We start from the raw sequence: 1,153,433 nt of genomic DNA on the forward strand, positions 1-1,153,433 counted from the left end.
CCCTACCCACTCTGCAATCACCCAATTCCCTGAATGATCCCACTAAACTATGCTCTCAACCCATTCCCTGACTGATCTCTTACCAACACTGCAATCACACCCTCCCTGACTGATCCCTACCCAACACTGTAATCTCCCCCCTCCCTGACTGATCCCTACCAAACACTGCAAACGCCCCATCCCTGACTGATCCCTACATAACACTGCAATCTCCCCCTCCCTGAATGATCCCGACCCAACACTGCAATCTCTCCTTCCCTGACTGATCCCTACCCAACACTGCACTCACTGCCCTCCCTGACTGATCCCTACACAACACTGCAATCTCCCCCTCCCTTACTGATCCCTACACAACACTGCACTCACCCGCTCCCTGACTGATCCCTACCCAACACTGAAATCTCCCACTCCCTGACTGCTCCCTTCACAATAATGAAATCTCCCCCTCCCTGGCTGATCTCTTGCCAACACGCAAAGTCTCCCTCCCTGACTCATCCCTACTAAACACTGCACTCACCCCATTCGCTGACTGATCCCTACGCAACACTGCAATCTCCATATCCCTGACTGATTCGTACCCAACAATGCAATCTCCCCATCCCTGACTGATCCCTCCCCATCTCTGCACTCACCCCATTCCCTGACTGATCCCTAAACAAAACTGCACTCACCCCCTCCCTGCCTGATCTCTACCCAACACTGCAATCTCCCCCTCCCTGACTGATCCCTACCCAACACTCACCCCATTCCCTGGCTAATCCCTACACAAAACTGCAATCACCCCCTCCCTGACTGAACCCTACCCAACACTGTAATCACGCCCTCCTTGACTGATCCTTACCCAACATTCCACTCTCCCCATTCCCTGACTGATCCCTACCCAACACTGCACTCATCCCATTCCCTGAAGGATCACTACCCAGCACTGCAATCTCCCCATCCCTGACTAATCCCTTCCCAAATCTGCACTCGCCCACTCCTTGACAGATCCCTTAACCACACTGCACTCACCACCTCCCTGACTGATCCCGACCCAACACTGCAATCTCCCCCTCCCTGACAGATCCCTACACAACACTGGACTTACCCCATTCCTGATTCATCGCTATTCAACTATGAAATCTCCCCCATCCTGCCTGATCCCTACCCAACACTGCAATCTCCCCCTTCCTGACTGATCCCTACACAGCACTGCAATCTCCACCTCCCTGACTGATCCCTACTCAACACTGCAATCTCCCCATTCCTGACCGATCCCCACCCTACACTGCAATCACACCCTCCCTGACTCATCCCTACCCAACACTGCAATCTCCCCCTCTCTGACTGATCCCTACACAACATTGCAATCTCCTCCCTGACTGATCCATACACAATACTGCACTCACCCCATTCCCTGACTGAGCCCTACCGAACACTGCAATCACCCCCTCCCTGACTAATCCCTACCCAACACTGCAATCACACCATTCCCTGAATGATACCACCAAACTCTGCACTCACCCCATTCCCTGACTGATCTCTACCCAACACTGCAATCTCCCCCCTCCCTGACTGATCTCTACCCAACACTGCACTCACCCCATTCCCTGACGGATCACTACCCAGCACAGCAATCTCCCCATCCCTGACTAATCCCTTCCCAAATCTGCAATCACCCCCTCCCTGACGAATCCCTACCCAACACTGCACTCACACCATTCCCTGAATGATACCACCAAACTCTGCACTCACCCCATTCCCTGACTGATCTCTACCCAACACTGAAATCTCCCCCCTCCCTGACTGATCCCTATCCAACACTGCAATCACCCCATCCCTGACGGATCGCTACCCAACACTGCAATCTCCCCGTCTCTGACTGATCCCTACACAACACTGCAATCTCCCCTTCCCTGACTGATCCCCACCCAATACTGCACACACCCCATTCTCTGATTGAGCCCTCCAAACACTGAAATCTCCCCCCTCCCTGACTGATCCCTATCCAACACTGCAATCACCCCATCCCTGACGGATCCCTACCCAACACTGCAATCTCCCCCTCTCTGAATGATCCCTACACAACACTGCCATCTCCCCTTCCCTGACTGGTCCCTACCCAATAGGCACGGTGGCACAGTGGTTAGCACTGCTGCCTCACAGCGCCGGAGACCCGGGTTCAGTTCCCGCCTCAGGCGACTGACTGTGGAGTTTGCACGTTCTCCCCGTGTCTGCGTGGGTTTCCTCCGGGTGCTCCGGTTTCCTCCCACAGTCCAAAAATGTGCAGGTCAGGTGAATTGGCCATGGGAAATTGCCCGTAGTGTTAGGTAAGGGGTAGATCTAGATGTAGATGTAGGCGTATGGATGGGTTACGCTTCGGCGAGGCGGTGTGGACTTGTTGGGCCGAAGGGCCTGTTTCCACACTGTAAGTAATCTAATCTAATACTGCACTCACCCCATTCCCTGATTGAGCCCTACCCAACACTGCAATCTCCCCATCCCTGACTAATCCCTTCCCAAATCTGCACTCACCCCCTCCCTGGCAGATCCCTACCCAACACTGAAATCTCCCACTCCTTGACTGATCCCTACTCAACACGGCAATCTCCCCCTCTCTGACTGATCCCTACCCAACACTGCCATCTCCCCATTCCTGTCCGATCCCCACCCTACACTGCATTCACACGCTCCCTGACTCATCCCTACCCAACACTGCAATCTCTCCCTCTCTGACTGCTCCCTACACAACATTGCAATCTCCCCCTCCCTGACTGATCCAGACACAATACTGCACTTACCCCATTCCCTGACTGAGCCTTACCCAACACTGCCATCACCCCCTCCCTGACTAATCCCTACCAACACTGCAATCACCCCATCCCTGAATGATCCCACCAAACTCTGCACTAACCCCATTCCCTGACTGACCTCTACCAAACACTGCAATCTCCCCCCCACTGACTGATCCCTATCCAACACTGCAATCACCCCATCCCTGACTGATCTCTACCCAACACTGCAATCACACTCTCCCTGACTGATTCCTACCCAACACTGCAATCTCCCCCCTCCCTGACTGATCCCTAACCAAGACTGCAATCTCCCCACTCCCTGACTGATCCCTACCCAACACTGCAATCGCCCCATCCCTGACTGATCCCTACCCAACACTGCAATCTCTCCTTCCCTGACTGATCCCTACCCAACACTGCACTCACCCCATTCCCTGACTGATCCCTACTCAACAATGCAATCTACCCATCCCTGACTTTTCCCTACCCAACACTGCAATCTCCCCATTCCCTGACCGATCCCTACCCAATACTGCAATCTCTCCCTCTCTTACTGATCTCTCCCCATCTCTGCACTCACCCCATTCCCTGACTGATCCCTACCCAATACTGTAATCACCCCCTCCCAGACTGATCCCTTCCCAACACGGCAATCTCCTCCTCCCTGACTGATCCCTAATGAACACTGCAATCTGCCCCTCCCTGACTGATCCCTACCCAACACTGCACTCACCCCCTTCCTGACTGATCCCTACACAACACTGCAATCTCTCCCTCTCTGACTGATCCCTCCCCAACTCTGCACTCACTCCATTCCCTGACTGATCCCTACCCAGCACTGCAATATCCACCTCCCTGACTAATTCCTACCCAACACTGCAATCACCCCCTCTCTGACTGATCCCTACCCACTCTGCACTCACTCCATTCCCTGACTGATCCCTACCCAGCACTGCAATATCCCCCTCCCTGACTAATTCCTACCCAACACTGCAATCACCCACTCCCTGACTGTTCCCTACCGAACACCGCAATCGCCCCCTCCCTGACTGATTCCTATCCAACACTGCAATCACCCCCTCCATGACTGATCCTTACCCAACACTGCAATCTCCCTCCTCCCTGACTGATCCCTACCCAACACTGCAATCTCCCCCTTCCCGACTGATTCCTTTCACAACACTGGACCCACCCCCTCCCTGACTGACTGGTATTCAACAATGCCATCTCCCCCACCCTGACTGATCCCTACTCAACACTGCAATCTCCCCCTCCCTGACTAATCCCTATCAACACTGCAATCTCTCCCTCCCTGACTGACTCCTACTCAACACTGCAATCTCCCCCTCCCTGACTGATCCCTAAACAACACTGCAATCTCCCCCCTCCCTGACTGATCTCTACCTAACACTGTAATCTCCCCCTCCCTGACTGATCCCTACCCCACACTAAATTTACCCCCTCACTGACTGATCCCCATACATCCCTGAATCAAACACTCCGTGGCTGATGTGGACACAATAAAGTAATCACCCCCTTCCTGACTGATCCCTACCCTGCACTGCAATCTCCCTCTTCTTCAGTGATACCTGCACAAATCTGTCCTCACCACTCCCCCCTGGAAGTTTAGATCGCCTGGAATCCAGGGGGCGTTGGTAAACTAGATACACAGTTGGCTTGATGGTAGTAACCTGTGGGTAATAGTCAGACTGGAGTCCTGTGACTCGTGGTGTGCCTTAGTGGTCATCGAATCACGGCATCCCTCCTCTGTGGAAACAGGCCCTTCGGCCCAAAAGGTCACTGGCCCTCTGAAAATTATTCCACCTAAACCCATTCACGTACCCTGTTACTCTACGTTTGCCACTGACTAACACAACTTACACATCCATGAACACTATCGGCAATTGAGCATGGCCAATTTACCCGACATGCACATCTTTGGATTTTGGAAGGAAACCAGAGCACCCAGAGGAAACCCACGCAGACATACGGAGGACATACAAACTCAGTTGGTGTGGCATGGTGGCTCAGTGGTTGGCACTGCTGCATTACAGCGCCAGGGACCCGGGTTCGACCCCAGCCTCAGGTGACCGTCTGTGTGGAGTTTACACATTCTCCCTGTGTCTGCCTCTGATTCCTCTGGGTGTTCCAGTTTCCTCCCACAATCCAAAGATGTGCAGGTCAGATGAATTGGCCATGCTAAATTTCCATAGTGCTAGGTGCATTCGTCCAGGGTAAATATTGGATAAGGAGAATGGTTCTGGGTGGGTTACTCTTTCGGCAGGTCGGTGTGGACTTGTTGGGCCAAATGGCCTGTTTACATACTGTAGGAAATCTAACCCTAACAGGATCTAACCCACACAGAGCATCCTGTGAGATTGGAATTGAACCCAGATCCACGGTGCTGTGAGGCAGCAGTGCTATCCACTGAGCCACTGTGCCACTGAGCTGCTCAGTGCTAGGCTCATTACTGTTTGTTATCTAGATCAATGATTTGGATGAGTATGTTTGATGCATGATTAGTAAGTTTGCAGATTACACTAAAATAAGTGAGGAAGGTTCTCAGCAATTGCCACAGGGCCTTGATCAGTTGGGGAATTGGGCTGAGAAATGGCAAATGGAGCTTAATACAGACAAGGGTGAGATCTAGCATTATGCAAAGTCACATCAAGAAAGGGGTTTCATGGTGAATGGTAGGGCCTGAAGGAGTGTAGTTGAACAGAGGGACCTTGGATTCCAGGAGCACGGCTCTCTGAACTCAGGGAGAGTGGGCAGTGAAGAAGGCTTTTGGCACACTGGGCCCTTCACCAGTCAGGGCATGGAATATCGAAGTTGGGAAGTTCTGTTGTAGTTGTGCAGGATGTTGGTGAGGCCGCACTCGGAGTATTCTTTTCAGTTTTGCCCACCTTGCTATAGGAAGGATGTTATTAAACTGGAAAGAGTGCAGAAGAAACTTACAAGGATGACAAGCAAGGACATTTTCTTTCATGTGTAGGAGACTGAGGGGGGAGGTGGGGGGTTCCTTATAGAGGTGTATAAGATCATGGGAGGACTGGATAGGGTGCATGCACTCAGTCTTTATCCAAGACTTGGGGAATCAAGGATGAAAGGGCATCAGTTTAAGGTGAAAGGGGAAGATTAAAAGGGAACCTGAGGGACAATGCTTTAACCCAGAGGGTAGTTCACATATAGAATGAACTACCAGTGCAAGTGGTTGAGGACGATACATTTAATAACATTTAAAATGCACTTGGACAAATACGTGGAGAGGAACGTATTGGAAGGATATGGGTCAAGTGCAGGGAAACGGGGTTAGTGTGGATGGGCCAGTTTGGGCCAAAGAGCCTGTCTCCATGCTGTAGAACTCTATGACTCTGAACATACCCAGGTGTCCCATAATACAGAAGCAGCCAAAGCAACATGAACACGAGCCGGTACAAATGTGAAACAGTCCTGCAGAATTTGGCAGGAAACCAGCCTGGCCTTGCAGTGAAGGATTCCTGGTACAGGAGCTGTGGTGAGATGCCCATAGAGAACTGGGGAAGGAAGCTGGAAAGCTCACTCTATTGCCGATAGTCTGGAGGACCCCCGGCTGCGATAAGGCAGCTGGGATCCAGTCACCCCAGGGAAACCTACAGGCTGTGACCGAGCTTGGTCTCCGACACAATGAGCTGGACAGAACGTTACAGGAAAATCTCACCCACATGGGACTACTCCAGTTACAATTGGGAAGAGCCCAATTCAGTGAAAAGAGGGTCTCTGGGGATGGGGAGGCAGCCTCAGGTTACATTGACAATCTGGAAGGACAGTGTATGAGCTCCAAGCAGCTGCATGGGTCCTGTACACCTGCAACATGGAGTAACACACATCAGGCCCTATTAGGAGGTGCCAGGAGCAAATACAATCCCTAGAAAACTAGGGCTCCTCCCAGAATGGGATAATGTGTGCCTTTGGTGTTCTACCTCCCCAGGGAGATACTGACAGGCTCCACACTGACACATCCACACCCGCTCACAGATGCGGACTCCCACTGCCTTGCTCCCAGGTAACTGCACCTTTTGCCCCCAACCCTGAGCCACAGCCGAACTCAGATTCCATGAATCATGTGGTTACCCAGTGTAAAGCAGCTTATGGTCTCACTCCGTACACAACAGCTATTCCAGGCACACAGCTCGTGGACAGCACAAAAAAGATCCCGCCTCTGTCACAGATACATGTTTGGATGAGATTGACTGACAGTCTGTCATACACAGAGTGGACGCTGAGGAGCAAACCAAATGAATCGCCGTGTGCCTTAGTCCAGCAGGCCATTCAGCCCTCCCTGAGGGCCAACAGCTAGGGAGGGGCATCCATGATGAGATGAAGGCAGCGATCCTCACTGCTCAAGGGCAGGATAAGGCATATCCTGCAGAGGCGCTACATAACTGCAGAACAACAACCAGGGGAATGCCCCTCCCCTCCCCCCGTCAGCTTCACCCGGAGACTCTGGGTCCAATTTATCTGGATTTTTGGGGATATGATCTGCACCTCTCTTAGCGATGAGAATCTGGGCCCGACCCTTTGTCTCCCATGTCTCAGAAAGGAGGAGGGACACCTGGGATTGGACCCCTCAATCGCGCCCGTAATGAGGCTTGGGCTCTCTGCTCATTAATTGCTGAATACGAAATAGACTTTAGGGATTTCCACATTGTGTTACAGGAGCTCAGGGATCAGAAGCGATTGGTAGGGTTTCCCCGAGAATGGGTACATGGTAGTAGGATACCAAGCACCCTGCCTGGACTAGGGGTCATTTTCGGAAAACGATATACCAGGAAGCCCACCAGGGAGAATTCCTCAGAAACAAAATTAAAAACGGGCTGTGTCCAGGAGGGAAGGCTCCTCCCCCAGCTTGTCCCACACATACCAGGCTCTCACAATAGACTAGTTATTAAATTCACAGGGAATTCCTTGTTCACAAACATTTATCACAAACTGACACTAATCATAATGAATGTATCAGGGATACAGTAAACAGCGTGGGGTCCTTCACCATTAAAATAATCATGTTCCCAACTGACCCACAGGATAATGGGACAAAGGACAGGGAAATTTGAGGGAAAACACAGAACCCAGAAAAGTAATTAACAGACAAAAGAAAAGGGAACTCCTTAATGATTGAACCACAGTATACGAGTCCACTCCCAGGGCAGGAGTGTTACCGGTCAGCACGCTGACTTGGCTAATTTGGAGAATAAACTCAGGATCCTGACCCAACAACTCTCTAATGAGCCTGAGAAAGACTGAACACAGAAAACCCAGAGGAGACCATGGGACAACTCGTGAAGAATCAGACTAACCATCACTTAGTGACAAAACTGGAGGGTCACGCCAACACGATGAACCAGATCATCCACGGCCCAATCAGAGATTATGGTGAGCAGTAAAACCACACCCTGTGCAGTAACGGGATGGTAGAACAGCTGAGAAAGGAGCTCAGGCAGGCCAGCCAAGGGAAAGTCCCATCCCGGGTTAGTGACAAACAACAGAAATATTTGTTCCAGGAGAACACCCACACCAACTTCTCTCACTGTCAGTGACAGCAGCTCACCAAGGGCTGGGTTAATGACAGTTGTAAGGACACTCTCGGTGGGACACCTGGGCTTGGTATGCGGGATTCCACTTAACCCAAGTGACCAAAGTTAGGATGAAGTCCAAATTATCAGAGTCGTATAAAAAGGTTATTTGGATGGGCTACCATGATTACCTCCCACTTACTGTGGAGATAGAGGGAACATTGCCAGGGACCATACTTCCGTAAATGGGAAGGACAGGTCATTCCATGACATTCCCATAGCCTGTTATCCAAGAATTCGGCTCCTCTCACATCGGCTGTGGTCCGAATTGCACTCACCTAGATATATCTCGGGATACCGGTGGTTAGGATTGCAGGCTGTAACAGATGGTTACGATCATACACACACAGACACACTCTCACAAGCACACACACACACACACACACACACACACACAGGCACACTCTCACATACATACACACAGGCACAACTCTATCTCACACACACATACACAGACAGACACACGCTCCCTCAAACACACACAGACACACTCTCACAAACACATACATACCTACACACACACACACACACAGGCACACTCTCACATACATACACACAGGCACAACTCTCTCTCTCACACACATAGACATACGCTCCCTCAAACACACATACACACACAGACACACGTTCCCTCAAACACACACAGACACACTCTCACAAACACATACACAGGCACACTCTCACATACATACACACAGGCACAACCCGCTCTCTCACACACATACACACACAGATACACGCTCCCTCAGACACACACAGACACACTCTCACGAAAACATACACACACATACACACACAGACACACTCTCACATACATACACATAGGCACAACTCTCTCTCTCACACACATACACACACAGACACATTCTCACACACACATACACACGCTCCCTCAAACATACATAGACACACTCTCACAAACACATACACACACAGGCACACTCTCACATACATACACACAGGCACAACTCTCTCAAACACACACATACACACACAGACGCACGCTCCCTCAAACACACACACACAGACACACGCTACCTCACATACACATAGGCACAACTCTCTCACACACACACATACACACACACAGGCACACACTCTCTCTCACACACATACACAGATGCTCTCTCTCGCACACACAAACACAGACACACACACAGACACAATCTCTGTCTCTCTCACACACATACAGACACATACTGTCTCTCACACATACACACAGACACACTCTCTCACACACAGATGCACTCTCTCTTTCAGACACACACAGGCACACTATCTCTCTCTCACAAACACACATAGACACACTCACACACTCACACACGCAGACACTCTCTCATACACAGGTACACTCTCTCACACACACAGGCACATTCTCTCACACACATATACACACACTCTCTCACACACACACCTCTCACACACACACATTCACTCTCTCAGACACACAGACACTCTCTCACACACACGCACACACACTCTCTCTCACTCACAAACACACAGACACTCTCTCACACACATACACACACAGGCACACACTCTCTCTCACACACATACACACAGACACACGCTCCCTCAAACACACACACATGCACACACAGGCACACTCTCTCACACACACACTCTCACACACACAGACACTCTCTCTCTCACACACTGTCATTCACACACTCACACACAGTCTCTTACACACAGACACGCACACTCTCTCTCACGCATTCTCTCTCACACACTCTCTCTCGCACACTGTCTCTTACACACAGACATACTCATTCTCTCACACACATGCACAGAGATACACTCTCTCCCACACACATACACACTCCTTCTCACATACAGACACATTGTCACACACACACAAAGACACACAGACGCACTCTCTCACACACACATACACACAGATAACTCTCTCACTCACACATACACACTCACACACAGTCACACTCTCTTTCACACAAAAACATACTCTCTCACACACACACTTATACATTCTCTCTCACACACACCCTCACTCTCACACACATGCACACACAGACACATACTCGCACATAAACACACACTTTTTCTCTCACGCACACACACACACAGCTGTAAAGGCATGGTTGAGGTATTGCTGGAGAAATGATTTCGCCGAGGACTGAACCCTGATCTCGCGTGATGACTGCTCCAGGGAGACAGACAGCAGCTACAGATGACTTGTTGGATCTTCCTGTGCACCACCTCTTGCATCGACAGCGTTAGTCTGTTTGGGTTGCCTGCTTGTCTAAAATGTCTCCAAGCAACAAGTGACAATAGATTAATGAAAGTTTTCCCCCAAACCATGTTTCAGACACATTCTGCTGTTATTTTTCACTGATTGTTTAAAATGATCTGACTATTCTGAAATGGGAAGTGGCTTCCATTTCAAATTACAACACCAGAATGCCTCGGGGAATTGCATCTGTTCCTTCCAACCTCTGCACTCTGTACCGCCAGATAGTTCTCCCTCAGTACCTCAGAAAGTACTCCATCAATACTTAAGAAATCACCACTTTGTTGTGTTTAACATCCAAAACTCATCAGTCAGTAGCTCCACAAAACATTCACATCCTCAACACTTCAGGGCTCAGCCCAGCTCCCCCCTCAGACTGCGTTCAAACCCCTTCAGACTGGAAGGACCCACATCCACCCCAGTCCAAGATTGGAGCCCAGGTCCCCAGAAAATTACTTGTCTCTCTGGATTAATTTTAGAATTCCTACAGTGTAGAAGCAAGCCATTCCGTCCATTGGCTCCACACTGACTGTCTGAACAGCATCCCACCCAGACTCACATCCTCTACTCTATCCCTGTAATGCTGCATTTCCCATGGCATCTTTGGGCGGTGGGAGGAAACTGGATCACCCGGAGGAAACCCGCACAGATACTGAGAGAATGTGTAAACTCCACACAGACAGTCACCGGGAGTTAGAATCAAACCACTGAGGCACTGTGCTGTCCTCTCTCCTTGGATGCCATGTCATCTAACCTTTTACTAAGCAACCTCCCATGTGAAACCTTCTAATCTGTCTTCTTGGTCATCCCTTAAAAAGCTCTATCAAGTTGGACACAGCATTTCCACAAACAAAGCCAAGCTGACTATCCCTAATCAATTCTTGCTTTTCCAAATGCATGTAAATTGTCTCTCAGAATGCCCTCCAACAGCTTACCCACCACTGCCATCAGGGTCACAGCTCCATAGTTCAGTGGCTGTCCCTTGCAGCCTTACTTCAATAATGGCACATCATTAACCACCCTCCAGTCTTCAGGCACCTCACCCGTTGCCACTGATCGGTCCATCTGACAAGGCCATCTACATCCTTCTGTAATCTAAGGCTATCCTCCTCAGTATTTATCACCTCACCAATCTTTATATCATTCATGAACCCACTGATTAACCCTTCACCATTCAAATCTAAATCTTTTCTATCAACCACATCAGCAAGACCCTGACAGTGAGACATGAACAGACAGAGATTTCTAATTGGGCCATCACTGTCTGCGTCCTGCCATTCAGCATTCTGCGCCAAATTCCTTGGATCTTGAGTTTTTACGTTCACTATCAGTTTCCAATATGGATCCTGATAAAAGCCTTACTGACCTCCAAGCAGGCGACAGGAAAGTATTGCACTTATTTACACACCTGGCCACGTCCTTAAAAAGTGCAATCCCATTGGTCAGACCTGACCCCTCCTTAACTAACCATTCTGACTGTTCTTCATGAACTCCAGTCTCTTTAAATGCTGATTAGTTCTATCTCCTAAAATTGCTTCCAACAGACACCCCACCCACGATATTAGCCTGACTGGCCTGTAGCTGCCTGTTATATCCCATGCTCCTTCTTGAATAACAGTACCACATGGTCAGTCCGACGACACCTCTCCTGTGGCCAGAGGGGATTTGAAAATGTTTGCAAGTGTACCTGCTATTTCCTCCACCACCTCATTCGATAAACTGAGATACATTTCCACCGTCTTTGGAGATTTACTGGGTTTTAAGAAGGCCAGACCACTCAGAACCATCTCTCTCTATATATATGTTAATTCATTTAATTGCATCACAGAGCATCTTCACGATTTCATATCAACCCTGTCCCAATGAACGCTGACAAAATGCATCCATTAACTGTCACCTCTGGGTCCATGCACAAATTTTCACTGTGTTCCACAACCTACTCTTTCTCTCATTATCAATTCACCCTTCATGTCACTGTAAAGTCCTTTCAGATTTTTATTTCCTCTCTTAGCACTCCTCGCTCCAAGGCAATTAGCCTGCGATACCATTTGGAGGAGTGTGGGATGTCATTCTGGATGTGGAGTGGCATTGGGAACCTCAGAAATAAGGAACACACGACTGTGCTGAGTGTGGGGCAGTGGGATTCATTTGGGATGAGCACACAGAAGCTGAGGAATAAACCTCAGCCCTGCAGCATGAAAATATCCCTTTGAGCTTTGCAGCTGGCATACCAAACGAAAACTCGATCCCTGGGAAAAGAGGGTGGAACCTCTTCACGTTCAATAACCAAATAAAGACTGTTTGAATCTGGAATCTGGACGTAGGAATCATTACTGAGCAGGGTCTGTAGGAGGCAGAGGCAGAAATGTACGGAACAATTTCAGATATTCCTCTTTGACTACAAGACATGGGAGCAGAAATTAGGCCATTCAGCACATTTGATAGTGTGGCACTCACTCAGTACTGACTCTCTTACAATGCAGGTATGCCCCAGACTGATGCGCTGACAGTGCAGTGCTCCCTCAGCACTGACCATCTGACAGTGTGGCACTCCCTCAGTACTGACCTTCGGACAATGCAGATCTCCTTCAGTACTGACCTTCTGACATTGCGGCAATTCTTCATTACTGACCCCATGACAGTGCAGCACTCCCTCAGTAGTGACCTTCTGACAATGCAGATCTCCTTCAGTACTGACCCTCTGACATTGCGGCAATTCTTCATTACTGACCACATGACAGTGCAGCACTCCCTCAGTAGTGACCCTCTGACAGTGCTGCGCTCCCTCAGGAATGACCCTCTGACAGTGCAGCACTCCCTCAGTACTGATCCTCTGACAGTGCAGCACTCCCTCATTACTGACCATCTGACAGTGCAACATTCCCTCAGTACTGACCATCTGACAGTGCAGCACTCCCTCAGTACTGACCCTCTGGCAGTGCAGCACTCCCTCAGTACTGATCCTCTGATAATGCAGCACTCCCTCAGTACTGACCCTCTGACCGTGCAGCACTCCATCAGTACTGACCCTCTGACAGTGCAGCACTCCCTCAGTCCTGACCCTCTGACAGTGCAGCACTCCCTCAGTCCTGACCCTCTGACAGTGCAGCACTCCCTCAGCACTGATCGTTTGTCAGTCCAGCTCTCCCTCAGAAGTGAGCGTTTGACGCCACAGCATTCCCTCATTACTGACATTCTGACTCTGCAGCACTCTCTTTGTAGTGACATTTCCACAGTGCAGCACTCCCTCAGTACTGACCCTCTGACAATGCAGCACTCCCTTATTACTGACCCTCTGACGGTGCAGCACTCCTTCCAAGCTGACAATGTGACAGTGCAGCACTCCCTTGGTCCTGCGCCCCAGACAGTGCAGCGATCACTCTGTACTGACCCTCCGACAGTGCAGCACTCCCTCAGCACTGATCCTTTCACTCTGCAGCACTCCCTCAGAAGTGAGCCTTTAACGCCACAGCATTCCCGCAACACTGACCCTCTGACTCTGCCGCCGTCTCTCTGTGCTGACATTTCTACAGTGCAGCACTCCCTCAGTGCTGACCCTCTGACAGTGCAGCACTGCCTCAACACTGATCCTTTGAAAGTCCAAAACTCCCTCAGATGTGAGCCTCTGATGCCACAGCAGTCCCTCAGTACTGACACTCTGACTCTGCAGCATTGTCTTTGTATTGCCATTTCTACAGTGCAGCACTCCCGCAATACTGACCGTCTGACAGTGCAGCACTCCCTCTGTACTGACCCTCTGACAGTGGAGCACTCCCTCATTGCTGTCACTCTGACAGCGCAGCATTCCCTCAGTACTGACCCTCTGTCAGTGCAGCACTCCCTCAGTACTGACCCTCTCACAGTGTAGCACTCCCTGAGTGGTGACCCTCTCACGGTGCAGCGCTCCCACAGTACTGAGCATCTGACAATGCAATGCTCCCTCAGTACTGACCTTCTGACAGTGCAGTGCTCTCTCGGTACTGACCCTCTGAGAGTGCAGCATTCCCTCAGTACTGACCCGCTGACAGTGCAGCACTCCCTCAGTACTGACAGGCTGACAGTGCAGCTCTCTCTCTGTACTGACCCTCTGAATTAGCACTCACTCAGAACTGACACTCGCACTGTGTAGCGCTCCCTCAGTACTGACCTTTTGATAGTGCGTGCTCCCTCAGTGCTGACCTTCTGACAGTGCAGCACTCCTCAGAGTTGGCCCTCTGTTTATACAGGAGTCGCTCATTACAGACTGTCAGACAGTGCAGCGATCCCTCAGTACTGATCCTCTGGCAATGTAGCAGTCCCTCAGTACTGACCCTCTGACAGTGTATCACACCCTGAGTACTGACCCTCTCACAGTGCAGCACTCCCACAGTACTGACCCTCTGACAGTGCAGCACTCCCTCAGTACTGACACGCTGACAGTGCAGCACTCTCTCTGTACTGACCCTCAGAAATAGCACTCACTCAGAACTGACACTCTCACTGTGTAGCGCTCCCTCTGAACTGATGCTCTGACAGTGCAGAGCTCCCTTTGTACTGACGCTCTGACAATGCAGCACTCCCTCAGTACTGACGTTCTGACAGTGCAGCACTCCCTCAATACTGACACTCTGACATTGCAGCACTCTCTCGACACTGACCATCTGACAGTGCAGTGCTCCCACAGTACTGACATTCTGACATTGCAGCACTCTCTCGACACTGACCATCTGACAGTCCAGCACTCCCTCAGTACTGACCCGCTGACAGTGCAGCACTCTCTCTGTACTGACCCTTTGAAATAGCACTCACTCAGAACTGACACTCTCACTGTGTAGCGCTCCCTCAGTACTGACCCTTTGAGAGTGAGTGCTCCCTCAGTGCTGACCATCTGACAGTGCAGCACTCCTCAGAGGTGGCCCTCTGACAGTGCAGCGCCCCCTCAGTACTGACCCTTTGACTGTGTAGTACTCCTCAGAGATGGCCCTCTGGTAATGCAGCAGTCCCTCTCGACTGATTGTCCGACAGTGCGGCGATCCCTCAGTACTGACCCTCTGACAGCGCAGCGATCCCTCAGTATTGACCCTCTGACAGTGCAGCACTGCCGTGGTCCTGCACCCTTGACAGTGCAGCGATCACTCTGTACTGACCCCCCAGCAGTGCAGCATTCCCTCAGCACTGATCCTTTTACATTGCAGCACTCCCTCAGAAGTGAGCCTCGAACGCCACAGCATTCCCTCAGAACTGACCCTCTGACTCTTCAGCACTCTCGCTGTTCTGACATTTCTACAATGCAGCACTCCCTCAGTACTGACCATCTGACAGTGCAGCACTCCCTCAGGTAAAAACACTGACTGCAGATGCTGGAAAGCAAATACTGGATTAGTGGTGCTGGAAGAGCACAGCAGTTCAGGCAGCATCCAACGAGCAGCGAAACCGACGTTTCGGGCAAAAGCCCTTCATCAGGAATGATTCATGATGAAGGGCTTTTGCCCGAAACGTCGATTTCGCTGCTCGTTGGATGCTGCCTGAACTACTGTGCTCTTCCAGCACCACTAATCCAGCACTCCCTCAGTATTGGCCCTCTGACAGTGCAGCACTCCCTCAGTATTGACCCTCTGACCGTGCAGCACTTCCTCAGTACTGACCCTCAAACAGTGCAGCACTCCCTCAGTACTGACCGTCTGACAGTGCAGCACTCCCTCAGTACTGACTCTCTGACAGTGCAGCACTCCCTCAGTACTGACCCTCTGAAAGTGCAGCGCTCCCGCAGTACTGACCCTCTGACAGTTTTGAATTCTCTGAGGACTGAAACTCTGACAGTGCGACACTCCCTCAGTACTGTTCCTACGACACTGCAGCACTCCCTCCATACTGACACGCTCACAGTGCAGCACTCTCTCAGTCCTGACTGTCTGACAGTGCGGCGCTCTCTCAGTACTGACCCTCTCACAGTGCAGCACTCCCTCAGTACTGACCCTCTCACAGTGCAGCACTCCCTCAGTACTGACCCTCTGACACTGTGGCATTGCACATATACTGACCCTCCCACAGTGCGGCGCACCTTCATACTGAATTTCAGACAGTGCGGCGCATCCTCTGATCGTTCAGTACTCCCTCAGAACTGATGCTCTAACAGTGCAAATGCCGTTTGGCCCTGCGCCCCTGATGGTGCTGCAATCCCTCAGTACTGACCCTCTGACAATGCTGCGATCACTCAGTACTGACCTCTGACAGTGCAGCTCTCCCTCAGCACTGCTCCTTTGACACTGCAGCACTCCCTCAGAAATGACACTCTAACACAACAGTATTCCCTCAGTACTGACCCTCTGATTCTGCAGCATTCTCTTTGTACTGACATTTCTACCGTGCAGCATTTCCTCAGTACTGACACTCATACAGTGTGGCATTCCCTCAGTACTGACCCGCCGACAATGTGGCACTCCCTCAATACAGATGCTCGAACAGTGCAGCACTCCCTCGGTACTGACCCTCCGATAACGTTGCATTTTCTCAGTACTGGCCCTCCGACAGAGCAGAACTCCCTCAGTACTGACACTCTGACAGTGCGGCACTGCCTCATTCCTGCACTTCTGATAGACCAGCAATGCCTCAGTACTGACCCTTTGGCAGTGTAGCAGTCCCTCAGTACTGACCCTTTGGCAGTGCAGCACTCTCCCTGAACTGATCCTCTGAAACCACACTCCCACAGAACTGACACACTGACCGTGTAGCGCTCCCTCAGTAATGACCCTTTGAGTGTACATCACTTTCTCAGTACTGACCCTCTGGCAATGCAGCAATCACTCAGTACTGACTGTCCGACACATTGTGTGATGCTCCCTCAGTACTAACCCCCTCACATCACGGTGATCCCTCAGTACTGTCCCCCTCAGAGTGCGGTGGTCCCTCAGTACTAATCCCCTCAGAGTGCGGTGCTCCCTCAGTTCTAACCCTTTCACAGTGCAGCGCTCCCTCAGTAGTAACCCACTCACAGTGCGACACTCTGACAGCATGGCCATCCATTCGTACTGACCATCAGAGTGCGCACTTCATCATTACTGACTCTCTCACTGCACAGCAATCCCTCCTTCCTGACCCTCTGACAATGCAGCACTCCCTCCACACTGATCCTCTGATAGTGATGCACTCCCTCAGTACTGACCCTCTGACAGTGTGGAAGTGGCCCTATACTGACCCTCCGACAGTGTGGCAATCCCTCAGTACTGACCTTCCAACAATGCAACGCACCCTCAGTACTGGCCCTCTGACAGTGTGGCTCAATCTCAGGACAAAACCTCTGACAGTACAGCACACCGTCAGAACTGACACTCTGGCAGTACAGCACTCCCTCAGGTTTGACTCATTGACAGTGTAGTACTCTTTCAGTACTGACCCATTGACAGTATCGCACTCCCTCAGTATTGACCCTCTGCCTCGGTCCTGCACCTCTGTTAGTCCAGCAGTGCCTCAGTACTGACCATCTGACAGTGTAGCACTTCCTCAGTACTGACCCTCTGACAGTGCAGCACTCCCTCAGTACTGACCCTCTGACAATGAGGCACTCCCCCAGTACTGATCCTCTAATGGTGCAGTGCTCTCTTAGTGCAGATCCACTGATATGGTGGCTTGCCCTCTGGACTGAACCTCTGACAGTGTGATGCTCCCTCAGTACTGACTCTCTGACAGTGCAGCACTCTCTCGGTATTGACTCTCTGACAGTTCAGCACTCCCTCAGTACTGACTCTCTGACAGTGCAGCACTCTCTCTGTACTGATCCTCTGAAATAGTTCTCAGTCAGAACTGACACTCTCACTGTGTAGCACTCCCTCAGTACTGACCTTTTGATAATGCACGCTCCCTCAGTGCTGACAGTTTGACAGTGTAGTGCTCGCTCAGTACTGATCCTCTGTTGGCGCAGTGCTCTCTGAGTACAGAGGAGAAAGTGAGGACTGCAGATGCTGCAGATCAGAATTGAAAATGTTTTGCTGGAAAAGCGCGGCAGGTCAGGCAGCATCCAAGGAACAGGAGAATCAACGTTTCGGGCATCAGCCCTTCTTCAGGAATGAGGAAAGTGTGTCCAGCAGGCTAAGATAAAAGGTAGGGAGGAGGGACTTGGGTGAGGGGCATTGGGAATGCGATAGGTGGAGGGAGGTCAAGGTGAGGGTGATAGGCCGGAGTGGGGTGGGGGCGGAGACGTCAGGAAGAAGATTGCAGGTTAGTAAGGCGGTGCTGAGTTCGAGGGATTTGACTGAGACAAGGTGGGGGGAGGGAAAATGAGGAAACTGGAGAAATCTGAGTTCATCCCTTTGTGGTTGGAGGGTTACCAGGCGGAAGATGAGGCGCTCATCCTCCAAACGTCGTGTTGCCATGGTCTGGCGATGGAGGAGTCCAAGGACCTGCATGTCCTTGGTGGAGTGGGAGGGCGGGTTGAAGTGTTCAGCCACGGGGTGGTTGGGTTGGTTGGTCCGGGTGTCCCAGAGGTGTTCTCTGAAACATTGCGCAAGCGGATGCAATTGATGATGTGTGTGGAGGTGTAGGTGAGTTTGTGGCGGATATGGAAGTGTCCCTTGGGGCCTTGGAGGGAAGTAAGGGGGGAGGTGTGGGCGCAAGTTTTGTATTTCTTGAGGTTGCAGGGGAAGGTGCTGGGAGTGGAGTTTGGGTTGGTGGGGGTTGTGGACCTGACGAGGGAGTCACGGAGGGAGTGGTCTTTACGGAACGCTGATAGGGGAGGGGAGGGAAATATATCCCTGGTGGTGGGGTCCGTTTGGAGGTGGCGGAAATGACGGCGGATGATACGATGTATATGGAGGTTGGTGGGGTGGTAGGTGAGGACCAGTGGGGTTCTGTCCTGGTGGCGGTTGGAGAGGTGGGGTTCAAGGGCGGAGGAGCGGGAAGTGGAAGAGATGCGGTGGAGGGCATCGTCAACTACGTCTGGGGGGAAATTGCGATACTTGAAGAAGGAGGCCATCTCCGTGGTATGGTTTTGGAACTGGTCCTCCTGGGAGCAGATGCGGCGGAGTACAGAGCCTCTGACAGTGTGGCATTACCTTTGGACTGAACCTCTGACAGTGTGGTGCTCCCTCTGTACTGACCTTTTGACAGTGTAGTACTCCTCAGAGATGGCACTCTGGTAATGCAGCAGTCCCTCACTACTGACTGTCTGACAGTGCGGTGATCCCTCAGTACTGACCCTCTGGCAAAGTAGCAGTCCCTCAGCACTGAACCTCTGACAGTGCAGCACTCCCTCAGTACTAACCCTCTGATTGCGCACTCTCTCAGTGCTGACCCTCTGATAGGGGAGGGGAGGGAAATATATCCCTGGTGGTGGGGTCCGTTTGGAGGTGGCGGAAATGACGCCACCAGGACAGAACCCACTGGTCCTCACCTACCACCCCACCAACCTCCATATACATCGCAGCATCCGTCATCATTTCCACCTCCTCCAAACGGACTCCACCACTAAGGATATATTTCCCTCCACACCCCTATCAGCGTTCTGGAAAGACCACTCCCTCCGCGACTCCCTCGTCAGGTTCCCAAACCCCACCAACCCAACCTCCACTCCCAGCACCTTCCCCTGCAACCGCAAGACATGCAAAACCTGCGCCCACACTTCCCCCATCACTTCCCACCAAGGCCACAAGGGATCTTTCCATGTACACCACAAATTCACCTGCACCTCCACATACATCATTTACTGCCTCTGCTGCACCCGATGTGGCCTCCTCTATGTTGGGGAGACAGGCCGCCTGCTTGCTGAACGTTTCAGAGAACACCTCTGGGACACCCGCTCCAACCAACCCCGTGGCTGAACACTTTAACTACCCCTCCCACTCCACCAAGTACATGCAGGTCCTTGGCCTCCTCCATCGCCAGATCATAGCAACACGACGGCAGGAGGAAGAGCACCTCATCTTCCGCCTAGGAACCCTCCAACCAGAAGGGATGAATGCAGATTTCTCCAGCTTCCTCATTTCCTCTCCCCCCACCTTATCTCAGTCCAAAGCCTCCGACTCATCACCACGTTCTTGACCTACAATCTTCTTCCTGACCTCTCCGACCCCACCCCCACTCCAGCCTATCACCCTCACCTTAACCTCCTTCCATCTATCTCATTTCCAACGCCCCTCCGCCCAAGCCCCTCCTCCCTACCTTTTATCTTAGCTTGCTTGGCACACTTTCCTCATTCCTAAAGAAGGGGTCATGACCGAAACGTCGATTCTCCTGAACGTTTGATGCTGCCTGACCTGCTGCGCTTTTCCAGCAACACATTTTTCAGCTTTGCTCTCCAGCATCTGCAGTCCTCACTTTCTCCTCCATGATAGAGATTGAGTATCACGAAACTGTTAGCTGAGGTAACTGCCCCCCGACCTCCCTCTTTAAGGGGAAGGAATTCAATCCCTTTAATAGAGCAAGCTTGAGATTTCAACACTAAAAACACTCTGTACGGATGCGCTGGAGACCAGAAACATCAATACAGAGATTGCTGAAGAAGCTAAACATGTCCGGCAGCATCTCTGAGGGGAGAGGGAGATAGAGACAGAGAGAGAGTTCACCTTTCAATCCAGTGATATCTACGGGAAAGTTCCTTCAGAACAGACCGTTTTGAGGAAGGGTCACTTGAAATGTGAATTGTTCCTCTCTCTCTTCACCATTGGTACTGAATTTCCCCAGCCATCTGTTTGCTTGAGAATTTGATCTGACCTGATCCAAGCGTCACTGAGTAATTCAGTCTGCGTTCAAAGCCCTGAGGCTGCTTCTGCTAAAAGTTAACAAACAGGTTTAAGGCTGTGTAAGGTATTGTATGCGGAAGGTGGGCTACATGGGAGAACAGATACAGAACACAGGCACTTCACAAAGATCCTTATCAATTTAACTTTATGATGTTAATTCAGAAGGAACAGCTCAGACTTAACATTTCAGTTAATCAGCCAAGGGGAGTATATATGTCATGACAAGACTTGTTGTAAAGACTGTACAGAACCGAACTTTAGTGACTATGTTTGTACGTAAAGTTTTTTTTTGTGAATAAAGTCTCTATTTGAAATTGATATAAATATTTTGTTGAGTGGGATCAAGCATCTTGAGCTTGTGGAGGCATTGCCCTTTTCCCTAACCTTCCTTAAATAAATGCAAGACAAGTTAGATACTCCCCGAGAATAAACATCAAACTGTCATCAACGGGGAGGAGATGGTGGGATTGTCACGGGGGCTCAGTGTTGTCTCACCCCACCCGGGTTCGATTGCAGCCTCGGGCGACTGTCTGTGTGGAGTTAACACATTCTCCCCGTGTCAGCCTCCTGGTGCTCCAGTTCCCTCCCACTGTCCAAAGATGTACAGGCTAGGTGGATTAGCCAGAGGAAATGAAGGGATCCAGGGATGGGTTGGGGGTTGGAGGGGGGGGAATGGGCTGCTCTGCCGAGGGTCAGTGTGAACCTAATAAGCCGGACGGCCTGCTTCCACATTCTATGATCAATCCAGAGACTCAAATAATGTTCTGGGCCCTGGGCTCCAATCTTGGGGGTGGCAGTGTGTCATCACAGAGAGAACAGGTTTGGGGATGAACACGGTCCAAGGGGGCAGCAGGTTTCCTTTCTGAGGTGTTGAGGACATGAATGTTTTGTCGAGGTTCTTTGTGGATAAACATACTGAGGAGGTGCTTTCTGAGGTACTGAGGGAGCACTATCTGGCGGTATAGGGTGCAGAAGGTGGAATGGTACAGATACACTTCCCTAATCATTTCCTCAGGATCCCCAAGGCAGGCTGGTTTGGTAATCTGAGATGGAAGCCACTCCCCATTTTCGAAGATTAGATCAACACTCCGTGAAAAATAACACAAACACATGCCTTAAACATGGATTGGAGGAAAACTGTTATGAATCTATCATCACTTATTGCTTGGACACGGTTTAGAAAAGCAGGCACCCAAACAAACCAATGCTGTCGATGGAAGGGATGCTGCACAGAAAGATCCAAGAAGTCATTTGCAGTTGATGTCTGTCTCCCTGCAGAGGTCATCATCCGAGATCAGGGTTCAGTCCTGGGACATATCATCTCTCCATCAAAACCTCAACCATGCCTGTCTGTGTGTGTGTGTAAGGTTATATTGTGTATCCAAGAAAATAAACTCCTGCTGTTGTTTCAGGTTGATTGGTCCTTGATTTTCAAAAAACTGGCAAAAACACAAATGTGAAAGTTTTTAAAAGCTGAAAAACGCACTTAACTGGGTTAAAGTGAATGCTGTAAAGCTCCCAAAAGAGGTTGTGATGGAAGGAACAAGCAACATTAGATTGAGAAGAGATAGTGCCATTCAGTTGCAGAGGTATTGTTGGAATGTCTATTCAGGATTATCTAAGTAATTTCAGGAGATGAGAAAACAATTCCAGGTAGACAAAAACGACTTGGAGATAGTTTCTCAACCAAACTGCTCAGTGATGGTATGATATTCCTCTGGACCAGGTGGGACATGAACCTGGATCTCGTAGCTCAGAGGTAAAGACGCTACCACTGTCCCTTTCTACATTCCCCACGCTGTGCAAGAGACCTAACACTTGGCTGCAGACATCAATTAAAAACAGCCAATGTGACAAGGTCTTCAAGAATGAAGGAGGGAGAAACCAGGAATATACAGGCCAATCAGTCTGATGGTGGGGAAACTGTTGGAATGAATACTTAGGGACAGAATGAATATGCACTTGGAGCAGGCAGGGGTTAATCAAGAACAGTAGGTGTGGTTTTATTAAAGGAAGGTCATATCTGACCAACCTGATTGAATTTATCAAAGAGGTGGCCAGATATGTCGGTGACAGCAATGCATTTGGTTAGGCTGCTTGGAATTCAGTGGGGCTTTTGATAAGGTCCTGCATGGGACACTGATGGCAAAGACAAGAGCCTATAGCATCCAAGGGAATTTGGCAAATTGGATCCACAATGGGCTGAGTGGCAGGAAGCAGAGGGTGATGGTTGAGATTGCTTCTGTAACTGGAAGCTTGTGCCCAGTGGGATCTTGCAGAGGCCAGTATTGGGTCCTCTCAGTTTCTAGGTTTATTGAAATAACTTTCACTTGAAAGTTGGAGGATTGATCAGTGAGTTCACGGATGATATGAAATCTAGTGTGGCAGCAAACAGTGAGGAAGATAGAATTAGACTATAGGGGGACAAACATGGTAAGGGAATACGTGATGAACTGATGGGCCCTGGGAAGCACTGAAGATAGAGGGACCTTGTTGTGCCTGTCCACTAGTCACTTAAACAACGGGACATTTGATAAACTCGCCTTTCCTTGTTAAGCACAGAGTTTGAGCTGGAAAGCTCTGACGGAACTAACGAAAATATTGCCTAGAGGACAGCTAGCTTGTTGTCTGCATTTCTAGAATCCACATTTAAGGAGTGATATGCGAGCACTCGAGACTTGGAAGGATGTTGTCTGAGCTGGAGAGTTTCAGTTATGAAGAGAGACTGGAAAGATTGGGTCGTTTTTCTTAGACCAGAGAGATTGAGAGAGGAGTCGCAGGTAGATAGGATAGTGGAGAAGGCTTTTTGTATGCTTTCCCTTATTGGTCAGAGCATTGAGTAAAGAAGTTTGGAAGTCATGTTGTGGCTGTACAGGACATTGGTTAGGCCACCTTTGGAGTATTGTGTGCAATTCTGCTCTGATTCCTGTAGAAAGGATGATGTGAAATTTGAAAGGGTTCAAAAACGATTTACAAGGATGTTGCCAGGGTTGGAGGGTTTGAACTACAGGGAGAGGCTGAATAGGCTGGAGCTGTTTTCCCTGGAGTGTTGGAGGCTGAGGAGTGACCTTCCAGAAATTTATAAATCATGGAGGCATGGATAGGGTAAATAAACAAGGTCTTTTCCCTGGGGTGTGGTAGTCCAGAACTAGAGGGCATAGGTTTAGATTGAGAGGGGAAAGATTTACAAGGTCCTAAAGGCCAACCTTTTTATGCAACAAGTGGTGCGTGCATGCAAGAGGAAGTGCAGGCCAGTACACGGCTAGTAACAGAAAAAAGGTATCGGGAGGGGTATTAGAAAACTCCACCACCAGCTGATGAAGGAGCAGCGTTCCAAAAGTTAGTGGTTCCAAATAAACCAGTTGGACCATTACCTGGTGTTGTATGATTTTTAACTTGAATGGGAAGGGATTAGAGGGCCAAGTGTTGGTAAATGGGACTAGGTTAATTTTGGATATCTGGTCGGCATGGACGAGTTGGGCTGAAGGATCTGTTTGTGTGTTGTACATTTGTTTGACTCTATGACATTATTGAGATGTATAAAATAATGAGAGGTGTTGATTGGGTAGACGGTAAGGAAATATTCCCCTTGATGGAGGAACCAGTTAAGACAAATGCTGTAAAGACTGGAAGGCAGTGCACATATTTAAGGTAAGGGGCAGGAGACTTAAGGGGAATGTCAATGATAAAGTCATATAGCATGGAAACAGACCTTTTGGTTCCCCCCAAGTCAATGCTAATCATAATCCCAAACAAAACTAGTCCCACCGCCTGCTCCTGGCTCATATCCCTCCAATTCTTTCCTGTTTATCCAAATATCTTTTAAACATTGGACCTGTACCTGCATCCATTAATTCCTCTAGAAGTTCATTCACACACGAACCACTCTCTGTGTAGAAAAAAAGTTGACCCTCATTTGCTTTTAAAGCTTTCTCCTCTCACTTTAAAATTATGTCCCCTAGTCCTGAAGTCTAGGGGGGAATAAGCTCCCTAGTGCAAGGGGAAAATTTCCTCACTATCTAACTTATGAACACCTCTCAAACTTTTATACATCTCAACCATGTCATCGAGTAATTGAGACGTACAGCACAGAAACAGATCCTTCAACCCAACTCGTCTATGCTAGCTAGATATCCTAACTTACCCTAGTCCCATTTACCAGTACTTGGTCCATATCCCTCTAATCCCTTCCTCTTCATATACAAGCCCTGAAGTCTATCACCCGAGGGGAAAGACATCTGACATTCACCTTACATATGCCCCTTATTATATTGTACACCTCTGTAAAGTCGCCCCAAAACCTTCAAGCTCCTTTCCATATAACTCAAACCCTTCAGTCCTGGCAACATCTTGAAAATATTTTCTGAGCAGTTTAACAATACCCCTCCTTTAACAGGGAGACCAGAATTGGACACAGTATTCTAGAAGAGGCCTGTACAACCTCAGCATGATGTCCTAACTCCTATACTCATGGTCTGTGTAATGAAGAAAAAAGGCCTTCACCCAGAGGGAGGTGAGAAACTGAATTCACTGCCGGAAGGGTATTGCAGACAGAAGCTCTTAAATCATTGAAGAAGTATTCAGAAGTGCACTTGCAATGCCAAGACATACAAGGTGAAGGGTCTTGAAGGAGAACCATTGCTGGTGTTTTTGAATCTGTAGTCTGTACTGCTTGCCCGAAACGTCAATTTTCCTGCTCCTCGGATGCTGCCTGAGTTGCTGGGCTTTTCCACCACCACACTAATCTCGACTCTGGTTTCCAGCAGCTGCAGTCCTTGTTTTTACCATATACAAGGTGATGGGCTGAGGGCTGAGAAATGAAGTTACCATAGTTTGATGGTTGTTTTTGACTGGCCCAGAATCAATGGACTGAAGGGCCTTGTTCTGCACTGTGGACCGCTGCAATTCGAAAAAAAAACGGACAATGAAGAGACTTTCATTGAGGTGTTGGCACTAACAAATGTCAATGTGGAAGTGCCATAAGATTGAGCTTTATTCTGACACACTGTCAGACCTGGATTTGAACTCTGTTCTCACTCTCTGCAGATGCTTCTGGACCTGCTCCATTTCTTCAGCACTCAGCGTTTATTTGTGGTTACAGAGAGGATCTGAGGCTGCAGAGGTGACATCTGATGGTTTGTTAGATATGGGGAGGCAAAGCAGACACTTCCTGATTGAAAATGAAAACTCAAATATAGAATTGTGAGGCTGTTAATGTATATTCTGTTCCACAAATCCAGACGACACAGGTTTCAGTCCAACAGCAGATACTTTATTATCGGAGTGCAGTGTGAGATTCTCGATGTCCCAAAAAGTAGTCGTGTGTCTACTTGTGGAGACACTTCTCCACTAATCTCTGCTCTATACACAAAGGCCGTACTTTTTATGGGAATATTACAAAAGGGCTCTCAACCACATGGTTGATTGTTATTACATTGTTTAAGATGGTCAATTATAATTTTAAAAGGCCTGGTGAATGTCGATGTCCTGCGATAATGAGTGAATGGATTACAGCGACTGATTATCGTATTCTTCATGATCATGTATCAATGGGATGAGATTAAAACTGAAGGGTTTTGCCTGTTTTCAACGGGGAATTTATATCCCTATGCTAATACGGAGAGGAAGCAAGATAATGGGAGCAGGAGGCAGTTGAACAGGGTTGCGGCCAAGGCTATCAGTCTTGGCTGGGGAGGACAAATACCTTTACCTGAGGCTGCAGAGGAATCCACATGTGTGGCTGCAATGGATTCCTTCTCGAAGATTCAGTAATCCTACAGAGATGTTCGGTCTATTCTGTAATTGGTACTGTAGTGAGTCTGTTTCACAGTGGAATGTTTAACTCTTGAGTGCCCAGTATGCCTGGAAAGAAAATTAAAACATGGAACTGATTCGTTTCTGGCTTTATAACGTCCTCACCACAGTCAGTGACAGCAAACTCCTCCTGTCAGATATAAACCAGCCCTAAACTCACTGACACCCATCACCCCCAGTCGAATATAAACCACCCCACAGGCACAAATCTCCCCATGTCCCCCCACAGACAGTCGACAACATTTTCCTCCAGTCTGATATAAATCAACCCCACAGTCCCTGACACCAATCTCACCCTGTCTGATATAAACCAGACCTCCAGTAACGAACACCAATCTCGCCCTGCCTGATATAAACCAACCCCACAGTCACTGACACCAATCTACCACTGTCTGATACTAACCAGACCAACAGTCACAGGCAACAATCTCCCCTTGTCTGATCTAAACCAGCCCCAAAGACGCTGACAGCAATCTCTCCCTGTCTCATATAAACCAGACCCACAGTCTTTGACACCAATCTCCCCCTGTCTGATATAAACCAGCCCACAGTCACTGAAATTAATCTCCCCTTGTCTGATATAAAACAGCTCTTCAGTCACTGACACCAATCTCCCCCTGTCTGATATAAACCACACCCACAGTCACTGACCATAATCTCCCCCTGTCTGATATAAACCAGACCTACAGTCACTGACACCAATCTCCCCCTGTCTGATATAAACCAGACCTACAGTCACTGACTCCAATCTCACCCTGCCTGATATAAACCAGCCCCACAGTCACTGACAACAATCTCGCACTGTCTGGTATAAACCACACCTCCAGTCACGAACACCAATCTCGCCCTGCCTGATATAAACCAGACCTCCAGTCACGAACACTAATCTCGCCCTGCCTGATATAAACCAGCCCCACAGTCACTGACACCACTCTCCCCCTGTGTGGTATAAACCAGCCCCAGTGTCACTGACACCAATCTCACCCTGTCTGATATAAACCAGACCGACAGTCACTGACACCAATCTCCCACTGTCTGATATATACCAGACCCACAGTCACTGATACCAATCTGCCCCTGTCTGATATAAACCAGACCCACAGTCACTGACACCAATCTCCCCCTGTCTGATATAAACCAGACGCACAGTCCCTGACACCAATCTCACCCTGTCTGATATAAACCAGACCGACAGTCACTGACTCGAATATCCCCCTGTCTGATATAAACCAGCCCCACAGTCACTGACATCAATCTCCCCTTGTCTGATATAAACCAGCTCTACAGTCACTGACACCAATCTCCGCCTGTCTGACATAAACCAGCATCACAGTCCCTGACATCAATCTCCCCCTGTCTGATAAAAACCAGACCGACAGTCACTGACTCCAAAATCCACCTGTCTGATATACACCAGCTCCACAGTCACTGACACCAATCTCCCCGTCTGATATAAACCAGCCCCATCGTCCCTGACAGCAATCTCACCCTGTCTGATATAAACCAGACCGACAGTCACTGACACCAATTTCACACTGTCTGATATAAACCAGCCCTCCAGTCTCTGATACCAATCTCCCCCTGTCTGATATATACCACACCCACAGTCACTGATACCAATCTGCCCCTGTCTGATATAAACCGGACCCACAGTCACTGACACCAATCTCCCCCTGTCTGATATAAACCAGACGCACAGTCCCTGACACCAATCTCCCCCTGTCTGATATAAACCAGCCCCACCGTCTCTGACATCAATCTCCTCCTGTCTGATATAAACCAGCCCACAGTCACAGAAATTAATCTCCCCTTGTCTGATATAAACCAGCTCTACAGTCACTGACACCAATCTCCGCCTGTCTGAGATAAACCAGCATCACAGTCCCTGACATCAATCTACCCCTGTCTGATATAAACCAGCCCCACAGTCACAGACAACAATCTCACCCTGTCTGGTATAAACCAGCCCCACAGTCCCTGAAACCTATCTCCCCCTGTCTGATATAAACCAGCTCTACAGTCACTGACACCAATCTCCACCTGTCTGATATACACCAGCATCACAGTCCCTAACACCAATCTCACCCTCTCTGTTAAAAACCAGACCGACAGTCACTGACTCCAAAATCCACCTGTCTGATATAAACCAGCTCCAAAGTCACTGACACCAATCTCCCACTGTCTGATATAAACCAGACTACAGTCACTGACACCAATCTCCCCCTGTCTCATATAAACCAGACCCACAGTCACTGACACCAATCTCCCCCTGTCTGATATAAACCAGCCCCATCGTCCCAGACAGCAATCTCACCCTGTCTGATATAAACTAGCCTCACAGTCACTGACAATTATCTGCTCTCGTCAGATATAATCCAGCCCCACAGTCACTGTCACCAATCTCCCCCTGTCTAATATAAACCAGCCCACAGAAACTGAAATTAATCTTCCCTTGTCTGATATAAACCAGCCCAACAGTCACTGACACCAATCTCACCCTGTCTGGTATAAACCAGCCCCACAGTCCCTGACACCAATCTCACCCTGTCTGATATAAACCAGCCCAACAGTCACCGACACCAATCTCACCCTGTCTGGTATAAACCAGCCCCACAGTCACAGACACCAATCTCTCCCTGTCTGATATAAACCAGACGCACAGTCCCTGACACCAATCTTCCCCTGTTTGATATGAACCAGACATACAGTCACTGACACCAATATCCCCCTGTCTGATATAAACCAGCCCCACAGTCACTGACACCAATCTCCCCCTGTCTGATATAAACCAGCCTCACTGTCTCTGACACCAATCTTCCCCTGTCTGATATAAAACAGCCCACAGTCACAGAAATTAATCTCCATTGTCTGATATAAACCAGCTCTTCAGTCACTGACACCAATCCCCACCTGTCTGATATACACCAGCATCACAGTCCCGAACACAAATCTCCCCCTGTCTGATATTAACCAGACCTACAGTCACTGACGCCAATCTCCCCCTGTCTGAAATAAACCAGACCTCCAGTCACTGACACCACTTACCCCCTGTCTGATATAAACCAGCCCCACAGTCACTGACACCACTCTCACGCTGTCTGATATATACCAGACCTACAGTCACTAACACCAATCTCGCCCTGCCTGATATAACCTAGCCCCACAGTCACTGATACCAATCTCACCCTGTCTGATATAAACCAGCCCCACAGTCCCTGACACCAATCTCCCACTGTCTGATATAAACCAGCTCTCCAGTCAATGATACCAATCTCCCCCTGTCTGATATATACCAGACCCTCAGTCACTGATACCAATCTCCCGCTGTCTGATATAAACCAGACGCATAGTCCCTGACACCAATCTTCCCCTGTCTGATATGATCCAGACATACAGTCACTGACACCAATATCCCCCTGTCTGATATAAACCAGCCCACAGTCACTGAAATTAATCTCCCCTTGTCTGATATAAACCAGCATCACAGTCCCTGACACCAATCTCCCCCTGTCTGAAATAAACCAGACCTCCAGTCACTGACACCGCTCTCCCCCTGTGTGATATAAACCAGCCCCACAGTCACTGACACCAATCTCCCACTGTCTGATATAAACCAGACTACAGTCACTGACACCAATCTCCCCCTTTCTGATATAAACCAGTCAATCGTCTCTGACAGCAATCTCACCCTGTCTGATATTAACTAGCCCCACAGTCACTGACAACTATCTCGTCGAGTCGGATAAAATCCAGCCCCACAGTCACTGAAATTAATCTCCCCTTCTCTGATATAATCCAGCTCTGCAGTCACTGACGCCAATCTCCCCCTGTCTGATATAAACCAGACCGACAGTCACTGACACCAATCTCCCCCTGTCTGAAATAAACCAGACCTCCAGTCACTGACACCACTCTCCCCCTGTCTGATATAAATCAGCCCCACAGTCACTAACACCAATCTCACCCTGTCTGATATAAACCAGCCCCACAGTCACTGACACCAATCTCCCACTGTCCGATATAAACCAGACTACAGTCACTTACACCAATCTCCCCCTGTCTGATATAAACCAGACCGACAGTCACTGACTCCAAAATCCACCTGTGTGATATAAACCAGACCCACAGTCACTGACACCAATCTCCCCCTGTCTGAAATAAACCAGACCTCCAGTCACTGACACCAATCTCCCCCTGTTCGATATAAACCAGCCCCACAGTCACTGACACCAATCTCCCACTGTCCGATATAAACCAGACTACAGTCACTGACACCAATCTCCCCCTGTCTGATATAAACCAGACACACAGTCACTGACAACAATCTCCCCTGTCAGATATAAACCAGCCCCACCGTCCCTGACAGCAATTTCACACTGTCTGATATAAATTAGCCTCACAGTCACTGACAACTATCTCCTCAAATCGGATATAATCCAGCCCCACAGTCACTGACACGAATCTCCCCCTGACTAATATTAACCAGCCCACAGTCACTGAACTTAATGTTCCCTTCTCTGATATAAACCAGCCCAACAGTCACTGATACCAATCTCATCCTATCTGATATAAACCAGACCTACAGTCACTAACACCAATCTCGCCCTGCCTGATACAAACCAGCCCCACAGTCATTGACAACAATCTCGTCCTGTCTGGTATAAACCAGCCCCACAGTCCCTGACACCTATCTCCCCCTGTCTGATATAAACCACACCTCCAGTCACTGAAACCACTCTCCCCCTGTCTGATATAAACCAGCCCCACAGTCACTGACACCAATCTCCCCCTGTCTGATATAAACCAGACCGACAGTCACTGACACCAATCTCACGCTGTCTGATATAAACCAGCATCACAGTCCCTGACACCAATCTCCCCCTGTCTGATATAAACCAGACCTCCAGTCACTGACACCACTCTCCCCCTGTCTGATATAAACCAGCCCCACAGTCACTGACACCACTCTCCCACTGTCTGATATAAACCAGACTACAGTCACTGACACCAATTTTCCCCTGTCTGATATAAACTCGCGTCACAGTCACTGACAACTGTCTCCTCGAGACGGATATTCTCCTTCCCCGCAGTCACTGACACCAATCTCCACCTGTCTAATATAAACCAGCCCACAGTCACTGAAATTAATCTTCCCTTGTTTGATATAAACGAGCCCAACAGACACTGACCCCAATCTCACCCTATCTGATATAAACCAGACCAACAGTCACTAACACCAATCTCGCCCTGCCTGATACAAACCAGCCCCACAGTCACTGACAACGATCTCACCCTGTCTGGTATAAACCAGCCCCACAGTCACTGACACCAATCTCACCCTGTCTGATATAAACCAGACTGACAGTCACTGACACCAATCTCCCACTGTCTGATATAAACCAGCTCTCCAGTCACTGATAACAATCTCCCCCTGTCTGATATATACTAGACCCACAGTCACTGATACCAATCTGCCTTTTTCTGATATAAACCAGCCCCACAGTCACTGACACCAATATCACCCTGTCGGATATAAACCTGACGCACAGTCCCTGACATCAATCTTCCACTGTCTGATATGAACCAGACATACAGTCACTGACACCAATCTCCCCCTGTCTGATATAAACCAGCCCCACCATCTCTGACACCAATCTCCCCCTGTCTGATATAAACCAGCCCTCAGTAACTGAAAATAATCTCCCCTTGTCTGATATAAACCAGCTCTACATTCACTGACACCAATCTCCACCTGTCTGATATACACCAGCATCACAGTCCCTAACACCAATCTCCCCCTGTGTGATATAAACCAGACCTACAGACACTGACACCAATCTCCCCCTGTCTGAAATAAACCAGACGTCCAGTCACTGACACCACTATCCCCCTGTCTGATATAAACCAGCCCCACAGTCCCTGACACCTATCTCCCCCTGTCCGATATAAACCAGACCTCCAGTCACTGACACCACTCTCCCCCTGTCTGATATAAACCAGCCCCTCAGTCACTGACACCAATCTCACCCTGTCTGATATAAACCAGAACTAAAGTCACTGACACCAATCTCCCACTGTCTGATGTAAACCAGCTCTCCAGTCACTGATACCAATCTCCCCCTGTCTGATATAAACCAGACGCACAGTCCATGACACCAATCTTCCCCTGTCTGATATGAACCAGACATACAGTCACTGAGACCAATATCCCCATGTTTGATTTAAACCAGCCCCACCGTCTCTGACACCAATCTCCCCCTGTCTGATATAAACCAGCCCGCAAGCACTGAAATTAATTTCCCCTTGTCTGATATAAACCAGCTCTACAGTCACTGACACCAATCTCCCCCTGTCTGATATAAACCAGCCCGCAAGCACTGAAATTAATTTCCCCTTGTCTGATATAAACCAGCTCTACAGTCACTGACACCAATCTCCCCCTGTCTGATATAAACCAGCCCGCAAGCACTGAAATTAATTTCCCCTTGTCTGATATAGACCAGCTCTACAGTCACTGACACCAATCTCCCCCTGTCTGATATGAACCAGACAGACAGTCAGTGACACCAACATCCCCCTGTCTGATATAAACCAGACATACAGTCACTGACAACAATCTCCCCCTGTCTGACATTAACAATGCCCCACAGTCACTGAAATTAATCTCCCCTTGTCTGATATAAAACAGCTCTACAGTCACTGACACCAATCTCCCCCTGTCTGATATAAACCAGCCCACAGTCACTGAAATTAATCTCCCCTTGTCTGATATAAAACAGCTCTACAGTCACTGACACCAATCTCGCCCTGCCTGATACAAACCAGCCACACAGTCACTGACAACAATCTCACCCTGTCTGGTATAAACCAGCCACACAGTCACTGACACCACTCTCCCCCTGTCTGATAAAAACCAGCCCCACAGTCACTGACACCACTCTCCCACTGTCTGATATAAACCAGACTACAGTCACTGACACCAATCTTCCCCTGTCTGATATAAACTAGCGTCACAGTCACTGACAACTGTCACCTCGAGTCGGATATTCTCCTTCCCCGCAGTCACTGACACCAATCTCCACCTGTCTAATATAAACCAGCCCACAGTCACTGAAATTAATCTTCCCTTGTCTGATATAAACCAGCCCAACAGACACTGACACCAATCTCACCCTGTCTGATATAAACCAGACCAACAGTCACTAACACCAATCTCGCCCTGCCTGATACAAACCAGCCCCACAGTCACTGACAACAATCTCACCCTGTCTGGTATAAACCAGCCCCACAGTCACTGACACCAATCTCACCCTGTCTGATATAAACCAGACTGACAGTCACTGACACCAATCTCCCACTGTCTGATATAAACCAGCTCTCCAGTCACTGATAACAATCTCCCCCTGTCTGATATATACTAGACCCACAGTCACTGATACCACTCTGCCCCTTTCTGATATAAACCAGCCCCACAGTCACTGACACCAATATCACCCTGTCGGATATAAACCTGACGCACAGTCCCTGACATCAATCTTCCACTGTCTGATATGAACCAGACATACAGTCACTGACACCAATCTCCCCCTGTCTGATATAAACCAGCCCCACCATCTCTGACACCAATCTCCCCCTGTCTGATATAAACCAGCCGTCAGTCACTGAAAATAATCTCCCCTTGTCTGATATAAACCAGCTCTACATTCACTGACACCAATCTCCACCTGTCTGATATACACCAGCATCACAGTCCCTAACACCAATCTCCCCCTGTGTGATATAAACCAGACCTTACAGACACTGACACCAATCTCCCCCTGTCTAAAATAAACCAGACGTCCAGTCACTGACACCACTATCCCCCTGTCTGATATAAACCAGCCCCACAGTCCCTGACACCTATCTCCCCCTGTCCGATATAAACCAGACCTCCAGTCACTGACACCACTCTCCCCCTGTCTGATATAAACCAGCCCCTCAGTCACTGACACCAATCTCACCCTGTCTGATATAAACCAGAACTAAAGTCACTGACACCAATCTCCCACTGTCTGATATAAACCAGCTCTCCAGTCACTGATACCAATCTCCCCCTGTCTGATATAAACCAGACGCACAGTCCATGACACCAATCTTCCCCTGTCTGATATGAACCAGACATACAGTCACTGAGACCAATATCCTCATGTTTGATTTAAACCAGCCCCACCGTCTCTGACACCAATCTCCCCCTGTCTGATATAAACCAGCCCGCAAGCACTGAAATTAATTTCCCCTTGTCTGATATAAACCAGCTCTACAGTCACTGACACCAATCTCCCCCTGTCTGATATAAACCAGCGCGCAAGCACTGAAATTAATTTCCCCTTGTCTGATATAAACCAGCTCTACAGTCACTGACACCAATCTCCCCCTGTCTGATATAAACCAGCCCGCAAGAACTGAAATTAATTTCCCCTTGTCTGATATCGACCAGCTCTACAGTCACTGACACCAATCTCCCCCTGTCTGATATGAACCAGACATACAGTCAGTGACACCAACATCCCCCTGTCTGATATAAACCAGACATACAGTCACTCACAACAATCTCCCCCTGTCTGATATTAACAATGCCCCACAGTCACTGAAATTAATCTCCCCTTGTCTGATATAAAACAGCTCTACAGTCACTGACACCAATCTCCCCCTGTCTGATATAAACCAGCCCACAGTCACTGAAATTAATCTCCCCTTGTCTGATATAAAACAGCTCTACAGTCACTGACACCAATCTCCACCTGTCTGATATAAACCAGCCCCACAGTCACTGACACCAATCTCCCCCTGTCTGATATAAATCAGACCGACAGTCACTGACACCAATCTCACCCTGTCTGAAAAAAACCAGCATCACAGTCCCTGACACCAATCTCCCCCTGTCTGATATAAACCAGACCTACAGTCACTGACACCAATCTCCACCCTGTCTGAAATAAACCAGACCTCCAGTCACTGACACCACTCTCCCCCCGTCTGATATAAACCAGCCCCACAGTCACTGACAACAGTCTCACCCTGTCTGATATAAACCAGACCGACAGTCACTGACCTCAAAATCCACCTGTCTGATATAAACCAGACCCACTGTCACTGACACCAATCTCCCCCTGTCTGAAATAAACCAGACCTCCAGTCACTGACACCACTCTCCCCCTGTCTGATAAAAACCAGACTACAGTCACTGACACCAATCTTCCCCTGTCTGATATAAACTAGCGTCACAGTCACTGACAACTGTCACCTCGAGTCGGATATTCTCCTTCCCCGCAGTCACTGACACCAATCTCCACCTGTCTAATATAAACCAGCCCACAGTCACTGAAATTAATCTTCCCTTGTCTGATATAAACCAGCCCAACAGACACTGACACCAATCTCACCCTGTCTGATATAAACCAGACCAACAGTCACTAACACCAATCTCGCCCTGCCTGATACAAACCAGCCCCACAGTCACTGACAACAATCTCACCCTGTCTGGTATAAACCAGCCCCACAGTCACTGACACCAATCTCACCCTGTCTGATATAAACGAGACTGACAGTCACTGACACCAATCTCCCACTGTCCGATATAAACCAGCTCTCCAGTCACTGATAACAATCTCCCCCTGTCTGATATATACTAGACCCACAGTCACTGATACCAATCTGCCCCTTTCTGATATAAACCAGCCCCACAGTCACTGACACCAATATCACCCTGTCGGATATAAACCTGACGCACAGTCCTTGACATCAATCTTCCACTGTCTGATATGAACCAGACATACAGTCACTGACACCAATCTCCCCCTGTCTGATATAAACCAGCCCCACCATCTCTGACACCAATCTCCCCTTGTCTGATATAAACCAGCTCTAGATTCACTGACACCAATCTCCACCTGTCTGATATACACCAGCATCACAGTCCCTAACACCAATCTCCCCCTGTGTGATATAAACCAGACCTACAGACACTGACACCAATCTCCACCCTGTCTGAAATAAACCAGACCTCCAGTCACTGACAACCGTCTCACCCTGTCTGATATAAACCAGACCGACAGTCACTGACCTCAAAATCCACCTGTCTGATATAAACCAGACCCACTGTCACTGACACCAATCTCCCCCTGTCTGAAATAAACCAGACGTCCAGTCACTGACACCACTATCCCCCTGTCTGATATAAACCAGCCCCACAGTCCCTGACACCTATCTCCCCCTGTCCGGTATAAACCAGACCTCCAGTCACTGACACCACACTCCCCCTGTCTGATATAAACCAGCCCCTCAGTCACTGACACCAATCTCACCCTGTCTGATATAAACCAGAACTAAAGTCACTGACACCAATCTCCCACTGTCTGATATAAACCAGCTCTCCAGTCACTGATACCAATCTCCCCCTGTCTGATATAAACCAGACGCACAGTCCATGACACCAATCTTTCCCTGTCTGATATGAACCAGACATACAGTCACTGAGACCAATATCCCCATGTTTGATTTAAACCAGCCCCACCGTCTCTGACACCAATCTCCCCCTGTCTGATATAAACCAGACCGCAAGCACTGAAATTAATTTCCCCTTGTCTGATATAAACCAGCTCTACAGTCACTGACACCAATCTCCCCCTGTCTGATATAAACCAGCCCGCAAGCACTGAAATTAATTTCCCCTTGTCTGATATAAACCAGCTCTACAGTCACTGACACCAATCTCCCCCTGTCTGATATAAACCAGCCCGCAAGCACTGAAATTAATTTCCCCCTGTCTGATATAAACCAGACATACAGTCACTGACAACAATCTCCCCCTGTCTGATATTAACAATGCCCCACAGTCACAGAAATTAATCTCCCCTTGTCTGATATTAAACAGCTCTACAGTCACTGACACCAATCTCCCCCTGTCTGATATAAACCAGCCCACAGTCACTGAAATTAATTTCCCCTTGTCTGATATAAAACAGCTCTACAGTCACTGACACCAATCTCCCCCTGTCTGATATAAACCAGTATCACAGTCCCTGACACCAATCTCCCACTGTCTGATATAAACCAGCCCCACAGTCACTGACACCAGTCTCACCCTGTCTGATCTATACCAGACCGACAGTCACTGACTCCAAAATCCACTTGTCTGATATAAACCAGACCCACAGTCACTGACAACAATCTCCCCCTGTCTGAAATAAACCAGACCTCCAGCCACTGACACCACTCTCCCCCTGTCTGATATAAACCAGCCCCACAGTCACTGACACCACTCTCCCACTGTCTGATATAAACCAGACTACAGTCACTGACACCAATCTTCCCCTGTCTGATATAAACTAGCCTCACAGTCACTGACAACTGTCTCCTCGAGTCGGATATTCTCCTTCCCCGCAGTCACTGACACCAATCTCCACCTGTCTAATATAAACCAGCCCACAGTCACTGAAATTAATCTTCCCTTGTCTGATATAAACCAGCCGAACAGACACTGACACCAATCTCACCCTGTCTGATATAAACCAGACCAACAGTCACTAACACCAATTTCGCCCTGCCTGATACAAACCAGCCCCACAGTCACTGACAACAATCTCACCCTGTCCGGTATAAACCAGCCCCACAGTCCCTGACACCTATCTCCCCCTGTCTGATATAAACCAGACGTCCAGTCACTGACAGCAATCTCACCCTGTCTGTAATAAACCAGACCTCCAGTCGCTGACACCGCTCTCCCGCTGTGTGATATAAACCAGCCCCACAGTCACTGACACCAATCTCCCACTGTCTGACATAAACCAGACTACAGTCACTGACACCAATCTCCCCCTTTCTGATATAAACCAGTCAATCGTCTCTGACAGCAATCTCACCCTGTCTGATATTAACTAGCCCCACAGTCACTGACAACTATCTCGTCGAGTCGGATATAATCCCGCCCCACAGTCACTAAAATTAATCTCCCCTTCTCTGATATAATCCAGCTCTGCAGTCACTGACGCCAATCTCCCCCTGTCTGACATAAACCAGACCGACAGTCACTGACACCAACCTTCCCCTGTCTGAAATAAACCAGACCTCCAGTCACTGACACAAGTCTCCCCCGTCTGATCTAAACCAGCCCCACAGTCACTGACACCAATCTCACCCTGTCTGATATAAACCAGACCGACAGTCACTGACTCCAAAATCCACCTGTCTGATATAAACCAGACCCACAGTCACTGACACCAATCTCCCCCTGTCTGAAATAAACCAGACCTCCAGTCACTGACACCAATCTCCCCCTGTTCGATATAAACCAGCCCCAAAGTCACTGACAACAATCTCCCACTGTCCGATATAAACCAGACTACAGTCACTGACACCAATCTCCCCCTGTCTGAAATAAACCAGACCTCCAGTCACTGACACCAATCTCCCCCTGTTCGATATAAACCAGCCCCAAAGTCACTGACAACAATCTCCCACTGTCCGATATAAACCAGACTACAGTCACTGACACCAATCTCCCCCTGTCTGATATAAACCAGACACACCCTCACTGACAACAATCTCCCCTGTCTGATATAAACCAGCCCCACCGTCCCTGACAGCAATTTCACACTGTCTGATATAAACTAGCCTCACAGACACTGACAACTATCTCCTCAAGTCGGATATAATCCAGCCCCACAGTCACTGACACGAATCTCGCCCTGACTAATATAAACCAGCCCACAGTCACTGAACTTAATGTTCCCTTCTCTGATATAAACCAGCCCAACAGTCACTGACACCAATCTCATCCTGTCTGATATAAACCAGACCTACAGTCACTAACACCAATCTCGCCCTGCCTGATACAAACCAGCCCCACAGTCACTGACAACAATCTCACCCTGTCTGATATAAACCAGACCGACATCACTGACTCCAAAATCCACCTGTCTGATATAAACCAGACCCACTGTCACTGACACCAATCTCCCCCTGTCTGAAATAAACCGGACCTCCAGTCACTGACACCACTCTCCCCCTGTCTGATATAAACCAGACACACAGTCACTGACACCACTCTCCCACTGTCTGATATAAACCAGACTACATTCACTGACACCAATCTTCCCCTGTCTGATATAAACTCGCCTCACAGTCACTGACAACTGTCTCCTCGAGTCGGATATTCTCCCTCCCCGCAGTCACTGACACCAATCTCCACCTGTCTAATATAAACCAGCCCACAGTCAATGAAATTAATCTTCCCTTGTCTGATATAAACCAGCCCAACAGACACTGACACCAATCTCACCGTGTCTGATATAAACCAGACCAACAGTCACTAACACCAATCTCGCCCTGCCTGATACAAACCAGCCCCACAGTCACTGACAACAATCTCAGCCTGTCTGGTATAAACCAGTCCCACAGTCCCTGACACCTATCTCCCCCTGTCTGATATAAACCAGACCTCCAGTCACTGACACCACTCTCCCCCTGTCTGATATAAACCAGCCCCACAGTCACTGACACCAATCTCACCCTGTCTGATATAAACCAGACTGACAGTCACTGACACCAATCTCCCACTGTCTGATATAAACCAGCTCTCCAGTCACTGATAACAATCTCCCCCTGTCTGATATATACTAGACCCACAGTCACTGATACCAATCTGTTCCTTTCTGATATAAACCAGCCCCACAGTCACTGACACCAATATCACCCTGTCGGAGAAAAACCTGACGCACAGTCCCTGACAGCAATCTTCCCCTGTCTGTTATGAACCAGACATACAGTGACTGACACCAATCTCCCCCTGTCTGATATAAACCAGCCCCACCATCTCTGACACCAATCTCCCCCTGTCTGATATAAACCAGCCCTCAGTCACTGAAAATAATCTCCCCTTGTCTGATATAACCAGCTCTACAGTCACTGATACCAATCTCCACCTGTCTGATATACACCAGCATCACAGTCCCTAACACCAATCTCCCCCTGTCTGATATAAACCAGACCTACAGTCACTGACACCACTATCCCCCTGTCGGATATAAACAAGCCCCACAGTCCCTGACACCTATCTCCCCCTGTCCGATATAAACCAGACCTCCAGTCACTGACACCACTCTCCCCCTGTCTGATATAAACCAGCTCTCCAGTCACTGATACCAATCTCCCCCTGTCTGATATATACCAGACCCACAGGCACTGGCACCAATCTCCCCCTGTCTGATATAAAACAGACGCACAGTCCTTGACACCAATCTTCCCATGTCTGATATGAACCAGACATACAGTCACTGAGACCAATATCCCCCTGTTTGATATAAACCAGCCCCACCGTCTCTGACACCAATCTCCCCCTGTCTGATATAAACCAGCCCGCAAGTACTGAAATTAATTTCCCCTTGTCTGATATAAACCAGCTCTACAGTCACTGACACCAATCTCCCCCTGTCAGATATAGACCAGCCCGCAAGCACTGAAATTAATTTCCCCTTGTCTGATATAAACCAGCTCTACAGTCACTGACACCAATCTCCCCCTGTCTGATATAAACCAGCCCGCAAGCACTGAAATTAATTTCCCCTTGTCTGATATAAACCAGCTCTACAGTCACTGACACCAACATCACCCTGTCTGATATGAACCAGACATACAGTCACTGACAACAATCTCCCCCAGTCCGATATTAACCAGCCCCACAGTCACTGACACCAATCTCCCCCTGTCTGTTTTAAACCAGCCAAACGTGTCTGACACCAATCTCCCCCTGTCTGATATAAACCAGCCCACAGTCACTAAAAATAATCTTCCCTTGTCTGATATAAACCAGCCCAACAGACACTGACACCAATCTCACACTGTCTGATATAAACCAGACCAACAGTCACTAACACCAATCTCGCCCTGCCTGATACAAACCAGCCCAACAGTTACTGACAACAATCTCATCCTGTCTGGTATAAACCAGCCCCACAGTCCCTGACCCCTATCTCCCCCTGTCTGATATAAACCAGACCTCCAGTCACTGACAGCGTTCTCCCCCTGTCTGATATAAACCAGCCCCACAGTCACTGACACCAATCTCACCCTGTCTGATATAAACCAGACCGACAGTCACTGACACTAATCTCCCAGAGTCTGATAGAAACCAGCTCTCCAGTCACTGATACCAATCTCCCCCTATCTGATATATACCAGACCCAGAGTCACTGAAATTAATCTCCCCTTGTCTGATATAAACCAGCTCTACAGTCACTGACACCAATCTCGCCCTGTCTGATATAAACAAGACTACTGTCACTGACTTCAATCTACCCCTGTCTGATATAAACCACACCCACAGTCACTTACACAAATATCCCCCTGTCTGATATAAACCAGCCCAATCGTCCCTGACAGCAATCTCCCCCTGTCTGATATAAACTAGCCCCACAGTCACTGACAACTATCTCCTCGAGTCGGATATAATCCAGCCACACAATCACTGAAATTCATCGCCCCCTGTCTGATATAAACCAGCCCCACAGTCACTGACACCAATCTCCTTTTGTCTGATTTAAACCAGCCCACAGTCACTGACACCAATCTCACGCTGTCTGATATAAACCAGACCGACAGTCACTGACACCAATCTCCCACTGTCTGATATAAACCAGCTCTCCAGTCACTGATACCAATCTCCCCCTGTCTGATATATACCAGACCCACAGTCACTGATACCAATCTGCCCCTGTCTGATATAAACGAGACGCACAGTCCCTGACACCAATCTGCCCCTGTCTGATATAAACCAGATCCACCGTCTCCGACACCAATCTCCCCCTGTCTGATGTAAACCAGCCCACAGTCACTGAAATTAATCTCCCCTTGTCTGATATAAACCAGCTCTACAGTCAATGACACCAAACTCCCCCGTCTGATATAAACCAGCATCACAATCCCTGACACCAATCTCCCCCTGTCTGATATAATCCAGACCCACAGTCACTGACACCAATCTCCCCCTGTCTGATTTCAACCAGCCCACAGTCACTGAAATTAATCTCCCTTTGTCTGATATAAACAGCCCAACAGTCACTGACACCAATCTCACCCTGTCTGATACAAACCAGACCGACAGTCACTGACTACAAAATCCACCTGTCTGATATAAACCAGCGCAACATTCATAGACACCAATCTCCCAAAGTCTGATATAAACCAGACTACAGTCACTGACACCAATCTCCCCCTGTCTGATTTCAACCAGCCCAATCGTCCGTGACAGCAATCTCCCCCTGTCTGATATCAACCAGCCCACAGTCACTGAAATTAATCTCCCCTTGTCTGATATAAACAGCCCAACAGTCACTGACACCAATCTCCCCCTGTCTGATATATACCAGACCCACAGTCACTGATACCAATCTGCCCCTTTCTGATATAAACCAGTCCCACAGTCACTGACACCAATATCACCCTGTCGGATATAAACATGACGCACAGTCCCTGACATCAATCTTCCCCTGTCTGATATGAACCAGACATACAGTCACTGACACCAATTTCCCCCTGTCTGATATAAACCAGCCCCACCATCTCTGACACCAATCTCCCCTGTCTGATATAAACCAGCCCTCAGTCACTGAAAATAATCTCCCCTTGTCTGATATAAACCAGCTCCACAGTCACTGACACCAATCTCCACCGGTCTGATATACACCAGCATCACAGTCCCTAACACCAATCTCCCCCTGTCTGATATAAACCAGACCGACAGTCACTGACACCAATCTCTCCCTGTCTGAAATAAACCAGACCTCCAGTCACTGACACCACTATCCCCCTGTCTGATATAAACCAGCCCCACAGTCCATGACACCTATCTCCCCCTGTCCGATATAAACCAGACCTCCAGTCACTGACACCACTCTCCCCCTGTCTGATATAAACCGGGCCAAAAGTCCCTGACAGCAATCTCCCCCTGTCTGAAATAAACCAGACCTCCAGTCACTGACACCACTCTCCCCCTGTCTGATATAAACCAGCCCCTCAGTCACTGACACCAATCTCACCCTGTCTGATATAAACCAGACCGACAGTCACTGACACCACTCTCCCAGAGTCTGATATAACCAGCTCTCCAGTCACTGATACCAATCTCCCCTTGTCTGATAGAAACCAGACCCACAGTCACTGAAATTAATCTCCCCTTGTCTGATATAAACCAGCACTACAGTCACTGACACCAATCTCGCCCTGTCTGATATAAACCAGCATCACAGTCCCTAACACCAATCTCGCCCTGTCTGATATAAACAAGACTACTGTCACTGACTTCAATCTACCCCTGTCTGATATAAACCACACCCACAGTCACTTACACCAATCTCCCACTGTCTGATATAAACCAGCTCTCCAGTCACTGATACCAATCTCCCCCTGTCTGATATATAACAGACCCACAGTCACTGATACCAATCTGCCCCTGTCTGATATAAACCAGACCCACAGTCACTGACATCAATCTCCCCTTGTCTGATATAAACGAGACGCACAGTCCCTGACACCAATCTCCCCCTGTCTGATATAAACCAGCTCCACCGTCTCCGACACCAATCTCCCCCTGTCTGATATAAACCAGCCCACAGCCACTGAAATTAATCTCCCCTTGTCTGATATAAACCAGCATCACAGTCAATGACACCAATCTCCCCCGTCTGTAATAAACCAGCATCACAGTCCCTGACACCAATCTCCCCCTGTCTGATATAAACCAGACCTACAGTCACTGACACCAATCTCCCCCTGTCTGATTTCAACCAGCCTAATCGTCCCTGACAGCAATCTCCCCCTGTCTGATATCAACCAGCCCACAGTCACTGAAATTAATCTCCCTTTGTCTGATATAAACAGCCCAACAGTCACTGACACCAATCTCACCCTGTCTGATACAAACCAGACCGACAGTCACTGACTCGAAAATCCACCTGTCTGATATAAACCAGCATCACAGTCCCTAACACCAATCACGCCCTGTCTGATATAAACCAGACCTCCAGTCACTGACACCACTATCCCCCTGTCTGATATAAACCAGCCCCACAGTCCATGACACCTATCTCCCCCTGTCCGATATAAACCAGACCTCCTGTCACTGACACCACTCTCCCCCTGTCTGATATAAATCGGGCCAATAGTCCCTGACAGCAATCTCCCCCTCTCTGATATAAACTAGCCCCACAGTCACTGACAACTATCTCCTCGAGTCGGATATAATCCAGACCCACAGTCACTGAAATTAATCTCCCCCTGTCTGATATAAACCAGCCCCACAGTCACTGACAACAATCTCCTTTTGTCTGATATAAACCAGCCCACAGTCACTGAAATTAATATCCCCTTGTCTGATATAAACCAGCCCAACAGTCACTGCCACCAATCTCACCCTGTCTGAAATAAACCAGACCTCCAGTCACTGACACCACCCTCCCCCTGTCTTATATGAACCAACCCCACAGTCACTGACACAAATCTCACCCTGTTTGATATAAACCAGACCCACAGTCACTGACACCAATCTCCCCTGTCTGATATAAACCAGCCGCATCGTCCCTGACAGAAATCTCACCCTGTCTGATATTAACTAGCCTCACAGTCACTGATAACTATCTCCTCGAGTCGGATATAATCCAGCCCCACAGTCTCTGACACCAATCTCCCCCAGTCTAATATAAACCAGCTCACAGTCACTGAAATTCATCATCCCTTGTCTGATATAAACCAGCCCAACAGTCACTGACACGAATCTCCCCCTGTCTGTAATAAACCAGACCTCCAGTCACTGACACCACTCTCCCCCTGTCTGATATAAACCAGACACACAGTCACTGACACCAATCACCCCTGTCTGTTATAAACGAGCCCCATCGTCCCTGACAGCAATCTCACCCTGTGTGATATAAACTAGCCTCACAGTCACTGACAACTATCTCATCGAGTCGGATATAATCCAGCCCCACAGTCACTGACACCAATCTCCACCTGTCTAATATAAACCAGCCCACAGTCACTGAAATTAATCTTCCCTTGTCTGATATAAACCAGCCCAACAGTAACTGACACCAATCTCACCCTACCTGATATAAACGAGACTAATAGTCACTAACACCAATCTCGCCCTGCCTGATACAAACCAGCCCCACAGTCACTGACAACAATCTCACCCTGTCTGGTATAAACCAGCCCCACAGTTCCTGACACCTATCTCCCCCTGTCTGATATAAAGCAGACCTCCAGTCACTGACACCACTCTCCCCCTGTCTGATATAAACCAGCCCCACACTCACTGACACCAATCTCTCCCTGTCTGATATAAACCAGACCGACAGTCACTGACACCAATCTCCCACTGTCTGATATAAACCAGCTCTCCAGTCATGGATAACAATCTCCCCCTGTCTGATATATACCAGACCCACAGTCACTGATACCAATCTCCCCCTGTCTGAAATAAACCAGGCCTCCAGTCACTGACACCAATCTCGCCCTGTCTGATATAAACCAGCATCACAGTCCCTAACACCAATCTCGCCCTGTCTGATATAAACAAGACTACTGTCACTGACTTCAATCTACCCCTGTCTGATATAAACCACACCCACAGTCACTTACACCAATCTCCCCCTGTCAGATATAAACCAGCCCAATCGTCCCTGACAGCAATCTCCCCCTGTCTGATATAAACTAGCCCCACAGTCACTGACAACTATCTCCTCGAGTCGGATATAATCCAGCCCCACAGTCACAGAAAATCATCTCCCCCGTCTGATATAAACCAGCCCCACAGTCATGACACCAATCTCACCCTGTCTGATATAAACCAGACCGACAGTCACTGACACCAATCTCACCCTGTCTGATATAAACCAGACCGACAGTCACTGACACCAATCTCCCACTGTCTGATATAAACCAGCTCTCCAGTCACTGATACCAATCTCCCCCTGTCTGATATATAACAGACCCACAGTCACTGATACCAATCTGCCCCTGTCTGATATAAACCAGACCCACAGTCACTGACATCAATCTCCCCTTGTCTGATATAAACGAGACGCACACTCCCGGACACCAATCTCCCCCTGTCTGATATAAACCAGCTCCACCGTCTCCGACACCAATCTCCCCCTGTCTGATATAAACCAGCCCACAGCCACTGAAATTAATCTCCCCTTGTCTGATATAAACCAGCTCTACAGTCAATGACACCAATCTCCCCCGTCTGATATAAACCAGCATCACAGTCCCTGACACCAATCTCCCCCTTTCTGATATAAACCAGACCTACAGTCACCGACACCAATCCCCCCCTGTCTGATTTCAACCAGCCTAATCGTCCCTGACAGCAATCTCCCCCTGTCTGATATCAACCAGCCCACAGTCACTGAAATTAATCTCCCTTTGTCTGATATAAATAGCCCAACAGTCACTGACACCAATCTCACCCTGTCTGATACAAACCAGACCGACAGTCACTGACTCCAAAATCCACCTGTCTGATATAAACCAGCGTCACAGTCATTGACACCAATCTCCCACTGTCTGATATAAACAAGACTACAGTCACTGACACCAATCTCCCCCTGTCTGATATAAACCAGCCCCACACTCACTGACACCAATCTCTCCCTGTCTGATATAAACCAGACCGACAGTCACTGACACCACTCTCCCCCTGTCTGATATAAACCAGCCCCACACTCACTGACACCAATCTCTCCCTGTCTGATATAAACCAGACCGACAGTCACTGACACCAATCTCCCACTGTCTGATATAAACCAGCTCTCCAGTCATGGATAACAATCTCCCCCTGTCTGATATATACGAGACTCACAGTCACTGATACCAATCTGCCCCTGTCTGATATACACCAGCATCGCAGTCCCTCACACCAATCTCCCCCTGCCTGATATAAACCAGACCTACAGTCACTGACACCAATCTCCCCCTGTCTGAAATAAACCAGGCCTCCAGTCACTGACACCACTCTCCCCCTGTCTGATATAAACCCGACCCTCAGTCACTGACACCAATCTCACCCTGTCTGATATAAACCAGACCGACAGTCACTGACACCACTCTCCCAGAGTCTGATATAACCAGCTCTCCAGTCACTGATACCAATCTCCCCTTGTCTGATATATACCAGAACCACAGTCACTGAAATTAATCTCCCCTTGTCTGATATAAACCAGCACTACAGTCACTGACACCAATCTCGCCCTGTCTGATATAAACCAGCATCACAGTCCCTAACACCAATCTCGCCCTGTCTGATATAAACAAGACTACTGTCACTGACTTCAATCTACCCCTGTCTGATATAAACCACACCCACAGTCACTTACACCAATCTCCCCCTGTCTGATATAAACCAGCCCAATCGTCCCTGACAGCAATCTCCCCCTGTCTGATATAAACTAGCCCCACAGTCACTGACAACTATCTCCTCGAGTCGGATATAATCCAGCCCCACAGTCACTGAAATTCATCTCCCCCGTCTGATATAAACCAGCCCCACAGTCATGACACCAATCTCACCCTGTCTGATATAAATCAGACCGACAGTCACTGACACCAATCTGACCCTGTCTGATATAAACCAGACCGACAGTCACTGACACCAATCTCCCACTGTCTGATATAAACCAGCTCTCCAGTCACTGATACCAATCTCCCCCTGTCTGATATATAACAGACCCACAGTCACTGATACCAATCTGCCCCTGTCTGATATAAACCAGACCCACAGTCACTGACATCAATCTCCCCTTGTCTGATATAAACGAGACGCACACTCCCTGACACCAATCTCCCCCTGTCTGATATAAACCAGCTCCACCGTCTCCGACACCAATCTCCCCCTGTCTGATATAAACCAGCCCACAGCCACTGAAATTAATCTCCCCTTGTCTGATATAAACCAGCTCTACAGTCAATGACACCAATCTCCCCCGTCTGATATAAACCAGCATCACAGTCCCTGACACCAATCTCCCCCTTTCTGATATAAACCAGACCTACAGTCACCGACACCAATCCCCCCCTGTCTGATTTCAACCAGCCTAATCGTCCCTGACAGCAATCTCCCCCTGTCTGATATCAACCAGCCCACAGTCACTGAAATTAATCTCCCTTTGTCTGATATAAATAGCCCAACAGTCACTGACACCAATCTCACCCTGTCTGATACAAACCAGACCGACAGTCACTGACTCCAAAATCCACCTGTCTGATATAAACCAGCGTCACAGTCATTGACACCAATCTCCCACTGTCTGATATAAACAAGACTACAGTCACTGACACCACTCTCCCCCGTCTGATATAAACCGGCCCAATAGTTCCTGACAGCAATCTCCCCCTCTCTGATATAAACTAGCCCCACAGTCACTGACAACTATCTCCTCGAGTCGGATATAATCCAGCCCCACAGTCACTGAAATTAATCTCCCCCTGTCTGATATAAACAAGCCCCACAGTCACTGACAACAATCTCCTTTTGTCTGATATAAACCAGCCCACAGTCACTGAAATTAATATCCCCTTGTCTGATATAAACCAGCCCAACAGTCACTGCCACCAATCTCACCCTTTCTGAAATTAACCAGACCTCCAGTCACTGACACCACTCTCCTCCTGTCTTATATGAACCAGCCCCACAGTCACTGACACAAATCTCACCCTGTCTGATACAAACCAGACCGACAGTCACTGACTCCAAAATCCACCTGTCTGATATAAACCAGACCCACAGTCACTGACACCAATCTCCCCTGTCTGATATAAACCAGCCGCATGGTCCCTGACAGAAATCTCACCCTGTCTGATATAAACTAGCCTCACAGTCACTGACAACTATCTCCTCGAGTCGGATATAATCCAGCCCCACAGTCACTGACACCAATCTCCCCCTGTCTAATATAAACCAGCCCACAGTCACTGAAATTAATCTTCCCTTGTCTGATATAAACCAGCCCAACAGTAACTGACACCAATCTCACCCTGTCTGATATAAAACAGACCTTCAGTCACGAACACCAATCTCGCTCTGCCTGATACAAACCAGCCCCACATTCACTGACAACAATCCCAACCTTTCTGGTATAAACCAGCCCCACAGTCCCTGACACCTATCTCCCCCTGTCCGATATAAACCAGACCTCCAGTCACTGACACCACTCTCCCCCTGTCTGATATAAACCAGCCCCTCAGTCACTGACACCAATCTCACCCTGTCTGATATAAACCAGACCGACAGTCACTGACACCAATCTCCCACAGTCTGATATAAACCAGCTCTCCAGTCACTGATACCAATCTCCCCCTGTCTGATATATACCAGACCCACAGTCACTGAAATTAATCTCCCCTTGTCTGATATAAACCAGCTCTACAGTCACTGACACCAATCTCGCCCTGTCTGATATAAACCAGCATCACAGTCCCTAACACCAATCTCGCCCTGTCTGATATAAACAAGACTACTGTCACTGACTTCAATCTCCCCCTGTCTGATATAAACCACACCCACAGACACTTACACCAATCTCCCCCTGTCTGATATAAACCAGCCCAATCGTCCCTGACAGCAATCTCCACCTGTCTGATATAAACTAGCCCCACAGTCACTGACAACTATCTCCTCGAGTCGGATATAATCCAGCCCCACAGTCACTGAAATTCATCTCCCCCTGTCTGATATAAACCAGCCCCACAGTCACTGACACCAATCTCACCCTGTCTGATATAAACCAGACCGACAGTCACTGACACCAATCTCACCCTGTCTGATATAAACCAGACCAACAGTCACTGACACCAATCTCCCACTGTCTGATATAAACCAGCTCTCCAGTCACTGATACCAATCTCCCCCTGTCTGATATATAACAGACCCACAGTCACTGATACCAATCTGCCCCTGTCTGATATAAACCAGACCCACAGTCACTGACATCAATCTCCCCTTGTCTGATATAAACGAGACGCACACTCCCTGACACCAATCTCCCCCTGTCTGATATAAACCAGCTCCACCGTCTCCGACACCAATCTCCCCCTGTCTGATATAAACCAGCCCACAGCCACTGAAATTAATCTCCCCTTGTCTGATATAAACCAGCTCTACAGTCAATGACACCAATCTCCCCCGTCTGATATAAACCAGCATCACAGTCCCTGACACCAATCTCCCCCTTTCTGATATAAACCAGACCTACAGTCACCGACACCAATCCCCCCCTGTCTGATTTCAACCAGCCTAATCGTCCCTGACAGCAATCTCCCCCTGTCTGATATCAACCAGCCCACAGTCACTGAAATTAATCTCCCTTTGTCTGATATAAATAGCCCAACAGTCACTGACACCAATCTCACCCTGTCTGATACAAACCAGACCGACAGTCACTGACTCCAAAATCCACCTGTCTGATATAAACCAGCGTCACAGTCATTGACACCAATCTCCCACTGTCTGATATAAACAAGACTACAGTCACTGACACCACTCTCCCCCGTCTGATATAAACCGGCCCAATAGTTCCTGACAGCAATCTCCCCCTCTCTGATATAAACTAGCCCCACAGTCACTGACAACTATCTCCTCGAGTCGGATATAATCCAGCCCCACAGTCACTGAAATTAATCTCCCCCTGTCTGATATAAACAAGCCCCACAGTCACTGACAACAATCTCCTTTTGTCTGATATAAACCAGCCCACAGTCACTGAAATTAATATCCCCTTGTCTGATATAAACCAGCCCAACAGTCACTGCCACCAATCTCACCCTTTCTGAAATTAACCAGACCTCCAGTCACTGACACCACTCTCCTCCTGTCTTATATGAACCAGCCCCACAGTCACTGACACAAATCTCACCCTGTCTGATACAAACCAGACCGACAGTCACTGACTCCAAAATCCACCTGTCTGATATAAACCAGACCCACAGTCACTGACACCAATCTCCCCTGTCTGATATAAACCAGCCGCATGGTCCCTGACAGAAATCTCACCCTGTCTGATATAAACTAGCCTCACAGTCACTGACAACTATCTCCTCGAGTCGGATATAATCCAGCCCCACAGTCACTGACACCAATCTCCCCCTGTCTAATATAAACCAGCCCACAGTCACTGAAATTAATCTTCCCTTGTCTGATATAAACCAGCCCAACAGTAACTGACACCAATCTCACCCTGTCTGATATAAAACAGACCTTCAGTCACGAACACCAATCTCGCTCTGCCTGATACAAACCAGCCCCACATTCACTGACAACAATCCCAACCTTTCTGGTATAAACCAGCCCCACAGTCCCTGACACCTATCTCCCCCTGTCCGATATAAACCAGACCTCCAGTCACTGACACCACTCTCCCCCTGTCTGATATAAACCAGCCCCTCAGTCACTGACACCAATCTCACCCTGTCTGATATAAACCAGACCGACAGTCACTGACACCAATCTCCCACAGTCTGATATAAACCAGCTCTCCAGTCACTGATACCAATCTCCCCCTGTCTGATATATACCAGACCCACAGTCACTGAAATTAATCTCCCCTTGTCTGATATAAACCAGCTCTACAGTCACTGACACCAATCTCGCCCTGTCTGATATAAACCAGCATCACAGTCCCTAACACCAATCTCGCCCTGTCTGATATAAACAAGACTACTGTCACTGACTTCAATCTCCCCCTGTCTGATATAAACCACACCCACAGACACTTACACCAATCTCCCCCTGTCTGATATAAACCAGCCCAATCGTCCCTGACAGCAATCTCCACCTGTCTGATATAAACTAGCCCCACAGTCACTGACAACTATCTCCTCGAGTCGGATATAATCCAGCCCCACAGTCACTGAAATTCATCTCCCCCTGTCTGATATAAACCAGCCCCACAGTCACTGACACCAATCTCACCCTGTCTGATATAAACCAGACCGACAGTCACTGACACCAATCTCACCCTGTCTGATATAAACCAGACCAACAGTCACTGACACCAATCTCCCACTGTCTGATATAAATCAGCTCTCCAGTCACTGATACCAATCTCCCCCTGTCTGATATATACCAGACCCACAGTCACTGATTCCAATCTGCCCCTGTCTGATATAAACCAGACCCACAGTCACTGACATCAATCTCCCCTTGTCTGATATAAACGAGACGCACAGTCCCTGACACCAATCTCCCCCTGTCTGATATAAACCAACTCCACCGTCTCCGACACCAATCTCCCCCGTCTGATATAAACCAGCCCACAGTCACTGAAATTAATCTCCCCTTGTCTGATATAAACCAGCTCTACAGTCAATGACACCAATCTCCCCCGTCTGATATAAACCAGCATCACAGTCCCTGACACCAATCTCCCCCTGTCTGATATAAACCAGACCTACAGTCACTGACACCAATCTCCCCCTGTCTGATTTCAACCAGCCTAATCGTCCCTGACAGCAATCTCCCCCTGTCTGATATCAACCAGCCACAGTCACTGAAATTAATCTCCCTTTGTCTGATATAAACAGCCCAACAGTCACTGACACCAATCTCACCCTGTCTGATACAAACCAGACCGACAGTCACTGACACCAAAATCCACCTGTCTGATATAAACCAGCGCCACAGTCATTGACACCAATCTCCCACTGTCTGATATAAACCAGACTACAGTCACTGACACCAATCTCCCCCTGTCTGATTTCAACGAGCCCAATCGTCCCTGACAGCAATCTCCCCCTGTCTGATATCAACCAGCCCACAGTCACTGAAATTAATCTCCCCTTGTCTGATATAAACAGCCCAACAGTCACTGACACCAATCTCCCCCTGTTTGATATATACCAGACCCACAGTCACTGATACCAATCTGCCCCTTTCTGATATAAACCAGCCCCACAGTCACTGACACCAATATCACCCTGTCGGATATAAACCTGACGCACAGTCCCTGACATCAATCTTCCCCTGTCTAATATGAACCAGACATACAGTCACTGACACCAATCTCCCCCTGTCTGATATAAACCAGCCCCACCATCTCTGACACCAATCTCCCCTGTCTGATATAAACCAGCCCTCAGTCACTGAAAATAATCTCCCCTTGTCTGATATAAACCAGCTCTACAGTCACTGACACCAATCTCCACCTGTCTGATATACACCAGCATCACAGTCCCTAACACCAATCTCCCCCTGTCTGATATAAACCAGACCGACAGTCACTGACACCAATCTCCGCCTGTCTGAAATAAACCAGACCTCCAGTCACTGACACCACTATCCCCCTGTCTGATATAAACCAGCCCCACAGTCCATGACACCTATCTCCCCCTGTCCGATATAAACCAGACGTCCAGTTACTGACACCACTCTCCCCCTGTCTGATATAAACCGGCCCAATAGTCCCTGACAGCAATCTCCCCCTCTCTGATATAAACTAGCCCCACAGTCACTGACAACTATCTCCTCGAGTCGGATATAATCCAGCCCCACAGTCACTGAAATTAATCTCCCCCTGTCTGATATAAACCAGCCCCACAGTCACTGACAACAATCTCCTTTTGAATGATATAAACCAGCCCACAGTCACTGAAATTAATATCCCCTTGTCTGATATAAACCAGCTCAACAGTCACTGCCACCAATCTCACCCTGTCTGAAATAAACCAGACCTCCAGTCACTGACACCACTCTCCCCCTGTCTTATAAGAACCAGCCCCACAGTCACTGACACAAATCTCACCCTGTCTGATACAAACCAGACCGACAGTCACTGACTCCAAAATCCACCTGTCTGATATAAACCAGCCCAACAGTCACTGACACGAATCACCCCTGTCTGAAATACACCAGACCTCCAGTCACTGACACCACTCTCCCCCTGTCTGATATAAACCAGAACCACAGTCACTGACACCAATCTCCCCTGTCTGATATAAACCAGCCCCATCGTCCCTGACAACAATCTCACCCTGTCTGATATAAACTAGCCTCACAGTCACTGACAACTATCTCCTCGAGTCGGATATAATCCAGCCCCACAGTCACTGACACCAATCTCCCCCTGTCTAATATAAACCAGCCCCACAGTCACTGAAATTCATCTTCCCTTGTCTGATATAAACCAGCCCAACAGTCACTGACACGAATCTCCCCCTGTCTGAAATAAACCAGACCTCCAGTCACTGACACCACTCTCCCCCTGTCTGATATAAACCAGACCCACAGTAACTGACACCAATCTCCCCTGTCTGATATAAACCAGCCCAATCGTCCCTGACAGCAATCTCACCCTGTCTGATATAAACTAGCCTCACAGTCACTGACAACTATCTCATCGAGTCGGATATAATCCAGCCCCACAGTCACTGACACCAATCTCCACCTGTCTAATATAAACCAGCCCACAGTCACTGAAATTAATCTTCCCTTGTCTGATATAAACCAGCCCAACAGTAACTGACACCAATCTCCCCTGTCTGATATAAACCAGCCGCATCGTCCCTGACAGAAATCTCACCCTGTCTGATATAAACTAGCCTCACAGTCACTGACAACTATCTCATCGAGTCGGATATAATCCAGCCCCACAGTCACTGACACCCATCTCCCCCTGTCTAATATAAACCAGCCCCACAGTCACTGAAATTCATCTTCCCTTGTCTGATATAAACCAGCCCAACAGTCACAGACACGAATCTCCCCCTGTCTGAAATAAACCAGACCTCCAGTCACTGACACCACTCTCCCCCTGTCTGATATAAACCAGACCCACAGTCACTGACACCAATCTCCCCTGTCTGATATAAACCAGCCCCATCGTCCCTGACAACAATCTCACCCTGTCTGATATAAACTAGCCTCACAGTCACTGACAACTATCTCATCGAGTCGGATATAATCCAGCCCCACAGTGACTGACACCAATCTCCACCTGTCTAATATAAACCAGCCCCACAGTCACTGAAATTCATCTTCCCTTGTCTGATATAAACCAGCCCAACAGTCACTGACACGATTCTCCCCCTGTCTGAAATAAACCAGACCTCCAGTCACTGACACCACTCTTCCCCTGTCTAATATAAACCAGACACACAGTCACTGACACCAATCTCCCCTGTCTGATATAAACCAGCCCCATCGTCGCTGACAGCAATCTCACCCTGTCTGATATAAACCAGCCCAACAGTCACTGACACCAATCTCACCCTGTCTGATATAAACCAGACCAATAGTCACTAACACCAATCTCGCCCTGCCTGATACAAACCAGCCCCACAGTCACTGACAACAATCTCACCCTGTCTGGTATAAACCAGCCCCACAGTCCCTGACACCTATCTCCCCCTGTCTGATATAAACCTGACCTCCAGTCACTGACACCACTCTCCCCCTGTCTGATATAAACCAGCTCTCCAGTCACGGATAACAATCTCCCCCTGTCTGATATATACCAGACCCACAGTCACTGATACCAATCTGCCCCTGTCTGATATTCACCAGCATCGCAGTCCCTAACACCAATCTCCCACTGCCTGATATAAACCAGACCTACAGTCACTGACACCAATCTCCCCCTGTCTGAAATAAACCAGACCTCCAGTCACTGACAACACTATCTCCCTGTCTGATATAAACCAGCCCCACAGTCCATGACACCTATCTCCCCCTGTCCGATATAAACCAGACCTCCAGTCACTGACACCACTCTCCCCCTGTCTGATATAAACCGGCCCAATAGTCCCTGACAGCAATCTCCCCCTCTCTGATATAAACTAGCCCCACAGTCACTGACAACTATCTCCTCGAGTCGGATATAATCCAGCCCCACAGTCACTGACACCAATCTCCCCCTGTCTAATATAAACCAGCCCCACAGTCACTGAAATTCATCTTCCCTTGTCTGATATAAACCAGCCCAACAGTCACTGACACGAATCTCCCCCTGTCTGAAATAAACCAGACCTCCAGTCACTGACACCACTCTCCCCCTGTCTGAAATAAACCAGACCCACAGTCACTGACACCAATCTCCCCTGTCTGATATAAACCAGCCCCATCGTCCCTGACAGCAATCTCACCCTGTCTGATATAAACTAGCCTCACAGTAACTGACAACTATCTCATCGAGTCGGATATAATCCAGCCCCACAGTCACTGACACCAATCTCCACCTGTCTAATATAAACCAGCCCACAGTCACTGAAATTAATCTTCCCTTGTCTGATATAAACCAGCCCAACAGTAACTGACACCAATCTCCCCTGTCTGATATAAACCAGCCGCATCGTCCCTGACAGAAATCTCACCCTGTCTGATATAAACTAGCCTCACAGTCACTGACAACTATCTCATCGAGTCGGATATAATCCAGCCCCACAGTCACTGACACCAATCTCCACCTGTCTAATACAAACCAGCCCACAGTCACTGAAATTAATCTTCCCTTGTCTGATATAAACCAGCCCAACAGTAACTGACACCAATCTCCCCTGTCTGATATTAACCAGCCGCATCGTCCCTGACAGAAATCTCACCCTGTCTGATATAAACTAGCCTCACAGTCACTGACAACTATCTCCTCGAGTCGGATATAATCCAGCCCCACAGTCACTGACACCAATCTCCCCCTGTCTAATATAAACCAGCCCCACAGTCACTGAAATTCATCTTCACTTGTCTGATATAAACCAGCCCAACAGTCACAGACACGAATCTCCCCCTGTCTGAAATAAACCAGACCTCCAGTCACTGACACCACTCTCCCCCTGTCTGATATAAAACAGACCCACAGTCACTGACACCAATCTCCCCTGTCTGATATAAACCAGCCCCATCGTCCCTGACAGCAATCTCACCCTGTCTGATATAAACTAGCCTCACAGTCACTGACAACTATCTCATCGAGTCGGATATAATCCAGCCCCACAGTCACTGACACCAATCTCCACCTGTCTAATATAAACCAGCCCACAGTCACTGAAATTAATCTTCCCTTGTCTGATATAAACCAGCCCAACAGTAACTGACACCAATCTCACCCTGTCTGATAAAAACCAGACCAATAGTCACTAACACCAATCTCGCCCTGCCTGATACAAACCAGCCCCACAGTCACTGACAACAATCTCACCCTGTCTGGTATAAACCAGCCCCACAGTCCCTGACACCTATCTCCCCCTGTCTGATATAAACCAGACCTCCAGTCACTGACACCACTCTCCCTCTGTCTGATATAAACCAGCTCTCCAGTCACGGATAACAATCTCCCCCTGTCTGAAATAAACCAGACCTACAGTCACTGACACCAATCTCACCCTGTCTGATACAAACCAGCCCCACAGTCACTGACAACAATCTCACCCTGTCTGGTATAAACCAGCCCCACAGTCCCTGACACCTATCTCCCCCTGTCCGATATAAACCAGACCTCCAGTCACTGACACCACTCTCCCCCTGTCTGATATAAACCAGCCCCTCAGTCACTGACTCCAATCTCACCCTGTCTGATATAAACCAGACCGACAGTCACTGACACCAATCTCCCACAGTCTGATATAAACCAGCTCTCCAGTCACTGATACCAATCTCCCCCTGTCTGATATATACCAGACCCACAGTCACTGAAATTAATCTCCCCTTGTCTGATATAAACCAGCTCTACAGTCACTGACACCAATCTCGCCCTGTCTGATATAAACCAGCATCACAGTCCCTAACACCAATCTCGCCCTGTCTGATATAAACAAGACTACTGTCACTGACTTCAATCTCCCCCGTCTGATATAAACCACACCCACAGTCACTTACACCAATCTCCCCCTGTCTGATATAAACCAGCCCAATCGTCCCTGACAGCAATCTCCCCCTGTCTGATATAAACTAGCCTCACAGTCACTGACAACTATCTCATCGAGTCGGATATAATCCAGCCCCACATTCACTGACACCAATCTCCACCTGTCTAATATAAACCAGCCCACAATCACTGAAATTAATCTTCCCTTGTCTGATATAAACCAGCCCAACAGTAACTGACACCAATCTCCCCTGTCTGATATAAACCAGCCACATCGTCCCTGACAGAAATCTCACCCTGTCTGATATAAACTAGCCTCACAGTCACTGACAACTATCTCCTCGAGTCGGATATATTCCAGCCCCACAGTCACTGACACAAATCTCCCCCTGTCTAATATAAACCAGCCCCACAGTCACTGAAATTCATCTTCCCTTGTCTGATATAAACCAGCCCAACAGTCACTGACACGAATCTCCCCCTGTCTGAAATAAACCAGACCTCCAGTCACTGACACCACTCTCCCCCTGTCTGATATAAAACAGACCCACAGTCACTGACACCAATCTCCCCTGTCTGATATAAACCAGCCCCATCGTCCCTGACAGCAATCTCACCCTGTCTGATATAAACTAGCCTCACAGGCACTGACAACTATCTCCTCGAGTCGGATATAATCCAGCCCCACAGTCACTGACACCAATCTCCACCTGTATAATATACACGAGCCCACAGTCACTGAAATTAATCTTCCCTTGTCTGATATAAACCAGCCCAACAGTAACTGACACCAATCTCCCCTGTCTGATATAAACCAGACCAATAGTCACTAACACCAATCTCGCTCTGCCTGATACAAACCAGCCCCACAGTCACTGACAACAATCTCACCCTGTCTGATATAAACCAGCCCCACAGTCCCTGACACCTATCTCCCCCTGTCTGATATAAACCAGACCACCAGTCACTGACACCACTCTCCCCCTGTCTGATATAAACCAGCTCTCCAGTCACGGATAACAATCTCCCCCTGTCTGATATACACCAGCATCGCAGTCCCTAACACCAATCTCCCCCTGCCTGATATAAACCAGACCTACAGTCACTGACACCAATCTCCCCCTGTCTGAAATAAACCAGACCTCCAGTCACTGACACCACTATCCCCCTGTCTGCTATAAACCAGCCCCACAGTCACTGACACCAATCTCACCCTGTCTGATATAAAACAGACCTTCAGTCACGAACACCAATCTCGCCCTGCCTGATACAAACCAGCCCCACATTCACTGAAAACAATCCCAACCTTTCTGGTATAAACCAGCCCCACAGTCCCTGACACCTATCTCCCCCTGTCCGATATAAACCAGACCTCCAGTCACTGACACCACTCTCCCCCTGTCTGATATAAACCAGCCCCTCAGTCACTGACACCAATCTCACCCTGTCTGATATAAACCAGACCGACAGTCACTGACACCAATCTCCCACAGTCTGATATAAACCAGCTCTCCAGTCACTGATACCAATCTCCCCCTGTCTGATGTATACCAGACCGACAGTCACTGACACCAATCTCCCACAGTCTGATATAAACCAGCTCTACAGTCACTGACAACAATCTCCCCCTGCCTGATATAAACCAGCATCACAGTCCCTAACACCAATCTCGCCCTGTCTGATATAAACAAGACTACTGTCACTGACTTCAATCTCCCCCGTCTGATATAAACCACACCCACAGTCACTTACACCAATCACCCCCTGTCTGATATAAACCAGCCCAATCGTCCCTGACAGCAATCTCCCCCTGTCTGATATAAAATAGCCCCACAGTCACTGAAAACTATCTCCTCGAGTCGGATATAAACCAGCCCCACAGTCACTGACACCAATCTCCTTTTGTCTGATATAAACCAGCTCACAATCACTGACACCAATCTCACCCTGTCTGATATAAACCAGACCGACAGTCACTGTCACCAATCTCCCACTGTCTGATATAAACCAGCTCTCCAGTCACTGATACCAATCTCCACCTGTCTGATATATACCAGACCCACAGTCACTGATACCAATCTGCCCCTGTCTGATATAAACCAGACCCACAGTCACTGACATCAATCTCCCCTTGTCTGATATAAACGAGACGCACAGTCCCTGACACCAACCTCCCCCTGTCTGATATAAACCAGACCACAGTCACTGAAATTAATCTCCCCTTGTCTGATATAAACCAGCTGTACAGTCAATGACACCAATCTCCCCCGTCTGATATAAACCAACATCACAGTCCCTGACACCAATCTCCCCCTGTCTGATATAAACCAGACCTACAGTCACTGACACCAATCTACCCCTGTCTGAAATAAACCAGACTTCCAGTCACTGACACCATTCTCCCCCTGTCTGATATAAACCAGCCCCACAGTAACTGCCACCAATCTCCCCCTGTCTGATTTCAACCAGCCTAATCGTCCCTGACAGCAATCTCCCCCTGTCTGATATCAACCAGCCCACAGTCACTGAAATTAATCTCCCTTTGTCTGATATAAACAGCCCAACAGATACAAACCAGACCGACAGTCACTGACTCCAAAATCCACCTCTCTGATATAAACCAGCGCCACAGTCATTGACACCAATCTCCCACTGTCTGATATAAACCAGACTACAGTCACTGACACCAATCTCCCTCTGTCTGATATAAACCAGACCCACAGTCACTGACACCAATCTCCCCCTGTCTGATTTCAACCAGCCCAATCTTCCCTGACAGCAATCTCCCCCTGTCTGATATCAACCAGCCCACAGTCACTGAAATTAATCTCCCCTTGTCTGATATAAACAGCCCAACAGTCACTGACACCAATCTCACCCTGTCTGATATAAACCAGCCCCATCGTCCCTGAGAGCAATCTCCCCCTGTCTGATATAAACTAGCCACACCGTCACTGACAACTATCTCCTCAAGTCGGATATAATCCAACACCACAGTCACGGACACCAATCTCCCCCTGTCTGATATAAACCAGCCCACAGTCACTGAAATTAATCTCCCCTTGTCTGATATAAACCAGCCCACCAGTCACTGACACCAGTCTCACCCTGTCTGATATAAACCAAACCTACAGTCAATGACACCAATCGCCCCTTGTCTGATATAAACCAGACCGACAGTCACTGACATCAATCTCCCCCTGTCTGACAGAAACCAGCACCACAGTCACTGACGCCAACCTCTCCCTATCTCATATAAATGAGCCCACAGTCACTGACACCAATCTCCCCTTGTCTGATATAAATCAGCTCTACAGTCCCTGACACCAATCTCACACTATCTGACACAAACCAGACCCACAGACCGGGTCACCAATCTCCTCCTGTCTGATATAAACCAGCTGCACAATCACTGACACCAATCTCCTCCTGTCTGAAATAAACCAGCTGCACAGTCACTGACACCAATCTCCTCCTGTCTGATACAAACCAGCTGCATAGTCACTGACACCAATCTCCTCCTGTCTGATATAAACCAGCCCACAGTCACTGAAATTAATCTCCCCATGTATGATATAAACCAGTCCCACAGTCCCTGACACCAATCTCCCCATCTCTGATATAAACCAGCCCACAGTAACTGAAACCAATCTCCCTCTGTCTGATATAAACCAGCCGCACAGTCACTGACACCAATCTCCTCCTGTCTGATATAAACCAGACCCACCGACCCTGAGACCAATCACCCCCTGTCTGGTAAAAACCAGCCGCACATTCCCTGACACCAATCTCCCCTTGTCGGATATAATCCAGCCCAATCGTCCATGACAACAATCTCCCCCTGTCTGATATAAAGCAGACCCACAGTCCCTGACACCAATCGCCCCCTGTCTGACATAATCTAGACCAACAGTCACTGACACCAATCTCCCCCTGTCTGATATAAACCAGTCCCACAGTCACTGACACAAAGCTCCCCTTGACTGATATAAACCAGACACACGGTCCCTGACACCAATCTCCCCTTGTCTGATATAATCCAGCCCCATCGTCCCTGACACCAATTTCCCCCTGTCTGAGGTAAACCAGCCCCACAGTCACTGACACCAATCGCACCCTGTCGGATATAAACCAGCCGCAAAGTCACTGACACAAATCTCCTCCTGTTTGATATAAACCAGTGGCAGTCGCTGACACCAATCTCCTCCTGTCTGATATAAACCAGCTTCACAGTCACTGACGCCATTCTCGCCCTGTCTCATACAAACCAGCCCCACAGTCACTGACACCAATCACCCCCTGCCTGATATAAACCAGACCCACAGTTAATGACACAGATCCCTAATTTTCTGAGAAAAACATGACCCACATTTCCTGACACCAATCTCTTCTTCTCGGATATAAACCAGCTCCACAGTCCCTGACACCAATATCCCCCTGTCGGATATTATCCAGCCCCACAGTCAATAACACCAATCTGACCCTGTCTGATATAAAACAGCCCCACAGTCCCCGACACCAATCTCCCCCTGTCTGATATAAACCAACTCCACAGTCACTGACACCAATCTCCCCCTGTCGGATATAATCCAGCCCCACAGTCAATAACAACCAATCTGACCCTGTCTGATATAAACAGCTCCACAGTCACTGACACCAATCTCCACATGTCTGATATAAACCAGTCCCACAGTCAGTGACACCAATCTCCTCCTGTCTTGTATAAATCAAACCCACAGACCTTGACACCTCCCCCTCTCTGATACTAAGCAGTCCCACAGCCCCTGACACCAATCTCCCACCATCTGATATAAACCAGCCCCATAGTCCCTGACACCAATTTCCCCCTGTCTAATATAAACCAGCCGCAGTCGCTGACACCAATCTCCTCCTGTCGGATATAAACCAGCCGCAGTCGCTGACAACAATCTCCGCCTGTATGGTATAAAACAGCCCACAGTCACTGACACCAATCTCCCTAGTCTGATATAAACTAGCCCCATAGTCACTGACACCAATCTCCATCTGTCTGCTATAAACCAGCCCCACAGACAGTTACACCAATCTCCCCCACTGTCTGATACAAACCAGCCCCACAGTCACTGACACCAATCTCCCCCTGTCTGATATAAACCAGACCCGCAGTCACTGACACCAATCTCCCCTCTCTGATACAAACCAGCCGCAGTCGCTGACAACAATCTCCGCCTGTCTGATATAAACTAGCCCCACATTCACTGACACCAATCTCCACCTGTCTGTTATAAACCAGCCCCACAGAAAGTGACACCAATCTCCCCCACTGTCTGATATAAACCAGCCCCACAGTCACTGACACCAATCTCCCCCTGACTGATATAAACAAGGCCCGCAATCCCTGACACCAATCTCCCCCTGTCTGATATAATCCAGCCCCACAGTCACAGACAACAAACTCCTCCTGTCTGATATAAACCAGACCCACAGTCACTGTCGCCAATCGCCCCTTGTCTGATATAAACCAGCTCCACAGTCACTGACACCTATCTCTATCTGTGTGATATAAACCAGCCCCACACTCACTAACACCAATCTTGCTCGGTCTGATCTTAAGCAGGCCACAGTTCCCAACACAAATCTCCCCCTGTCTGATAGAAACTGGACCCACAGTTACTGACATCAATCTCCTCCTGTCTGATCTAAACCAGCCCCACAGTCACTGACACCAACCTCCTCCTGTCTGATCTAAACCAGCTCCACAGTCATTGACACATATCTCCCCTTGTCTGACATAAATCAGACCCACAGTCACTGACAGCAATCTCCCCTTGTCTGATATAAACTAGCCCCACAGTCACTGACACCAATCTCCCCTTGTCTGATATAAACCAGACCCACACTCCCTGACACCAATCTCCCCCTGTCTGATATAAACCAGACTCACAGTCCCTGACACCAATCTCCCCTTGTCTGATAAACCAGACCCACAATCCCTGACACCAATCTCCCCCTGTCTGATATAAACCAGTCCCGCAGTCCCTCACACGTATCTCTGCCTGTTTAATTTATTCCAGCCCCACAGTCACTGACACCAATCGCCTCAGGTATGACCTAACCTTTTATTCACACTCTTCCTGGTAGGAAAGTAGGGCCATGTGTGGAATGTTCAGCTCAGTAAGAATTGTCAGCAAGGATTCATCAACACTTTCTATCTGGAGATTTTAATGCCGGGGAACCTTTCAGATATCAAATTTCAGTTCTTATCACAGGGAGAAAGTTCCATTTGAAGGAGAAATTCAATATTAGTTGCACACTAATTGCCTGTGAAATTTTTCTGAATTCTACAGAATAATCACAGAGAGCTGGCTTTAAAGGGTTGCTGTACCCCGAAGAACGCTGTCAGCTACAATGACAAGAATCGACAACTCTACTCTCGTGATAAGGAAGTAACTTCAGCAGAAACAAACCCTAACTGTCAGGACATACCTGATTCAATGCTGGATGTCACGAGCAACAGGAATAATGGAATATTCAAACCACTGCAGTCACATGTGGACTTGCTGGTGTGTGAGCTGACTCAATCCACTTGCACTGGTGGAACAGGTCACCCCCAGGTGTGAATCTGCTGATGAGTCAGAAGTTGGATGACGTTGTGAATCCTTTCTCTCACACAGGGCAGGCGAATGGCCTTGACATAGTGTGAACTCACTGATGGGTCAGAAGTTTAGATGTATTAGGGAACCCTTTCTCCCACACGGCAGATGAATATTTTTTTCCGCAGTTTGAACATGTTGATGGATCAGTGGCTGTGACAGTTGAGTAAATCCCTCTCTCAAATGGAGCAGGGGAATGAATAGCTTCTCCCCAGTATGAACCTGATCTACCAGTCACTCTGAGTGAATCCTTTCTCACAGAGACAACAGGTGAATGGTCTCTCACTTGTGTGAAATAGCTGGTGTGTCAGCAGAGTTGTTGAATGAGTGAATCCTTTCCCAAACTGAGTGCAGGAGAATGGCTTCTCTCCAGTGTGATTGTGCGGATGAATTTCAAACAGGAATGAGTATTTGAATGCCTTTCCACAATCCCCATGTTTACATGGTTTCCCTGTGGTACTGGTTGTGTTGCTTGTCTCCAGGTTGGGTGATCAGTTCAAGCATTGCCCACACACAAGCATAGCCCCAGGGTAGTGGGAAATGGGAACTTACTGTCTGTAAGGATGACAGAAGGAGAAACTCTCCAAATATTGAAGATGCGGTTATGAAGTTGAAGGTGTACACTGTACTTTTAAGGGAGAGTGAAGGATGTTTTGGTAGTGAGAGCAACTGCTGTGTGACTGACTAGCAATCTCAGAGTGTATTGGAAAATTGAAAATATGCATCATTTGGTTGTAAATTAGATACCTCAGTAATTTGACCACAATTTGAATTCAGCCAATATGTTTAAATTTTGCCCCAGTATACTAAAACCCAAAGAGAGAGAGAGAGAGACTGCCATCCAAAATACTCTCCATCAACGGTACTTTTTTTACCCTTGCAGAAGTCCAAAGACGACCCAGGGAGATCTACAAACAGGTCTCCTCTCTTCCTCCTTCTCTCCAGAAAGAAAAGTCAGAGCTTCCTCAATCTCTCTTCATAAGGCAAGCCCTTCAGTCCAGGCAGCATCCCAGCAAACCTTCTTTGCACCCTCCCCAAAGCCTCTGTATCTTTTCTACAGTAGGGCAAACAGAACTGGACACAATATTCCAAGTATCGTCTCACCAGGGACTTGTAGAGTTGTAGCAAAACCTCTCGGCTCTTAAACTTGATCCCCCTGTTAATGAAAGCCAAAACACCATATGCTTTCTTAATAACCCTATCCACTTGGGTGGAAAATCTGCGGGAACTATGTACTTGAACACCAAGATCCCTCTGTTCCTCCACATTGCCAACAATCCTGTCTTTAATCCTATATTCAGCATTCGAGTTCGACCTTTCAAATTACATCATTTCGCATTTATCCAGGTTGAATTCCATCTGCCATTTCACAGCCCAGCTCTGCACCCTGCCTATGTTGCGCTGCAGCCTGCAATAGCCCTCGATACTATCAACGGCACATCCAACCTTTGTGTCATCTGCAAATTTACTAACCCACCCCTCATCCAAGTCATTTATAAAAAACTACAAAAAGCAGAGACCCAAGAACAGAGCCCTGTGGGACACCACTTAAGACTGATCTCAATGGCAGAACTTTCCATCTCACCTTCTGTCAGCTAACCAATTCTGAATCCAAGTAGCCAAATCTCCCTGTAACCCATACCTCCTGACTTTATGGATGAGACCACCTTATCAAATGCCTTGCTGAAGTCTTCATACACCACATCCTCTAGTTCGATCTTCATCGATCTGTCCTGTCACCTCCTCAAAGAACTCAATAAGACTTATGAGGCATGACCTTCCCCTCACAAAGCCATGCTGACTGCCTTTAATCACACTATGCTTTTCCAAATAGTCATAAATCCTATCCCTCAGAATTCTTTCCAAAACCTTACTGACCACAAACATAAGACTGACTGGTCTGTATTTGCCAGGGATTTCCCTATTACTCTTCTTGAAAAGGGGAACAACATTGGAATCCTAGCAATCCTTCTGTATGACTCCCGTGGAGAGTGAGGATGCAAACATCTTCACCAGCTGCTTAGCAACCTCCTTTATTGCTTCCCGGAGTAGCCTAGGATAAATCTGGTCTGGTCCTGGGGACCTATCAATCTTAATGTTTCCCAAAGTTTCCAGCACATCAACCTCATCAATCTTGATCTGTTCCAGACTGTATCCCAGCTCCTCTAAGTTCTCATTCACAACAAGGTTCCTTTCATTAGTGAAAACCAAAGCTAACAAACTCAATTAGGGCTTCCCCTATCTGCTCAGATTCCAAGCACAAGTTCCCTACGCTATCCCTGATTGGCCCTACCTTCTCACTGATCATTCTCTATTCCTCACGTAGGAGTAAAATGCCTTTGGATTCTCCCTAATCCTTCTTGCCAAGCCTTTTTCGTGCCCCGTCCTGGCTCTCCTCAGTCCATTTACTGAGCTCCTTTCTAACAAGCCTGTAATCCTCTAAAGCTGTACTATATCCTTGCTTCCTCCACCTAATGTAAGCTGCCCTCTACCTTTTGCCGAGACGTTCCTCTGTTCTCGTCATCCAAGGTTCCTTAATCTTACACCTTCTTACCTGACTCACAGGAACAACCTCATGCATCACTTGCAACAATTGCTCCTTAAATAGTCCCCACATGTCTGCTGTGCCCTAGCTGTGAAACAATTGTTCTCAGTTTGTACTTCCCAACTCCTGTCTGATCGCATCATAATTTCATTTTCCCCAATTAAAATGTTCCTTTTTGTTTAATGTTTCATATTCACCTTTAGGGCTAGAGAATAAAATTGATAATTTTCTTTATATAGTGGAATTTGGGAGTCCTCTGTCTCTCATACTTTAACATATTATGAGGCAAGGTGAGTTTTTTCCGTGTGTTTGGTTTAAATTGCAGAAGGGCTCAAGGATCGTATTCTGTTCTGTAGATCTCTGTAACTCTATGCTGTCCAGGTCCTGTCTGCTGCGAATGGTGGAAAGCTTTTTCTAGGCTGAGCATCTGGTTGTAACACTTCTGCTTCCAAGTTCAAAGACCGATAGCATTCAGTTCCTGATTAATTGTGTTGTATCAGATTTTGACTGTTTTTGGTTTGGTTTGAGTTTCCTTTCTCTAGCTCTCTCCTGATGCCCTGTAAAAGAAGTTTATAAAAGTGATCACTGTCAATACAGGAGAGAAGTTCAGACCATTCCAGTATTGTGAATTATTTGTCCCTGTCCTGTTCCCACACCCACAGAGCTGTAGATGCGTATCCCCCCTCCCCAGAACTGTGAATGTCTGTCTCCCCACCCCGCGAGCTGTGAATACCTGTCCTCCCACACCCCCAGAGCTGTAGATGCCTGTCCCCCCTCACCCCCAGAGCTGTGAATGCCTGTCCCCCTCACCCCCAGAGCTGTGAATGCCTGTCCCCCCACCCCCAGAGCTGTGAATGCCTGTCCCCCCCACCCCCAGAGCTGTGAATGCCTGTCCCCCCCACCCCCAGAGCTGTGAATGCCTGTCCCCCTCCAGAGCTGTGAATGCTTGTCCACCCTCCCCCAGAGCTGTGAATGCCTGCCCCCCCTCAGCCCCAGAGCTGTGAATGCCTGTCCCCCCCTCACCCCCAGAGCTGTGAATGCCTGTCCACCCCCTCCCCCAGAGCTGTGAATGCCTGCCCCCCCACCCCCAGAGCTGTGAATGCCTGTCCACCCCCCTCACCCAGAGCTGTGAATGCCTGTCCACCCCCTCCCCCAGAGCTGTGAATGCCTGCCCACCCCCCTCCCCCAGAGCTGTGAATGCCTATCCCCCCTCACCCCCAGAGCTGTGAATGCCTGTACCCCCCCTCCCCCAGAGCTGTGAATGCCTGTCCCCCCCCTTCCCCAGAGCTGTGAATGCCTGTCCCCCCCCACCCCCAGAGGTGTGAATGCCTGTCCCCCCCACCCCCAGAGCTGTGAATGCCTATCCCCCCTTCCCCCAGAGCTGTGAATGCCTATCCCCCCTTCCCCCAGAGCTGTGAATGCCTGTTTCCCCCCTTCCCCCAGAGGTGTGAATGTCTGACGGCACCCAACCCCATAGCTGTGAATGCCAATCCCCCCTTCCCCCAGAGCTGTGAATGCCTGTCCCCCCTCACCCCCAGAGCTGTGAACGCCTGTCCTCCCCACCTCCTCCAGAGCTGTGAATGCCTGTCCCCCCCTCACCCCCAGAGCTGTGAATGCCTGTCCTCCCCCACCTCCCCCAGAGCTGTGAATGCCTGTCCCCCACTCACCCCCAGAGCTGTGAATGCCTGTCCCCCCTCACCCCCAGAGCTGTGAATGCCTGTCCCCCCCCCCCCCCCAGGCTCTCCCTCCTCCCTGGGTCAGTCCCACAGGCCCCTCCCCATCTCCATTGTCTCCGTCACTGGGACCGTAGGCCCCGCCCACTCGCTTTGCGTCACCAGAATAACCGCGCATGCGCCTCGTCCCAAACAAAATGGAGGCCACGGCCCAGGTCCCAGGAATTAAACTCAGGGCTGAAACCGCGGGATCCGCTAATTCTTATTCGGTTCGCGGGAGCTTTATTGGGTATTACCAAGACAGATTGCAACACCGTTGGCTCTATTATTCCTCCGGGACCACCCCCTCCCCACCATGATCTGGTGGGGAGACTGAAAAAGGGGTCTTCAGTCAATCTGCGCATGCTCCAACCGCTCAAGTCGGCGCCTGCGTACTGTCGTCCTTTGGGGTAGACATCGCGCGACCTCTTCAGGAATGTCCTAGAACTTCACCCTGCAGCCAGGTCTCAGGGATGACCATTCAGTCAGATTGTGGTCTTCTCACTCATTTTCCTTCTATTTAATTAGATTCATAGATCATGTGAAGGGGACACGATGTGGTCAAGAAACAGAATGAGGTATCATATTAGAATTGGAAAGATTGATTTTTATTTTATGATTGGAATGTTGTTCAATTTTGAACTTGGAAGGAGAAAACACCAAGTGAGGAGAAACTGTGCACCTGTCCTGTGTATGGATGAAATCATCTGAACTGTCAAGATATAATCACAGTCAAACTGGGGAGAAAGTATGGAAATATGAGGACAGTGAAGGAGGATTCAAATCCCTACCTCAACTGGAAATTCATCAATGCACTCACACTGAGGAAAGGCCATTCATGTGCTCCAAGTGTGGGAAGGGATTCACTCAGTCTTCTCAAATGCAGGCAGACCATAGAGTTCAGCCAGTTTAAAGAACTTTTTAAATCACAAGACTGTGGAAAATGCCATAGAAATTCTGGACAACTGATGTGCCATTGACTTATTCGAACAGAGGAGAGACCATTCAGGAGTTCTCACTGCGGCATTAAGTTCAGAAAATCATTTCAATTCACTACACACCAGCGAGATCACACTGGGTAGAGGCTGAGAACCTGCTCTGACTGCGGCAAGGCGTTCATTCAGTCATCCAGCTGCAGATATATCGGCAAACTCAGACTGTTCCCCTGAGCCGAATGAGAAGGCATTCTGTACCATATCCTATGTGCAAAAACACCGGTGAGTTCACACAAGCGTGAGACCATTTCGTTGCGCTGTGTTTAGGGAGGGACTTACTCACTCTTCTGCCCTACTGGGAGGCCAGTGAGTTCACACTGAGACTAGGCCTTGTAAATGTCCAGACTTTGGGAAGTGCTTTTAAGGTTCCAGGAAACTGATATTCCATCAACATGTTCACAATGATGAGAAACCTTTCTGGGGCTCTCACTGCAGGACCAGGTTCAGTCAAACATCTGACATCAAACATCAGTGAGTTCACACCAGGGAGAGGCCATTCACCTGCTCTGTATGTAAGAAGGATTTGCTCGCTCATTTAACCTGCAGAGACACCGACGTGTTTGAAGGAACTGCAGCAATGAGATTGTGCTGTTAACCACATCCAGGCCCAAGCCATGTTCACTGAGTCTGTTTATGCTCAGGTTAATTAACCTGTGTGAGACAGGTTTAATATTTTGCATAAAATTCAAATAAATTAGTTTTGCATTAGATATATTGAGCCATTTTAGTATCTCTGACGCAAGTTAGTTCATTTTTGAAGAGATCAACCCCACTGTGGCATTTCACCATTGGCCCTACTGAAGGTTGAAGGTTCATGGATTAAGAACTCCAGAAATGAACTGGAGGACAGTCAAGTTTGAGTATCTTAAGGAATAGCTGGTGAGAAACAAGAGAAATCCTGACTGAAGTCTGGGCTTTCCTTGTCAGTGTAAGTCTGGGGTGAATGAGGCCTGACTCCCTGATCTGTCTGACATTCAACCAGTTTGGTACAAGATGGGCTCAGTTTCTATGATAATAGGGACAAATATTCCTCACAATTGAAGGCAATAAATATAGCCATTACAGAAGTGGAAAGGTCTTTGAAAAGTAGATAGTGAATTATTGTTATAGAACTGAACAAAACCAAAATGTTGCTTAAAGAAAAACAAAATTGAACATTTCTGCCCTACTCTCGTCAGGATTAGAAGACAAGTAAACAAACTGAAACAGGGAGAATCACTTAATGAGTGATAAGGATTGACATGGAGATGGAGCAAAAACTATCAGGATTTGGGTATGGAGGATGGGAAAAGTTTTTTTCCGTAAGAACTGCTCGCTTTTGGAGTATTTTACATGTTGGAAGTGAGTTCCTCGAATTCCACAAGCAGTAATTACTGTTTTTAAGCTGTTGCATTGTTTTGGAAGTTTGTGAGAAAAGATCAAAACAATGGCACTTTAAAAATGAGGAAGTGAACAAAGGTGGTGACCACATGTTCAGGGAGAGAGATAGAGAGGGAGAGAGAGAGAGACAGAGACAGAGAGAAAGAAACTTACACTGCTAACTGACACATCAATGAATCTGCACAGTTACTGTCTTTGCTGTTTGAGTTCAAGTGTTTCCGGAGATTGGAGTGCGACAAAAAGCGAAATTCACAGCTGACATTCAAGGAACCTATGTTGGAGAGCACACAGCGCAGGAGCAGAGAAGTGAATTGTTTTTAAATGTAATATTACTGTCATTTTTAATAGTGAGTGTTTTTTTTGAGCTCTGTCCTTTGATTAAAATTTAAAAATATGAAATATAGATACTAAGTTAGACTGGATTACTGTTTTTTTTTAGTGCATAAGATTATGCTATTTTCTGTAGGTTGTTAAGGTACAAAGATGGCCTTGAGTGGAGTGATGTGCTCTTCCTGTCAGCTGTTGGAGATTAGGGAGAGTTTCCGTAATACTGATGATTATGTCAGCAGTAAGTGTGTTTAGTTCTGAATCCTATCAGATCGCATCGATTAGTTGGAGCAGCAGTTTGAGGCAATGAGGAATTTACAGGAACTAGGGGCATCTGACGGAGGGTAGTTTTAAGAAAGTGAGAGAAACCAGGAAAAGTAGGAGAAGGAGGCAGGTAGTGCAGGAGTCTCCTGTGGTTAACCACATCTCAAACAAGTATGTTGTTTTGGAAAATGTAGGGGGTGATTGATTTTCAGGAGAACGCAGCATGAACAGCCAAGTTTCTGGGATCGAAACAGGCTGTAATGTAACGAGGGGTATGTCAGGTACCAAGCGATCGATTGTGAGAGGGGACTCTCTAGTCAGAGGCATAGACAGATGTTTCTGCAGTCGACAGCGAGAAATCAGAATGATCTGTTGTCTCCCTGTTTCCAGGATCAAGGCAGAATATTCTCAAAGGGCAGTGGTACCAGCAGCAGGTCACTGTGCACACTGGAACGAATGACATAGGAAGGAAAAAGGATGAGATGCTGAAGAGAGGAGAGAGAAAGTTAGGCAGGAATTTTAAAAGGAGGTTCTCGAGGGTAGTAATATCTGGATTACTCCTGATGCTGTGAGCTAGTGAGGATAGGAATAGGAGGATCAAGCAGATGAACGTCCAGGAAAAAGTGAAGACTGCAGATGTTGGAGATCAGAGTCGAGAACGTGGTGCTGGAAAAGCACAACAAGGTCAGGCAGCATTTGACCAGCAGGGGAATCGACATTTTAGCAAAAAGCCCTTCATCAGGAATGAGGCTGTGAGCCAAGGGGTGGAGGGATAAATGGCAGGAGGGTGGGCCTGGGGAAAGGTAGATGAGAGTGCATGAGATGGATGGAGTTGGGGGTAAAGGTGAAAGGTTAGGGGGAGGGGGGAGTGGATAGCTGGGAAGGAAGATTGACAGATAGGACAGGTCATGAGGGTGGTGCCGATTTGGAAGGTTGGGGCTGGGATTGGGGGGGATGGTGAGGGGGAGGAGAAATGAGTAAACTGGTGAAATCCACATTGTTAGTGTGTGGTTGCAATGTCTCAAGGCAGAATATAAGTAATTCTTTCTCCAGGTGTCGAGTGGTTAGGGCTTAGTGATAGAGGAGGCCCAGGAACTACATGTCCTCGGCGGACTCGGGGGTGGGGGGAGTAGGGTTGAGAAGTTTTCAGCCACAGTGGTGGCGTTGGTTGGTGGGGGTGTCCCGGAGATGTTCCCTGAAGCGCTCAGCGAGTAGGCGACCTGTATCCCCGATATAGAGGAGACTGCATCGGGAACAATGGATACAGTAAATGACGTGTGGAAGTGCAGCAAAAGCTCTGTTGGATGTGGAAGGCTGCTTTGGGGCATTTGGGAAGTAAGAGGGAGTTCAGGGCACAGGTTTTGCAATTCCTGTGGTGACAGAGGAAGGTGCCAGGACGGGAGGGTGGGTTGGTGGGGTGTGGGGTGTGGACTTGACGAGGGAGTGGCGGAGGGAATGGTCTTTACAGAATACAAATAAGTGTGTGGAGGGAAATATATCTGTGGTGCTGGGGTCCATTTGTAGGTCGCGGAAATGAGGAAATGTATCCGGAGGTTGGTAGGGTGGAACGTGAAGATCAGGGGGATTATGTCCTTGTTTACCTGTGGGAGCTGGTGGGTTTGTAGAAGTTGTCAGTGTTGAGTCGGACACTGTTGATGGAGATGGAGCGGTCCAGGAAGGAGAGGGAAGGTGGTGTCCGAGACTAATGTGTAGCCGAGAAGCTTGTGTGTGGGAGAAACATTCACATTTTAGATCATTGGAAGCTCTTCTGGGGCTGAAGTGACCCATAAAAGAGGGATGAATTGCACCTGAATTCGAAAGGGACTAATATACTGGCAGGGAGATTGCTGCAACTGATTGGGAGGAATTAAATTAATAAGGTGGGCAAGGGGATGGGACCCAGGGCAATAGTGATGAAAGAGATCAATCTGACACTGGTACAGTTGGGAAAAGAAGCAAGTCAAACAGTCAGGGCAGGCAGGAACAAAGCAGACAACAATGTAGGGCTGATAAAGCAAACTGCATTTTCATCAATGCAAGAGAACTAGCAGGGAAGGCAGATGAACTCAGGGCATGGTGAGGAATATGGGTTTTGGATATCAGAGCAATTGCAGAAACGTCGCTCAAGGATGGGCAGGACTGGCAGCTTCATGTTCCAAGATACAAATGCTACAGGAAGGATAGAAAGGGAGGCAGGAGAGGAGGAGGAGTGTCATTTTTGATAAGGGATAACATTAGGACTGTAATTAGGGAGGATATTCCTGGGAATACATCCGGGAAGTCATTTGGGTGGAAGTGTGAAATAAGAAAGTGACTATTACCTTTTTCGGATTGTACTATAGAGCTCCACATAATCAGCGGGGAATTGAGTAACAAATTTGTAAAGAGATCTCAGTTATCTATAAGAATAATAGGGTGTTATGGTAGGGAATTTTAACATTCTAAATGTAGACTGGAACTGGCATAGTGCTAAGGGTTTAGATTAGATTAGATAAGGTTAGATTAGATTAGATTAGATTACTTACACTGTGGAATACAGGACATTCGGCCCAACAAGTCCACACCGATCCTCCGAAGAGCAACCCACCCAGACCTTACATTTACCCCTTCACATAACACTACAGGCAACTTAGCGTTGCCAATTGACCTAACCTGCACATCTTTGGACTGTGGGAGGACACCGGAGCACCCAAGGAGAGGAATTTGTTAAGGAGTTTGTAACAAGAAGGAGTTGGGATTACTCCAACTTGGTGAATCACATAAATATACAAATTAAGACCCAAAGTAGGTTATTCAGTCCCTCAATCCTACTTTGCCATTTGAAAAGAACATGACTAACCTGATTGCAATCACAACTCCATTTTCCCTCCTTCCTCTGATAACCATTGAAACCCTAGACACAGTACACAGGGCAAAAATGTTGTAAATTACAGATAAATGATCACCATCCTTTGAATATTCAAGGTCTTGTTAATGTGATTTTAAGCCAGATTTATTCAAGGATGTCCAGAACTGATGACCAAGAGAGATGTGAGAATCAATGTGCATGTCCTTCCATTCATTCTTTCACAGGATACAGGCATCACTAGCTGGGCTAGCATTTATTACCCTTCCCTAATTGCCCTAAAGAGGATGGTGGTGAGTCACCCTCTGGAACTGCTTATTAGTGCTTTTATTATTAGTGCTTTCCCATTTACCTCAAAATATCACTCATCACCCCACCCGAAAAATAATGTGGAGACGTAACCTCTCAAATTTCAATGACACAACTCCTCCCAAGAGTCATGGTGTGATGGTTGAGGTGCAGCTTTGTTCATTCTTAACACAAGATGTCATTTGTTCTGTGATTGTTCTGTGTGTCTATATTTCTGTGTGTGTGTGTGTGCATCTGTGCATATCCATGGCTATGTGTCTGTCTCTGTGTAGGTGTGTGTGTGTGAGTGTGAGTGTGAGTATGAGTGTGTGTGTGTGTGTGTGTGTGTCACGCGCACGCGGATGTATATTTCTGTGTCTGTGGCCATGTGAAGCACATCATATTTCCTTGAAACTACTTTCTTTGTCGGAGGCCAACAGCATTCTCCAGTTGCTGGAAGGTGCTGGAATCTATTTCAGATTGCTTGCCTCCATGCAATGTAACTTTCCTGCTTGATGAAGATACTAATTCATAGCAGACAGCTTTTATCACCGATTTCTCACTAACAAAACAGAGTGTCATTTTATGTCTTTAGTTTTCGCGTCTAAGGTGATGTCTGGTCACCCTGATAGCTCATGTCAAACGAATGGAAATCTTCCCATTTATTACTCTCAGCCAATAGGGACTCTCTCCATGTATAGTCGATGTTCAGGGCTGTCATACCATTCTTCAGCATTCCTGAAGCGGAACCTTTGGTCCATCACTAGCTGCCTCGCTGTAGGAATCTCACCATGCAGGAAGTAAATTCACACGTCACATGCTTCCATTCTATTTTACATGTCCAAGACACACTTGTTGGATGATTTAAGGATTCTCCATTTGAGAGGACACAGAATTCAAGATTTTGTCACGTCACCTCCAAATCTGAACATTCCAACTGGGATACCCTCGTCCACATCTCAATTAAACCCAATAACCCCTGCAAGTCTCCATACAACAGCCTTTTCATTCCTCTCTCTGCATGTTCCAGGACCACAAAACTCCTTGCAAGTGCATCAGTACCTCTCAGCCAACTTCAGACCAGACAAGACAACCGAGGGAAAAGGAGAAAGTGAGGACTGCAGCCCAGAGTCGCAAAGTGTGGCGCTGGAAAAGCACAGCAGGTCAGGAAGTATATCCAAGGAGTAGGAGAGTCAACGTTTCGGGTATAAGCCTTCCATGGAGTGTCCTGCCCGAAACACTGACTTCTCGGTCAGAAGTGAAGACTATTGTTGGGACAAGGTCTGCTGTTGGAATTGGGCAGTAAAAATCAATAATTTAGTCATCATTCTAATAGAGCGCAATAATTCAACATACGTGTGGGTGGATTATCTCATGTTCTAAAAAAATACAATGAATATCACTGTTATGTGAATCATGAAAGAATTGGAAAACATTAACGGAGAGATAACAAGGTCATAAAGTCACCAATTGAAACAGGAGAAGAAATCAAAGAGTACAGAAAAGCAAGTTAAAGCAGAATTATCAGAGACATATTTGATTGAATGGCTCAGACAAAACAAGAACAGATGGAGAACAAATCAATATTTTTAGTTCAGAGAAATTGACTGAGCGACAACAGAAAGATGAAAACCTGAAGCAATTGCATTGAAAAGTATACACAGAAAAAAATCTGAGTGTATTCCCAAATGCTATTAACTTTAAACTGATGTCTTGATAAGACAATCAGGCAGATGGGAAAGTGGGAGAAATTCCCTACCAGTGGCTTATAGAAAGGAGGTGTGGCAGGTAGCACATCAGCCACCTATGGGTCGTTGTGGAATGAGAAGAACTCACGCTAAAATACTTTTTCATTTTTACTGGCCTGGACTGCATTTAGGTGGAGTTAAAAATTGCCAGAAATGTCACACATGTCATGCAACCGGAAAACCTCAGGCAATAATAAAACCAGGAACTTTCACACCCATCCCTGCATTTGATGAACCTTTTACAAGGTTCTAACTTGATTGAGTAGGACCATTACACAAAGAAAAAGTGGGAATCAGTATTTGTTAACAGCAATAGATGAGTCCATTCGATATCCAGATGCCATTCTATTTGTGCAATACCACTGCTAGAAGGATTGTAGAAGAGGTACACCAATGTTTAACTCGATAAAGACCACCCACAGAAATACAATCAGATCAAGGGTCAAATTTTACTTCGAATATATGCATGGAAGTTATGGGTAGCTTATCCACTGCTTACCAAAAAGGATGGAAAGGGAATGTGAGAAAGATGACGTCAAATTTTAAAGACCATTAGTGAGCTTAGAGAAGACCATATCGAGGGCATAGCAACAAGACAATCCAAACGACTGGATAAAGGAATTCCATTTGTACATCTTACCAGTGGGGATGTACTAAATTAACCTACCACATTCAGTCAATTTGAATGAGTGTTGGGGCATGAGCTGAGAGGACCACTGAAAATAAATAAGGAGAAATTACTGAGTCAGAGTTCAGCGACCACATATTTGAACTGTGTGTCAAAGTTAAGGGAATGATTAAATTGAGCAGGGGAGTTGGCTCCAATTAAGCAATATCCTTATAGACTTATGCCAAAGAAAGATGGCGTATGTTCAAAGACAGACTGAATGCATGTTCCAACAACAAAAGCATCAAAGTGAGTTGCAGCAACTGGAGCTCGGTCAAAGTAATGGTGCCAAAGCCAGATGATTGTGTGCAGACTATTGCAAAGTGAATGCAGTTGCAGAGTCAAATTCACATACAATTCCAAATTGAGAAGACTGTATTGAAAATGTAGAACAAGCAACTTATATTTGTAATTTGGTCTTGCTCAGAAGGTACCGACGGGTACATGTATCCGAAGGAATGAAGAGTATTTCGGCTTTGATAACACTGAATGGACTTTACCAACATAAAGTCATGCCGGTTCAGCGACATTTCATGCCAGCCACATTTCAAAGACTAACCCATAAAGTCTCTTCTGGGTTATCCAACTGAATGGTTACATCAACAACCTTGTGCTCTTTTAGTCACACACAGAAGGAATATTTGCAGCATTTATTGGAACTACTCCATTGAATTTCGGGAGGCAGGCTGGTAATAAACTTGGCGAAGTGTGAATTCGCCAAAGTCCGAGTCATGTCCCTGGGCCAAGTTACCAGGCATGGGCAGATGGCCCCGACCATGCCATTGACAAAGACAGCAGGACTATGATTCCTGGCAGTGAACAGGTTTACCAGAAGTTTGTATCAAATTGAAATAGTGTGGTTGCTCCACTGACTGACTAACTGAAGAAGTGCCGGTTATTTTAGTGGACAGTAGAATGTCAGAAGGCATTTGCCAACCTGAAAGCTGTGTTAGCTATTGCCCCAGTGTTAGCTACGCCTAATTATACAAAGCTACTTGAGATGGCTATTAATGTGAGTGATGTGGGTGTTGGTGCTGTATTCTTACAAGACGACGATGAGAAGATAGGAAGCCCCATTGGGTACTTCTTCAGTAAATTGAATATTCATCAGAAATATTCCACGATTTAGAAGGAGACCTAGAGCTTGGTGTTCCAACCTTTCAACATTTATATTGCCAGTAATGCGTCTTGGACAATTGTATGTCCTGATCATCACGCATTAAAGTTTTGGAGAAATGTCAGGACTGCACTTCCAGGTGGTTTACATGGAGCTTATTACTGCAGCCATTCGATTTGAAAATGATACACGTGGCAGGATGAGAAAATGTAATTGCTGATGTGTTGTCACAACTTGGATGATGTAAGATGGAGGGAATTGGTTGCACGAGTAAACGGACTGAAACAGGATGCAATAATGCATGGTTACAGTTGATTCAATGTGCGTATATTGTCATGTAATTTTAGCTTTAGACTAAGGCCTTTAAAATGAAATCATCTTTGACTCTTATTAATGCTGCAGTACAATTACAGAACTGGTACCTAACCAACAATGCAGAAACGTTCCCAGAGATGTCCTGTGCATAAAAAAGGACAAATTCCATCCAGCTAATTAATGCCTCACAAGTCTACTCTCGATCATCAGTAAAGTGATGGCAAGTGTCATGAACAGTGCTATAAAGCAGCACTTGCTCAGCAATAAGCTGCTCAGTGATGCCCAGTTTGGTCCTGCCAGGGCCAGTAAGCCCCCGACCTCATTACAGCCTTGTTTCAAATATGGACAAAACAGCTGGATGCTTGAGGGAAGGTGAGACTGACAGCCCTTGACATCAAGGCTGCACTCGATTGAGTGGGGCTTCAAGGAATCATAAGAAAACTGGAATCAATGGGTGCAAACACTCTGATGGTTGGAGTCATACCTGACAAATAGGAAGATGGTCGTGGTTGTTGGAGGTCAGTCACCTCATGTCCAGTACATCTCTGCAGGAGTCCATCAGGGTAGCGTCCTCAGACCGACCATCTTCAGCTGCTTCATCAATGACCTTCCCCTCCATCACAAGGTCGGAAGTGGGAATGTTCGCCGCTGATCGCACTATGCTCAGCAGCATTCACAACTCCTCAGATTCTGATGTCCATGTTCAAATGCTACAAGATCTGGACAAGCCTGCTGGACACACTTTCCTCATTCCTGATGAAGGGCTTATGCCCGAAACGTCGATTCTCCTGTTCCTTGGATGCTGCTTAACCTGCTACACTTTTCCAGCAACACATTTTCAGCAATATCAAGGCATGGGCTGACAAGTGGCAAGTAACATTGCCATCAAAAATAAAAGACAATCCAACCACTGCCCCTTGGCATTCAATGGTTTACCATCACTGAATCCCATAATATCAACATCCTGTAGGTTATCATTGACCAGAAACTCAAATGCACTTACCACAAATACAGTAGCTACAGCAGCAGGTCAGAAGCTAGGAATATTGAAGCAAGGAATACTGCAGCCTGTCCACCATCTACAATGTACAAGTTGGAAGTGTGATGGAATACTCCCAACTTGCCTGGATGGGTGCAGCCCCATCAACACTCAAGACGTTTGCACCATCCAGGAAAAGCAGCCCACTTGATTGGCACCACATCCACAAGTGTCCACTCCCTCCACCACACATGCTCAGTACACACTGCTGCTACTATCTACATGATGCACTGCAGAAATTCACCGAGGATCTTCAGACAGCACCTTCCAAACCCACAACCACTTCTGAGAAGAACAAGGGCAGCAGATGTGTGGGAATTCCACTACCTTCAAGTTCCCTTCCAGGTCAAGCACCATCCTGACTTGAAAATAGAACGCTGTTCCTTCAATGTCACTGGGTCAAAGTCCAGGAATTCCCTCCCTCATGGCATTGGGGGTTAACCCACAGCAGGTGGACCACAGTAGTTCAAGGCGGCAGCTCACCCCCACCTTCTCAATGACAACTAGGGACCGGCATAAAATGCTGGTCAGCCAGCGACACCCATAACCCATAAAATGAATAAAAGATAACCGTCCATTGTGTGTGTGGGAGAGAGAGATCGAGAGAGAGAGAGAGAGACAGAGAGAAAGACCATATCTGTGTGTGTGTGTGTGTGTGAGAGAGAGAGAGAGAGAGAGAGAGAGAGAGAAGCACTATGCTTGAGAGTGTGTGTGTGAGTGAATGAGTGAGTGAGTGAGCGAGTGAGAGAGAAAGAGAGAGAGAGAGAGAAAGACAATGCCTGTGTGTGTGAGAGAGAGAGACAGACAAAGACCGTGTGTGTGTGTGTGTGTGTGTGTGTGTCAGGAGGTCAGGGGAGTGGGGTGTGTGGTGGCGTGAGTATGCAGTCACTTTAAAAAGTTACTTCAGCCTGTGTTTTTTGGAAGATAGGTTGTAAAGGCAGAGGTGCTAAAGAGTGGCTGTAGGTTTTGCTTAAAAACAGTTTAACAATGGAAAAGGAGTGGCCAGTTCTCCAGTACAGGTTCTTCTAGTTCAGGGTTAGCTGCAGCATTCCCAAGATGTTTTGAGTATCAGAAGGTTGCAAGCTTCAGTAAATGATTCCTCACTGAGCACTCGGACATTTCTCTGGATGTTGTTCCCTCCGCCTGTAAGAATATGAGTTTGAATTTACCTTTTTGCCAAGAGGTGTGTTTATGAAATGTAACAGCATTGGATCAGGAAATGAGTAAGTTACTGTATCAAGTAGTCATTTATGTTTTCCAATTGTTTAGTTATTCTTCATGCCACTTGCTTTTGTTTGTTTTTCAACCGTAGTGTTTAAGTGAATTCTGTTTGGCTTAATGCAGAGTGGTTTAACCAGTTGCATCACATCTGGGACATCAATGTCACATTTGCTTTTAAACAAAGAAAACCTTATTTACCCTATCTATGCCCGTCATGATTTTACAAACCTCTATAAGGTCACCCCTCAGCCACCGACACTCCAGGGAAAACAGCTGCAGCTTCTTCAGCCTTTCCTTGTCGCTCAAACCCTCCAACCCTGACAACATCCTTTTAAATATTTTCTGAACCCTTTCAAGTTTCACAGTTTCCTTCCTTTGGGAGGGAAACCAGAATTGCACGCAATATTCTAATAGTGGCCTAACCATTGCCCTATAAAGCCGCAACATGACCTCTGAACTCCTATACTCAATGCTCTGACCAACAAAGGGAAGCATACTCAATGCCTTCTTCACTATGCTGTCTTCCTGGGACTACACTTCCACGGAACTATGAACTCAAAGGTTTCTTTGATCAACAACACTCCCCAGGACATTACCATGAAGTGTGTAAGCCCAGCCCTGACTTGCCTTTCCAAAATTCAAGACCTTGCATTTTATCTAAATTAAACTCTATCTACCAACCTTTGGCCCATCTGATCAAGATCCTGATATACTTTGAGGTAACCTTCTTTGCTGTCCATTACACCTACAATGTTGGTGTCATCTGCAAACTTACTACATATACCTTCTATGTTCACATCCAAATCTTATAGCAGTGGATCCAGCACTGACCCTTATGGCACATCACAGGTCACAGGCCTCCAGTCTGAAAATCAAACATCCACCACCATCCTCTGTCTTCTACCTTCAAGCCAGTTCTGTATCCAAGTTCCTAGTTCTCCCTGTATTCTATGAGATCTAACCTTGCTAGCCAGTCTCCCATGGGGAACCTTGTCGAACGCCTTACTGAGGTTCATATAAATCACGCCTACTGCTCTGCCCTCATCAAATCTCTTTGCTCCTTATTCAAAAAACTCAATCAAGTTTGAGAGACATGATTTCCCATGCACAAAGCCATGTTGACCATCCCTAATCAGTCCTTGCCTTTCCAAATACATGTAAATCCTGTCCCTCAGGATTCCCTTCAACTGCAACGCACCCCCACCGCCCCGCCCCCAATGATATCAGGCTCACTGGGCTTTAGCTCCCTGGCTTTCCATACCACCTTTCCTCAATAATGGCACCATGTTAGCCAACCTGCTGCCTTCCAGCACCTCATCGTGACTATCGATGATAAAAATATCTCAGCAATGGGTCCAGCAATCATTTCTAGCTTCCCACAGAGTTCAAGCGTACACCTGATCAGGTCCTGGGGATTTACCCACATTTATGTGTTTTAAGACATCCAGGACCTTCTCCTCTGTAATATGGACATTTTTCAAGATGTCACTATCTATTTCCCCACATTCTATTTCTTCCAATCCCTTTTCCCAAGTAAACACTGACGCAAATATCCTTTAATATCCCCCTCCCATCTCTTGCAGTTTGACACATAGGCTGCCTTGCTGATCTTTGAAGGGCCCAATTCCCTCCCTAGTTACTCTTTTGTCCTTAATGCTTTTTTTTGTAGAATCATTTTGGATTCTCCTTAACCACATTTGCCAAATCTATCTCATGCCCCCTTTTTGCCCTCCTGATTTCCCTCTTAAGTATACTCTTAAGTGTACTCCTACCGCCCTTATACTTAAAGAATTCACTCAATCTCTGCTGTCTATACCTGACGTATGCTTCCTTCTCTTTCTTGAGCAAACCTTCAATTTCTCGAGTCATCCAGCATTCCCCACAACTCCCACCCTTGCCTTTCACCCCAATAGGAACATGCTGTCTCATTATCTCATTTTTGAAGGCTACTCATTTTCCAACCATCCATTTACCTTCAAAACTCCGCACATAATCACATTTTCAAAGTTCTTCCCTCATACTGCCAAAATTGTCCTTTATCCAATTTAGAACTTTAACAGTTAGATCCTGTCTATCCTTTGCTGGTACTATTTTAAAACTAGATTACTTACAGTGTGGAAACAGGCCCTTCGGCCCAACAAGTCCACACCGCCCCGCCGAAGCGTAACCCAACCATACCCGTACATCTACATCTATATCTATCCCTTACCTAACACTATGAGCAATTTAGCATGGCCAATTCACCTGACCTGCACATCTTTGGGCTGTGGGAGGAAACCGGAGCACCCGGAGGAAACCCACGTAGACACGGGGAGAACGTGCAAACTCCACACAGTTAGTCGCCTGAGGCGGGAATTGAACCCGGGTCTCTGGTGCTATGAGGCAGCAGTGCTAACCACTGTACCACCTTGCCACCCACAACTAATAGAATTATGGTCGCTGGCACCAAACTGCTCCCCCACTGACACCTGCCCTGCCTTATTTCCCAAGGGTTGGTCAAGCTTTGCACTATTAGCCTCGTCCTGTTTACTCCCCATTACCTTTCAACCCACTTGCCTTAAATGCTACATGTAGCCGTGTCTTCAATACATTCAATGCTTTGGCATTAACAAGTTCCTGTGGTAATGAATTCCACAGGCTCATCACTCTTTAGGTGAAGAAATGACTCCTCATCTCTATCCTACATGATCCACCCCGAATCCTCAGTCTGTGTGCCCTGATTCGTGTCACCCCCACCATCAGGAGCATCCTCCCTGTATCTAACCTGTCTCGTCCTGTTAGAATGAGGTCCCCTCCCATTCGTTTAAACTCCAGCGAAAACAATCCTAAGCTAGACAACCTGTCCTCATACGTTAGTTCCACAATCCTCGGAATCAGTCAGGTAAACCTTCGCTGTACTCCTCCAGAGCAAGAGCATCCTTCCTCAGAAAAGGAGACCAAAACTGCACAAAGTGTTTGAGGTGTGGCCTCACCAAGGCCCTGTATAACTGTAACAACGTATCCCTGCTCCTGTACTCGAAACATCTCTCAATGAAGGTCAATATAGCATTTGCCTTCTTTACTGCCTGCTGCACCTGCATGCGTACCTTCAGCGACTGGTGCACATGGACATGTGGGCCCTGCAGCAGACTCCCCTCTCCCAATTTGCAGCCAGTCAGGTAGTAATCCACCACCTTCCTTTTGTTTCCAAAGTGAATAACATGGCATTTATCCAAAATAAACGGCATCTGCCATTGATTGGCCCGTTCATCCAATCTGTCCAGATCATGCCATAGGATCTATGCATCCTCGTCACAGTTCACCCTCCCACCCAACTTGGTATCATCTGCAAACCTTGAGATGTTGCATTTTATTCCTTCATCCAAATCATTAATATATATTCTAAATAGCTGGAGTCCCTGTGGCATCCCACTAGATACTGTCTGCCTATTTTACACAGGCCCCTTCAGCCCTCCTCTGCTTCTTCTCTGCCAATCAGTTTTCTATTTATCTCAGTCACTTACCCCAATCCCATGTGCTTTAATCCTGTACAGTGACCTCTTAAATGGGGAATTGTCAAACGCTTTCTGCAAGAACAAATATACCATATTGACTAGTTCCCCTTTGTCAACTCTGATAGTTACGTCTTCACAGAATTCCAATAGATTTGTTAAGCATTATTTCCCCTCCATAACTCCATGCTGACTCTCTTTGATTTTGCCACGGCTTTCTCAATGCTCTGCCATAAAGGATAAAGTATTTGAGAATTTTCCCCACTGCTGATCTAAAGCTTACTAGTCTAGAATTCCCTTTCTCTGTACCTCTCTTTCTGAGTGTTGGAGTGGCAGTAGCTGCCCTCCAATCTGCAGCGATTGTACCAAAATCTAAAGAATCCTGACAACCAAAGCATCCACTATTTCTAGAACCATTTCCTTAAGTACTCTGGGATGTAGATTTATCAGGCCCTGAGGATTTATCGGGTTCAATCCCCTCAATTTCCCAGCACCATTTCTCTACTAATATTGACCTCCCTCAGTTCTTCCCTCTCATTAAATCTTGCATTCTCCAGGATTTCTGGTACCTGATTTCTATCTTCGAGTCAGAGAGTCCCACAGCACAGAGACAGGTCGTTTGGCCCAAACTGGTCCATACTGACCAAAATGTCCACCCATGCTAACCCCATTTCCCTGCATTTGGTCCACATCCTTCTAACCCTTTCCTATCCATGTATTTGTCAAAATTGCTTTAAATGTTTTTCATGCACCCACCTCAACCTCTTCCACTGGCAGATCATTGCATACAGCAGCCTCTGAATAAACAAATTGCCCCTCAGGTTCCCGTTTTTACTAATGCAATCTAATCCTCGATCCCCCAACCCTGGCAAAAAAGACTGAGTGTATGCCTCTCATGATTTTGTACACTTCTCTAAGATCCCCTCTCAGTCTCCTAGACTCCCGAGAAAAGCAGTTCTATCTTGTTCAGCCTCTTCTTATAACTCAGATGTTTGAGTCCTAGCAACGTCCTTATAAATTTTCTGCACACTTTCCAGTTTAATAACTTCCCTCCTCGGGCAAGGTGACCAATACTGAACACATGCTCCAACTACAGCCTCACCAACCTCCTGTACAACTGTCCGTTTTTTGTGAAGACAGAATAAGTATGTATTCAGTTGCTCAGTTGTTTCCTTGTCCTTTGTTATACATTTCCCCATTTCCATCTGTAGGGACCTACATTTGTCTTCACCAATCTCTTTCTCTTCACGTACTGTAGAACTTTGCAGTGTCAGTCTTCATGTTCCCTATAAGCTTACTTTCTTTTGTACTGTGTTTTCCCCATCTTAATCAACCCCTTGGTCCTTCTTTGCTGAACGCGAAACTGCTCTCAAACATCAGACCTATTATTTTTCTTGGCCAACCTCTATGCTCCTTCCTTCAATTGGATACTATCTATTTTCGTTTATCAGCCAAGGATTGGCCTTGTTACTCATTTTGCTTTTGTACCAGACAGGAATAAACAGTTGTTGCAGTTCTCCCATGATTTCCTTGAATATTTTCCAATGCCTATCTACTGTCACACCTTTAAGCAACTTCCACGAATCTATCAACGCCAATTCATGCCTTATATATCTTCCTGGTTTCCTTCACTAAAATTCAGCACCCTAGTCTCCAAATCAGCTGGCACACTTTCCATCTTGATAAAAAGTTGTATCATCCCCAAGAAGTCTCACGCAGCTAGATTAGCAATGATTCCCTTCTCATTACACAGTACACAGTCTAAGATGACGTCCTCTCTAGTTGGTTCATCCGCATGATGGTTAAGAAAACCGTCCCGTGTGTACTCCAGGAAATCTCCCTGTTAGACATTGTGGCTTTGTGATTTGTCCAATCTAGATGCAGATTAAAAGCACCCATGATCACCGATGTCTCCATATCACATGCTTGGTTAATTTCCTGTTAAATGCTGTTCCAACATGACCACTCCATTCTCGGGGTCTGTGTATGACACCCACTAACGATTTTGTCCCTTGGTATTTCACAGCTCCACCCACACAGTCTCCACATTGTCGAAGCTAATGTCCTAAATAGAGATGAACAAAAATACGTGACCAGGAATTGAGATATATTTGCTCAAATATTGATCTTGGTTTGATGCTAATTAGCCGTGTGAACTTTCAATGAGTTGCTTCGTAAAATCTGGGACCGCTAGCAGAAGGTGATGAGCTAGAACATTTGTGGAATTGCTTTCTCAGTAAATGAAAATCAGATACATTTTGTTGAGATTTTCACAGTAGATGTAATGACAGTGCTTCTCCAGCAGGTGGAAGTGAGGGCTGTAGTAGATCCTTCACCCAACACCTTCACTCAAAAAAAGTTAAGGCACAAAAAAGATTGACTGAAGCTTCTTAGTTTAACATCATTTATTGAAGAAAATGGTGGAGTTTTTAAAAAATGATTTTACAGCAGTACACTGAGAATGACTTGCAAAATGGAAATCTTGCCTGATAAAAGTATTGAAATTCTTGAAAAAATGGAGGAAACCGTGATTGTAATATGTTTTGATTTTCTGAAGGTATTTGATAGCACCCATGCATTAGATTACTGAATAAGATAGGAGCCCTGAATTTGGAGGTACTGTATTGACATGCAGAGAGGATTTTTGAAATCCCAATCAGAAAAGTTTGATCAAGAGTTTTATTTTCGAGTATGATAATCTGTGGAGTACCACATAAATCTGTTCTGGGGATACAAACATTTGCAAAATACTTTGATGACTTAGATGAGGAAAGTTAATATATTGTAGGCAAATTTGCGAATGACTAAAAAATTGGAGCGCAGGCAAGTGGTGAGTATTAGACAAAAACAAGTTTGCAGAAGGATACAGATAGGACAAGAGAGTGAACAAGGAGCTTTGTATAATAATGTAAAGTGTATGAAATAAATGAGTACAGACATAAACTGTGAAGTTATGCATTTTGACAGGCAAGATAGAGATTGAATTCAGAAATCTACAGGGAGTCCACATCTCTGAACCACAAAAAGTTAGCTTTTAATTTCAACTGTCAATAAAGGTGGCAAATGTCATGTTGAGGTTTGTTTAAAAACTAATGGAATATTGAGATTTGGAACAGTCAGATAGAGCGGCTAATGTGTGGGTGAGGAGCTGCTGCAGGGGTTAGGATTCCCATTTTCAATCATTGGGATCTCTTCTGGTATAGAAATGTCCTGTATAAGAGGGACCTGAATGGAAGGGGACCGATATTCTTGTGGGGAAATTTGCTAGCAGTATGCTGAAGGTTTTAAACTAGTAAGGGGGGAGGGGGGGGGGGGGTAAAGAGAAATTTTTGAGGTGAGTTGCGGTGAGCAATTCTAGGAGTCAAGGCAGACAACAGTTTGGCAAGAGCGAGGTAATTTGCTAAACTGCATTGGCTTCAATGCAAGAGGCCTGACATGTGAGACAGATGAACATAAGGCATAGATGGGAATGTGGGACAAGGATATCATTACCATTACAGAAATGTGGCACAGAAATGAACAGGACTGGCAGCTTAATGTTCCACGATATAGATGCTATAGAATGTATAGACAGAGGAGCAAGAGTGGAGGTGGAGTGGTGTTTTTGGTTATACAGAACATTGGAGCTGGATGCACAGAGGATATTTATTGGAGGCTGCCCAGTGAAGTTATATGGATGAAACTTAAAAATAAGGAAGAGTTGATCACCTAGCTTTGATTGTAAAATAGGCCTCCTAACAGTCAGTGGGAAATTCACAAGCGAATATGAAAGGAGGTATCTGCTATCTGTCAGAAAAACGGATGATGGTAGGGAATTTTAACTTTCCAAACAGAGTTTGGTATAGTGTTAAGATTTTGGAATGTGGAGAAATTGGTTAAGTGTGAACAAGAAAACTTTGTTATTCAATATGTGGATGCACCTACGAGACAGTTCGCAATACTTGATCTTCTGTTGGGAACCAAGGCAGGGCAAGTGACTGAGGTGTCCATAGGGGCACGCTTCAGGGAAAGTGATCATAATTCTATTGGTTTAATAATAATGGATAGGAGAAAGGATAGAATTGATTTAAAAATGAATGTTTCAAATTAGAGGGTGGCCAGTTTCGATGGTATTAGACTTTGAGAAGTTGGTTGGGGGAGGTTATTCACAGGTCAAGGGACGGCTGACAAGTGGGAGGCCTTTAAGAATGAGACGATGAGAGTTCAGTGATGGTATGTTTCTGTTTGTGTGAAGTGCAAGGCATGGGAAAAGCTCAATGATGAGGGAATTTGCAACTCCTGTCCAGAAAAAGAAGGGGCATTCATCAAATATAGACAGCTGGGATTGAGTGAATCCTGAGAATGGTATAAGGGCAGTCGGAGTATACTTAAACAGGAAATCATGAGGGAAAAAATGGGACATGAAATTGCTTTGGCAAATAGAATTAAGGAGAATCCGAAAATATTCTAAAATTATTTTAAGGTAAATAGAATAACTAAGGAGAGAATGCAGCCCTTAAAGATCAACATGGCTTTCCATGCATGGAACCACAGGGGATGGCTGAGACACTAAGCAAATATTTTGCATCAATATTTACAGTAGATAGGAGCATGGAAGCTAAGAAACTTGGGAAATAAATAATGTGGTCTTAAAATGAGTTCATCTTAGACAAGAGGAGGTGTTGGAGGTCTTAACGTAGGAATATGGAAATAAATACTGGAGAACTGAATGGGTATTCCCAGAACTTTGTGGGAAGCTAGGGAAGAGATTCCTGGACCCCTTGCTGAGATATTTGTATCGTTGGTAATCATGGATGAGATGCCAGAAGACTGGAGAGTGACTAATGTGGCAGCATTATTGAAGAAAGTTGTATGGAAAATCCAGGGAACCATAAACTGGTGAGCCTTTCACGCCAGAGATGCTGCCAGACCTTCTGAGCATTTCCAGCAGTTTCTGCTTTTGTTTCTGATACACAGCATACACAGTTCTTTCAGTATTTATTTAGTAATCAGAGCATTAATTTTTGGATTGGAGGTCTGTTAGAACATAACAACATCTGAACATAAGAAATACGACCAGGAGTAGGCCATCTGACTCCATGAGTCAGCTCTGCCTTTCAATAGCGTCATGGATCATCTTTCAATGGAATGAGACTCCACTTATCCACCCGCTCACTATCACCTTCATTCCTTTACTGTTCAAAAATCTATCTTCATCTTAAAAACATTCAACAGGTTAGCCTCAGCTGCTTCACTAGGCAGGGGATTCCAGAGATTCACAACCCTTTGGGTGAAGACGTTCATCCCCAAATCAGTCCTAAATCTGCTGCCCTTATTTTGAGGCTTGCACTGTAGTTCTGATTTCACCCATCAGTGGAAACAGCCTCCCTGCTTCTGTCTTATCTATCCCATTTATAATTTTACAACACCCCTCCCCCATTCTTCTAAATTCCAATGAGTATAATCCCATTCTGCTCAATCTCTCCTCATAAGCCAACCCCCTCATTTCCAGAATCAACATGGTCAAACTCCTCAGTAAACCCCACCCCAGTGCCATCTCATGTCAGGCAATGAAAAGTGTACAGAGTACTCCAGGCGTGGCCACACCAGCGCCCTAAACAGATGTAGCAAAAAGTCCTGATTGTAAACTCTATCCACTGGCAATGAAGGACATTATTCCATTTGTTATCCTAATTAGCTACTGGACTTGCAAACGATACTTTTGTGTTTCATGCACAAAAACACCCAGGCCCCCCTGCACAGCAGCATTCTGTAAATTTTCACCATTTTAAAGTAGTCCACTTTGTTATTATTCCTACCAAACTGGATGACCTCATGTTTACTAACATTGTACTCCATCTGCCAGACCCTTGCCCACTCACTTAGCCTGTCCATATCCTTCTGCACACTTTGCCCTATCACTCATTTAAGTGGCTTCTGTCAACTACAACACCCTACACTTGGTCTCTAACTCGAAGCAATCTATCTGAATTGTAAACAATTGCAGTCCCAACAATTGTAACCAATTGCAGTCTCAGCACTGATCCCTGAGACACATCACTAGCCACTGATTGCCAACCAGAAAAACACCCATTTATCCCCATACTTTGCCCAATTTTTCCATTCTGTTAGTTAACCAATCTTCTGTCCATGCTAATGCATTGCCCGTAACACTGTGCATCTTTATCTTATGCAGCAGCCTTTTGTGGAGCACCTTGCTGAATGCCTTTTGGAAATCCAGATACACCACGTTCACCAGTTCCCCATTGTCTACCACACTTATTATGACCTCAAAGAATTCCAATAAATCAGTTAGACATGACCTGTCTTTCATGAACCCATGCTTTATAAAATAAATGTGAGGTGTTGCATTTTTGTAAGGCAAACCAGGGCAGGGCTTATACAATTAATGGCTGGGCCTTGGGGAGTGTTGCTGAGCAAAGAAACCAAAGGGTGCAGATGCATCATTCCTTGAAAGTGGAGTTGCAGGGAGACAGGTTGGGGAAGAAGGTGTTTGGCATGCTTTCATTCATTGGTCATAACATTATGTGGAGGAGTCGAGATGTCATGTCTCAGCTGTACAGAACATTTATGAGGCCACATTTAGAATTATTACAGACAAATCTGTCTGACCATTTCTATCAAAGATTTTGTGAAACTTGAGAGGGTGTTGAAAAGATTTCCAAGAAAGATGCTGGAACTGGAGTGTTTAAGGTATAAGGTGAAGCTAAATATGCTGTGGCTTTTCTTTTCCCTGCAGCAAGAGGAAAGAAGGCTGAGGAGTGGCCTGAACAGGACTTATAAAATCATGTGGGGCATTGATATGGTGAATAGCCAAGGCCTTTTTCCTCGAGTGAGAGAGTCCAAAACTAGAGGACAGCGGATTAAGGTGAGAAGAGAAACGATTGAAAAGAACCTGAGGGGTAATCTTTTCACGTGTATGTATGAAAAAGCTGCCAGCGGTAGTGGTCGAGGCTGGTTCAATTACTGCAATTAATAGGCACCTCGATGGGTGTATGAACAGGTAACATTTAGAGGAAGATTGGCCGAATGTTTGGCAAGTGCTACTCAGTCAGATTGAGATATCTGGTCAGTGTAGTTGGAGCGAAGGGTCTGTTTCTGTGCTGGATATCTGTATGACTATAATGTTTATTAAAACTGAAAAGAAGCTCTATTTTTACCACAGTTGGAATACTGTGACCTGTTCTTGGGACACATATCACAAACAAAAGGTACACTGGAATATGAGACAATCCACATGAGGTTTAGTCGACTAATCCTGAAGATGGAGGGACTGTCTTGAGAGTAGAGATTGAGTCGTTTGGGCCTATACTCATTGCAACACAAAAGATTCAGTGGTAACATTCTGAAACATCTATTATTTTCAGGAAACTTGATGGTGTAAATGCAGAAATTTTGTTTCCCCTTGTGGGAGAGTTTCGGACCAGGGAGTAGAATCACTGAATTAGAGGCCACAAATTTCGGGCAGAACAGAATTTTGTCTCTCAGAATGTAGTGAATCTGTGGAATTGATTTCCACAGAAGACTGTCGAGGTTGGGTCATTCAGTATTTCGAAGGCTGAAATGGGCAGATTTTGATTTGGTAATTGAATCAATGCTTACAGTTAAAACACTGGAAAGTGGAGGTGAGGATTATCAGTTCAGCCATGATGTCATTGTTTGGAAAACCAAACTCCATTGGCTGAACAAGCTGCTTCTGGTTCCCTATCATTGGCCTTTGCTCTAAGTTAGTCTTTTCAGAATTATATAGGCCTCATTTCATGTTTGAAGCCCAGCTGCTTCAATCCCTCCTCATCATGAAAAAAGACAGGGATCGCCTTTCTCCCTGTTTGATGGCATTGCATTCTGCCTCTAATGCAGTGACTGCATTTATAGTTCTCCAGTTCTGTTGAATATTTGTCAAACACAACCACAGTTGTCACAGAAGAGGTTAAAGACAGAACAAAACTACATTTAAACTACCATATCAAGCACACTGTCGGCATGTGTTGCATGGAATACACACATTGCATATTAAAGCTGTCTCAGCACTCAACCATTAAACACTGCAAGGGTTGTTAATAGATGATTTGCTTATGTGTGTGTGTATGTCTATGCCTGTCGAAGATAATCTACTTGCATAACAAAGTTTCGATGCATAGTGTTGTTCCTTTTTTATTCTGGTATCAAGCATTTCAAAATCAGAAAGACAGTGGGTAGGAGATCAAGCCCCTTTAAATGGCCACGTCATATGTTTTCCGTGATTGTACAGCTCATGTAATGTACTGGGTAAATGTCCCTCTATATTGCGCTGTCGAATGCAATCATGTCAAATACAGTTTGGTTTAGACACAGTGAAGAGCTGCATCCAGGATTCCCGAAAAAAAAGCTCCCAGCGTAGGTACAACACAGAGTCGTTACAAAGTAAATCGACCTCTACAATATTAAACATTCCATGAGTTGTGCAGTGAAGGTTAATTATAATCTAAATATGCATTACACTGAACCATTAAAAATTCCTCAGCCAAGAATAATACTGCTGAGATACAATGAAAACACTATCACAGTAAAGTCTTGCAGCCTCATTCCTATCAAGCATTTTTGAGAAAATCTGGCTGTACTGACTCAAATCCCTCGAAAAAAATGGATGAATTTGGCTGAGAGGATATGTTGGTGAGGTGTTGGCTTCAAGTTATTAAGGAAAACATTGTCCGATTGTGGAGAGGCAAAACAAGGCATCAGATATAAAGAAAAATGGGGGGAAGGCAGGAGGGGAAGAGAGAAAAAGAGAGACAGAAATATTAGCTGTGCCAATGTATCTCTTAATTATTGTTTTTTTTTCACTAAACATGACAATTGATACCTCTGTCATTCAATAATCATACAATTTATGTCTTAAAAAGTCCTAACATCAATTAGTATTGGAATCCATTGAGTTATTTGCATTTTGTCCACAAATCGTGTGGGGAAATATAACTTGGGGTTTTGTTTTCTGTAATTTATTCAGAGAATTCTATTTCTGTGTTTATTTACATAAATACTTAATTGGTTTCAAGGAAGTGATGGTGACAGCAAAGCAAAGAAGTGATTTGTTGGTAAGATTCAAATCGAAACAAGTTTATTTTAAGAACGTTGACCATTTTCAGAAGGGGAAAAAAATTTATGAAGACGAATTGCAACAGATTTTATTCATTTCTGGACGATAAACACAATTTAAAACTTTTATTTAGGTTAAAAATTCAGTGCTTAAAATTCTGCAATTAAACATCAATGTTGAAATGGATCTACTCTGAATGTCCCACTGATTTATATTGTAGTCCGTTTAGATGGTGCAACATCACTCAAAGTGCATTTGAGAATATTCACGTGAAATACTTGAAATGACATCAGGAACTGTCGCAAAAATTACATTTAATTGATATAGTTGTTGCGAGGTTTTGTTACACGTATTACTTTCTGGTTAGGGTCAGCAATGAGTCCCTATCCCCAATTTCCCATTGAATAGCTTGCTAAAGCCACTTCAGAACACAGCCAATTACTTCCCAGTGGGTCTGGAATCTCATGTCGGCCAGACCATGAAAAGGTGACAGATGCCTTGGCATTCGTGAACCAGCTGTTTTTGTATTTTTTCCATTGACTCGCGTTACATGGTCACCATTTGGCTTTCTTTCCGATTCCAGGCTTTCTTTGAATTCAAATTTCACCCTGGACAAACGATGGTATCCAAATCCCCGTCCATTCAGCATCAAACTGGAGTTTGGGAATACTGGTGTCATGATATCATCACTAATATTGGAAATGCACAGAAAGCGCTCAGAAACAGAAATGCAATAAATCTGACACTTTACATGATGAACAATATTGGAATGCAATACTGGCAAGAACTCTCTTGCTGTTCATAGCAACATCACAGGAGACTTTTCATCCAATCATCAATCTTTAATGTGTACTGGACTCTGTCTGAAGAGCCTGATTCACCGTCATTTGCATTTTTTAAATTCTTCTCTCACTTATGAAAACGTTAGTCACATATCCCAAGAAGGTAGTCATCAGCTACCTTTTTGAAGGCCTGCCATCTCGTTCGGCTAATTATGGTTGATATTTCTTAAGAAGTTTTATTACAACCAAATGGCTTCTCAGTCGAGACTGCAGTGCTGGAAAAGTACAGCAGGTCAGGCAGCGTCTGAGGAGCAGGAGAATCGACGTTTCGGGCATGAGGCCTTCATTAGGATACCTGATGAAGGGGTTATGCCTGGAACGTTGCTTTTCCAGCACTACACTCTCAACTCTGATCTCCATCACCTGCAGTCCTCACTTTCTCCTGATGGGTTTCTTAGTCAGGTTCGGCACGGGACAGGACCATCACCTTATTGTTGAATGGGTAGGGCAGGCCAGGTAGGAAGGTCAGACGTCCTCCTCTGAAGGATAATACTGAACCATGTAACATGCTTCAAATCTTTGGTAGGTCTGCCATTATCGTTCATTATTCCAGCATTTTCATTTCATGCTCTTTTATTAACTGAAACTACCATGGTAGGGACTGATTCTGGAACTTTACTCCAAACCTTTTGATTGCTTATTACATCCACATAATTCCTCCTCAACCACTTTATCAAACTGTCATGTTTGCTTCATTGATTTTTTTATTGACTCATGGAACATGGTGGTTGCTTTTAGTTGTCCATAGATGTCGTTCAGCAGATGGCAGTAAGCTGCCTTTCTGAAATAACATGTTCAAAAATGGCCTGAGGAAGGGAATTCCAGATTGGCCATCTTTTGTACCATTTGGCCATTTGTCGCACCCGAGTTACAAATCTTCTTCCAAACTTTGAACACATACGGGCGAGAGACGCTAAGACAGGCCAGGAAATGGGAATCCTGTGCCAACCGCCCAAGCGCCACATACGAACAACTCCGGTTCCTGCACGAATGCCGAAAGAATCGAATCCTTCCACCATGTGTCAGATACAGAGCACCAGTCAACAATCCACAAGCCAGGGACACAGCCAGACAGAATGGATTCAGGATGATCCAGGTAATGATTACAGACGCTCACAACAGACTTCACAAATACAGACAAGAAATTGCGCGCCAAAAATCGTTAATTTCAAAAAACACCGATCAGGAATGGACCCGGAACAAAGAACAGGCCATCACCATCGGACAGAACAGGACCACACACCGCAAAAAAAAGGCTCGAAAAGAAAAAATGGCTAAACTAACACACAACAGAGAGGACACCACAACACACACCTGGGTTAGAAACCTCTCCCACAGACAGCTCACAGACACGGAAATAGCAATACTGGCTAAGGGACTCAAATACAATAACAGGGATGCCAAGACCGCAGACTTCCTAGCAGCACTAGAATGCTACTCAGGAATAATCGACTGACAGAAAAGGCACAACAAACAGTGAGACAAAGTATCGTACCTCTGATAACAAGGAAAAGACAAACACATAACCTCAACACCAAGGAGAGGGAAGCACTAAAATCACTAAGAAACGATAAGAACGTAATCATACTACCAGCAGACAAAGGCAGAATGACGGTCATCCTGGACAAAACAGACTACATCCCAGAAGTGCAAAAACTACTTGCAGATACCAACACCTACCAAAAGAGTGAGTTTGACCACATCTCACAGCTCACCAATAGGATAAACAACACACTGAGGAACCTACAAAAAAAGGACAGATAACCAAGTTTGACCGACAGATAATGAAACCTGAAAACAACAACACCCCCAGATTCCATGGACGACCTAAGGTGCACAAACCAGACATCCCACTCAGCCATAGTATCACTACCAGGATACCATCACACAAACTGGCTAAAGAACTACAGCAGAAACTGAAACACCTGATCAGCGGATCCAGACACTCTATACAGTCAACACAGGAATTCTTGGACATCATCAGAAATATACACATAGACAAGGAAGAAACCATGGTCTCATTTGATGTAACTGCACTGTTCATCTCTATGGACAAAACACTAGCCAGAGAAAAATTAGCCAACCTGCTGGACATACAGAACAGACAACAGGACGTTGAACCTATCAACAAAGACGGCATGCTCAAACTACTGGACCTGGGCTTCACAACACACTTCACATTCAACAACCAAATGTATGAACAAATCAACGGCACACCCATGGGCTCACCCATCTCTGGACTCATAGATGAAGCGGTAATGCAAAGATTAGAACAAACAGTCTTACCGCAAATTCACCCAAACTCTGGGGCAGATATGTGGATGACACCTTTGTAATCATTACAAACACAGAAATAGAGAACACACACCGGATCATCAACGCCACACTCACAGGAATCCGATTCACTAGAGAGGAAGAAAAGGACAACCAACTCCCATTCCTAGACGTGATGGTACAGAGAACACATAACGGAGCCCCCCACTAGTTCAGGTCACCTCTACCCCAGAAGAGATCCCAATGATCCAAGAACTGAAAACACTTGTCCCTACACCAGCTCCTCAGCCACACATTCATCCTGCCTATCTTTCTATTTCTATACTCACCGGCACGTGGCACTGGGAGTAATATGGAGATCACTACCCTCAATATCCTGCTTTTTAACTTCTTACCTAATTCCCGATACTCATTTCACAGGAGCCGATACTTCTTTCTACCTCTGTCATGTGGATTGATGTGCAAAATGACCTCTGGCTGTTCTCCATCCAGCTTCAGAATGTTCAGCAACCGCTCAGAGACACTCTTGACCTGGAACCCCGGGAGGCTGCACACCATTCTCGGGTCTCCTCTGCAGCCACACAGTCTCCTGTATGTCCCCCTCACAACTGAGTGTCCTATAATGAAACAGGAAATGAAAAACAGAGACTGTCTTGAGCTACCTCCAGACAGGATTATATTTTGAAAGTGGATACAGTGAGGATCCATGACCAGTTTGTAAATAAAGTGGGAATGACATAGGCAGCAAGACTAGTGAATACTGATCAAGTGATATCGTCAGTTTGATAGACAAAATGCAGTTCAATAAAAGCAGGTGAAGCTCCTCACAAGTATAGGAGGGCAAAGGGACCTTATAATTGAGGGGCAAGCAATGGCCATTAAATATCATTGGCAGACACTATTAAGGAAAACCTACCCGATATCTATGACTATAGTCAGAGTCAGAAGATTCCTACCTAAAGAGTGAGACCTGTTGGAAACCAAAGGGACAATCAGTGCATGGAGCCAGAGGAACGAGGTGAATTATTCAATGACTATTTCCCACCTGCATTAAAACAGGAGAAAGGCCTTGTAGCCAGGGATTTCAGTCGGGATGGTGAGGTTCAAGAACATCTTAAGATCAATAAAGAGGTATTAAATGTTTTCTCAGGCATAATGGTGGGGAAATCCCCCGTGCCCAATGAAATGTATCCCAGGCTGCCACGGGGGGTAAGGGAGGAGATTGCTGGGTCCCTGGCGGATATATTTAATACTTTGCTGACCACAGGTGAACTGCCGAATGACTGGAGGATCGCTAATGCGGTTCCTTTGTTGAAGAATGGCAGCAGAAGTAGGCCAGGTAATTACACAGCAGATATCTGACAGCAGGGATGAGAGAAATCATTGGGAACAGTCCTGAGGCAGAACTAGGGATAGTCAACAAGGATTTGGTAAAGGAAGATCCTGTCTGATAAATTCAGTTGACTTTTCTTTGAAATCACTATTTAAAATATTGAGGTCAGTGCAGATGATGTGGGTTCTTTGGAGTTCACTGTGGCCTTTGACAAAGTCCAATATGGAAGGCTGGTCCAACAAACCAATGCGATCCAAGGCAAGTTAGCATATTGAATCCACAATTGTTGGAGGGTTGGTTTTGTGTTTGAAATTCTTTCACCAGTGGGTGTACCACAGGGAACTGTGCAGGAACCATTGATGTTCCTTATGGGCATTAATGAGTCGGATGTGAAAGCAGAAGGTATCATTACTCGTTTTGCAGATGACATGAAAGGTAATGGTGTTGTTCACAGTGAGGGGGATGGTTTAAGGCTGCAGTCTGAATGTTGAGGCTGGGACAGAATTTCAAGAGAGCCATTTAACTAGACAAGGCCTGCAAGAATGCAGCAGATATAAGGGAAAACTGATCAATTAAACTACTTTATTTCAACATAACAGGCCTAACAGGAAAGGCAGATGAACTTGGTGCATGGACATGGGAGTACGACACCACAGGTATGTCAGAAACGCAGCTGAGGGAGGGACAGGGCTGACAGCTCAATGTTCCAGGATACAGATTCTGCAGGATAGAGAGAACAGGAGGTGAGAGAGGAGGGGATTGGAGTTTTTGATCAGTGAAACATCACTGCAGCACTTTGAGAGAATATTCCTGGGGATCGCCCAGTGATGCCTTAATGGTGGAATTGAGAAATGAGAATCGGTCATCACTTTGATATAACTGCACTACAGGCCCTCAATTGTCAGTGGGAAATTGAGCGTCAAATATTTCGGGAGGCCTCAGATATCTGTAAGAATGATAGCGTTGCAATGGTCAGGCATTTGAACTTTCCAAACTTAGACTGGGCCTGCCAGAATGTTCACAGCTTGGATGGGAGCGATTTGTTAGGCATGTTCCATAAAACTGTCCCAGTCAAAATGTCAATGGTCGGACTGCAGGAAAGCGTAAATCCTGACCTCCACTTGGGAAATAAGGTAGGGAAAGCGACTGAGGTGTTCATGGGGACACACTTTGGCAAAGTCACCACAATCGTATTAGTTTGAAAATAGTGATGGAAAGAACATGGCTGGTCAACAAGTTATTGATCATAACTGGCCTTGCCTGAATCCAGAAGGTATGAGTCAAGAGCATTTAACAATTGATTGTGGAGGCAATTTGCAGGTAAAGGGACGTCAGGCAGATGGAAAGCTTTCAAAAGAGATAAAACGAGAGTTCAGGGCCAGCATATTCCTGTTAGTGTGAAGAATAATGCTGATGAAAGTAAGAAAACCTGGATGACTGGAGATATTGAGCTTCTGATCAAGAGAAATTGAGCACGTGTCACATATAGCCAGCTGGATTATGGAAATCCATTGAAGAACATTGCGGTGGAGTATTACACTTAAGTGGGAAATCAGGAGGGCCCAAAGGGGACCACAGAAAGCTCTCACAGATCAAACTGAGGAAAATATAAGTATATTAACAACAGAAGATTAAATACGGATGGAATATGGTTCCTTAATGATCAATGGGGCCAACCTATTGTGGAACCAGAGGAGATGGCTGAGACCCTAAACGAAAATTTTACGTTTCAACTTATTGTGGAGAAAGTCTGGGAAATTCAGGGAAATAAACAATGATGTCTTCAAAGGAGTCCACATTACAGAATAGAAGGTAATGGAGGTTTTAAAATGCATAAAGGGGAGGCAAATCCCAAGGAACCAATCAAGTATATCCCTGGATATTGTGGGAAGATCAGAAAGAAATTGTGGGATCCCATATAGACATTTTTCTATCACTGACAGCCACGGGTGATGAGGTGGAAGCCTGAAACTCACTCAGTCACCAACATACTGTCCCCCTCACACTCACTCCGCCATCATTTCCCTGACAGGGTCATACTCACGTAGTCACCTTCACCCTGAAACACTCACACTCAATTTATGTGTACTAACCTGATGGAAACATACATGCACTCCATCCCTGTCACCCTGAGACACTCAGTCTCTCTGTTCCTGTCACGCTGAGGCACTCACGCAGTCTTTGTCCCCACCACCCTGTCCCGCTCACACTTAATCCACCACCATCACCCTGAAACCCTCACACTTAATCTATCACTGTCACACTGACTCTGTTGCAATCCTCAATCTCCAATAGCCTGTCCACCTCACACTCACTCTATCACCGTCATACTGACACCCTCACACTCATTCTGTACCGTCAGTCTGAAACGCACACACTCACAACCTCACTCTCACCCTGAACCCCTCACATTCACACACTCACTATTACCATGATCAGCTCCGATCCACATTGTAACTGCAACACTGGCTCCCTCACACTCACACCGTCAGGGTTCCGCTGAGCCCGTCACACTCACACGCTCACCGCCACCCTTACCCCTCACACTCACACCGTCACCGTTACCCTGACCCCTTCACACTCACTCAGTAGTACCGTAAACATAACCCCCTTCAAACTCAGTCTCCGTTAACCTGACCCCCTCACAATCACTTCATCACCATCACCCTGACCCCCTCACACTCTCTCTCTCTTTCACAGTCACCCTGATCAGCTCACACTCATTCTGTAACTACCACCATAACTCCATGATACTCATTCTGCCATTATCACGTGGACCCTATCAGACTCCCTCCTTCACAGTCACACTGACCCCTTAATTTCACTCGATTCCCATGAACCTGACTTCCTTATACCCAATCATTGATTGTCAAGCTGAAACCCTCATGCTCACTCCATCATCGTCACTCTGATACCCTCACTCTCCTGCGGTCACCCTGATCCAGTCACACTTGCTACCTTCAAACCCTCACTGCCACGCTGAATACCTCACACCCACTCTGTCACAGTAACCGTGTCGACATGGCACTCACTCACTCTTCGTCATTGTTAAACCCTCCCACTTACTGCATCCCTGTCACCCTGACAACGTCATACACACACTCAGTCATCGTCACCATGATCCCCTCACACTCACTCCATCACCATCACCCTAATCCCCTCACTCTCTCTCTTTATGACCGTTACGTGGTCACCCTAACCCCCTCACTCCATCACCATAACTTTGACCCCGCCTAACACACGCTGGCACTCTCACCCGAAACCCCTCAAAATCACTAGGTCACCGTCAACCTGACGCAGTCACACTCATTCCCAAACTGACCCCCTCACACTCGGTCCATCTCCGCCATCCTGATCCCATTATACTATTCCTGTCACTGTCACCCTGAATCACTCACACTCACTCCGCCACTATCAACCCTATACCATCACACTTTTCCATCACTGTCAGCATGACCCACACATATTCACTCCATCACCGTTGCCCTGACCCACTCACACTCACTCCGTCACCATCACCCTGATCCTTAACACCATCACAGTTACTCCATCATCATCACCTATCCCTGTCACACTCTCTCCATGACGAGCACCTGGTCATCTTCACACTCTCTCCATCATCGTCACGCTCACCCCGCACAATCATTCTGTCAGAATAACCCTGACGCCTCACACTCACTCCATGACTTCACCCTGACCCCATCAGGCACACTCTGTCACCGTCACCCAGAACCCCTCAAAATCACTTGGTCACCATCAAATTGACCCCATCACATTCACTCCCATCTTGACCCTCTTACACTCACTATATCATTGTCATCTAGACACCCCACACTATTCTGTCACTTTCACCCTGACATCCTCATATTCACTCAGCCACTGACACCCAGAAACTTTCACAATCACTCAGTCACTGTCAACCTGGCCCCCTCGCACTCATTACGTCACTATTTCCCTGACAAGGTCACAATCACTTCGTCACCGTCACCCTGAATCACTCATAACCACTGCATCAATGTGAACCTGACGCACACAGGTGCATTCGTCCCCCTCGCACTCAGACACGCACACTCACCCTGGCATGGTCACCCCCCAGCCCCTCGCACTTTCTCTAACCCGATCACCCTGAGCCCCTCACACTCACTCCATCTCTGTTACCCGGACACTCTCATTCTTACTCCATCACTGTCTCCTTGAGCCGTTCAGACTTTTTCGATCACTGTGACCCTGTCACCATCACACTCACTCCAGCACCATGACCCTGACCCCTGCACACACACTCTGTCAGTGTCAACCTGACCCCCTCACAGTCACTCCATCGGTGTCACCCTGATCCCCTCACACTCACTATGTCACTGTCTCACACACACACGCACACACACTGACATTTACTCTATCATCATCACCATGACCGCCTCACACTCACTCCATAACCATCAGCCAGACCGCTCAATGCACTTAGTCACCAATACCCGGAACCGCTCACACTCACTAAATCACCATCACACCATCACCGAAACACTGATCCAGTCACACTCACTCCATCACTGTCAACCTGTGCCCCTCACAATCTCTCTGCCCCCATTGCTCTGAGGCCCTAACACTGTCTTTGTCTCCGCCATTCTGACCCAATCACACTAACTCCGTCACTGTCACCCGTTACCCCTCTCACTTACTCTTTCACTGTCACCCTGGAACCATCACATTCACTCAGTCACTGTCACCCTGTACCCCTCACTCTGACCTTCTGGTATTCATCCGTCATTATCATCTTATGTCGTCATATTCACTCCATCAGCATAATCTGTCACACCTGTCCCATTCGCTCCATCACAATAACCCTGGCACTCTCACACTCAATCCGTCAATGTCACAATAGACAATAGACAATAGGTGCAGGAGTAAGCCATTCTGCCCTTCACGCCAGCACCACCATTCATTATGATCATGGCTGGTCATCCTCAATCAGTATCCTGTTCCTGCCTTATCCCCATAACCTTTGAAGGTCTTCGACTATCCTTAAGAGCTCTATGCAACTCTTTCTTGAAAGTTTCCAGAGACTTGGCCACCACAGCCTTATCAGGCATAGCATTCCACACACTCATCACTCTCTGGGTGAAGAAGTTTCTCCTCAACTCTGTTCTAAATGGCCTACCCCTTACTTTCAAACTGTGTGCTCTGGCTCGGGTCTCACCCGTCAGCGGAAACATGCTTTCCACCTCCAGAGTGTCCAAACCTTTAATAATTTTAAACGTCTCAATCAGATCTCCTCTCAGCCTTCTAAACTCAAGGGTATACAAGCCCAGTCGCTCCAATCCTTGAACGAAATACAGTCCCGCCATTCCGGAAATTGACCTCGTGAACCTCCGCTGCATTCCCTCAATAGCCAGAATGTCTTTCCTCAAATTTGGAGACCAAAACTGCACACAATATTCCAGGTGCCGTCTCACTAGGGCCCTGTTCAGCTGCAGAAGGACCTCTTTGCTTCTATACTCAATTCCTCTTGTTATGAAGGCCAGCATGCTGTTAGCTTTCTTCATTGCCTGCTGTACCTGCATGCTTGCTTTCATTGACTGATGCACAAAAACACCTAGATCTCGTTGTACTGCCCCTTTGCCTAACTTGACTCCATTTAGGTAGTAATCTGTCTTCCCGTTCTTGTTACTAAAGTGGATAACCACACATTTATCCACATTAAACTGCATCTGCCATGCATCTGGCCACTCACCTAGCCTGTCCAGGTCACCCTTTAATCTCCCAACATCCTCTTCACATTTCACCCTGCCTCCTAGCTTTGTATCATCAGCAAATTTGCGAATATTACTTTTACTACCAATATCTATATTATTAATGTCGATTGTAAAAAGCTGCTGTCCCAGCACTGATCCCTGCAGTACCACACTGGTCACCACCTGCTATTCTGAAAGGGAGCCGTCTATCACGAATCTTTGTTTCCTGTCAGCCGACCAATTTTTAATACAAATCAGAATTTTGCCCCCAATACCATGCACCCTAATTTTGCTCACTAACCTCCTATGTTGGACTTTATCAGTCTTTCAGAAAGTCCAGGTACACTACATCCACTGCATCTCCCTTGTCCATCTTCAGAGTTTCATCCTCAAACAAATCCAGAAGATTAGTCAAGCATGATTACCCCTTCATAAATCCATGCTGCGTCTGACCTATCCTGTAACTGCTATCCAGATGTGTCGTGATTTCATCCTTCATAATTGACTCCAGCATCTTGCCCACCACTGAGGTCAGGCTTACTGGTCTATAATTCCCTGCTTTCTCTCTCTCTCTACTTTCTTGAAAAGTGGGACAACATTAGCTTCTCTCCAATCTGCAGGAGCTGATCCTGAATCTATAGAACGTTTGAAAATGATCACCAATGTATCCGCGACTTCTAGAGACACCTCCTTCAGTACGCTGGGACGTAGACCATCAGGTCCCAGGGAGTTACCAGCCTTCAGACTTAACACCATTTCCTGGCAAATAAAGAATCCCTTCAGTTCAGGTCCTTCAACCAACTATTATCTCTGGGAGATTGCTTGTGTCTTCCACAATGAACACAGATGTAAAGTACCAATTCAACTCTTTTGCCATTTCTTTGTGCTCCGTAATATGTTCACCCTTTTCTGTCTTTAAGGGCCAATTTTTGTCGTAACCATGTTTTTCTATCCACATACCTAAAAAAGCTTTACCGTCCTCCTTTATATTTTTGGCCAGTTTAACTGTGTACCTCATTTTTTTCTCTGCGTATCTCCTTCTTAGTTATCCTCTGCTGCTCATTAAAAGATTCCCAGTCGTCCGTTGTCCCACTCATCTTTGCTATGTTATACTCTTTCTCTTCTGACTTTATATGTTTCTTAACTTCCCTCTTCAGCCACGGCCACCCCTGCCTCCTCTAAGGATCCTTCTTACTTTTTGGAATGAACTGATCCTGCATCTTCTGCATTATACTCGGAAATACCTGGCTCCAATGCCATCCATCCTTGTTAGGGCATTGAACCATTGAACATTGGCCAGCTCCTCCCTCATAGCTCCATAGTTCCCTTTATTCAATTGAAATATTCTTCAGTTCACTTCTGATTGTACTCTCTCCCTTTCAAATTGCAGATTAAAGCTTCTTATGTTATGGTCACTACCTCCTAATGGCTCCTTCACTTCGACGTCCCTGATCCAATCCGGTTCGTTTTACAACACCAGATCCAGAATTGGCTTCTCCCTCTTCGGCTGCAGCACCAGTTGTTCTAAGAATCCATCTCGGAGGCACTCCACCAGCTCCCTTTCTTGGGTCGCAGTACCATCCTGATTCTCCCAGTCTACCTGCATGTTGAAATCCACCATATCGTTGTGACATATATTTGTAGTAATATCTTTGCGACAGGCCAATTTCAGCTCCTTATTCAACTTACACGCTACATCCAGACTACCGTTTGAGGGCCGGAAGATAACTCACACGAGGCTCTTTCGACCTTTAGAATTTCTCAGCTCTATCCATACTGACTCCACATCCTCTGCTTCTAGGTCCTCCTTCGCAAGGGACTGAATACCATTCCTGACCAACAGGGCCACCCCACCCCCTCTGCCCGTCAGTCTATAGTTACGACAGAATATAGCATTGAATATTCATTTCCCAGGCCCTGTCCACTTGAAGCCACGTCTCCGTTAACCCCACAACATCGTAACTGCCAATTTCCAAATTAGCTGCAAGCTCATCCATCTTATTTCTAATGTTTTGTGCATTCATATATAATATTTTTAATTTGTTACTGCCCTCACCCGTCTTGTCAATCCCTATTTCACTTGACCTTATGACATGATCCCTTTGTGAGTTTTCTGCTCCATTGATTCCGTTGTCTTTCTTGACTTCTCTTGTTCTAACTTTCCCTTCAATTTCCTTCTTAAGCTTCCAGTTTGTGCCCCCGCCCCCGCTATTTACTTTAAACACAACTGTATTGCAGTGACAATCCTGCCTGCCAGAATGCTGGTCTCCCATCTATTAAGCTGCAAGCCGTCCCTTTTGTATAATTTATCCTGACCGCAAAACAAACCCCAGTGATGCAAGAATTTAAGTCCTTGCTGCCTGCACCAGTTCCCCAGTCATACATTCAAGTCAATTATCCTTGTTCCTGTCCTCTCCAGCCCGAGGAACTGGAAGCAAACCAGAGATAACCACACCAGACGTGCTGAATTTCAGCTTTCTTCCGAGTTCTCCGAATTCCCGCTGCAGAATGTCCCTCCTCCTCTTCCCGACATCATTTGTGCCGACATGTACCCCCACCTCTGGATCTTCACCTGCGCCCTTGTGCATTCTGTCTGCGATATCCTTTATCCTGGCACCAGGAAGGCAACACACTATCCTGAAATCCCGCCTGTTGCGACCGAAACCCCGTTCATATCCTCTCACTATGGATTCCCCTATTACCATGGCTCTCTATGATGTCTGACTCCTCGGGTCTGCCTCCACGCCAACTTTATATTGGCAGACCTGACCGCCTCGCGGACTGGCAGTGTCATCTGTCTCTCCTGTTTCCAAAAGATTCAACCTGTTCCAAACAGATACTTCCACTAGTGTCTCTAGCACTTGTCTCCTCTCTGCCTTCCTCACCGTCTTCTCAGTGTAATAAACTCGCTGAAGGTACTGTCCAGAAAGATCTCATTCGCTTGGATGAGCATGAGGTCATCGAGTTCTTTATCAGTGCTACAAAATGCTCGGTCAGAAGCTGAACGTGCACACACTTTCCACAGTCATACGAGCCAGATACACCAGAGTACTTGACCACCAACATCATGCACACAGCACACTGAACCAGCTTCGCAGTCAAGGAAACCTATGCAGACACGGGGAGAATGTGCAAACTCCACATGGACAGTCGCCCAAGGCGGGAACTGAACGCAGGTTTCTGGCGCTGGAAGGCAACATTGCTAACCACCGTGCCACCGTAGGACCTGGGACTTATAAGACACCGACTTAAATAACAGCCGCTCAACTTCCCAAATAGCCTCTACGCTCAGACGTCACTTCCGCCCACCTCCCGCCACTCTCTTCTGCACCCAGACCGTGACACACTACCTGCAATCACAGTCACCCTGTCACCGTCACACTCCAACATCACCATACCGATCACCCCTCACACTTATTCTGTCGCCATCACCTTGATGCCTCGCACTCATCCGTCACTGTCGCCCTGTCTCCCACACACTCACTCTCACACCATCACCCTGACCCGCTCACACTGACTCCATCACAATAACCCTGACACGTCAACCTGAACCAGGCAAACTCCCTCCCTCCCTGAACTCCTCATAGTCACTCTGTCACCGTCACCCTGAGCCATGCACATTCACAACATCATTGTCACACTCACACCCTTACATTGACTCCATCATCATCACCCTGACCTTCTCACACTCACTCCGTAACCATCAGCCTGACACCCTCACTCACTCCATCACTGTCATGCTGACACCCCAACACTCGCTATGTCAGTCACCCTGACACGGTAACATTCACTCAGTCACTGACACCTGCAATCCCCACAGTCAGTCACTGACACCTGGATCCCCTCACACTCATTCCGTCAGCGTTTCCCTGAACCCCTCATACTCACTCCGTAATTGTCTCCCTGAAACCCTTACATTCAGTCAGTCACCCTTTCCCTGACCCACTCAACTCACTCCGTCATGGTTTCCATGACCCCCTGACCCTCGCTCCGTCACTGTTCCTCGGAAAGGGTCACAATCACTAAGTCACCATCACCCTGAAACCCTCGCAGTCACTGCATCAGTTACAACCTGACAAACACACATGCACTCCGACCCTGATATGCTGAGGTACTCAGTATCACTCTGAGCCCCTCGCATTCTCTCTGTCCCCGTCACGCTGACCCCGTCGCACTCATTCTGTCACTGTTCACCTGGCGCACAAATGCACATTCTGTCCCTGCCATGCTGAGGCGCTCACAGTAACTCTGTCACGTTCACCCTGTGCCGCTCACAATCTGCCTGTCCCCATCACCCTGAAACCCTCACACTGCCTTTGTTCCTGTCACCCACACCCCCTCACACTCACTCCAGCTTTGTTTACCTGACGCCGCCACACTCACTCCGGCTCCGTTACGCTGCCCACCTCAAACTCACTCCATCACAATCGCCACCACCTCTCACACTGTTGCATTGGTCCCATTGCACTAGCTCCATCAGGGTCACCCTGAATCCATCAGACCCACACCATCACCGTCGCCCTGACCCATTCGCACACACTCCATCACCATCACCCAGAACTCATCTAATTGTGGGCGGCACGGTGGGACACTGGCACAGTGGTTAGCACTGCTGCCTCTACAGCGCCAGAGGCCCGCGTTCATTTCCCGCCTCAGGCGACTGACTGTGTGGAGTTTGTACGCTCTCCCCGTGTCTGCGTGCATTTGCTCCGGTTTCCTCCCACACTCACTGTGTCACCAACAATCATAAACCCTCAAACTCACTTCGTCCCTGTAATCATGACCACCTCAGACTATCTCAATCAGCATCACCCTGACAGCCCCACACTCACTCTATCACCTTCCTCCTGAACCCTTCACGCTCATTTATCTCTGTCACCCTGACCACCTCAAAATCACTCAGTTCCGTCTTCATGACGCCCTCACATTCACCCTCACCCTGACCCCATCACACTCACACCATCACCATCACTCTGACCTCCTCACACTCATCCGTCACTGTCTCCCTTGAGTCCTCATATTCTCTACATCACCCTAACCTATGACACGCTCACGCACACTCCAACATCGTAACCCTGGCACTCTCACACTCACTCCGTCAGCATTACGCTGAAATCCTCACACTCACTATCACCATCACCCTGACCCCTCAGACTCTCTCGATGACCTTCACCCAGACGTCCTCACCGTCACCCTTACTCCAGCACAATCACTCTGACCCCATCACGCACTCTCTCATCGTCACACCAACTCTCTCACACTCACTCGTTCACTGTCAACATAACCCCTTCACGATCACTACATCACTTTCAATCTGATTCCCTCACATTCGCTCTGTCACCGTGAGTCTGACCCCCTGACACTCATCCTGTCACTGTCACTCTAGCTCCCTGAGTTCAACTCTGTCATCGTCACCCTGACCCCATCAGAATCCCTCCCTCACCATCACCCTAACGCTCAATCTCACTCCATTCCCGTGACCATTACGTCCTTAAACTCAAATCCTCATTGTCACCCTGACACCCTCACACTCACACAGTCACCATCACAATGAACCCCTCACTCTCATACCGTCACCCTGACTGGGTCACGCACACGACCACCCTGTTCCCCTGACCATTCAACCTCAAACCCTCACTGTCACGCTGAATCCCTATCACTCACTAACACAGTAAACCTGACTACATCACACTCACTTCTTCATCGTCATTATTAAACTCTCCCACTTACTCCGTCACTGTCACTCTTGACAACTAACACTGAGTCTCCCAATATCACAATGACCGCTCACACACACCACATCATTGTCACCCCGACCCATTCACACTCTTACCATCACTGTCAGCCTGACCTCCCCACATTGTTTTGGTCATGGTCATCCTGCACCCGCACACTCACTCCATCACCATCACCCTGACCCACTCACACTCTCACTGTCACCCTGATCCCGATACACTCACTCCATTACTGTCGCCCTGACACCCTCACACTAACTCCATCACTATCACAGTGATCCCCTCACACTAACTTCTTCACTGTCACACTGACCCCCTTGCACTAACTCCATCACCATCACACTATCCCCACATACTCAGTCAATCACTGTCACCCTCAATCCCTGATTCTCATGTTGTCACCGTCACATTGGCTCCATCAAACCCACTCTCTCACCGTCACCCTGATACCTTCACACTCACTCCGCCTCGATCACACTAAGTCCATCACACTCAGTCCGTCAGAGTAACCCTGACTAATCACAGTCACAAGCACCCTGACCCACTCACACTCACTCAGTCACTATCACTATGTACACCCCACACTCCGTCAACGTCTCCCCAATCCCCTTACACTCATTCAGTCACAATCAACCTGGCACCCTCACACTCATTCACTCATTGTCAACCTGACCCCCAAGCACTAACGCCATCACAACCACACTACCTACCATACACACAATCCATCACTCCCACCCACAACTCCCTGACACTCACTTTGTCACCGTCACACTGAACCCCATCAGAATCACCGCCTGACCCACACCCTGATACCAACACACTTACTCCATCTCTGTCACGCTGACCCCATCACACTCAGAGCGTCACAATAACCCTTACTAGTCACAGTCATAGACATCCAGACACCCTCACACTCACTCAGTCACCGTTACCATGTCCGCTCACATTCACTCCGTCACTGTCACGCTGACCCCCTCACAATCACTCTGTCATCCTGATCCTTCACACTCTCTCCATCACCATCACCCAAACACAATGACACACAGTCACCCCGCTACCCTGACCCCCTCACACTCAAAACCTCAATGCCATCCTGCCCACCTCAACCTCACTCTGTCCACTGACCATCTCACACTCATTCCATGTCTGTCACCCTGGCCACTTCACTTACACTGTCACCGTCACCCTGACCCCATCACTTTCACTCTGTCATCCAAACCCAATTACATTCAGTCCGCTCAGACACCTTTCGCCCCTTCGCACTGAAACCCTCAAAATCATCCTTACCACCTCAGACTAACTCTGTCACAATGTACCTGATCCCCTCGCACTCACTCCGTCAGCTACAACTTTACCACCTGCACGTCGTCAATCACTGTCACCCTGAACATCTAACACTCACTCTGTCACTATCACCCTGACCCTCACATACTTATTCCATCACTATCAATCTGAACCCAACATATTCACTCATTCACTATCTTTCTGAAACCGTCACATTCCCTCTGTAACTGTCATGCTGTCTACCTCACACTCACTCCATTACAGTCACCTGCCGTCCTCACACTCATTCTGTCACCCCAATCCCCACACAGTCACTCTGGCATTGTCACCCTGGCCTTCCAACATACACTCTGTCACAATCGCCCTGACACTGGGGTTAACTTTCTTCACTGATTCTCTCGCACTCAATTAGTAACCATCACCCTGACTCCCTCACACACACTCTGTCACCCTGACAAACTCACACTCACAAACTGACGGTCACCTGACTCCTCGCCCACACTTCATCACCGATACACCTACCCCCTTACACTCACTCCTTCACTGTCACACTCACACCATGACACTCCATCTGTCATCGTCACTCTGACACATGCATACACTCTCGTTCACCACCAGCCTGACACCCGCACACTCACTCCATCAGGGTCATCTGGATCGCCTCACACTCACTGCAAACCCCTCACCATGATATCCCAACACTCACACGTCACTGTCACCCTTACCTCCGTCCATTCACTCCATCACTGTAGTCTATGATACCCTCACACTTACTCATCAACGTAACCTTGGCACACTCACATTCACTCTGCCACCATCACAATGACTCACTCACACTCACTCCATCACCGTCACCATGAATGCATCACACTGACACACTGAATGTTACCTAACACCCTCACACTCCCTCCATCGCAGACACTAAGACCCCCTTATTCTCTCTCCGTCGCTGTCACACTCTGACACGCAATCTGTCGCCGTTACCATCAGCCTGACACCTTCACACTCAGGCCATCGCCCTAACCCTGGTCTGATCACATTCACTCCTGTACTCATTGCTACCTATACTCACTCTATTGCCCTGACCCACTAATCATCACTCAACTGCCATCACAATTACCGCCTTATACTCAGAATGTCACTGGCCCATGCATCCCGTGACAGGAACTCTCTCACTATCACCCTGACCCAATCACACTGAGTAGGTCCATTGCGCTTTTCTCCTTACACACATAACCTCACCTTAATCTTGGCCTCTCACAAGAACTCCATTAACATCACCCTGATTCCCTCACACTCACTTATTCACTGTCACCGTGACCATCTCTCACACACTCCGCCAGGGTAACCATAATACTGTCATAATCACTCCATCCCCCTCACCCTGACCTCCTCACACTCATCCGTCACTGTCATCCTTACCTCTTCACATTTACTCCATCACCATAACCTATGACACCATCATACTCACTCCGTTATTATCACCCTGAAACCCTCAGAATATCTCCTTCACTGTCACCCTGACGCTCTCAAATATAGTCACAGGCACCTTGACCCCTTCACACGCAATCAGTCACTGTCATCCTGTCCTCCTCACACACACTAAGTACTGCCACCCTGACCCACTCCCACTAACACCTTCACCATCACGCTATTCCCCCTCCCTCGCTCTGTCACTGTCACACTCACCCCGAAACTCACATTGGTACCGTCAAACTGATTACATCAGATCCACTCCCTCACCGTCACCCTAACACCCTCACACTCCCTCTGTCTCTGTGGTGCTGAGTCCAATAACACTCAATCCGTCTAAGTAAATCTGTCGTTACAATCACAGGCACCCAGACATCTCACACTAATTAAGTCACAATCACCGTGTAGACCTCACATTCACCCTGTCACCGTTTTCTTGATCCTCTCACACTCATTCCATCACCATCAGCCTGATACCGCACACTCACTCGAACACAATCAACCTCAACCCCGCATATTCACTCACTCACTGTCACCCTGACCCCCTCACATACTCACTCCTTCGCTGTCACCCTGACCTCCTCGCAATCACTCCTTCATCCTGAGCCCCACACATTCACTCCATCGCTGTCCACTAATCATATCACACACACTCCGTCAGGGTCACCATGACACTCTCACACTCACTCCATCCCCCCTTACCCTGACCTCTTCACACTCATCAGTTACTGTCATCCTTACCTTCTCACATTCATTCCATCACCTTAACCTATAACACACTCACACTCACTTTGTCACTGTCTCCCTGACGCCCTTCAAACTCAGTCACAGGCACCTTGATCCCTTCACACCCACTCAATCACTGTCATCCTGTCCTCCTCCCACACTCTCAGGTACTGTCACCCTGACCTTTTCGCACTAACTCCAACACCTTCTAGCTAATCCACCTACCCTTGGTCTTTCGCTGTCACACTGACTCCGGAACTCGCATTGGTACCGTCACACTGATCCCATGACACTCACTCCCTCACCGTCATCCTACCACCCTCACACTCACTCTGTCTCTGTCACGCTGAGCCCATTACATTCAGTCCATCAAAGTAACCCTGTAGTCACAGTCATAGGCACTCTGACCCCTCACAGTCACTGAGTCACAATCAGCGTATATTCCTCACATTCACCCTGTCACGGTTTCCCTGATCCCCTCACACTCATTCCATCATCATCAGCCTGATACATCACACTCACTCGGACACAATCAACGTAACTCCCTCATATTCGCTCATGCACTGTCACCCTGAGCCCCTCACACACACTCCTTCGCTGTCACCCTGACCTCCTCGCACTCACTCCTTCATCCTGACACCCCAACACTCACTCCATCACTATCACCCAGACCCAATTATAGTCAGTGCACCCCGCCACCCTGACCCTGTCACACTCAAATCCTCAATGTCATCGTGACCATGTCAGACTTACTCTCCCCGTGGGCCACCTCACACTTCTCCATCTCTGTCACCATGACCCCTGCACACTCACTCCGTCACTATCAGCCTGACCTCATTACATTCACTTTATCACCCAGACCCAATCACATTCAGTCCTCCCTGCCACCCTGCCCCCCTCACTCAGTCAATCACCGTCACCCTGACTCCATCACATTCACTCCTTCAGCAATCGTCTTACCCCCTCGCACACAGTCAGTCACTGTCACCCTGGACATCTCACACGCACTCTGTCACTGTCACCCTGAAGCCCTCACACTCTCTCTGTAACTGTTCCGCTTCCCAGCCTCGCAGCCACTACATTCAGTCACCCTGATCCCCTCACACTCATTATGCCACTGTCATCCTGACACTCTCACACACACTCTGACACCATCACCCTGATCCCCTCCCACTCATTCTGTCACCCTGACCCCCTCACACTCACTCTCTCACTGTCACCCGGACCCCCTCACATTCTTTCCGTCACCCTCATGAATTCACACTCACTCCGTCACCCTGAAACCCCTTACACTCACTCCCTTGTTATCACCCTGACCCTCTAACGCACATTTTGTCACCATCACACTGAAGTTCTCACTCTCATTCCATCAGTGTCATACTGACTCCCTCAATCTCACTTCATCATAGTGACGCTGGCACCCTCAAACTGTCTCCATCACTGACACACTAACAGCTTAAACGCATACTCCATCACCGACCCACTGTTCCCCTAACACTCACTCTGTCACTGTCACACACTAATATCCTCACACTCAATCTGTCAACGTCATTCTGATACCCTCACACTCACTTCTGCACCACCAGCCTGACACCCGCAGACTCACTTCATCACCGACACCCTGACCCCCTTCCACTCACTCAGTTACCATCACTGTGAAAGCCGATTCTCATTGGTCACCGTCAGACTTACTCTGTTACTGTCACGCTAACTTGCTGACTCTCACTCTGTCCCCGTCACCGTGACCCCATCAGTCTCCCGCAATCACAGTCATCTTGAACCCATCACACTCACTCCATCACCGACAATGTGAATCGCTCACTCTCACGCAGTCATTCTGACTCGGTCACACACATGCATCCTCCCTATCACCCTGAACCCTCAAAATCAATCTGTCAGTATCACACCGACTCCCTCACACTCAATCCCCAAGGATCTCCCAAACCCCTCACACTTCCTCTGTCACTTTCACCCGCAGCCCTCTCACACACTCCATCACACTGACCATCCTCATAAACACCCCGTCACTGTCACCCAGGCCCCCTCACACTCACTCTGTCACTGTCACTCTGAACCCCTCAATCTCACGCAGTCACAGGCAACCAGACCCCCTCATACACACTCAGTCGCTGTCACTGTGTCCCCATCACACTCATTCCCTCACTGTCACCCTGACCCCTCGCACTAACTCAATGTCCATCACACTATCCCTCCACACTCAATCAGTCACTGTCACCCTCAACTCCCTGACACTCACCTTGTCAAGTCACATTAACTCCATTAGACCCAGTCCACCATTGTCACCCTGACCATCTCACGCTCACTCTGTCACTATCATCCTGATCCATAAACGCTAACTTTGTCACCTTCATACTGACCTCCTCACACTCAGTCCATTTCTGCCACCATGACATCCTCAGTCTCACTCCGCCACTGTCACCCTGAACCCCTCAATCTCACTCTATCACAGTAAGACTAACATCCTCAAACTCTCTCCATCACTGTTACCCTGAAACGCTCTCACTCATTCCATAACCGTCACTGTCACATTTCCTTCCTCACACTCACTCCATCACCGTCACTCTGACACCCCCACACTCAACTGGGTCACCGTTACCCTGACCCCATTGCACTCACTTTGTCACAGCTATCCTTGACACACTTACTCCCAATTAGTCACCGTTACCCTGAACTGCTCACACTCCCTCCGTCACTGTCACGCTGATCCCCATCCATACTACTCCATTACTGTAACCCTGACCATTTACACTGATTCTGTCGCTGTCACGGTGACTACCTCACAGTCACTAGCTCACCATCACACTGACACACCTCACACTCACTCCATCGCCCTCACCCTGACGTCATCACTTCTACTCTGGCTCCCTCACACTTTGTCAGTCATCCTCACTGGCACCCTGTCACCCCTCTGATCACTTCATCACTCCTACCCTGCCCACCGTCATACACGCACAGTCACGCTAACACGCTCACACTCTTTTCCTCACCGTCACCCTGACCCCCTCAGAATCACATCAAAGCCATAACCCTGAATCCCTCACACTCACTCCATCTCTATCAATCTGAACTTATCAGACACCCTCCCTCACCATCCCCGTGAACCCATCACATTCACACTGGAACTACCACCCTGACCATCACACTCACTGTGTCGATGTCACCCTGGCTACTCACACACTTTCACTCCATCCCTGTAACTTTAACCACCTCACACGTACACTACTAAAGTCACCCTGAACCTCACACACTCATTCCGTCACTGTCATCCGGTCCACCTCATGCTCACTCCATCATCGTCACCGTAACACCCTCGCACTCACTCCGAAACTATCACTCTGACCCCTCACACTCACTTCATCAATGTAACCCTGGCCACCTCACGCTCATTCTGTCATTGTCACTCAGACCCACTCACAGGCACTTGATCATTGTCACCCTGCCCAACCCCCCGCACTCACTCTGGAACTATTACCCTAACCCCTCAGACTCACTCCATTGACGTCACCCTGGTCATATCAAACTTGCTCCATCTTTGTCATCCTTGCCCCTTCACATTCACTGCATCAACGCGATTTCCTCATAACCACTCTGCCGCCCTCGTCACTGGGATCCCCTCATACTCACTCCATCACTGTCAACCTAATCTTCTTCCCCTCACACACACTCGGTCACTGTCACCAAGACACTCTCACACTCACCGCATCACGGTCACCATGACGCCTTCAATCTTCTTCATCACCTTCACCATGACCCCCTCACACTCACTCCGTCACCCTGACACACTCGCGCTAAAACCATCACAGTCTCCTAGACCTTGTAACAATAACTCCTTCTCCGTCACCCTAATCTCCACACACCCACTCCAACACCGTCAGACTGACCGCTCACACTTACTGTGTCACTGACACACTGACTCCCTTACACTCAGTCCACCTTTGTCTCCTTGACTCACCAACATTCACTCTTTCACCATCACCCTGAAACCCTGATATTCACTTTGTCACCCTGATATTCTCACACTCACTCCATAACCGTCACCATCGCCCATCGCATTCTCTCGATCACCTTGATCCCCTCACACTCTGTCATCCTGCCCATCTCCCACTTTCTCTGTTGTTGTCAGTCTGACCCTCTCACGCTTACTCTGTTACCATCACCCTGACCCCCTCATACACACTCTGTCACTATCACCCTTACCCGCCTCACTCTCACGCCACGGCCCTCACCCTGATCTGATCACATTCACATCATCACTGCAACCCTGACCCCCACACACTCACTCCGTTGCCTTGACCAACTAGCTATCACTCCATCCCCGTCATACTTACCGCCTTACACTCAGTCTTTCACTGGTCCACACACACACTGACACTCTCTCTGTCACTGTCACCCTGACCCAATCACACTGAGTCCGTTCCAGCACAAATTTCTCCTTACACTCACTCCATCACTATAACTCGAGTCACTCACACTCACTCCATTACTGTCACCCTAACCCACTCACGTTCACTCCATCAGTGTAACCTGAGCCACTCACACTCACTCCATTACTCTCATACTGACCCCCTCGTTCTCACTCCATGACTGTCACCCTGACCCCCTTGCACTCACTCTGTAACCATCACCCCGAATCCCTCACACTCAGTACATCACGGTCACCTTGGACCCTTCATTCTCAATCCATCACAATGAAGTTGGCATCCTCAATCTCTCTCCATCACCATCACACTGACCACCTCACACACACTCCATTACTTTTGCTCTGACGCCATCACACTCACTCCATCACCATGATGTTAACGGACTCAGTCTCACTCTGTTATCATTACCCTGCAAACTCTCTCTCACTCTGTCACCGTCATCCAAACTGATCACACTTCCTCTGTCACTTGCACCCTCACTCGCTGACTCTCACTCTGTCTCCATCACCCTGCCCCCATCAGACGCGCACACATTCTGTAACTGCCAACCTGACTCCCTCACACGCACTCCACCACATTCATCCTGACCTCCTTACACTCAGTCTGTCTAACTCACCCTGTCCCCATGAGACTCCCTCCATCACCCTGACCCCTAACACTCACTCCATCTCACTCCCCCTGACCTCTTCACACTCCATCCCTCACTGTCACCCAAATACTTCACACTCAATCCATCACTGTAACCTTGACCACCTCGCACTCACTTCGTCATCATCACCCTGACCCAACACATTCACTCTGTCACACAAACCCAATCATACCCAGTACGCCCCGCCATCCTGGTCCCTTCCCACACAAAACCTCAAAGTCATCCTGACCACCTCAGACTCACGCTGTCACCCTGGCCACCTCACACTCGCGCCATCACTGTCACCACGAACCCCTCAAACTCCCTCAGTAATAAGATCCCTGACCCACTCTCACTCACTCCATCACATATACCCACACCCCTTCACACTCACTCCGTCACTGTCACCATGACCCCCTCAACCCAATCCCTCATTGTCAACCAGACCAACTCACACACACTCCGTCACCATCACCGTGAACACCTCACACACACTCTGTCACTGCTACCCTAATCTCCATACACTCACTCTAACACAGTAACCGTGATCCCCCCACAATCTGTCAATTACTTCCTGACCGCCTCACACACACTCCATCAGCGTCACCCTGACCCCTCACACTCACTCCATCCCACTCACCCTGACCCCTTCACACTCCATTCCTCACTGTCACCCCGACTACATCACACTCACTCCATCACCATCACCCACACCCCTTCACACTCACTCCGTCACTGTCACCCTGACCCCCTCAACCTAATCCCACATTGCCAACCAGACCACCTCACACACACTCCATCACCATCAGCATGAACACCACATAATCACTCCGTCACTGCTACCCTAATCTCCATACACTCACTCCATCACAGTAACCGTGACCCCCCACACTTTGTCAATTTCTTCCTGACCACATCACACTCACTCCATCACTGTAACGCTGACCTTCTCACACACATTCCTTCACCATCACTGTAAACCCCAAACTCACTCTCCATCCAAGTTCCCCTGACCGCCTCACACACACTCAAGCTCTGTCACCCTGACCCCTCACACTCACTCCGTCACTGTCAACTTTCCCCCCTCACACTCACTCCCTCACTGAAACTCTGATCCCCTGACACTGACTCCATCACCGTCAAACTTGCCCCATCACAGTCACTCTGTCACGGTCTTCCTGACCACCTCACGTTCACTCCATCACTGTCACGCTGACCTCGTCTCTCCCACTCAGTGAACGTAACTCTGAACCTCTCGGACTCACTTCATCGTTGTCACCGTGACCCCATCACACAAATTCCATCACAGTCACACTAACATTCGTGCTCACTTCATTGCGCTGTTATACTCACAACCGCCCTCGCCTCTGTGCACCATCACACTCATTTCCTCACTCTATCCCCCAGTATAACACTCACTATTGTGCTCCCTAACCAGTAAACCACACCAGTAACTCCATCAGCGTCACCCTGACCCCTCAGACTCACTCCATCCCACTCACCCTGACCCCTTCACACTCCATTCCTCACTGTCACCCCGACTACATCACACTCACTCCATCACCATCACCCACACCCCTTCACACTCACTCCGTCACTGTCACCCTGACCCCCTCAACCTAATCCCACATTGCCAACCAGACCACCTCACACACACTCCGTCACCATCACCATGAACACCACATACTCACTCCGTCACTGCTACCCTAATCTCCATACACTCACTCCATCACAGTAACCGTGACCCCCCACACTTTGTCAATTTCTTCCTGACCACATCACACTCACTCCATCACTGTAACGCTGACCTTCTCACACACATTCCTTCACCATCACTGTAAACCCCAAACTCACTCTCCATCCAAGTTCCCCTGACCGCCTCACACACACTCAAGCTCTGTCACCCTGACCCCTCACACTCACTCCGTCACTGTCAACTTTCCCCCCTCACACTCACACCCTCACTGAAACCCTGATCCCCTGACACTGACTCCATCACCGTCAAACTTGCCCCCTCACAGTCACTCTGTCACGGTCTTCCTGACCACCTCACGTTCACTCCATCACTGTCACGCTGACCTCGTCTCTCCCACTCAGTGAACGTAACTCTGAACCTCTCGGACTCACTTCATCGTTGTCACCGTGACCCCATCACACTAATTCCGTCACAGTCACACTAACATTCGTGCTCACTTCATTGCGCTGTTATACTCACAACCGCCCTCGCCTCTGTGCACCATCACACTCATTTTCTCACTCTATCCCCCAGTATAACACTCACTATTGTGCTCCCGAACCAGTAACCCACATGATCTCCTAACGTCACGCTCAATCTCACGCTTCATCTACCAATGTTCCGCTCACTCCCATGCATATACACAACTGTTAATTTCACTCAGCAGCACACTTCCCCACCCTCACGCTCGCTCTCCTGCATTCTTGCTTAGCACCGAAGTCATCCCCTAAAACGCTCTCCTACATTTTCACTCACTCCTCTGCACACTGCTCCACGATAACACTCACTCTCCTGTACATGCGCACAGAGTCGCAGTCACTCACCTGCACAATCCCTCACCGTCAAGATCACTTCCCTGCGTGCTCCCCAACATTTTCTCTCTCTCATGCAACTGGTCTCCCGCCATCATGCTCTCTTTCCGGCACACACCCCAACCATCATGTTCACTCCCCTGTACACTCCCCCATCGTCATGCTCACTTCGCTGCAAACGCATCCACCGATATCGTCATATTTTTACACATTCGTCCACCATCACTCTCACTTCACCACACACTCCCCAACACAATGCTCACTACATTACACAGTCCACCACCATCACCATCACTCCGCTGCACATTCCCAGAGCATCTGCCTCACTCACCCCAACATCAAGCTAACTTCCCCACAATCTCTTCCACGTCACACTCACTACACTACACACTCACCCACTATCAACCTCACTCCCATGCACTCTCCACACTGTCACGCTTACTACCCTGCACACTGACCCACCGTCATGCTCATTCCCCCACACCATCCCCACCTTCACACTCTCACAACCCCACCGTAGTGCTCACTTGCCCACACGCCCCTACCATCGCACGTCCACGCACACACCTCCACCATCCTTTTCACCACCCCACACACACGCCCCCACCATCATGTTCACCCCCCCACACACCCACACCAATATATTCATTCTCACACAAAATCCCCCACCTTCACACTCACTCCCCTGCAGTCTGACCCAACGTCATTTTTACTTGCCCCCACACTCCTGCACGGTGTTGCTCTGTCGACCGCACACTCTCCCGCACTCACTCTCACTCCCACACACTCCCACACAACGAACTTCTCTCTCCCACACACTGCCCCAGTGTCACTCTTAGTTAACACCACACTCACCCACCGTCACAGTCACTCCCTATCCACCTTTGCACCATTACACAAACTCCCCCACGCACTCTCCTACCATCACAGTCCGTCCTCACCACACACCACTTCCTTTGCACTCACGCCCCGGCATACTCCCCTCCCGTTACACTCACACCACTACACACTCACGCACCATCACACTGACTCCTGCACACAGACATTCACACTCATACATTCTTTCCTGCACAGTCCCCCACCATCATGCCCACTCCCCCGCATGCTCACCCACCATCACACTCAGTCAACCGTGCAGTCTACTACCGTCCATCTCACGCCCGCACTTGATCTCCAGCCGTCCCGCTCACTCCCCCACACACTTCACCACAGTCCCTGTCACTTCCCCCACATAAAACCACAATGTCATGCTCACACCCCCGCAAGATATCTCACTGTTATTTTCATACTCCTCGCACACTGCCCCAGTGTTGCGTTCTTTTTACCGTGCACAAGCCTCCGTCACGCTCACGTCTCCGTGCACACAGCCGCTATCTTGCTCAACCCCATCAGACACTACCTAATCACTCTCACCCCTACTATCACACCTACTGCTCTGCATGCTCTCCCACCGTCACACACAATCCACTACATACGCACAACCACTATCACAATATCACAATCAGTGTCCCAGATACTTCCCCACGGTCATGCTCAATCCCCAATCAGACACACTCCCCTGCACACTGCCCCACCATTACGCTCACTCCCCTCCCCTCCAGATCGTTCATTAACATGTGCACCACCACCCCCCCCACCATCACGCTCACTGCCCTACACACTGCTCTGCATTATGGTCATTCCTCCACCACTCCACCACCATCACACTCACTTTTCTGCACTCTCCCCCACCGTCACACTCACTCACCTGTACACTTCAGCATCATCACACTCACGCCCCCACCCACTTCTACAACGTCACTCTCCCTGCCCGTGCATACTCCCAGCATCAGACTCCGGCCCTTGCAAACTCTCCCACCGTCGTTACCCCAAACATTCTCGCAACTTCATGCTCACTCCTTACACAATGCCCACCCTGACGCTTACTCCATGACACACTCCTCTACCGTTATGCCTACTTCCCGCACGCTGCCTACCCCGCCCACACCAACACTGTCAGAATCAATCCCACACGCAATCCCCACTATCATACTCACTCCCTCTTGCTTCCCGAGTGATATGCCCACTCATCTGCGCACTCCCCCACCATCACTCTCACCGATGTATTCCCCCCATCAAACGCACTCTACCTTCATCTTGCGGACTCCCCACAAACTCCGCCAACATTACACACATTCCCCAATGCATTCTGCCACCGTCACACTCTCTTCCTAAACACTGTTCCATCATCACACTCACTGTCCATGCACACCCCCACTGTCACACTTACTCACTAGCATATGCTCCCACCGTCACACTACTCCCCCGCACACTCCTCAACTGTCATGCTTACTCCCTGACACACTCCCCCATGATTATGCTCACTGCCTCACATTCCCGCAATGTTGCACTCGTTCAGCAGGAGTATCCAGCAACATCACACTCACCCTCCTGCATACTCCAATGTCATCATGTTCACTCCCGGCGCTCTGTCCCATGGTCACACACACTCCCGCAATCACTCCAACATCACACTCACTCCAAAATATTATGGGCGCACTCTCATTCACCACCCCGTATATTTGCCCCCTGTCAGGCTCACAATCACCCACAATCACCTTCAATGCCTTGCACACACTCCCACTTTCACACACACTCCTACACACTCCCGCATTGTACACTCACTCTCACGTACTCTCCCCACCATCACTGTCTCTTCACTGCACATTCCCAAAACCATCACGCTCATTCATTTTTCCTCTCACTCACTGTAATGTTCTCCTCCCGCACACTCCTCCACATTCACTCTCACTCCTCTGCACACACACGCACCATCACACTCACTCACCCGCATACTCCCTGACTATCATGTTCATTCCCTCACATATTGCCCCACTATTACGCTCACTCCCTCGCAATCTCCGCCAATGTAATGCACGCAGCCATACCCTCCACCACTGTCACACTTACTCTGCTAGACTTTCCCCCATGGACAGATTCGCTCATATGCGCAAATGCCAACGTCACTTTCATTACACCTGCACACCCACATCGTCATGCTTTCTCCCTTGCAAACTCCCATACTGTCCAACTCACCTCACTACCATTGCAATTACTTCCCACATGTTTGCCCACCATCTCACTCACATCTCCAAATCCCTCCATCATCATGTTCACTCCCCCATACACTCCCCCACCGTCATGCTCGCTCCACCACATATTGCCTTACGGACAAGTCTACTCCCCACACAAATGCCCACCATCACGCTTACTCACTCCCACACGCTCCACCAAAATGCACACTCCCCTGAATGCTCCCCACAGTCACATTCACTCCCCACACAATTCGCCATGGTCACATTTACTCCCCTGCACACACCCCCAAACCACACTCATGATCAAGCATACGTCCCCACCGACATGCTCACTTCCCTATACACTGCCACACTGTAATGCTCAATACCCCGCACACTGTCCTACCGTCACACACATTCCCAGCACTCCTTCCCACTGTCCCGCTCACTCTTCCACGTACAACCCGCCGTCGCACCCATTCCTCACCACTGTCTCCCACTGTCATACCATCTCCCCAGCAAACTTGATTCCATTACACTCATTACCAAGAAACTCCATCACCGTCACACTGACTCCCCTGCATATTACTGCACCATTATTGTCACTCACTCCCCACTCCCCCAACAACACACACACTTCCTCTACACTCTTCTTCACTGTCACCCTCTCTTCCCCGCACACGCCCAAAGCATCATGTTCACATTCCTGGACACTTCCCCACAGTCAAGCTGACTCCCCCACAAGCTCTGAAACCCCCGCACTCACCGACCAACGTACTGCCTCCCTCATACTCTACCCTCAACGCTATGCTCTCTCTCCCCCCACATGCCCACATTACAATGCTCACTCCACCGTGCAGTTCCCCAACATTATGCTCAATCCTCTTACACATCATCCCCATAACGCCTACCCTGCTGCACACTCCCCACCATCACGCTTACTCCCCTGCACCCGTCCTCACTGTTGCACTTACTCCCCCACGCTCCCTCATCATTACGTTTACTTCCCCTACACTCTACTCCACTGTGACACGTTCTATCTTCCCACGCCAACACCATAGTCCTCACATTCCGGCACACTCCCCGCCATGACTCTCCCTCCACACACACTCATACTGCATCACGCTCTCTCCCCCGCAAACGCCCACACTATCATGTTCACTCCCCCTGAATACTACTCCACCATCGTGCTCAGTCTCCCGCACACTACCTCACGGTCCCACTCTATCACCCCGCACAGTCTCCTACCGTCATGTTCACTCCTCGTACACTCCAGCACCGTCACACCTACTCTACTGCACAGTCCACGCTGTCACATTCATCCGCCCGGATTCTTCCTCACCATTGCGCTCACTCACCCGCCTATTCCCTACCCTATGCATTGGTCATGAATAATTCATTCTCTCAAATTGACCTTTGATCACATTCTCACTCAGATGAATGAGCATCAACAATGGGTTCCACACAGTCTCTTCTGTCTGAAGAAGCCTGTTGTCCAACTCCCATCTTTTTGGCCCTGCCACAGCCGATGGTGCCTCCCCCATTATTACCTCCTTGTTACGACTAATGCTGTCACATTCACCGGGCAATGACGTTTTTCTCAAGACCCAGACTGTTAATTGAGCAATAGGCTGACACGCCACATTCATGTTTGCAGCCCTAGCATCGGCCTGAATATATACACCTCTCTTCTGTTCCCCCAGCAAGAAATGCAAAGAGAGGGTTCGAGGAAGGGAGAATTGGAGAGAGGCAACTTGGGAGGTAACGAGTGCAGAACGCAGAGAGTGTAGGAGAGTGGGGAATGGATGGACAGTGAAATGGTTTAAATGAAAGATGGAGTGAGATAAACAGAGGAACAGTGTGAACATGGGAAGGAGACTAATTAATGACTGAATTTGATGAATTTAGGTCACTGGATATTTCAGCGCATTCTTCAGAAGCTGTCTGAACTGATTCTGTGTCACTGCATAAATCGCGGTGTTTGTGCAGCAACTGGGGAGCTGCAGCATGAAGCCCAATTCCCGCAGATAAGGATGAAGATGTACAGTGGTATTCACAATGTCCTGAATCCGGACCCACATAGAATACAGCGTAAATATTGACCATAACAGGATGAAATTGGCCGAGATCAAAAACAGTAAAATGATGGATTTAATTCGATTTCTCATTTCTGTGTCTGACTGAGCGTCCCCATTGGTGGCAATTAGAATTCTCCTGCGGGCTCTGCTGGTCACTAAAATGTGTATGCTGGTGTGACCATTGAGTAGCAGAATAAGGAAAAATGGGAGAGCCGGGGTTACAGTGTAGTGGATGGAATGGATCGTAACCCAGACATATGAGGATCGAACACCAACTTTTGCAAAACAAAACGGAAAGCTGTTTTTCAGCACATACCGAGTTGTGAGCATAAAATACCAGAAAATGTTCTTTAAGCAGCTCAGCACGGCCACTGCTCCCAACACCACTAGCGCTGTTTTCTCACTGCAGTACTTACTTTTCAGTTTCTGGCAACAAATGCCACAAACCGATCAAAGGTGAACGTGACGGTGAACCAGACAGAACAGTCAATGGATGCATAAACCAGGACGGCGTGGATATTACACACGGGGATGAACGTGAAAAAATAAAACAACTCTCCATAAACAGCGGGAAACCTTCTCAGTATCAGGTCGAAGGTAATGACCAGTAGATCTGCCGCTGCCATGGCCCCCAGGTAACGTCTCACACATGGAGACAATCCACAAACTTTCTCATGCAGGACGTAGATTGTCAGTGTGTTAACTGTGAGGAAGGAAAATAAGCAGATTATCCATCAGCCTGGATGCAAATTTCCTAGTCTGACTGAGGGCCCAGTGAGATTATCAAATGTGTCACTGTACACAGGGAATTATTACTGAAATAATTGGAGCTGCAATAACAAATGTGAAATTCTGAATTATTGACAAAATGTCACAAGCCACAAGAAACCCTCCCTCCAAAAACAAACACAGACACGTCCATGAGTACAGATGGTTCCTGAAACATTCCCACACACAAGATCACTCGAGAGCAGGCACAGGTCACTTCTTTCCAGTTCCGAATACAGACGGTTAAAAAGTTGCTTCGCCTAAGGATTCATTCCCAGTTCCTTGAAGACCAACGGAGTTTCGAAATTTCTGTTTTTTAGTTGAAGTTGTGGTCGATCCTGTATCGTAAAGAAATGTAAACGCAGGGAACAGGTTCTCAACACTTTCACTGCCTAAGGGATTTCGGAGCAATCTCTTTCTCCCTGGAACGGAATGCTTTCCCTCGGCATCTGACCATTTGTGCAATTCATTGACGTCCGGCCGTTCACAAATAATGTCCGGGATAGAATGTTCGGGGAATGTCCGTTATAAAATATTGGGTACAGAGTATTCCAGGAAATCTTCCGCAGCTACTTCGGCACCATTCCCCATAATTTCCTCCGTTACATTGGTGACTGTATTGGAGTTACCTCGTGCTCACGTGAGGAGATTGAACAGCTCATCACCTTCACAAATATATTCTAGCCAATCTCAATTTCACCTGTGCCATTCTGGGAATCTAATCCCTTCCGAGACCTCACCATCTCCATTTCTGGCGACCAATTAACAACGGACATTTCCTACAGGCGCAGTGACCTACGTAGATACTACACCTCCTTCTATCTTGCCTCTTGTACAAACGCGATTCCTTATTCACAATTGCTCTATCTCCGTTCCAACTGCTCCTAGGAGGACCAATTACCCCGCAGACAAAACCCAGTCAGCCTCCTTCTTCACAGATTACAATTTACCTTCACACATGTTTGATGATGCCGTCCAGCGCATCTCGTCCACTTCCTGCACCAGTGGCATACAACCCAGTGCTCCCAATGCAACAAGGACAGAAACCCTTCACCTTCCACCCCATCAACTTCTGCATACATCGCATCATCCTTTGCCATTTACGCCACCTATGAACAGACCCCACAACTTGGAATGCAGTTCCCTCCTTACCCTGATCAGAGGCCATTCACTCTGCAACTTCCTCGTCAGATTGCCCCCCTCCACCAGCCCTCATCCCACTCCCGACACTATCCCCGGCCATCGCAAGACCTGCAAAATATGCGCCCACACCTCCTACCTCATATCCATCTCCGGTCACAAAGGATCCTTTCGCATCCGACAGAAATTTATCTGTACCTACTCCAATGTAATCTACAGTATCCTTTGCACCCAATTTGGTCTCCTCTACATCGAGGATACTGAACACCATCTTGCAGCTGATTTCAGACTACGTCTCTGGGAGACCCGCAGCAATCACCACCACCGCCCCATGTTGAACACTTTAACTCCACCTCCCACTCCATCAAGGACATGCAGGTCCTGGCTTCTTCATCGAGAAACAATAACCAGCCGAAACCTTGAGGAAGACGCCTCATATTCCATCGTGGGACATTGCAACTGAACAGGGTCAATGTAGATTTCATCATTTTCCACATTTCCTCTCCCCCTACGTTATCACAATCCGAAGCCTCCAACCTTGCACTGCACCCTTGTCCTTTCCTTCATATTTCACTTTTTCCGGTCCGCTCTCCTCTCTGACCTATCACCTTCTACTCCACCTCCACCTGTCTATCACATTCTCAGCTACCTTGCCCTCAGCTCCAACCCCTTTCCATTTGTTTCTCAGCCACCCTGCCCAGAAGGCTCATTCCTGATGAAGGGCTGATGTTCATAAATTTGATTCCCCTGATCCTCGGATGCTGCCTAACCTGCTGTGCATTTCGAGCATTACATTCCCAGTTAGAAAACAGTCTGATTCCATCCTACTCAAAGAATCAGGCCTGATGGTTAATGTTTCATGAAGCACTGTCACCATCCCTGGGAATATCTTGACACACCAGCAGGACAGACCCAAAAGTAATGGGGGTTCCCTTGGGTACAGTTAGGGAAATGGTTACCCTGCAATTCCCCAACAATGATTTCAGGACCCGGGATATCTCATGCTAACAGGTCAATAGTGGTCAAGGAATTCACCTGAGGATGGATATGTCCTGCTCCTCTCCACCCCACCCCTAAGTGGTAACTCAGTTCCCCTTGACTTTGAAAACAAATCAAAGGAAGCACTGCGGGTGAGAAGGAAAAAGAACATACTCTGGGTCTGGGACTTCATGGCCATCAGCAAGTGTGTCTCCACACGTCCACCACTGACTGAGCAGGGAGAGACATCAAATACACAGCAACCAGACTGGGGAAGTGATGGGGGAACCAAAAAGGAGGAAACATTCTCACTAAACTCCTTTTTCCAGATGGATCTGCCTCTAACAGTATCTGTTGGAGCATCCAGCACAGAGTCCACGTGGAGGGAATGTCTCAGCCGCCTCATATTGAAGATCCTGCCCACTGTCTTATGTGGCATTCCCTCCTGTGAAGTAGGACATTCTTCGAAAGGGCCAAACAAATGGAAACTGGTCCTCCTTGACGCAACGTGGGCTATCAGCAGCTGCAGCATCAATGACATTCCCTCCATCATAAAATCAGAAGTGGACTGCTCAGCGATGGTTCTAAAATGTTCAGTAACATTCATAACTACACCTATACTGAAGCAGGCTATTCAGCCCATCAAGAGTTTTAAACAGGAACAGAATGAGGCTATTCATCTGTTCGAGCCTGTTGCTCAGCTATTGAAGCTGATCTTTTAATATCTCATTCCTGGTCCATTGGAAAGTTCAGGGAACATTCATCCTTTCAAAACAGCCACACAGGAATATGGGAGAACTGGTTATTGAGCCAAGCGAAGGGATAAGTCAGGGATAAATATGTATTTATCAGTTCAACACAAATTAACGACTGCAGTGACACAGTGACCAGTACTGGGACCTCAACGATTTGCAAGGATTTAGAGAAATGCAACAGATGTATTCTAACTTAGATAGTCAGAAAATTAAGTTATCAAGAGAAGGTAGAGAATCTCTAATTGGATAAGTAATGGACAGTGACTTGGCAGCTGGAATGTAACGTGAGTACGTGAATCAGCAAGATATTTATCAGCAAGAATAACAGGCTGTGTATTAAATAAATGTAGGGAGATAACTGAACTTAGAGACACAGTGTGTACTGTTGGGTTCAGTCTGAACCTTTCAGACATGGGAATTGTTGCTCCATCTCCCTGATGGTCTGCTCCCTAATGTTCACAGTGGCACCACAGCTCTCGTTACACGCTGGATATTTTGATGTGGTTGGTTGGCGGTCTGGCGTGGTGAGGGGTACTGTGTTTTGAGCCGTGTTCCAAGGGGATGGCCTTTATTGTGAAGGGTATCATTTCTGTCTGAAGACGTGAAGACGATGGGAATAGCTGACTTCTTCTGAATGAAGAAGCTGTGGTTGCTGCCAGGGCAGTGGGTATTCACCAAAATGATGTAATGTACATTGTCACGCTGCAACATTAATGGAGTGAGATACGGAGGGTCCAATCCCAAAATGAGAATGAAAGGCATTACAGATCAGCTGAAATTGATAGATATAATACATTTTCAATCCATAACAGAGAAGCATTAAATCAGACGGGATATCTCTCCAGCACACAATACTGTGTCGATCAAGATCTGCTCAGTCCAACCCAGCCATCTACCGTGTCCAGAAAACTGTGCAGACCACAGCAGTGCATTGCTCTTAACCCAAACTAGACATCTGTCCAGCTGTGCAGACCACAATATGGCCTCGATCTTTAAACGTGGACAAGATGTATGTTCATCACTGGGAGCTGTGCAAAACACAGCAGTGCATTGAACTTTAAACACAGACTAAATATCAATCCAAGATATCGAGCTATGCAGAGCAAAAACCTACAAATCTGGATGAGATAGCTGTCCAGCACCGGAAGCTATGCAGACTGCAGTAGTGTATTGATCTATGAACCCGAAATGGAAATCAGTCCAGCACGCGGACCTATGCAGAACACAGCAGTGCATTGACCTATAAACCCAGACTAGGTATCTGTCCACAGTGTGCTGCTGGGAACACACATCAGGCCAGGCAGCATGTGAAGAGCAAGAGAATCGGAGTTTCGGGCACAAGCCCTGATCAGATTCCTGATGAAGGAATTATGCCAGAAACGTGGATTCTCCTTCTCCTTGGATACTGACGGCCTGCTTTACATTCCCAGAAGCACACTCTCGACTCTGATTTCCAGCATCTGAGTCCTCAGTTTCTCATAGGTCTCTGTCCAGCACTGGAACCTAGGAAGACCGCAACACCGCAGTGATCTATAAACCTAAAAAAGACATCTGTCCAGCATGGGGAGCTACGCAGAGCACCGCAGTGCATTGATCTATAGACATGAACAATTTATCTGTCCAGCACCAAAATCTATGCAGACCACAGCAGTGCATTTACCTACACATGCGGACTCGATATCTGTCCAACACAGGGAGCTATGCAGACCACAGCAGTTAAATTGTATCGAGATCACCCTGAGTGAAGTAATTTAGGAGAGGTTGAGTTTAATTCTAGTTCGCTTTCTCCAACTTTGAATGTTTTTTTTTGGAAATACTCTTCAAAAGTATAGTGAGAATAGATTGTAAAGTCATGAAACACCCCCAATGGCAGCATATGGACCACCAAAAGGTATGTCTGTTTCTTTCTGTTATTATCTCAAGGACAACATCGCAAGGAGTCGTAGAAAACTGCTCTGAATCTTCAAGGACATTCTTTGAAGAAGGAAACAGCGTGGAATATCGTAAAGGTGGTGGCAGGGTCAGAATGTTCCAGTTTGAACGCCTATGCTCCGCCAACACTCTGTGCCTTTCTTATTTATTCTATTTTCTGGAGAGTATTTTGTTGCCAAACTATTATATTTTTAACGTGACTCCTTTGGGAAAGGTGGAATTGAGACCCAGATCAGTGGATCGCGAGGGGAATCAAGGCTTCAAGTTTTAAAGAGCAGTTCTGCCAGGAGACATGTTCAAGTGCGGTATGGATACTGGGCCCGGGGCAGTCTGGAGACTATTTCTCGTGCAGTCTGGCGACTCGGCCCCGTGCGGTCTGGAGCCTGGGCCAAGTGTGGCCTGGCGACTTGGCCCGGTGTCGCGCGGACAATAGGCCCGATGCAGTTTGGAGACTGGTCCCGGAATGTTCTGCAGTCTGGCCCAGTGTGTTCCAGAGACTGGGTCTGCTGCGGCCTGGAGACTGGACTTGCTGCGGTGTGGAAACTTGGCCCGGTATAGTCTGGAGTCTGGGCCCTGTGCGGCCTTGAGACTGGGCACGGTGCGGTCTGGAGGCTGAGCCTGGTGTTGTCTGCCGACTGAACCTGGTGTGATCGACAGTCTCGAGACTAGATATTGTATAATGTCGCTAGTAATATTTTGTCCAATGAAAGATAGTAGTGGGAAGTGTTAGTTGAATCTGAGGACATGGGGAAGCACTTAGTACTTATCGTCAGTATTCTCATTGGAAAATAACAATGTTCTTAAGAATACGGAGATACAGTCTATAAGATTATATGGGAATGATGTTGACAAAGGGGTGGTTTTCGCAATTTTGGAAATCTGAATATAGGTGTTTACCCTGGGCCAGCGGGATTTATTCTCGGGTTCTCTGGAAAGCCACGGAGGCGATTGCAGTGTCTTTGACTTCAAAATACATGTCATCATTGTCGACAGGAGTAGTGCCATAGGACTGGAGAATAGCAAAAGTTGTTCTCTTGCTTAAGAAGGGGTGTCGGAATAACACTAGTAACTGAAGAGCAGTGCGTCTTATATCAGTTGTGAGTAAGATGTTGAAACATTTTGCGAGGGATAACATTTATAATCATCTGGAAAGGAATAATTTGATTAGAGATAGTCAACATAGTTTTGTGAAGCGTGGGTCATGCCTCACCAACCTTATTGAGTTCTTCGAGAAGGTGAGAAAACTGGTGGGTGAAGGTAAAGTGGTTGATGTGATGTACAAGAACTTCAGTAAAACATTTGAGAAAATTCCACACGATAGGATATTGCACAAAATATGGAGTTTTAGGATTCAAGGTGATTCAGCGGTTTAGATCAGATATTGGGTACCTGAAAGAAGACAGAGTGTGGTGGTTCATGGGAAATGCTCATCCGGGAGGTCAGTTACAAGTGGTGAGCTACAAGGACCACTTTTCGGACCACTGCGGCTTGTCATTATTACAAATGATCTGGATGTGGGAGAAGATGGATGGGTTCGTAAGTTTGCGGGCGACACGATGGGAGGCATGGTTGTGGATCGTTCTGACGAAAACATAAGATGCAGCGCTCGACTGAGAAGTGGCAATTGGAGTTTGATGCAGGAAAGTTTGAGGTAGTTCTTAGTCTTACTTCTGTGGTAGGCAAAGTAATGGAAAGGGTACTGAGGGATAGGATTTACGAGTATCTGGAAAGACACTGCTTGATTAGGGACAGCCAGCACGGATTTGTGAAGGGTAGGTCTTGCCTTACAAGTCTTATTGAATTCTTCGAGGAGGTGACCAAGCATGTGGATGAGGGTAGAGCAGTGGATGTAGTGTACATGGATTTTAGTAAGGCATTTGATAAGGTTCCCCATGGTAGGCTTATGTGGAAAGTCAGGAGGCATGGGATAGAGGGAAATTTGGCCAATTGGATAGAAAACTGGCTAACCGGTCGAAGTCAGAGAGTGGTGGTAGATGGTAAATATTCAGCATGGAGTCCAGTTACAAGTGGAGTTCCGCAGGGATCAGTTCTGGGTCCTCTGCTGTTTGTAATTTTTATTAATGACTTAGATGAGGGAGTCGAAGGGTGGGTCAGGAAATTTGCAGATGATACAAAGATAGGTGGAGTTGTGGACAGTGAGGAGGGCTGTTGTCGGCTGCAGAGGGACTTAGATATGATGCAGAGCTGGGCTGAGGAGTGGCAGATGGAGTTCAACCCTGCCAAGTGTGAAGTTGTCCATTTTGGAAGAACAAATAAGAATGCGGAATACAGGGTTAATGGTAGGGTTCTTGGTCAGGTGGAGGAACAGAGGGATCTTGGGGTCTATGTACATAGATCTTTGAAGGTTGCCACTCAGGTGGATAGAGTTTGTAAGAAGGCCTATGGAGTATTATCGTTCATTAGCAGAGGGATTGAATTCAAGAGTCGTGAGGTGATGTTGCAGCTGTACAGGACTTTGGTTAGGCCACATTTGGAGTACTGTGTGCAGTTCTGGTCGCCTCACTTTAGGAAAGATGTGGAAGCTTTGGAGAGGGTGCAGAGAAGATTTACCAGGATGTTGCCTGGAATGGACAGTAGGTCGTACGAGGATAGGTTGAGAGTTCTCGGCCTTTTCTCGTTGGAACGGCGAAGGATGAGGGGTGACTTGATAGAGGTTTATAAGATGATCAGAGGAATAGATAGAGTAGACAGTCAGAAACTTTTTCCCGGGTACAACAGAGTGTTACAAGGGGACATAAATTTAAGGTGAAGGGTGGAAGGTATAGGGGAGATGTCAGGGGTGGGTTCTTTACCCAGAGAGTGGTGGGGGCATGGAATGCGCTGCCCGTGGGAGTGGTAGAGTCAGATTCATTGGCGACCTTTAAGCGGCATTTGGATAGGTACATGGATGGGTGCTTAATCTAGGATAGACGTTCGGCACAACATCGTGGGCCGAAGGGCCTGTTCTGTGCTGTATTGTTCTATGTTCTATGTTCTATGTTCTAGTTCAATTCGGAAGAAATGACAATAATGCAGATTATTGAGCTAATGGTAAAAGTCTTGGCATTTTAGATGAACAGGGAGATCTCAGTGTCCAGGTGCATACATACCTTAAATTTGCCACTCAGGTTTACAGGGTCGTTAAGAAGGCATATGTTGTGTTGGCGTTTATTTGTAGGGGGATTGAGTGTCGGAGCCAAAAGGGCAAGGTTCAACTGAGCAAGACACTTGTAAGGCCACACCTGGATTGTTGCCTGTAGTTCTGGTCAGTGCATTATATGAACGATGTGAAAGCTTTGGACGGGTTCCAGATGAGATTTACGAGAATGTTGCCTGTCATGGAAGGAAGGTCTTACGAGGAAAGGGTGAATGCGGACTTACACTGTATCCGTTGGAGAGAAGAAGGTTTAGAGGTGACTTCACCGAGACGTACAAGATAATCAGAGGGTTGGATAGAATGGACAGGGAGAGCCTTTTATCCTCGGATGGTGAAGGCAAACATGAGGAGGCATAGTTTTAAATTGAGAGGTGATAGACATAGGATTGATATTAGGTGTAGTTTCTTCACTCAGAGTGCAATCGGGGCCAGGAAAGACCTGCCTGAAACATTAAGCGCATTTAAATTGGCCATGGAGAGACATATGCATAATAATGGAACAGTGTAGGTTAAATGTGAATCAGATTATTTTCACTTTTCGGTGGCATTGAGTGCCGAAGGGCCTTTACTCCGCTGTAACTTTCTATGTTCTATGAGTGTCGGCCCCGTGCAGCCTGGAGACTTGGCAGGGTGCAGTCTGGAGACTGGGCCTGGTGCGGTCTGGAGATTGGGCCCAGTGCTGTCTGGATACTTGTTGCTGGCACAGACTGAGTTGTATTCGAGTCAGTTCTTTCTTTCATTTTTATTCTTCTGCTGGACTTTCCTTTATTATTCTTTCAATTTTGTACCAAACACTTAAGAATCTACACCTCCGTTTCTTGTACCTATGATGGCGCGTAAGTGAAGTCATTGCAGACTTTCTGCTGCAATCATTAAACTGCAAGTGACAATGAAGCCAATTCAATTCAAATGTGAGAGAGCCACTATCTTTGATGCTCCTTCCAAACAAACCTGGTGCTTGTGCAGTGACATGGAGCATCCGGAGAGAATTTTACTACTTTACTTTAAACACAAGAAGGAGAGACAGACAGCGATAGAGTGAGGGGGAATATTTTGATTCCCATTTCAATGGAGTTACTCCCAAAGAACAGAAACCCAAATGCTCAGAGACGCAGATGCAGAGGTACATACATCAATACACTGAAGCGCGCGCGCACACGCGCACACACCATATTCTTACAGACCATTGGAGATTGTCAGCCCTTCGTGTCTGCCTTGACATTCTGTGGCTGATCTGAACATGGCCTCACCTTTATTTCCTCCTGGGAAATAACGAAGGGCATGTGACTTTCGTATGAGAATGAGGCCATTTTGGAACCTGTGAACATAATTCTATTAGTTTGATAATAGTCCTGAAAAAGGATATACCTGCTCCACAAGTTTACATTACAATTTGTTGCAAGACTAATTGTGATGGAAATTGGACAATTTTTTTCAAAAGATGATTGGGCGAAGCTGTTGAAGGTGAAAGGATGTCAGGGAAGTGGGAGTCATTCAAAAGTGAGATAGTCAGACTTCAGGAATTACATTTTCCCATCAGTGTGAAGGACAATGCGAAAAGGAGTCGGGCGCAGGACATGTCAGGGGATATTGAGGCTTTGGACAAGGAAAAAAGACGGCGTACGTCAGGTACAGGCAAGTGCTATCAAAGGATTCCCTTGAACATACGGAGTGTAGGAGAACACTTACCAGGGAAATCAGAAGGTCAAATTGGTTGAATGAGGTAGCTTGGCTGATGACGTTAAGGAGATTTGAAAGAGATTCAACAAAAGAGAAACTGGAGAGACATTAGGGCCCCATAAAAATCAATCAGCCATCTAATGTTTGGCTCCACAGGAGGTGAATGAGGTTTATTAGGTCTATTGACACATGTATGCACGTGAGGACAGTGAAACGTTTACAAGTCGCCACAGGTGACACAATCTTAGATACAAACTCCCCCCTCCCCACACCTCCAAGATAAAAAATCTTGGTAGAAATCAGAAAAAAAAAGAAAATAAAATTAAATATAAAACATTCTGGCCGTTCCTGCAGTCGTGGAAAAACACAGAAAATCAGTTCATTGTTCAACAACAGAGTCCGTAAGCGTCTGGCCATGCTGGGTTCACACTCTACATAAGAACTCGACCTCCCCCACTCCACTGCCTTATACCTGTTTGTGCTCAGAGGGTGAGGTCCCACACAAAGACTTCACGTTGGTATTTACTCTAGAGGAAAATGCGGAGGAGGGAAAAGTCAGGGAAGAAAAAATGAATGATCTTTGAAACGAGACCACATTGCATTATCGGAAGAGCTGACGGTCTTAAAATGCATAACCACAGATTAAAAACCCGGGACATGTTCAAATGTATCCCGGAATCATTGCAGGAAGCTGGGGAAGAAACTGTGCGAGCACGGGCTGAGTTGTTTGTATCATTCCTTAGAGTTCTGGTAAAGGGTAACTGGATCGTTAATTCCGGTTTCACTGCACAGTTGTTGCCATACCTGTTGAACTTTCGTGGATTAGTGGTGCTGGAAGAGCACAGCAGTTCAGGTAGCATCCAAGTAGCTTCAAAATCGAAGTTTCGGGCAAAAGCCCTTCATAAGGTGTAAAGGCAGTGAGCCTGAAGCGTGGAGAGATAAGCTAGAAGAGGGTGGGGGGTGGGGAGAAAGTAGCATAGCTTCAGGGCAGAGGAAATGACCTGGGAGTTGCAGTGGGAGAGGGACTCCCTGAGATTCTTGTAGAGAGTGGAGGAAAACTTCTTCAAGGCAGGCATTCTTGCAAGAGGATTCGCAGTAGGGTTAAAATCAACGAGGTAAAAACAATGACTGCAGTTGCTGGAAACCAAATTCTGGATTAGTGGTGCTGGAAGAGCACAGCAGTTAAGCAGCATCCAAGCAGCTTCGAAATAGACGTTTCGGACAAAAGCCCTTCATCAGGAATAAAGGCAGGTAGCCTGAAGGGTGTAGAGATAAGCTAGAGGAGGGTGGGGTGGGGAGAAACTAGCATAGCTTCAGGGCAAAGGAAATGACCTGGGAGTTGCAGTGGGAGAGGGACTCCCTGAGATTCTTGTAGTTCCCATAACCTTCTGTCCTTCTTACCGAGTCACTGAATCTTAAGTCCTTTCAATTTGTTTTTTATTTGTATCATTGACAGCCATGGGTGAGTTGCTGAAGGATTTGAAGGCAGCTAATGTGGCAACATTATTTTTAAAAAGGCTGCCAGGAACGACAGACCAGTGTCCCTGACGTCAGATGTGGCTCAATGTTTATAGGACCTTCTGGGAGACAGGATTTACATGCATTGGGGAAAAAAAGGACTGATTAGAGATAGTCAGCATGGCTATTTGCGTGGGAGAACTGGTCTCAAAAATAGTTTACATAGGTGACCAAGAACATAGATGAAGGGCAATCAGCATACATTGTCTACGTGGACCTTAGCGAGCCCAACATTTGGGAGAGGAAGCCAATTAGATACAGGCATGTCTTAACAGTCGGAGGCAGAAGGTGCTGGGAGAGATTTGTTGTTTCTACTGGTCACTTGTGACCAGCGGTGTGCCACAAGGAGCAGGATGTTTCTTTTCATTGTTTTTGTAAATGATTTGGATGGAAATGTAGGAAGCTTGGAAAGTACATTTGACGATGAAACCCCCAAAATTATTTGTTATAGTGGGTAGTGAAGAAGGTTCCGGAAAAGAACGGTGGCTCAGTGGTGCGTATTGTTGCCTCAATTCACCAGGATCGCAGGTTCGTTACCATTATCGGGCAACTTTCTGTGTGGAGTTCGTACGTTCTTCCCATGTCTGCCTGGCTTTGCTCCGGTTTCCTCCCACAATCCAAAGATGCACAGGTCAGATAAATTGGCCATGCCAAATTGCCCATATTTTAGGAGCATTAATCAGAGGGGAATGGGTCGGGTTGGGGTATCTTCGGAAGGTCGGTGTGGACTTGTTGGGCAGAAGGGCCTGTTTCCACACTGTAGGTCATCTAATTTTGATGTCCTGGGCAAGTGGGCTAAGAAATGGCAGATGGAGCTTCTTTCTGTTAAATGTGAAATGTTGCAATTTCAAAGTTTGTGAGAAGATTTGTGGCTCGGGTGCTCGTTCTTGTAGTTCTGTTCACCGAGCTGGGAATTTCTGTTGCAGACGATTCGTCCCCTGTCTAGGTGACATCCTCAGTGCTTGGGCGCCTCCTGTGAAGCACTTCTGTGACTTGTCCCTGTCGCTTCCGGTTGTCAGTTCAAGCTGTCCGCTGCAGTGGCCGGTATGTTGGGTCCAGGTCGATGTGTTTGTTGATAGAATCTGTAAATGAGTGCCATGCCTGTAGGAATTCCCTGGATGTTCTCTGTTTGGCTTTTCCTATAATAGTGGTTTTAGAGGACTACTATTATAGGACCAGTCAAACAGAGAACAGCCAGGGAATTCCTACAGGCATGGCACTCATCCACAGATTCTATCAACAAACACATCGACCTGGACCCAACATACCGACCACTGCAGCGGACAGCTAGAATTGACAACAGGAAGCGGCAGAGACAAATCACTGTAAGTGCCGAGGAAACATCATAGAAGCGCTTCTCGGGAAGCGCCCAAGCACTGAGAAAGCACCTCGACAGGGGAAGAAACGCCTGCAACACAAATTCTCAGCTCGGCGAACAGAACCACAACAATGTTGCATTTTGTTCGACAAACCAGCGCAGGATTTAGACAATTAAAGGTTGGGCCCTGAGCAGTGTTTTCCAACAGAGAAACCCAGGTTGCTGGCACATAGTTCTTTGAAAGTGCAGTCGCAGGTCGACAGGGTAGGGAAAAGGGTATTATGCACGCTTACCTTCAACTGACACAGCATTGAGTATAGGAATTGGGACATCATGTTGTGACTATGCAAGAGAATGGTAAGGACACATTTGGTGTACTGAGTACAATTCTTGTCGCCCTTCTATAGGAAGGATGTTATAAACTGGAAAGGAGACAAAATAAATTTCAATGATGTGGTGGAGATGGGAGGTTTTGAGATATATGGCAAGTCTGTGATTTTGTTCCCTTTGCATAGGAGGATGTGAGGTTCCCCTACAGATGTTTATAAACTCATGAGGGGCACAGATAGGATGCACGGCCAAGCCTTTTCCCCACAGTAAGTGTGTCCAAAACCAGAGAGGATAGGTTTAAGGTGAGAGGGAAGATATTTAAAGGGATCTAAGGGGCAGTTGTTTCTCACAGAGTGTTGTATGTATATGTAGCCAGCTATCAGAGAAACTGGTATTGCTGAGTACAATTACAGCATTTAAAAGACAATTGGATGTGTACATGTACAGGAAACAGTTGGACGAGTACGTGCCAAAAGCAGAAAAATGGAACTAGTTCAGGTTATGAAAAATGGTATAGAGAATTCCTGATGCTGATGTGGTGCTACAGACCACAGCAGCAGCAGAAGCATGATTATATTCAACCACAATCTGCAACGTTTTCTTCTGGGAATAGTCCCTCAGTCTGCCATTACTTCTCAGCCGATCTATGGTTCGGTGATGAGTGTGGGTGAACATTCCAGACAGAACCATGTATACCTAAATCTGATGGCAAACCATTAAAACTACCACACTTACTGCTTATGTTCCAAACAGTTGGACTAACATCTGACAGAGAGGGCGAAATAACACCAAGAGCAGCAGACCAACAGCCTGGCCACATTCAGTCATAAGTGGTGATGGACGGTCAAACAACTCACTGGAGGAGATGGCTCACAAATATCCCCATCCTAAATAATGGAACAGCCCTGGAGGTCAGTGTAAAAGACAATGAAGTAGCATCTGCAGCATTCCCAGCCAGCAGCGTTTAATCATTGATCTACCTAACCCCCGCATGATGCCCACAGCATCACAGATGCCAGTCTTAAATCAATTCGATTTTCTGCACGTGACGTAAAGAAACAACACAACGCAGTAAACTGACAATTCAATGGGCCTTGACATCATTCCTGCAATGGGACTGAAGACTTGTGCTGCACAACATGCCATGTCTTTGGGGAAGCTGTTTCATTCCAGCTCCAATCTGCTTTCTCCCTGGCAGTGTGGAAAATTACTCAACCATGTTCTATTCCCCAGGAGGGAAATAATCTCAGTCAGAACATGTACCACACCCTCAGACTCATCACGACAGTGAAATTCGTGGAAGTTCTTCTTGACAGCTGTCGAGCTGCACAGAAACGGCCAATCAAGGCGATCAATTCTATCAAATTGGTCCGAGGTCGAAAGGATAGACCCAGGTGGAATTCACGATTTGGAGATGCTGGCATTGGGCTGGGGTGTACAAAGTTAAAAATCATACAACACCAGGTTATAGTCCAACAGTTTTAATTGGAAGCACTCGCTGTCGGAGCGCTGCTCCTTCATCGCGTTTTGTACTTATGGAGTTTTTGCTTTTTAACCCAAGATACTACACCGATCTTTACCCTCCGTATCGGAAAAGGGAACGGAAAGTACAGTCCTACCGACCCTGTCGAGGCCTCCTTCCTAACATCTGAGAACTTGGGACAACCTTTTACAAAGCTTTCCCACAGACTGCACAGAAAGATCGGGAAATGAGTAAGCCATTCAACACATTAAGCATCCGCCATTCCAGTTCTTTAACATCTTCCTCATGCACTTCTCCCCCAAAATGTATGCATTCCTTAATGTCATCAACCATTTGAAAAATATTAAATATTAACTTCAGCAGTCCCTTCGATCCATCGTTTTCTACCCCCATTCAATGTAATGATGTCTGATCCTTTATCTTCAAACCATGATACTGTGCTCTCTATTCCCATTTAGTATCTATGCATATTTCAGTGCGTTTGATCTCACAGGCTTGAGTTTGAGAGAATTCCCCAAGTTCAACAGTCTCTGGGTGCAGATATTTATTCTCGTCTCAATGCAGAGTGTCCTGGCTGTACCTCATAATGCGGCCTCATGTTTCAGACGTCCCAGCCAGGGGAATTGTCATTCTTGTTTCGAATCTGTCTCACCGTAACAGGTCCATATTATTTACTCAGATCTCCACTCATTTTCCTAAACCCCTTGTAATACAGACTCAGTCCACACAAATTATGTTCCCACAACACGCCTGATATCTCAAAGATCCTTCACTGCACTCCCTGAAGGTCAATTTTGTCCTTGATCAGAAATAGAAATCAAAACTGCACATAATGTTGCACAATGTTAGACATGGGTTCTCACCAAATTGCAGCTGCAGTAAGACTCCTGTATTCACATTCCAATGAAATGACGGTTAATACGCCAGTTATCTACTTAAATGTTGCTTTCAGTGACGAGTGTACAAGAAAATCCAGATTATTTCCAATCTTACAGCTAACCACTTAGTGGGTATATGTACACGAGTCACTGTGTTAATGCCATTCCCAGTACTGATCTCTGGCGCCAGAACTCACAGCTGTGCATGAACGTCGAAGGTCTGTGCAGATGAAAGCAAGAAAATTGGCGTAAGTCACTTAAAAACAATATTTTTAACCAATCCCTGTTGAAACGGCAGGCTACTGTTCTCTTGTTCCCATCAAAGTACACAACATCACATTTACACATATTGGTCTTCATCTGCCATGTACTTGACCATTCACTCCAATTGTCTCAGTCACCTTGATGCATTTTGATATCCTCCTTACCCACTGACAGTAGACACCGTTTAGTGATGTCAGCAGGCTTGGAAATATTGCATTTGGGTCCGACGACCCTATGTTTGAGGTAAACTGGAAATACATGGGGCCCAAGGCCCAATTCCAGTCACGCACAACGATAGGTCCACCCCCCAAAAAGTGTTATCACACTCAGGGATCAGTGCAGAAGCCCCTTCTGGACTTCCTAGTTTGCTGCCCTTCATTGAGAACTCCCTTGTCTGCGTTTTTACTTCTGAAGTGCGTCACCTCATATTTATCAGTGTTACATTGCATCTGTCATTGATCTGGCCATTTCATCTTCATGTTCCTGTTACATAAGACCTTCCTTGTCACTGTCAAACCAACACATGTTAACCACATTCTCTCACCACCCTCAACATCTACATCTCCACTATTGTAGAGTACCCCAAATAGGAACTGACACAGCATTGATCCTTGTGTTACACGTCTCCAGTCACACAAACAGCCTTCTTCCACCATCCTCCTTCTCCTTCCACTGAGATAGTTTTGGATATAACTTGCTAAGTTAAATTTGATACCATATGATTTTAATAAATTTATCAGTTTCCCATGCGGGGCTATGTCAATGGATTTGGTGAGAAAACCATTAAAAGAACTCCTTGAAAAATTCCAATAAAATTCATTAGGCATGACTTCCCTCCGATAAAGCCATGGTGACTGTCCTTGATGAAACATTGCCTCTTAAATGGAGATCCATTTTATCCTTCTTCTTATTCTCCAATAGCTTCCCTGAAATTGAACTGATACTCAGTGATCTACAGTGCCCTGGTCTTTCTGCACCACTCTTACAGTACTGTGTAAATGCATCCATCCTCCAGCTTCTCTCTCCTATCACCAGATTTTGTATATAAAAAAAAATTGGTCAGGTCTTTTCTTCCTTATCTCCAACAGCAGCCTGGGATAAAACGCATCCGGATCATTTTTATCCAATTTTGAAACCAACTAAAACCATCAATCGAAGATCACATCTTATATCAATTTGCTCAATAGCTTCCCATTCCATCTTCTCAAATTCTGTCCATGCCTCCTCCTTCGCACAAAGATGGTTTCCAATGGGTTCTAACTGTTCTATTGTAATAGTATTCTGCTTGATGTCCTTGTGAAAATTCTTAGGCCTCTCCCCAATCTTGCCTGCAACCAATTCTCCAAGTCCCTGTTTTATTCAGCCCTTTCTGTGTGAACTTTCTCGTTTTCGTTAAGATTGCTTTTCTATCGGTGAAACTCTAGGTAACACAGGCAGAGTTCCCTCACCAGACAATCTCGCTATCTGTGGGATTAATCTGGAGAATGTCCTTTCAGTATATGTTGCCAGTATATTCTTCCTTAGATCAGGACACTGAAACTTTACACAGTATTAAAGGCACAGTATCAGCAACACTCGGCGTAAGCGAGGGAAGACACATTTACCTTTAATAAAAGTACTGAAAACAAGAAATGCAGAAGACCACAGCTGTTCAGACAGCACCAATGGAGAGAGAGAGCAAGCTAATGCTGCAGTCTGGATGACTGTTCGTCATCTACATTTTGATTCCCATTAAATAAAGGTAAACCGAAAAAACGTATCTTCATGTTTCCACATGTTTCTCCAATACCCATTTCTTCAGTTTCTTTCTAATAGCGTGCTATGGCATAAAATCCTCCTGAATATACAATTATATCATATCTGTTGGTTCTCCATTGTTTATACCTACAAGCGATATCTTCAAGAAAAAATGTCTGAAAATTATAACTTCCCTGTCATATATGCATTCTCTTGAAGTTTGCTATTATTTTCTAAATGACCAATACCACATTTGTTATCGCAGATTTAAACAGATTCCCTCCTGTGCATGACAAGTTACTTGGTCTGTACTTCTCCACTTATCCTCTTCTTCCCTTTTTGGATCGTGGAATGCATGTATAATCTTCCAAATTGTACAGGAGAAGTACTGTGTTGCCCAATGCAATCAATCTGTGCATTGGCTCTCTCTCTGAAATTTCATTATGAAGTACATTTGTTCTGTCAGACTTATCAATCACTAACCTGGCTATGTTTTCAAACACGCCTCGTTACTAATATGAATGATTTGAGTCATCAGTTACACAAGTCTCATGGTCACTTTGTATTTCGGGGAGATGGTATGTATTTCTCCACGAAGACAGACACAACATAACGAGTTAGCTTCCCTGCAATTTCACTTTTATCAGCAATAAATGATCCGATCCCCATTTGTTCCCCACTGCTTAACATTTCATGTGTCTTTAAAATTTCCTTTCAAATATTGTCTGAAGCTTTGCATCAGTCGTTGTGTTTATTTTTTAGTTTGCATTCTTGATGCCTTTTTAAAGTCCTTATCAATTTCTTAGTTCTCCTTCGTTCCAATGAATCCATACTGTCTTCCATTTTTTCTGATTGACTTTCCTTGATATCATACAAATTTTAACTTCGTCTGTTAATCATGGTTGAGTCACCTTATCCTTTTGCTATATGCGCCTTGGAGGATATATGTATACTGTGCAACTTATAGTGTCTCGATAAATGAAGGGCGGCACGGTAGCTCAGTGGTTATCTCTGCTTCCTCACAGCACTAGGGCCCCGGGTACAATTCCCGCCTCTGGCAACTGTCTGTGTGTAGCTTGCACATTCACTCCATGTCTGTGTTGGTTTCCTCCAGGTGCTCCGGTTTCCTCCCACAGTCTAAATGTGTGCAGGTTAGGTGAATTGGTCATTCTAAATGGTCCACAGTGTTAGGTGTAGAGGAATGGAGCTGGGTGGGTTGGTGTGGACTTGTTGCGCCTAAGAGCCTGTTTCCACACTGTAGGGAATCTAATCAACAGAAAGTGCCTGTCTTCCACAGTATCTTTCTGATGCACTTTTAAAATTGCCACCTTGCTCCTCATGCATTCATGACTCCCGTCAGATACACGTAATTTAATTTAAAAAATACTTTGTATTCAAATGTCATGTAAAATTCAATATATTAAGATGGTTATTTCCAAAGGCTCCTTTTTCCGCATGGTTTTCAAATAGTTCTTCTAATCACACAGCAACCTCGAAATAGACTGATCTCGAGTTCACTGTTCAACATATTGTTTAAGGAAAGCAGCTCATACACACTCATGAAACCCAATTTCCCAGTATTAACATTAACTTTGATTCACATTGTTTAGATGCGATTTTAATTTCTCCATAGTTACTGCAGTATCCAAATCTTCCATTTCTATTTTCCTATTTTGTAACATAGGCTGCATTTGTGTCACAGCATTAACATTGATAAATACCTCCCATCAATATTTGATTATCTTTGCAGTTTCTAAGCTCCATTTTAGCAGATTCTGTGGAATCTGAGCGACGTGGGATCGAGGAAAATTAATAGCCGATTCAGGCGAAATGTTTGGCCAAGGCATATTTGAACATTGACATTATCTTGCTGCATCCTAGACGTTCTTCACAAGTGTCATCCTGGCATTTTCAACAATTCTCCCGTTATGCTCGTGAAGTAGAGAAGAGCAAAATATTTCAACAATGCTGTGCATTCCCCCAGACAACTGAGACCACTCTAACCTTGGTGTGAAACTTACACCAGGCAGGAAAATGTTGCTGCTGCTGTACAGGATCTTAGCGCGATCATACCTGAAGTAGCGTGTACAGATTTAATCTCCTCACTGAGGAAAGGATATTTGAATTAACCAAGAGATTGTTCCCTTAACTTATTTCCGCCGTGAAGATTCTAATCACAGAATCTCTACAGTGTGGAAGCTGGCCATTTGACCCATGGTCCCCACATTGAGCCTCAGGAGACCATCACATTCCCAACCCGAAACACTGCCCTCGCACAAACAATCCCCGTAACACTGCATTTTCCATGATTAGTGCATCTAGCCTGCACATCCCCGGACGTCCTTTGTAATTGAGCATAGCAAATCCACTTATTCTTCAAATTTTGGGACTGTGCGTCAAAACTGGAATATCAATGGAAACCTTAACAGACACGATGAAAATGTGCAAACCCCGCAGAGAGTGTTAACTGAGGCAGGAATTGAACGCGGGTTACTAGCACTGAGAGGCAGCAGTCCTAACGACTGAGCTCCATTCTGTCGGTCTTAGAGCTTGCCTACCTAATAAAGGAACAGCACACACTTGTTTCTATCTAGGGACTTTTCCCACTGAGGTGAATATAACAACTACCACAGAATCACAGTGTGGCCGCTGACTTTCTGAAGGCTCTGCGTTGTCCCTCATCATACATCACTTTGTAAGAAACAGATTACATTTTTGTCATGTTCAATTTAAGCACCGCTCACTCACACGAAGATTCAGCATAACACGCAATTCGCACAAATGGCAGTGATGGGATTCAAGCCCACAACAACTTTCACAGTGAAGCTTACAAACAGTGCCTTATCTTGCTCAGCCACACCATCACGCAAAGCTGAACCCATTAACAGGATTTGAATCGAGTTCCTGCGGACAGTCCTACATTTCTGGCTGCATAGGGAAGTGCACAAACACCAGTACAGAGTCACCTCAACTGAACATAACATTGTCTGATGGCGGGACAAGCCCAGCTTATAAGAGTGGGAGCGCTGTTACCTTCAAACAAAGGAAGCTTGTATAATAGATAATTAACAAAATTAACATTTGCTGTGTAATCCGAAAGAGATTAATTTGAGAAATCTAACACTTCGGTAAAAGTTTAAATAGACAGCCTAATTTTGCTAGATTCTGCAGGCAGACATCTTGCCCTTACAAGTCCTGCAAAACTGTCAGATTCAGCAATAGTCAGGGAAAACACAAACTTCATATCAACAGCCGAATCTTCTCAGTTCTTGTCGTCGAGAAAGGTCAACAAAATTTAGTACAAAAAGAATATGTGAAAATTGTGCAGCCTCTCACATGCTGCATCTTGGCGAGTGTATTGAGCCCCCTGCAGAAGTTACAATAAAGCTTTCTCTTTGCACTTGCTAGCATTTGAGTCGAGTCGATTTAATTTCTACGACTGTAAACATGGGGGGGGGGGGGTCGTCCGGGACCCGACGACTGGGTAAAGGTCTGACTATTCATAGGAGGTGAAGGCGCCAGAGCATTGAAGGACTTTCACTTCATCTCGAGCGCTGAATTGGCCCCTTTGTGTGACAGGGCTGGGAATCTTTGGTCACCCCATCGCCGGTGTTTCAATCGAATAGGGCCGGGGTAAGAGTTGTGGCTGAAGTAATCCTACATAGAGAATCATTCTAAGAGAATAAATAAAGCGTGAAGAGGTTACAGTGAACTTTCGCACGGTATTTGAGTAAAAGTCAAGGTAAGGGATTGCTGTCCCTACAGTGCTTTCGAGACAGCAAGTTTAAGGGTAGTTTGAGACTTAGAACCACCAATGCCTGGGTTAGACTCGCCAAAGAAGGTACCAGACATGTGGTTTCTTGGTTTGAGAAATCCAAGGCATTGAGGCGGACGCGTCCAATGTGATGAGGCACCTCCAGAGGTAAAATCAAGTCAAAAAGGAAAAGATAACAGCACAAAGAAAGAGAGAGAGAGCTGAACACTTTTCGAGTAAATTTGAAATGGGCTCCAGCAAGAGCAAACAAAAAGAATGTCCAGAGCGGACTTGGAATGATCAACCAAAAGTACAGTACATATTAAATAATTACGGCCCAGAGTCTGTGAAATAGTTAGAATTGTGGATTAATGAATATGGTTTTTCGGAGGGTGGCAGTTTTAGTTGAAGGCAGTTGGAAATATTGAAGTCACGTTTGAAGGTAAGAGAGAAGGAGAAACGAAAGGGAAGAATAAAACCTGCGAATTGGAGTGCCTGTAAAATGTGGAAGGCTGAGGCTGATATCAGGGAAAGTAAATACCAAGTAAAAGATAGATCAGATACGCGTATAAACAGTAGCACACCTCCAGACGTGCGCGGAAAACAACCTGATGAAGCTGTACAGTGTCTAAAGTGTGTTCCAGATGCTGACCATGATGACTGCCCTCCCAGTCCTACAGCCCCCCGACGAGATCCACCTGCCGAAGGTTCCGAGCCAGTGGCCGCCGCCTTATGGTCTGCTGGATCACCAATAGCTTATCGTACCCTCAACCAATTGAAGTAAGAAGCCTAAAATGAGGACGGCCACTCCAAGACTGAAAGAAATCCAGGGTTTGCTCACGATCAGTCCACGTCGGACGATAAGTCAGACGGCGAGAGTACTGACGTGCGATCATCAAAGCAGGTCGTTCTGCAAGCACCAATGGTCGAGGATGCAGGTCCAAAAGGGCGCCCAGTGCTGGTCCACCCATCATTAACCATAAAGGATTTGGAAACTGCCCATGGGTTTGCCTAATAAGTTTGCTGAAAAAGTAACAAGTTCTGTGTCGAGTTCCCACGTAACATGAGATGAGACATCTCCTGGGACAAACACTGGAACCGATGTCACCAAAATCAAGAATAAATGGTCAGCCGGAAACGTCCATGCCAGATCAACCAACCCACAAGCGTAAGAGAACAGAGACTTAAATGCTTTTGCTCCACGCTGGCATCCGCCTGTAGGGAGGCATTCCCACTGCGAATGGACGTGACCAAAGTTGCAATGTGTAAACAACAAGAAGGTGAGACAGTGTCCCAGTACCTTACGCGCCTCAATGAAGTCCATAACGCCCATGGTGGACGGAGACCACCCGAGGACATGACGACAGCAGACATTACACCGTCTGAAGCACACCTGAGGAACATCTTCATCAATGGAATCAATATCCACCGAAAAACCACATTCCTTAATAGCCAAAAATGTTAAAGACACATGTATTACCTGGGACACTAGAAAGCTGAATTTGATAGAACAACATGCAATATATGCTGAAAAAATGCTGACCCAAGGGAAGGATAAACAGAAACTAAAGATGGAACAGCAAGGACATAAACCTCAGCTTACTATGATGTGAATGTTCAGCCGTTGGAGGGAGGTGCTGCCGGGAGAGAGACAGATGTGTAGGTCGCGGAGGAGGATGATGAAGGGGTCATGGAAGAGGGGCTGGCAGAGATAGATCTAGCCGGTACTTTGTTAGCCAAGCAATGGACCACTGAGCGAGACAGTATCCGTTCAGGCAATCCCAATCGGCCCTGGAGGCTAGGCAGCAGGGTGACTGACAAAGGAATGCTGAGGTGAAGGTGGGCAGCCCACAAGGTACAGGTAATCTTCTTTCCATTATGTTTGGCAACGAAGGCTCGCTTCTGCTAATCTCTTCTGTTAAACGTATGGGCACTGAAACAAGTCCCAAGGCCATATTGAGCACTGAGATTGCGAAGCGTGGACTATATATTCAATACAACTATGATGCATATAAGTCGATGCCTACCTCCATGTTATATGTGGAAGGTACATCAGTAACCTTTTTTCGTAGATAAAGAGGCAGCATATTCATTTCTTAAATTAAGCCAGTTCAGAGAAACGACAGAAATAAAGATGAGTGGAAGGCCCCTGAACACAATGGGTGCATTATAAATCATGATATGAGAGAGATTTTCGTCACCCCAAATTTGTGAACCAAGTACTGAGGAAGCATTCCAACGCTCATTTTTGTTATCTGAATTCTGTCCTTTAAATTTGATGGCTATGTATCTCATAGTGAGTCTGGGGTTGGATTTCCTCAGTACCCCAAGTGCTTGCACCTAATCAAAAGGGAATATCTACCCGTGCAGACTGTGAAATACGACCCACACACCCTGATCTATGTCTATGAGTAGCGAATAAGCCAAAGAGTGATAAGTTCAGTGAGTGATTCACTCGCCCTGGAAATAAGTAACCATGTTAATCCCATTAACACCGATTTCCTTGCTGGCGACATGCTGCACTGCACAGCACATATATACCGCAATGGCCTTGACGAATCATATCGAAAGGATTGGTTCAGGAGATTTGTTAAACCAGATCATTTGGTATTATTGGATTGATCACAGACGTGCAGTCAGTGTGAACTTATCTAAAGTATCTGTAACGGCAAGCAGACACTTCCTTTTTGATGTGCAATGTTCTTTTTCCTCACGTGTCATTGACAAAGGCATCCAGCGACAGGTGGCCGGAATTGGGACCATGAGTGCTAAAGGCACAAAGGTTGGGTCTTCAGGGACGATGTGGGTATCTGGTTCAATGCAGATATGCAGACAGATAGGAAGAAAATAAATTGGCTAACTCAGGCAGATTGCACAGTCCAAATAACCCCATTCGTCCTGAAGAGCGTTGGAGGGTAGACTAGCGTTTCCCTAAGATAGAAGTCTCGGACTCAAGATTAAAAATGGCTTCTACTGAGTTGTGGGCAAAAGGCAAACATGGAGTGGAGCTCATACGAGGCTGTGAGACCCTAAGAATAACTTCGAAGTCCGAGTATCATGCTCGTAGGGCAGAATAACCATTAAAACCCGAGGCCATAGAAAGAATTACTCCAGTCTTTGAATTCCTCCGAATGGCTGGAGTCATAATCCCCTGTGAAAACTCACCGTTGAGAACCCCCATTTTTCCGGTCAAAAAGGCAAACATTCCAGTTGAACCGGAGGAATGGAGGTGTGTTCAAGACCTGCAGGTTGTCAATAACGCTGTTGTCGCGCACGCCCAAACTGTTCCCAACCCCGATACAACAGTAACTCAAGTTACACCGGACAGTAAATGGTTCTCTGTTGTGGATTGAGCAATGCCTCCTTTAGTGTACCGGTACACCCAGATAGTCAATTCTGGTTCGCTTTTTCATTCAAAAGCAAATCATATAGCTTCAGGCGTCTTTGTCAAGGTTACTGTGAGTCCTCCACCATATGTAATGAGGTTTTACGCAGGAGTCTGTCGACTCTAGTTTTAAGCCCGGGGTCAGCACTTCTGCAGTACAATAGCAGAACTGACAGAGAAACAGTGTGAGAATGATACACTTGTATTGTTCTGCCATCTAGCGAGGTAAGGGCAGAAAGCTAGACTCACAAAGGTACAATTTGTGCAAAACAGGTGAAGTTTTAAGGTCACTTAATATCTGAACAAAGGAAGGCCATTGATCAAGACAGAGTTCAAGCAATCCAGCAAATTCCAAAGTCTCACAAGAAGAAACAAGTGCCATTCTTTTTGGGCATGTGCTCCTACTGTAGAATGTTTATTCCACGTTCTGCACCCCCTGAGCTGCCCCTAAGTGATATAGCCGTTGAGAAAAGTTTTCAGAGCCTGAGTCCGTTTCAATGGACCCCAGAAACCTCGTGTGCATTTGTTGAATTAAAAAGGCGCTCCAAACTACACCAACACTGGGGATTCCGAAGCCAAACAAGCCTTTTGTACCAACGGTAGATGAGGAGCGTAGCTGCATGCCATCTGTGCGGTTGCACGATCATGGGGGAAAATTGAGGCTGGTAGCTTATTTTTCGGCTAAGCTGGACCCCGTAGCAGCAGGATTGCCTAAATGCCTGCGAGCCATGACTGCAGCTTAAAAGGCTGTTGTAGCATCCAGGGACATAATCGGCTCTGGTGAATTAACTCTACTGGTCCCACATGCAGTATCCTTACAGTTTTCCGAGATAAAGACAGCACACATGTCGGAAGCACATGGGCTCAGATACAATATTGTGTTATTGGAGATGCCCAGCATTACAATAAAGAGGTGTAACGTCGTTAGCGCTGCTCGCCTTCTCCCCACATAAGGAGGCAGAGACGCACATGCTTGTGTCGCTGTGAGTAATGAATTTGCAGTCCGAGACCAGACTTGCAGGATTCACCACTTCAGCATATGAAGGTTTTTGTGGATTAATCAGCATTCAGAAGTAAGTAGACAAGCCAGAATTGTAATCGGTATGTTGTAGTGACTACCGACGAGGGAGTCAAAGCGGGATCACACCCTTCTCATCTGTCAGCTCTAGCAGCAGTGCTGAATGTCTTGCCTGAGGCATTTACGTTGACTAAAGGAAGACAGTGAATATTTACACTGATTGCAGACACACATTCGGGGAGGTACATAATTTTGGAATCCCGTGGAAACACCGGGGCTTCTTAACCTCCACCAGAAAGCCATTCACACACCGTGGACAGATTTCTGACCTCGTGGAAGCAGTCGTATTGCCTAAATCAATCGCTGTGTGTGGATATGAAGCCCACACGAAAACTAACGATTTTATTTCTCAACGAAATGCAAGGGCAAGGTCAGCGGTAAGAACGGCAGCGCAGCAGCCCCCAAGTGATCAGTTTGACATGTGCATGACAAAAATTCGTACCCCAACAGCAGACGTACGGGAGTTACAGTCACTGGCCTCATTGGAAAAAAAGCGTGAGTAGACAAAAGCAGGGCCCAGAGTGAGGGAAGAGGGATGGTGTCCCCAATGGTAAACCTTGCCTACCACGATCATTACTTCCATTCTATGCCAAAATGACACACGAGAAGGACCGTGTTAAAAGGGGGATGCATGACAGTATTTCGGCACAATAGTACACTAAGGGATTTGATCATTACTCCCAGAAATATTGTGAAGGATGTGTTATCTGTTTCACTAATGATGTGTAAAGGGGAATGCAGATGAGTCAGGCAGTACCCTCCCAACCCCAAAGATTCTTCGAACATTTACAGATGGAATTTATTGAACTAACACTCGGCGAAGGGAAAGGTTTGACAAATGTTGACATGTTTTCCACATGGGTGGAAGAGTTCCCCATGTCTAAACCTGATGCAGTGCAGTAGCCAAGGTTAGATAACTTAAATAATTTCGAGATGGGGCAAACCTGAAAGGCTTAGTAGTGAGAATGGGACATTTGTCAATAATGCCCGACAGCAAATCAGTGATTATTTAGGAATAAACGTTAAACATCACTGTGCCTATCACCCAGTGAGCTGTGAGGCAGTGGAAAGAGAAAATGCTGCTCCAAAAATAATTTGACAAAATGCTGTGAGAAACTAGGGGTGACATGGACAAAGGCACTTCTAATTACGTAAATGTATATGAGATCTAGGAGAAGAGGGAGAGCTAATGTTAGCCCATTTGAGATTTTGTTGGGTAGGCCTCCCAGTACAGTAATTAGATCAAGACCCATGGTAAGACAGATAACAGACTACTGTGTGGGTGAAATGTTCTGTTACTGTATGAAACTCTCTACTCTTTTGTTTCAAATGCGGAATCACGTGAAATAAGCACTTCCCCAACCAGCAGAAGGCACGCTGCACGATCTAGAACCTGGAGCCTGGATGGTGTTGAATGACTTCAGGAAGAGAAGCTGGAGGCGAAGGGATGCCTGGGACCGTTTCGAGTGTTCCTCAAGCCACTGACAGCTGTTAAGATCGCCAAAAGAGCTACGTGGATACACGCCAGCCATTGCACGCATGTAACTGGGCCTGAGGAGACATCGGAGAGCACCGGAACCAATTAAGTGCAAGTAGGAATTAGAAACCTCGTACGCATATGGGCATCCCCAGTTCGCACTGTTAGCAAGCGCCCTTGCAGGACTCGCGTCTGGGATACAGCTGCAGATGGTAATCTTAACTGCCGGTGCTGGAAGAACCATCAGATGTAACCCATGGCCGTTTACAAACCAGGATGACAATAAATAGGGTAATAAATATTTATGCAGGGATTCTGGTGGCGCCAGTGTCTGGCACTTCGAAGTAGCTACCACAGCTACAGGGACACCTGACCCGGGAACTAAGTATTGTATTATCAAAGTAGGAGGTGCGAGGGCACGGTTAATAATATCCAAGACTCAGAAGAGCGGTGAAGGAGTCTGGTGAAATAGATAGACCCTTCTTTGACATCTATAGGCAGGTGAATACAGTGGCTCAGTCACGCCATACCCCGCCTAGATGCAGTGCATTAAGTTCTCCAGATAGTACCACGGGGGCATGACAACCAACCAAATCAAATCATAGATGGAACCCTAAGCAGAGCAGACGGCATTAATGTCACGCCCGAACCCGGAGGGAGTCGTCAGCTAACTCTGTAGTGGAATTGGCTCTGCATGAGGTAAATGGAGTAAGTGTGATGCCAATAGGTTGGCAAATGCGAAGGACCATTGCTAGACGTGAAGGGAACAGAGCATGTGCTTTGGCCCGAATACAACACCGGAAATTACTCGTTGGCTACGTGGATACACGACAGCCATTGCTGGCTACACTGCCCAACGGTGGACTGATGAACGAATTACAGAGAGCCTGGCGAGAAATGCTGGCTGTCTGCTTCTGCGGGTGGCGACTACCCTGCCCCTGATAATGGAAGCAATTATGGCAAACCTCGCACCACACCCCGAAATCAAGGCCAACTGCAGTCCCAAGGCTGACACGTTTCCGACCATAGCCTTCCATATGGCGGAATCAGGGGAGAAACGTGTATTTGCACAAATGGCTCAACTACCTCTGGGGAGGACTGGGGGTATTGGATACTAAATATTCTACTAGTTGTAGGACTGCTAACACTCATAATGCTTTGTGTAGGACCCTGCTTGTGTACCTGGCTACGCGGTTTGCTTATGAGTGCAGTGGGATTCCAAATGGTGAAACAATCAGTGGCCCCGCAACAGGAGGATCCGATTGCGAAGACCAGATCATACCGTGACGTTGACGAGTATGACGTGTGAAAACGGGCTGTGTACAGGGCACACAAAGGCAAGTGATGACACCAACCCATAGCTGTGCTACAGGTAGGTGGTGTCTGAGGAAAAAGAGGTAAAAACAATTACTGCAGATGCTGGAAAGCAAATACTGGATTAGTGGTGCAGGAAGAGCACAGCAGTTCAGGCAGCATCCAACGAGCTCGTTGGATGCTGCCTGAACTGCTGTGCTCTTCCAGCACCACTAATCCAGTGTCTGAGGAAAAGCCTAGTGTTACCTAAGCAATTTTGATGTAGAGAAATCTCGCTTTGTATAGTGTTTTTGTTGTTTTTGTCATTGCTGTAAAATTGTCATTGCCAGCATTTTACAGGGAGAGATGTAATGAAAAATTAACAAAAAAAGCATTTGCTGTGAAATCTGAAAGAGAATACTTCGCTAAATGTAATACTTCGATGAAACTAACACTTTGCTAAATTTTTAATTAGAAAGCCTAACGTTGCTCGATTCTGCAAGCAGACAGCTTGGCCTTGCAAGTCTTGCAAAACAGTCAGATTCAACAGGAGTCAGTGAAAACATACACAGTCATACCAGGAGCGGAATGTTCCCAGTTCACGTCCTTGAGCCTGTGATATTGATAAGTGAAAAGTAGTATAAAAAGAATATGCAAAAGTTGTAGAGCCCCTTACATGCAGCATCTTTCAAAGTGTATTGGGCCCCCAGCAGAGCTTACAGTAAAGCTTTTGCTTTCCTCTTGCTAGCATTTGAGTAATGTCGATTTAAATTCCACGACACATGTTCAACTAATAACCGTCTCCTTCTGCACCACGAAGTTGGATCAACAACCTGATGGAACAGCAACCTGGCATTTCCGAAAGGCTTAATAAGGAGTGGTTCATGTGAGGTGCAGACGCTGCTAGGTTCTTAACCCCAGATCTACCTGTTTATTAAGGAGGAACTTCAATAAACTATGCCACAGCGTCACGTTAACCTTGGAGGTGTGAGCAAGTTGATCCAATACCTCTTAAAGCAATTACACATAAAATTCAGGAATCCGTTTCACCTCTCAAACCTGGAACACAGAAACAGCAGAAGGAGATTATTCGAAACTGTTTTAGCAGATGTAAGAGGAGGATGTTTCGTGTATGGATCCTGATATAACTTTTCAGGAAGAGACCAATCAGCACCTCCATACTCCAACACAGGAACCATAATAGACCATGCAGCACCTAAATCGTGTTACACAACAACAAGATGAGGCCATTCAGCCTTCTAAGTTCTGCAACACAAGAACTGGAAGAGGCCACAAAGTTACTGGAAATTTTCACACTAGGTTAAGGCTATTCAGCCGATTGAGTCAATTGCACAAGAATAGCAGACAGACACGAAACCGTTTGAGATTGTTTTTATGTGAACAGGAGGGGACAATGCATCTACATTTATGTTTTATGGGAACAGGAGAAGACCAATCACACCCTTGTTGCGATTTCAGGGATATAGGAGGAGACTGTTCAGTTTCTCCAGCCTGTTATGAAGAAACATGAGGAGACACTTCAGCCATTTGAAATGGTGCACTGCTGCAGCAAGGTTTCCATATGTCCCCAATCCACTCATCATGAAAAAGCAGAAGGCATTCACGTCTTGAGTGGCTTGGTCAGGAACAGGAGCAGAAAATTCAGCCCTTTGAGACCATAATATCAGAACACCAGGGAGACATTCAGCGTATCAAGACTATAATGTAGGAACACCAAGAAGCCCATTCAACACTCGAGTGTGTAAAGTAGGAACAGAATGAGTCCAATCAACCACTCACGCCTCTTTCATGGCAATTGGAGCTGTACTTTTGCTGCCTTGTGCCTGTTACTCAGGAATTGAAAGAGAATGTGGAGACTATAGAGAGGGAAGAACTTCGATTACATTCAGAAACCAAACACCCAAAGTCAGGGTACGATACGGAGGGACAGAAAAATTCGCGTTAAAGATAGAAAGAGACAATTAAGATAGAAACAGAACATGTTGGAATATGGTGGAAAGCACAGGGGAGTACGTCTAATTGGAGGAGTGAGACCTTGATAGATCCAATCACAAGAATGAGAACATTGAATAAAAGCAATGTCAGATCAGCTGAAACAATTTGTTACATTATATTCTGAATCTGCCTCACAGAACAAACACAGTCGGTCATAACTGAGATAGGTTGACAGCTCAGCAAGGAGAACGGTGCAGACTATGCTCTTGTGATTCTCATTAAGCTAGACTATCTCCCCAAAATGGGGTATATTGAAACCCTTGGACAGTATATTGATGTTATATGTGCAATAGATATCTGTTGAGCATGGGAGGATTTGTAGTCCATACTGTAAATGACGGTAAATGGGGCTCCAAAAAAAATATGTTTCTGTATCTCCATGCATCAAATCGATGCAAGGTTTTTTTATGTGTGCATGCGTGTGTGTATGACAGCGGCGATGGTAGATGTGAAAATCATTGTCTGAGAGAGAACATATATGGACATAATCAATTTAAATATGCACAACTGGCAGGGGTAGGGATGGTGGACAGAGAGGGACTGAGAAACAGTTCATGGACAGATGTGAGGACGTGCTTGAGAGTATTGAATTAAAGGCATTGCCGGACCCATTAACAACATAGATCAGTGCGCAAAGGAATGACAGAACGATGGGGATTTTTTTGAGAGTTCAGACAAGAGCTGTATGGAATCGACGCAGATCAGCTTCTGCAGGTTTGAAGCTAAGAGTTTTTTGCAGCAGATTATTGGCTTCATTAAGACTGTCTATCATAGCTAAAAGTTCAAACAGCAGATGGGATGAGCCAGTGAAGTACATCGTACATGTGTCAGTAATTATAATTAGGAGTGGGCATGTTATGGTGCAGGAATCAAATCAGGGCCAAAGGGATCACTACTGTTGTCATTTGTCTGTTTCAGCCTCAGATATTGGTCAGGGATGGGATGGAGTCAAAAGAATGAAATTGGGTTTGCAATTAGAATACAAACAGTGCTCTATGCTCCCAATATTTAAATATCAAGGGCAGTGACACAATGAAACATGGTTCACAGCTGAAATTGAGTAGGTCAACATACAGACACATGAGTAACGCTGCCCGAAGCAATGAAGGAGATAATGAATTATTAAGTTCCCTGATGCAGTTAGTAGTGTTTTGTAAAGTGAATATCTGAATTCAGAGTCTCAGCAGGAACATTTGGAGCGGCAAGGATGGTCGAGTCAATGAAAAGAACAGTGTTACAGTCAAACATGATTCATAGAATAAATGACTGAGCTGTGAGACTTACCAGAGACACCAAAGAAAGCTCGGACTGCATGATCAAAATATTGAATAATATTTGATCCAACATGATAATTACCTTCGATCACAATATGTAGAAGGAAGTCAAATATACCAGTATAAACTTCTGTCCACAGTTGGAACATTCCGTTTAATGTTCTCAGATTGTGATCAATTGTTGGAACATCCTAGTCTAACGTTCTCATATTCTGATCTCTCCACCCCATCTCTGTGGAGCTGCTGATCTCTGTTAGTACTGTTGGTGATGCTTCCGCTCATCCAATGTGTTAACACATTAAATGGAGCCGACTTATGCTTAAAGTTGGAAACCCTCCACTGGAATGTTTAGATTATTTGGAGATTGACATTAATCACAGTCACTAAAGGAAGAGATGAAATTAATACCTTCCTTACTTCACTTTACGTCTCACAATAAAATGAACATTTCCTCGATCTGGATGGAATGGATGAGATTGGCTGACTATAAACTTTCAATATTATAAATCTTTCCTCCCTGTATGTAGGAGCACTGTCAGAACACTGCAGGAATGTATATGAGAGAGGTAAAAATAACAGACCACCTGCACAAAATGTCTGCTGGGCATTTTCTCGTAACTGGGAGAGACTAGGCTATCTTAAAGTTCAGCAAGGCGACCAGCATGGGGAACCACAGGATTTGGGGAGACACTAAACAGATATTTCACGCTAGTATGTCCTGTGGAGAAGGATACGTGATGCAGATAGCTTGAGGAAATGAACAATGTTATCTTGACAAGTGTTCCTATGACAGATGATGAGGAGCTGTACATGTTAAAGTGCATTAAGTTGAATGAGTTCCTGTCTTTTTTCCCCCTTTTTTGCATGGGGCTTTCCCCTGTGTCGTAACAGAGCATAGTTTCGAGAATGTGCTTTATTCTTGATGCTACTGAAATAACTCCACAGAGGCAGGCATCCCATCATCAGAGAGAGTACTTGACACTGATCCAGCTCCCTCAGAGGCATCTCTCAGGGTGACAGAACCATTGACACCCCTGTTTATCTTTTCTACACTCCTGTTCTTTTTTTTGTGTGTGGGAAGGTGTGAGATAGTGAAAGACACAAGGTGTACAAAACTTTATTCCATTTCCACGACCAGGAAGAAAAGAAACACACAAGTGGTCAGTGACCAGCAGTGCCCTTCATAACAAAGGGCAATGCTGCGTGATCAAACGGCGAAGGGGAGGGCAGGGACTAGGTCAAAATAGATTTGGAAATCCCTGTATTTAACGCGACTCTTGGATAGGCACGCGGAACTTAGTACAATGAAAGGCGTGCAGGTTAGTTCGATTTCAGTGAAAGACCTGTACAATATCGAGGGCTAAATAGCCTGTACTGTTCAATGTTCTCTGAACTAATCAGGTGTTTCAGAAAACCCATTGGGAAGCTCGAAAATTAATTGTTCAGCCTCACGCTGAGATACTTGTGTCATGGATATTCACAGGTAAGCTGCCAGTAGATGGCAGGATGGCTTATATTGTGCGATTTTTAAAGAACAACTGGGAAGGAAAAGCCAGGAATTGTAGACCGGTCTGCCAGATGTCATTGATGGGTAACTTGCTTCAGGGGATTCTAAGAGACTTGCTTTTGGAAAGGCAAGGACTGCGCAAGATAGTCAATATGGCTTTTTGTGTGGGAAATCATATTTCACAAAGTTGATTTAGTTTCTTGAAGATGTGACGCAGCAGTTTGTTGAAGGGACAGAAGTATGGGTTTTCCATATGGTCTTTAGTAAGGTGTTGAAAAAGATTCCTCATGGTAAACTGGATAGCACTTCTTAGATCACATGAAATACTGGGAGAGTTGGAGGTAATTGACCCGAAGGTAAGAGATGAAGGAAATGGTTATGGAGAGTTTTTGTTTTGCACTGGAGGCCAGTTTCCAGCTGAGTGCCATCAGGATTTAATGACTTTTGTAATTAACATAAAGGATTTGGATGTGAATAAGGTAGGAATTCTTTGTGGGTGTGCAGGTAACATCAACCTCCGTGATTTAGTGAACAGTGAAGATAGTAAACTCAGAGTACAATGGGACACTGATCAGATGGGCTAAAATATCGAAGACTTGCTAATGGAATTTATGTTCTCCAAACTTCAGGTGTAACGGTTTGATGAGGCAACTGGGGGCAGAAGTTATAGGTAGGATCTTGGGATATGTTGCCAGCCACAGACACCAAAATATAAATCATAGAAGATCTGTAGTGTGGAAACAGGCCATTCAGCGCATTGTGTGCACACTGACCCGCCAAACAGCATCTCGACGAATACAGCCACATATTACCCCGCTAACCTGACATTTCCCACAGCCAATCCACCACAACTCAGGATACTGTGCGGCAGTTTAGGAAGGTCACTGCACATGTTGTACTGTGGGACGAAAACCAAAAAACTGTGTTGAAACCCACACAAACCCAGCGAGAATGTACAAACACCACACATGCAGTCACCCAAGTTCGGAATCAAAGCTAGGCCCGTGCTGCCGTGAGCCACATTCTACCCCCGTGACCAGTGCACAGTGATTGCATTCTCCTACTTTCTCTGGAACCTTTACATCTGTTCAGTTGATGTCGAGTTCCAGTGGGGTAATTTTGGCATGCCTACCTTTTCTCTCGCACGAGGATTTACGTTAACCCTCCCAAACTCTGATGGACAGGGCCTTCAGATGCAATTGACCCATGTCTTTCACTCCTGCCTCACCCCTTCCTCCTTCCTACATCAACTCAACCATTACTACCGTGGTAAAATTGATAATTGACGAGTGAAAAATAAAAAAAAATGTGTGCATATGCTGGAGATCTGAAACAAAAGTTCTTCGACTGCAGCGTCCTCAGATTTGAAATGTTCTCTCTGCTTTCTTCCATCAGATGTTACGAATCCTGCATAGTTTTGCCAGTAATTTCTCGCATATCTAATGCCCTGCTTACAACATGCGCAAAATTTGCAGGTTTGACTTTGAGAGATAACTCCCACCAGTTGTTGTTTCTTCTTGCTATTTCTAATGTCCAGATAAATTGTTTTTGCATATTGTGAGCGCCGTGGGTTGTGGTGAGATTAATTATAGATTCATTGAGATGTTCCCTGAGTCCTTCCTTGATGTTAGGAAAGTTCGCTGCGTCGTGTTTGTCGTTCTCAAGGGGAATGGTGACATTCTTTCAGGGGCTCCCCCTGTGCTGGCTGAGTGGAGAATCACAATGATCTCCCTCCAATTATGTACGTTGCTCCGATACCTGCTCTAATCTTGGGAGGAAATTCAGAGCAGGCAGGCATGTTCTGCTCTCATGGCCCTCACTCCTGGACCTGGGGGAAGGTGAAGTCCTGCCTGTGAGGACTTATGCCCATGACCAAAGGTTTGGGGAGGGCAGTAATGTCACCATGACTGCCACGTACAGGCTCAATATCAGGAGCTGTGCAGGTTCTCTCCACACTTCTGTGCTTGTCCCAGTGCACTATGGGTTTTCCAAAATGGCACAGGTTCCTTTGGATACTGGGTAATTCCAGGCTCTCCCGTGGTGGTAATGGTGTGCAGTAAGAAGTGGGGCAAAATCGATGTGACTCATGGTGAGGACCCAAACAACAATTAATGTGGGGAGTTTGGTGATATCCCCTTAGCCTCATGTTCGAAATCTCTCCCCAAACCTAAATCAACTGGCACTTTGCATAAACAAAACATTAATTATGAAGATGAATCCATACGACCATAAGGAATTGAAGCAGGAGTCGGCCATCTAGCCCCTCAAGCCTGCACTGTAATAACGTCAGGGCGGATCTTTTCATAGACTCAGCTCCACTTACCCGCCCTCTCACCATTACCCTTGATTCCTTTACTCTTCCAAAATCTAGCTTTGCTGTAAAAGCATTCAGAAAACTAGCCACAAGTATTTCATTCAACAGGGTATTCTACCAATTCACGTGAAGATGTTCCTCCACAACTCTCTCCAAATTCTTCTCCCATTCAGTTTGAGGATCCCCCTAGGTTCTGTTTCATCCAACAGTGAGAATAACCTCCCTACTATTACTGTATCTACTACCTTCACAATTTTATGTTAGCTTAAATCCGCAATCATTCTTCTAAGTCTCCATGAGTATAGTCCCAAACTACTTAATCTCTCTTCATTATTCAACGCTCTCAGTTCTAGAATCAGCATAGTTAAACTCTTCTGCACCCATCGAGTCCTAGTACATTCTTTCCCAAGTAAGGACGCCAAACTGTATATGGTACACGAGATGTGGCGTCATCAGCAACATTTACAACTTCAGCACAATCTTTCTGTTTTTAAACTGTATCCCTTCATCAATGAAGGATAATATTCCATTTGCATTCTTAATTATCTGCAAATCAATGTTTTGTGAATCCTGCACAAGGAAAACCAGGAGCCTCTGCATAGCAGCATGCTGCAATTTTTTTTTACCACATAAATGGTTGTCCAGTGCCCTTTTATTCCTGCTAAAATAGATGAACTCACATTGACCAACATTGTACTCAATCTGTGAGACCCTTCCCTACTCACGATACTATCTATACCCCTCTGCAGACGTTAAGTTTCTTCTATGCACTTCGCCCGCCCATTATTTTCTGTCACCTGCACACTTTGTCACACACGAAATCATCTACGTAATACCTTGATCAATGGATTAATCTCCTCCTTTTCAATCATACAGATGTCATTCTTTCTTAAGAGATCTTACCATACCTCATCTTTAGGTCTGAATATCATTCCTTATTCTAAATTCCGCTGAAGGTTCAGTTCTCAGTGTTCGTCGCCCAATCACCATCTTTCTCTCATGGCAGTAAATCATATCAATTTCTCAATCCCTTTTGAGAATATAAAACATTTTGCAATAGAGCGCCTTTCTTCAACTTTTTAAAATCATTATTCCCTTCTTTGCTTCCGCCTTTATTTCTCATATTGACACCGTCAGGAAACAGTGTGACACTGTCACACTCACAGAATCAGGCTTGATGGGTAATATTTCAAGAAGCTTCATCACCAACACTAGGGTTATCTGTCCATCTGGCATGTTGAACACACCAGTGATCGCGACATGGAGGGATAAGTCGGAAAAGGAGTTACCCTGGAATTCCCCAACATTGATTCCAGAACCTGGAACATCTCATGGTAACATGTCGCAGATGGTCAAGGTAAACTCCTGATGATAGACACCTACTGCCCTCCACACTGTTCCTCGATGATAACACAGTTCCCCTCGATGTTGAAAACAAATCGGCGAAAGCACTGAGGGTGCCAAGGACATAAAACTTAGTCTGGGTGTGGGACTTCAACGTCTATAACCAAGAGTGTCGCCAGAGGCCCATCACTGCTGAGCAGGGAGAGGCCTCAAATACACAGCAGCCAAACTAGGGGAAGTGATGGGGGAAGCAACAAGAGGAAAACATTTTCACCAAAACAATTGTTACAGATGGATCTGCCCCGACAGTATCTGTAGGACCAGCCAGCACACGGACCTGGTGGAGGGAAAATCTCAGCCGCATATTGAAGATACCGCCTACTGTCTTATGTGGCACTCCCTTTGTGCAGTAGGACATACTGCTAAAGCAAATGGAAACTGCACCTCCATGACGCACTGTGGGCTTACAGTAGCTGCAGCATTAATTGTCTTCCCTCCATCATAAAGTCAGAAGTGAGCTGTTCACTGATGGTTCCAAAACGTTCAGCACCATTCTCAACTACACCCATGCTAAAACAGGCTAATCAGACCATCAGAAAATTTAAACAGGAACAGAGTGACGCCATTCAGCCGATCGAGTCTTTTACTCAGCAATTGAACTAGATCTTTTAATCTCTTATGTCTGTTACATGGAAAATGGAAGGGAATAATTAGCCTTGCAAAGCTGCTACACAGGAATACAGGAAGGACTGGTTAATGAGATGGGAGCTGGGCTACATTAGGGATAAATCAGTCTCTATCAGTTTGACAGACATTAACGACTGCAGTGACGCAGTGACCAGTGCTGGGGCCTCAGTTACTTGCCACTAATATCAAAGTTTTCGAAAGATTTAACAAATGTATTCTAACTAAGATAGGCAGGAACTTACGTTGTCAGGAGGCTGTGCAGTATTTCTAATTGGATAAACAATGGATGATAATTGCTACCTGGAATATAACGTGGTTAACTGTGAACCTGTTACTTCTACAGGAAGAATAACAAGCTATAAATTAATAAATATGGAGACATTACAGGACTTTGTGGTAAGTGTGTACTGGAGGATTCTCGCTGTCGTTCACAAATGCGAAGTGTTGCTTCATTTCCTTGGAGATCTGCTCCCTGATGTTCTCAGTGGCCCAGTTGATCTCAGTACCAACCGGGTATTTTTATGTTTTTGGATGGCGGTGTGGAGTGCAAGGAGTGTGTGTTTTGTTCCGTGTTTCAAGGGGAAGGGCTTTATCCGATAGGCAATCCTTTCTTCTGACGTGGAGACTCGAGGACAATGAATGAAGAGGCCAGCACAATGAGTTTTCACGAACATGATGAACTGAGCATGGTCACACTGCAACATGAATTGAAGGAGGGACGGAGGATCGAATCACAAGAATGAGAACTAAAAGCATTACCAGATCAGCTGAAATAGTAAGTTAGAATTCATTCTACATTCAACACAGAGAACCATTAATTCAGAGGAGATATCTGTTCAGCACACTGTGAAATTCAAACTCTGCTCTGTCCAACCGAGCAATCTACTGAGTGCAGAAAAAAGTGCAGACCATGCAAGTGCATTAATCTATAAACTCGGACTAGATATGCGTCTAACGCTGGGAGCTATCCACATCACAGCAGTGTATTCATCCAGACACACCAGAAATCTGTCCAGCACTGGCAGCTATGCAGATCACAGCCGTCCATTGATGTATAAACCCAGACGAGATATCTGTCGTGCACCACGAGCTATGCAAACCACAGCAGCACAACTTTATTCAGGCTAACCTCAGTGAAGCACAGTGGAAGAGGTTGAGATGGCTTTTCAGCCACTTTCTCTAACTTTCAGTATTTTTTTGATATACTCTTCCAATATTTAGTGAGGATGGATTGTAAAGTCCTGAAACAAACCCAATGTCAGCATATGGGTCAGCAATGGACATGCCCATCTCCTTTTACGAAGAGACAGCATTGCAAGGAAATGGGCAAAACTGCGTTGAGTCTCTAAAGTCATTCTTTGAAAAAGGAAACAAATATCCTAAATATCCGGGCAGAGTCAGAACTTTCCATCCGGAGCTTCTCTGCTCTGCCCGCTCTTTATATATACCTCTATTATTCTGTTTTCTGGAGAGACTTCTTCTTTGCAAACTTATAACATTTTAAATTTCCTCGATTTGAATGGAGGAGGTGAGTCCCAGATAGGGGGCAGTCGCGGGGATGGGGTCCTCGAGAAAGCACGGTGAAGCCTGGAGACTGGGCGGACTACAATCTGGATACTGGACTTAGTGCGGCCCGGAGAATGGGCCCGATGTGGTCTGGATTCTGGGCCTGGTATGGCCTGGAGACTGGGCCTGGCATAGTGTGGAAACTATGCCAATGGCCGACTGTAGACTGGGCCTGGTGCTGTGTGGTCCTGGGGAACTATGGAGACGAGACAGATATATTCAGTTGACTAGGCCAGGTACAGTCTGGAGACTAGGACCAGTACAGCGTGGGGACTGGGCCCATTACGGCCTGGAGGCTGAGAAAGATGTGGCCATGAGACTGTGGTCGCTGCAGTCTGGACACTTGCCCCGGTGCGGTGTGGAGACTGGGCCCGGCACTATCTGGCTACTGAGCCCAGTGCAACCTGGAGACAGGACTTGGTAGTGTCTTGATACTGAGCCCAGTGAGGACTGGATACTGGGTCTGCTTCGTTCTGGAAACTAGCCTGGTATTGTATGGAGACTGTACTGGAGCCGCCGGGAAACTGGGCCCAGTGCTGTCTGGCGACAAGGCCTTTGGAACTCTGGAGACTGTGCCCCAGATTGACAGAAGACGATGGAGACTGGGCTCATTGTACTCTGGATACCGGCCCCAGTGCAGTCTCGAAACGGGGCCCGGCCCAGTGTGGAGACTGGGCCCAGTGCGGTCTGGAGACTCTTTGCTGGCACAAACTGGTGTGTCAGGGACTGTAATTCGTGTTGGTCATTTTTTTTTCCTTTTACTCTTCTTCTGGACTTTCAATTTTCATTCTTTCATTTTTGGACCAATACCTAAGAATCTGTACCTAGATTCCTTGTACCAAAGATGGCGCCATAAGTGAAGCCATTGCAATGCTTCCACCGCATTCCTTAAAGTGGACGTGACATTGAAGCCAATTCAGTTCAAATGTGAGGAATTCACTGTCCTTGAGGGCTTTTCCAAACAAAGCTGCTGCTTGTGCAGGGGCACGGGGCGTACAGCAGAGGTTGGTATTACATCACTTAGAACACAAGATGGAGAGACAAAAAGAGAGAGTGAGAGAATGAGGAGAGGCATTTTGATCCTCATTTCAATGGATTCACTCGCAAAACAACAGACACCCGATTGCTCAGAGACGCAGATGCAGAGATAGACACAGTAACAGACTAAAGCACGAACATATAGACAAAGGAAAACACACACACACACACACACACACACACACACACAAACATATAGACCAATGCAGACGTTTGGCTCCTCGTCGCTGCCTTGCCATTCAATAAGTTAATGGCTGATCGGATCCTAGCATCACCTTTATTTCCTCCTAGGAATTAAGGCAGAGCATGCGGTTCAGCAGTTAAATTGGGTGACTACAATTACATTAGTTTGAAAATAGTTCTGGAAAAGGATGAGCCTGTTCCAGATGTTAACATCATAAATTAGTGCAAAGCCAATTGTGATGATATTTGGCAGCAAGTTTCAAAAGATGATTGGAGAAGCTGTTCGCAGTTAAAAGGACATCTGGCCATTGGGAGTCTTTCAACGCGAGATAGTGCGATTTCAGGGACAGCATGTTCCTGTTCGTGTGAAGACCAATGTCAGCAGGAGTAGGGATCAGGGCATGGCAGCGGATTTGAGTGTCTGGTCAAGGAAAACAAGCAAGTATATGTCAGGTATAGGCAGCAGGGATCAATGGAATCCCTTGAGCGTAATATGTGTCGGAGTATACTTACCAGGGAAATCAGGAGGGCAAAAACGGGGCATGAGACAGATGTTAAGGTTAAGGAGAATTGAAAGAGATTATATTAGTATATTAAGAGCAAAAGAAAATCTAGAGCGACAATAGGGCCCAAAAAAACTTAGACAGCCATCTTTGTGTGGATCCACACACACCATTACGATTATGAAGTTTATTGTCACGTGTGCACACATGAGGACAGGCAAAACTCTGCAAGTCGCCATATATGACGCAATCTTCGGCACAAAGTTCCCCTCCCCCACCACAGTACACGATCTTGATATAAAGCAGAAAAGTAAAGAAAACACAGTTAAAATGTGAGGATTTATAGACATTCTGGTAAAAGTGAAAGCACTGAAACACAGTTAACATTTGAACAACACACGACATATTTCTCTGACGATGCTGGGTTCACAGTCATCACAAAGAATCGAACTCACCCCACTCCGATGCCTTAGAGCCAGTTCCTGCTCAGTGAGTGAGTCAACCATGACAATATCGCGTCAGCATTTACTGTGGAGGAAGACATGGAAGCTGGGGAACTTAGGGAAATAAATCGATGCAGTGATGTTTTAAAATGCGGCGACCTTACAGAACAGGAAGTGCCAGAATTTTGAAAATGCAAAACGTTAGATAAACACCCAGGGCCTGTTCAAGCATACGTTTTTCTACGTGGACCTTCGTGAGATCCAACAAGATGCCACATAGTAGCCTCGTTAATAAGGTTAGATCACAGGGGATCAGGAAGAGTTTCTAAATTAAAGTAGGATACAGATGGTGCAGGGAGAGATTTGCTGTGACCAGCGGTGTGACACAGGACCAGTGCTGGGGCCACTGTTTGTTATTTTGAGAAATGATTTGCGTGAGAAAATACAAAGGATGCATGGTAACATTGTAGATGACACTAAATTGCAGTTAGATGGCAGTGAAGAAGGTTATTTAAATGGAAAATAAGATCATGATTAACTGCACCAGTAGGCCGAGGATTGGCAGGTGGAGCTTCCTGCAGATAAGTATGATGTGCTGCCTTTTTCTTTAGACAAATCAGAGCAGGAGTTACACATGTGGACGGGGTGGTGTGGAAGGCAGTAGGTACGATTACCTTCATCAGTCAGAGCATGAATATAGTAATTGGGACATGATGCTGTTGCTGTCCAAGAGGACAGTAAAGTCAAATTTGGAGTACTGTGTACAATTCGTGTTGCCCTGATATGCGAAGAATGTTTTAAAACGGAAAGGGTGCAAAATATTTACAATGATGTGAAAGAGACTGGAGGTCTTGAGGTATAATGGTAGCCTGGATAGAACAAAGAGAACAAAGAACAAAGAAAATTTACAGCCCGTGACGCCCTATGGCGCTCCAAGCCTGAGACAATCCAAATCCACTGTGTAAATCTGTCACCCAATTCCTAAGTATGTGTAACCCTCTGCTCCCCATGTATTCATTCATCTGTTCAGATGCATTTGAAATGAATCTAACGTGCCTGCCTCTCTACCTCTGCTGGCAACGCATTCCACACACCTACCACCCTCTGTGTAAGGTGTTTGCAGCGAGTATCCCCCTTAAACTTTTCCCCTCTCACCTTAAAAGGGTGACCTCTCATTACTGAATCCATCACTCTGGGAAAGCGTTTATCTCGATCTACACTTCCTATATCTCTTATGATTTTGTAGACCTCAATAAGGTCTCGCCTCATTCTCCTCTTTTTTCAAATGAAAACAAGCCAAAGCTACTCAACCGCTCTTCATAGATAGCACCTTCCATACCAGACAACATCCTCATAAGCCTTGCCGGCACCCTCTCCAAAGCCTCACATCTGTTTAGTGATGCGGCGACCAAAAATGTACAGAGTATTACAAATTCAGCCAAACCTTGTCTCGTACAATTTTAACAGACCTGACAGTTCTTATTCTCAATACCCCATCCGATGAAGGCAAGCATACTATATGCCCACTTGACCAATCCATCCACCTGTGACCGACATTCAGGGTACAATGGACTTGCACTCCCCGATCTCTCTGCTCATCAACTTTTCACAATGCCATTCCGTTTACTGTATAATTCGTTCTAAAATTGGGAATTCCAAAATGCATCAACTTATATTTGCCTGGATTGAACGCCATCTACCACTTCTCTGCCATCCCACCAGTCTATCTATATTCTCCTGTATTCTTTGACAGTGTCCTATGTTTTCTGCTCCTCCACCAATCTTCGTGTCATCTGCAAACTTGCTGATTAAACCAACAGTGCCCTTTTCCAGAACATTTATGTAAATCACAAACAGCACTGGCGCTAGCACTGATCCCTGTGGAACACCACTCGTCACCTATTTCCATTTCGAGAAACTCCCTTTCAACTACTACTCTCGGTCTCCTGTTTTTCACCAGTTCTTTATTCACCTAGCTAGAATACTCTGCACACCACGTAACTTCACTTTCTCCTTTAGTTTACCATGGGAACCTTATCAAACGCCTTGTCAAATTCTATGCATATGACATCTACAGACATTCTTTCATCTATCAAGGCGGTTACTTACTCAAATAATCCAATTTGGTAAGGCACGATCTCCCCTGCACAAAATCATTTTGCCTATCACTGCTAAGTCCATTCTATTCCAAATATAAATAGATTTTACCTTCTCCAGCAACTTTCCCACCACTGATGTCAGGTTAACTGGTCTGTAGTTAACCGAAATGTTCCTAGTACCCTCTTGTACAGGAGGGCAAATGAGCAATTGTCCAATCCTCCAGAACCTCACCTGTATTTAAGGATGCTACAAAGTTAGCTGATAGGGCCTAGGTATTTTCTCTCTACTTCCCTTAGCAACCTGGAGTACATCACACACGATCTTGTGGATTTGTCCATCTTAATAAGCTCTAGCCTACCAAACACATCGTACCTACTTTTGTGAACGTGATCCAGAGTAATCGATCTTCTATCTCTAATCTCAATATTCATCATGTCCCTCTTCTCAGTGAACACTGATACAAAGTAATCATTCAGAATTTCACACATCTTCTCAGGTTCAAATTTCAGCCTTCCTTCCTTCCTTATCCTGTAGTGGACCGATTCTTTCTCCAGTTACTCGCTTGCGTCTTATATTCTAATAAAAGGCTTTGGGATACTCATAAATTGTGCTAGCAAAAGTTATTTGATGACCACTTTTAATAGAACACAGAACATAGAAACGTAGGCCCTTTAGTCCACGATGTGGTACCGAGTATTAATCCTAATGTAAAATCAAATAATTTATGCTCCTCACCCCTCAGTTGTCTGCTCTCCATTTGCATGCCCAGCAGTCGCTTAAATGTCCCGAATGACTCTGCTTCCACCATCACCGTTGACAACGCATTCCATGCATTCACAACTCTCTGCAGGAGGAACCTTCCTCTGACATCCCATCGATACCTTTCTCCTAATATCTTAAAAACTACGAGCCCTCGTACCAGTCAATCCTGCACTGGGGAAATGTCTCAGGCTATTGACTCTACTTAGTTCTTTCATTAACTTGCCTACCTCGATCAGGTCAAGTCTCTTCGTCATCTCCAGAGGTAAAAGTCCGAGCTTGGTCAACCTCCCTCCACCAGGCAAGCCCTACATTCCAGGCAACGTCCTGGTAAACCTTTGTTGCACAGTTTCCAAAGCCTCTGTGCCTTTCCTACAATAGGGCGACCAGAACTGGACACAATATGCCATGTGTGGTCTCACCAGTGACTTGTAGAGCTGTAACAAAACCTCGTGGCATTAAATTCAATCCCCCTGTTAATGAAAGCCAAAACACCATATGCTCTTTAACGCTCCTACACACTTGGGTAGCAACTATGTGGGATCTATCTACTTTAACACAAAGATCTCTCTGTTCCTCCACACTTCCAAGAATCTTGTCTGTAATCCTATATTCAGCATTCGAATTCGACCTTCCAAAATGTATCACTTCATATTGTCAAGGTTGAACTCCATTTGTCATTTTCAGCCCAGCAATATATTTTGCCGAAGTGACCCTGTAGCTGCAGTATCCCTCAATACTATAAACGGACCTCTAACATTTTTGTTTTCTGCAAATTTACTCACCAACCCTCATTCTACTCACCCAACTCATTTATAATATGTACAAAGAGGAGTGGCCCAAGAACAGAACTCTGTGGGACCCACTCAGCACTGACCTCCAGGCAGAATTCTTTCCACCTACATGCACTCCCTGCCTTCTGTAATCCAAACAATTCTGAATCCAGATAGCCAAGTCTCCCAGTATCTCACACTTCCTGACTTTATGAGCGAGGCTATCATGGGGAACTTTATCAAATGCAACATCTATTGCTCGACCTTCATCGACCTGCTTTGTCACCTCCCCAAAGAAAAATAAAATTTGTGAGGCATGACCTGCCCCTCACAAGGCCATGCTGACTGCCTTTAGTCAGGCTATGCTTTTCCAAATAGTAATAAATCCTATGTTGAAAAAAGTGGTGCCTGAAAAACACAGCATCCCAGGCAGCTTCCGAGGAGCAGGAGAATCGACGTTTCTGGCATTAGCCCTTCTTCAGAAATGCAGAAGGGCTTGTGCCCGATACATCGATTCTCCTGCTCCTCGAATGCTGCCTGGCCTGCTATGTTTTTCCAGCACCACTTTTTCAACTCTGGTACTCCAGCATATGCAGTCCTCACTTTCTCCTAATCATAAATCCTATCCCTCAGAATTCGTTCCAAAACTTTGCTGACCATAGACGTAAGACTAATTAGTCTGTAATTGCCAGTGATTTCCCTATTACCCTTTTTGAATAGTGGAACAACATCCTTTCTCGCTTCCTGAAGTAGCTTAAGATAAATCTGGCCTTGACCTGGGGATTCACCAATCTTAATGTTTGCCAAAGTTTTCAGCACATCAGATTCATCCATCTTGATTGAATCAAGCCTGTATATGAGATCCTCAAAGCTCCCATTCGAAACAAGGTCCCTTTCCTTCGTGATAACCGAAGCAAAAGACTCATTTAGAGGTTCCCCTGTCTGCTCATATTCCACGCACAATTTCCCTGCGCTGTCTCTGATCGGACCTACTTTATCCCTGATCATTCTCTTATTCCTCACGTATGAGTTAAATGCCTTTTTCGTGCCCGGTCCTGACTCTCCTCAGTCCACTTCTGAGCTCCTTTCTTGCAAGCCTGTGATCCTCTAAACCTGTGGTAGATCGTTGCTTCCACCACCTTACGTAAGCTGCCTTCCCATTCTTATCTTTCTCAGAGGAACAAGTTTTTGCATCACTCACAACAGCTTCTCCTTAAACAGTCTTCACATGTCTGCTGTGTCCTTTCTGTGTAACAATAGCTCCCATGCAGTAATTCCCAACTCCTGTCTGAGAGCGTCATCATTTCCCCAATTATGTATCTTCCCGACCTGTAACTGCGTTTTCCCTCTTCAAGACTTTGATAAATGTGAGACAATTATGATGACTGTCACCAAAGTGTCCTCCACTGCGAGATCTAGCACCGGTCCTGGCTCATTTCCGAGCACCAAATCCAAAATATCATCTCCCTTCGTCGGCCTGTCTACATACTGAGTAAGGAACCCCTCCTGGACAAACCTTACAGAAAGCGGCTCCATCCAAACAATCTTCTCCAAGGAGATTCCAGTTGATTTTGGGAAAGTTGAAATCACCCATAACAATAAGTTTGCTACATCTGGATTTTTCCAAAGCCTGCGCAACAATGAATTCTTCAAACTTATTAGTCCGCTTAATTCCTCGTTTAAGAATAGTCCTACTCTCCCGATATTCCACGCTGGCCCGTTCTGTTTTTTGCTATCTGGCCTTTATTTACGCTTCCCTTTTCCTCTTGGCTACTCGTCCCATTTCTCCTGTCATCCACTGTTCACGAATCTTACCTTTCCTATCCTTTGCTTTCAACGGTCATGCTTATCCTGCACTATCTTTCCACTATCTTTGAAAGCCTCCCACAAATGAAATGTGGACTTCCCTTTAAATCGCTGCTCCTAATCCGCATTTCCCAGCTTCTGCCTAATTTTGATATAATTGGCCTTGGCCCAGTTTAGTACTTTTCCCTCCAACAGTGTAACTGCACCCTTCTTTTTCCTCGGTTACACGCGTAATGCTTCACTACTAAAGCCCACCATAAGCCCTCCGTTTGCAGAGCCGTTATATCATCCCTGACCAGCAATGCAACTCCTCCCCACCCTTTATACTTCTCTCCCTACCCTGTCTGAAGCGTTTATATCCTGGAAAGTTTAGTTGCTAATCAAGCCCTTCTTTCAAGTCTCTGTGAATGTAATAACGACATAATTCCAGACACCAACCCAAGTCCGACGTTCATTTGCCTTCCCCACTATACTCCTTGCATGAAAGTATATGCACTTGAGGCGACCAGTTCTTTGTGTTCATCTACTCTCTGCCTAATCTTTCCCTTATTAATGTTAACTTCATGATTCTTAAAGCCTTCAGTTTCCATCTTGTTGTCTACTTCTCTACTTTTCTGGTTTCCAGCCCCCTGCCACGTTAGTTTAAAGCCTCCCCAACAGCAGGAGCAAAACCTCCCCCAAGGACATTAGCTCCAGTCTGGTTCATGTGTAGACCATCCAATATTTAATTGTCCCACCTTCCGCAGAACCGGTCCAATATCCAACAAACCTGATCCTCCTACACCATCCCCCAAGCCACGTGTTCATCCTGCCTATTCTTTCATTTTTATGCTGGCTAGCACGTGGTACCGGTAGTAATCCCGAGATCACTGCCTTTGATAGTCTGGGAATTATTTTCCCTTTTGTGTAGCAGGCTGAGAGGTGAACTTGCAGAGTGTTATAATTATGTTGGACATGGATAGGGTAAACAGCCAAGGTCTTTTCCCCAGGGAAGAGGTGTCCAAAATCAAATGTGCAGGTTTAAGGTAAGAGTGGAGATAGGTAAAAGAGTTCGAAGAGTTCGATGTTTCACACAGACTTCTGTGTACATGTAATGAGCTGCCTGAGAAAGCCGTTCGAGGAAATATATTTACAACGTATAAAATACAATTCCATGGATACATGAGTAGGAAAGAGTTGGAAGGCTATATGCCAGATGCAGACAAACAGGATTAGTTCAGTTTAGGAAACCTGGTGAGCATGGACTAGTTGGGCTGAAGGGTTTCTTTGTATATTGTGTGAATCTAAGACTCTATGACATTATAAATCTCTTTTATCACCAATGCTTTGCTGCTCTCAGATAATTTCTAGGACAAAAAACCTCTACAAAGTTCGTGCTCCTCTTACTTTGAAAATAACATTTTAACATTGATGTAGTAACGCAAGCCACAGTAGCAGCATTAAAATGGTATTGAACCACAACCTGAAACCTTTTGCTTGGTATACTCTCTCAGTCTACCATCACCAGCGAGCCGATCTATGATTCAGTGATGAGTGTGTTGCACATGCCAGGGTTAGAAACGTGTGTACTGAAACCTGATCACAACCTGTTAAAGATACTGGACTGGACTGGTTGCATTCCATACAGCAGGACTAACATCTGAAAGAGAATGTGAAATGCTTTCAAGACCAACAGATCAGATCGAAACTCTTCACTCCAGCCCCATCTCGTCGTAAATGGCGATGAACGAATAAACAGCTTAATGGCGGAGATGGCTCCCCAAATAACCCAATTATTAAGAACGTAATAGCCCTGTACATCAGGGTAAAACCAAAGCATGCAGTATTTGCACGATCATCAGCCAGAAGTGTTCAGTCGATTATCCACCTCACCCTCGCCATTATACCCACAGAATCAAAGATTTCCGACTTCAACCACTTCGATTCACTGCACCTGACGTGAAGAAACAGCTGAACACAATAGATATAACTAAGACAATAGGCCATGACACCGTTCCTGGAATAGGACTGAAAATTTCTGCTGCATGTTGTCCCTGGGGAAACTGTTTCATTCCAGCTCCAACTCTCACAGCTCCCTAACAACGTGGAAAATTATTTAGCTGTGTCCCATCCCCTTAAAGAAGAATAATTACAAGTTGACGAATTACCACCGCTTCAGTCCCATCAAGACAGTAACGTTGGTGGGAGTTCTGTTTGACAGAGCTGTCAAGCAGCTCAGAAATAACCTGCTCAGTGTGGTTTCTGATAGGTTCCCATGTTGAGATGGTGCTGTTGTGGAAATGCCATTGGACTACTAATCCAGGCCAGGATAATGCACCGACAGCTGGTGTAAGTTAAAAACAATTAATAAAATATCGAGATCTAAAATCTAGTGTCAGTAACAGTGACCCTGAATTTAACGTCGATTGGAAGCACCACTTTACATTCCGCAATGTACTTTCAGGAAGCAAATCTCGCGTGCTTTCCTGGTCTGGCCTAAACGTGACGACAGACATAGAGACATATGATGAAATCTTCAATCGACTCCGAAAGGGCCAAGCAAGACCATCAATTGCACCACATTGCTCTGAGGTCTTCAAGGATAAACCTGATAGACCACCCATCACCAGGCTTACAATTGGAAAAAGTATCCGGATACACAGTCCTGCTGACCTGCAGAGCCTTCCTTCCGAACACATGACAGCTTGTGACAACATTTACAGAGCTTTCCCACAGACTGCACAGAAACATCGGGAAAGGAGTACGTCATTCAACACATTGAGCCTCCACCCATTCTAGTTCATTTGATAATATCCCATCAATGCACTTTGCCCACACAATGTGCATATTCTTTAATATGATTAACTCCACATGCCACAATCACCTTGAAGCATTATTACATCCTCCTCACCCACTACCATCCAACATCGGTTAGTGCCATCAGCAGACTTGGAAATATTGCATTTGATCCTCTCAATCAAATCTTTGAGATGTACAGGGAATAGCTGAGGCCGAAGTACCACTGTCTGTGGTATCCCATGATGCTTTTCCTACAAAACAAGGATATATTTAAACCGATACACTGCTTCCTGTGAGCTCGCCCATTCTAAAACCATGTTCATGTATTAGCCCCATTGCCACTCGGTTTGATTTTGCACTCTCGGCTTGGGACTTTATGAAAAATATTCCTAAAAACTCAAATGCACTGCATTCATTGTTTCTCCATACTGCATCAGACAGTCATGTTAACTTTGTCGAAAACTATTACTTGCAACACAAAAAGCTTTTCCCAAACCATTTATTTACAAACATCATTCTGTTGTCGAGAATGTGTTGCTGGGAATGCACAGCAGGTCAGGCAGCAACCGAGGAGCAGCAGAATCAACGTTTCAGGCATCAGCCCTTCATCAGGAATGAGGCTTGTTGGAAAAAGCTGAGAGATAAATCGGACGGGGTTGTGATTGGGGGGAAGTTAGCTGAGAAGGCGATGAGCGTTTTAAGGTGAAGGAGAAGGATATAAGTCTGAGGGAGGTGGTATGGACAGTTCTGGTGGGCGGTGTCGAGTTGGAGGCTTGGGACTGGGATAATGTAGGGGTAGAGGAAGTGAAGAGGCTGTTAAAATCCACATTTATCACGTGTGTGTCTAGGGTCCCAAGGCGAAATATGAGGCATTCTTCATTCCGGCGTCGAGTAGCAACGGTTTGCTGGACCTGCATGTCGTTGATGGAGAATTAGAGGACGCTGAAGTATTCAGCCAGAGGGCGGTGGGATTGGTGGGTGCGGCTACCCAGAGATGTTCCGTGAAACGATCCAGAAGAAGGGAAGACAGGGCGCCTTGTCTCCCCTTCCAGATTCTGCATGTCTCCCTGAATATCTGAGGTAGCTCACAGTACAACCTCCAACATAACATCCCTAGCACCTGCACTAGGGTGGCACATTGGTTAGCACTGCTGCCTCACAGCGCCAGAGACCGGGGTTCAATTCCCGCCTCAGGCGACTAACTGTGTGGAGTTTGCACGTTCTCCACGTATCTGCGTGGGTTTCCTCCGGGTGCTCCGGTTTCCTCCCACAGTCCAAAGATGTGCAGGTCAGGTGAATTGGCCATGCTAAAATTGTCCGTAGTGTTAGGTTAGGGGTATGTGTAGGTTGCGCTTCGGCGGGGTGATGTGGACTAGTTGGGCCGAAGGGCCTATTTCCACACTGTAAGTAATCTAATCTCATCTAATAACAGTAGAGTTAGAAGTCCGTAAGCTGCAAGATAGATGCCTGACCGTTCAGAATAATACTTGAGCGACGTCCTCATGTTACTGACCACACAATCAGCTGAGAGGGATAACCAGGCTGTCCGGGGACAGGCACAGACTAAGTTACAAAGACATACGTCAAAGCTGCTGAAGGCACCTCTATCCAACATGGAGCACCATATGGGACACACTGGGAAGTGAATAACGGCCTGAAACACACCATTTCATTTTTTCTGATCTACAAAATGCCAACACTCGACACACTGAGAAGTCAAAAGCCAAGGTCAGGGAAAGACACAGAAAGACAAGTAATCAATTAATTGCTAACATATTGTGAACTTATGGATAAGGAGAAAGGAGAATAGAACTACCTGCAGAAGTGACACAATGGTTGGCCCAATCACAAGGATGAGAAAATTCAATAAAGAAATTGTCAGATCAAAAGAAATGGTTTGTCACATCAAGTTCTGAAACTGCCTCATCGAATCGCCCCAGACACCATAAACGGGGCAAGGTACCAGTCAGAATGGAGAGCTGTGCAGACCGTTCGAGTGGAGTACTCCATAAATTGGGCAATCTGTGTTGCAAACCATTGCAGTATTTCACTCATATCCATCGAGTGAAAGTTAATGAACTCCCATAAATGTATAGTTCCGTATCTCATTTGCACCAGCATACGGTAATACATTCTGTGTATTTGTGTAGGTGTGTTGTTTGCTGTCGATTGAAGACCGTTCTTTTGAGATGGAATACGCATGGAGGAAATCAGTTCAAATGTGAACAACTGGCAAAGGTTTGGGTAGTCAACATAGATCTACTAAGCACCGTGTTATAAAAAGAAAATGTATCTTTTTTTAAAAAAATTGTGATTTAAATATGAAAGAAATAATCTGAGTCTTTTTCAATGTATAATTTCAATTACATCCCACTGTGAATTGGGCTATAAATTCTGTTCTACCATAAGTTGGTGATTTTTAACTTTGTACACCCCAGTCCAACACCAGCGTCTTCAAATCATGACTGAACAAATAGGTTCCCGCTACCCCCTTACTTACAGAATTTTTATATCACAATAAAAGGGAACACTTCCTCGGTCTGGATGGAATGGTCTCATCCTATCCCTCTGTACCAGGCTCAATGAGATGAATGGCCTTCTCCTCAGTTTATATACCAGGACAGAGGCATTAAATGATGCAGCAACCCTTGGATGACGAACAGCCAGTAAACAGTATTTGCTGGAGCTCTCACCCTTCCCAGTTACAGAAACACAAACAGCACTATTTACTCCAGGTGTCCTTTCATTAACACGTCGTGCAGCTGCAGCAACACTTCTCTATGTTTTAACTCATTCCTTTTGCAAAATGTGAAAAATTTCAGCTTTCCACCTCTTTGAGTGGGAAAAGGCTCGTATGGGCTGACTAACCTCCTTAAATCCCTCTGTAACAGACACATGGTTTCATATTGGTTTCTCCCCGTTCCTGAGCAGCAGTCTCGGTGCTCTGAAAGATGACTCAATGTTCTGAATGGACTTAATAACTGAGCATTTAAAACTGGGAGCTGCATTGCACAAAGTCAGTGAACAATAAATAATTTTACGTTGCTTTATGGCCTCTAGACATGGCTCCATCAGCCATTTTTTACAGCTGGTCTGTTGTATTATCTCTGTCTTGTTTTATAAACAGGTTGGGACATATGCAACCCTGCAGTGATCTGACACTGTTCACAAATACAAGGATTAAAATGATTGAAAGATTTATGTTCTATCCCTCAGCAACCGTCATCCATTCCGTTGTTGCAACATGCCGGTAAAAGCTTCTGCTAATTAACTCACGCACACAGAAAAGCTCATCTTGCCTCGTAATCTGTTAAAGCATGAGTGACAGAGAACTACCCCGAATAACATATTTTACAATAAAACTAAGAATTCTAAAGTGACCACTAAAAAACAAAATATTCCAAATCCGATCCTCCTTTGTCTAAAGTATTTAGCTAACTTCTACTCTGTAACAATATACCTATCCAATAAAGCCCCTATTAAATTTACAGCCTATAACTTTCGAAACCAGACAACAGTGTCGATCCTCCTCTGCAGAACTCCCCGGGTCATCTTTGGCCATCTGCTGCAGATTTCTTTATATATAAAAATATATATATATTTTTGGGTAAAAAAGGTAACTGTTAGAGAGAGTTGCAGTGGTTCAATGTCAGAAGGTGCTCTTTTTATTGCTAACTGTCTGTAATGTTGGCGTTTTTTTAAACCAAAACAGTGGATCATCTCATTGGTTCAATTCTGTCAAAACAGCAAAATTCAAATTCGATTGACTTTTGAATATTGGGGCGTAATTTAAACAGGTTCGTCGAATTCTAAATGCTGTGAAAACAACAAAGTTTCTTATGTTACAGCGAAAGTGTTTCATTTTAAAATTGTTCAGACATTTTGTGCCTGCAGTCAGCCACATGACAGCTTTTCAACTTTCTCTTCAAGGTATTCTTCCAACTTCATCACTTATAACTTCTCCAGCGTGGGAGTCCAAATACTGTAAGCTTCTTGAATGTACACAGCAGCTTAAAACACAACTTCCACGGAAACAATCCCCAGCATTTCTAGAAAAGTTTCAATAACTGAGTTAAATTAAATGTCACTGAATTACAAGTTAGAATCCTAGTCTGAAGCAAACACAGTTCAAGGCATTCCTCATGCAACTGAGCAACTGATCAGCAAAGAGTGGTTAACGCGGGTTTTCAGTAAATCGGCTCAGCAGAAGTTATAAAGACGTGACTGAAAGCTGCTGAAATCCCACTGTCCAACATAAAGCACCGTGCAGGACAAAGAAACCGCAAGCTATGCTTTAAAAAAAACTTTTCGTCTGCTTCTTAATTGTGGAATCACTAGGGTAAGCATAACTACAGGCCAGGGAAAGATACTGTACAGTTATTCACTTTAAAACTGAATGTCAGTTTGATTAACAACAAATGTGAGGGTTTGGAAAGTAGACAGCGGGAGAGACACTGGGAGAGAGCATTGTCGAAGGATGTGTTCACAGGTTTCAGTATGCTGAAATTAAGACATTTCAACAGCATTTTGCAGCATTTCCAGTAATGATGCAGAAACAGAATTTTGGTATGTGTTCAGACAGAGTCAGACAGTCATGGAGATGTATAACATTGAAATAAACCCTTCCATGCAACTGATCCCTGCTGAACAGATATCCTAAAACAATCTAGTCACAATTGCCAGCATTTTGCTTATATCGCTCTAAACGGTTTGTAGTCATATATCTATCCAAATGCATTTCAAATGTTGTAATTTTACCCGCCTCCACCACATCCTGTGGCAGTTCATTCCAAACATACACCACCCACTGGATGAAAAAGTTGTTCCTTAGGTCCCTTTTAATTGTTTTCCCCTCTCATCTGAGATTGTAACCTTCTAGTTTTGGGGAAAAGACCTTTGATATTCACCCTGTCCATACCCCTCTAGCTCCAGGCAAAGTACCACCAAACTATTCAAACTGTCTCTAAAGCTCAAGTCCCAGCAACATTCTTGTAAATATTTTCTGACCCTCTTCAAGTTTCACAACGTCTTTCTCACCGGAGGACAGATAGAATTGAATGCAGTATTTGAAAAGTTATGGAACTACTGTCCTGTACATGCCGTCCAGACTCCTGTAGTCAAAGCGCTGACCAATAACGACAAACATACCAAAGCCTTTTCACAATCCTGTCTAACTGTGACTGCACTTTCAAGGAGCCATGAACCTGCACTCCCAGGTCTCTTTGTTTATGGACACAGGATCTGCTCATTGAGTTGATAACTCTTGCATTGATTTGCCACTCCAAACTATAGCACTTCACATTTATGTATAGTAAACACCATCTGCCACTCCTCAGCCTATTGGCCCATCTAATCAAGATCCCGTTGTACTCTGAGGTAAATTTCTTCCCTGTCCACTACACCATAAATTTTGGTGATATCTTCAATCTTAGCAACTGGCCCTCCTATGCTCACATCCAATACAATCATATAAGCAATGAAAACCAGTGGAAGCAGCACCAATCCTTTTGGCACACCACTGGTCACAGCCTAGCAGTTCAAAAACAATTCTGTACTACAACCCTCAACTCTTACCTTCAAGTCAATTTTCTAATCAAATGGCTAGTTCTCCCTGTATTCCACATATACTATTCTTGTTAATCGGTCTACGAGGTGGAAAGTTGTCAAATCACTGACGGAGGTCCATTTCAACAATGTACATTTCTCTGCCTCAATGAAGCGTCTGAGTCACTTGTTCAGAAAACTCTGTCAAGTTATCGAGACAGGATTTCCCATGCTTAAATCTATGTTTACTATTCCTAATCAGTGCATGCCTTTCAAAATCCATGCAAATTCTGTGCCTCATAATCCTCTCCCAACAACTTGTCCACCACTGGCGTCAGACTCACCACTTTTCCTTATCATGCTTCTTCGACTATTTTAGTAATGACACCACGTTAGCCAAACTCCAGTCATCCAACACCTGACCTGTGGCTATCCACGATTCATATATCTCAGCCTGGGGCCCAGCATTCAGATCCTATATTTCCACGGCTTCGAGGGGACATCTGATCAGGTCCTGGGGATTTTTCCAACTTTATACGTTTTAAGAACTCCTCTGTAATACAGACAATTCCCAAGATGTCATTGATTATTTCGGGATTCTCGACCTTCCATATCCTCCTACACAGTCAATATGATACAAAATGCTTTTGTAGTACCTCTTTCATCTCAAGCAGTTCTGCGCATCGGCAACATTGTTGATCTCCATAGTTGCTCTTTTCTCTTGAACGCATTTCTAGAATGCCTTTCGATTCTCCCTAACATTACTTGCCATAGCTGCCACATGTACGCTGTTTGCCCTCCTGATTTCCTTCTGAGGTGCAATCCTACTGACTTTAGACTCCTCTGGCGATTCACTTTAAACATGGAATTAAGAGTCTAATGACGACGATTAATCCATTTTCAATTGTTTGGAAAACCAATCTGATGCACGAATGGCCTTTAAGGAAGCAAAATGCAATACTTACTTGTTGCAAGATTTGTTAAGTTTTGTAGCTCAGGTTGAAATTTAGGGTGTCAGTTTGCTCGCTGAGCTGTAGGTTTGATATCCAGACGTTTCATTACCTGGCTCGGTAACATCATCAGTGGCGATCACCAAGTGAACGCGAAGCTGCTGTCTCCTGCTTTCTATTTATATCTTTCTCCTGCATAGGGTTCCTGGGGTTTGTGGTGATGTCATTTCCTGTTCGTTTTTTGAGGGGTTGATAGATGGCATCTAGACCTCTGTGTTTGTTTATGGCATTGTGTTTGGAGTTCCAGGCCTCTAGGAATTCTCTGGTATGCCTTTGCTTAGCCTGTCCCAGGATAGATGTGCTTTCGCAGTTGAAATGGTGGCTTTTTTCATCCGTGCGTAGGGCTACGAGGGAGAGAAGGTCGTGTCATTTTGTGGCTAGCTGGTGTTCGTATATTCTGATGGCTAACTTTCTTCCTGTTTGTCCTATGTAGTGTTTGTGGTAAACCTTGCATGGAATTTTGTAGATGACGTTGGTTTTGTCCATGGGATGTATCGGATATTTTAAGTTTACTCGTTTTTGTTTGAGAGAGTTGGTGGGTTTGTGTGCTACTAGGATTCTGAGGGGTCTTGGTCGTCTGGCTGTCCTGGGACAGGCTAAGCAAAGGCATGCAAGATAATTCCTAGAGGCCTGGCACTCCAACCACAACGCCATAAACAAACACATAGATCTCGATGCCACCTGTCAACCCCTCAGAAAACGAACAGGAAACGACATCTCCACAAACCCCAGGAACCCTATCCAGGAGAAACATATAAATAGAAAGCAGGAGACAACAGCTTCGCTTCACTTGGATGTCGCCACTGATGATGTTACCTAGCCAGGTAACGAAATGTATTAATATCAAACCTACAGCTCAGCGAACAAACCAACACCCTAATACGTACCTGGTCTAGTCTACATGTGACTCCAGACACACAGCAATGTGTTTAACTCTGAACTGCCCTATGGGAAATTAGACATGGCCAGTAAATTCTGCCTTCCCCACGACACCTTCATCCCATGACTGAATATTGAAAAAAACTCGATTCCTGCTGTCTTTTTCTGACATATGATTCCAACTTATCCAGGAACAGAACCTCAACTTCTCGAGTCATCCAGCATTTCTCACACCTCCCACATTTACCCTTCAACCTAACAGGAGCATACTGGCTCTGAACTCTTGATATCTCGTTTTTGTAGGCGTCCCCATCCCCAGATGGCCAATATATGGTCCAATCGTATTTTAAACGTTCGTGCCGAATATCATCAAATTTGTACTTCCTCCAATTTTGAACCTTACCTTTTATATCCAGTTCCTCCGTTTCCACCTTTATTTTAAAGCTAATAGATTTATGATGACTTGCCACAAATACTGCCCCTCTCCCCCACCAGCAAAAGTAAGTCACGTTTAGCTCCTTCTCTGTGATAGCGAGTAATGGACAAGCAGCTGAGCTTTGAAACGGGGAGTGGGCTCAGCAAAGTCTAAGACTCTTTGTGCTGAATCTAATAATATTTTGTCTCAGTCACATTTTCATTGAGTGTGTCAGGGAACCGTCTGCACGATGCCAAGCTAGTTTCCTTTTGAACTCACTTCATTAACAACATACCCCAATCCATGGTGTCCCTCTCATTCAATGACAGTTCAATTCTCCCACGCAAAATGGCTGGTGATACTCACCATCGCTCGGATGCTGCTCCTGGATATCACGGGATCCCTGAAACTGGCGCTATCCTTAAAAGGACAATGGAGGTTTCTCCGTTGGGAGCACAGTTTACCATGAGCATTCCAGATAAGCGGCAATTACACAACGTTTTGTCGACGGGGTCACCGAAATCCTGCTGGATGGGCTAGTCCAGAAGAGGACCATTCTCTTCTCAGAGGTGGCCACACCACCAGATCCACCAAGCATGGTCTGAGCTTACCACTCAGCCCAGTGCAGTTTCTGCAGTCTGAAGAAATGCCCAGCAATACGAGACAAGCATCAACGAACTTCACTGTACTCTCTCTGCTCCCTCATGCTCACTGGATATCTGTTATAGCACCAGTCCTGTAAACAAGGCTCATTATCCACCACTCTCTACACTGCATACTGCATCTTTCCTACCTCTCTCTCTCTTTTTCTCTCTTTTTCTCCAATCCCCCAACAACTTTCTGCTATCCTCCCACATTAATAACACTGCATGGATTCAACACTACGGACTGACTACTGACGGACACTACGCCAATTCATATGCCAACACAAACAGCACGGCCACCCACTCCCACACTCACTCACTCCTTTCCGATCTCCCATTCTAGGAGAAAAAGCATGGAAAGTGCGAAGCCAAGCGTTGGAGTGCCCGATATCTGTGTCCTCACCCCCTTCCTGCCACCATGTGGAGGGAATCCTTGTACAATTCGGAGAGGACAAGGATGCCTCGCGGGGAGATTCGGAGATATCCACGCCCTACAATTGATTCAGAAGCAATGTTCATTGAGGGACAATCCTCACTTTAAACCCACTGGCAATTCCGTGTAACCATGGCATAACTCAGAAGGTGTGGCCCTGATGCCATCTACCTTTTGTGCTGAGTTGGTACAAATGGAATCCCCACTGTCTCCGTGGGCATGAGGGTGTGCTCACAACACATTGTCTCCAACAACTCCCAGGAAGGAAGCACGTTGACACTCTCTTACGCATCCTACTGTTAACAGTTCAGAAACTGAAATGTATCTGTATTATTTGCTGCTCTCCCTGTCTGCCCTGGCATCTCCAATAATCTGTGTTCATACACACCCAGGATCCTCTGCTCTTGGACCCCATCAAGAAAGATACAGATTGTTTTATGTTGTCTTTCAAAGTCATCCCTACCAAAATACACCACCTTACACTGGTCTACGTTGATCCTCATCTGTCACATATCTGCAAGCATGGAAATTGTACTACATCGTGCTCCACGCAAGACAACTAACATACTGGCAAACTCAAATATCTGAGTCAGAGTAATGCTGAGAAAACACGACACAGCGAGTGATATAGTGAGAATATAACCGAAGATCTAAAGATATACTTACACATTCTCACCGTCTGTATAAATGTCAAAGGCCTGTGTTTCTGTATTACTGTTTGTGTATCTGTTTCAATGTGTATTTAAGTGTAGGTATATTTATATGTGTATTTATCTCTGTTTGAGTCTGTGTGTGGATGCAGGTTTGGCAGTCTCTGTGATGCTAAAAGAGATAAAACATCGCACACAGCGACAGGGGCAGAGGGTGATAGGCCTCAATGACTCAGTCTGGAATGCAGAGGGAGAATTTCAGGTTAAAGCACCATCCAACATGACAGCGCGTGTGCGCACACACACACACACACACACACACACACACACACACACACACACACACACACACAGACACCTATGGAAGAATTGCAAATTGACTTGGGTCCATCAGAATAGAACTGTGCACATCCAACTGAACTATTTTATCAGGGGATGAGATAATTTATTGCACATTCAGTAACTTGCAATGTTTCCTAATGCCTAAAATCTGAAAAACTGAACTGTGGGGTCGCGAGCAGAGTGTAGTGTCGTATGAATATTTTAAAAAACGGTCAGACAGAACACAGGTGGGAGACTTTGATTCCAATTTTAATGGAATCACTCGGAAAACAAATTGCAGAGATGCAGCCTGACGTACACACAAAAAGAGACAATGATACTAATACACAGAACACATGCACAAAGAGATACACACAAATATGGGCACATACACGCAAACACAAGAATCCCCTCCACCAGACACGCACCCACAAACACACAGGGGTACATATGCATATATATACACACACATATAAATATAGATAGAAATATGCATATATATTATTTCAATGGGCAGAGAATTGGTTTAGTTCAGTTGGCTGACATGTTGTTTTAAGAGCAGAGAGACGCCAACAGTACAGGTTTCAGTTCCCACTACTGGTTTGAGTTCCACATGAAAGATCTTCCTTCGCCACCGTTTCTCTCACCTGTGGTCTGGTGGCCCTCAGGTTAAATCACCACCAGTCGTTTCTCGTTAATAAAAAAGCAGAACCTATGATCTGGTAAGACTAAGCCTACACAACAATTAATAGGCAATCAATGGTCAGTCGGAGAAGGCAGGTGAATGACTTGGAGAAAGATTTCAGACGTGATGAGTCAAATAGCCTAATTCTGTTGCAGTTTCTCATTTGCATATGAACTTATGCTGTACAGAATTGACTTTCTGCGAATTAAGTGGATGCTAACTTTGGAAAGTATTTGAGTGAAGCGCATTAATTGGAGTGTAGTCAGGTTGGAGGGGCTGAATTGTCTATATCTGTTGCAAATTGTCGTGTTTGAAAAGGGCAGTGATTGGTTTGAAGGGAATAATCTTTGAGAATAAGGCATTCCCATTTCAGACTGGGATAGAGATGTTGCTTTCTCTTTAGGATTGTGCAATCTGTTCTCATTTTCAATATGCTGTGAGCACTGGGAGACTGAAAACATTCAAGGTTCGATTCCAGAGGGTTTGATGAACAAGATGACAGGCTCAAAAGGAATGTTCAGCCACACTCACATCAACAATGAGCATTCGGAATGTTGCAGCAGGCTCGACGGACTAAAGGGATAACTGCATCTCCTAACCAATGTGCACTTATCGTGGCTGTTGAAGCGGTAGATGATGATACCAATCATCATTTCTGCCCTCGACGGATTTAGACAAGAATAGATTGAAATAATTCAGCCCTGTAAGTATATTACACAGTATCGGGGTGTGGTGGGGGAGAGGGAACCAAAGTATCTAGTCAGCTGCTCTGCAACAGGTGGGCCCTGGTTAACTATAAGGGAAGAAATATTCACGATAAATGTTTATTTTCATGTTGTGAAGCAGTAACGTAGAGGAGTGCCTCAGGATTAAGTGTGAGATTATAAACAAGTTATAATCTATACCAATGACGTGGATGAGGGGATTGATTGGATTGGAGCTCAGTTAGTTCATTCACGAAGATAGTCATTAAATTGGACATGGAGACTCTGCAATGGGCAAAAAACGACAGGGGAGGTTAGTGAGAAAATCTTCGGCAGTAATGCTATAACGACGATTTGAGCTGTGACGGATGTACAAAACAATATTAAAAGGATTAAATGGAGAAAAAAATCGTAATATTCTGTGGTACTTAGGGATTTATATGTTCCAGTGTAAGAATCACTTAAACTTAGACAGGAGGTTTAGCAAGTGATTACGAAAGTGTATGCAATGATGCAGTTTCATACAAAGGCTATCAGGTATAATCATGGGGATGTTTTATGGCATCTGTACAAGGCAATGCTTAGATTATAATCTGATGCATTGTGTGTAGTTCTGAAACCCGATACTGTCAGAAAAATATGCAATTGATTTAGAAGCTTTTCAAAGATGTTGTACTTTACTCGTTCCTAAAATGAAGGCCTGATGGATGCATAGAGTCATACAGCGAATAAATAGACCATTCGGCCAAGCTCATCTGCACCGACCAGATATTTCAATCTGATGTAATTCCATTTGCCACATTAGGCACATAACCGTCTAACCCTTCTTATACATACACCAATCCAGATGCATCATAAAGTTTGTAATTGTATCCAACTCTACCACTTCCTCTGGCAGCTCTTTCCACACGCACACTACCCTCTGTATGAAAATCTTGCCTCGATCTCCTTAGTTTATGCCCTCGAGTTTATAGCCTCTGAAAAAATCTTAACTGTTTACCGTACCTACTTCCCTTGTGGCCTATACAAGTCCAGGGCAGTTCAGATATGAAAGTGGGAAATATTCGTATTGAACCATCTAACCTAAGGAGATTTCATCTCCTTGGGGTGCAGGTGCACAGATCCCTTAAAATGGCCACCCAGGTGGACAGGGTTGTTAAGAAAGCATATGGTGTTTTGGCTTTCATTAACAGGGGGATTGAGTTCAAGAGCCGTGAGATCTTGTTGCAGCTCTAGAAAACTTTGGTTAGACCGCACTTGGAATACTGCATCCAGTTCTGGTTGCCCTATTATAAGAAAGATGCGGATGCTTTGGAGAGGGTTCAGAGGAGGTTTACCAGGATGCTGGCTGGACTGGTGGGCTTATCTTATGACGAGAGGTTGTCTGCCTCGGACTTTTTTCATTGGAGAAAAGGAAGAGAAGAGGGAACCTAATTGAGGTATACAAGATAATGAGAAGCATAGATAGAGTCGACAGCCAGAGACGATTTCCCAGGGCAGAAATGGCTAACACAAGGGGTCATAGTTTTAAGCTGGTTGCAGGAAAGTATACAGCGGATATCAGAGGCGGGTTCTTTACACAGAGAGTTGTGAGAGTATGGAATGCGTTGCCAGCAGCAGTTGTGGAAGCATGGTCATTCGGGACATTTAAGAGACTACTGGACATGCATATGGACACAGAAATTTGAGGGTGCATACATGAGGATCAGTGGTTGGCACAACATCGTGGGCTGAAAGGCCTGTTCTGTGCTGCTCTATGTTCTATGATGTTCAGTGAAGGGTCACAAACTAACTGCACATTGAGATAGTGAGAGTGAATTCAGAACCTGCAGCTCTGTCTCGCCTAATATGGGGGCCCACATATGTAAACTATCAGGCAAGGTATCATCGCGAAAATACAATTTCTTATGCTATCAATATCTTTCACTCGACATAATGAGTGTAAGTCCGTAATCTTCAACATTTAATACAATCACCTCTTTTTCTGTCAGCGTGCTACAAATTGAACACTTATTTGCTTCACACTCTACTCATAGTTTCATCAACCCAGTGATTACTCTGGTGAAAATCCTTTGCATTGTCTCTGTGACGTGGAGATTTTTGCTTATAAAGGAGCGAACCTCTGTCCAGAATACCCCAAATACCGCTTCAAGATCTCTCTACAGCTTTACACCTCCCTCGATTTATTTTTTATGAAGGGGAACATACAATTCACTGTCGTGATTCACAGATGGCCTGCAAGAATTATGTTAGTGACTTATGACCAAGGACATTAAGGTCCGTTTCAAGAAAAGTGCTTCCCTACTTCTCACATTCTAAGAAATACAAAATGAAAAGGACTGTATACGATGCTCACATCACTTGATATTCAAATCACTTATTTGCGTTGTGAATCGTGGTGTTTCAACGACTCATTCATGAGATACCAATGAGTAGTCGACTTCAGAACATAACAGGGCCCTGCTCTCAGTATTCTATTCATCATTCAATTCTCAGTTCATTTAGTATATTCTCCCTTACGCTACACTGTTACTTTCATCACTCACCTGTGCACAACCATGTGAAAATATCTTCTCAGATTAAAATTCACCACTCCCACCGGTTTTCATTCGTCGATGTCACAACTAACATTCTCCATAAACTCCAGTATTTTCATCAAAAATAATTTCCCTGTCATGAATCTCGGCTGACTCTGCTAAATCAGATCATTATTCACCGAGGGTCTGGTTATCGTTAATGACAAAAAATGCGAATATTTTCCTCATACCCGACGTCAAGTTATCGATCTGTTGGTTTTCTGTTTTTCCACTTTGCGTTCAGACAGGTTACTTTGCAGTCTGTAGGATGCTTTTCCATCATCTAAAGAGTTTGATGAACTTATTCCTCCCTCCTCAATTAAGGAATCGACAGTGCAGAAGGAGGCCATTGAGCCATCCCAAAAGCTCAATTCTCCATCACTTTGTGTGTAGCCCTCTAAATTCATCACTCAACTTTGCCAGCATCTTACCAACCTTCACTACTATGAACTTTTCCAATACATAAACATTCCAATACATAAACTCTAGATTTTTCAAGTTCCTCACTTTCGCCAGTCAACCTCTTCTCTAACATTTCCAAAAGACTAGAACAAACAGCCCGATCAACAATCAAACCAAAAATCTAGGTCCGCTAGGTAGATGACACGTTTGTCATCACAAAACGAAAGAAGATAGAAGAGAAATGTAACATCATCAACAACACCCTCACAGGCATAAAGTTCACCAAGGAGGAAGAAACCGACAACAAACTCGCATTCCGGGACGTCACAGTCGAAAGAATGGACAACGGAGAACTACAAACCTGCGTGTACAGAAAACCGACAAACACTGACCAAATACATAACTGCACCAGCAACCATCCCAATACACACAAATGAAGCTGTGTCCGAACACTATTCCAACAAGCCAGCACACACTGCAGCACAGACAAACTTAGGAAAACAGAGGAGAAAAACCTATACAACGTATTCAAGAAGAACAGATACTACAAAATACCGTCCGCAGATTCCTCAGGAACAAACCACGGCAAGCAGGCCTAACACAGCCAGAAACCCTAATCACCTTACCATACATCAAAGAAGTCTCAGAAATGACAGCCAGACTAATAAGATCTCTCGGAATCCTAAGACCACACAAACCCACCAACACTCTCAAACAAAAACTTACAAACTTTAAAGACCCAGTACAACCCATGGACAAAACCAATGTCATCTACAAAATTCTATGCAAGGACTGCCACAAACACTACGTATAACAAACAGAAGGAAAGTTAGCCACGAGGATCCATGAACACCAGCTAGCCACAAAAACACACCACCCTCTCTCCCTGGTTGCCCTACACACGGATAAAACAGACATCATTTCAACTGGGACAACACATCTATCCTGGGACAGGCTAAGCAAAGCCATGCAAGAGAAGAATTCCCAGAAGCCTGCCACTCCAACCACAACGACATAAACAAACACTTAGATCTACATACCATCTATCAACACCTCAGAAAACGAACAGGAAGTGACATCAGCACAAACTCCAGGGACCTCATCCAAGACAAACATATAAATAGAAAGCAGGAGACAACAGCTTCGCTTCACTTGGAGGTACCCACTGATGATGTTACCTAGCCAGGTAATGAAACGTCTGGATACCAAACCTGCAGCTCAGCGAGCAAAACTGCACCCCATTTCAAAAGATTTCCTGTTGCTTCCTCTGTGGAGACAGAACCAACACCTCGAACTGAGATGTCCTCTGTCACGTAGCGAATATGTGAGATGATGATAATGTGGCATATTGGATATATCACCCCCACATGTCCGGAATGTTCTAGAATCAACACATTTGTTTGGTATTATCAGTACAATCTTCTCTCTTTTATGAAACTACAGGTTGTGCTGAATGAAGTTACAAAGCTCTGTGACCTCCTCATTGTTGAAATAAACTGGCTTCACACTTCGGACCTGGATAACACACTACATTGGGAAGTAACAAAAATGACAGTGGAGTGTCTTGGCCCTCCCTGTGCGGTCTCTGCAGATCCAGACAATTTGTACATGCAGTGTCTACACCTTGTCCATTGTGGGGATACAAGACCCTCAGATCTCCCTGAACAATCAGTGCAGCTGACAACACAAATCCAAGATTACCATCCAGCAAACCTCCTCTGACTTTCCAATAACACGATCAAGTCAAATCTTCACGTACATGGCACGCCCGCCAGTGTTAAAATGCCATCCTCTCATTAGTTTGTATTCCTGGCGAAGCACTGGCAGCCTGCAGTGGTTCAAGAAGGCAGCTCACCAACACCTTATCTAGGGCAACTGCGAAATGGAAGCATATACTGACTCAGAAATAACACTGATGAACCATTAGTGAATAAAAGAAGATGACCACGCTCACGAAATAGAAACAGAGGAAATATAACTTCACTTTAAACAGGGTCATATACTGACATGGGCATGATACTCAGGAATATGGGAAAAGGTGGAAAATCGTGATATTAATCTCATATTTTAATTCCATCCCAGATGATTATCAACAATTCCTTTGCTGATTCCTTTTCCTTTCTCTCTATTTCTTCAAATATTAGATCATTCCACCAACACACAGTATAATAATTCCCAGCTACGTTCACACCTGACCCGTGATCAGTGTACTCAAACCGTATTTATATGTCAACCGAGGCTGCCAAACCTGTCCCATTTCCTCAGCACTCAGTTACTTTCTGTTTCAGATCTCCAGTATCTTTCATTGTTTGATTTACCCTTTATTTTATTAATTTACGGGATTTCAGCATCGCTGACAAGAGCAGCATTTGATAACCATCACTTATTTCCATTGACTGTGACCATTCCGCAAGGCAGGATAGAACCAAGCACATTGTTATGGGTATGAATCACTCTTAATCCAAACTCGGTAACATGTTATATTTCATTACCAAAGGATATCAGTAAAACAGATAGGTTATTGGACAAAATGCTACTCATTTTATGGATTACAGTTCGTGAAATTTGTTTTTCTTTAATTTCCGTTTTTATTATTTGAATGTATGTTCTGCTACAAGCTGTGGTAAGATTTGAAACAGTATCTTTCATGTAATGACCTGTGACTCTGAATTATCCATCCAGCGACTTTCCTACTTTTACACATTGTCCACATTATGAAGTAAATTTGGGGAGAAGAACAAATTTGTGATTGAATTATGTGTAACTGGATCAGTGACCAGTAGAGAACTGGAACTGTAAAGTCTGATCTTCACCTTGGTTTAGATAATGGTTTATTCAGCAACTGCACTGACGCAGAGTTGGAGATTTGGGGTAATATGAAACAGGTAGTGGACAGGTTTGGTGATGGAAGATAATTCAAGATGTTGTAGTTTTGTTCGCCGAGCTGGGAAATTGTCTTGCAAACGTTTCGTCCCCTGTCTAGGTGACATCCTCAGTGCTTGGGAGCCTCCTGTGAAGCGCTTCTGTGCTGTTTCCTCCGGCATTTATAGTGGCCTGTCTCTGCCGCTTCCGGTTGTCAGTTCGAGCTGTCCGGTGTCGTGGCCGGTATATTGGGTCCAGGTCGATGTGTTTGTTGATAGAGTCTGTGGATGAGTGCCATGCCCCTAGGAATTCCCTGGCTGTTCTCTGTTTGGCTTGCCTAATAATGGTACTGTTGTCCCAGTCGAATTCATGTTGCTTGTCGTCTGTATGTGTGGCTACTAAGGATAGCTGGTTGTTGCGTTTCGTGGCGAGTTGGTGTTCGTGTATACGGATCGTTAACTCTCTTCCTGTTTGTCCGATGCAGTGTTTTGTGCAGTCCTTGCATGGGAATTTGTATACTACATTAGTTTTGGTACTTCAAGATAATTCAAGATATAATTCAGTTCAAGTCAAAAACGGTGCTTGCTGTCTTGTTCTTAGATATTTGTGAGGAAAGTTCTGAAATATACAGATAATGAATGGAGTTTTAATGAATCTAAATGCAAGAATTTCTATACTTACCAGATATACAAAACAGAAAAAAAAGAATTTCAACATGGTTTCTGCAATTAATAAATGAGCAGAATTACAGTGACTTACCAGGAATACAAATAACAGCGAGGACTGGATAATAACCTGCCTGTATAATCATGAGTACACATAGTAGCTGTCTTGGTAAGTCTGACTTAGTCCTGTGCAACCAGTAAAGACCTTCGGATACATGCCTGTGCGCAATTGTAACATTCCAGTCCATTGTTCTCAGATTCTGATCGATTGTTGGAATATTCCAGTCGAATGTACTCAGATTCTGATTTCTCCTTGCCCTGTCTATGGAGCTGCTGAACTCTGTTCGTGATGGAGTTAGTGCATCTCTTGCTACAATGGCATAACACATTGAAAAAAGCCTCTTACTAATAGGAGAGTTAAACCCTCCAGTAACGCAGTTAGGATCCATGGAGACTGACATCAATCACAGTCTCTGAACAAACAGTTCCCGTTAACCCCTTCACTACAGAACTTCCAGCTCACATTAACATTTGGACTGGATTGGATGTCAACATCACTAACTATTGATTTAATCTCCAAACACGATTGCTTTAGCGAAGTTAGTGGTGAGGAGAAATGATTGATGATTTCTTTGCGCAGGCGATATGATTCAGAATGTTGTACATTTACAATGCTGTAACCGCTGGCGTTCCTAAAAATCACACAATCAAGTTGTTGTCACTGTGCTGCTCTCTCCTCCTCTGCAACAAATGCCAACCAAAAGACGGACAAATAACAGAGTTGCCCTGGAATTACAGAAGGAGCTTGGATTTGTCTGGACGTCCCTCTCACGGCTACGTTGTAATGTCAACACACAGTGTTGGTCAGGATACTATAAAAAAATTGACAAGCATCTTATTGCTGTATTAATCGTTTTAAGACAATAATTGACTTTTCATGACTTCAGACCCAAGTCAAACTTGGCATGTACAAATACCTTGCTCATTAAAAACCATGGGTTCATGTGTCAGGGACAGAGTGGATATACCATTAACTCGGAGACAGGAAGAAATGCGAACAGTGGCTGTGGAGATATTGCCCCAGTCATCATCTCTCTTTCTGCCAGATAGAATGTAACGCAATAATGAACCCAACAGGATTAGTTTAATAGGAGAGAAAAGTACGATATGTGTAAACGTTAATCACTGACTATCCAGATCAATAAGGTTGAGCATACATGCATAGGATATTCGGAATTAGAAACACAGACACAGAGAACACAATGCGCAGGGCCATGTGAGAATACAGAACAACAACAGTCAAGAAAAAAATTCATTCTGAGCTGGTGCAGAGATGATGGACTCAGTAGCTGCCAGCTTTGTTGTAATTTTCACGTGGAATCCTAAATTGGAACAGTGAGATATTCTGCACATCGAATCTACACTGACCTCTGAAGAGCACTGCACCCAGAACCACATGCTACCCTATCCATGTATCTCCTATGGCTATCCTGCCTCCTCCACTATCCCTGCAACTCCCATAGCCAACTCAAATAGCTACAGATGAGCAATTTAACATGGTCAATTCCCTTACAATTTCCATGTTTAGACTGTGGGAGGAATAGGGAGTAGCTTAAGGAAGCACTTACAAACAAGGGAAGAATGCGAAAATTCTAAACAGGCACTGGACTAAGGGTGCAATTTTACCAAGGCCCGTAATGTTATAAGACAGCAGCGCTAACCCTTGAGCCACCATGTCACCGCGCCACGCTCACAACTGTGTTCCTGTGACAAGGAATATTGGGGAACATGGAAATCTGAAATGCAAACAGAAAATGGTGGCGACATTCATCAGATGAGTCAGAATTGAAGAGTGAAACAGAATTGGCATATTGTGTCTGATGTGACACTGTTCTGAAAAAACTCATATTGGTCTCAAAACGTAAATTCTGTTTCTCTCTGCTCAGATGCTGACAGATGTCCTAAAGTTTTCCTGCGCTTTCAACTGTCTTTTTTTTCTTTTGGACTGAATATATATCTGACCTGAAAGGAGATGGTGAAGCTGCCATTTGAGTAGACTCTCAAGTATTTGGTTGCAGTATTTGAATGTAAATTTTTTTTTAAATTGTCTTTGAAAAAATTTCTCAATATCGATAACGTCATGGACTGTCATGACTCGCCATGAAAATGTAGAAATCAGTGGCCATGATGGCGCATAATCAACCCTCTGAAAGTAATCGATTGAAGTAAAAAGCCCGAACATTACCTCAATGTCATGTCGTGTCCTGATGTCACTGGGGTCTAGCAAGCTCTCAAAATTTATGAAACATGAAATATCTTGCCATATTTATACAGAACATATTCATTCATGACTTTTGAACGCACAAGCATGGGAAGATTGTATTTGACAAACCGAATCATTCTGCAGAAGGTGACAGAGAGCCATCTGAATGAATCTCTTCTTTCCAAGTGATGCACATAGGCACACAGCTGTTTTTAGGTACTTTTCAAGATGTTTTTAATAACTGATAGTGAATTATCAACAAATTATTCCCGAGACAGAATGGCATGTAACTTGGAATATAACTTGCAGAGGTTGTTTTTATTCACTATTCCCATTACTTGTGCAGAATATTTTCTAATTCGGATTTGTCATAATTTGGTTAGGGTCCTTGATGCCACCTGCCATCAAGTCCTGTTTCGATGTGAGTTTACTCTTATCTCACCTCAAATTACACTGGAAGATCCATTGAAAGAATAAAGAGCAAAAGATGAGAATACAGTTTCATTTAATAATGTCCTCAACATTTTCAAACGTAAATTGGGCACGGACTTTTAATTGTGTCCGAAGATTTCTGTCCTATTGGTAATAAGACTCTTTGGTTAAGCTTTGTGAAAGAGGGGAGGAAAGAAGCTTCAGTTTGTGTCAGTATTGATCAAAACCATTGAGTTCACCGTGCAGCAGATAGTTGGAAACATATTATTGTCTGTAGCTGTTGGCCATTGATCATTCCAAACTCATCATTCACTGGTGTCCTGCAGTAGCACAAATAGCTACAGATGAGTAATTTAACAAGGTCAATTCCCTTACAATTTGCATGTTAGACTGTGGGAGGAATCGGGAGTAGCTTAAGGAAGCCCTTACAAACAATGGAAGAATGTGAAAGCTCAATACAGTCACTGGACTAAGGGTGCAATTTTACCAAGGCCCGTAATGCTATAAGACAGCAGCGCTAACCCTTGAGCCACCGTGCCACCGTGCCACGTATCTGTTGCAATCAGCAACTTTCAGCATCTAGTTGAGAGCAAAAAACGAAAGTGATGGTCAAGGAAAGTGGGAGTAATCGGGGACGTGGAGTGACATACAGTGCAGGAAGTGTTAAGGGAGATGGTCAGTGGAAGCGTCTGGAGCAGCAAACTGTGCAATGCAAGGGAAGAGGTGTTAATAGAAAGAGTAGGAAGGCGAGGAGGAAGTGTGGCTGAAAAAGCATCAGTGACAAAAGAAAACCTGCATTTGGAAAAGTGAGATTGATGGACAATCAAGTATCACTTTTCAGGAAATCTGTGGTCTGGTTTCCTTTTAAAATTAAGAAAAGATTTATCTTACTTTCTAAACTAACACTAGATTCTTGTTCATGTTGTGCATTTTCTCTGCATTTCTGTTTGTCTATCAAGTGCACACAACATTTTCTTTTCTCCCCAATGCATTATTTCAACATGACGTCACTTTTTAATACAATATTCAGAACGCTGATTGTTTCTTCTATTAATTTGCTTCCACCTCAACCTCGGGATGAGAACGAGAAAATAGATCTTTTACGGAATGTTTAACTGTAGAATTTAATGCAACCTTTATTCTCATCGCTCTCGCTCTTTCAAGCAAACTTAACAAAAGAGTCTGTGTCCATCCTGCAGATGAAAAAATGTCTTCAGATCTGACTATTGCATTGAATGACATAAAGAATAAGCTGCATGTGCGCATAAAACGGAAATGTTCCAATGTACAGTGCCAAAAGCCAATGTAAAATTAATGATGTACTAACCTTATGCAGAAAAAATTCGATTACATTACGGAAACAGGCCCTTCGTCTCAACAAGTGCATAACGACCCTCCGAAGAGCAACCCATCCAGACACATCACCCTATATTTTATCCCTTCTCCTAACACTACGGGCAATTTAGCATGGCTAATTCACCTAACCTGCACATTCTTTGGACTGTGGGAGGAAACCGGAGCACCCGGAGGAACCCATGCAGACACGGGGAGAATTTGCAAACTCCACACAGACAATAGCATGAGATGGTGAATAGAACCCGGGTCTCTGGTGCGGAGAGACAGCAGTGCTTACCACTGCGCCACCGCGGAGCAGAGTAGAAAGGCAGAATTCAGCTCCATGTCCAAATTATTATTTGTGGCTCCCTCATAAAAGACCCAAACAGCATCACGCTACAAATTCACGAAGGGAGAGAAAAACACGCGAGAATGGTATTCTGAATTCTTCCTCTGCAACAACTTGTGTAGAACAGGAAGAAAATTAAGTTGTGTTTCTGATAGTCATAATTGCTGTTGGTTAGAATGTGTGCGATGGAGGGAGTGTTGCAGTATGATAAAGAATGCTGTGGATGACACGATGCTTAGCCGAGTCGTTCACAGTGTTAGGTTACAAGAGGATACAAAAAGATTGTTCAGATAGCCAGATCAATGACGCAAAACAAACTTAACGCTGGAATATGTGAATGCTGCACTTTGGAAGAAAAAAAACAAGACAAGAGAGGACTCAACCATGAAGATAAGCTAGATTTGCTTTTCGAGCAGAGAAGGTTGAAAAATGAACCTGATAGAGATCGTGAGAGGTACGTACAGAGTGAACAGACAGTAGCTGTTCCCCTTAGTAAGTGAGTTAAAAACCAGAGGACACAAGATATTGTGAAAGTATTTGTGGAACCTGCGTTCAACAAAGAGGATGGTATGTGTCCAGAATGCATTGTCTGGGAGAGCTGCTGAAGAAGGAAACGTTACAAAACCTATAAAGTACTGGTATCATGAGGGACATAAGGATAGAGGATGTGTTGGGTACGCTAAATGATATTAAAGTGGACAAATCCCCAGGACTGGATGGGATCAATCCCAGGTTGCTGATGGAGGTGAGAGAGGAAATAGCAGGGGCTCTGACAGAGATGTTTGTCACCTCCTTAAACACAGGTGAAGTGCCAGATGTCCGGAACATTATTAATGTTGGTCCCCTGTTCAAGAAGGATTCTCGAGATATTTCAGGTAACTACAGACCTGTGTGCCTAATGTCAGTGGTGGGAAAGTTGGTGCAGAAGGTACGGAGGAATAAGATCCATTTCTATATGGTAGATAATGGTCTTAACAGTGTTAGGCAACATGGTTATGTGCGGGGGCGTTCGTGACTTACCAACTTATTCGGATTCTTTGCGGAAGTGACCAAGTTCATAGATGAAGGATGTGATGTCTATATCATATACTTGGACTTTGGTAAGGAGTTTGATAAGGTTCCCCATGGTAAACTAATGAAGAAAGTGAAGTCACATGGTGCGCACGGTCTTCAACCGAGGTGAATAAAGACCTGGTTTAGCAACAGGAGACAGAGACTGGTAGTAGAAAAAAAGTTTCTCAAAATGCAGAATGGTGACCAATGGACCGCACGGATTAGTGCCGGGACCACTGTTGTTTGTGATATAAATAAGTAATCTGGAAGAGGACATTGATGGTCTGATTGGTAGTTTTACAGACGACACGAAGATTGGTGGAGTAGCAGAAAACACAGGGGACTGTCAAATAATACAAGAAAATATAGAAAAATATCGATCTAATATAGATAGGTAAGGAGATTTGAACGGAGAAGTGGCTGATGGAGTTCAAATCCGGGCAAATGTGAGGTGATTTTGGGAGGTGTAGTTCTAGAGGTAAATATATTGTAAATGGAAGAGCTTTGGGAAAAGTCGATGAACAGAGAGATCGGGGAGTTCAGGTCCATTGTCGCCTGAAAGAAGCTGCACCAGCAGATAGAGTGATCAAGAAGTCATATGGTATGCTTGCCTTCTTTGGACGTGGTATTGAGTATAAGAGCTGGCCCGTTATGTTAAAATTGTACAATACATTGGTTTGGCCGAATTTTGAATACTGTGTACAGTTCTCACCACATTACCAAAAGGATGTGGACGACTTGGAGAGGGTGCAGAGAAGGTTTACGAGGATGTTGCCTGGTAAGGAAGGTTGCTATGAAGGAAGGTTAAGTCGGTTAGGTTATTTTCATTAGAAAAAAGGAGATTGAGGGGGGACCTGATTGAGGTTCACAAAATCATGAAGAGCAAAGACAGGATGGATAGAGACAAGCTTTTTCCTCGGGTGAAGAATTCAATAACTAGAGGTCACGCTTTCAAGCTGAAAGGTAAAAGGTTTAAGGGGGTTTCAGACGGTAAGAACTTCACACAGAGATTGGTGGGCGTTTGGAACGCAGAGATGGCAGAGTCTGGAACGGTTGATTCAATTAAGATGCGTCTGGACAAATTCATGAGTAGGTGGGGAGCAGAGGGATACAGATGCATCGGAATTGATCGACATGTTTTTACAGTACGTTTGCATCGGCTCAGGCTTGGAGGACCGAAGGGCCTGTTCCTGGGCTATAAATTTTCTTTAGAACATAGAAAATAGAACAATACAGTACAGAACAGGCCCTTCGGCCTACGATGTGGTACCGAACATTTGTCCTAGCTTAAGCACCCATCCATGTACCTATCCAATTGCCGCTTAAATTTCACCAATGATTCTGACTCTGCCACTCCCACAGGCAGCGCATTCCATGCACCCACCACTCTCTGGGTAAAGAACCTACCCCTGACATCCCCCCATAACTTCCACCCTTCAACTTAAATTTATGTCCCTTTGTAACACTCTGTTGTACGGGGGAACAAGTTTCTGACTGTCGACTCTATCTATTCGCTGTTCCAATGAGAAAAGGCCTAGCACTCTCAATCAATTCTCCTACGACCTATTCCCTATTCCAGGCAACATCTTGGTAAATCTTCTCCCTCAGAGATATAACTGAGGGAGAGCAGGACTGGTAACTCAGTATTCTATTCTACAGGAACCATAGCCAGGACAGAAGAGGGGGTAAAAGTGGAGGTGGTTTTGTTTATTAATCATGGAGTCTGTTACTGATTTAAGAAGGGATGATATCTTGGAAGTATCTTCAAGCGATGCTTTATGAGTGGAGTTTAGGATTAAAACGATGACACACAACTGCTGGGGATATATTATTACTCACCAGATGAATGAAAACACAGGAGCAGAAAAAAAAACAAATGAGGTGTGTAAAACAGTAATAGGATCATTATACTGAGGTGTTTAAATTCCCAACGTTTGTTGGGGCCGTGATAACTTTTTTCAGAGTAGCCAGATGGTTTGAAATTTATTCCAGAGAGTTTCTTATATTAAAATATAGAAGCCGCAACAAGGGATGGTGGAATACTGTGACCTCAATGTGGGGAGTGAAGCCAGTCAGGATTCTAGGCAGGATTTGGAGACCATTATAGGACCAGTAACCTTGTCTCATACATTTTAAATTTATCCAGGAAACGCGGAAACAAAAGGTCTGAGAAATAAAATGTTTTAGGATTGCGGAAGCCGATTTTATATTTTAAAAAATGACAGGAACTGGCGAAAGTGCGGTTACATCTGTTTAACATTGCAACAGAACAACGTGAGGTGGGATCACATGATTAAAATGGAAAAGATGTCAGTGCCGGCCAAACATGTTGCATCGAAGCTGAAAGTTTGGAAAAGCAGCACAGAGAACCTCGTATGTCGATAAATATTCAGAACAGAATAAAAAATATGAATAAAAGTTTAAAACATGTATAATGTGAGCAGATCAGTGCAGGTACAAGAAGAGTACAGAAAGTGTGGGGCTGAACTTAAGAAACTGAGTAGAAAAGCTAAAAGGGGATGTGATAAAACATTAATGGGTAAAATTAGCAACAATCCAACGATATTGCATCGGTATGTAAAGGGGAAGAAGATAACACGTGAAGTAGGCAAGTAGGCAGCATGTGCACGGAGCCAGAAAATATATTAAACACGCAATTCATATTGGTCTTCAATTTGGACGAGCAGTGACTGGATTTAGGGAGAATGACAGTGCGATCCTCGAACAGATTGATGCAAAAGCTGAGGAAGTATTGGAAGTTTATGCGCGGTAAAGAGTGGGCAAATCCCCAGATCTGGATGAGCTGTATCTTTGGCTGATGTGGGAGATGAGCGAGGAGATTACAGGTTCTTGAATTTCTTTCCTTTTTGTTTTGCCTCTGGCCATTGAGGAGGTTTGATATGACAAGATGACATCTAATGCAGGTTCAATTTTCAGAGTGTGAGAAATAAGCCATCGGAATAAAGACTATCAATTCTGTCATCAGTGATCGGGAAATAATACTGAAAATTCTGAATGCTGTTCAGGTTGAATCCAAAAGAAAAGATAGAATACCTGGATTGGGATTAGACAATCATGGCTGATGAAGGTACTCAGGAAAAGTATCACAGAAAACTGTTTCCTTATCGTATATCTCAAAGATTCGACTGACTTTTTGATGAGGAAGTATCGATGTCGTTGGCCTCTGGGAGTTAATTAAATTCTGTGCATGGTTTTTAGATAGTAACCTGGACTTGATAAGATCTGAGATTGTATCTTGTCCGTGTTGTCCATTTGCCAGTGTTAGGAGAATAAGAGAGTTTCAGTCTCAGGTCGTAGTTTGACACTCTCATTGCATAATGTTCCATTGAAAATTTGTGTTTTGAGCTGAACATTGGTTTCTCATTCCACTGGCAGTGACATCATATTCGAAGTATATCTCCTGACCAGATTATCTTTGTCTCAGTTGCTGGTTCAAAGTGAAAAAAATAGGAGAGCATGAGAGGCACGTTTGTGGATGTGGTTAAAGTTGACTGACCGGGGGCATTTTAAATTTGACCACTTCTACTCATGTCCTGACACCAATAAGTGACTCAATCACGTAATTAAAATGGTCAAATGTTACATGAATCAAAACCAACCCATCCATATCCAAGAACACTCAAATGAGACGGATTGGATTCGTATCTGATATGCCACTTGGATGTGAGAATGAAGTGCACATGTATGCAGTCACAGGTACTCAGGCCGGAGAACCGACAAAATTAGGGCTTTCAAGGAATGGTTGAGATCTACCCACCATTGCCAGAGAGGAGCTCATTACCTCTCCCATGTCCCTGTCCCACTAACTTTGAGTCTCTGGAGGAAGAGAACGTTAATGAGAATTAGGACTGTGTGAAAAATCAAAGTGTTCCCATGAAGAACCCAAATGTATAAGCAGACAGCGGTCATAGATTTTACTGTGGATAAGTGGATAAAAGTGAGAATGATAGTGATGGAGCTCACCAGAAATTAATATGAATTTACTCCGACATCTCCATCAGGAACGTCCACGATCCTGACAGAAACTGAATGTAGGAGTCCCTGGATAATGCTGAGAATTTTCCTTATATTTGAATCAATTCACTGATAAGGCAGGCTGGTCTTTGCAAACATCAAATAATCCAAGCATTGGTTTCAGGGGAAACATACAAATTTTGGATACAAGTGAATTTACAGCTGAGTAACTGACTCTTTCCACAGTCTGTTCACTGGAACACCAACTCAGTGTCGATGTACTGGTGCTCTTTTTTTTCCAGTAGGGTGGCACGCTGGTTTGCACTGCCGCCTCACAACTCCAAGGATCTAGTTTCAACCTCTGCCTTGTGTGACAGTCTGTGTGGCATTTTCACATTCCCCAGATGTGTGTGCGTGTTTCATCCCACGGTTCAAATGTGTGCTGGTGAAGTGAATTGCGCACAGTGTTCAGATTTATATTGGCTAGCCATGGAAAATGCACTGTTGGACGGTAGAGGAGTGACTCTAATATGGATGCTGTGCACTAAGTTGGTGTGGACATTTTCAGCCAAATGGCCTATTTCCCCACGTAGGGAATCTATAATGCTAAAGTTTGTAATCTTTACAGATGAACACATTGAGAGGTAGCATTCAGTTGTTGATCAATCGCGTGGGTCTTTCAGATCTCAGTACAGTGTCTTGTATAATTTTCCCATCAGCAAATATTCTCTTTCTCATCGATGAGGGAAAAATGTGCAAATTTCAGCTCTGTCCATATACAACAGGTATTTGTCAGGCAAACCAATTTGTATTTAAAATTTTACCTTTGTGCGAATCTCAAAGTTATAAATCTGTGTCCCAAATTCTTCCCCGTGGTTCGACAAAATCCAAATTCTGCTTTGGATAGTTCATTTTAAAAACTTTTTAAAAAATAAATGTGCATCTGGAAGCCGTGTTGTGTTTGATCATTCAATTTAGTCATTGATTCTTGCAAATAATTAATCGCAGCAAAGTTGAGCAACCAGACTGAATATGTAATATTAGGGCCATGTTCTTGACTGACTGTGTGGAGATTCAATGAGTAATTTTGAACTACAGAATTGTTAAGGCAAAGAGGAGGCAATTCATCTCTTTTGGTCAGCACGATTCTCCGAATATGCTTTCTGATTTTGTGCCATTTCCCTGATTCTCCCTCTGTAATCATGTAATTTTTCCCTATCAAATAATCTTCTAATGCCCTTGACTGAATGCGCCTAAACTACAGATCTATAAAAAGCATTCCAAATCGAATTGCTCGCAGTGAGAAGTTTATTTCTCACATCACATTATCTTCTCTTGTAATTTATCTGACGTCTCAACTCTTATTCTCAAAGCTTTTCCGAGTGAGAACAGTCTCTCACTATCTACTCTCTGTGGTACCCTCATGATTTTGAAAAATTGATCGGAATTTCCTGTCTGCATTCTCCAAATTACCGTCATGGCAGAAATGATTAATTGCAGAAGACTGTTGTTTCAATGTTGTTTCTCTAAACCTGCCAGTGTTCCCTTCTTTCCTGTTCTCCCGCTTATATTCAATTGCATTTGGAATCCGTCTCGTGAACCATCTTGATTTCGGCTTCTCTTCATGCTGATTAATTAACTCAATTAAATACTGAGAAGATTAAAGGCAGTGTTTCTAATCTTCAATACTGATCACAGTCCCTCTCCCTTCTAACTCACTGAGATTCAGCCCAGAATGTTCACGCTGCGCCTGTTACCTGAAGATAACATGCGACTGACTGTAACTCAGAGCAACAAACAGTCTTATTTGGAATTTTAGGCGAACGTTGGGTATTTCTAACCTCCCAGTGTGATCAAGCCTCCAGGTTCAGTCCATATGGCTCCAGCCCGTGGTTTGTGTCTCTACTGCTGCTTCACAATGCTGCACGTGCACGCTAAACAGGTGATTGACAGTGGCGCCTTTCCAATCGGAGTAGGGGTCGCAGATAGTTATCCACCAAACGCAGAGAGAACAAGAATGAGCCCAGTACTGGCGCAGACAGGTGAGGGAGAATGATCTCTCTGTCCTCACATAACAGCTAGGCTGGAAATGAGCTACTCTTCTCAAAGACTGTCTCTGCCGTTCGGCAGACGGCAGCGCCCAGCACAATCCGTGCAGAAGGTAAGTCCGAAACATTGTCAATAATCTTCAGGCAGACGTGCGAAATGATGTAGACCCTGGACGATTCTTTATCAGTTCCCCCTCCCCCGAAGATCCCAGCATTGATACATCGGAACAGCAGGCCGACATTTTGGCCTTCATGCCTGTCTTTCCTTTCGATGTAATGATTGGTGGTAATCATACTCAATGCCCTGCTCCCGCTTTCACAACATTGAAGTTTAGCCACGACATTCATATTGATACAGGTTTTTATGAAATGCTCAGTTGTGTCGAGTGCACAAAAGCAGGACAAATCCAACTTTTACTCCAGTCAATCAATGCTCAACCATCAGCAAAGTGATGGAAGGGTGTGCAAACTGTGCCTTCAATCAATAAGAAGCATCTCTCTGATGTTGTGTGTTCCATCAGAGTCATTTAGCCTTTATCCTCATTTTAAATTAGTCCAACATGGATTAAATACTGCACTCAAGATGCAAGGTGAGACTGACTGACATTGACATTAAGGCTGCGACTGTCTGATAAAGCATTGAAGAGCTTTTGCAAAACTAGAGTCGATTGGAATGAAAGGAAACCTTTGTTACAATGAGGACGTCGAGCCCCTCGTTAATTAAATGCAAACACTCGGGAAACCTCTTCTCATCTCGTAATCTGTTTAAACGTGAGTGAGTGACACAGAACTTTTAACTTCCATTAGTTGAAGAAAACCAGCTTCTTATTTTAATTCAATTGCGAATACTAAACAAAACAATGAACAAAGTAAAGATTATTTACTTGAACTGAACACAATCCTATTTACATCCTATTTCAACAACACAGTTGTTTAACATGACATCAACTTAATCTGAAGTCCACACAGTTTGTAGGTGCTTCGTTGTCTTCAACTTCTATCTGCTCATCTCAATTTTTCAACTCCTTTCATTTTTACAGAGTATGTTTTGTAGAAAAAAGGAACATGTAGAGAGTGCCTTCTAATTTCTTAGAAAGGAAAATGTGAGATGGGCGGCTCGCTCTTCATCAATCGTTCTCACTCTTTTTTTTACAAATGCTGGTTTTATATACACTCCAACGACATTAAATTTGTATAATTTAATAAGATTCCACATGCCAAATGAAACAAAAATTGAAATCTTCTTAGCTTCTGGGATCCTGGGCATAATTTAATTTAATCGGTTAAATGTGAGTTGTTTGTCAAAACACCAAGCAAAGTTCAGGTTTTCACTGAAAAGTGTTTCCTGTATCTATTTTGGAACAACCTGACCCCCAGCCTTTTCATTCAGGGAGCAAGGCATGCGCTTTAATTTTCCTTCAACCTTCAGAAAATGCATTGTGTTAAAGTGAACATGCATGCTTTCAACAATGTAACACTCTCCACGGGAGGAATCATCCAGCCCAAATGCTTTCAAGTTTGACTGTCGATCATCCCAAGCGCAGAACATCACTGCAGGGATTTTGCAGGTTATCGTCGCAGTCCCAACAATTCTGAGTTGTTTTAACGAATATTCTTCAATCATAAAGTCAGAGTTCGTTATTTGATTCACAGAAACATGGAATCCCTGAAGTATGGAAACAGGGCAATCTACCCAACACGTCCATACCTACCTTCTAAACACGATCCCACCGGGAATATTACCCCACCATTCTCCTGTAACCCTGCATTTCTCATGGTTAACTATCTAACCGAGACTTCCCTGGAAAATTTAGCGATGGTCCATCCACCTAACCAGCACGTCTTTGGGCCGTGGAATGGAAACAACACAGACATGGGGAGATTGTGCGAACGCCACACACAATATGACCAAGGCTGCAATTGAAGCAAGGGCTCTGGCACTGTGAGAAAGCAGTGATGACCATTGCGCCAAAATGTCACACCTGACAGCATATTATTCCGCACCATTTAAGACTTCTCAATCACACGAGCAATTCCTGTCCGGATAATGTGGAGAAAATCAGGCACTTCTCTGATGTTTGAAGAATTGATTTTAAATGAATTAGCTGCCAGAGAACAGAAGGAACATGGAATGCATTTCGTGTCTGATGGAACGTATTAACATCATGGGAAGGAAGTCTCAGTGGGCGTCATTCGATCATCAATTAAAAAAAAAGTTAAACTCTTTGGCACAGCTCCATAAAAGCTGGAATTCAAACCAAAACTTATTGTTGAGATGTTGGCACACGATGAAGCACAAACAAACAGACACTTTCTTCACTTATGCACTTGCTGTTGTTTCAGTAGGTTGGATTTCACATCAAATCTCTTCCCACACTCGTGCAGATGAACAGCCTCTCCCCAAAGTGAGATGGCAGGTGCACAGGGAGTCCAATTAACCACATGAATCCAGGCCCATTTTGAGAGAAACTGACGGTTTCTCATCAGTGTCAACACGTTGATGGGACACAGTCCAAAGATGTGCAGGTCAGGTTAATTGGCCATGCTAAATTGCCCGTAGTGTTAGGTAAGGGGTAGATGTAGGGGTATGGGTGGGTTGCGCTTCGGCGGGGCGGTGTGGACTTGTTGGGCCGAATGGCCTGTTTCCACACTGTAAGTAATCTAATCTAATCTAATCTAATCTAAACCCTCAGAGATTTCAAGACGCTTCCCACATTTGGGCATTTAAAAGACTTTCCTCTGTGTGGACATGCTGTTGTTCCAACAGTGGGCTAGATCAAGTGAAATCTGTCCAACACTCGAAACAGATGAATGGACTCTCCGTTGTCCAAATGTATTTATGTTCTGACAAGGCAGATTATCTGCTGTAGCCTTTTCCACACGTACAACACGTATACAGTTTCTCCACACTGTGAATGATGCTTTCCCTTTCCATGTTCAAAAATTAATCATATTCAGGCCACAATCAACTGGACAACACCATCAGATGCTGAAGTGATATTTGGTTTTAAGGCTTCGCACTGTAAATCTTCTAATATTGCCTGGTAAATTCAGTGATAGATGAAACACAGAGGCATTTGAAATTCCAGTTAAAAAGACAATAAGATGCAAGAGAAGAAGTCGGAAATTCAACGTATACAGTCTGCTCTCAACATTCAGAGAGATTAGCGCTGATCTGATAATCCCCAGATTCACATTCCTGCAATATCACCTAACATTTGAATCTCTTGCTGTTTAACATCTGTTTCTCCCAGTCTTAGATATACTGAGCAGGCAATTTCTAGAGCTGTCTGCAGTAAATAGTTACACATAATCAGTCGGCTCGATGATTACGAAATTGCTCCAAAACTCTCTTAACTCGGTGACTACTTACTCTGAGATTATGTTCTCTGGTCTTCGATTCTTAAACAAGGCGAATCATTCTCCCAGAAATTACCCTATCATACCACTCAGTATCTAATGTATCTCACTCAAGTCTTGCTTCATTCTTCTAGACTCAAATGATTACAGGAGCAATCTTCTCAATCTCATCTCCCGAGAATATCCTCCCATATCCAGGATAATTTGTGTTAAAATTCCCTGAATTGCTTTTCCTAAAATAGGGGGACTAAAACATTAATCCAGCTGCGATCTGACTAATGCCATGTATACTTTGAAGAAAAAACATGTCCTCATTTCATTTAAATAAAGTGAAAGCGATTATTTGACATCCCGAATACCTGCAGACACTGGATGCGAGCTTTTCATATTTCATGTACAAGGAAACAAAATCATCTGTACGCTGAAGCTTTGTGCAGTGAATTTCCCCACTTCATATTCATCTCTGTAATTCTTCCTGCCAACAGCATAAAGCTTTTTTTTCGCGTAAAATGCTGCTGAGTTTTTGTCCACATGTTTATCTTGATTCTGTCCATCCACGATGTTGCTGTGTCACCCTCACTACATGCATCCCCATCTATTTTGTGTCATCTCAAAACTGAACAACAGTCCATTAACTTCTGTTATACGGGTGATTAGTACATGTTGTCAACAGCTGTGGCACCAATTTTGTTGGCTATGGGAATCCGCAAGTTACAATTTACCGTCATGAAAAGGCCGTCATTAGCTCTCCTCTGAATTCATCCCCTAATCCTCGATTAATACATACCACCAACTGTGTGGGTTCATGTTTCTATGCTAGTGAAGTGGTATCATATAAAACACCGTACTGAATAATGTTCGAAATTCAGATATTTTCAATTTACTGCATTTCCAATTATGTATCGTGCTTGTGACGATGTGAAAAAACTTATAAAAATGTTCGATCTGATTTCTTCTTCACAAAGCTGTACTGAATCTACTTTATTCTGCAATGCATTTCTAATGCTCTGTTATTCCAACTTTAATGACAGACTTTCACTTTCCCTAAGACAGAGTTAGATTTGAACCTGAGCTGAAGTTGTTAGGCTGGACACTCTCCAGAGGTGACCATGGATGAGTAAATGTTTTCTGGGTCAGTTCAAAACGAAACAATATCATATATCAGACAGACAACAGGGTTATAATTAATTTCTAGTAGGGACTTCAATAAGATGCAGACCAGGAAGTCAAAGGGGGGGATATGAAATAATCTAATCCAACTGGGCTGAAGATAATGCAAAGAGGTTCTACAAGTACATATCTAGCAATAGAACCACTCGAGAAATAGTGCCTTAAAGATCAAGGAGTTTGACGTTGCGTTTGAGCTGAGCAGATGGAAGAGACATTAAACGGATTTTTCATGTCAGTTTTTACTGTGGAGAAAGCGAGACACAATGCGTACACTCCATGCATGGAGAGGAGGATTCCTTTTCTTAAACTATTTGACCAGGCATCAAAGAAATTGATATTAGGTGATGTTTATAGTGGCTGGATTGCATTCGAAACTGTGTGGCTTCACGCATCAAAGAGTCTACATGTTCCCAGGAGTGGATTGTTAAGGGGAGACTGTGCAGGCTTTGACTTGTCGGACTGCAGCATCGGAGGTCGAAGGACGACTTTATCGAGATTCATAAAGTCAGGAGTCCTCTCGATAAGGTGAACAGCAAAAGTCTTTTTTTTCCATTTGATATAGGAGTCCTGAACTTGTAACATTTACACGGAATGACAAGACTTACTTTTCACACAGAGGATGGTTTGCATGTGGAACCAACTGCTAGAGCAACTGGCACGTGGAGGAGCGATTACATTATTTGAAAGACATTGGGACATTTAGATGAAGAGAACGTGTTTAGAGGGATTCAGACCAAATGCAAGCAACATGGAATAGTTCAGTTTGGGAAACCTGTTCACCAACGATATGTTAGACTTAAGGAGGCTCCAGAAATCATGGAAATACATAGTGATAAATACTTCATATTACAGGAAAATAATGGTTGGAGGCATCAGAAAATGTAAAACGGACAAATCTCCAGACCCTGGTCTCGTGTATTTTTATGAAGGTGTTGTGAAGAAAAGAGTTGAAAAGCTTGCAAGGAGTTGGCACAACCTGTTCTGCACATGATAACAAAGTGACATTTCTTCGAAACAGCCAGCAGAGCTGGATTGCCATCAGGTAAAACTATGAATCAAGATCCCAAACCAAAATCAGGTTTGAACTTAGCATTTTGATAAATTTAAAGCCAATGAAACAATCCAGTGTTTTGGGGCATAAAACGGGATGTTTTGAACAGCTAGTGCGAGGACTGCGTCAAAGACATCGAGCTCAAAAGATCCCAGAAATGTACCTACCTGTGAAATGTGGCAGAACATCGGGTGACAACCTGGTAATAATCGACACAGAAAAATACACAAAAGGAGACTTGGCAATGCCATGTGGCTTTGACCAGTAATTTTTTTAAAATCGTCATTGGGAATTTTTTATTCGGAATATTATTGTGGATTGGAAGGTAACATTTGGTTTTAACAGAAAGTAGTTGTAAATAGTTGTTAGTTTTCATATTCTCTGGAAGACGTAAAGAATAAAGTTGGTAATTTTCCTTTTAAATCGTGACCATTTGGCGACAGTGTGCCTCTCGAATTTTCACGGATTTCAGCACGGGGTAAATACCTTTCTGTGTCGCTGGTTTCAATTAGCATAGAGGTTTACCCTGTGTCAGAAATTTATCCCAAAGCGTTGTGGGAGATAGGCGTGGAAATTGCAGGACTCCTTGCTGAAATAATTATGTCATCTCAAAATATGGTTAAGATTCCAAATGACTGGACAGTGACGAAAGTTGATGAAGAATGGATACAGGAAAAGACTGGGACCTACAGACTTGTGAGTTTTGAAATTGCTGTTTCGCAGGTTTTTAGAGGTGGTTTTGGAAGACAGCATTTGCAGAGGCCAGAATATATAGGGCGTCATCAGCATGGATTCGTGAGGTGGGAACTGTATCTCACAAATTTGTTTGAATTTTTGATCAAGTATGCAAGAGAATTGCTGAGACAAGAACAATAGACATTACTTATTTATGCTTTAGGAAATCGTTTGACCAGATTCCGCATGGAAGACTAATGAGTAAAGTTAGATCGCATGGGGTTCACAGTGAGCCTGCCAATTGGATACAAAATTCAATTAACAACAAGAGAAAGAGTGTGGTTTTGGAGGATTGTTTGTCAGACTGGAGGCTTGTGACCAGCAGTGTTCCACGCGAATCAGTACTGGCTGTTTTGTTTGTGACTTATGTAAATGTTTTAGATATCAATATGGAAGGTAGGGATCGTCAGTTTGTGGTTGACACCAACATGAGCGATATGCATATACTGAGATGACAGCAGAAGTTTTTGTGTTTACACAAAGAACATTTAAAAGTCATTTGGACAAATACATGGATAGCAAAGGATGACAATGATAAGGGCAAAGTACAGAGAAATGTGGTTAATGTGGACTGGCATTATGATCAGTATGAACCAGTTTGCAGCAAACGACCTCTTTCTGTGCTTCGAAACTCCATAACTATCCATGGTAGTACAGTAGATAGAGAAGAAGGTTATCTAAGGTTATCTAAGATTAAAAGAGACATTGATCATTCAGGTATATGACCAAATGAACGGCAGACAGAGTTTAACTTGGATAAATGTAAGGTGCTGCATTTTGTATTATAAACTGATGGAGCAAATTACAATTGAATAATGCTGCATAATATACACGTGAATAGATCACGAAATTGACTTTGAAAGTCGTGTCACATATCGACAGTTCCGTTAAAAATGCTGTTAGAATGTTTCCGTCATTGTGTTGGAGTTGGGACGCCATGATGAGGTTGTACGAAATGTTGGTAAGGTCTCTTCTGGCGTATTGTGTCTAGTTCTGTTTCCCCTCTCATACGAAAAAGAATATTAAGCTGGAGAGCGTTCAGAAGAGATTTACCAGTATGTTGGAATTAAGGAATTGAGCTGTCAGGGAGGTTTGATAGGCTGGGACTTCTTTCAAAGGAGCATAGGAGATTGATGTTTACCCTATAAAAGTTTTTGAAACCGTGAGGGGTACAGATTAGTTCAACTACAATAGTGCTTTCCTTCTTTGGGGGATTTCTGTACGAGTGGACATATTTTTAAGGTGAGAGGAGAAATTTTATAAAAAGGCATCAGGTGCACTTTGTTTTAATTTACACGGTATGTCTCCTGTGCAAAGGAAGCAGTGAATCTGGATAAAGTTACAACGTTTAAAAGACAATTGTTAAAGTGCATAATTAGGAAATGTTAGGAGAGATATGGAGCCAGTACACGCAGTTACGTAAGGTTCGTAAATGGTAGCATGGACTGTTTGGAACAGCGGTCTGTTTCGATTATGTCTGAGTCAATGACTCGATGTGATTGAAATTTACAGAACGATGAGAGGCCTGTCCAGAGCCGATGTGGAGAAGATGTTTCAACCACTATGACACACCAGAAACTGAAAGGACAGAGTCAAAGTGAAGCGATAAAAATTTGGAAATGAGACGAGGAGAAATACCTTCAGCCAGAGAGTGGTGATTCTATGGAGATAGTTGCTATAGAGGGCGAAAGGCGCCAAGTCAGCGAGCAAATATGTGACATGGCAGCTCATTGGTCAGCACGGCTGTCTCGCAGCACCAGGGTCCCAGGTTGGATTCCAGCCTCAAGCGACTGTTTGTGTTGAGATTGCACGTTCTCTCCGTGCCTGTGCTGCATCACATGGCAAAATCGAGATCAGCGCATGCTTTCCCACGCAAACACTTCATCACTGCCCACCACCAACCAACAAACCCCGACCAGCACCTTCCCCTCCCACCGCAGGAATTGGAAATCCTGAGCCCACACCTCCCCATTACATATGTCCAAGGCACAAAAAAACTCTTCCATATTTGTCAGAGCTTTACCTACACTTTATACATGTGATTTACTGTATATGTTACTCCTGATATGGTCTCCTCTTCATTGGGGAGACAGGCCACCTACGTGCAGAATGCCTGAACCAACAAATTGCACCGCTGACCACTTTAACAATCCCCTCCCACTCGGCCAAGGACTTGAAGGATCTGGGCCTCCTCCATTGCCAAGTCCTAACCACTGCACACTTGTCGGGAGAACGCCTCATCTTCCACCTTAGGACCATCCAACCTCACGGGATTAAGATGAATTTCAACAATTTCCTCAATTCATCTCCCCCCACATTATCCCAAATCCAAACTTCGAACTAGGAAACTCCCTCATGACCTGTCCTACAACTTCGAGCTTCCTTCTCACTTATGCACTCCACCATCCTCTCTGACCTATCACATCATCCCCACATTCATCCACCTATCGCACTCTCAGCTCCCATGACCTTATCCACCCCTTCCAATTATCCTACTACTGTCTTGACTCAGAAGCCTCATTCCGAGTGAAGGGCTTTTGCTCAAAATGCCCCTGTTTCTTGGATTCTGCTTGACCAGCTGTACATTTGAAGCACCACACTCGACAGCAATGATTTAACTCAATAACATTTGATTTCAGCCCCATGCACACCAAAGGCAGAATAACAAACAGTTAATCGATAACTCAAACGAAAACAAGACAAGCAGATTCAAGGATAATGGCCGTTGTATGGGCCTGTTAGTGCGAAGAAGCCTGAGGCTCTCTGTGGCTTCAATCACGGTCGGTAAAACCACTTGTTTGGGGCTACAGTCCTGCACAGACCAATCATAAAACCTACAAACCTGGATACAGCTTGGTACGCTGCCCTTCCCTTCAAAGTTCACTCACTGTCTGTGATGGGAGAGACCAACATTTCTGTCTGGAGATAACTTGTAACGAGCATGTTCATAATCAACATTGTGCTCTTGCTCCAGCACGCTGCCCAACGGAATGATGATGTGACACTGTCAACCGGAAGCAAAGGGTGGACTGGTGGTACAGGGATGGTGAGGGGTCCATGGCTAAACATGAAATAAGGGAAAGATAGAACCTCGCTCTCTGTAAGTGTGAGTGACGGCGCGAGGGAGTTGTTAGGTTTGCTCGGTCAGTGATCATACTGCTTTCTCACAGCGCTGAGGACCCAGATTCAACTTCATCGTCTGGCAATATCTGTGTGTATTTTGCACATTCGCACTGTGATGCATGGATTTTTTTTTTCTGGGTGCTCCAGGGTCCTCCGACAGTCCAACGATGTGCAGGGTAGGTGAGTTGGCTAAGCTAAATTGTCCTTAGTGTTCAGGTTTATGTAGGTGAGATGCATTAGTCTGATTTAAATTGAGACTATTAGCATATCAGAATTGCTCTTGCTGGTTTTCTCCTTGGGGCAAAGGTCCTGTTTGTACACTTCTGGGATTCCTTAAGATGGAATTGTCACGTATTCTTCGGCACAGGCTATGAGGGAGAAGTGGGCAATGCCCCCCACAAAGCAGCATCTTCAGAACAAGTGTCCATCACCAAATCTTTGTAGCAGAATTTGGAGAAGAAAAATATACTTTCTCAATATATAAGTTGAGAACAAAATAAATTTGAATAAAAAACCGACAGTACAGTCTTTATTTAAGCCATAAGCTGCAAACTCTGCAAGTTGGGCTTTCTGCAAAAGTGTTCGTAATTCCCCCTCATGGTCATACGTTCCCACGTTGGGCAAAGATGCACCTTCTTCTTCCAGCTGACCCCACTGCTGACTGCTGCTGCCGAACCTCAATGTTATATTACATCTCACCACTTCAATCATCCATCGCTATCACGAGCACATTCCGGGCTCATGCTCGGCCAATTCTGCTGCCATGCTCCGGTACCACGTCAGCTGTCTCGCTGCAGAATCCAGTGATAGATATTAATGAAGCCGTGATTCTGTTGGCCGTGAACAGCCGTCTCGTGGCCGACTGACAAAGTCCTGCAGGAAATTGCAATACCACCTCCACGACCAAGTTCCAAAAGCAAACCAGTATTCTCACCACGTTTGACGCACCCAGAAATCCGATAAAACATTTTGAAAACTGACGTAATTCTATTCAAATCTCTTGGTAACTTCCTCTCTGCCTCGGTCGTTAAAGTCCAAAAGCTGTCTCCAAGGGCAATTAGGGCTTGTCAATAAATGCCAACACATCCAAAGATGCCCATAATCAAAGAATGAAAGTTTCAAAACACCCTTCATGATATTTGCATTACCTCAAATCCGTGCACCTAATCATTCTCGCTTTTAACTTTTCCATATTTTCACAAAGGTTTCCCACAACGTCTCGCTGCCAAAGCCATAAACTGTGTAACCTCTTCGCTAAACTCCCTCCCTCGATCTCAGATTTTCACTTTCAAATACTTCTTAAAAAACCAAGCACATTTTGTGACCTCCATTATAACTCCTTACATGACTGGTGTCAAAAAGTTGGTTCGTAAAGCTATATTTAAGTCATGAAATAGGAATTGAATTGGCACTTTTAACATTAATTATTTTTGCACATGAAAATGTTCTCTGAAGTGATTATTCTGTTCCTTCAAACTGCCGCTACCTGACATATCTCCAAGTCATATATCATATTTGGCAATTAATCCTGTTGTGGATATGTTCCCTCATTCCATGTCAAACAGGCATTGCACATTCTAACACTTATTTCTACATGGACACCATTCAATCGGTGCTGCTGTCACTGTTGCTCGGTGAACTTGCCCCAGTCTCACCAAACCATTCGAACCATCAAACCATTTGAACCAATCAGACACTGTGGTTGTGAGATCAATCCTCATGTACCACTTTCAAATGACATTGACCCGACAGTGTTCGAGCATCAGTCTGAGGAGAAGAAAACAGAGCAGTTGCGAGGAAAACGGACACTTTTTTTGGAAAAGAGCAATTGATGTTCCTTTCTGTGATATTTACATCATTTTGTTCCTTCAGCTGCAAATTTTTGTTCGGAATTCCGCTATTCACGTTATCGCAGAAAAATGACAGCGATGCGAAAAGGAAAGAAGTGAATTATGAGGATAGTTTCTGTGCTGAAGAGCTTCAGTTAAGAGGTGAGATGAGACACCTTGGGGTTGTATTTTCTGAGGAAGAGGGATAACATTAGGAGACATGATTAAGCAGAAAAAAATAATGAGGGGTATGGACACGGTAGACAGAAAGAAACGCTTTCTTTTCGTGGATGGCTTCATTCACCAGGGTGCCATAGATTTCAGGTGAGAGTTAAAAAGGTTTGTGTAGATGTGAGAAAAAATTAATCAGCCGCCAAGTGGTTGAATCTGGACCGCAATGTCGGCAGGGGCAGGAGAGGCAGAAACCATCACAACCTTCAGAAGCATTCAGGTCAGTTTTTGATGATAAGGCATACAGGACAAAATGATGGAAAGTGGAATGAGGATAGCCAAGGAGTTGTTATTGACAAGAGCACGCACAATAAACAGGCGCCCTACCGGATGTACTGAGTTCTTTGGTGGTGAGTATCTTCACCTATTCCGCGGGAATCGGAGTTTGAATTTCCTGCCGGTGAGGACTGTCTTGGAGCTTCAAGGTTTGTGGAAAGATTTGACCACATGGAAGCGGGTGCAGTTATTATAGGTGTGTTCTGTCGACCTGGGAAGTTGGCTTGCAGCCATCTCCTCCCATTGGTTGGATCATAACAACAGATTTATGGAAATTAGTTGTCACTGGTTTTGACGCGCATCACAGTCATTTCGCGATTTCAGTCATTTTCATATCTCCTAGCATAATGGTCTTATGGGACCTTCTCAAGGAAGAAAATTGCCAGTAGCACATAGTAAGGAAATGTTCAGCTCTAAAACCTAATTCAGAGAGTTAATAGAGGTAAGGATAAAAGGAAACCAAGACAATACTGACATTCTTGGAGAAAGAGGTAGTTAAACTATGACAGAAACTTCATTCAGGATAAAAGTATCAAACAGATCAATGGATGAACTTTGCCTCAGTTGGCACGAAAAGGTCACATCAGCCAAAGAGACATGTAAAACAGTTTTCAGATAGAAAAGCACAGCACGGAAATCCGAACCGGGGAGTTTACCAGTTAAAAATCTTAAAATAATTCATTTGCTTCCAACTTGGTAATCTAATGCTGGAGCCGGCAGTTCGAAAGAAATCAGAAGCACTGTGGTCAGAGCAAACGCTCTCAGTTGAGGAAATACCCAGGAATCAGAATGATGTTACGGAGCAATTGCCTGTGCGTGATAACATCACCCACAGGAATACACAGCATTTGGGTATGCGCAAACAGGTGATCATCATAAAGAATGTGAGTGTCTGTGGAGAAATCTAAAAGGAGAATTATCAGAACAGTGAAAAAATTGTGGAATATTATATGTAATTTCAGGGTGGAGAAGTTGAAGTTGTTCTGCACAGAACAAAGAAGATTGAGGTCTGATTTGTTAAAGGTACCGAGGTTTTAATACATTTAGGACGTTAGATGAAGAGCAGTTGTTCCCTTTACATGGGAAATACATTTATGGTATTATGCAAGAATTATAGCGAGTCAGAAGGAAGAACTTTTATGTTGCTTTTGTCTTCGCGAATAAAGTGGCATAATTTTATCTTGATACATAATTTGGTTTCTGTGTTCGAATCTGTAACTCCTCTTCTAACATGCTGTACGATAATTTTCCAAAGGTCAACTTTGTCAGTCGGGGACTGAAGTTCAGAAAAGGACAAATATTCCTGCTATTTAGAGTTTGTTAAATTTAGATTCTCCCCTCCTGACTCCATGTAAAAGCAGTTATTAGCTCAATTTCTGTCAGTTCAGGTGAGACCAGACAAAACCAGTAAATAAAATCATTCACACTGCTTGTGTTCAATAATCACCACTCTGTGATGAGGTAAAGTGTATTGGCAAAGAAAGTACATTTATCCTCATGAAGATTCCTTTCACCCTCTATCTGCCCACCCATTCAATTTGATCACTGCTGATCTGATAAATTTCATCATTACTCTCCTGTTGTTCCTCCATAATTCGAGGGAAACTTGAGCCGAATCACAACATCATATATTCACTTTCAATTTCGGATGTTTAGGTTACTTTAACGACCCGAACAAGATTGCAGGAAATTGCATCGTATGGAAAAAGAAAAGATTTTAAAACGACCCTTCAAGAAAGTTAAACGACTGCAGAGTCAGAAAAGTGAGAAATGTTAGAGGACAATGATAATAAACACATTTCCCAATGCACAGGTGCTCCTACACGAGCTCAGTCGTTTTAAAATGTTTATTTATAGTTGAGACAATTCCCTGGGGCAGATTCCTCAATCCCCAAACATGTGTGCTGCCGAAACCAATTTCAATTCAGATTAAAATAGCTCAGGATCCTTTCATTTAAGCAATGCTCCCTGCGGCTTGTCAGTTGAAGTGTCTCGATTTAACTTTCTATCTCGCAGCCCCTTCTTCCAATTCTCCCTTCTCCTTGTGAACAGAGTTGTTCCAGGTGAGTTTGGAGCTCCCAGCCACGGCGTTTTCCGCGCTTCGAAGGACTGCATGCTCACGGACTTCGTCAGTGGCAGATAGAGTGAAGATCCACTCCCAATATTCTGTCGGATCGTCGCCAGTCCACCTATCAGTTTCTCTGATTCCAAACCTGGGAACCGGTGTGATGTGCTCAAGTAAAGAAGTGAAACTACGTTGTTATTGAAACCAGCGAGGTAAAAACAATGACTGCAGATGCTGGAAACCAGATTCTGGATTGGTGGTGCTGGAAGAGCACAGCAGTTCAGGCAGCATCCAAGTGGCTTCGAAATCGACGTTTCGGGCAAAAGCCCTTCATCAGGAATAAAGGCAGTGACCCTGAAACGTGGGGAGACAAGCTAGAGGAGGGTGGGGGTGGGGAGAAAATAGCATAGAGTCCAATGGGTGAGTGGGGGAGGGGATGATGGTGATAGGTCAAGGAGGAGAGGCTGGATTGGATAGGTGGAAAAGAAGATAGACAGGTCGGACAAGTCTGGGCAAGTTATGGGGAAAGTTACTGATCTGGAAGTTTAGAACTAGGGTGAGGGTGGGGGAAGTGGAAATGAGGAAACTGTTGAAGTCCACATTGATGCCCTGGGGTTGAAGTGTTCCGAGACTGAAGATGAGGAGTTCTTCCTCCAGGCGTCTGGTGGTGAGGGAGCGGCGGTGAAGGAGGCCCAGGACCTCCATGTCCTCGGCAGAGTGGGAGGGGGAGTTGAAATGTTGGGCCACGGGGCGGTGTGGCTGATTGATGTGGGTGTCCCGGAGATGTTCCCTAAAGCCTCTGCTAGGAGGCGCCCAGTCTCCCCAATATAGAGGAGACCGCATCAGGAGCAACGGATACAATAAATGATACTGGTGGATGTGCAAGTAAACCCTTGATGGATGTGGAAGGCTCCTTTAGGGCCTTGGATAGAGGTGAGGGAGGAGGTGTGGGCGCAGGTTTTACAATTCCTGCGGTGGCAGGGGAAAGTGCCAGGATGGGCGGGTGGGTTGTTTGGTGGCGTGGACCTGACCAGGTAGTCGCAGAGGGAACGGTCTTTGCGGAAGGCGGAAAGTGATGGGGAGGGAAATATATCCCTGGTAGTGGGGTCTGTTTGGAGGTGGCGGAAATGTCGGCGAATGATTTGGTTTATGCGAAGGTTGGTAGGGTGGAAGGTGAGCACCAGGGGCGTTCTGTCCTTGTGACGGTTGGAGGGGTGGGGACTGAGGGCGGAAGTGCGGGATGAAGACGAGATGCGTTGGAGGGCATCTTAAACCACGTGGGAAATGAAATTGCGGTCTCTAAGGAAGGAGGCCATCTGGTATGTTCTGTGGTGGAACTGGTCCTTCTGGGAGCAGATCCTGTGGAGGAGGAGGAATTGGGAATACGGGATGGCATATTTGCAAGAGGTAGGGTGGGAAGAGGGTGTAATGCAGGTAGCTGTGGGAATCGGTGGGTTTGTAAAAAATGTCAGTGTCAAGTCGGTCGTCATTAATGGTGATGGAGAGGTCCAGGAAGGCGAGGGAGGTGTCAGAGATGGTCCAGGTAAATTTAAGGTCAGAGTGGAATGTCTTGGTGAAGTTGATGAATTGCGCAACCAACTTGTGGGAGCACGAGGTGGCGCCAATGGAGTCATCAGTGTAGCGGAGGAAGAGGTGGGGAGTGGTGCCGGTTTAATTACGGAAGATCAACTGCTCTACGTAGCCAACAAAGAGAGAGGCATAGCTGGGGCCCATACGTGTGCCCATGGCTACCCCTTTGGTCTGGAGGATGTGGGAGGATTCAAAGGACAAAGGACGAATGAGAGTGTCGGTGGAAGTGTACTGTTGGGGACGTCTGGAGAGGAAAAAACGGAGTGCGTGGAGGCCATGGTCATGGCGGATGGAGGTGTAGAGGGATTGGATATCCATGGTGAAGATAAGACTTTGGGGGCCAGGGAAACGGAAGTCTTGGAGGAGGTGGAGGGCGTGGGTGGTGTCGCGAACGTATGTGGGGAGTTCCTGGACTGGGGGGATAGGTCAGTGTCGAGGTAAGTAGAGACGAGTTCAGTGGGGCAGGAGCATGCTGACACAATGGGTCGACCAGGGTGGTCAGGCTTGTGGATCTTGGGAAGGAGGTAGAAACGGGCAGCGCGGGGTTCCCAGACTATGACAACCTCATTGACCTATCACCTTCATCCCCTCCCCCACTCACCCATTGTACTCTATGCTCCTTTCTCCCCACCCCGACCCTCCTCTAGCTTATTTCTCCACGCTTCAGCTCACTGCCTTTCTTCCTGATGAAGGGCTTTTGCCCGAAACGTCGATTTCGAAGCGACTTGGATGCTGCCTGAACTGTTATTGAAACCGGCATTTCAACAATATTAGTGCACAATCGCCTGTACGTTTCATCCTTTATAGAAATCTATCGAATTCAGTCTTCAACATTCTCAATGCTGGAATCTCCACAGCCACTGGGGACATCGAAGATGACGACTCAATCCAATCTCAGTGGGTTTTCCTGTTGTACATGTGGTGCTGTTCCTCGCCTATTTCTGCTATTGCATTTATTGCTTTTTGTGTTATGCTTTTTCTTGTGATCGTAGAGTGGTTCTTCCTCTGTATTGTGACCGAAGCGACCTCCACTTAAATCTGAGTATCAGTTATGAACAATTGTTCCGTGTCACTCCACATAACCTGTGCAAAACAAATGCAGAAAAGAAACAATGAAGTTTTATGGTGAAATTACTCTGTAAATTGATTATATTATTGCTTCAAACGGCCACCCTCTGCACCTAATCTCAGAGATTTTGCTCCTTTTCACAATCACATTTCCCCCTTTCCATCACTCCTCCCATGTCACTGGGCCATTGCACAAATGAACATTCACATTCACATTGGCACTGTTAGGTTTGTGCTGCAGCTGTCACTCTCGTTCGGTGTACCTGACCCAATGTCACCATCAGGAACTTTCAGACACTTAATGCAATCAGATAATGTGGTTGGGTTATCAAATCTCATGTACACTGTTTTATTTGCATGGAATAGAGATCATTGGAGCATTGGGTTCATGAAAAGGACACAGAACAGTACGGAGGGAAAAAAACTTTCTTGGAAAGGACCAGTGTCTGTGGTATTCCCACATTTATTTCAGTCTACATTCGTCTCTCGCCAGAGTTTGTGTACAATTCTGCAATTCACATTATCGAAGTGCTATGACAGACGTGGAAACGGTGCAGAAGTGATTTGCAAATATATTATCTGGATGAAGAGCTTCAGCTATGAAAGAGTTTAGACAGACTGGCGTTGTTTTTCTGAGAGCAGGGGAGATTGAGAGGAGAAAGTATTTTGCTGTAGGAAAGAATGAGAGATATGGATTGGGTACACTCAACGGACGTTTTCCCAATCCTGGAGGGATCATTCACCAGGGAGCCAGAGATTTAAGATAACAGTCACAAAGGTTTGAGTAGGAGCTCATGAAAAGTAAATTTACCAGCCAGCGAGTGGTTGGAATGTGGAACTCACTGTCTCTAAGTGTTGGAGCGGCAGAAATTCTCATTACCTTGAGATATTCAGATGTGAATTTGTAATGCTTAAGGCATACAACGTTAAATGATGGAAATGGGATGAGGATAATCAAGCAATTGTTTTTGACAAGAGCACGCACGAGTAGTCTGCAGGCTCAATTAGCTCTGACATCCACCACGTTTAGCATTCTCATCTGTCACGTGGGAGGCCAGGGTTCATTTTCCCGCTGGGGTGGCACTGACAGTTTCAGGGTTTCAAGGTTTGTGTAAACATTTGTAGTTCCAGTGAAGGGTGCAGATGGTGTGGGGATGTTCGGTGGTTTTTTGAAATTGGTTTTCAGCCGTTTTCTCCTGTTTCTCGGTGACATCCTCAAGGCTGATAAGACTCTTGTGAAGCGCTGCTGTCCTGCAGCGTTTCGAATTGGTTTGATTTCCTTCCCACTGCTTTCAGTTGCCGGTTTTCGTCGTTCGTTGCAAGTCCTGGTATGTTAGGTCCAGGTCAACATGGTTATTGATGGAGTCATTGGATGAGTCTCGTCATTCCAGAAATTCTCTGGCAGCCCTTTGTTTAGCTTGTCCTATTATTGCTGTGTTGTCCCAGTCGAATTTGTTGTCCTCATCATCTCTGTGCATTGTTACTGCGAAACAGCTGGTTGTGGTGTTTAATGGATCAGCCAGAAATGCTTTGCAGCAATAGATATTCCCACAGCTTCCTTAGCTTCCAACGCTAAGAGGACATGCCGTGACGCAACACACCACACACTCTATCTTATATGTAAAAAAATGTCTCGGAACAGACAGCCATACTCCTCTGACCACTCGGAGTTATGAAAGAACATAAACCGAAAGCCACGTTCAGACAAGAACTCAGCAGAACAATGGACCCAATACCCATCACGTGCAGGACAAAAAATGTTACACGTAGTGACTGCAGGAAACATTATATAGGACAGACAACTCACGACACGCATTCATGAAGATCAACTTAACACTAAACACCACTGCCAGGTGTCCTCAGGAGGTTCACGTATTACACTGAGTGTCGTTGAATCCGTGGCTGGAAGCTCGCATTATGTGACAGTCTGCAGCAATGGAGAGTGTGTTCCTGGACAGGTGCAGCAGGTTAGGAGGCATCCAAGAAGCAGGAGAATGGAGGTTTCTGGCATGAGCAAGCCTTCAGGCATAAGCCCAAAACGTCGATTCTCCTGCGCCTCGGATGCTGCCTGACCCGTTGTGTTTTGCAGCACCACACTCTCGACTCTGACACCAGTATCTACAGTCCTCACTTTCTCATCCATCTGCAGCAGTAGTTAGTTGCTTGTGAGAGGGAACCGTTGCTATAACCAATGTAAAATTCAAATGCTGATTGAGAAATAAAACCAGGTCTGTAACCCAAAAGAGTGTTTCTATTTTTTCTCAGGCGCCGTTCCTGGCACGGCCTCAGTGACTGTAATTATTTTGAGATTCTGGCTGTTCAATGTGTGCTTCTGTGATCGCACAAGATGCCAGTACTCTGACAAGCTGCTGCAGCTATCTGCGTTCCCAACCTAGATGTTATGGATGCGGTTTGATTTGTTCTTAATTTGTGCAACAGTAACATAGTGATGGATCAATTGATATTGCAAAAGGCAGACAGGCGTGGGAAATATCGAGGTTCTTGTCACATTTGTGCAATGTTTAGAGATAACCTAGATTCAGGAGAAAAGAATGTTGAATTCTAATGCGGGTGGTGTGAAGAACAGTCAGGGAAACAAGTCACCAGCGATGTAGTTTAAAGTCCAGGAACCACAATGCGAAAAACAACGGAGAAAAAATAAGGGCGACAGTAATCATGGGTGACCTGACTTCCACTCGCCAACTCCCCCAATTCCCAAACCCAGTTCCATTGTAAATACATTTTAGTGAGCCATAAGCGTCAGCGTTGTCCATTGGAACGACCCAAGCTTTACTTCATTTTCGATTAGGCTATTAGTTTCAGTATTTTTTCCCTCTGAAACCACCACTTCATTGTGAGCTTTCGGAAAGGAAAACAACCTTTTTGTCAGGGAACGAGTTAGATACGAAACTTTGTTGGTGTTGTACATAGGATTCCTCTCTGTCACACGTTTCTTCTACTTTCTTTCGATTGTAATACTCCTCTGTACCTCATAATCCTGATGTGAAACTGCATCTTACAAGTTTTTCCCCACTCACTTCACATATCTCTATGCCTATGCAGATTCCCACGATCTCATCATAATATGCGCTCCCACTTGTGTGTATTGTCAGCAAATGTGGACTAATTTCACTCTGCCACTTGGTCCATGCTATTAACAGAGAAGTAATTGAAGCCTTGAATATACACAGTCTTGACAGGCCTCTGCTGTCAATACTTCTACATACTTGCTACCTTCTGAATGTGAGAACATCCTCCTCATCTGTGCCTTAAGTGGGTAACCCCTTCCTCTGAGATTCGGACCTCCGGTCCCGCTTTATTCTGGATATAAACCAGAGCAGAACAAACGCTTAAAGTAAAGTATAATCTCACTGGCATCTTCAATACCAGTTCTGAGTATTATTTTTTGACCTCTGGTTGAAAAAACTATCCTGATTATCACATTAGATTTGACAATGACACGTTTGCTTCAAAGGTACTTCAGTGCCGGTGACCGAAGAGGTGCCGAAAGGCGCTATAAAAATACAATACGCCTTTATTGCTCGACATCTGCCATATTATTATTCTCTCTGTTCATGAAAATGGATCCCTCCCATTCACTCTATCTCTCATCAATACCGAGCATCTTTCCCTCACTGTTCGTTTCAAATGATTTCCTATTAGATGAGTTATCCCTGCAACCCCGGAAAAACCGTAAAAGCAATTCGACACTTTATCTGGTCTGCTTATTTGTTGACATGCATGAAACTTGCGTTCTGAACCAGAAACGGACCTGAATCAAAACGTTCGCTTCGTTCTTCTATCCATAAGTATTAACAAACGCATGGGGTATGTGTAGATTTCACTGAGTTTATTGTTTGACATTAAACTCCTTTTCTCCCTCGTCCTCTGGTCAGTTGTCCTGGTCAGAGGCAACAGTTCCTCCTGACAATCAACTCGCCCATCGACAACGCTTTCTCCCACATCATTATAAACGTCCAAGAAATCTCCCATTAAACTTCTTTGCTCCAAACAAAACATCGCCAGAGTCTGGAATCTCTCCACATTTGAGATTTTATTTATCTCAGGAGATGGTGCGAGGCAAAGGATTGTTTAGAGATTCTGGGTAAATGATGCCAATTGGCAGGTGAGAAAACTTTCAAGAAGCAAAACAGAAATCCCAGTCTCGAGCTTTGTGTATCTTTAAAAAATCCTTGGGAAGCGGATTTAGTGGAGAATGAAGGGTGAACTGTTCGACTGAGCAGAGACAGTTTAGAAATCTTCCCGTTCTTCGGAGGCAGATACGTTGACTCTGATGTTCACCGAACATGGACTGATCAGTGACATTAAAAGGATTCTCGTTCCTTCTCGTCAGGAAGTCAAATTTTAAGACAATCAGAAAACGCGGGAACAGACAGGACACTGAAAGGCTGGAAGGGAGACGATCCCGTTTGGAGGAGAACTGGTTCCTGGTGTCGTGGGTGCGTCTATAGAGGGTGCGGTCAGACTATTCCCATGTCTTCACCATGAATTTCCCAGGATTTATTTCGGAAAAGCAAAGCTAATTAAGGACGATTGCCAATATGGGAGGAGCAGACGAAAGCTTGCATTCGGGCGTGATTGACACCTTTGGCTATCAGTCTCTGTGGCGGTGCTAGTCAGTGTGTTCAGCTGTTCAATGACAGGTTGCTGGTCTACCATGACCAAGGAACAGAGCGAGAGCTGTTCTCACACCATCCTTTTTTTTGGCTGCACCGTTCCGGGTTTTTAACCGTGGTCAGGAATACGTTCCTCATAAGGCTCGATGGGAGAAGGTCGCGCTTTTCGGAGAGCTGGCTCCCGGTGACATGGATGTGTCTGAAAAGCGTGTAATCAGACTGTTCCCATTTTCACAGGATTCATCATGGAAAAGTCAAACCAATTGAGGACAATTGTCATTCTACGAAGGGCAGTCAAAAACTTGACTTCACGAACAGTCTACCTTATGAGATCCTGTACGGTGCCTTCTACAAGGCACTCCCCAGTCTCTGTGGAACAATTAATTATCTCGTTCGGCTGTTTGCCGAGAGGGCGTACCCATGCATGGAGCGGTCGCTGTTCTTATCCATCCAAATCCGTTGCTGTGCAGTTTTGGGTTTTTAATAGGGTCAGGGATATGTTCCCCAAACAGAAAACCTATCCAGTGAGGAACAACAAATGCGTTTCTGTATTGTTTCGTGGATTGTAATGGGTTGCGGATGCTCAGAATCTAAAACAAAAACAGAAAATAGTCAAAGTATTCGGCAGGTTTGGCAGTACCTGTGAGAGGAAACAGAGTTCTGAGAAACTCCAAAAGAAGCTCTGAATCGTTGTCTCTGTTTGTCTCTCCCAAGATGCTGTCAGACCTGCTTATTTTCTCCTGAAATGTCTGACTATTTTAACGATAGAGATTGAATTACACAGACCAAACATGTCCTGAGACTTAACCCTGTCGAAGCCATGGTGAATGAATTCAAACAAATCGAACAATGGTTGCCTTTCGCTCAGCTCCACAGGGAGAGAGAACTTAAAACCATTTTAGTACCGTGCTTCTGCTGTAGTGGCCGATTGATTGAGGCGATAAGCTTTAAATTCACTGGATTCCTCGTGCAGTTAAGCATTTTGATGACTTTGATTGAGAGCCGAGAGTGAAATAGAAGAGGACTTGTTCTCTGCCTTCTTGTTTGAAAGTCAAAACGCAGGATGAGGTAAAAAACATTTAACACAGTTAAGGAAGGTTAGAATCTGCAACCTTCTGTCAGCATGGAAAAGGCAGAAACACTCGAGAGCAGGTAAGACCCATTTAGTTGTACACTTCCATTACTTCATTCGTTTGTGACTTTGAGCCAAGTGCTGTCAAATGAGATGAGAAGAGTTCAGGGGATTGTCTTGGGCTGGTGCAGACTTAGTGGGTCAAATGGTATTGTCTCTGATAGACACGTCCATGACCAGCTGCAAGAAACTCAGTTAGTGAAATAACAGGGCATTGTTTGCAAAATGTCCCTCGGCGAGTAAGGGGTCGAAGTTACACTCCACTGATCTTTCTGCCAGTCACGGTATTCATTGGGCATTTCAAATGATAATGACTGGTACAGTGCATATTTGTGGAATCAGTGTATAGGATAATCAGAGCAATGAGATCGTGGTGTCTCATAACCTAGCCATGAGCAAGCCCTTACAGATTACATTACCTGGCTCTGCTTTTGAAATAAAGATTACTTTCTCATTGTGCCTGTGCTTGTATCAAACAGCTCATTTACCTAGGGACTGGACGTTCAGAGGAAGCTGGAAGTATGACAGGAAAAGAAACAGATCGAGACGAGACGTGAAAGTGTTTATCATTTGCCGTGTGTCAATTGTTTTTAGTGAGGAATATCTGCCGGGCGCTATCCTGTCAGATCCTAGGAGCCACAGGCTTGTTTAGGTGGAATTTGTGTTATTGAAAATTACACATGAGAAGCGTGTGGAACTATTTTAGTTCAGTATCCATTTCATATCGCGGCTCACCGCAACGGTACACATTGTCTGCAGAAGTGTCATGTCTTCCACTTGAAGCCATCTTTCTCCGTAGAAACTTGCGGATGCAAAGCGCATGGAGTGGGTATAAAGCGAAGGCCTCTGTCATTGTTGGGGAATGCGCCTGTGTGTCTTCCTCTGTATGTGAACATGAGAATACGTTCCTCAAGGGGCTTATAACGCAGTGTGACAATGGCAACCATTGTTGTATCATTTAAGATCACAGAGAGAATCTGATTGACATTTTGCCTGGAAACATCAGAACAATCAAAGTTGTGGGCCATATGCTCCAAACTTGGACGATAATAGATGGACATCTAACAACCTGCGCTGCACGATAGACGAATGGTCCTTCACTCCCCACCGACCACGCTTTTAAAACTCGAGGATAGAGAGAAACTAACCTGACGAGAATATCTCTTCACAATCTTCCATAACGTTTTTATTGTCCATTCTACGACCAATTTTGCAAACTTCCTTACCATGCTTTCTCTATTCCCACCTCAATCATTTATTTAAATGGAAAAAAATCTAAGTGAGCTCAGCACTCATCCCTGTGGGACACCATTGGTAACAGTCCTCCAATCTGAAAATTACCATCCACCAACCTTCTCAGCCTCCTGCTATTGCACTAATTTTATATCTAATTGGAAAGCTCACCTTGAGCTCCATGTGATCTAACTTTATGAATTCGGCGAATCGACGTTTCGGGCATAAGCCCTTCGCCAGGAGGGCTGGAAAAGGGCTTATGCCCGAAACGTCGATTCGCCTGTTCCTTGGATGCTGCCTGACCTGGTGCGCTTTTCCAGCAACATATTTTTCAGCTCTGATCTCCAGCATCTGCAGTCCTCACTTTCTCCACAACTTTATGAATTAGTTAACCATGTGGAACATTTGTAAACCTTATTAAAGTCCAAGTGAGCAATGTCTCCCACTTTGTCCTCATCAATCATCTTGGTTACTCACTCAAAAACTCAATCATGTTTGTTAAAAAAGACATTTGGTTATCCCGATTCATTCCTTGTATCTCAAAATGCATATTCGTTCTATCATTTAGTAGTTGCATCCAACAAGTTACCTACGAAAATCGTCACACACACAGGTCTATCATTCTCAGGCTTCTCCATGTATCCCTTTCAAAACAAAGACTGCAAGACATTAGTACTCACCACTGAGTGAGCCATTATAAACCTCCTGTCCACCACTCATATCACATCATGACTTAGATATGGGCCCACAAACTGCTCCCAATGTTCCAAATTCATTTGTCTAGAGCCTCTTGTTTGAGGTGTACATTCCTGCACATATTTTCTAACTCGCTTGAACTGAACGCCCACATTGAATTTGCCTTCCTAAACACCAACTGAAACTGCATATTAAACATAGGAGAAAATTGAACTAGATCTCTCAAGTGCCATTTCACTTCAGATCTATGAATTCTTTCTGCTTTCAGAAAATTGTCTACGCCACTACTCTCTCCACTAAATATATGACCTCACACGTTTCCACAAAGTACTGCAACTACAACTATTTTAACGAAGCACTCAGCCCGTTCAAGTCATTCTGCAGCATGCCTACTTCATCAATAAGATATATCCTTCCACCTATCCTTGTGTCTTCTTCAAGTGGAGCAACAAAAACCCTTCATTCCTTGAACCAGATCATTCATACGTAACGTGAATATCTGTGGGTCCAACAATGAATCCTGCTTACCTCCACTAGTCACGGGTTGTCATCCTGGAAAAGACTACTTTACTCAACAGTCTGCCTTCTGCCAGGCAGCAAAGCATCTATCCATGGCCTATTATTTAGCAGTTTGCCATACTGCACGTTGACAAATGCTTGTTGGAAATTCAATCTCGTCACCTCCACAGGGCAGACTGCGTCGAACTTGCTCATTACCTACTCAAAGAATTCTAATATATTTGTCAGACATGATTTCCCCTTGAGAACCTGTGCTGATGTTTCAACTACTCTGTAATCCCATCCTTCCAATGACCTTTGATACTGTATTTAACACAAAGCTGATTTATTTGAGTGTTATTTCGAATATAAAAACTTTGCCTTCAGACCTGAATGTGATGAACAAAAATGTTCAATCACTGTTGAGATGTGAAAACTCTGCGCTGTTTCAGCAGGGGCGATGAGTTTAATGGAAAATTATCCATTTACTGTGAAATTAATTACCCATTTACTGTGAAATTTAAAGAGAATAAGTCAATTTTAAATCAATGCTGTGCCGAGCTTTATAAACGATGCTTTGATGAGGGTTTGCAGTTAGATTATCTCTGATGAATTCTGTAAACATTCAACTCGACATTGCAATAGTCAAACTCAGCAAAAGCTGAATAACTGTTATGTCTAGGACCAGGGGATCAGAGGATAACAATTTGAGTTTCCCCAGTCTCTGCCCTTGAGAGTGTGATGAGGATGGTTATAAGGCAGGCGTCTGTGTAATCTTTCGGTTCTCATTGCATTGAGGCATTTGACTTCGTGTAATGAGTCAATCTTGCAAGATATTAAATAAAGACTTTTATTTTAAGTTGTTTTGCTCTTGCTAATTATTGAGTCAAGTCGATTTAATTTTCACGACAGTAAACTTGAGGGCTCGTCCAGGATCCCACGACTGGGTGAGATTCTGAAGATTCCCAGGAGGTGCAGTCACCAGCGCCTTGAAGGTCTTTCACTTCATCTCGACCGCTGAATTGGCCCTTCTGCGTGAGAGGACTGGGAATCTGTGGATCACCTCGCGCCGGGGTTTCGAATCACATAAGATCGGGGTAAGACTCGTGGGTTCAGTAACCCTGCATGGAAACTCATTCTCTTCGAATAAATACAGCTAGAAAAGGCTACAGTGATCTCTCGCGTGGTATTCCAGTAAAACCCAAAGGGACAGGGCTTGCCGTCTCAAGAGTGTTTAGGAGACAGCAAGGTTAAGTATGGTTTTAGACTTGGAACCACCATTGGCTGAGTTGGACTCGCCAAAGACGTACCAGGTACATGGTTTCTTGGTATACGAAAACCAAGGCATTGAGGCGGACGCGCCTAATGCGAGATAGGACCTCCAGAGCTAAAAGCAAGTCAAAAGGGAAAGATAACGGTACCAAAAGAGCGAGCGAGAGAGAGAGAGAGAGAGAGAGAGAGAGAGAGAGCTGTGCACTTTTCCAGTTATACTCAAAATGTGTTCCGGCAAGAGCAAACAAAGGGAGAATACTCAGGGCTTGGAATGGCCAACCAAAAGTGCAATACATGCTAAATAGTTATGCCCCAGAGTCTGTATAGCAGTTGTAATTGTGGATTAACGAATGTGGTTTTCCGGAGGGAGGAAGCTTTCATAAAAGGCAGCTGGAAATATTGTGGTCGAGGTTGGAGGAGAGAGAGAAGGAGAAAAGGAAGTGACCAATAGAACCTGTGAATTGGAGTGCTTATAACATGTGGAAACTGATATCAGGGAAAGGAAATCTCAAGTGAATGATAGATCAAATGCACGTGCAAACACCAGCACACATGCAGAGGCGCGCAGCAAACAATCTAACAAAGCTCTATGGTGTCTTAACTTCCGTTTCAGATCCTGGCCTTTATGAACGCCCTCCGAGACCTGCAACACCACCCTCCCATCCCACGAAATCGTCCTGGCGAAAGTTCCACATCAGCGGCCACCGCCTCAGCGCCTGCTGGATCACCGGAAGTATCTCGGTGCTTGGCAATTGCAATGCTTGGCAATTTATGCTTGGCAATGAAGACTCGCTTATGCTAATCTCTTCTACTAACCTTACGGGCACTGAAACGTGTCCCATCTCTACGTTGAGCGCTGAGATTGTGGAGTGTGGACAGTATGTCAAATATCACAATGATGTGTACAAGTCCATGCTCACCTCTATGTTATATGTGGATGGAACATCAGCTACCTTTTTGGTAGATAAAGGGACAACATATTCAGTTCTTACATTAAGGCAGTTTAAGCAATCACACAGAAATAAAGATGAGTACCCCCAACAGACTGAACCAAGAAGGCCAAGAGAAGTATAACTGGCTAGCCGTAAATGTTGATGCCAGAGGAGCCAACACGCAAGTAGAATTGAATGGAACCGTTAATGCTTTTGTTGCAGCGCTGACAACCGCCTGTATGGAGGCATTCCCAATTGGAATGGACATGACCAAAATAGCAATGTGTAAACAACGGGAAGGTGAAACTGTGTCCCAGTATCTTATGAGCCTCACTGAAGTCCATAATGTCCAGAGTTGACTGACCATCTGAAGACATAACGGCAGCAGAAATCACGCCGTATGAAGCACACCAGAAGAACAGCTTCATCAATGGAATGAACGATGAAATAGCCAAAAAGATGGTCACCCAGCCGTTGGAGGAAGGTGCTGCAGAAAAAGACGTCGTGGAAGTTGCACTGGCAGAGGTAGGTCTGGCGGGTGTTTTGTTTGCGTAGCAATGGACCACAGGGCGAGGCAGTGCCCGCACAGACAGTCCCAATCGACCCTGGAGGCTGAGTGACAGGGTGACTGACAGAGGAAGGCTGAGTTGGAGGTGGGCAGCACACAATTTATTTTCCTTTATGCTTGGCAATGAAGACTCGCTTATGCTAATCTCTTCTACTAACCCTACGGGCACTGAAACATATCCCACCTCTACATTGAGCGCTGAGATTGCGAAGTGTGGACAGTATGTCAAATTTCACAATGATGCGTACAAGTCCATGCTCTCCTCTATGTTATATGTGGAAGGAACATCAGCTACCTTTTTGGTAGATACAGGGACAACATATTCAGTCCTTAAATTAAGCCAGTTGAGACAACCACACACAAAAAAAAGATGAGTGAAAGGTTCGTGAAAACACTGGGTGCATCAGGAGTCATGGTGCATGAGAGATTTTCCGCACCCCTATTTTGTGAAACTACTAATAGGGAAACTTTCCAAGTCTTCTTCTTGCTATCGGAATTTTGTCCTTTAAATCTGATGGCTCGGGATCTCATAGTGAGACTGGGTTGAACTTGGTCTTTACTCCGACGGTAATTCAAAGGGAAGATTTGCCAGTGCTGTAAAATATGACCCACGACGCTTGATCTATGTCTATGAGTGGCGATTAGGCCAGATAGAGAGCGATAAGTTTAGTAGGCGATTCACTCACCCTGGAAGCACGCAACCATGTAAGTCCTATTAACACCGATTTTCTTGCTGCAGATATGTTGCACTGCACAGCACACATACACCATGACGGCCCTGACGAACCATATTAGAAGGAATGGTTCAGGAGATTGGTTAGACCAGAGCAGTTGTTATTGTGCGATTTTTTATTGGAAGTGATCACAAATGTGCAGTCAGTGTAAATTCATCTAAGGTATCTGTAACAGCAAGTAGACCCTATCTTTTTGATGTGAAAGGCTCAGTTCCTTTCGTGTCACTGGCTATGGCGTCCAGTGACAGTTGGCAGGATTTGGGACCATGGGTGCTAAAGGCAAAAATAACGAAAAGTTGGGTCTTCAGAGATGATGTGGGTATCTGGTTCAATGCCGATATGCGAATACATAAGAAAAAACTAAATTGGCTAACCCAGGCAGATAGGACAGTCCAGGGAACCCCCACAAGCTCTAAAAAGCCTAGGGGGATAGTCTGCCATTTCCTTAAGATAGCGTCTCATACCAAAGATTAAAAATGGTCCCTACTGAGTTGAGGGCAAAGGGCAAACATGATGTGGGGTTCATACGGGGCTGTAAGCCCATAAGGATAACCCCGAAGTTCTGAGTATCGTCCTTGCAGAGCACAATGCCCGTTAAAACATGAAGCCATAGAAGGAATTACTCCAGTCGTTGAATCCCTCCTAAAGGTTGGAGTGATAATCCCCTGTGAAAACTCACCGGCGAGTACCCCGATTTTTCTGGTCAAAAAAGGCAAACATTCCCGGTATACCGGAGGACTGGAGGTTTGTTCTAGACCTGCAGGCAGTCTACAGCGCTATTGTCCCGTGCACCCCAAATGCTCCTAACCCCAATACTATATCTGAACAAGGGTAGGCTGTTGGTCAAGACAGAGTTCAAGCAATCCAGCAAATTCCAAAGCATCACACAAAGAAACAATTGCTATCATTTATGTGCATCTGCTCCTACTGTAGAATGTTTATCCCTCATTACGCAACCCTTGAGGCGCCCCTAAGTGACATAACCTATGGCAAAGGTATGCCAAACCAGAGTCCGTTACAGTGGACCCCAGAGGCCGAGAGTGCCTTTGCTGAATTAAAAAAAGGCGCTCCAAACTACACCAACACTGGGGATTCCGATTCCAAACAAGCCTTTGTACAAACGGTGGATGAGAATCGTGGCTGCATGACATCTGTGCTGTTGCAGGTTCGGGGGGAAGATTGAGGCCGGTGGCATATTTTTTCAGCTAAACTAGACCCCATAGCGGCGAGATTGCCTAAAAGACTTCGAGCCGTGGCCGCAGCTGAAAAGGCTATTGTAGCTTCCATGGATATAGTCGGCGATGGTGAATTAACCCTTTTGGTTCGACATGCAGAATCCTTGTTGCTTTCAGAGCAAAAGACCGCACACATGTCAACAACAGGTTTGCTCAGATATAATACTGTGTTTTTGGGAATGCCTAACATTACAATAAACTTATGTTAAATCCTTAATCCTGCTAGCCTTCTCCCCATGGAAGGAGAAAGATACCCACATGATTGTGTCGCTGTAACTAATGATATTTGTAGCCCTAGGCCCGATTTACAGAATTCACCATTTCAGATTTCAGATATGGAATTTCTGTGCCAGGTCAGCATTCAGGAGCAAGGAGACAGGCCAGAATTGTGTTGGGTATGCTGTAGTGACGACCTACGATGTAGTCAAAGCGGGATCACTTACTTCTCATCTGTCAGCGCAATCAGCAGAGCTGATTGCCTTGACTGAGGCATGTAAATTGGCTGTAGGAAAGACAGTGCATATTTATACCTTACCAGATATACATTCGGGGTTGTACATGATCTTGGAATCCTGTGGAAACACAGGGGCTTCTTGACCTCCACCGGAAAGCCCATCACACGCCGTGGGCTGAGTTCGGACCTCCTGGAAGCGGTCGTGTTTTGCAAAATCAATCGTTGTGTGGAAGTGTAAAGCCCACACAAATCAAATAATCATTTTATTTCTCAAGGCAATGCAAAGACAGACTCTGCAGCGAAAACAACAGCTCAGCAGCCAATAAGTGAGCAGATTGACATGTGTATAGCAAAAATTTTTACCCCAACAGCAGGTGTAAGGGAGTTACAGTCACAGGCCACATCGGAAGAAAAGCATGAGTGGACGAAAGCAGGATGCAGTATGAGGGCAGGAGTATGTTGTGGTCCCAATGATAAACCCTGTCTACCACGATCATTATTTTCATTCTATGCCACAATGACACACGTGGCAAAAGGATCATGTGTCAAAAGGGGGGATTTACGACAGTATTTCGGCACACTGGTACACGAAGGAATTTACTCATTTCTCCCAGAAATATTGTGAGTGTTGTGTTATCTGTGCCACTAATGATGTGGAGAGGGGAATACAGATGACTCAGGCAGCAAACCGCCAACCCCAAAAAACATTTGAACATTTACAATTGGATTTCATTGAACTAACGCCCAGTGAAGGGAAAATATATTGTCTCTTAATAGTTGATATATTTTCCAAATGGGTGGAAGTGTTCCCCACATCTAAACAGGATGCCAGTGCAAAAGACAAAGCTTTGCAAACTGAGATGATTCCGAGATTGGGCTAACCTGAAAGGGTCAGTAGTGACAATGAGACACCATTTGTTAATAATGCCTTACAGCAGGTCAGTGATTACTTGTGAATAAACATGAGACAACACTGTGCCTACCAACCAGCGAGAGGTGGGGCAGTGGAAAGAGTAAATGCTACTCTAAACAATAAATTGACAAAATGTTGTGAGGAACGAGGGGTGACATGGGCAAAGTCACTTACAATTGTGCTGATGTATATGAGATCTAGGAGGAGAGGAAGAGCTAATGTTGGCCCGTTTGAGATTTTGTTGGTCAACCGCCCAATACAGGAATTGGCCCAAGACCTAAGGAAAGACAGATAACAGGCCACTGTGAGGATGTGATGTTGTGTTACTGTATAAAACTCTCTACCCTTTTATCTCAAATACAGAATCAAGTGAAAGCAGCACGACACCGACCAGCAGGAGGGAAGTGGCATGATCTAGAACCGGGAGATTGGAGAGTGGTGAAATACTTCGGGGCATAGACTGGAAGGCGAAGAGGTGACTTGGACCGTTTCAAGTGCTCATTGCAACACAGACAGCAGTTAAGATCGCAGAAAGAGTCACGTGGAGACAAGACAGCCATTGCAAGCGTGTAGCTGGTCCTGAGGAGATGTCAGAAAGCACTGGAACCAATTAAGTGCAAGTAGTGATTAGAAGCCTCATACGAATATGGGGCTGCCCCATCTCACACCTTTAGCAAGCGCCCTTGTAGGACTATTCATAAGGGCAGGGGCATTTCGTGGACCCCGCCCTACCATGGCTTTGACGAATAGGACGTGTGAACATGGGCTGTGTACTGGTCACACCAGAGCAAGTGACAATCCCACCACAAAGCTGTGCATTGGGTAGGTGGTGTCTGAGGAAAAGGCCTCGTGTTTCCTAAACATTTTCTGATGTATAGCTATTCTGGGTCTGTTTTTTTTCTTGTTGCTGCAGTTTTCCTTGTTGTCATAAAATGACAAAAAGGTGGAAGCATAAAGGAAAATTATTTATTTACTGTAAAATTAATTATCCATTTACTGTGAAATATAAAGAGAATGAGCCAATTTTCAATCAATGCTGTGCTATGCTTTGCAAACGATGCTTTGACGAAGGTTTGCAGTAAACTTATCTCTGTTTGAAATCTTTAAACATTCAACTCCACCTTGCAATAGTCGAACTCAGCGAATGTTGAATAACTGTTATGTCTAGGACCAGAGGATGAGAGGATAACAACTTGAGTTTCCCCAGTCTCTGACCTTGAGAGTGTGATAAGGAATGCTATAAAGGCAGGTGTCCATGTAATTTTTCGATACTCATTGCATCGAGGCATCTGACTTCGTGTAATGAGTCAATGTTGCAAGATTTTTAATAAAGACCCTTGCTTTGCTCTATTGAGTCAAGTCGTTTTAAATTCCATGCCAGTGAGTCAGTGAATTCCTTCCATCAGTGCTATCCCTCTACTGTCTCAGCAGGGTCGATGAGTGAGTTTTTTATTTTTCTCACATGGTGCAGGTAAATGCTTTCTGCCCACTGCAAACTAACTGGTGTACAGGGAGTTGAGATGATCGCTTGAAACTATTCCTGGAACAAATACACTTGAAACATCTCTCACATTGCGAAAATGTCGATGGGCCATCAGTTCTACAGAGATGGAGAGCACATCCCTCATACTATATATTTGAAGGTCTCTCCTCAATGAGAAGATGTTCATGATAAACTGTCCCCAGGAATTTTATAGTGATTAATGTCTTTCCTGAGCGTTAACGCGTTGATGACACGTTAGTCTCCAGGAACTTGTGGAGCACTTCCGCAGTGAGGTCATTTAGAAACACATGTTAATACTTTCAGCAAGGCGATGAGCCATCTGGTAGCTTGGACATTTACAGCATGTCTCACAGATTTGGAACTGAAGATGTCTCTCTTCCGGGTGAGCACCTGGATCAGACGTCAGGTATCTAGAATTCTGAAAGGTCTGTCATTCATGTGAGAATATTTCTCCGAGATGAAGCACATAGAGTTTTGGTAACAGTTTCCAAAGTCGAGAGTGATAAAATGTTACTCATTAGTATGAGCGTGATGTTCGATTTTCCAATCGCTGGATGTTTAAAAGCATTTTTCACAGTCTAAACATTGAAATGGTTTCCCCTCATTTTGAACGAGCAGGTGTCGCAGCAGGTCAGAGACAGAGTGAACCCCTTCCCACACTCTGAGCAGGTGAATGTCTTGTTCCTGGTATCATTGCATCCATGGAAATTCAGCTCAGAAAAGAAAATGAATCCCCACATTTCCACAGTTTTTCCTCAGTATGACTGCAATTGTGGTTTGTGAGCTCTGATGATGGGTAGAAATCTCATACACACATACATTAAGTTAACGATTTCTCTCCCACTGTAACCAGAGATTTTTTCTTTCATGTTCTAAATCTGATCAAGTTCTATTTGTGATAAAATGCATGACTTCATCAGATCACGGCAGAGAGGTTGGTTTGTAAATCTTCCCCTTCTAATATCTTCGATATTGTTGTTGTCCAAAAATGAGAGTGGGAAAGCGTCTTTCATAAGACTCTGCATTCTGTCTGAAGATATGGTCTGAGGGTAAGGGATTTTTGACGCTAAGAATGTCACCAGAATTTTGTTCGAATCTTTCATGCACACAATGTCCAACACAGACAACGGGCTGGTCAGCAGGTGGATATAAAGACGACCACATCCCTGTTACCTCCAGGTCAAACGCTGTCCTGACTTGTCTGTCATCCAGTTCTGTTGGAGCAGATCTTTCTTACATTTGAATCATGACAAAACTGAGGCTTCTGTCTCCAGTCCCTAACTCAAAATCCACTGCCTTTCTACTGCAACTGCCCTGAGTCGAAAATGTGATGCTGGAAAAGCACAGGACGACAGACAAAATCCAAAGAGTAGGAGCATCGACGTTTCGGGCAAGAGCCTTCATCAGGAAAGATGCTTGTGAACCAAGGGTGTAAAGAGCCAAATACAAGGGGATGGGGCTGGGACAACGTAGCTGAGAGTGTAATAGGTGGAAGGAGGTGGAGGTAATGGTGATAGGTCAAAGAGCAGAGTGGAGCGGATAGGTGGGAAGGAAGCTGGACAGACAGGACAGTTCATGAGCCCGGTGAAAACCCAGGATCTGGGTGAAGTTGGCTGAGTGGGTGCGAGAGTTGACGTGTTCGACGAGGGGCAAGTGGTGTTATTTGGTGTGGTTGTCCTGGAGATGTTTTCTGAAGCGGTCTGTAATTAGGCATCCTGTCTCCTCAAGGTAGAGGAGACTGCATCGGGAGCAATAGTTACATTAAATGACATGTGTAGAAATGCACGTAAAATTCTGATGGATGTGGAAAGTCCCTTTGGACAGAGTTGAGGGCAGAGGTGTGGCTGGAGGTTTTGCAAATTCCGTGTTGGAATGAAAAGGTGACGGGAGGGGAGGGCGGTTTGGTGGGGGGCGTGCATTCCACAACGGAGTCGAAGAGGCAATGCTCTTTCCAGAAAGCGGAAAAAGGGTGGGGAGAGAAACACATATTTGCTGGTGGGATTCATTTGCAAGTGGCCGAAATATCGGAGGATGACATGATGTCAACGGAGTTTGCTGGAGTTTGGAGTGATGAATAAGGGCGTTGTGTCCTTGTCATAGATAGAGGGGTGGGTATTAAGAGCGGAGTTGCGGGAAATGGATGAGATGAGCTGGAAGGCATCATCGATCATGTGGAAGGAGAAAGTTCCTCGCCACTGACTCAATCTTCCCCATGGCAATTGTCTGAGTCTGAACGAGACACGTCAGAAACAAAGTGGCAACCTTCACCTCGTGATGTGTTTTCAACCACATATCCCCATCATCACTATGTCAGCCTACTTGCACCACATTAACATCATTAACTCTTCCACTTCTCCACTCCTCTGCAACTCAAACACTCATCCATTTTTTTTTAATGAAACGGTGGCATTACACTTTACTCTGTCCTCTCAAATTCCCTCTCTGGTCTGTCTATTTCCCTCGGTCTCTATTTCGTGGTGTTCTTGCGTTCTGTTCAGTGTTCATGTTCCTTATCTGAAAGACATTTTTACCACAGCCCATTTTCCTGACGTGAGCTGCGGCCTTCGCAGCTTTATCTTCCCACACGGGCTCCCACGTAGTGGAAGTCAGGATTTGCGGGTTATTCACCCAATGATGTAATCCTGAGGTCTTCCAACAACTCTACTGAACGTGGGAGTATTCACAACAAGAGTTGTTCAACCATCACTGGGCAGCTAAATTCCAAAGATTTCGTAATTTTCTGCCAGTCACTTGACTGCCTTCGCTCTATCCATCACTGTCATGTCCTCCAGCCCACTCAAGAGCAATTACAACTATTCAAGAAATGCCAACCCTGCCAGCGGACACGACACCCAAGATTTTGTTTTGAAATGCACTCTCAAATATCTGCAGTCCCTCGAACTCCGACCTCCGGAGTGTCTTCTGTTTGAACTCTTTCACGTTTGGTGCCTAAACTTCATCTACCAAGGCCATAAGTTGTGAAATCTCTTCACTACGTAAATCGCACCATGATATAGGAAAGGAATTACTCACCAACGGATGAAGAGCAACTGTAATGCATGCTGAAATCCAGGGAATTTAAAGACATTTTGATCCCAGTCACAAAATGAGACATCGGGAAGCTGACAAAGTGTTATTTCAAACAAGTGATCAAATGAGTGGGTTACAAACCTCGGCTAACTGCATTTGTTCTGCTAGAGGTCATCATTTTTTGTCAGTCTTAAAAGGGGTCTCTTGTCGATAGCTCCATAGCTCAGTGGTTAGAGCAGGGGTCTTGTGTTCGATTTTTACTGGTGCCTTGCTGAATTTTCGTATAACTATTGCAGCAAACATCCAAAGGTGCATTCTCCATGTTTCTGAATTATTTCTGAATGAACATCGTGAAGTCATTTTCCCCTGAGACCAGACCTCATCTGCTTGAATTTCGAAGTCCACATCCGTGTTTCTCCTTCGATGAACACGAGGATGACAAGCTTCTCATGCAAAGAATGCTCTAGTTTGTCAGGAAGAACAATGTGACTCAGTAGAAGCAGTAAGGTAACGGTGAAACAGTGGGGGAGGAAAACGTACGGGGAAGCAGCTGAATGCTTCCGTTCATTGTGTAGAGAAAGGAATCTGCTGAAATCCAAATTAAACAGGTAGGAGGCTGTAAGAGCACAGCTGGCCAGGTTGCCTCAATAGGAGGAGAAGACAACGTTTAGCATGTACCAATTATTCACGACTGGGCTAGTCCTCGAAGGACAGCCTCCTGCCTATTTACCCCTTTGCTTATGTAAAATGACTTAAATTTTAAAGCTTGAAGTGAAGAAAGAAGAGGTGAAACGTTTCAATTCATCATGTTATGAACGTTGGGCTCTCCTGAGGCCTTTAACATCTCACAAGATATGTCTGTATATTTCCCTCGATGGGTGAAAATGAGGTTCAGTTCTCCCGTATGTCATCAACAAATTTAATGGTATCTGACTTGAGTCTCATTCGTTGGTTCATTTGAGATTAAAACTTTGCAGGGAAAGTCTCATTGAAGTGAACACTTCAGACGTCAGGCTGCGGACCAAGTACTGGAAACTGGAAATGAGAATCGAAGACTGTTTGGTGACTGACATTGGCATAATGCATTATTCTGTTCTGTAAAAGCTCGATGTCACGAACATGTTTTTTGGAAGCAACTTTCGCAGGAAACAAACAGCTAATCTGGAAAGAGAAGACGAAATTGTGCACACCGTCCTAAATGTCAACTAGTGATTATGATTCAGCGCTTTTACCGCTATGGTTTGAATTCATTGCGTGGTCTGGGATTCAGAATTTATTTTTTCTGATAAGGACAACAACAAAATCTGAGCATCTCTGACAGGAATTACATTTCACACACATCCGCATGTGCCTTGCAATATGGCTGCAGGGCCGCAAGGTGGCTCACTGGTTAGCACTGCTGCCTCACAGTGCAAGAGACATGGTTTGACTCCAAATGGGTCGGCTGTCAGTAAGGTGCCTTATTCAGGAGCAAATGAAGTGTAATACGGTAATGAATTGTTCTGTGAAGATTTTTCCCTGGAGGGTCGGTGTGAATTTGTTGCATCAACTGTCCAGTTTCTCAACTGTCGGCATTCTGTGATCCCTTACTTTGTTGCTTTAGCACATGGTCAGAGAGGGGAGAAAAATGAGGAAAAACTGTCATTACCCAGTGAGCTATTGATCCACTGTGTGGCAACCAACCGATCCACCTGTGACTGAACTAGCTCTTATCTTCCCTACACTGGTAATGGCAGTATACAAAATTCGAGCGTGTTTTCATGTGTTGCTTTGGACCAGAATCCTTGATCAAGATGGACTGTACTGGGATAAAAAGAGATGATAAAGCAAACGAGTGGCGATGACAGGAATCAAAATACGTCAGGAAGAATGGACAGAGTTTACTTGGAAACAAAAAAATGGAAAGTAAGTTAATGAGGTATTTGGGGATAACGCGATTAGAAAAGACAAGGCTGAGTTTATTGGGATGGTGGAAAAGACGAATAGATCATGTTGTGTGAAACCAGGGAAAACTGAGTTGTGTCCGTATGGAAGTTTTCCAGATGATGTGTATTTGGTGAGAGTAAACAGGAGGGTAATTCCCTCATTCAGATTGATCTATAACTGGACTTTCTAACATCAAAACCAGTGAAGAAGGACAATGAAAATTTTGGAGCACTTCTTTTTTCATTGTACAGTTACTGAAATCGAAAATGATTTTTTTTTTCAGGAAAAAGTTTCCGAAGCTGATTCTAAAATATTTGTAAAGACACATGCAGCCACACAATGACTGAATTTCACTGGCCGGCCGGGATGTGTACACGTTGGGTGCACACTCTCTATTTGGTTAGCGTTAATTGGAAAGAAACAACATAACACCTGCAACTGAGTACGACTAAGATTCGAAAGAGCTGATTGTGAGGAAAGGTTTAGCAACTTATTGCATGTGAACTTCGATAATTGGAACATAATTGAGCTGTTTGTGTCAGCTCAGCATTAAAGGAAAGCCTGTTAGCTCAGTCCGTTGCATAACTGGTTTATGATCTAAAGTGATGCCAACAGTGTGGGATTAATTCTCTCAATGTCTCAGATTATCATCAGGATCTTCATCTCCCCACTCACCTAAACCATCATACGTTAGCGACAAAGCGAAATTATACTACAGTGAGTTGGAAATGACCTGTCATTGGAATGCAACATTTTTATTTATCTGTTGCCTTGCACGTGTGGCTGAAATCACAGAGATGGGAGTAAGTCGACTTGCTGCTCACCCATGTCCCCCAACTTATCCAGTGACAAGTTGCGAAAAATGCTCCTGTACGAATCATGTAATCTTCATAGCAGTACTTAAAAAATCTTTATCATTTCGATTCCAGCATTTCCGACAGCACTCAAATTGTCCACTAAGATAAATCTAATACTTTTTGGATTGTATTAATGGCCTGTGCGCGGTTGCAGCAAAATCAGTAACACAAAACGAGCGAAACATCCTTTCCAGGATATAACGCAGCTCAGGATCAGAGATATGACAAACGTCATCGACTTCAAACGTCACCTCTGTATCTATATTGAGAGATGGATATTCAGTCAGGCAGTATTTCTGGCTAGTCGTAAGGAATTGATGTATTTCCCAAGAACAGAACACTCCACTCAACTATAAATCGTTTTTTAAAGAATAAATGCCCTTTAACTCAACGTTCTTTTGCAACTTTTAAATATATATGCATACACACATACCGGCAAGCGTATACACATTTATATATATATATATACATGCATGTGTGCATATATGTGTGTGTGTGTGTGTGTATGTGTCTGTGCGTGTGGGTGTGTGCATGTGGAGAACATTAGGATTGGATGGTCGGCCATTTGAATGTTCTTCCTGTCGAATGTGGGAGGTAAGAGTCTTCAATAATGTCCCTGATATCCGCATCTGCGGGAAGTGCACGCAACTCCAGCTCCTCAGCAGCTGCATTAGGGAACTGGAGCTGGATGTCAGATTATTCGAGTGACTGAGGGGAATTGACAGGAGGTAGAGGGAGGCATTCATACTTCAGGTACAAGAAAAAAGGTCGATGACAGAACAGGCAGACAGGCAGTCAGTGCAGGCATCCCCAGTGGCCGTGTCCCTCAGTAATAAGTATTCCATATTTGCTAATTTTGGGGGCGATGACTTATGAGAAGTAAGTCATGGTGCACAGGTCTCTGGCACAATGTTTGTCCCTTTTGCTCAGAGTGTATGTGAAAGAGGAGGAGAGCATTGGTTACTGGGGTATCCATATTGAGGAGCACAGATTACAGATTCTGTGGGTACAGGGTAGACTCGTGATTGGTGTGTTGTCTCCCAGCGACCAGGGTTTGTGATGTTTCACATCGTGTTTTCAGGATTCTTAAGGTGGAGGGGGAGCAGTCCCAAGACATGGTCCACACATGCACCACAAACATAGGTAAGAAAAGAGATGATGATGTATGGTAGAAACTCAGGGATCTAGGGTGGCATTTTATATCTAGATCACGGAGAGTTGTCCTCTCTGATTTGTTACACATGCCACAGCGAAGTGAGGTGAAGAATATGGAGAGAACAGTTGAAAACGTGGTGACAAGGATGGTGCAGCAGGGAGGAATTTGGATACCTGGATAGTTGACCCTCATTCTGGAGTCCGTGGAATCGCGACAACCTTATGTTTCTTTACCTGAACAATAAGGGTATCAATATCCTGAGGGGATAAGTTGCTAATGCTCTTCAGGAGGGTTTAAACGAATTCAGAATCAGATTGGGAACCTGAATTATAGTCCCAGCTTGCAGGAGGTTTTGAGTGGTTAGGTCATAAATAGCTTTTCAGGTTTGTAAGAGTGTACTGGCAAGGATGAATTTGATTTTAAAGTGTGGCTACATCAACGCCAGGAGCATCTGGAAAGAGGTAGGCATCATGGGTTGTTTATGGGACTTCGATGTCATGGGCATTTCAGAGACATGAGTGGAGCACTGAAAGGAATGGTTGTTCCTGGTATCTCTTTTTCGATTTTTCAGTAAGAACATGAAGGTCGTTTCAGAGGGGGAGATGTCGTATTATTAGTAAAAGACAGTAATATGGCAGCAGAAAGAATATTTGGTGAGGACTCTACTGAATTTTCTGAGCTAGAATGGGCTGAGATTAGAAGCAGAAAATGATAGGTCACCACAGAAACGCTCTAGAGATATGGAGGAAAAGATTGAGAAGATGATCCTGGATAGGAACGAAAGTAACAGGGTAGCTGTTATGGGGAACTTTAAATTTCCAAATATTGATTGAAAATGTTAACGTTTGAGTACCTCTGCTCGGCCAGGTTCTGTCCAATGCGTGCTTAAGAGTTTCCTGACACGGCATGTAGACAGGCCAACAAGAGGCAAAGCCGCATTGGATTTGGTACTGGGTAATAAACCAAGCCAGCTGTTCGATTTGGAGGTAAGTGAGCACTTTGGTGATAATGACCACAATTCGGTTATGTTTATTTAGTGATTGATAGGAATAGGTATATATCGCAGAGCATGAGGTATCGCGAGGCAAAAGGCAATTATGATGCGATTAGGCAAGAGTTAGGATGCACCGGATGGAGAAAGTAACTGCAGGGGCTGTGAGCAACTGAAATATGGAGCCTGTTCAGGGAAGAGCTACTGCATATCTTTGATAAGTATGTATGCGTCATGCAGAGAATATGAGGTCGAGACAAGGAGCTGGGTTTACTGATGAAGTTGAATGTCTTCTCAAGAGTGGGAAGGAGGCGTATGTAAACCTGAGATATGAAGGCTGAGGTCGGCTGATTGAGAATTAAAAGCTAGCCAGGAAGGGCCAGAAGAGAGAGCTACTTAGAGCTAAGCGGGAGCATTGAGAAGTCTTTGGCCGGCAGGATCAATGAAAACCTTAAAGCTTTCTATAGGTAATTCAAGAATAAAATAATGTCTAGGGTATGATAAGGGCCCATCAAAAACAGCAGTAGGAGGTTGGAAGCAGAGACCAAGGGTAGGGTAGGCGCTGAAATTATATTTTTTCATCATTTCACAAACGAAAAAGACAATCCTGTCGAAGAGAATATTGAGATGCAACCTATTATAAGAACCGAAATTGATATTCATAAAGGTGAGTATTTAGCAATTCTTGCAAGTCTGAAAAATGTCACTTACAGTGTGGAAACAGACCCTTCAAGTCCACACCGACCCACAACCCCTAATACTATGGGGAATTTAGCACGGCCAATTCACCTCACCTGCATATCGTTGGATTGGGGGAGCAAACTGGAGCACCCGGTCAAAGCCCACGCAGACACGGGGCAAATGTGCAGACTCCACACATTCAGAATCCTGAGGCGGGACTTAAATCGGGGTTTCTGGCTCTGTGAGGCAGGAGTGCTCACCATTGTGCCACCGTTCCACAAATGATTTTGCCCCCGGGCTTGATGGAATGTATCCGAGGATTCTCTGCAAATCATGGGAGGAGATTGCAGAACTTTTGAACATGAACTTTATTTCGTCAGTGTGTATGTGATTAATGCGTGAAGACTCGAGTTGAGCAAAAATTGTCCCCTTCTTCACGAAGGTGGGTAGAGACAACGCTGGCAATTATAGTACAGTGAGCCTTAGCTTCCTTGTAGGTAAAGTGTTGGGAAAGGTGATGAGAGATAGGATTTATGATCATCTAAAAAGGAAGAAGTTGATTCGGGATAGTAAACACAATTTTGTGAATAGTAGGTTGTGCCTCACAAACCTTATTGAGCTCATTGAGAAGGTGAGGAAAAAGATGGATGAAAGTTAAGTGGTTGATGTGATGGAGATGGTTTTCAGTAACGCACTGTCGGCTGCTGAAAAAAAGTACAGAGACTTGTGATTGAGGGTAATTTAGCGGTTTGGATCAGAAAGTGTCTCGCTGAATGCAGACAGAATGTGGTAGTTCATGGGAAATGCACATCCTGGAGTTAAGTTGCTCATGGTGTACCGTTTTGGGTCCACTGCTGTTTTTCATTTTTATAAGTGACCTGGATTAGGGCTTGGAATTATGGATTAGTTAATTTGCAGATGACATTCAAATCGATGGAGTTGTCAACAGTGACAACGTCTGCTTAAATTTCCAGAGGTACATGAAAAATCTGCAGAGCTTAGCTCGGAGGTGGCAAATGGAGATTAATGTGGAAAAGGGTGAGATCATTTACTTTGGAAGGAGCAAGAATAATACAGAGATCTTGGCTATTTATACTATTCTTGGAAGTTTAGATGAGCAGAGAGACTTCGGTGCCCATATACATAAAACTCAGAAAATTACCACACACTTTGACAGGTTTGTTTGCAAGAAGCACGGTGTCTTAGTTTTTACTGGGAGTGGGATTGATTTTCAGAGCCAAGTGATCACCTTGCTGCTCCAGGAATTCTCTGGTGTGGCCGCACTTGTAGATTTGCGTGCAGTTCTTGTCGCCACGTTATAGGAACGATGTGAAAGCATTGGAACGGGTGCAGAGGAGATTTGCTACGATTGTGCCTCCTTAAGATTTGTATCACAGATCGGTGCAACATGACGCCAAAGAAACTTTACTGCGGTGTAATATTCGGTGTTTTAACTGTTTTTCAGATTGGAGTTGCTGTCATCTATGGTCACTATCAGTAAAACCAACACCTGGCGAGTATTGAATGTGCAACTGCGTCAGCTGACGCACTTCCATTCTGCCATGCAGGTACACCAAATTGACGAATTGCACCACTGGAGCTGCCGTGAAGTGATGACTAATGGCTCCTGATATTTTCACTAGGCCTCCTAGCACAATTGCTCAATTTTTGCTGTGGATCTGGAATGAAACACTGAGCAGAGGAGGTTATACTGATGATGGATCATCGGTTATGAAGAATCAGGTTCAGGAAAATGACAGAGACAAATGTGGTGAAAATAGGCATTATATAATACAGTGTACATTTACCGTGGCTTCCTGCGTTGATCCCAGGCAATATTATGTCGCCAGAGTACTGGGATTTTTCTTCTATCGGCTTCAATTCGTCAGGGAATTCGATTCACTGATACATCACCAACTTCCCTTGGAATGTTCATACGACACAATGACCCACACTGCACACAACGTCAACAATCTCTTGGATTGCTACACCCAACAGCACGTGGCATTTTTAAAATATAAATCGTGAAGATTGAATAATGCTATGCAAGTGCAAATTGAATTTCAGTTTAGTTAGTAAAGTCGCAAGAATCCAGAGTAAGATTCAAAATGTCAGAAAATCATTTACATTACCTTGGCTACAAATCCAACCCAGCAAAGGGGAAATCTGTCCCTGAACACCAGCATCCATATCATCACTTGCTCCATGTGTCCACTTGGAAACCTATGTGAAGGAACGTACAGCCTGACAGAGAACTTGTGAGAATCCTCCACTGTTTGATCTAAAGCTGAAACAGAGCTATCTATTCCAGCTGGGAGAGCAGGCAGTTGGATTTGGGATCAAAATATTCCTTGGTGTAGATTCACATCATACTCATTGTGATTGTTTACAAACCTGGGCCAGAAATGGTCCTGACAGAAAGGAGCAGAAGGAGACCATTCTTAACATCGCGCCTGCCCCGTCATGATATTCGAAATCATCATGGCTGACACAAGTTTTTAAAATCTTTTTCCAGCCTATCCACATCATCGTGTTGCCTACTGGCTAACAGATACTTATCAAACTCTATTACAAATAGACATCGAATTGTTCATCATTGAGAGGAAAATATTGCGTTTCGAGACAGTTGGAATACTGCCCGAATATTATCGGTTTTGCAGATGAGCAGCCAAGTCTGGTCTGACCACCTTACAAACGATAAACTAAACTCGGATGGGATGCGAATCCACAAGCTTTGAATCGTAACCTTAACAAAGGTGTAAACGCCCAATGCGCTTTCCATTGCGCCACAGAGTGACGCCCTGAAACAATTTTAGACCCACAAGTTTGCCTTTGACCCATTTTGTTCGGGACACCCATCTCGCCTCTGAGTGTCCTCGTCACACGTTCCCGTACCTGGTCCTTATCCACGTGTGCTCTGGCTCTTCAAGTGTTCGGCTACATACTGCTGAAATGTTCTCATTACATATAACTTTACCACACGTTCAGATAATGAATTCCAGATAAACAACACTCTATGGGTGAAAACGTACTTCCGAAATCTCCTCTAAAACTCTTGTCTCCTGTACACCATCTGTCTTGTCATCTTTTAACCACTATACCATCTATGTACTTGTTATTATTCCTTCCCATAACAGACTTATTCTTGTCATACATATCTATCCTCTTCAAAATATGTGCGCATTAATCGGTTCTCACTCAACCTTCTCTGCACTTATATGCAGAGTCCCAGCCTAGCTTCTCTTCCTTCACAATGGGAATGATCCAGCCCTTGGCATTCTTTTCAACTCCTGCGAACCTCTCCTCCTGCAATCAGGCGCTTCCTGCAGTCTGGCGATTACAACGGAAAAAATAAAGTTATCTGAAGAAAAGCAGAAATGTCTGAACAAAACCAGCAGTTCTTGCCCACCAATGATCACAACGGAGAGTTAACAATTCCAGTACAATGAGCCATGTTCGGAAGGGATGGGATGTGCTTGTGGGTGAAGAATGTGGAAGAGGGCGGACAAGTTCAAAAATGATTGAACTCCATGTTGGGTCCTTAAGATTGCATATCCTATCAGGAGAAAATGAGCTGCTGTTCTTCCAGCTTGTGCTGTGCCTTGAAGGAGCACTGTAGCGTACCGAAAACTGAAATGGTGGCTTGTGAACACAGTGTAATGTTGAAGTGATAGGAGACTAGAAAATCGGGATATATTTTATTGATTCTGGACAGATCGAAAGCTTTGTCACCGTCTCTGTTTTCCTCTCTCCATTGCAGATAGATCACATTCTGACCAGGAAATACAGTTGCCGAGTTTGAAAAAATTTGCAGACAAATCACTGGAAGATGTGTCTGGAAGTTTCCACAGTGAGGAGAGATATACGAAACCAGCAGGAAATGTAGCTTACATCATAGAACGGTACAGTGCAGTACTGGCACTTCGGCCCTCGATGTTGCAGCGACCTGCAAAAATAACGTGATGTACATTGTAATGGAAAATCGACATTTATTTTGAATAAAATCATAGGGAAACAAAGACGCAAGGGCCTGACTTTGCAGAGGGCAAGTATATTTGCAGAAAGACAGAAAAAAATGTAAAGTTAACCGAAGTAATATCAGACTCACAATGCAAGTAAACGACCATATCAACAGTCAAGAAATGAGAAAACAAACTCCATAACTGGAAAGGAACTCGAATGTTTCAAGCCCCTGATATTGAGGTCATAGAGTCATAGAGTCATAGAGTTTTACAGCATGGAAACAGACACTTCGGTCCAACCCGTACATGCTGACGAGATATCCCAACCCAATCTAGTCCCACCTGCCAGCGGCCAGCCCATATCCCTCCAAACCCTTCCTATTCATATACCCATCCAAATGCCTTTAAATGTTGCAATTATACCAGCCTCCTCAAATTCCTCTGGCTGGTCATTCCATACACATACCACCCTCTGCGTGAAAAAGTTGCCCCTTAAGTCTCTTTTATATCTTTCCTATCCCATTCTAAACCTATGCCCTCTAGTTTAGGACTCCCTGACCCCAGGGATAATATTTGTCTATTTATCCTATCCATGCCCCTCATAAATTTGAAAACCCCTATAAGGTCACCCCTCAGTTTCCGACGCTCCAGGGAAAACAGAGCCAGACTGTTCAGCCTCTCCCCCTAGCTCAGATCCTCCAACACTGGCAACATTCTTGCAAATCTTTTCTGAACGCTGGGGATATGCTGCACTGCACAGCACACAGACACCGCGATGGCCCTGACAAATCATATGAGAAGTATTGTTTCCGGAGATTGGTGAAACCAGCTCAGTTGTTATTGTGCGAAATTTATTGGAATGATTACAGATGTGTAGTCAGACAAATCTTATCTGAAGTATCTGTGACGGCAAGTAGACCCTGTCTTTCTGATGTAGAAGGCTCCTTTCCTCATGTATCATTGGCAAATACATCCAGCGACAGGCGGCAGGATTTGGGACCATGGATATGAAAGGCACAAAAAACAAATTATTGTGTCTTCAGGGTCGATGTGGGTATCTGCTTCAATGAGGATATAAGGACATTTAGGAAGAAACTAATTTGGCAAACAAAGGCAGTTAGGCAATCCAGGAATCCCTCGCCAGGAGAGTAGCCTGGTGTTTACCTATGGAAGATGTCTCGGCCCCAAGATTAAGAAGGGTTCCTGCTGAGTTCAGGGCAAAAGGCAAACGTGATGTAGATATCATACCAAGCTGTGAACCCATAAGAATAACCCCGAGTTCTGAGTATCGTCCTTGCAGAGCACAAGACCCATTCTCACTAGAGGCTGTGGAAGGAATTCCTTCAATATTTGAATCCCTCCTAAAGTCTGGTGAGATACTCTCCATTAGATAATCACCAGTGAGAACCCAGATTTTTCCGGTCAAAATGGCAAACATTCCAAGTGAATTGGTGGAATGGAGGTGAGTTCAAGACCTGTAGGTAGTCGATAACGTTATTGTTACACACACCCCAAATGTTTACAAACCCTATAGGAAATTGACACAATTTCCACCGAACAGTAAATGGTTATCTGTTATGAATTTAGCAAAAGCCTTCTTTAGTGTACTGGTACACCCAGAAAGTCAATTCTAGTTCACTTTTTCATTCAAAGGCAAATTGTATACTTTCATGCGACTTTGTCAAGATTATTGTGATTCCCCCATCATACCTAATGAGGCTCTACGCAGGAGTCTGGAGACTCTTGTATTAACCCCGGGATCAGCGCTTCTGCAGTATGTAGATGAATGCTTAATAACAGCACCAACAGGAACAATGCGAAAAAGACACGCTTGCGTTGCTCTGCCATCTAGTTAGGGATGGGCACAAAGCTAGTCTCGCAAAACTACAATTTATGCAACAGCAGGTGTAGTTCTTAGGTCACTTAGTATCTGAACAAGGGATGGCCATTGCTCAAGGCAGAGTTCAAACAATCCAGCAAATTCCAAAGCCTCAGATGAAGAAACAATTGCTATCGTTTTTGGTCATGCGCTCCTACTGTAGAACGTTTATCACATATGACGCAACCATTCAGGCGCTCCCAAGTGGCATATCACATGGCTAAGTATTGCAGAGCCAGAATCCTTTGGAGTGAACCCAGAGGCCGATAGTGCCTTTGTTGAATTGAAAATGGCATTCCAAACTACACCTACTCTGGGGATTCTGAATCCAAACAATCGTTTTGTACAAACAGTAGATGAGAAGAATGGCTGCATGACATCTGTGCTGATGTAGGATAATGTGGGAAAATTGAAGCCAGTAGTTTATTTTTTGGTTAAACTTTGGCACCGTGGCGGCAAGATTGCCGAAATGCCCGCGAGCCGTGGCTGCAGCTGAAAAGGCTGTTGTAGCATTCGTGGACACAGCCAGCTATGGTGAATTAACCCTACTGGTCCCACATGCGTATCCGTAATGCTTCCCGAGCAAAACAAAACACACGTTGGCTCAGATACAATAAGATGCTATTGGAGATACCTAACATAGAGAAAGTGAGGACTGCAGATGCCGGAGATTAGAGCTGAAAATGAGTTGCTGAAAAAGTGCTGCAGTTCAGGCAGTATCCAAGGAGCAGGAGAATCGACGTATCGGGCATGAGACCTTCTTCAGGAATCTTCAGTTTCCTTAAGAAGGGCTCTTACCCGAAATGTCGATTCTCCTGCTCCTTGGATGCTGCCTGACCTGATGCAATTTTCCAGCAACACATTTTCAGCGGAGATACCTAACATTACAATAAAGCGATTTAACGTCCTTAATGCTGCTTGCCTTCTCCCCACAGAAGGGGAAGGAGACCCATATGACTGTGTCCCTGTAATTAATGACATTTGCAGGCCTAGACCAGTCGTGCAGATTCAGCGATGCAGAATCAGAATATGGCGTTTTGGTGTGAGGGACTAGGGATGACATGAATAAAGGCACTTCCAATTGTGCTAATATATATGAGATCTAGAAGGAGAGGAAGAGCAAATCTGAGCCCTTTTGAGATTTTGTTTGGTCGGCCGCCCAATACAGGAATTGGCCCAAGACCCAAGGTAAGACAGATAACAGACGACTGTGAGGATGAGATTTTGTGTGACTGCATAAAACTCTACACTTCTGTCTCAAATACAGAATCAAGTAAAGGGAGAACTACCCCAATCAGCAGAAGGGAAGATGCACGACAGAGAACATGGAGACTGGATAGTGCTGACAGACTTCAGGAGGAAAAGCTGGAAGTCGAATAGGTGTCTGGGTCCGTTTTAAGGGCTCCTTATAGCACAGGCAGCTGTTACGTTCGTTGCAAGAGCCACGTTGATGCACACCAACCATTGCAAACGTGTAGGTGGACTTCAGGAGACATCGGACAACACCAGAACCAAATAAGTGCAAGTGGTGATTTGAACCCTCATACAAATATGGGGCTGCCCTGGCAGGACGATTCGGGAAGGCGGGGGCGTCTGGGATACAGCTGCAGAAGGTAATCTTAACCAAGGATGCTAAGTAGTTCTTTACATGAGACCCATGGTCGGTTAGCAACGAAGACGAATATAAATGGGACAATAAATATTTATGTAGTGATCTTTGCGGTCCCAGTGACTGTCACTTAGTAGTAGTCATCACGGTTACATGGACATCTCACACAGGATCTAGGTATTCTATTATCAAGGAAGGATATCAAACGAGACTCAGAAGCGGGGTGAGGAAGCCTGGTGGCGTGGAATGCATCGACCTTCTGAAGAAAGATCTAGGGCTTAGTACGCAGTTTGATGTATAACTATGTGGCGCTATACATGTCTTTTTCTTTTTGTCATAAAATGACAAAAGGGGGGAAATGTAATGAAAACTTATCATTTACTGTGAAACCTATAAAGCATAGAGGAAACAATGAAGTAAGGGCCTGACTGAAATTAGGGGCAGGTATTGAAGACAGACAGAAAAAATGCAAAGGCAAACCGACCTAACAGCAGACTTACAAGGCCAGTTAAACCGACCTAACAGCAGACTTACAAGGCCAGTTAAACCGACCTAACAGCAGACTTACGACGCCAGTTAAACCAACATAACACCAGACTTACAAGGCCAATTAAACCAACATATCACCAGACTTACAAGGCCAGTCAACCGAACATGTCAACAGTCAATGAATGAGAAAACCAACTGCATATCTGGAAAGGAGATTGAATGTTTCACGCTACTGGCCTTGATGTGTTGACAAGGATAAGCATTGTGAACCTAATCTAATCCAGATTGCAATTGGTAATCTTTGATTTATAATGTCATTGAATAAATGGAACATGTGAAAGCTATCAGGCGCCCCTTACGTGAAGCGTCTTGCCAATGTATCGGGTCCATTTGCAAAGATCTAAAGTAAACGTTTTCTTTGCTCTTGCTCGCATTTGAGTCGAATCGATTTAATTTCCACGACATCACAACTGAGACGCTCCAATGGCGAACAACAGCTTGAATAGTTGATTGGCCGGAGCAGACGGCGCTCTCAAATCAACTGGTACATGTTGTTAGTTTTTTTTGAAGGTGGTTGGTTCGAAACCAACCAGAGGTTAAGGTTTTCCGAACTTTTGCTGCTAATGACCATTCATCTTGACACATTCCCAATTTCTGTGTCAAAGATCTTGGCTGCAGAAAACACGTCAAAAATCGTGATACCCCCTCAGCTCTCCAGCGAATCCAAAAACTGAGAGATATTGACGTGGAATAGAAACAGAACTGGCAAATATATCTTATTTCCCGACACACCAAAACATGAATGCTTTCTGGAAGGAAGTTAAGTTATCAGGATCACGAACTGCTCGCAGAAATGGCAGCGAGGCAATTCCAATCGGTGCTCACAAACTCACTTGCGCCTTAGTGCACCACCGTTACCTGGAAAGTGCTAAAGTAATATAAAACAGAACAGACTAGCAGTGAACCACGAAAAGTGAAGATTACCAATTGCAATCTGTTTTATAAGAGGTTCACAATGTGCTGGTGCCTCCCCCAGAACAAGAGGGCCGATCACCAGCCGCCCTCATGTGGACAGAAATGCAGGAAATGAGAGGAATGGAACTCATTAGCACATTGCGATTGCCCCTCTTTTCGCCACAACAACAAAAAACAGCGAGCGGATTGAGGGCAGGATCTGGTTTCCCAACAATGGTGAAATAACGGTCTCTATTCACTTTCAGAGAAAACGGTGAACCACGCAAAACATCTGGAATATGGCGCGGATATCTGGGTCCTACATTATGCTCGGGCCATTCCAGCTGGAGGCTAAGATGAAAACCACAGCGGCAGGGGAACACAGTGTGAATGCTGACACGTTAGTGGCTACGTGTTCTGCCGCATCACAGCATGGTTTAGAAGAAATGATTGCGTTTTATTCTGTTCAACATCAAGACAGTTCATCCCTACCAAGCGTTGCCAGCTTAATCCATTAAAACAAGTGTCAACGCTGGGATTCAAACCTGATCTTTCTTAAGAACTGGGACCTGAAAGGCAGCGTCTCAGCTTGCTCAGTGACCGTGGCAGACAGGCTAAAACCAGAAAGCGACGACCGTGTGCCGGACGATAGCCTGCGGCATGCTCACAGCGAGTACGCCTGTTCTGCAGAATAAGCAGCAGAAAGGTATTCCTCCACCTGAAAATCTATGCTCAATCAGGAATCTGAGAATGGCAGACCACGTAGTGAGGTTATTCGAAACGCGGTGCCATAACGAGCTGCAACTTTCCTTGTCTTTCTCATTAACCATGCACTGTCCAGCAGAGTTATGAGCAACTGCCAACTGGCTGCCAGCTGATTTGGAAACCTGTGTGGGAATCGAGGAAATGTGACTCACTTGCTGTTAGTAAATTAAACGGTTCTTACTTTGAGATGTACAAAACTCAGTCTCTACACATATTGAGGAAAGGTCAAACGCGATCTGAGATGTGGAAGCGGTGCTAACTGTACGTGATTATTCTTTTAACATTATGCGAAATGGTCTCCCCCAGTGGTCTTATTCATGTCTCTTGTTCATGACTGAATCAGACAGAAGGAGTTTCACCAGAGTTTCATTTGACTTGCATTCCTCCCTCACCCTGGTGATACTTTTTCTGCAACTCTGTGATATAAAAAAAACAAAATGGCTACAATGGCATTCGGCACCCTGTCCGTAGGTTCCTCAATTTCAGTGGATTGATTTCAGACCACACGGTAATATTAGTGACTGTATGAGAGTGTGAGTCAAGCAGTTCACCTGAGTCTGTATTCCTCTTTTTATTCCTCTCCATGACTGAATGAGGTATAAGCATGTCCAGTGCTTCGACACTCGAATGTGTGATTTGCTCCAAAACATGATTGAGGAGTTTTGGTTTTGGTTCACCCAGGTTGAGTTACACCAGAGAATCCAAATGCGGTGTTTCAGAGCCTTCTTCTGGATGCATTTGACAGAGACTGTACATCAGGATTCCAGTGTTGTGACAGGGGCAAATGGGTGTTCTCCTTGACACTGAACTAGGATGCCTTTACATGGAAAGCAAGTGCCTTACTACAGGTACAGAAAGAATCAATGCCCGGTAACTGTGCTCTTAAAGTGGACGCCCAACGAGATATACAAATCGAAGCATATTGTCAACCAGAGAGGAGAGAAATTTACTTGAGAGTGTGGTGCTGGAAAAGCACAGCAGGTCAGGCAGCATCCGAGCATCAGGAGAAACAGCGTTTCTGGCAGAAGCGCTTCATCATCTCCGTCCTCACTTTATCTGAGGAGAGAAGCTGAACAATGGTTCACGCAACAATAACTTGGAACTGTAATTCTTTTCACCGCAGCGGCAGTTATGGGCGAGCAAATTCAAAGTAGGTTTGTCAATGAGTACAACAAGCACGAATGCTCTTTCCCAACGATTCAAAAAACTTCAGCATGTAACAAGGGAACAAACCAAACTCCTGCTTGGTTTGAACCGCGGACGTTTGTAGAGTGACATGAATGGAGAAAATGACGTCGCATCCGTACCAACTGACATTCGTCCAGCACCAAAACTGGCAGCCGCTCAATGCACTACCTCGCTGCGCTGTTTTAAGTAGATTGTTGTTGTCTGGGGTTATTAGCATGAGCCAAAATGTTTGGAAAGGGACTAACAAAAGTTAACTGAGTATAAAGATGGAAGTCAGGTGATATTCAATTAAAAGACGTGTGCAGAAATGCACAGGGAGGTGGACATCGAACAAGATGTTTCACTGGTCCCGAGGTCTTAACTCTGTTTTGCTTTCCAATATTCTCCAAGACCAGCTGAGAATTTACAGCAATTTCTGTGGTTGGTACAGAAAGAGAATATTGGAGAGTGATCCTGGACCGATCAACTGTCTCTGCTCTGTGGATATTTGACTTCTCTTTTCAACCGGATCACTTTTGTCCCACAATGAAACCTCACAGTCCTTCCCCACCCCCACTCCCGTTACTAACAATAAGCTGTTCATTACCTATTGGCACACAACAAAATCATTTTTGTTGTGGATTGTTAAACTTCCAGGGAGAGGTCCCTTCGTTTTCCATCAGAACATTCTGAATGAGTTAATTTTGATTCAGGCCAATCTGACATGGAACCATCACTCTCAGTGCCCCCAACAAGTTACCTTTCCCATTCAGTGTCTCTGAGCACTTTGGGTGTTGTACGGCTGGAGTGGAACATTACGTTTTGAAAGGGTCACTGCTAGACCTGCCTCAGGCCCTTCCAGTAAATTGGAGATAGTTATCACTCAGAAAGCGACGTGTGATCAAAAACAGCGGGACCGACGTGGCAACATAAGTGTCACTCTGTTGTCATACTGCAAGTGGAATGGAGAGCAAGAAACACACCACAGAAACAGACGTCAGTACGTGCGCGCACACACACAAACACACATACACAGAAGCACACACACACACACACAAACAGACACACACAAATTCTCGATTCTTATCCAAGAGGATTTCCATTTTCAACGAAAATAGATTGATGACAGAACTTCATTACAGAGTTCTTTACTTGATTGTTTCCATTCAGTTTGGATTCCCAAATTCGATTCCTGATTCGTAACATCCCCATGGACAGTTTTCCTCATCCCATGTGCTATGTCCTGCTCACAAACACTGCATTTGATTCCAATACCGTCTGTTCTTTGATACACGAACATTGCGGCTTCGGGGGGATTGAGTCTTGTGTCTGACCCAAGTGTGTGAACATCCTGTTTATCTAGGATAAAACATCTAGGATTGTTTAATGAAGTTTGGAAGTTTGGAAATCCCGATGTTATTTTGTCTACTGTCCCTTAGTAGAACTGTATTTGTTTTCAGTCAAGTAATCCTTGATTCTGGGTCGTAATGATTTATTCAGCATCATTATCCACAGGCTTGGACAAAAATCAGGAGAGTTGAAGTGTTGACGTCATCAAATATTTGGATGGTTTGGCAATTATGGCCAGCGCTTGGGTCTAGGGAGGTGAGGAAGTTTTACTTGTGAACGTACAGGGGATATAGATCCCATAAGGTATCTCCAAAAGGCTAACGGATGAATGTAGCAATTCACAGATATTCTGGGCGAGCAGAGAGAAACATGCAGACACATTGAGTAAGGAACAGAGAGTGACAGGATGATATTGGGATTTCCAACAGGCATTGTTCAAGTCAGTCTTGATTTCTAAATTGAGTATATTATTGGTGAACCTACTTTACAAGTAAATTGTGAAGTGGAAGTAAGCTGCTGTCACAAAGATTGATGGAGCGATGGTAAGTGAATGGGCAAAGCATTGTCCGTTGCAATATAAAGTGGAGAGTGTGATGTTTGTCAGGGAGAATCCACAAAGAAATTTTAGTCTAAATGGGGAGATGTTATAGGACTCTGACGTAGAGAGGGATCTATGTTTCCTGGGTTTATCAAAACACATTGTGTTACTCTGCAGGGGGCAGCAAGTATTAGCAAGGCAAAGGGATGATGTTTTCGTTTGTTCATTGAATGTGAGCATCACTGGCTGGGCTCAGCATTTATCCCTCATTCCCATCAGCCCTTGAGAAGGAGGTAGTGAACTGCCTTATTGTACTGGTGTACTCCATAAAACTTCGACATGTGCAGGTTCTGTAATATTGGCCATGAAAAACTGCCCATAGTGATCAGAGATGTTTTGGCGAGGTGCAGTAGTCAAGGAATTATACAGAGATAGCGCAGGGGAATTTCACACCGCGTGGATTATATATCCATTTACTCTAAACTGAGTTAGAGACTGGAATTCCATGTGGTATCAGTGAGCTGATGTACAACAGAACAAAGTGTCGAAGCTAATTGAGGGGACCAATCCGTAGAGCAGGGAGAAAATAGGGATAAACAGAAATTGTTGATAAAAGCTCAGCAGGTTTGGCAGTATCCGTGCAGGGAAACAAGAGTTACCACTTCGGATCCGGTCACTCTTTCTCTGAAACAGACCTGAAACTATAACTCTGATTCCTCTTCACAGAAGCTGGCAGACCTGCTGAGGTTTTTCAGTAACTTTTGGTTTTGTTTCTGACTGACAGCATCTGCAGTTCTTTCAAATTGTATTTAGGTAGAGAATGGGGTTAAGTTCACAGTAAAGCTGTCTCTACACTTCAGCTTTTCAAACTCCCAGACCATGTTCACCGTGGAGTTTGATAATGACTAAGTCAACCCCTATCCCCACACTGTCCCTTTCAAGCACACTGAGCAGAGTTATATCACTGGCTTAGAGGGAGTCGATGTTCCCCTGTACACTCTCTCCACCTAAATCTCCCAGGTTCTGGGAAGAATCGGGGTTACATTACAGTGAACAAATCGGTCCATAAACGCTCCCATGTCAGCGGAAGCTCTGTGTTAGGTTATAGAGTAATGCTGTCACTACAGTGTCTCTCACAATCTCTTACATAGCTCATACACACAGACACACTGTCATGCAGTCACACATGCTCAGTCACAGACACAGGAGAGCGTTGCAAACTCCCTATCTCAGATTCCCACACTCGAACACAACCCCTCACTCAAACACTCTCAGTCACCAACTCTCAGTCAATCAGTCACAGACACCTCAAAACCACACACGCTCTTTCACATACACAGTTACTCCTTCACAAATATATGCTAATGACACACAATCTGCGAGGCTTGCTGAATGGTAAATCAATTTCTTTGCTTTTAGAATGCACAAAATATGAAGGCAAATTACGTCAGGTTGGCCCTTGATAAATGCCTGTTTCCTGGATAACATACATCTTATGCCACGCTAAATCTCTGACAGATTCTGAACAAGACCTCGCACCTACAATTCAGTAGCTGACCTGTCATATTCCTATCATATTTTCCTCTTGAAGTTTGCAAAGTTAGACAGACTTTTAAAAATCTCAGGGCACGGATTTTAAAAGGATTCTCTAATCTGGATCTTCATCAGTGGAAAATTTGTAACATAGTTCTCCCTATCCTGCTTTTACAGTTTGATTTGATAATTGACATTGCGACAATTCAGGAATGTATGAATGGAAAAAAAAAGGCTTTTCTCTCTTTTGCCCCTCTCCTGTGCTGACAGAATTCAGACCCAAACTGAAGCTTCTCTGCTCCTGCACCCAGTTTAACATTGTACCATTGGGTTTAGATTATCCCTCCTCTAACATCGATTCTTATCTCAGTTTATTTCATCTGCAAGAGGCCGAGAGATGAAAATGTATAAAGTGTAAGATGTGTCTTAATCTACCAAAACAGGACACATGATTCCAAAAGTGTCAGTTAGCCATTTTAGGTTTGTTACAGGCAGCCATTTCACGTTAGCACAGCGCTAACAGTGACTTTATAAACCGGGAAAGGCGAGAACGGGTTGGGGACTTGGGAGTCCATGCGCTAATGAATGCAGAGTATATTCAAAGAACTAGAGCTCGACGGCAGTGGTTCAATGGCCAGCGAAATGACACAAGCACAGGACTGAGACCCTGGAATTCAGAATGGTCTAAAATGATGAAAGTTTGAGAGTCAATGACAGGAACTGCAGGACTAGATCGGGAAAAATACCGTTGTTGCTTCTGGAGGCTATAACGAGGTCCAGTGTCGAGTAATCTAACGTCAGACCGGAACCCTTTGTCAACTCAGGCCATGTTCAGCATGAGGTTAGGTTTTGCTTAAATCACCCGACACTGTCCCCAACAAACTCTCACAGAAAAGCATCGGCATAGAGTTAAGTACAGGTAAAAGCCCAATTACACTGTTCTAATCAACAACTCCCAGGGCAGGAACAGCATTTTTTTGAAAGTGTTTACAAATATCCATCCTCAAATTATTTGCGGATATCGAGTGTAATTCGTCTACGTTTATATTGTCCGTAAATCACAAAGCAAATTAACATCCAGGGTCCATGAACAATCCGGAATTTCCATGAAGTGTCTGTCTTTATTGCATGCGATTGGCCATTAACAGCATGTGATTGGCCTTCCTAAGATTTTTTATTCACTGAGACGCTATCAGGAATCATGTGGACCACTTTGATCCTCAGACCGACTCTGCTTCGTCAGTGCAAGTAAAAATCAAATTTTCAAGTTGCAGGAATGTCTGAACCAGAAGAACTACGGATGTGCTTACCCAATGTAATGTCTGATACCTTTTTAGGATGAGATTTTCAGGAGAGCATTTAGATGACAGAAACCAGGAGCATGAAGAAGCCATTCAGCCCTGACAGCCTACTCTCCCATTCAATGTGAACATGTCTGATTCTCGATCTCACTGCTATATTCCCAATTTCTCTCCAAAATTCGTGGTGGAGAATGGTACAATTACAACCTTTGGTTCACTTTTGTAGGAGGAATCGAACAGAAACTGAATGCCCCTGTTGAAAATAGTGATAAGTTATCAAACATTATCATTCAGGGGAATTTATGGTATCAGAAAATTAACTGACAGTCGATTCAATGATGTGGACGACAATTAATACAGAACAGTACAGTGCAGCTCCTTCAGCCCTCGATGATGTGCTGATCCGTTAATTTACTTTAACATCAAACTAATCTGAATAACTTATCTTCCATGTGCCTTTCCAAGAGTGGCTTAAACATCTCTAATGCATCCGATTCAACTACCACCGCCACAGAGTCTGGTCGGTGCGTGGAAAGAACTTACCTCTCATCTTCCCGAAACCTTCCTCCAATCACCTTTTAATTATGCCTCCTTACAAAAACATTTCTGTACTGGGAAGAAGTTTCTGGCTATCCACTCTGTCTGTGGCTCTTATCATCTCATACACCCCATAACAATTCACCTTCTTCACTCCAATGGGAAAAGCCCTTGGCCCCTCAATCTTCAGGAAGCATGGTGGTAAATCTTCTCTGCAGCGTCTCTGAAGCTTCTGCCTTCAGAATCAATCCAGTCAGATTGCATATTTACAAATCTGTCACCGATTCTGAACAAACTTCACGTGCAATATAATTTAGAAATCTCGATCCCTCAGCTAGTTTGAGGGTTTTTCTATTTCAGAGTGTGATTTTGATTAAATACAGTAAATGTCTCTCCCCCCCCCCACCCCACGCTCATTGCGTGACTCTTTTGTTCTTTTATGACAAACAGTAAGCTCTCGCCTCTCTCGTGTCTGAGCTCCAACCGTCCAGCTGGAAATTGGATTCCACTCCCTTCAAAATAAGAAGTACAATTGAAATTAACACATTTTTCTTTAACTCAAGTGTATTGGGGAAAGGCAAGCCATGTCCTTCTTTGCAGAAGTGTACCGTGTCTGTGATTTCAACACTCAGATCCACAGGCAATCCCTAACAGCTGCTATGAAAGCAAGCGCATCCAGGTAATTGTGGGGTCAGGTGGCAGTTAGTTCAGGCGTTAGATTATCATAAAAGTGGTTCTGGGAGGCTGGTGTTGAGCAGCGTTAGGGATATGGGACTGGTGGCTTGGGGTTTTGGGCGAGTGGGATTGATTAAAAAGGAAGGGTTAGCAGAGCGAGATGTTGGGCATGTGTCGAGGGCTGCACCTGGCCAAAGTGACTATTCAAATGTTGTTGGGTCGTAGCATTTTTTGTCTCGCATTTCCTGCACAACTAGTAACTTTCCAAGTGGACCCCTCCAAATGCTCCAAATTTAGTGGATTCTTTAAGAGGGACTCCCCATTGGAGTCTTCACGTCCCTAGTTGATTACCACAGAGTCTATGTCCAAGTTGTTGCAGGGGCCTGGCATGCAACTCCAGCCTGTGATTCTCCAACAAATACCTGACCACTAGAATGGGTCCTTTCTGACTGAATTAATGCAGAGAAATATTTATACTTTTCAGTGTAATTCTCTGCTTTCACAACCCACTAGAATCTGCTGTAAATGATACACTCCATTAGATGTTCAGCAGTATATCGAGTATTAGATATTCGACCCTGTTGAATGGCTGGGTCTTACTCAGTGGAAGAGATCCTGTCCTAAACACATGCAGGTTCAATTCCCAGGCAAAGTCACTGGGCACATGTGTCACATCGGTTCCCTTAAACTGGCTGTCCAAATTCTGTGTGTAATTGTCACCGTGCACTGTGCAGCCCATAGTTAGGCCCACAGTGACTCCTTCCTGGTCGTGCCTTTCCCATTGGGGAACACTGAGACGTGGAGGTTCTATAGACGCTGCGCTGTGGGGTCTGGCCCCTGAGACTCATCACCCTGCGGCTGGGTCTCTGCCCTCACAATGGGAGATAAGTCTCTGTCAGCTCGAGCTGGAGATTCAACAACAGCCAATAGTAATTCCCCCTGGAGCACGGCCGCTTAAATGGAAAGGAAAGGAAATCAGAGAAAGCTGTTCAAATAGGGAGAGTACTGGGGCGAGAAACTGAAGTTCTCACATATCCAAAATCAGGTTCGGTTGCAATGACTAGAGCTATCTTTTCCCATTTAAACTGAACTGATTGTACTACAATCTGAAATATGAAAATTAAATCGCAGAAAATACTAACTGTCAATAAGGGGGAAACTGGAGTTTATATTCCAAAATCAATGTGCTAAGCGTAAATGTTAATGAATCCTAATCATACTTTACTTATTATATTCCAAATTACCAAATACTCCCAATCTGCTGTAGACTCTTACTCTGTCTGAGTTCCACCTGCTTACGTCAGAAATGAAAAATGCAGCAATTAAAAGGATTTAGTGACAAAGAACAAAGAAGGGAACCGGAGGGAAAGAAAACAAAATGGATTTGCAGGAATGATGAGATAACAAAATAATAAGGCTGCAAAAGAGAACCTCTGCATCCCAACTTTCTTGCCAAAAGTTGCTTGGAAGCACAAAGTAATAGGACGGGAATGGCGTTTGTGCTGGAATTGATCATAAGGGCCAAAATATTACTGGAAGCTATGAAATACTGCGACCAGGATTGGGATCAGGAGTTGTGGCCACGTTGGTAGGGTAGGAAAAGTCTTGATTGCAATATTGTCAGATCTGGTCAATTAACAGTCGGTCAGCAGGGAGGCATCATTCAATCAATGTGGGCAGAAGATGTTCCGGTTCAAACAATTCTGCAATCATACTTAGACGTTGTTCCCTATACATCCAAACAACAGCTCTGGAGAGACACTGGCTACAAACAAACATTTACCATCAATTAGATTCAGGTTGCTCCCTGATTCATTAATGTTCCACCAGGCTGCTTGGGCACAGGAACAGTCCCTGTTCCATCAAGGCTTGAGAGGATCAATAAGTTAATGTGGACAAGTTCAGGGAGAGATTGCTGAGGTGTTGAGGACATATGGGGAACCTGGTTGTGTTGACAAAAAGGGATCAGCGAACCGACATTTTCTGGAAGGGTTACAAAGTTAAACTGAAGAACTTGCATGTGGCCAGAGATGAAAGTGAAATTGAAAGCAAAACAAATCACATGCAGCCATTGGCAAATCCATGGCAGCAGACTCTCCTTCCAAAAGGTCAAGGTAAGCAGGATCCAGTGTACCCTGACAGGGTAGATCAGCTGCTGACTGCAGTAACTTGATTATGGGGAGTGGTGGGGTTTCGGCAAAGTGAGGTTTGGGGGCCTCCCAGGCACTTCCCGTGACCAAGAGCAGCTCCTCATCGCCTCTGAAAATTACACCAGAATCCGCGCAGAAAGCTCTCAGGTTGTTGGCAACCTCTCGTCTTCAGGCAATTAAAGAGCCAGAATGAAAAAAACCAATGGAGAAAACAGATAGCAGCTTGACATCACTTCAGCTGTCAATGCAGAGGTACAACATCATAGCACCCGTGTTTGTGAAGAAGGTCACCTTGAAGACCTTAGATTTCACAAGAAAATACTTTGGTATTACATGTCACCGTGGTGTGTCGGCATTTTCAATTAATTCTGGTGGGATGCATGACAAGTCAATACCGTCAATTTTGCACCCCACTGGGAGAAGGGAGTCAGTGAACTGTCTACAGAAAGGGACAGTTGGCAACAAGGCAAGGAGCGGTCGAGAAGAGCACAGGTAGTTGGTTTGGTACATGACCAAGTGTAGCAAAACTTACCTGGTCAGATGGTTCAGGGCTGTGTGAAATTACTGCCCGCAGCATTGAATAATGGATGTCTGGGTTCTCTAATGTGAGACACACAGAGGAACAGTGGATACTGGCATTCAATTTACACAAGGTCTGCCGGGACAGGAGGGCGAATGGATAAAAGTCTGAAATAGTGGCAGCATCAGTCGCAGTGGCAGTTCCAATACTGAAGTTAATGGGTTAGGAGAGTGGGTCTGTTATGGTTATTGTCGAAAACCCTACAGTGCAGAGCGTCTTGTAATTCAGGTAATTTTCTAAGTCGGGAGCCTCAGACGATTGGACTGACCCAGAATCACCACAAAGGAAATGAGCCGCTCCCCAATACCTCCACATCCATCATCGAATTTCAGACGGGGCGTTTGAGAGACATAATGAGATCGCCAGTGAATCCTCCCTCTCACGATAGCCCTGGTTAGCATGAGGCAAGGGATCAGCCACACTCTAGGCAGTCTGTTGAAGCTGCCTCTGTGGCGTGATGGACAGCTGTCGTGCCTGCGGGGAGAGGGAGAGGGTAGATGGTCCTGGGCGACATTGCCTGGCCCAGCACTATCTCACCCAGTGTTCCATTTTCCCACTGTTCCAGCACTGCCTTCTTTGAATTGCCCTAGTTTGCTGTACTGGCCTGGTGGTGTCCCTGTGGTTGTCGGGTTGCACAAGCAATTCGAATGCCCCCATCCGGTTTGGCGAAGTGAAAATCGCATTCCCGTAAAAGTTACTAAGTGCAATTAAAGTGTCTGTCCAGCTTGTCGTTTGATTGCTCAACGTGCAAACGTGAGCTTATGTAAGGTCTGCACGGCCAACTTTTCGTCCTCTGCTAATGGAATGCCTGACGTGGTGTCCCAGACCTCCCTAAAGCGGACAATGACATCAAGCAAGTGCTTGGAGTCTCTGCAGACACCAGATAACAGCCCAAAATCGGCGTGCGGTCTTGCACTGGACTTTATGGAATCCTTCATGGTGCTGTCCAGACATTGTTTCCCAGTCTGCAGCAGTGTCCCAGGGGTGGATGGGGATGTCAATAACAGAGCTAATGGGAACACAGTGGGTCAAATGCACTTGCTGCAATACGGTCGGCACATTTTGGGGCAGACAGTTGTATATACAGGAAAGTTTGAGGACCCAATTGTAGAACGGGAGCAGTCACTTCAACGGGTCTGGTTCATCTTGGAGCATGGCCTGTACCTGTGCGCAGATCCAGGTCTTAAAAAAGGGAGTGTACACAATCATGATCCGGGGATCCTTGCAGTTGGTGCCCTGGTATTTTAGGGAAGCAGGCGCGCTACACGTGAGTCTGCAGTTATCATTTGTGTTGGGCAGCAATGGGGAATCATACTGCCCGGCGGCTAATGTGCGTATCGCGGGCTTGCTGCATAATGTCCGGGAGAATAAAATGCAGCCACTTCATTCAGGGCCTATGGGTGTAGCTCTGCAGACTGTATGGGAAATGTCGGGTACTGTGCGGTATAGGGCGGTGCGGCCGTGTCTGGAGTTATTGAGGTCTCACTGTCGGTGGTTCTTGCAGCAGTCTTTCGTCTTCGCGGCCTGATACTGCTGGGCAACCTGTCGAAACTTTGCAAGACACTGCAGCAGGTATACCATATCCCAGGAGGAGTCAACGTGCCCTCCCGGAATAGCCATGGTCCAGTAATCAATCTTATCGAAATTAAAGGACCTCCCATATCGCCAATTTCCTTGTGGCTATGTGTGAAAGTCTGCTGCAAAGTGGGTAAAGCAACCGCCGTCCCCTGTCTCTTTTAACAGTTTCTGCCAGTGAACCAGGTAGAAAAAGAGAATCTCCGATTTTTATTTTGAAGTTGACATATTTACAGGGCGGCGTGGTTAGCACTGCTGCCTCACAGTACCAGGGTCCCAGGATCGATTTCAGTCTTGGGCGACTGTCTGTGTACAGTTTGCACATTCTCTCCATGTCTGCGTGGGTCTCCTCCATCTGCTCCGGTTTTCTCCCACAATCACAAAGATGTGCAAGCCAGGTGAAATGGCCGTGATAAATTGCTCATAGTGTCAGGTGCATTAGTGGGAGAGAAATTGTTCTGCGTGGGTTACTCTTCCGAAGGTCGGTGTGGACTGGTTGGGGCAACGGGCCTGTTTCTACGGGTAGGGAATCTCATCTCACATGCCTCCACAATAATGTTTTGTTCTACTTCGGTCCTGGGTCGTTCTCACCACGGGGGTTGGCGTTGCCCAGCTAGCACATCCCAGCAGTGAGTGGATTTCCCTGCCCCCATGGCGTAGTGGACGTCCTGCATTGACTGCTAAGCACTGCACTTCGGCTTTCGAGGAAAGACAGAGGGAGCACTCACACAACACACAAGCAGTGAGTGATTCACAGATCAAGCAATAAAGGATTATTGAGCATATAATCGCTGACCGCACTGTAAACAAACACTTGTCTGTTGGATAAACACACTTAGATGAGACACCTGAAACTGACAAGACATGCAGTCAGCAACCGCAAAACAAACAGACACATCTGCAGCAAATACTCAGAAACCACAAGACAGAAAAAAGTGAACGGGTGGAGCCACTGTCAATTTCCTTCAAGCTGAGGAATCTCTTGGGATTGATTCGAAAAATTTAATCAGCAATCTCTCATTCTATTTTGCCAGGTTTCCCTTGCCCGTCCGGCTTTCACCTGGCTGGTTCCGGATCACGGCACAATCCCTGGTCGTGAATGATACAATCAAGATCCAATCAAGCATTCAGCAGCATCAATCAGTTCTGAAATGGAATCGGGGGTTCCAGCTCTCTTCGTGGGTATGTGTCATTAAAACAATGTATTGTCACTGTGAACCCGTTGGTGCATCAGGTCGATGAATAACTTAAGTGCATCCTTTCCCCAATTCAGAACATATGAATATCCTCTCGCCAATATGAATTCGCTTGTATTTCAGTAAGTTTGAGAAATGTATGAGCAGGTGAATAGTCTTTTTCCAGTATGAACTCGCTTGTATTTCAGCAGACTGCCGGAATCACTTAATTACTTCAAATCACAGCGGACGAATGGTCTCTCCTCTGTGTAAACTCGCTGGTGTCTCAGCAGACTGACTGACTGAATGGATCCTTGCCCATTCTTCGAACCGGCGAATGGACTCTTTCCACTGAGTTCGCAGATGTAAAGTGAAATCAAATGACGGCCTGAACCCACTCCCTCTGTGAGAAAACTTGAATGGTTTCTCATCTATGTGAACACATTGATGTACAGCAGTTCGTGAAAAAATTTAAAGCATTTTCCATACTCCGGACAATTAAATGGTTTCTTCTCCGTGTGAACACACTGGTGAGTCAGCAAGTTCGGAAAATGAACAAATGCCTTTCCACACTCAGAACAGTTGAATGATTTTCCCCGGTGTGTTTGCACTGCTGAATTTTCAGAGCAGACAAGCAATTGAATCGTCACCACGTTACAGCAGTTTCTCTCCAGCGTCCCCCTAATTATGCCTCGATCGTTCAGATAGGGAATAGTATCACTCCACTGTGAGTGTAGATTTCTCCTTTCATTTTCAAAAGTCGGTGAGGTTCAGGCTACATTGAACAAAGCAACTCCATCAAATTCTGATGTGATGTTTCGTTTCAATTTTCTAACCGCAAATCCTCATCTTTGATATCCCTCAAATAAAAACGGAAATATCTCAATAAGACAGACCTTCTCAAAACTCCAAAGCAGATGATTTTCATTCTTCGTCGGATGTGGGTGTTCCAGAAAAGGTCAGCATTTATTGTGCAGTCCTGATTTGACTGGACATGGTGATGATCAGCTGCCTTCTTGAACTATCGTTTCCATGTGCTGCCGGTAGACCCAACTTATAGGGGAGTGAAATCCACAATTTTGACCCATTGATTCTGGAGGCACGGCAACATATTTCCAGATCAGGATGGTAAGTGGGTTGTACGTCTTTCCTATCTATCTACCACCCATATCCTTTTAGATGGAAGTAATTGTGAGTTTGTACTGTACTGTTTAAGAAGCCTTGGTGAATATCTGCAGTGCATCGTGAGGATGGTGCAGATTGTATGTATGAGTGTTTGCTTTTGGAGGGATTGGATGTTTGTCGATGTTTTGTTCGTTGTGTGTTGCTGCTCAATTCAGCTGCTCTGTTCTTGACAGTGTTGAGCTTTTCAGTATTTTGCAACTGCGGTCAGGAATCCTCAAAAAGGTTATGATTAAAACATCTCTTGCTACTCAGATGCTGACTAATCTGCTGTGCTTCTCCTGTGCATTGTTTCTTTAACGCTGCAATCATCCAGGCGAGCAGGAACTATTCCATCATGTCTCATGCTGTATTGTAATGGAGTAAAGAGTTGGTCGGGAAAGAACAAAAGAAAGAGAAGAACATTTGGACAATGAGGTCAATAACGCTCTTACTAAGAGAGTGAATAGCTGTTAATGGAGACTGCTGGTGGCAAATCATAAGTGGCGTGTAATCGCAGGCTATGTGATAGACAGGCTTCATGAAGTCAAGAAAATCCCTGACTTTTACCCTCTCTTGTGGCCTAATGCTATGTGGCTGCTAAAGTTTTTTTCTCAAAGACATTGTGACTTTTACAGCACCAAAGAAGGACTTAGGACCCATCTTGCAAATGTCCATCATCAAGCAACGTTCTATTCTGATCCCATTCTTTTCAAAACTTGGACTGGGACCTTAAGCGCTATGGTCGTCCAAGTAATCAGTGAAATACTTTCCTAATTCTACCACCTTCAGCGAAATTCTATTACCAAACATATGTTCCCCTCGCCGCCCTTGTCTGCATTCCCCAGAAACCATTCCCTCCGGAGCACCGTGGTGCACTGTGTCTTCACTCTCAACACCTCACCCACAGCCGCATCGAAGCTTTCTCTAAAATTGTGTAAGATGTGACACATGCATTCATATAACATGAGATCCAGGAGCAAGACTGTTCTGTATGGGCCTTCGAGACTGCTTCGCCATTCAATGAGATCATACCTGATCTTTGCATGGATATACATCCATTAACCACCCACGAAAGGTAATCTTTACTTCCTTTATTGTTCAAACAAAAATCAGCCCTAGCTTTCCAAACATTGAGTGATGCAGCATTAACTACTTCGTTGGGCAAGCAGTTCTATCGAGTAACAAACCTCTCGTTGATGAAATTCCTTCTCACTTTAGTCCTTCTAATGTTGAGGCTGTGCCCTGTTGTCCTGGTTTCATCCACCAATGGAAGCATGCTCTCCACTTCTATCTCACACACTCCCTTCATAGTTTCATATGTTTCCATAAGATTCTGAATTTTTCTGAATTCTTCTGAATTTTCGATATAATCTTATTCCACATAGTCTCCTGTCTTCAGCAAACACCTTAAAACACGAACTCAACCTCGTAAACTACTCGGCTCCGCCTCCATTTCAATGTATACTTTGTCAAATAAGGATAATAGAACTGCACACAGTACCGCAGGGTGAGCTTCACTAGTACATTGTACAGCTGCAAAACAACATCTCTGCCTTTTAAACTCAATCTATTCAAGAAGTAAAGACGAAATTATATTTCGTTGCTTGTAACTTGTCGCTCCTGCAGTCCAACCTTGTGATTCTCGTGTAAGTATACTCAGTTTCCTTTGCATGGTAGCATGCTGCAAATTTTTGCCATTCACGTAACAAGATTTTTTTTTACTTTCATTTATACAAAAATATGTGAATTCACATTTGTTAATATTGTATTCCATCCCCCAGAGAATTGCCCATTAACCCGAGATTTCAATGTTCCTCTTCAAATTTTCACAGTCCTCTGCACACTTTGCTCTGCTACTCACTTTTATAGCAACTGCAAACCTTGACACGACGCGGATGGCTCCCTACTCCAAATCATGCAAATAAGTTGTAACTTATTGCGGTCCAAGTACCAATCCCTGAGGCCACCAGTGATGTTCAATAGAATAGCACTCATTTATTCTCGCACGTCGCTTGCTGTTGGGCAAACAATCCTCAATCCATGCTCATGCTTTGCACTTAACAGCATGCACCCGTTTGCTGCCAGTGCCTGTGCGGCTCCTTGTCGAGGGCATTTGAAAATCTTGGTATACCAATGCACTAAGTCCCATTTTACACCATGTTCGTAATGCCATCATAGAATTCTAAAAGATTTTGCAGGCATGACCTGCCGTTCATCAACCCATGCTGCGTCTGCCCAATTTCTGTCGAGATGCCCTGCTCTTTATTCCTTGATAATACACTCAAGAAATTTCCGCACTACAGAGGTTAAAAAAACTCGTCTATCATGTCGGGGAATGGGTCTGGCTGGGTTGCGCTTCGGTGGTCAAGGTGGACGTGTTGGGCCGAACGTCCTGCTTCCAAACTGTAAGTAATCTAATCTAATTCCTCATATCTTGTCTGCCTCCCTTTTTAAACAGTGACGTCATATTTGTGTTTTCCAGTCTGCTGGGACTGCCCCAGAGACCAACGAATTTTGGAAAATTACGACAAGCACACTTTGTTTTCACACTCCATCGCGTTTAGTACCCTGCGGTGCATTCAATCAGGGCCTGAAGACGTAAATATCCTTTGCTAAATTAGCTCCAACAATCCAACACTAGCTCTGTTGTTATAATGACTGTTCCCTGGTCGTCACCTCTAAGTCAATTACTAGCATGTTATTAATGTCCTCCACTGTGAAGACCGACGCAAATGCCTGTTCAATGTCTCGGCTATATCCTCTTATACAAGAAGTAACTGCCCTTTCTTATACATGAATGGATCAACGTTTACTTTTGCCACTCTTTTTCATTTTATATTTTAATAGAAACTTCTGCTATCGATTTTTATATTCTGTGCTAGCTTTAAATGCCATGTTCTTTGTCGCACTTTTCTGCAATAAATTGCATATGCCAACTCTCAGCCCAGTTGTGCAGTATAACGTTGTCCCTATGTAACGCACAATATCCTTCAGCACTATCCACAACTGTACAGAACTTAGTATCGTCCGCAAATGTACTCACCCATCCTTCTACACCCCCATCCATGACCTTTATAAAAAGTGACAAAAGCAGTGAACCCAAAACAGATCATTGCAGTACACCGCTAGCAACTGAATTCCAGGGTGAAGTTTTCCCATCAAGTAACACCCGCTGTCTTCTATCAGCTAGCTAATTTCTGGTCCAAAACACAAAATCACCCTCAAGCCTATATCTCAGTATTTTGTGCAGTCACCTATCATGGCAAAACTTATCAAACGGCTAACTGAAATCCATACGTGCATAACATGAACGGCTTTTTCCTCATCCATGTTTTTTCTCCTGGCGAGTTTTGACAAGATTTATAGCTCAGGTTTAGCTTCCAGATGAAGCTTTGCTCGCTGAGCTGGAAGGCTCATTTCAAGACGTTTCGTTACCTCTTGGTAACGTCTTTAGTCGGCCTTAGGGTGACGCACTGTTCATGATTTCTGCTTTCTATTTATTTGTTTGGGGTTTTTTTGGGTTGGCGATGCCATTTCTTGGAGTAATATCATTTCCTGTTCTTTTTGTCAAGGGGTTGCAGATGGGGTCTAACTCGACGTGCTTTTTGATAGAGTCCCGGTTGGAATGCCATATTTCTAGGAATTCTCGTGCGTGTCTCTGTTTCACTTGTGCTCGAAGGGGTGTGTCGTGTAGGGAAACCAGTGAGAGAGGGTCATTTCGTTTTTTGGTTCATGTATATTGGTGGCTCGTTTTCTGCGTATTTTTCCAAATGCAAAAACTAATGACATTCACAAAACACCGTGCAAGAACTGTAACAAACACTACATTAGACAAACATTATATTCGACTGAGACTGCACATCCATCCTAGGACAAGCCAAACAGATACATGCAGGAGAATTGCTCGAAGCATGGCATCCCAACCAGAACACTCTCAAAAACGCTTCGAGTTCGATGCCATGGACTACCCCCGAGAAAAAGAACAGGAATTGGCATCACCACCAGAAATGACATCACCATTCCAAAGAATCCCAAACACATAAATTGAAAGCAGGATTCATGAACAGTGATTCGCCTGGAGACCCACTGCAATTGTTACCTCGTAGGGTGACGAAACATCTGGAAATGAACTTTCCAATTCAGTGAGCAAACCGACATCCAGTTTAATGACCTACTCAAATAACTCAATAATGTTTGTGAGTCACGACCTCCCATTCAGAAAACCGTCCTGACATTCCCTCATAAACTTATTCCAATCGAGATGATTACAAATCTTATCTCGTAGAAATTTTCCAACACTTTACACACAACCGATCGAAGGGTCAATGGTCTACAATTACCAGGGTATTCTCTACTCCTCTTCTTGAATGAGGATCCAACTGTTGCTATCCCGTAGTGTTCTGGTAATATACCTTTGGACAATGGAAACATAAAGATCAAAGCTGAAGTCTTGGAAATATGATTCTTGGCTTCCCACACAATTCTGGGATAAATCACATCCGGCTCAGGGGAATTTATATATTTTCACTTTTTCAGAGTTTGTAACTCCTCGTCCTTGGGAACTTCAATCCTATCTCGTCTAGTAGCCTGTTTCTCATTATTCTCCTCGGCAACATTTTGTTTTTCCAGTGCGAATACTGACGAAAGGTATTGCTTTAGTCCTTCCTCTACCACTTCTGACTCCACGCACTACTTACCATGACTGTCCTTCATTGGCCATATTTTATTCCATTCATTCTTTTAGCCGTTACATCCCAATAGAAATCTTTAGGATTTTCCATATCCTATCTGTCAACAAATTCTCAGTTCCCCTTCTGGAAGGTCTTCAGTCTCTCTTCAGGTCTTTCCTGTTTAACTTGTAACTCTCAATCTCCCTAACTGAGCCTTCACATCTCATGCGAACACAAGCCTTCTTCATCTTAACAATTTTCTTCGTAATCATGACTCCTGCGCTTGACAATTTCCTCCCTCTCTGACAGGTACATACTGATAAAAGACAACTGAACCTGCTCTTTGAATAGGCTCCACATTTCTATTCTGGCCATTCCCTGCCGTTTCCTTGCCAACCTGTGCATGCATAATCTTACCTAATCACATTGCAATTTTCTTTCCCCCAGCAGTCGCGCTTGCCCTCCGGAGTATACCTATCCATTTGAAAAGCTAATGCAAACATGACTGATTTTTGGTGAATATCACCAATGTGCTCACCTACCGACAAATCTAACACCTTACCGTGTTCGTTAGCCAGTACCAAATCTAATTTGGCCTCTCCCTTTGTTGGCCTATACCATTACACAGTAGTTAAGGAATTTATCGCAGATACACTCAACAATCTCCTGGTCAAGGCTACCCTGACTGAGCTGCTTCGATCGATCGAGATGTTGATTAAAATCCCGCATGATAATGGCCATACCATTTTTTCAGGTGTTATTTAGTTCTTTGCTTACTGCCCTCCCCAATGTGATCTTAAAATAAGGAGGTGGATAGACTACGACAATCAGTGACATTTTCTTCTTAGAACTTCTAATTTCCTCCCAAATGGGTTCAAACGCATTCTCCATTGAACCTATATCATCTGTCAGCATCGGTCTGCGGTTGTCCTTGAATGTTTGAGTTGCACCACCTTCCTTACCATCCTTTCTGTCCTTCAAAATTGTCTCAAGCCCCTGAATATTTACCCTCCCCAGTATGGACTATGCTGTCTCCATGTCACTGCAATGTCTACTAAATCGTATTTGTTCGTGATGATTTATGCCGTTATATCTCCAGCCTTGTTCTGAAAGTACGTGCATTCAAGCATAGTGCATTTACGGTCACTTTCTTACCCAATGATTAACAACCTCTCTAATAATATCTTCTATATTATCATTCCTTCTTGCTTCTTGATTCTGCTCACTTGTCCATTTCTGAACTATCTGCTTAGTACACAAGTGCTAAAAAAACACCTTCCAGGTGAAGTTACACTTCCTTTACATTTCGCACAATCCAGTCTACTCGATTCACTGTATGTATTGTGGTCGCCACTACATTGGGAAACGAAGTGTTGACTGGATGACCGTTTTGCAGAATGCCAAGTTCTATATCCAAAAATGTCCTTGAGCTTCCTTTTGACTGCTCCTGCAGCACAGTAACATGTTTCCTAGCAAATGTCCCTAACTCAGGCTTACTGCAGTGTTCCACCACAGCTCAATGCGTGCTGAAAATGAAACAGACCATTTTCTGATTGACGACCCCGCAACCCTCCATATCAATTTCAATAATTTAAGAGGCCTGAAATCTCCCAGGTCCTTGCCCCCTACACACCCACCAGGCCTAGTTATAGCATAGCAGCCATTACACACTACCTGTGGTTAGTCACAAACAGACTCCATGAAAAGTTATTAATGCTCCAAACAGATCATGATCAATTCCTATGTCCAACCCCCAGTCTCTCTATTTAGGCTCTATCCCCATAACTCGTTTCAACCTAATTACTGCGCCTCCACATATCTTCAGCATGTAGACCAAAATTTTCCTGGAAACCATCAGTGCTCAGGAAGGTGTCACTGGACAGAAAATATTAACTCCGATTTCTCTTTCCAGCATCTTTTGATCTTGCCCCTGAGGAAGCTTGATACTGTGCTTGCGTAATGACCCCCTGCACAGAAGACAGAACTGTGTTAATCCTGAAAAGTTATCTTGTTGATGAATCCTACTACAATGTAAGCTATTGGCATCGACTTCGTAGGTCAATGAATATAGAAATCAGGTGCTTGGGATTTGTGCCGCAGTTCTGTCCTGGATATAATAGACACCAGAGAGCAAAATTTCCGCCATGTCAGCTGTGAACAGATTGGAATCTCCACAAGAGGTGGAATCAAGTGAATGTTTTTCATCTGGAGAAAATTCAAATCATTTCACACTGTAACACCCTGTAGCCATCAAAGCAAAATATTTTATAGCCACAAAGGCTGAATACAGCATTTTCCAGTTAAAATGCCTGAATTATCTCCATGCAGTGTGACAGTACAGTTGTGTTAGTAAATGGGGAAACTGAGTGAATCACTGACTTAGTCAGCTGGCGAACAGTCCTCTTGTCGTAAGATAAAGGGGCAGAATGCAGGAAGAGGGATGAAGAGTTTCTTAAGCAGTTTGACATAGGGACTGAGGAAGTGTTCGAGGTTCTGACCGGCTTGAAGTGGACATATTCCCAATTCAGGACGGACTGTAACTTATGTTCATCTCTGTGACGAGGGAGGAAATTGCAGGTGTTCTGAGCAATGCTTTACATTCCTCTTTGGGTTGGTAGTGGACTGGACTAATGCAGTTCCACTTTTCAGCAAGATTGGGAGAGATAAACCAGAGAATCACACAGCAGTGAGTCTCACATCAGTTGAAGGAAAACTTTTGGAGCAATCCCTGAAGGAGAGAGTTAACTGCCACTTGTCCGGGCTAGTTTTCATCAGGGAGAGTCATCACAGGTTTGTTACAGAATGTCATGCCGAACAGATTGGATGGAATACATTTTTTTGGCAAGTGATCAGGTTTTTTTTAATGAGGTGAGTAAAGTTCATGATGTTTGTGTGGATTTCACCAAGCCTTTAACAAGAGACCACAGTGGAGACTGGTAAGAGAATAAAAGTGAAAAGGGATTTAAGGTCCCCTGGCAAGTTGGATCCAAACTTATTTTGGTGGTGGTAGGAGACACAAGATGGTGATGCAAGGCTGCTTGTATGACTGGAACTGGTATTCAATGGTGTACCAGAAGGATGAATACTGGGACACATGTCGTTTGTGAATGTGGGTAAAGGATATAGATCAAATTGGGGGCAAATGATAAGCAGAGTTGCCGATAATTCGCATATTGGCAAAGTGGTTAACAGTGATGAGAAGGTCGTAGGTTGGAGGAACTCAGAGATGGATTTATCAAATGTCAAATGCCGATAGGGGATGTTGAAACTAACCATGGAAAACATGAGGTGATGCACTCTGGAAGTAACACGTCAATGGATGAGTCAATGAATGGCAGGACACGAGGAAACCCAGAGGAACAGAGAAACTGTGCACGTTGGGCCACATATCCGTGAAAGCAGCAGAACATAATAGTTATGAAGAAAATCACAACTTTATCAGTCAAGGCAAAATTTGTAGAAGCAGATAAAGTGGTGTCACAAGTAGACAGGGTTGTGAAGAAAGTACTGAGACAAGAGCCAATAGACAATAGGTGCAGGAGTAGGCCATTCTGTCTTTTGAGCCTGCACCACCTTTCAATGTGGTAATGGCTGATCATCCTTAATCAGTATCCTGTTCCTGCCTTATCTCCATAATCCTAGATTCCACAATCCTTGATAGCTCTATCCAACACTTTCTTAAATGAATCCAGAGACTGGGCCTCCACTGCCCTCTGATGCAGAGCATTCCACACAGACATCACCCTCTGGGTGAAGATGTTTCGCCTCATCTCTGTCCTAAATGGTCTATCCCGTATTGTTAAGCTGTGTCCTCTGGTTTGGCACTCACCCATCAGCGGAAACATGTTTCCTGCCTCCAGAGTGTCCAAGCCTTTAATAATCTCATATGTCTCAATCAGATCCCCTCTCAGTCTTCTAAACTAAAGGGTATACAAACCCAGACGCTCCAGGCTTTCAGTGTAAGGTAATCCGGCCATTCCAGGAATTGACCTCGTGAACCTACGCTGCACTTCCATAATTGCCAGAATGTCTTTCCTTCAAAGTTGCAGACCAGAACTGCACACAGTACTCCAGGTGTGGTTCTGGCCAGGGCACAGTAGAGCTGCAGAAGAACCTCTTTACTTCTATACTCAATCCCTCTTGTTATGAAGGCCAGCATGCTATTAGCCTTCTTCACTACCTGCAGTACCTGCATGCTTACCTTCATTGACTAGTGGAAAAGAACACCCAGATCTCTCTGTACTGCCCCTTCACCTAAATTGATTCCATTTAGGAAGTAATCTGTCTTCCTGTTCTTGCCACCAAAGTGGATAACCATACATTTATCCACATTAAACTGCATATGCCATGCATCTGATCACTTTCCTAACTTGTCCAGGGCACCCTGTAATCTCCTAACATCCTCATCACCTTTCACCCTGCCACACAGCTTAGCATCTGCAGCAGATTTGCTAATGTATTGAAAATACTTGGCACGCTTTTCGTCATTAGTCAGAAAGTCGATTATCCAAGTTGGAATGTCATGTTGTGGCCATGTAGAGCATTGGCGAGATCACATATTGAATACTGCTTGCAATTATGGTCAATTTCTACAAGAAGGATTTTGTGAAAATTTAAACTGTGCACAAATGATTTACAAGAATGTTGCGTGAACCTGAGGGCTTGAGTTAAGCGTGGAGACGGGGTATGCAGGGAATTTTTCGCTGGAATGTTCCAGGCAGCGTGTAACGTTTTCACGGTTTGTAAAATCATGAGGGGCATGGATAGGCAACTGGCCTAAATCGTTTGCGCAGGATGGTTAAGTTCAGAACTAGAGGGCACAGGCTTAAGGTGACAGGCACTCAGACACACTAAACAAAGTATAGAGAGTGACAGAATGATGTTTGATTTCCAACAGGCAATAGTCCAGCTCAGTCTTCGGTTTTAAAAATAAACATTTTCTTTGTGAAAGTAGTTTGGTAGTTAAATCGTGAATGGAACGTTAGGGCCACAAAAACTGAGTGATGTACCGATGAGGAAGTGATTGAATAAAATATTGTCCAATGCACTATAAAATGGAGAATGCCATATTTATAAGGAGCAATCAATCATGATCTTTTAAAATAAATGTGATGTTGCTGGACTCTGAAATACACATCCATCTGGCTGTGCTGGGATATGAGTTACATTGACTTTTCTGCAGTAGCATCAACTGATTCGGAAGGCAAAATGATATTATTCATCAGTTCAGCAGTGACGAAGCCAATATATATTCCTCCATTCCGATCACCACTTGACAAGGTGAGCATGCAATTCCTGATCGAAACATTCCCCTTCATGAAACTCGTTTTGCTTCTGACAAACTAAATGTAGCAGTTGTTAACTGCACCTATCTCTGATCCTTCACAAATTTTAATATTCAACCATTCAGTTGAACTGAGAGAATGCTGAATTCCACAATTACTGCTTTTCTCTCAGATATTCCGCATCTGCAGTTTTCCTTTCTTTAGTGACCTGAATGATCTGATATTTATGGGGAAAGGAATGTTTCAGTTTTTCTCGCATGTGACAGAAGAATCAAGTGAGTGGTGACAGGTGTATTATTTAAATTTCTAAAGAAGATGAGCTGAGGTGGTGTCGAGTTAAAAGTGTGGATCCGGAAAAGTACACCTGGTAAGGTAGCATCCATGTAGTAGAAAAGTCGATGTTTCCAGCATAACTTTTTCATCATGAATGTTCGAAACATTGACACTCCTGGTCCTCAGATGTTACCTAACCACCTGCTTTTCTCGCGCCATACTCCTGACACTAATCTCTCGCATCTGCAATCCCCGCCTTCTCCTCCGGTGGGGTAGTGTCAGAAACTGTTCCTGAGATGTGACAACATGCTCGTAATGATAGTTTGGATATTCATTTGGAAGCTCAGCATTGATGCAAATCATTCTCCCCCTCCTAATCTGCCAAGCAAATGCAGGTCCTTCGCCTCCTTCATTGACATTCCTTAAACACCTGACGCCTGAGAGAAGATGGCATCATCTTCCGCTTGGGATGCTGATGCCACATGGGATCACCAGTTTCCGCATTCGCCCTCCCCTCACATTATTCGAATTCCATGACTCCAGCTCAACCATGGGGGGCACGATTGTACAGTGGTTAGCACTGCTGCCTCACAGCGCCAGAGACCCGGGTTCAATTTCCGCCTCTGGCGACTGACTATGTGGAGTTTGCATATTCTTCACGTGTCTGCGTGGGTTTCCTCCGGGTACTCCGGTTTCCTCCCACAGTCCAAAGATGCGCAGGTCAGGTGAATGGGCCATGCTAAATTGTACGCAGTGTTCGGTAAGGGGAAAATGTAGCGGTATGGGTGGGTTATTCTTTGGCGGATCAGTGTGGACTTGTTGGCCCAAAGGGCCTGTTTCCACATTGTAAAGTAATCTAATCTAACATTGCCATCATCACCTGCACATCACCTTTCCAATCTACCCGCTCCACCTCCTCTCTGAATGAGTATCTTATTTTCCACCTCATCGCATTCTCAGCCATCACGCCCCCATACCCCCAAACCGCCCATTTATCTCTCAGCCCCCGCGTCCTCAAACCTCGTTCCTGATGTTGGGTTTATGCCCAAAACGTCAATTCTCCCACTCGTCGCATGCTGCCGGACCTTCTGTGTTTTGTATCACCACACTGTCGACTCTAATTTCTAGCTCCTGCAGTTTCTCCATGGCGCAGTATTGTGTAAAAGTCACTTTATTGGAAAAGTCCACTTTCTGTGGTTTTCTACGTCGTTAATTTCATTTGCTCAATTGGCTCTAGCTGGAGTATTGTGTGTCATTCTGCAATTACCATTATAGCAGGGATGTGATAGCATTGGAAACGGTGCAGAACAGATTTACCAGGATATCGTCTGTTCGAAGAGCTTCACTTATGAAGATAGCTTGGACGGACTGGGCTCTCACAAAGTTTTTTTTTTCAAAAAAACGGAGCTGTACTTTTTCTCAAGGAAACGTATCTTGTTTTTTTTTATTCGAAGGCATTGGAAAACAGTTCAGGCTCGAAATCGGATGAAGTGTTACCGAGATGAAAGTGTTCGCTGTGAAACCTTTCATTTTTCCGTCAACAGCTGAGGCTTGAGGCCAAAGAATTTATGTTTTAGAAATGAACTGTATAATGGCAAAAGAGTGGTCATTCCGGACAGCTGATTTCCCGTTTTTAGATTTTGCAGCAGTGGTGAACTAACGAAAAACCTCACTCATTCCACCCTTCTAATTTTTACCTGTAAGCTTCTATTTCATTTTTACTGTGTTAAGGTGCTTTTTTGGGGATTGTTGTGTCTTTTCAGAACAGCATAATTAAGTCTCCTTTGGATTGATTAGGTTCTGTGGGTATTCTGTGTTCTGTTTTTTTTTGTTTTTCAATCCCTCATTTTGTGAATAATTTGTTAAACTAGCTTACTCGGGTAATTTCTGCATTAGTGGTGCTGAAAGAGCACAGCAGTTCAGTCACCATCCAAGTAGCTTTGAAATCGACGTTTCGGGCAAAATCCCTTCATGTTTTTTTTCCTGATGAAGGGCTTTTGCCCGAAACGTCGATTTCGAAGCTAATTGGATGCTGCCTGAACTGCTGTGCTCTTCCAGCACCACTAATCCAGAATCTGGTTTCCAGCATCTGCAGTCATTGTTTTTACTCGGGTAATTTTCACTGTACACTTAACGAAACAAAATATAATGTTACGTCTGGGTTGTCTGCTTAATAACGTTTTGAATGTTTTAGTCTAGTTCATAACAAATTGGGAGGCACTTGATAAATTAGAAGAGCGACTGATAGGTGCTAGCATCTTTATTACGGGTGTTGATTTGGCTGGGGGTCGACAGTGCTTGGGAAATCAATGTATCGTTTAGGTACAAAGAGTTGTCTGGCTATGGACGGTGTAAAGTTGGTAGTTTTACAAAAAATGATTAAGGACAGGCTTCTGGAATTAGCGGACATGCTGAGTTTGTATTTGCCTCTTTCTGTGAGGAAACAAGAGATCATTCCCGCAGTAGCTCAGCATTGAACTAAGCTGGAAAATCCATGAGAATCTGTAAAATTTAATTGAAAGTAAAGCAGCTTGAGTTAGACTCAAGAGATAGGGAAAGGACACCAGATTTGAAGCAGTTTGAGTTATGATTCGAAGCAGAGAGAGGGAAGAAGAGAGAGCAGCTGAGCAGAGAGAAAGGGAGACAGAGTTTGAACTTCAGAAAATAGCATTTATTAAAGGAATTCACCTAAAAAGGCTGGAGATAAAGGCTGAAGATAAGCTTAGTCTGGAAAAGCATAACGTTAAAACGGCAACGTTCGCAGCTGAAATGGCTGCTTGTTATGAACTGGTCCATAAAAGTTGGATGGGGCTCCAGAATCATTTTAAGTCTGAGGAATAGAAATTGGGGCAAAGAGAAATCCTCACTTGGAAAGGGAACGTTAAATCTCAGTGAAGATCATTAGGATAACGTAAGACAGGGTAAATAGGAATCCCTTGAAGGGAACAAGATCTGAGGTTTTCATTGCAACAACGTAGGCCACATAAAATCAGTGTGGGAGAACTAGGGAAAGCACTGGAAAGCCAGATGCAGGAAAACAAAACAAGCCTGGATGTTTTGTTGGCATGGTAATAGAAAACACAGTGGAGGTTGGAAAGCTGCATCAGAGTGTACAATCCGATCAGAGGTTGGTAAGGGGGAAGTGCCAGATCTGCTTTAAAAATATACCTGCAAAGTTAAAGTTTATTTATCTTGGCCAGCAGTAGATGATAGAGTAGTAACAATATTAAGGGACACAGGATCGTCTCAGTCTGTGGTGCAGAAGCATGGGGAAATATGTACTGCTGAAGAACTATGTATACGGGAATTCATGTTGGGATGAAAAATTGCTGAGTTATGTACAGTGAGGATACGTGGGCAGAAAAGAGTGGAGACTTTGTGGTGGGAGCTCTGGACAAACTCACAGCCCCAAGAGTACAATTTGTGCTTGCAAATGATATAGCTCAATCACCAGTAATCGTGCTGCCTACTCCATTTGAAATGCCACTCGAGATGCAGGCAAGTGTAGCAATGCAGGACGTTTATCAAGGAATTTTCCCAAATTGTAACTTATTGCGATCACAGAGTCACAAGCTAAAGCAAGAGAAATCAGAACGCAAGGATAAGGAAGCTGAAATATGAGTTCTTTTTTATCAGATAAGTGGGACACACCAGGGGACAAACGTTAAAAATGCAATTATAGTCAGCTCTGCTCTGCTACTGAGTTACAGCATAAAGATGAAAAATGATAGCAGTTGGATCAGAAGACATATACTTGGAAGCCGAGTGAATGCATCCCTGTGTGATATTACTTAGCAAATGATTTGTCAAGGAGAAAATGGAGACCAACACATATACAACACGGGAGAAATGGGATGTTTTTTTTTCCAGTGGGGAACAGAAAAGTGGTGCTGCGCGTGCCGCATGTGCTACAAATTAGAGGTCATTTAGTCGTTTGGAAAACGGAGGCTAAAATACAAAGGCATGTTTACTGGACTGGATTGCACTGGACTGTAATTGAATTTTGTCATACATTTCAACTAATCAGAAAACCATGGGAAATAATAAAGCCTGAACATTTAATACCTATTCCAGCGTTCGAGCAATCTTTCTTAAGTGTCTTGATTCATTGTGCAGGTTCCCTACATCCAATAAAAGATGGGAATAAGTATTAATTAACATCAATGGATGTATTGACGAGATTTCCAAAATGTTGCTCAATTGTGCAATACGACAGCTAATAGGATTGTAGCAGAATTACAATTTTAATAAAAACTAGATTAAGACTAACAACAGAGATACAATTAGTTCAAGGGTCCATCTTCATATCCAAACTTTTCAAGAAATATATAGATAGCTTGGGAATAAAACGATTGAAATCTACTGTGCACCATCCAGAAGCACAGGGTACAATGGAAAGGTGACATCAAATATTAAAGATGATGTTGAGGTTTTATGGGTAGGAATAGCCAGATTATTTCCATAAGGGAGTTGCGTCAGTCCTGTTTGCGATCTGAAATGTACCGAACGAATCCACCAAACTAAGTCCATCTGAAACCATTTTTGGGCATAAAGTAAGAGGACCATTAAAATTTGTTAAGGAAAAATTGATAAGTCAGATTACAGAGACCACGCATTTCAACGATGTGTCAAATTTTAGAGTTGGACTAAATAATGTTGGGGAGTTGTCGAGACAGCATTTAAAATTATCGCAGCATATGGTGAGGCTGGAAGTGTAAGACAAATAAAAAAAATCACAATTTTGCCACTGGGAATAACGTATTTATTTACATTTCATTAATCGGTGAAACTTTAAATCAAGCTTTAGAAGACCTTATTAAATTGAGAGGAAATTGAGTGTGGTTAGCTACTTGATTGGGACTCCAGCCATGAAGGAATCTCACAGAATGTCTTATGGGAATGTGCTCTAACGGTATTTTGGCAGAGAACGAACGCAAGAGGAGAATGTGTTATTGACTACAACACAGTGGGAAGAACCAATGTCAGGGAATTCTGCACATTCCATAACTAAAATTGGACAATGCAAAATTTGTCCAATATTTGTATAATTATTCAGTTATCCTCCATAAACTGGGAATTGATAACTTAATTGTAAATGATGTAAATATTGGAGATGCTATTCTGATTTTGTAACAACTTTGCTGGCATACCCCTCTAAATTTGGTACAAGTTCATAAGGAGATAGCACGTATGCTCCAAGATGGCATCATCGAAATGAGTTTGAACGAATGGATTTCAAATATCATCATGGTGCCAAAGCCAGATAGGACCCAACAGTTATGTGTGGACGATCACAAAGTCAATGTTGTTTGAAAGACTGATGCATATACATGTCTGCAGTGTGGTAAAGATTGGGAGCGCAACTTACATTTCTAAGTTGGACTTCCTCAAAGGTTACTGGCAGTGAACTTTGTCAGAAAGATCAAAGGCAATTTTATAACGCCAAAAAAATTTGTTCCGCCAAATTTCTGACTGCAGAAATTTAAAATAATGTCGATTGTACGAAAAACACTTCAGCCAAATTTCAGAGGTTAACTGACAAGGTCACTGCCGGATACTCAATTGTGTGGTGTATATTGTGCCTGGTGACTTTCAGTCACTCATGGATTGAATATTTACAGCATTTATCCGGCTTGTTTGATCGAATTCGGAAGTCAAACTGGTTTGTAAACAGAGCTGAAATTGAATCTGCCAAAGCCCAGCCACCTTCCTTGGCTATGTCATTGAACACGGAGATATAGCCCCACGGGATGCGAAAACGAAAGTTACAGGGGACGTTTTCACATTGTTGAAGAAAAGAGCATTACTGCGGTTCCCCGGATTGAGTGGCTTTTCCGAACGTTTGTGCTGAACGTTATCAGTGGGAGTGCTCCACACCCATAATTGTTAAAAACTGGCAAGACGTTTCAGTGAACACAAGACTTTCAAAAGGTAATTGACAGCCTAAGTACTTTGTTAACCATCGGCAAAGTATCAGCCACACGTAATTACACGAAGGCTTTCAAGATGCCTATCGATGACAGTGATGTGCGTGTCTCTCTTCTTCTGACACTCTAATTTCGATCTGTAAACGTGTTTCATTTTACTCTGTGTTTATGAGGTATAATTATCAGGATTGTTGTGTTTTTAAAGGAAAAGCATAATTAATTCTAGTTTGGATTGATGAGTTTTGTGGGCATTCTATGTTCTATTTATTGTGTTTCATTTCTATAGTTTGTGACTAATTTTCACTCTGTTTTAAAATTGAAAGTCCACCTCCCTAAAGTATACCGAGTAAATTTATCAAAACAGATAATGAGGTTACGCTCCAGATTGCCTGCATAAGCATGTTTTGAGTGGTCTGGCCTCGGCGAAACAGGGGTTGTTTTTCTCAGACCAGAGTTGATTGTGAGGAGACATGATTGACGTGTACGAAATAATGAGGAACATGGAATTACAGATTGAAGGAAACTTTTGGTCTTGATCGATCACTAGGGTTTGTAGATTTCAGATTAAATGCAGAAAGCTTTGAATAGATTTGTAGGAAAGCTTTATCAGTCAGCGCGTGTCAGTCTCTGGTACTCACTCTCTATAAAGATCAGTTGGACAGTTAACCCTTCATTCTCCTCTGATTCCACTGGCCAAAGAGTTTTAAAAATGTTCAAAGCTGAGACTGGGCGAATTAGATTGTTTCCTTAGCATTCCCGCGAGCAATAGTGATTGGGTCCGTGGCGTTGTGGAATGGAAAGTTGCCCATGAGCAACGTGTGCTACTATTCGGCTTCCCTCCTGTGATGACGCTGGAGCATTGACTCGCAGTTCTCGGGGATATTTAATGAAGGCATTCTAGTTCCTGCGGATTCGAAAAACTCATACATTATTTCGGCTTCAGAACAATCAGTTCGGATGCGTAAGAAGAGTCAGTATTGCCCACGAGCCTGGTAGGACTCGAACATACAATCACTTAGTTCATTTTCAGGCGCGTTACCCATTACACCACTGGCCCGCTGCATTCAGTGAGACTTAAGAGCTGTGATGTTAGCACGGACATTTTTAATAGCAGTCATGTTCACCAGTTGAACAAGCAATAAAGATAATCACTTTCACCGCTTTAGTCCAATCTTTATCACCTTGCAAAGCAGCGAAATTTCCAAAATAAAAACCACATATGTCCTCATGAAGCTTTCATTCAACCTGTATCTGCTCAGTCATTCAATGGAATCACTGCTGATCTGATGAATTTCGAATCCACTTCTTCAGCATAACTGACGTGAACTTGAGCCTAATCACCACATCATATCGACCAGTTACTTTTCAGAGATTTCACTTACCGAAACGATCTTTGCGAATATGCAGGGAAGTGAATACTGTGTACTGAGCAAAAAAACTCCCTTCATGGAAATTAATCCATTGCAAAGTCAACCATATAAGCACGGGCAGAAGACGTAAAAAAAACTCCTCTGCTTCTCTCTGCACAGATGTTTCTCCAACAATTGACTCTTTGCAGAATTCTTCTTTGTAATTTAGACTTTACAAGTTGCATATATTCCGTCAATCCACAAACAAGTGTCCTGCTAAAAACTATTTCACGACAGATTAAAATAGTTGACTATCTTTTCGCCCAGCTGATGTCCCAATGTTCCCTGCTCCATGTCAATAGAAGTTCTTGCAGGTCAAATTGGAGCTCCCAGCTTTCGGTAACGTTGGAGCTTTTAGCCTCGATATTTAACGCGCCTCTGTATCATCAGAGAATGGCATTCCGCTCACTGTTTGCATTTTTGCAGCCACATTCTCGCTCTCATCGCCATCACCATTTCCAATCAGTTTTAGGTGCAGTGCGACTCAATTTATCTTATTCCACGCCTGGGAACAGGGATTATATGATATGCCACTATATGATTACGTCAGTGAGTGAGGAAATTTGTGAAGTAACTGATTTTAAAACACAGTGTTATTGAGAAATACTTTCCAGCAATACCCTGCAGTATTGCACGACCCTTTGAAGTTTTCTAGATATCTAGCAAACATAATCTCCTACAACCTCAGTGTTGCAATCTCTACAGTCTCTCGGGACATTAAAGTTAAAGATTCAACCGAATCCGAGTTCCTGCATCTCAGTCACTGTTTGACAAGTATTCCTCTGTACGTGTGGTTCTGTTCCTGACATAACCTCTGCCACGATCCTTATTGCTTTTTGCATCGTGCTTTTCCATGTGGCGCCAGGGTGAAAGTGCCCCAATCCCATGGTCGGCAAGTTCAAGCAATTCAATCCATTTAGATGCAGCTTTTCTGTGATTAATCATCGTGTAGCAGCTTTTACAGAGTCAGACGAGAGATTACGGGAGCATCAGGCTCAGAATAAGTGCACAGCGCAGTATTGAGCAAAAGAAGTTTCATTGGAAAAGACAAGTTTCTGTGGATTTCTCCAGTCACTTAATTCATTTGTTCATTCGGTTCCCCCGAAATATTGTGTGCAGTTCTGTAATTCACATTACAGTAATCATGTCATCGCGCTGGAGACCGTGCAGGCATTTACCGAATTGAAAGGTTTAGGTTATGAAGACAGATTAGTTTGCATGGGGTTGTTTTCTTAAGGCAGAGCAGATTGTGAGAATACATGTTTCATAATGAGCGACATCGACAATGTAAACTAAAGGAAACGTTTCCCCTTGACCGATCAACAGGGGCGTAGACTGAAGTTAAGAGTTGGAATGCGTTGAGGAGATACGCAGAAAGATTTCATCAGCAAGCGGATGGTTGAATCTGGAGTTCACTGTCTGTAAGGATTCGCAGAGGCGAACCCACATAACCTTCAGAAATACTTGGATCTGAACTTGAGATGTAAATGCATACAAGGCCAAGTGATGAAAATGAATAAAGATAGTCAAGCGATTGCTTCTGATGAAGTCATGCACAACGAGCTTGAGGGCTGTCATTCTACACATATGTGATATTCGTGTAGCTGTCCCTGGTGGACTTCCAGTTCCATTTCTTTTCGCGTTCTTCGCTGTGACCCGGCTTTGATTCTCAGGCGGGGAGTTGGGATTTGTTTTGCTCCTGACAGAGACATCAGTAAAAGCAAAGCAACTGCAAGTGGAGTGTTGTTAGTACCTCGGATCAATTCATGACATCGAGAAATGAGAGACAATGTCCCAGCCTCTTAAAGAAGGGGACGGTGCCTTGGCAGTCTCTGCTCATTCAGACAATTCACTCTTTAATTCTCCTCTGATTCTGCATCGCAAAGATTTTCCCAAAATTGTCATAGTTGAGACTTGGCTCTGTGTCTTGTTCCCTTGAAAACCACAGGTGCTGCAGTGAACCTCGGAAAGTTGACATGTGTAAAGGGCAGCGTGAGCGACGAATTTAGCTTTCCCTCCCGTGATGACTCTCGGATTTTGACTCTCACGTTCGCAGGGACATACAATGAAGGGACTCTTGTCCCTACAGTTCAAGGTGCAAACTTCATTTCGGCTTCAGAACTGTCAACTGTATGTGCAATAAAGTCAGCGCTGCCCACAACCCGGGTTGGAGTCCAAACTGTAGTTGGGCACTTTATCCATTGTGCCGCTGGCCTGATGAATGCGCTAAGGTTTCTGGGATGTGATGTTATCACTGACCCGAGCAATCGCTGTCATACTCAAAAGTTGAACAACCAATAAAGATAATCACTTTTACTGTTTCAGTCCAATGTTCCTCACTTTGCAAAGCAGTGAGTTTCTCAAAGAAAACGTCTATGTCCTCATGAAGCTTCTATTCACCCACTGTGTGCTCAGCCATTCAATGTGATCTGATGAATTTCGAATCCACTTTGCTGCTGTTCCTCCAGAACTGAAGTGAACACAAGCCTCTTCACCACATCGCATATACCACTTAATTTTCGGAGGTTTCGATTACTTTAACGATCTGTGCAAATATGTGTGAAATTATCTACTTTGAAACAAGCTAAAGCTAAACATTTCTTGATGCAGTGTAACCCAGTGTAGAGTCATCCATAGAAAAACGGTCAGATAATGCAAACATTGCATCTACTTCTCTCTGCACATGTAGTTCTCCAAGAGTTGAATCTCTGCAGAAGTTTTCTCTGTGATTGAAGTATTTCTGTTTGACATTTCTCCCTCAATCCAGAAGCATGTGTCCTGCTACACAATTACTTCACTTATGATTAAAATAGCTGAGTAGCCTTTCCCCCAGTCCGATGACGCAAGGTCCCCTGCTCCAGGTCAATAGAAGCTACCCCAGGTGAAGATGGAGCTCACATTTCATGCGCCGCTGTACGATCAGTGAAGGACATTGCACTCACTGATTGCATCACAGCAGCCACATCCTCACGCTCATCATCATCTCAATTTCCAATGCATCAATCAATTTCTCTGACTCCACGACTTTGAAAGTTGGGTTATATGATATTGCACCGCAGTGATAACTGCTTGAGTGGAGAAATTGGCGAATTAACCGATATTAAACCGATGTTACAGAAGGAAGAAAAGGCTGGAGATTTTACAGAAAGTGGAAAGCAGGCCTGGAGACGTTGCAGAGAGAGGAAAACAAGGTTTTAGATATAAGAGGGATGAAAAAGCAAGTCTAGAGATATTACCGAGATAGCAATGATAGGCTGGAGATGAAAAAAATAGAGAGGTAAGTAAGGCTGTAGATATTACAGAGCAAGGAATGCAAGGTTGGAGATGTTACGGAGAGAGGTAAGCAAGGCTGGAGATATTACAGAGCAAGGATTGCAAGGTTGGAGATGTTATGGAGAGAGGTAAACAAGGCTGGAGATATTACAGAGCAAAGAATGCAAGGCTGGAGATGTTACAGAGAGAGGAAAGCAAGGCTGGAGATTTTAGAGAAATAAAGAAACAAGGCTGCAGATGTTACAGAGAGAGAAAAGCATGGCTGGAGATATCGCAGAGAGAGGAAAGCAGGGCTGGAGAGGTTGCAGAGAGAGGAAAACAAGGCTGGAAATATTACAGAGATAGGAATGTGAGGCTGGTGAAGTTACAGCGATGAGAAAGCCAGGCTTGAAATATTAAAGAGATAGGAAAGCAAGGCTGGAGATGTTATAGTGATAGAAACGCAATTCTGGAGATGCTACAGAGAGAGTGACGTAAGTCTGGTAATGCATCAGAGAAAGGAAAGCAAGACTGGAGATGTCGGTTAAATAAGAAAACAACGCTACAAATGTAACAGGGAGAGGAAAGCAAGGCTGGAGATGTTACAGGGAATGGAAAGCAAGGCTGGATATGTTGCAGGGAAATGAAAGCAATGCTGGAGATGTTACAGAGAAAGGAAAGCAAGGCTGGAGATGTTGGTGAAATAAGAAAGCAAGGCGGGAGATGCAATAGAGAGAGGAAAGCAGGGCTGGGATGATGCAACGAGAGGGAACCAAGTTTGGGGATTACAGAGAAATGACAGCACGGCTGAGGATGTTGCACATGAAGGAAACCAAAACAGCAGGTGTAACACAGTGGGGAAAGCAAGGCTGGAGATATTGCAGATTTAGGAGTGCAAGGCTGGAGATGTTACAGTGACAGGAAAGCGAAACTGGAGATGCTGCAGAGAGAAAAAAGCAAGTTTTCAGATGTTACAGAGAGAGGAATGTAGGCTGGAAAGGGCACACAGAATGCCGGAGATGTTACAGAGATACGAAAACAAGGCTGGAGATGTTAGAGAATTAAGAAAACAAGGTTGTAGATATTACAGAAAGAGGAAAGCAGGGTTGTAGAGTTTGCAGAGAGAGGAAAGCAAGGATGGAGAAGTAACAGAGAATGGAAAGCAAGGATGGAGATGTTACAGAGAGGACAGGAAGGCTGGTGATGTTGCAAAGGTACGAAAGTAAGACTGGAGATGTTACGGAGAGAGGAAAGCAAGGCTGGAGATATTACAGAGCAAGGAATGCAAGACTGTTGATGTTACAGAGATAGGAAAGCCAGGCTGGGAGTTTTAGAGAAATAAGAAAACAAGGCTGTAGATGTTACTGAGAGAGGAAAGCACGGCTGGGGATGCTACAGAGACTATGAATCAGGGCTGGAGTTTGAGAGAAGCAAGAAAACAACGCTGGAGATATTACAGAGAGAGGAAAGCAGGGCTGGAGAGGTTGCAGAGAGAGACAAGCAAGGCCGGAAATGTTACAGAGAAAGGAAAGCAAGGCTGGAGATGTTACACAGATAGCAATGCAAGGCTAGAGATGTTACAATGGTTAGAAAGTAAGACTGGAGATGTTACAGAGAGAGGTGAGCAAGGCTGGAGATATTACAGAGCAAGGAATGCAAGGCTGGAGATGTTTTCGAGAGAGGAAAGCACAGCTGTTGATGATGCAGTGAGAGGAATGCAAGGCTGGTGATGTAACAGAGATAGCGATGCAAGGCTGGAGATGTTACAACGAAAGGAAAGCAAGGCTGGACATGTCACAGAGATATGGAGCAAGGCTGGAGATCTTACAGAGATGGGAAAGACAGGCTGGAGATTTTAGAGAAATAAGATAACAAGGCTGGAGATGTTAAAGAGAGAAGTAAGCACGGCTGGGAATGGTGCAGAGACAGGAAAGCAATGCTGGAGATGTAACCGAGAGGGGAATGAAAGGCTGTAGATGTTACAGATATATGGAGCAAGGCTGGAAGTGTTCAAAGGATGAGAAAGCAAGGATGGAGATGTCAGAGAAATAAGAAAGCAAGACGAGACGTCTTACGGAGAGAAGTAAGCACAGCTGGAAATGATGCAGAGACAGGAAAGCAAGGCTGGAGATGTAACAGAGATAGGAAAGCAAGGCTGGAAATATTATAATGTTAGGAGCACAATTCTGGATATATTCCGGAGAGAGGGAAGCAAGGCTGGGAATGTTACAGAGTTCGGAATGAGATGATGGCGATGCTACAGAGATGAGAAAGCAAGGCTTGAAAATTTACAGTGGTAGGGAAGCAAGGCTGGAGATGTTAGAGAAAGGAAAGGAAGGCTGGAGATGTTAGTAAAAAAAGGAAACAAGGCTGGAGATGTTACAGAGAGAGGAAAGCACGGTTGGGGATATTGCACAGTGAGGAAAGCAAGGCTGGAGATGTAACCAAGAGGGGAATGTTAGACGGGAGATGTCACTGAGAGAGGAGAGCACGGCTGGGGATGTTGCAAAGGCAGGAAAGCAAGGCTGGAGATGTAACAGAGATAGGAAAGCAAGGCTGGAAATATTGTAATTATCGGAACACAATACTGGATATATTCCGTAGAGAGGGAAGCAAGGCTGGGGATGTTGCAAAGGTCGGAATGTGAGGCTGGCGATGTTACAGAGATGAGAAAGCAAGGCTTGAAATTTTACAGAGATAGGAAAGCAAGGCTGGAGATGTCATAGTGTCAGGTACTTAATGCTGAAGAAGTTACAGAGATAGGGAAGCAAGGCCAGAGATGTTACAGAGAAAGAAAAGCTCGGCTGGAAATGTTACAGAGATAGGAAAGCAAGACTTGGACATGTTATTGTGATAGGAAAGCAATGCTGGATATTTGCTAGAGACAGGAAAGCAAGGCTGGAGATGTTACAGAGATGAGAAACCAAGGCTGGAAATTTACAGAGAGAGGAAAGCAAGGCTGGAGATGTCATAGCGAGAGGCACACAATGCTGAAGATGTTACAGAGATATGGAGCAAGGCTGGAGATGTCATAGAGATCGGAAAGCAAGGCTGGATATTTTAGACAAATAAGTAAACAAGGCTGGAGTTGTTACAGAGAGACGTAAGCACGGCTGAGAATGATGCAGAGACAGGAAAGCAAGCTTGCAGATGTAACCAAGAGGGGAATGCAAGGCTGGAGATGTCACAGAGACAGGAGAGCTAGGCTGGAGATGTTACCGAAATAAGAAAACAAGGCCAGAGAACAGAGTGAGGAAAACCCAGCTGTGGATGTTGCAGGGAGAGGAAAGCACGCTTGGAGATGTAACAGAGTTAGGAGAGCAAGGCTGGAAACGTTAAAGTGATAGGAACGTTGAGCGTCGACCAGGGGACTGCCGGTAATATATCTGGGTGGTAGATGAACCCGAAACTCTACACGTGTTGTGTCTCCCACAACCCAACCCCCTGCTCTAACCAAAATAAAAGACTCTGGTTTGTTAAGGTAAGGATTTTCTATTTCTTTATCAGTGATTGGTTGAAAATTAACTTTTTCTGGTTTGTCTATTAATTGGTTTTTAGAAAAAGACAAGAGCAGACAGGTATCAGAAAGTATTTTAACTCAAATTTATACAAAATAATAAAGTAATTAACTAATCAGAGATGGCTGGGCAGGTGATGTGCTGTAGCTGTATGATGTGGGCGCTGTCTGATCCCATTGTGAATGGCAGTGACCACATCTGCAGCAAGTGTTGGTTGCTGGAAGAACTCCGGCTCAGAGTTGATGATCTTGAATCTGAGCTTCAAACACTGCGGCACATCTGGGAGGGGGAGAGTTACCTGGACGCTTTGTTTCAGGAGGCAGTCCCACTTGGGAGATTAAGATCACATTGAGTTCGTGATCAGGGACATCGGAGGCAGGTAGGGGGAACTTGAGTTCAGGAGTGCAGGAGCCTCAGCCCTTGACCTTGTGCAACAGGTATGGGAATCTTGCTCCCTGTACCGATGAGGAAAAGGACTCTGGACAGGATGATCCAGCTGATCACGGTACCAAGGTGCAGAAGGCAATTCAAGAAGGGGGAGCAAAAAGACAAGTAGTTGTTATAGGGGATTCTATAATTAGGGGGGCAGATAATATCCTATGCAAGCCGGATCGGGAGTCTCGCATGGTGTGTTGCCCCGCCCAGTGCCAGGGTGCAGGACATCTCCGACTGGCTTGAAAGGATATTGGAGCGGGAGGGTGAGGATCCAGTTGTTGTGGTCCACGTTGGGACTAACAACATTGGCAAAGCTAGGGTGGAGGACCTGTTTGGGGATTATCAAGCACTAGGAAGGAAATTGAAGTACAGGTCCTCAAGGGTCATAATCTCCGGATTACTTCCCGAGCCACGTGCCAATTGGCATAGGGATAAGAAATTTAGGGAAGTAAACGCGTGGCTAAAGTATTGGTGTGGGAAAGAGAGATTCCATTTCATGGGGCATTGGCATCAGTTTTGGAACGGGGGGGGAACTGTACCATTGGGACGATCTCCACCTGAACCGATCCCAATGTTCTAGCGGATGATAAATAGGGTGATCAGTAGGACTTTAAACTTCTGAGTTGGGGGAAGGGAAAGTGAAAGCGACAGGGAGTATGGAGTTAAATGGACAGATTAGCAGCAGGATAGCATGTGTTCAGGTTGATTTAAACTTGAGGCAGACTAGAACGGCACAAATCATCGTGAATGATTATGATGTGGTAGGCATCACAGAGACGTGGTTGCAGGGTGTTCAGGACTGGCAGTTATACATCCAAGAATTTGCAATTTATCGAAAAGACAGGGAGGTGGGCAAAGGGGGCGGGTTTGCCTTGTTAGTTAAGAAGAAAATTAAATCTATGGCGCTGAATGACATAGGGTCGGATAATGTGGAGTCTGTGTGGGTGGAATTGAGGAATCGCAAAGACAAGAAAAAAACATAATGGGAGTTATATACAGACCTCCTAACAGTAGTCAGGAGCAGGGGCACAACATGTACCGGGAAATAGAGAGGGCATGTCAGAAAGGCAAGGTCACAGTGATCATGGGGAACTTCAATATGCAGGTGGACTGGGTAAATAATGTTGCCAGTGGATCCAAAGAAAGGGAATTCATGGAATGCTTACAGGATGGCTTTTTAAAACAGCTTGTCATGGAGCTCACAAGGGAGCAGGCTATTCTGGACCTAGTGCTATATAATGAACCAGACTTAATAGAAGATCTTAAAGTAAGGGAGCACTTAGGAAGCAGCGATCATAATATGGTAGAGTTCACACTGCAATTTGAAAGAGAGAAGGCAAAATCGGATATAATGGTGTTACAGTTAAATAAAGGTAATTATGAGGCATGAGAGAGGAACTGACAAAAATTGACTGGAAGCAGAGCCTAGTAGGGAAGACAATAGAGCAAAAATGGCAGGAGTTTGTGGGTATAATTGAGGACACAGTACAGAGGTTCATCCCCAAGAAAAGAAAGATTATCCAGGGAGGGATTAGACAGCCATGGCTGACCAAGAAAGTCAGGAAATGTATCAAAGAAAAAAAGAGATCCTATAAAGTGGCCAAGAGCACTGGGAATTCAGAAGATTGTGAAGTCGACAAAACCAAACAGAGGATAACAAAGAGAGAAATAAGGAAGGAGAGGATCAACTATGAAGGTAGGCTAGCCAGCAATATTAGAAATGAGAGTAAAAGTTTCTTTCAATACATAAGAAACAAACGACAAGCAAAGTAGACATTGGGCCACTTCAAACTGATGCTGGAAGGCTAGTGATGGGAGATAAGGAAATAGCTGGAGAACTTAAATAAGTACTTTGCGTCAGTCTTCAAAGTGGAAGACATGAGTAATATCCCAACAATTAAAGTGAGTCAGGGCCTGAGTTGAGTATGGTTGACATTACAAAAGGGAAAGTGCTAGAAAATCTAAAAGGTCTTAAAATCGATAAATCTCCTGGCCCCGATGGGCTACATACTAGAGTTCTGAGCGGGTGGCTGAGATCTTTCAAAAGTAACTGGAGTAAGGGAAAGTACCGGATGATTGGAAGAAAACTGTTTTAAACCCCTTGTTCAAGAAAGGATCAAGCCAAAAGATGAAAATTATAGGCCAATTAGCCTAACCTCGGTTGTTGGTAAAATTCTAGAATCCATCGTTAAGGATGAGGTTTCTAAATTCTTGGAATAGCATGGTCGGATTAGAACAAGTCAACATGGATTTAATAATCATGATTCGGAGATGCCGGTGTTTAACTGGGGTGTACCAAGTTAAAAATCGCACAACCTGTTGGACTATAACCTGGTGTTGTGTGAATTTTAACTTTGGATTTAACAAGGGGAGGTCGTGTCTGACAAACCTGTCAGAATTCTTTGAAGAGGTGACAAGTAGGTTATACCAGGGATGTGGTCTATCTAGACTTACAAAAGTCCTTTGATAAGGTGCCACACGGGAGGCTGCTGAATTAGGTGAGGGCCCATGGTGTTCGAGGTAAGCTACTGGCATGGATTGAGGATTGGCTGTCTGCGAGAAGGCAGAGAGTTGGGATAAAAGGTTCTTTTTTTGGAATGGCAGCCGGTGACAAGCGGTGTCCCGCAGGGTTCAGTTTTGGGGCCGCAGCTGTTCACTTTATATATTAATTATCTGGATGACAGGAATGGGGGAATTCTAGCGAAGTTTGCCAATGATACGAAGTTAAGTGGACAGTCAGGTAGTACTGAAGAAGTGTGGAGGCTGCAGAAGGATTCAGACAGTTGGGAGAGTGGTCCAGGACATGGCTGATGAAATTCAATGTGTGCAAATGCGAGGTATTGCACTTTGTAAAAAAAAAATACAAACATGGACTACTTTCTAAACAGTGAGAAAATTCACAAAGGCAAAGTACAAAGGGATCTGGGAGTGCTAGTCGAGGATTCTCTCAAGATAAACATGAAAGTTGAGTCCGTGATTAAGAAAGCGAATACAATGTTGTCATTTATCTCAAGAGGGTTGGAATATAAAAGCAGCGATGTGCTACTGAGACTTTATAAAGCTCTGGTTAGGCCCCATTTGGAGTACTGTGTCCAGTCTTGGGCCCCACACCTCAGGAATGACATACTGGCACTGGAGCGTGTCCAGCGAAGATTCACAATGATGATCCCTGGAATGGTAGGTCAAACATACGAAGAACAGCTGAGGATCCTGGGATTGTATTCATCGGAGTTGAGAAGGTTAAGGGGAGATCTAATAGAAACTTACAAGACAATACATGGTTTGGAAAGTGTGGACGCTAGGAAGTTGTTTCTGTTTTCCGAGGAGAATAGGACCTGTGGGCAGAGCTTTAAAATTAGAGGGGCACAATTCAGAACAGAAATGCAGAGACATTTCTTCAGCCAGAGAGTGGTGGGCCTGTAGAATTTATTGCCGCAGAGTGCAGTGGAGGCCGGGACGCAAAATGTCTTCAAGGCAGAGATTGATAAATTCTTGATGTCACAAGGAATTAAGGGCTACGGGGAGAATGTGGGTAAGTGGAGTTGAAATGCCCATCAGCCACGATTAAATGGTGGAGTAGATTCGAGGGGCCGAATGGCCTTTCTTCCACTCCTATGTCTTATGGTCTTATGGAACGAAATGCTGGATATTTTCCAGACACAGGGAAGCAAGGCTAGAAATTTTACAGAGATCGGAATGCGAGGCTGGTGATGTTACAGACATGCGAAAGCAAGGCTTGAAATTTTAAAGTGATAGGGAAGCAAGGCTGGACTTGCTACAGAGATAGGGATGGAAGGCTGGAGATGTTGCAGAGCAAGGAAAGCAAGTCTGGAGATGTTAGAGAAATAAGAAAACAAGGCTGGAGATGTTACAGAAAGAGGAAAGCATGGCTGGGAATTTGCAGAAAGGGGAAACCAAGGCTGGAGATGTTACATAGATCACTATGCAAGGCTGGAGGTGTTACAGAGACAGGAAAGCGAGGCTGGAGATTTTACAGCGAGAGGTAAACAAGGCTGGAGATGTTACAGGGAGAGGAAGGCAAGGCTGGACAGGATACAGAGAATAGAAAGCAAGGCTGCAGATGTTACAGAGACAGGAAAGCAAGGCTGGATATCTCACGGAGATAAGAAAACTAGGCTGAAAATGCTACAGATAGAGGTAAGCACGGCTGGGAATGTTTCAGAAAGAGGAACGCAAGGCTGGAGGTGTAACCGAGAGGGAAATGCAAGGCTGGAGATGTTACAAAGACAGGAAAGTGAGGCTAGAGATCTCACAGCGATAAGAAAACAAGGCCAGAGATGTTACAGAGAGAGGAAAGCAAGGCTGGACATGTTAGAGAAATAAGAAAACACGTCTGAAGAGGTTACAGAGAGAGGTAAGCACGGCTGGCGATGTTGCAGAAACAGGTAAGCAAGGCTGGAGATGTTACAGAGAAAGGAACGTGAGGCTAGAGATGTTACAGAGATTGGAAAGCAAGTCTGAGAATGGTGCAGAGACAGGAAATCACAGCTGGAGATGTTACAGAGATAGGAAGGCAAGGTTTGAAATTTTAAAGAGATAAGAAAGCCAGCCTGGAGATGTTATCGTGATCGGAACACAATGTTGAAGATTTTACAGAGATCGGGGAGCACGGCTGTAGATGCTGCAGAGATAGGAAAGCAAAGCTAGAGATGTTATAGAAATAGGCAGGTAAGGCTGGAGATGTTACAGAGATAGGAAAGCAAGTTTGGAAATGTTACAGTGACAGGAATGCAAGGCTAGAGTTGTCAGCGTGGTAGGAACACAATGCTGGAGATGTTACAGAGTTCGGAAAGTATGGATGGAGATGTTGCAGAAGTAAGAAAACAAGGCTGGAGATGTTACAGAGACAGGAAAGCGAGGCTGGAGGTGTTCCAGAGATAGGAACTCAAGGGTGGTGATGTTACAGAAATAGGAATACAAGACTGGAGATGTTACAGAGAGAGGCAATCACGACTGGGAATGGTATCGTGACAAGAAAACTTTGCTGGAAATATTCCAGAGATAGGGAGCAAGGCTGAAGAAGTTACAAAGATAGGAATGCGAGGCTGGCGATGTTATAGATAATGGAAATTAAGGTTGGAGATGTTACAGAGACAGGAAAGCAAGGCATCTCCAGTGATACGAACGTAATGCTGGCGATGTTACAAAGACAGCAAAGCACGGCTGGGAATGTAGCAGAGAGAGGAAAACAAGGCTGGAGATGATACAGAGATCGGAAAGCAATGCTGGAGATGTTACATAGGGAGGACAGGAAGGGTGGTGTTGTTGCAGAGATAAGAAAGTAACGCTGGAGATGAGAAAAGATTACTTACAGTGTGGAAACAGGCCCTTCAGCCCAACAAGTCCACACCGCCCCGCAACCCACCCATACCCCTTACCTAACACTATGGACAATTTAGCATGGCCATTTCACCTGACCTGCACATCTTTGGACTGTGGGAGGAAGCCAGAGCACCCGGAGGAAACCCACGCCGACACGGGGAGAATGTGCAAACTCCACACAGTCAGTCGCCTGAGGCAGGAATTGAACACAGGTCTCTGGCGCAGTGAGGCAGCAGTGCTAACCACTGTGCCACTGTGCCACAGTGCCGCCCTCTTGTTTCTTATTTCTTTAACATCTCCATCCTTGCTTTTGTCTCTCTGTAACATCTCCAGCCTGACTTTATGATCTCTGCAACATCACCAGCCTTTCCGTCCTCTCTGTAATCTCGCCGGCCTTGCTTTCCTTTCTCTGTAAAATCTCCAGACTTGCTTTCTTACGACAGCAACAGCTCTAGACTCATTTTCCTATCTTTGCAACATGTCGATATTTCCTTTCCTCTCTCTGTAACATCTCCAGCCTTGCTTTTCTCACTCTATAATATCTCCAGCGTTGTTTTCTGATTTCAGTAGCATCTCCAATGATAACGGAGAGTGATAAGCAAGACTTGAGATATTACAGAGAAAGGAAAGCAAGGCTGGAGATGTTACAGAAATAGGAAAGCACTGCTGTGGATTTTACTCCGACACGAAACCAAGGCTGCAGATGTAACAGAGAGGGGGAGAGATGCTGGAGATGCTACGGAGAGAGGAAAGCTAGGTTGGAGATGTTAGATAAATGAGAAAGCAAAGCTGGAGATTTTACACTGAGAGGAAAGCAGTGCTGGATATATCACAGAGATAAGAAAGCAAGGCTGGAGATGTTACAGGGAGGGGAAAGAAAAGATGGAATGTTGCAGAGATATGAAAGTGAGTCTAGAGCTGTTGCTGACGTAAGAAAGCAAGTCTGGAGATTTTACAGAGAAAGGAAAGCAAGGCCGGCGAGGTTATGGAGCGGACGGAAAGGCTGGTGGTGTTGCAGAGATAATAAAGCAAGGCTGGAGATGTTACAGAGAGACAAAAGCAAGGCTGGAGATGGTAGAGAAATAAGAAAACAAGTCTGCAGATGTTACAGAGAGTGGGAAGCACGGCTGGCGATGTTACAGGGACAGGAAAGCAAGACTGGAAATGCAACAGAGAAGATAAAGCAAGGCTGGAGATGTTACAGAGATAGGAATGCAAGGTTGGAGATGTTACAAAGAGAGGACCGGAAGCCTGGTGGTGCAGCAGAGATAAGTAAGTTACGCTGGAGGTGTTACAGAGAAAGATAAGCAAGCCTTGAGATGTTACAGAGAAAGTAAAGCAAGGCTGGAGATGTTACAGAGATACGAAAGCACTTCTGGGGATTTTGCGCAGACAGGAAGCCAAGGCTGCAAATGAAACAGAGAGCGGAAGCAATCCTAGAGGTGTTACAGAGATAGGAATGCAAGGGTGGAGATGTTCCAGAGACAGGAAAGCGAAACTGGAGATGTTGCAGCGATAGGAAAGCAAGGCTGGAGAAGGTACATAGAATGGAAAGTAAGGCTGGAGATGTTACAGAGATAGGAAAGCATTGCTGCAGATATTGAAGAGAGAGGAAAGCAAGGCTGGAGATGTTAGAGAAATAAGAAAACAAAGCTGGAGATTTTACGCATATAGCAAAGCATTGCTGGAGATGTTGCAAAGAGAGGAAAGCAAGGATGAAGAAATAACAATGTAAGGTTGGAGATGTTACAGAGAGAGGGCAGGAAGGCTGGAGCTGTTGCAGAGATAAAAAAGCAAGGCTAGAAATTTTACAGTGATAGGAAGGCAAGGCTGGAGATGTCAGCGTGATAGGAACACAATTCTTGAGATATTACAGAGATAGGGAGCAACGCTGGAGACGTTACAGAGATCGTAAAGCATAGCTGGAGATATTAGAGAAGAAAGAAAACAAGGCTGGAGATGTTACGGAATGAGGGAAGAACGGCTGGGAATGTTGCAGAGACAGGAAAGCACGGCTGGAGATGTAAAAGAGAGGAGAATGCAAGGCTGGAGATGTTCCAGAGACAGGAAAGCGAGGCTGGAGGTTTTACACAGATAGGAAATCAAGGCTGGGGATATTACAAAAATAAGGATGCAAGGCTGGAGATGTTACAGAGACAGGAATTGACGACTGTAGATGTTATAGCGATAGAAACATTCTGCTGGATATATTCCAGGGATAGGGAACCGAGGCAGGACATGTTACAGAGACAGGAACTCGAGGCTGGGGATGTTACAGAGAATGGAAATTAAGGCTGGAGATGTTACAGAGACAGGAAAGCAAGGCTTCTCCAGTGATATGAACGCAATGCTGGCGATGTTACAAGGAAAGGAAAGCACGGCTGGGAATGTAGCCGAGAGAGGTAAAAAAGTGGTTGGAGATGTTACAGAGAGAGGACAGGAAGGCTTGTTTTGATGCAGAAATAAGAAAGTAATGCTGGAGATGTTAGAGAGAGAGATTAGCAAAGCTTGAGATGTTACAGAGAATGGAAAGCAAGGCTAGAGATGTTACAGAAATAGGAAAGCTTGCTAGAGACTTTGCACAGACAGGAAACCAAGGATGCAGATGTAACAGAGAGGGGAACGAGTGCTGGAGTTGTTACAGAGATAGGAATGCAAGGCTGGAGGTGTTACGGAGAGTGGAAAGCAAGGCTCGAGATGTTGCTGAAATAAAACAACAACGCTGGAGATATAACCGAGAGAGAAAATCAAGGCTGGAGATGTTACAGAGAGATAAAAGGAAAGCTGGACATGATGCAAAGATAGGAAAGCGAGTCTGGAGATGTTGCAGACATGAGAAAGCAAGCCTAGAGATTTTACAGAGAAAGGAAAGCAAGGCTGGCGATATTACAGAGAGAGGTTGGGAAGGCTGGTGATGGTACAAAGATAATAAATTAAGGCTGGAGGTGTTACAGAGAGAGGAACGCAAGGCAGAAGGTGTTACAGAGCGGAAAGCGAGGCGGCAAATGTTCGAGAAATAAGAAAACAAGTCAGCAGCTGCTACAGAGAGGAGAAAGCACGGCTGGCGATGTTGCAGACACAGGGAAGCAAGGCTGCACATGTAATAGAGAGGGTAAAGCAAGGGTGGAGATGTTACAGAGATATTTCTGCAAGCCTGGGGATGTTACAAAGAGAGGACAGGAAGGCTGGTGATGTTGTAGAGATATGAAATTAACGCTGGAGAGGTTACCGAGAGATAAGCAAGCCTTGAGATGTTACAGAGAAAGGAAAGCAAGGCTGGAGATCTTACAGAATACAAAAGCACTTCTGGGATTTTGCACAGACAGGAAACCAAGGCTTCAGATGTAACAGAGAGGTGAACCAATGCTGGAGATGATACAGAGATAGGAATGCAAGGCTGGAGATGGGACAGAGATAGGAAAGCCAGGCTGGAGATGTTAGAGGAATAAGAAAACAAGGCTCTAGTTGTTACTGATAGAGGAAAGCACGGCTGGGGATGTTGAAGAGACAGGAAAGCAAGGCTGGAGAAGTAACAGTGAGGGGAAGCAAGGCTGGAGATGTTACAGAGAGCGGAAAGCAAGGCTGGAGTGCTTACAGAGAGAGAAATGCAAGGCTGGAGATGTTAAAGAAATACGAAAGCAAGGCTGGCGATGTTACATTTAAAAGAAAGCAAGGGTGGAGATGTTGCAGAGATAGGAAAGCCAAGCAGGAGATGCTCGAGATTTTTTTTTTAAAAAGGCTCCATGTGTTACTGACAGAGAAAAGCACGGCTGAGGATGTTGACGAGGCAGGAAAGCAAGGCTAGAGAAATAACAGTGAGGAGAAGCAAGGCTGGTGATGTTGCAGAGGGAGGAAAGCAAGGCTGGAGATGTTACAGAGACTAAGAAACAAGGCATCAGCAGTGATCGGAACGCAATGCTGGCGATGTTACAGAGTGAGGAAAGCAAGGCTGGATATGACACCGTGATAAGAAGGCAAGACTGGAGATGTTACAGAGAAAGGACAGCAAGGCTAGAGATTTTACAGAGATACGAGAGCAAGGCTGGAGAAGTTACAGAAATAAGAAAACAACGCTGTAGAGATTACAGAAATGGAAAATCAAGTCTGCAGAGATTACAGAGAGAGGAAATGACAAGCTGGACATTTTGCAAACATAGGAAAGTGTGTCTGGAGATGTTGCAGACATAAGGAAGCAAGTCTGGAGATGTTACAGAGAAAGGAAAACAAGGCTGGCGATGTTACAGCGAGAGGATAGGAAAGTTGGTGATGTTGCACAGATAAGGAAGTAAGGCTAGAAATGTTGCAGCGAGAGGAGAGCAAGGCTGAGGATGTTATAGAGAAAGGAAAGCAAGGCTAGAGATGTTACAGATATAGGAAAGTAAGGCTGCAGATGTTAGAGAAAATAGAAAACACGGCTGGAGCCTGCGAATGTTGCGGAGACAGGAAAGCAAGGCTGGAGCTGTTACAGAAATATGAAAGCAAGGCTGGCAATGTAATAGAGATGAGAAAGCAAGGCTTGACATTTTACAGAAATAGTAAACCCATTATGGAGATGCTATCGTGAAAGGAACACGATGCTGAAAATATTAGCAAGATCGGGAGGCATGGCGAGGTGTGTTGCAAAGACAGGAAAGCAAGGTTGGAGATGTAAAAGAGAGGGGAAAGAAAGGCTGGAGATGTTACAGAGATAGGAATGCAAGGCTAGAGATGTTACAGAGATAGGAACGTGAGGCTGGAGATGTTAAAGAGATTGGAAAGCAATGCTGCAGATGTTCGTGAAAATTAAAAACAAGGCTGGAGAGGTTAGAGAAATTGGAAAGCAAGGCTGGACATGTTGAAGACACAGGAAATCAATGCTGGCGATGTTGCAGAGATAGGAAAGCAATGCTGGCGATGTTACAGAGATGAGAATGCAAGGCTTGAAATTTAACAGATATAGGAAAGCAAGGTTGGAGATGTCAGCGTGATAGGAACACAATGCTGGAGATGTCGCAGAGATAGGGAGCAACGCTGGAGATGTTACAGAGATCGGAAAGCATGGCTGGAGATGTTAGAGAAGTAAGAAAACAAGGCCGAGATGTGACAGAGAGAGGAAAGCAAGGCTGGAAATGTTATAGTGATAGGAAATCAAGGCTGGAAATGTCATAGTGAGAGGAATGCGAGGGTGGTGATGATAGAGAGATGAAGGAGAAAGGCTTAAAATTTTAGAGAGATAGGAAATCAAAGTTGGAGATATGATCCTGATAGGTAAGCAAGTCTGGAGGTGTTAGTGAATAGGAAAACAAGGCTGGAGATGTTACAGAGAGGGGAAAACATGGCTGGGGACGTTGACGAGAAAGGACAGCAGGGATGGAGATGAAACAGAGAGGTGGAAGCAAGGCTGCAGCTGAACATCGATGGAAAAGCAAGGGTGGAGCTGTTACAGAAATAAGAAATCAACGCTGGAGATATTACAGAGACAGGAAAGCACAGATGGGGATGTTGCAGAGAGACGAAAGCAAAACTGGAGTTGTTACAGACGGGAAAACAAAGCTGGCGATGTTACAGATATTGATGTAAGAGGAATAAGAAATCAAAGTTGGAAAGTTTACAGAGAGAGAAAAGCAGGGCTGGTGATATTACAGAGAGAGATCAGGAAGTCTGGTGATGATGCAGAGATTAGAAAGTATGACTGGACATGTTACACAGAGAGGTGTGCAAGGTTGGAGGTATTACAGAGAAAGGAATACAAGCCTGGAGATTTTACAGAGATAGGAAAGCAAGGCTGGCTATGTTAGAGAAATATGAAAACACGTCTGCAGATGTTACAGAGAGAGGGAAGCACAGCTGGTGATGCTACAGAGACAGGAAAGCAAGGCTGTAGTTGTGACAGAGTGGGTAAAGCAGGGCTGGAGATGTTTGAAAGAGAGGATAGGAAGGCTGGTGAAGTTACAGGGATATGAAAGAAATGCTGGCGATGTTACAGAGTTAGATAAGCAATCCTTGAGATATTACAGAGAAATGAAAGCAAGGCTGGAGATGTTACAGATATAAGAATGCACTGGTGGGAATTTTGCACAGTCAGGAAACCTTGGCTGCAGATATAACAGTGAGAGGAAGTAATGCTGGAGCTGTTACAGAGATAGGAATGCAATGCTGGAGATGTTACAGAGATAGGAATGCAAGTCTGCAGCTGTTGTAAAGAGAGGAAAGCAAGGCTGGAGTGGGTACGTAGAATGGAAAGTAAGGCTGGAGATGTCACAGAGATTGAAAAGCATGGCTGGAGATGTTACAGAAAAAAGAAAACAAAGCTGGAGATTTATAGAGGAGGAAAGCAGGGCTGGAGATGTTGCAGAGAGACGAAAGCAAGGCAGGAGATGTCACCGAGAGGGGAAAGAAAGGCTGAAGATGTTACGAAGATAGCAATGCAAGGCTGAAGATTTTTCAGAGAGAAGACAGGAAGTGTGGAGATGTTTCAGAGATAAGAAAGTTAGATTGGACATATTACAGAAAGAGGCAAGCAAGTCTGGAGATATTACAGAGAAAGCAAAGCAAGGCTGGAGATGTCAGAGAAATAAGAAAACAAGGCTGTAGGCGTTACTGATAGGGCAAAGCACGGCTGGGGATGTTGAGGAGATAAGAAGGCAAGGCTGGAGACATAACAGTGAAGGGAAGCAAGACTGGATATATTGCCGAGAGAGGAAAGCAAGGCTGGAGATATTACAGTGACACGAAAGCAAGGCTGGGGATGTTACAGAGACAGAAAAGCGAAGCTGGAGATGTTGCAGCGAGAGGAACGCAAGGCTGCAGATGTTGTAAGGGGAGGACAGCAAGGCTGGAGTGGGTATATAGAATAGATGGTCATGCTGGAGATGTCATAGAGATTGGAAAGCAAGGCAGCAGATGTTAGAGAAATAACAAAACAAAGCTGGAGCATCTTTAGAGAGGAAAGCAAGTCTGGGAATGTTGCAGAGACAGGAAAGCAAGGTTGGAGATGTAAATGAGAGGGGAAGGGAAGGCTGGAGATGTTAAAGAGATAGTAATGAAAGGCTAGAGATGTTACGGAGACAGGAACGTGAGGCTAGCGATGTTAAAGAGATAGGAAAGCAAGGCTGCAGATGTTCGAGCAAATTGAAAACAAGGCGAGAGAGTTTACAGAGAGAGGAACGTGGGATGGGAAAATGCAGAGACAGGAAAGCGTGCTGGAGATGTGACAGAGATACGAAAGCAACACTGACTATGTTACAGAGATGAGACTGCAAGGCTTGAAATTTAAAAGATATAGGCAAGCAAGTTGGAGATGTCAGCGTGATGGAACACAATGCTGGAGACGTCACAGAGATAGGGAGCAACGCTGGAGACGTTCGAGAGATCGGAAAGCATGGCTGGAGGTTATCGAGAAGTAAGAAAACAAGACTGGAGATGTTACACAGAGAGGAAGACACGGCTGGGGATGTTGCAGACAGAGGAAAGCAAGGCTGGAGATGTAAGTGAAATAGGAAAGCAATGTTATAGTGATACGAATGCGAGGATGGCGATGTTACAGAGATTAAAGAGGAAGGCTTGAAATTTTACGGAGATATGAAATCAAGGCTGGAAACGTGATCCCGATAGGAACGCAAGGCAGGAGATGTTACTGAAATAAGAAAACAAGGCAGGAGATTTTGATGAGAACGGAAAGCAGGGCTGGAGATGGAACAGAGAGGTAAAAGCAAGTCTGGAGATGCTACAGAGATAGCAAAGGAAGGCTGGAGATCTTACATAATTAAGAAAACAAGTCTGGTGATATTACAGAGAGAGGAACGCACGGCTAGGGCTGTTGCAGAGAGAGGAAAACAAGGCTGGAGATGTTACAGATATAGGAATGCAAGGCTGGAGATTAAAGTTAAATAAGAAAACAAATTTGGAAACTTTACACAGACAGGAAAGCAAGACTAGAAATGTATTAGTGATTAAAAAAAAGCAATGTTGGATCTATTCCAGAGACAGGAAAGCGAGGCTGGGGGTGCGACAGAGTTAGGAATTAAAGGCTGGAGATGTAAGAGAAATAAGAAAACAAGGCTGGCAATGTTACGGAGAGAGGAAAGCACGGCTGGGGATGGTGCATAGAGAGGAAAGCAAGGCTGGAGATGTAACAGAGATAGGAAAGCAAGGCTGGAAATGTTATAGTGAAGACACGCAATGCTGGAAATATTCCAGACATGGGGAAGCAAGGCTGGAGATGTTACAAAGATAGGAATGTGAGGCTGGTGATGTTACAGAGATGAGAGAGAAAGGCTTGAAATTTTACAAAGATAGTAAAGCAAGGCTACTGACGTTATAGTGATAGGAACGCAATGTTGGAGATGTTACAGAAGTAAGGAACAAGTCTGGCGAAGTTACAAAGGTCGGAATGCTAGCCTGGAGATGTTACAGAGATAGGAATGTAAGCCTGGAGATGCTAGTGAATTAAGAAAGCAAGGCTGGAGATGTTACAGAAAGAGGAAAGCACGGCCGGGGGTGTTACAGAGACAGGAAAGCGAGGCATCTCCAGTGATAGGAAAGCAATGCTGGCGATGTTTCATGAGTGAGGAAAGTAAGGCTGGATATGTAACATAGATAAGAAGGATAGGCTGGAGATGTTACAGAGTGAGGAAAGCATGGCTGGGGATGTTGCAGAGATAAGGAAGCAACGCTGGAGAAATTACAGAGAGAGAAAAGCACGGCGGGAGATGTCACAGAGATCGGAAAGCAACGCTGGAGATGTTAATGAGACAAGAAAACAAGGCTGGGGATCTTAAGACAGGGGAAGACAAGGCTGGAGATGTTAGAGAAATAAGAAAACAGAGTTGGAGATTTTACAGAGAAGGAATGCAAGACTGGCGATACTACAGAGAGAGGACGGGAAGGCTGGTGATGGTGCAGAGAAAATAAAGTAAGGCTGGAGACGTTACAGAGAGAGGAAAGCAAGGCTGGCGGTGTTACAGAGAGAGGATAGCAAGGCTGGAAATTTTAGAGAAATAGGAAAATAAGTCTGCAGATGCTACAGACGTAGGAAAGCAAGGCTGGAGATGTTGCAGATATAAGAAATCAACGCTGGAGATATTACAGAGAGAGACTGGGGATGCTGGAGAGAGAGGAAAGCAAGGCTGGAGATGTTACAGACGGGAAAACAAGGGTGGAGATGTTTCAGATATAGGAATGCAAAGCTGGAATTGTAAGAGAAATAAGAAAACAGAGTTAGAAATTTTACAGAGAGAAGAAAGCATGCCTGCACGTGTTGCAGAGCGAGGAAAACACGTCTGAAGATGTAACAGAGAGGGGAAAGCAAGGCTGGAGATATTACAGATTAGCAATGCAAGGCTGGAGATGTTATAGAGAGAGGAGAGGAAATCTGGTGATGATGCAGAGATTAGAAAGCAAGACATGTGACAGAGAGAGGTATTCAAGTTTGCAGATCTTACAGAGAAACGAAAGCAAGCGTGGAGATTTTGCAGAGATAGGAACGCTATGCCGGAGATGTTAGAGACATAAGAAAGCAAGTCTGCAGATATTACAGAGAGAGGAAAAGGCGGCTGGAAGTGTTGAAGAGAAAATAAATCAGGGCTGGAGATGTAACAGAGATGTGAAAGCGATGCTGTAGATGTTTCATAGATAGGAATGCAAGGCAGGGGAGGGTGCAGAGAGAGGAAAGCAAGTGTGGAGATGTTACAGAGATAGGAAAGCAGGGCTGGAGATGTTACAGAAATAAGAAAGCAACGCTGGAGAAATTACAGAGAGTGGAAATTACGGCTGGAGATGTTACAGAGATCGGAAAGCAAGGCTGGAGATGTTATTGAAAAAAGAAATCTAGGCTGGAGATGTTACAGAGATGGGAATACAAGGCTGGAGATGTCAGAGAAATGAGAAAACAAAGCTGGATATTTTACAGTGATCGGAAAGCAAGTCTGTAGACGTTACAGAGAGAGAGGAATGCAGGGCTGGAGACGTTGCAGAGAAAGGAAAGCAAGGCTGGAGAGGACAGGAAGGCTGATGAAGTTACAGAGATATGAAAGTAATGCTGGAGATGTTACAGAGAGGGATAACCATCCTTGCGATGTTACAGAGAAAGGAAAGCAAGGCTGGAGACATTACAGCGATGGGAATGCACTAAAGGGGAATTTCCACAGACAGGAAACCAAGGCTGCAGATATAACAGTGAGAGGAAGCAACGCTGGGGTGTTAAAGAGATAGGAATGAAAGGCTGGAGATGTTGCAGCGAGAAGAATGCAAGGCTGCAGGTGTTATAAAGAGAGGAAAGCAAGGCTGGAGGAGGTACATAGAATTGAAGATAAGGCTGGAGATGTCACAGATACTGTAAGGCAAGGCTGTAGAGACTACAAAAATAAGAAAACAAAGCAGGAGGTTTATACAGAGAGAGGATAGCAGGGCTGGAGATGTTGTAGAGAGAGGAAAGCAAGTCTGGAGATGTTGCTGGGATAAGAAAGTAAGGCTGCACATGTTACGGAAAGAGGCAAGCAAGGCTGGCGATATTACAGAGAAAGGAAGCTCAGGCTGGAGATGTCAGAGAAATAAGAAAACAAGGCTGTAAGTGTTACTGATAGAGGAAAGCACGGCTGGGGATGTTGAAGAGAAAGGATAGCAAGGCTTGAGTCATAACAGTGAAGGGAAGCACAGCTGGACATATTACAGAGAGAGGAAAGCAAGGCTGGAGTTGTTCCAGAGAGAGCAAAGCAAGTCTGGAGATGTTTACAGGGACTGGAAATTCATGCTGCAGATGTTACAGAGTAACGAAAACAACGCTGGAGATATTACTGAGAGAGAAAAGCAAGCCTGGATATGTTACAGAGAGAGGAAATGAAAGCAGGACATTGTGCAAAGTTAGGACAGAGAGTCTGGAGATGTTGCAGATATAAGAAAGAAAATCTGGAGATGTTACAAAGAAAGGAAAGCAAGGCTGGCGATGTTACAGAGAGAGGACAGGAAAGCTGGTGATGTTGCAGAGATAATGAAGTAAGATTGGAGATGTAACAGAGACAGGAACGCAATGCTGGAAAAATTTCAGACTTAGGGAAGCAAGGCTGTGGATGTTACAGAGATTGGAATGCGAGGCTGGCATGGTACACAGATGAGAGAGAAACGCTTGAAATTTTACAGAGATAGGAAAGCAAGGCTGGTGACGTGATAGCGATAGGAAGGAAAAGCTGGAGATGATAGAGAGGTAGAGTAGCAAGGCTGGAGATGTTATAAAAACAGGAGAGTAAGGCTGGAGATGTTAGTGAATGAGAAATCAAGGCTGGAGATGTTACACAGAGAGGAAAACACGGCTGGGGGTGCAGCAGAGAGTTGAAAGCACGGCTGGAGGTGTTAAATAGATAGGAAAGCCAGGCTGGAGATGTAGCAGAGAAAGGAAAGCAAGGCATGTCCAGTGACAGGAAAGCAAAACTGGCGCTGTTTCAGAGTGAAGAAAGCAAGGCTGGATATGTCACAGATATAAGAAAGCAAGGCTGGAAGTGATACAGTGAGAGGAAAGCAAGCCTGGAGATGTTACAGAAATAAGATAGCAACGCTGGAGATATTACACAGAGAGAAAAGCATGGCTGGAGATGTTACAGAGATAGGAACGCACGGCTGGGGATGTTGCAGAGAGAGGAAAACAGGCTGTAGATGTAACAGAGACATGAAAGCAATGCTGGACATATTCCAGAGAGAAGAAAGCAAGTCTGGAGAAGGTACAGAGATAGGAAATAAAGACTGGGGATGTTACAGAGAGGGGAAAGCAAGGCTGGAGATATTATAGACACAGGAATGCAAGGCTGGAAATGTTGCAGAGAGAGGACAGGAACACGGGTGATGTTGCAGAGATAAGGAAGAGAGCAATACGCACGGCTTGTGACGTTACAAAGAAAGGACAGCAAGACTGGAGATGTTACAGTGAAGGGAAAGCAAGGCGTGAGATGTTGCACAGACAGGAAAGCAAGGCTGGAGATGCTAGTGAAAGAAGAAAACAAGGCTGGAGATTCAACAGAGAGTGGAAAGCAGGGCTGGAGATGTTGCAGAGTGGAAAGCAATGCTGGAGATGTAACAGAGAGGGGAAAGCAATGATGGAAATTTTGCAGAGATAGCAAGCAAGACTGGAGATGTTACACAGAGAGGACAGGAAGGCTGGTGATGTTGCAGAGATAGGAATGCAAGGCTGGAGATGCAACAGAGAGGTGAAAGCAAGAATGGAATTGTTACAGAGATAGCAATGCAAGGTTGGAGATGTTACACAGAGAGGACAGGAAGGCGGGAGATGTTACACAGATAGGAAACCAAGAAGGAAAGGCTGGACAGGCTCCAGGGACAGGAAGGGACGACTGTAGTTTTCACATAAATAGGAAAGCAAGATTGGAGATGCTACAGAGATCGGAAAGCAAGTTTTGGGATGTTACCGAGACATAAAAGCAAGGTGGGCGATGACACAGAGATAAGAAAGCAATGATGAAGATGTCACAGAGATAAGAAAGGAAAGCTTTAGATGTTACAGTGATCGGATAACAAGGCTGGACATGTCATAGAGGTAGGAAAGAAAGGCTGGACAGGCTCTAGAAACAGGAAAGCACTGCTGTAGATTTCATAGAGATAGGAAAGCAAGGTTGTACATGTTAGAGAAATCAGAAAGCAGCGCTGGAGATGCTTCAGAGATAGTGAGCAATGCTGGATATGTTATGGACAGAGGAAGGCAAGGCTAGAGATGTTGCAGAGATATTTAAGTAAGGGTGAAGAGGTCACAGAGAGAGGTAAGCAAGCTTGGAGATGTTTCAAAGAAAAGAAACCAAGGCTGGCGATGATACAACGATAGGAAAGCACGGCTGGAGATGTTAGAGAATTAAGAAAACAAGAAAGGAGATGTTACAAACACAGGAAAGCAAGGCTGGAGATGTTACAGAAGTAAGAAAGCAACGATAGAAATATTACTCAGAGAAGAAAGCAAGGGTAGAGATGTTACCTTGACTGGAAAGCAAGGTTTGGCATGTTACAGAAGCAGGAAAGCAAGGCTGGACAGGCTCTGGGGACAGGAAGGCACGGCTGTAGATTTCTCAGACATAGGAAAGCAAGATTGGAAATGCTACAGAGATCGGAAAGCAAGGCTGGACGTGTTACAGAGATAGAGAGCAAGGCTGGAGATGTTACAAACAGAGGAAAGGAGTGAGGATCATTTAGCAGAGATAAGAAAGTAAGTTTCGAATGTTACAGAGTGAGGAAAGCAAGCCTGGAGATGTTACAAAGTAAGCAAAGGAAGGCTGGATTTATTACAGCGATAGGAAAGCACGGCTAGACATGATAGAGAAATAAGAAAGCAAGGCTGGGAATATTACAGAGAGAGGAAAGCACGGCTGGGGAGGTTGCAGAGGCAGGAAAGCAAGGCTGGAGATGTAACAGAGATAGGAAAGCCAGGCTGAAAATAATGTAGTGATAGGAACGCAATGCCAGATATGTCACAGAGATAGGAAATCGAGTGTGCAGATGTTAGAGAAATAAGTAAACTAGGCTGGAGACCATACAGAGAGAAGAAAGCAGGCCTGGAGATCTTACCGAGAGACGAAGGCAAGGCTAGAGATGTTATTGTGACAGGAATGCAATGCTGGAAACGTTACAGAGATAGGGAAGAAAGGCTGTACATGTTAAAGAGATAGGAAAGCAAGTCTGGACAGGCTCAAGAGATGGGGAAACAAGGATGGAGGTTCCACAGCGATTGGAAAGCATGGTTGGAATGTTATACAGAGAGGAAAGCAAGGCTGGAGTGTTAAAGAGATCGGAAAACCAGGGTGGAATAGTTACCGAGAGAGGAAAGCAAGGTGGAAGATGTTAACGAGACTGCGAAGCAAGGCTGGAGGCGTTACAGAGGTAGGAAATCTGGGGACAGTACAGAGAGAAGAAAGGCTGGGGATGGTACAGAGATAAGAATGCAAGGATGTAAATTTTACAGAGATAGGAAAGCAAGACTGGAGGTGTTAGCGAGATCGGAAACCAAGGCTGGAGCTGGTAGTGAAATAAGGAAACAAGTCCGGACCTGTTACAAGGATAGGAAAACAAGGCTGGAGATGATACAGAGAGTACAGGGAGGCTGGTAATGGTGCAGAGATAACAAAGTCAGACTGACGATGTCACAGAGGGAGGCAAGCAAAGCTGGAGATGTTACAGAGATCGGAAAGTAAAGCTGAAGATGTTACAAAGATCGGAAAGCAAGGCTGGAACTGTAATAGTGACAGGAACACAATGCTGGATATATTCCAGAGATAGGGAAGCAAGGCTGAAAATGTTACAGAGATGGGAAACCAAGGCTGTAGATATCACAGAGATGAGAAAGCAAGGCTTGAAATTTTACAGAGATGGCAACACAAGGCTGGAGATTTTAAGGGGATAGGAACGCAATGCTGGAGATGTTACAGAGATAGGGAAGCAAGGTTGGAGATGTTGCGGCGAGAGGAATGGAAAGCTGGAGATGGTACAGGGAAAGGAAAGCAGGACTGCAGTGGATACAGAGAATGGAAATCAAGGCTGGTGATGTTACAGAGATAGGAAAGCAAGGCTGGAGATGTTACAGAGACAGGAAAGCAAGGATGGGGATGTTACAGAGATAGCAAAGCAATTTTGGAGATGTTACAGAGGTAGGAAAGCAAGGCTGGAGAAGTTACAGTGATATGAAAGCAAGACTGCAGTGTTTCCAGTCTGAGGAAAGCAAGGCATAGACGTTTCAGAAAGAGGTAATCACGGTTGTAGATGTCTCAGAGATAGGAAAGCAAGGCTGGTGATTTTACAGAGAAAGGGAGCAAGGCCGGAGATGTTACAGAGACAGGACTGGAAGGCTGGCGATGTTGCAGAGATAAGAATTTACGGTTAGAGATAGAACATAGAACATAGAACAATACAGCACAGAACAGGCCCTTCGGCCCACGATGTTGTGCCGAACTTCTAACCTAGATTAAGCACCCATCCATGTACCTATCCAAATGCCGCTTAAAGGTCACCAATGATTCTGACTCTACCACTCCCACGGGCAGCGCATTCCATGCCCCCACCACTCTCTGGGTAAAGAACCCACCCCTGACATCTCCCCTGTACCTTCCACCCTTCACCTTAAATTTATGTCCCCTTGTAACACTCTGTTGTACACGGGGAAAAAGTTTCTGACTGTCTACTCTATCTATTCCTCTGATCATCTTATACACCTCTATCAAGTCACCCCTCATCCTTCGCCGTTCCAACGAGAAAAGGCCGAGAACTCTCAACCTATCCTCGTACGACCTACTCTCCATTCCAGGCAACATCCTGGTAAATCTTCTCTGCACCCTCTCCAAAGCTTCCACATCTTTCCTAAAGTGAGGCGACCAGAACTGCACACAGTACTCCAACTGTGGCCTAACCAAAGTCCTGTACAGCTGCAACATCACTTCACGACTCTTGAATTCAATCCCTCTGCTAATGAACGATAATATTCCATAGGCCTTCTTAAAAACTCTATCCACCTGAGTGGCAACCTTCAAAGATCTATGTACATAGACCCCAAGATCCCTCTGTCCCTCCACCTGACCAAGAACCCTACCATTAACCCTGTATTCCGCATTCTTATTTGTTCTTCTAAAATGGACAACCTCACACTTGGCAGGGTTGAACTCCATCTGCCACTCCTCAGCCAAGCTCTGCATCATATCTAAGTCCCTCTGCAGCCGACAACAGCCCTCCTCACTGTCCACAACTCCACCTATCTTCGTATCATCTGCAAATTTACTGACCCACCCTTCGACTCCCTCATCTAAGTCATTAATAAAAATTACAAACAGCAGAGGACCCAGAACTGATCCCTGCGGAACTCCACTTGTAACTGGGCTCCAGGCTGAATATTTACCATCTACCACCACTCTCTGCCTTCGACCGGTTAGCCAGTTTTCTATCCAATTGGCCAAATTTCCCTCTATCCCATGCCTCTTGACTTTCCGCATAAGCCTACCATGGGGAACCTTATCAAACGCCTTACTAAAATCCATGTACACTACATCCACTGCTCTACCCTCATCCACATGCTTGGTCACCTCCTCGAAGAATTCAATAAGACTTGTAAGGCAAGACTTACCCTTCACAAATCCGTGCTGGTTGTCCCTAATCAAGCAGTGTCTTTCCAGATACTCATAAATCCTATCCCTCAGTACCCTTTCCATTACTTTGCCTACCACAGAGAGATGTTACATAGAGAGGAAAGCAAGGCTAGAGATGTTGCAGACATGGGAATGCAAGGCTTCAGATGTTACGGGGATAGGAAAGCAAGGCTGTAGATGTTTGACAAATACGAAAACAAGGCTGAAGATATTACAGGGACAGGAAAGCACGGCTGAGTTTGGCACAGAGAAAAGAAAGCAAGGCTGGAGTCGGGACAGGAAATGGAAAGAAAGGCTGGAGATGTTACAGAGATCCGAAAACAAGTCTGAGGATGTTACAGAGATAGCAATGCAAGGCTGGAGATTTTACAGAGAATGGAAAGCAAGGCTGGAGATGTTACAGAGATCTGAAAACAAGGCTGAGGATGTTACAGAGATAGCAATGCAAGGCTGGAGATGTTACAATGATAAGAAAGCAAGGCTGGAGATGTTACAGAGAGTACAGGGAGGCTGGTAATGGTGCAGAGATAACAAAGTCAGACTGACGATGTCACAGAGGGAGGCAAGCAAAGCTGGAGATGTTACAGAGATCGGAAAGTAAAGCTGAAGATGTTACAAAGATCGGAAAGCAAGGCTGGAACTGTAATAGTGACAGGAACACAATGCTGGATATATTCCAGAGATAGGGAAGCAAGGCTGAAAATGTTACAGAGATGGGAAACCAAGGCTGTAGATATCACAGAGATGAGAAAGCAAGGCTTGAAATTTTACAGAGATGGCAACACAAGGCTGGAGATTTTAAGGGGATAGGAACGCAATGCTGGAGATGTTACAGAGATAGGGAAGCAAGGTTGGAGATGTTGCGGCGAGAGGAATGGAAAGCTGGAGATGGTACAGGGAAAGGAAAGCAGGACTGCAGTGGATACAGAGAATGGAAATCAAGGCTGGTGATGTTACAGAGATAGGAAAGCAAGGCTGGAGATGTTACAGAGACAGGAAAGCAAGGATGGGGATGTTACAGGGATAGCAAAGCAATTTTGGAGATGTTACAGAGGTAGCAAAGCAAGGCTGGAGAAGTTACAGTGATATGAAAGCAAGGCTGGAGATGTTACAGTAAGCAGAAAGCAAGTCTGCAGTGGTTCCAGAAAGAGGAAAGCAAGGCCGGATACTTTGCAGAAAGAGGTAAGCAAGGCTGGACATGTTACAGAGATCGGAAAGCGAGGCTGGACATGCTCTAGAGCTAGGAACGCACGGCTGTAGATGACACAGAGATAGGATAACAAGGTTGGAGATGTTACAGAGATCGGAAAGCAAGGCTAGAGATGTTACAGGGAGGGGAAAGCAAGGCTTCAGATGTTACAGAGATAGGAAAGCAAGCCAGTACTGTAAGAGAAATAAGAAAATAACGCTTAAGATGTTCTAGAGAGAGGAAAGCATGGCTGGGTTTGTTGCAGAGAGAGGAAAGCAAGGCAGGAGACATTACAGAAAGAGGTAAGCAAGGCTGGACATGTTACAGAGAGAGGAAAGCAAGGCTGGACTGGCTCTGCAGATAGGAACGCACTTCTGTAGTTGTCACAGATGTAGGAAAGCATGGTTGGAGATGTAACAGAGTTCGGAAAGCAAGTCTGAAGTGGCTACAGGGGGAGGGAGCAAGGCTGGAGATGTTACAGAGATAGGACAGGAAGGCTGGTGATGTTGCAGAGATAATAAAGTAAGTTTGGAGATTTTACAGAGAGAGGAAAGCATTGCTAGAGTGGCTACAGAGATAGGAAAGCAAGGAATGGGATGTTGCAGAGAGGTTAAAGCAAGGCTACAGATATTACAGAGGTAGGAAAACAAAGCTGTAGATGTTAGAGAAATAAGAAAACAAGGCTTGAGATGTTACAAAGATGGTAAAGCTGGGTTGGTGCGGAGACAGGAAAGCAAAGCTGGCAATATTACAGAGAGGGGAAAGCAAGGCTGGTATATTGCAGAGATAGTAATGCAAGGCTGCAGATGATGCAGAGAGAGTACAGGGAGGCTGGTGGATGTTGCAGCGTTAAGATATTCAGGCTGGTGATGTCAGAGAGAGAGGTATGCAATGCTGGAGTTGTTACAGAGGTGGGAAAGTAAGGCTGGAAATGTTTAGTGACAGGAACGCAAGACTGAGTATATTTCAGAGATAGGGAAGCAAGTCTGGAAATGTTACAGAGATGGCTAAGCAAGGCTGGAAATGTCACAGAGCTTGGAATTTTGCAGTGATGGGAAAGCAAGGTTAGAGGTGTTATAATGAAAGGATAGCAATGTTGGAGATTTTGCAGAGATAGGGAAGCAAGCCTGGAGATATTAAACAGATCGGAAATCGAGTCTGGAGATGTTACAGTGAGAGGACCGCAAGGCTGGAGTAGGGACAGGGAGAGAAAAGCAAGGCTGGAGTGGGTACAGAGACTGGAAAACAAGGCTGCAGATTTTCCAGAGATACTAATGCAAGTCTGGGGATGTTACAGAGACATGAAAGCTAGGCTGGAAATGTTACAGAGACAGCAACACAAGGCTGGAGAAGTAACAGAGAGGAAAGCAAGGCTAGAGATTTTGCAGTGAGGGAAATTCAAGGCTTCAGATGTTACAGAGATAGGAAAGCAAGGCTGTAGATGTTAGATAAATAGGACAACAAGTCTGTAGAAATGAAAGGCTTCAGATGTTACAGAGACATGAAAGCAAGGCTGGAGAGTTTACAGAGATAGCAATGCAAGGCTGGAGATATTACAGAGATAGGAAAACAATTCTGGGGTTGGTGCAGAGACTGGAAAGCAAGGCTGGAGATGTTCCAGAGAAGTGAAAGCAAGGCTGAAAATGTTACAGTGAGGAGATGCAAGGTTGGAGATATTACAGAAATGGGAATGCAAGGCTGGTGATGATACAGAGAGAGTACTGGAAAGTTGTCGATGTTGCAGAGCTAACAAAGTCAGACTGGCGATGTCACAGAGAGAGGCAAGCAAAGCTGGAAATGTAACAGAGATACGAAAGTAAGGCTGGAGATGTTACAGAGATAGGAAAGCAAGGCTGGAAATATTATAGTGACAGGAACAAAATGTTGGATGTATTCAAGAAGCAAGGTTCAAAATGTTACAGAGATGGGAAACCAAGGCTGTAGATGTCACAGAGATGAGAATGCAAAGCTTGAAATTTGACAGAGATGGTAACACAAGGCTGAAGATGTTATGGCGATAGTAACGCAATGCTGGAGACATTACAGTGAAAGGGAAGCAAGGCTGGAGATGTTACAGCGAGAGGAATGGAAGGCAGGAGATGGTACGGGGAGAGGAAAGCAAGGCGGGAGTGGGTGCAGAGAAACGATTGCAAGGCTATGGATTTTCCAGAGATAGGAAATCAAGAATGGAAATGTCGTAATGATTGGAATGCAATGCTGGATACATTCCAGAGAGAGGGAAGCAAGGCTGGAACTGTTACAGAGAAACGAAAGCAAAGCTTGAGTTGTTACTGGGATGAGAAAGCAAGGCTGGAAATTTTACAGAGAAAGGAAAGCAAGGCTGTAAATGGTATAGTGATAGGAATGCAATGCTGGAGATGGTACAGAGATAGCAATGTACGGCTGGAGATTTCACAGAGAGATACGAAAACAAGGCTGTAGAAGTTACAGAGATAGGAAAGCAACGCTGGAGATGTTAGAGAAATAACAAAACAAGGCTGGACATGGTACAACGAGATGAAAGCACGACTGGTGATGTTGCAGAAACAGGAAGGCAAGGCTGGAGATGTAGCAGAGATAGGAAAGCAACACTGGAGATGTTAGAGAAATAAGTAAATAACGCTGGACATGTTGCAGAGATAGGAATGCAAGGCTGGAGCTGTTACAGGGACAGGAAAGCGAGGCTGTAGATATTACAGAGAGAGGAATGCAAGGCTGGAGATGTTGCAGACATAAGAAGGCAAGGCTATAATTTCTTTCAGAGAGCGGAAATCGAGGCTCGAAATATTATACTGAAAGGTACGCAATGCTGGTGATGTTGCAAAGACAGGGAGCAAAGCTGGCCAAGTTACATAGATAGGAAAACAATGCTGGACAGGCTCTAGAGAGAGGAATAAAAGACTGGAGATATCACACGGATAGGAAAGCGAGGCTGGACATGTTAGAGAAATAAAAAAAACAAGGCTGGAGATGTTACAAAGAGAGGAAAGCAAGGCAGTAGAGTTTACCGAGATTGTAAAGCAAGGCTTGAGATGTTACAGAGAGAGGAAGGCAAGGCTGGAAATTTTACAGAGAAAGGGAAGCAATGGTATAGTGGTAGGAATGCAATAGGAATAGTGATAGGCTGGAGATTTTACAGAGATATGAAAACAAGGCTGGATCTGTCACAGAAATAGGAAAGCCAGTTTGGAAATGTTATAGAGATCGGAACGCAAGGGTGTCGAAGTTACAGAGATAGGAAGACAACGCTGGAGATGTTAGAGAAATAAGAAAACCAGACTGGATATGTTAGAGAGAGAGGAAAGCACGACTGGGGATGTTGCAAATACAGGAAGGCAAGGCTGGAGATATAACAGAGAGGTCACTGTAGGTTTAGAGATGTTATAGAGATAGGATTGCAAGGCTGGGGATGTTGCAGAGACAGGAAAGCGACGCTGCAGATGTCACAGAGATAGGAAATCAAGTTTGGAGACGATATAGACATCGGTAAGCAAGGCTGGAGATGTTACAGAGACAGGAAAGCAACGGTGGAGATGTTTAGAAATAAGAAAACAAGGCTGGAGATGTTACAGAGAGAGGAAAGCATGACTGGGAATGTTGCAGATACAGGAATGCAAGGCTGGAGATGTTACAGAGACAGGAAAGCGAGGCTGGAGATGTAGCAAAGATGAGAAAGCAAGGCTGGAAATTTTACACAAAAAGGAAAGAAAGGCTGGAAATAGTTTCGTGAGAGGATCACAATGCTGACGATGTTACAGAAATTGGGAAGAAAGGCTGGCCATGTTTCTGAGATAGGAAAGCAAGGCTAGACAGGTTCTAGAGATAGGAATACAAGGCTGGAGATATCACAGTGATACGAAAGCAATGCTGGAAATGTTAGAGAAATAAGAAAACAAGGCTGGAGATGTGACAAACAGAGGAAACCAAGGCCGGAGAGATTATAGACAGAGGAAAGCAATGCTGGAAATGTCAAAGTGAAAAGGAATGCAATGCTGGAGATGCTACAGAGACAGGAATGCAAGGCTGGAGATGGTACAGAGATATGAAAGCAAGACTGGAGTGGTAACAGAAAGTGAAATGAAAGGCTGGAAATGTTGCAGAACCTAGAAAGCAAAGCTGGACGTGTTACAGAGAAAGGAAAGCAAGGCTGTACAGGCACGAGAGATAGGAAAGCGCAGCTGGAGATGTTACAGAGGTAGGAATGCAAGGCCGGTGCAGTTACAGAGACAGGAAAGCGAGGTTGTTAAAGAATCTGGATTAGTGGTGCTGGAAGAGCACAGCAGTTCAGGCAGCATCAGAGGAGCAGTAAAATCGACATCTCGGGCAAAAGGCCTTGATCAGAAATACATGCAGAGAACCTGAAGGGTGGAGAAATAAGTGAGAGGAGGGTGGGGCTGGGGAGAAAGTAGCATAGAGTACAATAGGTCGGGGGGGGGGCGGCAGTGTGGAGTGGATAGGTGGAAAAGATGTTAGACAGGTTGACAAATCATGGGGACAGTGCTGAGCTGGAATTTTGGACCTGGGAGCTGCAGTGGGAGAGGGACTCCCTGAGATTCTTGTAGAGAGAGGAGAAAAACGTTTTCAAGGCAGACATCCTTGCAAGAGGATTCGCAGTCGGATTGTCTGATGTTGCAGAGAGTGGAAAGCAAGGCTGGACGTGTTACAGAGAAAAGAAAGCAAGGCTGGACAGTCTGTACAGGGAGGGAAGCACGTCTGGAGATGTTGCAGAGATAGGAATGCAAAGCTGGAGATGTTAAAGGCACAGGAAAGCAGGGCTGGAAATATAACACAGATGTTAAAAGAGACAGCAAGGCAAGTCTGCAGATATTACCATGATAGGAAAGCAAGGCTGGAAATGCAACAGAGATAGGGATGCATGGCTGGAGATATTACAGAGATATGAAAGCAATGCAGGAGATTTCACAGAGATATGAAAGCAAGGCTGGAGATGTCACAAAGACAGGAAAGCAAGGCTTGAGTGGTCACAGAATGAAAGGCTGAACATGTCGCAGAGATTGGGAATCTAGGCTAGACGCGTTACAGGGAAAGGAAAGCGGGGCTGGATGGGTCTAGAGATAGGAAAGCACGGCTGGAGATGTTGCAGAGATCGGAATAGAAGGCTGGATATCTTACTGAGAAGGAAAAGCGAAGATAAAAATACTACAGAAACTGCAAACCAAGGCTGGAAATATAACCAGGATAGGAAAACAAGGCTGGAGATGTTACAAAGACAGAAATGCGAGGCTGGAGATGTTGCAGAGATAGGAATGCAAGGCTGGAGATGTTACATAGATAAGAAAGCAAGTTTGAACATTTTTTCAGAGATAGGAAATCAAGGCTGGAAATGTTACATTGAAAGGAACACAATGTTAAAGATGTTGAAGAGATAGGGAAGCAATGCTGGTCAAGTCACAGAGCTAGGAAAGCATTGCTGAACAGGCTCTAGAAATAGGAAAGCAAGGCTGGGGATGTCACAAAGACAGCAAAGCAAGGCTGGAGTGGTTACAGAGAGTGGAATGAAAGGCTGGAGATGTTGCAGAGAGTGGAAAGCAAGGCTGGATGTGTTACAGAGAAAGGAAAGCAAAGCTGGACAGTCTATACAGATAGGAAAGCACGTCTGGAGATGTTACAGAGATAGGAAGGCGCGGCTGGAGATGCTAAAGTTATGGGAGAGCAACGCTGGAGATGTTAGAGAAATACGTAAACCAGACTAGAGATGTTACAGAGATAGGGGAGCAGCCCTGGAGATGTTAGAGAAATATGAAAACAAGGCTAGACATGTTGCAGAGATAGGAATGCACGACTGGGGATGCTTAGCGACAGGCAAGCACGGCTGGAGATGTTACCGCGGTAGGATTGCAAGGCTGGTGATGTTACACAGATAGGAACACAAGGCTGGAGATGTTACAGAGGTATGAAAACATAGCTGGAGATGTTGCAGAGACAGGAATGCAAGGCTGGAGATGTTTCAGAAAAAAAGAATGAAAGGCTCGATCGGCTATAGAGATAGGAAAGCGCGACTGGAGATGTTACAGAGATGGGAATGCAAGGCTGGAGATGTTAAAGAGAAAGGACAGTCAGGCTGGAGATGGTACAGAAACAGGAAAGCAAGGTTGGGGACGTTTAAAGAAATAGAAGTGCAAGACTGGTGATATAACAGGGATAGGAAAGCCAGGAGGGAGAAGTTAGTAGCCACACACGCAGATGACAATCAGCATGAATTCGACTGTGGCAAGCCAAATAGAGAACAGCCGGGGAATTCCTAGAGGCATGTCACTCATCCACAGATTCAATCAATAAGAGCATCGATCTGGACTCAATATACCGAACACTGCAATGGACAGCTGGAACTGACAACCGGAAGCAGCAGATTCAAACCACTGCAAATGCCAGAGGAAAGATCACAGAAGCCCTTCACAGGCGGCTCCCAAACACTGAGGATGTCACCGAGACAGGGTTACTTTCCTATCTCTGTGACAACTCAAGCATCTCTTTCCTCTGTTTGTAACATCTCTAGCGTTGTTTTCTTATTTCTCTAACATGTACAGCCTTGCTTTCCTATCTCTGTAATATCTGCAGCCTTGTATTCCTATTCCTTGAGCATGTCCAGTATTGCTTACCTATCTCTGCAACATGGTCAGTCTTGCTTTCCTATCTCTGTAACATCTTCAGCTTTACTTTACGACCTCTGTAATATCTCCAGCATTGCTTACCTCTCTCTGTGACATCGCCAGTCTGACTTTGTTATCTCTGCAACATTACCAGCCTCCCTGTACTCTCTGTATCATCTCTAGCCTTGTTTTCCTCTCCTTGTAACAGGTCCGGACTTGAATCCTTATTTCACTAACAACTTCAGCCTTGGTTTCCGATCTCGCTAACACCTCCAGTCTTGCTTTCCTATCTCTGTAAAATTTACATCCTTGCTTTCTTATCTCTGTACCATCCCCAGCCTTTCTTGTCTCTGTACTGTCCCCTGCATTCCTACCTCTGTAACACTTCCAGCCTTGCTTTGTAGTCTCGTAAACATCGCCCGCCTTGCTTTCCTCTCTCGGTAACTATTCCAGCCTTGCTTTCAGATCTCTGTAGCCACTCCAGCCATGCTTTCCTCTCTGTGTAAGATTCCAATCATGCTTTCCAATCGCTGTGATACCTCCAGGCTTGTTTCCCCATCTCTTGAGCCTGACCAGACTTGCTTTCCTATCTCTTTGACATATACAGCCTTTCTTCCCTATCTCTGTAACGTTTCCAGCATTGCATTCCTGTCACAATAACATCTCTAGCCTTGCTTTCGTGTCTCAGTAAGATCTCCAGGCCTGCTTTCTTCTCTCTGTACGATCTCCAGCCTAGTTTTCTTATTTCTCTAACATCTGCACACTTGATTTCCTATCTCTGTGACATATACAGCATTGCGTTCCTATCAGGACATCATTTTCAGCCTGGCTTTCCTATGTCTGTTACATCTCCAGCCTTGCATTGCCCTCTCTGTTACATCTCCAGCCTTGCTTTCCTGCCTCTGCAACATCCCCATCCGTGCATTCCGCTCTCTGTAAGATCTCCAGCCTTGTTTTCTTATTTGTTTAACATCTCCAACCTCTTTCCTATCTCTGTGACATATCCAGCACTGCGTTCCTCTCACTGTACCATTTCCTATCTTGCTGTCCTATCTCTTTAACATTTCCGGGCTTTCCATTCTCTGTCGCCACTCCGGCTTTACTTTCCTCTCGCTGTAACATCTCCAGTCTTGCATTCCCCTCTCTGTTACATCTCCAGCCTTTCTTTCCTGACTCTGCAACATCTCCGGCCGTGCTTTCCTCTCTCTGTAATATCTCCAGCCTTGTTTTCTTATTTCTCAATCATCTCCAGCCGTGGTTTCTTATCGCTGTAACATCTCCAGCCTCCCTTTCCTTAATTTGTAACATCTCCAGGCTATCTTTCCTCTCTCTGTGACATCTCCAACCTTACTTTCATATAGAACATAGAACATGGAAAAATACAGCGCAGTACAGGCCGTTTGGCCCTCGATGTTGCGCCGATCCAAGTCCACCTTACCTGCACTAGTCCACTATCCTCCATATGCCTATCCAATGCCCGTTTAAATGCCCATAAAGAGGGAGAATCCGCCACTGCTACTGGCAGGGCATTCCATGAACTCACGACTCGCTAAGTAAAGAATCTACCCCCAACATCTTTCCGAAATTTATCACCTCTTAATTTAAAGCTATGCCCCCTCGTAATAGCTGACTCCATACGTGGAAAAAGGTTCTCATGGTCAACCCTATCTAAACCCCTAATCATCTTGTACACCTCGATCAAGTCACCCCGAAACCTTCTTTTCGACAATGAAAACAGCCCCAAGTGCCTCAGCCTTTCCTCATACGATCTTCATACCATACCAAGCAACATCCTGGTAAACCTCCTCTGCACCCGTTCCAATGCCTCAACATCCTTCCTATAGTATGGCGAACAAACTTCACACAATACTCCAGATGCGGCTGCACCAGAGTCTTATACAACTGAAACATGACGTCAGGATTCTGGAACTCAATTCCTCTACCAATAAAAACCATTACGCCGTATGCCTTCTTCACCGCACTATTTCCCTGGGTGGCAACTTTCAGAGATCTGTGCACATGGACACCAAGATCCCTCTCCTCATCCACACTACCAAGTATCAACAATTAGCACAGTACCCATCTTTTTGTTACTCTTACCAAAGTGAATCACCTCACACTTACACACATTGAACTCCATTTGCCACCTTTCTGCCCAGCTCTGCAGCTTATCCATATCCCGCTGCAACCTGACACATCCTTCCTCACTGTCAACAACTCATCCGAATTTCGTATCATCCTCAAACTTGCTCACCCAACCTTCTAGCCCCTCCTCCAGGTCATTTATAAAAATGAAATATAGCAATGGTCCCAAAACAGATCCTTGCAGAACACCGCTAGTAACTGCACTCCAAAATGAACCTTTACCATCAACTACTGCCCTCTGTCTTCTTCCAGCCAGCCAATTCCTAATCCAAACCTCCACCTCACCCTCAATGCCATACCTCCGTATTTTTTGCAGTAGTCTCCCATGGGGAACCTTATCAAACACTTTACTAAAATCCATATACACCACATCTACTGCTTTAACCTCGTCCACATCCTTAGTCACCTTCTCAACGAATTCAATAAGGTTTGTGAGACACGATCTGCTCTTCACAAAACCATGCTGACTATCCTTGATTACATTATTCCTATCAAGATGTTCATAAATCCTATCCCTTACAATGGTCTCTAAGAGTTTGCCCACAACAGAAGTGAGGCTCAGCCACCTATAGTTACTAGGGTTATCCCTACTCCCTTCTTGAACAAGGGAACCACATTTGCTATCTTCCAGTCTTCTGGCACTGTTCCTGTTGACAACGAGGACATAAAAATCAAGGCCAATGGCTCTGCTATCTCCTCCCTTGCTTCCCAGAGGATTCTAGGATAAATGCCATCAGTCCCAGGGGACTTATCGATTTTCACCCTTTCCAGATTTTCCAACAACTCTTCCCTACATACCTCAAAGCCGTCCATTCTAATTAATTGTGACTCAGTATTCACATCGGCAACAATGTCCTGTTCCTGAGTCAATACTGACGAAAAGTAATCATTCATTGTCTCCCCAATCTCTTCAACCTCCACACGCAACATTCCACTACTATCCTTGACTGGACCTATTCCTACCCTCGTCATTCTTTTATTCCTGACATACGGATAGAAAGCCTTTGGGTTTCCCCTAATCCTAGCAACTAAGGACTTTTCATGTCCCCTCCTTGCTGCTCTTAGCTCTCTCTTCATATCCTTCCTGGCTGCCTTATAATTCTCAATCGCTCCAATTGAACCTTCACGCCTCATCTTTTCGTCGGCCACCCTCTTCCTTTTAACAAGAGATTCCAATTACTTATTAAACCACGGCTCCCTCACACGACCCTTCCTCCCTGCCTGACAGGCACATAATTATCAAGGACATTCAATAATTGCTCCTTGAACAAGCTCCACATGTCAATTGCGCCCTTGCATTGAAGTCTACTTTTCCAAGCCACGCATCCTAAGTCGTGCATTACCGCATCAAAATTTCCCTACCCCCAGCTATTTCTCTTGCCTTGCAGTGCACACTTATCCGTCTCCATCACGAGAGTAAATGTCACCGAATTGTGGTCACTGTCCCCAAAGTGCTCACCTATCCCCAATTCAAACACCTGGCCTGGTTCGTTACCCAGAACCAAATCCAGTATGGCCTCACCTCCTGTTGGCTTGTCTGCAACATGATCAGCATTCCTTTCCTCTGTTTGTAACATCTCCAGCCTTGCTCCCTATCTCTGTAACATCTCCAGCCGTGCATTCCTATCTCTGAGAAATCTACAGCCGTGCCTTCCTGTCCATAGAGATTGTCCAGCCTTGCTTTCCTGCCTCTGTAACATGCCAAACCTTGCTTTCCAGTCTAGGTAACATCTCTAGCCTTGCTTTCCTCTCCGTGTAAAATCCCTAGCGTTACTTTCATACTTCTGTAACATCTCCAGCCTTATTTTCCTCTCTCTATAACATTTCCAGACTTGTTTACCAATCACTGTAACATCTCCAGACTTGCTTTCCTCTGTTTGTAACATCCCCTGCCTTGTTTTCTTATTTCTCTAACATCTTTAGCCTTGCTTTCCTATCGTTGTTTCATCTCCAGCCTTGGTTTCCTTTCTTTGAAACATCTCCAAGCGTGCATACGTCTCTCTGTAACCTCTTCAACCTTATTTAAATGTCTGCAATATCTCCAGCCTTGCTTTCCTCTGTCTGTAACACCTCCAGCATTGCTCACTATCTCTGATGCATCTCCAGCGCTGCTTTCTGATTTCTTTAACATCTACACACTTGCTTTCCTATCTCTGTGAAATCTACAGCAGTGCTCTCCTGTCTCTCGAGCCTGTGCAGCGTTTCTTTCCTATCTCTGTAACATGTCCAGCCTTGCTTTCCAGTCTCTGCAACATCTCGAGCCATTCATTACACTCTCTGTAACTGCTGCAGCCTTGTTATCCGATCACTGTAACATCTCAAGCCTTGCTTTTTTATCTCTGTAACACCTCCAGCCTTACATTCCTCTCTCTGTAACATCTCTATCATTGCTTTCTTATCTCTGTGTCATCGCCCACCTTGCTTTCATGTCTCTGTAACACCTCCATCGTTGCTTTCCGATCTCTGTTGCATCTCCAATCTTGCTTTCCTATCTCTGAGAAATCTACAGCCGTGCCTTCCTGTCCCTAGAGCCTGTACAGCCTTTCGTTCCTGCCTGTGTAACATGCCAAACCTTGCTTTCCAGTCTAGGTGACATCTCTAACCTTGCTTTACCCTCTGTGTAATATCCCGAGCGTTGCTTTCTTACTTCTCTAACATCTCCAAGCCTTGCTTTCCTGTCTCTGTAACATTTCCAGACTTGTTTACCAATCACTGTAACCTCTGCAGCCTTGCTTTCCTCTGTTTGTAACATCTCCAGCCTTGCTTTCCTATCGCTGTATCATCTCCAGCCTTGTTTCCTTTTTTTTTGTAACATCTCCAGGCTTGTTTACCTCTCTCTGTAACCTCTCCAACCTTACTTAAATATCTCTGCAACATCTCCAGCCTTGCCTTCTTGTGTCTGTAACATATCCAGCATTGCTCACTGTCTCTGAAACATCTCCAGCGCTGCTTTCTGATTTCTGTAATATCTACTCCCTTGCTTTCCTCTCTCTCTGTGAAATCTACGGCCGTGCTTTCCTGTCTCTAGAGCCTGTGCAGCCTTTCTTTCCTACCTTTGTAACATGTCCAGCCTTGCTTTCTAGTCACTGCAACATCTCTAGCCATGCATTCCTGTCTCTTCAACCACTGCAGCCTTGCTTACCTATCACTGTAACATCTCAAGCCTTGCTTTCTTATCTCTGTAACATCTCCAGCCTTGCATTGCTATCTCTGTAACATCTCCAGAATGCTTTCATATCTGTGTAGCATCTCCAAACTTGCCTTCATGTCCCTGTAACATCTCCAGTCTTGCTTTCCCATCTGTGTAACATCTCCAGCCTACCTGTCCTCTCTCTGTTACATCTACAGCCTTGCATTCCTATCTCTGTAACATCACCAGGCTTCCTGTCCTCTCTGTGTAACATCTTCAGTCTTGCATTGCTATCTCTGTAACATTTCCATCCTTGCTTTCCCCTCTCTGCTACATCTCCAGCATTGCTTTCCACTCTGCAACATCTCCAGCCCTGCTTTACACTCTCTGCTGAATCTCCAGCCTTGTTTTCTTCTTTATCTAGCATCTCCAGCCTTGCTTTGCTGTCTGTGTAACATCTCCAGCCTTGCTCACCCATATCTGTAACATTTCCAGCCTTACTATCCTTTCTCTGTAACGTCACAAGCCGTATGTATAGCGCTCTTCCTTATCTCTGCAACATCACCAATGTTCCTGTCCTCTCTCGGCAATATCTCCAGCCTAGTATTCCTGTCTCTGTAACATCTTCAGCCTTGCTATCCCCTCTCTGACCATCTCCAGTCTTGCTTTCTTCTCTTTGCAATATCCCCAACTGTGCTTTTCTTGCTCTGTAAAATGTCCAGCCTTGTTTTCTTGTTTCACTTACATCTCCAGCCTTGTTATCTTATCTCTGTAAAATCTCCACCCGTGCTTTTCTCTCTCTGCAATATCTCCAGCGTTGTTTTCTTATTTCTGTAACATCTCCAGCCTTTCTTTCCTGTCTCTGTACCGTCTGCAGACTTGCCTTCCTCCCCCTACAATATGTCCAGCATTGCTTTCATGTCACTGTTACACCTACAGCCTTTTTATTCTCTCTCTGCAACATCCCCAGCCGTGCTTCCCTATCTCTATAACATCTCAAGCCTTGTTTTTCTCTCTCTGTAATATCTCCAGCATTGCTTTCTTATTTCTGTAACATCTCCAGGCTTGCTTTCCTCTCACTGTAGCACCTCCAGCCTTGCTTTCTTATCTCTGAGACATATCCAGACTTGCTTTCTTCACTCTGAAACAGCGCCAGCTTTGCGTTCCTCTCACTGGACATGCCTTGCTTTCCTGACTCTGCAACATCTCCAGCCGGGATATCCTATCTATTTAACATCTCCAGCTGTGCTTTCAACACTCTGCTACACCCGCAGCCGTGTTTTCCTCTCTCTGTAAAATCTCCAGCCTTGTTTTCTCATTTCTCTAGCATCTTCAGCCTTGCTTTCGTGTCTTTGTAACATCTCCAGCCTTGCTACTCTACCACTGTAACATCTCCAGCTTTGCCTTCCTGTCGCTATAACGTGACCAGCCTTGCTTTCCTATCTGTGTAAAATTCCAAGCATTTCTCTCTCATCGCTGTAACATCGCCAGCCACGCATTCCAATCTCTGTAACATCTACAGCCTTGTTTCCCTGAGTCTGGAGGATTTCCAGCATTGCGTTCCTTCACGATATCATTTTGAACTTTCCTATTTCTGTTACATCTAGAGCCTTGTTTTCTCTCTCTGCAGCATCGCCAGCCGTGCTTTACTCTCCCTGTCACACCTCCGGCCTTGTTTTGTTGTTCCTCTAACATCTCCAGCCTTGATTTCCTATCTCTGCAACACCTCCAATATCTCTTTCCTGTCCCTGTAGCATATCCAGCCTTCTTTTATTGCTTCTCTAACATCTGCAGACATGCTTTCCGAACTCTGTAACATCTCCAGCATTGTATTCCTATCATTGTAACTCAGCATAAGCAAAACCAATATAGTGTACAAAATTCCATGCAAGGACTGTACAAAACACTACATAAGACAAACAGGAAGACAGCTAACGAACCGAATCCATGAACACCAACTAGCCACGAAACGACACGACTAGTTGTCTTTAGTTGCCACACAGGCAAATGACAAGCAACATGAATTCTACTGGGACAACACTACTATTATAGGACAAGCCAAACAGAGGACAGCTGGGGAATCCCTAGAGGCATGGCACTCATACACAGATTCAATCAATAAGCGCATCCATCTGGACCCAATATACCGACCACTGCAACGGACAGCTGGTACATACAACAGGAAGCGGCAGATTCAAACCACTGCAAATGCCGGAGGAAAGATCACAGATGCGCTTCACAGGAGGCTCCCAAGCACTGAGGATGTCACCTAGACAGTGATGCATTCCTATCTCTGTGACATCTCCAGCATCGCTTTCCTCTGTTTGTAACATCTCCAGCCTTATTTTCTTATTTCTCCAACATGTACAGCCTTGCTTTCCTATCTCTGTAATATCTGCAGCCTTGTATTCCTATTCCTAAAGCCTGTCCAGTATTGCTTTCCTATCTCGGCAACATGGTCAGCCTTGCTTCCCTATCTCTGTAACATCTTCAGCCTCGCTGTCTAATCTCTGTAACATCACCAGCCTTGCATTCCTATCTCTGCAACATCCTCAGTCGTGCTTTCCTCGCTCAGTAACATCTCTACCCTTCCTTGTACTCTTATTTCCCCAACATCTCCAGCGTTGCTTTCCAAACACTTTAACATCTCCAGACTCGCTTTCCGATCTCCATAACATCTCCAAACATGCTTTCATATGTCTGTGACACATATAGCCTTGCATTCAGATCTCCGTCACATCTCCAGCCGTGCCTTCTTTTATCTGTAACATCTCCAGCATTGCATTCCTATCACTAGGGCATTTCCAGCCTTGCTGTCCTTTCTCTGTAAAATTTCCAACCTTGCGTTCCTCTCTATGTAACGTCTCCTGTCTTGATTTCCTATCCTGGTAATATCTAAAGACTTGCATTTCTGTTTCTTTTTACATCTCCAGCTTTGCTTTTCTGTTTCTGTAATATTTCAGCCCCGCTTTCCTGTCTCTTTAAAATCTTCAGCTTTGCATTCCGACCTCTGAAATATCTCCAGACATGCTTTACTATCGCTAGAGACTTTCCAGCCTTGCTTTCCTCTCTCTGTAACATCTCCCGGCTGGCTTTCATATCCCTGTAATATCTGCAGCCTTGCATTTCCGAATCTTTTAACATCTCCAGCCTTGCATTCCGATCTCTGTAATAGCTGCAGACGCGTTTTCCTGTCTCTAGAGCCTAACTAGCCTCTCTTTCCTTTTTCTGAAACATCTCCAGACTCCTTTTCCAATCTCTGCAACATCTGTAGCCTTTCATTCCACTCTCTGTAACCACTCCAGCCTTGCTTTCATATCTCTGTCATATTTCTACTCTTGCATGAATATCTCTGTAACAATCCAGACTTGCATCCTTATCTCAGTCACATCTCCAACGTTGCATTCCTTTCACTACACCATTTCGAGCCTTGCATTCCTATCTTTGTAAAATTTCGAGGCTTGCTTTGCTATCTCTGTAACATCTCTGGCCTTGCTTTCCTATCCCTGTAATATCTGCAGCCTTGCATTTCTGTCTACTTAACATCTCCAGCCTTGCTTTACTGTTTTTGTAACATCTCCAGCCTAGCTTTCCTGTCTCTGTTACAACTCTAGCCTTGCATTCCTATCTCTGTAACATCTCCAGCCTTGCTTTCCTATCCTAGTAATATCTGCAGACTTGCTTTGCTGTCTCCTTTAACATCTCCAGCTTTGCTTTGCTTTGCTGTTTGTGTTATATTTCGATCACCGCTTTCCAGTCTTTTCAAAATCTCCAGCATTGCACGCCTATCTCTGAAACATCTCCAGAGGTGTTTTCCTATCTGTATAGACTGTCCAGCCTTGCTTTCCTATCTCTGTAACATCTCCCACCTGACTTTCCGATCCCTGTAATATCAGGAGTCTTGCACTTCTATTTCTTTAAACGTCTCCAACATTGCTTTCCTGTTTCTGTACCATCTCCAGCCTGACTGTCCTGTCTCTTTAACATCTCCAGCCTTGCATTCCAATCTCTGTAACATCTCCAGCCGCGCTTTCCTATCTCTGTAGCCGATCGAACCTTGCTTTCTTTTTTCTAAAACATGCCCAGTCATGCGTTCCTCTCTCTGTTACATCTCCTGCTTGGCATTGCTATCTCTGTGACATTCCCAGCATTGCTTTCATGTCTCTGTAACATCCCCAGACTTGCATTAGTATCTCTGTAACATCTGCAGCCTTGTGTTCCTGTCTCTGTACCCACTCCAGCCTTGCTTTCCTCTCCCTGTCCCTACTCCAGCCTTGCGGTCCTCTCACTGTAACATCTCCAGACTCGATTTCCGATCTGTTTAATATCTCCAGGCTTGCTTCCCTATCTCTGCAAAATCTCCAACATTGCTATCCTTTCATTATAACACCTCTAACCTTGCTTTCCCATCACTGCAAAATTCCAAGCTCTGTGACATTTCCAGCCTTGCTTAGCCAGCTCTGTAACATTTCCAGACTTGCTTCCCTATCTCTGAAATATACTCAGTCTTGCGTTCCTGTCACTAAACATTTCCAGCCTTACTTTCCCACCTCTGTAACAACTCCAGCATTGCATACCTCTCTCTCTGACATCACCAGCCTGAATATCTTAACGCTGCAACATCCACCAGCCTCCCTGTACTCTCTCTGCATCATCTGCAGCCTTGCATTACTATCTCTGCAATATACCAGCCTTGCTTTCCCCTCTCTGTAATATCACCAGCGTTGCTTTCCTGTCTACGCACCAACCCCAGCCTTTCTTTGCCATCTTTGTAACATCTCAAGCCATGTCTTCTTATTTCTCTAACATCTACAGCCTTGTTACAGCCTTGCTTTCCTAACTCTGTAACATCTGAAGCCTTGCATTAACCTCTCTGAAACATCCCATTCCTTGCTTTCCTATCTCTGTAGCCAATACAGCATTGCTTTCCTCTCTCTCTGCAAAATATGCAAACTTACTTTATTATCTCTGCAACATCACCAGCCTTCCTGTCCTATCTCTGTAACATCTCCAGCCTTGCTCCCTCCCCCTGTAGCCATTTCAGACTTGCTTTCCGAACTCTGTAACATCTCCAACCATGCTTTCCTACATCTGTGACAACTACAGAAGTGCGTTCCTATCTATAGAGCCAGTCCAACCTTGATTTCCTCTCTCTGTAACATGTCCAGCCTTGCTTTCCTCTCTCTGTAACATGTCCAGCCTTGCTTCCCTCTTTCTGTAATGTCTCCTGCCTTGCTTTCCTGTCTCTGCAACAAAACCAGCCATGTTTTCCTCTCTCTAGAACATCTTAAACCTTATTTTCTTATTTCTCTTACAGCTACAGTCTTGCATTCCTATCTCTGTAACATCTCTAGCCTTCTTTTCCGATCTCTGTAACATCTCCAACCTTGTTTTCCTGTCTCTGTGACATCTACAGCCGTGCGTTCCTAGCTCTAGAGCCTGTCTAGCCTTGCTTTCCGATCTCTGTAACATGTCCAGCCTTGCTGACCTCTTTCTGGAACGTCTCCGGCCTTGCTTTCCTCTTTCTGGAACCACTGCAGACTTGCTTTCCTCTTACTGTAACATCTCCAGCCTTGCTTTCTTATCGTTGTAACATCTCCAGCCTTGCATTGCTATCTCTGTAACATCCTCAGCCTTGTTTTCAGATCTCTGTAACATCTCCAGCCTGGCTTTCCATTCTCTGTAACATCTCCAGCCTTGCATTGCTATCTCTGTATCATCCTCAGACTTCTTTTCGGATCTCTGGAACATCTCCAGCGTTGCTTTCCATTCCCTGTCCCGACTCCAACCTTGCTTTCTTTTCTCTGCACCAAACCTAGCCGTGTTTTCCTGTCTCTGTGATATCTCCAGTCTTGTTTTCTTATTTGTCTAACATCTACAGCCTTGCTTTCCTATCCCCGTAACATCTGAAGCCTTGCTTTCCACTCTCTGCAACATCTCTAGCCTTGCTTACCTCTCTCTGTAACATCTCCAACCGTACTATCTTATCTCTGCAACATCACCAGCCTTCCTGCCCTGTCTCTGTAACATCTCCGGCCTTGTTCCCTTTCTCTGTAAAATCTCCAGCCTTGCTTTCCGATCGCTGAGACATCTACAGCCGGGCATTCCTATCTCGAGACCCTGCACAGCCTTGCTTTCCTATCTCTGAGACATCTACAACCGTGCTTACCTCTTTCTGAAACGACTATGCCTTGCTTTCCTCAGTGTGGAACCACTGCAGTCTTGCTTTCATATCACTTTATCTTCTCCAGCCTTGCTTTCCTATCTCTGTCACATCTCCAGAATTGCTTTCCATTCTCTGTATCCACTGCAGTCTTGCTTTCCTTTCCGTCTACCATCTCCAGCATTGCATTCCTCTCGCTGTAACATCTCCAACCTTGTTTCCCTGTCTCTGTAACATCTCCAGCATTGCGTTCCTATCGCCTTAACATCTCCAGCCTTGCCTTGCCATCTCTGTACAATTTCAAGACTTGCTTTCTCATCTCTGTGACATCTACAGACTTGGGTTCCCATCTCTGCAACATTTTCAGCCTTGCTTCCCCATCGCTGTGGCACCTCCAGCCTTGTTTCCCCATCTCTTGAGCCTGTCCAGATTTGCTTTCCTATCTCTTGAACATGTACAGCCTTTCTTCCCTATCTCTGTAACGTTTCCAGCATTGCATTCCTGTCACAATAACATCTCTAGCCTTGCTTTCGTGTCTCAGTAAGATCCCCAGGCCTGCTTTCTTCTCTCTGTACGGTCTCCAGCCTAGTTTTCTCATTTCTCGAACATCTGCACACTCGAATTCCGATCTCTGTGACATATCCAGCATTGCCTTCCGATCATTACATCATTTTCAGACTGGCTTTCCTTTGTATATTCCATCTCCAGCCTAGAATTCGCTTCTCTGTTACATCTCCAGCCTTGCTTTCCTGCCTCTGCAACATCCCCGGAAGTGCTTTCCTCTCTCTGTAATATCTCCAGCCTTATTTTCTTATTTCTCTATCATCTCCAGCCGTGCTTTCCTATCGATGTAACATCTCCAGCCTGCCTTTCCTTACTTTGTAATATCTCCTGGCTTGCTTTCCTCTTTCTGTGACATCTACAACCTTACTTTCTTATAGAACATAGATCATAGAAAAATACAGCGCAGGACAGGCCCTTTGGCCCTCGATGTTGCGCCGAACCAAGCCCACCTAACCTACACTAGCGCACTATCCTCCATATGCCTATCCAATGCCCGTTTAAATGCCCATAAAGAGGGAGAGTCCACCACTGCTACTGGCAGGGCATTCAATGAACTCACGACTCGCTGAGTGAAGAATGTACCCCTAACATCTGTCCGATACCTACCACCCCTTAATTTAAAGCTATGCCCCCTCGTAACAGCTGACTCCATCCGTGGAAAAAGGCTCTCATGGTCAACCCTATCTAAACCCCTAATCATCTTGTACACCTCTATCAAGTCACCCCAAATGCTTCTTTTCTCCAATGAAAACAGCCCCAAGTGCCTCAGCCTTTCCTCATACGATCTTCCTACCAGACCAGGCAACATCCTGGTAAACCTCCTCTGCACCCGTTCCAGTGCCTCAACATCCTATAGTATGGTGAACAAAACTGCACACAATACTCCAGGTGCGGCTGCACCAGAGTCTTATACAAATGAAACATGACCTAAGGACTCCGGAACTCATTTCCTCTACTAATAAAAGCCATTACGCCATATGCCTTCTTCACCGCACTATTTACCTGGGTGGCAACTTTCACAGTTCTGTGTACATGGACACCAAGATCCCTCTGCTCATCCACACTTCCAAGTATCCGACCATTAGCCCAGTACCCCATCTTTTTGTTATTCATATCAAAGTGAATTACCTCACACTTACACACATTGAACTCCATTTGCCACCTTTCTGCCCAGCTCGGCAGCTTATCTCGCTGTAATCTGACACATCCTTCCTCACTGTCAACAACTCCACCGACTTTCCTATCATCTGCAAACTTGCTCACCCAACTTTCTAGCCGCTGCTCCAGGTCATTTTTAAAAATGACAAACAGCAATGGTCCCAAAACAGATCCTTGCAAAACACCGCTAGTAACTGCACTCCAAGATGAACCTTTACCATCAACTACTACCCTCTGTCTTCTTCCAGCCAGCTAATTCCTAATGCAAACCTCAACTCACCCTCAATGCCATACCTCCGTATTATTTGCATTACACTTCTATGGGGAACCTTATCAAACACCTTTTTAAAATCCATATACACCACATCTACCGCTTTAACATCGTCCACCTCCTTATTTACCTTCTCAAAGAATTCAATAAGGTTTGTAAGGCACGATCTGCCTTCACAAAACCATGCTGACTATCCTTGATCACATTATTCCTATCAAGATGTTCATAAATCCTATCCCTTACAATTCTCTCTAAGAGTTTGCCCGCAACAGAAGTGAGGCTCAGTGGCCTATAGTTACGAGGGTAATCCCTACTCTCCTTCTTGAACAAGGGAACCACATTTGCTATCCTCCAGCCTTCTGGCACTATTCCTGTAGACAACGAGGACATAAAAATCAAGGCCAATGCCTCTGCAATCTCCTCCCTTTGCTACACAGAGTATGCTAGGATAAATGCCATCAGGCCCAGGGGACTTATCTATTTTCTCCCTTTCCAGAATTTCGAACACTTCTTCCCCACATATCTCAAAGCCATCCGTTCTAATTAATTGTGACTCAGTATTCACATCGGCAACAATGTCCTGTTCCTGAGTGAATACTGACTAAAAGTATTCATTCAGTGTTTCCGCAATCTCTTCAGCCTCCACACGCAACTTCCCACTACTATCCTTGACTGGGCCTGTTCCTACCCTCGTCATTCTTTTATTCCTGACATTCCGATAGAAAGCCTTTGTGTTTTCCCTAATCCTAACAACTAAAGATTTTTCACGTCCCCTCCTGGCTGCTCTTAGCTCTCTCTTCAGATCCTTCCGAGCTAACATATAACTCACAATCGCCCCAATTGAACCTTCACGACTCATCTTTATATAGGCCGCCCTCTTCCCTTTAACAAGAGATTCTAATTCCTTATTAAACCACGGCTCCCTCACACGACCCTTTCCTCCCTGCCTGAGAGACACATACTTATCAAGGACATTCAATAATTGATCCTTGAACAAGCTCCACATACCAATTGCGCCCTTGCCTTGAAGCCTACCTTTCCAAGCCACGCACCTAAGTCGTGCCTCACCGGATCATAATTTCCCTGCCCCTAGCTATAACTCTTGCTCTGCAGTGCACACTTATCCGTCTCCATTACTCGAGTAAAAGTCACCGAATTGTGGTCACTGTCTCCAAAGTGCTCACCTACCTCCAATTCTAACACCTGGCCTGGTTCGTTGCCCAAAACCAAATCCAGTAAGGCCTCACCTCTTGTTGGCCTTTCTACAACATGATCAGCCTTCATTTCCTCTGTTTGTAACATCTCCAGCCTTGCTCCCTATCTCTGTAACATCTCCAGCCTTGCATTCCTATCTCTGAGAAATCTACAACAGTGCCTTCCTGTCCATGGAGCCTGTCCAGCCTTGCTTTCCTGCCTCTGTAACATGCCAAACTTTGCGTTCCAGTCTAGGTAACATCTCTAGCCTTGCTTTCCTCTCTGTGTTATATCCCTAGCGTTACCTTCTTACTTGTGTAACATCTCCAGCCTTGCTTTCCTCTCTCTGTAACATTTCCAGACTTGTTTTCCAATCACTGTAACATTTCCAGCCTTGCTTTTCCGTGTTTGTAACATCCCCTGCCTTGTTTTCTTATTTCTCTAACATCTCAGCCTTGCTTTCCTATCGTTGTTTCATCTCCAGCCTTGGTTTCTTTTCTTTGAAACATCTCCAAGCTTTCTTACCTCTCTCTGTAGCCTCTTCAACCTAACTCATATATCTGCAACATCTCCAGCCTTGCTTTCCTCTGTCTGTAACATCTCCAGCATTGCTCACTGTCTCAGAAGCATCTCCAGCGTTGCTTTCTGATTTCTATAACAACTACAACCTTGCTTTCCTTCCTATCTCTGTGAAATCTACAGCAGTGCTTTCCTGTCTCTAGTGCCTGTCCAGCCCTTCTTTCCTACCACTGTAACATGTCCAGCCTTGCTTTCCAGTCTCTGCAACATCTCTCGCCATGCATTACTTGTCTGTCTCTGTAACCACTGCAGCCTTGTTATCCGATCACTTTAAAATCTCAACCCTTGCTTTCTTATCTCTGTAACATCTCCAGCCTTACATTCCTCTCTCTGTAACATCTCTATCATTGCTTTCCTATCTCTGTGTCATCGCCAACCTTGCTTTCCTGTCTCTGTAACATCCACAACCTTGCTTTTCGATCTCTGCACCATCTCCATAATGCTCTCCTATCTCTGAGAAATCTACAGCGGTGCCTTCCTGTGCCTACAGCCTGTCCATCGTTTTTTTTCCTGCCTCTGTAACATGCCAAACCTTGCTTTCCAGTCTAGGTAACATCTCTAGCCTTGCTTTACCCTCTGTGTAATATCCCTAGCGTTGCTTTCTTACTTCTGTAGCATCTCCAGCCTTGCTTTCCTGTCTCCGTAACATTTCCAGACTTGTTTTCCAATCACTGTAACATCTCCAGCCTTGCTTTCCTCTGTTTGTAACATATCCTGCCTTGTTTTCTTATTTCACTAACATCTCCAGCCTTGCTTTCCGATCGCTGTATCATCTCCAGCCTTGTTTTCTTTTCTTTGAAACATCTCACGGCTTGTTTACCTCTCTCTGTAACCTCTCCAACCTTACTTAAATATCTCTGCAAAATCTCCAGCCCTGCCTTCTTCTGTCTGTAACATCTCCAGCATTGCTCACTGTCACTGAAACATCTCCAGCACTGCTTTCTGATTTCTGTAATATCTACACCCTTGCTTTCCTCTCTCTCTGTGAAATCTACAGCCGTGCTTTCCTGACTATAGAGCCTGTGCAGCCTTTCTTTCCTACCTTTGTCACATGTCCAGCCTTGCTTTCTAGTCTCTGCAACATCTCTGGCCGTGCATTCCTGTCTCTACAACCACTGCAGCCTTGCTTTCATATCTCTGTAACATCTCCAGCCTTGCCTTCCTGTCTCTGGAACAACTCGAGCCTTCCTGTCCTCTCTGTGTAAGATCTCCAGTCTTACATTGCTGTCTCTGTAACGTTTCCATCCTTGCTTTCCCCTCTCTGCTACATCTCCAGCATTGCTTTCCACTCTGCATCATCTCCAGCCCTGCGTTCCACTCTCTGTTGAATCTCCAGCCTTGTTTTCTTCTTTCTCTAGCTTCTCCAGGCTTGCTTTGCTGTCTGTGTAACATCTCCAGCCCTGCTTTCCCATCTCTGTAACATTTCCAGCCTTGCTATCCTTTCTCTGTAACGTCACAAGCCGTACTTATTGCGCTCTTCCTTATCTCTGCAACAGCACCAGTGTTCCTGACCTCTCTCTGCAACATCTCCAGCCTTGCATTCCTGTCTCTGTAACATCTTCAGACTTGTTTTCCCCTCTCTGTTCCAACTCCAGCCTTGCTTTCTTCTCTTTGCAATATCCCCAACCGTGCTTTTCTCTCTCTGTAACATCTCTAGCCTTGTTTTCTTTTTTCACTAACATCTCCAGCCTTGCTTTCCTGTCTTTGTACGGTCTGCAGACTTGCCTTCCTCTCTCTGCAATATGTCCAGCATTGCTTTCATGTCTCTGTTACATCTACAGCCGGTTTTCTTCTTTCTGCAACATCCCCAGCCGTGCGTTCCTATCTCTGTAACATCTTCAGATTTGCTTTCCTCTCACTGTAACATCTCCAGCCTTGCATTCTTATCTCTGTGACATATCCAGCCTTGCTTTCTTCACTCTGAAACAGCGCCAGCTATGCTTTCCTGTCACTGGACATGCCTTGCTTTCCTGTCTCTGCTACATCTCCAGCCTGGCTTTCCTATCTATTTAACATCTCCAGTCGTGCTTTCAACTCTCTCTTCCACCCCCAGCAGTGTTTTCCTCTCTCTGTAACATCTCCAGCCTTGTTTTCTCATTTCACTAACATCTTCAGCTTTGCTTTCCTGTCTTTATAACATCTCCAGCCTTGCTACTCTACCTCTGTATCATCTCCAGCTTTGCCTTCCTATCGCTATAACGTCACCAGCCTTGCTTTCCTATCTCTTTAAAATTTCAAGCATTTCTCTCTCATCTCTATAACATCGCCAGCCTCGCATTCCAATCACTGTAACATCTACAGCCTTGCTTCCCTAAGTCTGGAATATTTCCAGCATTTCGTTCGTTCACTGTATCAATTTGAATCTTGTTTTTCTATTTCTGTTACATCTATAGCCTTGTTTTCTCTCACTGCAGCATCAGCAGTAGTGCTTTCCTCTCTCTGTAACACCTCCGGCCTTGTTTTGTTACTTCTCTAACATCTCCAGCCTTGATTTCCTATCTCTGCAACACCCCCAAACATCACTCTCCTGTCCCTGTAACATCTCCAGCCTTGTTTTATTGCTTCTCTAACATCTGCAGACATGCTTTCCGAACTCTGTAACATCTCCAGCATTGTATTTCTATCATTGTAACATGCCCAAATTGCTTTCCACTCTCCGCAACATTTCAAGACTTTCTCTCTCATCTCTGTAACATCACCAGCCTCGCATTCCTATCTCTGTACGATGTCCAGCCTTGCTTCCCTATCTCTGGAATATTTCCGGCATTGCATTTCTTCACTATAACACCTTCACCCCTGCTTTCCTCTCTCTGTAACATCTCTAGACTTCCTTTCCTCTCTGCAATACCTCCGGCCTTGCTTTCTTATCTCTGTGATATATCCAGCCTTGTTTTCCTCTCTCTGTAACATCGGCAGCATTGCGTTCCTGTCACTGAAGATGCCTTGCTTTCCTGACTCTGTAACAAGTCCAACCTTGCATTCCATTTACAGTACCCTCCTCATCCTTGCATTCCAATCTATGTAACATCTCCATCCTTGCTTGTACCTCTCTGTTACATCTCCTGCCTTAATTCCTTTCTCTGTAAAATCTCCAGATTTGTTTTCTTATGTCTCTAACTTCTCCAGCTTTGCATTCCTATCTCTGAATCGTCTCCAGACTTAGCTTCCACTCTCTGTAAGATCTCCAGCCTAGTTTTCTTATTTCACTAACATCTCCAGCCTTGCTTGCCGATCTCTGTAACATCACCAGCTGTGCTTTTCTCGCTCTGTAATTTCTTCAGCGTAGCATTCTTATTTCTGTAACATCTCCAGCCTTGTTTTCCAATCACCATAACCTCTCCGGACTTGCTTTTCTCTTACTGTAACATCTCCAGCCTTGCTTTCCTGGCTCTGCAACATCCCCAGCCGTGCATTCCTCTCTCTGTGATATCTCCAGCCTTGTTTTATTGTTTCTCTATCATCTCCATCCGTGCCTTCCTATCGCTGTAACATCTCCAGCCTTCCTTTCCTTACTTTGTAACATCTATGTGTAATATCCCTAGCGTTGCTTTCTTACTTCTGTAACATCTCCAGCCTTGCTTTCCTATCGCTGTATTATCTTCAGCCTTGGTTTCTTTTGTTTGAAGTGTCTCCAGGCTTGTTTACCTCTCTGTGCAACCTCTCGAAACTTAGTTAAATTTCTCTGCAACATCTCCAGCCTTGCTTTCCTCTGTCTGTAACATCTCCAGCATTGCTCATTATCTCTGAAGCACCTCCAGCGCTGCTTTCATATTTCTGTAACATGTACAACATTGCTTTCCTATCTCTGTGAAATCTACAGCAGTGCTTTCCTGTCGATAGAGCCTGTCCAGCCCTTCTTTCCTACCTCTTAACATGTCCAGCCTTGTTTTCCAGTCTATGCAACATCTCGAGCCATGCATTACTGTCTCTGTAACTGCTGCAGCCTTGTTATCCGATCATGTAACATCTCAAGCCTTGCTTTCTTATCCCTGTAAGATCTCCAGCCTTACATTCCTCTCTCTGTAACATCTCCATCATTGCTTTCTTGTCTCTGTGTCATCGCCCACCTTGCTTTCATGTCTCTGTAACATCCCCAGTCTTACTTTCTTATCTCTGCAAAATGATCAGCCTTCCATTCTCTGTTTGTAACATCTCCAGCCTAGCTCCCTATCTCTGTAACACCTCCATCCTTGCTTTCCGATCTCTGTGGCATCTCCAATCTTGCTTTCCTATCTCTGAGAAATCTACAGCCGTGCCTTCCTGTCTCTAGAGCTTGTCCAGCCTTTCTTTCCTGCCTCTGTAACATGCCAAACCTTGCTTTCCAGTCTCGGTAACATCTCTAGCCTTGCATTCCTCTCTGTGTTATATCCCTAGCGTTGCTTTTTTTACTTCTGTTACATCTCCAGCCTTGCTTTCCTATCGCTGTATCATCTCCAGCCTTGGTTTCTTTTCTTTGAAGTGTCTCCAGGCTTGTTTACCTCTCTCTGTAACCTCTCCAACCTTACTTAAATATCTCTCCAACATCTCCAGCCTAACTTTCCTCTGTCTGTAACATCTCCAGCATTGCTCATTATCTGTGAAGCATCTCCAGCGCTGCTTTCATATTTCTGTAACATGTACAACCTTGCTTTCTTACCTCTGTGAAATCTTCAGCAGTGCTTTCCTGTCTCTAGAGAGCCTGTCCAGTCTTTCTTTCCTACCACTGTAATATGTCCAGCCTTGTTTTCCAGTCTCTGCAACATCTCTAGCCATGCATTCCTGCCTCTACAATCACTGCAGCCTTTTTTCCTATCACTGTAACATCTCCAGCGTTGCTGTCTTATTTCTGTAACATCTCCAGCCTTGCATTGCTACCTCTGTAACATCTCCAGAATTGCTTTCTTATCTCTTCATCATCCCCAGCCGTGCTTTCCTCTATCACTAACACCTACAGCCTTGTTTCTTATTTCTCTGACATGTCCAACCTGACTTTCCTATCTCTGCAACATGGAGAAAGTAAGGACTGCAGATGCTGGAGATCCGAGCTGAAAATGTGTTGCTGGAAAAGCGCAGCAGGTCAGGCAGCATCTAAGGAACAGGAGAATCGATGTTTCGGGCATGAGCCCTTCTTCAGGAATGAGGAAAGTGTGTCGAGCAGGCTAAGATAAAAGGTAGGGAGGAGGGACTTGCGGGAGGTGCGTTGGAAATGCGACAGGTGGAAGGAGGTCAAGGTGAGGGTGATAGGCCGGAGTGGTTGTGGGGGCGGAGAGGTCAGGAAGAATATTGCAGGTTAAAAATGCGGTGCTGAGTTCGAGGGTTGGGACTGAGACAAGGTCGGTTGAGGGGAAATGAGGAAACTGGAGAAATCTGAATTCATCCATTGTGGTTGGAGGGTTCCTAAGCGGAAGATGAGGCGCTCTTCCTCCAGCCATCGTGTTGCTATGGTCTGGCCATGGAGGAGTCCAAGGACCTGCATGTCCTTGGTGGAGAGGGAGGGGGAGTTGAAGTGTTGAGCCACGGGGTGGTTGGGTTGGTTGGTCCGGGTGTCCAAGAGTTGTGCTCTGAAACGTTCCGAAACTTGGCGGTCTGTCTCCCCAATATAGAGGAGGCCACATCGGGTGTAGTGGATGAAGTAAATGATGTGTGTGGAGGTGAAGGTGTATTTGTGACGGATATGGAAGGATCCCTCGGGGCCTTGGAGTGAAGTAAGGTGGAGGTGTCGGCGCACGTTTTGCATTTCTTGTGGTTGCAGGGGAAGGTGCCAGGATTGGAGGTTGGGTTGGTGGGGGGTGTAGTCCTGACGAGGGAGTCATGAAGGGATTGGTCATTTCGTAACTCTGATCGGGGAGGGGTGGGAAATATATCCCTGGTGGTGGGGTCCGTTTGGAGGTGGAGGAAATGACGACGGATGGTACGATGTATATGGAGGTATACAGTGGGGTTCTGTCCTGGTGGCGATTGGAGGGTCATGGCTCAAGCGCGGAGGAGCGGGAAGTGGAGGAGATATGGTGGAGGGTATCGTCGATCACGTCTGGGGGGAAATTGCGGTCTTTGAAGAAGGACGCCATCTGGGTTCTACAGCATTGGAACTGGTCCTCCTGGGAGCAAATGCGGCGGGCACGAAGGAATTGGGAATATGGGATGGCGCTTTAACAGGGTGCAGGGTGGGAGGTGGTGTTTTCCAGGTAGCTGTGGGAGGCACAAGACTTGTTTTTCTCTTACTGTCACATCTCCAGTCTTGCTTTCTTATCTCTGCAACATCCCCAGTCCTGTTTTCCTCTCTCTGTAACATCTCTAGCCTTGCCTTCTGATCTCTGTAACATATCCAACCTTGCTTTCCTCTCTCATGAAACATCGTCAGCATTGCGTTCCTATCACTGGCGATGCCTTGCTTTCCAGTCTCTGTAACAGCTCCAGCCTTGCTTTCCCATCTATGTAAGACGTGCAGCCTTGCTTTCACCTTTCTGTGACATCTGCAGTCTTGCTTTACTCTCGCTGCAACACACTCTGTCATGCTTTCCTCCTCTGTAACATCTCCAGCCTTGCATTCCCCTCTCTAATACATCTCAGCCTTGCATTCCTCGCTCTGCATCCTCCCCAGAGGTGCTTACCTCACTCTGTAACAACTCCAGGCTTGTTTTCTTACTTCTCTAACATCTCCAGCCATGCTTTCCGATGTCTGAAAAATCTCCAGCGTTGCCCCCTATCTGTAAAATCACCAACATTGTATTCCTTTCACTACGACATGTTCAGCTTTGCTTTCCTATATCTGTCAGATTTCCAGCTTTGCTTCCCTATCTCTGGAATATATCCCCCATTGCTTATTTTTTCACTAATACATTACCTGCCTTGCTTTCCTCACTCTATAACATCTACAGCCTAGCTTTCCTGTCTCCGCAATATACCCAGCCGTGCCTCTCTAATATCTTCAGCATTTTGTTCCTCTCACGGTAACATCCCCAGCCAGGCTTTCCATTTTCTGTAAAATTTCAAGCTTAGCTTTCTCATCTCTGTAAAATAGCCAGTCCTGCTTTCTTATCTCTGTAACATCGCCAGTCTTGTTTGCTCATTTGTCTAACATCTGCATCGTTGCTTTCCTCACTCCGTAAACTCTCTAGCCTCACTTTCGGACTCTGTAACATCTCCAAACTTGCTTTCCTGTCTCTGCAACATATCCAACCTTGCTTTCCTCACTCATGAAACATCGCCAGCATTGCGTTCCTAACACTGGAGATGCCTTGCTTTCCTGTCTCTGTAACATCTCCAGCCAAACTCCTTATCTCTGTAACATATCCAGCCTAGCTTACACCTCCCTGTGACATCTGTATTCTTTCTTTACTCTCGCTGCAACACCCTCGGCTGTGCTTTCATCTCTCAGTAACATCTTGCTTTCTTAATTCATTAACATCTCCAGGCTTGCTTTCCTATCTCTGTAATGTCTCCACCCTTGATTTCTTATTTGTCTAACGTCTCCAGCATTAATTTCCAATCTCTGCAACACCTGCAGCCTCGCTTTCCGGTCTCTGATACATCTCCAGCCTTGCATCTTTCGCTCTGCAACATCCCCAGCCGTGCTTACCTCACTCTGTAACATCTCCAGGTTGTTTGCTAATTTCTCTAACATCTGCAGCCTTGCTTTCCTCTCTCCGTAAACTCTCTAGCCTCACTTTCTGGCTGTGTAACATCTCCAGCCTTGTATTCCTACCTCTGTTACATCTCCAGCCTTGCTTCCCTGTCTCTGCAACATCTCTAGCCTTACTCTATTATCTCTACAACATCACCAGCATTCCTGTCATCTCTCTGTATCATCGCCAGCCTTGCTTTCCTTTCTTTGTAACATTTTCTTTCTTCTGTCTGCAACAACTGCAGACTCACTTTCCTAAATTTGCAAAATGTCCAGCATTTCTTTCCTCTCTCTGTAACATCTGCATACTTGTTTTCTTATTTCTCTAACATCCCCAGCCTTGGTTTCCTATCTCGATAACATCTCCAGCCGTTCTCCCCTCTCTCTGTAACATCTCCAGCCTTACTTTATTATCTCTGCAACATAACCAGCATTCTTGTCCTCTCTCTGTAAAATCGCCAGCATTGTTTTCCTTTCATTGCAACATCTCCAGACTCACTTTCCTAACTTTGCAAAATGTCCAGCTTTCCTTTCCTTTCTCTGTAACATCTCCAGCCTTGCCTTTCTCTCTATCTGTACTGTCTCCAGCGTTGTTTTCGTTACTCTGCAACATCTCCAGCATGAATTTCCAGGCCCTGTAACATCTCCAGCCTTGCTATGCTCTCTCTGGAACAACTTCAGCCTTGCTTTACTCTCTCTGTAATATATCCAACCGTCCTTCCCTTCACTGTTATGACTCAAGCCTTGCTATCCTTTCTCTTCTCCATCCCCAGCCGTGCTTTCCTCTATCAGTAACACCTACAGCCTTGTTTCCTTATTTCTCTGACATCTCCAGCCTGGCTTTCCTTTCTCTGTAATATCGCCAGCCTTGCTTGCCTCTTTCTGTAACATGTCCAGTCTTACTTTCTTATCTGTGCAACATCTCCAGACATTCTGTCCTCTCTCTTAAACATCTGCAGCCTTGCATTTCTATCTCAGTGACATCTCCAGCCTTGCTTTACCCTCTCGGTTACATCTCCAGCCTTGCTTTCCTCTCTCTGCAACATCTCCAGCCCTGCTTTCCTCTCTCTATAAAATCTCCAGCTTTGCTTTCTTATTTCTGTAATATCTACAGCCTTGCTTTCCAATCAGTGTGATATATCCAGCCTTACTTTCCATTCAATTTACCCACTCCAGCCTTGCTTTCCTCTCTTTATAACATCTGCAGCCTTGCGTTCCTCTCGCTGCAACATCTCCAGCTTTGCTTCCCTGTCTCTGTAACATCTCAAGCCTTGCATTCCTATCTCTGTAACACCCCCAGCGTTGCTTCTTCTCTCTGTTATATCTGCAGCCTTGGTTTCCTGTCTGTGTAAATCCCCCACTCGTGCATTCCTATCTCTGTAACGTCTCCAGCCTTGCTTTCCTTTTTCTGTAACATCTCAAGGCTTGCTTATCTCTCTCTGCAACACCTCCAGCGTTACTTTCATATCTCTGTAACTTCATCAGCCTTCCTGTCCTCTCCAGCCTTGCTCTCCTTTCTCTACAACATCTCCTGCCCGACATTCCTCTCTCTCCAGACGTCTCCAGACTTGCTTTCCTATCTTTGTAAAATCTCCAGCCTAGTTTTCTTTTTTCACTAACATCTCCAGCCGTGCTTTTCTCTCTCTGTAATTTCTCCAGCGTTGCTTTCTTATTTCTGTAACATCTCCAGCCTTGTTTTCCTATCTCGGTAACATCTCCAGACATGCTTTCCTCACTCTGTACCCTTCTCCAGCCTTGCATTCCTATGTATGTAACATCTCCAGACTTGATTTCACATCTCTGTTACATCTCCAGCCGTGCTTTCTTTTTCTCTTCAAAACTTCCAGCCGCCTTTTCCTCTCTCTGTAACATCTGCAAACTTGCTTTCTTATGACTCTAACATCTCCAACCTAGCGTTCCTACCTCTGCAAAGTCTCCACGCTTGCTTTCCTTTCACTGTAATATCTGCAACCTTCAATACCTCACTCTATAACATGTCCAGTCTTGCTTTCTAATCTCTGCATCATCAACAGATTTCCTCTCCTCTCTCTATAACATCTCCAGCCTTGCATTGCTATCTCTGTGATATCTCCAGCCTTGCTTTCCCCTCTCTGTTACATCTTCAGACGTGCTTTCCTCGCTCTGCAACACCTGCAGGCATGCTTTCCTCTCTCTGTAAAATTTCTAACTTTGTTTTCTTATTTCTCTTACAATTCCAGCTTTGCATTCCTATATCTGAAACATCTCCACCCTTGTTTTCCCATCTGTAACATCTCCAGCCTTGCTTTCCTCTCTCTGCAGCATCACCAGCCGTGCTTTCCTCTCTCTGTAATATCTCCAACATTAATTTCTTCTGTCTGTAACATCTCCAGCCTTGCTTTGCTATCTCTGTAGCATCTGCAGACTAATTTTCTTATTTGTCTAAAATTTCTAGCCTTGCTTTCCTCTCTCTGTAACGTCTCCAGCCTTACTTTATTTTCTCTGCACCATCACCAGCCTTCCCGTCCTCTCTCTGTAGTATCGCCAGTCTTGCCTTCCTATCTCTGTAAAATCTCCAGCTCTGTTTTCTTATTTCTCTAACATCTCCAGCTTTGCATTCCTATCCCTGTAACATCTGCAGCCTTGCCTTCCCCTCTCTGTAAGATCTCCAGCCTTGTTTCCTTGTTTCATTAACATCTCCAGCCTTGCTTTCCAATCTCCATAACATCTCCAGCCTTGCTTTCATATCTCTGCAACCTCCCCAGCCATGCTTTCCTGTCTCTGTAACATCTCCAGCCTATCCTTCTTATCTCTGTAACATATCCAGCCTTGCTTTCCTCACTCATTAAACACCGGCAGCATTGCGTTCCTATCGCTGGAGATGCCTGCTTTCTTCTTTCTCTAACATCTCCAGCCTTGCATTCCTATCTCTGTCACATCTCCAGCCTTGACTTCCCCTCTCTGTAAGATCTCCAGCCTTGTTTTCTTGTTCTTCTGCCTCTGTATCACTGTCTCTGTAACACCCCCGGCCGTGATTTCCTCTCTCTATAACATCTCCAGCCTTGCTTTCTTAATTCACTAACATCTCCAGGTTTGCTTTCTATCTCTGTAACATCTCCAGCCTTGCTTTCCGACCTCTGTAACTTCACCAGCCTTGCTCCCTACCTCTGTAACATCTCCAGCATTGCGTTCCTATCACTATAACGTCAGCAGCCTTGCTTTACTATCTTTGCAAAATTTCAAGCTCTTCTCTCTCATCTCTGTAACATTGCCATCCTCGCATTCCTATCTCTGTAACATCTGCTGCCTTGCTTCCCCATGTCTGGAATATTTCCAGCATTGTGTTTCTTCAATATAACATTTGCAGCCTCGCTTTCCTATCTCTGTTACATCTCCAGCCTTGCTTTCCTCTCTTTGCACCATCCCCAGCCGTGCTTTCCTCTCTCGTAACATCGCCAGCCTATTTTTCTTATTTCTCAGACATCTCCAGCCTTTAATTCCTAACTCTGTCGCAACTCCAGCCTCGCTTTCCTGTCTCTGGAATATATCCAGCATTGGTTTTGTTTATCACTAATACATTTCTAGCCTTGCTTTCCTCTCTGTGTAAAATTTCCAAACTTGTTTTCTTATTAAACTTTAATCTCCAGCCTTGCATTCCTATATCTGTAACATTTCCAGCCTTGTTTTCCTTTCTCTGCAACAACCCTAGCCGTGCTTTCCTCTCTCTGTAATATCTCCAGACTTGTTTTCTTATTTATGTAACATCTCCAACCATGCTTTCCTATCTCTGTAACATCTCCGGACTTGCTTTTACCTCGCTGTTACATCTCCAGCCCTGCTTTCCTTTCTCATCAACATCTCCAGCCTTGTTTTGTTCTTTCAATTACATCTCCCGCCTTGCGTTCCTATCAGGATCACGTCTCCAGCTTTGACTTCATATCTCTGTAAAATTTCAAGCCTTCCTCTCTCATCTCTGTAACATTGCTATCCTCGCATTCTTATCACTATAACATTTCCAGCCTTGCTTTCCTGTTTCTCTTACATCTCCAGCCTTGTTTTCGTCTGTCTGCAACACCCCCAGCCGTGCCTTCCTCTCTCTGTAACATCTCCAGTTTTGTTTTCTTACTTCTCTAAAATCTCCAGCCATGCTTTTCGATCTCTGTAACGTCTCCAGCGTTGCTCCCTATCTCTGTGACATCTCCAGCATTGTGTTCCATCACGCTGACATCTCCAACTTGCTTGTTTTATCTTTTTAATTTCAAGCATTGCAGTCTCATCTCTGTAACATTCCCAGCCTTGCTTTCCTCTCTCTAAAAATGCTCCAGCTTTGTTTTCTTATTTCACTAACATCTGCTGCCTTGCTTTCCAATCTCTGTGACATCTCCAGCCTGACCATCTATTCTATATACCCACTCCAGCCTTGCTGTCCTCCCCTTACAACATCTGCAGCCTTGCGTTCCTCTCGCTGCAACATCTCCAGCTTCGCTCTTCTGTCTCTGTAACATCTCCAGCCTTCCTTTCCTGTCTCTGTAACGTCCCCAGCCTTACTTTCCTATCTCTGAAACATCTCCAGCATTAGTTTCCTGTCCCTGTAACATCGCTAGCCTTGCTTTCCTCTCTCTGCAATATATTCAGGCTTGCTTCCCTTCACTGTTATGTCTCCAGCCTTGCCTTCTTATCTCTTCAACATCTCCAGCCGTGCTTTGCTCTATCAGTAGCACGTACAGCGTTGTTTTCTTTTGTTCTCTGACATCTCCAGCCGGGCTTTCCCATCTCTGCAAGATCTCCAGCCTTGCTTTGCTTTCTCTTTAATATCTCCAGACTTGCTTGCCTCTTTCTGTAATATGTCCAGTCTTACTTTCTTATCTCAGCAACATCTCCACACTTCCTGTTCTCTCTCTGAAAAATCTGCAGCCTTGCTTTCCTATCTCTGTAACATCTCCAGCTTTTCTTTCCCCTCTCGGTTCCATCTCCAGCCTTGCCTTCCTGTCTCTGCAACATCGCCAGCTGTGCTTCCCTCTCTCTGTAACATCTGCACACTTGTTTTCATATTTCTGAAACATATCCAGCCTTGCTTTCCCATCTCTGTAAAACCTCCAGGCTTGCACTCCTTTCTCTATAATACCTCCAGCCTTGCACACCTCTCTGTGTAGCATGTCCAGTCTTACTTTCTAATCTCTGCAGCAACACCAGACTTCCTGATCTCTCTCGATAGTATCGCCAGCCCTGCTTTTCTCTCTCTGTAAACTTTCCAAGTTTGATTTCTTATTCCTCTTAGATCTACATCTGTAACATTTTCAGCTTTGTTTTCCTCTCTCTGCAAAATCCCCATGTATGTTTTCCTGTCTCTGTAATATCTCCAGCGTTGATTTCTTATTTCTGTAACATCTCCAGCCTTGCTTTTCTATCTATGTTCATCTGCAGCCTTGCTTCCACCTCTCTGTTACATCTCCAGCCCTGCTTTCCTTTTCTCTTCAACGCCCCCAGCCATGTTTTCCCCTCTCTGTAACATCTCCAGCCATCTTTTCTTATTCACTAACACTCCCAGCCTTGTGTTCCTATCAGGATCACGTCTCCAGCTTTGATTTCCTATCTCTGTAAAATTTCAAGCTTTCTCTCTCACCTCTGTAAAATCGCCAGCCTCGCATTCCTATCACTGTAACATTTCCAGCCTTGCTTTCCTATCACTATAACATTTCCAGCCTTGCTTTCCTCTCTCTGTCACATCTCGGCCTTGTTTTCTTACTTCTCTAACATCTCCAGCCATGCTTTCCGATCCCTGTAACATCTCCAGCGTTGCTCCCTATCTCTGCGACATCTCCAGCATTGTGTTCCGATCACGCTGACATCTCCAAACTTGCTTTCCTATATCTGTTAAATTTCAAGCCTTGCATTCTCATCTCTGTAACATCGTCAGCATTGCTTTCCTATCTCTGCAACATCGCCAGCATTGATTTCCTGTGTCTGCAACATTTCCAGCCTTGCTTTCCAATTTCTGTAACCTCTCCAGCCTTGTTTTCAATTTTCACGAACATCTGCAGAATTGCTTTCCAATCTCTTTAACATCTCCAGCCTCACATTCCTATCTCTGTAACATCTCTAGCCTTGCATTCCTATCTCTGTAACATCTCCAGCCTTTCTTCCCCCTCTCTTTTACATCTCCAACCTTGCATTCCTGTCTCTTCAACACACCTAGCCACGCCTCCCGATTTCGCTTATATCTTCAGCATTGTGTTCCTATCACGATAACATCTCCAGCATGAGTTTATTATTTCTGTAAAATTTCAAGCCTTGCTTTCTCATCTCTGTAACATTGCCAGCCTTGCTTTCGAATTTCTGTAACATCTTCAGCTTTGCTTTCCAGTCTCTGCAACATTCACAGCCTTGCTTTCCTATCTCTGTAACGTCTCCAGCCTTGTTTTCTATTTTCTTCAACATCTGCAGCCTTACTTTCCGAAATCTGTAACATCTCTAGCATTGTTTTCTTTTCTCTGCAACATCATCAGCCTTGCTCTCCTCTCCCTGTAACATTTCCAGCCTTACTACCTTATGTGTGCAACATCACCAGCTTTCCTGTCCTCTCGCTGTAACAACGCCAGCCTTCCTTTCTCTGTAACATCTCCAGACTTGCTTCCTTATGTCTGCAACATCTGCAGACACACATTCCTATTTTTGCACAATGCCCAGCTTTAATTTTCTCTCGCTGTAACACTTGCAGCCTTGATTTTCCATTTCTGTAATATCTCCAGCGATGTATTTTTTTATTTCTGTAACTTCTCCAACCTTACTCTCGTATGTCTGTAAAATCTCTAGCCTTGCTTTCCTGTCTCTTCAACATCCTCAGCCGTGCTTTCCTCTGTCAGTAACACATAGAGCCTTGTTTTTTTTAATTTCTCTAACATCTCCACCCTTGCTTTCCTTTCAATGTAACGTCGCCAGCCTTGTTTTCGTATTTCTTTATCATCTCCAGCCTTGAATTGCTCTCTCTGTGACATCTCCAGCCTAGTTTCTCTTCACTGTTACATCTCCAGCCTTGCTTTCCTGCCTCTTCAACATCCCCAGCCGTGCTTTCCTCTATCAGTAACGCCTAGAGCCTTGTTTTCTTGTTCCTCTGACATCTCCAGCCTGGCTTTCCTATCTCTGTAAGATTTCCAGCCTTATTTTCTATTCCATGTATCCTCTCCAGCCTTGCTTTCCTCGCGCTGCAAAGTCTCCAGCTTCGCTTTCCTGTCTCTGTAACGTATGCAGCCTTGTATTCCTATCTCTGTAACATCTCCAGCATTGGTTCACCTCTCTGTTACATCTGAAGCCTTGGTTTCCTGTCTGCAAAATCCAGAAGTGCTTTTGTATTCTGTAAGATCTCCAGCCTTGCTTTCCTTTCTCTGTAACATCTCAAGGCTTGCTTATCTCTCGGTATCCTCTCCAGCGTTAATTTTATATCTCTGCAACTTCACCAGCCTTCCTGTCCTCTCTTTGTAACATCCCCAGCCTTGCAGAAATATCTCTGTAACATCTCCAGCCTTGCTTTACCCTCTCTGTTATATCTGCAGCCTTGCTTCCCTGTCTCTGCAACATCACTTGCCGTGCTTCCTCCTCTCTGTAGCATCTGCAGACTTGTTTTCTGATTTCTCTAACATTTGCAGCCTCGCTTTCCTCTCTGTAACACCTTCCGACTTGTGTTCCTGTCTCTGTAACATCTCCAGCCTTACTTTATTATCTTTGTACGATCATCAGCCTTCCCAAGCTCTCTCTGTAATATCGCCAGCCTTTCTTTCCTTTGTCTGTACAATCTCCAGGCTTGCTTTCTTATGTCTGCAACATCTCCAGTCTCACTTTCTTATCTTTGCAACATGTCCAGCTTTCCTTTTATCTCTCTGTAACATCTCCAGCCTTGCTATTCTCTCTTGCTTATATCTCCAGCGTTGTTTTCTTATTTCAGTTGCATCTCCAGCCTTCCCTTCCTTTCTTTAACATCTCCAGCCTTGCTTCCCTACCTCTGAAACACCTCCATCATGAAGTTCCTGACACTATGAGAACTCCAGCCTTGTTTTCCTATCTCTGTAAAATTTCAAGCCTTGCTTTCTCATCTCTGTAACATCGCCATCTTCTCATTCCGACCTCCTTAACACGTCCAGCCTTGCTTCCCTCTCTCCGGAATATATCCATTATTGTGTTCCTGACATTGTAATATTTCAAGCCTTGCTTTCCTACTTCTGTTACATTTCCAGCCTTGCTTTCCTGTCTCTGCAACATTCCCAGCCGTGCTTACCTCTCTCTGTAACATCTCCAGCCTTGGTTTCTTATTTCTCTGATCTCTTCAGCCTTGCTTTCCCATCTTTTTAACATTTCCAGCCGTGCTCCATATACCTGTAACATCTCCAGCATTACTTTCCTGTCTCTGCAACATTCCCAGCCGTGCTTACTTCTCTCCGTAACATCTCCAGCCTAGTTGTCTTATTTCTCTAAAATCTCCAGCCTGTCTTTCCAAACTCTGTAAGACCTCCAGCCTTGCTCCATATCTCTGTGACATGTCCAGCCTTGCTTTCCTTTCGCTGTAACATCTCCAGCCTTGCATCGCTATCTCTGTTACATCACCAGCCTTGCATTCCTCTAACTGCAGCATCCACAGCCGTGCCATCCTCTCTTTATAACATCTCCAGCCTTACATTCCTTGCACTGTAATATCTCCAGCCTTGATTCCCTCTCTCTGTAACATCTCCAGTCTTACTTTCTAATCTTTGTAACATCTCCAGCCTTGCATTGCTATCTGTGTAATATCTCCAGCCTTGCTTTCCTTTCTCTGTAACATCTCCGGCCTTACTTTCCTCTCTCTGCAACCTCTCCAGCCATGCTTTCCTGTCTCTGTAATATCCCTCGCCTTGTTTTCTTCCATCTGTAAAACTCCAGCCTCGATTTCCAGTCTCTGTAACATCCCCAGCCGTACATTCCTCTCTCTGTAACATCTCCAGCCTTGTTTTCCTTTCCCTGTAACATCTCCAGCCTTGCTTTCCTTTCTTTGTCACATGTTCAGCTTCGCATTCCTATCTCTGTCACATCTGCAACCTTGCTTTCCAACCTCTATAAAATCTCCAGGATTGCGATACTATCACTATGAAATCTCCATCCTTGCTTTCCTATCTCTGAAAAATTTCAAGCCTGGCTTTCCCATCTCTGTAACCTCGCCAGCCTCGCATTCCTATCTCTGCAATGTTTCCAGACTTGTTTTCCTCTCTCTGGAAACTCTCCAGCTCTGCGTTCCTCTCTCTGTAATATCTCCAGCAGTGCTTTTCTCTCTCTGTGACATCTGCAGCCTTGTTTCTTGATTTTTCTAAAATTTCCAGCCTTGCTTTTCTCTCTCTGTAATATCTCCAGCCTTACTTACCTCTCTCTTTTTTCATCTCCAGCCTATCATTGCTATCTCTGTAATATCTCTAGCCTTGCTTTTTCATCCCTGTTACGTCTAAAGCCTTACTTTCCTCTCTCTGCAACATCTCCAGGCCTGCTTTCCTCTTTCTGTCATATCTCCAGCCTTGTTTTCTTAATTCTCTAACATCGGTTTAACATTGGTTAATTCGCCAATTTCTCCACTCAAGGATTTATCACTGCTGTGTAATATCATATAACCCAACTTTCAAAGGCGTGGAGTCGGAGAAATTGATTGATGCATTGGAAATTGAGATGATGATGAGCGTGAGGATGTGGCTGCTTTGATGCAATCCGTGAGTGCAATGTCCTTCGCTGATGTTACAGTGGCGTATGAATTGTGAGCTCCATCTTCAACCGGGGCAGCTTCTATTGACCTGGAGCAGGGGACCTTGCGTCATCAGACTGGGGGAAAGGCTACTCAGCTATTTTAATGATAAGTGAAGTATTTGTGCAGCAGGACACATGCTTCTGGACTGAGGGAGAAATGTCACAGAAAAATGATTCAATCACAAAGAAAACTGCTGCAGAGTTTCAACTCTTGGAGAACTACATGTGCAGAGAGAAGTAGATGTAATGTCTGCTTTATCTGATCGTTTTTCGATGAATGACTCTACAGTGGGTTACACTACATCAAGAAATGTTTAACTTTAGCTTGTTTCAAAGTAGATAATTTCACACATCGTCACACAGATCGTTAAAGTAATCGAAACCTCCGAAAATTAACTGGTATATACGACGTAGTGAATCGGCGCGTGTTCACTTCAGTTCTGGAGGAACAGCAGGAAAGTGGATTCGAAATTCATCAGATCCCAGTGAATGGCTGAGCAGACAGTGGGTGAATAGAAGCTTCATGAGGACATATACGTTTTCTTCGGGAAACTCACTGCTTTGCAAAGTGAGGAACATTGGACTGAAACAGTAAAAGTGATTATCTTTATTGGTTGTTCAACTTTTGAGAATGACAGCGATTGCTCGTGTCAGGGATAACATCACAACCCAGAAACCTTAGTGCATTCATCGGGCCAGTGACACAATGGATAAAGTGACCAACTACAGATTTGATAAGTGGAGTTTCGACTTCAACCTGGATTGCGGGCAGCGCTGACTGTATTGCACTTACAGTTGACTGTTCGGAAGCCGAAATGAAGTTTGCACCTCGAACTGCAGGGACAAGAGTCCCTTCATTGTTTGTCCCTGCGAACGTGAGAGTCAACATCCGAGAGTCATCACGGGAGGGAAAGCTAAATTCGTCGCTCACGCTGCCCTTTACACATGTCAACTTCCCGAGATTCACTGCAGCACCTGTGGTTTTCAAGGGAACAAGACACAGAGCAAAGTCTCAACTTTGACAATCTTGGGAAAGTCTTTGCGAAGCAGAATCAGAGGAGAATTAGAGAGTGAATTGTCTGAGTGAGCAGAGACTGCCAAGACACCGTCCCCTTCTTTAAGAGTCTGGGACATTGTCTCTCATTTCTCGATGTCATTAATTGAACGAGGTACTAAAAACCCTCCACTTGCAGTTGCTCTGCTTTGACTGATGTCTCTGTCAGGATCAAAACAAACCCCAACTCCCCGCCTGAGAATCAAAGCCGGGTCACAGCGAAGAAAGTGAAAAAAAAATGTAAAAGCTAGTCCACCAGGGACAGCTACACGAATATCACATATGTGTAGAATGACAGCCCTCAAGCTCGTTGTACATGATTTCGTCAGAAACAATCGCTTGACTATCTTTATTCATTTTCATCATTTGGCCTTGTATGCATTAACATCTCAAGTTCAGATCCGAGTATTTCTGAAGGTTATGTGGGTTCGCCTCTGCGAAAGCTTGCAGATAGTGAACTCCAGATTGAACCATCCGCTTGCTGATGAAATCTTTCTGCGTATCTCCTCAACGCATTCCAACTCTTAACTTCAGTCTACGCCCCTGTTGATCGGTCAAGGGGGAACGTTTCTTTTAGTTTGCATTGTCCATGTCGCTCATTATGAAACATGTATTCTCACAATCTGCTCTGCCTTAAGAAAACATCCCCAGTCAAACTAATCTGTCTTCATAGCCTAAACCTTTCAATTCAGTAAATGTATGCACGGTCTCCAGCGCGATGACATGATTACTGTAATGTGAATTGCAGAACTGCACGCAATATTTCGGGGGAACCGAATGAACAAATGAATTAAATGACTGGAGAAATCCACAGAAACTTGTCTTTACCAATGAAACTTCTTTTGCTTAATACTGCGCTGTGCACTTATCCTGAGCCTGATGCTTCCGTAATCTATTGTCCGTGTAAGTAAAGGCTGCTACACGAGGATTAATCACAGAAAAGCTGCATATAAATGGATTGAATTGCTTGAATGTGCCGACCATGGGATTGGGGCACTTTCACTCAAAACAGATACCGCAGCAGTACCGAATGAATAGTGTAAATGTGAATATTATATTGTGCAATACATCAGTGACATGTAGGAGAGTTGAAACTTGTGGGATGGAGAGGCACCTCCGATATAGTGTGGCTATGATATTTGAAATGCAAAGATGTGAGACAGCGGGTGTTTGAAGAAGCAAATTTATCACCACGAAGATTATTTGTTTTTAAAAATGGATTGATTTTCCCAGCGTATGCTAAGCACATATTACATGGAGTAAAACGGGAAAACTGCCGATTTCTGTCACTGTGCTGTGGCCACAATGCCAAGGAAAAAACATTTCATGATCCTGGCGCCAAATGGAAAAGCACGATGCAAAAAGCAATAAGGATCGTGGCAGAGGTTATGTCAGGATCTGAACCACACGTACAAAGGAATATTTGTCAAACAGTAACTGAGATGTAGGAACTCAGAGTCGGTTGAATCTTTAACTTTAATGTCCCGAGTGACTGTAGAGTTTGCAACACTGAAGTTGGAGGAGATTATGTTTGCTAGATATCTGCAAAACTTCAAAGGGTCATGCAATACTGCAGGGTATTGCTGGAAAGTATTTCTCAATAACACTGTATTTTAACATATAATCCCAGTTCACAGGCGTGGAATAAGAGAAATTGAATCGCACTGCAGTCAAAACTAATTGGAAATGGTGATGGCGATGAGAGGGAGCATGTGGCTGCAAAAATGCAAACAGTGAGCGGAATGCCATTCTCTGATGATACAGAGCCGCGTTAAATATCGAGGCTAAAAGCTCCAACATTACCGAAAGCTGGGAGCTCCAATTTGAACTGCAAGAAGTTCTATTGACATGGAGCAGGGAACATTGGGACATCAGCTGGGCGAAAAGATAGGCAACTATTTTCATCTTTATTGAAATAGTTTTCAGCAGTACACTTGTTTGTGGTGGACGGAATATATGCAACTTGGAACATCTAAATTACAAAGAGTCAATTGTTGGAGAAACATCTGTGCAAATAGAAGCAGAGGATTTTTAACGTCATCTGCCGGTCCTTATATGGTTGACTTTTCACTGGATTAATTTCCAGGAAGGGAGTTTTTTGCTCGGTTCACAGTATTCACTTCCCTGCATATTCGCAAAGATCGCTTCTGTAAGCGAAACCTCTGAAAAGTAACTGGTCGATATGATGTGGTGATTCGGCTCAAGTTCACGTCAGTTATGCTGAAGAAGTGGATTCGAAATTCATCACATCAGCAGTGATTCCATTGAATGACTGAGCAAATAGAGGGTGAATGAAAGCTTCATGAGGACATATGTGGTTTTTATTTTGGAAACTTGGCTGCTTTGCAAGGTGATGAAGATTGGACTGAAGCGGTGACAGTGATTATCTTTATTGCTTGTTGAACTGGTGAACATGACTGTTATTAATCATGTCCGTGCTGACATCACAGTTCTTCATGCTGACTGCATGCAGCGGGCCAATGGTGTAATGGGTAACGTGCTTGACAACAAAGTAAGAGAATGTATCTTCGAGTCCTAGCTGGCTAGTGGGCAACGCTGACTTTTATTACGCATCCGAACTGATTGTTCTGAAGCCGAAATAATGTATGAGTTTTCCTAATCGGCATGATTAGGATATTACATGCCTTCATTAAATATCCCCGAGAACTGCGACTCAATGCTCCAGCGTCATCACAGGAGGGAAGCCGAATAGTAGCACACGTTGTTCATGGGCAACTTTCCATTCCACAACGCCACGGATTCAATCACGATTGCTCGCGGGAATGCTAAGGAAACAATCTATTTCGCCCAGTCTCAGCTTTGAACATTTTAAAAACTCTTTGGCCAGTGGAATCAGAGGAGAATGAAGGGTTAACTGTCCAACTGATCTTTATAGAGAGTGAGTTCCAGAGTCTACCGCGCGCTGACTGATAAAGTTTTCCTACAAATCTATTCAAAGCTTTCTGCATTTAATCTGAAATCTACAAACCCTAGTGATCGATCAAGACCAAAAGTTTCCTTCAATCTGTAATTCCATGTTCCTCATTATTTCGTACACGTCAATCATGTCTCCTCACAATCAACTCTGGACTGAGAAAAACAGCCCTTGTTTTGGCGAGGCCAGACCACTCAAAACATGCTTATGCAGGCAATACAGAGCGTAACGTCACTATTTGTTTTGACAAATATACAGTCAAATTTACTCAGAATACTTCAGCTAGGTTGACTTCCAGTTTTAAAACAGAGAGGAAATTATTCACAAACTTAAGGAATGAAACACAATACACAGAATATAGAATACCCACAGAACTCATCAATCCAAACTGGAATTAAGTAAGCTTTTCCAAAAAAAACACCACAATCCCGATAATTAAACCCCATAAACACAGAATAAAATGAAACAGGTTCACAGATCGAAATTAGAGGGTCAGAAGAAGAGAGACACGCACATCACTGGCATCAATAGGGATCTTGAAAGCCTTCGTGTAATTAGGTGTGGCTGATACTTTGCCAACGGTGAACAAAGTACTTAGGCTGTCAAATACCTTTTGAAAGTCTTGTGTTCACTGAAACGTCTTGCCTGTTTTTAACAATTTGGTATGTGGAGCACTCCCACTGCTAACATTTAGCGCAAACGTTCGTAAAAGCCACTCAATTCGGGGAAGTGAAGTAATGCTCTTTTCCTCAACAATGTGAAAAAGTCCCCTGTAACTTTCGTTTTCGCATCCCGTGGGGCTATATCTCCGTGTTCAATGAATTAACCCAGGAAGGTGGCTTGGCTTTGGCAGATTCAATTTCAGCTCGGTTTACAAACCAGTTTGACTTCCGAATTCGATCAAACAAGCCGGATAAATGCTCTAAATATTTAATCCATGAATGACTGAAAGTCACCAGGCACAATATACACCTCACAGTTGAGCATCCGGCAATGACCTTGTCAGTTAATCTCTGAAATGAGGCTGAAGTGTTTTTCGTACAAACTACATTTTTAAAAATTTCTGCAGTCAGAAATTTGGCATTACAAAATTTTTTGGCGGAACAAAATTGCGTTTGATCATTCTGACAAAGTTCACTGCCAGTAACCTTTGAGGAAGTCCAACTTAGAAATGTAAGTTGCTCTCCCATTCTTTTCCACACTGCAGACATGTATATGCATCAGTCATTGTAACAACATTGACTTTGTGATAGTCCACACATAACTGTTGGGTCTTATCTGGCTTTGGAACCATGATGATAGGTGAACTCCATTCGTTCACACTCACTTCGATTGTACCATCTTGGAGCATACACTCTATCTCCTTATGAACTTGTACCAAATTTCGAGGGGTGTGCCTCCAAGGTTGTTTCAAAATCAGAACAGCATCTCCAATACTTACATCACCTACAATTAAGTTATTAATCCCCAGTTTATGGAGGATAACTGAATAATTATACAAATATTGGACAAATTTCACATTGTCCAATTTTATTTGAGTAATGTGCAATGTGGAATTCCCTGACATTGGTTCTTCCCAGTGTGTTGCAGTCAATAGCACATTCTCCTCTTGCTTTCGTTATCTGCCAAAATACCGTTAGAGCACATTCCCATCACACATTCTGTGAGATGCCTTCATCCCTGGAGTCCCAATCAAGTAGCTAACCGTACTCAATTTCCTCTCAATTTGATAAGGTCTTATAAAAATTGATTTAAAGTTTCACCAATTAATGAAATTTCTATAAATACATTATTCCCGAGTGGCAAAATTGTGATTTTTTTTATTTTTATAAACTTCCAGCTTAACCATATGCTGCGATAATTTTAAATGTTCTCTCGACAACTCCCCAACATTATTTAGTCCAACTCTAAAATTTGACACATCGTTGAAATGCGTGGTCTCTGTAATTTGACTTATCCATTTTTCCTTAAACAAATTTTAATGGTCCTCTTACTTTATGCCCACAAATAGTTTCAGATGGACTTAGTTTGGTGGATTCGTTCGGTACATCGCTGATTGCAAACAGGACTGATGCAACTGCCTTATGGAAATAATCTGGCTATTCCTAACCATAAAACTTCAACATAGTCTTCAATATTTGACGTCACCTTTCCAGTGTACCCTGTGATTCTGGCTGGTACACAGTAGATTTGAATCGTTTTATTCCCAAGGTATCTATATATTTCTTGAAAAGTTTGGATGTGAAGTTTGACCCTTGATCTAATTGTATCTCTGATGGCAGTCTTAATCTAGTTTTTATTAAAATCGTAATTCTTCCACAATCATTTTAGCTGTCGTATTTCACAATTGAGCAACATTTTGGAAATCTCGTCAATACATCCATTCATGTTATTAATACTTATTCCCATCTTTTATTGGATGTAGAGAACCTACACAATGAATCTAGACACTTAAGAAAGATTGCTCGAACGCTGGAATAGGTAATAAAAGTGCAGGCTTTATTATTTCCCATGGTTTTCTGATTAGTTGAAATGTATGACAAAATTCAACTACATTCCTGTGCAATCCAGGCCAGTAAACATGTCTTTGTATTTTAGCCTCCGTTTTCCTAACGACTAAATGACCTCCAATTTGTAGCACATGCGGAACTCGCAGCACCACTTTTCTCTACCCTACTGGAAAAAAAACTTCCCATTTCTCACGTGCTGTATATGTGTTGGTCTCCATTTCCTAATTGACAAATCATTTGCTAAGTAATATCACACAGGGCTGCATTCACTCTGCTTCCAAGTATATGTCTTCTCATCCAAGTGCTTTCATTTTTCATCTTTATGCTGTAAATCAGTAGCAGAGTGGAGCTGACTGTAATTGCATTTTTCACGTTTGTCCCCTGGTGTGTCCAACTTATCTGATAAAAAAGGTACGCATATTTCAGCTTCCTTATCCGTGCATTTTGATTTCTCTTGCTTTAGCTTGTGACTCTGTGATCACGTTCACTCACAATCTAGGAAAATTCTTGAGAAACGTCCTGCATTGCTACACTTGCCTACATCTCGAGTGGCATTTCAAATGGAGTAGGCAGCACGATTACCGGTGATTGAGCTATATCATTTGCAAGCACAAATTGCACTCTTGGGGCTGTGAGTTTGTCCAGAGCACCCACCACAAAGTCTCCACTCTTTTCTGCCAACATAACTGAGCAATTTTTCATCCCAACATGAATTCGCGTACACATAGTTCTTCAGAAGTACATATTTCCCCATGCTTCTGCATCACAGACTGAGACGATCCTGTGTCCCTTAATATTGTTACTTCTCCATCATCCACTCCTGCCCAAGGTAAATAAACTTTAAATTTGCAGGTATATTTTTAAAGCAAATCTGTCACTTCCCCCTTACCAACCTCTGATCGGATTGTACACTCTGTTGCATCTTCCAAACCTCCACTGTGCTTTCTATTACCATGCCAACAAAACATCCAGGCTTGTTTTATTTTCCTGCATCTGACTTTCCAGTGCTTCCCCTAGTTCTCCCACACTGATTTCATGTGGCCTACTTTATTGCAATGAAAACCTCAGATCTTGTTCCCTTCAAGGGATTCCTATTTACCCTGTCTTACGTTATCCTAATGATCTTCACTGAGATTTAACGTTCCCTTTCCAAGTGAGGATTTCTCTTTGCCCCAATTTCTATCCCTCAGACTTAAAATGATTCTGGTAGCCCATCCATCTTTTATGGACCAGTTCATAACAATCAGCCATTTCAGTCGCTAACGTTGCCGTTTTAAGATTATGCTCTTCCGGATTAAGCTTATTTTCAGCCTTTATCTCGAGCCTTTTAAGGTGAATTCCTTTAATAATTAGCAATTTCTGAAGTTCAAACTCTGTCTCCCTTTCTCGCTGCTCTGCTGCTCTCTCTTCTTCCCTCTCTCTGCTTCGAATCATAACTCAAACTGCTTCAAATCTGGTGTCTGGTGTCTTTTCCCTATCTCTCGCGTCGAACTAAAGATGCTTCATTTTCAATTAAATTTTACAGATTCTCATGGATTTTCCAGCTTAGTTTGATTCTGAGCTACTGCGGGAATGATCTCTCCTTTCCTCACAGAAAGACGCAAATACTAACTCAGCATGACTGCGAATTTAAGAAGCCTGACCTGAATCATTTTTGGTAAAACTACCAACTTTACATCGTTCATAGCCAGACAACTCTTTGTACCCAAATGAGATATTGCTTTCCCAAGCATTGTCGACCCCCAGCCAAATTAACACCCGAAATAGAGACGCTAGCACCTATCAGTCGCTCTTTTAATTTATCAAGTACCTTCCAATTTGTTATGGACTAAACTAAACCAGTCAAAACGTTATTAAGCAGACAACGCAGACCGTAAAATTATATTTTGTTTCGATAAGTGTACAGTGAAAATTACCCGAGTAAGCTAGTTTTAAAAATTATTCACAAAATGAGGGATTGAAAAACAAAAAAAACAGAAAATAGAATACCCACAGAACCTAGTCCATCCAAAGTAGACTTAATTGTGCTGTTCTGAAAATACACAACAATCCCAAAAGAAAGCACCTGAGACCCAGTAAAAATGAATGAGAAGCTGACAGGTAAAATTTAGAAGGGCAGAAGGATTGAGGTTTTTAGTTAGTGCACCACTGCTGCAAAATCTAAAAACCGGAATTCAGCTGTCCGGAATGACCACTCTTTTACCATTATACAGTTCATTTCTAAAACATAAGATCTTTGGCCTCAAGGCTCAGCTGTTGACGGAAAAATGAAAGGGCTCACATCGAACACTTTCATCTCTGTAACACGTCATCCGATTCGGAGTCTGAACTGTTTTCCAACGCCTTTTATTTAAAAAAAATCAAAGCACAGTATCCTTGAGAAAACCTACAGCTCAGTAGGGAAAAAAAGAACATCTTTGTGAGAGCCCAGTCCGTCCAATCTATCTTCATAACTGAAACTCTTCAGACAGATGAAATCCCGGTAAATCTGTTCTGCACCGTTTCCAATGCTATCACATCTCTGATATAATGATAATTGCAGAAAGACTCACAATACTCCAGCTAGAGCCGATTAAACAAATGAAATAAACGACAGAGAAAACCACAGAAACTGGACTTTTCCAATAAAGTTACTTTTACACAATACTGCGCCGTGGTGAAACTGCAGGTGCTAGAAATTAGAGGCGACAGTGTGGTGATAGAAAACACAGTAGGTCAGACAGCATGCGACAAGTGGTAGAATTGACGTTTTGGGCATCAACCTAACATCAGGAATTAGGTTTGTGGCCGCAGGGTCTGAGAGGTAAATGGGCGGTTTGGGGGTTTGGGGGCGTGATGGCTGAGAATGAAGGTGGAAAATAAGATACTCGTTCAGAGAGCAGGTGGAGCGGGTATATTGGAAAGATGATGTGCAGGTCATGATGGCAATGTTAGATTAGATTACATTACAGTGTGGAAACAGGCCCTTTGGCCCAACAAGTCTACACCGACCCGCCGAAGTTCAACCCACCCATACTGCTACATTTTCCCCTTACCGAACACTGCGGACAATTTAGCATGGCCAATTCACCTAACCTGCGCATCTTTGGACTGTGGAAGGAAACCAGAGCACCCGAAGGAAACCCACGCTGACACCGGAAGAATAAGCAAACTCCACATAGTTAGTCACCTGAGGCGGGAATTGAATCCGGGTTCTCTGGCGCTGTGAGGCAACAGTGCTAACCACTGTACAACCGTGCCACCCACGGCTGTGCTGGATTCATGGAATTAGAATATTGTGAGGGAAGTGCGAATGAGGAAACTGGTGGTCCCATGTGGCATCAAGATCCCAAGCGTAAGATGATGCCATCTTCTCTCAGGCATCAGGTGTTCAAGGAATGTTAATGAAGGAGGCGAAGGACCTGCATTTGCTTGGCAGATTGGGAGCGGGAGAATGATTTGCATCAATGCTGAGCTTCGAAATGCATATCTAAACTCATTACGTGCATGTTGTTACATCTCAGGAATCTGACACGACCGCACCAGAGGAGAAGCCAGGAATTGCAGATGCGAGAGATCAGAGTCAGGAAGTATGGCACGAGAAAAGCACGTGGTTAGATAACATCTGAGGACCAGGAGTGTCAATGTTTCCAACATTCCTGATGAAAATTTATGCTCGAAACAACGACTTTCCTACTCCATGGATGCTGCCTTACCAGGTGTACGTTTCCGGATCCGAACTTCCAACTCGACACCACCTCAGCTCATCTTCTTTAGAAAATTAAGTAATACACCTGTCACCACTCAGTTGATTCTTCTGTCAGTTGGGAGACAAACTGCTACATTCTTTTCCCCATAAATATCAGATCATTCAAGTCACTAAAGAAAGGAAAACTGCAGACGCTGAATATCTGAGAGAAAAGCAGTAATTGTTGTGGAATTCAGCATTCTCTTAGTTCAACTGAATGGTTGAATATTAAAATTTGTGAAGGAAAAAAGAACGCTGCAGTTAACAACTGCTACATTTTGTTTCTCAAAAGAAAAACGAGTTTCATGAAGTTGAATGTTTCGATCAGGAATTGCATGCTCACCTTGTCAAGTGTCGATCGGAATGGAGGAATATATATTGGCTTCGTCACTGCTGAACTGATGAAAAATATAATGTTGCCTTCCGAATCAGTTGATGCTCCTGCAGAAAACTCAGTGTAACTCATGTCCCAGCACAGCCTGAGAGGTGTGTATTTCAGAGTCCTGCAACATCACATTTAATTTAAAAGATCTTTATTGATTGTTCCTTATAAATATAGCATTCTCAATTTTATAGTGCATTGGACAATATTTTACCCAATCACTTACTCATCGGCACATCATTCAATTTTATTAGCCATTATGTTCCATTCACGATTAACTACCAAACTACTTTCCCGAAGAGAATGTTTATTTTTAAAACCGAAGACTGAGCTGGACAAATGCCTGTTGGAAATCAAACATCATTCTGTCACTCTCTATACTTTGTTTAGTGTGTCTCAGTGCCTGTCACCTTAAACCTGTGCCCTCTAGTTCTGATAATCATCATCCTGCGCAAACGATTTAGGTCAGTTGCCAATCCATGCCCCTCATGATTTTACAAACCATGAAAAAGTTACGCACTCTCTGGAACATTCCAACGTAAAAGTCCCTGCATACCCCGTCTCCACGCTTAACTCAAGCCCTCAGGTCCCCGCAACATCCTTGTAAATCATTTATGCGCAGTTTCAATTTTCACAAAATCCTTCTTGTACAAATAGACCATAACTGCAAGCAGTATTCAATATGTGATCTCACCAATGCTCTACATAGCCACAACATGACATTCCGACTTGGATAATCGACTTTCTGACGAATGACGAAAAGCGTGCCAAGTATTAGCGATAATATTAGCAAATTTGCTGATGACACTAAGCTGGGTGGCGGGGGGAAATGTGATGAAGATGTTCGGAGATTACAGGGTGACGTGGACAATTTAGGTGAGTGGTCAGATGCATGGCATATGCAGTTTAATGTGGATAATTGTATGATTATCCACGTTGGTGGCAAGAACAGGTAGGCACATTACTCCCTAAATGGAAACAATTTAGGTGAAGGGTCAGTGCAGAGAGATCTGGGTGTTCTTGTACACAAGTCAATGAAGGTAAGCATGCAGGTACAGCAGGTAGTGAAGAAGGCTAACAGCATGCTGGCCTTCATAACAAGAGGGATTGAGGATAGAAACAAAGAGGTTCTTCTGCAGCTCTACAGCGCCCTGGTGAGACCACACCTGGAGTACTGTGTGCAGTTATGGTCTCCAAATTTGAGGAAAGACATTCTAGCAATTGAGGAAGTGCAGCGTAGGTTCACGAGGTCAATTCCTGGAATGGCGGGATTCCCCTTCCCTGAAAGACTGGAGCGTCTGGGTTTGTATATCCTTGAGTTTTGAAGACTGAGAAGGAATCTGATTGAGACATATGAGATTATTAAAGGATTGGACACTCTGGAGGCAGGAAACATGTTTCCGCTGATGGATGAGTGCCAAACCAGAGGACACTGCTTAAAAATGCGGGATAGACCATTTAGGACAGAGATGAGGAGAAACATCTTCACACAGAGACTGGTGGCTCTGTGGAATGCTCTACCCCAGAGGGCAGTGGAGGCCGAGTCTCTGGATTCATTTAAGAAAAAGTTGGTTAGAGCTGTCAAGGATTGTGGAATCAAGGGTTATGGAGATTAGGCAGGAACAGAATACAGATTAAGGATGATCAGACATTATCATATTGAAAGCTGGTGCAGGCTCGAAAGGCAGAATGGCCTACTCCTGCACCTATTGTCTATTGTCTCTTGTCAAAGTACTTTCTTCACCACCTTGTCTAATTGTGACACCACTTTATCTACTTCTACAAATTTTGCCTTGACTGATAAAGTTGAGATTGTCTTCTTAATTGTTATGTTCTGCTGCCTTCACGGATATGTGGCCCAACATGCACAGACTCTCTGTTCCTCTGGGTTTCCTCGTGACCTGCCATTCATTGAGTCATCCATTGACGTGTTACTTCCAATGTGCATCACCTCATGTTTTCCAATGTTAGTTTCAACATCCCCATCAGCATTTGACATTTGATAAATCCAACTCTAAGTTCCTCCAACCTCCGACCTTCTCATCACTGTTAACCACTTTGCCAATATTCGAATCATCGGCAACTCTGCTTATCATTTTCCCCTAATTTGTTCTGTATTCTTTCCAAACATTCACAAACGACATATGTCCCAGTATTCACCTTTCTGGTACACCATTGAATACCATTTCCAGTCATACAAGCAGCCTTCTATCACCATCCTGTGTCTCCTACCACCAGCAAATTAAGTTTCGATCCAACTTGCCAGGGGATCTTAAATCCCTTTTCACTTTTATTCTTTTACCAGTCTCCAGTGTGGTGTCTTGTTAAAGGCTTTGTTGAAATCCACACAAACATCATGAACTTCACCAGCCTCGTTCAAAAGCTTGATCACTTGCGAAAAAAAAATGTATTTAATCCAATCTGTGAGGCATGACATTCTGTAACAAAACTGTGATGACACTTCCTGATGAAACCTTGCCTAGAAAAGTGGCAATAAACTCTCTCCTTCATGGACTGCTCCAAAAGTTTCCCTTCAACTGATGTGAGACCCACTGCTGTGTGATTCTCTGGTTTATCTCTCCCAATCTTGTTGAAAAGTGGAACTGCGTTAGTCCAGTCCACGACCAACACAAAGTGAAATGTAAAGCATTGCTCAGAAAAACTGCAATTTCCTCCCTTGTCACAGAGAGGAACATAAGTTACAGTCCGTCCTGAATTGGGAATATGTCCACTTCAAGCTGGTCAGAACCTCGAAAACTTCTTCAGTCCCTTTGTCAAACTGCTTAAGAAATTCTTCATCCCTCTTCCTGCATTCTGCCCCTTTATCTTACGACAAGAGGACTGTTCGCCAGCTGACAATGTAAAGTGATTCACTCAGTTTTCCCATTTACTAAAACAACTGTACTGTCACACTGCAGGGAGATCATTCGGGTATTTTAACTGGAAATTGCTGTATTCAGCCTTTGTGGCTATAAAATATTTTGATTTGATGGTTACAGGGTGTTACAGTGTGAAATGATGTGAATTTTCTCTAAATGAAAAACATTAACTTAATTCCACCTCTTGTGGAGATTCCTATCTGTTCACATCTGAAATGTCGGAAATTTTTGCTCTCTGTTGTTTATTATATCCAGAACAGAACAGCGGCACAAATCCCAAGTACTTGTTTTCTATATTCATTGACCTAAGAAGTCGATGCCAATGGCTTACATTGTAACAGGATTCATCAACAAGAGAACTTTTCAGGATTAACACAGTTCTGTCTTCTGTGCAGGGGCTCATTACGCAAGCACAGTATCAAGCTTCCTCAGGGGCAAGATCAAAAGATGCTGGAAAGAGAAATCGGAGTTCACATTTTCTGTCCAGTGACCCCTTCTTTAGCACTGATGGCTTCCAGGAAAACTTCTGTCTACATGCTGAAGATATGTGGAGGCGTAGTAATTTGGAGGAAACGAGTTATGGGGATAGAGCCGAAATAGAGATACTAACGGTTGGACATAGGAATTGATCATGATCTGATTGGAGCATTTATAACTGTTCACAGAGACTGTTAGTGACTAACCACAGGTCGTGTGTAATGGCTGCTATGCTATAACTAGGCCTGGTGAGTGTGTAGGGGGCAAGGACTTGGGAGATTTCAGGCCTCTAAAATGATTGAAATTGATTTGGAATTGCGGTGTCGTCAAGCAGAAAATGATCTGTTTCGTTTTCAACCCGCACTGAGCTGTGGTGGAACACTGCAGTAAGCCTGAGCTAAGGAAGTTTGCTAGGAAACATGGTACTGTGCTAAAGGAGCAGTCAACTGGAAGCTCAGGGACATTTTTGGATATAGAACGTGGCATTCCGCAAAACGGTCATCCAGTCAACACTTCGTTTCCCAAGGTAGTGGCGACCACAATACATGCAGTGAATCGAGGAGACTAGATTGTGCGAAATGTAAAGAAAGTGTAACTTCAGCTGGAAGGTGTTTTTTAGCACTTGTGTACTAAGCAGTGAGGTCAGAAATGGACAAGTGATCAGAAGCAAGAAGCAAGAAGAAAGGATAATGTAGAAGATATTATTAGAAATGTTTCTCATTGGGTAAGAAAGCGACCGGAAAGGCACTATCCTTGCATGCTCGTACTTTCAGAACACGGCTGGAGATATAATGGCATAAATCATCACGAACGAATACAATTCAGTAGACATTGCAGAGATATGGAGACAGCATAGTCAAGACTTGGGGGTGGAAGGGGGGAGGGTAAACACGAGCGTGAGACAATTTGGAAGAACAGAAAGGATGGTAACAAAAGTGGTGCAACTCAAACATTCAAGGACCAGCACAGGCCGATGCTGACAGATGATATAGGTTCAATGGAGAATGAGTTTGAATCCATTTGGGAGGAAATTAGAAGTTCTAAGAAGAAAATGTAGTCTATCCGCCTCCTTATTTTAAGATCACACTGGAGAAGGCAGTAAACAAAGAACTAAATAACACCTGAAAAAATGGTATGGCCATTATCATGCGGTATTTTAATCAACACGTCGATCGGTCGAAGCAGCTCAGTCAGGGTAGACTTGACCAGGAGACTGTTAAGTGTATCTGCGATAAATTCCTTAAATACTGTGTAATGGCACAGGCCAACAAGGGGAGAGGCCAAATTAGATTTGGTGCTAGCCAACGAACACGGTAAGGTGGTACATTTGGCGGTAGGTGAGCACTTTAGTGATAGTTACCAAAAATCAGTTATGTTTACTTTAGGTTTTCAAATGGATAGGTATACACCAGAGGGCAAGCGCGACTGCTGTGGGAAAGAAAATTGCAATGCGATTAGGTAAGATTGCGCATGCACAGGTTGGGCAAGGCAACGGCAGTGAATAGCCAGAATAGAAATGTGGAGATTATTGAAAGAGCAGTTTCAGTTGTCTTTGATAAGTATGTACCTGTGAGAGAGGGAGGAAATTGTCAAGCACAGGAGTCATGATTACTAAGGAAGTTTTTAAATTGAAGAAGGCTTGTGTTCGCATGAGATGTGAACGCTCAGTTAGGGCGATTGAGAGTTACAAGTTAAACAGGAAAGACCTGAAGGGAGACTGAAGACGAGCCAAGAAGGGAACTAAGTATTTGTTGGAAGATAGGATATCGAAAATCCGAAAGCTTTCCATTGGGAAATAAGGGCTAAAAAAATGAAGGGAATAAAATATGATCAATGAAGGAGAGTCGTGGTAAGTATTTCGTGGAGTCAGAAGCAGTTGGGGAAGGACTAAAGCGATCTTTCGTCAGTATTCGCACTGGATAAACAAAATGTTGCCGAGGAGAATATTGAGAAACAGGCTACTAGACGAGATAGGATTGAAGTTCCCAAGGACGAGGTGTTACAAACTCTGAAAATGTGAAAATATATAAATTCCCCTCGGGCCGGATGTGCTTTATCGCAGAATTGTGTGGGAAGCCAAGAATCAGATTTCCGAGACTTCGGCATTGATCTTTATGTTGTCATTATCCAAAGGTATAGTACAGAACATTACAGGATAGCAAAAATCGATCCCTCATTCAAGAAGGGGAGAAGAGAGAGCCCTGGTAATTATAGATCATTGACCCTTCGATCGGTTGTGATTAAAGTGTTGTAATAGTTCTAAGAGATAAGATTTGTAATCATCTCGATTGGAATAATTTTATGAGGGAATGTCAAGACGGTTTTCTGAATGGGAGGTCGTGACTCACAAACATTATTGAGTTTTTTGAGTAGGTCATTAAACTGGATGTCGGTTTGCTCACTGAATTGGTAAGTTCATTTCCAGATGTTGCGTCACCCTACGAGGTAACAATTGCAGTGGGTCTCGAGGCGAAGCACTGTTCATGAATCCTGCTTTCAATTTATATGTTTGGGATTCTTTGCTTTGGTGATGTCATGTCCTTTCCTGTTCTTTTTTCTCGGGGGTAGTCCATGGCATCGAACTCGAAGTGTTTTCTGGGATCGTTCTGGTTGGGATGCCATGCTTCGAGGAATTCTCCTGCATGTATCTGTTTGGCTTGTCCTAGGATGGATGTTCAGTCTCAGTCGAATGTAATGTTTGTTGAATGTATTGTTTGTTACAGTTCTTGCAGGGTATTTTGTGAATGTCATTCGTTTTTGCGTATGGAAAAATAGGGCAGAAAACGAGCCACCAGGATACATGAACCACAAAACGACATGACCCTCTCTCACTGGTATCCTTATACAACACACCCATCCGAGCACAAGTGAAACAGAGACACACACGAGAATTTCTAGAAGTATGGCATTCTAACTCGATCAAAAAGCACATCGAGTTAAACCACATCTACCACCCCCTGACAAAAAGAACAGGAAATGATATCACTACAAGAAATGGCATCGCCAACCCAAAAAAACCCAAACAAATAAATAGAAAGCAGAAATCATGAACAGTGCGTCACCCGAAGGCCGACTGATGATGTTACCCAGCAGGTAACGAAACGTCTTGAAATGAGCCTTCCAGTTCAGCGTGCAAAGCTTCATCTGGAAACTAAACCTGAGCTGCAAATCTTGTCAAACCTCGCCAGGGGAATAAACAGATGGATGAGGATAACGCCGTTCATGCTTTGTACGTTTGGATTTCAGTTAGCCGTTTGATAAGTTTTGCCATGGCAGGTGACTGCACAAAATACTGAGATATGGGCTTGAGGGCGATTTCGTGTTTTGGATCAGAAATTAGCGAGCTGAAAGAAGACAGCGGGTGTGACTTGATGGAAAAACTTCATGCAGGAATTCAATTGCTAGCCGTGTACTGCCACTATCTGTTTTGGGTTCACTGCTTTTTGTCACTTTTTATAAAGGACATGGATGGGGGTGTAGAAGGATGGGTTAGTAAATTTGCAGACGATACTAAGTTCGGTACAGTTGTGGATAGTGCTGAAGGATATTGTGTGTTACATAGGGACACAGTTATGCTGCAGAACTGGGCTGAGAGTTGGCGCATGCAATTTATTGTAGAAAAGTGCGACAAAGAACGTGGCATTTAAAATTAGCACAGACTATAAAAATCAATAGCAGAACTTTCTATTAAAATATAAAATGAAAAATAGTAGCAAAAGTAAACGTTGATCCATTCATGGATAAGAAAGGGCATTTACTTCTTCGATGAGAGGAAATAGCCGAGACTTTGAACAGGCATTTGCGTCGGTTTTCACAGTGGAGGACATTAATAACATGCCAGTAATTGACAAAATGGTGACCACCTGGGAACAGTCATTATAACAACAGAGCTAGTGTTGGATTGTTGGAGCTAATTTAGCAAAGGGTATTTACGTCTTCAGGCCCTGATTGAATGCACCGCAGGGTACTAAACGCGATGGTGTGTGCAAAAGGAGTGCGCTTGAAGTAATTTTCCAAAATTCGTTTGTCTCTGGGGCAGTCCCAGCAGACTGGAAACACAAATATGATGTCACTGTCTAAAAAGGGAGGCAGAGAAGATATAAGGAATTAGATTAGATTACATCCAGTGTGGAAGCAGGCCCTTCGTCCCAACAAGTCCACATTGACCGCCGAAGCGCAACCGACCCAGACCCATTCTCCTACATGATAGACGAGTTTGTTTAACTTCTGTGGTGCGGAAATTTCTTGAGTGTATTATCAAGGAATAAATAGCAGCGCTTCTCGACAGAAATTGGACACACACAGCATGGGTTGATGAACGGCAGGTCATGCCTGCAAAATCTTTTAGAATTCTATGATGGCATTACAAGCATGGTGTATAATGGGACCCAGTGAATTGGTGTACCTAGATTTTCAAAATGCCCTCGACAAGGAGCCGCACAGGGACTGGCAGCAAACGGGTGCATGCTTTTAAGTGTAAAGCATGAGCATGGATTGAGGATTGTTTGCACAACAGCAAGCGAAGTGTGAGGATAAATGAGTGCTATTCTATTGACCATCACCGGTGGGCGTCCGGGATTGGTACTGGGACCGCAATTACATACAACTTATTTGGATGATTTGGAGTTGGGAGCCATGCGCGTCGTGTCAAGGTTTGCAGTTGTTATAAAAGTGAGTAGCAGAGCAAAGTGTGCAGAGGACTGTGAAAATTTGCAGAGGAACATTGAAATATTGGGTTAATGGGCAATATTCTGGCGGATGGAATACAATATTAATAAATGTGAAGTTGCACATTTTTGTATAAATGAAAGTTAAAAAAACTCTTGTTACATGAATGGCAAAAATTTGCGGCATGCTACCATGCAAAGGGAACTGGTTATACTTGTATGAGAATCACAAGGATGGACTGTAGGAGCGACATGTTACGAGCAACGAAATATAATTTCGTCATTGATTCTTCAATACATTGAGTTTAAAAGCAGAGACGTTATTTTGCCGCTGTGCAATGTGCTAGTGAAGCTCATCCTGCGGTACTGTGTGCAGTTTTATAATCCTAACTTGACAAAGGATTTACTGAAACGGAGGCGGAACAGAGGAGTTTCACGAGGTTGATTCCGGGTTTGAAGGTGTTTGCTGATGACAGGAGACTATGTGGAACAAGATTATATCGAAAATTCAGAAGAATTCAGAAAAATTCAGAACATTATGGAAACATATAAAATTATTAAGGGCGTGTGTGAGATAGAAGTGGAGAGCACGCTTCCATTGGTGGATGAAACCAGGACAACAGGGCCCAGCCTCAACATTAGAAGAACTAAATTGAGAAGGAATTTCTTCAACCAGAGGGTTGTTACTCGATAGAACTGCTTGCCCTACGAAGTAGTTGATGCTGCATCACTCAATATTTTTAAAGCTCGGGCTGATTTTTGTTTGAACAATAAAGGAAGTAAAGATTATCTTTCGAGGGTGGTTAATGGATGTATTTCCATGCAAAGATCAGGCATGAACTCATTGAATGGCAAGCAGTCTCGAACGCCCGTACAGCATAGTCTTGCTCCTAGTTCTCATGTTATATGAATGTATGTGTCGCATCTTCCGCGATTTTAGAGAAAGCTTCGATGGGGCTGTGGGTGAGGTGTTGACAGTGAAGACACAGTGCACCACAGTGCTCCGGAGGGAATGGTTTCTGGGGAACGCAGACAAGGGCGGGTGCATGTGAGGGGAACATATGTTTGGTCATAGTATTTCACTGAAGATGGTCGAATTAGAAAAATATTTCACTGATCACTTGGACTACCATAGCACTTAAGTTCCCAGAGCAAGTTCTGAAAAGAATAGGATCAGAATGGATCGTTGCTTGATGATGGACATTTGCAAGATGCGTCCTAAGTCCTTTTTTGGTGCTGTAAACGTCACAATGTCTTTGAGAAACTAACTTCAGCAGCCACATAGCATTGTGGCCACAAGAGAGGGTAATAGTCAAGAATTTTCTTGACTCCCTAAAGCCTGTCTATCACATAGCCTGCGATTACACCCCATTTATGATTTGCCACCGGCAGTCTCCATTAACAACTATTTACTCTCCTCGCAAGAGCGTTATTGACTTCATTGTCCAAATGTTCTTCTCTTTCTTTTGTTCTTCCGCGACCAACTGTTTACTCCATTACAATACAGAATGAGACATGGTGGAATAGTTCCTGCTCGCCTGGATGATTGCAGTGTTAAAGAAACAATGCACAGAAGAAGCACAGCAGATTAGTCAGCATCTGAGTAGCAAGAGATGTTTAAATCATAACCTTCTTGAGGATTCCTGACCGCAGTTGCAAAATACTGAAAAGCTCAACTCTGTCCAGAACAGAGCAGCTGAATTGAACAGCAACACACAACTAACACAACATCGACAAATATCCATTCCCTCTAAAACCAAACGCTCATACATGCAATCTGCACGATACACCCGATGCACTGCAGATATTCACCAAGGCTCCTTAAAAATACATTACAAACTGACAACTACTTCTATCTGAAAGGAAAATGGTAGTAGATAGATAGGAAAAACCTACAACCCACGTACCATCCAGATCTGGAAATATGTTGCCGTGCCTCCAGAATCAATGTTTCAAAATTGTGGATTTCACTCCCCTATAAGTTGGGTCTACCGACAGCACATGGAAACGATGGTTCAAGGAAGCAGCTGATCATCATCATGTCCAGTCAAATCAGGACTGAACAATAAATTCTGACCTCTTCTGGAATACCCACATCCGACGAAGAATGAAAAGCATCTGCTTTGGTGTTTTGAGAAGGTCTATCTAACTGAGTTTTTTCTGTTTTTATTTGAGGGATATCAAAGATGAGGATTTGCGTTTGGAAAAATGAAACGAAGCATCACATCAGAATTTGATGGAGTTGCTTTGTTCAATGTAGCCTGAACCTCACCGACTTTTGAAAATGAAAGGAGAAATCCATATTCACAGTGGAGTGAAACTATTCACTATCTGAACTATCGAGGCATAATTGGAGGGACGCTGGAGAGAAACTGCTGTAATGTGGTGACGATTCAATTGCTTGTCTGCCCTGAAAACTCAGCAGTGCACACACACCGGGGAAAAGCCATTCAACTGTTCTGAGTGTGGAAAGGCATTTGTTCATTTTTCAAACTTGCTGACTCACCAGTGGGTTCACACGGAGAAAAAAACATTTAATTGTCCAGAGTATGGAAAATGCTTTAAAATTTCTCACGAGCTGCTGTACCATCAATGTGTTCACACAGATGAGAAACCATACAAGTGTTCTCACAGAGGGAGTGGGATCAGGCCGTCATTTGATTTCACTTTACATCGGCGAACTCAGTGGAAAGAGGCCGTTCGCCGGTTCGAAGAATGGGCAAGGATCCATTCAGTCAGTCAGTCTGCTGAGACACCAGCGAGTTCACACAGAGGAGAGACCATTAGTCCGCTGTGATTTGAAGTTATTAATTGATTCCGGCAATCTGTTGAAATACAAGCAAGTTCAAACTGGAAAAAGACTATTCACCTGCTCATACATTTCTCAATCTTACTGAAAAACAAACGAGTTCATATTGGCGAGAGGACATTCATATGTTCTGAATTGGGGAAAAGATGCACTTAAGTCATCCATCGACCTGATACAATAACGGGTTCACAGTGACAATAAATTGTTTTAATGACACAGTGTGGGTAATGCTTTATACGTTCCCAGGAATTGAGGTCACATCGACATGGTCAAGTTGCCGATAACGCAATCTTGTGCTTTCACTGTAGGACTGCTGTTTCTTTCATATAAGATTGTGAAGAGCATTCAAAAATGCTGAATTCATCAAAATATTTTTAAGTACAAATCCAGACTTAACAATGAAGAAAAGGGCAGTCAATGGAAATCTGCCATTCTCCTCTAATTGTAGAGAAATCAATGGAAAAAAATCTTTGAATTTGGTGTGATTGAAAACTGAACAATTAACGAGATGAAATGCATCCAATGAAGTAAACCCCTGATGCAGAATGAACACAGTTCAATTCTTGATTTAATAACACCATAACGCATTTACATGCGACCTCACTGGAATGTTTGTACTGTCACGGTCTTACCCGACCGTAGTGGCTGCTGCCTTCATTTGAGAAAGACGGGACTGGTGGTGATTTAACCAGAGCACCACCAGTCCTCTGGTCAGAGAGATTTAGTGGTGGACAACCTTTAAATTAACCTCAAACCAGTGATGGGAATTGGAACCACGCTGCGAGCATCACACTGGTTTATTAGCCAAGAAACCAGCCACTGAGCGAAACAGATTCCACCGGACAGAGCTGTCATACATGCGAATGAGTAATTGAATCCCTTGCTACCACAGTGCAAATTAACTGCCTCTCCACGCATGGTGACTCAGTGTTTAGCACTGCTGCCTCAGAGCATGAGGAGCTGGCTTCGATTCCAGCCTCGGAGGCCTGTCTGTGTGGAATTTGCACGTTCTCCACGTGTCTGCATGAGTTTCCTCCAGGTCCTCAAATTTCATCCCACAATACAAAACGGTGCGCCGGTAATGCGAATTGGCCACGATATATTACCCATTCAGTAGGTTAATAGTTGTGGTAAATATAAGTGAGGGTAATGGGTCTGAGTGCACTTTGGAGGGTTTGTGTGGACTTGTTGGACCGAAGGGCCTGTTTCTGCACTGGAAGGATTCTTATATGTTTTCTGGTGTTTCGTCACATCATTGCTACTTTTAAAGCTCTTTCCAAAGTCAGACCATTCAAATTTTCTCTCACTTGTGGGAACAAATCCATATCTGCTGAGATTTGAGACCCGAGTGAGTCACTTCCCCAACAAGGAGCAAGTAAATATTTTTCGCTAGGGTGAGTATGCTCGTGCTCACTGAATAGAGATGACCAGGTGAATCTCTTTCCACACTCAGTGCAGGCCTCTCTATAGTGTTCCCATTCTTGTTTATCTGATGCTTTGTTGAGTAAAACATTCCTTCTCATACACAGAGCAGGCGAGCGATGTCTCTCCAGTGTCATGTCGAACGGGTGACATTTCACAGAGCTGTGAAAATAATCACTTCCCAAACAGAGCAGACAAACTTTCTCTCCCTTTGTTGAAGTCGTTTGCGTGCCAATAGGATTGATCCCTGAGTGAATACCTTCCCGTCCATGGAACAGATGAGTGGCTTGTCCCGATGTGAACAGGTTGATGTTGAATTAAGATTTTGAATTTACAACCTTTGCAGATCTTAAAGTTTATTTTTCAACAGTGTGTGAAATGACTTGCAAGCCTGCCTACACACAGCATGGCCACTAAGAACACAGAAAATCAAGCCTGTACAAGCCATCCAACGAACAGCCAGAATACCTCAGCATTGAACAAACAGGCTGACAAGGGAAACCATACATGACCACAGTCATTCACAAACCAGGGAATACACTTCCCAAGACAAATTACCAATACGCTTACTGAACCCAATAAACCCCGCTGTTCCAAAGTCCGAAGGGTAGTCTAAGACCCCAGTGACATCAAAGCCACACGAAGCTCAGCTCATCCGGAGATGTACCAGAACACCTCGCTTATCTTTGAAGATCAACAATGGTAACAGCTTACTGTCAAGGAAAGGGGCATTTTCACATACCCACGAAGAGATCTAGAAACCCCGATTCCACTCGAGGACTGATTGATGCTGCTGAATGCTTGATTGGATCTTGATTGTATCATTCACGGCCAGGGCTTGTGTCGTGATCTGGATCCAGCCAGGTCAAAGCCGGACGGGCAAGGGAAACCTGGAAAAATAGAATGAGAGAATGCTAATTAAATTTTTCGAATCAATACAAAGAGATTCCTCACCTGGAAGGAAATTGACAGTGGCTCCACCAGTTCACTTTTTTATGTCTTGTGGTTTCTGAGTATTTGCTGTGAATGTGTCTGTTTGTTTTGCGGTTGCTGACTGCATGTCTTGGCAGTTTCAGGTGTCTCATCTAAGTGTGTTTATCCAACAGACAAGTGTTTGTTTACAGTGCGGTCAGCGATTATATGCTCAATGTTCCTTTATTGCTTGATCTGTCAATCACTCACTGCTTGTGTGTTCTGTGAGTGCTCCCTCTGTCTTTCCTCGAAAGCCGAAGTGCAGTGCTTAGCAGACAATGCAGGACGTCCACTACGCCATGGGGGCAGGGAAATCCACTCACTGCTGGGATGTGCTAGCTGGGCAACCCAACCCACGTGGTGAGAACGGCCCAGGACTGAAGTTGAACAAAACATTATTGTGGAGGCATTAGATTAGATTCTCTACGGGGTAGAAACAGGACCGTTGGCCCAACCAGTCCACACCGACCCACGGAAGAGTAACCCACACAGACCCATTTCTCTACCACTAATGCACCTGACACTATGAGCAATTTATCACGGCCATTTCACCTGGCTTGCACATCTTTGTGATTGTGGGAGGAAACCGGAGCAGACGGAGGAGTCCCACGCCGACATGGAAAGAATGTGCAACCTGCACTCAGACAGTCGCCCAAGGCTAAAATCGAAGCTGGGACCCTGGTGCTATGAGGCAGCAGTGCTGACCACGCCGCCCTGTAAATATGTGAACTTCAAAATAAAAATCGGAGATTCTCTTGTTATACCTGATTCACTGGCAGAAACTGTCCTAAAAGAGACAGGGGAAGGCGTTTGCTTTCCCACTTTGTAGGAGACTTTCACACATAGCCACAAGGCAATTGGCCATATGGGAGGTCCTTTAAATTCTACTGGACCACGGCCATTAAAGGAGGGCATGTTGACTCCTCCTGGGATATGGTATACCTGCTGCAGAGTCTTGCAAAGTTTCGACAGGTTGCCCAGCAGTATCAGGCCACGAAGATGAAAGACTGCTGCAATAACAACCGACAGTGAGACCTCAATAACTCCAGACACGGCCGCACCGCCCTATACCGCACAGTTCCCGATATTTGCCATAAAGTCTGCATGATCTACACCCGTTGGGCCTGAATGAAGTGGCTGCATTTTTTTCTACCTGACTTTACACAGCAATCCCGCGATGGGCACATTAGCAGCCGGGCCGTATGATTCTCCATTGCTGCCCAACACAAATGATAACTGCAGACTCACGTGTAGCGCGAGTGCTTCCCTAAAATAGCAGGGCACCAACTGCCGGGATCCCCGGATCATGATTGTGTACACTCCCTTCTATAAGACCAGGATCTGCGCACAGGTCCGGGCCATGCTCCAAGATGAATCAGACCCGTTGAAGTGACTGCTCCCCTTCTACAATTGGGTCACCGAAATTTCCTGTATATACAACTGTCTGCCTCAAGATGTGCTGACCGTATTGCAGCTAGTGCTTATGACCCACTGTGTTCCCATTATCCCTGTTATTGACATCCCCATCCACCCCTGAGACACCGCTGCAGACTGGGAAACAATGGCTGGACAGCACCATGAAGGATTCAGTAAAGTCCAGTGCAAGACTGCACGCCGATTTTGGGCTCTTATCTGTTGTCTGCAGAGCCTCCAAGCACTTGCTCGATGTCATTGTCCACTTTCGGGAGGTCTGGGACTGCACGTCAGGCATTCCATTAGCAGAGGACGAAAAGTTGGCCGTGCAGACCTTACATAAGCTCACGTTTTCACTTTGCACAATCAAACGACGAGCTGGACGGACTCTTTAATTGCACTTAGTAATTTGGACGGGAATGCGATGTTCACTACGCCAAAACGGACGGGGGCTTTCGACTTGCTTGCACAACCGGACAACCACAGGGACACCACCAGGCCAATACAGCAAACTAGGGCAATTCAAAGAAGGCAGTGCTGGAATAGTGGGAAATTGGAAGACTGGGTGAGACAGTGCTGGTCCAGGCAATGTCGCCCAGGACCATCTACCATCCCACTCTCCCCGCAGGCACGACAGCTGTCCACCACACCACAGAGGCTGTTTCAATAGACTGCCTGCACTGTGGCTGATCCCTTGCCCCATGCTTCAGAAACTAACTCGGGCTATCGTGAGAGGGAGGATTCACTGGCGATCTCATTATGTCTCTCAAACGCCCCGTCTGAAATTCGATGATGGATGTGGAGGTGTTGGGGAGCGGCTCATTTCTTTTGTGGTGGATTCTGGGTCAGTGCAATCGTCTGAGGCTCCCGACTCGGAAAATTACCTGAATTACAACACCATCTGCACTGTAGTGTTTTCGGCAGTAGCCATAACAGACCCACTCTCCTGACACATTAACTTCAGTATTGCCACTGGGACTGATGCTGCCACTATTTCAGACTCTTATCCATTCGCCCTCCTGTCCCGGCAGACCTTGTGTAAATTGAATGCCAGTATCCACTGTTTCTCTGCGTGTCTCACATTAGAGAACCCAGTCGTCCATTATTCCATGCTGCGGGCAGTAATTTCACACAGCCCTGAACCATCTAACCAGGTAAGCTTTGCTACACTTGGTCATGCACCAAACCAACTACCTGTGCTCTTCTCGACCGCTCCTTGTCCTGCTGCCAACTGTCCCTTTCTGTCGACAGTTCACTGACTCCCTACTCCCAATGGGGCGCAAAATTGACCGTATTGACTTGTCATGCATCCCACCAGAATTAATTGAAAATGCCGACACACCACGGTGACACGTAATAACAAAGTATGATCTTGTGAAATCTAAGGTCTTCAAGCTGACCAACTTCACAAATACGGGTGCTATGATGTTGTACCTCTGCACTGACAGCTGAAGTGATGTCAAGCTGCTATCTGTTTTCTCCATTTGTTTTCATCATTCTGGCCCGCTAATTGCTTGAAGACAAGAGGGTTCCGACAACCTGAGGGCTTTCTGCGCGGATTCTGGTGTAATTTTCAGAGGAGATGAGGAGCTGCTCTTGGTCACGGGAAGTGCTGTGAGGCCCCCAACCGTCTCTCCCTCGAAACCCCACCACTCCCCATAATCAAGTTACTGCAGTCAGCAGCTGATCTACCCTGTCAGGGCACACTTGATCCTACTTACCCTGACCTTTTGAAAGGAGAGTCTGCTGACATGGATTGGTCAATGGCTCATGTGATTTGTTTTGCTTTCGATTTCACTTTCACCTCTGGCCACATGCACGTTCTTCAGTTTAACTTTTTAACCCTTCCAGAAACTATCAGTTCGCTGATCCCTTTTTGTCAACTCAACCAGGTTCCCCATATGTACTCAACACCTCAGCAATCTCTCCCTGAACTTGCCCACATTGACTTATTGATCCTCTCAAGCCGAGATGGTACAGGGCCTGTTCCTTTGCAAAAGCAGCCTGGAGGATCATTAATGAATCAGGATGCAACCTGAATCTAATAGACGTTAAATGTTTGTTTGTAGCCAATGTCTCTCCAGAGCTGTTGTTTGAAAGTATAGGAAACAACCTTTAAGTATGATTGCAGAATTGTCTGAACCGGAACATCCTCTAACCACATTGAATGGACGACGCCCCCCTGCTGACCGACCGTTAATTGACCATATCTGATAATATTGCACTCAAGACTTTTCCTACCCAACCAACGTGGCCATACCTCCTGATCCCAATCTTGGTCCCAGTATTTCATAGCTTCCAGTAATATTTTGGCCCTTATGATCAATTCCAGCACAATATCCATTCCCGACCTATTACTTTGTGCTTCCAAGCAACGATTGGCGAGAAAGTTGGGTTGCAGAGGTTCTGTTTTGCAGCCTTATCATTTTGTTATCTCATCATTCCTGCAATTCCATTTTGTTTTCGCTTCCTCCGGATCCCCTCTATGTTCTTTGCCACTAAATCATTTTAATTGCTGCATTTTTCATTTCTGCCGAAAGCAGGTGGAACGCAGGCAGAGTAAGAGTCTACAGCAGATTGGGAGTATTTGTTAATTTGCAATTTAATAAGTAAAGTATGATTAGGGTTCATTAACATTTACGCTTAGCACATTGATTTTGTAATATATACTCCAGTTTCCCCCTTATTGACAGTTAGTATTTTCTGTGATTTAATTTTCATATTTCAGATTACAGTACAATCAGTTCAGTTCAAATGGGAAAAGATAGCTCTAGTCATTGCAACCGAACCTGATTTTGGATATGTGAGAACTCCAGTTTTTCTCCCCAGTGCTCGCTCTTTGAGCAGCTTTCTCTGATTTCCTTTCCTTCCCGTTTAAGCGGCTGTGCTCCAGGGGGAAATACTATTGGCTGTTGTTGAATCTCCAGCTAGAGCTGTGAGAGGCTTATCTCCCATTGCGAGGGCAGACACCCAGCCGCAGGGAGATGAGTCTCAGGGGCAGACCCCAGAGCACAGCGTCATTAAAATCTCCAGGTCTCAGTGTTCCCCAATGGGAAAGGCACGACCAGGAAGGAGTCACTGTGGGCCTCACTATGGGCTGCACAGGGGACGGTGACAATTACACACAGTGCTTGGACAGCCAGTTTAAGGGAACCGATGTGACACCTGTGCCCAGTGACCTTGCCTGGGAATTGAACCTGCGTGTGTTTCGGACAGGATCTCTTCCACTGAGTAAGACCCAGCCATTCAAAAGGGTCGAATATCTAATACTTGATATACTACTGAACATCTAATGGAGAGTATAATTTACAGCAGATTCTAGTGCGTTGTGAAAGCAGAGAATTACACTGAAGAGTATCAATATGTCGCTGCATTAACTCAGTCAGAAAGGACCCATTCTAGTGGTCAGGTATTTGTTGGAGAATCACAGGTTGGAGTTGCATGCCAGGCCCCTGCAAAAACCTCGACATAGACTCTGTGGTAATCAACTGGGGACCTGAAGGCTCTGATGGGGAGACCCTCCTAAAGAATCCACTAAATTTGGATTTTTTGGAGGGTTCCACTTGGAAAGTTACTAATTGTCCAGGAAATACGACACAAAAATGCTCCGACCTAACAACATTTCAATAGTCACTTTGACCAGGTGCAGCTCTCGACACATGCCCAACATCTCGCTCTGCTAACCCTTCCTTTTTAATCCTTCACACTCACCAAAAAGCCCAAGCCACCAGCACCACATCCCGAACGCTGCTCAACTCCACCCTTCTATAACCACTTTAATGATACTCTAACGCCTGAACAAACTGTCACCTGACCCCACAATTACCTGAATGCGCATTATTTCACAGGGTTTGGCTGTGCATCTGAGTGTTTAAATCACAGACACGGAACACTCCTGCAAAGAAGGACATGCCTTGCCTTTTCCAAATACACCCGAGTTCAAGAAAAATGTGTTCATTTCAATTGTACTTTGTAGTTTTGAAGGGACTGGAATCCAATTTCCAGTTGGAGCTCAGTACAGTCAGTTCTTCTTTTGCACGATGGTTGCGTTCCTCTGCAATCATGCGTTATAGAAAAATTGCTCTTTTGAAACCACTTAAAGTGTTGAATTTGTAATCGTGTGACAGTTAAGACAAACGTTTCAAAACTTTGTGCTGTCGGAGCAACATCGCCAATTCGTCAATCGGTACTGCAAAATTGTGTTGACGTTTAAACAGAATGTTATAACAGCACGACCTGCACTAACACTTTAAAACATAAAGTGATTGGATTAACAATCACTGTCAGAATATCCGGGACATTGGACTTAATGCAGATTCTATCACATTATTATTGGTGTCATTTTCAACTGAGCGATGAGATTTTTAACTGCAGAGAGGGCAATGACATCTCGAGTATGTCAGATACAGAATTGACTGGGTAAATTATCCTGTTTGCTCGAAAAAAAACAAATGTTGTTGATTCAGTGTGAACTACATTGTAGTAAATGGGCAGATAGGGCCTGCACCTAAAAGACTATGGATATAATGCTGGCATCTGATCTTACCAGAACAAGCTTATCGGCAGGTAACCTGAGTTAGGACAGTTTGATATTCTGGGTCAGGTTCCTTATCTCATGACTCTTTTGTATTGATGCTGCTTTCATGATCTGATGACCCGACAATACATTACATTACACCCTGCTTTATTTTACATCCCGATCAGATGTGGTTTGTCCATTTGTCTCTTTAGCCTTGCATAAGAAATAGCAAAGGTTCACTGTATTTATCAGACTTCAGTCATTACAGAATGGCAAGAGATAATCACAGTTAATCAAAGTTTCAGGAAGATGGCCAAACAACAACAATTTCCAGCAGTGTAGTTCAGTAAAGCATACAGCATTGAGTTCATTTATAGGGGCAAGGAATACCACAGGAAGGGAGTGAGGGTGAGCAAGCAAGACGGCTGTCACAAGGTCATCTGGTTTTATTCATTCAGAATGCGGCCTTCACATTCTGTCACTGGGCTGGGCTGGGCTGTCACATATTCCTCCCGAGAAGGTGGAATAGAGTGAGCCCACTTCCTTAACCAGTACAGATTACTGGAATATTGTGTGCATTTGTTCCTGAGTCAGCATCTTCAAGTGTGGGGATGGATTGGAAAAAATGAGACTTTTCACATTGGGGATCTGATGAGATTTTCAAAAACCTGAGACCTCTGGGAGAAATTATTCCTTGAATATAAGGTTTAAGAATGAGTCACACGGTGAAATTAGTAACAGATATGCTGTAAGAGATTTTTTTTGTTCACACAATGCTTGGTGTGTGTGTGGAGCGCCCTGGTGGGGGTCTAGTGGAAGCTGCTCCAACTGACGCTTTTAACAGGGAACTAGATCGTTATTTGAATTTCACTGAGGGTTGAAGAGTAAATGAACAGAACAGAGTATCACAGTTATTCACTTTCTGAATCTCAACCTTCCACTTTGTCAATGAGAACTTGGTAACTGACATCAAGAGATGACCTTTGGCTTGCTGACCTTTCGCTTGGGAGTCTTTATTGTAGACATCGAGCTTACTTGCTGTCAACCTCCATAAAACAGGAAATGTCTTCAGATTTTGCAGATGACACAAATTGACAATGCAGGAAACAGGGAAAAGAAGAGCTGCAGAATTTGGGAGGACACATGCAGAAGCCATTTCCTGTCGGTCTGAGAATGAAAGTGGCCCACAGGATTCCTGATATGCTCACAATGAAATAGTCAGAGCCAGACTTCCTTATTGTTAGTGGGCAATTAATATGAAGCACATAATTCCAGTGAAACAGACACGAGAGAGGCGAGAGCTTTCTGTTTGTCATAAAGAACAAAATAGTCAGGCAATGAGCGTGGGGTTGGGGGGGGGGGAAGAGACATTTCCTGTATTTAATCAAAATCACACTCTGAAATAGCAAACCCTCAAAATAGCTGAGGAATCGATACTTCTAAAGCATATTGCACGTGAAGTTTGTTCAGAATCGGTCACAGATATTTAAATCTGCAATCTGACTAGATTGATCCTGATGGCAAAAGCTTTAGAGACGCTGCAGAGAAGATTTACCACCATGCTTCCTGAAGATGGAGGGGCTGAGGACTTTTCCCATTGCAGTGAAGAAGGTGAATTGTTATGGGGTGTATGAGATGATAAGAGCCACAGATAGAGTGGATAGCCAGAGACTTCTTCCCAGTACAGAAATGTCTTTATAAGGAGGCATAATTTAAAGGTGATTGGAGAAAGGTTTCGACGACTTGAGAGATAAGTTCTTTCCACGCACCGACCATACTCTGTGGCGGTGGGAGTTGAATCAGATGCATTAGAGATGTTTAAGCCACTCTTGGAAAGGCACATGGAAGATAAGTTATTCAGATTAGTTTGATGTTAGAGTAAATTAACGGAGCAGCACATCATCGAGGGCTGACGCAACTGCATTGTACTGTTCTGTCTTAATTGTCGTCCACATCATTGACTCCACAGTCAGTTAATTTTCTGATAGCATAAATACCCCTGAATGATCATGTTTAATAACTTATCACTATTTTCAACAGGGGCATTCAGTTTCTGTTCGATTCCTCCTACAAACACGAACCAAATATTGTAATTGTATCATTCTCCACCACAACCTTTGGAGAGAAAGTGGGAATATAGCAGTGAGATCGAGAATCAGACATGATCACATTGAATGGGAGAGCAGGCTGTAAGGGATGAATGGCTTCTTTCTGCTCCTGGTTTCTGTCATCTAAATGCCCTCATGAAAATCTCATCGTAAAATGGTATCAGAGATTACATTGGGGAAGCACATCCGTAGTTGTTTTCGTTCAGACATTCCTGCATCTTGAAAATTTGATTTTTATTTACACTGACGATGCACAGTCGGTCTGAGGATCAAAGTAGTCCACATGATTCCTGATAGCGTCTCAGTGAAAAAAAAATCATAGGAAGGCCAATCACATGCTGTTAATGTCCATTCACATGCAATAAAGACAGACACTTCATGGAAATTCCGGATTGTTCATGGACGCTGGATGTTAACTTGCTTTGTGATTTATGGACAATATAAACATAGACGAATTGCACTGGATATCCGCAAGTAACTTGAGGATGGATATTTATAAACACTGTAAAAAAATCTGAATTGTATCCTAAAATGTTTTAAAAATAATTGAACGGTTTTGAAATTTATTTAGCATTATCGAGGGAATGGGAGGTAATTTCAGAAACCGAGAGAGAGTTACAGACACAGGCAAAGAGCCACAGCCGCAGGTACTGGATAAGATTGTCCTGGAGATTTTTCCGAGCTCGCTCTTTGACCCACACAAGGGAAGGCAGCAGCAGATGGAATGCAGTCATTTCATGCTCATATGGAAAATGTTTTGTTTCCTATCTGGCGCAGTATTGTCCCTGTCCTGGGAGAGTTTGGGGAGCTTTACTCTTCATCTAAATTAGTGCTGTTCCTGCCCTGGGAGTTGTTGATGAGAACAGTGTAATTGGAATTAATCTTTACTTAACTCTATGCCGACACTTTTCTGTGAGAGTTTGCTGGGGACAGTGTCGGGTGATTTAAACAAAACCTAATCTCATGCTGAACGTGGCGTGAGTTGTCAAAAGGTTCCAGTCTGACATTAGATTTCTTGACACTGAACTGGTTATAGTCTGCAGAAGCAACAACAATATTTTTCCCTATCTAATCCTGCAGTTCCTTTCATTGACTCTCAAACTTTCATCATTTTAAACCATTTTGAATTCCAGGGTCTCAGTCCTGTGCTTGTGTCATTTCGCTGGCCATTGAAACCGTGGCGTCGGGCTCCAGTTCTGTGAATATACTCTGCCTTCATTTGCACATGGACTCCCAAGGCCCCAACCCGTTCTTGCCTTTCCCGGTTTATAAAGTCGCTGTTAGCGCTGTGCTAACGTGAAGTGGCTGCCCATAACATACCTAAAATGGCTAACGGACACTTTTGGAATCATGTGTCCTGTTTTGGCAGATTAAGACACATCTTACACTTTATAGATGATCATCTCTCGGCCTCCTGCAGATGAAATAAACTGTGATGAGAATCGATGTTAGAGGAGGGATAATCTAAACCAAATGGTACAATGTTAAACTGGGTGCAGGAGCAGGGAAGCTTCAGTTTGAGTCTGAATTCTGTCAGCACAGGAGAGGGGCAAAAGAGTGAAAAGCTTTTTTTTTACCATTCATACATTCCTGAATTTTAGAAATGTTAATTTACAAGTTTAACTGTAAAAGCAGGATATGGAGAACTCTGTTACAAATTTTCCACTGATTAAGTTGCAGATTCCAGAATCCTTTTAAAATCCGTGCCCTGAGATTTTTAAAATTCTGTCTAACTTTGCAAACTTCAAGAGGAAAATACAATAGGAATATGACAGGTCAGCTTCTGAATTGTAGGTGCGTGGTCTTGTTCAGAATCTGTCAGAGATTTATCGTGTCGTAAGCTGTAGTTTATCCAGAAAACAGCCAATTATCAAGAGCCAGCCTGACGTAATTTGCCTTCAAATTTTGTGCTCTCTAAAAACAAAGAAATTGATTTTCCATTCAGCAAGCCTCGCAGATTGTGTATCATTAGTATATAGTTATGAAGGAGATACTGTGTATGTGGACGAGCGAGTAAGGTTTTGAGGTGTCTGCGACTGATTGACTGAGAGTTGGTGACTGAGCATGTTTGAGTGAGGGGTTGTGTTCGAGTATGGGATTCTGAGATAGGGAGTTTGCAACGCTCTCCTGTGTCTGTGACTGAGCATGTGTGACTGCATGACAGTGTGTCTGTGTGTATGAGCTATGTAAGAGTTTGTGAGAGACACTGTAGAGACAGGTTTACTCTGCAATCTAGCACAGAGCTTCCCCTGACATGGGAGCGTTCGTGGACCGATCTGTACACTGTATGTAACTCATTCTTCCCAGACCCTGGAAGATTTCGGTAGAGAAAGTGTACAGGGAAACATAGTCTCCCTCTAAGCCAGTGATATAACTCTGCTAAGTGTGCTTGATGGGGACAGTGTGGGGATAGGGGTTGACTTACCCATTATCAAACTCCACGGTGAACATGGTCTGGGAGTTTGAAAAGCTGAAGTGTAGAGACAGCTTTACTGTGAACTTAACCCCATTCTCTACCTAAATACAATTTCAAAGAACTGCAGATGCTGTCAATCAGAAACAAAACAAATAGTTACTAAAAAACCTCAGCATCTGTGAAGAGAAATCAGAGTTATAGTTTCAGGTCTGTTTCAGAGAAAGGGTGACTGGCTCCGAAGTGGTAACTCTGGTTTCTCTGCACGGATACTGCCAAACCTGCTGAGCTTTTGTCAACAATTTCTGTTTTTCCCTATTTTCTCCCTGCTCTACGAATTGATCCCCTCAATTTGCTTCGAGACTTTGTTCTGTTGTACATCAGCTCGCTGACAACACATGGAATTCCAGTCTCTAACTCAGGGTAGAGTAAATGAATTTATAATCCCGGCGTTGTGAAATTCCACAGCCCTATCTCTATATATTTCTTTGACTACTGCACCTAACCAAAATATCTCTGATCACTCTGGGAAATTTTTCATGGCCAATATTACCGAACCTGCACATGTCGAAATTTTATGGACTACACCAGTTCAATAAGGCAGTTCACTACCACCTTCTCAAGTGCTGATGGGAATGAGGGATAAATGCTTAGCCCAGCCAGTGATGCTCACATCAAATGAACAAACGAAAACATCATCCTTTTGCCTTGCTAATACCTTGCTGCCCCTGGAGAGTAACTCAATGTGTTTTGATATCCCAGGAAACATAGATCCCTCTCTACGTCAGTGTCCTATAACATCTCCCCATTGAGACTAAAATCTCTTTGTCGATTCTCCCTGACAAACATCACACTCTCCACTTTATATTGCAACAGACAATGCTTTGCCCATTCACTTACCATCGCTCCATCGATGTATGTGACAGCAGCTGACTTCCACTTCACAATTTACTTGCAAACTAGGTTCACCAATAATATACTCAATTTATAAATTAAGACTGACTTGAACTGTGCCTGTTGGAAATCCCAATATCATCCTGTCACTCTCTGTCTCTTAGTCAGTATGTCTGCCTGTTTCGCTCTGTTCGGCCAGAATATTTTGAATTGTCACATTCATCCGTTCGCCTTTTGGAGATACTTTATGGTATCCATATCCCCTGTACGATCACAGTAAACCTTCTTCACATTACCTCGACCCAAGCCCTGGCCATAATTGCCAAACCATCCAAATATTTGATGACGTGATCACTTCAACTCTCCCGATTTGTGTCCAAGCCTGTGGACAATGATGTTGAATAAATTAATAAGACCCAGAGTCAAGCATGACTTGACCGAAAACAAATACAGTCGTACTAAGGGACTGTAGACAAAATAACATTGGGATTTCCAAACTTCCAAACTTCATTAAACAATCCTAGATGTCAGATAAACAGGATAATCATACACCTGGGTCAGACACAAGACTCAATCCCCCCGAAACCGCAAGGTTCCTGTACCAAACAACAGACGGTATTGGAATCAAATGCAGTGTTTGTGAGCAGGAGATGGCACATGGGATGAGGAAAACTGTCCATGGAGATGTTACGAATTAGGAATCGAATTGGAAATCCAAACTTATCGGAAACAATCAAGTAAAGATCTATGTAATTAAGTTTTGTAATCAATCTATTTTCGTCGAAAATGGAAATCCTCTTGGATAACAATCGAGAATTTGTGTGTATGTGTGTGTGTGTGTGTGTGTGTGCATGCGCGTACTTACATGTGTTTCTGTGGTGTGTTTCTTGCTCTCTATTCCACTTGCAGTATAACAACAGAGTGACACTTTTGTTGCCACTTTGGTCCTGCTGTTGTTGATCATACGTCGCATTCTGAGTAATAACTATCACCACTTTACTGGAAGGGACTGAGACAAATCTATCAGTGACCCTTTCAAAACGTGATGTTCCACTCCAGCCATACAACACCCAACGTGCTCAGAGACACTGAATGGGAAAGGCCACCTGTTGGGGGTACTGAGAGTGATGGTTCCATGTCAGATGGTCCTGAATCTAAATTAACTCATTCAGTATGATCTGATGGAAAACGAAGGGAGCTCTCCCTGGAGGTTTCCCAATTCACAAGGAAAATGATTTTATTGTGTGCCAATGTGGATATAGGTAATGAACAGTTTATTGTCAGTAACGGGAGTGGGGGTGGGGCAGGACTGTGAGGTTTCACTGTGGTGCAGAAGTGATTCAATTGAAAAGAGATGTCAAATATCCACAGAGCAGAGAGAGTTGATTGGTCCAGGATCATTCTCCTACATTCTCTTTTTGTACCAACAACAGAAATTGCTGTAAAATTTCAGTAGTTCTGGGAGTATATTGGAAAGCAAAACAGAGTTAAAACCTCGAACCAGTGAAACATGTTGTTCGATTTCCATCTACCTGTGCCTTTCTGCACACATTTTTTAATTGAATATCACCTGACTTCCATCTTTATACTCAGCTTCTCTTTTGTTACTCCCTCTGCAAACGCTTTGGCTCATGCTCATAATCCCGGACAACATCGATCAACTTAAAACAGCGAGGTGTTGCATTGAGCGGCTGCCAGTTTCGGTGCTGGACGAATGCCCGTTGGCACGGTTGTGACGTTGATTTTTCCGTTCATGTCACAATACAAACGTCGACGGTTCAAACCAGGCAGGAGTTTGGTTTGTTCCCTTGTTACATGCTGAAGTTATTTTGAATTGTTGGGAAAGGAGCATTCGTGCTTGTTGTACTCATTGACAAACCTACTTTGAATTTGCTCGCCCATAACTGCCGCTGCGGTGAAAAGAATTACAGTTCCAATTTATTGTTGCGTGAAACGTCATTCAGCTTCTCTCCTCAGATAAAGTGAGGACGGAGATGATGAAGCGCTCCTGCCAGAAACACTGTTTCTCCTGATGCTCGGATGCTGCCTGACCTGCTATGCTTTTCCAGCAGCACACCCTCAAGTACATTTCTCTCCTCCCTGTTTGTTAATATGCTTCGATTTGTATACCTCGATGGGCGTCCACTTTAAGGTCACAGTTACCGGGCATTGATCCATTCTGTACCTGTCGTAAGGCACTTGCTTTACATGTGAAGGCATCCTAGTTCAGTGTCAAGGAGAACACCCATTTGCCCCTGTCACAGCACCACTGGAATCCTGATGTACAGTCTCTGTCAAATGCATCCAGAAGTAGGCTCTGAAATGCCGCATTTGGAATCTCTGGTGTCACTCAACCTGGGTGAACCAAAACCAAAAATCCTCAAACATGTTTTGGAGCAAATCATACATTCGCGTGTCGAAGCACTGGACATGCTTATACCTTATTCAGTCATGAACAGGAATAAAAAGAGGAATACAGACTCAGGTGGACTGCTTGACTCACACTCTCATACAGTCACTAATATTACCGTGTGGTCTGAAATCAATCCACTGAAATTGAGGAAACTACGGGGAGGGTGCCGAATGCCATTATAGCCGTTTTGGGTTTTTTTTTATATCACAGAGTTGCAGAAAAGTATGACCAGGGAGAGGGAGGATTGCAAGTCAAATGAAACTCCTGTGAAAATCCTTCTGTCTGATTCAGTCATGAACAAGAGACATGAATAAGACCACTGGGGGGGGGACCATTTCGCATATTGTACAAAGAATAATCACGTACAGTTCGCACCGCTTCCACATCTCAGATCGCCTTTGGCCTTTCCTCAATATGTGTAGAGACTGAGTTTTGTACATCTCAAAGAAAGAACCGTTTAAATTACTAACAGCAATTGAGTCGCATCTCCTCGATTCCCACACAGGTTTCCAAATCAGCTGGCAGCCAGTTGGCAGTTGCTCATGGCTTTGCTGGAAAGTGCACGGTCAATGAGAAAAGCAAGGAAAGTTGCAGCTCGTTATGGCACCGCGTTTCGAATAACCTACTACGTGGTCTGCCATTCTCGGATTCCCGAATGTGCATAGTTTTTCAAATGGAGGAATACCTTTCTGCTGCTTATTCTGCAGAACAGGCGTACTCGCTGTGAGCATGCCGCAGGCTATCGTCAGGCACACGGTCTTCGCTTTCTGCTTTTAGCCTGTCTGCGACGGTCACTGAGCAAGCTGAGTAGCTGCCTTTCAGGTCCCAATTCATAAGAAGTCTTAGGTTTGAACCCCAGCGTTGCCACTTGTGTTAATGGATTAAGCTGGCAACGCTTGATAGGGATGAACTGTCTTGAAGTTGAACAGAAAAAAACGTAATAATTTCTTCTAAACCACGCTGCGATGTGGCAGAGCACATAGCCACTAACATGTCAGTATTCACGCTGTGTTCCCCTGCCGCGGTGATTTTCACCTTAGCCTCCAGCTGAATGTCCCCCAGCATAATGCGGGACCCAGATTTCCGCGTCATATTCCAGGTGTTTTGTGTGGTTCACCGTTATCTCGGAAAGTGATCAGAGATTGTTATTTCACCGTTGTTGGGAAACCAGGTCCTGAAATGAACCAGCTCGCCGTTTTTTGTTGTTGTGGCGAAAAGAAGGGCAATCGCAATGTGCAACTGAGTTCCATTCCTCTCATTTCCTGCATTTCTGTCCACATGAGGGCGGCTGGTGATCAGCCGTCTTGTTCTGGGGGAGGCACCAGCACATTGTGAAGCTATTATAAAACAGATTGCAATTGTCTAATCTTCACTATCGTGGTTCACTGCTAGTCTGTTCTGTTTAATATTACTTTAGCACTTTCCAGGTAACGGTGGTGCAATAAGGCTCCAGTGAGTTTGTGAACACCGTTTGGAATTGCCTCGCTGCCATTTGTGCAAGCAGTTCGTTATCCATAAAACTCAACTTCCTCCCAGAATGCATTCATGTTTCGGTGTGTCACGAAATAAGATATATTTGCCAGTTCTGTTACTATTCCACATTAATAGCTCTCAGTTTTTGGATTCGCTGGAGAGCTGAGGGGGTAACATGATTTGTGACGTATTTTCTGCAGCCAATATCTTTGACACAGAAATTGGGAATGTGTCAAGATGAATGGTCATTAGCAGCAAAATTGCGGAAAACCTTATCCTCTGATTGGTTTCGAACCAACCACCTTCAAAGAAACTAACAACATGTACTAGTTGATTTAAGAGCGCCGTTTGCTCCTGCCAATCAACTATTCAAGCTGTTTTTCGCCATTGAATCATCTCAGTTGTGATGTCGTGGAAATTAAATCGAGTCGACTCAAATGCGAGCAAGAGCAAAGAAAACGTTTATTTTAGATCTTTGTAAATGGACCCGATACATTGGCAAGATGCCTCACGTAAGGGGCGCCTGATAGCTTTCCTGATGTCTGTCACCACTATCCATTCTCCAGGTTCTCTGTCGTGCATCCTCCCTTCTGCTGATTGGGGTAGTGCTGCCTTCACTTGATTCAGTATTTGAGACAGATGTGTTTTATGCAGTAATAGAAAATCTCATCCTCACAGTGGTCTGTTATCTGTCTTACCTTGGGTCTTGGGCCAATTCCTGTATTGGGCCAATTCCTACCAAACAAGATCTCAAACGGGCTAAGATTTGCTCTTCCTCTCCTTCTAGATCTCATATATATTAGCACAATTGGAAGTGCCTTTGTTCATGTCGCCCCTAGTCTCTCACACCAAAACGCCATATTCTGATTCTGAATCGATGAATCCTGCACGTCTGGTCTAGGGCTGCAAATGTCATTAATTACAGGGACACAGTCATTTGGGACTCCTTCCCCTTCTGTGGGGAGAAGGCAAGCAGCATTAAGCACGTTAAATCGCTTTATTGTAATGTTAGGTATCTCCGCTGAAAGTGGGTTTCTGGAAAAGGGTAGCAGGTCAGGCAACATCCAAGGAGCAAGAGAATCGACGTTTCGGTCATGAGCCCTTCTTCAGGAAACTGAAGATTCCTGAAGAAGGGCTCACGCCCGAAACTTCGATGCTCCTGATCCTTGGATGTTGCCTAACCTGCTGCGCTTATTCAGCAACTCATTTTCAGCTCTGATCTCCAGCATCTGCAGTCCTCACTTTCTCCATGTTAGGTATCTCCAATAGCATCGTATTGTATCTGAGCCAATGTGCTGTCGACATGTGTGTTTTGTTTTGTTCGGGAAGCATTGCAGATACGCATGTGGGACCAGTAGGGTGCATTCACCATAGCCAGCTGTGCCCATGAATGCTACAACAGCCTTTTCAGCTGCAGCGATTGTTCGCAGGCATTTAGGCAATCTTGCCGCCACGGGGTCGAAGTTTAACCGAAAAATAAACTACCGGCCTCAATTTTCCCACATTATCCTGCATCAGCACAGCTGTCGTGCAGCCACGCTTCTCATCTCCTGTTTGTACAAAACGCTTGTTTGGATTCAGAATCCCCAGTATAGGTGTAGTTTGGAGTGTCATTTTCAATGCAACAATGGCACTATCGGCCTCTGGGTTCACTCCAAGGGACTCTGGCTCTGCATCACTTTGCCATGTGATATGCCACTTGGGGGCACCAGAATGGTTGCGTAATGTGGAATAAACTTTCTAAAGTAGTAGCGCATGACCAAAAACGATTGCAATTGTTTCTTCGTCTGAGGCTATGGAATTTGCTGGATTGTTTGAACTCTCTTGACCAATGGCCTTCCCTTGTTCAGATACTAAATGACCTAAGAACATCACCTGCTGTTGCACAAATTGTAATTTTGCGAGACTAGCTTCGTACCCATCCCTAGCTAGATGGCAGAGCAACGCAAGCGTGTCTTTTTCACATTGCTCCTCTGTTGGTGCTGTTATTTAGCATTCATCTACATACTGCAGAAGCGCTGACCCCGGGTTTAAAACAATAGTCTCCAGACTCCTGCGTAGAGCCTCATTATTTATGATGGCGGAATCACAATATTCTTGACAAAGTCGCATGAAAGTATAGAATTTGCCTTTGAATGAAAAAGTGAACTAGAATTGACTTTCTGGGTGTACCGGTACACGAAAGAAGGCATTTGCTAAATTAATAACAGAGAAGCATTTACTGTCCTGTGGAAATTGAGTCAATTTCCGTTAGGGTTTCTCAACATTTGGTGTGTGTGGAACAACAGCGTTATCGACTACCTGCAGGTCTTGAACACACCTCCATTCCACCAATTCACTTGGAATGTTTGCCATTTTGACCGGAAAAATCAGGGTTCTCACTGGTGATTATCCACAGGGGATTATCACACCAGACTTTTGGTGGGATTCAAATACAGAAGTCATTCCTTCCACAGCCTCGGGTTTTAACGTGTCTTGTGCTCTGCAAGGACGATACTCAGACTTCGGCGTTATTCTTATGGGTTCACAGCTTGGTATGATGCCTACATTACGTTTGCCTATTGCCCTGAACTCAGCAGGAACCCTTCTTAATTTTGGGGCCAAGACATCTTCCATAAGTAAACACCAGGCTACTCTCCTGGCGAGTGTTTCCTGGACTGTCGATCTGCTTGAGTTAGCCAATTTAGTTTCTTCCTAAATGTCCTTATATCCGAATTGAAGCAGATACCCACATCGACCCTGAAGACACAATATTTCGTTTTATATGCCTTTCTTATCCATGGTCCCAAATCCTGCCACCTGTCGCTGGATGTCTTTGCCAATGATACATGTGGAACGGAGCCTTCTACATCAGAAAGACAGGATCTACTTGCCGTCACAGATACTTTAGATAAGGTTTGTCTGACTGCACATCTGTGATCATTCCATTAAAATTCGCACAATAACAACAGATCTGGTTTCACCAATCTCCGGAAACAATCCTTCTCATATGATTTGTCAGGGCCATCGCGGTGTATGTGTGCTGCGCAGTGCAGCATATCCCCAGCAAGAAAATCGGTGTCAGTGGGATTAACATGGTTACTTGCTTCCTGGGCGAGTGAATCGCTCACTGAATTTATCACTCTCTGACTTAATCGCATTGCATAGACAGGCATCAGTTGTCGTGAGTCGTATTTTACAGTCCGCTTTGGTAAATCTTCTTTTTGTATTGCCTGCAAGCCCGTCGGGGAAATGGGAAAATCCAACTACAACTCACTCTGAGATCTCGAGCCATCAGATTTAAAGAACAGAATTCCGATAACTGAAATGAGAATTGGAATATTTCCGCATTACTGGCTTCACACAATAGGGTTGCGGTTAATCTCTCTCTTATCATGACTCCTGATGCACCCACAGAGTGCAGGAACCATCCTCTCATCTTTATTTGCGTCGACTCTCTGAACTGCCTTGATTTAAAGACTGAATATGTTGCCCCTGTATCAATCAAAAAGGTAACTGGTGCACCTTCCACATATAACATAGAGGTAGGCATTGACTTATACGCATCATCATTATGCTGAAAGTATGATCCAACTTCGCAATCTCAGATCTCAATATAAAGTTGGGACATGTTTCAGTGCCTGTAACGTTAGTAGAAGAGGTTCGCATAAGGGAGTCTTCGTTGCCAAGCAGAAAGCAAAGAGACTTACCTGTAAATTGTGGGCTGCCCACCTCCACCATAGCATTCTCAGTCAGTCACACTGCTGTCCAGCCTCCAGGGCAGACCCAGGCTGTCTGTGCGGGCACGGCCTCGCACAGTGGTCCAAACATAGCAACCGCCAGATCTACCGATGCCAGCTCCTCCTTTCACGCAGCACCTCCCTCCAATGGCTGGGCGACCATTTGCATCATAGTAACCTGAGCTTTATGTGCTGCTGTTACATCTTTAATTTCCGTGTATCCTTCGCTTGGGCCAGAAACTTTTCAGCATGTATCGCGTGTTCTATCAAATTAAGCTTTCCCGTATCCCAGGTAATACCTTGGCAAGATGCCTCCTGTAACGGGCGCCTGGTAGCTTTCGCATCTTCCCGTTATACTATAATTCGCTTCTTTTTTTTAACACAGATAAATGTGAGGTGCTGCATTTTGGGAAATCAAATCTTAGCAGGATTTGTACACTTAATGATAAGGTCCTAGAGAGTTTTGCTGAACAAAGACACCTTCGAGCGCAGGTTCATAGCTCCTTGAAAGTGAAGTCAAAGGTAGATAGTGAAGAAGACGTTTGGTATGCTTTCCTTTATTGGTCAGAGTATTGAGTACAGGTGTTGGGAGGACATGTTGCGGCTGCAAAGGACATTGGTTAGACCTCTATTGGAAAATTGCGTGCAATTCTGGTCTCCTTCCTATTGGAAAGATGTTGTGAGACTTGAAATCGTTCAGAAAAGATTTACAAGGATGTTGCCAGTGTTGGAGGATCTGAGCTACAGGGAGAGGCTGGACATCCTGGGTCTGTTTTCCCTGGCGCTTCGGAGACTGAGGGATGACTTTATCGGGGTTTTCAAATTAATGAGGGGCATGGATAGGATAAATAGACAAAGTATTTTCCCTGGGGTCGGGGAGTCATGAACTAGAAGCCATAGCTTCAGAGTGAGATAGGAAAGATAGAAAAGAGACTTAAGGGGCAACCTTTTCACGCAGAAGGTGGTATGTGTATGGAATGACCAGCCAGAGCAATTTGAGGAGGCTGGTACAATTGCAACATTTAAGAGGCATATGGATGGGTATATTAATAGGAAGGGTTTGGAGGAATATGGGCCGGCCGCTGGCAGGTGGGACGAGATTGGGTTGGGATATCTCGTCAGCATGGTCGGGTTGGACCGAAGGGTCTGGTTCCATGCTGTACATCTCTATGACTCTATGACTCTATGACCTCAATGTCAGGGGCTTGAAACGTTCGAGTTCCTGTCCAGTCATAGAGATTTTTTATTTCTCATTTCTTGACTGTTGATATGGTCGTTTACTTGCATTGCGAGCCTGCTATTACTTCGGTATAACGTTACATTTTTTACTGTCTGTCTGCAAAAATACTTGCCCTCTGCAAAGTCAGGCCCTTGCTTCTTTGTTTCGCTATATTTTTATTCAAAATAAATGTCCATCAAAATTCAAAATTAGAATGTACATCACGTTATTTTTACAGGTCGCTGCAACATCGAGGGCCGAAGTGCCAGTACTGCATTTTATCGTTCTATGTTGTAAGCTACATTTCCTGCTGGTTTCGTATATCTCTCCTCACTGTGGAAGCTTCCAGACACATCTTTCAGTGATTTGTCTGCACTTCATTCAACCTCGGCAACTGTATTTCCTGCTCAGAATGTGATCTATCTCCAATGGAGAGAGGAAAACAGAGTCGGTGACAAGGTTTTCCGATCTGTCCAGAATCAATAAAATTTATCCCGATTTTCCAGTCTCCTATCACTTCAACATTACACTGTGTACACAAGCCACCATTTCAGTTTGCGGTCCGCTACAGTGCTCCTTCAAGGCACAGCACAAGCTGGAAGAACGGCAACTCATTTTCTCCTGATAGGTCATGCAATGTTGAGGATCCAACATGGAGTTCAATCATATTTGAACCTGTCCGCCCTCTTCCACGTTCTTCACCCACACGCACATCCCATCCATTCCGAAAATGAATCATTGTATTCGAAACGTTAACTCTCCTTTGTGATCATATTTGCACAAGAATTGTTAGTTTTGTTCAGACATTTCGGCTTTTCATCAGATACCTTTATTTTTTTTCCGTTGTAATCGCCAGACTGCAGGAAGCACCTGATTGCAGGAGGAGAGGTTCGGAGGAGTTGAAAAGGATGCCAAGGGCTGGATCATTCCCATTGTGAAGGTAGAGGAGCTAGGCTGGGGCTCTGCATTTAAGGGCAGAGAAGGTTGAGTGAGAAACCGATTAACGCGCACACATTTTGAAGAGGATAGATATGTATGACAGGAATAAGTCTGTTATGGTAAGGAATAATAACCAGTACATAGATGATGTACTGGTTAAAGGATGACAAGACAGATGATGTACAGGAGACAAGAGTTTCAGAGGAGATTGAGGAAGTACGCTTTCACCCATCGAGTGATGTTTATCTGGAATTCATTATCTGAACGTGTGGTAAAGTTATGTGTAATGAGAACATTTCAGCAGTATGTAGCCGAACGCTTGAAGAGCCAGCGCACATGTGGATAAGGATCAGGTACAGGAACGTGTGACGAGGACACTCAGAGGCGAGATGGGTGTCCCGAACAAAATGGGTCAAAGGCAAACTTGTGGGCCTAAAATTGCTTCAGGGCGCCACTCTGCGACGCAGTAGAAAGCGCGTTTGGCGTTTACACCTTTGTTAAGGTTACGATTCAAAGGTTGTGGATTCGCATCCCATCCGAGTTTAGTTTATCGTTTGTAAGGTGGTCAGACCAGACTTGGCTGCTCATCTGCAAGACCGATAATATTCGGGCAGAAATCCAACTGTCTCGAAACGCAACAGTTTCCTCTCAACGATGAACAATTCGATGTCCATTTATAATATAGTTTGATAAATATCTGTTAGCCAGTAAGCAACACGATGATGTGGATAGGCTGGGAAAAGATTTCAAAAAGTTGTATCAGCCATGATGATTTCGAATATCATGACGGGGCAGGAGCGGTGTTAAGAATGGTCTCCTTCTGCTCCTTTCTGTCAGGACCATTTCTGGCCCAGGTTTGTAAAGAATCACAATGAGTACAATGTGAATCTACCCCAATAAATATTTTGGTCCCAAATCCAGCTCCCTGCCCTCCCAGCTGGAATACATAGCTCTTGTTTCAGCATTAGATGAAATAGTGGAGGATTCTCACAAGTTCTCGATCAGGCTGTACGTTCCTTCACATAGGTTTCCAAGTGGTCACATGGAGCAAGTGATTACATGGATGCTGCGGTTCAGGGACAGATTTCCCTTTTGCTGGGTTGGATTTCTAGCCAAGGTAATGTAAATGAATTTCTGACATTTTGAATCTTACTCTGGATTGTTGAGACTTTACTAACTAAACTGAAATTCAATTTGCCCTTGCATAGCATTATTCAATCTTCACTATTTATATTTTAAAATGCCACGTGCTGTTGGGTGTAGTAATCCTAGAGATTGTTGTCGTTGTGTGCAGTGTGGGTCATTGTGTCGTATGAACATTCCAAGGGAAGTTGGTGAAGTGTCAGTGAATCGAATTCCCTGACGATTTGGAGCCGATAGAAGGAAAATCCCAGTACTCTGGCGACATCATATTGCCTGTGATCAACGCAGGAAGCCACGGTAAATGTACACCGTATTCAATAATGCCTATTTTAACCACAATTTTCTCTGTCATTTTCCTGAACCGGATTCTTCATAACCGATGATCCATCATCAGTATAACCTCCTCTGCGCAGTTCTTCATTCCAGATCCACAGCAAAAATTGAGCAATTGTGTTTTGGGGCCCAGTGTTAAGATCAGGAGCCGTTAGCCATCACTACACGGCAGCTCCATTGGTGCAATTCGTCAGTTTGGTGTACTTGCACGGCAGAATGGAAGTGCGTGAGCTGACGCAGTTGCACATTCAATTCTCACCAGGTGTGGGTTTTACTGATAGTGACCATAGATGACAGCAACTCCAAGCTGAAAACAGTTAAAACACCGAATATCACACCGTAGTAAAGTGTCTTTGGCCCTCATGTTGAACCGACCTGTGATACAAATCTGAAGGAGGCAACATCCTATCAAATCTCTTCTGCACCCGTTCCAATGCTTTCACATCCTTCCTATAATGTGGTGACAAGAACTGCCCGCAACTCTACAAGTGCAGCCACACCAGAGAATCTCTGGAGCTGCAAGGTGATCACTTCGATCTGAAACTCAATCCCACTCCCATGAAAAACTAAGACACCGTGCTTCTTGCAAACAAACCTATCAACGTGGGTGGTAACTTTCAGAGTTTTATGTACATAGGCGCCGAGATCTCTCTGCTCATTTAAACTTCGAAGAACATTACAAATAGCCAAGAACTTTGATTTATTCTTGCTCCTTCCAAAGTAAATGATCTCACCCTTTTCCACATTAAACTCCATTTGCCACCTCCGAGCTCAGCTCTGCAGATTATCCATGTCCCTCTGTAAATTTCAGCAGACGTTGTCACTGTTGACAACTCCATCGAGTTTAATGTCATCTGCAAATTAACTAATCCATAATTCCATGCCGTAATCCAGGTCATTAATAAAAATAAAAAAAAGCAGTGGATCCAAAACGGTACACCATGAGTAACTCAACTCCATGATGTGCATTTCCCATGAACTACCTCACTCTGTCTGCACTCAGCGAGCCAATTTCTGATTCAAACCGCTAAATTACCCTCAATCACAAGTCTCTGTATTTTCTTTTTGCAGCAGCCTACAGTACCTTAATGAAAACCATCTCCATCACATCAACCACTTAACTCTCATCCATCTGTTTGCTCACCTTCTCAAAGAGCTCAATAAGGTTTATGAGGCACAACCTACTATTCACAAAATTGTGTTTACTATCGCGAATCAACTTCTTCCTTTTTAGATGATCATAAATCCTATCTCTCATCACCTTTCTCAACACTTTACCTAAAAGGAAGCTAAGGCTCACTGTACTATAATTGTCTCTCCTCCCCTTCGTGAAGAAGGGGACAATTTTTGCTCAACTCGAGTCTTCTCGCACTAATCACATAAACACTGACGAAATAAACTTCATATTCAAAAGTTCTGCAATCTCATCCCACGATTTGCAGAGAATCCTCGGATACATTTCATCAAGCCCGGGGGCAAAACCATGTGTGGAACGGTGGCACAGTGGTTCGCACTGCTACCTCACAGCGCAGGAAACCACGATTTAAATCGCGCCTCAGGTGACTGAATGTGTGGAGTCTTCTCATTTGCGCCGTGTCTGCGTGGGTTTTGACCGGGCGCTCCAGTTTGCTCCCCCAATCCAACGATGTGCAGGTTAGGTGAATTGGCCGTGCTAAATTGCCCATAGTATTCGGGGTTGTGGGTCGGTGTGGACTTGAAGGGTCTGTTTCCACACTGGAAGTGATCTATTTTCAGTTTTTCAAGAATTGCTAGCAACTGCTCTTTATGAGTATCAATTTCCTTTATTCTAATAAGTTGCATCTCAATATTCTCTTCGACAGCATTGACGTTTTCGTATGTGATATGATGAAAAAATATACTTTCAGCGCCTCTCCTATCCCTGGACTCCAATTACAACCTCCTACTGCTCTTTTTGACAGGCCCTAATCATATCCTAGACATTATTTTATTCTTGAATTACCAGTAGAAAGTTTTAAGGTTTTCATTGATCCTGCCAGCCAAAGTCTTCTCATGTCCCCTCTTAGCTCTAAGTAGCTCTCTCTTCAGGCCCTTCCTGGCTAGCTTTGAATTCTCAATCGGCCGACCTCAGCCTTCACATCTCATGTTTACATACACCTCCTTCCCACTCTTGAGAAGACATTCAACTTCTTCAGTAAACCCAACTCCTTGACTCGACCTCATATGCCCTGCATGACGCATACATACTTATCGAAGTCATGCAGTAGCTCTTCCCTGAACAGACTCCATATTTCAGTTGCTCACAACCCCTGCAGTTACTTTCTCCAACCGGTGCATCCTAACTCTTGCCTCATCACAAAATAATGGCCTTTCGCCCGGCAATACATCACGGTCTGCGATATATACCTATTCCTATCAATCATGAAATAAACATAACCGAATTCTGGTCATTATCACCAAAGTGCTCACTTACCTCCAAATCGAACAGCTGGCTTGGTTTATTACCCAGTACCAAATCCAATGCGGCTTTGCCTCTTGTTGGCCGGTCTGCATGCCGTGTCAGGAAACTCTTAAGCACGCATTGGACAAAAACTGGCCGATCACAGGTACTCAAACGTTAACATGTTCAATCAATATTTGGAAAGCTAAAGTTCCCCATAACAGCTACTCTGTTACTTTCGCTCCTATTCAGGATCATCTTCTCAATCTTTTCCTCCATATCTCTAGAACATTTCTGTGGTGACCTCTCCTTTTCTGCTTCTCATCTCAGCCCATTCTAACTCAGTAAATTCAGTAGAGTCCTCACCAAATATTCTTTCTGCTGCCATATTACTGTCTTTTACTTATAATGCCACATCTCCCCCTCTGAAACGACCTTCATATTCTTACAGAAAAATCGAAACTGAGATACCAGGATCAACCATTCCTTTCAGTGGTCCACTCATGTCTCTGAAATGGCCAGAACATCGAAGTCGCAAGTAACAACCCATGATGCCTACCTTATCCCAGATGCTCCTGGCGTTGATATAGGCACACTTAAAAATCAACTTCATCCTTGCCAGTACACTCTTGCAAACCTGCAAAGCTATTTATGACCTAACCACTCACAACCGCCTGCAAGCTGGGACTATAATTCATGTTCCCACTCTGCTGCTGAATTCGTTTAATCCCTCCTGAAGAGCATTAGCAAATTATCCCCTCAGGATATTGTTACCCTTATGGTTCAGGTAAAGATCATCCTGGTTATCGAGATTCCACCGACTCCAGAATGAGGGTCAACTATCCAGGTAACCGAATCCCTCCCTCGTGCACCATTCTTGTAACCACGTGTTCAAGTGCTCTCTCCATATTCTTCACCTCACTACGATGTGGCATGGGTAACAAATCAGAGAGGACAACTCTGTGTGATCTAGATATAAGATGTCACCCTAGATCCATGAGTTCCTACCATACATCATCATCTCTTTTCTTACCTATGTTGGTGGTGCATGTGTGGACCATGTCTTGGGGTTGCTCCCCCCTTCACCTTAAGGATCCTGAAAACACGATGTGAAACATCGAAAAACCCTGGTCGCTGGGAGACATCACACCAATCATGAGTCTGCCCTGTACCCACAGAATCTGTAATCTGTGCTCCTCAATATGGAGTCCCCAGTAACGAATGCTCTCCTCCTTTCTCACATACCCTCTGACCAAAAGGGACCAACACTGTGCCAGAGACCTGTACACCATGGCTTACCTCTCATAAGTCATTGACCCCCAAATTAGCAAATATGGTATACTTATTAACGATGGACACGGCCACAGCGGATGCCTGCACTGTCTGCCTGTCTGCCTGTTCTGCCATTGACCTTTCTCTTGTACCTGAAGTATTACTGCCTCCCTATACATCCTGTCAATTCCCCTCAGACACCCGAATGATCTGACATCCAGCTCCAGTTCCCTAATGCAGCTGCTGAGGAGCTGGAGTTGCGTGCACTTCCCGCAGATGCGGATATCAGGGACATTAATGAAGACGCTTACCTCCCACATTCTACAGGAAGAACATTCAAATGGCCGACCATCCATTCCTAATGTTCTCCACATGCACACACCCACACACCCACACACAGACACGTATATATATGCACACATGCATGAATGTATACAAAAATGTGTATGCGCTTGCATGGATGTGTGTATGCATATATATTTATAAGTTGCAAAAGAACGTTGAGTTAAAGGGCATTTATTCTTGAAAACAATTTATACTTGTGGGGAGTATTCTGTTCTTGGGAAATACATCAGTGACTCACGACGAGCCAGAAATACTGCCTGACTGAATATCCATCTCTCAATAGGGATACAGAGGTGACGTTTGAAGTCGATGACGTTCATCATATCTCTGATCCTGTGCTGCGTTATATTCTGGAATGGATGTTCAGCTCGTTTCGTGTTACTGATTTTGCTGCAACCTCGCACAGGCCATTAATACAATTCAAAAAGTATAAGATTTATCCAACTGGACAATTTGAGTGCTGTTAGAAATGCTGGAAACGAAATGATAAAGATTTTTAAAGTACTGCTATGTCGATTACAGGATTCGTCCAGGAGCAGTTTTCGAATCTTGTCACTGGATACTTTTGGGGGACATGGGTGAGCAGCAAATCGACTTACTCCCTTCTCTGTGATTGCAGCAACACGTGCAAGGCAACAGATTTAAAAATGGTGCATCACAATGACAGGTCAGTTCCAACTCACTGTAATATAATTTCACCTTGTCGCTATAATATTAAGGGTTAGTTGAGTGGGGAGATGAAGATCCTGATGATAATCTGAGACATTGAGAGAATTAATCCCACACTGTTGGCATCACTTTAGATCATAAACCAGTTATGCAACGGACTGAGCTAACAGGCTTCCCTTTAATGCTGAGCTGACGCAAACAGCTCAGTTTTATTACAATTCACCGAAGTTCACATACAACAAGTTGCTGAACCTTTCTTCACAAACAGCTCTTTCGAATATTCATCGTACTCGGTTGCAGGTGTTATGTGGTTTCTTTCCAATTAACGCTAACCAATTAGAGAGTGTGCATCCAACGTGTACACAACCTGGCCGCCCAGTGAAATTCACTCATTGTGTGGTTGGATGCGTCTTTACAAATATTTTAGAATCAGCTTCTGAAACGTTTTCCCTGAAAAAAATAACCATTTTCGATTTCAGTAACTGTTCAATGAAAAAAAAAACACCGTGCTCTAAAATTTTCATTGTCCTTCTTCATTGGTTTTGATGTTAGAAAGTCCAGTTATAGATCCATCTGAATGATGGAATTTCCCTCCTGTTTACTCTCACCAAATACACATCATCTGGAAAATTTCCATATGTACACAACGCAGTTTTACCTGGTTTCATGCTCCATGATCTATTCGTATCTTCCACCATCCCAATAAACTCCGCCTTGTCTTTTCTAATAGCGTTATTCCACAGTACCTCGGTAACTTACTTTCCATTGTTTTGTTTCCAAGTAAACTCTGTCCATTCTTCCTGACGTATTTTGATTCCTGTCATCGCCACCTGTGTGCTTTATCATCTCTTTATATTCCAGTAAAGTCCACCTTGATCAAAGGATGCTGGTCCAAAGCAACACATGAAAACCCGCTCGAATGGTGTTTACTGTCATTACCAGTGGAGGGAAGATGGGAGCTAGTTCAGTCACATTTGGATCGGTTGGTTGTCACACAATGGATCAATCCCTCACTGGGTAATGACAGTTTTTCCTCACTTTTCTCCCCTCTCTGAACATGTCCTAAAGCAACACTGTAAGCGATCACAGAATGTCTACCGTTGAGAAACTGGACATTCGATGCAACAAATTCACACCGACCCTCCATGGATAAACCATCACAGAACAATTCCTTTCCCTATTACTCTTCGTTTGCTCCTGAATAAGGCACCTTACTGACAGTCGACCCATTTGGAGTCAAACCATGCCTCGTGCACTGTGAGGCAGCAGTGCTAACCAGAGAGCCACCTTGTGGCCCTGCATCCATATTGCAAAGCACATGCGGATGCGTGTGAAATGCAATTCCTGTCAGAGATGCTCTGCTTTTGTTGTTGTCCTTATCAGAAACAATAAATCCTGATTCCCAGACCAGGCAATGAATTCAAACCATAGCGGTGAAAACGCTGAATCATAAGCACGAGTTGACATTTAGGACGGCATGTGCAAGTTCGTCCTCTCTTTACAGAATAGCATTTTGTTTCCTGCGCAGAGAAGTTTCTTCCAAAAAAGATGTTCGTGACATCTAGCTTTTGCAGAACAGAATAATGCATTATGCCAATGTCAGTCACCAAACAACCTTCCATTCTCATTTCCAGTTTCCAGTACTTGGTCCGCAGCCTGACGTCTGAAGTGTTCACTTCAATGAGACTTTCCCTGCAAAGTTTTAATCTCAAATGAACCAACGAAAGAGACTCAAGTCAGATACCATGAAATTTGTTCATGACATACGGGAGAACTGAACCTCATTTTCACCCATCGAGGGAAATATACAGACATACCTTGTGAGATGTTGAAGAGCTCAGGAGAGCCCAACTTTCATAAAACGACGAATTGAACCGTTTGTCCTCTTCTTTCTTCACTTAAAGCTTTAAAATCCGAGTCATTTTACATAAGCAAAGGGGTACAAAGGCAGGAGGCTGTCCTTCGAGGTCTAGCCCAGTCGTGAATAATTTGTACATGCTAAACGTTGAGTTCTCCACCTCTTGAAGCAGCCTGGCGACCTGTGCTCTTCCAGCCTCCTACCTGTTTAATTTGGATTCCAGCAAATTCCTTTCTCTGCACAATGAACGGAAGCATTCAGCTGCTTCCCTGTACGTTTTCCTCCTCCACTGTTTCACCGTTACTTTCCTGCTTCTGCTGAGTCACGTTGTTCTTCCTGAAAAAGTCGAGCATTCTTTGCATGAGAAGCTTGTCGTCCTCATGTTCATCGAAGGAGAAACACGGATGTGGACTTTGAAATTCAAGCAAATGAGGCCTGGTCTCCGGCGAAACTGACTTCACGATCTTCATTCAGAAATAATTCCAAACAACATGGAAAATGCTTCTTTGGATGTTTGCTGCAATAATTGCACGAAAATCCAGCAAGGTACCAGTAGAAATTGAACACAAGACCCCTGCTCTAACCACTGAGCTACGGAGCTATCGACGAGAGACCCCTTTTAAGACTGACAAAAAATGATGACCTCGAGCAGAACAAATTTGGTTAGCCGAGGTTTGTGATGCAAGCTTTGTTTTGTCTTTTAAAATATGACTTGAAACCAAGTTCTTTTATCACTTGTTTGAAATAACACTTCGTCAGATTCCCAATGTCTCATTATGTGACTGGAATCAAAATTTGTTTAAATTACCTGGATTTCAGCATGCATTAAAGTTTTTCTTCATCCGTTGGTGAGTAATTCCTTTCCGATATTATGGTGAGATTTATGTAGTGAAGAGATTTCACAATTTATGGCCTTGGTAGATAAAGTTTAAGCGCCAAACGTGAAACAGTTCAAATAGAAGACACTCCGGAGGTCAGATTTCGAGGAAATGCAGATATCTGAGAGTGCATTTTAAAACAAAATCTTGGGTGTCGTGTCCGCTGGCTGGGTTGGCATTTCTTGAACAGTTCTAATTGCTCTTGAGTGGGCTGGAGGACATGACAGTGATGGATAGAGCGAAGACAGTCAAGTGACTGGCAGAAAATTACGAAATCTTTGGAATTTAGCTGCCCAGTGATGGTTGAACAACTCTTGTTGTGAATCCTCCCAAGTGCAGCAGAGTTGTTGGAAGACCTCAGGATTACATCATTGGGTGAATAACCCGCAACTCCTGTCTTCCCCAACGTGGGAGCCCGTGTGGGAATATAAAGCTGCGAAAGCCGCAGCACACGTTTGGAAAATGGGCTGTGGTAAAAATGTCTTTCAGATAAGGAACATGAACACTGAACAGAACGAAAGAACACCCTTGAATAGAGACAGAGGGAAATAGACAGACCTGAGAGGGAATTTGAGAGGACGGAGTGAAGTGTATTGCCACCGTTTCGTCCAAACAAATGGATGAGAGTTTGAGTTGCAGAGGAGGGGAGAGGTGGAAGAGTTAATGATGTTAATGTGGTGCAAGTAGGCTGACATACTGATGATGGGGATATGTGGTTGAAAACACATCACGAGGTGAAGGATGCCACTTTGTTTATTAGCGTCAAAAATCTCTTACCCTCAGACCATATCTTCAGACAGAATCCAAAGTCTTATGAAAGACGCTTTCCCACTCTCATTTTTGGACAACAACAATTTCGATGGATATTAGAAGGGGAAGATTTACAAACCAACCTCTCCGCCGTGATCTGATGAAGTCGCGCATTTTATCACAAATAGAACTTGATCAGGTTTAGAACATGAAAGAAAAAATCTCTGGTTACAGAGGGAGAGAAATCGTTAACTTATTGTATGTGTGTACAAGGTTTCTGCCCATCATCAGAGCTCACAAACCACAATTGCAGTCATACTGAGGAAAAACTGTGGAAATGTGGGGATTCATTTCCTTATCTGAGCTGAATTTCCACGGACGCAATGATACCAGGAACAAGCCATTCACCTGCTCAGAGTGTGGGAAGGGATTCACTGTGTCTCTGACCTGCTGCGACACCTGCTCGTTCAAAATGAGGAGAAACCATTTCAATGTTTAGACTGTGAAAAATGCTTTTAAACATCCAGCGATTGGATAATCGAACATCACGCTCATACTAATGAGTAACATTTTATCACTCCAGACTTTGGAAAATATTACCAAACCTCTATGTGCTTCATCTCTGAGAAATATTCTCACATGAATGAGAGACCTTTAAGAATTCTAGAGACAAGAATTCTGATCCAGGTGCTCACCCGGAAGAGAGACACCTTCAGTTCCAAATCTGTGAGACATGCTGTAAAAGTCCAAGCTACCGGATGGCTCATCACTTTGATGAAAGTATTAACAGGTCTTTCTAAATGCCCTCACTGCGGAAGTTCTCCACAGGTTCCTGGAGACTAACGTGTCATTAACGCGTTCACACTGAGGAAAGAGATTAATCAGGATAAATTTCCTGAGGACAGTTTATCATGAACGTCTTCACCTTGAGGAGAGACCTATCAAATATATAGTATGTGGGATGTGCTGTCCAGTCTCTGTAGAACTGATGCCCCATCGACATTTTCGCAATGTGAGAGACGTTCCAAGTGTATTTATTCCAGGAATAGTTTCAAGCGATCATCTCAACTCTCTGTACACCAGTTAGTTTGCAGTGGGCAGAAAGCATTTACCTGCTCCATGTGTGAAAACCAAAATACTCACTCCTCGACCCTGCTGAGACAGTAGAGGGATCCCACTGAGGGATGGAATTCACTGACTCACTGTGGTGGAATTTAAAACGACTTGACTCAATAATTAGCAAGAACAAAGCAAGGGTCTTTATCAAAAATCTTGCAGGATTGACTCATTACACTAGGTCAGATGCCTCAATGCAATGAGTACCGAAAAATTACATGGAAGCTTGCCTTTATAGCATTCCTTATCACACTCTCAAGGTCAGAGACTGGGGAAACTCAAGTTGTTATCCTCGCATCCTTTAGTCCTAGACATAACAGTTATTCAGCTTTTGCTGAGTTCGACCATTGCAAGGTCGAATTGAAAGTTTACAGATTTCAAACAGAGATAATTTAACTGCAAACCTTCATCAAAGCATTGTTTGCAAAGCTTAGCACAGCATTGATTGAAAATTGGCTCATTCTCTTTATATTTCACAGTAAATGGATAATTTTTCTTTACGCTTCAAACTTTTTGTTATTTTATGGCAACAAGGAAAACTGTAGCAACAATAAAGAAAACAGAGCCAGAATAGCTATACATCAGAAAATATTTAGGAAACACCAGGCCTGTTGCTCAGACACCAACTCCCCGATACACAGCTTTGTGGTGTGATTGTCACTTGCTCTGGTGTGATGGTAGGGTGGGGTCCACGCAATGCCCCTGCTCTTAATAGTCCTACGAGGGCGCTTGGTAAAGGTGTGAGATGGGGCAGCCCCATATTCGTATGAGACTTCTAATCACTACTCGCACTGAATTTGTTCCACTGCTGTCTGACATCTCCTCAGGACCAGCTACACGCTTGCAATGGCTGTCTTGTGTCCCCGTGGCTCTTTCTGCGATCTTAACTGCTGTCTGTGTTGCAATGAGCACTTGAAACGGTCCAAGTCACCTCTTCGCCTTCCAGTCTTTGCCCGAAGTATTTCACCACTGTCCAATCTCCCGGTTCGAGATCAAGGCACTTCCCTCCTGCTGGTCGGTATATTGCTGCTTTCACTTGATTCTGTATTTGAGATAAAAGTGTCGAGATTTTTATACAGTAACACAACATCCCATCTCACAGTGGCCTGTTATCTGTTTTTCCTTAGGTCTTGGGCCAATTCCTGTATTGGGCGGTTGACCAACAAAATCTCAAACGGGTTAAGATTAGCTCTTCCTCTCCTCTTAGATCTCATATACATTAGCACAATAGTAAGTGCCTTTGTCCATGTCACCCGTTTTTCTTCACAACATTTTGTCAATTTATTGTTTAGAGTAGCATTTACTCTTTCCACTGCCCCACCTCTCGCTGGGTGGTAGGTACAGTGCTTTCTCATGTTTATTCACAAGCAATCACTGACCTGATGTAAGGCATTATTAACAAATGGTGTCCCATTGTCACTACTGATCCTTTCAGGTGAGCCCAATCTCGGAATCATCTCCGTCAGAAAAGCTTTGTACTTTGCACTGGCATCCTGTTTAGATGTGGGGAACGCTTCCACCCATTTGGAAAATATATCAACTATTAAGAGACAATATATTTTCCCTTCACTGGGCGTTAGTTCGATGAACTCCAATTGCAAATGTTCAAAAGGTTTTTGGGGTTGGGGGTCTGCTGCCTGAGTCATCTGTATTCCCCTCCCCACATCATTAGTGGCACAGATAACATAAAGCTCACCATATTTCTGGGAGAAATGAGTAAATCCCTTCGTGTACCAGTGTGCCGAAATACTGTCGTACGGTCCTTACTGTGTGTCAGTGTGGCATAGAATGGAGTTAATTATCGTGGTAGACAGGGTTTATCATTGGGACCACAACATATTCCTTCCCTTATACTTCATCCTGCTTTCGTCTACTCACACTTTTCTTCCGATGTGGCCTGTGACTGTAACGCCCGGAAATCTGCTGTTGGGGTCCAAATTTTTGTCATACACATGTCAATCTGCACAGTTATTGGCTGTTGAGCTGCTGTTTTCGCTGCTAAGTCTGTCCTTGCATTGCCTTGAGAAATAAAATGATTATTTTTTTGTGTGGGCTTTACACTTACACACAACGATTGATTTAGGCAACGGGACCGCTTCCAGGAGCTCAGAAATCAGGCCACGGCGTGTGATGGGTTTTCCAGTGGATGTCAAGTATCCCCTGTGCTTCCACAGTGTTCCAAGATCATGTACAACCCCTAGTGCATACCTGCTATCGGTATAAATATGCACTGTCTATCCTTTAGCCAATTTACATGCCTCAGTCAAGGCAATCAGCTCTGAAACTCCATATCTGAATTCTATAATGGTGAATTCTGCAAATCGGGCCTAGAGCTCCAAATATCATTAGTTACAGCAACACAATTATGTAGGTCTCCATCTCCTTCTGTGGGGAGAAGGCTAGCAGTGTTAAGGAATTTACATATATTTATTGCAATGTTAGGCATTCCCAATAACACAGTATTATATCTGAGCAAACCTGTTGCTGACATGTGTGCGGTCTTTTGCTCTGAAAGCAGTAAGGATACTACATGTCGAACCAGAAGGATTAATTCACCATCGCCGACTATATCCATGGAAGCAAAAATAGCCTTTTCAGCTGCGGCCACAGCTCGCAGTCATTTAGGCAATCCCGCCGCTACGGGGTCGAGTTTAGCTAAAAAATATGCCAGCGGCCTTAATCTTCCCCCCGATCCTGCAACAGCACAGATGTCATGCAGCCACGCTTCTCATCCAGCGTTTGTACAAAAGCTTGTTTGGATTCGGAATCCCGAGTGTTGGTGTAGTTTGGAGCACCTTTTTTAATTCAGCAAGGCACCATCGGCCTCTAGGGTCCACTGTAACGGACTCTGGTTTTGCATACCTTTGTCACTTAGGGTTATGTCACTTAGGTGTGCCTCAATGGTTGCGTAATGTGAGATAAACATTCTACAGTAGGAGCAGATGCCCATAAAGGATTGCAATTGTTTCTTTCTGTGATGCTTTGGAATTTGCTGGATTGCTTGAACTGTCTTGACGAACAGCCTACCCTTGTTCAGATATAGTATTGGGGTTAGGAGCATTTGGGGCGCACGGGACAATAGCGCTGTAGACTGCCTGCAGGTCTAGAACAAACCTCCAGTCCTCCGGTACACAGGGAATGTTTGCCTTTTTGACCAGAAAAATCGGGGTTCTCGCCGTTGAGTTTTCACAGGGGATTATCACACCAACCTTTAGGAGGGATTCAAAGACTGGAGTAATTCCTTCTGTGGCTTCACGTTTTAACAGGCATTGTGCTCTGCAAGGGCGATACTCAGAACTTCGGGGTTATCCTTATGGGCTTATAGCCCCGTATGAGCCCCACATCATGCTTGCCCTTTGCCCTCAACTCAGTAGGGACCATTTTTAATCTTTGGTATGAGACTTCTATCTTAAGGAAACGGCAGACTATCCCCCTAGGCTTTTCAGGGCTAGTGGGGGTTACCTGGACTGTCTTATCCGCCTGGGTGAGCCAATTTAGTTTCTTCTTATATGTTCGCATATCTTCATTGAACCAGATACCCACTCATCCCTCGAGACCCAACTTTTCGTTCTTTGTGCCTTTAGCACCCATGGTCACAATTCCTTCCACCTGTCACTGGACGCCATCGCCAGTGACACGTGAGGAGCTGAGCCTTTCAGATCAAAAAGATAGGGTCTACTTGCTGTTACAGATTCCTTAGATGAATTTACACTGACTGCACATTTGTGATCACTCCAATACAAATCGCACAATAACAACTGCTCTGGTCTAACCAAACTCCTGAACCATTCCTTCTAATATGGTTCGCTAGGGCCGTAATGGTGCATGTGTGCTGTGCAGTGCAACATATCTGCAGCAAGAAAATCGGTGTTAATAGGATAAACATGATTGCGTGCTTCCAGGGTGAGTGAATCGCTCACTAAACTTATCGCTCTCTAGCCTAATCGCTACTCATAGACATAGATCAAGGGTCATGGGTCATATTTTACAGCACTAGTAACTCTTCCCTTTGAATTACCTGCAAGCCCGTTGGAGTAAAGACCAAGTTCAACCCAGTCTCACTATGAGATCCCGAGCCATCAGATTTAAAGGACAAAATTTCGATAACAAGTAGGAAAATTGAAAAGTTTCCCCATTAGTAGTTCCACAAAATAGGTCGCGGAAAATCTCTCCCGCACCACGACTCCTGATGAACCAATTGTTTTCACGAACCTTTCACTCATCTTTATTTGTGTGTGATTGTCTGAACTGGGTTAATGTAATGACTGTTGTCCCTGTATCTACCAAAAAGGTAGCTGATTTTCCATCCACATATGACATAGAGGTTAGCATGGACTTGTACGCATCATTGTGATATTTGACATACTGTCCACACTTCGCAATCTCAGCGCTCAATGTAGAGGTGGGACATGTTTCAGTGCCGTAAGGTGAGTAGAAGAGATTACCAAAAGCGAGTCTTCATTGCCATGCATAAAGGAAAGAGGCTTACCTTTAAATTGTGGACTGCCCACTTCCACATCAGCCTTCCTCTGTCAGTCACCCTGTCACTCAGCCTTCAGGGCCGATTGGGACTGTGTGTGCGGACACTGCCTCGCCCAGTGGTTCATTGCTACGCAAACAATGCACCCGCCAGGCCTACCTCTGCCAGCGCATCTTCCACGACCTCTTTTTCGGCAGCACGTTCCTCCAGCAGCTGGGTGACCATCTTTCTGGCTATTTCATCGTTCATTCCATTGATGAAGCTGTTCTTCTGGTGTGCTTCATACGGCGTGATTTCTGCTGCCGTTATGTCTTCAGTTGGTCAGTCAACTCTGGACATTATGGACTTCAGTGAGGCACGTAAGGTACTGGGACACGGTTTCACCTTCCCGTTGTTTACATATTGCTATTTTGGTCATGTCCATTGGCATTGCGAATGCCTCCATGCAGGCGGTTGCCAGTGCTGCCAGAAGAGCATTAACGGCTCCGTTCTCTTCTACTTGCATGTAGGCTCCTCTGGCATCGACGTTTACGGCTAGCCAGTTATACTTCTCTTGGCCTTCTTGGTTCAATCTGTTGGGGGTACGAGATACTACCGGTGATCCAGCAGGCGCTGAGGCGGTGGCCGCTGACGTGGAATTTTTGCCAGGCGGACCTCGTGGGGTGGGAGCGTGGGTTGTAGGTCTTGGAGGGCATTCATCAAGGTCAGGATCTGAAACGGAAGTTAGGACACCGTAAAGCTTTGTTAAATTGTTTGCTGCGCGCGTCTGCGTGTGTGCTGGTGTTTGCACGTGCATTTGATCTATCATTCGCTTGAGATTTCCTTTCCCTGATATCAGATTCCACATGTGAAAAGCACTCCAATTCACAGGTTCTATTGTTCACTTCCTTTTCTCCTTCTATCTCTCCTCCAACCTCGACTACAATATTTTCAGCTGCCTTTTACGAAAACTTCCTCCCTCCGGAAAACCACATTCGTTAATCCACAATTCTAACTGCTATACAGAAATCTGGGGCATAATTATTAAGCGTGTATTGCACTTTTGGTTGGCTATTCCAAGCCCTGTGTATTCTCCCTTTGTTTGCTCTTGCTGGAGCCCATTTTGAGTGAAACTGGAAAAGTGTTCAGCTCTCTCTCTCTCTCTCGCTCGCTCCCTTTCCCCTTTGAATTGCTTTTAGCTCTGGAGGTCCCATCTCGCATTAGGCGCGTCCGACTCAATGCCTTGCTTTTCGTATACCAAGAAACCATGTACCCGGTTCGTCTTTGGAGATTCCAAATCAGCCAGTGGTGGTTCCAAGTTTAAAACCATCCTTAACCTTGCTGTCTCCTAAACACTATTGAGACGGCAAGGCCCTTCCATTTTGGCTTTACTGGAATACCACACGAAAGATCACTGAAGCCTTTTCTAGCTGTATTTATTCGAAGAGAATGAGTCTCCATGCAGGATTACTTAACCCACGACTCTTACCCCGACCTTATTTGATTCGAAACCCCGGCGTGAGGAGATCCATAGATTCCCAGTCCTCTCACGCAGAAGGGACGATTCAACGGTCGAGATGAAGGAAAAGACCTTCAAGGCGCTGGTGACTGCACCTCCTGGGAATCTTCAGAATCTCACCTAGGTCGTGGGATCCTGGACGAGCCCTCAAGTTTACTGTCGTGAAAATTAAATCGACTTGACACAATAATTAGCAAGAGCAAAGCACGGTCTTTATTTAAAATCTTGCAAGATTGACTCATTACACGAAGTCAAATTCCTCAGTGCAATGAGTACCGAAAAATTACACAGACACCTGCCTTATAGCCTTCCTTATCACACTCTCAAGGGCAGAGACTGGGGTAACTCAAGTTGTTAGCCTCTGATCCCCTGGTCCTAGACATAAGAATTATTCAGCTTTCGCTTAGTTCGACTATTGTAAGGTCGAGTTGAATGCTTCCAGTATTCATCAGAGATAAGCTAACTGCAAACCCTCATCAAAGCATCGTTTGTAAAGCTCGGCACAGCATTGATTTAAAATTGACTTATTCTCTTCAAATTTCACAATAAATGGGTAATTAATTTCACAGTATATGGATAATTTTCCTTAAACCCATTGCCCGTGCTGACACAGCGCAGAATTTTCACATCTCAACAGCGATTGAAATTTGTTATTCATCACATTCAGGTTTGAAAGCAAAGTTTTAATATTCTAAACAACAGTGAACTGAATCAGCTTTGTGTTAAATACAGTATCAAAGGTCATTGGAAGGATGGGATTACAGAGTACTTGAAACATCAGCACAGGTTCTCAAGGGGAAATCATGTCTGACAAATATATTAGAATTCTTTGAGTAGGTAATGAGCAAGTTAGACGAAGTCTACCCTGTGGAGGTGACGAGATTGAATTTCCAACAAGCATTTGTCAAGGTGAAGTATGGCAAACAGCTAAATAATAGGCCATGGATAGATGCTTTGCAGCCTGGCAGAAGGCAGACTGTTGAGTAAAGTGGTCGTTTCCAGGATGGCAACCCGTGACTAGTGGAGTTCAGCAGGATTCATTGTTGAACCCAAAGATATTTACGTTAAGTATGAATAATCCGGTTAAAGGAATGGACAGGTGTTGTTGCTCCATTTGAAGAAGACACAAGGATAGGTGGAAAGATAGATCTTATTGGTGAAGCGGGCATGCTGCAGAATGACTTGAACAGGCTGAGTGCTTCGTTGAAATAGTTGCAGTTGCAGTACTTTGTGGAAAAGTGTGAGGTCATATATTTGTTGGAAAGAGTAGAGGCGTAGACATTTTTTCTGAAAGCTGAAAGAATTCATAGACCTGAAGTGAATTGGTACTTGGGAGATCAAGTTCAATTTTATCTGATGTTTAACATGCAGTTTCAGTTGGGGTTTAGGAAGGGAAATTCATTGTGGGCGTTCAGTTCAAGCGAATTATAAAATATGTGCAGGAGTGTACACCTCAAACAATAAGAGGATCTGTACAGATGCAGTTGGAACATTGGGAGTAGTTTGTGTGCCCATATCTAAGTCATGATGTGATATGAGTGATGGACAACAGGTTTATAATGGCTCACTCAGTGGTGAGTACTCATGTCTTGCAGTGTTTGTTTAGAAAGGGATACATGGAGAAGTAGGGAATAATAGACCTGTGTGTGTGACGATTGTCGTAGGTAAGTTGTTGGATGCAACTACTAAATGATAGAACTTATATGCATTTTGAGATACAAGGAATGAATCGGGATAACCAAATGACTTTTTCTTAACAAACATGATTGAGTTGTTGAGTGAGTAACCAAGAAGATTGATGAGGATAAAGTGGGAGACAATGCTCACTTGGACTTTAATCAGGTTTACAAGGTTCTACATGGTTGACTAATTTATAAAGTTAGGGAGAAAGTGAGGACTACAGATGCTGGAGATCAGAGCTGAAAATGTGTTGCTTGAAAAGCGCAGCAGGTCAGGCAGCATCCAAGGAACAGGAAAATCGACGTTTCAGGCATAAGCCCTTTTTCAGCCCTCCTGAAGAAGGGCTTATGCCCGAAACGTCGATTCGCCGAATTCATAAAGTTAGATCACATGGAGCTCAAGGTGAGCTTTCCAATTAGATATAAAATTAGTGCAATAGCAGGAGGCTGAGAATGTTGGTGGACGGTCATTTTCAGATTAGAGGACTGTTACCAATGGTGTCCCACAGGGATTGGTGCTGAGCGCACTTACACAGTTTTTTTTCATTTGAATAAATGATTTAGGTGGGAATACAGAAAGCATGGTAAGGAAGTTTGCAACATTAGTCGTAGAATGGACAATAAAAACGTTATGGAAGATTGTGAAGAGATATTCTCGTCAGTTTCGCTTCTCTCTATCCTCGAGTTTTAAAAGCGCGGTCGGTGGGGAGTGAAGGACCATTCGTCTATCGTGCAGCGCAGGTTGTTAGATGTCCATCTATTATCGTCCAAGTTTGCAGCATATGGTCCACAGCTTTGAGTGTTCTGATGTTTCCATGCAAAATGTCAATCAGATTCTCTCTGTGATCTTAAATGTTACAACAATGGTTGCCATTGTCACACTGCATTATAAGCCCCTTGAGGAACGCATTCTCATGTTCACATACAGAGGAAGACACACAGGCGCATTCCCCAACAATGACAGAGGCCTTCGCTTTATACCCACTCCATGTGCTTTGCATCCGCAAGTTTCTCTGGAGTAAGATGTCTTTAAGTGGAATACATTACACTTCTCCAGACAATGTGTACCGTTGTGGTGAGCCGCGATATGAAATGGATACTGAACTGAAATAGTTCCACCCGCTTCTCAACAACACAAATTCCACCTAAACAAGCCCTGTGGCTCCTAGGATCTGACAGGATAGCGCCCAGCAGACATTCCTCACTAAAAACAACTGACACATGGCAAACGATAAACACTTTCACGTTTCGTCTCGATCTGTTTCTGTTCCGGTCACACTTCCAGCTTCCTCTGACCGTCCAGTCCCTAGGTCAATGAGCTGTTTGATACAAACACGGCACATCGAGAAACTAATCTTTATTTTAAAAGCAGAGCCAGGTAAAGTCATCTGTAAGGGCTTGCTCACAGCGAGGTAATGAGACACCACGGTCTCATCGCCCTGATTATCCTTTAGACTGATTCCACAAATATGCACTGTACCAGTTATTATCAATTGAAATGCCCAATGAACACCGTGACTGACAGAAATATCAGTGGAATTTGGCTGCGACCCCTTACTCACCGAGGGATTATTTGCAAACAATGCCCTGTTATTCCACTAACTGAGTTCCTCGCAGCTGGTCATGGACGTGTCTATCACAGAGAATACAATTTTGCTCACTACGTCTGCACCAGTCCAAGGCAATCCCCTGAATTGTTCTCATCTCATTTGGCAGCACTTGGCTCAGAGTCGCAAATGAATGAAGTAATGGAAGTGTACAACTAAATGGGTCTTACCTGCTCTGGAGGTTTCTGCCTTTTCCATGCTGACAGACGGTTGGTTGCAGATTTTAACCTTCCTTAACCGTGTTTTTTTTTTTACCTCATCCTGCGTTTTGACTTTCAAACAAGAAGGCAGAGAACAAGTACTCTTCCATTTCACTCGCGGCTCTCAATCAAAGTCAGCAAAATGCTAACTGCACGAGGAATCCAAAGTGAATTTAAAGCCCATTGCTTCAATCAATAGGCCACTGCTGCAGAAGTACGGTACTAAAATGGTTTTAAGTTCTCTCTCCCTGTGGAGCTGAGCGAAAGGCAACCATTGTTTGATTTGTTTGAATTCATTCACCATGGCTTCGACAGGGTTAAGTCTCACGACATGTTCGGTCTGTGTAATTCAATCTCTATCGTTAAAATAGTCAGACATTTCAGGAGAAAATAAGCAGGTCTGACAGCATCTCAGGAGAGACAAACAGAGACGACGATTCACAGCTTCTTTAGGTGTGTCTCAGAACTCTGTTTTCTCTCACAGGTACTGCCAAACCTGCCGAATACTTTGAGCAGTTTCTGTTTTTGTTTTAGATTCTGAGCATCCCCAACCCTTTACTATCCACTAAACAATACAGAAACACATTTGTTGTTCCTCACTGAATAAGCTTTCTGTTTGGGGAACATTTTCCAGACCCTATTAAAAACCCGAAACTGCACAGCAACGGATTCGGATGGATAAGAACAGCGACCACTCCATGCATGGGTACGCACTCTCGGCAAACAGCCGAACGAGAGAATTAATTGTTCCACAGAGACTGGGGAGGACCTTGTAGAAGGCTCCATACAGAATCTCATAAGGTACACCGTTAGTGATTTCAAGTTTTTGCCTGCCCTTCGTAGAATGACAATTGTCCTCAATTGGTTTGCCTTTTCCATCATGAATCGTGGGAAAATGGGAACAGTCTGATTACACGCTTTTCAGACACATCCATGTCACCGGGAACCAGCTCTCTTAAAACCGCGAACTTCTCCCATCGAGCCTTATGAGGAACGTATTACTGACCACGGTTAAAAACCCGGAACAGTGCAGCCAAAAAAAAGGATGCTATGAGAACAGCTCTCGCTCTGTTCCTTGGTCATGGAAGACCAGCAAACTGTCATTGAACAGCTGAAAGCACTGACTAGCATCGCCACAGACACTGATAGCCAAAGGTGTCAATCACCGCCGAATGCAAGCTTTCGTCTGCTCCTTCCATATTGGCAATCATTAAATAGCTTTGCTTTTCCGAAATAAATCCTGGGAAATTCGTGGTGAACACATGGAATAGTCTATCGCACCCTCTATAGACGCATCCATGACAACAGGAACCAGTTCTCCTCCACACGGGGTCATCTCCCTTCCAGCCTTTCAGTGTCCTGTCTGTTCCCGCATTTTCGCATTGTCTTGAGATTTGCCTTCCTGACGTGCAGGAACGAGAATCCTTTTAATGTCACATATCAGTTCATGTTCGGTGAACATCAGAGTCAACGTATCTGCCGCCGAGAGAACAGGAAGATTTCTAAACTGTCTCTGCTCAGTCGAGCAGTTCACCCTTCATTCTCCTCTGAATCTGCTTTCCAAGGAATATCTAAAGATTCACAAAGCTCGAGATTAGGATTTCTGTTTTGCTTCTTGAAAGTTTTCTCACCTGCCAATTGGCATCATTATCCCAGAATCTCTTCACAATCCTTTGCCTTGAACCATCTCCTGAGATAAATAAAATCTCAACTATGGAGAGATTCCAAACTCTGGCGATGCTTTGTTTGGTGCAAGGAAGTTTAATGGGCGATTTCTTGGGAACGTTTATAATGATGTGGGAGAAAGCGTTGTCCATGGGGGAACTGATTGTCAGGAGGAACTGTTGCTTCTGACCAGGACAACTGACCAGAGGACGAGGGAGAGAAGGAGTTTAATGTCAAACACAATAAACTCAGTGAAACCTACACATACCCTATGCGTTTGTTAATATTTATGGATAGAAGAACGGAGCGAACGTTTTGATTCAGGTCCGTTTCTGATTCAGAACGCAAGTTTCCTGCATGTCAACAAATAAGCAGACCAGATAAAATGTCGAATTGTTTTTTACGGTTCTTCCGGGCTTGCAGGGATAACTTATCCAACAGGAAATCATTTAAAATGAACAGTGAAGGAAAGATGCTCGGTATTGATGAGAGATAGAGTGAATGGGAGGGAGCCATTTTCATGAGTAGAGAGAATAATAATACAGCAGAGGTCAAGCAATAAAGACGTCCTTGTATTTTTATAGCGCCTTTTGGCACCTCTTCGGACACAGGCACTGAAGTACCTTTGAAGCAAACGTGTCATTGTCAAATCTAATGTGATCATCAGGGCAGTTTTTCTACCAGAGGTCAAAAAATAATACTGAGAACTGGCACTGAAGATGCCAGTGAGATTATACTTTACTTTAAGCGTTTGTTCTGCTCTGGTTTTATATCCAGAATAGTGCGAGACCGTAGGCCCGAATCTCAGAGGAAGGCGTTACCCACTTAAGACACAGATGAGGAGGATGTTCTCACATTCCGAAGGTAGCAAGTATGTAAAAGTATTTACAGCAGAGGCCTGTCAAGACTGTGTATATTAAAGGCTTCAATTACTTCTCTTTTAATAGCATAGAGCAAGTGGCAGAGTGAAATGAGTCCAAATTTGATGACAATACACACAAGTGGGAGCGCATATTATGATGAAATCGTGGGAATCTGCATAGGCATACAGATAGGTCAAGTGAGTGGGGAAAAACTTGTCAGATGCAGTTTCATATCAGGATTATGAGGTACAGAGGAGTATTACAATCGAAAGTAAGTAGAAGAAACGTGTGACAGAGAGGAATCGTACGTACAACACAAACAAAAATTCATTTCTAACTATTTCCCTGACAAAAAGGTTGGTTTCCTTTCCGAAAGCTCACAATGAAGTGGTGGTTTCCAAGGAAAGAAAAAAAAACTGAAACTAATACCCTAATCGAAAACGAAATAAAGCTTGGGTCATTGCAATGGACAACACTGACGCTTATGGTTCTCTAAAATTTGTTTACAATGGAGCTGGGAGTGGGAATTGGCGGAGCTGGCGAGTGGAAGTCAGGTCACCCATGATTACTGTCGTCCTGGATCTGTCTTCCTCATTTTTTGTACGTTGTATTTCGCATTGTGGTTCCTGTGAGTACGCTTGTAAACTATACTGGGGGTGACTTGTTTCCCTGACTGTTCTTCACACCACCCGCATTAGAATTCAACATTCTTTTGTCCTGAATCTAGGTAATCTCTGAACATTGCACAAATGTGACAAGAAACTCGATATTTCCCACGCCTGTCTGCCTTCTTGCAATATCGATTGATCCATCACTGTGTTACCGTTGCACAAATTAAGAACAAATCAAACCGCATCAATAACATCTAGGTTGGGAACGCAGATAGCTGCAGCAGCTTCTCAGAGTACTGGGAACTGTGCAATCACAGAAGCACACATTAAACAGTCAGAATCTCAAAATAATTACAGTCACCGAGGCCGTGCCAGGAACAGCACCTGAGAAAAAATAGAAATCCTCTTTTGGGTTATAGACCTGGTTTTAATTCTCAATCAGCCATTGAATTTTACATTGGTTATAGCAACGGTTCCCTCACACAAGCAATTAACGACTGCTGCAGATGGAGGAGAAAGTGAGAACTGTAGATACTGGAGTCAGAGTCGAGAGTGTGGTGCTGCAAAACACATAAGGTCAGGCAGCATCCGAGGCGCAAGAGAATCGACGTTTTGGGCGTATGCCTGATGGCTTGCTCATGCCAGAAACCTCCATTCTCCTGCTTCTTGGATGCCTCCTCACCTGCTGCACTTGTCCAGGAACACACTCTCCATTGCTGCAGATTGTCACATGATGCGAGCTTCCAGCCACGGATTCAACGACACTCAGTGTAATACGTGAACCGTCCTGAGGACACCTGGCAGTGGTGTTTAGTGTTAACTTGACCTTCATGAATGCGTGTCGTGAGTAATCTGTCCTATATAATATTTCCTGCAGTCACTACGTGCAACATTGCTTTTCCTGCACGTGATGGGTATTGGATTATTGTTCTGCTGAGTTCTTGTCTGAACGTGGCTTTCGGTTTATGTTCTCTCATAAATCCGAGTGGTCAGAGGAGTGTGGGTGTCTGTTCCGAGGCATTTTTTTATACATAAGATAGAGTGCGTGGTGTGTTGGGTCATGCCATGTCCTCTTAGCGTTGGAAGCTAAGGAAGCTGTGGGAATATCTATTCCTGCAAAGCATTTCTGGCTGATCCATTAAACACCACAACCAGCTGTTCCACAGTAGCAATGCACAGAGATGATGAGGACAACAAATTCGACTGGGACAACACAGCAATAATAGGACAAGCTAAACAGAGGGCAGCCAGAGAATTTCTGGAATGACGAGACTCATCCAATGACTCCATCAATAAACATGTTGACCTGGACATAACATACCAGGACATGCAACGAACGACGAAAACCGGCAACTGAAAGCAGTGGGAAGGAAATCAAAGCAATTCGAAACGCTACGGGTTTAGCAGCACTTCACAAGAGTCTTATCAGCCTTGAGGATGTCACCGAGAAACAAGAGAAAATGGCTGAAAACCAATTTCACAAAACCACCGAACATCCCCACATCATCTGCACCCTTCACCGGAACTACAAATCTTTACACAAACCTTGAAACCCTGAAACTGTCAGTGCTGCCCCAGCGGGAAAATGAACCCTGGCCTCTCACGTGACAGATGATGATTCTAAACGTGGTGGATGTCAGAGCTAATTGAGCTTGCAGGCTACTCGTGCATGCTCTTGTCAACAACAACTGCTTGATTATCCTCATCCCATTTCCATCTTTTAACGTTGTATGCCTTAAGCATTACAAATTCACATCTGAATATCTCAAAGTAATGACAATTTCTGCCGCTCCAACACTTAGAGACAGTGAGTTCCACATTCGATCCACTCGCTGGCTGGTAAAGTTTTTTTTGTTACCTTGTACTCAAACCTTTGTGACTGTTGTCTTAAATCTCTGGCTCCCTGGTGAATGATCCCTCCATGATAGGGAAAACTTCCGTTGAGTGTACCCAAACGATGCCTCTCATTCTTTAGTACATCTAACTCTCCTCTCAATCTCCTCTGCTCTCAGAATAACAACGCCAGTCTGTCTAAACTCTTTAATAGCTGAAGTTCTTCAATCCAGATAATATATTTGCAAACCAGTTCTGCACCGTTTCCACGCCTGTCATATCGCTTCGATAATGTGAATTGCAGATTTGTACACAATACTCTGGCGAGAGACGAGTGTTGACTTGAAATAAATGTGGGAATAACACAGACAGTGGTCCTTTCCAAGAAAGTATTTTTCCCTCCGTAATATTCTGTGTCCTTTTCATGAACCCAATGCTCCATTGATCTCTGTTCCATGCAAATACAACAGTGTACATGAAGTTTGATAACCCAACCACATTATCTGATTGCATTAAGTATCTGAAAGGTCCTGATAGTGATATTGGAGCAGGTTCACCTAACAAGAGTGACAGCTGCAGCGCAAACTTAACAGTGCCAATGTGAACGTGAATGTTAATTTGTGCAATGGCCCCGTGACATGGGAGGAGGGATTGAAAGTGGGAAATGTGATTGTGAAAGGGACAAAAATCTCTGAGATTAGGTGCAGACAGTGGCGGTTTGAAGCAGTAAAATAATCAATTTACAGAGTAATTTCACCTTAAAAATTCATTGTTTCTTTTCTGTATTTGTTTTGCACAGGTTATGTGGAGTAATACGGAACAATTGTGCATAACTGATACTCAGATTTAAGTGGAGGTCGTTTCGGCCACAATGCAGAGGACGAACCACTATACGATCACAAGAAAAAGCACAACACAAAAAGCAATAAATGCAACGCCAGAAATAGGCGAGGAACAGCACCACATGTACAACAGGAAAACCCACTGAGATTGGATTGAGTCGTCATCTTCGATGTCCCAAATGGCTGTGGAGATTCCAGCATTGAGAATGTTGAAGACTAAATTCGATAGATTTCTATAAAGGATGAAACGACCAGACGATAGTGCACAAATATTGTTGAATTGCAGGTTTCAATAACAACGTAGTTTCACTTCCTTACTTTACGACATCACACCGGTTCCCAGGTTTGGAATCAGAGAAACTGAGTGGTGGACTAGCGACGATCCGATCTAAAACTGGGAGTGGATCTCGACTCTATCTTCCACTGACGAAGTCCGTGAGCATGCAGGCCTTCTATGAAGGCAAAGAAGCGCGTGAAACGCCGAGGCTGGGAGCTCCAAACTCACCTGGAACAACTCTGTTCACAAGGAGAAGGGAGAATTGGAAGAAGTGGCTGTGAGATAGAAAGTTAAATCGAGACACTTCAATTGACAAGGCGCAGGGAGCATTGCATTAAGTTAAAGGATCCTGAGCTATTTTAATCTGAATTGGAATTGGTTTCGGCAGCACACATGTTTGCGGATTGAGGAATTTGCGCCAGGGAATTGTCTCAACTACAAATAAACATTTTAAAACGACTGAGCTCGTGTGGGAGCACCTGTGCATTGTGAAATGGGTTTAATATCATTGTCCTCTAACATTTCTCACTTGTCTGACTCTGCAGTCGTTTAACTTTCTTGAAGGGTCTTTTAAAAATCTTTTCTTGTTCCATAGGATGCAATTTTATGCAATCTTGTCCAGGTCGTTAAGGTAACCTAAAACCGAAATTGAAAGTGAATATATGATGTTGTGATTCGGCTCAAGTTTCCCTCGAATTATGGAGGAACAACAGGAGAGTAATGCTGAAATTTATCAGATTAGCAGGGATCAAATTGAATGGGTGGGCAGATAGAGGGTAAAAGGAATCTTCATGAGGACAAATGTACTTTCTTTGCCAATACATTTTACCGCATCACAAAGTGGTGATTATTAAACACAAGCAGTGTGGATGATTTTATTTGCTGGTTTTGTCTGGTCTCACCTGGACTGACAGAAGTTGAGCTAATAACTCCTTTTACATGGAGTCAGGCGGGGAGAATTTACATTTAGCAAGCTCTAAATAGCAGGAATATTTGTTCTTTTCTGAACTTCAATCCCCGACTGACGAAGATGACCTTTGGAAAATTATCTTACAGCATGTTAGAAGAGGAGTTAGAGATTCGAACACGGAAACCAAATTACGTATCAAGATAAAATTATATCACTTTATTCGCTAAGACAAAAGCAACATAAAAGTCCTTCCTTCTGACTCGCAGTATATCTTGCATAATATCATAAATTTGTTTCCCATGTAAAGGGAACAGCTGTTCTTTATCTAACTTCCTAAATGTATTAAAATCTGCTACCTTTAACAAATCAGACCTCATTCTTCTTTGGTCTGTGCAGAACAACTTCAACTTCTTCACCCTGAACTTACATATAATATTCCGCATTGTTTTTCACTGTTCTGATAATTCTCCTTTTAGATTTCGCCACAGACACTCACATTCTTTATGATGATCACCTGTTTGCGCATACCCAAATGCTGTGCATTTGTGTGGGTGATGTTATCACGCACAGACAATTGCTCAGGAACATCATTCTGATTCCTGGGTATTTCCTCAACTGTGACCGTTTGCTCTGACCACAGTGCTTCTGATTTCTTTCGAGCTGCCGGCTCCAGCATTAGATTACCAAGTTGGAAGCAAATGAATTATTTCAAGACTTTTAACTGGTAAACTCTCCAGTTTGGATTTGCGTGCTGTGCTTTTCTATCTGAAAATTGTTTTACATGTCTCTTTGGCTGATGTGACCTTTTCGTGCCAACTGAGGCAAAGTTCATCTATTGATCTGTTTGGTACTTTTATCCTGAATGAAGTTTCTGTCATAGCTTAACTACCTATTTCTCCAAGAATGTCAGTATTGCCTTGGTTTCCTTTTATCCTTAACTCTATTAACTCTCTGAATTAGGTTTTAGAGCTGAACATTTCCTGACTATGTGCTACTGGCAATTTTCTTCCTTGAGAACGTCCCATAAGGCCATTGTGCTAGGAGATATAAAAATGACTGAAATAGCGAAATGACTGTTATCCTCGTCAAAACCAGTGACAACTAATTGACATAAATCAATTGTTATGATACAAACATTGGGAGGAAATGACTGCAAGCCACCTTCCCAGGTCGACAGAACACATCCATAATAACTGCACCCGCTTCCATGGGGCCAAATCTTTCCACAAACCTTGAAGCTCCAAGACGGTCCTCACCGGCAGGAAATTGAAACTCCGATTTCCGCGGAATAGGTGAAGATACTCACCACCAAAGAACTCAGTACATCCGGTAGGACGTCTGTTCATTGTGCGTGCTCTTGTCAATAACAACTGCTTGGCTATCCTCATCCCACTTTACATCATTTTGTACTGTATGCCTTATCATCAAAAACTGACCTGAATGCTTTTGAAGGTTGCGACGGTTTCTGCCTCTCCTGCCCCTGCCGACATTGCGGTCCAGATTCAACCACTTGGTGGCTGATAACATTTTTCGCACATCTACACAAACCTTTTTAACTCTCACCTGAAATCTATGGCACCGTGGTGAATGAAGCCATCCACGAAGGGAAAGCGTTTCTTTCTGTCTACCGTGTCCACACCCCTCATTATTTTGTACTGCTTAATCACGTCTCCTCATGTTATCCCTCTTCCTCAGAAAATACAATCCCAAGGTGTCTCATCTCACCTCTTAACTGAAGCTCTTCAGCACAGAAACTATCCGCATAATTCACTTCTTTCCTTTTCGCATCGCTGTCATTTTGTTGATATAACGTGAATTGCCGAACTCCGAACAAGGATTTGCAGCTGAACCAACAAAATGATATAAATATCACAGAAAGTAACATCAATTGATTTTCCCCCCAAAAATGTCCCATTTCCTCGCAACTGCTCTGTATTTTTCTCCTCAGACTGATGCTCGAACACTGTCTGGTCAATGACATTTGAAAGTGGTACATGAGGATTGATCTCACAACCACGGTGTCTGATTGATCCAAATGGTTTGGTGGTTCGAATGTTTTGGTGTTACTGGGGGAAGTTCACCCAGCAACAGTGACAGCAGCACCGACTGAACGGTGTCCATGTAGAAGTAAGTGTTAGAATGTGCAATGCCTGTTTGAAATGGAATGAGGGAACATATCCACAACAAGATTACTTGCCAAATATGATATATGACTTGGAGATTGTCAGGTAGCGGCAGTTTGAAGGAACAGAATAATCACTTTAGAGAACATTTTCATGTACAAAAATAATTAATGTGAAAAGTGCCAATTCAGTTACCATTTCATGACATAAATATAGGTTTACGAACAAACGTTTTGACACCAGTCATGTAACGAGTTATAATGGAGGTCACCAAATGTGCTTGGTTTTTTAAGGAGTATTTTAAAGTGAAAATCTGAGATCGAGGGAGGGAGTTTAGCGAAGAGGCTACACAATTTATGCCTTTGGCAGCGAGAAGTTGTGGGAAACCTTTGTGAAAATATGGAAAAGTTAAAAGCGAGAATGATGAGGTGCACGGATTTGAGGTAATGCAGATATCATGAAGGGTGTTTCAAAACTTTCATTCTTTGAATATGGGCATCTTTGGCTGTGTTGGCATTTATTGACAAGCCCTAATTGCCCTTGGAGAGGGCTGGTGGACTTTAGCGACCGAGGAAGAGAGGAAGTTATCAAGAGGTTTGAATAGAATTACGTCAGTTTTTAAAATGTTTTCTCGGGTTTCTGGGTACGTTACACGTGGTGAGAATACTGGTTTGCCTTTTGAACTTGGTCGTGGAGGTGGCATTGCATTTTCCTGCAGGACTTTGTCAGTCGGCCACGAGACGGCTGTTCAGGGCCAACAGAATCACGGCTTCATTAATATCTACCAATGGATTCTACAGCGAGACAGCTGACGTGAAGCATGGCAGCAGAAATGGCCGAGCATGAGCCCGGAATGTGCTCGTGACAGCGATGGATAATTGAAGTGGTGAGCTGTAATATAACCATTGAGGTTCGGCAGCAGCAGTCAGCAGTGGGGTCAGCTGGGAGAAAAAGGTCCATCTTTGCCCAGCGTGGGAACGTATGACCACGGCGGGGAAGTGCGAACACTTTTGCAGAATGCCCAACTTGGAGAGTTTGCAGCTTATGGCTTAAAAAAAGACTGTAATGTCGGTTTTTTTTTCAAATTTATTTCATTTCTCAGCTTTTGTATTGAGAAAGCATATGTTTCTTCTCCAAGTTTTGCTACACAGATTTGGTGATGGACATTTTTTCTGATGATGCTGCTTTGTGGGGGGCATTGCTCACTTCTCTCTCATAGCCTGTACCGAAGAATACGTGAGAATTCCATGTTAAGTAATCCCAGGACCTTTGCCCCCAAGAGGAAACCAGCAAGAGCAATTCTAATATCCTAATGTTCTCAATTTACCTAAGACTAATGCATCTAACCTACATAAACATGAACACAAAGGACAATTTAGCTTAGCCAACCCACCTACCCTGCACATCTTTGGGCTGTCGGAGGACCCTGGAGCGCCAAGAAAAAAATATCCATGCAGCACAGTGCGAATGTGCCAAATCCACAGAGATAATTGCCAGACGGTAAAGTTGAATCTGGGTCCTCAGCGCTGTGAGAAAGCAGTGATGATCACTGACCAAGCGAACCTAACAACTCCCTCGCGCCGTCACTCACACTTACAGAGAGCGAGGTTCTATCTTTCCCTTATTTCATGTTTCGTCATGGACCCCTCTCCATCCCTGTACCACCAGTCCACCCTTTGCTTACTGTTGACAGTGTCACATTACCATGCCGTTGGGCAGCGTGCTGGAATAAAAGCACAATGTTGATTATGAAAATGCTTGCCACAAGTTATCTCCAGACAGAAATGTTGGTCTCTCCCATCACAGGCAGCGAATGAACATTGAAGGAGATGGCAGCGTACCAAGCTATACACAGGTTTGTAGGTTTCATGATTGGTCTGTGCAGGACTGTAGCCCCAAACAAGTGGTTTTATGGACCGTGATTGAAGCCGCAGAGAGCCTCAGGATTCTTCCCAGTAACAGGCCCATACAACGGACATTGTCCTTGAATCAGCTTGACTTGTTTTCGTTTGAGTTATCGCTTAACTATTTGTTATTCTGCCTTTGCTGTGCATGGAGCTGAAATCAAATGTTATTGAGTTTAGTCATTGCTGTCGAGTGTGGTGCTTCAAATGTACAGCTGGTCAAGCAGAATCCGAGGAACAGGGGAATTGACGTTTTGAGCAAAAGCCCTTCACTGGGAATGAGGCTTCTGAGTCAAGACAGTAGTAAGATAATTGGAAGTTGGTGGGTAACGTCATGGGAGTTGAGAGTGCGACAGGTGGATGATGGTGGGGATGATGTGATAGGTCAGAGAGGATGGTGGAGTGGATAAGTGAGAAGGAAGCTCGACGTTGTAGGACAGGTCATGAGGGAGTTTCCTAGTTCGAAGTTTGGATTTGGGATAAGGTGGGGGTGGGGGGGGGGAAATGAGGAAATTATTGAAATTCACCTTAATCCCGTGAGGTTGGATAGTCCTAAGGTGGAAGATGAGGCGTTCTCCCGACAAGTGTGCAGTGGTTAGGACTTGGCAATGGAGGAGGCCCAGAACCTTCAAATCCTTGGCCGAGTGGGAGGGGGTTGTTTTAGTGCTCAGTGGTGCGATTTGTTGGTGCGGGCATTCTGCACGTAAGTGGCCTGTCTCCCCAATGTAGAGGAAACCATATCTGGAGTAACGTATACAGTAAATCACATGTGTGAAGTGTAGGTAAATCTCTGACAAATATGGAAGGATTTTTTTTGTGCCTTGGACATATGTAATGGGGAGCTGTGGGCTCAGGATTTCCAATTCCTGCGGTGGCAGGTGAAGGTGCTGGTCGTGGTATGTTGTTTGGTGGTGGGCAATGATGTAGTGTTTTTGTGGGGAAGCATGCGCTGATCTCGATTTTGCCATGTGATGCGGCACAGGCACGGAGAGAACGTGCAAACTCCACACAAACAGTCGCTCGAGGCTGGAATCCGACCTGGGACCATGGTGCTTCGAGGCAGCCGTGCTGACCAATGAGCTGCGTGTCACACATTTCGTCACTGACTTGGCGCCTTTCGCCCTCTATAGCAACTATCTCCATAGAATCACCAGTCTCTGGCTGAAGGTACTTCTCCTCGTCTCATTTACAAATTGTTATCGCTTCACTTTGACTCTGTACTCTCAGTTTCTGGTGTATCATAGTGGTTGAAACATCTTCTCCACATGTGCTCTGCACAGGCCTCTCATCATTCTGTAAATTTCAATCACATCGAGTCATTGACTCAGGCATAATTGAAACAGACCGCTGTTCCAAACCATCCATGCTACCAGTTACGAACCTTACGTAGATCCAACTGCGTGTACTGGCTCCGTATCTCTCCTAACATTTCCTAATTATGCACTTAACCAATTGTCTTTTAAACGTTGCAACTTTATCCACATTCACTGCTTCCTTTGCATAGGAGACATACCGTGTAAATTAAAACAAAGTGCACCTCATGCCTTTTTATAAAATTTCTCCACTCACCTTTAAAATATGTCCACTCGTACAGAAGTCCACCAAAGAAGGAAAGCACTATTGTAGTTGAGCTAATCTGTACACATCAGGAAGTCAACTTTTATAAGGTAAACATCAACCTACTATGCTCCTTTGAAAGAAGTCCCAGCCTATCAAACCTCTACTGACAGCTCAATTCCTTCATTCCAACATACTGGTAAATCTTTTCTGAACGCTCTCCAGCGAAATATTCTTGTTCGTATGACAGGGAAAACAGAACTAGACACAGTACTCCAGAAGAGACCTTACCAACGTCTCGTACAACCTCATCATGGCGTCCCAACTCCAACACAAAAAAAGAGCAATGACGGAAACATTCTAACAGCATTTTTAACGGAACTGTCGATATGTGACACGACTTTCAAAGTCAATTTAGTGATCTATTCACGTGTATATTATGCAGCATTATTCAATTGTAATTGTACATTAGCGACATCAGTTTATAATTCAAAATGCAGCACCTTGCATTTATCCAAGTTAAACTCTCTCTGCCATTCATTTGGTCATATACCTGAATGATCAATGTCTCTTTTAATCTTAGATAACCTTAGATAACCTTCTTCTCTATCTACTGTATCACGATGGAGAGTTATGTTGTCTCGAAGCACAGAAAGAGGTCGTTTGGTGCAAACTGGCTCGTTCTGATCATAATGCCAGTCCACATTAACCACATTTCTCTGCACTTTGCCCATATCATTGTAATCCTTTGCTATCCATGTATTTGTCCAAACGCCATTTAAATGTTCTTTGTGTATACACAAAAACTTCTGCTGTCATATCATTATATGCATATCGCTCATATTGGTGTCAACCACAAACTGACGATCCCGACCTTCCATATTGACATGTAAAACATTTACATAAGTCACAAACAAAACAGCCAGTACTGATCCGCGTGGAACACTGCTGGTCACAAGCCTCTAGTCTGACAAACAATCCTCCAAAACCTTACTCTTTCTCCTGTTGTAAATTGAATTTTGTATCCAATTTGCAGGCTGACTGTGAACCACATGTGATCTAACTTTTACTCATTAGTCTTCCATGCAGAATCTGGTCAAACGCTTTCCTAAAGCCTAAATAAGCAATGTCTATTGTTCTTGTCTCAGCAATCCTCTTGCATACTTGATCAAAAATTCAAACAAATTTGTGAGATACAGTTCCCACCTCACGAATCGATGGTGATGACGCCCTATATTTTCTGGCCTCTGCGAATGCTGTCTTCCAAAACCACCTCTAAAAACCTGCGAACCAGCAATTTCAAACTCACAAGTCTGTCGGTCCCAGTCTTTTCCTGTATCCATTCTTCAACAACGTTCGTCACTGTCCAGTCATTTGGAATCTTACCCATATTTAGAGATGACACAATTATTTCAGCAAGGAGTCCTGCAATTTCCACGATTATCTCCCACAATGTTTTGGGATAGATTTGCAAAAACTAGCCTGCCTTATCAGTGAATTGATTCAAATATAAGGAAAATTCTCAGTATTATCCAGGGACTCCTACTTTCAGTTTCGGTCAGGATCATTGACGTTCCTGATGGAGATGTCGGAGTAAATTCATATTAATTTCTGGTAAGCTCCATTACTATCATTCTCACTTTTATCCACTTATCCACAGTAAAATCTATGACCGCTGTCTGCTAATATGTTCTTCATGGGAACAATTTGATTTTTCACACTGTCCTAATTCTCATTAACGTTCTCTTCCTCCAGAGACTAAAAGTTAGTGGGACAGGGACATGGGAGAGGTAATGAGCTCCTCTCTGGCAATGGTGGGTAGATCTCCAACATTCCTTGAAAGCCCTAATTTTGTCCGTTCTCCTTCCTGAGCGCCTGTGACTGCACACATGTGCACTCCATTCTCACATCCAAGAGGCATATCATATACGAATCCAATCCGTCTCATTTGAGTGTTCTTTGATATGGATGGGTTGCTTTTGATTCATGTAACATTTGGCCATTCTAATTCCGTGATTGAGTCACTTATTGGTGTCAGGACATGAGTAGAAGTGGTCAAATTTAAAATGCCCACGGTCAGTCAACTTTAACCACATCCACAAACGTGCCTCTCATGCACTCCTATTTTTTTTTCACTTTGAACCAGCAACTGAGACAAAGATAATCAGGACAGGAGATAAGCTTACTTCGAATATGATGTCACTGCCAGTGGATTCAGAATTCTATTCTCCCGTGTTTTTCTCTCCCTTTGTGAATTTGTAGCGTGATGCTGATTGGGTCTTTTATTAGGGAGCCACAAATAATATTTTGGACATGGAGCTGAATTCTGCCTTTGTACTAAGCTCCGCGGTGGCGCAGTGGTCAGCACTGCTGTCTCACAGCACCAGAGACCGGCGTTCAATTCACCATCTCAGGCTACTGTCTGTGTGGAATTTGCAAATTCTCCCCGTGTCTGCATGGGTTTCCTCCGGGTGCTCCGGTTTCCTCCCACAGTCCAAAAATGTACAGGTTAGGTGAATTAGCCATGCTAATTTGCCCGTAGTGTTAGGAGAAGGGATAAAATGTAGTGGGATGGGTCGAGATGTGTTGCTCTTCGGAGGGTCGTTTTGCACTTGTTGACATGAAGGGCCTGTTTCCACACTGTAAGTAATCTAATCGAATGTATTATACATAAGGCTAGTACATCATTAATTTTACATTGGCTTTTGGCACTGTACATTATAACATTTCTGTTTTATTCGCACCAGCAGCTTATTCTTTATGTCATTCAATGCAATAGTCGGATTTGAAGACTTTTTTTCATCTGCAGGATAGACACAGCCTCTTTCGTTAAGTTTGCTTGAAAGAGGTAGAGCGATGAGAATAAAGGTTGCATTAAATTCTACAGTTAAACATTCCATAGATGATCATTTTTTTCATTATCATCCCTAGGTTGAGTTGGAAGCAAATTAATAAAAGAAACAACCACCGTTCTGAATATTGTTTTAAAAGTGACGTAATATTGAAAAAATGCATTGGGGAGAAAAGAAAATGTTGTGTGCACTTGATAGACAAACAGAAATGCAGAGTTAATGCACAATATGAACAAGAATCTAGTTTTAGTTTTAAAAGTAGGAGAAATCTTTTCTTAATTTTCAAAGGAAACCAGACCACAGATTTCCTGAACAGTGATATTTGATTGTCCATCAATCTCACTTTTCCAAATACAGGTTTTTCTTTGCCACTGATGCTTTTTCAGCCACACTTCCTCCTCGCCTTCATACTCTTTCCATTAACACGTCTTCCCTTGCATTGCACAGTTTGCTGCTCCAGACGCTTCCACTGACCATCTCCCTAAACACTTCCTGTACTGTATGTCACTCCACTTCCCCTATTACTCCCACTTTCCCTGACCATCACTTTCGCTTTTTGCTCTCAACTAGATGCTGAAAGTTGCTGATTTCTGTGCTACTGCAGATCATCAATGAATGATGAGTTTGGAATGATCAATGTCCAACAGCTACAGACAATGTTTCCAACTTTCTGCTGCACCGTGAACTGAATGGTTTTGGTCAATACTGATACAAACTGGAGCTTCTTTCCGCCCCCCTTTCACAAAGATTAACCAAAGAGACTTATTACCAATAGGACAGAAATCTTCGGACAGAATTAAAAGTCCGTGCCCTATTTACTATTGAACATTTTGAGGATATTATTAAAGGAAACAGTCTTCTCTTTTGCTCTTTATTCTTTCAATGGATCTTTCAGTGTAATTTGAGGTAAGATAAACGTAAACTCCCATCGAAACAGGACTTGATGGCAGGTGGCCTCAAGGACCCTGACCAAATTATGACAAATCCGTATTAGAGAATATTCTGCACAAGTAATTGGAATAGTCAACAAAAACAACCTCTGCTAGTTATCTTCCAAGTTACATGGCATTCAGTCTCGGGACTAGTTTGTTGATAATTCACTGTCCGTTGTTAAAAACATCTTGAAAAGTCCCTAAGAACAGCTGTGTGCGTATGTGCATCACTTGGAGAGAAGAGATTCATTCAGATGGCTCTCTGTCATCTTCTGCAGAATGATTCGGTTTGTCAAATACAATCTTCCCATGCTAGTGCGTTCAAAAATCATGAATGAATATGTCCTGCATAAATATGCCAAGATGTTTCATGTTTCATAAAGTTTGCGAGCTTACTTGACCCTAGTGACATCAGGACACGACATGGCATTAAGGTAATGAGCGGGGTTTTTACTTCAATCGATTACTTTCAGAGGGTTGATTATGCGACATCATGGTCACTGATTTCTACATTTTCATGGCGAGACATGACAGTCCATGACGTTATCGAAATTGAGAATGTTTTTCAAAGACAATTTTTAAAAATTTTACATTCAAATACTGCAACCAAATACTTGAGAGTCAACTGAAATGGCAGCTTCACCATCTCCTTTCAGGTCAGATATATGTTCAGTCCAAAAGAAAAAAAAAGCAGTTGAAAGCGCAGGAAAACTTTAGGACATCTGTCAGCATCTGAGCAGAGAGAAACAGAATTCACGTTTTGAGACCAATATGAGCTTTTCAGAACAGAGTCACATCAGACACAATATGCCAATTCTGTTTCACTCTTCGATCCTGACTCATCTGATGAATTTCGCCAACATTTTCTGTTTGCATTTCAGATTTCCATGTTCCGCAGTATACCTTGTGACAGGAACGCAGGTGTGAGCTTGGCACGGTGGCATGGTGGCTCAAGGGTAGCGCTGCTGTCTGATAGCATTACGGGCCTTGGTAAAATTGCACCGTTAGTCCAGGGCCTGTATTGAGCTTTCATATTCTTCCCTTGTTTGTAAGTGCTTCCTTAAGCTACTCCTGATTCCTCCCACAGTCCAAACATGCACATTGTAAGGGAATTGCCCATGTCAAATTGCTCACCAGTAGCTACTTGAGTTGGCTATGGGAGTTACTGCGATAATGGTGGAGGCAGGATAGCCATCGGAGATACATGGATAGGAAAGCAGGTGGTTCTGGGTGCAGTGCTCTTCAGACGTCAGTGTAGATTCGATGTGCCGAATATCTCATTGTTACAATTTAGCATTCCACGTGAAAATTACAACAAAGGTGGCAGTTACTGAGACCATCATCTGTGCACCAGCTCGGAATGAGTTATTTCTTGACTGTTGTTGTTCTGTATTCTCACATGACCCTGCGCATTGTGTTCTCAGTGTCTGTGTTTCTAATTCCGAATATCCTATGCATATATGCTCAACCTTATTGATCTGGATATCCAGTGATTAAAGTTTAGACATAAAGTGCTCTTCTCTCCTTTTAAACTAATCCTGTTTGGTTCACTTTGTGTTACATTCTATCTGGCAGAAAGAGAGATGATGACTGGGGCAATATCTCCACAGCCACTGTTCGCATTTCTTTCTATCTCCGAGTTAATGGTATATCCACTCTGTCCCTGACACATGAATCCATGGTTTTTAATGAACAAGGTCTTTGTACATGCCAAGTTTGACTTGGGTCTGAAGTCATGAAAAGTCAATTATTGTTTTACAACGAGTAATACAGCAATAAGAAGCTTGTCAATTTTTTTTAAAGTATCCTGACCAGTGCTGTGTGTTGACATTCCAACGTAGCCTTCTGAGGGCAGTGAGAGGGACGTCCAAACAAATCCAAGTTCCTTCTGTAATGCCTTGGCAACTCTGTTATTTGTCCATCTTTTGGTTGGCATTTGCTGCAGCGGAGGAGAGAGCAGCACAGTAACAACAACTTGATTGTGTCATTTTCAGAGAGGCAAGCGGTTACAGAATTGTAAATGTACAACATTCTGAATCATATAGCCCGCGGAAAGAAATCATCCATCATTTCTCCTCACCACTAACTTCGCGAGAGCAATCGTGTTTGGAGATTAAATTAATAGTTAATGATGTTGACATCCAATCTAGTCCAAATGTTAATGTGAGCTGGAAGTTCGGTAATGAAGGGGTTAACTGGAACTGTTTGTTCAGAGACTGTGATTGATGTCAGTCTCCATGGATCCTAACTTTGTCACTGGAGGGTTTCTCTCTCCTATTAGTAAGAGGCTTCTTTCAATGTGTTATGCCATTGTAGCAAGAGATGCATTAACTCCGTCTCGAACAGAGTTCAGCAGCTCCTTTGACAGGGCAAGGAGAAATCAGAATCTGAGAACATTCAATTGGAATGTTCCAACAATCGATCAGAATCTGAGAACAATGGACTGGAATATTACAATTACGCACAGGCGTGTATCCGAAGGTCTTTACTGGTTGCAAAGGACTAAGTCAGATTTACCAAGACAGATACTATGTGTACTCATGAGTATTCAGGCAGGTTATTATCCAGTTCTCGTTATTATTGGTATTCCTGGTAAGTCCCTCTAATTCTGCTCATTTCTTAATTACACAAATCATGTCGAAATTCTTTTTTTTTCTGTTTTGTATATCTGGTATCTGGTAAATATCTGGTAAATATATATCTGGTAAATATAGAAACTATTGCATTTAGATTCATTATAAACTCCAATCATTATCTATATATTTCAGAACCTTTCCTTACAAATATCTAAGAACAAGACAGCAAGCACAGTTTTTGTCTTGAACGGAATTAAATCTTGAATTATCTTCCATCACCAAAACTGTCCCTACCTATTTCATAATACCCCGAATCTACAACTCTGCGTCAGTGCGGTTGCTGAATAAACCATTATCTAAACCAAGGTGAAGATCAGACTTTACAGTTCCAGTTCTCTTCTGGTCACTGATCCAGTTATACATATTTCAATCATAAACTTGTTCTTGTCTCTAAATTTACATCATAATGGGGACAATGTGTCAGAGTAGGAACGTTGCTGGATGGGTAATTCAGAGTCACAGGTCATTACACGAAAGACACTGTTTCAAATCCAACCACAGCTGGTAGCGGAACATAAATTCAAATAATAAGAACGGAAATTTTAAAAAAACAAATTTCACGAACTGTAACCATAAAATGAGCAGCATTTTTTCAAATAACCTATCCGTTTTACTGATATACTTTGGTAATGAAATATAACATGTTACCGAGTTTGGATTAAGAGTGATTCATATCCATAACAATGTGTTTGGTTCTATCCTGCCTTGCGGAATGGTCACAGTCAATGGAAATAAGTGATGGTGATCAAATGCTGCCCTTGTCAGCGATGCTGAAATCCCGTAAAGTAACAAAATAAAGGGTAAATCAAGCAAAGAAAGCTACTGGAGATCTGAAACAGAAAGAAACAGAGTGCTGAGGAAATGGGACAGGTTTGGCAGCCTCGGATGACATATAAACAGGGTTTTGAGTACACTGATCACGGGTCAGTTCTGAAAGTAGCTGGGAATTAGTATAATGTGTGTTGGTGGAGTGATCTAATATATGAAGAAATAGAGAGAAAGGAAAAGGAATCAGCAAAGGAACTTTTGATAATTATCTCGGATGGAATAAAAATATGAGATTAATATCACTGATTTTCCACTATTTCCCATATTCCTCAGTATCATGTCCAGGTCAGTATATGTCCCTGTTTAAAGTGAAGTTATATTTCCTCTGTTTCTATTCCGTGAGTGTGGTTCATCAGTGTTATTTCTGAGTCAGTATATGTTTCCCTTTCGCAGTTGCCCTTGATAAGGTGTTGGTGAGCTGCCTTCTTGAACCAGTGCAGGCTGTCAGTGCTTAGCCAGGAATACAAACTAATGAGAGGATGGCATTTTAACACTGAATGGGTGTACCATGTCCGTGAAGATTTGACTTGTTCGTGTAATTGGAATGTCAGAGGAAGTACGCTGGATGGTAATCTTCGATTTCTGTTGTCAGCTACACTGATTGTTCAGTGAGATCTGAGTGTCGTGTATCCCCACAACCGACAAGGTGTAGACACTGCATTTGCAAATTTTCTGGGTCAGCAGAGACCGCACAGGGAGGGCCAAGACACTCCACTATCATTTTTGCAACTTCCCAATGTAGAGTCTAATCCAGGTTCGAAGTGTGAAGCAAGATTATTTCAACAATGAGGAGGTCACAGAGCTTTGTAACTTCATTCAGCACAACCTGTAGTTTCATACCAGTGAGAAGACGGTACTGACAATACCAAACAAATGTTTTGATTCTAGAACATTCCGGGCATGTGGGGGTGATACATCCAATATGAGATATTGTCATTCTCTCACGCATTCGCTACGTGACAGAGGCCATCTGTGTTCGAAGTAAGAATGTTGGTTTCTGACAGAAAATCTTTTGCAACTGGGGTGTAGGTTTACTCGTTGAGCTGCAGGTTTGGTATCCAGACTTTTCATTACCTGGCTCGGTAACATCATCCGTGGGGACCTCCAAGTGAAGCGAAGCTGTTGTCTCCGGCTTTCTATTTATATGTTTGTCTTGGATGGGGTTCCTGGGGTTTGTGGTGATATCACTTCCTGTTCGTTTTCTGAGGGGCTGATAGATGGTATCTAGATCTATGTGTTTGTTTATGGCGTTGTGGTTGGAGTGCCAGGCCTCTGGAAATTCTCTGGCATGTCTTTGCTTAGCCTGTCCCAGGATAGATGTGTTGTCCCAGTTGAAATGGTGTCTTTTATATCCGTGTGTAGAACAACCAGGGAGAGAGGGTCGTGACTCTTTGTGGCTAGCTGGTGTTCATAGATCCCAATGGCTAACTTTCTTCCTGTTTGTCCTACGTAGTGTTTGTGACAATCCTTGCATGGAATTTTGGAGATGACGTTGTTTTTGTCCATGTGTTGTACTGGGTCTTTAAAGTTTGTTAGTTTTTGTTTGAGAGTGTTGGTGGGTTTGTGTGCGATTAGGATTCCGAGAGGTCTTAGTAGTCTGGCTGTCATTTCTGAGACTTCTTTGATGTATGGTAAGGTGATTAGGGTTTCTGGCTGTGTTCGGCCTGCTTGCCGTGGTTTGTTCCTGAGGAATCTGCGGACGGTATTTTGTAGTATCTGTTCTTCTTGAATACGTTGTATAGGTGTTTCTCCTCTGTTTTCCGAAGTTTGTCTGTGCTGCAGTGTGTGGTGGCTCGTTGGAATACTCCTCTGACACAGCTTCTTCTCTGTGTGTTTGGATGTTTGCTGGTGCAGTTAAGTATTTGGTCAGTGTTTGTCGTTTTTCTGTACGCACAGGCTTGTAGTTCTCCGTTGTCCATTCTTTCGACTGTGACGTCCAAGAAAGCGAGTTTGTTGTCGGTTTCTTCCTTCTTGGTGAACTTTATGCCTATGAGGGTGTTGTTGATGATATTATATGTCTCTTCCATCTTGTTTCGATTTGTGATGACAAAGGTGTCATCCACCTAGCGGACCTAGATTTTTGGTTTGATAGTTGGTCGGGCTGTTTGTTCTAGTCTTTTGGAAATGTTAGAAAAACAGGTTGACTGGCGAAAGTGAGGAACTTCAAAAATCTAGAATTCTGGTTGTTTATGTATTGGAAAAGTTCATGGTAGTGAAGGTTGGTAAGCTGCTGGACAAGATGAGTGATGAATGTAGAGGGCTACATAGATTGTGTTGGAGAATTGAGCTTTTGGGATCTGGTAGAGACACGTTGGGTCAATGGCCTCCTTCTGCCCTGTCAATTCCTTAACTGAGGAAGGAGGAAAAAGTTCATCAAAACTCTTTAGATGATGGAAAAGCATCCTACAGAATGCAAAGTAACCTGTCTGAAAGTAAGTGGAAAAACAGAAAACCAACAGATCGATAACTTGACGTCGGGTATGAGGAAAATATACGCATTTTTTGTCATTAACGATAACCAGACCCTCGGTGAATAATGATATGATTTAGCAGAGTCAGCCAAGATACATGACAGGGAAATTATTATTGATAAAAATACTGGAGTTTATGGAGAATGTTAGTTGTGCCATCGACGAATGAGAAGCGGTGGGAATAGTGTATTTTAATCTGAGAAGATATTTTCACATGGTTGCGCGCAGGTGAGTGACGAAAGTAACAATGTAGCGTAAGGGAGAATATACTAAATGAACCGAGAATTGAAAGATGGAGAAAATACTGAGGGCAGGGCCCAGTTCTGTTCTGAAGACTACTACTCATTGGTATCTCATGTATGAGTCGTTGAAACACCACGATTCACACCGCAAATAATTGATTTGAACATCCAATGATGTCAGCATCGTATACAGTCCTTTTCATTTTGTATTTCTTAGAATGTGAGAAGTAGGGAAGTACTTTTCTCGAAACGGACCTTGATGTCCTTGGTCATAAGTCACTAACAGAATTCATGCAGGCCATCTGTGAATCAAGACAGTGAATTGTATGTTACCCTTCATTACAAAATGAATCGAGGTAGGAGTAAGGCTGTAGAGAGTTCTTGAAGCAGTATTTGGGGTATTCTGGACAGAGGTTCGCTCCTTTATAAGCAAAAATCTTCACGTCACAGAGACAGTGCAAAGGATTTTCACCAGATTAATCACTGGGTTGATGAAACTGTGAGTAGAGTGTGAAGGAAATAAGTGTTCAATTTGTAGCACGCTGACAAAATAAGAGGTGATTGTATTAAATTTTGAAGATTACGGACTAACATTCATTACGTCGAGTGAAAGATATTGATGGCATAAGAAATTGCATTTTCGCGATGATACCTTGCCTGATAGTTTACGTATTTCTGTGGGCCCCCCATATTAAGCGAGACAGAGCTCCAGGCTCTGAATAAACTCTCACTATCTGAATGCGCAGTTAGTTTGTGACCCTTCACTGAACATCATAGATAATAGAACAGCACAGAACAGGGCTTTCAGCCCACCATGTTGTGCCGACCACTGATCCTCATGTATGCACCCTCAAATTTCTGTGACCATATGCATGTCCAGGACGCTCTTAAATGTCCCCAATGACCCTGCCTCCCCAACTGCTGCTGGCAACGCCTTCCATGCTCTCACAACTCTCTGTGTAAAGAACCCGCCTCTAACATCCCCTGTATACTTTCCTGCAACCAGCTGAAAACTATGACCCCTCGTGTTAGTCATTTCTGCCCTGGGAAATAGTCTCTGGCGACAGACTCTATCTATGCCTCTCATTATTTTGTGTACTGCAATTAGGTCCCCTCTTCTCTTCCTTTTCTCTCATGAAAAAAGTCCGAGCTCAGTCAACCTCTCGTCATAAGATAAGCCCTCCAGTCCAGGAAGCATCCTGGGTAATCCTTCTCTGAACCCGCTCCAAAGAATCCACATCTTTCTTATAATAGGGCGACCAGAACTGGAGGCAGTATTCCAAGTGCGGTCTAACCAAAGTTTTATAGAGCTGCAACAAGAACTCATGGCTGTTAAACTCAATCCCCCTGTTAATGAAAGCCAAAATACCATATGCTTTCTTAACAACCCTGTCCACTTGGGTGGCCATTTTAAAGGATCTATGTACCTGCAACCAAGATCCCTCTGTTCCTACACACTGCCAAGAATCTTACCCTTCATCCTGTACTCAGCTTTCAAATTCGACCATCCAAAATGCATCACCTCGCATTTATCCAGGTTGACCTCCATCTGCCACCCCTCAGCCCATCTCTGCATCCTGTCAATGTCCCGCTGTCAACGACACCTCCAACCTTTGTGTCATTTGCAAACTTGCTGACGCCTACTTCAATCCCCTCATCCAAGTCATTAATAAAAATTACAAACAGTCCAGACCCAAGAACAGAACCCTGTGGAACACCACTCACCACAGACGTCCAGTCAGAATATTTTCCTTCTACTACCATTCGCTGTCTTCTGTTGGCCAGTCAATTCTGTATCCAGACAGCTATGTTCATGTTGTTCATAAATCTGTCAGCAAGCATCATGTCTTATTCCTGAATGAGGTAGCATGTTCCACCGGCTTCTGACCTCCAAATAGAACGCTAGCCTGTCTTATTGGAGATGGAAGATGCCTTCTTGAGACACGACACAAAACAAGCACTGTCCTTCCTCACCGTCAGCAAATCACTACAAAATAGCACGTGTGTACCATTAACACTGCAGCCAAGCGGAACAACGGGGAGCAGTCTGTCCGTCCAGTCTCTGCTTATTGGTTTGTCATGTTGGGGCGTTGATACCATCCTCCTTTTTGAGGGCCTGAGGGACTGAAGCCTCCTGTTCAAATTGAAGAAGCTCAAGGACATGATTCGGCCACCGCTGGTTCCTGTTTAACCGCTCAACATTTTGACTAGTTTCTTTCTCTTCCTGTTTAACCAGCAGGAGGGAGAGAATGGGCGATCCCTTTTATGTCATACCTTGGGGGGGTGGGGGGGGGGAGCTTATTAGCTTCATCATATTCCTATAAATCAATCTTGAGGTGCTCAACAATTTCCTCACTTTTTCTGGGGAAATATGCACTGTCGAGCAGTACTATTACATGTATTGGACCCACACTTTAACAGCACAAGCCTGAATGTTGTCCGAGTCTTGCCAATCATGAACATATGCCACTTCAGGAGATGAGTTGGGCACATTGTTGTGAACATTGTGTAATCTTCAGTGGCTATCCGCACTTCTGATCTTATGATGGGCGTAACATATTGATGAAGCAGCTGAAGATGTTTGTGCCAAGTAATCTACCCTGAGGATCGCCTGCAGTAATGTCCCATGACAGAAATGATAGATGTCCACGAACCCACAAACATTTCCTGAGTGCTCTGAGTCACTCCAACCAGTGGGGAGCTTACTCCAGGTCGCCATTAAGTTCAATTTTCTTCGAGTTTCTTGATACCAACCGCAGTTATGTCTTGCTTGATATGCGAACCTGACACTCTTCCCTTGTGTGAATATATTTTATTCATTTCAAAAGGTCGCGGTGTACGTGTGGTGAGTGCTACATTCTTACAGAGGGTAGTCACTGTCGGGACATCTCCTCTCCAGAGAGTTCGGGGAGGTCGATCACTGACAATTTTGGAAGACAGCTATCGATAGATGTTTGACATGTCAGGTAGTTCAGGAGTTGGGGCCGAGACCAGATCAGCCATGCTCTGATTGAGGGGAAAATTAGGAGCTGAATGACCTACACCTGCTCCTTATGTACTTTCTTTCTGTTATTAGGGGTTTCACTGTATTTTTATTTTCCCACAAGTCCTGTGAAGGAATTTTGCAGTCAGACAGACCGAACGATTTTATGAGTAATGTCTGGGTGCGGCATCAGACATGTATTCATAGTGAATCTTGGTGTACAACAGTGCTAATAAATGGAGACAGGGGAACTTCTGCAAGAAGAAACGAAACGAGGGGAATGTTTCACTAACACCTACTCAACACCAAGAACGTTTTCCAATCCATGCTTTACTGTGAGCAGGGGCTGAATTTTCTCCGCTTTTCTTTCTGTGCACCAGTTACAAGGAGAAAGTGGTCTTCAACAGCTCCTGTCTAGCCATTTTGAGGAGCTGACTCAAATGTGGTGTCGTAGAACTGAGGAGCAGGAGTTGTTCCATGTTCCACCTGGCACAAAGATTGTGGCTGATCGGATTGTGGCTTCACTTTCCCATCTGTGGTTCATTATCATCGTGTCACGTTTTCGAAAAATATTGAACTAACGCACAGCTTTGAATACATGCACACACACAGGTACCACAGACTTGTGGAGAAGAGAATTCCCATCAAACGGTCTTTTCAGAATTTCTCCTGATTCCTCTTCCTACTGTCGTTGGAGAGTCACTGTTTCCTTTTCTAGTCCCACTTCTCCATTGATTCCAGCAAATTCCATATTCTACCAAATGTGTCTTGTGGCAGTTGACATAGGTCTCAGAGTTGTTCAGGTTCAAGACCTTAGTCCAAGAACTCCCCACCTACATTTGAGACACCACCCACGCCCTCCACCTCCTCCATGATTTTCTCTTCCCTGGCCCCCAACGCCTTATCTTCACGATGGGCATCCAGTCCCTATACACCTCCATCCCCATCACGAAGGCCTCAAAGCTTTTTGCTTTCCCGCCGAACCAACCAGTACCCTTCCACTGACACGTTTCTTCGACTATCTGAACCGGTCTTCACTCTGAACAAATTCTCTATCCAATTCTCCCACTTCCTCCAAACCAAAGGAGTAGCCATGGGCACCAGCATGGGCCTCAGCTATGCCTGCCTCTTCGTCGGATATGTGGAACAGTCCATCTTCCACAGCTACACTGGCACCACCACCCCTCCTTTTCCTCCGCTACATCAATGACTGCATCGGCGCTACCTCGTGCTCCCACGAGGAGGTTGAACATCTCATCCACTTTACTAACACCTTCCACCCCGACCTCAAATTTACCTGGACCGTCTCAGAATCCTCCCTCCTCTTCCTAGACCTCTCAATTTCTGTCTCGGGCTACCGACTCAACACGGACATTTACTATAAACCGACTGACTTCCACAGCTACCTAAATTACACCTCCTTCCACCCTGCCCCCTGTAAAAACGCCATCCCATATTCCCAATTCCTTCCCCTCCGCCGCATCTGCTCCAGGGTGGACCAATTCCAATACTGAACATTACAGATGGCCTCCTTATTCAAAGACCGCAATTTCCCCTCAGACGTGGTTGACGATGCTCTCCACCGCATCCCATCCACTTCCCGCTACTCCGCACTTGAAACCCGCCCCTCCAATCGCCACCAGAACAGAAGCCCTACCACACTACCAACCTCCACGTACATCGTATCATGCTTCATCATTTCCGCCCTCTCCATACAGAACCCACCACCAAGAATGTATTTACCTCCCCACCACTATCTGCATTTCAGAAAGACCACACCCTCCGCGACTCCCTATTCAGGTCGATACCCCCCACCAACCCGACCTCCACTCCCGGCACCTTCCCCTGCAACTGCAAGAAATACAAAACTTGCGCCTACACCTCCCCCTCACTTCCCTCAAAGGCCCCAGGTGATCCTTCAATATCCGTCGCAAATCCACCTTCACATCCACACATATCATTTTCTGCATCTGCTGCACCCGATGTGGCCTCCTCTACATTGGGCAGACAGGCTGCCTACTTGAGGAACATTTCGCAGAATACCTCTGGGATACCCGCACCAATCAACCCAACCGCCCCGTGGCTGAACACTTTAACTCCCCCTCCCACTCCGCCAAGGACATGCAGATCCTTGGCCTCCTCCATCGTCAAACCATGGCAACGAGACGCCTGGAGGAAGAGCGCCTCATATTCTGTCTAGGAACCCTCCAACCACAAGGGATGAATGCAGATTTCTCCAGCTTCCTCATTTCACCTTACCCCACCTTATCTCAGTCCCAACTCTCGGACTCAGCACCGCCTCCATGACCTGCAATCTTCTTCACGACCACTCTGCCCCCACCCCCTCGCTGGCCTATCAGCCTCACTTTAACCTCCTTCCACCTATTATCGCATTTCCAACGCCCCTCCCGCAAGTCACTCCTCCCTACCTTTTATCTTAGCCTGTTTGGCAAACCTTCCTCATTCCTGAAGAAGGGATTATGCCGGAAAGGATGATTCTCCTGCTCCTTGGATGCTGCCTGACCTGAAGCACTTTTCTAGCAACACATTTTTCAGCTCTGATCTCCAGCATCTGCAGTCCTCAAATTCTCATTCAGGTACAGTGTTACCAGCAAGTCATGCAGATTATTAAATTTTAAAAAAAAGTTCTAAACCAAAGTTACTCGAGCTACGTTGGAAAGATAAATGAGAAACAGTATAGAAATTAGCAATGTGTACATCAATATTTGTTTTTCTGAGACACGGAAATGTGCACAATCCTGCAAAATATTAATTCATAAGAGCTTCGTCCAAAGAATAGTTAATTTCATGACAAAAAGAAAATTGCGACTGTCTCAGTTGTTATTGTACCTCTGAAGTTATTCTGTTCACACAAGTTGCGAGAATTGGGGTGTCTTCGTGGAACAGTTTGATTAGCTGAATTTCCTTTGCTGCAGGCAGTAGAGATATTCCGTTGAATCCTCAACACGTATCCTACAGAATTGAAAAAGATGTCTGATGGGTTTTCAGCTCGCATCTGTTGCTGTTATCCGAAAATCAATCTGAACCACGTACAGTCTCGTTGAAAGTTTCCCTGACTGTATGACTCCATCATTGATCTCATCTCAATTTAGGAGTGATTCACAGTTTAAAATGAAAATACATGTTTACATGTGCCTGCATGAATTTATTGACAATAAATTCATGTCTTCATATTTCCTGCCATAAATTTAATGTATTGTTTCCTTAAAATGGAGTCCTTAGTTTCATTTTCTCATCCATCGGCTATGCTTCTGATGCACTCTCCTCAGGTTAGCTGGTTCAATACGAATATTTCCCACTTTCATACCTGAACTGCCTGGACTTGTATATGCCACGAGGGATGCAGATACGGTAAACAGCTAAGATTTTTTCAGAGGCTATAAACTCGAGGGCATAAATAGCGGCAAGATTTTCATACAGAGGGTAGTGTGCGCGTGGAACGAGCCTCCAGAGGAAGTGGCAGAGTTGGATACAATTATAAACTTTATGAGGCATCTGGATGGGTGTGTGAATAAGAAGCGTTAGATGGTTATGTGCCTAATGCGGCAAATGGAATTACATCAGATTGAAATATCTGGTCGGTGTAGATGAGCTGGGCCGAAAGGTCTATTTATTCGCTGTATGTCTCTTTGCATCCATCAGGACTTCATTTTAGTAACGAGTAAAGTGCAACATATTTGAAAAGTTTCCAAATCAACTGCATATTTTTCTGACAGTATAGGGGTTCAGAACTACACACAATGCATCAGGTTATAATCTAAGCATTGCCATGTACAAATGCAATACAACATCCCCATGATTTTACCTGATAGCCTTTGTGTGAAACTGCATCACTGCATACACTTTCGTAATCCCTAGCTAAATCTCCTGACTAAGTTGAAGTGATTCTTGTACTGGAACATATACATCCCTGAGTACCACAGAATATTACGATTTGTTCCTCCATTTAAGCATTTTAATATTATTTTGTACATCCGTCACAGCACGAATCGTTGTTATAGTAGCATCACTGCCGATGATTTTCTCACTAACCACCCCTGTCTTTTTTTGCCCTTTGCAGAGTCTCCAACTCCAATTAAATGACGATCTTCGTGAATGACCTCATTGAGCTCCAATCCAATCAATCCCCTCATCCACGTCATTGGTATAGATTATAAATAGTTGATAGTCTCACACTGAGTCCTGAACTCCACTACGTTACTGCTACACAACATGAAAATAAACATTTATCGTGAATCCCTTATAGTTAACCAGGGCTCACCTGTTGCAGGGCAGCTGACTAGATACTTTGGATCCCCCACCCCCCCACCCCCACCACACCCCGATACTGTGTAATATACTCACAGGGCTGAATTATTTCAATTTATTCTTGTGTAAATCCGTCGAGGGCAGAATGGATGATTGGTATCTTCATCTACCGCTTCAACAGCCACGATAAGTGCACATTGGTTAGGAGAAGCAGTTATCCCTTTAGTCCGTCGAGCCTGCTGCACCATTCAGAATGCTCATTGTTGATGTGAGTGTGGCTGAACATTCCTTTTGAGCCCGTCATCTTGTTCATCAAACCCTCTGGAACTGAACCTTGAATGTTTTCAGTCTCCCAGTGCACACAGCATATTGAAAATGAGAACAGATTGCACAATCCTAAAGAGAAAGCAACATCTCTATCCCAGTCTGAAATGGGAATGCCTTATTCTCAAAGATTGTTCCCTTCAAACCAATCACTGCCCTTTTGAAACACGACATTTAGAAACAGGTATAGACCATTCAGCCCCTCAAACCTGACTACACTCCGATTAATGAGCTTCACTCAAATACTTTCCAAAGTTAGCATCCACTTAATTCGCAGAAAGACAATTGTGTACAGCATAAGTTCATATGCGATTGAGAAAGTGGAGCAGAATTAGGGTATTCGACTCATCATTGCTGAAAACTTTCTCCAAGTCATTCATCTGCCTTATCCGACTGACCATTGATTGCCTATTAATTGTTGTGTTGGATTAGTCTTACCAGATCATAGGTTCTGCTCTTTTATTAGCGAGAAACGACTGGTGGTGATTTAACCTGAGGGCCACCAGACCACAGGTGAGACAAACGGTGGCGAAGGAAGATCCTTCATGTGGAACTCAAACCAGTAATGGGAAATGATCCCATACTGTTGGCTTCACTCTGCTCTTAAAACAACAATTCAGCCAACTGAACTAAACCAATTCTCTGCCTATTGAAATAATATATATGCATATTTCTATCTATCTATCTATCTATCTATCTATCTATCTATCTATCTATCTATCTATCTATCTATCTATCTATCTATCTATCTATCTATCTATCTATCTATCTATCTATCTATCTATCTGTCTATATATATATACACACACACATATACCCCTGAGTGTTTGTGGGTGCGTGACTGGGGGAAGGGGATTCATGTGTTTGCGTGAATGTGCCCATATTTTTGTGCATCTCTTTGTGCATGTGTTCTGTGGATGAGCGTTATTGTCTTTGATTGTGTGTACTTCAGGCTGCATCGGTCCAATCTTGTTTTCCGAGTGATTCCATTAAAATTGGAATCAAAGTCTCCCACCTGTCTTCTGTCTGTCCTTTTTTTTAATATTCATACGACACTACACTCTGCTGGAGACCCCACACGATTGCATGTGTGGCAGTTTGTTCTTCGAGAAGACACCAAACGATGAACCTCGAACGATACACAGTTGATTTCTTTTTAAAATAGTATATTTGGATGCAAACAGCAGTTTTGCTGATAGTAAGCAATGTTGTTCCTGCGATATTCCGACCACTTTTGAGCCATTTTTCTGACTTTTCGATTCTTTCTCGTACACTTTTTAAGCATTAGTAAACATTGCAAGTTACTGAATGTGCAATAAATTATCTCATCCCCTGATAAAATGGTTTAGTCGGAGTTGCACAGTTCTATTCTGATGGACCCAAGTCTATTTGCAATTCTTCCATATGTGTGCGTGTGTGTGTGCACGCACACGCAATGTCATGTTGGTTGGTGCTATGACTTGGAAATTCTCCCTCTCTGCATTCCAGACTGAATCATTGAGGCCTATCACTCTCTGCCCCTGTCGTTGTGGGCGATGTTGTATCTCTTTTTGCATCACAGATACTGACAAACCTACATCCACACACAAACTCATGCAGGGATAAATACACATAGAAATGTACCTACACTTAAATACACATTGATACACATACACAAACAGTAATACAGAAACACAGGCATACACAATACTGCCTTGACATTTGTACAGACGTTGGGAATCTCTAAGTATATCTTTAGATCTTAGGTTATTTTCTCACTATTTCACTCGCTGTGTCGTGGTTTCTCAGCATTACACTTACTCACATATTTGAGTTTGCTAGTATGTCAGTTGCCTTGCGTGGAGCACGATGTAGTACAATTTCCATGCTTGCAGATATATGACAGATGAGGATCAACGGAGAGCAGTGTAAGGTGGTGCACTTTGGTAGGAATGACTTAGAAAGACAACATAAAACAATCTGTATCTTTCTCGACGGGGTCCAAGAGCAGAGCGTCCTGGATGTGTATGAGCACAGATTATTGGAGATGCCAGGACAGATAGGGAGAGAATCAAATACTAAAGATACATTTTAGTTTCAGAGCTGTTAACAGTATGATGCGTAAGAGAGTGCCAACGTGCTTCCTTCCTTGGAGTTTTTGGAGACAATGTGTTGTGAGCACACCCTCATGCCCACTGAAACATTGGGGATTCCATATGTACCAACTCGACCCAAAAGATAGATGGCATCAGGGCCACACCTTCTGAGTTATGCCATGGTTACAGGGAACTGCCAGTGGGTTTTAATTGTAAATTGTCCCTCAATGAAAATTGCTTCTGACTCACTTGTAGGGCTTGGATATCTCCGAATATCCACGTGAGGCATCCTAGTCCTCTCCGAATTGTACCAGGGTCCCCTTGACATGGTGGCAGGAAGGGGGTGAAGACACAGATATCGGGCTCTCCAACGCTTGGCACATTGCATGCTTTTTCTCCTGGAATGGGAAATCGGAAAGGAGGGACTGAGGATGCGAGTGGGTGGCCGTGCTGTTAGTGTTGGCATATGAATTGGCGTAATGTCCGTAAGTAGTCAGTCCGTAGTGTTGAATCCATGCAGTGTTATTCATGTGGGAGGATAGCAGAAGGTTGTTGGGCGATTGGAGAGAAAGAGAGAAAAAGAGAGAGAGGTAGGAAAGATGCAGTATGCAGTGTAGAGAGTGGTGGAGAATGAGCCTTGTTTACGTGGCACTTGCTATAACAGATATCCAGTGAGCCTGAGGGAACAGAGAGAGTACAGTGAAGTTCATTGATGCTTGTCTTGTATTGCTGGCCATTTCTTCAAACTGCAGAAACTGCACTGGACTGAGTGGTAAGCTCAGATCATGCTTGGTGGGTCTGGTGGTGTGGCCGCCTCTGGGAAGAGAATGGTCCTCTTCTGGACTAGCCCATCCACCAGGGTTTTGGTGCCCCAGTCGACAAAACGTTGTATAATTGCAGCTTATCTGGAATGCTTACGGTAAACTGCTCCCAACTGAGAAACCTCCATTGTCCTTTTAAGGATAACGCCAGTGCCAGGGATCCCGGGATATCCAGGAGCATCCGGGCGATGGTGAGTATCACCAGCCATTATGCGTGGGAGAATTGAACTGTCATTGAATGAGAGGGACACCATGGATTGGGGTATGTTGTCAATGAAGTGAGTTCAAAAGGAAACTAGCTCAGCCTCGTGCAGACGATTACCTGTCACACTCAATGAAAATGTGACTGAGACAAAGTATTGTTAGATTCAGTACAAAGAGACTTAGACTTTTCTGAGCCCAGCCCCGTTTCAAAGCTCAGCTGCTTGTCCATTACTCGCTATCACAGAGAAGGAGCTAAACGTGACTTACCTTTGTAGGGGGGGCGGGGGGGCGGGGAGGTGGAGGAGGGCAGTATTTGGGGCAGTCATCATAATCAAATAATTTTAAAATAGAGGTGGAAACGGACGAACTGGAACTAAAAAGTAAGTTTCGAAATTGGAGGAAGGTCAAATTTGATTATATTAGGCACGAACGATAAGAATACGATTGGACCTCATAGTGGCCATCTGGGAAGGGGGACGCCTACAAAAACGAGATAGCAAGAGTTCAGAGTCAGTATGCTCCTGTCAGGGTGAAGGGTAAAGGTGGGATGTGTGAGAAATGCTGGATGAGTCGAGAAATTGAGGTTATGTTCATGGATATGTGGGAATCATATGGTCAGATATGGACTGCAGGAATCGAGTTTTTTTTTCAAAATTCAGTCATGGGACGAAGGTGTCGTGAGGTAGGCAGAATTTATTGGCCATCTCTAATTTCCCATAGGGCAGTTCAGAGTTAAACACATTGCTGTGTGACTGGAGACACATGTAGACTAGACCAGGTAAGTATTAGGGTGTCGGTTTGTTCGCTGAGCTGTAGGCTTGATATCCAGACGTTTCGTTACCTAGCTAGGTAACATCATCAGTGGCGACCTCCAAGTGAAGCGAAGCTGTTGTCTCCTGCTTTCTATTTATATCTTTATCCTGGATAAGGTTCCTGGGGTTTGTTGTGATGTCGTTTCCTGTTCGTTTTCTGAGGGTTTGATAGATGGCATCAAGATCTATGTGTTTGTTTATGGCGTTGTGGTTGGAGTGCCAGGCCTCTAGGAATTCTCTGGCATGCTTTTCCTTAGCCTGTCCCAGGACAGCCAGACTACAAAGACACCTCAGAATCCTAGGAGCACACAAACCCAGCAACACTCTCAAACAAAAACTAACAAACTTAACATACCCAATACATCCCTTGGACAAAACCAACGTCATCTACTAAATTCCATGCAAGGTTTGCCACAAACACTACATAGGACAAACAGGAAAAAAGTTAGCCATCAGAATATTCGAACACCACCAAGCCACAAAATGACATGACACTGTCTCCCTCGTAGCCGACACACGGATTAAAAAAGCTACCATTTCAACTGGGACAACACATCTATCCTGTGACAGGCTAAGCAAAGGCATGCCAGAGAACTCCAAGAGGCATGGCACTCCAAACACAACGCCAAAAACAAACACACACATAGATCTGGATGCCATCTATCAACCTCTCAGAAAACGAACAGGAAATGACATCACCACCAACCCCAGGAACCCCATACAGGGGAAAGATATAAATAGAAAGCATGAGACAACAACTTCTCTTCACTGGGAGGTCTCCACTGATGATGTTACCTAGCCAGGTAACGAAACGTCTGGATATCAAACCTACAGAACAGCGAGCAAAGCGACACACTAAATCTCAACGTGAGCTACAAAAATTAACAAACCTTGCAACAAGTTAGTATTGCAGTTTGCTTCCTTAAAGGACATTCGTGTATCAGATTGGTTTTCCAAACAATTGAAAATGGATTAATCATCGTCATTAGACTCTTAATTCCATGTTTAAAGTGAATCGCCAGAGGAGTCTAAAGGCAGTAGGACTGCACCTCAAAAGGAAATCAAGAGGGCAAACAGCGTACATGAGGGAGCTATGGCAAGTAAAGTTTAGAAGAATCCAAAGGCATTCTAGAACTGCATTAAAGAGAAAAGACCAACTATGGAGATCAACAATGTTGCTGATGTGCAGAACTGCTTGAGATGAAAGAGGTATTACAAAAGCATTTTGTATCATATTGACGGTGCAGGAGGATATGGAAGCTCGAGAACTCCGAAATAATCAATGACATCTTGGAAATTGTCTGTATTACAGAGGAGTTCTTAAAACGTATAAAGTTAGAAAAATTACAGGACCTGATCAGATGTACCCTCGAAGTCGTGGAAAGATAGGGAAGTGAATGCTTGGACCCATGCTGAGATATATGAATCATGGATAGCCACAGGTGAGGTGTTGGAAGACTGGAGTTTGGCTAACGTGAAGTCATTACTAAAAGAATCTAAGCAGAGTGATAAGGAAAAGCGGTGAGCTTGACGCCAGTGGTGGACAAGTTGTTGGGAGAGGATTAAGAGGCACAGGATTTGCATGGATTTTGAAAGGCATGCACTGATTAGGAATAGTAAACATAGATTTAAGCATGGGAATTTCTGTCTCGCTAACTTGACTGAGTTTTCTGAACAAGTGACTACGATGCTTCATTGAGGCAGAGAAATGTATATTGTTGAAATATACCTCCGTAAGTGATTTGACAACTTTCCACCTGGTAGACCGGTTAACAAGAATAGTATATGTGGAATACAGGGAGAACTAGCCATTTGATTAGAAAATTGACTTGAAGGTCGGAGTTGAGGGTTGTAGTGTAGAATTGTTTTTGAACTGCTAGGCTGTGACCAGGGGCGTGCCACAAGGATTGGTGTTGATTCCACTCGTTTTCATTGCTTATATGAATGTATAGGATGTGAGCATAGGAGGGCCAGTTGGTAAGGTTGAAGATATCACCAAGACTTATGGTGTAGTGGACAGGGAAGAAGGTTACGTCAGAGTACAACGGGATCTTGATTAGATGGGACAATAGGCTGAGGAGTGGCAGATGGCATTTACTACAGATAAATGTGAAGTGCTGTATTTTGGAGAGGCAAATCATTGCAAGACTTATCGTCTCAATGAGCAGATCCTGCGTCGATAAACAAAGAGACCTGGGTGTGTAGGTTCATGGCTCCTTGAAAGTGCAGTCAATGTTCAACAGGATTGTGAAAAGGCTTTGTTATGTTTGTCGTTATTGGTCAGCAATTTGACTTTTGGAGTCGGCATGTCATGTACAGGACAGTAGTTCCATCACTTTTCAAATACTGCATTCAATTCTAGCTCTCCTCCTGTGGGAAAGACGTTGTTAAATTTGAAGAGGGTAAGAAAATATTTTCAAGAATGTTGCTGTGACTTGAGCTTTAGAGACAGTTTGAAGAGTTTGGTGCTACTCTGCCTGGAGCGTGAGGGGCATGGACAGGGTGAATATCAAAGGTATTTCCCCAAAACTAGAGGGTTGACATCTAAGGTGAGGCCAAAAAACAATTAAAAAGGAACTAAGGAGCAACTTTTTCATCCAGTGGGTGGTGTATGTTTCGAATGAGCTGCCACAGGATGTGGTGGTGGCGGTTACAATTACAACATTTAAAAGGAATTTGGGTAGGAAGATGACTACAAACCGTTTAGAGCGACACAGGCAAAATGCTGGCAAGAGTGACGAGATTGTTTTAGGATATCTGTTCAGCAGAGATCAGTTGCATGGAAGGGTTTATTTCAATGTTATACATCTCCATGACTCTCTGACTCTGACTGAGCTCACACCTAAATTCTGTTTCTGCATCATGACTGGTAATGCTGCAAAGTGCTGTTGAAATGTCTTAATTTCAGCATACTGAAACCTGTGAACACATCCTTCGACAATGCTCTCTCCCAGTGTGTCTCCCGCTGTCAACTTTCCAAACACTCACATATGTTGTTAATCAAACTGACATTCAGTTTTAAAATGAAAAACTGTCCTGTATCTTTCCCTGGCCTTTAGTGATGCTTACCCTACAGCATCAGATTCCACTATTAAGAAGCTGAGGAAAAGCTTTTTTGTAAAGCAGAGCTTGCGGTTTCTTTGTACTGCACGGTGCTTCATGTTGGACAGTGGGATTTCAGCAGCTTTCAGACACGTCTTTATACCTTGTGCTGAGCCTATTTACTGAAAGCCCGCGTTAACCACTCTTTGCTGATCAGTTGCTCAGTTGCATGAGGAATCCCTTGAACTGTGTTCGCTTCAGACTAGTAATTCGAACTTGTAATTCAGTGACATTTAATTTAATTCGGTTACTGAATTTAATGGGGGCTTTATTGGATCAGTATATTGTTACAGATTAGAAGTTGGCTAAGTATTTTAGACAAAGGAGGCTCGGAGTTGGAATATGTTGTTGTTTAATGGTCACTTTCGAGTTCTTAGTTTTATTGTTAAACATGATATTTGGGGTAGTTCTCTGAGACCCATGCATAAACAGATTACCAGGCGAGATGAGCTTTTCTGTGTGCGTGGTTTAATTAGCAGAAGGTTTTAACAGCGTGTTGGAACAACGGAATGGATGACGGTTGCTGAGGGATAGACCATAAATCTTTCAATCATTTTAATCTTTGTATTTGTGAATAGTGTCAGATCACTGCAGGGTTGCATATGTCCCAACCTGTTTATAAAACAAGACAGAGATGAAACAACAGACCAGCTGTAAAAAATGGCTGATGTAGTCATGTCCAGAGGCCATAAAGCAACGTAGAAATATTTATTGTTCACTGTCTATGTGCAACGCTGCTCCAAGATTTAAAAGCTCAGTTATTAAGGCCTTTCACAACATTGAGACATCTTTCAGACCACTAAGACTGCTGCTCAGGAACGGGGAGAAACCAATATGACACCATGTGCCTGTTACAGAGGGATATGAGGAGGTTAGTCAGCCCATACGAGCATTTTCCCACTTAAAGAGGTGGATAGCTGAAATTTGCATTTTGCAAAAGGAATGAGTTAAAACATAGAGAAGTGTTGCTGCAGTTATACGAGGTGTTAATGAAAGGACACCTGGAGTAAATACTGCTGTTTGTTTTTCTGGGAAGGGTGAGAGCTCCGGCAAATACTGTTGACTGGCTGTTCATCATACATGGGTTACTGCGTCGTTTAATGCCCCGGCCTGCTGTACACGCTGAGGAGAAGGCCATTCAGCCTATTGAGCCTGATACAGAGGGATAGGATGAGACCATTCCATCAAGACCGAGTAAATGTTCCCTTTTATCATGATATAAAAATTCTGTAAGTAAGGGGTTAACGGAACCTATTTGTTCAGTCATGATTTATAGACGCTGGTGTTGGACTGGGGTGTACAAAGTTAAAAATCACAACTTATAGTAGAACAGAATTTCTAGCCCAATTTAAAGTGGGATGTAATTCAAATTATACGTTGAAAAAGACCCAGATTATTTCTTCATATGTAAATCACAAATCGTATTCGATATCAAAAGAACGGTTTTCATATCGACTGCAAACAACACACCCACACAAATACACATAATGTATTACCTTATACTGGAGCAAATGAGATACAGAACTATACATTTATGGGAGTTCAATTACTTTCACTCGATGTATATGAGTGATATACTGCAATGGTTTGCAACACAGAAAGCCCAATTTATGGAGTACTCCACTCGAATGGTCTGCACAGCTCCCAGTTTTTGCCGGTACCTTGCCCCGTTTATGGTGTCTGGGGCGGTTCGATGAGGCAGATTCAGAACTTGATGTGACAAACCATTTCTTCTGATCTGACAATGTCTTGATTGAATTTTCTCATCCTTGTGATTGGGCCAACCAATCTCTCACTTCTGCAGTTAGTTCCACTCTCCTTTCTCCTTTTCCATAAGTTCACAACATGTTAGCAATTAATTAATAAATGACTTGTCTTTCTCTGTCTTTCCCTGACCTTGGCTTTTGACTTCTCAGTGTGTCGAGTGTTGGCATTTTGTAGATCAGAAAAAATGAAATGGTGTGTTTCGGGCCGTTCTTCACTTCCCATTGTGTCCTATATGGTGCCCCATGTTGGATAGAGGTGCTTTCAGCAGCTTTGACTTATGTATTTGTAACTTGGTCTGCGCCTGTCCCCGGACCACCTGTTTATCCCTGTCAGCTGATTGTGCGGTCAGTAACACGAGGAAGTCCCTCAAGTATTATTCTGAACGGTCAGGCATCTATCTTGCAGCTTACTGACTTATAACTGTCTCCTGTTATTGGAAGGTTAGTGCCGGTGCTGGGGATGTTATTTTGGAATTTATACTGTGAGCTGCCTCGGATATTCAGGGAGACATGCGGAATTTGGAAGGGAAGACAAGGCGCCTGAATGAAGAATGCCTCATATGGTGGCACAGTGGTCAGCACTGCTGCCTCACAGCACCAGAGACCCGGGTTCATTCCCGCTTCAGGCGACTGACTGTGTGGAGTTTGCACGTTCTCCCCGTGTCTGCGTGGGTTTCCTCCGGGTGCTCCGGTTTCCTCCCACAGTCCAAAGATGTGCAGGTCAGGTGAATTGGCCATGCTAAATTGCCCGTAGTGTAGGTTAGGGGTAGATGTAAGGGCATGGGTGGGTTGCGCTTCGGTGGGGCGGTGTGGACTTGTTGGGCCGAAAGGCCTGTTTCCACACTGTAAGTAATCTAATCTAATTTCGCCTTGGGACCCAAGAAACATACGGGATAAATGTGGATTTTAACAGCCTCCTCACTTCTTCCCCACCTCCATTATCCCAGTCTCAAGCCTCCAACTCGACACCGCCCATCAGAACTGTCCATCCCTCCTCCCTCAGACCTATCACCTTCTCCATCACCTTAAAACACTCATCGCCTGCTCAGCTAACTTACCCCCAACCCCAACCACGTCCGATTTATCTCTCAGCTTTTTCCAAAAAGACTAATTCCTGATGAAGGGCTGATGCCTGAAACTTTGATTCTGCTGCTCCTCTGTTGCTGCCTGACCTGCGGTGCATTCCTAGCAACACATTCTCGACAACACAATGATGTTTGTAAATAAACGGTTTGGGAGAAACTTTTTGTGTTGCAAGTAATAGTTATCGACAAAGTTAACATGACTGACCGATGCAGTATGGAGAAACAATGAAAGCAGTGCATTTGAGTTTTTAGGGATATTTTTCATAAAGTCCCAAGCCGAGAGTGCAAAATCAAAGTGAGTGGTAATGTGGCTAATACATGATCATGGTTTTAGAATGGGCGAGCTCACATGAAGCAATGTATCGCTTCAAAGATATCCTTGTTTTGTAGTAAAAGCATCATGGGATACCACAGACAGTGGGACTTCGGCCTCAGCTGTTCCCAGTACATCTCAAACATTTGATTGAGAGGATCAAATGCAATATTTACAATTCTGCTGATGGCACTAACCGATGTTGGATGGCCGTGGGTGAGGACGATGTAATGAAGCTCCAAGGCGATTGAGACAAGTGGAGTTACTGAGCAAATACGTGGCAGATGAAGAGCAATGCGTGTAGATCTGATGTTGTGCTCTTTGGTGGGAAAAATAGAATGGCAAAATATCATTTGAAAAGGCATTGGTGAAAGACCGTCATTAGAATAAGGTGAATTATGGTCCTTTTCTTTTTTCCCTCTGCAAACACCTCCGAAGTCCCCGCAAGACAGTGAGTTTTGAAGCCAGAAGTCAATACTGGGAATGGCATTAGCACGCTGACAAGTGTACATATACCCACATGGGTAGCTGTAACACTGAAAATGTTCTGGATCTCCTTTCACTACAGTCACCGAAAGCAATATTGCAGGAATGGAAAACAGTTAAGAAGAGAAATGTTGTGTTGCACTTCATTTCCAGGGGATTTGAGTCGAGCAGTGATGGTAACTCACTGCAACTGTACAGGGACTTGGTGATACCTCATCTCGAACATTGTGGAGGATTGTGTGAAGTTTTGGACTACTTAACTAACAAACGACAAAGCAGACATTGAGGGAGAGCAGCGAAGTAGAGCCAGACTGATCTCTGGGATGAAAGGATTGTGTGGGATAAGAGTATGTGGCGAATTAGTCTGTATTCCTTGGGGTTTAGGAAAATGAGTGGAGATCTCAGTGATATATATAATTTTTTGACAGGGTGAGACCGATTGGAAGCAGGGATGATAATTCCTCTGGCTGGGACGTCTAAAACAAGTGCCCACAGTATTAGGTACAGACAGGTCACTCTGCATTGAGATGACAATAGATGTCTGCGCTCAGAGACTGGTGAACCTGGGGGACTCACTCGCACAGAAGACTGTGGAAGTCAAGGCACTGAACATTAATGACGATTTCTATACACTAGAGGGAGAGAACAGGCGTATGGTGGAGAGATAGAGCAACAGCTATCATTTGTGTATTATGGTAGAAAACTCAATGAACCAAAGGGATTAATCAAATGTCTATTTATATATTTTTATAATAGCTAATCATATGAATGATATGCGCATTGTGTGGGCAAAGTACATTGATGGGATATTATCAATTGTTTTTAACTTCCACCAGCTGTCAGAGCATTAACCTGGCCTGGATTAGTAATCCAATGGCATTTCCACAACAGCACCATCTCAACATGGGGATTTATCAGAAACCACAATGAGCAGGTTATTTCTGAGATGCTTCACAGCTCTGTCAAAAAGAACTCCGACCAATATTACTGTCTTGATTGGACTGGAGCAGTGGTAATTGGTCAAATTGTAGTTATACTTCTCTTAGGGGACGGTACACAGCTAAATAATTTTCCACGTTGTTAGGGAGCTGTGAGAGTCGGAGCTGGAATGATACAATTTCCAAAGGGACAACATGCAGCAGACATTTTCAGTCTTATTCCAGGAATGGTGTCATGGCCTATTGTCTTAGTTATATTTATTGTGTTCAGCTGTTTCTTCACGTCAGGTGCAGTGAATCGAAGTGGTTGAAGTCGGAAATCTTTGATTCTGTGGGTATAATGGCGAGGGTGAGGTGGATAATCGACTGAACACTTCTGGCTGATGATAGTGCAAAAACTGCATGCTTTGGTTTTACCCTGATGTGCAGGGCTATTACTTTCTTAATAATTGGGATATTTGGGGACCCATCTCCGCCAATAAGCTGTTTATTCGTTCATCATCATTTACGACTATATGTGGCTGTCGTGAAGAGTTTCAATCTGATCTGTTGGTCTTGAAAGCATTTCCCCTTCTCTTTCAGATGCTAGTCCTGCTGTATGCAATGCAACCAGTCCAGTCCAGTAACTTTAACAGGTTGTTATCAGGTTTCAGTACACACGTTTCTAACCCTGGCATGTGCAACACACTCATCACTGAATCCTAGATCAGCTCGTTGGTGATGGTAGACTGAGAGAGTATACCAGGCAAAAGGTTTCAGGTTGTGGTTCAATAACATTTTGCTGCTGCTGCTGTGGCTTGCGTCACTACATCAATGTTAAAATGTTATTTTCAAAGTAAGAGGAGCACGAACTTTGTGGAGGTTTTTTGTCCTAGAAATTATCTGAGAGCAGCAAAGCATTGGTGATGAAAGAGATTTAAATGTCATAAAGTCTTAGATTCCCACAATATACAAAGAAACCCTTCAGCCCAACGTGTCCATGCTCACCAGGTGTCCTAAACTGAACTAATCCTGTTTGTCTGCCTCTCGCATATAGCCTTCCAAAGCTTTCCTACTCGTGTATCCTTGGAATTGTATTTTAAATGTTGTAATTGTATTTCCCTGTACCGTTTTCTCTTACAGCTCATTACATATATACAGCAGTCTGTGCGAAACATCTAACTCTCCGATCTCTTTTACCTCTCTCCAATATTACCTTAAACCTGTACCATTGATTTTGGACACCTCTTCCCTGGGGAGAAGACCTTGGCTATCCATAAGCTGTTTAAGGAGAAGCTGTTGCGAGTGATGCAAACATTTGTTCCTCTGAGACGAGTAAGAAGGGTACGACGAGAACAGGTGAACTTTGCATCCACAGGAAGAAGGCAGCTTACGTAAGGTGGAGGAAGCAACGATCTACCACAGCTTGATAGTATAACAGGCTTGCTAGAAAGGAGCTCAGAAGTGGACTGAGAGTCAGGACCGGGAACGAAATAGGCATTTAACTCATACGTGACGAATAACAGAATGATTAGGGATACAGGAGGGCCGATCAGGGACAGAGTAGGGAACTTGTGCCTAGAATATAAGCAGACAAGGGAAACCCTAAATGAGTCTTTTGCTTTGGTTATCACGAATGAAAGGGACCTTGTTTCGAATGGGAGCTTTGAGGAACTTGCATACAGGCTTGATTCGATCAAAATCGATGAAGCTGATGTGCTGGAAGCTTTGGCAAACATTAAGTTTCATGAGTCCCCAGGGCAAGGCCAGATTTATCCTCAGCTCCTCCGAGAATCGAGAAAGGAGGTTGTTCCACTTTTCAAGAAGGGTAATAGGGAAATCCCAGGCAATTACAGACTAGTTAGTCTTACGTCTATGGTCAGCAAAGTTTAGGAAAGAATTCTGTGGGATAGGATTTATGATTAGGAGAAAGTGAGGCCTATTGCAGATGCTGAAGTACCAGAGTTGAAAAAAGTGGTGCTGGAAAAACACAGCAGGCCAGGCAGCGTCCGAGGACCAGGAGAGTCGATTTTTCGGGCATAATCCCTGCTTTATTCCTAAAGATGGGCTTATGACGAAAACGTCGATTCTCCTGCTCCTCGGATGCTGCCTGGCCTGCTGTGATTTTCCAGCACCACTTTTTTCAACATAGGATTAATGACTATTTGAAAAAGAATAGCCCAACGAAAGGCAGTCAGCCTGTCCTTGTGAGCGGCAGGTCATGCCGCACAAATTTTATTGAGTTCTTTGGGGAAGTGACAAGGCAGGTGGACGAAGGTCGAGCAGTAGATGTGGCATTTGATAAGGTTCCCATGATAGCCTCACTCATAAAGTCAGGAAGTATGGGATACAGGGAGACCTGGCTTTTGGATTCAGAATTGTATTCGATGACAGAAGGCAGAGAGTGCATGTAGGTGGAAAGATTTCTGCCTGGAGGTCAGTGGGTCCCACAGAGCTCTGTTCTTGGGCCTGTGCTCTTTGTACTTTTCATAAATGTGTAGGGTGAGGGGTTTGAGGGGTTGGTGAGTAAATTTGCAGAAGGCACAAATGTTGAAGGTTCGTTTATAATATCGAGGGATACTGCACTACAGCGTGGCATAGGTAAAATGTAGTGCTGAGCTGAAAATGACAAATGGAGTTCAACCCTGACAATGTGAGGTGATACATTTTGGAAGATCGAACTCGAAATCTGAATATAGGATTCCAGACAGGATTCTTGGCAGTGTGGAGGAATAGAGAGATATTGGTGTTCAAGTAGATAGATCCCACATAGTTGCTACCCAAGTGGATAGGAGTGTAAAAAGAGCATATGGTGTTTTGGCTTTCATTAACAGGGGGATCGAATTTAACGCCACGAGGTTTTGTTACAACTCGACAAGTCACTGGCGAGACCACGCATGGAATATTGTATCCAGTTCTGGTCGCCCTATTGTAGGAAAGGTATAGAGGCTTTGGAGACGGTGCAAATAAGGTTTACCAGGTTGCTGCCTGGACTGGAGGGCTCGCCTTGTGAAGAAAGGTTGACCAAGCACAGACTTATACCTCTGGAGATGGGGAAGAGACGTGACCTGATCGAGGTATGCAAGCTAATTAAAGAAATAGATAGAGTCATTAGCCTGAGACTTTTTCATAGTGCAGGATTGACTGGTACGAGGGCTCGTAGTTTTTAAGATATTAGGAAAAATGTATAGAGGGGATGTCAGAGGAAGGTTCCTTCTGCAGAGAGTTATGAATGCATGGAATGCGTGGTCAATGGTGATGGTGGAAGCGGAGTCATTCGGGACATTAAAGCGACTGCTGGCATGCAAATAGATCGCAGACAACTCAGGGATGTGCAGCTTACGTTATTTCATTTTACATGAGGATTAATGCTTGGCACCACATCGTGGACCAAAGGGCCAACTTTTCTATGTTCTATGTTCTAAAAGTGGTCATGAAATAACTTTAGTGAGCACAATTAATAAGAATCCCAAAGCCATTTACTCGATATAAGAAGCAAGCAGGTAACTGGAGAAAGGATTGGTCCACTAAAGGATAAGGAAGGAAGGCTGCATTTTGAACCTGAGAAGATGTGTGAAATTCTGAATGATTATTTTGCATCAGTGTTCACTGAGGAGAGAAGAGAAAGAAGTTTGATTACACTGGATCACGTTCACATAAGTAGGTAAGATGTGTTTGGTCGGCTCGAGCTTATTACGGTGGACACACCAACAAGACCGGGTAGGATGTATTCCAGGTTGCTTAGGGGGGCAAGAGAGAAAATACCTAGGCCCTGACAGATATCTTTGTAGTATCCTTCAACACAGGTGATTTGCTGGAAGATTGGAAAATTGCTCATGTTACCCTCGTGTACAAGAAGGTACTAGGAACATTTCGGTTAACTATAGACCAGTGAGCCTGACATCAGTGGTGGGAAAGTTGCTGGAGAAGGTACTGAGGCGTAAAATCTATTTATATTTGGAGCAGAATGGACTTATCAGTGATAGGCAAAATGGTTTTGTGTGGGAGAGATCGTGTCTTACCATCTTACTAGAATTCTTTGAGTAAGTAACCGTATTGATAGATGAAGGAAGGACTTTAGATGTTATATACATAGACTTTGACAAGGCGTTTGATAAGGTTCCCATAGTGAACCAATGGAGAATGTGAAGTCACGTGGTGTGCAGATTGTTCTGGCTAGGTGGCTAAAGAACTGGTTGAAAAGCTGGAGACCGAGAGTTGGCGATGAAGGGAGTTTCTCGAAATGGAGAAAGGTTACGAGTGGTGTGCCACATGGATCAGTGCTGGCGCCAGTGCTGTTTGTGATGTACATAAATTATCTGGGAATGGGCACTGTGGGTATAATCAGCAAGTTTGCAGATGACACGAAAATTGAGTTTAGGAGCAGAAAAGGTAGGACACTGTCAAGGAATACAGGAGAATATAGATAGACTGGAGGGTTGGCAGAGAAGTGGTAGATGGAGTTTAATCGAGGCAAATGCGAGGTGATGCATTTTGGAAAGTCTAATTTTAGAACGAATTGCACAGTAAACAGAATGGCATTGTGAAAAGTTGATGAGCAGAGAGATCGGGGAGTGCAAGTCAATTGTACGCTGAATGTTGCTCACAGGTGGATGGATTGGTAAAGAAGGCATATAGTCTGTTTGCCTTCATCGGATGGGCTATTGAGTATAAAAACTATCAGGTCTGTTAAAATTGTACAAGACATTGGTTCGGCTGCATTTCGAATACTGTGTACATTTCAGGTCGCCACATTACCAAAAAGCTGTGAATGCTTTGGAGAGGGTGCAGGCAATGTTTATGAGGATGTTGTCTGGTATGGAAGGTGCTACCTATGAAGAGCAGTTGACGAGCTTATGATTGTTTTCATTAGAAAAAAAGGAGATTGAGGCGAGACCTTATTGAGGTCTCCAAAATCATAAAAGGTATCGACAGTGTAGATCAAGATAAGCGTTTTCCAGAGTGAAGGATTCAGTAATGAGATGTCACGCTTTCAAGGTGAGAGTTGAAAAGTTTAAGGGGGATACTCTCGGCAAATACCTTACACAGAGGGTGGTAGGTGTCTGGAACGCGTTGCAAGCAGAGGTAGTAGAGGCAGGCACGTTCGATTCATTTCAGATGCGTCTGAATAGATGGGTGAGTGCATGGGCAGCAGAGGGATACAGATGCTTCGGAATTGGATGACAGATTTACACACTGGATTTGGATTGGCTCAGGCTTGGAGCGCCATAGGGCGTCCTGGGCTGAAAATTTTCTTTGTTCTTTGTTCTCTTTGTTCTATCCAGGCTACCATTATACCACAAGACCTCCAGTCTCTTTCTCATCATTGTAAATATTTTGCACACTTTCCCGTTTCTAACCTTCTTCGTATATCAGGGCAACAAGAATTGTACACAGTACTCCAAATTTGACCTTATTCTCCTCTTGAACAGCAACAGCATCATGTCCAAATTACTATATTCACTGGTCTGACTGATGAAGGTAATCGTACCTACTGCCTTCACATCAACCTGCCCCCTGTGTAAGTCCTGCTCTGATTTGCCTAAAAAAGGCAGTACCTCATATTTATCTGCAGGGAGCTTCACCTGCCAATCCTCAGCCTACTGGCCCAGTTAATCATGGTCTCATTTTCCTTTTAAATGACCTTCTTCACTGCCATTTAACCAGCAATCCTCGGAATTCTAGTCGCACACAAACCCACCAACACTTTCAAACAAAAATTACCAAACTTAAAATACCCAGTACAAACCAAGAACAAACTCAACGTCATCTACAAAATTCCGTGCAGGGACTGCCACAAACACTACATAGGAAAAACAGGAAGAATGTGAGGCACCAGGATAAACGAACACTAGCTAGCCACAACAAGACACGACCCTCTCTCCCTCGTAGCCCTACACACGGATGTGAAAAAACACCAATTCGACAGGGACAACACATCTATCCTGGGACAGGCTAAGCAAAGACATGCCAGAGAATTCCTAGAGCCCTGGCACTCCAACCACAACGCCATAAACAAACACATAGATCTCGATGTCATCTATCAACTCCTCAGAAAACGAACAGGAAATGACATCACCAGAAACCCCAGGAGCCCCATCCAGGAGAAAGATAAAAATAGAGATCAGGAGATACGAGCTTCGCTTCACTTGGAGGTCGCCACTTACGATGTTACCTAGCCAGGTAATGAAACGTCTGGATATCAAGCCTACAGCTCAGCGAGCAAACTCACACCCTAAGCCTTAAACTGAGCAAGAAGATCATTAAAAAAAAAAAATTAGACCATGATTAACTGGGCCAGTAGGCTGAGGATTGGCAGGTGGAGCTTCCTGCAGATAAATATGAGGTACAGCCTTTTTTTAGACAAATCACAGCAGGACTTACACATGTGGACATGTTGGTGTTAAGGCAGTAGGTACGATTACCTTCATCAGTCAGAGCAGTGAATATAGTTATTTGGACATTATGCTGTTGCTGTAAACCTTGCAATAACCAGCAATTTGCTGTCGTCTACAATGTTACCGTCCATCTTTTGTATATTCTCATGCAAATCATTTCTCAAAATAACAAACAACAGTGGCCCCAGCACTGGTCCTTTGTCACACCGCTGGGTACCACAAATCTCTCCCTGCACCATCTGTCTCCTACTTTCATTTAGAAGCACTTCCTGATCCCCTGTGATCTAACCTTATTGGCCAGGCTACCATGTGGCATCTTGTTGGGTCTCACGAAGGTCCACGTAGAAAATACGTATGCTTGGACAGGCCCTCGGTGTTTATCTAACGTTGTGCATTTTCAAAATTCCGGCGCTTCCTCTTCTCTAAGGTAGTCTCATTTCAAAACATCACTGCATTGAATTATATCCCTAAGTCCCCCAGCTTCCATGTCTTCTTCCAGAGTAAATGCTGACGCATTTTGGGACCTGTGAACATATTTCTATTAGTATGGTAATAGTCCTGAAAAACGAAATGTCTGCTCCACAAGGTTCCGTAATAAATTGTTGCAAGGCCAGTTGTGATGGAATTGGGCAAAAACTTTCAAGAGTTGATTGGAGGAAGCTGTTGAAGGTGAAACGACGTCAGGAAAGTTGGACTCATTAAAAAGCGAGACAGTGAGACTTCAGCAATTGCATCTTCACCTCAGTGAAAAGGGCAATGCCATCAGGAGCAGGGCACAGGATATGTCAGGTGATATTGAAGCTTTGAATTAGGGAAAAAGGAGGCATACATCTGGTACAAGCAAGACGTTGATTAGATTCCCAACAGTGTGGAAACAGGCTCTTCGCCCCAACAAATCCACACCAATCACCCAGACGGTCCTCTGGACTTCACACTATGGACAATTTAGAATGACCAATTAACCTAACCTGCACATATTGAGACTGTGTGAAGAAACTGGAGTATCTGGAGGAAACCTACGCAGACACGGGGAGAATGTGCAAACTCCACACAGACAGTTGCCCGAGGCGGGAATTGTACCCGGGTTCCTGGTGCTGTGAGGCAGCAGTGATAACTACTGAGCTACCGTGCCGACCTTCATTTATCGAAACACTATAAGTTGAACAGTATACATATATCCTCGAAGGCGCAAAAGGGTAAGGTGACTCAACCATTATTAACAGACGAAGTTAAAATTTGTATTACTTTCAAGGGAAAGTCGTTCAGTAAAATGGCAGACATTATGGATTCATTTGAACAAATGCGGACTAAGAACTTGTTAAGGACATTAAAAAGACATCAAGAATACAAACTAGAAAGAAACATAAAGACTGATGCAAACCTTCTGACAATATTTGGAAGGAAAATTAAAGCCACGTGAAATGTTCAGCAGTGTGGAACAAATGAGGACAGGACAATTTATTGTTGATAAAAGAGCAATTGCAGGGAAACTAACTCGTTATACTGTGTCTGTCTTCGTGGAGGAATACGTACCATCTCCCAGAAATACAAAGTGGCCATGAGACTTGTGTAACTAAAGACTCAACTCATTCAAATTAGTAACAAGGTGCATTTGAAAACATAACCGGGTTAGTGATTGGTAAGTCTGACAGACCAAATGTACTTCACAATGAAATTTCAGAGAAAGAGGCAATGCAAAGATTGATTGCATTAGGCAACACAGTACTTCTGCTGTGTAATTTGGAAGGTTATAAATGCATTCCACAGTCCAAAACGGGAAGAAGAGGATAAGTGGGGAAGTATAGACCAAGTAACTTGTCATGCACCGGAGGAAATCTGTTTAAATCTGTTATAACAAATGTGGTATTGGTCATTTAGAAAGTAATAGCAAACTTCAAGAGAATGCATATATGAAATCGAACTTATAATTCTCAGACATTTTTCTTGAAGATATCGCTTGTAGAGTTAACAATGGAGAACGAACAGAGATGATATAATTGTATATGCGGGTGGATTGTTGTGGATATGTTCACCGAGCTGGGAATTTGTGCGACAGACGTTTCATCCCCTGGTCTAGGTGACATCCTCAGTGCTTGGGAACCTCCTGTGAAGCGCTTCTGTAATCTTTCCTCCGGCATTTATCGTGATTTGAATCTGCCGTTTCCGGTTGTCAGTTCCAGCTGTCCGTTGCAGTGGCAGGTATATTGGGTCCAGATCAATGTACTTATTGATTGAATCAGTGGATGAGTGCCATGCTTCTTGGAATTCCCTGGCTGTTCTCTGTTTGGTTTGTCCTATAATAGTAGTGTTGTCCCAGTCGAACTCATGTTGCTTGTCATCTGAGTGTATGGCTACTAAGGACAGCTGGTCATGTTGTTTCGTGGCGAGTTGGTGTTCATGGATGCGGATCGTTAGCTGTCTTCCTGTTTGTCTTATGTAGTGTTTTGTGCAGTCCTTGCATGGGATTTTGTACACTTCATTGATTTTGCTCATGCTGGGTATCGGGTCCTTCGTCCTGGTGAGTTGTTATCTGAGAGTGGCTGTTGGTATGTGTGCTGTTATGAGTCCACGTGGTCGCAGTAGGCTGGCTGTCATATCGGAAATGTTTTTAATGTATGGCAGTGTGGCTAGTTCTTTGGGTTGTGGCATGTCCTCATTCCGTTGTCTTTCCCTTAGGCATCTGTTGATAAAATTGCGGGGTATCTGTTTTCGTTGAATACATTGTAAAGGCGTGCTTCTTCCTCTTTTTGCAGTTCTGGTGTACTGCAGTATGTTGTGGCCCTTTTAAACAGTGTCTTGATGAAACTTCATTTGCGTGTGTTGGGATGGTGCTTTCGTAGTTTAGGACTTGGTCTGTGTGTGTGGCTTTCCTGTAAACCTTGGTGGTGAATTCTCCGTTCGGTGTTCTCTGTACCCTCACGTCTAGGAATGGGAGTTGATTGTCCTTTTCTTCCATTCTAATGAATCGGATTCCTATGAGCGTGGTGTTGATGATCCGGTGTGTGTTCTCTATTTCTTTGTTTTTAATGGTTGCAAATGTATCATAACATATCTGACACAGAGATTGGGTTGAATTTGTTTAAGACTGTTTGTTCTAACATTTGCATTACCGTTTCTGCTATGAGTCCAGAGATGGGTGAGCCCATGTATGTGCCGTTGATTTGTTCATATATTTGGTTGTTGAATGTGAAGTGTGTTGTGAGGCACAGGTCCAGTAGTTTGAGTATGCAATGTTTGTTGATAGGTTCCCAGTCTTATTGTTTGTTTTGTATGTCCAGCAGGCTGGCTATTGTTTCTCTCGCTAGGGTTTTGTCGATAGAGGTGAGCACTGCTGTTACATCGAATGAGACCATAGTTTCTTCCTTGTCTATGTGTATATTTCTGATGATGTCCAAGAATTCCTGTGATTACTGTATAGAGTGTCTGGATCCGCTGTTCAGGTGTATTAAATAAGTATTAAATAAGTGCTTCCCCATGTTCCCAGTTTCAACTAACACTTTCCACTACGGTCTTTCATTGGACCAAATCCTAGTAGCGAGATTATACAATATCCACACCAAGTGGTCGACCACACGAAGTTCAGTCGGCAGACCACACCAGGCTCAGTCTCCAGACCGCACCGTGCCCAGTCTCAAGACTGCACGGGGCCCAGCCTCCAGACTATACAAGGGCCAGTCTCCAAAGCACATCGGGCCATGTCTCAAGACCGGAGCAGGCCCAGTCTCCAAGCCACAGCAGACCCAGTCTCTGGGACACACTGGGCCAGACTGCAGAACATTCCAGGACCGGTCTCCAAATTGCATCGGGCCTATTGTACTGGCGACACAGGTACAAGTCGCTCGGTCACACTTGTCCCAGTCTCCAGACCGCACGGGACCCAGTCTCCAAATTGTACCAGACACCGTCTCCAGACTGCCCCGGGCCCAGTATCCAGACCGCACTTGGACACTCCAGGCAGCACTGTTCTTTTAATCTTGAAGCCTTGCTTCCCCTCTCGATCCTCTGGTCTGGGACTCACTTCCTCCCTTCCCAAAGGAGTCACGTTAAAAATGCAATAGCTTGGCAAGAAAATACTCTCCAGAAAATAGAATAAATAAAGAAGACATAAAGTGTGAGCGGAGCATAGGTGATCAACCTGGAAAATTCTGACCATGTCATCGTCTTTATGACATTCCACGCTGTTTCCTTCTTCAATGAATTCCTTTGAAGACTCAGAGCAGTTTTCAACGATTCCTTGCAACTATGCCCTTGAAGTAATAACAGAAAGATATAGACATGACCTTCGGTTGTCCGTATGCTGCCATTGGGGTTGTTTCATGACTTTACAATCTATTCTCACTATACGTTCGAAGAGTATATCCAAAAAACATTCAAAGTTGTAAAAAGCGAACTAAAATTAAACTCAACCTCTCCTAAATTGCTTAACTCAGGATTACCAGGATGCTATTTAACTGTTTGGTCTGCATAGTTCCCTGTGTTGGACAGATATCGAGTCCGCGCGTGTAGGTAAATGCACTGCTGTTTTCTGCATAGTTTCTGGTGCCGGACAGATAAAATTTCCAGGTCCATAGATCTAAGCACTGCGGTGGTCTGCTTTGCTCCGCACGCTGAACAGATATTTTTTTCCAGGTTTATAGATCACTGCAGTGTTGCGGTCTCCCTAGCTCCCAGTGCTCACCAGAGACCTATGAGAAAGTGAGGGTTCAGTTGCTGGAAATCAGAGTAGAGAGTGTGCTGCTGGGAATGCACAGCAGGCCAGTCAGTATCCAAGGAGAAGGAGAATCAACGTTTCTGACATAATCCCTTCATCAGAAATCTGATCCATGCTTATTTCTGAATCTTCGATTCTCTTGCTCTTCGCATGCTGCCTGGCCTGATGTGCGTTCCCAGCATTCTAGTCTGTGTATAAAGGTCAATGCACTGCTGTGTTCTGCATTGCTCCCAGTGATGAACATACATCTAGTCCGAGTTTAAAGATCGTGGCAATGCTGTGGTCTGCACAGCTCCCCGTGCTGGACAGATTCTAGTTTGGGTATATAGAGCAATGCACTGCTGCGGTCTGCACAGTTTTCTGCACTCGGCAGATTGCTGGGTTGGACTGAGCAGATCTTGATCGACACAGTGTCGTGTGCTGGACAGATATCTCCTCTGATTTAATATTTCCCTGTTGTGTATTGAAAATGTATTATACCTAACAATTTCAGCTGATCTGTCATGCCTTTCATTCTTATTTTGTGATTGGACACTCCGTTTCTCACTCCATTAATGTTGCAGTGTGCCTATGTACAGTACATCATGTTGGTGATTATCTACTGTACTGGCAGCTACCACAGCCTCTTCATTCAGAAGAAGTCAGCCATTCCCATCCTCTTCAGGTCTCCACGTTGCCAGAAATGATAGCCTTCTGAATAAAGGCCATCCCCTTGGAACACAGCTCAAAACACAGCAGCCCTCACCACTACCCACCGCCAACCAACCACTTCAAAATATTCCGCTTTGTAACGAGAGCAGTGAGGCCACCGGGAACATTAGGGAGCAGATCATCAGGGAGATGGGGCAACACTTCCAATGACTGAAAAGGTCAGACTGAACCCAACAGTACACACTGTGTCTCTAAGTCCTGTTATCTCCCTACATTTATTTAATATACAGATTATTATTCTTGCTGAAAAATATCATAGTTTTACATATACCCAAGTTACATTCCTGTTTCCAAGTCGCTGTCCATTGCTTATCCAATTAGAAATTCTCTACCCCCACTTGATAACTTAGTTTTCTGACTATCTAAGTTAGAATACATCTGTTGCATTTCTCTAAAACGTTGCAAATCGTTGAGGTCCCAGTAATGGTCACTGTGTCACTGCAGTCGTTAATTTGTGTTAAACTGATAAAGACTCATTTATACCTAACTTACCCCTTCTCCAGGTTCAATAACCAGTCCGCCCATATTCCCGTGTGGCTGCTTTGAAAGGGTGAATGTTCCTTGCAATTTCCAATGGACCAGGAATGAGATATTAAAAGATCAGCTTGAATTGCTGAGCAACAGGCTCGAATAGCTAAATAGCCTCATTCTGTTCCTGTTTAAAAATCTTGATGGGCTGAATAGCCTGCTTCAGTATAGATGTAGTTATGAATGTTACTGAACATTTTGGAACCATTGGTGAGCAGTCCACTTCTGACATTATGATGGAGGGAACGCAATTGATGCTGCAGCTGCTGATAGACCATGTTGTCGAATGGAGGACCAACTTCCATTTGCTTGGTCCTTTCGAAGTATGTCCTACTTCACAGGAGGGAATGCCACATGACACAGTGGGCAGGATCTTCAATATGAGGCTGCTGAGACATTCCCTCCACCAGGACTATGTCCTGGTTGATCCAACAGATACTGTTAGAGACAGATTCATCTGGAAAAAGGAGTTTGGTGAGAATGTTTCCTTATATTTGGTTCCCCATCACTTCCCCAGTCTGGTTGCTGTGCATTTGATGTCTCTCCCTGCTCGGTCAGTGGTGGACGTGTGGAGACACACTTGGTGATGGCCATGAAGTCCCAGACCCAGAGTATGTTCTTTTTCCTTCTCACTCGCCGTACTTCCTTTGTTTTGTTTTCAAATTCAAGGGGAACTGAGTTACCACTGAGAGGTGGGATGAAGAGGAGCAGGATATATCCATCCTCAGTCGATTTCCATGACCACCTATGAACTGTTAGCATGAGATTTCCGGGGTCCTGAAATCAATGTTGGGGAATTGCAGGTAACCTCTTCCCTAACTTTAACCCAGGGAACCGCCATCACTTTTGGGTCCGTACTGCCGGTAGGACAAGATATACCGAGAGATGGTGATAGTGCTTCATGAAACATTACCCATCAGGCCTGATTCTTTGAGTAGGATGGTGTCAGACTGTTTTCTAAATAGGAATGTATTATGGGAAAATAAGATTATGAAAGGATTGGACACTCTGGCAGCAGGAAACATGTTTCCGCTGATGGGTGAGTGCCGAACCAGAGGACACAGCTTAAAAATACGGGTAGACCATTTAGGACAGAAATGACGAGAAACTTCTTCACCCAGAGAGTGTTGGCTGTGTGGAATGTTCTGCCCCAGAGGGCAGTGGAGGCCCAGTCTCTGGATTCATTTAAAAAAGAGTTGGATAGAGCTCTGAAAGATAGTGGAATCAAGGGTTATGGAGATAAGGCAGGAAGAGGATACTGATTACGAATGATCAGCCATGATCATATTGAATGGAGGTGCAGGCTCGAAGGACTGAATGGCCTACTCCAGCACCTATTGTTTATTATCTATTGTCTATTATAATGCTCGAAATGTACAACAGGTTAGGCAGCATCCGAGGAGAAGGGAAATCAACTTTTCGTACATCAGCCCTTCATCAGGAATGAGGCTTCTGGGATGGGTGGCTGAGAGACAAATGGAAAGAAGTTGGGGCTGAGGGAAAGGTAGCTGAGAATGTGATAGACAGGTGAAGGTGGGGTAGAAGGTTATACTTCAGAGAGGAGAATCAACCAGAAATAGGGAAAGATGAAGGACAGGTCAAGGGTGCGGTGCCGAGTTGGAGGCTTCGGATTGTGATAATGTAGGGGGAGAGGAAATGCGAAAAATGATGAAATCTACATTGACCCTGTTCAGTTGCAGTGTCCCACGGCGCAATATGAGGCGTCTTCCTCAAGATTTTGGCTGGTTATTGTTTCTCGAAGAAGAAGCCAGGACCTGCATTTCCTTAGTGGAGTGGGAGGCGTCGTTGAAGTGTTCAACATGGGGCGGTGGTGGTGATTGCTGCGGGTGTCCCAGAGATGTAGTCTGAAATGATCTGCAAGATGGCGTCCAGTACCACCGATGCAGAGGAGACCAAATTGAGTGGAAAGAACACTGTAGATGACATTGGCGGAGGCACAGGTAAGTTTCTGTTGGATGCGAAAGGATCCTTTGTGGCCGTAGATGGATATCAGGCGGGAGGTGTAGGCCCAGGTTTTGCAGGTCTTGCGGTGGCAGGGGAAGGTGCCAGGAGTGGGATGAGGGCTGGCGGGCGTCAATCTGAAAAGGAAGCCGCGGAGGGAATGGCCTCTGATCAGGGTAGGGAGGGAACTATATTCCAAGTTGTGGGGTCTGTTTGTAGTTGGCGTAAATGGCGACGGATGATGCGATGTATACAGACGTTGGTGGGGTGTGAGGTGATGGGTGTCTGTCCTTGTTGCATTGGGAGCACTGGGGTTGGATGGCGCAGGTGCAGGAAGTGGAAGAGATGCGCTGGACGGCATCATCAAACATGTGGGAAGGGAAATTGTAATCTTTGAAGAAGGAGGTTTTCTGCGTTTTTACAAAAGGAAAGATAGAAGGAGGTCTAGTCTCTATGGAGGTCAGTACACTTTTAGGAAATGTCCGTTGTTAATTGGTTTCCTGGAATATAATGTACCCAATATTTTATAACGCACATTCCCCGAACATTCTATCCCTGATATTATATGTGAACGGCCGGACAGCAGTGAATTGCACAAATGGTCAGATGCCCAGGGAAATGATCCAGTTCCAAGGAGGAGACGCTGTTCCGAAATCCCTCAGGCAGTGAAAGGGTTGAGTACGTTTTCCCTGCGTTTACATTTCTTCACGACCCAGGATCGACCACAACCTAGACGAGAAAGCAGAAATTTCGAAACTCCATTTGTCTTCAAGGAACTGGGAATGAATCCTTCATGATAGCAATTTTTTCACCCTGTGTATTAGGTGCTGGAAAGAAATGACCTGTGCCTGCTCTCGTGTTATCGAGTTTGTGGGAATTTCTCAGGAACCATCTGTACTTGTGGACGTGTCTCTGTGTGTTTGGGAAGGGAAGGTTTCTTGTGATTTGTGACATTTTTATCAGTAATTCAGAATTTCCCATTTGTTATTGCAGCTCCAGTTATTTCAGAAATAACGTAAAGTTACACATTTGATAATCTCACTGGGTCCTCAGTCAGACTAGGAAATTTGCGTACAGGCTGATGGATAATCTGCTTGTTTTCCTTCCTCACAGTTAACGCACTGACAATCTACGTCTTGCATGAGAAAGATTGTGGATTGTCTCCATGTGTGAGACGTTACTTGGTGGCCATGGCAGCGGCAGATCTACTGGTCATTACCTTCGACCTGATACTGAGAAAGATTCCCATTGTTTATGCAGAATTGTTTTATTTTTTCACGTCCATCCCCGTGTGTAATATCCACGCCGTCCTGATTTATGCATCCATTGACTGTTCTGTCTGGTTCACCGTCACTTTCACCTTTGATCGGTTTGTGGCAATTTGCTGCCAGAAACTGAAAAGTAAATATTGCAGTGAGAAAACAGCGGTTGTAGTGCTGGGAGCAGTGACGGTGCTGAGTTGTTTAAAGAACACTTTTTGGTATTTTATGCTCACAACTCAGTATCGGCTGATGACCCGCCCCTGGTTTTGTGATGCAAAAGATGGTGTTGAATCCTCCCATGTCTGGGTCACAATCCAGTCCATCCACTACACTGTGACCCCGGCACTACCATTTCTCCTAATTCTGCTGCTCAATGGTCTCACAACCACACACATATTAGTGACCAGCAGAGCCCGCAGGAGACTCCAAGCTACCACCAATGGGGACACTCAGTCGGACACAGAAATGAGAAATCGAATTAAATCCATCATTTTACTGTTTTTGATCTCGGCCAATTTCATCCTGTTATGGTCAATATTCATGCTGTATTCTATGTGGGTCCGGATTCAGGAAGTTATGAATACCCCTGTACAACTCCATCATTATCTGCGGGAATTGGGCTTCATGCTGCAGCTCCTCAGTTGTTGCACAAACACTGCGATTTATGCAGTGACACAGAATAAGTTCAGACAGCTTCTGAAGAATGTGCTGAAATATCCATTTACCTAAATTCATCAATCAATCAAATTCAGTCGTTATTCAATCCATTCAGGATTTCCTCATATCAGTTCAGAGTTTCAGAAATGAAGCAGTCTCTCTCTCTTTTAACAAACTGAGGGTAGCTCTCATCTGTCCAACATTATCCCACAGTGGGGTTACATGGACACTTTAGAATGTTTCTCACAACGTAGTGGCCATTGGGAAACGGCAACATCCAACTGACTGTCCTCTATCACTTCAATTTGTAAACAAAAATGTTCATTAAAAAGCGCCAAGCAGCAGAGTGAAAGGTATTGTTGTTTGCCTTTGCTTTGAAGAAGCTGGGCTGGAGAGAAAAAGACTCAACCCCAAGTCCTGGTCCACAGGAAGGGGAGGGATTGGGCCTGAACTCAGCAGTTGGGTTTAAGTCATTCTGTCCTTGCTTTCACCTCTGCATCCCCCCACTCTGACCTGGCCTTCTGCACAATTCATCTCTCATCCTTTTTCATTCTCCCTCCATATCTCCCTCCCATGCTCACACTGTTCCTCTGTTTCTCTCACTCCGCCTTCCATTTACACAGTCTATTTCACTGTCCTCCGCTCCCCATTCTCCTGCACTCTCTGCGGTCTGCACTCGTTACATCCCAATCTCCCTCTCTCCAATTCTGTCTTCCTCGAATCCTCCTTTTACATTCCGTTGCTGGGGGAACAGAAGAGGGGTGTGGATATTCAGGCCGATTCTGGGGAAGAAAAGATGAATGTGGCGTGTCAGGCTGTTGCTCACTAAACAGCCTGGGGCTTGGGACAAACGTCCTTTCTCGGGGATACAGTGAATGCGAGAGCATTCAAGGATGTAATAGTGGGGGAGGCACCATCGGCTGTGGAAGGGGCTGAAGGGTGGGAGTTGGACAGCAGGCTGCTTCACACAGCAGAGACTGTGTGGAACGCATTGTAGATACTCATTGATCTAAGTGGGCACGTGATCAAAGGCCAGTTCAAGAGAATTAACTAGGGAGGGGCAAGTGACCAATGTTAAGGGTAGGGAGTGTGTGGGTGAGTGAGCGTTATGGTGAGAGAGAATTCGGCGGATGATCGTGACGGTGTGGACTGTGCAGTCGACTGCACGAGTAGTGTACGTTGGCGCTGGAATGTACGAGGAGTGAACATGACGGTAGGAGACTTTACAAGAAGATTGAGAGGGACCGTGGGGTAGTGTGCAGGAAAATGACTGCGATGGTGAGGATGTATTCAGGGGGAGCGAACATGATAGTGTGGGCGTTTGCGGGGCAGAGAGCGGTATGAGTGTGTGGGGAGGAATAGTGATGGTGTGGGAGTGTGTGGGGGAGTGAGTGTGACAATGATGGAGCATGATGGTGGGAAAAGTGTGCGGAGGATTGAATGCTATGGTGTTGGCGTGAGAAGGCTGGACAGTCTCACATTGGAGGAGAGTGTAGGGGAAATAAATGTCATGGTGAGGGAGTGTGAGGGGGAGTGAGTGCAAAACTGAGGCTGGGTGCAGGGGAGTAACCGTGATGGTGAGGAGTGTGTAGCGTGTATCACGGTAGGCGTTATAGTGATGAAGTTTGCGAGGATTGAGCATAATGTTAGGGAACCCCGTGGGGGAGTGAGCATGGTAATGTGGGCATGTGGGAGGAAAGAGAGCGCAACGTTGAGGGGAGAGTGTGGGGGAGGCAGTACGTTGGTTGGTGAATGCGGGGGTGAGCGTGACGGTGACAGAGCTTGTTGGAGAGTCAGCTTGACTGGGGAAAGTGTGCAGGAGTGTGAACATGATGGTTTGGGCGTATGCGGATAAAAGAGTGTGACAGTGGAGAAGTGGGTAGGGGAAGTGAATGTGATGGTGGGGGAGTGTGCAGTAAAGTGACTATGGTGGTGCAGTACTATGCAGGTGCGTGAGTGTGACTGTGATGGAGTTTCTGGGGAATGTGTGTGATGGAAACAAGTTTGTCGGGAGATGGTATGACAATGGGAGTGAGTGCTGAGGAAAGGATCTGATGCCAGGGCTGTGCATGGAACAGTGAGCGGGACAGTGGGGAAGTGTGCAGGGGAGTGATGTGACGGTAGGACAGCGGACGGGGTATTGAGCATTATGGTGTGGTGGTGTGCTTGTTGGTGGGGGGCGTCTGTTTGGTAGTGAGCGTGATGGTGGGGACGTGTGGAGGGGAGTGAATGGGACCATGGCGGATTGTTTGACTGTAGGGAGCATTCAGGGGAGTGAGCATGATGGGGAAGAGTGTATGAGTGAGCGAGCGTGATGGTGGGCATATGTGTGGGGCGTAGGCTTGATGGTGAGGCATTGTGTGGTGGAGCGAGCATGACAGTGGGGGAGTATATGGAGGTGTGAACATGATGGTGGAGGGATTTGGGGGATGTGAGTGAGATGGTATGCAAACGTGTGGGGAGTAAGTGCATTGGTAATGGAGTTTGTGACGGTGTGAGTTTGACAGGATGGGAGCTTGCAGGGAAGTAAGCACAAAGATGTGGGAGTGCAGGTGGTGTGAAAGTGACGTTGGCATTTGTACAAGTGAGCGAACCTGTCCATGGGTGAGAGTGCAGCAGAGTAAGTGTGACAGTGGGGGAGTGTATGGGTGCGTGCATGACAATGGCGGAGAGTGCGAGGGAGTGAGCATAATGGTGGGGCAATTTGTGAGGGAGTGAGCGTGATGGTCGGGGAGTGTGTGGGTGAGTGAGTGTGATGGTGGGTGTATGTGCGGAGGAGTGAGAGTGAAGGTGGAGAAGTGTGCGGGAGGTGAGCATTATCGTGATAAAGAGGAAGGACGAATGAGCGTGATGGTTTTGGGAATGTGCAGGGAAGAGGCAGTGACGGTGGGGGAGAGTGCGTGAGAGTGAGTGTACAGTGCGGGAGTATGTAGGATTGAGTGTCAAAGTGGGGACGTACGCAAGGCAGTGAGGGTGATTGTGGGTAACTGTGAGCGTGACAGTCAGCAAATGTGCGGGGAGTTGAATGACAGTGTGCAGTAATGTTTGGGAGTGAATGTGATGGTGGAAAGATTGCGGGAGTGAGTGTGATCATGGGACAGGGCGCAGGAAGTGATCATGATGATATTGGAGTATGCAGGGCAGTGAGTGTGACGTTGGTGGAGACTCCTGCTGAGTGAGTGCGACATTGGGTGAATGTGAGGCAGAGAGCGTGACGATCGGCTAGCGTGTGGGGTGAGTAGGCATAACAGTGGAGGATTGTGTGAGGGAGTGAACGTGATGGTGAGGGAGTGTGCGGCAAGTAGCAATGACGATAGAGGAGTGTGTCAGGGAGTCAGCGTCAGGGTAGTAAGTGTCTGAGGAGTAAGCACGAAGGTGCGTGAATGTTTGGGGTAGTGACGGTGGGAGAGTATGCAAGGGTGGGGTTCTGATGGTGGGAGGATACACAGGGAGGGAGAGTGACGTTTTAGAAGTGTGAGGGTGCGTGAGTGTAATGATGCTGAAGTGTGCTGGTGAGTGAGTGTGACAGTTGGAGAGAGTGCGGGAAAGTGAGTGTGATGGTGGTGGATTGTGGGGGAATGAACACAACACAGAGAATTGTGCAGGGCACGAAGTGTGCTGGTGGGGGAGTGTTCCTGGGAATGAACGTTGTGTAGGGGTGTTTGTTGGAGGGGAGTGAACGTAACGGTAGGGCAGTGTGCAGGGACGTGAGTCTGACGGGGGAGTGTGTATGACGGTGGGAATGTATCTGGCACATTGATTGTGAGAGTGTGTGTGTGTGTTGGGGATTGTGTGTGACGGTGTGGGAGCATGCAGAAGAGAAGGTGTGATGGTAGGGGTGTGTGCATGGAGGTGAGAGTGACTGGGTAGTGTCTGATGGGGAGTGAACATGATAGCGACAGTGTGCACGGTGAAGTGAACGTGATGGTGCAGTGTGCATGGTGGAGTGACGCAACACTGGGGCAGGTTGCGGGGATTATGAAAATAACAATGAGAGAGCGTGCGGGGAGTGAGCATGACATTTTCCTGTATGTGGGGGAGTGATAGGGACTGTGGGGGAGAGTGTGGAGAAGTGAGCGGGATGGCTGGAGATCTAGTGCAGGAGTGACCTGCATGGTAGTGGAGCGCACGGAACTGAGTGTGATGGTGGATGAGTGTGCGGGGGAATGTGCATGATGGTGAGCGAGTATGTAGGCAAGAATGTATGAGGATGGGTGAGTGTGTGCAGGAGTCAGAGTGATGGTGCGTGAGTGTGTAGTGGTTTGAGTGTGACGGTAGGGGAGTATGCCAGGGACTGAGTGCAAAGGAAGTGGTGCGTGTGGGGGAGGGAGTGTGATGGTAGGAGAGTGCGTGGGGGAGTTTGTGCGATGCTATAGGGGAGCGACTGTGACGGTGGGTGAGTGTGGTGATAACGGACTGTGACACTGGGACAGTGTGTGGTAGAATGAACTTCATGGCGTGAGTGAGGTTGCCGGAGTGTGAGGGCAAATTAGAATGACATTGGGTGAGACTGCAGGGGAGTGAGTGTGAAGGTAGGGGATTTTGTGGCAGAATGAGCATGTTGGTGTGCGTGTGTGAGGCGGTGAACATGATGGTGGGGGCGTGTGCATCGGAGTGCGATGGTAGGAGCATGTGGGCGTGAGCGCTACGTTGGGGTTGTGAGAGTGTGAGGGTGGGGGACAGTGTGGGCGAATGAACATGACGGTGGGTCAGTGTGCAGGGTAGTAAGCATGACAGTGTTGAGAGTGCGGGGGGGTGAGTTTGACAGTGGGTGAGTGTGTTGTGTAGTTAGGATGATGTGAAGTAGATTGTGGGAAGTTGGCTTGATGTTGGGGCGAGTGAGGCAGATGCTTTGGGAGTGTGCAGCGGAGTGATGGTGATGTTGGCGGACTGTGGAGGGGAATGAGCATTGTGTTGGGGAATGTGCGGGGAAGAGAGAGTGATGGTGGACAAATGTGTTAAAAAAATGAGTATAACGGTGGAGGCGTGTGCAGAGAAGTGAGCATGACTATGGGGGAGTGTGCAAGGCAGTGCACGTGATGGTTGGGGTGTGTGCAGGCAAGAGAGCATGATGGCTGGAGACCTTTTGCTGGAGTGAGAGAGAAGATTGCGAGCACGCAGGGAGGGATTGAGCAGGTGAGTGACTGCGACTCTGTGTGCATGTACACGAGAGTGAGTGTTGCTGTGGAGCAGTGTGCAGGGGAGTAAGTGAGAATGTAGGAGAGCGTGTAAAGGAATGACTTTGGTGCAAAGCAAGTGTGCGGGAGAGCGGGCCTGAGGGTGGAGAAGTGTACACGTGAGTGAGCTTGACAGTGGGGGGATGTTCACGGCATTGAGCGACACATTGATAGACTAAGCGTGAGATGGAACGTGACGGTAGAAGATAATGTGGGGTGCTGGTGTGGGGGCACTGTAGTGATTATTATAGTGGGGGATTGGGTGAGGAAATGAGTGTGATGGTGCAGCGGAGTGAGGGCGGTTTTGAGTGTGACAGTGCAATGAAGTGAGCGCGAATGTAAGCGTGACTATGACGGAGTGAGTGTGAGGGGGTCAAAGTGACAGTGATTAAGTGAGTCTGAGAGGTTCAGAGTTACATTCAGTGAGTGAGAGAGATGAGGTCACGATGAAAGTGATGGAGTGAGTGTGAAGTAGTATGGGTGACAGTGAGGGATGGAGTGTCAAAGGGTCAAGGTGAGAGGGATACAGTGAGTGTTAGGGGTCAGGGTGACAGAGGGAGTCTGATGGCAACAGGGTGAGAGTGACGGACTGTGTGTAAGGAGGTCAGGATGAAAGTGTTGGAGTGCTTGTGAGGGTGTCAGCTTGTCAGTTACAGAATGTGTTTGAGTCTGATGGGGCCAGGGTGACGGATACAGAGTGAGAGTCAGTGAGTGAGCGTGAAAGTGACTGAGTAAGTGTGATCAGTTTAGATGACGGCGACAGTGTGAGAGATGCGTTCAGGGTAATGGTAATGGAGTGAGTGTGAGGCGGTCAGAGTGTCGGAGATGGAGAGTTTAAGGATGTCAGCATTAAAGTGATGACGTGAGAGTGAGGGGTTCAGGGTGACAGTGACGTAGTGACATTGAGGACGTCAACGTCATGGTGATGGAGTGAGTGTGATGGTGTCAGGGCAATGGTAATAGAGTGAGTGTGAGGTGCTCAGAGTGATGGTGATGGAAAGAGATTGAGGGTGCAAACTTTACTGTGATGGACTGAGACTGAAGGGTTCAAGGTGACCGTGATGGACTGACAGTGAGTGACCCAGTGTGATGTTTACGGAGTGATTGTAAGGGGGTCATGGTGACAGTGATGGAGTCAGAATGAGGTGGTCAGTGTGACAGTAATGGAGTGAGTGTGAATGGCTCAGGCTACAGTGACGGAGTCAGCGTGAGGGAGTTAGGGTGACAGCAATGGAGTGAGTGTCAGATGTTCAGATTGCATTCATGGAATGAGTGTAAGGAGAAATTTGTGATGGAACGGACTCAGTGTGATTGGGTCAGGGTAACAGTGACAGAGAGGGTGTCAGTGTGTGCGTGGACCAGTGAAAGTTTGCGTATAAGTCCGTAAGTATAACGGGGGTGGAGTGATTGTTAGTGGGTCAAGGCAACGGAGTGTGTGTGAGGGGGTCAGGGTTGTGGTGATGATGAGAATGTGATCAGATCAGGGTGAGGGCAATGGATTGAGAGTGATAGAGACAGAGAGAGGGTGATAGTGCCAGAGTGTGTACGAGGGAGTCAGGTTGATGGTGACAGAGTAAGTGTGACAGGGTCAGGCTGACAACAGCAGAGAAAGTGGGAGGTGGTCAGGATGACAGAGTGAGTGTGAGGTGGTCAGAGTGATGGAGAGAATGTGAGGGGTGATGGTGACGTTTATGTAGTGTGTGTGAGAATATCAGGGTGACAAAGTGAATATCAGGATGTCAGGGTGATGGTGAAAGAGTGAATGCTGGTGTGTCAGTGTGACAACAGTGGAGTGAGTGTGTGAAAGTCAGTGTGTCAGTGACGCAGTAAGTGTGAGGGGGTCCGTCTGATGGTGATGGAGTTACTATGTGGGGATCAGGGTGACGAAGAAGGAGTTATTGTTACAAGGTCTAGGTGACTATGATGGTGTTTGTGTGAGCCTGTCAGTGTGGCGAAGTGAGTGTGAGGGAATCATGCTAATGGTGTGGACCGAGATTGAAGTGGTCAGGGTGACAGTGATGCAATGAGTGTGACAGTGTCTTGGTGAAAGTGACCGAGTGTGTGTGAGCGAGGGATGTTAGGCTGACAGTGATGGAGTGAGTGTGAGGAGATCCCGATTATGAAGGCGGAGTGGTTATGAGGAAATCGGGTTGATACAGTGAATGTGATGTGTCAAGGATGACAAAGATGGAGTAAGTGTGATATGGCCAGGCTGACGTCAATGGAGTGAGTCTGAGGGGTCAGGTTAATAGTTCCAGAGTGAGTGTAAGATGGGATCAGGGTGACAATGACCAAGTGCCTGTGAGTGGGTCCGAGTGACAGTGACAGAGTGAGCGTGAGGTGGGCAGGGTGACATTGACAGAGTAAGTGTGAGGGGTCAGGGTGATAGTTCCGGAGTGAGTTTTGAGGGTGTTAGGATGACGATGACGGAGTGAGCGTGAGGTGGCCAGGTTGACAGCGACGGAATGAGTGTGAGGGGTTCAGGGTGACTTTGGTGGATTAAGTGTGAGGTGGCCGGAGTTACAGAGATGGAGTGAGAGTGTGTGAATGGCTAGGGTGACATCGACTGAGTGAGTGTGAGGGCCAGGGTGGTAGTTCCAGAGTGAGTGTGGTGGGGTCACGGGGATGGTGAGGGAGGGAGACTGATAAGGTCAGGGTGGTAGTGATGGAATGAGTACGAGGATGTCAGGATGACAGTGATAGAGTGAAAGGGAGGGGAACAGTGTGACAGTGATGGAGTGAGTGTGATGGATTCAGATTTATGGCGATGGTGTGATTCTAAGGGGGTTTGGTGATGGTGAGGGAAAGAGTGTGAGTGGGTCAGGGTGACTGTGTGAGTATGACGGTGGGCAGGGTAGGGATGATGAAGTGATCAGCGAAGGGACATGTTGCCGGTGATGGAGTGATTGTGAGGGTGACAAGGTAACTGACTAAGTGTGAGGGAGCCAGGGTAGGAGTATATGTGATCATGTCAGGGTGAGGGTGATGGAGTGCGTGTGAGGCGGGTCAGGGTGATGGTGAGATAGTGACTGCGAGGTGGTCTCTGTGACAGTGACAGTGTCAGTGTAAATGGTCAATGTTACAGTAATTGAGAAGTGTGGAGGGGATCAGGGTGACAGTGACAGAGGGTGTGTGAGCGGTTCTGGGTGATGGTAAACAATTGGGAGAAAGTGGTTCAAGTTTCCCTGTGACACAGTAAGTGCGAGGGGGTCAGTGTAACGGTGACGCAGTTGAGTGTGGGGGTGTCAGGGTAACGGTGATGGAGTGAGTGTGAGAAGGAAAGGTGACAGTGACAGTGATGGAGTGAGTGTGAGGTATTCAGGGTGACAGTGATGGAGAGGGTTTGAGGGTGCTAGTCTTACTGTGATGGAGTGAGACTGAGGGCTTCAGGGTTAAAGTGATGGCGTGAAACTGAGGGTGTTAGGATGGCAGTACTGGAGTGAGTGTGAGGGGGTCAGTGTGACAGTGACAAAGTGAGCGTGTAGGGATCAGAGTGATAGTGACAGTCTGAGCGTGAGATCTTCAGGGTGACAATGGCGGACTGAGTATAATGGGGTTAGTGTGACGTTGACAAAGTGAATGTCAGGGATTTGAGGGTGACAATGACTGAGTGAGTGTGGAGGTATAGTGTGATGGAAATGGAAATAGTGCGAGGGGTCAGGGTGATAGTGAGGGAATGAGTGTGAGGGAGACATAACGACAGTGACTGAGTGAGTATGGTGGGTCAGGTTGCCTGTGACTGCATGAGTTTGACGGTTTCAGAGTGACAGTGACAGAGTGAGTGTGAGGGGGTTTGCGTGACAGTGACGGGTTGTTTATGAGGATAGTCAGTGTGATGGAGAGAATGTGAGGGCTGGGGGTGATACCGATAGAGGAAGTATGAGGGTTTCAGGGTGATCCTGGGAGAGTGAGTGTGAGGAATTCAGCGTGACACTGAGGGAGTGATTTCGATGGTTCAGGGTGACAGTGTGTGAAAGAGTCGGGGTGACAGCGTGAGAGTGAGCGATTCAGATTGACGGTGATGGAGTGAGTGTGATGGGCTCAAGGTGACTGCTATTGTGGGAGCGTAATGGGGTCACATTGACGGGGACAGAGTGAGAGTCAGCAAGTTAGCGTGACAGTAAAAGAGTAAGTCTGATCAGTTTAGATGATGGTGACCAAGTGAGAGAAGGCCGTTCAGGGTGACGGTAACTGAGTGAGTGTAAGGGGGTCAGGGTGTCGGTGATGAAGTGATTGTGCGGGTGTCAGCCTGGTTGTGAAGAAGTGACTATGAGGAGGTCAGAAAGACGATGAAAGATTGAGTGTGAGCGTGTTAGTGTAACAGTGACAGAGTGAGTGGAAGGGGATCAGTGTGTCGGTGATTGAGTATGTGTGTGAGGTGTTAGCGTGACAGTGATGGAGACAGTTTGAATGTGCCAGCGTTACTGTGATGAAGTGAGACTGAGGGCGTCAGCATGCCACTGATGGAATGAGAGCGAGGGCTTCAGTGTGACGTGGCAAAATGTGCATTGGAGGGTCAGGGTGGTAACAGCAGAGTGAATGTATGGGCTTTCGGGGTTACGGATTGAGTGTGAGTTCATGAGTGTGACGGAGAGAATGTGAAGGTTCCGAGTGACAATAACAGAATGAGTGCGACGGTGTCAGGGTGGTGGTGTCAGAGTGTGAGTGAGAGGGTCAGAATGACAGTGGCACAGTGAATGTGAGGCGATCACGTGACAGAATGTAGGGACTGTGAGGATGGACAGTAGAACAGTTACAGAGAGATTGTGAGGGTTTCAGGGTGACAGTGACTGACTTCGTGTGAGGGAGTAAGAGGGTCGCTGAAGTAGTGCCTGTGATGGAGTCAGGGTGACGGTGATTGCTTGAGTGTGAGGGGTTCAGGGTGGAAGGGAGGACTGAGTGTGGTTGCGTCTGGCTGACAAAGGGAATGTAATGAGGTCAGGGTGAAAGTGACGGAGTGAGTGTGCGGGGGTCATGGTGACAGAGATGGAGAAGTGTGAGGTGGCCCGGGGACAGAGTATGTTTGAGATGGTCAGGATGACATTGAGGGCTTGAGTGTGACAGGGACAGGGTGGCGGGGAGCACTGAGTGCAATTGGTCTGGGTGATGGTGATGGAGTGAGTGTGAGGGGGTCAGGATGAAGGAGTGATTGCGAGGAGGTCAGGGTGACAGCGAAGGAGTGTGTGTGAGGGGATCAGTGTGACAGTGAGTGAGTGAATGTGAGGGGTTTAAATTGATTGTATCCGAATGAGTGTGAGGTATCAGGGTGATGATGATGGAATGAGTGTGAGGGGATCAGGGAAACGGTGATGGGGTGAATGTGAGGAGTGAACGATGATTGTGGCTCAGTGAGTGTGAGGGGTCAGAGTGCTTATGACTGTGACTGATTATTAGCGGGTCAGGGCAACGGAGTGATGAAAGGTAGCAGTGATGGAGTGAATGTGTTCAGATCAGGGTGAGGGCGATGGCCTGAGTGTGAGGGGGTCAGGGGTTCAGCGAAGGAGTGAGTGTGCTGGTGTCAGGCTGATGGTAACAGTTACAGATTGCATGTCAGGGTGTGACAGTGACGGGGTGAGAATATGGGGGTCTGAGTATCTGCGATGAAGTGAGTGTGAGTGTCGGGTGACATTGAGGGTGTGACTGTGATGCATTCAGGATGACGGAGATGGAGTGAGTGTGAGTTGGTCATTGTGACAGTGGCAGAATGAATATGAGGGTACCAAGGTTATGGTGATGGAGTCACTGTGAGTGTATCGTACATTACAGTGATGGACTGATTGTACAGAGGTAAGGGTGACAGTGACGGGTATGTGTGGGGCGATCATGGTGAAGAGTTGGAACAAGTGTGAGAGGATCAGAATGACCCTGATGGAGTGAGTGTGCGAGTGTCAGGCTGCTGGTGAAGGAGGGAGTGTGAAGGGGTCAGAGCGATTATGACAGATGGAGTGTCAGGGTGTGAGTGTGGCAGTAACGAAGTGAGTGTAAGGGCTTCGGTGTATCAGTGATGGAGTGTGTGCGAGGGGTCAGGTCACCATGAGTTTGTGAGTGTGAGAGTGTCTGGATGACAGAGTGAGTGTGAGTGAGTCAGGGAACACAGTTAATGCCGGGGTCAGGGCGAATGTGACAGAATGTATGTTAGAGGGTCAGGGTGACAATGTATGTGTGAGTGTGAGGGGACAGGGACGATAGAATGAGTGTGAGGTGAGCAGAGTGACAGCAACGGAGTGAGTGTGAGGGTGATATGCGTGACAGTTACAGAGGGAGTGTGAGGGAGTTTGGGTGGCAGTAAAGGATTGAGTGTGAGGTGGTCAGGTTACTGTGGTAGAGTGACTGCAACGAGTTAACGATGACGGAACGTACTGAGTGTGCTTAGCTCAGGCTGACAGTGACAGAGTGCATGTCAGGGTATGTTTGATTTTAACGGAGTAAGTGACAGACTGATTTTAACGAAGTAAGTGTTATAGTTGTGGAGTGATTGTGGCTGGGTCAGGGCGACGGAGTGACTGTGAGGGTGTCAGGAAGACATTGCTGGACTACGTGTGAGGGGTCAGGGTGACACTCAAGGAGTGAGTGTGAGGGGGTCGGGTTGATGGTGACTGAGTAAGTGTGCGGGGGTCAGGGTGACAGTAATGAGTGCATGTGAGAAGGTCGGGGTGATGCAATGATTGTGAGGTGGCCAGGGTGACAGTGATGGAGTGTGCGTGAGGTGGTCAGGGGACTGAGTGAATCTGAGGAGGTCAGGATGACATGGAGGGTTTGAGTGGGAAGGTGTAAAGGAGGCTGGGCGGATTCAGTGTGATTGGGTCGGGGTGACGGTGATGAGGTGATTGTAAGGGGGGTCAGGCTTAATTAGAGATTGTAAGGAGGTCAGGGTGACAGTGATGGAGTGAGTGTGAGGGGTACACAGTGATGGTGACTAAGTTTGAGGAGGTCAGGGTGCCTGTGACTGTGACTAGTCAGGGTTACTTTCTCATACAGTGTGTGATCGGCTCACTGTGACAGAGACAAAGTGAGTATGAGGGTGTCAGGGTGACGACGAGGGAGTGAGTCTGATGGGGTCAGTGTAACTGTGACAAAGTGAGTATCGGGGAGTGAGGGTGATAGTGACAGACTGAGTGTTGTGGTAATAGTGTGATGGTGATGGAGGGTGTGTGAGTGGGTCAGGTTGATTGCAACCGAGTGAGTGTGAGTTATCAGGGTGATGGCGACGGAATGAAATTGAGGGGTTCAGGTAAACAGTGACGGAGTGAGTGTGAGTGGGACACTCTGACGTTGACTAAGTGAGTGTGAGAGTTTCAGTGTGACACTGAGGGAGTGAGAGTGAAAAGCTCAGTGTGACAAAGACGGAGTGAGTGTCAGGGACTCAGTGTGACAGTGGCAGACTGAGGGTGGGGCGATCGTGTGATGGTGATCGAGTTAGACGGAGGGGGTCAGGGTGACAGTGAGAGAGGGAATGTGAGGCGGTCAGGGTGAAGGTGAATGAGTGAGTGTGAAGGGGCCCGGGTGAAATTGAAGGAGTGTCTATGAAGATGGTGCGTGTGATGGAGGGATTGGGAGGACTCCTGGTGATGGTGATGGAGGGAGTGTGAGGGGTTCAGGCTGATACTGGGAGAGTGAGTGTGTGGGATCAGGGTGACAGTGATGTAGTGAGTGGTGGGGGTAATATTGCGGGTGTCAGGCTGATAGTGACGGAGTGAATGTGTGTGTGTCAGAGTGACGATGACAGATTTAGTGTCAGGGTGTGAGTATGACAGTAATGGAGTGAGTGTGAAGGGGTTGGTGTGTCAGCGATGGAGTGACTGTGAGGGTGTCAGGTGACAGTGAGGGTGTGGCTGTGAGTGTGTCAGAGTAACAATGATGGAATGAGTGCGACCGGGTCAGAATGACGATGACGGAGTGATTATGATCGGTTCAGAGTGATGGTGATGGGATGAATGTGAGGGGTCAGTGTGACGGTGATGGAGTGAGTGGGAGCGGTTCAGGTTGATTCTGGGAGAGTGCGCGTGCGAGAGGCCAGGGTGACAATGATATTGTGATTGTTTGGGGATAACAATGACGTTTACGAAGTCAGTCTGAGGGACTTAGTGTGACACTGAGAGATTGATTTTGAGGGTTCAAGGTGTGCGGGAGTGTGTGTGTGTGTGTGTGTGTGTGTGTGTGTGTGTGTGTGTGTGTGTGTGTGTGTGTGTAAGACCTAGTCAAGGTGATGCCGTGAGAGTGGGCGATTCAGATTGCCAGTGATGGAGTGAGTGGAATGGGCTTAAGGTGATTGTGATTGTGAGATTCTGATGAGGTCAGGGTGACGGGTTCCGAGTGAGAGTTAGCAAGTGAGCGTGACAGTGACAGAGTAACTGTGATCAGGTTCGATAATGGAGACCAAGTGAGAGAAAGGCGTTCAGGGTGATGGTAACGGAGTGAGTGTGAGGTGTCAGTGATCAAGTGAGAGTGTGGGTTTCAAGTTGGTAGTGAAGGAGTGTGATTGGATCAAGTGACAATGACAGATTAAGTGTGAGGATGTGAGTGTGACAGTGACAGAGTGAGTCTAAGGGGGTCAGTGTACCATTGATGGAGCCTGTGTGAGGGGTTAGGGTGATAGTGATGGAGAGAGTTTGAGGGTGCCAGCGTTACTGTGATCGAGTGAGACTGAGGGGTTCAGGGCAACAATGACAGAGTGGGATTGAGGGAGTCAGGGTGAGAGCGATGGAGTGAGCGTGAGGGGAGCAGTGTGATGGTGACAAAGCGTGCGTGAGAGGGTCAGGGTGACAACAGCAGAGTAAGTGTGAGTGGTTTCAGGGTGACGGGTTGTGTGTGAGGTGGTCATGGTGACAGAATCAGTGTGAGGGTTATGGAGTGCATGTGAGAAGGTCAAGGTGAAAATGCCAGAGTGAATGTGAGGGGATCGGGGTGACAGAATGAGTGTGAGGAGGGCAGGGTGACAGTAATGGAATGAGTGTGAGGTGGACAGCATGACAGTTACAGAGGGAGTGTGAGGGTTTCAGAAAGATATTGAATGTGTGAATGTGTGGGGTTCAGATTGGTAGTGATGGAGTAATTGTGTGAAGGTCAGTGTGATACTGACAGAGTGAGTGTGAGATGTTCAGTGTGATGGTGATTGACGACGTGCAGTGTGTAAGGTTGTCACTGACGGCGTGAGTGCGAGTGGGTCAGGTTCATAGTGACAGAGTTAGTCTGAAGTAGTCAGGATGATTTTGAGGGTTTGAGTGTGAGGGGGTTCAAGGTGTCTGGGCGACAGAGTGAATGTGATGGGGTCTGGGTGACGATGACAGAGTGAGTGAAGTGGCCAGGATGACAGAGATGGAATGAGTGTGAGATGGTCAGCGGACAGAGTGAGGTTGAGGTGGTCAGGATGGCACTGAGGTTTTGAGTGTGATGGGATCAGCGTAGCGGGGTGACTGAGTGTGATTGGGTTTGCGTAATGGTGATGGAGAGTGTGTGAAGGATCAGGATGACAGAGTGATTGCGAGGGCATCAGGGTGACATTGATGGAGTGAATGTCAGGGGACACGGTGACGGTGTCTGAGTGAGTGTGAAGGTGTCAGGATGCCTCTGAATGTGACTAGTCTGGGTTATTGTGACAGACTGACTGTGATGGGGTCAGCGTGATAGAGATGGAGTGAGTGTGAGGGTCAGGCGGTGATTCTGATGGGGTCATTATGACGGTGACAAAGTGAGTGTCAGGGAGATATAGGTGACAGTGATTGAGTGAGTGTAGGGTAGGTCGTGTGATGGTGATGAAGTCAGTGCATGGGGGTCAGGGTGACAGTGAGTGAAGAAGAGTGAGTGTGCCATGTTGATTGTGACTCAGTGAGTGTAAGGGGATCAGGGAAACGTTGACGGGGTGAGTGTGGGTGGCACATAGTGATAGTGACTGAGTGAGTGTGAGTGGTTCAGGGTGCTTGTGACTGTGACTATCAGGGTTACTTTGACGGACTAAGTGTGATTGGTTCAGCGTGATAGAGGCGGAGAGAGTGTGAGACTATCAGGTTGACTGTGAGGGACTGTGTTTGATGGAGCCAGTGTGACGGTAACAACGTGAGCGTCAGGGATTGAGGGTGACAGTGATGGACTGAGTGTGTGGGGGTCGTGTGATGGTGATGACGATAGCGTGAGGGGGTCAGGGCGACAGTGACTGAATGAGTATGAGGGGGTCAGGGTGACTGTGAGAGTGTGATGGGGTCAGGGTGACGGTGATGGAATAACTGTTGAGGAAGTCAGAGTGATGGTGATGGAGTGAGTGTGGGGGGCAGGATGACCGCGACCAAGTGAAATTCGGGAGGTCAGTGTGGCAGTGGTGGAAAGATTGTGAGTGGGTCTGGGTCACAATGATGTGGTATGTGTGAGTGGTCATTATGATATTGGGAGACTGAGTGTGAGGTGTCAGAGTGACAGTGACGTATGTAGTGGGAGAGGATAATAATGAAAACGAGGTCGTCAGTGTGATGTAGACAGGTTTACTGTGAGTGTTGGAGTTCAGCGTGACAGTGAGGGTTTGAGGTTGAATGGTCAAGGGGACAGGGAGGGAGTATGTGTGACACAGTCAGGGTGACAGTGTGACAGTGAGGGGTTCATTGTGACGGTGACGGTGTGAATAGGAGGTTGTTAGGGTGACAATTGGGTTTGGAGTGTAAGGACGTAATGGTCATGGCAATGGAGTGAGATTGAGCATCAGGATGATGGTGAGGGAGGGGTTCTGATGTGGTCAGGGTGACGATGACAGAGCTGATGTCAGGGAGTTTGAGTGACAGTGACAGGATGAGTGTGAGGTGGTCAGACTGACGGTGACGGAGAGAGTGTGAGGGAATCAGAGTGAAAGTGATGTAGTGACCGTGACGGGGTTATGTTGACAGTGAACAAGTGAGTGTGACGGAGTCGGTGTGACAATGGCAGAGTCAGTGTGAGGGGTTTTGGGTGACGGTGAGAGAGTAAGTGTAAGAGGGTCAGTACAACGCTGATAGAGTGCGTGCGAGTGGGACAGAGTTACGGTGACTGTGTGAGTATTTGTGCGTCAGTGTGACAATGATGCAGTTAATGTGACGGAGTCATGGTGATGGTGACTGATGGATTGTGACCCTGTCAGGGAAACTGTGACTGAGTGAATATGAGCGGGTTAGGGTGACAGTGAGTGTGTGGCTGTGAGAGAGTCAAAGTGATGGTGACGGAGTGAGTGTGAGGGGGTTAGGCTGACAGTGTCAGAGCGAGTGTGAGATAGTCAGTGTGACAGTGACCAAGTGACAGATGGTGTGTGCAGTTCAGGCTGGCGGTACAAAATGAGTGTGAGTGGACCATGGTGACGGGCGCTTACAGAGTGTGAGGGGCTCAGGTTGACCGTGACTGTGTGTGCTTCAGCATGACTGTGTATGCTTCTGTCCTTGGGCCTCTATTGTTTGTAATTTTTATTAATGACTTGGATGAGGGGATTGAAGGATGGGTCAGCAAGTTTGCAGATGACACAAAGGTTGGAGGAGTCGTTGACAGTATAGAGGGCTGTTGAAGGCTGCAGCGGGACATTGACAGGATGCAGAGATGGGCTGAGAGGTGGCAGATGGAGTTTAACATGTATAAATGCAAGGTGATGCATTTTGGAAGGTCGAATTTGAAAGCTGAGTACAGCATTAAGGATAGGATTCTTGGCAGTGTGGAGGAACAGAGGAATCTTGAGTTCAAGTGCATAGATCCCTGAAAATGGCCACCCAAGTGGACAGGGTTGTTAAGAAAGCATATGGTGGTTTAGCTTTCATTAACTGAGTTTAAGGGCCGCGAGATCTTGTTGCAGCTCTATAAAACTTTGGTTAGACCGCACTTGGAATACTGCGTCCAGTTCTGGTCGCCCTATTATAAGAAAGATGTAGATGCTTTGGAGCGGGTTCAGAGGAAGTTTACCAGGATGCTGCCTGGACTGGAGGGCTTATCTTATGAGGACAGGTTGACTGAGCTTGGACTTTTTTCATTGCAGAAAAGGAGGAGAAGAGGGGACCTAATTGAGGTATACAAGATAATGAGAGACATAGATAGAGTCGATAACCAGAGACAATTTCCCAGGGCAGAAGTGACTAACACGAGGGGTCATAGTTTTAAGCTGGTTGCAGGAAAGTATAGAGCGGATATCAGAGGCGGGTTCTTTACACAGAGAGTTGTGAGAGCATTGAATGCGTTGCGAGCAGCAGTTGTGGAGGCAGTGTCATTGGGGACATTTAAGAAACTCCTGGACATGCATATGGTCACAGAAATTTGAGGGTGCATACATGAGGATCAATGGTCGGCACAACATCGTGGACTGAATGACCTGTTCTGTGCTGTACTGTTCTACGTTCTATGTTCTATGATAAGGACAGAATATGTATGTTCAGGTTGACATTGATGCAGTGGTTGTGACGATTGTGACCCTGTAAGGGAAATGGTGATGGAGAAGTGTGAGGGGGACAGAGTGACGGTGACTGAGTGAGTGTGAGGGGTCTGGTTGTCAATAACCGAGTGAATGTGAACGCACCAGTGTGACAATGATGGAGGATACGGGTGGCGGTCGAGGTGGAAGTGACGGATTGAGTATGAGGATGTCAGTGAGACAGTGGTGGAATGAGTGTGACGGTATCAGTATTACGGTGACGGGGTGATGGTGATTTAGTGAGTGTGTGGGGGTCTGGGTGGTGATGACAAACTGCATTGAGTGCTCAGGCTGATAGTTATGGAATGAGTGTGATGGGGTAAGGTTGATGATGACACGGTGAGTGTGGGAGGGTTAGGTTGACGGTGACCAACTCATCGTAAGGGGGTGACAGTGACAGAAACTGGGTGAGTGTGAGGGGTTCAGGGAGACAGTGACAGAGTGAGTTTGAGGTTGTCAGGGTGACAGTGATGGAGTGCATGTGACGGGGTTAAGGTGATGGTGCTGGAGTGAGTGTGAGGGTTTCAGCATGGTGCTCACGGAGTCAGTGTGAGAGTGCCAGGGTTACGATGTGTGTGAGGGTGTCATAGGTTACGGTGATGGAGTGAGTATGAGGACTTAAGGGAGACAGTCACGGATGAGTCTGAGGAGGTCAGAGTGATGGTGATGGAGTGAGTGCGACGAGGTCAGGGTGATGGTGACTCTAAGGGGGTCAGGGTGACAGTGACCAAGTCAGTGTGAGGGCGTCATAGTGACGATAACTGAGTGACTGTGAGGGGTTCATGGTGACCTTGACGGAGCGATTTTGCAGTGGGCAGGGTGTCATAGATGAGTGGGTGTGAGGAGGTCAGGTTAATGGAGAATGAGTTTGATGGGATAATGTTTACTGTGCTTCTGAGTTAGTGTGAAGGGGTCAGGGTGACGGAGACAGAATGAGTTTGTGTCGTGACGGTGTACGAGTGATTGTGTGGGGAACTGGGTGATGTTGGTGTAGTGAATGTGAGGGGGTTAGGTTGGCGGTTGAGGAGTAAGTGTGAGATGTCAGGCAGACGGTGATGGAGTGAGTGTGAGGAGGTCAGTGTAACAGTGATGTAGTGAGTGTGAGGTGTCAGTAAGATGGTGACAGAATAAGTCTGAGGGGTGAGGATGAAGGTGACGGAGTTAATGAAGGGGTGTCAGTGTGATAACCTTGTCACCCTCACACTCACTCCGTCACTATCACCCACACCATCTCACACACAGCTGAAAATTGAATCCTGAAAAAGGGCTCATGCCTGAAACGACGATTGTCCTGCTCCTTGGTTGCAGCCTGGCCTGCTGCACTTTTCCAGCAACACATTTTCAGCTCTGATCTCCAGCATCCGTAGTCCTCACTTTTTCCCATCCACACACACTCCGCTAGGGTAACCATGATACTCTAACCCTCACTACATCCCCCTCACCCTGACCTCCTCACACTCATCAGTCACTGACTTCCTTACCTCCTTACATTCACTCCATCATCATAACCTATGACACCATCACACTCACTCCGTCAGTGTTACCCAGAAACCCTCAGAATCTCTCCTTCATTGTCACCCGGAAGCCCTCAAACTCAGTCACAGGCACCTTGACCCCTTCACACTCACTCTGTCTCTCTCACGCTGAGCCCATCACACTCAGTCCGTCAAAGTAAACCTGTAGTCACAGTCACAGGCACCCGGACCCCTCACACTCACTGAGTCACAACCACCGTGTACCCCTCACATTCACTCCATCACAGTTTCCCTGATCCCCTCACACTCATTCCATCATCATCATCCTGATTCCTCATCCTCACTCGGACACAATCAACCTAACGCCCTCACATTCACTCACTCACTCTCACCCTGATCCCCTCACACACACTCCTTCGCTGTCATGCTGACCTCCTCACAATCACTGCTTCATCTTGAGCCCCTCACTCTCACTCCATCATCATCACCCTGATCCACTCACACTCACTCCGTCACTGTCACCCTATCTATTTCACACACACACCGTCAGGGTCTCCGAGATACTCTCACACTCACTCCATCCCACTCACCCTGACCTCCTCACAATCATTCATCACTCATCTACCTCACACACACTCCGTCGTTGTCACCCTGACCTCCTCGCATCCACTCCTTCATCCTGAGCCCCTCACAATCACTCCATCATCACCTGATCCCCTCACACTCACCCTTCACTGTCACCCTGATCATTTCACACACTCCGTCAGGGTCACGGTGACACTCTACCACTGACTCCATCCCCCTCACCCTGACCTCCTCACACTCATCTGTCATTGTCATCCTTACCTCCACACATTTACTCCATCACAGTAACCAAAAACACACACTCACTCTGTCACTGTTACTCTGACGCCCTCAAACTCAGTCACAGGCACCTTGACACCTTCACACTGACGTTCACAGTCATCCTGTCCACATCACACACACTCAGTTATTGTCACCCTGACTCACTCTCACTAACTCCATCATCTTTAAGCTATTAAACCTACACTCGCTCTGTCACTGTCACACTCACTCCGAAACTCACCTTGTCACCGTCACACTGATCTCATCAGACTCACTCCCTCACCATTACCCTGTTCCTCCCAAACTCACTCTGTGTCAGTCACGCTGAGCCCATCACATTCAGTCCATCACGATCACGCAGACCAATTACACTCAGAGCTCCCCGCCGCCCCTGACCCTGTCACACTCAAATTCTCAATGTCATCGTGAACATCTCAAACTAACTCAGTCCCCGGGCCACCTCACACTTCTCCATCTCTGTCACAATGAATCCCGCACACACTCCGTCACTGTCACCCTGACCTCAATACATTCACTTTGTCACCCAGACCCAACCACACTCAGTCCTCCCTTCCACCCTGACCCACTCACATTCAATCAATATCTTCACCCTCGCTCCATCACAGTCACTCCTTCAGCGACCCTTATACCCCTCGCACGTAGTCAGTTACTGTCACCCTGAAACCCTCACACTCTCTCTGTTACTGTTCCGCTGTCCAGCTTCACAGCCACTACATTCTGACACCTGATCCCCTCACATTCACTGTGCCACTGTCATCCTGACCCTCTCTCACACACATTCTGATATCATCACCCTGACACCCTTACACTCATCCTGTCACCCTAACCCCCTCACAGTCACTCTGTCATTGTGACTCGACCCCCACACATTCTCTCTGTCACCCTCATGAACTCATTCTCATTCCTTCAACCTGAAACCTCTTACATTCACTCCATTGTTATTACCCTGCCCCTCTAACGCACATTTTGCCACCTCACACTGAAGCCCTCACTCTCATTCCATCAGTGTCATACTGACGCCCTCAGTCTCATTTCATCACGGTAACACTGGCACACTCAAACTGTCTCCTTCAGTGTCATCCTAACACCTCACACACATACTCCATCACCGACACACTGATCCCCTTCCACTCACTCTGTCACTGTCACACTAACACACTCACACTCAATTTTCATCGTCATTCTGACCCCCTCATCGTCACTCCTTCACCACCATTCTGACACCCGCACACTCACTCCATCACCGACGCCCTGAGCCCTTCACACTCACTCAGTTACCGTCACCCTGAACGCCCATCTTTCACTTGGTCACCATCATCTAAACTGATCAGACTTACTCTTTTACTGTCACGCTAACTTGCTGACTCTCACTCTGTCCCCGTCACCGTGACCCCATCACGCTCCCCCAATAGCAGTCACCTTGAACCCATCACACTCACTCCATCACCGTCAATCTGAATCGCTCATTCTCACGCCGTCACCCTGACTCTTTCACACGTTGTCACCCTGAACCATCAAAATCAATCCCTCAGTGTCACGCTGACTTCCTCACGCTCACTCTCCCAGGATCACCCTGAAACCCTCACACTTCCTCGATCAGCATTACCCGCAGCCCTCACACTCACTCCATCACACTGACTATCCTCAGAGACACCATTCACTGGAACCCTCACGCAGTCACAGGCAACCTGACCCCCTCATACACACTCAGTCACTGTCACTGTGTCCCCTCACACTCATTCCCTCACTGTCACCCTGACCCCTCTCACTAATTCCATTTCCATCACACTATACCTCCATACTCACTCAGTCATTGTTACCCTCAACTCCCTGACACTTACTTTGTCAATGTCACACTAACCCCATTAGAATCAGTCCGCCATTGTCACTTTGACGATCTCATGCTCAAACTGGCACCATCACCCTGATCCCTACACACTCACTCTGTCACTGTCGCACTGACCCCCTCACACTCACTCCATCACTGCCATCCTGACACCCTCAGTTTCACTTGCTCACTTTCACCCTGAACCCCTCAGTCTCACTCCATCACAGTAAGGCTAGTACCATCAATCTCTCTCCATCACCGTCACCTTGACACCCCCACACTCAACTGCGTCACCGTTACACTGACCCCCTCACACTCACTGTGTCACAGGTAAACTTGACCCTTTTACTCCCAATTAGTCACCGTAACTCTGAACCGCTCGCACTCCCTCTGTCACTGTCACCCTGATCCCCCTCCACACTTCTCCATTACTATAACCTTGACCATTTACACTCACTCTGTCACTGTCACAGTGACCACCTCACAGTCACTAGCTCACCATCACACCATCGCACTGACCCGCCTCACACACACTCCATCACCCTCACACTGATGTGATCACATATACTCCATCACATCTACCCTGGCTCCCTCACACTTAGTCAGTCACCTTGAAACCCTCACAATCACTCCATCACTGGCACCCTGTCCCGCCGCTGATCACTTCATCATCCCTACACTCCCCACCGTCATACTCGCACAGTCACCCTGACCCGCTCTCACTCTTTCCCTTACCGTCACCCTGACCCCCTCAGAATCACACCATCGCCATAACCCTGTATCACTCACACTCACTCCATCACTGTCACACTGTTCCCCTCACTGTCACTCCATCACTGTCACCCTGACCTCCTCGCACTCATTCCTTCACTATCACCCTGACCTTATCAGACTTCGTCCCTCACCATCCTCGTGACCCCATCACACTCACTTTAGAACTACCACCCTGGCCCTCACACTCACTCTGTCGATGTCACCCTGGCCACTCACACTCTCTCACTCCATCTCTCTAACTCTGGCCACCTCAAACGTACTCCACCAAAGTCACCCTGAACCCCTCACACTCATTCCGTCGCTGTCAACCTGGCCACCTCACGCTCACTCCATCATCGTCATCCTAACACCCTCACACTCACTCCGGAACTATCATCCTGACCCCTTACACTCACTATGTCAATGTCACCCTGGCCACCTCACGCTCACTCTCTCACTGTCACTCGGACCCACTCACTGGCACTTGGTCATTGTCACCTTGACACCACCTCACGCTCACCCTTGAACTAATAACCAAACCCGTCAGATTCACTCCATTGACGTCACCCTAGCCATATCACACTTTTTCCATCTTTGTCATCCTTGCCACATTGTATTCACTGCATCCACCCGATTTCCTCATAATCACTCCGCCTTCGAACATAGAACATAGAACAATACAGCACAGAACATGCCCTTCGGCCCACGATGTTGTGCCCAACATTTGTCCTCACTTTAGCACTGACCCACGTACCTATCCACTTGCCGCTTAAAGGTTACCAATGATTCTGACTCTGCCACTCCCACAGGCAGCGCATTCCATGCCCCCTCCACTCTCTGGGTAAGGAACATTCTCCTATCATCCCCCTATACCATCCACCCTTCACCTTAAATTTATGTCCCCTTGTAACACTCTGTTGTACCCGGGGGAAAAAAAGTCTCTGATTGTCTACTCTATCTATTCCCCTGATCATCTTATAAACCTCTACCAAATCACCCTTCATCCTTCGCCGTTCCAATGGGATAAGGCCTAGCACTCTCAACCTATCGTCATACGACCTATTCTCCATTCCAGGCAACATCCTGGTAAATCTCCTCTGCACCCTCTCCAAATCTTCCACATCTTTCCTAAAATGAGGCGACCAGAACTGCATACAATACTCCAAATGTGGCCTTACCAAGGTCCGATACAGCTGCAACATCACCTCACGACTTTTGCACTCAATCCCTCTGCTAATGAACGTTCATAAACCATAGGCCGTCTTACAAGCTATATCCACGTGTTAGGCAACTTTCAAAGATCTATGTACATAGACCCCAAGATCCCTCTGTTCCTCCACCTGACTGAGAACCCTACCATTAACCCTGTATTCCACATTCTTATTTGTCTTTCCAAAATGGACAACCTCACACTTGACAGGGTTGAACTCCATCTGCCACTCCTCAGCCTAGCTCTGCATCATATCTAAGCCCCTTTGCAGCCGACAACAGCCCTCCTCACTATCCACAACTCCACCAATCTTCGTATCATCTGCAAATTTACTGACCCACCCTTCGACTCCCTCTTCCATGTCATTAATAAACATTACAAACAGCAGAGGAGTCGGAACTGATCCCTGCAGAACTCCACTTGTAACTGGGCTCCAGGCTGAATATTTACCATCTCCCACCACTCTCAAATTTCGACCGGTTAGCCAGTTCTCTATCCAACTGGCCAAACTTCCCACTATCCCATGCCTCCTGACTTTCCGCATAAGCCTACCATGGGGAACCTTATCAAATGCCTTACTAAAATCGATGTACACTACATTCACTGCTCTACACTCATCCGCATGCTTGGTCACCTCCTCTAAGAATTCAATAAGACTTGTAAGGCAAGACCTACCCCTCACAAATCCGTGCTGGCAGTCCCTCATCAAGCAGTGTATTTCCAGATACTCATAAATCCTATCCCTCAGTACCCTTTCCATTACTTTGCCTACCACCGAAGTAAGACTAACTGACCTGTAATTCCCGGGGTTATCCTTGTTCTCTTTTTTGAACAGGGGCACAACATACGCCACTCTCCAACCCCCTGGCACCACCCCAATTGACAGTGAAGACGAAAAGATCATTGCCAACGGTTCTGCGATTTCCTCTCTTGCTTCCCACATAATCCTAAGATATATCCCGTCAGCCCCAGGGGACTTGTCTAGCCTCGAGCTTTTCAAAATGCCCAACACATCTTCCTTCCTAACAAGTATCTCCTCCAGCTTAGCAGTCCGTTTCATACTCTCTTCTTCAATAATAAGGTCCCTCTCATTTGTCAATAGTGAAGAAAAGTACGCATTCAAGACCTCTCCTATCTCTTCCGACTCAATACACGTACTCCCACTACTTGGTCATCGGGATCTCCTCACACTCACTCCGTTACTGTCAGCCTAACCTTCCTCCCTCACACACACTCGGTCACTTTCACCAAGACATTCTCACAATCATTGCATCACTGTCACCCTGATCACCTCATTCTCCCTCCATCACCGTCACCATGACCCCATCGCACTCACTCTGCCATACTGACACCTTCACACTAATACCATCATCGTCAAGTAGACCTTGTAACAACTCCTTCTCCGCAACACTGATCCCCACATAGTAACTCCATCACCGTCAGACGGACCCCCTCACACTTACTGCGTCACTGACACACTGACTCCCTCACACTCACTCCGCCGTTGTCACCCTGACTCACCAACATTCACTCTTTCACCATCACCCTGAAACCCTGAAACTCACATTGTCACCCTGATATTTTTACACTCACTCCATATCCGTTTCCATCACTCCACACATTCTCTCCATCACGCTGACCATCTCACACTCACTCTGTCATCCTGACGGCCTCCCACTTTCTCTGCTGTTGTCAGCCTGACCCTGTCGTACTTACTCTGTCACTTATCAACCTGACTCCATCGAACACACTCTGGCACTATCACCCTTACTCACCTCACTATCAATCCGTTGCCTTCATCCTGATCTGATCGCATTCACATCATCACGGCAACCCTGAACCCCTCACACTCACTCCGTTGCCTTGACCCACTAACAATCACTCCACCCTCGTTATACTTATCGCCTTATACTCAGACTTTCACTGGTCCATGCACACACTGAAACCTCTCTGTCATTGTTACCCTAACCCAATCACACTGAGTCCGTTCCATCACAAATTTCTCCTTACGCTCACTCTATCAATGTAACCTGAGCCACTCACACTCATTCCATTAATGTCACACTGACACCCTCGTTCTCACTCCATCACTGTCACCATGAACCCTTACAATCACTCTGTAGACATCAAACTTGGTCACTCACACTCAGTCCATCACGGTCACCTTGAACCCTTCAGTCTCAGTCCATCACAGTAAAGTTGGCATCCTCAATCTCTCTCCATCACCATCACTCTGACCACCTCACACTCACTCTATCACCATTGCCCTGACGCCATCACACTCACTCGATTACCATGACGCTGAAGTCCTCAGTCTCTCTAGGTCTGTGTCACCCTGAACCCCTCAGTATCACTCCATCATATTAACTCTGACACCCATAAACTCTCTCCATCACCGACACTCTGACCCCTCGCACTCATTCCATTACCATGATCCTGAACGCCTCTCTCACACTCTGTTACCGTCATCTAAACTGATCACACTTACTCAGTAACTTTCAATCTCAATCGCTGACTCTCAGTCTGTCTCCATCATCCTGACCCCATTAGACTCACACACATTCTGTAACTGCCAAGCTGACCCCCTCACACGCACTCCCTCACTTTCATCCTGACGTTCTTAAACTCAGTCTGTCACTCTCTATTTGTCCCCATCAGAATCCCTCCATCACCCTGACCACTAACACTCATTGTATATCCCTCACCCTGACTCCTTCACACTCCACCGCTCACCGTCACGCCAACTACTTCACACTCACTCCAGCACTGTAACCCTGACCACCTCACACTCCCTTCGTCACCATCGCCCTGACCCATCACATTCACTCTGTCACACAAACCCAATCACACCCAGTCCACTCCTGCATCCTGGCTCCCACCCACTCAAACTCTCAAGTCATCCTGGCCACCTCAGACTCACTCTGTCACCCTGGCCACCTCACATTCGCTCCGTCACTGTCACCACGAACCCCTCAAACTCACTCAGGTAGAACCCTGACCCACTCACACACACTCCATCACCATCACCCAGACCCCTTCACACTCACTCTGTCACAGACACACTGACGCCCTCAAACCCATTTCCCTCATTTCACCCAGATCCCCTCACACATACTTCATCACCATCACCGTGAAACCCACACACTCACTCCATCACTGCTACCCTCATCACCATATACTCACTCCGTCACAGGAACCATGACCCCCTCACACTCTGTCAATTTCTTCCTGACCACCTCACACTCACTACATCACTGTCACCCTGACCTCCTCACGCAAGTTCCCTCACCATCACTGTGAGCCCCGCACACTCTCTCCATCCCAGTCACCCTGACCGCCTCACACACACATTTCATCACATTCACCCTGACTCCATCATAATCACTCCACACCGTCACCCTGACCCCTCACATTCACTCTGTCACTGTCATCTTGACCCCCTCACACTCACACGCTCACTTTCATCCTGATCCCCTGACACTGACTCCATCACCGTCACGCTTGCCCCACACACTCACTCGGTCACCGTCTTTCTGACAACCTCACACTCACTACATCACTGTTACTCTGACCTCGTCTCTCTCACCTCGTGAACGCAACTCTGAACCTCTCAGACTCACTTCATCACTGTCACCTTGACCCCCTCACACTCACTCCGTCATAGTCACGATTACATTCGCGCTCACTTCATTGCACTGTCACACTCAAAACCGCCCTCACTCCCCCGCACCATCACAGTCATTTCCTCACCTAATTCCACACTATAATGCTCACTACTGTGCCTCCTCACCAGCACCCCACATGATCTCCTACCGTCACGTTCCACCTCATGCTTGGTCTATCAATGTGCCGCTCACTCCCGTGCATATCCCCCCACTGTCACGCTCACTCACCTGCACACTTCCCCACCCTCATGCCCACTCTCCCGCACACTTGCTTAGCACCAAAGTAATTCCTTTACACACTCTCCTACATTCTCACTTATTCCCCTGCACACTGCTCCACAGTAACACTCACTCTTGTGTACATGCACACAGAGTCGCCGTCACTCACCTGCACAATCCCTCACCAATCTTTTCTCTCACTCCCGCAAAAGGTCTCCAGCCATCATGCCCTGTTTCCTGCACACACCCCAACCAACACGTTCACTCCCCTACACACTCCCCCATCGTCATGCTCACTTCCCTGCACATGCCTCCATCTTTATGCTAATATTTTTGCACATTCGTCCACCATCACTCTCTCTTCCCTGCACATTGTCAGCACAATGCTCACTCCCCGACACAGTCTGACACCATCACCATCACTCGGCTGCACACTCCCCCAGCACATGCCTCACTCGCCCCAACTTCCCCATAATCTACTTCACATCATATTATGTACACTGCACACTCACCCACTATCAAACTCAACCCCCACACTCTCCACACTGTCACACTTACTACACTATACACTGACACACCGTCATGTTCATTCCGACACACTGTTCCCCACCCTCACACTCTCATAACCCCACCATAGCGCTCACTTGCCCACAAGCCCCTACCATCGCACTCCCATGCACACGCCCCAACCATCATGTTCACCGCCCCACACACACCAACACCAACATGCTCATTCTCCACAAAATCTCCCACATTCACACCCACTCCCCTGCGGTTTCACCAAATGTCATTCTCATTTGCCCCCTCACTCAGTCGAACACACACTCTCCCGCCCTCACGCTCACTCTCGCACACACTCCCTCACAATGAAGTCCACTCACCCATCTTCAAATCACTCCCCTATACACGTTTACGCCATCACACAAACTCCCCCATGCACTCTCCTGCCATCACACTTCCTCCCTCACATGCACCACTTCCTTTGCACTCAGTCCCTGGCATACTCCCCCACCATCACACACACACCAGTACACACTCATCCACCGTCATGCCCACTCCCCCGCACGCTCCCCATCCATCACCCTGAGTCACCCGCATGCTCCACTGCCGTCCAACTCACTCCCGCACTTGATCTCCAGCCTCCCACTCTCTTCCCCACAAACTCCCCACAGTCCCTCTCACTCCCCCACATACACCACAATGTCAAACTCACTCCCCCACACGCTCTCTCAGTGTTATTTTCATACTCCCCACACCCTGCCCCAGTGTTGCATTCACTCCACCGTGCAAACCCCACCATCATGCTCACTTCTCCATGCACACTGCCACTATCATGCTCACTCCCCATCAGGCACTACCCAGTCTCTCTCACCTCCCTGCACACACCCCTACCATCACACCTACTCCACTGCATGCTCCCTCACCGTCACACACAATCTCCTACACACGCACACCTACTGTCACAATCAGTGTCACAGATACTTTCCCACCGTCATACTCACACCCCCATCAGACTCACTCCCCTGCACACTGCCCCACCGTTATGCTAACTCCCCTCCCGTTATCCTAAACACCCCTACACAACGTTCATTCCCAGGTACACTCCCCCATCGTCACACTGACAGCCCTGCACACTGCTCTGTGTTACAGTCAATCACCCACAATCCACCACCATCACACTCACTTTCCCGCACTCTCCCCCACCGTCACAGTCATTAACCTGCACACTTCAGCATCATCACACTCACGCCCCCACACACTTCTAAACCATCAATCTCCCTCCCCATGCATTCTCCCGCCATTAGACGCCCGCCCTTGCACACTCTCCCACCGTCACTACCCCAAATATTCACACACCTTCATGCTCAATCCTCACACACTTCCCACCCTGACGCTGACTCCCTGACACACTTCCCTACCGTCATTGTTACTTTCCGCACACTTCCTCACCATCGCGCTCACTATCAGCCCACACCAATACTGTCAGAGTCATCCCTCACACAATCCCCCACTATCATACTCACTCCCCCTTGCTTCCCGACTGTTATGCTCACTCCCCCGCGCACCCCCGAACCATTACTCTCATCCATCTACTCCGGCTCCTTCAAACTCACTTTCCCATCATCGTGACGCCTCCCCACAAACGCCGCCGACATTTCACGTATTCCCCCCTGCATTATGCCACCGTCACACTTACTCTCCAAACACTGTCCCATCATTTCGGTCACTCTCCATGCACACGCCCACTGTCACACTCATTCACTAACATACACACCCACCGTCACACTCACTCCACGCACACTCCTGCACTGGTTTGCGTACTCATCCCACACGCTACCGCATCATCACGCTCTCTGCCTCACATTCCCCCGATGTTGGACTCACTCAACAGGAGTCTCCACCAACGTCACACTCTCTCGCCTGCATACTCCAATATCATCATGATCACTCCCTGCGCCCTGTCCCATGGTCACACTCACTCTTTCCATCATCATATTCATTCCCAAACATTACTGCACACTGTCATTCACCTCCGCGCACATTTGCCCACTGTCATGTTCACAATTACCCACAATCACCCTCGCTGCCTTGCGCGCGTCCCCACTTTCACACTCAATCCTACACACTCCCGCACTGTACACTCACTCTCACGCACTCTCCCCAACCGTCACTGCCTCTTCCCTGCACATTCCCAAAACCATCACGCTCATTCCTACTTCCTCTTTATCACTGTAATGCTCACCTCCCGCATACTTCTCCACCTTCAATATCACTCGTCCGCACATACACCCACCATCACACTCACTCAGCCGCACACTCCTCGACCATCACGCTCACTCCCTCACAGATTGCCCCACCATTATGCTCAGTCCCTCGCCCTCTCTGCCAATGTCATGCATGCACCCATTCACTCCCCCACTTCAATCTTATTCTGCTGCACGAACACCCATGGACAGGCTCGCTCACATGCACAAATGCCAACGCCATCTTCAATCCACATGCACATCCACATCGTCATGCTTACTCACCTGCAAGCACCCGTACTGTCAAACTCACACCGTCACAAACCCCATTACCATTGCACTTACTCCCCACACGTTTGCGCACCATCTCACTCACATCCCCCAAATCCCTCCACCATCATGTTCACTCTGCCATACATTCCCCCACTGTCATGCTCGCACCACCACACACTGCCTCACCATGAATCCTACTCCCCACACATATGCCCAGCATCACACTCACTCACTCACACACTCTCCACCATCATGCTCTTTCCCCTGAATGCTCCCCACAGTCACATTCACTCCCCCACACAATCCACTACGGTCACATTCACTCACCTCCACACGTCCCCACCATCATACTCACTACCAAACATACGCCCCCACCGACACGCACACTTTCTTACACACCCCCACACCTTAATGCGCAATAACCCGCACACTGTCCTAAAGTCACATTACTCCCCTGCACAACACCCCACTGTCCCGCTCACTCTTCCACGCACAGCCCTGCCGTCAGACCCATTCCTCAGCACTCTCTCCCCTGTCATACCATCTGCCATCACACTTGCTTCCATCTCACACATTCCCCAGAAACTCCATCATAGTCACTCTCATTCCCCTGCATACTACTGCCCCATCATAGTCACTTCACTACACTCTCCGCACCATCATATTCACTCCCCTACCCTCTTGTCCACTGTCACCCTCTCCTCCCCGCACACGCCCAAACCATTATGTTCACACTCCAGCATACTTCCCTCAGTCAAGCTGACTCTCCAACGAGCTCTGTCACCGTCATGCTCACTCCCGCACTCTCAGAACAACGTACTTCCTTACCCACACTCTCCCCTCAACGTTACGCTCTCTTTCCTCTCACATGCCCACATTAACATGCTCACTCCCCCAAGGAGTTCCCCAACATTATGCTCAATCCTCGTAAACTTTATCACTCTAACACCTACCGTGCTATACACACCCCACCATCACGCTTACTCCCCTGCACACGGCTGCACTGTTGCACTCACTCCCCCTCACACTCCCTCACCATCACTTTTATTTCTCCTAAACTCTCCTCCTTTGTGACACGCTCTACCCTTCACACGCCAACACCATATCCCTCACTCCTCTGCACACTTCCCTACCATCATGCTCCATCATCATCACTCTCACTCCCCCACACATTCCCATACCATCACACTCCTTCCCCACACACTCATACCACATCACACGCTCTCCCCCGCAAACTCCTACACTATCATGCTCGATCCCCCTGAATATTTCCCCACCATCGCACTCAGTCTCTTGCACATGACCACACGGTGGCTCTCAATCACCATGCACAGTCTCCTACCGTCATGTTCACTCCTCATACACTCCATCACCGTCACACCTACTCTACTGCACAGTCACGCTCATCCGCCTGAATTCTCTCTCACCATCATACTCATTCAACCGCACTCTGCCTACCCTGAGTATTTGTCACATACCCCTCCCTAGTTCATTCTCTCGAACTGGCCTTTGATCACATTCCCACTCAGACCAATGAGTATCTATAATGGGTTCCACACAATCCCTTCCGTGTGAAGCTGCCTGTGGTCCAACTCCCACCCTTCAGCCCCTTCTACAACCGATGGTGCCTCCCCCAATGTTACCTCCTTGCAACGACTAATGCTCTCAAATTCACTGTATCCCCGAGAAAGGACATTGTCCCAAGCCCCAGGTTGTTAAGTGAGCAACAGCCTGACACGCCACATTCATCTTTTCTCCCCAGAATCGGCCTGAATATCCACACCCCTCTTCTGTTCCCCCAGCAACGGAATGTAAAAACAGGATTCGAGAAAGACAGAATTGGAGAGAGGGAGATTGGGATGTAACGAGTGCAGAACACAGAAAGCGCAGGAGAATGGGGAGCGGAGGATAGTGAAATGGACTGTCTAAATGGAAGGCGGAGTGATCGAAGCAGAGGAACAGTGTGAACATGGGAGAGAGATATGGAGGGAAAATGAAAAAGGCTGAGAGATGAATTGTGCATAAGGCCAGGTCTGAGTGGGGGGACGCAGAGGTGAAAGCAAGGACAGAATGACTTAAACTCAACTGCTGAGTTCAGGCCCAATCCCTCCCCTTCCTTTGGACCAGGACTTGGGGCTGAGTCTTTCTCTCTTCAGCCCAGCTTCTTCAAAGCAAAGGCAAACAACAATACCTTTCACTCTGCTGCTTGGCGCTTTTTAATGAACATTTTTGTTTACAAATTGAAGCGATAGAGTACAGTCAGTTGAATGTTGCCGTTTCCCATTGGCCACTAAGTTGTGAGAAACATTCTAATGTGCCCATGTAACCCCACTGTGGGATAATGTTGGACAGACCAGAGCTCCCCTCAGTCTGTTAACATAAAGACAGACTGCTTCATCACTGAAATTCTGAACAGAAATGAGGAAATCCTGAAATGATTGAATAACGACTGAATTGGATTGATTGTTGAATTTCGGTAAATGGACATTTCAGCGCATTCTTCAGAAGCTGTCTGAACTTAGAACATAGAACAATACAGCGCAGTACATGCCCTTTGGCCCTCGATGTTGCGCTAATCCAAGTCCACCTTACCTACACTAGTCCACTATCCTCCATATGCCTATCCAATGCCCGTTTAACTACCCGTAAAGAGGGAGAGTCCACCACTGCGACTAGCAGGGATTTCATGAACTCACGACTCGTTGAGTAAATAATCTACACCTAACATCTGTCCTCTACCTATCACCTCTTAAGTTAAAGCTATGCCCCCTTGTAATAGCTGACTCCATACGTGGAAAAAGTTTCTCGTAGTCAACCCTATCAAAACCCCTCATCATCTTGTACACCTCTATCAAGTCACCCCTAAACCTTATTTTCTCCAATGAAAACAGCCCCAAGTGCCTCAGTCTTTCCTCATACGATCTTCCTACCATAGCAGGCAACATCCTGGTAAACCTCTTCTGCACCCGTTCCAGTGCCTCCACATCCTTCCTATAGTATGGAGAACAAAACTGCACACAATACTCCAGATTCGGCCGCACCAGATACAACTGCGACATGACCTCAGGACACCAGAACTCAATTCCTCAACCAATGAAAGCCAGAATGCCATATGCCTTCTTCACCACCCTATTTACCTGGGTGGCAACTTGCAGAGATCTGTGTACATGGACACCAAGATCCCTCTGCTTATCCACGCTACCAAGTATCCGACCATTAGCCCAGTACCCCATCTTTTTGTTACTCATACCAAAGTTAATCACCTCACACTTACCCACATTGAACTCCATTTGCCACCTTTCCGCCCAGCTCTGCAGCTTATCTAAATACCGCTGGAACCTGACAAATCCTTCCTCACTGTCAACAACTCCACCGACTTTCGTATCATCCACAAACTTGCTCAACCAACCTTCTAGCCCCTCCTCCAGGTCATTGATAAAAATGACAAACAGCAATGGTCCCAAAACAGATCATTGTGGAACACCGCTAGTAACTGCACTCCAAGATGAACCTTTACCATCAACTACTACCCTCTGTCTTCTTCCAGCCAGCCAATTCCAAATCCAAACCTCCGACTCAGCCTCAATGCCATACCTCCGTATTTTTTGCATTGGCCTACCATGGGGAAACTTATCAAACGCCTTACTAAAATCCATATCCACCACATCTACCGCTTTACCTTCGTCCACCTCCTTAGTCACCTTCTCAAAGAATTTAATAAGGTTTGTGAGGCACGACCTGCCGTTTACAAAACCATGCTGACTATCCTTGATCACATTATTCCTATCCAGATGTTCATAAATCCTATCCCTGACAATTCTGTCTAAGACTTTGACCACAACAGAAGTGAGACTCACCGGCCTTTCGCTCCGAGGGTTATCCCTACTCCCCATCTTGAACAAGGGAACCATATTTGCTATCCTCCAGTCTTCTGGCACTATTTCTGTAGACAACGAGGACATAAAAATCAATGCCAATGGCTCCAGTTACCCGCTTGCTTCTTATATCCGAATAAAAGGCTTTGGGATTCTTATTAATTGTGCTCACTAAAGATATGTCATGACCTGTTTTAGACAATAGAACACAGAAAAGTCGGCCTTTTGGTCCACGATGTGGTACCGAGCAATAATCCTTATGTAAAATCAAATAACTTAAGCTACACATCACTCAGCTGTCTGCGATCCATTTGCATGCCCAGAAGTCTCTTAAATGTCCCGAATGACTCCGCTTCCACCATCACCATTGACAACGCATTCCATGCATTCACAACTCTCTGCGGAAGGAACCTTCCTCTGACATCCCCTCTCTACCTTTCTCCTCATGTCTTAAAAAATATGAGCCCTCACACCAGAAAATCCTGCACTGGGGAAAACTCTCAGGCTCTTGACTCTATCCATTTCTTTAATTAGTTTGCATACCTCGATCAGGTCACGTCTCTTCATCACCTCCAGAGGTAAAAGTCCGAGCTTGGTCAACCTCTCTTCACAAGGCGAGCCCTCCAGTCCAGGCAGCATCCTGGTAAGCCTTTTTTGCACCGTCTCCAAAGCCTCTGAACCTTTCCTACAATAGGCCGACCAGAACGGGACACAATGTTCCATGTGTGGTCTCACCAGGGCCTTGTAGAGCTGTAACAAAACCTCGTGGCATTAAATTCGATCCCCCTGTTATTGAAAGCCAAAACACCATATGCTCTTTTTACACTCCTATCCACTTGGGTAGCAACTATGTGGGAACTATCTACTTGAACACCAAGATCTCTCTGTTCATCCACACTGCCAAGAATCCTGTCTGGAATCCTATATTCAGATTTCGAGTTCGACCTTCCAAAATGTATCACTTCGTATTGTCAAGGTTGAACTCCATTTGTCATTTTCAGCCCAGCACTATATTTTACCTATGTCACGCTGGAGCTGCAGTATCCCTCGATACTATAAACGGACCTCCAACATTTGTGCCTTCTGCAACTTTACTCACCAACCCCTCAAACTCCTCACCCAACTCATTTACAACATGTACAAAGAGCACAGGCCCAAGAACAGATCTCTGTGGGACCCACTGACCTCCAGGCAGAATTCTTTCCACCTGCATGCACTTTCTACCTTCTGTCATCCAAACAATTCTGAATCCAGATAGCCAAGTCTCCCTGTCTCCCATATTTCCTGACTTTATGAGTGAGGCTATCATGGGGAACCTTATCAAATGCCACATCTACTGCTCGACCTTTGTCGACCTGCCTTGTCACCTCCCCAAAGAACACAATAAAATTTGTGCGGCATGACCTGCCCCTCACAAGGCCATGCTGACTGTCTTTAGTCAGGCTATGCTTTTCCAAACAGTAATAAATCCTATGTTGAAAAAAGTGGTGCTGGAAAAACATAGCTGGCCAGGCAGCATCCGAGGAGCAGGAGAATCGACGATTCTTTATTCCTGAAGAAGTGCTTATGCCCAAATCGTCGAGATCTCCTGCTCCTCGGATGCTACCTGGCCTGATGTGTTTTTCCAGCACCACTTTTTTCAACTCTGGTCCTCCAGCATCTGCAGTCCTCACTTTCTCCTAATCATAAATCCTATCCCTCAGAATTCTTTCCAAAACTTTGCTGACCATAGACGTAAGACTAACTAGTCTGTAATCGCCAGGGATTTCCCTATTACCCTTCTTCAAAAGTGGAACAAACTCCTTTTTGGATTCCCGGAGTAGCTTAGGATAAATCTGACCTTGCCCTGGGGACACACCAATCTTAATGATTGCCAAAGCTTCCAGCACATCAGCTTTTCGATCTTGATCGAATAAAGCCTGTATGCGAGATCCTGAAAGCTCCCATTCGAAACAAGGTCCCTTTCCTTCGTGATAACCGAAGCAAAAGACTCATTTGGGGCTTCCCCTGTCTGTTCATACTCTATGCACAAGTTCCCCACGTTGTCCCTGATCGGCCCTTTTTCATCCCCGATCATTCTCTTATTTCTTACGTATGAGTTAAATGCCTTTTTCGTTCCCTGTCCTGACTCTCCTCAATCCTCTCTGAGCGTCTTTCTAGCTAGCCTGTGATCCTCTCAACCTGTGGTAGATCCTTGCTTTCTCCACCTTACGTAAGCTGCCTTCTTCCTATGGATGCGAAGTTCATCTGTTCTTGTCGTCCCCTTCTTACCCGTCTCAGAGGAACAATGTTTTGCATCACTCGCAACAACTTCTCCTTAAACAGTCTTCACACCACTGCTGCGCCCTTCCTGTGGAACAATAGCTCCCATGCTGTAATTTCCAACTCCTGTCTGATAACGTCATCATTTCATTTTCCCAATTAAGTGTCTTCCCTACCTGTAACTGCTGTCTTCCCTCTCCAAGACTTTGATAAATGTGAGACAATTATGATGACTGTCACCAAAGTGTCCTCCACCACGAGATCTGGCACCCGTCCTGGCTCATTTCGAGCACCAAATCCAAAATAGCCTTTCCCTTCGTCGGCCTGTCTACATACTGAGTAAGGAACCCCTCATGAACAAACCTGACAAAAAGCGGCTCCATCCAAACAGTTGATTTTGGGAAAGTTGAAATCACCCATAACAACAGCTTTGCTCCATTTGCATTTTTCCAAAATCTGGCCAACAATGAATTCTTCAATCTTATTAGTCCACTTAATTCCTCGTTAAAAAACGGTCCTACTCTCCTGATATTCCACGCCGGCCAGTTCTGTTCTTGGCTATCTGGACTTTATGTACGCTTCCGTTTTCCTTATGTCGACTGGTCCCATTCCTCCTGTCACCCACGGTTCACGAATCTTAACTTTCCTACCCTTTGCTTTCAACGGGGTATGCTTGTGCTGCACAATGTTTATACTATCTTTGAAAGCCTCCCACATACGAAATGTGGACTTCCCTTCAAATAGCTGCTCCAATTCCGCATTTCTCAGCTTCTGCCTAATTTGGTATAATTGGCCTTGGCTCAGTTTCGTACTTTTCCCTCCAACAATGTAACTGCACCCTTCTTATTTCTCAGTTCCACCCATAACGCTTCACTACTAAAGCCCACCATAATGCTTTCCTTTTGCAGAGCTGTGATATCATCCGTGACCAGCAATGCAACTCCTCCCCACCCTTTTTACTTCTCTCCCTGACCTGTTTATATCCTGGAACATTTAGTTGCTAATCAGGCCCTTCTTTCAACCAAATGTCTGTGACTGTAAAAGCGACATAATTCCAGGCACAAACCCAAGGCCGACATTCATCTGCCTTCCCCACTATACTCCTTGCATGAAGGTATATGCACTTGAGGCGACCAGTTCTTTGCGTTCATCTGCTCTCTTATTAATGTTAACTTCATGATTTTCATAGCCTTCAGTTTCCACCTTGTTGTCTACTTCTCTGCTATTCTGATTTCCAGCCCCCTGCCATGTTAGTTTAAAACCTCCGCAACAGCAGGAGCAAAACCTCCCCCAAGGACATTAGTTCCAGTCTGTTTCAGGTGTAGACCATCCAATCTTTAATTGTCTCACCTTCCGCAGAACCAGTCCAAATGTCCAAAAAACCTTAACCTCCTACCCCATCCCCCAAGCCACGTGTTCATCGTGCGTATTTTTTCAGTTTTATACTGGCTAGCACGTTGTAACGGTAGGAATCCCGAGATCACCGACTTTTATATTCTGGGAATTATTTTACCTTTTGCGTATCAAGCTGAGTGGTGAACTTGCAGTGTGTTATAATAATGGTGGACATAGATAGGGTTAAAAGCCAAGGTCTTTTTCCCTAGGGAAGAGGTGTCCAAAATTAATGGTACAGGTTTACGGTAAGAGTGGATAGATGTTAAAGAGATCAAAGAGTTAGATGTTTCGCCCAGACTGCTGTGTATATGTAATGAGGTGCCAGAGAAAGCGGTACAGGGAAATACATTTACAACATTTAAACTACAATTGCATGGATACATGAGTAGGAAAGCTTTGGAAGAGGATATGCCAGATGCATGCAAACAGTATTAGTTCAGCTTAGGAAACCTGGTGAGCATGGACACGTTGGGGTGAAGGGTTTCTTTGTATATTGTGTGAATCTAAGACTTTATGACATTTAAATCTCTTTCATCACCAATGCTTTGCTGGTCTCAACTCATTTCCAGGACAAAAAACCTCCACAAAGTTCGTGCTCCTCTTACTTTGAAAATACCATTCTTAGCATTGATGTCGTAACGCAAGCCACAGCAGCAGCAGCAAAATGGTATTGAACCACAAGCTGAAATCTTTTGCCTGGTATACTCTCTCAGTGTACCATCACCAACGAGCTGATCTATGATTCAGTGATGAGTGTGTTGCACATGCCAGGGTTAGAAACGTGTGTGCTGAAACCTCCTCACAACCTGTTACAGTTACTGGACTGGACTGCTTGCATTGCATACAGAAGAACTAACATCTGAAAGAGAAGGGGAAATGCTTTCAAGACCAACAGATCAGATCGAAAATCTTCACTCCAGCCCCATCTAGTCGTAAATGGTGATGAACGAATAAGCAGCTTAATGGTGGAGATAGCACCATAAATATCCCAATTATTAAGAATGTAATAGCCCTGCACATCAGGGTAAAAGCAATGCATGCAGTATTTGCAGTATCATCAGCCAGAAGTGTTCAGTCGATGATCCACCTCACCCTCGCCATTATACCCACAGGATCAAAGACTTCCCATTTGAACCACTTCGATTCACTGCACCTGACGTGAAGAAACAGCTGAACACAATACATATAACTAAGACAATGGGCCATGACACCATTCCTGGTAAGGACTGAAAATTTCTGCTGCATGTTGTCCCTGGGGAAACTGTTTCATTCCAGCTCCAACTCTCACAGCTCCCTAACAACGTGGAAAATTATTTAGCTGTGTCCCATTCCCTAAGAGAAGAATAATTACAAGTTGACCAATTACCACCTATTCAGTCCCATCAAGACAGTAACGTTGGTGGGAGTTCTTTATGACAGTGCTGTCAAGCAGCTCAGAAATAACCTGCTCAGTGTGGTTTCTGATAGGTCCCTATGTTGAGATGGTGCTGTTGTGTAAATGCCATTGGACGACTGATCCAGGCCAGGTTAATGCTCTGACAGCTGGTGGAAGTTAAAAACAATTAATAAAATATCGAGATCTAAAATCTAGTGTCAGTAACAGTGACCCTGAATTCAATGTCGATTGGAAGCACCACACGATATTCCCCAATGTACTTTCAGGAAGCAAATCTCGCATGCTTTCGTGGTCTGGCCTAAACGTGACGTCAGACACACAGACAGATGATGAACTCTTCAATAGTCTCCGAAAGGGCCAAGCAAGACTATCAATCGTATCACATTCCTCTGAGGTCTTCAAGGATAAACCTGATAGACCACCCATCACCAGGCTTCGAATTGAAAAAGTATCCGGATACACAGGTCATGCAGACCCGCAGAGCCCTCCTTCCGAACACGTGACAGCTTGTGACAACATTCACAGAGCTTTCCCACAGACTGCACAGAAACATCGGGAAAGGAGTACGTCATTCAACACAATGAGCCTCCACACATGCTAGTTCATTTGATAATATCCTATAAATGCACTTTGCCCACGCAATGTACATATTCATTCATATTAGTAACTATTATAAATATATATAAATAGACATTTAATTAATCCCTTTGGTTCAGTGAGTTTTCTACCATAGTACAAAAATGATGGTTGTTGCTCTATCTCTACACCATATGCCTGTTCTCTCGCTCTAGTGTATAAAAAATCCTCATTTACATTCAGTGCGTTGACTTCCACAGTCTGATGTGCGAGAGAGTCCCCCAGGTTCACCAGTCTCTGAGAGCAGACATCTATTGTCATCTCAATGCAAAGTGACCTGTCTGTACCTAATAATGTGGGCACTTGTTTTAGACGTCCCAGCCAGAGGAATTATCATCCCTGCTTCCAATAGGTCTCACCCTGTCAAAGAATGATATATGTCACTGAGATCTCCACTCATTTTCCTAAACCCCAAGGAATAAAGACCCATTCGCCCCATACTCTTCTCCCACACAATTCTTTCATCCGAGAGAACAGTCTGGCTCTACTTCGCTGCTCTCCCTCAATGTCTGGTTTGTCGTTTGTTAGTTAAGTCGTCCAAAACCTTACACAATCCTCCACAATGTTCGAGATGAGGTATCACCAAGTCCCTGTACAGTTGCAGTGAGTTGCCATCACTGCTCGACTACAATCCCCTCGAAATGAAGTGCAACACAACATTTCTCTTCTTAACTGTTTTCCATTCCTGCAATATTGCTTTTGGTGACTGTAGTGAAAGGAGATCCAGAACATTTTCAGTGTTACAGCTACCCATGTGGGTATATGTACACTGGTCAGCGTGCCAATGCCATTCCTAGTATTAATTTCTGTCTTCAGAACTCACTGTCCTGCATGGACTTCGAAGGGGATGGAGCGGAAACAAAAGAAAAGGACCATAATTCACCTTATTCTAACGACGGTCTTTCACCAATGCCTTTTCAAATGATATTTTGCCATTCTATTTTTCCCACCAAAGAGCACAACATCAGATCTACACACATTGCTCTTCATCTGCCACGTATTTGCCCAGTCACTCCACTTGTCTCAATCACCTTGGAGCTTGATGACATCCTCCTCACCCACTACCATCCAACATCGGTGAGTGCCATCAGCAGACTTGTAAATATTTCATTTGATCCACTTAATCAAATGTTTGAGATATACTGGGAATAGCTGAGGCCGAAGTCCCAGTGTCTGTGGTATCCCATGATGCTTTTGCTACAAAACAAGGATATCTTTAAAGCTTCATGTGAGCTAGCCCATTCTAAAACCATGTTCATGGTTGAGCCCCATTACCACTCAGTTTGGTTTTGCACTCTAGGCTTCGGACTTTATGAAAGATATTCCTCTAAACTCAAATGCACTGCATACATTGTTTCTCCATACTGCATCGGACAGTCATGTTAACTTTGCCGATAACTATTACTTGCAACACAAAAAGCTTCTCCCAAACCGTTTGTTTACAAACATCATTGTGTTGTCGAGAATTTGTTGCTGGGAATGCACAGCAGGTCAGGCAGCAACCGAGGAGCAACAGAATCAACGTTTCAGGCATCAGCCCTTCATCAGGAATGAGGCTTGTTGGAAAAAGCTGAGAGATAAATCGGACGGGGTTGGGGTTGGGGGGAAGTTAACTGAGAAGGCGTTGAGTGTTTTAAGGCGATGGAGATGGTGATAGCTCTGAGGGAGGAGGGATGGACAGTTCTGGTGTGCGGTGTCGAGTTGGAAGCTTGGAACTGGGATAATGTATGCGGAGAAGAAGTGAGGAGGCTGTTAAAATCCATTTTATCCCGTGTGTTTCGAGGATCCGAAGGCGAAATATGAGGCATTCTTCATTCAGGCGTCGAGTAGCAACGGTTGGCTGGACCTGCATGTCGTTGATGGAAAGGAGCAGGCGCTGAAGTGTTTAGCCAGAGGGCCGTAGGGTTAGTCGGTGCGGGTGACCCAGAGATGTTCCGTGAAATGATCCACAAGAAGGGAAGACAGACCGCCTTGTGTCCCCTTCCAGATTCCGCTTGTCTCCCTGAATATCTGAGGCAGCTCACTGTACAACCTCCAACATAACATCCCGAACGCCGGCACTAACTTTTCAATAACAGGAGACAGTTAGAAGTCCGTAAGCTGCAAGATAGATGCCTGATCATTCAGAATAATACTTAAGGGACTTCCTCGTGTTTCTGACCGCACAATCAGCTGAGAGGGATAAACAGGCGGTCCGGGGACAGGCACAGACTAAGTTACAAAGACATACGTCAAAGCTGTTGAAAGCACCTCTATCCAACATGGAGCACCATATGGGACACAATGGGAAGTGAATAACGGCCCGAAACACACCATTTCATTTTATTTGATCTACAAAATGCCAACACTCGACACACTGATAAGTCAAAGGCCAAGTTCAGGGAAAGACACAGAATGACTAGTACTTGCTAACATGTTGTGAACTTATCTGATAAGGATAATGGTGAGTAGAACTCACTGCAGAAGTGAGACAATGGTTGGCCCAATCACAAGGATGAGAAAATTCAAAAAAGGCATTGTCAGATCAGTAGAAATGGTTTGTCACATCAAGTTCTGAATCTGCCTCATCGAACCACCCCAGACACCATAAACGGGACAAGATACCCGTCAGAATGGAGAGCTGTGCAGACCGTTCGAGTGGAGTACTGTGTTATCTGTGTTGCAAACCATTGCAGTATATCACTCATATCCATCGAGTAAAAGTTAATGAACTCCCATAAATGTATAGTTCTGTATCTCATTTTCTCCAGTATAAGGTAATACATTATGTGTATTTGTGTGGGTGTGTTGTTTGCAGTCGATATGAAAACCGTTCATTTGAGATAGAATACGCACGGAAGAAATCAGTTCAAATGTGAACAACTGGCAAAGGTTTGGCCAGTCAACATAGAGAGACTAAGCACCGTGTTATAAAAAGAGAATGTATCTTTTTAAAAAATGTTTTGTGATTTACATATGAAAGAAATAATCTGGGTCTTTTTCAATGTATAATTTCAATTACATCCCACTGTAAATTGGGCAATAAATTCTGTTGTATTATAAGTTGGTGATTTTTAAGTTTGTGCACCCCAGTCCAACACCAGCGTCTTCAAATCATGACTGAACAAATAGGTTCCCGTTAACCCCTTACTTACAGAACATTTTATCATAATAAAAGGGAACATTTACTCGGTCTGGATGGAATGGCCTCGTTCTATCGCACTGTACAATGCTCAATAGATTGAATGGCCTTCACCTCAGTTTCTATAGCAGGTCGGAGGCAATGAATGACGCAGCAACCCATGGATGATGAGCAGCCAGTAAACAGTATTTGCTGGAGCTCTCACCCTTCTCAGTTACAGAAAAACAAACCGCACTATTTACTCCGTGTGTACTTTCATTAACACCTCGTACAGCTGCAGCAACACTTCTCTACGTTTTGATTCATTCCTTTTGCAAAATGTGCAAAATTTCAGCTTTCCACCTCTTTAAGTGGGAATAGGCTCGTATGGGCTGACTAACCTCCTCATATCCCTCTGCAACAGGCACGTGGTGTCATATTGGTTTCTCCCCGTTCCTTAGCAGCAGTCTCGGTGCTCTGAAAGATGTCTCAAATTCTGAAAGGCCTTAATAACTGAGCATTTAAAACTTGGAGCAGCATTGCACAAAGTCAGTGAACAATAAATATTTTTACGTTGCTTTATGGCGTCTTGACATGGCTCCACCAGTCATTTTTTACAGCTGGTCTTTTGTTTTATCTCTGTCTTGTTTTATAAACAGGTTGGGACACATGCAACCCTGCAGTGATCTGACACTATTCACAAATACAAGGATTAAAATGATTGAAAGATTTATGGTCAATCCCTCAGCAACTGTCATCCATTCCGTTGTTGCAACACGCTGGTAACAGCTTCTGCTAATTAACTACGCAGAAAAGCGCATCTTGCCTCGTAATCTGTTCAAGCATGGGTGACAGAGAACTACCCCAAATATCATGTTTAACAATAAATCTAAGAATTCTAAAGGGACCGTTAAACAACAAAATATTCCAACTCCGAACCTCCTTTGTCGAAAAAATTTAGCTAACTTCTACTCTGTAACAATATACTGATCCAATAAAGCCCCTATTAAATTTACAGCCTATAACTCTCAAAACCAGCCAGCAGTGTCGATCCCCCTCTGCAGAACTCCCCGAGTCATCTGAGGCCATCTGCTGCAGATTTTTATATAAATATATGTAGAAAAGGTAGATTTTAGAGAGAGTTGCAGTTGGTCAATGTCAGAAGGTGCTCGTTTTATTGCTAACTCTCTGTAATGTTGGCGTTTTGTACCTCAAAACAGTGGATCATCTCATTGGTTCGATGCTGTCAAAACAGCAAAATTCAAATTCGATTGACTTTTAGAATACTGGGGCGTAATTTAAACAGGTTGGTTGAATTCTAAATGCTGTGAAAACAACAAGGTTTCTTCTGTTACAGCGAAAATATTTCATTTTAAAATTGTCCAGGACATTTTGTGCCTGCAGTCAGCTTTTCAACATTCTCATAAAGGTATTCATTCAACTTCATCACTTTATAACTTCAACAGAGTGGTTCAGCAAATACTCTAAGCTTCTTGAATGTACACAGCAGCTTAAAACACAACTTCCACCGAAACAATCCCCAGCATTTCTAGTAAATTTTTAATAACCGAATTAAGTTAAATGTCACTGAATGACAAGTTAGAATCCTAGTCTGAAGCAATCACAGTTCAAGGGATTCCTCATGCAACTGAGGAACTGATCAGCAAAGAGTGGTTAACGCGGGCTTTCAGTAAATAGGCTCAGCGCAAGGTATAAAGACGTGTCTGAAAGCTGCTGAAATCCCACTGTCCAACATGAAGCACCGTGCAGGACAAAGAAACCGCAAGCCATTCTTTAAAAAAAAAACTTTTCCTCAGCTTCTTATTGGTGGAATCTGCTGCTCTAGGGTAACCATCACTAAAGGCCAGGGAAAGATACAGGGCAGTTATTCACTTAAAACTGAATGTCAGTTTGATTAACAACATATGTGAGGGTTTTGAAAGTAGACAGGGGGAGAGACAATGGGAGAGAGCATTGTCGAAGGATGTGTTCACAGATTTCAGTATGCTGAAATTAAGCCATTTCAACAGCACTTTGTAGCATTTCCAGTAATGATGCAGAAACAGAATTTAGGTGTGAGCTCAGACAGAGTCAGAGTGTCATGGAGATGTATAACATTGAAATAAACCCTTCCATGCAACTGATCCCTGCTGAACAGATATCCAGAAACAATCTAGTCACACTTGCCAGCATTTTGCCTGTATCACTTTAAACGGTTTGTAGTCATATACCTCTCCAAATGCCTTTTAAATGTTGTAATTGTAACCGCCTCCATAACATCCTGTGGCAGTTCATTCCAAATATACACCACCCACTGGATGAAAAAGTTGCTCCTTAGGTCCATTTTAATTGTTTTTCCCCCTCACCTTAGATTGCAACCCTCCAGTTTTGGGGAAAAGACGTTTGATATTCACCCTCTCCATGCGTCTCACGCTCCAGTCCCAGCAACATTCTTGAAAATATTTTCTGACCTTCTTCAAGTTTCATAACGTCTTTCCCACAGGAGGAAAGCAGTATTTGAATGCAGTATTTGAAAGGTGATGGAACTAATGTCCTGAACATGACGTCCCGACTCCTATAGTCAAAGCGCTGACCAATAACGACAAATATACCAAAGCCTTTTCACAATCTTGTCTGACTGTGACTGCAGTTTCAAGGAGCCATGAACCTACACTGCCAGGTCTCTTTGGTTATCGACGCAGGTTCTGCTCATTGAGTGGATAAGTCTTGCAATGATTTGCCTCTCCAAAATACAGCACTTCACTTTAATCTATAGTAAATGCCATCTGCCACTCCTCAACCTATTGGCCCATCCAATCAAGATCCCGTCCTCTGAGGTAACCTTATTCCCAGTCCACTACACCATAGATTTCGGTGATATTTCAACCTTACCAACTAGCCCTCCTATGCTCAAATCTAATACATTCATATTAGCAATGAAAATTATTGGAACCAGCACCAGTCCTTGTGGCACGCCCCTGGTCACAGCCTAGCAGTTCAAAAACAATTCGACTCTACAACCCTCAACTCCTACCTTCAAGTCAATATTTAATCAAATGGCTAGTTCTCCCTGCATTCCAAATATACTATTCTTGTTAACCGGTCTACTAGATGGAAAGTTGTCAAATCACTTACGGAGGTTTATTTCAACAATGTACATTTCTATGCCTCAATGAAGCATCTTAGTCACTTGTTCAGAAAACTCAGTCAAGTTAGCGAGACAGAAATTCCCATGCTTAAATCTATGTTTACTATTCCTAATCAGTGCATGCCTTTCAAAATCCATGCAAATCCTGTGCCTCATAATCCTCTCCAAACAACTTGTCCACCACTGGTGTCAGGCTCTCCGCTTTTCCTTATCATTCTTCTTAGATTCTTTTAGTAATGACACCACGTTAGCCAAACTCCAGTCTTCCAAAACCTCAACTGTGGCTATCCACGATTCATATATCTCAGCATGGGGCCCAGCATTCAGTTTCCTATCTTTCCACGACTTCGAGGGTACATCTGATTAGGTCCTGGAGATTTTTCCAACTTTATTCGTTTTAAGAACTCCTCTGAAATACAGACAATTTCCAAGATGTCATTGATTATTTCGGAGTTCTCGAGCTTCCAGATCCTCCTGCACAGTCAATATGATACAATATGCTTTTGTAATACCTCTTTCATCTCAAGCAGTCTGCACATCGGCAACGTTGTTGATCTCACTAGTTGCTCTTTTTTCTTGAATGCATTTCTACAATGCCTTTGGATTCTCCTTAACTTTACTTGCCATAGATACCTCATGTACCCTGTTTGTCCGCCTGATTTACTTCTGAGGTGCAGTCCTACTGACTTTAGACTCCTGTGGCGATTCACTTTAAACATGGAATTAAGAGTCTAAAGACGATGATTAATCCATTTTCAATTGTTTGGAAACCCAATCTGATACACGAATGTCCTTTAAGAAAGCAAACTGCAATACTTACCTGTTGCAAAGTTTGTTAAGTTTTGTAGCTCAGGTTGAGATTTAGGCTGTCGGTTTGCTCGCTGAGCTGTAGGTTTGATATCCAGTCGTTTCGTTTCCTGGCTACGTAACATCATCAGTGGAGACGTCCAGGTGAAGCGAAGCTGTTGTCTCCGGCTTTATATTTATATCTTTCCCCTGTGTTTGGAGTGCCAGGCCTCTAGGAATTCTCTCGTGTGCCTTTGCTTAGCCTGTCTCGGGATAGATGTGTTGTCCCAGTTGAAATGGTGGCTTTTTTCATCCGTGTGTAGGGCTACGAGGGAGACAGGGTCGTGTCATTTTGTGACTAGCTGGTGTTCGTATATTCTGATGGCTAACATTCTTCCTGTTTGTCCTCTGCAGTGTTTGTGGAAATCCTTGCATGGAATTTTGTGGATGACCTTGGTTTTGTCCATGGGATGTATTGGGTATTTTAAGTTTTTTAGTTTTCGTTTGAGAGTGTTGGTGGGTTTGTGTACTACGAGGATTCTGAGGGGTCTTAGTAGTCTGGCTGTCCTGGGACAGGCTAAGCAAAGGCATGCCAGACCATTCCTAGAGGCCTGGCCTTCCACCGCAACGCCATAAACAAATGCATAGATCTAGATGCCATCCATCAACCCCTCAGTAAACGAACAGGAAACGACATCACCACAAACCCCAGGAACCCTATCCAGGAGAAAGATATAAATAGAAAGCAGAAGACAACAGCTTCGCTTCACTTGGAGGTCGCCACTGATGATGTTACCTAGGCAGGTAACGAAGCGTCTGGAGATCAAACCTACAGCTCAGCGAACAAACCGACACCCTAATACAGTAGCACAGTGGTTAGCACTGCTGCCTCACAGCGCCAGAGACCCGGGTTCATTTCCCGACTCAGGCGACTGATTGTGTGGAGTTTGCACGTTCTCCCCGTGTCAGCGTGGGTTTCCTCCCACAGTCCAAAGATGTGCAGGTCAGGTGAATTGGCCATGCTAAATCGCCCGTAGTGTTAGGTAAGGGGTAGATGTAGGGGTAGGGGTGGGTTGCGCTTCGGCGGGTCGGTGTGGACTTGTTGGGCCGAAGGGCCTGTTTCCACACTGTAAGTAATCTAATCTAATCTAATACTTACCTGGTCTAGTCTACATGTGTCTCCAGACACACAGCAATGTGTTTAACTCTGAACTGCCCTATGGGAAATTTGAGATGGCCAATAAATGCTGCCGACCCAACGACAACTTTATCCCATGACTGAATATTGAAAAAACAAACTCGATTCCTGCTGTCTATATCTGGCATATGATTTCCACTTATCCAGGAACAGAACCTGAACTTCTCGAGTCATCCAGCATTTCTCACACCTCCCACCTTTACCCTTCACCCTCACAGGAACATACTGACTCTGAACTGTTGATATCTCGTTTTTGTAGGCGTCCCCCTTCCCAGATGGCCTCTCTGAGGTCCAATCGTATTTTAAAACTTCGTGCTGAATATCTTCAAATTTGACCTTACTCCAATTTCGAACCTTACCTTTTAGTTCCAGTTCGTCCGTTTCCACCTCTATTTTAAAACTAATAGATGTATGATGACTTGCCACAAATACTGCCCCCTCCCCCACCCAACAAAGGTAAGTCACGTTTAGCTCCTTCTATGTGATGGCGAGAAATGGACAAGCAGCTGAGCTTTGAAACGGGGGGAGGGGTGTGTAGGCTCAGCAATGTCTATGATTCTTTGGGCTGAATCTAACAATACTTTTTCTCAGACACATTTTCATTGAGTGTGTCTCGGGGTCGTCTGCACGAAGCCGAGCTAGTTTCCTTTTGAACTCACTTCATTAACAACATACCCCAATCCATGGTGTCCCTCTCATTCAATGGCAGTTCAATTCCCCCACGCATAATGACTGGTAATACTCACCATTGCTCCTCCTGGATATCCCGGGATCCCTGGCACTAGCGCTATCCTTAAAAGGACAATGGTGGTTTCTCACTTGGGAGCACAGTTTACCGTGAGCATTCCAGATAATCTGCAATTACACAACGTTTTGTCGACGGGGGCACTGAACTCCTGGTAGATGGGCTAGTCCAGAAGAGGACAATTTTCTTCCCAGAGGCGGCCACACCACCAGAACCACGAAGCATGATCTGAGCTTACCACCCAGCCCACTGAAGTTTCTGCAGTCTGAAGAAATGGCCAGCAATATGAGACAAGCATCAACGAACTTCACTGGACTCTCTCTGCTCCCTCATGCTCACTGGGTATCTGTTATAGCAACTGCCCCGTTAACAAGGCTCATTGTCCACCACCCTCTGCACTGCATACTGCATCTTTCCTACCTCTCTCTCTCTTTTTCTCTCTTTCTCTCCAATCCACCAACAACCTTCTGCTATCCTCCCACATTAATAACACTGCATGGATTCAACACTACTTATAGACACTACGCCAATTCATATGCCAACACTAACAGCATGGCCACCCACTCCCACCCTCACTCCCTCCTTTCCGATCTCCCATTCCAGGAGAAAAAGCATGGAATAGGACAGAAAGTGCCAAGCCAAGCGTTGGAGTCCCCGATATGTGTGTCCTCAACCTGTTCCTGCCACCATGTGAAGATGATCCTGGTACAATTCGGAGAGGACTAGGATGCCTCACGTGGAGATTCGGAGATATCCACGTCCTACAACTGTGTCAGAAAAACAATGTTCATTGAGGGACAATTCTCACTTTAGACCCACTGGCAGTTCCGTTTTACCATGGCATAACTCAGAAGGTGTGGCCCTGATGCCATCTATCTTTTGTGTCGAGTTGGTACAAATGGAATCCCTACTGCCTCAGTGGGCATGAGGGCGTGCTCACAACACATTGTCTCCAACAACCCCCAGGAAGGAAGCACGGTGGCACTCTTACGCATCCTACTGTTAACAGTTCAGAAACTGAAATGTATCTGAAGTATTTGCTGCTCTCCCTATCTGTCCTGGCATCTCCAATAATCTGTGCTCATACACATCCAGGACCCTTTGCTCTTGGACCCCGTCGAGAAAGATACAGATTGTTTTATGTTGTCTTTCAAAGTCATTCCTACCAAGGTGCACCACCTAACACTGCTCTACTTTGAACCTCATTTGTCACATATCTGCAAGCATGGAAATTGTACTACATCGTGCTCCACGCAAGACAACTGACATACTGGCAAACTCAAACATCTGAGTAAGTGTAATACTGAGAAACCACGACACAGCGAGTGAAATCGTGAGAAAATTACTGAAGATCAAAGCATATACTTACAGATTCCGAACGTCTTTATAAACGTCAAGGCATTATTGTGTGTACCTGAATTTCTGTATTACTGTTTGTGTATCTGTATCAATGTGTTTTTAAGTGTAGGTTCATTTATATTTGTATTTGTCTCTGCGTGAGTCTGTGTGTGGATGCAGGTCGGGCAGTCTCTGTGATGCTAAAAGAGATACAACATCGCCCACAGCGACAGGAGCAGAGAATGATAGGCCTCAATGATTCAGTATTGAATGCAGCGAGGGAGAATTGCAGGTCATAGCACCATCCAACCTGACAGCGCGTGCGGACACACACACAAACACACACACACACAAACACACATACGGAAGAATTGCAAATAGACTTGGGTCCGTCAGAATAGAACTATGCAACTCCGACTGAACCATTTTATCAGGGGATGAGAAAATTTATTGCACATTCAGTAACTTGCAATGTTTCCTAATGCTTAAAAAGTGTGCGAGAAAGAATCGAAAAGTCTGAAATAAAGGCTCAATAGTGGTCGAAATATCGCAGGAACAACATTGCTTGCTATCAGCAAAACTGCTCTGTGCATCCAAATATACTATTGAAAAACAAAACAACTGTGCATCGTTCGAGATTCACATCATTTGGTGTCTTCTGGAAGAACAAACTGCCACACATGCAATCGTGTGGGGTCGCCCGCAGAGTGTAGTGTTGTATGAATATTTTAAAAAACCGGAGAGACAGAAGACAGGTGGGAGACTTTGATTCCAATTTTAATGGAATCACTCGGAAAACGAGATTGCAGAGCTGATGACTGAAGTACACACAAGCAGAGACAATGACACTAATACACAGATCGCATGCACAAAGAGATACACACAAATATGGGCACATACACGCAAACACATGGATCCTCTCCCCCCAGTCACCCATCCACAAACACACAGATGTGTATATATATATATATATAAATCGATAGATATATAGATAAATATAGATAGAAATATGTGTGTGTATATATATATTATTTCAAAAGGCAGAGAATTGGTTTAGTTCAGTTGGCTGAATTGTTGTTTTAAGGGCAGAGTGACGCCAACAGTATGGGATCAGTTCCCATTACTGGTTTGAGTTCCACGTGAAGGACCCTCCTTCGCCACCGTTTCCTCACCTGTGGTCTGGTGGCCCTCAGGTTAAATCACCACCAGTCGTTTCTCGCTAATAAAAGAGTAGAACCTATGATCTGGTAAGACTAAGCCTACACAACAATTAATAGGCAATTCATGGTCAGTCGGAGAATGCAGGTGAATGACTTGGAGAACGATTTCAGCAATGATGGGTCGAACAGTCTAATTCTGCTCCAGTTTCTCATTTGCATACAAACTTATGGTGTTCAGAATTGTCTTTCTGCGAATTAAGTGGAGGCTAAATTTGGAAAGTATTTGAGTGAAGCGCTTTAATCGGAGTATAGTCAGGTTTGAGGGGCTGAATGATCTATATCTGTTCATAATTGTTGTGTTTCAAAAGGGCAGCGATTGGTTTGAAGGGAACAATCTTTGAGAATAAGGCATTCCCATTTCAGACTGGGATAGAGATGTTGCTTTCTCTTTAGGATTATGCAATCTGTGGTGTTCTCATTTTCAATAAGCTGTGAGGATTGGGTGACTGAAAACATTCAAAGTTGGGTTCCAGAGGGCTTGATGAACAAGAAGACAGGCTCAAAAGGGATTTTCAGCCACACTCACATCAACAATGAGCATTCCGAATGGTGCAGCAGGCTCGACGGACTAATGCGATAACTGCTTCTCCTAACCATGTGCACTTATCATGACTGTTGAAGCGGTAGTTAAGTCTCACCTCTGTCATCTGCAAGGTGTTAGATAGAATTCTGATGGATAGGATTTATGACCATCTGGAAGAATCTGGCTTGATTAAATACAGTCAACACGTCTTTGTGAGGGGCAGGTCATGCATCTCAAACCTTATCGAGTTCTTTGAGGATGTGACTAGAAAAGTTGATGAGGGTCGAGCTGTGGATGTGGTGTATATGGACTTCAGCAAGGCATTTGATAAAGTTTCCCATGGTAGGCTCATTCAGAAGATCAGGAGGAATGGGATTCAGGGGAACATTGATGTCTGGATACAGAATTGGCTGCTCAACAGAAGACAGCGAGTGGTAGTAGAAGAAAAATATTCTGCATGGAAGTCTGTTGTGAGTGGTGTTCCACAAGGCTCTGTCCTTGGGCCTCTGTTGTTTGGAATATTTATTAATGACTTGGATGAGGGGATTGAAGGACGGGTCAGCAAGTTTGCAGATGATACAAAGGTTGGAGGTGTCATTGACAATATAAAGGGCTGTTGTAGGTTACAGCGGGACATTGACAGGATGCAGAGATGGGCTGAGAGATGCCAGATGAAGTTCAACCTGGATAAATGCGTGGTAATGCATTTTGGAAGGTCGAATTTGAAAGCTGAGTACAAGATAAAGGATAGGTTTCTTAGCAGGGTAGAGGAACAGACCGAACTTAGGGTGAAGGTACATACATCCCTTAAAATGGCCACCTAAGTGGACAGGCATGTTAAGAAAACTTATGGTGTTTTGGCTTTCATTAACAGGGGGATTGAGTTGAAGAGTCGTGAGATCTTGTTGCAGCTCTATAACACTTTGTTTAGACCGCACTTGGAATACTGCGTCCAGTTCTGGTCACCCTATTATAAGAAAGATGCAGATGCTTTGGAGCGGGTTCAGAGGAGGTTTACCAGGACGCTTCCTGGATTGGAGGGCTTATCTTATGAGGAGAGGTTGACTGAGCTCGGACTTCTTTTATTGGAGAAGAGGAGGAGAGTAAGGGGACCTAAATGAGGTACACAAGATAATGAGAGATACAGATAGAGTCGATAGTCAGAGACTATTTCCCAGGGCAGGAATGACTAACACGAGTTAAGCTGGTTGGAGGAAATTATAGAGGGGATGTCAGTGGCGGGTTCTTGATACAGAGAGTTGTGAGAGCATGGAATGCGTTGCCAGCAGCAGTTGTGGAGGCAGGGTCATTGGGGACATTTAAGAGACTCCTGGACATGCATATGGTCACAGAAATTTGAGAGTACATCCATGAGGATCAGTGGTCGGCACAACATCGTGGGCTGAAGGGCCTGTTCTGTACTGTACTGTCCTATGTTCCTATGTTCTATCCCATTCATCCATTCTGACCTCGACGAATTCACTCAAGAATAGATAGAAATAATTCAGACCTTTAAGTATATTTCGCAGTATTGGGGTGGGGTTGGGGGTGTGGGAACCACAACTTTCATGTCAGCTGTTCTGCAACAGGTGAGCGCTGGTTAACTATAAGGGAAGAAATATTGACGATAAATGTTTATTTTCTTGTTGTGAAACAGTAAAGTAGTGGAGTGCCTCAGCAATCAGTGTGAGGCTATTAACGGTTTATAATCTATACCAATGACGTGAGTGAGGGGATTGATTGGATTGGAGTTCAATTAGTTCATTCACTAAGATAGTTAATTAATTGGACATGGAGACACGGCAATGGGCAAAAAAAGACAGGGAAGGTTAGTGAGAAAATCTTCGGCAGTAATGCTATAACAACGATTCGTGCTGTGACGGACGTACAAAACAATATTAAAATGCTTAAATGGATAAAAAAATCGTAATATTCTGTGGTACTCAGGGATTTATCTGTTCCAGTACAAGAATCACTTAAACTAAGTCAGGAGATTTAGCAAAGGATTACGAAAGTGCATGCAATGATGCAGTTTCATACAAAGACTATCAGGTATGTCATTGGGAATTTTTTTTGCATTTGCACATGGCAATGGTTAGATTACAATCTGATGCATTGTGTGTAGGTCTGAACCCATATTCTGTTGGAACAATATGCAATTGATTTAGAAGCTTTTCAAAATGTTGCACTTTACTTGTTACTAAAATGAAGGCCTGATGGATGCATAGAGTCATACAGCGACTAAATAGACCGTTCGGTCCAGCACATCTGCACCGACCAGATATTTCAATCTGATGTAATTACATTTGCCGCATTAGGCACATAACCCTCTAAACTGGTCTTATTCACATACTCATCCAGATGCCTCATAAAGTTTGTAATTGTATCCAACACTACCACTTCCTCTGGCAGCTCATTCCACACGCACACTATCCTCTGCATGAAAATAGAACATAGAACATAGAATAATACAGCGCAGTACAGGCCCTTTGGCCCTCGATGTTGCGCCGATCCAAGCCCACCTAACCTACACTAGCCCACTATCCTCCATATGCTTATCCAATGCCCGTTTAAATACCCATAAAGAGGGAGAGTCCACCACTGCTACTGTCAGGGCATTCCATGAACTCACGACTCGCTGAGTAACGAATCTACCCCTAATATCTGTTCTATACCTACAACCCCTTAATTTAAAGCTGTGCCCCGTCGTAATAGCTGACTCCATACGCGGAAAAAGGTTCTCATGTTCAATCCTATCTAAACCCCTAATCATCTTGTACACCTCTATCAAGTCACCCCTAAACCTTCTTTTCTCCAATGAAAACAGCCCCAACAGCCTCAGCCTTTCCTCATACGATCTTCCTACCATACCAGGCAACATCCTGGTAAAACTCCTCTGCACCCGTTCCAGTGCCTCCACATCCTTCCTGTAGTATGGCGAGCAAAACTGCACACAATACTCCAGACGCGGCCACACCAGAGTTTTATGCAACTGCAACATGACCTCAGGAATCCGGAACTCAATTCCTCTACCAAGAAAACCAGTACGCCATATGCCTTCTTCACCGCACTATTTTCCTAGGTGGCAACTTTCAGAGATCTGTGCACATGGTCATCAAGATCCCTCTGCTCATCCACGCTACCAAGTATCCGACCATTAGCCCAGTACCCCATCTTTTTGTTACTCATACCAAAGTGAATCACCTCACACTTCCCCGCATTGAACTCCATTTGTCACCTTTCTGCCCAGCTCTACAGCTTATCTATATCCCGCTGTAACCTGACCCACATCCTTCCTCACTGTCAACAACTCCACAGACTTTCGTATCATCTGCAAACTTGCTCACCCAAACTTCTAGCCCCTCCTCCAGGTCATTGATAAAAATGACAAACAGCAATGGTCTTAAAACAGATCCTTGCGGAACACCGCTAGTAGCTGCACTCCATGATGAACCTTTAATATCAACTACTTCCCTCTGTCTTCTTCCAGGCAGCCAATTTCTCATCCAAACCTCTAACTCACCCTCAATGCCATACTTCCGTATTTTTTGCAGTAGCCTTCCATGGGGAACCTTATCAAACGACTTACTAAAATCCATATACACCACATCTACTGCTTTCCCCTCGTCCACCTCCTTAGTCACCTTCTCAAAGAATTCAATGACGTTTGTGAGGCACGACCTGCCCTTCACAAAACCATGCTGACTATCCTTGATCACATTATTCCTATCAAGATGTTCATAAATCCTATCCCTTACAATTCTTTCTAAGACTTTGCCCACAACAGAAGTGAGACTCACCGCCCTATAGTTACGAGGGTTATCCCTACTCCCCTTTTTGAACAAGGGAATCACATTTGCTATCTCCAGTCTTCTGGCACTATTCCTGTCGACAACGAAGACATAAAAATCAAGGCCAATGGCTCTGCAATCTCCTCCCTTGCATCCCAGAGAATCCTAGGATAAATGCTATCAGGCCCAGGGGACTTATCTATTTTCACCCTTTCCAGAATTTCCAACACCTTTTCCCTACATACCTCAAAGCCGTCCATTCTAATTCATTGTGACTCAATATTCACATCGGCAACAGTGTCCTGTTCCTCAGTGAATACTAACGAAAAGTATTCATTCAGTGTCTTTCCAATCTCTTCAATCTCCACACGCAACTTCCCACTACTATCCTTGACTGGACCTATTCCTACCCTCGTCATTCTTTTATACCTGACATACCTATATAAAGCCGTTGGGTTTTCCCTAATCCTACTAACTAAGGACTTTTCATGTCCCGTCCTTGCTGTTCTTAGCTCTCTCTTCAGATCCCTACTGGCTACCTTATATCTCTCAATCGCCCCAATTGAAACTTCATGCCTCATCTTTACATAGACCACCCGCTTCCCTTTAACAAGGGAATCCAATTTCTTATTAAACCACGGCTCCCTCACACGACCCTTTCCTCCCTGCCTGACAGGTACATGTTTATCTAGGAAACTCAATAGTTGTTCCTTGAGCAAGCTCCACATATCAATTCCGCCCTTGCCTTGAAGCTTACGTTACCAAGCCACGCATCCTATGTCGTGCCTCACCGCATCATAATTTCCCTGCCCCCAGCTATAACTCTTGCCCTGCAATGCACACTTATCCCTTTCCATCACTAGAGTAAAAGTCACCGAATTGTGGTCACTGTCTCCAAAGGCCAACCTCTTGTTGGCCTGTCTAAATATTGTTTCAGAAAACCCTCCTGCACACATTGGACAAAACCGACCCATCTGACGAACTCGATCTGTCGCTTTCCCAGTCAATATCAGGAAAGTTAAAGGCCCCAATAACAACCATCCTATTACTTTCACTCTTCTACTGAATCATCCTCGCAATCCTTTCTTCTACGTCTCTAGGAGTATTAGGAGGCCTGTCGAAAACTCCTGACAGGGTGACCTCACCTTTCGTATTCCTAACCTCAGCCCAAACTACCTCAGATGGCGAGTCTTCATCCATCGTCCTTTCCACCGCTGTAATACTATCTTTGACAAGCAATGCCACACCTCCTCTCTTTTACCCCCACCTCTGACCCTACTAAAATATTTAAACCCTGGAACCTGCAACAGCCAATCCTGTCCCTGTTCTACCCATGTCTCCGTAATAGCCATAACATCGAAATCCCAGATACCAACCCACGCTGCAAGTTCACCTACCTTATTTCGTATACTTCTTGCATTGAAGTATACACACTTCAAGTAATTTTCCTGTTTACAGGCACCCTCCTTTGAGGTTGATGCCATGTTCCTAACCTCCCTACACTCCAGGTCCTGCTCCCTAAAGCTGCAGTCTAGGTTCCCATGCACCTGCAGAGTTAGCTTAAACCCCCCGGAGAGCACGAACACACCTCCCCCCAAGGATACTGGTGCCCCTCAGGTTCAACTGCAGACCATCCTGTTTATAGAGGTCCCACCTTCCCTAGAAAGAAACCCAGTTTTCCAGAAATCGGAATCCCTCCCTCCTGCACCATCCCTGTAGCCACACATTTAACTATTCTCTCTCCCTAATCCTCGACTCTCTGTCACGTGGCACGGGTAACAAACCAGAGACAACAACTCTGTTTGTTCTATCCCTGAGCTTCCAACCTCGCTCCCTGAAAGCTTGCCTAACATCTTTAGCCCTCCTACTCCCTATTTCGTTGGTGCCAATGTGGACCACGACTTCGGGCTGCTCCCCCTCCCCCTTCAGGACCCTGAAAACACGATCAGAGACGTCACATACCCTTGCACCTGGGAGGCAACATACCAAACATGAGTCTCTCTCGGCCCCACAAAACCGCCTATCTGTGCCTCGAACTATCGTGTCCCCAATAACTATTGCACTGCTCTTCTCCACCGTTCACTTCTGAGCAACGGGGTCAGGCTCCGTGCCAGACGCCTGAACCCTATTGCTTACCCCTGGTTAGTTGTCCCCCCCACAAGTATCCAAAATGGTATAGTTGTTCTTGAGGGAAACGGCCGCAGGGGGTCCCTGCACTGGCTGATTCCTCCCAGTCCCCCTCACTGTCACCCATCTGTCTGCAATCTTTGGAGTTGCTACTTCCCTAAAGCTCCGATCTATGGCCCCCTCTGCCTCCCGAATGATCCGAAGTTCATCCAACTCCAGCTCCAGTTCCCTAACACGGTCTTGGAGGAGCTGGAGATGGGTGCACTTCCTGCAAGTGGAATCAGCAGGGACGACCATGGCATCTCTCACCTCATACATGTTGCAAGAGGAGCATTGCACTGCCTTCACTGCCATCCCTCTAAAAGTAACCTTTGTATAAAAAACTTGGTCTAAAGAACTGAACAAGCAAAATGCAGCACTTACCTATTTACCACAACGGGTCTTATTATTATGTTAGAAGAGGAGGGCGGGTGGGAGGCAGCTCCACCAGCTTTCGGATCCAGGCTGCCCCTCTGGTCGTCGTCACTTCCCCCTCCTTCTCCCGCTCTTTCTGTGAAGGAAAAAGAACACCGCTGCCCGCTACCGGTAAGTAATTTTAAAACAAACTGTCTTACCTCAGCTGTAGACTTCCGGGTTCGTTGAAAAAGAGCTGCTGCTCGCACTGGAAATCTTGCCCCTATCACTTTAAGTTATGCCCTTGAGTTTATAGCCTTTGAAAATAACCTTAGCTGTTTACCGTATCGACATCCGTCGTGGCCTATACAAGTGCAGGGCGCTTCTGTTATGAAAGTGGGAGATATTCGTATTGAACCAGGTAACCTGAAGAGAGTGCATCAGAAGCATAGCCGATGGATGAAAAAATGACACTAAGGACTGAATTTTAAGGAAACAATACATTAATTTTATGGCATGTACTATGAAGACATGAATTTATTGTAAATAAATTCATGCAGGCACATGTAAACATGTATTTTCATTTTAAAATTTGAGAAGAGAACAATGATGGAGTCATACAGTTAGGCGAAATTTCAACGGGACTGAACATAGTTCAGTTTAATTTTCGTGTAACAGCAACAGATGCGAGCTGAAAACCCATTAGACATCTTTTTCACTTATGTAGGATCCCTGTTGAGGATTCAATGGAATATCTCTACTGCCTGCAGCAAAGGAAATTTAGCTAAATCAAACTGTTCCACGAAGACACCGCAATACTAGCAGCTTGTGTGAACAGAATAACTTCAGAGGTAGCATTACAACTGAGAAAAACGCAATTTCCTTTTTGTCATTTAATTAACTATTATTTGGACGAAGCTCTTCTGAACTAATGTTTTGCAGGATTGTGCACATTTCCGTGTCTAAGAAAAACAAATATTGATGTACATATTGTTAATTTCCAAACTTTTTCTCATTTATCTTTCCATCGTAGCTCGAGTAACTAATAACACTGAACCTGAAGGAGAAAGTGAGGACTGCAGATGCTGGAGATCACAGGTGAAAAATGTGTTGCTGGAAAAGTGCAGCAGGTCATGCAGCATCCAAGGAGCAGGAGAATCGAGCTTTCAGGCATAAGCCCTTCTTCTGGAATGAGGAAGGTGTGCCAAGCAGGCTAAGATTAAATGTAGGGAGGAGGGACTTGGAGGAGAGGTGTTTGGAATGCGATAGGTGGAAGGAGGTTAAGGTGAGGGTGGTAGGCCGGACAGGGGTGGAGGCAGAGAGATGGGGAAGAAGATTGCAGGTCAAGAAGGCGGTGCTGAGTCCGACGTTTGGGACTCTGATAAGGTGGGGTGAGGGGAATGACGAAGCTGGAGAGGTCTGCATTCATCCCTTGTGGTTGGAGGTTTCCTTGGCGGGATATGAAGCGCTCTTACTCCAGGCGTCGTGTTGCCATAATCTGGCGATGGAGGAGGCCAAGTACCTGCATGTTCTTGGCTGAGTGGAAGGGGGAGTTAAAGTGTTCAGCCACGGGGTGGTTCAGTTGGTTTATGCGGGTGTCCCAGAGATGTTCTCTGAAATGTTCCACAAGTAGGCGGCCTGTCTCCCCAGTGTAGAGGAGGCCACATCGGATGCAGCGGATGCAGTAAATGGTGTGTGTGGAGGTGCAGGTGAAATTGTGATGGATATGGAAGGATACCTTGGGGCCTTTGAGGGAAGTGGGGGGGGGGGGGAGATGTCGGTGCAAGTTTTGCATTTCTTGTAGATGCAGGGGAAGTTGTCGAAATGAATGTCGGGTTGGTGGGGGATGTGGACGTGACGAGGGAGTCGCGGAGGGAGTGGTATTTCCGGAACGCAGGTAGGGGAGGGGAGGGAAATCTATCCTTGGTGATGAGGACTGTTTGGAGGTGGCGGAAATGACGAAGGTTGATACAATGTATCTGGTGGTTGGTTGGGTGAAAGGTGCAGACCAGTGGGGTTCTGTCCTTGTGGTGATTGGAAGGGCGGTGTTCAAGGGCGGAGGAGTGGGAAGTGGAGGAAATGCAGTGGAGAGCATCATCAACCACGTCTGAGGGGAAATTGTGGTCTTTGAAGAAGGAGGCCATCTGGGTTGTTCAGTATTGGAATTGATCCTCCTGGGAGAAAATGCGGCGGAGGCGAAGGAATTGGGAATATGGGATGGCGTTTTTACAGGGGGCAGGGTGGGAGGAGGTGTAATCTAGGTAGCTGTGGGAGTTGGTCAGATTATAGTAAATGTCCGTGTTGAGTCGGTCGCCCAAGATAGAAATGGAGAGGTCTGGGAAGGGGAGGGAGAAGTCTGAGATGGTCCAGGTAAATTTGAGGTCGGCGTGGAAGGTGTTAGTAAAGTGGATGAACTGTTCAACCTCCTCGTGGGAGCAGGACGTAGCGCCAATACAGTCATCGATGTAGCGGAAGAAAAGGCGGGAGGTTGTGCCAGTGTAGCTGCGGAAGATGGACTGTTCTACATATCTGACGAAGAGGCAGGCTTAGCTGAGGGCTATGCGGGTGCCCATGGCTACTCCTTTGGTTTGGAGGAAGCGGGAGGATTGGAAAGAGAAGTTATTCAGAGTGAGGACCAGTTCAGTCAGTTGAAGGAGTATGTCAGTGGAAGGGTACTGGTTGGTTCGGCGGGAAAGGAAGAAACGGAGGGCTTTGAGGCCTTCGTGATGGGGATTGAGGTGTGTAGGGACTGGATGTCCATGGTGAAGATAAGGCATTGAGGGCCGGGGAAGTGAAAATCATGGAGGAGGTGGAGGGCGTGGGTGGTGTCCTGAACGTAAGTGGGGAGTTCTTGGACGAAGGTCTTGAACCTAAACCACTCTGAGACCTATATCAACTGCCACAAGGCACATTTGGTCACATATGGAATTTGTTGGGATTAATGGAGAAGTGGGACTGGAAAAGGAAACAGTGACTCTCAAACTGCAGTCGATAGACGATTCAGGAGAAATTCTAAAAAGGCCTTTTGATGGGAATTCGCTTCTCCACAAGTCTGTGGTACCTGTGTGTGTGCATTTATTCAAAGCTGTGCGTTAGTTAAATATTTTTCGCAAAAGTGACACTACGATAATGAACCACAGATGGGAAAGTGAAGCCTCAATCTGATTAGCCACAAACTTTGTGCCAGGTGGAGCATGAAACAACTCCTGCTCCTCAGTTCTCCGTCACCACATTTCAGTCAGCTCCTCAAAATGGCTAGACAGGAGGAGTTGAAGTCCACTTTCTCCGTGTAACTGATGCACAGAAAAAAAACGGAGAAAATTTAGCCCCTGCTCACAGTAAAGCATAGTTTGATATGGATTGGAAAACATTCTTGGCGTTGAGTAGGTGTTTCAGTGAAACATTCCCCTCGTTTCGTTTCTTCTTGCAGAAGTTCCCCTGTCTCCATTTATTAGCCATGTTGTATACGATGAATACATGTCTGATGCCGCTCCCAGACATTACTCGTAAAAACGTCCGGTCTATCTGACTACAAAATTCCATCACAGGACTTCTGGGAAAATGAAGACAGCGAAATCATTAATAGCAGAATGAAGGAACATAAGAAGCAGGCGTAGGTCACTCAACCCCTAAAGCCTAAATTTCCCTTCAATCAGAGCATGGATAATCTGCTCTCGGCCCCAACTCCTGAACTATCTGACATGTCAAACATCTATCGATACCTGTCATCCAAAATTCTCAGTGATCGATCTCCCCTAACTCTCTTGAGAGGAGATGTCCCGACCGTTACTACCCTGTGTAAGCATGTAGCACTCACCACACGTACACCATGACCTCTTGACATGAAAAAAAATATGCACACAAGGGAAGTGTCTCAGGTTCTCATATGAAGCAACACTTAACTGAGGTTGGTATCAAGAAACTCGAAGAAAATTGAACTTAATGGCAACCAGGAATAATCTCCCCACTGGTTGGAGTGATTCAGAGCACTCAGTTAATGTTTAAAGTTCGTGGACATCTACCATTTCTGTCATGGGACATTTCTGCAGGCAATCCACTGGGTAGATTACTCGACACAAATATCTTCAGCTGCTTCATCAATATGTTACGCCCATCATAAGATCAGAAGTGCGGATGGCCACTGAAGATTACACACTGTTCACAACAATGTGACCCCTTCATCTCCTGAAGTGGTGTATGTTCATGTGCGGTAAGACTCGGACAACATTCAGGCTTGTGCTGTTAAAGTGTGGGTACAATACATGTAATAGTACTGCTGGACAGTGCATCTTTCCCCAGAAAAAATAAGGAGCTCATTGAGCAACTCAAGATTGATTTATAGGAATATGATGAAGCTAATCAGCACCCAAATATTAGATAAGAGGGGTAGCCCATTATCTCCCTCCTGCTGTTCAAACAAGAAGAGAAACAAACGAGTCAAAATAGGAACCAGCGGTCGCCAAATCATGTCCTTGAGCTTCTTCAATTGGCGCAGGAGGCTTTAGTCCCTCAGGCCTCTCAAATAGGAGGAAAATATGAGCGCCCCAACATGACAAACCAAGAAGCAGAGATTGGACGGACAGACTGCTCCACGTTGTTCCGCCTGGCTCCAGTGTCAATGGGACACACGTGCTACTTTATTGTAGTTTGCTGACGGAGAGGAAGTACAGTGGTTGTTTTGTGCCGAATCTCAAGAAGGCAACTTCTATCTCCAATAAGATAGGCTCGTGTTCTCTTTGGATGTCAGAAGCTGGTGGTACTTGCTACCTCTTTCAGGAATAAGGCATTATGCCTGCTGACAGATTTATGAACAACATGATGTTCAGTGAAGGGTCACAAACCAGCTGTACATTGAGATAGTGAGAGTGTATTCAGAGAGTGTATTCTGTCTCGCCTAATACGGGGACCCCGCAGAGATACGTAAATTATCAGGCAAGGTGTCATCTCTAAAATGCAATTTCTTATGCTATCAATGTCTTTCACACGACATATTGAGTGTTAGTCCACAATCTTCAACATTTAATACAATCACCTCTCATTCTGTCAGCGTGCTACAAATTGAACACTTATTACCTTCACACTCACCTCAGAGAACCATCAACCCAGGGATTAGACTGGTGAAAATCCTTTGCACTGTCTCTGTGACGTGGAGATTTTTGCATATAAAGGAGTGAACCTCTGTCCATAATACCCCAAATACTGCGTCAAGAACTCTCTACAGCTTTACTCCGACCACGATTCACTTTGTAATGAAGGATAACTGTCGTGATTTGTAGATGGCCTGCATGAATTCTGTTAGTGACTTATGACCAAGGACATCAAGGTCCGTTTCGTGAATAGCGTTGCCCTACTTCTCACCTCCTAAGAAATACAAAATGAAAAGACTGTGTATGATGCACACATCATTTGATTTTCAAATCATTTATTTGCATTGTGAATTGTGGTGTTTCAACAACTCATACATGTGATAACAATGAGTAGTCGCCTTCAGAACAGAACAGGGCCCTGCTCTCAATATTCTCTCAATCATTCAATTCTCAATGTATTTATTATATTCCCCCTTCCGCTACACTATTACTTTCTGCAGTCACCTGTGCATAACCATATGAAAATATCTTCTCAGATTAAAATACACCACTCCCACTGCTTCACATTCATCGATGTCAAAACCAACATCCTCCACAAATTCCAGTATCTTTATCAAAAATAATTTCCCTATTATGAATCTCGGCTGGCTCTGCTAAATCATATCATTATTCATCAAGGCTCTGGCTATCGTTAATTACAAAAAAATGCGAATATTTTCCTCATACCCGACGTCAAGTTATCGATCCGTTGGTTTTCCACTTTGCGTTCAGACAGGTTACTTTGCAGTCTGAAGGATGCTTTTCCATCATCTAAAGAGTTTTGATGAACTTTTTCCTCCCTCATATAATTAAGGAATCTACAGTGCAGAAGGAGGCCATTGACCGATCGTGTCTCTACCAGATCCCAAAAGCGAGCTCAATTCTCCAACACTATCTCTGTCGCCCTCTAAATTCATCAGTCATCTTGTCTAGCAGCTTACCAACTTCATTACTATGAACTTTTCCAATACTTAAACTTCCAAAACATTAGTTTTTTGAAGTTCCACACTTTCGGCAGTCACCCTGTTCCCCAAAGTTTCAAAACGACGCGAACAAACAGCCCGACCAACCATCAAACCAAAAATCTGGGTCCGCTAGGTAGATGACACCTTTGTCATCACAAAACGATAAAAGATAGAAGAGACATGTTACATCATCAACAACACCCTCACAGGCATAAGGTTCACCAAAGAAACCGACAACAAACTCGCATTCCTGGACGTCACAGTCGAAAGAATGGAAAACGGAGAACTACAAACCTGCGTGTACAGAAAACCGACAAATTCTGACCAAATACTTAACTGCACCAGCAAACATCCCAACACACACAAACGAAGCTGTACCAGGACACTATACCAACGAGCCACGACACACCGCAGCACAGACAAACTTCGGAAAACAGAGGAGAACCACCTATCGAACGTATTAAAAAAGACTGGATACTCAAAAAAGACAGTCCGCAGATGCCTCAGGAACAAACCACGACAAACAGGCCGAACACAGCCCGAAACCTTAACCACCTGACCATACATCAAAGAAGTCTCAGAAATTACAGCCAGACTACTAAGACTTCTTGGAATCCTAATAGCACACAAACCTACCAACACTCTCAAACAAAAACCAACTAACCTAAAAGACCCAGTACAACACATGGACAAAACCAACGTCATCTACAAAATTCCATGCAAGGACTGCCACAAACACTACGTAGGACAAGCAGGAAGAAAGTTAGCCACCAGGATCCACGAACATCAGCTCTCCACACAAAGAGACGACCTTCTCTCCCTCGTAGCCCGGCACACGGATAATAAAAACCACCATTTCAACTGGGACAACACAACTATCCTGGGAGAGACTAAGCGAAGACATGCCAGCAATTCCTCGAGGCCTGGCACTCCAACCACAACGTCCTAAACAAACACATAGCATCTATCAACCCCTCAGAAAACGAACAGGAAATGACATCACCACGAACCCCAAGAACCCCATCCAGGACAAACATATAAATAGAAAGCAGGAGACAACAGCTTCGCTTAACGTGGAGGTCGCCACTGATGATGTTACCGAGCCAGGTAATGAAACGTCTGGATACCAAACCTACAGCTCAGCGAGCAATCCTACACCCCTTTTCCAAAGATTTTCTGTTGCTTCCTCTGTACAGACAGAACCAACATTCTTAAATCAAACAGAGATGGCCTCTGTCACATAGCGAATACGTGAGAGGCTGAAACTGTGGCATATTTGATATATCACCCCCACATGTCCGAAATGTTCCAGAATCAAAACATTTATTGGGTATTGTCAGTACAGCCTTGTCTTTGGTATGAAACTATTGGTTGTGCTGAATAAGGTTACAAAGCTCTGTGAACTCCTCATTGTTGAAATAAACTGGCTTCACACTTTGGACCTGGATAAGACACTACATTGGGAAGTAGCAAAAATGATAGTGGAGTGTCTTGGCCCTCCCTGTGCGGTCTTTGCAGGCCCAGACAATTTGTAAATGCAGTGTCTACACCCTGTCCACTGTGGGGATACAAGGCCCTCAGATCTCGCTGAACAATCACAGCAGCTGACAACACAAATCCAAGATTACCATCCAGCGAACTTCCTCTAACTTTCCAATAACAGGAACAAGTCAAATCTTCACGTACATGGTACACCCGCTCAGTGTTAAAATGCCATCCTCTCATTAGTTTGTATTCCTGGCTAAACACTGGCAGCCTGCAGTGGTTCAAGAAGGCAGCTCACCAACACCTTATCAAGGGCAACTGAGAAAGGGAAACATATACTGACTCAGATATAACACTGATGAACCATGAGTGAATAAAGGAAGATGACCACACTCACGGAACAGAAACAGAGGAAACATACCTCACTTTAAACAGGGACATATACTGACCTGGGCATGATACTCAAGAATATGGGAAAAAGTGGAATATCAGTGATAATAATCTCATATTTTACGTCCATCCCAAATGATTATCAACAATTCCTTTGCTGATTCTTTTTTATTTCTCTGTATTTCTTCAATTATTAAGTCACTCCACCAACATACATTACACTATTTCGCAGCTTCTTTCAAACCTGACCCGTGATCAGTATACTCAAAACTCTGTTTATATGTCAAAGGAGGCTGCCAAATCTGTCCCGTTTCCCCAGCACTCCCTTTCAGCTCTCCAGTATCTTTCTTTGTTTGATTTACCCTTTATGTTGTTATTTTACGGGATTTCAGCATCGCTGACAATGGCAGCATTTGATAACGATCACCAATTTCGTTGTCTGTGACCGTTCCACAAGGCAGTATAGAACCAAGCACATTGTTATGGGTATCAAGTCACTCTTAATCCAATCTCGGTAACATGTTATATTTCATTACCAAAGGAAATTGGCAACTGTAACCATTTTATGGTTACAGTTCGTGATTTGTTTTTATTTCGGTTCTTATTATTTCAATTTATGTTCCGCTACCAGCTGTGGTAGGATTTGAAACAGTGTCTTTCGTGTAATGACCTGTGACTCTGAATTATCCATCCAGCCACTTTCCTACTCTGCCACATTGCCCCCATTATGAAGTAAATTTGGAGACAAGAACAAGTTTGTGATTGAAATATGGGTAACTGGATCAGTGACCAGAAGAGAACTGGAAATGTAAAGTCTGATCTTTACCTTGGCTTAGATAATGGTTTATTCAGCAACCGCACTGACGCAGAGTTGGAGATTCGGAGTAATATGAAACAGGTCGTGGACAGGTTTGGTGATAGAAGATAATTCAAGATATGAGTCCGTTCAAGACAAAAACGGTGTTTGCTGTTTTGTTCTCAGATATTTGTGAGGAAAGGTTGTGAAATATAAAGATAATGAATGGAGTTTATAATGAAACTAAATGCAATAGTTTCTATATTTATCAGATATACAAAACAGAAAAAAAGAATTTCAGCATGGTTTCTGTAATTAATAAATGAGCAGAACTGGAGGGACTTATCAGGAATACCAATGATAGCGTGGACTGGTTAATAACCTGCCTGAATAATCATGAGTACACATAGTATCTGTCTTGGTAATTCTGTGGAACCAGTAAAGACCTTCGGATACACGCCTGTGCGTAATTGTAACATTACAGTCCATTGTTCTCAGATTTTGATCAAATGATTCAACATTTCAGACCATTGTTCTCAGATTCTGATCGAATGTTGGAACATTCCAGTCGAATGTTCTCAGATTCTGATCTCTCCTTGCTCTGTCTGTGCAGCTGCTGAACTCTGTTCGTGACAGAGTTGATGCATCTCTTGCTGCAATGGCATAACACATTGAAAGAAGCCCCTTACTAATAGGAGAGAGAAACCCTCCAGTGACACAATTAAGGTCCATTGAGACTGACATCGATCGAAGTCTCTGAACAAACCGTTCCACTTAACCCCTTCCCTACAGAACTTCCATCTCACATGAACAACTGGACTGGATTGGATGTCAACATCACTAACTTTTGATTTAATCGCCAAACACGATTGCTCGATCGAAGTTAGTGTGTGAGGAGAAATGATGAATGTTTTCTTTTCGCAGGCGATATGATTCAGAATGTTGTATATTTAAATTGCTGTAACCGTTTGCCTCCCTAAAAATCACACAATCAAGTTGTTGTCACTGTGCTGCTCTCTCCTCCGCTGCAACAAATGCCAACTAAAAGATTGCCAAATGACAGAGTTGCCCTGGCATTACAGAAGGAGCTTGGATTTGTCTGGACGTTCCTCTCACTGCCCTCAGAAGGCCACGTTGTAATGTCAACACACAGTGCTGGTCCGATTACTTTTTTAAAAAAAAATGATAAGCATCTTATTGCTGTATTACCCGTTGTAAAACAATAATTGACTTTTCATGACTTCAGACCAAAGTCAAACCTGGCATGAACAAACACGTTCATTCAAATCCAGCGATTCATGAGTCAGGGACAGAGTGGACATACCATTAAGTCGGAGTCAGAAAGAATTGCGAACAGTGGCTGTGGAGATATTGCCCCAGTCATCCTCTTTCTTTCTCGCGGATTGTCTGTAAAGAAATGTGAACCAAACAGGATAAGTTTAAAAGGAGAGAAAAGTACGTTAAGTATAAACTTTAATCACTGGATATCCAGATCGATAAGGTTTAGCATATATGCATAGGATATTCGGAATTAAAAACACAGACACAGAGAACACAATGCGCAGAAGCCATGTGAGAATACAGAACAACAACAGTCAAGAAATAACTCATTCCGAGCTGGTGCAGAGATGATGGTCTCAGTAACTGCTAGCTTTGTTGTAATTTTCAAGTGGAATCCTAAATTGTAACAGTGAGACATTCGGCACATCGAACCTACACTGACCTCTGAAGAGCACTGCACCCAGAACCACCTGCTACCCTATCCATGTATCTCCTATGGCTATCCTGCCACCTCCCCTATCCCTGTACCTCCCATAGCCTATCAAGTCGTGACAGATGAGCAATTTAACATGTTGAATTCCCGTAAACTTTACATGTTTGGACTGTGGGAGGAATCGGGAGCAGCTAAAGGAAGCACATATAAACAAGGAAAGAATGTGAAAGTTCAAGACAGGCACTAGACTAAGGGTACAATTTTACCAAGGCCCGTAATTCTATAAGACAGCAGCGCTAACCCTTGAGCCACCACGCCACCGTGCCATGCTCCCAACAGCGTTACTGTGTAAAAGAATACCGGGGAACATGGAAATCTGAAAGGAAAACAGAAACTGGTGGCGAAATTAATCAGATGAGTCAGGATCGAAGAGTGAAACAGAATTGGCATATTGTGTTTGATGTGACTCTGTTCTGAAAAATTCATATTGGTCTCAAAACCTAAATGCTGTTTCTCACTGCTCAGATGCTGACAGATGTGCTAAAGATTTCCTGCACTTTCAACTGTCTTTTTTCTTTTGGACTGGATATACATCTGACCTGAAAGGAGATGCTGAAGCTGCCATTTCAGTTGGCTCTCAAGCATTTGGTTACCGTATTTAAATGTACATTTTTTTAAAAAATTGCGTTTCACAAATTTCTCAACATCGATAACGTCATGGACTGACAAAACTCGCCATGAAAATGTAGAAATCAGTGGCCATGATGTCGCATAATCAACCCTCTGAAAGTAATCGATGAAGTAAAAACCCCGATCATTACATCAATGTTATGTCGTTTCCTGATGTCACTGGGGTCGCACTCATCGAGCAAGTTCTCAAACTTTATGAAACAGGAGATATGTTGGCATATTTATGCAGGACATATTCATTAATGAGTTTTGAACGCACTAGCATGGGAAGATTGTATTTGACAAAGCGAATCATTCTGCAGAAGGTGACATAGAGCCATCTGATGCACATACGCACACAGCTGTTTTTAAGGACATTTCAAGATGTTTTTTTAATAGAAATTTAACATTTTTAGAAGTTTACAAAAATAAACAAAACTCTCATATACAAACATTGATATACAATTAAATCAAATTTGCAATCGCCAAAATTTAACAAAAGAAAAAAACCGAAAAAGAATAAAAAAAACAACAAAACTCTCCTATCTACTAATATAACCTACAACTAGCCAGAGTGTATATTTAACTCTCTTTCATGCTCGGAATGTGTTAACATCAGATGTAATAAAACCCGTATTCGTGCGGGATTCCTCTCCTAAGGGGTACCGGACCACCCAGGTATGTAATCTCAACTAAATAAAAGCCCTTGTTAGGATAGCTGAAATATCTGTATTTATGTAATTCAAGTAGGGCTGCCATATTTTATAAAATAATTCGGCCTTTTGGTGCACCATATTTTGAAGGAAGTCAAGGGGAATACATTCCATAATTAATCTGTGCCAATTTGAAAGTCCAGAGAGGCCCTCAGCGACCCAGTTCACCAAAATATTTTTCCATGCACAGAAAGAGAGAACAGAAAATCGTTTCTTCCCGTACATGCCCAGGGAGAGAAAGTTCGAAAAGCCCAAAAGGAGGGATACAGGGTCCACTTTAATTTCCATTCCTAAAGTTTCTGTCAGGGTACTTACTACTTTAGTCCAACATCTACGGACCTTATGAGAGGCCCATAGGCAATGTACAAGAGTGCCCACCTCTATTTAGCATTTCGGATACATTGGAGATGCTCCTGCCTTACATTTTGCCAATCGAACCGGTGCTATATGGGCCCCTATGAAGTATCTTCAGCTGGATAGCCTGGGTTCTGTTACAGATAGTAATTCTTCTAGCGTTTTCCCAAATATCATTCCACGTTTCTAACGAGATTTATAGTCCCAAATCCTGATCCCATGTTTTAAGCATATTGTCCATATCTCCCGATACTTCTTCATGTAAATGATAAATAGTACTGATGGAAGATACGCCCACTGGTCGTAGGACACTACATTCTCTATCTGATTTATAAAGACTATCTAACAACGTAGTCTTCTTCTGTATATAGTCTCGAATTTGGAAGTATCGAAAGAGGTCTCCATTAGGTAATCCGAATTTCTGACGCAGCAGTTCAAACGACATCAGGACCCCATCCTTAACCAAGTCCCCTAGACATGAGATACCCCTGGATCTCTAGAGTTTAAAAGTGGCATCTGTCAACCCCGGTTGGAATCCCCATACTCCCAGTATCGGTGCATAGGGGGATGTTTTATGTGAATTAACTTCATTTTGCCGCAATATATTCCAAGCCTTAATTGTGTTTAGTATGATAGGGTTTTTACAGTGATCTGTAATGATTTTCCTCTTGTCTGAAAATAAAAGGTTAATAAGTGGGTATTTTACTTGAGAGGACTCGATGTCCAAAAAGATTGATTGTGGATCAGACAAGACCCATTCAGCTATGTAACTTAATAGGGAACTTAACTGATATTTCCTAAAATCTGGGAAGTCCAATCCTCCCCTTGCTTGTGGAAGATGTAGCTTGTTCAGCTTAATGATGGGCCGTCTATGATTCTAGATAAAAGAACCCAGCCAGCCATATAATTTACGTAGAGCCATCCTCGGCCGCATCACTGGAAGCATTCTCATAGGATATAGGAAACAGGGCAGGACATTCATTTTAATTCGTGCTATTCTACCCCACCAGGAACTTGGAAGTTCTCCCCATCGCTGGAGGCCCTGCCTTATCCTTTCCAGTAAATACACAAAATTAGCCTTGTATAACTGACCAAATACTGGGGTAATAAAAATGCCTAAATATAAGAAGCCGTCCAGGGACCAACGAAAGGGGAAAAGGGATCCATCCACTCAGTGGGGTATCATAGCAAGGCCACCCATTGGCCGAGCTTCCGATTTTGAAAGGATAATTTTATAGCCTGAGAATGCGCTAAATGTATTAATCACTTGGATTAGTAGCACAGAAATCAGCAACTTTCAGCATCTAGTTGAGAGCAAAAAGCGAAAGTGATGATCAAGGAAAGTGGGAGTAACAGGGAAGTGGAGTGACATACAGTGCAGGAGGTGTTAAGGGAGATGGTCAGTTGAAGCGTCTGTAGCAGCAAACTGTGCAATGCAAGGGAAGAGGTGTGAAAGGAAAGAGTAGGAATTCGAGGAGGAAGTGTGGCTGAAAAAGCATCAGTGACAAAGAAAAACCTGTATTTGGAAAAGTGAGATTGATGAACAATCAAATATCACTGTTCAGGAAATCTGGGGTCTGGTTTCCTTTGAAAATTCGGAAAAGATTTCTCCTACTTTTAAAATTAACACGAGATTCTTGTTCATATTTTGCAATAACTCTGCATTTCCGTTTGTCTATCAAGTGCACACAGGATTTCCTTTTCTCCCCAATGCATTATTTCAACATGACGTCACTTTTTAAAACAATATTCAGAACGGTGGTTGTTTCTTCTATTAATTTGCTTCCAACTCAACCTAGGGATGAGAACGAGAAAATTGATCTTCTACAGAGTGTTTAACTGGAGATTTTAATGCAACTTTTATTCTCATCGCTCTACCTCTTTCAAGCAAACTTAACGAAAGAGTCTGTGTCTATCCTGCAGATGAAAAAAGATCTTCAGATCTGACTATTGCAGTGATTAACATAAAGAATAAGCTGCAGGTGCGCATAAAAAGGAAATGTTACAATGCACAGTGCCAAAAGCTTGTATAAAATTAATGATGTACTAGTCTTATGCACAATACATTACATTAGATTACTTCCAGTGTGGAAACAGGCCATTCATCCCAACAAGTGCATAACGACCATCCGAAGAGCAACCCACCCAGACCCTTTCCCCAACGTTTTATCCCTTTACATAACACTAAGGGCAACTTAGCATGGCCAATTCACCTAACTTGTACATTTTTGGACTGTGGCGGGAAACCGGAGAACCCGGAGGAAACCCACGCTGACACGGGGAGTATGTGCAAACTCCACACAGACAGTAGCCTGAGATGGTAAATTGAACCCGGGTCTCTGGTGCTGTGAGGCAGCAGTGCTTACTACTGTGTCAACGCGGGGCAGAGTATAAAGGCAGAATTCAGCTCCTTATCCAAAATACTATTTGCGGCCCCCTCACGAAAGACCTCAACGGCAACACGCTACAAATTCAGGAAGGGAGAAAAATAAAGGAGAATGGAATTCTGACTTCTTCCTCTGGAACAGGAAGAAAATAAAGTTTTTAGTTTCTGATATTCATAAATGTTGATGGTTAGAATGTGCGTGATGGAGGGGGTGTTATAGGATTATAAACAATGCCATGGATTTCACAATGCTTAGCCGGGTCCTTCATAGTGAGGAGGACCGTGTTAGGTTACAGGATGGTACAAACCGATTGTTCAGATGGCCAGATCAATGTCCCAAAAAGAACTTAACGCTGGAATATGTGAATGTTGCACTTTGGAAGAAAAAACAAGATAGAGAGAACTCAACCATGAAGATAAGCTACATTTGCTTTTTGAACAGAGAAGGTTGAAGGATGAACCTAACAGAGATCGTGAGGTACGGATAGAGTGAACAGACAGTAGCTGTTCCACTTAGTAAATGTGTTGAAAACTAAGGGACACAGGATTAAAGTGAAAAACAAGACATTGTGAAAGTATTCGTGGAATCTGCTTTCAACAAAGAGGATGGTATGTGAGCAGAATGCATTGCCTGGGAGGGTTGTTGAAGAAGGCAACGTGACAAATCCTGTAAAGTACAGATATCATGAGGGAAATAAGGAAAGCGGATATGTTGGGTACGCTAAATGAAAATAAGGTGGAAAAATCCCCAGGACTGGATGGGATCAATCCCAGGTTGCTGATGGAGGTGAGAGAGGAAATAGCAGGGGCTGTGACAGAGATCTTTGTCGCCTCTTTAAACACAGCTGAAGTTCCAGAGGACTTGAGCGTTATTAATGTTGTTCCACTGTTCAAGAAGGGTTCTCAGGATATATCAGTTAACTGCAGACCTGTGTGCCTGATCTCAGTGGTGGGAAAGTTGGTGGAGAAGGTGCGGAGGGATAAGATCCATTTCTATTTGGTAGATAATGGTCTTAACAGTGAAGACAACATGGTTATCTGCGGGGGCGTTCGTGCCTTACCAACTTATTAGAATTCTTTGAGAAAGTGACCAAGTTCATAGATGAAGGATGTGATGTCTATATCATATACCTGGACTTTGGTTGGAGTTTGATAAGTTTCCCCAGGGTAATCTAATGAAGAAAGTGAAGTCACATGGTGTGCACAGTCTTCAACCTCGGTGAATAAAGACCTGGCTGAGCAACAGGAGACAGAGACTAGTAGTTGAAAGGAGTTTCTCGAAATGGAGAATGGTGACCTGTGGTGTTCCACATGGACCAGTGCTTGGGCCACTGTTGTTTATAATATCAATAAGTGATCTGGAAGAGGACATTGATGGTCTGCTTGGTCAGTTTGCAGACGACACGATGATTGGTGGAGTAGCAGAAAACACATGGGACTTTTTAAAAATACAGGAAAATATAGATAAACTGGAGGTTTGAGCGGAGAAGTGGCTGAAGGAGCTCAAATCCGGGCTAATGTGAGGTGCTGCATTTTGGGAGGTCTAGTTCTAGAGGGAACTATACTGTAAATGGAAGAGCTTTGGGAAAAGTCGATGAACAGAAAATCTGGGAGTTCTGGTCCATTGTTACCCTGAAGGTGGCTGCATGGTATGCTTGTCTTCTTTGGACATGATATTGAGTGTAAGAGCTGGCACGTTATGTTAAAATTGTACAATACATTGGTTCGACCTCATTTAAATACTGTGTAAAATTCTGGTCACCACATTACCAAAAGAATGTGGACGACTTGGAGAGAGTGCAGAGAAGGTTTACGAGGATGTTGCCTGGTGTAGCTATGAAGAAAGGGTGAGTAGGTTAGGTTATTTTCATTAGAAAAAAGGGATTGAGGGAGGATCTGATTGAGGTTTACAAAATCATGAAGAACAAAGACAGGATGGATAGAGACAAGCTTTTTCCGAGGGTGAAGGATTCAATAACTAGAGGTCACGCTTTCAAGCTGATAGCTGGAAGGTTTAAGGGGGTTTCAAGCGGTAAGTTCTTCACACAGAGTGTGGTGGGCGTTTGGAACGGGTTGCCAGCAGAGATGCCAGAGTCAGGCACGGTAGATTCATTTAAGATGCATCTGGACAAATTCATGAGTAGTTGGGGAGCAGAGGGATACAGATGCTTAGGAATTGACCGACAGGTTTGGACAGTACATTTGGATCGGCTCAGGCTTGGAGAACCGAAGGGCCTGACCATGGGCTGTAAATTTTCTTTGTTCTTCTTTGTTCTTTGTTTTTTGAGATGTGGAGGTGTGACATTTTTGCCATCACAGAAATGTGGCTGAGAACGAGCAGGACTGGTTACTCAGTATTCTATTGTACAGGAAGCATAGCCAGGACAGAAGTGGGGGGAAAACTGGACGTGGTTTTGTTTATTAATCATGGAGTGAGTTACTGATTTAAGGAGGGATGATATCTTGAAAGAATTTTCAAGCAAGTCTTTGTGGTTGGAGCTTAGGATTAAAACGATGATAGACAACTGCTGGGGTTATATTATTACTCACCAGATGAATGAAAATACAGGAGCAGATATAAACACAAATCATTGAGGTTTGTAAAACAGTAATATGATGGTTATACTGAGATAGTTAAATTCCCAACATTTATTGGGGCCGTGATATCTGTTTTCAGAGTTGCCAGATGGTTTGAAATTTATTGCAGAGAGTTTCTTATATTAAAACGTCGAAGCCGCAACAAGGGATGGTGGAATACTGTGACCTCAATGTGGGGAGTGAAGCCAGTCAGTTATTCTAGGCAGGATTTGGAAACCATTATAGGACCAGTAACCATGTCTCATCCATTTTCAATTTGTCCAGGAAAAGTCCAAACAAAAGGCCTGAGAAATAAGATGTTTTTGGATTGCGGAGGCAGATTTTATTTTTTTTAAATGGCAGGAACGGGCGAAAGTGCAGTTATATCTGTTTAACATTGCAGCAGAACAGCGTGAGATGGGATCACATGATTTAAATGGAAATGATGTCAGTGCCGGCCCAACATGTTACTCTAAGCTGAAAGTTTGGAAAACCAGCACAGAGAACCTAGAATGTCGACAAATTTTCAAAATGGAATAAAAGACGTAAATGAAAGCTTAAAGCAGGTATAATGTGATCAGATCAGTGGAGGTACAAGAAGAGTACAGAAAGTGTGGGGCTGAACTTAAGAAAGTGAGTAGAAAAGCAAAAAGGTGATGTGATAAAATATTATGGGAAAAATTAGCAACAATCCAACGATATTGCATCGGCTTGTGAAGAGGAAGAGGATAACACGTGAAAGAATTGGTTGTATTAAGGACCAAGGAGGCAGCATGTGCACGGAGCCAGAAAATATGTTAAACACGCTATTCATATCTGTCTTCACTTTGGAGCAGCAGTGACTGGATTCAGGGAGAATGACAGTGCGATCCTCGAACCGACTGATGCAAAAGCTGAGGAAGAATTGGAAGTTTATACTGGATAAAGAGTGGGCAAATCCCCAGATCTGGATGAGCTGTATCTTCGGATGATGTGTGAGATGAGCGAGGAGATTACAGGTTCTTGAATTTCTTTCCCTTTGTTTTGCCTCTGGTCACTGAGGGAGTTTGATAAGACAGGATACATCTAATGCAGGTTCAATTTTCAGAGTTTGAGAAATAAGCCATCGGAATAAAGACTATCAATTCTGTCAACAGTGGTCGGGAAACAATTGAGAAAATTCTGAAGGCTGTTCAGTTTGATACCCAAAGAAAAGAAAGACTACCTGGGTTGGGATTAGACAATCATGGCTGACGAAGGTACTCAGGAAATGTACCACAGAAAAAGAGTGCTTCTATAAAGTGGACGAGAGCACTGGGAAATCAGAAGATTGGGAAGGCTACAAAAGCAAAGAGAGGATAACAAAGACAGAATTAAGGAAGGAGAGAATCAAATCTGAAGGTAGGCTAGCCAGTAATATTAGAAATTAGATTTAAAAATTCTTTCAATACATAAGAAACAATCGAGAGTGAAAACTTGAGATTGGCCTCTCCAAATTGATGCAGGAAGTCTAGTGATGGGAGAAAAGGGAATAGCTGAAGAACTTTATAAATACTTTGTGTCAGTCTTCGCAGTGGAAGACATGAGTAATATCCCAACAATTAAGGAGAGTCAAGGGGCAGCATTCAGTATGTTGGCCATTGAAAAGGAGAAAGTGCTTATAAGCTGAAAGGTCTAAAACTGAAAAATCTGCTGGCCTGGTCGGGCTGCGTCCTAGAGTTCTGAGAGATGTGGCTGAAGAAATAGTGGAGGCGTTGTTTTTACTCTTTCAAAAATCACTGGATTCAGGCAAAGTCCCAGGTGGTTGGAAATTGTCTGTTGTAACCCCCCCTCTTGTTCAAGGAAGGACCAAGACTAAAGATGGAAAATTATAGGCCGATTACACTAATAGTGGTTGGCGATAAAAAAAAGTCTAGAATCCATCGTTAAGGATGAGATTTCAAAATTATTGGAAGTACAGGGACGAATTAGAACAAGTCAGCATGGATGTAGTAAGGGGAAGTCGTGCCTGACAAATCTGTTAGAATTCTTTGAAGAAATACAAAGAAACTTAGACCACAGAAACCCAGTGTATGTTACCTAACTCGACTTCCAAAACGCCTTTGGTAAGGTGCCTGACTGGAGGCTGCTAACTAAGGTGAGGGCCCATGGAGTTCGATGTGAGCTACCCATAGGGAGGGCCTCAACTGGGACATTGGGTTGATGTCACATTACAGGTGACCACCATTACACTACACACACACACACGGATACTCCTACACACATACTGTCACACACACACAGGCAATCCTTTTCACACATTCACACGGACATGCATACACACAGACGTGCACACAGGCACCCGCAAACACCCTTCCAGACACACACACTCCCACACTCACACATGGACCCCCCACACATACACTTTCTCACACTCACAACCCCCAACCTAGACATACATACACACACACGTATTTTGCGGGGTGAATTTGTACTTGTAGCATTACATTGTACTTTGCTCCACAGCTGCATGCATTCATGTAGAACTCTGAACTCAAAAACTGCATGAATATATGTAAAACTCCGTTATCTCACCTTTTAGACGAGAATCAATCTAAACATCAGGTCATAGACAGAGAACACAGGGGGCTAACACCTTCAACATATTGTCTAGATATCACCATTGTTAACAGATACCCTGAGAATGCAGCTTTTACAAAAGGTTTTGTGATTTACACATGAAAGAAGTGAAACTATTACTGCATTCTAACAGATAAAAGGCTAAACAGACAATCAATATTTCGATGTATGATTTCAGTTACATCACACTGTAAATTTTTGCTCTCAATTCTGTGTTAGGATTGAGCCCTCCAATATCACCTGATGAAGGAGCGTCGCTCCGAAAGCTGGTGTGCTTCCTATTAAATTTGTTGGACATTAACCTGGTGCTGTGTGATTTTTAACTTTGTACACCCCAGTCCAACATCGGCATCTCCAAATCCAAACTACAAAGGTATTTAACAGTGTTCGTATAGGATTCTCTAAAGGATGACATGAAGGTTGAGTCCGTGGTTAAGAAAGCAAATGTAATGTTGTCATTTATTTCGAGAGGGTTGGATTGTAAAAGCAGTGAATTGCGACTCAGACATTATAAAGCTCTGGTTCGGCAGCATTTAAAATATTGTGTACAATTTTGGACCCCCTCAGGAAGGGCATACTGGTACTGAAGCGTGTCTAGTGGAGATTCACACGGATGGTGCCTGGAATGTTAGGCCTGACACATGATGAACGGCTGAAGATCCGGGAATTGTATTCGTTAGAGAGAAAATCTCATAGAAGCTGATATGATAATGCATGTGTTAGAAAGGGTGGACACTGGAAATTGATTCCGTCAGGTGAGGATACCAGGACTCGTGGGCACGGCCTTAAAATTAGAGGGGAGCAATTTAAAACGGAAATTTGGAGACAGTTCTTCAGCCAGAGAGTGGTGGGCCTGGAGAATTTATGGCCACAGAGCGCAGCGGAGGCCGGGACATTAAATGTCTTCAAGGTAGAGATTAATAGAATATTTAATCTCACAAGGACTTAAGGGATATGGGGACAGTGCGAGTAAGTGGCTTTGAAATGCCCATCAGCAATGATTGAATAGTGGAGTGGACTCGATGGGCCTTATGCCTTTACTTCTACTCCTATTTCTTATTAAAGATCAAGAAGGCTGAGAGAGACAGATTTTTTAAACAACGGTTCCGGGTAAACTTGCAGGAAAGTAGAAAAGGGGATTATCAGAATAAATATAATGTTATTGAAAGGAAATTCAGTCTCAGTGAGGGGTGGGAATGCTATTGCTCCGACGTCTTTGATATTCCCTTTCCAATAGCCTTGTGTTCACTGGAACATCAACCTCTCTCCCTCTGGAGTGAGTCACAGTTTGGAATGCAATCAACGGATTCAATGAATTAATAAACGCAATACTTATAGCCAAAAATGACCAGCAGAGGACTGTGATGATGCTGATTGGTATGGACGACATCAGGCAGACACCCTCCAAGGCCAACCAGTGACATGCAGTGTGCAGAAGAACATCCTGGGCCTGTTGTTCAAGAGTGCTAAAGGTCCAAACATGATATCACTGCAGTGTCTCCCTCCTTCCCAAACCAAATCTAAACGGACGGGTGGAGGAGTGGAGTTGTGGAGGGATGCAGTGATATGCTTTTGCTAAATTTTTTGGTAACATTGTCAGAAGGAAGGGTTTGGTTCGAGAGATTTCGGATAGCGGCAGCTCAGCCAAAAGTACAGGTTAGCTCATGTAAAGGCCTTTAAACTTCCGTCTTACAGGAGTTGAGACGGCAATTGGAGCAGTTACTTGTTCCTCCTGCTGAATGTAGGAACTCAGGGAGACTGCCACTATCCCTGATGACTACATGCGTTTGAGGTTCACCCAACTGCAGCTCCTGAGAGAACGTTGTCGGGAGCTGGAGCTGGATGCATTCACGATCAGTCGAGATGCTGAGCACTTCATAGATAAGAGATTTAGTGAGATGATCACACCCACGTCTCTCCTTCTGTAATGACTGTGGTATCCCAGTCCCATATACCATTTCATGCCCTGCATTCATCAGCCTTTCCAGTCAGCCCTCTTGCATTGAAGTAGATGTAAAATAATCCACCAGGTGTTCCTTGCTACTTGTCATGTTCCAGGCAGAGAGTAGTTGAGTGATCACCCTGAAAGGCAAAGGAAGAAGGCAGAGTGAAGGAATCCCTTCTGGCCATTCCCCTCATAAACAAGTAAATTTGTTTCAGACAATGTTAGGTGGATGACCATTCAGGAGAAAGCAGCGGTAGCAAGGTCGGCTTGCACTACAACTGGCTCTGGGGCAGGGCAGGAAAGTACAAAAGTAAGGGTGTTTGCTTAGAGATAGGAGACTCAATATGGGGACAGACAGGAAACGTTGTGTCCGCAAATGGGAATCCAGCATGGTGTGTTGCCTCCCAGGTGCCAGGGTACATGTTATCTACAAGTGGCTGCAGAACGTCCTCGGAGGGTGTGAGTGTGGGTGGGGGGCGTGAGCAGCCAGACGCCATTGTACATTTGGTATAAATGGCGTAGATAGAAATATCGATGATGTCCTGTGGAATCACTGCAGAGAGCGAGGGAAATCGTTAAAAACCAGGACCATGACAATGATCGGACAAGATTATTACCAGTGTCAAGTGCTAGCGAGGGCATGAACAGGAGGATATGGCAGATAAATGCGTAGCTGAAGAATTAGTGCAGTGTGCAGGACTTCAGATTTTTAGATCACTGGGATCTCTTCTGCGGCAGAGGTGACCTATTCAAGATGGACGGTTTGTACCTGGATTGGAGGGGGGGCCCATATCATTGCACCGAGGTTTGGCACTGCTGCAAAGGAGTGTGAAAACTATAATTGGTAGGAGACGTGGAATCCTGAACTGCTGGGAAGCAAGTACGAGGCAGGAAGGAGACATAGTAATGATAAAATAGTAATTTGGACATTCAGGTCAGTTCGGAACACTACACTGTGCAAGGAATGTCTGTTGGATTAAGATGGTTCTGTTTCAAAGCAAGACGACTGACAGGTAAGGCCGATAAACTCAGAATGTGGACAGATACATTGGATAGGGATCTGATGGCCATTACAGGAAAATGGCAAAGGGAGAGATAGGACTGACAATTTAATGAACCAATGTACAGGTGCTTAAGGAGGGCCAGACGTTTTGGAAGGAGCGGAGGAGGTGTTGCATTTTTGGTAAAAGTGAGCATCACAACAGTGATCAGGGATAAAATAACCGAAGGTTCATCCAGTGAGGCTTTGTGGGTGGAGCTAAGAAATAAGTAGGGGATGGTGACGTTCTCAGGTTTATACTGTAGTTCCCCAATAGACAACTGGAATTAATTGATTAAATATGCAGGGTGAGAGGGGAGACTTGCAGGGACAATAGGGTTAATAATTTCCAGAAAAGAGCATTAGAGGGAGTAATTAATTGTTCTCTGTTAGACCTGAAATGTATTGCTAGATTTTACTTGAAACAGTGACGTTGAATGGTCTTGACTTCTCGAATTCTCACAAATTACGACGCTGGTTAAATCGTTTCTGCCTTTCTGGTTTAAATCAGGGGAATAGGGGCGGGACGGCTTGCGGCTAACCCCATGTCTTAACTTGGGTCTCGGTGCTGGGATTTAACTGCTTGTGGTCTTTCATCTGAGATTTAAACTGGTTGAGACAGATTTGAAGGAACGAAAATAATACCAGCAGATATGAACACTTGCAAGTTAGTGCCCTGGATCTTTCAATAAAATTTAGGTGAGACCATTTGTTTAATTTTTTGACTTGTTGTTGCGTCAATTAAAAGTGAAAGGAATGGCTCTTAAAATTGTGAAAGTAGTTCAAGAATATGAAGATGATTCTCAACTTTTTCCAGAAAGTTTAGAAATAAAGCAAAAGAACATATGTTTAGAATTAACTAAGAAGTTAGGTTTGTGTTCAACGAAAGGCAAAGTAAAGTTGAAATTGTAAGTAAGTTACGCAAACACTTACGTGTGTCAAAGAAAGTAGAGCTAGAAAAAAACATAAATTACAATTGAGGAAAATGGAGTTAGAAGATAAACAAAGAGAAAGAGAGGGAGAGAGATAGAGAAAAAAGAAACACAGAGAAGAAAGAGACAGAGAGAGAAATGGCTCTTAGATGGGCAGAGAGAGAGAGAGAGAAGGAGAGAGAAGAAAGGGAGAAATAACGAGAAAGAGAACTCGAACTTGGGAAGTTGCACCTTAGTCAGCAAAGTCAAGTTAACCGGTTGAAGGTTAAAGGATGGTCGCCATATATACAAATATATCAAAACTCTGCCACATTTCGATGAGAAAGACATTGAAACCTTACTTATTTCATTTGAAAAGTTGGCTAGGTATATGGAGCTGTCAGAGGATTTATGAGTATTGCTAGTTCAGAATCAACTTTTAGGCGGAAGGTGTGAGGTTGTTGTGGCGCTGTCAGTTGAGTGGTCAAGGCATTACGAAGAGGTCAATCAGGTTCTTTTAAGTGGTCTGAACTGGTAACAAAAGCATATAGACTGCGATTGAGGAACATAAAGAAGGAACTAAGTCAGACTTATGTTGAGTTGGAAGGAATTAAACATAGTCAATTTGATGGATGGGTGCGTGCTATAAAAATACAGAAGAATCTTCGAGGCTGTCTAAACGATTATACGTTGGAGGAGTTTACAATCCCACTTCCAAAGATAGAAATAATTTCAGTGGAGGAAGAGAAAATTCAGGAAATGAAAACGACAGCATAATTTGCAGATAATATATCGTAATGCCAAAGGCAAGTTCCTGGCCTGCATTTCGTCGTGTGATGGAAAGACGTTGGGAGAAAAGGAGCTCCCTCACTGCGAACAAAGTGTAGACAACCCTGGTAAGGATTTCTCACAGGATAAAAAAAAAGGCTAAGAGGTTGGAATGGTCTCAGGTTTTTTCCACTGTGGTAACGTCAGACATGTAAAGTCACAGTGTGGGTCGTTAAAGAAGGGCGCTGTGAGAAAAGCTGTGGAAAAATAATATAAGACAGTGGCATTAGTAAGGTAGTGAAGGAGACCCCAAGAAGAGCCGAGCAATTGCAGGAGAGTGAACAGCCTCACCCTAGTACGTAACATTCTCAGTGGGCCTCCGTGCGAAGCACTGTTGATAATTATTCCTTTATATTTATATGTTTTTCTATTTATTATATTTGTAAATATATAGCAGAAATTATCAGGAATGCTCTGCGCATGAAGTTAGTGCCTGATCTATACAAATATTTCCCCTCCGTGGGTAAAGTTTTCTCTAAAGAACGGGGGAAATGAGAAGAAGTTATGATTTTGAGAGGCAAAAGATCTATTGCTGATAGTAAAGGATGAGTGAATTTGCACTCTTTCTGATCTGTTGCACGAGAGTGTTCCATTTTGTGGGATACATGGACAGATATTTATCCCTCCCAATGTAAGATTAGGTTGGAGTGCCAACTCAAGGCTGGGCAAGTTGCAGTAGGAATCATTGACAGAGTGTCAGTTCCAGGAATTCAGTTTGTTCTTTGCAATGATTTGGCAGAATCCAAGGTGGGAGAATCAAATCCTTGCTGTGGAGAAGCCCAAGGAAGAGTACTAAACTGAGGAGTTAAAATAGAAATATCTTGTATCTTCCCAGACAGTGTAGTAACTGGTCCCACTATCATAAGTCACAGCACGAAGCGAAACGGGAAGAGAAAGATAAATGACCTGAATGAGGTTTGCTCATTCCCAGATCCATTCCCAGACGTTTCCTCATCCTACTCGGTATTTTTTTCAATGGCACTCTGGGCGAAGCACTTTCGATAATTCCGCCTTTCTATTTATATGTTTTAAATTTATTCTATTTATAAATAGATAGCAGGAATTATCAACAGTGCTTCGCCCAGAGGCCCGAAGAAAATTTAACCATTAGGGTGACGAAACATTTGGAAATGAACGTTCCAGCTCAGTGAGCTAACCTACATCCAGAACCTCAACCTGAGCTACAAATCTTCTCAAAACTAGCTAAAAGATGAAGGAGTTGAGGTTCAGGTAGCGAATATCCTGTTGACATAACGGTGCAGCAAAAACGAGAACAGGCAGAGGATCAGGCACATGTCTGTAGTCCTGAAAGGCTAAGGATTTTGCAACAGCACGACGAGACAATCAAAATTATATTTTAGGATGCGTACTTCAGAAAATTGGCAGAGAATGTTCTGGAGAGTTATTATATGAAAGATAAAATTCTAAGACAGTAATGGAGACAATAGCAGATTTGTGTAAAATAGAAATGGGCCGAAGTGCACCAGATTATGTTACCGGTCGGATACAGACAGGAAGTGTCACTGATAACACATACACTATCTGTAGGAGATCACCTACGTGCATGAAAGACTATGGTTAAGTTACAAAAACATTTGTATTTCCCTGGAATGCATAAGGATGTGATTATCTTTTATGTACGTGTCATACATGCCAAATGCTAAGAAAGCCACAGCGAAAGACCAGCACATTTGTTGCCAATTCACAGATTTGAAGAACCTTTCACACGGGTGATTGTTGATTGTGTAGGTCCCCTCCAGAGAATTAGGTGAGAAAACGAACAGGGGAAACAGTTATGAGTTGCTTCTCCGCACAGTGCGGAATCAAATCCAGATGATGTGATTTTTGATTTGTCTCAAAATCGATTGAAAAACGAAGGAGTCCTTCAGGAGTGGGATAGGTTAGTCAAATATATGCCTCATGAGGACAACACGCAGTTGAAAGATCTATTACTGCATGAGAAGGACATATGCAAGAGTCAAACGGTTAAGACTGATGCTGCCATACATGAAGTAGACATCAGAAATACTGCTCTGATAAAACAAGACCACGATCAGCCTATTACCTTCAAAGCTAGACAGACCCAGATGGAGGCAGAGGTCTGCGTGATGAGGGCATCATTGAACCAAGCCTGAAAGAACAGAGTTCGACAAACAGCTTAGTTCTCAGACTGGAAAATACTCAATAAATCAGCATGGATTATCGAAAGGTCAACACCGATACAAAATCAGACAAATTTCCAATTTTTAGGTTGGTGGACAAACGAGCGCAGTTCTATTAAGTTTTTAAAAAAATATTGAGAGGGACAAAACTGGTCCACATATTCAAGTTTTAAATTCATGCAACGTGAACTTTGACGGAATTAGACAGGTGTTTGTAAGGGTTGATGGAAGTGTTTGTTTGCAGGCATAGAGCACTCGCGCGAGTGGGAGGCATTTAAAAGTGAGATAGCGGGAGTTCAAGGACTATATGTTCCCGTGAGGGCGAACGGAAATGTTTGGAAGAATAGGGAACCATGGGTTACACGAAAAATTGAGGCTTTGACCAGAATAAAGAAGATATGGCTCAAGTACAGCCAGTTGACATAAAGGGGAGATGTACAGGAGATACTGGAGTTCACTGAAGAAGGAAATCAGGAGGGCAGTAAGGGGGCACAAAGTAGTATTGGGTGAGAAGATTGGGTGATCCAAATAGGTACTTTAAGCATCTTAAAGAAAAATAAATGAATAACTAGAGAGAGTAGAAGGTTAACTTCACACAACAACAGGATATCGTCCAACAGGTTCTATTGGAACCACACTAGTTTTCGGAGCGTCGCTCCTTCATCAGGTGATAGTGGAGGACTCAATACTTAGACACAGAATTTATAGCAAAAGTTTACAGGACGATGTAACTGAAATTATACATTTAACAATACCTTGATTGTCTGATGAGTCTTTCATCTGTTTGAATACCATGATAGTTTCACTTCTTTCATGGTAAATCACACAACCTTTTCTTAAAAGTTGCCTTCTCAGATTAGCTGTAAAAATAGGTGATAGATAGGCAATATGTTGACGGTATTAGCCCCCTGTGTTCTCTGTCTATGCCGTGATGTTTAGATTGATTCTAAGCGAAAAAGTGATATAACAGATGATTACATGAATTCATGCCATTTTTGAGCAAAGTATAACGTACCTCTGCTAGTACAAATTCACCCCACAAAATATATGTGTGCATGTCTGTCTTTCTCTATGTGTGTTTGCGTGTGTGTGTGTGTGTGTGTGTGTGTATTGATTGTAGAGTGAATAAGTGGCTGAGCAGAGGCTAACAGCTAGGTTTGATAACCAGAGAGAGGTCCCCGGTGAATGCAGGGTAGCAAATCTTGTTCCCTTTTTCATTACGGACTGTAAAAGAAAATAAAAGCCTGGGAACCGTAGACTGTTAAGCTTAACATCAGTGCTAGGTACACTACTTGAGAAGATTATGAGGGATAAGAGATATATGCATTTGGTAAGACAAGATTTGATTAGGAATCGTTAGCACGGCTTTGCGCATGGGAGAACATGCCTGACAAATTTGTTCAAGTTATTTGATGAAGTAAACAGGAAGATTGACCAGGTAAAAGTCAAAAAGTGTAGCGCTGGTAAAGCACAGCAGGTCAGATAGCATACAAGGATCAGGAGAAACGATGTTCAGACATTTCTGATGAAGTGTGGAAACCTGAAATGACGATTCTTCTGCTCCTCAGATGCTTCTTGACAGACTGTGCTTTTCTAGTGCCACACGTTTCGATTCTGACCTCCAGCATCTGCAGTCCTCACTTTCTCCGAGTGTCGCAGACTTAGAATATACGGAATTCAGTCACTCCAGAACAGGATGAGGCCGTTCACCTGTGAAGTCTGATATGCAATCATATTCACAGGCCAACCAGCGACTCAGGCCTACAACACTGTACCCAGATTAGGCCATGCAGCACCACTACCCAGGGACACAGAATCAAGATCAGTCCATTCAGTTCCTCAAATCTGTTAGACAAGAACAGAAAGAGTCCACAAATAGACTGGCATATGTGGCATACTGGAGTAACAGGAGACCCTTTCGCCTCTCCAACCTGTCTTCATTTTTAGTAACGTCACGGCTGATCTGCTGTAGGCCTCGATTTCTCTTTCATCCCAGTTCATTGTCGCTCTCAACTCTCTAATGTATCAAAAACCATTGACACCCTCTTCCCCCATCCCACCAATCTTTCAGTGATATAGATCCTTTAACTGTCTGGGATAGGGAGACCCCATGATTTACTAACCTCTGTAAGAAGGAAATGTTCGCCACATATCGTCCTTTTGTAATGACATGAACAAAGATATGAACACTGTGTAAGAATGTCTGGCAATAATATCACAGCAGGATTTGACCGAGCAAGGTGTCAAGGAACCTGAACAAAAAATGAACTTAATGGGAATTAGGTGTGAACTGGTAGGGTAATTCAGAACACAATGTGGCTGGTGGAGGTCAATCCTCTCAGTCTCTGGATATCGCTGTGTGCGATCCTCAGAGTAGCTTGTTTGGCACAAACATCTTCAGTTGCTTCGTCAATGTCTTTCCCTACATCATACAATCAGAGTTGAGCATGTTCAGTCACTATCCCACAATGTTCAGAACAATTTATCACAACACAGGTGCTAATGTGTCAAAACCTGGACGACATTCAAAAGTGTGCTCTTAACGTGTAGCATGTAACAGTACCGTTGGACCATGCACACATCCACAGAAAATAAAGAGAAGCGCATGCAGCATTTTAAGCTGGTTTCACAGGAATGTGAGAAAGCCCTACAGTCCATCGAAACTATTGGATAAGAAGGGGCACAACCCGTTCACGATCTCCTGCTTAATACACAAGAAGACTTTTTTAAAAACTGCAAATGTTAAATCCAAAGGAAACAGGCAGGAGACTGGAAGAACACAACAACCCAGACAGCAGCTGGAGGCGAAGAAGTCAATGCCTTGCATATAACCATTCTTCAAGACTGGGGGGTGGGAGTAAGGGAGCTACAGATAAAGACGCTGATGAGGGAGGAGGAGGCAGTGTGGTGAGGTGTGGATGGCTGAACACAGGTAGAGTGTACAATCAGGCTTGTTGACGGGAGGACTGAATTGGGTTGGTGGCTGGAAACAGGTTTGATCAGAGGAATGGAAGTAATGGAACGGGCTGGGAAAGTAGACAGGGGATTGGAAGGGAGACTATTTGAAGTTGGAGAACTCACTGTCGATTCCTCCAGGCTGTAGGCTTCCCAGGAGGAAGATGTCGTGTTGTTCCTCCAAATTTCGGTTTGGTTGGTTGTGGCAATAGAACATATAGAACATAGAAGAATACAGCGCAGTACAGGCCCTTTGGCCCTCGATGTTGCGCTGATCCAAGCCCACCTAACCTACACTAGCCCACTATCCTCAATATGCCTATCCAATGTCCTTTTAAATGCCCATAAATCCCCTGCTACTAGCAGGGCATTCCATGATCTCACGACTCGCTGAGTAAAGAATCTACCCCTAACATCTGTCCTATACCTACCACCTCTTAATTTAAAGCTATGCCCCCTCGTAATAGCTGACTCCAATGGAGGAGGCCAAGGAAGGCAATGTTGGAAAGGGGTTGTGGGGGGAGAATTGAAATAGGCAGTGACTGGGAGGTCAGGTCAGCGCTGATAGGACCAGCTGAGATGTGCAGCAAAACATTCCCTTCGTTTACGTTTGGTCTCCCCGATGTGGAGAAGACCACATCCTAATCACCAGATACAGTACATTAGGTTGGATCTTACCACCTGGCACATATTCCACAATGGTCGTTCGCTTCGCTAATGTTTGTGCTACACTCCTCACTCGTTCCTCCAGTTTCCCCCACCCGAAACATCCCCTGCAACTGGAATAGATGCATCACCTATCAGCACACCATCCCCTCACCTCCCTACAGAGCTCTCCGTGTCTATCCAGGTGAGACAGAGTTTCACCTGCCTCTCTTCTATCCTACTTTAATGCAGCCTGCGCTCCTGATATGGTCTTCCCACGACCCATTTCAATCCCCCTTCCCGATCCCTTTCTGACATTACAGTCCTTGGGCTCCACTGTTGCCACGGTGAGTCAGATCGTAAATTGGAGGAACAACTCTTAAATAGTCCGCCTGGGCAGCCTATAGTTCGAAGGACACAACAATGAAAAATGCCGTTTGAAAGAGCCATCACAGCCATGAACCTACACCATTTCAGGTCCACCTCCTCCCTTCCATTCCACCTTACGACCCTTTGTTTCATTTACCAACCGGATTCTCTCTCATCGACCAACAATATTGCATCTATCACTTGTGTCTACCTATCCCTACTTCAGCAACCTGCTGTTCTTCCCACCACAAACATCTCCTACTTTCATTATCTGCACATCCCCCAACTCTCACCCTCAGTCAGGAAGAATGGTTAGACCTAAAATGTTGGCTTCTCCACCACCTGATGCCGCCAAGCTACTGGTTTTCTTCTCCCCTTCTGTTTGTCTGCTAATACACAGGAAGATAAGGAGATTACTCAGTACATCACGCTGTTAGGCAGGAACCACGAGTCTGCCAATAAAGTATATCGTTTTGTATACCGCTGGTGGGGACAGCCTGCCAGGAAAAAGCCATAGTTGTCAGGTCTCTGGCACTGAGCATGGCACTGTGATCAGAAGGGAAGTGCGGGAGGGGGGGTCAATAGGTCGAAGCTACTGGTATGGGACTCAGTACTTAGACGGATTGACAGTAGAATTTGTGGTCAGGAACGGGACTCCCGGAAGGTATGTTGCCTTTCTGGTGCCAAGGTCAGAAAAGTCGCCCATCAAGCTTACAAGATTCTGAAGGGGGAGGGTGAGCAGCCAGAACTCATGGTACATTTTGGCACCAATGATATAGCCAGGAAAGGGACTGAGGATCTTAAAAGTGACTACAGAGAGTTAGGTTGGAAGCTGAAGAGCAGGACGAGTAGAGTAGGGATCTCAGGTTTGCTACCAGTGCCATGAGGAACAGTCAGCGAATTCAGCTTAACACGTGGCGGGACTACAGATTCGTAGACCATTGGGATAACATCTGGGGAAGGTGTAACCTGTACATGAAGGAAGGGTTGCATTTGAACTGGATGGATACAAAGGTCCTGGGTGGGAGATTTGCTCGTGCGATTCGCGAAGGTTTAAACTAGATTGGCAGGGGCGTGGGAATCGGAGTCACATGTCTGAGGGGGGTCAGTTGCAGACAGGAAGGTGACAGGATATATTGAATTTATGGGAAGGTTTCTTATGCGATGAAACAAAGGGATCAGTTAAGGTGTGTCTGCTTTCGTGCAAGGAGTGTCCGGCATGAGAGTGACGAACTTAGAGCATGGATCTGGACTTGGGCTACAATGTTGTGGCCATAACAGAGACGTGGGTTTCACAGGGGCAGGGATGTTTGCTTGATGTTTCAGGGTTTAGAATGTTTAAAAAGAAAAGAGAGGGAACAGCCATCGCATTGGAGTTTTCTAGAGACCACCTGATAGCAGGAGAGCGACTGAATATCTCATTGGTGGGCAGATTCTGGAAAAATGCAAAAGTAGCAGGATTGTTGTTATGGGTGATGTCAACTTTCCCAATATCAAGTGGAACCTCCTCAGTGCAGATGGATCGGATGGAGCCTTTTTGTCAGGTGTGTTCAGGAGGGTTTCCTTACTCAGTGTGTAGACAGTCCGACAAGGGGAGAGGCCATTTTGAATTTGGTGCTCGGCAACGAGCCAGGACAGGTTTCAGATCTCGCTGTGGGAGAGCACTTTGGTGAAAGTGATCACAACTGCCTTACATTTAGCATAGTTTGGGACAGTGAAAGGTGCAGTTACCGATGAAACGTATTTAATTGGGGAAAAGGAATTTATGACCCTGTCAGGCAGGAGTTGGGATGTACAGACTGGGAGCAATTTTTCCACAGAAAGGACACAGCAGACATGTGGTGTCTATTTAAGGAGCCGTTTTTGCGAGTGATGCACAAATTTGTTCCTCTGAGAAAGGTGAGAAATGGTAGGATGAAGGAACCTTGGATGACGAGGGCAGAGGAGCTTCTCATCAAAAGGAAAAAGGCCGCTTACGTAAGGTGGAGGAAGCAAAGATGTAGCACAAGTTTAGAGATTACAGGCTTGCTTGAAAGGAGCTCAAAAATGGATTGAGGAGAACCAGGAGGGGGCAGGAAGAAGGCTTGGCAAGAAGTATTAGGGAGGATCCAAAGGCTTTTCACTCCTACGTGAGGAATAACAGAATGATCAGGGAGAAGTTCGGGCCGATCAGGGATAGTGATGGAAACTTATGCGTGGAGTGTGAGCAGACAGGGGAAGCCCTAAAAGAGGTTTTTTTTGCTTCTGTTTTCACCAATGAAGGGTAACTTGTTGCAAATGAAAACTTAGAGGAGCTGGGATACAATCTTAACCAGATCAAGGTTGATGAAGATGATGTGCTAGAAATATTTTGAAAACATTAAGATTGATAACACCACAAGGCCAGATGACGTTTATCCAAGGCTGCCCCGGGAAGCGAGAAAGGCAGTTGCTAAGCTGCTGGCAACGATTTGTAACTCCTCACCCCCCATGGGAGTCGTACCGGATGATGGGAAGGAGGCAAATGTTGTTCCACTTTGCAAGAAGGGAAATAGAGAAATCCTTGGCAATTACAAACCGGTCAGTCTCACATCTGTGGTCAGCGAAGTTGTGCAAATAATTTTGAGGGATAGGATTCATGACTATTTGGAAAAGCATAGAGAGATTAAAGGCAATCGGTATGGCTTTGTGAGGGGCAAGTCGTGCGTCACAAATATTATTATGTTCTTAGAGGAGGTTACAGGACAGGTCGATGTAGGTCGAGCAGTAGATGCACTGCATATGCATTTCAGGAAGGCATTTGACAGGGTTCCCCATGGTAGGCTCATTAAAAAAAGTCAGGAAGTATGGGAGACAGGAAGATTTCGCCAAATGGATTCAGAAATGGCTAGCGGACAGAAGGAAGAGAGTGGTTGTAGATAGAATGCATTTGGCCTGGAGGTCAATGTTGAGTGGGGTCCTGCAGGGCTCTGTTCTTGTGCCTCAGCTCTTAGTAGTGTTTATAAATGACTTGGATGAAGAAGTTGAGGGGTTGATTAGTAAATTTTCAGATGACATAAAGGTTGGAGTTGTCGCCAATAGTATCAAGGGATACTTCAGGCTGCAGCGCGATATAGACAGGATGCAGAGCTGGGCTGAGAAATAGCAGATGGAATTCAACCTGGATAAATGAAAAGTGATACATTTTGGAAGGTCTAGCTCGAATGCTGAATATAAGATTAAAGAAGAATTCTTGGCAGTGTGGAGGAACAGAGGGATCTGGATGTGCAAATACATAGATCCCTCAAAGTTGCCACCCAAGTGGATGGGATTGTTAAGAAAGCATATGGTGTTTTGGCTTTCATTAACATGGGTATCAAGTTTAAGATCTGCGATGTTTTGCTGTCGCTCTACAAGTCCCTAGTGAGACCACACTTGGAATATTGTGTCCAGTTCTTCTCGCTCTACTGTAGAAAAGATATTGAGGCTTTGGAGAGGGTGAAAAGAAGGTTTCCCAGGATGCTGCCTGGACTTGAGGGCTAGCCTTATTAAGAAAGTTTAATAAGCTCAGACATTTCTCTCTGGAGTGACGGACGAAGAGAGGAGACCAAATCGAGGTGTACAATATAATGAGAACAATAGATCGAGTCAATTACCAAAGACTTTTCAGCAGGGCAGGATTAACAGATACGAGAAGTCATAGTTCGATGATATTAGGGAAAAAGTGTAAAAGAGACATCAGATGTAAGTTCTTTACGCAGAGATTTGTAAATGCATGCAATGTGTTGCAAGCTAAGGTGGTGGAAGCGAAGTCATCGGGGACTTTTAAGCTCACATGAATAGCAGTGAGTTGAGGGATGTATAGGTTAAGTTACTATATTTTACATTAGGATTAAGTCTCGGCACAACAGCGTGGGTCTAAGGGTCTGTTCTGTTCTGTACCTTTCTATGTTCTACGTTCTAAAGTGATCATCACTTTCCTATTTCCCTGTTCCATACAAATGACTTCACTGGACGTACTGTCATGAATATCCTCCCTAAGCACAACCATAATGCTATCCCTAATCAAAAACGCAACTCAGCTTCGTCTCTGATTCCCCCTTTCTATCCTTCCTCTTACATCTATACCCTGGAACATTACGCTGCCAGTCCTATCCATTCTTGAGCCACGTTTATGTTATGCCCATGTTATCGCAGTCCCATAATTAAAGCCATACCAGTTTCCTTCCCTGTCAGGCCTCTTGCATTGAAATAAATGCAGTGTAACTGGTCAGTCGTACCTCATTCTGTGACTTACCCTTGCCTGCCTTGACTGTTTGATTTCTGGACAGTATCAGCCTCGGAATTGTCTCTATTCTCAATGTCTTTGGATTTAACCCCAATTCCTCACTGGTTTAATGCCTCCCGAGTAGCATCAGAAAATCTTTGATTCCAATTCAGATACAATCCGTCCTTCTTATGCAGGTCAATTCTACCATTACAGAGATTCCAATGATCCAAAAGAGGGGAACCTTCACCCTTGCACAAGATCCTTCTGCACACGTTCATTGTCTCTATCCTAATATTCTTATTCTCACTAGTATGTAGCACTTATAGCAATCCAGATATTATTACTCACATGAAACTACGTTTTTGTCTTCCAGGCTAATTTGCTATATTTTCTCATCAGAACTTCATCCATTTTTCCTTCCTGTGTCGTTGGTATCAATGTACAATGGTCTCCTATGGGTTATTCTTCCCTTTTCAGAATATTCTGCACCCTCTGTGAGACATACTTGACTCTGGTTCTAAGGCACCACCCCATTCTGATGTTTCACTCTCAGCTACATAAACGGCAGTCAACGCTCCTGACGAGACAGTCTCCTATCACCATCGATTACCTGGAACCTTATATACCTCTCATTGCACTAGGGTCAGTCTCAGTACTAGTAACTTGGCTGTCAGTGCGCCATTCTACTGAGAGTCTGTGACCCCGACGTTTTCTGAAACAGTGTACATGTTTGAGACGGAGATAGCCATAGGAGAATCATGCACTAACTGCCCTCTACTCCTACACTTCAGAGAGTTTACCCAACTAACTGACTGGATATGAAGTTTTCCTACCTTTCTGAAACTGCACCGATCAAACCCCCGATTCCTGAAAATTCTTCATAACATTTAACGACTGCTCCTTCTGATCCATGAAATTCTATATGATTTGCACGCTCACTTCCTGCAGACAATCATCAGGATCATTAAAACTCTCCCTAATCTCCCACGTCCGACAGAAAGGACACATCACTCTATAAATGGCTGTCTCTGCACCCTAACATTCCACATACACAGAAAAAGGCAGTCTTGCTGCTTCACAAAATATTACTTTAGAATATATGAGAACTAATATTTTATATTATAGAGATTAATTCAAAATATCATAAGATGTGTATTTAAAGAAATAAACCCTCACCGCTCTGAATGTTATAACTTTATTAAAATAAAACAGACGAATGTTTATCTTTTAAGAGACTGAAACACACTGAGTTGTGAGTCACAGAGGTGAACATCACGTTATGGAACCTTCTGTCAAAATTGTCCATGCTGAGCAGATATCGTCACCTAATCTAGTCCCTTTTGCCAGCACCTGGGCCATATCCTTCTAAACTGTTTCAATTATCTATCCAGGTGCCTTTAAAATGCACTAATTGTACGAGCCTCCACCACTTCCTCTGGCAGCTCATTCCATACACCCACACCCTCTGCGTGAAAAAGTTGTACCTTAGTTCCCTTTTATATCTTTCCCCTCTCACCCAAACCTACATCCTCTATTTCTGGACTCCCCTACCCCAGGAATAAAAACTTTTCTGATAATGCTATGCAAGCCCCTCATGATTTTATACACCTCTATGAGGTCACCCCTCAACCTCTGATGCTCCAGGGAAAGACGTCCCAGCCTATTCGGCCTCTTCCTTCAGCTAAAACCCTCTAACCATGCCAACATCCTTGTAATTGTTTTTTGGACCCTTTCACTTTTCACAACATCCTTCTAATAGGCTGAGTACAGAATAGCACACAATTTTCCAAACGTATCCATTGTAACGTAGAAATGCAACATGACCTTCCAACGACTGTACTCAATGCTCTGACCAATAATGGGAAGCAGACCAAACAGCTTCTTCGCTATTCCATCTACCTGCGACTCCACTTGAAAAGAAATATGACCCTACACTGCAAGGTCTATTTGTTCAGCAACAACACCTAGGAATTTTCCTTTAAAAATAAATATAAGATAATCAGAGGCTGAGATAGGGTGGACAGAGCTTTTTTAAAAAATATGGTGACAGCGAGCACGAGGGGGCATATCTTTAAATCGAGGGATGTTAGCTATAGGACAGATGTCAGAGGTACCTTCATCACGCAGAGAGAAGTAAGGGTATGGAATTCTTTGCCTGCAACGGTAGTAGATTCGCCAACTTTAAGTACATTGAAGTCATCATTGGACAAGCATGTGGACGTACATTGGATAGTGTACGTTAGATGTGTTTCAGATTGGTCTGACAGGTCTGCGCAACATCGAGGGCCAAAGGGCCTGTACTGAGCTGTGTTGTTCTATGTTCTATGTATCAGTCCAGCTAAGATTGCTTTTCAAAAATGCAGCACATCTCATTTACCTGAATTGAACTTCATCTACCACCGTTCAGCCCATTGGTCCATCCAATTAAGATGCCATTGCAATCCGAGGTAACCTTCTTCACTGTCCACGACACCTCCAATTTCCGTGTGCTCTGCAAACTTGCTAAGTATACATCCTATGTTCACATCCACATCATTTATAAGTACGATGAAAAGTAGTGGACTCAGCATCAATCCTTGTGGCACTTCACTGGTCTCAGAACTCCAATCTGAAAAGCAATCCTCCACCACCATCCTCTGTTTTGTAACTTTGAGCCAGCTCTGTATTCAAATCGCTAAATCTCCCTGTATTCAATGAGATCTAACCATGCTGACCAGTCTCCTATCGGGAACCTTGTCGATCATCTTACTGAAGTCCATATAGATCATGTCCACAAATCGGCCGTCATCAATCCTCTTTGTTACTTCTCCAAAAAACCTCAAGTTTGTGAGACATGATTTCCCACACACAAAGCCATGCTGACTATGACTAATCAGTGCTTCACTTTCCAAATACTGTAAATCCTCTCCCTCAGGATTCTCTCCAACAACTTGCGCTGCACCTACATCCGGCTCACCGTTTGATAGTTCCATGGCTTGTCCTTACCAGCTTTCTTAACCAACTGCTAGTCTTCCGGCATCTCACCTTTGGCTATCAATGAGGCAAATATCTCAACAAGGGGCCCAACAATCACATTCCCAGCTTCCCACAGAATTCAAGGGTCACCTGATCATGTCCTGGAAATTTACCAATCTTTATGCCTTACAACACATCCAACACCACCTCCTCTATAAGGTGGATATTTTCAAATTGCCACCATCTATTCCCCAATTCCATATATTCCATCTCCTTCTCCACAGTAAACACTGATGCCAAATATTCGGTTAGTATCTCCCCCATCTCCTGTGACTCCACATATAGGCTGCCTCGTTCCTCTTTGAGGGATCTCTAGTTACCGTTTTGTTCTTATGGTATTTATATAAAATAAATTCTATTGGATTATTCTTACCTATTTGACAAAGCTATCAAATGTCCCCTTTTTGCCGTCTTCACTTCCCTCTTAAGTTACTTCTATTGTCTTTGTAATCCCAGGATCTTTTGGATTTTTGGATTTGAAGAAATGCAAACTTTTACGTCCTGATAAAGCAAACGAGGGCAGTCGAGCCTTGATTAGTGATATAGAACAGATACACCAGGGGGTTCAGGTGTTGTAAGTTTGTGTCACATGTAGACAGGGTGGTTAAAAATGTGTTGAAACACAATCTCCATTTTTGAGATCTTTGAGTATAGGAAATCGCTTTGCTGCGGTTATACAGAATGTTGGTGAGGCTTCTTCTGAAATTCTGTGTCCAATTCTGGTTGCACTGTTATCAGGAGGATATTATTAAATTGGAGCTGGTTCAGAAGAGATTTATCAGGATGTTGATGGGAATGGATGATTTGAATTATAAGCAGAGGCTGGATAGATTGGAACTACTTTCACTGGAGCGAAGGAGTCTGAGGGGTGATCGTATTAGCGGTGTAATAAATCAAGAGGGGGACGGATAATGTCAATAGCCGGTTTCCTTTCCATGGATTGGTTGGATTACCGGGTCTATTTTGGTGCTGTATATCTTTATGACTAACTCTCTCTGTCTGTGAATTCCTCTATCTTCACAACTCTATCACTGTCACCTCATCCAGGAGGGTGCGCCATTCAAGACTGAGTAAATACTTTTTAAGGTGAGAGGTGAATGGATTTATGAAGACGTTCGGGATTTTATTTTTTTTTATTTTTGTACAGTTGTTCGTGTGTGAAATGAGCTTCCAGAGGAAGTGGTATTTGTGAATACAATTACAATTGTAGGGTTGCACACTGGCTCAGTGGTTAGCATTGCTGCCACAGCGCCAGGGTCCCAGGTTCGATTCCAGACGTAAGTGACTGTCTCTGTGGGATTTCCACAATCTTCCCATGTCTGCGTGGGTTTCTTCCATGTTCAGGGATGTGTAGGTTAGTTGAATTAGTCATGGGTGGATATTGACTAGGGGAATGGGATTCTTTGAGAACGACCTTTGGGCAGCGACGTTTTTTGTTTGGGTTTGGACAAAGCGGAGGCATATGGGAATAGTTCAGTTTGGAGTGATTGTTGACGTGGATTGGTTGGATGACCGGGTCTATTTTGGTTCTGTATATCTCTACGAATAACTCTCAATATCTGTGAATTCCTCTTTCTTCACAAATCTATCATTGTCATCTCATCCAGCCTCAGAACTCCTCCTTATCTCTAATTCTTCTGCTGGCTCAAAACCCACACTAGCTCTGCTGTCACAACCATCTCCATCGCTGTGACTTTCTCGAACCTCACAGTCCTCCCGAACTCTAATCTCTTCCAGCCTCATTATCCTCCCGGTCTCTAATCTCTTAGAATCTCTCAATGCGCTGCTATATGTGCACTTCCAACCTTGAGAATACCCTCTTTTTACTTTGCATGTGCCGATGGCATATCAGATTCCTGTACCCTCTCTCCAGGCTCCAGAATTTCCTCCTGAACTCCTCCATCTCACTTTACTCCCAAAATCGTCAAACAATCATTTGTCATCTTATCTAATATCACCTCTCTGACCTGAAATTCAAATGTGGCTTGTCATATTCCTCTGTCAATCATCTCAGTGGTCGACAAGACAGAAAAGGACTGTGTGGACTATTGTATCCGTTTCAAAGAAAACTACTACCAACCTATCCAAATATATTTTCCAGTAGTTGGTCCAAAGTGTTATCTGTCCTGGCATCGCCAGTGTACACCTAAATACATATATAAATGTTTTCGGGATTCCTGTGTCTCCCACCCTTACACACAGTGAGGTTTAATGCAATTGTTGCTCTATGATGGCATTACCCACAAGAATACGGAGCAGCTGGGTCTGTCCATCCAGAGATCACTCACACGTTGGTAAAATTGGCAGGATCCCAGAGAGAGTGAATAGGAGACTTACCAGGATGGTTCAAATAATGGGGAAATTTAGTTGCAGAGATATGAGTCTTGATGATACACATCAACTATATACATCTGCAAGAGATGGACTCTCCTTCTCAACCTCTCCCCTTGCCTGGGCTGGTATAACCTTCAGGTTACAATACCACCAGTCATCTCTCCCTAATGAAAAAGCAGCCTTACGGTCTGCTAAGGCAATGTTGTATTTACCTTTTACACAGTGATGCCACAGTGCCTCGGCGGTGGAGAGGGGAAATACTGAAGGTGGTGGATAGGACACTATTCAGGCACAGTGCTTTGTCCTGGAGGATAATCACTTTCTTTCATATTTTTGGGAGCTTTACTGATGCAGACAAGTGGAGAATCGTCCAACACAACTTGTTGTGACCTTATAGATAGCAAAGAGACATTGGGGAATCAGGGGTTTAGAGAAACTGAAATTGTTCTCCTTGTAGCAAAGGAAATTGTGGAGAGCTGTGAGATAGGCGTTTACAAAAGATATACATCAAGTTGATAAACTTAACACTCATCAGCTCATCATAAAAGGATTACAGGACGGATATTGAAGATTTCAGGGAGATCTATTTAGAAAATGTTTCTATTCAAAGGTAAACTTTTATGCAGCAAATGAGAACGAACTGGAAAACAATACTCATATACAATTCAAATATCCAGGTCCTAATGAATTGTGTAATTCTGTTAGAGTTTGGCGTTGCAATTCCTGCGATTACCATCTGAATGTCCACCTGTAATATCCTGTAATACAAGTTTATAAAACCCGTCACTCTCAGTTAAGATTGGAAACTCAAACCATCCCTTCCTCCTGCCGCAGGATGACTGGAGACATTACCCCGTGTGGACATCAGCAGTGAATAGAGGGGAAAATCTATGTGGGATTGTATGAGTTTGCACCTTGGAACTTAATGTGACTGAACAGAACAGATTTTTGACACATGGAACAGAATAGTTCAAGAGTTGGTGAGATACAATGAGCAGGATTTGCTTCATTTCATTCCTTCTGAGCTGCTGCTGCACCTCACGAATAAGACATTGGGTGTGAAAGGCGAATGCGTCTTGATGGACAGGTTATCGGCATTCTGAAGAATGGTCAGCAATGCCCTTGCAGTCATTCCATAGAGTATCCCGAAAAGGATAACAACTGAGCATGCTGCTCCCTGCCCAGAGCTCCCAGGAAATGTTTAGAAGAATAAGGTGGGAAATCTCCAAGAAAAGGATAACATTAATGTTCCAAGAGGATTATAATACAGAGAGATATTCACAGGAGAAGTGAGCAATAAGTTCGAAAATGGAATATAACTTGGGAAGTTGTGAAGTTGTTCATTTTGGGGAGATAATAAAAGAACAGCGTATTATTTAAATGATGTAAACTTTAGAAAGCTACAGGTAATTGTGCAGAAAACACAGAAAGGTAGCACGCAGTTACAACAGGTCATCAAGAAGGGGAATAAGAATGTTGTTCCTTATTTCAAAGGGTTTGCAGTGTAAGTGTTCAGAGTATAGACTTAGGGCAACTGTCCGAAGTGAGAATGAGACCGCATCTGGAGTAATGTAAGATGTTTTGGTCCGTTTATTTGATGAAATGCATCACTTCATTGGAGGCATTTCAGAGAACATTGTCTGGGATAATCCCTGATTTGGAGGGATTATCATTTAAGCAATGGCTGTTGAAGTTGGGAATCTTCCCCCTGGATTTTGGGACAATGAGACGTGATCCGATTGAAAAATATGTGATTCTTAAGGGGTTTGAAAGGGTAAATACTCAGAAGATGTTTCCAAACATGTTGGTGTCCAGAACCAGATTCTGCGTCATTTACAGAATCAGTGGTTCTGTTTCGGATTCATCAGGTTTACAGCAACACAGACATGGGTAGGGGGTTTCTGTAGCAATGGAGCTGGGGTGAGGAGAAGATAAGCAACATTTAAGAGATTGTATTTTCTGGTGTTTGTGATTGTGTAGAAGTCTGATCAGAAGCTTACGAAGGGGTCAGAATTTCGAGCAATATTGTGCAGAGCGTAGTTCTGCCTCAGATCCCAGTCAGAGGGAGGGGCTCAGCTGTAAGGGAAATGAATTTGTAATAGCAACTGAACGCATTAGGTTCAAACATTGCAACGTTTCATTGGAAGAACTTGCACTGAATCAGGTAGATAAAAGCGTGATAAGCAATTTGATAACTGTAAGAGTGCAACAATGGAGAGAGATTCGAATAGAGTAGATTACATACAGTGTGAAAACAGGCCCTTCGTCCCAACCAGTGCACACCGACCCTCCGAAGACTAACCAATTTCCATCTGACTAATGCACCTAACACTACGGGCAATTTAACATGGCCAATTCACCTGACCTGCACATCTTTGGACAGTGGGAGGAAACTGGAACACTCGGAGGAAGCCCACGTAGACACGAGGAGAATGTATAAATTCCACATCGACAGTCACCCAAGGCTGTATTCGAACCAGGACCCTGGTGCTGTGATGCAGCAGTGCTAAACACAGTACCATAATGCCACCTGCTGAGGATGATGATGAGGTACAGCTGGGTATTGTTAAACTACGTGTGAAACCGAACACGATATTTTGAGCGATGTCACCTCCTGGAAGTATGTCGGTGAGAAACAGGAGGGACTAAGGATTATTACTGGAGGGACACCAAATAAAGGAATTCAGAAAAGAAAGGGAGAGTGGAGATGGAGCAAGAGTTTCCAACGACAGTGAGGTCAAATACTAAATTTCGCAGAATGGGTGAGAAGGATATAACTAGAAAAGACAGACAGACAGAACAAAGACCAGTATCTGTGATATGGTCAGGGAGACTGATGAGGAGGAGGAGAAGACAAAGTTGTAGTGTCTGTAGTTTAGTGAGGCTGGGGGAAAGGGTCAAGATGAGCTCTAATTAAGCTTGACAAGAAAATGGAGAAAGCTGTTAGTTTAAGACTAAAACGATGAGCATCACATGAGGCAGTTTGGCTTGGTAGGTCAATGGAAGGGATGGAAGCAGCAGAGGCAGCTGATCGGATTGTCTCAATATTAGTGACAGAGAAACTGCATATGCTCCTCACTTATTGGGGAGAATGGAGAAGACAGGATTATGGACAGTATTTAACAAAGAAACAAATCCTGGCTTAGTGATATTTAAAATGAGTGGAAAAAACCTGATGTATTTAGCTTCTATCCAGAATATTAAAATGTACAACTGAAGTCCGGATTTGAATCCCACCTCGGTTGATGGTGGAATCTGAATTCAATAAAAAATACAACTGAAATTAAGAACCGACTGATCTCCATTGAACAATTACCAATGGCAGAATAAATCCCTAAAGCCCTCCCGGGAAAGATAACTGCCAATGTAGCAGTGGCCCAGCAAGCTACTCATTGTCTTCATCACTGTAAAGTCTCAGCAAAGAAAATAAACTGGATGGACCACATGACATCTACTAAGACACCAGAAAATACAACCACAGAATCAGCCCTCTCGACCCTGCAAATTTCTCTTCACCAACATCTGGCGCTAGTGCGAATATGTGGACAGCTTGACATAGTGTTACTCACGGAATCATAAATTACTGACAATAACGAGAACCTACCATCACCATTCCTAGATATGTCCTATCCCACTAGCAGGACAGACCAGACAGTGGTGGTTTTATAGTGGTGTACAGACAGGAAGGACTTGCCCAGGGAGTACTCAGCATTAACAGAAGACAGCAGGATGTCTCATGGCTCCTGCTGATTACCATATACCGTCCTCCCTCGGCTGATGAATCAATCCTCCTCCATGTTGAGCAACACTTGTAGGAAGCACTGAGGGTGTAAATGGTGCCAACCGTACTCTGGGTATGGGTTTTCAATATGCACCACTAACAGTAACTCAGCAACAGTAATAGTGACTCAGCTTGGTTGGGTCCTAAAGGACGTAGCTGCTCAACTTGGCCTGCAGCAGGTGGTGAGAGAACCAAGACGAGGGAAAAACATACTTGATCTCATTGTTATGAATTGACTAGCTACAGATAAATCTGTCCATAACAGCATCAGTAAAAAGGACCATCACACAGTCCTTTGGAGACAATGCATTGCATTCAAGTGGAGAGTAGTCTCCAGTGTGTTTATAGACACTATCACTTTGCTGAATGGTATATACTTCGATCAGATGGCGGACCTCAAAACGGGGAATCTCTAAGGCACTGTGGTAAAACAATAACAGAATTGCACTCCAGCACAACCTGAAATCTCATGGCCTGGCATACCCCACTGAACCATTACCATCAGAATAGTGGATCAATCCTGTTTCAGTGCAAAGTGCAGGATGGTATGCCAGGAGGACCGTCTGGCAAATCTAAAAGAGGTAGGTGAAGGTGAGGACTGCAGGTGATGCAGATCAGAGACAAAATTAGAGTGTGCTGGAAAAGCACAGCGGGTCAGGCAGCATCTGAGGAGCAAGAAAATCGATGTTCTGGGCAGGATCCTTTCAACAGGATGAAAGGATCCTGCCAAAAACTTCGATTTTCCTGCTCCTCAGATGCTGCCTGACGTGATATGCTTTTCCAGCACCACTGTAATCTTGTATCATAGCTAAAAGACTGTCCAAACCAGCATGCCAAACAGCACAAGCGACAAGAAATAGAACTAAGCGATCCCAGAACCAATGGATTACATCAGAGCTCTGCAATTCTGCAACACTCTGTCATGAATGGTGATGGACAATTAAACAACTCATTGGAGCATCACAGAATATCCCCACCCTTACTGATGGAGGGGCCTTACACATTGATGCAAAAGCTATGGCGACAGCTTTTGCAGCAATTTTCCATCTCAGTCTTCTCCACAGGTCCCCAGCATCATAGATGCTCAACCAATCATTTCACTTAAAATAATATCAAGAAATGGACAAAGAGTGTAAGGGGTATGATCCCTGCCAACATTCGGGCTACGGTACTGATGGCTTGTGCTCCAGAACTTTCCAACCACAAACCCCAGTACCGCTCCAGCACTGGCATCGACTGAATGTAGAACGCTGCCTGGGTATGTTCAATGCAGAAACACAGGAAACAGCCAACCCAGCCAATTTCCCTCCATCAGTCCACACTCGATCAGTAGTAAAGTAATGGAAGGTGACGCCAACAGTGCTCTCAAGCAGCAGCTGCTCAGCAATAACCTGCTCAGTGATGCCCAGTTTAGGTTCTGCCAGGGCCATTCAGATCCTGAGCTTTTTGCAGACTTGATTCACAAACGGACAATCAGCTGAATTCCAGAGATGAGCTGAGGGTGACAGCCTAATCCCACTCCAAAACCGTTATTTCTACATCAGTGACTTCGCCCAACTCCACCCCAGTCTCAGCTCATTTGGGGAATCTCTTAACCATCCCAATGCTATCTCCAGACTTTATTATCCAAACACACTCCTAGCCAGACCCTCACATTCAACTTACATGTAACCTCAAGGATATCTTTAACTCAGCTGCCCAAGTGCTCACTTGTACCGAAACTTGATGATTCATTAAAAGGTTCCTATTCATAAGCAACAAGAACTTAAAATTCTCACCCTTGATTTAATTCTTGGCTGCGATCATTGGGATCTACCTGCACTGCACAACATTTGAGATCTCGACAACTTATTTTCTTTCAGATTCCCAATCATGTTTATGCAAAGTTTCACCTGTCTGGCTCTTTCTACTGTTGCCAAGGCAACACGGTCTGGAATTCCCACCCTCACGCTCTCAGTTGTGCTTTCCTGCTTGAAGCTAATCCTGAATTCTTGCTTATTTAGCAATGTGTTTGATCACCTGGCCTAATATCTCTTGTGTCAGAAGTTATCAAAATAGTAAAAGTACAAATTGTTTTGATTTGCACACATGTTGTCACCTCTTCTGAGTGAATAATCTGTAACATCTCTGAGCGAACTAAATTTTGGGAACACCTTCACCAAAGGAACTGCAGCAGTACAAGGAAGTCAAACAACGCATTCTCCACAGGCAACCGTGGCATCGATCATTGGTATCTGTGGAGGGAGAAACACAGCTGATGTTTAAGGGAATGCAAAATGAATTACAGTGAATGAAAATGGTGCAGAATATGACAGTCAGAAATGGAAGGAAAATCCACTTATTTTGGAAAAAACGAATTATTGAGCGTTACAGATATTGTTGAAAATGAAATCCGTTAAGATAGCAGCAAATGCTCAGAGGCTGAGCAGCAGTGTAAGACTCATTTATAAAAGTTCCGTGAAAGTAACATTAAAGCACTAAACAAGCCAACACGTTGGATCCGAAGACTCCAACATCCCCTCGCACATCACCAAGGACATTTAGCTCCTGGGCCTCCTCCACACCCAAATCCAAATCATGTGATGCCTGAAGGAAGAATGCCTCATCTTCCGCCCTTGGTACCCTCCAATAACATGGGATCAATGTGGATTTGAGCAGTTTCTACATTTACCCTCCCCCACACTTCATCTTAGACACAAATTTCCAACTTGGCACCGCCCACTTGACATGTCTTTCCAGTCCATTTTCCTTCCCACTGATCGGCTGCTGCCTGACCTGCTGTGCTTTCCAGCATCACGCTCTTGGACTTTGAAAACATCCTGACTCTGGCACAGAGTGCAGGATTTACACAATCACTCCCTGTCAGGGAAGGCTGCGCATCCGTCCTGCTGCAGCTTGCCCCTCACAAACTTTACAGCCGAGGATCACTACCCTCAAATAGATTCCGGCGCTCACTCGGGCCTCTTGCCATCTGAGGCAAACATAGGCCTGGGAATTTCAAATTTTTGTTTTCCGATGTGTTCTAAGTTGCTGTAAAACTTCTGAGCACATACCAACACCATTTCCCTCCCTCTTCCTGCTGTTCATTTCTTACCTTTCGCGTGTTCTGCACAATCACATTCACAATGCCTTGTTCACAACAATACTGTGCTGCTCGCAAGGCTGATCATGTGGTCAAGTATAGTCCCGTCCCTCATTCACTCCGATTGTTTGGCGCTCTAATCCAGCGCCCTGTCCTTTTAGTGGTCCCGCGCTGACATCAATCACACGTGGTCCATTGTTGGCTGTTGCATGCACAGCGCTTCTGCTTTACTCCTGCTCATCAGGTAGAAGAGAGAAGGTTCATTCCTGTTTCTCCCATTGTCAGAAAATAACAACAACTACTTGCATTGTATGGAGCTTTCGACATTGACAAATCGCCTAAACTGCTTCATGAATGATGGAAACGTTGATTAAAGAGAACGAAATAAAATTCATCTTAAAGGAGGTCAGAGCGGTTAGGGAGGATATCCCAGAAGATTGTGTCTTCGGCAGCTCCAATCTTGGAGTGACGTAGGTGTGGAGCAGTTTACAATGGAGACAGTGAGTGGCTAACAGTAGGTTAACAACCCCTTGTCCTAGCCTACTACCCATACACCACACCTTCTTATCGCAGCCTGCCATTATACACTACCAATGGTTATCCACTAACACTCTCCATTAACAGCTATTCACCCTCCCCGCCACATCATTACCCATTCCTTTACACACCCATTCTGATCGCTCTATCCCCATCTATCCTTTATTCCTTATATCCGCCCCCACCCCACCCTACCTTCTGCATATAAACCATTTTTGTTCCGGTAACATCAGCTCAGGATCACTGAGATCTGTAACTTTATCTTTGATCTCTCTTCACATATGTTACTAGAACTGCTGACCTTTTCCAGAACCTCCTGATTGTTGTTTCTGATTGCAGCATTCACATTTCTTTTGGTTTTAATTTACCGGGAGTTAGTAATTCATGTGTAGCAGTATCCATCACAGTCTCTGCAGTCTCTCCCACTCCCTTCACACTCACTGAATGCCCCCTCACAGTGACTCTGCGCCTGGACAGATCATGGTCACGTGTCATGCTGCTGTTCACTCTCATTGACTGCAGGGCCACACCAACTCTCCTTCTCTTATTTGGCGAGCTGCTGTCAATCAGGCGGGCACCGTTGTGAGGTGAGTGGTGTGATCGTCCTTCTCTCTGCCCTGCGATGAGCTTCGTTATTGAAATGGGGCAGTAGGACAGAGCACAGGGGTTGGGTCTATACAACCCATTGGGGCTGTTGTCTCTCCGTCTGGAGTTGCTGAAAATCTGTCGCAATTCCCTTGTCATTTGCCCATAGCCCTCCAAATCGTTCCTTAAAAATGAGAATTCCAAATCTATTTGAGAATAACTGCTGAATATGTCTCCAGCTGCCATTCAGACTGTTCCAGATGCTCAGAACTCACTGAGTAAAATAAGCTTCACATTTTAACCCTGCATTATTTGTCAATTATCTGAAAGTAGTTTCTAAAAATTGTGTCAGTGTTAACAATTCCTCTCTGTCTGCAAATTAGTTATCCTGGTAAAAAAAATCCGCACCTGGTCGAAATCTCTGCTTAACCTACTCAGCTCTAAGGACAATTATCTGTGCTCCTGCTGGCTCTACATTAAAGAGGAATGCAGATTATTTAAAATTATTAGTGTCATACAGAAGTACAGCACAATTCGTCCAAGCCAACTACACATCCTAAACAAATGGAGTACCATTTTCCAGCTATTGGTTCATATCCCTCGAACCCCTTCATATTCATGATCCCAGTCGGATGCTTTTTAAATATTGCAATTGTATCAGCCTCCACTACTTGATCTGGCAGCTCACTCCATACATAGACCACACTCAGCTTGAAAGCGATGCCCCTTGAATCCCTTTTAATCTTTGCCCTCTCAACTTTAACCCATTTGCTCTTGTTTGGACCCACCTAACCTGGGGAGAAAATACCCCGGCTGTTCACCTTATCCGTGCCCCTCATGAATTTATAAATCTCCATTAGGTCACTTTTCAGTCTTTGACTCTCCAGAGAAAATAGACCCAGGCTATTCAGTCTTTCCCTGTCGCCCAAATCTTCCAACCCTGGCAATGTCTTGTCTGATCCCTTTCACATTTCACACCATCCTTCCGAGAACTGGAAAATTCGAACTTAACATAGAATTCCAGAAGTGGCTTAATCAATGTTCTCTTCAGCCACAATACGAAGTCACAGCTTCTGTATTCAATGTATTGACCAATATATATATATATAAGGGTACCAAATGCTGCCTTGAATCACATGCCTACCTGCAACTCTACTTTCAAGAAAAAATGAACCTGCACTCCATGGTCGTTTTGCTCAGCAGAACTCGCCAGGACCTTACCATTGATCGCATAAATCCTACCCTGATTTGCCTTTCCAAAATGTTCAGCCCACATTTATCTAAATTGAGCTCCGTCTTCTATTTCACAGGCCATTGGCCGATCTGATCAATATCCTGTTGTATCTGAACTAACTTTCATCACTGTCCACTACACCTCCAATTTTGATATAATCTGTAACCTACTGATCATACCACATATATTCACATCCAAGTCATGTATATAAGTCATTCTCTAATGTCGCTCAGGGAAGGAATCTGCCATCTTTATCTAATCTGGCTTACATGTGAGTCCTGACCTATTGCAACGTGGTAGTCTCTTAACTGCCTTCTGGATAATTAGGGATGGGCAATAAATGCTGACCAAGCCAGTGACGTCCTCATCCTGTGACAAATGAAAAAACAAGGTTAAGTTTTGTTCCTTCTCTAGTAGGTACAACCTACAATATGAACCAAATATTTTCTCAGAAACACTGAACAAACACCTTTCCATCCAAGCCCTTCACAGGATTCCGAGGTTCAGTTTGGAAAGTTAAAACTCCTTATCATTACAACCACATTATTCTTTCAGATAACTGAGATCTTCCAGTAAATTTGTTTGTCAATTCACCGCTGACTGTTGGGTGGGGTGGGGGGGGGGGGCGGGGGGGGGGGGCGGTGTGGTGTCGATCGCACAATCCCAATAAGGAGATAATCACTTTTTTTATTTCTCCGTTCCAATCACATAACGTACCTGGATGGACTCCCAGGAATGTCCTCCCGAATCCCAGCTGTAATGTTACCCCTAAGCAAAAACGCCACTCCCCCTGCTCTGTTCTCCCTTTCTATCCTTGCTATAACATCTATATCTTGAACCATTGAGCTGCTAGTCCTATCCACCCCTGAGTCATGCTTTTGTCGTTGCGATACATGCGATACAGTGCCATGTTCAAAACCATTACCTGCGCTCATCTGCCTGTCTGGTCAAGACTCTTGCACTGAAATAAAAACAGTGTAACTGGTCAGTCTCACTTCATTCTGTGGCTTGCTCTTGCTTGTATGACCTCTGCACAGTACCAGCCTCACATCTAAGTCTTTTCTCTCTGTCTCTTCGGGTTTAATGCCTCCTAAGCAGCACTAGCAAATCTCCCTGCCTGGATTTTAGTCCCCTTCCAATGCAGGTGCAATCTGTCCTTGCTATGTAGATCATATATACCCCAGAAGAAATTCCCATGATCCAAATATGTCATTCCTTCTCCCCTGCAACAGCTCCTTCGCCACACATTCATCTCCTCCATCCTGCTATTCCTACTCTCACTAGCATGTTGCACTGGGAGTAATCTATATATTACTATCCTTGAGAACCTGTTTTTTAAACTCCTACATAACTTCCTGTATTCTCTCATCAGGACCCCCTTCATCTGTCATTGGAACCATTGTGCAATGACCTCCCACTAATGATTCTCCGCTTTGAATATATTTTGCTCCCAATCTGAGGTATCCTTGATCCTGGCATGAGGGAATTCACCTTCTGATGCCTCACTACCAGCTTCAGAAACGGCAGTCTGTGCCCCTTGTTAGAGAGTCCCCAATCACAATTGATTATCTGGAACCTGATATACGTCACATTAGAGGAGAGCCAGTCTCAGCACCAGTAACTTGGCTGATCGTGCTATATTTCCCTGAACGTCTATTAACTTTTACATTTTCCAAACCAGAATACTTTTTTGAGGTGGGGACAGGCACAGGAGACTGCTGCATTACCTGCCTAGCCCTTGTACTTTCGTGGAGGTAACCCATCTAACTGACTGTATCTGCAGTGTCCTAGCATCCTGAAACTGCCACCTATGACACCCCCTGGCTCTTGTCAATTCCTAACTGCTTGCAATCGCTCCACAATCATCTGATGAAGGAACAGCGCAACGAAAGCTAGTGCTTCCAAATAAATCTGTTGAAATATATCCTGGTGTTGTCTGATTTTTAACTTTATCTACCGCAGTCTAACACCGGCGTCTCCAAATCATTTAATCCCTCCCCAGCCAATCCATGAAATCCGATAAGACTTGCAATCATACGTCCTTCAAATATAATCATCAGGATCATTGATATTTTCCTTAATCTCACACATCCGACAGGAGCAGCACGTCACTCGAAACAGGCCATCTCTCCGTATTAACAATCTACAAATCCAAAAAAAGACACAGTCTTACTGATCTACAAAATACTGCCCGAGACTAACTTAATGCCTACGTTTTAAATTTTAAAAATGTAATCAAGAAACCGTAAGACATATTAAAAAGAAGCCATCACTTTACTCACTACTGTAGACGGATCAAACTAAAACAGAATAAAATTCATGTTTTAGGAGATTGATACCCAGTGAGATTATCCCCGGCTGTAAGTATTTCTGAGATTGAGGTCTTTCTGAGAGCAGTTGTGAAACGTCAATTTGTGTCTCTTTTCTCCCAGCTCCATTTCCAGAGAGGTTTCTATCTTCATAGCCAGTCAGCTGAGAGAGTTCACTGCTGTCGTTGTATTCGCTGAGGGTTGCCTTTGCTGCACAGACCAGTATTTATTGGCAATTTTTATTTGACTTGGAGAAAGGTGGTGGAAACTGCCTTCCTGAAATGCTGCAGTCCATGTACACCGGCAATGTTTGGGCAATGATCCCCCTCTAGCCTCAGAGCCCTCTCAATATATGTAATGCCCCTCCAGTCTCACATCCCTCCCTATCTCTGTAATCCCCCCTCCACTTTCAGGGATTATATGTCTGTGATATAAGATTTTTATTTCAATTCATTTTTTGTTTCTTTTATCTCAAAAATATAAAATAAAAATCCAAAGAAGTGAAATATTTTCTCCCCCCATACAGACTTCTGTGAGATGATCTTTTGGAGAGGCCAATACATGGACGTTTCAGTGCGTAATCTCAAATTGTACGCGAAGAATGACTGACCTTTTTGTTTTGAACCTTAGCAAAAAGGGAGGCAATGGCCGAATGGTATTCTTGACTGACGAGTCGTATGTGTAATGTTCCGAGGATTAGGGTTAGAATCCCAACATGGCTGATGGTGTCATCTGAATTCAATAAAATCTAGAATGAAAAGTCTAATGATGACTATGAAATGATTGTCGATTGTTAGAAGAAAAAAGAAATCATTTGGTTCGCTAATGTCCTTTAGGGAAGGAAACTATCAACCTCACCTGGTCTAGCCGACATATGACTCCAGTCCCACAGCAATGTGACTGACTCTCAACTGCCTTCTGGGAAAATACCAACATTCTCGGGGCGAATAAACAAAAAATATCTATTTTTAAATTTTTTTCAAAAGAAATTGTGTTTTCAAAGTAATAAAAAAATCACCTTAGTTGAATAGTACTATAGACGCTGCAATATTTAGAGAGAACTCAAGGAACAAATAGACATAGCGATCTCTGATATAATGTCAGAATAATGCTGTAATAGTGGGAGATTCATTTTTTTCAAACATTGATTAAGACTACCATAGTGTGAAAGGTTTGATTGGTTCAGAGTTTGTGAAATGAGTTCAAGACAATATTCGTTATCAATATGCAATATTTCCGTCAGAAATCGAGAAACACCTGACATTTTCTTGGCACATAAGATAGGGAAAGGAACTGAAGTGATAGTACGGGAACAGTTTGGGTGGGAGGACATTGGGAGCACCATAGAGAAATACCTGTACAACTGACAACAACGGGTGAGCTGCCTGATTTCTGGAGAGTGGTTAATGTTGCACCTTTGTTAAAGAAAGGATATAAGGAGAAACCTGGGAACTGTAGACCTCTGAGCCTGACTTCAGAGGTGTGGAAGCTGTTGGAGGTGATTGTGAATATTAGGATTTGCATATATTTGGAGAGCTAAGGAATGATTAGGGATATTCAGTATGGTTATGTAAGAGGGTGTCTCACAAACTTGATTAAGTTAGTCACCAAGAAAATCAATGACGGCAGGGCATTAGACATTGTTTATTTTTTTTTTAGAAAAGCCGTTGAAAAAGTTCTGCATGGGAAACGAATTTGTAAAGTTCGATCACATGGGATTCAGGGACAGTTTGCCAACTGGATAGGAAATTAGCTGAAAAGCAGGAGACAGAGCAATAGTGGAGGGTTGCTTTTCAGATTGGACGTCTGTGACCAGCAGTGCTCAACTGCAATCGGTGCTATGTCCATTTTTATTTGCCATGTATATAGGTGATTTGGGGATAAGAATACACAAAAGTATGGTTCGTTTGCGTGACATAAAAAATGTTAAAGTGGATCCTAACAAAGATTATCTGTGATTGGAAAGGGATCTTGATCAATTGGGAGAATGGGCTGAAGAGAGGCAAATGGAGTTTAATTTGATTTACCGCGACTGTTCAAGGAATCACGTTTTTTGTTCCATGATTTCTTTTTCTACATTAGCCATTCCTGTGACCGAGGTGTAGCTAATAAACATCAATACTATCATAATATCAAATGGATAAACGGTGTAAAGGTTTTAGGCCCTGCAAATATTCAATATGTAGTGTGCAATGGCAGGCTATGTGATATCAAGACCTGGTGTGTTGGGTAAGGAGCTAGGAGAAAGGTCTAATCTTATTCAACAAGATATTGAGTCTGTAAGGCTGCACAGTCCCCAAGCAGAATATTAGGTTCTACGTTTCCAGCTTGTGCTCAGCTTCACTGGAATGCTGAAGCAAGCCTGAAGCAGAGATGTTTGCCAGGGAACAGAGTGGTGTGTTAAAAAAGACAGACAACTAGATGGTGTGTTGTGGCTCTTGGATACTGAGGAAGAAGAAAGTCAATAGCCACGTGTTATACCTTGGGCGGTTATAGTGGAATGTTCTGGATTGGCGGTGGGTCCTGTTTGGAGTGAATGAGAAGTGGATCAGGATGTCTGAGAGGGAACTGTCCCTGCAAAACATGGACAAGGGATGGGAGGGAATTGTTTTTTAATGGCGGCATCTTGGAGTTGACAAAAATGACGTCAGATGATCTGTACTCTGCCTACAAGTAACCCCGAGCTTCTAGTTGCTGCCACTTTAACACCCTACCCTGTTCTCTCGCTAACATCTGACTCAGGCGTACTGCAGTCTTCCAGTGGAGATCAGCATAAGCTGGAAAAACACTTCATTTTGCGCTTGGGAACGCTGCAGCACTCCGGACATAACACTGAGTTCACTAGTTATCTGGCCTGAACTCCCTCATGTCATATGCCCCTAACTCAGACACCAGGTCTTGTCATTACGTAATTCGCCATTACAAAATACCTATGGTTAGCCACTAACATTCTCCATTAAGAGCTATTCACCGTCCCAGCCAGATCTTTATCTACTCCTTGATCCAAATGTTCGTCTCACTGTGTATAATATACCTTCCGCATAGAAAACGCCATTTTCATACCATCAGTTCTGAGGAAGTTTCACTGGATCCGAAAAGTTAACACTGATTTCTTTTCACAGATGCTGCCAGACCTGCTGACCTTTTCCAGTATCTTCTAATTGTTGTTTCTGATTTACAGCATCCACAGTTCATTTGGTTCTAATTTACCTGGAGTTTCGAATTCAGGTCCAGTGACCTGCACCATGTGTTTATAAACCCTCCCAGATAACACTAACGCCACTTCTACACAGTGTCAGCTGTCTCTCCCACTCCCTTCACATTCACTGAGCTCCCCCTCACAGTGACATTTTGCCTGCACAGCACTTGGTCACGTGTTATCCACACCGAATCACCTCCTATTGGTTTGGCGCTGCCGTCAATCAGCCGGGCGCCATTGTGAGGTGCGTGGTGGGATCCTTCCTCTCTCTGCCCTGAGATGAGCTTCATCATTCACAATGAATGGGGCAGCATCACAGATGACAGGACTAGCGGCTATTCAGCCCATTGGGGCTGTACTCTCTCCCTCTGGAGATGCTGCAAATCTGTCCCAACTCCCCTTCCATTTGTTCATAGCTGTCCAAATCTGTCCTTCAAAAATTACATTCCAAATCTGTTTGAGAATGACTGCTGAATCTGTGGATGAACTGTGGATGCTGTAAATCAGAAACAACAATCAGAAGATGCAGAACCGTTCCCAATGCTCAGACTTTACTGAGTAAAATAATCTTCACCTTTCAACCTTACATGATTTGCCAAGTTTAATAGTTCCTAAAAATTGTGACAACGTTATGATTTCTCTCTCTGACTTTGTAAATTAAATAGCCTGGAAACAAATCTGCTCCTGGTTTAAATCACTGCTTAAACGTTTCAGCTCCAAGGAAATTATCTCATCTTCTGCTACCTCTCAATAAAAGAGATGCATATTTAATTTATTAGTATAATAGAGATGTACAGCACAGAAACACACCCTTTTGTCCAAAACGCCCCTGCCAACTGGGAATACTAAATCATTGGAAGCCCATTTGCCAGCTGTTCGCCCATAACCCTCTAAAACTTTCCTATGCATATCCTCAATCATAGTGAATGGGGCATCATCACGGAGCACAGGGGTTGGGGGCTATTGAACCAATTGTGGCTGTCCTTCTGGAGATGCTGCCATTCTATCCCAACCCCTCTCCTATTTGTCCATAGCTCTCTACATGTTTCCATCAAAAGTAAAATTCTAAATCTGTTTGAGAATAACTGCTGAATCTGAGTCCAGCTGCCATTCAGACAGTTCCAGATGCTCAGAACTTACTGAGTAAAATAATATTCACATTTGCAACCTGCATTATTTGCCAATTACCTGATAGTAGTTCCTGAAAATTATGACAACGTTAATAATTTGTCTCTGCCTCTCTGTCAATTAAATCTCTCTGAAAAAAACTGTTCTTTGTCAAAATCATTGCGTAATCTTCTCATCTCCAAGGAGAATTATCTAAAGTTGTACTACTTGCCCAAAAAAGAGAAACCTATCATAATTATAACTTATTAATGTCATAGAGATGTACAACACTGAAACAGACCCTACAGTTCAACTCGTGCATGCCAACCAGAAATCCTAAACTAATGGAGTCCCATTTACCAGGTGGCTGGCTCATGTCCCTCTAAATGTTCCTCTTCATGTACACAATCAGATGCTTTTAAATGTTACAACTGTACTAGCCTCCACCCCTTCCTCAAGCAGTTCATTCCAAGCACGCACAACACTCGACGTGAAAATGTTACCCCTTAGATCCCTTTTTATCTTTTCCCTCTCCATTAAGCATGTGCCCTCTAGTTTGGAACACCTAACATGGGAAAAAGACACAGACTGTTCAGCTGACCCATGTCACTCATGATTATAAACCTTAATAAGGTCAACTCTCAGGCTCTAAATCTGCAGCGAAAATCGAGCAAGACTATTCAGGCTTTCCTAATAGTTCAAACCGTCCAACTCCAGCAAAGTCCTTGAAAATACTTTCTGACCCCTTTCAAGTTTCACAACATCATTGCTCGAACAGGGAGTTTGAAACTGAAAACAGAATTCCAGATGAGCTTTAATCAATGTCCTATAGAGCTGTAATAGGACATCGCAACCTCTGAATTCAATGCATTGACCAATAACAGAAAGTGTACCAAACGCTGCCTTCACTACCCTGCCTACCTGCGACTCCTCGCATTCCACTGTACCTCCAATTTCGATCTATTTTGTAAACCTACTGAACATACCTCACACATTCACATCAAAACCCATCTGTCATCAGATAATTATCCTATCTCGACCCCTCTGCTTTCATTCTGCTCTGTAATTTTATTTCATTTATTTTATTTGCCTTTGAAGTATGTTTTTCACTGTTCTGTACCTCTTATTTCTTGATTGTCTCTCTTTCCCTCGCTCCCCACTCTCTCATCGCCTTTTTTTCCTCTCCTCTTCCTCCTTTGCTACCCTTCTCCCCTGTTTTCCATTTTGCGTCTGCTTCACCCATCCCCCCCATCAACCACATATTTTGTCACATAACACTGGCTTTAGCCTTGGTCATGCTCAGCTCCGTATCTCCATATAATCTCTCTCTGCACACTCATTATCACCTCTTTATTGCTACCTTTGCTTCTAGAGCCATGACTCCCCTTCTCCCAGCCGATTCACATTCAAGTCATTTACATAAAATGACCTAGCATCTGTCCCTGCAGCACACTGCTGCTCACAGGTCTGCAGTCCATAAAGCAACCCTCCATTACCAGTCTCAGTCTCCTACATTCAAGCCAATCTTCTTTCCGAATGGCGAGTTCTCAATGCATTACATGTTATCTCACCTTGCCAACCAGTCTACTTTGTGGAACCTCGTTGAATATCTTTCCGAACTACATGTTGACAACGTCCACAGTCTGCCTTCAATCTTCTTGGTAATTTCTTCAAAAGACACAACCAAGTTAGAAGAGACAATCTACCATGCACAAAGCCATGTTGACGATCCCTAATCATTTCATGCCTTTGCAATCACATGTTAATCCTTTTCCTCAGGGTCCCTGATACACCTGATTAGGCCCCATTGATTTATCCACTTTGATGCGAGTTAAGACAACTGGTACTATCACCTCTGCAATATGAACATTTAACAATTTATCACTATTTAGTTCTCCAAACTCTTTAGCTTCCATATCACTCTCAAGTAATAAAAATTATATGTGAAATATTCACATAATATCTGTGCCAGCTTCTGTGGTTCCAAAGATGGCCTTGTTAATCTTGAAGGGGTCCTATTCTCTAATTGGTTATTCTTTTATCTGCGATGGATTTGTATCAGCTCTATGGATTCTGTTTCAACCATTTCCTCAAGCTATTTCATGTCCCATTTTTTGCTCTCCTGATTCACACTCGCGTATACTCCCGTAAGAACGTGACCCTGTGCACATAACCCCTCCGATTCTGCCATATTTTCACCCAGGAGAAGCAATTCCCCTTCAGAACATCTCAGAAAGTTTTCCGAATTCAAGAATCCCAATTTTCTTCTAACGTGATCAACAATGTCCTCCAATGCATATCACCCAATTCCACACGGCCGCCTTTAACCCACCACTTCAACCACAATAGGAATTTTACCACAGGCCTCACCTTCCACCTCAGTAATCGCCAGATACAGCGCATTAACGTCTGCCAATTCTACTAACTGCTGTCAGACCACACCACCAGCGACATATTTCCTTTCCCACCCGTATCTGCATTCTGCAGAGACCATTCCCACTGCAACTCCTTTGTAGTTACGGTGGTGGGGTCCGTTTGGAGGTAGCGGAAATGTCATATGATGTGATTTATGCGATGTTGGGAGGGTGGAAGGTGAGCACGGGGGAGTTCTGTCCTTGTGACGGTTGGAGGGGTGGGACTTGAGGTGGAGAGGCGGAATATGAACTAGATGTGTCGGAGGGCAACTTTAACCAAGTGAAAAGGGAAATTGCGGTCTCTAAGGAAAGAGGCCATGATTTGTTATGTGATGGAACTGGTCTTCCTGGGAGCAGATACGGCAAAGGCGGAAGTAATGGAAATATGCGATGGGATTTTTGCAGGTGGTAGGGTGGGCAGAGTTGAAATCCAGGTAGCTGTGGGAGTCGGTGGGTTTGTAATAAATGTCAGTGTCAAGTCTGTCGTTCTTTAATGAAGATGGACAGGTCCAGGAAGTGGAGGGAGAGAGAGGTGTCATAGATGGTCTAGGTGAACCAGGAAGGGGAGAGAGTTGTCAGAGATGGTCCAAACGGACCTCACCGCCAATGTCTGTCCTCTCAACTTAAAAACGTAGCCCCTAGTCTTGAAACTGCCATATCCACAGGAAAGGATAACGAATATTAACTCTATCTATACCTTCAGTATTTTATTCAATTCTGTCAGATCGCCTCTCAGCATTCAGCTTTCAATGAAAATTTACAACAAATCCCACATTTCCTCATAACTGAGACATTCCGTAAGACCATAAGACCATAGGACACAGGAGCATCATGGTACCTAGCAACATCCTGGTAAATCTCATCTGAAAGCTATCCAGCTTAATAATATTCTTCCTAAAACTGGGCGACCAGAACTGGATGCTCTATTGCAAAAGAACTTTCACCAATGGCCTGTATTATCTCAGCGTGACTTCCAACTCGTATATCCAAAGTACTGAGCAATGAAAGCAAGTGTGACACGCACATTTCAAACCATTCTGTCTATCCACGTTTGAAACTTCAAAAATTAATGTACCTGAACCCCGAGGTCTCTCTGTTCTACAGCACTGGAAAAGGTCCGACCATTTATTGCCCTACCTTCTTTGTTGATCCAAATTTATTCAGATTGAATTCCATCGCCGGTTGTTCAGCCATTCAGCCATATCATCGAGATTCCTTTGTAAACTTAGAAAACCTCCTTCACTGCCCACGATGCCATCCTTCAGTCTTCCATCCCATCACACATGGCTCTCTGTGGTACAAATATCTCTGATAGGGCCCCCAAAGTTTCTTCCCTAGCTTCTCGCTATCCCCTGAAATACATTTGATTAGGTACTGGGGATTTATCTAACTTTGTGGTTTAAGACCTCCACCACCTCCTCTTCTATAGCGGAGTCCTTTTAAGATATAGAATAATAGATATGCACAGAATGGAAATAGATCCTTCCGTTCAACTCTTGCATGATGTTTCTGGTCTCATTTGCTGGAACTTTGTCAATATTCTTCTCAACCCTTCCTATTTATATCCCCATTCCGATGTCTGTTAAATGTATTTCTATAAGACTCTCCCATTTCCTCTGCTCAGATCCCTTCGGTACACCCAATGTTGGAAGGCTTCCAATCACAAAAACAACCCTTCAACAATTGTGGATCCAACTTGATAACTCGGCATGAATCCCATTGGTTCTTCCCTTTTGGAACAGCCTTTCATGTGGGATCTTATCAAAGGCGTTAATATACTCCATATAAACCACGTCATCTGCACTGACCTCATCAGGACTTTCAGACACCATTTCAAAACTCTCATTTGGATTAATCAGACAGGATCTTCCTGTACCAAATCTGTGCTGACTATACTTAATCGATTTCTGCCTTTCCAAAATGTTGATTCATCCTTTTTATCAGAATTATTTCAAACAATTTCCCTCCCGCTAATGTCAAACTATCTGCTCTGTAATTACTTGGCCTATCCCTGCTGCCATTCTTGAACGAATGAACCACATTTGCAACCTCCAGTAATGTGGCACTTCACCTGTGTACAGAAAAACATGAAGTATATTTCCAGCAATCTCTTGCATCACCTCTCATAGCAGCCTGGGATGCATTTCATTGGGCGGTAGGGAGTTCTCCACCTTTATGCCTGTGAAAGCATTTAATACCTCCTCCTTATTGATCTTAACAAGTTCTCGAACCTCACCATCACAACTTAAGTCCCCGGCGACAATGTCTTTCTCGTGTGTGAGTATAGATGGGAAGTCTTCATTCAAGACCTCACCTATTTCTTCTGGTTCCATGCACAGATTGTCCCTTTGGTTTCTAACAAGCCCCACTGTTTTGCTGGGATTCCTCTTCCTCTAACTGTACTGATAAAATACCTCATGGCTTTTCTTGAATGTTATTTTCCAAATATATATCCTGGCCATTGTTTTCCCCTCATGTTTTCACAATCCCATTATCCTCTCGGTGTTTCGCCTGTTTTATTGCACTGCATTTGTTTTGTTAATCTCATGATATTGCTTGCTCAATATTCGCTGGAAGTGTTGCATTTGCCTTTCACTCCTATGGGAACACGCTGGCCCTGAATTCGCACTGCATCACTTTAAAATACTCCTACTTTCTGAATATAGACTCAGGTGCAAGCAGTGTCTCCTAGTTTGCGCTAGTCAGATCCTGTTTAATGATAGTGATAATATCCATTGATAATGATAATGTAATGGTAAGTGTACTTCCTCAAATTTGGACACTTCAGTTTTGCACTATCCTTATCTCTTGGAGGTGGCACGGTGGTTCAGTGGTGGCACTGCTGCTTCACAGCACCAGGGAGCCGTTTCGATTCCAATCTCAGGCAACTGTCAGTGTGGAGTTTGCACATTCTCCCCGAATCTGCGTGGGTTTGCTTTGGGTGCTACGGCTTTCACCCACAATCCGAAGATGTGCTAATTAGGTAGTGTTCTGAAGCTGCTTGAACACTGGCTATGTCTGTAACCAGGCCTCCTTAATATCTCCGTGACTTCCTCCCGTCCTAAATCATCTTAACTCCTCTATCTTCCATTACACTCTTCATAACAATATCTGTATCAGTGTAACCTTCTCCAGGAAATACAACTTTCCCTATCTCATTAAATCCTACTGCAATCCTTCTCTCTGAAGTTCAATTTATCAATACCATCCTCTATGTCTGCACTATCATTCTCAGTGCCCACGTCCCTCACAATGTGTGTTATCCTTTCCATGAAAAAATGCTTTATGTTTTCAATTTGCCATATCAACGTAATCTCTTCCAGACGCGAAAACTCTCAATTACCTTTAATTTTCTCAAGCCAAACCATCATCACTATCTGTAACCTACTCCTGTCAAGAAACCACCCGCTGTCAGTAAACTACTGCATCCCCTCAACACTCTATGAGCTTCGGCCGCACCTACAACCCTCCCTTTCGACGTAACCACTTGCAGTCTCTAAATCACTATCAGTCTGTGAAGACCCTACAATTTCCCCTATCTGTGTAATCCTCTAAGGTACCTGCAGCACTGTGGATCTGACGAACCCAATCAAATGCCTGTAACTCTCTTGATCCAGTTCTTACAAGACTCACTATCGAAGTAACATCCTCCTGTTGCTATCACTAACATAGTAAATGTAATATCCTCCAGTCTCTCCATCCATCTCCTCATCTCCATAATTTTCTCCAGCTCTTACACCCCTATCTGTGTAAACATCACCCCTTCTCCCAAACCTCTCCCTTCTGAAGGAACCTCCTCCAGTTTGTACAATGTTTCCTTATCTGTAAAACAGTCTCAACCAAAGCTGCTGTTCCTATCTCTGGTAAAATGTTCCATTCCAACTCTCCATATTTAAGTAACCTGCAGAACCTAAATAACTTGCAAGAACTGTAAAAAAAAACACTACATTTGACAAACATCAACGAACCACAGAAATGCATGACCCAATCTCATGAGTGTCCTCACTCCGGATGAAGAAGTACACCAATATAACCGGAAGGACACATCCTTGCAAGGACAAGGCAAATAGAGATACGCACGATAATTCCGAGAAGCATGGTATTCCAACCAAAACTCTATCAAAACACACCTTGACTTGAATCCCAATTACCACCCTCACAGAAAACAATAAAAGGAAATGACTCTCCATGGGGAATAACGTCATCAACCCAAGGAAACATAAACACAGAAAATGAAAGCAGATCAATAAAACCAGTGCTTCACTGGAGTTTCATTGATGTTATCTAGTATGACGACGAAACGTCTGAAAACGAACCTTCCAGCACATCGAGTAAACCTACATCTTTTGATTATAAGAGTTGGGCGGTCATGTTTCAGCTGTACAGGACATTGGCTCGGCCACTTTGGAATATGAAAATCTGATCTCCTTCCTTTCGGAAGGATGTTGTGAAACTTGACAAGGTTCAGAAAAGATGAATAAAGATGTTGCCAGGGTTGGAGGATTTGAGGTTTAGGGAGAGGTTGAATAGGCTGGAGGTATGCCCTCTGTAGTGTCGGAGGCTGAGGGTGACCTTATCGAGGTTTATAATTTCATCATAGGCATGGATAGGATTAACAGACAACGTCTTTCCCTTGCGTTTGGGTGAGTCCAGAACTAGAGGGCATAGGTTCAGGGTGAGAGGGCAAAGACATTAAATGGACATGAGGCACAATCTTTTCACACAGAGAATGGTGAGAACAAAGAACAAAGAATATTCCAGCACAGGAACAGGCCCTTTATTCCTCCAAGCCTGGGCCAATCAAGATCCTCTGTCTAAACCTGACGCCTATTTTCTAAGGATCGGTATCCCTCTGCTCCCTGTCCATTCACGTATCTGTCTGCATACATCTTAAACAACGCTATCGTTCCCATTCCACCCCCCTCCTCTGCTGGCAATGCGGGACAGGCACGCACCACCCTCTGTGTGATGAATTTCCCAAGTATAACTCCACGAAACATTTCTTCTCTCATTTTGAAATCGTAACCACGAGTAATTGAGTCTTCCACCCTGTTTCCGGCCTTCGTGATTATGTGGGCCTCAGTCAAGTCCCCCTCAATTGCCTTCTTTCCAATGAAAATAATCCAAATTTACCGAACTTTGCACCCCATTCATACCAGACAACATCCAAGTGAACCTTTTGTGCACCCTCTCCAAAGCATCCATATTGTCACAAAGATCGTCCTTTTTACCTAAAAGCTGTTCCTTTTCTCAAGGAAATCGTGTCCTTGTTTTCTTTTCCAGAAGGATCATGAACAGGCCGGGCTCCAAGACGGCTGAGTATGGGACAGAGATGAAAGGCCTTTTTGTTTGTACATGAACAGATGAGACTTTAGGCCAAAGCATTTATGTTTTTCGAAGTTACCTGTATAAGTCATTGTGGTGTGGCCAGCTCTCTAGCGGAACAGAGCAAACAGAATAGAGCACATTTTAAGGGCTTGAAATATCGGCCCACAAGACATGACACAGAAACAGTGCTGAAGGGGAAACATAGAGCATGAAGTTCACGGGCTTAATCCCCACCCTCTTGTGGGTGGATTATTTTCAACTCTGCTGTACTGAGCCAACATGAAACATCAAAAGGAGTGTCACAGTTATCAGTCCAGGCCTGTGCTCATCTGAGCCAGTGCCTTCAATTCTTCCATCTCTGAGAACAGTTCCTATCTCTGTAAACTCCTCCAATGCCTACAGTCCCCTATATATTTGAAACCTAGTCCAATTCTGACTACAATTCCAACCTCTGCATATTGCTCCAGTGTGGATGACATGGCCAATCTCAGCCATCTCCACCTTCGGTCAAAGTCATCATGCTCATTTCTTCCATCTTGTACAGTACTGAGAGCCCGCCTTGTTTCTGTAACATCTTCCAGCCCTTACCAAACTCCCTATCTGCGCACCTTCTTCCACCACTATCGCACATGATATCACTGTAACCTTCTCCTGACCCAAAACACTCCTGCCTTACGTCCTATAGCGCCAGACCACCTTTGTTAACCATCTAATATCCCTATAGATGTCCCTATCTGGATGAACTACTGCAGTCACTATAGCCATTCCTGGCTTTGTAATCTGCTCCAATCCTTACAGGCCTTCCTGTGTAGAGCCGTCAGAAGCCACTTTAACCCTCCCCATGCCTTCAACTGCTTTCAGTCTCTGAAATCTCGTCTATCGCTGTGACCTTCTCCAATCACCACAATGATCCTTAACTCTACCTACTCACATCACTACTCGCCTTACTATGTTTGTTACCACCTGAAGCCACTAAAACCATCCAAGTATCTAAAACGTCCTCTTTATTGCTGTATCCAACGCAATCTGTCACTTTCTGAAATACCCTTCAGTCTGAAGAACCATCCAGAGACTACATCCCTCTGTATTACAACCTTCATCTAATCACGACAATCATCACCACAAACCTCACTATCGCAGTAACCTCTTCCAGCTCCTTCCTATCCCTGTATGCCATTCTGTCCCTACTACACTCGCATTGCATCATTTTCTCTCGACAACCCTCACGATTACAATGAGCATTTTTTCTATCTCTACAACCCAGACCACCCCTCGGTAAACTCTTCTTCTTTCTACTCCCCTCCCTGTGCAAGCAAACCTAAAGAGTCATTAGAAACGTTTGTGTATTACCTCCTCCAGAAACAAAGACGATTTTATTTCGATAACCAACAGCACCTCCTATAATTTTCCCTGTCATAGTAACCTTCTCCAACCCATGTATATCTGTACCACCCTTTTAAATCATTTATTTCAACGTCCAAATCCCGGTCTATTTCCATCATCTACTCCAGACTGAATGATCTTCCCCAGGTCATTAATCTCGATCAGAATCCACGGGCGTCCTCCAATCAATACCACCCTCCCTATCAATGTAATCACCTCCACTAAATCCAACCCTCCCTAACTAGGTTATCTGCCCCAGTTCTGACAATCTGTGTATGGGGGTGAAAACAGGAACAGGGCACCGAGTTAGATGGTCAACCATGACCATATTGAATCGTGGGGCGAGATGGTAGAGCTGAATGGCTTACACCTGCCCTTGTTTCTATGTTTTTATGTAACAATCCCTGTCTCAGTACCTTCTTCAGTCACTACTACTCTCAATATCTATGTCATACTCCCTGTCTCTCTACCTCCTTCAGGCCCTACTAGCCTGCCTATCTATGTAGGACTCCCTATGTCTGTATTTCCTGAATTCTCTACTACCCTCACTACCTGTGTAACACTCCCTGTCTCTCTACCTCCTTCAGGCCGCACATCCTCCTTATCTGTGCAACACTCCCTGTCTCCGTATCTCCTTCAGTCCCTAATAACCTCCTTATCTGTGTAAAACCCGCTCTCTCCGTATGTCCTTCAGTCCCGACCTTCCCAATCTTGTTACCCTGCCTGTCTCCCTATCTCTTTCAGTCCCTAACAGTCTCCCTATCTGGGTAACACTCCCTGTCTCCGTATCTCCTTCAATCCCCTACTCCCCTCCCTTTCTATGTAAACCTTTCTGTCTGAATATCTCCGCCAGTCGCCAATACCCTCATTATCTGTGTAACATTCCCTGTCTCTGAATCTCCATCAGTCTCTCCTTGCCTCCCAATCTGTGTAAAACTCATGTTCCCATATCTCCTTCAGTCCCTACTACCCCCATCTGTGTAAACCTTTTTGTCTCCCTATCTCCGTATCTCACTATGTTCCTACTACCCTCACTTTCTGTGTAACACTCCCTGTCTCCATATCTCCTTCAGTCCCTACTAACCTCCCGATCTGTATCACACTCCCTGTCCCTATATCTCCTTCGTTCCCTGCTGCCCTCCCTATCTATGTCATGCTCCCTGTCTCGGAATCTCCTTCAGTCTTGACCCTCCCAATCTGTGTAACACTCCCTGTCTCCACATCTCCTTCAGTCCCTACTCACCTCCCGATCTGTATCACACTCCCTGTCCCTATATCTCCTTCGTTCCCTGCTGCCCTCCCTATCTATGTCATGCTCCCTGTCTCGGAATCTCCTTCAGTCTTGACCCTCCCAATCTGTGTAACACTCCCTGTCTCCGTATCTCCTTCAGTTCCTACTATCCTCACTATCTGTGTAACTCTCCCTGTCTCTGTATCTCTGTCAGTCCCTGCTACCCTCCCTATGTGTGTTACATTCCCTATCTCGGTATGTCCTTCAGTATCGACATTCCCTCCCTGTGTTACACTCCCTGTCTCCGTATCTCCTTCAGTCTCTACTAGCGTCCCTACCTGTGTAACACTCCCTGTCTCCATAGCTCCTTCAGTCCCTACAACCCTCCCCATCTGTGTACATTCACTGTCTCCGTATCTCCTTCAGTCCCTACAACCCTTCACATCTGTGTACACTCACTGTCTCCGTATCTCCTTCAGTCCCTGCTACCCTCCCTATCTGTGTAACACTCCCTGTCTCCGTATCTCCTTCGGTCCCGACCTTCCCGATCTGTGTAACACACGCTGTGTCCGTATCTCCTTCAGTCTCTTCGCGCTTCCCTAACTGTGTAACACTCCCTGGTCTCTATATCTCCTTCAATCCATACTACTCTCACTGTCTTTGTAACACTCAATGTCTCCGTATCGCCTTCAATCCCGACCTTCCCTATTTGCGTAACACTCACTGTCTCCGTATCTCCATCAGTCCCGGCTACCCTACTTACATGCTCCAGCAGCTACAATGCTCACCTTTTGTCAGGCCTACTCTGTTATTGCTTCAGCAGCTTTATCACTCCCCATCTCTCAGGCCCACTGTTTAACTGCCCCAGCATCCGTTTTACTCCCCATCTGGCAGCCCGAATCGGTAACTGTTCCGGCAACTATATCACTCCCTTTCTAGCAGGCCTACTCTGTAACTGATGCAATACTAATTAACGCCCCATCATTCTGGCCTCTTTTCTAACTGTTCCAGTAGCTACATCACTCTCCATCTGCCAGGCCTACGCGTAACTGCTCCAGAATGTGTAATACTCCCCATCTATCAGGCCGAATCAGTAAGTATCCAGCCACTATATCACTTCCAATCCAGCAGACCGACTCTGCAACTGTTTCATCAAAGATGCCATTCCCTCTATGTCAGGCCTCCTCTGAAACTGTTCCAGCAGCTTTATCAGTTCCCATCTGCCATGCCACCTCTGTAACTGTTCGAGCAGCTACATCACTCCCCATCTGTCAGGCCTACTCTGTATCTGCTCCAGCAGCAATATCACTCACCACTTGTCAGACCAACTCTATAACTGCTCCATCAGTTGTATAACTTCCCATCTGTCAGGCTTACTACGTAACTAATCCAGCAGCAATGCAATTCTCCATCTGCCAGGACTACTTGCAACTGCTCCAGGAGCTATATCATAGCACATCTGTCACGCTGACTCTGTTACTACCCCCAGCAGATACATCACTCCCCATCTGTCTGGCCTACTCTGTAATTGCTCCAGCAGCTGTCACTCGCCATCTGTCAGGCCTATTCTTTAAATTCCCCAGCTTCATATCACTCATCGTCTGTAAGTGTTCCAGCATTGACTTTTCTCCCCATCCTCCTACCGACTTTGTAATTACTCCAGCAGCTATATTCCTCCCAAACTGTCAGGCCTACTCTGTAATTACTCTAGCATCTCTATCTCTCTCTATATGTCAGGTCTACTCTATAACTGTTCCAGGAGCTACATCACTCCCCTTCTGTCAGGCCTATTCTGTAACTGCTCCAGCATGTGTAACACTCTCCATCTGTCAGGCCCAATCAGTAACTGGCCCAACCACTATATCACTCCCAAGTGAAAAATGTGTTGCTGGAAAAGAATAGCAGTTGAGGCAGAATCCAAGGAGCAGGAGAATCGACGTTTCAGGCATAAACCCTTCTTCAGGAATGAGGAAGGTGTGCCAAGCCGGCTACGATAAAAGGTAGGGAGGAGCGACTTGGGGGAGGGGAAAGCGATAGGTGGAAGGAGGTGAAGGTGAGGGTGATAGGCCAGAGACCGGGTGGGGTGGAGAGGTCGGGAAGAAGATTGCAGGTTAAGAAGGCGGTGCTGAGTCCGAGGGTTGGGACTGATATAAGGTGGGGGGAGGCGAAATGAGGAAGCTAGAGAAATCTGATTCATCCCTTGTGGTTGGAGGGTTCCTAGGTGGAAGATGGGGCGTTCATCCTCCAGGCGTCGTGTTGCCATGGTCTGGCGATGGAGGAGGTCAAGGACCAGCATGTGCTTGTCGGATTGGGAGGGGGAGTTATAGTGTTCAGCCACGGGGTAGTTGGGTTGGTTGGTTGGTGCGGCTTTCTTAGAGGTGTTCTCTGAAACATTCCACAAGTAGGTGGCCTGTCTTCCCAATGTAGAGGAGGCCACATCGTGATCAGCGGATGCAGTAAATGATGTGTGTGGATGTTCAGGTGAATTTGAGACGGATATGGTTGGATCTCTTGGGGGCTTGGAGGGAAGTGAGGGGGGAGGTGTGGGCGCAAGTTTTGCAATTCTTGCGGTTGCAGGGGAAGGTGCCGGGAGTGGAGGTTGCGTTGTTGGTGATGTGGACCTGACGAGGGAGTCGCGCAGGGAGTGGTCTTTCCGGAAAGGTGATAGGGGAGGGGAGGGAAATATATCCTTGGTGGTGTCTGTTTGGAGGTGGCGGAAATGTCGAAGGATAGTACGATGTATCTGGAGGTTGCTGGGGTAGTAGGTGAGGACCAGAGGGGTTCTGTCCTGGTGGCGAATGGAGGGGCGGGGTTCAAGGGCAGAGGAGCGGGAAGTGGAGGAGATGCGGTGGAGAGCATCGTCAACCACTTCTGAGGGGATATTGCGGTCTTTGAAGAAGGAGGCCATCTGGATTGTTCGGTATTGGAATTGGTCCACCTGGGAGCAGATTCGGCGGAAGCAAAGAAATCGGGAATATGGGATGGCGTTTTTGCAGGGGCAGGGTGGGAGGAGGTGTAATCTAGGTAGCTGTGGGAGTCGGTCGGTTTATAGTAAATGTCCTTGTTGAGTCGGTGGCCTTCCAACCACAAGCGATGAATGCAGCTCACTCATTCCCCCTCCCCCCACCTTATCTCAGTCCCAAGCCTCGGACACAGCGCCGCCTTCTTGACCTGAAATCTTCTTCTCCACCTCTCCGCCCCACTGACTGTCCGGCCTATCACCCTCATCTTAATCTCCTTCCAACGCCCCTCTACCAAGTCTCTCCTCCCTACCTTTTATCTTAGCCTGCTTGGCACACCTTCCTCAGTCCTGAAGAAGGGCTTATGCCCGAAACGTCGATTCTCCTGCTGCTTGGATGCTGCCTGAGCTGCTACGCTTTTCCAGCAGCACATGTTTCAGCTCTGATCTCCAACATTTGCGGTCCTCACTTTCTCCTAGTTGACTAGATCACACCCAGTCTAGCAGACCGACTCTGGAACTGTTCCATCACCTATATCATTCCCCATCTGTCAGGCTACTCCGTAACTGCTCCAGCAGCTATATCACTCCCCAAATGTCAGGCCTACTCTGTAATACCACCAGCGGGTTTATCACTCTGCAAATGTCAGGCCTACTCTGTAAGTCTTCTGGCGGGTTTGTCACTCCCCATTTGTCAGGCCTACTCTGTGTCTGCTCCAACAACACTGTTACTCCCCAGCTGTCAGGCCTTCCCCGTAACTGTTCTCGAAGCTACATCACTCCCCATCCAACAGGCCAACTCTGCGACTGCTCCAGCAGCTGTATTTCTGTCCATCTCTCAGGCCTACTATATAACTGCTCCACCATCGATCTCACTCAACATCGGTCACGCCTACTCTGTAACTGCTCTGGCAGCTATATCACTCCAGATATCTGTGGCCTACACTGTAACTGCTCCAGCAGCTGTATACTCCCCGGTGGATCGGCATACTGTGCAATTGCTCCTGCAGCTATATCACTCCCCATCAGTCAGGTCTACTGTCTAACTGTTCCTGCATGAGTATCACTCCCCATCTATCAGGCCTAATCTGTAAATACTCCAGCATATATCCCTCTCCCCATCTCTCAGGCCTGCTCTCTAACTGTTCCAACATGTCTATCACCCCCCCCCCCCCCCATCTGTCAGGCCTACTCTGCAACTGCTTCAGCAGATAATTACTCCCCATCTCTGAATCCTACACTGAAACTGCTCCAGCTTCTACATCACACCCCATCTGTCAGGCCAAAACAGTAACTGGTACAGCAGCTTTATTTCTCCGCATCCAGCCGGCCTGCTCTGTAACTGTTCCAGAAGCTATATCACTCCCTATCTGTCCGGCCTCCTATGTAACTGTACCAGCAGCAAGACCACGCCCCATCTGTCAGGACTATTCTGTAATTTTTAAAGCAGATATATTACCCCCATTTGTCATGTCTCCTCTCTAATTTCTCCAGCAGCTATGTCACCCCACATCCAGCAGGCCAACTCTGTAACTGTTACAGCAGCTGTATCACTGCACGTCTGTCCAAACTCCTGTGTAACTGTTCCAGCAGCTATACCCAGCCCATCTGTATGGTCTACGCTGTAATTGCTCCAGCAGTGACAACACTCCCAATCTGTCAGGCATACTCCGTAACTGCTTCAGCAGCTGTATCACTCCCCATCTGTCAGGCTTACTCAGTAATTGCTCCAGCAGCAATAACACTCCCCATCGGTTTGACCTTCTTTGTAACTGCTCCAGCAGCTACACCACTCCCCATCTGTTGGGCCAACTCTGTAATTGCGACATTCCCCATTTCTCAATCCCAGCGATAGTCCCCCTTTCTCAATCCTGCATAGAACATAGAACATAGAAATGTACCTCACAGAACAGGCCCTTAGGCCCATGATGTTGTGCCAAGACGTAATCCTAATGCAAAATAGAGTAACTTAACCTACGCACCCCTCGACAACACTGTAACTGCTCCAACAGCTACATCTCAGCCCATCTGTCAGGCCTATTCTTTAACTGCTCCAGCAGCTATATGACTCCCCATCTGTCAGGCCGAATCAGCAACTGGTCCAGCAGCTTTATTTGTCCTCATCCAGCAGGCCTACTCTGTAACTCTTCCATCAGCTATATCACACCCCATCTGTCAGACCTACTCTGTAATCGCTGCAGCATCTATATCACTTCCATCTGTCAGGCCTACTCTGTAATTGCTCAAGTAGTGATATCATTCAACATCTGTCAGGCCTACTCTGTAACTGCTCCAGCAGCTCTACAACTCCCCATTTGTCATGCCTTCTCACTAACTGCTCCAGCAGCTAGATCACTCCCCATCTGTCAGGCCGACTATGTAATTGCTTCAGCAGCTATATATCTCCCCATCTGTCAGATCTTTTGTGTAACTGCTCTCGCACGTTTCTCACTGCCCATCTGTCAGGCGTACTCTGTAATTGCTCCAGCAGCAATATCGCTCCCTATCTGGCAGGCCTACTCCGTAAATGCACCAGCAAATATATCACTCCACAAATGTCAGGCCTACTCTCTAACTGCTCCAGCAGCGATATCATTCTCAATCTATCAGGCCTACTCTACAACTGTTCAAGCAGCTACGTCACATCCCATATGTGACGTCAACTCCATAACTACTCCAGCAGCGACATCACTCCCAATCTGTCAGGCCGACCCTGTACCTGCTCCAGCAGCTAGATCACTCTACATCAGTCAGGCCCTCACTGCAACTGCTGCAGCACATGCATCACTCCTCATTTGTCTGGCCTCCTCTGGAACTGCTCCAGCAGCTATATTAATCCCCATCTGCCAGGCCTACTGTGGAACCGCTCCAACAGGTATATGAATCCCTATTTGTGGTGCCTATTCTGTGACTGCTCTACCAAATATTTCACTCCTCCTTTATATGTCCTACACTGTAACTGCTCCAGCAGTAATATCACTCCGCTTCTCCTCAGCATTGTAAATAAATGCCACTGCAGCAATATCACTCCCCATCAGTCAGGCCTACTCTGTAACGGCTCAAACAGGGATATCATTCCCCATCACTCAGACCTACTCTGTATCATCTCCAGAAGCTCGGTCACTCCCCATCACTCAGGCCTTCTCTGTAAGTGCTTCAGCAGCTGTATCACACCCTCTCTGTCAGGCCTACTCTGTAAATACTCCAGCTGCTAGATCACTCCCCATCTGTCAGGTCTATCATCCTAACACCCACAAACGAAGCTGCATCAGAACATTATTTCAACGAGCCAACATACACTGCAATGCACAGGAACTACGCAGAGCAGAGGCAAATTACCTATACCATGGATTTAAAAAGAATGGGCACCCAATGAAAACAGTCCCCCGATTGCTCAGCAACAAACCCAAAAAAGCAGACAACTCACATCGAGAAACCCGAGCCACTCTCCCCGACATCAAAGACATCTCAGAAATGACTGCCAGACTACTCAGCTCCCTGGGCATCATGGTAGACCACAAACCCACTAATACATAAAAACAGCAGCTAATGAACAGCAGCTATCTGTAAGTGCATCAGCAGCTATATCACTTCCCAAAAGTCCAGCCTACTCTGTAACTATTCCAGCAGCTATATCATTCCCCATCTATCAGGCACACTCTGCAACTGCTCAAGCAGCCATATCACTCCCCATCTCTCAGGCCTACTCTAAATGTTCCAACAGCTATATCAATCCACATCGGCCAGGTCTACTCCGTAACTGCTCCAGTAGCTATAACACTCCCCTTCTCTCAGGCCTACTCTGTAACTGCTCCAGCAGCTATATCACTCCCCATCCCGCAGGGCTACTCTGTCACTGCTCCAGCAGTGATATCACTCCGCATTTGTCAGGCCTGCTCTCTCACTGCTGCAGCAGCTTTATCACTCACCATCTGTGAGGCCTCCTCTGTAACTGCTCCTGCAGCTTCAATACTCCCCATCTTTCAGGCCGATTCTGTGACTGCTCCAGCAACAATATCACTCTCCGTCAATCAGGGGAATTCTGTTCCTCCTCCAGCAGCGATATCACTCTCCATATGTCCGGCCTTTTCTGTAACTGATCCAGCAGGTATATAACTCCCCATCTCTCATGCCTACTCTATTGACACTCCACCGTCCGCATCATTCCCCATCTGTCTGGCCTACTGCTTCAGCAGCTATATCAGTCACGATCTGTCAGGCCATCTCTACCACTGCTTCAGTAGCTATAACATTCTCCATCTGTCAGACCTACTGCGTAAGTGCTCCAGCAGCTATATCGCTCCCCTTCTGTATTACCTACCCTTTAACTGCTCCTGCAGCGACTTCACTTCCATCCGTGTAGCCTGTTCTGTAACTGGTTCAGCAGTTGTATCATTCCCCATCTTAAGGCCTACTTTTTAACTGCTCCAGCAGCGATATCACTCACCATCTGTGTGTCCTACCGTGTAACCGGTCCAGCAGGTGTATGATTCCCCATTTGTTAGGCCTACTCTGTAACTCCTCCAACAGCAATAGCTCTGCCCATCTGTCTTTCCTTCTGTGTATTTGCTCCGGCAGCCATATCACTCTGATTCTGTCACGCCTACTCTGTAATTGCTCCAGCAGCTATATTACTCTCCATTTGTTTCTCCGACTCTGTAACTGCTATTGCAGCTGAATCACTGCCCATCAGTCCGGCCTATTCTGTAACAGCTTTAGCAAATGTATCACGCCACATCTGTCGCGCCTATTCTGTAACAGCTCAGCAGCTAGATCACTCCCCACCTGTCAGACCTACTCTGTAACTGCTCCAGCAAATATATCAGTACACATCTGTCAGGCCTACTCTCTAATTGCTCCAGCGGCGACATCACTCCCAATCTGTCAGTCTTACTCTGGAAATACTCCAGCAGCTATATCACTTCCCATTTTTCAGGCCTATCAACCTGCTCCAGCAGCTATGTCAAACCCCATACCTGACGTCTTCTCGATAACTGCTCCCACAGCTATATCACTCCCCATCTGTCAGGCCTACTGTTGAACCGCTCCAGCAGCGACATCACTCCCTATCTGTCAGGACTCCTCTGCACCTGCTCCAGCAGCAACATCGCTCCTCATCTGCCATGCCTACTCCGTACCTGCTCCACCAACATCGATCATTACGCATCAGTCCGGCCTACATTGTAACTGCTCCGGAACATGCATCACTCCACATTTGTCTGGCTGACTCTGTAACTGATCCAGTAGCTACATCAATCCCCATCTGTTAGGCCTACTCTGGAATTGCTCCAGCAGGTATATGACTCCTCATCTGTGAGGTCTACACTGTAACTGCTCCACCAGATATGCTACTCTCCCTTTATCTGTCCTACACTGTAACTACTCCAGCAGCTATATCACCCATTCTCTCAGCCCTCCTCTGTAACTGCTCCAGAAGCAATATCACTCCCCTACTCTTTGGCATAGTGTATAAATGCAACTGCAGCGATCTCACTCCCTATCTGTCACTCCTACTATGTAACTTCTCCAGCAGCTATGCCACTTCCCATCTGTCAGACTTTCTATATAACTGCTCCTGCACCTATCTCACTCCCCATCTGTCAGTCCTAATATTTAACTGCTCCAGCAGCGACATCACTCCCCATCTGTCAGGCCTGTTTGGTTACTCATCCTGCAGCGATATCGCTCCCTATCTGTCAGGCCTACTCTGTAACTGCTTCAGACACTAGAACACTCCTCATCACTCATGCCTGCTCTCTATGTAATTGCTTCAACAGCTGTATCACTCCCTATATGTCAGGCCTACTCTGTAACTGCTCCAGCAGCTAAATCACTCCCCATCTGTCAGGCCTACTCTTCAACTGCTCCAGCAAAGACACCACTCTCAATCGGTCTAACCTACTTTGCAACTGCTCCAGCAACGATTACACTTCACATCTGTCAGGCCTACTGTGTAACTGCTCTAGCAGCAATATCACTCCCCTACTCACTGACTCCAGCAGCTATTACACTCCACATCTGTCGGGCCTACGGTGTAACTGGTCCAGCATTGACATCACTCCCAATCTATCAGACCGACTCTGTAACTGTTCCAGCAGCAATATCACTCCCCATCTGTCCAACATAGTATGGGAATGCCCCTGCAGTGATACCGCTCCTCATCAGTCAGGCCGACTCGTTAACTCCTCCAGCAGCTATATCAATCCCTGTCTGTAAAGCCTACTCTGTAACAGATCCAGCAACAATATCATTCCCAATCTGTCAGGCCGACTCAGTAACTGCTCCAGGAGCGATATCACTAACCATGTGAGACGCTTACTCTGTAACTGTTCTAGCAGCTGTATCAATCCTCGTCTGTCACGCCTAAGCTGTATCTGCTCCAGAAAATACATCATTCCCCATTTGTCATGCTGATTCTATAACTACTCCAGCAGGTGTATTACTCCCCATCTGTCACGGCTACACTGTAACAGCTCAGCAGGTTTATCACTGCCCTTCTGGCAGGCCGACTGTGTAACTGCTCCAGCATCGACATCACTCCCAATCTGTTCGACCGACTCTGTAATTGTTCCAGTATCAATATCACTCCCCATCTGTCCAGCATATTTTGTGAATACCACTGCAGCGATATCACTCCTCATCCGTCAGGCCTACTCGGTTACTCCTCTAGCAGCTGGATCAGTTCCATCTGCCAGGCCTATTCTGTAACTGCTCCAGCAGCTGTATCACTCCCCATCTGTCATGCCTAGTCTGTAACCGCTCCAGCAAATACATCATTTCCCATTTGTCATGCTGACTCTCTAACTACTACAGCACGTGTATCACTCTCCATCTCTCACGTTGAATCTGTAACAGCTCCAGCAGCGATATCACTCCCAATTTGTCCGGCCTAATCTGCAATTGCTCCAGCAGCGATATCACTCCCCATCTGTCAGGCCTACTCCTTAACTGTTCCAGCAGAGATATCATTCACCATCTGTCAGGCCATCCCTGTCACCGCTACAGCAGCGATATCTCTCCCCATCCGTCACAGTGACTCTGAAACAGCTCCAGCAGTGATATCAAACCCCATTTGTCAGGCCTACTCTGCAATTGCTCCAGCGCAGCTATCTCATTCCCCATCTGTCAGGCCTAGTATGTAACTGATCCAGCAACGATATCACTCCCTATCTGTCAGTTGTACTCTGGAACTGCCCCTGCAGCTATATCAATCCCCATCATTAAGGCCTACTCTTTAACTTCTCAGCAGCGACATCACTCTGCCTCTGGAAGGCGCATTCTTTAACTGGTCCTCCAGCGATATCACTCCCCTTCTGTCTGGCATAGTAATGTAAATGGCCCTGCAGTGATATCACTCCCCATCAGTCAGGCCTATTGTGTAACTGCCCCTGCAGCTATATCCCGCCCCATCTGTCCGGCCCACCCGGTCACGGCTCCAGCAGCAATATTATTCCCCATCTGTAAGGCCTTCTCTTCAATTGCTTCAGCAATGATATCACTCGCAATCTGCCAAGCCGACTCAGTCACTGCTGCAGCAGCTATATCACTCCCTATCTGTCGATTCTGCTCTGAAACTGCTTTGGGAGATATATCACTTCTCATCTGTCATTTATGCACTAACTGTTCGAGCAGCGATATCACTCTCCATCAGTCAGGCCGACTATGTAACTGCTCTAGCAGCTATGTCACTCCCCATCTGTCAGGCCTTCTGTGTAACTGCTCCTGCACCTGTATTGCTTCTTCTCTGTCAGTTCTACTCTAACTGCACCAGCAGCGAGATCGCTCTCCATTTGTCAAATTACTTTGTAGGGTGCAGTATAACTCCCCATCTATCAGGCCTACTCTGCAACTTTTCCAGCAGCCACATCACTCCCCTCTGTCAGGCCCAGTCTGTTACAGCTCCAGCAGAGATATCACTACCCGTCTATCAGGCCTACTGTCTACCTGGTCCGGCAGCTCTATCACTCTCCATCTGTCCGACCTGCTCTGTAACTGCTCCACCAGCTATATCACTCCTCCTTTAACTTGCCAACTCTCTGACTGCTCCAGCAACTATATCACTCACCATCTGTCAGGCTCCCTCTGAAAATGCTCCAGCAGCAATATCAATATCCACCTCTCCGACATAGTATAGAAATGCCCCTGCAGTGACATCACTCTCCATCAGAGAGGCCTACTCTGTGACTGCTCCAGTAATGATATCACTCCCCATCTATCAGGCCTACGATGTAACTACTTCCGATCTATGCAGCTCACCATCTCTCAGCACATATATGTATCTGCTCATGCAGAGCACTCCTCATCTGTCAGGCCTACTCCTTAACTGATGCAGCAGCGATATCACTCCCCATCTGTCAGTCCGCCTGTGTAACTGCTCCAACAGCTATATCTCTCCCCATCTGCCAGGCCAACTCAGTAACGGCTCCAGCAACTATATCACTCCTCATTTGTCATTACTACTTTGTAAATGCTCCATCGGCTATATCACTCTCAATTGGTCACGCCGAATGTGTACCTGCTCCAGCAGCTATATCACTCCCGATCAGTAAGGCCAACTCTTTAACTGCTCCAGCAGCTATATCACCCTCCATCAGTCAGTCTTGCTCTGTAAGTGCTGCAGCAGTTATACCACTCCCCATCTGTCAGGCCTACTCTGTAATGTTCCAGCAGCCACATCTCTCCACATCTATAACTTCTCCAGCAGCGATATCACTCTACCACTGTTAGGCCTAGTCTATACCTGATCCAGTAGCTACATCACTACCCATCTGTCAAGCCTACTTTGTAACTGCTCCAGCAGTGATATCACTCCCCATCTGTCAGGCCTACTCTGTTACTGTTCTAGCAGCGATATGAATCCCCATCTGTCAGGCCTACTCTGTAGCTGCTCCAGCAGCAATATCACTTTCCATCTGTCAGGTCTATTCTGTAACTGCTCCAGCAGCGATATCACTCGCCATCGGTCGGGCTTACTCCAGTCCTGACAGACTCTGCGGGCTATTGTCACTGTCACCACATTCAGGCCCTCAAAGTCCCCCTATATTCAGAGTACTTTTCTAGGCACAACAACACTCCTCAACTCTGTTTGTTCCTCCACTCCCTGCAATACTCCCCACATCTCAAACGCTCAACCTTTGTGTAACTCGTTACGAAATACATAAATGAATTATACCGAGGTGTACTTTGCCTCATTAACATGTTTGACGTTGACACTAAGATTGGAGGATTTGCAGATTGTGAAGAGGACTGTCCGAGAAAACAGCCGAATAAAGATAAATTGGCGATTTGGGCAGAGCAGTTGCAGATGGAGTTCAATCCGGACACATGCAAGTTGCTGCATTCTGAAAGATGCAATCGGAAAATGAACTATACAGTGAATGGAAAAGTCCTGGGAAAAATGATGTGCAAAGAGATCTGGGTGTTCGGATCCATTGTTCCCTGAATGTGTCAATGCAGGTCAATAGAGTGGTCAAGAAGTCATATGGTATGCTTTCCTTAATTGGACGGGCTAATTCGCACAAGAGTTGTCAGGTCATGTTACAGTTGCATATGACTTTGTTTCGTCCACATTTGTAATACTGCATATAGTAACCAAAAATATGTGGATGCTTTGGAGAGGGTACAGAGGAGGTTCACCAGGGCGTTGCCTGGTTTGGCGGGTGCTAGCTATGAGGTGAGATTAAGTTGATTAGGATTATTTTCATTAGTAAGAAAGAGGTTGGCGGGGATCTGACTAATGGTGACAAAATCATGGAAGGTGTAGACAGGGTGGATAACAAGATTTTTGTTTCACGGAGTGGGGGACACAATTACTAGGGTCACGAGTTTAAAGTGAGCGGGGAAACGTTTACAGCAGATATACATGGCAAGTTCTTTACGCAGAAGGTGGAGATTGCCGAGAACAGTTTGCCACTGGAGGTGGTAGTGTGGGAACAGTAGCGTCATTCAGGATGTATCTAGACAGATACCTGTATGGGCAGAAAGCAAAGGGATCTCCACTCTTAGAAAATAGGCGGTCAGTTTAGATACAGAATCTCGATCAGCACAGGCTTGGAGGACTGAATGGCATGTTCCTGCGTGGTAATGTTCTTTGTTCTAAAACTCTCCACCTACGTTCCATATTACTGTCTCTAAAAATATCCCTCTGTGCATAAAAAACCCTCCAATCTTCCCCATCTCTGTACGCTCCTACAGATCCAATATGTCTCTTTATCTGTGCATCTAACTCCAGTCATTGAACTCTCTCAAAAAGTGGAGTCCCTATAATCCTCCCTAAGTGTGTTATCCTATGATGTCTCTGCAACACCCCGAGCTGTAGAATCCAGACCAATTATTTTTTTCCTGTCCTGATCCAGTTCTTATAAGACCCACTATCTATTTCAGCTCTTCCATTATCTCCATTCAGCTACTTATCTCGATATTCTCCTCCTGCTGTTGCACTTCTGTCTGTGTAAACGTCACCCTGGCCTACAACCCTCCCTACCGCAGCAATCTCCTCCAGTTTGTGCAATGCTCCTTATGTGTTTGTCTCCAGGCCTTATTGCTGTTCCTGTGTCTGTAACCTCAGTCAGATTCTCCAGCCTCCCCATCGATATAACCTCCAGACCTCTGCATTCGATATCAGCAAATGTCTTTGTTCACTGCCCTTCTGTTAGTTCCTGAATTCTATTCAACTCTCAGTTTCTGTAAATAGCACTATTCCATAAAATACTCCTCATCTGTGTAAATTAACCCCATTCTACACTGAGAGGTCTCACTCTCCTTTTTATCAGCTGCAGTCCCTTCAGACTGCTTGTAACTATTCGTATCTTTGTAACTTCCTCGATCCCCTGAATGCCTCCCTAACTCTGTGACCTCTATTCATCCAGAGAAACACCCACAATCACTGAAAAACTCTTGGGATTGTGTCCAGGCAAATTGAATGACAGCATAAACTGAATTGAATAGATATGTTCGAAATGTCATTATGGAGATGTGGCTATGGAATTGCTTGGCTATAAAGTGAATATTGAAGGGTTGTCCGGATTTCAGCAGGATAGGCAAAACGACAAGCAAGATACATTAACGTTGCATATAAAGGATGTGGTCAGTGCATTGGTAAGAGCATCAGAGCTGTAATGGATCTGAAAATCAAACTTTAGATTCTATTTGGGTGGAGCTGAGAAACAGCAAGGGGCAGCAACCGTTAGCAGTAATTAATTTATAGGCAGCGAAAAGTGATGGTAATGTAAATATGGTTACAATCAGGACACTGAATGTACTTGTGGCAAGGGCTGTAGTTTCCATACCGGCTGGATAACTAATGAGTATCAGAGCTGTAATGAACATAATCCTGGATTGTATACAAATAGTTTTCTGTAATACCATGCCAGGAGACATCAAGAAAATTCCCTACTCTCAATCAAATGTTCGATAATGAGAAATGTCAAATAATCTCATTTTCAAGAAGATTTGTGAGCAGAGAACCATAATACTATATAGTCTTTTATTGACCTTCAGTCTGATTAAGTGAAGACCATGATAATTAGAGGTGTAATTAGGGCATTTGACACATTGTGAGTTTCCACCATTCAATGAGATCATGGCTGATCAAATGACCCCCTAATTCTGCTTCACTGTCTTTCCCACGACGCACTTGTTTCCCTGATGAATTAAAATCTGACCATCTCTGCTCTCAATATTCTTAATAATCCAGCCCAGATACCCCTCTGTAGTCAGGAACCTCACAGAGTCACTCCCCTCCAAGAGAATATGATCCATCTCATCTACATCTTGAATGAGTGAGCCCTTCCTGGGATTTGATGCCCCCTAGTTAACGATGCTCACATAAGGGAAACCAAAGGAATTTGGCAAACGTAATTATGGCAGACAACAAGAAAATTGGTGGAGTTGTGGATAACGCAGAAGGGAAACAAAGGTTGCAACAGGATATAGATAAGATGGAAAGATGGGTGGAGAAATGGGAAAAGGAGTTTAATTTGACCAATGTGAGGTCAAACATTTGTGTGGTCAACTGCAATAAAGTCAGGATACTGAGGGATATGGATTTACAGTGGGATCTTGGTGCATGTCCAATGCTCTATGTAAGTGGCAATGCAAGTGGTTGAGATGGAAAGAAAGTACACATTATGCTTGTCTCCATCACTCACTGCTTTGAGTATGGCCGTTTGCATGTCATGTTGTAACTGTGTGTAACTTTGGTTTGGCCACATTGGACTACTGTGTCAGCTCTCATCGCCACACGATCGCAAGAATCGGGAGTATTTGTGAAGGGTATAAAAGAAGGTTACAAACATGTTGCCTGTGTTAGATGTTTTAAGAGTCTGTTAGCTATAAGGTGAAATTCAGCAAACTTGGATTGTTTTACGAGTATTATAGGCTGAGGCGTGAAACGGTACAGAAACATAAACTTAGGAGAGGCAAGGATGATGTGGATGCCAGAATATATTTTCCAGTGTAGGAGAATCAAGTTCAAAGGTGCATAGGATTAAACGGAGATGTGGAAAGATTTAAAGAAATGTTCGAAGCAATTGTGGTTTTACAGAGAGAGTGAATGATATGAAGGGAGTTAGTACAAGTGGAAATGTGAGCAAAGTTTTGAAGTGGCATTTAGACAGGGATTTGAACAGGTAGGGATAGAGGGATATGGAACGTGTGCAGGCAAATGAGATTGCTTTAGAATAGCATCATGGACAGCACAGCCATGGTTGGCCGAAGGGCCTGTTGCTATGCTGTACCGTTCTATTTTCTAACTTCCCAACATCCACCCTGACAAAGCCGCTCAGAATGTTGGATGTTTCATTGAATTTCTTTCTCATTTACCGAAATTCCAATGAAGTCAAGCTCAATCAATCCATCTCTTCTCTTTTTAAAATCCGCACATTCCCAACATCAGCCGAATCAAACTTTTCTGTCCAATGCAGGAATATCTTTCCTTATGGCACTCATGCTGTTCATAATATTCTACGTGTGGTCTGACTTGTACTTTGTATAGTTTTAGCAAGACCTCCCTACTTTTGGACTCTATTCCCTTTGTAATAAATGTCAGCATTTAATTTGCCTTCTTTATTGCCTGCTGATCCTATAAGCTACCCTTTTCAGGTTGATCCATAAGGATTCCCCAAACTCTTTTTGCTGTCAGTCAGAAACCAAACGGTTTAGCCTGTTTAATGCAGTGATGAGTAATTAAATGCTGTTAGGTGGCTAAAAGTGTTCTGCTGCTTGTGTCCTTGGCAAGTAGTATGCAGTAGTTACACTCAGGCTGACTCTATTTCAGGATGTGAGCTCAAAGGCCCTATCGTTAATGCCTTTGCTACCCATTACTGTCAGCGTTACCCAACCCTGTTTTCCTATTCTGCCTTAGAAGCCGCAGGATTGTGTCCCGTTGCGTATTCATGTCCCACTTCTTTTACGCCCTGTAACCATTTCTCTCTGGTGTCTAAATTCCATTTATGTCTGTGTCGCAAATGTAGTTTCCTTACTGAGATACTTTCTCCATTCGAAAAAAAACCATCATTTAACCTTTCCCACAATTTCCTGTCACAAACCGATTCCCTGATGTACAGTTTTAGTTAAACTCTGTCCTTTCCTGTTTCTTTCTGATTGACTTCAGTCCCACCCCTGTGCTGTTACGATGCTTCACCTTTTCGCTTTGGCTTTGGAAAGCACATTCTACCTGAACCCTGTCGCTACATCCTCCATGTCAGCTTAAAACCCTGTCCTTAAACTTACTGACATGATTGGCCAAGGCACTGTACCTAACATGGTTCCATTGGTCCCAGTCTAACGGTATTGTTATTATTAACTCGTGGGTTGTGTGCTGACCTGCTTTCTTGCCCAGCCCCAGCGGCACTGGAACTGAGTGGCTTGCTCTTCCATTTCAGTGGGCAATTAAAAGGCAAACACTTTGCTGTTGATACGTCATGCAGACCACATGAGAATGGCAGATGTCTTCCTCTGAAGGACAAGTGTTGTTTTGATGTACAAAGGATTTTTTTTGTACATCAGCAATGGTTTCATACTTATTTATGGATTGCTAATTGCATTTTTAAAAAAATTATTGATTTCAAATTCCACCATTACAAACCTGTCCCCCCGAATATTAGCTGACGATTTGGACACATGCTCTACCAGTAATATGGGAGGCACGCTGGCATGGTGGTTAGCACTGCTGCCTCACAGCGCCATAGATCCAGCTTCAATTCCCACCTCAGGCGGCTGTCTGTGTGGAGTTTGCACATTCTCCCCGTGTCTGCGTGGGTTTCCTCTGGGTGCTCCGGTTTCCTCCCACAATCCAAAATTGTGCAGGTTAGGTGAATTGGCCGTGATAAATTGCCCGTAGTGTTAGGTGAAGGGGTAAATGTAGGGGAATGAGTCTGGGTGGGTTGTGCTTCAGCGGGTTGGTGTGGACTTGTTCGGCCGAAGGGCCTGTTTCCACACTGTAACTAATATAACCTAATCTAATACCACTAGGCCATCACTTTGAGTGTTGCTCATTTCTGACCAGTTATACCAATGTAGCATGAAGCAAATCATGACATCTTCCAGCGCTCTCGTGATATTACTTAGCATCGCTCCATGTGGCATCCATCACTATGTGGGTCTAATTCCTGCCTCTGTCAATTTCTCTCTCTATCTATCTCTCTCTCACTCTCTCTCTTTCTCTCTCTCTCTCTCTCTCTCTCTGTGGTACTCAGTGCCATTCTACATGTGTACCCTCACTGCATCCATCTAATTTCTCATTCTGTCGATTCCTCTGTCTCCTATAAGTACTCAGAAAGGTCCTGACTCAGCTGTTGGGTGTCTCTTCCATCACCACATTGAAGATGGTTGGTCAGGCAGGGAGACAAAGGACAGGGAGATCTAGAGCCTTCAATAAATCCTGCAGTGAGGTATGATCACTCACAGTACACAGAGCAGAGAGCAATGAGAAGGTTCCAAACATCAGCTAGCAAGACATGAAATAGATACAGTGCTGCAGGAGGAGCACAATAGAGATGCACTCAGTTCCAATCCCCACCCCTACTGTAAGTTTTGTTTTGCTTTGACTCACTACTCTGCAACTCAGTATTTATAGAATGTCTCGTGACCAGTACGTTCAATAATTTCTAACTACTATTACAGTTCCTGTCCCTGTAACCACCTCCCTTCCCGATAGTCCCTCACATAGTTGAGACGTACTGCATTGCAGACTACCATCCCTATCTCTGTACCTTGATTCAGTGTCCACAACATTCATTATCTCAGCAGTGTCCTCCTCCAATAACTGGAGACAGAGTAATGAAGCACAGAAAGGGTTCCTTTGATCCAACTAGTCCATACTGCGCAGAATCCCTGAACAACACGCATTCCCCTGAATTTGAATCATATCCCTTCAAACTATCTCCACGCCAAATACTTGCCCAAATATATTTTACATGTTGTTACTGTGCTTTTCTCTAGCAGTTCCCCTGGAAGCTCATTCCATACATGCACTATACTCTATGTGAAAAATGTTCACTTACAATCCCTTCTCTCCCACCTCATATTTATGCCCTTTAGAACATAGAATATGACAGCGCAGTTCAGGCCCTTTTGCCCTCAATGTTGCCCCAACCTATGTAAGCAACCGGAAGCCCATCTAATCAACACGATTCCATTCTCGTCTATATGCTTATTCCATGAGCATTTAAATGCCCATAAATTTGGCGAGTGCACTACTATCGCAGGCAATGCATTCTACGCCCCTACTACCCTGTGTAAAGAAACTACCTCTGCCATCTGTTCTATATCTATTACCCCTCTAGCCCGTCATCGCTATCCGAGGGAAAAAGGTCTCACTGTACAAATGATCTAACCCTCTGATCATCTTATTTGTCTCAATTAATTGGCCTGTTTCCTTCCTGAAGTATGCTGAAAAAACTCAATATCTCTCCACGTGATATCCCTCACTGCTTGGGTCGAATTGTTGCCTCTTTCTGCGCCGCTCGCTCTTGTAGCTACTCCAAATCCTGAGCCAACCGAAATCTCTGCTCGAGAGAGACGAGGCAGTACAGGCCAGGAATGGAGATTGTGATTTTCCAGATCTCTGTTGGTCTCAGTGCTACTGTACATGAGTCATCCTCACTTCATCAGTCAACTTTACCCTTCTGACTATTTATCCATCTCCTGCAGGTAAACAGGATGTTCCTGACTCAACCGAATTACTAATTCCTGTCTCGTCCATAGCCATATCAGAGACAGTTGGTCAGCCAGAGAGAGATGGAGATGGAAATCTGGAACCTACAGTCAATCCTGCAACCCACATAAGAAACATCATAGTAAACAGAACAGAGGGGATACAGTAGATTTCAATATTAGAACCAGGAAGGTAAGATGTTGACACACTGCTGGGCAAGGAACAGCGATGTTCTAGGCTTCATTCCCACCATCTTGTCAGGGTCCTGCGCTCACCTCTGCTGTACTGATCCTCACTGAGGCAGCACAGGAGGTCCCAGGCATCGATTCTGGCTCATGATATATTTGTGATCTCTGTATTATCCTCCTGTTCCGATAATCCTTCCACTGTTTGGAATTTCCTATAGTCCACGCAATGCTCTCTGTCTCTGTCAGGTTCTCCAATCCCTAACACCCTAATCCCGAAAATTCTTCAGTACATAATAAATTCCATCATAGCTGTGAACCCCGACAAGCCAGCCTCTCCCTGTATGCTCCACGTACCAATACCACCCTCCATGAGACTTTAATCTCTACATACGTAGCTATCTGGGTAAACTTCTCCAGTTGCTACAACACTGCCGTATCTGTGAAAATGTCTTCAGACCATTGAGCTGTCCCGATCTGTGTAATCCATTCCAGATGTGAAATACCTCCCTATCTTTGTAACTGTGTCAGGCTCCTACATGAGAATCACAATATCTGTATAATCTTTCAAGGAACTCCTGACTTTAGCAACTCCCTCCACCTCTTAACATGCTCCATGTCGGAATATCCCGTCCAATTCTACTGCCCATATAATGGAAATTAGTTTCTACAATCCTAATGATGACGATAAGCTCTTCCTCTCTGAAACAAACTCAATCTCTGAAAAATCTGCTGATCCATACTACCCTCCCTGCGCATGTAATCACCTTCAGTCACTACGAATGTTTATACCTTTAACGTCATCCCCATATGAATACACTGTGTATTTCCATTACCTTCATGAGCTGCCGTAAGTCTCACTGACTCTCACCACGTTCCATCCCGACATACCTCAGTTTCTTTGCAAAGTCCTTGTTATTATTAAAATTCTCCCTACGTATGTCACCTGATCCAGCCTCCAGAACTCTCCCTGTATCTGTAGAAACTAGACTGTCAAAGCTGCTCCAATAACCTCAAATTTTCCTGATCTTTCTAACTCCCTATCTCTGTAAGGTAATATGCTACAGGGTCGAAAGCCCTACCTACCTTGAATGTTCATCCAATCCCTACAACTGTCCTTGTTTTTGCAATATTGTCCCGAGTCTTGAAACCTGTTTGTTAAACCTCTTCAGGCACTGAACTTCCTACGTTTCTGTTACTTTCCCCTACTCTTAGAAATCTCCCTATCCATATGATCCATCGCAGTGTCTGCATCCCTCCCTATCTCTAACTACCAACTGCCTCCACAACCCTCTCTACATCTTTGACCTCTTCTATTCCCTTCAGCACATTCAATATCTTCAAACTTCTCATGTGCCAAGGCTACTCCAGCTCCCACAATGTTTGTCAGAATCTGAAGTTCATAGTCTGTCCAGTCTGCAGCTCTCTCTCCATAATCCGTTAACATCTGCAGCCACCACGACTGTCCTGACCTTCCTTCGGTCATCCAGTCCCATTAAGCTTCTATGGAGCCCCTTTAGTCTTCCTTTGTTGGGCAATCCTTTGAAATACCTACCAATTTCCCATTTTAGCACCGACCCCAATATTTGTGACTCTCCAGTTCCGAAAGACTCACATTCAATGCCAGCTTATGCAGTCTCTAAATCCATTGTAATCGCCTTATTCTTCTCCAATTCTTAGAACCTAATCTTTTTCAATTTCTTCCCCCAATCTCCTCACAACAGGAAGCTCTTTCAATTTGTCCAACGCTCCCATTTTTCGAACTTTCCCCAAACCAGCAACCTGGCATCCTCCATTTTCTTCCTATCTAAACAGCCTCCAGAACCGAGAAGCCTTCTTATATCATTGAACATCTTTAGTCACTACAATCTTCCATATCTCAATAGTATGTACAATACTCTTCTCCCTGAAGCACCCCTGCCTGTGCCACTCAATTTGCCTGCATCTCCCTATATCCATCCCTATCCCTTTAGAATTTAATCCGGCTCCCTCAACCTCTGCAAGTTCCTCCAGTTTCCAAGTCCTTTTTCCACTGACATTCTTGACTAGATGTAACTCTGCTTAATTGTAGCGTCCTCGAGCCCTGTAAGCCTCCCTATCTCTGTAACTTCTACCCACCATTCATTTCCAAACCCCCTCCCCCACAACTAAGGAATGACTCCCTACATTTGCCAAAAGGCAGATTATTTTATTAGCACCAGACAGTGTGGCAACGTAAATATGGTTACAGTCAGGACACTGAATGTACTTGCAGCAAGGACAGCACTGTAACTGTACATGACAGTGGTCTCCATGCCGACTGGATAACTATTAAGTGTGACTGCTGTAATGGATAGAATCCTGGATTGTATACGAGGTGGTTTTCTCATTCACATCAAGAAGCCATGAGAGTTCAGACCATGAGACGTAGGAGTGGAATTACGCCACTTGGTCCATTGCGTATTCTCTACCTTTCAATGCGATCATGGCTGATCTGATGATCCTCAACTCTACTTTCCTGCCTTTTCCAAAAAAAACTATTGGTCAGCTAATTCATTAAACTCTGACCATCTCTGCTGTAAATGACCCTGCCTTTACAGCTGTCTGCCGTAAGGAATTCCTACATGGTCATTACCCTCTGAGTGAAGACAATCCTCCTCTTCTCTGTCTTAAATGGGTGTGCAGTTTCTGGGATTTCACGTCCTCTGGTTACACATTCTCCCAAACGTGAAATAAAAAGAAGTGACAACGATAATTATTGTAGATGACATGAAAATTGGTGGAGTTGGGGTGAATGTGAAAGGATATCAAGGTTGCAGGAGGTTACAGATTAGTTGGAAAGATATGCAGAGAAATGAGGAATTGAGTTTAATCTGGACATGTGTCAGATGATGGAGTTTAGGATGAAAATTCAAGAAATAATAGGATACTAAGCGACATTGATGTACAGAGGGATCTTGGTGCAAGTCAGTAATTCCCTGAAAATGGCAACAGAAGTGTTTCAAATGGGAAAGAAAGCAAATGAAACACTTCCCATCATCAGTCACAACGTTGGGTATAGTGGTTTGCATTTTAGGTTGCAATTGTCCAAAACGTTTGTTTGGACACATTTGGGGTACTGTGTGCAGTTCTCATCTCCACACAATAGGAAGGATATGGAGTGTTGGAGAATATGAAAAAAGGGGTTGATCAGCATTGTACGTGTGTTACGTTTTTTAAGTGTATGTTAGGTGTAAGAGGAAATTCAACAACGTTGGATTGCTTTGCGAGAATATCAGAGGATTAAAGATGACCAGGTACAAGAATACAACATTATGACATGGACAGATAATTTGGGTAGACAAAATCTGTTTTCCAATGCGTATGGTTCAAATACTAGAGCGTATAGTTTTAAGGTGACAAAGAGAAAGTTTAAACGAGATATGTGAGGCAAGCTTTTATTAATAGTGAAAGGTGAAATTTTCTGAAAGAGGTCAGAGATGCAGAAATGTGAGTCACGTTTTGAAGTGACATTTAGACAGAAACATGAACAGGCAGAGAATAGAGGTATATGGATCATGTACAGGCAGATGGTATCAGTTGAGTCATTGTCATGGTCGGTACAGCCATAGTGAGCCGAAGGGCCTATTGCTGTGCTGTAGTGTTCGGTTTTCTAACTTCACAGCACCTACTCTGAATCGTGGATGCTTCATTCAATTTCTCTCTCATTTTATCTAAACGTCAATGCGTTCAACCTCAATCTACACAACCTCTTCTCATTTATAAAAAATCCCTCCATTCCCAGGATCAGCTGAATGAACATTCTCTGGCTTATTTCCAATAAGACAATATCTTTCCTTAGGGTACTCAAAGTGTTTATAATATTCTGGGTGTGGTCTGACTCGTAACTTGTATTATGTAGATCTGGACAAAAGTAAGTTTTCATTTCGAGATCATCACCCCCTTTAGAAAAAGGAATTCGGGTATTTGACTTCTTATTGACACGAGTAAATGTTTCATGCTGCCTTAGTATCGTAACATAGAGAAAAGCAAATGACAATATCAAGTTTGGACTGTGTGTTGTTTACCAGTCACATTTAGTATTGTTTCAAATTTGCGATGTTTATTTTTGAAGACTTGGTCTTGAAGTTAGTATCAGATGGAGTGAAGGAGGGTGCTGGGTGACATTATAGAATATAGAAAATCATGGGAGGCATGGATAGGGTGAATAGCCAAGGTCTTTTCCACAGCATGGGAGAGTTCAACCATAGAAGGCATAGGCTTAAGATGTAAGGGGAAGATTTAAAAGGGAAGAAGGAGCAATGCTTTTATACAGAGGGTGATGTGGGGATGGACCGAGCTGCCAGAGGAAGATTTGCAGATGTATGTACAGCCGTAACATTTAAAAGACATTTGGGCAAACATATGAATGGGAAACTTTTAGAGGCATATGGGCCAAATGCAAGCAGATAGGACTAATTTCGTTTGGAAAATCTGGCCAGCATGGACAATTAGAAAAGCTGCACGCAGACAGTGTGGTTTTGTGAACTGAAATTTATATGTTGCCCTTTAAAAGCATGCAAAGTATTTCTGGAGATCGCTGAGAACATAACAATCGGACTTGATAAAGGGGAACTGGTGGACACGAGGCTTTCCAGAGATTTTCCACAAGGTATCACAAAATAGAGGTTCTTACACAAGACAGAAGATCATAGTCTGACGGATAATGCATTAGCATGGGATGACGATTGGTTAACACATAGAAATCGGAGAGTCAGGATTACTGGATAGTTATTATAAAAGTGTATCTTCTGGAGTACCACAGATATCAGTCCGTGGCATCAGTTATTGACAATCTATCCTAATAGCCTGAAGGAGAGAGCTGAGTGCAATATACATCCGAGACTGAGGATGACACTGAGAATCAAAAGACAGGCTGTTATTCAATGGAGAGGACTTCCTGAAAAAGAGCAGTACAAAGGTTTTGGAGTGTTCCTGTGTATGAAACATAACGTCTGCATGCTGATACAGCAAGTAACTAAGTTGGTACTTTAGGTGGGTTCCTGGGATGAAAGGGTTGTGTCATCGAGAACCTCTGAAATGGGGAGGCAATTACTCATTGTGGTTGAAATGAATGAGGAGTAATACTGCTGAAAAAGACAAGATACCGAGGGAGCTTGACAACTTAGATGTTGAGAACGTGTTTCCACTGCTGGGTGTGGTCTTGAACTCAGGGGCAGATACCAAATATGGAATATCGATTTCAAACTTAGATGCAGAGTAATGTCTTCTCTCAGAAGGTAGTTAATGTCTGGAATGCTCAAACCCAGAGAGGTGTACAGGGGTACAAGGATTCGGCAAGAAAGCGGAGTTGAGCTCTGGAGTAGGTCAGCTATGTTCATATTAAATGACAAGGCGAGCTTGAGGGGCCTAATGGCCTTCTCCTGATCCTATTTCTTACGTTCTCATGTTAAGTTATGCTTTTGGAAAGTAACTGGATATTTTACTGGAAGTCATGCAGTACAACGTTGCATTCAGGAGGAGAAAAGGACATGTTCGAGTTAACCCTTGTTGGGGTAGGAGGCTGTATTCACAGTGGATCTGGATCTTTAACATGACCCACATCTTTAGCAGAAGTTACAGGGAGGGGAAGCCTGTGCGTGGAGGTGGGGGAAGGGGTGTCACTTCCTGACCCAGCCTGGATTTTCCAAGTACATTGACGAAACTGCATCTAACCATCAGAGTTGCCTCGATCTGCTCCTGTGTAGCAGGTCTGAAGGGCTGAATGGAACATAGAACATAGGGCTGAGGGACACGAGTGAGCCATTCGACACTTCCACTCTATTCCACCAGTAAATAAGGTCGTGGCTCATCTTATTGTGGTCCCAGCTGCACTTTTCTCTCCATGCACTATTATCCCTGATTCTCCTGTATATGGACAATCAGACGAACAAGCATTGATATAATATAAAGATGTAGCCATCACAAACTTCTGGGAAAGAGACTTCCCATTGGAATGAAATCCCATTTTGTGTATTTCTCTTCATTCATGGTCTGACTGAGGTTGGAGGGTGTCACTGTTTCCTTTCCTTGTTCCACTCCTCCACTGATGACAGCAAATTTTAAATGTAACCAGGTTGGTGATATGGCCAATGATAAAGGTCTCAGACCGTGTCAGGTTCAGTGATAGTAACAAGTCAGACAGGTTTCTTTAGTCAGCCACAAGTAACTAATAGATCTAAAAGAGGAGCATGTTGTATCTGTGATGACCACTGCTGCCTCACATCACCAAGGAGCTAAGTTCAATTCCAACCTCGGGCGACCCACTGTGTGGAGTTTGAATATTCTCACCATGTCAGTGTTGCTTTCCTGCCAGAGCTCCAGTTTCGCCCAAAGTCTTAGGATGTGCAGCTGAGAGTGGGTTGCCATGTGCGATTGTCAATAGTGTCCATAGATTTGTGGGTTTGTCATGGGGAACGCAGGGTTACATGTATAGGGTTGGGAACAGGGCTATGTGGGATGCAGATCGGCGGGCCAGTGTGGACTCGATGAGCAGAATGTCCTGCTTCCACTCTGGAGAGGTTCTATGACAATGACAACAAGTTTGGATTATACAAACACCCAGGTGGTATCTACCTGTTTCACTCTCCTCGATATCGCGTATGTTTCAACAAGAACACCTCTCATTCCAAGAGTAACCTCTTAAAGCCTCCATAATATAAGCCCTTCATCCATGGAGTACATGAAGTGAAACATCTCTGAACTGCTTCCAATGGAATTATGGTAAGGAGACAAAAACAATCTCACACCCCAATGAGATTATTTTTTGTTTTCTCGAATCATTTTGAGTCTTTGGAACTCTCTTGCCTGCAGAGAATTCGAGGCAGAAATATTGAATGATTTTGAAGCACAGACAGAAGGTTCATAAATAACAACAGAGTCAAGAATTATTGTGAAACGGGCAGGAATGCGCATGTGGAGGAAATGCTGATAGCGGTACAAATGAAATTGCTTCAGAACATCCAGGAATATAATGCAAAACGAAATTATAACATAGATGGCATTTTAAAATGTTAACATTGAGAGAGAGCCGTACTGATGATTATTCAGGCAGGTTACTACCCCATCCTCACTATTGTTGGTGTTCCTGGTATGTCTATACCTGTCAATTCGATAAACAATGGTGAAAGTTATTGCTATTTCAGTTATTTATTTTTAACAGATACATAAACTATTATCCTTAGTTTCAGTCACAAACTTCATTTCCATCAATTTCAGACTCCTCACTCATAAACATCTAAGAAGGAATGAGACTGTTCAGACCCTTAAGTCTTTTTTTAGCCCTGAACTGTTATGTGTCGCTTTATGCTCTCAGCCTCAGTACTGTTGCTGAATTAGCTGTCATATGTCCCCTTGTTAACTTTCGATTTTACAGCTCCAGTTTTCTTCTGACCACTCTTCCAGATACAAATATCTTGACAATAAATTTGTTCTTGTCTCTCCAGTTATTTCATAATAAGGATACCATATCAGAGTAGTAATGTAACCGGAAGGGTCATTCAGAGGCACAAGTTATGACTTGAAAGGCATTGTTTCATATCCTACCAGATCCAATGAGAGAACTTAAATTCGTATGACAAAAATTGGAATGAAACCTCATATTACTTACAGCAACCGTAAACCATCATGATTTATTTTCTTATTTCATTGATAGCCTTTGGTAAAGAATCTAAGTGTGACTGCAGCCTTACAACAATATGGTTGGCCCCATACTGCCTTGACAAATGGTCTCGCAGTCAAGAGAAAATATTGATGGACAACAAACGCTGCCCTTGCCAGTGATGCTGGCATCCAGGTAAACAACAACATTAAATGTGAAATAAACCAAGAAAATGTGGATGATGGAGATCTGAAATAAAATCCCCCAGCATCTGAAAATGTTGGAGAATCTCAGCGAGTATGGCGGCCTCTGCCAGGAGAAAAGCAGATAACGTTTCGAGTGTAGTGACCCTACATCAGTACTGAAAGCAACTGGTAAATAATATTTTTATATCCGGGATGGCTAGATGAGTGAAGGGGAGATTAGCTGAATGGATGGAGAAATGTCCAGCGAGAGAGAGGAAGAGAGAGAGAGAGAGAGAGAGAGAGAGAGAGAGAGAGAGAGAGAGAGAGAGAGAGAGAGACAGAAGAAATGAAAAGCAAACAAAGGGAATGATGATGAAGGAAAATAAAATGGGCGCTTATTCTTACATTTTCCCTTTTCCTATATTCCTGAATATCATGCGAGTTTAGGTGAGTCCCTATTTACATTGAGTCATATTCTCTCTATCTCTCTTCCCTGAGTATGCTGATCCACTCCATCGGCAATACTGGTGCTGTCGATATAGTTGCTGAGATGCAGAGAAACGGAATTTTACATTGTCTACTTCTTCTTTGGAGAGAGGAACTGTTACTGTGGGACTGCACAGTCATGTAACGGCTTTTTTCGTTCAGAAAAGAAAGATTTCCAACACCGAATGCATGCCCCATGTGTGTGGGGATTTCACTTGCTCCTGTCTTTACAAAGTAAGGAGAGGTTCTGTGGACGCTTTTCTCGGGTTTGTATTGTCTGCTGCTGGGTTCATTCAGAGAGACCTGAGGGTTTGGTGACCCCACTCTCGACGAGATATGAGCACTGTATGGTAAACAAATGGAGCTGAGACTGCACAGAAGGGAAGCTCTGTACACAAGGAGAGGCAGAGCACTGTACTATAATCCTCGGGATTTCCAGAAATATTTTTCTAAGTTAGACCCATTCCAAGTGTAAAGTATGAAACCAGTTTGTTTAACAATGAGGTGGCCACTGAGCTGTGGCCCCTCCTTCAGTATAACCTGTGGCCTCACATCAGGGACAGGACTGTGCTGACACTCACCATAACATGAACTGCATTGATTCTGTAACATTCCAGGCAGGAGTGGGTAACATATCCACCAACTCTGGAGTGCAGTCCTCCGATATATCACTAGCTGATAGAAGCCCTCTGCCGATGTGAGGGAACATTGGTTCTGTCTCCACAGAAACTAACTTTCAGAAATACTAAGAAACGAGGGACTGGTAAAAAGGAGGAACTGCAGGAAACTAGAATTAATTAAGAGTATGTTTTCGAAAATCTAATCAAATTAGAGTTTGCTATGTTGCTGCATCTGATGAGCTACATCCCAGAGTAGTGACTAGGTGGGAACAGAGCTAGTGAAATAATTACTAATTATTCTTCAAAGCTGGTTAGATTCTGGAAAGGGTGCTGCAGACTGGAAAGCAGCTATTGTAAACCTATATATTTAAAACAGTACGGAGAGGGAAAACCTACAATTAAATAGTCTGGTTTCAGCTGCGAGAAAAGCATTTGAACCTTTTATAAGGAATGTGACAACTAGACACTTGGAGAACAATTATATGATTTGGTAGATTCAGCCTAGATTCGGGAAAGGGAAATGATCTTTGCTAAACCTTCTGCAGTTTGTGGAGATTGTCGTTATGACATCGACAATTGAGATACAGCGAGTGTGGAGTGTTTGAATTCTCAGAAGAATTTTGACATGGTTTAATGCAGGTGAGTGGAGACTATTAGACTCATGGGTAGGTAGGGTGGAATACAATGAATAAATTAAAAATTGGATAAGTGGCAAAATGTGTGGAAGACGTCTGGTGTATCAGAAGGATCAGTGCTTGGTTAATAGCTATTCACAGGGTATAAAATGAATCAGATGGGAACAACAAAAATGGTGATTCTCATTATTGTTTATTAAATGGTGAGAGTTAGGGAAGTGCTGTTGTTGAAAAGGACTTGGATATCCTTGGTTATAAGTCAATAACAGAATTCATATGGGGCAGCAAGTAATCATAACTGTAAAGGATATATGGTCTGTTGAGCAAAATTATTAAAGTAACAGAGTAAATATATCTTACTCAATGGTAGTGAGTTTTTTGAAAGAGTATTTGGGGTATTGTGTATAGACTGAGTCTGCTTTATAAATAATGATCTATATGTCACCGAGACAGTGCAAATGATTTTCACCAGACTGAACCCTGGCATGATGGGACCATCTAGAGATAGTGCAGTAACTATGTGTTTTAACCTGTAGCACTGTGAGAGAATAAGAATTTGAAACTTGATGGGTATGGACAAACACTCATTATGATGTTTCAAACAGCCATTGATAAGGTGAGAAATTCCAGATTTTCCATAGGATGCTCGATTCCCAATAGTTTACACGCCTGTGCAGAACACTCATTTCAATTGACAGAGATGTACGGGCTCTGAATGCACTTTAATGCGCAGTTACTGTGTGACCCTGCAATCTACGTTAAATTGTTCACAATCCTGTCAGAAGTTATAATACCTTCAGTCTGAAACAGTTTGCCATTCCTCACCTACTTGACATTCAGAAAGAACATCACTCAGCTGTGGAAGATGCTTTTGAGACTGGTTAAAAAATGGCTTCCTTCCCACAGACAAACAACCAGGCTAACATGACACGGATGTATCATAGGTAATGACACCACGAGGAATAACATAGAACAGTCCTTCTTTGCAGTTCCTGCTCCATGTGGTTATTATATTGGAGCGTCTTTGACACCTTCCTGTTCCTGAGTTAGTGACTTGAGAAGCTGAATGACCTCTTCCTGTTCCTTTGCAAGTGACTCCAGGTGTAAAATGGTCCCGTTCAGATCCCGTGTAAATGACATGTGGCGCTAAGCACAGTCCTTCTCTTTCTGTGTATCCGCCGGGAGACGCTGAATGGGTTTCCCTCTTCCTCTCCAGTTTTGATGGGCTGAATGGCTTCCACACCTTCTTGTGAAGGCATATTGATGTACTGATTGAACTCCTCCTTTTACTGTAGAAATCTGCAGCAATGTTCCATGAATGTTACCGACAGCTAAACAGCATAGGCTTGAAAGTTGTCTCAGTCTTGTTGCGGCCAAGACTGAGGGATGATGAAGTGTTCTGAATATTGAATATTGTGTAACCTAGAATGAATATCGTCAATTCGGATGGATGTAAACTCAATGGACTGAGTAGCCTGCTTCCACATTGCAGGGATTCTCTGTTGACAAACTGAAATTGCCTGGGCTGAGGGAGCTACACTGAGGATCTCCTGCAGTGATGTCCCACGGCTGAGATGATTGATGCCCAATGATGATTAACATCTTTCCTTGTGCTGCGAATGATTCCAAACACTGGAGAGTTTGCAATGGTATCTGATGAAGTGTAATTTTGATCATCCTCCTTGATGTCACCCTCAGTAAACTACTGCCTTGATATCATGACCACTCATTCTTAGCTACGCCCTTTTATTCACCTCTATCACTCATATTGATAGGTCATGATGTAGGAGCAGGCAGTGAATTCTTCAAGCAGAGAGTCATGAATGTCAGGAATTCTGTATGCCAAAGAGTCTGTGGAGCTCTGGCTGTACGTTGCCTCCAACTGCTCCTGTCTGGCAGGATTGATGGTCTGAATGGAACATCGGAACATCAGACTCAGAACCAGGATTAGGTCGTTCAACACTATGTGCATTCTCCACCAGGCACTAAGTTTGTGGATGAACAGGTTGTGGTCTCAGCCCCACTATCCTGTTTGTATCCCATTATCCATGACTCAATCTCTGTCAAATACTTAACGGATACAGTTTGAATAAATGTAAACAAAGGGGCACCACATACCTCTGGGGAAGAGAATTCTCACTCAAAAGGCCCCGTTATAATTTCTTCTCATCTCTCTTACAAGTGTCGTACAGTAGGCAACCCTGTCTATGTAAACCAAACATTCCAATCTGATCGCAACCCATTTGCCAGAATTAGGCTCATATCCTCTAAATCCTTCCTATTAATATGCACACGCAGATGCCTTTTAAATGTTGAAACTGTACCAGCCTCCATCACTTTCTCTGAGAGCTCATTCCATACATACTCCACAATCTGCATAAAATTTTGTCCATTTACCATCTCTCTCCTCTCACCTTAAGCCTTTATCCTATAGTTTTTGACTCCCAAATCCTGGGAAAAAGACCTGGCTATTTAGATTGTCCATGTCAGTCAGGATTATGTAAACTTTTGTAATGTCACACCTCGGCCTCCGTTGCTCCTGGGTGAACAAACCCTAGTCTGCTAAGCCTTTCCCTGTAGCTCATTCCCTCCATGCCCGGCAATATCGTTGTAAAACTTTTCTGCACCCTCTCAAGTTTAAAGGCATCCTTCCTACAGCAGACAGAACTGAATTAAACATAGTATTCTAAATCTGGCCTCACCAATATCCTCCCCTGTCGAAACATGATCTCCCAATTCGCATACTCAATGCACTTACCAGTAAAGGCAAGCATCCCAAACCCCTTCTTCACCACCCTGTCTACCTGCGACTACACTTTCAAAGATCTATGAGCCTGCACCCTTTTGTTCACCCTTTTGTAATGGGTTCCACCATTAATTATGTAAATCCTGCACTGTTTTATCTTATCAAAATGCAACATTACACATTTGTATAATTTTAACTCCATTTGTCACTCCTTGGCCCATCTTACCGAGGTTCCATTAAACTCAGAGGTAAATCTTGCTCGCCACTGCACATCCAATTTTGATGTCATCTATACACATAATAAAAAGGCAAATATTCATATCCAAATCAATTATATAAACGACAAATGCAGTGGACTCAGCACCTTGTGTTACACCATTGGTCACAGTGCTCCAGTCTGAAAAGCTATCCTCTACCACTCTCTGTCTCCTACCTTCACTCTAATTTTGTAGTCGATTGGTTAGCTCATTTTGTATCCATTTTTCATCTACACTTACTAACTTGTCGGCCGTGTGGAATCCTGTCGAACACCTTGCTGAAGACTGCATGGATAGCGTCTACCAAACTGCCTTCACTTTTTCTTGCCACCTCTTCAAAAAAAGGAATCAACTTTGTTAGACATGATTTCCCATGCGCAAAGCCACATTGACATTCCCTAATCAGTAGTTGCATCTGCAAATGCATGTAAATCCTATCCCTCACAACCCTCTCCAACGACGTGCCCACGTCAGGCTCACCAATCAATAGGTTAGGTCACTATTCCCTTTCCTCGTCCCATGTTTCCACTGATCACTGTCAATGTTATAAAAAATAACTTGGTGATATGACCAAAAATATAGGTCTCTGACTGAGTCAGAATTAGGAACAAGTCAAGTAGGATTCTTTAATCTGCTATAATTGACAAGTTTATGACACAAACAAAGTTACTCAAACGATGAATGACAAACATTTTGGATAGTGCAAATCTGAGTACCGATGTTTCCCCCTCTAAAAATAGTGACAGATGCACACGTTTAATGACAAACTGAAAAATAAAATCTCGGCTGAGAGTTAACTTGAAAAAACTTTGATCAAATATTAATTGAAATTATGATGACAGAAATATGAGTGATTGTTCGAAATACCATTCAGCTTATGGAGCTATTTTGCACTTACAAGCTACTGATAATGGGATAACTTCCTGGAACGGGTGGATTTAGCTGAATTCCCTTTACTTCAGGCAGTGGGGTGATACCAGTGATTCCTCGAAAGGAATCCTCCATGAGTGGTAAAGATGACTGAGGAGTTTTCAGCTCACATGCATTGCTGGAAAAAAGAAGACGGAGAGAGAGGGAGCAACAGGCTCTTCCTTCTCAGGCAGGTTACATTTCCCCACTCTCTGAGTTGAATCACATACTAACGTTATCCAGTCGCAAACTGGACCAGATGAGGTTTCTGTGTACAGTGTCTGAACTGTACGACTCCAACACGTTCCCTGCTCCATGTAGGTTACATCATTCCTGCCGTCGGACACACAGCCATTTCTTTCATAACAAATCGCCCCATTAGATTTGAAGATGTGTTTCTATATTCCCGTACACTTTTATAATACAACTTTTAATATCTACACAATATCCCTACTTAAATGAACGCATTTCTTTCTTATATTACTTCCCCAGTCTTATTCTCCCATGGAAGATAAAATGTTCATCAGGAATTCACTAACTCAAAATCGTATATGGTCAATAAGAACATTTCTCATTGTGAGTCCTAAACTTATGATTGCTCAAAACATAATGCCTTCATCGCAAGAACGAGTAAAGAGAAACAACTTTGAAATGTTCCAAATGTAATTTGTTTTTTACTTCAGTGGTATTACAACCCACACACAGTACATCAGATGTCGTCTCTGAAATGGCCTGTCCAGATGCAGGAAAACAACCTTAAAATCATACCCGATACCCTTTGCAAGAAAAAGTATCATTCCATTAATTTTGCAAATCACGTGCTGCATCTGTTGACGAACTTGTTGCCATGTATATATCATGACACACAAATCCGTTTGTACCACCGAATTCTGCATTCTGCCTCCAGTTACATAAGTTACTGTTGTTTTATGCTTCCTCCAAAATAAACTTCCCATCACTGACATTGCACTTTTTTTGTGTGTAGGGTTTGCTCTCGACCCTGCCCTGTCTGTATCTCATTGTTGACTCTCTGCCTCCACTTCACATCTTATTGAAAGTTTATCGTGGTGTATGAGCAAACTGAGCTCCAATACATTCAGCCCTTTCATCCAAATCATTAACCTAGAATGCAAACTGTTCAGAAACGCTCACTGATCCCTCAGGAGTTCCACTAGTTACAGCTTTCCAACCTGAAAACAAGTAATTATCTCTACTCCATATTTCCTGGCAGCTGACCAGGGCTCCCTTAGAAAATTTGCATGGCCTCCTGCTATACTGTGCAGTTGGTTTCGATTTGTTTCTCAGCAAAGCAGTCCTTCATTCGGGTCACTTGTTGTCATATGATCAGTGGGGGTCGTACTGTCAATGATCCAGTTCCCTGAGAGTTTAAAAGATGAGCACAGAATATAGATTAACGTTTGACGGGGACGGGATTGCTACCAGGTCAAAAATGTTGTCTTTTAGTTGCAGAAGTAGAACCATTCTGCAATATCAGTCATGTGCTCAAATTTCACCAGACAGACACTGAGGACGAGGGGAGGTTTCCTATTAGCTTGATGAGCATTCGTCCTTTTAACAACACAAACAATAATCTTCATCATTAATTTCATTTTTGGCTGTTTGTGCTATGTTGAAAAGTTGCCGCAGTCAGTACACATTAAAATAAGCTACTGTCTTTGAGAGTTGACCTTATAGAGGTTTATTAAATTTTTCAGCGGCATGGATAGGGTAAATAGGCAAAGTCTTTTCCCTGGGGCAAGGGAGTCCAGAACTAGAGGGCATAGGTTAAGGTGAGAGGAGAAAGATATAAAAGGGAACTAAGGGGTAATTTGTTCACACAGAGTATGATGTGTGTTTGGAATGAGCTGCCAGAGGAAGTGATGGAGGCTGGTGTGATTACAACATTTAAAAATAATCCAGATGGATATATGGAAAGGAATGATTCAGAGGGATATGGGCGAAATGGTGGCAAATGAGACTAAATTACTTTTGGACATCAAATTGGCAAGGGAGAGTTGGACGAGAGAATCTGTTTTCCTGTTGTATATCTCGATAACACTATGTCCAAATACTTCATTCTATTCCTGTGTATCTCATTAGAGGGGCAGAATGATCTCCTCCTGCCTCATTGCAATGATACTGGCTGGCTGAATGTGGTCTCCCTCTCCCATTCGAACGGCCTCAATGGGTGAAGTGAGAGAACATGGGATAGGCGCTCCAGCCGACTGCCCAGTTTATAAAGATCCTGGCTGGTCTGTTTGAGACTGAAAAGCCCTTTCCTGTCTTTTGTCAACAAACACTGACTTCCCTGTCCAACAAAGGTCAGACTTGAATATTTTCAGTGACCGAGTCTTCATTGTTCCCGGGAGATGAGAATACCACAGACAACACAATCATAAGGAGAGAGAAACACCCGTTTCTCAATCTTAAACGGTCGAACCTCTAAATTTAAAAGTGTATGAATCTCAGAGCAAGTCACCTTCTCTTTTATTTTAGAAATGATGGCACAACCAATTGGAAAGATGTAGACCATCCAGCCCCTCAACACATCCCACATTCCCATTGCCTCTGTTCAGTAAAGTATTTATCAACTCAGCCTCCACTGCCCTCTTAGGTCAACATTTCCGTAAGTGTAAATCATGAACTGGACTTTTCGGGCCATCGGGTCTGATCAGCTGTTCGATCATCACTGATATGTTTCTCAACAAAATGTTCCTACCTTCTAACTGTAACCCTTGATCCCCTTATCAATCAACACGGATCTACCTCTGTCAAAAAAAAAGGAATTGTGTCTGTGTCTCTGCATGTCTGTATGCGTGCGAGTGTTTCTGATTATTGACAGTAGAAAGAGGCTGGTGGAGGAGGGTTGTCTTTTGGACTGGTGGCCTGTGACCAGCGGCGTTCCACAGGGTGTTGTGCTGGATTCACTTTTGGTTTTCATTTATATCAATGATTTAGATGAGAATTATAGAAGGCATGTTTACGGATTACACCAAAATTAGTTGTATAGTGGAAGGTGAAGAAGGTGACAAGCACATCATAATTAATTAGATCAATCAATCATAGAGACGTGCAGTGCGGAAACAGAACCTTTGGTTGAACTCATTCGTGCCAACCAGATCTTGTAAGTTCACTTAGTTTTATTTTCTAGCATTTCTTCCATAGCAATCTAAACGCTTCCAATTCATGTCCCTACCCAGATCCCTTTTAAGTCTTGTAATTGTCGCAGCCTCCACCACTTTTTCTGACAGTTCATTGCATATATGCACCAGCCTCTGTGTGAAAATGGTCCTCTTAGGTCCCATTTAAATCTTGTCCATCTCACCTTAATTCTATGTTATCTAGTTGTGGACTTCCCTATCCCTCGTGAAAGACCCTGACCATTCACTCTATCCATGGTCTTCATGATGTTATAAATCTCTAGAAGTGCAAATGTGACTGCATTCAACACGAATGGCTGTGTTTTCAGTCATCCAGGCCTAAGTTCTGCAATTCAATTCTGACACCTGTTCCTTCTCCATCACATCACAATTCTAAAATCATTTTAATCAACTTTTTCTGCTACATTATGAAACACCTCTGTGGGATTTGAATCTAGACTTTTAGGCTTACACTATCAACACTTGGCAATAGTCCTGAAAGCTACAACATTATTCTCCTGTGTGTTTGTTAATCAGCCCGTTTTGAAATACTTTGACATACGTCCATGATGAACAGGACTTGAATCAAAACCTTCTGGTCCAGAGTGAGAGACACTACCACACAAGTTCAGGTATTGGAATCTAACCCAGAGCTATGGCTCAGCTGCATGCGCATTGCGCAATACACAAGTCTTAAACCAGTCCCAGATTTTGGGTAACATTTTAAATGTCAGCTTTCAGCTCGGTGTGGATTCATTAAAATTTGGTTCACTTTTACTGAATTACAAACTTAAAAGAATTATATTGTTTAACAGATGAAAGGTACTCACCTCAAATATAGGATGTTGAGTTTATGTGCTCTGCCTTCGAGACAAACTATGAATACTTTAATTGTCTGGCTATGATTTTCACCTTAAGCGGCTATTATTTGACATCTGCAATATGAGGGAAAGACATCCCTGCAGACACACTCTGCACTGTAAAGGATCTGGAACAGATACTTATCACTGAACACCATAAATTAAGAAAGAGCATTCTTTCTGGATCAAATGCACCCATCACTCTTTCCCACCTGTAACGTGTGACTGCCCTCTTCTTAAAACAACGAAATGATCCAAAGCAGCGGACTACTTTCAAACCTTCCTTCCCGAGTACTATCACTCACTGGGCTGAGGAGTGGCAGATGGACTTTAGCTTCGATAAATACAAGGTATCAGAATTTGGTAAAACAAGCAACGAGAGGACATATACAATTCAATGTCAGGCCATTGGTAGTGTTGTAGAACAGAGGGATCTAGTGGTTCTGGTATATTTCTTTGCAGTTTGCATCATGTGTAGGCAGGATGGGTACGAAAGCGTTTGATTTGCTGTCCTGCATTGCTCAGACATTTGAGTAGAGGAAGTGGAACATTACCTTCAGGTTGTGCTGGAGATTCGTGAGGTCTCTCCAGAAGTACTGTGTCCAGTTCTGGTCACCCAGTCACATTGAGGGTATTATTAATCTGGAATGTGGGGGGCACGGTGGCACAGTGGTTAGCACTGCTGCCTCACAGCGCCTGAGACCCGGGTTCAATTCCCGCCTCAGGCGACTGACTGTGTGGAGTTTGCACGTTCTCCCCGTGTCTGCGTGGGTTTCCTCCGGGTGCTCCGGTTTCCTCCCACAGTCCAAAGATGTGCAGGCCAGGTGAATTGGCCATGCTAAATTGCCCATCCTGTTAGGTAAGGGATAAATGTAAATGTAGATGTAGGGGTATGGGTGGGTTACGCTTCGGCGGGGCGGTGTGGACTTGTTGGGCCGAAGGGCCTGTTTCCACACTGTAAGTAATCTAATCTAATCTAAAAAAAAGATTTACCAGAATGTAGTGTTTAAGTTATAAGAACAGGCGGGATGGACGAGGACGTTTTCCACTGCAGTGTCAGAGGTTCAGACGTTATCAACGTTATAGAGGTTTATAAAACAATGACAAGTATAGATAATGTTGAATGGCAGGTGTCCTTTCTTTAGGGTGGTGGATTTCAAGACTAGGGTATGATTTTAAGATGAGAGGAGTAGGTTTTACAGAAGACATAGTGTCATAGAGCTGTCCAGCATGGAAACAGACCTTCCTATCCAAATCGTCTCTACTGACCAGATGCTCTACAGTAATGTCGTTCCAGTTGCTAGCATTTAACCCATATCCTCCTAAACGCTTCCTATTCATGTTCCCATCCAGATGCATTTTAAATGTCGTAATTGACCCAGCCTCCACCTTATCCTCTGGCAGCTCATTACATACACAGCACCCCCTCTTTGTAAATGTTGCCCCTTAGATCCCTTTTAGTTAGTTCCCCTCTCACCTTATAGCTATTCACACTATTCATTCCACATATGAGGTTATAATGCTCTAAGATCACCTCTCCACCGCTGGTGTTCCAGGAAAAATAACACCGGCCTATTCAGCCTCTCCATAAATCGCAAAGCCTGCAACTCTTGCCACATCTTGGTAAATCTTTTCTGAACCCTTTCAGATTTCACACATCCTTCCTCTATGAGCGAGACTATAATGGCATGAAGTATGCAAAATGACCTAACCAAAGTACTGTACAACCGCAATGTGACCTCCCAACTACTGTATTCTTTGCACTGACCAACAACCGCAAGCATATCAAATACCTTCTTCACAATCTTACATAACTGCGACTCCACTTTCAAAGTATCATGATCCTGCACTCTCAGGTCTCTTTGTCTTGCAACACTTCCCAGGGACTTAACATTAAATTTATAAGTCAAGCCTTGATTTTCGTTTCCGACAGGCAGCATCTCACATATACATAAAATAAAATCCATCCATCACTCCTCAGAGTACTGGCCTGTAATCCGAGGTGTCTTTCCTCTTTGTCCACTGCATCTCCAATTTTGGTGTCATCTATGAACATACTAACCATTCCACCGATTTTCACATCCAATTTATTTGTATAAATGGCGAACAGCAGTGAACCTAGCACCAATCTTTGTGGCACTCCACTGGTCACAAGTCTCCACTCTGAATAGCAACCCTCCACCATCACCCTCTGCCTTCTTCCTTCGAGCCAGTTCTGTATGCAAATGGTTACTACTCCCTGCATTCCGTGAGATCTAACCTTGCTCACCAGTTTCCCATGGGGAACATTGTCGGATGCCTTACAGAAATACATATAGATCACATCTACCACTCTGCCCTCATCAATCCTCTTTGTTAGTTCAACAAAACAAAAATCACGCTTGTGAGACATGGTTTCCCACGCATATCATGTTGACTATTCCAAATCAGTCCTTGCCTTTCCAAATACATGTACATCCTGTCCCTCAGGATTCCCTCCCACAACGTGCCAACCACCGATATCAGGCTCACTGGTCTGTTGTCCCCTGACTTTTCCTTCCCAGTTTGTTTAATAATATCACCACGTTGGTCATCTTGTAGCTTCCAGCAACTTACCTGTGGCTATTAGTGATAAGAGCATGTCATCAAGATTCCCAACAATAACTTCCGGAGATTCCCACAGAGTTCTTGTACATACTTGATCAGGATCCATGAAGTGCATTTTTATTACACATCACTTGGTTCGTAAATGGAATGAATGTCCCTGGAAATGATGGATGTGGGTAAAGTCTCAACAGTTCGAAGACTTTTTAAAGTAAAAGAATACGAGAAGTTTTTGAAATAGAATGTCCAATCCCAGGAACGTGGGCCTAGTCTAGTTTCAGGTTATCGTTAGCATTGAGTTTATGGGCAGATAGGTTTGTTCCCAAAACCCCTGTATAACTCTATGACACCATGTGTGTGTGTACGTCCAAGTTTCTATCTGCATATTTCTGTCTGCGCTTGTCCATTTGTGTGTATCTATATGTGTCTCTGTGTGTATGTATTTCTCTGTACATGTTATGTGTGCTCTGCATTAGTGTGTTTATATATGTTTGTAAGTCTGTCTCTGCATCTCTGAGCAATGGGAACTCTTTTGTTTTGGAGGTGAATCATTGAAATGGGGCTCAAAACCTTTCTCCCTCCCTCTCTCTCCCTTTGACTGTCCCACTTTTGTTTAAAGTGATTGTATGCTACACTCTGCTGGTCTGCTTTCGGACTTTTCATTCCTTCCTCACACATAAGATTATATGGAAGAATAATTTACAAATCATTGTATTTTACAGGAAGTATGTGTGTGTGTGCGTGTGTCAATGTATGTCTGCCTCTGTGTGTGCATGTCGGTGTGTCCATGTTTGTGTGAGTCGGTGTGTGCATGTTTCTGTGTATCTCTGCATGTCTGTGTGATAATATGCGTGTTTGTTTTGTGTGTGCGCGAGTGCCTGTGTGTCTGTGTGTATCTGTGATTCTGCGTATGTGTCAGGAGCGTGGATGTCTGTGTGTAGGGGGTTTGTAAGGGTGTGTTCGATGTGTCAATGTGTGTATGCCTCTGTGTGTGTGCCTGTGTATGTGCATATCTGTGTATTTCTGTGTGTCCCTGTGTATGTGCATATCTGTGTATTTCTGTGTGTCTCTGTGTGTGTGTCTGTGTTTGTGATTCTGTTTCTTTTGCATGTGTGTACATACATGTGTTTTTTGCGTGTCTACATGTGTGTTAGTCTGGCTGAGTGTGTCTGTTCGTGTATGAGCGTACGTCTGCATTTGTGGGGAGTGTGGGTGTCTGTGTGCGTTAGTGTGCATGTTTGTGTGAATGTGTATGTCTGTCTGTCTGTGTGTCGGTGTGTGAATTTTTGCGTGTATGTGTGGGAATGTGGGTGCCTGTGTGCCTGTTTGAGTGTGTATGCCCGTCGGCCTGTGTCTGTGTGTGTCTGCGTGTGAGGTATGTGGGTGTGTGTGGGCAGTGTGAGTGTCTCTGTGTGGATGTTTTCGTGTGTGAGAAGCATGGCTGTCTTTGTGTTTGTGCGTGTGTGTCTGTGTGTGTGTTTCTGTGTCTGTGTGTGTGCGTGTGTTTGTGTCGAAGAGTGTGGTGCTGGAAAAGCACAGAATTTCAGGCATCATCCAAGGAGCTGGAAAGTTGAAATTTCGAGTATAATCCCATCATTAGTAATGAGGCTTGTCGACTAAGTGGGCTGAACGATAAATGGGAGGGTGTGGTGCTTGGGGGAAGATAGCATGGAAGATGACAATTAAATGAAGGTGGGGTGAAGGTGATAGGTTGGAGCAGATGGTGAAGTGGATAGTGGGAATGAAGATGGACAGGTAGTACAGTTCAAGAGGGAGGTGCCGAGTTGGGAGGTTGGATCTGGGATAAATTGGGTTGGGGGTTTGAATGAGGAAACGAATGAAATCTTTGGCTGTGTGTGTTTTGCGTTTGTGTGTGTGTCTTCGTGAGTGCATGCGTATGTTTGAGTGTGTGTATATATGTCTGCATGAGTGTAGTCATGTGTATTTGTGTGCGTGTGTGTGTGTGTCATGGGAGTGCGTATGTCTATGTGTCTGTGTGGCTCTCTGCATCTGGGTGTGTGTGAGTTTGTAAGCGCGTATTTAGGGTGGCTATGAGTATGTGTATCTGTGTGTGAGTGTCTGTTTGCAGCTGTATATGTCTGTGTGTACGTATCTGTGTGTGCACACGCTTTTGTAGTGTGTGTGTAAGTGTGTGGGGGGTGGGTATGAGTATTGTGTATTTGTGCGTGAATGTCTATGCGCAGCTCTATGTGTGTACATGTCTGTGGGTGTTTGCTTATTTGTAGTGTGTGTGTGTGTATGTGTTTTGATGGTGCTCTCAGTTTAGATAGTGCTGTGAGCTGATACACTCCCTCTGTCCTTCTTAAACTGAATCCCTATGATTTTTGCACTCCATTACCACCTGTACAGAGGTGTGAGGAGACCTGCAGAGACTGACAGCAACAGAAAGCTCAACAAGTCTGTCAGCATCTGTGGGCAGAAATGAAACTTAATGTTTTGCGTTGAGTACCCCCTCCTCAGAAACTCATGTCAGGGGGATAGTTCATCACATTAACACCACAGAGACTGCCAGACTCGCCCCATACTGATACACAGAGATAAACACACACTAACACAGAGACATAGAGACACTCAGTAATACACTGACACTAATACAGACATGGAGTGTCTGCCAGTATTTCTCTTGCTCCGGGAACTTTGTCAATATGTCACTTGCTCTGCGGTGTGTGTCAGTTTTTTTTTTCAGTCTGTTCTTGGGGAGTGTGTTCGTATTGCGCGTGTTCACACTGGTGAGTGAGTCAGTATTTATGTGTGGAGTGTGATTGTCGGGCAATTTCAATGCTTGCAGAAACCAAACCGGGAAGAATTGTAAGTTGTGTAGAGGACAGTGTGGAACACCAAAAGGGCAGTGACAAATTGGTGTAGTGTTCTGTTTTATGGCAGATGAGCATTAATGCAGAGCAGTGTGAGATGATGCAATTTGGTAGGAATAACATTGACAGACAATATAAAATATCTGTACCGTTATAAAAGGGCTGCAGGAGCACAGGTTCTGGATGTACAGGAGGACAGATTATTGAACATGGCAGGACAAGTGAGGAGAGCAGTAAATATCGCTAATTATTTTCAGTATCTGATCTTTTTACAGGAGGAGGTATAAGAGGGAGCCTCCGTCCTTCCTTCCTGGGAGGTAGTGTTGACGATGTGATGTGAGCCCACCCTCATGCCCACCGAGATGGTAGGGTTTCCATTTGTACCAGCTCGACATAAAAGAGAGATGGCATCAGGACAACGGCTTCTAAGTTGAGCCGGGGGGAAACAGAACTGTCAGTGGGTTTAAAGTGAGAATTGCCCTTCACTGAACATTGCTCCTTACTCGGTCGGTGGGTCGTGGATGTTTCAAAATCTCCACACCAGGCCATCCCGGTCCTCTCCGACTCGTACCAGGGTCCACCCTATGTGGCGGGGGGGATTGGGAGGGGGGATGAGGGTGCGGATATCGGGCACTCCACCACCTGGTTTGGCCCTTTCTGTCCTAGGTCAGGATGTTGCTCCTGGAATGGGACAAAGGGAGGGAGGAAGGGAGGGAGGTTGCAGTGGGTGGCCCTGCTCTTTGTGTTTGTGTAGGTGTGGAAGGGGAAATGTTGAGGTGTCAGAAGGGAGTCAGTCCATAGTGTTATGTCCATGCTGTGTTATGACTGTGGGTGGGAAAGTGAAGGGAAATTGTCTGTGTGAGAGAGAGGGAGAGAAGGTGCAATAGTGAGAGTGGTGGAGCATGAGCCTAGTTCGGTGGTCAGTGCTCTAACAAATATACAGTGAGTGTGAAGGAGCAGAAAGAATACAGTGGCCCTTATCCTGACAGAGCGGGGAAGGTTATTGATGCTAGTCCTGTATTGCTGGACGTTTCCTCAGACCACAGATACTGCAATGAGCTGGGTGTTGTGCTCGGATCATGCTCAGTGGGTCTGGTGGTGTGGTTCCCACTGGAAAGAGAATGGTCCACCTCTATACTAGCCCATCCACCAGGACTTCCAATCCCCTGACAAAAATGGTGGTGTAATTGCACCTTACCTGCCATGCTCAGGGTAAACTGTGCAAGACAACTTTTAACTAAGAAAGCTCAACCGTGTGACCATTGGCCTTTTGAAGATGGCACCAGTGCCAGAGATCACGGAATATCCAGGGGCATCCGAGCGATGGTGAGCACCTCCAGCCATGATGGGTGGGAGGATCGGGCTGGTATTGAATAAGCGGGACACCATGTGGTTGGGTGGGTAGCTAATGAGGTGAGTTTGATAAGATAGCACCAGGAAACTTGCTCAGCCTCGTACATACAATCCCTCTGTTGCACTCAGTGAAAAAGTCACTGAGACAAATTATTGTTAGATTCAGCCCAGTGAGTCATAGATTCTGTTGAAACCACGAATAGTCACAAAGCTGCAGTTGCTTGTCCAATGCTCTCCATCACTGAGAAGGACATAAACTTGACCTATCCTTGGGAAATAAGTTAGAGCAGGAGATTGAGTTATCAGAGGGGAAGTACTTTGGAGCAAGTAATCATAATTCTATTAGTTTTAAATCAGAGATGGAAAAGGATGAACTGGATATAAAAGATAATAGTTTAACTTAGAGGAAGGCTAATTTGATGATATTAGGCAAGAACTTGGAAGGGGTAAAAGGACAAAGTCTTTTCCTTGGGGTCCTAGAATGCAGTACTAAAGGGTATAGGTTTAAGGTGAGAGGGGAAAGATATAAAAGTCACCTAAGGGACAATGTTTTCACACAGAGGGTGGTACGTGTATGGAATGAGCTACCAGACGAAGTGGTGTAGGCTGGTACACTTGCAACATTTAAGTGGCATTTGGATGGGTACATGAATAGGAAGGGTTTGGAAGGATATGGGCCGGATGCTGGCAGGTGGAATTAGATTGAGTTGGGATATCTAGTCGGCATGGACGAGTTGGACAGAAGGGTCTGTTTCCAAGCTGTACATCTCAATGACTCTATGATTCTAACTTCCAAACTGGATTGGAATAGATATTCACAGATAAGAGGTCAGCTGAGAAGAGGGAAGCCTTCAAAAATGAGATGTCAAGAGTCCAGAGACAGTATGCTCCTGTTAGGGTGAAGGGTAAGGCATGTGGGTGTAAGGAATGCTGGAGGACTGGAGAAATTGATGGCCTGGTCACGGATAAGAAGGAAGCATATGTCATGTAGAGATATCAGAGGTCGATGTATTTACAGTATTCATTCACAGGATGAGAGTATAATTGGTTTAGCCTGCATTTATTACCAATCACTAATTGCCCAGCGGGATGTTAACAGTTAACCATATTGTTGTGGGTCCGGAGTCACATGTAACCTAGACCAGTTAATGTTGGCTGTTTGCTTCCTTCAAGGCCATCAGCGAACTAGTTGGGTTTTTCAAACAATCAAAAATAGATACATCATTGTCATCAGCCTCTGAATTGCAGATTTAAAATGACTGTCGAGAAGAGTCTGTCGCCAGTAGGAGTACACTTAAAAGGGAAATCCCGAGGCCATAAATCAGGCATGAGATAGATTTGACAAATAGGGTTAAGGAGAATTTAAAGGGACTGTACAAATACGTTAAGGAAGGAAGAGTAACTCGGGAGAGTTTTGGACCACTTAAAGATCACCAAGATGCCGATGTACAGAACTCCAGGATATGGAGGCGCTACTAAGCAAGCACCTTGCATCAGTATTTACTGTGCAGAAGGATATGGAAGCTAAAGAACTTCAGAAATAAACAGTGACAGCTTGAAAAGTGTCTGTATTACAGAGGAAGAGATGCTGGAGTTCGTAAAGCCTGTAAAGATGGTAAAATCCCCAGGACCTGATCAGGTGTACCCTCGAACTCTGTGGGAAGCTAGGGAAGGGATTGCTGGGTCACATGCTGAGATATTTGTATCATTGATTCTCACAGGTGAGGTGCCAGAAGATAGGAGGTTTGATAACATGATGTCATTACTTTAAAAAATGTAAGGAGTATGGTAAGGAAAAGCCGGTGAGCCTGGCGTCAGTGATGGGCAGGTAGTTGGTGTGGCTTATGAAGCACAAGGTTTACATGTATTTTGAATGGCAAGGACTGATACGGGATGGTCAACGTAGCTTTAAGCATAGGAAATCGTGTCTCACTAAATTGACTGAGATTTTATAACGAACTGACTAAGAGGATTCGTTGAGGCAGAGGTGCACATTGCCGATATGGAGTTCAGTAAGGCATTTGACAACTGTCTGCATGGTAAACTGGTTAACAAGGTTAGTTCACATGGAATGCAGAGAAAACTAGCCATGTGGATACAAACTTAGCTCGAAGGTAGGAGATGGAGGGTGGTGATGGAGGATTGCATGTCGAACTGGAGGGTTGTAACCAGTGGTATGCGACAAATATCAGTGCTGGGTCCACTGTTTTTCATTATTTATATAGATCATTTGGATGTGAACACAGCAGCTATCGTTGGTTAGTTTGCAAATGACACCAAAACTGATGTTATAGTGGACAGCACAGAAGGTTTACGTCAGAGTACAATGAGATCTTGATCAGGTGGGCTGATCGGCTGAGAAGCAGCGAATGGTGATAAATGTGAGGCACTGCATTTTGGAAATGCAAATCAGGGCAGGATGTATGCACTTAATGGTATGATCCTGGGAAATGTGGTTGAACAAAAAAGTCTTGGAGTGTAGGTTCAAAATTTCTTGATAGTTGTGTTACAGTTCGACAGAATACTGTAGAAGCTATTTGGTATGCTTGCCTTTATTGGTCAGTGCTTTCACTATATGAATTGGGAGACCGTGTTGCTGTTGCACAGCACATTAATTCCATTCTTTTGGAGTATTGTAATCAATTTAGGACTCCCTCCTATCAGAAAGATGTTATGAAATTTGAAGAGAGTCAGAAAAGATTTACAAGGATGTTGCCAGAATTTGAGCTATAGTGAGAGGGTGAGTATGTTGGGATGATTTTTCTTGGAGTATGAGAGGCATATGTAAGGTGAATAGCCAGGATCATTTTCGCAAAACTAGAGGGCATAGATTTCAGGTCAGACCCAAGGACCAACTTTTTCTAAGACAGAGTGGTGCACGTGTGGAATTAGCTGCCAGTGGAGGTGGTGGAGGCTGTTATGATTACAACATTTAAAAGGCATTTGGATGGGTACATGAAGAGGAAGGTTTTACATTGTTATGGGACAAATGCTGGCAAATGGGACTAGTTTAATTTGTGATATCCCATCGGCATGGACGAGACAGACTGAAGGGTCTGTTTCTGTGCTGTACATCTCCGAGAATCTATGATTCTGTCTGACATCACACCAGTATCCTATTAATTCACCATTGCCGGAAATACCAGCCGATGTTACTTGATGCTATCGAAATGGCTTCACTTGAGCATTTTGAAACCTGCGAACACATCCTTCCACAACACTGACTCTGAGTCTCTCTCCATCCGTCTATTTCCCAAATCCCTCCCATTTGTTGCTATTTAAACTGTTGGTATTTAAAGTGAGCATCAGCTTCCAACATTTAACAGCTTAGAAACAATGTTCAAAAAGCAAAGCGTATATTTTATTTGACTTCTCGGTGTCCTGCCCTGTGCTCCATGTTGGATAATGGAGTTTCACCAGTTTTGATGCACACCTTTCTAACTTGCTCTGCGCCTATCAATTTAACGCCTGGGTTACTCAGGCTCCAATAGCTGTGTGCTCTCCACCTCCTGCTTCTTAGTAACAGGCTCCAATACCTGTGTGCCCTCCCTCTGCTGCTACCGAATAACATGCTCCGATAGCTGTGTGCTCTCCAAATCCTGCTTCTTAGTAACAGGCTCCAATACCTGTGTGCCCTCCTCCTGGTGCCACTGATTGACAGGCTCCAATAGCTGTGTGCTCTCCACCTGCTGCTCCTGAGTAACAGGCTCCAATCGCTGTGTGCTCTCCCTCTGCTGCTCCTTAATAACATGCTCCGATAGCTGTGTGCTCTCCATCTTCCTCTGTGTAATGGAACTGAAGGACTGAATGACCTTTTCACATTCCATTTAGTTCGTATTGACTGAAAACCTTTCTGCTGTTTCTGTGAAATATCATCAAAATCAGAATGTTGCATTTGTATTTTATTTCACAGTCACTGAGCAATCATGCTGACTAACTCTGCTTTTGTTATACAGGTCTGAGAAGGTGAACGAGTAACAGGTTAAAGAGGCTGATTAGTTCCTCCTGTCTCTCTGTAGCAGCCCTAAAGGCCTATGTCTTCCTATGCCTCTATAGCATGTACTTGGGGACTGAATTGTTTCAACCTGTTCCTGAGCAGCAATTTCAATGCGCTGAATGGTGCCTCGAGGTTATGAAATGGTTTGATGCCAGGGTATTTCAAACTACGAGCAGCATTACTCAAGGGATCTAGAAACTTCCCTACCAGGCATTTTATGCATCTGGTCTATTATTCTATCCCTGTCTCCTTTTATAAACAGGGTGGAACATATACAACCCTGCAATGTTACAGCAATACTTCTACGTACAAGGAAGAAAGATTAAAACGATTGAAAGATTTATTATCTATCCCTCGGCAACCATCCTCCAATCAATCCAGACTGAGTAAGTGTTCCCTTTTATTGGGATGTGTAAAATGATGTTAGGAACTGGTTAACTGAACCTGTTTATTTGGTGACTGTGATTAATGTCAGTCTCCATAGATTGTCCTTATCCCAATGGAGGGTTTACATAGTTTAATGATAAAATGGGCACCGTTCAATGTGTTATCCCATAGTATGAGTGGGTGTATCACCGACAGCACTAACAGGGATCAGCAACTACAGAGAGAGGGGAATGGGAGATCTGACTCTGAGAACTTTAGACTGGAATGTAACAACAATGGACAGGAGTTTATCCTCTTATGTATGGATTCTTTCTACATTTCATTCGTTGCCATTACCATGGCGGATCGAATATGCACTTTACGTTATTCAATATTTTTATTACCCTATCCTGGCTATTGTTGGTTTTCCTGGTAAGTTTCACTGTCCATTTATTGTTTGCATTAATCATGTGTGACTGTATTTTTGTTCTTTTCATTTACTCTACTGTGTAAACATTCACTCTCCAAACCACCACGAACAACTTTCCTTCTTTCGTTCGGGCACTGTGCCTTGTCGGTTGACCTACTCAGTTTCAGCTATGGAACACAATTCATTGTATCACAGCCCTAGTTAAATATTGAAAGCTTGGAGATCACTGTCTTCTGTTCTGGTTACAAAGACCATTTCGTTCCTCTGACTTCATCCCGTCCCTGGCTATTATCTTTAGCTGAAACAGACGAGTCACAACTATGGTGATCCCTTTGGCCACGAGCTGATTCCGAATCCATATCTTAACAATTCCTATTTGTAATGATTAACATCTCCTGAATATACTTCACTGGCTTATTATATGTGCTATTTGAACCCTGAGCTATGAAATGTAGTCTTAATGATCCTAACAATCTGCTGCTGACACTCCCAAATTCAAATCTGCAAATCTGAGTCGATATTCTATGGCTCGGTTCTCACCTCACACCAAAATCCCATCATTTCTGTGAGGATCGATTTATATTGTTGGTGGGTCTAGCAATGTCTTTAATTTAATATTTTGAAGCACATCGTTTCCTCTGTCTGTGGCACAATCCTCAATGTCTCGATATTGATTACCCAAACCCTTGTCAGTTGTTCTCATTTAAACTGATTCCCTCCATGCGTGTTCTCTCTCAAACAACAATTTTCATATTTATCGCCACCAAAATACACACATACGCACACCCACATACTCTCTCTCTCTCTCTCTCTCTCTCTCTCGCCTTATATTGATGGAGTAGAGATACAGTGCCATATATTTGTGTGAGCCCATGTCCTGTCACTCACTGCATGGGTTGCAAACCTTCCCGTCTAAAGCATTTCTGTTGTGCAAGTATAGTGGCAATATACTTTGGTTTACAATGGTCCCCAAGCTGGGCAGGTAGTCCAGTTTATGGAGTACTCCACTAGCATGGTCTGCACAACTCTCCATTCTGGCTAGTACCTTGTCCCAGCTTATGGTTTCGGGGATGATACTGTGAGGCAGATTCAGATTTTGATGTAACAAAACATTTCAACTGATCTGCCAATGTTTTCATTTGATGTTCCTATTTTTGTGATTGGACCCACCATTGTCTCACTTCTCCAGTTATTCTCACTCCCCTGTCTCCTTATCCATATTTTCACAACATGTTATCAGTTAATTAATTTGTTTTTCTGTATCGTTCCCTGGTGTTTTATTTTTGGCTTCTGAGTGTATCGAATGCTGGCATTGTGAAACTCTGAAACAATGAAATAGTATGTATTTGGCTGTTGTTCACTTCCTGGTGTGTCCCATGTGCTTCTCCATGTTGGACAAGGGGTTCCAGTAGCTTTCATAGACGTGCCTGTCCACTGAACGCCTGTGTTTTTCACTCTCAGCTGACCATGCAGTCAGTAATACGAGGCAACCCCTCGACTATTATAAAGATCTGGGCATCCAACTTTTAACTGAGGAGCTTCTGACTGTCTCCTGTTATTGAAACCTTAGTGGATGGGCTGGGGATGGTTTGCTGGTAGTCGTGCTGTGAGCTGACTCTCACATTCAGAGAGACCTGATGATTTGGTGACCCAAATTTGGATGGAGCATAGGGACTTTAGTTGCAGCATCTGGGTCTGTAACATGAACAACAAAAAATGAGCAGAAATTCAGAGGAGGAAACCTCTGAAATCACGGAGTGAGTGTGTGTGGAAGGGGATCTGACAAGTCTGGCTGTGTCTGAACGTAGGTACATAACCACTCTCGCTCTCCCTCAACATATACCCATGTACCTGTCCCTCTCCTCCCCGCGCACACTCACACTCTCCTCACTCATACCAATAAATCATATTTTGTCAAAACATACAATTTATATACAGTCAGTCAATGCGGTATTTTATAAATTCATGCATTGCAAATAAAATCTGTCTGACTCCAGGAGAAGGCAAAGACAGACTCGAAACAAGACCTCACGCCTCAATAACATAGTCTGTCCGGAGGGGTCCCTTCCTTTACATCGTTAGTACCTTAAGTTATCTCAAGGCAGTGACTTGAAATAAATTCTCAGGTTTGCATATTAATCAATCAAAACCCACACCTCCATTCTAACTGATAAAAGATTTGGGAGACATCTTCGATGTGTTAAATTCATGTGCGTGAGTTTTACAACCCTTTGATCATTTCCTTATAATTTATATGTCTAAGGTCTTCTGCTCTCACTAACACCTGATAAAGGAACAGCGGGACCAAAGCTTGTGTTTTTCAATATATAACTATTGGACTATAACCTGGTCTCTTGCCATTTCTAACATTGTCCAACCTAGTCCAAACCAGCACCTCCATATCATGGTTTTTATTCGTTAGCGCCTCTCCAACAAAATAAATTTTCCTTATCCCATTTGCTTTTGTTTTGCATATTAATCTTTTGTGAGGCACGTTATGCAATGCCTTCTGGACATCCGGAACTAAGACATGTATAGGATCCTCTTCATCCACCATGATTGTCAGATTATTTTTTTTAAAACGTAAGTCAAAAAAATCAAACCTGATTTATCCTTCAGTAAATCATGTTGACTGCGATGGATTGTGTTTTGATTTGAACATTTCCTGTTATTAATTCCTTAATTACTGATTCTAACAATTTGTCTTCAATTCCCAATCGTTTGTTCATCCCTTTTCATTCCCTAGTGAAGTTGGCTATTCGAAGTTTTTCCCTTTCTATAACCTCGACATCTATAATCTGCTACAATTGCTGTGTAAGAGGCATGAGTGGCTGAATGGACTCATTCTGTTCCTGCTTTACAGACTTGGTGGGTTGGATGTCCTCCCGGTGTTCCTACATTATAGTATCGATGGGCTGAATATCCTCCTGGGTTTCCTTCATTATCTTCTCGATGGCTTACATGTCTTGCTCCTGTTCCTGCCGAAGCCACTCAAGGTCTCAATGTCCTTCTTCTGTTGCTCAGTGACAGGTTTGGGGACTTACGGAATCTCCCTGCTGTTAAGTCACATTTCGAGGGCTGAATTGTGCAGGCACGTTGTGTTGCCCACAATGAGTAGCTCAGTTGTTAACTGCTGCCTCACAGCACCAGAGATCCAGGTTCAATTTCAGTCAGAAGTCAGTGTCTCTCATTCTCTCTATGCCTGCAAGGGTCTCTATCTGGTACTCCAGTTTCCTCCCAGTCCTAGGATGTACAAATAAAGTGCATTAGTCAAAGAAAATGTCAGCTTACAGAGATTGGGTTCGGGCAGGGGAGTATAGTGGGATTTAAATGTGGTGGTCTTCGGAGGATTAGTGTGCTGTTGATGGGTCAAATGGCTTGCTTCCACATTGTAGGAATTCTACGTTTTACACCGTCATTGCACAAATCAGTTGAGGAAATAATCTCTGAGTTAATTCCAATTTCCCCAGTGAGGAGATTAATTGTGTACGCACTACTCCAGATGTGATCTCACCGAGATCATATACATCATCAGCAGCACTTCACCAGCCTGCTGTAAGGTTCCCATCCAGGTTAGAGTAGTCGCAGCTGTTTGGGGGAATACACAGCATTGTTGAAAGATTATTGTCCTTCTCTACTTCACCAGCATAACGGGAGATCTGGTGAAAATGTCATAATGAAACTTGAGAGAAATGGGTAGGATGTGGTGAGATAACATCAATGTTGAGATATGCCTCACCAAACATCTCGCCTGAATCTGCTATTAATCTCCCCAGAGCCCATGTCACTCAGATTCCATAGAATCTGGTAAGGTGGAGCTCAGAAACAGCAAGCAGAAGCAAACATTGATGGGAGTTATACCTCAAAGACAAAATTGTGATACAAATGCTGATTATATTACAAAACAGGAAATTACATATCCAAGTTTTGTGGGTACAACAATAAAAATGGACAGCTTCAAATTATATCTGAACAGTGTTAACCCAAGTGAATTCTAATACTGGGGAAATGGATTTCATGAGGGTGTGTGAGATGAGTTGCTTTAACAGTATTTTGAGCACGGAGCAAGAGTTCAGACTGTTTTGAAATTGGTGTTGTGTGATCGGAGAACAGAAAAAATGACAAGGAAACTAACCAGTTACTTAGCGTCTCTCTTCATGGAGGAAATACCAAGTGATCATGGGACATCTGTAACTAAACGCTAAAATCATCCATATCAGTGACGAGGTAGTATTTGAAAACATATGTGGATTGAGGATTGATAAGTCTGACAGACCCGATGTAATTCATACTGAAATTTCAAAGAAAGCAGCAGTGCACAGATTGATTGCATTGAGGATCATTGTATTTTTCCATGTCCAATTTGGAAGATAATGAATGCATTCCAATGATTCAACAAGGGAAGAGGAGGGAGAGTGGAGACTTACAGAGCAGCTAACCTGTTATCCACAGGAGGGAATCTGTTGAAATTTATAGTAAAGAATCTGATATTGGACACTTAGAGAACAATAGCAAACGTCAAGAGAATGATTCTAGATTTCTGAAAGGGTAGTCAGAATTTGCTAACTTTTTGCTTGAAGATAACCCTTGTGAATGTAAACAATGGAAAACCAGTGAATATGGTATTTTTGGACACTCAGAGGGATTTTCAAGAACTGATGCAGTAAGTTAACAGAGAGAAAAAAAAAACAAAGTGTATTGGAAGAAACATACGCAAATTGAGCAAGTTAAAATTTAGGTTTGATTTTGTTTAAAAAGAATCAGTGTTTAGGCGGTGTAGAGCTCCATGCTCTCTCCACGGACTGACTCACTGTGATATCTACCACGTGTTGGCTTCAGTACAGATTGAAGCTTGTAAAGTAATTTATTCCGACCAGAAGTAAAGATTCTGCACGAGTTACACAGAGTGTTGGTGAGACTGTACCTGGAGTATTGTATACAGATCTGATGTCCTTTACTAATTAATATTTCTGACAGAACAAAGTCTATGGTCCTGTGAACATGAATCGGTGGGTTTCTGAAGAGATTATTAACAAGAGTTTTAATTGTCAAATGTCAAAGGAAAAGTTAAGAGAAAACAAGTGCAGCTTCGTTACAGACTGAACCCAGAGAATACAGCATTACAGCAGGGAAGTGACAGAACTATGAAGCAAGTACATTAGTTCTGATTTCACAGAAGCAAAAAAACCAGAAAAGTCAAATCTTCCCAGCAAGACTGGGAAGCCTTAGTCTCGAGATATAAAGAACGAGATTAATAAATAATTGCATTGGGAAAAATTATTGGTACTTAAAGGATGGTTGCACTCAGCATACAGATGGAATGTAAGAAGATAAAAGCAATACCAGAGTACAGTGCTTAAACAAAGGATGAGGGAGGAGTTGTCTAAAGTTGGTTGGAAGTAAAGACTTAAAGTTGGAACCGTTGATGAACACTGGCGGCCTTTCAATGCAATTTTTCCAAGTGCTCAGCAACAGTATATAACGGGGAAATGGAATGACTGTAGGAAAAGGGTTATCTGTTGTGGATGTCTCAGGAAATAAAGGAAGCTATCAAATAACTGGCATAAATAATGACAAAGACCACTGGGAATCTAAAAGATTTGGAAAAATATAAACGTCAAAAGAAAGCAACAAAAAAGCTATCAAGAAACATAAGATAGATTATGAGAGTAAACTTCCTCAGAATATAAAGACAGCTACCAAAAGATTCTACAAATATATAAAACTAAAACAGTGGCTTAGGTAAGAAATTGTCCTTTCAAGAGTGAGAAGTGCGATTCAGTAATGGGGTATGAGGAATGGCCGAGGATTTGAGCACATATTTGTTGATCTTTGTCTGTGAAATATATTAGTAACATGCCAGTAATTTTCAAAGCGATGAGGGTAGGTGAGGACCTGGAAACAATCATTCCCACGAAAGAAACAGTGTTGAGCAAGCTAATGGAGCTAAAGGCAGATACGTCTCCTGGCTCTGATGGAATGCGTCACTATTTACTAACAGAGATAGTTGGAGAAACAGTAAATGCATTTGTGGAAATTTTTCGAAATTCATTGGACTCTGGTGCAGTTCCAGCAGATTTGAAAACAAGAAATCAGACACCATTGTTTTAAAAGAGATGTAGACAAAGGTGGGGAACTATAGACCAGTCGTGGAGAAAATACTTCAATATGTAATCAAGGAATAAATAGCAATGAATCTCGACAGGAATCGTCCCATTGGGCCGACACAGCATCAGTTCATGAAAGGAAAGTCATGCTTAACTAATTTACTGAAAATCTATGAAGACATTATGACCATGGAGACCCAGTAGATGCGGTGTACCGAGATTTACAAAAGGCATTCGACGCAGTGCCGCTAAAACAGCTGCTGCATAAGGTAAAGGTGTGTGGCATTACGGGTAATGCTTTAACGTGGATAGAGGATTGGTTAACTAACAAGAAGCAATGAGTGGGAATAAATGAGTATTTTTTTCTGGTTCCTGATCATTGACTAGTGGTATGCCTCAGAGATCAGTGCTAAGACTGCAATTATTCACAGCTTACATGGGCGATTTGTAGTTGGACACCACGTGTAGTGTTTGAAAAATTGCAGATGATACTAAAATGAGTGTCAGAGCAAGGTGTGCAGAGGAATGCAAAACTTTACGAAGGAACATAAATAGTTTAAGTGAGTGGGCAAAGGTCTGGCAGATGGAGTACAATTGTAATAAATGCGAAGTCATCCATTTTGGTCGGAATACCAGTGAAAAGGGCTATTACTTGCATGCTAAAACAAATGCAGCATGTTTCTGTGCAGAGGGACTTGGGTGTCCTTGTGCATGAATCACAGACGTTGGTCTGCAGGTGCAACAGGTAATTAACGAGGCAAATAGAATTGCTAAAGGGATTGAGTTTAAAACCAGGGAGGTTATGTTGCAGCTGTACAAGGTGCTGGTGAGACCACACCTGGAGTATTATGTGCAGTTTTGGTCTCCTCACTTGAGAAATGATGTCCTGGTACTGCGGTGGATACAGAGGAGGTTCATTAGGTTGGTTCTGGAGTTGAAGGGGCTCGCTTATGAGGAGAGTCGGAGTAGACTGGAATTATATATTCATTGGAATTTGAAAGAATGAGGGAGGATCTGATAGAAATATATATAATTATGAAGGAAATAGATCAGATAGAAATAGAGAGGACATTTTCAGAAGTAGGTGAAACTAGGACAAGAGGGAAATGTCTCAAAATTAGGTAGAGCAGATTTAGGGCTGAATTCAGAAGGAACGTCTTGATCAAGAAGTTTGTGAATCGGTGGAATTCCCTGCTGAATGAAATAGTTGAAGCTTTGTCATTGAATGTGTTTGAAGCTCAGATAGATAATTTTTGAGCAGTAAAGGAACTAATGGTTAAGGTGAGTGGACGGGCAAGTCGAGCTGAGGTCATGAAATGATCAGCCATGTTCTTATTAGTTTTCCTAGTTCTTATGTAATGGGTCAACATGAAATGGGAATCATATTTGAGAAACTGACTGGTCTATACATACGGTGAAGCAATGGATGCAGTGCATTTGGATTTTCAGAAAGATTTTGGTAAAAACTCTGGCCATATGTGCAAAGTCAAATGTTACAGGGTTGGGGCTAAAATATGAACATGATTTTAGAATGGGAGAGCTGACAGGAGACAGCGAACAGGAATAGAACAGTCTGTTTTGAAGTGCAAGGATCTTTGGGTGTCGCAGGGATCGGTGCTTTGGCCCAAGTATTCCCAATACATCACAAACATTTGGTTGAGAGAATCAAATGCAGTATAACCCAGTCTGTTGACGGCACTAAATGATTCGGATAGTGAGTAGGCGAGGAGTATATTTTAAAAAAGCTCCAAAGTGATTGAGACAAGTACAGTGAATGGGCAAATACGTGGCAGATAAAGAGCAATGGGAGCGGATATGGCGGTGTGTATTTTGGTGGAAACAATAGAACAGCAACCTATAATTTGAAAATGGATCGGACGAAACATTTTGATCTTTAAAGGGATTTATGCCTTTTTGGTTTCTTGTGCGCAGAACTCCACGGGCAGTTCAGGGCAGTGAATTCTGATGCTAGAAGTCAATACTGGGAATGATATTGGCACACTAACCAGCGTACAGATACCCAACAAGTAGGCAGCTGCAGCATTGAAAAGTTCCAGATCTCCCAGTACAAAAGTCATGAAAGCAATATTGTTGAAACACAAAACAGGTAGGAAGGTAAAGGCTGTGTTGACCATCATTTGAGGGGGATTTCAACACTGGAGTAAGGGTGTCTTGCTGCAACTCTCCAGGCCCTTGGGGAGACGCCCATCTCGAACAGTTTGCAGCATTGCATGCAACGTTGGTCTCCTTAATTCATAAAGGACAAACATGACATTGAGGGAGAGCAGCGAAGGATGACCAAACTGATCTCTGGGATGACAAACTTGTTGAGTGAGCAGAGTTTGGGACGACTGGAACTGCATTCCTTGGGCATTCCCCTAGCTGGGTTGTTTAAAACAAGAGGTCACAGTATTAGGTACAGGCAGGCGGCTCTGTACTGAGATGAGAGTGGTGCCCTCAGGGAGTGGTGACCCTGGGAAATTCTCTACCGCATCAGGCTGTGGAAGCCAAAACAAGGGATATCAGGAAGGATTTCTAGACACTAAAGGGATCAGGAGACAGCTGGGGTTCAGCTGTCACAAGCTCAGAGAAATTAGGAAGGAGGTCTCTGCGGGGTCTCCAGGACTGTGTTTCCCATTCCCTTTTCCGATACAGAGGCTGTAGCTGGGTGTTCTGTCGGTTTTACCCTCCCAAACCTCGGAGCACATCAGTACAATTTAGTATCTTTCTTGACCGGTTTAGAGACCATTGGACAGTTTATCACATGTCTGTGTATCTGGAGTCAATTTTAGGCCAGGCTAGGAAAGCATAGAATTCACCAGAACAGGATTCACATCCATAAAGTACACTGAAGTTTACAATCGACATTGATTTCAGGGTCACTGTTACTGACACCAGATTTCAAATCTCGATATTTTATTAGTGGTTTTTAACTTCCACTATCTGCCAGAGCATTAGCCTGGTCTGGATTAGTAATCCAGTGCAACTTCCACAACAGCATGGGGACATATTGGAAACCAATCTGAGCAGGTTATTTCTGTGCTGCTTGACAGCTCTGTCAAAAAGAACTCCCCCATTTGACGGTCGTGATGGCACTGAGGGGGTGATAATTGGTCAGATGGTAAGTATGAACACATTAGAGGACTGGACATAGCTGAGCAATTTTCCACATTGCCAGGGAGATGTCAGAGTTGGAGCTGGAATGAAACAGCTTCCCTCGGGACACAGACTGTTTTGCAGGACAAGTCCTAAGTCCTTTTGCAGGAATGGGGTCAGGGCCCATTGCCTTTCTCGTATCTACTGTGTTCAGCTGTTTCTTCATGCCACGTGCACTGAATTAAATTAATTGAAGACTGGCACGTATGATTCTTTTGGCATCATGATGAGGGTGAGGTGGATCATCCACTCGACACTTCTGGCTGAGGATGGTGCAGACACCGCATCCTTGTCTTTTACATTGATGTACAGGGCTGTTCCATTATTTAGGCTGGAGATAATTGTGAAGCCCTCTCCGACAGTGAGCTGTTTCATGGTCCATCGATATTTATGTCTGAATGTGGCAGGACTGTTGGTCAGTTGGCCATGGGTGAATTACACCCTATCTATCAGATGTCAATTCTACTGTTTGGAATGCATGCAGTCAGTTGGAGTATGTTCAGCGGGTTGCCATCAGGTTTAGGCACACATGGTTCTGAAACTGGCATGTTCATTCATACAGCACTGAAACATAGATTGGCTTGGAGGTAATGGCAGTCTGATGGACTAACCCAGGTGAGAGCTGAAAAATGGCTTGCAGGAAAAGTCAGGCACCATCAAAGGAGCAGGAGAATCGACGTTTCGGTCATATGCCCTTCTTCAGGAATGAGGAAGTTGTGCCAAGCAGGTTAAGATAAAAGGTAGGGAGGAGGGAGTTGGGGGACGGGCGTTGGGAATGCGATAGGTAGAAGGAGGTTAAGGTGAGGGTGTTAGACCGGAGAGGGAGTGGGGCAGAGTTGTCAGGAAGAAGATTGCAGTTCAATAAGGCGATGGTGAGTCCGAGGGTTGGGACTGAGATAAGGTGGGGGAGGGGAAATCAGGAAGCTGGAGATATCTGAGGTCGTCCCTTGTGGTTGGACGGTTCCGAGGCAGAAGATGAGGAGCTCTTCTTCCAGGCATCCTGTTGCCATGGTCTGGCGACGGAGGAGGCCAAGGACCTGCATGTCCTTGGCGGAGTGGGAGGGGTAGTTAAAGTGTTCAGCCACAGGGCGGTTGGGTTGGTTGGTGCGGGTGTCCCAGAGGTGTTCTCTGAAACGTTCCGCAGGTAGGTGACCCCAATGTAAAGGAGGCCACATCGGGTGCAGCGGATGCAGTAAACGATGTGTGTGGAGGTGCAGGTGAATTTGTGACGGATATGGAAGGATCCCTTGGGGCCTTGGAGGGAAGTGAGTGGGGGAAGTGTGGGCGCAAGTTTTGCATTTCTTGCGGTTGCGGGGAAGGCGCCGGAAGTGGAGGTTGGGTTGGTGGGTGGTGTGGACCTGACGAGGAAGTTGCAGAGGGAGTGGTCTTTTCGGAACACTGATAGGGGAGGGGAGGGAAATATATCCTTGGTGATGGGGTCTGTTTGGAATTGGCAGAAATGACGAAGTATCTGGTGATTGGTGGGGTGGTAGGTGAGGACCAGTAGGGTTTTGTCCTGGTGGCAATTGGAAGGGCGGGGTACAATGGAGGAGGAGCAGGAAGTGGAGGAGATGCGGTGAGAGCACCGCCAACCACGTCTGAGGGGAATATGCGGTCTTTGAAGAAGGAGGCCATCTGGGTTGTTCGGTATTGGAATTGGTCCTCCTGGGAGCAGACATGGCGGAGGCGAAGGAATTTTGAATATGGGATGGCGTTTTTCCAGGGGGCAGGGTGGGAGGGGGTGTAATCTAAGTAGCTGTTTGAGTCAGTCGGTTTTTAATAAATGTCCGTGTTGAGTCGGTCGCCCGAGATAGAAATGGAGAGGTCTAGGAAGGGGAGGGACGAGTCTGAGACGGTCCAGGCAAATTTGGGGTCGGGGTGGAAGATGTTAGTAAAGTGGATGAACTGTTCTAACTCCTCATTGGAGCACGAGGTAGCACCGATACAGTCATCGATGTAGCAGATGAAATGGTGGGGGGGTGGTGTCAGTGTCGCTGCGGAAGATGGACTGTTCCACATATCCCATGAAGAGGCAGGCATAGCTGGGGTGCATGCGGGTGGCAATGGCTATAACCTTGGTTTGGAGGAAGTGGGAGGATTGGAAAGAGAAGTTGTTCAGAGTGAGGAACCGTTCAGGCAGTCGAAGGAGGGTGTCAGTGGAAGGGTACTGGTTGGGTCGGCTGGAAAGGAAAAAGCGGAGGATTTGAGGCATTCGTGATGGGGATGGAGGTGTTTAGTAACTGCATGGCCATGGTGAAGATAAGGAATTAGGATAAGGGGAAGCCAAAATCATGGAGGAGGTGGAGGGCATTGGCAGTGTCCCGAATATAGGTGGCGAGTTCTTGTCCTAAGGGGTACAGGACCGTGTCGAACTATGCAGAGACGAGTTCGGTGGGTCAGGAACAGGCTGAGACAATGGTTCAGACGGGGCAGTCAGGTTTGTGGATTTTGGGCAGGAGTTGGACTCAGGTGGTGCGGGGTTGTGGGACGATGAGTTTGGAGGCGGTGGATGGGCGATCCCCTGAGGTGATGAGGTTATGTATGGTTTGGGAGATGATGGTTTGGTGGTGGGAGGTGGGGTCATGGTCAAGGGGGCAGTAGGAAGAGGTGTCTGCGAGCTGGAATTTAGCCTCAGCAATGTAGAGATCGGTTTGCCAAACTACCACCGTTCCTCCATTGTTGGCTGGTTTGATAATGAGGTTGGGGTTGGAGTGGAGGGAGTGGAGGGCCACACGTTGTGAGGGTGAGAGGTTGGAGTGGGTGAGAGGGGTGGACAGGTTGAGGCGGTTAATATTGCGGTGGCAGTTGGCTATGAAGAGATTGCGGGCAGGTAAGAAACCAGCACGGGGTGAACAATGGATGAGGTGTGTTGGAGGCGGGAGAAGGGGTCGTTAGAGGGTGGGCGAGAATCCTGGTTGAAGAAGTAGGCGTGGAGTGGAAGGCGCTGGAAGAATTGTTCGATGTTTCACCGCGTGTTGAACTCATTAAACCGGGCGTGCAGGGGGATGAGAGTGAGGTCTCTGCTGAGGATTATCCCTGGCAAAAAGTTACAGAATGTCGTTGAATACAATTCTGCTCCTGCTGCTGCTGTGTTCGACAGCACCACATCAATGTCAGGAATTTTCTGTTTAAGGAAGTTCAGGAAGTTAGATTATTGAAAGCATTTACAGAGGATATTTGACGAGGAAATGAATTGAGGAGAATGAAGAATTAATGATAAAAGATTAATTGTAAAGTCATCGACCCTGAGAGTCATGAAATATGCAAACATACCCTTCCAATAATCCACACGGAATCAGCCAACACCGTTAAGTTTGGGAGCTAAGACTATCAGCGAGCTGTACACGGTCGGTCTTTGTTTGATGATGTTCTCCTTCAGCATGGCCTCCATATCCTTTTGGACCTTTCTGGCTTTGAGAGGATTAAGCTGATATGGGTTTTGTTTTATCAGAATCATCTTCCCTACATCTAGTTCGTGTACAATAACATTAGTCCTCCTCTTGTAATTCTTACATATGTCCTCATAGTGCAATAACAAGCTTTTCAGCTGCGTTCAGTGCTCCTGAGACAGATAGTTCATGAATATGTCCCAATGCAAAATGACTTCTTCCTTTTTAACATATTTTGAGGCATATCAAAACCCACAACATTTGGATTTCATTTCTCACTGTGTCAGTCAGTTATTCACACCTGTTTCTCCAGTTCTCTCTCTCCTCTACTTTTCAGGAGGGGGCATGCACACTCTTTTATAACCCACATGAAGGGGTATTTGAATCTGGGAATTGGCAACAGAGATGCTACTTTTATTACTGTCTGTGGTCACCCTCCCATTTGGTATATATGACACTGATGCCAAAGGTTAACTACATCTTTGTGCATTGCAGTTTAATAACATTTTTTTTGTCCCTTGGCCTGTGTCTTTCTACACGAGGTGACCTCCCACTGGTAGTTCATGTACTACCCTGACGCTTCCCTCCTCTATGTTCACGGCAAAACAATCTGGTGCACTTCGGCACATTCCTCCTCTGCAGTAACTTGCCATGGTCTCCATTTCCGTCTTAGGATTCCATCTTTCAGGTAATAACGCTCAGGAATATCTTTGCATTCTTTTCAGAGAATGCATCCACATATATATCTTTTATCGTCTTGTCTGTCTGTTGCAAGTCCCTTCGCCTTACATGACGAAACACCTCTGTCTGACCCACTGCCTATTCAAGTTTTCCCTGCACCATTACGTCAAACAGGGTGTCCGCCAACTGAACTTCAACTCCTTCATCTTTGTCTTTACTTTGTGTGCTTCATGCTGTGACTGATGACAGTGGGACCTGGTTACTGTGCATTCTGGGAAAATACCAGTATACATCTGTTTTATCTTCTCAGTTTCTTGGTCTTCTTTAGGCTTTTGCACAACAAGCAGTGTTGCTCCCAACTTGGATCCTGCTAAATCGTTCCCAAGAACAAACTGGATTCCTGGAAGTCACACTCTTTCAGTCACTCACACTGTTTCCCTTAATACTTCCACTAGTGCCACTGACTAAGCTTCTTTTACCACATCTTTTCCCACAGTGCCTTTCTTAACGTCCAGCACTGTGACCTTACGTATCCCAACTTCAAGCAGTGATATAACTTTTCTTAGTGCCCTTCTGAATCCACCTGTACTGTCATTTTCCGTGTCCCAACCTATTACAGTGACAACACCTGAGGCCTTTCACGTTGTGCCCGCACTCTTGGGTATCTTCTTTAACCTGTGGTAAACTCTTATCCTCTACTCTTCCTTTTATAGTGTCGCATCTCCACGACTCCCAAATTCGATCCCTCGCAGGATGAAATTTTGGTTGGAAGTTTGTCTTATGCAGCAAAATGTATTCATCTGCAAATTCTCCTGCCTTTCTCAATTCCTGAACTTTCCGCTCCTCCACATGAATTCTTATTATCTCTGTAAGTGAGTTTTTCAACATCTTCAGCAGAATAATCTCCGTTACAGCCTGATATTCATCTTTAAAGCAAGCATCCATCTATCAGAATGCCTATGCTTAATTCTTTCAAACTCAACATAAGTCTGACCTGTTTACTTCTTAATGTTTTTGAACTGCTGTCTGCATGCCTCTGGTACCAATTCATGAGAACTTAAAATAGCTTGTTTGACATCTTCAGGGTCTCTTGATCCATCTGAGCAGGAGAATCGACGTTTCGGGCATGAGCCCTTCTTCAGGAATGAAGAAAGTGTGTCCAACAGGCTAAGATAAAAGGTAGGGAGGAGGGACTTGGGGGAGGGTCGTTGGAAACGCGAAAGGTGGAAGGACTGGCAAAGCGGCAGACAAGGGTGGGGCGGTATTAGTTTGGCCCACCGACCTTTACACCGCTGAGGCTAAACGCCAGCTCGTGGACACCTCCTCCTACTGCCCCCTTGACCATGACCCCACCTCCCACCACCAAACCTTCATCTCCCAGACCATCGATAACCTCATCACCTCAGGGGATCTCCCATCCACCGCCTCCAACCTCATAGTCCCACAACCCCACACCGCCCGTTTCTACCTCCTGCCCCAAATCCACAAACCTGACTGCACCAGCCGATCCATTGTCTCAGCCTGCTCTTGCCCCACCGAACTCATCTCTGCATAACTCTACACGGTCTTGTACCCCTTAGTCCAAGAACTCCCCACCTCCGTTCGGGACACCACCCACGCCCTCCACCTCCTCCATGATTTTCACTTCCCCCGTCCCCAACGCCTTATCTTCACCATGGACATCCAGTCCCTATACACCTCCATCCTCCATCAAAAAGAACTCAAAGCCCTCCGCTTCTTCCTTTCCCTCCATACCAACCAGTAGCCTTCCACTGACACCCTCCTTCGACTGCCTGAACTGGTCCTCACTCTGAACAACTTCTCTTTCCAATCCTCCCACTTCCTCCAAACCAAAGGAGTAGCCAAAGGCACCCGCATGGGCCCCAGCTATACCTGCCTCTTCGTACGATATGTGGAACAGTCCATCATGAGCAGCTACACTGGCACCACCCCCACCTTTTCCTCCGCTACATCGATGACTGTATCGGCGCTGCCTCGTGCTACCACGAGGAGGTTGAACAGTTCATCCACTTAACCAACACCTTTCACCCTGACCTCAAAATCACCTGGACCATCTCAGATTCCTCCGTCCCCGACCTAGACCTCTCCATTTCTATCTCAGGCGACCAAATCAACATGGATATTTACTATAAACCGACCGACTCCCACAGCTACCTAGAATACACCTCCTCCCACCCTGCCCCCTGTAAAAACGCCATCCCATATTCCCAATTCCTTCGTCTCCACCGCATCTGTTCCCAGGAGGACCAGTTCCAATACCGTACAACTGAAATGGACTCCTTATTCAAGACTGCAATTTCCCCCCAGACGTGATCGACGATGCCCTCCACCGCATCTCCGCCACTTCCTGCTCCTCCGCCCTTGAGCCCCGCCCCTCCAATCACCACCAGGACAGAAGCCCACTGGTCTTTACCTACCACCCCACCAACCTCCATATACAGCGTATCATCCGTCGTCATTTCCGCCACCTCCGAACGGACCCCACCACCAGGGATATATTTCCCTCCCCTCCCCATCAGCGTTCCGAAAAGACCACTCCCTCCGTGACTCCCTCGTCAGGTCCACACCCCCCACCAACCCAACCTCCACTCCCAGCAAGTTCCCCAGCAACCACAAGAAATGCAAAACTTGCGCCCACACCTTCCCCCTTACTTCCCTCCAAGGCCCCAAAGGATCCTTCCATATCAACCACAAATTCACCTGCACTTCCACACATTTCATTTATTGCATCCACTGCATCCGATGTGATGTCCTCTATATTGGGGAGACAGGCCGCTTACTTGCGGAACGTTTCAGAGAACACCTCTGGGACACCCGGACCAACCATCCCAACCACCCCGTGGCTCAACACTTTAACTCCCCCTCCCACTCCACCAAGGACATGCAGGTCCTTGGACTCCTCCATCGCCAGGCCATAGCAACACGACGGTTGGAGGAAGAGCACCTCATCTTCCGCCTGGGAACCCTCCAACCACAAGGGATGAACTCAGATTTCTCCAGTTTCCTCATTTCCCCTCCCCCATCTTGTCTCAGTCAAATCCCTTGACCTCAGCACCACCTTCCTAACCTGCAATCTTCTTCTTGACCTCTCCGCCCCCACCCTCACTCTGGCCTATCTTCCTCACCTTGACCTCCTTCCAACTATCGTATTTCCAACGACCCTCCCCCAAGTCTCTCCTCCCTACCTTTTAGCTTAGCCTGCTGGACACACTTTCCTCATTCCTGAAGAAAGGCTCATGCCCGAAACGTCGATTCTCCTTCTCCTTGGATGCTGCCTGACCTGCTGCCCTTTTCCAGCAACACATTTTCAGCTCTGATCTCCAGCATCTGCAGTCCTCACTTTCTCCTCTCTTGATCCCTCATCTGACACCAGAGCAAATACCTGCCTACCAGTTTAATCTGAACTAGTATTACCCATAACTACTTGGAACATTACAACTCTCTCGCACAGTTTTCAATGAAACAAAGAAGGCTTCAAAATTTTTCTCATCAAAATGTGGCAGCGTTTTGACATAGCTGTATGTATCACCACCTCCCTTTTTAATCTGCATCCTGTTACTTTGACTTTGTTTACTAAATCATACCTTCAAGTTCAACTTCTCGCTCTTTTTGCTCAACTAAAAACTTCTCTCTCTCCTTTCTCCTTTTCTTCTCTCCTTAACAGATATGAACCTTTTCCTTCCCTTTCGCCCTCTCTCTCTTCTCTCTTGCTTTCTGTTCTTATCTCTCTCTTTCTCTCTTCCTTTGTTTATCTTTAAACTCCATTTTCCTCAATTATAATTTAAGTTTTTTTCTCACTCTACTACAATTGTCTGTTTCTCGGACACACCTTAGCGTTTGAGTAATTCCCTGACAATTTTGTCCTTGGTTAAACGCAAATCTATGTTCTTTGCTAATTCTAAAGCCTTGGCACTTATTTTTCTTTCTAAACTTTCTTGGAAAAATTGAGAATCATCTTCAAACACCTCTTAATTTGTAAAGAACCATTTCTCTCACTTTTAATTTAACCAACCACAAGTCTTCCAAGTTGAATAAGTTCTCTTACTGACGTTTTATTTGAAGGTCTCGGACACGAACGTGCAAATGTTTTAATATACTGGGCTTTTTTCACACCTCAAATCTATTCAAATCTACCCAAAACAGGATCTGCATAAACCTGTTCAAATCGCAGACGAAAGCCCCCAAACTGCTGCAACACAGTGTTAACCGTTCCTCTAATTTAAACCAGCCACACAGAAACGTTCACCTCATGCTGTAAAATCTTAAGTGTCGACAGGCAAAGATCTATTTTCAGAGCCACTATTTAAAGTAAAATTAACAATTTTGTTATTTAAGTCCAACAGAGAATAATAAAATAAACAACTGTTTAGAACTCCCTTGGGTTAAACGTATCTTCAACCTCTCACTCTACAATACTGGTCTGATGAAACTAAAACACCGATAAAGGTTTACAAAAAATATAATCATGTTTCAAAACCAGTCAGATTTGTCGATTCTCCTTTGTAGATTGTGTCTGTAGATTTTACTCACGGTCGGCTTTGATGTTCTGCTGTGCAAACTTCTTATAGACAGGTGCCTTCAGGAAGCTCTTCAACTCGCTGTCTAACTTTGTGGATGTCTTTGGCGGTTCTCCCCCTAAATGTTCAAAATGTCCAGTTTTATAACACAAAGCATCGGATTATTTCATTGATATTGATGTCATTAAATACATTATATTTCAATCTCGATTTGATTTCAGTTTGTTGGTGCATACTTTAAACCGTCTGGTTGAGTTTGAATTTGTTTTTGTTCCATGGCAACTCTCGTCACTATTGGTTTCACAGTCAAATGTTACTTTTTAACTTCTTTCAGAACATTTTGTGCCAGCTTCTTGTCTCCCTTAACGGTAAACAATACCTCTACACCTTCATAACAATATCTTGTTTCTGCCCTGCATAGCTTTTCATAAATTTGATCAACTTCGTAAGTTCACATAAAAGTATGTTCTGTTTCCAAAAAACACACATTTTCTCTCATCTTTCCTTTACTTATTTCCTTCTTTCCAGTTATCATTCCAATTACTTACAATGTTACTGGCATTCTTCGACAAAGTATTACATTGTGTGTGTCTGTCTGTTCATTTTGTGAATAATCATCTTTAATTAGACTAAGACGAAAGAATGAGATGTAATCGTATACCTATATGAAGGAGTAAAAGTGCAACGTTTCCAAGTCTTCTGATATCAAAGAAAATGCAAAAAGAAGATCTCCTTTATTCATGGATTGGGAAAGTGAACAAATGACGTTCATGGAGCAAACAGAATTAATTTACTGAACCTTTACTCGGGTCACTAACGACCACATATTTAGTTTTCTCCTGAGAGTTTAATTTCAGCTTTGTTTTAAGTCTGAGTTGCATACGATTTTTTATGAATATACAATTATTGTCGGTGACAAAACAAGACATTTCTGGAAATGCTCAGTAGTTTTGGCAGTATCTGTTTTGAGAAAGCAGATTGAACATAACATAGTGGAATGGGTCTGGGTTGTTTACTTTTTTGCCAAAGTGTTCAGCGACGTGCCGGTTAGGTACGTTGGTCATGGGTAAATGCAAAGTAATAGAGTAGGGGAATGGGTCAGGGTGAGTTACTCTTCGGAGGGTCAGCATGGACGTTCTGTGTGAAATGGCCTGCTTCTCCGATGTAGGGATTCTATAATTCTATGATTTCTTCATAAAAAGGGCGTCGGTGCCAGGATCAAGAATGTCTCCGAGCATCCTCAGGGCATAGTGAATTGGGAGGGGAAACAGCCAGCGGTCGTCGTTCACATTGATATCAATGACATAGCTAAGAAGAGTGAAAGGTTGAAAGGTCCGGCAAAGGAAGTTCCGGGATTTAGGAGTGAGTATGAACACAGGATATCCAGGGTTGAATTCTTGGGATTACTCCCCATGCACCTGGAAGTGAGACAAGGAAGAGGAAGGTAGTGAGTCGAGTAAAAGAACTGTTCTGGGAGGATTGTTTCTGGTTTCTGGATGATTCGGATTGCTTCCTGGTCTGGTGGGAACTCGACAAAAGTGAAAGTGTGCAACTTAACTGGAGGGGCCACAACAGCCTGAAAGGGAGGTGTGATCATGCAACTCAGGTAGATTTAAACCAGTAAAGCAGGAGGCGGGGAACCAAAGCAGCTGGTCAGAAACTCAAAAGAAAGTAGAGAGTAGTCGAATAAATAGGCAGGGCCAGGACAATAATCATGCTGAGGGAAAGAATCATAACTACTTAAAAATATGAGTAGAAAGTTGGTGTAAATGATAGGCTCATTTTTATTGGGGATCAATAAATAAGGATAGAGAGCCTGTCCACAAAAGTATTAAAAAAGAAAGCCACTTCAATTGCACTTACGTAAAAAACTTTTAACTAAAAGCGTGCTGTATTTGGAATAAACTGAATGAGCTGACAGCTCAAACAGAGATAAATAGATATGGCATGGGAGGAATTACTGAAACGTGCGAACAGGAGGTCAGGACTGGTGTGTTAAATGCCCACGGGTGCACAGTATTCAGACAAGGATGAACAGTAGATGGAGAGTCTGTATAGGTCAAGGGTAATGTCAAGGCTTTATTAAGAAATGATATTAATACGTGGGACAAAAATGATGAATCAGTCCAGTTCGAAATAAAACACATTTAAAGAAACCCATTGGTAGGAGCATTTCCAGTCCACAAACTCCCATCCCGGCAAACTACTTTCAAAATAGGGAATCGCATGAACCAGGGAATAATGGTGGCTTGAGACAAGGGTACATGAGTGATTATGGGCAATGTGAACATGCATATTGTCTGGATTAATCAATTTGCAAGGGGAGACACAAAGAATGATTCATCGAATCGATGAGGGATTACTTCTTCGATTAACATGTCATGGAACCAACCAGATAACCGGCTTGGTATTATGTAATAAGGAAGGAGTGAAAAATCATATTGTCGTATGGATCATCTTCGAAAGAGTGGCACAGCATGCTGGATGTTCACATTCAGTTTAAACAGTGAAGTCAATCACATACGAGAGGTTTAGTTTTGGGCAATAATAACTTTACTGGCCTGAGGAAGGGATTGTCCCAAGTGGACTTGGCAAAAACATTAAAGCGCAGGACAGTTGAAGAACAGTGGTAATTACTTCGGGACATAATCTAAACCCCTCAATTGAAGTGTAATCCTTTGTGGAAAAGGAATTGTAAAAAGATGAAAAGTGACCCATAACTTTACAAGGAAGTCAACAGTTCGAAATAAAACACATTTAAAGAAACCCATTAGTGATGGCCTGGTGGTATTATCGCCGCCTGCTCATCCAGATGATGTTCTGGGAACTCGGGTTCAAATGCTGTCACGGTAGATGGGGGCATTTAAATTCAATATGAACCTGACATTCAGAGTCTATTGACGAACATGAAAACATTGCTCATTGTTGGAAATAGCCATATGTTTCACGAGAGTCCTTTAGGGTCGGAAACCATCATTCTTACTTGGTCTCACCTAAGTATGACTTCAAACCCACACAAATTTGGTTGCTTCTTAACTGCCCTTGACTGCACAACGAGTGCTGTCTACTCCAGCGACGCTCTCTTCTCATGAACGAATTATTGAAAAATGCTTTAAATGCCACCAAACGGTTACTAAAAACAACATCATAGAACAGATAACATAGAACAGTATAGCACAGAACAGGCCCTTCAGCCCACGATGTTGTGCCACCACTGATCCACATGTATGGACCTTCAAATTTCTGGGACTATATGCATGTCTAGCAGTCTCGTAAATGCCCCCAATGACCTTGCTTCCACAACTGCTGCTGGCAGTGCATTCTGTGCTCTCACAACTCTCTGTGTAAAGAACCCGCCTCTGACATCCCCTCTATACTTTCCTCCAACCAGCTTAAAACTATGACCCCTCGTGTTAGTCATTTCTGCCCTGGGAAATACTCTCTGGCTATCGACTCTATTTATGCCTCTCATTATCTTGTATTCCTCAAAATAGCTATGAAGCAAAATGTGTAGAAAGCGTACGAATTGATAAATAACATTTCTCCCAGAAGACAAAAAGTTAAAGAATGCTAAAATTAAATATTGGGTCTTAGAGGATAAAAACAGAGAGACAATGTTGGTAAACTCAGAAATGGCATAGGCAAAACCAACACTTCCTGTTTTCACATGTTTTTAAAGGTTTCTTTTTTAACCCTGCAAAACTGTGTTTTTGTTTAGAAACAATAAAACGTTTTTTTTAAAAAAATAAGGAGTTGTGCCTTCATTCCGGAGAGTCCTGGCGGTTTTTCAGCTCAGGAGAAGACTTTTCTTCTAGGAATATATTGAAGATGAATATTTATATTGAGTTAATTAGCCAACGAGTTGATTATATTTAATATTTATATGTTTGATGGGCATATTTTTTTTCTTCCATTTTAACGTTATTATCCATAGGTAATGAAAGGTGTTGTGAAAAATCCTGCTTCTAGGCATAATGTTATTTAGGCCACAGAGAGGTTGGCGAGAAGATTTAGAAATAAAGGTACTACCCAGCAAAGCAGTCAGATAAATGGTGACTGTCAGGAAAGATAAGAAGGTAGTTCAATGTCACCGGCGACTATTCCTCTATCAAAATGATTTTCACGTTTTGGAACTTTGAAGGACTAGTCCTTCTGAGGAAAATGGAGGAGCAGTCAGTTATTGAATTGTTGGAAAGATTTTTATATTAGGCAGCGTTAGAGACGATGTGGTAGAATTATTGCTACAGTGGGATTTTCAGCCAGAAGCATCAGCAGGAGATTATGTGGCAGTGAGCATGAGATTAGGATGGTTTGTGCTAGGCTTAAGAATGACTCTAAACGTTTCATGTACATTGGTAAAGGTGAGACTGAGTGTTGTACATATTGGTAGGAATGACATTTTTAGGGAAAAGATTAAAGCAGTACAGGGTGAATTTATGAGGTGAGGTAGATTAAAAATAAAATTGTAAAAGTAGTGATTTGTTGTTTACTGCCAATGCCAACCCCAACCGGTGGAGGAACGAAAGGTTAAAGGAGAAAAATCAATGGCTGAAGACCTGGGTTGTTGTTGAGGGATTTAGATTCTTGGGAAATTGGAATTTGTTTTGGAATAGAAAACACATGTTCAAAAAGGATTCGTATAATCTAAACCAATATCTTAGCAGGGAGATTTGCTCACTCTATATAGGGAGAAATTATATTGGTAGAGAAGGCAAGAGGGTTATTCTAATTGTCTGTGTTAATGGACGGATGGATGGAAAAGTTATGAATGTGAGTATAGCACGTCTTCTGAAGCACTAAATTGCATTCATTCAAGGGGTCTCATGGGGAAGGCTGATGAACTCAGGGCATGTTTAAGAACATAGGATTGGGATTTCATATTTATTACTCAAAGTTTGTGGAGAGCTGTTCAAGTCGAGAGTACGGTGCTGAAAAAGCACAGCAGGTCAGGCAGCACTCGAGGAGCAGGAAAATCGATACTTCGGGCAAAAGACCCTCATCAGGAAAAGGCTAATGAAGGGCTTTTGCCCAAAATGTTGATGCCCCAGCTCCTCTGGTGCTGCCTGGCATGCTGTGCTTTTCCAGCACCACACTCTCGACTCTAATCTCCACATCTGTCGTCCTCACGTTCGCTTGAGAGATGTTCAAGACTGTCAATTCAATGTTCCACGTGCTCGGTGTCATTGAATGGATAGAAAAAGTGGCATACAGTGGGTGTAGAGGGTGAGGCCTGCCGTTTAGATTAAGGGATAAATTATTGGTGTAGCTGGAGAAGTTATTTCTCAAAAATCATCAGGTAAAATACATGGATCGTGTTATAAATAAGAAAGCAAAGATCACTTTGAAGAGATTGCACAGTATGCTCCTTTGTGACAAAGCGTCCAATGAAAATATACTAATAGAAATTAAAAATAAAAAAGGAGTACATTGATGTTACTGCACCATATATTCTCCAGCAGTAAGAAAGAAATTGAGAAACAGACATGTAGGGAGATCTCGGATATATGTAAGCTTAATAGAGTTGTATTAATGGGGATTTTAATTTTCTAAAAATATGACTGGAACTACCATAGTGTTAAAGGGTTGAATCACGAAGAATTTGTCAAATGTGCCCAAGAAAATGTTCTTCATCAGTACGTGGATCATCCTAATAGAGACGGAGCAAAACGAGACCTGGTTTTGTGAAAGAGGCAGGGCAAACGACTGAAGTAAACATGGGAGAACACTTTTGGGTCTTGCAATCATAACTATTTGTGGAAAATGTCTTCCATTAATATTATCTTTTTCATTGGAGTACCATAAATTTTAATGGCATGGGACATGGACTGTCCAAGTTTGACGGGAATAGACTTTTTGCAGGTAAAATAATGTCTGACAAGGGGGAAGCAGTCAGCAGTCTGACGACGTGTGTTGAGAGGCATTAAGATCCTGTTAGAGTGAAGGGTCAAGCTGATAAGATTACGGAACCATGGATGACTAAAGTTATTGAGGATACACTCAAGATTAAAAGAGAGTCTTACTTTAGATCCAGACTACTTTATTGAATTGAATCTCTTAATCAATATCAAGAGTTTGGGACACCATTTTGAGAGAAATAAGGCAAGTTAAAAAGAGATATGAAATAGCATGGGCAGGTAAGGTTAATGATAATTCAAAGATATTGTGCAACTACATTAATAGCAAGACTTAACCAGTAGAGAGTAAGGCCTCTCCAGGATCACGAAGGGCATCGATGTGTTGAACCCAGGAGATGGGGAATAAAATCATCCCATTCCTGGTACATCAGACAGCAGCAAACACACACTACTGCCTGCACCTCGCATTCATCCAGATTGAACTCTGTCTGCTATTTTTCAGCCGACTGACCCATTTGATCAAGATCATTTTGTAACCTGAGGAAACGTCCTTCACTGTCCACTGTGCCACCAATTTTGGTATCAGATGCAAACTTACAAACCATGCCTTTCATATTCTCATCCAAATCATTTATATAAATGATAAACAATGAAAACCCAGAACCAACCTCTGTGGAACACTGCTGGTCACAAACCTCCAGTCCAAAAGCAACCGCCCACCATTACTCTCTGCCTGAAAGTGCTGGAGAGAAACTCTGCAGTTCTGGCAGTATTGGAGCAGAAAGAAACCATTTACCTTTTTTTGACTCCAATGTGACTTGTTCAGAACAGGTTTATATCAAACTCGATATGTGAACTTTGTTTCTCTGCCCAGATCCTGCCTCATCTGTTGCATTTCTATATCTGGTTTTATTTGGACATTATGTTCCATTCCTGTTCCCATTAGCTGTACTTGTGCCAGTGACGCATGTATTACACTGGAGACTGTTTCTTCTGTAAGTTCTGAAAATAAACGCACAAATTTCAGCAAGAGATTTAAAAGACATTTTAGAGACATTGATATTGATTTAAAAGACATTTTAGAGACAGCTACACTTGATATAAAATATGAATAGTTTCATAATTATGATATTGTCTGCGTGTTCTATGACTAAGCTTGTCTCTCTAGGCTCTGAACGTTTTCAATACATTTCTCAGAATAATAGCAGCAAGGATAGCGGTCACGCTGCCCATCATCTCTGTACCAGCTCGGAATGAGCTGTATTCTCACTCTTACTCTGCTCCAACTCGCTGTAACCCCACACATTATCTGTGCCTGTTTCCAATTCTGAATATCCTGTCAAGATATAAACAACCTTACCAACCTGTATAGCATGTGATTTAATAGTCTATATATAAAATATAATTCCTTATACCACATTTAAAATTGTCCTAATCTATCCACATTGTCGCTCGGCATTCCAAGTACCACATGTCATCTGTTCCCTTGCATTTCATTTCATTTTTCAGAAAGAGTGATGGTTGAATACTCATGACTGGGGGATATTTCTGTACTCCCCTCGTGTCTCCTCAGTTGCTGGCCCCAATCTTTTCTGTCTCATAGCCAATCTCATATTCATTCTTTCCCTTACACGTTAAATCATAACTTTTGAACAAGATTATTTTACATTTTTATGGACCAGGCCCGACTCCTCAAAATCTGTTGAGCAGGTATCCCCGACCGTACATTTGCTAATTGTTGAAGGTAAGTGTATAGTGGATATCCCCAGAGTGGATTAGCTGGTCAGACTACCGAGTTTTAAACAAACAGAATTTATTTAAAACATTAAGTAATGAAACACAATGAACCGAATATAGAATACCCGAATAAATCATCCGATCCGAACCTGACAGGCTTTCCTGACTTAATGATGCTGTTCTAAATTGCTTTCAACATTCCAAATAAACAAACCATTTGGCACAAAGACTAAAAATTAAACAAACCAAGCTTGCAGGTAACGAATTCAGAGGACAGAAGAATGGGGAAAGTGCCCAGTTTCAACAGTGACTCTGACTTAAATAACCTTCGAACTGACTGACCTGCGCAGGTAGAGAGCTGGCCACGTCCCCTTGATTATGTCAGTTCTTTTTAAGATTTGAAAGCCTTCTTCTTGCGGTTTTATCAGTTTGGTATTAACCAAAGGACCTGAATGAGCGGTTCAAAATTGAGACATGTTGGAACCTTGGGCCGGTTAGAAAGTCTGTGAAAACAAAATCAAGCACAACATAACCAACGGACCATATAAAACTGAACCCAAAGATGTCTTCAGTTCTCAAAATCAACAAAAGTAGTGGTTAGTACACTAAAGCACGCGTATGCATTCACTTAGTATAAAACTGTAAACCTGCAGAACTACATCCAAATTCAGTGTGCGATACACCTCCCACTGGGTGTGTCGACCTGTCATTCCAGTTTCGACAATACTTTGGCAATCATGTTTTCAAGACATGCCACATGCACAATTTTCAAATTGCGTGGCTAAAACTATAGGCTCGAGCTAAACAGACTAACATTTCTGTCCTTAATTTTCTCCAAAAGCTTTATTGGCTTGTGATCAGTACTTAGAGTTGTCTCGGATGTGTTGTTGCTAATATAAAAACTGAAATGTTGTTGTGCCAACACGAAGTTCAAAGTCTCTTTCTCAGCTGTTGAATATTTCTACCAATAAACGTTTAACTTGCTGGATAAATACCAATACGTCTTTCTATCTTCTCGTCGTTTCCCTGCATCGCTCGCATTTATAGCCACCTTGAAAGGGTGTGCTTAATCAGATCTAACTGGTTCCGGACAGTGGTTAACACATTTTGCGTGCTGACAAATGCCTTTTCTCAGTGTGTTGCCCGACTTTTCTTGCCTTTCCTGAGCATTTCAGTCAGTGGAGCAGCCATACTGCTAAAATTAGGCACAAACTTTTGATAAATTCCACTCAATCGCAGGAAGCATAGTACAGCTCCTTTTGTCGACTGTGTGGGAATTACCGCAAATTCTTAAATTCCTACACTTTTACTTCTCACGGCACCATTGACTTGGGCTTTGCTACATTGACTTTTCGCTCGGTTTACCACCAAGCCTGCCTTCTAAAATACATTCAACAAGTCTGATAAATGCTTCCATGAGTGACTAAAATTCGCCAGGTCATCAGTCGACATTTTGGGTAATCTGAGAAATTATTGGTTAGTCTCTGGAATGTGGCCAGTACGTTTTTCATGCCAAATATAAGTTGCTTGCCCCACCTTCCCCCCACCCACCCCCCCCCCCCCACCCCGCCCACACTGCAGGCTTCCAACTGCGGAATTGGATATGCTTCTTTTATTTTTAAACAGCATTGACTTTGAGATAATCCACACATAACCGTTGGTTACCATCTGTCTTCAGTATCATGACTTTAGGTGAGTTCCAGTCAGTGTAACTCAGGTCGATTACATCATCTTGGAGCATGTGTTCAATCGCCTTCTGAACCTGAGCCAAGTTCACAGGATTATGCCTATAAGGATGCGGCTTAATCGGAACAGCGTGTCTTTTCTCTACATTATGCACAATTAGGTAGTATTTCCCAATTAATTTCCGCATATCTCCCCATATAATACTAATACCTCTTTCAGGTCATTTCGTTTTTTTTCTCAGTGAGGTTACTCAATAATTTATCCCAATTTTATACAACTTCCTCCTTGTCCACATTAATTTCAGGAATGTCCAATTCCGAATCCTCTGAACTTGGGTTTTCCTTCTGTACTGTAATCATTGACACCTTCTTCTGTTGCTCTCTTTCCCTGTCGAAATACCTTTTGAGCATATTCACATGACATACTCTGTGAGACTTATTTCTGTCTAGAGTCCCTCCCAAGTCGTTACTCTCACTCAATATTCTTCTCATTTGATAAGTGTCACCAGTCCTTGCTTTTCAAGATTCACCCATCAGTGGAAGTAGCATACATATTTTATCCCCGTTAGCAAAACTGCAAAATTTTGACTTCTTGTCAACTCCCTGTTTATGTGCATTCTGCAATACTTTTAAATGCCATCCAGCCAATTTTCCAGCGCTTTTTATTCGTTCTGCAAAATTTTTAACGTTGTCCAATAGTGTGGCCTTTTAATTCCGATTTACTCATTACTCCTTAATCAATTTTAACGGTCCTAGCTCTTAATAACGTAATTAAAATGGACAGAATTTGGCGGACTCATTTTGTGCAACTCTGATCACAAAAAGCACAAATGGAATTCTCTTACCCAGTCAGCTGGATAATCCTTACCATAAGCATTCAACATGATCGTTAAAGTTTGATGTCACCTTTCTCGTGCTCTCTACGATTTCAGATGGTTCACAGTAGATTTGAATTGCTTTATTATAGAGCAGCCATTAACTTCCTTGAAAGGTTTGGATGTGAATTTGGAACTTTGATCGCAATGTATCTCTATTGGTAGTCCCTATGTAGTTAAAAACAAACGTATTTCCTCTACAATCCTTTTCGCTGTTATGTTGCATAATGCAATGGCCTCTGGAAATTTCGTAGATACATCCATCATTGTTAACAAATACTGATACTCACTTCATTTTTGTTTGATGTAGTGGACCTAGCCAATCAATTAAACTCTTGTAAAGGGTTCCTCAACTGCAGTAATAGTTACTAAAGATGCAGGTTTTATTAACACCTGTGGTTTTCCAATTACCTGACGTCTGGCAAAATTCAACGACCTGCTGGTGCAATGCTGGCCAGTGAAAATGCCTTCTATTTTAGACTGTGTTTTTCTCACTCCTAAATGACCTCCACGTGGTAATTCATGCTTCACTTGCTGCAACTCCTTTCTGTACCCCATTTGCATTTCAATTTGATGAATTTCTGAACATTTTTCATTTCCTCAAAATCTGTGATAGTTTCCATTTCCTCATGCAGACACCATTTTTAAGGAAATAACACTCAGGGATACAATCAGAATCCCTAATGTTTTGCCATTTTGATACAGCTACTTAAAAATTTCATCTTTCTGCTGTAACTCAATTAGTTCAGCTGAACTGAACATGTTTGCATGAACACCTATTTTCTCCCGGTTTGTCTCAATTATCTGATTCTCTCCAAATGCTACTTCACCTTACTTGTCTTTATATTTTTAATCTCTCCTTTTTGAACTCGTGACATTGGGACTTGTTACCCCACATTCAGAAAAGATTCCAGAATAAGGCATTGCTTCAGTTGCCTGTGCGTCCACTGGCTTTTAACCAAAGCAGGTAGCACTCCTACTGGTGAAACAGCTACATACTTTACAAGGACAAATTGTATTTCTGGAGTTGAGAGTTTTTCCAGTACTCCTATCACAATTTCTTCACTCTTCACTGGACACTCTATCCTCGCTTAACATAACTATGTGTTTTTTTTTTGTCTCACAGTGAATTCCCTTTAAATGTACCTTTTCCAGAAATAGTCCCTCATGAGTATATATCTCCACGCCTTTCAGCATCACAGACTGAGAGGATCCTGTGTCCCTTAATATTGCATCATCTGTACCTGCTTCTTCTGGCCTACGTGAATAAACTTTCCTTTGAAGGTATATTTTATAAGCAGATGTGGTACTTCCTACTTGACCAAACTCTGATCAGCTTGTACACTCTGTTGCAGCTTTCTAGCCTCCACTGTGCTTTCTGTTGCCACTCCAACAAAACTTCCAGGCTTATCCTGTTTTCCTACATCTGTCTATTTTTTCTAGCACAACAACAGAGTGATTTCCTGTGACCTAATTTATTGCCATGGAAACAGCGGAGTTTATTAACTACTTTGCCCTCTTCTCGGATTTCCTTTTTACCCCTGTGGTAAGTTTTCCTTATGATCTTCACTGAGATCTACATATCCCTTTCCACGTGAGGATTTCTCTTTGCCCCAGTTTACATCCCTCATGGACTGAAATTGAGTCTGGAAGCCAAACTGTGTTTTATGTACCAATTCATAATCTTCAGCCAGTTCAGGTGCTAACCTTTCTGTTTTACCTCTCTGCTCTTCCACAGGAGTTTGCATTACTTCAGGCAGCGAAGTTTGGAATTCCTCCAAAATAGTTACTCTCTAAGTGCATCATAGTTTTGCTTGATTGTTAAAGTTCTTATCCATCTATCGAAATTACTTTGTTTGATCCTTTCAAACTCAATATACGTTTGACCTGGGCCACTCCTTAGATTCCTAAATGTTGTCTATAGGCTTATGGAACAAGTTCATGTGCATTTTATTTGCATCCTCATACTCCCCAGATCCCTAAGCGTACCTTCAGCCTATATTTCCATCCTTTTAAGCTGACTTTCCATTCTAAATGTCTACCTCCGAAACTCAAACTCGCTCTCTTTTTCTTTTTCTCCTGCTAAACATTTGTTTTTTTTTCTTTTTTTCTTTCCTGGATTAAACCTATTCGTTCTCTTTCTTTTTCTTCTAATTTTCGTCGCAACGCAAACTGCTTCATTTCTGCTTCTAACACAAGCTGATTTATTTGCCATGGAAGTTTAATCATCTGTACAGATCCTAATGGAGTTTCCAGCAAATTTGAATGCAGAGCTACTGCTGCAATCATCTCAGTTTTCCTCACATTAGGAGGCAGCTTTAACTGCAGATTGTCTACTAATTCCTGCAGCTTGGACTTATGTGCATTTTGTAAAATCCCCAAGGTCGATTCTTCCATCTCCAAAACATCCTTGGTTCCTGCAAGAGCCATTGCTCTCTGAAGCTCTGTTCACGAAGCCAAATCAACACACAAAATAAGAGACACTAACACTTGCCACTCGCTGCCGAAATCCTGCAAAGGGCCCCCAATCTGTTATGGACCAGGCCCGATCCCTCAAAGATTTTTAAGCAAGTAGCCCAGACAGTAACATTTTATTTGTTAAAGGTAAGTGTGTCGTGGATATTCGCAGAGTGAATTAGCTGGTCAGACTGCAGTATTTTAAACAAACAGTATTTATTTCCCAAATTACAGAATGAATCGCATGAACTGAAGGGAGAATAGCTGAATAAAGTATCCTATCCAACGGACAGGCTATCCCGACTTAAGAATGCTGCATCAAAATACTTGCAACAATCGCAATGAACAAACCCCTTAGCACAAACAGTAAATCTGACACAAAATGCTTGCAGGCTATGAGGTCAGAAGTGCAGAAGGAGGGGGTGAGCATCCAATTTCAACAGTGACCCCTGACTCAACTAGCCCCCAAACTGAACAGAACTGCCCAGCTACAGAATTGAAAGCGTTCTGACTGATGCATTATCTGTTACGTATAAACGAAAGGGCGCCAATAATTTTTTTTAAAAATCAGACATATTGAAACCTTGGGTCATTTAGAACGTCCCTGAAAAAAAAGAACAAGAACAACATAACCCTGTAAAGGGACCAGATTTGTGGCAATTTGTGACATTTGGCTTTGAAGTGAATTCGAAAAATGACAGTGTTTGTCAGTTTATATAAAACAGTGCTGAAGGGCATTGTGTATTGAAGATAAAGATTGGCTTTTTAGAGCAATGAGAGGAATGGCCAGACAGATTCACACTTCCTGTGTATGGTCAGGGCAAATATGCCCACTGTAAATCTATTGGCTGGCGCCTGTTCTAGTGGAGGAGACATTAGTACGGTAACTACATCTAGGTTGTTTGTTTTGGGGGTGATGGTGATGGGAGGTTCAGGTGGTTATAACATTGCAAACGATAGGAAAATATCCTCATTGTCCCTCACCACTAACGTCACTACAGCAATTGGAGGTGGGAGATATGACCAACAGCCAGTGATGCCAACATTCAATCCAGTCCAGTTCGTATTGTGAACGGAAGGTACCATACTGAAAGGAGTCAACTGGATCTGTTTTTTTCAGTGACTGTGATTGAGGCCAGTCTCCATGGATTTTAACTGTGGCACTGGATGTGGCACCCCTCTTTCAATAGTAAGGAGCTTCATGCAATGCTTTATCCCATTGTAGCTGCAGATGCATCACCTCCAACACTAACAGGAATCAGCAGCTGCATAGACAGTGAGAGGAGAGAAAAACATCTGAGAATAGTCTGGAATGTTCCAATACTGGATCAGATTTTAAGAACTTTAGACTGGAATGCTCCAACAATGGACAGGAGTTTATCCTGGTGTATTGCCTATTTCTCCTGGTCTGGGTTCACATTATCACATCGGATATATGGGTGCATTGATGATTATTCATGCGGGCTACTATCCCATGCTCGCTATTGTTGGTGTTCCTGGTAAGTCTCTTCATTTCTATCCATTTGTTAATCCATAAACCATGGTGAACCTCTTTGCTATTTCTGTTATCTATATTTGGCAAAGACAGAATCCATTGTCTTCAGTTTCAAATGCAAATTCCATTCATTACTACAAACTTCTGAACTGCCCAACAAGCTCGTCCTCACAAACATCTGAGAACAAGACTGTTCACAATCCCAAAGTACCTTTTGGACCCGAATTGATTTATTTCTCGGTATTCTCTCTATCACTAAACCTACCCACTGGCAGCTCCATAATATCAGCAGTCCCCACCTTGACTCAGTGCGGATACTAAATAAACCATTATCCATGCCTTGATAAAATTCAGACTTCATGGTTCAAGTTATCTTACAAGTGCACTTTCCGTTACAAATATGTCCATCACAACCTTGTTCTTGTCTCTAAAGTAAATTCATGACAGGGATAGTGTTTCAGAGAAGTGATGTCGGCGGATATTTAATTCAGAGGCCCAGGTTACAGCACAAAATACGCTGTTTTAAATCTTACCTTAGATATGTCAGAACTTAAATTCAAATGACAGGAATTGGACATAAACGATAATTTCACGAATATTACAATAACAGCACCAGCATTTTGTCAATACGTTTATCTATAGCATTGATGTCCTTTGGTAAAGAAATCTAGCATTATTACCGGACTGTCTTAAGACTGATGTCAGATCCACAACAATGTGATTGGCACTATACTCTCTGAAGGAATGACCTCACAGTAAAGAGCATTTAGTGAGGTCAATAAATGCTGCCCTTACCAGCGACGCAGGCATCCCATGTCATAACAATATTGAAGTTTAAACAAAACAAAGAATGATGCAAAAGATCAGAAACAAAAAAAAAAGAACGAGAAGCTGCCGCAGCAACTGATCAGATTTGGCACCCTTGGGTCGAGGGCAAAATAGAATTGACATTTCGAGTTCGCTGACCTACCATCAGAACTGAACACAGCTTGAAAATATTGTGATTGATGTTGGTGATAGGGATGTCTATGATGAAGGAGACAAGGAGTGAGTTGAATAGACAGATAAACGAGAGATAAAAAGAAAATAAGCAAACAAAGGGATTGAAGATGATCAGCTGTAATGGAAATTTAAAAAACGAAGTTAATCTTATTTATTTTTTTCTCCTGTTCCCGTATTACTGAAAATCATGCCCCATGTAGGGTATAAATCAAGGTTCCTGTTTAAAGTGAGTTATGTCCCTTTGTCTGTCTTCCTTAAGTGTGATCATCCTTCTTTATTCATTAGTGGGATGCTGGGCCAACATTTAATTCCCATTCCTCATTGTCCTTGAGAACTGTTGGTGAGCTGCCTTCCTGACCCACTGCTGTCTGTGGGCTGTGAGTAGTCAGTGCTTAGTTCTGTCCGGTTTCATTTCTTTGATGTTTGTATTGAGTAATATCACTGAGCGGCTGGTTTGGCTATTTCAAAGGGCAATTCAGAGTCAAATGCATTGCGGGATTCACATGTCATTTCGACCAGCTGAAGGTGGTAAATTTCATTTCCTGAAGAACATTAGAGTGTCAGGTAGGATTTTCTGATAATCGGCAACGGTTTCGGAGCTTCATTCGATTATATCGAATTCAAATGCCACCTTTTATCATGGTGGGATTCGAATCCAGGGTGGGGTCAGCACCCGGGTCCCCGGATGAGTAAACTGGAGATACTGCTGTTAGGACATCGCCTTCCTGGCATCTCTGACCATCTCAAATGGCAATTGTGGTGTTGCTGTTTTTGTGGCTGTCCTTGTTACACAGCTATTCGCAAGGCAAACGAATGATTTGGTAAAACACACCATCCTTCTTAATTTTGAACTAAGTAGAACGTTAAAGAATCAGAAGGGCCGTTGGCGAAAATGTGCTGTGTTCCTTGGTCAGGAGTCACAAACAGAGTTCATGCCAGGCAGCAAGTAATCAACACAGTAAATTGTATACTGTCCTTCATTGCAAAACGATTCAAGAATTGGAGTGAAATACTTTCCTGCCGTGCGAGAGTGTTGTTCAGAAGGTACTTGGGCCACTGTGTCCAGATTATCTCTCCTTTATAAGGAACGATCACCTTGCCACAGAGAGTCAGAGTAAAGGAGTTTCACCAGATTAATCCGTGTGGTGATGGTATCATGAGAAGACTGCGAAGGAAATAATCTCTATCACTACAAAAGAAAAAGTAAGCGATTGCATTAAAACTTGAGGGTAATGGACCAACACTCATTATTTTCAAAACAAAACATTGATAGTGTTAAATAAAGTATGTACTTTCCCATAGGCAAATATTTTACTTAGATTAGATTACTTAGAATGTGGAAACAGGCTCTTCGGCCCAACAAGTCCACACCGACCCACCAAAGCGTAACCCACCCAGACCCACCCTCCTACGTTTTCACCTTTACCTAGCACCTCGGGCAACTTCGTAGGACCAATTCACCTAACCTGCACGCTTTTGGATTGTGGTAGGAAACCGGAGCACCCAGAGGAAACTCACGCAGTCACGGAGAGAATGTGCAAACTCCAAGCACAGAGTTGATAGATTCGGGAACTGAACCCAGGCCTCGTGCGCTGTGAGGCAGCAGTGCTCACCAGTGTGCCGCAGAGCCGCCCACAGGAGCCGCCTATATAGGGAGAAAACGATTAGAAGATTGTGGGAAAAGTGTAGGGAAATGGGGTTAGCATGGATGGAGATTTGGGTCAGCATGGACCAGTTTGGGCTGAATGGCCTGTCTCCGTTCTGTCAAACTCTACGATTCTATGATATTATACTTACCTGAGTGGGACCTTATGTTGGTTAAGCGAAAGCTCCAGGCTCTGAATGAACTGTCACTGTCTCAATGCGCAGTTGATGTGTGACCCTGCACTGAACGTTATGTTTTCACAAACCTGTCAGCAGCCACACTCTGATAGAGTTCGCCATTCCCAGCAACTTCTGACCTCCATAAAGGACACTAGCCTGCCTTCTGGGAGATGCCTCCTTGAGACCTGGCACAAACCGTCCGCAGTCCCTCCTCACTGTTAGCAAACCATGCTGTCGTTAACATAACGCGTGTGCACCATGAGCAATGGAGACAGGAGGAACAATATGGGACAGTCTGTCTGTGCAGTCTATGCTTCTTTGGTTTGCAATGTTGGAGCATCAGTGACATCCTACTTTGTGTTACAGTCTGGAGGGGCTGAATAGTTTCTTCTCTTCATGCGTTAGTGTTTCGAGGGGCTGAAACTCCTCCTTCTGATCCCAGTGGAAAAAGGTTCATGGACATTATTGGGCGACCCTTGGTTCCTGCTTACCAGCTGATGTACTGACTGAGCTCATTATCTTCCTGTGTAATAGCAGGCAGGCAGGAGCATGGACGAACACAGCAAGTCAGACAACATTGAGTTCTCCAATTTCAAATAACCTGCCTTCCAATCCCCCAACTCCATTCCCACCTCCTTCTCGTCCCTTCCATTCTAGCTAGCCTTCTTTCAGATTCAGCTGGATTCAGTTCTCCCATCGTCCAACCCAGTGGTACCCCTTTACCTGTGTTCATCCATCCCACCCTCACCAGCCTGGTTCCTCCACCCTCGTCTTGCCTCTTAAACTGTAGCTCCCTTACCCCAACCCAGTCCTGAAGAATGTTTATCCCGAAGCAGTTAACTTCTCCACCTCCTGATGCTGCCTTGCTTGTTGCGTTTTCCAGCCTTCTGCCTATCGACTTTGCACTTCAACATTTGTAGATTTTTTTAAATCGCTTCCTGTGTAATCGGCTGAAGAAGGCGAAAGGGACAGTGTCTGTTCTTATCCAATAGTTTTGATGGGCTGAATGGCTCTCTCAAATTCCTGTGAAACCAGCTTAAGACGCTGCATGAGCTTCGTTTTCTTACCACAGAAATGTACAGGGTCTGGTCGCACTGTTACATGAATGTTCGGACAGTTTAACTGCATGAGCTTGAATGTTGTCCAGGTTTTGAATCTTTAGCTGCTGAGGAGGTGACACATTGTTCTGAGCATTGTTTGATCTTCACTGAACATCCCCAGCTCTGAAGGTATGACGGAGGGAAAGACATTGATGAACGAGCTGCAATTGTTTGTGATGAGAAAGTTTCCCTGAGGATCACCCACAGAGATATCCAGGGATTGAGAGGATTGGTGTCCACTAGTCACACTGTGTTCTGGATGATCCAGCCAGTGGGGAGTTTAAAACCGATTCCCATTAAGTTCAATTTCGTTCAGTCTCCTTGACACCTTGCTCAGTCAAATACCGCCGTGATGTCAGGGCCAGTCAATCTGATGCTGTGTTCATATTTATTGTTCATTTCAATAAGTCATGGTATATGTGTGGAGAGTGTTTCCTTCTCTCATAGGGTAGTGAATGTTGGGGCCTCTCTATCACAGACAGTTAGGGGGAACTACATCATTGAAATATTTGGGGGCACGGCGTGGTGTTAATGAAAATTGACACATCAGAGAGTTGAGTGCTACAAAGAATTGGGCACGAAAGAGAAATTGGGGCCGCGAGCAGATCAGCCGTGCCCTTCCTGAAAGGAAGGGCAGGTTTGCGGGACATACAGTGATCGTCTTATTCCAGTCTATCCCATTGTCCAGTCACTTGGTGGCCTCTTACATTTCCTGTGTTAATAAAATGAAGTAGCTGAATAGACTGCATGATCTACTCTGGGTACAGTTTTACAGGCTCGAGTGACTGACTGGCCTCCTCCTGTTACCGTGTATGTGTGTCCCAGGCCTGAAAAGCATCATCCTGTTCTGGTGTAACTGAAGTCCATATAGATTAAAATCTACTTCCCTTGGAGAAAGCAAGCACTGGAGATCAGTTAATATTCTATGATGACGTAACCAGGAAAGTTGACTGGGCCTGGCCGGTAGATGTTGAAAATTGTGGTGCTGGAAACACACAGCAGGTCAGGCACCATCTGAGAGGCAGGAAAATCGCTGATTTGGACATTTCTGATGATGGGCTGATGCCCGAAACGTCGATTCTCCTGCCTCTCCGATGCTGCCTGACCTGCTGTGCTTTTAGAGTACGACACGTTTCGACATCTACCGGCCAGACCTAGTCAACTTTCCTGGGCACGTCATCATAGAACTTTAACAAATTCGTCAAGTGCAAACTTCCACTCATAAAGTCATGCTGACTATTCCGAATCAAATTCTATTTTCCAGTTGCATGTCCATCTTATCCCTGATAATCTTCTCAAGTAACGTTCAGATGTTAAACTTACTGATTTATAGTTTCTATATATTTGCTTTTTCAGTGCTTCTTGAATAAGATACAACATTTGTTATCCTCTAGTCTTCAGGGATCTCACCTGTGGTTAATGATGATCAAATTTATCAGTCAGGGTCCCCGCAAATTCTTTCTAGCCCCTTGCAGTTTTCTTGTGTCTATCTGTTAAGGACAATGAGATTTATCCATCCTCACACATTCCAGTACATTCAAAATCTCACCTCCTGTGATATGGACAATCCCTAAGATACCACCACTAACTTACCCAAGTTCCCAAGAATTCATGTCTTTCTCCACTGTAAACACAGAGGAGAACTATTTGTTCCAGACATCACCTATCTCTTATGGTTCCATACATGCATGTCCACTTTGGTCTTTGAGGGTCCTAATCTTTCTGCAGTTATTTTTTTTTCCTTTAATATTCAAAATGAACCTCTTTGGATTCACTCTGATCTTCTCAGTTCAGGCCCTTTATCGCCCTACTGATTTCCTTCTTCACTAAACTCCAGTATCCCCTGTGTACCTCCAGTGATTCTCCTGATCCCACCTGGCTGGACTTGAGCCACATGTCCAAATTTGTTTCTGGTCAAAGCCTCAATATCTCCTCTCATTCAAGGGTCCCCATTCATGTCAACTTTCCTTTCACCCTCACAGGAACATTTAGATCTTGAATTCCAGCTGTCCCACTTTTAAAGTTTTCCACTTGGCAGAGGTCCCTTCGCCTGCAAACAAACTAATCCAATCAACCCTGTAAGCTCCTGTACAATTCCGTCAAAATTTACCTTGCCCCAATTTAGAACTTGAATCTGTGGGCCAGTTTTTTATTCCTTCTCCGTAACTATTTTAAAATTAATAGAACTATGATCACGGGTCCCAAACTGCGAATCCACTGTCACCTCACTCACCTGTCCTGCACTATTTCCTAAGAATAGGTCAAATTTTGCCTCTTCCTGATTAGGACCCTCGACATACTGCTTGAGGAAACTTTCCTGATGCACTTAATGAATTCCATCTCATCAAATCCCTTAATGCTCGGGCAGTCCCAATCTGTGTTATAAAAATAAAAACTACTATTATGACAACCCTGTTGTTCCTGGAACTCTCCCTAATCTCTGTACATATTTTTTGTTCCTCTAATTACTATTGACTATTTGAGTGCCCATAGTACAACCCCAATAATGTCATCATCCCCTTCTTATTTCTTAGTTTTACCCACAAGAACACCCTGATTGATCCTTTAGTTATTTCATCTCTGATGCTTTTTGATACTCCCCATCATCAGACATACAAGTCCCCCAACACTCTTTCCACCATTTCTGTTCCTCCTAATCCATTTTACCCAGGTACATTAAGCTGCCAATCCTATCTGCCCCTCAGCCATATTTCTGTAATAGCTATACAATCCCAGTCCCACCTACCTATCCACACCTGGAGTTCATCGGTCTTACCTTTCAGCCCTTTTGCATTGGAATAAATGTAACTTAATCCAACAGGCATTCCTTGTTCCCCATCTTGTTCCAGCTTGACCTATCTTCTCACATTACAAATCCTGATTACTGCATCTTTTTCCAGCATCGCAGTTGCCTCCCTGCTATTGAGGATACCACCCCCTATGCCAATCTTATTTCAACTCTTCCTTGTAGCCCGAGCAAAATTGGCGGCGAAGATATTGATTCCCAATAGTGCATTTGCAACCTGTCCCTCTTGAACGGGTCACCTTTGTCAAAGAAAAGATCCCAATGATTTAAAAATCTGAATCCCTGCCCCCGCAACAATTCTTTAGTCACATATTTAGTTGCCATATTCTCCTTTTTTTAACTTCACTGGCTCATGACACTGGAAGTAATCAGGAGATTATCACTGTCGAGGTCCTGGTTTTTAAGTATCCTCCTCGCTGTGTGTAATCACTCTGTAGGACCTCATTCCTATATCTAACTCTGTCATTTGTGCCAACGTGCACAATGACTTCTGGCTGCTCAGCCTCCCCTTGAGAACGTTCTGCAGCCGCTCGGAGGCATCCTGGCCTCTGACACCTGAGAGGTAACACACCATCCTAGATTCCCGTTTGAGGCCACAGAATCTACAATCTGTCCCCCTAACAATCGACTCTACTACCTCTAAGACCCTGTTTATCTTTACCCTTTCCCGCTGTGCCCCAGAGCCAGTTATACTGCATCCAACCTGGCTACTGCTGCTTTCCCTTGAACGGTCATTTCCCGACACACAGCCACTCCCCCAATCCCAAAATCATTATCCAGAATGGTATATTTGTTTCCAAGGGGAATAGCCACAGGCGATTCCTGCACTCTCTGCCTTCTCCCTTTGCCATTCCTCGTGGTCGCCCAACTACTCTTTGCATGGAACATGACAGGAAACAAGGAACGCCTGTTGGAATAAATAGCGCTTATTTAAAGGCAACAGGACTGACAGGTCAGGCAGATGAACTCAGGGCATGGATTTTTACATGGGACTGGTATATAACAGTCATTGCAGAAACAGGCTAAGGAAGGGATTTGGGTGTGACCACCTCAGTAAAGCTCTGATCTATGAAGTTCTCAGTATATCGGATGACCCTGAGAGCAGCCAGCCACAGCTCCCGAACACTTCCCACACACATGTAGTCATCAGGAACAGTGGAAGTCTCCCTGAGCACCCGCAGGTAGAACATGTGACTGCCCTAACTGCCATCTCGACTGCTGTCAGACGAGCATGAAAGGGACTTTGCCCGAGCTTACCTGCACATTTTGCTGAGCTGCTGCTTACGGAACCTTCTCAAACCAAAGCATTACTACTTTGCCTGCAATTACAGCATGTCAATCGAACACTCCATATTTAGTTTTGGTTAGGGAATGAGGGAAACACTTACTTTTATTTCAAAAATATACATTATTCATAAAATATTTTGATTATCTATACAATTGATGATGCAATTCGTATGTGCACATTGCATTTCTTTACGCACAGAGATTGGAATTAATCCTTCGTATTTCGAAGTCTGCACGTTTACCATCCATATATTTAACTGAGTTGCCAGCGGAGCCCACTTACTGAGTGGGTCCCCTGTTCTTCTTTGGTGGACAGACATTGCACCGTGGTCTTTCCCAACCGCGCCATGGCGGCAGTTGCCCCAATATTCAGCGCATCCCTCTGTACGTAGTCCTGGACCTCGGAATGTGACAGTCTGCAACACCCATTCGGGAGCAACTCCTTCAGCTGGAAGATCAACAGGTTTCAGACAGACAAAAGAGCAGCTTTGAACAAGTTGATGATCCTCCATGCACAGTTGATGTTCGTCTTGGTGTACATCCCAGGAAACAGACCATAGAGTATGGAGTCCTGCATCTTGGAGCTGCTCGGAACAAACCTCAACAAATACCATTGCATTCCTCTCCAGATTTCCTTTGCAAAGGCACATTCCAGAAGGAGGTGTCTGACAGTCTCCTCCCCTCCATAACCGCTTCTATGGCATGTCTTGTTACTTGTTGGAAAGTTCTGGCCATGAGGCATTCTGCGAAGTGGCTTTGACAGTCTGCCCAGGGAACCGCTCAACAGGGTCCGCCTTCTCCTTTTCCCGACAGGTCTTAAGGACACTATGTGCTGACCACTTCCTGATGGACTTGTGGTCAAAGGTGTTATGATTCAGAAATTTCTCCACCAAGGACAGGTGATACAGAACGGTCCAACAACTTGCTGCGAGACCAGGCCCATCCTTTGCAACACCGGGGGCAGGTAGAATCTCAGTACATCGTGACATTTCTTGTTTGTGTATCGGGGATCCACGCACAGACGCACACAAAGGTTGCCATCAGTGTGAGGGTAGCATTGGGAATGTTTTCTCCTCCATTGCCCGGATCTTTATACGTCGAGTCCATCTTTGATCTGCATATAAATTGGAAGATGCCCCAGGTGACTGCGACAGCACACGTTCTGGGAATAGGCCAGACCTGTGCCACATATAACAGCAAAGATACTGCCTCACACCAGATGACCAGGTTTTTCCCGCGATGGAGAGCTACCGTTGCTTCCAGTTTCTTACTCAGTTTCCTGATACGCTCCTCCGAAGATTGGCACACGCCTCAGCCCCGCCGAAACAAATAACCAGCAACTTCAGTTGGTCAGTCCTGACGGTGATGGGGATGGAGGATTGGTTTTCCCAGTTCCTGAAGAGCATGGCCTCACTCTTGCCTCGGTTTACCTTGGCCCCCATGGCCCGTTTGAACTGGTCACATATGCACATGAGTCTGTGCACGGACAGCGGATCCCATCAGAAAACGGCGACGTCACTCACGTAGAGGGAGGCCTTAACCTGTAGGCCCCCGCTGACAGGAATAGTCACCCCTCTCAGGGTCGCATCCTTCCTGATGGACTCCGCAAACGGCTCACTGCAACACACAAAGAAGGCAGGAGAGACAGGGGAGCCCTGCCTGACTCCAGATCTTACTGGGAAGCTAACTGGTTCCCACCCATTGATTGAGACTGCACTGACAATATTGGTGTAGAGCAGTCTGATCCAATTGTAGATTCCCTCCCCAAAGCCCATTTTGGAGAGAACATCTCTCACACACGTTTGCAATATCCTGCCAAAGGCTTTCTCCTGGTCCAGTCTGATGAGTCAGGTGTTAAACGTCCTGTGCTGCACATAGCCGATTGTATCCCTGAGGATTGCGAGACTCTCAGCGATCTTCCTGCCCGGTACAGCACAGGTTTGTTCAGGATGAATCAGTGATCCCAGAGCAGACCTGACCCAGTTGGCGGCGGACTTTTGACAAGATTTTGTAATCTGCATTCAATAGTGAGATCAGTCTCCAATTTCTGATTTCCTCACTCCCCCCTTCCGCTTGTAGACGAGGGTGATGATGCCTTTTCTCATGGATTCACTTATAATACCTGCCAGAAACATACTGACATACACCTTCAGCATGTCCTGGCCAATCACGTCCCATAGAGCAGAATAGAGCTCAATCAGTAAGCCGTCACTTCCCGGAGTTTTATTCTTTTCAAAGGACTCGAGTGCCTTGGTCAGCTCATCCAGAGATAACGGCTGGTTCAGCCTCTCCCGTGTTCTGTTGTCAAAGACCTCTGTGATAGAGGACAGGAACGACTGGAAGGCAGCGCTGTCGGTTGGCTTCAAGTCATACGAACTGGCATGGAAGGATTTGTTGATCCTCATGGAATTCCTACTGTGTCTTCTTCCTACTTTGTGCACCTTCTGGAAGAAGAAAATTGAGCACGATTCCATGGAACGAACCCTGGACAGGAAGATAATCTTAGAGTATAACTATACTGTGCTCAGTCTGCAGGGGTGCTGAAGATGTCATGCAGCTTGGCATCTTTTACCGTTACCATCAGGGGTCTGGAGGTGGCGTCCAGGTTACTGCCACCCCTTCCCCCTTACCAACCGCCCCCCCCCCCGCCCTTGCCGGCGGATCGTCCATCTGCATCAATGATACAGTTCAAGTCTCCTGTCAGAATAACTGCCCTGGACGTAGCCAGCAAAGTTGAAGCTGTTGCAGGACGGCCAACCGTTCACTCGTACCTACTGGGGTGTGCACATTGATCAGTCTCTGGGTAGCATTCCTGTACATGACGTCGTTGACGAGGAGGCGCCTGCCTAACATCTCATTAACCTCGGAGATGGTGAAGTTGCCTCCTCGTAACAGGATACCCAGGCCGGAGGCGCGGTAATCGTTGCTCCCCGACCAAACCGACGGCCCATGGCCCCACAAGCTCTACCATTTCCTCTAGCTAGTGAGGTGCGGTATCCCACGCTCCTGCAGAAACAGGACATCGGCTTTAACATTGGCTAAGAAGGCCAACATAGAAACACAACGCATAGCAGATTTAATGCTCTGCACATTAATGCTGACAATTCTATACGCATTTTAACATTTTATGAGGTTACCAGTGTCCATTTGCCGTTGGTTCTGCCTCTCTGGGGTAGCTGTCTGCATCCCTGTGGTGTAAGCGAACTGCTGGACCCTTGCAGGGCTGAGGTAGCTGTCTGACTCCACGCTGAGGACATTTTCCCGCTCTGGTGTCATCAGGCTGGGACTAGGGTTCGCACAATCCAGGTCTTTGGCTGACCACGGGGCTGTCAGAGGATCGCTGCAAACAGTTATCTGGGACTGTGGGGCGGTGTGTATACCTCCTGGTTCTCACTGGGTGGGGATGGTCTTTACCAGTCCCCAAAGAGGCTTCGTCTTTTCCTGTTTGGGGGGGTGGGTGCTGCCCTCCTTTGCTGCCCTTCTTTCTACCCACGGCGCTTTGTTTCTTCTTCTGGTGACGACTCTCCTTACTCCTGTCCTCATCATCCGAAGAGGTGCCCATATCCTCCTCTTGCAGGTGTCGTGTCTCCTTTGCTGGGTGTTTCTGGGGACCTGGAGGGTTTTCCACTTCCCGTTTTTTTTTAAGGAATCCACTCCTCGCCCCCCTCGGTTTCCTTCTCTTCCATTACCTCTGCCTGACCTGTAGGAGCTTGGATTGGCTGCTGCACCTCCCTGCTGGCTGCGGCCTGCTATGCTCCAGTCTGTCTTTCCTTCTGGGTTCCACCAGACACCGTTCCCTTGCTGGTTTGTGGTGCCTTGCTGATCTTTTGCCGTCCACCTCTGGCCATCTGAGAGTACGTGGCGGCCGCTCATCTTGGGCAGGCCTTTTACATATGTTCCGCCTCTCAGCACAATTACAGTTCTTATCCTCTTTGCATTCCTTGGTTGGGTTACCCTCCTGCTTGCAGTTTCGACAAAGTCATCTTATAGTCTGCAACCATGTTTCCTGACTTTCTGCAGTTTTGGCACACTTTCGGCTGCCCTGTGTACATCATGTAACCTTGGCTCCCTCTGATTGCAAAGCTGGAGTGTGGGTGGAGGATGTTCCCACTGGCATCGACCCTCAGGGTTACTCTGACGTGCCGCCTGCTGGTCAAGATCCCGAAATGGTCAACCACATCAGTGCTTTCTCCCTCAACCTGGATATATCTTCTCAAGAAGGTTAGGACATCAGCTGCTGGGACGTGGGTGTTGTGCATATGAATTGTAACAACCCGACTCCTCTGTGCAGGAAGCACATACAACGGAACCACCCACCAAATGGGGAACAGAGCACCCCCCCCCCCCTTCCTTCTCTTTAAACACCTTCTGGAGCTACTCGCAATGCTTCATGCTCCCGAAGGTCACATCGAAATAGCCCACCTAAGGGAAATCCAGCAGGCAGTACACGTTTGCTGCGTCAAACCCGCAGCACTCGAGCAGAATCTTCTTGAGGGACACAGTCCGATCGTCCAGTGTACATTCCTCCATCTTCTTTACAATAACCCTGACTGTGCTGAGAATGCCCTGGCCTGCGCTTTGAGCGGTTGCTGAGGCCATAGCTCCTAGGTTGTCAGGTCCCTGATATGGTGTTAGGCTGAAACCAGCATGAGGATCCACCAAGAGCAGGTCAGCACAACCAAACGGTCCTCCAATCACAATCCAGCGATGATTTCAACTAGCTCTGACAATTCGCAACTCGACACACATTTTAATAAGAACAGACACTTGTTCCTAGACTCATCTTGGGAACACCCACCTTATTGATCATGTCATCTCCCCTGCCAGGGAAGGAGGGAAACCAGTGATGGAATATTTAGCCTTTAGCACTCCTTGATACCAGGTTCATGCGTGCCCATGGAAGATGTGTTGCAGAGGTCTTCCCTCTGGTAGTGTTGACTGCGCTGATGCAAATCTTCACCCTGACAGCCAATCGGAATTGTCGCATTCCTCTGGTCTTTGCTGTCGTTCTAATAAGAACAGATGTCACCCTTGTTTAAAAATCTGTCCATCTCAACCTTGAAGATATTTAGTGATCCAGCCAAAACAGCCTTCACAATTTTGCACAATGGTTTCCCTCCCATTGATGTGATACTTGGTGATCTTTAGACACCATGGATTTGTTTTTAGCACTCTGCCTGGAAGTTGAACTTTCATTAGATTTTGTCCAGTTCAATCACACCTCCTCTTTGGCCAGAGGCAAAACAAAAAAGAAACCCACAAAATTTAACAACCTGTAATCTCCTCCCTCATCTTCCACATTAGTCTAATTTGCAGTTCATCTGGATCTTGGGATTAGCCCACTTTTAGTCCTGCATCAACTTCCAATTCTTTCTGAGCATCTGTGTCAATCTGCTCAAAGACACACTGTCAGAAACTGACAGTGAATCCAGGAACTGCTTCTCCAAAGCAGCGACCGATACGTCGTACGTGTTTAACACATTCTGTGGCTCTGTACACAGGCTGCTTCCTCGGTCCCTAATACACCCCACTCTTTGTCTTGTTACACTCTTACCATTAATACACCGATAAAATGTCGTAGAATTCTTGAAAATATTGCCAGCTAATGTTTTTATCAATCCCATTTTTGCTCTCGTACTTACTTTCTGAGTTTATACCTATATATTGTGTGCAGTTTTGGTCGCCATACTATAGGAAGGATGTGGAGGCACTGGAACGGGTGCAGAGGAAGTTTACCATGATGTTGCCTGGTATGGTAGGAAAATCCTATGAGGAAAGGCTGAGGCACTTGGGGTTGTTTTCATTGGAGAAAAGAAGGTTTAGGGGTGATTTGATCGAGGTGTACAAGATGATTAGGGGGTTAGATAGGGTTGACAGTGAGAACCTTTTTCCACGTATGGAGTCAGCTATTACAAGGGGGCATAGCTTTAAATTAAGGGGGGTAGATATAGGACAGATGTTCGGGGTAGGTTCTTCACTCAGCGAGTCGTAAGTTCATGGAATGCCCTGCCAGTAGCAGTAGTGGACTCTCCCTCTTTATGGGTATTTAAGCGGGCATTGGATAGGTATATGGAGGATAGTGGGTTAGTGTAGGTTAGGTGGGCTTTGATCGGCGCAACATCGAGGGCTGAAGGGCCTGTACTGCGCTGTATTCTTCTATGTTCTATGTTCTATGTTCTATTCACTACTCTTCTGGGATCTCCATTGACCTTGTCACTTTCGAACTGTTTTAAGCATACCTATAATTTTTAATTCCATTCTGAATATTTGTCGACATTCAAGGTTCTCCTGTCTTGTTTTCATAAATTTCATCTTCAGTGTAATATGTTGCGGTGACACTGGCATCGATTCCATTTCGAGAATGTGACCCCCACCCCACCCACCCCCAACACACTGCTACAGTTTCAACTAGAAGTAACTGTAATATGGCCAGTTCATGCCTTATTTTTAATACAATCTGCCTCAGCAGTCCAAAAATATTTTATTTTTAGGAGCTTTTTCTTCTGGACTTTTCCTTAACAAGCTAAAAATGCATGAATAACAGTCACTGATTCTACAATTCTTTCCCAATCCTGCCTGCAATAACTAACTGGCTTCATTCTCCACAGTGATGCCCAGCACTATACCGCCCATTGTTGTATCTGCTCCATGTTGATATAAGAAGCTGTCTGGATTAACTTTCAAGATATCGCTCTCGCCTTAAAAAGTTATCACTGCCCTAATGAATATTTGGAATTGAAATTCCTGAATATAATGATTCCACTATTGTAGTTACACACCTCAGAAAATTAGTTTTATATCTGCTTCTGTATTCTCTTTTATGTGAGGTTCTATAATATATCCCCAGCAGTGTATCTGTCATGGTTTTGATTCTGAGCTCTACATGCAAAGCATCATTAGAAGATCCTTCCAGTGTATCGTCCCTTCTTCCTGCAGTCATTGACTCCATAATAAACAATGCAATCTCACCTCCTCTTTTTCCCCTCTCCTGCCCTGCCTCTCGTTCTTGTGCCACTGAATATTGAGTTGTCAGCCCTGACCTCCTTCAGATACGTCTCTGTGATGGCAAAAATGTAACACTTCCACATGTCACCTTGTTTCATTATCACATCTGTCTATCTGATAATATTCCCAGCATTAATGCAAAGAACATCCAGCCTTGGAATATTTCACGTGGAATACTCTGTAAGTCGGAGTTCATCAGTCGTTTACTGTTTGTTATCAAGCTGCATAATCCATGAAACAAAACTGTAACTCGAGAACAGTGGAATTGTAATTTATTTTTTAATTAATGTATTCATCAAATGCAACATTCTAGAACTGAACGGTCAGCTGCACATACAATGAAACCCTGGTTATTAATTCCCTGTTCAGTGTGCAGAGGAGTCAGCCCTCAATAATGGAGAAATGAGGACTGCAGTTGCTGGAGATCAGAGTCGAAAAGTGTGGCGTTGGAAAAGCACAGCATTTCAGGAAACATCCCGAGGAGCTGGAGAGTGAAATCCATGGGCAGAAGTCCTTCATCAGGAAGTCATTGGTACCTTCACATTTTTTCCATTCCGTGATTCACAGGATATTGTGAACTGTATTTGCTCGGGAGGGCAGCTCTGAAACGGATATCAGTCAAACAGTCAATTGGTTGGGCAGGGATTAGACAATGTGAGGTGAAGTGCAGATTGATTGAAGTGCAAATACAAGGATAGATAAAGCCCCTGGGCCAGACAGGAAACACCCGAGGTTATCACTGGAATTGGCGCCTTCGGCGATGATCTTTGCATCCTCACTGTCCACTGAAGTATTGCCAGATGATTGGAGGGCGAAAAATGTTAATCCCTTGTTCAGGAAAGGTAATAGGAATAATCCTGGGAATTACAGCTTTGGGCAAAGTATTCGAGAGTATTTTGAGAGACAGAATTTATGATTATTTGGCAAATCATAGTTTGATTAGAGATAGCATGGTTTTATGAGGGAAGATATGGTGTATTAGCGTTCATTAGCAGAAGGGTTGAATTCAAGAGTCATGAAGTGATGTTGCAGCTGTACAGGACCTTGGTTAGGCCACATTTGGAGTACTGTGTGCAGTTCTTTTCACCTCACTTTAGGAAAGATGTGGAAGCTTTGGAGAGGGTACAGAGAAGATTTACCACGATGTTACCTGGAATGGAGAATAGGTCATACGAGGATAGGTTGAGAGTGCTAGACCTTTTCTCATTGGAACGGCAAAGGATGAGGGGTGACTTGATAGAGGTTTATAAGATGATCAGAGGAATAGAGTAGACAGTCAGAAACCTTTTTCCCGTGTACAACAGAGTGTTACAAGGGGACATAAGATGAAGGGTGGAAGGTATGGGGGGATGTCAAGGGTAGGTTCTTTACCCAGAGAGTGGTGGGGGCATGGAATGCCTGTGAATGCATGTGAGAGTGGCACAGTCAGAAACATTGGTGACCTTTAAGCGGCAATTGGATATGTACGTAGATGGGTGCTTAAGCTAGGACAAACTTTCGGCACAACATCGTGGGCTGAAGGGCCTGTTCTGTGATGTATTGTTCTATGATCTACGTTCTATCATGCCTCACACATCTTATTGAATTCTTTCAGGATGGAACAAAATACATTGATGAATTTAGAGCAGTGGATGTGATGTTCATGGATTTTAGCAGCGTGTTTGACAAGGTTCCCCTTGGTAGGTTCATTCAGAAAGTAAGGAGGCATATGATACAGGGAAATCTGTCTGTGTGGATATTGAATTATCTGGCCAATATTAGACCGAGGATGGTAGTACATGGAAAGTTTTCAACCTGGAGCTCGGTGACCAGTGCTGCTTTGCAGGGATCGGTTCTGGGATATCTGCTGTTGTGATTATTTCAATTGACTTGGCTGGTAAAGTGTAAGGATGCTTTAGTAAGTTTTATGACGTAACAAAGATTGTTGGAGTTGTGGATAGTGTGGAGGGCTGTTGTAGGTTGTAATGGGACATTGATAGTATGCAGACCTGGGCTGATAAATGGCAGATGGACCTCAACCAGGATAAGTGTGGAGTGATCCATTTCGGAAGGTCGAATTTGAATACAGAATACAGGATTAAAGGCAGGATTCTTGGCAGTGTGGAGGACCATAGGGATCTTGTGGTCCATGTCATAGCATCCTCAAAGTTCCCACCCAAGTGGATAAGATTGTTAAGACGTCAGGTGTTCTGATTAGCCGGGGGATTTAGTTTAACAGACACGAGGTTGTGCTGCAACTCAATAAACTCTACTGAGACTAAATGTAGAATATTGAGTTCAGTTCTAGTTGCTTCATTACTGGAACGACGATGCTTTGGAGAGGGTGCTGAGGAAATTGACCAAGATGCTGTCTGAACAGGAGGTCATGTCTTACAAAGAAACGTTGAGTGCGCAAGGGCTTTTCTCATTGGAACAAAGAAGAATGGGAGGTGACATGATAGATGTGTTCAAGATGATGCGAGCCATTGATAGAGTAGATAGCCAGAGAATTATCTTGAGGGGGCATAATCTTAAGATGAATGGAGGAAGGTTTAGGTGAGATGTCAGAAGTAGGTTATTTACACAGAGAATGGTGGGTGCGTGGAATACCCTGCCAGCAGCAGTAGTAGAGCCAGCTGCATTAGGGATATTTAAGCGACGATTGGACCGGCACGTGAATGATAGTACAATGAAGGGGATGCAAGTTAGTCTGATCTTCGAGTAGTGTAAAAAGTTGGCAGGACGTCAAGGGCTGAAGGGCCTGTACTGTGCTGCACTGTTCCATGTTTCCTGTTTAACCCATCTTGTGGATTCTCATCAATTGTTTTACGTGTGAGGGAGTGACGGATATGAGATCAGGAAGCTGGGAGGAGCATTAGCCCAAAACAGTCCGTTATGGAGCGTACTGTCACCTGAGTGCCTGTACAATATCTGTGTGTGATGACGTACATCAGACAGAATCCGCCAAGTTCAGTTATGAACGTGATTCTTGACTTGCTATTTGCTAGTGTTTTCTTCAGATACAATTTGTTGGGTGACCCACATATTAATCAGATGTTTGTTATGTTTCGTAAATTGGTCAAAATTAAGATTTGAGCTATGATTATTCAACTGAACTATAATCCCTGAAAACAATTAAGTTGTTTCTATGTTTATGGAACTAAAATATGTACTCCTGTCATGATTTTCTAACACAGAAATAAAGAACGTACATTTTATATTATATATCGAAAAAAAACAACATAGTATCTAACTATATTGGTGACCAGAATTACAAGTACAATGTCAGGATTCAAAACAATGCAATTTCAGTCCAATTGTTTGAAACTGGTTGGCTTCTGAATGATTACATGTTCAGCATGAGCAAACGATTGAACAAAATAATACAATTAGCGTTCTTACACATTTACATATAATCAATCAGTTTAATTTCTCACTGAAATATACAAGTTTCAGCTATTTTCCAGCAGTTTAGAAATGGTATTAATTCAGCATGCACTGTGAAAATTAAACTAAACAAATAATCCGTGTTATCAAATTTTAGCGAACAATAAGTTGAAAACTTCGAATTTTTAGTAAGAATGAAATTTGATAATAATGTGGACAGTGAAAAAAACGATGAACGTATTAACAAGTGAGTGAAAAGTCAGACATTTTCAAAGAGATTTGTGCAAAAGTGATGGAATATTTGGTTTAGCAATTCGAACACAACATTTAAAGTATTCATGTTCTGAGTAATAATTGATTTTATAATGAAGCTGAAATTGCAATATTTGCATTTTTAATGCTTATGTTGAACCAAATAATCAAATATTTGCGAACATGTACAATGGGAAATAACCTGATACTGACTTTTATTCGCATCGGACACATGACAGAGTGCAAAAGTTTAAAGTACGGGAGGAGACCATTTGCCACTGTGTGCATCAACATCAGAAATGTCTCCCAAGTCCCTCCCATTTGCCAGCCGTATCTCTGTAACCCGTTAAATTCATAATTTCCAAATATATCCAGTTCTCCATTGCATCTTTATCGACTTCTCTTCCAGGCGGTGCATTCCAAATCCAAACAACTCTCAATAAATAAGTTTTTTTTTTCCTTATTTCACTCCGAGCTTCATTGTTGACAATTTTGAAATTAGAACTCATTGATGCTGTAATGCCATCTATTGGAAACAAAGTACTCTTGTTTTACTCAGCAACTTTTTCTTTTCTTAAGTTTGAGCACCGCAAAAAGTTCACATTTTCATCTCACTTCCCGCAAATCAAGCTTTTCCCTGTTACTAAAACTTTATCTACCATTCGTCCTTCTTCTTGCTACTCTTTCCTTATAAGCCTACATCCCTTGCACTATTTCTTCTGCTGGTACATTCTCTTCACTGACGATCTCCCTTCACACCCTTCTGCCGCTCCCACTGTAAGTTACACCGGTTACTCCAACATCTTCTGACGATTCCTTTCCATTTTTGCCTTCCAACTGGGATAATGCAGCTGCTGGCGTCTGTGCTGCTATTGGTCATCAGTTAATAATGGGATTGAGATGATCAATGTCCAATTGGAACAGACAGTAGTGTGTGTCTGTCACTATCTGATGCACCGTAAACACGGTGGTTTTGTTCCCCATAGTACAGGGTGGAGTGCCACAGGGCTTAAACAAATAGCCTCATCACAAATAGGACAAACCTATCCTCCGAATCAGAAGTCCATGTATCAGTTTTCCTTTAAACATTGTGAGGAGAGTGAACACATTGTTCAAACAAACAGTGTTCGATCCTTTTGCTCTTTATTATTTTAACTGATTTTCCAATGTTATTTGAGTGAGACCAGAGTCACTTCCCTTTCATCAACGAAGTATTTGGCTCATGTGGCATCAGGGACCCGGAGTAAACTGTGGTCAATGTGAACCGAAGGAAATTCTGTGCTGCTAATTTCCTCGCTGTACAATTACACCTTCCCCAGAGCTATTGGGAATGACAAATAAACTCTGTCCTTGCTGGTGCCTTCCAAAGCCATGCATAAATTTGTCCTGTTAATAACATATTATGTTTTGACAGTTCGGTCAAAACTGTCAGAAAGATTAGAGCCTTCAGGTTGAGTGCCACCCCAAAGAAATCAGTACGTTTCAATAAGATTATGATCCCGATTATTTTCAATTAGTTACTTTCTGAGGACTGATCGTGCAATGTCAGTGCCACTGAGAGCAACATATTCTCTATCCAACAACATCGTATCACATTGGGTCAAGGCTGCAGAACTCACCTATTCTAATTTATTCCCCATTTCATTAGCCATGCTCACCAGATGTAGTAGGACCCCGAACTTGCAACAATGCAGAGACACCCATGATACTTTGGAAGCTTCCTGTCCTCCCATACCCTACCCTCTGACTCCATGCCCTCACCCATCTCGAGCCCCTGCCGTATATTCACCATCCCTCCTGAACTTCCACTCTCTGATACTGAATGTTCTGAACTCAGCAAATATCTCAACTTTGCCTCTTCGTGCCACCACCTTAATGAATTTTAGGCTCGAAATGATGTTGAACTGTTCTTCTGCTGTCTTCGCCTCAATGCCCATTGTTTTGGACAAGACTCATCTCCCTATCCAATGGACCCCATCACCCAGCTCCAACACTCTCTCTACACCTGGACCACACCCTCTACCCTTTTATCTGAACTCAATCTGTTCATTAAGAACTCTCGTTGTGACATTGGATGTCTTCATTTAACTTCTCCCCCTCACCGAATCCAACCTATCACCCTCTGAACGAACTGCACTCCATGTGCTTATATTCAACCCTGACTGTGTTATTCAGCCTGTGTTGATAAGGGTGGTGCTGCTGTCGGCTGGTGGACTAACATCAACATTGCAGAGACTGAGTACCCGCTCTCAGATATCTCCTCTTATCTTCCCCTGGACCATGACCCCAACATGGCGCATCAGGCCATTGTCTCAACTCCGAAAATTGACCGCATTCAATCTGGAGATTACCGCCCCACTTGACCCCTCCTCCCTTAACTGCCTCAAGCTGATGCCTGTCTGATAGCAGAGCTCGATTCCATCTCTTCCTGAAAATCCAGAAACAGAACTGCCTGAGCAGACCCATTGCTTCACCTGCCCCTGCCACACAGAGGGGGTGCATGGATACACACGTGGCAGTGTTCTACCTGTTTCTTCATGGCGCACATAGGCCATTCCTTGTTCCAGTTCTATTCCAGACCCCTTCCTCAGCTCTTTCTCCGAATACAAAGATGTTATCATCGCTGCTGCTTCTCTCTCTTGATCAGAATTAGAAACGTTTATTCATTTCACTTTGAATTTTCACCCCTCCCTCGCTTTCACTTGATCCACCTGTGACTCCTCCCTTCATTTCCTCGACGTCTCTGCTTCCAATTCTGGGAATAGACCAACCACTGATATTCAGTATTAACCCACCAACTCCTAAAGCTATCTGGAGTAGACATCCTCACACCCTGTTTACTGAAAAGACGCCAATTCATTCTCTCAGATCATCCATCTCCACCGCATGTCTTCGGTGTGATGCCAAATTCAACATGGATGCCTTTTAAATGCCCACAATGTTCCTCAAACAAAGATTCCGTAGCACTGTTGTCAAGAGGATCCTCAACCGGGTCTGACTCATTTCCTGCACGTCCAGCTTCCCCCTCCACTTCCCTGCTGCTGCAGACTTCCCTTGTCTTCATCTACCATCCCACCAGCATTCACATGCAGAGGAACATCAGCCGCATGCCCCGCCCCCCACCACTCAGGTGAGATGCCACTATCTGCAGGGACCAACCCCTCCAGGACACATCTGTCCGCTCTTTATTCATTCCCAACACCTCCTCGCACCCCCCACCGCATGACCCCTTCACTTTCCCCTGCCGAAGGTGCAACACTTCTTCATTTACTGCCCACTCCTCATTATCCAAGGGCCCAACCTTAACTCCCAGGTGAAGCAGCACCTTACCAAGATTTTCCACAATCTAGCCCATTGCATTCGCTGCTCAAAATGTGGTCGTCTTCTACATTGGGGAAGTGAAGAGTAGGCTACTTGGCTACTCCGCAGAACATCAATGTTGAACGTCGACAAAAGACCCTGAGCTTCCAGTTGCCTGCCTGTTTAATATCCTATCCTGTTTACTGGCCATTATCTCTGTGTCAGGTTTGTTGCAATGTCCCAGGAAAGCTCTGCGCAAGCTGGAAGAACAACACATCATTTTCCACGTACGGTCCCTGCAGCCCTTCAGACTGAAAATCAAGTTCAATAATTTTAGGGCCTGAACTCCCCAATATTCTTGCCCCTCTACCCATACAATAGGCCTAGTTCTCACAGAATCTTCCATTACTCACACTCTATTGTTAGCTACTAATCGTTTCCATTAACACGTATGCAGCCTCTTCTGGATATCAACAACATTTTCCTTCAGTTCTGATGAAGTGTCACTGGACCGGGAATGTTAACTCTGATTGCTCTGTACAGAAGCTGCCCGACCTGCTGAGCTTTTGCAGCAACTTGTACTTTTTTTTCCAACATTTTCATGGCAAGTTCTCACAATGCAATACGTCAACGATATTTAGAGCCCTGTCAAACGTAGGAACTTTGTAATTTCTCATTTAATGTCCATTACAAATTACTCGAGATTCAACTGAGATAACGGTTTTGCTGTTAGATCAGACACTTCGTCACAGTTCAGAAAGAAAAAGAAATGGAAACAACTGGAGCGAAACTTCGCAGGTCCGATAATATCTGAACAGAGAGGCACATACTTCACCTTTGATTCCAATATGACTTTTCAGAACAGTGTCTCATCATAGTCGACATGTTAACTCTGTTTCTCTCTGCAGATATTTCCTCATCTGTTGCGTTTCTCCACCATTATCAGTTTTTATTTCATATTTCCATATCATTATATTTCATGTTTCGTGATGGGTCTACATGTTGAACTTGGTCATATTTGGACAATTTGGTCCTTTCCTATTCCTATTATATTTGGTGCGTCGGTGACACTTGTGTTACAGCTGAAGTCTGTTTCTTTTTGAAGTTTCAAATGAACAAAATAATCTTTTTAAGAATATTCTGCAAATATCAGAAAAGACACTTTGTTTGAAACAACATTTTAGAGGCAGCTGAACTTCATGAACTAATAGGAATAGATTATTGATTATGGAACTCTCTGTGTCCTTCATTCAACAAGCTTATCGCCCCACTCTCCAAAACCTTTTAATAAATATCACCTAATTGTTACAGCAAAGTTGATGGAAACTCAGTCCATCGTGTCTTCCGCCTTAGAATGAGCTGTACCTCTACTGCTGTTCTCCTGTAGTGTCCCCATTGCCCTTCACGTTTTACTATCAGTGTCTTTTTTTAACACATGTATCCTGTCCAGATGTAAGCAATAATATCAATCTCAACAAAAAAAAATAGAAATTAGAGGTAAAGAGAAGCAGGTGTGGTGTATTTGTGAAGCGAAATTGAAATTAATGTTTCAGTTCGGGTGACCCTTCCTCAAGCTGTACTCCCATTAATTAAATGATGTGAATAAAAATATAGTTCATTTTATCACATTTAAAATTATCCTGTTCAGTTTACATTGCCATTCAGCATTGCATCTCCCAAACGTTGGCTGTTTCCTTGTGCATTATGGTTATTTCTATCTGTCAGAAAGAGTGATCATGATTGCGGAATATCATTGTTCTCCCCATGTAGTCTCCCCATGGCTTTCAGTTGCCAGTATACAGAGCACTGGGAGACACGCAGTTCCAAAATAGTTCGCGAGAGAAACAGGAGGACAGTCAGTCAAATAGAGAGAAAGGAAAGCCACTGCACCCATTTCATGCCATCTTCCAGCCAATGCCATATTAATTTCAACCTGACTTATTAATTCATAGGTCTTAATGAATAAGTTCATTGTACTTATCACTTTTGGTTTTGGACTGAGGCCGAAAAGCGTAAAAATTACTGCTTCACAACAAATGAAACTGCTTTAAAATGTTTGTCAATTTATATAAATAAATTACTGAAGCAAATTCAGAATGAAAGTTCCAAATTTGCCTAATTAGAGCAGTGAGAGGAACATTCAGAAATGTCCACACTTCCTAATCCCATATACAGTAGTAGGTATTGTTTTGTGAGAAGTGGAGGCACGTGGTAATAAACAAGGAAACAGAGATTTAAAATGTGTGGCTGGAAAAGCGCAGCAGGTCAGGCAGTATCCAAGGAGCAGGAGAATCGACGTTTCGGGCATAAGCCCTTCTTCAGGAATGAGGAGGGTGTGCCAGGCAGGCTAAGATAAAAGGTAGGGATGAGGGACTTGGGGGAGGGGTTTTCGGAATGCGATAGGTGGAAGGAGGTTAAGGTGAGGGTGATAGGCTGGAGAGCGGTTGGGGCAGAGAGGTCGTGAAGAAGATAGCAGGTAAAGAAGGTGGTGCTGAGTCTGAGGGTTAAAACACCTCTGGGACACCCGCACCAACCAACCCAACCGCCCCATAGCTGAACACTTTAATTCCCCCTCCCACTCCACCAAGGATATACAGGTCCTTGGCCTCCTCCATCGCCAGACCATGGCAACGACGCCTGGAGGAAGAGCGCTCATCTTCCGCCTAGGAACCCTTCAACCACAAGAGATGAATGCAGATTTCTCTAGCTTCCTCATTTCGCCTCCTCCCACCTTCTCTCAGTCCCAACCCTCGGACTCAGCACTGCCTTCTCGACGCGCAATCTTCTTCCCGACCTCTCCAACCCCACCCCCTCTCTGCCCTATCACCCTCACCTTAACCTCCTTCCGCCTATCGCATTCCCAACGCCCCTCCCCCAAGTCCCTCCTCCTTATTTTTTTCCTCGCCTGCCTGGCACACCCTCCTCATTCCTGAAATAGCGCTTATGCCCGAAATATCGATTCTCCTGCTCCTTGGATGCTGCCTGACCTGCTGCGCTTTTCCAGCAACGCATTTTTACTCTCTGATCTCCAGCATCTGCAGTTCTCACATTCTCCAAGAAAACAGAGATCACGGTGTACTTATACAGACTGAGGCAATACAAGGATACATCACACAGGTGGCGTGCAGAGCAAAATCGACGTTAGCACGATTAATATTGTTTGAAGTTAGAGACGTTAATTCAGCAGTATAATGCAGGAGTTTGCAGGAGATAATTATCTGTTTGGGAGAGATCTTGATGTTGTCAGACTTTTCTGCGACAATGAGAAGTATAAATGGTGTCCATGGATGGGGTGTTGGCTTCTGTGTTGTTGTGGGCTGCGCACACAACTTTCTGTAGGTTCTCATGGTCCTGGGCAGGACAGTTACCATGTCAGAAGGTTATGCACTCGAATAGAATGCTTTCAGTTGCCAGGATACAGAACACTGGGAGACAGGCAGTTCCAAAATAGTTCGCGAGAGAAACAGGAGGACAGTCAGTCAAAGAAAGAAAGGAAACAAAACAGGGAAACAAACAGTCACATGGACAGGGAGAAGGGGAGAGAGTAAACTCAGGGGGACAATCAGAAAACAGAGAAAAGGAAAACACAGGGAAACGAAGTGAGAGAAACAGTCAGAGACAAAGGATATGGGGAGCTTGGGTTGGGGATCGGGAGAAGCTAGAAGTGAGGACCGGAGGGAGCTCGGAGTGACGATCAGAGAGAGCTGGAGAGAGGAAGGTGATGATTTATTGTCACCTGTACCAAGATGTCCAGGCAGATGTTGGTAAGCAATGATGTACAGAACAATGGCTGTAAAACATGTCTAAGAGGCATTAGGTTATGTTGCACAGGGTGTGCGCGAGGTGAGATCAACATGAACATGATCAGCATTATCTGAGATTAGAGAGACCATTCATCAGTTTGACAACAGCTGGGAAGAAGTTGTTCCTGAACCTGCTGTTGCGTGTGTTCAATCTTCTGTATCGTCGAGCCTGATGGAAGAGGTTGTAGGAGATCATTACTGGGGTGTGATGAGACTTTGATAATGTTAGAACAAAGAACAAAGACAATTACAGAACCGGAACAGGCCCTTTGGCCCTCCAAGCCTGTGCCGATCCAGATCCTCTGTCTAAACCTGTTGCCAATTTTCTGAGGGTCTGTACCCCTTTGCTCCCTGCCCATTCACGTATCTGTCCAGAAAAATATCTTAAATGGTGCTATCGTACCCACCTCTGCCACCTCCGCTGGCAACGCATTCCAGGCACCCACCAGGCTCTGTGTAAAGAACTTGCAATGCAAGTCACCAATAAACTTTTCCCCTCTCAATTTGAACTCGTGAGCCCTGGTAATTGAATCCCCTACTCTGGGGAAAAGCTTCTTAATATCCACCCTGTCTACACCTCTCATAATTTCAATCAGGTCTTCAATAGACTTCAATCAGGTCCTCTGTCAACTGTCGTCTTTCTTATGAAAATAATTATAGTCGACTCAAGATCATTTCACAGCTAGCGTCCTTCATAACAGACAGTATTCTGGTGTGCTCTGCACCCTTTTCCAAAGCATCCACATCCTTTTGGTTATTTGGTGACCAGAACTCGACGCAATATTCCAATTGTGGCTGAAACAAAGCCTTATACAACTGTGGCATGTTCTGCTAACTCTTGTTCTCAATACCCCGTCCAATGAAGTGAAGCATACCATATGCCTTCTTGACCACTCCACTGACCTTCATTGCCATCTTCAGGGAACAATGGACCTGAACATTCGGTTCTCTCTGCACATCAATTTTCCCTAGAGTGTTTCCGCATACTATATAATTACACTTGAATTTGATATTCCAATATGCATCACCTCCCATTTGAACGGATTGAACTCTACCTGCAATTTCTCTGCCCACCTCTCCATTCTCTGTATATTCAGCTGTATTCTCTTACAGTCATCTTGACTATCTACTTCTCCACTAATCTTAGTGTTATCTGCAAACTTGCTAATCAGACCACCAATACGTTCCTCCAAATCATTTACATGTATCATAACCAACAGTGGTCCCAGCACAGATCGCTGTGGAACACCACTGGTCACAGTTCTCCATTTTACAACCTCCATTCCCCTACTACTCTCTGTCTCCTTGTGCCCAGCCACTTCTTTATCCACATAGTTAGCATACTCTGGAACCCATCCGACCTCACTTTCTCCATAACCCTAACATGGGAAACCTTATCAAATGCCCTGTAGAAGTAAATGTGTATGACATCTATAAAGGGTCAGTTAGACTCGAAACGTCAGCTCTTTACTCTCCTTACAGATGCTGCTAGACCAGCTGAGATCTTCCAGCATTTTCTCTTTTGACATCCACAGTCCTTCCTTCCCTCATCAGTCAACTTTTCTCACTTTTTTCAAAGAATTCAATGAAGTTGGTAAGACATTAACTTCTCCGCACAAGACCATGTTGCCTATCATTGATATACCGATTTTCTTCCGAATGCGAATAGATCCTATCCCTCTGTATCTTCTCCAGCAGCTTCCCTACACATGACATCACGTTCTCCGGTCTATAATTAACTGGAATATCCCTGATACCCTTCTTAAACAAGGGGATGAGCAATTCTCCAGTTCTCCGGGACCTCATTGTGTTCAAGGATGCTACAAAGATATCTGTTAAAGCCCCAGCTATTTCCTCGCTCACTTCCCTCAGTAATCTGGGACAGACGTTTGCAGCCTTTCTGCGGCAAAGAGCCGTGTAAATTGAGTCAATGTTTGGGAGGTTGGAATCCGTGATGGCGTGGGCTTTGCACACAACTTTCTGTAGTTTCTAACGGTCCTGAAAAGAGCAGTTGACATACTAGGCCATTATGCACCCAGACAATACGCTCTCAATGGTGCATTTGTAGAAATAGGGCATGCTGAATTTCCTGAGCCACCTGAGGAAGGAGAGGCGTTGTTGGACCTTCTTGACTGTCACACTTATTTGAGAAGGCTAGGACAGGTTGTCAGTTATCATCACTCAGAGGAACCTGACACTCTGCATTCTCTCAACGATCTGTGTAAGTGGGAGTGTGTTCCCCTCATTTCTTTCTGAAGTCAATGATCAGTTCTTTACTATCGCTGAATTTCAGACAGAGGTTATTATCATTATTCCACGCCACCAAATGCTCTATCTACGTTCTATGTTCTGAGTCTTCGTTGTTTCATATCCGTCCTGCTATGGTGGTGTCAGCAGCGAATGTGTAGATGGCGTTTGTTTGAAATTTGGCAACAAAGCCATGGGTGTACAGGAAGTGCAGTTGGGGGCTGAGGACACAAATGTGGATGTACAATGATTCCAGTAGAGGTCTGAGGACACAGCTATGGGTATACAGGGAGGATTGAAAAGAGCTGAGGGCACAGCCATGGGTGTACAGTGAGTACAGTAGGGGGCTGAGGGCACAGCCGTGGGTGTACAGTGAGTACAGTAGGTGCTGAGGACACAACCGTGGTTATGCAGGGAGTACAGCACGGGTAGCACAGTGGTTAGCACTGCTGCCTCACAGCGCCAGGGACCTGGGTTCTATTCCCGCCTCAGGCAACTCACTGTGTGGAGTTTGTATGTTCTCCCCGTGTCAGCGTGGGTTTCCTCCGGGTGCTCCGGTTTCCTCCCACAGTCCAAAAATGTGCAGGTCAGGTGAATTGGCCATGCTAAATTGCCCATTGTGTTAGGTTAGGGGTATGGGTGGGTTGCGCTTCGGCGGGTTGGTGTGGACTTGCTGGGCCGAAGGGCCTGTTTCCACACTGTAATGTAATGTAATCTAATCTAATCTACAGCAGAGGTTGAGGACACAGCCGTGGGTGTGCAGAAGTACAGTTGGGGGCTGAAGACACAAACGTGAATGTACATTGAGTGTAGTAGGGGTCTGAGGACACAGCTGTGGGTATGCAGGGAGGATGGAAAAGGATTGAGGACACCGTCATTGTTGTACAGGGAGTACAATAGTGGGCTGAGGACACAGACATGTGTGTACAGTGTGTACAGTAGGGGGATGTGGTCACAGCCGTGGGTGTATGGGGGATACAGTAGGGGACTGAGGACATATCCTTCTGGAACTCATGTGTTGAGTGTTATTGTGGAGGAGGTGCAGTTACCTATCTTCACTCATAGTGATACGTGTGTCAGAAAGCTGACGATCCAGTGGCAGAGGGAGGAGATGAGACTATGGTCATGGGGTTTTGTGATCAGTCTGGAGGGATATTGATGTTGAAGTTGAAGCTGTACTGAATGAGCAGCAGTATGATGTAGGTGCCTTTGTTGTCCAGATGTTCCAGGGATGAGTGCAGGGTTCGGGATATGATATCCATTGTGGACCCATTACATCAGTCAGCAAATTATTCGGGATTTGGGCAGGCTGGAAGACTGGAGGTGGTGTAGATCATAACCAGCCTCTTGAATCACTTCATATTTATTGAGTTTGGAGCCACTGTGCGGTAATCATTAAAGTAAATTTCATGAGCTTTCTCACTTACTTTCTTCACCTTCTTGAAGCAGGTTGGGACGTGGGCTTCGGGGGAGAAGCTGAAGATGTATGTAATTACCTCTGCCATTTGGTCCACACAGGATCTGCAAGCTCAGCCCGGAACATCAACCAAGCCTATCACATTCCTTGATTTGACCCACAGGAAGACTTATCATGCCTGCAGCGGTGACAAAGGGTACAGGTACATCCGAGGCTGTCAGGTCAGATTGCATCCTAACAGTCACACAGTCATTTATCATAGCCGACCCTTCCCCCACCTCCCTCTGATGTCATCCAGACACAGTGACATTGGTTGGTGTGAGCGCCACACAGTTAGTGTCGAGATAGAGGGACATCAATAGACTGGGATTGTGCACCATCAAGTCCTGTGTCACCATAATGGGGTAAGTTCAAAACCAAAGGGGCGAAGCATCTGCTCCTACTGTGTGTCAGTGGCGCAGAGAGTGACGATTTTACAGGTATAATACCAATCAATCCATTATGTTAACCTGAATGGAGTCAAAACCGAGAGTGTTGTCCGTTTAGATGGTGTACAGTCCTTCGGAAATTCAGGAAACATCTTATACAAGAACCATCTGGCCCAAGGATTGAGGGAATTTTTGCAAAGTTTGTAGATGATACAATAATGGTTGGATGTGCAAGTGTTTTAGAGGAAGTGGGGAGGCTGCAGGAAGACTTGGACAGTTTAGGACTGTGAGAAAACACATGGCTGATGGAACGTAATATGGGAACGTGTGAGATTATGCAGTTAAGTAGGCGGAACACAGGCAGACACTCTGTTCTAATAGGATCCACTAAATCTGAAGCACAAAACGATTTTGAGGCATTCGTCCTGTCTTATGGTTCATGCACAGGTTCAGTTGACAGTTTGGAAAGCAAATGCAATGTTAGCATTCATTTCAAGAGAGTTTGAAGAGACATACTGCTGAGAATGAAATGGACTATGTTGGACGTGATCCATCCTGGGGATGACAGTTTGTCAGATGAGCAACATTTGAGGGCTCTTTTATCCATACTCGATGGAATTTCGAAGAATGGGAGGCGAGGCATCTGATAGAAACTGATCGATTACTGCAATGATTGATACAGTCAACATTTAGAAGACATTGCCACTAGTCATAGAGACTATGACGAAATAGCACAGTTTCAGAGTGAAGGGATAGGCTGAAAGGCCTAAATCTATTGTTATATCTCATGTCCTTCTGAACATATGGTCTACTATTCAGTGCAGAATTGTAAGTCTCTGACCTGCTCTTGTAATCATGGTATTTGTATGTTGTTTTGCCTTCACATTCTGGACAATGTTAACACCTGTGATACGGACGGTGGGAAGATTCAGTGTTGGCCAGTAGTCCATTAATATTTTGAATATGAGCTCCTATCTGTGAGTCTCATCTGGCGGGAGCACATTGTCTCTTTGATGATTGTCATTTTCAGTCTGGTATTTTTGAAGAATCGATCCTGCTACGCCAGTATTGTTAAATTTAACAAAACGGTGCAATTTATCACAGCACTCAGCAACAATAAGTAATCGAATACTGAACATTATTCTAATAACAGAAAGGTCTAAAATATTAGAAACACTGATTTCCTGTTCGTGTTCAAACCAGATAACCTGTCCCATCGAGATGATCAACTTGGAACTATTTGTAAAAAATCTTTTTTGGATGTGGGCATCGCTGGATGGGCCCAGCAATTCTTGCCCGCCCTAGTAGCCCCCTTGAGAAGGTGGTGCCGAACTGCCTTCTCGAACTGCTGCAATCCACCTGCTGTGTGTTGACCCACTGGTGATTTACGAGGGAATACCAGGGTTTTGCCCCAGCAACAATGAAGGAACGGCGATCTATTTCCAAATCAGCATGTTAACTGGTTTGGAGGGGAATTTGAAGGTGGCGGTGTCCCCAAACGTTTACTGCCCTTGTCATTCCAGATGGAAGTGTTCATGAGATTGGAAGGAGCTGTCTGAGTATCTTTCAGGAATTTCTCCATTGTGTCTTGTAGATAGTACACACTGCTGCTTCTGAGTGACCATGTTGAAGGGAGTGAATGCTTGCAGATGTAGTGCAAATCAAATGGGCTGTTTTGACCTGCATGGTGCCAAGATTCTTTTAGTGTTGTTGGGGCTGTACTCATTCGGGTCAGTTACAAAATTCCATGTCATTCCTGACTTGTGTCTTGTAGATGATGGACAGGTTTTGGGTAGTCAGGAGGTGAGTTTCTCCTGCAGTATTCCTAGCTTTTGATCTGCTGTTATATTCATATGGCGAGTCCAGTTGAGTTTCTGGTCAATGATACCCCCCCCCCCCATGATATTGATAGTGTCGGGGGGTGGGGGAGGGTTAGTGATGATAATGCTGCTGAATACAATGTGGTTATATTGTTTCTTATTGGTGATAGTCATTGTCTGAATTTTTGTGTCGCAAATGTTACTTGCCACTTGTCAGCCCAAGACTGGATATTGTCCAGATCATGTTGCTTTGGGCATGGACTGCTTCCGCATCTGAACATTGCGCAGTAATCGTCGAATATCCCCACTTCTGACCTTATGATGGAAGGAAGGTCATTGTTGAAGCAGCTGAAGATGTTCGGACCTAGGACATTATTCTAACGGACTACTGCAGAGATGTTCTGGAGCTGAGATGACTGACCTCCAACAACAATGACCATCTTCTTCTCTGTCAGGTATGACTCCAATAATGGAGTGCTGGCCTGGGATACCATCTTTGCTTGGGCTCCTTGATGTCACATTTGGCAGAATGCAGCCTTGATGTCAATGGCTGGAATTCATTTCCCTTTTCTATGTTTGAATCCAGACTGTGACGAGTTCAGCAGCTAAGTGACCCTGGCAAAACCCAAACTGGGCCTCACTGAGCAGGTTAGTTTTGAGCAGGTGCGGTTTGATAGTACTGTTGATGACACCTTCCATCATTTTACTGATGATGGAAATTAGACTGATAAGGCGGTATTTGGACGGGTTGAATTTGTCCTGCGTTTTATGTACAGAACATATCTAAGCAGGTTTTCCCCATTGTCAGTTTGTAAACATACTGGAACAGCTTGGCTAGGGGAGTGGGCAATTCTGGAGCACAAGCCTTCAGGACTATTGCCGGCATGTTATCTGGGCCCATAGCCTTTGCAATATGCAGTACCTTCAACCATTTCTGGATATCAGTTAATCTAATTTGCTGAAGACTGCTACCTATAATGACGGGGACCACGGGCTGTGTCCGAAATGGATCATTCACTCAAAACTTCTGACTGAAGATTGCTGTGAAAGCTTCAGCCTTATCTTTTGCACTGATGTTCTGGGCTCTTCCATCATTGAGGATGGGGATATGTGTAGAGACTCCTACTCCAATGAGTTGCTTAATGGTCCACCACCATTCACGATCGGATTAGCAGGACTGCAGAGCTTAAATCTGATGCATTGATTCTGGGATTGCTAAGCTCTGTCTGTCCTTTGCTGATTATGCTGTCTGGCACGCAAGTATTTCTGTTTGGAAGCTTCAGCAGATCAACATTTTATCGTTATATATTCCTGGTTGTGCTCCTGGCATGCCATCCTGCACTCTCCATTGAAACACGGTTAATTCTCTGATTTGATGCTAATGGTTGAGTGGGGGGGGGGGGGGGGGGGGGGCGGCATGCTGGGCCATGACGTTACAGATTGTGCTGGAGTATAGTTCTGCTGCTATTGATGGTCCGCAGTGTCTTATGGACGCTCAGTCTAGAGTTGGTAGATCTGCTAAAAGTCTGTGCCATTTAGCATGGTGATAGTGCCACACAACACAATAGATGTTATGGAGACAATAGACTTTGTCTCCACAAGGACAGTGTGGTGGTCACATTACAGATACTGTTATGGACATAAACATCTGCAGTTGGTAGAATGGTAAGGATGAGGTCAGGTATGCTTTTTACCCTCTCGTTCATTCCTTCACCACCTTCTGCAGATCCAAACCAGTAGCTATGTCCTCAGGAGACGACCAGCATGATCAGTAGTACTGCTGTCATACCACTGTTGACGATCGACTTTGAAATCCTCCAGCCAGAATACACTTTGTGCCCTTGCCACAGTCAATGCTTTCTCCAAGTGTTGTTTAACATGGAGGAGGACTGATTCAGCTGAGGAACGACGTTACGTGGTAATCAGTAAGAGACTACTTTGTCCATGTTTAATTTCTGTTATTTCTGTAAGGTATGATTCCGTGAGTATGACGATGTCAGGCTGTTGCTTAACTAGTCTGTAAGACAGTTGTTCCAATGTTGGCACCAGACCTCAGATGTTAGTAAGGAAGACTTTGCAGGTTCTGCAGTGATGTTTCTAATGTTGACTTTTCTGATGCCCATTTTGATGTCAAGTGGTCCATCCGGTTTCATTTGCTGGAACGTTGTAGCGATTGGTACAACTGAATAACTCACTGGACCATTTCAGAGGGCGATTTGGAGTCAATGACATTGCTTTGGGTCTGGAGTAACATGTCAGCCAGACCAGGTGAGGATGGAAGATTCCTTCATTTCAGGATATTGGTGAACCAGGTGGATTTTTCTGACAATCGGCAATGATTTCATTCTCAACAGTCGATTCTTAATTCCAGGAATATTTTTACATTATTGAATTTAATTTTCACAATCTGCAGTGGCGGGTTTCAACCTGGATCCACAGAACAGGAGCTGATTTTTATGAATTGATAATCTATTGGTAACACCATGCAACCTACTTGGGAACACATGTTGAACTCATCTGTCATTTCTTTTGTTGCCCTGTTTTTCAATCATTGCTTATGTTATTCTGGAATCTCATCCTTCATAAAATCCTGATTGAAATATACAGCCTTCTCGATTACTCGAATTTCACCCAGTCTGCTTTGTTTGAACAGACATTTCAAGGCAGCTGTACATCAGAGAAGAGCAGGAAAAGATTGTGTTCTGTACCTGTCAACGGACCAGCAGGTCTGCCCACGAGGTATTTACTGTGGGTCAGAGAACCTCAGAATTATTTTGGTATGGATGGAGGCCATTCAGCCCATCGTGGAGTCGCATGCCCTCCAACTGCGCAATTGGAGATCGAAATAGTGTGTGAAGATAGATTGTGTGATAAAGAAATAAACTGAGAGAAAGCAAGTGTAGTGAGATAAACTGTGAGAGGCTAGAAAGGGGAGCGACAGACTGAGTGCAAGAGGAAGAGGTGTTAGTTGAGGGTGAAGTTAGTTAGATCAGAAGACCGCAGACAGAAGTTAGAAGCTTTATTTAGAAATTTCTCAGTTCGGTAAGTCCTTTGTCTGTGCGCCATACACTATGAGCACTGTGCTGATACTGGCTGTCATCCCAGATTACTTATTTCCAATAATATCACAGAGCTGTTACTGACAGCCAACCAGAACCCATTATGACAATAGATTGGTTCCATGGAGAAAGCAGAATTTTGAAGTAGACTGTGCCAAGAGCAGCAGGAAATGATAACCAACACCTCGCCTACACGACCCCCACCCCCCCTTCCCCCGATACTATACGAGAAACTAGTCCAGAGAATCTCAGTGAGGGGACTCACTGACAGAGGGGAAATCACGATCTCAGCTATGGGTCAAATAATGATTGATAAAGTTTGCACACCACTTCTCTAGTTATATAATTTACATTTCAATTTACAGAGCTCAATATCAGGAATGTATTTTAACAATCTTATCTCTTTGTACTTTGCATATATTGGTGTTGCAGAAAATCATTTTGGTCCTGTATTTTATATTGTATAAACGCATTTCATTAATATTGTCTCTGCTAATTCCTCATTGTAGATGTATTCTTGAATCTGTTCTTCATATGAGTTATAAAGAGTAACGTTCCAATTCTGGTAAGTGGGGAACATCCCTGTCCCTCCACACAGGCTAAACAGCCATGTCCCCCAGACCTCTCCATCTTCTGTCTTTTCCCCAATGTCATAAACACAATGTATTTAAAGTCCATTAAATTACACTTCATGACAGTTCCTTAACGTCGATAACATCAACAGCAAACCTGCCCTCTCTGATCCTGGGAGAGCAATATGCACTGTGTTTGCCATATGCAATTCTCAGTTGACATATCAACACAACTTGTTTGTTGTAACCCTCGTTTTCTTTGGCACATTTTGCTATCAGATCATGGATGATAAATGTTCTCTCAATGTTTTACTGATTTTGCAATGACTGATCAGTATTTACGGGATTTATTTCTGTATACAAGAACAGAGAAGCATGTTTATTTTCTGTTAAACCTCTGGAATTACTTCCATATCCAAGGCAGACTAATGAATGCACACAATCAATCTGCCATCTTCAACAGAGACCTTCTGTCTCACTCACATATCACACCCAGAATGCATAAATGTTCAAAGGTATTTTGAATTTTAATAAATTAGCATTGAATTCAAAGAGTTTAACTGGAGCTATTTGTTCAGCTATAGTAAATATGTCAGTCTCCATGGATCCTATGCGCCTCTAGCGAGGTTCTCTCTTCTATTAATAAGGGAATGCGGGAGCATGTCCACCAGCAGTAACAGGGATTTGCAGCATCAGAGAGAAGGGCAGAAGAGATGGGAATCAGGGAACACTGGACTGGAATGTTCCAACGATGGATCAGAATCTGAGAATATTAGACTGGAATGTTCCAACAATGGATAGGAGTTTATCCTATGGTCTTTACTGAATTTCCCAGCCTTGGAAATCATTAGCGTCACGGATTGAAGATGTACTGATGGTTATTCAAGGTGGTTACTATCCTATCCTTGCTATATTTGGTGTTCCTGGCAAGTCACTCTGTCTGTCTAGTGAAATGGGTTGAACTGAATCGATGGTGATGATATGTAGATTTTGGAAGGGTGTAAGCCAACCTTTTCAGTTCCAATCAAATATACCATTCCTTAGAAATTATAACTAGCAAAATATTATTTTCAAATTACTCACCAATACGCGAGGATAAAACACACTATTCTCAACCTCTTTGATTCATTTTCTCCTGCAAAGTGTACATCTCCATATCCTCCCCACATACCAATCCTGTCCAGTGCCACCATTAAGGCGCCCCATTCTCCTCCTCAGCCTCAGTTCAATTCCTGAATAAACCATCGTTTGTGCCTTTGTTAATTCCAGATACATCTGTTTCATGTCCCTTCTAACCACGTGTCCATTGCAAAATAATTGCACTTGAGATTTTTAACTTGTCTCTCCACAAAATCTGAAAGATGTGCAGACAGTGTACGGTGGCTCACGTCATTGGCTCGTATTCTAGAGCCATAGAATGATAATGTGTTTATATCGGCTTGCCTTATGCCCATTAGAGAAGGCAGTGGGTTATCTTTCCCTGGTCAAGACTTTATTTAAATGCAAACCCACGGAAATTTGTTTTACTATTTATTGTCCTGTGTAACAGCTGAAACAGCCACTCAGTTCAAGATCGGCATAACACGCTGGCCTGACCAGAGCTGCACACATCCCGTGGGCAGAACAAAGGGAAAGGTAGCTGCCTTCCTCTGCCAGCACCCCATATTCCAAAGGCTCATTTCCATTCAGGTAGGTAGCCATTCACTATTTTAGATGTATTCTTTGTGATTGATTCTCTCCGAAGAGTGATGTCCACCTCCATGGGCAACTCTGGTGCTGACTGTATTGATGCTGACCTACTGATGTAAGGATGTTTTAAATTCCCCATCAGTGGCAGTGCATCGCAAATGAATGGTTTCCTGTGTCACACGAAAGAAATGGAGCCAGTAAAGTAAAGGAAAGGAATTATTGTGACCAAACATGAGAGTGTTGTTGAGGCAGTATTTGGGGTTTGCGGTCAGATTTTCTTTCCTTTATATGGAGTGATCTCCTTACCACAGAGAGAGTGAAAAGGAGTTCCACCAGATTAATCCCAGGGATAATGGGACCATGAGGAGTGAGTGAAGGTTGATCTGTAGCGCTGTGAGGGAATAAGAGGTGATTGCATTGAACCCTGAGAGGGATGGACAATCACTCCTTATATTCGAAACAGACAATGAGAAGGTGATAAATTCATGACTGCTGTTTTACTCAGGATGCATGATTCAGGATAGTTGAAATGCCTGGTAGGATGTTACGCCCACCCACCCCAACACCTACTCCTCATTGAGAGAGACAGAGAGGTCCAGGTTGTGAACACACTCTCAGCACATTAATACAGTACAGTTGGTGTGTGATCCTGCACTGAATGTCATATTATCCACCAACCCGACAGCAGCCATAGTACCTCCATTCTAAAACAGTTAACTATTCCCAACAGCTTCTGACATGCATGAAGAACATGAATCTGTCTTCTCAGAGTTGCAAGGTACTTCCTTAAGATAAGACATTGGAGAATAAATTAGCACGCTTAGCCCATCGAGTCTGCTCCGTCATTCATTCATCACTGATAGGTTTCTCAAACCCATTCACCGAAATTCTCCCCGTAATCCTTGATCTCCTGGATAATCAAAATCTATCTACCTCCATCTCAAATATACTCAATGACCTGATCCCACGGCCTTCTGTGGCAATAAACGTCAAATATGCACCATTTTATGGTTGAATAACTTTCTCCATATCACTGTTCTAAAACGTGTTCCTTTGTGTGCTCGGATCCTAGTCCAATGGAAACATCTTATCAACATCCACTCTCCTCAGGTCATTCAGTATTCTGTATATTTCAATTTTATTCCCTCTCATCCTTTTAAACTTTATCGACTATAGACACAGAGTCCTCAAACATTTCTCACTACAATAAGCTTTTCATTCCTATGACCATTCTTGTGAAAGTCTTCTGAATACGCTCCAAGACCAGTACATCCATCCTGACATATGGAGCTCAAAAGTGAGCACAATACTCCAAATGTGGTCTGATAAGAGCCATATACATCCTGTTCTTGTCGTCAATTCTTCTCGTAGTAAATGCTCCCAATCCTACTTACAATTGCCCTCGTAACTACTGCCTCAACCTGCAAGCTTACCTTGAGGGAACACTGCACTAGAACTCCCCAGTCACTTTGCCCTTCAGATTTCTGAATTTCCTCGCCATTTAGAAAATAGACCATGCCTCTATTCTTCGTTGCAAAGTGCATGACCTCACACTTTCCAATGTTGGAATGCATCTGCCGATCTCTTTACCTGTCCAAATCCTTGTTCAGCCTCTCTGCCTACTCAATACGACCTGGCCATCTGCCTATCTTTGTATCGTCTGCAAACCGAGCCGGGGTGCACTCAATTCCCTCATCTAGCTTGTTAATTTAAAAAGATATGCTTCCAACACTGAGCATCGTGAATCACCACTTGCCACCAGCTGCCATCCTGAGAAGTACACTTTTATCCCCGCTCCCTGCTTTCTGCCAGACAGACAAGCTTCTGTTCATACCACTACCCTTGCTCTAACACCACGGACCGTTATCAAAACCAGTAATCTCCTGTGTGATACCTTGTCAAAGGCCTTCTTGAAGTCCAGGTGGATAACATCCATTGGCTGTGCTTGGTCGAGCCTGCTCATTCGTCTTCAAATCATTCCAATAGATTTGTCAGGCGTGAACTTCCCTTGATGAAATCCTGCCGAATTTACCCAATTTTAACAATCACTTTCAAGTATTCAGAAATCTTATAGTTCACAATGAATTCCGGGATCTTACCCACGACCGAGGTTAAACTATTCATGGTTGGATTTTGTTGTCTTTTTCTTTATTCTCTTTTTGAAATGGGGTGTCACGCTAGTGGGTTTCCACTGCTCTGGGATTGTTCCTTACTCTAGTGATTCCTGAAAGATCACCACGATTGCCTTCACTCCCTCTTCAGGTATCTCCCTTATAATATTGGGATGTCGTCCATCCAGGCAAGGTTATTTAACCACCTTCGGACCATTACATTTTTTTCTAGCATGTTCTCCATGGTAGTGTCCATCATACTCAGCTCTGTCCCCTCAATCTCTTGAATGTTTAATGTATTACTCGTGCCTTCCACAGTCAAGGCTGATGCAAAGTAATTATTCAATTCCTTGGCCATTTCTCGTTCCCCACTGCTATCTCTCCAGGATCATTTTCCAGCAATCCAATGTTCACTTTTGCCGCTCTTTTGAACTTTATATATCGAAACAAACTGCTACAGTCTTCCTTTATCATACTGGCTCGCTTACCCCCATATTTAATAATCTCCCTCCTTACTTTATTTTATTTGCCCTCTGTTTTGTCTTTGTAAGCTTCCCAATCCTCAGGTTTCCCACTGCACTTTGCCACATTACAGCCTTTCTGTTTTGCATTTATGCTATACCTGAGTTCCCTAATCAGCTGTGGTTGCCCCATCCTCCCTATATAAGCCTCTTTTTACCTCAGGATAAATCTCTGCTGTGCCCTGAATTACTGCGAAAATCTCCTGCCATTGCTGTTGTACTGTCTTTCCTGCTGGGCCCGTCTCCCAGTCAATTCTAACCAGTTCCTCCCTCATGTCTCTGTGATTGCATTTATTCAGCTGTAATACCGTTACTACTGATTCTACCTTCTCGATCTGAAATTGCAGTATAAGTTCAATCATATTATGATCACTGCCTGCTGAGAATTCCTTCACCTTAAGCTCCTTCATCTATTTCGCCTGTACAAGCTGCTCCAAAAAGCCATCTCATAGACATTCCACAAATTCCTTTCCTTGCGAACCACTACCAACCTGAACTCCCAGTTCACCTGCATAATGAAATCCCACAGGATCACTGTAACTTTGTCTTTCCTACAAAACTTTCTAGCTCCTGGTGTATCTTGCACCCCAGCTGCCTGTGCATAACTCGAACTGCATTTTTTTCACCTTTTTGTTTCCTCAATTCTACCGACACAGATTCTACACGATCTGACCTTACTTCATTTCTTATTATTGATTAATGATTCAATTCCATTCTTAACAATGAAACAACTCTATCTCTCTGCCCACCTGCCTATCTTTTCGACAGGATGAATATCCTTGAATATTCGGCTCCTAATCCTGATCCTCTTGCAATGATATCACTGTAATGCCCATGTCGAACCTGCCAATTTGTGAATGAGTCACAAGCGTAGTTACCTTATTCCTTATGCTGCATGCATTTCGATATGATAGTTTAGTCCTGTGTTACCCGTCGCTCTTTTCACTGTCATTTGTTTGTCCAGCCATTGGTACCTACATGGACCCTGACCACTGGATCATTCCCCGCCCAATCCAAGTTCTTCTGCAGACCAGATGATATATCCAAAACCCAAGCACCAAGTAGGCAACAATCATTCAGGACTCTCAGTCCCAATCGCAGAGAACAGTAGCTCTGTCTCTAACTCTGATTATCCATCATTGGGCGGCACGGTGACACAACACTGCTGCTTCAAAGTGCGAGGGACTCGGGTTCAATTCCAATCTCTGGACCCTGTCTATGTGGACTTTGTAAATTCTTCCCGTGTCTGCATTGGGAACATTAACTCTTACGTCTCTCCACAGTACGTCTCTGTGTTTCCTTCGGATTTCTACCATCTACAGTATTTTTGCTTTGGTTCGACAGAGAAATTTAGCAAACGTGACAGGTTTTCGTAAAAGCAGCTTTGCATCGCGGGTTCCCTGTTTTTTTTAGGAATCATGCCCGACCCCTTCCGTGTGTGCAGTGTCCCTGGATACCCATTCCATCCCTTTCAGTCCCTCAGTCCATCGTCACTACATGCAGCCTTTTCTTGTGCCACCCCTGGGACTCCCCACACCCCATTGCCTGGCACTGGACACTCCCTTCGCAGGACTGTGCACACAACGACACTGGGCACGTTCTGACCTACTGGGGATGCTGGGTAAAGATCCTGCCATTGAAAGGAACAGAATAACTAAAGTTCAATTGAATAGCAAAGCAGAGTAAACAAGCTGCATGACATCCATCTGCTCTGACATTTTCTTGTATTCTGTCTATCCTCGTCCATGTGCAAATATATGGTTCATATGTATACCTTGGTAAAAACAATGACTGCAGATGCTGGAAACCAGATTCTGGATTTTTGGTGCTGGAAGTACAGCAGTTCAGTGGTGCTCTTCCAGCACCACTAATCCATATGTATACCTTGTCAAACAGGTTTAGTGTCGGGGATAGATATCAGATCCTCTGGGCATTGGACTGATTCAGTGGACTCCACTTTCCTGAGGTCACACTTAAGTTTTTATTATCAAGTCTATCCACTTTAAATAAAAGGGCTTGCGAGAGTTCTGTTGAAAGGATATTTGAATTTTGGAGACACTAGAATATGTCACGTGCGAGTCAGGTTAGGAATAGGAAAGTAGCACAGTTAAATACATGGCCAAACAGCTGGCAGGGGAGGCAGCACTTCTGATATGTGGATCATTGGGATTCTGGAGTCGGTATGACCTGAACAAGAAGGACAGGATGGACCTGAACTTGCAGCAATCTCTGATATGTGGAAAGGGGTATAGCAGGAAAGACAGTGGAACAGCAATGGCAGGTGATTCCAAGATTAATTCACGAGACACTGCAGAGATTCATGCTGAGGAATAGAGGCATGATACAGGGAGGATAAGGCAACCAGGGCTGACGAGGGAAGTCAGGGAATGCATACAAGCAAAATAGCAAGCATACAATGTGGTGAAGCGCAGTGGGAAACTAGAGAATTGGAAAACTTATAAAGACCAACAGAGGGCAAAAAAATAAGGAGGGAGAAGATTAAATATAGGGGTAAGCGAACCAGCAATATAGAGGAGACTGGAAGAGGTTCTTTAGATATATAAAGTGCAAAAGAGAGGTAAAAGTAATATTGGACACTGGAAAATGATGCTGGAGAGACAACAGTGGGAAAAAAAGAAATGAATGAGGAACTTGGCATCAGTCTTCTTGGTGGAAGACATGAATAATTTCACAAAAGTTGAAGAGAGTGAGATGGCAGAGCTGAGTATGGTGGCCATCATCAAGAATAACATGTTAGAAAACTGAATGGCCTGAATGTGGTTAAATAATCTGGATCAGATGGACTACACCCCAGTCTTGTAAGGGAGATAGCTGAAGACGTAGTGCAAGTATAAGTAGTAATCTTCCAGGAATGACTAAAATCAGGAAAGGGCCAAGAGGCTGGAAATTGCTAATGTCACACCCCGTTTAATAAGGGAGTTAAACAGAAAATGGAAAATTACAGACTGATTAGCCTTACCTTAGTTGTGGGTAACAACCTGGAATCCATCGTGAAGGATGGGATTTCTGAATACTTGGAGGTCATGGTAAAATAGAACAGAGTCAACATGGTTTCATCAAGAGGAGGTCAGGCTTGACAAAACTGTTAGAATTCATTGAGAGAGTAACAAGCAGATTAGACTAAGAAGAACAATAGATGCTATCCTCTTGCTCCGCAAGAATCTTTTGATAAGGTGCCACACAGGAGACTATTGAGAAAGATAAGGGCCCATGGTTTTAGAAGCAATGTACGAACATGGATAGTAGCATGGCTGTCTGACAGAAAGCAGCGAGTTGGGATTAAAGAGTCCTTCTCAGGATAGCAGCCAGGGACCAATGGTTTTCCATAAGACTCAATGTTGGGACCACAACTTTTCCCTTTATGCATTAATGATTTGCATGAAGGAACTGAGGGGATTCTGGCTAAATTTTCAAACAGTGCAAAGATAGATAGAGGGACATTGAAGAGGTGGTTCGGCTGCAGGAGGGTGCTCTAGCGCATCTCCTCAACTTCCCGCACCTCCGCCCTTGATCTCCACCCTTCCAACTACAACAAGGAGAGAACCCCTCTGGTGTTCGCCTTCCATCCCACCAACCACAGGATACAATGCATCATCCACCGCCATTTCCGCCACCAACTGTCAGAACCCACAACCAGAGGTATAATTCCTTCCCTACCCATATCAGCATAGACCATTCCCTACACAACTCCCTCGTGAGGTTCATGCCCCCCCAACCCCACCCAGCCACCTTCCACTCCTGACAACTTCTTTGCCACTGCAAGAGGTATGAAACCTACGTCAACACTCCCCCCTCACCTCCATCCAAGGCTTCAAAGGATCCTTTCACATTAGGCAAAGAACATCCTGTGCATCCAAACACCACATCTACTCTGTCCATTGCACCGGATCTCCTCCCAATTGGGGAGACAGGGCATCAGTTTGCAGAACGGATCAGGTAACACACTCGGACACTCACACCCAACAACCCCACTTCCCTATCCTCGAATACTTCAACTCTCCCTCCCACTACAACAAGGACATGCATGTTTTTGGCCTCCTCCATGGCCAATTTCTCGCCAGCAGTCGTCTGGAGAAAGAATGCATCATCTTCCACCGAGAGACCCACCAATCACTCGATATCAAAGGCAATTTCGCCAATTTCCTCATCTCCCCTCACACCACCTTATCCCAGATCCAACCCTCTAGTTCAATACCGCCCTCTTGAACTGTCCAACCTGTCCATCTTCCTTCCCATGTATCCACTCCGACTTCCACTCTGACCTTTCACTATCACCACTCACCTTCATCTAGCTATCGCTGTCCAAGCTAGCTTCCTCCCAGCCCCAGCCCCTCCCATTTATCTCAGCCCCCTTCCGCCCAACCCCCTCGTTCCTGATGAAGACTTTATGCCTGAAACACCGAATCTCTGGCTCCTCGGATGCCGCCTGACTGGCTGTGTTTTTCTAGATTACACTTTCTGACTCTGATCTCCAGCATCTGCTGTCTTTACTTTCTCCTACTGAAGGATTTGTACAGGTTAGGGGAGTGAGCAAAGATGTGGCAGATGGAGTATAACGTGGGCAAGTGTGACATCATGAACTTTGCCAGGAAGAATACTGGCATGGACTATTTTCTAAATTGCGAGCAGGTTCAGAAGTCAAAAGTGCAAAACGCCGAAGGAGTTCCAGTCCAGGAGTCTCGAAAGGTAATCTTGCAGGTTGTCAATAGTTAGGAAGGCAAATACAATGATGGCATTTATTTCAAGAGGGCTTGAATATAAAGGCAGGGATGTACTTTTGAGGCTGTATAAGGCTTTGGTCAGGCCACATTTTGGATTATTGTGCACACCTTTGGGTCCCATATCTCAGGAAGGATGTACTGGCCCTGGAGCGTTTTCCAAGGAGATTCACGAGAATGGTCCCAGGAATGAAAAGCTTAACATATGATGAACATCTGAGATCACTGGTTCTATATATGATAGAGTTCAGAACATGTTAGGAGGTCGACTCGAAACTTACAAGATACTGAATGGCCTGGACAGAGTGGATTTTGGGACGATATTTCCAATAGTAGGAGAGACTATGCCCCGATGGGAAAGAGTAAAGAGAAGACCTTTCAGAACAGAGATACGGACAAACCTCTTCAGCCATAGACTGGTGAATATATGGAATTCACCGCCACAGAAGGCTGTCGAAGCCAGGTCACTGAGTATATTTAAGAGTGAGACAGATATGTTCTTGATTATAAAGGGGATCAAGGGTTACAGGTAGAAAGCGGGAGAATGCAGTTGAGAATCTTAATAGCCATCTTTGAATGGCGGAGCAGGCTCAATGGGCCTAATGGCCAAATTTCTGCTCCAATGTCTTCTGGTTGTATGTTTAATATTGGCTCTCCTCATTCCTCATTGGAGTTGTATCCCGGAATTTGAACTTCATATGTTTTATGAAGAATAAAATTCCAATACTGATGGCTGGGAAATATCATATTCCCTCCCTCCAGTCTCAGCAGCCATGTCCCCAATATGATAATCACACTGCAATAGAAATCCAGTGAAATTTACTTCATCATAGTTGATTGACATCGATAACATGACCCTCACCTGCCCTCTCTGATCCTCGAATAACTATCTGAATTCTGTGTCACATCATATTCTCTGTTAACATATCCATGCCATTTGTCTGTTATCCTCATATTGTTGTATGCACATTTTCCTGTCAGAATATAGACTAGAAAAGCTCTCTCCATATTTTACTGACATTATAATCACTGATCAGTAGTTACAGACTATATGTTTCGATTTATAAACGGAGAAACTTTTTAAAGTTCTGACAATCCTTTGACATTACTCGCATATCTAAGGCAGATTGAATGATTACATACAATCAATCTACCATCTCAAATATTCCTTCCCTCTGTTCATCCCCCACACACATATCCCATGCCAAATGTGTAGCTTTAAACGTTTTTTAAAATTTTAATAAAATCAATATTGAATTCAAAGGGGTTAACTGAAGCTAATTGTTCAGTGACTGTGATTAATGTCAATCTCCATGGATCCCAATTATCACAATGGAGAGTTTTCATTGTTGAAAGATAAATGGGCTCTGTTCAATGTGTTATCCCATAGTATGAGGAGGAGCATCACTGACAGCACTAACAGGGATCAGCAGCTCGAAAGAGAGAGACGGGAAGGAGAGATCAGAATCTGAGAACATTAGACTGGAATGTTCCAACAATGGACAGGAGCTTATCCTCGGGTCTTTACTGGCTTTCTTGGCTTTGGATATCGTTAGCATGGCGGATCCATGATATCCTTTGGATTATTCAAGGTGGTTACTATCCCATCCTCGCTATAGTTGGTGATCCTAGTAAGTCATTATATTTAATAGAAGAAAGTGAGGACTGCAGATGCTGGAGATCATAGTTGTCAAATGTGTTGCTGGAAAAGCGCAGCAGGTCAGGCAGCATCCAAGGAGCAGGACAATCGACGTTTCGGGCATAAGTTCCTGAAGAAGGGCTTCTGCCCGAAAAGTCGATTCTCCTGTTCCTTGGATGCTGCCTGACCTGCTGCGCTTCTCCAGCAACACATTTTTAAGCTTTCAAGTCATTATATTTGTCTATTAAACCGGGTTGACCTGAATTTATGCTCATTATATTTAAATTTTGGAAAGTGCAAGTCAATGCCTTCATTTCCAAACAGAAATTCCTTTCCTTACATATTATAAATATCAAACTACTATTTATAAATTACTCACTGATATGGGAGAAGGAACCAGACTGTTCTCAAACTCCATAATCCATTTTGTCCTTCACGGATTTACATCTCCATGTCCTCCCCACTCACCAATCCTGTCCAATACCACCATCATGATATCCCAGTCTCGTCCTCAGTCTCAGTGCAACTTCTGAATAAACCATGTGTGCCTTTGTTCAATCCGAATACAATAGTTTCACGTTCCTTCTAACCACATGTCCATCACTAAATAATTGCTCTTGAAGATGTTTAACTTGTTATCTGCACATACAGGAAGACAGTTTATGATGGTCAAGCCATTGCCTGATAATTTAGAGCCACAGAATAATGGTCTGTTGATATCTCATGAAGGAAATTGGGCTGTTTAAAAGCAACCATTATCATTTGCTATAAAATCCAATCTGCTTGCCTCAAGACCTTTCGGGAAGTCAATGTGTCATGCTTCCTTCGTCAGGTTTCGGTGTGACTTCTGTGATGAACACGTGGGTGCACTGTACCATTGAGATAATTAAAAGCCAGCAATAACTATCTGACAGCACCAAGTATTCTGAAAAGATAGATATAATGTAACATTTGGTCGAACAACCCAATTAGCTCATTGTCTCGAAACAACAACAAATTCAGCAAAACATTTTAAATTATACCCCAAAATACCCACCTCCAACCAAGTATGAATTTATTATATTGACAATCTAAAAAGCCAATGATACAATCCCCAATAGTTTAGCGGTACAAGACCATGGACAATTGAACAGTTGAGAGGAGAACTGCAAAGCTACCAGCATGCAAAGACTGCCTGAAAAATAGCTCTCCTATAGGTACCTTTATTGATTAGTAACTGGTGAAGCAGAATCCCCAAGAAGTAAAGAAGACAGGAATATGGAGAAGAACCGAAAGCTTCCTGATATTTTAGATAAGAAGTTTTGTCTTGCAAATCTTAATTTGGAGTCTTATCGGACTAGTATTGTGGATGGGGAAGGTAAAAGACAGGTTAGAGGAAGAAGTTGTAAATAGTCATTCGTTTATTATTCTCTCTTATACTTTAAGAAATAAAGTTATTAATTTTAACTTTAAATAGATTTGGCGTCGAGAATTATAACAGATTATTGCATGGGATAAATCTTTTCTCTGTTGCTGGTTTTAATTAAGCAGGAAGATTTATCCTGTGTTGTTACACTACAAACCCACAGCTATGCGATTTACTCTTTACTGTCCTGTGGAACAGCTGAACCAGCCACTCAGTTCAAGATCTGCAAAGCATGCTGCCCTGACCAGGGCTGCATATATCCTGTGAGAGAAGAATAGAAGTAAAGATAGCTCCGTTTCTCCGCCTGTTTTCTGTATTACTACATCTCATTTCCATTCAGGTCCGTGATCATCCCCTATTTTAGGTGTATTCAATCTCATTGAAATTCTCCCGGAGAGTGATACACAGCTCCATAGGCAACTCTGGTGCTCGCTTTATTGATGCTGACTTACAGGTGTAAGGGTCTTATAAATTCCATGTCAATCGTAGTTCATAGAGAAGGAATGGCTTTTTGTGGCACAGGAAAGAAATGGCAATGTCTAAGTGAGAGAAAAGGGGCTTTGTGATCATCCAGGAGAGTGCTGTTGAGGCAGTATTGAGGGTACTGTGGATAGACTTTCTCCCAAGTTTCACCAGACTAATCGCTGGGATGATGGCACCATGAGCAGTGAGTGAAGCTCAGTGAGAGAATAAGAGATTATTGCATTAAACCTTAAGGGGGATGAACAATCACTCATGATGTTCTAAACAGACATTATACGGTGAGAAGTTCCATGGCTTTTTTCACTCAGTTTACATGATTCTCGATAGTTTAAGAGCCTCTGAGAACTTTCCACATAACCACTCCCACTCCCTATTTCGACTGAGAAAGAGAGGAGAAAGTGAGGAGGGAGGGGGGGTGGGGCGGCGAGAGAGAGAGGGGCTCAGGTTTTTGATTAAACTGTCCCAACATTAGTACAGTTCAATTTGTGCGTGGTCCTGCAATGAACGTCATATTATCCATAATCCCGACAGCAACAACAATACCGTCATTATAAAAGAGTTAACTCTTTCCAGCAGTGTAGAGAAAAGGAAAGTCTTTTTACGCTGCAGGAAAGGAACGGAGATGTCTAAGAGGAAAAAGGGTTATTGTGATCATTGCTGAGAGTGTTGTTGAGGCAGCATTTGGGATATTGTGGACAGATTTTCTCTCCTTTATAAGGAATGATCGCTTTGCCACAGAGAGAGTGCAATGGGGTTTCACCAGACTAATCCCTCGGATGGTGGTTCTATGAGGAGAGAATGATGATTAATCTCCGGCGTTGTGAGAGAATGAGAGGCGATTGCACTGAACCTTAGGGGGAGGGACAGTCACTCACGATGTTCTAAATAGACACTGATATGGTGAAAAATTCCATGGCTTCTTTTTTACTCGGGTTACATGACTGTCAATAGTTTAAGACCATCTGAGAATATTCCCCTCACTCCACACCCAATCCCCATTTCGCATGAGAGAGACAGCGGGCCAGTCTTTGAATAAACCCTCCCCACAGTAATACAGTGCATTCGGTGTGTGGTCCTAAACTGAAAGTCTCGTTATCCGCAATCGCTACAGCAGACACAATACGTTCATGCTAAAACAGTTAACTTTTCCCACCAGGTGCTGACCCCCATGGAGAACATGGGTGTGTCTTCTCGGAGATAGAAGTTGCCTCCTTGAGACTTGGCACAAATCATTTGGCTTCCCTCCTCACTGCCAGCAAACCTTGTTAAAGTAGCACACGTTCTACAAACAATGGAACCATGATTAACAACATGGACTCCTCTGTCAGTGCAGTATCAGTTTCATTAGTTTGTCGTGTTGGAATATCAATGACCCCCTCTTGTTCCTGTGTAACTGTCTCGTGGGGATGAATAGCCTCCTCATTGTCTCATGGGACAGGTTTAAGGGTCTGATTGGGCTCTGCCTGTTCCTGTTTAACAGCTCGATGCACTGAACAGACCACTCTTCTTCCTGTGTAACAGGCAGGAGTATTGAATGTGCTGTCACTTTTCCTGTTCCTGAATGCTAGCTCATACCCGTGTGCAACCTCCTTGAAATCCTGAATGAGCTCCTCTTTTAACTGTGGAAGTGTGCAGTGTCTGGCTGTGCTGTTACATAAATATTACCGACATTTTCACAGCACAAACCGGAATGCTGTCCGGGTCTTACTGCACATGGTCGCAGAATGGTTCATCAGCTGATGGGGGACAAAACGTTCTGAACATTTTCTGATTTTCAGTCATAATATTAACTTCTGATCTTATGATGGGAAAATAAATTGATGGAGCAACTGAAGATGTTTGTGCTGTGGAGGCTAACGTGATTATCTCCTGTAGAGATGTCCCAGGACTGAGAGGATTGTTGGCGACTGACCCCAAACCTTATTGTGTTCTGAAAGACCGCGTCCAGTGGGAAAATTGCACCTGATTCCCATTCAGCTCAAATACATAGGTGGTCCCAATGCCATCCTCAGTCAAATACTGCATTGGTATTATAGCCATTCACTCTTTCCTGAGCCCCTGTGTTCGCCTCTTGTTCATATCAATAGGTGACAAAATATGTGTAGGGAGTGTTTTCCTCTCAAAGAAGGTAATCACTGTTAGAAATTATCTGGGCTAGAGAGCTAGGGGAGCTACATTTCTGAAAGCATTTAAGGAGAAGGTAGATGGATTTTTGACCTGTCAGAGAGCTACTGGGTGAAGAATTGGGCATTAAAGAGGAGTTAATGTCACCAGTAGATCAGCCATGATGTTATGCAATGGCTTGATCATCTGAATTACCTGATCCTGTTCCTTTTGTCCTCATATTCAGTAATTGCAAAGTTAATGTTTGTAATTTTCCTGAACGTTCTTTTAATGAACTTTGCAATCAGAGACAGTGAAGTATGTTGTGAGTTATCTCTGGTTGAGGAATGGGGACTGTATTCACAGTGAATCTGGGTCTATAGTATGACTAACAAATGAATCACAAGTTGCAGAGAGGAAACACACTGTAATGAGACCAGAGGTGTCTTTTGAACCGAATATCATTTTCCAACCTACACCAAACCATGTGTGACAGTCTTGAGGGACTGAATGAGATCCTGTGTTACTGTTGATCAGGTATCTGGAGCAAGTGGCCTCCATCTTCTCCTTTCAGGAGCTGTGGGGGGTCGAATAGAACATAGCAACACAGGACTGAGCAGCAGGAGTGGGCCATTAGATACTTTATCGCCGCTCCATGTGCTTTTTGTCTCTGCAGCACATTTCTGTCTGTATACCATTTTACTACATACCAAAAACAACTTTGAATAAATGCAAACATCCAGAAACCACAATCGTCCGGGGAAGGGAATTTCCACTTGAGCAGCCCTTCGAGAATTTCTCATTTGTGTTCCAACAGATGTTGGAATGTCACTATGTCCTTTTCCAGTCCCACTCCTCCACTGGTTACACCAACCTTAAATGCAACCAGTTTAGTGAGGTGGCCAATGATATAGATCTCAGAGTAGGTCATTTTCGAGAAAAATGTGAGACACAGAAAGTTGAACTCATAACAAATGGTAAAATGCCAGAGTGCCGCAAATGTTATTCGCCGTTGAAGTTACTCTGCTCACACAAGCTACTGCTAGTGGGATTTCTTTCTGGACCAATTGGATTTGGCTGAATTCCCTTCGTTTCAGGCAGTGGAGAGATTCCAATGAATCCTCACCAGGAATCTTTCACATGTGATAAAGATAACTCAGGGATTTTCTGGTCTCACATTTTGCCATCGGGCGGAAAAAAGTAAGAGAGAGGGATCAATCGGCTGCTGCTTCTCAGGCAGGGAACATTTTCCCCCCTCTCTGTGTTGGAACATACAAATATGTCAATGGAACACCAAACTGGACCATGTGCGATCTCCTGGAACATTCTCTGGAAAACCTGATTATGGATTATATGCAGATGCGTCATTGCTCTTGTACACAATTCCTTCCAATCCCAAAAATGTCCTTACTTTATAATTTGGTGACATGCTTACATGTGTCTGTGTAATTTGTAAATAATGGTTGGTGTCTTCATAGTTTGTGTGTTAATATCAATGTATCTTTTTCTTAAAGTTTATTCTCTAGCTTTAGGCTCCCTGACAGGAGATAATATGCATCCAGCTGATACACTTTTCAGAAACTCATGGATGGTTCAATCCTATTTCTCAGCTAAGATCAAAACTGATAATCCCCCATAACATCAGGCCGGCATTGCAGGAATGAGTAAAGGGAAATCTCTTTGAAAATCTTCGAAAAGAATTATGTCTTTTTATTTTAGTTTAGGAGATCAGGTGTGGTCAAAGAAATGCCCTGTACAGATGCAGTAAAACATTCCTGCAATTAAACCTGATGCTTTTTTGCCAAAAACAGCATTATTCCACTTTCCTTCCAAATCACTTGCTACATTTGACTTCATATGATTCATGTCAAAAGAACATGGAAACCTCCTGTATCATAGAGTTCAGCAATCTCCCTCCATTTAAATTGTTTACCATTGTTTCATCTTTCATGCAAAAATAAATAACTTACCTTTTGTTATTTCTGCTGAAGGTTTGCTCACTAACCTTCCCTGCCTGAATCACATTGCAGACACACTACGTCCATTTAACGACACATTGAATGGCCATCTTGGCAGATGGAATGTAACCCTGATAAATATGAGGTGATGCACTTTGGAAGAAGGAACCAGGCAGGCAAGGACTAAATGAATGGCAGCACACTAGGAAGCTGAGAGGGTGCTTCTCCACACATCCCTGAATGTGGCTGGACAGGGTAACACTCAATTTGAGAAAGTGTACAGGAGCGTAAACATAGACTTCACACATCGAAGCATACATTATAAGAGCTATGCGGAACTTTCATTTGCCAAGATGGAATACTGCGTGCAATTCTGGGAGCTACATTACAGGAAAGGTGTGATTGTACTTGCGGGGGGGGGGGTGCAGAGGAGATTCACCAGGATGTTCCCTGGGATGGAGCATCTCAGCTATGGAGAGAGCCTGGATAAGCTCGGATTGTTTACTTTGGAGCAGAGTAGGCTAAGGGAGACGTGAATCAGGAGGATAAGATTACGAGGCATATGGACGGAGTGGATAGACAACAGTTGGTCCTTTTAATCAAAGGAACACACTTTTAAAGAGAAGGGTTTGAGGCTTAGTGAGGATTTGAGGACTGTTTTTCAAGCAAAGTGTGTTTGGGTCTGGGATGCACTTCGTCAGAGGGGAAGTTTCATGGTAACCTCAAAACCATTAGAAAATACATGGTTGTGCACTTGAAATGCCATAAGATTCATAGCGACAGGTTTTGTGTTGGAAAGTGTGGCTAATGTAGACCGTGCTGTATTTCTGATAGTACAGAGTCTGTGCTTCTGAGATTGTATGGCTGTGGAAGGTCAATCATTCAGTAGCTCAAGATAGGAATTGATGGGTTTCTGAAGAATATCTTATCACAGTGTATATGAGTGAACTTGTAATATCTTCTGAAAATACGCCAATGGCAAAATTAAGAGAAAAAGGTGCAGCTTTCTTAAAATCTGATACCAGAGAATTGAGGACAGGGAAACAGCAGATCAATGGAGCAAATACTTCAGTTATGCCTTCACAGAAGAAGAAAAAAAAGCAAAAATAAAATTTCCTCTCAATACTAGGGAACTTTAGTCTGGTGAGAAAAAGGGAATAGAATGAAATTAGTTACTAAAACGTTTTAAGGGAAAAAATTTGAACTGAAATTAATGGGCGTAGACAAAGTCAACAGAGGTTTATGAAATAGAAATCATGTTTGAGAAAATGGCTTTTAGCAAAATTGTTGAGAAGGTATCAACGCAATACGATTGGATTTTCAGAAAGATTTTTGATAAAGCCCCAAGCCTATTGTGCAAATTCGAATGCTATGGGACTGGGGCTAATATATGGTCATGGTTTTAGAATGGGAGAACTGGCAGGAAGCAGTGAGTATGAACAAAACCATGTTTTTTGAATGGAAGGCTTGGAGGATATAACAAGGATCGAGATTTGGCATCCAACTATTCCCAATACACATCATATCTTTGGTTGAGGGGCGAAATTTGCAATATTCCCAAGACTGCTGACAGCTCTAAACGATGTCAGCTTGTGAGTGGTTGAGGAGGATGTAAAAAAGTCTCCAAATTTATTGAGACAAGTGGAGTGACTGGGCAAATACCTGGCAGATGGAGAGCAATGGCAGAGATGAGAGGTTGTGTACATTGATGGGATCAATTGAACGGCAGCCTATCATTTGAAAAGGGATTGGTTGAAAATTGTTGATCTATAAATGAACTTAAGCTGCATTTTTGTTTATTTCTGCGCAGCCTTCCGAATCCACGTAGGGCAGTGAGTTCTGAACACGGAAGTCAATACTGGGAACGGCATTGGCACGCTGTATACAGTGTACACAGACCCAGCAGGTAGGGAGCTGTAACATTGAAAAGAATCTGGATCTCCCTGTACACCAGTCACTGAAAGCAATATTGCAGGAGCAGAAAGCAGGTAGGCAGATAAATGGTTTATTCACCTTCAATTCAACGGGATTTAGAATACAGGAGTAAGGGTCTTTTACTGCAACTGAACAGGGCCTTGGTGCGATCCCATCTCGAATATTGTGCAGTATTGTGTGCAGTTTTAGTGTCCTTACCTAATAAAGGACAAATCTGACATTGAGGGAGTGCAGTGAAGGATGACAGACTGATCTCTGGGATGACAGTTAGTTGTGGAAGCAGAGTTTGTGGTGACTGAGCATGTATTCCATGAGCTTTCGGAAAATGCGTTGAGATCTCAGTGAGATATATAAAACTCTGACAGGGTGAGACGGATTTGAAGCAGGGATGATAGTTCACTTTATTGAAAATGGTTCACGAATCGCATTGCAGTCAAATCGCACTTAATAAATAAGCATTATCAGAGAACTCCCTATATATTGATGGGCCGAAGGCACGATAGTTCATAATGTATAAACATATTTTGGGATATGAACACTGTGTGGGGAAAACTGCATTGAGAAGATGATCGGCCATGAAATAGCATGGGGAAAGCTCAATGTGCTGAATGACCTCCTCCTCTCCCGATGTTTCTGTGCAGTCTGTGGGAAAGCTCTGTAAATGTTGTCACAAGTTCTCAGATGTTAGGAAGGATGTCTATGCAGGGTCAACAGGACTGTGTTTCCCATTCCCTTTCCTAATAACGAGGTTGATGCCGGGTGTTCTGTCAGGTTTTATCATTTAAGACCTCAGAGTAGTTTGATACAATTGAATGTCTGACGTGGCCGATTCAGAGACCATGTCTGTGCGTCTGGAGTCACTTTAAGGCCAGATCAGGAAAGCACGGGAGATTCACTTCCTGAAAGTATATTGGTGAAGGAGATCGATGTTTACAATCAACATTGGACACAAGATCACTATTCCTGACACCAGATTTTAGGTCTCGATACTTTATTAATTATATTTAGCTTCCACCAGCTGCCAGAGCATTGGCCTGGTCTGGATTCGTAATCCAATGATAGGTCCACTACCGCACCATCTCCACATGTGGACCTATCGGAAACCCACACTGTCCTGATTATTTCAGTGCTACTTGACAGCTCTATCAAAAAAGTATTCCCACCAATTTGACTGTCGTGATGGGACTGAGGGTGTGGTAATTGGTCAGATTGTAATTATTCTCCTCGTCAGGGACTGGACATAGTTGACTAATTTTCCTCATTGCCAGGGAGATGTCAGAGTTGGAGCTGGAATGTAAGAGCTTCCCCAGGGACACGGCTTGTTGTTCAGCACAAGTCTTCAGTCCTATTGCAGGAATGTTGTCAGGGCCCATTGCCTTTGTCGTATCTACTGTGTTCAGCTGTTTCTTCATGACTATACAGCAAATCGAATTGCTTGAAGACTGGTATCTGTGATTCGGTGGGAATCATGATGAGTTTGAGGTGGATCATCCACTCAACATGTCTGGCTGAGGATAGTGCAGACAACACATCCTTGACTTTTTTCACTGACGTACAGAGCTGTTCTTATATTTAGGATGAGAATATTTGTGGAGTCCGCTCCTCCAGTAAATTGTTTAATCGTCCATCGACATTATTGTTTGGATTTGGCAGGACGACAGCGCTTAGATCTGATCTGTTCGTCTTGGGATCATTTCCCCTCTCCATCAGACATTAGTTCTGCTGGTCGGAATGTAACCAGTTAAGTGTGGTAGCTTTAATGGGTTGTCAACAGGTTTAGGTCCACGTGATTTAGACCCTGGCATGTTCACCCACATTCATCACTGAACCATGGATCGGCTTAATGGTAACTGTAGACTGATGAATTATCTTCGGGAAAATGTTCCAGATTGTCGTTGAATACAGTTCTGTTTCCGCTGTTGCTGTGGTTTACAGCATCAAATGGCAACCCAGTTTGAGTTTCAATATCTACAATTCAATTCTACTGACTGTCCCCCAGTTCACACCGAGACCCATTCACCCATCAGCCCTGTATTCTCTACCTAACCTGGTTTCTGATTCGGTAACACTTGCATTTTCATATTCTCATTCTGCTGAGGGCCTCTCCCTGGTGTCGCGCCTCTAATTTATTACTTTAACTCAATCCATTTAAAGTAATAATCTAAATCGTTTCTCTTCAACAATGTCAACTTCTGTATTTGAAGTGAATGTGTTTCCCTCTGTTTTACTCCCTGACCATGATTAAAAGCTCTGTAGTGTCAGTGATGCCAGAGTTACGTCGTTTCAGAGTCAAGGAACTTCTGCACCATGCATTATTGTTCAGTTCCCAGTGTACAGCTCTCCATGTTGGACAGGATGTTTGAGCATCTTTGACATACTTCTTTGGAAATTGTCCAAAAACAGAATTTGCTGAAGATGTTGCAGCATCATCTGGAATGAATGCAGTGTTTAACTTTCAGGTACAGTGACCCTCGACAAAGCTCCCAGTTTCTCAAGCAATTTTAGTATTTTTATTACCAGTATCAATATTTATTTGTTTTGTGAAAATTTGTTCCGTGCCTATTCATTTATGGAGAAATTCAGAAGGTCTGTCAGCATCTGCAAAGACAGAGAAACAGCGTTCGCATTTCAAGCCCAGTGTGACACTTCCTCACAATTGAAAAAGATTGGAAACTTGAATTTTTAATAGCTTTCCAGAGGTGGGAGATAGGTGATAGGGAAAAGAGGGGGTGGCAATGATAAACCGGCTTTTAGCAGTGATGAACGAGAAAATGATATAAAATGGGTTTAAATTAAGGTGTGAATGGAGAAAGGGGTTCTCCCTATTGAGTGCAAGATAAAGAAGACACAATCACACAAGGTCATAGGGAGGCCAGCAGGGAGAATGTTGACTATGTGGCATTATAAAGATCTGGCCATAAATACGTTTTCACTGTCGAAATCATCGTCCCCTTTAGACAAAGGATATCAGGTGCTTGAATTCTTATTGTCACTAGTAAGCGTTTCATGCTGCCTTAGTATAGTAATAGGGAGAAAAAAACAAATCACAGTATGATGTTTGGGCTGAGTATTGTTTACCTGTCATGTTTACTTTAGTTTCAAATTTGCAGTATTATCTTTAAATGCTTGTTCTTGAAGTTAGTATTCGATGGAGTGTAGAAGGTTGAGGGATGACATTATAGAAGCTTCTAAAATCATGAGAGGTATGGATAGGGTGAAAGCCAAGGTCTTTTCCACAGGATGGGGGAGTTCAGCCGTAGAAGGCATAGGTTTAAGATGAAAGAGGGAAGATTTACAGGGGACGCAGGGGCAGTGATTTTACAGAGAGGGTGGTGTGGGTATGGAATGAGCTGCCAGAGGAAGTGTGGTAGATCCATGTACAGCTACAACATTTAAAACTTATTTGAACAAACATGGATGGGAAACATTTAGAGGCATATGGGCCAAATGAAAGCAGGTGGGACGAGCTTAATTTGGAAAAACTGGCTCACATGGACATTTAGAAAAGCTTCACGCAGAGTCAGGGTGATTTTGTGAAAGGGAAATTATATTTTGCCCTGTAAAATCATGCAAAGTATTTCTGGAGATGTAACAAGCGGACTTGATAAAGGGGATCTGTTAGACACCGGGCTTTCCAGAGTTTTTCCTCAAGGTATTACAAAATAAAAGTTCTGACACAAGACAGAAGCTCCTAGGTTGATGGAGAATGTATTAACATGGGATGATGATTGCTTAACATATAGAAATCGGAGAGTCAGGATCAATGGATCTTCATGATAAAGGTGTATCTGCTGGAGGACCACAGCTATCAGTCCGATGGCATCAGTTATTTACACTCTATACTGATAGCCTGAAGAAGGGAGCTGAGTATACATCCGAGTTTGAGGATGACACTGAGAATCAAAAGGCAGGCTGTTATTTAATGGAGAGGACTTCCAGAAAAATAACAGTACAAAGGGATTGGAGTGTTCCTGTGTATGGAACATAAAGTCAGCATGCAGATGCAGCAAGTAACTAGGTTGGTTCATTAGCCGGCTTCCAGGGATGAAAGGGTTGTGTTATTGAGAATCTCTAAATTGGAGAGGCGATTATTGATTGGGGTTAAAATGAATGAGGAGTGATACTGCTGAAAATTCAAGACACAGAAGGGACTTGAGAAGGTAGATGTTGAGAAGTTCTTACCATTCCTGTGTGGAGTCTCGAACTCAATGACATAGATACCGAATATGGAACATCGATTTCGATCTGAGATGCAAAGTGATGTCTTCTCTCAGAAGGTAGGGAATGTCTGGAATTCCCTAACCCAGAGAGGTGTGGAGGGATACAAGGAGTTGGCAAGAAAGTGGAGTTAGAACTGGAGTAGATCAGCCATGTTTGTAATAAATGACAGGGCAATCATGAGGGGCCGAATAACCTGCTCCTGTTCCTATTTATTAATTTCACATGTTATGCTTTTGCAAAGTAACTGGTTATTTTCCCGAAAGTTATATTGTGTAACGCTACATTCGGGTGAGCAGAGGATTTGTTAAAGTTAACGCTGGGTGGGGTTTGGGGGCTGTATTCAGAGCAAATCTGGGTCTTTAATACGACCCACATCTGGAGCAGACGTTGCGGAGAGGTTAAGCCTGGAAACAGAAAGTGGGGGTGATTGTCACTTCCTGACCCAACCTGGATTTTCCAAGTACATTTCTTAAAGTACACCTAACCATTGTAGTGGTGTCCATCTGCCCCTGTGTAGCAGGTCCGAAGTGCTGAATGGAACGTCAGAACTGAGGGCTGAGGGACACGAGGGGGCCATTTGGCACTTTGACACTACTCCACCAGTAAATAAGGTCGTGGCTCATCTCATTGTGGTCCCAGCTGCAGTTTCCTCTCCATGCACCTTTATCCCTGATTCACCTGTCTATGGAAAATCAGACGAAGCGAGCCTCGATATAATATAAAGATTCAGTCATGCCAAACTTCTGGGAAAGAGAATTCCCACTTGAATCAATTCCCACTTTGTGATTTTTTTGTAACTCCTGTTGTGACTGAAGATGGAGGGTGTCACTGTTTCCTTTTCTAGTCCCACTCCTCCACTGCTCACAACAAATTTTAAATGTAACCAGGTTGGTGATATGGCCGATGATAAAGGTCTCAGACTGGGTCAGGTTCAGTGATAGGAACAAGTCAGGCAGATTTCTTTAGTCAGCCACAAGTTACTCACAGAACTAACGGAGGAGTATGGTGGATCTGTGGGTAGCACTGCTTCCTCAAATCACCAAGGAGCTGGGTTCGAGTCTAACCTCGGGCGACCCTCTATGTGGAGTTTGAACATTCTCCCCATGCCTGTATGGGTTTCTTCCCATTGTTCCAGTTTCCTGCCACAGTCCAAAGATGTGCAGTTTAAATTAATTGCCCATAGTGCCCAGGGATGTGTAGTTTAGGTGGGTTAGTTATGGGAAATGCAGGGTTACATGGATAAGGTAGGGGGCATGTCCACGTGGGATGCTGTTTGGTGGATCAGTGCGGACTTAATGGATGGAATGTTCTGCCTCCACACTGCAGAGGTTATATGACAATGGCAATAAATTTGGACTATACAAATACTCAGTGGGTACATACCTAATCCACTCTTATCAAGGTCTTATATGTTTCATTCTCATTCCAAGAGTAACCTGTTAAGGCCTTCATAATATAAGTCCTTCATCACAGGAATACGTAAAATGAAATATCTCTGAACTGCTTCCAATGTAATTATATCCTTTCTCACATAAGGAGACACAAAAAGATTAATCTCATACTCAGATCATAATGTTTATAATTGTTTTCTCAAAGTGCTATGAGTCTTTGGAACACTCTTCCCCACAGACCATTGGAGGCAGAAATATTGAATATTTTTGAGGCACAGAAGGAAGGTTCATAAATAACAAGAGAGTCAAGGATTATCGAGGAATGAGCAGCAATGTGCAGTGTGGGGTGAAATGTAGACAGTGGCATCAAATAACATGGCTTCAGAAACTCCAGGAATATAATGCAAAATGAAATGATAATATCGATAAAATGTTAAGGGGGAATACAAGATGGCGGCGATCCAGAAGGTCCACTTTGATGGGCTCTGCATCAACACACGGGCAAAGTCGTTCTCTAACACATCCCATCAAAGGCATTTACTTCAAATTCAACACTAAAAGAGCGATAGAATCTTTCCTAAACCCGTTTCGTCATGTGGAAATGACAAAACACGGGAAAGGATTGAGTAAGTCCCAACACACGGTGTACCCGTCAGAAGCATTGAGCATGGCCTGAGGCTGTAACTGCAACCCACTCTGCTCGTTCAGTAGACCCAGTTACTCACCAGGCCTTGGTCACTGAGTTCACCAAATTACATGAAATGATTGAAGCCATGATTGGAAAAGGGTTTAGTAGTGGCTAGAGCCGCTCTTAGCCGTGCTCAAAAAACATGAGCAGCAACTTGACAGCCTTAGAAACAAAACAGACGATGCCAAGGGCCGAAGTGGAGCGACAGAGACCGTGATCGATTTCTCTCGGGAGAGGATCGTCGCCATTGAAAAGCAGGTCTGCACCTTAACTGAATAAGATGACGACCTCGAGAAGAGCGTTAAGATGAAGAATATTCACATCGACGGTTTGCTGGAGTGGATGGAAGGTGGTCAGCTGCTGAGTTTTTCCAAGTACTGGCTGCAGTGACACAGTTCATTGGGTTACGTCGCGGAAGTCAGACTCAGACCAATGCTTTCATGCTGTCCTTGTTCGATTACACAGCTGTGGGGACAAACAAAGACTAATGCAATCTTCCAGAACCCAGGGGAAAGATCCGATGGCTTTAATTCACAAGGGCTCCAGTATTATGTTCTTTCAGGACTTTTCAGCGGTGGTGATTCAGGAAAGAAAATCTTTTGATGATATCAAGAGAAGAGTAAGGGAACTCTGGATTCAATATTCGTTACGGTTCCCAGCGGTCCTCCGTATTACTTGCAATGGATCCACGAACTCGTCTGACTCTCCAGAGAAAGCGAAAACTTTGTGGACATTTTAAAGTAAGCTGGATATTTAGATAACCATGTTTCTCCCTTAAAGAAATTTTGTTGGATCTTTCTGCTATTAACCAGTATTAAATTAGAGCCGGGAATGGGTAGAGTAATCAGTTTTAACTTCTTCATTAGTATTACTACTCTTTTTTTCTTTCTTTGTTGTGTCTGGTGTGCAGCTCAAGCTGGAGGGAGTTACAAAGGTAGTTGTGATGACTGACGACCGAAGGGCAGTTCATGCCCGATTTTTGTTGTTAATTGCCCTGGATTCCAAATTGGTAGCGGGCAGAAGATAAAGTTTGGAGATATGTAAGCATCCCCAGTGGGCGGTGGGGTGTAAATTCCCCAATCGAGTGTCATTGGCATTTTGGATTTTATTTCTTTCTTTGGATTTTTATGTGTTTAGCTTTGGAAAGATTTGCGAGCTTGTTAGTTGTAGTAGTTTTAGTTTGTACAGCTTTTAAGCACAATGAGTCTTTTTTTTCATTAATGATCAGTTATGTGAAATTCTATGTGAAACTCTAGAGTTGAAATGTTGCTACAGTATGTTCTGCCTAATGATGTGCTTAAATGTTGTACCTGGAACATTAAGGGGATCCATCTGAGGAAAAATGTATTTTCTAGTCTTAAAACAGAGAGGGTGGATGTTGTCCTTTGCAGGAGATGCACCTTGATGACAAGGAGCGATCGGGTTTATTTCTCGTCTTTTAATACAAGGAGTAGGGGAGAAGCCATACTAGTGAAGAAGAATCTTCCATTTAAATTACTAGATTCCATTGGACACTCACGGAAGGATCATTCCCAAAGTCTTGCACTATGGGAAATAATACAGTATTTTGAATGTTTATTGCCTCCTAGCGCACTGTCTTAAAATCCTGAAAGATGCATTTTCCTAAGTAAGTTATCTTGCATCATGGCACATTATTGTAGAAGGAGATTTCGACTGTCTTATGGCCCCACGGTGGACAGAATGTCCAAAGGTCCCCAATTACCCTCGTTATAAAGTAAGCAATTAGTGGGTTAGTGCTGGTGGATACCTGGAGGCAGATCTACCGCACAAGTAGGGATTTTATTTTCTTCTTTAACCCGCACAAATGCCGCACGAGGGTTAAACTCTTCCCCATCCCTGCAACAACCTTAGACACGGTGGCATCCTGCACAATTGGGCATATTACCCCAACATACCTGCCCCAGAATTAAGATAGAAGTCACATAAGATTATGTTGTATGCAGATGAGGGTCTCATGTTTTTGTCAAATCCCACAGTTTCAGCAGCTCACGTGATGCAATGCATTAATTCGCTTATCGCCTATTCGGGCTATAAGATTAATTTTACAAAGTTTGTGGCCATGCCTATGGGAGGTCTCAGGGAAATACCTAATGTTGAAAGCAAATCCTGGTATCCTTTTAAATAGTCACTGGCGTGGTTTCCCTATTTTAGTATATTCATTGCCTCTGTCTTTGATCATTTATTTAACGTGAACTATGTCCATGTGTTTGACAAAATTAAACAAGACCTTCAAAGATGTGAGGTACTCCCAATATCCTGGTTAGGTCGGATAGCTGTTATTAAAACGTATGTCCTTCCTTACTTTCTATACGCCATTTAAAAGCTTCCTTTGATGTTTCCCAGACAGATATTTAGGAGACTTTATGGCTGGTTTAGCTCTTTTATTTGGCACCATAAGCAACTCTTTATCCAGCTAACACAATTGCAACTGCCCCACAGATTGTGCGAAGTAGATCTCCCAGATTAAATGCGATCAATTAAGCTCTTTATTACCCTATGTTAGTGTCTGGGCCACTGAGGACTCGGCGTCAATATGGTTAGATGTGGAACTCTCTCAGACAATGTGAACCCTTATTTGTCTGTTGTTCTTAGACAAAATGACAACATTTATGGAGTATTGTCATAACCCAATAATTATCAATAAAGTTAAAGCATGAATGACAATGAGTCAGATCGAGGGCAATACAGCCAAAACCTTGTTTCTTACCCCTATAATTGGTATACCACGTTGGCAACCGGGTTCAATGGCTTTCATGTTTAAACAGTGGGAAGCCAGGGGTGTACCTTGCTTCAGTGATTTAGAATTAATAGAATCCCTACAGTGTGGAAACAGGTCCTTGGGCCCAACAAGTCGACTTCGACCCACCCAGATCCATTCCCCTACCATCCCATATTTACCCTGGCTAATGCCCCAACCTACACATAACTGAACACTATGGGTAATTTATCAATAGCCAATTCATCTAACCTGCACATCTTGGGATCCTCTTGCTGTGAGGCTGCAGTGCTATCTACTGAGCTACGACATTTTATTTCAGGGAGAATGAATGACATAATTTGATGAAATAACTCGTAAGTATGGACTACCCAGTAGAGACCCCTTCTGTTTGTTTTTGTTTTCAGAACAGAGATTTGATTTTTTTAAAAAACAGACTTTTAACAGACTCTTTCAGATCCGATAGAGATAAACGGGTGCTTAGTGCTCAGAATGCGTTCTCTGTCAGTACCCGTTATCATTCGTTGGAGAGTGTCCCCTCAGACGAGACTGTGCTGCTTTGTGATGTCTGCGAGAGAGAGTTGGGGTTCAAAACACCTCGGAGACATGGGAGGATATTTGTGAAAATGTTCAAAGGATTTTGATCTGTAAGAAGACCCATTATATGCATTTCAAAATTCTTCATAGGGTTTATCTGACCCTAGATTTTCTCTCAAATGCAAAGTGGAATTATCTTCAGCATGTACTAAATGCAGAATGACTACAGGCACTCTTACTCATTGCTTCTTGTCCTGCTTCAGGCTTCATCTATATTGGAGCACTGTGTTAGGTGTGATAGATTGGGTCGAGGGGACTGAATTGGGGATGGACCCGGTTTTTCTTTTCCTGGGCCTGCCCAGGGTACTTTACAGAGATGCACATGAGGAAAAAATATATCCTTACTTTCTGTGCTAGGAAAAATGTTCTGTTGTGTTGGATGTCTGAAAACCCCGGGAGTGTTGGGTTCATAGGTTCTTCATGGAGAATATTGCTTTGGACCTTCTCACTAATGTGGTGCATCAAAAAACAGAGATTTATATCAGACATGGCAGCCCTTTTTGGATTACCACGATACAGGTTTATCTGTCACATTAAGAAGGGATTGTACATAGCCATGATGATATGATCTAATGAATCTAATATCCAGCGAGGAAGAATTATGAGCATAAAAATTTGTATCAGTTAATACTCTTGAAAAACGAGAGCTATTGTTTTGTTCTGCTGACCTGTACTATTTATTCATTATTTATTTATTGTTTATCTTTGTTTTTTTTTCTCTGTCTATTTAGTGTTTTTAACTTGTTTTGTATGTACATGCACATGAGTGTAATTTTGATCAGTTATTTGAGTTGTGTTGTTATTGGGTTCTTATAATATTAAAAATCTCTTTTTCAATAAAATTACTATTTTTCAAATTAAAATGCTAACATTGATAGAATAGAGTCCCAAAGAACCTTCCTTAGAGAGACCACTCATGCTGGTTTACTGTGAGGGTCACCACATTTCGGGTGATGGGGTGACGTTGAGAGAGCATCCCCTTCATGGTAACCTCAGTCAGTGTGAGGAAATGAACCTGCGCAGTTGGCCGACCTCTACATTACAAACCTGCCGTCCAGCCAACTGAGGGGCGACAGAGCAACTGTTACAGACAGAAGCAGTCACAGACAAAGGGCAAGGGAAACTTTCATAACAATGAAAAGGGTACAATTCAGATAACGGTCAAGATAACGGCTGAGGGTAAAAACGTCCTCTGCTCGAAATTGTATTTTATAACAAGACATGCTTAGAAGCTGACTTTGATTTAATATTATTAAGGTGAGTCAAGTGAAATAACCAGAATTACTAAGTGTGATTGGACATGTATAACAAAAAAAAAGTGTAGATTTTTGTTTGGTCTGTGTAAAGAATGCTGACCATTGCATGAAAGTATAAAGCTGATGGAATATATTGTTAGGAGAGTGCATTCCATGGGAAATGCCCTCGAACAGGCGCTTGAAGAAAACTGGGGTAAAAGTGCCTGAGTGCCGTCTGGTCAGTGACAGGAACCCAGGGAGTTGAAGGACTGAAAGTTCCTGTAACATGGAGCTGAGAAAACCATCAGATCAGCCGGACCTTATTAAATGCTAGAGCAAGTTTAAAGGGCTGAATCACCTCAGCGTGGTTTGAATTGTGTGTGATTTGAAAAAACGTACATCTCTACCCCTTCCTCTTATGTGTTATACAATGGGGCACTGGCATTTTCTTGAAACTGGGAATTATTTGAAACATTATCTGGAATTTTCCATAATTGGGATTCTCCAGAATATTCTATAACTGTAGTCGAGGGGTGATATTGCAAACGAGAGACAGAGAGAAGGCGCTGCAGTGAGCGTGTTGGAGCATGAGCCTTGTTTGGGGGTCGGTGCTGTTACAGATACACAGTGACTGTGAGGGAACAGAGAGAATATGGTGACTCTTACCCTGACAGTATGGGGAAGGTTATTGATGCGTGTCCTGTATAGCTGGGTATTTCTTCAGACCGCAGATACTGCACTGAGCTGGGTAGTGAGCACAGACCATGCTCGGTGGGTCTGGTGGTATGGCTCCCTCTGGGAAGAGAATGGTCCCCCTCTGTACTAGCTCATCCACTATGCCCGCCGTGATGTCAACAAACCGTGGTGTAATTTCCCCTTATATGCCATTCTCGGGGTAATCTGTGCAGAACAGCACCAACCTGAGAAAACTCACCCGTGTGCCCCTTGGCCTTTTAAAGATGGCACCAGTGCCAGGGATCACGGAATATCCAGGAGCACCCGGGCAACTGTGTGTACCTGCAGTCGTGATGGGTGGAAGATTCGTGCTGGTATTGAAAGAGAGGGACACCATAGGGTGGGGTAGGTAGCTAATGAGGTGAGTTCGATCATATAGCACCAGGAAACCAGCTCAGCTTCGTACAGACAAACCCTCTGTCACACTCAATGAAAATGAAATTGAGACAAATTACTGTTTTATACAGCTCAATGTGTCGAAGACTCTACAGTTCTCCCTCCCAGTTGCAAAGCTACAGGACAAATGATCATTCAAAATGCTCCATTGCATGAACTCACACTAATATACCATTCACTCATAATTCTTCATAATACTGACCCGTGTTGCATGATACTGTCGAAATGTCTTCATTTCAGCATTCTGAACCTACTGAACATATCTTTCCATGACATTTTTTCTCAGTCTCCCCCTCCCTGTCTCTTTCCCAAAACACACGTATTTACAGTCATACGGTTCTACAGACGGAAACAGGCCCCTTCGGTCCAGATGGTCCATGCCGAACAAAATGTCCATCCAAACTCATCCAATTTCTCTGCCCTTGCTCTGTATCCTCTAATCCTTTCCTATCTGTATTTGTCCAAGTGCCTTTTCAATGTCGTTATTGTATCCACCTCAACCACTTCCACTGACAGCTCAGTCCATCTGTGTACCATTATCTGTGTAAAAGAGCTGCCCCTACGGGATAATTTTTATTTTATTCCTCTCGAAGCATGAACGGATGTCCTCTAGTACTCGATTCCCCAACCACGCAAAGAAAAACTTGAAGTATTCACCCCTATGCACGTCTCTCATAATTTGATAAGATCTACACTTCTATAAGAACCCTTTCGGTTTCCTAGGCTGTAAAGAAATAAGTTCTAACCTGTCCATAATCTCCCTATAACTTAAACCCTTTAGCCCAGGAAACATCTCTGAAATTTCTACTACACTCTTTCTAATTCAATAATATCCTTTCTACTTCAAGGAGAACAAAACTGAACCCAATACTCCAACTGCAGCCTTACCAACATCCTGTACAATTCCAACATAATGTCCCAACGTCTATACTCAATGTGCCGATGAAGGCCAGTGTGCCAACAACGTTCTTCCCTGTCCTGTGTATCTGTGACTCAATTTTCAGACAACCGTGCACCTAATATCTAATGTACTTTTGTTCCACTATACTCCTTAAGGCACTCTAATTCATCATTAAACTCCTATCTGAATTTGACTTTCTAAAATGCAAGATGTCACACTTATCTATATTAAACTCCACATGCTATTTCTCAGCCCACTTCCCCTGCCGATCAAGGTACTGCTGCAATTTCTGATAATGTTCCTCACTGAATGCGTCCTATTTTAGTGTCATCTGCAAACTTACCAACCTTGCGTTGTGCACTCTGGTCCAAATCATTGATATAGATAACAAATAGCAATGGGTCCAGTGCCGACCCCTGAGGCACTCCACTAGTCACAGGCCTCCAGTCCGACAAGAATCCTTCCACCATAGCCATTTGCTTTCTAACGCCAAGCCAATTGTGTCGCCAATTTGCCAGATTATCGTGGAGGCCATGCGATCTAACCTGCCCGAGCAGCCTACCATGTGGAACCTTATGAAATGCTTTGCTGAAAACCATATAGCGTATGTCCACCACACCGCCCTCGTCAACCTTCCTGGTCACTTCCTCAAAAAACTCGAACAAAATTTGAAAGGCATGATCTGTCATGTACATAGCTATGCTGACTGTTCAAGTCAAACTCTGTCTTTCCAAATGCATGCGTATCTTATCTCTCAGAACCTTCTCAAGTGGTTTACCGAAAACAAATGTGAAGCTTACTGGTCGATATTTCCCAGGTTCTTCTTTGCAGCCCTTCTTCAATAAGGGCACAACATTTGCTACTGTCTAGTCTTCCGGGACCTTCGCCCCTGACCTGTCTTCTCTAGCCTCTTGCAGTGCTCTTGGATATATCTGGTCAGGACCAAGAGATTTATTTGTATTTATTTGACTTTATGTATTCTAATATGTCCAACAGCACCTCCACTGTGAGATGAACGGTACCAAGATATGACAACTAACCCACACTCCCCCAAAGCTCACAGATCTTCATGTCTTTCTTCATGGTAAACACAGAGGGGAATTTGAGAACCTCGCCCATCTCTTGTGGTTTTACACATGAATGCCCACTTTGGATTTTAAGGAGTCCTATTCTCTCTCTGGTCGTTCTTTTTCTTTACTATACTGAAAGCACATCTTTGGATCCACCTTCATTTTCTCAGCCAAGGCTATCTCATACCCCCTTGTCGCCCTCCTGATTTCCTTCTTCAGTAAACTCCTGTATTCCTTGCGTCTCTCCAGAGATTCCATTGATTCCAGCTGCCTGAACCTGAGTCACGGCTCCTTTTTTGCTGGTCAGAGCCTGATTATCTCTTGTCATCCAGGGTTCTCTCTTCCTGCCTCACTTTCCCTTCACCCTCACAGGAACATATAGACCTTGACTTTTAAAGGCCTCCTACTTATCAGAGATCCTTTTGCCTGGAAACAAGCTACTCCAATCAAACTTTGCAAGTCCCTGTCTAATTCCAACAAAATATGCCTCGCTCCAATTGAGAACTTGAATCTGTGGACCAATTCTGCCCATCCCATAACTATTTTAACATTCAGACAATTCTAGTCACCGGTCCCAAAATGCTCCCCCACATTACCTCTGTCACCTATTCTGCCCTATGCCCTAGCAGTAGGTGAGTTTGCCACTTCCCAAGTAAGACCCTCTATATGCTGCTTATGGAAACTTTCCTGAACACACTTAAGATATTACGTTCTATCGAAGTTCTTAACCATCTGGATGTCCCAGTCTACGTTAGTATAATTAAAATCACCTATTATGACAATCCTATTGCTCCTGCAAGTCTCCCCAGTCTCCCTGCATATTTTTTCCTCCCATTCGCATTGATTATTTGGAGGTTTATAGTGCAACCACTGTAACATCACCATCCACCACTAACTTCTTTGCACCATCCACAAAGCCTCACTGGACATTATCTCAGTGATTTTATCTTTAAATACTGGAGTGGTGTGCACCTGAATCAGAACTATTGGTATTTAAACTGTTTCCATTCACATCTCTCCTTTGCAATGATTTTGACACCCACATCACCCTTTGTCAAGGCACTGTGGAGATATAGAGATGTAAATGGATGGGAGCTGCACATCCTGTCACTGCCAGCATCGGCTGCAAGTTTCCCCACACTAGCAGTGATCTAACACAGTGTTACCGAACAATATAAAAGCCTGGGTTTATATATGAATGAACCAGTGCGGTCTGCACAGCTCCTCACGCTGGACATTTAGCCCAGGATTACAGATCAAGCGTTGGTGTGGGCTGCAGAGTTCCACTCTAGACATTGCTGGGTTGCATTCAGCAGTTCGTTAGCCGGATCTACATAGTGCTCCATCCTGAATGTACAATGGATGGGCTGGTTATGTGAGTTGGATTGCGAATGTGAGAGAACGAAACATCTGGCAATGCCTTTATTTTGTGTTTTCATTCTTGTGATTGTACCCTTCAAATCCTGACTCATCTGATTATACCCGACCATCTGGGTCTGCAACATGACCAACAAATGGAGCAGAAGCTGCAGAGAGGACAGTCTCCATGAACTGGGATGAGGAAATCACAATCAGATCAGCCGTGGTCTTAGTGAATGGTGGGGCAGGATTATGTGGACCACGAAAGCAACTTATTCATCTATTTTTGTTTGTAACAGGCAAACTCATCTTCTCTCCCAGTGTCCCATACTGGTGGGGAGCGAATCACCTCCTCCTGTTCCTGCGTAACAGGATCCTTGGGCCTCACTAGCCTCCGGATATCCCTGTGTCCTAGTTTCGAGCAATTGAGTGACTCCCTCCTGTTCCTGTGTCCTAGTCTCGAGCAGTTGAGTGACTCCCTCCTGTTCCTGTGTCCTAGTCTCGAGCAGTTGAGTGACTGCCTCCTGTTCCTGTGTCCCAGTCTCAAGCAGTTGAGTGGCTCCCTCCTGTACCTGTGCCCCAGTCTCGAGCAGTTGAGTGAGTCCCTCCTGTTCCTGTGTCCCAGTCTCAAGCAGTTGAGTGGCTGCCTCCATTTCCTGTGTCCCAGTCTCGAACAGTTGAGTGACTGCCTCCTGTTCCTGTGTCCCAGTCTCGAGCAGTTGAGTGACTGCTTCCTGTTCCTGTGTCCCAGTCTTGAGAAACTGAGTGATGCCTCCTGATACCAAGTTTGTGAAAGTAGATTTCCTCCTCTTGCTACTGACTAACAGGCTCCAAAAGCTCTGTGCACACCTGCTGCTCCTATGGAATGAAGTTGAGGGATCCGAATGGCCTCTTCACATTCCTTCCAGCTTCTCTTGACTAAAAGCCTTTCTCCTGTTTCTGTAAAACACCACCAAAATCTGAATGATGTATTTTTGTATTTGACTCTCAGTAATAGAGCAAACAAGCTGACTGACAGAATTCAGAACCTGAAAAGCCTCTTCCTGTTCCTGTGTTATACACTCAAGTGTCAACAGAGTCTCAGTAATGTACAACATGGAAAAGGACCCTTCTATCCAGTTGTCCATTCAGACCAAATATCCTAAATGTATCTCGTCCCCCTTGCCAGCACTTAACCCATATCCCTCTAAACCCTTCCCATGCATGTACCCATTCAGATGCCTTTTAAATGGTCTAACTGTGTCTGCCTCCACCACCTCTTTTGGGTGCTCAATCCATACACACAGCAGTCTCTCTTTGAAAATGTTGTATCTCATTTCCCTTTATAAATCTTTCTCCTCTCACCTTAAACCTTTGTCCTGTAATTTTCGACTTGCCTATGCTGGGGAAAAGACGTTGACTGTTTACCTTATCTATGCCACTCATGATTTTATAAACTCCTTTAAGATCACCCCTCAGCCTCAACACTTGAAAATACTCCCAGCCTATTCAAACTCTCCCTGTAGCTCAAACCCTCCAACACCTGCAACATTCTTTTAAATTTCTTCTGCATCCTTTCAAGTTTGACAACATCTTTCCGACAGTAGGGTGACCAGAATTAAAGGCAGTATTACAAATGTGGCCAAACCAATGTCCAGGACAGATGCAACATGTCATACAAACGCATAGACTCAAAGCACGCACCAATAAATGGAAGGTCACCAAATGCCTTCTTCACTACACTGTCTACCTGTGACGGCACTTTCAACGAACGGAGAACCTGCACCACCAGTTGACTAACATTGCTACCTCAGAGCACAACGATCTGGGTTTAATTCTATCCTTGAATGACTGCCTGTGTGGAGTTTGCACATTCTCCCCGTGTCTGCGTGTGTTTCTTCAGGATGATACATTTTCCTCCCACTGTACAAAGATATACAGGCAAGTGTAGATTGGCCATGCTAAATTGCTCCAAGTACCCTGGGATGTGACAGCGAGGTGGATTAGCCATGGGAAATGCAGGCTCAGAGGGATAGGGGAAGGGTTTGTGCAGTGGGATACTGTTAAAAGGAACGGTGTGGCCTCGATGGGCTGAAAAACCTGTTTCGTCACTGTAGGGATTCTATAATTTCAATGGCGTTCTCTTTGATTGGCAACTTTCGACAGGACCCTATCTACATGTCTTGCCCTGATTTGTCTTGACAAAAGGCAACACCTCACATTTATCTAAATTTAACTCCATCTGCCACCCCTCGGCTCACCTCATCAAGTTTCCACTTTGTTCTGAGATATCATTCTTCACTGTCGACTACACCACCAAATTTGGAATTATCTACAAACTTACTGATCATATTTCATATACTCAAATGCCAATGATTTGTATAAGTGACAAGAGGCAGTGGACTCACTACTGACTTTTGTGGCACACCACTGGTCGCAGATCTCCAAAGTCCACTGTCGCGCCCTGTCTCCAATATTCAAGAAAATTTTGGACCTAACAGGTGAGTTCTCCCTGGATCCCAGGCAGTCTAACCTTGTTAACCAGTCTACCATGTAGAACATTTTGGTTTTCTTACTGAATTCCATAAAGCCAACATCCACTGTCCTGCCTTCATCAATCATCTTCATCACTTCGTCCAAAAATTCCACCCAGTCAGTGAGACGTGATCTCCAATGTACAAAGCCCTCATCAGTTCTTGTCCTTCCAAATGCATATACATCCTTTCCCACAAAGTCCTCTCCAACAATTTAGTCACCATTGATGTCAGGCTTCCAGTCTATAGTTACCTGGTTTTTCGTTACTTTCTTAAATAATGACACTATGTTAGCAGCTCTCCAATCATTTGACACCTCACCTGTGGAAATCAATGATACAGATATATCAGCAAAAGGCTGAGCAATCCCTTTCCTAGCTTCCCACAATATTCTGGGATACAACTGATCAGGTCCCAGGGATTTGTTCACCTTTATGTGTTTTACAATGTCCAACACCTCCTTGTAATATAGATACTTTTCAAGATATCACTATGCATTTCTTCATTTTCTCACTCTTGTTACTCCCTCCACATTAAATACTGAGGAAAAATACTTGTTTTATATCTTTCCCATCTCTTGTGGTTCCACAAATAGGTAGCCTTACTGTAATTTAAGGTGCCCTATTTTCTCCCTAGTTAATATTTTGCCACTAAAAGATTTGTAGAGTTTCGTCAATACCTCATTAACCCTATTTCTAAAGCCAACCCGCATTCACATTTTTCTGGCCCGATTTCCCCATTGACTATACACTTACTGCCCTTATACTCCTCTGGGGATTCACTTGATTTCAGCTCTGTTTACCTGACATGTGTCTCCTTCATTACCTTGACCAGAGCATCAATATATCTAGCCATCCAGCACTCCCTGCACCCACCAGACTTCCCCATCTCACTAATAGGAGCACGTTGGCTCTGGACTCTCTGGATCCAAGATTTGATGGCCTTGCATTTTCCGACCATCCCTTTACCTGTGAATAAGGTATTCCAATCAGCCTTTCACAGGGCTCGCCTCACACTTTCAAAATTGGCCTCTTTCAAAGTTAGAACTTTAATGTTTACATCAGGTGTTCCCTATTCCACAACCAGTTTAAAACTAATATTTATGTGAAACAGACTTGAAATGTTAAAGAAACATTTCCTGCCCCTCTGTAACAGGCTCGAGAGGCAGAGTAGGCTCCTCCTGTCCCTGTACAACAGCCACGAGACATTAAATGAGACAGCAACCCCTGGATTATGAGCAGCCGTTAAACTGTATCTGTTGGAGGTCCATCCCTTCCCAGTTACCTAAACACAAATAACACAATGTACTCCAGGTGTCCTCTCAGTGACACCTCATACAGCTGCAGCGACAAATCGTTTTATTTTGAATGGTTTTGTTTGCAAAATGTGCTAATGTTCCAGCGTTCCACCTTTTCAAGTAGCAACAGGCTAATATGGACTGAATGGCAATCTCCTTTCCTTCTGTAAGAGGCCCATAGGGACAGATTGCTTTGGCCTGTTCCTGAGCAGCAGTCTCAGTGCTCTGTCTCAAGGTTATGAAAGGATTTGAGAACAGGGTATTAAAACCAGGAGTAGCCTCACACCGGATAATAAGTATCATACTTTGTTTTAAGGTATCTAGAAAGTTGCCCACCCGATTTGTTTTTTATATGTAGCCGGTCTGTTATTTTATAACTGCTTCCTTTCATAAACAGAGTGGAACATATATAGACCCCTGCATTGTCCTGTTAATACTCTCGTATGCAAGGAAAAAAATGATTAAAAAATTGAAAGATTTATGGTCCATCCCTCAGTAACCCTTATCCATTCCATCCAAAACCGGTAAATCTTCCCTTTTATAGTGAGATGAAAAGTGATGTATAGAGCTGGTTAACTGATCCTATTTGTTCAGTTTTTGTGATTAATGCCAGTCTTCATGGATTCTAATTATCCCAGTGAATGGTTTCCATCTTTTAATGATAAAAGTGCGCCGTTCAATGTGTTATCCCATAACATGAGCGGGACCATCACCGACAGCACTGACAGGGATCGGCATATCTAGAGAGAGGGGGAGGAGAGATCAGAATCTTAGAACATTAGACAGGAATATTCCAAACATGGATCAGAATCTGAGAACAGTCGACTGGAATATTCCAACAATAGACAGGAATTTATCCGATTATGGTTGGTATATTTTTTGCATTTTATTGGTTGTCCTTATCATTGCAGATCTATTATGCTCTTCGCATTATTCAATATTTTTATTATCCCTTCCTGGCTTTCGTTGGTGTTCCTGGTAAGTGTCACTGTCCAGTTTTTGTTTCTATAAACCAGTTATGTCTGTATAATACTGTTCTTTCATATAGTCTACACTTCTGACCACTATTATTGTTCCCGTTGAAACTCTGAATTCAGATATTCACTCTACAGATTACTACTAACTGCATCAATGAAAGTGTTCAATTACTGTCTCCCTCTGCTCTGGCAGTGTTACTCTTGGGTCTCTCTGTTGACCTACTCAGTTTCAGCGGAGAACCACGATGTATTGCATCTTTGCCTTTGTTATTTAAATATTAAGAGCATGCAGGTCACTGTCTATTGTTCTGGTTACAAACTCCACCTTTTCCCAGTGTTTTCATCCCATCCCTGGCCAATATCTGCGGCTGGAGCAGACGAGTCATAACTGTGGGTGATCCCTTTGACCATGAGCTGATTCCTGACACCTTGCCTTGACCATTTCTAACTTGAAATACTCACCACTCCACAATGTATCTCACTAGCTTATTCCATCTGCTGTTTGAAGCTTGAGTTATAAAATACCGTCTTAATGAAGTTCATAATCTGCTGCTGACGGTCCCGGCTTCAAACCTGCCGAAGCAAATCTGATTCGAGCTCACACGCCGATGTATATTGCTATTGTGTTTGGTAATATCTTTATTTTGACATTCTCAAACACTTTACCTCATCTGTCCATGAAACTTCCCTCGTTCTCTCTCTGTCGATTATCCAAAAGCCTGCCAGTTGTTCATATTTAAAATAGTTTCCTCCATCCTTCTCAAACAATGACACACGCAGAGAGAGCAAACCTTCCCATTGGAGATAGTAATCTGATGCGAGAATACTTAGCATATGACCGTAAAGTTTGAAATGCTCTCCATGCTGGGCATATAGTGCAGTTTACTAAGCAACACACTAGCATGGTCTGCACAGCTCTCCATGCTGGGCTGTCATCTTGTCCCAGTTTATGTTGTTTGTGGTGTTCTGTCAAGCAGATTCAGAATTTGATGTAACAAACTATTTCAGCTGATCTGACAATGCCTTTATTCAATGTTCTCATTCTTGTAATTTTACTCTCGAAGATCTTACTTCTCCAGTCAGTCCCACTGCTCTGTCTTTTTTCCCCATATTTCCACAACCCCCTCCCAGGTAATTAACTGCCTGTTTCTGTCTTTAATGTGAATCTCTCAGTCCCTCTGTATCTTTCCCTGGCCTTGGGTTTTGTCTCCCTCGTGCATCGAGTGCTGGCATTGTGAAGCTCAGAAATATTGAAATGGTCTGTGTCAAGCTGTTGTTCACTTCCTGGTATGTCCCATGTGATGGCCATGGACAGGCGTGTTTCAGAAGTTATGAGACACATCCTTGTAACTTGGGCTGTACCTGTATTTGCCCCTCTCAGGTGACCTTGCGATCAGTAACACGAGGAAGCCCATTGAGTAAAGGACCAGGCATCTAAATTGTGTGACAATGCTGTCATTTTTTTAAAATAAAGGTTATTTTCTCTTTTTATTTTACAAGAGGTCATAAAGGCCAAACTGCCAACTGAAAACGGCTCAATGAAATAACTTACGAGACTTTTAGGCTTTTTAATAAATAGTAGTAAAAATGGCCAGCTCGCACAGACCAGGCTTTCTAGTTTTTTCCTTATGGCTGTAAGTCACCAGGTGCTTGTGTCCCAGAGGGGTTGGAAGTTTTAGTAAATTATCCCTAGCTGCTATTCTCTCTGAAGCTTCACTTGATGCTGTTTCCTCCTGGATTGGAGAACTGTATGTCTGAATGCTCCTTTTTACCATGGAGTGTGTTTAGGTGATGTTAGTATATTGGAACAGTTCATTTGTAGAAGGTACTGTATCCATTATTCGGTTAAGGTTTCTAATAGTTAAGTTATTCTAAATTCCTCTTCATTTTGTATGGCTCTTCATTAGAGTGTTTAAATATATTGCGCTTTAATTAATGGTGAGTGGTTTGACGAGTAGCACCACATCTGGAACACCCACTTCAAATCTACCTTTAAAATACGAAAAGGTTCGCATCCAAGCTACTTCCTTAAAATTGTTTGAGGCTGTCTGGTTCGTCTATAGCAAACTGGGAACTCTTGTCTGGTAACACCAAATTGGGTTTAGAATTACAATCCCTACAGTGTGCAAACAGGCCATTCGACCCAACAAGTCTACAACGACCCTCCGAGGAGTAACCTACCCAGACACATTCGTCGACCCTGTTATTACACATTTACCCCAACAAAGACTCATAACCCATACATCCCTGAAAACTACTAGAAATTTAGCATGGCCAATTCACATGACATGCACACCTTTGGATTGTGGGAGGAAACCAGCGAATCCAGAATAAGCTAATGGAGACACTGGAGAGTACGCACCAGGAGGCTATTGAGTTCAAAGGTCGCGTATGGTAGTTGTCAGTGTCTTTCGTTCCGGATGTTGAATTCGGTTGGTTTAAACAGTGTTTTGTGTATAAAGATTCTTTTAGTCACTGAGTGTTCTCTGGGTGTGGAAGAAGTGAAGTTGTGGGTTTTACAAAAGGTAATGAAGGCAAAGCTGTAGGAATTGGCAGACAAGCTGGAGTTGGGGTTGTGTTTGCCTGTGAGAAAATGAGAGATAATTACAGCTAGAGCTCGGCAATTACATTTGGTGGAACCGCCATCAGAGTCTTTGGAAATGGCGAGATTTCAATTTCAAATGAAGCACCGTGAACATGAGAAGGAATTGAAACAGTTTGAATTATGATGAAAAGTAGAAATAAAATGAAGAGGAGAGAAAAAGAAAGAAGAAATGCAGAGAGATTTAACTTCAAACGTTAGTAATTAGAGAGGAAAGTTGACATAGACGGTGGTGATGAAGGTAGATGGTAGGCTGGATGAGGAGGATAGTGAGGATGAGCAACCCTTTAGTAGCCAAAGGCTTGATGGGGATCTGTTTAAATACATCCAGACATTATCTAAATTTGATGAGAATGATGAGGGAGCCTTCTTAATTTCATTTGAGAAAGTGGCTAAACAAATGCAGTGCGCAGTGAACATGTGGATTTAGATGATTCAACCAAAGCTGATAGGTATTTGCATCCCTATCAGAGGCGGTGTCTGGGCAGGAGGAGGAGGTGAAGAAAGCCATCTGAAGTGCATATGATCTTGTGCCAGAAACTGACAGACAGAGTTTCAGGGATCTAAAATAGCGTCTGTGGGTAAACGCACATTGAGGTTGAAAGGATCAAACAAAGTGATTTTGAAAGGTGGGTAAGGGTATTAAATCAGAGCAAACCTATGGCACTCTTAGACAGATTCTTATTTTGGAGAAGTTCAACAATTCACTTCCTGCAGTCATGAGAACTCGTGTGGAAGTGCAGAGAGTTACAATGGCAAGGTTAGAAGCTGAAATGGCTGATGATGATGATGATTGGGTTCAGAAATCAAAGCTTGGTTTCTGTGAGGGAGTGAGAAGAATGTGTGAGATCGTCTTAAAACATATCCCTGTGAGAGTAAGGTTTACTGGCATAGGTCAGGAGTAGCAGGTAAAGAGGTTACAGCATTAAGAGGTACAGAAGTATGTAACTCTTTTATGCTGAGACATGAGGAGCTATGTCATTCAGAGAGACTACTGGAGAGATGAGAAGTGCTCCATTATGTAACGTGTGGTTGGAGTGTCCAGTGGAAACATCAACAGATTTATTCCACAATGGGGAAGGAGTCCTTGAGCTTGGTGTTGGCGTCACAAAATTTCAGCATTTAATTTGCGAATAACATACATGAGACAAATCTTTATCACTGATCGTGACCCCTTAAAGTTTTTGTAGAAGTTTAGGGAGATGAATATCAGTCGGTTTTGATTGAGCTTATTACTACTGCCAATCAATTTGAAATTATACAGGTGACAGGGCGAGAAAACCTAAGGTTTTGACATGTCGTGGAGACTTGGATGAAGAAAGACAAAGGCATTCTGTGGCAGGAGCAAAATGATTGAAATCGAATCGAGTTGTGAACATTTGTCCGCTCAGAGTCAACGTAATGTATATATGCACCTCTTCCTCCTCGACATTGATGACTGCATTGGTGCCACCTTTCAGTCTACTAATAGAGGACGATTAGGAGGTCTAAAATTAATTCATCTTTGTATATTGATGGATCATTTTATTAAAGTTGGAGTTGTGAGAATACTATCACTGTAAAAAGGTTATTTTCTCTGAGGTTGTTTTTGAAGAGAGGTTCTAAAGGCAGAGGTGCAGAACTACTGTCTGATCACAGTTTAAGTAAATAACTGAGGAGGCCTTTAGGTTTCATTAAATGGTAATAACAATCGAAGGGCGGTGGCCTGCTTTCACAGACCAGGTTTTCTCGTTTTGTTTTTAGCTGAAGCATTCAGAAGCTGTTGCGAATCCAAGAAGGGTTAGGAGTTTCAAACCATGATCCATAGTTGGTTTTCTCTCTGAGATCGCTGTTGTTGCAGATATCTCCTGGATCGGAAAATTGCTGTAAAATCTGTATTTGAATATATCTTTGTGCCAAGCAGTGTAAACCAGTTGTGTAAGTGTTCCAACATATAAGCTATCCCAAAATGTTCTTCTCTTTGATTGGATTTTAACTAAAACATTTGAATAAATTACATTTTGCTAAATGACGAGTGGTTTGACCAGTCACAACATATCTGGAACGCACACTTCCCATCTATGTTTAAAATAAGGAAAGGTTTGGGTCTAAACGGCCTTCTTGAAACATTTTGCGGGGATCTGTAGCCGAGGTGTTTATGACTCTCTCCTGTTACCGAAAAGTTAGTGGAGGGGCTGGGGATGGTTTGCTGGAGGATGTGCTGTGAGCTGCCTCAGACATTCAGGGAGACCTGAGGATTTGCTGACCCAACTCTGGATGGAGCATGGGGACTGTAGTTACAGCATCTGGGTCTGTAACATGAACAACAAATGGAGCAGAGGCTGCAGAGGGGGAAGCTCTGAAACCACGGAATGAGTGTGTGTGGGGAAAAAAGATCTACTGTATCCACCCTGGGTTTTCCAGGAACAGCTTCCCAAGCTCCACTTAACCCAGGATCAAAGTGTGAGGGACACTGATTGAACAAGGAGCTGGTCACAGAGCGGTGTCACCTCCTTCAACATGACCTGCAGCTTCACACCAGGGGAGGATGGTGCTGCCATTGGCTGTGAGGGTCACAGTTTCATTCAGCTTCTATGATCCACAACTTTTCAGGCAGGACTGGGTGACATATCCATCATCTCCCAGTGTCTCAACATCAATGTCACCATTCGGTGATGGAGGATATATATTGTGGATGAGGTAAATAGATTGTTTCTCCCTCAGCAGGGAGCAGCCGGGTGTATCCAATATAGTGGGATTCCCGATGGTGTACATGGCATCTGCAGAGTATCCATGTCAATGGGGAGAGGTAGAGGAACTGAACGAGCTTTCTCTCTATAAATGTTACAGTGTACCCATCACAGTACATCATGTTGGCGAATACCGACTGTCCTAGCAGCAGTCACGGCCTCTTCATTCAGAAGCAGTCAGCCATTCCCATCGTCATCGCGTCTCCACATAGAAAGGAATTAATATATATTGGATAAAGGCCGTCCCCTTGATGCACGTTTCAAAACACCATCCCCACCACCAATCAACCACATCAAAGTAGTCCATGTATACCGAGAGCAATGGGGTCACTGGAGTGTCTGGGCGCTGACGATCAGGGATGGAGCAAAATCTCCCATATCTGAACTCGTCTGAGTGAACCCCCAGTACACAGTATCGTTAAGTCCTGTAATCCCTCTCCATTTCAGTAACATACTGCCTTCCATTATTCCTGTAAATGAAATGACAGGTTATATCATGTTAAATTCCATCTGCTAAACTATTATCTATTGCCTTTACCTCTCTGAATCTATCTGCAGACTCTTCACCCTCTCTTGATAAAGTAATCTCTTGCTTATAACAGCGACATCACCAAACCCAGCATCTGTATATCTGTTCCATCCTCCTGATCATTAATATGGACTGTAAATAGTTGAGAACCCAGCGCTGGTGACTCTGTGACCCTACTGTTTTGGTTCTGTCTAACTGATTGAGACTCATTTATCCTGAGTGCCTGCTTTCTGTATGAAATCCAGTCCTCCACCCTTCCTGTGCAACACAGTCGAAGAGTTCAATAAGAACAAGGAGCATCTGTGAGGAATCCAACCGCTCGATGAGGCTGATGTCAACACGGCCTCTGTGCCACTTTCCTGCCATCTCTTCATCCTAAAACTCTAGTCTCTTTTGTAGATTGCGCCACATTAAAAAAAATCCACTCCACATCTACACTTTCATTTACTTTTAGCATTTTACAGACCTCAATGAGATCGCCTTTCATTCTTATAAACTCGAGAGTATAGGCATAAACTGCTCAATTTCTCTTCATAAGACAAGCACTTCAAATTTGGAATCAATCTAATGAAGCTCTTCTGAATTGCCTCTAATGGAAATACCTCATTCTGCAGGACACCCAAACTGTACTCCAGTTGCAGTCTCACGAATGCCTTGCATAGCTACACCAACACTCCCTACCTTTCTACTCTATCCTTTTACAAATAAACGCTAAAATTATGTTTGCGTTTCTCATCACTTGAAGTACCCGCAAGCAAGTTTTCTGTGATATGCAAGCAGACACCCAGATCCCTCTGCACTTAAGCACTTTGAACTTTCTCTCTATTTAGATAATAATTTGTATTTCTATTATGCTGGCAAATTTGAATAGCCCCATATTTACTCACTTTAATTTTCCTTGCCAAATGTTGGCTTGTTCACCCAAACTATCCATATAGTTTTTAAATCTCTTGCATTATCATTCCGACGTAGTTTCCCACCAATGTTAGCGTCATCTGAAAATGTGGTGTCGTATTTTCTATCCAGTCAACCAACTACAGTAATACTAATGATCGCAAATGAGAACTGAAATCAATAGCACACCACAAATTGCATTTGCCAAAATAAATGACACATTTAGTCCATCTGACTGCATTTTGTTTGTTAACCAATCCTCCATCCAAGCTAATAAATTACTCCTAAACCCATGTTGTCTGATCTTACCACTTACTCTGTGGAGAAGCGATATATCCGATGCCTTCAGGAAGACCAGATATGTTCCATCTCCAGGAATCCTACTATCCACCTTGCTTGTCACATCTTTAAGTAACTCAAGCAAACACTTCAAACTCGATTTATCAATTATACAACCATGCTGACTCCAATGGATTGTGGTTTAACTTTGCAAATATCTTCAACAATGGATTCGAATAATTGTCTTAAATTACAATAGCTTATCATTACGTTTTACTCCCTAATGTATACAGTTATTATAATTTCTTCCCATTCGAAAACCTTTGTGTTTTCTTTGAATTCCTGTTTAATGGGCAAAAGGTTTTAAGAGGTCTACTCCAATTGCTGTTTGAGGCATGTGTGGCTGGCTGGACTCAGCATCCTGCTGGTGTAAAATCTCGATGGAGTGGCGTCTTTCTGGTGTTCCCATGCTGATGTCTCCAAGGCCAGAATGACCTTATTCCGTCGATGCATTAGGGGGTTGGGGGATTATGGAATCCTCCTGTTGCTGGGTAACATTTTGAGGGGCTTATGGGTCTTTTCATACTTCCCCATAACAGGTGGAAATGCTGAACGGTCTCCGCATGTATCCCGGAGATGGGACCGAGGGAGTGATTGGTCTTCTCTTGTTCCTGTACAACAGACACGCGTCTGAATGACCTTTTCCTTTCTCATGAAAGAAGTGTCAGATAGTTTTTATCTTTATCCAACTCCCTTGAAATAGGCTCGTTTGGTCTGAATGGCCTCCAGTTATCCCAGTGTAACAATCTCCAGTCATTGTGTGACCTCATCCAGTTGTTACAGTTGTTACAGACTTGAGGTGGCTGAATGGACAGATCCTGTTGCTGTTTCACAGGATACTGGTGCAGCATGGCCTACTGTTATAGGCTCGAGTGGCTGATTGGCCTCCTTCTGTAAATGTATATCAGGCTCCAGGGACTGAATAGCCTCATCCTGTTTTGGTGAAACAGGCTCGAACGCCTGAATATATCCTCCTGTTGTTCCTGTGTAACAGGCTGGAGAACGGAATGGATTCCTCCACTACTTATGAAATTTGTTTCACTTGTTGATTGCTTCTGTAATCTTTGTTGAAAGAGGACACTCTTTAATTTATGTAAACTCCAATGGCTACTGGGTCAACCTGACCATCCTTTTGTTATAAGCTCACACCTTCATTGCAGGAATCAGTTGCGGGAACCAACTCTGAGCTACTTCAAAAATAACAACATCCTTTCTTCATTAAAGAGATTAAATCTGTAGACACTACTCCAGATGTGATCTCACTAAGACCCTGTACAGCAGCAGCAACGATTACCAGCCTGTTGTAAGATTCCCACCCAGGTTAGAGCTGTCTCAGGTCTCTGGGGGAATACAGAGCATTGTTGGAAAATCATTGACCTTCTCTATTTCATCAGCATAACGGGAGATCTGGAGAAATTAAAGTTTGAGAAGATCATAAAAGATGTGGCGAGATGATCTCTACCATTAATCTCCCCAGAGCCCAAGTCGGTCAGATTCCACAGAATCTAGTAAGGTGGAGCGCAAAAACAGCAAGGAGAAGCAAACATTGATGGGAGTTATATATCAAAGTGAAAGCTGCAATACAAAAGCTGGACATGTTATAAAACAGGAAATGAGATATTCACATTTGTGTGTACTGCAGTAATAGTTTCATGTGTAAGTTATATCTAAACTGTGTAAACCCAATTGATTGCTAATGTTGGGAAAAATGGATTTCATGACCACCTGCGAGATGGTTTACATTAACATTATGTCGAGCACTGAACTCGAGATCAGGTTATTTAGGAATTGATGTTGAGTGATCAGAATATCTAATTGAATTTTTTGCTGGAAAGGACCTTTTGGGAACAGTGACCACAATGCATTGGGTTTTTTTTAATGCTGTTTGAGTACACGATAGTTTCATTTTTATTTGAAGTAACGGTTATAAATCTGAGTCATGCAAGTCATGAAGGTGTGAGAAGATAATGGGGAAGACAGATACTGGAGATCACAGTCGAATAGTGTGGTAATGCAAAAGCACAGTCAGACAGCATACTGAGAGCAGATAAATCGATGTTTCGGGCATAAACCCATCATCAGGAATGAAGCTTATGGGCCAAGGGGGCTGAGAGATAAATGAAAAGGGGGTGAGGCCGGGGGGAGGTAGCTGGGAATGTGATAGGTAGATGAAGGTGGGGTTGAAAGTGATAGGTGACGAAGGGAGAGAGAACGCCTCATCTACTGCATCCATTAAACCCGATGTGGTCTTCTCTACATTGGCGAGGCAGGAGGTCAACTTGTGGATCATTTCAGAGAATATCTCTGGGATAGCCACATTGCCCATCTCCATCGACTTGTGGCTGAGCACTTTAACTCCCCTTCCCACTCTGCCAAGGACATGAGGATCCTGGGCCTGCTCCACCGCCAAACCCGAGCCACCAGAAGCCTGGAGGAAGAATGCCTCATCTTCTGCCTTGGGATCCTCCAACCACAGGTGATCATAGTGGAGTTCCCATTTCCCCATTTCCCCTAATCCCACCTTATCCCACTCCAAACTTCCAAGTCAGCACCGCCCTTTTGAATGTTCCTATGTGTCCACCTTTCTTCCTATCAATCTGGGCCACCTTCCTCTCCGATTCTCACTTTCAACCCCACCTTCATCTACCTAATGGATGAAAGGAGGCTGCTTAGAAAAATGCCAAGTGTTGCAGTGAGCCAGTGGATTCAGAGAGATGTAGGACCCAGCAAAGGATGACCAATAAACTGAGAAGAAAATCAAAGAGAGAGAAAAACTTGCAAACGAAAGGAAAACATGAAAGGTGCTAAAAAGCGTCTGTCAATGTATGGAAAAAATAATAAAAACAAGGCCAAATGTTGAACAGTTGGTGCACGTTCAGGATAATTTATTGCAGAGAACAGAGAAATCGCTGGGAAAAGAAACAGCTTCTTTGCGTCTATCTTCATGGAAGAATATCCAGAAATTCTTCCAGAAATGCCAAGAGACCATGGGACTTGTGTAAGTAAAGTCTAAGATCATTCTTATCAGTGTTAGGGTCATCTTTGAAAAGAAAGCTGGATTGAGTATTTATAAATCTGACAGACTTGATGTACTTCATACAAGAATTTCAGAGGAAGCAGCAATAGACATGTTGATTGCATTGCGGATTTTCACTTTATTTTCCAACACATTCCCGAAAGTCATTTAGCCAATCTGGATAAGGCAAAGGTTATAAATATTATCCAACAATTTAAGAAAGGATGAAGATAGAGAGTGGTGAACTACAGACCAGTAGCTTGTCATCCGCAGTTGGGTGTTTATTGGACTCGATTACAAAGAACATGCTACTAGATATATAGACGGTAATAGCATAACTGGGTAGTGTGGTAATATATCGATGAAAGAAAAACCAGAAGTGGAAAACATCGTTTTAAAATGGTTTCAACATTATTCTTGGGGACATAGGCAATGAAGAACCAATGGATAACGTATATTTTGATATTCATGAGCTTTTTTTAAAGAACTCACGCAGTAAGCTCATAACAAAAGTTAAAGCGAGAGGTATTGGGAAGAACATATGCAAATGGGAAAGTAAAAATTAGGTTTACATTCATGTGAATGTAATTGGAATATAGAGGATGTAGTGCACCAGTTGAATCGAGTGTTCATGAGGCTACACTTAGAGTATTGTTTATCGTTCGGAGTCCCAATCTAAGAAAGAATGTACTGACTCCAGAGGAACTGCGAAAAGTATTATCCAGATTAATCCCTAAAATGGCAAGATTGTCTGATGTGGAAACTCAGCCTGTGATCTCGCGTTTCAAAACATGAGAGGTGATTGCAGTGAATCTTAGGAACATAGCGGGGACTGAATAACAGAGGGACATGGAGAAGTACAAGTAGGCGAGATCAAGGAGAATCCCACGATATTCCACACGGACAAGTAGAACAGAATAATCACAAACAGTTAGTGTCCATTAGAAACCAAAGGGGCAATCTGTGTGTCAACCCGGAGAACATTGATGGATTGTAACATGAGACCTTCACATCTATTTTACTTGGGAGAAGGAGGAGGCAGGTACAGAATCCAAGAAGATGGATGGGGAAGATCTTGAACAGATTGATGTAATTTCGAGAAAGAATTTGAGGCTTTGTCTTGTATAAATTTGGACCAATCTCCATGTCTGAATGAGTTGTATCACAGGAGGCTGTTGAGGTCAAGGGAGGAAAGACCCTGACTGAATATTTGAATTAGAATCTGACCATAGAGGACGTGCCAGAGAACTGGAGAACTGCTAATACGATTCCACTTCACAGTAAGGGTGGGAGAGATAGACCAGGGAAATATAGACGAGCGAGTATTAGATCACTGTTAAGCAAACTACAGGAGAAAATAGGGAATGAGAATATCGAACTCCTATCTGAGTCACAAGGCTTGATCAGGGATAATTATCATGACTTTATCAGAAGGAAGTCACATCTAATGGATTTGATTGAATTAGTTTGAGGCGATCGATTGTTTAGTTTCGTAGGAAGGCCTTTGACAAATTTCCACCTGGGTAACTGAAAAATAAAGTAAAATCTCACAATATGAATTATAACTTGACAAGTTATGGTGAAAATTGTCTCAGTGTCAGGAGGCAGAGGGTGGTGGGAGAAGGCTGTTTGTGTGACTGGAGACCAGTGTCCCCTGGTGTACCACAGGGATCAGTGCTGTGTCCCTATTGTTTGTGTCATTCATAAAAAAAACTATAGATGTGAAAGTGGAGGGGGTTTGGTGGAGAGTGAGGGAGATCTGATAAGTAAGTGTATGTTTGATATAAAGATTGGCTGGGTGGTAAGCAGCGAGGAGGAAGGCTTTAAGTTACAGGAAGATGCAGAGGGAATGGTCAGATGGGCAAATCAATAGCAGATAGAATGTAACCCTGATAAATATGAGGTAATGCACTTTGGGAGAAGGAACCAGACAGGAGAGGACTCAATGAATGGCAGCACACTGGGAAGCTCAGATTGTGCTGCTCCACACATCCCTGAATGTGACTGGACAGGTTAATGGACTAGTTAAGAATTGGACCTTTGGTGTTGTGTTTCCTAATCAGGGCGTAGATTCTAGGAGCAATACAGGGCTTTGTTTCCTCCAAAATGGAGTACTGTATGTAGTGCTGGGAGCCACATTCCAGGAAGGATGTGATTGTACTGGAGAGGGTGCAGAGGTGATTCACCAGGATGTTCCCTGGGATGGAGCATATCATCTGTGGAGAGAGGCTGGATAAACTCAGGTTGTTTACTTTGGAGCAGAGAAAGCTGCGCGGTCCATGGTTCAGAAGGATAAGATTATGAGCGACACGGACAGGGTGGATAGACAGCCGCTGTTACTTTTAGTCAGTGGGTCAAGAACAGGCCAGTACACTTTTAAAGTAAAGAGTTTGAGGTTCAGAGAGGATTTAAACTTCTTTTTACCTCGAGGGTATTGTGTTCTGGGATTACTTCCTGAGAGAGTAATCATAGAGAGTCACCTCACAATCATTAAAAAGTACTTTGACGAGCATGTGGAAGTGTAATAACATTTTAGGCTATGGGTCTGCTGTAGGGAAGTGAAACTAATATCGAGCGTGCTGTACTTCTGTTGGCACAGAGTCTATGCTCCTATGAGTGTATGGTGTGGATGCCCTGATTAGGAAACACAACACCCAAGGTCCAATTATTGAGCAGTTTAAGGCAGGAATTGAGCAGTTTCTGAAGAGTATATTCACAAGGGTTATAAGAGTGAACTGTAATAACTTGTTAAATTATGTCAATGTGAGAAATATGAGAAAACAAGTGCAGTTTCCTTACGGTTTGAAACCAGAGAATGGAGATTGCGGAACAGGGAAATGGCAGATCTGTGAAGCCACTACTTCCGTTCTGTCTTCACAGAACATTCTAACAGTACTAGGAAAACCAAGTCTGGTGTGGGAAAATGATAGAGCACATGGAACATAGAACATAATAAGGAAATGGTTTAGGATGAATTATTGGGACTGAAAGTAATGGTCATAGACAACACTAACATAGATTTATGAAATGGGAATTCTGTTTGAGAAACAGACTGGGAGACAAATGATAGTGAACCAATGGATGTAAAACACGTGGATTTTCAGAAATATTTTGGTGAAGCTCCAAGCCCAGTTTACAAAATCAAATCTGAGTGGAATGGTGCTAATGTATGGCCATGTTTCTAGAATGGGACGGCTGCAATGAAACAGTGAATAGAAATAAACAGACTCATCAAGCAGCAGCCTGACATTGTCTGTAAGGCATGATTCTGTAAGGTATGAGTCCTTCCACATTTAGTCAAGAAACGTTGGGGACAATTAAACAATTCACTGGAGGAAGAGATTCCACAAATAACCCCTTCCTCCATGATGGAAAATCCCAGCACTTCAGTGTATAACATAAGGCTGATGCATTCGCAACAATCTTCAGTCAGAAATGCTGAGTGGATGATCCATCTCAGCCTCCTCCAGTGGTCCACAACGATCCAGTTAGCAGTCATCAACCAATTTGATTCAGTCCACGCGATATCCAGAAACGGCCTGAGATAATGGATACTCCAAATGGTCCATACTCTGACAACATTCTGGCAACAGTACTGAAAACTTGTGCTCCATAACTTGCCACTCCCCTCGCAAAACTGTTTCAATACAGTTACAACAATGACATTTCCCTGGTTATGTGGAAAATTACCCCAAGTATCTCCTGTATATAAAAAGCGGAACAAATCCTATTGGGCCAATTACCACTCCATCAGTCTCCTCTCGATCATCAGTAAAGTGGTGGAAGGTGCCAGTGCTTTTAATCAGCACCTGCTCAACAATACCCTGGTCAATGACGCCCAGTTTGGGCTCCACCAGGGCCACTCAGCTCCTGACATCTTTACCATGGTTCAAACATGGACAAAAGAGCTGAATTCCAGAGGTGGGGTGAAAGTGAAAGTGAAAGTGATAGCCCTGTAAATCAAGGCTGCCTTCGACCAAGTGTGGTATCAAGGGGCTTTGCCAACACTGGAATCAATGGGTATCAGGGGCAAACTCCCCGCTGGTTAGAATCATACCTAACACGTAGGAAGATGGTCATGGTTGATGAAGGTCTGTTAACTCAGCTCCAGGACAAGTCTGTAGGAGTCCCTCGGGCAGTGACCGAAAACTTCTTCAAGGCTGCTTCATTAATGACCTTCCCTCCATTTTAAGGTCAGCAGTGGCGATGTTCGCCAATGATTGTACAATGTTCTGCAACATTTGTGGCTCCTCAGATACTGAAGCAGGCCATGTCCAAATGCGACAAGATCTGGACAGTATCCAGGCTGACAAGTGGCAAGTAATATTCAGGCCACGCAAATGCCAGACCATGACCATCACCAATAAAATACAATCTAACCTGCCCCTTGGCATTCAATGGTGTTACTATCACTGAATCCCCCAGTATCAAATTCCTGGTGGGTAATCATTGCTCAGAAACTCACTGGTATCGCCACATAAACACAGTAACTATAACAGCAGATTAGAAGCTAGGAATACTGCGGCGTGTAACTCACATCCTGACTTCCATACGTCTGTCCATCATCTACAATGCATAAGTCAGAAGTGTGATGGAAGACTCCCAATTTGCCTGGATGAGTGCAGCCCCAACAACACTCAAGAAGCTTTACACCATCCAAGAAAAAGCAGCCAGTTTGACTGTCCCTTCATCCACAATGCTCCACTATCAACGCTCAGCAGCAGCAGCAGTGTTTTACTACCTACATGTTGCAATGAAATGATTCACCAAAGATCCTCAGAGACCACCTTCCCAACTCACGACCACGTCTATCTAGAAGGACAAGGGCTGCAGATGTATGGAAATGCTGTCATCTTCAGATTCCCCTCCAAGCCATTCACCATCCTGACTTGGAAATATATCACTGCTCCTTCACAGTCACTGTGTCAGAAGCCTGCAACTCCCCCCCTAATGGCACTGGAGGTCAACAGCAGCAGGTGGACTGCAGCGTTCAACAAGGCAGCTCACCACCACCATCTCAAGGGCAATTAGAGACAGGTAATAAATGTTGGCCCAGCCAGTGACTCCGAGATTCACGAAATAATTAAATAGAAATTAACAGAGGACAGTTGCTGAGGTGTCGCAGGGATCGGTGCTTGGGGCCCAGCTATTCACAATGCCCTTTAAACATTTGGTTGCTGGAATCAGATACAATATATCCCAGCCTGCTGACAGCACTAACGGATGTGGGATTGTGAGTGGGTGAGGAGGATGTAAAAAAGCACCGAGAAGACTAAGACAAGTGGAGAGAATGGGTAAACATGTGACAGATGGAGAACAATGTGAAGAGAGGTGACGGTGTGCCCTTTGGTGGAAACGATAAATTGGCAGCCTACCATTTGAAAGGGATTGGTTTAAACGTGTTGATCTACAAAGAGACGTATGCTCCTGTTTGTTGTTTCCTTCTGCATAAACCTCTGAGGCCCATGCAGTAACATTAAAAAGGATCTGCATCTCCTTGTATACCAGACGCTGAAAGCAATATTGCAGAAACAGGAAGCAGTGAGGAAGATAAATGGTGTGTTGACCTTCATTTCAGGGGGATGTGAGTCCAGAAGTAAGGGTGTCTTACTGCAGCTGTACAAGGCCTGGTGAGATATCATCCCGAACATTGCGCATTATTGTGTGTAGTTTTCGTCTCCTTACCTAATAAAGGGCAAACCTGACATTGATGGAGAGCAGTGAATGATGACCAGACTGATCTCTCTGATGACGGGCTTGTTGTGGGAGCAGAGATTGGGGAGACTGGGCCAGTATTCCACGGGGTTTAGGAAAATGAGTGGAGATCTCAGTGAAATATACAAAACTCTGACAGGGTAAGTCAGATTGGAAGCAGGTCACTCTGCATTGAGATAAGAATAAATGTCTGCACTCACAGACTGGTGAACCTGGGGAATTCGCTCGCACCTGGAAACCAAGACATTCATTATAGATAAGGATTTAGAGACAGTAAAGGGATGGTGGGAGAGCAGGAGTACGGTGTTGAAATGAAGGGCCAACCATCATTACATTGAATTGGGTAGCAAACTCGATGGACCAAACATACGACTGCACTTCCTATTTTATAGCTTCCCAAGGTTACTCACATTAACGGAAATGTGTATCGTGTGGGGTAAGTGCATTGAGGAGATTTTTTCCATGAACTAGAATGGGGAAGGCTCAATGTGTTGAATGACCTACTCCTTTCCCGCTGTTTCTGTGCAGTCTGTGGGAAAGCTCTGTAAATGTTGTTACAAGCTCTTAGATGTTAGGAAGGAGGTTTCTGCAGGGTCGACAGGACTCTGTTCCCATTCCCTTTTCCGATACTGACGCTGTGACTGGGTGTTCTGACCTGTTTCATCCTTTCAGACCTCGGAGTAGTTTGATCCAAATGAGTGCTTTGCTTGACCGTTTCAGAGACCATTGAAATGTTGATCACATGTCAGGGTCTTTGGAGTCAGTTTTAGGCCAGCCCAGGGAATCATGGGAGATTTACTTCCTAAAAGTACATTGAACAAGGAAATTCTGTTTACAATCGATATTGGCTTCAAGGTCACTGTTACTGACCCCAGATTTTAGATCTCGATATTTTATGAATTGTCTTTAACTTCCACCCGCTGCCAGAGCATTATCCTGCTCTGGATTAGTAATCCAATGACATTTCCACAACAGCACCATCTCCACATGGGGACCTATTGGAAATCACACTGTGCAAGTTGTTTCTGTGCTGTTTGCCAGCTCTGTCAAAAAGAACTCCAACCAATTTGACTGTCGTAATGGGACTGAGGGGGTGGTAATTGTTCAGATTGTAATTATTCCCCTCTTAGGGAGCGGGACATAGCTGAGTAATTTTTCACACTGCCATGGAGATGTCGGAGTTGGAGCTGGAATGAAACAGCTTCCCCGGGGACACAGCTTCTTGTGCAGCACAGGTCTTCAGTCCTATTGCAAAAATGGTGTCAGGGCTCATTGCCTGTGTCATATCTACTCTGTTCAGCTGTTTCTTCATGTCACGTGCAGCAAATGAAATTGGTTGAAGACTGACATCTGTGATTCTGTGGGCATCATGATGAGGGTGAGGTGTATCATCGACTCAATACTTCTGGCAGAGGATGCTGCAGATGAAACAACCTTCTCATTTACACTGATGTGCAGGCCTGTTCCATTATTTAGGATGGGAATGTTTGTGGAGCCCTCGCCTCCAGTCATTTGTTTAATCGTCCATCACTATTTTATAACTGAACGTGACAGGACTGCAGGGTTTCGTTCAGATCTGTTGGTCAAGTCTGGTAACTTTAATGAGTTAGCATCAGGTTAATGTTCATGTGATTCCGACTCTGACACGTTCACCCACACTCGTCACTGAGCCATAGATGGTGTTGATGGTAATGACAGACTGAGGTGTTACCCTGGCAAAAAGTGACAGGTTGTGGTTGAATGCAGGTCTGCTTCTCCTGCTGCTGTGGTCAACAGCAATACATGAATACGCAGTTTCGAGCTGCAATACCTGCAATGCAATTCGGCTGTCTGTTCCCCAATTCTCACTGAGACCCATTCACCCATCAGCCCTGCACTCAGTGACCTAACCTGGTTTCTCATGTGGAAATACTTCCAATTTTATACTCTCATTCTGCTGAGGTTCTGTCTCCCCGGGTCTTGCTTCCAATCTGATACATTCCGCAAAAGCATTTAACTGATCTTAATTCAAATATTTAATTCACCTGAATCTTTTTCCTTGAGAAATACCATCTTCTGTGTTTAAAGTGAATGTGTTTCCTCTGTTTCTCTCCCTGACCACGATTAAGAGCTCTGGAGTGTCAGTGATGCCAGCCTTATGTAGTTTCAGAGCCAATGAATTCTCTGGATTCCCAATCATCTTCACCTCATTGTATGCTTTCTATTTTGGTCTGATGCCTTATCACTCATGGCTGCCTTGTCCTCCCATGAGTATGTTTCATGTTCTTGGGGTTGCATTTCTGGTATTATCTTCCGAATTATCCCCAGAACCCCCTCCCATTGCTGCTCCATGGTCTTTCCTGTTCAGCTCCCCTTCCAATTAACTCTGGCCAGCTCCTCCCGCATGTCTTGGTAGTTACATTGCTTAATTATAACCACATTACATCTTGAAGAGAGCATTAGATATAAACTGAAAGAAGGAGTTTTGGGAGATGGGACACGAAGAATAATTGGTGCATTACTTAACTTGATACAAAGGGAGAACGAGAGAAAGGATATAGATCTGGAGATGTGGAAAATGAGAAAACTACATTATCGAAATAAGTAGATGAACATTCCCCAATGGTTTGGCAATGCCTGTGTGCTGTGGTCCTTGGTACAGTGCATGTACAACACAGTATTATGTTCAAATGCTGAGTCTGATGCCAGAATATTTATCTCCGATTATGTGACAGACACTAGCTTTGGAAAGGACCCAAGAGGCCAATATATTGAAGGGGATTAACTGAAATAGTTTGTGACACGAGAATCAAGAATTTGGAGCACACATCCTGGTAAGCTTGAGAGAGTAGATTAGGGAATTCCAGAAAAGGAGGGAACGTTGTGAGGATCAAATCATGTTTTAATGTTTTATCAATTTTATACACCATATGCATCATTTTTCGTTAACTGTGTCTCTGTTGTTCATTTACAATGTGTTGTGCACATGTGAAAAATACGACTTAATTGCACACACACATTGATTAAACAGTGTATATAAAATCACTTTTCGACCACTGAAACTGTCCTGTTGTTGTGTTGTATATGAACACCAACTGGCCACCAAAAGATATGACGCACTATCACTATGTTCCATACATACAGACAAAGAAACGCACCACTTTGACTGAGACAAAGCACACACACACACATGCTAAGTCACGCAAGGACCTTCTTGGAGGAATGGCGTTCTCACCAGAAGTCCATCAATAAACGGATCAATTTCGATCCTGTCTACATTTTCTTTTTAAAATAACCAGAAATGACATCACCCACTTTAAGAAACCAAGACCTATAAATAGAAAGGCTGGACATACCACCAGAGCTTCAGCGGAGGCTCTCACTGATGATGTCATCTAGTCATGGTGACGAAACTTCTGAAAACAAACCTTCAAGCTCAGCGAGCTAACTTGCAGAGATATAAATTGTTACTTTTTGTTTATTAGTGGAATTTAGGAGTTCTCTGTCGCTCACGTTTTAACAGATTATGATGTGAGGTGAGCTTTTCTGGGTGTGTGGTTTTAATTAACAGAGAGATTCTACATTGATGTCATAACAGTTTGGGGCCTTGCCGTATGGGATTTGGACAAACTTGAACAGATTTGAGATAAAACAGGTCCCAGCAAATTCCAACTCATTGTAATTAGTGACTTTGATCTTCAAATAAAACCAGTGGGAAAATTCGTTTAATTTTGTTACTTGTGGTTGATTAAATCAAATGTGAGGGAAATCGCTTTTAACATTACTAAAGAGGTTCCCAAATTTTCCAAGGAAGTTTAGAAGGACAGATGGAGGACATTTTTTTTAGAATTTGCAAATAGGTTGGAATTGGGTTTAACCAGGGAGAAAAGGGAAGCTGAAATTGTAATGGAGTTGGACAAGCACTTCGATGTATCAGAAAAATAGGCAACTGTCGTAGAGTTAGAAAAACCTTAAATTGCAAATGTGGCAACTGGAGATAGAAGATAAATAAAGGGAAGGAAATAGAGAGAGAAGAAAGAGAAAGAGAGGAAAAGAAAGAGAGAGAGGATTTGAAATTTAGACAAGAAAGTTAAGTTAACAGGATAGAGATGAAGGGAGAACATAGGGATGTATACAACTATGTTAATAACTTTGGGGAAATATGTGGTAGAAGAGGCGAAGCCCAGTGGAATTAGTGAAACTGGCAAAGGAGACTCCAAGTAGAGCCGAGGAGCAGCAGGAGAGTGCACAGCCTAGACAAGGGCTGGGTATGGAGGCAGTGCCAGATCCCTGAAAGAATTCGTCTCTGTAGATAAAGTTCACTCAGAAAGAACAGGGGGAGAAGGACAAGAAGTTATAATTTTGTGGGATATGGGATCTGCTCAGTCTCTAATAGTTGAGAAGTGAGGCGCCAGAAAAGCACAACAGATCAGGCACATCCGAACAGCAGGACAATCGAATATCTGGCAGAAACCGATTGTCAGGAATGTGGTGGGGGGACAATGGGGCTGAAAGATAAATACGAGGGGAGTAACTGTGCTGGTGGGAGGGTCACTGGGAAGAAAATAAGAAGATGTAGGTGGGATTAATAGTGATATGTCGGAGGGGAGGGTGGAATCGATGGGTGGGAAGGCAGATGGCCAGTTAGGGCAGTTCAAGAGGGCAGTGCTCGGTTGAACAGTTGGATCTGGGAGAGGTTGGTGGGGAGGAGATTTGGAATTTGGTGAAGTCAACGTTGATGCTGTACAGTTTGAGGGTTCCAGCTGTCCTACCACCGAGAGGAGTCCTATCACCCACGTGTCCGAACTATCACCATCACACCCCACTTCCAACTACCTATCGCCTTCCAAGCTCCCTTCCACCCAGCTCCACCCCACCATCCTTTGTATTTCTCAACTTCCTTCCCCCTCCCTTACCCCCCACTTTCCTGATGAAGGATTTATGCCTGAAACGTCAATGCTCCTGCCCCTCGGGTGCTGCCGACGTGTTGTGCTTTTCCAACCCCACACTTTACAACTCTTATCTCCAGCATCTGCAGCCCTCACTTTCTCTCGGTCGCTAATCGTAAGAGAAGAAAGTATTTTCACTCTTTCTAGCATGTTAATCAAGAGTGTGATAATTTGTCGAATGGGGGCAGAAATTAAGCATTCCCTTGTGTAACATCAGGATGGAATGCCAAATCAAGTTTAGCGTAGTAACAGTGACAATGAGTAACAGAGTGTCAGTTCCAGGAATACTGTTTGTTCATGGGAACGATTTCGCAGGAGGCGAGGTGGGATAGGTACCCCTTGTGGTGGAGAAGCTAAAGGAAGACGAGGGAATTGGGATATTAAAAGAAAAATTCCGAGGAATCTTTCCAGAGTGTGTAGCAACAAGATCCCACTGTCATAAGTTACAGCAGGAAGGAAAAACGAAAGAAAAAGACCAATGAATTGATGCTCAGTGAACTGACCCCCTGTTTGATGTAACGGTGCAGGATAAACCTGAACAGGCAGAGGATCAGGCAGAGGGGTTTAGTCCAGAAAGGCTCATGGACTTACAACAGATATATACACACACATTCACACACACATACACATGCACACACACAGAGAAGGAATCAGAATATATTGTTGAACGTTATTAACTTAAAGATAGAATCCGAAAATTAAAATGGAGACCCCGATGGGTTAGTGCAGAAGGGAAATGGGCCGAAGTGCACCACATTGTGTTACCTGTAGCATACAGTGTTACGGGTAGCACATAAACTCATTGCAGGCGGTCACCTCGGTGTACAGAAGACTCAAGCTAAGATACAGAAGCATTTCTACTGGCCTGGAATGCACAATGACGTGTTTTTTTTGTACATGACATACATCCCAAATGATAGGTAAGTAACAGGCAGTAATAAAACCAGCACCTTTCTTGCCAAATACTGCATTCGAAGAACATTTCACGTGGGTTATGATTAATTGTGTAGCTCCCCTTCCTAAAATAGAAGTGGAAAATTATATTTGCTGACCATAATGAATGTGTCCACCAGATTTCCAGAGGCAATTCCATTACGGAATGTGAAGATAAAACGGGAGGTGGAGGGGTTGGTAGCTTTCTGTATTCGCTGTGGGCAAGGAGTAAGATTCAGTCAGACGAAGGATCTCATTTTACCGCTCAGCTGTTTAAGGAAGTCATGGATAGCTTCAACATGCAGCAGTTTAAATCAAGTGCGTCGGATCCTGAATCCCAGGGAGCCTTGGAAAGTTAGCATCAGACGCTGAAGACCATGTTATCAGCATACTGTTATGATTACCCGAATGATTGGAATAAAGGTGTCCCATTATATTGTTTGCCATTAGAGATGCCCCAAATAAATCTACTCACTTTACTTGCTCTGAGTTAATATTCGTACATGAACTGAGAGGTCCTTTGAAATTAATTAAATATAAATTGACAGGACCGAAGTTGGAAATCTCACACTTGGATTCTGTGTGTGAGGTGAAGGAGAGAGTAAATGGAGTAGATGAGTTTGCTAAATAGTATCTGAAGAGCACAACATAGAGTGAAGCAGGTGGCAGATAAAACTCTGAAACTTTGAGGATATCCCGTGGGGATGAGGTATTAGTATTGCCACCAGTGGTAGGTAATCCCATCAAAGCAAGGTTTAGTGGCCCGTTTCAAATTTTACAAAATGTGGAGTCAGTTAAACTATCTTGTAAAGATACTAGAGATGACAAAAAAAATTTTATCGAGTATTTTATATGGATGAATAATGCTCCAGACACATTTAAGACTCAGGAACAGAGCTGTGGCAAGATGAACAAATTGTGTCGTTTATCTGTATGATGTGGTGATTTTTAGCAAGTGATTGAAAGCTCACATGTAACAGTTGGCAGAGCATGTTGAACGATTACAAGAAGCAAACTTGGTAATAAACTTAAAGAAAACAGGATTCCCGAAGGCAGAGATGACGTTCTTGGGACATTACATTGGACATGGAAGGTTAACCCCATGGAACACAAAGACGAAGGGATTTGAGGAATTTCCACGACCATCCTCAAAGAAAGAGGTGCTTCAATTTTTGGAACTGAGTGGATTCTATCAGAGGTTTGCTGCAAACTTCAGCAGCGTATGGGCACCACTGATGGATTTATTAAAGAAGAACACAGAATTGTGGTGGACAGAACAATGCCAGGAGGCATTTGAGAATTGTAACAGCCCTCTGTGTAAAGAAGTGGCCACTCAGGTTACCTTTTATTCCTTCCCCTCTAACCTTAACCTCTAATCTTCGATTCTGTACACATTGGAAAAAGACTGAGAGCATTAACCCTATCCGTACCCCTCGTGATATTATACAGCTCTATAAGGACTCCCTCAGTCTCCTACACTCTAAAAAAAAGGTCCGAGCTTGTTCAGCTTCTCCCTATAACTTAGACCATTGGGTCCTGGCAACGTCTTTGTAAATTTCTTCTGCACTCTTTCTAATTTCATAACATCCTCCCTATAACAAGGTTACAAAAACTGAATACAATACTCCAAGTGCGGCTTTACCAAAGTCCTGTGTAATTGCAATATAACTTCCCAACTTCTATCCTCAATGTCCTGCCTGATGAAGGCCAATGTACCAAAAGCCTTCTTCACTGCCCTTTCAACCTGTGACTCTACTCTTAGAGAACAGTGCCCGTGAAAACCAAGGTCTCTCTGTCCACTGCACCTCTTAAGACCCTCCCATTCACCGTGAAACTCCGACCTTGATTTGAGATTCCAAAATGCAAGACCTCACACATCTACATTAAATTCCATTTGCCATTTCTCAGCCCACTTCCCCACCTGATTAAGTCCTGCTGCAATTTCTGATAATCTTCCTTACTGATCACGCTACCACTTATTTTAGTGTCGTCTGCAAACTTACTAATCATACCTTGTACATTCTCAACCCAATCATAGATAACAAACAGCAATGGACACAGCCTACAGTCTGACAAGCATCCTTCCACTAAACCCTCTGCTTCCCACCATCAAGCCAACTGTGTATCCAATTGGACAGTTCCCGCAGCGTTCCATGTGATGGAACTTTCCAGAGCAGCCTGCCATGTGGAACCTTATCAAAGGCCTTACTCAAATCCATAGAGACTAAATTTACAGCTCTGTCCTCGTAAACCTTCTTGGTCACTTCATCAAAGAACTCTAATAAATTTGAGAATCATGATCTCTTACTCACAAGTCTATGCTGACTGCTCCGAATGAAACCCTGTGTTAGTAATGGGTTCAGTCAATGGTATGCAGTCCTTCATTGTAAGATGATTCGAGTACAAAGTAAAGCCATCTTCCTGCTGTTGTAGAGCCTTGCTGAGAGAGCATTTGGGACACACTCTACAGATTTGATCTCCCTTGTAAGGAATTATATCCTTCCCACAGATACAGATGGCGATATCATGAGGGTAGAGTGAAGAACCTGACAGTTTAATCTGCAGAGCTGTGAAATACGAAGAAATGGTCATTCTGAAACACGAGGTGTAGCAGGTATATTACCAAAAGACACATTGATAGGGTGAGAAATTCCATACTTTACTCAGGATTGATTGATGTGATTTATTGTCACGTGTATCTCAGTACAGGGAAACACTTTATTTATGAGCAGAGGTGGCAGATCATAGTAAGCATGGCCAGACAGATCATAGTGTGGAAATAGACTTGGACAGAGTAAAGCATACAGGATACACTGCACAAGACAAGCACTTGACAAGATCAACATGAACAAGATTAGCATTATTTGAACATAGAGAGTCGATTCATCAGTCTAACGTGACTTTCCTAATAGTTTATATGCCTAAATTAACTCTCCCCATGTTTTTGTGCTGTTGGCGTGTGAACCCGTACTGAACGCCATGTTGTTCACAATCCCCAACAGCAGCTGCAATACCTTCCATGTGAAACATGTAGCCATTCCCACCAGCTTCCGCCCTACATAGAGAACACCAAGCTGGCTTCTCGGAGATGGAAGGTGCCTTCTTGAGACTTCACACAAGACATACGGCTTCCCTCCTCAACACTAGAAGACCATGTTAAAGTCCCACGTGTTTATCATGAGCAACGAAGCCAGGAGGAACAACGTGGAACAGTCTGTCTGTGCACTACTGTGCATCTGCTCCACTTGTTCATCATGTTGGAGCATCAATCTGGAGACAGTGAGGAATGCCGATGCTGGAGATTGTAGTAGACAGTAGATTGCTGGAAAAGCAAAGATGGTCAGGCAGCTCCGAGGAGCAGGAGAATCCACGTTTTGGGCATAAGCCATTCATCAGGAATCAGCATCAGTTAGCTCATTCTGTCCCTTTGCAAGTGCGTTGAGGGGGGAATAGCCTCGTACTGTTCCTGTGTAAGTGACTCAAGGGGCTGAATGGCCTCCTCCTGTTCCTGTGTAAGAGACTGAAGGAGCTGAATGGCCTCATCCTGTTGCTGTGGAAGTGGCTTTCTGGGCCGAATGGCCTCCTCCTGTTCCTGTGTTAGAGACTGAAGGGTCTGAATGGCTTCTTCCTCTTCCGACTGGACAGGACCAAGGGCCTGATTGGATTACCCCTGGTTCCTGTTTGACGGCTCGATGTACTGACAGGTGTGATGATGCTGAGAGGATATTTTGTCCTGGTTTCTTTTCAGAGAGAGATTGAATTATCGTTACCAAGCTGGCGAGTTAAGGACACTGAGTAAACAGCAAGGGAGGCCTTGGGTTAATTTTAATGCGGCCTGAATGGGTGTGGCCAGCTCTCACAAATTACGATCTCTGGGTTTTGGTTTCTAAGTAGTATCAGAAACTATTGGGGTCTCCACAGAGTTGGAATCTTCAGTGACTATCTCCTGGCTGCTACTCTCTCTGAATTTTCTCTTGGTGCTCTTTTTAATTCCTGGATTAGAGAAATGTTTGTGACAATCTGTGTCTGAATTTTCCTTACTGCCAGGGGCTGTGTTTATGGGATTTTCCTATATTGGAACAGTTCATTAGAAATAGTTCCTAGATTTGTTATTCTTTTAAATTGTCTAATAGAATTATGTTTTTCTAAATTCCTCTTTCTTTGCTTTCATTTTATCTTTTGTTTTTCAATAAATAGTGTCTAGCTTCACACCGAGTAGTTGGACCTGTCACATTGCATCCGGAACAATCACTTTATATTCCCTTTAAAATAAAAAAAAATAGAGTCTAGGTTACCGCCTTCAAATATTTTCGAGGGGCTCTGGTGTGGCCCATCACACTAGACTCCTTCTCTTCCTGAGTAATCGGCTGGAGGCACTGAATGGGTTGTCCCTGTTCTTCTCCAATTGTGTCAATGGGCTGAACGACTTCCTCATATTCCTGTGAAACTAGCCTGAGGTGCTGAATGAACTCTTATTTTACTGTGGCAATGTGCAGTGTCAGGCAGTGCTTGTAGATGAATGTTACGGACTATTTAACAACACAAGTCTCATTGGAGTCTGGGTCTTGCTGCACATGGACATAGACTAGTTCAGGTGCTGATGGGGGTACAAAATGTTCTGAACATTGTGGAATCTTCAGTGACCATCCCCACTTCTGATCTTATGGTGGGGATGGTGGGGGCGGGGAGATATTGATGAAGCAGCTGAAGATGTTTGTGAAGAGTAAGCTACCCAGAGGATCTCCCACAGAGGTGACCCAGGACTGAGATGATGAACATCTTCCTTTGTGCCATGTTTGACTCCAAACACTGAAGAGTTTACTCTGATTCCCATTAAGTGCAGTTTTGTTAAGCTCCTTGATGTCAGCAGACGTCAACCACTGCCTTGATATCGGGGCCAGTCATTTGTACCTGAACCCTTGAGTCAACCTCTTTTGTTCATATCAATAAACTATGATATGGGAGCAGCAAGTGTTTTCTTCAAACAGGTGGTTTTGAATGTCAGGATTTCTCTTCTCAAGAGTGGTGGGGAGCAAAATCACTGAAAGTATTTGAAGAGGAGGTAGATGGATATTGATCTCTCAGAGAGTTGAGGGCAATGATGAATTGGGTATGAAAGAGGATTTGAGACAGAGAGCAGATCAGTCATGATCTAAGTGAAGGGCCAAGCAGTCATGATCTAAGTGGGGGGTGGGGGGGGGGGGGGGGGGGTGAACGACCTGTCCCTGTTTCTGATGTTCTCACATTCTGTTCTTGGAAAGTTAGTGGGTGATATTTTCATGAATGTCTGTAATGGAATATTGCAGGCAGGGAGACAAAGGATTTTGTGAGCCATCTCTGGATGAGATTTGGGGGCTGTATTCACAGTGAATCTGGGTCTAAACATGACCAACAAATGAAGCACAGGTTGCAGAGAGGGGAAGCTCTATAAAGAGAGATGAGGGGCCTCTTTCATACCCGTGCCTGGATTTTCCAATTGCATTTCCCAAATCACTTCAAAGCGTGTGTGACAGTCTTGAGAGGCTGAATGGTCTCCTCTGTTTCTGTGCAACAGAATATAGAAGTAAGTGGCCTCCAAACTCTCCTATCTCGCAGGTCTGCGAGGCTGGATGGAATACGGAAACATGGGACTGAGGAACAGGAGTGGGACATTAGATATTTTGAGCCTTCTCCACCAGGCACTAAGATTGTGGACTCAGTCCCACCTTCCTGTCTGTATACTATTACCCGTCACTCACTTCCCTGTCAAATATTTAACTAAACAGCTTTCAATCCATGTGAACATAGAGGCACGATAAAATTCCAGTGAAGAGAATTCACACTTGAAAGGTCCTTTCAGAATATTTCGCCATCCCTCTTATAGAATCTGGCAGTCATGCAGAACGGCAACAGACCCGTTAGTCCAATATGTTCACTCCGATCAGATATCAAATTTGACCTAGTCCCATTTGCCAGCATTTGGCCAATATCCCTCCTCTTTCAGATACATTTTAAATGTGCGATTGTAACCACCTTCACCACTTCCTCTGACAGCGCTTTCTATACACACACCACTCTCTGTGTGAAACATTTACCATCAGGTCCATTTTAAATTATTCGCCCTCTCATTTTCAAACCATGCCCTCTTGTTCTGGACTCCCCTATCTTGGGGAGCAGAACATGGCTGTTCAGAATATCCATGCCTCTGATGATTCTATAAACGTCGATAATGTCACCCTTCAGCCTCTGACACTCCAGGGGGAAACACCTCAACCTAATCAACCTTTTCCTGAAGCTCAAACCTCCAGTTCTGCAACTGAATTGTACGCAGTTTTCTTAAAGTGGCCTCACCAACTTCCTGTTGAGAGGCAACATGCCACCACAACTCCTATACTCAATGCTCTGACTGATTAATGCAAATGTGCCAATTGTGTTCTGCACCAATCTGTCTACCTGCGACTCCACTTTCAAGGAACTATGTACCTGCAGCCCGAGGATCCACAACACGCCCCAGGACCTTACAGTTAAGTGTATAAATTCTGCCCTGATTTGCCTTCCCAAAATGCAAAACTTCGTATTGATCTAAATTTAACTATATCTGTCACTCCTTGCCCCTTTGTCCCATCTAATTGTGGTCTCGTTGTACTCTGAGATATTCTACTACACCACCTTTCTGATGTAATCTGTAACCTTACTAACTATGGCCCCAATATTCACATCTAAATCCTTTGCATAAATGATGAAATGCAGTGAAGTCAGTACCGATTCTTACAGCACACTGCTGCTCACAAGCCTCCAGTCTGAAAAATATCCCTCTTCCTTCAAGCCAATTGTGACTAGCTTCCTCTGTATCTCGTGTGACCGAACCTTACTCATCTGCCTACCAATCGGAATGTTGTGAACACCTTACTGAGGTCCATGTAGACAATGTCTACCAAACTGCCTTCATCAATCTTCTTTGTCACCTGACCTGCCGTGTTGCTTAAAAACACAGCAGGTCAGGCAGCATCCAAGGAGCAGGAGAATCGGCGTTTCGGCATAAACATGTATGTAAATCCTGTCCCTCAGAATCCCCTCCAACAACTTACCCACCACTGACATCAGGCTCATCGGTCTATAGTTCCCCGACTTTTGGGGTCACTGTTTCCTTTTCCATTCCCAATGCTCCATTGCTCACAATGCATGTCAAAAGTAACCAGGTCTGTGATATGGCCGATGATATCGGTCTCAGACTAGGTCAATGTCAATTTTAGCAACAAGTCAGGCTATTTTTTTTTAATCAGCTCAAATAGCACCTTTATGCTCCAGAGCAATGTTACTCAAACTGTGATGGAAAGATGAATGGCATCTGTTTGGATATTGCAAATAAAGAATCGATATTTCCCTTTCTAAAAACACTGACACACACACACACACAGATAAATAAAATCTCTGCAATTTCAAGTTGAACGTGCTTTATTCATATATTATTGTAACTCATGACAAAAAGAAAATTTGAGAGATTGTTCAAAATGTTATTCTGCTCCGAAGACATTCTACTCACACAAGCTGCTAGCAATGGGACTTCATCCTGGAACAATTGGATTTGGCTGAATGCACTTTGCATGAGGCAGTGAAGAGATTCCAATGAATTCTGGCCAGGGATCGCCCAAGAGTATCACAGTGGCTCAGTGCTTAGCACCGCTGACTCACAGCACCAGGACCTTACGTTCAATTCCAGACTCGGCTGACTATTTGTGTAGAGGTTGCACATTCTCCCCTTCTAGTAGTGGCTCCAGTTTCCTTCCATAGTCCAAAGCTGTGCTGGTTAGAGAGAATGGTCATGATAATCTGTCTGAAGTGTTCAGGGATTTCTAGGTTAGGTGCACCGGTTGGGGTAAATGTAAGGTAGCGAGCCTGGGAAGGTTGGAATGGACGTTTTGCGCCGAAGGGCCTGTTTGCACACTGTAGCGACTCTATAAAAATAAGAATGGTAACGATGACTGTAGATATTTTTATTAGCTCGCATACATTGCTGTCATGAGAAACAATGAAGGAGAGAGAGAGTGTAATCCGCCGTTCCTTCTCAGGCAGATTACATTTTTTCTCTTTCTGAGCTGAATCACACAGTAATGTCATCCTCTCCCAAACATGTGAGGTCTCCTTGTACATTGTCCAAACTATGTCTCCATCATATTCGCTATTCCAAGTAGGTGCATCATTGTTGCTGTCATGCACAGTGCCATATCCTTAGCAGAAAATGGTCTCGGCCGATTTGAAGATATGTTTATATGTCGCTGCATCATTAAAAGATAAAATGTTTAATGTATTCAGAATATTGTGTTAAAATGAATGCATTTTGCAACAAATACAGAAATTGCTGGAAAACCTCGGCAGGTCTGTCAGCATCCAGATGCCTTTTATATGCTGTATTTGTACCAGCCTCCACCACTTCCTCTGGCAGCTCATTCCATATGCACACCACCCTCTGCGTGAAATGGTGCTCGTGGGCTCGTCAAAAGTTTTCCCCTCTCAATTTCAACCAATGCCCTCTAGTTTTGGACGCCCCAATCTGGGGAAAAATCTGACTACTCACCCTATCCATAACCATTTTGATTTTATAAACCTTTACTGCTTCAAAATGTGACTCCAATCAACATGGATGGCTGTGCTTTAAATCATCCTGGGACTAAATTCTGAAATGCAATGCTGACACCTCTTCCTTCTCCATCAAGCCACAATTCTAAATACGTTTTAATCAGTTTGTTCTGGTGTGTTATGAAACACTTCTGTGGGAAATGCACCCAGACCTTTGTGCCCGGAGGTAGGGACATTAGCACCACTCAGCAATACCCGTAAAGCTGTAACATTATTCTCCTGTGTGTTTGCTCATCAGCCAGTTCTGGCATGCTGTGACATACCTCTGCAACAGGCAGGACTTGAATCCAGAACTTCGAGTCCAAAGGTTGGAACATCACCACGCACGTTCAGGAATCAAATCCAGACCTCTGGCTCAGATGCAGGGACATTACCCATGACACTACCATATCCAGGTTTTGGGTCATATTTTAAGTGTCAGCTTTCAGCTCGGTGTGGATTTATTATAATCAGGTTACCTTTACTGAATTACACAAAGCACTTTGTATTGTTAAACAAAGGCAAAATATTTGTCTCAACCTTAGGATGTTGAGTATACGGGATTAGTGGTGCTGGAAGAGCACAGCACATCAGGCAGCATCCGAGGAGCAGTAAAATCGACGTTTCAGGCAAAAGCCCTTCCTGATGATTTTACTGCTTCTCGGATGTTGCCTGAACTGCTGTGCTTTTTCAGAACCACGAATCCAGAATCTGGTTTCGAGCATCTGCAGTCATTGTTTTTACTTTGTTGAGTACATATGCTGCGTCAGCGAACTTAACTATGAACAGCTTTAATCGCGATTACCTGTAGTCTGCAATATTAGGAAAAGAAATCCTGCAGACACACTCTGCACAATGAAGGGTCTTGAACAGATTTTCATTACTGAACACCAGAGACGGAAAAAGACCTTAATTTCTGGTCCCAAAAAAACCGATCATTATTACCCAACTCTCACGTGTGACTGCCTTCTTGCTAAAGCCATGAAATGACACCAGGCAGCTGATTACTGTCCAGCCTCTCCTCCCCACTGACTGTGTCTGCAATCTCTCCCTCCTCCCCCTAACTAACGAAGGCAAACCAAGCTCAGGGTCTTTGTGAAAATCAAGGCCGGAGTGTGCAGGCCTCCTGGAGAGGGATGGGCAGTTTAAAATTGAAGGGGGAGGGGAGGTGGCAGTAATATCACTCACTGTGCTGAGGGAAGGCAGATAGAGTTTAGTTTGGATTAATACGAGGAATTGGATTTGTAAAATCAAACAAGAGCAGGACCTATACAAGTAAAAGCAGGGCATTTGTCAGTGTTTTAGAACAGACCTAGGCCGTCAGCGTCCCCATTGGGTGGGGGGGGGGGGGGGGTGGGGGTGGCGGGAGTGCGTAAAAACCCTATTAAGTGTCATTGGCACTTTGGATTTTGTTTCGTTCTTTTTTATGGTTTTAGCTTTGGAAAGTTTTGAGAGCTTGTTAGTTGCAGTAGTTTTAGTTTGTACAGATTTTAGGCTCGATGTGTCTTTTGTCATTAATGCTAAGCGATGTGTAATTCGATATGAAATTCTCTAGAGTCCAAATGTTGCTGCAGTGTGTTATGGATAATGATGTGCTTAAATGGTGTACCTGGAACATTAAGGGGACCATCGTCCAGTCAAGAGGAAAAATATACTTTCTCGTCTTAAAAAAGAGAGAGTTGTCCTATTGCAGGAGATGCACCTTGATGACAAGGAACATTTGATGTTACAGCAGGGTGGGTTTGATCGGGTTTATTTCTCGTTTTTTAATACTAAGAGTGGGGGGAACGTCTGCTGGAAGGATCATAATCATAAAGACTTGAACTACGGGAAATAATACAGTATTTTAAATGTTTATTGCCACCCGGTGCACCCTCTTAAAATCCTGGTAGATGCATTTTCCCAATTCAGTTTTCTTGCATCATGGCACATGATTGTAGAAAGAGATTTCGGCAGTCTTATGGCCCCACGGTGGACAGAATGTCCACAGGTCCGCCAATACCCCCGATATAATATAAGCAATTATTGGATTTGTGTCTAGAACTGGAGCTGGTGGATGTCTGGAGGCAGATCTCCCTCACAAGAAGGGATCTTATTTTCTTCTTTATCCCGCAGAAATGGCACACGAGGGTTGATCTCTTCCCCATCCCTGCAACAATCTTAGATTCGGTGGCATCCTGCACAATTGGTAATATTACCCCAACATACCTGCCCCAGAAATGGGGTAAAAGTCACATAAAATTATGTTGTATGCAGATGGTCTTATGTTTTTGTCAAATCCCACAATTTCGGCAGCTCATATGATGCAATGCAATAATTCGCTTGTCGCCTTTTCGGTCTCTATAACTTTTACAACGTTGGAGGTGATGCCTATGGGAGGTCTTGGGGAAATACCTGATGAGGGCAAATCCTGGTTTCCTTTTAAATTGTCACGGGGGGTGTGGTGGGGGAGGGTTTCCCAATTTCGGTATATTCATTACATTCATTGATCATTTATTTAACGTGAACGATATCCATTTGTTTGACAAAATTAAACAAGACCTTCAAAGATGGGAGGCACTTCCAATATCCTGGCTAGGTCGGATAGCGCTTATTAAAGAATGTCCTTCCTCATTTACTATACCTCGTGTGAATGCTTCCTTTGATGTTTCCCACATAGGTATTTAGGAGACATAGTGGCTGGTTTAGCTCTTTTATTTGGCAGCATAAGCAACTCTTTATCAAGCTAACCAAATTGCAACTACCCCCAGATTGTGGGGAGTAGATTGCCCAGATAAAAGCTCTCAATTAAGCTCTTTATTATCCTATGTTAGTTCCTGGGCTGCTGAGGACTCGACGTCAATACTGTGAGATATTGAACCCTAAGAGATAAAGTGAACCTTTATTAGTCTGTTGTTCTTAGCTAAATTGACAACATTTATGAAGTATTGTCATAACCCAATAATTATCAATATTGTTAAAGCATGAATGACAATGCGTCAGATCGACGGCAATACAGCCAAAATCATGTTTCTTACCCCTGTAATTGGTATTCTGGGTTGTTATCCGGGGATAATGGATTCCAGGTTTAAACTGTGGGCAGCAAGGGGTGTAACTTGCTAGAGTGATTTAGAATTAGTAGAATCCCTACAGTGTGATACAAGCCCTTGGGCCCAGCAAGTCCACTTCGACCTTCTGAAGAGTAACCCACCCAGACCCATTCCCCTACCATCCTATATTTACCCTGACTAATGCCCAAACCTACACATCCCTGAACACTATGGGTAATTTATCAATGACCAATTCATCTAACATGCAGATCTTTGTACTGTGGAAGGAAACCTACACAGACACGGCGAGAATGTTAACTCCACACAGCCAGTCACCCAAGGCCTGAACCAATGGCCGAGACCCTGGTGCTGTGAGGCAGCAATGCTCACCACCGAGCCCCCACATGATATTTGAGGGAGAAACAATGATATCATTTGATCAAATAACTCGTACGTATGGACTACCTAGTAGACACCTCTTCTGTATTTTTTCCCAGATCAGAGAATTGATTTAAAGAAAACATACTTTTACCACACTCTTACAGATCCGATAAAGGGAAGAGGGCGCTTATTGCTTAGAATACACTCTCTGTCAGTACCCTTTATCATTAGTTGGAGACTGTCCCCTCAGACGAGTCTGTGCAGCTTTGTGATGTCTGCTAGAGAGAGTTGGGGATTCAGAACACTTCGGAGACATGGGAGGATATTTGTGAAAATGCTCGAAGGATTTTGATCTGTAATAGGACCCATTCCATGCAGTTGAAAGTTCTTTTTAGGGTCTATCTGACCCTAAATTGTCTATCAAAATTCAAAGTAGGATTATCTTCAGCATGTCCTAAATGCAGAATGACTACAGGCACTCTTACTCATTGCTTGTGGTTCTGCTGCAGACTTCATCTATATTGGAGCACTGTGTCAGATGTGATAGAGTGCGGATTGGGGACTGAATTGGAGATGGACTTGGTTTGTGTTTTCCTGGGCCTGCCCAAGGTACTTTCCACAGATGAATATGGGAAAAGAATATATATCCTTACAATCCGTACTTTCTGTGCTAGGAAAAATATTCTGTTGTGTTGGATGTCTGAACTCCCCCACCCCCAGAGAGGAAGAACTATGAACATAAAAATGTGTATCAGTTAATGCTCTTGATGAACGAGAGCTGTCCTTTTGTGTTGCTGAGCTGTATTATTTATTCATTATTTATTGTTTAGTTTTGTTTTTTCTTCTGTCTGTGCAGTGTTTTAACTTGTTTTGTATGTACATGCAATTGGATGTAATTTTTTTAAGATATTTGAGTTGTGTTGTTATTGGTTTATTATAATAATAACAATCTCTTTTTAAATATTTTTTCAAAATTAAAATGCTAACATTGATAGAATACAGACCCAAAAAAACTCTCATTAGAGAGACCACTCATGGTGGTTTATCCTGAGGATCACCACATCTCGGGTGATGGGGTGAGGCTGAGAGAGTGTCCCTTTCTTGGTAATCTCTGTCAGTTTGAGGAACTGAACCTGCGCTGTTACCCTGCCTCGACATCACAAACCTGCCGTCCTGCCAACTGAGTGGGAGACAGTGTAACTGTTACAGACAGAAGCAGTCACAGACAAAGGGTAAGAGAAACATTCAAAATAAGGAAAGTGGTACAGTTCAGATAACGGTCAAGATAACGCCTGAGAGTAATAATGTTCTCTGCTCGAAATTGTATTGATAACAAGAAGTGTTTAGAAATTGTTTTTGGTTTTATATAATTAAGGTGAGTCAAGTGACTCTTATGTGTTACACACTGGGACATTACCATTTTCCTGAAACTGGGAAATATTTGGAACAGTATCTGGAACATTCTATAATTGGCAATCTCCAGAATATTCTATGACTGTGTGGGAGGTATTGCAAAGGATAGAGAGAGACAGAGAGATAGAGAAACAGAGAGAGAGAAGGTGTTGCATGCAGTAGTGAGAGTGGGGGACCATGAGACTTGTTCGGGAGTAGTTGCAATCAAAGATATACAGTGATTGTGAGGGAGCAGACAGAATACAGTGACCCTTATCCTGACAGAGCGGGGAAGGTTATTGATGCTAGTCCTGTATTGCTGGACAGTTCTTCAGACCTCAAATACTGCACTGAACTCGGTCGTGAGCACAGACCATGCTCGGTGGATCTGGTGGTGTGGCACCCTCTGGGATGGGAATGTTCCCCCTCTGTACTCGCCCATCCAATACGCCCACCATGCTCCTTCAACAAACCATTGTGTTATTGCCCCTTATCTACCAATCTGCCATTTCCCTGCCTTTACTCTGTATCCATCTAATTCTTTCCTATTTGTGTACTTGTCCAAATGCCTTTTCAATGTTGTTAGTGTGCCCACTTCAACCACTTCCACTGGCAGCTCAGTCTAATTTGCCAGTTCACCTTGGATTCCATGCGATCTAACCTTCTAGAGCGGCCTACTATGTGGAACCATATCAAGGGCCTTACTGAAATCCATATAGAATATGTCTACAACCCTGCTCTCATCAACCTTTCTGGTCACTTCCTCAAAAATCTCGAACAAAATCTGTAAGGCATGATCCGCCACGAACAAAGCCATGCCGACTGCTCCAAGTCAAACTCTGTCTTTCCAAATGCATGCACATCTTATCTCTCAGAACCTTCTCAAGTGGTTTCGCGAAAACAGGTGTGAAGCTTACTGGCCTATATTTCCTAAACTTTTCTTTGCAGCCCTTCTTGAATAAGGGCACAACATTTGCTACCACCCAGTCTTCCGGGATCTTGGTCCCTAAGCTTTTTCTCTCGCCTTTTACAGTGCTCGTAGATATATCTGGTCAGGACCGAGAGCTTTGTGTGACTTCGTGCGTTCTAATATGTCCAACAGCAACTCAACTGTGATACGGACAGTACCAAGATATGACAACTAACCTCGTAAATGTCACAGATCTTCATGTCTTTTTTCATGATAAACACAGAGGGGAAATTGAGGACTTCACCCATCTCTTGAGGTTTTACGCATGCATGCCAGTTTTGGATTTTGAAGCATCCTATTCTCTCTCTAGTTGCTCTTTATCTTTACTATACTGAATTTGGACTCACTCTAATCTTCTCAGCCACGACTACCTCATACCCCTAATGGACTTGCTGATATCCTTCTTCTCTATCCCCTTCTTCTCTATCCCCTGTATACCTCCAGGGATTCCCTTGATACGAGCTGCCTGAACATGAGCCACGCCTCCTTTTTTCTGGTCAAAGCCTCAATATCTCTTGACATCCAGAGTTCTCTCTTCCAGTCTCACATAACCTTCACCCTCACAGGAAAATGGAAACCTTGAACTCGAGCTATCTCACTTTTAAAGCCCTCCCACTTGCCCGGGATTCTTTTACCTGGAATCAAACAACTCCAATCATCCCCTGCAATCCACTGTCTAACTCCAACAACATACGCCTTGCCCCAATTTAGAACTTGATTCTGTGGATCAATTTTGTCCCTACCATAACTACTTTAAAATTAATACAACTCTAATCACTTTTACCAAAATTATCCCCCACTTTATCTCCTTCACCTATCCTGCCCTATTTCCCAACAGTAGGTCGAGTTTGTCCCTTCCCGAGTACGATACTCTATATATTGATTGTGGAAACTTCGCAGAATACATTTAACAAATTACATTCCATCTAAGTTCTTATCCATCTGGATGCCCCAGTCTATGTTAGGAAAATTGAAATCACCTTTTATAACATCCCTATTGTTCCTGCAAGTCTCCCCAGTCCCCCTGCATATTTGTTCCTCTAATTCACATTGTTGATTATCGTGCAACCACTATAACATTACCATCCCCCTCTAACTACTTTGCACCATTCACGAAACCTCATTGGATATTCTCTCAGGTATTTCAACTTTAAATACTGGTGTGATACTCGCCTTAATCAGAACTATTGGTATTTAAACTGTTTCCATTTACATCTCTACATCGCAGTGATTTTCACATCCATGGCACCCCTTGTGAAGGCACAGTGTAGATATTGAGCTGGAAATGGATGGGAGCTGCACATCCTGTCACTTCCAACATTGGCTGCAAGTTTCCCCACGCTGGACAGTGATCTAACACAGTGTTACCGAACAATGCAACAGCCTGGGTTTATATATGCGGTCTGCACAGCTCCCCACGCTGGACATTTAGCCCAGGATTACAGATCAAGTATTGGTGTGGGCTGCACAGAGTTCCATTCTGGACATTGCTGGGTTGTATTCTGCAGTGCACTAGCCATATCTACACAGTGCTCCATCCTGAAAGTATAATGGACGGGCTGGTTATGTGAGTTGGATTGTGAATGTGAGAGAACTAAACATCTGGCTATACCTTCATTTTATGTTTTCATTCTTGTTATTGGACCCTTCAAATCCTGACTCATCCGGTTTGACCCGAACCTCTAGATGAGTCATGGTGACTGCTGTTACAGCAATTGGGTCTGCAACATGACCAACAAATGGAGCAGAGGCTGCAGAGTGTGCAGTCTCCGTAAAATGGAATGAGGGAATCACCATCAGATCAGCCGTGGTCTTTGTGAATGTTGGTGCAGGATTGTGTCGACCACGAATGCAACTTACTCATATATTTGTGTTTGTTCCAAGGAAACTCCCCTTCTCTTCCAGTGTCCCATACTGGTGGGGAGTGAGTCCCCTCCTCCTGTTCCTGTGTTACAGGATCCACGGGCCTCACTAGCCTCTAGATTTCCCTGTGTCCCAGTTTCGAGCAGTTGAATGACCACCTCCTGTTCCTGTGTCCCAGTCTGAAGTGGTTGAGTGACTCCCTCCTGTTCCTGTATCCAGTCTCGAGCAGTTGAGTGACTGCCTCCTGTTCCTGTGTCCCAGTCTCGAGCGGTTGAGTGACTGCCTCCCGTTCCTGTATCCCAGTCTTCAGCAGTTGAGTGACTCCCTCCTGTTCCTGTGTCCCAGTCTTCAGCAGCTGAGTGACTCCCTGCTGTTCCTATGTCCCAGTCACAAGCAGTTGAGTGACTGTCTCCTAATCGAAGTTTTGTGAAAACAGATGTCCTCCTCCTGCTACAGATTAACAGGCTCCAATAGATCAGTGCTCACATTCTGATCCTGTGGAATCGAGGTAAGGGACTGAATGGCCTCTTCACATTCTTTACAGCTTTTCTTGACTAAACGCCTTTCTCCTGTTACTGTAAAACACCATCAAAATCTGTATGATTTATTTTTGTATTTGACTGTCACTAATTGAGCAAACCAGCTGACTGACAGAATTCAGAAGCTGAATAGCCTTCTCCTGTTCCCGTGATAAACTCTCAAGAGTCAATAGACACTCAGAGATGTACAGCAAGGAAAAAGATCCTTCGGTCTGGTCATCTATACCAACCAAATATCCTAAATTAATCTCGTCTCCCTTGCCAGCACTTGGCCCATCTCTCTTTAAACACTTCCCATGCATGTATCCATCCAAATGCCTTTTAGAAGGTGTAACTGTGCCTGCCTCCACCACCTCTTTTGGCTGTTCAATCCATACGCGCAGCAGACTCTGTGTGAAAATGTTGTCCCTCACTTCCCTTTTTAAATCTTTCTCCTCTCACCTAAAGCCTTTATATTCTATATTTGGAATTGTCTAACCTAGGAAAATACATCGACTGTTTACTTTTTCTATGCCCCTCCTGATTTTATAAACTTCTTTAATGTCCACCCTCAGCCTCAACACTTGAAAATACTCCCAGCCTATTCAAACTCTCCCTGTAACTCCAACCCTCCAACATCTGCAACATTCCTTTAAATCTCTTCTGCACCTTTTCAAGTTTGACAACATCTTTTCGAAAGCAGGGTGACCAGAATTAAACGCAATATTACAAAAGTGGCCAAACCAATGTCCTGTACAGATGCAACATGTCATGCAAACGCTTCGACTCAAAACACGCACCAATAAAGGGAAGAACACCGAGTGCCTTCTTCACTGCGCTGCCTAACTGTGACGGCAATTTCAAGGAATGGAGAACCTGCACCACAAGGTGCCTCACAGGGCAGCGATCGGGGTTTAATTCCATCCTTGAATGACTGGCTGTGTGGAGTTTGCACATTCTCCCCGTGTCTGTGTGAGTTTCCTCCGGATGCTATGTTTCACTGCGACAGTATAACGATATACAGATAAGGGTAGGTTGGCCATCCTAAATTGTGCATAGTACCCTTGGATGTGAGGGCAAGGTGCATTAGCCATGGGAAATGCAGGCTGAGAGGGATAGGGTTGGGGTTTGTCCAGTGGGATACTGTTTAGAGGGACGGTGCGGCCTCGATGGACCGAAAATCCTGTTTCCTACCTGTAGGGATTCTATAATTTCTATGGAGTTCTCCTTGATTGGCAGCTTTTGACAGGATCCTACCTATATGTCTGGCCCTGATGTTTCTTGCCAAAATGCAACACCTCACATTTATCTAAAATAAACTCCATCTGCCACTCCTCAGCTCACCTAATTAAGTTCCCATTATATTCTGAGAGATCATTCTTCACTGTCGACTACATCACCAAATTTGGAATGATCTACAAACTTACTGACAACACTTCATATACTCAAGTGCAAATAATTTGTATAAGTAACAAAAGGCAGTGGACCCACTATTAATCTTTGCGACCAGCGTCACTGGTCACAGGTCTCCAAGTTTAATGAACAGATGCCAACCGTCACACCCTGTCTCCGATATTCAAGAAAAGTTTGGATCGAAATGGCGAGTTCTCCCTGGATCCCAGGCAGCCTAACCTTGCTAACCAGTCTACCATGTAGAACATTTTGGTTTTCTTACTGAACTCCATGAAGACAACATCCAATGGCCTGCCTTCATCAATCATCTTCTTCACTTCCTCAAAAAATTTCCACCGAGTCAGTGAGACGTGATCTCCAATGTACAAAGCCCTCTTCTGTCCTTGTCTTTCCAAATGCAGATACATCGTTTCCCTCAAAATCCCCTCCAACAATTTCGTCACCATTGACGTCAGGCTCACCGATCTATAGTTACCTGGGTTTCGCTTAATTTCTGAAATAATGACACTATGTTAGCAACCCTCCACTCTTTTGCCACCTCACCTGTGGAAATCAATGTTACAGATATATCAGCAAAACGCTGAGCAATTTCATTCCTAGCTTCCCACAATATTCTGGGAAACAACTGATCAGGTCCCAGGGATTTGTTCACCTTTATATGTTTTAAAATGTCCAAAATCTCCTTGTAATATAGATAGATACTTATCAAGATATCAATATGTATTTCTTTATTCTCTCGCTCTTGTAACCTCTTCTACATTAAATACTAGGAAAAATACTTGTTTAGTATCCCTTCCATCTCCTATGGTTCCACACATACGTAGCCTTACTGATCTTTAAGGCGCCCTATTCTCTCCCTAGTTAATATTTTGCCATTAAAGGATGTGTAGAGGTGCTTAAATGGCTCGTGAACCCGATTTCTAAAGCCATCTCATGTCCACATTTTTCTGGCCCAATTTCCCCGTTGACTATACACTTATTGCCCTTATACTCCTCTCGGGATTCACTTAATCTCAGCTCTGTTTACCTGACATATGCCTCCTTCGTTACCTTGACCATAACATCAATATATCTAGCCATCCAGCACTCCCTGCACCCACCAGCCTTGGCCATCTCACTAATGGGAACACGTTGGCTCTGGACTCTCTGAAACCAGGTTTTGATGGCCTTGCATTTTTCACCCATCCCTTTACCTGTGAATAGGGTATTCCAATCAGCCTTTCACAGGGCTCGCCTAACACTTTCAAAATTGGCCTTGTTCAAAGTTAGGACTTTAATGTTTACATCAGGTCTTTCCTATTCGAAAACAAGATTAAAACTAATATTTCTGTGTAACAGACTTGAAATGTTAAATAAACATTTCCGGCCCCTCTGTAACAGGCTCGAGAGGCTGAATAGGCACCTCCTGTCCCGGTCTAATAGACTGGAAAGGCTGCATATCCTCCTCTTCTCTCTCTGAAGTTGACTCAAGAGGCTTCATGACTTCCTCCTGTCCCCGTGTAACAGATCCGAGACATTAACTGCAACAACAACCCGTGGATTATGATCAGCTGGGAAATTGTATCTAGTGGAGGTCTATTTCTTCTCAGTTACAGAAACACCAACAACACTATTTACTCCAGGTGCCCTCTCAGTAACACTTCATACAGCTGCAGCGACACATCTCTTTGTTTTGAATAATTCTTTCTGCAAAATGTGCCAATATTCCAGCTTTCCACCTTGTCAGTAGCAACAGGCTAATATGGACTGAATGACCTTCTCTTATCCCTCTGGAAGAGGCCCATAGGGACAGAATTGCTTCGGCCTGTTCCTGAGCAGCAGTCTCAATGCTCTGTCTCAAGATTATGAGAGGATTTGACAACGGGGCATTGAAACCAGGAGTAGCCTCACGCTGGTCAATAAATACTGTACTTTGTGTTCAGGTATCGAGAAACTTACCCACCCGACGTTTTTTTATGCAGCCGACCTGTTATTTTATAACTGCCTGCTTTCATAAACAGAGTGGAACATATATAGACCCCTGCAGTGTCTTGTTAATACTCTCATATACAAGTTAATAAAAAGATTTAAAAGATTTCAAGATTTATGATCCATCCCTCAGCAACCCTCATCCATTCCATCCAAAAACAATAAATGAAAAGTGATGTTTTGATCTGGTTAACTGATCCTATTTGTTTGGTAAGTGCGATTAATGCCAATCTCCATGGATTCTAATTATCCCAGTGGAGGGTTCCATCTTTTGACGATAAATGGGCTCCGTTCAATGTGTTATTCCATAACATGAGCGGGAGCATCACCGACAGCACTGACAGGGATCAGCAGATCCAGAGAGAGGGGGAGGAGAGATCAGAATCTGAGAACATGAGGCTGGAATGTGCCAATAATGGATCAGAATCTGAGAACATTAGACAGGAATATTCCAACAATAGACAGGAGTTTATCCAAGTATGTTTGGCGTCTTTCTGCATTTTATTGGTGGTCATTATCATCGCAGATCTATTCCGCTCTTCTCATTATTCAATATTTTTATTATCCCTTCCTGGTTATCGTTGGTGTTCCTGGTGAGTGTCACTGTCCTAATTTTGTTTTCTATAAACCAGTTATGACTGTATTACTGTTCTTTCATATAGTCTACACATCTTGCCACTATTATTGTTCCTGTTGAATCTCTCAATCCAAATATTCACTCTACAGACCACTACTAACTACATTAATGAACGTGTTCAATTACTGTCTCGCTCTCTCCTCTGGCAGTGTTACTCACGGGTCTCTATGTTGATCTATTCAGTTTCAGGGGAGAACCACAATGTATTGTATCATTGCCTTTGCTGTTAACAGCATGGAGGTCACCGTCTACTGCTCTGGTTACAAACTCCACTTCCTTCCACTGTTTCCATCCCATCCTTGGCCAATATCTGCAGCTGAAGCAGACAAGTCACAACTGTGGGAGATCCCTTTGACTATGAGCTGATTCTTGACACCATGCCCTGAACATTTCTAACTTGAAATACTCACCACTCCAGAATATATCTCACTGATTTATTCCATCTGCTGTTTGAACCTTGAGCTATGAAGTACAGGCTTAATGAAGCCAATAATCTGCTGCTGATGGTCCTGGCTTCAAACCTGCCGAAACAAATCTGATTCGACCTCACACCAAACTCCCATCCATCTGTCATTCATGTGCATGACGATGTATATTGCTGTTGTGTCTGTCAATGACTTTATTTTAACATTCTCAAACACTTTATCTCATCTGTCCATGAAACTTCCATCGTTCTCTCTGTTGATTAATAAAAAGGCTGCCAGTTGTTCGTATTTAAAATAGTTTCCTCCATGTGCGTTCCTTCTCAAACAATGAGTTTTGCATTCACACATACACACACCAAACCTTCCCATTGCAGGCAGTAATCTGACGCAAGGATAGTAAGCATATGATAGTAAAGTTTGCAATACTCTCATGCTGGGCAGATATTGCAGTTTACTGAGCAACACACTAGCATGGTCTGCACAGCTCTCCATGCTGGGCTGTCATCAGGTCCCAGTTTATGTTTGTTTGTGGTGGTCGGTGAAGCAGATTCAGAATTTGATGTAACAAACCATTTCCGCTGATCTGACAATGCCTTTATTCAATGTTCTCATTCTTGTAATTTTACTCACGAAGATCTCATTTCCTCAATTAGTCCCACTGCCCTGCCTTTTTCCACATATTTCCACAGCATCTTTTCAGTTAATTAACTGTCTGTTTCTGTCTTTAATGTGAATCTCTCTATCCCTCTGTATCTTTCCCTGGCTTTGGGTTTTGTCTCCCTAGTTTATCGAGTGCTGGCATTGTGTAGCTCAGAAGTACTGAAATGGTGTGTGTTCACTTCCTGGTATGTCCCATGTAATGGTCCCAGGACAGGCGTGTTTCAGAAGTTATGAGGTACATCCTTGTAACTTGTTCTGCACCTGAATTTGTCCCTCTCAGGTGACCTTGCGATCAGTAACACGAGGAAGCCCCTCGAGTAAAGGACCAGGCATATAAATTGTGTGACAATGCTGTTACTTTTTAAATAAAGCGTTAGTTTCTCATTTTTTTTAGTAAGAGGTCTTAAAGGCCAAACTGCCTACTGAAAACGGCTCAAGTAAATAACTTACGGGGCTTTTAGGGTTTTTAATAAATAGCAGTAACAATGGCCAGCTCACACAGGCTTTCTAGTTTGGTTTTACTTGTAGCTGTAATAATCACCAGGTGCTTGGGGTCACAGAGTGGTTGGAAGTTTTAGTAAATTATCCCTATCTGCTACTTTCTCTAAAGCCTCACTTGATGGTATTTCCTCTTGGATTGGAGAACTGTATGCAAGAATGTATGTATGAATGTTCCTTTTTGCCAAGGGGTGTGTTTAGGTGATGTTAGTAGATTGAATAGTTCATTTGTAGAACGTACTGTATCCATGATTCGGTTAAGGTTTCCAATAGTTAAGTTATTCTAAATTCCTCTTCATTTTGTATGGATTTTCATTAGAGGATAGTGAGGTTGAGCAACCCTATGGTAGCCAAAGGCCTGATGGGGATCTTTTTAAATACATCCAGGCATTATCTAAATTTGATGAGAATGATGGGGCAGCCTTTATAATTTCATTTCAGTAAGTGGCTAAACAAGTGCATTGGCCAGAGAACGTGTTGATTTAGTGTATCCAAACAAAGCTGATAGGTATTTGCATCGCTATCGGAGGAGGTGAAGAAAGCCATCTGAAGTGCATATGAGCTTGTGCCAGAAGCCGACAGTGTTTCAGGAATCTAAAATAGAGTCCGTGGTTAAACACACGTTGTGTTTGAAAGAATCAAAGTAATTTTGAAAGGTGGGGAAGGGTATTAAAAACAGAGCAAACCTATGACACTCTGAGAGAGAGTCTAATTTTGGAGAAGTTCAACAATTCACTTCCTGCAGTCGGGAGAACTCGTGTGGACGGGCGGGGAGTTACAATGGCAAGATTAGAAATGGCTGATGATGATGATTGGGTTCAGACATCAAAGTTTGGTTTCTGTGAGGGATTGAGATAAATGTGTGAGATCTTCTTAAAACATATCCCTGTGAGAGTAAGGTTTACTGGCATAGGCCAGGAGTAGCAGGTAAAGAAGTGCTCCATTATGTAACGTGTGGTCAGAGTGTCCAGTGGAAACATCAACAGATTTATTCCACAAGGGGGAAGGAGGCCTTGAGCTTGATCTTGGTGTTACAACATTTCAGCATTTACATTGCGAATAACATACCTGAGACAAATCTTTATCACTGATCGTGACCCCTTAAAGTTTGTGGAGAAGTTTAGGGAGAAAAATACCTTTCTGTTTTTATTGACCTTATTAATGCTGCCATTCAATTTGAAATTATACAGTTAACAGGGCAAGAAAAAGTAAGTTTTGACACGTTGTGGAGACTTGGACGAAGAAAGACAAAAGGCATTCTCAGGCAAGAGTAAAATGACTGAAATCGAAACTAGCTGTGAACATTTGTATGCTCAGAGTCAATGTAATATATATTCATTCCAGGCTACTAATAGAGGAAGATTAGGAGGTCTAAAATGAATCCACCGTTGTATATTGATGGGTCATTTTATTAAAGGTGGAGTTGTGAGAATACCACCACTGTAAAAAGGTTATTTTCTCTTGGATTTTTTTTAAAGATACGGTTTAAAGTCAGAGGTGCTGAACTGCTGTCTGAAAACAGTTTAAGTAAATAACTGAGAAAGCCTTTAGGTTTTATTTAAACGTAATAACAATGGAAGGGCAGTGGCCAGCTCTCCCAGAACAGTTTTCCTCGTTTTGTTTTTAGCTGCAGCATTCAGAAGCTGTTCGGGTCCCAGAAGGGTTGGACGTGTCAATACATGATCCCTAGCTGCCTTTCTCTCTGAGATCACTGTTGATGTTGATTTCTCCTGGATCAGAAAACTGCCTGTCAGAATCTGTATTTGAATATATCTTTGTGCCAAGCAGTGTATACCAAGAAGGTACAGTATCTATTGTTTGTGTAAGTGTTCCAACATATAAGCCATCCCGAAATGTTCTTTACTTTGATTGTATTTTAACTACAGCATTTTAACAGATTATATTTTGCTTAACGTCGAGTGGTTTGACCAGTCACAACATATCTGGAAAGCACACGTCACATCTATATTCCAAATAACGAAAGGTTTGGGTCGAAGCGGCCTTCTTAAAATATTTTGCAGGAATCTGGTCTGGTCCACAACACTTATAGACGAGGGGTTTCTAACTGACTCCTGTTATTGAAAAGTTATAGCAGCAGCTGAGGATGGTTTGCTGGAGGTTGTGCTGTGAGCTACCTCAGACATTCAGGGAGACATGAGGATTTGTTGATCCAACTTTGGATGGAACCTGGGGACTGTAGTGACAATATCTGGGTCTGCAACGTGAACAACAAATGGAGCAGAGGCTGCAGAGAGGGGAATATTTGAAACCACGCAGTGTGTGTGGGGGGAAAGGGATCTGCTGTATCCACCCCGGATTTTCCAGGAACAGCTTCCCAAGCTCCACTTATCCCAGGAGCAGAGTGTGAGGGGCCCTGACTGAACAAGGAGCTGGTCACAGAGCGGTGTCACCTTCTTTAACACGTCCTGCAGCTTCACCCCAGGGGGAAGGACGGTGCTGCCAGTGGCTGTTCGGGTCACAGTTTCATTCAGCTTCTATGTTCTGGAACTTTTCAAACAGGACTGGGTGACATATCCATCATACCCCAGTATGTTGCCATCAATGTAACCATTCAGTGACGGAGGGTATATATAGTGGATGAGGTAAATACATTGTTTCACCCTCAGCAGGGAACTGCCGGGTGTATCCAGGATAATGGGATTCCTGATGGTGTACATGGCATCTGCGGAGTAACCGTGTCAATGGGGAGATGTAGAGGAATTGAAGGAGCACTCTCTGTATTAATCTTGCAGTGTGCCCATCACAGTACATCATGTTGGTGAATACCTCTGTCCTGACAGCAGCCACAGCCTCTTCATTCACAAGCAGGCAGCCATTCCCATCGTCTTCAGATCTCCATGCAGAAAGGACTGAATGTATCTTGGATAAAGGCCATCCCTTTGATACACGTTTGATAACAGCATCCCCCATCACCAACCAAACACTTCAAAACATTCCATGTGTACGGAGAGCAATGGGGTCACTTGGAGCATCAAGGAGCAGACGATCAGGGATGGAGCAAACCCTCCCATGTCTGAACGGATCTGAGTGAACCCCCCAGTACACAGTATCATTAATCCCTGTAATCCCTCTCCATTTCAGTAACATACTGCCTTCAATTATTCCTGTAAATGAAATGACAGATTATATCATGTTATATTGCAGCTGCCAAATTATTCTCCATTGCCTTTACCTCTCTGTATCTATCTGTAGACCCTCTACTCTCTCTTGATAATTTAATCTCTTGCTTATCACAGCAACATGACCAAACTAAGTATCTCTATATCTGTTCCCTCCTCCTGATCATTGATATAGATTGTAAATAGTGGAGGACCCAGCACTGGTCACTGTGTGACTCCACTGGTGACGTTCTATCAAACTGATTAAGACTGATTTATCCGGAGTGCCTGCTTCCTGTTTGATACATAATCCTCCCCCATTACTGTGTAACACAGTCGTAAAGCTGAATATGAACAAGGAGCATCAATCAGGAATCCAACGCCCCGAACCTGCTCCAGCATTGAATACAATAATGACTGATGTCATCGCGGCTTCTGTTCCACTTTCCTGCCATCTCTCGATCCTCAAACTGTAGTCTCTTATTGTAGATTGCGCCACATGAAAAAAAATCCACTCCACAGCTACACGTTCAATTACCTTTAGCATTTTACAGACCTCAATGAGCTCTCCTTTCATTCTTATAAACTCGAGAGTATAGGCCTAAACTGCTCAATTTCTCTTCATAAGACAAACACTTCAAATATGGAATCAATCTAATGAAGCTCTTCTGAATTGCCTCCAATGGAAATACTTCATTCTGCAGAACACCCAAACTGTATTCCAGTTGCAGCCTCACTAATGCCTTGCATAGCTACAGCAACACTCCCTACCTTTCTACTCTATCCTTTTACAAATAAACGCTGAAGTTATGCTTGCATTTCTCATTACTTCAAGTACCCGCAAGCAAGTTTTCTGTGATATGCAAGCAGACACCCAGATCCCTCTGCACTTAAGCACTTTGAAGTTTCTCTCCATGTTGATAATAAATTGCCTTTTTATTAAGCTGTCCAACTTGAATAACCCCATATTTATCCACTTTAATTTTCATTGCCAAATGTTTGCCCATTCACCCAATCTATGCATATAGTTTTTAAATCTCTTGCATCATCATTCCGAAGTAATTTCCCACCAATGTTAGTGTCTTCTGAAAATGTAGCTATAGTATTTTCTATCCCGTCAACGGAGTAATAATGTCGATCACGAATGGTTGAAGCATGAGAACTGAAATCTATGGCACCCAACAAATTGCATTTTCCAATAGAAAATGACACAGTTAATTCATCTGACTGCATTTTGTTGGTTAACCAATCCTCCATCCAAGCCAATAAATTACTCCTAAACCGATGCTGTCTGACCTTACCACTCACTCTTTGGAGAAGCGACGGATCTGAATCCTTCACGAAGACCAGATATATTCCATTTCCAGGATTCCCAAAATCCACCTTGTTTGTCACATCTTTAAATAACTCAAGAAAACACTTCAATCATGATTTATCCTTTGTAAAACCATGTTGACTCCGATGAATTGTGGTTTACGTTTGCAAATGTCCACAACAATGGATTCAAATAATTTGCCTTAAATTACAATACTTTATTGTTACATTTTACTCCCTAATGTATACATCTATTGAAAGTTCTTCCCTTTCTAAAACCTTTAAGTTTTCTTTGAATTCCTGTTTGATGGGCAGAAGATTTTAAGAGATGTGCTCCAATTGCTGCACAAGCGGTATGTGTGGCTGACTGGACTCATCATCCTGCTGGTGTCCAAAATCGATGGGATGAAGTCTTTCTGGAGTTCCCATGATGTCATCTCCAAGGCCAGAATGACCACCTCCTGTTGATGCGTTAGAGGGGTGGGGGATTATGGAATCTTCCCGTTACTGTGTAACATTTTGAGGGTCTGATGTGTCTTCTCATATTTCTCCATAATCGGTGGAGATACTGAACGGTCTCCTCATGTATCCCAGAGATGGGACGAAGGGAGCAATTGGTCTTCTCTTGTTCCCATACAACAGACACGTGTCTGAATTACCTCCTCCTTTCTCAGATAGTTTTTATCCTAACACATTTCCATTGCAACAGACTCGTTGGGTCTGAATGACCTCCTGTTATCCCAGTGTAACAAATCTCCAGTCACTGTGTGACCACTTTCAGTTCCTATGTTACGGACTTGAGGAGGCTGAATGGGCTGATCTGTTGCTGTGTAATAGGATACTGGTGCCGCATGGCCTACTCTGGGGCCAGTGTTATAGATTCAAGAGGCTCTTTGACCTCCTCCTGTCAATATACATTCGGCTCCAGGGGCTGAACAACCTTGTCCTATTCTGGTGGAACAGGGTCAAAGGCCTGAATATCCTTCTGTTGTTCGTGTGTAACAGGCTGAAGAACCGAATGGATTCCTCCATTATCTGTGTAATTCTCTTCAGTTGTTGACTCCTTCCTGTCATCTATGTTAAAATAAGATCTTCTTTCATTTTTGTAAACTCCAAAGGCTATTGGATCAACCTGATCATCCTTTCGTTATAAGCTAGCACCTTCATTGCAGGGATCAGCTGAGGGGACCATCTCTGAGCTGCTGACAATATAACAACATCCTTTCTTCATTGAAGAGACCAAATCTGCACACACTTCTCCAGATGTGATCACACTAAGATCCTGTACAGCAGCAGCAATACTTTACCAGACTGTTGTAAGGTTCCCACCCAGGTTAGAGCAGTCTCAGCTCTCTGGGGAAATACAGAGCATTTATGAACGATCATTGTCCTCCTCTCCTCCATAAGCATAACGGGAGATCTAGAGAAAATGTCACAATGATGCTTATGAAGATCATAAATGTTATGGCGAGATGATCTCTACAATTAATCTCCCCAAATTCCACGTCGCTCAGATTCTACAGAATCGTGTAATATGGAGCGTAAAAACAGCAAGGAGAAGGAACATTGATGGGAGTTATATATCAAAGTGAAAGCTGCAATACAAATGTTGGGCAGGTTATAAAACAGGAAAATGAGATATACAAATTTGTGGCTACTGCAGTAATAATGTCCTGTTTACATTATATCTAAACTGTGTTAACCCAACTGAATGCTAATGCTGGGAAAAACGGATTTCATGAGCATGTGTTAGATGGTGGCATTAACATTTTGTCGAGCACTGAGCTAGAGATCAGGTTATTTCGAAATTGATGTTGGATGATCAGAAAAGCTAATTGAAAAATTTTCTGTAAAGGACCTTTTGGGAACAGTGACCACAATGCATTGTTTTTCTTTTATGAGTACACGGTAGTTTTTGTTTTATTTGAAGTAACTGTTATAAATCTGAATCATGCAAGCCCTGAAGGTGTGAGGAGAAATTGGGCATTGCAGCTGCAGAAGATCAGTGTCCCTGGAAAAGCACAGTCAGGCAGTGTACGAGGAGCAGGAGCATTGTCGTTTCGGGCACAACCCTTTATCAGGAATGAGGCTTCTGGGTCAAGGGAGCTTAGAGATAAATGAGAAGGGGGTGTGGCAGGAGGCAGGTAGCTAGGAATACGATAGGTAGATGAAGGTGGGGTTGAAAGTGATAGGTGATGAAGGGAGACAACGCCTCATCTACTGCATCTTTTAAACTCAGTTTGGTCTTCTCTACATTGGCGAGACATACGTGGATCATTTCAGAGAATATCGCTGGATCAACCACATTGACCAACTCCATCACCTTGTGGCTAAACACATTAACTCTCCTTTCCACTCTGCCAAGGACATGAGAGTCCTGGGCCTCGTCCATCGCCAAACCCTAACCACCCGAAGCATGGATGAAGAAAGGCTCTTCTCTGCTTTGGGACCATCCAACCACAGGGGATTAATGCAGATTTCACCAGTTTCCCCATGACCCCTAACTCCACTTTAGCCCAGTCCAATATTCCAACTCAGCACACTCCCCCTTTTGAACGTTCCTATGTGTTCATCTTCCTTCCCATCAATCTGGTCCACCCTCCTCTCCGACCTAACCCTTTCAGCCTCACCTTTAACTATCTATTAGGTCAAAGGAAGCAGCTTAGAAAAATGCCAAGTGTTGTAGTAAGCCAGTGGATTCGGAGAAATGTAGGACCCAGCAACGGATGACCAAGAAACTGAGAAAAAAATCAAAAAGCGAAACAGCATGCAAACAAAAGAAAACCATAAAGACTGCTAACGAAAAACATAAAGACTGCTAATAAAACATAAAGACTGCTTAAAAAAAACGTACATCAGTGTATGAAACAAAAGTAAAAACAAGGTCAAATGTGAAACAGTAGGTGTGCAGACAGGGAAATTTATTGAAAAGAACAGAGAAATCACAGCAGAAAGAAAGAGTTTCTTTGTGTCTATTTTCAAGGCAGAATATCCAGAAATTCTCCCAGAAATACGAAGTGAACATGGGACTTGTGTAAGTAAAGTCTAAGATCATTCTTATCAGTGTTGAGGTCATCTTTTAAAAGGAAGCTGGATTGAGTATTTATGAATCTGACAGATCAGATGTACTTCATACAAGAATTTCAGAGGAAGCAGCAATAGACGTATTGATTGCATCTCAGATTTCCATGTTAATTTCCTATACATTCTGAAAGATATTTAGCCAATCTGGATATGGCAAAAGTTATAAATATTATCCAATAGTTTAAGAAAGGATGAAGATGGAGAGTGGTGAACTACAGATCAGTTAACTTGTAATCTGCGGTCGGGTGTCACTTGGGCTCAATTACAAAGAACGTGTTACTGGATATATAGAAGGTAATGGGAAATCTGGGGAGGATGATAATGCATCGATGAAACGAAAACCATACGTGACAAACCGTTTTTGGAATGGTTTGAAGATGATTCTTGTGGACGTAGGCAACGAGGAGCTAATGGATAACGTATCGTTGGATATTCAGGAGGATCTTTTTTAAGAACTCTCCCACCTACATCATAAGAAAAGTTAAAGTGAAAGGAATTAGGAAGAACGCATGCAAATAGGAAATGAAAAATTAGGTTAAAATTCATGTGCATGTAATTGCAATATAGAAGATGTTATGCACCAGTTGCATATAGTGTTGCTGAGACTAAACTTAGAGTATTGTGTACCGTTTGGAGTCCCAATCGAAGATAGAATATACTGACTACAGAGGAACTGCAAAAGGTATTCTCCAGATTAATCCCTAAAATGGCAAGATTGTCTGATGGGGAAACTCAGCCTGTGATCTCGAGTTTCAAAAGATGAAAGGTGATTGTAGTGAAACTTAGAAACTTAGAAACATAGAGGGGAAAGAATAACAGAGGGACATGGAGAAGTGCAAGCAGGCGAGATTATAGAGAATCCCACAGTATACAGGAAGGATGTGATTGGACAGGAGGGGGTTGCAGAGGAGATTCACCAGGATGTTCCTTGGGATGGAGCATATCAACTATGGAGAGAGGCTGGATAAGCTCAGGTTGTTTACTTTGGAGCAGAGGAGGGTGCGGGGGATATTATTCAGAAGGATAAGTTAACAAGGGGCATGGACGGCGTGGATAGACAGAAGCTGTTTCTTTTAGACAGAGGGTCAAGAACAAGGAAGCACACCTTAAAGTGAACAGTTTGACGTTCAGCGAGGATTTAAAGATTACATTTTGTTCACCCAGAGTGTGTTGAGGTCTGGAATTTACTTCCTGAGAGGGGAGTTATCACGGCTAATCTCTCAACCGTTAAGTGTACTTGGACGAGCACTTGGAAGTGTCACAACATTCCAGGCTATGTGCCTGGTGTTGGAAAGTGGGACTAATATAGATCGTGCTGTATTTCTGTTGGTACAGAGACTATGCTCTTGTGCGTGTATGATGTGTAGCTGAGTAGCTTAAGACAGGAATTGATAGGTTTCTGAAGGTAATGTTCACAAAGGTTTGTAAGAGTGAACTGTTATAGCTTGTCAAATGTTGTGAATTTGAGAAGTATGACAAAACAGTGCGGGTTCCTTCCAGTTTGAAACCAGAGAATGGAGAATGGCGAACAGGGAAATGGCAAAACAATGAATCCACTACTTCAGTTCTGTCTTCACAGAATTTTCTGTCAATACCAGGAAAACCAAGTCTGGTATGGAAAACGAAATAGCACATGGAACATCGAACATAGTAATCGAATAGTTTAGGAGAAATTATTGGGACTGAAAGGAATGGTCATAGACAACACTAACATAGATTTATGAAATGGGAATTATGTTTGAGAAACTGACTAGGAGACAAATGAAAGAGAAGCAATCGAGGAAAAACATGTGGGTTTTCAGAAAAAGTTTGATAAAGCTCCAAGCCCAGTTTGCAAAATCAAATCTTAGTGGATTGGGGCGAATATATGGACATGCTTCTAGAATCGGACAGCTGGGAGGAAACAGTGAATAGAAATAAACAGACTTGTGAAGCAACAGCCTGACATTGTATTTAAGGTATGATTCTGGGAGTATGACCATGTCCCAGACCCCATCACCTTGCCCGGATATCTCCTGCTTCACCAGCAAGATAGACACAGCAGAAGTGATGGCACAGTGGGATACAGTTGGAAGGGAATTGCTCTGGGAGTCCTCAACAGTGACTCTGTATACCATGAAGTCTCATGGCGCTAGTTTGCACATGGGAAAGGAAACCTCCTGCTGATTACCATGTAACAGCCTCTCCCAACTAATGAGTTAGTACTCCTCCATGCTGACCAACACTTGGAGGAAGCACTGAGGATGGCAAAGGCACAAAATGTACTCTGGGTGGGGGATGTCAATGTCCACAAAAAGAGTGGTTCAGCAGTAGCATTACAGATTGAGCTGGTTGGGTCCGAAAGGATATAACTTCTTGACTCGGTCTGCGGCAGGTGGTGAAGTAACCCACAAAAGGGAAAAGCCATGTTGGACCACAGCCTTACTAATCTGCCAGTTGCAGAAATATCTGTCCATGACAGTGTCGGTAAGAGTGACCACCACATAGTCATTTTGAAGATAAAGTCACGCCTGCCCATTCAGAATAACCTCCACAATTTTGGGTGGCACTATCACGGTGCTAACAGGACAGACTTCGAACAGATCTAGCAGCAAAAGTCTGGGTTTCGATAATATGTTGTGGGTCATCCATAGCAGCAGAATTGTACTCCAGCACAACCTCATGGCCTGGTGTATCCCCCTCACAACAATTACCATCAAGCCAGAGGATCAAACTTGATTCTATGGAGTGTGCAGGAGGGCAGGAGCAGCACTGGGAATACCTGAAAATGAGGTGTCAGCCTGATGAAGTCGCCAACCAGGACAACGTGTTCGCCAAACAGCATAAGCAATAAGTGATAGACAGAGCTAAGTGATCCCACAAGCAACGGATCAGATTTAAACTCTGCAGTCCTTCCACTTGTAGTTGAGAATAGTTATGGACAATTAAACAAATCAGTGGAGGAGGAGATTCCACAAGTATCCCCATCCTTAATGATGGAAGAGCCCAGCACTTCAGTGCAAAAGATAACGTTCATGCATTCGCAACAATCTTCAGTGAGAAGTGCTGAGGGATGATCCATCTTGGCCTCCTCCAGTCGTCCTCAACAATTCAGTTACCAGTCATCAGCCAATTTGGTTCACTCCACGCGATATCCAGATTCAGTTGGAGACACTGGATACCTCAGAGGGTACATACTCTGACAACATTCTGGCAATAGTACTGATAAGTTGTTCTCCCGACCTTGTCACTGACCTAGCTAAGCTGTTCCAATACAGTTACAACAACATTTCCCCGATTACGTTGAAAATTACCCCAAGTATCTCCTATGCATAAAAAGCAGAACAAATACAATCCGGCCAATTACCACCCCATCAGTCTACTCTTGATCATCAGTAAAGTGGTGGAAGGTGTCAGTGCTTTCAAGCAGCACCTATTCAGCAATAACCTGGTCAATGACGCCCAGTTTGGGCTCCACCAGGGCCACACAGCTCCTGATCTCATTACCTTGATTCAAACATGGACAGAAGAGCTGAATTCTAGAGGTGGGGTGAGAGTGACAGCCCTTTAAAACAAGGCTGCTTCGACCAAGTGTGGCGTCAAGGGGCCTTAGCAAAAGTGGAATCAATGGATATCAGGGGCAAACTCCCCGCTGGTTAGAATCAAAGCTGACAAGTAGGAAGATGGTCATGGTTGATAAAGGCCAGTCAACCCAGCTCCAGGACAAGTCTGTAGGAGTTGCTCGGGCAGTGGCCTAGGCCTAAACATCTTCAGGGCTTCTTCATCAATGGCCTTGCCTCTATTATAAGGTCAGAAGTGGGGATGGTCGCCAATGATTGTACAATGTTCGGCAACATTTGTGGCTCCTCAGATACTGAAGCAGGCCATGTCCAAATGCGACAAGATTTGGACAGTATCCAGGCTGACAAGTGGCAAGTAATATTCACGCCACACAAATGCCACACCGTGACCACCATCAATAAAATACAATCTGACCACTGCTGCTTGGCATTCAATGGTGTTACTGTCACTGAATCCACAGTGGATTGCAGCGGTTCAACAAGGCAGCTCACCACCACCTTCTCAAGGGGCAACCAGGGACAGGCAATAAATGCTGGCCCAACCAGTCACACCCAGATTCAGGAAATAAATATTATTTTTAAATGAAATAACAGAAGAAGGTTGCTGGGATATCATAGAGATCGGTACTCAGGCCACAACTGTTCACAATACTCATTAAACATTTGGTTGCAGGAATCAAATACAATATATCCCAACCTGCTGACAGAACTAAAGGATGTTGGATTGTGAGTGGGTGAGGAGGTTGTAAAAAAGCTTCAAGGTGACTAAGACAAGTGAAGTGAATGGGCAAATACGTGGCAGATGGAGAGCAACGTGTGTCGAGGTGGCGGTGTATCCTTTGGTGGGAACAATAGACTGGCAGCCTATCATTTGAAAACGGACTGTTTGAAACATGTTGATCGACAAAGGGGTGAATATTCCTTTTTGTTGTTTCCTTCTGCACAGTCCTCTGAGGTCCCTGCAGCGCAGTGAGGTCTGAACCCAGAAGGCAATACTGGGAATGGCACTGACACACTGACCAGTGTGCATAGACCCACTAAGTGGGGAGCTGTAACATTACAAAAGATCTGGATCTCCCTGTACACCAGTCACTGAAAGCAATATTGCAGGAAAGAAAGCAATTAGGAAGATCAAAGATGTGCTGACCTTCATTCCCAGGGGATTTGCGTCCAGGAGTAAGCGTGTATTACTGCAGCTGTTCAGGGCCTTGGTGACTCCCCATCTCAAACATTGTGCAGCATTGTGTGCAGGTTTGTTCTCCGTACCTCATAAAGGACAAACCTGACATTGAGGGAGAGCAGTGAAGGATGACCAGACTGATCTTTTTGATGACAGGTTTGTTGTGGGAGCAGAGTTTGGGGCGACTGGGCCTGTATTCTATGGGCTTTAGGAAAATGAGTGGAGATCTCAATGAGATAGATAAAACTCTGACAGGGTGAGACAGATTGGAAACAGGGATAATAATTCCCCAGGCTGTGGTGTCTAAAACAAGGGGTCACAGTATTAGGTACAGACAGGCCATTCTGCGATGAGATGAGAATAAATGTCTGCTCTCAGAGACTGGTGAACCTGGGAATGCACTCGAACCAGGAAGCCAACACACTGAATATAAATAAGGATTTAGAGACAGTAAAGGAATGGTGGGAGAGAAGGACAACGATGTGGAAATAAAGTGCAAGCCATCATTATACAGAATTGGGTCGCAAACTCGATGGACCAAAGGGACTACTGCACTTCCTATTTTATAGCTTCCCAAGGTTAATCACATTATCGGATATATTCATTGTGTGGGATAAGTGCATTGTGGAGATGTTTGAACATGAACAACAATGAGGAAGGCTCAATGTGCGGTATGGCCTACTCCATTTCTGATGTTTCTGTGCAGTCTGTGGGAAAGCTCTGTAAATGTTGGAGAGGGAGAGGGTACAGTCGGAAGTGACAGTATTTCTGTTGAATAAAGGGAAGTATGGAGCTATGAGGGAGGAGCTGGCCAAAGTTCAATGGTGCAATACTTTAGCAGGGATGACCGTGGAGGAACAATAGCGGATATTTCTGTGTATAATGCAGAAGTTGAAGGATCAGTTCATTCCAAAAAGGAAGAAAGATCATCGGAGGAGGCATGGGTGGCCGTGGCTGACGAGGGATGTTAAGAAACATATAAAGTTAAAAGAGAAAAAGTATAACACAGCAAAGATAAGTGGGAAAACTGAGGACTGGGAAGATTTTAAAGAACAACAGAGGATTACTAAGAAGGAAATACGCAGAGAAAAAATGAGGTACGAAGGTAAACTGGCCAAAGATATAAAGGAGGATAGTAAAAGCTTTGTTGGGTATGTGCAAAGCAAAAAAATGTTTAGGACTAAAATTGGGCCCTTGAAGACAGAAACAGGGTAATATATTACGGGGAACAAAGAAATGGCAAAAGAATTAAATTGGTACTTCAGATCTGTGTTCACTGGGGAAGACACAAGCAATCTCTCTGAGGTAACAGTGGCTGAAGGACCTGAACTTAAGGGAATTTATACTTGCCAGGATTTGGTGTTGGATAGGCTGTTAGGTCTGAAGGTTGAGAAGTCCCCGGGGGCTGACGGTCTACATCTCAGGGTACTGAAGGAGGTGGCTCGAGAAATCGTGGATGCGTTGGTGATTATTTTCCAGAGTTCGATAGATTTGGCGTCGGTTCCTGAGGATTGGAGGGTGGCTAATGTTATACCACTTTTTAAGAAAAGTGGGAGAGAGATAGCAGGAAATTATAGACCAGTTAGTCTGATCTCAATGGTGGGAACGATGCTGGAGTCTATTATAAAGGATGAAATTACGGCACATCTGGATAGTAGTAACAGGATAGGTCAGAGTCTGCATGGATTTTTGAAGGGGTAATCATGCTTGACTAATCTTCTGGAATTTATTTGAGTATGTAACTCTGAAGATGGACGAAGGAGATCCAGTAGATGTAGTGTACCTGGACTTTCAGAAAACTTTTGATATAGTCCCACATAGGAGGTTAGTGAGCAAAATTTAGGCGCATGGTATTGGGGGCAAAGTACTGACTTGGATTGAAAATTGGTTGGCTGGTAGGAAACAAAGGGTAGTGATAAACGGCTCCATTTCGGAATGGCAGGCAGTGACCAGTGGGTTACCGCAGGTATCCGTGCGAGGACCGCAGCTTTTATAATATATGTTAATGATATAGAAGATGGTATCAGCAATAACATTAGCAAATTTGCGGATGATAAAAAGCTGGGTGGCAGCGTGAAATGTGATGAGGATGTTAGGAGATTACAGGGTGACCGGGACACGTTAGGTGAGTTGGCAGATGCATGGCAGATGCAGTTTAATGTGGATAAATGTATGGTTATCCACTTTGGTGGCAAGGACAAAAAGGCAGATTGCTACATCAATGGAATCCATTTAGGTAAAGGGGCAGTACAAGAGATCTGGGTGTTCTTGTAAACCAGTCAATGAAGGTTAGCCTGCAGGTACAGCAGGTAGTGAAGAAGGCTAATCGCATGCTGGCCTTCGAACAAGAGGAATTGAGAATAGAAGCAAAGAGATTCTTCTGCAGCTTTACGGGGCCTTGGTGAGACCACACCTGGAGTACTGTCTGCAGTTCAGGTCTCCAAATTTGAGGAAAGACATTCTGGTTATTGAGGGAGTGTAGCGTAGGTTCACGAGGTCAATTCCTGGAATGGCGAGATTACCTTACGCTGAAAGACTGGAGCGACTGGGCTTGTACACCCTTGAGTTTAGAAGACTGAGAGGGGATCTGATTGAGACATATAAAATTATGAAAGGATTGGACACTCTGGCAGCAGGAAACATGTTTCCGCTGATGGGTGAGTGCCGAATTAGAGGACACAGCTTAAAAATACGAGGTAGACCATTTAGGACAGAGATGAGGAGAAACTTCTTCACCCAGAGAGTGGTGGCTGTGTGGAATGCTTTGCCCCAGAGGGCAGTGGAGGCCCAGTCTCTGGATTCATTTAAGAAAGAGTTGGATAGAGCGCTCAAAGATAGTGGAATCAAGGGTTATGGAGATAAGACAGGAAGAGGATAATGATTAGGAATGATCAGCCATGATGATATTGAATGGCGGTGCAGGCTCGAAGGGCAGAATGGCCTACTCCTGCACCTATTGTCTATTGTCTATTGTTGTCACAAGCTCTCAGATGTTAGGAAGGAGGTCTCTGCATTGTCAACAGGACTGTGTTTCCCGTTCCTTTTTACCGATACTGAGGCTGGGACCAGGGGTTCTGTCCAGGTTTATCATTTAAGACCTCAGAGCAGTTTGATACAATAGAGTGTCTTGCTTAGCTGATTCAGAGATAATTGAAAAGTTTTATCCCATGTCTATGTGTCTGCAGTCACAGATAATCATAGATAACAAACAGCAATGGACCCAGCCTCCAGTCTGACCATCATCCTTCCACTAAACTTCCTACCAACAACCCAACTGTGTATCCAATTGGCCAGTTCCCCCAGCATTTCACGCGATGTAACCTTCCTGAACAGCCTACCATATAGAACCTTATCAAATGCCTTACTGAAAACCATAGAGACTACGTCTACCGTTCTGTCCTCGTCAACCTTCCTGGTCACTTCATCAAAGAACTCTAGCAAATTTGGGAAGAATGATCTCCCACTCACAAGTCTATGCTGACTGCTCCGAATCAAACCCTGTGTAAGTAATGGTTGCAGGCAATAATATGCTGTCCTTCCTTGTTAGATGATTCGAGTCCATAAGTAAAGCCATCTTCCGGCTGTTGTAGAGCCTTGCTGAGAGACCATTTGGGGCACTCTGTACAGATTTGATCTCCTTTGCAAGGAATGATCACCTTACCACAGACATGGGTGATGGTAACATGAGGATAGAGTAAAGAAGGTGAGTGTTTAACCTGTGGAGCTGTGATAGACGAGGAAATGGTGACGCTGAAACACAAGGAGTGGCAGCAATCACTTCTTTCCAAAACAGACATTGACAGGGAGAGAAATTCCATACTTTACCCAGGATTGATTGGTTTGATTTATTGTCACGTGTATCTCAGTACAGGGAAACACTTTATTTATGAGCAGTGGAGACAGATCATAGTAAGCATGGCCAGACAGATCATAGGGTGGAAATAGGCTTGAACAGAGTAAGGCATACAGGTTACACTGAACAGGACGTGCACTAGACAAGATCAACATGAACAAGATCAGCATTATTTGAACTTAGAGAGTCCATTCATCAGTCTAACGTGACTATCCTAATAGGTTATATGCCTTTACTAACTCTCCCCAAGTTATTGTGCAGTTGGCTGTGAACTCGTACTGTACACTATTGTTGCTTACAATCCCCAACAGCAGCCACAATACCTTCGATCTGAAACAGGTAGCCATTCCCACCAGCTTCCGCCCTGCATAGAGAACACCAGGACGTCTTCTCGGAGATGGAAGGTGCCTTCTTGAGACTTCACACAAGACATATGGCTTCCCTCCTCACCACAAGAAAACCAAGTTAAAGTCCCACGTGTATATCATAAGCAACGGAGCCAGGAGGAACAACGTGGAACAGTCTGACTGTGCAGCCTCTGCCCCACTTATTCATCACGTTGGAGCATCAATTAGGAGACACGTAAGACTGCCGATGCTGGAGATCAGAGTTTTCAGCATCTGCCGTCATTGTTTTTACTGAGTTGATTTTAACCTTACTGCGAATCCTCTTGCAAGGATGCCTGCCTTAAAGACGTTTTCCTCCTCGAAGGGCTTTTCCCCGAAACGTCGATTTTACTGCTCCTCGGATGCTGCCTGAACTGCTGTGCTCTTCCATCACCACTAATCCAGGATCAGAGTAGAGCGTCGATTGCTAGAAAAGCACAGCAGGTCAGGCAGCATCCGAGAAGTAGGAGAATTGACGTTTCGGGAATAAGGCATTCATCAGGAATCAGCATCAATTACTACATTCTGCCCCCGTGTAAGTGCATTGAGGTGGGAATGGCCTCCTACTGTTCCTGTAGAAGTGACTCAAGGGGCTATTTGACTTTTTCCTCGTCCGATTGGACACGGCCAAGGGCCTGACTGGTTACCCCTGGTTACTGTTTGATAGCTCGATGCCTTGACAATTGTGATGATGCTGTAGCTTTTCGAGGTTATTTTGTCCTGGTTTCTCTTAAGAGAGAGATTGAACGACCGTTACCAAGCTGGTTAGTAAACAGCGAGGGAGGCCTTGTGTTTATTTTAATGCAGCCTGAATGAGTGTGACCAGCTGTCACAGGTTAGGATCTCTGGGGTTTGGTTTCTCAGTAACATCAAAAACTATAGGGTTCTCAACAGAGTTGGAAGCTTCAGGGAATGTTTCCTGGCTGCTACTCTCACTGAATTTTCTCTTGATGCTGTCAAATTGCATCTGGAACAGACCCTGTACATTTCCTTTAAAATAAGAAAACATTAAAATTTAGGCTATTGCCTTCAAATATTTTCGAGGGGCTCTGGTGTGGTCCATCACACTAGACTCCTTCCCTTCCTGAGTAATAGGCTGGAGGCACTGAATGGGCTGTCCCTGTTCTTCTCCGGTAGTGTCAATGGGCGGAACGACTTCCTCACATTCCGGAGAAACCAGCCTGAGGTGCTGAATGAACTCTTGTTTTACTGTGGCAATGTGCAGTGTCAGGCAGTGCTTGTCGATGAATGTTACGGACACTTTAACAGCACAAGTCTCAATGGAGTCAGGGTCTTGCTGCACATGGACACAGACCAGTTCAGGAGCTGACAGGGGACAAAATATTCTGAACATTGTGGAATCTTCAGTGACCATCCCCATTTCTGATCTTATGGTGGGGAGGGTGGGGAGGGGAGAAATTGATGAAGCAGCTGAAGCAGTTTGTGAAGAGGAAGCTACCCTGAGGATCTCCCACAGAGGTGACCCAGGACTGAGATGATGAACATCTTCCTTTGTGCCACGTTTAACTCCAAACACTGGAGAGTTTACTCTGATTCCCATTACGTCCAGTTTTGTTAAGTTCCGTGATGTCTGCAGACGTCAACCACTGCCTTGATATCAGGGCCAGTCATTTGTACCTGAACTCTTGTGTCAACCTCTTTTGATCATATCAATAGTCCATGATATAGGAGCAGCAAGTGTTTTCTTCAAACAGGTGGGATTGAATGTCAGGACTTCTGTTCTCAAGAGTGTTCGGGGAGCGAGATGACTGAAAGTATTTGAAGAGAAGGTAGATTGATGTTGATCTGTCAGAGAGGTGAGGGCTATGAAGAATTGGGTATGAAAGATGATTTGAGACAGAGAGCAGATCAGCCACAATCTTAGTGAAGGACAAGGCAGGCTTGGGGAGTGAACGACCTGCCCCTGTTTCTGATGTTCTCACATTCTGTTATTGCAAAGTTAGTGGGTGTTATTTTCATGAATGTTATGTTATTGCATATTGCAGTCAGGGAGAACAGATGACTTTGTGAGCCATCTCTGGGTGCGGTATGGGGGCTATATTCACACTGAATCTGGGTCTACAACATGACCAACAAATGAAGCACAAGTTGCAGATAGGGGAAGCTCTGTAAAGAGAGATGATGGGCCTCTTTCATACCAGTGCCTGGGTATTCCAATTACATTTCCCAAATCATCTCAAAGCGTGTGGGACAGTTTTGAAGGGCGGTTTTGTTTCTGTGCACCAGGTTAAAGCAGTAAGTAGCCTCCTACTGCTCCTGTCTAACAGGTTTGATGGGCTGAATGGAATACAGAAAAATGGGACTGAGGAGCAGGAGTGGGTCATTAGATACTTTGAGCCTTCTCCACCAGGCACTAAGATTGTGGCTGATCAGGTTGGGGTCTCAGCCCCACTTTCCTGTCTCCATCCCATTATCCATGACTCACTTCTCTGTCAAGTATTTACCTAATGCAGCTTTCAATCAATGTGAGCATGTGGGCACGATAAACTTCCAGAGAAGAGAATTCCCACTTGAAAGGTCCTTTCAGAATTATTCGTCATCCTTTTTTATAGAATCAGAGAGTCATTCAGAATGGAAACAGACCGGTTAGTCCAATCTGTTCACTCCGATCAGATATCAAATCTGATCTAGTCCCATTTGCCAGCATTTGGTAAATATCCCTTCTCTTTCAGATACTTTTTAAATGTGCGATTGTAACCGCCTTCAGCACTTCCTCTGACAGCACTTTCTGTACACACACCACTCTCTGTGTGAAACATTTATCTTTAGGTCCCTTCAAAATCATTCGCCCTCTCGCCTTCAACCTATGCCCTCTTGTTCTGGACTCCCCTAACCTGGGGAGCAGAACGTGACTGTTCAGAATATCCATTCCCCTGATGATTTTATAAACCTCTATAATGTCGCCCCTCAACCTCTGGCAGTCCAGGGAGAAACAGCTCAACCTTATTAACCTCTCCCTAAAGCTCAAACCTCCAGTCCTGGAACATCTGTGTCTAAATCATTTCTGCAGAAAACCGAGTTATGCACAGTATTCTTAAAGTGGTCTCACCAACATCCTGTACAGATGTAACATACCACCACAACTCCTATACTCAATGCTCTGAGTGATTAAGGCAAATGTGCCAAATGTGTTCTGTCCCACTCTGTCTACCTGCGACTCCACATTCAAGGAACAATGTACCTGCAGCCCTATCCCTTTGTTTCACAACACTCCCCAGGACCTTACAATCAATTGTATAATTCCTGCCCTGGTTTGCGTTCACAAAATGCAAAATCTCGTGTCCACCTAAATTAAAGTTCATCTGTCCATCCTTGCCCCTTTGCCCCATCTAATTGTGGTCTCCTTGTGCTCTGAGATAATCTACTACACCACCTTTCTGATATCATCTGTAAACTTACTAACTATGGCCCTAATATTCACATCTAAATCCTTTACATAAATGATGAAATGCAGTGAACTCAGTACTGATTCTTACAGCACACTGCTGCTCACAAGCCTCCAGTCTGAAAAAAATCCCTCTTCCTTCAAACCAATTGTGACGAGCTGCTTCTGTATCCCATGTGACCAAACCTTACTCATTTGTCTACCAAACAGAATGAAATACTTGCTATGAAGAGTGACTAAGTAGGTTAGGTTTATTTTCACTGGAAAAAGGGAGATTGAGGGGGGATTGATTGAGGATTACAAAATCATGAAGGATATAGACAGGATGGAGAGAGACAAGCGTTTTCCCAGGGTGAAGGATTCAATAACGGAAGGTTGTGCTTTCAAAGTGAGACGTGGAATGTTTGAGGGGTTACACGTGGTAAGCACTTCACACAGAGGGTGGTGGGCATTTGGAACGCGTTGCTAGCAGAGGTGGTAGAGGCAGGCACAGTAGATTCATTTAAGATGCATCTGGACAGATGCATGAGTAGGTGGGGAGCAGAGGAAGACAGATACTTAGGAATTGACCGACAGATTAAGACAGTACATTTGGATCGGTTCAGGCTTGGAGGGCGAAGGGCAGGTTCCTGGGCTGTAAATTTTCTTTGGTCTTTGTTCTTTAAATGAACACCTTGCTGAAGTCCATATAGACAATATCTACCAAACTGCCTTCATCAATCTTCTTTGTCACCTCTTCAAAAAACTCAACCAAATTAATGAGACATGATTTCCCATGCAGAAAGCCACATTGTCTACCCCGATCAGCCCTTGGCTTCCCAAATGTATGTAAATCGTGTCCCTCAGAATCCCCTCCAACAACTTACCCACCACTGACATCAGGCTCACCCGTCTATAGTTCCCCGACTTTTTGGGGTCACTGTTTCCTTTTCTAGTCCCACTCCTCCACTGCTCCCAACAAATGTTAAATGTAACCAGGTGGGTGATATGGCTGATGATATTGGTCTCAGACTGGATCAGGGTCAGTTTTAGGAACAAGTAAGGCTGGTTTCTTTAATCTGCTAAAACAACACATTTACGATCCAGAGCAATGTTACTCAAACTATGATGGAAAGATGGATGGCAAACTGTTTGGATATTGCAAATATATAATCAATAGCTTGGAAGGGATGGATGCTAAGAAATTGTTTCCGTTAGGCGAGGAGACTAGGACCCGTGGGCACAGCCTTAGAATTAGAGGGGGTCAATTCAGAACAGAAATGCGGAAACATTTCTTCAGCCAGAGAGTGGTGGGGCCTGTGAATTTCTTTGTCGCAGAGTGCAGTGGAAGTCGGGACGGTAAATGTCTTCAAGGCAGAGATTGATAAATTCTTGATGTCACAAGGAATTAAGGGCTACCGGGAGAATGCGGGTAAGTGGAGTTGAAATGCCCATCAGCCATGATTAAATGGCAGAGTGGACTCAATGGGCCAAATAGCCTTACTTCCACTCCTATGTCTTATGGTCTTATGGTCTAATACTTCCCATTCTAAACGCACACACACACACAAACACATACACACACAAACACACAAACAAACGCACAGGCACACACGCACACAAACACACACACATACGCACACACAAACGCACACAAACACGCACACACACATACGCACAGACAAACACACACATACACAGATTAACAAAATTTCTACAATTTTAATTTGAAAGAAATTTGTCCAGATATTATTGGAACTCATGACAAAAGTAAAAATTGAGATTGTCCAAAACGTTATTCTGCTTCTGAAGATATTGTACTCACATAGCTGCTAACAATGGGATTTTATCCTGGGAGATTTGGATTTGGCTGAATTCCCTTTCCTTTAGGCAGTGAGTAGATTCCAATGAATTCTGGTGAGGGAGCACCCAAAGGGTAGCACGGTGGTTAGCACTGCTACCTCACAGCACTCGGGACTTGGGTTCGCTTCCAGCCTTGGGTGACTGTTTCTGTGGAGTTTGCACATTCTCCACTTCCTGTGTGAGCTTCTAACGGGTGATCCAGTTTCTGACCACAAACTGTGTAGGTTCGGTGGTTTGGTGATGCTAAATTGTCTGTAGTGTTCAGGGAATTCTAGGTTAGGTGCATTCGTCAGGGGTCAATATAGGGGAATGGGTTGGGAAGGTTTGTATGGAGTTATTGGGCAGAAGGGCCTGTTTCAACATTGCAGGAATTCTATAAAAATAAGAATGGTAACGATGACTGTAGAGTTTGTTTTAGCTTGCATATATTGCTGTGATGAGGAACAATGAAAAAGAGAGAGTGCAATAGGCAGTTTCTTCTCGGGCAGATTACATTTTCTCCCTCTCTGAGTTGAATCACACAATAATATCAGCCTTTCCCAAACTGGAGCATGTGAGCTCTCCTTGTACATTGTCAAACTATGCCTCCATCACATTCCCTGTTCCATATATGTGCATCATTGCTACTGTCATACACAGTGCCATACCCTTTGCAGAAAATGGTCTTGGCCGATTTGAAATATGTTTACATGGCTCTGCGTCATTAAAAAATAAAATATTTAATGTATTCAGAATACCTGTATAAGAATGCATGCATTTTTTAACAAATACAGAAATTGCTGGAAAAGCTCGGCAGGTCTGTCAGCATCCAGATACATTTTACATGCCGTATTTGTACCAGCCTCCACCACTTCCTCTGGCAGCTCATTCCATATGCACACCACCCTCTGTGTGAAAAGGTTCCCTTTATGCCACAACAAAACGTTTCTCCTCTCACTTTCAAACAATTCCCTCTAGTTTTGGACGCCCCAAAACTGGGGAATATCCTGACTACTCACCCTACCCATGACCATTCTGATTTTATAAACCTTTACTGCTGCGAAATGTGACTTCAATCAACACGAATAACTGTACTTTCATTAATCCTGGGCCTAAATTCTGAAATGCAATACTGGCACCTCTTCCTTCTCCATCAAGTCACAATTCTAAATCCATTTTAATCAGTTTGTTCAGATGTATCATGAGACTCTTCTGTGGGCTTTACACCCAGACCTTTGTGCCTGGAGGTAGGGACACTCGTAATACCCATAAAGCTTTAACATTATTCTCCTGTGTGTTTGCTCATCAGCCTGTTCTGACATGCTGTCACATACCTCTGCAACAGGCAGGACTTGAATCCAATCCTACTAGTCCAGAGCTAGGAACACTACTACACAAGTTCAGGAATTGGAAACAAATCCAGAGCAGTGACTCAGAGGCAGGGACACTACACACCACACTACCATACCCAGATTTTGGGTCATATTTTAGTGCCCGCTTTCAGCTCGGTGTGGATTTATTATAATCAGGTTACCATTGCTGAATTACAAACAGCACTTTGTATTGTTAAACAAATGTAAGATATTTGTCTTAACTGCAGGTTATTGATTGTACGTGCTATGCTATCGAAATTAACTATGAACATCTTTAATTGCTATTATCTGTAGTCTGCAATATTAAGGAAAGAAATCCTGCAGACACACTCTGCCCAATGAAGGGTCTCAAATAGATATTTATTAATGAACAGCAGAGACAAAGGAAGAGCTTAATTTCTGGTCACGAAACACCGATCACTCTTACCCAACTCTAACGTGCGACTCCCCTCTTCCTGGCCGGTGATGACTGTCCAGCCTCTCCTCCCCACTGACTGTGTCTGCAATCTGTCCCTCCTCCCCCTAACCACACAAGGCAAACCAAGCTCAGGGTCTTTGTGAAAATCAAGGCCGGAGTGTGCAGGCCGTCTGGAGAGGGATGGGCGTTTTAAAATTGAAGGGGGAGGGGAGGTGGCAGTAATATCACTCACTGGGCTGAGGGGTGGCTGATGGAGTTTAGTTTGGATTAATGCGTGGTACTGGATTTGGTAAATCAAACAAGAGCAGGACATGTACAAGTAAAAGTAGAGCCTTTGGCAGTGTTGTAGAATAGACACATAAGCCGTTAGGTTTAATTCTTTAAAATTTGCATCTCATATAGATAGTGCGGTTAAGAAGGTGTTTAACACACTTGTCTTCATTGGTCAGACCCTTTGAGTATCAGAATGGGGATGTCATGTTCAGGTTGTACGGGACATTGGTGAGACCTCTTCTGGAATACAGTGTCCAGTCTGCTCATCCTGCCTGCTCATTCCATAGGCACACCACCCTCTGGGTGAAAAAGCTGCCCTTTAGGTCGCTTTAATGTTTCCCCTCTCACATTAAACCTATGCCCTCTAGTTTTGGTCTCCCCTACCCTTAGAAAATACCTTGACTATTCACTTTGATATTAGTGACCTTGATATTATTAAGCTGGAGAGGATTGAGAACAGATGAACCTGGATGTTGCTAAGAATGCAGGGAGTGAGCGATAAGGAGATGCTGGGTATGACGTGCCTTTTTTCACTGGAGAGGATGAGGTTAAGGGGTAACTTCACAGAAGTTTACAAAATAATGAGGGGTAAAGATAAGTTGAAGGGCTGTTGTCTTTTCCCTGGAGTTGGGGATTCAAAACTGAGGGATATTTTAAGATGCGAGGAAAAAGATTTACAAAAATCATGAGAGGAAATTATTTTAGACAGAAGCTTACTTGCGTGTGGAATGAACTTTCAGAGCAAGTGGTGAAAGCAGGGACAGTTTCAATGTTTGAAGGATATTTAGATCAATACGTGGATAAGACATCAGTTTGGATGGTGCTGTGAGCAGCTGCCCTCTCCCTCCCCATCTCTGAATGAATCCCTGTTGGTTTTCACCCTCTGCCAATGTCTGTGCAGTGGCGTGGGGAGGCCAGCAGAGGGTGGCATTACATTACATTAAGCACCACAGAGATTGGCAGACCTGCCCCACACAGAGACACACAGATACACGCACAGCAATTGTTATGGCACGGCATGAAGCTCATCTGGTAACTTAAATTAAACATAAAGAAACACTCAATTCTCCTCGTAAACTGTTAAAATATGAGGGACAGAGAACTCCCCAATTCCACTGATTAAATAAAAATACCAATTTATTTTTTTAATTCCGAATGTGAACATTTTACATCAACTATTCACAACTCTGAAACGCTCTAAATCTAAATCTGACTCCAGCTGTGCAGCAATATATTGTTTCTGGTTCTGCCATCCTCGCATACACACAGATGCTTGTAAGCTCTCAGTTCAGAACAGCATGCACCCTTTCTTAAAGGTACAGTACACGATTTCAACTTCATCACATTGTACCTGATGAATATCGATAAGTAGGACCGATCCGGATTTCTTTTGCTTTGTGGTTTGTCAATATTTCATTACCTCCGTCTGGTGTGTGTCAGGATTTTTGTTGCTCCATTGACAGTATGTCATTATTCGACCCTGTCCAGAGGAACATATTAGTATTTCACTTGCTCACACTCGTGAGTATGGCAGGATTTCAGTTGTTTCATGGAGACTGTGACACTAAAACAATTTCAGTGTTTGTAGGTGGCACCAAACTTGGAAGAATTGTAAAGTCTATGGAGGAGAGTGTGGAACTCTAACAGCACAGTGACACGTTGGTGTTGTGTTCAGTTGTATCGCAGTTGGGAATCAGTGCCGAGCTGTGTGAGGTGATGCACTTTTGTCGGAAAGACAATTAACGACAATATAAAACAGGCTGTACCATTATAAAGCGGCTGCAGGAGCAGAGGGCGCTGGGTTTATATGAGCACAGATTGTTGAAGATGTTAGGTCAAGTGAGGAGAGCAGTAACTATCACAGATTAGTTTCAGTATCTGAGCTGTTTACAGAGCGAGGTGTAGGAGGGAGTCTCAGTGCTCCCTTCCTGGGAGGTGGTGGTGACGATGTGTTGTGGGATTCCATTTGCACCAGCTCGCCACAAAAGGGAGATGGCTTCAGGGCCACGGTTTCTCAGTTGTGCCAGGGGGAAACGGAGCTGCCGGTGGGTTTAAAGTGAGAATTGCCCTTCACTGAACATTGCTCCTTACTCGGTCGGTGGGACGGGGATGTTTCAGAATCTCCACACGAGGCGACCTGGTCCTCTCCGACTCCTACCAGGGTCCTCCCCACATGGCAGGGGGAGGGGGGAGGGAACGGATATCGGGCACTCCACCACACGGCTTGGGCCTTCCTGTCCTATTCCAGGCTGTTTCTCTTGGAATGGTAGAATGGGAGGGACGGAGGGTGGGAATTGATGGCCCTGTTGTTCGTGCTGGTGCAGGAGGGGATAATGGCAAATGGTGAGGTTTTCAGAGGGAGTCTGTCGCCAGTGTTGTATACATGCAGAGTTATTGATGTGGGGGGTAAAGTGGAGAGAGGGATGGAGGGAGAGAGAGGGAGAGAGAAGGTGGTGCATGGTTTACAGATGAATGCACTGTGTTGGGGTACACAGTCCTACATGCTGGCGGAGTAACTGCTCCTGGTTTACAGATCAATGTACTGGGGTGCTGTACACAGTCCTACATGCTGGGAGGGTAACTGCTCCTGGGTTACAGATCAATGCACTGGGGTGGTACACACAGTCCTACATGCTGGGAGGGTAACTGCTCCTGGTTTACAGATTAATTCACGGATGATCACTGCACAGTTCGCTGTGCTGGTCCGACTATCTGGTTGAGGTTTATAGATAATGCCTTCCTGTTGTCTGCACAGCTCCTGGTGCTGGGCCGATATCTAATCCGGGGTTATAGATCAATGCACTGCTGTGATCTGTGCAGTGTTCCACTCTGGACCGATTGCCGGATTGTATTGACCAGTGCAGTGGATGAATGTTGACAGATTGCTGGGCTGTACTGAGCAGTACACTGGCCTGGTCTGCACAGTGTTCCACGGTGAACAGATATCTCCTCTGGGTATATGGTGTCTGGGCTGGTTCAGTGAGGTGGATTGAGAATGTGGTATATCTCACCATTTCAGCTGATCTGACAATGCCTTTAGTTTCCATTCCTGTGATTGGACCCTCCATCTCTCACCTCATTAATATTACAGTGTGTCCAGGTACAGTACATCATGTTGGTGGGGTGGGTAGGGGATAAAGGTGATGGACAGGTCAAGGAGTTCCCCGGAACGTTCTGTCCCCAACGTTCTATAACTGCCATTCCCCGGAACGTTCCGTCCCCGACATTCTATAACTGACATTCCACGGAATGTTCTGTTCCCAACATTCGATAACTGCCATTCCCCGGAACGTTCTGTCCCCAACATTCTATGGCTGCCATTCCCCGGAACATTCTGTCCCTGACATTCTATAACTGACATTGCCCGGAACGTTCTGTCCCTGACATTGTTTGTGAACGGCTGGACGTCAGTGAATTGAACAAACGATAAAATCCCGAGGGAAGAGATTCCATTCCAGGGAGAAGGAGACACTGTTCCGAAGGCCCCTCAGGCAGTTAAAGGGGTGAATACATTTTCCCTGCGTTTACATTTGTCCACGACACAGGATCGACCACAATTTATACCAAAATACAGAAATTCCCAAACTCCGTTTGTCTTTAGGAAACTGGGAGCGAATCCTTCAGGACAGCAACGTTCCCACCCTCCGTATTAGGAACTGGGAAGGAGTGACCTGTGTCTGCTCTCGAGTGATCGAGTGTGTGGGAATGTCCTAGAAACCATCTGTCCTTATGGATGAGACTCTGTGTTTGGGGAGGGAGGGTTTCTTGTGGTTTATGTCACATTTTTGTCATTAATTCCGACCTTCCCATTTGTTATTCCAGGTGCAATTATTTTAATAAATCCCTGAATACAGGGACACATTTGAAAATCTCACTGGGTCCCCGATCAATCGGGTCCCTTTGCCTCCAGGCTGATGGATAATGGGTTTGTTTTCCTTCCTCACAGTTAACGTAGTGACCATCTACGTCCTGCTTTATAAAGATTGTGGATTGTCTCCATGTGTCAGACGTTACCTGGGGGCCATGGCAGTGGCGGATCTCCTGGTCATTATCCTCGACCTGATCCTGAGACACATTCCCATTGTTCATTGGGAACAGTTATATTTCCTGGTGGACTCCGTCCCCGTGTGTAATATCCACGCCGTCCTGGTTTATGCAGCCACTGACTGCTCTGTCTGGTTCACCGTCACTTTCACCTTTGATCGGTTTGTGGCCATTTGTTGCCAGAAGCTGAAAAGTAAATATTGCAGTGAGAAAACGGCGGCTGTGGTTCTGGGAGCAGTGACTGTGCTGAGCTGTTTAAAGAACATTTCCTGGTATTTTATGCTCACGGCTCGGTATTTTCTGATGAACCACCCCTGGTTTTGTGAGCCAACAATCGCTGTTTATTACACCATTGTCTGGGTCACAATCGAGTCCCTCCACTACATTCTAACCCCGGGTGTCCCATTTCTCCTGATTCTGCTGCTCAATGTTCTCACCGTCAGACACATTTTAGTGACCAGCAGAGCCCGCAGGAGACTTCGCGCTCACACCAATGGGGACGCTCAGTCTGACACTGAAATGAGAAACCGAAAAAAATCCATCATTTTACTGTTTGTGATCTCGGCCAATTTCATCGTGTTATGGTCAATGTTAATGCTGTATTCTATATGGCACCGGATGTGGTTTATTGGGTATAAGTCTGTGTATCTCGATGCCTTTGTGAAGGAATTGGGCTTCATGCTGCAGCTCCTCAGTTGCTGCACAAACACCGCGATTTATGCCGTCACCCAGACTAAGTTCAGGCAGCAGCTGAAGCATGTGCTGAAATATCCCTTCACCCAAATCCATCCATCCATCAAATTCCCTCATTAATCACACCATCCGGGATTTTCGCATTTCAGTTCAGTGTTTCAGCGATGGAGCAGCCTGTCGCTTTGGTAACAGACTGAGGGTAGAGCTGGTTTGTCCATCCTTATCCCACAGGGGGGTTACAGGGAAACATCTCAATGTTTCTCACAACTCAGGGGCCAGTGAGAAAAGGCACCATCCCACTGACTGTATCCATCACTTCCATTAGTAACCAATGAAAATGTTGATTAAAGTGTGCCGAGCAGCAGAGTGACCGATGTTGTTGTGTGTCTTTGTGTTGGAGAAGCTGAGCTGGAGAGAGACAGACTCAGCCCCAAGTCCTGGTCCTCAGGGAAGGGGAGGGCACCGCGCCCTGAGCTCAGGAGCTGGGTTTAACTCCCTCTATCCCACCACTGCAGCCTGGATTCCCCATTACCTCTCCCCTACCCTTTCTCCTCGTTGCTATCCCTCTCTATCTCTCCATACTCTTTCCTTCCCAATACCTCTCCTTCTCACTCTCACTCATTCACCCATCTCTATCACACACACCCCCAACCCCGGTTTCTTCACCTGCCTCCACTCTTCCCTCTCTCACTCCCTGAGAGAGAGAGAGAGAAGACAAGGATGGAGCTGAGAGAGGGAATGAGAGGGGCAAACAGAGGGGGCAAGAGATAGAGGGAGATGGCAGCAAGAGAAAGGGAGAGAGACAGGGGCGAGAAGGAGAGAGAGAGGGAGGAGAGAAAGGGAGATGAGGTGACAGTGATTCGAGAGAGTGTGAAAGAGCAGGGAGAGACAGGGTGGGGGGACGAGAGACAGGGGGGTGAGAGGGAGGGGCAAGATAGAGAGAGGAGTCAGGCGAGAGAGAGAGGGGACCGACAAAAGGGGTGGGAGAAACGGGGGCTGCGAGAGAGAGGGGGGCGAGAGAGGGGAGGCCGAGAGAGGGGGGGCGAGCGAGAGGAGGCAAGAGAGACAGGGGTGCGAGGGAGGGGAGGCGAGAGAGAGGGGGGCGAGAGAGACTGGGGAGAGTTAGAGACCGGGGATGAGAGAGACTGGGGAGAGTTAGAGACCGGTGACGAGAGAGACCAGGGAGACTTAGAGACAGGGGGCGAGAGAGACCGGGGAGAGTTAGAGACCAGAGGCGAGAGAGACCGGGGAAAGTTCGAGACTGGGGGCGAGAGAGACTGGCGAGAGGGACTGGGGAGAGTTAGAGATGGGGGGCGAGAGAGACCGGGGGCTAGAGAGACTGGGGAGAGTAAGAGACCGGGGGGCTAGAGAGAACGGGGAAAGTTAGAGACGGGGGGTGAGAGAGACTGGGGAGAGTTAGAGACCGGGGGCGATAGAGACCGGGGGCTGGAGAGACAGGGGAGAGTCAGAGACCGGGGGCGAGAGAGACCGGGGAGAGTTAGAGACCGGGGGCGAGAGAGACTGGGGAGAGTTCGAGACCGGGGGCGAGAGAGACCGGGGGCTAGAGAGACTGGGGAGAGTCAGAGCCCAGGGGCGAGAGAGACCGGGGAAAGTTAGAGACTGGGGGTGAGAGAGACTGGGGAGAGTTAGAGACCGGGGGCGATAGAGACCGGGGGCTAGAGAGACTGGGGAGAGTCAGAGACCGGGGGTTGAGAGAGACTGGGGAGAGTTAGAGACTCGGGGCGATAGAGACCGGCGGCTAGAGAGACAGGGGAGAGTCAGAGACCGGCGGCTAGAGAGACAGGGGAGAGTCAGAGACCGGCGGCTAGAGAGACAGGGGAGAGTCAGAGACCGGGGGCGAGAGAGACTGGGGAGAGTCAGAGACCGGGGGCGAGAGAGACTGGGGAGAGTTAGAGACCGGGGGCGAGAGAGACTAGGGAGAGTTAGAGACAGGGCATGATAAGAGAGACCGGGGGTGAGCAAGACAGGAGCCGACGAGACAGACCAGGAGCGAGATAGACCGGGGGACGGGAGAGAACTGGGGCAACGAGAAACCGGGCACGACGAGAGAGAACAGGGCAGACAAACACCGGGGGGGGGGGGGTACAAGAGAGACAGGGGGGGGGCGCGAGTGAGATCAGGGGCGGGAGAGAAACCGGGGGCACTGAGAGACCGGGGCTGAGAGAGAGAGACCGGTGGTGAGAGAGAGAGACTGGGGAGATTGAGAGACCGGGGAGAGTTAGAGACCAGGGGCGAGAGAGACTGGGGAGAGTCAGAGACAGGGGGTGAGAGAGACCGGGCAGCGTTAGAGACCAGGGGTGAGAGAGACCGGGCAGAGAGTCAGAGACAGGGGGCGAGAGAGACTGGGGAGAGTCAGAGACCGGGGGTGAGAGAGACTGGGTAGAGTTAGAGACTGGGGGCGAGAGAGACCGGGAGGACTTCGAGCCCGGGGGCAAGAGAGACCAGGGAGAGTCAGAGACCGGGGGCGAGAGAGACTGGGGAGACTTAGAGAACGGTGGCAAGAGAGACCAGGGAGAGTCAGAGACCGGGGGCGAGAGAGACTGGGGAGACTTAGAGAACGGGGGCGAGCGGGACCGGGGAGAGTTGGAGACCGGGGACGAGAGAGACCGGGGAGAGTCAGAGACCGGGGGCGAGATAGACTAAAGAGAGTTAGAGACTGGGGGCAAGAGACTGGGGAGAGTTAGAGACCGGGGGCGAGAGAGACCGGGAGGACTTCGAGCCCGGGGGCAAGAGAGACCGGGGAGAGTCAGAGACCAGGGGCGAGAGACTGGAGAGAGTCAGAGACCGGGGGCGAGAGAGACTGGGGAGAGTTAGAGACCAGTGGCGACAAGAGAGACCGGGGGTGAGCGCGACAGGAGCAGACAAGACAGACCTGGAGCGAGAGAAACCGGGGACGAGAGAGGCCGGAGGCAACAAGAAACCGGGTGTGACAAGAGAGAACGGGGTGGGGGGTGGGGGTACGAGAGAGGCCAGGGACGAGAGAGACCGGGGGCAACAAGAAACCGGGTGTGACAAGAGAGAACGGGGCCAGAGAGAGACCGGGGTGGGGGGGGTGGGATGTTACGAGAGAGAGACCGGGGGGGGCGGGTGTGAGGGGGACCGAGTGAGACCAGGGGCAGGAGAGAAACCAGTGGCAATGTGAGACCGGTGGTGAGAGAGAGAACGGTGGCAAGAGAGAGACTGGGGGCAAGAGGGCAAGAGAGACCGGGGGAGAGAGAGTCCGGGGAGATTTAGAGACCAGGGGGCGAGAGAGAACGGGGGCAAGAGAGGGAGAGAGAGAGACATGGGACAAAGAGAGGCTGGGTGCGAAAGAGACAGGGGGCTGCGGCACGCACCGGGGGCAAGAGAGACTGTGGGTGAGAGAGACCGGGGGTGATGAGAGACCGGGGCTGAGAAAGATTGGGGGTGAGAGTGACCGGGGCGAGAGAGGCCGGGGGTGAGAAAGACCGGGGGGTGAGCGTAACCGGGGGCGAGAGAGAGACTGGGGGCGAGAGAAACTGAGGGGGGTGAAAGACACCGGGGGCGAGAGAGATTGGGGTGGAGAGAGACCCAGGGGTGACGAGCAACCCCGGGATGACAAGAGAGACGGGTGGTGAGAGAGACAGGGAGCGATGAGACAGACCGGGGGTGAGACACTGGGGTTGACGAGAGACAGGGGGCGACAAGAGACCGGTGGTGAGAGTGACCGGGGGCGAGAGACAGTCCTGGGGCGAGAGAGAGGGGGTGACAAGAGAGACCGGGAGGTGAGATAGACCGGGGGCAAAGAGAGACCGGGGGTGAGAGAGACCGGGGGCGATAGAGGCAGGGGGTGAGAAAGACCGGGGGTGAGAGTGACCGGGGGTGAGAGTGACCGGGGACGAGAGAGGCCGATAAGCGAGAGAAGCCGGGTGCGAGAGAGACAGGAAGCGACGAGACAGACCGGGGGCAAGAGAGACTGTGGGTGAGAGAGACCGGGGGGGGTGGGGGTTGAAAGACACCGGGGGCGAGAGAGATTGGGAGTGAGAGAGACCAGGGAGGGGGCGAGAGAGATCGGGAGCGAGAGAGGCTGGGGGCGATGACAGAATCCGGGGGTGAGAGAGACCGGAGGGCGAGAGAGACCGGGCACAAATGAGAGATCGGGGGGCAAGAGAGACCGCGGGTGAGAGACCGGGGTGATCAGAGACCGAGGGCAAGAGAGAGACTGGTGGCAACAGGAGACAGGGTCATCAAGAGAGACCAGGATCGACGAGAGAGTCCGGGGACGAGAGAGAGACCGGGGGCGACAAAAGACCGGCAGCGAGAGACACCAGGGACGGCGAGAGAGAACGGGGGTGAGAGAAACCAGGGGTGGGGGGGACGAGAGAGAAGGGATTGTGAGAGAGAATGGGGGTGACGAGGGAGACCGGGGATGATACAGACCGGGGACGACGAGAGAGACCAGGGGCGAGAGAGAGACCAGAGGCGATGAGAGACCGGGGGCGGCGAGAGAGACAGGAGGTCGAGAGAGACCGGGGATGAGACAGACTGGGGGCGACGAGAGAGACTGGGGGTGAGAGAGACGGGGTGACGAGGGTGACCGGGGGCGAGACAGACCGGGGATGAGACAGACTGGGGGCGACGAGAGAGACTGGGGGTGAGAGAGACGGGGTGACGAGGGAGACCGGGGATGAGACAGACCGAGGATGAGACAGACCGGGGGTGACGAGAGAGACGGGGGGGAGGGGCGAGAGGAAAAGGGGGCGAGAGGTAGACTGGGGTCAAGAGAGAGGGGATGATGAGAGAGACCGGGGGTGAGAGAGACGGGGGGGTGCGAGAGAGACGGGGGGGTGCGAGAGAGACTGGGGGCGAGAGAGAAATTGGGGGCGAAGGAGACCAGTGGTGATGAGAGACTGGGGGTGAGATAGACCAGGGGTGAGAGAGACCGGGGGTGACGAGAGAGACGGGGGTGACGAGAGAGACGGGGGGGGAGGGGAGAGAGGGAAAGGGGGCGAGAGATAGACTGGGGTCAAGAGAGAGGGGATGATGAGAGAGACCGGGGGTGAGAGAGACGGGGGGTGTGAGAGAGACGGGGGGGTGCGAGAGAGACTGGGGGCGAGAGAGAAACTGGGGGCGAAGGGGACCGGGGGTGATGAGAGACTGGGGGTGAGATAGACCAGGGGTGAGAGAGACCAGGGGGTGATGAGAGAGACGGGGGTGACGAGAGAGACGGGGGGGAGGGGCGAGAGGGAAAGGGGGCGAGAGATAGACTGGGGTCAAGGGAGAGGGGATGATGAGAGAGACCGGGGGTGAGAGAGACGGGGGGGTGCGAGAGAGACCAGGGGCGAGAGAGAGGGGGTGAAGAGAGAAACCGGGGTCAAGAGAGACCAGGGGGGTGGGAGACCGGGGGCGAGAGAAAACAGGGGCACGAGACACCGGGGGCGAAGAGAGAGAGCGGGGCGGCGAGAGAGACTGGGGGCGAGAGAGACCGGGGGCGAAGAGAGAGAGCGGGGCGAGAGAGACTGTGGGCGAGAGAGACCAGGGGCGAAGAGAGAGAGCGGGGCGAGAGAGACCGGGGTGGGGGAGAGAGACGGGGCGCGAGACCAGGGAGTTTGCGAGAGACCGGGTATGAGAGAGACCAAGGGCAACGAGAGACCGGGCCTGACGAGAGAGAGGGGGTTGACGAGAGAGACCGGGGGGTGAGAGAGGCCAGGGGCGAGAGAGACTGGGGGCAAGAGAGACCGGGAGAGATAAGAGAGACCAGGGGCGAGAGAGAGAGAGACCGGGAGTGAGACAAAGACTGGGGGCGATGAGAGATCAGGGGCAAGAGAGACCGGGGCGAACAGAGAGCGGGGTGGCGAGAGAGACCGAAGGGGTCGAGAGACCGGGGACTAGAGAGCACGGGGGCGAGAGAGAGACCGGGTGCGAGAGAGATCGGGATCGAGAGAGATAGGGATCGAGAGAGACGGGGGCAATGAGAGAGACTGTGGGCGATAGAGACCGGGATCGAGAGAGACGGGGGGCAATGAGAGAGACTGTGGGCGATAGAGACCTGGATCGAGAGAGACCGGGGTCGAGAGAGTCGGGGATCGAGAGAGACGGGGGGTGACGAGAAAGACCGGGATCGAGAGAGACGGGGGGCGACCAGAGAGACCGGGATCGAGAGATACGGGGCGGGGGGGGGGCGAGAGAGACTGGGGGTGATGAGAGAGATGGGGGGAAGAGAAACTGGGAGCGAGAGAGACCGGGGGCAAGAGAAACTGGGAGCGAGAAAGACCGGGTTTGAGGAGAGACCAGGGGTGAGAGACATCGGGGATGACAAGAGAGACCTCAGAAAGTGCTCCCTCAATACCTCAGAAAGTGCTCCCTCAATATCTTAGAAAGTGCACACTCTATATGTCAGAAATTACTCCCTCAGTACCTCAGGTAGTGCTTCCTCAGTACGTCAGATAGTGCACCCTCTATACCTCATAAAGTGCTGCCTCAATACCTCAGATAGTCCTTCCCTCAATACCTCAAAAAGTGTTCCCTCAATACTTCAGAATGTGCTGCCTCAGTAACTCAGAAAGTGCTTCCTCAGTACATCAGATAGTGCTTCCACAATACCTCAGAAAGTGTCCCTCAGTACACCAGGTAGTGCTTCCTCAGGACCTCAGATAGTGCTTCTTCAATACCGCAGATAGATGTCCCCCCATACCTCACATAGTGCTCCCTAAGTACATCAGATAGTGTTTCCACAGTACCTCAGATAGCGCTTCCTCAATACCTCAGACGTAATCCTTCAATACCCCAGATAGCGCTTCCTCAATACCTCAGGAAGTGCTCCTTCAATGCCTCAGAAAGTTCTCCCTCAGTACCTCAGAAACTACTTGCCCAATACCTCAGAAGGAGCTCCCTCAATACCTCAGAAAGTGCTCACTCAATACCTCAGATAGTGCACCCTCAATTCCTCAGAACGTGCTCGCTCAATACCTCAGATAGTGCTTTCTCAACACTCAGAAATTGCTTCCTCAATACCTCAGATAGTGCTCCCTCAGTACCTCAGATGGTACTTCGTCAGTACATCAGATAGTGCTTCCAAAGTACCTCAGATTTGCTACCTCAATGCCTCAGAAAGTGTTCCCTCAGTATCTCAGAATGTGCTCTCTCAGTCCCTCAGAAACTGCTCCCTCAATACCTCAGATAGTACTCCCTCAATACCTCAGATAGTGCACTCTCAATATCTCAGAAAGTGCTCCCTCTATACCTCAGATAGTACTTCGTCAGTATATTAGATAGTGTATCCACAATACCTCAGAAAGTGCGCCCTGAATACCTCAGATAGTGCTCCCTCAATATGTCAGAACGTGCTCCCTCAGTACCTCAGATAGTGCTTCCTCAGGACCATAGATAGTGCACCCTCAATACCTCAGCAAGTACTCTCTCAATACCTGATAAGGAGCTCCCTCAATACCTCAGAAAGTGTTCCCTCAATAACTCAGAAAGTTCCCTCTCAGTACGTCAGAAAGTGCTCCCTCAATACCTTACATAGTGCTTTCCCAATACCTCAGGAAGTGCTTCCTCAGTACCTCAGACAGTGCTTGCTCAATACCTCAGATAGTGCTCCCCCATTACCTCGGAAAGTGCTCCCTCAATGCCACACAAAGAGCTCGCTCAATACCACACGAAGTGGTCCCGCAATTCCTCAGATAGTACTCCCTCAATACCTCAGAAAGTGGTCACTCAATGCCACAGATACTGGTCCCTCACTACCTTAGAAAATGCTCCCTCAATACCACAGTTAGTGCTTCCTCAATACCTCAGATAGTGCTCCCTCAGTACCTCTGATAGTGCTTCCTCAGCACTACAGATAGTGCACCCTCAATACCTCCGAAGGTACTCTCTCAATACCTGATAAGGAGCTCTCTCTATACCTCAGAAAGTGTTCCCTCAGTAACTCAGAAAGTTCTCTTTCAGTCCCTCAGAAACTGCTCCCTCAATAAATCACATAGTGCTTCCCCAATACCTCAGGAAGTGCTTCCTCAGTACCTCAGAAAGTGTTCTTCACTACCTCAGAAAGTACTCCCTCAGTACCTCAGATAGTGCTTCCTCAGTACATCAGATAATGCTCCCTCAATACCTCAGAAAGTGCTCCCTCTATACCTCAGATAGTGCACCCTCAATACGTCAGAAAGTGCTCCCTCAGTACCTCAGATAGTGCTTCCTCAATACCTCAGATAGTTCTCCCTCAGTATCTCAGAAACTGCTCTCTCAATACCATCAGAATGTGATCCCTTAATACCTCAGAAAGTGTTCTGTCAGTACCTCAGAAATTGTTCCCGCATTAACTCAGATAGTGCTTCCACAAAACTTTAGAAAATTCTCCCACAATACCTCAGAATGTGCGCCCACAATACCTCAGATAGTGCTCCCTCAATACCTCAGGAAGTGCTCCCCCAATACCTCAGAAAGTGATCTCTCAACACCTCAGAGAGTGCTCCCTCAATTCCTCAGGAAGTGCTCCCTCAATACCTCAGAATGCGTTCTCTCAGTATCTCAGAAAGTTCTCTCCCAGTCCCTCAGAAAGTGCTCCCTCAATACCTCACATAGTGTTTCCCCAATACCTCAGAACGTGCACCCTCAATACCTCAGATAGTGCTTCCTAGGTACCTCAGAAGTGCTCCCACAGTACCGCAGAAAGTGCTCCTTCAATACCTCAGATAATGCTCCCACAATATCACAGAAAGTGCTCCCTCAATACTTCAGATAATACTGCCTCAATACCTCAGAAAGTTCTCACTCAATACCTCACAATGTACTGCCTCAATACCTCAAAAAGTGCTCCCTCATTACCTAAGAATGTGCTCCCCAAATTCCTCATACAGTGCTTCCTCAACACCTCAGAAAGTGATTCCTAAGTACCTCAGAAAGTGCTCCCACAGTACTGATGAAAGTGCTTCCTCAGTACCTCAGATAGTGCTCCATCAATACCTCAGATAGTACTCCCTGAATAAGTGAGAAAGTGCTCGCTCAATACCTCAAATACTGCTTCCTTCAGTACCTCCGATGGTGCTTGCCCACTACCTCAGAAAGTACTCCTTCAGTACCTCAGATTGTGGTTCCTCCGTCTGTCAGATAGTGCACACCCAATACCTCAGAAAGTGCTCCTTCCATACCTCAGATAATGCCTCCTCTGTCCCTCAGATAATGCACACCCAATACCTCAGAAGGTGCTCCCTCAATTCCTCAGAAAGTGCTCCCTCAATACTTTAGATAATGCTCGCACAATAACACATAAAGTGCTCCCTCAATACCTCAGATAGTACTCATTTAATACATTAGAAAATGCACACTCTACAAGTGAGAAATTGCTCCCTCAGTACCTCAGATGGTGCTTGCTCAATACCTAGGAAAATGCTCCCACAATACCTCAGAAAGTGCTCCCTCAATCCTGAGTTAGTCCATCCCATAATACCTCATACAATGCTCCCTCAATACGTCAGAAAGTGCTCCCTCAATACTTCAGATAGTGCTGCCTCAGTACCTCAGAAAGTGCTCCTACAATACCTCAGATAGTGCTCCCTCAGTACTCAGATAGTGCTTCCTCAATAGCTCAGATAGTGCACCCTCAGTAGTCAGATAGTGCTTCCTCAATAGCTCAGATAGTGCACCCTCAGTACCTCAGAAAGGGCTCCCGCAATACCTCAGATAGTGCTCCCTCAGTACTCAGGTAGTGCTTCCTCAATACCTTAGATAGTGCTCCCTCAGTAGTCAGATAGTGCTTCCTCAATTCCTCAGAAAGTGCTCCCTCAATACCTCAGATAGTGCTTCCTCAGTTCCTCAGAAAGTGCTCCCTAAATAATTCAGAATGCGCTGCCTCAGTACCACAGAAACTGTTCCCACAATACCTCAGATAGTGCTCCCTCATTACATCAGAAAGTGCTCCCCAAATTTCTCAGATAGTGCTTCCTCAACACATCAGAAAGGGCATCCTAAATACCTCAGAAGGTGCTCCCACAGTACTGATGAAAGTGCTCCCGCAATACCTCTGATAATGCTCCCCCAAAACCACAGAAAGTGCTTCCTCAGTACCTCAGATAGTGCTCCATCAATACCTCACATAGTACTACCTCAATACCTCAGAAAGTGCTTCCTCAATACCTCAGAATGTGCTGCCTCAGTGCCTCAGAAAGTACTACCTCAATATCTCAAGAAGTGCTCACTCAATACCTCAGAAAGTGCTCCCTCATTACCTCAGAAAGTGCTCCCCAAATTCCTCAGATAGTGCTTCCTCAACACTTCAGATAATGCTCCCTCAATACCTCAGATAATGCTCCCTCAATACCTCAGAATGTGCTGCCTCAGTACTTCAGTATGTGCTGCCTCAGTACTTCAGAAAGTTCTCCCTCATTAGCTCAGAACGTACTCCCCAAATTCCTCAAATAGTGCTTACTCAGTACCTCCGATAGTGCTTCCTCAGTGCCTCAGAAAGTGCTCCCTCAGTACCTCAGAAAGTGCTCCCTCAATACCTCAGAAAGTGCTCCCTCGATACCTCAGATAATGCCTCCTCTGTCCCTCAGATGGTGCACACCCAATACCTCAGAAGGCGCTCCCTCAATTCCTCAGAAAGTGCTCCCTCAATACCTTAGAAAATGCACACTCTATATGTCAGAAATTACTCCCTCTATACCTCAGATAGTGCGCCCTCTATACCTCAGAAAGTGCTCCCCCAATACCTCAGATCGTCCGTCCCTGAATACCTCAGAAGGTGCTCCCTCAATACCTCAGAAAGTGCTCCCTAAATATTCAGAATGTGCTGCCTCAGTACCTCAGAAAGTGCTCCCTTAGTACTCAGATAGTGCTTCCTCAACAGCTCAGATAGTGCACTCTCAGTACCTCAGATAGTGCTCCCTCAATACCTCAGAAAGAGCTTCCTCAGTACATCATATAGTGATTCCTCAGTACCTCAGAAATTGCTCCCTCAGTTCCTCAGATAGTGCTCCCTCAATACCTCAGAAAGTGCTCCCTCAATACTTCAGAAAGCGCTTTCTCAGTACCACAGAAACAGCTCCCTCAATACATCAGAAAGTGCTCCCTCAATACCTCAGAAAGTGCTCCCTCAGTACCTCAGATAGTGCTTCCTCAGTACCTCAGATAATGCTTCCTCAGTATCTCAGATAGTGCTTCCACAGTACCACAGATTGTGCTCCCTCAATACATCAGAATGTACTCCCTCAATACCTCAGAAAGTGCTCTCTCAAACCTCAGGAAGTGCTCCCTCAAACCTAAGGAAGTGCACCCTCAAAACCTCAGAAAGTACTCCCTCAGTACCTCAGAAGGAGTTCCTTCAATACCTGGGGAAGTGCTCCCTCAATACCTCAGATAGTGCACCCTCACACCTCAGAAATTGCTCCCTCAATAGCTCAGAAAGTGGTCCCTCTATAACTCAGAAAGTGCATCCTCAATACCACAGATAGTGCTCCCTCAGTACCTCAGACAGTGCTTCCTCAGTACCGCAGAAAGTGCGCCGTCAATACCTCAGATAGTGCCGCCTCTGTACCTCAGATAGTGCTCTCTCAGTACATCAGATAGTGCTTCCACAATACCTGAGAAAGTGCTCCCTCAATACCTCAGAAACTACTTGCTCAATACCTCAGAAGGAGCTCCCTCAATACCTCAGAAAGTTCTCCCTCAGCACCTCAGAAAGTGCTCCCTCATTACGTTAGAAACTGCTTCCTCAGTACCTCAGATAGAGCTCCCTTAATACCCCAGATAGTACTCCCTGAATACCTCAGAAAGTGCTCCCTCAATACCTCAGGAATTGCTCTCTCAATACCTCAGATCGTGCACCCTCAATAACTCAGATTGTGCTTCCTCAATACCTCAGAACTTGATCCCTCAATACCTCAGAAAGTGCTCCCTCAATACTTTAGATAATTCTCCCACAATACCTCAGAAAGTACTCCCTCAGTACCTCAGATAGCGCTTCCTTAGTAGCTCAGTTGGTGCTTCCACAATACCTCAGAAAGTGCTCTCTCTATACATCAGAAAGTTCTCCCTCAGTACCTCAGAAACTGCTCTCTCTATACATCAGAAAGTGATCCCTTAATACCTCAGAATGTGCTCTGTCAGTACCTCAGTAATTGTTCCCACAATAACTCAGATAGTGCTTCCTCAATACCGCAGATAGATCTCCCTCCATACCTCAGATAGTGCGTTCTCAGTTCCTCAGAATGTGCTGCCTCAATACCTCAGAAAGTGCTCCCCAAATTCCTCAGATAGTGCTTCCTCAACACCTCAGAAAGTGCTTCCTAAATACCTCAGACGGTGCTCTCTCAGTACCTCAGAAACTGCTCCCTCAATACATCAGACATGATCCCTCAATACCTCAAAAAGTGCCCTGTCAGTACCTCAGAAATTTCTGCCATAATAACTCAGATAGTGCTTCCTCAATACCTCAGAGGTGCAAACACAATTTCTCAGAAAGTGCTCGCTCAGAAATCAGAAAGTGCTCTCTCTGTACTTCAGAAACTGCTCCGTCAATACCTCACATAGTGTTTCTCGAATACCTTAGGAAGCTCTGCCCCATTACCTCAGACAGTGCTCCCTCAATACCTCAGACAATTCTGCCTCAATACTACAAAAAGTGCTCCCGGAGTACCTCAAAATGTGCTACCTCAATACCACACTAAGTGTTCCCTCAATTCCTTAGATCGTGCTCCCTCAATACCTCAGAAAGTGCTCACTTAGTGCCTCAGATAGTGTTCCCTCAATACCTTAGAAAGTGCTCCCTCAATACCTCAGTCAGTGCTCCCTCAATACCTCAGATAGTGCTTCCTCAATACCTCAGGAAGTGCTCCATCAATACCTCAGAATGTGCTCCATCAATGCCTCAGAAAGTGCTGCCTCAATACCTCAGATAGTGCTCCCTTAAGACCTCAGAAAGTGTTCCCACAATACCTCAGAAATTGCTCCCTCAGTACCTCTGGAACTGCTCCCTCAATACATCAGAAAGTGATCCCTCAATACCTCAAAAAGTGCTCTGTCAGTACCTCAGAAAGTGTTGCCACAATACTTCAGTATTTCAGTACTTCTGGTGGTGTTTCCTCAATAACTCAGATAGTGCTTCCACAGTACCTCAGATAGTGCTTCCTCAGAACCTCAGATAGTGCTCCCTCCATATGTCAGTAAGTGCTCCCTCAGTACCTCAGATAGTGCTTCCTCAATACCTCAGCCGTGATCCCGCAATACCTCAGATAATGCTTCCTCAGTACCTCAGACAGTGCTTCCTCAATACCTCACATAGTGCTCCCTCAGTACTTCAGATAGTACTTCCTCAGTACCACAGATAGTGCTCCCTCCATACCTCAGAAAGTGCTCCCTCAGTACCTCAGATAGTGCTCCCTCAATACCTCAAAAAATACTTGCTCAGTACCTCAGACGGAGATCCTTCAATACCTCAGAATGGGCTCTCACAATACCTCAGATAGTGCACCCTCAGTACCTCAGAAATTGCTCCCTCAATACCTCAGAAATTGCTCCCTCGATACCTCAGAAAATGCCTCCTCTGTCCCTCAGATAGTGCACACCCAATACCTCAGAAGGTGCTCCCTCAATTCCTCCGAAAGTGCTCCCTCAATACTTTCGATAATGCTCCCACAATACCACAGAAAGTGCTCCCTCAATACCTCAAATAGTGCTCACTCAATACCTTAGAAAATGCATACTCTATATGTCAGACATTGCTCCCTCAATACCACAGATAGTATTTCCTCAGTACGTCAGATAGTGCACCCACTATAACTCAGATAGATCTGCCTCCATACCTCAGACAGTGCTTCCTCAGTACATCAGATAGTGCTTCCTCAATACCTCAGAAAGTACTCCCTCTGTACCTCAGATAATGCTCCCTCAATACCTCAGACTGTGCTCCCTCTATACCTCAGAAAGTGCTCCCTAATAACTCAGATAGTGCTTCCTCAATACCTCAGAAAGTGCTCCTTCAATACCTCAGAAAGCCCTCCCTCAGTACCTCAGAAAGTGCTCCCTCTATACCTCAGAAAGTGCTCTCCCAATACATGAGAAAGTGATCCCTTAATACCTCAGAAAGTGCTCTGTCAGCGCCCAGAAATTGTTCCCACAATAACTCAGATAGTGCTTCCTCAATACCGCAGATAGATCGCCCTCCATACCTCAGATAGTGCTTGCTCAGTAACTCAGAAAGTGCTCCCTCAGTACCTCAAAAAGTGCTCCCTCAATACCTCAGATAGTGCTCCTCAATACCTCTGAAAGTGCTTCCTCAATACCTCAGATAGTGGTCCCTCAGTACCTCAGATAGTGCTTTGTCAGTACATCAGATAGTGATACAACAATACCTCAGAAATTGCTCCCTGAACATGTCAGATGGTGCTTCCACAGTATCTCAGGTTAATGCATCCTCAATACGTCAGAAAGTGCTCCCTCAATACCTCAGAAACTGCTTCCTCAGTACCTCAGAAAGTGATCCATCAATACCCCAGATAGTACTCCCTGAATACCTCAGAAAGTGCTCCCTCAATACTTCATGTAGTGCACCCTCATTAACTCAGATAGTGCTTCCGAAGAAGCTCAGAACGTGCGCCCTCAATACCTCAGAAAGCGCTTCCTCAATACCTCAGATAGTGCTTCCTCAGTACCTCAGATAGTGCTTCCTCAGTACCTCAGAACATGATCCCTCAATACCTCAGAAAGTACTCCCTCAGGACCTCAGATAGTGCTTCCTCAGTACCTCAGATAGTGCTTCCTCAGGACCTCAGAACATGATGCCTCAATACCTCAGATAGTGCTTCATTAGTAACTCAGACAGTGCTTCCTCAATACCTCAGGAAGTGCTCCCGCAGTAACTCAGATAGTGCACCCTCAATACCGCAGACAGGGCTCCCTCAATACCTCAGAAACTACATCTTCAATACCTCAGAAGGAGCTCGCTCAATGTCTCAGAAATGGCTGCACAATAACTCAGATAGTGCTCCCTCAATACCTCAGAAATTGCTCCCTCAATACCTCAGAAATTGCTCTCTCAATACCTCAGAAAGTGCTCCCTCAATACCTCAGAAATTGCTCTCTCAATACCTCAGAAACTGCTCCCTCAATAACTCAGAAAGTGCTCCCTCCATACCTCAGATAGTGCACCCTCAATACCTCAGATAGTGCTCCCTCAATACCTCAGATAGTGCACCCTCAATACTGCAGAAAGTGCTTCCTCAGTATCTCAGAAAGTCCTCCATCAGTACCTCAGATAATGCTCCCGCAGTACCGAAGGTAGTGCTTCCTCAGGACCTCAGAATGTGCTCCGTCAACAGCTCAGATCGTGCTGCCTCAGTACCTCAGATAGGGCTCCCTCAGTACTATGAAGGTGCTTACTCAATAGCTCAGAAAGTGCATCCTCAGAACCACTGATAGTGCTCCCTTAATACATCAGAAACTGCTCCCTCAATACCTCAGATAGGGCACCCTCAGTACCTCAGAAATTGCTCAATTAATACCACAGATACTGCTCCCTCAGTACCTCAGGTAGTGCTGCATAAGTACCTCAGATAGTGTTTCCTCAATACCTCAGAAATTGCTCCCTCAGTACCTCTGGAACTGCTCCCTCAATTCATCAGAAAGTGATCCCTCAATACCTCAAAAAGTGCTCTGTCAGTACCTCAGAAAGTGTTGCCACAATACTTCAGTATTTCAGTACTTCAGGTGGTGTTTCCTCAATACCTCAGATAGTGCTTCCACAGTACCTCAGATAGTGCTTCCTCAGTACCTCAGATAGTGCTCCCTCCATAAGTCAGTAGGTGCTCCCTCAATACCTCAGATAATGCTTCCTCAGTACCTCAGACAGTGCTTCCTCAATACCTCAGAAAGTGCTCCCTCAGTACCTCAGATAGTACTTCCTCAGTACCTCAAAAACTACTTGCTCAGTACCTCAGACGGAGATCCTTCAATACCTCAGAATGGGCTCTCACAATACCTCAGATAGTGCACCCTCAGTACCTCAGAAATTGCTCCCTCAATACCTCGGAAAATGCCTCCTCTGTCCCTCAGATAGTGCACACCCAATACCTCAGAAGGTGCTCCCTCAATTCCTCCGAAAGTGCTCCCTCAATACTTTCGATAATGCTCCCACAATACCACAGAAAGTGCTCCCTCAATGCCTCAAATAGTGCTCACTCAATACCTTAGAAAATGCACACTCTATATGTCAGACATTGCTCCCTCAGTACCACAGATAGTGTTTCCTCAGTACGTCAGATAGTGCACCCACTATAACTCAGATAGATCTGCCTCCATACCTCAGACAGTGCTTCCTCAGTACATCAGATAGTGCTTCTTCAATACCTTAGAACGTACTCCCTCTGTACCTCAGATAATGCTCCCTCAATACCTCAGACTGTGCTCCCTCTATACCTCAGAAAGTGCTCCCTAATAACTCAGATAGTGCTTCCTCAATACCTCAGAAAGTGCTCCCTCAATGCCTCAGAAAGCCCTCCCTCAGTACCTCAGAAAGTGCTCCCTCTATACCTCAGAAAGTGCTCTCCCAATACATGAGAAAGTGATCCCTTAATACCTCAGAAAGTGCTCTGTCAGTGCCCAGAAATTGTTCCCACAATAACTCAGATAGTGCTTCCTCAATACCTCAGGAAATGCTCCCGCAGTAACTCAGATAGTGCACCCTCAATACCGCAGATAGTGCTCCCTCAATACCTCAGAAACTATTTCTTCAATATCTCAGAAGGAGCTCACTCAATGTCTCAGAAATGGCTGCACAATAACTCAGATAGTGCTCCCTCAATACCTCAGAAATTGCTCCCTCAATGCCTCAGAAATTGCTCCCTCTATACCTCAGAAAGTGCTCCCTCAATACCTCAGAAATTGCTCTCTCAATACCTCAGAAACTGCTCCCTCAATAACTCAGAAAGTGCTCCCTCAATACCTCAGATAGTGCACCCTCAATACCTCAGAAAGTGCTCCCTCAATACCTCAGATAGTGCACCCTCAATACTGCAGAAAGTGCTTCCTCAGTATCTCAGAAAGTCCTCCATCCGTACCTCAGATAATGCTCCCTCAGTACCGAAGGTAGTGCTTCCTCAGGACCTCAGAATGTGCTCCGTCAACAGCTCAGATCGTGCTGCCTCAGTACCTCAGATAGGGCTCCCTCAGTATTCTGAAGGTGCTTCCTCAATAGCTCAGAAAGTGCATTCTCAGAACCACTGATCGTGCTCCCTTAATACATCAGAAACTGCTCCCTCAGTACCTCAGATAGTGCACCCTCAGTACCTCAGAAATTGCTCAATTAATACCACAGATATTGCTCCCTCAGTACCTCAGGCAGTGCTTCGTCAGTACGTCAGATAGTGTTTCCTCAATACCTCAGAAAGTCTGCCCTGAATACCTCAGATAGTGCTTCCACAGTACGCCAGATATTCTAGCCTCAATACTTCAGATAGTGCTCCCTCAATACCTCAGATAGTGCTCCCTCAATACATCAAAACGTGAACCCTCCATAGCTCAGATAGTGCTTCCTCAGTACCACAGATAATGCACCCTCAAAACGTCAGATAGTGCTCCCTCAATACGTCAGAAAATAGTCGCTCAATAACTGAGAAAGAGCTCCCTCAATACCACAGAAAGTGCACTCTCAGTACAACAGAAAATGCTGTCTCAAACCTGAGGAAGTGCTCCTTTAAGAACTGAGATAGTGCTTCCTCAGTACCACAGATAGTGCACCCTCAATACCACAGAAAGTGCTTCCTCAGTACCTCAGAAATCGCTACCTCAGTAGCTCAGAAAGTGCTCCCATCAGTACCTCAGATAATGCTCACTCAGTACCGCAGGTAGTACTTCCTCAGGACCGCAGAAAGTGCTCCATGAATACCTCAGATAGTGCTGCTTGAGTACCTCAGAAAGGGCAACTTCAGTACCTCAGAAAGTGCTCCCTCTATACCTCAGATAGTGCACCCTCAATACCTCAGATCGTGCTCCCACACTACCTCAGATAGTGCACCCTCAATATCTCAGATAGTACACCCTCAATACCTCAGATAGTGCTCCCACTGTACCACAGAAAGTGCTCCAACAATACCTCAGATAATACTCCCTTAATACCTCAGAAAGTGCTCCCTCAGTACCTCAGATAGAACTTCATCAATACATCAGATAGCACTTCCTCAATACCTCCAAAACAGCTCCCTCAATACCTCAGATAGTGCAATCTCAATAACTCAGATAGTGCTTCCTAAGTACCTCAGAAGGTGGTCCCTCAATACCTCAGAAAGTTCCCCCTCAATACTTTAGATAATGCTCCACAATATCTCAGAAAGTGCTCCCTCAATACCTCAGATATTGCTCACGCAGTACCTTAGAAAGTTCACTCTCTACGTGTCAGAAATTGCTCCCTCAGTACCTCAGATGGTCCTTGCTCTCTACCTCAGAAAGTGCTTCCTCAATACCTCAGAACGTGATCATTCAATACCTCAGATAGTGCTTCATCTGTACCTCAGATAGTGCTTCCTCAATACCTCAGATAGTGCAATCTCAATAACTCAGATAGTGCTTCCTAAGTACCTCAGAAGGTGGTCCCTCAATACCTCAGAAAGTTCCCCCTCAATACTTTAGATAATGCTCCACAATATCTCAGAAAGTGCTCCCTCAATACCTCAGATATTGCTCACGCAGTACCTTAGAAAGTTCACTCTCTACGTGTCAGAAATTGCTCCCTCAGTACCTCAGATGGTCCTTGCTCTCTACCTCAGAAAGTGCTTCCTCAATACCTCAGAACGTGATCATTCAATACCTCAGATAGTGCTTCCTCTGTACCTCAGATAGTGCTTCCTCAATACCTCAGAATGTGATCCCGCAATACCTCAGATAGTACTTCCTCTGTACCTCAGACAGTGCTTCCTCAGTACCTCAGATAGTGCTTCCTCAATACCTCAGATAGTGCTTCCTCTGTACCTCAGACAGTCCTTCCTCAGTACTTCAGAGAGTGCTTCCTCAATTCGTCAGAACGTGATCCCGCAATACCTCAGATAGTGAACCCTCAGTACCTCAGATAGTGCTCCCTCAATACCTCAGAATGTGCTCCCACAATACCTCCAAAAGTGCACCCTCAACACCACGGAAATTGCTTCCTCAGTACCTGAGAAAGTGCTCCCTCAATACCTCAGAAATTGCTCCCTCCATACCTCAGATAGTGCTTCCACAATACCTCAGAGAATGCTTCCTCATTGCCTCAAAACGTGATCCCGCAATACCCCAGATAGTGAACCCTCAATAACTCAGATAGTGCTCCTTCAATACCTCAGAAAGTGCTTCCTCATCAACTCACAATGTGCTCGCTCAGTCCCTCAGAAAGTGCTCCCTCAATACCTCAGAAAGTGCTCTTTCAGTACCTCAGAACGTGCTCCCATAATAACTCAGATTGTGCTTCCTCAATACCTCGGATATGCTACGTCAATACCTCAGAAAGTGCTCACTCAGTAACTCAGAACGTGCTCTCTCTGTACTTCAGAAATAGCACCCTCAATACCTCAGATATTGCACCCTCAATACCTCAGATATTGCTCCCTCAGTACTTAAGGTCGTGCTTCGTCAGTACATCAGTGTTTCCTCAATTCCTCAGAAAGTGTTCCCTGAATACCTCAGATAGTGCTTCCTCAGTACCTCAGATTTTGCTTCCAGAGTACCAGAGATTGTGCTCCCTCAATACCTCAGAAAGTGCTCTCTCAAACCTCAGGAAGTGCTCCCTCAAACCTAAGGAAGTGCACCCTCAATACCGCAGAATGTGCTCCAACAATGCCTCAGAAAGTGCTGCCTCAATACCTCGGATAGTGCTCCCTCAATACCTCAGAAAGTGTTCCCACAATACCTCAGAAATTGCTCCCTCAATACCTCAGGAACTGCTCCCTCAATACATCAGAACGTGATCCTTCAATACCTCAAAAAGCGCTCTGTCAGTACCTCAGAAAGTGTTGCCACAACACTTCAATATTTCAGTACTTCAGGTGGTGTTTCCTCAATACCTCAGATAGTTCTTCCTCATTACCTCAGATAGTGCTCCCTCCATACCTCAGAAAGTGCTCCCTCAGTTTCTCAGATAGTGCTTCCTCAATACATCAGCCATGATCCCTCAGTACCTCAGATAGTACTTCCTCAGTACCACAGATAGTGCTCCCTCCATACCTCAGAAAGTAATCCCTCAGTACCTCAGATAGTGCGCCTTCAATACCTCAAAAACTACTTGCTCAATACCTCAGACGGAGATCCTTCAATACCTCAGAATGGGGTCTCTCAAACCTCAGGAAGTGTTCTCTCAAACCTCAGGAAGTGCTTCCTCAAACCTAAGGAAGTGCTCCCTCTATACCTCAGAAAGTGCTCCCTCAGTACCTCAGAGAGTGCTTCCTCAGTACCACAGATAGTGCAACCTCAATACGTCAGAAAGTGCTCCCTCAGTACCTGAGAAAGTGCTCCCTCAGTACCTCAGAAAGTGCTTCCTCAATACCTTAGTACCTCAGATAATGCTCCCTCACTACCGCAGGTAGTGCATCCTCAGTACCGCAGAAAGTGCGCCGTCAATACCTCAGAAAGTGCTCCCTCAGTACCTCAGACAGTGCTTCCTCAGTACCGCAGAAAGTGCACCGTCAATACCTCAAACAATGCCGCCTCAGTACCTCAGATAGTGCTCTCTCAGTACACAGATGGTGCTCCCTCAATACCTCAGAAAGTGCTTCCTGAATACCGCAGAAAGTGCGTCCTCAATACCTCAGAAACTACTTGCTCAATACCTCAGAAGGAGCTACCTCAATACCTCAGATAGTGCAAACCCATTCCCTCAGATATTGCTCCCTCAATACCTCAGAAAGTGCTCCCTCAATACGTCAGATAGTGCACCCTCAATAACTCAGAAAGTGCACCCTCAATACCACATAGTGATTCCTCAGGACCTCAGAAAGTGCTCCCTCAATACCTCAGAGAATGCTCCCTCAATGCCTCAGAAAGTGCTCCCTCGTTACCTCAGAAACTGCTTCCTCAGTACCTCAGATAGTGCTCCATCAATACCCCAGATAGTACTCCCGTAATACTTCAGAAAGTGCTCCCTCAATACGTCAGATTGTGCACCCTCAATAACTCAGATTGTGCTTCCTCAATACCTCAGAACGTGATCCCTCAATACCTCAGAAAGTGGTCCCTCAATACTTTAGATATTGCTCCCACAATACCTCAGAAAGTACTCCCTCAATACCTCAGATAGTGCTTCCTTATGAGCTCAGCTGGTGCTTCCTCAATACCTCAGAAAGTGCTAATCAATGCCACGCAAAGTTGTCCCTCAATACCACACTAAGTGTTCCCTCAATACCTCAGTTAGTGCTCCCTCAATACCTCAGATAGATCTCCCTCCATTCCTCAGATAGTGCTTCCTCAGTTCCTCAGATAGTGCTTCCTCAATACCTCTGAAAGTGCTCCCTCAGTACCTCAGATTGTGCTTCCTCAGTACATCAGATTGTACTGCCTCAATACGTCAGAAAGTGCTCCCTTATTACCTCAGAAAGTGCTCCTCAAATTCATCAGATAGTGCTTCCTCAACACCTCAGAAAGTGCTTCCTAAATACCTCAGAAGGTGCTCTCTTAGTACCTCAGAAACTGCTCCCTCAATACATCAGAAAGTGATCCCTCAATACCTCAAAAAGTGCTCTGTCAGTATCTCAGAAAGTGCTGCCACAATAACTTAGATAGTGCTTCCTCAATACCTCAGATGTGCAAACACAATTTCTCAGAAAGTGCTCTCTCAGTACCTCAGAAACTGCTCCCTCAATACCTCACATATTGTTTCTCCAATACCTCAGGAAGCGCTGCCCCACTACCTCAGACAGTGCTCCCTGAATACCTCCGATAATTCTCCCTCAATACGACAGAAAGTGCTACCGCAATGCCACGCAAAGTTGTCACTCAATACCACACTAAGTGTTCCCTCAATTCCCCAGATCGTGCTCCCACACACCTCAGAAAGTGCTCACTCAATGCCTTAGATAGTGTTCCCTCAATATCTCAGAAAGTGATCCCTCAATACCTCAGATAGTGCATCCTCAATACCTCAGGAAGTGCTCCCTCAATGCCTCAGAACGTGCTGCCTCAAGACCTCAGATAGCGCTCCCTCAATACCACGGATACTGCTCCCTCATTACCTCAGGTAGTGCTTCGTCAGTGTTTCCTCAATACCTCAGATACTGCTTGATCAATACCTCTGAAAGTGCTTCCTCAGTACCTCAGAGAGTGCTTTCTCAATACCTCAGAACTTGATCCCTCAATAGCTCAGATAGTGATTCCTCAGTACGTCAGGCATTGCTTCCTCAATACGTCAGAAAGTGCTTCCTCAGTACCACAGATAGTGCACCCTCAATACGTCAGAAAGTGCTCCCTCAGTACCTCAGATAGTGCTCCCTCAATACATCAGAAAGTAGTCGCTCAATACCTGAGAAGGAGCTCCCTCAATACCTCAGACAATGCAATCTCAATAACTCAGATAGTGCTTCCTAAATACCTCAGAAGGTGGTCCCTCAATACGTCAGAAAGGTCCCCCCAAAACTTTAGATAATGCTCCCACAATACCTCAGAAGGTGCTCCCTCAATACCTCAGGGAGTGCTGACTCAATACCTTAGAAAGTGCAACCACGATATGCCAGAAAGTGCTCCCACAGTACCTCAGATAGTGCTTCCTCAATACCTCAGAATGTGTTCCCTCAATATCTCAGTTCGTGCTCCCTCAGTACTTCAGATAGTGCACACCCAATACCTCAGAAAGTGCTCCCTCAATACCTCAGAAAGTGCTCCCTCAATAACTCAGAAAGTGCACCCTTAATACCTCAGAAAGTGCTCCCTTAGTACCTTGGAAAGTGCTCCCTCAGTACCTTGGAAAGTGCTCCCTCAGTACCACAGATGATGCTCCCTCAGTACCTCAGATAGTGCTTCCTCATATCCAAAGAAATTGCTCCCTCAATACCTCAGAATGTGCTCCCTCAATACCTCAGATAATGCTCCAGAATACCTTAGATAGTGCTGCCCAATACATCAGATAGTGCTCCCTCAATACCTCAGAAAGTGCTCCCACAGTACCTCAGATAGTGCTCCTTTAGTTCCTCAGATAGTGCTCCCTCAACACCTCAGAAAGAGCTTCATCCATACCTCAGAAAGTGCTCCCTCAATGCCTCAGAAAGTGGTTCCTCAATGCCTCAGAAAGTGCTCACTCACTACCTCAGAAGGTTCTCCCTCAATACCTCAGATAGTACACCCTCAATACCTCAGATAGTGCTTCCTAAGTACCTCAGAAGGTGCTCCCACAATACCTCAGAAAGTGCCCCCTCAATTCCTCAGAGAGTGCTCACTGAATAGCTTAGAAAGTGCACCCTCTATAGGTCAGATAGTGCTCGTTCAGTACCTCAGATCTCCGTCCCGCAATACCTTTGAAATAGAATTCGATTAGATTAGATTAGATTACTTACACTGTGGAAACAGGCCCTTCGGCCCAACAAGTCCACACCGTCCTGCCGAAGCGCGACCCACCCATACCCCTACATCTACCCCTTACCTAACACTACGGGCAATTTAGCATGGCCATTTCACCTGACCAGCACATCTTTGGACTGTTGCTCCCACAAAACCTCCGAACGTGCTTCCTCAATACCAAATGTAGTGCACCTTCATGACCTCAGATAGTGCACACCCAATACCTCAGAAAGTGCTCCCTCAATACCTCAAACTTGTGCTGCCTCAGTACCTCAGAATGTGCTCCCTCAATACGTCATATAGTGCTTCCTCAGTACCTCAGATAGTGCTTCCTCAATACCTCAGATAGATCTTCCTCAATACCTCTGATTAAGCTCCCTCAGTACCTCAGATAGTGCTTGCTGAATACCTCAGCAAGTGTTTCCTCTGTACCTCAGATAGTGCTTCCTCAATACATCAGATAGTGGTTCCTCAATACCTCAGACAGTGCTCCCTCAATACCTCAGAAGGTGCTCCTACAGCACATTGGAAAGTGCTCCCTCAATACCTCAGATAGTGCACCTTTAGTACCTCAGAAAATGCTCCCTCAATACTTCAGAAAGGCTCCCTCAATGCCTCAGATAGTGCTTTCTAAGTAGCTCAGAAGGTGTTCCCTCAATATCTCAGATAGTGCACACTCAGTACCACAGATAGTGCTCCCTCAATACCTCAGAATGTGCTCCCTCAATGCCTCAGATAGAGCACTCTTATTACCTCAGAATGTGTTTCCTCAATACCTCGGATAGTGCTCCCTCAATACATCTGATAGTGCTCCCTCAATACCTCAGAAGGTGCTCCGTCAATACCTCAAATTTGTGCTGCCTCAGTACCTCAGAAAGTGCTCCCTCAATATGTCATATAGTGCTTCCTCAACACCTCAGATAGATCTTCCTCAATACCTCTGATTGTGCTCCCTCATTACCTCAGATAGTGCTCCCTCAATACCTCAGAAGGAGCTCCCTCAATACCTCAGCAAGTGTTCCCTCAATATCACAGATCGTGCACACTCAGTACCTCAGAAAGTGCTCCCTCAATACCTCAGAAATTTCTCCCTCAATACCTCAAATAGTTCACCCTCAATACGCCAGAAAGTGCTCCCTCAATACCTCAGATAGTGCAACCACAATAACTCAGAAAGTGTTCTCTCAGTACCTCAGAAAATGCTCCCCCAGTACCTCAGATATCCGTCCCTCAATACCTCCGAAACTGCTCCCTCAATACCTCAGGTAGTGCTCCCTCAGTACCTCTGATATCCCAGACAGTGCTCTCTGAATATCTCAATAGTGCTTCCTCAGTGTCTCATATAGTGCACCCTCAGTACTCACATGGTGCTTCCTCAATGTCTCAGAAAGTTCTCGCTCAATACCTCAGAGGGAGCACCCTCAATACCTCAGAAAGTGCTTACTCTGTACCACAGATAGTGCACCCTCAATACGTCAGAAAGTGCTCCCTCAATACCTCAGAAAGTGTTATCACAATACCTCAGAAATTGCTCCCTCAGTACCTCAGGAATTGCTCCCTCAATACATTAGAAAGTGATCCTTCAATACCTCAAAAAGTGCTCTGTCAGTACCTCAGTAAGTGTTCCCACAATACCTCAGAAAGTTTACTCTCAGTACTTCAGATAGTGCTTCCTCAATATCTCAGCCGTAATCCCTCAATACCTCAGATAGTGCTTCCTCGGTAACTCAGACAGTGCTTCCTCAATACCTCAGAAAGTGCTCCCTCAGTACCTCAGATAGTACTTCCTCAGTACCACAGATAGTGCTCCCTTCATACCTCAGAAAGTGCTCCCTCAATACCTCAGAAAGTGCTCCCTCAATACTTTAGATAATTCTCCCACAATACCTCAGAAAGTGCTCCCTCAATACTTTAGATAATGCTCCCACAATACCACAGCAAGTGCTCCCTCAATACCTCAGAGTGTGCTCACTCAGTAGCTTAGTTAATGCACACTCTATATGTCAGAAATTGCTCCCTCAGTACCTCAGACAGTGCTTGCTCAATACCTCAGAAATTGCTCCCTCAATACCTCATATAGTGCACCCTCTGTACCTCAGAAATTGCTCCCTCAATACCTCAGAAAGGGCTCCCTCAGTACCTCAGATAGTGCTCCCTCAATACCTCAAAAACTACTTGATCAATACCTCAGATGGAGCTCCCTCAATATCTCAGAATGGGCTCTCTCAATACCTCAGACAGTGCACCCTCAGTACATCAGAAATTGCTCCCTCAATACCTCAGAAACTGCTTCCTCAATGCCTCAGAAGGTACGCCCTCAATAACTCAGATTGTGCTTCCTCAATACCTCAGAACGTGATCCCTCAATATCTCAGAAAGTGCTCCCTCAATACTTTCGATAATTCTCCCACAATACCTCAGAAAGTGCTCCCTCAATACTTTACATAATGCTCCCACAATACCACAGCAAGTGCTCCCTCAATATCTCATATAGTGCACCCTCAATAACTCAAATAGTGCTTCCTATGTAGATCAGAAAGTGCTCCCGCAGTACATCAGATAATGCTCCCTCAGTATGTCAGATAATACTCCCTCAGTACTCAGATGATGCTTCATCAATACCTCAGATAGTGCTCCCCAATACCACAGAAAATGCTCCCTCAATACCTCAGATAGTGCTCCCCAATACATCAGAAAGTGCTCCCTCAATACATTCGATAATGCTCCCACAATACCACAGCAAGTGCTCCCTCAATACCTCATATAGTGCACCCGCAATAACTCAAATAGTGCTTCCTAAGTAGCTCAGAAAGTGCTCCCGCAGTACATCAGATAATGCTCCCTCAGTATGTCAGATAATACTCCCTCAGCACTCAGATGATGCTTCCTCAGATAGTGCTCCCCAATACCTCAGAAAGTGCTCCCTCAATACCTCAGATAGTGCTCCCCAATACCTCAGAAAGTGCTCCCTCAATATCTCAGATAGTGCACCCTCAGTACCTCAGAAATAACTCACTCAATACCTCAGAAAGTGCTCCCTCAATACCTCAGATAGTGCACCCTCAATACCTCAGAAAGTGCTCCCTCAATACCTCAGATAGTGCACCCTCAATATTGCAGAAAGTGCTTCCTCAGTGCCTCAGAAAGTGTTCCCTCAGTATCTCAGAAAGTCCTCCAGCAGTACCTCGAATAATGCTCCCTCGGTACCGAAGGTAGTGCTTCCTCAGGACCTCAGAAAGTGCTCTGTCAACAGCTCAGATAGTGCTGCCTCAGTACCTCAGTTAGGGCTCCCTCAGTACTCTGAAGGTGCTTCCTCAATAGCTCAGAAAGTGCATCCTCAGTACCACAGATAGTGCTCCCTCAATACATCAGAAACTGCTCCCCCAGTACCTCAGAAATTGCTCAATCAATACCACGGAAACTGCTCCCTCATTACCTCAGGTAGTGCTTCGTCAGTGTTTCCTCAATACCTCAGAAAGTGTGCCCTGAATACCTCAGATAGTGCTTCAGCAGTATGTCAGATATTACACTCTCAATACCAGGAAGTGCTCTCTAAGGGCCTCAAATAATGCTCCCTCAATACCTCAGAAAGTGCACCCTCAATGCCACAGAAAGTGCTTCCCCAGTACCTCAGAAATCGCTACCTCAGTACCTCAGAAAATGCTCCCTCAGTACCTCAGATAATGCTCACTCAGTACTGCAGGTAGTACTTCCTCAGGACCGCAGAAAGTGCTGCTTCAGTACCTCAGATAGGGCAACCTCAGCATCTCAGAAAGTGCTCCCTCAATACCTCAGATAGTTCACCTTCAGTATCTCAGAAAGTGCTCCCTCAATACCTCAGATAGTGCACCCTCAATGTCTCAGATAGTGCACCCTCAATACCTCAGAGAGTGCTTCCTCAGTACCTCAGAAAATGCTCCCTCAATACCTCAGATAGTGCACTCTCAATATCTCAGATAGTACACCCTCAATACCTCAGATAGTGCTCCCTCAGTACCTCAGATAGTACTTCCTCAGTACCACAGATAGTGCTCCCTTCATACCTCAGAAAGTGCTCCCTCAATACCTCAGAAAGTGCTCCCTCAATACTTTAGATAATTCTCCCACAATACCTCAGAAAGTGCTCCCTCAATACTTTAGATAATGCTCCCACAATACCACAGCAAGTGCTCCCTCAATACCTCAGAGTGTGCTCACTCAGTAGCTTAGTTAATGCACACTCTATATGTCAGAAATTGCTCCCTCAGTACCTCAGACAGTGCTTGCTCAATACCTCAGAAATTGCTCCCTCAATACCTCATATAGTGCACCCTCTGTACCTCAGAAATTGCTCCCTCAATACCTCAGAAAGGGCTCCCTCAGTACCTCAGATAGTGCTCCCTCAATACCTCAAAAACTACTTGATCAATACCTCAGATGGAGCTCCCTCAATATCTCAGAATGGGCTCTCTCAATACCTCAGACAGTGCACCCTCAGTACATCAGAAATTGCTCCCTCAATACCTCAGAAACTGCTTCCTCAATGCCTCAGAAGGTACGCCCTCAATAACTCAGATTGTGCTTCCTCAATACCTCAGAACGTGATCCCTCAATATCTCAGAAAGTGCTCCCTCAATACTTTCGATAATTCTCCCACAATACCTCAGAAAGTGCTCCCTCAATACTTTACATAATGCTCCCACAATACCACAGCAAGTGCTCCCTCAATATCTCATATAGTGCACCCTCAATAACTCAAATAGTGCTTCCTATGTAGATCAGAAAGTGCTCCCGCAGTACATCAGATAATGCTCCCTCAGTATGTCAGATAATACTCCCTCAGTACTCAGATGATGCTTCATCAATACCTCAGATAGTGCTCCCCAATACCACAGAAAATGCTCCCTCAATACCTCAGATAGTGCTCCCCAATACATCAGAAAGTGCTCCCTCAATACATTCGATAATGCTCCCACAATACCACAGCAAGTGCTCCCTCAATACCTCATATAGTGCACCCGCAATAACTCAAATAGTGCTTCCTAAGTAGCTCAGAAAGTGCTCCCGCAGTACATCAGATAATGCTCCCTCAGTATGTCAGATAATACTCCCTCAGCACTCAGATGATGCTTCCTCAGATAGTGCTCCCCAATACCTCAGAAAGTGCTCCCTCAATACCTCAGATAGTGCTCCCCAATACCTCAGAAAGTGCTCCCTCAATATCTCAGATAGTGCACCCTCAGTACCTCAGAAATAACTCACTCAATACCTCAGAAAGTGCTCCCTCAATACCTCAGATAGTGCACCCTCAATACCTCAGAAAGTGCTCCCTCAATACCTCAGATAGTGCACCCTCAATATTGCAGAAAGTGCTTCCTCAGTGCCTCAGAAAGTGTTCCCTCAGTATCTCAGAAAGTCCTCCAGCAGTACCTCGAATAATGCTCCCTCGGTACCGAAGGTAGTGCTTCCTCAGGACCTCAGAAAGTGCTCTGTCAACAGCTCAGATAGTGCTGCCTCAGTACCTCAGTTAGGGCTCCCTCAGTACTCTGAAGGTGCTTCCTCAATAGCTCAGAAAGTGCATCCTCAGTACCACAGATAGTGCTCCCTCAATACATCAGAAACTGCTCCCCCAGTACCTCAGAAATTGCTCAATCAATACCACGGAAACTGCTCCCTCATTACCTCAGGTAGTGCTTCGTCAGTGTTTCCTCAATACCTCAGAAAGTGTGCCCTGAATACCTCAGATAGTGCTTCAGCAGTATGTCAGATATTACACTCTCAATACCAGGAAGTGCTCTCTAAGGGCCTCAAATAATGCTCCCTCAATACCTCAGAAAGTGCACCCTCAATGCCACAGAAAGTGCTTCCCCAGTACCTCAGAAATCGCTACCTCAGTACCTCAGAAAATGCTCCCTCAGTACCTCAGATAATGCTCACTCAGTACTGCAGGTAGTACTTCCTCAGGACCGCAGAAAGTGCTGCTTCAGTACCTCAGATAGGGCAACCTCAGCATCTCAGAAAGTGCTCCCTCAATACCTCAGATAGTTCACCTTCAGTATCTCAGAAAGTGCTCCCTCAATACCTCAGATAGTGCACCCTCAATGTCTCAGATAGTGCACCCTCAATACCTCAGAGAGTGCTTCCTCAGTACCTCAGAAAATGCTCCCTCAATACCTCAGATAGTGCACTCTCAATATCTCAGATAGTACACCCTCAATACCTCAGATAGTGCTCCCTCAGTACCTCAGATAGTACTTCCTCAGTACCACAGATAGTGCTCCCTTCATACCTCAGAAAGTGCTCCCTCAATACCTCAGAAAGTGCTCCCTCAATACTTTAGATAATTCTCCCACAATACCTCAGAAAGTGCTCCCTCAATACTTTAGATAATGCTCCCACAATACCACAGCAAGTGCTCCCTCAATACCTCAGAGTGTGCTCACTCAGTAGCTTAGTTAATGCACACTCTATATGTCAGAAATTGCTCCCTCAGTACCTCAGACAGTGCTTGCTCAATACCTCAGAAATTGCTCCCTCAATACCTCATATAGTGCACCCTCTGTACCTCAGAAATTGCTCCCTCAATACCTCAGAAAGGGCTCCCTCAGTACCTCAGATAGTGCTCCCTCAATACCTCAAAAACTACTTGATCAATACCTCAGATGGAGCTCCCTCAATATCTCAGAATGGGCTCTCTCAATACCTCAGACAGTGCACCCTCAGTACATCAGAAATTGCTCCCTCAATACCTCAGAAACTGCTTCCTCAATGCCTCAGTAGGTACGCCCTCAATAACTCAGATTGTGCTTCCTCAATACCTCAGAACATGATCCCTCAATATCTCAGAAAGTGCTCCCTCAATACTTTCGATAATTCTCCCACAATACCACAGCAAGTGCTCCCTCAATATCTCATATAGTGCACCCTCAATAACTCAAATAGTGCTTCCTATGTAGATCAGAAAGTGCTCCCGCAGTACATCAGATAATGCTCCCTCAGTATGTCAGATAATACTCCCTCAGTACTCAGATGATGCTTCATCAATACCTCAGATAGTGCTCCCCAATACCACAGAAAATGCTCCCTCAATACCTCAGATAGTGCTCCCCAATACATCAGAAAGTGCTCCCTCAATACATTAGATAATGCTCCCACAATACCACAGCAAGTGCTCCCTCAATACCTCATATAGTGCACCCGCAATAACTCAAATAGTGCTTCCTAAGTAGCTCAGAAAGTGCTCCCGCAGTACATCAGATAATGCTCCCTCAGTATGTCAGATAATACTCCCTCAGCACTCAGATGATGCTTCCTCAGATAGTGCTCCCCAATACCTCAGAAAGTGCTCCCTCAATACCTCAGATAGTGCTCCCCAATACCTCAGAAAGTGCTCCCTCAATATCTCAGATAGTGCACCCTCAGTACCTCAGAAATAACTCACTCAATACCTCAGAAAGTGCTCCCTCAATACCTCAGATAGTGCACCCTCAATATTGCAGAAAGTGCTTCCTCAGTGCCTCAGAAAGTGCTCCCTCAGTATCTCAGAAAGTCCTCCATTTGTACCTCAGATAATGCTCCCTCAGTACCGAAGGTAGTGCTCCCTCAGTACCTCAGAAATTGCTCAATCAATACCACGGATATTGCTCCCTCATTACCTCAGGTAGTGCTTCGTCAGTGTTTCCTCAATACCTCAGAAAGTGTGCCCTGAATACCTCAGATAGTGCTTTCACAGTATGTCAGATATTACACCATCAATACCAGGAAGTGCTCTCACAGGGCCTCAGATAGTGCTCCCTCAATACCTCAGAAAGTGCAACCTCAATACCACAGAAAGTGCTTCCTCAGTACCTCAGAAATGACTCACTCAATACCTCAGAAAGTGCTCCCTCAGACCTCAGATAATGCTCACTCAGTACCGCGGGTAGTACCTCCTCAGCACCGCAGAAAGTGCTCCAGCAATACCTCAGGTCGTGCTGCTTCAGTACCTCAGATAGGGCTACCTCAGTACCTCAGAAAGTGCTCCCTCTATACCTCAGATAGTGCATCTTTAGTATCTCAGAAAGTGCTCCCTCAGTACCTCAGATAGTGCACCCTTAATGTCTCAAACAGTGCACCCTCAATACCTCAGATAGTGCTCCCTCAGTACCTCAGAAAATGCTCCCTCAATACCGCCGATAGTGCACCCTCAATATCCGAGATAGTACACCCTCAATACCTCAGATAGTGCTCCCTCAGTACCTCAGAAGGTGCTCCCACAGTACTGCAGAAAGTGCTCCCTCAATACCTCTGATAATGCTCCCTCAATACCTCAGAAAGTGCTCCCTCAGTACCTCAGGAACTGCTTCCTCAGTACCTCAGATAGTACTTCATCAATACATCAGATCGAACTCCCTCAATACCTCTGAAACAGCTCCCTCAATACCTCTGATAGTGCAATCTCAATAACTCAGATAGTGCTTCCTAAGTACCTCAGAAGGTGGTCCCTCAATACCTCAGAACGTTCCCCCTCAATACTTTTGATAATGCTCCCACAATATCTCAGAATGTGCTCCCTCAATACCTCAGATATTGCTCACTCAATACCTTAGAAAGTTCACTCTCTACGTGTCAGACATTGCTCCCTCAGTACCTCAGATGGTGCTTGCTCTCGACCTCAGATAGTGCTTCCTCAATATCTCAGAACGTGATCCCGCAATACCTCAGATGGTGAATCCTCAGTACCTCAGAAAGTGCTCCCACAAAAACTGAAATTGTGCTTCCTCAATACCTCGGATGTGCTACGTCAATACCTCAGAAAGTCCTCTCTCTGTACCTCCGAAAGTGCACCCTCAACACCACAGAAAGTGCTTCCTCAGTACCTGAGAAAGTGCTCCCTCAGTACCACAGAAAATGCTCTCTCAGTACCATTGCTAATGCTCCCTCAGTACCGCAGGTAGTGTTTCCTCAGTACTGCACCATGTGCTCCATCAATACCTCAGATAGTGCTCCCTCAGTACCCAGATGGTGCTTCCTCAATACCTCAGAGAGTGCTCCCTCTCTACCTCAGATAATGCTTCCTCAGTACATCAGATAGTGCTTCCACAATACCTGAGAAAGTGCTTCCTCAATACCTCAGAAACTACTCGCTCAGTACCTCAGAAGGAGCTCCCTCAATACCTCAGAAACCGCTCCCTCAATACATCTGAAAGTGCTCCCTTAATACCTCAGATAGTGCTCTCTCCGTACCTTAGAAATTGTTCCCACAATAACTCAGATAGTGCTTCTTCAGTACCTCAGATAGTGCATCATCAATACCTCACATAGTGCTTCCTCAATACCTCAGAGAATGCTTCCTCAATGCCTCAGAACGTGATCCCACAATACCTCAGATAGTGAACCCTCAATACCTCAGATAGTGCTCCCCCAATACTTCAGAACGTGCTTTCTCAGTACCTCAGGAAGTGCTCCCACAATACCTCAGATTGTGTTTCCTCAAAACCTCGGATGTGCTACGTCAATACCTTAGAAAGAGCTCACTCAGTAAATCAGAAAGTGCTGTCTATTTACCTCAGAAATTTCACCCTCAATACCTCAGATGGAACTCTCTCCACACCTCAGAAAGTGCTCCCTCACTACCACAGAAAGTGCTTCCTCAGTACCTCAGATAGTGCTTCCTTGGTACCACAGACTGTGCTCCCTCAATACCTCAGAATGTACTCCCTCAATACCTCAGAAAGTGCTCTCTCAAACCTCAGGAAGTGCCTCCTCAATACCTCAGAAAGTGCTCCCTCAGTACCTGAGGTAGTGCTGCTTCAATACCTGAGAAACTACTTGCTCAATACCTCAGAAGGAGCTCACTGAATACCTCAAAAAGTGCTCCCTCAATACCTCAGATAGTGCACCCTCATACCTCAGAAATTGCTCCATCTATACCTCAGAAAGTGCTCCCTCAGTACCTCAGAATGTGTACCCTCTATACCACAGAAAGTGCTTTCTCAGTACCTCAGAAAGTGCTCCCTCAATAACTCAGAAAGTGTACCCTCAATATCACAGAAAGTGCTCCCTTAGTACCTCAGAAGGTGCTTCCTCAATACCTCAGAAAGTGCTCTCTCAGTACCTCAGAAAGTGCTTCCTCAGTACCACAGATAGTATTCCGTCAATACTTCATAAAGTACTCCGTCAATACCACAGAAAGTGCTCTCTCAAACCTCAGGTAGTGCTCCCTCAATACCTAAGGAAGTGCTCCCTCAATACCTCAGAAACTACTTGCTCAATACCTCAGAAGGAGCTCCTTGAATACCTCGGGAAGTGCTACCTCAATATCTCAGATAGTTCACCCTCATAACTCAGATATTGCTCCCTCAGTACCTCAGAAAGTGCTCCCTTAATACCTCAGAATGTGCACCCTCAATGCCACAGAAAGTGCTTCCTCAGTACCTGAGAAAGTGTTCCCTCAGTACCTCAGATAATGCTCCCTCAGTACCGCAGGTAGTTCTTCCTCAGTACCGCAGAAAGTGCGCCGTCATTACCTCAGATAGTGCCGCCTAAATACCTCAGATAGTGCTGTCTCAGTGCACAGATGGTGCTTCCTCAATACCTCAGAAAGTGCTCCCTCAATACCTCAGATAGTGCACCCTCAATAACTCAGAAAGTGGACCCTCAATACCATAGATAGTGCTTCCTCAGGACCTCAGAAAGTGCTCCCTCAGTACCTCAGAAAATGCTCTCTCAATACCTCAGATAGTGCACCCTCAGTACCTCAGATAGTACTTTGTCAGTATCTCTGAAAGTGCGCTCTGAATACCTCAGATAGTACTTCCACAGTACCTCAGATATTGCACCCTCAATACGTCAGAAAGTGCCCCCTCAGTACCTCAGATAGTTCTCCCTCAATACCTCAGATACTGCTTGATCAATACCTCTGAAAGTGCTTCCTCAGTACCTCAGAGAGTGCTTTCTCAATACCTCAGAACTTGATCCCTCAATAGCTCAGATAGTGCTTCCTCAGTACGTCAGGCATTGCTTCCTCAATACGTCACAAAGTGCTTCCCCAGTACCACAGATAGTGCACCCTCAACACGTCAGAACGTGCTTCCTCAGTACCACAGATAGTGCACCCTCAATACGTCAGAAAGTGCTCCCTCAGTACCTCAGATAGTGCTCCCTCAATACGTCAGAAAGTAGTCGCTCAATACCTGAGAAGGAGCTCCCTCAATACCTCAGAAAGTGCTCTCTCAAACCTCAGGAAGTCCTCCCTCAATACCTCAGACAATGCAATCTCAATAACTCAGATAGTGCTTCCTAAATACCTCAGAAGGTATTCCCTCAATGCGTCAGAAAGGTCCCCCCCAAAACTTTAGATAATGCTCCCACAATACCTCAGAAGGTGCTCCCTCAATACCTCAGGGAGACCACACTCAATACCTTAGAAAGTGCACCCTCTATATGTCAGAAAGTGCTCCCTCAGTACCTCAGATAATGCTTCCTCAATACCTCAGAATGTGTTCCCTCAATATCTCAGTTCGTGCTCCCTCAGTACTTCAGATAGTGCACACCCAATACCTCAGAAAGTGCTCCCTCAATACCTCAGAAAGTGCTCCCTCAATAACTCAGAAAGTTCACCCTTAATACCTCAGAAAGTGCTCCCTTAGTACCTTGGAAAGTGCTCCCTCAGTACCACAGATGATGCTCCCTCAGTACCTCAGGTCGTGCTTGCTCAGATCCTCAGAAATTGCTCCCTCAATACCTGAGAATGTGCTCCCTCAATACCTCAGATAGTGCTCCCCAATACCTTAGATAGTGCTCCCCAATACATCAGATAGTGCTCCCTCAATACCTCAGAAAGGGCTCCCGCAGTACCTCAGACAGTGCACCCTCAGTTCCTCAGATAGAGCTCCCTCAACACCTGAGAAAGAGCTTCATCCATACCTCAGAAAGTGCTCCCTCAATGCCTCAGAAAGTGCTTCCTCAATGCCTCAGAAATTGCTTCCTCAATGCCTCAGAAAGTGCTCACTCACTACCTCAGAAGGTTTTCCCTCAATACCTCAGATCGTACACCCTCAATACCTCAGATAGTGCTTCCTAAGTACCTCAGAAGGAAACAGGCCCTTCGGCCCAACAAGTCCACACCGTCCTGCCGAAGCGCAACCCACCCATACCCCTACATCTACCCCTTACCTAACACTACGGGCAATTTAGCATGGCCAATTCACCTGACCGGCACATCTTTGGACTGTTGCTCCCACAAAACCTCCGAAAGTGCTTCCTCAATACCAAACGTAGTGCACCTTCAGTACCTCAGATAGTGCACACCCAATACCTCAGAAAGTGATACCTCAATACCTCTGATAGTGCTCCCTCAATACCTCAGAAATTGCTCCCTCAATACCTCAAACTTGTGCTGCCTCAGTACCTCAGAATGTGATCCCTCAATACGTCATATAGTGCTTCCTCAGTACCTCAGATAGATCTTCCTCAATACCTCTGATTATGCTCCCTCAGTACCTCAGATAGTGCTTGCTGAATACCTCAGCAAGTGTTTCCTCTGTACCTCAGATAGTGCTTCCTCAATACATCAGATAGTGGTTCCTCAATACCTCAGACAGTGCTCCCTCAATACCTCAGAAGGTGCTCCTACAGTACATTGGAAAGTGCTCCCCCAATACCTCAGAAAGTGCTCCCTCAATACCTCAGATAGTGCACCTTTAGTACCTCAGAAAATGCTCCCTCAATACTTCAGAAAAGGCTCCCTCAATGCCTCAGATAGTGCTTTCTAAGTAGCTCAGAAGGTGTTCCCTCAATATCTCAGATAGTGCACACTCAGTACCACAGATAGTGCTCCCTCAATACCTCAGAATGTGCTCCCTCAATGCCTCAAATAGAGCACTCTTATTACCTCAGAATGTGTTTCCTCAATACCTTGGATAGTGCTCCCTCAATACATCTGATAGTGCTCCCTCAATACTTCAGAAGGTGCTCCGTCAATACCTCAAATTTGTGCTGCCTCAGTACCTCAGAAAGTGCTCCCTCAATATGTCATATAGTGCTTCCTCAACACCTCAGATAGATCTTCCTCAATACCTCTGATAGTGCTCCCTCAATACCTCAGAAGGAGCTCCCTCAATACCTCAGCAAGTGTTCCCTCAATATCACAGATCGTGCGCACTCAGTACCTCAGAAAGTGCTCCCTCAATACCTCAGAAATTTCTCCCTCAATACCTCAAATAGTTCTCCCTCAATACGCCAGAAAGTGCTCCCTCAATACCTCAGATTGTGCAACCACAATAACTCAGAAAGTGTTCTCTCAGTACCTCAGAAAATGCTCCCCCAGTACCTCAGATATCCGTCCTTCAATACCTCCGAAACTGCTCCCTCAATACCTCAGGTAGTGCCCCCTCAGTACCTCTGATATCCCAGACAGTGCTCTCTCAATATCTCAATAGTGCTTCCTCAGTACCTCAGATAGTGCTTCCTCAATATCTCAGAAAGTTCTCGCTCAACACCTCAGAGGAAGCACCCTTAATAACTCAGAAAGTGTTCCCTCAATACCTCAGATAGTGTACACTCTGTACTTCAGACAGTGCTTCCTCAGTACTCAGACAGTGCTCCTCAGTAGCTCAGAAAGTGCTTACTCAATACCTCAGAAAGTGCTCCCGCTGTACCAAAGAAAATTGCTTTCTGAATACCTCAGAAAGTACTCCCTTGGTACCTCAGAACGTACTCCCTCAATACCTCAGATATTCCGTCCCTCATTACCTCAGAAAGTGCTCCCTCAGTTCCGCATATAGTGCTCCCTGAGCACCTGAGCTAGCGCACCTTCAGAACTTCAGATAATGCTACATCAATACCTCAGATAGTACACCCTCAGTACATCAGAAATTGCTCCCTCACTACCTCAGAAAGTGCTCCCTCAATACCTCAGAAAAGGCTTCCTCAATATCTCAGAATTTGCTCCCTCAGTACCTCAGATAGTGCTTTCTACGTACCTCAGAAGGTGCTCCCTCAATACCTTAGAAAGTGCTCCATCCATGCTTTAGATAATGGTCTCACAATACCTCAGATAGTGCTCTCTCAATACCTCAGATAGTGCACACTCAGAACCTCAGAAAGTGCTCCCTCAGTACCTCAGACAGTGCTTCCTCAATACGTCAGAAACTGGTCCCTCAGTACATGGATAGTGCTTCCACAATACATCAGAAAATACTCGCTCAATACCTCAGGAGTTCCCTCAATACTTCAGATAGTGCTCCCTGAATACCTCAGATAGTGCTCCCTCAATACCTCAGATAGTGCTCCCTGAATACCTCAGATAGTGCTCCCTCAATACCTCAGAAAGTGCTACGTCAATACCTCAGATAGTGCACCCTCAATACCTCAGAAAGTGCTTCCTCTGTACCACAGAAAGTGCTCCCTCAGTACCTCAGATATTGTTCCCTCAGTATGTCAGATAATGCTCCCTTAGTACCTCAGATAGTGCTTCCTCAGTACCGGAGAAAATGCATCCTCAATACCTCAGATAGTGCTTCGTCAGAACCTCAGAAAGTGCTGCCTCAATTCCTCAGATAGTGCTCCCTGAATACCTCACATAGTACTTCCTCAGATCCTCAAAAATTGCTCCCTGAATACCACAGATAGTGCTTCCTCATTACCTCAGAGAGTGCAACCTTAATACCTCAGATAGTGCTCTCTCAGTTCCTCAGAGAGTGCTCCCTCAATACCTCAGATAGTGTTCCTCAATACCTAACATAGATCTCCCTCAATACCTCAGAGAGTGCTCCCGCAGTACCTCAGGCAGTGCTTCCTCAATACCTCAGAAAGTGCTCCCTCAGTACCTCAGATAGTGCTCCCCCAATACCTCATATATTGCTCCCTCAATACTTCAGATACTGTTCCTCAATAGTTCAGGTAGATCTCCCTCAATACCTCAGAGGGTGCTCCCTCAGTACCTCAGTCAATGCTTGCTCAATACCTCAGAAAGTGCGACCTCACTACTCATATAATGCTCACTCAATAGCTCAGAAAGTGCTCACTCAGAACCTCAGAATGTGCTCCCTCTGTACATCAGAAAATTGCTTCCTTAATACCTCAGAAAGTGCTCCCTCAGTACCTCAGATAGTGCTCCCTCAATACTTCAGATAGTGTTCCTCAATAGTTCAGGCAATGCTTGCTCAATGCCTCAGAAAGTGCTCCATCAGTACCTCAGAGAGTGCTTCCTCAGTACCTCAGATAGTGCTTGCTCAATACCTCAGACAGTACTCCCTCATTATCTCAGATAGTGCTTCCTTAATACCTCAGAAAGTGCTCTCTCAGTACCTCAGATAGTGCTCCCTCAATACTTCAGATAGTGTTCCTCAATAGTTCAGGTAGATCTCCCTCAATACCTCAGAGAGTGCTCCCTCAGTACCTCAGGCAATGCTTGCTCAATACCTCAGAAAGTACCTGAGTACCTCAGAGCTTGCTTCCTCAGTACATCAGAAAGTGCTTCCTCAACAGCTCAGTAAGTGCTCCCTCAATACCCGAGATATTGCACCCTCAGTACCTCAGATAGTGCTTGCTCAATACCTCAGACAGTACTCCCTCAGTACCTCAGAGAGTGCTTCTTCAGCAAATCAAATAGTGCTTCCTCAACTCAGAAGGTAATAACTCAGTACCTCAGATTGTCCGTCCCTCATTACCTCAGAAAGTGCTCCATCAATTCCTCAGATAGTGCTCCCTGAATACCTTAGCCAGCGAACCTTCAGTACCTCAGAAAATGCTCCATCAATACCTCAGATAGTACACCCTTAGTACCTCAGAATGTGCTCCCTCAATACCTCAGGTAGTGAACGCTCAATACCTCAGAAAAGTCTCCCTCAATACCTCAGATAATGCACCCTCAATAACTCAGATAGTGCTTCCTAAGTACCTCAGAAGGTTCTCCCTCAATACGTTAGAAAGTGCTCCCTCAATACTTTAGAAAATGCTCCCACAATACCTCAGATAGTGCTCAGTCAATACCTCAGAAAGTGCTCCCTCAATACTTCAGATAGTGTACACTCTGTACTTCAGGCAGTGCTTCCTCAGTACTTAGACAGTGCTCCCTCAATACCTCAAATATTGCTCCCTCAATACCACAGATAGTGCACCCTCAATAGCTCAGAAAGTGCTTCCTCAGTACCACTGAAAGTGCTCCCTCAGTACATCAGATAATGCTCCCTCAGTATGTCAGATAATGCTCCCTCAGTCCCTCAGATATTGCTTATTCAATACCTCAGAAAGTGCTCCCTCAATACCTCAGATAGTGCACACTCTGTACTTCAGGCAGTGCTTCATCAGTACTCAGACAGTGCTTCCTCAATACCTCAGAGAGTGCTCCCTCAGTACCTCAGGCAGTGCTTCCTCAGTACCTCAGAAAGCGCTCCCTCAATACTTGAGTTATTGCACACTCAGTACCTCACATAGTGCTTCCGTATTACCTGTGAAAGTGCTCCTTCAATACCTCAGATAGTGTTCCTTAATGCCTCAGATGGATCTCCCTCAATACCTCAGATAATGTTCCCTCAGCACCTCAGAGAGTGCTTCCTCAGTACATCAGATAGTGCCTCCTCAATACTTCAGAAATTGCTCCCTCAATACCTCAGGGAATGCTTCATCAGTAAATCAAATAGTGCTTCCTCAATACCTCAGATAGTACTTCCTCAATAGCTCAGATAGCGCTTGCTCGCTACCACAGAAAGTACTCCCTCAGTACCTCAGAAAGTACTCCCTCAATACCTCAGACAGTGCTCCCTCAGTACCTCAGATAGTGCTCCTTCAGTACCTCAGATAGAGCTACCTCAGTACCTCAGATAGTGCTCCATCAGCACTCACATTGTACTTCCTCAATACCTCAGAAAATGCTTCCTCGGTACCACATATAGTGCACACTCAGTACGTCAGCAAGTGCTCCCTCATGACCTCAGAAGGAGTACCCACAATACCTCAGAAAGTGCTCCCTCAATATCTCAGATAGTGCTCCCCATGCCTTAGATTTTGCTCCCTCAAAACCTCAGAAAGTGCTCCTTCAATACCTCAGATGGTACTCCCCCAATACCTCAAATAGTGCTCCCTCAATACCTCAGAAAGTGCTACCTTAGTACCTCATATAATGCTCACGCAATAGCTCAGAAAGTGCTCCCTCAATACCTCAGATAGTACTCCCCCAATACCTCAAATAGTGCTCCCACAATACCTCAGAAAGTGCTTCCTTAGTACCCCATATAATGCTCACACAACAGCTCAGAAAGTCCTCACTCAATACCTCAGAAAGTGCTACCTCAGTACATCAGATAGTGCTCCCTCAGTTGTTCAGATAGTGCTCCCTCAATACTTCAGATAGTGCTCCTCAATACCTCAGATAGATCTCCCTCAATACCTCAGAGAGTGCTCCCACAGTACCTCAGGCAATGCTAGCTCAATACCTCAGAAAGTGCACCATCAGTACCTCAGAGAGTGCTTCCTCAGTACTTCAGATAGTGCTTCATTAATACCTCAGAAAGTGCTCCCTCAATACCTGAGATATTGCACCCTCAGTACCTCAGGGAGTGCTTGCTCAATACCTCAGACAGTACTCCCTCAGTATCTCAGATAGTGCTTCCTCAATACCTCAGAAAGTGCTCCCTCAATACCTCAGATAGTGCTTCCTCAGTACCTCAGAGAGTACTCGCTCAGTACCTCGGAATGTACTCCCTCAGTATCTCAGAAAGTACTCCTTCAATACCTCAGATAGTGCTTCATCAGTTCCTGAGCTAGTGCACACCCAATTCCTCAGAAAGGGCTCCCTCTGTACCTCAGATTGTCTGTCCCTCATTACCTCAGAAAGTGCTCCCTCAACACCTCAGATAGTGTTCCTCAATACCTTCAGATAGTGTTCCTCAATACCTCAGAGAGATCTCCCTCAATACCTCAGAGAGTGCTCCCTCAGTACCTCAGGCAATGCTTGCTCAATACCTGAGAAAGTGCTCCCTCAGTACCTGAGATATTGCTCCCTCAGTACCTCACATAGTGCTTGCTCAATACCTCTGAAAGTACTCCCTCAGTATCTCAGATGGTGCTTACTCAATACCTCAGAGAGTGCTCCCCATGCCTTAGAGTTTTCTCCCTCAATACCTCAGAAAGTGCTCCCTCAATACTGCAGATAGAACACCCCAATAGCTCAGAAAGTGCTCACTCAGTACCTCAGATAGTGCTCCCTCAATACTTCAGATAGTGTTCCTTAATAGTTCAGGTAGATCTCCCTCAATACCTCAGAGAGTGCTCCCTGAGTACCACAGGTAATGCTTGCTCAATACCTCAGAAAGTGCTACCTCAGTACCTCAGGGAGTGCTTCCTCAGTACATCAGAAAGTGCTTCCTCAATAGCTCAGTAATTGCTCCCTCAATACCCGAGATATTGCACCCTCAGTACCTCAGATAGTGCTTGCTCAATACCTCAGGCAGTACTCCCTCAGTATCTCAGATAGTGCTTCGTCAAAACCTCAGAAATGTCTCCCTCAATACCACAGATATGGCTCCCTCAGTACCTTACATAGTGCATCCTCAATACCTCAGAAAGTGCTCCATCATTACCTCAGAGAGTGGTTCCTCAGCAAATCAAATAGTGCTACTTAAATACCTCAGAAGGTGCTCCCTCAATATCTGAGATAGTGCTTCCTCAGTACCTCAGATACTGCACACCCAATAACTCAGAAGGGAATAACTCAGTACCTCAGATAGTCCGTCCCTCATTACCTCAGAAAGTGCTCCCTCAATTCCTCAGATAGTGCTCACTGAATACCTTAGCCAGCGCACCTTCAGTACCTCAGAAAATGCTCCATCAACACCTCAGATAGTACCCCCTCAGTATCTCAGAAAGTGCTCCCTTAATACCTCAGGTAGTGCACCCTCAATACCTCAGAAAAGCCTCCCTCAATACTTCAGATAGTGCACCCTCAATAACTCAGATAGTGCTTCCTACGTACTTCAGAAGGTTCTCCCTCAATACGTCAGAAAGTGCTCCTTCAATACTTTAGAAAATGCTCCTACAATACCTCAGTAAGTGTTCCCTCAATACTTCAGATAGTGTACACTCTGTACTTCAGGCAGTGCTTCCTCAGTACTCAGACAGTGCTCCCTCAATACCTCAGATAGTGCTCCCTCAATACCTCAGATAGTGCAGCTTCAATACCTCAGAAAGTGCTTCATCAGTACCACAGAAAGTGCTCCCTCAGTACATCAGATAATGCTCCCTCAGTAGGTCAGATAATGCTCCCTCAGTCCCTCAGATATTGCTCCCTCAGTCCCTCAGATATTGCTTACTCAACACCTCAGAAAGTGCTCCCTCAATACCTCAGATAGTGCTCACTCAATACCTTAGAAAGTGCTCGCTCAATACGTCAGATAATGCACACTCTGTACTTCAGGCAGTGCTTCATCAGTACTCAGACAGTGCTTCCTCAATACCTCAGACAGTGCTCCCTCAGTACCTCAGATAGTGCTCCCTCAGTACCTCAGATAGTGCTACCTCAGTACCTCAGATAGTGCTCCATCAGCACTCACATTGCAATTCATCAATACCCCAGAAAGTGCTTCCTCGGTACCACAGATAGTGCACACTCAGTACGTCAGCAAGTGCTCCCTCATGACCTCAGAAGGAGTACCCACAATACCTCAGAAAGTGCTCCCTCAATATCTCAGATAGTACTCCCCATGCCTTAGATTTTGCTCACTCAATACCTCAGAAAGTGCTCCTTCAATACCTCAGATAGTACTCCCCCAATACCTCAAATAGTGCTCCCTCAATACCTCATAAAGTGCTACCTTAGTACCTCATATAATGCTCACGCAATAGCTCAGGAAGTGCTCCGTCAGTACCTCAGAGAGTGCTTCCTCAGCAAATGAAATAGTGCTTCCAAAATACCTCAAAAATGCTCCCTCAATACTTCTGATAGTGCTCCTCAATACCTCAGATAGTGCTCCCTCAGTACCTCAGGAAATGCTTGCCCAATACCTCAGAAAGTGCTCCATCAGTACCTCAGAGAGTGCTTCCTCAGTACATCAGATAGTGCTTCCTTACTACCTCAGAAAGTGCTCCTCAATACCTGAGATATTGCACCCTCAGTACCTCAGATAGTGCTTGCTCAATACCTCAGACAGTACTCCCTCAATACATCAGATAGTGCTCCCTCAGTACCTCAGAGAGTGCTTCCTCAGCAAATCAAATAGTGCTTCCTCAATACCTCAGAAAGTGCTTCCTCAATACCTCAGAAAGTGCTCCCTCAATACCTCAGATAGTGCTTCCTCAGCACCTCAGATTGCACTCGCTCAGTACCTCAGAAAGTACTCCCTCAATACCTCAGATAGTGCTTCCTCAGTTCCTGAGATACTGCACACCCATTACCTCAGAAAGGGCTCCCTCTGTACCTCAGATTGTCCGTCCATCATTCCCTCAGTAAGTGCTCCCTCAATACCTCGGATAGTGCTCCCTGAATACCTTAGACAGCGCACCTTCAGGATATCAGAAAATGCTCGATTAATACCTCCGATAGTACACCCTCAGTACCTCAGAAAGTGCTCCCTCAACACCTCAGATAGTGTTCCTCAATACCTTGAGATCGTGTTCCTCAATACCTCAGAGAGATCTCCCTCAATACCTCAGAGAGTGCTCCCTCAGTACCTCAGGCAATGCTTGCTCAATACCTTAGAAAGTGCTCCCTCAGTACCTGAGATATTGCTCCCTCAGTACCTCACATAGTGCTTGCTCAATACCTCTGAAAGTACTCCCTCAGTATCTCAGATGGTGCTTACTCAATACCTCAGATAGTGCTCCCCATGCCTTAGATTTTACTCCCTCAATACCTCAGAAAGTGCTCCCTCAATACCGCTGATAGGATACCGCAATACCTCAAATAGTGCTCCCTCAATACCTCAGATAGTGTTCGCCCAATACCTCATATAGTGCTCCCTCAATACCTCAGAAAGTGCTACCTCAGTACTCATATAATGCTCACTCAATAGCTTCGAAAGTGCTCACTCAGTACCTCAGAAATTGCTCCCTCTGGACATCAGAAAATTGCTTCCTCAATACCTCAGATAGTGCTCCCTCAATACTTCAGATAGTGTTCCTCAATAGTTCAGATAGATCTCCCTAAATACCTCAGAGAGTGCTCCCTCAGTACCTCAGGCAATGCTTTCTCAATACCTCAGAAAGTGCTCCCTCAGTACCTCAGTAAGTGCTCCCTCAATATCCGAGATATTTCACCCTCAGTACCTCAGATAGTGCTTGCTCAATACCTCAGACAGTACTCCCTCAGTATCTCAGATAGTGCTTCCTCAATACCTCAGAAAGTGCTCCCTCAATATCCGAGATATTGCACCCACAGTACCTCAGATAGTGCTTGCTCAATACCTCAGACAGTACTCCCTCAGTATCTCAGATAGTGCTTGCTCAATACCTCAGAAAGTGCTCCATCAATACCTCAGAAAATGCTTCCTCAGTACCACAGAAAGTGCTCCCTCAGTACATCAGAAAATGCTCCCTCGGTATGTCAGATAATGCTCCCTCAGTACCTCAGAGATTGCTTCCTCAATACCTCAGAAAGTGCTCCCTCAGTACCTCAGATAATGCTCCCTCAGTACCTTAGAGAGTGCTTCATCACTACCTCAGATAGCGCTTCCTCGATACCTCAAAAAGTGCACCTTTAATACCTCAAAACGTGCTCCCTCGATACCTCAGAATGTGCTCCCTCAATATCTCAGAGAGTACTCCCCAATACCTAAGATAGTGCACCCTCAGTACCTCAGAAAGTGCTTCCTCAGTACCACAGAATGTGCTCCCTTAGTACATCAGATAATGCTCCCGCAGACTGTCAGATAATGCTCCCTCAGTACCTCACATAGTGCTTCCTCAATACCTCAGAAAGTGCTCCCTCACTACCTCACATAATACTTCCACCGTACCTCAGATAGTGCTTGCTCAATACCCCTGAAAGTACTCCCTCAGTATCTCAGATTGTGCTTCCTCAATACCTCAGATAGTGCTCCCCATGCCTTAGATTTTACTCCCTCAATACCTCAGAAAGTGCTCCCTCAATACCGCTGATAGGATACCGCAATACCTCAAATAGTGCTCCCTCAATACCTCAGATACTACTCTCCCAATACCTCATACAGTGCTCCCTCAATACCTCAGAAAGTGCTACTTCAGTACTCATATAATGCTCACTCAATAGCTCAGAAAGTGCTCACTCAGTACCTCAGAAAGTGCTCCATCTTTACATCAGAAAATTGCTTCCTCAATACCTCAGAAAGTGCTCCTTCAGTACCTCAGATAGTGCTCCCTCAATACTTCAGATAGTGCTCCTCAATACCTCAGATAGAACTCCCTCAATATATCAGAGAGTGCTCCCTCAGTACCTTAGGCAATGCTTGCTCAATACCTCAGAAAGTGCTCCCTCAGTACCTCAGAGAGTGCTTCCTCAGTACATCAGAAAGTGCTTCCTCAATACCTCAGTAAGTGCTCCCTCAATACCCGAGATATTGCACCCTCAGTTCCTCAGATAGTGCTTGCTCAATACCTCACACAGTACTCCCTCAGTATCTCAGATAGTGCTTCCTCAAAACCTCAGAAAGTGCTCCCTCAGTACCTCAGAGATTGCTTCCTCAGCAATCAAATAGTGCTTCCTAAATACCTCAGAACGTGCACCCTCAATAACTCAGATAATACTTTCTAAGCCCCTCAGAAGGTTCTCCCTCAATACGTCAGAAAGTGCTCCCTCAATACTTTAGAAAATGCTCCCACAATACCTAAGTAAGTGCTCCCTCAATACCTCATAAAGAGCTCCCTCAATACTTCAGATAGTGTACACTCTGTACTTCAGGCAGTACTTCCTCAGTACTCAGACAGTGCTCGCTCAATACCTCAGATAGTGTTCCCTCAATATCTCAGATAGTGCACCCTCAATACCTCAGAAAGTGCTTCCTCAGTATCACAGAAAGTGCTTCCTCAGTACCACAGAAAGTGCTCCCTCAGTACGTCAGATAATGCTCCCTCAGTCCCTCAGATATTGCTTCCTCAATACCTCAGAAAGTGCTCCATCAATAGCTCAGATAGTGCTCACTCAATACCTTAGAAAGTGCTCCCACAATACGTCAGATAGTGCACACTCTGTACTTCAGGCAGTGCTTCATCAGTACTCAAACAGTGCTCCCTCAATACCTCAGAAAGTGCTCCCTCAATACCGCAGATAGTGCTCCCTCAATACCTCAGTAATTCCTCCCTCAATACCTCATACGGTTTTCCCTCAATACCTCAGATCGTACTTACACAGTATCTCAGATAGTGCTTGCTCAATACCACAGAAAGTACTCCATCATTGCCTCTGAAAGTAATCCCTCAATACCTCATTTAGAGCTTCCTCAGTTCCTCAGATAGTGCACACAAAATACCTCAGAAATGGCTCCCACAGTACCTCAGATAGTGCACCGTCAGTACCTCAGAAAATGTTCCCTCAATACCTCAGACAGTGCACCCTGAATAACTCAGATAGTGCTTCCTCAGTAACTCAGATAGTCCTCCCTCAGTTTTCTTATTGTGCTTCCTCAATACATCAGAAAGTGCTTCCACGGTACCCCAGATAGTGCACCCTCAATCGCTCAGATCGTGCTCCCTCAATACCTCAGAAAGCACTCGGTCAATACCTCAGAAGGAGCACCCTCAATACCTCAGAAGGAGCACCCTCAATTCTCAGAAAGTGCTCCCTCAATACCTCAGATAATGCTCCTCAATATCTCAGAAGGTGCTCCCTCAATACCTCAGAAAGTGCTTCCTCAGTACCACAGAAAGTGCTTCCTCAGTACATCAGATAATGCTCCCTCAGTACCTCTGATCATGCTCCCTCAGTACCTTAGAGAGTGCTTCATCACTACCTCAGATAGCGCTTCCTCGATACCTCAAAAAGTGCACCTTTAATACCTCAAATATTGCTCCCTCGATACCTCAGAATGTGCACCCTCAATACCTCAGAAAGTGCTTCCTTAGTACGACAGAATGTGCTCCCTCAGTACATCAGATAATGCTCCCTCAGACTGTCAGATAATGCTCCCTCAGTACCTCACATAGTGCTTCCTCAATACCTCAGAAAGTGCTCCCTCAATACATCACATAGTACTTCCTCAGTACCTCAGATAGTGCTTGCTCAATACCACAGAAAGTACTCACTCAGTACCTCAGAAAGTACTCCCTCAATACCTCATTTAGTGCTTCCTCAGTTCCTCAGATAGCGCACACAAAATACCTCAGAAATAGCGCCTTCAGTACCTCAGATCTTGCACTGTCGGTACCTCAGAAAATGCTCCCTCAATACCTCAGCAAATGCTTACTCAACACCTCAAATCGTACACCCTCAATAACCCAGAGAGTGCTTCCTCAGTAACTCAGATAGTGCTCCCTCAGTACTCTCATTGTGCTTCCTCAAGACATCAGAAAGTGCTTCCTCGGTACCATAGATAGTGCTCCCTCCATACCTCAGAAAGCACTCGCTCAATACCTCAGAAGGAGCATCCTCAATACCTCAGAAAGTGATCCCTCAATACCTCAGAGAGTGCTCACCCAAACCTTAGATACTGCTCCCACAATACCTCAGAAAGTGCTCCCTCAATACCTCAGATAATGCTGCCCAATACCTCAAATAGTGCTCCCACAATACCTCAGATAGTGCTCCATCAGTACCTCAGAGTGTGCTTCCTCAGTACCTCAGATAGCGCTTCCTCAGTAACGCAGAAAGTGCTCCCTCAGGACCTCAGAAAATTTCTTCCTCAATACCTCAGAAAGTGCTCTCTCAACACCTCAGATAGTGTTCCCACAGTTCCTCACATAGTGCTTGCTCAATACCTCGGAAAGTACTCCCTCAGTCCCTCAGATAGTGCTTCCTCAATATCTCAGATAGTGTTTCCAATACGTCAGAGAGATCTCCCTCAATACCTCAGAGAGTGCTCCCTCAGTACCTGAGATATTGTTCCCTCAGTATCTCACATCGTGCATGCTCAATCCCTCTGAAAGTACTCCCTGAGTACCTCAGATAGTGCTTCCTAAATACCTCAGAAAGTGCTCCCTCAATACCAAAGACAGGATACCCCAATAGCTCAAAGATTGCTCCCTCAATACCTCAGATAGTGCTCCCTCAATACCACAAATAGTGCTCCCTCAATACCTCAGAAAGTGCTCCCTCAGTACATCAGAAAATTCCTTCCTCAATACCTCAGAAAGTGCTCCCTCAGTACCTCAGATAGTGTTCCCTCAATACTTCAGATAGTGTTCCTCAATACCTCAGATAGATCTCCCTCAATACCTCAGAGAGTGCTCCCTCATTGCCTCAGGCAATGCTCGCTCAATACCACAGAAATTGCTCCCTCAGTACCTCACAGAATGCTTCATCAGTACATCAGAAAGTGCTTCCTCAATACCTCAGTAGGTGCTCCCTCAATACCTGTGATACTGCACCCTCAATGCCTCACATAGTGCTTGCTCAATACCTCAGACAGTACTCCCTCAGTATCTCACATAGTGCTTCCTTAATACCTCAGAAAGTGCTCCCTCAATACATCAGATAGTGCTCCCTGATTACCTTAAACAGCGCACCTTCAGTATCTCAGAAAGTGCTCCCTCAATCCCTCAGATAGTGCTCCCTCAATACCTTCAGATAGTGTTCCTCAATACCTCAGAGAGATCTCCCTCAATACCTCAGAGACTGCTCCCTCAGTACCTCAGGCAATGCTTGCTCAATACCTCAGAAAGTGCTCCCTCAGTACCTGAGATATTGCTCCCTCAATACCTCAGATAGTGCTTCCTCAATACCACAGAAAGTGCTCCCTCAGTACCTCAGGGAGTGCTCTTTCAGCAAATCAAATAGTGCTTCCGCAATCCCTCGGAAATGGCTCCCTCAATACCTCAGATAGTGCACCCGCAATACCTCAGAAAGTGCTTCCTCAGTACCACAGAAAGTGCTTCATCACTACCTCAGATAGCGCTTCCTCAATACCTCAAAAAGTGCACCCTTAATACCTCAGACGTGCTCCCTCAGTACCTCAGAAAGTGCTCCCTCAGTACCACAGATAATGCTCCCTCAATAGCTCAGATAGTGCTTCCTCAATACCTCAGAAGGTTCTCCCTCAATACCTCAGAATGTGCTCCCTCAATACCTCCGATAGTGCTCCACCATACCTAAGATAGTGCTCCCTCAATACCTTAGGTAGTGCTCCCTTTATATCACAAAACGTGTTCACGCAATACCTCAGAAAGTGTCCCAGCAATACCTCCGATAGTGCATCCTCAATACCTCAGAAAGTGCTTCCTCAGTACCACAGAAAGTGCTCCCTCAGTACATCAGATAATGCTCCCTCAGTATGTCAGATAGTGCTCCCTCAGTACCTCAGATAGTGCTTCCTCAATACCTCAGAGAGTGCTTCCTCAATACCTCAGAAAGTGCTCCCTCAATACCTCAGATAGTCCTCACTCAATACCTTCGAAAGTGCTCCCTCAATACCTCAGATAGTGCACACTCTGTACTTCAGGCAGTGCTTCCTCACAACTCAGAAATTGCACCCTCAATACGTCGGACAGTGCTTCCTTAATACGTCAGAAAGTGCTCCCTTCGTACCTCAGATCGTGCTTTCTCAATACCTCAGAAAATACTCGATCAATACCTCAGAAGGAGCTCCCCCAATACCTCAGATAGTGCTCCCTCAATACCTCAGAAAGTGCTCCCTCAATACCTCAGACAGTGCACCCTCAATACCTCATAAAGTGCTTCTTCAGTACCACAGAATGTGCTCCCTCAGTACCTCAGATAATACTCCATCAGTATGTCAGAATATGCTTTCTCAGTACCTCAGATAGTGCTTCCTCAGTACCTCAGAAAGTGCTCCTTCAATACCTCAGTAATTGCTCCCTCACTACCTCAGAAAGTGTTCCGTCAATCCCTCAGATAGTGCACCCTCAATACCTCAGTTATTGCTCCCTCACTACCTCAGAAGGTGCTCCCTCAATACCTCAGATAGTACACCCTCTATACCTCAGAAAGTGCTTCCTCAGTACCACAGAATGTGCTCCCTCAGTACCTCAGAAAATGCTCCATCAGTATGTCAGATAATACTCCCTCAGTACATCAGATAGTGCTTCCTCAGTACCTTAGAAAGTGCTTCATCACTACCTCAGATAGCGCTTCCTCAATATCTCAAAAGGTGCACCCTTAATACCTCAGAAAGTGCTCATTCAGTACCTCAGAAATTGCTCCCTCTGTACCACAGGTAATGCTCTCTCAATAGCTCAGATAGTGCTTCCTCAATACCTCAGAAGGTGCTTCCTCAATACCTCACAATGTGCTCCCTCAATACCGCAGATAGTGCTCCCCCATACTTTAGATAGTGCTCCCTCAATACCTCAGGTAGTGCTCCCTTTATACCACAAAAAACTGTTCACGCAATACCTCAGATAGTGTTCCCGCAATACCTCCGATAATGCACCCTCAATACCTCATAGAGTGCTCACTCAGTACCTCAGATAATGGTCCCTCAGTATGTCAGATAATGCTCTCTCAGTACCTCAGAGAGTGCTTCGTCAGGACCTCAAAAAGTGCTGGCTAAATACCTCAGATAATGTTCAATAATTATGTCAGATAATGCTTTCTCAGTACCTCAGATAGTGCTTCCTCCGTACCTAAGAAAGTGCTCCCTCAATACCTCAGAAATAGCTTCCTCAGTACCTCAGATAGTGCTTCCTCAATACCTCAAAAAGTGCACCCTTAATACCTCAGAAAGTGCTCCCTCAGTACCACAGATAATGCTCCCTCAATAGCTCAGATAGTGCTTCCTCAATATCTCAGAAAGTGCTCCCTCAATACCGAAGATAGTGCTCCCTTTACATCTTAAAAAGTGTTCACGCAATACCTCAGAATGTGTTCCCTCAATACCTCCGATAGTGCACCCTCAATACCTCAGAAAGTGCTTCCTCAGTACCACAGAATGTGCTCCCTCAGTACATCAGATAATGCTCCCTCAGTATGTCAGATAATGCTCCCTCAGTACCTCAGATAGTGCTTGCTTAATACCACAGAAAGTACTCACTCAGTACCTCAGAAAGTACTCCCTCAATACCTCATTTAGTGCTTCCTCAGTTCCTCAGATAGTGCACACAAAATACGTCAGAAATAGCTCCCTCAGTACTTCAGATAGTGCACTGTCAGTAAATCAGAAAATGCTCCCTCAATACCTCAACAAATGCTCCCTCAATACCTCAGATAGTACACCCTCAGTAACTCAGATAGTGCTCCCTCAGTACTCTTATTGTGCTTCCTCAAGACATCAGAAAGTGCTTCCTCGGTGCCACAGATAGTGCCCCCTCAATAGCTCAGATAGTGCTCCCTCCATACCTCAGAAAGACCTCGCTCAATACCTCAGAAGGAGCACCCTAAATACCTCAGAATCTGCTCCCTCAATACCTCAGATAGTGCTCCGCCATGCCTTAGATACTGCTCCCACAATACCTCAGAAAGTGCTCTCTCAATACCTCAGATAGTGCTTCCTCAGTACCTCAGAATGTGCTCCCTCAGTACCTAGAAAATTGCTTCCTCAATACCTCAGAAAGTGCTGCCTCAGCACCTCAGATAGTGTTCCCACAGTTCCTCACATAGTGCTTGCTCAATACCTCAGAAAGTACTCCCTCAGTACCTCAGATAGTGCTTCCTCAATATCTAAGAAATTGCTCCCTCAGTACCTCAGATAGTGCTTCCTCAGTACCTCAAATAGTGCTTCCTCAATACTTCAGAAAGTGCTCCCTCAATACCACAGATAGTGCTTCCTCAATACCTCATAAAGAGCTCCCTTAATACTTCAGATAGTGTACAGTCTGTACTTCAGGCAGTGCTTCCTCAGTACTCAGACAGTGCTCGCTCAATACCTCAGATAGTGTTCCCTCAATATCTCAGATATTGCTTCCTCAATACCTCAGAAAGTGCTCCATCAATACCTCAGATAGTGCTCACTCAATACCTTAGAAAGTGCTCCCACAATACGTCAGATAGTGCACACTCTGTACTTCAGGCAGTGCTTCATCAGTACTCAGACAGTGCTCCCTCAATACCTCAGAAAGTGCTCCCTCAATACCTCAGATAGTGCTCCCTCAATACCTCAGTAATTCCTCCTTCAATACCTCATAAGGTTTTCCCTCAATACCTCAGATCGTACTTACACAGTACCTCAGATAGTGCTTGCTCAATACCACAGAAAGTACTCCATCATTGCCTCAGTAAGTAATCCCTCAATACCTCATTTAGAGCTTCCTCAGTTCCTCAGATAGTGCACACAAAATACCTCAGAAATGGCTCCCACAGTACCTCAGATAGTGCACCGTCAGTACCTCAGAAAATGTTCCCTCAATACCTCAGACAGTGCACCCTGAATAACTCAGATAGTGCTTCCTCAGTAACTCAGATAGTCCTCCCTCAGTTTTCTTATTGTGCTTCCTCAATACATCAGAAAGTGCTTCCACGGTACCCCAGATAGTGCACCCTCAATCGCTCAGATCGTGCTCCCTCAATACCTCAGAAAGCACTCGGTCAATACCTCAGAAGGAGCACCCTCAATACCTCAGAAGGAGCACCCTCAATTCTCAGAAAGTGCTCCCTCAATACCTCAGATAATGCTCCTCAATATCTCAGAAGGTGCTCCCTCAATACCTCAGAAAGTGCTTCCTCAGTACCACAGAAAGTGCTTCCTCAGTACATCAGATAATGCTCCCTCAGTACCTCAGATCATGCTCCCTCAGTACCTTAGAGAGTGCTTCATCACTACCTCAGATAGCGCTTCCTCGATACCTCAAAAAGTGCACATTTAATACCTCCAAAATTGCTCCCTCGATACCTCAGAATGTGCACCCTCAATACCTCAGAAAGTGCTTCCTTAGTACGACAGAATGTGCTCCCTCAGTACATCAGATAATGCTCCCTCAGACTGTCAGATAATGCTCCCTCAGTACCTCACATAGTGCTTCCTCAATACCTCAGAAAGTGCTCCCTCAATACATCACATAGTACTTCCTTAGTACCTCAGATAGTGCTTGCTCAATACCACAGAAAGTACTCACTCAGTACCTCAGAAAGTACTCCCTCAATACCTCATTTAGTGCTTCCTCAGTTCCTCAGATAGCGCACACAAAATACCTCAGAAATAGCGAATTCAGTACCTCAGATCTTGCACTGTCGGTACCTCAGAAAATGCTCCCTCAATACCTCAGCAAATGCTTACTCAACACCTCAGATCGTACACCCTCAATAACTCAGAGAGTGCTTCCTCAGTAACTCAGATAGTGCTCCCTCAGTACTCTCATTGTGCTTCCTCAATACATCAGAAAGTGCTTCCTCGGTGCCATAGATAGTGCTCCCTCCATACCTCAGAAAGCACTCGCTCAATACCTCAGAAGGAGCATCCTCAATACCTCAGAAAGTGATCCCTCAATACCTCAGATAGTGCTCACCCAAACCTTAGATACTGCTCCCACAATACATCAGAAAGTGCTCCCTCAATACCTCAGATAATGCTGCCCAATACCTCAAATAGTGCTCCCACAATACCTCCGATAGTGCTCCATCAGTACCTCAGAGTGTGCTTCCTCAGTACCTCAGATAGCGCTTCCTCAGTAACGCAGAAAGTGCTCCCTCAGGACCTCAGAAAATTTCTTCCTCAATACCTCAGAAAGTGCTCTCTCAACACCTCAGATAGTGTTCCCACAGTTCCTCACATAGTGCTTGCTCAATACCTCGGAAAGTACTCCCTCAGTCCCTCAGATAGTGCTTCCTCAATATCTCAGATAGTGTTCCTCAATACGTCAGAGAGATCTCCCTCAATACCTCAGAGAGTGCTCCCTCAGTACCTGAGATATTGTTCCCTCAGTATCTCACATAGTGCATGCTCAATAACTCTGAAAGTACTCCCTGAGTACCTCAGATAGAGCTTCCTAAATACCTCAGAAAGTGCTCCCTCAATACCAAAGACAGGACACCCCAATAGCTCAAAGATTGCTCCCTCAATACCTCAGATAGTGCTCCCCCAATACCACAAATAGTGCTCCCTCAATACCTCAGAAAGTGCTCCCTCAGTACATCAGAAAATTGCTTCCTCAATACCTCAGAAAGTGCTCCCTCAGTACCTCAGATAGTGTTCCCTCAATACTTCAGATAGTGTTCCTCAATACCTCAGATAGATCTCCCTCAATACCTCAGAGAGTGCTCCCTCATTGCCTCAGGCAATGCTCGCTCAATACCACAGAAATTGCTCCCTCAATACCTCACAGAATGCTTCATCAGTACATCAGAAAGTGCTTCCTCAATACCTCAGTAAGTGCTCCCTCGATACCTGTGATACTGCACCCTCAATGCCTCAGATAGCGCTTGCTCAATACCTCAGACAGTACTCCCTCAGTATCTCAGATAGTGCTTCCTTAATACCTCAGAAAGTGCTCCCTCAATACCTCAGATAGTGCTCCCTGAATACCTTAGACAGCGCACCTTCAGTATCTCAGAAAATGCTCCCTCAATCCCTCAGATAGTGCTCCCTCAATACCTTCAGATAGTGTTACTCAATACCTCAGAGAGAACTCCCTCAATACCTCAGAGACTGCTCCCTCAGTACCTCAGGCAATGCTTGCTCAATACCTCAGAAAGTGCTCCCTCAGTACCTGAGATATTGCTCCCTCAATACCTCAGATAGTGCTTCCTCAATACCACAGAAAGTGCTCCCTCAGTACCTCAGGGAGTGCTCCTTCAGCAAATCAAATAGTGCTTCCGCAATCCCTCGGAAATGGCTCCCTCAATACATCAGATAGTGCACCCGCAATACCTCAGAAAGTGCTTCCTCAGTACCACAGAAAGTGCTCCCTCAGTACCTCAGATAATGCACCCTCAGTACCTTAGAGAGTGCTTCATCACTACCTCAGATAGCGCTTCCTCAATACCTCAAAAAGTGCACCCTTAATACCTCAGACGTGCTCCCTCATTACCTCAGAAAGTGCTCCCTCAGTACCACAGATAATGCTCCCTCAATAGCTCAGATAGTGCTTCCTCAATACCTCAGAAGGTTCTCCCTCAATACCTCAGAATGTGCTCCCTCAATACCTCCGATAGTGCTCCACCATACCTAAGATAGTGCTCCCTCAATACCTCAGGTAGTGCTCCCTTTATATCACAAAACGTGTTCACGCAATACCTCAGAAAGTGTCCCAGCAATACCTCCGATAGTGCATCCTCAATACCTCAGAAAGTGCTTCCTCAGTACCACAGAAAGTGCTCCCTCAGTACATCAGATAATGCTCCCTCAGTATGTCAGATAATGCTCCCTCAGTACCTCAGATAGTGCTTCCTCAATACCTCAGAAAGTGCTTCCTCAATACCTCAGAAAGTGCTCCCTCAATACCTCAGATAGTCCTCACTCAATACCTTCGAAAGTGCTCCCTCAATAACTCAGATAGTGCACACTCTGTACTTCAGGCAGTGCTTCCTCACAACTCAGAAATTGCTCCCTCAATACGTCGGACAGTGCTTCCTTTATACGTCAGAAAGTGCTCCATTTTTACCTCAGATCGTGCTTTCTCAATACATCAGAAAATACTCGATCAATACCTCAGAAGGAGCTCCCAATACCTCAGATAGTGCTCCCTCAATACCTCAGAAAGTGCTCCCTCAATACCTCAGACAGTGCACCCTCAATACCTCATAAAGTGCTTCTTCAGTACCACAGAATGTGCTCCCTCAGTACCTCAGATAATACTCCATCAGTATGTCAGATAATGCTTTCTCAGTACCTCAGATAGTGCTTCCTCAGTACCTCAGAAAGTGCTCCTTCAATACCTCAGTAATTGCTCCCTCACTACCTCAGAAAGTGTTCCGTCAATCCCTCAGATAGTGCACCCTCAATACCTTAGTTATTGCTCCCTCACTACCTCAGAAGGTGCTCCCACAATACCTCAGATAGTACACCCTCTATACCTCAGAAAGTGCTTCCTCAGTACCACAGAATGTGCTCCCTCAGTACCTCAGAAAATGCTCCATCAGTATGTCAGATAATCCTCCCTCAGTACATCAGATAGTGCTTCCTCAGTACCGTAGAAAGTGCTTCATCACTACCTCAGATAGCGCTTCCTCAATATCTCAAAAGGTGCACCCTTAATACCTCAGAAAGTGCTCATTCAGTACCTCAGAAAATTGCTCCCTCTGTACCACAGGTAATGCTCTCTCAATAGCTCAGATAGTGCTTCCTCAATACCTCAGAAGGTGCTCCCTCAATACCTCACAATGTGCTCCCTCAATACCGCAGATAGTGCTCCCCCATACCTTAGATAGTGCTCCATCAATACCTCAGGTAGTGCTCCCTTTATTCCACAAAAAAGTGTTCACGCAATTCCTCAGATAGTGTTCCCGCAATACCTCCGATAATGCACCCTCAATACCTCATAGAGTGCTCACTCAGTACCTCAGATAATGGTCCCTCAGTATGTCAGATAATGCTCTCTCAGTACCTCAGATAGTGCTTCCTCAATACCTTAGAAAGTGCTCCCTCAATACGTCAGATAGTGCACACTCTGTTCTTCACGCAGTGCTTCCTCACAACTCAGACATTGCTCCCTCAATACGTCGGACAGTGCTTCCTTAATACGTCAGAAAGTGCTCCGTCAGTACCTCAGATAATGCTCCCTCAGTACCTCAGAGAGTGCTTCGTCAGGACCTCAAAACGTGCTGGCTAAATACCTCAGATAATGTTCAATAATTATGTCAGATAATGCTTTCTCAGTACCTCAGATAGTACTTCCTCCGTACCTCAGAAAGTGCTCCCTCAATACCTCAGAAAGTGCTTCCTCAGTACCTCAGATAGTGCTTCCTCAATACCTCAAAAAGTGCACCCTTAATACCTCAGAAAGTGCTCCCTCAGTACCACAGATAAAGCTCCCTCAATAGCTCAGATTGTGCTTCCTCAATATATCAGAAAGTGCTCCCTAAATACCTAAGATAGTGCTCCCTCAATACCTCAGAAAGTGCTTCCTCAGTACCAAAGAAAGTGTTCCCTCAGTACCTCAGATAATGCTCCCTCAGTATGTCAGATAATGCTCCCTCATGATCTCAGATAGTGCTTCCTCAATACCTCAGAAAGTGCTCCCTCAATACCTCAGATAGTTCTCACTCAATACCTTACAAAATGCTCGCTCAATACGTCAGATAGTGCACACTCTGCACTTCAGGCAGTGCTTCCTCACAACTCAGAAATTGCTCCCACCATTTGTCGGACAGTGCTTCCTTAATACGTCAGAAAGTGCTCCCTCAGTACCTCAGATAGTGCTTCCTCAATACCTCAGAAAATACTCGCTCAATACCTCAGAATGTGCTCCCTCAATACCTCCGATAGTGCTCCCCCATACCTAAGATAGTGCTCCCTAAATACCTCAGGTAGTGCTCCCTTAATACCACAAAAAGTGTTCATGCAATACCTCAGAAAGTTTCCCCGCAATACCTCCAATAGTGCACCCTCAATTCCTCAGAAAGTGCTTCCTCAGTACCAAAGAAAGTGCTCCCTCAGTACCTCAGATAATGCTGCCTCAGTATGTCAGATAATGCTCCCTCAGTACCTCAGATAGTGCTGCCTCAATACCTCAGAAAGTGCTCCCTCAGTACCTCAGATAATGCTCCCTCAGTACCTTAGAGAGTGCTTCATCACGACCTCATTAGCGTTTCCTCGATACCTCAAAAAGTGCACCTTTAATACCTCAAAAAGTGCTCCCTCGATACTTCAGAATGTGCTCCCTCAATACCTCAGATAGTACTACCCCATACCTAAGGGAGTGCACCCTCAGTACCTCCGAAAGTGCTTCCTCAGTACCACAGAATGTGCTCCCTCAATACCTCAGAAAGTGCTACCTCAATACCTCAGATAGTGCATCCGCAATACCTCAGACAGTGCTTCCTCAGTACCACAGAAAGTGCGCCCTCAGTACCTCAGATAATGCACCCTGAGTACATTAGAGAGTGTTTCATCACTACCTCAGATAGCGCTTCCTCAATACCTCAAAAAGTGCACCCTTAATACCTCAGACGTGCTCCCTCAGTGCCTCAGAAAGTGCTCCCTCAGTACCACAGATAATGCTCCCTCAATAGCTCAGATAGTGCTTCCTCAATACCTCAGAAGGTGCTCCCACAATACCTCAGAATGTGCTCCCTCAATACCTCCGATACTGCTCCCCCATACCTAAGATAGTGCTCCCTCAATACCTCAGGTAGTGCTCGCTTTATACCACAAAAAGTGTTCATGCAATACCTCAGAAGGTTTCCCCGCAATACCTCCAATAGTGCACCCTCAATTCCTCAGAAAGTGCTTCCTCAGTACCAAAGAAAGTGCTCCCTCAGTACCTCAGATAATGCTGCCTCAGTATGTCAGATAATGCTCCCTCAGTACCTCAGATAGTGCTTCCTCAATACCTCAGAAAGTGCTCCCTCAGTTCCTCAGATAATGCTCCCTCAGTACCTTAGAGAGTGCTTCATTACTACCTCAGATAGCGCTTCCTCGATACCTCAAAAAGTGCACCTTTAATACCTCAAAAAGTGCTCCCTCGATACCTCAGAATGTGCTCCCTCAATAACTCAGAAAGTACTCCCCCATACCTAAGATAGTGCACCCTCAGTACCTCAGAAAGTGCTTCCTCAGTACCACAGAATGTGCTCCCTCAATACCTCAGAAAGTGCTACCTCAATACCTCAGATAGTGCATCCGCAATACCTCAGAAAGTGCTTCCTCAGTACCACAGAAAGTGCTCCCTCAGTACCTCAGATAATGCACCCTGAGTACCTTAGAGAGTGCTTCATCACTACCTCAGATAGCGCTTCCTCAATACCTCAAAAAGTGCACCCTTAATACCTCAGACGTGCTCCCTCAGTACCTCAGAAAGTGCTCCCTCAGTACCACAGATAATGCTCCCTCAATAGCTCAGATAGTGCTTCCTCAATACCTCAGAAGGTGCTCCCTCAATACCTCAGAATGTGCTCCCTCAATAACTCCGATAGTGCTCCCTCAATTCCTCAGAAAGTGCTTCCTCAGTACCAAAGAAAGTGCTCCCTCATTACCTCAGATAATGCTGCCTCAGTATGTCAGACAATGCTCCCTCAGTACCTCAGATAGTGCTTCCTCAATACCTCAGAAAGTGCTCCCTAAATACCTCAGAAAGTGCTCCATCAACACCTCAGATAATTCTCACTCAATACCTTAGAAATCGCTCGCTCAATACGTCAGATCGTGCACTCTGTACTTCTGCAAGTGCTTCCTCACAACTCAGAAATTGCTCCCTCAATGTGTCGGACAGTGCTTCCTTAATACGTCAGAAAGTGCTCCCTCACTACCTCAGATAATTCTTCCTTAATACCTCAGTTATTGCTCCCTCACTACCTCAGAAAGTGCTCCCTCAATACCTCAGATAGTGTTCCCACCGTTCCACAGATAGTGTTTCCTAAGTTCCTCAAGTAGTGCTCCCTCAATACCTCAGAAAGGGCTTCTTCCATACCTCAGAAGGAGCACCCTCAATACCTCAGAGAGTGCTCCCTCAATACTTCAGATAGTGTTCCTCAATACCTCAGATAGATCTCCCTCAATTCCTCAGAGAGTGCTCCCTCAGTACCTGAGGAAATGCTTGCTCAATACCTCAGAAAGCGCTCCATCAGTACCTCAGAGAGTGCTTCCTCAATACGTCAGATAGTACTTCCTTCCTACCTCAGAAATTGCTCCCACAAGACCTGAGATATTGCACCCTCAGCACCTCAGATAGTGCTTCCTCAATACCTCAGTAAGTGCTCCCTCAATACCTGAGATATTGCACCCTCAGTACCTCAGATAGTGCTTTCTCAATACCTCAGACAGTACCCCCTCAGTATCTCAGATAGTGCTTCCTCAATACCTTAGAAAGTGCTACCTCAGTACCTCAGAGAGTGCTTACTCAGCAATAGGGCTTCCTCAATACCTCAGAAAGTGCTCCCTCAATACCTCAGATAGTGCTTCCTCAGTACCTCAGATACTGCACACCCAATACCTCAGAAAGGGCTACCTCAGTACCTCAGATAGTCCGTCCCTCATTACCTAAGAAGCTGCTCCCTCAATTCCTCAGATCGTACTCCCTCAATACCTTTGCCAGCGCACTTTCAGTACCTCAGAAAATGCTCCATAAATTCCTCCGATAGTACACCCTCAATACCTCAGAAAATGCTGCCTCACTACTTCAGAAAGTGCTCCCTCAATACCTCAGGTAGTGCACCCTCAATATCTCAGAGAAGCCTCCCTCAATACCTCAGATACTACCCTTAATAACTCAGATAGTGCTTCCTAAGTCCCTCAGAAGGTTCTCCCTCAATACCTCAGAATGTGCTACCTCAATACTTTAGAAAATGCTCCCACAATACCTCAGTAAGTGCTCCCTCAATACCTCAGATAGTGCTCACTCAATACCTCAGAAAGTGCTTCCTCAGTACCAAAGAAAGTGCTTTCATAGTACCACAGAAAGTGCTCCCTCAGTACCTCAGATAATGCTGCCTCAGTACCTTAGAGAGTGCTTCATCACTACCTCAGATAGCGCTTCCTCAATACCTCAAAACGTGCACCCTTAATACCTCAGAAGTGCTCCCTCAGTACCCCAGAAAGTGGTCCCTCAGTACCACAGATAATGCTCCCTCAATACCTCAGAATATGCTCCCTCAATACCTCAGATAGTGCTCACCCATACCTAAGACAGTGCACCCTCAATAAGTAAGGAGTGCTCCCTTTATACCACAAAAAGTGTTCATGCAATCCCTCAGAAAGTGTTCCCGCAATACCTCCAATAGTGCACCCTCAATACCTCAGAAAGTGCTTCCTCAGTACCACAGAAAGTGTTCCCTCAGTACATCAGATAATGCTCCCTCAGTATGTCAGATAATGCTCCCTCATGACCTCAGATAGTGCTTCCTCAATACCTCAGAAAGTGCTCCCTCAATACCTCAGATAGTTCTCACTCAATACCTTACAAAGTGCTCGCTCAATACGTCAGATAGTGCACACTCTGTACTTCAGGCAGTGCTTCCTCACAACTCAGAAATTGCTCCCAACATTTGTCGGACAGTGCTTCCTTAATACGTCAGAAAGTGCTCCCTCAGTACCTCAGATAGTGCTTCCTCAATACCTCAGAAAATACTCGCTCAATACCTCAGAAGGGGCTCCCCCAATACATCTGATAGTGCTCCCTCAATACCTCAGTTATTGCTCCCTCACTACCTCAGAAAGCGCTCCCTCAATACCTCAGATGGTGCACCCACAATACCTCAGAAAGTGCTTCCTCAGTACCACAGAAAGTGCTCCCTCAGTACCTCAGTTAATGCTCCATCTGTATGTCAGATAATGCGTTCTCAGTACCTCAGATAGTGCACCCACAATACCTCAGAAAGTGCTTCCTCAGTACCACAGAAAGTGCTCCCTCAATACCTCAGATAATGCTCCCTCAGTACCTTACAGAGTGCTTCATCACTACCTCAGATAGCGCTTCCTCAATGCCTCAAAAAGTGCACCCTTAATACCACAGAAGTGCTCCCTCAGTACCTCAGAAAGTGTGCTCCCTCAGTACCACAGAAAATGCTCCCTCGATACCTCAGAATGTGCTTCCTCAATACCTCAGAATGTGCTCCCTCAATACCTCAGATAGTTCTCACTCAATACCTTACAAAGTGCTCGCTCAATACGTCAGATAGTGCACACTCTGTACTTCAGGCAGAGCTTCCCACAACTCAGAAATTGATCCCTCAATATGTCGTACAGCGCTTCCTTAATACGTCAGAAAGTGCTCCTTCAGTACCTCAGATATTGCTTCCTCAATACCTCAGAAAATACTCGCTCAATACCTCAGAAGGCGCTCCCCCAATAGATCAGATAGTGTTCCCTCAATACCTCAGTAATTGCTCCCTCACTACCTCAGAAAATGCTCCCTCAATACCTCAGATAGTGCACCCGCAATACCTCAGAAATTGCTTCCTCAGTACCATAGAAAGTGGTCCCTCACTACCTCAGAATGTGCTCCCTCAATAACTCAGATAGTGCTCCCCCATACCTAAGATAGTGCTCCCTCAATACCTCAGGTAGTGCTCCCTTAATACCACAAAAAGTGTTCACGCAATACCTCAGAAAGTGTTCCTGCAATACCTCCGATAGTGCACCCTCAATACCTCAGAAGGTGCTTCCTCAGTACCAAAGAATGTGCTCCCTCAGTACCTCAGATAGTGCTTCCTCAATAACTCAGAAAATACTCGCTCAATACCTCAGAAGATGCTCCCCAATACATCAGATAGTGCACCCTCAATGCCTCAGTAATTGCTCCCTCACTACCTCAGAAAGTGCTCGCTCAATACCTCAGATAGTGCTTCCTCAGTACCACAGAAAGTGCTCCCTCAGTACCTCAGATCATGCTCCCTCAGTACCTTAGAGAGTGCTTCATCACTATCTCAGATAGCGCTTCCTCAATACCTCAAAAAGTGCACCCTTAATACCTCAGACGTGCTCCCTCAATACCTCAGAAAGTGCTCCCACAGTACCACAGATAATGGTCCCTCAATTGCTCAGATAGTGCTTCCCAATACCTCAGAAGGTGCTCCCTCAATACCTCAGAATGTGCTCCCTCAATAACTCAGATAGTGCTCACCCATACCTAAGATAGTGCTCCCTCAATACCTCAGGTAGTGCTCCCTTAATACCACAAAAAGTGTTCACGCAATACCTCAGAAAGTGTTCCTGCAATACCTCCAACAGTGCACCCTCAATACCTCAGAAAGTGCTCCCTCAGTACCTCAGATAATGCTCCCTCAGTATGTCAGATAATGCTCCCTCAGTACCTCAAATAGTGCTTCCTCAATACCTCAGAAAGCGCTCCCTCAATACATCAGATAGTTCTTACTCAATACCTTCCAAAGTGCTCGCTCAATACGTCAGATAGTGCACACTTTGTACTTCAGGCAGTGCTGCCTCACAACTCAGAAATTGCTCTCTCAATACGTCGGACAGTGCTTCCAAATATGTCAGAAAGTGCTCCCTCAGTACCTCAGATAATGCTTCCTCAATACCGCAGAAACTTCTCGCTCCATACCACAGAAGGAGCTCCCGAAATAACTCAGATAGTGCTCCCTCAATACCTCAGTAATTGCTCCCTCACTACCTCAAAAAGTGCTCCCTCAATACCTCAGATATTGCTCCTGCAATACCTCAGTAATTGCTCCCTCAATACCTCATAAAGTGTTCCCTCAATACCTCAGATAGTGCTCACTCAATACCTTAGAAAGTGCTCCCTCAATACGTCAGATTGTGCACACTCTGTACTTCAGGCAGTGCTTCCTCACAACTCAGAAATTGCTCTCTCAATACGTCAGACAGTGCTTCCTTAATACGTCAGAAAGTCCTCCCTCTGTACCTCAGATAATGCTCCCTCAGTACCTCAGAGAGTGCCTCGTCAGAACCTCAGAAAGTGCTGCTTAATACCTCAGATAGTGCTTCCTCAATACCTCAGAAAGTGCACCCTTAATACCTCAGAAAGTGCTTCTTCAGTACCACAGATAATGCTCCCTCAATACCTCAGAGTGTGATCCCTCAATACCTCAGATAGTGCTCCCCCATACCTGAGATAGTGCTCCCTCAATACCTCAGAAAGTGCTTCCTCAGTACCACATAAAGTGCTCCCTCAGTACCTCAGATAATGCTCTCTCAGTACCTTAGAGAGTGCTTCAACACTTCCTCAGATAGCGCTTCCTCAATACCTCAAAACGTGCACCCTTAATACATCAGAAGTGCTCCCTCAGTTCCTCAGAAAGTGCTCCCTCAATAGCTCAAATAGTGCTTCCTCAATACCTCAGAAGGTGCTCCCTCAATACCTCAGAATGTGCTCTCTTAATACCTCAGATAGTGCTCACCCATACCTAAGATAGTGCACCCTCAATACCTAAGGAGTTCTCCCTTTATACCACAAAAAGTGTTCACGCAATACCTCAGAAAGTGTTCCCGCAATACCTCCAACAGTGCACCCTCAATACCTCAGAAAGTGCTCCCTCAGTACCTCAGATAATGCTCCCTCAGTATGTCAGATAATGCTCCCTCAGTACCTCAAATAGTGCTTCCTCAATACCTCAGAAAGCGCTCCCTCAATACCTCAGATAGTTCTTACTCAATACCTTCCAAAGTGCTCGCTCAATACGTCAGATAGTGCACACTTTGTACTTCAGGCAGTGCTGCCTCACAACTCAGAAATTGCTCTCTCAATACGTCGGACAGTGCTTCCAAATATGTCAGAAAGTGCTCCCTCAGTACCTCAGATAATGCTTCCTCAATACCGCAGAAACTTCTCGCTCCATACCACAGAAGGAGCTCCCGAAATAACTCAGATAGTGCTCCCTCAATACCTCAGTAATTGCTCCCTCACTACCTCAAAAAGTGCTCCCTCAATACCTCAGATATTGCTCCTGCAATACCTCAGTAATTGCTCCCTCAATACCTCATAAAGTGTTCCCTCAATACCTCAGATAGTGCTCACTCAATACCTTAGAAAGTGCTCCCTCAATACGTCAGATTGTGCACACTCTGTACTTCAGGCAGTGCTTCCTCACAACTCAGAAATTGCTCTCTCAATACGTCAGACAGTGCTTCCTTAATACGTCAGAAAGTCCTCCCTCTGTACCTCAGATAATGCTACCTCAGTACCTCAGAGAGTGCCTCGTCAGAACCTCAGAAAGTGCTGCTTAATACCTCAGATAGTGCTTCCTCAATACCTCAGAAAGTGCACCCTTAATACCTCAGAAAGTGCTTCTTCAGTACCACAGATAATGCTCCCTCAATACCTCAGAGTGTGATCCCTCAATACCTCAGATAGTGCTCCCCCATACCTGAGATAGTGCTCCCTCAATACCTCAGAAAGTGTAACCTCAATACCTCAGATTGTGCTCTCTCAGTTCCTCAGAGAGTGCTCCCTTAATACCTCAGATAGTGTTCCTCAATATCTCACATACCTCTCCCTCAAAACCTCAAAGAGTGCTCACTCAGTACCTCAGGCAGTGCTTTCTGAGTACCTCAGAAAGCGCTCCCTCAATACTTGAGTTATTGAAAACTCAGTACCTCACGTAGTGCTTCTGCAATACCTCAGAAAGTGCTCCCTCAATACCTCAGATAGTGTTTCTCAATACCTCTGATGGATCTCCCTCAATACATCAGATGGATCTCCCGCAATACCTCAGAAAGTGTTCCCTCAATACTTAAGATATTGCTCCCTCAGTACCTCACATAGTTCTTCCGCAATACCTCAGAAAGTGCTCCCTCAGTACCTCAGAAAGTGCTTCCTCAGTACCTCAGAAAGTGCTTCCTCAGTACCATAGAAAGTGTTCCCTCTGTATGTCAGATAATGCTCCCTCTGTAGCTCAGTTAATGCTTCCTCAATGCCTCAGATCGTTCTCACTCAATACCTTACAAAGTGCTCCCTCAATACGTCAGATAGTGGACATTCTTTACCTCAGGCAGCGCTTCCTCACAACTCAGAAATTGCTCCCTCAATATGTCGGACATTGCTTCCTTAATACGTCAGAAAGTGCTCCCTCAGTGCCTCAGATAGTTCTTCGTCAATACCTCAGAAAATACTCAATCCAGACCTCAGAAGGCGCTCCCCCAATACATCAGATAGAGTTCCCTCAATACCTCAGTAATTGCTCCCTCACTAACTCAGAAAATGCTCCCTCAATACCTCAGATAGTGCACCCGCAATACCTCAGAAAGTGCTTCCTCAGTACCACATAAAGTGCTCCCTCAGTACCTCAGATAATGCTCCCTCAGTACCTTAGACAGTGCTTCAACACTTCCTCAGATAGCGCTTCCTCAATACCTCAAAACGTGCACCCTTAATACATCAGAAGTGCTCCCTCAGTTCCTCAGAAAGTGGTCCCTCATTACTGCAGATAATGCTCCCTCAATAGCTCAAATAGTGCTTCCTCAATACCTCAGAAGGTGCTCCCTCAATACCTCAGAATGTGCTCTCTTAATACCTCAGATAGTGCTCACCCATACCTAAGATAGTGCACCCTCAATACCTAAGGAGTTCTCCCTTTATACCACAAAAAGTGTTCACGCAATACCTCAGAAAGTGTTCCCGCAATACCTCCAACAGTGCACCCTCAATACCTCAGAAAGTGCTCCCTCAGTACCTCAGATAATGCTCCCTCAGTATGTCAGATAATGCTCCCTCAGTACCTCAAATAGTGCTTCCTCAATACCTCAGAAAGCGCTCCCTCAATACATCAGATAGTTCTTACTCAATACCTTCCAAAGTGCTCGCTCAATACGTCAGATAGTGCACACTTTGTACTTCAGGCAGTGCTGCCTCACAACTCAGAAATTGCTCTCTCAATACGTCGGACAGTGCTTCCAAATATGTCAGAAAGTGCTCCCTCAGTACCTCAGATAATGCTTCCTCAATACCGCAGAAACTTCTCGCTCCATACCACAGAAGGAGCTCCCGAAATAACTCAGATAGTGCTCCCTCAATACCTCAGTAATTGCTCCCTCACTACCTCAAAAAGTGCTCCCTCAATACCTCAGATATTGCTCCTGCAATACCTCAGTAATTGCTCCCTCAATACCTCATAAAGTGTTCCCTCAATACCTCAGATAGTGCTCACTCAATACCTTAGAAAGTGCTCCCTCAATACGTCAGATTGTGCACACTCTGTACTTCAGGCAGTGCTTCCTCACAACTCAGAAATTGCTCTCTCAATACGTCAGACAGTGCTTCCTTAATACGTCAGAAAGTCCTCCCTCTGTACCTCAGATAATGCTCCCTCAGTACCTCAGAGAGTGCCTCGTCAGAACCTCAGAAAGTGCTGCTTAATACCTCAGATAGTGCTTCCTCAATACCTCAGAAAGTGCACCCTTAATACCACAGAAAGTGCTTCTTCAGTACCAAAGATAATGCTCCCTCAATACCTCAGAGTGTGATCCCTCAATACCTCAGATAGTGCTCCCCCATACCTGAGATAGTGCTCCCTCAATACCTCAGAAAGTGTAACCTCAATACCTCAGATAGTGCTCTCTCAGTTCCTCAGAGAGTGCTCCCTTAATACCTCAGATAGTGTTCCTCAATATCTCACATACCTCTCCCTCAAAACCTCAAAGAGTGCTCACTCAGTACCTCAGGCAGTGCTTCCTCAATACGTCAGAAAGTCCTCCCTCTGTACCTCAGATAATGCTACCTCAGTACCTCAGAGAGTGCCTCGTCAGAACCTCAGAAAGTGCTGCTTAATACCTCAGATAGTGCTTCCTCAATACCTCAGAAAGTGCACCCTTAATACCTCAGAAAGTGCTTCTTCAGTACCACAGATAATGCTCCCTCAATACCTCAGAGTGTGATCCCTCAATACCTCAGATAGTGCTCCCCCATACCTGAGATAGTGCTCCCTCAATACCTCAGAAAGTGTAACCTCAATACCTCAGATTGTGCTCTCTCAGTTCCTCAGAGAGTGCTCCCTTAATACCTCAGATAGTGTTCCTCAATATCTCACATACCTCTCCCTCAAAACCTCAAAGAGTGCTCACTCAGTACCTCAAGCAGTGCTTTCTGAGTACCTCAGAAAGCGCTCCCTCAATACTTGAGTTATTGAAAACTCAGTACCTCACGTAGTGCTTCTGCAATACCTCAGAAAGTGCTCCCTCAATACCTCAGATAGTGTTTCTCAATACCTCTGATGGATCTCCCTCAATACATCAGATGGATCTCCCGCAATACCTCAGAAAGTGTTCCCTCAATACTTAAGATATTGCTCCCTCAGTACCTCACATAGTTCTTCCGCAATACCTCAGAAAGTGCTCCCTCAGTACCTCAGAAAGTGCTTCCTCAGTACCTCAGAAAGTGCTTCCTCAGTACCATAGAAAGTGTTCCCTCTGTATGTCAGATAATGCTCCCTCTGTAGCTCAGTTAATGCTTCCTCAATGCCTCAGATCGTTCTCACTCAATACCTTACAAAGTGCTCCCTCAATACGTCAGATAGTGGACATTCTTTACCTCAGGCAGCGCTTCCTCACAACTCAGAAATTGCTCCCTCAATATGTCGGACATTGCTTCCTTAATACGTCAGAAAGTGCTCCCTCAGTGCCTCAGATAGTTCTTCGTCAATACCTCAGAAAATACTCAATCCAGACCTCAGAAGGCGCTCCCCCAATACATCAGATAGAGTTCCCTCAATACCTCAGTAATTGCTCCCTCACTAACTCAGAAAATGCTCCCTCAATACCTCAGATAGTGCACCCGCAATACCTCAGAAAGTGCTTCCTCAGTACCACATAAAGTGCTCCCTCAGTACCTCAGATAATGCTCCCTCAGTACCTTAGACAGTGCTTCAACACTTCCTCAGATAGCGCTTCCTCAATACCTCAAAACGTGCACCCTTAATACATCAGAAGTGCTCCCTCAGTTCCTCAGAAAGTGGTCCCTCATTACTGCAGATAATGCTCCCTCAATAGCTCAAATAGTGCTTCCTCAATACCTCAGAAGGTGCTCCCTCAATACCTCAGAATGTGCTCTCTTAATACCTCAGATAGTGCTCACCCATACCTAAGATAGTGCACCCTCAATACCTAAGGAGTTCTCCCTTTATACCACAAAAAGTGTTCACGCAATACCTCAGAAAGTGTTCCCGCAATACCTCCAACAGTGCACCCTCAATACCTCAGAAAGTGCTCCCTCAGTACCTCAGATAATGCTCCCTCAGTATGTCAGATAATGCTCCCTCAGTACCTCAAATAGTGCTTCCTCAATACCTCAGAAAGCGCTCCCTCAATACATCAGATAGTTCTTACTCAATACCTTCCAAAGTGCTCGCTCAATACGTCAGATAGTGCACACTTTGTACTTCAGGCAGTGCTGCCTCACAACTCAGAAATTGCTCTCTCAATACGTCGGACAGTGCTTCCAAATATGTCAGAAAGTGCTCCCTCAGTACCTCAGATAATGCTTCCTCAATACCGCAGAAACTTCTCGCTCCATACCACAGAAGGAGCTCCCGAAATAACTCAGATAGTGCTCCCTCAATACCTCAGTAATTGCTCCCTCACTACCTCAAAAAGTGCTCCCTCAATACCTCAGATATTGCTCCTGCAATACCTCAGTAATTGCTCCCTCAATACCTCATAAAGTGTTCCCTCAATACCTCAGATAGTGCTCACTCAATACCTTAGAAAGTGCTCCCTCAATACGTCAGATTGTGCACACTCTGTACTTCAGGCAGTGCTTCCTCACAACTCAGAAATTGCTCTCTCAATACGTCAGACAGTGCTTCCTTAATACGTCAGAAAGTCCTCCCTCTGTACCTCAGATAATGCTCCCTCAGTACCTCAGAGAGTGCCTCGTCAGAACCTCAGAAAGTGCTGCTTAATACCTCAGATAGTGCTTCCTCAATACCTCAGAAAGTGCACCCTTAATACCACAGAAAGTGCTTCTTCAGTACCAAAGATAATGCTCCCTCAATACCTCAGAGTGTGATCCCTCAATACCTCAGATAGTGCTCCCCCATACCTGAGATAGTGCTCCCTCAATACCTCAGAAAGTGTAACCTCAATACCTCAGATAGTGCTCTCTCAGTTCCTCAGAGAGTGCTCCCTTAATACCTCAGATAGTGTTCCTCAATATCTCACATACCTCTCCCTCAAAACCTCAAAGAGTGCTCACTCAGTACCTCAGGCAGTGCTTCCTCAATACCTCAGAAAGTGCTCCCTCAGTACCTCAGGCAGTGCTTTCTGAGTACCTCAGAAAGCGCTCCCTCAATACTTGAGTTATTGAAAACTCAGTACCTCACGTAGTGCTTCTGCAATACCTCAGAAAGTGCTCCCTCAATACCTCAGATAGTGTTTCTCAATACCTCTGATGGATCTCCCTCAATACATCAGATGGATCTCCCGCAATACCTCAGAAAGTGTTCCCTCAATACTTAAGATATTGCTCCCTCAGTACCTCACATAGTGCTTCCGCAATACCTCAGAAAGGACTCCCTCAGTACCTCAGGGAATGCTTCCTCAGTAAATCAAATAGTGCTTCCTCAATACCTCAGATAGTACTTCCTCAGTACCTCAGATAGTGCTTGCTCACTACCACAGAAAGTACTGCCTCAGTACCTCAGATAGTGCTCCCTCAATACCTCAGATAGTGCACGCCAGTATCTCAGAAAATGCTCCCACAATACCTCCGAAAATGCTGCCTCACTACCTCAGATAGTGCACCCTCAATAACTCAGATAGTGCTTCCTCAATACCTCATGTAGTGCTCCCTCAGCACTCACATTGTACTTCTTCAATACCTCAGAAAGTGCTTCCTCGGTACCACAGATAGTGCACCCTCACTACGTCAGCAAGTGCTCCCTCAGTACCTCAGAAAGAGCACCCACAATACCTCAGGAAGTGCTCCCTCAATACCTCAAAAAGTGCTAATTCAGTACCTCATATAATGCTCACACAATACCTCAGAAAGTGCTACCTCAGTACATCAGATAGTGCTCCCTCAGTTCCTCAGATAGTGCTCCCACAATACTTCAGATAGTGTTCCTCAATACCTCAGATAGATCTCCCTTAATATATCAGAGAGTGCTCCCTCAGTACCTCAGGCAATGCTTGCTCAATACCTCAGGAAGTGCTTCCTCAGTACATCAGACAGTGCTTCCTTCATCCCTCAGAAAGTGCTCCCTCAATACCTCCGAAAATGCTGCCTCACTACCTCAGATACTGCACCCTCAATAACTCAGGTAGTGCTTCCTCAGTACCTCAGATAGTGCTCCCTCAATACATGAGATATTGCACCCTCAGAATCTCAGATAGTGCTTGCTCAATACCTCAGACAGTACTCCCTCAGTATATCAGATAGTGCTTCTTCAATACATCAGAAAGTGCTCCCTCAGTACCTCAGATACTACACACCCAATACCTCAGAAAGGACGACCTCAGTACCTCAGATAGTCTGTCCCTCATTACCTCAGAAAGTGCTCCCTCAATTCCTCAGATAGTGCTCCCTCAACACCTCAGATAGTGCTCCCTCAATACCTTTGCCAACGCACCTTCAGTACCTTAGTAAATGCTCCATCAATACATCAGATAGTACACCCTCAGTACCTCAGAAAGTGCTCCCTCAATATCTCAGGTAGTGCACCCTCAGTACCTCAGAAAAGCCTCCCTCAATACCTCAGGTAGTGCACGCTCAATACCTCAGAAAAAACTCCCTCTATACCTCAGATAGTGCACCCTCAATAAGACAGATAGTGCTTCTTAAGTCCCTCAGAAGGTTCTCCCTCAATACCTCAGAAAGTGCTGCATCAAAACTTTAGAAAATGCCCCCACAATACCTCAGTAAGTGCTCCCTCAATACCTCAGATAGTGCTCACTCAATTCCTCAGAAAGTTCTCCCTCAATACTTCAGATTGTGCACTCTCTGTACTTCAGGCAGTGCTTTCTCCGTACTCAGACAGTGCTCCCGCAGTACCTCAGATAGTGCACCCTCAATACCTCAGAAAGTGCTTCCTCAGTACCACAGAAAGTGCTCCCTCAGTACCTCAGATAATTCTCCCTCAGTGTGTCAGATAATGCCCCCTCAGTCCCTCAGATATTGCTTCCTCAATACCTCAGGAAGTGCTCCCTTTATACCTCAGATAGTACTTCCTCAGTACCTCAGATATTGTTTGCTCAATACCACAGAAAGTACTCCCTCAGTACCTCAGAAAATACTCCCACAATACCTCAGATAGTTCTCCCTCAGTACCTCAGATAGTGCACACACAATGCCTCAGAAATGGCTCCCACAGTACCTCAGATAGTGCACCGTCATTACCTCAGAAAGTGCTCCCTCAATACCTCAGAAAGTGCTCCCTCAACACCTCAGATAATACTTCCTCTGTACCTCAGATAGTGCTTGCTCAATACCACAGACAATACTCCCTCAGTGCCTCAGAACGTACTCACTCAATACCTCATTTAGAGCTTCCTCAGTTCCTCAGATAGTGAACACACAATGCCTCAGAAATGGCTCCCTCAGTACCTCAGATAGTGCACCCTCAATACCTCAGAAAGTGCTTCCTCAGTACCACAGAAAGTGCTCCCTCCGTACATCAGAAAATGCTCCCTCAGTATGTCAGATAATGCTCCCTCAGTACCTCAGGTAGTGCTTCCTCAGTACCTCAGATAGTGCTCGCTCAATACCGCAGAAAGTACTCACTCAGTACCTCAGAAAGTACTCCCACAATACCTCAGATAGTGCTTGCTCAGTTCCTCAGATAGTGCACACACAACATCTCAGAAAATGCTCCCTCAGTACCTCAGACAGTGCACCCTCACTAACTCCCATAGCGCTTCCTCAGTAACTCAGAGAGTGCTCCCTCAGTACTCTCATTGTGCTTCCTCAATACATCAGTAAGTGCTTCCTTGGTACCACAGATAGTGCACCCTCAATAGCTCAGATTGTGCTCACTCCATACCTCAGAAAGCACTCGCTCAATACCTCAGAAGGAGCACCCTCAATACCACTGTAAGTGCTCCCTCAATACCTCAGATAGTGCTCCCCCATACCATAGATACTGCTCCCACAACAGCTCAGGAAGTGCTCCCTCAATACCTCAGATAGTGCTCTCCCATACCTTAGATACTGCTCTCACAATAGCTCAGAAATTGCTCCCTCAATACCTCAGATAATGCTCCCCAATACCTCAGATAGTGCTTCCTCAGTACCTCAGAAAGTGTTCACTCAATACCTCAGAAAGTGCTCCCCCAGTATCTCAGAAAATTGCTTCCACATTACCTCAGAAAGTGCTCCCTCAACACCTCAGATATTGTTCCCACAGTTCCTCAGATAGTGCTCCCTCAGTTCCTCAGATAGTGCTCCCTCAATACCTCAGAAAGACCTTCTTCCATACCTCAGAGAAATCTGCCTCAATACCTCAGAGAGTGGTCCCGCAGTACCTTAGATAGTGCTTCCTCAATACCTCAGAAACTGCTCTCTCAGTCCCTCAGAGAATGCTTCCTCAGTACATCAGATAGTGCTTCCTCAACACCTGAGATATTGCTCCCTCAGTACCTCAGAGGGTGCTTCCTCAGCAAATCAAATAGTGCTTCCTCAATACTTCAGAAAGTGCTCCCTCAGCACCTCAGAGAGTGCTTCCTCAGCAAATCAAATAGTGCTTCCCCAATACTTCAGAAAGTGCTCCCAATGCCTCAGATAGTACTTCCTCAGTACCTCAGATAGTTCTCGCTCAATACCTCATAACGTACTCCCTCAGTTCCTCAGAACGTACTCCCTCAATACCTCAGATGGTGCTTCCTCAGTCCCTCAGATTGTGCTCTCTCAATACCTCAGATAGTACACCCTGAATTCCTTAGCCAGTGCACCTTCAATACCTCAGAAAATGCTCCAACAATTCATCAGATAATACACCCTCAGTACCTCAGAAAGTGCTCCATCACTACCACAGAAAGTGCTCCCTTAACACCTCAGGTAGTGGACCCTCAATACCTCAGATAGGGCTTCCTAAGTACCTCAGAAGGTGCTCACTCAATACTTAAGATAATGCTCACTCAATACCTCAGAAAGTGCTCCCTCAATACCTCAGATAGTGCACACTCAGTACCTCAGAGAATGCTCCCTCAGTACCTCAGGCAGTGCTTCCTTAATACGTCGAACAATGCTTCCTCAATACGTCAGAAAGTGCTCCCTCAGTACCTCAGATCGTGCTTCCTCAATGCCTCAGAAAGTACTCGCTCAATACCTCAGATAGTGCTCCCTCAATACCTCAGATAGTGCTCCCTCAATACCTCAGTAATTGCTCCCTCAATACCTCAGAAAGTGCTCCCGCAGTACCTCAGAAAGTGCTCCCTCAGTACCTCAGATAATGCTCCCTCAGTATCTCAGATAATGTTCCCTCAATACCTCAGATATTGCTTCCTCACTACATCAGAAAGCGCTCCCTCCAAACCTCAGATAGTTCTCCCTCAATATCTCAGATCGCGCTTCCTCAATACCTCAGAAAGTGCACAATTAATACCTCAGAAACTGATCGCTCAGTACCTCAGATAGTGCCCCCTCAGTACCTCAGAAAGTGCTCCCTCAATACCTCAGATAATGCTCCCTCAGTATCTCAGAAAGTGCTCCCTCAGTACCTCAGATAGTGCTCCCTCAGTTCCACAGATAATGCTCCCTCAATACCTGAGATAGTGCTCCCTCAATACCTCAGAAAGTGCTCCCTCAGTACCTCATAACGCTCCCTCAATATCTCAGAAAGTGTTCACTCAATACCTCAGAAAGTGCACCTTCAGTACTTCAGAAAATTGTTTCCTCAATACCTCAGACAGTGCTCCCTCAACATCTCAGATAGTGTTCCCTCAATACCTCAAAACGAGCTCCTTCCATACCTCAGAAAGTGCTCCCTCAATACCTCAGATAGTGCACACTCAGTACCTCAGAGATTGCTCCCTCAATACCTCAGGCAGTGCTTCCTTAATACATCGGACAATGCTTCCTCAATACGTCAGAAAGTACTCCCTCAGTACCTCAGATAGTGCTTCTTCAAAAACTCAGAAAATACTCGCTCAATACCTCAGAAGGAGCTCCCCCAATTCCTCAGACAGTGCTCCCTCAATACCTCAGAAAGAGCTTCTTCCATACCTCAGATAGATCTGCCTCAATACGTCAGAAAGTGCTCCCTCAGTACCTCAGATCGTGCTTCCTCAATGCCTCAGAAAGTACTCGCTCAATACCTCAGATAGTGCTCCCTCAATACCTCAGAAAGTGCTCCCTCAATACCTCAGTAATTGCTCCCTCAATACCTCAGAAAGTGCTCCCTCAGTACCTCAGAAAGGTCTCCCTCAGTACCTCAGATAATGCTCCCTCAATACCTCAGATAATGCTCCCTCAATACCTCAGATAATGCTCCCTCAGTATCTCAGATAATGTTCCCTCAATACCTCAGATAGTGCTTCCTCACTACATCAGAAAGCGCTCCCTCCAAACCTCAGATAGTTCTCACTCAATATCTCAGATCGCGCTTTCTCAATACCTCAGAAAGTGTTTCTCAATACCTCTGATGGATCTCCCTCAATACAACAGATGGATCTCCCGCAATACCTCAGAAAGTGTTCCCTCAATACTTAAGATATTGCTCCCTCAGTACCTCACATAGTGCTTCCGCAATACCTCAGAAAGGACTCCCTCAGTACCTCAGGGAATGCTTCCTCAGTATATCAAATAGTGCTTCCTCAATACCTCAGATAGTACTCCCTCAGTACCTCAGATAGTGCTCCCTCAATACCTCAGATAATGCACGCCAGTATCTCAGAAAATGCTCCCTCAATACCTCAGATAGTGCGCCCTCAGTTCCACAGATAATGCTCCCTCAATACCTGAGATAGTGCTCCCTCAATACCTCAGAAAGTGCTCCCTCAGTACCTCATAACGCTCCCTCAATATCTCAGAAAGTGTTCACTCAATACCTCAGAAAGTGCACCTTCAGTACTTCAGAAAATTGTTTCCTCAATACCTCAGACAGTGCTCCCTCAACATCTCAGATAGTGTTCCCTCAATACCTCAAAACGAGCTCCTTCCATACCTCAGAAAGTGCTCCCTCAATACCTCAGATAGTGCACACTCAGTAAGTCAGAGATTGCTCCCTCAGTACCTCAGGCAGTGCTTCCTTAATACATCGGACAATGCTTCCTCAATACGTCAGAAAGTGCTCCCTCAGTACCTCAGATAGTGCTTCTTCAAAAACTCAGAAAATACTCGCTCAATACCTCAGAAGGAGCTCCCCCAATTCCTCAGACAGTGCTCCCTCAATACCTCAGAAAGAGCTTCTTCCATACCTCAGATAGATCTGCCTCAATACGTCAGAAAGTGCTCCCTCAGTACCTCAGATCGTGCTTCCTCAATGCCTCAGAAAGTACTCGCTCAATACCTCAGATAGTGCTCCCTCAATACCTCAGAAAGTGCTCCCTCAATACCTCAGTAATTGCTCCCTCAATACCTCAGAAAGTGCTCCCTCAGTACCTCAGAAAGGTCTCCCTCAGTACCTCAGATAATGCTCCCTCAATACCTCAGATAATGCTCCCTCAATACCTCAGATAATGCTCCCTCAGTATCTCAGATAATGTTCCCTCAATACCTCAGATAGTGCTTCCTCACTACATCAGAAAGCGCTCCCTCCAAACCTCAGATAGTTCTCACTCAATATCTCAGATCGCGCTTTCTCAATACCTCAGAAAGTGTTTCTCAATACCTCTGATGGATCTCCCTCAATACAACAGATGGATCTCCCGCAATACCTCAGAAAGTGTTCCCTCAATACTTAAGATATTGCTCCCTCAGTACCTCACATAGTGCTTCCGCAATACCTCAGAAAGGACTCCCTCAGTACCTCAGGGAATGCTTCCTCAGTATATCAAATAGTGCTTCCTCAATACCTCAGATAGTACTCCCTCAGTACCTCAGATAGTGCTCCCTCAATACCTCAGATAGTGCACGCCAGTATCTCAGAAAATGCTCCCTCAATACCTCCGAAAATGCTGCCTCACTACCTCAGATAGTGCACCCTCAATAACTCAGATAGTGCTTCCTCAGTACCTCAGATAGTGCTTCCTCAATACCTCATGTAGTGCTCCCTCAGCACTCACATTGTACTTCTTCATTACCTTAGAATGTGCTTCCTCGGTACCACAGATAGTGCACCCTCACTACGTCAGCAAGTGCTCCCTCAGTACCTCAGAAAGAGCACCCACAATACCTCAGGAAGTGCTCCCTCAATACCTCAAAAAGTGCTAATTCAGTACCTCATATAATGCTCACACAATACCTCAGAAAGTGCTACCTCAGTACATCAGATAGTGCTCCCTCAGTTCCTCAGATAGTGCTCCCTCAATACTTCAGATAGTGTTCCTCAATACCTCAGATAGATCTCCCTTAATATATCAGAGAGTGCTCCCTCAGTACCTCAGGCAATGCTTGCTCAATACCTCAGGAAGTGCTTCCTCAGTACATCAGACAGTGCTTCCTTCATTCCTCAGAAAGTGCACCCTCAATACCTCCGAAAATGCTGCCTCACCACCTCAGATACTGCACCCTCAATAACTCAGGTAGTGCTTCCTCAGTACCTCAGATAGTGCTCCCTCAATACCTCAGAAAGACCTTCTTCCATACCTCAGAGAAATCTGCCTCAATACCTCAGAGAGTGGTCCCGCAGTACCTTAGATAGTGCTTCCTCAATACCTCAGAAACTGCTCTCTCAGTCCCTCAGAGAATGCTTCCTCAGTACATCAGATAGTGCTTCCTCAACACCTGAGATATTGCTCCCTTAGTACCTCAGAGGGTGCTTCCTCAGCAAATCAAATAGTGCTTCCTCAATACTTCAGAAAGTGCTCCCTCAGAACCTCAGAGAGTGCTTCCTCAGCAAATCAAATAGTGCTTCCCCAATACTTCAGAAAGTGCTCCCAATGCCTCAGATAGTACTTCCTCAGTACCTCAGATAGTTCTCGCTCAATACCTCATAACGTACTCCCTCAGTACCTCAGAACGTACTCCCTCAATACCTCAGATGGTGCTTCCTCAGTCCCTCAGATTGTGCTCTCTCATTACCTCAGATAGTACACCCTGAATTCCTTAGCCAGTGCACCTTCAATACCTCAGAAAATGCTCCAACAATTCATCAGATAATACACCCTCAGTACCTCAGAAAGTGCTCCATCACTACCACAGAAAGTGCTCCCTTAACACCTCAGGTAGTGGACCCTCAATACCTCAGATAGGGCTTCCTAAGTACCTCAGAAGGTGCTCACTCAATACTTTAGATAATGCTCACTCAATACCTCAGAAAGTGCCCCCTCAATACCTCAGATAGTGCACACTCAGTACCTCAGAGATTGCTCCCTCAGTACCTCAGGCAGTGCTTCCTTAATACGTCGAACAATGCTTCCTCAATACGTCAGAAAGTGCTCCCTCAGTACCTCAGATATTGCTTCCTCACTACATCAGAAAGCGCTCCCTCCAAACCTCAGATAGTTCTCCCTCAATATCTCAGATCGCGCTTCCTCAATACCTCAGAAAGTGCACAATTAATACCTCAGAAACTGATCGCTCAGTACCTCAGATAGTGCCCCCTCAGTACCTCAGAAAGTGCTCCCTCAATACCTCAGATAATGCTCCCTCAGTATCTCAGAAAGTGCTCCCTCAGTACCTCAGATAGTGCTCCCTCAGTTCCACAGATAATGCTCCCTCAATACCTGAGATAGTGCTCCCTCAATACCTCAGAAAGTGCTCCCTCAGTACCTCATAACGCTCCCTCAATATCTCAGAAAGTGTTCACTCAATACCTCAGAAAGTGCACCGTCAGTACTTCAGAAAATTGTTTCCTCAATACCTCAGACAGTGCTCCCTCAACATCTCAGATTGTGTTCCCTCAATACCTCAAAACGAGCTCCTTCCATACCTCAGAAAGTGCTCCCTCAATATCTCAGATAGTGCACACTCAGTAAGTCAGAGATTGCTCCCTCAGTACCTCAGGCAGTGCTTCCTTAATACATCGGACAATGCTTCCTCAATACGTCAGAAAGTGCTCCCTCAGTACCTCAGATAGTGCTTCTTCAAAAACTCAAAAAATACTCGCTCAATACCTCAGAAGGAGCTCCCCCAATTCCTCAGATAGTGCTCCCTCAATACCTCAGAAAGAGCTTCCTCCATACCTCAGATAGATCTGTCTCAATACGTCAGAAAGTGCTCCCTCAGTACCTCAGATCGTGCTTCCTCAATGCCTCAGAAAGTACTCGCTCAATACCTCAGATAGTGCTCCCTCAATACCTCAGAAAGTGCTCCCTCAATACCTCAGTAATTGCTCCCTCAATACCTCAGAAAGTGCTCCCTCAGTACCTCAGAAAGGTCTCCCTCAGTACCTCAGATAATGCTCCCCCAAAACCTCAGACGGTGCTCCCTCAGTACCTCAGATAATGCTCCCTCAATACCTCAGATAATGCTCCCTCAATACCTCAGATAATGCTCCCTCAGTATCTCAGATAATGTTCCCTCAATACCTCAGATAGTGCTTCCTCACGACATCAGAAAGCGCTCCCTCCAAACCTCAGATAGTTCTCACTCAATATCTCAGATCGCGTTTTCTCAATACCTCAGAAAGTGTTTCTCAATACCTCTGATGGATCTCCCTCAATACAACAGATGGATCTCCCGCAATACCTCAGAAAGTGTTCCCTCAATACTTAAGATATTGCTCCCTCAGTACCTCACATAGTGCTTCCGCAATACCTCAGAAAGGACTCCCTCAGTACCTCAGGGAATGCTTCCTCAGTATATCAAATAGTGCTTCCTCAATACCTCAGATAGTGCACCCTCAGTACCTCAGATAGTGCTCCCTCAATACCTCAGATAGTGCACGCCAGTATCTCAGAAAATGCTCCCTCAATACCTCCGAAAATGCTGCCTCACTACCTCAGATAGTGCACCCTCAATAACTCAGATAGTGCTTCCTCAGTACCTCAGATAGTGCTTCCTCAATACCTCATGTAGTGCTCCCTCAGCACTCACATTGTACTTCTTCATTACCTCAGAATGTGCTTCCTCGGTACCACAGATAGTGCACCCTCACTACGTCAGCAAGTGCTCCCTCAGTACCTCAGAAAGAGCACCCACAATACCTCAGGAAGTGCTCCCTCAATACCTCAAAAAGTGCTAATTCAGTACCTCATATAATGCTCACACAATACCTCAGAAAGTGCTACCTCAGTACATCAGATAGTGCTCCCTCAGTTCCTCAGATAGTGCTCCCACAATACTTCAGATAGTGTTCCTCAATACCTCAGATAGATCTCCCTTAATATCTCAGAGAGTGCTCCCTCAGTAACTCAGGCAATGCTTGCTCAATACCTCAGGAAGTGCTTCCTCAGTACATCAGACAGTGCTTCCTTCATCCCTCAGAAAGTGCTCGCTCAATACCTCCGAAAATGTTGCCTCACTACCTCAGATAGTGCACCCTCAATAACTCAGGTAGTGCTTCCTCAGTACCTCAGATAGTGCTCACTCAATACCTGAGATATTGCACCCTCAGAACCTCAGATAGTGCTTGCTCAATACCTCAGACAGTACTCCCTCAGTATATCAGATAGTGCTTCTTCAATACATCAGAAAGTGCTCCCTCAGTACCTCAGATACTGCAAACCCAATACCTCAGAAAGGACGACCTCAGTACCTCAGATAGTCTGTCCCTCATTACCTCAGAAAGTGCTCCCTCAATTCCTCAGATAGTGCTCCCTCAACACCTCAGATAGTGCTCCCTCAATACCTTTGCCAACGCACCTTCAGTACCTTAGTAAATGCTCCATCAATACATCAGATAGTACACCCTCAGTACCTCAGAAAGTGCTCCCTCAATATCTCAGGTAGTGCACCCTCAGTACCTCAGAAAAGCCTCCCTCAATACCTCAGGTAGTGCACGCTCAATACCTCAGAAAAAACTCCCTCTATACCTCAGATAGTGCACCCTCAATAAGACAGATAGTGCTTCCTAAGTCCCTCAGAAGGTTCTCCCTCAATACCTCAGAAAGTGCTCCATCAAAACTTTAGAAAATGCTCCCACAATACCTCAGTAAGTGCTCCCTCAATACCTCAGATAGTGCTCACTCAATTCCTCAGAAAGTTCTCCCTCAATACTTCAGATTGTGCACTCTCTGTACTTCAGGCAGTGCTTTCTCCGTACTCAGACAGTGCTCCCGCCGTACCTCAGATAGTGCACCCTCAATACCTCAGAAAGTGCTTCCTCAGTACCACAGAAAGTGCTCCCTCAGTACATCAGATAATTCTCCCTCAGAGTGTCAGATAATGCCGCCTCAGTCCCTCAGATATTGCTTCCTCAATACCTCAGGAAGTGCTCCCTTCATACCTCAGATAGTACTTCCTCAGTACCTCAGATATTGTTTGCTCAATACCACAGAAAGTACTCCCTCAGTACCTCAGAAAATACTCCCACAATACCTCAGATAGTTCTCCCTCAGTACCTCAGATAGTGCACACACAATGCCTCAGAAATGGCTCCCACAGTACCTCAGATAGTGTACCGTCATTACCTCAGAAAGTGCTCCCTCAATACCTCAGAAAGTGCTCCCTCAACACCTCAGATAATACTTCCTCTGTACCTCAGATAGTGCTTGCTCAATACCACAGACAATACTCCCTCAGTGCCTCAGAACGTACTCACTCAATACCTCATTTAGAGCTTCCTCAGTTCCTCAGATAGTGAACACACAATGCCTCAGAAATGGCTCCCTCAGTACCTCAGATAGTGCACCCTCAATACCTCAGAAAGTGCTTCCTCAGTACCACAGAAAGTGCTCCCTCCGTACATCAGAAAGTGCTCCCTCCGTACATCAGAAAATGCTCCCTCAGTATGTCAGATAATGCTCCCTCAGTACCTCAGGTAGTGCTTCCTCAGTACCTCAGATAGTGCTCGCTCAATACCGCAGAAAGTACTCACTCAGTACCTCAGAAAGTACTCCCACAATACCTCAGATAGTGCTTGCTCAGTTCCTCAGATAGTGCACACACAACATCTCAGAAAATGCTCCCTCAGTACCTCAGACAGTGCACCCTCACTAACTCCCATAGCGCTTCCTCAGTAACTCAGAGAGTGTTCCCTCAGTACTCTCATTGTGCTTCCTCAATACATCAGTAAGTGCTTCCTTGGTACCACAGATAGTGCACCCTCAATAGCTCAGATTGTGCTCACTCCATACCTCAGAAAGCACTCGCTCAATACCTCAGAAGGAGCACCCTCAATACCACTGTAAGTGCTCCCTCAATACCTCAGATAGTGCTCCCCCATACCATAGATACTGCTCCCACAACAGCTCAGGAAGTGCTCCCTCAATACCTCAGATAGTGCTCTCCCATACCTTAGATACTGCTCTCACAATAGCTCAGAAATTGCTCCCTCAATACCTCAGATAATGCTCCCCAATACCTCAGATAGTGCTTCCTCAGTACCTCAGAAATTGTTCACTCAATACCTCAGAAAGTGCTCCCCCAGTATCTCAGAAAATTGCTTCCACATTACCTCAGAAAGTGCTCCCTCAACACCTCAGATATTGTTCCCACAGTTCCTCAGATAGTGCTCCCTCAGTTCCTCAGATAGTGCTCCCTCAATACCTCAGAAAGACCTTCTTCCATACCTCAGAGAAATCTGCCTCAATACCTCAGAGAGTGGTCCCGCAGTACCTTAGATAGTGCTTCCTCAATACCTCAGAAACTGCTCTCTCAGTCCCTCAGAGAATGCTTCCTCAGTACATCAGATAGTGCTTCCTCAACGCCTGAGATATTGCTCCCTCAGTACCTCAGAGGGTGCTTCCTCAGCAAATCAAATAGTGCTTCCTCAATACTTCAGAAAGTGCTCCCTCAGCACCTCAGAGAGTGCTTCCTCAGCAAATCAAATAGTGCTTCCCCAATACTTCAGAAAGTGCTCCCAATGCCTCAGATAGTACTTCCTCAGTACCTCAGATAGTTCTCGCTCAATACCTCATAACGTACTCCCTCAGTTCCTCAGAACGTACTCCCTCAATACCTCAGATGGTGCTTCCTCAGTCCCTCAGATTGTGCTCTCTCAATACCTCAGATAGTACACCCTGAATTCCTTAGCCAGTGCACCTTCAATACCTCAGAAAATGCTCCAACAATTCATCAGATAATACACCCTCAGTACCTCAGAAAGTGCTCCATCACTACCACAGAAAGTGCTCCCTTAACACCTCAGGTAGTGGACCCTCAATACCTCAGATAGGGCTTCCTAAGTACCTCAGAAGGTGCTCACTCAATACTTTAGATAATGCTCACTCAATACCTCAGAAAGTGCTCCCTCAATACCTCAGATAGTGCACACTCAGTACCTCAGAGAATGCTCCCTCAGTACCTCAGGCAGTGCTTCCTTAATACGTCGAACAATGCTTCCTCAATACGTCAGAAAGTGCTCTCTCAGTACCTCAGATCGTGCTTCCTCAATGCCTCAGAAAGTACTCGCTCAATACCTCAGATAGTGCTCCCTCAATACCTCAGATAGTGCTCCCTCAATACCTCAGTAATTGCTCCCTCAATACCTCAGAAAGTGCTCCCTCAGTACCTCAGATAATGCTCCCTCAGTATCTCAGATAATGTTCCCTCAATACCTCAGATAGTGCTTCCTCACTACATCAGAAAGCGCTCCCTCAAAACCTCAGATAGTTCTCCCTCAATATCTCAGATCGCGCTTCCTCAATACCTCAGAAAGTGCACAATTAATACCTCAGAAACTGATCGCTCAGTACCTCAGATAGTGCCCCCTCAGTACCTCAGAAAGTGCTCCCTCAATACCTCAGATAATGCTCCCTCAGTATCTCAGAAAGTGCTCCCTCAGTACCTCAGATAGTGCTCCCTCAGTTCCACAGATAATGCTCCCTCAATACCTGAGATAGTGCTCCCTCAATACCTCAGAAAGTGCTCCCTCAGTACCTCATAACGCTCCCTCAATATCTCAGAAAGTGTTCACTCAATACCTCAGAAAGTGCACCTTCAGTACTTCAGAAAATTGTTTCCTCAATACCTCAGACAGTGCTCCCTCAACATCTCAGATAGTGTTCCCTCAATACCTCAAAACGAGCTCCTTCCATACCTCAGAAAGTGCTCCCTCAATACCTCAGATAGTGCACACTCAGTACGTCAGAGATTGCTCCCTCAGTACCTCAGGCAGTGCTTCCTTAATACATCAGACAATGCTTCCTCAATACGTCAGAAAGTGCTCCCTCAGTACCTCAGATAGTGCTTCTTCAAAAACTCAGAAAATACTCGCTCAATACCTCAGAAGGAGCTCCCCCAATACCTCAGATAGTGCTCCCTCAATACCTCAGAAAGAGCTTCTTCCATACCTCAGATAGATCTGCCTCAATACGTCAGAAAGTGCTCCCTCAGTACCTCAGATCGTGCTTCCTCAATGCCTCAGAAAGTACTCGCTCAATACCTCAGATAGTGCTCCCTCAATACTTCAGAAATTGCTCCCTCAATACCTCAGTAATTCCTCCCTCAATACCTCAGAAAGTGCTCCCTCAGTACCTCAGAAAGGTCTCCCTCAGTACCTCAGATAATGCTCCCCCAAAACCTCAGACGGTGCTCCCTCAGTACCTCAGATAATGCTCCCTCAATACCTCAGATAATGCTCCCTCAATACATCAGATAATGCTCCCTCAGTATCTCAGATAATGTTCCCTCAATACCTCAGATAGTGCTTCCTCACTTCATCAGAAAGCGCTCCCTCCAAACCTCAGATAGTTCTCACTCAATATCTCAGATCGCGCTTTCTCAATACCTCAGAAAGTGTTTCTCAATACCTCTGATGGATCTCCCTCAATACAACAGATGGATCTCCCGCAATACCTCAGAAAGTGTTCCCTCAATACTTAAGATATTGCTCCCTCAGTACCTCACATAGTGCTTCCGCAATACCTCAGAAAGGACTCCCTCAGTACCTCAGGGAATGCTTCCTCAGTATATCAATTAGTGCTTCCTCAATACCTCAGATAGTGCACCCTCAGTACCTCAGATAGTGCTCCCTCAATACCTCAGATAGTGCACGCCAGTATCTCAGAAAATGCTCCCTCAATACCTCCGAAAATGCTGCCTCACTACCTCAGATAGTGCACCCTCAATAACTCAGATAGTGCTTCCTCAGTACCTCAGATAGTGCTTCCTCAATACCTCATGTAGTGCTCCCTCAGCACTCACATTGTACTTCTTCAATACCTCAGAAAGTGCTTCCTCGGTACCACAGATAGTGCACCCTCACTACGTCAGCAAGTGCTCCCTCAGTACCTCAGAAAGAGCACCCACAATACCTCAGGAAGTGCTCACTCAATACCTCAAAAAGTGCTAATTCAGTACCTCATATAATGCTCACTCAATAGCTCAGAAAGTGCTCACACAATACCTCAAAAAGTGCTAATTCAGTACCTCATATAATGCTCACTCAATACCTCAGAAAGTACTACCTCAGTACATCAGATAGTGCTCCCTCAGTTCCTCAGATAGTGCTCCCTCAATACTTCAGATAGTGTTCCTCAATACCTCAGATAGATCTACCTTAATACCTCAGAGAGTGCTGCCTCAGTAACTCAGGCAATGCTTGCTCAATACCTCAGAAAGTGCTTCCTCAGTACATCAGACGGTGCTTCCTTCATCCCTCAGAATGTGCTCCCTCAATACCTGAGATATTGCACCCTCAGTACCTCAGATAGTGCTTGCTCAATACCTCAGACAGTACTCCCTCAGTATATCAGATAGTGCTTCTTCAATACATCAGAAAGTGCTCCCTCAGTACCTCAGATACTGCACACCCAATACCTCAGAAAGGACGACCTCAGTACCTCAGATAGTCTGTCCCTCATTACCTCAGAAAGTGCTCCCTCAATTCCTCAGATAGTGCTCCCTCAACACCTCAGATAGTGCTCCCTCAATACCTTTGCCAACGCACCTTCAGTACCTTAGTAAATGCTCCATCAATACATCAGATAGTACACCCTCAGTACCTCAGAAAGTGCTCCCTCAATACCTCAGGTAGTGCACGCTCAATACCTCAGAAAAAGCTCCCTCTATACCTCAGATAGTGCACCCTCAATAACTCAGATAGTGCTTCCTAAGTCCCTCAGAAGGTTCTCCCTCAATACCTCAGAAAGTGCTCCATCAAAACTTTAGAAAATGCTCCCACAATACCTTAGTAAGTGCTACCTCAATACCTCAGATAGTGCTCACTCAATTCCTCAGAAAGTTCTCCCTCAATACTTCAGATAGTGCACTCTCTGTACTTCAGGCAGTGCTTCCTCCGTACTCAGACAGTGCTCCCGCAGTACCTCAGATAGTGCACCCTCAATACCTCAGAAAGTGCTTCCTCAGTACCACAGAAAGTGCTCCCTCAATACCTCAGATAATGCCCCCTCAGTCCCTCAGATATTGCTTCCTCAATACCTCAGGAAGTGCTCCCTTTATACCTCAGATAGTACTTCCTCAGTACCTCAGATATTGTTTGCTCAATACCACAGAAAGTACTCCCTCAGTACCTCAGAAAATACTCCCACAATACCTCAGATAGTTCTCCCTCAGTTCCTCAGATAGTGCACACACAATGCCTCAGAAATGGCTCCCACAGTACCTCAGATAGTGCACCGTCATTACCTCAGAAAGTGCTCCCTCAATACCTCAGAAAGTGCTCCCTCAACACCTCAGATAATACTTCCTCTGTACCTCAGATAGTGCTTGCTCAATACCACAGAAAATACTCCCTCAGTGCCTCAGAACGTACTCAGTCAATACCTCATTTAGAGCTTCCTCAGTTCCTCAGATAGTGAACACACAATGCCTCAGAAATGGCTCCCTCAGTACCTCAGACAGTGCACCGTCAGAACCTCAGAAAATGCTCCCTCAATACCTCAGACAGTGCACCCTCAATAGCTCAGATAATGCTCTCGAATACCTCAAATAGTGCTCCCTCAATACCTCAGAAAGTGCTTCCTCAGTACCACAGAAAGTGCTCCCTCAGTACATCAGAAAATGCTCCCTCAGTATGTCAGATAATGCTCCCTCAGTACCTCAGATAGTGCTTCCTCAGCACCTCAGATAGTGCTCACTCAATACCGCAGAAAGTACTCACTCAGTACCTCAGAAAGTACTCCCACAATACCTCAGATCGTGCTTGCTCAGTTCCTCAGATAGTGCACACACAACATCTCAGAAAATGCTCCCTCAGTACCTCAGACAGTGCACCCTCACTAACTCCCATAGCGCTTCCTCAGTAACTCAGAGAGTGCTCCCTCAGTACTCTCATTGTGCTTCCTCAATACATCAGTAAGTGCTTCCTTGGTACCACAGATAGTGCACCCTCAATAGCTCAGATTGTGCTCACTCAATGCCTCAGAAAGCACTCGCTCAATACCTCAGAAGGAGCACCCTCAATACCACTGTAAGTGCTCCCTCAATACCTCAGATAGTGCTCCTCCATACCATAGATACTGCTCCCACAACAGCTCAGGAAGTGCTCCCTCAATACCTCAGATAGTGCTCTCCCATACCTTAGACACTGCTCCCACAATAGCTCAGAAATTGCTCCCTCAATACCTCAGATAATGCTCCCCAATACTTCAGAGAGTGCTTCCTCAGTACCTCAGAAAGTGTTCACTCAATACCTCAGAAAGTGCTCCCCCAGTATGTCAGAAAATTGCTTCCACATTACCTCAGAAAGTGCTCCCTCAACACCTCAGATATTGTTCCCACAGTTCCTCAGATAGTGCTCCCTCAATACCTCAGAATGAGCTTCTTCCATTCCTCAGAGAGATCTGCCTCAATACCTCAGAGAGTGGTCCCTCAGTACCTTAGATAGTGCTTCCTCAATACCTCAGAAACTGCTCTCTCAGTCCCTCAGAGAATGCTTCCTCAGTACATCAGATAGTGCTTCCTCAACACCTGAGATATTGCTCCCTCAGTACCTCAGAGGGTGCTTCCTCAGCAAATCAAATAGTGCTTCCTCAATACTTCAGAAAGAGCTCCCTCAGTACCTCAGAGAGTTCTTCCTCAGCAAATCAAATAGTGCTTCCGCAATACTTCAGAAAGTGCTCCCAATGCCTCAGATAGTACTTCCTCAGTACCTCAGATAGTTCTCGCTCAATACCTCATAACGTACTCCCTCAGTACCTCAGAACGTACTCCCTCAATACCTCAGATGGTGCTTCCTCAGTACCTCAGATTGTGCTCTCTCAATACCTCAGATAGTACACCCTAAATTCCTTAGCCAGTGCACCTTCAATACCTCAGAAAATGCTCCAACAATTCATCAGATAGTACACCCTCAGTACCTACGAAAGTGCTCCATCACTACCACAGAAAGTGCTCCCTTAACACCTCAGGTAGTGGACCCTCAATACCTCAGATAGGGCTTCCTAAGTACCTCAGAAGGTGCTCACTCAATACTTTAGATAATGCTCCCTCAATACCTCAGATAGTGCACACTCAGTACCTCAGAGATTGCTCCCTCAGTACCTCAGGCAGTGCTTCCTTAATACGTCGGACAATGCTTCCTCAATACATCAGAAAGTGCTCCCGCAGTTCCTCAGATAGTGCTTCCTCAAAAACTCAGAAATTACTCGCTCAATACCTCAGAAGGAGCTCCCCCAATACTTCAGATAGTGCTCCCTCAATACCTCAGAAAGAACTTCTTCCATACCTCAGATGGATCTGCCTCAATACGTCAGAAAGTGCTCCCTCAGTACCTCAGATCGTGCTTCCTCAATGCCTCAGAAAGTGCTCCCTCAATACCTCAGTAATTGCTCCCTCAATACCTCAGAAATTGCTCCCTCAGTACCTCAGAAAGTGCTCCCTCAGTACCTCAGATAATGCTCCCCCAAACCCTCAGACGGCGCTCCCTCAGTACCTCAGATAATGCTCCCTCAATACATCAGATAATGCTCCCTCAGTATCTCAGATAATGTTCCCTCAATACCTCAGATAGTGCTTCCTCTCTACATCAGAAAGCGCTCCCTCCAAACCTCAGATAATTCTCCCTCAATATCTCAGATCGCACTTCCTCAATACCTCAGAAAGTGCACAATTAATACCTCAGAAACTGATCCCTCAGTACCTCAGATAGTGCTCCCTCAGTTCCACAGATAATGTTCCCTCAATACCTCAGATAGTCTCCCTCAATACCTCAGAAAGTGCTCCCTCAGTACCTCAGATAGTGCTCCCTCAGTTCCACAGATAATGCTCCCTCAATACCTGAGATAGTGCTCCCTCAATACCTCAGAAAGTGCTCTCTCTGTACCTCATAACGCTCCCTGAATATCTCAGAAAGTGTTTACTCAATACCTCAGAAAGTGCACCTTCAGTACTTCAGAAAATTGTTTCCTCAATACCTCAGACAGTGCTCCCTCAACATCTCAGATAGTGCTCCCTCAATACCTCAAAACGAGTTCCTTCCATACCTCAGAAAGCACTCCCTCAATACCTCAGAAAGGGCTCCCTCAGTACCTCAAATAGTGCACCATCAGTATCTCAGATCATGCACCCTCACTACCTCAGAAAATGCTCCCTTCATACCTTAGAAATGGCTCTCTCAATACCTCACATGGTGCACCGTCAGGACCTCAGATAGTGCTTCCTAAGTACCTCAGAAGGTGCTCCCGCAGTACTGCAGAAAGTGCTCGCTCAATACCTCTGATAATGCTCCCGAAATACCTCAGAAAGTGCTCACTCAATACCTCAGAAACTGCTTCCTCAGTACCTAGATAGTGCTCCATCAACACCTCAGATAGTACTCCCTCAATACCTCAGGAAGTGCTCCCTCAATACCTCAGATAGTACTCCATCAATACCTCAGAACGTGCTCCCTCAATACCTCAGATAGTTCTCACTCAATACCTTACAAAGTGCTCCCTCAATACGTCAGATAGTGCACACTCTGTACTTCAGGCAGTGCTTCCTCACAACTCAGAAATTGCTCCCTCAATACGTCGAACAGTGCTTCCTTAATACATCAGAAAGTGCTCCCTCAGTACCTCAGATAGTGCTTCCTCCATACCTCAGATTGTGCTCCCTGAATACCTCAGATAGTGCTTCCTCAAATCCTCAGAAATTGCTCCCTCAATTCCTCAGATAGTGCTTCCTCAATACCTCAGAAAGTGCACCCGCAATACCTCAGAAAGTGCTTCCTCAGTACCACAGAAAGTGCTCCCTCAGTACCATAGATAATGCTCCATCAGTACCTCAGAATGTGCCCCCTCATTACCTCAGAATGTGCCCCCTCATTACCTCAGATAGTGCTTCTGTGAAGGGAGGGGGAGAAAGAGCCAGAGAGAAAGTTCACCTTTCAATCCAGTGATTTCTGCGCGAAAGTTCCTTCTGAACAGACCGTTTTGAGGAAGAGTCACTTGAAATGCGAATTGTTCCTCTCTCTTCACCGTTGCTACCTGCTGAATTGTGCTGAATTTCCCCACCATCTGTTTACTTGAGAACTTGATCTCATTCAAAAGTCACTGAGTAATTCAGTCTGTGTTCAATGCCCTGAGGCTGATCCTGTTGAAAGTTGACAAACAGGTTTAAGGCTGTGGTAAAATCAATGACTGCAGATGCTGGAAACCAGATTCTGGATGAGTGGTGCTGGAAGAGCACAGCAGGTGTGCAGGTTTAAGGCTGTGTAAGGTATTGTATTCAGAGGGCGAGCTACATGGGAGAACAGATACAGAACACAGGCACACTGAAATGTTACGTCTGAGCTGTTCCTTCTGAACTAACATCACAAAGCTACATTGATCAGGATCTTTGTGAAGTGCCTTTGTCAAGTGGCACTTCCTCAAAACGGTCTGTTCTGAAGGAACTTTCCTGCAGAAATCACTGGATTAAAAGGTAAACTTTCTCTCTGTCTCTTTCTCTCTCTCCCCTCAGAGATGCTGCCGGACATGCTTAGCTTCTTCAGCAATCTCTGTATTGATGTTTCAGGTCTCTAGCGTGTCTGTACAGATTGATTTTCGTGTTGAATTCTAAAGCTTGCTCTGTTCAAGGGATTGAATCCCTCTGCTACAAGGGGGGTTCAGTTACCATAGCTAACAGGTTCGTGATGCCAACATTGTTGGTTCAATCTCTATCATGTTTGATATTACCATGAAGTCCCCAGCTTCTCAACATCGGCCCTCACCTGAGGTGTGTGAGCCGCCAGGCCTCTCCCTCTGACAAGACAGCAGCTCTCGGGTCCTCCTGGTCTATAATAACTTCCCAACTTTAAAAAGGCACTCCAGTAAGAGAGCTTTTTACATGGTTCAGGTCAAACTCCTGGAGCTCCCTCCCTAACATCACTGTGGGACACCCAAGGACTGCAGCAGGAGAGTACAGCTCACCCCCATCTTCCAGGCAACTATTAGAGGGTGTGGGAATCACATACAAGCCACATTTGAAAATAAGTTTTCTAACAGGGTGACGGTGGATGGTCACTAACACTGTTTCTTTACCTCTGTTCAAATCAGCGTAATTAAGAAGCTAAGGATCGGTTGAAAATGACAATGATAGCCTTTCGTAGGTTTGTGTTTATTAGAGTTTGTATCGACTGTATGAATGTTTGAGCACTTATTCAAGGGCATGCAGGTAGCTGCCAGAGGAAGTGATGGGGGCTGGTATAATTGCGACATTTAAAAGGCATCAGGATGAGTAGGTGAATAGGAAGGGTTTGGAGGGATATCAGCCAAGTGCTAGCAAATAGAATGAAATCAGATGAGAATATCTGGTTGGTATGGACGAGTTGGACAGGAGGGTCCATTTCCAAGCTGTGCATCTCTGTGACCATGTGCCTCTGAATAATCTATTGCAGAGAGTTTCATCTCAGTGACTCTCTGCCTCTGAATAGTCTATTGCAGAGAGTTTCAGACAGGGCTTGGTTTGTGTGTCTCTCTCATGCTTCCTCAGAATCTGAACAACTCTATGACCCCAATTTCTGAAGCAAAAAAGAGGGTCAGCACCGAGGGAGTGCTGCACTGTCAGAGGGTCAACACTGAGGGAGGGCTGCACTGTCAGAGGGTCAGTACTGAGGAAGTGTCTCACTGAGAGGGCCAGCACTGAGGGATTGCTGCACTGTCAGAGGGTCAGTACTGAGGGAGTGCCACACTGTCAGAGGGTCAGTACTGAGGGAGTGCTGCACTGTCAAAGGGGTAAGTACTGAGGGAGTGCTACACTGTCAGAGGGGTCATAACTGAGGAGGTTCCACATTGTCAGAGGGTCAGTCATGAGGGAGTTCTGCACTGTCAGAGGGTCAGTACGGAGGTAGTGCTGCACTGTCAGAGGGTTAGTACTGCGGGAGTGTCACACTGTCAGAGGGTCAGTACTGAGGGAGTGTCACACTGTCAGACGGTCAGTACTGAGTGAGTGCCGCACTGTGAGAGGGTCAGTACTGAAGGAGTGAGACACTGTCAGAGGGTCAGTACAGAGGGAGAGCCACACTGTCAGAGGGGTCAGAACTGAGGGATTGCTGCAATGTCATAGTGTCAATACTGAGGGAGTGCCAAAATGTCAGAGGGTCAGTACTGAGGGAGTGCCACACTGTCAGAGGGCCAGCACTGAGGGAGTGCTGCAATGTCAGAGGCTCTTACTGAGGGAGCACTACACTGTCAGAGTGTCAGTACTGAGGGAGTGCTGCACTGTCAGAGGGTCAGTACTGAGTGAGTGTTGCACTGTCAGAGGGTCAGTACTGAGGGAGTGCCCCAGGGTCAGAGGGTCAGTACTGAGGGAGTGCTGCACTGTCAGAGTGCCAGTACTGAGGGAGTGCCACACTGTCAGTGGGTCAAGGAATGAGGGAATGCTTCACTGTCAGAGTGTCAGTACTGAGGGAGTGCTGCACTGTCAGAGGGTCAGTACTGAGGGAGTGCTAGGTCAAAACAATGACTGCAGATGCTGGATACCAGATTCTGGATTCGTGGTGCTGGAATAGCACAGCAGTTCAGGCAGCAGCCGAGAAGAAGTAAAATCAACATTTCGGGCAAAAGCTGAGGGAGTGCTGCACGGTCAGAGGGCAGTACTGAGGGAGTGCTGCACTGTCGGAGAGTCAGTACTGAGGGAGTGCTGCACTGTCGGAGGGTCAGTGCTGAGGGAGTGCTGCACTGTCAGGGGGTAAGTACTGAGGGAGAGCTGCACTGTCAGAGGGTCAGTACTGTGGGAGTGCTGCACTGTCGGAGGGTCAGTGCTGAGGGAGTGCTGCACTGTCGGAGGGTCGTACTACGGGAGTGCTGCACTGTCAGGGGGTAAGTACTGAGGGAGAGCTGCACTGTCAGAAGTTCAGTACTGAGTGAGTGTTGCATTGTCAGAGGGGTCACTACTGAGGGAGTGCTGCACTCTCACAGTGTCAGTACTGAGGACGTGCCACACTGTCAGAGGGACAGTACTGAGAGAGTGCTGCACAATCAGAGGGTCAGTACTGAGGGAGTGCTTCACTGTCACAGTGTCAGTACTGGGAGTGCTGCGCTTTCAGAGGGTCAGCACTGAGGGAGTGCTGCAATGTCAGAGGGGTCAGTACTGAGTGAGTGCCACAGTGTCAGAGGGATGGTACTGAGGGAGTGCTGTACTGTCAGAGGGTCATTACTGAAGAAGTGTCACACTGAGAGTGTCAGCACTGAGGGAGTGCTGCAATGTCAGAGTTTCAGTACTGAGGGAGTGCTGCATTGTCGGAGGGTCGGCACTGAATGAGTACTGCACTGCCAAAGGGTCAGTACTGTGGGAGTGTTGCACTGTCAGAGGGTCAGTACTGAGGGAGTGCTTCACTGTCACAGTGTCAGTACTGGGAGTGCTGCACTTTCAGAGGGTCAGTACCGAGGGAGTGCCACACTGTCAGAGGGTCAGAACTGAGGGAGTGCCACACTGTCAGAGGATCAGTACTGAGGGAGTGCTGCACTGTCAAAGGATCCGTACTGAGGGAGTGCTGCACTGTCAGAGGTCAGTACTGAGGGAGTACCGCACTGTCAGACGGAACAGTCATGAGGGAGTGCCACACCTTCAGAGATCAGAACTGAGGGAGTATCACACTGTCGGAGGATCAGTAATGAGGGAGCGTTGTACTGTCAGAGTGTCAATACTGAGGGAGTGCCACACTATCGGAGGGTCAGTACTGAGGGAGTGTTGCACTGTCAGACGGTCAGTACTGAGGGAGTGTTGCACTGTCAGAGGGTCAGTACTGAGAGATTGCTGCACTGTCAGAATATCAGTATTTTGGGAGTGCCGCACTGTCCGACGGTCAATACTGCGAGATTGCTGCACTCTCAGAGTTTCAGAACTGACTTTTGGTTTGTACTTTCGGAGTGTCACACTGTCAGAGGGTCAGTACTGAGGGAGTGCAGCAATGTCAGAAGGTCAGTACCGAGGGAGTGCTGCACTGTCGGATTGCCAGTGCTGAGGGAGTGCTGCACTGTTAGAGGGTCAGTACTGAGGGAGTGCCACACTGTCAGATCATCAGTACTGAGGGAGTGCCACACTGTCAGAGGGTCAGTAGTGAGGGTCTGCTACACTGCCAAAGGTGCAGTACTGAGGGAGTGCTGCACTGTCTGATTGTCAGTACTGAGGGAGTGCTGCATGTCAGAGGGATCAGTACTGAGGGAGTGCTTCACTGTCAGTGTGTCAGTACTGAGGGAATGCCAAACTGTCAGAGGATCAGGACTGAGGGAGTACCACACTGTAAGAGGGTTAGTACTGAGGGAGTACCACACTGTCAGAGGGTCAGTATTGAGGGACTGCTGCACTGTCAGAGTATCAGCACTGAGGGATTGGTGCAATGTCAGATGGTTTGTACTTCGGGACTGTCACACTATCAGAGGGTCAGTACTGAGGGAGTGCCACACTGTCAGACCATCAGTACTGAGGGAGTGTCACACTGACAGAGAGTCAGTACTGAGGGAGTGCTGCAATGTCAGAGGATCAGTACTGAGGGAGTGCGGCACAGTCAGAGTGTCAATACTGAGGGAGTGCTGCACTGTCAGAGTTTCAGTACTGAGGGAGTGCTGTACTGCCAGAGGGTCAGTATTGAGGGAGTGTCACACTGTCAGAGGGTCAGTACTGAGGGAGTGCTGCACAGTCAGAGTGTGTCAATACTGAGCGAGTGCTGCACGGCCAGAGGGTCAGCACTGAGAGAGTGCTGTACTGTCAGAGTTTCAGTACTGAGGGAGCGCTGCACAGTCAGAGTGTCAATATTGAGGGAGTGCTGCACTGCCAGAGGGTCAGTACTGAGGGAGTGCCACATTGTCAGACCATCAGTACTGAGGGAGTGTCACACTGTCAGAGGGTCAGTACTGACGGAGTGCCACACTGTCAGACCATCAGAACTGAGGGAATGTCACACTGTCAGAGGGTCAATACTGAGGGTCTACTACACTGCCAAAGGTGCAGTACTGAGGGAGTGCTGCACTGTCAGAGGGTCAGTATATAGGGAGTGATGCACTGTCAGAGTTTCCGTACTGAGAGAGTGCTGCAATGTCAGAGGATCAGTACTGAGGGAGTGCTGCACTGTCAGAGTTTCAGTACTGAGGGAGTGCTGCACTGTCAGAGTTTCAGTACTGAGAGAGTACTGCACTGTCAGAGTGTCAATACGTAGGGTGTGCTGTACTGTCAGAGTTTCAGTACTGAGGGAGTGCTGCACTGTCAGAGTTTCAGTACTGAGGGAGTGCTGCACTGTCAGAAGGTCAATGAGGAGGTAGTGCTGCGCTGTCAGAGTTTCAGTACTGAGGGAGTGCTGCACGATCAGAGGGTCAGTACTGAGGGAGCACTATACTGTCAAAGGGTCAGCACTGAGGGAGTGTCACACTGTCAGAGGGTCAGTACTGATGGAGTGCTGCAATGTCAGAGTTTCAGGACTGAGGGAGTGCTGTACTATCAGATGGTCAGTACTGAGAGAGTGTCACACTATCAGAGGTTCAGTACTGAGGGAGTGCTGCACAGTCAGAGGGTCAGTACTGACGGAGTGCCACACTGTCAGACCATCAGTACTGAGGGAGTGTCACACTGTCAGAGGGTCAATACTGAAGGTCTACTACACTGCCAAAAGTGCAGTACTGAGGGAGTGCTGCACTGTCAGAGGGTCAGTACTGAGGGAGTGCTGCAATGTCAGAGGATCAGTACTGAGGGAGTGCTGCGCTGTCAGAGGGTCAGTATATAGGCAGTGCTGCACTGTCAGATGGTCAGTACTGAGGGAGTGTCACACTGTCAGAGGGTCAGTACTGAGGGAGTGCTGCAATGTCAGAGGATCAGTACTGAGGGAGTGCTGCGCTGTCAGAGTTTCACTGCTAAGGGAGTGCTGTACTATCAGATGGTCAGTACTGATGGAAGGTCACACTGTCAGAGGGTCAGTACTGTGGGAGTGTCACACTGTCAGAGGGTCAGTACTGAGGGAGTACTGCACTGTCAGAGGGATCAGTACTGAGGGAGTGCTTCACTGTCAGTGTGTCAGTACTGAGGGAATGCCAAACTGTCAGAGGATCAGGACTGAGGGAGTACCACACTGTAAGATGGTTAGTACTGAGGGAGTACCACACTGTCAGAGGGTCAGTATTGAGGGACTGCTGCACTGTCAGAGTATCAGCACTGAGGGATTGGTGCAATGTCAGATGGTTTGTACTTCGGGACTGTCACACTATCAGAGGGTCAGTACTGAGGGAGTGCCACACTGTCAGACCATCAGTACTGAGGGAGTGTCACACTGACAGAGAGTCAGTACTGAGGGAGTGCTGCAATGTCAGAGGATCAGTACTGAGGGAGTGCGGCACAGTCAGAGTGTCAATACTGAGGGAGTGCTGCACTGTCAGAGTTTCAGTACTGAGGGAGAGCTGCACAGTCAGAGTGTGTCAATACTGAGCGAGTGCTGCACGGCCAGAGGGTCAGTACTGAGAGAGTGCTGTACTGTCAGAGTTTCAGTACTGAGGGAGTGCTGTACTGTCAGATGGTCAGTACTGAGAGAGTGTCACACTGTCAGAGGGTCAGTACTGAGGGAGCGCTGCACAGTCAGAGTGTCAATATTGAGGGAGTGCTGCACTGCCAGAGGGTCAGTACTGAGGGAGTGCCACATTGTCAGACCATCAGTACTGAGGGAGTGTCACACTGTCAGAGGGTCAGTACTGACGGAGTGCCACACTGTCAGACCATCAGAACTGAGGGAGTGTCACACTGTCAGAGGGTCAATACTGAGGGTCTACTACACTGCCAAAGGTGCAGTACTGAGGGAGTGCTGCACTGTCAGAGGGTCAGTATATAGGGAGTGATGCACTGTCAGAGTTTCCGTACTGAGAGAGTGCTGCAATGTCAGAGGATCAGTACTGAGGGAGTGCTGCACTGTCAGAGTTTCCGTACTGAGAGAGTGCTGTACTGTCAGAGTTTCAGTACTGAGGGAGTGCTGCACTGTCAGAGTTTCAGTACTGAGAGAGTACTGCACTGTCAGAGTGTCAATACGTAGGGTGTGCTGTACTGTCAGAGTTTCAGTACTGAGGGAGTGCTGCACTGTCAGAGTTTCAGTACTGAGGGAGTGCTGCACTGTCAGAAGGTCAATGAGGAGGTAGTGCTGCGCTGTCAGAGTTTCAGTACTGAGGGAGTGCTGCACGATCAGAGGGTCAGTACTGAGGGAGTGCTTCATGTCAGAGGGTCAGTACTGAGGGAGCACTATACTGTCAAAGGGTCAGCACTGAGGGAGTGTCACACTGTCAGAGGGTCAGTACTGATGGAGTGCTGCAATGTCAGAGTTTCAGGACTGAGGGAGTGCTGTACTGTCAGATGGTCAGTACTGAGAGAGTGTCACACTATCAGAGGTTCAGTACTGAGGGAGTGCTGCACGATCAGAGGGTCAGTACTGACGGAGTGCCACACTGTCAGACCATCAGTACTGAGGGAGTGTCACACTGTCAGAGGGTCAATACTGAAGGTCTACTACACTGCCAAAAGTGCAGTACTGAGGGAGTGCTGCACTGTCAGAGGGTCAGTACTGAGGGAGTGCTGCAATGTCAGAGGATCAGTACTGAGGGAGTGCTGCGCTGTCAGAGGGTCAGTATATAGGCAGTGCTTCACTGTCAGATGGTCAGTACTGAGGGAGTGTCACACTGTCAGAGGGTCAGTACTGAGGGAGTGCTGCAATGTCAGAGGATCAGTACTGAGGGAGTGCTGCGCTGTCAGAGTTTCACTGCTGAGGGAGTGCTGTACTATCAGATGGTCAGTACTGATGGAAGGTCACACTGTCAGAGGGTCAGTACTGTGGGAGTGTCACACTGTCAGAGGGTCAGTACTGAGGGAGTACTGCACTGTCAGATGGTTAGTACGGAGGGAGTGCTGCAATGTCAGTCGGGTCAGTACTGAGGGAGTGCTGCACTTTCAGAGTTTCAGTACTGAGGGAGTGCTGCACTGTCAGAGTTTCAGTACTGAGGGAGTGCTGCACTGTCAGAGTGTCAATACGTAGTGTGTGCTGTACAGTCAGAGTTTCAGTACTGAGTTAGTGCTGCACTGTCAGAGTTTCAGTACTGAGGGAGTGCTGCACTGTCAGAGTGTCAATGAGGTGGGAGTGCTGCGCTGTCAGAGTTTCAGTACTGAGTGAGCGCGTCACTGTCAGAGGGTCAGTACTGAGTGATTGCTTCACTGTCACATTGTCAGTACTGGGAGTGCTGCACTTTCAGAGGGTCAGTACTGAGGGAGTGCTGCACAGTCAGAGGGTCAGCACTGAGAGAGTGCTGCAATGTCAGAGGGTCAGTACTGAGGGAGTGCTTCACTGTCACAATGTCAGTAGTGGGAGTGCTGCACTTTCAGAAGGTTAGTACTGAGGGAGTGCCACGTTGTCAGAGGGACAGTATTGAGGGAGTGCTGCACTTTCAGAGGGTCAGTACTGAGGGAGTGCTGCACAGTCAGGGGGTCAGCACTGAGGTAGTGCTGCATTGTCAGAGGGGTCAATACTAAGTGAGTTCCAAACTATCAGAGGGATAGTACTGAGGGAGTGCTGTACTGTCAGAGTTTAAGTACTGAGGGAGTGCTGCGCTCAGAGTTTCAGTAGTGAGGGAGTGCGACACTGTCAGAGTGTCAATGAGGAGGGAGTGCTGCGCTGTCAGAGTTTCAGGACTGAGGGAGTGCGTCACTGTCAGAGGGTCAGTACTGACGGAGCACTGTACTGTCAGAGGGTCAGCACTGAGGGAGTGTCACACTGTCAGAGGATCAGTACTGAGGGATTGCTGCACTGTCAGATGGTTAGTACTGAGGGAGTGCTGCAATGTCAGTGGGGTCAGTACTGAGTCAGTGCTGCACTGTCAGAGTGTCAATGAGGAGGGAGTGCTGCACTGTCAGAGTTTCAGTACTGAGGGAGTGCTGCACTGTCAGAGTGTCAATGAGGAGGGAGTGCTGCGCTGTCAGAGTTTCAGTACTGAGGGAGTGCGTCACTGTCAGAGTTTCAGTACTGCGGGAGTGCTGCACTGTCAGAGGGTCAGTACTGAGGGAGTGCTGCACAGTCAGAGGGTCAGTACGGGGAATGCTGCACTTTCAGAGGGTCAGCACAGAGAGAGTGCTGCAATGTCAGAGGGTCAGTACTGAGGGAGTGCTTCACTGTCACAATGTCAGTAGTGGGAGTGCTGCACTTTCAGAAGGTTAGTACTGAGGGAGTGCCACATTGTCAGAGGGACAGTATTGAGGGAGTGCTGCACTTTCAGAGGGTCAGTACTGAGGGAGTGCTGCACTGTCAGATGGTCAGTACTGGCGGAGTGTCACACTGTCTGAGGGTCAGGACTGAGGGAGTGCTGCAATGCCAGAGGATCAGTACTGAGGGAGTGCTGCACAGTCGGAGGGTCGGCACTGAATGAGTGCTGTACTGTCAGAGTTTCAGTACTGAGGGAGTTCTGCATGATCAGAGGGTCAGTACTGAGGGAGTGCTTCACTGTCAGAGGGTCAGTTCTGAGGGAGTGCTTCACTGTCACAGTGTCAGTACTGGGAGTGCTGCACTGTCAGAGGGTCAGTACTGAGGGAGTGCTGCAATGTCAGAGGATCATTACTGAGGGAGTGCTGCAATGTCAGAGGGGTCAATAATGAGTGAGTTCCACACTATCAGAGGGATAGTACTGAGTGTGTGCTGTACTGTCAGAGTTTCATACTGAGGAAGTGCTGCACTGTCAGAGTTTCAGTAGTGAGGGAGTGCTGCACTGTCAGAGTGTCAATGAGGAGGGAGTGCTGCGCTGTCAGAGTTTCAGTACTGAGGGAGTGCGTCACTGTCTCAGTGTCAGTACTGGGAATGCTGCACTTTCATTGGCTCAGTACTGAGGGAGTGCTGCACTGTCAGAGGGTCAGCAATGAGAGAGTGCTGCACTGTCAGAGGGTCAGTACTGAGGGAGTGCTGCACTTTCAGAAGGTCAGTACTGAGGGAGTGCCACATTGTCAGAGGGACAGTATTGAGGGAGTGCTGCACTTTCAGAGGGTCAGTACTGAGGGAGTGCTGCACAGTCAGAGTGTCAGCACTGAGAGAGTGCTGCAATGTCAGAGGGGTCAATACTGAGTGAGTTCCAAACTATCAGAGGGATAGTACTGAGGGAGTGCTGCGCTGTCAGAGGGTCAGTACTGAGGGCGTGCTGCAATGTCAGAGGATCAGTACTGAGGGAGTGCTGCACTGTCAGAGGGGTCAATAATGAGTGAGTTCCACACTATCAGAGGGATAGGACTGAGGGAGTGCTGTACTGTCAGAGGGGTCAGTACTGAGGGAGTGCTGCACTGTCTGATTGTCAGTACTGAGGGAGTTCTGCACGATCAGAGGGTCAGTTCTGAGGGAGTGCTTCACTGTCACAGTGTCAGTACTGGGAGTGCTGCACTGTCAGAGGGTCAGTACTGACGGAGTGCTTCACTGTCAGAGGGTCAGTACTGAGGGGGTGCTTCACTGTCACAGTGTCCGTACTGAGGGAGTGCTTCACTGTCACAGTGTTAGTACTGGGAGTACTGCACCTTCAGAGGGTCAGTACTGAGAGAGTGCCACACTGTCAGAGGGACAGTATTGATGGAGTGCTGCACTTTCAGAGGGTCAGTACTGAGGAGGTGCTGCAATATCAGAAGGGTCAGTGCTGAGTGAGTGCCACACTGTCAGAGGGATAGTACTGAGGGAGTGCTGTACTGTCAGAGGGTCAGTACGGAAGAAGTGTCACACTGAGAGTGTCAGCACTGAGGGAGTGCTGCAATGTCTGATTGCCAGTAGTGAGGGGGTGCTGCACTGTCAGATGGTCAGTACTGAGGGAGTACTGGATTAGTGGTGCTGGAAGAGCACAGCAGTTCAGGCAGCATCCAACGAGCTGCTCGTTGGATGCTGCCTGAACTGCTGTGCTCTTCCAGCACCACTAATCCAGTATTTGGTTTTCAGCATCTGCAGTTATTGTTTTTACACAGGACTGAGGGAGTGTCAAACTGTCAGAGGGGCAGTACTGACGGAGTGCTGCACTGTCAGAGGGGTCAGTACTGATGGAGTGCTTCACTGTTAGTGTGTCAGTACTGAGGGAGTGCTGTACTGTCAGAGTTTCAGTACTGAGGGAGTGCTGCACTGTCAGAGTGTCAATGAGGAGGGAGTGCTGCGCTGTCAGAGTTTCAGTACTGAGGGAGTGCTGCACGATCAGAGGGTTAGTACTGAGCAATTACTTCACTGTCACAGTGTCAGTAATGGGAGTGCTGCACTTTCAGAGTGTCAGTACTGAGGGAGTGCTGAACAGTCAGAGGGTCAGCACTGAGGGAGTGCTGCACTGTCAGAGGGTCAGGACTGAGGGAGTGCTTCACTGTCACAGTGTCAGTAGTGGGAGTGCTGCACTTTCAGAAGGTCAGTACTGTGGGAGTGCTGCAATGTCAGGGGATCAGTACTGAGGGAGTGCTGCACTGTCAGAGTTTCCGTACTGAGAGAGTGCTGTACTGTCAGAGTTTCAGTACTGAGGGAGTGCTGTACTGTTAGAGTTTCAGTACTGAGGGAGTGCTGCACTGTCAGAGATTTAGTACTGAGAGAGTACTGCACTGTCAGAGTGTCAATACGTAGGGTGTGCTGTACTGTCAGAGTCGTCATTACTGAGGGAGTGCTGCACTGTCAGAGTGTCAATAAGGAGGGAGTGTTGCACTGTCAGAGTTTCGGTACTGAGGGAGTGCTGCACTGTCAGAATTTCAGTACTGAGGGAGTGCTGCACTGTCAGAGGGTCAATGAGGAGGGAGTGCTGCGCTGTCAGAGTTTCAGTACTGAGGGAGTGCTGCACGATCAGAGGGTCAGTACTGAGGGAGTGCTTCATGTCAGAGGGTCAGTACTGAGGGAGCACTATACTGTCAAAGGGTCAGCACTGAGGGAGTGTCACACTGTCAGAGGGTCAGTACTGATGGAGTGCTGCAATGTCAGAGTTTCAGGACTGAGGGAGTGCTGTACTGTCAGATGGTCAGTACTGAGAGAGTGTCACACTATCAGAGGTTCAGTACTGAGGGAGTGCTGCACAGTCAGAGAGTCAGTACTGAGGGAGTGCCACACTGTCAGAGGGTCAGTACTGACGGAGTGCCACACTGTCAGACCATCAGTACTGAGGGAGTGTCACACTGTCAGAGGGTCAATACTGAAGGTCTACTACACTGCCAAAAGTGCAGTACTGAGGGAGTGCTGCACTGTCAGAGGGTCAGTACTGAGGGAGTGCTGCAATGTCAGAGGATCAGTACTGAGGGAGTGCTGCGCTGTCAGAGGGTCAGTATATAGGCAGTGCTACACTGTCAGATGGTCAGTACTGAGGGAGTGTCACACTGTCAGAGGGTCAGTACTGAGGGAGTGCTGCAATGTCAGAGGATCAGTACTGAGGGAGTGCTGCGCTGTCAGAGTTTCACTGCTAAGGGAGTGCTGTACTATCAGATGGTCAGTACTGATGGAAGGTCACACTGTCAGAGGGTCAGTACTGTGGGAGTGTCACACTGTCAGAGGGTCAGTACTGAGGGAGTACTGCACTGTCACATGGTTAGTCCGGAGGGAGTGCTGCAATGTCAGTCGGGTCAGTACTGAGAGAGTGCTGCACTTTCAGAGTTTCAGTACTGAGGGAGTGCTGCACTGTCAGAGTTTCAGTACTGATGGAGTGCTGCACTGTCAGAGTGTCAATACGTAGTGTGTGCTGTACTGTCAGAGTTTCAGTACTGAGTGAGTGCTGCACTGTCAGAGTTTCAGTACTGAGGGAGTGCTGCACTGTCAGAGTGTCAATGAGGAGGGAGTGCTGCGCTGTCAGAGTTTCAGTAATGAGTGAGCGTGTCACTGTCAGAGGGTCAGTACTGAGGGAGTGCTGCACAGTCAGAGGGTCAGTACGGGGAATGCTGCACTTTCAGAGGGTCAGCACTGAGAGAGTGCTGCAATGTCAGAGGGTCAGTACTGAGGGAGTGCTTCACTGTCACAATGTCAGTAGTGGGAGTGCTGCACTTTCAGAAGGTTAGTACTGAGGGAGTGCCACATTGTCAGAGGGACAGTATTGAGGGAGTGCTGCACTTTCAGAGGGTCAGTACTGAGGGAGTGCTGCACAGTCAGAGTGTCAGCACTGAGAGAGTGCTGCAATGTCAGAGGGGTCAATACTGAGTGAGTTCCAAACTATCAGAGGGATAGTACTGAGGTAGTGCTGCGCTGTCAGAGGGTCAGTACTGAGGGCGTGCTGCAATGTCAGAGGATCAGTACTGAGGGAGTGCTGCACTGTCAGAGGGGTCAATAATGAGTGAGTTCCACACTATCAGAGGGATAGGACTGAGGGAGTGCTGTACTGTCAGAGGGGTCAGTACTGAGGGAGTGCTGCACTGTCTGATTGTCAGTACTGAGGGAGTTCTGCACGATCAGAGGGTCAGTTCTGAGGGAGTGCTTCACTGTCACAGTGTCAGTACTGGGAGTGCTGCACTGTCAGAGGGTCAGTACTGACGGAGTGCTTCACTGTCAGAGGGTCAGTACTGAGGGAGTGCTTCACTGTCACAGTGTTAGTACTGGGAGTACTGCACCTTCAGAGGGTCAGTACTGAGAGAGTGCCACACTGTCAGAGGGACAGTATTGATGGAGTGCTGCACTTTCAGAGGGTCAGTACTGAGGAGGTGCTGCAATATCAGAAGGGTCAGTGCTGAGTGAGTGCCACACTGTCAGAGGGATAGTACTGAGGGAGTGCTGTACTGTCAGAGGGTCAGTACGGAAGAAGTGTCACACTGAGAGTGTCAGCACTGAGGGAGTGCTGCAATGTCTGATTGCCAGTAGTGAGGGGGTGCTGCACTGTCAGATGGTCAGTACTGAGGGAGTACTGGATTAGTGGTGCTGGAAGAGCACAGCAGTTCAGGCAGCATCCAACGAGCTGCTCGTTGGATGCTGCCTGAACTGCTGTGCTCTTCCAGCACCACTAATCCAGTATTTGGTTTTCAGCATCTGCAGTTATTGTTTTTACACAGGACTGAGGGAGTGTCAAACTGTCAGAGGGGCAGTACTGACGGAGTGCTGCACTGTCAGAGGGGTCAGTACTGATGGAGTGCTTCACTGTTAGTGTGTCAGTACTGAGGGAGTGCTGTACTGTCAGAGTTTCAGTACTGAGGGAGTGCTGCACTGTCAGAGTGTCAATGAGGAGGGAGTGCTGCGCTGTCAGAGTTTCAGTACTGAGGGAGTGCTGCACGATCAGAGGGTTAGTAATGAGCAATTACTTCACTGTCACAGTGTCAGTACTGGGAGTGCTGCACTTTCAGAGTGTCAGTACTGAGGGAGTGCTGAACAGTCAGAGGGTCAGCACTGAGGGAGTGCTGCACTGTCAGAGGGTCAGGACTGAGGGAGTGCTTCACTGTCACAGTGTCAGTAGTGGGAGTGCTGCACTTTCAGAAGGTCAGTACTGTGGGAGTGCTGCAATGTCAGGGGATCAGTACTGAGGGAGTGCTGCACTGTCAGAGTTTCCGTACTGAGAGAGTGCTGTACTGTCAGAGTTTCAGTACTGAGGGAGTGCTGTACTGTTAGAGTTTCAGTACTGAGGGAGTGCTGCACTGTCAGAGATTTAGTACTGAGAGAGTACTGCACTGTCAGAGTGTCAATACGTAGGGTGTGCTGTACTGTCAGAGTCGTCATTACTGAGGGAGTGCTGCACTGTCAGAGTGTCAATAAGGAGGGAGTGTTGCACTGTCAGAGTTTCAGTACTGAGGGAGTGCTGCACTGTCAGAATTTCAGTACTGAGGGAGTGCTGCACTGTCAGAGGGTCAATGAGGAGGGAGTGCTGCGCTGTCAGAGTTTCAGTACTGAGGGAGTGCTGCACGATCAGAGGGTCAGTACTGAGGGAGTGCTTCATGTCAGAGGGTCAGTACTGAGGGAGCACTATACTGTCAAAGGGTCAGCACTGAGGGAGTGTCACACTGTCAGAGGGTCAGTACTGATGGAGTGCTGCAATGTCAGAGTTTCAGGACTGAGGGAGTGCTGTACTGTCAGATGGTCAGTACTGAGAGAGTGTCACACTATCAGAGGTTCAGTACTGAGGGAGTGCTGCACAGTCAGAGAGTCAGTACTGAGGGAGTGCCACACTGTCAGAGGGTCAGTACTGACGGAGTGCCACACTGTCAGACCATCAGTACTGAGGGAGTGTCACACTGTCAGAGGGTCAATACTGAAGGTCTACTACACTGCCAAAAGTGCAGTACTGAGGGAGTGCTGCACTGTCAGAGGGTCAGTACTGAGGGAGTGCTGCAATGTCAGAGGATCAGTACTGAGGGAGTGCTGCGCTGTCAGAGGGTCAGTATATAGGCAGTGCTGCACTGTCAGATGGTCAGTACTGAGGGAGTGTCACACTGTCAGAGGGTCAGTACTGAGGGAGTGCTGCAATGTCAGAGGATCAGTACTGAGGGAGTGCTGCGCTGTCAGAGTTTCACTGCTAAGGGAGTGCTGTACTATCAGATGGTCAGTACTGATGGAAGGTCACACTGTCAGAGGGTCAGTACTGTGGGAGTGTCACACTGTCAGAGGGTCAGTACTGAGGGAGTACTGCACTGTCACATGGTTAGTCCGGAGGGAGTGCTGCAATGTCAGTCGGGTCAGTACTGAGGGAGTGCTGCACTTTCAGAGTTTCAGTACTGAGGGAGTGCTGCACTGTCAGAGTTTCAGTACTGAGGGAGTGCTGCACTGTCAGAGTGTCAATACGAAGTGTGTGCTGTAATGTCAGAGTTTCAGTACTGAGTGAGTGCTGCACTGTCAGAGTTTCAGTACTGAGGGAGTGCTGCACTGTCAGAGTGTCAATGAGGAGGGAGTGCTGCGCTGTCAGAGTTTCAGTACTGAGGGAGTGCTGCACTGTCAGAGGGTCAGTACTGAGGGAGTGCTGCACAGTCAGAGGGTCAGTACGGGGAATGCTGCACTTTCAGAGTGTCAGCACTGAGAGAGTGCTGCAATGTCAGAGGGTCAGTACTGAGGGAGTGCTTCACTGTCACAATGTCAGTAGTGGGAGTGCTGCACTTTCAGAAGGTTAGTACTGAGGGAGTGCCACATTGTCAGAGGGACAGTATTGAGGGAGTGCTGCACTTTCAGAGGGTCAGTACTGAGGGAGTGCTGCACTGTCAGAGGGTCAGTACTGAGGGAGTGCTGCACTGTCAGATGGTCAGTACTGGCGGAGTGTCACACTGTCTGAGGGTCAGGACTGAGGGAGTGCTGCAATGCCAGAGGATCAGTACTGAATGAGTGCTGCACTGTCAGAGTTTCAGTACTGAGGGAGTTCTGCATGATCAGAGGGTCAGTACTGAGGGAGTGCTTCACTGTCAGAGGGTCAGTTCTGAGGGAGTGCTTCACTGTCACAGTGTCAGTACTGGGAGTGCTGCACTGTCAGAGGGTCAGTACTGAGGGAGTGCTGCAATGTCAGAGGATCATTACTGAGGGAGTGCTGCAATGTCAGAGGGGTCAATAATGAGTGAGTTCCACACTATCAGAGGGATAGTACTGAGTGTGTGCTGTACTGTCAGAGTTTCATACTGAGGAAGTGCTGCACTGTCAGAGTTTCAGTAGTGAGGGAGTGCTGCACTGTCAGAGTGTCAATGAGGAGGGAGTGCTGCGCTGTCAGAGTTTCAGTACTGAGGGAGTGCGTCACTGTCTCAGTGTCAGTACTGGGAATGCTGCACTTTCATTGGCTCAGTACTGAGGGAGTGCTGCACTGTCAGAGGGTCAGCAATGAGAGAGTGCTGCACTGTCAGAGGGTCAGTACTGAGGGAGTGCTGCACTTTCAGAAGGTCAGTACTGAGGGAGTGCCACATTGTCAGAGGGACAGTATTGAGGGAGTGCTGCACTTTCAGAGGGTCAGTACTGAGGGAGTGCTGCACAGTCAGAGTGTCAGCACTGAGAGAGTGCTGCAATGTCAGAGGGGTCAATACTGAGTGAGTTCCAAACTATCAGAGGGATAGTACTGAGGGAGTGCTGCGCTGTCAGAGGGTCAGTACTGAGGGCGTGCTGCAATGTCAGAGGATCAGTACTGAGGGAGTGCTGCACTGTCAGAGGGGTCAATAATGAGTGAGTTCCACACTATCAGAGGGATAGGACTGAGGGAGTGCTGTACTGTCAGAGGGGTCAGTACTGAGGGAGTGCTGCACTGTCTGATTGTCAGTACTGAGGGAGTTCTGCACGATCAGAGGGTCAGTTCTGAGGGAGTGCTTCACTGTCACAGTGTCAGTACTGGGAGTGCTGCACTGTCAGAGGGTCAGTACTGACGGAGTGCTTCACTGTCAGAGGGTCAGTACTGAGGGGGTGCTTCACTGTCACAGTGTCCGTACTGAGGGAGTGCTTCACTGTCACAGTGTTAGTACTGGGAGTACTGCACCTTCAGAGGGTCAGTACTGAGAGAGTGCCACACTGTCAGAGGGACAGTATTGATGGAGTGCTGCACTTTCAGAGGGTCAGTACTGAGGAGGTGCTGCAATATCAGAAGGGTCAGTGCTGAGTGAGTGCCACACTGTCAGAGGGATAGTACTGAGGGAGTGCTGTACTGTCAGAGGGTCAGTACGGAAGAAGTGTCACACTGAGAGTGTCAGCACTGAGGGAGTGCTGCAATGTCTGATTGCCAGTAGTGAGGGGGTGCTGCACTGTCAGATGGTCAGTACTGAGGGAGTACTGGATTAGTGGTGCTGGAAGAGCACAGCAGTTCAGGCAGCATCCAACGAGCTGCTCGTTGGATGCTGCCTGAACTGCTGTGCTCTTCCAGCACCACTAATCCAGTATTTGGTTTTCAGCATCTGCAGTTATTGTTTTTACACAGGACTGAGGGAGTGTCAAACTGTCAGAGGGGCAGTACTGACGGAGTGCTGCACTGTCAGAGGGGTCAGTACTGATGGAGTGCTTCACTGTTAGTGTGTCAGTACTGAGGGAGTGCTGCACTGTCAGAGTTTCAGTACTGAGGGAGTGCTGCACTGTCAGAGTGTCAATGAGGAGGGAGTGCTGCGCTGTCAGAGTTTCAGTACTGAGGGAGTGCTGCACGATCAGAGGGTTAGTACTGAGCAATTGCTTCACTGTCACAGTGTCAGTACTGGGAGTGCTGCACTTTCAGAGTGTCAGTACTGAGGGAGTGCTGAACAGTCAGAGGGTCAGCACTGAGGGAGTGCTGCACTGTCAGAGGGTCAGGACTGAGGGAGTGCTTCACTGTCACAGTGTCAGTAGTGGGAGTGCTGCACTTTCAGAAGGTCAGTACTGTGGGAGTGCTGCAATGTCAGGGGATCAGTACTGAGGGAGTGCTGCACTGTCAGAGTTTCCGTACTGAGAGAGTGCTGTACTGTCAGAGTTTCAGTACTGAGGGAGTGCTGTACTGTTAGAGTTTCAGTACTGAGGGAGTGCTGCACTGTCAGAGATTTAGTACTGAGAGAGTACTGCACTGTCAGAGTGTCAATACGTAGGGTGTGCTGTACTGTCAGAGTCGTCATTACTGAGGGAGTGCTGCACTGTCAGAGTGTCAATAAGGAGGGAGTGTTGCACTGTCAGAGTTTCAGTACTGAGGGAGTGCTGCACTGTCAGAATTTCAGTACTGAGGGAGTGCTGCACTGTCAGAGGGTCAATGAGGAGGGAGTGCTGCGCTGTCAGAGTTTCAGTACTGAGGGAGTGCTGCACGATCAGACGGTCAGTACTGAGGGAGTGCTTCATGTCAGAGGGTCAGTACTGAGGGAGTGCGTCACTGTCAGAGTTTCAGTACTGCGGGAGTGCTGCACTGTCAGAGGGTCAGTACTGAGGGAGTGCTGCACAGTCAGAGGGTCAGTACGGGGAATGCTGCACTTTCAGAGGGTCAGCACAGAGAGAGTGCTGCAATGTCAGAGGGTCAGTACTGAGGGAGTGCTTCACTGTCACAATGTCAGTAGTGGGAGTGCTGCACTTTCAGAAGGTTAGTACTGAGGGAGTGCCACATTGTCAGAGGGACAGTATTGAGGGAGTGCTGCACTTTCAGAGGGTCAGTACTGAGGGAGTGCTGCACTGTCAGATGGTCAGTACTGGCGGAGTGTCACACTGTCTGAGGGTCAGGACTGATGGAGTGCTGCAATGTCAGAGTTTCAGTACTGAGGGAGTGCCACACTGTCAGAGGGTCAGTACTGACGGAGTGCCACACTGTCAGACCATCAGTACTGAGGGAGTGTCACACTGTCAGAGGGTCAATACTGAAGGTCTACTACACTGCCAAAAGTGCAGTACTGAGGGAGTGCTGCACTGTCAGAGGGTCAGTACTGAGGGAGTGCTGCAATGTCAGAGGATCAGTACTGAGGGAGTGCTGCGCTGTCAGAGGGTCAGTATATAGGCAGTGCTTCACTGTCAGATGGTCAGTACTGAGGGAGTGTCACACTGTCAGAGGGTCAGTACTGAGGGAGTGCTGCAATGTCAGAGGATCAGTACTGAGGGAGTGCTGCGCTGTCAGAGTTTCACTGCTAAGGGAGTGCTGTACTATCAGATGGTCAGTACTGATGGAAGGTCACACTGTCAGAGGGTCAGTACTGTGGGAGTGTCACACTGTCAGAGGGTCAGTACTGAGGGAGTACTGCACTGTCACATGGTTAGTCCGGAGGGAGTGCTGCAATGTCAGTCGGGTCAGTACTGAGGGAGTGCTGCACTTTCAGAGTTTCAGTACTGAGGGAGTGCTGCACTGTCAGAGTTTCAGTACTGAGGGAGTGCTGCACTGTCAGAGTGTCAATACGTAGTGTGTGCTGTACTGTCAGAGTTTCAGTACTGAGTGAGTGCTGCACTGTCAGAGTTTCAGTACTGAGGGAGTGCTGCACTGTCAGAGTGTCAATGAGGAGGGAGTGCTGCGCTGTCAGAGTTTCAGTACTGAGTGAGCGTGTCACTGTCAGAGGGTCAGTACTGAGTGATTGCTTCACTGTCACATTGTCAGTACTGGGAGTGCTGCACTTTCAGAGGGTCAGTACTGAGGGAGTGCTGCACAGTCAGAGGGTCAGCACTGAGAGAGTGCTGCAATGTCAGAGGGTCAGTACTGAGGGAGTGCTTCACTGTCACAATGTCAGTAGTGGGAGTGCTGCACTTTCAGAAGGTTAGTACTGAGGGAGTGCCACGTTGTCAGAGGGACAGTATTGAGGGAGTGCTGCACTTTCAGAGGGTCAGGACTGAGGGAGTGCTGCACAGTCAGGGGGTCAGCACTGAGGTAGTGCTGCATTGTCAGAGGGGTCAATACTAAGTGAGTTCCAAACTATCAGAGGGATAGTACTGAGGGAGTGCTGTACTGTCAGAGTTTAAGTACTGAGGGAGTGCTGCGCTCAGATTTTCAGTAGTGAGGGAGTGCGACACTGTCAGAGTGTCAATGAGGAGGGAGTGCTGCGCTGTCAGAGTTTCAGGACTGAGGGAGTGCGTCACTGTCAGAGGGTCAGTACTGACGGAGCACTGTACTGTCAGAGGGTCAGCACTGAGGGAGTGTCACACTGTCAGAGGATCAGTACTGAGGGATTGCTGCACTGTCAGATGGTTAGTACTGAGGGAGTGCTGCAATGTCAGTGGGGTCAGTACTGAGTCAGTGCTGCACTGTCAGAGTGTCAATGAGGAGGGAGTGCTGCGCTGTCAGAGTTTCAGTACTGAGGGAGTGCGTCACTGTCAGAGTTTCAGTACTGCGGGAGTGCTGCACTGTCAGAGGGTCATTACTGAGGGAGTGCTGCACAGTCAGAGGGTCAGTACGGGGAATGCTGCACTTTCAGAGGGTCAGCACTGAGAGAGAGCTGCAATGTCAGAGGGTCAGTACTGAGGGAGTGCTTCACTGTCACAATGTCAGTAGTGGGAGTGCTGCACTTTCAGAAGGTTAGTACTGAGGGAGTGCCACATTGTCAGAGGGACAGTATTGAGGGAGTGCTGCACTTTCAGAGGGTCAGTACTGAGGGAGTGCTGCACTGTCAGATGGTCAGTACTGGCGGAGTGTCACACTGTCTGAGGGTCAGGACTGAGGGAGTGCTGCAATGCCAGAGGATCAGTACTGAGGGAGTGCTGCACAGTCGGAGGGTCGGCACTGAATGAGTGCTGCACTGTCAGAGTTTCAGTACTGAGGGAGTTCTGCACGATCAGAGGGTCAGTACTGAGGGAGTGCTTCACTGTCAGAGGGTCAGTTCTGAGGGAGTGCTTCACTGTCACAGTGTCAGTACTGGGAGTGCTGCACTGTCAGAGGGTCAGTAATGAGGGAGTGCTGCAATTTCAGAGGACCATTACTGAGGGAGTGCTGCAATGTCAGAGGGGTCAATAATGAGTGAGTTCCACACTATCAGAGGGATAGTACTGAGTGTGTGATGTACTGTCAGAGTTTCATACTGAGGAAGTGCTGCACTGTCAGAGTTTCAGTAGTGAGGGAGTGCTGCACTGTCAGAGTGTCAATGAGGAGGGAGTGCTGCGCTGTCAGAGTTTCAGTACTGAGGGAGTGCGTCACTGTCTCAGTGTCAGTACTGGGAATGCTGCACTTTCAGAGGCTCAGTACTGAGGGAGTGCTGTACTGTCAGAGGGTCAGTACTGAGGCAGTGCTGCACTTTCAGAAGGTCAGTACTGAGGGAGTGCCACATTGTCAGAGGGACAGTATTGAGGGAGTGCTGCACTTTCAGAGGGTCAGTACTGAGGGAGTGCTGTAATGTCAGAGGGGTCAATACTGAGTGAGTTCCAAACTATCAGAGGGATAGTACTGAGGGAGTGCTGCGCTGTCAGAGGGTCAGTACTGAGGGCGTGCTGCAATGTCAGAGGATCAGTACTGAGGGAGTGCTGCACTGTCAGAGGGGTCAATAATGAGTGAGTTCCACACTATCAGAGGGATAGGACTGAGGGAGTGCTGTACTGTCAGAGGGGTCAGTACTGAGGGAGTGCTGCACTGTCTGATTGTCAGTACTGAGGGAGTTCTGCACGATCAGAGGGTCAGTTCTGAGGGAGTGCTTCACTGTAACAGTGTCAGTACTGGGAGTGCTGCACTGTCAGAGGGTCAGTACTGACGGAGTGCTTCACTGTCAGAGGGTCAGTACTGAGGGAGTGCATCACTGTCACAGTGCCCGTACTGAGGGAGTGCTTCACTGTCACAGTGTTAGTACTGGGAGTACTGCACCTTCAGAGGGTCAGTACTGAGAGAGTGCCACACTGTCAGAGGGACAGTATTGATGGAGTGCTGCACTTTCAGAGGGTCAGTACTGAGGAGGTGCTGCAATATCAGAAGGGTCAGTGCTGAGTGAGTGCCACACTGTCAGAGGGATAGTACTGAGAGAGTGCTGTACTGTCAGAGGGTCAGTACGGAAGAAGTGTCACACTGAGAGTGTCAGCACTGAGGGAGTGCTGCAATGTCTGATTGCCAGTAGTGAGGGGGTGCTGCACTGTCAGATGGTCAGTACTGAGGGAGTACTGGATTAGTGGTGCTGGAAGAGCACAGCAGTTCAGGCAGCATCCAACGAGCTGCTTGTAGGATGCTGCCTGAACTGCTGTGCTCTTCCAGCACCACTAATCCAGTATTTGGTTTTCAGCATCTGCAGTTATTGTTTTTACACGGGACTGAGGGAGTGTCAAACTGTCAGAGGGGCAGTACTGACGGAGTGCTGCACTGTCAGAGGGGTCAGTACTGATGGAGTGCTTCACTGTTAGTGTGTCAGTACTGAGGGAGTGCTGCACTGTCAGAGTTTCAGTACTGAGGGAGTGCTGCAATGTCAGAGTGTCAATGAGGAGGGAGTGCTGCGCTGTCAGAGTTTCAGTACTGAGGGAGTGCTTCACTGTCAGAGGGTCAGTTCTGAGGGAGTGCTTCACTGTCACAGTGTCAGTACTGGGAGTGCTGCACTTTCAGAGTGTCAGTACTGAGGGAGTGCTGAACAGTCAGAGGGTCAGCACTGAGGGAGTGCTGCACTGTCAGAGGGTCAGGACTGAGGGAGTGCTTCACTGTCACAGTGTCAGTAGTGGGAGTGCTGCACTTTCAGAAGGTCAGTACTGTGGGAGTGCCACATTGTCAGAGGGACAGTATTGAGGGAGTGCAGCACTTTCAGAGGGTCAGTACTGAGGGAGTGCTGCACAGTCAGAGGGTCAGCACTGAGGGAGTGCTGCAATGTCAGAGGGGTCAATACTAAGTGAGTTCCACACTATCAGAGGGATAGTACTGAGGGAGTGCTTTACTGTCAGAGGGTCAGTACTGAAGAAGTGTCACACTGAGAGTGTCAGCACTGTGGCAGTGCTGCAATGTCTGATTGCCAGTACTGAGGGAGTGCTACACTGTCAGAGGATCAGTACTGAGGGAGTGCTGCACAGTCAGAGGGTCAGCACTGAGGCAGTGCTGCAATGTCAGAGGAGTCAATAATGAGTGAGTTCCACACTATCAGAGGGATAGTACTGAGGGAGTGCTGTACTGTCAGAGGTTCAGTTCGAGGGAGTGCTACACTGTCAGAGGATCAGTACTGAGGGAGTGCTACACTGCCAGAGGGTCAGTACTGAGGGATTGCTACACTGCCAGAGGATCAGTACTGTGGGAGTTCTGCAATGTCAGAGGGTCAGAACCTGAGGGAGTGCTGCACTGTGAGTGGATCAGTATGGAAAGAGCGCAGCACTGTCAGAGGGTCTGGAAGGAGGAAGCACTGCAATGTCAGAGTATCAGTACTGAGGGAGTGCTGCACTGTGAGGGGGTCAGTACTGAGGGAGTGCCACACTGTCAGAGGGTCAGTACTGAGGGAGTGTCACACTGTCAGAGGGTCAGTACTGAGGGAGTGTCAAACTGTCAGAGGGTCAGTACTGAGGGAGTGCCACACTGTCGGAGGGTCAGTACTGAGGGTGTGCTGGACTGTCAGACGATCAGTTTGTGGGAGGGCTGCACTTTCAGAGGGTCAGTACTGAGGGCGTGCTTCACTGTAGGAAGTCAGTACTGAGAGAGTGCCACACTGTCAGAGTGTCAGTACTGACGGAGTGCCACACTGTCACAGTGTCAGTAGTGGGAGTGCTGCACTTTCAGAAGGTCAGTACTGAGGGAGTGCCACATTGTCAAAGGGACAGTATTGAGGGAGTGCTGCAATTTCAGAGGGTCAGCACTGAGGGAGTGCTGCAATGTCAGAGGGGTCAATACTGAGTGAGTTCCACACTATCAGAGGGATAGTACTGAGGGGGTGCTGTACTGTCAGAGGGTCAGTACTGAAGAAGTGTCACACTGAGAGTGTCAGCACTGAGGGAGTGCTGCAATGTCTGATTGCCAGTGCTGAGGGAGTGCTGCACTGTCAGAGGATCAGTACTGAGGGAGTGCTGCACAGTCAGAGGGTCAGCACTGAGTGAGTGCTACAATGTCAGAGGGGTCAATAATGAGTGAGTTCCTCGCTACCAGAGGGATAGTACTGAGGGAGTGCTGTACTGTCAGAGGTTCAGTACTGAGGGAGTGCTGTACTGTCAGAGGGTCAGCAAAGACGGAGTGTCACACTGTCAGAGGGTCAGTACTGATGGAGTGCTGCAATGTCAGTGGATCAGTACTGACGGAGTGCCACGCTGTCAGAACATCAGTACTGAGGGAGTGTCACACTATCAGAGGGTCAATACTGAGGGTCTACTACACTGCCAAAGGTGCAGTACTGAGGCAGTGCTGCACTGTCAGAGGGTCAGTATATAGGCAGTGCTGCACTGTCAGATGGTCAGTACTGAGGGAGTGTCACACTGTCAGAGTGTCAGTACTGTGGGAGTGCTGCAATGTCAGAGGATCAGTACTGAGGGAGTGCTGCACAGTCAGAGTTTCACTGCTGAGGGAGTGCTGTACATCAGATTGTCAGTATTTATGGAAGGTACACTGTCAGAGGTTCAGTACTGAGGGAGTGCTGCACTGTCTGATGGTCAGTACTGAGGTAGTGCTGCACTGTCAGTGGGATCTGTACTGAGGGAGTGCTGCACTGTCAGAGTTTCAGTGCTGAGGGAGTGCTGCACTGTCAGAGTGTCAATACGTAGCGTGTGCTGTACTGTCAGAGTTTCAGTACTGAGGGAGTGCTGCACTGTCAGAGTGTCAATACGTAGTGTGTGCTGTACTGTCAGAGTTTCAGTACTGAGTGAGTGCTGCACTGTCAGAGTTTCAGTACTGAGGGAGTGCTGCACTGTCAGAGTGTCAATGAGGAGGGAGTGCTGCGCTGTCAGAGTTTCAGTACTGAGGGAGTGCTGCACTGTCAGAGGGTCAGTACTGAGGGAGTGCTGCACAGTCAGAGGGTCAGTACGGGGAATGCTGCACTTTCAGAGGGTCAGCACTGAGAGAGTGCTGCAATGTCAGAGGGTCAGTACTGAGGGAGTGCTTCACTGTCACAATGTCAGTAGTGGGAGTGCTGCACTTTCAGAAGGTTAGTACTGAGGGAGTGCCACATTGTCAGAGGGACAGTATTGAGGGAGTGCTGCACTTTCAGAGGGTCAGTACTGAGGGAGTGCTGCACTGTCAGATGGTCAGTACTGGCGGAGTGTCACACTGTCTGAGGGTCAGGACTGAGGGAGTGCTGCAATGCCAGAGGATCAGTACTGAGGGAGTGCTGCACAGTCGGAGGGTCGGCACTGAATGAGTGCTGCACTGTCAGAGTTTCAGTACTGAGGGAGTTCTGCATGATCAGAGGGTCAGTACTGAGGGAGTGCTTCACTGTCAGAGGGTCAGTTCTGAGGGAGTGCTTCACTGTCACAGTGTCAGTACTGGGAGTGCTGCACTGTCAGAGGGTCAGTACTGAGGGAGTGCTGCAATGTCAGAGGATCATTACTGAGGGAGTGCTGCAATGTCAGAGGGGTCAATAATGAGTGAGTTCCACACTATCAGAGGGATAGTACTGCGTGTGTGCTGTACTGTCAGAGTTTCATACTGAGGAAGTGCTGCACTGTCAGAGTTTCAGTAGTGAGGGAGTGCTGCACTGTCAGAGTGTCAATGAGGAGGGAGTGCTGCGCTGTCAGAGTTTCAGTACTGAGGGAGTGCGTCACTGTCTCAGTGTCAGTACTGGGAATGCTGCACTTTCATTGGCTCAGTACTGAGGGAGTGCTGCACTGTCAGAGGGTCAGCAATGAGAGAGTGCTGCACTGTCAGAGGGTCAGTACTGAGGGAGTGCTGCACTTTCAGAAGGTCAGTACTGAGGGAGTGCCACATTGTCAGAGGGACAGTATTGAGGGAGTGCTGCACTTTCAGAGGGTCAGTACTGAGGGAGTGCTGCACAGTCAGAGTGTCAGCACTGAGAGAGTGCTGCAATGTCAGAGGGGTCAATACTGAGTGAGTTCCAAACTATCAGAGGGATAGTACTGAGGGAGTGCTGCGCTGTCAGAGGGTCAGTACTGAGGGCGTGCTGCAATGTCAGAGGATCAGTACTGAGGGAGTGCTGCACTGTCAGAGGGGTCAATAATGAGTGAGTTCCACACTATCAGAGGGATAGGACTGAGGGAGTGCTGTACTGTCAGAGGGGTCAGTACTGAGGGAGTGCTGCACTGTCTGATTGTCAGTACTGAGGGAGTTCTGCACGATCAGAGGGTCAGTTCTGAGGGAGTGCTTCACTGTCACAGTGTCAGTACTGGGAGTGCTGCACTGTCAGAGGGTCAGTACTGACGGAGTGCTTCACTGTCAGAGGGTCAGTACTGAGGGAGTGCTTCACTGTCACAGTGTCCGTACTGAGGGAGTGCTTCACTGTCACAGTGTTAGTACTGGGAGTACTGCACCTTCAGAGGGTCAGTACTGAGAGAGTGCCACACTGTCAGAGGGACAGTATTGATGGAGTGCTGCACTTTCAGAGGGTCAGTACTGAGGAGGTGCTGCAATATCAGAAGGGTCAGTGCTGAGTGAGTGCCACACTGTCAGAGGGATAGTACTGAGGGAGTGCTGTACTGTCAGAGGGTCAGTACGGAAGAAGTGTCACACTGAGAGTGTCAGCACTGAGGGAGTGCTGCAATGTCTGATTGCCAGTAGTGAGGGGGTGCTGCACTGTCAGATGGTCAGTACTGAGGGAGTACTGGATTAGTGGTGCTGGAAGAGCACAGCAGTTCAGGCAGCATCCAACGAGCTGCTCGTTGGATGCTGCCTGAACTGCTGTGCTCTTCCAGCACCACTAATCCAGTATTTGGTTTTCAGCATCTGCAGTTATTGTTTTTACACAGGACTGAGGGAGTGTCAAACTGTCAGAGGGGCAGTACTGACGGAGTGCTGCACTGTCAGAGGGGTCAGTACTGATGGAGTGCTTCACTGTTAGTGTGTCAGTACTGAGGGAGTGCTGCACTGTCAGAGTTTCAGTACTGAGGGAGTGCTGCACTGTCAGAGTGTCAATGAGGAGGGAGTGCTGCGCTGTCAGAGTTTCAGTACTGAGGGAGTGCTGAACAGTCAGAGGGTCAGCACTGAGGGAGTGCTGCACTGTCAGAGGGTCAGGACTGAGGGAGTGCTTCACTGTCACAGTGTCAGTAGTGGGAGTGCTGCACTTTCAGAAGGTCAGTACTGTGGGAGTGCTGCAATGTCAGGGGATCAGTACTGAGGGAGTGCTGCACTGTCAGAGTTTCCGTACTGAGAGAGTGCTGTACTGTCAGAGTTTCAGTACTGAGGGAGTGCTGTACTGTTAGAGTTTCAGTACTGAGGGAGTGCTGCACTGTCAGAGATTTAGTACTGAGAGAGTACTGCACTGTCAGAGTGTCAATACGTAGGGTGTGCTGTACTGTCAGAGTCGTCATTACTGAGGGAGTGCTGCACTGTCAGAGTGTCAATAAGGAGGGAGTGTTGCACTGTCAGAGTTTCAGTACTGAGGGAGTGCTGCACTGTCAGAATTTCAGTACTGAGGGAGTGCTGCACTGTCAGAGGGTCAATGAGGAGGGAGTGCTGCGCTGTCAGAGTTTCAGTACTGAGGGAGTGCTGCACGATCAGAGGGTCAGTACTGAGGGAGTGCTTCATGTCAGAGGGTCAGTACTGAGGGAGCACTATACTGTCAAAGGGTCAGCACTGAGGGAGTGTCACACTGTCAGAGGGTCAGTACTGATGGAGTGCTGCAATGTCAGAGTTTCAGGACTGAGGGAGTGCTGTACTGTCAGATGGTCAGTACTGAGAGAGTGTCACACTATCAGAGGTTCAGTACTGAGGGAGTGCTGCACAGTCAGAGAGTCAGTACTGAGGGAGTGCCACACTGTCAGAGGGTCAGTACTGACGGAGTGCCACACTGTCAGACCATCAGTACTGAGGGAGTGTCACACTGTCAGAGGGTCAATACTGAAGGTCTACTACACTGCCAAAAGTGCAGTACTGAGGGAGTGCTGCACTGTCAGAGGGTCAGTACTGAGGGAGTGCTGCAATGTCAGAGGATCAGTACTGAGGGAGTGCTGCGCTGTCAGAGGGTCAGTATATAGGCAGTGCTGCACTGTCAGATGGTCAGTACTGAGGGAGTGTCACACTGTCAGAGGGTCAGTACTGAGAGAGTGCTGCAATGTCAGAGGATCAGTACTGAGGGAGTGCTGCGCTGTCAGAGTTTCACTGCTAAGGGAGTGCTGTACTATCAGATGGTCAGTACTGATGGAAGGTCACACTGTCAGAGGGTCAGTACTGTGGGAGTGTCACACTGTCAGAGGGTCAGTACTGAGGGAGTACTGCACTGTCACATGGTTAGTCCGGAGGGAGTGCTGCAATGTCAGTCGGGTCAGTACTGAGGGAGTGCTGCACTTTCAGAGTTTCAGTACTGAGTGAGTGCTGCACTGTCAGAGTTTCAGTACTGAGGGAGTGCTGCACTGTCAGAGTGTCAATGAGGAGGGAGTGCTGCGCTGTCAGAGTTTCAGTACTGAGTGAGCGTGTCACTGTCAGAGGGTCAGTACTGAGTGATTGCTTCACTGTCACATTGTCAGTACTGGGAGTGCTGCACTTTCAGAGGGTCAGTACTGAGGGAGTGCTGCACAGTCAGAGGGTCAGCACTGAGAGAGTGCTGCAATGTCAGAGGGTCAGTACTGAGGGAGTGCTTCACTGTCACAATGTCAGTAGTGGGAGTGCTGCACTTTCAGAAGGTTAGTACTGAGGGAGTGCCACGTTGTCAGAGGGACAGTATTGAGGGAGTGCTGCACTTTCAGAGGGTCAGGACTGAGGGAGTGCTGCACAGTCAGGGGGTCAGCACTGAGGTAGTGCTGCATTGTCAGAGGGGTCAATACTAAGTGAGTTCCAAACTATCAGAGGGATAGTACTGAGGGAGTGCTGTACTGTCAGAGTTTAAGTACTGAGGGAGTGCTGCGCTCAGATTTTCAGTAGTGAGGGAGTGCGACACTGTCAGAGTGTCAATGAGGAGGGAGTGCTGCGCTGTCAGAGTTTCAGGACTGAGGGAGTGCGTCACTGTCAGAGGGTCAGTACTGACGGAGCACTGTACTGTCAGAGGGTCAGCACTGAGGGAGTGTCACACTGTCAGAGGATCAGTACTGAGGGATTGCTGCACTGTCAGATGGTTAGTACTGAGGGAGTGCTGCAATGTCAGTGGGGTCAGTACTGAGTCAGTGCTGCACTGTCAGAGTGTCAATGAGGAGGGAGTGCTGCGCTGTCAGAGTTTCAGTACTGAGGGAGTGCGTCACTGTCAGAGTTTCAGTACTGCGGGAGTGCTGCACTGTCAGAGGGTCAGTACTGAGGGAGTGCTGCACAGTCAGAGGGTCAGTAGTGGGAGTGCTGCACTTTCAGAAGGTTAGTACTGAGGGAGTGCCACATTGTCAGAGGGACAGTATTGAGGGAGTGCTGCACTTTCAGAGGGTCAGTACTGAGGGAGTGCTGCACTGTCAGATGGTCAGTACTGGCGGAGTGTCACACTGTCTGAGGGTCAGGACTGAGGGAGTGCTGCAATGCCAGAGGATCAGTACTGAGGGAGTGCTGCACAGTCGGAGGGTCGGCACTGAATGAGTGCTGCACTGTCAGAGTTTCAGTACTGAGGGAGTTCTGCACGATCAGAGGGTCAGTACTGAGGGAGTGCTTCACTGTCAGAGGGTCAGTTCTGAGGGAGTGCTTCACTGTCACAGTGTCAGTACTGGGAGTGCTGCACTGTCAGAGGGTCAGTACTGAGGGAGTGCTGCAATGTCAGAGGACCATTACTGAGGGAGTGCTGCAATGTCAGAGGGGTCAATAATGAGTGAGTTCCACACTATCAGAGGGATAGTACTGAGTGTGTGCTGTACTGTCAGAGTTTCATACTGAGGAAGTGCTGCACTGTCAGAGTTTCAGTAGTGAGGGAGTGCTGCACTGTCAGAGTGTCAATGAGGAGGGAGTGCTGCGCTGTCAGAGTTTCAGTACTGAGGGAGTGCGTCACTGTCTCAGTGTCAGTACTGGGAATGCTGCACTTTCAGAGGCTCAGTACTGAGGGAGTGCTGTACTGTCAGAGGGTCAGTACTGAGGCAGTGCTGCACTTTCAGAAGGTCAGTACTGAGGGAGTGCCACATTGTCAGAGGGACAGTATTGAGGGAGTGCTGCACTTTCAGAGGGTCAGTACTGAGGGAGTGCTGCACAGTCAGAGGGTCAGCACTGAGAGAGTGCTGTAATGTCAGAGGGGTCAATACTGAGTGAGTTCCAAACTATCAGAGGGATAGTACTGAGGGAGTGCTGCGCTGTCAGAGGGTCAGTACTGAGGGCGTGCTGCAATGTCAGAGGATCAGTACTGAGGGAGTGCTGCACTGTCAGAGGGGTCAATAATGAGTGAGTTCCACACTATCAGAGGGATAGGACTGAGGGAGTGCTGTACTGTCAGAGGGGTCAGTACTGAGGGAGTGCTGCACTGTCTGATTGTCAGTACTGAGGGAGTTCTGCACGATCAGAGGGTCAGTTCTGAGGGAGTGCTTCACTGTCACAGTGTCAGTACTGGGAGTGCTGCACTGTCAGAGGGTCAGTACTGACGGAGTGCTTCACTGTCAGAGGGTCAGTACTGAGGGAGTGCTTCACTGTCACAGTGCCCGTACTGAGGGAGTGCTTCACTGTCACAGTGTTAGTACTGGGAGTACTGCACCTTCAGAGGGTCAGTACTGAGAGAGTGCCACACTGTCAGAGGGATAGTATTGATGGAGTGCTGCACTTTCAGAGGGTCAGTACTGAGGAGGTGCTGCAATATCAGAAGGGTCAGTGCTGAGTGAGTGCCACACTGTCAGAGGGATAGTACTGAGAGAGTGCTGTACTGTCAGAGGGTCAGTACGGAAGAAGTGTCACACTGAGAGTGTCAGCACTGAGGGAGTGCTGCAATGTCTGATTGCCAGTAGTGAGGGGGTGCTGCACTGTCAGATGGTCAGTACTGAGGGAGTACTGGATTAGTGGTGCTGGAAGAGCACAGCAGTTCAGGCAGCATCCAACGAGCTGCTTGTAGGATGCTGCCTGAACTGCTGTGCTCTTCCAGCACCACTAATCCAGTATTTGGTTTTCAGCATCTGCAGTTATTGTTTTTACACAGGACTGAGGGAGTGTCAAACTGTCAGAGGGGCAGTACTGACGGAGTGCTGCACTGTCAGAGGGGTCAGTACTGATGGAGTGCTTCACTGTTAGTGTGTCAGTACTGAGGGAGTGCTGCACTGTCAGAGTTTCAGTACTGAGGGAGTGCTGCAATGTCAGAGTGTCAATGAGGAGGGAGTGCTGCGCTGTCAGAGTTTCAGTACTGAGGGAGTGCTTCACTGTCAGAGGGTCAGTTCTGAGTGAGTGCTTCACTGTCACAGTGTCAGTACTGGGAGTGCTGCACTTTCAGAGTGTCAGTACTGAGGGAGTGCTGAACAGTCAGAGGGTCAGCACTGAGGGAGTGCTGCACTGTCAGAGGGTCAGGACTGAGGGAGTGCTTCACTGTCACAGTGTCAGTAGTGGGAGTGCTGCACTTTCAGAAGGTCAGTACTGTGGGAGTGCCACATTGTCAGAGGGACAGTATTGAGGGAGTGCTGCACTTTCAGAGGGTCAGTACTGAGGGAGTGCTGCACAGTCAGAGGGTCAGCACTGAGGGAGTGCTGCAATGTCAGAGGGGTCAATACTAAGTGAGTTCCACACTATCAGAGGGATAGTACTGAGGGAGTGCTTTACTGTCAGAGGGTCAGTACTGAAGAAGTGTCACACTGAGAGTGTCAGCACTGTGGCAGTGCTGCAATGTCTGATTGCCAGTACTGAGGGAGTGCTACACTGTCAGAGGATCAGTACTGAGGGAGTGCTGCACAGTCAGAGTGTCAGCACTGAGGCAGTGCTGCAATGTCAGAGGAGTCAATAATGAGTGAGTTCCACACTATCAGAGGGATAGTACTGAGGGAGTGCTGTACTGTCAGAGGTTCAGTTCGAGGGAGTGCTACACTGTCAGAGGATCAGTACTGAGGGAGTGCTACACTGCCAGAGGGTCAGTACTGAGGGATTGCTACACTGCCAGAGGATCAGTACTGTGGGAGTTCTGCAATGTCAGAGGGTCAGAACCTGAGGGAGTGCTGCACTGTGAGTGGATCAGTATGGAAAGAGCGCAGCACTGTCAGAGGGTCTGGAAGGAGGAAGCACTGCAATGTCAGAGTATCAGTACTGAGGGAGTGCTGCACTGTGAGGGGGTCAGTACTGAGGGAGTGCCACACTGTCAGAGGGTCAGTACTGAGGGAGTGTCACACTGTCAGAGGGTCAGTACTGAGGGAGTGTCAAACTGTCAGAGGGTCAGTACTGAGGGAGTGCCACACTGTCGGAGGGTCAGTACTGAGGGTGTGCTGGACTGTCAGACGATCAGTTTGTGGGAGGGCTGCACTTTCAGAGGGTCAGTACTGAGGGCGTGCTTCACTGTAGGGAGTCAGTACTGAGAGAGTGCCACACTGTCAGAGTGTCAGTACTGACGGAGTGCCACACTGTCACAGTGTCAGTAGTGGGAGTGCTGCACTTTCAGAAGGTCAGTACTGAGGGAGTGCCACATTGTCAAAGGGACAGTATTGAGGGAGTGCTGCAATTTCAGAGGGTCAGCACTGAGGGAGTGCTGCAATGTCAGAGGGGTCAATACTGAGTGAGTTCCACACTATCAGAGGGATAGTACTGAGGGGGTGCTGTACTGTCAGAGGGTCAGTACTGAAGAAGTGTCACACTGAGAGTGTCAGCACTGAGGGAGTGCTGCAATGTCTGATTGCCAGTGCTGAGGGAGTGCTGCACTGTCAGAGGATCAGTACTGAGGGAGTGCTGCACAGTCAGAGGGTCAGCACTGAGTGAGTGCTACAATGTCAGAGGGGTCAATAATGAGTGAGTTCCTCGCTATCAGAGGGATAGTACTGAGGGAGTGCTGTACTGTCAGAGGTTCAGTACTGAGGGAGTGCTGCACTGTCTGATGGTCAGTACTGAGGTAGTGCTGCACTGTCAGTGGGATCTGTACTGAGGGAGTGCTGCACTGTCAGAGTTTCAGTGCTGAGGGAGTGCTGCACTGTCAGAGTGTCAATACGTAGCGTGTGCTGTACTGTCAGAGTTTCAGTCCTCAGGGAGTGCTGCACTGTCATAGTGTCAATAAGGAGGGAGTGTTGCACTGTCAGGGGGTCAGCACTGAGGAAGTGTCACACTGTCAGAGGGTCAGTACTGATGGAGTGCTGCAATGTCAGAGGATCAGTACTGAGGGAGTGCTGCACTGCCAGAGTTTCAGTACTGAGGGAGCGCTGTACTGTCAGAGGGTCAGCACTGACGGAGTGTCACACTGTCAGAGGGTCAGTACTGATGGAGTGCTGCAATGTCAGTGGATCAGTACTGACGGAGTGCCACGCTGTCAGAACATCAGTACTGAGGGAGTGTCACACTATCAGAGGGTCAATACTGAGGGTCTACTACACTGCCAAAGGTGCAGTACTGAGGCAGTGCTGCACTGTCAGAGGGTCAGTATATAGGCAGTGCTGCACTGTCAGATGGTCAGTACTGAGGGAGTGTCACACTGTCAGAGTGTCAGTACTGTGGGGGTGCTGCAATGTCAGAGGATCAGTACTGAGGGAGTGCTGCACAGTCAGAGTTTCACTGCTGAGGGAGTGCTGTACATCAGATTGTCAGTATTTATGGAAGGTACACTGTCAGAGGTTCAGTACTGAGGGAGTGCTGCACTGTCTGATGGTCAGTACTGAGGTAGTGCTGCACTGTCAGTGGGATCTGTACTGAGGGAGTGCTGCACTGTCAGAGTTTCAGTGCTGAGGGAGTGCTGCACTGTCAGAGTGTCAATACGTAGCGTGTGCTGTACTGTCAGAGTTTCAGTACTCAGGGAGTGCTGCACTGTCGTAGTGTCAATAAGGAGGGAGTGTTGCACTGTCAGAGGGTCAGCACTGAGGAAGTGTCACACTGTCAGAGGGTCAGTACTGATGGAGTGCTGCAATGTCAGAGGATCAGTACTGAGGGAGTGCTGCACTGTCAGAGTTTCAGTACTGAGGGAGTGCTGCACTGTCAGAGGGTCAATGAGGAGGGAGTGCTGCGCTGTCAGAGTTTCAGTACTGAGGGAGTGCTGCACGATCAGAGGGTTAGTACTGAGCAATTGCTTCACTGTCACAGTGTCAGTACTGGGAGTGCTGCACTTTCAGAGTGTCAGTACTGAGGTAGTGCTGAACAGTCAGAGGGTCAGCACTGAGGGAGTGCTGCACTGTCAGAGGGTCAGGACTGAGGGAGTGCTTCACTGTCACAGTGTCAGTAGTGGGAGTGCTGCACTTTCAGAAGGTCAGTACTGTGGGAGTGCCACATTGTCAGAGGGACAGTATTGAGGGAGTGCTGCACTTTCAGAGGGTCAGTACTGAGGGAGTGCTGCACAGTCAGAGGGTCAGCACTGAGGGAGTGCTGCAATGTCAGAGGGGTCAATACTAAGTGAGTTCCACACTATCAGAGGGATAGTACTGAGGGAGTGCTTTACTGTCAGAGGGTCAGTACTGAAGAAGTGTCACACTGAGAGTGTCAGCACTGTGGCAGTGCTGCAATATCTGATTGCCAGTACTGAGGGAGTGCTACACTGTCAGAGGATCAGTACTGAGGGAGTGCTGCACAGTCAGAGGGTCAGCACTGAGGGAGTGCTGCAATGTCAGAGGAGGCAATAATGAGTAAGTTCAACACTATCAGAGGGATAGTACTGAGGGAGTGCTGTACTGTCAGAGGTTCAGTTCGAGGGAGTGCTACACTGCCAGAGGATCAGTACTGAGGGAGTGCTACACTGCCAGAGGGTCAGTACTGAGGGATTGCTACACTGCCAGAGGATCAGTACTGAGGGAGTTCTGCAATGTCAGAGGGTCAGAACCTGAGGGAGTGCTGCACTGTGAGTGGATCAGTATGGAAAGAGCGCAGCACTGTCAGAGGGTCTGGAAGGAGGAAGCACTGCAATGTCAGAGTATCAGTCCTGAGGGAGTGCTGCACTGTGAGGGGGTCAGTACTGAGGGAGTGCCACACTGTCAGAGGGTCAGTACTGAGGGAGTGTCAAACTGTCAGAGGGTCAGTACTGAGGGAGTGCCACACTGTCGGAGGGTCAGTACTGAGGGTGTGCTGGACTGTCAGACGATCAGTTTGTGGGAGGGCTGCACTGTCAGAGGGTCAGTACTGAGGGCGTGCTTCACTGTAGGGAGTCAGTACTGAGAGAGTGCCACACTGTCAGAGTGTCCGTACTGACGAAGTGCCACACTGTCACAGTGTCAGTAGTGGGAGTGCTGCACTTTCAGAAGGTCAGTACTGAGGAAGTGCCACATTGTCAAAGGGACAGTATTGAGGGAGTGCTGCAATTTCAGAGGGTCAGCACTGAGGGTGTGCTGCAATGTCAGAGGGGTCAATACTGAGTGAGTTCCACACTATCAGAGGGATAGTACTGAGGGAGTGCTGTACTGTCAGAGGGTCAGTACTGAAGAAGTGTCACACTGAGAGTGTCAGCACTGAGGGAGTGCTGCAATGTCTGATTGCCAGTGCTGAGGGAGTGCTGCACTGTCAGAGGATCAGTACTGAGGGAGTGCTGCACAGTCAGAGGGTCAGCACTGAGTGAGTGCTACAATGTCAGAGGGGTCAATAATGAGTGAGTTCCTCGCTATCAGAGGGATAGTACTGAGGGAGTGCTGTACTGTCAGAGGTTCAGTACTGAGGGAGTGCTGCACTGTCTGATGGTCAGTACTGAGGTAGTGCTGCACTGTCAGTGGGATCTGTACTGAGGGAGTGCTGCACTGTCAGAGTTTCAGTGCTGAGGGAGTGCTGCACTGTCAGAGTGTCAATACGTAGCGTGTGCTGTACTGTCAGAGTTTCAGTACTCAGGGAGTGCTGCACTGTCATAGTGTCAATAAGGAGGGAGTGTTGCACTGTCAGGGGGTCAGCACTGAGGAAGTGTCACACTGTCAGAGGGTCAGTACTGATGGAGTGCTGCAATGTCAGAGGATCAGTACTGAGGGAGTGCTGCACTGTCAGAGTTTCAGTACTGAGGGAGTGCTGTACTGTCAGAGGGTCAATGAGGAGGGAGTGCTGCGCTGTCATAGTTTTAGTACTGAGGGAGTGCTGCACGATCAAAGGGTCAGTACTGAGGGAGTGCTGCACTGCCAGAGGGTCAGTACTGAGGGAGCGCTGTACTGTCAGAGGGTCAGCACTGACGGAGTGTCGCACTGTCAGAGGGTCAGTACTGATGGAGTGCTGCAATGTCAGTGGATCAGTACTGACGGAGTGCCACGCTGTCAGACCATCTGTACTGAGGTAGTGTCACACTATCAGAGGGTCAATACTGAGGGTCTACTACACTGCCAAAGGTGCAGTACTGAGGCAGTGCTGCACTGTCAGAGGGTCAGTATATAGGTAGTGCTGCACTGTCAGATGGTCAGTACTGAGGGAGTGTCACACTGTCAGAGGGTCAGTACTGTGCGAGTGCTGCAATGTCAGAGGATCAGTACTGAGGGAGTGCTGCACAGTCAGAGTTTCACTGCTGAGGGAGTGCTGTATATCAGATTGTCAGTATTTATGGAAGGTACACTGTCAGAGGGTCAGTACTGAGGGAGTGCTGCACTGTCAGAGTGTCAATACGTAGTGTGTTCTGTAATGTCAGAGTTTCAGTACTGAGGGAGTGCTGCACTGTCAGAGGGTCAGCACTGAGGGAGTGCTGCAATGTCAGAGGGGTCAATACTAAGTGAGATCCACACTATCAGAGGGATAGTACTGAGGGAGTGCTTTACTGTCAGAGGGTCAGTACTGAAGAAGTGTCACACTGAGAGTGTCAGCACTGTGGCAGTGCTGCAATGTCTGATTGCCAGTACTGAGGCAGTGCTGCAATGTCAGAGGAGTCAATAATGAGTGAGTTCCACACTATCAGAGGGATAGTACTGAGGGAGTGCTGTAATGTCAGAGGTTCAGTTCGAGGGAGTGCTACACTGCCAGAGGATCAGTACTGAGGGAGTGCTACACTGCCAGAGGGTCAGTACTGAGGGATTGCTACACTGCCAGAGGATCAGTACTGTGGGAGTTCTGCAATGTCAGAGGGTCAGAACCTGAGGGAGTGCTGCACTGTGAGTGGATCAGTATGGAAAGAGTGCAGCACTGTCAGAGGGTCTGGAAGGAGGAAGCACTGCAATGTCAGAGTATCAGTACTGAGGGAGTGCTGCACTGTGAGGGTGTCAGTACTGAGGGAGTGCCACACTGTCGGAGGGTCAGTACTGAGGGAGTGTCACACTGTCAGAGGGTCAGTACTGAGGGAGTGTCAAACTGTCAGAGGGTCAGTACTGAGGGAGTGCCACACTGTCGGAGGGTCAGTACTGAGGGTGTGCTGGACTGTCAGACGATCAGTTTGTGGGAGGGCTGCACTTTCAGAGGGTCAGTACTGAGGGCGTGCTTCACTGGAGGGAGTCAGTACTGAGAAAGTGCCACACTGTCAGAGTGTCAGTACTGACGGAGTGCCACACTGTCACAGTGTCAGTACTGGGAGTGCTGCACTTTCAGAAGGTCAGTACTGAGGGAGTGCCACATTGTCAAAGGGACAGTATTGAGGGAGTGCTGCAATTTCAGAGCGTCAGCACTGAGGGAGTGCTGCAATGTCAGAGGGTTCAATACTGAGTGAGTTCCACACTATCAGAGGGATAGTACTGAGGGGGTGCTGTACTGTCAGAGGGTCAGTACTGAAGAAGTGTCACACTGAGAGTGTCAGCACTGAGGGAGTGCTGCAATGTCTGATTGCCAGTGCTGAGGGAGTGCTGCACTGTCAGAGGATCAGTACTGAGGGAGTGCTGCACAGTCAGAGGGTCAGCACTGAGTGAGTGCTACAATGTCAGAGGGGTCAATAATGAGTGAGTTCCTCGCTATCAGAGGGATAGTACTGAGGGAGTGCTGTACTGTCAGAGGTTCAGTGCTGAGGGAGTGCTGCACGGTCTGATGGTCAGTACTGAGGTAGTGCTGCACTGTCAGTGGGATCTGTACTGAGGGAGTGCTGCACTGTCAGAGTTTCAGTGCTGAGGGAGTGCTGCACTGTCAGAGTGTCAATACGTAGCGTGTGCTGTACTGTCAGAGTTTCAGTACTCAGGGAGTGCTGCACTGTCGTAGTGTCAATAAGGAGGGAGTGTTGCACTGTCAGATGGTCAGCACTGAGGAAGTGTCACACTGTCAGAGGGTCAGGACTGATGGAGTGCTGCAATGTCAGAGGATCAGTACTGAGGGAGTGCTGCACTGTCAGAGTTTCAGTACTGAGGGAGTGCTGCACTGTCAGAGGGTCAATGAGGAGGGAGTGCTGCGCTGTCAGAGTTTTAGTACTGAGGGAGTGCTGCACGATCAAAGGGTCAGTACTGAGGGAGTGCTGCACTGCCAGAGGGTCAGTACTGATTGAGCGCTGTACTGTCAGAGGGTCAGCACTGACGGAGTGTCACACTGTCAGAGGGTCAGTTCTGATGGAGTGCTGCAATGTCAGTGGATCAGTACTGAGGGAGGGCTGCACAGTCAGAGTGTCAATACTGAGGGAGTGCTGAACAGTCAGAGTTTCAGTACTGAGGAAGTGCTGTACTGTCAGATGGTCAGTACTGAGAGAGTGCTGCAATGTCAGAGGAGTCAATACTGAGTGAGTTCCACCCTATCAGAGGGATAGTACTGAGGGAGTGCTGTACTGTCAGAGGGTCAATGAGGAGGGAGTGCTGCGCTGTCAGAGTTTTAGTACTGAGGGAGTGCTGCACGATCAAAGGGTCAGTACTGAGGGAGTGCTGCACTGCCAGAGGGTCAGTACTGGGGGAGCGCTGTACTGTCAGAGGGTCAGCACTGACGGAGTGTCACACTGCCAGAGGGTCAGTACTGAGGGAGCGCTGTACTGTCAGAGGTTCAGCACTGACGGAGTGTCACACTGTCAGAGGGTCAGTACTGATGGAGTGCTGCAATGTCAGTGGATCAGTACTGAGGGAGTGCTGCACAGTCAGAGTGTCAATACTGAGGGAGTGCTGCACAGTCAGAGTTTCAGTACTGAGGAAGTGCTGTACTGTCAGATGGTCAGTACTGAGAGAGTGTCACACTGTCAGAGGGTCAGTACTGAGGGAGTGTCGCACTCGCAGAGAGTCAGTACTGAGGGAGTGCCACATTGTCAGAGGTTCAGTACTGACGGAGTGCCACGCTGTCAGACCATCAGTACTGAGGGAGTGTCACACTATCAGAGGGTCAATACTGAGGGTCTACTACACTGCCAAAGGTGCAGTACTGAGGCAGTGCTGCACTGTCAGAGGGTCAGTATATAGGTAGTGCTGCACTGTCAGATGGTCAGTACTGAGGGAGTGTCACACTGTCAGAGGGTCAGTACTGTGGGAGTGCTGCAATGTCAGAGGATCAGTACTGAGGGAGTGCTGCACAGTCAGAGTTTCACTGCTGAGGGAGTGCTGTACATCAGATTGTCAGTATTTATGGGAGGTACACTGTCAGAGGGTCAGTACTGAGGGAGTGCTGCACTGTCAGAGTGCCAATACGTAGTGTGTTCTGTAATGTCAGAGTTTCAGTACTGAGGGAGTGCTGCACTGTCAGAGTTTCAGTACTGAGGGAGTGCTGCACTGTCAGCGGGTCAGTACTGAGTGATTGCTTCACTGTCACAGTGTCAGTACTGGGAGTGCTGCACTTTCAGAGAGACAGTACTGAGGGAGTACTGCACCGTCAGAGGGTAAGCACTGAGAGAGTGCTGCACTGTCAGAGGGTCAGTCCTGAGGGAGTGCTTCACTGTCACAATGTCAGTCGTGGGAGTGCTGCACTTTCAGAAGGTTAGTACTGAGGGAGTGCCACATTGTCAGAGGGACAGTATTGAGGGGGTGCTGCACTTTCAAAGGGTCAGTACTGAGGGAGTGCTGCACAGTCAGAGGGTCAGCACTGAGGGAGTGCTGCAATGTCAGAGGAGTCAATAATGAGTGAGTTCCACACTATCAGAGGGATAGTACTGAGGGAGTGCTGTACTGTCAGAGGTTCAGTTCGAGGGAGTGCTACACTGCCAGAGGATCAGTACTGAGGGATTGCTACACTGCCAGAGCATCAGTACTTTGGGAGTTCTGCAATGTCAGAGGGTCAGAACCTGAGGGAGTGCTGCACTGTGAGTGGATCAGTATGGACAGAGTGTAGCACTGTCAGCGGGTCAGGAAGGAGGAAGCACTGCAATGTCAGAGTATCAGTACTGAGGGAGTGCTGCACTGTGAGGGGGTCAGTACTGAGGGAGTGCCACACTGTCGTAGGGTCAGTACTGAGGGAGTGCCACACTGTCACAGTGTCAGTAGTGGGAGTGCTGCACTTTCAGAAGGTCAGCACTGAGGGAGTGCCACATTGTCAGAGGGACAGTATTGAGGGGGTGCTGCACTTTCAAAGGGTCAGTACTGAGGGAGTGCTGCACAGTCAGAGGGTCAGCACTGAGGGAGTGCTGCAATGTCAGAGGAGTCAATACTGAGTGAGTTCCACCCTATCAGAGGGATAGTACTGAGGGAGTGCTGTATTGTCAGAGGTTCATGTTCGAGGGAGTGCTACACTGCCAGAGGATCAGTACTGAGGGAGTGCTACACTGCCAGAGGGTTAGTACTGAGGGATTGCTGCACTGCCAGAGGATCAGTACTGTGGGAGTTCTGCAATGTCAGAGGGTCAGAACCTGAGGGAGTGCTGCACTGTGAGTGGATCAGTATGGAAAGAGTGCAGCACTGTCAGAGGGTCAGGAAGGAGAAAGCACTGCAAAGTCAGAGTATCAGTACTGAGGGAGTGCTGCACTGTGAGGGGGTCAGTACTGAGGGAGTGCCACACTGTCGTAGGGTCAGTACTGAGGGAGTGTCACACTGTCAGAGGGTCAGTACTGAGGGAGTGTCAAACTGTCAGAGGGTCAGTACTGAGGGAGTGCCGCACAGTCGGAGGGTCAGTACTGAGTGTGTGCTGGACTGTCAGACGATCAGTTTGTGGGAGGGCTGCACTTTCAGAGGGTCAGTACTGAGGGCGTGCTGCACTGTAGGGAGTCAGTACTGAGAGAGTGCCACACTGTCAGAGTGTCAGTACTGAGGGAGTGCCACACTGTCACAGTGTCAGTAGTGGGAGTGCTGCACTTTCAGAAGGTCAGTACTGAGGGAGTGCTGCAATGTCAGAGGATCAGTACTGAGGTAGTGCTGCAATGTCAGAGGATCAGTACTGAGGGAGTGCTGCACAGTCAGAGTGTCAGCATTGAGGGAGTGCTGCAATGTCAGAGGGGTCAATAATGAGTGGGTTCCACACGATCAGAGGGATAGTACTGAGGGAGTGCTGTACTGTCAGAGGGTCAGTACTGAGGGAGTGCTCCACTGTCTGATTGTCAGTACTGAGGGAGTGCTGCACTGTCAGAGTGGTCATTACTGAGGGAGTGCTGCACTGTCAGATGGTCAGTACTGAGGGAGTGTCACACTGTCTGAGGTTCAGTTCTGAGGGAGTGCTGCAATGCCAGAGCATCAGTACTGAGGGAGTGCTGCTCATTCGGAGGGACGGCACTGAATGAGTGCTGCACTGTCAGAGTTTCAGTACTGAGGGAGATCTGCACGATCAAAGGGTCAGTACTGATGGAGTGCTTCACTGTCAGAGGGTCAGTTCTGAGGGATTGCTTCACTGTCACAGTGTCAATTCTGAGGGAGTGCTTGACTGTCACAGTGTCAGTATTGAGGGAGTGCTTCACTGTCACAGTGTCAGTACTGGGAGTGCTGCACTTTCAGCGTGTCAGTACTGAGGGAATGCAACACTGTCAGAGGGACAGTATTGATGGAGTGCTGCACTTTCAGAGGGTCAGTACTGAGGGAATGCTGCAATATCAGAGGGGTCAGTGCTGAGTGATTGCCACACTGTCAGAGGAATAGTACTGAGGGAATGCTGTACTGTCAGAGGGTCAGTACGGAATAAGTGTCACACTGAGAGTGTCAGCACTGAGGGAGTGCTGCAATGTCTGATTGCCAGTACTGAGGGAGTACTGCACTGTCAGAGGATCAGTACTGAGGGAGTGCTGCACTGTCAGATGGTCAGTACTGAGGGAGTGACACACTGTCAGAGGGTCAGTACAGAGAGAGTGCTGCACTGTCAGATTGTCAGTACTGAGGGAGTTCTGCAATGTCAGAAGGGTCAGTACTGAGGGAGTGCTGCACTGTCGGAGTTCCAGTGCTGAGGGAGTGCTGCACTGTCAGAGTGTCAATGAGGAGAGAGTGCTGCGCTGCCAGAGTTTCAGTACTGAGGGAGTGCTGCACGATCAGAGGGTCAGTACTTAGCGATTTCTTCACTGTCACAGTGTCAGTACTGGGAGTGCTGCACTTTCAGAGTGTCAGTACTGAGGGAGTGCTGCACAGTCAGAGGATCAGCACTGAGGGAGTGCTGCACTGTCAGAGGGTCAGTACTGATTGAGTGCTTCACTGTCACAGTGTCAGTAGTGGGAGTGCTGCACTTTCAGAAGGTCAGTACTGAGGGCGTGCCACATTGTCAGAGGGACAGTATTGAGGGAGTGCTGCACTTTCAGAGGGTCAGTACTGAGGGAGTGCTGCACAGTCAGAGGGTCAGCACTGAGGGAGTGCTGCAATGTCAGAGGGGTCAATACTGAGTGAGTTCCACACTATCAGAGGGCTAGTGCTGAGGGAGTGCTGCACTGTCAGAGGGTCAGTACTGAAGAAGTGTCACACTGAGAGTGTCAGCACTGAGGCAGTGCTGCAATGTCTGATTGCCAGTACTGAGGGAGTGCTGCACTGTCAGAGTATCAGTACTGAGGCAGTGCTGCACAGTCAGAGGGTCAGCACTGAGGGAGTGCTGCAATGTCAGAGGGGTCAATAATGAGTGAGTTCCACACTATCAGAGGGATAGATCTGAGGGAGTGCTGTACTGTCAGAGGTTCAGTTCTGAGGGAGTGCTAGACTGCCAGAGGATCAGTACTGAGGGAGTGCTACACTGCCAGAGGGTCAGTACTGAGGGATTGCTACACTGCCAGAGGATCAGTACTGTGGGAGTTCTGCAATGTCAGAGGGTCAGAACCTGAGGGAGTGCTGCACTGTGAGTGGATCAGTATGGAAAGAGTGCAGCATTGTCAGAGGGTCAGGAAGGAAGAAGCACTGCAATATCAGAGTGTCAGTACTGAGAGAGTGCTGCACTGTGAGTGGGTCAGTACTGAGGGAGTGCCACACGTCGGAGGGTCAGTACTGAGGGAGTGTCACACTGTCAGAGGGTCAGTACTGAGGGAGTGTCACACTGAGAGTGTCAGCACTGAGGGAGTGCTGCAATGTCTGATTGCCAGTACTGAGGGAGTGCTGTACTCTCAGAGGGTCAGTACTGAGGGTGTGCTGCACTGTCAGAGGGTTCAGTACTGAGGGAGTGCTGCACTGTCAGAGGGTTCAGTACTGAGGGAGTGCCAAACTGTCAGAGGATCAGTACTGAGGGAGTACCACACTGTCAGAGGGACAGTACTGAGGGAGTGTCACACTGTCAGAGGGTCAGTAGTGAGGTTCTGCTACACTGCCAAAGGTGCAGTGCTGAGGGAGTGCTGCACTGTCAGAGGGTCAGCACTGAGGGAGTGCTGCAATGTCAGATGGTTCAGTACTGAATGAGTGGCACACTGTCAGAGGGATAGTACTGAGGGAGTGCTGCACGGTCTGATTGTCAGTACTGAGGGAGTGCTGCACTGTCAGAGGGGTCAGTACTGAGGGAGTGCTGCACTGTCAGATGGTCAGTACTGAGGTAGAGTCACACTGTCAGATGGTCAGTACTGAGGGAGTGCTGCAATGCCAGAGGATCAGTACTGAGGGAGTGCTGCACAGTCGGAGGGTCGGCACTGAATGAGTGCTGCACTGTCAGAGTTTCAGTACTGAGGGAGTTCTGCACCATCAGAGGGTCAGTACTGAGGGAATGCTTCACTGTCAGAGGGTCAGTTCTGAGGGAGTGCTTCACTGTCACAGTGTCAGTATTGAGGGAGTGCTTCACTGTCACAGTGTCAGTCCTGGGAGTGCTGCACTTTCAGAGGGTCAGTACTGAGGGAGTGCCACACTGTCAGAGGGACAGTATTGATGGAGTGCTGCACTTTCAGAGGGTCAGTACTGAGGGAGTGCTGCAGTATCAGAGCTGTCAGTGCTGAGTGAGTGCCACACTGTCAGAGGAATAGTACTGAGGGAGTGCTGTACTGTCAGAGGGTCAGTACGGAAGAAGTGTCACACTGAGAGTGTTAGCACTGAGGGAGTGCTGCAATGTCTGATTGCCAGTACTGAGAGAGTGCTGCACTGTCAGAGGATCAGTACTGAGGGAGTGCTGTACTGTCAGAGGTGTCAGTACTGAGGAAGTGCTTCACGGTTCGTGTATCAGTACTGAGGGAGTGCCAAACTGTCAGAGGATCAGTACTGAGAGTGTACTACACTGTCAGAGTGTCAGCACTGAAGGACTGCTGCACTGTCAGAGTGTCAGCACTGAGGGATTGGTGCAATGTCAGATGTTTTGTCCTTCGGGACTGTCACACTGTCAGAGGGTCGGTACTGAGGGAGTGCCACACTGTCAGACCATTAGTACTGAGGGAGTGTCACACTGTCAGAGGGTCAGTACTGAGGGTCTGCTACATTGCCAAACGTGCAGTACTGAGGGAGGGCTGCACTGTCAGAGGTTCAGTACTGAGGGAGTGTCACACTGTCAGAGGGTCAGTTCTGAGGGAGTGCTGCAATGTCAGAGGTTCAGTACTTGTGGAGTGCTGCTCTGTCAGAGGGGTCATTACTGAGGGAGCGCCAAACTGTCAGAGGATCAGTACTGAGGGAGTACCACACTGTCAGAGGGTCAGTACTGAGGGTCTGCTACACTGCAAAAGGTGCAGTACTGAGGGAGTGCTGCACTGTCAGAGGGTCAGCACTGAGGGAGTGCTGCAATGACTGATGGGTCAGTACCGAGGGAGTGCTTCACTGTCAGTGTATCAGTACTAAGGGAGGGCCAAACTGTCAGAGGATCAGTACTGAGGGAGTACCACACTGTCAGAGGGTCAGTATTGAGGGAGTGCTTCACTGCCAGAGCGTCAGTACTGACGGAGTGCCACGCTGTCACAGGCGTCAGTACAGAGGGAGTGCTGCACTTTCAGAGTGTCAGTACTGAGGGAGAGCTGCACTATCAGAGGGTCAGTACTGAGGGAGAGCTGCACTCTCAGAGGGTCAGTACTGAGGGAGAGCTGCACTCTCAGAGGGTCAGTACTGAGGGAGTGCTGCACCGTCAGAGGGTTACTACTGCGTGAGTGCCGCACTGTCAGAGGGTCAGTGCTGAGGGAGTGCTGCACTGTCAGAGTTTCAGTACTGAGGAAGTGCTGCACTGTCAGAGGGTCAGTACTGAGGGAGTGCTTCACTGTCACAGTGTCAGTTCTGAGGGAGTGCTTCACTGTCACAGTGTCAGTACTGGGAGTGCTGCACTTTCAGATGGTCAGTATTGAGCGAGTACCACACTGTCAGAGGGACAGTACCGAGGGTGTGCTGCACAGTCAGAGGGTCAGCACTGAGGGAGTGCTGCAAAGTCAGAGGGGTCAATGCTGAGTGAGTTCCACATTATCAGAGGGATAGTACTGAGGCAGTGCTGTACTGTCAGAGGGTCAGTACTGAAGAAGTGTCACACTGAGATTGTCAGCACAGAGGGAGTGCTGCACTGCCAGAGGGTCAGTACTGAGGGAGTGCTGCACGATCAGAGGGTCAGTACTGAGAGAGTGCTTCAGTCACAGTATCATTTCAGAGGGAGTGCTTCACTGTCACAGTGTCAGTCCTGGGAGTGCTGCACTTTCACAGGGTCAGAACTGAGGGAGTGCCGCACTGTCAGAGGGACAGTATTGAGGGAGTGCTGTACTTTCAGAGGGTCAGTACTGAGGGAGTGCTGCACAGTCAGAGGGTCAGCACTGAGGGAGTGCTGCAATATCAGAGGGGTCAGTGCTGAGTGAGTTGCACACTGTCAGAGGGATAGTACTGAGGGAGTGCTGTACTGTCAGAGGTAGAGTACAGAAGAAGTGTCACACTGAGAGTGTCAGCACTGAGGGAGTGCTGCGATGTCACAGGATCAGTACTGAGGGAATGCTGCACTGTCAGACCATCAGTACTGAGGGAATGTCACACTGTCAGAGGGTCAGTACTGAGGGTCTGCTACACTGCCAAAGGTGCAGTACTGAGGGAGTGCTGCACTGTCTGATTGTCAGTACTGAGGGAGTGCTGCATGTCAGAGGGGTCAGTACTGAGGGAGTGCTTCACTGTCAGTGTGTTAGTTTTGAGGGAGTACCACACTGTCCGAGTGTCAGTATTGAGGGACTGCTGCACTGTCAGAGTGTCAGCACTGAGGGATTGGTGCAATGTCAGATGGTTTGTACTTCGGGACTGTCACACTGTCAGAGGGTCAGTACTGAGGGAGTGCCACACTGTCAGACCATAAGTACTGAGGGAGTGCCACACTGTCGGAGGGTCAGTACTGAGGGAGTTCTGCACTGTCAGAAGGTCAGTACTGAGGGAGCGCTGCAGTGTCAGAGTGACAGTACTGAAGGAGTGCCACACTGTCAGAGGGTCAGTACTGAGCGTAGTGCAACACCGTCAGGGTGGTCTGTACGGAGGGAGTGCTTCACTCTCAAAGGGTCAATACTGAGGGAATGCTCCACTGTCACAGGCTCAGTTCTGAGGGTGGACCACACTGTCAAAGGCTCAGTACTGAGGGAGTGTCACACTGTCAGAGGGACAGTACTGAGGGAGTGCCACACTGTCAGACCATCAGTACTGAGGGTCTGCTACACTGCCAAAGGTGCAGTACTGAAGGAGTGCTGCACTGTCAGAGGGTCAGTATTGAGGGAGTGCTGCACTGTCAGAGGGTCAGTACTGAGGGAGTGCTGCACTATCAGAGTTTCAGGACTGAGGGAGTGCCGCACTGCCAGAGGCTCAGTACTGAGGGAGTGCAGCACTGTCAGAGGGTCAGTACTGAGGGAGTGCTGCACTGTCAGAGTTTCAATACTGATGGAGTACTGCACTGTCAGAGGGTCAGTATTGACGGAGTGCTGCACTGTCGGAGGTTCAGTACTGACGAAGTGCTGCACTGCCATAGCGTCAGTACTGAGGGAGTGCTGCAATGTCAGAGGGTGAGTACTGAGGGAGTGTGACACAATCAGAGGGTCTGCACTGAGGGAGTGAGGCAATGTCAGAGGGTAGGACTGAGAGAGTGCTGCAATGTCGGAGTGTGTGTACTGAGGGAGTGCTGCACTGGCAGAGGGTTCATTATTAAGCGAGTGCCACACTGTCAGAGCATCAGCAATGAGGAAGTGCTGCGCTGCCAAAGAGTGAGTACTGAGGGAGTGCTGCACAGTCAGAGGGTCAGTACTGAGGGAGTGCTACACTGTCAGCAGTTCAGTACTGAAGGAGTGCTGCACTGACAGTGGGTCGGCACTGAGGGAGTGCTGCACAGAGTGTCAATACTGAGGGAGAGATGCACTGTCAGAGGGTCTGTACTGAGGGAGTGCTGCACTGTTGGAGGGTCAGTAGTGACGGAGTGCTGCACTGCCATAATGTCAGTACTGAGGGAGTGATGCATTGTCAGACGATCAGTACTGAGGGTATGCCACACTGTCAGAGAGTCAGTACTGAGGGAGTGTCACACTGTCGGAGGGTCTGTACTGTGGGAGTGTTGCAATGTCAGAGGTTCTGTTCCGAGGGAGTGCTACACTGCCAGAGGGTGAGTACTGAGGGATTACTACACTGCCAGAGGATCAGTACTGTGGGAGTTCTGGAATGTCAGAGGTTCAGAACCTGAGGGAGTGCTGCACTGTGAGTGGATCAGTATGGAAAGACTGCAGCACTGTCAGAGGGTCAGGAAGGAGGAAGCACTGCAATGTCAGAGTGTCAGTACTGAGGGTGTGCTGCACTGTGAGGGGGTCAGTATTGAGGGAGTGCCACACTGTCAGAGGGTCAGTACTGAGGGAGAGTCACACTGTCAGATGGTCAGTACTGAGGGAGTGCCACACTGTCGGAGGGTCAGTACTGAGGGTGTGCTGGACTGTCAGACGGTCAGTTTGTGGGAGGGCTGCACTTTCAGAGGGTCAGTACTGAGGGAGTGCTGCACTGTAGGGAGTCAGTACTGAGGGAGTGCCACACTGTCAGAGGGACAGTATTGATGGAGTGCTGCACTTTCAGAGGGTCAGTACTGAGGGAGTGCTGCAGTATCAGAGCTGTCAGTGCTGAGTGAGTGCCACACTGTCAGAGGAATAGTACTGAGGGAGTGCTGTACTGTCAGAGGGTCAGTACGGAAGAAGTGTCACACTGAGAGTGTTAGCACTGAGGGAGTGCTGCAATGTCTGATTGCGAGTACTGAGAGAGTGCTGCACTGTCAGAGGATCAGTACTGAGGGAGTGCTGTACTGTCAGAGGGGTCAGTACTGAGGAAGTGCTTCACGGTTCGTGTATCAGTACTGAGGGAGTGCCAAACTGTCAGAGGATCAGTACTGAGAGTGTACTACACTGTCAGAGTGTCAGCACTGAAGGACTGCTGCACTGTCAGAGTGTCAGCACTGAGGGATTGGTGCAATGTCAGATGGTTTGTACTTTGGGACTGTCACACTGTCAAAGGGTCAGTACTGAGGGACTGCTGCACTGTCAGAGTGTCAGCGCTGAGGGATTGGTGCAATGTCAGATGTTTTGTCCTTCGGGACTGTCACACTGTCAGAGGGTCAGTACTGAGGGAGTGCCACACTGTCAGAACATGAGTACTAAGGGTGTGTCACACTGTCAGACCATTAGTACTGAGGGAGTGTCACACTGTCAGAGGGTCAGTACTGAGGGTCTGCTACATTGCCAAACGTGCAGTACTGAGGGAGGGCTGCACTGTCAGAGGTTCAGTACTGAGGGAGTGTCACACTGTCAGAGGGTCAGTTCTGAGGGAGTGCTGCAATGTCAGAGGTTCAGTACTTGTGGAGTGCTGCTCTGTCAGAGGGGTCATTACTGAGGGAGCGCCAAACTGTCAGAGGATCAGTACTGAGGGAGTACCACACTGTCAGAGGGTCAGTACTGAGGGTCTGCTACACTGCAAAAGGTGCAGTACTGAGGGAGTGCTGCACTGTCAGAGGGTCAGCACTGAGGGAGTGCTGCAATGACTGATGGGTCAGTACCGAGGGAGTGCTTCACTGTCAGTGTATCAGTACTAAGGGAGGGCCAAACTGTCAGAGGATCAGTACTGAGGGAGTACCACACTGTCAGAGGGTCAGTATTGAGGGAGTGCTTCACTGCCAGAGCGTCAGTACTGACGGAGTGCCACGCTGTCACAGGCGTCAGTACAGAGGGAGTGCTGCACTTTCAGAGTGTCAGTACTGAGGGAGAGCTGCACTATCAGAGGGTCAGTACTGAGGGAGAGCTGCACTCTCAGAGGGTCAGTACTGAGGGAGAGCTGCACTCTCAGAGGGTCAGTACTGAGGGAGTGCTGCACCGTCAGAGGGTTACTACTGCGTGAGTGCCGCACTGTCAGAGGGTCAGTGCTGAGGGAGTGCTGCACTGTCAGAGTTTCAGTACTGAGGAAGTGCTGCACTGTCAGAGGGTCAGTACTGAGGGAGTGCTTCACTGTCACAGTGTCAGTTCTGAGGGAGTGCTTCACTGTCACAGTGTCAGTACTGGGAGTGCTGCACTTTCAGATGGTCAGTATTGAGCGAGTACCACACTGTCAGAGGGACAGTACCGAGGGTGTGCTGCACAGTCAGAGGGTCAGCACTGAGGGAGTGCTGCAAAGTCAGAGGGGTCAATGCTGAGTGAGTTCCACATTATCAGAGGGATAGTACTGAGGCAGTGCTGTACTGTCAGAGGGTCAGTACTGAAGAAGTGTCACACTGAGATTGTCAGCACAGAGGGAGTGCTGCACTGCCAGAGGGTCAGTACTGAGGGAGTGCTGCACGATCAGAGGGTCAGTACTGAGAGAGTGCTTCAGTCACAGTATCATTTCAGAGGGAGTGCTTCACTGTCACAGTGTCAGTCCTGGGAGTGCTGCACTTTCACAGGGTCAGAACTGAGGGAGTGCCGCACTGTCAGAGGGACAGTATTGAGGGAGTGCTGTACTTTCAGAGGGTCAGTACTGAGGGAGTGCTGCACAGTCAGAGGGTCAGCACTGAGGGAGTGCTGCAATATCAGAGGGGTCAGTGCTGAGTGAGTTGCACACTGTCAGAGGGATAGTACTGAGGGAGTGCTGTACTGTCAGAGGTAGAGTACAGAAGAAGTGTCACACTGAGAGTGTCAGCACTGAGGGAGTGCTGCGATGTCACAGGATCAGTACTGAGGGAATGCTGCACTGTCAGACCATCAGTACTGAGGGAATGTCACACTGTCAGAGGGTCAGTACTGAGGGTCTGCTACACTGCCAAAGGTGCAGTACTGAGGGAGTGCTGCACTGTCTGATTGTCAGTACTGAGGGAGTGCTGCATGTCAGAGGGGTCAGTACTGAGGGAGTGCTTCACTGTCAGTGTGTTAGTTTTGAGGGAGTACCACACTGTCCGAGTGTCAGTATTGAGGGACTGCTGCACTGTCAGAGTGTCAGCACTGAGGGATTGGTGCAATGTCAGATGGTTTGTACTTCGGGACTGTCACACTGTCAGAGGGTCAGTACTGAGGGAGTGCCACACTGTCAGACCATAAGTACTGAGGGAGTGCCACACTGTCGGAGGGTCAGTACTGAGGGAGTTCTGCACTGTCAGAAGGTCAGTACTGAGGGAGCGCTGCAGTGTCAGAGTGACAGTACTGAAGGAGTGCCACACTGTCAGAGGGTCAGTACTGAGCGTAGTGCAACACCGTCAGGGTGGTCTGTACGGAGGGAGTGCTTCACTCTCAAAGGGTCAATACTGAGGGAATGCTCCACTGTCACAGGCTCAGTTCTGAGGGTGGACCACACTGTCAAAGGCTCAGTACTGAGGGAGTGTCACACTGTCAGAGGGACAGTACTGAGGGAGTGCCACACTGTCAGACCATCAGTACTGAGGGTCTGCTACACTGCCAAAGGTGCAGTACTGAAGGAGTGCTGCACTGTCAGAGGGTCAGTATTGAGGGAGTGCTGCACTGTCAGAGGGTCAGTACTGAGGGAGTGCTGCACTATCAGAGTTTCAGGACTGAGGGAGTGCCGCACTGCCAGAGGCTCAGTACTGAGGGAGTGCAGCACTGTCAGAGGGTCAGTACTGAGGGAGTGCTGCACTGTCAGAGTTTCAATACTGATGGAGTACTGCACTGTCAGAGGGTCAGTATTGACGGAGTGCTGCACTGTCGGAGGTTCAGTACTGACGAAGTGCTGCACTGCCATAGCGTCAGTACTGAGGGAGTGCTGCAATGTCAGAGGGTGAGTACTGAGGGAGTGTGACACAATCAGAGGGTCTGCACTGAGGGAGTGAGGCAATGTCAGAGGGTAGGACTGAGAGAGTGCTGCAATGTCGGAGTGTGTGTACTGAGGGAGTGCTGCACTGGCAGAGGGTTCATTATTAAGCGAGTGCCACACTGTCAGAGCATCAGCAATGAGGAAGTGCTGCGCTGCCAAAGAGTGAGTACTGAGGGAGTGCTGCACAGTCAGAGGGTCAGTACTGAGGGAGTGCTACACTGTCAGCAGTTCAGTACTGAAGGAGTGCTGCACTGACAGTGGGTCGGCACTGAGGGAGTGCTGCACAGAGTGTCAATACTGAGGGAGAGATGCACTGTCAGAGGGTCTGTACTGAGGGAGTGCTGCACTGTTGGAGGGTCAGTAGTGACGGAGTGCTGCACTGCCATAATGTCAGTACTGAGGGAGTGATGCATTGTCAGACGATCAGTACTGAGGGTATGCCACACTGTCAGAGAGTCAGTACTGAGGGAGTGTCACACTGTCGGAGGGTCTGTACTGTGGGAGTGTTGCAATGTCAGAGGTTCTGTTCCGAGGGAGTGCTACACTGCCAGAGGGTGAGTACTGAGGGATTACTACACTGCCAGAGGATCAGTACTGTGGGAGTTCTGGAATGTCAGAGGTTCAGAACCTGAGGGAGTGCTGCACTGTGAGTGGATCAGTATGGAAAGACTGCAGCACTGTCAGAGGGTCAGGAAGGAGGAAGCACTGCAATGTCAGAGTGTCAGTACTGAGGGTGTGCTGCACTGTGAGGGGGTCAGTATTGAGGGAGTGCCACACTGTCAGAGGGTCAGTACTGAGGGAGAGTCACACTGTCAGATGGTCAGTACTGAGGGAGTGCCACACTGTCGGAGGGTCAGTACTGAGGGTGTGCTGGACTGTCAGACGGTCAGTTTGTGGGAGGGCTGCACTTTCAGAGGGTCAGTACTGAGGGAGTGCTGCACTGTAGGGAGTCAGTACTGAGGGAGTGCCACACTGTCAGAGGGTCAGTACTGAAAGAGTGTCACACTGTCAGAGGTTCAGTACTGAGGGAGAGTCACACTGTCAGAGGGTCAGTACTGAGGGAGTGCCACACTGTCGGAGGGTCAGTACTGAGGGTGTGCTGGACTGTCAGACGGTCAGTTTGTGGGAGGGCTGCACTTTCAGAGGGTCAGTACTGAGGGAGTGCTGCACTGTAGGGAGTCAGTACTGAGAGAGTGCCACACTGTCAGAGGGTCAGTACTGAAAGAGTGTCACACTGTCAGAGGTTCAGTACTGAGGGCGTGCTGCACTGTAGGGAGTCAGTACTGATGGAGTGCTGCACTGTCAAGGGGTCAATACTGAGGGAGTGTCACACTGTCAGACGGTCAGTACTGAGGGAGTGCTGTACTGTTAGATTGTCAGTACTGAGGGAGTGCCGCACTGTCAGAGGGTCAGTACTGAGGGAGTGCTGCACTGTCAGAGGGTCAGTCCTGAGGGAGTGCTGCACTGTCAGAGGGTCAGTACTGAGGGAGTGCCACACTGTCAGAGGGTTAGTACTGAGGGAGTGCTGTACTGTTTGATTGTCAGTACTGAGGGAGTGCTGCACTGTCAGAGGGTCAGTACTGAAGGAGTGCCACACTGTCAGAGGGTCAGTACTGAGGGAGTGCTGTACTGTTTGATTGTCAGTACTGAGGTAGTGCTGCACTGTCAGAGGGTCAGTACTGAGGGTTTGCTGCACTGTCAGAGTGTCAGTACTGAGGGAGTGCTGCGCTGTCAAGGGGGTCAGAAATGAGGGATTCCCGCAATGTCAGAGGGTCAATATGGGGGCAGTGCTGCACTGTCAGACGGTCATTACTTAGGGAGAGCTACACTGTTAGCGTTTCAGTCTGAGGGATACCTGCATTGTAAGAGAGTCATCTCTGAATTAGTGCCACAATATTAGATGGGCTGAATGGCCTGATTGCTGCTTCCATGTCTTGATTTCTCAGAGGAATATCTGAAATTGTTCAGTACATTTCTGCCACTGCGTTCTTCATAGCCTGCTCAGCAATGATTCCCACATCCAGATTCCAGAGACTGTGTTCAAACAGAGCGTCTTCATTTGGTTATTGAACCTGAAGAGCTTCCACCCTCTTTTCCCAGGGATTGAGTTTTTGTTTTATTCCTCAGCTTCCGTCTGCTCATCCCAAATGAATCCCACTGCCTCACACTCAGCACAGTTGGATGTTCCTTATTTCTGAGCTTCCGAATGCTAATCCACATTCGGAAAGACATCCCACACTCCTCCAAATCGTATCGCAGGCTAATTGCCTGGGAGAGAGGAGTGCTAAGAGAGGAAATAAAAATCTGAAAGTACCTTACAGTAACATTAAGGGTGAATTGCTAATGAGGGAAACACAGTGAGAATTTGTGCATGGACCCAGAGGCTACAGTGAATGGATTCATTTTGTCAATGCTCATTGGGACAGGGTTGATATGAAATCGTGAAGATGCTCTGTGATACAATTAAATGAATGAGCATATATATAGAGAGAGATGGTTCTGAGTGGTCTGACCTTCTTACAACCCAATAAATCCCCAAAGACGGTGGAAATGTATCTCAGTTTACCGAATGAGGTGATGGAGGAAGTAGCGGGTACACTTGCAAACATTTTCAAATCCCCTCTGGCCACAGGAGATGTGTCGTCAGACTGACCATGTGGTACTGTTATTCAAGAAGGAGCATGAGATATACCAGGCTGCTACAGGCCAGTCAGGCTAATATCGTGGGTGGGGCGTCTGTTGGAAGCAATTTTGGGAGATCGAACTAATCAGCATTTAAAGAGACTGGAGTTCATGAAGACCAGTCCGAATGGTTGTGTTAAGGGGAGGTCAGGTCTGACCAATGGGATTGCACTTTTTAAGGAGGTGACCAGGTGTGTAAATAAGTGCAACACTTTCCTGTCGCCTGCTTGGAGGTCAGTAAGGCTTTTATCAGGATCCATACTGGAAACTGATAGTGAACATAAAAACTCAAGATCCAAGGAATTTGGCGCAGAATGCTGAGTGGCAGGAAGCAGACAGTGATGGCCCAATTAGAAATCTCTGTCCGTTCATGTCTCACTGTCGGGGTCTTGCTGATGTGGTTGATAGAAAAGATTTAGATTTGAATGGTGAAGGGTTAATCAGTGGGTTCATGAATGATATGAAGATTGGTTGGGTGATAAATACTGAGGAGGATAGCCTTAGATTACAGAAGGATGGAGATGGCCTTGTCAGATGGACCGATCAGTGGCAACGGGTGAGGTGCCTGAAGACTGGAGGGTGATTAATGATGGGCCATTATTGAAGTAAGGCTACAAGCAACAGCCTTTGAACTATGGACCCGTGAGCCTGAGGTCAGTGGTGGGTAAGCTGTTGGAGGGCATTCTGAGAGACAATTTACATGCATTTGGAAAAGCAAGGATTGATTAGGGATGGTCAGCATGGCTTGTGGAAATGGTTTGGGATGGAGGCCACGTCTATTTTAGAAGATTCAGATCTTTTTAAATAATCAGTGAACAATAACATCACCATGTGTCTTAAACATGGATTGGAGAAAAACTGTTGTCAATGTATGGTCATTTGATGCTTGGAGACTCTCTAGAAAAGCAGGCACCCAAACAGACCAACGCTGTCGATGCAAGATGCGGTGCACAGGAAGATCCAACAAGTCATTTGCAGTTGCTGTCAGTCTCCCTAGAGCAGTCATCATGCGAGATCAGGGTTCAGTCCTAGGAAAGTGATCTCTCCATGGAAGCTTCTTCCACGTTTGTACAGTAATCGTGGTTTTGTGTGTTTATCTCTGTGTGAGAGAGAGACACAGAGAGCGAGTGTCTGTCCGTGTGTGTGAGAGAGAGTGCATGTGTGTGTATCTCTGTATGTCTGTGTGTGTGAGAGAGGCATTATGTGTTTTTGTACGTGTCTGTCTGAGTGTGTGTTTGTGTGTGTGTGTGAGAGAGAGTGTGTGTGTATGTGTTTGAGGGAGTGAGAGTGTGTGTATGTTTGAGAGAGTGAATGTCTGTGAGAGAGAGAGAATGTGTGTGTGTGTGTGTGTGTGTGTGTGTGTGTGTGTGTGTGTGTGTGTGTGTGTGTGTGTGTGTGTGTGTGTGTGTGTGTCAACTAGCCAATCTTATCAGGTGCCCATGAATGTAAAATCCAGCTGCTGTTTCAGGTGAAATGGTCCTTGTGTCTCCAAAGAAACAAAACCTGTCAGGGTGGCTCAACTGGGGAAGAGTGCTGTTCATTCCAGTGGGGATTCATCCAGTAAACCTTCCCCACACACTAACATCCCTCTGGCAATGCAGTGACTAGTCCTGCACGCAGTGCTCCTGGTACAAACTAATGTAATGTCACCGTAGTCTTACCAGAGCATGGGACAGCTCCTCATTACACAGCAGTGTCTGGTGGTGTTTTAATCAGAGGGTCACCATGGCCCAGCTGAGGGGAGAGGTTGGGAAGGAGAGTCCTTCAGAGTAACTTTAGCTAGTGTGGTAAGCTAACTGACCAGCCAACTGAGCTAACCAACCTCACTCCAGGGGCATGCCATTTATAACCCAATCATAGCCAGCCTGCACCTCAATAAGAGCCAGGAGCAAGGCCATTCGGCCCCCCACCCTAACCCAGAAGGGAGAGTACGGGAAGCTGATGAAGGAACCAAGCCCCTCCCATGTGGCCTTCTGAAATGGAGCTGGAGGACAGGGCAGACCTGGCCTGCTGTTTGCATCCCCATGACTGGCCTGCTCCACCTTACAGTGAGAGACTGAGGGGACCCTCAAGGGGATTTCACTTCTCACTGAGAGGCTGCAACTCCAATCCAAATCAGGCTGGTTCCCTCCGAGACTCACGGAAGAGTGCAGCACTCTACAGATCAGGGCCTTGTGGAGTCATAACCTCCAGTGTGGGGACCAAGAGCTGGGAGGTAGTGTTAAGAACATAAGACCATTCGAAATAGGAACAGGAGGAGGCCACTCAGCCCATCGAGCCTGCTCTACTATTCAATAGAATCGTGAATGATTTAGTATTGATTTGGGAGCTGAAACCCGGACAGTACAGAGACAGAGAATCAAATTATTCTGCCATGAGGAATCATCAGACGAGAGCGCGCGCACACACACACACACACACACACACACACACAATATGTGGGATTCAGGCCGTCTGTGGGAACGGGGAGAGACAAAGGAGCAAAATGCTAGAGAGTGATCTGATCCAACAGATTTCTCTCCTTCCCTCTCTCTCTGCAGCTCTCATGTCTATTTTTGTTTTCCCAGTTCTCTCTCCCACATCTTTCCTTCAATCTCTATTCCTCAACATCCTTCACATCTCTGTCCTGTTTACATTTCCCAGTAGATTCCCTTCTTCCTTTGTCACCTCACCTGGTTTTTCAGGAATCCTTAATCATTCAGTCTTTCACAAAACTAACACCTTGCTCATCTCTCTCTGCATCTGTCTCTCAGCTCTGTGGGATCTTGCTATTCCTGTCTGTACATCACTCTAGCAACATCATAGCCCCACTACCACCCCACGCTCTCAGCTCTGTCTCTCTGCTGTTGTAAATCCTCTCTCTCTCTCTGTTCTATATCTCTCCCTGGGATTTCTGTCTTGCTGTCTGCCTGAACTCTCCCTGTCTTTCTATCCCCATTTTCACCTTGTATCTGTCTGACATTGTATTTCTCTTCCTGGAGTTTCACTCTCTCTCTCTCTCTGTCTGTCTCTGTCCTGCTCTCTCTCAGTTCTTCTCACTTCCTCTACCCCCCTCTGTCTGCCCGTCTTTCTCTTGTTCTCTCCCTCCCTCTCACTGTCTGTCTATCCATCTCTCTTTCTCTCCTGTAGTTGCTCTCCCTCTTTCTCCCTGGACCCCTCTGCTCTGTCCCAGTGACTGGGGGAAGGGGCATTTGGAAGAGCTTGCCTCTTTGCCTGGTCTCTCCCACGTTTTACCCCCACTGTGGGGAGGGGGTGAGTGGAAGGAACATGAAGTACTTTTCTGAGTGAGTCTGAAATAAAGAAAAAGAGAAAGAGAAAGGGAGAGTGATAAAAAGAGAGAGAGACATGGAGAGAGTGGAGATGGAGAAAGTGGAGAGAGAGAAATGGGCAGTGACAGCTAAGGAGGTGGAGTGAGAAAAGGACAGAGTGAGAGGGACAGGGAGAGAGAGAGAGAGTGAGAAGGGCATACATTGAGGGAGAAGGACAGTGCGTGTACTTGGCGATAGTTTCAGAGTGGGATCTTGCTGTGCATTACAGCAGTCAGTCAAAAGGCGAGTTAGTCTCTGCACTATGTCCTCCAACCCAAGGGCTGTGAGTCTGCTTGTGAAGGGGGAGAGTGGGAGACAAGGAGAGATTGGGACAGCCAGAGACACCCGGAGGGTTTGATGGGGTTTTGGGGTTGGTGGAGAAAGGAGGGGCTGTTGTCAGAGAGAGATGGAGGGAGGGATAGCATGTGATGCAAAATCTGAGACAGGGTGGAGAAGAGGTCTCCACAGGAAGGATAGTCAATGACTGGATTAGTGGTGCTGGAACAGCAGAAATGTGATGCATAGCCAACATCCGGTGAGCAGAATAAATGCAAGTGAATGAGACCTGCTGGTTCAAACTCCAGGAATTCCCTCCCGAAGGACATTGTGAGTCCACCACCTGCAACAGTTCAAGGAGGCAGCTCACCACCAAAACTAGCTCCCGAGCAGCTACAGACAGGCAATCAATACTGGGCCCAGCCAGGAACACTCAAACACTGCAAATGAATGAAACTAAGGTGATCACCCGGGGAGTTCCATCTACCTTCCAGTCCCTGGGGGTGTGTCCAGGCATTATTCACCATGATCGTACCCATCTGTTACAGCCTGCAATCCTAACCATCGGTATCCCGAGATATATCAAGGTGAGTGCGGTTAGGACCACAGCCGATGTGAGAGGAGCCGAATTCGTTAATGACAGGCGGTGGGAATGTCATGGTATGGCCTGTTCCTTCACATTTCCGGAAGTGTGGTCCCTGTCAATGTCCCCTCTATCTCCACAGCATGTGGGAGGGAATCATGATAACCCATCCAAATACCTTTGTTAATGTAATTCCGATACTTTCGACTTCAAAGATCCCCATCCTAACATTGTCACTTGGGATAATTGGAATCCCTCGCACCAAGCCCAGTGCCCCACCGAAAGTGTCCTTACAGCTGTCATTAACCCAGCCCTTGGTGAGCTGCTGTACTGACAGTGAGACATGTTCATGTGGGTGTTCTCCTGGAACAAATATTTCCGCTGTTTGTCACTAACACGGAATGGGACTTTTCTCGAGCAGTGAGGATCGCTGCCTTCATTTCATCATGGATGTCCCTCCCTCACTGTTGTCCCTCAGGGAGGGCTGAATGGCCTGGTAGACAAAGTCACATGGTTATTAATTTAATTTGTTTATCAGCATCCAGTCCGTGTATGACAGACTGTCGGTCTATCTCATCTAAAAATGTATCTGGGTTTGAGACAGGATCAAACAGAGTGGCCTTTTTGGTGCTGCCCACCAGCTGGGTGCCTGGAACGGCTGTTGTGTACAGAGTGAGACCATCAGCTGTCTGACTCTGGGTAACCACAGGATTCATGGAATCTGGGTGCGTCTGTGGGTCAGGGCTGGGGGCAAAAGGTGCAGTTACCTGGGAGAAAGGCAGTGGGAGTCCCCATCTGTGAGCGGGTGTGGATGTGTCAGTGTGGGGCCTGTCGTTATCTCCCTGGGGAGGTAGAACACCAAAGGGACACATTATCCCATTCTGGATGGAGTCCGAGTTCCCCAGGGATTCTATTTGCTCCTGACACCTCCTACTAGGACCTGATGTGTGTTGCTCCGTGTTGCAGGTGTACAGGACCCATGCAGCTGCTTGGAGCTCACACACTGTCCTTCCAGATTGTCAATGTAACCTGAGGCTGCCTCCCCATCCTCAGAGACCCTCCTTTCACTGGATTGGGCTCTTCCCAATTGTAACTGGAGTAGTCCCAAGTGGGTGAGATTTTCCTGTAATGTTCTGTCCTGCTCATCGTGGAGGAGACCTAGCTCGGTCACAGCCTGTCGATTTCCCTGGGGTGACCGGGTCCCAGCTGCCTTATCCCAGCCGGGGGTCCTCCAGGCTATCGGCAGTGGAGTGAGCTTTCCAGCTTCCTTCCCCAGCTCTCTATGGGCATCTCACCACAGCTCCTGTACCAGGAATCTTTCGCTGCAAGGCCAGGCTGGCTTCCTGCCAAAATCTGCAGGACTGTTTCACATTTGTACCGGCTCGTGTTCCTATTGCTTTGGCTGCTTCTGTATTATGGGACACCTGGGTATTTTCATAGAGTCATAGAGTTCTACAGGATGGAGACAGGCTCTTTGGCCCAAACTGGCCCATCCACACTAACCCCGTTTCCCTGCACTTGGCCCATATCCTTCCAATACATTCCTCTCCATGTATTTGTCCAAGTGCATTTTAAATGTTATTAAATGTATCCTCCTCGACCACTTGCACTGGTAGTTCATTCCGTATGTGTACCACCCTCTGGATAAAAGTGTTGTCCCTCAGGTTCCCTTTTAATCTTCCCCTTTCATCTTAAACTGATGCCCTTTCATCCTTGATTCCTCAAGCCTTGGATAAAAACTGAGTGCATTCACCCTATCCATGCCTCCCATGATCTTATACACCTCTATAAGGATACCCCTCAGTCTCCTACACACTTAAGAAAATGTCCTTGCTTGTCCAACCTCTCACTATATCTGTCTAGTTGAGTTCTGGAAACATCCTTGTAAGTTTCTTCTGCACTCTTTCCAGTTTAATAACATCCTTCCTATAGCAAGGTGGGCAAAACTGAACACAATATTCCAAGTGCGCCCTCACCAACATCCTGCACAACTACAACAGAACTTTCCAACTTCGATATTCCATGCCCTGACTGATGAAGGGCCCAGTGTGCCAAAAGCCTTCTTCACTGCCCTGTCTCCCTGAGTTCAGAGAGCCGTGCTCCTGGAATCCAAGATCCCTCTGTTCCACGACACTCCTTCAGGCCCTACCATTCACCATGACACCCCTGTCTTGATGTGACTTTCCAAAAAGCAAGATCTCGCCCTTGTCTGTATTAAACTCCATTTGCAATTTCTCAGCCCAATTCGCCAGCTGATCAAGGCCATGTTGCAATTGCTGAGAACCTTCCTCACTTATTATAGTGTAATCTAAAAACTTACTAATTATGCCTTAAATATCCTCATTCACATCATTGATATAGATAACAAACAGTAGTGGGCCTAGCACTGACCAGCTCAGCGGCACAATGGATCAGTGGTTAGCACTGCTGCCTTACAGCACTGTCGATCTGGGTTCAATTCCAAACTTACATGATGCTCTGTGTGGGTTCGATCCTGTTAGGGTTAGATTTCCTACAGTATGGAAACAGGCCATTTGGCCCATCAAGCCACACCGACCTGCTGAAGAGTAACCCACCCAGAGCCATTCTTCCTACCAATGTTTACACTTGACAAATGCACCTAGCACTATGGGCAATTAATTTCGCCTGGCCAATTCATCTGACTTGCACATTTTTGGAATGGAGAGGAAACCAGAGCACCCAAAGGAAACCCACGCAGACACAGGGAGAATGTGCAAACTCCACACAGACAGTCACCCGAGGCTGGGGTCGAACCTGGGTACCTGGCGCTGTGAGGCAGCAGTGTCAACCACTGAGCCACCATGCCAAACCAACTGAGTTTGTACGTTCTCCCCATGTCTGCGTGGGTTTCCTCTGGGTGCACCGGTTTCCTCCCACAATCCAAAGCTCTGCAGGTCAAGTAATTTGGCAATGCTCAATTGCCGAGAATGTTCATGGATGTGTAAGTAAGTTGCATTAGTCAGGGGTAAATGTAGAGTAATAAAGTAGGGGAATGGGTTTGAGAGAAATAATCTTCAGAGGGCCAGTCGACTTGTTGTTGGGCCGAAGGGCCTGTTTCCACAGAGGAGGGATTCTATGATTCTATGACCGCTGAGGCACACCACGAGTCACAGGCCTCCAGTCTGACTGTTACTCTCTGCTTCCTACCATAAAGCCAATTGAGTACTCAGCTTGCCAACGCCCCCTGGATTCCATGCGATCTAACCTTCCAGAGCAAGGTACCATGTGAAACCTTATCAAAGGCCTTCCTGAAATCTGTAGAGTCTGCATGTACTGGCCTGCCCTCGTCAAACTTCCTGATCACTTCAATAAAGAACGCTGACTAATTTGTGAGGCATGGGCTCCCATGCACAAAGCTTTGCTAACTACTCCCAATCAAATGTTGTATTTCCAAATGCATGTCTATCTAATCTCTCAGCATCTTCTCAAGTAACTTACTTGCCACGGATGTTAGGTTTACTGATCTATACTTCCCAGGTTTATCTTTGCAGCCATTCTTGAATAAGGGCGCAACATATGCTGTCCTCCAGCCTTCCAGGACCTCACCCGTGGCTAACGGTGAGGCAAAAAGATCAGCAGGGACCCCACAAGTACTCCCCTCGCCTCTTGAGGTGCGGTTGGATATGTTTGGTCAGGTCCAGTAGATTTATCCACTTTCATGCATTCTAATGCATTCAACACATCCTCTCCTGTGATATGGACTGACACCAAGAGATCATCACTAACTTTCCCAAGTTCCCAAGCCTTCATGTCCTTCTCCCAAGGTCAACACAGAGGGGAAATAACTCCTGTGATTCTGCACAAACATGTCCACTTTGGTCCTTGAAGGGTCCTATTTTCTCTCTAGTTATTCTTTTTTCCTTGGGAGGGGGAGATTGCAGTGTTGGGTAGGGATCAGTCAGGGAGGGGGTGGGTGCAGTGTTGGGTAGGGATCAGTCAGGGAGGGGATGGGTGCAGTGTTGGGTAGGGATCAGTCAGGGAGGTGGTGGGTGCAGTCTTGTGTACGGATCAGTCAGGGAGGGGGAGTTTGCAGTGTTGGGTAGGGATCAGTCGGGGGGAGGGGGAGATTACAGTGTTGGGTAGGGATCAGACTGGGAGGGGGAGATTGCAGTGTTGGGTAGGGATCAGTCAGGGAGGGGGAGATTGCAGTGTTGGGTAGGGATCAGTCAGGGAGGGGGAGATTACAGTGTTGGGTAGGGATCAGTCGGGGGGAGGGGTGACTGCAGTGTCGGTGAATCTGTTTTTTTGGTGACAGTACAGATGGATGTACAGTCTGTATCTGGAACTGTAACCAACGAATCCACATTGTTCCAAAGCCAATAGAGTGTATGTTGGCTGCAAGATAGAAAGTGCTTTTTGAATTTAAGCACAGCAACACCTGCCATCTGAGGGAGGAGCTGTACCAAAATAGAGACATGTTCCAATTACATGAGGTTTGGCTGCTGTTTTGACCACAATTCCAATTTACCCAATTAGTTTAAATTGTGCCCAGGATACCAGAAACGAATGTCATTTGGTTTGATTGTTTTGACACCTTGAAACTGATTATAAGAGTTTATTGAGTCGTGGGTGTGATATAAACCCGGTATTTTGGAAGTATGAGGGAGAGCAACTGCCATCGAATAGCGAGCAACTGCTGTCGAGCCCGAGAGCTAAATGGCCATCTCACATCTTCGTCTCAAAGAAATTAGAAAACAATTTGAACCAAAGTACCTTTTCATGTACAACCTTCTCACTTTAAAAAAAAGAAACAAGATGGCCCAGCGAGATCAGCAGCCAGAGGATTGAATTCAGAGGAACCTGTTTGGTCTACAGATTAAGTTAAAGCAATGCTTAATAAGTGTCACGTTTAATAATTGGGACAGTGTACTTTTGTGGAGTTGGAGTCAGATACTAAGTAGGTAAAAGAAGGGGACTTGGATTTGTGAACAGTTGTTGTTTAGTGTTCACTATTAGAGCTAAGAAAATAATTATAATTTTCTTAATGTATTGAAATTTTAGAGTTCTCTGTCCCTATTATTTTAACAGATTACAGAGTGAACCAAGACCCTCTGGATGTTTGGTTTAATTAACAGAGAGGTTCGATCTCTGCATCGTAATCAATGGCAGGAAATTTCTGATCAGACTGCAATGGATAAGCAGCCCAAAGAAACTGGAAGCTTGATGCTGAAAAATAGAGGCCAACCATTTCTTTGGTGAGTGGGTTCTAATAATATCATGTATATCTAATATATCTAATAATGTATATCTAATAATAACCTGCCACGATTTCTCACTTCAATACAGCCCATAGATCGCTATTTGGGACATTAGTATAGGGTTGGTTGACATGGAATATTTACAGATTAACTCGTCTGTTTAACTGTATCAGAACCCGCTGAAGAATTTGATTTTTTGACGGACACTTAGTGGGTTCAAACCTGATAGGACTTACCCAGTTGGAAATTCCACTTTCCTGGACAATTCTTTAGATTATGCGAAAATGGGGAATCTGCCTGTTCCCAGCTCAACCCTGCCTCTACACTGGGATAAGGACTCTCTGTCGGATGTGATGGAATATGCTCCACTTGCCTGTATGAATGCAGCTCCAATTAAAACTCAAGAAACTTGACACCATCCAGGACAAAGCAACCTTCTTGATTGGCACCCTACCCACAAATATCCACTCCCTCCACCAAAGATGCTCAGTAGCAGCAGTGGGTACCACCTACAAATGCAGTGCAGATATTCACCAAAGATCCTCAGACAGCACCTTCCAAACCCACAGCCACTTCCATTTAGGACAATGGCAAAAAATACATGGGAACATCCCCTTATGCAAATTGCCTTCCAAGCTTCTCACCATCTTGAAGTGGAAATATTTCCCTGTGTCAAATTCCTGGAATTCCTTCCCTAACAACGTTATGGGTTGACCTACATGGACAATTGCGGTTCAAGAAGGCAGTTCCCCACCAACTTCTCAAGGGGCAACTAGGAATGGGTAAAAAATGCTGGTCCTGGGCAGTGACGCCAACATCCCATGAATGAATTTGAAACATTGTTTCATGCCTGGAACAACAGGACCCTCCTGTGGCTTCACTAAGGAGTTTTATTTATTCATTATGCAAGGAATTTGTGTATCTCGCTACTTTGCTGTGTTAGTATAAACCTGGTATTTTTAAAGTATGAGGGAGAGCAACTGCCATCGAATAGCGAGCAACTGCTGTCGTGCAAGAGAGCTAATGCCCATCTCGCATCTTCCTCTCAAAGAAATTAGAAAACAATTTCAACCAAATTGTTTGGTTGCCTGTATGAATGCAGCTCCAATTCAAACTCAAGAAACTTGACACCATCCAGGACAAAGCAACCTTCTTGATTGGCACCCCACCCACAAATATCCACTCCCTCCACCAAAGATGCTCAGTAGCAGCAGTGTGTACCACCTACAAATGCAGTGCAGATATTCACCAAAGATCCTCAGACAGCACCTTCCAAACCCACAGCCACCGACATAATATTGCTGCATAAATAAACTTCTTTGTGCACCAACATAGGGTCTGCAGCATATCACCAAGTTTTGTGAAGTTATGCAGGAAAAGCGAGTAATCTTCAAAATAGAGTCCTCGAATAACACAATGTAACAAACTTAAAACATAGATGAACAACAGGAGAATGAAGCTCCCAGACATGATGAGGAGCAAAATCACAGACTTCCTCATGCTCTAAATCTTTGCGTCTCTGTGCTGTAGATACTGCACAGAATGCAGTTTTGTTGCCCACCGCCATTACTGCTGGGACACCCTGTGCAGTATCTGCAAGAAAAGGATGAGGGGGGAGTTCAGACAGGCCAGCCAAGGGAAAGCCCCACAGCAAATTTGTGACAAACAGTGTAAACATTTGTTCCAGGAGAAGACCCACCCCAATATCTCTCACTGTCAGTTTTAATTACAATCCCTATAATATGGAAACAGGCTCTTCAGCCCAACAAGTCCAACCGGCCCTCTGAAAAGGAACCCACTCAGACCTATTTCCCTACCCTATATTTACCACTGACAAAGCACCTATCACTGTGAGCAATTTAGCATGGCCAATTCACCTAACCTGCACATCTTTGGCCTGTGAGTGGAAACCCATGCAGACACGGGGAGAATGTGCAAACTCCACACAGACAGTCGCCCAAGGCTAGAAATGACACCATGTCCCTGGTGCTGTGAGGCAGCAATGCTGACCACTGAGCAACCATCCACCCCAATTACAGCAGCTCACTAAGGTCTGGTTTAATGGCAACTGCAAGGGCACTCTCAGTGCTAAGGATTCCAATTATTCCAAGTGACGAAGTTAGGATGATGTCCAAATTAACGGAATTATATCTAAAATATGTATTTAGATGGCTTAACATATCTTTCTCCCACATAATGTGGAGATAGAGGGGACATTGACAGGGGCCACTCTTAAGTAAATGTGAAGGAACAGGCCATATGATCACATGCCCATTGCCTGTCATCCATGAATTTGGCTCCTCTCACATCAAGCGTGGTCCGAATTGCACTCACCATGATATATCTCGGGATATTGGTGGTTATGATTGCAGTTTGTAAATGGCACATATCCCCACACATGGGTATGATCCTGATGAATACAGACCAGGGGCTATAAGGTAGATCGAACCTCCAGGGTTATCACTTTATTCTTATCTATTGACGGGATGTGGGAATCACTGGCTGGGCCAGTGTTTATTACTCGTTCCTAGTTTCCCTTTGGGAAGGATGGAGAATGACAATAAAAGTGACATCAGTGATACCTCCATTGTCGGAAGCCCATTTTATTCACTCAGTCCCTTCCTCCAGGAAAGCCCTTCATGTGCCTCTGGAACCTGGGCCATGAGGGATGTGGAATAAATGCTGACCTCGGCAGTAATGCACACATTCAGTGTGGAAGAAGAATCACATTTCCACCAGTGAGTGAAATGCTGTTGTTTGAAGAGGGCAGCTCCTACTCTAGAGAACAGAAGACCAGCTCTGAGATATATTTTCACACATGGAATAAACTGGCTCGATGCAGCATTGGTTGAAATTATTTGTGATCTTGTGATGGGGCTCATGGTATTTGTATGGGCAGCATTAATGCTGAGAGATCCCAGGTTCTGTTTTCTTTGTTATTTCATTATGATATACTAAACAGCAACGCCCCTTCCTAATTGGGATGAAACTTGTTATTGTAATGAGTTTGTTATTGTCAGAGTTTTGACACAAAGCTGAGCAATGCTGATGTGTCAGTCTCCCAAAGGAGCTTTCAGACAGTATAAGGCAGCATCTCTGGGCATGCATCAGCCCAGAGTTTCAAACAAGGAGCTTGTCAGCTGCCTGAAGGGACAGACCACTTCAGATGGAAAAATGCATCGACCAACTCAGCAGGTGGTGAAGGTGTTCTACACCATCCTTGCTATTATTGGTGTTCCTGGTGTGGCATAAAGACATTTTGGACTTACTTTAATCCGCTGCTAATCTGCTCTCTGGTTTTACCTTTTGAACAACAACGCCACCATCTCATTGATGGTCAGCCATATCCAGAGCTGAAAATGTGTTGCTGGAAAAGCGCAGCAGTTCAGGCAGCATCCAAAAAAAACAGGAGAATCGACGTTTCGGGCATCAGCCCTTCTTCAGGAATGATGCCCGAAACGTCGATTCTCCTGTTCTTTGGATGCTGCCTGATCTGCTGCGCTTTTCCAGCAACACATTTTCAGCTCTGATCTCCAGCATCTGCAGTCCTCACTTTCTCCTCCAGCCATATCCAGACCCCAGAACAGTGATGAGAAAGTGAGGACTGCAGATGATGGAGATCAGAGCTGAAAATGTGTTGCTGGAAAAGCACAGCAGGTCAGGCAGCATCCAAGGAACAGAAGAATCGACGTTTCGGGCATAAGCCCTTCTTCAGGAATGATTCCTGAAAAGGGCTTATGCCCAAAACGTCGATTCTCCTGTTCCTTAGATGCTGCCTGACCTGCTGCGCTTTCCCAAAACAGTGATAACAATCCAGTGAGCAGCATTCATGGTACAATTTTCCATTGACAGAGACTCCCAAAGTCACTGCTGCTGCAGAACTTCCTGACTTTAGTATTCTGTCTTCTGTTCTGGTTTCATATATTCTGAAGGTATGAAGAGAGCTCATGCAACTTAGTTCTGAAGAAGGGTCTCTGGACTTGAAACATTACTCTACTTTCTCTCTCACAGATGCTTGCCAGACCTGCTGAACAATTTCTTTTTTTTATATACAAATGAAGCCTGTGTTCGCAAGAATCTTGAAGGTTAAGGGCTGATCTGAGTGAAGTCCTCCAAGACATTAACAGAAAAAGATAAATGATTTCCATTGGCTGGCAATTCTCTAACGAGGGGGCACAGTCTGAGAATGAGAGCCAGAGCGTTCAGGAGAAATGTTAGGATGCACATCTACACACAAAGAGTGGGAGAGGTTTGGACCTCTCTTCCACAAACGACAGTGGATACTGGAACTGTTCGTCAGTTTAAATGAGGAAGCTTTTTTTTTATCAAAGGAACTGAAGGATACATGTGTTTTGATTTGTGAAGCTACATCCATCTAGCATGCCCCCCAGAAATGTTCTCGTTCTCACAGTATCTGGTTAGAGAATTCAAGTCGTGACAGATTGCCCTCCTGGTCTCTGTACTTTGAGGTATTTGTCATGTACAGATGTATAGATTTAGAGTGCAAATATTACCACAGTGCAAACCTATTCTAACCTAATCCAGTCTCTTTTGCCAACACCTGGACATTACCCCTCTAAACTTTACTATTCATATACCCCATCCAGATGCCTTTTAAATGCTGTAATTGTACCAATCTCCACCAGACAGGACCAAACCAGACAGGACCGTCCACCCCGATATAAAACATTACAGCATAGATACTACACATGAGGACGCCCTATAGGAAACTGTGGTGTTTTCAATAAACAATAAGAATGTGTCTCAGGATCAGGTTGAGGATAACGACCAGTCGACCTGCCACGACCATGGCCACCAAGTAATGGGTATCACATCGAGACAATCCACATTCTTTATCAAGCAGCATGAAGATCATCACTACATTAACTGTGAGGAAGGCAAAAAAACAAATTATACATTAATTTGGAGGTAAGATAACAGTACCTTAATTGTTAGTACTGTTGCCTCACAGCGGCAAGAGCATGGGCTTGATTCCAGTCTGGTTCAACAGTCTGTGTGGAGTTTGTACATTCTCCCTGTGTCTTCATGGGTTTCTACTCTGTAGTCCAGCCTAAAAATATGCAGGTTAGATGATTGGCCATGGTACATTTGCCCAAGAGTGACCAGGATTGTGCAAGTTATTTGGATTAGCTCTGGGAAATGCAGGGACAGGGTGGGGGTGTTGGGCCTGAGGTCAGTGCAGACGTGTGGGGCAACTTGGAGTCTTGCACACTGTAAGGATCCTATTCTGTAATTCTATGCCTCACAGCACTCTGAGAAAAGGAGAAAAATCTCTTCATCTCTGTAACCAATCAAAGTTGCCTTATTTAAGACTATGGACAGGGAGTTCAGCCACAGTCAGATCAGCTCTGATCTGTCTGAATGGTGTAGCAGAGACTGAATGGCCAACTGGTGCTCCTACCTCCAGTGTAATGTCACACAACACGTCTCTGACAGAATTCCTCAAGGCTATTACTGAGGCACAGGAATATACCATTCAGCCCCTCTAAAGAGTTGCATAGGAACTTGCATTCAGCACATAGAACGTACTACACAGTGTACCAAGGAGTGATGCAACTCTTTTAAACAACTCCTCCTCATCTGAACAGATTCTGTGTATGCCTAGGACTAGTCCATAGGGGCGGGCTGTTTTAATATGTTTTGGGTGGAAGCTGGAGAAGTGTAGCATTGTGAGGTTATCTGTGGGTTTGCGGTAGAGTGAGGTGCCCATCCTTGATGGAGATACATATGTCCAAAATGAAACAGTAGAGAGTAGTCCATTTTGAGTTTGATGGTGGGATGAAACTTGTTGATGTCACTGTGTAGTTTTATCAGTGACTCCTCGCCATCGGTCCAGAGGAAGAAAATGTCGTTGATGTACCTGGTGTATAGTGTTGGTTGGAGGTCCTGCGTAGAGAAGAAATCTTGTTCAGACATGAGCCAAAAGATGTTGGCATATTGGGGTGCAAATTTGGTCCTCGTGTTGAACCGTGTGTCTGGATGAAGAACCTGTTGTCAAAGGTGAAGACATTGTAATTGAGGATAAAGCGGATGAGTTGTATTACGGTGCTTGGAAATTGGCAGTTGTTGCTTGTCTTTAAAGAACTACCAAACCTCAAACAGGTGAAGGGGTAAATGTAGGGGAATGGGTCGGTGTGGACTTCTTGGGCCGAAGGGCCTGTTTCCACACTGTAAGTAATCTAATCTAATCTAACCTAAAGAGGAAACAGAGAGTAATGAATAAAGAACAGTACAGCACAGGAACAGGCCCTTCGGCCCACTAAGACTGTGCCTTTCCAAATGAAAAACCTTTTATCTTTTCATGGTCCATATCCCTCGATTCCCTACCTATTCAAGACATTGCTATTGTATCCACGTCCACCATTACCTTTCAGAAGCACATTTCAGGTACTTATCGCCATCGGTGCAAAAAAAAACTGTCTCACATCTCCTTTAAACTTTCCCTTCTTACCTTATAACTATTTCCCCTTGTAATTGAGATGAGTATCCTGGGAAAAAAGGCTCTGACTATCCACAGTAATAGCCTGCGGCTCTGATTTGAAGTGTAGTGATATTATCACAATCGCACTGACTCTCCTGAAGTCAGCAGCTTTCAGGGAGAACACTCAACATTTCTGGTCAAAGATTGTGAGAAGATTTGTAGCTCGGGTGCTCGTTGTTGTGGTTCTGTTCGCCGAGCTGGGAATTTGTGTTACAGACGTTTCGTCCCTTGTCTCGGTGACATCCTCAGTGCTTGGGAGCCTCCTGTGAAGCGCTTCTGTGATCTTTCCTCCGGCATTTATAGTGGTTTGAATCTGCCGCTTCCGGTTGTCAGTATAACTACTATTATAGGACAAGCCAAACAGAGAACAGCCAGGGAATTCCTCGAGGCATGGCACTCATCCACAGATTCAATCAATAAGCAGATCGACCTGGACCCAATATACCGACCACTGCAACGGACAGCTGGAACTGACAACCAGAAGCGGCAGAGTCAAACCACGTAGATAGTCACTGCATTATATCCAACACAATTCTGGCCTGTCTCCTTGCTCCTGAATGCTGACCCATCCACAAAAACTCCATATCTGGATTCTGAAATGGTCAATCCTGCAAATCTGGTCTGGGGCTGCAAATTTCATTAGTTACAGCAACACAATCGTGTGGGTCTCTGTCTCCTTCTGTGGGGAGAAGGCTAGCAGGGTTAATGGCGTTACATCGCTTTATTGTAACGTTAGGCGTCTCCAATAACACAGTATTGTATCGGAGCCAACGTGCTGCTGACATGTGTGCAGTCGTTTGCTCGGAAAGCAGTCAGGATACTGCATGTGGGACCAGAAGGGTTAATTCACCGCAGCCGACTATATCCCTGGATGCTACCACAGCCTTTTCAGCTGCAGCCACAGCTCACAGGGATTGAGGCAATCCTGCCACTACAGGGTCTAGTCTAGCTGAAAAATGTGCTACCAGCCTCAATCTTCCCCAATGATCCTGGAACAGCACAGATGTCATGCAGCCACGCTCATCATCTACAGTTTGTACAAAAGGCTGGTTTGGGTTCAGAATCCCCAGTGTAGGTGTAGTTTGGAGAGCCCCTTTTTAATTCAGCAAAGGCACTCTCGGCCTCTGGGTCCACTCTAATGGACTCTGGTTCTGCAACCCTTTTCCATGGGCTATGACACTTAGGGAACCTCAAGGGTTGTGTAATGTGTGATAAACATCCTACAGTAGGAGCACATGCCCAAAAAGGAGAGCAATTGTCTCTTCGTATGAGGCTTTGGAATTTGCTGGATTGCTTGAACTCTGTCTTGACCAATAGCCTTCCCTTATTCAGATATTAGGTGACCTAAGAACTTTGCCTGTTGTTTCACAAATTATGGCTTTGCGAGACTGCCTTTGTGCCCTTCCCGCACTAGATGGCAGAGCAACGCAAGGGTCTCCTTCCACATTGTTCCTTTGTTGGTGCCACCATCAAGCAATCATCTACTTCCTGCAGCAGCACTGACCCCGGGGTTTGAACAAGAGTCTCCAGACTCCTGCGTAGAGCCACATTATATATGGTGGGAGACTCACAGTAACCTCGCGTGAAGGTATATGATTTCCTTTTGAATAAAAAAGCGAACCAGAATTTACTATCTGGGTGTACCAGTACACTAAAGAAGGCATTTGTTAAATCCACAACAAGGAACCATTTCCTGTCCGGTGGAATTTGAGCCAATATAGTATTGGGCTTGGGAACATTTGGGGCACGAGAAACAACAGCGTCATTGACAGCCTGCAGGTCTTGAACAAATCTCCATTCCTCCAGTTCACCGGGAATGTTTGTCTTTTTGAACGGATAAATGGGGGTTCTCACCGATGAGTTTTCACAGGGGATTATCACTCCAGCCTTTAGGAGGGATTCAAAGACTGCAGTAATTCCTTCTATGGCTTAGGGTTTTAACGGGTATTGTGCTCTGCAAGGACGATACTCAGACTTCGCGGTTATCCTTATGGGCTCACAGCCCCATATGAGCCCATATCATGTTTGCCCTTTGTCCACAACTCAGTAGGGACCATTTTTAATCTTGGGTGTGAGACTTCTATCTTAGGGAAACGCCAGACTATCCCCCTAGGCATCTCAGGGCTAGCGGGCATTATCTGGACTGTCCTATCTGCCTGAGTTAGCCAATTTAATTTCTTCTTATATGTCCGCATATCTGCATTTAACCAGATACTCACATCGTCCCTGAAGACCCAATCTTTCATTCATTGTGCCTTTAGCACCCATGCTCCTCAATCCTACCATCTGTCACGAGAATCCTTCGCCAGTGACACGTGAGATCAGAACCTTCCACATCAACAAAATAGGGTCGACCTGCCGTCACAGATACTTTAGATAAGTTCACACTGACTGCACATCTGTGATCACTCCAATAAAATTCACATAATAACAACTGATCTGGTTTCACCAATCTCCTGAACCAATCCTTCTCATATGGTTCATCAGGACCATCACGGTGTATGTGTGCTGTGCAGTGTAGCATGTCTCCAGCAAGAAAATCGGTGTTCATAGGATTAACAAAGTTACGTGCTTCCAGGGCGAGTGAATTTCTCACTGAACTTATCGCTTTCTGGATTAATAACCACTCATAGACAGACATCAGGGGTCGTAGGTCATATTTTACAGCCTGCACTGGTAAATCGTTTCTTTGAATTATCTGCAACCTCGTCGGAGTACTGACCAAATCCAATCCCAGTCTCTGTATGAGATCCCGGCCCATCAAATTTAAAGGACAAAATTCCGATAACAAGAAGGAGAATTGGAATGTTTCCCTTATACTAGTTTTGCTTAGTAGAGGTGCAGGAAATGTCTCCCGCACCATGACTCCTGATGCACCCATTGTGTTCAGGAACCTTTCACTCATCTTTATTTGTGTCGATTGTCTAAACGGGCTTAATTTAAGGACTGAGTATGTTGCCCCTGTATCTACCAAAAAGGTAACTGATGTACTTTCAAATATAACGTAGAGGTGGGCATCGGCTTATACACATCATTGTGATGTTGGACATACCGTCCACACTTTGCAATCTCAGTGCTGAACAATGAGGTGAGATACGTCTCAGTGCGCGAAAGGTTAGTAGAAGAGATTAGCATAAGCGAGTCTTCATTGCCAAGCATAAAGGCAAGAGGCTTACCTGTACATTGTGGGCTGCCCACCTCCACCTCAGCCTTCCCCTGTCAGTCATCCTGTTGTCCCAACTCTAGGGCCGAGTGAGGCTGTCTGTGTGGGCACCGTCTCACCCAGTGGTCCATTGCTCTGCAAACAAAGCACCTGCCAGATCTCCCTCTATCAGTGCCTCCTTTGCGACCTCTTCCTCTTCCGCAACCTCCCCCTCTCCCTCTCTCTCTTCCTGCAGCACCTCCCTCCAACAGCTGGGTGACGATTTGCATCAGAGTAAGCTGAGCTTTATGTGTTTGCTGTTCCATCTTTAGTTTCCGCTGATCCTTCTCTTGGGTAAGCAATATTTCAGCACGTATTGCATGTTGTTCTATCAAATTCAGCTTTCCCGTGTCCCAGGTAATACATGTGTCTTTTAACTTTCTCGCTCTTTCTTCCTTCATTCCATTGATGGAGCTGTTCCTCAGGTGTGCCTCATACAGTGTGATTTCTGCCGTTGTTATGTCCTCATGTCGTCTCAGTACACTGTGGGCGTTATGGACTTCAGTGAGGTGCGTAAGGTACTGGAACACTCTCTCACATTCCCATTGTTTTCACATTGCTGTTTTGGTCATGTCTCCCTACTGGGAATGCCTCCCTACAGGTAGTTGCCAGCGCTGCAACAAAAGCATTAAAGTCTCCCTTCTCTGCACTTGCGGGTTGGCTGCTCTTGCATGGACGTTTGCAGCTGGCCAGGAAAAATTGTGTTTGGTGACATTGGCACCAGGTTTTCATCCCAGGAGACGTCTCATCTCTTGCGACATGGGACGGAACTCAGTACAGACCTTTGTCACTTCTTATTAGCTCCAACCTCGCGTGGGTCAGGCAACTGCCCACAGGCACTTTCCAGATCTGTCATGGTCCATGGTCAGTGGGCCAACACTGGGCGCCCTTCTGGACCTGCAACTACAACCATTGGGGCTTGTAGAACGACCTGGTTAGATAATCGTACTCCAGTACCCTCACGGACTCATCATCCGTCGGGGGGTGATCACTGACAGGCCTTGGATGCCTTTCCACCTTGGAGTGGTCGTCCTTCTTTTGGCCTTCTTGCTTCGGTCTGTTGTGGGTATGGTGTGCTATCGGTGATCGAGCAGGCCCTGGGGTGGTGGTCGCTGACGTGGAACTTTCACCAGGCAGATCCCGTAGGGGGGCTGCAGGACTCGGAGGAGGTCATCAAGTCATCAAGGTCAGGGTCTGAAACAGATTTAAGACACTGTACAGCTTCGTTAGGTTGTTTCCCACATGGGCACTGGTGGTTGTACGTGTATTTGATCTATCCTTTACTTGAGAATTCCTTTCTCTGATATCAGCCCCAGCCTTCCACATACAAGAAGCACTCCAATTCATAGGTTCGATCTTTCTGTCCCTTTTCTCCTTCTCTCTCTCCTCCTACCTCAACCTTAATATTTCCATATTTCCAGCTGTTTTTTACTAAAACTTCCTCCCTCCTGAAAACCACATTCCTTAATCCACAATTCTAACAGCTTTACACATTCTGGGCGGTACTTAATTAGCATGTACTGTATTTTTGGTTGGCCATTCCACATTTTGTGTGGACTCACCCTTTGTTTGCTCTTGCCAGAACCCATTTTTAGTGTAACTGGAAAAGTGTTCAGCTCTCTCTCTCTCTCTCTCTCTCTCTGTCTCTCGCTCTCGTGGTACAGTTATCTTTTCCCTTTTGACTTGCTTTTCCCTCCGGAGGTCCCCTCTCACACTGGGCACGTCCGCCTCAAAGCCTTGGTTTTCGTAAACCAAGAAATCACGTACCTGGTACGTCTTCGGCGAGTCCAACTCAGCCAGTGGTGGTTCCAAGTCTAAAACCAGCCTTAACCTTGCTGTCTCCTAAACACTCTTCAGACAGCAATCCCCTTCCCTTGAGGTTTTACTCTAATACCACGTGAGAGTTCACTGAACCCTTTTCCTGCTGTATTTATTCTCTTATAATGACTCTCTATATAGGATTACGTAAACCACGATATTACCCAACCTTAATTGATTTGAAACCCCGGCGCTAGGGCAATCTACAGATTCCCAGTCCTCTCACGCAAAAGTGTCAATTCAGCGCTCGAGATGAAGTGAAAGTCCTTCAAGGCGCTGGCACCTGCGCTTCCTGGGAATCTTCAGAATCTCATCCAGTCGTGGGGTCCTGGAACGAGCCCCCAAGTTTACTGTCATGGAAATTAAATTGACTTGTCTCAATAATTAGCAAGAGCAAAGCAAAGGTTTTATTAAAAATTTTACAAGATTGACCCATTACACTAAGTCAGATGCCTCAATGCAATGAGTACACAAACATTTACACAGACACCTGCCTTACAGCATTCCTTACCACACTCTCAAGGGCAGACACTGGAGAAACTCAAGTTGTTATCCTCTCATCCCCTGGTGCTAGATATAACAGTTATTCAGCTTTTGCTGAGTTCGACTATCGCAAGTTCGAGTTGAATGCTTACAGAAATCAAACAGAGATAAGCTAACTGCAACCCTTCATCAAAGCATCGTTTACAAAGCTCAGCACAGCATTAATTTAAAATAAGCATTGTCTTTAAACTTTACAGTAAATGGATAATTTTCTATTACTGTCACAGTGTGTTCAGAGAGTCAGAGGGTGTCAAAACGTGTCTCAGAGAGAGTCACAGTGAGTCAGAGTGTTATAGTATGTCTCAGGATGTGTCTTAGAGAGGGTCTCAGTGTGATCCATTGTATCTCAGAGAGTGTCACAGTGTATCAGAGATAGTCACGGAATGTCATAGTGTGTCAGAGAGTGTTGCAGTGCGTCAGCGAATATCACAGTGTGTCTCAAAGACAGTCAGAGTGTGTCAAAGTGTATCAGAGAGTGGCATAGTATGTCCCAGACAATGTCAGAGAGTGTCACAGTGGGACTCAGAGAGTGTCAGAGAGAGTCAGAGAGTGTCACAGTGTGATACAGAGAGTGTCAAAGAGGGTCACCAGTGTAACAGTGTGTCTCAGAGAGTGTCACAGTGTGTCTCAGGGAGTTTCAGAGAGAGTCAGGGAGTGCCACAGTGTGACACAGTCTGGTAGAGAGTGTCGCAGTATGTCTCAGAGAGCTTCAGATTATCACAGTGTCTTAGAGAGGGATACTGGATGTCTCTGAGAGTGTCAGAAAGTGTCACAGTGTCTTAGAGAGTGTCTCAGTGTGTCAGAGATTTTCAAAGTGTGTCAGATAGATTCAGACCGTGTCACAGTGTGTCAGAGAGTGCCACAGTTTGTCTTACAGTGCCAGAAAGTGTCACAGCGTCTCAGTGGGTGTCACAGTGTGTCTGCGATTGTCACAGTGTGTCAGAGAGAGAGAGTCAGAAAGTGTCACAGTGTGTCAGCGAGTGTCATAGTGTGTCTCAGAGAGAGTCAGAGAGTGCTTCATACAGAGTCAAACAGTATCACAGTGTGTCACAGTCTGTCAGAGAATGTCACAGTGTTTCTCAGAGAGTGACAGAGAGAGTCGGAGAGTGGCACAGTGTGTTTCAGAGATTGTCAGAGAGAGTTAGAGAATCAAAACGTGTCACAGTGTGTCACAGTCTGTCAGAGAGTGTCACAGTACGTTTCAGAGAGTGTCAGAGAGAGCCACAGTGTGTTTCAGAGAGTGTCACAGTGTGTCTCAGAGAGTGTCACAGTGTATCAGAGATTGTCACAGTGTCTCACAGTCGGTCAGAGAGTGCCAGAGAGAGTCAGAGAGTGTCACAGTGTGTCTCAGACAGTGTCAGTGAGAGTCAGATAGTGTCACAGTCTGCCAGAGTGTCACAGTGGGTCTCGGAGATTTTCACAGAGTGATTCAATGTGTCACAGTTTGTCAGAGAGAGTCAGTGTGTCTCAGAGAGTGTCCGAGAGAGTCAGAGAGTGTCACAGTATGTCTCTTAGAGTGTCAGAGCGAGTAAGAGAGTGTCACAGTGTGTAACAGTCTGTCAGGGAGTGTTGCAGCGTGCTTCAGAGAGTGTCAGAAAGTGTCACAGTTTGTCGCGGTGTATTGTGTTGTGCCTCAGAGAGGGTCAGAGAGAGTCAGAGAGTGTCACAGTCTGTCTCAGAGACGGGCAGAGAGTGTCACTATGCGTCTCAGAGAGAGTCCCAGAGTGTCTCAGAGAGTTGGATAGAGTCAGAAAGTGTCACCGTGTGTCTCAGAGAGTGTCACAGTGTCACAGTCTGTCAGAGAGTGTCACAGTGTATTTAAGAGAGAGTCAGAGAGTGTCACAGTCTGTCTCAGAGACGGGCAGAGAGTGTCACTATGTGTCTCAGAGAGAGTCACAGAGTGTCTCAGAGAGTTAGATAGAGTCAGAAAGTGTCACCGTGTGTCTCAGAGTGTGTCACAGTGTCACAGTCTGTCAGAGAGTGTCACAGTGTATTTCAGAGAGTGTCAGAGAGTGTCACAGTCGGTCTCAGAGAGGGTCAAAGTGTGTCACAGTGTGTCACAGCCTGTCAAAGAGTGTCATAGTATGTCTCAGAGAGTGTCACAGTTTGTCACAGTCTGTCAGAGAGTGTCACAGTATGTTTCAGAGAGTGTCAAAGAGTGTCACAGTTTGCCTCGGAAAGTGTCAGAGAAAGACAGAGACTGTCAGTTTGTCACAGTCTGTCAGAGAGTGTCACAGTGTGTTACAGAGTGCGTCGGAGAGTGTTACAGGGTGTCACAGTCTATCTCAAAGCGGGTCAGAATGTGGCACAGTGTGTCACAACCTGTCAAAGAGTGTCATAGTTTGTCACAGAGTGTGTCAGCGAGTCAGAGAGTGTTACAGTGTGTCTCAGTGTGTCACAGTGTATTTCAGAGAATCAGAAACTGTCACAGGGTGTCTCAGAGAGTTTCACAGTGTGTCACAGTCTTTCAGAGAAGGTTAGAGTGTATATCAGAGTGTGTCAGAGAGAGTCTGCGAGTGTCACAGTGTGGCATACTGTGTCTCAGACAGTGTAAGAGAGTGTCAGTGTTTGTCTCAGAGAATGTCACAGTCTGTCAGAGAGTGTTACAGTGTGTCTCAGAGATTGTCAGAGAGGGTCAGCATTTGTCTAAGAGAGGGTCATCGTGTGACTCAGAGAGTGTCAGTGAGGGCCAGAGAGTGACACAGTGTCTCTGAGAATGTCACCGTGTATCAGAGAGTGTCATAGTGTGTCACAGTGTGTTTCTGAGTGTGTTAGAGAGAGTCTAAGAGTGTCACAGTGTGTCATACTATATCTCAGAGATTGTCGAGAGAGCCAGAGAGTGTCTGAGTCTGTATCAGAGTGTCAGAGAGAGTCAGAAAGTGTCACAGTGTGTTTCAGAGAGTTTCACAGTGTCTCTAAGCATGTCACAGTGTGTCAGAAAGTGTCACAGTGTGTCTCAGAGTGAGTCAGAGAGTGTCACAGTGTGTCTCAGAGAGTGTGAGAGAGAGTCAGAAGATGTCACAGTGCGTCACACTCTGTCTCAGAGAGTGACCGAGTGTCTCAGAGAGAGAGGCAGGGATTGTCACAGTGTGTCTCAGAGAGTGTCACAGTGTGTCTATGAGGGTCAGAGAGAGAGAGACAGAATGTGTCACAGTGCGTCTCAGAGAGTGTCACAGCATCTCAGAGAACATCACGGTGTGTCAGAGAGTGTCACAGTGTGTTACAGAGAGTGTCAGTGAGGATCAGACAGTGTAACAGTGTGTCCCAGAGAGTGTCACAGTGTGTCTCAGGGAGTGTCAGAGAGAGTCAGGGAGTGTCAAAGTGTGTCACTGTCTGTTAGAGAGTGTCGCGGTATGTCTCACAGAGAGTCAGAACATATCACAGTGTCTTAGAGAGGGATACAGTTTGTCTCTGAGAGTGTCAGGATGTGTCACAGTGTCTTAGAGAGTGTCACAGTGTGTCAGAGATTGTCATAGTGTGTCAGATAGATTCACAGAGTGTCACAGTGTGTCAGAGAGTGCCACAGTTAGTCTCACAGAGTGTCAGTAAGTGTCACAGCGTCTCAGTGGGTGTCACAGTGTGTCAGGGATTGTCACAGTTTGTCAGAGAGAGAGAGTCAGAGAGTGTCACAGTGTGTCAGCGAGTGTCATAGTGTGTCTCAAAGAGAGTCAGAGAGTGCTTCATACAGAGTCAAACAGTATCACAGTGTGTCACAGTCTGTCAGAGAATGTCACAGTGTTTCTCAGAGAGTGACAGAGAGAGTCGGAGAGTAGCACAGTGTGTTTCAGAGAGTGTCAGAGAATGTCAGAGAGAGTCAAAACGTGTCACAGTTTGTCACAGTCTGTCAGAGAGTGTCACAACACGTTTCAGAGAGTGTCAGAGAGAGTCAGAGAGTGCCACAGTGTGTTTCAGAGATTGTCACAGTGTGTCTCAGAGAGTGTCACAGTGTATCAGGGATTGTCACAGTGTCTCACAGTCGGTCTGAGAGTGCCAGAGAGAGTCAGAGAGTGTCACAGTGTGTCTCAGACAGTGTCAGTGAGAGTCAGATAGTCTCACAGTCTGCCAGAGTGTCACAGTGTGTCTCGGAAATTTTCAGAGAGTGACTCAGTGTGTCACAGTCTGTCAGAGACAGTCAGTGTGTCTCAGAGAGTGTCAGATAGAGTCAGAAAGTGTCACCGTGTGTCTCAGGGAGTGTCAGAGAGGGTCACAGTCGGTCTCAGAGAGGGTCAGAGTGTGTCACAGTGTGTCACAGCCTGTCAAAGAGTGTCACAGTCTGCCTCAGAGAGTGTCAGAGAAAGACATAGAGTGTCACTGTTTGTCACAGTCTGTCAGAGTGTCACAGTGTGTTAAAGAGTGCGTCAGAGACTGTTAGAGAGTGTCACAGCCTGTCTCAAAGAGGGTCAGAGTGTGTCACAGTGTGTCACAACCTGTCAAAGAGTGTCATAGTATGCCTCAGAGAGTGTCAGAGAGTGTCACAATGTGTCTGAGCGAGTTTCACAGTGTGTCACAGTCCGTCAGAGAAGGTTACAGAGTGTGTCAGAGAGAGTCCGAGAGTGTCACAATGTGTCATACTGTGTCTCAGAGAGTGTCAGTGTTTGTCTCAGAGAATGTCACAGTCTGTCAGAGAATGTTACAGTGTGTCTCAGAGAGGGTCAGCATTTGTCTCAGAGAGGGTCATAGTGTGACTCAGAGAGTGTAATAGAGGGTCAGAGAGTTACACACTATCTCTGAGAGTGTCACCGTGTGTCAGAGAGTGTCATAGTGTGTCTCAGTGTACTTGAGAGTGTGTTAGAGAGAGTCTGAGAGTGTCACAGTGTGTCATACTATATCTCAGAGAGTGTCAGAGAGAGCCAGAGAGTGTCTCAGTCTGTGTCAGAGAGAGTCAGAAAGTGCCACAGTGTGTCTCAGAGAGTGTGTGAGAGAGTCATAAGATGTCACAGTATGTCACACTCTGTCTCAGAGAGTGACCGAGTGCCTCAGAGAGAGAGAGGCAGGGAGTGTCACAGTGTGTCTCAAAGCGTGTCACAGTGTGTCTCTGAGGGTCAGAGAGAGAGACAAAATGTGTCACAGTGCGTCTCAGAGAGTGCCACATTGTCTCAGAGAACGTCACCGTGTGTCAGAGAGTGACACAGTGTGTCTCAGAGAGTGTCACAGTGTGTCTCAGAGAGTGTCGAAGCGAGTGAAACATTGTCATAGTGTGTCTCAGAGTGTCAGAGAGAGTCGCAGAGTGACACAATGTGTCTCAGAGTGTCAGAGAGCGTCAGTAAGTGTCATAGAGTGTCTCAGACAGAGTCAGAGAGGGCAGTGTGTTTTACAGTGTGTCTCTGAGAGCGTCAGAGTGTGCCTCATAGTGTCAGAGTGAGTCAGAAAGTGTCACAGTGTGTCTCAGGGAGTGTCACAGTCTGTCAGAGAAGGTTACAGTATGTTTCAAACTGTGCCAGAGAAAGTCAGTGAGTGTCACATTGAGTCGTACTGTGTCTCAGAGACTGTCAGAGAGGGTCAGCGTTTGTCCCAGAGAGGGTCGCAGTCTGTCAGAGAGTGTTACAGTGTGTCTCAGGGAGTGACAGAAAGAGTCAGAAAGTGTCACAGTGTGTGTCATAGGGTGTCAGGGAGAGTCAGAGAGAGTCATAGACTGTCACACTGAGTTTCAGAGAATGTCAGAGAGAGACAGAGCGTGTCACAGTTTGTCTAAGAGAGTGTCAGAGAGAGTCAGAGAGTGTGACAGTTTGTCACAATCTGTCAGAGAGTGTCACAGAGTGTCTCAGAGATTGTCTGAGAGTGTCACAATGTGTCTCAAACAGTGTGAGAGAGAGTAAAAAGATGTCACAGTGTGTCACAGTGTGTCTGAGAGAGTGAACGAGTGTCTCAGAGAGAGGCAGGGATTGTCACAGTGTGTCTCAGTCAGAGAGAGACTGAAAGTGTCACAGAGATTGTCATAGGCTGTCAGAGGGTGTCACAGTGTGTCTCAGTGAGTGTCAGAGAGAGTCAGTGAGTGTCGCAGTGTGTCTCAGTGAGTGTCAGAGAGTCAGTGAGTATCACAGTGTGTCTCAGAGAGTGTCAGAGAGAGTCACAGAGTGTCACCGTGTGTCTCAGAGATGGTCAGAATGTGTCACAGTGTTTCACAGTCTGTCAGAGAGTGTCATAGAGTGTCAGAGACTGTCACAGTGCGTCAAAGCCTGTCAGGGATTGATACAGTGTTCCTCAGAGAAAGTCAGCAAATGTCACAGTGTGTCATAGACAGTCAGAAAATGTCACAGTTTGTCTCAGAGCGTCAGAAAGAGTCAGAAGGTGTTGCAGTGTGTCTGAGAGAGTGTCACAGTCTGTCAGAGAAGGTTTCAAAGTATTTCAGAGTGAGTCATAGAGTCAGAAAGTGTCAAAATGTGTCATACTGTGTCTCAGAGAGTGTCAGAGAGTGTTCAGTGTTTGTCTCAGAGAATGTCACAGTCCGTGAGAGAATGTTACAGTGTGTCTCAGAGATTGACAGAAAAAGTCAGAAAGTGTCACATTGTGCCTCAGTGTCAGAGAGTGTCGCAGTGTGTCGCAGAGAGTATCAGAGAGAGACAGAACGTGTCACAGTGTCTCAGAGAATGTCACCATGTGTCAGATAGCATCGCAGTCGGGCAGAGAGTGTCATAGAGAGTGTCACACTCAGTCAGAGAGTGTGACAGTGTGTTTCAGAGAGTGTCAGAGAGAGTCAGAAAGTGTCACAGAGTGTCTAAGTGAGGGTCAGAGAGTGTCACAGTGTGTTTCAGAGAGTGTCAGATAGAGTCGGAGAGTGTTACACTGTGTCGAGAGAGGGTCAGAGAGTCTCAGAGAGTGTCAGATTGTGTCTCATAGAGTGTCACAGTGTGTCTCAGAGGTTCAGAGTGTGCCACAAAGTGTCACAGTTTGTCGCAGAGAGTGTCACATTGTGTCACAGTCTGTCAGAGAGGGTTACGGTATATTTCAGAGTGTATCAGACAGTGTCAGAGAGAGTCAGCATTTGTCTCAGAGAGGGTCACAGTCTGTCAGAGGGTGTTACTGTTTGTCTCAGAGAGAGTCAAAAGTGTCACAGTGTGTCTCCGAGAGTGTCACAGTGTCTCAGAAACTGTCACCGTGTGTCAGAGAGTGTCATAGTGTGTCAGAGTGTCACAGTGTGTCAGAGATTCAGAGTGTGCCACAGTGTGTCATAGTGTGTCAGAGAGTTTCATAGTGTGTCACAGTGTGATTCAGAGATTGTCAGAGAGAGTCAGAGAGTGTCACAGTCTGTCTCAGAGAGTGTCAGAGAGTCCACAGTGTGTCTCGGAGAGTGTCACAGTCTGTCAGAGAGGGTCACAGTGTGTCTCAGAGTGAATCAGAGAGTGTCACAGTGTGCCTCAGAGAGAGTCAGATAGAGTCAGAGTGTCTCACAGTGTGTAACAGTCTGTCAGTGAGTGTCACAGGGTGTCTCAGTTTGTCAGAGAGAGCCACGGAGTGTCATAGCATGTCTAAGAGAGTGTCACAGGGCATCAGAGAGTGTCACAGTGTGACTCAGAGCGGGTCAGATTGCGTCACAGTCTGTCAGAGAGTGTCAAAGTGTTCCTCAGAGAGTGTCAGAGAAAGTCAGAGAATGTCACAATGTGTCATAGTCTGTCAGAGAGTGTCACAGTGTGTCTCAGAGCGTGTCAGAGAGAGTCAGAATGTGTCACAGTCTGTCTCAGAGAGTGTCACAGTGTGTCACCGTCTGTCAGAGAGTGCCACAGAGTATTTCAGAGAGTGTCAGAATGCGTCACAGCGAGTGTCAGAGAGTATCTCAGTGTGTCACAGTCTGTCAGAAAGTGTCACAGTGTGCCTCAGTGAGTGTCACAGTAACGCAGAAAATGTCACCGTGTGTTGGAGAGTGTCGCAGTAGGTCAGAGAGTGTCATCGTGTGTCTCAGAAATTGTCACAGTCTGTCAGAGAGTGTCGCAGTGTATCGCAGAGAGTGTGAGAGAGCGTCAAAGGGTAACTCAGTGTGTCAGAGAGAGTCAGATTGTGTCTCAGAGAGATTCAGAGAGTGTCACAGAATGTCTCAGGGAGGCAGAGAGAGACGGAAAGTGTCACAGTGTGGCTCAGAGTGTGTGGCAGTGTCGCAGAAAGTGTCACCGTGTGTCAGAGAGTTTCACAGTAGGTCAGAGAGTGTCATCGTGTGTCTCACAAATTGTCACAGTCTGTCAGAGAGTGTCACAGTGTTTCTCAGAGAGTGTCACATTGTGACTCAGAGAGAGTCAGAGAGTGCCACAGTGTGTCACAGTCTGTCTGAGAGTTTCACAGTGCTGTTCAGAGAGTTTAAGAGTATCACAGCGTGTCTCAGAGAGTGTCATAGAGAATCAGAGAGTGTCACAGTGCGTCACAATTTGTCAGAGAGAGTCACAGTGCGTCTCAGAGACTGTCAGAGAGTGTCAGATAGCGTAACAGTGTGTCTCGGAGAGTGCCACATCTGTTTCAGAGAATGTCCGAGAGAGTCAAAGAGTGTCATAGTGTGTCATACTGTGTCTCAGAGCATGTTAGAGAGTGTCACAGACTGTCTCAGACAGTGTAACATTGTGTCTCAGAGTGTCAGAGAGGGTCATTGAGTGTCATAGTGTGTCTCAGACAGAGTCAGATAGGTCAGAGAGTGTCACAGTGTGCCTCTGAGAGCGTCAGAGTGTGCCTTAGAGTGGCAGAGTGAGTCAGAAAGTGTCACAGTGTGTCTCAGGGAGTGTCAATGTTTGTCAGAAAAGGTTACAGTGCATTTCAGAGTGTGTCAGAGAGAGTCAGTGAGTGTCACATTGAGTCGTACTGTCTCAGAGAGTGTCAGAGAGGGTCAGCATTTGTCTCAGAGAGGGTCACAGTCTGTCAGAGGGTGTTACTGTGTGTCTCAGAGAGAGTCAAAAGTGTCACAGTATGTTTCCGAGAGTGTCACAGTGTCACAGAGAATGTCACCGTGTGTCAGAGAGTGTCACAATGTGTCAGAGTGTGTCATAATGTGTCAGAGAGGTTCATAGTGTGTTACAGTGTGTTTCAGAGAGTGTCAGAGAGAGTCAGAGAGTGTCACAGTCTGTCTCAGAGAGTGTCAGAGAGTCCACAGTGTGTCTCGGAGAGTGTCGCAGTGTGTCACAGTCTGTCAGAGAGTGTCACAGGGGGTCTCAGTGTGAGTCAGACAGAGTCAGAGTGTCTCACAGTGTGTCACAGTCTGTCAGAGAGTGTCACAGGGTGTCTCAGTGTGTCAGAGAGAGTCACAGAGTGTCAGCATGCCTAAGAGAGTGTCACAGAACGTCAGAGAGTTCACAGTCTGTCTCAGAGCGGGTCAGAGTGTGTCACAGTCTGTCAGAGAGTGTGACAGTGTTCCTCAGAGAGTGTCAGATAAAGTCAGAGAACGTCACAATGTGTCATAGTCTGTCAGCCAGTTTCATAGTGTGTCTTAGAGAGTGTCAGAGAGAGTCAGAGAGTGTAACACTGAGTCTCAGAGAGTGTCACAGTGTGTCTCAGAGAGTCAGAGAGTGTCAGTGAGAATCACAAAGTGTCACAGTGTGTCTCAGAAAGTGTCACGGTGTGTCACAGTGTGTCAGAGAAGGTTATAGTGTATTTCCAAGTGTGTCAGAGAGAGTCTGAGAGTGTCACAGTGAGTCATACTGTGTCTCAGAGAGTGTCAGACAGGGTCAGCATTTGTCTCAGAGAATGTCACAGTCTGTGAGAGAGTCAGAGAGAGACAGAAAGTGTCACAGTGTGTCTCAGTCAGTGTCAAAGTGTCTCAGAAAATGTCACCGCGTGTCAGAGTGTGTAACAGTGTGTCCGAGTGTATCACAGTGTGTCACAGAGAGTGTCACCGTCTGTCAGAGAGTGTCACATTCAGTCAGAAAGTATTACAGTGTGTCACAGAGAGTGTCACCGTCTGTCAGAGTATCACATTCAGTCAGAGTGTCACAGTGTGTCTCAGAGACTGTCCGAGAGCGTCATAGTGTGTCTCAGTGAGTACCAGAGAGATTCAGAGAGTGTTACAGTGTTTCTGAGTGATGGTCAGAGAATGTCGCAATGTGTCTCAGAGTGTCAGAGATAGTCAGAGAGTGTCACAGTGTGTCTCAGAGAGTGTCTTAGTGTGTCACAGTCTGTCACAGTGTCTCTCAGTGTGCCTCAGAGAGAGTCAGAGAAAGTCAGACAATGTCATAGTGTTCCATAGTCTGTCCGAGAGTGTGTCTCAGTGAGTGTCATAGAGTGTTACAGTGTGTCTCAGAGAGTGTCACAGTCTGTCACGGTCTGTCAAAGAGTGTCACAGTGTGTTTCAGAGAGTGTCAGTGAGGGTCTGAAAGTGTCACAGTGTGTCTCTGCGAGTTGGAAAGTGGCAAATAATGTTACAGTGTGTCTAAGAGAGTCTCAGAGAGCATTGAAAGTGTGACAGTCTGTCTCAGAGAGAGTCAGACTGTGTCACAGTCTGTCAGGGATTGTCACAGTGTGCCTCAGAGAGAGTCAGAGAAAGTCAGAATATCACAGTGTGTCATAGTCTGTCAGGGAGTGTCATAGTGTGTTTCAGAGAGTGTCACAGTGTGTCTCAGAGTGTGACAGTGTGTCTCAGAGAGTGTCACAGTGTGTCACAGTCTGTCAGAGAAGGTTGCAGTGCTTTTTAGAGTGTGTCAGAGAGAGTCAGAGAGTGTCACAGTGAGTCGTACTCTGTCTCAGAGTGTGTCAGAGAGGGTCAATGTTTGTCTCAGAGAGGGTCACAATCTGTCAGAGAGGGTCATGATGTGTCTCAGAGTGGGTCCGAATGAGTCAGAGAGTGTCACAGTGTGTCTAAGAGAGTGCCAGAGAAAGTCAGAAAGTGTCACAGTTTATCACAATCTGTCAGAGAGTGTCACAGTGTATCGTGCTGTGCCTCAGAGAGTGTCAGAGAGAGTGAAAGAGTTTAACAGTCTGTCTCAGAGAGGGTCAGAGGTTGTCACGGTGTGTCTCAAACAGTGTCAGAGTCGGTCAGAGAGTGTCACAGCGTGTCTTAGAGAGTGTCAGAGAAGGGTCACAGTGGGTCTCAGAGTGTCACAGAGAGTCAGGGAGTGTCACACTGTGTCTAAGAGAGCGTCAGAGAGCATCAGAATGTGTCACAGTTTGTCTCAGAGAATGTCACAATTTCTCAGAGAATGTCACCGTGTGTCAGAGAGTGTCACAGTCGGTCAGAGTGTCGCAGTCGGTCAGAGAATGTCGCAGTGTGTCAGAGAGTGTCATAGTGTGTCACAGAAAATGTCACAGCCTGTTAGAGTCATTCAGAGTTCATAGTGTGTCAGAGAGTGTCACAGTATGTTTCAGAGAGTGCCAAAGAGATTCAGTGAGTGTCACAGGGTGTCTCAGAGAGTTTCAGACAGGGTCAGGGAGAGTAACAGTCTGTCAGAGAGCATCACAGTTTGTCACAGAGAGTGTCACCGTCTGTCAGAGTGTCACATTCACTCAGAAAGGGTTACCGTCTGTCTCAGAGATTGTCAGAGAATGTCACAGTGTGTTATAGTCTGTCATAGTGTATCTCATAGAGTGTCAGATATAGTCAGAGAGTGTCACAGTGTGTCTCAGAGAGAGTCACACAGTGTCACAGTCCGTCAGAAAAGGTTTTATGTATTTCAGAGTTTGTCAGAGAGAATCAGAGAGTGTCACAGTCAGTCGTACTTTGTCTCAGAGAGTGTCCGAGTGGGTCAGTGATTGTCTCTGAGAGGGTCACAGTCTGTGAAAGAGTGTCATAGTGTGTTTCAGAGAGTGACAGAATGACTCAGAAAGAGTCACAGTGTGTCTCAGAGAGGGTCAGAGAGAGTCAGAACCCTTAACAATTTCTCCTTTGAATCCACCCACTTCCTCCAGACCAAAGGGGTAGCTATGGGCACACGTATGTGCCCCAGCTATGCCTGTCTCTTTGTTGGCTATGTAGAACAGTTGATCTTCCGTAATTACACCGGCACCACTCCCCACCTCTTCCTCCGCTACATTGATGACTGCATTGGCGCCACCTCGTGCTCCCGCGAGGAGGTTGAGCAATTCATCAACTTCACCAACACATTCCACCCTGACCTTAAATTTACCTGGACTATCTCTGACACCTCGCTCCCCTTCCTGGACCTCTCCATCTCAATTAATGACGACCGACTTGACACTGACATTTTTTACAAACCCACCGACTCCCATAGCTACGTGGATTACACCTCTTCCCACCCTATCTCTTGAAAAAATGCCATCCCGTATTCCCAATTTCTCTGCCTCCGCCGTATCTGCTCCCAGCGGGACCAGTTCCACCTTAGGACACACCAGATGGCCTCCTTCTTTAGAGACCGCAATATCCCTTCCCACGTGGTTAAAGATACCCTCCAACGCATCTCGTCCACATCCCGCACCTCCGCCCTCAGACCCCACCCCTCCAACCGTAACAAGGACAGAACGCCCCTGTTGCTCACCTTCCACCCTACAACCCTTCGTATCAACCAAATCATCCGCCGACATTTCCACCACCTCCTAAAAGACCCCACCACCAGGGATATATTTCCCTCCCCACTCCTTTCCACCTTCCGCAAAGACCGTTTCCTCCGTGACTACCTGGTCAGGTCCACACCCCCTTACAACCCACCCTCCCATTCTGGCACTTTCCCCTGCCACCGCAGGAGTGTAAAACCTGTGCCCACACCTTCTCCCTCACCTCTATCCAAGGCCCTAAAGGAGCCTTCCACATCCATCAAAGTTTAACCTGCACATCCACCAATATCATTTATTGTATCCTTTGCTCCCGATGTGGTCTCCTGTACATTGGGGAGACTGGGCGCCTCCTCGCAGAGCGCTTTAGGGAACATCTCCGAGACACCCACACCAATCAACCAACCCGTCCCGTGGCCCAACATTTCAACTCCCCCTCCCACTCTGCCGAGGACATGGAGGTCCTGGGCCTCCTTCACCGCCGCTCCCTCACCACCAGACGCCTGGAGGATGAACGCCTCATCTTCCGCCTCGGAACACTTCAACCGCAGGGCATCAATGTGGACTTCAACAGCTTCCTCATTTCCCCTTCCCCACCTCATCCTAGTTTCAAACATCCAGCTCAGTAACTGTCTCCTTGACTTGTCCGGACTTGTCCGACCTGCCTATCTTCTTTTCCATCTATCCACTCCACCCTCTCCTCCTTGACCTATCACCTTCAGCTCCTCCCCCATTCACCCATTGTACTTTATGCTACTCTCTCCCCACCCCCACCCTCCTCAAGCTTATCTCTCCATGCTTCAGGCTCACTGCCTTTATTCCTGATGAAGGGCTTTTGCCCGAAACGTCGATTTCGCTGCTCGTTGGATGCTGCCTGAACTACTGTGCTCTTCCAGCACCACTAATCCGGTATCACAGTGTGCCTAAGAGTGTGTCAGAGAAAGTCAGAGTGTCACAGTGTGTCGTGCGGTGCCTCAGAGAGTGTCAGAGAGAGTGAGAGAGAGACCCACAGTCGGTCCCAGAGAGGGTCGGAGAGTGTCACTATGTGTCTCAGAGAGCCAGAGAGAGTCAGAAAATGTAACAGTGTGTCTCAGAAAGTGTCAGAGAGTGACACAGTGCGGCACAGTCTGTCAGAACAAGTCACAGGGTGCCTCAGAGTGTGGCAGAGAGTGTCACAGTCTGTTAGAGAGTGTCAAAGTGTGTTTCAGAGAGAGTTAGAGAGTGTTACAATGTGTTTCAGAGAGTGTCAGATAGGATCACAGTGTGTCACAGTGCATCTCAAAGTGTCAGAGAGAGAGTCAGAGAGTGTCACAATGTGTCTAAGAGAGTCTCAGAGAGAGTCATAGTGTCACAGTCTGTCAGGGAGTGTCACAGTGTGTCTCAGTGAGTGTCACAGTGTGTCTCAGAGAGTCAGAGAGAGTGAATGTTTGTCTTTGAGAGTGTCACAGTGTGCCACAGAGAGTGTCAGAGAGTGTCACAGTGTGTCTAAGAGAGAGTCTCATCGTGTCTCAGAGAGTCTGAGAGAGGCGGAACGTGTCACAGTCTGTCTCTGAGAGTGTCACAGTGTGTCACAGTCTGTCAGAGAAGGTTACAGTATATTTTGGAGAGAATCAGAGAGTGTCACAGTTTGTCACAATTTGTCAGGATGGTCACAAATGTCGTGCCGTGCCTCAGAGAGTGTCAGGGAGTGTCAGAGAGTCTCACAGTCGGTCTCAGAGAGGGTCAGAGAGTGTCACAGTGTGTCACAGTCTGTCAGAGTGTGTTACAGTGTGCCGCAGAGTGTATCAGAGAGTTTCATAGTCTGTTAGAGAGTGTCACAGTGTGTTTCAGAGAGAGTCAGACAGTGTCACAGTGTGTCTCAGAGAGTGTCACAGTGTGTCTCAGAGAGTTGTCACAGTGTGTCTCAGAGAGTGTCAGCGAGTGTCACAGTGTGTCTAAAAGTGTCAGAGAGAGTCGAAGAGTGCCACAGTGTGTCTCTGAGAATGTCAGATAGGATCAGAGAGTGTCACAGTGTGTCTATGTGAGTGTCACAGTCTGTCTCAGAGTGTCACAGTGTGTCTCAGAGTGTGTCTCAGAGTGTCACAGACTGTCAGAGAGTGTCACATTGTGCCTCAGAGAGTGTCTCAGGGTGTCACAGTCTGTCAGAGAGTGTCACAGTGTTTTCCAGAGAGTTAGGGAGTGTCACAGTGTGTCACAGTTTGTCAGAGAGTGCCACAGTGCTTTTCAGATAGAGTCAGAGAGTGTCACAGTCTGTCTCAGAGAGTTTCACTGTGTGTCTCAAGAGTGTCGGATAGGATCAGAGAGTTTCACAGTGCATCTCAAATTATCAGAGAGGGTCCCAAAGTGTCTTAGAGAGTCTCACAGTGTGTCAGGGAGTGTCACAGTGCGTCTCAAATTGTCATAGAGGGTCCAGATATGTCTCAGAGAGTCTCAGAGCGTGTCACAGTGTGTCACAGTCTCTCAGAGAGAGTCACTGTGTGTTTCAGAGAGAGTCAGAAATTGTCACAGTCTGTCTTTGAGAGTATCTCAGTGTGTCACAGTCTTTCAGAGAGTGTCACAGTGTGTCTCAGAGAGTGTCGACGAGTGTCACAGTGTGTCTCAAAGTGTCAGAGAGAGTCAAAGAGTGCCACAGTGTGTCTCAAAGTGTCATAGAGTATCACAGTGTGTCACAGCCTGTCAGAGAGAGTCACAGTGTGTCTCAGAGTGTGTCTCAAAGTGTCACAGTCTGTCAGAGAGTGTCACACTGTGCCTCAGAGAGTGTCACAGTGTGTCGCAGTCTATCAGAGAGTGTCACAGTGCAATTCAGAGAGTGTCTCAGGGTGTCACAATCTGTCAGAGAGTGTCACAGTTTTTTCAGAGAGTTAGGGAGTGTCACAGTGTGTCACAGTCTGTCAAAGAGTGTCACAGTGCTTTTCAGATAGAGTCAGAGAGTGTCACAGTGTGTCTCAGAGAGTGTCACAGTGTGTCTCAAGAGTGTCGGATAGGATCAGAGAGTGTCACAGTGCGTCTCAAATTGTCATAGAGGGTCCCGATGTATCAGAGAGTCTCAGAGCATGTCACAGTGTGTTTCAGAGAGAGTCAGAAATTGTCACAGTCTGTCTTTGAGAGTATTTCAGTGTGTCACAGTCTTTCAGAGAGCGTCACAGTGTGTATCAGAGTGTGTCAGAGAGAGTCAGAAAGTGTCACAGTCGGTCTTTGAGAGTGTCTCAGTGTGTCACAGTCGTTGAGAGAGTGTCATAGTGTGTCACAGAAATTGTTACAGTCTGTCAGAGAAAACACAGTGTGGCTCAGAGAGTGACAGAGAGTCAGACAGTGTCACAGTGTGTCTAAGACAGTGTCAGAGAAAGTTAGAGAATGTCACAGTTTGTCACAACCTGTCAGAGACTGTCTCAGTGTGTTGTGCTGTGCCTCGGAATGTGTCAGAGAGTGTCGCATTCTGTCTCAGAGAGTGTCAGAGAGAATCAGCATTTGCCTCAGAGAGTCAGCAAGTGTTACAATCTGTCACAGTCTGTCACAGTGTGTCACAGTGTGTCGCAGAGAGTGTCACAGTGTGTCACAGTCTGTCAGAAAAGGTTACATGTATTTCAGAGTGTGTCAGAGTGTCAGAGAGTGTCACAGTGAGTCCCACTGTGTCTCAGAGAGTGTCAGAGTGGGTCAGTGTTTGTCTCTGAGAGGGTCACAGTGTGTGAGAGAGTGTTATAGTGTGTCTCAGAGACTGACAGAATGACTCAGAAAGTGTCACAGACTGTCTCAGAGAGAGTCAAAGAGTGTCACAGTGCGCCTAAGAGAGTGTCAGAGAGTGTCACAGTTTGTCACAACCTGTCAGAGAGGGTCACAGATGTCGTCCTGTGCCTCAACGAGTGTCAGGGAGAGTCAGAGAGTGTCACAGTCGGTCTCAGAGAGGGTCAGAGAGTGTCACAGCGTGTCACAGTCTGTCCGAGCGTGTCACAGTGTGCCGCAGAGTGTGTCAGAGAGTTTCACAGTCTGTGAGAGAGTGTTACAGTGTGTAACAGAGATTATCTCAATCTGCCTCAGAGAGTGTCAGTGAGAGTCAGAGAGTGTCACAGTGTGTTTAAGAGAGTGTCAGAGAGAGTCACAGTGTGTCTAAGAGAGAGTCACAGCGTGTCTCAGAGAGTCAGAGAGAGTCGGAACGTGTCACAGTCTGTCTCTGAGAGTGTCACAGTGTGTAAGGTCTGTCAGAGAAGCTTACAGTATATTTTGGAGTGAGTCTGAGAGAGTCAGAAGAGTCACAGTCTTTCAGAAAGTGTCACAGTGTGCCTCAGAGAGTGCCAGAGTGAGTCAACGAGTGTCACAGTGCGTCTCAGAAAGAGTCAGAGAGTCAGAGCAGATCATAGAGTGTCACAGTGTGTCTCAAAGAGTGTTACAGTGTGTCTAAGAGATTGTCAGAGAGAGTCAGAGAGTGTCACAATGTGACTCAGAGAGAGTCACAGTGTGTCTCAGAGAGAGGCAGAGTGTGTCAGAGCGGGTCAGAGAGTGTCACAGTGTGTCTCAGGGAGTCAGAAAGAGAAGGGAATTGTCACAGTGTGTCTCAGAGAGTGTCGCAGAAAAGGTCACCGTGTGTCAGAGAGTGTCACAGTAGGTCAGAGAGTGTCATCGTGTGTCACAGAAAGTGTCGCAGTCTGTGACAGTCTATCACAGAGCGTTAACATGTTTCTCAGAGAGTGTGAGAGAGCATCACAGTGCATCTCAGAGTGTCAGAGTCACAGTATGTCTCAAAGAGACTCAGAAAGAGTCACAGTGTGTCTCAGAGAGAGTCAGTGAGTGTCACAGTGTGTCTCAAAGAGTGTGAGAGAGGGACAGAGCGTGTCACAGTATTTTCCAGAGTATCAGAATGAGTCACAGACTGTCACAGTTTGTCTCAGAGAGTCAGAGAGAGTCAGGAAGTGTCACAGTATGTCTCAGAGAGTGTCCGAGTGAGTCACAGTCTGTCTCAGAGAGTGACAGCGTGGGTCAGGCTCTGTCAGAGAATGCTAGAGTATATTTTAGAGTGGGTCAGAGGGAGTCAGAAAGTGTCACAGTCTGTCTACGTAAGTGTCAGAGAGAGTCATAGAGTGTCACAGCGTGTCTCAGATAGGATAAGAGAGTGTCACAGTGCATCTCAAATTGACAGAGAATCAGAGAGTGTCCCAGTGTGTCTCAGCGAGTGTCAGACTGTGTTGCAGTGTGTCACAGTCTGACAGAGCATGTCACAGCGTGTTTGAGAGAGTGTCAGATAGTGTCCCAGTGTGTCTCAGCGAGTGTCAGAGAGTTTCCCAGTGTGTCTCAGCGAGTGTCAGAGAGTGTCATAGTGTGTCTCAGCATGTGTCAGAGTGTCACAGTGTTTTTCAGAGAGAGTGAGACAGTGTCACAGTGTGTCTCAAAGAGTGTCACAGTGTGTTTCAGCGAGTGTCACAGTGCCTTTCGGAGAGGGATTGAGAGTGTCACAGTGTGTCTCAGAGAGTGTCAGAGAGTGTCACAGTGCGTCACAGCCTTTCATAGACTGTCACGGTGTGTCTCAGAGAGTATCAGAGAGTGTCGCAGTGTTTCTGTGAGAATGTCAGATAGGATCAGAGAGTGTCACAGTGCGTCTCAAAGTGTCAGAGAGTGTCAGATAGTGTCACAGTGTGTCTCAGAGAGTGTCAGAGAGTGTCACAACCTGTGTCACAGCCTGTCAGAGAGTGTCACAGTGTGTGTCAGAGAGTGTCAGCGAGTGTCACAGTGTGTCTCAAAGTGTCAGAGAGAGTCGAAGTGTGTCACAGTGTGTCTGAGAAGGTCAGAATTGATCAGGGAGTGTCACAGTGTGTCTATGAGAGTGTCACAGTGTGTCAGAGTGTGTCACAGTGTGTCTCACAATGTGTCAGACAGTGCCACAGCGTCTCAGTGGGTGTCATAGTGTGTCAGGGATTGTCACAGTGTGTCAGAGAGAGAGAGTCAGAGGGTGTCACAGTGTGTCCGAGAGTTTCACAGTGTGTCTCAGAGAGTCAGAGGTAGTCAGAAAGTGTCACAGTGTGCCTCAGAGAGAGTCAGAGTGTCACAGTGTGTCTCAGAAAGTGAGAGAGAGATAGAACGTGTCACAGTCTGTCTCAGAGAGTGTCACAGTGTGTCACAGTCTGTCAGTGTGCCTTAGAGAGACTTAGAGAGATTCAGAGAATGTTCCAGTGTGTTTAAGAGAGTGTCAGAGAGTGGCACAGTGTGTCTCAGAGAGTCAGAAAGAGTTAGAAAGTGTCACAGTATTTCTCAGAGAGTGTCACTGTGAGACACAATCTGTCAGAGAATCTTATAGTGTATTGCAGATTGTCTCAGAGAAAGTCAGAAAGTGTCACAGTGTGACATACTGTGTCTCAGAGAGTGTCAGAGAGTGTCACAGTGTGCCTTAGAGAGTGTCAGAGAGAGTCAGAGAATGTCACAGTGCTTTTAAGAGAGTGTCAGAGAGGGTCACTGTGTGTCTAAGAGAGTGTCACAGTGTGTCTCAGAGAGTCAGACAGAGTCAGAATGTAAAACAGTATTTCTCAGAGGTGCAACTGTGAGACACGATCTGTCAGAGAATCTTACAGTGTATTGCAGAGTGTCTCAGAGAGAGTCAGAAAGTGTCACAGTGTGTCATACTGTGTCTCAGAGAGTGTCAGAGAGTGTCAGCATTTGGCTCAGAGAGTGTCACAGTCTGTGCGAGAATGTCACAGTGTGTCCCAGAGAGTAACAGATAAGATCAGAGAGTGTCACAGTGTGTGACAGTCTGTCAAAGAGTGTCACAGTGTGTCTCAGAGAGTGTCAGCGAGTGTCACAGTGTGTCTCAAAATGTCAGAGAGTTTCTTAGTGTGTCACAGTGTGTCTCTGAGAATGTCAGATAGGATCAGAGAGTGTCACAGTGTGTCTATGTGAGTGTCACAGTGTGTCCCAGAGCGTCAGAGATTGTCAGATAGTGTCACAGTCTGTCTCAGAGTGTCACAGTGTGTCAGAGAGTGTCACAGTGTGTCTCAGAGAGTCAGATTGAGTCAGAATATGTCACAGTGTGCCTCAGAAAGAGTCAGAGCGTGTCACAGTGTGTCTATGAGGGTGTCACAGTGTGTCACAGCGAGTCAGAGAGAGTCAGAAAGTGTCACATTCTGTCTCAGAGAGTGTCACAGTCTGTCTCAGAGAGTGTCGCAGTGTGTCTCACAGAGTGTCACAGTGTGTCTCAGAGAGTCAGAGGGAGTCAGAATGTGTCACAGTGTGCCTCAGGAGAGTCAGAGAGTGTCACAGTGTGTCTATGAGGGTGTCACAGTGGGTCACGGAGAGTCAGAGAGAATTAGAAAGTGTCACAGTCTGTATCAGAGAGTGTCACAGTGTGTCAGAGAGTGTCACAATGTGTATCAGAGAGTGTCATAGTGTGTCTCAGAGAGTCAGAGGGAGTTAGAAAGTGTCACAGTGTGCCTCAGAGAGAGTCAGAGAGTTAGAAGGTGTCACAGTCTGTCTCGGAGAGTGTAACAGTGTGTCACAGACTGTCAGAGAAGGTTACAGTATATTTCAGAGAGAGTCAGACAGAGTGAGAAAGTGTCACAGTCTGTCTCGGAGAGTGTCACAGTGTGTCAGAAAGTGTCACAGTGTGTCTCAGAGAGTGTCACAGTGTGTCTCAGAGAGCGTCACCCAGTGTCACAGTCCATCAGAAAAGGTTTTATGTATTTCAGAGTTTGTCACAGAGAATCAGAGAGTGTCACAGTCAGTCGTACTTTGTCTCAGAGAGTGTCCGAGTGGGTCAGTGATTGTCTCTGAGAGGGTCACAGTCTGTGAAAGAGTGTCATAGTGTTTTTCAGAGGGTGACAGAATGACTCAGAAAGAGTCACATTGTGTCTCAGAGAGGGTCAGAGAGAGTCATTGAGTATCACAGTATGTCGTGCGGTGCCTCAGAGAGTGTCAGAGAGAGTGGAGAGAGACCAACAGTCAGTCTCAGAGAGGTTCGGAGAGTGTCATTGTGTGTCTCAGAGAGTCAGAGAGTGTCACAGTCTGTTAGAGAGTGTCACAGTGTATTTCAGAGAGAGTTAGAGAGTGTCTCAATTTGTTTCAGAGAGTGTCAGATAGGATCAGAGTGTGTCACAGTGCGTCTCAAAGTGTCAGAAAGAGTCAGCGAGTGTCACAGTATGTCTAGGTGAGTGCCAGAGAGAGTCGGAGATTGTCACAGTGTGTCCAAGAGAGTCTCAGAGAGAGTCATAGTGTCACAGTCCGTCAGAGGGTGTCACAGTGTGTCTCAGTGAGTCTCAGAGAGTCAGAGAGAGTGACAGTCTGTCTTTGAGAGTGTCACAGTGTGCCACAGAGAGTGTCAGAGAGTGTCACAGTGTGTCTAAGAGAGAGTCTCAGGGTGTCTCGGAGAGTTAGAGAGAGGCGGAACGTGTCACAGTCTGTCTCTGAGAGTATCACAGTGTGTCACAGTCTGTCAGAGAAGGTTACAGTATATTTCGGAGAGAGTCAGAGAGTGTCACAGTTTGTCACAATTTGTCAGGATGGTCACAAATGTCGTGCCGTGCCTCAGAGAGTGTCAGGGAGAGTCAGAGAGTCTCACAGTCGGTCTCAGAGAGGGTCAGAGAGTGTCAGAGTGTGTCACAGTCTGTCAGAGTGTGTCACAGTGTGCCGCAGAGTGTGTCAGAGAGTTTCACAGTCTGTTAGAGAGTGTCACAGTTTGTTTTAGAGAGAGTCAGACAGTGTCACGGTGCGTCTCTGAGAGTGTCACAGTGTGTTTCAGAGAGTGTCACAGTGTGTCTCAGCATGTGTCAGAGAGTGCACAGTGCGTTTCAGAGAGAGTCAGACAGTGTCACAGTGTGTCTCAGAGAGTGTCACAGTGCGTTTCAGAGAGTGTCGCAGTGCCTTTCGGAGAGAGGTAGGGAGTGTCACAGTGTGTCTCAGAGAGTTGTCACAGTGTGTCTCAGAGAGTGTCAGCGAGTGTCACAGTGTGTCTCAAAGTGTCAGAGAGAGTCAAAGAGTGTCACAGTGTGTCTCTGAGAATGTCAGATAGGATCAGAGAGTGTCACAGTGCGTCTCAAACTTTAAGAGAGTGTCACAGTGTGTCACAGCCTGTCAGAGAGAGTCACAGTGTGACTCAGAGTGTTTCTCAGTGTGTCACAGTCTGTCAGAGAGTGTCACATTGTGCCTCAGAGAGTGTCACAGTGTGTCGACGTCTGTCAGAGAGTGTCACAGTGCATCTCAGAGAGTGTCTCAGGGTGTCACAGTCTGTCAGAGAGTCTCACAGTGTTTTACAGAGAGTTAGGGAGTGTCACAGTGTGTCTCAAGAGTGTCGGATAGGATCAGAGAGTGTCACAGTGCATCTCAAATTATCAGAGAGGGTCCCAGTGTGTCTTAGAGTGTGTCACAGTGTATCAGAGAGTGTCACAGTGCCTCTCAGAAAGTGTCTCAGGGTGTCACAGTCTGTCAGAGAGTGTCACAGTGTTTTTCAGAGAGTTAGGGAGTGTCACAGTGTGTCACAGTCTGTCAGAGAGTGTCACATTGTGCCTCAGAGAGTGTCACAGTGTGTCGAAGTCTGTCAGAGAGTGCCACAGTGCTTTTCAGATAGAGTCAGAGAGTGTCACAGTGTGTCTCAGAGAGTGTCACAGTGCGTCTCAAATTGTCATAGAGGGTCCCGATGTGTCTCAGAGAGTCTCAGAGCGTGTCACAGTGTGTCACAGTCTCTCAGAGAGTGTCACAGCGTTTTTCAGAGAGAGTCAGAAAGTGTCACAGTCTGTCTTTGAGAGTATCTCAGTGTGTCACAGTCGTTCAGAGAGTGTCATAGTATGTCACAGAAATTGTCACAGTCTGTCAGAGAAAACACAGTGTGGCTCAGAGAGTGACAGAGAGAGTCAGAGAGTGTCACAGTGTGTCTAAGACAGTGTCAGAGAAAGTTAGAGAATGTCACAGTTTGTCACAACCTGTCAGAGACTGTCACAGTGTGTTGTGCTGTGCCTCAGAGTGTGTCAGAGAGTGCCACATTCTGTCTCAGAGAGTGTCAGATAGAATCAGCATGTGCCTCAGAGAGTCAGCAAGTGTTACAATCTGTCACAGTCTGTCACAGAGTGTCACAGTGTGTCTCAGAGAGTGTCACAGTGTGTCTGAGAGAATGTCAGGTAGGACCAGAGAGTGTCACAATGCGTCTCAGAGAGTGTCAGATAGGATCAGAGAGTGTCACAGTGTGTCTAAGAGAGTGTCAGAGAGAGCCAGAGGTGTCACTGTGTGTCTCAGAGAGAGTCACAGTGTGTCTCAGAGAGTCAGAGAGAGTCAGTACGTGTCACAGTCTTTCTCATAGAGTGTCACAGTGTGTCACAGTCTGTCAGAAAAGGTTACATGTTTTTCAGAGTGTGTCAGAGAGAGTCAGAGAGTGTCACAGTGATTCCTACTGTGTCTCAGAGAGTGTCAGAGTGAGTCAGTGTTTGTCTCTGAAGGGGTCACAGTCTGTGAGAGAGTGTTATAGTGTGTCTCAGAGACTGACAGAATGACTCAGAAAGAGTCACAGACTGTCTCAGAGAGAGTCAAAGAGTGTCACAGTGTGCCTAAGAGAGTGTCAGAGAGTGTCACAGTTTGTCACAATCTGTCAGAGAGGGTCACAGATGTGGTGCTGTGCCTCAGAGAGTGTCAGGGAGAGTCAGAGAGTGTCACAGTCGGTCTCAGAGATGGTCAGAGAGTGTCACAGTGTGTCACAGTCTGCCCGAGCATGTCACAGTGTGCCGCAGAGTGTATCAGAGAGTTTCACAGTCTGTGAGAGAGTGTTACAGTGTGTAACAGAGATTGTCTCAATCTGCCTCAGAGAGTGTCAGTGAGAGTCAGAGAGTGTCACAGTCTGTTTAAGAGAGTGTCAGAGAGTCTCAGTGTGTCTAAGAGAGAGTCACAGCGTGTCTCAGAGAGTCAGAGAGAGTCGGAACGTGTCACAGTCTGGCTCTGAGAGTGTCACAGTGTGTAAAGTCTGTCAGAGAATCCTACAGTATATTTTGGAGTGAGTCAGAGAGAGTCAGGAGTGTCACAGTCTCTCAGAAAGTGTCACAGTGTGCCTCAGAGAGTGCCAGAGTGAATCAACAAGTGTCACAGTGCGTCTCAGAAAGAGTCAGAGAGTCAGAGCAGATCAGAGAGTGTCACAGTGTGTCTCAAAGAGTGTTACAGTGTGTCTAAGAGATTGTCAGAGAGAGTCAGAGAGTGTCACAGTGTGCCTCAGAGAGAGTCACAGTGTGTCTCAGAGAGAGGCAGAGTGTGTCAGAGCGGGTCAGAGAGTGTCACAGTGTGTCACAGAAAGGGTCACAGACTGTTACAAAGCGTAAACATGTTTCTCAGAGAGTGTGAGAGAGCGTCACAGTGCATCTCAGAGTGTCAGAGTCACAGTATGTCTCAAAGAGACTCAGAGAGAGTCACATTCTGTCTCAGATAGAGTCAGTGAGTTTCACAGTGTGTCTCAAAGAGTGTGAGAGAGGGACAGAGCGTGTCACAGTATTTTCCAGAGTATCAGAATGAGTCACAGACTGTCACAGTTTGTCTCAGAGAGTCAGAGAGAGTCAGGAAGTGTCACAGTGTGTCTCAGAGTGTCCGAGTGAGTCACAGTCTGTCCCAGAGAGTGACAGCGTGGGTCAGGCTCTGTCAGAGAATGCTAGAGTATATTTTAGAGTGGGTCAGAGGGAGTCAGAAAGTGTCACAGTCTGTCTACGTAAGTGTCAGAGAGAGCCATAGAGTGTCACAGTGTGTCTCAGATAGGATAAGAGAGTGTCACAGTGCATCTCAAATTGACAGAGAATCAGAGTGTCCCAGTGTGTCTCAGCGAGTGTCAGACTGTGTTGCAGTGTGTCACAGTCTGACAGAGCATGTCACACCGTGTTTGAGAGAGTGTCAGAGAGTGTCCCAGTGTGTCTCAGCGAGTGTCAGAGAGTGTCCCAGTGTGTCTCAGCGAGTGTCAGAGAGTGTCATAGTGTGTCTCAGCATGTGTCAGAGTGTCACAGTGTTTTTCAGAGAGAGTGAGACAGTGTCACAGTGTGTCTCAAAGAGTGTCACAGTGTGTTTCAGCGAGTGTCACAGTGCCTTTCGGAGAGAGTTTGAGAGTGTCACGGAGTGTCTCAGAGTGTCACCGTGTGTCACAGCCTGTCACAGAGTGTCACGGTGTGTCTCAGAGAGTATCAGAGAGTGTCGCAGTGTTTCTGTGAGAATGTCAGATAGGATCAGAGAGTGTCACAGTGCGTCTCAGAGTGTCACAGAGTATCAGAGAGTGTCACAGCGTGTGTCAGAGAGTGTCAGCGAGTGTCACAGCCTGTCCGAGAGTGTCACAGTGTGTCTCAGAGAGTGTCAAATAAGATCAGAGAGTGTCACAGTGCGTCTCAGAGAGTATCACAGTGTGTGACAGTCTGTCAGAGAGTGTCACAGAGTGTCTCAGAGAGTGTCACAGTGTGTGTCAGATTGTGTCAGCGAGTGTCACAGTGTGTCTCAAAGTGTCAGAGAGAGTCGAAGTGTGTCACAGTGTGTCTGAGAATGTCAGATAGGATGAGAGAGTGTCACAGTGTGTCTATGGGACTGTCACAGTGTGTCACAGAGAGTCAGATAGAGTCAGAAATTGTCACAGTCTGCCTCAGAGAGTGTCACAGTGTGTCTCACAATGTATCAGAAAGTGTCACAGCGTCTCAGTGGGTGTCATAGTGTGTCAGGGATTGTCACAGTGTGTCAGAGAGAGAGTCAGAGAGTGTCACAGTGTGTCAGAGAGTGTCACGGTGTGTCTCAGAGAGTGAGAGAGAGATAGAAAGTGTTACAGTCTGTCTAAGAGAGTGTCACAGTGTGTCACTGTCTGTCAGTGTGCCTTAGAGAGAGTTGGAGAGAGTCTGAGAATGTTACAGTGTGTTTAAGAGAGTGTCAGAGAGTGTCACAGTGTATCTCAGAGAGTTAGAAAGAGCTAGAAAGTGTCACAGTATTTCTCAGAGAGTGTCACTGTGATACACAATCTGTCAGAGAATCGTATAGTGTATTGCAGATTGTCTCAGAGAGTGTCAGAGAGTGTCACAGTGTGCCTTAGAGAGTGTCAGTGAGAGTCAGAGAATGTCACAGTGCTTTTAAGAGAGTGTCAGAGAGGGTCACTGTGTGTCTAAGAGAGTGTCACAGTGTGTCTCAGAGAGTCAGACAGAGTCAGAATGTGTCACAGTATTTCTCAGAGAGTTCAGCTGTGAGACACGGTCTGTCAGAGAATCTTGCAGTGTATGGCAGAGTGTCTCAGAGAGAGTCAGAAAGTGTCACAGTGTGTCATACTGTGTCTCAGAGAGTTTCAGAGAGTGTCAGCATTTGGCTCAGAGAGGGTCACAGTCTGTGCGAGAATGTCACAGTGTGTCTCAGAGAGTGTCACAGTGTGTGACAGTCTGTCAATGAGTGTCACAGTGTGTCTCAGAGAGTGTCACAGTGTGTCTCAAAGAGTGTCAGCGAGTGTCACAGTATGTCTCAAAGTGTCAGAGAGTTTCGAAGTGTGTCACTGTGTGTCTCTGAGAATGTCAGATAGGATCAGAGAGTGTCACAGTGTGTCTATGAGAGTGTCACAGTGTGTCACAGAGCGTCGGAGAGAGTCAGAAAGTGTCACAGTGTGTCTCAGAGAGTCAGATTGAGTCAGAATGTGTCACAGTGTGCCTCAGAAAGAGTCAGAGAGTGTCACAGTGTGTCTATGAGGGTGTCACACTGTGGCACAGAGAGTCAGAGAGAATTATAAAGTGTCACGTTCTGTATCAGAGAATGTCACAGTGTGTCTCAAAGAGTGTCACAGTGTGTCTCAGAGTCAGTGGGAGTCGGAAAGTGTCACAGTGTGCCTCAGAGAGAGTCAGAGAGCGTCACAGTGTGTCTCAGAGTCAGAGAGAGTTAGAAGGTGTCACAGTCTGTCTCCGAGAGTGTCACAGTGTGTCACAGACTGTCAGAGAAGGTTACAGTATATTTCAGAGAGAGTCAGAAAGTGTCACAGTCTGTCTCGGAGAGTGTCACAGTGTGTCAGAAAGTGTCACACTGTGCATCAGAGAGAGTCAGAGAGTGTCAGTGTGTCTCAGAGAGTCAGAGAGAGTTAGAACGTGCCACAGTCTGTCTCAGAGAGTGTCACAGTGTGTAACAGTCTGACAGAGAAGGTTACAGTATATTTCAGAGAGTCAGAGAGAGTCAGAAAGTGTCACAGTCTGTCTTTGAGATTGCCTCAGTTGGTCACAGTCTGTCAGATAGTGTCACAGTGTGCCTCAAAGGGTGTCAGTGAGAGTCAGAAAATGTCAAATTCTGTCTTTGAGAGTGTCTCAGTTTGTCACAGTCTGTCAGAGAGTATCACTGTGTGCCTTATAGAGAGTCAGAGAGAGTCAGAGAATATCACAGTGTGTTTAAGAGAGTGTCCGGGAGGGTCACAGTGTGTCTAAGAGAGTGTCACGGTGTGTCTCAGAGTTTCAGAAAGAGTCAGAAAGTGTCACAGTATTTCTCAGAGAGTGTCACTGTGATACACAATCTGTCAGAGAATCTTACAGTGTATTGCAGAGTGTCTCAGAGAGAGTCAGAAAGTGTCACAGTGTGACATACTGTGTCTCAGAGAGTGTCAGAAAGTGTCACAGTGTGCCTTAGAGAGTGTCAGAGAGAGTCAGGAAATGTCAGAGTGCTTTTAAGAGAGTGTCAGAGAGGGTCACAGTGTGACTAAGAGAGTGTCACAGTGTGTCTCAGAGACTCAGAAAGAGTCAGAATGTGTCACAGTATTTCTCAGAGATGACACAGTGAGACATGATCTGTCAGAGAATTTAACAGTGTATTGCAGAGTGTCTCAGAGAGTGTCAAAGTGTGTCAGTGTGTCTCAGAGAGTCAGAAAGTGTGACAGTCTGTCTCAGAGAGTGTCAGAGCGTGTCACAGTGAGTCACAGTCTGTCCGAGAGTGTTACAGTGTGTTTCAGAGAGTGTCAGAGAGTGTCAGAGTTGGTCTAAGTAAATGTAAGAGAAAGTCGGGGTGTGTCACAGTCTCTCAGCGAGTGTCACAGTGTATCTCAGAGAGTGTCAGAGTGAGTCAGAGAGTGTAATAGTGTGTCATACTGTGCCTCAGAAAGTGTCAGAGAGAGTCACACTGTATCACAGTGTGTCTCAGTGTGTGTCACAGTCTGTCTCAGGGAGTGTCATAGTGGGTCACAGTCTGTCAGAGAAGGTTACAGTATATTTCAGAGTGAGTCAGAGGGAGTCAGAGGGAGTCAGAAAGTGTCACAGTCTGTTTTGAGAGTGTCACAGTCTGTCACAGTGTGTCTCAGAGAGTGTCAGATAGGATCAGAGAGTGTCACAGTGTGTCTCAAATTGTCAGACTGCGTCAGGCAGTGTCCCAGTGTGTCTCAGCGAGTGTCAGAGTTTGTCACAGTCTGTCAGAGCGTGTCACAGTGTGTTTCAGAGGGTGTCACAGTGTGTCTCAGAGAGTGTCACAGTGTGTTTCAGAGAGAGTCAGAGAGTGTCACAGTGTGTCTTAGAGAGTGTCAGATAGGCTCAGAGTGTCCCAGTGCGTCTCAAAGAGTCGGAGAGAGTCAGAGAGTGTCACAGTGTGTCTCAGTGAGTGTAGCCGTGTGTCTCAGAGAGTCAGAGAGAATCAGAAAGTGTTACATGTGCCTCAGTGAGAGTCAGAGAGTGTCACAGTGCGTCTCAGAGATTGCCAGATAGGATCAGAGACTGTCACAGTATGTCTCAGAGAGTGTCACAGTGCGTCTCAGAGAGGCAGAGGGAGTCAGAAAGTGTCACAGTCTGTTTTTGATAGTGTCACACTGTGTCGCAGTGTGTCTCAGAGAGTGTCAGATTGGATCAGAGAGTGTCACAGTGTGTCTCAAATTGTTAGAGTGAGTCAGAGAGTGTCCCAGTGTGTCTCAGTGAGTGTCAGAGTGTGTCACAGTCTGTCAGGGCGTGTCACAGTGTGTTTCAGAGGGTGTCACAGTGCGTCTCAGAGAGTGTCACAGTGTGTTTCAGAGAGAGTCAGAGAGTGTCACAGTGTGTCTCCGAGAGTGTCAGATAGGCTCAGAGAGTGTCCCAGTGCGTCTCAAAAAGTCAGAGAGAGTCAGAGAGTGTCACAGTGTGTCTCAGAGAGTGTCAGATAGGATGAGAGACTGTCACAGTGTGTCTCAGTGAGTGTCGCAGTGTGTCTCAGAGAGTCAGAGAGAATCAGAAAGTGTCACAGTGTGTTTCAGAGAGTGTCAGAGAGTGTCATAGTGCGTCTCAGAGAGTCAGAGAGAGTCAGAGAGTGTCACAGTGTGTCTCAGAGAGTGTCAGATAGGATCAGAGACTGTCACAGTGTGTCTCAGTGAGTGTCGCAGTGTGTCTCAGAGAGTCAGAGAGAATCAGAAAGTGTCACAGTGTGTTTCAGAGAGAGTCAGAGAATGTCACAGTGTGTCTCAGAGAGTCAGAGACAGTTAGAACCTGTCACAGTCTGTCTCAGATAGTGTCACAGTGTTTAGATTACATTTCAGTGTGGAAACAGGCCCTTCAGCCCAACAAGTCCACACTGACCCGCCGAAGCGCAACCCAACCATACCCCTACATTTACCCCTTACCTAACATTACGGGCAATTTAGCATGGCCAATTCACCTGACCTGCACTTCTTTGGACTGTGGGAGGAAACCGGAGCACCCGGAGGAAACCCACGCAGACACGGGGAGAACGTGCAAACTCCATACAATCAGTCGCCTGAACCCGGGTCTCAGGCGCTGTGAGGCAGCAGTGCTAAACACTGTGCCCACGTGCCACCCACAGTGTGTCTCAGTCTGTCAGAGAAGGCTACAGTATATTTTAGAGTGAGTCAGAGAGAGTCAGAGAGAGTCAGAAATTGTCACAGTCTATATTTGAGAGTGTCTCAGTGTGTCGCAGTCTGTCAGAGGGTGTCATAGTGTGCCTCAGAGAGTGTCAGAAAGTGTCACAGTCTGTCTTTGAGTGTGTCAGTGTGTCACAGTCGTTCAGAGAGTGTCATATTGTGTCACAGAAATTGTCACAGTCTGTCAGAGCGTGACACAGTGTGTCTCAGAGAGTGACAGAGAGAGTCAGAGAGTATCACAGTGTCTCTAAGACAGTGTAAGAGTAAGTCAGCGAATGTCAGTTTGTCACAACCTGCCAGAGAGTGTCAAAGTGTGCACTGCTGTGCCTCAGAGAGTATCAAAGAGTGTCACATTCTGTCTCAGAGTGTCAGAGAGAATCAGCATGTGTCTCAGAGAGTCAGCGCGTGTCACAGTGTGTCACAGTCTGTCAGAGAGGGTCACAGTGCGTCTCAGAGAGTGTTAGATAGGATCAGAGAGTGTCACAATGTGTCTAACAAAGTGTCAGAGAGAGCCAGAGAGTGTCACAGTATGTCACAGGCTGTCAGAGAGTGTCACAGTGTGTCTCAGAGAGTGTCAGATAGAATCGGAGAGTGTCACAGTGTGTCTATGAGAGTGTCAGAGAGAGTCAGAAAGTGTCACAGTCTGTTAGAGAGTGTCACAGTGTGTCTCAGCGAGTGTCACAGTGTGCCTAAGAGAGTCAGAGAGAATCAGAAAGTGTCACAGTCTGTCTCAGAGAGTGTCACAGTGTGTCAGAGAGTGTCACAGTGTGTCTCAGAAAGTGTCACAGTGTGTCTCAGAGAGTCCAAGAGTGTCACAGTGTGTCTTAGAGAGTGTCAGATAGAATCAGAGAGTGTCACAGTGTGTCTATGAGGGTGTCAGAGAGCGTCACAGTCTGTCAGAGAGTGTCACAGTTTGTCACAGAATGTCAGAGAGAGTCTGAAAGTGTCACAGTGTGCCTCAGAGAGAGTCAGAGAGTGTGACAGTGTGTCACAGTCTGTCAGAGGGCATCAAGGTGTGCCTTAGAGAGTGTCAGAGAGAGTCAGAGAATGTCACAGTGTGTTTAAGAAAGTGTCAGAGAGGGTCACAGTGTGTCTAAGAGAGTGTCACAGTGTGCCTCAGAGTGTCAGAGAGAGTCAGAAACTGTCACAGTCTGTCTGAGAGAGTGTCACAGTGTGTCACAGTCTGTCAGAGAGTGTCACAGTGTGTCACAGTCTGTCACAGAAGGTTACAGTATATTCCAGAGAGAGTCGGAGAGAGTCAGAAAGTGTCACAGTCTGTCTTTGAGAGTGCCTCAGTTTGTCACAGTCTGTCAGCGAGTGTCACAGTGTGCCTCAAAGAGTGTCAGAGAGCATCAGAAAATGTCACAGTCTGTCTTTGAGAGTGTCTCAGTGTGTCACAGTCTGTCAGAGAGCATCACTGTGTGCCTTAGAGAGAGTCAGAGAATGTCAAAGTGTGTTTAAAAGAGAGTCAGAATGTGTCACAGTATATCTCAGAGAGTGTCACTGTGAGACGCAATCTGTCAGAGAATCTTACAGTGTATTGCAGTGTGTCTCAGAGAGAGTCAGAAAGTGTCACAGTGTGACATACTGTGTCTAAGAGAGTGTCAGCATTTGGCTCAGAGAGTGTCACAGTCTGTGAGAGAATGTCACAGTGTGTCTCAGAGAGTGTCAGATAGATCAGAGAGTATTTTAGTGCGTCTCAGAGAGTGTTAGATAAGAACAGTGCGTGTCACAGTGTGTCTAAGAAAGTGTCAGAGAGTGTCACAGTGTGTCACAGTCTGTCAGAGAGTGTCACAGTGTGCCTCAGGAGTGTCCGATAGGATCAGAGATTTTTAGAATGTGTGTCAGAGACACAGGGAGAGTCAGAAAGTGTCACAGTCTTTCTGAGAGTGTCACAGTGTATCACAGTCTGTCAGAGAGTGTACCAGTTAGTTTCAGAGAGAGTCAGAGAGTGTTAGATAAGAACAGTTCGTGTTACAGTGTGTCTAAGAAAGTGTCAGAGAGTGTCACAGTGTGTCACAGTCTGTCAGAGAGTGTCACAGTGTGCCTCAGAGAGTGTCCAATAGGATCAGAGATTTTTAGAATGTGTCTCAGAGACACAGGGAGAGTCAGAAAGTGTCACAGTCTGTCTCAGAGAGTGTCACAGTCTGTCAGAGAGTGTAACAGTTAGTTTAAGAGAGAGTCAGAGAGCGTTAGATAAGAACAATGCGTGTCACAGTGTGTCTAAGATAGTATCAGAGAGAGTCAGAGACAGTGTGTCTCAGAGAGTGTCACAGTGTCTCAGAAAATGTCACCGAGTCAGAGAGTGTCACCGTCCATCAGAGAGTGTCATCGTGTGTCACAGAAAGTGTCACAGTCTGTCACAGTCTGTCAGAGAGTGTTACAGTGTTTCTCAGAGAGTGTGAGAGAGCGTCACAGTGCATCTCCGAGTGGCAAAGAGAGTCACAGTTTGTCTCAGAGAGAGTCAGAGAGTGTAACAGTGTGTCTCAGAGAGTGGGAGAGAGAGTCATAAATGTCACATTGTGTCTCAGCGAGTGTCAGAGAGGGACAGAGTGTCATAGTGTTTTAAAGAACATAGAACATAGAACATAGAACAATACAGCACAGAACAGGCCCTTCGGCCCACGATGTTGTGCCGAACTTCTATCCTAGATTAAGCACCCATCCATGTACCTATCCAAATGCCGCTTAAAGGTCGCCAATGAATCTGACTCTACCACTCCCACGGGCAGCGCATTCCATGCCCCCACCACTCTCTGGGTGAAGAACCCACCCCTGACATCTCCCCTATACCTTCCACCCTTCACCTTAAATTTATGTCCCCTTGTAACACTCTGTTGTATCCGGGGAAAAAGTTTCTGACTGTCTACTCTATCTATTCCTCTGATCATCTTATAAACCTCTATCAAGTCACCCCTCATCCTTCGCCGTTCCAACGAGAAAAGGCCGAGAACTCTCAACCTATCCTCGTACGACCTACTCTCCATTCCAGGCAACATCCTGGTAAATCTTCTCTGCACCCTCTCCAAAGCTTCCACATCTTTCCTAAAGTGAGGCGACCAGAACTGCACACAGTACTCCAAATGTGGCCTAACCAAAGTCCTGTACAGCTGCAACATCACCTCACGACTCTTGAATTCAATCCCTCTGCTAATGAACGATAATACTCCATAGGCCTTCTTACAAACTCTATCCACCTGAGTGGCAACCTTCAAAGATCTATGTACATAGACCCCAAGATCCCTCTGTTCCTCCACCTGACCAAGAACCCTACCATTAACCCTGTATTCCGCATTCTTATTTGTTCTTCCAAAATGGACAACTTCACACTTGGCAGGGTTGAACTCCATCTGCCACTCCTCAGCCCAGAGTGTCAGAGAGATTCACAGAGTGTCACAGTGTGTCTCAGAGTGTCAAAGCGTGTCACAGTGTGTCTCAGAGAGTCAACGAGAATCAGAAAGTGTGACAGTCTGTCTCAGGGAGTGTCAGAGAGTGTCACAGTGTGCCTTTGAGAGTGTCAGAGATTGTCACAGTGTGTCAGAGAGAGTCAGAGAGAGGCAGAATATGTCACAGTCTGTCTCAGAGAGTGTCACTGTGAAACACGATCTGTCAGATACTCTTACAGTGTGTTGCAGAGTGTCTCAGAGAGAGTCAGAAAGTGTCACAGTCTGTCTCTGAGAGTGTCAAGGTATGTCACAGTCTGTCAGAGAGTGTAACAGTTAGTTTCAGAGATAGTCAGAGAATGTGACAGTGTGTCTCAGAGTGTGTAAGGCTGTGCCACAGTGCGTCTCAGTGATTAAGAGAGAGTAGAAATTATCACAGTCTGTCTCAGAGAGTGTCACAGTGTGTCACAGTGTGTTAGAGAGTGTCATAGTGTGTCTCAGAGAGTGTCAGAAAGTGTCACAGTGTATCACCGTCTGTAAGAGCGTGGCACAGTGTGCCTCAGAGAGAGTCACAGCGAGTCGAAGATAGTATCCGACAGAGTCAGAGAGTGTCACAGTGTGCCTCAGAGAGTGTCACAGTGTCTCAGAAAATGTCACCCAGAGTCAGAGAGTGTCACCGTCCATCAGAGAGTGACATCGTGTGTCACGGAAAGTTTCACAGTCTGTCACAGTCTGTCAGAGAGTGTTACAGTGTTTCTCAGAGAGTGTGAGAAAGCGTCCCAGTGTATCTCAGAGTGTCAAAGAGAGTCACAGTTTGTCTTAGAGAGAGTCAGAGAGTGTCACAGTGTGTCTCAGAGAGTGTGAGAGAGAGAGTCATAAATGTCACATTGTGTCTCAGAGAGTGTCAGAGAGGGACAGAGAGTGTCACAGTGTTTTCCAGAGTGTCAGAGAGAGTCACAGAGTGTCACAGTGTGTCTCAGAGAGTCACAGAGTCTCACAGTGTGTCTCAGAGAGACAGAGAGTGTCACAGTGTGTCTCAGAGAGTGTCAAAGCGTATCACAGTGTGTCTCAGAGAGTCGGAAAGTGTGACAGTCTGTCGCAGAGAGTGTCAGAGAGTGTCCCCTTAGGCATCTGTTGATGAAATTGCGCGGGTATCCGTTTTTGGTGAATACATTGTATAGGTGTTCTTCTTCCTCTTTTAGCAGTTCTGGTGTACTGCAGTGTGTTGTGGCTCTTTTGAATAGTGGATTGATGCGACTTATTTTGTGTGTGTTGGGGTGGTTGCTTTCGTAGTTCAGGACTTGGTCTGTGTGACTGGCTTTCCTGTATATCTTTGTGGTGAATTCTAAAGGAAGGCAGCGAGTAGTGGTTGATGGAAAATATTCAACTGGAGTCCAGTTACTAGGGGTGTGGCACAAAATCTGTTTTGGGACCACTTCTGTTTGTCATTTTTAGAAATGACTTAGACGCAGGCGTGGGTGGATGGATTAGTACATTTGCTGATGACACTAAAGTCAGTGGAGTCGTGGACAGTATGGAAGTGTGTTACTGGTTGCAGGGGGACTTGGATAAACTGCAGAATTGGGCTGAGAGGTGGCAAATGGAGTTCAATGCAGCTAAATGTGAGGTGATGCACTTTGAGAAGAATAACAGGAAGGCAGAGTACTGGTTCAATGGAAAGATTCTTGGTAGTGTGGATGTGCAGAGGGATGTCGGAGTCCATGTGCCCAGGTGGATAGTACAATTAAGGCGGCATACGGTGTGTTAGCTTTCATTCATAGAGTAATGTAGTTCCAGAGCCGCAATATCATGGTGCAAATATACAAAACGCTGGTGTGGCCACACTTGGAATATTGTGTGCAGTTCTGGTGCCCATATTTCAGGAAGGATGGGAGGAATTGGAAAAGGTGCAGAGGAGATTAACCAGGATATTGCCTAGTCTGGAGGGAAGGTCTTATGAGGAAAGGCTGAGAGACTTGAACCTGTTCTCCTTGCCAAGAAGAAGGCTAAGAGGGGATTTGACAGAGACATACAAGATGATCAGAGGCTTAGATAGGGTCGACAGTGGAAGTCTTTTTCTATGATGATGATGTCAGTATGCACGAGGGGGCATAACTACAAATGAGGAGTGATAGATTTAAGACAGATGTCAGAGGCAGGTTCTTTACTCAGAGAGTGGTAAGGTTGTGGAATGTCCTACCTGCTAATGTAGACAACTCCAGCCACATCAGGAAGATTTAAACAATCCTTAGATATGGACATGGGTGATTTTGGAATAGTGTAGGTGGACGAGCCGAGAACAGTTCACAGGTCGGCGTGACATCAAGGACTGAAGGGCCTGTTCTGCGCTGTATTGTTCTATGACTATTGCGCAACAAGAAATTTCCACTGTCTTAAACAGAGTGACTGATCTTGTATGTTGGCTTACGAAATGTCACTCATCGCTACCAAAAATGTACGAGGTCGAGTCAGGGCAATAATAAGTTGCTGCAACAGGAGGGGAACAGTTAACTCCATAAAAAAACCCTGCTTCTTCTCATCTACTTTCACCTCCAAAACCGAGGGAGTTCCAGAAAAGCACCTCTGTATCCCACCACAACACTTTGCCCCACAATCGTGGTGTCCGGCAGTGCACTAGTTGGAGTAGAATAGTCTGTACTGGGACCCATTGGGGCCCTGAAACACTTGGTAAATACTAAAATCATCTGGGCATTGAGAACCCCACCATATTGTTTGCATTATATATTGGTTTTACTCTGTTCCAGACTTCCCTTGTTTTTCCGAATGAACTTGTTCAAAGTTGTTATTATACACACCTGCACTCGCCGTGAATTGAACCCAGCCTCCCGGTCCAAGATTCGGGATATTTTAACCGCAGCACAAGACATCGACTCTAACTTCCCTTGTCCCTGAATGTTTCTGGTGCTTAGCTGCTTAGTCACTCCCGAATCAACTTTGCAAATTGGACTTAGGGGCGGAACTGGAGGACCAAGTAGCTTGGTCCTCCAACCAGAGTGAGTGAGGAGCGGGGCCAAAGCATTCTCCAGGAGTGAGCGCTTCAGAATTGGTCAGAAAGCAAACTGTTTTGCAGGAGTGATCATTGTCATTACGTAGTGGAGTGTTAAACCTCTCTCATAAATCAATGTGAGATTTCAAGAAATAGTTGTGATGTAAATCTGATAACGTACATGTTTCCAATCGATTTGCACAAGTTGAGTAAGAAACTTCTTTTCAAACTCAGAACGACTGGTAATTGACATACTTGGCTGGTATGGTTAATTTGGACCGAACAATCTACTCGCATACTAGACAGCTCTATGTCCATAAGTCGACAGAACAGTTGTTAATAACAATTATTTCACCCATGATTCTGTGCAGTAATGAATGGTCTGTATAAACTCATCAGAAACCTGAGACGCACGCGCAGTTTGGTTTCTATGGAGAGCATGCGCAGTATCACATTGATCATGACAGAGAGAGCGACATGGAGCTGTTTTCTCCGGCAGCGGCTGCGATCGGCTTCAGAGAGCGGCGCTTAGAGCCAGTGTGTGGGAGCCGTCGCTGGGAGAAAGGAGCGGAGAAAATTCACAAATCCCGGATAGAGGTAAAAAAAAACGAAAAAGACCCTCCAGGCCCGGGTAAGGAGGTGATGGTCTCTGATCAGGGAAGTGGCCCAGGGTCACGGCCGCCATTTGTTTGAGGGAAGAGGAAGCGCGGGTCTGCGGGCCGCCATCTTGAGAAGGCCAAGGTGCAGGAGGGCGGGGTTATAGGGGTCTGTAGAACAATCAGAGGAAAGGGAAGACCAATTTTTATTGATGAATTCCACGAACACAGCTTCACTGGGCGATCCTGCAGGAATATCCTCTCTCAGTCCTGCTGTGATGTATCACTCAATCAGAACCAGCAGCTCTCCTCCTCTCTCAGCTCCCCTTCTGTCCTTCCTGCAGCATCTGTCCCCTGGAACATTGAGCTGCCTGTCCTGTCCCTCCCTCAGCTGTGTTTCTGTAATCCCAGTCCCATCATAGATTACTTCACTAAAGACATGAATGCACCCGTTGGATGTTTCTTAACATCAGCAATTGTTTAATACTCATTTACAGGTATTTAATTACATCGCTTTTGAAGCATTTACTTCACATTCAATCATTTGCAATGGTGGGATTTGAGCCTGTGTCCAGATAACACTTGCTGAGTTTCTGGATAAATTGTCACACATAATGCCACGAGGCCATCACTTCGCCTGCTCACAGTTTGTATATCCCAGTGCAACATGAATCAAAACCCTTTCTTCCTGCACAATTGTTTGAGCCGGCACTCTGGTGATGTGACTCAGTACCTCTCCATGTGATATCCCTCACTGTGTGGGTCTAATTGCTGCCTCTGTCAGCGTCTCTCACTCCAGATCATGAGCCAACAGAATTCTCCACTCCAGAGAGATGAGGCAGCACAGGTCAGGAATGTAGACTGGGATTTTCCAGATCTCTGTGGGCTCAGTGCCATTCTATATGTGTAACCCTCAAAGCATTCATCTAATTTCCCATTTCCCCTATTTCTGTGTCTTCTACAGGTACTCATGGTGTTCCTGACTCAACAGACTTGCCAACTGCTGGTTGGGACGATGGTTGGTCAGCTAGAAAGACAAAGTTAGGGAGGTCGGGAGTCTTCAATAAATCCTGCTGCCAGGTAAGATCATTCCAGTGCACAGAGCAGAAAGTAATAAAGGGGATCCAAACATCAGCTAACAAGACATGACATAGCGAAAGTGCTGGAGGGGGAGCACAGTACAGACACACCCCAGGCTCAATCACCACGCCTGCTGCAAGTTTTGTTGTAATGAGACAGCATCGGGAGTTCCCAGTTATCAGTCCAGGCCTGTGCTTTCTTAGGGAGCATCAGAACAACTGAGGGGAAAGCAGGCCTCCCCCGAGAGGGTGGTAATGCTGCCTGGGATCTTTCTGTTCCTTTTTCCCTCTCCAACACTGTATCTATGGCTTGTATTGAGGACCAGTGTCTTCAATATTCTAACTCCTAGAACAGTTCCTATCTCTGTCATTTCCTCCCCTCTCACCAATTATTTCATATATTTGAAACCTCCAGTCCAGATGACCATCCGTATCGCTGTAACTTGCTTCAGTCTCTACAACATGCCTTGTCTCGATAGTCTCCTCCTCCAATAACTGGAGACAGAGGTTCTGTTTCTATGCGGCATGACTCTTCGGCCAAGGTTTCCTAAATGGAATGAGTCGCCTTTGCCTGTGTTTGGCTCATATCCCTTCACACCTTCTCCTCTCCATGTGCCTGCCCGAGTGTCTTTTACATGTTGTAATTGTACTTGTTTTTACCATTTCCTCTGGCAGTCCATTCCATCTATGCACCAACCTCTGTGGATAATGTTGCCCCTCAGCTCCTTCTTTAAATCCTTGCTCTCTCACCCCACGTGTATGTCTCTCGCTGTGGACTCACCGACCCTTGGCAATTCACCTTACTTAGACCATACATGGTTTCATAAACCTTTATATGGTCACCCCGTGGCCTCCTCTGCCCGGGAGAAATATTAAGACCATAAGACCATAAGACATAGGATTGGAATTAAGGCCATTCGGCCCATCGATTCCACTCTGCCATTCAATCATGGCTGCTGGGCACTTCAACTCCACTTACCTGCATTCTCCCCGTCGCCCTTAATTCCCCAAGACAACAAGAATCTATCAATCTCTGCCTTGAAGACATTTAGCGTCCCAGCCTCCACTGCACTCTGCAGCAATGAATTCCACAGGCCCACCACTCTCTGGCTGAAGAAATGTCTCCGCATTTCTGCTCTGAATTTACCCCCTCTAATTCTAAGGCTGTGTCCACGGGTCCTAGTCTCCTCACCTAACGGAAACAATTTCCAAGCATCCACCCTTTCCAAGCCATGTATTATCTTGTACGTCTCTATGAAGTCTCCCCTTAATCTTCTAAACTCCAATGAATACAATCCCAGGATCCTCAGCCGTTCCTCATATGTTAGACCTACCATTCCAGGGATCATCCGTGTGAATCTCCGCTGGACAAGTTCCAGTGCCAGTATGTCCTTCCTGAGGTGTGGGGACCAAAACTGGACACAGTACTCCAAATGGGGCCTAACCAGAGCTTTATAACGTCTCAGTAGCACAACGGTGTTTTTATATTCCAACCCTCTTGAGATAAGTGCCAACATTGCATTCGCTTTCTTAATCCCGGACTCAACCTGCATGTTGACCTTTAGAGAATTCTCGACTCGCACTCCCAGATCCCTTTGTACTTTGGCTTTACGAATTTTCTCACCGTTTAGAAAGTAGTCTGTGCTTTTATTCTTTTTGCCAAAGTGCAAGACCTCGCACTTGCTCACGTTAAATTCCATCAGCCATTTCCTGGACCACTCTCCCAACCTGTCCAGAACCTTCTGAGGCCTCCCCACTTCGTCAGTACTACCTGCCTGTCCACCTATCTTCGTATCATCGGCAATGCCCCCAGTCCCTTCATCCAGATCATTAATATATAATGCGAACAGCTGTGGCCCCAACACCGAACCCTGCGGGACAGCGCTCGTCACCAGCTGCCATTCTGAAAAAGAACCTTTTATCCCAACTCTCTGCCTTCTGTCAGACAGCCAATCCTCAATCCATCCCAATAGCTCACCTCGAACACCATGGGCCCTCACCTTGCTCAGCAGTCTCCCGGGTGGCACCTTATCAAAGGCCTTTTGGAAGTCTAGATAGACCACATCCACTGGGTTTCCCTGGTCTAACCTACTTGTCACCTCTTCAAAGAATACCAACAGGGTTGTCAGGCATGACCTCCCCTTAGTAAATCCATGTTGACTTGTTCTAATCAGACTCTGCTCTTCTACGAATTTAGAAACCTCATCCTTAATGATGGATTCTAGAATTTTACCAACAACCGAGGTTAGGCTAATTGGCAGCACGGTGGCACAGTGGTTAGCACTGCTGCCTCACAGCACCAGAGACTCGGGTTCAATTCCCACCTCAGGTGACTGACTGTGTGGAGTTTGCACGTTCTCCCTGTGTCTGCGTGGGTTTCCTCCGGGTGCTCCGGTTTCCTCCCACAGTCCAAAGATGTGCAGGTCAGGTGAATTGGCCATGTTAAATTGCCCATAGTGTTAGGTAAGGGGTAGATGTAGATGAAGACGTAGGGTTATGGGTGGGTTACGCTTCGGCGGGGCGGTGTGGACTTGTTGGGCCGAAGGGCCTGTTTCCACACTGTAAGTAATCTAATCTAATCTAATTTTCCATCTTTTGTCTTGATCCTTTCTTGAACAATGGGGTTACAACAGCGATCTTCCAATCATCCTGGACTTTCCGTGACTCCAGTGACTCTTGAAAGGTCTCAACCAATGCCTCCGCTATTTCCTCAGCCACCTCTCTCAGAACTATAGGATGTATCCCATCGGGGCCAGGAGATTTATCAATTTTAAGACTTTTTAGCTTTTCTAGCACTATCTCTTTTGTAATGACAACCATACTCAACTCAGCCTCCTGACTCCCTTTAATTGTTGGGATATTACTCCTGTCTTCCACTGTGAAAACTGACGCAAAGTACTTGTTAAGTTCTCCTGCTATTTCCTTATCTCCCATCACGAGGCTTCCAGCATCAGATTGAAGTGGCCCAATGTCTACTTTTGTCTGTCGTTTGTTTCTTATGTGTTGAAAGAAACTTTTACTATCGTTTCTAATATTACTGGCTAGCCTACCTTCATATTTGATCCTCTCCTTTCTTATTACCCTCTTTGTTATCCTCTGTTTGTTTTTGTAGCCTGCCCAATCTTCTGATTTCCCACAGCTCTTGGCCACTTTATAGGATCTCTCTTTTTCTTTAATACATTTCCTGACTTCCTTTGTCAGCCATGGCTGTCTAATCCCTCCTTGTATAATCTTCTTTTCTTGGGGATGAACCTCTGTACAGTGTCCTCAATTATACCCACAAACTCCTGCCATTTATGCTCTACTGTCTTCCCCGCAAGCCTCTGCTTCCAGTCTATTTTTGTCAGTTCCTCTCTCATGCCCTCATAATCACCTTTATTTAACTGTAACACCATTACATCCGATTTTGCCTTCTCTCTTTCAAACTCCAGACTGAAATCTACCATATTATGATCGCTGCTTCCTAAGGGTTCCCTTAATTTAAGATATTTTATAAAGTCTGGTTCATTGCAAAGCACTAGGTCCAGAATAGCCTGCTTCCTTGTGGGCTCCATGACAGTGTTACCAATATCTCCAACTCATGTACTCAATGCTCTGACCAATGAAGACAAGTGTGCCAATTGCCGCTTTCAACACCCTGTCGACCTGTGATGCCAGTCCAAGGAACAATGTAACTGCACCCCTTGGTCTCTCTTTTTTCTACAACAATGTCCAGGGTCCAACCATTAACTGTGTTAGTCCTCCCTGGTTTGTCTAAACTAAATCCAACACCTGAATTAAATTCCATCTTTCATTCCTTGGCCCACTGGCCCAGTTGATTAACATCCCCTTCGATAACTATATTCCCTGCCCACTCTTCCACTAATCTTGGTATCCACAAACATACCAGTAGGGACTCCTATATTTTCACTCAAATTGTTTATGTAAATGGTGCACAACGGTGGTCCCAGTACCAATCCTTTCAGCACACTGCTGGTCAGAGGCCCCAGTCAGAACAACAACCCTCTTCCACCACCCGCTGTCATCCCATTTTGTATCCAGTTGGCTAGCTCTCCCTGATCCCTTGTGAGCTACCCTTACTAACCAATGTATCATGCTACACCCTGAACAAGGGTTTGCGGAACCCAGAAACAATGTCTGTTGCTCTGCGTTCGTCTATCTTTTTGGTCACATCTTGAGCAAACTCCAGTCAACTTTGTGGGACATGTTTTCCCATGCACAAAGCCATGCTGGCTGTCCGTAATCAAGCCTTGTCTTTCCAAAGGCATGGACGGCCTACCTCTCAGAATGGCCTCCAACAACTGACCCACCCTGATGTCTCGCTCATCAGTCTGTAGCTCCCTGGTTTTCTCTTGCAGCCTTTCTTAATTAATGACACAATATTATAATCATAGTCTGAGAGTCATACCGCACTGTTTGGTTAATGCTAACCATACTCTGAGACGGATCTCATCCCACCTGCCTGTTCCTGGATCATATCCCTTCAAATCTTTCCTATTCCTGTACTAATTCAAATGTCTTTTAAACATTGGAAATGTCCCCATGTTCACCCCATCCTTGGGAAGTTCATTTCACACACAACCCACTCTCTGTGTAACAATGTGCCTCTCATGTCTTTTTTCTTTAAATGTCTCTCCTCTAAACTTAAACATGTAGTGCCTTGTCTTGAAACTCCCCTGTCCATTGGAACAGACAACTCCCATTAACTCTATCTATGCCCCACATGATTTTATAAACTTCTACGAGGTCATTTGTCAACATTCAGGTTTCAGTGAAAAATACCAACCTATTCAGCCTTTCTTTATACTGAAGCTTTTCGTACCCAGCCACATCCCAGTAAATCTCCTCCCAACCCTTTCCAGCTTCATAATATCCTTCCTATAACTGGGCGACCAGAACTGGACACAGTATTCCAGAAGAGGACTCACCAATGGCCTGTATAATCTCAATGAGACTTTCCAACTCCTATATCCAAAGGACTGAGCAATGAAAGCAATTGAGGCAAGCTCCGTTTTTTAAACTCTCCTGTCTCTCCATGTTACAAACTTCAAAGAATTATGTAGCGGAACCCTCAGGTCCCTCTATTCTAAAACACTACCCAAGGTCTTGCCATTAATTGTATAAGTCCTGCCCGTGTTTGTTGTACCAAAAGCATTACCTCGCATTTATTCAGATTGAACTCCATCTACTATTTTTCAGCCATTCCCACATTTCATCAGAATCCCTTTGTAATCTCAGAAAACCTTCTTCACTGTCCACAATGCCACCCTCCAGTCTAACAGCCTATCACACATAGCACTCTATGGTACAAATATCTCTGCTAGGGGCCCTACAATTTCTTTGTCAGCTTCCCACAATGTCCTGAGATACATTTGATCAGGTCCTGGGGATTTATCTACCTTTGTGTTTTAAAACCTCCAGCACCTCCTTTTCTATAATGTGGACTCATTTCAAGACGTTGAGTCATAGAGCTGTACAGCACAGAAACAGGCCCTTCGGACCAACTCCTGCATGACACATTTGTAGTCACATTTGTTACAATTTTGCCAATACCCCTCTAAACCCTTGCTATTCATACACCAATCTACATGCCTTTTAAATGTATTTCTATCAGCCTCCACTATTTGCCCTGGCAGCTTATTCCATCCACTCTGCGGGAGCGAGTTGTCCTTTAGATCCCTTTGAAAAGTTTCCCTCGCCTGGGGAAATGACCTTGTCTATTGACCCTGTCGATGACCCTCATGATTTTAAACACCATTTATCGGTTAACTCCTCAGCCTCCCATGTTCCAGTCAAAGCAGCCCCAGCCTATTCAGGCTTTTCCCTGAAGCGCAAACCCTCCAACCCTGGCAACATCTTTGGTCAGTCCTTCCGAACCCTTTCATGTTCCACGACATCCTTCTGATGGCATTGAGACCAGAATTACACACAGTATTCCAATAGTGGTCAGGTCAAACACTGTTTAGTTCCCAGAGCGCCCCAGTCTTTATCCACAGTGAGTTCCAAAGTGAAATATTTGTTTTGGATCTTGTAATTTCACACATCTTTGCCTTCATTGATCATTAAGGAGACCGGGTTTGTCCTGAGCTCTTCTTTTGCTCTTAATACACTTGTAGAGTCTCTTTGGATTCTCCTTAACTTTCTCTGCCAAAGCTATCTCGTGTCCCCTTTTTACATTCCTGATTTCCATCCTAAGTGTATTTCTCCAGCCCCGATGCTCCTGAAGGGATTCCCTTGAGTCAGCCAGTTATATCTGACGTGTGAACCCTTTTTTCTTGACCACAGCCTCGAAACTCAGCCAGTGTTTCCTAATTCAGTCAGCATTGAGCTGCACACTAACAGGAACACGCTGGCGCTGAACACTCCTTTTATCTCGGTTTTAATATATTCCTACTTGCCAGATTTCCTTTTATCTGCAAATAGCCTCCCCGGATCTACTTTAAAAATTCATGTCTAATACTATCTTGCTCCATTGAATAAATTTAACTTGTGGACCAGGCCTGTTCTTTTCCGTCGCTAATTTCAAAGTAATACAATTGTGGTAACTTTCCAAAGTGATCCCCCACTAACACCTCAGTCCCGTTCCCGACCTTGTTTCCCAAGGGGAGGTCAGGTTTAGCCCCATTCTTCAGCTGGGCCATTTACATCACGACTGGGAGTTTTCAGAACACGCTTAACAAATTCCTTCCATCCAAATGCTGAACTTATTAGCAATCCCAGTCCAGGTTTGGAAAGGTTAAGATCCCCTATCATTACCAAACTATTATTCTAAGAGATATCTGAAATCTCCTGACATATTTGCTCCTTCATCTCCCATTGCCTATCGCTGTAGTCCGACCGTAGAAAACTAATGACCAATTTTTATTTCTCAGTTCCACGAATATCGCTTAACTGGGCGATCCTACATGAATCCTCCCTCTAGGTACTGCTGGGATGTTTCCCCCCAATCAAACCCACAATCTCTCCTCCTGTATTGCCTCCTGTTCTATCCTTCCTGTAGTATCTGTCTCTGGAACATTGAGCTGCTGGTCCTGTTGCTCCCTCAGCTGTGTTTCTGTAATTCCTATGGTATCGCAATCCCATGTTCCCATCCCTGCTCTGGGTTCATCTACCTTATCTGTCTGGCCCTTTGCATTGAAATAACTGCAGTTTAATTCACCAGTTTTCCCGAATTGTCTGCTATGTTCTTGCCTGCCTTGTCTACTTTTATTGCTGTCTTGAACATTTGACCAGCCTCAACTTTTTTTCAGGCCTTACGACTCTTTGGTGTCACACAGCCCTGCCAGACAAGTTTAAATCCTCTCGAGCAGCTCCAGCAACGCTCCCCACCAGGATGTGGGTCCCCCTCCTGTTCCCAGTTCAGGTGTATTCCCCACCCTGTCTACACCTTCAGAGATCTCAGGACTTGCCCACCAAGATCCCTGTATTCCTCAGTACTCCAGGAGGACCTACCATTCATGATGTATATCATTCATTTATGAGACTTCCCACAGTGCAATTCCTCACAGTGATCAGAAGAAAACTCCAGCTGCCATTACTCTGCTCAGTTTATCATCTGATCGATATCAGACTACAGCCTGAGACCATCCCCCTCACTGTGGACAACACCCTCACCTTTCATGTTATCTGCAAACCTACTAATGTTACCTTCTGCTTTCACATCCGAGTGAATAATGTCCATAAGGAACAGCAATGGCTCCTTCACAGATCTCTGTGGTACACCTGCTGGGCGAAGGCGTTCAATCACAATACCAACCCTCCAACAATTGAGGAACCAATTTCCCAACTTGCATTGAATCCCATTGGGTCTTCCCTTTTGCACCAGCCTTCCGTGTGGGATCTTGTCAAAGACCTTAATGAACTCCATATAAACCACATCATCTGCACTGCCCTCATCAATATCAGTGGACAGTCGTCTCGCAAATCCATACAGACAATCCCTAATGAAATTGCGGGGGTATCCGTTTTTGGCGGATACATTGTATAGGTGTTCTTCTTCCTCTTTTTGCAGTTCTGGTGTACTGCAGTGTATTGTGGCCCTTTTGAACAGTGTCTGGATGCCACTTCTTTTGTGTGTTTTGGGTGGTTGCTTTCATAGTTCAGGACTTGGTCTGTGTGTGTGGCTTTCCTGTATATCTTTGTGGTGAATTCTCCAATCGCTGTTCTCTGCACCATCACATCTAGGAATGGGAGTTGGTTGTCCTTTTCTTCCTCTCTAGTGAATCGGATTCCTGTGCGTGTGGAGTTGATGATCCGGTGTGTGTTCTCTATTTCTGTGTTTTTAATGATTACAAAGGTATCATCTACATATCTGACCCAGAGTTTGGGTTGAATTTGCGGTAAGACTGTTTGTTCTAATCTTTGTATTACCGCTTCTGCTATGAGTCCAGAGATGGGTGAGCCCATGGGTGTGCCGTTGTTTTGTTCATATATTTGGTTGTTGAATGTGAAGTGTGTTGTGAGGCACAGGTCCAGTAGTTTGAGTTTGCCGTCTTTGTTGATAGGTTCGCCGTCCTGTTGTCTGTTCTGTCTGTCCAGCAGGTTGGCTATTGTTTCTCTGGCTAGGGTTTTGTCGATAGAAGTGAACAGTGCCATTGCATCGAATGAGACCATAGTTATTTCCATGTCTATGTGTATATTTCTGATGATGTCCAAGAATTCCTTTGTTGATTGTACAGAGTGTCTGGATCCGCTGATCAGTTGTTTCAGTTTCTGCTGTAGTTCTTTAGCCAGTTTGTGTGATGGTGTCCCTGGTAGTGATACTATGGGTCTGAGTGGGATGTCTGGGTTGCGCACCTTATGTAGTCCATAGAATCTGAGGGTGTTGTTGCTTTCAGGTTTTATTCTCTATAGGTCAAACCTGGTTATCTGTCCGTTTTTTTTGTAGGTTTCTCAGTGTGTTGTTTACCTTTTGGTGAGCTGCGGGGTGGGGTCAAGCTCCAAGCAATTTCATCCACAGATGCCTCAGGAAAGACAACGGAATGAAGACATGCCACGACCCAGAGGACTAGCCATACTACCATACATTAAGAACATTTCAGAACTGACAACCAGACTACTGCGATCACTAGGACTCATAACAGGACACAAAGCAACAGCCACTCTCAGACAACAACTCACCAGGACGAAGGACCTGACACCCAGCATGAGCAAAACCAATGTAGTGTACAAAATCCCATGCAAGGACTGCACAAAACACTACATAGGACAAACAGGAAGACACCTAACGATCCGCATCCATGAACACCAACTAGCCACGAAACAAGACGACCAGCTATCCTTAGTAGTCACACACGCAGATGACAAGCAACGTGAGTTCGACTGGGATAACACTACTATTATAGGACAAGCCAAACAGAGAACAGCCAGGGAATTCCTGGAGCCATCGCACTCATCCACAGTTTGAATCACTAAGCACATCGACGTGGACCGAATATACTGACCACTGCCGCGGACAGCTGGAACTGGCAGTTGCAAATCACTATAAATGCCGGAGGAAACATCACAGAACCGCTTCACAGGAGGCTCCCTCAGGATGTCACCTAGACAGGGGACGAAACGTCTGCAACACAAATTCCCAACTCGGCGAACAGAATCACAACAACGAGCACACGTGCTACAAATCTTCTCACAAACTTTGAAGCCCTTTAGACTCTACAAAGCTCCGTCATGAACAATCCACTATCTCTCTATTTCCTTTGCCTTCTTCAGTGTCTGCAACTCTCGCTGTATCTTCCAGTAACGTTCTTTAGTTACTGCAGGTCTGCCTAGCTCCCCAGATAACCTGTTTCATCCCCTACAGCTCCCCCAATCACTGTACCACCCTCTGCTCTGTGTCATCCTCCTCTTCCCCACTGTCTTCCAGGTACAACGGCGATCCTGTAAGAGAGCAGTGCGGAATGGGATGTTATAAATCTCAGCTGAGGCTTGAGGCCTACCATTACCTGGGAGTCGCAAGGGGAGAGAACCTGAGCGAGTGCAGCACAAAACTGGCGAATATAAATCAGCAGCGAGGGTCAAGGCCGACTGGGACTTGGATTTGGATAAAAAGCAGAGCAGGAGGCTCGAAATCAGCACCGAGTCACAGAAGGAGTAACCGTGTAAGGGAGCAACTTGGGGCAGGAGCTTGAGGCTGACTCATACCTGGGAGAATATAAATCAGCACTGAGGATCGAGGCGTAGTTGTACCTGGGAGTCACAGAGACGGTGACCCTGAGAGGGAGCAGACTGGAGTGAGAGCTGGACGATGACACGTCCGAGGAGACACATCACTGTGTGTGCACGTGTCCCTCCCTTGTTCTGTGTGTGTGTGTGTGTGTGTATGCGTGCGTATCCCCTTCCGTCGCTGTGTGTGTGTGTAACTCTCCTCACTGTGTGTGTTTGTCCCTCCCTCGCTTTGTGTGAGCATGTCTCTCCCTCACTGTGTGTGTGTTTGTGTGTGCGTATGTCTGCGTGTCTCCCTCCCTCAGTGTGTGTGTGTGTGTGTGTGTGTGTGTGTGTGTGGGGGGGTGTCCACTCGCGGTGAGTGTGCACCCCCTCTCGCTTTCTGAGCACATGTCTCACCCTCGCTGTGTCTGCGTGTTTCAACCTCGCTGTGTGTGTGTTCCTCTTAGCTGTGAGTGTGTGTGCCCCTCTTGCAGTCTGTGAAGGTGTTCGCCCTTCGCTCTGTATGTGTGTGTATCCGTATTACTCACTCACTGTGTGTCTGTGTGTCCCTCCTTCGCTGTGTGAGAGTGTGTGTGTGTCCCTCCCTCACTGTGTGTGTGTGTCCCTCCCTCACTGTGTGTGGCGTGTCTCTCCCTCGCTTTTGTGTGCATGTCTCTCCCTCGGCTGTGTGTGTGCGTGTCCCTCCCTCGCTGTGTGTGCGCATGTCCCTCCCTCGCTTTGTGTGCGCGTGTCCGTCCCTCGCTGTGTGTGCAAGTGTCTGTCCCTCGCTGTGTGTGCGCGTGTCCGTACCTCACGGTGTGTGCGCATGTCCCTCCCTCGCTGTGTGTGCTCGTGTCCCTCCCTCGCTGTCTGTGCGCGTGTCCCTCCCTCGCTGTGTGAGCGCGTGTCCCTCCCTCGCTGTGTGTGAGCATGTCCCTCCCTCGCTGTGTGTGAGCATGTCCCTCCCTCGCTGTGTGTGCACGTGTCCCTCCCTCGCTGTGTGTGTGCGTGTCCCTCCCTCGCTGTGTGTGCGCGTGTCCCTCTCTCGCTGTGTGAACGCGTGTCCCTCCCTCGCTGTGTGTGCATGTCCTTCCCTCGCTGTGTTTGCATATCCCTCCCTCGCTCTGAGTGTTTGTGTGAATGTGTGCGTGTCCCTCCCTTGCTGTGTGTGTCTCTCGCTCGCTGCGTGTGTGTGTGTCCCTTCCTCACTGTGTGTGCGTGTTCTTCCGTCTGTGTGTGTGTGCGCATGTGTCCCTCCCTTGCTGTGTATGCGCGTTTACCTCCCTCGACGTGTGTGCGTATATCCCTCCCCCGCTGTGCGTGTGTGTGTGTCACTCCCTCACAGTGTATGTGTGCATGTCACCCCTCGCTGTGTCTGTGTATGTGTGTCCCTTCCTCGCTGTGTGTCTGCGGGTAAGCCCCTCACTATCTGTGTTTGAGTGTTGCTCCCTCGCTGTGTGTGCGCGTGTCCCTCCCTTGCTTTGTATTTGTGTGTGTACCTGTGCGAGTCCCTCCCTCGCTTTGCGTGTGTGTTTCCGTCCCTTGTGTGTTTTTGTGTGTGTGTGTGTGTGCGCGCGTGCGTGCATGTCCCTCCCTTGCTCTGTGTGCGTGTGTGTGTGTGTGTGTATATATATATGTGCGTGTCCCTCCCTCGCTTTACATGTGTGTGTTCGTCCTGTGTGTGTGTGTGTGTGTGCATGTCCCTCCCTTGCTCTGTTTGTGTGTGTGTCCTTCCGTTTTGTTTGTGTGTGCGTTTGCATGTTCCTCCCTTGCTCTGTGGTTATGTGTGTGTATGTATGTGTGCGTGACCCTCCCTCGCTTTGTGTGTCGGTGTGTCCGTCCCTTGTGTGTGTGGGTGCGTGTCCCCCCTTGCTGTGTGCGAGTGTCCCGCCCTTGCTTTGTCTTTGTGTGTTCCCTCTCGCTGTGTGTGCGTGCCACCTCTCAATTTCTGTGCACATTCCCTCCCCATTGACATGTGTGTGTCTCTTCATTCGCTGTATGTGTGTGTGTCCCTCCCTTGCTCTGTTTGTGTATGTATCCGTCCCTCGCTGTGAGTCTGCGGCTAACCCCCTCACTGTGTGTGTTTGTATGTCGCTCCCTTGCTGTGTGTGCACGCGTCCGTCTCTTGCTCTGTGTTTATGTGTGTGTGTGTCTGTGTATATGTGTGTGACCTTCCCTCGCTTTGCATGTGTGTGTCTGTCCCTTGTGTGCGTGTGTGCATGTCCCTCCCTTGCTCTGTTTGAGTGTGTATGTATGTGTGCATGTCACACCCTCGCTTTGCAAGTCTGTGTCCGCCCCTTGTGTGCGTGAGTATGTGACTAGCTTGCTGTGTGCGCGTGTCCCACCTTTGCAGTGTCTGTGTGTGTCCTCTCTCGCTGTGTGTGCATGCCCCCTCTCAATTTCTGTGTACATGCCCTCCTCCTCGACATGTGTGTGCTTGTCCCTCCTTCGCGGTGTGTGCGTGTCCCTCCCTTGCAGTGTATGTGCGTGCCCCTCCCTCGCTGTGTGTCTGCGTGTATTCCCCTCACCGTCAGTGTGTGTGTTTGTCCCTGCCTCGCTGTGAACGTGCGTCTCTCCCTTTCTCTGTGTTTGTGTGTGTGTGTGTCTGTGTGTGTATGTGCGCGTGTCCCTCCTTCGCTTTGGATGTGTGTCCCCGTCCCCGCTGTTACGTGTGTGTCCCTCCCTCGCTGTGTGTCCGCGTGTATCCCCTTCACTGTGTGCATGAGCGTGTCCCTCCCTTGCTGTGTGTGTGTCCCTCCCTTGCTGTGTGTGTGTCCCTCCCTCGCTGTGTGTCCGCGTGTATCCCCTTCACTGTGTGCATGAGCGTGTCCCTCCCTTGCTGTGTGTGTGTCCCTCCCTCGCTGTGTGTCTGCGTGTATCCTCCTCACTGTGTGCATGTGCATGTCCCTCCCTTGCTGTGTGTGTGTGTGTGTGTGTGTGTGTATTTGTGCATGTCTCTCCCTTACTTTGCATAAGTGTGCTCCATCTCAATTTCTATGCACATGCTCTCCCCCTTGACATGTGTCTGCTTGTCCCTCCTTCGCAGTGTGTGCGTGTCCCTCGCTTGCAGTGTATGTTCGTGTCCCTCCCTCGCTGTGTGTCTGCGTGCATTCCCCTCACCCTAAGTACGTGTGTGTGTGTCCCCCTCCCTTGCTGTGTGTCCGCATGTCTCCCCTTCACTGTGTGCCTGAGCTTATCCCTCCCTCGCTGTGTGTCTGCGTGTATCCTCCTCACTGTGTGCATGTGCATGTCCCTCCCTTGCTGTATGTGTGTGTGTGTGTGTGTGTGTGTGTGTATTTGTGCATGTCCCTCCCTCGCTTTGCATGTGTGTGTCCCTCTCAATTTCTGTGCTCATGCCCTCCCCCTTGACATGTGTTTGCTTGTCCCTACTTCACGGTGTGTGCGTGTCCTTCCCTTGCAGTGTATGTGCCTGTCCCTCCCTCACTGTGTGTCTGCGTGCATTCCCCTCACCATAAGTGTGTGTGTTTGTCCCTTCCTCACTGTGTGTGCGTGTCTCTCCCTTGCTCTGCGTTTGTGTGTGTGTGTGTGTGTATATGTGTGCATGTCCCTCCTTCATTTTGCGTGTGTGTGTCCCACCCTCGCTATGTGTGTCCCACCCTCGCCGTGTGTCTGTGTGTTAACCTCTCACTTTGTGTATGTGCGTGTCCCTCCATCGCTGTGTGTGTGTGTATTTGTGCGTGTCCCTCCTTCGTTTTGCATGTGTCTGCCCCATCTCAATTTGTGTGCACATGTCCTCCCCCTCGCATTGTGTGTGCTCGTCCCTCCTTCGCTGTATGTCCCTCCCTCACTATGTGTGTGCGTGTCCCTCTCATGCTGTGTGTGTCCATGCTCCCTCCCTCGCTGCGTTTCCCTCCATCACTCGTGTGTGTGTCCCATCGTTCTCTGTATGTGCGCGTGCATGTCCGTCCCTCGCTGTGTCTGTCTGTGTGTCCTTTTTCTGTGTGTCCCTCCCTCGCTGTGTGTGTCCCTTCCTCACTGTGTGTGTCCCTCTCTCGCTGTGTGTGTGCGTGTGTCCCTCCCTCGCTGTGTGTGTGTGTGTGTGTGCACGCGCGCATCCCCCCTCGCTGTGTATGTTTGAGTTTCCCCCTTCGCTCTGTGTGTTTGTGTGTCTCATGCTGTGCATGTGTGTGCGTGGCCCTTACTCGCTCTGTGTGTGTGTGTGTGTGTGGGGTCCCACCCTCGCTGCCTGTGTGCGTGTCCCTCCCTCACTGTGTATGCGTGAGTTTTCCCCCTTGCTCTGTGTGTGTTCCCCTCTTGCTGTGTGTGCGTGTGCGTGGCCCTCCCTCGTTGTGTGTGCATGTGTCACTCTCTCGGTGTGTGTGCACGTGTCCCCCTCTTGCTCTGTGTGTGTGTGTTTGTGTGTGTGTGCATGTCTCCCCCTGGCTGTGTGTGTGCGTGTCCCTTTCTCACTGTGCTTGTCTGTTTTTGTGTGATTCCTCATGCGCATGTTGCTCCCTAACTGTGTGTGCATGTCCCTCCCTCGCTGTCGGTGTGCATGTGTGTCCCTCCCTCGCTCTGTGTGTGTGTGTGTGTGTCCCTTTTGCTGTGCGTGTGTGTGTGGCCCCTACTTGCTGTGTGTGCGCATGTCCCTTTCATGCTCTGTGTGTGTGTGTGTGTGTGTCCATGTCCATCATTCTCACTGGCTGTGTATGTGCGTGCGTGCCCCTCTCTCGCTGTGTATCTGTGTTTGTGTGCTTGCACATGTGCGTGTTCTTCCCTCGCTGTGTGTACGTGTCCCCCTCTTGCTGTGAATATGTGCATCCCTCTTGCAGTGAATGTAAGTGTCCTTCCCTCACTGTGTGTGTGTGTGTGTGTGTGTGTGTATTCATATGTGTCCCTCCTTCACTGTTTATGTGTCAGTTCCCTGCCCTGTGTGTTACACTTGCTGTGCATGTGAGTGCATGGCCCTGCGTCGCGGTGTGTGCATGTGTCTCCCCCTCGCTGTTTGTGTGCGTGTCCCTCTCTTGCTCTGTGTGTGTGTGTGTGTGTGTGTCCATGTCTCTCCCCCGCTATGTGTGTGCGTACCCCTCTCTCGCTGTGTGTCTGTGTTTGTGTGCTTGAGCATGTGTGTGTCCATCCCTCGCTATGTGTGCGTGTCCCCTCTTGCTGTGAGTATGTGTGACCTTTTTACAGTGTACGTGAGTGTCCTTCCCTCGCTGAGTGTGTGTGTATGCGTGTGTGTGTATGCGTGTCACTCCCACACTGTGTGTGTGTCCCTCCCTTGCTGTGTGTCTGTGTGTGTGTGCGAGTCCCTCCCATGCTTTGTGCGTGTGTGGGTGTGTGTGTGTGCTTCTTGCTGTGTGTGCGCGTGTCACTCCCTCACTCTGTGAGTGTGTGCCCGTCCCTTGTGTGTGTGTGTGTGTGTGACCCTCCCTTGCTCTTTGTGCATATCCCCACCATTGTGTGTTTGCATTGCCCTTCGCTGTGTGAATGCCTGTCCCCCCTTGCTGTGTGTGCGTGTGTCCCTCCCTCGCCATGTCTGTGCGCGTCCACTCCCGCTGTGTGTGCGTGCCCCCTCTCAATTTCTGTGCACATGCTCTCCCCCTCGCCGTGTGTCTGCTTGTCCCTGCTTCCATGTGTGTGTCCTTGTCCCTCCCTTGCTGTTTATGTGCGTGTCCCTCTCTCGCTCTGTGTGTTTGTCTCTATCCGTCCCTCGCTGTGTGTGTGCATGTCCTTCCCTCGCTGTGTGTGTGCATGTCCTGCCCTCCTTGTGAGTGTGTGTGTGTATGTGTGTGTGTGTGTGTGTGTCCCTCCCTTGCTATGTGTGTGTGTGGCCCTCCCTTGCTGTGTGTGCATGTGTCTCCTCCTCGCTGTGTGTGTGTGCCTGTCCTATAGAATATCGAACATAGAACAATACAACACAGAACAGGCCCTTCAGCCCACGATGTTGTGCCGAACATTTGTACGAGCTTAAGCACCCAACCATGGACCTATCCAATTGCCACTTAAAGGTCGCCATTGATTCTGGCTATGCCACTCCCACAGGCAGCGCATTCCATGCCCCCACCACTCTCTGGGTAAAGAACCTACCCCTGACATTCCCTCTATACCTTCCACCCTTCACCTTAAATTTATGTCCCCTTGTAACACTCTGTTGTACCCGGAGAAAACGTTTCTGACTGTCTACTCTATCTATTCCTCTGATCATCTTATAAACCTCTATCAAGTCACCCCTCATCTATCTATCCTACTCCTATCTATAACCTACTCCTGTCTGAGAAACCTACCTCTGCAAATTGCTCCAACTCTTCAACTCTCCATAAGCTCCTGCAACTCTTACAACCCTCCCTATCCACAAAACCTCTTCTAGTCCCTAAAACACCAACAGTCTGTGGAGACCCGACCACCGTCCCTATCAGTGTAATCCTCTCAGGTCTCTGCGGTAATCCTGATCTGTCGAACTCACTCCATGCCTGTGCGTATCCCAATCCAGTTCCTACAAAACCCACTATCTATTTCACACCCTCCTGTCACTATCACTCCTTTGTCAATGTAAGCTCCTCCTGTGTCTCCACAATCGACCCATCTTCATAACCTTGTCCAGCTCTTACACCACTATCTGTTTATACATCACCTTCCTCTACAACTCCCTCCTGTTTGTGCTGTGCTCCCTTATCTGTGAATCTGTCTCTGACCAAAATTGCTATCCCAATCTCTGAAACGAAATCCAGATTCCACAACCTCCATAACCCCTAGAACCTATGCCTTCCCTACATGCATTAACAGCTCCAATCACGACTAACCTGCATATCTGTTTGTTCTTCCAGTCGATAAAAACATCTTAATCCCTGTAATCTGCTCAGCTCCCTAAAACACTCCCTGTCGGTGTCCCAGCCCTGTCCTACAAACATCTTTATCCCTGGAAGCTTCTCCATCCCTCCCAAGATTCCCAACTCCATGAACCCCTGGTCCTATAGCTCTCCACATTTCTGTAACCTCCTGTGGCTCTATGGTCCTTCTTCTCTGTGTAACCTCGTTCAGACCCCATACTCTCCAGCTTCCCGAATCCTGTTGCTGCATTGCAACCAAAACCACATGTTTATGTAATATCCACCAGTGCTTAAACCCTCCCCAACTCAGTAACCACTTGCAGTCCAAATAAAACACCGAAACAGTGAAACCTCTCATTTCACTACAATCCTCCCTCCCTACCTCCCTCATCACCATGAAACCTCACAATTACTGAACCTCCTTTTGGCATTGCACCCCTCCTAATGTCTGCAAAATACTCCTGTCCTGATATCCCTCCCTCACTCTGTAATCCCCACCACCCTCCAGTGCCCTTCTGGGGAACATGGCAGAGGAGTGAAGATTTGTAGAGTTTGGACCATATTACAGAGGTAGAATTCTGGGAATTACAGATTTGTTTGAATGTCTGTGGTGTGCAGATTATTGCCGAGGATTCTAAAGACAGGATTTATGACTACTTGGAAAACCATAGTTAAATTAGAGACAGGCAGCACGGGTTTATGAAGGGTCAGGTCATGCCTCACAAATCTTATTGAATTCTTTGAGGATATGGTGGAATACGTTGATGGCTCGTTCAAAAAAAATTGATTTTGGAGAGGGAAATCTGTCTGTCTGGAGACTGGATTGGATACCTCAGGATGGATAGAGTATGGCAGCAGATGGACTGTACTGTGCCTGGAACTCAGTGGCCTGTGGCTTTCTGTAACTGTCGGCTCTGGGACTCTGCTCTTTGTGATTTTTTTAAAATGATGTGCATGTGGATGTTGGAGAGTGGGTTAGTAAGTTTGTCAATCACCTGAAGGTTGGTGGAGTGGTGGGGAATGTGGAGGGCTGTTGTAGGTTGCAATGGGACATTGACAGGACGCAGAGCTGGGCTGGAAGTGACAGATGGAGTTCAACCTGGAAAAGTGTGAAGTGATTCATTCTGGAAGGTCGAATTTGAATACAGAATACGGGGTGAAAGGCAGAATACTTGGCAGTGTGGAAGAACAGAGAGTTCATGGTGTTCATGTCCATAAATCCCTCAAGTTGCCACGCACGTTGGTAGGGTTGTTAATAAGACATATGTTGTGTTGGCTTTCCTGAGCAACGGGATGGATTTTAAGAGCCGTGAGGTTTTACTGCTTCTTTATAGCGACCTGGTGCGACCACACTTGGAATATTGTGTTCAATTCTGGTCCCATCTTTACACGAAGGATGTGTAAGTTTTAGAGAGCGTACACAGGAGATATACCAGGATGCTGCCTGGAATGGAGTGCATTTCTTATGAAGAAAGGTTGAGGGAATTACGGCTTTTCTGATTGGAGTGAAGAAGGGGGCGGGGCGACATGGGAGAGGTGAGCAAGATGATAAGAGGCACAGAGTGAGTGAATAGTAAGAGACCTTTCCTCCTATGGCATAAATGACTATTACAAGGGGGTGTAATTTTAAGGTGAATGTTTGATTGATAAGAGGATAGAGAATGGTATGTGGTTGGAATACACTGCCAATGGTGGTAGAAAAATTAGACACATCCGGGGCATTTAATAGACTCTTGGACAGACACATGGATAATAGTAAAATGATGGGTATGTAGGTTAGTTTGATCTTATAATTGGATAAAAGGTATGCATGAAATCATGTCCGAAGGGTCTTGTGATCTGTGTTCGATGTTCTGTCTGGAAAAATGGGTAATTAACTCAGATCAGTGTAAAAAGGATATGGCATTCAGGAGGAGCGAGTGAACTGGATACAAAATTTGCTTGATGGTAGGAGCCAGAGGGTGATGGGAGACATGTTTTTTCTGACTGGAGAAATATGGCCAGCGGTGTAGTGGGTCCCCTGTTGTTTGCCATTTGGATAAATGGTTTGGATGGGAGTATTGGTTTCCTGGTAAGTAAGCTTCTTGGGTGACACTGTCATTGGTGGTAAAGTGGTTAGTGGAGAAGATTATATATGACACAACAAGATGAACAGTACTGCTGGGATAGTGGGCTGAAGAATAGCAGATGGAGTTTAATTAGATAAATGTGAAGTGTGCCATTTTGGTGAAACAATCCAGGGTGGGACTTGTACAGTTAAAGTTCGGGCCCTGGGTAGCGTTGTCAGTCAGTGACCCAGGGATGTAGGTACACAGTTCTTTTTAAGTGGTGTCACAGGTAGACAGGCTGGTGAAGCAGGCGTTTGGGTTGGTGACCTTCATTGGGGAGAGCATTAAGAGTAAGAGTTGGGATGTCATGTTGTGGCTGTAAAAGACATTGGTTGGGCCACCATAAAAACATTGTTGATCAGGAGGAAGAACTCCTCTGGATCACTTACCTCCTTTAGGGAAGGACATCAAATATTCTAACCTGGTCTGGCTAACATTTGACTCCAGACCCACAGCAATATGGCTGACTCTGAGCTACCCTCTGGGTAATTAGCAGTTGTGTCAAAGAATGTTAGTCCAGGCAGTGACAACCACATTCCATGAATGAAAAAATACAAATACCTATGTTCTTCTCTCCCACTGCAAACACCTCCAGCTGCAGCAATTCGTACTGGCTTTGTAACACCGTTCAGACCCTGACCACTCTCAATAACACTCTCACCACCTCCAGCACCTTCACCTCTCCCTGTGCCGATCGTATCAATGAACCGTGACCATGGTTCCCCTTCCCACAGCCATCCTACTGCGAGCAGACCCATTCCAATCCATTATCATTGACTCCCTAAGCACACTCTCACTTCAGGATTTTCAGTACTTTTTGGTGATCTTCTCAGCCTCATAATCTAGTGTGATCCCTTTTGTCCTTAGTGAGGGATCAGTGGGCATTTTTTGCTGAGGTTTTTACTGTTTCAATGGAGTGTCCTTTTGTTGAGTGTTTTACACTGTTCCTTCAAATGATTTCTACTGTTCGTTTACAGACACATGTTTCAGTCTGTTAAGCCTGTTTACCTTGGTCAGTTATCCTCTAAAACTCATGTAATTGGCTATTTTTGTTTCTAGTTGTAGCTTGTCCTTTCTGTGATTCACTTTAAAACTTTATATTTCTTTAAACTATACTTTATCACAATTTCCTAAGGATCTCTGCAGGTGACATTACTCATTCACTAAGTTTCATTATACGGTCGCTCTGAGATAGTTATGTCCCTCGCCAATTGCACAATGTGTTTTTCAAAGAAACACTGAAAAAATAATTCTCCGAACTCCTTCCAATATCAATGTTGACCATGTGTTTGTCCCAGATTATACAAATATTGAAGTTTTCCAAAATTATCACAATGCCTTTGTTAAAAAATTCCAATGAGGTCCTGTTTAATGCAGTGATGAGCAATGAAATGCTGTCCAGTGGATAAAACCGTTCTGCTGCTTGTGTCCTTGGCAAGTAGTAACCAAAATTTTCATTCAGACTGACTCTACTTCATGATCTGAGGTCAAATGCTTTCTCTGCAATGCCTTTGGTATTCATTATTGTTAGCGTTGTCCGTTTTGCCTGAGTTTGCACAAGATTGTGAACCACTGAATATTTTTGTTCGCCCTTTACACATGTCTCTCTGCTGTTTAAATCTCTTTTATCTCTGTGTTACAAATCCGTCGACCTTATTGCAGCAACGTTGTCCATTCAAAAAAGAAACATAATTTACTCTTTCCCACAATTTCCTGTCACAAGCCGATTTCTTGATGTACAATTTTAGTTAAACTCTGTCCCATCCTGTTCCTTTCTGCTTGTCTTCAGTCACATCCACATGCTGCTCCCATACTTCAACTTTTCTCTTTGGATTTGGAAAGCTCCTTTCACCTGATACCTGTTCCAACATCCTCTCTGTTAGTTTAAAGCCCTGTCCATAAACCTACTGACGTGATTGGCCAGGACACTGGTCCCACCACGGTTCCAGTGGGACCATCCTAATGGATTATTTATTCTATCGGGTATGGGATGGGTGTGTCTCTGGCTGACCAGCCGTTCTTGGCCAGCCCTAGCTGCCTTAGAGCTAAGTAACTTACTCGGCCATTTCAGAGGGTAATTGAAAGGCAAACACTTTGCTGTGGGTATGTCGTATAGACCACGTAGTGATGAGCAGATGTTCTTATCTAAAGCACAAGTATTTGGTTTTTTTTGTACATCAGCAATGGTTTAATATTTATTTATGGATTGGTAATTACTATTTTTAAAATTATTAATTTCAAACTCCACCATTTCTGATGGTGGGATTCAAACCATCTTCCCCTGAACATTAGCTGAGGTTTTGGATATATGCTCTACCAATAATACCACGCGGCCATCAGTTCGCCTGCTCACTGGTTGCTCATCCCTGAGCACTGATACCAGAGCACCATGAAGCTAAACCCATTCTTCCAATATGACTTTGTGATCCTGAAGTCTTGTCGCACTCTGGTGATATCACTCAGTCTCTCTCCATGTGGTATCCCTGACTGTGTGGGTCTAATTGCTGCTTCTGTCAGCGCCTCCCACTCTTCCAGTTACTCCAGATCCTGAGCCAACAGAATTCTGCACTCCAGAGAAATGCAACAGCACAACCCAGGGATGAAGTGGGATTTTCCAGATATCTGTGGGGCTCATTTCCATTCTCCATGTGTAACCCTCACTACAGCAGTCTAATTTTCTATTCTGTCTATTTCTCTGTATCCTGAAGGTACTCAGGAAGTTCCTGACTCAATTCACCTCCCCATTGCTGGGGGTCTCGTCCATCACCTCATTGAAAATGGTTGGTCAGCCAGAGAGATAAAGGGCAGGGAGATGTGGAGTCTTCAATAAATCCTGCAGTGAGGTAAGATCACTCATAGTGCACAAAGCAGGGAGCAAGGAGAGGGCTCCAAACATCGCTAACAGGACATGACATAGATACAGTGCTGTAGGGGGAGCACAGTACAGTACAGACACACCCCAGACTCAATCACCACCTCTACTTTAATTTATGTTGCACTGAGACAGCATGGGGAGTTCATAGTTATCAATCCAGGCCTGTGCTGTCTTAGTGAGCATCAGGACAACGGAGCGGCAAGCAGGTCTCCGACGAGAATTTGGAAATGATGCCTGGGATCTTTCTGTTATGTGTTCTCCCTCTACCACTGCGCTAAGACTCACTACTCTGCAACTCTGTGCCGATGGCATGGCTTGTGCACCAGTATCTTCAGTAATTTTTAACTCCTATAATAGTTCCTGTCCCTGTAACTACCTCCCTTCCCGATCGTCCTCCACATATTTGAAATGTACTGCATTCCAGACTACCAGCCTTATCGCTGTAAATTGCTTCAGTGTCTACAACATGTTTTCTTTCGGTACTGTAATCCTCTTTAACTGGATGCAGAGTGATACAGCAGGAAACAGAACCTGTGATACAACTCATCAATGCTCTCCATGTTTCCTATAATGAATGACTCTCATTTGCCTGTGTTCGGCCCTTAGCTCTTCAAACCTTCTCCCCTCCATGTACTTGCCCAAATGTCTTTTCTATGTTGTAATTTTTCTTGTTTCTACCATGTTCCCTGGCAGTCTGTGCACCATCCTCTGTGGATAATGTTGCCCCTCAGCTCCCTCTTTAAATCTTTGCTCTCTCACGTCCCATTTGTACTTTCGAGTTTTGGACTCCCTTACTCTTGGGTATTCACCATTGTTAGGACCAATCCTTGTGGCACTCCACTGGTCACAGACCTCTAGTCTGATAAGCAAACCTCCACCACAACCCTCTGTCTTCTACGTTTGAGCCAGTTCTGTATCCAAATAGCTAGTTCTCCCTGTATTCCGTGAGATCGAATCTTGCTCATCAGTCTCCCATGGGGAACCTTGTCGAACGCCTTACTGAAGTCCATATAGATCACATCTCCCGCTCAGCCCTCTTCAATCTTCTTTAATGCTTCAAAAAACTCAATCAAGTTTGTGAGACATGATCTCCCACGCACAAATCTCTATCTCTAATCAGTTCTTGCTTTTCCAAATACAAGTACATCCTGTCCCTCAGGATTCCCTCCAACAACTTGCCCACCAACGACGTCAGGCTCACTGCTATATAATTCCCAGGCTTGTCCTTACCACTCTTCGTAAACAGTGGCACCACGTTCGCCGACCTCCAGTCTTCCGGCACCTCAAATATTTTAAAAAGAAACTTTTATAACATCACATCTCAAACTCCAGGCTCCAGTGAAAAAAAGACTCAGCCTCTCCAGCTATTTTTCAGAACTCAAGCCTTCCATATCCAACAATGTCCTGGTAATTCTCTGCTGAACACCCTGCAGCTTAATAATATCCTCCCTATAACTGGGCGACCAGAACTGGACAGAGGAGTGCAGAAGAGGCCTCATAAATGTCTGGAAAAGCGCAGCAGGTCAGGCAGCATCCAAGACTTTCTTCAGGAAAAATGCCCGAAACGTCGATTCCCCTGTTCCTTGGATACTGCCTGACCTGCTGCGCTTTTCCAGCAACACATTTTCAACTCTGATCTCCAGCATCTGCAGTCCTCACTTTCTCCTCATTAATGTCTGCACAATCTCAACATGACGTCCCAAATCGTACTCTCAATGAACTGAACAATAGTCAGGCATGCAAAGCACTGCCTTATCCATCCTGTGATGCAAACGTCAGGAATTATGTACCTGGAACTGGAGGTCCCTCAGCTCTAAATCTCTAACCGAGGCCCGAACATTAATTGTATAAGCTCTACCCTTGTTTATTTTACCAAGTGCACTACCTCGCATTTATTCAGATTGAATATCATCTACAGTTTTTCAGCCCATTCACCCATTTCATCAAGATCCCTTTGTAGTCTCAAAAGACCTCCTTCACTGCCCACTATGCCACCCTCTAGCCTTTCCAACACATCACACATGGCTGTCAATGGTACAAATATCTTTGCTCGCGGCTCCATAATTTCTTCCCTAGCATCGCACAATGTCCTGTGATACATTTAATCAGGTCCTGGGTCTTTCCATTCCTTTGTTTTGTAAAATCTCCAGCACCACCTCTTCTGTAAAAGGCACTCTTTTTAAGTCATAGAGATGGGCAGCATTGAAACAGACCCTTTGGTCCAACTCATCTATGCTGACCAGAAGATCTGAATAAATCCATCCCATTTACCAGCATTTGGTCCATGTACCTCTATACCCTTATTATTCATATACCCATCCAGATACCTTATAAATGTTGTCATAGTATCAGTATCTGCTACTTTCTCTCTCAGCTCATTCCATATATACATCACAATGTGCATAAAAATGCTCTCCCTTCCGTGCCATTTAAACCTTTCCCCTTCAACCTTAAACCTGTGCCCTCTAGTTTTGGACTCTCCAACTCCTGTGAAAAGACCTTGACTGTTTACCCAATCCATACCCTTCATGTTCATATAAACCTCTGTCAGGTCATCCATCAGTCTCCGATGCTCCAGGGAAAATCACCCCAGCTTATTCAGCAACAACCCTGGCAACATCTTGTAAATCTTTTCTGAACACTTTCAACTTTCACAGCATCATTTTTATAGCGGGGATACTGGAATTGCAGAGAACTCCAAATGTGGTCTAACATCTTACTCTTGTCCCCTGACTTCCCCAGTCTTTGTCCACAATAAGTTCTGGAGAAAAAAAATGTGTTAAAGGTCTTAGCCATATCCTGCGATTCCACACACCAACGGTCTCGTTGGTCTTTAAGGGACACTATTTTGTCTCGAGTTACTCTTTTACTCTTAATATTTTTATATAATCACTTTTGGATTCTCCTTATCATTCTCTGCTGAGGCTATTTAATGTACCATTTCTGCATTCCTGATTTCTACCCAAAGTGTATTCCTGAAGTCCCTGTGATCCTCAGGGATTCCCTTGGTCCAGCTGGCTATACCTGACATGAAGGCCCCTTTTCCTTGACCACACCCACAATGGACGGCCAATGTTTACAAATGCTGTCAGCATTTGCCTGCACACAAAACATGAACATTCTGGTGGTGATCGATCAGTTTATCTCACTTTTAAAATATTCTCACCTGCCAGACTTCCCTTTCCCTGCAAATAGACTCCCCAATCACCTTTTGAGAGTTCCTGGCTAATGTTATCAAGATTAGTCTGGCCTCATTTTATAACTTGAACCTATGGACCAGCCCTGTCCTTTTCCATCGCTATTTTCAAACTAATAGACTTGAGTCACTTTGGCAAAATGCTTTCCCAATTAAACCTCAGTCCCTTTTCCTACCTTGTTTCCCAAGGGGAGGTCAGGTTTTGCCCCTTTCTCTTTTCAGGGCATTAACATATTGATTGGGAGTTTTCTGGAACACAATTACCAAATTCCTTCCTTGCAAAGACTTAACACTGGCAGTCCCAGTCTATGTTTGGAAAGTTTAAAAACCCCAACCATAACAGCCCTATTATTAGGACTGATATTTGAGATCTCCTGATATGTTTGTTCCTTAGTCTGCCACTGATTGTTCGGGGTCAGTAGGACAATCGTGTCAGAGCGATGACCCATTATTATTTCTCAGTTCCACTAACATAGCGTCACTGGGTGATCCCACAGGAATATCCTCTCTCGGTACAGATTCATGCAATCAAAACCCATCACCATACATCCTCTCTTGCCTCCCCTTCGATGCTTCCTGTTGCATCTCCACATTAAAACAATGAACTGCCAGCCCTGTCCCTCCCTCAGCTTTGTTTCTGTAATGAATGTAATATCCTTGTCCCCATGTTCCAATCCATGTCCTAAGTTCATCTTCCTTAGCTGTCAGGCCCCTTGCGTTGAAATAAATGCAGTTTAATCATCAGTCCCCCCTCCCCCATTTCCTGCTTTGTTATTGGCTGCCTTGTCTGCTGCAATTGCTGTCTTTAACTTGTGCACCAACCTCAATCTTCTTTCTGGCCTTATGACTGTTTAAGGTGCAACATCCTGCCAGATTAGATGATATCCTCTCAAGCAGCTCTCACAATTCGCCCCATCAGAATGTGGGTCCCCCTCCTGTTTCCAGTTCAGGTGCCTTCCCCACCCTGTCAACCTGTGCTGACACTTTCAGACATCCAGTAACTTGCCCACCAAGGTCCCAGTGTTACTCAGTTCTCCAGGAGGACCGACCATTCATGATGTATATCCTTCGCTTACGAGACTTCCCACAGTGCATTACCTCACAGTGATCAGAAGTAAACTCCATCCGCCATTTCTCAGAGTATGTATAACTCTGAGTATGACTAACTTCATCCAGTCTCCCCAACCGTCCCTATCTCTAATTGTCGAGAGAATGCACAACCCTCCCTATTGCGTTAACCTCCTCCAGTCCCTCTCATGGACTCCATCTATGTAAGCTTCTCCTGTTCCTGGCTAATATTATCCTCCCGTTCCAATAAACCCTTGTGAACTTTGTGACCTAGTCCAATCTCTGCAGTGCTCTGTATAGTCAGCCTCACTGTGCGTGGAACCTGGCTTCAATTCCAGCCTTGGCCGACTGTCTGTGTGGACTTTGCTTGTTCTCCACCCGACTCTGTGGGTTTCTTCCGGGTGCTCTGGTTTCCTGCCACATTCCAAAATTTGCACGATACGTGATTGGTCATCATACATTGCCTGTCGTGTTCAGGCAAGTGTGGTTTAGGTGAGTTCACCATGAGGAATGCAAGGTTTCTTGGACAGGGAGAGGGATGGGTCTGGTTCGGATGCTCTTTATAGGGTTGGTGTGGACTTGTTGGGCAGAATGGCCTGTTTCTACACTGGAGTTTCCATTCAGGTTATTGTCCAGTCCTGTCAACCATCCCTGTCTCTTGAACCTTACCTCATCCCCAATACTCCCCATATATGTGTAATTTCCAACAGACTCTAAAACACTCCTTGGCGATGTAAGCTTCTCCAGTCCTTACCACGATCGATATAACTCACCTCTTCCTGCTTTTAGAACAATCCCTATAACTGTTGCCATTCGTTACATCACTCCCAATCACTGTTCCATCCTGAAACCCCCAAAAACATTTAAATTTCTGTAAACTCATCTGGACTGACTATACTTCCTTTTGACAATCCCGTTCTAAGACTTTCTAATATCAAAAAAGTCATTAAATGTAGGTTACCCTTATTATTGTAACCTCCCTCCAGCTTTACAGCACTGAGGATCTGTAGATGATCTTTTCAAACCGGCAGCCATCTCTGTGTCTGTAATCTCCTCCACTCCCCAAAATAGATTCTGTCTGAGCTCCTCTGCAGTCCATTAAAAAATCTTTAACACTGTCTGTATCAGTGTAACCTTCTCCAAAAACACAACCTTCCCTATCTGTGTAAATCCCTACACCAGTCCCTATCCCTCTAAGCTCCGTCTAACAATACAACCCTCCATGTCTGTGTATTCACCTTCAGTCCCTACTCATCTCCCTATCTGTGTCACCTTCTCCATGCATTTTTGCGACAGTCTCCTCAACTGTCCCTGTCAGTGTAATATCTTCCAGTCCCGAAAAATACCCTCTCTTTAACTATCTCTGGCCACACAACCCTCACTAACCGTGACCATCTCCTTTCGGAGAACCCTCAATCTGTGAACTGCTCCAACTCTTAAACTCTCCATACGTTCCTGTAGCTGTTACAGCCCTCCCAATCTACCAAACCTCTTCCAGTCCCTAAAACGCCATCAGTCTGCGGAGACCCTACCACCATCCCTCTCTGTGTTATCCTCTCAGGTCCCTGCAACACTCCTGATCTGTAGATCCCACTCCAATGCCTGAGCCTCTCCAGTTCCTGTTCCTACAAGACTCATTAACAATGTAACATCCTCCCGTCACTATCACCCACCCTGTCAATGTAACTTCCTCCTGTATCTCCAAACATTTACCCATCTCCATAACATTCTCCAGCTCTTATCCCCATCTGTGTAAACATCACTCTCCACTTGAATCCTCCCTACAGCAGGAACTTCCTTCTGTTTGTGGTATGCTCCCTTATCTGTGAAACTGCCTCCAACCAAACTTGCTACCCAATCTCTCAAAAAAGAATCCAGATACCACAGCCTCCATGTCCAAATAACCCCCAGAAACTAAGCCTTCTTATATCTATAAACATCTTCAGTCACGATGACCCTCCATATCTCTCTTTGTTCTGCCAGATGATACAAACCTCTTTATCTTAGTAATCTGTTCAGCTTCCTAAAACAGTCCCTGTCTGTGTAATCCAGCCCTGTCCAACAAGCATCCTTATCCCTGTAAACTTCTCCATCCTTCCCAACATTCCCATCTCCATGAACACCTGTCAGCCCTACAGCTCTCTACATTTCTGTAACCTCCTGTGGGTCTATGGTCCTCCTTCCCTGTGAAATCACCTCCAGTCCCCACATCCCTCCCAATCTGGGTCCTCTGCTCCAGATCAGACCATTGCTGTCTCTCTAAATACCTCCACTCCTGACAACTCTTTCCATTTGTGTAACCTCGTTCAGACCCTATACTCTCCAGCTTCGTGAATCCTCCTCCTGCCATTGCAACCAAAACCAGATGTTTATGTAACATCCACCAGTGCTTACACCCTCCCCAACTCAGTAACCTCTTGCAGTCCTAACAAAGCACCTTAACTGTGAAACCTCTCATTACCCTACAATCCTCCCTCCCTCCCTCCTCAAATGCCTTCATCACCATGAAACCTCACAATTACTGAAATCTCCTTTTGGCATTGCACCCCTCCTACTGTCTGCAAAATCCTCCTGTCCTGATATCCCTCCCTGACTCTGTAATCCCCAGCACCCTCCAGTGTCCTTCTGGGGAACATGGCAGAGGCGAGAAGATTTCTAGCGTCTGGACCATATTACGGACGTAGAATTCTGGAAATTACAGATTTGGTCTAATGTTTGTGGTGTGCAGATTATTGGCGAGGACTCTAAAGAAAGGATTTATGACTACTTGGAAAGCCATATTTAAATTAGAGACAGTATGGGTTTGTGAGGGGCAGGTCATGCCTCACATACCTTATTGAATTCTTTGAGGATATGACAGAATACGTTGATGGCTCATTCAGAAAAGAAGGATGATTGGGATATAGGGAAATCTGTCTGTCTGGATGCAGGATCGGATGGTCCAGTGAAGACAGAGTATGGTGGCAGATGGACAGTATTGAGCCTGGAGCTCAGTGATCAGTGGTGTTCTGTAACAATCAGCTCTGGGACTCTGCTCTTTGTGATTTTTGTAAATGACTCGGATGTGGATGTTGGAGAGTGGGTTAGTAAGTTTGCCAATCACACGAAGGTCGGTGGAGTCGTGGATAATGTGGAGGGCTGTTCTAGGTTGCAATGGGACATTGACAGGACGCAGAGCTGGGCTGGAAGTGGTAGATGGAGTTCAATCTGGAAAAGTGTGAAGTGATTCATTCTGGAAGGTTGATCCTGAATATAGAATACAGCGTTAAAAGGCAAAATACTTGGCATTGTGGAGGAACAGATAGGTCATGGCGTCCATGTCCATAGATCTCTCAAAGTTGCCACGCACATTGATAGGGTTGCTAAAAAGGCATACGTTGTGTTGGCTTTTCTTAGCAAGGGGATCAATTTCAAGAGCCGTGAGGTTTTACTGCATCTTTATAGCGACAGGGTGAGACCACACTTGGAATATTGTGTTCAGTTCTCGTCCGATCTTTACAGGAAGGATGTGCAAGTTTTAGAGAGCGTACATAGGAGATTTACTAGGATGTTGCCTGGAATGGAGGGCATTTCTTCTGGAGAAAGTTTGAGGGAGCTAAGGCTTTTCTCATTGGAGTGAAAAAGGGGGTTGGGTGACTTGATAGATGTAAACAAGATGATGAGAGGCACGGAGAGAGTGAATAGTGAGAGACTTTTTCTGCAATGGCATAAATAGCTATTACAAGGCGTCATAATTTTAAGGTGATTGGAAGATGGACAAGAGGATAGAGAATGTTAGGTGGTTGGATGGACTGCCAATGGTTCTAGTAAAATTAAACCCATTCGGGACATCTAATAAACTCTTGGACAGACACATGGATAGTAGTAAAATGAAGGGTATGTCGGCTAGTTTGATTTTACAGTCGGATAAAAGGTTGGCAGAGCATCTATGTTCTGTGTGGTAAACTGGGTAATAAGCTTAGATCAGTGTAAAAGGATATGGCATTCAGGAGGAGCTTGTGAACTGGATACAAAATTTGCTTGATGGTAGGAGACAGAGGGTTGTGGGAGACATGTTTTTCTGACAGGAGGTATGTGACTAGCGGTGGAGTGGGTCCACTGTCGTTTGTCATTTTGATAAATGGTTTGGATGGGATAATTGGTTTCCTGGTAAATAAGGTTTTTGGGTGTCACTGAAATTGGTGGTAAAGTGGACAGTGGAGAAGGTTATCTATGATACAACGGGATTGACAGTACTGCTGGGATAGTGGGCTGAAGAATAGCAGATGGAGTTTAATTAGGTAAATGTGAAGTGTTCCATTTTGGTGAAACAAACCAGGGCGGGACTTGTACAGTTAATGTTCAGGCCCTGGGTAGTGTTATCAATCAGAGACCCAGGGATGGAGGTACACAGTTCTTTGAATGTGGTGTCACAGGTAGACAGGCTGGTGAAACAGGCGTTTGGCGTGGTTACTTTCATTGGGGAGAGCATTAAGAGTAAGAGTTAGGATGTCATGTTGTATCTGTAAAAGACATTGGTGGGGACACCATAAAAACACTGTTAATCAGTAGGAAGAACTCCTCTAGTTACTTACTTGCTTTAAGGAAGGGCATTACATATTCTAACCTGTTCTGGCCAACATTTCACTCCAGACCCACAGCAATATGGCTGACTCTGAGCTACCCTCTGGGTAATTAGCAGTTGGGTCAAAGAATGTTAGTCCAGGCAGTGACAACCACATCTCATGAATGAATAAATAAAAACACATATGACCATCCCTACCTCTGCAAACCCCTCCAGCTGCAGCAATCCGTACTGGCTTTGTAATACCGTTCAGACCCTGACCACTCTCAGGAACACTCTCACCACCTCCAGCACCTTCACCTTTCCCTATTCCTATTGTGTCAATAAACCCTGACCGTGGTTCCCCTTACCACTGCCCTCCTCCTGCTAGCATACTCTTTGCAATCTATTTAACATTTACTCCTAAATCATTCTCTCACTTCAGGATTTCAAGTACTTTTTGGGGATATTCTCAGCCTCATAATCTAGTATGGTCCCTTTTGTTCTGGGTGCGGGATTAGTGGGGATTTCCTGCTGAGGTTTATACTGTTTCAATGGAATGTCCTTCTGATGAGTGTTTTACACTGTTCGTTCAAATGTTTTCTGCTGTCCATTTACAGACACATGTCACAGTCTGTTTAGCCTGTTTACCTTGGTCATTCTCCTCTCACACACATGTAATTGGCTATTTTTGTTTCTAGTTATACCTTGTCCTCTGTGAATCACTTTAAAACTTTTTTTAATCCGCACTTTATCCCAATTTCCCGAAGGATCTCTCCCGGTGACATGACTCATTCACTAAGTTTCATTACACGGTCTCTCTGCAATAGTTATGCCCCTAGTTATGTGTTTTTCAAAGAAACACTGAAAAAAATTTAACCGAAGTCCTATTCCAATATCAATGTTGACCGTGTGTTGTCCCAGATTATACGAATATTGAAGTTTTCTAAAATTATCACAATGCCTTTGTTAAAAAATTCAGTTCTTTTAATGAGTCTGTTTTTTTAATTACAAAAAATGAGTCTGTTTGTAATGCAGTGATAAGCAATGGAATACTGTTCAGTGGCTAAAACTGTTCTGCTGAAATGTGTCCTTGGCAAGTAGTAATTTACTTTCAGACTGACTCTACTTCATGATCTGCAGCCAAATGCTTTCTCTGTCCTGCCTTTGTAATCCATTTTTTTTAGTGTCACACATTTTTCCTGAGTTTCCGCAAGATTGTGAACCATTGAATATTTTTGTTCACCCTGTATGCTTGTCTCCCTGGTGTCTAAATCTCTTTTATCTCTGTGTCACAAATCCATCTACCTTATGACAGTGACCTTGTCCATTAAAAAACATAACTGACACTTTCCCACAATTTTCTATCACAAATCTTTTCACTGATGTACAATTTTAGTTAAACCCTGTGCCTTCCTATTTTTTTCTGCTTGTCTTCAGTCACATCCCCATGCTGTTCCATTGCTTCACATTTTAACTTTGGATTTGGACCCTGTCCAGGCATTCCCTCTGTCAGTTTAAAGCACTGTCCATAAACCTACCGACATGATCGACCAGGACCTTGTCCCAGCACGGTTCCAGTGGGACCATCCTAATGGATTATTTATTAAATCAGGTATGGGATGTGGGCGTCTCTGGCTGACCAGCCTTTCTTGCCCAGTCCTAGCTGCCCTTGAACTGAGTAACTTGCTTGTCCTTTGAAGAGGGTTATTGGGAGGCAAATACTTTGCTGTGGCTATGTCGTGCTGACCATGTGAGGGTGGACAGATGTCCTTCTCTGAATGACATAGCAGCCTGGGATAACTGCAGCAGTGTTTGTGCAGTGTGTCCAGGAAGCTTTTCTAACTCAGTATGTAGATTGTCTGACCAGAGAGGAGGCCATATTGGATTTGGTACTTGGTAACGAACCTGGACAAGTGATGGGCGTGTTAGTGGGTGAACATTTTGGTGATCGTGACCACAATTCTGTGACTTTCACCTTGGTTATGGAGAGAGATAGGTGCGTGCAACAGGGTAGGTTTTACAATTGGGGGAAGGGTAAATACGATGCTGTAAGACAGGATCTGAGGACCATAAGTTGGGAGCATAGGCTGTCAGGGAAGGATGTCGTGGAAATGTGAAACTTTTTCAAGGAACAGATACGACGTGTCCTTGATATGTATGTACCTGTCAGGCAGGAAAGAGATGGTCGTGTGAGGCAACATTGGGTGACGAGGGAGGTTGAATGTCCTGTAAAGAGGAAGAAGTAGGCTTGCATAAGGTTGAGGAAACAAGGTTCAGACAGAGCGTTGGAGGGATACAGGATAGCCAGAAGGGAGCTGAAGAAGGGGATTAGGAGAGCTAAGAGAGGGCATGTAAAATCTTTGGCGGTAGGATCAAGGATCACCCAAGGCATTTTATGCGTATGTGAGAAACATGAGAATGACGAGAACGAGGGTAGGTCCTATCAAGGGCAGTAGTGGGAGACTGTGTATTGAGTCGGAAGAGATAGGAGAGGTCTTGAATGAGTACTTGCCTTCATTATTTACAGATGAGAGGGACCATATTGTTGAAGAGGAGAGTGTGAAACGGACTGGTAAGCTCGAAGAGATACTTGTTAGGAAGGAAGATGTGTTGGGCATTTTGAAAAACTTGAGGATGGACAAATCCCCCGGGCCTGTCGGGATATATCCAAGGATTACGTGGGAAGCAAGAGAGGAAATTGCAGAGCCGTTGGTAATGATCTTTGCGTGTGCACTGTCAACGGAATTGGTACCAGGGGTCTGGAGAGTGGCGAATGTTTTGCCCCTGTTCAAAAAAGGGAATAGAGATGACCCCGGGGATTACAGACCAGTTAGTCTTACTTCGGTGGTAGGCAAAGAAATGGAAAGGGTACTGAGGGATAACTGGAGAATCTGGAAAGACACTGCTTGATGAGGGACAGCCAGCACGGATTTGTGAGGGGGAGGTCTTGCCTTAGAAGTCTTATTGAATTCTTTGAGGAGGTGACCAACCATGTGAATGAGGGTAGGGCAGTGGATGTAGATGTACATGGATTTTAGTAAGGCATTTGATAAGGCTCCCCATGGTAGGCTCATGCGGAAAGTCAGGAGGCATGGGATAGAGGGAAATTTGGCTAGTTGGATAGAAAACTGGCTAACCGGTCGAAGTCAGAGTGGTGGTAGATGGTAAATATTCAGCCTGGAGCCCAGTTACAAGTAGAGTTCCGCAGGGATCAGTTCTGGGTCCTCTACTGTTTGTAATTTTTATTAATGACTTGGAAGAGGGAGTCGAAGGGTGGTTCAGTAAATTTGCAGATGATATGAAGATTGGTGGAGCTGTGGATAATGGGGAGGGCTGTTGTCGGCTGCAAATGGTCTTAGATAGGATGCAGAGCTGGGCTGAGGTGGGGCAGATGGAGTTCAAACCTGTCAAGTGTGAGGTAGTCCATTTTGGAAGGACAAATAAGAATGCGGAATACAGGGTTAACGGTAGGGGTCTTAGTAAGGTGGAGGAGCAGAGGGATCTTGGGGTCTATGTTCATAGATCTTTGAAAGTTGCCAATCAGGTGAATAGAGCTTGTAAGAAGGCCTGTGGTGTATTAGCGTTCATTAGCAGAGTGATTGAATTCAAGTGTCGTGAGGTGATGTTGCAGCTGTACAGGACTTTGGTTAGGCCACATTTGGAGTACTGTGTGCAGTTCTGGTCGCCTCACTTTAGGAAAGATGTGGAAGCGTTGGAGAGGGTGCAGAGAAGATTTACCAGGATGTTGCCTGGAATGCAGAATAGGTCGTACGAGGATAGGCTTTGAGTGCTAGGCCTTTTCTCATTGGATCAGCGAAGGATGAGGGGTGACTTGATAGAGGTTTATAAGATGATCAGACGAATGGATAGAGTAGACAGTCAGAAACTTTTCCCCCGGGTACAACAGAGTGTTACAAGGGGACATAAATTTAAGCTGAAGGGTGGAAGGTAAAGGGGGGTTGTCAGGGTTAGGTTCTTTACCCAGAGAGTGGTGGGGGCATGGAATGTGCTGCCTGTGGGAGTGGCAGAGTCAGAATCATTGGTGACCTTTAAGCTTCAATTGGATAGGTACATGGATGGGTGCTTAAGCTAGGATAAATGTTCGGCACAACATCGTGCTGTATTGATCTGTGTTCTATCTATGTTCTATACATTTCATTGGGCACTGGAGATTTCTCCACCATTATGCCTGTGAAAACATTTAATACCTCCTCTTTATTGATCTTAATATGTTTTGGAACCTCAGCATCCAAACTGAAATCCCCGGCTCCAATGTTTTTCTCCTGTGTGAATACAGATGGGAAGTATTCATTGAAGACATCAGCTGCTTTCTCTGGCTCGATGCACAGATTGTCGCTTCGGTTTCTCACAGGCCTTCCTCTTTCGCTGGGAATTCTCTTACTCTCACGATGCTGATAAAATACTGTGGCTTTTCCACAATTGTATCTGCCAAATATATTTCATGACCATTGTTTGTCCCTCATTTTCCACAATCCCCTTGTACTCTCTATACTTGTGAAGGGCTTCACCTGATTTTATTGCATTGTATTTTCTTTATCAAACTCACGACATCATTTGATCAGTATTCCCTGGACTTGCTGTCTTTATTATTCACTCTTCGAGGAGCACACTGGCCCTGCGTTCTCACTGCGATTTAAAATACTCCACTTTCCTAACATGGACCCAACTGCAGGGAGTTCCTCCCTGTCTCTGTTTGCCAGATCCTCTGTAATGATCGTGATACTGATAGGAGGCACAGTTGTGAGGGGGACAGACAGGAGACTGTGTGGCTCCAGAGGAGACCCCAGGATGGTGTGCTGCCTCCCAGGTACCAGGATCAAGGATGTCTCTGAGTCGTTATTGAACATTATGAAGGGGGAGGGTGAACATTCAGAGGTCATTGTGCACATGGGTCCACATGACAGAGGTAGACAAAGGGAGGGGGTCCTGTGAAATGAGTACAGGGAATCAGGTGAGAAGTTAAAAAATGAGGATGTTGACATTAATGATCTTCAGATTACTCCCAGTGCCAAGTGTCAGTGAGGATAGAAATAGAAAGGTAGGCCGGATGGAGGTGTGGCTGAGGATCTGGTAAAGTGGGCAGGGTTTTCAGTTCTTGGGTCATTAGGATCTCTTCTGGGGTAGAGCGGACATGTACAAAGGGGATGGTTTGCACTTGAAGCAAAGGGGCACAATTATCCCAGGGAGGAGATTTGCTAGTGTTACCCAGGAGGATTTAAACTCGTTTGGCAGGGAGTTGAGACTCTGAGTGTGAGAGGGACCATCGAAAAGTCAGTGGAAATAAATCAGCCATCAAGAGCAAGTTACCTATTCAGGATATCCAGGGGTACAGTCGAGGGATGGAAAGACTTTTGGTTTAAAGGGCATTTATTTCAACACACGAGGCCTGACTGGTAAGGCAGACGAGCTCAGAGCATGGATTAGCTCTGGGGACTGGGATTATAGAAACATGACTGAGAGAAGGGCAGGACTGGCTGCTCAGTGTTCCAGGATAAAGAAACTACAGGCGGGACAGAAAGGCAAGTGAGGAGGGGGAGTTGTCCTTTTGATTAGGAAGGACATGACACCTATGCATCGAGACAATTCTGTTAAGCAGTCATCAAATGAGGCGATAAATTTAAAAGCTAGAAACAAAGAGGGGATGGTCAGTCTGCTGGGATCGTGTTCTAGACCCTCAAATAGCCAGTGGACACGAGAGGAGGAAATGTGTAGTGAGTTTGCAGGTACCTATAAAAATAATAGAGGAGTATTGGATGGAGATTTTAACGTCCCCTGGATTGACTGGGTCACCCAGAGTGTAAAAGGCCCGTACTGGGTGGAATTTGTAAAATGTGTCCAAGAAAGTTTCCTAAACCAAGACATAGATGACTCTACGCTACTCAGGCGGATGCAACACGAGACCTCTCCTGAGAAAATGATGTCAGGCAAGTGACTGAAGTATCAGTCGAAGAACACATTGCGTCCAGTCACCACAACTGTCTTTGTTTTAACATAGTTGTGGAAAAAGATCAGACGGGTTGACAGATTTAGGTCTTAAACTGGAACCGGGCCAATATTGGGGCCATTCAGCAGGATCGAGCAGGGGTTGATTGGGTGAAGGTAAAACTCACACAACATCAGGCTATAGTCCAGATGGTTTACAGAGGAACCTCGATTATCTGAACGAGATGGGCGGGCACTATTTCGTTCAGATAATTGATTATTCGGTTAATCGATTCAATACCTTTCCTCTGGGGCTCGGAGTTTTCAGTCCCGTCTGATCCCTGTTCAGGTGACTAGGCAGCAGCAAGCCATGAGCGAGCCCCCACACCCTGTCAGACCGCAAAAACGCATCCCGTTCACCTCCAAACTCATCCAACACCGCCCCTCAACGTCGCCCCCCCACCTGTCCCAAACACGCCAAAAAGCGGGTCCTGCTGCCAAAACCGTCCGAAACCACCCTCCACTCGCCGCCTGCCCTCACTTCCCAAACACGTTCGACATCAACTTCAGCCCGTCCCCAAACCCGTGCAACACCGCCCTCCGCCTACCACACCCACCGTCCAATCCATGTCCACGCCCATGCCCCCAGCCCCCTGCCCCCATCAACCCCTCCCCCTTCTGGGCAGATGGAGTGGTCACCAACAGTAAGACATCTACTGCCTTTGCGGGGGTAAGTCTCCAAATCGCGCACACGCACATGCACACACACGTTCAGACTGCCACACACAACTTATTACTGCAACTTCTCAAAAAGTTTCAATTCTGCACTATACAGGACAATGTTCGAGAGAATATCTGGACAAGGGGGGTTTCAGATTTACCTCTCTATATAACTCTCGGCTAAGTGTGGCGAGATGGTGAGAGGTCAGTCATTTGGAGATTGTCCCAGGACTGTTCTCAGCAGCATTTCAGTGAGACGAGATCGGTTTTAATCAGTGTAAACAAAAACAAACACAATCAGGGTTGAAACGGCTCTTTGATGTAACGTTTCTATTGGGAACTCGAGATCTCCATTGGATAATCCGATATTGGGTTAATTGATATTTGGATAATCAAGGTCCCTTTGTATTTGAAAGCGCTAGATTTAGAAGCTCTGGTAATCAGTCTAAAAAGATGAAGGAATTAATCTAAGCTTGTTTAATATTTCATTCCATGACACTGCCTTCCTGTTGCTATAAATTCTGTGCCTTAGGATTGTGCTCCAATCCACCTGTTGAAGAATCAGTGCTTCGAAAGCTAGTGCTTGCAAATAAACCTGCTCGACTATAACCTAGTGTTGTGTGATTATTAACTTTGCCCACCCCAGTCCAATACCGGCACGTCCAAAACATGACTAAAATCGATTGGGTCAGTCTGTTTAAATGAAAAGGAATAACTGGCAAATGGGAGGCTTTTAAAAGTGTGATCTCAAGAATCCAGTATGTCCCTGTTAGGGTGAATTGAAAAGCTGGCAGGTTTAGGAATCCTTAGCTGATGAGAGGTGTCGTCACTCCGTTCAGGAAAAAGGGGAAGGCACACATTGTCTTTAATGTTTCCGTATCTATGTAACCTCTTACAGTCCTAAAGACACGATCAATCTGGGGAGACCCAAAAGGCCTCTCGGTTTCCTGCAACACTCCCAACCTGTATATCCCACTCCAAGTCATGTGACTTTCAGTTCCTATAAGACTCAGTAATCTGTGTAACATCCTCCCATTACTAGCACCCCACTATTAATGTAATCTCCTCCAGTCTCTCCATCCACTACTCATCTCCATAACCTTCTCCAGCACTTACACCTCTATCTGTGTAAAGGCCACCCTCCCCAACAACCCTTCCCAGTTTTACCATTCTGGAGTAGGTTACTAATCTGTGAAACTGTCTTCAACCAAAATTACTCCCTTTCTGGAAAATCTGTTAGACTCCACACCCTCTGTTTCTAACTAATCTGCAGAATCTAAACCTTCCTGTATCTATAAACATCATCCATGACTACTCTCCATATCTCTGTTTGGTCCTCCAGTCTATACAACCTACTTTCTGTCTAAACTTCTCCATTCACCGAAAATACTCCTGTCTGTGTAAACCACTCCATCCTACCAACATCCATATCTGTGTAAACTGCTCCATCTCTCCCAACCTCCCCAGCTTCATGAATTCCTGCAGGCCCGACAGCCCTCCACATTTCTGTAACACCCTCGTGGTTCTATGGTCCTCCCTCCGTGTGAAACCACCCCAGTCGCCACAGCCCTCCCAGTCTGGGTCTTCTCTTCCAGATCAGACCACTGGTGTTGCTGTTACCTGTGGCACTCCGAACAAATCTTCCTAATTGTATCTATTCATTCAGATCCCATCCTTTCCAGCCTCCCGAAACACCTTCCTGCCATTGTCCCCTCCCTATTTAGAACACAGAACAGTTCAGCACAGTAAAGGCCCTTCAGCCCTTGATAATGTGCCGATCTTTTATCCTACTCTAACCTGCAGACCATTCAAAGAAGAAAAGAACAAAGAAAATTCCAGCACAGGAACAGGCCGTTCGGCCCTCCACACCTGTGCTGATCCAGAACCTCTGTCTAAACCTGCTGCCTATTTTCTAACGATCTGTATCCTTTTGATTCCAGCCCATTCATGCATCTGTCTACATACATCTTAAATGACGTCATAGTTCCCGCCTCTACCCTCCGCTGGCAACGCGTTCCAGGCCCCCATCAACCTCTGCATAAAGAACGTTCCACGTATATCTGTCCTAAACCTTTCCCCTCTCACTTTGAGTTTGTGACCCCCAATAAGTGCATTCCACACTTTGGGGAAAAAAAGCTTCTTGCTATCCACCATTTCTACACATCTCATTAGTTTGTAGACGTCAATCAGGTCTCCAGTCAACCTTTGTCTTTCCAGTATAATCTATTCAACCTCTCTTTATAGCTAGCCCCTTCCATACCAGAGAACATCAGGGTGAACTTCCTCTGCACCCTCTCCAACGCATCCACTTCCTTTTGGTAATGTGGTGATCATGACTGTATGGAACATTCCAAATGTGGCCGAACCAAAATCCAATACAATTATAACATGACCTGCCAACTTTTTTACTCGAGAGCCCGTCCAATGAAGGAAAGCATGTTGTATGCCTCCTTAACCACTTTACGGACCTGCGTTGTCACCTTCAAGGAACAATGGACCTGAAGAGAGCAATGGACGCAGGTCTCTCTGCACGTCAATTTTCACCAGGACTTCTCCATTTACTGTATAGTTCACTTTTGAGTTGGATCTTGCGAAATGCATCCCCTTGCATGTGCCTGGATTGAACCCCCATCTGCCAATTCTCTGCCCATCTCTCCAATCGATCTATACACTGCAGTGTTCTCTGACTGTCCCCGTCAATATCTGCTACTCCACTAATCTTAGAGTCATCTGCAAATTTGCTAATCAGGCAACTGATACCTTCCTCCAAATCATTTATGTATATCACAAAAACAGTGGACACAGCACGGATCACCGTGGAATACCACAGGGCACAGGTCTCCATTTTGAGAAATTATTTTTACTGTAATCCATGTGCATATCCAAAAGTTAATTAAATGTCCTTAATGTTGCTCTCTCTACCACCAACGCTGGCAGTGCATTCCACATACTCACCACTCTCTGTGTAACGTACGTACCTCTGATATCTCCCATAAGTCTTCCTCCAAGTACCTTAAAATTATGGCCCATCATTATAGCCATTTTCACAATGGGAAAATTCTCGGACCAATCCACTCTGTGTATGCCTCTCATCATCTCGTACATCTCTTATCATCTCGTACACCTCTATCAAGTCAGCTCTCATCCTTTTTAACTCCAATTAGAAAAGTCCGGGCTTCTCCAACATTTTTTCATTAGACCTGCCCGCCAATCCAGAAAACATCCTTACAAATCTCTGCACCTTCTTCAAAGTTTCCACATCTTTCCTATAATAAGGCGACCAGAACATAACACAATATTCCAAGAGTGGACTAACCAGGGCTGTATGGAGCTGCAGCATAACCTCACAGGTCTGAAACTCAATCCCCCTGCTCATGAAAGCTAACACATCACACGCCTTCTTACCACCCTTATCAATCTAGCTGGCATCTTTGAAGGATCTATGAATGGGAACCCCAAGGTTCTTCTGTTTCTCCACACTACGAAGAATTCTGCCTTTAACCCAGTAGAGGTATTCTGCAGAATCATTCAATCTTAAACCCTCCCTATTTTGGTATCTTCCTCCAGTCCCCACAAAACTCATAAACTGTGAAGCGTCTTCCCGTCCCTGCAATCCTTCTTAGCTCTGTAACCTCCTTGACGTGAACCCTCAAAACTACCAAAGCCAATTTTAGCCACTTCAATATTATTAATAACTGCAAAATCCTCCAATCCTGATTTTCCTCCCGAACTCTGTAAACCACACCATCCTCCGTTGCCCTTCTGGGAAACATTGCAGAGGGAGGAAGAGTTGTAGAGTCCAGGTCATGTTACGGAGGTAGGAAGGGCTGCAGAACCTGGAGGATGGTGCAAATGTAGGAAGGGACGGGGATTCTGCAGGAGGTTAGAGGTAGGAGAATTCATATAACCTGCAGGATGGGACCAAGACTGCATTGTGGACCCTGAACGATATTTTAGTCTGAATGACTCATTTGTTTTTGATTAGACTTTTGGCCTGATCTTGATGACCTAAGTTTGCAGTTGTTTCCCAGAATTGTCTGTGCACAGCTTCAGATTCCCAGGCTGGGAGATGTGAGGTCAGATGTGTATCTATTTGCCCATTCTGTCTGTGTGCCGGACACTGACCTGGTGCTGCTCTAATAGAAAGCACTCTCCGTGTATCTGGTAACTTCCAGGTCGACAGGACTGACCAGAGCTCACCTTCTCAAAGCCTTCGTTTAGAATGTTCTTTTTATTATTATTATTTTCAAGTGTCAGTTCCGTGAGATGCAGGAATTGCGTTGATTCCATGTTAAGAGAATGAAGCCTTTATCATTGGAGATTAGGAAGCCTTCAAAAATTAGATAACGGCTTTCCAGAGACAGTACATAGTATTCCTGTTAGAGTGGAAGGAAATGTTGGTGGGTGTAGGGTATGCTGGATAATGAGAGAACAAAGGTTTATGTTAAGAAAAAGAAGGTAACATTTGTCAGGTATAGACACGAGAAATCAAGTGAATCCTCAGAATATAAAGGCAGGAGGAGTATACTTAAGTGGGAAATCAGGAGGGTGAAAAGGGGACATGAGATAGCTTTGACAAATAGTGTTAAGGAGAATCGAAATTATTTTTAGAAATACATAAATGACAGGAGGGTAATTAGGGAGAAGATCAGCAAGGGAGCCTTTGTGTGCAGCCAGAGGAGATGGGGGCGATACTAACTGAGTGTTTTGCATCAGTGTTGACTGTGGCGAAGGAAATGGAAGATATGGAATGTCGGGAAAAATATGATGACACCTTGAAAAACGTCCATATTAAAGAGGAGGATGTGCTGGATGTCTTGAAATGCATAAAAGCGCATACATCCCCAGGATCTGATCAGGTGTACCTTGGAATCTGTGGGAAGGTAGGGAAGTGATTGATGGGCCCCTTGCTGATAAATTTGTATCATCAACCATCACAGGTGAGGTGCTAGAAGATTGGAGGTTGACTAACGTGGTACTACCATTTAAGAAAAGTGGTCAGGGAAAGCTAGCGAACTATAAACCAGTGAGCCTGATATCAGTAGTGGGTAAATTGTTGAAGGGAATCCTGCAAGATTGTATTTACATGTAGTTAGAACGGCAAAGAGTGACTAGGGAGAGTCAGCGTGACTTTGTGTGTAGGAAAACATGTCTCAAGAAATTAATTGCGTTTTTTGAAAAACTAACAAGAAGGATTGATGAGGGCTGATAAATTGGACGTGATCTATGGACTTCAGTGAGGTGCTTGAAATAGTTCCTCATGGGAGATTGGTTAGCAAGGTTAGATCTCATGGAATACAGGGAGGACTAGCTGTTTGGATAGAGAACTGGCTCGAATGTAGAAGACAGAGGGTAGTGGCGGACGGTTGCTTTTCACACTGGAGGCCAATGCTGTGCCACAAAGATGGGTGCTGGTGCCACTAATTTTCGTCATTATATAAATGATTTGGACATGAATATAGGAGGTACAGTTAACAAGTTTGCAGATGAAGCCAGAAAGTGAGATATTGTGGACAGTGAAGAAGGTTACCTCAGATTACAACGGGATCTGGATCAGATGGGCAAATGGGCTGAGGAGTGACAGATGAAGTTTAATTTAGATAAATGTGAGGTGCTACATTTTGCGAAAGCACATCTGAGCAGGACTTGTACACATAATGGGAAGGTACTAGAGAATGTTGCTGGACAAGGAGACCTTGGAGTTCATAGCTCCTTGAAACTAGAGTCGCAGGTAAGTGGATAGTGAAGAAGGTGTTTGGTATGCTTTCCTTTTGTTGGTCAGGGTATTGATTATCGGAGTTTGGAGGTCATGTTGCAGCTGTACAGCACACTGGTTAAGACACTTCTGGAATATTTCGTGTAGTTCTGGTCTTTGTCCTATTGGGAGGATGTTGTGAAACTTGAAAGTGTTTAGAAAGGTTTTACAATGATGTTGCCAGGGTTGGAGGATTTGAGCTATTAGGAGAGGCTGGAATGACTGGGACGGTTTTCTCTGGAGCGTCAGAGGCGAAGGGATGATATTCTTGAGGTTTGTAAAATCATGTGGGGCATGGATAGGACAAACAGACAAGGTCTTTTCCCTGGGGTGGTAGAGACCAGAGCTGGAGGGCATAGGTTTTGGGTGAGAGATGAATGATTTAAAAGGGATCTAAGGGCAACCTTTTCACGCAGAGTGTGGTTATGTATAGAATGTACTGCCAGAGGAAGTGGTGGAAGCTGGTACAATTGCAGCATTCAAAACGCATCTGGATTGGTATATGAATAAAAATGGTTTAGTGGGATATGGGCCAAGTTCTGGCAGATGGGACGAGATTAGGAAAGGATATCTGGGCTGCGTGGACGAATTGGACCGAATGGTCCATTTATGTGCTGTACGTCTCTAGGACTCTCTGGCTGTAAATGTTTTCCACTGTTCATTTACAGACTGACATTTCAGTCTGTTTCCCCTGTTAACCTTGGTCAGTTCTCTCTCAAAAGCATGTAATTGGCTTTGTTACTGGTTCTCGGGTGTGCTTTATAGTCACTTTAAAATGCCATAATCTCTTTGAATTCCGGTGTAACTTCTTGGAGGATCTCGATGTGATATTACTCATTCACTCAGCTTCATCTCCCAACGGTCGATCTGAGATAGTTCCATCCATAGCTATTTGCACAATAGAAACACTGACACAAACTAAGGAGGATCTCGGATATCACTCTTGCCAAATTGTCTGTCCCAAATTATACAAAGATTGAAGACTGCAAAAATTATCTCACCACCTTTGCTACAATTTCTAATGAATTCCAGTTTAATGCAGGGATGAGCAATGAAATACTGCAAGGCAGCATAAAAATTGTTCACCTGCTTGTGTTTTTGACACATAGCACCCAGAATTTGCATTCAGGCTGATTCAGCTGCATAATCTGAGGCCAAATGTTTTCTCTGTAATACCTTTGTTATCCATTAGTGTAAGGGTTCCCATCTTGCTTTTCCATTCTGCCTGAGATCCTGTCAGGTTGTTTACTGTTGGATATTTATGTTCCACCTTTTGTTCACCCTGTAATCACGTCTGTCTGGTGACTAAGTCTCATTTTTCTCTGTGTCACAAGTCACCTATTGTAGATACTTTGTTCATGCAAAAAAATTATAATTTCCTCTTTCCCACAATGTCCTGCCACAAACCGATTTATTGATGTACTGTTTTCGTTAAACGCTGCCCCTTCCTTTTCCTTTCTGCTTGTCTTCAGCCATATCCCCATGCTGTTCCTAGGCTTCATATTTTCTCTTTGGATTTGGAAAGCTCCTTTAACCTGAACACTGTCCCTGTATCCTCTCTGTCAGTTTAAGGCCCTGTCCATAAACCTACCGACATGATTGACCAGGACACTGCTCCCAGCAGGGTTGATTTTAATTCACTCATGGGATGTTGCTGTCTCTGACTGGCAAGCATCTCAGGCCCACCCTGACCAGTCTTCGAGCTGAGCAGCTTGCCAGGTCATGGCAGTGGGCATTTGAGCGTCAATTCCATTGCTCTGGGTCTGGATTCATATGTAGGACAGACAGGCAGCCAAAAACATATTTCCTGACTGAGAAGGTATGAAGCAGTTAGATGGGTATCCCTGACACCGGCATTAAATTCTGGATGAACCGTCCACTGAGAGGAACACAAGGTCATTGCCTGCCCCATTGATTGCTCCCTCATCCCTGAGTACTGATCCTAGTGCACCTTCTTCCTGACTGTGGTTTGATCCTGATACCTTCCTGCACTCTGGTGATATCTCTCAGTATCTCTCCATGTGATATCTGTCACTGTGAGCGTCTAATTGCTGCCACCATTTGCAGCTACGCCAGATCCTGAGCCAACAGAATTCTCCACTCCAGAGAGATGCAACAGCATAGGCCAGGGATGGAGACTGGGATTTTCCACATCTCTGTGGGACTCAATGCCATTCTCCTTGTATAACCCTTGCTGCATCAGTCTACTTTCCCATTGTGTCTGTTTCTATATCTCCCGTAGGTACTCAGGATGTTCCTGACGCAGCAGAATTCCCAGTTCCTGTTCGTTCATCACCACTCTGAAGACAGTTGGTCAGCCAGAGAGATGGAGAGTGAGGTCTGGAGCCTTCAGTAAATCCTGCAGTGAGGTAAGATCATTCAGAGTGAACACAGCAGAGTGTATTTAAGGGATCGAACTTTGGTCCAGGAGACATGACATAGATCCAGTGTTGAAGCACTGGATTGAATTGAATCCATCATAAACCATATCCAGTGTATGTTAGCCCCACAATGTCAGTATCCAAAGAGAATTGTGCAGCTCCATTGATGTCCAGTGTGATCCCACCTCAATAAACGTGTGTGTGACTTGAGCGGGAAGGCTCTGTGTTAATGTTTGCAGCACTGTTCTAACCATTAACAGCAAAGTCTCTTTACTGAAGGTCCGACAACCTTTCATAATACCAGCTTTTACATTGTCCAATATGCACAAAATCACCCCTTTATCCCGTTCACTTTTATAACAACAATATGATGAAAACAGTGCACAACTCACAGTAAGGAGCATTGAAATGATGAGCCTCATTATTATTAAGTGCAAGGACTTTGAAAATATACGTTTATTTTCCCTTGTATTAATATTGTGAATTAACAGTCGACTCTCCTCCTCCTCGGATTCTGCCTTAAAGACTGTTTTTTTTTCCAGAACCGCACTTTTTGACTCTGATCTCCAGTATCTGCAGTCCTCACTTTTGCCCTGCTAATACTCACTCATAAACATTTTCATGGCAACAATATTCACTGTGTGTTTAAACGTGTTCCAGTCAGATATGAGTACATTTTGAATTGCTCCTGTCTAGCTCAGAGCTCAGTAATGTGGGATGTGAATGGCAGTGTCTGTGTGATACTCGGTACGTAGGCCATGCCTCTAAGAGACTGACAGATTGTTTCAACCAGCATAACCTTTCAGGCTGTTTACAACAAACATGTTACTGACTGGACCCAAGCTGCCTAAGCTGACAAAACCCAAAGCATTGTGTCCAGCATTGGGCAAATCTGGACAATATTTTCATTTTCATTTATTCATGGAATATGGTTGGGCCAGTATTTATTGTCCATTCCTTGTTGCCTTTGAGAACGTGAGGGTGAGCTGCCACATTGAATCACTGCAGTCGATGTGCTGTAATTGGACTTACAATACCATTAGGGATGGAATTTGAAACAGTGACACTGAAGGAATGGCAATATACTTCCCAATCAGGATGGTGGGTGGTTTGGAACGGAAAGCGAACATGGTGATGATTCCATGTATCTGTTTCCCTTGTCTTTCTTGATGGTCATGGTTTCAGAGGTACGTTGTAATAAGCCTTCTTAAACTTCTGCAGATGGCAGGCATTGCTGCTCCTGAGTATCAGTGGATGAGGGGTGAAGCTGCATTCACACAGGCAAATGGGGAAGGGGCGAATATTTCATCACACACACATTCAACGTGTGTCTTATAGATGGTGTGCATGCTTTTGGAAATCATGTGGTATGTTATTTCTGCAGGGATCTGAACACTTAAGATGTTCTTGTAGCCAATGAATTTTATGCATCAGAGCACAACAGGTCAGGCAGAATCTGAGGTACAGAAGAGTCGCTGTTTTAGCATAAGCCCTTCACATGAATGGGGAATGAAATTATATGGTCAGTCCGATTCTGGTTAACGGTAATCCCCGGGATATTGCTAGGTGTGTGTTCACTGATGGTGGTGGCATTGAACATTAAAGGATATGGTTCAATTGTTAAAGGTATATCGTTGTCTGGCACGTGTGTAATGGGAATGGTCCTTGTCACTGTTAAGCGCACACCTGCATATTTCCAGGTCCTTGTTGCATTTGGATAAGGATTGCTTCAGTATCTGAGTAAATCACGAATGGTGTGGAATACTGTCCAATCATTGACAAACTTCCCCAGTTGTGATTTTATAGTCATTAATGAAACAATTGAAAATTATTGGGCCGAGGGCAAAAAACACTCTTATTTCACTGATGCTGCCCCTCTCTCTGGGTTAGGAAGCTGGCTTCTAGTTCACCTGCTGCAGAGGTGTCTATCAACATAGTTGAACGGAATAATGTTACAGTATCTTCGCCAAGGAGCTCAGTGAGGACTTGGTTAGCTCAATCAGTTGGATGGCTAGTCTGTATTGCAGATGAATGCAAACAGTGTGGATTCAATTCTGCACTGACTGAGGTGTCTGAAAAGGGCTGTCCTACCGAACTGCTCCCTTGCTTGAGACATGATGCCTGTCCAGTTAAACAACCGCCAGTCGCATCTGTCTGATGAGAGAACAACCCTAACATCCTGTAGGGGTATGGTGCCCTACCTTTCCATTTCTGATCTACAGGTTTACTCAGAAACCCCTCCCCTGGGGAACTGCAGTGGAGCTGAGATGGCTACTCTCCACCAACTCCAGCCACCTTCCTTTGTACCAGGTATAACTTCAGTGTAGAAGATTCCTATTTGCCGTTAATCCTGGGTATGACACTTGGCCAATTGCAGTTATGACGATATTAAGTGCAGTCACTGTCGCCTCACCTCTAGAATTCAGCTGTGTGTTTTCTTGTTGTACATCATTAAACCAAGGCTTCAATGAGCCCAATGGATGAGAGGCCAAACTGAGCTTTAGTAAACAGGTTGGTGTTGAGGAAGTGCTACGTGATACCGCTAGATGACATCTTTCATCACTTTATTTATGATAAGGATTAGAGCAATGGGGCAGCCATTGATTGTCTGATGTTTTCTCTCTGTGTGTACAGGACACACTTGAATAGTTTCCCACATTGACAGGTTTGCCCCAGTGCAGTTTCCCAGCAGGAACAGCTTGAATGGAATGCTATCAGGGTCCACAACCTTTGCATTATCCTATCCCTCCAGCAGTTTGGAGTTACCAAACACAATGAATCGAATTAGCTGCAGACTGCCATCTGGAGGAGACTAAAATAGATCATCCTGTCGATATTTCTGCCTGAATACTGTTGTGAATGTTTCAGCCTTAACATTTCTATTGTTGTGCTGGTTGCTTCTATCATTGAGGAAGGTGGTATTTGAGGATCCTCCTTCCCTAGTGAGTTCTGCGATTGTCCACCACCACTCACCCAGACTGCGTGTGAGAGGATTGCAGAGATTAGGTCTGATTCATTCGTTAGATCTGTGTATCATTTGCTATTTATACCACTTGGCGAGTAAGTAGCCCATTTTAGTAAGTTTACCACATTCTGATTTGTATCTGGTGCTGCTATAGGCAGGCCCTCCTGTATTCTCCATTTAACAAGAGTTTATTCCCTGGCCTGTTGGTGAGGGTAAAGTGGAGCATATTCCAGGCAGTGAAAGTGAAAATTATGCTGGAGTACAATTCTGCTGCTGTTGGTAATGACCTGAATCACCTCACACAGCCAGTACAAAATTCCTAAATCTATTGGAAATCTGATCTGTTCAGCACAGTAATGGCATCACACATACACAGGGGTCTTCACGATGCAAAAGTGGAGCTTTGTCTCTAGAAATACTGTGTGTGGTAGTCACTGTTCACAATATGGTCATCGATCAATGTGTCTGCTGCCAGTAGGTTGGTGAGGATGAGGTCAAGTATTTTTCTCCCTCTTGGACATTGCCTCCCCATCCGGTGCAGACACAGTGAAGCAGTTATGACCTTTTGGAACTGGCCACCTCGATCAGCAATGCTGTTGCTGAGCCTTACTGGTGTTTGGTTTTGAAATGGCCCACCCAGAATGCATTCTCCACCTTTGTTACTCTCTCAGGGCTTCCTGCAAGTGTTGTTCAATGTGGAGGGACACTGATCCTCCAGCTGAGGGAAGGGAGTCAGCAAGAGGTTTCAGTTTCAGTGTTGGATCTGACACCGTTAGACTGAGGGAGTGGAGTCAGCAGGAGGTTTCAGTTTCAGTGTTTGCTCTAACACCGTGAGGCTGAGGGAGGGGAATCAGCAAGAGGTTTCCATGTCAGTGTTTGATCTGACCCAATGAGGCTGAAGGAGGGGAGTCAGCAGGAAGTTTCCGTTTCAGTGTTTGATCTGACCCCTGGAGGGTTTTCGGGATCTGCAGGGCTTTTTAGTTTTGTTGCTATCAACTGAAGTGCCTCTCCTGTGGTGTATGCCACTCACTCTATAACTGTTGTGACTGGACAATCCAAGGTCTAACTCATTCAGTTCCTCCAAGTGCCTTGTCTATTCCAAAGATTTCTACAATATTTTCTCTATTGAGACATTGCACAACTCAATTTTTAAACTGTCTACGTGCATCTCTGTATCTTTCCTCATCATCTCCTCCAGCCGCTACATCCATCTGTATCTCCGTAACCCTCCGTTTCTCCGCAATTTTTATCTCATACTCCAGCCTCATCTATCATTGTAAATTCTGCCAGCCCCTACATCTCTCCCTATCTGTCTAACCTCCAGCTACTACACCTCTCCCAATATCCTGTGAATTAATTTCAAAAATATCTCACTAACCTGTTCCAGCATGCACACGCCAAGCTATCTGTCGGCCATCTCCAGCCTTGCTTTCCTATCTGTGAAACATCTCCAGCCTTGCGTTCCTCTCTCACTGTAACAACTCCAACCTTGATTTCCTATCTCTGTAACATCTCCACCCTTGCTTTCCTCACTCCGTAACGTCTCCAGGCTTGCTTTCGTATCTCTGTAACATCTCCAGCCTTGCTTTCCTGTCTCTGTAATCATCTCCACCACCCTTGCATTTCTGTCTCATTAACATCTCGAGCCTTGCTTTCCTATCACGGTAACATCTCCAGCCTTACTTTCCTCTCTCTGTAACATTTCCAACTTTGCTTTCCTGTCCCTGTAACATCTCCAGCCTTGTTTTCCTATCACGGTAACATCTCCAGTCTTGCTTGCCTCTCTGTGTAACATTTCCAGCCTTGCTTTCCTATCTCTGTAACATCTCTGGCTTGTTTTCCACTCTCTTTAACAGCTCCAGCCTTGCTTTCCTCTCTCTATAACATCTCCAGTCTTGCTTTCCGTTACCTGTAAGATGTCCAGCCTTGTTTTCCTATTTCTGTAACTTCACTACCCTTGCTTCCTAACCCTGTAACATTTGCATCCTTGCTTTCCTGTCTCGGTAAGTACTCCAGCCTGATTTCCTATCTCTGTGACATCTCCAGCCTTGCATCCCTCTCTCTGTGACATCTCCAGCCTTGCTTTCCTGTCTCTGTAACATCTCCAGCCTTGCTTCCCTGTCTCAGTAACGTCTCCAGTCTTGCTTTCCTCCCTCTGTGACATCTCCAGCCTTGCTTTCCTCTCTCTGTAACATCTCCAGTCTTGCTTTCCTCCCTCTCTCTAACATCTCCCGATTTGCTTTCCTATCTCTTTGACATCTCCATCCTTGCATTCCTTTGTCTGTAACATCGCCAGCCTTGCTTTCCTGTCTCTGTTACATCTCCAGCCTTGCTTTACCATCTCTGTAACTTTTCGACCATTGCTTTCTTATGTCTGTAACATCTCCACCATTGCTTTCCTATCTCTGAAAAACCTCCAGCCTTGCTTTCCTATCTCTGTAACATCTCCAGCCTTGCTTTCCTATCTCTGTAACATCTACAGCCTTGCTGGCCTATATCTGTAACATCTCCAGTCTTGCATTCCTATATCTGTAACATATCCAGCCTTGCGTTCATCTCTCTCTAACATCTCCAGTCTTGCTTACCTATTTCTTTAACATCTCCATCCTAGCTTTCCTTTGTCTGTAACATCTCCAGCCTTGCTTTCCTGTCTCTGTAATATCTCCAGCCTTGCTTTACTATTTCTGTAACCTTTTGACCATTGCTCTCTTATGTCTGTAACATCTCCACCATTGCTTTAATATCTCTGTAAAACCTCCAGCCTTGCCTTCCTATCTCTGTAACATCTCTAGCCTTGCTTTCCTGTCTCAGTAACATCACCAGCCTTGCTTTCCTGTCTCTGTTACATCTCCAGCCTTGCTTTCCTGTCTCTGTAACATCCCCAGATTTGCTTTCCTCGCTCTGTAACATCTCAAGCCGTGCTTTCATATCTGTGTAATATCTCCTGCCTTGCTTTCCTCTCTCTGTAACATCTCCAGCCTTGCTTTTGTTTTCTGTAACATCTCCTGTCTAGCTTTCCTATGTCTGTAACATCTCCAATCTTGCTTTCCTATCTCTGTAACATCTTCAGTCTTGCTTTCCTCTCTCTGTAACATCTTCAGCCTTGCTTTCCTGTCTCTGTGACATCTAGAGCCTTGCTTTCCTCTCTCTGTATCGTCGCTGGCCTTGCATTCCTGTCTCTGCAACATATCCAGCCTTGCTTTTCTATCCTGTAACATATCTGGCCTTGCTTTCCTAGACAGCTCAGTGAATTGGTTATATATCTGCGCTTGTATTTTCATCTTTCTGGGACCTCAAAAGAACATCGCCAGCAGTGTATCTGTCATTGTTCTGATCGTATACTCGACCCACAAAGCCTCATTTGAAGACACTTCCAAGATATCGTCCCACCTTACTGCATTAACTAACTCCTTAATTAATAATGCAACACCACCTTCTCTTTAACACCCTCTCCTGCCCTTCCTATAGTTCCAGTACAACAGAATCTTGAGTTGTTCGCCCTGATCTTCATCAAACCCGTCTCTGTAATGGCAAAAATGTCACACCTCCACACCTCAACTCATTCCTTTATCACATCAGTCTGTCTGATAATATTCCCAACGTTAACGTAAACTGGAATATCACACCTGGAATAGTCTGTGCCTTGTAGTTCTTCAGTAATTCAATGTGTTTTATTAGGCTGCCCAAACCATGAACCAAAATTGGAACTTTGAGGTTGAATGAATATTTGTTGAATTATAACTTATTTTTTTAAAAATGTATTCATAAAGTGCAACATTCCAAAGGTGATCAGTCAACTCCCACCTATAATTAGATTGTGATGGTTAAATCCCGACTAATGTGCAGAGGGGACAGACCTCAGTAATGGAGAAAGAGAGGACTGCAGTTGATGGAGATCAAACTCAAAAAGTGTGATCCTGCAAAAGCACAGCAGGTCAGGCAGCATCCGAAGAGCAGGAGAGTCGATGTTTTAGGCATAAGCCCTTCATCAGGAAAGCGCAGGTGCATTCCTTTTTGTTTCATTCCGTAATTCACAGGATGTTGGGAACTGTACTTGCTAAGGAAAGCAGAACTGTATATAACACTGAAACTGAAAGTAGTCAATCAGTTGGTTAGACAGGGTGCAGACAAGTTGAGGGGAAGTACAGACTGATTAAAGTACAAAGAATGTTAAATCTCCTGAGCCAAATGGGGTGTACATGAGGTTACTCCAGGAAGTGATGGAAGAGATTGGCTTGCCTTTGGTGATGATGTTTGCGTCCTCACTCTCCACTGAAGTAGTGCCCGATGATTGGACGGTGGCAATCCCTTTGTTCAGGAAAGGGAACAGGGATAACCCTGGCAATTACCGAGCAGTCTTACATCAATGGTGGGCAAAGTACTGGAGACGATTGTGAGAGACAGGATTTTTAATTACTGAGAAAACAATCGTTTGATTAGAGATAGTCAGCATGGCTTTCTGAGGGGCATGGTATCCCTCAGAAACCTGACTGAATTCTTTGAAGATGGAAAAACACATTGACGAAGGTAGTCAAGTAGATGCAGTGAACAAGTATTTTAGCAAGGCATTTGAGAAGGTTCCCCATTGTACGCTCATTCAGAAGGTAAGCAGGCATGGGACGCAGGGAAATCTGTCTGATTGTATATGGACTTGGCTGGCCCATGGGAGACAGAGGGTAGTAACAGATGGAAAGTATACAGCCTGGAGCTCAGTGACCAGTGGTGTTCCACAGGGATTGGCTCTGGGACATGTGCTCTTTGTGATTTTGATAAATGACTTTGATGAGGATTTGGAATAGTGGGTTAGTAGGTTTGCCGATGACACGAATGTTGGTGGTGTTGTGTATCGTGTGGAGGGCTGTTGTAGTTTGCAATGGGACATTGACAGGATGCAGAGCTGGGCTGATAGGTGGCAAATAGAGATCAACCTTAAAAAGTGTGAAGCGATTTTGTTTGGAAGGTTGCATTTGGATGCAGATTACAGGGTTAAAGACAGAATTCTTGGCAATGTGGAGCAACAGAGGGATCTTCGGCTCCATGTCCATAGGTCTCTCAAAGTTGCCAACCAGGTTAATAGGGTTGTAAAGAAGGCGTATTGAGTGTTGGCTTTCATTATGGGGGATTCAGTTTAAGAGCAGCGAGGTTAATGCTTAGCTCAATAAAGCTGTTTTTCAACCACACTTGGAATATTGTGTACAGTTCTGCTTGCCTCATTATAGGAAACATGTGGAAGCCTCAGAGAGTGTGTAGAGGAGATTTACCAGGATGCTGCCAGGACTGGAGGACGTGTCTTAGGAAGAAAGTCTGCGGGAGCAAGGTTTTTTCTCCCTGAAGCGAAGAAGAATGACAGGTGACTTGATAGAGGTGTACAAGATGTTGAGAGACATAGAGTGGATAGCCAGAGTCTTTTCCAAGGGCAGAAATAGCTATCAACAAGGTGCATAATTTTAAAGTAATTGGAGGAAGGTATCATGGGGATGTCAGAGATATGTTCTTTCCACAGAGAGTGGTGGGGGCGGAATGCACCGCCAATGGTGGTGGTAGAGTCAGATACATTAGAGATGTTTAAGAAGACTCTTGGATAGGCACATGGAAGTTAGTGCATTGAAGCTTATGTATGTTAGTCTGATCTTCGAGTAGTATAAAAGGCTGGTAAAACATTGAGGGCTGAAGGGCTCTTACTGTGCTGTACTGTTCTATGTTTCAAGTTTCACTCAGTTTGTGGATTGTCATCAGTTTCTAAATGTGCGAGGGAGTGAGGTATGTGAGGTCAAGAAGCTGGGGAGGGGCGTTAGGCCAAGACTTCCAGTTTTGGTGTGCATGGTTACAGTCACTAGAGTGTTAGTACAATATGTGTGGTTATCTAGACCAGCCAAAATCCACCAAGTTCAGTTATTAAAGTGATTCTTGGCTTGCCGTGTGCTATTGGTTTCTTCAGATACATTCTGTTGAGTGACCATGTATTAATATCAGGCATGTACAGTTTTACTTTGATACTGGTGAATGTGAAGGTATCATTAATTGAATAAAGCTTCAGAGAATTCACCATGAGACACAAGATGCTGCAGAAGACTGTCAAATGTGAACGTTTTCAAACAGGTCTTGTCCAGGGTGCAGGTATATGTTGTCTTGGGGGACATGCCAGATGTCATCACCATAAGTATTTGTGGGTGTGATTCTGGCACTCCATGTCCATACATCTGCTCCATGGGCCAGGCTCTGACGGAGCATGAATTTGTTACACCTGGTTCCTGGTCAGTCATTTGTATCTAAGTTAGACAGCATTTGTACCTACACTGAGAGCAGTGATCGCCTGTTGGCTAGTTTCCTGCTGCTAAAGTTGAATTCCAAATGATTCTCTGTGAGGGAATGTTTGAATGATTGCTCTCACCCAGCTTGGAAACTCTCTGGACAGATTCAGGAGTAGGCCAGTGTCTCACTGAGTGCCACAGGTAGCTGTGAGGTCCAGTGGCACTGTATCCGAATTCAGGACTTTTGGAATTCATTTTTAATGATTGCAAAGTGATGGGCTTACTGATCTGAACAACAATCAAGTGTTTGTCATGTTTGTGAATAGGGCAATAATAAGATATGAGATATAGAACTCTCAACTCTCTTTGCCCTTCAGAATACTGAATTTTCTCCCCATTTTAAAATTAATCCATGCCTCTCTTCCCCCTCACAAAGTGCATCATTTCACACTTCGCCAAGTTGTACTCCAGCTGTCGCTTCTTTGTCCATACTCCTACCCTGTCTAAATCCTTCTGCAACCTCCCTGGCTCCTCAATACTACCTGTCCCTCTATCTACCTTTGTATCACCTAAAAACCTACCCAGAATACCCTCAGTTCTTTCGTCTAGATCGTTCCTGTACAAAGTAAGAAAGTTACTTATCGACTCAACACAGTCTTACGGAAAGCCAGTGTTCATCAGCTGCAATTCTGAGAAGTAACCTTTGACCCCACTCTCTACTTTCTGCCAGACAGCCAAGCTTCTCCACGCTAGTACCTTGTCTCTGACACCGTGGGCCCTTATCTTACTCAGCAGCCTCCTATGCGGCACCTTGCCAAAGTCCTTCTTGAAGTCCAGATAGATAGAATCCATTAGCTCTCCTTGGTCTAACCTGCTTGTTACATCCTCACCGAATTCTAACAGCTTCATTAACATGACCTCCCCTTGGTGCAACCATACTGACTTTCCCCTATTTTACCATGTACTTGCAAGTATTCAGAAATCTCATTCTGCACAATGGATTCCAGGAACGTACCCACGACCGAGGTTAGGCTAATCAGTTTGTAATTTTCTGTCTTTTGCCTGATTCATTTTTAAACAGGGTGTTACGTTCGCAATTTTGTCGTCTTCTGTGACCCTCCCTGATTGTAGAGATTCCTGAACGAACACCATTAATGTCGGATCCAGGTTGTTTCTCCATTTTGTTTTTAACTTCTCTAAATCAGCTGGGCCCCTTCACTCTCTTGAAGTGTTAAGATATTATTCATGTCTTCCGCCGTGAAATTTGACGTGAATTAATATTCAGTTTCTCATCTATTCTTTGTTCCACACTACTATCTCTCCAGCATCATTTTCCAGTGCCACAATATCACCTTTTACCCTTCTTTTGCCCTTTATATATCTAAAGAAACTCTTACTGCCGTCCTTTATATCATTGGCTAGCTTATCCTCACATTTAATCTTTCCCCTCCTTATTTCTTATTTTATTGCCCTCTCTTATTTTTTATGAGCTTCCGAATCCTCTGGTTTCCCATTGCCATTTGCCATGTTATCTGCTTTCTCTTTTGCTTTTATGCGATCCATGAATTTCCCAGTCATCCATGTTTGCCTCATCCTACCTGTACAATTCATCTTTTACCTCGCTTTGAACCTCTGCTTTGACTTCTAAATTACTCCCAGAAACTCCCGCCATTACTCTTCCACTGTCTTTCTTGCTAGGCTCCTCTCCTAGTCAATTCTACCCAGATCCTCCTTCCTGTCTTTGTAGGTGCCTCTATTCAGCTGTAATATTAACTGCAATTCTACCTTCTCCATCTCAAATTGAAGAGTAGGTTCAATCATATTATGATCACTGCCTCCTAAACGTTCCTTCACCCTCCCTTATCATGTCTGCCTCACTGCACAACTCCAAATCCATATTATCCATTTCCTCGTTGCCTGCACCGTAAGCTGCTTCAAAAAGCCACCTCGTAGACATTCCACAAATTCCTTTCCTTGCAAACCACGACCACTAATTTTCCCAGTCCACCTGCGTATTGAACCCCCCCCCCCCCCCCCGCATCACTTTAACTTTGCGTTTCTTACACATCTTTTAGACCTCCTGATGTGTCCTCTGCCACAGCTCCTGACTACGATTTGAAGACCTGTACATAACTCCAACTATGATTTTTCACTTTTGCGGTTCCTCAATTCTACCCACACACGTTCCACACCATCTATTCGTACTTTGAGTAATGGAACTGCAAAATATTTTAACATTGTCTCAAACTTATAGTTTGCACATGGAGTAAAAAATATTTCATTATCAATTACTTTGCAATATGGCCACTGCATACTTTGGCCAAATATTCTGTCTGTCTTATGGAAGAATGCAAACTGTTGAAACTGTTCGAGAAGGAAGTTATGAAGAGGACATGAGTCTATAAAGAGATTAAGGTGGGTCAAGTGAACTGGCAAATATTTGTGCATGGAGCAGAGTAGGAACAATGTGTCTGTGCTCAAAGATATTGGCCACTTGAAAGGAAACGTAGTGTATTATTCCAGTGGAGAGATTGGGTTTAGGCACAGAGGAACCGGGCACCTGGATTACAAAATAAAAACTTGACATGTACATCAAATTTTTAGGGAGGTAAGATAAATGTTGAAACTTTCTGAAACAGAATACATTTAAAAGTAGGGACGATTCTCTACAAATTTACAATGTAGCAGTGTAACCACATCGAGGGAGTGATGGTCACAATGATATGAAATGCCTTCCAGAGAAGACTCACTCAGCTGACTCATGTGAGGAGCATTTATTTATGGAGGAAACATTTAACTGACTGGTCCTGGATCTGCTAAGGTTTAGGCGAACAACATGTGATCCTGGTTAACCCCAGAATATTCCAAGTAGTCGTTTCAAGTTGAATTCTGAAACAATCTTTCAGCTTGTGTGAGAGATTACCATGCGTGGTTGAGCTATAAAACTGAAGAATGTCTCTGTTAAGAAGATGGTAATTTGTTGTAATTCTCTCAAAGTGTTGTGTCTTTGAGGGATTCTCTTCCCAGAAAGCGATTGAGGGTAAGACATTGAATATTCCTAAGACAGAGGCAGGCATATTCTTGACTAGGAATAACGCACTAACGTTGTAAGGGCAAAGGAGAAATGTGTGATTGAGGTAACAATCAGATCATCCACGATCTTGTCGCATAATCGAGCTGTTTTGATTCCCTACTCCTGATGCTAGATTCTACATTTCCGTTGTCTTTCGATACGGAAAACAAAAATGACAGGTTCTCATGAACATGAAAACTTTTCCTTTCAGATTATTGGGTACAGCTTTACATACGTGACTTTTAAAGGCACTCAAAAGCACTCAGAAAAGTTTCATGATGTTGTTGAGAAGTCAGGAGCACAGGACCAAGGGAAAGCCTCGCTTGAAACACCTTTAGAAATCAGATTGGGTCAAATCGATAACTTTAATACAGCAGATCCCTTTCAGTTGTTCTTGACAGGTGCGTTTCATTGCCAAGGCCAGCAATCTGTTGCCTGTGTTTAATTTCTATTCAGAATATCGTGATAGACCCCAGGGATTCTTGTGGTGCAGGAACACTAACAGGTATGTTACATAGAGAGAAATGGGGTTCTTAACAATTTGATCGTGACAATTTGATAGTGATAGAATGATATAGCTTCAAATCCTGTGTGCCCTGAGAGATTGTATTTCTCATTACTTGATGCTCACAAGGTATGGAAATAGTGAGACCACATGCTCTGTTTCCAACAATTAAATTGATAGAGTCATACAGCATACAAACCGGTCCTTCAGGCCAATACAACTACATCAATCAGAAAACACCAAACTGTATTATTCCCAGCTACTTGAAGACATATAGCCGACTATTCCCTGGTAATTTGCGTTTCAATGATGCGTTACTGTGTATCTGTGACCTGAGCTTTTTTGTTCTGCCGAAATATGCACGAAATGGTTTCATGGAAATAGATCACACAACTTCAAAGGCAGCGACAAACTCATCAGATCAATAAAATAACCTCATTGTTTAATAATTATTAGAAAATCGGATTGTCTTTTTAGTTCATTTGGGATTTTAATGGAGCTAGACCAGCATTAATTGCCCTTGAGAACTTCCAGTCCAATTGATGTTGGTCCAACCAAGTGATGTTGAGAGAGAGTACCAGCAGTGCATCTCATGTGCCGGTTTATCTGAGAGTAAATATTACTGGTGGTGGATGGAGTGTTAAACAAGCCGCCACGCTCTGATGAACAGCTCGCAGGATAACAGACTCTTTGTGAATACGAATATAGGGGAAGTAATTTATTAGTCTTCAGAGAAATAACAACTTTACACGAGAAGTTAATATAATAATGAAAGGAAGTCTGCTTCTATGTTATTAGTGTCCTTAAAATAATAGTGTCAATCAGCTGGAATAATGTTGATGCTGTCGTTGGATGAATCTTGCACTGAGCATGTGAATTATCCTGGATGTTTTCAGAGATGGCTGGGCTATCCTCGGTTGAGTAAGTGCTGGGACTTCATGGGATGATGCTGGTTTGTAATTTCATCACTTACTGAACACAGTTCGATGGAACAAACCAACAAATCCTGTTGCCTGCTGCTTCAGAATACATCAGAGCTATCATGGATGCCACCACATGAAGTCATGTAATATAGACAAGGACCATTAAGTCTGCAATATTCATTGCTTATACAAGTGTTTTATAAAGTTTGTGAGGTTATAATCCCTCAACCACCCTCCCAGGCGATGCATTCTAGACACAAACCATCGTCTGGGTTCCAAACATATTCCACAAATCCTCTCTTAGTATCTTGTCTTTCATTTTAAACGTGTTCCTCCTTGTTTTTAACCCTTTGATGAAGGGGAATAGTTGTTGTCTGTTCACTCTGCTCATACCTCTAATGCTCTTATACACCTCTGTCAGGTTCAGTTTCCTCCCACAGTGCACACAGGTTCAGTAGATTGACAATGCTAAATTACCCATCATGTGCAGCTCGGTGTGTTAGCTATGGGAGACGCAGGGACAGGGTAAGGGGTGGGTTAGCCATTCGAAATGCCGGAATGGTCTATGAGTTTGGTCCGGGAGCAATGCTCTGCAGATCGTCAGTGTGGACTCGATGGGGCAATGTCGCATACAATAAGAAAAGTAAAGGTTAAATCAAACAAAGAAAGTTACTGGGGTTCTGAAACAAAAAGAAACAGAGTGCTGGGAAAGCGGAGCACGTTTATCAGTCTCTGTCCGGAGAGAACAGAGTTAGCATTTTGAGTCCACTCACCATGCATCAGATGTGAAAGTAGCTGGGAAATAGTGTAATATGTGCTGGTGGATTGAGTTGAACATATGGAGAAATAGAAAAAATAAACAAAGTGACTATGGATAATCAGCTGGTATGGAAATAAATTGGGAGACCATTTTCATTTAGTTTTCACCTTTTCCATATTCCTGGGTATCATGTCCATGTAGGTATATATCCAAGTCCCTGTTTCAAGTGAGTTCTGTCTCCTCTATCTCTCCATCCTGAGTGTGGTTATCTTCTTTTCTTCATTAATGGGTCTTTGGTGTTGTTGGCTGGTCCAGCATTTATTTCTATTTCCGAGTTGCTTTTGTGAAGATGCTGGGGAACTGCCTCTCTGAAACACTGCACTTTGATGTGCAGTAGGCTGGCAGTGCTTCAGTCTGTTTCACTTCTTTGAGACCTTGTAGTGTTATAACTGAATGCTGGCTTGGCCATTTCATAGGTCATTTGAGAGTCTACCACTGCTGAAGGTCTGGAATCGCATATAGGCCAGACCAGCGAAGACAGCAAATTTCCTTCCCTGAAGGACACTAATGGGCCAGATTTTTTTAGTTTTCACAACCAGCAATATTTCATTAGATTGTTAATTCCAAAATTTATTGAATTAAAATTCCATCATCTACTGTGGCGGGATAGAAGTCCGGGTTTGGGGAAATTACCTGGGAAAGGTATACCATTGGGAAATATTTGTGGAAATCTCAGAATTTATAGTGCAGAGAAAATACCACTAGTCCATCACCTCCCCAGCTTCTCCACCATCAATAACTGTCTTGATATTCTCGTGACTAAGATACAGAACATTGTGCTGTTACATTGTCAACTATTTCCATGGAGAGCAGATCTATTCATATTTCAGGGACTGCACAGAAATGTAACAGTTTATCAGTATTTTCAGTACTGAGTGGGTCTGCCATATATAAAAGTATTGACTTGCTCCTGTCATTGGAAAGTCAGTGGAGGTTCTATGGATGGTTTTCCTGGATTTGTGTTGTCAGCCGCTACATTTATTCAGGCAGACATGAGGGCCTGGTGTTCCTACTCTGTACAAGGTATGGGGATAGATTGTATATTGTATTTCGGTTTGCAGAGACTGCATTAGGAGGAGCAGGGCACTGCACTATCCTTGCTGAGATTTCCATAAATATTTCCCAATGGTATATCTTTCCCAATTGTAGATTGTGAAGCCAGTTTACTTCAACAACGAGGAGGTTACAGAGCTGTGCAGTCTCATACCAGGGAGAGGACTGTACTCAAAATGGCCATCAACCATTTTGATTCTGGAACTTGCCAGGCAGGAGTGGGGGACATATCCATTATGCAAGAGTCCCATCATCTCATACAGCCAAGAGATAACAGAGAAAACCTCTGTACAGTGAGGTGAATACATTCGTTCTGTCCAAACAGAGGAAGCAACAGAAAATCTTTTGGGAAATATTAGAGAGCAGGGTGACTGGTGAAAGTGAGGAAGTTAGGAAATTTAGAATTAGTCAAGTTGAAGTACTGGAAAAATTCATTGTGTTGAAGGTTAATAGGCTGCTAGGCCAGATGAATGATGAATTTAGAGAGCTATAGAGATAGGGTTGGAGAATTGAGCTTGCTGGATAACTCTTTTCGGAGCTGGTGCAGACATGATGGATCAATGGCTCTCTTCTCTGTTGCATTTTCTTTAATTATTTGAAGGAGGTCAAAGCTCTTTAGATTCTGCAAGGGATCCTGCAGACTGGAAAGCGGCTATTATGAGCGCTCGTATTTACAACAGGACAGAGAGTGAAAACAGAAAACCAACTGGAGGATAAGTTTATGTCATTAGTGAGGAACCTATGAGCAATTGTTGTAATTTATCATAAATAAATCTTTGGAGACTAATATTATGATTGAGTAGCGACAACCAGATTCAGGACAGGAAAACTACCTTTGAAAAACGTACTGGATTTTATGGACGATATTGGTTGTGACATCGACGAGTGAGGACTAGTGTGAACGGTGTATTTGTATTTTCAGAAGAAGTTTGACACGGTTGCACACACGTGAGAGAAGAAAGTTACAGTCCTTGAGTAAGGGGGAGGTACTCTACATGGATTGAGAATTGGATGATGGAGAGAACACAGATACTAGGGTCCTCCTTTGGACAGAAGGCCACGACTGATAGGGTATCACATGCATCAGTGCTTGGAGTATCGCTATTTCTAACACAAAGAAGTGAATTGAATGTGAAAAACACATACAGTCCTTTTCATGTTGGATTTATTAGAAGGTGCGAGGTTGAGAAGTTTTTTTGGAAAAAAGGACCGGAATGTCCTTGGTCACACTTCACGAACAGAATTCATGCAGGGCATCCATTAATCAGGACGGGAAATGAAATGGCAGCCTTCATTGCAATATGAATCATGTGTCGGAGTTGTGGCGTGTAGTTGAGACAATGTTTGGGCTATTGTGGACAGATTTTCCCTCCTTTATAATCAATGATCTCCTTGTCACAGAGGCAGTGCAACGCTCTTTTATCAGAATAATCTCTGGAATAATGGTAACATGAAGAGAGTTAGAATGAAATAAATGCTTAATTTGTAGCACGGTGAGAGAATAAAAGTTGACTGCATTGAAACTTGAAGATTATGGACAAACAGCCATTATGTCCAAAGAAAGACACTGATGGCATGATAAGTTACATTTTGCCATGGGTACGAGTTTCTTGGTGGTTTATGTATCTCTGTGGAGCTCCCATGTTGGTTAAGCGAGAGATCCAGGTTCTGAATGAACTCTCACCGTCTCAATGTGCAGTTGGTGTGTGACTCTACACTGAACATCACCTTATTCAAAAATCTGTCAGTAGCTGCAATGCCCAACTCCTGAAAAAATGTAGCCATCCCAACAGCTTCTGACCTCCATAGGGAATACCAGCCTGGAGGGAAATGTCTTCCCTCCTCACCTTGAACACACCACATTAATGTATGCACTGTATACCATTAGCAATGGAGCCAGGAGGAACGACACGGAGCAGTCTATCCATGCAATCTCTGTTTCATTCATTTGCTATATTGCGTCGTCAATAAGATCGTTATGTTACTGTACAAAGGGCTTGAATTTCTGAATGACCACCTCCTGATATCATGGAGAATCTCAAGAACCTGACTGGGCAACACCTGGTTCCTGTTTGACAGCTCAATGTGTTTGACTGGGTTCCTTATCTTCCGGTGTAACAGGTAGGAGGGAATGAATGGGCATTCGTATTAATGGGCTGAATGACCTTCTTACGTTTCGTAAAGTGAGCTTGAGGTGCTGAATGAACTCTTCCCTGTACTGTGGTAATGCACAGAATCCAGCAGGACTGTTACATGAATGTTACCGACACTTCAACACGACAATCCTGAATGCTATCCGGGTCTTGCTGCACATGGACACAGACTGCTTCAGGAGCTGAAGCGGTCACATTGTTCAGAACATTGCATGACTTTCAGTCGCCATACCCACGTCTGAGCTTCTGATGTAGGGAACAGACTAACGGGCAATTGAGGATGCTTGTGTAGTGGATCCCCTGCAGAGATGTCCCGGCACTGCGGTAGTAAATGTTCAAGAACCGCAAACATCGTCTTTATGTTAAATCACTGCAACCGGTGGGGATGTTACCCCTGATTTCCATTAAGTTCATTTTTTTTCATGTTCCTTGATACCATCCTCAGTTAACCACAGCCTTGGTGTCACGGCCAATCACTCATACCTGGTTTTCATATAATTTGTTGATGTCAAAAGGTCATGGTGTATGTATGCGGTGTGTTTCCTTCTCACAGGGGGAAGTAACTGTCGGGACGTCTCTATTCCAGAGAAGAAGGGAAGTTAGATCATTGAGATAGTTGTAAGACATGGATGGATGGATATGTGTAAGGTCAGGTACTCCAGAAGTTGGGCCTAGAGCAGATCAGCCATGATCCTATTGAAGAGAAAGGCAGGCTACAGGGGCTGAATGAACTACTCCTTCTTCTAATATTCTTGCATTCTGTTCTTGGAAGGTTCATCGCTCTTGTTTTCCTGGAAGTACTGTGAAGGAATGCTGTAGTCAAAGAGAACAGAAGACTTTGTGAGGAATATCTTGGTACAGTAATGGGGGCTGCATTCACTGTGGATCTGGGTCGACAATATGACAAATAAATGGAGACAGGGAACGTCGGTAAAGAGAGAGGAGGGGTCTGTTTCACAGTAACAGCCACGATTAGCCTAAGAATGGTATCCAGTCCACACCAAACCATGTTTGACTGTCTTCAGAGGCCGAATGGCCACCTCTGTTTCTGTGCATCAGGTACAGCAGCAAGTAGTTTACAACTCCTCTTAACTACCAGATTGAAGGGCTGAATGGAATGGGAGGAAGAGGGACAGAGAAACAGTAGTGGGCCCCGACTTCACCAGGCACTAGGATTGTGGCTGATCAGAATGTGGTCTCAGCCCCTTGTTCATATCTGCAGTTCATTATCCTAGAGTCACTTTCCCATCAAATATTTAACTGACACACCTTTAATTAATGTAAACACATTGGTACCATTGACCTGTGGGAAAGAGATTTCACACTGATACTGTCCTTTGAGAATTTCTACTTATCCCTGTTTCTACGTGGTTGGAGAGTCATTGTTCCTTTTTTCTAGTCCCACTCCTCAATCAGTCACGACAAATTATCAATGCAACCATGTGTATGATATGACAAATGATATCGGTCTCAGACTGGGTCAAGTTCAGTGTTCGGAATAAGACAGGCAGATTTCATAAATTTATAAAAAAAAAACTAATCTAAAACTAGAGGAAAGTTACTCGAATTACGATGGAAAGATAAATGACATACAGTTTGTACATTGACAATATGCACATCAACATTTATTTTTTTATAAATCTGAGACACAGAAACATGTGCACAAACACACACACACACACGCACACAGCTGAAGGCAAACAGAAAAAAAGAAACTCTGCAGAATAGTAATTCAGAAGAGCTTTGTTGAAGTAACAGTTAATTTCATGAGAAAAGCAAATTTGAGATTGTTTCAATTGTTTTTCAGTCTCTGAAGTGGTAAAGCTATCATGTATTGCTGTAGAGAAGAACAATAAAAGAGATGGAGCAATGGCCTTTGCTTCTCCGACAGGTTGCATTTTCTCCCTGTCTGATCTGAAACGTACAGTAATGTTACCCAAACACCAATCTAGCCCATGTAATGTCTCGTCGAACATTCCCCTGATTGCATGACTCCGTCCCTGTTATCTGCTCCATTTAGGAATGACATATAATTTATAATTAGAAGGTATGTTTATATGCGACTGCGTAATTGTTTGTACAATAAATTCATGTTTTTGTACTACCTGTGTTAAAATGAGTATGTTATTTCTAAAACTGAATCCTTAGTTTTATTCTCTCATCCCTCACGCCCCAATAGACTCTCCCCAGGGTCTTAAATGGTTCAATATGAACATTTCTCTTTCTCAGGCCTGACGTGCTCTGCCCCTGTACAGGCTATGAGGGACATGGATACGGGAAACAGCCAAGGTTATTTTCCGAGGCTGGAGGTGTCCAAATCAGAGGGCAGAGATTTAAGGTGTGAGGGAAAAGATTTTAAAAGATACCTGAGGGGTAACTTTTTCACACAGAGGATAATGCATATATGGAATTAGCTGACAGCGAAAGTGGTGGAGGCTGGTACAATTATAATATTTAAGAGGAAATAGATTAGTATATGAATAAGAAAGGTTTAAGTGTTATGTGTCTAATGCTGGCAAATGTTACTACATCAGATTGGAATATCTGGTTGGTGCAGATGAGCTGGACTGAAGGGTCTGTTTCCATGCTGTATGATACCATGATTCTGTCAGGCCTTTATTCTAGCAAGGATGAAGTGAAACATCTGAGAAAAGCTTCTAAAACAGTTGCATTTTTTTCAGTTTAGGGGTTCATTACTGCACTGATCTGGGTGGTGAGGTCAGACCATAATCGGTGGGTCTGGTGGTGTGGCCCCCTCTGGGAAGAGATGGTCCCCATTTGTACTAGCCCATCCACCAGGACCTCTGTTGTCCCTGTCGACAAACCGTGGTGTAATTGTCCCTTATCTGCCATGCTCAGTGTAAACTGTGCAGGGCAGCTCCACACTGAGAAAGCTCAACTGTGTGCCCATTGGCACTTTAAAGATGGTGCCAGTATCAGGGATCACGGAGTATCCAGGGGCATCCGAGCAATGGTGAGTAACTCCAGCCATGATGGGTGGGAGTATCGTGCTGGTATTAAATGAGAGCGATACGATGTGGGTAGATAAACATTGCATCACCCACAGAGTTGTTTATCATTTCCCCCAAACTCATTCCTCCCATTCCCATCATCATCATTTATGAAGTTCACTCTAAGCCTTGACATTCTTCCTGTTCTTCAGATGTTACTCACAGGGAAAGAATTGAGAATTCCAGTCTCTTGATTTTTTTCGTATTTTGGACAATTTACAGCATGATGCAGTTGATTTCTTTTTATGACGGAGCCACAAATTTTATTTTGTTCTATGCGCCTCTGTGCGTTTCATTTATAAGGCTTGTTAAAAATTAATTTGGATTCGGTTTCGGTGGCTTTCACTGCAATATTTGTGCTTTACGCGGACCTGGATAATGTTCTTTGTAACATGCCCTGCCTGCAATAGTCAGAGCTGAAGGAACTTTCGCCCGTAGGATAGACACAGATTCATAATTTTGTTTGAAAGGGTTAGAGTGATGAGGATAAAGCTCCATTGAAATTCTACGTACAGACTCACGGCAGGAGATCAAATTATATCGTCAAGTCTACCTTGAACTGGAAACAAATTATGAAACATTCAGCCACGTTTATTCATTTGGTAAAAAAAGTTTCAAAAAATACGCTTCGAGCAGCATGGAACTGACAACTGCTTCTGGGGTTGCAGGCCGTTAAATATTTATTATCATTTTTTTTACAGATGATCAAGTTATTATAGTTAATTAATATAACATTATGTTTCAATTTCTATTAACATGCAAAAAATAGCAAAAAAGTCACGAGTTTCTTTCAAACGAATATTTTTTAAAGAACATTTTAAGGGGTGGTTTAAAAAAATTAAAGTGTATTCATATTTTAAAATTAAAAATCATTCAACACCAGGTTATAGTCCACAAGGTTTAATTGGAAGCACACGAGCTTTCGAAGTGAGGCTCCTTCATCAGGTGATAGTGGAGGGCTCGATCGTAACGCAGAATTTATAGCAAAAACTTGCAGTGTGATGTAACTGAAATTATACAATGAAAAATTGATTGTATGTTAAGCCTTTCATCTTTTAGAATACAGTGATAGTTTCACTTCTTTCATGTATAAATCACAAAACCCATTTTTAAAAAAAAAGTTGCATTCTCGGGTTAGCTGTTTACAATGGTGATAGCTAGACAATATGTTGACGTGTTAGCCCCCTGCGTTCTCTGTCTATAACCTGATATTTTGATTGATTATAATCTAAAAAAAATGAGATAACAGAGTTTTACATAAATTCATGCAGTTTTTGAGCTCAGAGTTCTACACGAATGTATGCAGTTTTTGAGCAAAGTGAAATGTAACTCTGCAAGTATAAATTCACCACACAAAATATATGTGTGCATGTGGGTCTTTGTCTCTGTGTGTGTGTGTCTGTCTGGGGTGGAGGTTGAGAGTGTGAGGATGTGTGTGTGTCGTGAGTGCAGAATGTCTTAGGTCTGTGAGGGAGTGCATGTGTGAGTATGGGAGTGTGTGTGTCTATAAGGGTGTGTGTGGGTGTCTGTGTGCGCGTCTGTGTGTACCTGTGTCTGCGTGTATGTGGGAGTGTGTGTTTGTAGGAATATCTGTGCTCAAAAACTGCATAAATTCATGTAGAACTCTGAGCTCAGAAACTGCAGGAATTTGTGTAAAACTCTGTTATCTTACTTTTTAGACTAGAATCAATCTAAGCATCAGTTCGTAGACAGAGAATACATGGGCTAACACCTTCAACATATTAGGTAAAAACAATGACTGCAGATGCTGGAAACCAGATTCTGGATTAGTGGTACTGGAAGAGCACAGCAGTTCAGGCAGCATCCAAGGAGCAGCGAAATCGGCGTTTTGGGCAAAAGCACTTCAACATATTGTCTAGCTATCACCATTGTTAACAACTAACCCGAGAATGCAACTTTTAAAAATGGGTTTAGTGATTTATAGATGAAAGAAGTGAAACTATCACTGTATTCTAATAGATGAAAGGCTTAACAGATAATCAATTTTTTAATGTATAATTTCAGTTATATCACACTGCAAATTTTTGCTATGAATTTTATGTTACGATCCAGCCCTCCACAATCCCCTGATGAAGGAGCGTCGCTTAGAAAGCTCGTGCTTCCAATTAAACCTGTTGGACTATCACCTGGTGTTGTGTGATTTTTAACTTTGTGCACCCCAGTCCAACACCGGCACCTCCAAATCATGACTCATATTTTAAAAGTCTTTTTATGCTGCAAAAGATTTTTTTCGAAAAATTAAATAGTCTTTTTTGTAAATAAGGAGTTGTGCCTTCATTCCGGAGAGTCCGACATGTTTTCAGCTCCAGAGAAAACTTGTCTCTTCGAGGCATTTATTGAAGATGAATGATTTTATTGATTTATTTAGCTAAATGGTTGGTTTTATTCAATATTGAGATATGTCGATATGTCAATGTTTCTATATTCTTTCCATCTTAACATTATTGTCTGTAGGTAATGAAAGGTAACCTATATAAGGTGTCATGAAAAATCCTTCTTTAAACATAACATTACTACAGCCAAATACAAGGTACACAGAGGATGGCTAGAATATTCATAAAAATCATTATCCAGCACTTCTGTAAGATAAATAGTGAGTGTCAGGAAATATAAGAAGGTAGTTCAAACGTCTGCGGTGGCTATTACTCTGCCAAAACGATTTTCAGTTTTTGGAACTGTTGAAGCGGATTATCTCTCTGAGAAAAATGAAAGAGCAGCCAATTATTGGAAACTTCGAATGATTCTTATGTTCGGCAGCGTTTGAAAAGATTTAGTAGAATTATTGCTACAGTGGACTCTTCTGTCAGGGACGTCAACTGGAGATTCTGTGGCACTGAGTGTGAGTTTAGCATGGCTTATGACTTCCCTGTGCAAGGATTAAGAATGACTCCAAACACTTCAAGCACATTGTTAACTGTGAGATTGAGTAGCCAGAAATTATTGTACATATTGGTAGGAATGACATTTTTTAGGGAAAAGAATAAAGCACTACAAAGTGAATTGAAGAGGTGATGTCGAAGATTAAAAATAAAAACTTTAAAGTATTCATTTCTGGTTTACTCCCAATTTCAAAATCAACCAGGAAATGAACAAAGGGTGACCGGAGTAAAAGCAATGGCTGACGAACTGGTGTGTTGTTGAGGGATTTAGATTTTGGGAAATTGGAATGTGTTTATGAATAGAAACGATCTGTTCAAAAATGATTAGTCTAATCTAATCTGGAGACCAACCAATATGTTAGCAGTGAGAATTGCTCACTATATGTAGGGAGTCTTTATATTCACAGAGAAGGCAAGGGAGGTATTCTAAGTAGCAATGTGCATGATAGGATGGATAGAGAAGATTATGAATGTGACGAGAGCACATCAACTAGAAAAGAACGATGAGAGAATCAGAATATATAGAAATTCTGAAGAACTAAATTGCATTTATTTCACTTTAAGGGGTCTTACACGGAAGGCTGATGAACTCAGAGCATGTTGAAGAACCTGAGATTGGGACATCAAATTTATGAAAGATACTTGGCTGAGTGATGTTCAAGACTGGCAATTCAATGTTCCACGTGTTAGGTGTCATAGAAAGGATAGAAAAAGGGGCATTTGATGAGCAGGGAAGGGATGCCTGCCGTTTTTGATAAAGTAATAAATTATTGTTGGAACTGGGGATGATATTTCTGAAAACCCGACAAATAAAACATAAGGGTAGTATTACACATAAGAAAGTAAAGATCACTTTGAAGAGATTGTACGGTATGCTTAGTTTAGATTTGATTAGATTACTTAAGGTGTGGAAACAGGCCCTTTGGCCCAACAAGTCCACACCGACCCGCCGAAGCGCAACCCACCCAGACCCATTCCCCTACATTTACCCCTGCACCGAACACTACGGGTAATTTAGCATGGCCAATTCACCTGACCTGCACATTTTTGGTCTGTGGGAAAAAAAACCGGAGCACCCGGATGAAACCAACGCATGGCGTGGCATGTGGCATGGCAGCTCAGTGGTCATTGATTTGATCGCAAACTCAGACCTCTATCTGTGTGGAGTTTGCACATTCTCACCGTGTCTGAGCGGGTTTCGTCCTACAATCCAAAGCTGTGCTGGTTAGTTGAATTGGCCATGTTAAATTGCCCATAGTGTGAAGTGCATTTGACAGAGGTAAATTTAGGAATGGGGAATGTGTCTTTGTGTGTTACTCTTTCGGAGGTTCGGGTATGGAGTTGTTGGCTGAGGGGCCTGTTTCCATACTGTAGGGAGTCTAATCTTAGATGTGACAAATCGTCCCAGTGAAAATATACTGGAAGAAACTTTAAAAATAAGAAAGGAAAGAACGCGGGGATGGTATTGTACCATATGCTCTCCAACAATACGAAAGAAATTGAGAAACAAACATGGAGGTTGATTTCAAATATGTGTACACTTAATAAGGTTGTAATAATAAGGGATTTTAATTTTTTTAAAAAATTGATTCGGACTACCATAGTGTTAAAGGGTTTGATGGTGACGTACTTGTCAAATATATTCAAGAAAATTTTCTTTATCAGTATGTGCATGATCCCATTAGAGAAGGAGCCTTCTTCTGTGCAAAATACTGGGCATCTGTCTGAAGTAAAGGTCGGCGAGTAGTTTGGATCTTGCAATCATAACTCTATTAGTTTCAAAATGGTTATAGAAAATAATTCAGCCATCCATCAATGTTATCTTTTCAATTGGAGTACCATAAATTTTAATGGCATGGGACAAGGACTTACCAAGTTTCGTTGCAGTAGACTGTTAGAAGGTAAAATAACTTCTGACAAATGGGAGGCAATCAACAGTGCTACGTCGAGAGTTGAGAGGCATTATGATCCTGTTAGAGTGAAGGGTAAGGATGGTCAGATGAAGGAACAATGGGTGACTAAAGTTGTTGAGGTCCACACAAGAATAAAAGAGATTGTTATTTTAGGTATAAACAATTCCATTCAATTGGATGACTTAATCAATATGAAGATAGTGGGGCATTATTTAGAGAGAAATCAGGAAAGAAAAAAGGAGAACTGGCATAGTTTGGGCAGCTAAGATAAGGATAATCCAAAAATATTGTGCTACTACTGTAACATCAAGAGGGTACTCACGGAGCGGGTAAGGCCTCTCAAAGATCATGAAGGATAATGTTGCGCTGAACCCAGTAGATGGGGAATAAAATCATCCCATTCCTGGTCCATCAGGCAGCACCAAACACACACTATTGACTGCACCTCGTATTCATCCGGATTAAATACTATCTGCTATTTGTCAGCACATTGACCCGTTTGATCAAGATCCTTTTGTAATCTCAGAAAACCTCCTTCACTGTCCATTGTGCCACCAGTTTTGGTGTCATCCACAAACTTGCTAACATACATTCTATATTCTCATCCAAATCGTTTACATAAATGACAAACAATGAAAACCCAGAACCACTCTCTGTGTAACACTACTGGTCACAAGTCTTCAGTCCAAAAAGCAACTGCCCACCATTACTCTCTGTCTCCTGCAATTGCACCAATTGAAAGTGCTGGAGAGAACCCCCACAGATCAAGCAGTATTGGAGCAGAGGAAAACAGCATTAACTTTTTGAATCCCACATGTCTTTTTCAGAGCAGGTTCGTATAAGCCTCAATATGTCAACTTTGTTTCTCCGTCCAGATCCTGCGTCATCTGTTGCATTTCTCCACCATTTTGTTTGTGTTAAAGATTTCCACTATCTATATATTTCGCTTATCTTGATTGGGCTAGATGCTGAACCAGGTTATATTTGGACATCATGCTTCAATCCTGTTCCCATTTTGTTTTGCCAGTACCACATGTATTACATGTCTGCTTCTTTAAGTTCTGAAAATAAATGAACGAATCACAGCAAATTGTTTTTGATTTAATACGCATTTTAGAGACAGCTACACGTGATGAAAACTGGGAATAGATTATTAATTATGACATTGTCTGTGCGCTTTCTCATTAAGCTTGTATCCTTAGGCTCTGAAAGTTTTCAACACGTTTCTCTGAATAATTATAGCAAAGATGGTGGTCACGTCGCCCATCATCTCTGAACCAGTTCGGAATGAGCTATATCTTCACTCTTACTCTGCTGTAACTCCATGTAACCCAACACATTTTATTATCTGTGTCTGTTTTTAATTCTGAATATCACGTCCATTTATAAACAATCTTCTCAATCTATATAACCTGTGATTAATCTGTCTAAATATAAAATACAATTCCACATATCTCATTTAAAATTGTCCTTTTCTACTCACATTGTCGTTCAGCATTCCATGAACTGAAGGTTATCTGTTATCTTGCACTGCATTGTATTTCATTCCATTTGTCAGAAAGAGTGATGGTTGAATACTCGAGACCACGATATGTTATTGTGCTTCCCTCAGCGCTTCTCAGTCACTGGCCCAAGCCCTTTATGTCTCATAGCCAATATCCTATTCATTCCATTCCTTTCTCATTAATTCATGACTTTTAATGAACAAGACGATTATGCATTTTTATGGACCAGGCCCGAACCCTCAAAACTTTTTAAGCAGGTTGCCCAGACCATGCGTTTGCTATTTATTGAAGTCTAGTGTATAGTGTATATTCCAGGAGTGAATTAGCTGGTCAGACTGCCGAGTTCTAAACAAACAATATTTATTTGCCAAATTACGGAATGAAGCACACAAACTGAACATATCATACCCGAATTCCTTACTCTATCCAACCGACAGGGTATCCCGACCTAAGAATGCTGTTCCAAATTACTTGCTTCAATCGCAGTCAACAAACCTCTTAGCACAAACAGTAAATCTGACACAATAAGCTTGCAGGTTATGAGGTCAAAAAGGCAGAAGGAGGTAGAGAGCGTCCAATGTTAACAGTGACCCTGACTCATCTAACCCCCAAACTTAAACGATCTGTCCATCCCATCCATGTCCTCTTGATTACACCAGTATTTTTTAATATGAAATGAAAGTGGCCTACCTGAGGTATTACCTGCTAGGTACAATCAAAGGAGCCCCAATGGACTTTTCAAAATTCACGTATATTGGAATCTTGGGTTTTTAGAACACTCTCTGAAAATAAACGAGGACAACATAACCTTTTAAGTGGAACCGGCTTTGTAACATGTCACATTTGGCTTCGGACTGAATTCAAAGAAATGTTAGACTTACTGGTTTGAAGCAAATCAAGTGTATTAAGATGTTTGTGAGTTTGAATTGAAAAATACTTTAGCGCATTGTTTATTGAAGTTACAAAATTGCCTTATAAGAGCAATGAAAGGAATACCCAGACAGAACAACACTTGCTGTGTTTGGTCAGGGCAAATATGCCCACTGAGAATCTATTGGCTTTGCGTAATCTCGTCGAGGGGAGATTGGCTCAGTAACAGCATCTAGGTTGTGTTTTCTGGGGGGTGGTTGTCGGAGGTTCAGGCATTGCAACATTGCAAACATACAACACTGCAGAATCATCCAGCCTGCGATAAGAAAACATCCATCATTCTCCCTCACAACGAACGTCACTAGAGCAATGGGTGATGGGAGATGTGACCAATAGCTTGCAATGTCAGCATCCAGTCCAGTCCTGTTGATATTGTGATCTGAAGGAGCCATACTGAAAGGAGTTAACTGGATCTGTTTGTTCAGTGACTGCAGTTGATGTCAGTCTCCATGGACCCTAATTGTGTCACTGGATAGTTTCCCTCTTCTATTAGTTAGGGGCTTCTTGCAATGATTTATCCCATTGTAGCAGCAGATGCATCACATCCAACACTAACAGCGACCAACAGCTCCAGGGACAGTAAGAGGAGAGATCAACATCTGAGAATAGTCTGGAATGTTCCATTAATGGACCAGAATCTGAGCACATTAGACTGGAATGCTGCAACAATGGACAGGAGTTTATCCTTGGGGCTTATTTATTTTTCCAGGTCTGGGTACACATTATCACATCGAATACACGGTGCACTGCTGATTATTCAGGCGGGTTACTATCCCATACTTGCTATCGTTGGTGTTCCTGGTAAGTCTCTCCATCTCTATCCATTTATTAAACCCATAAACCATGTCAAACTTCATTGTTATTTCTGTTTTCTATCTTTGGCAAAGTCGGAAATTGTTGTCTTCAGTTTCAACTGCAAATTCCATTCATTACCCACAGATTTCAGAATCGCCCACACTCCTGGCCTCACAAATATCTGATAACAAGACTGTTCACAATCCCGAAGTACCTTTTTCCCTGAATTAATTTATGTCTCGGTATTCTGGCTGTTACCAAACCTATCCACGACCAGCTCGATAATTCCCCCAGTTGCCATCTTGACATCAATGCTGATGATTCATAACGATTATCTATTCCTTCATAAAATTCAGACTGTATGGTTCCAGCTCTCTTCGAAGCACGATTTCAGTTGCAAACATTTCGATCACAGCATTGTTCTTGTCTCTAAATTATCTCCACGAGAGGCACACTGTCATATTCGTAATGTCACAACAAATTTAATTCAGAGGCCAGGTTGTGACACATAATGATACTTTTTCAGATCCTACTACAGATGATGTCAGAACTTAAACTCAAATGAGAGGAATTGGAAATGAAAGCGATTTTCACCCATATCAACCATAACTTCACCTCAATTTTGTCAATAAGTTCATCTATTTCACTGATGTCCTTTGTTAAAGACATCGAGCATTATTATCTGTTCAGACATAAGACTGACGTCAGATCCACAGCCAATATGCTTGGCTGTATACTGCCTGAAGAATGACCTCACAGGAAAATGCATTTAATGAGGTGAACAAATGCTGCCCTTGCCAGCAATGCAGACATCCCTATGTAATAACAAATTTAAAGGTTAAATAAAACAAAACAATTCGCAAGAGATAAGAAGCAAAAAGAACGAGAAGTGCCAGAGAAACTGAGCAGATTTGGCAGCCTCCGATCAAGAGAAACAAAAAATTGCCATTTCGAGTTCAATGAGCATCCATCAGAACTGAACACAACTGCAAAATAGCGTGATTGATGCTGGTGACAGGGAAATCTGTTGGAAAGGGGAGTAGGACTGTGTTAAATAGAAAGAGAAAGAGAGGGAGAGAGAGAAAGAAGGACACAAAGAGATTGTTGATGGTCAGCTGGGATGGAAAATAAAACGAGATGAACCTTTTTTATTTTACTGTTGTTCCCATATGACTGAAAATCATGCCCATGTATGGTATAAAGCAAAGTCACTGTTGAAGTAAATTATGTCCCTTTGTCTCTATTCCCTGAGTGTGATCATCTACTTGTATTCATTAATGAACGCTGAGCCAGCATGTAATTCTCTTTCCTCATTGTCATTGAGAAGATGTTGGTGAGCTGTCTTCCTGACCCACTGCAGTCTGTGGGCTTAAGGAGACAGTGTTTAGTTCCGTCCTGTTTCATTCTTTTGAGACTTTGTAGTGAGTGATATAACTGTGTGGCTGGCTTGGCCGTTTCAAACTACAACTGAGAGTTAACCACATTGCTTTGGTTCTGGAGTCACATGTTAGCCCGAACTGGTTACGTTGGTAGATTGCTTTCCCTGCAGAGCATTAGGGTGCCAACTAGGACAATCGAGAATGGTTTCATTGTTTTATTTGATTCTGAATTCCTGATAAATTATTGATCTCATTCCAACATTTGCCGTGGTAGGATTCGAATTCCGGCTCTGGGTCATTACCTGGCTCCCCGGATTAATATTTCGGAGATAATACAGCTAAACCATCACCTCCTCAGCATCTCCACTGGCAATAGTGATGGTGCTTTTGGTGTGGCTTTGCTTGATAAGGCAAATAAATAATTTGGCAAAATACGCCATTCTTCTCATTTTGGATTTATGAGAAGGCGAAATGATGGGAAGTGCTCTTGGTGAAAAGGAGCTGGATGTCCTTGGACATGAGCCACTGACAGAATTCATACAGAGTAGTAAGTAATCAGCACAGTAAATGTGTGGTATCGTTCATTGCAAAATGATTAATGTATAAGTGTGATGACACCTTCCTGCAGTTGTAAAGTGTTAATGAGACAGTACATTGTCACTGCGAACAGATTTTCTCTCCTTTATAATGAATGGTCTCCTTGCTACAGAGTTACAGTATAATGAAGTTTCGACATACTATCCCTGCAGTGATGGTACCATGAGGACAGTGTGAAGAAAATGAGTCTTTAAGCTGTATATTTACAAAATAATTTTTAAAAACTGATTGTATTAAAACTTGAGCGTTATGGAGTAACACTTATTATTTCCAAAACAAAACGTTGATAGCGTGAAATACAATGTGTTTTCCGCGATACGCGTCTTCGCACTTGGCCAAATATATAGATAGGAAATGTTGAGAAGGACATGGGCCAAGTCCAGAGAAATGAGGTTAGCATGAGTGGACATTTTTGACAGCATGAACCAGTTTGTGCTAAACGGACTGTCTCAGTGCTGTAAGATTCTATGACTCTATGTTAGTTTACATAGCTCTGTCGACACCTTCAACATGATGGTTGAGAGAGAGCTCCAGGTTCTGAAAGAACTCTCACCGCCTCAATGTGCAGTTGTTATGTGACCCTGCGATTAGCGTCATGTTGTTCCTAGATCTGTCAGCAGTCATCCTCTGATCGAGTTAACCATTCCCACCAGATTGTGACCTCCATACAGAACATTAGCATGTCGTCTCTGTCAAAAAAAGCTAGTCCCTTTTGTTTTATCAAGGCTTTTCCTTAGCTCAAAGGGACTGCCCTTGATTTTAGGGGCAAAGAACAGGACCTGGCTCCAGCCAGTCTGGTTTGGCACAGAGATTAAAAGTATATTATGAGATGTTTGTTTATATGTAAACAAATGAAACTTCAGGCCAAAGTGGTCATGCTTTAGAAGTGACCTGTATAATGAAAGGAGAGTGATCAGCTCTTTTAGATGAACTAGCTGAGCTGAACTGAGCAGTTTGCAGTGGAGTCTTGAACTGGGATCTCCCTCTCTTTTCTGCCCTTCACCTTCAACCTGTAAGCATGTGTTCCATTTATACAGCGGTTTAAATGGAGTTTGCTAATTGGGACTGTTGGATATATTCGGAATATTTAAATTAATCTCGCTGGATAAGTTGAGTTCTATAGGGGTTCTTTACTCTGTTCTTTGTGTTTCATTGTGTAATTTTGTGAGTACAGTTTTTGTGTGTTTTAAAATCTAGTGGACAACCTCGCTATCTTACTCAGGGTAATTTGCGTACATTAAATGAAACAAATTGCAAAGTTATGGTCTGGGCTGCCTGCTTAAGAATGTGTTGAGTGGTCTAGCCGAGCCCATAACAGATTGGTGGCTCTTTGCGGGATTTTAAACGGCGAGTGTGAGGTGCTCGTGTCTTTATTTTGGGTTCTGGTTTTGTTGGGTAGGCAAATCTTGGGATAGTAATTTCCCTTTCAGTCGCCAGAAGTTTTATTGATGTGGATGTAGTGACTCTGGAAGGTTTGCAAAATGTGAAAAAAGACCATGTTGCAAGAATTAGCAGAGAAGCTGGAATTGGAACTGCCTGTTTCTGTGAGGAAATGAGAGATCATAACAGCAGTAACACATCAATTAAACCTGCTACAGAAACCATCAGAATCTGTAGAGTTGGCAACAATTCAATTGTAAATGAAGAAGCTTGAGTTAGAGGCGAGAGGTAAGGAAAGGGCAGCAGAAATTAAAGGTTTTTAGTTACGATTAAAAGCAAAAGTAACGGAAAAAGAGAGAGCATTAGAGGAGAAAAACGAGAGAGCTTTTTTTTGACCGCCAAAACTGACACTTTAAAAAGGAAAGTCAGTATAAGAGGCTGGAAAGAAAGGCTTTGTGGGCTTAGTGAGGAAGAGAGTGAGGATGAACAAGCCTCTGATAGTCAGAAACCCAGTGAGAAGCTGTTTAAGTATGTTCAAGCATTCCCTAAATTTGATGAGAAGGATATAGAAGTCTATTTTCATATTATTTGAAATGGTGGCTAAACAAATACAGTGGCCAGAGGCAATGTGGGTTTTGTTGATCCAACCGAAATTTGTAGGTACGGCAAGTGAGGTTTATGCATCACTATCAGAGGAGGTATCTGGGGAGTATGAGGAGGTGAAAAAGCCATTTTAACTTCATATGAGCATGTACAAGAAGGCTATAGACAACTTTTCAGAAATCTAAGGAGCGACCCTGGTCAAACCTACATTAAGTTCGAAACGATCAAACAGAGTTTCTTCGTTGAACGGATAAGCGTTTTAAAAATCAAGCAAAACTACGATGGCCTTAGAGAGGTAAGTATTTTGCATAAATTCAAAAGTTCACTGCCTGAAGTGGTGTGAACTCAGATGGAAAAGAAGAGAGCTAAAACAGCAAGGTGAGCTGTTGAAGTGGCTGATGATTATGAACTGTTCCATATACTCGGTTGGGCTTCCAGAATCTATTTCAGTCCACGAGGGATAGAAATTGGAGCAAAAAGAGTTCCTCACATGTAAAGGGAAAGATATATCTCAGTGAAGGTCATAAGGATAACTTACCACAGGGTAAAAAAAGAAACCATTGAGGGAGAAAAAGAAGTAAAAGGCGCAGGTGCTTTCATTGCAATAAAGTGGGCCACACAAAATCACAGTGTTGGTGGGCGAGCAGAAAACCAGATGTAGGAAAACTAGACAAGCATGGAAGTTCTGTTGGATTAGTAACAAAAAGCACAAGAGAAGTTCGACAACTGTCTCAGAGTTTACAAGATGATCAGAGGTTGATTAATGAGTGTGTGTCAGATCTACTTAAAAATATATATTGCAAGATTAAAGGTAATTCACATAGGCCAGGAGTAATAGGTAAGGAGGTTCCAATATTATTGGACGTGGAATCTTCTCAGTCTGCAACACTGAGGGATGAGGCGATAAGCACTCCTGAGAGACTATTGACAGAAAATGTGCTGATGTCAAGAATTCATGGTGAGACAAAAAGTGCTCAGTTATGTAAAGTGAGAACAGTGGAGAATGTGTGATATGAGTACTGGACCCTAAACTGTCAGCTCCAGGAAAAAACTTTGTCCTTGCAAATGGTATAGCTGATTCACCAGAAAGAGCGCAGCCTTCTCTAATGACAAGCCAGTGGAGATGCAGGCAACGGAAGACCTGGAGAATGATTAACCAGGAATTTTCCCTAATTGTGTGGTCACAGATCACAATGTAAAGGTTGAATCAGGAGGAATCAAAAGGCATGGATCAAAAGAAAGCTGATGTAGAGTTATCTGAATCGTATTTTGATCAGCTAAGTCGAACAGAGAAGGAGCAGGTGGGAAAACATGCACTCATTTTTAACTCTGCTAAGCTGTTTGACTTGCAGCAGAATGATGAGGAATTAAAACAGTTATATAAAAAGGCATTAAGCAAGCAAGAAAGAAAGCATTCCTGTCTGTTATTACGTAACAAATGATGTCTTAATGAAGAAATGGAGACCATCACAATTTCAAGTAGATCAGACATGGGCAGAAATACATCAAATTATTTTGCCAGTTGGGTATATAAAGGAGGTGCCACGATTGGCACTTGGCACTACCAGTTGGCACTACCAATTGGCACTACCAGTTGGAGGTCATTATGGAGAGAGGACAACACCGACTAAAATATAAAGATTTGTTTACAGCCCTGGGCTGCATAAAGATGTAGCTGAATTTTGACTGACATGTCAAACATGTCAAGCAGGCAGTAATACAACTTGTATCTTTCATAACTATCCCAGCATTTGAGGACCCTTTCACAAGAGTCTTGATTGATTGCATACTTGCCCTACGACAAACCAACGGTGGGAATAAGCACTTATTAAGAATAATGGATGTGCCGACTAGATATCCAGAGGCAATCTCATTTTGTAGCATCACAACTTAAAGGTTGTAGAAAAAAATACTTATGTTTTTACTAGATACGGGCTACCAATTATGATACAGTCAGATCAATGATCAAACTTCACATCCAAACTATTCAAGGAGGCGATGGATAACTTGGGAATAAAGCAAATTAAATCTACTGCTCACTATCCAGAATCACAGGGAGCAAGAGAGAGATGGCATCAAAAACTGAAGACCATATTGAGCTTTTGTGATCAGGATTATCCAGATGATTGCGGTAAGGAAATTCATTTTTAACTTTTTGCGATCAGAGATGCATCGAATGAGTCGACCAAATTCAGTCAATTTTAATTAATTTGGGGCAAGAACTAGCAGGACCATTAAAATTGATGAGGGAGGAATTAATAAGTCAGAATTCAGAGACCGCCCATTGGACGATGTGTCAAATTTTAGGGAATGATTAAATAGAGCTGGAGAATTGGCTGGACAGAATTTAAAAGTATCACAGCATACAATGAAACAGGAATCAGATAATAAATCACAAATTTGCAATTTTGTAATTGGGAATAAGGCATTGGTGTTCCTTTCAGTAACAGGTGAGCCTTTAAAAACAAAATTTTGCGTACCTTATCAAATTGAGAATAACTTTAGTGAGATGAACTAATTGATAAAGACTCCAGACAGGAAGACATCTCACAAAGTGTGCCATGTGAATATGCTCAAAAGATAGGTTGATAGTGAGAGAAAGCAAGAGGAGAAGATGTTCATGACTGCAACCCAGAAGGAAGAACCAAGTTCAGAGGATTCTGAATTGGACATTCCTCAAATCAAATTGAACAAGGAGAAAGTTGTCAAAAATTGGGATTAATTATTGAGTTACCTTCCACAAGCAAATCGAAATGACCCAAAAGATGTAATACTATCACTCTGGGAGGTATATGGAAATAAACTGGAAAGTACTAGCATAATTGTGAATGATGTAGCTATAGGAGATTCTGTTCTGATTAACAACATCCTTATAGGCATAACCCTCCAAAGTTGCCACAGGTTCAGAAAGAGTGAGAGTGAATGCACCAAGATGGCATATTCAAAGTGAGTTACAGTGACTGGAACTCACCTATAGTCATGATGCCAAAGCCCGATGGTACCCGAAAGTCATGAGGGGACGATCACAATATTAACACCGTTACAAAGACTGATGCATATCCAATTCCATGTTTGGAGAACTGTGTCGAAAAAGTGGGAGAAGCCACTTACATTTCTAAGTTAGACTTGCTCAGAGGCTACTGGCAAGGACCTCTGCCATAGAGAGCAAAGGCAATCTCGGCTTTCATAACACCAACTGAACTATATCAGTTCAAAATCATGGCATTTGGTGTGAAAACTGCTCCAGCCACATTTCAGAGATTGACAATAATGTTTTTGCTGGATTAACCAACTATGTAGCGTACATTGATGACCTGATGATTTTTTTTGTCACTCATTGATAGAACACTTTCAGTATTGGACTTGTTCTCTGGACTTCAGAAGTCAGGCTTAGTGGTAAACCTAGCTAAAAATGAACTTGCGAAAGCCCAAGTCACATTCCTAGGCCATGTTATTGGACATGGACCAATCGCTACATGAGATATAAAAACGAAAGTAGTGGGAAAATTCCCTTACCATCGTCAAAAAGCAGTATGACAGTTCCTGGGATTGACTGGATTTTACTGAAAGTCTGTGCCAAACTTTAGCAGTGTGGCTGCTCCACTCAGCAAATTATTAAAAAAAGGGCAAGAACTCTCATGGACAGCAAGCTGTCAAAAGGCATTTGCCAGCCTAAAAACTGTGTTAACCACTGCCCCCAGTAAGAGACCCACCGGATTACACGAAACCTATCAAAGTGGTTATCGATGCCAGTGATGTGGGTGTCGATGCGGTGCTCCTGCAGGAGGATGACGAGGGAATCAAGGGACCCATCTGGTGTTTTTCCAGGAAGTTGAACTTCATCAACAGAAAGATTCAATGGTGGATAAAGAGAATTTAAGCTTGGTGTTGGCTTGACAACATTTCAATGTTGATATCACCAGCGATACATCTGAGACAATCATATACGCTGATCACAACCCGTCGATATTTGTGGATAAATTTAAGGACAAAAATGCCAGACTGTTTCGATGGAGCTTGTTGTTGCAGTCATTCATTATGACAATTGTGCATGTGGCAGGTTGTGAAAACCTGATTGCCAATGCGTTACTGAAACTTGAATGAAATATGGAGGCGTTTGGTGCTGGGTGTACCGCGGGTTGAATTTGAATGGGGTTGTGCACGTTTGCACGTTTACAGTTGCTATAGTGTATCAGTCCGTTTTTAGACTACCGACTGAGTTTGAATGGTTAAAAATGCAGCCATCTTTTGGTATTGATGGTTCATTTTTTAAGGGGGGAGGCATCACAAAGCTAGCTCCTTTTTTCTCTCAAGAAGCTTTTTCTTGGCTCAGGTGGATGCTGTCCTTGATTTCTTTTCAGAAGGACAATAAATCGGGGCCTAATTCCCGTCAGTCTGGTTTTGTACAGAGATTAAAAGGATTTTCAGGGGTCTTTTGTTTATCGGTAAACAGATGAGGCGTCAGGCCAATGTGGTTGTGTTTTAGAAGTGACCTGTACAATGAAAGAGGAGTGATGCAGTCTTTTAGCTGAACTATCTGAACTGAGCTGAGCTGCATAGTTTTCAGTTGCGTCTTGAACTGGAAAGTTCAACAGAGAGCTGTGTGGAAACTCTCTCTTGTCTTCCCTTCAACTTCAACCTGTAAGCATGTGTTCCATGTATACTGGTTTTTAAAGGGAGTTTGTTTATTGGGACTCTTCTGTGCATTCGGAACAGCATAATTAAGTCTAGCTAGATAGGTTGAGTTCTGTAGGTGTTGTTTATTCTGTTCTTTGTGTTTCATTGTGTACTTTTGAGAATAAAGTCTTTGTCTGTTTTAAAATCCAGTAGTCATCGTAGCTAAATTACACCAGGTAATTTTCATCGTACACTTAATGAAACAAATTTCAAAGTTATACTCTGGGCTGTTTGCTTAAGAATGTTTTGAGTGGCCTAGACTCGTCCATACATCTCGGAGAGGGAAGATGCCCCCTTGGAACCTGGTGCAAATCATTTGCTTTCCCTCCTCACGGTCAGCAAACCACGCCAACTTAACACGTCTGTATCAATAGCAATGGGGCCAGGAGGAACAACATGGAACAGTCTGTCTGAGCAGTCTCTGCTTCATTAGTTTGTCATGTTGCAGCATCAAAGACATCCTCCTGTTTAAGTATCACACTTTGGAGGGGCTGAATGGCCTCTTTTCTTTTGAAGTGTCAATGTCTCGAGATCACTGAGTTCTCCAATTTCAAATAACCTCCTTTCAAATCTTCTGACTCCTTCCCAGTCCCTCCCACTCCCATCCCATCACCTCCCCTCCCTTCCCAGCCCATCCTACTCCCTTCCGTTCCTCTGACCACCCTTCTTCCAGATTCCAACTAGATTAATTCCTTCAATCAACTAACCCGGTGGTACCCTTTACCAGTGTTGATCCATCCCCACCTCACCACAGCACCTCCTCGTCCCCACGCCGCTTCTTTATATAAACCTCCTTACTTCCATCCCCACTCCTGAAGCAATGTTACACCCAAGGAGTTGACTTATCTACTTCCTAATGCTGCTTTGCTTGATGTGGTCTTCCAGCCTCCTGCTTTCCAATATTTGCAATTTAAAAAAAAATCTCTTCAGGTGTAATAGGCAGGAAATAGTGAATTGGTTGTGACTCTGCTTATCCAATGGTTTCGATGGGCTGAATGGCTTTTTCACGTTTCTTTGAAACCTGCTTGACATGCTGAAAGAGGTCCTCTTTTTATCCTGTGGAAATGTTCGGGGTCTAGCAGTACTGTCACATGAATGTTACTTACACGTTAACAACATCGGTTTGAATGTTGCCCAGGTTTTGAAGCTTTATGTGATTGCTACAGAACATCTTCACTTCTGATCGAATGATGGAGGGAAAGACATTGATGAAGCAGTTGAAGGTTTTTGGACCGAAGAAGCTACCCGAAAGATCGCCCACAGAGATATCCAGGGACGAAGAGGATTGCTGTCCACCAGCCACATTGTTTTCTGAATGACCCAGTGGGAAGTTTACACCTGATCCCATTCAGTTCAATCTTATTAAGACTCCTTGACACCTTGGTCCGTCAAATCCTGCCGTAACTGTCAAGGCCAGCCACTCTGACGCTGAGTTCGTATTTTTGTTCATATCAATAAGCCAAGGTATATGTGTGGGGAGTGTTGCCTTCTCTCAGAGGGTAGAGAATGTTGGGGACTCTCTGTCTCACACAGCTGCATTACAGAAATGATTGAGAAGGGGGTGGGATTGTGGGTCAATGGATTTTGACACGTCAGAGATTCAAGGGCGACAAATAATTGGGCATGAAAGAGAAATTGCAACCGAGACCAGATCGGCCCTGAAGTTACTGAAGGGAAACGAGGATTGAGGAGCTAAATGGCCTCGTGTTATTCCAGTATACCCCAGAGTACAGTCGGTTTCTGGTCACTTCGATTTCCTGTTTTACGGACTTCAAGTAACTGAACAGACTGATCCTGTTGCTGGAACACGATACTGATGCTAGTTGATCTACTCTGGGTACATCTTGAAAGGCTCGAGGGGCTGATGAGCCTCCTCCTATAACTGTATATCAGTGTCCTGGGGGTGAAAACCTTCTGTTGTAACTGAAATCCATGCAGACTAATTCTACTGTCTGAGGAGAAATTGAGCACTGCAGATGCTGGAGATCAGAGTGAAAAAAGTGTGGCACTAGAAAAACACGACAGGTCAGTTACCATCCGAGAAGCAGGAGAATCGATATTTGGACATTCCTGATGAAGGGCTTATGTCTGTTCCTTGAATGCTGCCTGGTCTGATGTGCATTTCCAGCACCATACGTTTCGACGCCTAATACCCTGCCAAAGTCAACGTTTCTGGTCACATCATCAATTAACTTTAACAGCTTTTTAGGCATAAACCTCCAGGCACAAAGCCATGCTTACTATTCCTACTCAAACCCTGCCTTTCCAAAAACATTTCCGTCTTATTCCTTTGTACATTCTCAAGTAATGTACCTAACAAAGATGTTAAACCTACTGGTCTATAGTTCCCAGGCTTTTTTGGGGGGTTCTTTTCGAATAACGGCACAGCATTTGTTATCCTCCTGTCCTCCGGAATCTCAAATTTGTGATAAATGTATGTAACCAGTGTCCCCGCAAGTTCTTCTCCAGTTCCTTGCAGTGTTCTTGGATGTACTTGTTAAGGATCATGAGATTAATCCACCGTCAAGCATTCTAGTACGTCCAATACCTCCTTTACTGTGATATGGACTGCCCCTAAGATATCACCACGAACTTCCTCAAGGTCCCAACTATTTATGTCTTTCTCCATTGTAAGTACGGAGAAGAAATATTTTTGAGGATCTCGTTCATCTCTTATGGTTCCACACATATACGTCCACTTTGGTATTTGAGCCTTCCTATACTCTCACTAGTTATTGCTTTCCTTTCATATTCTTAAAGTGCCTCTTTGGATTCATCCTAATCTTCTCAGCCAAGGTTCTTTCATACCACCTTTGTCGCCCTCCTGATTTCCATCAAAGGTAAACTCCTATATCCCTTATTGTGCGCCAGGGACTCCCTTGATCCCAGTTGCCTGTGCCTGAGCCACGCATCCCTCTTTTTTCCAGTCAAAGCATAAATATCTCTTGTCATCCTTGCTTCCCAATTCCTGCCAACCTTGCCCTTCACCGTTACAAGAACATATTGTCCTTGAACTCCCGCTATCTCACGGTTACAGACTTCCCTCTAGCCAACGGTCCATTTACCTGCAAAAAAATTACTTCAGTCGACCCCTGCAAGCTTCTGTCTAATCCCATCAACATTCCCCTTGTCCCAATTTAGAACTTGAACCTGTGGACCAGTTCTGTCCTTCTCCATAGCTATTTGAAAATTAATAGGACGATGGTCACTGGTCACAAACTGCTCCCCCACTGACTCCTCAGTCACCTATCCTGCTCTGTTTCCCAAGAGTCGTTCGAGTTTTGACCCATCCCAAGTCGGACCCTCTACATACTGCTGGAGGAAACTTTCTAGAACACACTTATTGGATTCCACTCCATCAACTTCTTTAGCGCTCCGGCAGTCTCAGTCTGTTACAAAAATTAAAATCCACTCTTATGACAACCATATTGCTCCTGCATGTCTCCCTTCTCTCTGCACATTTGTTACTCTAATTCACGTTGACTATTTGGAGGCCTATAGTACAACCCCGGTGACATCATCATCTCCTTCCTCCTTCTTAGCTCCACCCACAAAGCCTCACTGGATGATTGGTCAGTTATTTTATCTCTGATTACTGGTGTGATCATCCCCTTCATCAGAAATTCAACTCCTCCTCCCCTCCTTCCACCATCCTTGTCCCGCCTAAAGCACCTGTACCCTGATGCGTTAAGCTGCCAGTCTGTCCCTCGCTTAGCCATGTTTCTATAAAGGCTATATGATCCCAATCCCACGTCCCTATCCACACCATTAGTTTATTGGTCTTACCTGCCAACCCTCTTGCACCGAAATAAAAGTTGTTTAATCCAACAGGCATTCCTTACTCCTTATCATGTTCCAACTTGACTTGTCTCGTCACTTTATTGTTTCTGATTACTGTATCTAATTCCAGCCTCGTTCTTGCCTCCCTGATCATGACGGTATCGCTCCTCGCCAATATAGTTTAAACCCTCCCTTGTAGTATAACCAAAATTCGCCAACAAGATATTGGTCCCCTTCCCAGTGCATGCGCCACCTGTCCCTCCTGATCAGGTCAACTCTGTCACAGAAAAGACGCCAATAATGTAAAAATCTGAATCTCTCTGACCCCACCCCCGCACCAATTCTTTAGTTACTTAGTTATCTGCCATATCCTCCTCTTCTTACCTTCATTAGCTCATCACCCTGGAAGTAATCAGGAGAATACCACCGTCAAGGTCCTGGTTTTAAACTTTTCTCCCAGTCTCAGTAATCACTCTGTACGACCTCATTCCTACATCTACCTGTGTCATTTGTGACAAGGTGTACAATGATTTCTGGTTGCTCACCCTGCCCATTGGGAATGTTCTGCAGCCGCTCCGTGTCATCCTGGACCTTGGCACCTGGGAGGTAACACACCATTCTGGATTCCGATTTGAGGCCACAGAATCTCCGATCTGTCCCTCTAACAATCGACTCTCCTATCTCTAAGGTCCTGTTTACCGTTACCCTTTCCCACTGTGCCCCAGAGTCAATGGTAGCGCCACCACCCTGGCTACTGCTGCTTCCCCCGAAACGTCATTCCCCTGAACAGTATCCAAAACGGTATACTTGTTTTCGAGGGCAATTGCCACAGGGGATTCCTGCATTCTCTGCCTACTCAGTACGCCATTCCAGGTGGTCACCTACCTCCTCTGTGTCTTGAACACAACAGGGAGCAAGGACTCCTGTTGGATTAAATTGCCTTTATTTAAATGCAACAGGACAGACAGGAAAGCCGGATGTACTCCTCGCATGGATCTTAACGTGGGACTGGGATATTATAGTCATTACAGAAACATGATTGGGGCGGGTCTTCGGTGTGACCACCACACGAAAGCTCTTATCTGTGAAGTTCTCAATATCTCAGATGATCCTGAGGGCATCCAGCTCCAGCTCCCGAACAAAGTCTCCTAAGAGTTGCAGCTGGGTACATTTTCCACACGTGTAGTCATCAGGGACGGTGGAATTTCCCTGAGCTCCCACATCCCGCAGGAGGAACGTTCAACTGTCATAACTGACATTTCCATTCCTGCAAGACTAAAGTTGAAAGGATTTTATTTGAGCTTGCCTGTAGTTTTGGCTGAGCTGCTGCTGTTTAAAACCTCTTGAGCCAAAAATTACTACTGACTCTGCTACCAACAGCATGTCTCTATACCCCTTCACATTTAGTTTTGGTTAGGGAAAGAGGGAGACACTGCAGTGATGTAGCACTTGGGCATTAAGCACTCCTTGACACCTGGGCGCTGACTACCTGCTCTCCATCCAAAATCACAGATTGGCCTTGGAAGATGTCTTACTGAGGTCTTCCTTCTGATAGTGCTAACTGCGCTGATGCTAATCTTCACGCCGACAGCCAGTCTGCGTTGTCACAGTCCCTTGGTGCTTTCTGTATAATAGTACTGTATTTATTAATTCCTTAAATCCGTCGACTGCATTCCAAACCGTGTCTCACTCCATAGCGAGAGAGGTTGATGTTCCAGTGAATACAAGGCTATTGTAAAAATGATACAATTCGACAGAGGGACAAAAATATGTCTATCCTTTCACTGAGTCTGTTTTTACACTCAATTCGGTGAGATCGATTTTGATAATCCCCCATTCCACTTGTCTATATTTTCCCCATAAACCTTGTATGAGAATCAGTCTGCCTCAATCCTAAAGATATTTAATGAGCCAGCCTCAACAGCCCACAGAATTTTCTAAAATGATTTCCCTCTCAGTGATGTGAGACTTGGGGGTCCTTGATCCCATGCGATATTTCTAGCACTCGGTTTGAAAGTTGTATCCAATATTAGATGTTATCCTGTCCTATCACACCTTCTCTGTGGCCAGAGGCAAAACAAAAATGAATAGTTAAAAGACTGTAATCTCTTCACGTCAGCCTAAGATACATCTCATCCTGATCTGTGGTTTTGCCCACTCTCTATCCCGCAAAAACTTCCAATTCTTTGTCAGCTTCTGTATCAATTCATTCAAGGATCACAAGGTTCTCTCTCCCTGAATCCAGGAACTCCTTCTTCAAACTGAAAGCCGAAAGAGCGTCAGTGTTTATCATATTCTCTGGCTCCGTGCACAGGCTTCTCCCTTGGTCCCTAATACTCCCAATTCACTCCCGCGTTATCCTCTTCCCCTTCATTACCCGAAAGAATGTCTTTGAATTCTTGCTAATCTCTACCCTTGAATGTTTTAACTCCCCGCCTCCTATTCTGCTCTTCTACTGACTTTTTAAGTTTACCCCTACACTTTCTATATTCTTTTCGGACCTCAATTGACCTGTTTACTTTGTAACTGCTTTAAGCCTCTTTTTCCTTTTCACTCCTGTTCGGAATTTGTGTCGACATCCGAGGTTGTGTTCCTAAAATTCATCTTCGGTGTAACATGCTGGGCCGTCATTGTCATCAATTACATTTTGATCAAATGACACCCTAACTCCTGTCCCACGCTGTTCTGCTACAGTTTCACCCAGAAGCAACTGAACCTTGCCCAGATCCTGTCGTACTTTTCCATAAAATCGTTCTCCCACATCCAAAAAGCTTTTATTTTTCAAACATTTTTGGGTCTTTTCCTTAGCAAACTCAAGACATAGGAATCAGGGCCACTTGTCCTTTCATGCGTTCCAAATCCTGCCTGCAACATCTGACTGGCTTCGTTCCCCACGGTGAGGCCCAGCGCAGCCCCGCTCATTGTTGTATCTGCTACACGTTGATATAAGAAGCTCTCTGGAATAAATATCTAGGCATCTGTCCCCTCTTGAAAAGTTATCACTGCCCGAATGAATGTTTGGAACTGAAATGCTTGAATATAATGATCCTATTGTTGTATTAACACACCTCAGTAAATTGATTTTATATCAGCTCCTGTACTTTCTTTTGTTTGGGAGTCTATAATATATCCCCAGCGGTGTGTCTGTCATGGTTTTGATCCTGAGCTCTAACCACCAAGCCTCATTAGATCCTTCTTCCTGCAGTAACTAACTCCACAATTAGTAATGCAACCCCACTTCCTCTTTTACCACCTCTCCTGTCGTGCCTATAGATCTTGTATCACAGGATATTGAATTCTCAGCTTTGACTTCCCTCAAACACATCCCTGTGATGGCAAAAATGTCACACTTTCCCCTTTCACTTCATTCCGTTATCACATCTGTTTATCCGATAATATTCCCAACATGAAGGTAAAGGACATCCAGCCTGGAATATTACACCGGGAATACTCTACAAAGCAGACTTCTTTAGTCATTCATTGTTTGTTATCAAGCTGCCCAATTCATGAACCAAAACTGTAACTCTGGGAATGAATGAATATTTGTTTAATTGTAATTTCTCTTTTAATAAATGTATTCATTAAATGCAACTTTCCAGAACTAATTTGTCAGTTCCACATGCAATGACTTTCTGCTGATTAATTCCCTGTTCAGTGTGCAGAGGGGACAGCTCTAGGTAATGGAGAATGTGAGAACTGCAGGTACTGGGGATCAGAATCGAAACGTATAGCGCTGGTAAAGCACAGCCAGTCGGGCAACATCTAAGGAACAGGAGAGTCAAAGTTTTGGGCATCAGCAGTTCATCAGGAAGGCCTTGGTGCCTTCCCAAATTTTCCATTCCATGATTGACAGGAAATGGGGAACCATATGTCTTCCAGAATGCAGCACTGTATTTTGCCCTGAAATGGAAAGCAGTCAATCATTTATTTTGACAGAGAGTAGATATTTTGAGGTGAAGTACCGATTGATTGATGTACAAACATAAGAATAGATAAATCCCCTTGGCCCGACGGACAAAACTTTAGGTTATTGCAGGAAGAGAAGGAAGAGATTTCTGTGCTTTTGGCGATGATCTTTGCATCCTCACTGTCGACTGGAGAAGCGACGGATGATTGGAGGGCGGTAAAAATTACTCCTTGTTCAAGGAAATTACTAGGGATAATCCTGAGAATTACAGACCAGTTAGTCTTACATCAGTATTGGAAAAAGTAGTCGAGGGGTTTCTGAGAGGCAGAATTTATGATTATTTGGAAAATCATAGTTTGATTAGAAATAGTCAGCATGGCTTTGTGAGGGGCAGGTCATCCTTCACAAATCTTACTGCATTCTTTGAGGGTGGAATCAAACACATTGAAGAAAGTGGAGCTGTAGATGTGGAGTGCATGGATTTTAACAAGGCGTTTGATAATATTTCCCAATGTAGGTTCATTCAAAAAGGAAGGAGGAATGGGATACAAGGAAACCTGTCAGTCTGGATACAGAATTGGCTGTCACGTAGAAGACACAAAGTGGTGGTAAATGGGAAGTATTCAGTCTGGAGCTCAGTGATCAGTGCTGTTCAGTTGGGATCGGTTCTGGGACCTATGTTGTTTGCAATTTTTATAACTGACTTGGATGAGGAAGTGGAAGGGTAAGTTATTAAGTCTGTCGGTCTAACAAAGATTGTTGAAGTTGTGGGTTGTGTGGAGGACTGTTGTAGTTTTCAATAGGACATTGACAGGATGCAGAACGGGGCTGATAAGAGGGAGATGAGGTTCAACCTGGAAATGGATGAAGCAATTCATTTTGAATGCAGAAAAACGGCAGGATTCTTGCCAGAGGAACAGGGCGATCTTGTGGTCCATGCCATAGCTCTCTCAGAGTTGCCACCCAGTTTGATAAGGTTGTTAAGAAGGCATATGATGTTTTCATTAGCAGGGGGATAGAGTTTAAGAGCTGCGAGATTTTGCTGCAGCTCTATAGAACCCTGGTGAGATCGCACTCAGAATACTGTGATCAGTTCTGCTCGACTCATTGTAGGAAGGATGTGGAAACTTTAATGAGGGTGCTGAGGAGATTTATCAGTATGCTCACATTGAAGAGTTCAGGGCTTTTCTCATTGGTGCAAAGAAGAATGAGAGATGATTTAATAGAGGTGTATAAGATGACAAGAGGCAAAGATAGAGTGGATAGCCAGAGACTTTTTCCCATGTTGGAAATATCTATCACGAGGGAGAAAAACCTAAAGGTAAGTGGAGGAAGGTTGAATGGAGATGTCAGAGGTCGGTTCCTTACACAGAGAATGGTGGATGTGTGGAATGTACTGCTGACAACTGTAGTAGAGTCAGCTGCATTGGGGATATATTAAGCGACTATTAGCTATGGATAGGCAAATGAATGATAGTATAATGAAGGGTATGTAGGTTAGTCTGATCTTAGAGTCGGATAAAAAATCGGCAGGACGTCAAGGGTCAAAGGGTCTGCAGTGTACAGTACTGTTCTATGTTTCACACAGCATGTGGATTCTTATCAATTGTTGAATGTGTGAGATCAGGAAGCTTTGTAGGGGCGTTCGGCCAAGACGTCCACTTCAGGGGTGCATTCTTACAGTCACCTGAGTATCAGTACAACATGCGTGTGACGACCTACACCAGACAGAATCCGTCAAGTTCTGTTATTAAGGTGATTCTGGACTTGCCATTTGCTGCTGTTTTCTTCAGATAGATTTTGTTGGTTGACCCATGTATTAATTTTTGTCTATCAACAGAGATGTACGATTTTATTTGTATACTGGCAAATGTGAGGGTGACATTTATTGGACACGATTTTGGAGCTTTCTTTGCGAGACAAAATGTGCTGCAGAATACTGTCAACTTGTTAACGTCTTCGCCCAGTGCCTGGTCCATGTAGCAGATGTTTGGAGTCTGGGAGGCAGGCCAGATGCCATCACCATAAGTAACTTGTGCGATGTGATTCTGACACTCCATGTCCATTCATCTGCCCCCAGTCAAGGCTCAGACCGAAGATGGAGTCGAAATAATTTGTTGTGAAATAATGTTTGAATGACTGCCCTGACCCAGGTGGAAGCTCTTTTAATTCATTTAAGAGCAGACAAATGTCTTACCCAGTATCACAGGCAGCTGTGTCTGAATTCAAATCTTTTAAAGTCTTTTTTCAATGTAGGTTATGATTGAAATCTGATATGAAAAAATCCGATATTTGCTATGTTCGTGAATTGTGATTCACAAAAATGTGAAATATTCAACCGAACAATAATTGCATCACCTCTGAAAACAATTAGGTTTATGTTATATTTATGGAACTAAAATATGCATTCCTGTTGACAACTTATGATACAAAAATTAAAAATGCATATTTTATTTAATATGGAACAAAGAACATGTTATCTGACTATAGTGGTGATCACAATTACATGCTTTTGAATACATGAATATCAACTAACTACAAAAATACATCATCCTCTTTCACTAGTATTCTCACATACAGATGAGGAAGGACACCACTTCGACTGGGACAGCACATCCATTCTCGGACAAATCAAATAGAAGCATGCACGAGAATTCCTAGAAGTATGGCATTCCAATCAGAACTCTATCAACAAAAACATCGAGTTAGACCTCAACTATCACCCCTGAAAAAAGGAACAGAATGTGACTTCACCACAGGAAATAACATCACCACAGCAAATTGCATCACCAACCCAAAGAAATTGAAACATATAAATAGAAAGCAGGAATTTTCAGCATTGGTTCCCCTGAGGCCCACTGAAGATGAAGACGTGAAACATCTCAAAATGAACCTGCAAGCTCAGCGAAGAAGTCTACATCCAAAACTTCAATCTGAGCTGCAAATCTTCCCAAACTCGCTACTATTACATACTCTTTGTCAGTATTTAGATTTAGAGAACATTAGATTAAATAAATGATTTGTGTTATTAAATTGAAGTTAACGACAATTTGAAACAATGCAATTTTTAGAATGAATGTTTTTTAATGTGAAATGTGAAAAAGAACGATGAACATACATCCGTGTGAGTGAACAGTCAGACACTTTCAAAAGAGTTTTGTGGCAAAGCAAAGGAAATATTTGTTTTAGTTGTTGGGATACATGATTTAAAATATTCGTGTGCTGAGTACTAATTAGAATTCATCATCAAGCTGAGCTTGCAATACTTGCATTATAAATGGTTATGCTGCAGCAAAATGATCAGATATTTGCCAACATTTACAGCTGAAAATAATCTGTTACTGGCTTTGACTTGCATTTGTACATGACAGAGTACAGAAAATTAATATATGCAAGGAGGCTCCTGGGCCACTGTATGCATCATTTTGTGAAATGTCTCCCCCATCCTCCCATTTTCTACCTCTATCACTGTTTCCCTTTAAATTCGGAACTTACTAATATATATCCAGTTCCCTCCTGAATATTCATTCACAAATCCCCCAGGCAGGGCAGTCCAAATTGTAACAACTCTCTCAAGAAAGAACTTTTGCCTTATCTTGAATCTGGAATGCTGTAACGCGAGCTAAGAGAAACAGAGGATTCTAATTTTATCCTGTTTTTTCATAATTTTGATCACTGCAATAAGTTCACATCTTCGTCCGTTGTGATCAATAAAGAGTAATTTCATTACTCTAATTTCTCGCGTCCTACCTTTAACTAATTTCTTCATTCCACTTATCATTCTGATTATTTATAAGGTTCCAGGTATTCTTCTTCAATGTAATGAAGGGTGTGTGTGTGTGTGTGTGTGTGTGTGTGTGTGTGTGTGTGTGTGTGTGTGTGTGTGTGTGTGAGAGAGAGAGAGAGAGAGAGAGAGAGAGAGAGAGAGAGAGAGAGAGAGAGAGAGAGAGAGAGAGAGAGAGAAACAATTCTCTGTAATGTCTGAATTACACCCAGTGCCTCGTGTAAAAGGATGAGGTGACGGTTAACATATGGTAGAAGAGCTAGTTCGGGGCGAGGTTTTCAGATTTCTGGATCATTGGGCCCACTTCCATGACAGGTGGGGGCTTTAAGAAGTGGACATATTGCATCTTAACTGGACGAGCACCAACATCCTGGTGGGGATGTTTTCTCGTGCAAATTGAGTGGAATTAAACTAATAAACCAGGAGGCTCGGAAACAAAGCAGCAGGTCAGGAACTGAGCAGAAGGTAGAGGTGAGTAGGACTTCAGGCATGGCCAGTCTGATGACCATGTTGCGAGAAGGAATCAAATCAGTCCAAAATGTGAGTTGGAGGTTGGAATAAATGATAGAGATGTTAATCAGAGATTAACAAATGAAAATGAAATGAATGGGGGACGTAACGGAGTGAGGTGTGTAAGCTCAGGAAGCTCGTACTCAAGAAAATATTAAAGGGGAAAAGCAAATCAAAAGAACTTAATTAAAATCCTTAGACCTGAAAGCACACGGCATTTGGAATAAAATTGATGAGCTGGCAGCAGATACAGAGATAAATGGTTATGACCTTGTAAGGATGATTGAAACATGGTTACAGGAAGATCAGGACAGGAAAGGGAACTGTCCATGGGTACTCCGTATTCCGAAAGGATAGACATGAAGGTAAAGAAGGTGGAATTGGTGTATTGGTTAAGGATAATATCAAGGCTATATTAAGCAATGATATTGGCACGAGGGAACAAAATGAAAATTAGTCCAGGTGCAAACAAAAAGCAACTGAAGAAACCTATTTGGGAGAGTAATGTTCAGCCACCGTCTCCCCAAAGTACTTCTGAGGTCGGAAATAATGAGGGCTCGTGACAAGATAACAACGGTGGGATAAACGTGCATATTGATTCAATTAATCAATTAATCAACTTGGCAAAAAGTAGGCTCCAAATACAAATCGTAGAGTATATGAAGGATTGTTTCTGAGAACACATATCATGGAGCCACCCAGAGAGCAGGGTACTTTAGATTTGATGTAAGGTAGAAATGAAAAACGATCTTGCAGTTAATGGTCCTCTTGAAAAGAATGACCACAACATACTGTAGTTTCAAATTCAGATGGAAAGAATGAGAACAGAGTCACAAATGAGAGCCTTAGTGTTGTGTAATGATACTTACAGTGGCCGAAGGAAGGTGTTGGTGGGAGCTAGTGGAACAGTCAAATGCAGGACAGATGAAGAAATTTGGCAAATACTTAAGGGGATACTAAATACCTCTCTATTAAAGTATATCTGTGAGAGAAGAGGAATTGCATGACAGAGAAAAGTTATCCATGTCTCGATAAGGAACTCAATGACAGCATGAGGTCAAAAACTAGGGCAAGTCATACTGCACAAGTTAGTCACGCTCTGGGGATTCGGCAAGGCAGTGGCCTAGTGCATTATAGCTCAACTGTTCATCGAGAGACCCAGATAATGTTCTGTGGAGCTGGATTCGAATCCTGCCATGTCAGATGGTAGAAGTTGAATTCAAATTTGGGATTAACAAACTGGTGGTGAACATGAATAGATTTTCAGGAGAAGCTCACCTTTTTCACTAATGTCCTATGGGGAAAGAAAATGCCATCCTTGCCTGCTCTGACCGATATATGACTCCAGACTCACAGCAATGTAGAAAATTCCTAACTGCCCTCTGGCAAATCAAGGATGGGCAATAAATTCCGGCCTGTGCAGCAATGCCCCTTCCTGTGAATTAACGAAAACAAACAAAAACAAATCAGCAAAGGGTTAACATTAAGTGAAGCTATGACAGGAAATGAACGGAAACATAAGTACTTTTTCCAGTAGCTTTCAGTAAAAAAAGAAGCGCAGAGTGAAACTAAGTGATGGCTCTTTGCAGGATGAAACTGAGAAGGTAACAATGAAAAACTCAAAAATGGCAGAGGCACAAAAGCAATGCTTTCTGTTCTCACAGACTAGACTAAAAACGATAGTTCCTACACAGGATCTTGTTGGGATTACTGTTGTTTGTCATTTTTCTTATAAATGACCGAGATGAGGGCATAAAATGACGTGTTAGTAAATTTAATGATGATACTAAGGTTGGTGAAGTGTGGATAGTGGTGAAGGATGTTGCAGGTTACAGAGGGACATAGATAAGCTGCAGAATTGGGCTGCGAGGTGGCAACTTGAGTTTAATGTGCAAGAGTGTGAGGTGATTCACTTTGGAAGGAGCAAAAGGAATAAAGAGTACTCGGCCAATGGTAAGATTCTTGGCAGTGTCGATGAGCAGATAGATCTCGGTGTCAATGTACGTAGATCACTGAAAGTTGCGAATCTGGTTTATAGGCTTGTTCAGAAGGGGTATAGTATGTTAGCTTTTATTGGTGGAGGGATAGTATTTTGGAGGCACATGACCATACTGCATGTGCACAAAACTCCGTTGTGGCCACACTTGGAATACTGCGTATATTTCTGCTTGCTGCATTACAGGAAGGACGTGGAGAATTTGGGATGTGTTCAAAAGAGATTTACGAGGATTTTGCCTGGTTTGGAGGGAAGGTCATACAAGAAAGGTCTGAGTTCATTGCTGCTGTTTTCGTTCGAGCGAAGAAGGTTGAGAGGTATCTGAATTGATCTATATGAGATAATCAGAGGGGAAGAAATCGTGGACAGTGTTATGAATTTTAAAGTGTACTATACATTCAAGAGAGTTGAACGGCTGGCCAAGGGCTTAGCAAGTTCACAGAGTCGTGGAAAAATTAAAAATGTAATATTTGATTAAACAGCGAGTTGTATCTGAGTTGCTATGAGACAACTTCAAATTCAAATTCAGCCAATCAGTTTAAATAATGTACTAAGATGCCAAACGCTAATCAAGTTTGTATTTAGTGTTTTGACAATATTAAAACCTATGAAACAATCCAATCTTTTAGGGTATAAATATTAAACTTTTTGAACAGTTGGCCAGAGCGGCAAAGAGCAGCAAGCCGCTAACAAGTCCAGCCTGGCAGCAGAAAGATCTGCTCTCTAAGAGGGACCTTTATCAACCAAAAGCCTGGGAAGCAGAATCCCCAAGAATAAGGAAAGAAGACAGGAATATGGAGAAAACCGACAGCTGCCTGGTTTTGAAATAAGATTAATTTAAAAATCGTAATCAGGATTTTTTGATCGGACTATAATTGTAGAGGAGGAGGTATCAGTGTGCATATCAGACGATTGGTGCGTAAAAACGGCGAACTTGCAAAACTTTGGGCAATACCATGATGACCTTTGAAAGGCTAAGGTGTTTTTCAGTGATTAAAGAGAAGAATGAATGTCTGTGGGTAAGCAGTTTACAGGTGCCCAAATTGACAGAATAGATCAAACCCGTTCAGTTATCAGGCACAAGCAGCATTTTTATCCAGATAACAGTTCAAATGCTGCCAATTAACTTAAAAAGGTACTGAGAGGTGAAGGATCCATTTAGTGTTCACAATATGAGACCAATCATACAATACTTTTGTACATAACATTGATATAAAACAGAGAGGCAATTGGACAGATGAGGAGAATCAACATATATCTGAAAAAAAATGATGACATGGAAGTGTCATCTGCGAAAGAAATATTGTGGTCTCACAAAAATCTCCATACTCTGCTTAAAAAGCCGCATCCATCAATAAAGGCGCACAACACGCTGAGCAAATATCCTTGAAACCAGAAAACAACTAAGATGGCATTTCAGACAGAGAAAGACGAGGGAATAAGATACAGAAATGTCAACAGAGTCCATTCTGTGTGAACTTTAAGAAACTCATTTTTAATTCTGTTCTTACTAATAATGGATTTATGAGTGGAATCCGCATTAGTGAAACCGCATGTCAGGAAAATCTTGTTTTATTCCAGAATAAGTAATGAGTTACAGAGAGATTTTTCAGTTTGATAGTGGTTTATTCACTGTTAAAGTTGGAATCATAGAATACCTAGAGTAGGGAAACAGGCCTTTCAGACGAACCAGGACCACACGGACCCTCCAAAGAGTAAACAACTCAGATGCATCCCTCTACCCTATTAACTATATTTAACCCTGACTAATGCACCTAATTCACACATCCGTGAACATTGTAGGCAATTTAGCACACCCAATTCAATTAAACTGCACATCTTTGGAATGTGAGAGAAAACAGGAGCTCATGCTTGAAACTCGCGCAGGATGGGATAACTCCACATAGACAGTTGCCCGAGGATGGAATTGAACCCGGGGTCTCAGGTGCCGTGAAGCAGCATTGTTAACCTCTGAGCCAGCATGCCGCCGCTAGATTGGTAAATAGTTACTTGTTAACTACAGAGTGTGTGAAAGGATTCCATTTCATTGAACCACTCCTTCATATCAAACTGGGTATCAAAAAGGAGTTGGGTTACATCACTTGTCGCACTCCCTTATCATATTATAAGGCGAAGAGATCTTCGCTGGGTGCATTGCTTTTAATGATCAGATGGATGTTGACCTCAACCTCATAATATTATAGAGAGTTTGAAGTGGGTCAAGTCAATGATATATTGATATATGGTGCATAGCAGGAAAAATGCGTCTGTGTTTGAATAGATTGGTGGTGTGAATGGAAAAAAAGTGTATTATTCCAATGGAGAGATTGCAAAGCTGAGGCACTGAGAAATCAGGCACCTGGATCACAAAAAGAACACGTTGCGTGCACATCATAGGGAGGCAATATATATATTCAAATCTTTTGAAAGAGAATACATTCAGGAGTAGGGAAGATTTTCTACAGTTTTGCAGGGTACGGTGAGATCACATGAGGGGAGCTGAGGGCACAATGACATGAAAAGCAGTCCAGAGAAGATTCACTCAACTGATTCCTGTGATGAGCATTTATTTCTGGAGGAAACTTTGTCAGACTGGACTTGGATCAGTTGGTGTTTAGGCAAATGACGCATGATCCCGTTTAAACCCATATAATTCTGAGTAGTCTATTCAAGTTGAATGCTGAAATAATATTTCAATTTGTGCGAGAGATTTCCAGAAATGCATGGTCTCCTGGAAACTGGAGAATATTCCAGCGAAGGAGTTGGTGATTGTTTTAACCATCTCAAAGGGTTTGGCGACTGTGGGAACTCCCCTCACAGAGAGTAAGACATTGAATACTCTTAGACACAGGCAGATAGTTTATCGCCTAACACATGATGCATTAACGTGATAAGGCATAGCAGGAATGTGTGTTTCAGGCCACAATCAGATCATCGATGATCTTATCACAGAGCAGACTTGGTTCAAGTTGTCCAATCACTTATTTCTGATTTTAGTTTCTACGTTGCTATTGCGTTTAGATACTGACAAATAATTAAAGCATTCCCAAGCGCACAAGGGTCTCCATTTCAGAATGATGAGCACAAGTTGCAAATGTGTTTTTCAAACAGCACTGTGAACGCACTCGTGGAAGTTTCATGGAGTTACAGAAAGATCAGATGCTTAGGTCAAAGTTAAAGCCTCATTAAAACTGTGTCATAAGTCAGATCGGTTAGAATGGGTGCCTTGAAGAGAGCAGAGTCTATTCAGTTGTTCTTGTAAGATGAATTCCGTTGGCAAGACCAGCATTTATTGCCTGTGTTTAATTTCCATTCAGAATATGGTGGTGAACCCCAGTGATCCTTGTGTTGCAGGGAGACTAACAGATATGTTTCAAAGAGAGCCACAGTATTCTGAACAAGTGACAGTGAAGGGACAATGATATTGATTCAATTCAGGATACTGTGTAACCTTGGAGATTCTATTCCTCACCACATGATGCTCACAGCGATGGAAATAGTGGGACTACATCTTCTGTTCTCAAAAATTCAATTCATAAAGCGGTACGGCATAAAGACAGAACCTTCAGCTCACAGATATATGCCAGCCAAAAGCCAACAAAATGCATTAATCTCACTTATATCGAGATTAAAGCATACTCTGCCCTGACATTTATAGTGATGAATCAGCTGCTTCTTAAATGCTGTATTATCTTGAATTATCTGTGCCTGAGGTGTCAGTTAGTCTTTTATTTTATGCGTGAAATGGTTTCTACAACTTCAGAGATAGCGACAGGCTCATCAGATCAATAAAAGAAATCTGCATTGTTCAACAATTTTTAGAAAATTGAGTTTATGTTTTAATTAGTATGGGATTTTAACGGAGCGGGAGCAGCATTAATTGCCCCTGAGAAGCCTCAGTGCAGTTGGTGTTGGTAATTAATAGTGCTATTGGGACAGAGTCTGAACAGTGCATCTTGTGTGTCAGTGTTGCAGGGACTCAGTATTACTGACTACTAGCGGAGGCAGTGTTTAACTCGCCGTATGCTTTCCCCTCGACAACAGTTCTTGCATGGTTCTCATCCAGGCACCAGCGGGTCTTGCTTTACACTCTCTGCCTGGTGCCATGTAAATAATAGAAAGATTTTGGGGAGCTTTAGTAGGTGAGTTACTCAAAACAAAATTACCAGCATCTGAAATGCTGTTTTTCCATGGCCAGTCCAGTTAAATTTCTGATCAATCTTTATACACTGGATATTTGTCTTTGGATGTTGATTATGTCACTGATATCAATAGACGGCTTCTGGATTCTTTCCTATTTGAGATAATTACTGCCTGGTAAAAGTAAACAATTATTCTTGTTTGCCACTCATCAGCTAAACCTAAATAGTGTTCCCATATTTCAGAAGAGGGACACAGCCTGATCCAGTACCAGAGGATATTAAAATGGTGCTGAAGAATGGGTTTGAGTTCAATTGGGACACTTGTGTTTTCCTATCCACTCAAAGTAGCCTGTCTCAAATACTAACATCCCGTTCGTAATCACACGTTTAAGACACCCAAACATGGAACTGAATCAACAATACAGTAAGCAAAATCATCGGATCATGCATGTTGGGTTGGGGTGGGGTGGTGAATGCTGTGATGAACAACTTGCAGGAAAATCATTGGAAAACTTGCTGTTTGTCAAAGCGAATACCTGTGAAGGAACTTGTTATGCTTCAGAGAAGTAAGACCATTATAGCTGGAAGTCTGTATTATTGTGAAGGAAAAGCTGTCTCCATCTTACTGCTTCAGTAATAATGGTGGCAATAATGGTGGTATATTGTCAGTGGTCTTCCTTTGTTCTTGAAACTTCCACTGAATGGAACAGCTATTCATCTTGTTCCTACCCCTTATGGCCATGTACACCTCTTCAACATTCGCTGTTGCAAAGAAATACCGAGCAAATTTATCCCCCCTTCATAGATTGAGTACTCTCTTGTCTTGTTACTTCTGATGTGCATCACTTCACATTTATCAGTGTTACACTTTATTGGGCATTGTTCTGGCCATCTGAATAATCTGTTTTCCACTCCTGCAAACTAACCCTTTCTTCCTCACTGTGAACCACCCACCTAAGCTTTGGGCCTTCCACAAAATTGTTTTTCATTCCACTGCCGGCATCTTCCATATTTTCACCATCATCACTTATGAATATCACATACAAACTTTAATTTTTTTCATGTTATCCAGATGGTATTCACAGATGAGGAATTAAGAATTCTAGTCTCTTTTTATTTTGGTTAATTTACAGAGCGATGTAGTTAAGGTCATTTATGAAGGAGCCAGAAATAACATTTGGAACACAGAGCTGAACCCTCGTTTTACGTGTGCTCTGCCACCTCTGCATGTATTATTTATCAACTTGTAAACAATTTAGGATGGATTAGGATTTGGTACCTTGCACTGGAACATTTGTATTTTCCGTGACATTGAAATATGTCCTTTGTAACATCCCCAGCAATAGTCAGTGCGTAAATAAAAATCTACAGAATTTACGGACTAATTCATTGTTTGTTTGAAAGAGCGACTGTGATGAGGATAAAGATTCGAGTAAATTGCACCAAATGGACACACTGCCGGAGTTCAAATCATATTCTAACGTCTTCCTTGAATTCGAAGTAAATTCTTAGAATAAACGCCCACTGTTGCACATACTGTAAAAAAATAAGAAATGTTGAGGCGCCACACTAGGCGAGAAAAACATGTCGTCTGCACTTGATGGAGATACAGAAATTCAGAATAGCTGTACAACCTGATTAAGAATCAAGTGATAGAAAATATATAGAACAAGCCTTTTCTTAGACCATGATCCCACTATGGCACACCAGGCCACACAGATTCCCCATCATGTGACCCTACTTTATTTCTTACTACTGATTTAGTTTTATTTCTTACTTTAAGGCACCCTCACCTCCTCCGACCACCTGCCTATCTTTTCAATAAGATGTATATCCTTGAATATTCATCTCCCAATCCTGATTCCCTTGCAGCCATGTCTCCGTGATGCTCGCCACGTCATATCTGCCAATGGCGATCTGCGCCACAAGCTCGTTTACCCTATTCCTGATACTGTATACATTCAGTCCTGTATTAACCTTTCCTTTTCACATTGTCATTCGTTTGTTCGCTTGAAGTTTGATTGCAAATACTCTCCATATGCTGTGTCATATTTGTGTCTGACCTGGAGATTTTAATAACTTCTCCTGAGTTCTGCACTCTTACCTCCTCCTTTAACTCGGGTTTTCTAATTTCGCCAATATCTGACCTTCCCCACACTCGCCCTATTAAGGTTAAAGCCTTGTCTACTGCGCTGGATGTGTGATCCCCTAGTACTCTGGTCCAAGCACGGTTCGGATGAAGGCCACCTCATTAGTACCAGTCTTTGCTTCTCCGGAACAGGTGCAAATGTCCTATGACTTCAAACTCATTTCTTCAGCACCAATCATTGAGCCACGCATCTACCAGCTTGTTGACCTTGTGCCAATTAGCAAATGGCGGAAGTAGTAATCCAGAGATCATTACCTTTTTGGTTCTATTTCTTTAAAAAAAAAAGTTCTAGCTCTTAATAGCCCTGACCATAAGGTCTGCCATAGTTTTATAAATGTGGTTGGTCCATACATGGGCCACGACCAAAGAACCTTTACACTCCCACTATAACATCCTCTGCAGCCCAGGTAAGATGTGCACAGCGGGTCAGGCAGCATCCGAGGATCAGCAAAACAGGTGTTTTGGGCAAAACCCCTTCATTAGCAATGAAGTTCGGAGCGTTGAGCGTGGCGAAATAATTGCGAGTGGAGTGGGTTTGAGGAGAATGCAGCAGAGAATACAGAAGGTGGATGGAGGTGGGTTTCCCAAACACGACCACCTGCCATCATTATTGTATTTAGTTAATGCCGAAACTGTTTTTTTTTAAATTAATTATCAACTGTTTTTATATCTCTGCTTATGCAACTTGTAACCAATAGATTTTTAAAAAATTCAATTTAAGGCAGATTCATGTTTCGCAGAGTCCCAATTAGCTAATCAAATCGCATCCATCCTTTGTAAAACTTGCACATTATCTTCTGAAAAATTCTGACAGACGTGTCAGCTGCATCTCTCCTTGAAGAAGTCACGCTGACTCAGCCCTACTTCACTGTGCACCTCCAAGTAATGCATTACAAGGACCCAGTTCTTCAGCGAAATATCTCAGGCCAAGCCATCTCTAGATGCTTCATCAATGTCCTTGCCTCCATTATAAGCTCAAAAGTAGGAAAGGTCAATGTCAAATGTGCAATTAATAACACCCACAACCCCTCCATTGATACTTAACATAACACTATCAATGAGAGGTTGGGCTACTTTAGATTTTGTACTATGCAATGAGAAAGTCGAATTAATAACGATATAAGATTGGTTTCCTGAGATCGGACTGTAGTGTAGTTCATTCTGAAACTAGAGATTGAAATTTGAGCCAAGGGAACGAAGAGGGTATGAGTGGCAAGTTAGCTTAGTTGGCAGGTTGGTGGCTTGGGCAAATCACAAAACGCTTTGCCAGTAGACAGGCAATAGCTAGTATTTGAAAAGATACATCATTTATAACAGATATACATTCTTCAAATACATAAAAATCTAATTGAAAAGATAAATCAAACATTGCTATTGAGGCTGGTACAATTGTAACATTTAAAACGCATCTGGATGGGTATATGAATAGAAAGGGTTCAGAGGGATATGGGCTGGGTGCTGGCAAATGGAACAAGCTTAAATGTCTGCGTGGGTTTCCTCCGGGTGCTCCGGTTTCCTCCCACAGTCCAAAGATGCGCGGGTCAGATGAATTGGCCATGCTAAATTGCCCGTAGTGTTAGGTAAGGGGTAGATGTAGATGTAGGGGTATGGGTGGGTAACGCTTCGGCGGGGAGGTGTGGACTTGTTGGGCTGAAGGGCCTGTTTCCACACTGTAAGTAATCTAAATCTAAATCTAAATTGGGACATCTGGCTCGGCATGGACTAGTTGCAACAAAGGGTCTGTTTCCGTGCTGTCCACCTCTATGATTCTACTCTCCAGATTCATTGTTATTACTAGGCTCGAAAACCCGATTAATGACCGATGTCAGGAAAACTGCCTTATGATTTCTTGTCTTTTGCCTCACTTCCTTCCTTGCACAGAAATTTTACATTACGATTTTCCAGTTCTCTGGGACACTCCCTGACGTTAGTTATTGCTGAAAATCCACAAGCAGTGCCTCCACAATCTTCTCCTCTATTTCCTTCAGAACTTTAGCTTGTTATCCTTCCAGTCTGTGTGATCTATCCATCTTCAAACGTTGCAGCTTCAACAGCACATTCTCATCAGCACCGACCACGACACTTATCTCTTGCCCTTGACTGTCTTGAAGTTCTGGAATGCTGCTAGTTGTCAACCATTGTGAGGACTGATGCAAAGCATCTATTCCGTTCATCCTCCACTTCTTTGTTCTCCGTTTCACTGTAGCCAGCCTCGTTTTCTAGTTGTCAAATGTTCACTCTTGATCTCTTAATTTTATAGATCTCAACTAAACTTCTGCAGTCTCCTTTTATATGGGGAGCAAGCTTATACGTTCCATATTCTCCAACTTCTTGTTTTTTAAATTATCCTCTGCTGCGATAGAAAGACTTCCCAATCTAAAAAAAAGACTGACGGATAGTATTCCACGAAAGTGCCTGCTGAAAGCAACATGTAACTACACGAATCCTGTTGGTTTAGTGCCATTGGTTAGCACGGTGACACAGGTCTGCTGCCTCACAGTGCCAGGTACTCGGGTTCAATTCCAATCTCTTGAGCCTATCTGTGTGGAGTTTGTATAATCTCCCCATGTTTGCATTAGGAGCATTAACTCCTTTCGCCTTTCCACTGTCTGTCTCCGTGTTTATGCCATCGGCTGTATTTTTACTTAGGTCGATGAAGAAATGTGTCAAATTCAACCGGTTTTTTCAAAACGACCATGGCGCTCGGACTGCCCTGGGTGTTTCGGATACTTGTCTGGCCACTTGTGTGAGTGCAGTGTCACTGGCTCACATTCTATTTCTCTTTTCCCTCAGTCCATCCATCACTGCATGCAGAATTTCCCCGAACCACTCCTGAGACTCCCCAGAACTCATCGCCTGGCACCATATGCTCCCTATTAAGGACTGTGTACACAAAGACACTGGGCACGTTCTGACCCACTAGGGATGCTGGGTAAAGACCCTGCCGTTGAAGGGAACAGAATAACTAAAATCCAATTGAAATGCAAAGCAGAGTAGACGGGCTAGAGTAGACCAGCAACTTCCCAACCACCGACGTCACGCTCACTGGTCTGTCGTTACCGGGAATATCCCGACTACCCTTCTTCTACACGGGGACAACGTGAGCAACATTCCAGTCCTCTGGCAACTCACCTGTGTTTAAGGATGCCACAAAGATATCTGTCAGTGTCCCAGTTGTTTCCTCTCTCGCTTCCCTCAGAAAACTGGGATAGATTCCATCTGGTGCTGGGGATTTGTGCACTTTGATAACCTTTAGCATACCCAACACGACTTCCCTACCTATGCCAACGTGATGCAGACTAATCAAACTTCTATCTCTAATCTCAAAATTCATTATGATCCTCTCCTCAGTGAACATTGATGCAAAGTGATCATTCAGAATCTCACCCATTCTCTCAGGTTCTGAACACAGCCATCCATTTGCTTCTTATATAAGAATAAAATGCTTTAGGATTTTCCTTAATTCTGCTTGCTAAAGCTATTTCATGATCCCTTTTAGCCCGCTTGATTCCTTGTTTAAGCCTTGTCCTACACTTCCGATATTTCTCCACGGCCTGTCCTGTTCTTTTCTGCCCAGACCTTATGTACACTTGCCTTTTCCTCTTGGCTAGTTGTACAATTTCTCCTGTCATCCACGGTTCACGAATCTTTCCCTTCCTATCCTTTGCTTTCAACGGGACATAAGGAGAAAGTGAGGACTGCAGATGTTGGAGATCAGAGCTTAAAAATGTGTTGCTGGAAAAGCGCAGCAGGTCAGGCAGCATCAAAGGAGCAGGAGAATCGACGTTTCGGCCATAAACCCTTCTTCAGGGCTTATGCCCGAAACGTCCATTCTCCTGCTCCTTTGATGCTGCCCGACAAGCTGTGCTTTTCTAGCAACACTTTTTTTAAGCTTCAACGGGACATGCCTATCCTGCACTGCCGTTAACCAATCTTTGAAAGCCCCCCACATCTCAAATGTGGACTTCCGTTCAAATAGGTGTATCCAATCCACATTTCTCAGCTCCTGCTTAATTTTGATATAATTGGCCTTGACCCAGTTTCGCACTTTTTCCTCAGGACCACTCTCTTTTTTTTATCTATGAGTATTAGAAAGCTTTCAGAATTGTGGCCAATGTTCCCAAGGAAATTCACAACCGCAACTTCTACCATCTATCCTGGCTCTTTCCCCAGTACCAGGTGCAATACGGCCACTTGCCTCGTTGGACTATTCACATACTCTTCTTGAAAACTCTCCTGGACGCTTCTTACAAATTCTACTCCATCCAGACCTCTGACGCTCAGTGTATCCCAGTGAATGTTGGGAAAATTAAAATCTCCCATCACCACCACCCTATTGCCTCTACATCTATTCATAATCTGTTTACCCATTTGTTCTTTTACCTCACACTCACTGTTGTGAGGTCTGTAATACAGCTGCAACAATGTAACTGCACCCTTCTTATTTCTCAGCTCCACCCATAATGCCTCACTTCCAAGACCACCATAGTGTCCTTCTTTAGCACAACCGTGATTTCGTCCCTGACCAGCAATTCAACTCCACCCTTTACTTTCCTCCCTCTCCTGTCTGAAGAGTTTATTTCCTGGAGCATTTAGTTGCGAACATCACGCCCTTACTTCAACCAAGTCTTATTGATAGCAATAATGTCATACGCCCAGGCACCAATCCAAGCCCTAAGTTAATCTGCCTGACAGACTAAACTCCTTGCATTAAAGTTGATGCATTTCAGGCCACCAGTTGTTTTGCACTCGCCTGCTCTCTACCTATTCTTCCCTTTATTAATGCTATCTTCATAATTATTAGTCTCCAGTGTTTTCTCTTCTGGTTCCCAGTCCCCTGCCACATGAGTTTAAAACCTCCCCAACAGCAAAAAGTCCCCTAAGGACATTTGTTCCGGTCTGGTTCTGATGTAGATCGTCCATTTTGTAATAGTCCCAGATTCCCCAGAACCGGTCTCATAAATCTGAACCCATCCCTCCTACACCATTTTTCAAGTCATGTGTTCATCCTGACGATTTTTTTTTCATTTCTACACTGACTAGCACGTGGAAATGGTAGTAATCCCGAGATCACTACGTTTGAGGTCCTCCCCTTTAACTTCTCTCCTAGCTCCCTGAATACTTCTTTTAGGACCTTATCTCGCTTTCTACTTTGAGGAAGTGACCAAGAGTTTATTTGAAGGCAGAACTGTTGATGTCATATACATGGACTTTAGTAAGGTGTTTGATAAGTTTGCCTTTTGTAGACTAGTGGAGAAAGTGAAGTCACATGTTGTATTGGCTGTTCTCGCTAGGTGGATAAAGAAGTGGTTGAACAACAAGAGACAGAGAGTAAGAGTTGAAGGAAGTTGCTCGAAATGGAGTTCCACTGGGGTCAGTGTTGGGGCCACTATTGTTTGTAATATACATATATGACCTAGAAGAGGGCACTGTAGGTATGATCAGGAAGTTTATAGATGACCCAAAGATTGGCGGAGTAGCAGAAAGCATAAGGGACTGTCAGAGAATAGGAAGGATATAGATAGAATGGAGAGTTGGGCAGAAAAGTAGCAGATTGCTTTCAAACCAGACAAATGTGAGGTGATGAATTTAGGCAAGTCTAATTCTAGAGGAATTATACAACGAATGGTAGAGCCCTAGGCAAAGTTGATGGGCAGAGAGATCTGAGAGTACAGGTCCACTGTTCCCTGTAGGTTGCTGCACAGGTGGATAGAGTGGTCAAGAAGGCATATAGTATGCATGCCTTCATTGGATGAGGTATTGAATATAAGAGCTGGCAAGTCATGTTAAAATTGAATAAGTCATTGGTTCGACCGCATTTAGAATACTGTGTACAGTCCTGGGCGCCACGTCCCAAAACGATGTGTTCGCTTTGGAGAGGGGGCAGAGAAGGTTTATGAGAATGTTGCCTGGTATGGAATGTGCTAGCTATGAAGAGAGATTGAGTAGGTTAGGTACATTTTCACTAGAAAAAAAGGAGATTGAGCGGGGACCTGATTGAGGTTCGCAAAATCATGAAGAAGAGAGACAGTGTGGATAGAGACAAGCTTTTTTTCCCAGGGTGCAGGATTCAATAACGAGAGGTCATGCTTTCAAGGTGAGAGGTGGAAAGTTTAAGGGGGATACACGCAGCAAGTACTTCACATAGAGGGTGGTGGGCGTTTGGAAGGTATTGCCAGCAGACGTGGTAGAGGCAGGCACGGTAGATTCATTTAAGATACATCTGGACAGATGCATGAATAGGTAGGGAGCAAAGGGATACAGATGCTTCGGAATTGACCGAAAGGTTTAGACATTACATTTGGATGGTTTCAGGCGTGGAGGGCTGAAGGGGCTTTTCCTGGGCTGTAAATTTTCTATGTTCGATATGGAACTTCTATTTGCAGATGGACAAGTATAAACAGAAGTTAGTCCAAAATACCAGAAAGAGACAGAGCAGACGGATGCAATTTATCCCCTCTACTCTGATTTGATTTTCAATTGGATTTTAGTTATTCTATTCCTTTCAATGGCAGGGTCTTTTCCCAGCATCCCTAGTGGGTCAGAGAGTGCCCAGTGTCTTTGTATACACAGCCTTGCAAAGGGAGCATCCAATGCCAGGCGATGAGTTCTGGGTAGTCTCAGGAGTGGCTAGAGGAAAAGCTGCATTCAGTGATGGATGAACTGACGGATTGAGAAGGATAGAGTGGGAACCAGTGACACTGCACTCACACAAGTGGCCAGCCAAGTCTCCTAAAGATCCAGGACAGCCCGAGCACTAGGGTCAGTTTTACGAAAACCGATTGCATTTTCTGCATTTGTTCATCGACCTAAAGCAAAAATATTGCCGATGACATAAACACGGAGACAAACGGTGGAAAGGCGAAAGGAGTTAATGCTCCAAATGCTAACATGGGTAGATTGTACAAACACCACACAGATAGGCTCCAGAGATTGGAATTGAACCCGAGTTCCTGGCACTGTGAGGCAGCAGAGTCATGTCACCGTGCTAACCAATGATAGGTAACAGGGTTAGTGTAGTTACATGTTGCTTTCAGCAGTCACTTTCGTGGAATACTATCCGTCAGTCTTTTTGTTTAGATTTGAAAGTCTTTCTCTCGCAGAGGAAGATAATTTAAAAAAACAAGTTGGAGAATATGGAAAGTATAAGCTTGCTCCCCATATAAAAGGAGACCCCGGGAGTTTAGTTGAGATCTATGAAAGGAAGTGATGCAAAAATGAACATTGGACAACGAGAAAACGAGGCTGGTTACAGAGAAACGGAGGACAAAGAATTAGAGGATGAACTGAATAGATGCTTTGCATCAGTCCTAACAATGTTTGACAACTCGCAGCATTCCAGAACTTCAAGAGAGTCAAGGGCGAGAGATGAGTGTCGTGGTCGGTGCTGATGAGAATGTACTGTTGAAGCTGTAATGTTTGAAGATGGGTAGATCACACAGACTGGAAGGATAACAAGCCAAAGTTCTGAAGGAAATAGAGGAGAAAATTGTGGATGACTGCTGGTGGATTTTTAGAAATAACTATCGTCAGGGATGTCCCAGAGAACTGGAAAATCGTAATGTAAAATTTCTGTGCAAGGAAGGAAGTGAGGCAAAAGACAAGAAATCATAAGGCAGTTGTCCTGACATCGGTCATTAATCGGGTTTTCGAGCCTGGTAATAACAATGAATGTGGAGAGTAGTGTCATAGAGATGTACAGGACGGAAACAGACCCTTCGGTACAACTCGTCCATGCCGATCCAGATATCCCAATTTAATTTAGTCGTATTTGCCAGCACCCAGCCCATATCCCTCTAAACCCTTTTTATACATATACCCATCCAGATGCGTTTTAAATGTTACAATTGTACCAGCCTCATTAGCAATGGTTGATTTCTCTTTTCAATTACATTTTTATGTATTTGAAGAATGTATATCTGTTATAAATGATGTATATTTTCAAATACTAGCCATTGCCTGTCTACTGGCAAAGCGTTTTGTGATTTGCCCAAGCCACCAACCTGCCAACTAAGCTATCTTGCCACTCATACCCTCTTCGTTCCCTTGGCTGAAATTTCAATCTCTAGTTTCAGAATGAACTATGCTACAGTCCGATCTCATGGAATCCAATATTATAATGCTATTAATTAGACTTTCTCATTGCATTGTCATAAATCTAAAGTAGGCCAATCTCTAATTGATAGTGTCATGTTAAATTTCAACTGAAGAGTTTTGGGTAGTATGAATTGCACATTTGTCATTGAACATTTCCACTTTTGAGTTTATGATGGAGGGAAGGATATTGATGAGCAGCTGGAGATGGCTTGGCCTGGGATATTTCGCTGAAGAACTGGGTCCTTGTAATGAAGTACTTCGAGGTGCGTAGTAAATTAGGACTGAGTCTGCATGACTTTGTCAAGGAGAGGTCCCATTGACAAGTCTGCAAGAATGTGCAAGTTTGACCAAGAAAGGATGTGATTTGATTGGCTAATTGGGACTCTGCGAAATATGAATTTGCCTTAAATTGTATTTTGTTCATCTATTGGCTGCAAGTTGCATAAGCAAAGATATGAAAATAGTTAAAAAGAAAAAAAAATCAACAACAAATTCAGCACTAGCTAAATACAAACACGATGGAGAGTCGGTTGATGTGTTGTTTCTGCATCTTGTGGTATCTGGAGCCATTTAGTATCCTAACCTGTGGTATGACCAGTTCACTAAACGTGCTATCTACTAACTCCTCAGCATCGCGGATGCTCCACAGTGAGTCCATCAGCAGTTCCAGAACCGTCATGCTGTCAAACAACACCCGCAGCTGGACACACTTCTTGCAAGTGTAAGAGTCAGTAACGTCAGGCACTTTCCTTGGCTCCCACATCAAGCAAGTCACACACCACGTCTCTGAGGACCCCTGCCCTTGTAAGGTTAGCTTTGTATGGACTAGCAATGCACTTAAATAAATGAAAAAGAAGCATAAGAAATAAAAGCATTACCTTACAGGGTCTTTTCCTTGCGCGTAGAGGGTGGCGGCATTAGGGACATTCACGTGTAGTATTTCGGCTATAGCCACTGCCCAGATATAAATTAAGCCCTAATCTTCCTGGCATCCCTCCTCCTTCTCTACTCGCTGCTCTGGCAAAATGGAGTTAGTTGTGAAGCAGGTTTGTTGGAGGTGATAGTATGAGATCCTGTCATCACTGGACAGATTCAGAGACTCATCTTTCCCAGTTAATGAACTCGTACTTAAGTGTTTATTACTGGAAAAGCGCAGCAGGTCAGACAGCATCAAAGGAGCAGGAGAATCGACGTTTCAGGCATCAGCCATTCTTCAGGAATGAGGAGGGTGTGCCAAGCAGGCTAAGATAATAGGTAGGGAGGAGGGAATTGGGAGAGGGGTGTTGGGAATGCGATAGGTGGAAGGAGGTTAAGGTGAGAGCGATAGGCCAGAGTGGGGAAGGGGCGGAGAGGTCAGAAAGAAGATTGCAGGTCAAGAAGGCGGTGCTGAGTCCGAGGGTTGGGACTGAGATAAGGCGGGGAGAGGACAAATGAGAATGCTAGAGAAATCTGAGTTCATCCCTTGTTGTTGGAGGGTTCCTCGGTGGAAGATGAGGCGCTCTTTCTCCAGGCGTCGTGTTGCCATGGTCTGGCGATGGAGGAGGCCAAGGACCTGCATGTCCTTGGCGGATTGGGAGGGGGAGTTAAAGTGTTCAGCCACGGGGCGGTTGTGTTGGTTGGTGCGGGTGCCCCAGGGGTGTTCTCTGAAACGTTCCGCAAGTAGGCGGCCTGTCTTCCCAATGTAGTGTACAGTCCTGGGGCGTGGGGGGGGGGGGGGGGTGCACAGAGGGAAACAGAGCAGTGGGGCTGGCGACTAATCCCAATACAGCTAAGACCAACAACAATCAGAAGAGGTTGCTAAAACACAATGGGCCTGGCAGTCAGAAGTGTGCTGATTATGACATGAGGAGTATGACAGGCAAGACGGATGAACTTGGAGCGTGGGTGAGTATATATAGCTGCGATGTTAATATTATAAAAATTTGTTTGAGAGAGGGACAAGGGAGATGCCAATCCATTGGTCCAGAGAGAGTTGTAGAATAAACAGTGAGTGGCTGGAGACAGTTGCTTAATGTAAAATAATTATCCAGCACTTTACTGGAATTGGACAGAGTGTGTGATTCAATGTACGTATTGAAGAGACAAGGCAGGAAACTGGAATTGTCTGTTTAAATATTTTCTGTTTTATTGATTAGCGGAGAATAGAAGAGAAGAATTTACATCATGGAAACGCAAACCAACGATCAGGTCACGATCTGATGGCATTGTGCAAATTTGTGTTTATGTCAACGCAATGATTATTATGGGTAAGGCAAATGAGCTTACAGCCTGAATCAATACATGGGACCATGATGTTGCAGCCATTACAGACACTTAGTTTGGAGAGGGTCAGGACTGGGCGGTCAACGTTCCAGGATTTTGTTTTGTTAGGCGAGATAGAGAGGAAGTTAAAATAAGCGGAGGAGTTGTATTAATAATCAGTGATAATGCTGCATTTGCACTCAGAGAGGACGTACTGGAGGGATCATCCACTGAGGCAATATGAGTACAGCATAAAAATAAGATTGATGCAATTACTGTGTTCGGATTATGCTATATTCCTTTCAACAGCCACCTGGACTTTGACAACAATTGTGTGCCCAGTTATGGAAAGGTGTAATAAAAACAGAGTTGTGATAATGAGTGATTCAACATCCCCAGTATTGACTGGGACTCCATAGAGTAAGTGGCTTAGATGGGACAGAATTTGTTTGGTGCATCCAAGCGGGTTACTTGAAACGGTATGTGCATAGTCCTCTACAGAAAGGGCCAGACTCGATCTCGTATTGGGTAATGAGCCTGGACAGGTGACAGATATTTCAGGGGACAGCATTTTGGAAACATTTTGGAAATTCCTTCATTTTTAATGTAGCTTAGATCATGGATAAGTCATTACCTTTTGAGAAGCTATGGAACTGGGGTAAAGCAAGTCACGTCAGTATCAGGAAGGAGCTAAGGAGTGATAATTGGGAGCAGCAGCTATCAGGCAAATTCACATTTTGTGTGTGGCAATTGTTTATTAAGTCCTGATTGCAATATCATCAGGCGAACGTCCTCCTGACTGCTCGCATTTCAATCTATTTTGTTTTAACAGATATTTCGAGGTCTCTGTATATAGGAGAACAGCAAGAGATAATGGATGATTGTGCCCTGTGTTCTTCACTGAATCACCTTGTCTCTCCAGGCACCAGCGTTTTTATTCTGGGTCAGAGAACCTCAGAATTAATAAAGCACAGGCGGAAACCATTCAGTCCTTCATGCACCCACGAGCTCTCCAACTACACTATCTGAAAGCAGAGAGTGTTATTGGAGATAAAGACAGAGAGAGAGAAAGGATGAAGCAGGAAGAAAGAATGTGATGGGAGATAAACAGAGAGGAGAGAAAACGGAGTGACAGAGTGAGTGAGAAATGAAGGGGTGTGAAACGGAGATGAAATTAGATAGATCAGGAGGCAACATGAGGAGAAATAGACAGAAGATGGAAGTTTTATTTTAAAATTCCCCTGAATCGCAAGCTCTTTTTCTGAGAGCCATACCCTGTGAACACCATGCTGAAAGTGGTTGTGATCCCCGATCACTTATCTCCTAAAATATCACAGCGTTGAGTGGCTGACAGCTAAACGGAATCCAATAGACCAATTGACTGGCTCCAGAGAGAAGGTCGATTAATTTAAATAGACTGTGCCAATACTAGCAGGAACTGATAATCTCCTGAGACACTGTGCAAGAGACTGGGCCAGACGATATCAGTGAGGTGGATCACTGTCAGAGGGGAAATCAGCATGTTAGCTGTGGATCAAGTAATGACTGAAAAGGTTTGCACCCCACTTCCATGGTTGAGTAATCCACATTTCACTTCATATAGCTCAATATCATGAGTGTATTTTAACAATCTTATCTCTTTGTACATTTCATTTTTTGTTTGTCCAGAAAATCATTTTGTCCCCGTATTTTGTGTTGAATAATCACATTTCATTACTTGGTAAGAAAGGACCTGTGCCAATGGGACAGCTTTCAACGGATCCATGCTGGGACCAGAGTCCGAATGAATCGCATAACTAGGGCTGTAGACAGGGACGTAAATGGAATAGGAATGGCGTTGGGGATAGGGAAACGGGAATCAGTTGTAGGGGTGATTAGAAACCTGAATTAAAAGAGGAGGCAAAAATGCAGAATTCAGGATAGATTATTAAAATCTGCAACACAGACATAAATAGGATAGAGTATCTAGAAATGGTTAACAAACAAACCCAAGTGCACTGGAAAACGAATGACAATGAGAAGAGGGATGGTTAATATAGGACTGACAATGTGATATCTGAATGCATGCAGTATAAGGAATAAAGTAAATGAATTCATGACCCATATCGAAATTGGCAGGTATGACGTGATGGGCATAACGGAGACATGGCTGAAGGGGATTAGGATTGGGAGCTAAATGTTCAAGGATATGCACCCTATCCAAAATATACGCAGGTGGGCAGACGAGGTGGTGTTGCCTTATTAGTACGAAATTAAATTACATCAATAGCAAGAAATAACATAGGGTCAGATGGTGTAGAATCTGCATTGGTAAAACGGAGGAAACACAATGTTAAAGCAAACACAGTTGGAGTCTTTAACAGGCCTCCAAAGAGTACTTAGGAGCTGGGCAACCAGATACATCAGGAGACAGAAAAGATGTGTAGAAATGGCAAGGTTACATTGATCATGGGGGATTTCAATATGCAGGAGGACTGGGAAAATCAGTTTGGTAGTGGATTGTAAGAAAAGCAATTCATGGAATGTCTACAAGATTTTTTCTTGAGTAGCTTGTGGTGCAGTCCACGAGGGAACAGGCAATATTGGTTTTAGTGTTGTGCATAGAGGCAGACTAGGTAAGCGAGTTTAAGTTGTAGGAAGCCGTCGGAAGCAGCGATCATAGCATGGTTGAATTTATTATGCAATTTGAGAGACAGAAGATAGAATCAGAGGCAACAGTATTTCAACTGAATAAAGGCAATTGCAGAGGCATAAGGGAGAAGCTGGGTAGAATTGACTGGGAGAGTAGCCTAGCAGGAAAGCCAGGAGAACAGCAATTGCAGGAGCAATTTAGGAAACACAGCAGAGATTCATTACAAGGAGAAAGAGGCATGATACGAGCGGATGAGGCAATCATGGCTGACGAGGGAAGTAAGGGATAGCATCAAAGCAAAAGAGAGAAGTATATAATGTGGGGAAGGACAGTGTGAAACCAAGGGATTGGGAATCTTACAAAGACCAACAGAGGGCAAAAAAATGTATAAGGAGGGAGAAAATTAAAGAATGGGGGAAACTAGCCACTTAGATATATAAAGTGCAAAAGAGAGGCAAAATGAGATATAGGAAATGATGCCAGAGAGATAGTTGTGGGCAACAAAGAAATGGCTGAGGAAGTTTGCGTCAGTCTTCACAGTGGAAGAGTCCGATTAATTTCCCAAAAAATCAACAGAGTGAGGGGAACAACGGAGTATGGTGGTCATCACCAATGAGTACGTGTTAGAAAACTGAATGGCCAGAATCTAGATAAATCATCTGGACCAGATGGACGACACTCCAGTCTTGTAAGGGAGATAGCTGAAGATGTAGTGCAAGCGTTAGTTGTGATCTTGCAGGAATGACTAGAATCAGGAAAGTGCAAAGTGGACTTGAAAATCGCTAACGTGACACCCCGTTTAACAAGGGATTAAGACAGAAAACAGAAAATTGCAGACTGATTAACATGGCGTCAGATGTAAAGGCAATTTCTGAATACTTGGTTGTAGATGGTAAAATAGGGCAGAGTTAGCATGGTTTCATCAAGGGGCGGTCATGCCTGACAAACCCACGAGAATGCTTTGAGGAGGTACTGAGCAGTTTAGAGCAACCAATGGATGCTTGCGGTCGGCACGGTGGTTAGCACTGCTGCCTTACAGTGTTTTGCCTCAGTTCTGGTTCAATTCCCGCCTGAGGCGTCTGACTGTGTGGAGTTTGCATATTCTCCCCGTGTCTGCATGGGTTTCCTCCTACAGTCCAAAGATGTGCAGGTCAGATGAATTTGCCATGCTAAATTGCCCGTAGTGTTAGGTGAAGGGGTAAATGTATGGGTGGGTTGCGCTTTGGCTGGTCGGTGTGGACTTGTTGGGCCGAAGGGCCTGTTTCCACACTGTAAGCAATCTAAATCTAATTATCTACCTGCACCTCAAGACGTCCTTTGACAAATTGCTTCACTGGAGGTTATTGAGAAAGGGGATCCATGGTGTCAGAGGCAACGTGCTAGCATCGATAGAAGCCAGCAGAGAGTAAGGGCAAAATGTGCGTTCGCACGATGGCAATCAGTGACAAACATTGTTTCACAAAATTCAGTGTTGGGATCACCAAATTTCACGTTATGCAGTTAACGACTTAGATGAAGGAACTGAGGGCACTTTGGCTAATTTTTAGTATTATAATCACTCGAGTGCGGAAACAGACCTTTTGGCAAAATAAGCCCACACCAACCCTCCGAAGAGTAACCCAACCAGACCCATGCTCCGCTGCCTAATAACTTAATACATGGGCAATTTAGAATACCCGTTTCACCTAATCTACACATGTTTAGACTGCAAGAGGAAATCAGAACACCCACATATATAGGGAGAATAGGCAGACGCCAAACTGGTGGTTACCCGTAGTGAGAATCGATCCTGGGCCACTGGTACTATGAAGCAGCCGTACG

This window comes from Chiloscyllium punctatum, chromosome 24 (assembly GCF_047496795.1).
Source record: "Chiloscyllium punctatum isolate Juve2018m chromosome 24, sChiPun1.3, whole genome shotgun sequence".
Lineage (NCBI taxonomy): Eukaryota > Metazoa > Chordata > Chondrichthyes > Orectolobiformes > Hemiscylliidae > Chiloscyllium > Chiloscyllium punctatum.